Below are 1,109,003 nucleotides of genomic sequence, written 5' to 3' on the forward strand. Positions count from 1 at the left end.
TTTCCTGGCTCCTGAGGGAAGAGATGAGGTAGAGAACCAAGAAGATGATGTGAGGCTGGCAACTATAAAGAATGAAATAATTCATAAAGATTCCCTGAATGTGAGGATAGAAGAGACATAGAGAGAGGATTTCCAAGGTGCAAGTGCAAATTTCCAATAAAGTCTTCTAAACACGTAAATGGTCTTGTCTGTGGTTTTTGTAGTGGGGAGGTGTGGATGCTTATTTCTTTGTTTGGGTTTGTTTCAATGGAATCAAGTAGAGTAAACGAAAATAAAAGGTGAATATGAAAACATAAGCCTCTCCCTTACTTCCTCTGGAAAAAAGAAAAAAAATTCCTTCTCAGAAAAATTATCAGGTCTTTGGACCTGTATCTAGATGACATAGCATAGAATAAAAACAAGGAGCAAAAAAAAAAAAAAAAAACTTAATTATATTTAAGCCTGTGAGAGAAACAGAAAGACAAATTTCAATATGTTGAGATTACTGCTGAAAAGTAGAATGACGTATAAAGAAGCCAACATCGTGTACTCACTGCTGTAAAAGCCAGTTGTTTGGTAAAGTTAAGTATATCTGTCATTGTAAATTTTGCCCTTAATGTATCATCCCACAAACATTATGTTTAATTCATATAGGGCAGTGCGATAAATTGTGATTTGTTAAGGATATATCCTATATATTTATATAAGTAGAATAAAATCTTGAAAGATCAAGACCTAGGTGTTAATCTATGTACTTTTCTGTATTTTTTAATTGTTTCCAATAAATTTGTTATAATTAAAATCCTGTTAAAATCCCTTTAAAAGGTATATAATTAATAAACCCTCACTTCTCCATTGCTACCTTAGTTATTATATAGTATATAAATAAAAAAGAAATGGCTTATATTATCTATTTTATATTGAAAATCTCTCTATTTGGACTTTTGAATGAAAAGTTAGAATATTCATTGTGATAAAATAATTTAAATTATTTTCATGACAAAGTGAGAACAAGGAATTAATGTAAAAAGACAATGAAATTTTAGTGTAACACCTCTAACATCTAATAGTTTTTTGGTCAACTGTTTATTTTTCTTTGAAGGATATGTAAAATCTTATCCTTAAAATATTGAAGGACTAGTAAATAATATAATAACAAGTGGTCCCAACTTTTGAAAGACAGGAATTTTCACTTTTCTTTTTTTTTTTGAGACAGAGTCTTGCTCAGCTGTGCAGGCTGTAGTGCAGTGGCGTGATCTCGGCTCACTGCAACCACCATCTCCTGGGTTCAAGTGATTCTCCGGTCTCAGCTTCTCGAGTAGCTGGGATTACAGGCACCTGCCATCATGCCCAGCTAATTTTTATATTTTTCATAGAGATGGGGTTTCACCGTCTTGGCCAGGCTGATCTTGAACTGCTGACCTCAGATGATCCGCCCACCTCGGCCTCCCAAAGTGCTGGGATTACAGGCATGAGCGACTGCACCTGGCCGAATTTTCACTTTTGAGGACTTTAGAGTAAGTAAAGAAGATAAGTGATATACATATGGCACTCGCTGAGTGGTGTAATTTAGAACAAAGTTCTCAACCAGGAAGATTTTGCCCCCAGGGAACACTCGGTAATGTCTGGAGGACATTTATGGTTGTGACCTTCCCCTGAGGGAAGGAGGGTGCTACTGGCATCTGGTGGGTAGAGACCAGAGATGCTGCTGTACATCCTACAATGCACTGGACAGCCCTCCAGTGCAAAGAATTATCCACTCTAAAATATTAATAGGACACAGGTGGAGAAACCTTGCTTTAGATGCTTATTGCTTTTATGGAGAAATGAAATAGTACCAGCAACTTCAAAACTTTAAAAAAAACAAAAAAGAAAACAACCCTTATTTATATGCTTTCTTTTAAGCAATGGAAAATGGAAATTTTATTTCCCTCTCCTGAAAGTAGAACTATTTCTAGCATATGCTTTGTAAATAAGATAATATTTAAAAATTAAAAGTGGTTCACAGTGTTTGAGAAAACAAAAATGGAACAGTAAGACTCGGAAAATAAATGTGCTTCTTCAAGTTAGCTAAGACTGGCTTTTTTTTTAAGGAAAAAATTCCTCAAAAGAATATTTTAGCTAGTTATTTGAAACTGTTGGGAATGTGAATCCAATGATCTGTCAAGAACATATATTAATAGTGACTGCTATTCTCCCAAGAAATAAATGAAAACACAAAATGTACTTATTACAATGTTTTATGTGCCCTTCAGAATCTCGAGCTATTAGAAAGGCAGTTCTGGGAAACGATGCAAATACACAGGGTGATGTCCTTCTCCCCATCATCCCAGTGTGAAACTTGTGGTCTCTTAGGAAGATTCCGGGGTAGGAAAACAACAGAAAGGTAGGCAGCAGTTTGTATTGTGTTAACCCCATAACCCTGAAGCATTTTTTCAGGGCATTTTAAAATATGCTTTGTGTTGGTTAGTGCATGAATTTCAATGAAGGTCATTGCATCTTTTTCTTTTTTCCTCCCTAGAAAGGGCATTAACATGATTGCTTGTAAATAAGAATGAAGACTACTAACTAATGTACACCCATTTGTCTCATATTACTCCTTTATTACTCTTTCCCTCAAAAAACAGAGTAAGTTTTCATGAAGGATGAAAAGGCATTACATGATTGTATTTCGTTTTAGTTTTTAATTAAACGTGCTTAAAGAGCCACAGAATTGTCTTTGGCAGGTTAGATGAAGACATGCTGGGGACTAAGTTATTTTTTGCTGTCAGAGGCTTTCTTTTTAGTATATGGTAGATTTGATTCTATGAGGTTAATCAGAAAGGCATAAATCTCCTTCTGTAAATACTCATATGTTTTAGTTGGTACAGGGAACAGGAGGGAAAGAGGATTACAGGTTACTTTGTAAATGTTCTATACTTCTTTATATTTGTATAGTTATTTTGCTAATAATAATTTCCTTCTAGTCATAAAAGTGATATCTGTTCACTACTTAAAATATGGAAAATTCAGGAAAATATTTTTAAAAATCTGCAGACAGCACCACTGACAACACAGGTCAACTTCCTTCTAATCCTTCTATAAAACAGGGCTCACTATATGCTTGATTCTACCTTCTGGCTCTACCATATTGTGATCATTTACACATTCCATTAAACTTCTTCCAAATCAAGGTTTTAATTTTTGTTTGTTTGTTTTTTGAGACGGAGTCTTGCTCTGTCGCCCAGGCTGGAATGCAGTGGTGCGATCTCGGCTCACTGCAACCTGCACCTCCCAAGTTGAAGTGATTCTCCCGCCTCAGCCTCCTGAGTAGCTGGGATTACAGGTGCCCACCACCGCACCCAGCTTTTTTTTTTTTCTTTAATAATGGCTGCAGTATGTGTTTTAAATGGCTGCACCAAACTCAGTTCTATAAGTGATTCTGTTTTTTTTCTCCTCTACAACACCTAGAGATATATGATGTTCACAAGCCAATGAGTTCTGATGCACACATTGATAATAAAGGCTATGGTTTATGCAAATTTTCCTCCTTGGGGATTTGCCATTGCTCTGTCCCTTTCCTTCATACTCATAAAATGCATTATAATATGAGTAAGAGTAACATTACAGAGATAACCTTGACTCTACCCTAATTTATTAAATAATGTTCAAAGTTTGGTACCTTTACTATGAGTAGTAACAAATTTCTTGTGACACACCTCACAATTGACTTTGGTATTATGTGACATCTCAGATGACTAACACTAAATTCAACTAAATGCAGTTGTCATGAAGCAATAAATGTCCCTGCTATCAAATATTCTGTAATTGTTTCCTTTTGATAACTGTCTAAAAGTAGAGCTACTGAATTGAAAGACATTAATTCTTGATATAGATTGCTAAACTTGCTTTCTAGAAAAGTCGTTCTGATTTCTAACCTCACATTCAACAATACTGGGTGTTGGAATTAAGTTTCGCTGATTTGGTAAGTAAAAAATATAGTCTTTAAAACAAGAGTATTTGAAATTGAGTAATTTAATCTTTCTCCTCTTGTTTAGTTTTCTTTTCTTCCTTACCTTTCCCTCTTTCCTCCCTTCCTATGTTTCTCCCTCCTTCTCTCCTTCCATCCCTCCCTTCCTCTTTTTTTTCTTCTATGACATATCTATTCATATTCTTTGCCAACTTTTCTATTTAGGTTTTAAGATTTACATGAGCTCTTTATATATTAGCTATATTAAACTTTTTGTCATAAATCTGTGTCAATTATTTTCCTCAGTGGTGTGCTTTTAAAACAATATTTACTTTCTCCTCATGACAGAGATTTCATTTCAGTTTTCCATACTCTTTCTTGTTGTAGGGAAAATTCAAGTTGTATTCTCCATAGTAAAATGTATGCTATTTCGGGGGACATTTATTTTAATGCCTTTATAATTAGAAAGCACTTTCCCATCCTGAGACCTGATAAGTATCCACCTTTTTTTTCCAGGAGTGTGTGTGTGTGTGTGTGTGTGTGTGTGCTTTCAGGTTTTTTTCTTTTTTTCTTGTGTGTGTGTGCTTGCTTCATACATGGTCTTACTCTGCAGCCCAGGCTGGAGTGCAGTGGCATGATCATGGCTCACTGCAGCCTTGATCTCTCCTGGGTTCAAGGGATCCTCCCACCTCAGCCTCTGTAGTAGCTAGGACTACAGGCACATGCCACCAAACCTGGCTAATGTTCTGTATTTTTTGTAGAGATAGGTTCCCACTATGTAGCCCAGGATGGTCTGGAACTCCGGGCTCAAGCCATCCTCCCACCTTGGCCTCTCAACGTGCTGGGATTATAGACATGAGACACTGCGCCCGGCCTCAGTTTGTAACATTAAAATATTTCATCATTCTACAGTTTGTTTTGTTTTTATAGCATAAAGGGAGGAATTATTTATTTCAATTTGTTAAATAATTATCTCACACCACCAATGATTGTCTTTTATGGCTTTACTCATTTGTGATGCCAACTTTATCTCACATAGAATCTTTTATTGTCATTCTTTTTTTTTTAAATTAGAAAAAATTTTTTAAGAACTTTTTTTTTAGTGACAGGTTCTCACTCTGTCACCCAAGCTGAAGTGAAGCAGCACAATCACAGTTCACTGCAGCCTCCATCTCCCTGGGCTCAGGGATCCTACTGTGTCAGCCCTCTGAGTAGCTGGGACTATGGGAGTGTGCCACCCTTCCTGGCATTGTTTTGTTTTTTAATCTACTAGAATTGGCTTGTGGTCTATCCATTCTTTACCATCGTTATATCTATTTTCCCATTCCACTGGGACAGGCTTCCCCTATTTAGCTTTCAATCTTTTTTTTCTCTCTCTCTCATTTATTCCTCTGATAAACTTTAGAATTGCTTTGAAAATATACTCTCTATCACAGTCACATTCTAAGAATTTATATTGGGATTTTCATGGATTACATTAATCTTATTTTCTTCCCATTTAGCCACAGATATTTTTTTTCGTGAAAGTATTTTTATTCCTTTACAAGCTCTTACAGTTTTCATTGTATTGGTCACACACAATTCCTTTAAAGATTATTCTTGTAATTGTGTATCGTGATATTGTGCTTATTGTTGTGAGTGGGATATCTTCATCATATTTTGATTGTCTATTATTATTAGCAATAGGATTGATTTTTGTATTTTTTTTTCACCTTGGATCACTTAACTGAACTATGCTATTAAATCCAAAACTTTCTTCAATGATTTCCTTATATCTATTTCCCTAGGTTTTGCTTTTGTTTTTGTTTTAACTAGAAAATTATTTACTATCCAATTACCATGTTTGAGGGATACTTGGTATAGCTATGGACCCTGTCCAGCAGGGAGATTTGACTGAGAAAATCCTATTCCATTCTACTAAGAATTGTCTATAGATGTTATTATGAAGGGAAAAGGTTTGTACTTAGGCCTATTCCCTCAATAAGTACACTAGACCACACATGTGTTTCCATTTTTTTGTTTGTTTTGGCTACCACTTCTAGAATGATGGAAATGATGGTAGTAATAGTAGATATTCTTGACTTGTTTATGATACTTTTAGAGTAGCATTGTTAAGCCATATGATGTTAACTGTATGTTAATGATAAACACATATTCTTTATGATGTACATGAAATATCATTTTATTCTGAGCTTATTCAGCAAGTTTTAAAATCCAAGAGAGTTTATTAAATTTTATCAGATTATTTTGCAGATCAATTGAGATGTTTATATATTTACTTTGCAACCTACTGGTGTGATATATTCATTAGGGTTTATATGCATGAATTCTTTAGAGCAATCCTTAAATATTTGGGCTAAATTGTTATTTTAATATACCTGAGTTAAATATGTAAATCTTTTATTCATACTTTTGCATCTGTACTAATTATTTTTAGGTTTTACTGTGAGGGTGATCCTAGCTTTGTGAAGTGAGTTGGAATGTTTCCTATTGTTTTTCTATGTACAAGAAGAGTGTACCTCGTAGTGATGGATTTGTTTCTTGAAAACTGAAAAGCGCTTATTGATTTAAAAAAAAACTCTGCTCTGCAGCTGTCTTGAATTTAGTTATTGAAAACTTTTTCAGTTTCAATTCTTCAGTATATAGTTGTCTATTTAGGTTTGGTAGACAACTTTCTACCCCATTATCTTTGAATCTTTATTACTAAGATTTTCAAATTTGTTAAACTGATGAATTTGTGCTAATACTTTTTAAGTAACATTTTAAAATAATCTTTAAATCTGTTATTAAATCCTTTTAAGACTGTAAATTCTTTCTTATTTCTAATTTTGTTTGTTTACTTTTTTCTCTTGATTAAATCTGCTAGGACTTTTGTACTAAGGTTTGTTCGTGTCCTTTTTGTTGTTGTTTTTGTTTTTGGGACAGAGTCTCACTCTGTGCCCAGGCTGGAGTGCTAATATTTTGTATTTTTAGTAGAGACAAGGTTTCATCATGTTGGTCTCAAACTCCCGGCCTCAAGTGATCTGCCCACCTCAGCCTCCCAAAGTGTCAGGATTGCGGTGTGAACCACAGCACCTGGCCTGCTCTTGTTCTTTAGGAATTTAGTACTGTAGTATATTCGTCAACTTTATTATTTTTCTATTTTCTCATGCATTGATTTATATATTTATTTTTAATATTTTCTTCCTCTTGTTTAGATTCTTTCATTATTCTGTCTTAACTTCTTTAATTGCAGTTGAGTTGAATTTTTTTTAAATTCTCTTTTAGTTAGAACAAAAACCATTTTAGGCCACATACAGTATTTGCCTTTGAACACATTCCATAAGGTTTGATAAATAATGGTCCTATTTTCATTATTTTAAAACAAGTTTGTAATTTTACCTTGTATTTTTCTCTCCCATATAGCTATTTAGGAAGGCATTTGGTAACTTCCAACGTGTTGGGATTTTTGATTGCTTAAACTTTAAAAAATATATAGTTTGATTGCATTATGGTCTGAGAATACAGCTCCCTATAATTTCTGATTTGGAAACTTTTGAACATTTTCTTTGTGGCAGTAGTTGTTAAGTTTTTATAAAAAGTTATTATATTCATCTTGAAAATAAGATACATGTATTTTTTAGTTCTTGGAATAGATGTCAGTATATCTGTAAATTCATCTTTACAAATTATAAATTTTAACCAAATATCTGTTTATCCAGCACCAAGAGAGATGTGTCACAGTCACCCATAAGAAGGTACTTTCCTTTCACATTTCTAACATTTCTAACATCCTTGATTTATGTATGTTGATATTATACTAATCAGCTTATAAAGTTGAATAACTATTATATTTTCCTTGTGAAGCATATTTGTATTAATATATAATGACCCTCTTGGTTATCATTAGTATCTTTTGCCTTTGTGTCTTTTCTGAAATTAGTATTTCCTGTTTTATTTTGTGAATGTCTGATGTATATTTGCTCATTCTTTTATTTTTAACTTGTGCATATCATTTTGTCTTAGAGTGGCTTTCTAACTATCATGTAGTTCAATGTTTTTAAACTGGATTTGAAGTATTTTTAATTATTCACAATTGTTACTATAATATATTTACTCATATTTCTTTTCTCTGGGCTTGTGATTTTTCTCATGCTTTCTTAGTTATATTGCATATGGCTTATAAGCTTTTATACTTTCTAGTATTTAGTTGTATTAAAGATTACCTTTGGGTTTTTCAAAATTGTGCTTTAATTTATATTTTCTAATGATTAGGATTATAAAAGAAAACAGATTTTGTCTCCTTTCAGACAAAATGAGGAAGTTAGCTGTTTCCTTCTCTGCTTTGTCTTTCTTCACTTATGTGTTTCTCTTAATCTACAATTTTAGACCCAGATAAATTTCATTAAATTATTTTTTACTTTCTATGTCTCCCTTCTGTTTCATAACCATATTAGCAATAGTTATTGAGATTTACCTTTCTGTTTACTGGTTTTGATGACTTCCTCTGCTTGAAGTCTTCATTAGGATTCATTGCTTGGTTCACAGAAGTACAACTTTAATATTGTCAAAAACCATACTTGGCTAGTTTGTTTTCCAAGCTCTTGCAAACCCAGGGATATAACTCTCTTTCCTTCATACCTGAGGGTCAAATTCTCTGAGAACACAATTCTTCAGACTTTTACCCTCACAATTTTTTCCGTAAGACATGTTGCTGTGTTGTTTTCTATAATTTTGTTTGTGGAGAATAAAGTCTTATAAATAGCATGTGTTTCAATTTTATCAGAAATTATTAATTTTTTCTTTCTTGGATGCTTAAAATAAGTTTTTTAAATAATTAACTTCAAGAGAAGAAGGAGGATCATGGCAGACGGGAGGCAGGACTAGATTGCAGCTCCCACTCGGACGGACAGAGCAGCATGTGGAGTCTCTCATCGTGAACTCTTGCTGCAGAACAACTATAGGAATAAATCAAGAAAGCCGAAGAGAACCCACAGACCCTCAGAAGGAAGCAGATTGCTCCTGAAGAACCCAGAAGACACCCCAAATACTGTCCTGGTATCCATTGCTGAGAGACTCACAAGCGGTTCACATCACAGGACTCTGTGCAGAAAACCCCTGGTACCAGCCCAGAGCCAGGTAAACTTGCTGGGTGGCTAGATCCAGAAGAGAGGTAACAATCACTACAGCTCAGCTCTCAGGAAACTACATCCATAGGAAAAGGGGGAGAGTACTACATCAAGGGAACACCCCGTGGGACAAAAGAGTCTGAATAACAGCCTTGAGCCCTAGACCTTCCCTCTGACACAGCCTACCCAAATGAGAAGGAACCAGAAACCAACTCTGGTAGCATAACACAACAAGGTTCCTGAACACCCCTGCAAAATCACACTAGCTCACCAGCAATGGATCCATGCCAAGAAGAAATCCCTCATTTACCTGTAAAAGAATTCGGGAAGTCGGTTATTAAGCTAATCAAGGAGACACCAGAGAACGGTAAAGCCCAATTTAAGGAAATTTTTAAAATGACACAGGAAATAAGGAGAGAAATTTTCAATGAAATAGATAGCATAAATCAAAAATAATCAAAACTTTGGGAAACAATGGACGCACTTAGAGAAATGCAAAATGCTCTGGAAAGTCTCTGCAGTAGAATCGAACAAGCAGAAGAAAGAACTTCAGAGCTCGAAGACAAGGTTTTCAAAATAACCCAATCCAACAAAGACAAAGAAAAAAAGAATAAGAAAATATGAACAAAACCTCCAAGAAGTCTGGGATTATGTCAAATGACCAAACCTAAGAATAATCAGCATTCCTGAGGAAGAAGAGAAATTTAAAACTTTGGAAAATATTTTTGGGGGAATAATCAAGGAAAACTTCCCTGGGCTTGCTAGAGACCTAGACATCCAAATACAAGAAGCTCAAACAACACCTGGGAAATTCATCTCAAAAAGATAATCACCTAGGCACATTGTCATCATGTTCTCTCAAGTTAAGATGAAGGAAAGAATCTTAAGAGCTGTGAGGCAAAAGCACCAAGTAACCTATAAAGGAAAGCCTATCAGATTAACAGCAGATTTCTCAGCAGAAACCTTACAAGCTAGAAGGGATTGGGGCCCTATCTTTAGCCTCCTTAAACAAAACAACTATTAGCCAAGAATTTTGTATCCAGTGAAACTAAGCTTCATAAATGAAGGAAAGATATAGTCTTTTTCAGGCAAACAAATGCTGAGAGAATTCACCACTACCAAGCCAGGACTATAAGAACTGCTAAAAGGAGCCCTAAATCTTGAAACAAATCCTGGAAACACATCAAAACAGAACCTCTTTAAAGCATAACTCTTGCAGGACCTATGAAAAAATACAATCAAAAATAGAAACAAAAAACCAAGGCATACAGGCAAGAAATAACACAATGAATGGAATGGTACCTGACATCTCAATACTAACGTTGAATGTAAATGGCCTATAGGCTCCAATTAAAAAATAGGGAATTGCAAAATGGATAATAATTCACCAACCATCTATCTGCTGTCTTCAAGAGACTCACCTAACACATAAGGACTCACATAAACTTAAGGTAAAGGGGTGAAAAAAGACATTCCATGCAAATGGACACAAAAGCAAGCAGGAGTAGCTATTCTTATATCAGATGAAACAAACTTTAAAGCAACAGCAGTTAAAAAGACAAAGAGGGACATTATATAATGATAAAGGGCCTTGTCTAACAGGAAAATATCAAAATCCTAAATATACTATGCACCTAATACAGGAACTCCCAAACTTATAAAACAATTACTAAGAAATGAGATAGACAGCAACACAATAATACTGGGGGACTTCAATACTTCACTAACAGCATTCGACAGGTCACCAAGACAGAAAATCAACAAAGAAATAATGGATTTAAATTATACCCTGGAACAAATGGACTTAATGGATATTTACAGAACATTCTGTCCAACAACCACAGAATATACATTCTATTCATCAGCACATAGAACTTTCTCCAAGAGAGATCATATGATAGGCCACAAATAAGCCGCAAAAATTTTAAGAAAATTGAAATTATATCAAGTACATTCTCAGACCACAGTGGAATAAAACTGGAAATCAACTCCAAAAGGAATCTTCAAAACTATGCAAATATATGGAAATTAAATAACCTGCTTCTGAATGATCATTGGGTCAACAATGAAATCAAGTTGAAAATTAAAAAATTCTTCAAACTGAATGACCATAGTGACACAACCTATCAAAACCTCTGGGATACAGCAAAGACAGTGCTAAGAGGAAAGTTCATAGCCCTAAACGCCTACACAGGAAAGTCTGGAAGAGCACAGACAGACAATCTAAGGTCATACCTCAAGGAACTGGGGAAACAAGAACAAACCAAATCCAAATCTAGCAGAAGAAAGGAAATAACCAAGATCAGAGCAGAACTAAATGAAATTGAAATGAAAAAATAATATAAAAGATAAGTGAAACAAAAAGCTGGTTCTTGGAAAAGATAAATAAAATTGATAGACCATTAGCAAGGTTAACCAAGAAAAGAAGACAGAAAATCCAAATAAGCCCAACTAGAAACAAAACAGGAGATACTACAACTGACACTGCAGAAATACAAAAGATCATTCAAGGTTACTATAAACACCTTTATGTGCATAAACTAGAAAACCAAGAGGAGATGGATAAATTCCTGGAATGCTACAACCCTCCTAGCTTAAATCAGGAAGAATTAGATATCCTGAACAGACCAATAACAAGTAGTGAGGTTGAAATGGTAATTAAAAAAATTACCCACAAAAAAAAGTCCAGGACCAGATGAATTCACAGAAGAATTCTACCAGACATTCAAAGAAGCATTGGTACCAATCCTATTGACACTATTCCACAAGATAGAGAAAGAGGGAATCCTCCTTAATTCATTCTATGAAGCCAGTATCACCCTAATGCAAAAACCAGGAAGGGACATAATCAAAAAAGAAAACTACAGACCAATATCCCTGATGGACCTAGGTGCAAAAATCCTTAACAAAAAATACTAGCTAACTGAATCCAACAACATATCAAAAAGATAATCCATCATGATCAAGTAGGTTTCACACCAGGGATGCAGGGATGGTTTAACATACACATGTCAATAAATGTGGTACACCACATAAACAGAATTAAAAACAAAAATCATATGATCATCTCAATAGACTCAGAAAAAGCATTTGACAAAATCCAGCATTGCTTTATGATTAAAACTCTCAGCAAAATCAGCATACAAGGGACATACATCAATGTAATAAAAGCCATCTGTGACAAACCCACAGCCAACATTATACTGAGTGGGGAAAAGTTGAAAGCATTCCCTCTGAGAACTGAAATGAGACAAGGACGCCCACCCTTACCACTTCTTTTCAACATAGTACTGGAAGTTCTAGCCAAAGCAATTAGACAAGAGAAAGAAATAAAGGTCATCCAAATTGGTAAAGAGGAAGTCAGACTGTCACTGTTTGCTGATGATATGATTGTTTACCTTGAAAACCCTAAAGACTCCTTCAGAAAGCTCCTAGAACTGATAAAAGAATTCAGCAAAGTTTCTGGATACAAGATTAAGGTACACAAATGAATAGCTCTCCTATACACCAACAGCAACCAAGCAGAGAATCAAATCAAGAACTCAACCCCTTTTACAATAGCTGCAAAAAAATATATAATACTTACGAATATACCTAACCAAGGAGGTGAAAGGCCTCTACAAGGAAAACTATAAAACACTGCTGAAAGAAAACATAAATGACACAAATGGAAATGCATCCCATGCTCATGGATGGATAGAATCAACATTGTGAAAATGACCATACTGCTGTGTCCGGAGTTGGTTCCTTCCAGTGGATTTGTGGTCTCGCTGATGTCAAGAATGAAGCTGCAGACCTTCGCAGTGAGTGTTACAGCTCTTAAAGCTGGCACAGACCCAAAGAGTGAGCAGCAGCAAGATTTATTGCAGAGAGTGAAAGAACAAAGCTTTCACAGGTGGAAGAGAACCTGAACAGGGTGCTGCTGTTGGCTGGGTTGGCCAGCTTTGATTCCCTTATTTGTTCCTGCCCATGTCCTGCTGATTGGTCCATTTTACAGAGTGTTGATTGGTCCATTTTACAGAGTGCTGATTGGTCCATTTTACGGAGTGCTGATTGGTCCGTTTTACAAACCTCTAGCTAGCTACAGAGTGCTGATTGGTGCATTTTACAATCCTCTTGTAAGACAGAAAAGTTCTCCAAGTCCCCACTCAGCCCAGGGAGTCCAGCTGGCTTCACCTCTCACTGCCAAAAGGAATCTACACATTTCATGGAATTCCCATCAAAATATCACCATCATTCTTCACAGAACTAGAAAAAACAATTTTAAAATTCATATGGAACCAAAAAAGAGCCTGCATAGCTGAAGAAAGACTAAACAAAAAGAACAAATCTGGAGGCATCACATTACCTGATTTCAAACTACACTATAAGGCCATAGTCACCCAAACTGCATGGTACTGGTATAAAAATAGGCACATAGACCATTGAAACAGAACAGAGAATCCAGAAATAAACTCAAATACTTACAGCCAACTGATCTTTGACAAAGCAAACAAAAACATGAAGTGGGGAAAGGACACCCTATTCAACAAATGGTGCTGGGATAATTGGTAAGCCACATGTAGGAGAATGAAACTGGATCCTCATCTCTCACCTTATATAAAAATCAATTCAAGATGGATTAAGGATTTAAATCTAGGACCTCAAAGTCTGCAGTTTCTAGAAGATAACATCGGAAAAACCCTTCTAGACATTGGCTTAGGCAAGCATTTCATGACCAACAATCCAAAAGCAAATGCAACAAAAACAAAAATAAATAGCTGGGACTGAATTAAACTAAAGAGCTTTTGCACAGCAAAAGGAACAGTCAGCAGAGTAAACAGACAACCCACAGAGTGGGAGAAAATCTTCACAATCTATATATCTGATAAAGGATTAATATCCAGAATCTACAACAAACTCAAACAAATCACCAAGAAAAAAACAATATCATCAAAAAGTGGGCTAAGGACATGAATAGACAATTCTCAAAAGAAGATATTCAAATGGCCAAGAACATATGAAAAAATGCTCAACATCACTAATGATCAGGGAAATGCAAATCAAAACCACAATGCAATAGCACCTTACTCCTGCAAGAATGGCCATAATCAAAAAATAAAAAAATAATAGATGTTGGTGTGGATGCGGTGAACAGGGAGTACTTCTACACTGCTGATAGGAATGTAAACTAGTACAACCATTATGTAAAACGGTGAGGAAATTCCTTAAAGAACTAAAAGTAGAACTACCCCATTTAATCCAGCAATCCCATTACTGTGTATATACCCAGAGGAAAAGAAGTGATTATACAAAGAAGATACTTGCACATTCATGTTTATAGCAGCACAATTCACGATTGCAAAACTGTGGAACCAACCCAAATGCCCATCAATCCGTGAGTGAATAAACTGTGGTATATAAATATATGATGGAATACTAACTCATCCATAAAAAGGAATGAATTAATGGCATTCACAGCAACCTGATTGAGATTGGAGAGTATATTATATATATATATATTTATTATTTTTTATTTTTATTTTTTTTGAGATGGAGTCTCGCTCTGTCACCCAGGCTGGAGTGAAGTGGTGCAATCTCAGCTCACTACAACCTCCACCTCCCTGGTTCAAGCAATTCTCCTGCCTCAGCCTCCCGAGCAGCTGGGATTACAGCTGTATGCCACCAGGCCTGCCTAATTTTTTTTGTATTTTTAGCAGAGATGGGGTTTCACCATGTTGGCCAGGCTGGTCTCAAACTCCTGACCTCAGGCAATCCACTTGCCTTGGCCTCCCAAAGTGCTGGGATTATAGGCGTGCACCACCGTGCCTGGTCTGGTGAGTGTTATTCCAAGTGAAGTAACTCAGGAATGGAAAACCAAACACTATATGTTCTCACTCATAAGTGGGAGCTAAGCTATAAGGATGCAAAAGTATAAGAAGGACACAATGGAGTTTGGAGACTCAGGGGGAAAGGGTGGGAAGGGAGTGAGGGATAAAAGACTACACATTGGGTACAGTGTATACTGCTAGTGTGATGGGCGCACCACAATTTCACAAGTCACCACTCAAGAACTTATGTAATGAAACACCAACTATTCCCCCAATAACCTATGGAAATAAAAAATTTTTAAAAATTAACTTTATTTTTTAACAGAACATAACTCAAGGTAGTTGTATTTTATTTCTTTCCCATTGATTTCTGCCCTTAATATAATGAACATTTTTTATCTTACTTCTCAGGTCCTTTAATGGTGTTATTTATGTACAGTTTCTTTTTCCATCTGGGACATTTTTCATCATCGCATCTATTCAAATTGCTTATGTTTCTTTTTCTTGAGATTATCTGTAACTCTTAGGTTGAGCTTTGGTTCTTCATCTTCCGTGACTACCATCTTCTTTCTGAGGATATTTCCATCTTTTTCATTTTACTCTGCTTTCTGGGGAAACTACTCAGGCATGTCCTTAAAATTCCTGATTTGATTTTCCACAGTGCAAATTCTGGGACATATTGCTTTTCTTATGAATTTAATTCAACTATTGAATATTTTAACTGTTCAAAAATGCGCTCATTTATCTACTACTTTATTGATGAACACTGGGGTTGTTATGAGACTTTTGCTATTACAAATTGCTATAAACACACATGTATAACTCCTGGTGCACTTAAACAAGAGTATCTCTAGGGGTTCTTGTCTGAGTGGAATTTCTGAGTTTTACAAGTACATTTTTAATGTACTAGTACGTCTTTTTTTAAAATCACTCACGTCTCTTTTACTCTTACCTCACTTTCATTTCTTTTATTCTCTTTATAAATTTCTGCCCCTATTTCATAGAGAAAATACTTTCTTGCATGCTATAAACGATGATGAACATCATCTGAAGTAGTTAAAGCAACTTTAACAGGTGTTTTTAATATAGGAGTTGAGAATTGTGTTCCTTTTCCCTTTTCTTTCAGTTGTACTATTTTCAGTTCATTGTGGGTTTTGATTCTTCTGTTTCTATTCACATTCATATAACCATATTTTTAATGCAAATGTTATACGTCAGTACATCTCAGCACCATGATTTTTTCCACTGGGAGTACTGATAGGCTAATATGCCAGCTCTTAGCCCAATTAATGCCGTATGTTCTAATTGACAGTTCTACTGCTTATGATGAAGTTTTCTTCCTAATCCTCAAATCCTGACTTTCTGTCCAGCTGGGAAGTTGTAGTACATGAAAAAGTAAAATTCCTAGCATTTTCCTCTTTCTGCCCAATTGTTCGATATTCCTGGAGGTTTCTCTCAAATCCTGGCACAGGTTTGGCTGACAGTCTTAGTTTCCTTTCCTTGTATTTTCATCTTTTTCTTTAACTTTAAACAAATTTACGTGAGAAGTTGGGAAAAGCTTCACAGACACTGCTATTTGGGTTTTTCCTTAAAACCAGACCCTTCGTATATTTTAAAAGGATCCTTTCAAGCCAGAGAGACTTGCTTGTTGCCCTGATATCGTGAATTCTGGAGGGCACTTTGGAATTTTGTATCCATATTACTCAATTATACAATCAATGAGGAAAATGAATAATTCAAAGATTTGATCATCACTCACATACTGGTGTTTTTTTTTTTCTTTTTTTCCAGCTTGGTGCTTCCTGCTGACCTACTTCCTTACAAAATAACACAACAATCAGCTGGTCATGCAGATCTTATTGAAACTAAGAAAGAGTGCCATCTGTCGTTGTGTATGATATGTTCTTCAGTATCAATCTTAGATTGCGTTGTGGTACTCAAAGCATTTCGCAGTTTCATTTTATTTTAATATTTTTTAATATCTTAGCTTCACTGTAAAGAAAACTTAAACCATTTCGATCTTAAAGATGATCAACATGAGACAAAAAGCAATGACATTGTGTTATAATCAAACAGAAAGCCACTCCAAAAATCAACACTGTAATCCAAGTCACATGATTTCTAGGCTGATGCTTTTCCCTTTTTCTTAGCACCTGAGCACTATTCCCTTTTAAAACCAGTATTTATAACCATTTGTGAAGTGCATCTCTGACCAGTGCAGCTCCCTCTGAGATGTCTGCTCTCTCTGCAAAGCATACCTTTGCAACTGTTCCTTGAGGAGTAGTCAGGGGAAAGAGTTACATGTTCAGCCAAGGGTGATACTCTCATATTTATTGTTTTAAGAATAATCAATATTATTGATTACATATTTTTATTTGATAAGTGAGCAAGTATTTTAATGATCTTTTAGATATCTTTTTTATGCTTAGAGAAGTATTACTTGTTTTCATGCAGTGTAGGCTAGCTTGTCCAGAAAAATAGAAAGAGAGTTTAATGGAGACCTGTCATCTTCGAGAAAAAATATGCAAAAATATTTGACTATTACATTTCTAAAAGTTTTAGTTTTTTTTTGAGTAATTTATACTTGGGAGAGATACGTGTATCTTTAGTAGTTTGTGGCACGTAGATAGACTTTATTAACAAAAGGATATTTATTCCTTCCTATTGAGAAATAGAGATCTAGACAAATATGGGGATAACTTCAGCAAACTTATCCTTGGTAGAAGAAACAGTTCTCAGTTCATATGAGATAAATTAGCAGACACTTTCTCAAAAGAATGAATACAATAATACTAAGAGAAACAACAAACAACTAACTTTTCTTTTTTTTTTGAGACGGAGTCTTGCTCTGTCGCCCAGGCTGGAGTGCAGTGGTGTGATCTGGGCTGACTGCTACCTCCGCCTCCTGGGTTCATGCAATTCTCCTGCCTCAGCCTCCTGAGTAGTTGGGATTACAGGCATGCGCCACCATGCCCAGCTAATTTTTGTATTTTTAGTAAAGATGGGGGTTTCACCATGTTGGCCAGGATGGTCTCGATCTCTTTACCTCGTGATCCGCCCGCCTTAGCCTCCCAAAGTGCTGGGATTACAGGCGTGAGCCACTGCGCCTGGCCACAACTCACATTTTTTGTGTGCTTACTCCATGTCAGGTTCTTTTCTACATAAATTGTAACTTATTTAATCCTCAGTACCCCAAATGAGGTAGCGAAAATTATCTTCATTTTACAGATGAGAAAAATGATGATAAGAAACCTTCCCAAGATCTCACAGCAAGTGTCTTGTGGAGCCAGAAATCACACACAGGCAGTCTAACATCAGGGCCTACACAATACCCATCATGCCATCCTCCCTGCAAACAGTGAGCCAAGAGATTTTTCAATCCTGTTTTGTAAACAAGCTGTTAACTTTAGCCAACTTATCCTTGGTAGATGAAACAGTGCTCATTTCATATGAGAGAAATTAACAGACACTTTCTCAAAAGAAAAAAATACAATGAAAAGGAATAGTGCTAAAGAGGACATGCTAATGAAGATTAGCCCAAAGGATGTGTCTCTTTGACACATCTTTCCACATTCTTCCATTTGTTTGACTCCACTGGGATTTGCCCAGTCCCCAGTGTAACTTTTGCTTCTTTGGCTTACTCAGCAGCCTTCAAAATGGGAAACATTATGAAAAGAAGCACAAGTGTCCGGGCAGCCAGCTGGCAGAGGGAAATTCCAGTCATATTGTGCATCCCCTTGTGAGCTTTTTGTTTCAGTTGTTCTTTGGCACACACAAGTTAAAATCTCAGCTGGCTATCTGCTTCTTGGGGGATGACAACTACACAACATTTGAAATGTCTAAACACAGCTAACCAGATCTGGTCTTTATCTGATCAAGCTCTAGTGTTTGAAAAAATTATATGCCAACGTGTGGGTCATAGGTTGTTGAGAAATAGTTACAAGAGAATAGGAAAGAACAATCTCTTTATTCTGTGGCTTTGGGTTGCCAGTAGATTAAAGGCTGAGAAACAAGCCCCAAACATAGCTCTATTGTATCATAACCATACTCAGAACTGCTCTGTGGCTCTGCAGGGCCTAGAGCATAAAGCCGAGCATGTCACTTGGCATTTGAGTGTTCGTGGTCTGCTGATAGGCTCCATCTAGTATCATCCCTTGCACATGCTGGGCTGGTATTCAGAGGCTACTAACTGCTGCAGCTCTGCTGTTGGCTGCACACACATGCAGTCTCATTCAATGCTTATGCTTTGATAGATGTTAAAAGTTTTTAATCTCACTCCTTCTTCGCATATGCTTCATATACCATACTTTTTAAGTGAAATCTTACTCATTTCTTCACTTAGACATTATGCCTTTTAAGATCATTTGTTCTTGTTCATTCCATTTTACATCTATCACAATGCTTAGTGCTTTCTGGGCCATAGTAAGTACTAAACAAATTTGCGATATGAATGAAAGCATCATAAATGCTTCTTTCTTTCTTTCTCTGTCTCCCTCCCTCCCTCTTTCTTTCTTTCTTTCTTTCTTTCTTTCTTTCTTTCTTTCTTTCTTTCTCTTTCTTTTTTTGTTCAGACAGAATCTTGCTATGTTGTCCAGGCTGGTCGACTCCTAGGCTCAAGCTTCCCCCTCAGCTTCCTGTGTAGCTGAGACTACAGGTACACAACACCACACTGGCTCTGCTTCTTATCTTTCCCTAAGAAGGGAAAACAACTGTGGGTATCTGTCTGGGGAGAAGGGGCAGGGAGGGCAAGGATGGGAATGTTAGCTTGAGAAGGAAGCATGTGTATGTCCCCCAGTCCTACTGGCACAGAAATTTTCCAAACCTGTGGAAGTGCAAGGGAAACCATGAAATTGTTCTGTTCCTTCGTGGGTAGGAAGAAGAGAGATCCTCCTCCAAAACTCAGATAGTTTTTGTGGAAGGGGAAAAAATAAGGCCAGCGTACAGGATCCAAGGAAAGAAAAATATGGGGATCTCACCACTGAGAAACATGCAGGAGTTTCACAGTCCAGGAGGATAACATGGGCACTAGAGCTCTAACTCCCATGACAAGCAAACACCTTGTCTGCCCAAGGGTGGTGAAATGAAGATAGCTGGTATTTATTAAATATTTACTAGTACCATCTGAAAATAATATTAAAAGTCAACCTCAGGCTTTAATGCCAGGCTGCTTGGATTCAAATTCTGGTTCTGCTACTCACTGGGTGTGCTATCAACCTCATGAGGTAGTCAAGAGGATTATAAAATAAATACAAATTTATAGAATGCTGAGAAGACAGGCTAGTATGTAGCAAATAACATATAGGCATGTATTAAATTGAAAATGTGAAGACATTATTTCCCAAGAAACCCTGTTTTATGTAGTAGTTTTGTGTAGTTCATCATAATTTTATAGCAGCTTCAAAACTGATGGTAATAAAAGCTGACCATCTGTATACCCTATGACTCAGCAACTCCTCTTTTAGGTATATACCCAACAGAAATGTGTATGTACAAACACCAAATGCAGGTACTAGAATATTCATAGCAGTACTCACATAATAGCCCCAAACTGGGAACTACTCAAATGCCCCTAACAATAAAATGAGAGAACAAATTGTTGTATATTCACACCACAGCATACCCTACAGCAATGAAAACAAAAGATCTACCTCTACTTGTGACAATATGGATGAATCTCACAAACATGTGGAGTGTAAAAAAAAAGCTGGACACACAAAATAATATATACTGTATGATTCCATTTACATAAAGTACAAAAATAAGCAAAACTAATCTCTGCTGTTAGGAATCAGGATAATTATTATCCTTGTGTACAGGGAGGCTATTGGGGTGCTGGTAACCTTTTGCTTTTTGATCTGAGTGTTGGTTACACAGGAGCACTCATTTTATGAAAATTCATTGAGCTATGATATGTTTATGTGTACTTTGGGTATGAATGTTCCACTTCAATTAAAATTTTTACAAAGTGATGTGACAATGAAAGCAAAATAGAACCTATTATAATCAAGATTTAGTAAATAATCATAGATCAATATATCAATGAGGAAGGTGATCAGAAAGATAATCAATAAATCTTTGGGGCGTGAAGATGGAGACCTGTTAAAGCTGAGAACCAACCAAAGAAGGATTTGCACTGAACAGCTTAGCAATGAACATTCTTCCAGAGAGGCTATTTGAGAGGTGCTCCCACATTGAGCTGCCTCACAAGAGCAAGACATCAACTGAGAAGGCATCCCTAGGGACCAAAAAGTTATCCCTGATCAACAGAGAGGACATTCCCTTGAGACCTGCTAGATGTGACAGAACATCAGTTTGAATAGATCATTAAAACTGTCCAACAGGCCGGGCACAGTGGCTCACACCTGTAATCCCAACACGTTGGGAGGCCAAGGCGGGTGGATCACCTGAGGTCAGGAGTTTGAGACCAGCCTGGCCAACATGGTGAAACCCTGTCTCTACTAAAAAATACAAAAATTAGCTGAGCATGGTGGTGCACGCCTGGAGTCCCAGATACTCGGGAGGCTGAGGCAGGAGAATTGCTTGAACCTAGTAGGCACAGGTTGCAGTGAGCTGAGATCACGCCACTGCACTCCAGCCTGGGCAACAAGAACAAAACTTGGTCTCAAAAAAATAAAAATAATAAAAAATAAATAAAACTGTCCAACAAAGAAAGTGTATTAGGCCATTGTTACATTGATATAAAGAAATACCTGAGACTGGGTAATTTATAAGAAAAGAGGTTTAATTGGCTCACAGTTCTGCCGGCTATACAGGAAGCATGACACCAGCATCTGCTTTTGGGGAGGGCTCAGGAAACTTACAATTATAGTGGAAGACAAAGCAGGAGCTTACACAACACATGGTGAAAGCAGGAGGTTGGGTGGGGAGGTGCCAGACACTTTTAAATGACCAGATCACATGTGAACTCCGAGTGAGAGCTCAGTTATCACCAAGGGGATGGCCCGAGCACTCATGACAGGTCCGCCCCCAAGATCCAAATATCTCCCACAGGGTTCACTTCCAACACTGGGGATTACATTTCAACATGAGATTTGGGTGGGGACAAATATCCAAACTATATCAGAAAGCATCAAAGCAATACAGACAATCTACTCACAAGGAAAATTGTGTTGTACCACTGGGTTTTGTATCAGAAAACAAAAATGGGAAGTCCCTAGAACTACTTTATGGAATTATGACGAAAAGTGCTCCTGCTCCATAAAAGCTGGTGAACGCGATCCTATTCACCAACTTAGACTGTGAACTATATGTGCATATATACGTGTGTGGTGTGCATAGCATATGAATGAATACACATAAATAGATAAAACATTGCCCTGAAACATCTTAAGAGATATCGTTATAAAAGACGGTATTTGAGGTAGGCTTTATATAGCATCAGTATAGGTCGATTCTATAGTCAGGGACATGATAGGTTAACAAGGTTCAGTAGGTTGGTCTGGGAGCCTAAAGCACCTCCATATCTTTCCATCATTCAAACATATACACATTTATCAAACTGAAATATGAACTTACTATTCTACACCATTGTATCAGTGGAACTAATGAACTATAAATTCTAAGTTAGAAATGATGAAATACCAACACATATTTTGGAACTGCTTTTACTACCAATAAAGACATTGGCAAGATGCTAGTTTAGCCATTTGGAGAGAGTTGGTGTCATGTTATTTCTATGTTAGTATTCCAAATATTCATCAGAATGTTTTAGCCCCATTGTTTTAATCTTTAATCTTTATAACTTTAAAGAATAAAAGGAATTTATGTGATAAGAAAGCCTACCAACTAAGACTTCAATACTTCAATCCCTGTCTGTATAGTGGCAACCACTGGTTAATAGGGAATTGATAGAAGCAAGGCTTTTGGCTGCTAAATTGTATTAAAACTTATAGATGAGTTTTATTTCATTCTTTTGTGGCCACCTAAAATTTATATCACTTTTACTACTTTTGAATATTTTAATTTTACTTAAGTTCAGGGGGTTTGATGGTGGCATTGGAGAAGGTGTTATACTAATACAACTTTCCTCCACTTAATTCCATTATCCCTATTTAACCTCTTCACACCCATCTCCCAGTGCTCATAGTTAAATCTCTTCTTTCTGCAACTGCCTTCTCTGACTGTTCTTGCAGCCTTAAGGGCCTTTTAGCATAGCAATCCCTATGTCCAGTCAATAGCCATTCTATCTTCTCACACTTAGTATTATCTTTCACAGATAAATACACCCAAGGAGTTATTATTTATTGTCACAAAAGCAACTAAACAAGTTTCATGTGAGAGCATTATTTGTCTTAAAATAAGTAAGTTAATAGTTTCTTTCTTTTCTAAAAATGCCATTGCTATTGATACAAATAACACAGATGTTCAGAAAATATTGAGTAGGTTGTGAGTTATGTCTGCAATTGTAAAACTTATTAATATGTTGTTTCCCCTGAAGAGTGACTTTAAGAATTCCAAAGTGTTATGTGATTAGATAAAAGGGTGAAAAGGACAGTTTGCTGGTTTTGTATAGAAGAAGCATACCATTCCTCGTGGAGGAATTGGTAATTCAGAAGAGAATTCAGTGGAGGAAGGCAGGTGGGTGATGCAAGCCTATGGAGATGGAAGAGCCCTGGCTTTTAAGCTAGTTGTCAAGTGATCAAATATAGTAGTTAGTAATTAAAATCTGGTTGGCTTTTTTTTTTTTTTTGAAACAGAGTCTTGCTCTGTCACCCAGGCTGGAGTGCAGTGGTGTGGTCTCCACTCACTGCAACCTCTGCCTCCTCAGCTCAAGTCATTCTCATGCCTCAGCCGCCTAAGTAGCTAGGACTGCAGGCATCTGCCACCACATCCAGCTAATTTTTTTTTTTTTTTTTTTTTTTTTTTTTTTTGTAGAGACAGTGTTTCACTGTTGCCCAGGCTGGTCTTGAACTCCAGAGCTCAGGTGATCCCCCCTTGGCCTCCCCAAAATGCTGGGATTACAGGCAGGAGCCACTGTGCCAGGCCAAAATCTGGTTGGCTCTTGATAATTATTTCTTGATTGACTGGATGGAAAAATAATTGAATAAATAAAAGAAGTGGATTTATCTCAAACAAAGGCTTTGATCTGTTGATGAAGAACTTATTTTCTTATCTATTATGTGTGGATCTTAGATTAAATCTTCAGAAAGTTAAGCTCAGAACCTATTATTTGCTGTATTCTAGATTTCCTTTTTTGTTTTGTTTTGTTTTTGTTTTTTGAGACAGAGTTTCACTCTTGTCACCCAGGCTGAAGTGCAATGGCACAATCTTGGCTCACTGCAACCTCCGCCTCCCAGGTTCAAGTGATTCTCCTGCCTCAGCATCCTGAGTAGCTGGGATTATAGGAGCCTGCCACCGCACCCAGATAGTTTTTGTATTTTTAGTAGAGACTGGGTTTCACCATGTTGGCCAGACTGGTCTCGAACTCCTGACCTCAGGTGATCTGCTCGCCTCGGCCTCCCAAAGTTCTGGGATTACAAGCTTAAGCCACCGCACCCAGCCTAGATTTTCAATCAAGAATATGCTCAATATTTCAAGAGACTCAGAAGATCTTTGCGAAGTACATATATATTTTGTTGATATATACAAATATGTCCAAGTAAAAATTCATATGAACAACATTTAAACCAATTTTATTGCTTTGATAAAGTATAATTTTGATGAGCATAAACTTTAAGTATAATGTGAACAAAATAGTTAATTATTTTAAGGGAATTTTATTTAAAGAGGTTAGATATCCAATTGTAGACACATTTCAGTTCTTTCAGATACTAGCATTTCCAAAAAGACTTAAATGACCTGTAAGACTATTGAAAAACTGACAGCTTATTATTAGCTTACCCTACCCAGTAGAGAAGATGATTATTTACTATGTACCATATACTTGACACATTTAAGTAATCCTTACTTTTTATAATTACTCTCTGTTAAGTATTATAATTTCTATTTTACAGATAAGAAATCAAATTCACTAAGTAACTTGTCAAGGATACAATACCTAAGTGGAAGAAACAGGATTTGACCTACGTCTACCTGCTTCCAAAACCTATTTAGTTTCTATTGCACAATGCTGTCTCTACAGTCAGATGAATGTTAGATGAATTAAGGCACACACATATACACATACACACACACATAAATAGCAAATTTCCTTACTTCTATCCTAATCCAAAACTTGTACTGGCAGCAAAAGCATACAGGTGCTGTAATTATGTAGGCAAGAAAATAAAACCTAGAGAAAGCATATTCTGAATAGGAGAGAACATGGTTTATTCTTGTAATCACTTAACTGAATGCAGGCATTCCACTGTGACTCAGATTCTAATTGAAGCACAGTAGAAGTTTAGAAACTGTGTTAATGGTTTTTTTTTCACTTACCTTTTCCTTTGTCAATGTCATAGAGTGCTAGGAATCACTCCACTCTGAAGGATTCCCTTGTCTTCATGGCCCAGTTTCTCTGACACCGTGTTTATTCTTATGATGACCATGGTGGTAGGGGGGACTTGACAAGATCCCTTTTGCACTTTTATTGTCAACGGAATTTAATAGAACAACTTCTTTGAGGCTCTTCAAACATGAACTCTCCATTTCAAACTGCTTCCAAGTATGTCACTACTAAACAGAAATTTCTAGTGAAAGAAATAAACCATATGCTGCCTTTCCCTTCAGCTTATTTTAACCATATGGTACTAGAAATGGGAATGTTACAGTGCTATTAATTTAAACTCCCCGTGTTTCCAGCACTACTGTTCCCCAGTTAATTTAAAGAAATCTTTACTACTGGCCTGGAAAAACTGTCTTTGCCAAATAATTAAGAAGCAACATGAGGAGAGAACATGTAACTGAAAGGTGCACTCAAGTGGGCCTGAGCCTAAGAACACCACTCTAAACCCAGAGTTCACAGAACACATACTGAACTATTGCAAGAGTTCTGTGTTTGCACTTAATTCTGGCTTGGAACAGAGCTCACAGGTTGTCACTGATATCCTACTCACTGTTTTTAACAAAAGGGCTGAGTCTGGAGCATTATCCTTCATTTGAATTACACATGTTGAGTACTTCAAAAGCTACAGAAGTTATTTGAGGTAACTATAAAAATGTTTTTATTTATAGTTTTATTAAAAAGCATAAACATGTTTTCAACCCTGGAAGAATGATAACATATCTTCAACATAAATTCAGTAGGATACTAAGTTTTTTTTAAAAATTATAAAATAAAAGTTTGTTCATCTTAGAAATTAGAAAAAACTGAAGAAATTAGTCACACAGAGATGCAATGTCCACTCTTCAAATATAACTGTTGATTTAAATTTTAAAAAGATAAAAGATAATATAAATTAATTTCATGTAAACTAAAAAGTATAACTCAGAGCCTTTGCAAATTTCATATTCGTGTCTGTTCTTTGCTTTTCATTTTGTTCAGGGTGTATTGGGACACTGAGATTGTTTGGCTCTATGTCCCCATCCAAATCTCATGTGGAATTGTAATCCCCATGTGTTCAATGTGAGGCCTGGTGGGAGGTGATTGGATCATGGGGGTGGTTTCTAATGGTTTAGCAACACCCCCCTAGTGCTGTCACATGATAGAGTTCTTACAAGAGATCTGGCTGTTTAAATGTGTGTAGCACTTCCCCCTTCTCTCTCTCTTTCTCTCCTGCCATTTGGTGAGAAGGTGCTTGTTCCCCTTTGCTTTCTGCCATGATTACAAATTTTCTAAGGCCTCCAGTCATGCTTCCTGTTAAGCCTGAGGAACTGTGAGTCAGTTAAACTTCTTTTCTTCATGGATGACCTAGTCTCAGGTACTTCTTTATAGCAGTCTGAGAACAGACTAATACAGACACAAATAAGGTTTTCATTTTTTATTTTAATGTCATGTTTATCAATATTTTTCTTTAAGAGTTTTGGCTTATTAAGCCCCATTTAAGAAATTCTCCCCTACTTTAAACTCATAAACATGTTTAAAAATTTTTTTTTCTTCTAAAAGTTTTAGTTTTCACTTGTAGGTATTTAATAAGCCTGAAATTTATTTTCCTGTACAGTAGGGATTTATATCTGATTCCCCCTCACTGCCATGAGAAAAACCAATTGTTGCTGCATCATTTATTGGATAATTCATAATTCCCAACTAATTTGTAATGACAATTCTGTTACACAACATTATTTGAGATATGTCTGAGTCTATTTCTGATCTCTGTATTCTGTACTCTTTGTCAATTTGTCTGTCCTTGGCTTAATACATTACTTTTTTAATCATTATAAATATAGAAATTGCTATCTTATAGGACAAATCCCCATTTAATGCTCATCTTCAGAGTTGTCTTGGCTATTCCTGGCCCTTTAGTTTTCCAAATGAATTTTATGATAACAATGTCAAATTTCTTAAAAATAATCATATTGCATTTATAGATAAATTTTGAGGAAATTCTTTTTTAACTTCATATTATTGAGTCTCTCCATCCATATTTTGTTAGAACCCTAGCATCTACAGCATCTATCTTAGTGGTTATTGCTGGTGTATTGAGTTGCTATTTATTTTGTATGCTGATTAGATAAGCAGAAAACTTTCCTGATTTCTCAATATTTAAAATATTTTTTATATTTCTATGGCTTTTCCATGCAATCATATCATCTGCAAATAAAGAGAGTCATATCCTTCTTTCTAATACTTGTATCTTTTATTTCTTTTGCTTATCTTATTGCAATGTATAGGACTTCCAATAAAACGTTGAATAAAATGGTGATAGTAGTCTCTTTTATCTTGTTTCTGATTTAAAATAATGCCCCTAAGTTTTACAATTAAGGACAATGTTTGTTTTAGGTTTTTAATAGATTTTTTAAGTTAGGATAAGGAAATAGCCTTCTCTTCTGAATTTATTAAATTTTTTTATTATAAGTGCAATTATAAAAAATTTATATATGTTTCCAGCATTTACCTAGATGCTTCTGTAGTTTCTGTCCTTTACTTATTACTCTTGGCACCTAGGGGTGCCAAGATGGTTCGGCATCATAAAATCTCATGATATATTCATGATATATTTATTTTTAATAGATAGCTTAGTGACATTTGCTTGCATTTTATTTAATATTTTGGAATCTATATTTATAAGTGAAACACTTATGTACAATTTATAAGTGAAATGCTTTCTTGTATATTCCTTGCCAGGTATTGATTATTGTTTTGTTGCTATTGTTCCTGTGGTTTTCTACAACAGTTTATATAAAACAATAATAATTTTTTCCTTGGAGTCAAGATTACTACTAATGCAATTTGGACCTCAGCCCTTTTGTGGGAATATAATAATAATCTAACTATTAACAATATAATTCCATTCAGGTTTGTTGCTTTATTGTGGTTCTCCTTTTCGTCTTGAGTTTCTGTTAGTGATTTATATTTTCCTAAATAGTATTCATTCCATCAAAGTTGTAGAACTTATTTGCCAAAAATTTTTCCTAGTATATCATATGACTGTTTAAAATCTTTCTAATATCTGCAATTAGTCCTCTTTTAATTTTTAAGATAGTTTATCATATCACCTCTCTGTTTCTTAAATAGTATTTCCAGAGGTTCTAGGTAGTTTTCCTGATTCATTCTGTTGTTTCTTAGCTTTTGTTTAGTCCATTTTCACACTGCTATAAATATACTACCTGCTATAAAGACAGGGTAATTTATACACAAAAGAGGTTTAATTGACTCACAGTTCTGCAGGGCTGGGGAGGCCTCAGAAAACTTACAGTCATGGTGGAAGACAAAGGGAAAGGAAGGCATCTTCTTCACAAGGCAGCAGGAGAGAGAGTGAGCCAGGGGAAACTGCACCTTTTAAACCATCAGACCTCATGAGAACTAATTCACTATTATAAGCCCAGCATGGGGGAAACCGCCCCCATAATCCAATCATCTCCCGCCAGATCCTTCCCTCAACACGTGGGGATTACAATTCTTGATGAGATTTAAGTGGGTACGCAGAGCAAAACCATGTCAGTTATATATGTATATATGTATATATTATATATATTATGTATTTTATATATATACACATATGTACATATATATAACTGATATGGCTTTGCTCTGTGTATATGTATATATGTATATGTATATTTATATGTATACATATACATATATAATATGTATACATTATATATATTATGTATTTATATATATATATATATATATATGTATATACATTTTTTTTTTTTTTTCCCGAGATGGAGTCTCACTCTGTCACCCAGGCTGGAGTGCAGTGGTGTGATCTTGGCTCACTGCAACCTCTGCCTCCCAGGTTCAAGCAATTCTCCTGCCTCAGCCTCCTGAGTAGTTGGGATTACAGGCGTGTGCCACCACATCCAGCTAATTTTTGTATTTTTGGTAGAGACGGGGTTTACCATGTTGGCCAGGCTGGTCTCAAACTCCTGACCTTGTGATCCAAATGCCTCGGCCTCCCAAAGTGCTGGGATTACAGGCATGGGCCACCACGCCCAGCTAAGTTTTATATATACATTTTTTGCTTTCATTTTTATTATTATTTTTTTACTTTCTTTATGTTTACTTTGCTGTTCTTTTTTAGTTTTTTTGAATTGAATACACTGGATATTTTGAAATTCTTTTTCATATTGTTTTGTTTTAATACATGCACTTACGTCTGTGAATGTACATTGGCTTTATCACACACATTTTTTATACAGTACATAAAAATTTCATTCTAAAAATTTTGTAATTTCCATTTCTATTTCCTCTTTGATTCAAGGATTATTTAGGAGTTTCAGTTTCTAATATATATTTTACTATATTTTTATTCATAATTTATAATTGTTATCAAAGAACGTGTTTTGTATAATATAATTTCTTTACAGTTTATTGAACCCTACTTTGTGAACAATATTGTTCCTGTATACTGAAATTTTCTTTTTCTATTTTCTGGGTTATATGTAGATAATATACATATATCATCAATGTTGTTTATATTGTATGTTTTATATATTTGCTCTTTTTATTTTTTAGATATTTACTAATTTGTTATGTACTTAATCCCTCCGTTTCTAGTAAAAGTATGTTAAACCTCTATACTATGATTGCGATTTGCAGAGTTTCTCCTTGTTATTCTTCGTGGTCTAATTGTCTTTGATAATTCTTCCTATCAGTTAGGGTGTGATCAGAAAATCAGGAAGACTTTGAGTAATGTTGAGGAAGGGATTTATTATAAGGGTTGGACCATAAACAACTGTGGGCTCTGGCTAAACTGTCTGTGCTGCTGCTTGTCTGGGGCTGCACCTAAAGGCAGCAGGATCAACAGGAAGGAAAGTGGACATGAAATGGGGAGAGCAGGAATAAGCCAGAAGCTGTGAGAAGACAATGAAAACTCAGAGGACACATTGGAAACTGTGTCTGTCTCACTGCCTTCAGGCCTCCACATTTGATGATATTAATCACCTGTAGGGGAAGCTGAAGCCCTTTGCCACAGAGCTGCACATGTTGGTGCAGAAGTCACAGAAGCTGTGGGAAGAGGTCCAGCAAGAGTCAGAGGAGCTCTGGGACCAGCTGCTGCCCCAGGTGCTGCAACAGCTGAGCTGCAGAGCACAAATATGGTTGTTACTTAACTCCTGCCTTCCAAATTTCATGCAAATTTCTATTGAGGCCCGCCCTAATCTGGAAGCATACAGGGATGGGGATTCTGGAAAGTCTAGTTTCAGATTAGCTAAAATGACTGCACAAAGCCAACACAGTTTCCCTCACTATTTAGTTTCTTTATTCTTTTAAATGCTTTTAGCCTTTAACTATTCTGTTCGATATTAATGTTCTTACACTACTTTCTTTTGTTTAGGTTTTGCTTCATAGAAGTTTCTCATCCCTTTATTTAACTTTCTATTTGTATTAGACATGAAAATCCATGGCTCATATCTCCTGCTCAGGGAGCATAATCAACCAGGTGTCCCAGCTGCTGTTCTTCTGGGTCCACCACTGTGTTCATGTTAAGGCCACATTTCCCACAGGCTACTCAAGCAGCAACTGAGCATAACAGGAGAACTAATGCAGGTCCATTTCTGGAACACATGGAACTCCACAACCAGGTGACTTTGTCCTAAGGACTCCCAATTAGAGTGTCAAAAATGCCTTGGAACTGGATCGTGGTTTAAGAGTCTTCCTATTCAATCCTACATTCCCTCTCCCTTTCACAGGGGTCAGACCTGCATGACAGGCTGAAGAGTTCCTTCTCCTCTTCTCCCTTTTACTTTACAAACATTTCTCCAATAAATTTCTTACACATCTAATTTTGTCTCTTCTTGGTGTCTGCTTCTTGGAGAACCTGAACTAATGCACTGTGTATGTGTCACTTGTAAAGCATGTTTTAAGAGGTCTATGTTTAATTTTATTTTAATCTGACAAATTTTTCTTTTAATGGATGAGTTTAATCTCATGTTATCTGCTTGTGGTTTATGATATGTTTAGTTTCACTATTATATTGTTTTCTCTTTGCCAGCCTACTTCTTTACCTTTAGTTTTCCCCTTTCATGTTTTCAATTTGACTGCTTAAATCCTAACAGGAAAAGCATGGGCTACTACAATAACAAAGCTTAAACTATCAGTGGCTTCAATTCAAAGTTATTTCTCACCCATTTTGTATGATCATTATACATTGGCTTATTTAGTCTCTCAGAAACCCAAACCGATGAAGGCTCCACCTCAACACACACTTCCCTAAGAAAGGCAAATAAAAGAGAATATGCCAAACACTCACTGGCTCTTCAAGCTTCCATCTAGAAGTGACACAGGGCACTTCCACCCCCATTGACTACAAGTAGTTACTTGGCCACTAAATTCAAGTATTATAGTTACCTGAATACCTAAATTCAAATGGGCAAGGAAATGCAATGCTATCATGTGCCCAGGTAGAAAAGGATATTTGTGTATAGTCCTATTGAATACCTTTATTCCCCTCTGTTGGGTTGAAAACCATACAATATATTCTTATGCTTTTAATGGTTGTTCTTAAATATGCTTTAAACCTATCTACTTAACTACACAGTTGGCCTCCATATCTGTGGGTTCTGCATCTGTGGATTCAACCAAGCATGAATTGAAAATATTTGAAAAAAAGACATCTGTACTGAACATGTGCAGAGTTTTTCTTGTCGTTATTCTCCAAAACAATAGAGTAAAACAAGTATTTACATAGCACTTATATTGTATGAGACATTTCAAGTTATCTAGAGATGATTTAAAGCATACAGGAGGATGTTCATAGGTTATATGTAAATATTACACTGTTTTATGTCAGAGACCTGAACATCAATGGGTTTTGGTATCCACAGGAAATCCTGGCACTAATCCCTCACAAATACTGCAGGATTATTGTATTTCACTTTTTTAAACAAAGTCTAAATGTATGTAATATTTTAATCTTGTACCCAAATTCAAGAAAACATTAATGGGCTTTAACTATCTCTCTTTTTTTCTTTGCTTAAAATAAATAATTTATCAGTTTCCTTCTTGATTGTGTTTTTATATTCATGGGCACATTTTAAATTTCAAGACTCTAATCTTTTTTCATATCTCCAGTTCCTATTACATTTCTGCCTAATTTTGTTTCATAATTTAATGATTCTTTACATTAGGGGTCTACAAACCGTGGCCCATGGTCTATATCTGGGTCACTGCTAGTTTCTATAAGTAAGGGTTTATTGAAACACACACATGCTTATTCATTTATGTACAGAGTGTCCCCAACTTACTATGGTTCAATTTACAGTTTTTTGACTTTCCAGTAGTGCTTCCAGCTATGTATAATATATTAATGGTAGTACCCATATAACTCTTCTGTTTTTCACTTTCAGTACAGTATTCAATAAACCACATGAGATATTTAACACTTTATTATAAAATAGGCTTTGTGTTAGATAATTTCCAAATGTAGGCTAATGTTTAAGTGTTCTGAGTATGTTTATGATAGAATAAGCTAAGCTATCATGTTTGGTGGGCTAGGTGTATTAAATCCATTTTTGACTGAAGCTATTTTCAGCCTATGACGGGTTTATCAAGACATAACCACATCATAGATTGAGGAGCATCTTTATGTCTATGGCTGCTTTTTTGCTATAATAGTACAGTTGAGTAGTAAAAAAAAGACTGTGTGGCCAGCAAAGACAAAAAGTATTTACCACCTAGCACCTTACAAAAAAAAAAAAAATTTGCACACCCCTGCTTTAAATGAGTTATGGACTTTCATTTTAAAGTTTTGATCACTTTAAACATACTTTAAAACAACTCTTTTTCAGACTGTTGTACAGCATTAATTTCATCTGGAGGGCTGTCTTCCCTAGAATTGCATTTCCTCGTGGGTTTTAGAACTTTGAAATAAGGGCTCATTTTGAGAAGTGTTTTGTTTGTTAAATGTTATTCTTCCCTTTTTCTCTCTTCCAGTGTCTTTCCTCTCTCCTGTCTAGCTGTTTTGTAGTTATCACCACTGGGTCTCAGCACTGCAGTATAGAAACTGGTCTTACAATGGCAGTTTCGATTGATGAGGTTTTCCTTCTTGATGACTATAGGATTCTTGTGAATCCAGTCATCAAACCAGGAGAGTTGTTTGTGTAGTCACAAGATTCTTTCCTCCTTCAGCATCTCTATATTCACAGCTTGCTGTAATGCTTAGCCATTGTTAATAATCAGTAGTATGTTCTGAGCCGCTTTTGATCAGAGAAGAGGGCAGACTCACCATAGCCACTAACTTCAATTGATACCTGGTTCAAATCTCTGCTTTGAACCAGGAGAGCAAGCACCTGCTCAGTGTTGCCTGCTTCTAAACTAGGACCCTACCAGATCTGTAACTTATTCTGGTTCATCTATTTTTATTTCTGCTGTTTCTGAGCCACAGAATTGTTTATCATATTTTTTAATCTTGGACTTAGTGTTTGGCTTTCTTTTAAAAAAATTTCAACATGTTATTGGCACACATTTGGAGCAGAGGGATGCATCAAAGCATGAACTGATGGCACTACCTTGACTGAAAATCTCCATTACATAGTCGATGTGATGATATAATGGTATCTGTTTATAGTATCTATTTACTGGGTAATTAAAATCATAAGCATTGAGTTTAAATGAAGTTACTTGAGTGACTGATGATGAAGTAAATTCAGAGTTACTTTTCACAGGGGATACATCACGTTTTGCAAACTGCAGGATTTAAGTAGAAGTATTAAAGTAAATCAAATCTTTAATTCAGCAGAATAGAACTATCTTTATAGAAAGTAATATAAAATTGATTTCAAAAGAAAATCATAGTTCTGCATCTGAGAAGACAAAAGAAAAACAAAATCAGCTAGTAGAGTTTTACGTTTTATCAAGGCAAAGAGGCAAAAACAATTATATGGACAGAGAGTAAGGTATGATCTAAGTAAGCTACCAGCAATATTCATGAATTGTTTTTCATTTCATCTGAAATCTTTCATTTTAGAGCTCTAGTGGTTAATGTTCAGCTGTTAGTTTATTACTTAATGGTTTAAAAGGACAAAAGGAGTAATAACTCATTTTTTTGAGACTGAATTTTATTTTCTTATACAATCTCCTTTGTTTCTGTTTTTGATTTCTGGATTAACCTGGAGAGTCATGGTTGAACCACTGGTGGAAGGAGACTGAGTCCCTCCATCAGTGCCTGACTAGAAACATCCAGATTGGACTGTTAGATAAGTGAGAAATAAACTGATGTTTTGCCTAAGATCTGGTGGTGTATTGTTACTGTAACTAGTGTTGCCTTAATTAATGCAATGCTAGATGAGACATTTCCGTCCTGCACCTGTTCTCCTAGCAGATTTTTAAAAGACTTGGAACCAACCCAAATGTCCAACAATGATAGACTGGATTAAGAAAATGTGGCACATATGCACCATGGAATACTATGCAGCCATAAAAATGATGAGTTCATGTCCTTTGTAGGGACATGGATGAAACTGGAAACCATCATTCTCAGCAAACTATGGCAAGGACAAAAAACCAAACACCGCACGTTCTCATAGGTGGGAAGTGAACAATGAGAACACATGGACACAGGAAGGGGAACATCACACACCGGGGCCTGTTGTGGGGTGGGGGGAGGGGGGAGGGATAGCATTAGGAGATATACCTAATGCTAAATGCGGAGTTAATGGGTGCAGCACACCAACATGGCACATGTATACATATGTAACAAACCTGCATGTTGTGCACATGTACCCTAAAACTTAAAGTATAATAATAATAAAAAAAATTTTTTTAATGTTTTCAGCTTAAATACATGGTTTTCAATAGCTCTAATTTTTGTATGTCAGAGGAAATCAGAAAATTTATCTTATATTTATAAAAGTTATTTCCACATAATCAACCAATAAGTTTTTTAAACTGAAAATGAGCTTTATTTTGGTCATGAAAGGCTAATTTTAATTTGCTTTCCATTAAAGCAAAACAAAGATGCATTTTTAGATGGCTCTTTGGTCATCTGTTTCTATTCAATGGTTGCTTATTACTTAATCTTAGTTTCAAAACTGAAATGGTATTTGAATAAAGTCTATCCAAATTTGAAAGTTGTCATTGGGATGAATATGCTGTGTAGTCGACCAAGAACAGGCTTTGCCTAGTGAAGCTTGAGAAAGATTATTTTAGAACTAATAAAATAAAGGAGTTTCAACAAATCTGAACAATGTGTACCACACACACTCTCTTGAAACTGCTTATCTGTTTCTTCAAACAGATATTTATTGAGCAATTTCCATGTATAAACTACCATGCTGGGCCCTGTAGACAAAGAAAAAGAAATATGATTCACTCTCTCACAGCCTCCAGGATCTTAAATTGTGGAGACAAGAGATACTCAAATATGTTACATGAGATAGTGTATGATAAATGTCAAGAGTGCTAGAGCAATAAGTAATGCAGAAAAATAATCCAGAAAAGGGATACGGAAACTCCAGCTGAGGTAATTAGAGGTTTAGCTTGAAAAAGGGGATGATTTGGTATATTTGTAACAGGTTGAACAGCATACCCAAACTCTATGTAACAGGGTGAGATGGTTTGTGGCAAGGGTGTCTTTAGACCCCTTGATTCCAATCATGAGGTTGAGGCATTCTTACCAAATTTTGCAGAGACATGATTCTGTCATTGGATGACAAATCTATTGTTCATAAAAAGTAGACATGTAGGTTTCCTACTACATATTGAGCCTGAAATAAAATTATTTTGTACATTATAATGAAGATAATAATAAATCTAGATTTAGAATTGGAAAACTTACGGTCGGGTTTTTACTTCATAGGATAAGCTGAGATAGTCACTTAATGTCTCTGAACCTCAGTTTTTTTATGTAAACTGGGGATAAATATTTCTACCCTTTTTATGTGAATAGTAGTTATGAAGACCAAATGAGAAATGTGTAGGAAAGTGTTTTTTAGACTGTCAAAGGCTATGAAAATGTAAAGGGCGTAATGGATGTGTGGTGGATTAAAGAGAAACACAGATTTCTGTGACACTTATCTCATTAAAAGGTAGAGTCTTTACCCTGTCCCTTGACTTGAGAAAGAGGGGCTGGTGACTGTTTGGAGTAATGGAACACAGTGGAAGTGATGCTGTGGCAGCTTCCTGGGTCATGCTTTAAGAGATTAGCAGGTTCTATGTGCTGTATTACAGGAATTTTTGCTCTTAAAACTGAGCAACCATGCTGTCAGGAAGCCCAAGAAGCCCATGTGAGAGAAACTGAGGAGTCCCAAACCAACCATCTCAGCTAAGTCCCAGCCAACAGCTATCACCAACTTGCCACTTATGTGACTGAACAGTGAATTATTTAGCCCTACTCAAGCTACTTTGTCTGACATTCTGTGGAAAACAAATGCACTTCCCCTGTCATGCCCTGTGTAAATTGCAGATTTGTCAGTAAAACAAATGACTGTTGCTGTTTTAAACCATTAAGTTTTGGGGTAGTTTGACAGTCAGCAATGAATTACTAGAATATGATATTTAGTAAATGAATTACTATGTTATTTCAGAGAGTACTATAACTCATCATACATATTTTATTTGCTTCAACTATAATTTTTATGATATAGTTTGAGGTGTCTTCACAACAAATATGCTCCAGAGGGAGGAAAAGAGGCTTCAGCTAGTTCAGGCTTCCTATGAGCACCTCCCTCATTTAACTCTTACAAATGGATTGAATAATTCTTAAAATTTTTTATGGAGGAGCAGGATGAGACATGAAGCTTGTGGTAAGGTCTAATAGAAAAAAAAATCACAACAGAAAGGCTGGAGAAAAGTAATGACCTCTTCATCAGTATACTATTCTTCTTTTGAAAATAGTTCATGGTTTGCTAGAGATACTTTGTAGAAATTGAGCATCTGAATATGAAACACCAGACAACCATATGACCTGAGATGTGTAACGTATGTTTCACTAGATTTTGTCTGATATACCCAAAAAACTTCTTTCAACATTTCCTTAAGTGAATGTCTTCTAAAGCCAAATTCTCTCAAGTTGTATCTATCTTAAAATATCTCTATTTCACCTTAATTTTGGAAGAATGTTTTTATGGGGTACAGAATTCTAAATTGATAGTGTAATTCTTTCTTTCAGCTTTTTAAAGGTGTCATGCCATTGTCAGTTAACTTCCATTGTTTCCGTTGAGAAGTCTGTCATATTCTTCTTTTTCTTTTTCTTCTAAATGTAGTGTGTGTGTGTGTGTGTGTGTGTGTGTGTGTGTGTGTGTGTGTGTTATGTGTGCATATGCATGTGTGTGGTGGCTGCTTTTAAGATTTTCTTTTTATCTTCGTTTTCTTGAGGCTTGACTTTGTATTTATATGGTTTGAGGTTCACTACATATTTGGTTTTGGATCTGTGGGTTGATAACTTCCACCAGTTTTTGATGTTTCTTAGCCAATGTCTCTTCAAATTATTTCTTTGGCACCATTTTATTTCTGTTCTACTTTTAGGAATACAATACACATATGTTGACCATTTGATACAGTGCCACAGACTGGGGATTGGTTGCTTTTCTCAGTTCCTAATTTTTTTTTCTTTTTTCATTTTAGTTTAGGTAATTCCAATTCACTTATCCTTTCTTTTGCTTTTTCTAGGCTGCTGTAAAACAAATCAAATAAATTCTTCATTTATGCTATTGGGTTTCCAAATCCTAGGATTTTTCTTTGTTTTTATGTTCCCAGTACTCTACTAAAATGAAATCTGGCATCTGTTCCCACATGTGAACCATGTTTTCCATTAGTTTTTCTTAAAAAAATTTAACATTTTTATATCAGATTTTTTATTTGCTAATTCTAATATTGTGGTCACATTTGGGTCTACTTCTATTGATTATTTATTGAATTGATTATGGGTCATATTACTCTGCTTGTTTTTATACCACACAATTTTTTATGCCAGAAATTGTGTGTAAAAGTACATATCTATTATTTACTCAGGGAAAAGAAATGTCTGTTCTTGTGACTGGCTGCAAGTGATGAAGCTAAAGCAATCTGATGTATAATTGAGCTGGGTCTGAGGTTTGTTGTAGCTTTTGTTAGATCTGTTAATTCACCACATGTTTCAAATGTTTTACAGGCAGCATTGGAACTAGTTTATCTGGGCACTGTATAATTCTGGAAATGTCTTTATGTTTTACATCCCAGTGACTATACTACCCACATTTGGGGATTCCTGTGGTGGTCTTTTGTCTCTTTAGCTCTGCTTCTGACTTTCTAAGCCTCACAAAATCTCTTCATACTTTGCTGCTTTGCCCTTAGGTTTTGGCATGCTACTATCTTGCACTCAAGTAAGGCTCTGAATGACTTGTGGCTGATATTTCTCAGTTCAACTATTGTGCCTCCAGCTTTTGGTTTCTGTGTAATTGATCCACTTTAGAGGAAACATCTTTCTACCTTCTTTCCTTGTTCCCAGGCATTGGAGAAGCACTGTTGTGCACTCATTAAGGGCCTGAGGTGCAGGAAGCTCTCTCTGCCCTCTTCCTGTGCTCCTATTCTTCTGCAAGCTACTGCATGTGTTCAGTGAAGGCATTGTGAAATAAGACTGGCAGCTGGGTGTGTAAGTGCACTCTCACAGACCTCCTTGGAATCTCATACATCAGGCTAGCAACACATAGCTATTAAATCTTTATTAAAATTTTGGCTAGCTTCTCCTTACCTCTGTCTATAGTGGGTTTGCTCTTTCTCCTTACATATCCACAGATTTTGGGTTCTTCTCTCATAGAAAGGGCTTTTCTCTTTCTGGAATTTAATTTATTTAGATTTTGTTTTTGTCTTTAGTAATCTAATGCAAAAAAAAAATCATACCTTTATAACTTCTCTGGCTTGTTTCCTTTGTTACTTGGTTAGGATGAGAGCAGTGGTCTCTTGACTTTGTGCATCCTAACCAGAAGCTCTCATATCTTTATAATACATTACTTTCCTCCTTCAATTTTTCAGGGTTATTTTTGATGTTTGTAAACAATGCCAAATATTGATGTTATTCATCATGTGTTAATAAAGATGTGGAACTTAATCACAATCACATAAATTGAATTATAAAAATTTTTGGCCAGGCACGGTGGCTCATGCCTGTAATCCCAGCACTTTGGGAGTCTGAGGCAGGCGGATCACGAGGTCAGGAGATTGAGACCATCCCGGCTAACATGGTGAAACCCTGTCTCTACTAAAAATACAAAAACAAAATTAGCCGGGTGTGGTGGCGGGTGCCTGTAGTCCCAGCTACTTGGGAGGCTGAAGCAGGAGAATGGCGTGAACCTGGGCGGTGGAGCGTGCAGTGAGCCGAGATTGTGTCACTGCACTCCAGCCTGGGCGATGGAGTGAGACTCCGTTTAAAAAAAAAAAAAATTTCAGGAAACATTCAAATAATTGTTTTAGGCGTTACCATAACTAAGCAATATGAATATGACTGAGGCCTCTTCCAGATCTTAAATCTTTTAATTCAAGTAAAATCCATTACTTTTGATTTGTTCTGAAGCAAATTTTTAAAAAATTACAACTGAAACACCCTTCTTCATAAATACATGCAAATAATCTTTTTATATAGCTTCATACTTAGTAACCTTTTAATTTATTATATATTGGTATGTATTATATATAATATTTTATATACACACAAATATTTATGCCTTCAGTCCTTTTTCTGTCTCTCTTCTAGAACTTCTACCATTTCCTAAATCTCTATGACTATAGAAAGACCAAAATAAGGCATGATGTTTAAGAGAGAGAGTGCATGCAAGAGAGAGCAGGCACAATATATTTAGTAATTTTATTTTCTTTTGTAAAATTGCTACTATTTCTTCCAAAGATCAATGAATATTCCACAGAAGAGGTGCCATTACTTTAAGCTACCATGTATTGCTCTTGTGTATAGATACTTAATCCTCTATTGTGTCGATGGTTCTTGTTTATAAGGTTTGCTGCTCTTACATTAAAGGAAAACATGTAAATGTTATCAAAATACTTTTAATCTGTAGAGTAATTTCACTGATTGAAAGTGGCTAATTTGTGGCTATAACAGAAAAATCAACTGTGAACAAATAATATTTGTTCTGGTGCCTTTCTTTATGCAAGAAATACCAATTATTCTGGATTAAGAGTTAGTCATAAAATAGTATTACACAGTGGGTAGAAGAGTCCCATATATATATACACACATGTGCATGAACAAGAAACACATGTTCTGTTGGATAGTACAAATAAGGCTGGGCATCTTAGTTGTAATAATGTGACTCCAAATTTTTCTAATCAAAAGTGGAATGGATTGGTTAGTGCTGGTCATGCTGAGCTCAATAGATCTATCTCATTTTCTTCATATATAAAATCTTATTCAATCATAGGTAAAATGGCAATACAAAATAACACAAGAGCTCTAATAAAGTCTATGCCATTCATTGCTTTTTGATATGAGCTGCTTTATATTCTGATTATGTTGCTGCTATAAAATGAACAAAGAGTAACATGGAATTTGATAAAGACAAGAAAACTTTTATTAAACTTTTACAACAGTGAGATAAATTATTCATGCAATTGCATGAATAATGGTATCCATGCTGATTAAATCAGCTAAGAGGAAGCAAAATATTCACGTGCATGGCATGAGTTCCATTTTCAAATAGTTCTGAAATGAAAATGCAATATAAAACAACACAGTAGTTGGTCCCCCAAAAATGGAAAGAAAAAAATGTGGAGTACAGTATTAATTCAAAAGGGGAAAGAAAAGTTTAAAGCACTTGCACTTCTGAAATCCACTAGCCAGAAGGAATGTTCAAAGACAGAAAAAATAATCCACAACTTCAAAGGAATTTAATGAAAGAGAAATAGCAAAGATGACGAGGGTGCAAGAGGGACAGACCTAGGGCTTAGAGGAGGGAGAGAATAAGTATTTATCCAATGAACCATTCATAGCCTATTCTATCTGAGGCTTGAATAAAATAGGATTCTCTCCAAATTAAGCTGTTGGGCACATGCCAGCATTTTGGGATGATCTGAGAAAGAAGCTGCTGCTGGTAACAAATGAGGTGTCTTCTACATCTCCCCTGCCACATGTTTTGAAATTTGTGACTATCACTTGTCCTTTCATCAAAATGTTCGCAAAAGGAAAGTGTCAGAGTTCATACTTCTCTTTCCACATCACTGAGCACATGAAATGGAGGAGAAAACCCTCGCCACCCACAGAATTCCAAAGAGCTGAGTGCATGCTGCAGAACACACTGGAAAAGTAGGAAGAGAGAAAAAATAGCTCATAAATGAGCCCAGTAGAGAAGGGGGGAGGAAAAAGAGGCACGGGGGGAAAGAGACTGACCAAAATGGTAAAATTCCTTACCAGTGATGATGCACAAATCCACCCTCAGAAGGCAGGGTGCTTTTCACTAGTGAGTGGTCCATCTGATTAGAGTGATTGACATATACATGTAGGGAGGACTGGAGACCCCTCGTGTCTGTGGGACTCCCTGTGAACCTTCAGCCTTACTGGCTGCTCGTGGCCCTGTCCATTATGATTGACTGGTTTGGCTGTCCTGATTGGTCAGTGCCTGTGCCCTGTCCATTCTGATTGGCTGGTTCAGCTATCCTGATTGGACAGAGCCTGTGCCCTGCTACCTGTTCCTTAGAATAATTATCACCTCTGTTCTTAGTCCAAGCCGCTAAGAGAGCCCTGAAGCATTCTCTCACCACTCAGGGTACCTCTCCAGTTTCTCCCTGTGTTCCTCCTTCTCATTTGCCTTCTCTTCTGACTAGATGTTCATCTTTCTGGAGGCATCTGCCAGTCTCTGGGGACTCTTAGTCCTCAGGAGTAAAGACAGAAAGGTAACCCAAGAACATGCACTTGAACTTTGTTGCTCCTTAGGAGAGACATAGTGTAATGTATACTTATTTTAGTCTTACCTTAACTTTCTTTTGAAAAAAGCCATCTGTTGTCACCCAAGTGCTTCTCATTTCTCTGGTTTCCAAGGCTCCCCTTTCTTTTGATAGTAACAACCAGCTGAGTTCCCAACCTGCCTGACTGTAGGAATTCTAGGGCTGTTCCCCAACATTTCTGGGAATCCCTAGTGAGTGTCTAAATGCTGCATAAAGCTTCTCTGGCTTCCACTTGTCACTTGCTACCAGGGACCACCACTCTAAGGCCACACCCCACCAATTATCTCATTACGCTTTTCTAAGCTGCAGCCACTATTCCTTTAGTTCCCAAACACAAAGATATCGTGTTTGACAAAGTAAATGAAGACTTGCAAGATATGATAGGGGATTTATAATACAGAAGGGAACACCACTTTTAAAAGTTTGTATAAATTTAAGGGGTGCAAGTGCGATTTTGTTACCTTACTATATTGTGTAGTGGTGAACTCAGTGCTTTTAGTGTATCCACCACCAGAATAGTGTGCCTTGTATCCATTAAATAATTTCTCATCACCCACCCCCCTTTCACCCTCCCCACCCTTCCTAGTCTCCCATGCCTATCATTCCACACTCTATGTCCATGTGTACACAGTATTTAACTCCCACTTTGAAGTTAGAACATGCAGTATTTGGCTTTCTGTTTCTGAGTTGGGAAAAAGAGTTTAACCTATCACTGTCAGAGTCTATATTATTTTTCAAAGGACCCCTTTGGTCTCTCCTTCTTGTCCCTGACAGTTGCCATAGTGTGGCGCCCAACCATGGTCCATAGTTTCTTTCTTAGGTCCTCTCCTCCTAAAATATAGAGCCCCAACTCCCTATATCTGGGCCTATAAGAGGAAACATTATTGGATATTATAATGGTCCTAGAAGTGTCATTCTGTCCTCCAAGAAGCCAACCATTGCTTGAAAAACAAAACAAAACAAAACCAGAACACAGAATGTATAAATTCCATTCAAAAGTATGGCATTTGAATGTTTCACCAGTCAGAACTTTCTCAAGGACTAAGTAAATTCATTACACGTGCATGACTTAAAAAGGCCCTACAGAATGGTCTCTCTCACACAAAGCAAGACTTCACGAAAGACAAATTTCAGCTCAACCCTTAGAGTCTCAGAAAGTTGGGAAATCTTTAGATCCACTTTCAAAGACACCACCTCTTATACATAATGGATTTTTAAGTGATGCTACTGCTGAAGAGAAGATGAAAATACCTTCATTAAATAAAAAACTTGTATCATAATGCTGAGACAGAATTATTTAAAGGCTAGTGATCCCTTTCTTCTTCTTCATTTTTATTTTTTGAGATGGAGTCTCACTCTGTCTCCTAGGCTGGAGTGCAGTGGCGCGATCTCAGTTCAGTTCTCTGCACCCTCTGCCTCTCAGGTTCAAATGATTCTCCTGCCTCAGTCCCCTGAATAGCCGCGATTACAGGCTTGTACCACCACGCCTGGTTAAGTTTTGTATTTTTAGTTGTGACAGGTTTTTGCCATGTAGGCCAGGCTGGTCTTGAGAACTCCTGACCTCAAGTGATCTGACCGCCTCAGCCTCCCAAAGTGCTGGGATTACAGGCATGAACCACTGTGCCCAGCCCATTTCTTCTTACACACCAAACTCTACTGCCACTAGTGGTGACTCTGTTATGTAATGGTGCTACCTCTAAGAAAGAAGAATGACCTTTCTCAAATTATGGAGCTGAAGTAGAATTTCCTTCTCTCATGTTATCATGTTGGATCTAGTGAGTGTGATAACATTAAATAATTAACAATATTTCTTCAGTCCTACGTGTGCCAGGCATTGTGCTGGGAGTTCAGGATAAAAAGATAATAAAAGTGAGGTCACTGTCTTTAAATTGCTTCCAGTCCAATAGGAGAAACAGACTTAGAGGTACATATTATCAGTAATGAAATTGTTTATAGGGTACAATGAATGCATTGTCAGTTCTGGGAGGGAGGAACAGAGGAAGAAAGATCTTTATTGAGTAGTTCATGTTTGAGTCCTGTTAATAAACGGTGCTTTCCAGGAAGACAATGTTAGGGGTGTTGGGGGTGCATTTTCAGATGTGTCTGCAGTGAAGTGTGTGACAAAGCATGCATGTGAACCCTTGCCTAATTTTATCGGACAACCTTCAACTTTCTCCACTTACTGGGACTCTTCCATTGTAACTTAATGTTTCTAACATAATATAACATGATAGGATTTGGAGATGATACCTTGTTAAAACCAAATAGAATCAGCTTTAGGGTTCAGAATGACACATTCCTGCAGCAGGTGAAGGGATTCCTCCTATTTTTCCGTCCCATATCCAACTCTTTATTGTATTATACATGCTACTCTCTCTAAATGCTAATGATAAAAAATCAAATCTATGACCAAGGTGGGAGAAAATGAAGATTGGCTAATTATGTCAGTGATAGATCTATATTTACTCAGGAAAGCCATGACTGAACTAAATTATGAGTCCTGTCTGTCAAACTGCACAATATAGAGTCAAGTTGCTGATTTCAGAATTTATAACATATACTGTTTTTCCATGTGAACTTATTCATAGAAGGGAAAATTTTTAAGATGCTATCCCAGTATAAATTTATAAATGCTCCACAGCTTGAAACATATTTCCACTATGTAAATAAAATTTATGAAGGATGTGATAATTATTATGCATTGCAAGACTGTATCAAAACATCTCATGTACCCCATAAATGTATACGCCTACTATGAACTTATAAAAATTAAAATTAAAAATTAAAAAAATTATGAAGAATAAAAGCTAGGTGAAATGTGTCTGATATATTAAATTTCAAATGTCCCTTGTCCTATGGTAGAGGTCTGTAGAAAATTCTAGAATTTGCATGGGCTGTATCCTTCACTGTATGTAAGTGTGCTAGTTTCTATTACACCTGTGATATTTTAATGAGCGATCCAGGCCTCATCAGTAAAGAGATGGGTTTTGGCTCACACCTTGACTCTGTATAAACTGAACTTTGTTAGTGTCCATATCTCTGCAGTAAGTATATTTTTAGGTAGAAATAAACCTGCATCTAATTGTGATTAAGGTAAAAAGTTGTGGAAAGCAGTGAAGAAAGGGGTTGCTCCCTTTACAATTAACCAGTCACAATATATTCAGCAGCCTTTATGTGCTCAGTACTTTGCTAGGCTCTTCGAGAGATGAAAAGAAAAGTTGGTCAAATAGCAGGCCATTCTTTTACCCACATCCCTTTTCTGGGTTCCCATCTTTCAGTAAAAATCAAATGCTAGGGGGCACTGCACAATTTGTGCTCTAACCCCTGTATCTCAATGTGACCCCATTTCTTTCTGCTTTTCCTCTAGCTTAGGGCATTTTGGCCATACTGAACCCCTTACTTTCCTCGAACCTGAGAACATTCTTCTGCTGTGGAGGGCTATGATGCTGGTCTTTCCATCTCCAAGCTCGTTTCCCTGATATCCTCATGGCTTACCTCTTTGGGTCCTACCTCAAATGTCATCTTAGTAAAGGCTCCCCCACACGGTATTTAAAATTTCAACATAGCACCCCACCCCCATTATTCTGCACTTCTTTCTTCATCCTCTGCTTCAAATTTCTTCATTGCCCTTATCACTATCTATCATACTAAGTATTTTTTCTCTTTCGTTTATTGACTCTCCCTAGAATGTAGGACAAAGATCTTTTAACATTTGTTCCCACTGCTGCATGCCCAGAGCCTGGAAGAGTATCTGGCACATCATAGGAGCTCAACGAATTATTAATTCATTGGATAAGTTTAGTTGCTGCTCTCAAGAACTGTGGTGCAAGGCTTAAAATTGAGGCTCAATATTATGTGCTGCCTTGACCTCTGGTAAAATTGGTAGGATCTCAAAGGGTCTAAGCATTGTTCTCACTCTTGTTCCTGTGGATATTGTCCCCCTAGTCAAACAACCCTCCTTATCAAACAGTCTGGATGCATTTCCTGCTTATTTCTGACTAGTGGCTTCCAGTTGTGGAATTGTTCAAACAAATCACTCATATACTCTCATGGGAGTCAGGGGGCACCTCATCCTCTTGACAGTACAAAGCCTGCCTCCCACAATCCTTGTCATCCGCTCTGTTCCTGAGCACAGGCTCCATGTGACCCTGTTGGCATGGCGTCCCTCTCCCGTGGTCTGTGAGTACATACGACTAATACACTGCTGTTGATCTCACTTGTCCAGTGTGAAGTATTATGTATTTGGCCATTCCCATAACACTACAGAGAAATCCTTTCCTCACCAATGGAGTGAATAGGAGGCAATTTTAAAATGAGGAATTGCAACATAGTGTGTGAGGCAAGATATATGCAGTAATCAAGAATAGAATTAGGAGTGTCCAAGCAAGTGGCAAATTATGTGATGCTAACTGAAAGTACCACGGAAATTCAGAAATGTTTGCATACATAAATAATTTTAGTTTAGTAAACAAAATATTTAACGAAAAAAGTTTAAAGACTTTGAAATAGGAATAAAAAAGATTAGCAAGTGTTCTATTTAGTGCATTCTTCTGGGTTATCTCTGCCTTCCACTGTCTTTGGACTACTTTACAACTCAGAAAGTTGTAGAAAACTGGTAAAAATGCATATGACTCTTGTCCATAGAAATAAAAATTAATTATATCTGCTAAAATGCAGTAGTCTATTGCCCTATGAACAGACCCACTTTGCATCTGTTTGTTATTTCACTTCAAAGTTCCTTACTGTATATATATTTGTATGAATGGATATATATATATATATATATATATATATATATCTCCTTGGGATTCTTCTTTGAACCAGTTGTAACATTTTCCTTATTAATTGATGAGTGAAATAAAGTTTGTGACACATGTTCATTTTATACTTTATAAGAGTCATTATTTTATCCTTTAAACAATCATCCTTTAACCATGCCATTTCTACTAAAACATGAAAAATAGTGTTTTTTTTATCCTTATCCTTGTCATTAGCCAGAGAACACTTAACATTTTGAACAATATGGTAAATTATAATGAAATTAAGAATGGGACATTATGATTATGTCTACCTGAAAGCAAACATCTGGAGGAAACATGAACATTTCAGGCAGCCAAAATTCAGATGGCTGGATCTCAGTAGATGAAACATCTGGATTTTGTGAATTGATTAATTTCCATCCGGCTTTTCTATTTTGGCTTCATTTAGACATAGCTTTTGTCCTGACCCCAAACTTTTTCCTGGCACTATGCAAACAGCATTCTCTGTTGTGTAGACAGAATTTATATTTATTTTGTTTTCTACCTTTTTTCATGCCTCCACATGGCATATAAGATAATAGCCTCTATTTTTACTTAATTATTACTTAAAACTATTGTTTGAAGCCATCAATGAGGACAAAGGAAAATAAAGACTAGCTTGTATTTAGTGTACCTGAGAAGTAATTTTATTCTGGTCTTTGGCCATGCAATTATCGGGAGACCGTTTCGTTTATTTTTGTATAATTGTGTGGGTTCCCCTTACATGAGAACTATTTCTGCTACATATTCCTCTATACATATACAAACAAAAATTGTATTTTGTATTTAGCGTCATGTTCCTGCAAAGAGAAAAATAAGGAAAAAATCTGCAAAACATGGAAGACTCATGACCCACTTTAAAAACATACCTGGATACATCAGATGAACTCAAGACCATGACTATGGAGGAAGGTAATGACCCAAGAGTATAACTGGACCTGAAAGTACAATGGAGCATTCCTTTTAGTTCCTTGAATACTGATTCTACGTAGCCAAAGCCAAACTATAAAATTGATGACTTTCATTTTTATTTTCTATTAGAGATTTAACACTTGGCAACTCTTACAACAACAACAACAGCAACAGGGAAAAACAACAACAACAACAACAACAACCAAAGAGTGCAAAAAGAACTAATGCAGTGAGTTGTCCCAGTTTATATTCAGTTCCAGTTTATATTCAGTTTTGTCAGTTTGACCTTCACAGGTCTGTAATTACGGTAATCACAGAGTACTGAACGTGCTAACAATCAAAGCATCCCAATTTGAACAGTTCAACAATAGCCTTTTTAATGGGGGTAAAACCGTGCCAGAAAAACTGCAAGGCTGCTTCAGCCTTTTCTGAAGATGCTGGATAATGGGGAGCAGGTATCAAACAACTCACCTCTTAAAAATATGCTGCACAGAGAGATTGACTCCAGCTGTTACTGATAGAACCACTACATGGCTACAAAGAGGGTTGTCTTCATCCCTTTGTGGCTCTGATTCTTCCTAATGTTGCCCAATGATGTGGACAAAGTATTATTTCCTTTAAGACCTTCACTTTGAACACCCAACAGTGCCTATGACATTTTTAAAGGTCAAAAAAAATTAGCAAAATAGGTAAGAATGAGTTCGGCCAATATGCATTGCTGGTATTAGGAACTTTTTCTGCCTAAGTTAGAGGGAGAACCTCACTGATTACAAGCTTCTTAACCTCATGTTTGCTCTCTGTCTCTTTTTTAAAATTTCTTCTCCTAGTTGCCACAGATTTACTCTGAATTATCTATTATATCTTTCTCAATACTCTTTGGACAAAAATAGACATTTATAAGACTCTGGCTAAGATTAGGAGAATAATCTTTGGTTATGAAACAGTGCCGGTGATTCATGTTATTGTTGTTTTATATTTGTTAACTGGTTCTTATATGAATTACAATCTATATACCTGTTCTTGTAACAATTTTAGAATGTCCAGGTTCAAAAGAAATTAGAAACCATCTAGCGTATACTTTTAATTATTTTTTCCTTTTCGCTCATGGATATTTTTAAACAAATTAAATCAGTGTATAAAAACAGGTAAAATCAAAGCTTCTCCGAGCCCAGATGTCCAGATTCTCATCTGCTAAGAGTATCTTTTATCAATGGTCCCTATCCTGTGACAGGTATAACAGAACTCCAAAGCTCCATGGAACCTAGCTCTAAAGCCTATGATTTAATCCAAGCTTTCAATGGCTGGAGAGATAAAGTGACTTAGCCAAGGTCACTCCTAACTTCTGGATTCACATTTCTTTGACCTGCTGAGTCAACCTGAAGTGAGCACCAAAAATATTTTAGCAAGCACTTACTTGTCATTCTGTAACATTTTTCCACTGGCTTACCCTGGCTGTTCTACTCCTAAAGATAATCAAGTACTTTCTCAGTGACTTTGGCTACAGTGGCAGCAGGACTAGCCAAATCAACACTGTGGGGTAGTGCCCACCTTCCAGAACCAGCTTTGGTTAGAAAAGGGAGGGGATGATCATAGGATTCATGGCACTAAAAATGAGAACCACTTTTCACTGAGGGTAAGCAGTGCACACACACTGTGGGATGCTTGTCTAGGTTCAGAAATAACCTCCTGAAAGCCTGACCTCTCTCACTGCCAGAGTGCAGTGTGTGGGGGCCAAATAAGAACATTGCAAACTTTGTATCTCCACTGTATTTGTCTGAAGGTGTGGAAAATTACCCTGCTTGCCTGGGCCACTCAGACTGTCTTTGTTAAACAATCTCACAAGCCCTGTAGAGAGTGGTTAGATAGTGAATTCACTGGAGATCCTTATACTTTTATTAAGACTCACCTCTTATTTACTATCAAGGAAGATAACGATTGGGGCCACTTGAATATGAAGGCTGTATGTTGCACTACTTCTGAGTCCAGAAGAGCCATTAAACTAGGAGCAGTTTAGGTTAAATTGACTGTCACAACAAAGTCAATGTCACAACAAAGAGACAGATAGGGGAAAGGAGAACTAATGTTTATTGAGCAGCTACTTTGCAACACTCACTCTTCTAATATATTTCCCCTACTAGTTCTGCAATTCCCCAAGTACTTGTGGTCCTCAGTTAAGGCATTAAAAATCACAGTTAAATGCAAATGTTATCAAAGCACCTTATTGCATCCAGCCCAGCTTAGTTAAATGGCACCAATATCCACCCAGTTGCTGAAGCCAAAATCTTAGAGTTATCCTTGATTCTCTCCATCCATTCATATAATTTATTATTAAGATGCATCAAATCCACCTTAAAACATCCCAAATCTGCCTTCTTGCCTCCATCATGATGACCTCCCACCTGGGTTGCTACGGTGCCTTTCTACTTAGTCCATTTGCTTTACACACTTTATGAATACTTATAATAACCCAGGATGAGAGCCACTATTACAGCCCTGTGAAACACAAATATCAGGAGCACAGAGGATCAGGATCACAGACCTACAGCTACCTGGGTATTAGGTCTGTCTGGCAACACTCACTGCAGAGTCACTTAATAGAATTTTGAAAGAAGTTAAGTAATGTTAGTCATTTTGAAATTCACAATTCACAGACTATAAAGAGAAATAAGAGTTCATAAGACTGCCTTGTCTATGTTCCTCAAAACACTACAATTTAATCAAAGGCAAAAAAAATACCACTTGAAGGTCCCAGCTTGCTAATGTATTGTTAAATAAATTACCACCTTTGAGGACTAAGCCAAATGTGCAATTTGTAAGCCAAATGTAGCACTTTTTTTTTTCCAGGATGAGTGGGTCAAAATACATCGGTAATTAGAACAAAAGAAAACTTCAGTGTTTCTAAAATACAACTGAGTGAATTCCCCCAAATTAAGTTATATTATTTATTTTGAGGAAATAACAAACTTTAGCTAGCTATCGAGCAAACTTTTTCTATATGCATCTAGTAGCTAATGTTTCCAAAGGAAGGAAATAGTTATGAATATTGTATGAAATGTTTTGCTCTGACACTCTGATATTCTGAAGTCCTTATACTAATCACTACTTGGTACTGCTCTATTTATGTCTGTTGTCTCAAAGTGGTGGAAAAGTGGCCTGTAGGAATGAGGAAAACTGATGTACAAAGTGAGGAAGGAAATTTTAAATACAGAGCAATTTCACTAATAAAATGCTCAAGCAGTCTAGAGTAATTTGGGTACTTGGTGAATCATTGCTTAGCAATTCATGAATACTGTGGGTGCTTGGAATTCAATTCCATTGTCCTCTATCTGAATTGCTATGAAAAAGGTCACATGAGAAGGAAAGGAAGTTTTGACTTTCACATGCCTGTTATTGCTAAGGAAACCACTTCCTCAGTATTCACATATTCAGCATGTCTCTAGTTTTGGCTTCCATACAAATTACATCTTGGTATTGCATTAAGAAACAAACAAGGGTGGAGAATATTTTAAAAACTCAACTCAACTATGATATGTTCACAGAACAAAAAGAGGAGCCCTTTCAAACGCCCTTTCTTTTCTGAAGTTCTCTAGGTATGCCTGGATGGAGCCTCTAAGACCTAACAGGATGTCTGAGATTCCAGGGAAGTGGCCTGTGATCTGTCAGTAAACAAATAAGAAGCTAATACAGCTTTGTTGTGTTTTCTGATTGGCATGGTTCTGAACTATCTCCTACTTGTAGTTGCAGACAAAGAAACAGGAGATGAATTACCATGTTCTAGGACTTTGTGTTCCTTTCCAATTCAAACTGCAATAAGAAATAAAAATGGTTAGGCTTCCAGTGTGTAGATTATATAACGTGTCTCCTCTCTTTTGTGGTTTTGTCTTGTTTTGTTTTTTGTCTTTTAAAGAGAAAAATGAATAAAATGAAGGGATATTTTAGAATGACTGGCTCCCTCAATGGGCCTTATTGCAAGTACAGCTGAACCCTGGCTCTTCTGATTCAAGAATATCTTTACTATTTGACGGTTTCATTGTTTTTATTTATATTTCTATTTTTGACCCAAACAGAAAGATCTTGTATAAGCTACCTGTTTATCCATTGTAGAAATGCAACTATTTTCAATTCTCCCTGCTGCTGAGAATAATAATGAGGACCCAGAAGATCACAATTCTGAGATATCTGAGGTTTATCTGCCTGAATAGCCTGGTTCTCTCTCCCAGCATTAGGATTTATAGTTCATCTTCTGCCTTTTTGTTTTCAAACTTTTTCATGAATCATAGGTTCAGAACAAAACTGTACTGTTATTAAGAGCAATCTGCAAACAACTACTCTATAGTGAACTTATAACAGAAGGGTGCTCATTTGATATTACATAGTGGCAACTATGAAAGAGGCAACTGTTAGTTATAACAAAGCTGGAAGGGATAGGATTAGGTGAATATTTGGGAAATTTTATACTAACAGAGTTAATATCAAGTGGACACCTAAAACGTTTAAAATGCATGGCCTCAGAAATCATGAATTTAATTTTTATTTTTAGTATACAAGAAAGGAATATATTTATAGATTCATAGAGGAAATACAGAAAGAAACTTAGTTATTAATTTATTTATGATCGTCTATGCATATGCCCCAGATATTGCACCAAAGCACTCTATTTCTGGGTTGAGTCTATGAAAAATTTGTAACCACGATTGTACATCTTGATTTCAATATGAACTGGGATGATGATAATCATGATGATGATAATGATGATGATGATATTTCTGTAATAATAATAATAATAGCTAATGTATATTGAGAATTTACTAAGAACTAGTCATTGGGGTAAGCATTTTACATATACCATCTCATTTAATCCTCACAACAACCCTGTGAGATTGGTACTATTATCCCTGATCTTCATAAGAAGAACTGAGGCTCAGAGAGGTTAAATAAATGCTTAAGTTCACTCATCTAGTAAGCAATAGGGATAAGATTTGAAAACTGGTGGTCTCTCCCCAGAGTCTGACTTCTTAATCATTAGGTGTCTGTAAAGAGAAGGCCTTTCACATAGACTAATTTGAGATGCCAAAAGGCTAAAGGAAGGAAAGGATCCCACCCCTTCCTGCCCCAGCAAGTGCATGTGTATTGCTTGTATGTGATTGTTTTGAACTTAAAGAGGCAGATACCACAGTCCTCTGGATAGGGAAGGGGTTATCCCCAGCATCATTCATTCAAGAAAGGGGAGGCCTTGAGTAAGAGAAAGAGGGAGAATTTGAACACCAGGCTAGATGAAAGGAGAGGTCTTGGACTGAGTGTTTGGACGGTGGATGTGCTAAGATAACAGGGACTCCCAACACCCCACTATCTCCACCTCCTGAGGAAGGATAAGGAATTTAAAAGAGATCTATAGTGGACAGAAAGTTGGGGAAAAGTTATGTCTCGGTAAACTAAAAAATTGAGTTTCATGGTATGTCTTACATCTGTTTCATATTTAAATGTTCATGCTGTGTCAAAGACATGCTCAAAGATACCAAAGGAAGAGTCATATTTGGATCAAGCATTAAAGGAAAATCAGGATTTCCCCTTCCTTCTTGCTCTTTGGGCCAAAGAGAAGATTTTGCCAAGTGGAGGGGTGAATCTAGCAGGAAAAGGTCATATCACCTCATGCCATTGAGGAGGTCCAGCTTTCATTGCCAAATTCAGAAAATCAGTTTTGCTTTCTTTCTTTTTTTTTTTTTTAAGGAAGGAAATATTCTCCTCTCAGCATTTCAAAAGTATTTCCCCTACTATTTCTGCAATCTCCTAAATATTCATGTTCCTGCTAAAGACATTAAAGGCCACAATTAAATACAAATGTTATCAAAACACCTTAGTTGACATTTAGCCCAGCTTAGTAAAATGGCACCAATTTCCACCCAGTAGCTGAAGCCAACGTCTGAGAGTTATTCTTGATTCCCTCATCTTTTCATGCAATGTGTCATTAAGATGTGTCAAACCCACCTTAAAACATCCCAAACCTGTCCTCTTCTCGCCATCATTCCAACCTCTTACCTGGGCTGCTGCAGTGCATTTCTCCTGGGTCCATTTCCTTCTACACTTGCCCCCTCTTAATTCATTCTCCACACTTCAGTTAGGGTGAACTTTTTACAACTTAATAAAATCACATCCCTCTGGTGCTCAAAATCCTCTAGTGTTTTCCCATTTAGAATAAATCCCAAACTCCTTACCCTAGCTTATAAAGCCTTCTATGATCTGGACCTGCCTATTCTTCAAAAGGCTTCTATTACTTGCCGCTTCAACCACCATACTCTACTGTGGACTATGAGCTGTTCTTCAAATGTGCCAAGCTCATTCCTGTGGTAGGGCACTCTGTACAAGTTGTTTTCCCTCCCTAGATTTTCTTTCTCCCTGTTTTCACATGGCTGGTCCCCTGTTGTTCAGATTTTACTTTTACTGTTAGCTCTTCAGAGAAGACTCCTTCAGCCTCCCCACTAATGTGGCTGAGTCACTCACATCATTGTCTGTTCCTCCTGCTAGAAGGGGCTTTATGAGAGTGGGGGCTACATCTGTCTCGTTGACTGTAGTATACTTGAGGCTGAGAAATGTGCTGCCACATTGGAAGATTTCTCTGAGTCCTGGTGAAAGGAGAAACACACACTTATTATTAGCCATTATGATTCAGATCAATTCACATTATACCCAAGAAGGAATAGGACAGGGAAGTTTTTTACTGGGCATGAGGAGGGTGGAGATGATAATCAAATTGCATTTGTTTCACAATTAACATAGCTAGCCCTAAAGAATGGCAATAAAGATATTGATATTCAGGATTCTAAAGTTACTGTTTCCACCCCAGCAGTGACTACTACATAGTCTAAAATACAGGTGCTAATTAATTCACTGTCTACATGTACCACTTAGGATTGGCTAGGATAGCATGGTGGCAACATGTAACCCCCAAACCTCTCAGTGACTTAAACAGTTGAAGTTTATTTCTTGCTAATGATGTATATTCATTACCTCCACATATTGTGGGCCCTCAGTGACCCAATCAGATGGAGGAGCTACCATCCTGAACTTGTGTGTGGCTGTGCCAAAAGGAAAGGGAAAGAGAGTGTGCAGTGAATTACACCCATCTCACCTCTGCTCACATTTTATTTGCCAGAGCAAGTCATGTTACCAGGAAAATTTGGCTGGGTGGGGAAATGCAGAATAGCACTAATGACTACCACTGGACATCTGTCTAGCTAACAAACATAAAGTTTTCTTTTCTTCCTTCATGATATGTACATTTACTGCCTCCCAGAGGCAGAACACGCTAAAGTGCCGTTCAGTCACAGCACCATGCAGGTCCAGTGTGGTTCCTTATGACCCAGAGATCTATGAACTATAAGACAAGTTACCTGTCCCCTATATGCAATGGCAAAAGCAAGAGCACGATAACTTCATAAATACTCCCATTCAGAAAGGGAAGGAAAGGGAGATACACAGGAATCACTGATCCATAGAAACCAAATGAATGTGCTGGGCAGAAGGGATGGTCCCCAGGTGATGGGAAATATTGCTTGATTAGGCTCCAAGTCTTCAACTCAAGAGAGATGAGCAGCTTTCCTACATTTGGCCTACAGAAGACTGGGGGCTCCAGGACAATTTAAAGTCTCACACAGTCACTTTGTCAGTCCAGGCTTGTTTCTTTTTCACCAGTATGTCTTTTTAAAATATTGAATAAGTTTCTGTGTTGGTTATTCTCTGCCCTTTAAATATATTCCCTTCTCTGCCTTATTCTGTGTCCCAGGAGCTGACCTCTGTGGACTGCATTATCCAGAATTCCTTATACTCTGGATTTTTGTTGGTTGGGCAAGTGGGAGACACAGGTAGGAAATTGGAGGGCAGGATTTGAGAGGGAGAGAGGTTGCAGTGTTTATCCCTATCCTGACATTCCCTTCCTCAACCTTTTCACAATCCTGGCAGTGGCTGCCTTACTCAGCTGGTCTTAGCTCCTGTCTAAAGGTTTTTCTTCCCTGGCTCCAGACCTCACCAGGATCCTTCCGCACAGTGCTGTCCCTTTGTCCTTGAGGCCTAGGGGTGGCAAAGGTTTCCTGTGGTTGCTAATTCCTGAGTACCTCATCATTCCTAATCGGTACCTTACCTCTGATATGTTTCTGTAGACTACTTCTTTATTACATTTCCTTCAGTTACATAATTTGTGTATGCCATCTACTTCCTGCCAAACTGACAAAGCTTCATTTCTATTTGATTCAAACAACTAGATGTGTCAATGGCCACCCAAAGGTCTTCTCTTGACATATTTCTTAGATGTACCATATTTATATTCTTCTTTGCTCCCATGCCTCTCTCTTCCTCTTGACTTAATTTTGAAATCTTTGATGTCTGTGATACCTGGTCCAACTGAACTGAACCCATTTACTGGTTTTTGTGGAAACATCTTATTTCATTCAGTGATGTGATGGACATTTCCTTTTTTATTTTTTGAGACAGGGTCTTGCTCTGTCACCCAGGCTGGAATGCAGTGGTGGTATCTCCACTCATGAAATCTCTGCCTGCCGGGTGCAAGAGATTCTCCTGCTTCAGCCTCCTGAGTAGCTGGGATTACAGGCGTGTGTCACCAGGCCCGGCTAATTTTTGCATTTTTAGTAGAGATGGGGTTTCACCATGTTGGCCAGGCTGGTCTTGAACTCCTAGCCTCAAGTGAGCCACCCGCCTCGGCCTCCCAAAGTGCTGGGATTACAGGTGTGAGCCACCGCACCTGGTGGCCATTTCCTTTTATTAGTTGGTTAGGGCTGCTATCACAACATTTTAGACTGAGTGGTGTAAACCACAGAAATGTATATTCTCACAGTTCTGGAAGCTGAAAGTCTAAGATCAAGGTGTTGGCAGTTTGCTTTCTCCTGTGGCCTCTCTCCTGGGCTTGCAGATGCTTGCCTTCTTGTTGTAGCCTTACATGGTCTTTTCTCTGTGTATATATTTCTAGTGTATTAGGGTTCTCCAGAGAAACTGAACCCATAGGGAATCTGTCTGTCTATCTATCTATCTATCTATCTATCTATCTATCTATCTATCCATATCTATCTATCTATCTATCATCTATCTATCTATCTATCATACAGAACTGGCTCACATGATTATGGAGACTGAGAAGTCCACAGTCTGCCATCTACAAGCTGAAGACTCAGGAAAGTGGGTGATACAATTCAATCTGAGTTCAAAGGCCTGAGAACCTGGAGAGCCAATGATGCAAATCCCAGTCCTAGGGCAGAAGATAAGATGAGATGTCTCAACTTAAGCAGAGAGTCAGGAAAAATGGGTTGAATTCCCCCTTCCTTTGCCTTTTGTTCTATTCAGGCCCACAACACATAGAATGACATCCAGCTACATTGGGAGGGCAATCAACTTTGCTGAGTCCACTGATTCCAGTGCTAGTCTCATTGAGAGACACTCTCCCAGACACACTCAGAAAAATGTTTAATATGGGTCACCCAGTGGGCCACTCAAATTGGTACATAGAACAACTCTCACACCCAGCATTTCTCTCTCCTTATAAGAACTAGATTGGATTAGGGCCCCACCCAAACAGCTTCTTTTAACTTAATCACCCTTTTAAAGGCCATATTTCCAAATAGGGTTACATTCTGAGATGCTAGAGGTTGGAACTTCAACATGTGAATCTTGAAGGGTATAAAATTCATCCCATAACATCCTTGATATGATCCTTGACCCAAGGCAGAATTCCAGGTGACCTTTGCTTCAAAGCCTCTAGTTTCATCTTTTAACTGTTGAAGAGAGAAAATCACCTTCTGCAATCCTGCAGGTTCCCAAATTCCTAGACACCTCCTTTTTTTTTTTTGAGACAGTCTTGCTCTGTCGCCCAGGTTGTAGTGCAGTGACGCGACCTTGGTTCACTCCAACCTCCGCCTCCCGGGTTCAAGCAATTCTAGTGCCTCAGCCTCCCGAGTATCTGGGACTACAGGTGCGCATCACCATGCCCGGCTAATTTCTGTATTTTAGTAGAGATGGGAGGGTGGTTTCACTATGTTGCCCAGGGTGGCCTCAAACTCCTGAGCTCAAGTGATCCGCCTGCCTCGGCCTCCCAAAGTGCTAGGATTACAGGCGTGAGCCACTGCGCCCAGCCCCTATTTTCTTTTATTGATGTTTGCAACCTCCCTGATTGTTTCTGAAGTCATCTCTTTTTGTGGTGCCCTGTCAAACACAGTCATGCATCGTTCAATGACAGGGATATGTTCTGAGAAATGCATTGTTTGATGATTTTGTTGTTGTGTGAACATTACAGGATGTACTTACACAAACCTAGATGGTAGAGCCTACTACACACCTAGGCTATATGGTATAGGCTATTGCTCCTAGGCTATAAACCTGGACAGCATGTTACTGTACTGAATGCTGTAGGCAATTATAATGCAGTGGTAGGTATTTGTATATTTAAACATATCTAAATATAGAAAAGACACGGTAAAAATACATTATAATCATATAGGACCGCTATTATATATGTGGTCTATTGTTGACTGAAACATCATTATGCAGTGCATGACTGTACAGCCAATTATAATCAATACATATCACTAACACTGTTTTCCTATCTTATTCTCTAGAGCTACATTTTCTATCTTCCATGTTATCCCAGGCAACAGTTTTACTAACTGTTTTGCTACTGCATTACAACGATCACTATCATTCTCGTCTCCAGTGGCAGTCTGCTTGCTGTCTACTGCCCGGTTGTTAGCCTCTACCATATATTTTAGGCTTATTTGCTATGGTAGCACTCATGTCTAGGTACCTATTTCTGTATCATTCAAGATAGACATTTTGCTGCCATAAAAATACACATTCCTTTCTTGCTTTGTTACTTGTCTGTCAGGTCTAAAATGGGTCTCTGGTAGTCACCCAGGGACCTAGACTGATGGAGAACCACATTCCTGAACATGCCCATGTGCCATGCCAGAGGGATAAGAGAGCCACTGCATCTTAAAACCTCTCCTCAGATATAGCACACGTCACTTTTTAAAAATAGTTTTTTGGCCAAAGTGAGTCATTTGGGTGCTTTTCATTTAAAAGGGGCAGGAAACTACAGCCTTACCATCTGCTTGAGGAGAAAACCCCAAATTTTGGGTGAACAGCACTAATGATTTCTGCACAGCACCGATGCTCAGTACTTGGTATTTACTTCTGGAAATTTAGAAAAAGTAAACATTTAAGATCATCTGTGGCATAAATCATAGGTCCATGACAGTATTTTTGTTTTATAGATTCTGGGCCACTATTTCTCCCCTCACACACGCAAAAACAATATCTAGTTCCCTAAGGCCACAGAATTACATATTCAGCTCTATGGGTGTCAGCTGCCTATTGTGTGTCATTTAGTAATTTCCATACCTTTTCTTTTTTACAACTAAAGAAGTCCAAAAAGAGGTGTGAAAAGTCAAGTGAAACTCTCTTATGCTTTATTGTTCTTATGATACATATGATATGTGTCTTATTCCTTTCCAAATGCATTTTAAAGTGAAGTCATATTTCAATTTGTCATTTTCATAAAGCAAGAAAGATAGCATCTATTGTCATGCATGGCCAAGCAGACTGGCAGATGCCACTAACAAATGGTAAAAAATTCTTCTATGGCTCATTATTTCTATAAAGACTCTATTTTTTGGTTATTATTTCTGAAAAAGAACATAAACCCAACTATAAATGACAAAAAAATACAGTGGCCATCAAACCCAATTACAGTGTGTCTTTAGGGAGCTAGTGAATAAGTGAAGTTAATCACAATACCTCATATTCTGAAAAGACCTCATCACCCAGGGTACCAATTAAAGTAGTTTCCAGTCTAAAATAGATGTGTCTGTAAAAGGAATCACTAACAATGGGTTAAAAATAGAACCAGGTACAAAACCTACAGTGGAAGAGTATGCATAAAATTAGATTGTTTTGATTAGGTACATCCTTTTCTCAGAAGCTTCTCCAGGAATAAATTACTTTGCTAAAAGTCTTTTCCCTATTATTCCATCCCTGTCTCTGACTCCAAGTGATTTTTCTAAAATACAAATCTGATCTTGTCATTTCTCTACCTAAAATTAATCCATAAAGAAATAGGTTGCTATCAGGAAAGAGTCCTGACTCCTTAACTCCTCAAGGTTTAATGCCTTAACCTCTGTAGACCAACCTATTAATGTCTGCTCTGGATTGAATGTTTGTTTCCCCCCTCAAATTTATATCCTAACTCCCAAGATGATGATAGTAGGAGGTTAGGCTTTTGGGAGGTGATAAGGTCATGAGGGCAGGGCCTCATTAATGGGCTTAGTGCTCTTATAAAAGAGGGCTCAGAGAGCTTGTTTGCTCCTCTACCATTTGAGGACACAGTGAGAAGGTGCCATCTATGAACCAGAAAGAGGGCCTTCACCAGACACTAACTCTGTCAGCTTCTTGGTCTTGGGCTTCCCAGCCTCCAGAACTGTGAGAAATATATTTCTGTTCCTTTGTTTTGGTACTTTGTAACAAAGCAGTCTCAACAGACTAAGACAATATTCCTCTTCGTACACTGGTGTCCCAGCCATTGAGCTAATTGCTATGTTTCATTACTGTTAAATGAAGTTTAGCCTTAAGCTGCCTCCTTACGTATTTTAAGTTGGGTCTAAAGCTTTCTCTGAACATCATGAACTATAACCTACAAGGAGTTGTATACAGACTGTAGTCTATGCCTGTGCCAATCACCAAGTTCCTCAAAGGTGGCCAGCTGTTCAAATTGTGTTCAGATAAGGCAAACGTCGAGCTGTAACCAATCCAGCTTTCTCTGTATCTTACTTTCCTTTTCTGTATGTCATTTTCCTTTTTCTGTCCATAACTCTTCTTCCACCATGTTGGCTGTGCTGGAGTCTCTGAGCCAACTCTGGCTCGACAGGCTGCCTGACTTGCGAATCGTTCTTTGCTCAGTTAAACTCTTTTAAATTTAATTCGGCTATAGTTTTTCTTTTAACAGCTGCATCCTTAACATTTGCTAGTCTCTTGAAGCTCTACTTAAGTGTTCCCTCTGCTCAAAAGTCCCCTTTGTTTTTAATTCCTCTAGGCCCTATCATCACCTCTAAGCATTTATTATTCATTATTGAGGTGGGTAATTTACATGTTTCTTCAGTTTTCTAGATTTGGGGCAACTTGGGTACAGCAATTTTGTCTTATAAAATAAATACATGTGTGTTTATAGCCCATCCCATTTTTACAAAGGCTTTAAGAAGAACAGTCTTACTTATGTCTCTTGTTTTTTTATATCCTAAGAGAAATACTCATTTTTTTTTTCTCATGTAACTTAGGCTATGGTGTTAAGTCAGATTACAGTGAAACAAATTTCTCACAGGGAGAATTTTTTTTTATATATATATAGTTTATAAAGGTTCACAAAGATATTCTACTAAGGTGGCATGTTGTTGAGGTGAAGCCCTTGGAGAAAGAAATGTTTGTGTCTCAGCATGTAGGTTGGCAGTATCTTATTTTCCAAATGAATTTTGGTGTTAACCATCCCATGAAAATACTCTTTCTAAAAACATAACTTGTAGAGTTATATTATATTCTGTCAAAATGTGTCTTAAGTATTATATGGAATGCCCACGAGGTCCCTTGGTTGGGGCCATTGTATGATTCTCTGTTGTATGCACAACGTGGGGGAGATGAAGTTGGGGAGGTGTACCATGAAACTATATGTATTTTAAGTTGGGCCTAAAGGTTTCTTTTTACATCATGAACTATAACCTAAATGGAGTTGTATACAGACTGTAGTTGACAATATCCCCATGTTGTCTGTATATCTGGATATTGTATATCTAGATATCCGTATATCTGGATATACTCACTGTATTTACTTTAAGTTAATTCACAGTTCTTAGTGGAGCATGACTTTGATTGTCAGTGCCATTCCAAATCCCTTTCCTGATTCGCTCCGCCTACTGCCTACATCCTCCCCTGATTTACAGGTTCCTGACTGCTTTTCTGATGTCTTTTTATAGTTCTCAATCAATTAAATGAAAGAAATTTATCTGACAAAAATTTTGAAAATCAGCCTTGCCTGACCTTCCCTTGCCTTGTTCTTCTGCATTGGCAACATGGTCATTCTCTGAGTGCTTTTTTTTTCTTTCACATATTTGCCCTGAGCTCTGGCTTTTTTTTTTCTTTCACATGTTTGCCCTGAGCTCTGGCTTTTTTTTTTTTCTTTCACATATTTGCCCTAAGCTCTGATCAGGGGAAGCTCTGACTGCCCTCGCCTTCCTGACTGCTGAGTCACAGGTTTACTCCATCCATAGAACTCTTTGGATTTAAGTGGCCCCCTGCCTTACTGGTACTTCTGGTTTCAGTATGTTTTTGGTCCTACCACCACCAGACACTCCTAATCCCTTCCACATCTTTTCAGAGATCCTTGTCCTGATATACTGATTTATCGTGCAATCCTGGGTAATTTATTTAACCTTTCTGTTTCTTAGTTTTCCTGTTTTACAAAGATGAGCCTTGATAAGCCCCAAACTGCCTTCACACACCTTGTGAGGATCAAGTAAGATAAAGTTTGTGAAAACACTTTGTTGAGTGAAAAGTGCCAAACTAACGTAAGATATTATTTTTATTGCAACACTGTTTTCATTGAAACATCATTCCTAGATGTCATTGTCTTTATACAGAGCTATATGGTTTTAAAAATATTGATTTCTAGTTGGATAGACTAGGATATATATAAGAAGGAAAATAATGGTAACTATTGTTATTGACCATATACCATTTGTCAAGTACTGTGCTAGGTGTTTTTGGTCTTATCTATTTTAATCTTTACATCTATTCTGCAACGTAGGTTTTACAGAGACTCAGAGACATAAAGTATCTTGTCCAAAAATATATAGTTTGTAAGTCACAGAACAAAGGAGTGTGTTCACTTCTGTTTTATTGCAGAGCTGTGATGTTCAACATACGCCTTCCTTGAGATGCTGATATATTCCAAATAGTTTTTGCATTTTTTTCTGGTAATATCACGAATAGGTTTCCATCCTATGTACTCCCTGCTCATGACAATCATGATGTATTGGGCAGCCTTTTAGGATGCTAACCAACAATCCCCACCTCCTGGTAATAAGATTCTGTAGTCTACTCCCCTTGAGTGTGGGTTGGACTTAGTAACTTGCTTTTAGTGAATAGAATACAACAAAGGTGATGGGATATCACTTCTGAAATTAGTTTACAAGAGACCGTGACTTCTGTCTTGCTGGCATTTGCTTGCTTCCTCAGTTTAAGGAAACTAACTACAGTATTCTGAATTACCCTATGGAAAAGCTCATACGACAGAGAACTGGTGGCAGCCTCTGACAACAGCTGCCAAGGACCTGAATCCTGCTGACAACTGGTGAATGATCTTGGAATCAGATCTTATCCCAGCTGAATCTTGAGATGACTGGAGATACAGATGACACCTCAATTTTATCCTGTAAGAGACCATGAGCTAGATAGAGGACCCAGCTAAGCCATGCCTGGATTCCTGAACAACAAAATTGTGAGACAGTAAATGTTGTTTTATCCAGCTACTGCATTTCAGGGTAATTTGATACACAGCAATAGATATCCAATACACATGGTATGTACCAAGAAGTATTATTTATGAGACTCTGCTGTGCAAATTACTGATGAATGAAGAAATTATCTCTGACATGTCCAATTTTCTCACCTAATAAGCAATACCTAATAATAGCTGAAATTGGTACTCATGTCACTCTGAGTCTATGGCATTACTTACTATGCCATGCTGCTGTGCAAGGGCCTTTAGTGGAGGATGAGGGTTGGCAAGGCTGCTGTTTTAATGCTCAACGTACAAGTGAAAACAAGTATGACTGTTATATCTGAAGATAGATTGGTAGCAAATACTTTATAGGCCGTGTGTCTTAGGGGGCTTCTCAAATAATAACAGTTAAGTTAGCTGTTGCTCTGCTTGGATATATAGGTACTATGACCAAAAGCAGAGATTAATTTTTTTTTTCTGAAAGGAGTCAGATAGTACATATTTTAGGCATGGCAAGCTACATATGGCCTGTGTTGCACATTATTCAATTTTTAAAATAAGCCTTTAAATTTTTAAAAGCTTTCTCAGCTCAGAGGTCTTATAAAAACAGTCTATAGGTCATATTTGGCACAGGCTGTAGTTTGCCACCCCGACTAAAGTTAAGGTAACCCTCAAAGACCATGGATTAATTTAAGTATAGTTCTTTATAGGATTCCAAGAGTGAATTAAGCCCCATTGTCCTAAGTCATCTATTGTATGTAATAAATTAACTTATCACCTGTGGATCTTGAATGGTGTTTGCTATATAAATACTTGAAAAGATTGAGTAAATAATCACTCAGAATATTTTTGTGCTTTGTGGTTCAGATGATAAGCTCTGGTTAGGAAAAGCTAGTGGCACACATACTCATACGATTATTTATTCAACAATCATTAAATAAGCAGTAACTATACGCTAAGTGTTACATTATGTGCTGTGAAATTATCTCAAAAACATCACCATCATACAGAGTGAACTGCAAGAAATTTTGAAAATAACTTAATTTCTGAAGTCATGCTCTAGCAGAAACAATGTGATGAGCCTAATAACTGTTTCTCTTTCACTTATGTAATATCCTTGCTACAGGATAAGAGCATTTTTTTTTCTCCATGAGGCTGTGATCTGTGCAGACCTATTGATAGTTGTCTGAGAAATAATAAGACCCCCTAGCAATATATGTCTTTAGTAGACCCAGATTAGACCTAATCTTTACTCTGTCACTAACTATGTGACTTCTAGCAATTACTTAACCTCTCCAAGATACCATCTCACCATCAAATGGAGAAAATAATAATACTTATTCCAGTGGATTGTTGTATGAATTTAAATGAGATAAAACATGTAAAGCACTTGGGCATAATGCTTCACAAGTAGAAAAAGCTCTGCAGAAGTACAGGCATACTTTGTTTTCTTGTGCTTTCCTTTCTTGGGCTTCACAGATACTGTGTTTTTTACAAATTGAAGATTTGTGGTAACTTTTCATTGTTCAAGTCTATTGGTGCTATTTTTCCAACAGCATGTGCTCACTGCATGTCTTTCTGTCACATATTAGTAACTACTGCACTATTTTAATAATATTGAAAAATTTGAAATTATTTATATGAAATAATTTTGAATAAATTAACAAAAATCTTCAAATAATTTTGATTAAATTATTATATAAATAAAAATTATTTCATAATAATGAAAAATATTTTTTCATTATTATTGTGGTGATCTGTGATCAGTGATCTTTGATATTACTATTGTAATAGTTTTGGGGCACCGTGAACTGCCATAATTGAATAACATAATTGATCAATGGTGTGTGTGTTCTGACTGCTCCACTAAATGGCCATTTCCCCATCATTCTGCCTCTCCTCAGGCCTCCCTGAGACACAACAATATTGATATTGGCCAGTTAATAACCACACAACGGCTTCTAAGTGTTTAAGGGAAAGGAAGAGTTGCATGTCTCTTACTTTAAATAGAAAGCTAGAAATGATTAAGCTCAACAAGGAAGACATATCGAAAGCTAAGATAGGCCAAAAGCTAGGTCCCTTGCACCAGTTAGTCAGGTTGTGAACATAAAGAAAAACTTTTTGAAGGAAATTAAACGTGTTACTCCAGTGAACACATGAATGCCAAGAAAGAAAAACAGCCTTATTGCTGATATGGAGAAAGTTTGATGGTCTGGATAGAAGACTGAACCAGCCACAACATTCTGTTAAGCCAAAGCTTAATCCAGATCAAGGTCCCAACTCTTCAGTTCTATGAAGGCTGAGAGAGATGAGGAAGCTGCAGAAGAAAAGTTTGAAGCTAACAGAGGTTGGTTCATGAGGTCTAAGAAAAGAAACCATCTTTATAACATAAAAGGGTAGAGCCGAGCAACAAGTGCTGATGTAGAAACTATAGCAAGTTATTCAGAAGATCTAGCTAAGATAATTTATGAACGTGGCTACACTAAACAACAGATTTCCAAAGAAGACAAAAAAAACCCTCTCTTGGAAGAAGATGCCATCTAGGACTCTTATAGGTAGAGAAAATAAGTCAATGCCTGGTTTCAAAGCTCCACAGGATAGGCTGACTGTCTTGTGAGGGGCTAATGCAACTTGATGACTTTAAGTTGATGCCAGTGCTCATTTGCCATTCCAAAAATCTGAAGGCCCTTAAGAATTATGCTAAATCTATTCTGCCTGTGCTTTATAAGTGGAACAACAAAGCCTAGGTAAAGGAAATCCGTTAACAGCATAGTTTACTGAATATCTTCATCTCACTGTTGAGACACATTGCTTGGAAAAAAAGATTCCTTTCAAAACATTACTGCTCATTGACAATGCACCTGGTCACCTAAGACCTCTGATGGAGATGTATAAGGAGATTAATGTTATTTTCATGCTGCTAACACAGTGTCCTTTCTGCAGCCCATGGGTCAAGTAGTAATTTTGGCTTTCAAGTCTTATTTTTTAAGAAATGCATTTCATAAGACTATAGCTGCCATAGATAGTGATTTCTTGATGAATCTGGGTAAATTGAAAACCTTCTGGAAAGGATTTGCCATTCTAGATGTCAGAAAGACCATTCATAATTTATGGGAGGAGGTCAAAATATCAACATTAACAGGAGTTTGGAAGAAGTTGATTTCAATCTCCGTGGATGCTTTTGAGGGTTCAAGACTTCAGTGTAGGAAGGAACTGTAGATGTGGTGGAAATAGCAAGAGAACTGATATTATAAGTTCAGCTTGAAGATTGGACTGGATTCCTCCAATCTCATGTTAAAACTTGAATGGATAAGAAGTTGCTTCTTATGGCTGAGCAAAGAAAGTGGTTTCTTGAGATAGAATCTACTCTTGGTGAAGATACTGTGAACAGTGTTGAAATGACAACAAGGAATCTGGAATATTACATAAACTTAGTTGATAAAGCAGTGGCAGGTTTTAAGAGGAGTGACTCCAATTTTGAAAGAAGTTCTCTTGTGGGTAAAATGTTATCAAACAGCATCATACACTACAGAGAAATCTTTTGTGAAAGGGAAATTCAATCAATGTGACAAACTTCATTGTTGCCTTATTTTTAAAAAGTGCTGTAGCCATCCCAACTTTTAGCAACCACCATCCTGATCAGCAGTGGTCGTCGAGGCATGACCCTCTACCAGCAAAAGATTAGGACCCATTCAAAGCTCAGATGATCATTAGAATTTTTTAGAAATAAAGTATTCTAAAATTAAGGTAAGTACATTTTTTAGACATAATGCTATTGCACACTTAATAGATTGCAGTATAGTATAAACATAACTTTTAAATGCACTGGGAAACAAAAAAAATAGTATGGCTCCTTTTATCGTGTTGTCTACTTTATTGCAGTGGTCTAGAACTGAACCCACAATAACTTCAAGTTATGCCTTGTAACTATTATTGTTTTCAGGCTCACTTCCATGATGTCAGGGGCATCAGATACATGCTCTTATTTTTTTCTAAAGTCAGATCCAATACTACAGCCAATAATTCTGTATGAGATGTATTAATAGAAAGGAAAAATCTATAGTTTTCTCTAATTGCATTGGTCTTCTCAGAGAAGTGGGCACAGCTATGGGGGGTAAAAAATGCCTAACAGACAATCTCACATCTTGAAAATATTTTATTTTAGAAGGATAGTTTGATTTTTTTCCTCAATGTAATAAGTTGGCTGCAAAGAATGGGGAAGGAAGGTGGGGGAAGCATAAATTTCTGATTTTAATTTTTTTTTGTTGTTTATTTTTAGAGCTTCTCTCTTACAGAAAAAAAGTGTTTGCTTTTTTGGATTCTGAAGTAAAAATAACAGAACGAAGCCTTAGTGAATTCTTACACTGTGCCAGGCTCTGAACGCTTTATGCTCAAACAGCCCTCTGAAATAGGAAAGCTTTTATCCTTCATAGTTTTATAAATATGAAATTTGATGCACAGATTGCCTGTGGAACTTACCCAAGGTCATCTGGCCTGTGTGTCAGTAGCCCAACTATGAATCCAGGTAGGTTTACTTCAGAGCCCAGCTCTTAATTCCAATACTGTACCACTGTTATATAACAGAAAGATTTTCTGAGTTACAGATGCAATTTTAAATATTCTTGTAGTCACACTTAAAAAAGGAAAAAAGAAATGGGTGCAATTAATTTTAATAATATATTTTTATAGAACCAACTATGTCTAAAGTATGACCGTTTCAATATGTAATCAATATAAACATTTTAATGAGATATTTTGTATTTTTTCATACTTCACTTTTAAATCCAACGTGTACTAAATGCTTCTGCAGATCTCAATCTGGACTTGCCACATTTAAATGCTTCATAGCCACACAGGGCTGGTGGCTGCCCCACAGAAAGCACAGCTTCACCACCTGTGCAGCTAAAGTCACTTGACATTCTATTTATATCTTCTATGTTTACATAATCTTTATTCTTTTTGTTTTGGTATCTTCAAGAATGTAGAGACCAGAGCACTAAAACTGAAAGTAACTTTGGGGGCCGGCGGGGAAGGAAGAAAACCCGTAGTAATATTGTTATTGTCTAGGGGTTTCTAATAATGCCTACAGAAACTGATGCTCTTAAGTGCATTTTCTCAGATTTCTGAAATCTTTTGAGTTCCATCGCATGCCCATTTAAGAACATGAGGCTCATTTACCATATTTCCCCCTTGGCCAAGCAGAAATCTAAAAATAAACTCTTAGTTCTTAGGTTTGACCTAACTCTTTATATAAATATCCGTTTGCAGTTGTTATTTTAGAAAAAAATTCAATCCCCTAAGTCTTTTGGTTGTAAAAACTTTAGGAAACTGATTTCTCTCCTGAACACTTCCTTCCTCTAAACCACATAGAGTTTGGGATGTGGGGGAAGGAAGCAACAGTCACATTTTGTTTTGTTTTTTGTTTTTCCCACAAGAGAACAAAAGAGATAACCCCCACTCCACAAAATTTTTCTGCCATTTCCCTTTTCACCACCAAATTTTAAATGATGATTCGTGTGTGAAAAATTGGTCCCTTGATATAAAGTTGAACTGTAAACTTTGTAGAGCTTTGGTCTGAAAAAGAACATCTTATCAAGTTTGGAAGTGCCCTATGGAAAACTGCCATGTCACATTTTCCCCTATCTGTATCTCTGCCAATGTTTCCCCAACACCCGACGCACAGCAGACAGCAATAGAGAGTGCTTGTTGAAGTAAATTTATTTTAATTAATTGGGGGAAATTCGATACAAATTTTGGATTCACTATTTTAAAAGAAAAGTGGTTTGTTATTTCCAAGTATATTGATGGAAACAGGAGAAATATTTGCATGAGAAAGGAATGATTTGTGAGGAAGAAATGACCTAAAGATGAGTTGGAAACTACTGGAACTTACAAGGCTCATCAGCTTCTAGGGGGTTCCTCCTTGACCCTATCTTTAAATGAAATTTTAATATAAACAAAATGTAAAAATTAAAAATAAAACAAAATATTTAAAAATACGTGTACAATTTTGGTCAAGAGAGATGTTAAGGTAGGTAGGAAACTTAGCAAGAAAACATGGTTATATTTAACTGGATTAGAATGAAGGAATATATATATATGTGTGTGTGTACATATATACATATATAGTCATGCATTACTGAACAATGGGGATACATTTTGAGAAATAAATCATGAGGTGATTCCACCACTGTGCAAACATCATAGAGTGCTTACACAAACTTAGATGGTATAGCCTACTACATGCCTATATGGCATAGCCTATTGCTTCTAGGCTATAAACCTTTGCAACTTGTGTCTTTACTGAATACTGTATGCAATTGTAACACAGTGGTAAGTTTTTAATATGTAAACATATCTGAATATAGAAAAGGTAGTGCAAAAATACAGTATTATAATCTTATAGGACCAATAATCTTACAGGAACACCATCGTAAAAGAGGTCCAACATTAACTGAAATGTCATTATGCGGTGCATGACTGTGTGTGTGTGTATTTGTGTGTATTTGAAGACATATCTTATACAAAACAATGGATTGGGAAAAATATATGCAGTCAGAATGCCATCAGAAGACATGTAAGTGATATTCCTAATGTACAAATGACTACTAAAAGAAGTTGTAAATAAAGAAAAGAAAATGGACCACAAACATTGTATTTTCACTAGTGAATCAAGGAAATGAAAAATATAAGAAAATTAGATGGAATATTTCACACACCAGATAAGCAAAAATTTAAAGAAGAAAAGGTAACACTGTCCAACATTAGTGAAGTAGGCCCTCTACTTAGCTGCTGGGAGTGTGACTTGCTCAAACCTTTTTAGAAATTAAACTGGAAATGGCTATTACAATTTAAAACATCATACACTTTTATTTAGCAATCCCAATTGAGGAATTACCAGTACATAAACACATGTCTATTAAAGGGTTTATTACTTATAAAGTAAAAGCTCTGTAATAAACAGGTGATTTTTCAGGTGGCAAAAACCTGAAAACAAGTTGAATGTTCATTACAGAGGGAATAGTTGAATAAATTATGATATGCTAATAATATGGGACATTATAGATCTATTAAAAATAATGATGGCCGGGCACGGTGGTTCATGCCTGTAATCTCAGCACTTTGGGAGGCCAAGGCAGGCGGATCACAAGGTCAGGAGTTCGAGATCAGACTGGTCAACATGGTGAAATCCCATTTCTACTAAAAATACAAAAATTAGCTGGGTGTGGTGGCACGTGCCTGTAATCCCAGCTATTCAGGAGGCTGGGGCAGGAGAATCGCTTGAACCCAGGAGGTGGAGGTTGCAGTGAGCCAAGATTGTACCACTGCACTCCAGCCTGGGCAACAGAGCAAGACTCCATCTCAAATAAATAAATAAAATAAATAAAAATAAATATAATGAGATTTTGATGCATTATATAGGATGGTTAGTTTTTAGTGGCAGGACTCTTGAGATTCTCCTGGCTTTCCCCAAATCACAATCTGGAGGAGAAAAGAGGGGCTTCCTCTTCCTGTCTCAAAAGCTATGCCTACCAAGCCTCACCCTTCCCATCCATACACAGAAATTTTTCTCTCAGTATCCAGTGGCCATGATTGGGACATTTAGTCTCTGTTTCAGGCCCAGTGTGGTGACTCACACTTGTAATCCCAGCAGGTGGAATGTGGAAAGGTGAGGCAGGAGGATCACTTGAGCCCAGGAGTTGGAGGCTGCAGTGAGCTATGATCACACCACTCACTCCAGCCTGTGCAACAGAGCCAGACCCTGTCTCTAAAACAAAACAACCAACAAGCCTGAGCTTCAGCAGCATTAGTGGTGGGAAATCAGGCCTTCCTATGGCATCTTCCCAGTGGGAGGTAACTTTCGCTGTGTGGTTTGAGGGACAAATCAACAGGGCACCCAGGAAGGTCTGTCCCATCCTGGTTTGAGAAGCCCCACTGTGCCTTCATCCAAAAGGAAGATCCAAGTACACACTTGGCTTGGGTTCTCCCCACTCCAGTTATCTTCTGGTTTCAGTCAGGCTGAGTGCCTGGCATTAATTAGGTACCCCAAATCTATTGCTTTTTCCTTTCATCTCATGCTTTTTAAAACTATTATAAAACTATATATATTTTTTAAAAAACTGTTAATGTTAATTGAATATAAAATCCTAATGAGTTTAATTTGGTTATATAGTTATTTTAAGGTAGTGGAAATACAAAATGACACCATAATTTTAAAAACTGGTAGAAGGGTCAATAAGTCATCTGGCCTTATTTGGTTAGAATGCTCAAACAGAGAATTTGTACCTGAAAACATAAAGTGTAATTAAAAAAAAAAGCCAAAAAACAATTTTAAGTAAATATAGTAGACTTTATAGATATTTCCATGGACTGATAGCTACCAACAACATTAACACTAGCTATTTTTGCTCAAAACATTTTATCAAAGTATCTTTCATACCTGTGTGTAGGTTGTATAAAATCATAATTACTATTAAGGTCATATCTTCTCATATATATCTTAGAATTTAAAGTGATATTAATAAGCTGGATAATTTCCTTTAGGTAATAAATTTAACTTCAAAGAACATTTGGTGGCTTCAAATAAGAGTCTTCCTTTTAGGACATTGATTTGTCACTGTTCCAAAGTATGTGATGTTGACTTTGAAGGCAATTCCAAAAGAGGAGTTTCCAAAAATATTTGGACAATGATAACATCAATCAAATTAACCCACAGCCTCCCAAGATGACTACTTAGACTGAAACAACATTCATTTAAATGCAAAACTCTGGCATGTTTGTTAAAAATTAGTAACAATATATAATCAGACTCGAGAGAGAGTGAAAGAAAATAATTGAAAGTGGCTGGGCATTGTGGCTCATACCGGTAATACTAGCATTTTGGGAGGCTGAGGTGGGAGGACCACTTGGGCCTAGGAGTTCAAGGTTGCAGGGAGCTATGATGGCACTCTGCACTCCTGCCAGGGTGAGAGAATGACACACTGTCTCTAAAACAAACAAACAACAAACAAAAGAAAGAAAGCAGGCAGTTGAAACAATTCAGGAGTGGGGAAGCTTCCACCTTCTTGTGGTGAGGCATCAAAAATTTTAATGGTTTCTGCTGTTAAAATCTCCATTTTCTTGGCCTTGTTCTAAAATGCTAGGGACTGTGTTTCTATTTTTACTTATTTCTATGCTTACATTTTCAGGCCAGCAGTTAAATTCCTTTATTCGTTCATTTTTACGTCATTTTAAATAGAGTGTTTTAGGCAAAACTCGTCTCTAATTTTATTCCATAAAGTTGCTCTCTTCTTGAGAGTCCATAATTATAGTTTCAGGGCAGATAATGTTTTTCAATAAAGATTAAAATGAGTATTTTTTTCAGGTTTCCACCCTGGGCTGCTGTGTGTCCTACAACTCCAGGGGTAGGCTTGCCTTGCTCTTTTCAGATGACCCTGCACACACCACTTACTCCCAGTACACACAAATGGTACTCCCTGGGCCTGGGGATGCAGTAGCTTTGCCATACCTAATGTTATTTGTTGTGCTATATGTTTAAATCTTTAAAGCCTGAGATCCAAAGAGGAGCTTGCATAGCCATAATTATAATTTTTATATGGTTCTAAATACTTTGTCCACGATACTTCAAAAGTGATGTTCATGCCTAATGAGATTATTGTAAATAAATTATATTTTATTTTTACAGAAGAGTATGTTATTTATAAAATATGAAGCTAGAAAAAGATGCCACTTATTTTCAAAAAGATATATCAAGGAGAGCAAACGTGGAGCACAGATGTCAATCATGGAGTCAGGCAACTTCTTCATTGATTGCTTCATGAAAACACATAGTGTTTAGAGGATTTCTGTCCAAGTAAAGCCATTTAATAAATAACTCCTATCCCAGAAATAGTGTTCAGAAATCTCCATTCTGATTTTCAATAGTCCCCAGCTTCTCTTGCAGTTCAGTTGGCCTAGATGAATGCTCCACCAATGACCACAAGCAGAGGAACAAAGCGAGCTTCAGACCAAGGCTGCTAACGGTCTCAATAGGTTCCCTCCATGTCTCTTCCCTGCTGTAGTAGCCCAGGAGACTCTATGCTCCAGACTTTGTTGCTCCAAGATGAGGAAAGGCTTCCTGACAGAATCAGACCGTGATGTGAGCTGATCTAGTATAAAACCTTTGTTGGATTACTCTACTGAGATTTGAGGGTCAATTTGAGACCATTAAGGCCCAGCCCATCCTAAGATAACAAAAGATATGGTATTTGTAGATAGGGTATTTGATCAAATTATTACAAAACAATATGATCTGGGAAAACATGATCCATGTCCCCTTTAATTCTCTGCCTTTAGAGATTGTTGTGTAGTGTGTTTCACTTCAGGGATTTATTAAATAATCTGTGGAATGGGTACGTAACTACAAAATATACTATATATTGCACCACTTTCAAAGAATCATGGTATAATAAAATATCCAGCATTTTAAATTATATGGAAGAGAATTCACTTTACCATATATCTTAGGTTCTAAGTCACACCTGATTCCACATCTTAACCCTCTAACATTCAGATACATCTTACACACAATAGCATCTTAGATTTGATGAAAGATTTTATTTTTTAGCACTTGGAAGCACATTTAGATCCTCTATAACCTTCAGTTTATTATTATATAACTAGATTATCATTAACCTGTAATAATACTTGTTAATAGAGTGTCACACCATGATCTTTTTAAGTTGCAACAGCTACCGTAAAGCTGTTTCTTATACCTGTTCTGAATGTTCCATCCTGACTAACTCCATTTTTTGGAGTTCCGATCCTATCACGTGTTTCTTCCATTTTTACCCTTGCTTTTCACATGAGACTTTGCCCTCTGCATTGCTTTTCCAGCTACAACTTTTGTATCTTAACCACATTCTTCTTAAAATGTGGTCTCACAGAAGATTCAGTTTCCTCCTCTTCTTGCTCACCCTGGGCCTTGGACCCAGGGGCCATGCTCCTTTGCGCTCAGTGAGGCCTCTTATTGCTGAGTCTTCTGCTGTGTTTATTCAAGCCCCGTGGTTCTTCTACATAAAAACCTCAGTGCAGTTGGGGAGAAGGTAGTAACAGCAATAGATTGCAAAAAACATCATTGCCTTCTTTGCCAAAGTTAGGTTTAATAATCAAACTTCATAACACTCTGGAAATTCCAGGAATACTTGAGTTATCAAGCAATTCTCACAATTATTGGCCTCTTCAGAGGACTCAGAATCTCCAGGTAAATACAGTCTGAAAAATCTTGTTCATAAGTTTATCATTTAACAAATAGGCACCTTTAAACTTACCACACATAGTTTTATAGACTCAGCCTTGAAGTCACTAGCTGATACTCTGAGATCCTGTAGGAAATTACTACTTCATAAAGGTACTTTTTCCCCTAGAGAACCAGGATTAATATTTCAATAAGTTTTTTGAAAATACCATAGTAGTAATTTTTTTCCTTAGCGAAAATAAACTGAAGTGGGACCCAAAAAAATCCTAAATGTTTATTAACAAAAGAATAATTACCTATGTTATTTTCAAACTTTGTGATCGAATGAAACTATTAAAATAAAAACTAGAAAGCCAATGTTGATACATGAAAGATTACCATGAAATAATGTAAAAGAAAGCAGAGCGAGAGTTTTCTCTACTTTAAGGTTAAAATCACAGCCACAGTTCCAGAGTAAGGACTTTAGCTGTGGGGGTTGCTTTGAATTCAACTTAACCTAAACATTCTCTATTTTTTTAGATGGACTAACTGGGGAATGAGTGCTGTTGGGGATTCTATTTCTGTGACAACTTAAATAGCACTTCCAGAGAGGCAATAGTTGAACATATTGGGGTTTGTGACTGGTACTGTCACTGAGACTCAAAAGAAATATGGGCTAGGGAGGATGGAGAGGGTACAAGGGCTGTACATGTTGCTATTGGGAAGTTCGCCAAATAAGCCAGAGAGAGCACCATGATTCACAAGCTTGGTGCAGCGACACTGGTAGAGGTTTGGGTGAGAGGTGAAGACAGAAGGCAAGGGTAGAGGCCATTTTGATTGCAATATTTAGCGAATATCACTTGGATTTTCTTCAAACTCAACCTCTCTCCATAGCCTTTTTCCCCCATTCTCAAGCACTTGTGCCAAGTTTGAAGAGAAGCTAAAAATGGAAAAGAAGTCACATAAATGAGCTGAACAATGTGTGTGTGTGTGTTTGTGTGTCTGTGTGTGTTTGTGTGTCTGTGTGTGGATGTGTGCATGCTACAAAGAAGGTAAGAACTTTCTGTCTTGTATTCTAAAAAGAAGTTTTGATAATGTTAAGAGTAGAACCATTTTTCTATTCAGAGTAGTAAAGGCTGGTATAGAAGTGAGGCCAGACTCATTTCTATTACAGAGACTCAAGCTGTGGTCAGAACAGATGCAATTAGACACAAGAGAGGAATGGCAGGGCCATTTGGAAACACATGGTTCCTGAATTAAATGGGAGAATACCTATTTTGCCACTGCATTTTTAATGTGTATATTTACTACATATGGTCTAGGGAAACATGAGTTATATAACTACATAAAGATACACATAGCAGAAGACGCTGACTAGGACTATTCTTAAAGTCCTGGAACATGTGAGAGTACTTTGAAGTTGTAGACTGTATACATTAGTTGTTAAAAACTTGGGCTTTAGAACAAGACTACCTGGGTTTGAGTCCTGGTTGTACCACTTCCTGATGTAACCTTCAGCAGATTCTGTAAACTTCTTTGTGCTTCAGTTTCTTCATCTTTAAAATGTGGTTGTGTGAGAATTAAATAAGCTAATTCATATAACACGATAAGAATGGTTTCTGGCACGCAAAGTTTAGCTGTGAGGTGGTAATAATGATTGTGATCATGACAATGACTAGGGCTCAAAGCTGATGAAATAAAGGCCAGTTAATGACCTGTATTTCAAAGAAAATATCCAACAATTGGATCTAGGCATCTCTATAACTCATTTAGAAGTCTGGCCTTGTGAGCTTCAGTGACTACGTAAAAACTCTTTGCCTTCTCTCACAGACGTATTACATACACACACACACACACACACACACACATATATATATATATATATTTGAGACAGAGTCTTGCTCTGTTGCCCAGGCTGAAGTGCAGTGGCATGATCTTGGCTCACTGCAACGTCTGCCTCCTGAGGTTCAAGCAATTCTCCTGCCTCAGCCTTCCAAGTAGTTGTGATTACAGGTGTCTGCCACCATGCCTGGCTAATTTTTGTATTTTTAGTAGAGACAGGGTTTCACCATGCTGGCCAGGCTGGTCTTGAACTCCTGACCTTGTGATCTGCCCACCTTGGACTCCCAAAATGCTGGGATTACAGGCATGAGCCACTGTGCCTGGCCTACGTATATTATTTGGGGGTACTTCTGGGTACTGTTAAAAGAATGCAGAACAGTCGTAACACAATAGTGATTTACATTTTGCTCACATAAAATCCATGTGTGTATTATTGGTCAGCAATGGCTTTTCTCTATGGAGTCAATTAGGAATCAAAGCTTCTTGCATTCTGTATCTTGACCATCCCTCAGGGCATTAAAGTCCTCTTCATCCAACTGCAGAAGAGAGCAGAGAGAAGTTACCGCTTCTTAAAGGCTTGGGCCTGGTGCAGATACATCACCTTCATTTGTATTTCATTGGTAAGACCAAGTCGCATGGTCCTACCTACATGACAGGGGGACTGGGAAACACAGTCTCTGAATGGGTCATGGTCTCTTAGAGACATATATACATCACAAAAGGGGAGCATGCATTTTCATAGGCAGCTGGCTCTCCCTTCAACAAAAGCAAAGAGGGAGAGAGATTTGAAGAGAAATCGTGAATTGCAAGAAGGGGACAACAGGCACCTCATTCTTGACTAAATGTTTATTGAGCTGCAGAACTGATAGAGCCACCTGACACATCCCCTGGACAGAAGGTGAGGGAGATCTCAGGAGATCTTGATGTTTTTTCCCTGGAGTTAGGGGTCCAAATGTGAACATGAAGACTGGTGCTTATTTCTCACCCGGTCATTTCATAAGGCAGAAGCCTCACTGGAGTAGCTGCATCAGTGGAGTCACCAGGGTTGTAGGTTACATGGGAGGAACATGAAGGGAACGTGGCCACCTGATGGACTAACTCCTAGTCCATCAGGGTTCCCACACAAGGACCTCAGGAGCTGCCATGGCTCAAGATCCTGTCTCAAAGAAACAACAACAACAACAACAAAAGAAGGTGCATAACACTTGAGAAAGAGGCAGCAGAAAATATAGATGATATGGAGCTGTTCAGATGATGCCCTCCCCTATGGAGGGGTTTGGAGGCATAGGTCCCTGTTGTAGCCAAAAGAGAGATGTGGTTGATCCTCTCCGAAGGGTTATTAAGTAAAGGAGAGATCACAGCAAAGCTGAAGATTGCCCCTAAAAAATTGTGCATAACAATTATGTAGAGAGTCTCACATTGGTGGAGACTTCGAGAAATAGATTCTAGGGTCACCTTCCCTCAGCATCGGGCAGCCAGCTATGTATGACCCCTGCCATTTCTTCTATTTCTTCTTCCCATGTGACAGCTCGCTGGAAGAGGGATGGGATGAGTAAAAGAGCAGACCATGTCTCTTAAGAACTACAGACCCTCCCAGGTTAAAGACTAAGCCTTAGCTATGGGGAAGAAGAAATACAACAGTAGAATTTGAAATGTGAAGAGTTGAATGAGGCTGTTCTAATATCTAAAAGGGACCAGAAAGCTACAACATCTTCCAGAGATACAATTAGGGGATTAAAAAAAATCTTCAGATTATGGTTAAGTACAGTGATGGGAACAAAACAAAAATCAGAGCCCCCACCAACATACCAAGTATGTTCATATCAAGATAAAACTGCTGGGTAAACAGGTTTCCTAAATGCATAGGTATAAAAGCCGGCATGCGGACTGGAAGACACCATTTTCTCTCTACTGTCTGAACTGATCGACTCATATGGAGTCCATTGACTCTCATTTGCCAGCTTGGGTTTACCATAGAGAGGAAGGGACTGTGTGCCTGTTAAGCTTTGTAACATATCAGAGACCAAGTGGTATTATTGTGGGGCATTTGTAACTGAGTACATCAAAGTGCAGACAGAGGGAGGAAGAAACTATTTTTCTTTTTCCATATGGCATTGAGAGCCTTGGTGCTGGTAGGATTGACAGAGACCTGTTCTTTGGAGGGGCAGAGACCAGGGAGAATCTTGGGAATTTAAATATTTAAGAGGGATATTTTAGGATCCAGGAATTCCTTCACAAGCAAGTGAGGCCTTAAAGCTAATGAAATTCAGTTTGATGATTTAAATGTTTTCATTTATATCTATAAACTGGTGAGGCATTAGGACATATGGAGTTCAAGGATGAATAATTAAGAGGAATATTTATTCATCATTCATTTTTATCAAAATATTGAATACCTACTATGTGTCACACACAACGTTAGATGTTGGGCATACAATCAAGGGTAAAAATTTCATGTTCAACTGGGCTAAATTTGTGAAAACAAGTATAGAGAGCTTTAAATAGGTTACCTGATCTGGCCTGAGGGTGAAGAAGATGGCTCAAGGAAGTGACACAAATGATCAGTGTGTTAGGGTAATGGGAAACAGTGTTTTTATGTTTAGAAATTCCTTTAATGTTTTAATGCTCTTTCATAATAAATAATAATCATAAAATAAAAGAAACAAAAATCTTGACATAGTGAACGAAATGAAAACTGCTTTAAAAGAACCTCACATTTCTCCTTATAGTCTAAGTAAATCAAAAATTATTTAACTCTCTGATGAAAGGTCTTCATCACCTAATTTCTACTTTTACTTCTTAATCCAAAGCATCTTTCATTTGTTCATTTCCCCTTTCTTTTATTCCATTTCATGTTGGGTCCTGCCATATCCTGTTCACTTCCCCCTTGAAACAAATCACCTTAAATATTTCTTCTTGGCCTATTCTGTAATTTCAAAATCCTAAGTAGTTTCAGAGGAAGAATATTAAACAAAGTTGTGGATCTGTCACCTTTTCTTGTTATATCCTGAAAAATTAAGAAAAAGATGGCTGCTGTGGCTTTTAAGGAATAAACCAAGTTAGCTGAGGAACTCAACAGGCAGGAGTGCTTTGAAAGCAAATGATGAGTCTCTCGTGATTCTCAAGTAAAGCCTGAGAAAGTAGATTTAAATGCCCAGGTGTACTATAGAAGAGGCTGAAAAAACACTGACACAGGCATTCAAACACTGACACAGGCATTCAAATCAGAGCATCCTCAATTCACACCTGTTTTTTAAACCCATGCGGGTGCGCGCACACACACACACACGTTACATGGAACATTTCCTACTAGCCTGTAGACTGAATATAGGCTAAAAAGGTAGAACTATTAATAAATTTAGACCTTAATATTAACTGAAACATTTAGGTGGTGAGTGATATAAAATTTTCCTCCTGAAAATTAGTTTTCTCTTCATTTCAATATAATAGCAATGAGCAGTCCACCTCATTGCTGTATATGTGATTCTCCTAGCTTCATTATATAGATGTCAATATAATTGCAGGAATATTACAAATATTAAAGACAAATAATAATATTCTCATGGACTCACTTAGGTGCTTGAATTGAGGCAGCCCTCAAAATTTTTCATAATCCCGTCCAACTTCTATTTGACTCAGATCAGAGTTCCTGACAGTGGCTGTCAAGAAAGAAATGGGACCTTTGGCTGGCGTGGTGGCTCATGCTTGTAATCCCAGAACTTTGGGAGGCTGAGGTGGGTGGATCACTTGAGGCCAGGAGTTTGAGACCAGCCTGGGCGGCATGTATAAAACCTGTGTCTACTAAAAATACAAAAATTAGACAAGTGTGGTTGTGGGTGACTGTAATCCCAGCTACTTGGGAGACTGAGGCATGAGAATTGCTTGAACCCAGGATGTGAAGGTTGCAGTGATCCGATATCATGCCACTGCACTCCAGTCTTGGCAACAGAATGAGGCTGTCTCAAAAATAACAATAAAAATAAAGAAATGGGACTTTGAATATGATTTCAAAGCATAGAAAAAAGTATGGAGTAAAGAAGAAAAAACGCAGATAAGGAAGAAACACTAGAAAGTTCATTTCCTCTATATTGACTGGATAAAATAAATAACAGTATTTGTAGATACTGCATTTGCTGATTATAAAACAACTATTTTGCTTTCTACACAAAATAGCTTTTTTTCTTCGGAGTTGTATGCTAAGCAAGAGGTCTCTGCTTAGGAAACTTATTCGAAAATATAATAAGATGTATTTCAGTAGGGAGAGAACCAACTAAAACATGAAAAAAATATTTTATAAAACTCAATAAAATACTCATGATTTTGCAAAAAAAAAAGTGGACTTTCATGAATGCTTAATGCAGTGTTCACAATATGGACAAAATTTTTACCTCTCTTTTCACTTAACATGGTATCAAGAGCATTTTCTTAAGTCTCAACCTTAACTATATACCTTCTTAACATGTGTATTTCTTCAAACTCAGTATATAGCTGCAAGTGTGGGCTAGATTTGGGGGATATAAAAAATGTGGAGAAACTTTTCTGTTAATTGGTTTGTTGGACACCATTGGATACTGTAAGATACTGTTACACAGTATAAGATAAAGATTGACAGATGGAATCCCAAAATATTGGGAAAGTTGAAGTCTGTTCTTTGTGAGAAAGAACTATTCCGCTAACTGACCCTCAGAGACTTATCCACTCTATTTATAATGCTGGAGCCTAGTGAGCCTCCCCAGCTAGCGGGGTAGTGGGGGGGGGGTGGCGTTAGCTTGCCAGATAGGATTTAAGAATGAAGGAGCAGAGGGTCTCTTTCTTCCAAAAATGATGGCGGGTGAAACTGAGCTCAGCATGCCAAATTTACCCTTAAATTCCCAGTACGATAGATTACTCTGCTCCCCAGGAGAAAGGGAGTAAAGAAACAGAAATAGGGCAGAAGTGTTTAGGGAAAATCCCTCCTCATAGAAACCAGAACAGCTGAGAAAACGTGTTTCTCTCTAGTGGAAATGACTCCTTAATCCCCTTGGATTTTTTCATTCAACACTCTTGGTGGCTTCAGCACATGGTTCAAGGTGGCTTTGAGGGATTAAGCATCAAAAATCTAAGAAGTGTAATGCAGTGTAATTGGTAGCACTGTTTTGTATTGCTTTGAATCCTAATGTTTTCTTTTGGGTCCTATGCCCAGAGCTGTGTTAATATGCTTGAATGTTTTAAGCTTATTTTAACTAGCCACCACTGGTAAGAATGCTGACAAGTAAGCCACTAAGATCCACATACTTGACTTCAAATGGTCTAGTTCCACAAACAAATCAATGACACTTTGTCTTGCTTTACAGATGTTTGTTCAAATATATCAGTTACATCATTGTTCAGAATTTTACACCCCAGAGTTTATTCTAAATACAGATGAAACATATGTTTCTGAGTTCTTAGAAGTATGGGAAATATTATTCATACAAGATATAAACAATAACATTTCTGTAGACATTTACTTTTCTGTTACTATGTATAATGTGTGTATATATATATAAAATACAGGCTGCTAAGTGTATTGTCCACTATGAGGACCAAGTGGGTTATGATTGCCAAAGTTGAAGCTGTTTTAGTAAGAAAAACAATTAGTGAGAGATCTCAAAGTTAAACTGTCTCTATGCCAAATAAAAAAAATGTGTTTTGCAAAACCTACAAATCTTAGTTTTCAAATGATATTGAAAAAACAAACATGCCTGAAGTACAAATGTGATAGGTGTTATTGCCTCAATTCTTACTGACTTCTGATAAACAAGTTTTAAAACAAAAGCAGAGAGAATATTAAATGACATCTTATGATGAAGGAGTTTTACCAAGAGTCTTTTGCATTTAGTGATTTGGTGGCCTTTGAAGATTTCTTACAATTTAGGGAGGGGAATTGTTCTTGGCTGAGGTCCATGAGTACATGTGGGGACTGAGAGAGGCTGACCAGAATTCTAAAATAAGTCTGTGTTTATAGTACTCACAAATCACAGCTGACTTGTGGTTGAGGCTGTTACCCTTCATTTCTAGAAAGGTGCAAGGGTGCCCTCTGGGGCCCTGGTGAGAAAGTTTTTCCTCACACTTTCTTGAATTATCTGGGCCATCAAATCAGAAACCTCAGAGGCCATTGGCAAGGTTTTAGCCAGCTGAAGTGGAGCCTGCGAAGTGGTAGCAACAGCACGATCAACAGAAGTCGGGATTGCCAGTAATTGCCAATTCCACCCCTAATTGTCCTCTAGGCCCTTCTAACAATGTGTGGCATTGCCGTGCTGGCCTGCCCATCCCTCAGTCAGAATGCCAAACTGCTACTTTAATGACAGGTTGACTTGTGTTGTGACTCTTTTGGCAATAATAATAATGTTCTTTGCAAAACCACACAATACTGTTTCTTAAAGTGCCCTCAAATTACATCATTTGTTGCATTAGCCATAGAGACTATAGAATCTGAAGAACATTACAGATGATCTAATTTAACCTATTTGTTCTGTTAAAAAGGAAATGGAGGGTGAGGACTAATGTGACACAACTTTACTACCACGAGATTTGAATCCAGAATTTGTTATTCTGAATCCAAATTGAGCGAAGTTTCCATTACACAATGTTTATAGCAAATGTGGGACTGAGACAGGATACATATTATTCCCATTTTATAGATGAAGCTATTGAAGATCATGAAGGTTAAGTGACTTATACATGGGCACATGACCAAGTCAGGACAAAGCTAAGAAGGAACTCACTTCCGTTGATTCCCAGTTAGTGTTTTTTACAAACACACATATGCATGAACACAAACTCAGAAACTGAGATACAAATCTTCCATTAACCAGCTGGTCAACTATTAATCATTTACTGAGCATCAGATATTTTCCTGGTCAGTAGGGATATTTTTAAACAGGACAGAGTCAGGATTTCCAGGGTGTGTCAGCCAGCATCCAAAGTGCCCCCCAAATGATTTTTCCCTCTTTATATATATATCATATGAATATATATTCATATATATTCAATATATATATTCATGTGATATATATATTTTATATATATATATTCATGCCCTAGTCTAGTCCTTTCTCACATTGAATAGGGATGACCTGTATAAACTATAGGACAGTGCTGGAACAACCATGTGTTACTTCCAAGTCTAGATAAAAAAGCACATTGTGATTTCTGCCTTGCTTTCTCTTGGATCACTTGCTCTTGGGGAATCCAGCTGCCATATTGTGAGGACACTCCAGCAGCCCTGTGGAGAAATCCATGTGGCAAGGAATTGAGACCTCTGTCTGGTCACCAGCATAAATCTGCCTACCATGTGTGTCAGCCATCTTAAAATCAGATTTTCTAGCCCCAGTCAAGTCTTCAGATGACTGCAGCCCTGGCTGACATCTAACTGCAACCTCGTATGAGACTCTGAGGCAGAACAACCCAACTAAGCCACTCCCAAATTCTTAACTCACAAAAAAGTATGTGAGATAATAAATGATTGTTGTTGTTTCAAGCTGCGAAGTTTTACATAATTATGCAGTGATTGATAACTAATATTGAGGAAGTGATAAACACATAATAAAATAATTTCAGATGTCAATAGTGTTATGAAGAAGATAAAGGAGAACAATATGATAGAGGAATGGGGGAAAAGCTGCTTTGCTAAGACTGGGAACCTCTCTGAGGAAGTAACACTTGAGACAAGACTGAGCATAAAGAAGCAATCATGGCTGGGTGCGGTGGCCTATGCCTGTAATCCTAGCACTTTGGGAGACCGAGGTGGGAGAATTGCTTGAGGCCAGGAGTTCAAGACCTCAAGAACAACTTGGCCAACATAGCGAGACCCTGTCTCTTAAAAAAAATCAATCATGAAAAGATCTGAAGGAAAAGAAACCCAAAAAGAAGCAGGAGTAGGGACAAAGACCCTGAGTCAGGAAGATTGGCATGTTTGAAGCACAGAAAGCTACCCAATTTGGCTGGAGGATGGTGAATTGGGGAGAAAGTTGAGCAAGGTAAAATCAGAGATATAGGAAGGGGCTAATCACAAAAAGCCCTGAAGGTAATGGGAAGTCATTGGAGGATTTGTGGCTAGAGGAGGCACATGATCTGATTTAAACGTTGGAAAGATCTTTCTGGCTGTGTGTAGGCACTGGATAGTCGGAGGGTGGGAATGCATACAAAAAGAGAAATTAGAGGCTGTTGCAGCTGTTCTGAAAAGTGATAGTTGCCAATTGAACTAGGGTGGCAGCAGTGAAGTGGTAAGAACTGGTTGGACTTGGGATATATTTTGAAGATAAGGCTGACAGGACTTGCTAATGGAATTGGTGTGGGGTATGTGGGAAAGGGAAATTAAGGACAACTCAGCTGTGAGCCATGTGGTTGAGAAACCACTGTTGACTTCAGGTTTTTCATGTGAAAAAAAAAGGTAATAACTGGACCTATCTTTGTGATATGACATACTTTATTGGACATTTCTTTAAAAAGCATTCATCATTCAGCAGCTTCAAGAGATTCTTACTGCTCATGACCTCACTCAAGTTTATTAGAGTTGTTTTGCTTGGGAAGGCAGCAAATACTGGCAGATACCTGGCTGTGTGAAATGAACTCTTTTCTCTTAAATTATTGTGTCTTATGGAGACTTTTATTTAAGGCTTTCTGAGTTCCAGTTATAATTACTTCTTCATGAAGATAACACTAAAAAGCAGCTTATTTCTCTATTGCTACGTTCTTTCTGCATAGAAAATATGGTCCTGATAAATATGAAAATCAAAAGGCAGTTTTCACTGGAATACAATCAAGCCTTGTGAAAAATCTTAGGCATTCAGTACCTATTTTTAATGTCAGCATATATTTTTAACAATAACACCTCATGATTTGAAAATGATAAGGCACACAACTATGGGTACTGTTTATGGTTGAAAACTAATAGCAAGTTCTCTTATACTTTATCCTACAAGGGAAAGACCAGCATGGGTCACTGTGGCCATATTATGTTACAGCCCCGTAAATCAGCTGTTCTCTCACTCATTCACACACAGAGATCCTAGCTACTTAATATACAGTTAAGCACATTCTCTAAAACAAAATTAAAATTCATTCAAATGCCGAACAGATGTGAATAAAAAGAAGAGGGTAGTTTAGAAATATTTCTGTTGCTATCAGCAATTATTTTGTTCCATGAATGGCATTGGCTATTGGTGTGGAATGTGAATAAAGCTAGTTTGGTTACTGTGGGAGTTGGAACAACAGCAAGTTTCCCATTTTCAGCCCATGAGATTGTTTATTGAAAGTTCATTATGCTTTTCAAGCTATATTTTAAATAAAGCATCAAATTAAAATAAAAAATATTTTATATAGATAAGAAAAGGATTTTGTTCTACACATTCACATAGATATGGTCATATACAAAATACTACAAAAGCTGATTTTTAGAATACATTTTTTGAAATATTCCTAAACCTAAAAATAACTACAGCAATAAAAATTATTGCTATCTTTGTTAGTACAGAAATATCCCCTTGAACCACATTCAAACAGACAAATTAAATAATTAGAAATTGGTCTGTAATTGTAAGGTACATTTTATTTAAATACTACTATTAGTTTACTGGAAAATTAGAAAACATAAATGTACTCCAGCTAATCAATTATGTATACCAGTGATTTTAAAAATGCAGGGTAATATGAAGAAATCTGGTGGGTGGAAATGAACTTTCTAAGTACAAAATTTTTATTAATAGGGGCCTCATTTTATAAGGAGTCCATCCAAATGAAATGTCAACCAACTCATGGGAAAGACCAACATGATGATCAAAGGAGACAAAGGAAGTGAATATTACGCTTGAAATTAAAACATGATTCTAATAGAAAAACTGGAATCAGAAAGGCTGACATCTCATATTAACCATGAATGACACTGGGCTACATATATATCTAACTTACAAGGAAATAAAACATTGTGTAATATAACTATATTAGTCAGAGTTCCCCAGGGAAACGGAACCAATAGGATGTGTATATATATATATTTATATATATATATAGAGAGAGAGAGAGAGAGAGTGATTTATTTTAAGGAATTGGCTCAGTGTGATTGTGTAGCCTGACGAATCCAAAATCTACAGGATAAGCCAGCTGTCTAGACACCCAGGAAAAAGTTGATATTGCAGTTTGAGGCTGAAGGCAGCCTTTTTGTAGAATTTCCTCTTCCTTAGGAGAGGTCAGTTTTTTTTTTTCTTAAGACTTTTAATGATTGAATGAGGCTCACTCACATTATGGAGGGTAATCTGCTTTACTCAAAGCTTACTAACTGATTTAAATGTTAATCTCATGTAGAAAATGCCTTCATAGCAAAATCCAGATGTGTTTGACCAGACATCTGGGAACTGTGGCCTAGCCAAGTTGACACATAAGATTAACCATTACAATAATATGGTAAATCAGTTCTCTCACACATTGATGGTGAAGGTACTAACTCTTCAATAATTCAAACAATTTGAATGTTTTCTCAAGTTTCAACATATTTATAGTTTTTTTTAAACCAAATAGTTATGTTTCTAGTCTGTGGAAGTAAATCTAAGTGCATACACAAAGAGCATAAATCATAAAGGAAAAGATTAATAAGTGCAATATATTAAAATTAAAAATTTGTATGACATTAGACATCATACACAGGTTGAAAGTAAGTAATAAGGCCAGGTGTGGTGGCTCACACCTGTAATCCCAGCACTTCAGGAGGCTGAGGCTGGAGGATCACGTCAGTTCAGGAGTTCGAGGTCAGCCTGACCAATATGGTGGAACCCTGTCTCTACTAAAAATACAAAAATTAGCCAGGCGTGGTGGCATGTGCCTGTAGTCCCAGTTGCTCAGAAGGCTGAGACAGGAGAATTGCTTGAACCTGGGAGGCAGAGGTTCTAGTGAACCAAAATTGTGCCACTGCACTCCAGCCTGGGCAACAGACAGAGACGCCATCTCAAAAAAAAAAAAAAAAAGGAAAGTAAGTAATCAAACAGGAAAGGTATGTGGGACACATACAGCAGACAAAAGATTAGTAACCAGAGTACATAGAGAGCTCTTACACTCCTACAGTCAATGAGAAAAAGATTTAAAATCCAATGGAAAACGAGCAAAGGTTAAACGGCAATTCTTGAAAGAGGACACCTGAATGACTAGCAATCATTTGAAAGAATATGCAGCCTAAATTGTAATTAGAGAAATGCAAATTAAGACAACAGTCAATTTTCAAACTATCAGAAAGACCAAAATTAAAAGTTTAACAATGCCAGCTGTTGGTAAGAATATAAATTGTCATAACCACATTGGAGAATAGTTTACCAATACCTAGGAAAACTGAAGATATGTATACCTTAAAACCTTAAAATTCTCCTCCTAGGTCTATGTAATGTAGGGAAACGTTGGCACATGAACATAGATATGCAGAAAGAATATGTATTATTTGTAGTATTATTTATAAATTTAGAAAAGAGCACATAATTTATGTATCCATCAGCAGAAAAATACATATAGCTTGATATAGTTAGCAAATAAAATATTGTATGGCAATTTAAATAAACTAGATTCATATATATCAGCATGGGTTTATCATGAAAACATGTCATGTGAAAAAAGCAAGTTACAAAATTATATATATCGTATGCTTTCCCTTATCACAACTTTAAACACATTTAGTTGAGAAAGTCGAGTAAAAGTTTAAGAAATTATACCACTATATTATAGCATACTATGTTATACTATACTATACATGCATATGTAGTAAGATTATTTTTTAAAGGAGAGCAAAACATCCACCAACATTAAAATATTGTTTATCTTTACAAAGATGGTGAGGGCAATGGGTGGCTGTGTGTGCATGTGGGCACTCATACTGTGTAAAAAGAAGGGAGTGAGGAGGTACAAAAGGGCTTTAACTGAATATGTAATGTTTTATTTTTTTAAACAAAAACAAGTTAAGCAAATATGGCAAAGTAATATGTTAAGAATGTACAACACCAAGAGTGAACCCTAAGGTAAGCTTCGGGCTCTAAGTGATAACGATGCATCATTCTAAGTTCATGGATGTTTAAATATGTACCACTTTGGTGCCAAATGTTAATAGTAAGGGAGGCATATGCAGGGGCAGAAGGTATACGTGAACTCTCTACTTTCTGTTCAATTTTGCTGTGAACCTAAAACTGCTCTAAAAGTAGTTTACCAATTGAAAATAATGTTAGGTGATGTTTACCCTTTAAAAATTATTATTTGGACATAGACAAATATTTGAAAAATTTAATAACAATATTAGTTTTAGGTCACTTCAAAATTTTATTTCAGGTGCATGCATTACTGCTATGTTAAATATAAATATACATAAACTTGAAAATTTACGTCTCAAAAAGCTAAGATTGATATTTCTTGAGGGGAGGTCATTTTAAATGATATACATGTACTTATTAGATATATGTAAATATATATGTGTATATGTATGTGTATGTATATACAGTCGTATGTCACTTAATGACAGGGGCAGTTCTGAGAAATGCATCATTAGAAGATTTTGTCTTTGTGCAAACATCACAGAACGGTATTTACACAAACTTAGATGGTATAGCCTACTACACACTGAGGCTCTATAGAATAGCCTAAGCTCCAAACCTGGATAACATGTTACTGTACTGAATATCGTAGGCAATTGTAACACAATGGTAAGTATTCATGCATCTAAACATATTTAAAAATAGAAAAGATACAGTAAAATTACAGAGTAAAGATAAATAAGGGTACATCTATTTAGGGCACTTAATAGGAATGAAGCTCTCAGGACTGGAAATTGCTCTGGGTGAGCTGGTGAGTGAGTGGAGAGTGAATGTGAAGGCCTACGATGTTACTGTAGATGATATAAACACTATACATTTAGACCACACTATATTTATAAAAACAGTTTTCCTTCTTCAATAATAAATTAACTTTAGCTTACTGTAGCTTTTTTACTTTGTAAACTTAATTTTTTTAACTATTAAACTGTCTTATAAATATTTAGCTTAAAACACAAACACATTGTACTTCTATACAAAAATGTTTCCTTTCTTTATATCCATTTTCTGTAAGTTTTTGGTTTTCAAATTTTATTATTACTTTTTAAAAACTACTTAAACTTTTTTGTTAAAAACTAAGGCACAAACACACATTAGTGTAGTCCTACACAGAGTCAGGATCATGAATATTACTGTCTTTCACCTCCACGTCTTGTCCTACTGGAAGGTCTTGAGGGATAATAGCACACATGGAGCTGTCATCTTCTATGATGACAATTACTTCTGGGATCCTCCCTGAAGGACTTGCCTGAGGTTGCTTTACAGTTAACCTTTTAAAAAAAGTAAATAGAAGGAGTATTCTCTAAAATAATGACTAAAAGCATAGCATAGTAAATACATAAACCAGTCACATAATCTTTATTATCAAGTATTATGTACTGCACATAATTGTATGTGCTATAATTTTATATAACTGGTGGTGCAGTAGGTTTGTTTACCCCTTTATCACCAAACACATATTGGTAATGGGTTATGCTATGATGTTATGACATACCTAGGTAGGAATTTTTCAGCTTCATTATAATCTCATGGGACTGCCATTGTAGATGTGGCCCCTTGATGACCAAACATTGTCATGAGGTACGTGACTATACATACACACACACACACACACACACACACACACACACACGTAAATACATACACATACAAACATAATTTGCATTTCAGTAACATACTTTTTGGTTTTGCAACTTAAAATATTAATGTTTAAGCTTTTTGGTCAAATATGAGTGGTGTATGTATCAAGTATTTGCTTTATCATCTTTGTAAGGAAAAACATGTGATTTCCTCAATGCTTTTAGTTGACTTTCTCACTCTACAGCTCTCATAGGATTCTATAGTTTATTCCCAAACTTCAGTCACTGTTTCTTGTTGCCAGTTAAATAGGAACCTCAAGATAATGACAAAATTACATATGATTGCTAGAAACAAATAAATCTCTTTATTATTGATAACAGAGAAGTTACTTAGCTCTTGAACAGAAAGGTTTCAGGATATTCCAGCGCAATAGTTCTATAGCTGCAGTTTTTAAAAATTCTGGCTGGGTGCAGTGGCTCACGCCTGTAATCCCAGCACTTTGGGAGGCCGAGGCAGGTGGATCATGAGGTCAGGTGTTCGAGACCAGCCTGGCCAACATAATGAAACCCCATCTCTACTAAAAATACAAAACTTAGCTGGGCATGGTGGTGGGCACCTGTAATCCCAGCTACTCGGGAGGCTGTAGCAGGAGAATCGTTTGAACCCGGGAGGCGGAGGTTGCAGTGAGCCGAGATTGTGCCATTGCACTCCAGCCTAGGTGACAGGGTGAGACTCCATCCCCCTCCCCCCCACCCAAAAAAATCCTAATGCCTAGGGACATCTCATACCAGCACATCAATCTCAGAGTAGGATCTGGCATCTGTATTTTTTAAACTTCCTAGCTATGTGACCAAAAGTCTTTTGATAATGTGTAATTCAGAACCGTAACTTTTCTTCTTCTCTCTTGAAGAAAGATATGTCATATGAGATTTTACAATTAGATTCCTATAGCAGCCATGATAATGCCTAAAATTGGTATGGTCTTCACAGCTTTGAACCTTATGAACTCTATAACTCTTTGAATTCATAATGGGTCAGGAGCATGACCCCTTATCTTGTTAGATTTATCTTATGAATACTGCTTTACTTATGTATGTTTTTTGTTGCTAATGGCAACAGCATCTAATATTTCAAGTTTTGGCCAAAAATAATATCACAAAAATAGGTTATTTTGAAAAAAGTTACAAATACTTACCTAGAGGGACTTTTAAGAATGATTAGTTCTTAGTTAAAACTGAAAATCTGCAGTTAAGAAACCTCATTTATTTAAATATCTGGATGATATTTATAACATTTTTTATAAACATAGTGATTAAAATTTTCACTTTTCATCATTTCCTGGCAGTTGGGCTTATGTTTACCATTGATTTGTGTTTTTGTTTCATGTATAAAATAATAAAACCAGAAATGGGTGATGGTTAAGATACTTCAAAAGGCAAACTATTCCTGGTTCATAATGTATTTCATGGAAGCTTAGTTACTACTGTTGAACATTGTAATTCAGTTTCAAGAACTGCTGAGAGACAGAATCTTATTCTGGATTTCTGACATATGGTTATAAAGTTGTATGTCCCTCAGTATGTACACAGGTGTCATGATATGCACTGAAGTATAAAATCTCATTTATGGTATAATGATGTACTTTATATACAGCTTCTCTTATCATTTGAGAAACTGATCTTGTAACTAAATCACCACCAACTTAAAGGTCTTGAAAGGTGGGTCAGACATAATGCTGGGGTGGAATATGCAATTACTGATGGAGCATAATTTCAGTGATAATAGAAAGCTATTGTTTCTTCATTCATGTATTCATTTGTTTACTAAAATTAAATTGAGCACCTATTTCATACCCTATTTTGTATTGCAAATTATTTATTTTGCAACATTAATGCCCCTTAGGAAAAAGGGATTGAATCTCCTTCATTTCAATGAAATGGAAATTTGACATTGACTAGCAGAAAATCTTTGTAATAATTATTTGACTGTTGGCATAAATTTGCTTCACAGATTAATTAGCTACTACAGAGGAAAACAAAGTTCAAGGATCTGTGAGGGGAAAGTGAAGCATTCCTCCACAACTCTATTTCACATAGTTAAAGATTTTTCTCTTTTGTGAAAACAAAAGATTTTAATATATCCCATAGTCATGTTATAATTTTTTGCTTCTATTTGCTGTCAACCTTATGAAAGAAGGGTTCTATTATGCTGTTTTCATATCCTCATTAACAATTCACTTTCAAAAATTACTTATTGATTTTGTAAAGATGACAAATGGTTATTATAGAAGGAAATATAAGCAATATTGAAAACTTAGAAAAATAATCTTACCTCTAATTTTCTACCTCCTCAAAATCACAATCATAAACATTTAAGAAGTGTTACTTAGGAAATCTCTCTATGCATAAATCAATAGGGAGATAAATTTTAAAATATTAGAAAAATAGGATTATATTATTTATGTTCTTTTCAAATTCAAGATATTCAATATTTATTTTTCTTATCAACTCAATAAGTGAAATATTTCATATACAATAAACTCCATCCACGTAGGTGCACAGCTCGATAAGTTTTGACAGTTATACACACCCATGAAACTACCCTCACAATAAAGACACAGCAAACTTGCATCAATCCCAGAAGATTCCTCACTCCCCATTCCATGTCTCTCTGCTCTCTGTCCTAGGCAACAACTGATGTGATTTTTTTGTCACTATAGATTCATTTACATTTTATGTAAATGGAATTATAGAGACTGTACTGTTCTTTGTCTTTCATGGAGAAGTTTTCTGAATATAATGTTGCATAAATGTCAATTAGATCCGTGTGGTAATGCTTTCTAGTTCTTCTATGTTTCCAATGAATTTTTAGTCTCAATTTTCTATCAATTGTTTAGACAAGAGTGTAACATTCTCCTCTCAAAATTGTGGAAATATTTATTCCACTAATTCTATTAATTTTTGCTTCATGTGTTTTGAGGCTCTGTCATTTGGCACATATCCATGTATTATTTTTATGTCCTACTGATGAACTGAATCTTTTTTATTACAAAATGTTTCTCTTTATATTTAGTAGTACTCTTGGCATGAAGTCTATTTTTGAATTTTTTTCTGGTATCATTTCTCTTTAGCTTGATGAATTCCCTTCAATACAGATCTGGAGGCAATAAGTTCTCTTACAGTTTTTATTTGTTTTACAATCTGAAAATATCTTTATTTCACCTTCATTCTTGCTGGATTTAGAATTTTGGATCAACAGTTTATTTTCTTTCAGTACATTAAGAACATTGTTTTATTGGTTTCTGGTCTTTATCGTTTCTGAGAGGCAAGTGACCATTTAAATCATTATTTTCCCATATGTAAGGTGACGTTTTTCTGTAGCCATTTTTAAGATATACTTGTTATCTTTGGTTTCCAAAAGTTGGACCATCATGTTCTTAGCCATGGTTTTCTTCTAACTAATCCTGTTTGGAGTTTACTGAACTTCTTGAATATGTAAATTTATGGGTTTTGCCATTTTTTTTAATGCTTTCAGGCATTATATCTATAAATATTTTGTATTTTGCATTTGAGAATGTCCATCTCCAATCTCTATCTCCTTTTTGGGACTCTAGCTACCATATAAAGACCTTCAGAAATTGTGCCGCAGATTCCTGAAGCTCTGTTCTTGCTTGGTAGAATTTCTCTCTCTCTCTTCTTCCTCCTCCTTTTCCTCCTCTTGCTTCCTGTTTTTCTCACTGAATAATTTTTATTGATCTGTCTTTAAGTTCACTTACTCTTTCTACTGTAATTTCCATTCTGCTATTAAGATTTTCAAGTAAATTCTTCTCACTTATGAACATATTTTTCTTTACTTAACTGAAGAGAATTATAATAGCTGTTTTGTAGTCCTTACCTGATAATTCCAACATCTGGGTCATCTCAGAGTTGGCATTTGTTGATTGTCTTTTTCCTTAGCAATGGGTCATATTTTCTGGACTTTTGTTGAATAATTTTGGATTGTACCCTGGACGTTATAAATATTATGTTGTATAGACTCTAGAATCCATCATATTGCTTTAAAGAGTGTTGAAGTTTTTGTTTTAGTCCATAGTTGACTTGGTTGGACTCAAATTGTATACTTTCATGTCTGCAGTTGTTGACAGCTCAAATATAAGTTACTTCTTAGCTGCAAGTTACTTTCTGTTTGTTTCATAAGTGTTTAGTTCAGAGATTATCCAGAGACTTGAGCTAAATTTAAGTGTCAAGTTCGGTTTTTGCTTTTCTGGCTCTCCCCTTTCTCAGGTTTCCTTTTCACTCTCCAGCAGGTTTGGTCGTTTTGGGGTCTTTTCTCTGGGAATAAAAAAGATGAGGAATGTTTCTATAAGAGTTTTAGCCATTTTTTCTAATCATTCAAGTTTGATTGTCTAGTCATTGTTGACTCCGTCTCTTTTAAAATCTATTATCACTTGTTTCACAAGTACAAACTGTTGTTTCTTTTCTCCTTCAGCTGACTCTCAATGATAGTGATCCATTTTACTCTGTGAATTGTAATTTCTGTCATAGATTGTATGAGAAACCTTAGAGAGTAATTAGTGTTTGCTTCTGCAGGGAACTAATGGATTTTCACTTGTCCCAGATTGTTTTTAAGTTAATTTCTCAGAAAGGGGTTTCTGTACCATATGGGTTGCTTTAATACTAACTACACATACATGTGGCACAGGCCTGATTTTCCTATTTCTCATAGTTAAATATTTTTTACCCATGGACCTGGTATTTTGACAAGCTTTCCAATTGCTTTCCAGAGTCTGGTAGGTGCTGGTTTTCTCATATCTGTTTTGCCTATAGGGTGAACCTTCTTGATTCTAGGATTTCAGCTCCAGCTCTCAGTGAGCTTCCTAGGGCAAGTGTTACTATCCATCCTGATTCTCGTGTTAAGCCTTCAGATTTAACTCCCTATTACCACTCTGACTTTTAGTTCAGCTCAGCTATGGATTTACTTTTGTGGTTGTGGTATATTTCTCAATGATAAAAATGGAAGAGGAGTATTTCACTTGGCATCTTACTCTATTATATTGACTAGAAGCCTCTTTTCTATTATTCTTCTCTCACTTGTAGTCAATTAATGAAGCCTGACTTTTATTCCTCTCATAACCTTTCCCACATTTTATGTTTCCTTTTATTTTCACTCTGGTTCTCTAGCCCCAGTCCAGGTTCTTGTCATATCACACTGGACTAGTGCATTCATTTTCTAATTCCTTTTCCTATTGCCATTGTATCTCTACTGAAATTTATTTCAGATACTGCTATCATAACACTTGTCATAAAAATTGACTGATCATGTCACTTCTCTCTACACAAGTCTTTAATGGCCCTTCAGTGCCAAGTCCAAACTCTGTTTTCAGCGTAACATGACTGAAACCTCTCTTTCTAACCATATCTTTCATTACCCTCAGCACAAACTCTGGGTTTCAGGTGAAGTTTCTCTATTCATTTAGTCCCTTTAGTCTGTTTGGTCATGCAACTTCGTCACTACTACTTTACTTCTGTTCTTATTATATCCCAAATGTGGAAAAATGTAAAGTTCCTTCCCCCAATTAGCGTACATTTCCAAATAATATTGACAAAGTTGAAGTCTCTCTCCTTCTAAGGGTTCTTTTCTGAGAGTCTCCCACAGGTCCATGTAAATTCTACTAGTTGCCTCACAAGTCTTTTTCAATGTTTTTTTCTCTCTGTCTCTTTGGAAGCTCCTTGACAGCTGGAAGGGAGGTAAGAAACTTTACTGTATGAGGAAAATTTGACTTGTAACATTTATTTTTCATAGTTACAAAGTGTCTTCCACGTAAGTATTTTTTGATCTAGAAAGTGAGAAGGTGAACTTTGATATTAGAATAAATGGTGTAAAAAGGAACAAGAAGTACAATAATAATTGTCACTGAAATCTGGAAAAGACTTGAGACAATGTCTTAAGAATACAAGCGGCTGAAAATCGTAGGCACTTGATTTTCACCTACTTGATTAGCCATTGTGCTTGGGGCAAGCCTCAGAAGCTGCATGAAGGCATAGTTACTTCGAAAAAACCAAAAACCAACCAAACAAAAAAACCACAAAGACGCAAGCACCAAACACACGGCTCAATTCTAGTGGGATTTATTTTTTAAGAAAAACATAAAATTGTAAGTTGTTTTAAATAGTCATTGCGTTTTCTATTCTCATTTTTAACTTTTTTTTTAAACAAAAGAGAAGCAAACAAACAAGATAACCTACTAGAAAGTGCATCATACAGATACATTTTATCCATCTGTATCTAATCCTTGATAAAAACAATGTCTTTTTTGCTTTGTGGCAGAATGTGTAAAAAATAGCTCAGGTTTTGGCTGACCACAGCTCAGTATCAGCACATAAAATAGTGTGGCGAAAGAAAAAATAACTGGACAGCATTGAACAATTCATACTTAGATCTGGGCACATGATCTTACTATACACTATACTCCATGTAGAATTTCTAGAAGCATAAAAACTTTAACATTACTTAGAAACATAAGCATGCAGTTGAATTTGTTTCTTGAAATACAACATCCAGGTAGGTGGGGATACGTGCCCCAGGGCAGTGGTTTGATAAACGTGTTGGTAATTTTCTCATGTTAGAGATGGCGAAAGGTATTTAAAGAGAATTAATTTTCTCTTTTGCAGAAGAGGGAATAAGGTGGCAATGTGTTGCTCTAAGGTGCCATACAAGGACCACTGTGAGTTGTTCTAAAGAGGCAGTTTTCAGCTAGGTATGACAAGACTATAGACATCATGATGCTCACTAAATAGTTGCTCCCCTATATTTCCAAGTCCTCCTGAATTTACACAGTGTGTGTGTGTCTTGTTCTGGATAATGAAATGTGAGCAAAAGAGATGAGTGTGATCTCTAGCTTAAACAGTAAATGCCATGAGTGATTTTCCAGTTGCTCTCCCATCAAGAAAGTGTTCCGTAATGACAGCAGCCACAAAATCCTGTAGCCTTGTCAGCTAGAATCTAAGAGTAGCTGTTTGAGCAGACTCCGCCCAAACTGCTACCATCACATCCCTTACACCTCACAAAACACTAACAGCAACATAGGCGTGGTTCTTTTAAGCCACTGAAATTTACTACCTGCAGATTAATAGAAGACAGTGAATCTCAACTACCTTTTATTAAGAAGACTTTAAAGACTTTTTTTCCTAATTGCTGCTCACCCTTACTTCACAATGAAGTTTTTATAATAATAATAATAATAATAATAATAATTATTATTATTATTATTATATGGTATGGTATTATATGGTATGGTAACTCCAGCCTGTTACCCAGCTGGAGTGCAGCGGCGTGATCATAGCTCACTGTAACCTCAAACCCCTGGGCTCAAGCAATCCTCCTGCCTCAGCTTCTGGAGTAGCTAGAACTACAAGCATACACCACCACCTCTGGCTAATTTTTGTTTTTGTTTTTCTTTTTTTTTTAGAGACGGAGTTTTGATTTGTTGCCCAGGCTCGTCTTGAACTCCTGGCTTCAATAGATCTTCCCATTTATGACCTTCTAAAGCGTTGGGATTACAGATGTAAGCCAGTGTTCCTGGCTTGCAGTTAAGTTTTAATAGTACAGATATACTGCATATGTATATGTTTATGCACATATATTTACACAAAAAGTAAAATTATTTTGGATTAACCCTAAGAACCAATTCTCCCCCTGTTGAGGGCAATATAATCACAAGAATGCAAGATTACCTATAACAACTAAACTGGTTCAGTAGTGGAGTGCACTATCCTTGAGAAGAGCTTCCCATAACAGGGATTGCTCATCCGGAAGGACATCTGTCAAAGATACTAAGGGCATGCTTCCCATTGAAGCTTCTTGAGTTCTTTAAAATTCTTATAGTATCTGACTTCTTCCTTGTTCCTGGCATATTGTCCTCTGATTTCTGCCATGATAAACCACATAGCTCTTGATGTTTCTATCTTTTATGTCTTCTTTTTCTTTCTGTGCATCTCAATTGCGAGTCTTTTATGAGGCTCAGTCCCTCACAGCTGTTTTTCTCTCTGTATATGCATAACTAATTCAGTCTCAAGGTTCACATTCAGCTCTATGTTTATAAATTCCCTGACCTCTCATTTGAACTTCAAGTTCGTATCTCCAATTATTTAAGATGTCTCTACTTAGGTGTCCAGTTTTCATTGCACAAGTCCCCCTGTTTCCAGAAACCCAGCTCTTTCTTCATACTTATTGAAATTCGCTGAAGCCACAATCCATGTGGACTGGCCTGAGCTTGGGGTCACAGCACTGGAACACATCCAGCGGCAAAAGTATTTTCAAAGGAGTTAAAATTATTTTTTATGGTTGTTAAACATCATGACATAATATGTGTCCACATAAATGCTTCTTAAAATCCTATTTTCCTTTCCTATCTACTTTGCCTGCATACCATGCAGCTATTCCCAAGTATTTCTTTTCCATAAAATTCCTTCAGCCATTCTAGGTCATTTCTCTTTCTCTCCTCTCTTAATTCTGCATCATGAAAGTCTAAATTGCTGTTTGGCACAAAGTTGGGAACATGTGTATGCCGAGTTTGCCATTAACATTACCTATTTCTATCACCAATTGTTGACAGACACCAGCCATCAAAAAGTCTTTTAAAGCTATGTTTGATCAAACCCCTAATCAACACCTGTTGGAGTGTTGGCCCAGCATGCAAGCACTCCCTTATCTGCCTCCCTCCATCATACTGAGGGGCTCTTCGTAGTCACTTTCTACAACATTATCATTTGGGCCTGGTTACAGATAATTAGACCCAGACTCAAAGTGGACCTATCAGAATATGCTTCCAGGGAGTTTTCAAAATAGGACCAAGGGATAATTTATCTTGCAAGCTGGATATGTAACTTGTAAGCTCAAGAACTGGCAGAAGTCAAGAGGAAACACTCATGATTTTCAGAGTGGGGCTACCCCTCTTCTGGCCTCCATACATCTGTTAGAAATGTTGAAATGACAGCCCTCCCACACGAGGGGCGAGTCTGCCCCTCGAAGGCTTTTTGCCCCATTTGCAGAACTTAGCGGTAAACCCAGGTACTTAGTGCAAACCTATCCCTGTATAGAGTCCATTATTTCATCAGCAGGGGTCAAGGGGGAGACCTAATTATCTGGGCTCTCCTTCAAGATCCTTCTCTTTCTTTCCTAATACTCGTAGCTTCGATGGGACCAACAGGAAAACTCTTACCATTCCTGTTTATGTCAACTACCACTGGAAGCTGCCATGGTGCTACACTTTCCTTTTCTAACTCCACCTTCAACCTCCCCTCAATACCTAAAATCCCCTCACTGTGCCCTCTGGAACTTTTGCTTAGTCATCAGCATAAATCTTTGTCCCCAACTTCTTTGCTGATAATATTCCCTTGATGTTGTTCTAGCCGATATCTGGTTCTTCCCTGAGGTCACGTTTTCTTTCATACCTTGGTCTTGGGAGGGGGCATAGATATCTTTCTTGCTCTTCATTGCTGCTTCTAGACCTTTGACTCTTTCTCTGTCCTAAAAATCTCTGGGACTGAATTTCCTATTAGATTCTAGTATCTACTCTTTGCAGCAGTCATTGACCAGCCTCTGCATCACTCTCCTTCTTTCTTAAAGACTCCCAGATTACTGCTGGTCTCCAGAACACATTCCCATCACATTCCTCAATGATTTCAAAACCCCAACTTTCTGGCCTTTCAGGAAACTGACCTCTTCTCCACTCATAAACTTCCTTTTAAATTCTCAGTTTCCTCTTTTCAGTAAAATAGATATAATAATGACTTCCTCTTAGAATGATAAGAAGTATTAAGAAATGTTGAAAAAACTAGCTACAAAAGGTTGCCTGAAGTTGAATCTGAATGACTTACCATTTTTAGCTTGGAAACTGTGCCTTAGATAAAATTTCATGCAGAGGGCTAAAGTATATAAAAGCAGAGCTGCTTTTGTTGAAATGAGGGAGGGTGATGAGAATGAAGAGTTCTGTGGAGAATGGCCAGCTAAGTATGGAGGCCCTAGAACAGAATTTCTAGAGCTTGGCCCAGAACAGGTCGGAAACCACTGAACTACAAGCTGTTTAATTCTTGATCTTTTCTGTGTATGACCTACATATCGATTAGAGTCATTTACCTAAAAATATACTTTATTGCTTCATAAACACTTTTTCACAAAAGAAAGATTGAACTACTAATCTTGGCTATTATGGGTAGTTAATAAATGAAAGCCGGTCCTATGATAAACTTTTTGGTATTTTTGAAAAAGTTTTATATATGAAAAATAATAGAGTTAACTTTTTCTTCTTTAAACTTTGAAACAATCAAATTTTGGGGATTGGAGCTTGAACATGTTTATCTCTTATGTTAAATTACTACACTTCCTTATGTTGGTTGATCATTATATAATGTATTACAGCTTATTTTTTGCCTTGCCTGGAAAAATTTATATAAGCTGTTCTTAGCTTATCTTTTTTTCAGGTACAATTATCTTAATACCTTTTTAATTGGCTAATGTTGCTTTATCCTGATGATTTTGGTGACATATATTTTATTATGAAAATTTCAAATGTTTTAGCAATAGAAAATATGTAGATTAAAATTAACATGATCTAAATAATAATGTGTAACTAACTGTAGAACAACCATACCTCAATTTTGTTAGTAATTCATATTTTTAACTATTTACAATACATTTAAAGTTTCAGCAGTTGAAAACACTGCAAACATTTTCCTTCTACAATTTTTTTGGGAGAAAACCCTCATTTATTCAATAGTATGTCCTTAGGAATTCCAGAAATATTAATGTCCTTACTGAAAGTGGCTATACCTAGTCAGTCATTAAAGCTATCTTTTGATCACAGAAAAAAAAAAAGAAACATTCTATTTTGTTCAGCTCTGAGTGATAAGAAGTTGCTTTATTTTAGAATACTTGTAAAACAGGTTTTAGTTTTGTAATGTTTAATGTTCGTGTCAAGAAAAAGAGTGTCAGCTTTTTGGACAAAGTGTCAATTAACAACATGAAAAATATGTTGTTTTATTATTACATCATTAAAAAACTATAGTTCTTATAACTGACAACTCACTGTGAACATATAGTACATTGTAACACAGATTAGTAGTATCCTACAATAGTTTTATAAGAATCTATCTCTTGATAGATGTATTTAAAATGGTACATTTAAAAGTTGACATTATGTAACAAATAACATTAATCCAAGATTGCCATGTAAACACTACTGTAAGCACATATCCCTGTTGAAAAGCATTCATAGAGATAAAAGAATTATAGAGTTTTAAAAAAGACTGGCACTGAACTTTGAATTTTAAGTACAAAAGAATACTAGTTATAATAAATAGAAATAAGCATAGAGAAGATAATTTCAACACCTAAAAACAGATTAGATCATAAAAACTAACATTAGTTAATGGATTATAACTAAGCAATATTTTGCTTTAAAGGGAAGGCGGGGAGAAAAATTGACCTTTTGTGTTTGTTTGAGTAAATGTATATTTGGCACATTTCCAAAAAGATTTTGGATGGAAGAAAATAGCTACAAAGAAGCCTATGTTTAAATATCACAGTTGTGACATAAACTGACAAACACCAGGCCCTTCAGCCTGTCACTCTCCTAGCTGAAGAAAACAAAGCAGGGACCTGAGTGAAGAGTGGCATGTCCGTCGGGACGCACAATTTTCTGGCTTTTGTCATTATGTCACACATTGTATTTCTTTTAAAATATGCCTTTTTATTTTATACAAACCTTTCACAGATTTGGGGCATGTGACAAGCAGCCTAGAAAATAAAAAAATAAAAATAAAGGCAGTGGTGAAATTTAAAAATATATCCCTTAATCAATCATGTTAGGTGACACAATACATGTCATCGTGGGCAGCATGCTAATGCTGCTGTTAGGGAGACAAGGAGAGGAGCGGAAGACTTTAATGACTACACTTTTACGTTTTTGATCGTCTGAAATCAAGCTATATTTTCGTAGTTTATTTCTATCTCAATATCTCTACCAACATCAGTTGGTGAAAGTAATAAGAAACAATAGGTCACAGATTGCAAAAAAAAAAAATTGCAGCATAAAACACTATGTTTGGCCATTTCGCCCAGTGTTTATTCCTAATATTTTAGGAATGATTGCCTGACCCAGAATAATGCAGCTTTGTTACTGAACACCAAAGTGTAGAAGCATCCACTCTGGTAATGACATCAATCATCCCTGAAACATTTCTTAGATTTGGCAATTCGAATGCCCATTCTCTAGCATAGAGTACTGTATACAAAGTAAGCATGTGACACATACCTGACCAAAATTCACTCTTGGACTTTAACCTAGGAAACAATGAATTACTTAGGTCTTTGATCTAAAGGCCTCAGTTATTCAAATCACCGTAATTGCAGCTGTCAGGACTCTATTCACAACTGACAGAATAAAACTCAAACTGACTTAGGGCATTTATTGTCTTATGTTTCTGAAAACTTTAGATATCTGCAGCCAGAGGCCAGATCCAAGTCACCAAATGATGTCATCTAGAATCCGTTTTTAAATCTTTTGATTCTGTTTTCCTGTGTTTCCCTCTTTATCACACTGGTTCCTCCCATGCACTGGCAAAAATAGTGACTAGCAGATTCAGGCTCACTTCCTAGCAACTCGGCAACCCCAACCAAAAGAGACCTTTTTTTTCCCAAAAATTCCAGCAAAATATATCAGATCACATTCATTAGACAGATTTGTTTTATTTGTCCATCTTAAACTAATCATCATGGTCAGAGGATGAAGAGCTGATTAGCTGGGCCTGTGTCACATTCCCACCATCTCAATATCTTGGAGGAGCTGGAGGGCCTGAGGAGGGATGAATGTTTGGACTAGGTCAAACCCACACAAACAACAGGTTGAGAGTGGGAGAGCCTGGTTTGCCAATGGAAAATGACTACCACAATAATCTAACCTTATTATCCCTAGTGTGACTCATCCTTTTTATTTTCAAGATGTCTTTGGACATCTTTCCTTAAAAGAACCATATTTGATTAGTTAAATAACTCTCAAAATGTTCCAGAGCTTCATTGTACAAATAACTGATTTACAAATTTCTGTATTTTACACATGCACAAATCAGTACTGTTTGCATGAATCCCATCAATTAAGGATTAGTTCCTACTCTTCATATATTTTACATCCTTGAGAAGAAAACTTAGCAAGCCACACAGCTGTGTGTAACCAGATCAAGTATTCTATTGAATGAATGCGATCTAGTTATTGTTCCTTTCATATACGTAATAGATTCCTTTACTCATCTTAGCTGAGTGAAAAATAAGAGGCTGTGTTAGTCTGGACCCAATCAGGAGAGAGTAACCATGCAGTAAGTTGAACACGGAAAGTTTCATATAAAGAATTATTAACTAGAATGGGGATTAGAATACAAGGGGTTGGGCAATAAGAACTGGAAAGAATCGGAAAGAATATATGAATAACAGTGTAAGGAGAGACACTGCTCTCGGTCTGAGAGAGCTCAGGTTGGAGCGAGCCCTCAGGCTGAGAGAGCTCAGGTGCTAGATCCAAACTTTGTTGGGAAGGATCACTTCCCTGGCTCACTGGCTGACAGAGGAGTTGCTGTGGTGTCCTGTGGGCAGAACTTGTTGGCAATCCTCCCTCGAGAGAGCCGGGAAAGCTGTTCACGGGGAGCTAGTTCACAGGAGGAGCTTCATAACAAACCATATAAAGGGACAGTGGGCGAGGAAGCTGAGTGCGCTGACTACCATACCCTGCAGGAACTGAACGCAGGAGATGCCGCACATGCCACAGGAGTTGGAAGCGCTCTGCTACAAATTCACTGCGTGGGAGGGGAGGGTTGCTGGAAAGAGCTACTGGCTGCTGAGTGCTACTGACTACTGTAGACTGCAGAAACTGGACATTGGTGATGCTGTGAGTACCATAAGCACCCAGTGCTGGAACCTGCTGAGTGAGTACCCTGGAACCAGAAAGCAAAATTCTTTTTCTCCTGCAGTGTCTCTCTAGCACCTTCTACTCACAAAGCTTCAGGGCCAGCTGATATATATATTTAAAGGGCCCAGATCCGTTTTTATAGCCGAAAAACCAGGTGAATTTGGACCTGAGAGGCAATAAATAAATAATCAGCACAGAGGTATTGAAAAGCCATATTTTGACACTGGTGCTGTAATACTATCTAAACTGTGCATATCTTTTATTTTCCTTATTTTCTTAAGTTTCCTTTCTTATGAAGATAGTGAGAATAAACATATAATTCCATTCCTCAGGCAGTGAGTGCATCGATGATTCTAAACATCACTTGGCCAGCTGTGGAGGAAGAATTCGTGAGAAGCCGTCTGAGTAGCTTTCAGAAGCAAGCATGAAGTTCCAGACAATTTTAATTTTATATAGTAGTTTTCTTAACAACCCATTTGACGTTATTTATAGTTTAAATTTAGAGAAACTGATTTTCAGAAGGTTTTAATAACCTTTACCATATATTCAACTCAGCTTATGGTAGGGCTAATTATTAGTATATATTAAATTTGGGGACATAAAAACAATGGTTCTTAAACTTCCAAAAATGTTATTTTCATTTTCAAGTATAATATACAAGCATATTTTAAGTGCACAACTTGATGAATTTTCAAAAACTGAACCCACTTGTGTGACTAGTACACAGTTTCATAAATGATTAAGGTGCTAGAAGCTCTTTTCAGAATCCAAAGAAAGTTGAAGCCTCTTGTTCTAAAATAGACACTAACACAAAACAATTAGCTTGAAATTTCAAAATTTCCACAGAATAGCAGGAAAGAATGCCTGTGTTTATTTAATAATAAAAACAAAGTAGATTTTCCCTACGAGAATACAACAGCCTAACTCATTTGGTTTTAGTTTCTTAGTTCAAAGAACAGGAACAAATGCTAATACGGTACTAACCTCATTGATTTTTGAAATCACTAAATAATTTATGTTGAGTTTTACATTTTAATTAGTAATACGTATTAAATAATAAATTGGTACTAATTATATTGCCTTGATTAAAAAGTAATGGATTTTGTTGCCGTTCTTCATAAAAAATATATTAATATATTTTTAGATGAATACAAATTTTTCTCAGAAGATAGTTGAGAAGTTATCTTCATTTTTCTAAACTAGATTTTTGGCTCTTTTTCAATTTCAACTTACAGTTTATTAGTCATATATACTTTGGAAGAAATTAATCACAGGTAGCAACTGTAACCGTCTATAGATTAAATATATAAGAATTTAGGATTATATTCTAAATTCTTCAATATTTGGACCCAATCGGACATTTTCAATTCAAGAAAGCATAGTGTATTAATCATAAACACATTATTGACTGGGAATTATTACTTTGGCCACCAGATGGAGCCAGTATTGTTTCAGAAATGCAATGAATCCTGATACTTTTCACATTTTCCCACTCTAACCCAAACTAAAAGTTTTAAATTTGCTTCTAAATTTCGTCAGGAATTACAGAGCTACTATTATTAATAAAATATATTATTATTATTAAAAGCTATTATCATTATTATCTATAAACAAACACCTAAATTTCCTAAGTGTAAAATGAAGGAACTGTTTTCGGGACCTATTAGATCTCTTCCTAATTTAGAATTCTCTAATACATGCTGAGAATATTTTTGTAGTACCATTTAAATTCCATTATGCTACCTTGATGGCATTCTTTGATATTTTATTATTCACAATCATGGAAGTCATTACCGATATTATAAATGAGAACTTAAAGCATGCATTAGGTAATAAGATGGGGAGAAACAGAGGTGGAATAGAAAAGATTCTTACTGGTATTTATTATGAAAGCCCACTGAATATCTAAACAAAGTTCAAAATGTAGAGCCACCTGGTCCAAGAGAATGTAAATTTGTGTGTCTATTTTCCCAGTCTGAGGCCTCTGCAAGTTCTGAATAACCCAATGTCAATTCTCATCAGAAAGATCTAGGGAGGTAACACTGAAATGTTAAAGTTATTTGCAAAAGTTGGAATGTCTAAACATTATATTCTGTTCAAATTGGATTTTTAAAAATTTAATACTCATGAGAACTTATGATATATTGAAGAAAACCCATGTTCATATATGCATAAATGCATGTATGTATCTCTCTCTCTAATGTTGGTTTCTGCTGTTCCTTTGTTTTCTTTTCCCACGTTTGGTGCATAATAAATACCTATCTTCCAAGAAGTTGATTCATATATGTATATTCTTAATATTTCAACCTCACTCTTTTTGTAGCATACTCTAATGAAATCATCGCTGATACCATATTTGAACATGAAGTTGCTGGTGAAAGGGAAAATTTGAGCTGAGAGAAGAAATAACCTCACAGTAACAGAAAAGAGTTAATACAAAATGAGGCCATGGCAGCATTTTAGGAAGATTGTGTACACGTTGGTGGCCAGGTCGTGACAGAGCTCAGCAACCTTTCAAAGCCAGTAACTCAGGGGAGTGGAATTCACACAATTAGTCTAAGCATGTAGTGTGAGAAATGATTTGACAATATGTGAAAGGCAAGAACAGGATGCTGTAATTGATTTCACCTATAAGAGGGCAGAAGGGAAGTTGTAGGTGAACAATAAGAGAAGTTGAGCTTTTGATGTTATATAAACTTAATGGGCATAGTTCAGAAATGGCATGTGGTCTCTAGGTTACTGTCAGTTACAATCTAAAAATAAGGAATAGTTGCTGTTGCTAGGACTGTACCTAAATAGAACTGTGCTATGATTAGGCTAATGAAATATAAAATCTGTTCTGGGGACTCATTCTCTAAACGTGAAATTAGGGGGTGTGAGAAAGGATGAAAAGGAACAAGGAAGTCAAGCTAATGGCTAAGAATATAGACTCAGAGGTGATATTGTGAGTTCTAATTCCTGTGCTGCCACTTTCAAGGTGGGTGAATTCAGCTTTCTACATCTATGTTTTCTTATCTGGAAAAATGGAATAAAAGTGATATTATTGCAAGCAGTTGTTAAGATTAATTGAGATTATATGTAACAATAGTCCTCAATTTGTGATATATGCTTGGTAATGTAATGATAGTGGTAGTGAATAGTATTAATATCTCCAGACTATTTTTTTTCCAGGAGATACTTGGATGGCACTGAGCAGCAAAGAACACCTCAGAGGAGGCAGTTTATCCTATTTACTTACTGGAGGAAATAGCAAATGGCTAAGATTTGCCAAAGGACTAAGTGCCTCTTACTATGGCAGGAAAAAGTATTCCATTCAGGTAATGAAGTCCCCTGGGGAAATACTAAGAGGAGAAGAGCTGCTACCATCCAGGATATACTTTTTCTAAGTGGCTTGCCTGTGGGCCCACTTTCCTGTTTAGTAGCGGGGGTCCTTCAGAAATGTTGCTCAAGGACTAGGAAGATTGGACAAATGTCCCACCTACTGCATCTCTCTAAATCTTTATAGCTTGGGAAAGTGTCTAATTCTTAACAGAGCATTTCACTGATAAGGAAATTTTACTTACAAAGGAAAAAGAAAGATGCAAATGTAATTATCTACCAGAAATATAGTTCTGCTAAAAGTAGAATTTCTGAAAATTCTTGATTTGTTATGAGGACCTTTGATTGCTCAGAAGGTAGAAGGAGCAATGAAAAGATTAGAAACTTCAGAGTTTGAACAGGTAATGTGCTATGGATAGCAAACAAGTCGATGGCAAAGAATGGGTCAGGGAGGAGTTCTGGCACTTGTGGGACCCCAATTATTCCAGTCATGAAGGAGAAAATGTGAGCCTGATTCATACAGAAGCCCCATAACTACAGTGGGATACAAGCTAATGGCAAATGACTTATTAGGGGTTTATAAATATGGGGTATGTCCATTGGTTTGGAGTCTTGGTCTTTAAAAAAAACCTAAGGAGCAACAATTTATCATGTCATATTGGAAAAACCAAAGTAAACTTATGAACTTTAAAAGGAATATTCTCTCCAGGTCTATATGAAAAGTGGCCAAGAGGAGCAGTGGTGTATTTGCCCACCACTGACATGGGAATCCACATAGCTATGTGCACAGATTTGGTCTCTTATATTATCTTCACAGAGAAATGCCAGCGTTCCTAGGGAAGTAGCCGATTCCATACCTTAGGCAATGGAAAATTCAAAATAAGCAAAGACCATCTTACTATTGCTGGAAAGCAAGAAATCTTTTCAAGGATGTTGGGGGTAGTGCTAAAAAAACAAAAGCGCAGCTTAATGAAGCTCCTTTTGATGAAGTTGTGACAATCCGATTTGAGTTAATGGAAATAAGTATTTTTTAATTCTTGAAAATTTAAGAGATGTCTATTATAAGGGGCACAATAATTCGAAGAGCAAAGAAAATCTGTTTTAATGTTTATTTTTGTTTGAAGTTCTGGGGTACATGTGCAAGATGTGCAGGTTTGTTACATAGGTAAACATGTGCCATGGTGGTTCGCTGCACCTATCAAGCCATCACCCAGGTATTAAGCCCAGCATGGATCAGCTATTTTTACTAATGCTCTCCTATCCCCCATGCCACCGCCTGACAGGTCCCAGTGTGTGTTGCTCCCCTCCCTGTGTCCATGTGATCTCATTGTTCAGCTCCCACCTATAAGTGAGAAGAAATAAAAATTTAATGGTATTTGTTGTACTGTCTTTAATTAGTAGAGAATATTTATATATGAATATCTTGATTTATTATTAAATTTATATTTATAAAGTATAGATATGCATTTCTTTTATTCTGTGTAATTTGGAAGTGAGTGAGTCAAATAGATATGAGAAATGTAGTAACTGGACCAAGAATTTTTGGTACTACTGAGTACATTGAACAACCAGATACAACAGGGTCCCACATTCAGAAGTGTTGGTTCACACAATAATCAAGTAGGAAGAAATCAACACTAGGGGTACTAAGATTGCGAATTAACTAACAAGAGATATAGGAATAAACAACTGAGCAAGCCCTGTGACTTATTTTCTATGAGATGAAACCTCAGTGGTGCCTCTAATAATATGCCATAACAAAACATATGTGAGTTTCTGATAATGTTAGCAGTTCAGGTCTACACAAAATGATGAGATGAGTTATAAAACACTGGGCATGCAAGATTGAAAAGGAAATGCGAAAGAGAACGTGAGATGCTAGGTTGCAAAAATCCTAGGTGAAAAAAATGAAGTTAAAGAGCCTTAGTGAGCTAAAATATAAGATTTAACTATAAAAAGCAAAACAAACAATTCAGAGAGATGACTAGAGCTCACATGTGACTCATTTTGGCAGAAGTAGGCAGATTCTTTGCCCAGCCAAAAAGCAATTGGTTGGTTACCCAAATCCTAGAACCTCAACAAATCTGAGATGTTAATTGGACGAGGAGGAAGCAGGTTCAGTTTCAAAAACATGCTATAATACAAGAAGGCATAAAAACAAAAATGAGAAAAATATAAAATAATGAAGAAATACTGAGAAAAAATAAACTCAGAGTCCAGCTTTTTACAAAATAGGTGTAAGTGTAGCAATACATTTTATACTCACTGGATTTGTACACATTTTATCTCTTGTTTTTAGAATTTAAAAATATTCAAAAGAATTAGTCATAGTAGAATTATAATTATTGTTTAAATAATGGAAGTGACTTTAATTAAGTAAAGCTTTAATCAATGTTTAACTGTTTAAGGAAATTTAATTTTCATAGTTTTGGAAATGCAGTATAAGTTTAATAAATTGGACATTAAATAAAATAAAAGTGATGGTAAGTGCTCTTTTCAAATAACAAAAAGCTCTTCCAGATATTAACTAAGCTAGTCATTAAGTTAAATTAATAAAATCTTTAATTTAAACCAATAATTTGATTCCAACACTGCAGAAATAGGACTACCAGAAACCAAGTAGTGGGCACTGTCATTAGTAACTGGCCTGGTGTTCACAGTGGGGTGGTAGAGTGAGTCAGATTGGGGGTGGAACAAGGAGTGGGACCACAGGTAGAGAAGCTTCGCCCAGTGTTATACTTTCTGCCATTATTGGTAGGAATTGGTGAGAAGTGGTTTGGGAGGGTGGCTTCCTTTTCATAAAAAGAAAAAATTATTTCAAGAATGATTTAGGGAGGATTTCTTCTTTCTCTATCTTTTGGAATAGTTTCAGTAGGATTTCGAAAAATAAAGATATACAAACAGCCAACAAACAAGAAAAACATGCTCAAAGTCACTAATCATCAGGGAAATTCAAATTAAAACCACAATGAGATATTAGGTTGTTGCAAAAGTAATTGTGGTTTTTGCCATTACTTTTAAGGCAAAACCGCAATTACTTTTGCACCAATCTAATACCACCTTACTTCCGCAAGAATGTCCACAATTAAAAAGTCAAAAAACAATAGATGTTGGCATGGATGTGGTGAAAAGTGAACACTTTTACACTGCTAGTAGGAATGTAAATTAGTACAACCACTATGAAAAACAGTATGGACATTTCTTAAAGAAATAAAAGTAGACAAGCCTGATTAACATGAAGAAACCCTGTCTTGACTAAAAATACCAAATTAGCCAGGTGTGGTGGCCGCGCCTGTAATCCCAGCTACTCGGAAGGCTGAGGCAGGAGAATCACTTGAACCCTGGAGGCAGAGGTTGCAATGAGCTGTGATGGCGCCATTGCACTCTAGCCTGGGCAACAAGAGTGAAACTCCATCTCAAAAAAAAATAGTAATAACTAAAAGTAGAACTACCATTTGATCCAGCTACCCCATTACTGGGTATCTATCAAAAAGAAAGGAAGTCATTGTATTAATATAAAAAACATACATGCACACACGTTTATAACAGCACAATTCACAATTACAAATATATGGAAGCAACCTAAGTGCCAATCGACCAATGAATGGATAAAGAAAATATGGTATATATACCCCATGAAATGCTACTCAGCCATAACAAGGAACAAAATGTTTTCTGCAGCAACTTGCATGCAGTCGGAGGCCATTATTCTAAGTGAAGTAACTCAGGAATGGAAAATCAAATATCGTATGTTCTCACTTAAAAGTGGGAGCTAAGCTTGAGGACGCCAAAGTATAAGAATGATATGATCGACTTTGGGGACTCAGTGGGGAAGGTTGAAAGGGGATGGGGGATAAAATACTACATATTGGGTACAGTGTACACTGCTTGAGTGACAAGAGTGCACTAAAATCTCGGAAATCACCACTAAAGACCCATCTATTTAACCAAAACATACCTGTTCCCCAAAAACTATTGAAATGAAAAAATCATTTCAAGCTCCTCCTGAAGATGGGTAATAATAAGGTGGGGCTTGTTCCCTTTTCATGTGTTGGTTCTCATTTATCTGAATGTGAAATATGGTTCTTGTGGGGCTAGAATATATGTAGGTCAGACAGGGGTGAGAGGTGAAGAGGCAAATGCCACGTCCAGCCACTCCTAGGCATTATACAAGGACAAATCTGAGTGACAGGATTTTAAGGCATATTTTTGAAGCTGCCCTGTATTCTGCATGAGCAGCTTTTTGATTCAGATTCTAAATTTAATGCTTGATCTGTCATCCCGACAAACAGCATCATTACTCACTTTTCCGCCTTGGATTGCAAAGATTTTCAGCAGTTTGAATTGAGTAACAAGAAGATTCTTACTATTTGCTGCTCAGAACTAGTCTCAGGAATGTCAATAATTATTTTTCAATATAAGAGGGCTGTGTGGTCAAAAAATTTTGGAAACTACTAGATGAAACACGATTAAAACTATTTTCTTTATTGTAAGACTTTCTTTGGGTGAGGACTCATTTTTAAGGTAGCCACTTGTAAGCCCGGGGCTCCGCAGAACGTATTTTGGAAATTGCAGCTACTTCCGGTTTCCTCCCCATTCCCAGTGCTCTGAAGTCTGGTTGGGGGCAAAGAGTGGATCAGTAAACAAAGAGTAACAAACAAGCAAAAAAGAGCCAAAGATAAACATGATCTATTATTTGCATGATAGTGAATAACAGACAAAGCAAAACAAAACAAAACAACCTCCTCTCCTCTCCGCTAGACAAGCAAACAAATGGAAACAACAAAAACATGATCTAAGGTAACAGAGACATATGGCTTCACAAGGGTCTTTGTTGCTTATGAAACATATGCAGACACTGGGTTCTAGACCCTGCCTGCCCAGCTAAACTAATATTGCCTTAAAGGATTATGTTGAGGGCTAAATGAGATTATACAATGTGAAATGTTGAGTATAGTGCCTGTTACATGGTAGATGATGTTCAAGAGATGGTAGCTGTTCTTGTAATTTTAATATAATCACATTACATTAAAATGTTCTTTTTTGATATAATAAATGCCTTTGAAAAAATAAAATTTCTTCAAATATTTACACTATGAGTACAACCAGTGTCTCTAAATCTAGTTTACTGAAATTAAAGTAATACTGTTGATAAATTTCCCAAAATGTCTAGGTAAGTCTCAGTTTTAGATGTGTGCCTTAATTTGATTAAAGAAAAACTCCTAGCAGAGCCAGGATATGTTTAAGAGAGACTGTTCACTAAAAGGGTTCAAATTTCAGGGAAAACTCTGCAGCACAGGCATAGGCTCCACTGGCTCAGACTCTTCCAACTACTGGGGATTGATTGATCTCTCAGGGTTGTACTGAGAATATGGGAGCTCAGAAAGACTCAAGTACAAAACTGGACTAACAGTGCATTTACAATAAAAACAATAACTGCTGAGTGGACTAGGTTCCTAGATTCTTGTGTTTTCTGGCTGGTGTAGCCTTTCTCTGAAGTCAACATGAGAGAAGGCTAAATCGTATTCTGAAGTTGGCTTGATAAGTGAGTCACAGAAGGGAAGTGGCTTATAATGACAACTTGTTTGGTGTCTACTATGTGCCAGATGCTCTGCAAACAGTATCTCATTTAATAGCTTCACAAACATTCTGTGTGTTTGGTACCATTTGAGCCCCATTTTACCATGGAGAAAACTGAGAGATAAAGTAAACTACCATTGAAGACATGGCTAGTAAGGCCTGAAACTTTTCAGGCCAAAAGCCTTGGTGATGTTCTTGACAGCTGTCTCTCTAACATTCCACATCCAATCTTTCAAGAAATCATATTTTTCTCTCCTTTCGAAATATATCCAGAATGACTTCCTACCACTTTCATTACCACCACCCCAGACCCTGCCACTGTCATCTCACACTTGAATTACTGCAGGCATCCTTACAATGGCATACAGTAACCTCTTCTTTTGATTGTATCTCTTGCTACTTTTCCATGTCTTCACTCAACTCCTGTCACCTGGCCTTCTTGAAATTCCTCAAAAGTACCAGCAATGTTCCTATCTTTGAGGCAGTTGCTATAGCTATTCCCTGCATAGAGTGTTATCCCTCAGATAGCCACTTGCAGACTTCCTTGCCACCTTCAGATCATTTCTCAAATATCGCTTTTCAACAAAATCTCCTTGATCATTGAAATTAATTATATCCTGTTTCTTGTTTTCATTTTTGTAGTACTTATTTGGTTTCTGAAATACTATATGATTTACCTGTTATGCTTAATGCTTATTGTCATCTGTTACATAGAGTAGGGGGCTCTCTTTTTTGCTCACTGACATACCTTGAGTGTCTAGAAAAGGTATTTGGCACGTAGTAGGTGCTAAGGAAATATTCGTATGGTGGATGAAAGACTTACCTGATTGCAAAGCCCATGATCCTTCTGCTGTATGGCCATCATCTCAATGAAAGAGAACCAACCAGTCAGATATTCTGTTCAAAGATCCTCTTATCCAGAGACTTCTTAGATGAATAATACCAAAGTTTTTATTTCTAATTTTGCTTCCATAGCAGATCAGTACCTTTCTGACAAAATTTTCATTTATATAAAGAAAAATCTTTTAATATATAACAGCCAATCCTGGCATACCTGAAGCTAGTATCTTTAAGGTGATTTTGTGTATCTATGTTTCCTGTTGAGAATCATCTCAGGTCCTAGTTTTTGAGCAGGGGCATGTTGCACAACACACTGAAACTGCCAATTAAATTGCTGATATCCTAGTACCCATAAGCCATTGAAATGTACCAAATTTACAACGTTGTATTCAAAGTAAAGTTTACCAGCACCTAGGAAGAGCATTAATTTTTTTTTGATCAAAACTTTTGTCCAGGTTTTTGGGTTGCTATGTTTGGTTATAATGCACAGTGGTGACAGTTTTCTTTGCATATTTTGAACAGATGAGAAAATTAAGGTACCATTAAGAAAAGTAAAACTAAGAGGGCAGTGAGAAAGAAAATGATATTTGAATTCCCAGCTGTGGCTGTGGCAAACAAAACAACAACAACAACAACAAATTAGCCTCTTTTCGTGGACTTTCCAATTAATTACATGAGCCAAATAAATCCCTCCCCAGCAAACTCCCCCACCATCCCACTGTTTAACAAAACTGGTTTAATTTGGGATTTCTTTCTCTTGCAACTGAAAAGTCCTGACTAATAAAACAAGGTTCCACAGTAGAATCACCTCAGTGTCCTGCATCTCATTCAATTACACATAGAATTCGTGTATAAAATAATGACGTGATGCCCTGAAATAATAATCAAAAATCAATATTAATCAATTATGTTTTAGTTTCTTCTTTTGCCCCTTATCTTCTTCCCTCTTCTCTTTGCTTCCCATTTTTCCTACTCTGTTAGCCCCTGTCTTTATTCCAAAAGGTTTTAAACTGGCTGCATCCCCTACATAAAAAGAAAGAAAAGTGGATATTACAAGCAGATATTTGTGTCAATGGTTATAACAACACATTTTCTGATTATTCTTCAGCTATCAAGAAATTAAATAAACCAGTATTCTCATTCCCCAAATGCCCTGTTACCTGGCTAACAAATTTTCCTAGCAAGTAAAGAGTCATTCCATCATTCCATAAGGTTTTTTTTTTTTTTTTTTTTTTGCACTTTGCCACTTACTAGTTGTGTTACCTGTTTAAATTATTTAACCTTCTGAAACTTGGTTTTCTTATCCCTAAATGAGAATTATGAAATCTGCCTGGAATGCTCCCAAAGTGTAATAATGTAATAAGACAGTAGATACTGGTCTGAAGTAGATGCTTAATAAATGGCAGTTATTTTTACATTATCTCTATGACATTACTTTTGCCCACTATTTTTAGAATCAGGAAGGAGAATGACATAAAGGTGTTCTTACTCAGTCTTTAAGAATAGCTAAGGAAATAGGACATTGCTAAGTAAGCAAGAAAACTCCTGTTCCTATTTCGTGCTTACACTTGCAACAATGTAAAAAAGCTAAAAATTAAGTTTATTTTATGGTAACCTCCCAATTTTCTATCCCTGTACCAATGATTTCCTATGTTTCTCTTATTTTAAAGATTTGATCTGAAAGATAAAACCAGTGAGGTGTATCGGCAGAAGTGACAAAGTCCTAAGGGAAAGAATGTTCTTTACTCCCATGCAGATTCAGCATCCCATTTCTATAACAGAGCAAACCGAGCTTTACTGGGTTAGCTCCACATTTGACTGCAGACACTGTCCCTTAAGCTAGATTTTTACCAACCACAATAATGGCATCTATTTCTCTTGCATCATTTCCATTCAACAAATATACATATTTTCAATGGCCTAAAACTCCAAGTACGCAAAGCATGCAGCCAGGAAGGGTGAAAGAATGCTGAAAGAAGATTGTGAAGCAAACATGGCATGACTTTGTTTTATCAGTTTTTCTTAGGCAGTTTCTTTTGGATTTTTTTTTTCTTCTTCCAGTGACTGATTAAATGTTCATGTCTATAGCAATGAGGACCCTTAAAATTAACTGAATATCTTAAAGTACAGAGTTTTTCATAACCATGCAATATGTCTTGAATTAATCTTTTATTTTTCTCATAATAGGTATCAGTACAAAAATAATGTCTTACATTTGCACAGTGCTCAGAGATTTACAAAATGCCTTCATACACTTTATCTCATTTTATCCTTCTAATAAAATAATAATGGAGGCAGAGTTTGCCTGCATCTGTCTCTCCGTTTTAAAGTTGTAAAATTTGAGGTTTAATGTGTGTAAATATTTGGCCAAAGGTCACAAAGTGTGTAAGTGACATATTTGGTATCGATTTCTGGGCCTAAGTGCAGCACCATTTTTTGCTATAGCATATTTCAAGGGTTTTTTGTTTGTTTGTTTGTTTTTCTCGTTTACTTATTTTATCTATTTTAACACACTAAACTGAATATCTTCTTTGTGCTAGTAAAGTCTTGTTTTTCAGATGAATTCAGAACTCCTTTGTTTTCATTTGAAGGAAGAAGTCCATTTACTTTCCTACCAAATCAAGCTCCTGTAAGATACTGATTTGCCTCATCATCTTTTAGTAAGCTGAAAGTGGTTATTTTGGAAGTATCAATAGCTAGCTTACAGCATACTTACTCCACTTCCTTACCTACTAAAATCTTCATTTAGTTGTACGTAGTGGGGGCACAAGACTGTGAAGCAAATTCTGCACATTCTTGGGACATGTGTTTTAGAGTAGCTGTGAATAAATGGGAAAATCTCATAAAAGTTTTCTTGTCCTAAATTATTGAAGATTGATAAAGTGAGAGAGAGAGAGAGAGAGAGAACTTCCATGTATGCATTACCTCTTTATCCATGTTTTCTTTTTTTCTTCCTTAATTGGGTAGTGATAAAAACTGGATGATGATATACTATGCTGAAATAGAATGTCTGGAAAGATTTGTCTGGACTAAGGATGCTGAACTGAAAATAAGAGAAGTGCTAATATTTCTTATAATCCAGGTTTTGCGCAATACTTCCCTCTATGCACCTGGTTCCCCTCCTTATTCCCCCACCCTTTTTTTCAATAATGGACCTTCTTTTCTTTGTTTGATATCTAAATGGTCTCTCTCTCTCTCTCTTTCTCTCTCTAGCAACAGCATATCATTAGTTTTACTCAAGAGTAAATTCAGCCTTCTATTCTTTCAGACCTAATGGTCCAAGGAGTCAACAAACTCATCTGGAACAAGTGCTGGATATTCCAGTACATCTCAGCTCAGCTGAGTGTTCTTGCTCTGGCTCTGTTATTGTTAACAGGGTTAATGTGGAAGTCATAAGTATCAAAAAACAAATGAAAATGCAAGAGCAGCATGAGACTCAGTGAGATGATTAAACTTTTGTATAATTGAAATTTCAGAAATGGGGAAGAGAGAGGATGAGGCAGAAGGAATATCTATGGACATAACTATGTTAAATTCTCCAAAGTAAAGATTCAGGAAGTGCAAGTGCTACCAAATTTAAGCAAATTCATGTTGTATTAAAATGGCTAAAAATCAAAGACAATGCTAAGGAAAATAAGGCATTAAGGAACCACTGGTAAGAAACAGAACTGACCTCTATCACAGAAAATTCCCCATTCCCAGAGTTGTGGGCCTTGACAACAAGTGCCTGGCAGGATTGCGTAATTGTTATAAATCGGTGACTGCTATGATGCCTCTGTTGCTCTCTCTTTGGAATGTGAGAGTCTGATTGAAGTTATCATCTCCCCGTCTCACCAATGTATTTTGGATGTGTGGCATGAAAATAACTACTTAGTTCACAGATCCATGGCTTAAGAAGAGCTTCTCTCAAAATGCTGCCCTTGAGAAATTTCACCTAAGAAGCCTCATTTGCATCAGGACCTCATGCAGATGACTATAGCCTGGACTTCAAGCCCGATGCAGTGAGTGGATGAAATTTTGGGGGTCTTCAGAGGTGGTGAGTAAATCTGGTGTGTGGAAGAGATGTGAATCCATGGGGCCAACAGAAAGACTAGGGTAGATTTTTACAATAATGCCCCCAGTGAATCAAGCCTCCCAGTATCCAGGTGGCATAAAAAGTAGGTATCTTAGTTAGCTAGGGCTACCATAAAAATATATTTTAATGTAGATGCCTTAAACAACATACATTTATTTTCTTACAGTTCTGGAGGCTGGAAATCTGAGACCAGGATGATATAGCATGGTTCTGGTGAAGGCTTGCTTCCCGGCTTGCAGATACGTACTTACTCTCTCTGTCCTCACATGGTAGAGAGATAAAAAGAGAGAGCAAGCTCTCTGGCATCTCTTCTTGTTAGGATACCGATCCCATCATGAGGGCACTGCTCTCATGGCCTCATCTGACCCCAACTATCTCCCAAAGGCTCTGTCTCTAAATACCATCCATTAGGGACTTCAACACATGAATTTGAGGGAAACAGCACTCAGTCCACAGCAGTGGGGGAAGAACAAAAAACAAGGAATCAATGCAACACATAGAAAATAGTTATAAAGACAATAGATATTAATCCTTTATATCAATAATCACTTTAAATGTGAGAAGTCTAAATATATCAACTAAAAGACAAAGATTGTCAGAATGGATTAAAAAAAAAGACCCAAGTAAATGTTGGCTGCAAGGAATGAATCTTATGTTAAATATAAAACTCAGATAAGTTAAAAGTAAAGGAATGGAGGAATAAATACGATCCTGACACTCATCAAAAGAAAGCTGGAAGAGCCACATTAATATCACACAAAGTGAATTTCAGAACAAGAAAGATTATTAGGGATATAGAGGAGCATTACATAATGATACAGGAGTCCATTCTCTAAGAAGATATAACAACGCTAAACTTTCATGAACCTGAGAACAGACTGACAAAATACATGAGGCAAAAACTAATAAAACTGAAATGAGAAAGAAAATATTCCACCATGATAGTTGGTAATAGATCTCTAGAAGTACACATAAACTAACAAAGTGATTTTCACTTGAGAGAGGAACTGTTAATCTGGGGATAAAGACAGGAGAGTGACTTACTTTTTATTTTATGTCATTTTTTAACCTTTTCACTTCTGTATCCTTTACATCTACTTGTATTAAAAATGAATACATAAAAAAGAAGGAAAAAGTCTTTGGAATGAGACTTGAATTCAAATAACAATTCTGCCACATAATTAGTGCCTCAGTTTTCTTATCTGTGGAATATGAACTAGAGTATCACTCTTCCAAAATTGTTGTGATGATTGAGGTAGATATGTATGTCCAATGTGGATGACAGTGCCAGACCCTTGATAAGCTCTTGATAACTACTACTTTTATCTTAGGTATGATTCACATAAAATTTAACTGTGGTTGAGCAGCAAAGTTCTCTCCTAATTATTTTTTAGTGCCCTAGGTTCTCTCAATTGTATTGTGTATGTTAATTCTGTAACCTTCTGCCACTCAAGTTGGATGATTCATATGCACAGAACTCAGGAATTTGTTCTCATGTCACCAACTGACACCAGTGCATTAGACACCAGAGCACGAATTATTTGTGTCATCTTAATTGTGTCATTTTAATTGACACATACTAATTACACATATTTATGGGGCACAATGTGATGTTTCAATACATGTATACATTGGTAAATGATCAAATTAGGGTAATTAACATATCCATCATCTCAAACATTTACCATTTGTTTGTGGTGAGAACATTGAAAATCCTCTCTATTCTGTTTCATTGGTTTATGTTTCTGTTTTTATGCCAGTATTATGCATCTTTGGTTACAACAGCTTTGTAGTATATTTTGAAGTCAGGTAGTACGACGCCTCCAGTTTTGTTATTTTACTCAAGATGCCTTTGGCTATTTGGGGTCTTTTGTGATTCCATATGAATTTTAGAATTTTTTTCCTATTTCTGTGAAGAATGTCATTGATATTTTGATAGGCATTGCACAGAACCTATAGATTGCTTTAAGTAGTATGACATTTTAAAAACATTAATTTTTCCAATCCATGAACATGGGATATTTTTCTATTTATGTGTCCTCCTAAATTTCTTTCATCAGTGTTTTCTGGTTTTCATTATAAAGATCTTTTACCTTCTTGGTTAAATATATTCCTGGGTTTTTTTTGTAGTTATTGTAAATGAGATTGTTTCTTGATTTCATTTTCAGATACTTTGCTATTGGTGTATACAAATGCTACTGATTTTTATAGGTTGATTTTGTATTATGCAGTTTTACTGAATTCATGTATGGGTTCTAATAGCTTTTGGTGGAGTTGTTAGAGTTTTCTATATATAAAATCGTGTAATCTGCAAACAGAGACAATTTGACTTCTTCTTTTCCCATTTATTTATCTATCCTGCCTAGTTGCTCTGGCTAAGACTTCCAGTACTATGTTGAATAGAAGTGGTGAAAGTGGTTGTCCTTGTTTTATTCCAGATCTCAGAGGAAAAGCTCTTAGCTTTTTCTCATTCAGTATGATGTTATCTGTGAGTCTGTCATATATGGCCTTTATTGCATTGGGATACATACTTTCTATACCTCATTTGTTGAGAGTTTTTTTTTTAATCATGAACAGATGTTGAATTTTGTCAATTTTTTTCACCATCTATGGAAATGATCATAGGGTTTTTGTCCTTCTTTCTGTTAATGTGATGTATAACATTATTGATTTGCATATGTTGAACAAGTCTTGCATCCCTTGGATGAATCCCACTTGATCATAGTGAATGATCTTTTTGATATTCTATTGAATTCAATTTGCTAGTATTTTGTTGAGGATTTTTGCTTGTATGTTCATCAGGAAACTCTATAGTTTTTTTTTTATTGTATCCTTGTCTGGTTTTGGTATGAGGGTAATACTGACCTCACAGAATAAGTCTGAAAGTATTCTCTCCAATTTTCTAGCATAGTTTGAGAATAATTTGTATTAGGTTTTCTTTAAATATTAGGTAGAATTCAGCAGTGAAGCTGTCAGGTCCCAGGCTTTTTGTTGATGAGAGATTTTTTTTACTGCTTCTATTTCCTCATCATTATTGGTCTGTTTAGATTTCTTTCTCTTCATAATCCAATCTAGGTAAATTGTATGTGTCTAGGAATTTATATATTTCGTCTGGTTATTCAGTTTGTTGACATATAATTATTCAAGTCTGATTTTATTTGTGTCTTTCCTCTTTTTTTTTTTTTTTTTTGGTTTAGCTAATTAATTGTTCTTTTTTGTTTTTTTTTGTCATTTTAGATAGAGTCTCACTCTGTCACCCAGGCTGGAGTACAGTGGCATGATGTCTGCTCACTGCAACCTCTGCTTGCCGGGTTCAAGTGATGCTTGTGTCTCAGACACCTGAGTAGCTGGGACTGCAGGCGTGCACCACCACGCCTCACTAATTTTTGTATTTTTAGTAAAGACGGGGTTTCACCATGTTGGCCAGGCTGGTCTCGAACTCCTGACCTCAATTGATCCGGCTGCCTCAGCCTCCCAAAGTGCTGGGATTATAGGCGTGAGCCACCGTAACTGGTCAAGAATTGTTCATTTTGTTTATCTTTTCTAAAAAACGGAGTCTTTGTTAATATTTTGTATTGTTTTTCTAGTGTCTATTTCATTTATTTCTGCTCTGGTCTTTATTATTTTCTTTCTTCTCCTATTTTTTTTGGTTTAGTTTGTTCTTATTTTTGTCCAGTTTCTTGAGTTACAACATTAAGTCGTTTATTAGAGATTTTTTTTAATGAAGCTGTTTATTGGTGTAAACTCCCTTTTATAACAGTTTCTGCTATATCCCATAGGTTTTAGTATGTTATTTTTTCCGTTTTCTTTTTTCTCAAGAAAATATTAAATTCACCTTCTAATTTCTTCTTTGATCCATTGTTTATTTAGGAGCTTGTTTTTAAATTTCCATGTATTTGCAAAGTTTGTGAAGTTTCTCCTGTTATTGTTTCTATTTTTATATCATTTTGGTCAGAAAATATACTTGATATGATCTCTATTTCCTTAAATTTGTTAGACTTGTTTTGTAGCCTAACATATTTATCCTGGAGAATATTCCATTTGCAGTTGAGAAGAATGTGTATTCCACAGTTATTTCATGGAATGTTCTGTAAATGTCTGTTAGATTCATTTGGTCTGAAGAGCAGTCAAAATCCAATGTTTCTATGTTGATTTTCTGCCTGGATGATCTGTCCATTATTGAAAATGGGGTGTTGACATCCGCTATTTTTTTCCCCACTTTCCCCCGAACACATATTGCAAGTATCACAGAAAATTGTAACAACACATGCGACACAGGCTGGTTTTCAACACATAGTGAGCCCAAGCATGAAGGGTGAGTACTGAAGATCTACAGAGGTCAGACTGGGAGCCCTGACACAGGAAGTTTGAATATCCCAAAACAGCTTTTTCCTCCCACAGTCCAGACTCATCACTTCTTGCTAATCTAAGGTGGCTTATCCACACACAGAAATATAGGCTGCTCCATATATGTTAATAATTGCTCAGCTGTGTTTCACGAGGGATCTCCACAAGCCAAGCCCCAGCTCAAATTCCGTACAGGAAGTTCCTGTTTCTGTCAAAGAACTCTCGCCTCCTCACTACTTTGCTGCTGAAGCGACCCGGCTCCCCTGCCTTCAACTTCTCCAGCTTCTGAACACTTGGCAGCCTACCATCGTCAGTTCTTCTGGTGCTCTCAGAAGCACTGGAGTACTTCTGCAGCTCTCTCTGATGACCTAGGGCTGCAGCAAGAGGCACATATAGCTCTCCTTCTCCAGATTCTGGCTTCCGTTATTCCTTCCCTTCCATCTCCTTCGTACATTTGTCCTGTGAGTGTTTGACTCTATCACTTTCAAAGCTATGGTGTGATTCGGGTCTTTGGATGAGGCTTCATGCCCTGGCATAAGCAAAGAGCCTGAGACAGAGTGGCCTGCAGGGAGTAGCTTTGAGGTATTTCCAGAGCCCTGGAGCTGCTGGAGCAAGTGGGCAACCCCAGTTTTCTTAAGGACTTTTTGATCCTGCTTCAGTTTCAGCTCCAATGTGGGTACAAACTTGCTTTTTAAAACTCTTGAGATCACATCAGTGCTGACATCAAAGCCTTCAGTCAACCTGGGAACTGACCAGGACTCTGCAAATTCCTTGTGTAAATACTGGATCTACTCCATGGGTTCCCATGTCAGGGTTCTGGGCAGAGCACCAGGTGTCTCCATTTGCCTCCAAATTTTCTGGAATCGGATTGCTTTTTTCTGTCATTGCAGGGTGCTAGGGGAGAGAGCCAATGGCAGAAGCCATGTATGGAAGCAGGATGGATGTTTGAAGAGCCTCAGGCTAAATCATGGGGCACCTAGCCCTCTTCTCTTGATAGCAAGGGCAATCGGTCCGTATCTGCCAGCTTGGAGCTGCTCTGTAAACCCAGAAACCTAACACTTAGAATAATAACTGCCTGTAAGCATGCCGAACTCTCTAAACTGGTGATGAAGTATGTCACTAGTGAAGGGACTAGTGGTCCCAGGGGAGCTGGACACCTGACACTGTGCTCTGGACATTGGGTAAGAAGAAACAAGGGCCCCTGTGCAGGTAGCAGCAGGACACCTGGAACCAAGGGGGTGTGGCCTGGGGTGCCAGGGCATGAGGCCCTGCTTCAAGCTGAGGGCCCAGGGAGGAGCTGGTATCTCTCCACCTCCTTTAGCTTCCATTCCTCTGGCTCCTAGTCAGAATTGCATTCCAGCTCCCAGATGATAGGGCCTGGGCCTGCCACCCGCTAGATCATGAACCCACAGTGAGGAATGGCAACACAGACATTCAAGTCCACCTAGAGACTCAGAGTAACCACCATGTCAATGCATACTAGCCTTCAGCATCCTACAACATGGCAGCAGCCTGACATCTCCTCTTATTATTGTATTGTAGTCTCTTTAGATCTACTAATATTTCCTTTATATATTTGGGTGCACTGATGTTGGGTGCATAAATATTTATGATTGTTATATCCTCTTGCTGAACCAATTCCTTTATCATTATATAATGGTAAATATTTTGTTTCTACAGTTTTGGATTTAAAGTTAATTTTATTTGATATAAGTGTAGCTTATATTCATCCCTTCACTTTCAGTCTATGTGTGGTCTTACAGGTGAAGTGAGTTCTTGTAAGCAGCATATAGTTAAGTCTTGATTTTTTGAAGAAATATTTAACCACTATATATCTTTTAATTGAATAATTTAATTCATTTATATTCAAGGTTATTATTGATTGATAAGGACTTACTCTAGCCATTTTGTTAAGTGTTTTTCTGGTTGTTTCGTTCTTTCTTTCTCTTTCTTTCATTCGTTCATTCATTCATTCATTTGTTCATTCATTTAACTTTCTGGCTTGCTGGTTTTCTGCAGTGCTAAGCTTTGATTTTTTTTCTCTTTCTCACATTTATGGACTTCAGTATGTAAAACATCCTTTTATCACTGGTATAAAACCCACTTGATCATGGTGTATTATCTTTTTGATATGCTGTTGGATGCAGTTAGCTAGCATTTAGTATTTTGCTGAGGATTTTTGCATCTATATTCATCAGGGATATTGGTCTGTAGTTTTCCTTTTTTATTGTCCTTTTCGGATTTTTGTATTAGGGCAGGACTGGCTTCATAGAATGATTTAGGGAGGGCTCTCTATTTCACTATCTTTTGGAATAGTTTCAGAAAGATTGGTACCAATGATTTGAATATCTGGTAGAATTCAGTTGTGAACCCATCTGGTCCTGGACTTTTTGTTATTGTTGGCAGTTTTTTTTTATTACTGATTTAATCTCACCATTTGTTATTGGTCTGGTCAGAGTTTCTATTTCTTTCTGATTTAATTAGAAGGGTTGTATATATTTCCAGGATTTATCCATCTTCTCTAGATTTTCTACTTTGTGCATGTAAAGGTGTTCGTAGTAGCATTGAATAATTTTTTATATTTCTGTGGTATCAGTTGTAATATATCTCATTTTGTTTCTAATTGAACTTATTTGGATCTTCTGTCTTCTTTTCTTGTTTAGTCTTGCTAGTGGTCTATCAATTTTGTTTATCTTTTCAGAGAACCAGCTTTTTCTTTCTTTTTTTATTTTTTTTATTTCAATTTCACTTAGTTCTGCTGTGGTATTTGTTATATCTTTTCTCCTGCTGGGCTTCAGTTTGGCTTGTTCTTATTTCTCTAGTTCCTTGAGGTGTGATCTTAAATGGTCTATTTGTGCTCTTTCAGACTTTGATATAGGCAGTTAATGCTGTGAACTTTCCTCTTAGCACCACTTTTGCTGTATCCCAGAAGTTTCGATAAGTTGTGTCACTCACTATTACTGTTCAGCTCAAAGAGTTTTTAAATTTCTGCCTTGATTTTATTGTTGACTCAAAGATCATTCAAGAGCAGATTATTTAATTTCCAAATATTTGTATAGTTTTGAAGATTCCTTTTGGAGTTAATTTCCACTTTTATTCCACTGTGGTGTGAGAGGACATAATGTAATTTTGATTTTCTTTTTCTTTTTTTTTTCGAGACAGAGTTTCTCTCTGTCATCCAGGCTGGAGTGCAGTGGTGTGATCTCGGCTCACTGCAACCTCTGTCTCCCGGGTTCAAGTGATTCTCCTATCTCAGCCTCCCTGAGTAGCTGTGACTACAGGCGTGTGCCACCACCCCAGCCTAATTTTTTTTTTTTTTTTTTTTGTATTTTTAGTAGAGATGAGGTTTTGCCATGTTGGCCAGTCTGGTCTCGAACTCCTGACCTCAGGGGATCCACCCACCTTGGCCTCCCAAAGTGCTGGGATTACAGGTGTGAGCCACCATGCCCAACCAATTTTGATTTTCTTGAATTTATTGAGACTTGTTTTGTCACCCATCACATGGTGTATCTTGAAGGATGTTTCATATGCTGATGAAAAGAATGTATATTATGCAGTTGTAGGCTAGAATGTTCTGTAAATATCTGTTAAGTCCATTTGTTCTAGGGTAGTTAAAATTCATTGTTTCTTTGTTTACTTTTTGTCTTGATGACCTGTCTAGTGCTGTCAGTGGAGTATTGAAGTTCCCCACTATTATTGTGTTGCTGTCTATCTCATTTCTTAGGTATAGTAGTAATTGTTTTATGAATTTGGGAGCTCAAGTGTTTTATATATATATATAAAATATCACAATCCTAAATATATATATATTTATTTAGGATAAATATAAATATATATTTATCCTGTTGGACTAATCTTTTATCATTATATAATGTCTCTCTGTTTTTTTTTTATTCTTTTTGCTTCAAGTTTGTTTTGTCTGATATAAGAATAGCTACTCCTGCTTGCTTTAGGTTTCCTTTGGTGGAGTATCTTTTTCCACCCCTTTACCTTAAGTTTATGTGAGCTCGTATGTGTTAGATAGTTTCTTAGAGACAGAAGATACTTGCTGGGTGGATTTTTATCCTTTCTGCCATTTGTATCTTTAAGTGGAGTATTTAGGCCATTTACATCACTCGACATTAGTATTGAGATGTAGGGTACTGTTATACTCATCATGTTAGTTGTTGTCTTAGTATCTTTTGTTTTGTGTGTGAGTTATTGTTCTATAGGCCTTGTAAAATTTATGCTTTAAGGAGATAATATGGTTTGGTTCTGTGTACCCACCCAAATCTCATCTTGAATTGTATTAATCCTTATGTTTCAAGGGTGGGAGCAGGTAGAGATAATTGAATCATGGGCACAGTTTCTCCCATGCTGGTCTTACGATAGTGAGTGAGTTTTCATGAGATTTGATGGTTTTATAAAGGGCTTCCCCCTTCACTTGGCAGTCATTCTCTCTCCTGCCACCCCATAAAGAGGTGCTTCCAACATTATTGTAAGTTTCCTGAGACCTCCCAAGCCATGCCTAACTGTGAGTCAATTAAACCTCTTTTCCTTATAAATAACCCAGTCTTGGGTATTTCTTCATAGCAGCTTGAGAATGCATTAATGCATTAAATTGATACTGCAGAGAGTAGGGTGCTGCTATAAGAATACCCAAAAATGTGGAAGTGACTTTGGAACTGGAAAACAGGCAGAGGTTGAAACAGTTTGGAAGGCTTGAAAGAAGACAGGAAAATGTGGGAAAGCTTAGAACTTCCTAGACACTTGGAGGGCTCAGAAGATAGAAAGATGTAGGAAAGTTTTGAACTTCCTAGAGACTTGCTAAGTGGCTTTGACCAAAACGCTGATAGTGATGTGGACAATGAAGTCCAGGCTGAGGTAGTCTCAGATGGAGATGAGGAACTTGCTGGGAACTGGAATAATGGTGATTCTTGCTACTCTTTAGCAAAGAGACTGATGGCATTTTGCCCCTGCCCTGGAGTTCTTTGGAACTTTGACCTTGAGAGAGATGATTTAGTGTATCTGGCAGAAGAAATTTCCAAGCAGCAAAGCATTCAAGAAGAAGCAGAGCATAAAAGTTTGGAAAATTTGCACCTTGATGGTGCAATAGAAGAGAAAAACCCTTTTTCTTGGGCAAAATTCAAGTATGCTGTAGAAATTTGCATAAGTAATGAGGAGCCAAATGTTAATCACCAAGACAATGGGGAAAATGTTTCCACGGCATATCAGGGACTTTCACAGCAGCCCCTCCCATCACAGGCCAGGAGGCCTAGGAGATAAAAATGGTTTCATGGGATGGTCCCATGGTCCCCTGCTGTGTGCAGCCTAGGGACTTCGTGCCCTGTGTCCTAGGTGCTCCAGCCATGGCAAAAAGGGGCCAAGATACAGTTCTGGCCATGGTTTCAGAGAGTGCAAGCCCCAAACCTTGGCAGCTTCCATGTGGTGTTGAGCCTGTGGGCACACAGAAGTCAAGAATTGAGGTTTGGGAATCTCCACCTAGATGTCAGAGGATGTATGGAAATTCCAGGATGTCCAGACAGAAGTTTGCTGCAGGGAAGGAGCCCTCATGGAGAACCTTTGCTAGGGCAGTGCAGAGGAAATGTAGGGTTGAAGCTCCCACACTGCAGCACTGCCTAGTGGACCTCCAGACCCCAGAATGGTAGATCCACCGACAGCTTGCACTGTGTGCTGGAAAAGTCACACTCAGTGCCAGCCCATGAAAGCAGCTGGGAGAGGGGCTGTTCCCTGCAAAGCCACAGGGGAGGAGCTTCCCAAGGCCATGGGAGCCAACCTCTTGCATCAGCATTACCTGGATGTGAGACATGGAGTCAAAGGAGATCATTTTGGAACTTTAAGTTTAGAAGACTGCCCTACTGGATTTCAGACTTGTATGGGCCTGTAGCCCCTTTGTTTTGGCTTATTTCTCCTTTTTAGAATGGGTATATTCACCCAATGTCTGTACCCCCATTTTATCAAAGAAGTAACTAACTTGCTTTTGATTTTACAGGCTAATAGACAGAAGGCACTTTCCTTGTCTCAGATGAGACTTTGGAATTGGACTTTTGAATTAAATCTGGAACGAGTTAAGACTTTGGGGCGATTTGGGGAAAAACATGATTAGTTTTGAAAACTTGCCTTGTCTCAGGTGAGACTTTGGATTGTGCACTTTTGAGTTAATGAGTTAAAATTTGGGGGACTTTTGAAAGGGCATGATTGTGTTTTGAAATGTGAAGACATGAGATTTGGGAGGGGACGGGGTGGAATAATATGGTTTGGCTCTGTGTCCTCACCCAAATTTCACCTTGAATTCTAATAATCCCCATGCGTCAAGGGTGGGACCAGGTGGAGATAATTGAATCATGGACAGTTTTCCCCATGATGTTCTTGTGATAGCAAGTGAGTTCTCACGAGATCTGATGGTTTTATAAGGGGCTTCCCCCTTCTCTTGGCCCTCATTCTCCTGCTCCTCTGTGAAGAGGTGCCTTCCACCATGATTGTAAGTTTCCTGAGGCCTCCCCAGCCATGAAGAAGTGTGAGTCAATTAAATCTGTGTTCTTTATAAATTATCCATTCCCAGGTATTACTTCAGAGAAGCATGAGAATGGACTAATACAGGAAGTTCTATTTTGGTATATTTCAAGGTTTTTTTCCCAAGATTTAGAACTCATTTTAGCATTTTTTTTGTAATTCTGGGTTAGTAGTGGTGAATTCTCTCAGCCTTTGTCTGAAAAAGACTTTATCGCTCCTTCATTTATGAAGTTTTGTTCATTTATTAAAATCTTTTTTCTTTGTCTTTGTCTGATTGGGTTAATTCTAAAGCCTGCCTTCAAGCTCTGAAGTTTATTCTTCTACTTGTTCTAGTTTAGTGTTGAAACTTTCCAGTGCAGTTTGTATTTCTCTAAGTTTGTCTTTCATTTCCAGAAGTCGTGATTGTTTTTTCTTATAAGATCTATTTTTCTGGAGAATTTTTCATCCATATCTTGTATTGTTTTTTAAATTTCTTTAAGTTGTTTTTCACCCTTCTCTGGTATCCCCTTGAGTAGCTTAATAAACAACCTTCTGAATTATTTATCTGGCAATTCAGAGATTTCTTCTTGGTTTGGATCCATTGCTGGGGAGCTGGTATTATTTTTTGTGGGTGTTACAGAGCCCTGTTTGTTCATCTTACTGGAATTACTTTTCTGGTTCCTTCTCATTTGGGTGAACTATTTTATTAGGAAGTCTGGAACTCAAGGCCTGCTGTTCAGATTATCTTGTCCACAGGGTGATTCCTTGATATGGTGCTCTCCCCCTTCCCCTGGGGATGGGGCTTCCTAAGAGCCAGACTGCAATGATTGTTATTGCTCTTCTGGCTCTAGCCACCCAGTGGGGATACTGGGCTCTGGGCTGGTGCTGGGGAATGTCTGCAAAGAGTACTGTGATGTAATCTGTCTTCAGATCTCCCAGCCATGGATACCAGCACCCGCTCTAGTGGAGGTGACGTAGACTCTGTGAGAGTCCTTGGTTGTAGATATGTTTAGTGTTCTGGCTTTCTCTAATGCTGGTTATGCTAGCAGTGAATTTGTTGTGTGGACACACTCAACACTTCTGGTTGGCCAGGCATGGTGGCTTACGCCTGTAATCCCAGCACTTTGGGAGGCCGAGGCGGGTGGATCACCTGAGGTCAGGAGTTTGAGAACCCTGGTCAACGTGGCAAAACCTCGTCTCTACTAAAAATACAAAAAATAGCCAGGTGTGGTGGTGTGTGCCTGTAGTCCTACCTACTGGGGAAGCTGAGGCAGGAGAATCACTTGAACCCAGTAGGTGGTGGTTGCAGTGAGTGGAGATCATGCCACTGCACTCCATCCTGGGCAACAGACCAAGAATCTGTCTCAGAAGGAAAAAAAAAAAAAACCTCTCGTTATCCAGGATGTTGCAGGCAGTGGAATTAGCTGTTGTCTTCTTCTTCCTAGGATCAGGGTTATTCTGTCATGAGTTGCTATAATAACCTAAGTTGGTTAGTCTCCAGTCAGGATTTGGCACTTTCAAGAGAGCACCAGCTGCAGCCAGGACTTCTTTGTTATTATAATGTTTCTGTAAGTAGATCCAAGATAAGGGGGCACACCAAGCCATGCAGGACCACATGCAGAAGCACCAGGTTGGTCAGGAAGCTGAGGGCACATGATGATTTTTATGTGGCCACATCACCCAATTTTATTTGTCCATTTATAGGCTTCTCAGGATCCTGGCATCTTAGCTATGGATATCCCAATACCTGCCAGTCACAGCACCACAGATGTTGGGTGTCTAGGAGCAGAGAACTCAGAGCAGTGATGACAAGATAAACTATTTCTTTTTTCTTTCAGCACTTTGATTATATTGTCCTATTGTCTGCTGGCCTACAAGGTTCTGCTAAGAAATGTGCTCATAGTCTAATGGGGATTCCCTTATATCTGACTTGACACTTTTCTCTTGCTAATGTTAGAATTCTGTCTTTGTCTTTGACTTTTCAAGTTTGATCATAATGTCCCTTGGGGATGACCTGTTTGCATTGAATTTGACCATTAAGCTTCCTAGGTCTGATGTCTATATCTTTCAGAAGATTTGGGAAATTTTAAGCTATTATTTTGTTAAATAAGCTTCCTGTGCCTTTCCCTATCTCCTCCTTCTGAAAATTGCATAGTGAATATTTACTTAATGGTGTCTCATAAGATCTGTAGGCATTCTTTATTCTTTTTAATTTTTGTTTTCTCTGAATGGGTTATCTCAAAATATCTGTCTTTAAATTCAAAAATTCCTTTTTTTTTTTTGCTTGATCCAGTCTGCTGTTGTAGGTGGTAGTTGTATTGAGTTGTATTGTTCCTTTCATTTATTGAATTCTTCAGCTCTAAGAATTCTGTTTAGTTCCTTATAATAATATCTGTCTCTTTGTTGACTGTCTCATTCAGATTATGAATTATTTTCCTCATTTCATTTCCCGTATTCTCTTGTGTCTCATTGAATTTCCTTAAAATTATTATTTTAAACTCCCTTTCAGGCATTTCCTAAATTTTCTTTTGCTTTTTGAGGTCAGTTATCAGAGAATTATTGTGCTTCTTTGAGGGTGTTATGTTTTCTTGCTTTCTTGTTTCTTGTGTCCCTATCTTGATATCTGGTGGGATATCAACATCTGGTGGGAGAGTTGTTTCTTGCATTTTTATGGGGTAGCTTTTTTAGAGAAAGTTATTTTTTTTTCCTTGCAGATGTGTCCTAGGATGTCAGCTGAGTAGTGTGCATTGGCTTTGGTTCTAGGTAGGTGCAGAGTATGCTTATGGGGTTTCTTCAGCTGTAATCAATGCCAGTGATGCCTGTGAGTTTCTCAGTGGCCTCGGCTATAGAAGTTTGTGGTGGCAGTGGTATGGCTTTGCTGGGGCCAGGACAGTGGGCTGCTTCTCAAACGAAGGGGGTTCATTGGTTTTGCCTCAGCATCCCTGTTGTGCAGAACCACCTGTACACTGGAGAATAGGACACTACATTGGCTTGGGTGTTGGGCTTACAGCTGTTATACTGCCTAGCTTCCAATTATTGATATTGTGGCACTGTAGCCAGGAGTGTGAGCATGGTGGAATGGCAGTGCAGCCTCAGAAATGGAGGAGCACAGTGGCTGCTGTCCCCCTGAGCAGAATGTACTCTAGCAGTGACTTCAGTTTCAATTTGGCAGTGTGCCAGAGCAGCTTGCATCACAGTGGGGTTGATGGGTCCTGGGGGTTTGGGGTGGGTTCCTCCTCTGGAATAATGCAGCCATGTGAACTCCAGGCAGTTCCCTAAACTTGGCTCAGGGCCTTGTATTACTGCGGAATTGTCCAGTAGTAGAGACTTCAGGTATCTACAGTGGTAATGGAGTGGCAAACGGAGGGGGCCTCCTGTTTATCCTGTTTACCTTTTCCCTGCATGGAAGAGTCTTTCTTAGTTTGGAGCTGATCTCAACTAGGGAGATGAGATGGAAGAGGTGTGTCATTTTCTTCCCTTCTCTATGCTACCAATCTGAGTTTCTGTTCTCCATATCATTTTCTTTACCACCTCCACCCCCGCCCATACTCCAGTGCTCTCCTTTAGACTCTAGCTGAAATGTAGTTGCTTATTTATTGTTTTGGTCCTTTTTATGAGGTGACAAGCATTAGGCACCTTTAGTCAGCCATCTTGCTGACATTACTCATCATCTTCATTTTTGACTGGGTTTAGTGCCCGGTTCACTAAGACCTTATCACCTCTGCCATCTGTTGGGCACAGCTCTTAGTAATGAATACCTACCTGCAGATCCTTACATGCGTTTTGGTTGTTTGTTTGTTTGTTTGTTTGTTTTTGCTTGCTCAAGCTTCGTAGGGCAAAGTATAGAGCAAAACGGAGCAGAAGCTAAGAGTGCAGGAAGGAAATAAGAGGTAAAATAATTGGACAGATTTTCTGGTTGGCTCAAATTTTTTTTTTCGAGATCAATTCCAAAATTATTTGCTTAATGGTTTAGGTATTGCAGGACAATATTTGTTTAGACGTAACATTGTAGTAAATTGAATCAATACAAAATCACTCTTAAGTCACTTCCATTTACAATGTACACGAAATATAAGAAAGGTAGCATACGTTGGGCCGGGCATGGTGGCTCACGCCTGTAATCCCAGCACTTTGGGAGGCCAAGGCAGGTGGATCACGAGGTCAGGAGATGGAGACCATCCTGGCTAACATGGTGAAACCCCATCTCTACTAAAAATACAAAAAATTAGCTGGGCGTGGTGGCTGGCACCCGTAGTCCCAGCTACTCAGGAGGCTGAGGCAGAAGAATGGCATGAATCCGGGAAGTGGAGCTTGCAGTGAGTCAAGATCATGCCACTGCACTCCAGCCTGGGGACAGAGCAAGACTCTGTCTCAAAAAAAAAAAAAAGTGTAAGTTAAAACAGGTGTCATAATCATAGTCACTATTCAAAAGCACAATGCAGAATTTGACCATGAAAAGTAATTACATCACTTTGAGTAAACTTTTGAAGCTTTTTGACATTTTGAAGCTAAGAATTTATAAAAGGTTAAAGGATCAAACATTAATTCTAAATAAAGGTTGGTTCATGCATTTTAAGGCAGGTCAGCCTTATATAAATGTACTGTGACCAGACGATGCTGCTACTGTTGTCGTATGAAATGTTTAAAAAGGAAAAATCTTTGTGCTTTGTTGATTCAGAACTATTTATGATGTGCTATCTTTTCCTGTTATCCCCTATTACTTGTGTCTTTGTATTGTCCTTGAATTCTCAAAGGTGACACCTTATTGAGGTTTATCTTTGTATTTGGCAATTTTCTTCTTACTTCTACATGTCTAAAGTAACCATATTTCTAATTTTAAAAAATCATGAGGAAGTTATGCTTTCAATCGAGATGTAATAACAGGAACTGGATTTACAGTCTGGCCAAACAAAAAAAAAGTACAAATATGAAACAATGGTTTTCTTTTTTTTTATTTTATTATTATTATACTTTAAGTTTTAGGGTACATGTGCACAATGTGCAGGTTAGTTACATATGTATACATGTGCCATGCTGGTGTGCTGCACCTGTTAACTCGTCATTTAGCATTAGGTATATCTCCTAATGCTATCCTTTCCCCCTCCCCCCACTCCACAACAACCCCCAGAGTGTGATGTTCCCCTTCCTGTGTCCATGAGTTCTCATTGTTCAATTCCCACCTATGAGTGAGAACATGCAGTGTTTGGTTTTTTGTCCTTGCGATAGTTTACTGAGAATGATGATTTCCAATTTCATCCATGTCCCTACAAAGGACATGAACTCATCATTTTTTATGGCTGAATAGTATTCCATGGTGTATATGTGCCACATTTTCTTAATCCAGTCTATCGTTGTTGGACATTTGAGTTGGTTCCAAGTCTTTGCTATTGTGAATAGTGCCGCAATAAACATACGTGTGCATGAGTCTTTGTAGCAGCGTGATTTATAGTCCTTTGGGTATATACCCAGTAATGGGATGGCTGGGTCAAATGATATTTCTAGTTCTAGATCCCTGAGGAATCGCCACACTGACTTCCACAATGGTTGAACTAGTTTACAGTCCCACCAACAGTGTAAAAGTGTTCCTATTTCTCCACATCCTCTCCAGCACCTGTTGTTTCCTGATTTTTAATGATTGCCATTCGAACTGGTGTGAGATGGTATCTCATTGTGGTTTTGATTTGCATTTCTCTGATGTCCAGTGATGATGAGCATTTTTTCATGTGTCTTTTGGCTGCATAAATGTCTTCTTTTGAGAAGTGTCTGTTCATATCCTTCGCCCACTTTTGGATGGGGTTGTTTGTTTTTTTCTTGTAAATTTGTTTGAGTTCATTGTAGATTGTGGATATTAGCCCTTTGTCAGATGAGTAGGTTGTGAAAATTTTCTCCCATTCCGTAGGTTGCCTATTCACTCTGATCGTAGTTTCTTTTGCTGTGCAGAAACAATGGTTTTCAATGTAGTGGACATCAGGCAATGCATCACAGTGATTCCTGGGAGAGAGGAAATGAACAAGGTGTACAACATTAGAACCTTGAGTGTGTTTCCAGGTTGTGGTGTAGGGAGGGGAACCCAGTGATCTCCCTGGGTTGAGGAGACAGAGCTAACAGTCCAAGAGAATATAGTTACTAGAATTTGCTGGACTAGGATGCAGGATAAGACAGATCTGTACAGAGAAATAACTCTGAAGATCTGAATAAGGTATTCTTTGGTATCTTTGGATATTAGCATTGCAGAAGTAAATATAATGAACTTGAAGTTAAAGTTAAAGAGTCCTGGCCGGGCGCGGTGGCTCACGCCTGTAATCCCAGAAGTTTGGGAGGCTGAGGCGGGTGGATCACAAGGTCAGGAGATTGAGACCATCCTGGCGAACACAGTGAAACCCCATCTCTACTAAAAATACAAAAAATTAGCCAAGCGTGGTGGCGGGCGCCTGTAGTCCCAGCTACTCAGGAGGCTGAGGTAGGAGAATGGGGTGAACCCAGGAGGCGGAGCTTGCAGTGAGCAGAGATCACGCCACTGCACTCCAGCCTGGGTGACAGAGCGAGACTCCGTCTCAAAAAAAAAAAAAAAAAAAAAGAGTCCTGATCAGTGTATTCAAGTGAGCAAACTACTCAAGGTCCAGAAAATAACTCCTTGAAAGGATTAGAGGGAATAGTATCCAGCAATTACACAGGGCTAAGAATAGTGCCAGTTTCTACCTGCTGGAATAAAAAATCTTTACTTAATAGGGCATTGAGTAAAGTACACAGGACCTTTCTTCAGTTGTAGGAAATAGCCATAGACTGAGCACGGCTCCAGTCCTGCATAACAAATCTTAAAAGCAGGATCTGACTTACTCAAACTGTTTGCAGATAATTGTATCCTAGAACAAAAGCTGAGAATATTTATAGCAATACAAAAAATTCAGTCCTCAACAAGGTAACACAATGTCTGGCATCCAATAAAAATTATTATGCATGCAAGAAGCAGAAAATCAAGATCCATAATGAAAAGAATAAGCAATTGAAACTGACCAAGAATTGACATCGAAAATAGAATAGCAGAAGAGGACATTAAACAATTATTATGGTTGTATATAATATGTTCCAAAAGTTAAGTGAATACATGTAAGATATAAAAAATGCCCAAATCAAATTTCTAGAGATGAAAACTGAAATGTGTGAGTTGAAAAGTATGATGGATAGGACTGATGACAAATTAGCATTGTGGAAGAAAATATAGTGAACTTGAAGTTAAAGCAATAGAAATAATTCAAAGTAAAACACACAGAGGAAAAAGAATCAAATAACAAAGTACAGGACATTGATAAGCTGTAGAGAAATATTAAGTGATCTATGTATGCAATTAGAATCCCTGAAGAGAGAGAAAATAAAAAAAATTCGAAGAAATAATGGTCAAGATTTTTCTAAATTGATAAAAGCCATAAACGCACATATTCAAGAAATTCAATAAATCCCAAGCACAAAAATTATGAAGAAAATTGCAAGAAAGCACATTTTTATCAGATTGCTGAAACTACTGGGAAGAGAAAATCTTAAGATCAGCCAGAACAAAAAGACACATAAGAGAAACAAAGAATGACAGAATTTTATTTTCATCAACAATGCAAGTGAGAAGACAGTGAAGCAACATTTTTATGTTATATAAGAAAAAACATTAACCCCAAATTCCATAGTAAAAATATATTTGAAAACTTAAATGAAATAAAAATTTCATAGAATATTTTAAAAAGCTGAAAAAAATTCATCATTAGCAGGTCTGCAATACAGGAAGCATCAAAAAAAGTCCTTTAGTGAGAGGGAGAAATATATCAAATGGAAATACAGATTTACACAAAGAAACAGCAAGCACTGAAAATTATAACTGCATGAATAAGTGTATGAGATTTTTTTTCCTATTGTAAAAAATCTGTTCAAAAAATAATTGGCTGTTAAAACAAAAACAATTGCAAAGTAGTGTGGAGTTTATAGCATTTGAAAATGTAAAACATCTTGTAATAATAACACAAAAGCAAGGATGAGAGTTTGAGTAACGTAACACTGTAACATTCTTATGCTATAACAAAGTAGTATAATATAACTTAAAAATATACTGTGATAAGTTAAAGATGTATACTATAAATCCTACAGCCACTACTAAAATAAAAAATAAAGAGCTAGATTTAATAAGCCAATTGAAGTTGTAATTGAATCACTTAAAACGTTAAATTAATTCAGAAAGGGAAGAAAAAAAACAGATGGAATAAATATAAAACAAATATCAAAATTATAGGTTTAAATCTGACCATATCAATAATAATATTTAATGTAGATTATCTAAACACTTCAATTAAATCAGCAGTTATCAGACTGGATAACAAACCAAGAGTCAGCTCTATGCTGCCTAAAAAAAACACCCTTTAAAAATAAAGATACAAATAGGTAAAAAATAAATAAATGAAAGCTTAGAAAACATATACCATATGAACATTAACTAAGAAAACCTGGAATGGATATATTAGTATCAGAAAAACTCTTGCTCTGAAATCTATGTATAAATATATTCATGGATAAAGAAAGTTATTTCATAATGATAAAGGATCAATTCTTTAGGAAGACTTAGAAATACAAAATGTTTTCATGCATCTAATAACAGCTTCAAAATACATGAAGCAAAACTCATAGATGGAATCTATTAAAAAAATACCAGGACTAATAAATGCTAATGGCAAGGTTACAGGATACAGGATAACTTTTAAAAAAATCAATTGTGTATACTAGCAATAAAAAAATCTGATATTACAATTTAAAATATCATTTAAAATAGCATCAAAATATTTAATACCTGGAAATAAATCTGACAAAAGATGCCCAGGATCCACATACTGAAAATTGCAAAACATAACTGAGAGAAATTCAAGAAGCCCTAAGTAAATAGGGAAACATAATATGTCTATGAGTTCAGAGGCTCAATACTGTTAAGACGTTAAATCTCCCAAATTGGTTTATAGAATCAATTCAATAAAAATGCCGGAGGGGTTTTTGTTTTTGTTTTGCAGAAGTTCAGAAACTGGCATTAAAATTCATGTGAAAATGCAGAGGGTTGAGAATAGACCAAACAACCTTGAAAAAGAAGGAAGTTGTAGAATCAAAATTACCCGACTTCAAGAATCTTATAAAGCTACAGTAATTAAGACAGTGTGGTATTTGCATTAAGAGAGGGAAATAGAATAATGGAAAAGGATAAAGAACTCAAAAATAGATTCACACATGTATGAACAAAGGCTATTCAACAAAGGTGAAGTGTAAATTCAGTTGAGAGAGAATATTGTTTGCACTGAATGATACTGAAAAAAGACCGTATCCATATGCCCAAAAAATAACTTCTGTTTATGTCTCATAACATATATAAAAGTTTACTCAAAACGGATTATAACACTAAATGTAAAACTCAAACCAGGCAACTTATAGAAGTAAGCATATGAGAAAATATTTGTTACTTTGGGTTAGGCAGAATTTGCTGAGATAATATACCAAAGCTATAATTAATTTGACTTCATGTAAATTTAAAACTGCTTTTTCAAAGATACTGTTAAGAGAATGAAAAAAAAAGCCACAGATTTTGAGAAAGTATTTTCAAATCTAATAAAAATCTCGTATCCAGATTACACAAAGAACTCTCAAACTCAAAGTTAAGAAAATGCTATAGGGTGAATATTTGTGCACCCACTCCCAACTCATATCTTGAAATCTTAACCCCTATTGTGACGGTTTATCAATAGGTGATAAATACTCTCATAAAACACACTTAGGAGGGCTCCCTCACCCTTTCTGCCATGTGAGGATATAGGGAGAAGATGATTGTCTGTGAAATAGGCAGCAGGCCCTCACCAGCCACTAAATCTGCTGGTGCCTTGGACTTCCCAGCCTCCAGAACTATGAGAAATAAATTTTTGTTGTTTTTTGCCACCCAGTCTATAATATTTTGTTATAGTATTCCAAATGTGTTAAGACAGAAAACAACCTAAGGTAAAAATTGGAAAAATGCTTGGAGAGACATTTCAGTAATCAAGATATAAGGATGGCAAGTAAGCACACACAAAAAAGATGTTGACCATCAGTGGTCATGAGAGAAATGCAAATAAAAATGACACTATACCATTATAAACATTTTACAATCATTAAAATAAAAAAGACAAACTAAATTTACCAAGTGTTGGCATGTATGTGAAAGAACTAGAACTCATGCATTGCTGGTGGGAATGTAAAAAGTTGCAAACACTTTGGAAAACAATTTGGTACTTTGTTTAAAAGTTAAATAGATACAGTACTTCTCTCTTATCTTCAGTTTTGTTTCCCACAGTTCCAGGTGTCTGCAGTTAACTGTGGTCCAAAAATATTAAATGGAAAACTTTAGAAATAAACAATTCATAAGTTTTAAATCAAGAATTGCACACCATTCTGAGTAGCATGAGGAAATCTTTACCACTCTGCCCTGTTCTGCCTAAGACATGAATCACCCCTTTGTCCAGTATTTGTGTGCTGTATATACTACATGCCCATCAGTCACTTAGTAGCCATCTTGGTTATGAGACCTACTGTCTTAGTATTATTTTATCATATTATTAATTATTATGGTTAATCTCTTACTGTGCCTAATTTATAAATTAAACTTTATCATAAACATGCATGTATAGAATAAAACATAGTACTGTATATATAGAGTCTGATATTATACATGGTTTCAGGCATCCACTGGGGGTCTTGAAACACATCTTCCATGAATAAGGGGATCTATTATAATATATTCCCTACTATACAATCCAGTCATTCTATTCCTAGGTGTTTACCCCAAAGAAATGTAAACATACATTCACACAAAGAGTTTTGTACAAATGTTCATAGCAGCTTTATTTGTAATATTCCCAAGCTGGGAACAACAGAAATGTCCATCCAGATGTGATTAAATAAATATGCTCATGTCCCGATTGTCCAGTTGGATACTACTAATTCATAATAATGAGTAACCTATAGATACATAGTATAACTTTCAGCTGTGTCCAACCCTTGGAATGTGAAAACTTTTTTGCTTATCTGTGGTGGCACATATCACGAAAATTATCCACAAACCTTTTTTTTTTTTTTTTTTAAACTCATCAGCTATAGTCAGTGTTGGTGTATTTTATGTGTGGCCCAAGACAATTCTCCTTCCAGTGTGGCCCAGGGAAGGCAAAAGTTTGGACGCCCATGAATGAATCTCAAAATAATTATGCTGAGTGAAAGAAGCCAGAGAAATGGAGTATAAACCTTGTGATTTTATTTATTAATATATAACTTTCTAGACAATGCGAATGAATCTACAGTGACCAAATTCAGATCATTGTTGCCTGATAATGGGAGATGGGTGAGTGGTATGAGGAAGAATGGGAAGGAGGGACATGAGGAACGTTTTGCCGGTGATAGATACGATCTTTATTTTGATTGTGGTGTGATTTCATAATACACCCATATATATATAATTGGGCACTTTATTTATGTCAATTTTACCTTAAGAAAGCTGTTTAAAAAAAAATACAGGAGAAAGCCAGGAAACAAATGGAGACATACGACGTTAAAATATTTTTTCCTGATTGTTGAATTTATAAGGTTAAATACCTTAGAACATACATTTAATAATTCATTCAACAATCATTTTAAAAACTATCTGAAACTATATAATTCAAGGATATCAAAAATGTATAGTCACGATGTGCATATCCCCAGCTAACTTCTACAGACATTGATAGTTATCTGACAATTCAAACTTTCTAAAACCAAATAATCTTTTTTAGGAGATAAATTTTGTTATTAGATAACATTAGTAGGGTATTACAGAAAGTATCTGTCGTGGAATCTTGGCTCAGATTCCCGCTGTCTCTGTGAACTTTAGCAAGTTACTTTACTTTCCAATATGCAAAGTGGTGCTCCACCTAGATCTTCTGGTGTCCCTTTTACTATCTTGGTGGGCCCTTACCCTGACTTCTGTTGGCCTGCTAGTTCATTTTCACACCCAGCCCCCATCCTTACACCTCCGTGGTCCTTAGCTGATGACTGACAGTTGTGGGAGTTAGAAAGTCTTGCCTGCCATTGCAGAGGTCTCTTGCCATACGAGGTTTCATGAAGCAGGACTTTGACTGAAATCCTGCGAATATCTGGCTTCTTTCTGTCCTTTTCCTTGATTCCCTCACCCTCTTCCCTATTTTGTTGGGAGTTCTTCTTTCAAAAATCGCTCGCACAAGAATCTTCATTTCAGAATCTGATTTTGGGCAGCCAGATTCAGGATAGTCCTCATAAGTAAATGGGGATGGCAAAATGTACCTTGCAAATTTGTTGCTAGAACCATGATATAAGGTCTAAAGCTACTGAAACACAGGGCCTTCATTAAATAGCAAACATCCTCCACTTGCTACCTAGTGCAAGTTAGCTTAGCCTAAATACAGCGTAATAGTAAAGAGAAATATTGTCAAATAGGAAAAAATCATGAGCTTTCTAATCAGAGCCTACTTGGGCTCAAATCTCAGCCATGTCATTTGCTAGCTATGTTGCTTCATAGGTTACATCATTACTTTGTACCTCTTTTTATTCTGTAAAATGGGGATAATAACACCCAAGGTTGATAGAAGTATGTTCTGTATTATAACTGAGACTTAGGTCTGGCATGAGTTAAGCAATATTCCCTCTTCCCTAAGTATCTATTTAAATATCCTGCTTTATCTTTGAAATGAGAAAACTTCTAGGAAATACAAATATGAAATACAAAAACAAACAAACAAAAACAATAAACTAAACAAACAAAACCAAAAATCCCTGAACTTTGTTCACAACCAAGATTCAGAAACAAATAATTTTTAGCTGGCTTGGGCAAAGTATGACAAACAAGACAATTTTGGTGATGTGATTTTGGAAGCCCTGAGAATTCGTAAGGGGGAGAAGAAGTGTAATACAATGAATCCACTTTATTCGCAATGGGAAGTGCTATGAGGGGACCAGTCATTCTGGACAGAGCTCAGGAAATGATTACAAAAAGTTCTGACTCAAGAGTTTCCTGAGAGTTGAAGGTGCTCTCGCAATTTGTAATACTTTAGGTTCCAACTAATTATGCTGTTCCATTCCCCAGAGCATTCCTCAGTGGAGCTGTGGTGGTTTCCATCTCAGTCCTTTCATGCTACCAGATGTCAAGAGCCATCTCAGGAGCAGAGGTGAATTGAGAGGATTCTTTTCTTTTTAACTGTGGTAAGAATACTTAGCATAAGACCTGCCCTCTTAACAAATGTTTAAGTGTGCAATACATTGTAATTTATCAGAGGTATATGTTGTACAGGGAATCTTTAGAGCTTATTCATCTTGTTTAATGGAAACTTTAACCCTATTGATTAATAACTTCCTATTTCATCCTCCCTTCGGCCCCTGGTAACCAACATTCCACGTTGTGATTCTATGAGTCTGACCACTCTAGATACCCTATATAAATGGAATCTTACGGTATTTATCTTTCTGTGACTGGCTTATTTCACTTAGCATAACGTCCGCAAGGCTCATCCATGTTGTCCATTTTGTGGATTTTTTTTTTTTTTTTGAGACGGAGTTTCACTCTCATTGTCCAGGCTGGAGTGCAATGGTGCAATCTTGGCTCACCACAACCTCCGCTCCTGGGTTCAAGCTATCCTCCTGCCTCAGCCTCCCAAGTAACTGAGATTACAGGCATGCACCACCACGCCTGGTTAATTTTGTATTTTCAGTAGAGACGGGGTTTCTCCATGTTGGTCAGGCTGGTCTCGAACTCCCGACCTCAGGTGATCCACCCACCTTGGCCTCTCAAAGCGCTGGGATTACAGGCATGAGCCACCGCACCCAGCCAGAATTTCATTTTTTTAAAGGTTGAATAGTATCCCATTATATGTATATGCCACATTTTCTTTATTGATTCATATTTCAATAAACACTTAGGTTGTTTCTACATCTTGGTTATTATAAATAGTGCTGCAGTGAATATGGGAGTGCAGGTATCTCATTCGGATCCTGATTTCAGTTCTTTCAGATATATACCCAGTCATGGGATTGCTGGATTGGATGGTAGTTCTATTTTTAATATTTTGAGGAACCTCCATACTGTTTTCCATAGTGGCTGCACCATTTTACATTCCTCCCAACAGGGTGCAAGGGTTCCAATTTCTCCACATTCTTACCAATACTTGTTGTCTTTTGTTTTTATGATAATAGCCATCCTTACAGAGGTGTGAGGATATATCATTGTGGTTTTGATTTGCATCTCCCTGATGAATAGTGACATTGAGCATCTTTTTATATATCTGTCGTCCAGTTATATATCTTTGGAGAAATGTCTATTTAAGTTTTTAGCCCAATTTTAAATCAAATTATTAGTTCCTTATGTATATTTTGGAGATTAATGCCTATTAGATATATAGTCTGCAAATATTTCCTCCTACTCCATAGGTTGCTTTTTTTTTTTTTTGAGACAGAGTCTTGTATCATTCAGGCTGGGGTGCAGTGGTACACTCTTGGCTCACTGTAACCTCTGCTTCCTGGGTTCAAGCAATTGTCATGCCTCAGCCTTCCAAGAAGCTGTGTTTACAGGTGTGCACCACCACACTTGGCTAATTTTTGTATTTTTAGTAGAGATAGGGTTTTGCTATGTTGCCCAGGTTAGTCTGGAACTCCTGGCCTCAAGCAATCCACCTGCCTTGGCCTCCCAAAGTGCTGAGATTACAGACATGGGCCACTGCGCCTTGCCTAGTTTGCATTTTCATTCTGGGAAGATTCTGCTTTTCGTGGATGCAGAGGTTGGGGAGGCAGAGGCATCCAGGGCAGTGCAGAGGGCAGGCAACACTGGTGAAAGATGAAGGGAAGAAGCCAATGATAGGTGATCACTCAGTGAGTTCATGAACACATATTGTACATACTATATATTCAGCAATACATGAATGGAGGTTTTCAAGAGATTAGGAATTCTGTAGTGAGCAGGTGGGACACAGAGAAAAAAGACTGGATATTAACATTAATACAGCCTCATTCTTATCCATGGGCATTTGAGACCTAGGTACATTCACGTTACGTAAGAATCAAGTGAGAAAATAACTATAAAAGGCTTAGTACTAGCCTAACTATACTAGGCACTTATTTTCTTTATTGCTTGCTCTCTTATATCTTACATATATAAGAGCAAGCTATATATATATGTGTGTGGGTATATACATATATACATACATACATATGTACATATATACATATATAGTATGTATACACATACATATATATGTATGTATATGTATATATGTACATATATGTATATGTATACACGTACATATATATGTATATGTATACACGTACATATATATGTATATGTATACACGTACATATATATGTATATGTATACACGTACATATATGTATATGTATACACTTACATATATATGTATGTATATACACATACATACATACATATATACATATATACATACATATATATACACATATATATACCCACACACATATACATATATATATACACTCATTCTAATTGACATTTTTAGAAGAAATAAAATGGCATGAAAGGTATTAAAGAGGCTAGAAAATAACAGGAAAAAGTGTACTCACTTCTAAATTAGATGAACATATTTTATCACATAAGCTTCATGAAGAAAAAGCCTTGTAATAAGGTTTAATACTTGAACCTAAATTTCTTCAATAATTCATAATAGAAAAGCCTTGAAAAATATGGTATCATGCCCAGATTTATTACTTTAAAATGTGAATAAGAATATTCACTTTTTTAACCTCTCCTCCCAAATGAGCCATTTAGAAACAGCGCAGCAGTCTAGAACCCAACAGTTTGCAGCCTGTATTTCACAGAGCCTTAGGGTTTCCCAAAAAAGGTATGAAAGGTGTGAAATTGTTAAAAGAAAGTATTGGTGAAAGGAGAATGATCCCTTTACACGTTTTCTGTTTTAAGTACTGTGACTCAAGGCAAGATTTCATTTGAAAAAATAATTCTGCTGTTGAAAAATAAAGAGAACAAAAAGAAGAGGAATAAAAGCCATCATTATAACAGAAAGATCATTGACTAGGAATCAAGACGTGGGATATAATCTAGCCATGTGATTTTAGGCACATAATTTACATTTTGAATTTTGACCTGCAAAGATTGAGAGCAACATAGCTTCTTTAACACTATTAAAGGACAGTAGAATGGATTAACAAGTGATGCTAGTTTCAGCTTAAAAAAATAATTTGAATTTCAATTTCTTAGATATGTTCAAGTGACTATAATTAGAACATCTATACCAAGTATTTGTTTTTAAAATTATGCTAATATTAATATCTTGCCTATCAATAAAAGTTACTATTTATTGAAGTATTATTTCATTTAACTGAATTCTTCCCAGAACCCTATGAGTTTCCATTATCTCCATTTTATTAATAAAGGACAATGAAGCTCTGAGATATTCAAAGACTTGCCAAAATTAATTGTTCTCCAGGCCTTTATGAGCGATGAGTCTCTCCTTTCTACCCCACAGGCAGTCTTCTTTTAGGATCATTTTGGACCAGCGGTGGAATTTATTTGTGGAATAAATACCTGAGTGTCAAGGATACTTTGGGTTTCTGTAATTTAATGAATCAGTGTATATTGGAATCAGTTTTAGGAAGAACATATACATGATGACCATATGGTCAAGATTTTCTTGAACAGACTCCATTCCAAGTGTTTTCCACCTGCTTTATTAAAGTATAATTGAGAAATAAAAAATGTATGTATTTACAATGTAAAATCTGATGCTTTGATATCTGTATACATTTTGAAATTATTAAATCAACCTTATTAGCAACTTTTATCTCACATACCTATTTTTTGTGATGAGAACTATTAAAATCTAATTTCTTAGCAATTTCAAGTATACAATACATTATTACGAATTATAGTGACTATACTGTACAATAGATCTTCAGAATGTATTCATCTTAACTGAGACTTTGTACTCTTTAACCAGCATCTCCCCTCTTTCCACGCCCACAACCCTTGGCAACCACCATTCTAGTCTCTGCTTCTGTAAGTTTGACATTTTTAGATTCCATATATAAGTGAGATAATGAATTGCAACTGTTTCTCCCCATTTGTTCACTAAAGGCAGAATTTCATTAAATATAACTTGCTTGGCTAGATAAGTGGGAGAGCAGAGCTGAGATTCAAACCTTCATCAGGTTCAAATAGCTATGCTATTAATATTTGGCTTCCCAATACTTTCTTATCCAGTGAGTTTTAACACAACTTACTATCAACACTTTAATTCCAAAATAGTAATCCAGTTACAAAAATCAAACTAAAAGGATCTTAAGACATTGAGCTTCTTCCTCTCCCTTTCAGACTTGACTTGTTTAAGTGCTGCATCATTAATCCTAACAGAGATCTTATGTCTGAGCAACTTCTAAACTATTCAGTAACTATATTAACTCATTCTCTAAATTGTGGTGTCTGGATTAATGAGGTATATTTCTATGTACATAGAGTTATGTAAAATGCTGTGCATCAATAAAATACATTTATACAATTTATTAGGCTTTCTTATTCTTGGGTTGTTTGTTACTGGATAAATTACATTAAATGATGAATTTACTCTCACTATTTGAGACAATGGGAAGATGAACATCTTTGAAACATAGCTCAAAGTTATAACATTCAGTCAATCACATAGTTTATTGTTACTTTAATTTCGCTTCTGAGATGGTAAGTTATTTTTCCTGATTGTTAATCCAATATTATAGCTGGGTCTAAACTCTCACAGATCCCCTAAGCCTAAATATTTAATATATTAGGCTGATTACAATGCAAAATGGCTGAGCTACAGACTTCCAGCCTAAGGCTGCAGTTTAGATTTTCTTCTTTCTTTTTTTTTTCCCTGTATATTAAACATCACAGCAGGGTCCTGTTAACAATTAGTTTTTATTGGTTATGGGGTATCTGTTTTACAGTGAGAGAAAAACTCCGCACACCACTAGGTCCACAGCAAAAAGACTGCTATAATGAAACATTTTACAATTGGGTTGTATTTTATAATACCCAAAACTGACATAGGAAGAATTAGAGTTCAGACATTTACTCTCAAAATTCGGAATTGGATTAGTTACTAGTGCTACTAACATTCCCTTACCTTATTCATTTCCAAAATGATTATAAATACATATTATTATGGCAGCTGTCCTCCAAAGAGCCTAAGGCCCTTTGCACAGAATAATTCTCTCCCTGCCTCTGGGAAAAGGGGAGGAAGGTTAACAGAAACTGCTCTCACCCTAGTTCTATTCCATAGTCTCAATGACCTAAGTAATATAATGGAAGATCTGGATTTCAAACCCCATAGGCCAACGGTTATGCGTTAAATCAAACATATTACAGTACTATATAATTACATGAACCTGATAGACTGAAAAGTAAGATATATTTATTAATATTATTAAATGTTTCAGGAAAGGTAGTTTTGCATGAGTGTTTAAAAGCTTGGGTTCTCTTTTCAGACTATCTGAATTTGAATTCAGGGACCAGAACAAATAGTTTTGGTAGATTAATTACAGTGAATATAGATGAGATCATGTGTCTCTCTCTCTCTCCCCTCATTTTCCCTTCATTATTCCCACTTCTCCCTGTTTCTTTATAAGGAACACTATGAAGAAACACTCTACCGTGCATCACAGTGGAGTTGGTGTGGCATTCCAGTAAACATAAGGCCACCCAACTTCTAATTACAGCTCTGCATCCCAATCCATTGCATAATTCTGCTTCAGTACAATAAGGGGGTTGGGCTAGGCCACTAAATATTTGTTTTCTTTCAGACTACATGGGCATAAATTTAACATGGTTTTTCTTTGTTCATTCGGAACCTGTGCTACCCACTCAGCTACCTACTTAAGCAGGCTCTGGAAATATTACTCACCTGCATCCCCACAGAATCCTCACATTTTTGTCTGGGAATGAATGGCAAAGAAAACACATTATTTTTGTAATTTGTGGGCGAACCTGGCTCTTCCAGTTGTAGAAAATTTTGTAATTTAAATCAAATTAAATTTAATATGCGTTAGTTTTTAAATTTGAGGAGTATGCTCCTTCCGGTGGTTAAAAAAAATTGTAACTTAATTAAATGCATTCACATTCCCATCCTAGGTCTGAACAAAATTTCTAATTCTGGAACTATCTTTATATATGTATGTATATATTATTAATATCAATAGTGATACCTTTACTCTTGTTTTTTTTTCCAGCTTATGATTGTTTTGCCAAAATCTCTAGCTGTCATACCTACTTCTATTGTTTAGCTGTATCTCTTTCAGTTTTCTTTCCCCTATCTTTTATAAATAAAACATGATCCTTAAGAATGAAATATTATTAATGCTGTGTTATTAGACTGAAGGCAGCTCAATATTTCATACACGTCTTATAATGAATGAAATACAGCCACACAGAGTTGTCCACAAAGCAAGCACATAACATAGAAACATGTATTCATACTGAGAATAGAATGCTGAACAGGAATTCTAGTAGCTATATTTTGTGATTTTGTTTTCCCTTTTGCAACTAACCTGGGATAAATGATTTAATGTTGTGTCTTGATCTTCCATTTGTAGAGGAAAACCAATAGCAAACCTGTTTAAACTGCAAGATGAGAGTTGGTGCTGCACAACTTTGGCATTGGTAAATCATATTGTTAGTAAACCTGAAAACAGTCTGAATCTTGAAGCAGTTAAACTTGGGGATAATCATTTACCTTATCCAAAAGATATATCATTTATTTGTAGAACTCCACGCTATGAATGTCAGTAGACACATGTATGAAGAAATATATTGTGGACAAGTACAGGGGACAAAAGTATAGTAGATATGCTATACAACAAAGCAGAAGATGATCTGTGCTTCAACACTAGCATCAAGTTCTACAGAAATTGAAAGGTAGACGCCTCAAGGAACAATTTTACTATTTCGCTGGCAATGTAACCAGAATAACCTGAACTGGCAAATTAAAGGAGTAAATTACCAAATATCAAATACTGCAAAAAAATTAGGTAATATTGTACTTTCCTGAAGATCCTTCTTGAGATTATATGGGTCACATGTTGGATGGCCATGTACTTTATCTTTCAAAACAGGGACACTTTTGAGATTGAAAGAAGACATATTAATTACTCTGGATAACAGGAACAAACTAGGACTGTCTTGGGCAATCTGGAATGTAGTGTTAAGTTTGAAACTGAACACAGTTAGAGACATTAACATACTTGCAAGCTAACAAATTAGCCTGCCACCATATGTCTGCATATGTGCATACATGTATGTGTGTATGTACATATTTATGTGTGTGTGCATGCTTTTACACTCTAACAGAAATACAAGACCTCTAGTCAGATCTGAAAACAGATCTCTTATCTCTCTTAATAGAGCATCTTTGGTCAGTTCCCACACTCCAATTCCCCATGTGGCAATTTTGTGAGAGTCAGATATACCTGCACAGGTGGCACAAGAGAGAACACCACATTGTGAAACTCAGAACTTACATAGGGCAGCTGGCATGCCTGCACATCCTCTTTGCTGGGGAGAGAAAGAAAGAGTTAGAGAGATAGAGTTAGAGATAACTTTGCTCTGGAATGTGAACCAATCCTATCCGGGGACAGAAGGGGAAGGTGTCTACTTCATCACCTTCACCACTCTGGAATGTAAGTGAGTGACTCCCAGGAGCTAAATATCTATGGGTCTCTGGAGGTATCTGTCTTTAAGATTGCTATTCAGTTATCTGTTTTTTGTTGTTGTTGTTGGTTTTGTTTTTTTGTTGAGATGGAGTTTTGCTTGTCACCCAGGCTGGAGTGCAGTGGTGCAATCTTGGCTCACTGCAGCCTCCACCTCCCGGGTTCCAGCGATTCTCCTGCCTCAGCCTCCTGGGTTGCTGGGATTACAGGCACGTGCCACCATGCCTGGCTAATTTTTGTATTTTTAGTAAAGATGGGGTTTTGCCATGTTGACCAGGCTGGTCTCGAACTCCTGACCTCAAGTGATCCGGCTGCCTCGGCCTCGAAAAGTGCTAGGATTATAGGCGTGAGCCACTGTGCCTGGCCTCAATTATCTGTTAACCCAGGTGCCAGTGCTCTTTGCTCAGAAACATTACAGTATTTACGAAACATTGTTTGCCAATTGTCACCCTAGTTGAATATCACTGGGTGCATGACTATCTTCTCAAAACCAAAGACAGTTACAGTTAATTTCATAATTTTCAGTGAAACCTAATGCTTTGCTAGGTTTCTCAGATAGCCTATTTGGAGCTAATTTATGTATTTATATCTGAATTGCACATCCAGAGTGAATCCAGTTGAATTCCCCACAGATTTCTGAGATGAGAAACATAGGCATTAGGTCTATTTTTGGTAGTAAACTACAGAAATCTGATTTGAGCTAGCTTAAGCCCCCGAAATAGAATTTGTTATAAGGCCATTGGGTGTCAGAAAACCTAAGGGAAAGACGAGCTGAAAGGAAGGATTCTGCTGCTCTGCATTTTTTTCCTGATGCTTCTGCCTCATTCTTCTGTCTCATTGCAGATCAGCTCCCTTTGTGTCTCTGTCTATATGGCTTAATATGTAAAATAAAGAATACTTTTGTTTCAAAGAGTCCTAACATAGCTTTTAATGCATATTTTACATATCTCTCTGTCTTAGGCTTTGTGGCAAGAAAAAAAAGATTCAATCAAATTACTTTGGGCCATTCGTGTAATAACAAGGGAGGCCCTGTGGAGCTTAAAGAAGCAAGACTCATGGGTTTCCAGATAGGCAGAATTTAACACTGAGTCAGAAACTGGAACTGGGTTAACTTTTAGCCCCTAGGAACTTAGATATTGTTCATCTTTTGTGTTTAACATAATTCAGAAACACACTCTGTACTGGTGCTACCAGCCACATTACCACAGGGCCATCTTTCTGAATGTTGCCACCTGAGCACCCTGGCCTCCCTTTGTATGTTTCCAGCTTCTGGTAAGAACTGCTCAAGTCTCCTTTTAGTGGCATCTTTAGGATTTCTGTATGGCTGAGACTCAAGGGCAGGCATGAGGTTTGAAAAGGGCCTTAAAATGATGTTTTCATTATTAATAAAATTGCCTACGTTAAGGAATTGAGGTGGGGAGTGATAAATATTATGGAGCAGGAGTGAGTCTCTTTCCCAGGCCAATGTCAGGCCTAAAAATGTACACATTTCTGAAAGAGAAAATCTGATTGGAATAGAAAGTGGCTGTCATCTCTGGGTAGAGCTTTTGCACTGCCCTCAAGTTGTGTGCTCGCTCCCTGGCCTAATCAGGAGTGTCCAGAAAGGCATGGTCACATGGCATAGCTCAGGATTATTTCCATAAGAGCTACCTGGACCGTATTACTCCAGTTTCCTGTATCATCGCCACTGGTGTTCCTCTGATTAAAGCGGAGGGAAGCTTATTTGTAAGAGCGCCAAGTCATAGACTTGAACCCCAGCTCTATGGTTTGAAGGGCTGGTGACTTTAGACAAGTTATTTCCTGTCGGTGAGGCTCCATTTTCTTGTGTTTAAGATGGAGATACTGACCCCAGTTGAGAACAGTAGTGAAGACAAAATGAGACAGTGGATATAAAAGAATTGTGTGGTTGGTAAAGCCTTGTGAAAGTAAAGGGTTAACATTTGCAATGCTGTAAAACTTTCAGAAGACTTGGTTAATATTAATAATTAAATAGCCAACACTTCCTGAATGCTTCTGCTCCAAAAATTTTGTGCATATTATTTTAATTAGTCATCATAATTACTGTATGGGGTACATACTATTATTGTTTCTATTTTCAGATGACAAATCTAATGTACACAGAGGTTAAGTAACTTGCCCAAGGTCACATGGCCAGTAAGTAAAGTTAGGATTTAAACCCAGATAGTCTGGCTCCAAAACCAGCACTCTGTTCTACCTAGATCTCTAAGACTCTAATGAAGTTTCATGGTAACAAACAGTATAAAAATATAAATTAATCCATAAGGTAGAAAAATCAACTTCTGTACTGTCCTAAGGAGCTAGAGATAACCTTAAGAAACTAAGATTCTTATATGAGAAGAGAGTCTAATTTATACACAGCGAATCAGGCCAAAGTTGTGTCACTTGCTGGTTTAAAAAGATTACTTCCATTTTTTTTTTTTGTTTTCACATTTAGATTAGGAGGCTTTCCTTATTCTGTCAGAAATACTCATAGGTGTTAGTGAACACTGTTGGGTGTGTTTCTGGATTAAAGAAGTGCTAGGCCAGCAAATTAAATCTTTTGATCTTTTGTAGAGAAAATAGCTCTATAATTGTAAACTCTTTCTGTTAAGAAACTCAGTGCCCTTCAACCATAAGCAATCATAGGCCCGTATAAACATTGATTTTTTTGAATTCCACAGTTTCTAATTTCCCTAGTTAATATCTTGATGTATACATATAGATTTTCTGAAAATAACACAGAAAAATTCTACTGCTCAAAACTGGTTCCATAACAATTATGCAGCTTTTTATAATTGAAAGGTTAGATAGACAGTTTCGTTCTCTTAATTTTCATTTGGTTTTGTTTTAAAAAATTAACGTATATTTCATATTAATGCATAGTTATTTTTAAGTTAAGGGGTCTAAATACTTTGCATGATTCTCACTGTCCATGAACATATAGTACAAAAGTAGTAAGAAAACACTAGTGAATAGTAATTCACTAGTAGTGTTATTGTTTTAATAGTTAACAATCATCACAGGTTTACTATGTTTTAGGCACTGTTTTAAGTGTTTTCGTATGTAATTATTTTAATCTGCACAGCTTTAAATCACTGGGGTGACAGAGATTACTAGTTTTCCCCCCAAGTATCTGTTCTCCCCTCTTGCTATAGTGATAAAGTTTTAGCAAGGCATGTGGCATCCCTTGAAACTAGATGTGGCCATTGACTAGGTTCTGGCCAATGGGATTGTGAGTGGGAGTGATGTGGGAACTTCTGGATCATACTCCTAAAGGAAATGAGGACATATTCCCTTTTTTCTTATCCTCTTCTGCTAGCTAGAATGCAGATATCCGGGTGGCAGCTGGAATAGCCATCATGGTCCATGAGATGGAAGCCACCTTTTGAGAGAGCAGAATAAAAAGACACAAGGAGTCAAACTCCACAGAATCATGGTGCCACCTTATCAGCCCTTGACTCCTGTATTGAAGAGAAGCAAACTTCTATTTCATGTAAGTGGCTATTACTTTTGTTCTTATTATTATACAGCCAAACCACTACTGTAACTAATGAAGTCGATACCATCATCATTCTCATTTTAAAGTTGGATAAACTGAGACACACAGAACTTAAGTGATGGAGTGGCAGAGCCAGGGTTTGAACCAGAAAATCTGGCTTCAGAGTCTTCCCTCTTAACCACAGCCCTCTACTTTTTTACTTTTTCTGATCAGATACTATGTATATTTGTGTTTAATTAATTTTAACATGTGATTTTCTGCCATTTGTGACTTAGGGATGGGAGGATGAGAAGTGTTTTCTTTTTGGTGTTTTTGTTGTTGTTGTTGTTGTTGTTGGTTTTTTCTTTCTTTTTTTCTTTTTTTTTTTTTTTGCCTTTCTGCATTTTCTATCAGTGAGGAGATCATGTTGAAATCAATCTGGATGTGTCAGATTCATGCAGGGAAGGATGGTGAGGCTGACAATGGAACCAGAAACAGGGAAGCACAAGCGATGATGTGCAGAAGATAGGGATGGGGAGGTAATGAAATTGAGACAGGAATGTGATTAAAGACAGCCAATTTCTGCGCAGCTGATATAGAAAGCAAATAACAAGTGTGTGATAAAGAGGAAGGAGATAAAGTAAGTATTTTCATATCACTGACAGATCTGGCCCCATGTCAGGTGCAATCAAGGTTGCCTGCATCTTGCAGTTGGTCCTACTAGCTGCAGGTACCCTGGGACAACAATGATCCTGCAGCCTAAAGAAACGCATAATGTTCTCGAAACTTGAGTTTCAGTGTGACCTTCTCTACAGGAATCTTTTCAGCTTTAGGCCTTCTGGGGAGGCCTCAGAACAGCATTTCCTGAAGCTTCATTTAAAGATACTGTTTCGCTCCCCTGTCTGTCCTGGCTTCTTCTCCTTCTGTCAGCTTTGTGGCAGCAAAGGCAAGATAACGCTTGGTATTAGAAAGGTACGATGCCTAAAATTAGAAGACTCCGAAATCATTTCAAATTGACCCCTCACTTTTCATATAGGTTGACCTAAATTTCATTTCAGAACAGAGATTCTTCCTCTCACCACATAATTTTTGAGCATGTTTCTTCACTTTTCTCTATTTCATTTTCCTTAGGTGTGAACAAAAGACTTGAACTAAGTGAGTGCTGAGGGCATTTACAGGAATAGCCTTCCATGGTTTGCCCTTCTCCATAGCTTTGAATTTCCAAACCACTGAAAAAGAAGTCATAAACCATGCATTTTCTTCAATACTTCCTTACTCTTCACTGCCTCAGTTACTTAGATAATGGGAAGTTTTGTGTGTTCATGCCTTTGTCTAAGAAATCATGAAAGAGGAAGTGTATCATTAGAAAAGGTGACTTCTATTTACTTACATTGCGACTAAGGCAAAAAGACAATTCCATCTTTAGGAAAGTGGATCTGTTCCAGGGAGAACAATGAGAAGATGTATCTGGACTCCACATTTCTGCCATCTGGGCCTGCTCTCTCATTGAAAAGAGAATTTCCTAACTTCTAACTTCATAAACGTTGCTCTAGGAGAGAAGTAGTAATGACCCTCACTGACAAAGAATGCAATACAATTCAGAATATGCTTGATGCAAATCATCATCAAGTTGATAGTGCTTTACACTTGGCAAAGTGCTCTCACAGTACAAGTCCCCCTGCCCAATGTGGGCAAAACACAATGAATAAAATATGATCCCCGCTCAGAAGGGGCCTATAATCCAGGGTAGAAAATAGACACACATACATAAATAATTCTAACTCAAGACATACCCCATTTCTGCATTATTAGAGGTAAAAAGAAAATGCTAGCAGAACAGCAGAGGGGAGGTTACTCCCCATAGGGCTGTAAATGAAGGTTTCTTGAAAAAGTGAGAACGTGTCAAGGCTATTGCTAATAGCAAACATAACAAGTTACTTTACCTATTTCTTTAATTTCTTTTGATTTTTACAATAACCCAAGTGAGGACGTAGAAGATGAAGAAAAAATTGGAAAATGCAGGGAATTTGTTGTCTTATGGTTACAGATAGAAGGGGTTGATGCTGCTATTCACCCCAGAGAAAACCACAGAGTTGCCTGTGTGAGAAGCATCTAGATTTTAGAGCACTTCCTATAATTGGAGAGTGTGTCCGATGACTTTTGACTTGTAGGCACATAAAGTGAATTTTATGCATGCTTCAATCTATATTTTAAGTCTGACCATACCTAACTTGCTTATCAACAGTAGTCATTTTAGTATAATGAGAATATGTGATTTTTCCTTTTATTTATTTTCCAAATACAATTTAAGGGTAAGCCTTTAATAGAGATATAAAATAAATAAAAAGAAATAAAAAATTAAAAAGGAATAGTGACAGAGTAAAAGCAAGAGAGTGAGACATGAAAATGTTTTTCATATATAGGTTTCTTACATTTCATTATTTTGTGAATGAATATATTGCAGTGCTTATCTTGATCCTTGAGAGTGCATATTGTTATTAGCAGACTGTCAACTGGTGGAGAGGGTACAGATCCGGAGACTTAGAAAGCTTAGATTTTAATCCCGGTTCTCTTGCAAAAAGGAAAAAGAAAAGAAACAAAAAAATCTTTTGGTAATATGCAGTTATGTGCGTCCATCTTTCTTCTTCACTATAGTTCTGTGCTTTTTTGTTGTTGTTTTTTTGTTTTTGTTTTTGTTTTAGACGGAGTCTCGCTTTGTCGCCAGGCTAGAGTGCAGTGGCAACTGATGTTGGTTCACTGCAACCTCTGCCTCCCGGGTTCAAGCCATTCTCCTGCCTCAGCCTCCTGATTAGCTGGGTAGCTGGGACTACAGGCGTGCGCCACCACGCCTAGCTAATTTTTGTGGTTTTAGTAGAGATGGGGTTTCACCATGTTGGCCAGGATGCTGTCGATCTCCTGACCTCGTGATCCGCTCGCCTCGGCCTCCCAAAGTGCTGGTATTATAGGCGTGAGACACCGCTGCCGGCCAGTTCTGTGATCTTAATAAGCCATTTAACCTCCGCCTTAGGTAGCTTATCTGTTGAGCGGTCATTTCCCTCGTCAAGTGCTTGTACAACAGTGATAAACATATAATCTGATATTTATGTAAAGTAGCTATTTTTTAAAAAAATGTATGGCTCCTCCCTCGAATCGCAGCCTCTGGGACCAGGGTCGCTCCGTCCGTGCTCCGCCTCGCCATGACTTCCTACAGCTATCGCCAGTCGTAGGCCAAGTAGTCCCTCCGGAGCCTGGGTGGTGGCTCCGTGAGTTTTGCGGCGGAGGTTGCCTTTCGCGCGCTCAGCATGCACTAGGGCTCCGGAGGCTGCGGCGTGTCCGTGTCCTCCGCCCGCTTCGTGTCTGTCCTCGTCCTCCTTGGGGGGCTACGGCGGCGTCTTGGCCGCGTCCCACGGGCTGCTGGCAGGCAACGAGAAGCTCAATATGCAGAACCTCAGCGACCCTCTGGCCTCCTACCTGGACAAGGTGCGCGCCCTGGAGGCAGCCAACAGCGAACTGGCGGTGAAGATCCGCGACTGGTACCAGAAGCAGGGGCCCGGGCCCTCCCGTGACTACAGCCACTACTACAAGACTATCCAGGACCTGCGGGACAAGATTCTTGGTGCCACCATTGAGAACTCCAGGATTGTCCTGGAGATCGACAACGCCCGTCTGGCTGCAGATGACTTCCAAACCAAGATTGAGACGGAGCAGGCTCTGCGCATGAGCGCGGAGGCCGACATCAACGGCCTGCGCAGGGTGCTGGACGAGCTGACCCTGGCCATTACCGACCTGGAGATGCAGATCGAAGGCCTGAAGGAATAGCTGGCCTGCCTGAAGAAGAACCATGAGAAGGAAATCAGTGGGCTGAGGGGCCAAGTGGGAGGCCAGGTCAGTGGGGAGGTGGATTCAGCTCAGGGCACCGATCCCGCCAAGATCCTGAGTGACATGCGAAGCCAATACGAGGTCATGGCGGAGCAGAACTGGAAGGATACTGAAGCCTGGTTCACCAGCCGGACTGAAGAATTGAACCGGGAGGTCGCTGGCCACACAGATCAGCTCCAGATGAGCCGGTCCAAGGTCGCTGATCTGCGGCGCACCCTCCAGGGTCTTGAGCTGCAGTCACGGCTGAGCATGAAAGCCGCCTTGGAAGGCACACTGGCAGAAACGGAGGTGCGCTTTGGAGTCCAGCTGGCGCAGATCCAGCCGCTGATCAACTGTATTGAAGCCCAGCTGGGCGATGTGCGAGCTGATAGTGAGCAGCAGAATCAGGATTACCAGCAGTTCACGGACATCAAGTCGCGGCTGGAGCAGGAGATCTCCACCTACCGCAGCCTGCTCGAGGGCCAGAAAGATCACTACAACAACCTGTCCGCCTCCAAGGTCCTCTGAGGCAGCAGGCTAAGGGGCTTCTGCTGTCCTTCGGAGGGTGTCTCCTGGGTAGGGAGATGGGAAGGAAGGGACCCTTACCCCCTGCTCTTCCCCTGATCTGCCGATAAAATTTTATGGTCCAAGGGGGGAAAAAAAAATATGTATATATATGTGTGTGTGTGTGTGTGTGTGTGTTTATATATATATACGTGTGTGTATATATATATATGAAAAACAATACATGCTCGTTGTAAAAATGTGGAAAACATGGCGAACTAATCAGAAATTCATAAATATCACCCGTGACTTTACCACCCAGGGAGATCCACGTTGCTTGCACTTTGTTGAATCTGCTTCCCATTTGTACTTCTGTTTCTGCATTTCTCCAGGCTAAGAAAGGTGAAAGCAGGGAATCCATCTGCCTTTATCCGACTCAATGATCCTGGTCAGGCAAGGAGGCACTTAACGTTCTGTTGAGTGGATAGGAAATAAGCATGGTTTCCTTATTCTCTCTTTCTCTTTTTTTTTTTTTTTTTTTTTTGAGATGGAGTCTTGCTCCAGGCAGTGCAGTGGCATGATCTTGGCTCACTGCAACCTCCGCCTCCTGGGTTCAGGCAATTCTCCCGCCTCAGTCTCCCGAGTAGCTGGGATTACAGGCACATCACCACGCCTGGCTAGTTTTTGTATTTTTAGTAGAGACGAGGTTTCACCATGCTGGCTAGGCTGGTCTTGAACTCCTGACCTCAGGTGATCCGCCCACTTCAGCCTCCCCAAGTGCTGAGATTACAGGCGTGAACGGTTGCACCTGGCCATTTCCTTATTATCTTTTTCAAAACTCTTATTTGTGACTCAGCCTGAATTTATTCCATGCCTTAAATATAGGCCTTTATCAAAACTTGGTACCTCTTGATTTTTTTCAGGGCCTGGCTCCTGTTTACCATTTAGTCTCCCAGTTATCTTGTGAGGCTTCTAGGACAGACTTCCCCTGCCCTGGTGCATACTGTGTAGAATGATAGAGTGGTGGATGTAGACAGGCCCAGGGAATCTTCTGCTCTCTTCTTTAGTTTCCAAGAGGGAAATCCAAGGCATCCAGAGGGAACTAGATCAAAGTTATAGAGAAGGTTCTCTGCGGAGCCTGGACTCACCTTGAAACTCCTATAGCCCCCAACCCCAGAACAGAACATCTAGAACCTGATGATAAAGTCGATCTTGAGATATTCCTGTCCTTGTGTAGAGAAGTCAACTAGAGTTTAATTTATATCTCTACTCCAACTTATGAAGCATTTCTTTGCTGATACAAGGTCTGATTTAGATTTTTTAGGATTTTCTCCCCACTAACACTACAAAAAAGAGTCCTTAGGGGTCATCCTTATAGCTGTCACATTGGCCTCTGTTGACCTTAAGTTTTCCTCTCAGAATACCCTGAGCTGCTTCATTTGCATTATTTCAGTCTTCTTTTTCTGTTTTTGGTATTACATGTTCTGTCATCTGTACACATTTTTGTGAGCATAGTCTTTAACACAGGAATAACCAGGAAAGATCTGAAGAATCCCAGTCAGCAGCCATGGTATGTAGTAATTCATGTTAGCGCCTGAAATAATTGTGTTCATTTTAATGGAATTGATATAGTTTAGGCATAAATCTGTGTTGTTTTGGTGCTCAGCTCTACAAAAAACGTCTCTCTTACAATTAATTATAAGAAATTTTCACGTTATAAGAAATAATCCTCTGAAGTATATTTTTGGTGTGGAAAGGCAGGGAGAGTCCATCTTCCATTCATCCTGAGTCTTCTGTCAATTGCTTCCTATGAAGATGCCAGTCGCTCAGTGATCTTGATTACAGGCTTGATTCTCAAGGCCCAAGAGCGGCTGAGCACATTAAAACACACACTTTGGATGCTAAACAAACCACACAGTAATTCCGGGAGAGTTTTAGAAACATTTCTGCTTTGCAAAGGGCTTCAATCACATAATCTTCCATTTTTGTTTCTTTGTTATACATTTTTTTGTTTCTATTTTAATTTACAAATTAAAACTGTATACATTTATGGTACACAACATAAAGTTTTGAAATATGTATATATTGTGAAATGGCTAAATCAAGCTAATTAGTATATGCATTACCACACATACTTATTAATTTGTGGTGAGAATACTTAAAATCCACTCTCAGCAATTTTCAAGTACACAATACATTGTTATTAAGTATAGTCCCCATGTTGTACAATAGCAGCCTCTTCAATAAATGATGTTGGAAAACTGAATAGTACTAGGCCCTTATCTCACACTATATACAAAAATCAACTCAAAAATAAAGACTTAAATGTAAGATCCGAAACTGTAAAGCTACTAGGAAAAAAAAATATGTTTTTAAGAATTTTTGTGCAATTTGTGTGTTATTATTTTTCAATATGGTGCACTTCCATATAATACGTGCAGATCGTTAGTACTATATTCAAGTGTCAGGAAATTTTAATAAAGTAAGGAGATATATATTAAAGGCCACATATCTTCAAACACATTATGCCCTTTAAATTATTTCCTCTCAATCCTAGCAATGACCGAAATTAATCTTTGGTCATTGGGAAGAATGTGGCGGTGTCTCTTTTAGCAGCAGGCACCAGTTGCAACACGACATTGACCATGCAACATCAACAGAAGCAGCCGCCAACTCGCCAGCCAGGCGCACTAGTGGGTCTCCGGCTTCCCCATTGCACTCTGCGCGCAGCGGCGGCGTTTCAGGAACCCAGGCCGGCCGGGCGCTCCTTCCCTCCCAATTCATCCAGGACCTTGCGCTCGCGGAGCCAGTCTCCGCGCTGGCGCCGCCCCACTGTAGCTTTCCAGCTGAGCTTTTTAGCCTCTGGTCCCCGCGCAGCGAAATGCGCTTGGGGAAGGGAGCAAGTGGTGGCGGCGGCGGCAACCCTAAGAGGCAGAAGGGAAGAAAGGTGCAAGGCCTGCGAGAGTTCCCCATTGAAGGAATTCCATTTTGTGCCTGTAGACCGTGGGAAGCTGGGGTCTCCCAGGGTGGAACTGCGGGGCGCTGTCCTCCCCAAAACGCAGAGGACAGGCAGCACCAGTTGCAGAAGGTACCGCGGGCCCATTTCCCATTCGCCACCAGAGTTCAGTTCGGCAGAATTCTAACCCCACTTCCAAGAACCCACCATTGGCCCCTCTGGTTGATTATGATGATTCACTAATTTTCTGTTTAAACCCTGCAGCATTTTCCCAATGTCGGCACTTCTAAATAATTTATCCCCCCCTGGACCGTTATGGAACCTCCATGACCGACCTACCTCTCAGCCCCTTATTTATAGCGTCCTAAAATACAAGGTGTTTTAAAATCCTCAAAAACATGACTGGCTCTTTGAATGCATTTGGGGCAGCCGCTTTCTGGTATTAGTGTGTTAGACTTCTGTCAAAAATACAATTACAATGCAGTTTTAAAATATTGGTTTTTAGCCTTTTTCCCCCCTAGTAATGTACAGCATGAATCACACTAGGAGCATAGTCTGGAATTTTAACCTTGTTAATTAACATAATTTCCTCATCACTTCTGTGAGTCACGATCATATGAAAACTGCTGAGAGTTAGAAATAAGGTACAATGCAACACACCTTTTCTAAATGGAGATCCCGAGGTCCTCCTCCCCACCCATTACAATTTATCTGGGGATTAATGGGTAAGAGTTTAAAACCTTGTAACTATTAGCGATGGGAGCAACTCGTGAAAAAAGTTGCTAATTTGATTTGGTTCGGCGCTTTATCAATTCAACTAATTTGAAAAATAATGTTAAACATAAATGCTGAAATGTAAGTAATGCCTTTTGCTGCCAGGGAGCAAAATCCAAGTGGGGTGTGGTTAGAGATGAAAATACAGACAATAGAAAATTGTGCGTCAGGGTAAGATATTGAAAGAAAGGACCTGGAGTTTCCAGTTCCCCTCCCTCTCCCGGAAGAGAAGTTCAGCTGAAGGTGTCCAGTTGTCTGCCCATCTTAGCAGGTGACATTTGGGGAAGCCCCCTTCCAGGGCCTGTGAGATTCCAAGGCACCTCCTGCCAGGGTTGCTTCCACCTAACAGTCTTTTCACTGTTCAATGCCCCTTGTTACTTCTCTTGCTGACCATAGGGCTTGGCCCATCTTCTTAGGCTTCCCGGAGCAGAAAAGGCAAGAATGTTCCAGCTTCTCCTGTCCTGTCTCCAAACAACTGTCCCCATCTTTTAAATATTTTGAAGATTTCCAACTCCATCATATAAATATAGAAATTGGAACAATTCTACATCCAACTACATCCTTGGGTTTGAATTCTGGCCCTGTCACTTACAGCTGTGAAAGTTTGGACAAGTTATGAAATCATTTCAAACCTATTTTCTACATTTGTAAAATGGCAATAGTAATAGTGCCTATTTCGTAAGGTTGTGGTGAGAACTAAATGAGATATTACATGTAAAGCCCATGCTCATCACATGATGAGCTATCAATAAATATTATTTCTTTTATTTTGTTGTTGGCTTCACTTCCTAAAAGCTGTGTTATTTTGGGCACAGTTCATTCATCAAATGGAAGAGGGGCAGGTAATAGTAAAATCTATTGTTGGTGTTGTTGTGAAGATTACATTAATGAGTGAAAAGCATTTAGAACAAGACTGGGCTTATACTAAATGCTAAAGAATGTTAACTAACTTTATTCCATTCATTGATGTTTAGATCTAGACCCTTAATTAATGGTGGACACAGAAGGAACACAGAGTCAGTTCTCTTTTCTGTTCTGTAGGTGTTCAGTGGTGAAGAATGGAGCACATAGTCTTCCTTCAAGAAGTCCGAGACTGCTGTTCTCCTCAGTGTCCACTATCTACTTCCAACCTGCTTTCCAGGCTGCACCACTAGGTCTTGCTCTGACCTGAGGGAGGGACTAAATGGAGGTAGAGTTAGTGTTTGTTTTGGCCCTTACTTGAGGACTGGAAGACATGCAGGGGATACCTATTCCGAAGACACAGAACCATCCTAAATGTATGGGATATAGAGTGATTTGGTGTTCCTAAGGGACACTTATGCTTCCCGCTTCAGGCTGACTGGTCGTGGATATCTATTTTCTAGTCTTGATTACTTCAGTTTGAGGCTCTAGCACTTGCTAAATCACACAAGCCCTTGGGAGGATGTATGCTGTTAAGTTGTCTTCAGTCAACATTCCTCAATTCCTGCAGCCAGGATTGACTGAGCATCTGGTACGGAAGGTTGGGTATTAGAGGCCAGATATACGTTGAAGAGAGCCTATCTGGTAAGCCCCCTTTACACACATCAAAGGCATCTTTATAGCCCTTTATTGGCATTTGCTTTGCAGATTATGTCGTGGTGCAGGTACAGTGAACCTAAAGGTGCTGGGTTTTCATGAAGGAGAGAAGGCAGGTCAACCAGATAAGAGGAGTGAAAGAATGGTACCCAAAATGTCCTTCTTGACATTTTTTTCTAACTGAGTTTTCACAGCTGGCTGCTTAAACACCAGGTAGGGCATGAGAGACAGGTGTCTATTCTGCCACTTATCTAAAGTTTCCTAATTGCACCAAAGCACACATCATATACACTTTCGAGAGGCAAAACTCAGCATTTTAGTCCAACGGCCTAAGGAAACAGATACCCCTTGATCTAGAAAACGCTGTTTCTTGCTCTTAGGGCTCAATATCGCTCTCTATAGTTGTTTTGAAAATAGCATCACAATTGCTCACTTGGCATCAGGAATGGGGTGGTGATAGGGTTGATGAGAAAGAATGTGTTTCTACTATAAGTTAAAATATTTTAAAAATATTTGGATGTCAGATCTCCTTGGCTGCCAAATTCTTAGTTCAACTTTCTCTTTATTTTCACTAAAACTGAAGGCTTTTCTAAAGACAGAAGGCAGAGTACTTCCTGACATCTAGTACTAGATTTTTGCCTTATTGGCTAATGCTTTAGGGTTAAAACAGAATATATTTTGGCCATGTGGTTATCTGAGAAAAACTTTTGGTCATGTTTAGTTTGTGGAAAGAAAATTTTTTATCCCTTTTTAAGGATGATGAAGGATGGAAATGAGAACCAACTCCCTGGAAAAATCTGCAAGACGGCCTGTGAGATACAGATACTTGCCTCCTAAATGTAGGCAGACTGCTGAGTGTTTTAGATCCAGTGATTACACAATCTGTTACAACATAAATAGATATCAATTTTAAACTAAAAATGGATTTTGCTAGTGGGTCATGTGTAACAGCTCTCTCCAAATTAAAAAAAAAATCTGATTGTAGTTAACTATGAGAATTTTAGCAGACTAGAACTATGAAAAAGATTAAAGAATCTGTTTTCCATACAGTATATCTTTCTAAACCAAAACCAAACAGCTATATGTGCATTAATTTTCTGAATAATCCTGGGAAAGGTCTCAGTTATGCTGGTGATTATATCTGTATAGAAATGATTGAGAACCAAGACACTTTTTTCTTAAAACTATGCATTTACTTTCATGGAAACTAACCCAGTGCACACTTAATTGGGTTGTTTGGTAGGCAAGATTTTAATCAGCACTATTGTAGGAGAGAGTCAAATTCTTGGCAGGGCCTGGAAAAGAGGGTCTGAGATCCATGGATACATCCATAAATATACTTATCAGATTTAATGTATAACACACAATATATGTGGAAATTGCACAGTCTATTTGGAAACACCAGCATTGCTAATATCCAAAGAAATGAGAGAAAGGCTTTGGCCTAAGTTCCTGGAACATTTGTGATTGCTGTTTTGAGTTACAGGAATAATTTTGCAAAAGGTAAAGGGCTTCAGAAAGACCACCTATCCCTACCCTACAGTGTTTAGTTAAATCATTCATAACTTTCAGCCACATTTAATTAATTTTCCACCTCATTACTCTTAAAAATGCTATCTCATATTGAATAATGACTTTGTGTTTATTTGCTGAGTAGACAAATTAAGTCAGAATAAAGTCAGAATAAGGGCTTTAAATTTGCAAATGTAGAAAACTGTTATTTAAACAATCTAAAAAGAAAGTAAGAGACATAATTTATTATATAGCATTTAATTATGCTATTTAAGAATGTTCACACAAATTTAAAACAGAATTTCTTAACCTGGGTCTGTGAACTATAGACCAATTGTTAGGCCACACAAGGTCTGTGAATTACTGATATTATAAGCAGAATTTCAAATGTGTGTTCATATGTGCTCTTTATTGGATATAGATTTTCTCACTTACATGAGATTGCCAATGGTGTTCAAGAATTTTAAGAAACCCATTTAAAAACCACCAATTTAAATGAGCCATGCATGCCAAACTTTAAGTAAAAAAAAAATGTAGATAATTTGTAAAAGTTGCCATAGAATTAATCTTCTTTTAAATGATAATTGAAGGATATCTGAGAGCATCTCTTCAAATAAATATTTTTCTTAAGTGATTATTACAAGCAAAGAATGCCTTATGCTTTCTTGGCGTAAGGTACTGGTTGCAACATTTAAGGCATGGACTTTGTCACACTGAGTAGTGACATTCATTTGTAAAATTGATAGCATGAAAAAATAGAACAAACTTGCTATCTCAGGGAACTGAATATTTGGATTATTGAAGAATTATATAATGTGATAAACATGGATAATTTTTTTTAGCAATTTAGTACATATCTCTCACTTTTGATAAGTACTTTAGAGTTTCCCAATCACTTTCATATCCACTATCTTGTTTGAGCTTCACAACTACCTCATCATGCATAGATTGTGGGAATCCTCTTGTTTTTTGATAAGCAAAGAGAGGTTGTTGCATGAGTTCACCACAGCTAATATGAGCCAGATTTCAATGTAGGTCTCCTGACTTCTAAAATTGTGGATTTTTAAAATGGCAACTTATTCTTTCTCTATGTGTAACAATAGAAGCTATTATTCTTTAATAACTTAGAGTAGAGGGCACTCTCAGGATCACATGTTGATTGTTACTATGACTGTTGCTATCACTATATAGTTCAAAATAAAACTTCTCATGATTTAAGGCTTCTGATAATTTGGAGTCTAAGCATGGTGATAAACACTATCTCAGGATTGTTTTCTAATAAAAGTAATTGTTAACAAAGCTCACTTTGAAAGTGGCAAGTTTCGGACCCATTCATAGTCATATCAGTAAAATCATTACTTTTATCATATAGTTCCTGCCTTACCCACTCTAACACATATCCACATTTTGTTTATATGTAACATATAACAAGAAAAGATATTCATCTCTGCAAAAAGCAGCATAAAATAAATATGTTTATGGAATAGGGACATTAGAAAAATTTTCAGGTGATTTACATAGGCATGTTTTGTATTATAAAATTCTAAGTTTGGTTCAAAATTATTGACTGAGTGCTTAAATTATCAGGCACTGTGACAGGCTCTAGGTATACAATGGTGAATATGATGAACCTTGATACAAGTTCTCAAGGAACTTGTATTTGATGGAGAATTGGGACTCTAAGATCCGGATTGTGTCCACTGATATTTTTTATATACAATATTTGTATAGTGAACATGTGTGAATTTGTAGAAGTCAGGATATCAGGATATTGGTAGAGACCTCTTTCTACCAATTAGTTTCATGTTGTAGATGGAAGCTACAGAGTTCATGTTTGGTCTTTCTAGATGCCTGTCCTTTGTAAAGAAGAAAACTTTTCCTATTGAGGATAACAAGTTCTCTGGTATGAAGGATCTTTCAGCAGGGATTTGACAAGCTCTTGGAGAGTTGTGGAGGAAAATTCAAACATAAGTGAGCAGTCATTATAAGGAAAATTACAATTTTCCTACAATTAGAGATCTCACGACTTCTGACAAACCCTTTGAACTTAATGCAGCCTTAGGTTTCTTCAACTTATGAAATGAATTAAATCTATTTTGTCTATCCACATTATAGGATTGTGATCGCTCTCTGAATAATTTAACAAATATATATTAATGTATAATTGCTGAAGATTAGCAATTTGCCTTGCCCATTTTTTGCTTATAGTTTTGTTTTCTAGAAAAAATCAATAATTTATATTCCTCCCCAAACTAAAAAAAGAGCCCAGATTTTTAATTTCTTGATAAAATCTCATTATTTTGGAAAAAATTATTAAATATAGACTCATTGAATTTACCTTTGTTGTTGGTTTATTGACAATAATTGGAGGGAAAATAAGTCTTATTAAGTTATAATTTACATGCAATCAAATTCATGCTTTGTAAGTGACAAATGATTTTTAGTACATTTATAGAATTGTGCACCCATCTAGTTTTAGAACCTCCTACCATCCCCAAAATATCCTTCAAACACATTTGTAACCATTCCTTGTTCCTCAGCCCCAGGAAACCACTGATTTGCTTACCACTTTTATAGACTTGCTGTTACTGGAAATTTCAGATAAGTGAAATTATGCAATCTGTAGTCTTTATAGTATGACTCCCTCTACTTAGCATAACGTTTTTGAGAATCATCCATGTTATAGCATTTATAAGTGTTTCTTTCATTTTAATTCATGAACGTATTGTGTGGTATCAATACATACATTTTGTTGATACATTCACTACTTTATGGGCATTGAATTGTTTTCAGTTTTTAGCTACTATGAATAGTGATGTTGTGAACATTCACATACAACCATGTGGACGTAAGTTTTCATTTCTCTTGGGTAGATTGACACTTTGGAGTAGAATTACTGGAATTTACAGTAAGTTCATGTTTAATATTTTAAGAAATTGCCATATTATTTGTTCAAGTAGCTGTATCATTTTACATTTCCACCAGCAACTCATGAGGTTGCCAGTTTTTTTCGCATCTTTGCCAACACTCAGCATTGTCAGTCTTTTTGATTATAACCATTCTAGTAGATACATAGTGTTACCTTATGTGGTTTTAATTTTCATTTTTCTAATGACTAATGATTTTGAACATCTTTTTACATGCTAATTATCCATTTGTATATATTATTTGGCAAAATGTTGATTCAAATTTTTTGCCTTTATTTTAATTTGGTTGCTTATCTTATTATTATTGAGTTGTAGAACTTCTTTATGTATTCTGAATACAAGCTCTTTATCAGATATATAATTTGAAAATATTTTTTCCTGATCTGTGACTTGTCTTTTAATTTTCTTAACAGAGCTTTTGGAAGAGGATACTTTAATTATGATGAAGTCCAATTTATTAATTTTGGTTTTAGAGATTTGGCTTTTGGAGTTCAATGTAGTCACTCTTTGCCTAATCCCAGGTATCAAAGATTTTGCATGTTTTCTCTTTGAAGTTTTATATTTGTAGGTTTTACATTTACGTCTATGATTCATTTTGAATTAATATTTGAAAATAATGTAAGGTATTTAGAAAATTGGTCAGGAAGACACTTTAGGAGATTGGAAAATAGTGCCTTTAGCAAGTAAATGTGTAAGAAACAAACTGCCTAAATGAGCTCTTATCTTTTCTATTATAAAATGAGGACATTCTTATTACAAAAGAAGATTGGAAGGAACTTCTGATTTGCAACATTGGAGTAGTAAGGACCAGATTTACACTCTAACCTGAAACAACAACAACAAAAGGTAAAAATATACAAAACAATGTTTTTTAAGATACTGGACTTCAGGCAACAAAATATAGTGACCATTGAGAGACAGGAAAATGAGGTGAACCCTATGACTTCCCCAGTTTACTACCTTGACAGAAATTCCAGATCTTGGGCAAGGAGGGAGAAACCAAGTGGAGCCCAGCAGATTTTCTCAACTAGGAAGAGCAAAGCAGTTAGAATCTTAGAAGACACTCCTGGAAAACAGAAAGATACATAGGGAGAGAACTCTAGGTATTTGCAAACAGTCTCCTACAGTTTTCAGCTGAGTACTGTTTAGTGCATGAATGTGAGAAAACTATGCTAGGCCAGAAAAAGAACTATCCAAAAGGTTTAGCTATAACAGTTCATGTGGCTCATATCAGACCCTAAATTGTGTTTGTTCACACTAGACAGACTAGACAGTCTCATAATCCACATAGCATTAGAGAATAATTAGCTCTAAACTAAATATGACCTGGTCCCACCTAACAAATATAAAAAGCAAGGCCCAAGGGGATCAAACTGTTTCCAAGTAACTTAACTGCATCACAGGAAAAAAAAAAAAACCTTAAGTACTATTTATAGGAAGACAAAAATATCCAGCAACAAACAAGGTAAAATTCATAATTCTTGAGACCTAATAAATAATTACTGATCATGCCAAGAAGGAAGAAAATAGGACCTATGAAGAGAAAAGAATTAATCTATCAAAATTGACCCAGAACTGATGTTAAAATTTTCATATGAGAACATTAAAACAGCTATTATAACTTTATTTCGTACATTTATAAGTTAAGCAAAAACATAGACAATATAAAGAAAAAGACCCAAATCAAATGTCTAGAGAAGAAAACTACAAAATGGGAGATAAAAAATATACAGTGGGATAGCATTATGGCAGATTAAACATTGTAGAAGAAAAGATTGATGATCTGAAAGATATAGCAATATTAACCAAAATAAAACACAGACAAAAATAATAATTAAAAAAAATAATCTGAGCATCAGTGAGTTGTGGGATAACTTCAAACAAAATCCTTGAATGTGAGGAAAACAGAGAGATCAAAAGTATTTGAAGAAAAATGGCCAGAATTTTTCGAAATTTGTTGAAAACCATGAACTGACATATCCAAGAAGTTCAATCAACTTGAAACACAAGAAACAAAGACTACATCAAGGCACATCACAATCAAGTTGTTCAAAGCCAGAGATAAGGAGAGAAATCTTAAAAGCAACCAGAGAATAAAGACACACACACACACACACACGATATAGAGTAACAAATATAAGTTTGACATCAATATGTCATCAGAAGCAATGGAAGCAAGAAGACAGTAACACAACATTTTAAAAATACTGGAAGACAGAAAACAAAACAACATCAACAACAATAAAACTCTGGAATTCTATACCCAGAATTCACAATGGAGACAAAATAAAGTCCTCTTCAGACCTATGAAAGCTAAAATAATTCATCACCTGCAGACCCTCACTACAAGAAATGTTACATAAACTCCTTCAGGAATAAGGAAGATGGTACCAGGTAGAAATATGAGTGGGTGATCTAAAGAGAGGAGGAGCACCAGACACAGTAACTGTATTTATGTACATGAACTGTTACCACGAATCCTTTTGGATAGTTATTTTTCTGGTTAAGTGTAGTTTCCCTGCATTCATGCAATGAACAATAGGAGACAGCTAAATACTGGAGGGGACTCTTTGCAAATATGCAGAATTTTTTTCTCTGTGTATCTTTCTGCTCTCCAGTACTCTCTTCCAAGAATTCTAACTGCCTTCTTCTCCCCAATTTAGAGAGAACTCCACTTGGTTTCTCCCTCTCTGCTCCATGATCTGGAATTTCTATCAAGGCAATACACTAGGGCAGTCACAAGCCTCACCCCATTCATTTCCTGTCTCTCAGTGGTCACTGTATTTTGTTGCCGAAAAGTCTAGTATCTTGAAAAGCATTGTTTTATACATTTTGCCTTTTTGTTGTTGTTGTTGCTCCAGGTTAGAGGGTAAATCTTGTCCCTACTACTCCAACGTTGCAAATCATAGGTCCCTCCCAATCTTCTTTGGTAACAGGAATTTTCTCATTTTCCAATAGACAAGATAAGGGCTTATTTGAGCACATAATGTGTTCCTTACACATTTGCTTGCTAGAGATACAGTTTTCCAAGTTAGTCTCCTGAGGAGTTTTCCTGATCAATTTTCTAAACAGTGGCAAGATATCTTTTCTTTGACCCCTATTGATCCTTTTAAGGAACACAACAATTTAATTGATAACATTCCTTTTATTATACAGTTTTCAATTAGTCTTGGCAGCTTTCTTTTTATTGCTTTTCTCCTTTATGACTGGATTGCAGTCCCAGCAGAGAAGCCCCACTCCTTTTGTCAAATATGCTTCTGAAAAAAAGCTTTTTGGGGCTAACTAGCCTATAGATGGTTTCTTCCAGCTGCAATTGAAAGTGTTGATCTGAAAGGAGAGCCTAATTTATTTGATTTCTGATTTCTATGATAGTATAAGTCTCCCTAAGCACTGTAAAGAGTTAAGGTCAGCTGCAGCTAATCATCGCAGGATTTGAATTTCAAAAAAATGGAAATGGAAGGTTTTTATTGAAAGCCCTTAGATCTTTTGCTTCCTTTCCAAGACTTACAGGAACATTTTTTTTTTTCATTCTCAGGGCAGAATGAAATCATTATTCAGTCTTGTCCTAAAGGAGTAAGACTTTAGCTAATACCCATTTAAAAATATTTCCTTTTCTTAGCATTATAGTCCTCATTGGATTTAGCGAGGATTACTGAGCTCTTGTTTTTATTTTTGTTTTTTATTTTTCCTTTTGTAAAATAGGTCAGGCTCCTCAGAGGCAAGTAATTCAATAAAATAGTTGTCTAACATGTGAAGTTTAAAAGACATCTGTTTAAGAGGACTAGACAAGGGGAAAAGGGAGGAAATGACCTATATATATATTAAGGCTTCTGCATACAAATATGCCCACTCATTTTGTGGATGGAGACTTACTGGCAAATCCATTAGAGCTGCAGGGGCAGCCAGGGCTCTGAGCCAGGTTGCCTGGATTCAAGTCCTGGTTCTTGCCCTTATTAGCTGAGCAATCTTGGCCAAGTTACATATTAAATAATTTCTGTGTATTTCCATTTCCCCAGTAGTAGGTGGGGGTAGTAAAATCACCTCTTTCATAGATTTGATATGAGGATAATTCAAGTTAATATTTATAAAGCCCTTAGAATAATTCTTTGTACACAAAACATACTGTATAAGTGTCATATAAAATATGCATTTTAAAATATATTTACTGGGAAATATAACCATTTGTTGACCCAAGAATCACCCCATATTTGGAACTGTCATTTATGCAAATGTTATGAAAGTTGAGCTCTAGTAGGAAATTTAATTCAAATATCTGTAAAAGTATTTACATAGAAAAGACTATTGTTTCCTACATATAGGAGCTTATAACAGAACATTTTTAAACTCAAAAGTGTCTCTCCAGGTATTAAGCACAATGCTAGGCACTAAGAATTTAAAGATGCATAAGGCCCAACCTTCATTTAAAGAACACTGCAGTTAAACAGACAAATAATTGGATCACTTAAAAATAATATACAGGTGCAGTACCAACAATGTTTCCAAAGAGTACCAGGTAAGAGCAGCCAATCGCAGGAGTATGGGGGTGGGGGGATTGGGAAAATAGGCCAAAGAAAGCTAACTGGGGTTGTTGAGTGTAAATCAGGCCATGAGGCAGGAAAGGGTATTCCGGGCAGAGGGAGAGAATCGTCATTGTGATCCAAATAACAAAGTCAGTCATATTTTCAGCACTGCTGCAGCTCCTGATGGGTCACTAGGTTTTGGGACTAGACTCAAGCTCTGAACTTTAAGATACAATTTTATTATTTCTCCCACATGTGAGCTCAGTCTCAGTGATGACCCATAATCACTAGATTCATAAGAAGCTGATTTTCAGCCATATATCACATATGACTATACACAGAATTTGAAATCTTGCACAATAGCCAACTGACCATATGTTCACAGAGCCAATTTTTAGCCTGTTTGTTGAACTCATTTAGGAAATCAAATTAGAGATCAGAATGTTGATCACTCAGCATCAAAATGGAACAAAGGTCATAGACATTCTTGGGACACATTTCCAACAACCCAGGTTAGTGGATGCTCTTCACTTTTTCTATTTGCAAATATCTCAACCTCAATGACACCTATTGCTCCTTGAGGGTTAGAAGAAGCATCCTTTTCTGGAGACAACTGAATAAAATCTGTTAACTTACTGCTTTATGGCTCTCTAGTTTTAGAATTTGTGCAGGATTATGGATTTAAGATACCATATTTCAGGCTATTATATTACAATATGATTGACTTGGCAACAGCTTTCTCTAATACCAAATCAATAATTATGTATGTTGTTTTAAAGAAATGCTATGTATTCTCGATTGGATATGGTGGGTTCATTTCTAGACAAAAAAATAAAAAAATAAAAACCTTTCCCATTGTAAGTTAATTCTGCCATGTTGATATTCATCAACTGTTGATTTTTGTTAGATTTCAAAATTCAGAAAATTTTTCTTTATCTTATCTCTCAATTCAGAGGCTTTTTAAATTTTTAAATTACTTTTACTTTTGTAGCTAACTGCTTACTGACTAATGCATTTTTACTTCTAGGGCCAGGCAATGAAAGAACTGCTTAAATACGCATCTCTGGTATGCAGAGAGTATTAGAATTAAAGCTGAGAAATGAAAACCAAAACACTATGAGAGAGAAAGTTATTATACTTCATTTTCAAACTTCAGACATAGAAGAGAAACCTCAAATGTACTATATTTTCATTTCTTGCATCTTTCTTCTTTGGTATGTCACCCAGGCCAAATTCATGCCCTGTCCTCTTCGACACCTTTAAGTCAATTTCTTACCATATAAACTCATTAAAAGTTGTTCATGTTTTTTGAAATTTTGTCTTGCATTTAATAAATCAATAAGTAATGATTTCCCAAGTTGAACATTGTAATATCTACCAAAAGGGAAAGAATCATCTGTGAAAAACATAGTCATAGTTCTTTGTCATTATGGATCTCAGATTATTACTGGGGAGACAAAATACATATATGAAAAGATATCAAATATTTTTTAAATTAAAAATCAGTATGTAAAAATTGCTTTACTAGAGAATATAATCACTCGCATTTCGAAATTTAAAAAAAGAGTTATAACGGGGGTTTAGAGTGGTTCGGAAGCTTTAATAATTCAGGTGGGACTGGTGGTGACTCTTAAAGTATGGATAGGTTAACCAACAAGTGGCACAGATTTTAGAAAAAGACGAGCATGAGAACAAGCAGAGATAGAAATGAGTGTGTGTTTGTGTGTGTGTGTGTCTGTGTTGACGAGCAGTCTATAATAAATATCCCTATTGGGAGAAAGAATGTTCCTGTTCTGAAAGAAAGGTAAATATATTTGAACATGTAAAAATAGCTATCATTTATAAAGTGCTTACAATGCTAAATGTCCTACAGAAATTATCTCTCTTCATCTTTAACCAAAAATCGGTGAAGTAGATAGCACCATTTTCATCTCCATTTTACTGATGAGGAAGCTGGGGCTTAGTGCCTAAGGTCACACAGCCAAAGAATAGTAGAGCCAAGATTGGTACTTAGAAAGCTTGACTGCTGAGTCTAGGATACTTTTAAAGGAGAATCAGGCCACATATTTAATGACCTTAATTATAAGAAACATGAATTCCGACCTGACATTTTAAAGTAACAGAAGACCATTATAGTTCTGAGTGACATAAAGAAACTGACATCTAAAGATGAGTTGTCTATCAGAGGTACATAGAGTGATTTGGGATGAGCTGATGAAATCAACAGGGAGAAAGGGGTAAAAGTGAGGACAACTCAATAATAAGAATTATCACCACTTCCTTATGTCTCTGCATTGTTTGTAGTACTGACAGATGTTGGGGTATAGTAAAAAGTTGGGCAGCATAGCCTGCACTCCTCCCAGCACTACTCATTCCCCCACTGAGCTCTTTCTGAGGTAGCTGAAGGAGCTAGACTGGGCCCCATGTGTGAGGTACTTTAAGGTTTGAGTAATTTGGCCAGCTGTGGAGATATTATTTTGTGAGCCAGGAAATAAAATGAATAATACTCTAGATATCTGGATTGGGTGTAATTCATTGCTTAAGCATGCATGATACTCACCTCAAGGCTCATTAGACCTGGCTGTAATTCAGGATATGCCCTCATTTTTATTGACAGACACCATGGCCATGAATGTGTTTCCGGTATGCTAAGCATTGCAGTATGATATGTTTTCTGACTTTCTTTTTTCTTCTTCTGCTTACTCCTTGGCTTTTAACTAAATTCTACTATACAATAGTCATTTTGACTGATTCGTGCTTTTAATGTTTTCAAAAATTCCAATGTGCTTTGACACTGGTAGTTCTGTAAAACATTGATGTAAGTAGAGAATTAAGTCCAAGCAGCAACAAATTTTTTCTTTTGAATTCAGCAGACAGAAATATTTTAACTTCCTAGCCTATGCAATATAGAAAAATGTTCGTGTTTAAAAAAGGAAAAAATAACTGAAGTATATAGGCACTACAGTCCCTGAAATTTTCTGTAACAAAAACAACAAAATAAGAATGCTTTCATGTTGTAGATAGCCATATTTTAAAACTCAATGAGCAGTATTATTGCCAAGAGTAATTAAGTTATTCAGATTTTGACCATATGGCATATAGCTACAATAACTGTTTTAATATCCCTTTTTACTAATTCTATCATCTATGCTACTTTGTACTTTGGAGGCTGTTTCTATTGATTATTTTTTCCTTCATTATATGGGTTGTATTTCTCACTTCTTTGTATATCTGTAATTTTTGACTGGATGACAGGTGTGAATTTCATGTTGTTCAGTGCTGATATTATTTTTGTGTTCTTTTAAATATTCTTAAGCTTTCTTCTGGGTTGCAGTTAAGTTACTTGGAAACAGTTTGATCCCTAAAGTTGCTCCTTTTAAGCTTTGTTAGGTGAGACCAGAGTGTTAAATTTAGGACAAAATACTCCTCACACTGGGGCAATACTCTTCCAAATACTCTACCTAATGCCTATTTTATTATGATTTTTCCCCCTATTTTGGCTGGTGGGAATATGAACTATTTCCCACCTTGTGTGAGCTCTGGAGGTTCTCCTGCTTGCTCCTTGCTACTAGTTCTCTCCCTGCTCAGGTGGCTTCCTCACACACAGGTGCTCATCCGTACCCAGCTGAAGCCCTCTATCAATCTCTGGATCTCTCTCTCTCTCTCTCTCTCTGTTTTTCTCTTTCTCTCCCTTTCTCTTTCTCTCTCACCCTCTCTGTGCAACTCTCTTGGTCATTCTCCTCTCTCTGTGCAACTCTTTCCTATCCAGTATTTTGCTCTGCAAATTCCATCCACCTTTGCCTCTGAATTCTCAACTCCGTCTCCTCAGCGCAGGAAGACCTTCAGACTCCCAGCACGGTGGCCAGGAAACACTCTGCAAGCAGTAAGTGGGGACATCCTGGGGCTCACTTAGTTTGTTTCCCATCTCTCAGAGATCTTTCTCACACTGTCTGTTTTTTGATGTCTAAAATATATTTAGACTAGTTTCTTAGTTGTCTAATGATAGTGAGTATATCTGGTCCTGGTTACCTGTCTTGATTGGGAGTGAAAGTACAGTTATTCAAATTTTTAAATATGTCAAAAAATAAAGTAAAAATTTGAAAACTTTTGGTGCTTACAGTAAATTGTTAGAGACTTACTTGTGCTCAAAATTCAATCTGGACTCACTTAGAAGATATCCTGCAAGCCCTGTAAGCAGAGGATCTCTTCCAGATTCTCGTTATGTCTCTTCATAGCGAAAATTGATGTTAAAATTATATCGTCCTACATATCAAATTTTTGTGAGGAGAAATGAGCCAAAAAAAGAAAAAAAAAAAGAATTTCCAGAACAGCGATTGTGGAAGTCTGTTAACCACATTTGGGATCGAAACAGTGGTGATATGTATAATTATATATATACGAAAACCTACATACTTTGTTTGGAGTGGTGTTATAACTGATTACTGACAATAAAATGTTTGAGTGCAATGGGTGTTATGATTAATTGAGTTTTTGGTTAAACTAATATTAGTTTGATGCCTCTTGTTTTATTCCTTGCATTGAAAAATTTTCTAATATTGATTATATTCCTGGTAACTAGAGAAAATTTGATGTAATTAAGCTTTTGTGAACTTAATTAAGTTTATATTTTTCATATATCTATGATTCAAGTAGTGTATCTAGGTCAAAGTGTTGAACATCAGTAATCACTTTGTAGCACTGTAGATGTGGCTAATGTGGTTTCACTGGGGCTCAATGGTCAGTATATTGATTAGATAAAAGATATTCAGCATCTAGAAAACCAGACACAGATATATTCCCACATCGGGGCTGGCATATAGTCCAGAGGAGGTTCCAGGAGAGCAAGCAGGAAAGGTCTTGGCTAGTGGGGAGGTGACAACTAAGAATCCAACAGGAAGTAATAGATGGCTTACAGGTGGGAAGGAAGGTCTGGCAGTAAATAGAACACTCCAGATCCAGGAAGACTGTAACTTTTGGAAGACCTGGATGTAGGTAACCTGGGAAAACACATGGAAATTAGAACATTAGTCTCAGAAGATGGAGTAGGGAGGGACAGGCAAGGCAGTATTCTCCAAGGAACTGGGAGAATGAGAAGAGGGGACTTAGATAAACACAAGAGTAGAAGTACCGAATGGTATTATAAAGTGACTTGATTAAAGTCGTATTTGCTACAGGGATGAGAATGTGGTTTCCCCGGCACCTTGCCTATGGCTATGGATCTGATCTGTTAAAGTGGGGTCACACCTAAACATGTAAATGACTGTAGACACCCATGTGAGAGACCTTAAAAAGAATGAGCCAGCCAGTTTGTTATAATGTTGGAGAATGTGCTGTGTGTACCATTCCTAACCCTTTAAATCAACTCCACAAAACTCCATAAACATGTGCTGAGAGTTAAAAGCTGTCAGGGCTTATCACACGGGGAATCAGTCCAAACCTCCTCTCTTTCACCTGCTTGCAATATTCCCTCATAGCAGCTCTCCTTGTGTTTCAGGACTTCAAATCCTCCAACTACATACTCTCAATTTTTCTTTTGACACTTGGTACCTTGCCCTTGATTAAGGTTTTTGCTTGGCCTGGTCTTTCTGAGCATGTTGGGCCTCCCTCCAGGACATTGCTGTGGAAATTCACTCTCTGATCCTTTGCTGTAGACCCTGTATGCCATCAAAGACCCTGTGGCACTGATTGGTGTGTGTCCTTTAACCCCTTGATCAGTGGACAGTCTCGACCCTGAGTTCTATCCTAGCAATGACTTATTTGAATAAATACCTGAGGTAAATTTGTTCTCTTTGGTTTGGTTCAACACCCTTATATTAAATATCTATTGTGAGTCAGGGCAGTGACCTAAGTCCTGGAACTGCAAAGATCAGCCTCCACAGCTGAGGAGGTTGCAATTTAGGGTGAAGAACACACAGGTAGCAGATAATTACATTAGGGTGTGATGAGTGCTTTGAAGAAATCCACAGATGCATTTGCTAAGAAGAGGGAGCCATTTATTCAGGAGGAGAGAGACATTTAACCCAGTATGGAGAGGAAGAGGTGGTTAGAAAATAGGAATGGTTTTCCCATTTGCCTCTTTGTGTCAACAAAAAGAGCATGGGAAAATTCTAATCAAATAGTTTTACCAGATGATCATAAGAAGTCTAATAATGGATTCAAAATACAGAACCATCTACAAAATACTTTGAGTGGACAGTTTTCATCATAGTGCTCTTGGGGTGTGGTTAGAGCCTAGTTTTAGAAATTACCAATCATTTGGGGTGCTGAACATAATTTCCAGCTCTATCATTCTCGGCTGCATTCATGTCTCCAAGCCTTGGTGTGTCCTGCGCAAGTATAGATAATAGTTACTTTGCAAGTGTGTCAGTTATTAATTTATTGCCTCTCATTTCCACATGCACTCTTCAGCATATGTTCTGTGATAACAGGAGTTTTTAAAGCATTTCTAACTTAAATTGAGCACAATGCTAGGTTTTCTTAATAGAGGATGCTGGAAGGACAATGGGAAGGAAGAGGTTTCCTGCAATTTCTGGTGTGGGATGGGGAGATGAGGAGTGTGGGTGTGAGGCCATCTGGTAGAGACTGTCCCAGCCACAGGCTCAGGATGCAGTCTCTCTGTGATCTTGCAGCCTAGGCCTGACAATGCCCATTCTGCAGCTCACTTTACATGGAACCTGGAGCACTGTGCAGCTTGTATGCAGCTGCCAGGGCCCAGAGACTCACAAAACAGGTAGTCATTCCTTCTGCATTCTCTGCCACATTCCCTTCACTCTGAAGGCCTAGCCGGTGCCCAGATTCCCACTGCATATTCATGCCAACAATTCCTGCTCACATGCCCACTACTTACACTCTGGAAGGTGGCCTGTCATTTGTCCAGCAACTCTAGACCAATTCTAGCCTGGCTAAATTATCAAACGTCTCCACTGTCTAGTGGTTGAACCACCCCTTCTCCAACAAAGTCTTACCCTCTTCCAAATTTCCTTTATTGGTTACTATCAGTCCTGGAGTACTATATAAAATTTCTTCTTATCTTTTAGTTTCTACTTTATTATAGTTTAATTATTCTTTATATTCAACTTTCCCTGTTTAACCATTATATGGTTTCTATCTCCTGACTGGACCTGGACTGCAGCAGGATTTATCATGAGGAGTACATGAAGTAACATTTGTCATAATAAATGATAACAATTATAGCTAATCTTGTTATGTCTTCCTTCTCTCCAACAAAAACCTAAAATTCGCTTGTAAAAATATGTGTGTGTGTGTTTAAGGACTTGTCTGTGGGTGTGACTAAGTTCATTCAATGCTAGTTGTGCTTGTCCTTCAGTGTGCTACACTGTCACTTATTACCAGAAATGTAGATTTGAGGGCTTTAAAATGTAGATTTTAAAGGAAGCTTTAAGATCATCTAGTTCAACTCCATAGAAAGAAATTGATTAACAGTAAAGCCAAGATTCTTGCTCAACGTCACAGTGAATTCTGGGTGTACCTGTAAAAGAAGCCATCTATCTTGACAACCAGTCCAGGGTTTTCTCTATAGCTGGAATTTATTCTCTTTATGAGTTTTAAAGACAGAATAATCTAGATGGCTGTATTAGTTTCCTAGGGCTGCCGTAACAAATCACTACAAACTGGGTGCTTTAAAAAAATGGAAATTTATTGTCTCACAGTTTTGGAGGCCAGAAGTTCAACAACTGGCAGGGCTGTACTCCCTCAGGGGCTCTTTGCCTCTCCTGGCTTCTGGTGGCTGCCCTTATTCCTGGGCTTATGGCTATATCACTGCCTCCATCTTCACATTACCTTCTCCTTTATATACCTGTATTCTCTGCTTTGTTTCATTTATAAGGATGCTTGTCATTGGATTTAGGTTTTATCTGAATAACCCAAAGTGATCTCCTTATCTCAAGATCCTTAACTTAATTACATCTGCAAAGACCCTTTCTCCAAATAAGGCAGCACGCACAAGTTCTGGGGACTAAGATGCACACATACCTTTATTAGGGCCACCATTCAGCCCTGTACAATGTTCTGTGTGTTTTTTTTATTTTTCTTTCTTTTTCTTTTCTTTTCTTTTTCTTTTTTTTTTTTAATTAAGACGGTGTCTCACTCTGTTGCCCAGGCTGGAGTGCAGTGGCATGATCTCAGCTTACTGCAACTTCCGCCTCCTGGGTTCAAGAGATTCTCCTGCCTCAGCCTCCTGAGTAGCCACCATGCCTGGCTAATTTTTTTGTATTTTTAGCAGAGACGGGGTTGCACCATGTTGGTCAGGCTGGTCTTGAACTCCTGACCTTGTGATCCACCCGCCTCGGCCTCCCAAAGTGCTGGGATTACAGGCGTGAGCCACCATGCCCATCCTGTTTTGTGTTTTTAAAATAGATTTAGATCTCTAAGGTCCAGGATACAGTGCTTCATTAACTCAGTTAATAAAATACAGAAATGTTTTTCCAATAGTTATTTATTCCCCGGGCATATTATTTACCAAAGTGATTTGCTTAGGTTTTGTAATAGTAGTCATGCTATGTGAACTTAGAGTGGGAAATACTTTGTCATTTTTCTATTATGTATCATAACTAGGTGTTTCACATAGCTGACAGGCTGATCCTAATGCAAACTTATGTATGAGGAGAAGCTGGCTGTGACACACCCTTGTGTAATATCTTCCCCACACCATCAGGCAGGGGCTTTTACTAATATCTGAGGTTAAACTTTAGAGGACATACCTAAATCTCTAAGAACTTACATAAAGCATTAGAAAATCCAAGGAAAATTTTGTCCCAGTGATCACATGGACCAGTCTGTTGGCTACATTTTATAGAGGTTTAACTACAAAAGTTTCCTTCAGGGGTTCAAATATAACCCATTATTTCTATGTTAAGCTGACATGCTGTGGAAGAGTTCCTCTTATATCCTACAACTTTGCCCCTTTTTCTTTCTCTTACATCACTTTACGTTTACTCCCATTTAGGTGGAAGTGTTTTTTTTTAATATTCATTAAATTAAATGAGGTTAATTTTGAGCATAATAATAGACTGCTTGAGCGGAAGGAATAGGTGCTGTGGTTGTGGAAGAGGGAAGAAGACATGTTCTCACATAGGAATGTTGGTTAAAAAATATGTATTAGATTCAGGATAATTGCTAGTAATTAATTCTAGAATGTAGACAGCAGGGAATGCAGGCTCACTCACCCTCCTATTACCCAAACTGGATAAGTCTTCATAAAATTATGCTTTGTGATAGGTCATTTCCATTTCGTACTGGTACTGGTGGTAAAAAAAAAAAAAAAAAAAAAAAAAGAGATATGATTTCTAAAAAATGTATTGGTGACTATCTTTTCTCTCACATATGTTTGTCTGTATTATTTTGGGATATGCTAGGAGTGATAACTTTTTCTAAACCAAGTTTAGGATCTTAAGATACAAATTAAGTTAGATTGGCTGAAAGCTAAATTCAGATGATTATATTTGCCAAACTTAATGTCAAAACACAAGTTGTTTCTTCTTTTCTGGCAGCAGCTAAAAACAAAAACAAAAGCTAAACTCTGCCTTCTAAAAAATGGAATTCCCTACAGAGAAGATTCCCTACATGTTTTTCTTTCTGACATTTAGATGACATTGAGTATCACTGATTCTTCTTACACATGTTTTCTATCAAGAAAAACTCAGAATTTCCTTCATAAAGGACAAAGCCATGAGTATTCTTGATACACAAATGCTTTAGAATCTGCTTGCTTTCTCTTTAAAGTGCTCTCTATTTCAAAGTTCTTATAATTCTTCTGACTTCAGGTAGAAAATCTCAATCAGGATGTTCTCTTTAACATTTGCAAATATCCTTTTCTGCAGGAAGACAATAGCAGTGGCATGGTCAGAGATTGCGGGGTGAACCTCGCAGCATATCAGAGAGTAGCCACTTGTGTTTGGGAACCGGAAAGCTTTGTCCTGTTACTTTTCACAGTGCAATTGATGAATGGATTAGCGGAATGATAAATTGATGAAATGACAATGGAAGAAAAGAAAGAAATGGGTCTGAAAATAGAGATTCTCTGGTTTGACTGAAAAATACTGTTTATGCTTTCTAATACTCTACTGTCTGCTCTTTGCCTTCTCCTTTCCCTTGCCCACTCTCCTCTCCTCTTCCATCCTGGTCGCAATCTTTCACAGCTCCTCTTCCACTGCATGCTGGGAAAGTCTACATATTCATTCAGTCAGCAAATATTTGTTGGGTTTAATCATGTGTTCTGCACTATGTTAGATGGTGGCTATAGAGTAACGAATAAACAAGATGGTGGCTCACATGGAGCTTTTAGTCTAGCAGGGAAGTTAGATCCTGAACTAGCAGTTCTGTGTGGCACAAAGTGGAAGAGTTCTTCACCAGAGTTCCAGAGAGCTGTTCCCTGTGAGGGAAGAGCTTCAGCAAGGTAGACCAGATTCTATATGCAGGGCTGAGAATAGGACAGAGGTTCCCAAGCCCAGTGGCCAAGTGGAGGGCAGAATGGAAGATGGGTAATAAAGGCTCTGGAAGAAAGTGAAGAGACTTTTTGTAGCCACCTAGATTGAGAAGTTTTAAGAAGACAGACAAACATCTAAACTGTTTTTTTTTTGGAAAGCTCTCTGCATGAAGCACTATGTAAAATCCCTGGGCTTTTAAGGTAATACAAATAAAGATTTTTTAAAAATATATTCTGGCTGGGTGTGGTGGCTCATGCCTGTAATCCCAGCACTTTGGGAGGCAGAGGTGGGCGAATCACAAGGTCAGGAGTTTGAGACCAGCCTGGCCAATATGGTGAAACCCCATCTCTACTAAAAATACAAAAATTAGACGAGTATGGTGGCACATGCCTGTAACTCCCAACCTCGGGAGGCTGAGGGAGGAAAATTGCTTGAACCCAGGAGGTGGAGGTTGTAGTGAGCCGAGATTGTGCCACTGCACTCCAGCCTGAGTGACAGAGAGAGACTCCATCTCAAAAAAAAAAAAAAAAAGTTATATATATATGTTCTGCAGGGTTTCCAGAATGGGATTTGCATTTGTTTGTTTCTAGGTAACAACCAGCACTACAGTGCTGAGAGGAGGAAAGGGGGTCGGGCTGGCCTATAGACCGTCATCTCATCAGCACTCTCGCTCATTGACTCTCACTCTGACTGTCTCTCTCTCTCTCTCTCTCTCTCTCTCTCTCGCTCTCTCTCGCTCTCTCTCGCTCTTTCTCCCTCTCTCCCTCTATCTCCCTCTCTCCCTCTCTACCTCCCTCCCTCCCTCTCCCGCTCTCTCTTCCTCTCTCCCTCTCCTTCTCTCACTGTTCTTTTTCTCTTTCCCCTACCTAGTGTTCTTAGCTGGTGCTTATTTAATTGTCAGCTCAGTTTCATCCTAAAGAAATAAACCTTTTTTCCAATAATTCCTGCAAAATTTCTACTAAAACTTTCGATTAGCCCAGCTGTGCTACATGTCCATCCCAGAAGCAATCTGGGCAGGGTATGTAAAACTTTTACATAGGCAGGGTATATAAAACTTTGAAGGGCCTCCCTAGAGTTGGGAGTTGCAATTTATTGAATTATGAAACATCAAAATAATTACTTAGTATGCACGAAATGTTTGAAAAATATTTAGGAAAGATGAATGTTAACATAAATGATGAACAATATTTACAGCAGTACACACAATTATATAGGCTGTGTGTCATTCCCAATCTTCTATTTATAAATATTATTGCTATTCAAAACAGTAAAAGAAAAGTAAAAGGAAATAAAACGTTAATCTCTAGAGTAGATGAAATTAAGAGTGTTTTCTTTACATTTTGTTAAATTTTTACATTTAAAAATGATGCAGATTATTTTAATAACAAGAAAAAAGAAATAATAAAAGTTGCGATGACTGTTCAGATTTATAATAGCAACACTGAAGAAAATCTTGTTTTGCCCTAATATAGCATATCCCATGCTAATAAACTATAGGGATTTTTTTTTTTTGCTGTTGTTAATAGCTAATTGTCATTCTTCCATTGTTTTTTATTTCTTGTAACATCTTTCTACTGTTTATTGATTTAGTGGCCTTGTTCTTGGCATTTCTTTGATAATACATAAAGTATCAATTTTTTTCTCTTCTTACCTACATGTCTTGACCTCTGTTGCCTTTAAGCCTTTAACTTTCAAACCTGTTATTTACTTTAGAACCTGTTTCTTTCTTCTTTTTAATTTTTTTTCTATTTGGGGAAAAGAACTCTGCCCTCACATAGTAACTCAGAAATCTAGAAATACAGAATAGAAACCTCAGTTACTTACTGTGTAGTTTTTTATGTTCTCAAGTAATTCCTTTAAGGTTTATGGCTGGAAGATCCTCTGGAGAGATCATAGTTCAACCCATTTATTCTTTCTTTGTATCTTGCATTAAAAAGTGAATAAACTAAGGTTTCGAGGGGTTCAGCAGTGGCTGAAAGTCAGAGAGTTAGTTAACTGCTGAGCTGTCTAGGACTCCAGATAGCTAACCCGGTATTCTTTCTTTATATGCTGCTCCTGACTTCTTTCTTCTGCAATTTCCTAACTTGTAAAATGGCGTTAAGTTTTGGCTCCCTAATAGAAAGCAGGTTATTGTACCATGAAGTTTTGGCTCCCTAATAGAAAGCAGGTTATTGTACCATGAACGCCTCTCTGCAGATGAGAGTGTTGTCATTCAATATTGTCATTCCATGTAGATACAAAAGGCAAAATCTGAAGAGACATATGTAATATCAGAACCAAATACTAGAATGTAGGTTATATTTAATGCTGTCAACAAATTTATTACTTCAAATTATTTTAATGCCAAGTGCATTGTGTAAGTGTTCCTACTCTGATTGTGCAAATTTGAATATGACAGAAGCTGAACTCATGAGCTTCCTCTACAATCCCCAAAGCTGTACCATCTAGCCTGTTGAATGAGATGAAACCCAGGTGATTTTACTTTCCTCTCTTCCTCTCTGATGCTTTTTATTCAATCCACTATACTTAATCTGTATTAGTTTTAACTTCAAATTGTCTCTTGCAACCATTCACTTTGTTGCCTCCCTCACCCCTGCCCCTTTCTCACCAATCTCAGACCTGTTATCTCTTGGAGAGGCTCCTGCAGAACCCCCCGATGTCCACCTTTCACTCACGGTGGTCTTTGAGAAATGCAAATCTGCTCACTAGATTCTCCTGCTGACAAGTTCAATGTCTTCCTTTGCTCTAATGATAAAGGGAAATACTCAGCATGACCCTCAAGACCTGCTCTGTTATCTTCAGAATCTAACTCTGCTCTTCCTCTTGCTGGCTTTCAGGCCCTGGTACTTACTGTGCTCTCCCCTCCTTCCCACCCCAAGGTTTGTGCATATGTTGTTTTCTCTACCTAGGCTACGATTCTCTCACTCTTTTCCTCTAAAGAACTCCTACTCAGTCTTCAGATATTTGCTCAATCTCTTCTTCCTCCCTCTGGGAAGGCTTCTTAGTCCATCCTGCAATGGGAAAAAAATCACTGTTAGATGCTGTTATGGCTCCTTTGTCTTTTCCTTTCCTTTTCTTTTCCACTACTGTGATTTTCCATTTATTTGTGAGCTAATTTGATTAATGTCTTATTTCCATTAGACCACTGTTTCTAGTTTTTACTCATAGCATTTAGAGGACACTCAGTAACCAATGATTAAATCAGTGAATGTGTATTTAATATTCTGCAAGTGTTACATTTATAACAGAGAGGCAGCCTATACATTTTCCTGCTGCATCTTGTTTAGGAAGGGGGCTGGTTTCCATAAAAATCGGAATTTATCTTTTAGCTTTCAAGGAAACGCTGGAGAAAATCATGCAACTATGTGGGCTGTTGACCCCCAAGATATGTACTGTCCAAGCTTAACATGGATGCTCCATGACACTTAGCAATCCTTGGCACATACTTGTTCAGCACACTCTTCCATTCATTCCAACTGTTCTTCCAAATCCAAATTGTTCTCTTTAAGTTGCCTACTCTGCCTCCACAGTCTTCATCATTCTTAACTGGAGAGATCTCACCTGAGACTAGTGAATCTATCAAGACTCAAATCGCTTCCTATACACACATCTGCAACTGTGCCTGTCTTTATCCCCTTCCCTCCCATCCAAGACTAATCCATGCTCGCATGTTCTAAATCCCACGTTTTCTTGTTCCCTTTAGAGACTCACTAGACCAATTCACCAGTCTTTCTTCTGTATTTCCAACTTCCTTTCTACTGGCTCTAACCCTCCAACATTTGTCCTTATAATAAAAAATGTTACAAACAAAACATAATCTATAAATATATCATAAATAAAACCAGAAACCTCTCTGTAAAATGTAAGAAAATTAGATGCACCTTATCCTAAAAAACTGAATGTTTGAATTTGACTAACTATCTATACCAGTGATGGATAATACTTTCTCTTTCGTTCTGTTCTGGCAACACTGGCATCTTTGCTATTCCTTGAACACCAGAGTACATTCTCAATAGAGGGCCATTCTCCCTTTGCCTGTAACACCTTCCTCCAGATAACTTCATGGCCTCTACCTTTATTCTGGTGTCTTTTCCAGTGTCACTTCATCAGTGAGGCTTTCTATGACGAACATATATTAACCAGCCCTTCCCCAAGCCCCCATCCTCCATTTCTACTCCAGGTTCCTGATCTTCCTTATACTGCTTTATTTTGTGGCCACAATATAGTATTTGTCCTAAGCTCTTCTCCTCTAAGAAGACTTGCTTTTCTAAAATAAAAAGATTCACTTTTATTTGCTAATTGATTAATATCTTCTTATCCTTTAAAACTACTTTATGTCAATCCTGGGATTTGGAAACACCCCTTTCTGCCCACACTCTGCCATCTGTCGACTAAACATTGTTTTTAGTAGTTCCTCTTGGTGTCGTCTCCTATCCCCACACTGCATCTTCCCTCCTGACTGGACATCGCTGCTTGGCTGGCTTCCTTATTTAACACTGCTCTCACATGCACCCCATCCACTCCATTGGTTTCCACAGTTCCATGCTGGTACACGTTGCTGTAGAAAGGCCCAGGAACTGTGTCTGCCAGCTTTTCCACTGCACATCAGTGCTTACCCTAAGGTGGGTGTTAAGACACTGCTCAGGGCTAGTTGATTCATCTCCATAAGTCACTTTTCTTGCAGTGACTCTCCCAACCTTTGCAATCCCCTTGAAGATTCACTTCTGCTCTGTCTCTGAAAAGGCCAATTTTGCTTTTACCTCACCACTGATAAAGACTACCAATTCCCTGATTTATACCTTCTACACAAAAGATAACACGCACATGCACACAAATTTTTAAAAACGATCCTCTGTATTTGTTCTTCTCTTTGTTGACTCTTACCTTGGTGGAAGTAGTTCCCTGCCTTGTGATTTGGTACAATATCCTTTGATCATCTCCTGTTTGTTTTATTCCAGCCTCACTCACTCTCTTATTACAATGATTCCCTTTTGCAACCTCTGAAGGGACATTGTAAAAAATAAATAACCCCCAAGCCTCAAACCAAAATCAGAACAAAATTCCATTAATTCTCTCCGTTATGGGCAGGGGGATTTTCCCAGACACAATCTGACCACGTGTCTACCTCCTTTCCTGCCCCTCACCTCAGCACATTTGAAGGCTTAGGATACATTTGAAATTCCCTCACATAATCTGTATAGTTACTTTTTCCTCAACTGTTTTAAGCTGTTCACACTTTGCTATAACTAAATACCTGAAACTGGGTAATTTATAAAGAAAAGAGGTTTAATTGGATCACAGTTCTGCAAGCTCTACAGGAAGCATGGTGCTGGCATCACTTTGGCTCCTGGGGACATCTCAGCAAATTTACAATCATGGCAAAAGACAAAGGGGGAGCAGGCATGACACATGGTGAAGCAGGAGCAAGAAAGAGAGTGGGGAGGTGCTACACTTTTAAACAACAAGCTCTCACAAGAACTCACTCACTATTGTGAGAACAGTACCATGTGGAATGGTGCTAAACCATTCATGAGAAATCCACCTCCATGATCCAACCACCTCCCACCAGGCCCCACCTCCAATATTGGGGATTACGATTCAACATGAGATTAGGGCAGGGACACACATCCAAACTATATCACCAGCTCTCTTCCTTTGACCAGTCTACACACTTTTCTCTTATTTGTGATAATCTAACTTCCCAAAAGAATAAGCTACATATTCAAAATCACTTGCCAATTCCCCCTTAATGCTTTTTTTCAGCATTCTACTGAGACTGCTCTTGAAAAGGTCACTAGTGATCCAAATAACAAGTCACAGCAAAACTAGTAGCCTGCTCTCTATCCTCATTATCCATTCAAATGTTCGAAGGTGCTGTCCAACATTTCTTCTTAAATGCCTTATTTTCTACCGACTTTCAAAGAATAAATTATTTTTTCATTATTTTCCTTCTGTCTCTGAGTTCACTTTTCTTAATGTGTTCTTTCTGGGTCATCTTTCTTTCTCCACCGCCTACAAATAGTTACTCTTCCAAAGTTATCTTTTCTATGTATTTCCCTCTCTACACACCTGACTGGATGATGACTTTATTGCCTTCCTTGTGTTCCCAGATACCTTCGCATTTGAAAGATTTTACTTAGTCAAATCAAATCTGCCTGGTGCTAGTTCTACATATAGATAGTTCTAGAAATGCATAATATATCCCCCTGATATGGTTTAGCTCCGTGTCCCCACCCAAATCTCATCTTGTAGCTTCCATAATTCCCACGTGTTCTTGGGGCGACCTGGTGGGAGATAACTGGATCATGGGGGCAGGTCTTTCCCATGCTGTTCTCATGATAGTGAATAAATCTCACAAGATCTAATGGTTTTAAAAATGGGAGTTTTTCTGCACAAGCTCTCTATCTTTGCCTGCTGCCATCCATGTAAGATGTGATTTACTCCTCCTTGCCTTCCGTCATGATTGTGAGGCCTCCCCAGCCATGTGGAACTGTAAGTCCATTAAAACTCTTTCTTTTGTAAATTGCCCAGTCTTGGGTATGTTTTTATCCACAGCGTGAAAATGGACTAATACACTCCTTTAGTTCATTCCAGGACTCTTTATAGAAGGAACTGAGCTTTAATAACATTTATAGCTTCTTATATGCCCATCAATGTGCGTGTATATTCTACATGCTTAGTATTGTTTGAATGAAATTAATGGAGTTTGGGCAAGCCAAGGTCATGCACTAGATAGCATCATCCTATTCCAAGACCATAGCTTAAGTCAGGGGCTTCCTAGGTTTGCATTTTCTGCATCAAAGCGTGTAATAATTAACAAATATGGACTAATAAAATTTAATCACAGATCTTGGCAAAATAAATCAAAATTATGTATAGTCTGTAGTCAGCAGTCAAGTTTCATTAGGAATTGAGTTGAAAAAATGCTTATTATTTTTCTAATACACAAAATAGTATCCATCTATTGTTTGATCAATCAACCAGTCAAGGAAATCACAGAGTTTTTATTTTTTTGCTTTGTTTTGTTTTTCTTTAGTATTATGTTTGCCTCTTGACTGTGTTTTAGTTCTGCCCATCAATCAAGGAGCTGGGAGATATAAAATAACACTATTTTCCCTAGCTACAATAAATATGTGCCAGGTGTGAGCGGAATAACTCCATCTAATCCTCACAATGCAGCATGTAAAATGTTATAATCTCCATTTTACAAACGAATAAAATGAGGCTTATGAAGGTAAAATAACTTGCTCAAGGTAAAACAGCTAAGAGGCAAAGCTAGAAAAGAATGAGGTGGTATGTGACTACAATGCCCATGATGTTAAAGAGTATGATTTCTAAGTAAGGATAAGAAACCATGGGCTAGTCCTTCCCTGCAGAGGGGTTCTGTTTGGCTATTGGAGTGTTTACATATATTTCCATTTAATTTGAATGTTTTATGTTGGGTGTGCCCCAGGCCTAGAATTCCTTCATGAAGATCACCTGGCTGATTTCTACATCCGCCTAACACCTTTAGTAGTGCGAACTCTCCACCTCCATGATGAGGCATTCTCTCTGCCTTTACTGAGTTTGTAATAGAACTGAGGGGAGAAGGATAGAAATGAATAAACGATATCAATATAACAGATCTAGTAGATGTTATGAAATATTTTAAGGTTCCCCATACGTGAAGGGAATACATATGGAACTGAAGCTCACATTTATCCAGCCGTGTACTAGAAACAGTGCTATTTTATAATCATCATTTATACTTCCCTTCCCAATAATTCTCTGAGGTGAGGCTTTTAAAATCACCTTTTATCAATGAGGTGCCTGGATTCTGGAGAGTTTAGGTCATTTCCCAAGACCACACAGCTGGTAATAGAGGCAAGACTCAAACACAAGCTACCAGACTCCAAATCCAGGATGATAAACAGTCTTTCATGCTGCTTCTGATTTGATCCATTATGGTAAAAAATGGGCATATAAGGGCACTTCTGGTGGGATTTTGAAAAGTAACATTTTATCAAAGCATAATATATCTACAGAAAGGTACACCTATCAGAATGTATTCTGCATTAACTTTTTACAAACTGACTATACTCAGACAATGAGGACAAGATGAGGAAATAGAACATTACCCCCAATTATTCCCACTTGAGCTGAAGCCCCCAGTTGTTCCCACTCTCAAGGCTAAACACTGTCCTGATATTTAATAGCAGAAACAGTTCTACCTATTTCTCTGATAAACAGACTCACACAGTACGTCCTCTTTTGGCTTTTGTTTTTCTCATGTATTGTTTGTGAAGTTTATCCATATTGTTGCATGTATTTGTAGATCAGTTCTTTTAATGTGGTGAAGTTGATTGGGTTTTTATTATTATGTTTTACTTTTGTATTATATAAAGATACCACTGATTGTTTTCTCTCTTGATGCAGAAGAAAATTGATGTTTAACCAGAGATTCTCAAAATACTATTATTTAAGCAGATGCAAAAAGTATGAAAAGGTGAGAGCAGCTTATGCCAGGATATTATCTGCATGTTTTTGTAAATTTATAGTAGTTTTGATGGAGACTGTCACAGTCTATTTTGGAAAATTATATATTATCACTTAGTTTTTATAACCTCCTATGCATACTTATTTTGTTTAATGGGAATTTTTATTCACTTTTTTTGAAAGAGTCTTCATATTTGAAATGAGTCATATAAAATAAGATGGAAAATACCATAAGCAAAATTAATCATAAATATTTACATAGTAAAGTAAATCTCACATCTATGTTTTTAAATAGATTCCATAAAAAATAGGGATGATAAACATAAAAGGGAATAATATGTTTTCACTTACATTCTTTGAATTGTATAATCATTTAAATTATTTTGCCTTTAATCAGTCTATTTTTAATTCAAAAGTTTCTTCAAACAGTCCTTCAACTACTCATACATACACCTGGAGGAAACTAAAGATTTATATTTCATCATCAATAAAATTTTCCTTTCATTAAGATGCTCTCTCCTTTGGGCTTTTCATCCTATCTCTATAGCCCTCTACTCCTCCACCCAGAAGTATATGTTAAACAAAAATAACAAAAACAACAAAAACAGATGGATCTTCCAGTTATAGACTTGTTTTTTCAGCAAGACCTAGCAAAGGCACAGAAAATACATGGCATACAGTAATTATTATTTTACAATAATGTCTCCACTGATTGCCTTTTTTTAATCTCTGGTGCAATCTCCTACTTTGAATCACTCTCCTGGTTCTTATCCAAAGTGTGGTTTGGTTGCCGGTTTCCAGAAAGGCCCCAGGCCAGACTTGCTTCTACTCTGCTTCTAGTCTTGCTTTAATTCTTCTGGGTTAGATCTCCTGCCATTTCCACAGCCTTCTCTGCTGGATCCTGGTGCTTTCAACATAACGTTGAACCTCCTGGCTATGTCAGTCCTCTTCCGGTCCACGGCCTGAAAGCAGCTGATTGGTTATCAGCCTGGGAGTTTGGTTTTCTTCAGAGATGGCCTGAGAAAATTATTCTGCTTGCCTGTCACACTAGAGCAGTGGTCATAACTCTGGCTAGCGATTATAATTAAGTAGGGTGCTTTAAGAAAGTTCTGAAACCCAGATCCCAACCCCAGAGATTCTGAATTGTTATGGGGTGTGACCTGGATATTGAGATTTTAAAAATGTATGCAGCCAAGTTTGAGAAGCTGCATACATTTTTGTGTTCCTCTTTTCTCTGAAGTATAGGGTACTTTAAATATGAGACAGATTTCTGTTTTGACAAGACTTTGGGGGCAGTATTTAGCTGTTTTCTTTTTGCTGGCACCTTCCTCCTGCTATCTAATTTTTTGGCCCAACTCTGATTAAGAATACACTTGTATTCTCATCTGAGTTCTTAATCCTCTTACCTATTTGGACTTTCCTCCAACTGCCTGATTTCTAATTTAGAATCCCACATTTCTAAAATAGAAATGTAAAATGAAGTGGGATTCCAGGAGCACCCATTCCCTGCTCTCCCTGTAGACCAAGCCCTGATCTTCTCCATGTGGTTCCTCTGTGAAGCCTTGGACCCAGCGGCCTTCCTGGATCTCCCCTATACCTTGTATTGTTAAACTCTGTTTGGTTCATTTCACTTCTTGTTGTTTGCCTCTGACACTAAACCTTCTTTATGTTGTGGCATAACTTTGAGGTGCAAAGCTGGGGAGTGCGTACAGTGCATTGCAGGATGGCGAGTGCAGAACTTCTCACTGGGGTTTCTCCAGGCCTATTAGTGATCATGTTCTCATCATCTGTTTTTTGTGACATAGCCCCTAACATGGATTAAGTTCTTTTTTTGTTTGTTTGTTTTGTTTTGTTTTGTTTTGTTTCGTTTTGAGACAGAGTCTCACACTGTCACCCAGGCTGGAGTGCAGTGGCATGATCTCGGCTCACTGCAACCTCTGCCTCCCGGATTCAAGCAATTCTCCGCCTCAGCCTCCCAAGTAGCTGGGATTACAGGCGCTCGCCACCACGCCTGGCTAAATTTTTTTTGTATTTTCAGTAGAGACAGGGTTTCATCATCTTGGCCAGGCTGGTCTTGAACTCCAGACCTCGTGATCCACCTGCCTCAGCCTCCCAGCATGCTGGGATTATAAGCATGAGCCACTGAGCCTGGCCTGCAGTTCTTAACAACATGCATTTATTAACTTATTCACAAACATTCATTGAGTATCTTGTGAGTCTGTTTTTAGTTTTATAAAGTAATCAAGGGCTGACACATACAGTCTGTTAGTTATTATTGTATTTTCATCTAGCAGTAAAGATGTCCATAGCGGATAAACATTATCTTAGAGAGTCAATTTGCTGATGACTACCAATTTAAAGATACAACAGAAGTAGTCATCAATATCTCTGATACTATCAAAACATATTCTAAAATCTAGATTGCTTGAGCAGGGTAATGGGTACTAGTACTACAAAATGAAAGTGACCCTTTTAAATTTAGTCTTTTGATTCATGCAACAAACATTAATTGAGCATTTATTATATGACAGATATTGCTTCTGCCCTTAAAATATACAGAATGTGATGTACAGACATCTAAAAAAATAGTAACAGAGTATGTGCCACATACACACACCTGTATGAGAGAGGAGGATAATAGATAATGTGGTAGAAGCACAAAGCCCCCAAGAAAGTAACTCTACTTGGGAAGAGGGGCAGTTGGAAAAGTCTTAACAAGGAGGCACCATTTAAACTGTGTCTTGTAAAATTTTAGCAGGTGTGAAGAAGAGCATAGTCATTCCAGACACAGGACATCAAGTGTAAGGGAACAGGGCAGTGGGAAGGCTGCTAGGAGCATGAGTGGCTCAAGAGAAGTATGTACCCAGTACATAGCTCTGAGTAGATACCCTCAGAAGGGTATCAAATGAATGACTGTTAGGAAAGATTCCTGAAGGAATTCACTAGGTGGCACTCTTTCTTCTTTCGCAGTGTCTTCATAATAAGCGGCAGAATATTTGGAATTATTGATGAATTTTTGAGTTTCCTCCAGGTGTGTGGTGTAAATAGATACAACCTGAGACAGTATAGCCTTTCTGTCTCTGTAGATGCTTCAGGGAATGCCAAGAATGAGGATTCTCAAGTGACATGAAAAACACAAACAGAATCATTGATTAAGATGCTTGCATGTGTGATAATCTGGAATTCGTTTTGCCTTGGTAGGTTTTTGTCTGTATTTGCAATTCTTCCATTTCAGTCTTCATTTAAAGTTTTCTACTCCTGGAGAATGTTTGTAAAAATATTTTTTTCATATATCATCTACTGACTCTATTAGAATCGAAACTTATTTCACTTTTCATTTTGCAAACAAGAATATTAAAACCTAATAAATCTAATCTAAGTTTCAATAATCTCAGTCATAAATAGAAGATTTCATGGAAAAGGATTTTATTAATATATAGCTAATAATTTTTAATTACAATGAACTCAATGTCTTCTGGAAATAGTTGAAATATAAAAAATTCATAAATAAAATTCATACTGGGTCACATGTTAATTTTGAAATATACAGCTTCACAAATCAATTAATTAGATATTATTTTTGCCATTGATTTTGACATCTTTGGAGAGAGACTGGCAGGTATTTGAATAACATGTGCAGTGAAGTGACAATTAAATCTAAAATTCTCTGGAATAATTACACTTCTAATTATCCTTAATAGTGCTGCCGATCACATTTTGTTGTTGTTGCTTCTTAATGAAACAAAAAATATTGTCCTGATGTGCCCTTTTCAGGTTCATCTGCTTAAAATTTTTTTAACTTTTTAGAAAAACTATTAAAAGTAGTTGCAATAGAAATTCACATTATAGCAAGGTAATTTTTTAATGGAATTCTGGTAAGAAAGTGGCAACAATGTTTTCTAAGATTCCCAGTTAAACTTGCCAACATTCTCATTGAGGATTAAATAATAAAGCTAGGAGAGGATAAATAAAGAAAACAAATTTAAAAAATCAAACCTTAAAGAGAAAGTCTTTGTGTAGTATTTCTATGTATTAGATACATGATTATGGAGAGTTCATTTTACATGTAGTAGAATATAATAAACATTGTGAAAGGAGAAGAAACAAAAGAAAACATACAAAGTTTGTTGTTTTTCCATTTTCTTATTGTTTGCACCTAAAGCAGATTTTAGAGATTGATTGCAAATTTGTCTGGAAATTTCCTTGGGGTGAAATACTGATAACTATTTTGAAAGGTAGCTTTCTTTCACATGTAGGATTACATGGCAGACTCCTTCACTTCCGATTGCACTTCTCCCTGTATCTCCCTTACGATCCATGATCTATGTATAGCTACATAGATGTAGCTATGCCCTTGAACATATGTATGAACGAGCTATGCCCTTGACAGTCTGTTCTTGAGTCCCAGAATGCCATCCCTGATTTCCTAGTGAACTGTTCTTCAAGGCTCAAGTTGAACATCACTTTCTTTTAAAATGTCCTAGAATTCTCCTCTCTGTTCTTCCAGTCTGCTTCCATCCTGCCAAAGATAGTTTCTTGTTGTGCAGGTGAATGCTAATGCTTTTTAACTTTTGGGCTTCTCTTCTTCTTCTTAGGTGCCCATTAAATGATTTCCTAGTTCTTGCAGTTGAGGGGTACCACTTTGATTGTAGCCAATTGAATATGGATGGAAGGGATAAATGCTGCTCTAATATTTCATAAAAGGCTCTCACATGCAAGACTTCACTCTCTTGCCCTTCTGACCTTGAAGACTATTTATTGAAAATGATTGCACCGCAAAATGGGAAGAACCTGTGTCCCTGTGTTACTGCTTGGATTTAGTCCACTATGAAGAGAGAATGAAAGTTCAATGTATCAAGCCACACAATATTCTGGGGATGATCTATTATACAAGCTAGTATGACTGAGGCTCTTTGTCCTTACTCCATTCCTTGTTCCCGGTTCTCCCCTCCTCTCAAACCACTTTCACTAAGATCTTCAATGGCCTATTTATTGCTAAATCCAATGATCACTTTCAGTTGTTGGACTTTTCATTTTTGGATTACTCCTAAAGCAACATCTAACCCTTACTCCTGAGCTTCACATGGTGCATTAAGTACTTGATATGGTTTGGCTTTGTGTCTCCACCCAAATCTCATCTTGAATTGTAATCCCATAATTCCCACATGTTGTGGGAAGAACCTGGTGGGAGGTAATTGAATCATGGGGGCAGTTTCCCCCATGCTGTTCTCATGATAGTGAGTGAGTTCTCATGAGATCTGATGGTTTTTTAAGGGGCTTTTCCCTCTTTGCTCGACTCTCCTTCTTCCTGCTGCCATGTGAAGAAGGATGTGTTTGTTTCCCCTTCCACCATGATTGTAAGTTTTCTGAGGCCTCCCCAGCCATACTGAACTTTGAGTCAATTAAACCTCTTTCCTCTATAAATTACCCACTCTCAGGTATGTCTTCATTAGCAGCATGAGAAAGGACTAACACAGTAAACTGGTATCACAGAGAGTGGGGTACTGCTACAAGGATACCCAAAATTGTGGAAGTGACTTTGGAACTGGGTAACAGGCAGAGTTTGGAACAGTTTAGAGGGTTCAGAAGAAGACATAAAAATGTGGGAATATTTGGAACTTCCCAGAGGCTTGGAAGGCTGAGAAGACAGCAAGGTGTGGGAAAGTTTGGAACTTCCTAGAGATTGTTGAATGGTTTTGACCAAAATGCTGATAGTGATACAGACAATGAATTCCAGGCTGAGATGGTCTCAGATGGAGAGGGACTTCTGGGGAACTGGAGCAAAGGTGATTCTGTTATGCTTTTGCAAAGAGACTAGTGGCAGTTTGCCCCATCCTAGAGATCTGTAGAACTTTGAACTTGAGAGAGATGATTTAGGGTAACTGGCAGAAGAAATTCCTAAACAGCAAAGCATTCAAGAGGAAGCAGAGCATAAAAGTTTGGAAAATTTGCAGCCTGATGATGTAATAGAAAATAAAAACCTGTCTTTGGGGAGAAATTCAAGCTGGCTGCAGAAATTTGCATAAGTAATGAGGAGATGCATGTTAATCACCAAGACAATGGGGATAATGTCTCCAGAGTATGTCAGAGATCTTCCCAGCAGCCCCTCCCATCACAGGCCTGGAGGCCTATGAGGGAAAAGTGGTTTCCTGGGCCAGGCCCAGGGCCTCTCTGCTTTGTGCAGCCTCAGGTCATGGTGGCCTGTGTCCCAGCTGCTTCAGCTCCAGCTGTGACTGAAAAGAGTCAAGGTACAACTCAGGCCATTGCTTCAGAGGGTGCAACCCCCAAACCTTGGCAGCTTACATGTGGTGTTGAGCCTATGGGTGCACAGAGGTAAAGAATTGAGGTTTGGGAACTTCTGCCTAGATTTCAGAGGAGGTATGGAAACTCCTGGATGTCCAGGCATAAGTTTGCTGCAGGGGTGGAGCCCTCATGCAGAACCTCTGCTATGGCAGTGCAGAAGCTAAATGTGGGGTCAAATCCCCCACACAGCAGTCCCCTCTGTGGTACTCCCTAGTGTAGCTGTGAGAAGACGGCCACCATCCTACAGACCCCAGAGTGATATGTCCACTAACAGCTTGCACTGTGTACCTGGAAATGCCACAGGCACTCAATGTCAGCCTGTGAAAGCAGCTGGGAGGGGTGCTGTACCCTGCAAAGCCACAGGAGCAGAGCTTCCCAAGGACATGGGAGCCCACTTCTTGCATCAGAGTGATATGTGGATGTGAGACACGGAGTCAAAGGAAATCATTTTGAAGCTTTAAGGTTTAATACTGCCCTATTGGATTGTGAGTTGCATGGCGCCTGTAGCCTCTTTGTTTTGGCCAATTTCTCCCACTTGAAATGGGTGTATTTACCCAATGCCTGTACCCCCATTGCATCTAAGAAATAACTAGCTTGATTTGGTTTTACAGGCTCATATGTCGAAGGGACTTGCCCTTGTCTCAGATGACATTTTAGACTTGGACTTTTGGGTTAATGCTGGAATGAGTTAAGACTTGGGGGAACTGTTGGGAAGGCATGGTTGTGTTTTGAAATGTGAAGACATGAGATTTGGAAGGGACCAGGGACAGAATGATGTAGTTTGTCTTTGTGTCCCCACCAAAATTTCATTTTGAATTGTAATCCCATAATTCCCATGTGTTGTAGTATGGACCTGGTGGTAGGTAATTGAATCATGGGGTGGTTCCCCCATACTTCTCTCGTGATAGTGAGTGAATTACTACGAGATCTGATGGTTTTATAACGGCCTTTTTCCTCTTTGCTTGGCACTTTTTCCTGCTGCCATGTGAAGAAGGATATGTTTGCTTCCCCTTCTGCCATGATTGTATGTTTCCTGAGGCTCCTCCTCCCTGCAAACTGTGAGTCAATTAAACCTCTTTCCTTTATAAATTACCCAGTCTTGGGTATGTCTTTATTAGCAGTGTGAGAACAGGCTAACATAGTACTTATTTGAAATCTTTTCCTAAATGTCTCTAAAATAGCTTGAATTGAATTCACCATCTTCCTTTCCAAATTTGCTTCTCCTCCAGTGTCCTTATCTCAATCACTGTTTCCCTCTAATCAATCCAGAAACCCCACTTTCTCTCTATATTGTCTATCCAATGAATTTCAAATACTTTAATTCCATCTTCTAAGCATCTCTACATACATCAGTTTTCTCCCATTTGATGACCATCACCCTAATCTACAATGCCAGCTTATCTATTTATACCAGTGAAGTCCCCTAAGCATTGGTCCCCCAGAGTTTAAAGTAGTCTGTAGTCTGCCCTGAATCAGGATGATGAAATTCCAAAAATTCAAATCTGTCTATTTAAAACTCGTCAGTAATTTCCCCTTGACTTTATGGTAAAGCCCTTGTTTTTTCCAGCCCTTCCATGTCCTGTGCCTGCATACCTTTCCAGTATATTCCTTTCCACTCTCTGTATATGTTTCTAAGATAATAAACTTTTTTCAGCTGTTACTACGTTCAATTCTATCTGGCCTCTAGACCTCCAGACATGCCAATTGTTTTGCCTCAGGTTTGGTAAAATCCTAGTCATTCTTCAGGTAAAAGCTTGAAGATACTTTCTTCAGGGACACCTGCTGGGTCTCCTAGACTACAACTCTTCCCAGAATGTTCCTTGTATTACATATATATCTTTAGCACTTGCGCTTTTCACCACTCTATCATAGTATCTTTGTGCAGTGACTAGCCCAAAGGAGAAAAATTAAGGTTAACTAATTTATTTTACTTATGAGATGGTAACATAAATGGTATTTTCATGTATATTTCTTCCACTGTATTTTTGAAATCTCTGAAGTCAGAGGCCAGAATTTTCATTGTTAGTGTAGTATCTGGCACAGAGATGATATTTAAAAGCATTGAATGAACGAATGATTGAATTAGAAAAAAGGATGCTTGTGTTTGTCCCCTGTACTAAGAGGTTGGCTGTGGCAGTTAAGTGTGATCAGGGTTATGACTGTGGAGGTATAGAGTGCCGAGAGACTATAATCTGTCAGGGGCAGGCTCAGGAGGAAATGTACATGCTCTTTAGAGCTCTACCCATCATGTATATAAAACTGGAATATGAACTACAAATGTATGAGTATTTGTGGGCAGGTTTTTTTCTGACCCCTTAATAGAAGATATTGATGGAGCAAATGAGGAGTGAGGGAAAAGCCTTCACTGGTTGGGTAAAAGCTTTTAGTGCAGAGTTGAAAATGAGGTGTGAAGAATGAAGCTTCAGGCCAGGTATGAGAGAAAAGACAAGTGAAGTGCAAGAAGAATGGGGCTGTACAAGGGAATTTTAAGAGCTTGTGGTTTACAAATTTATGTTCAATGAGGAACATAAATAATGATTTTAATGAATATTTAAGTGCTTCAGATATTGGGCTGTTTGAATTAATATAACTCCATACTGAGTGGGGAATCATATAAAACCAAGGGGTTTAGAAAAGAAAAAAAGAAGCACTTTTTTTTTTTTTTTGAGATGGAGTCTCACTCTGTCACCAGGCTAGAGTGCAGTGGCATGATCTCAGCTCACTGCAACCTCCTCCTCCCGGGTTCAAGTGATTCTCCTGCTTCAGCCTCCTGAGTAGCTGGGACTACAGACATGTGCCACCATGTCCAGCTTATTTTTGTGTTTTTAGTAAAGATGGGGTTTCCCTATGTTGGCCAGGGTGGTCTTAATCTCTTGACCTCGTGATCCACCCGCTTTGGCCTCCCAAAGTGCCAGGATTACAGGCGTGAGCCACTGCGCCCAGTCAAAAAGCACGTCTTAATTGAAATTTTATTTTTTTAATTGAAAAATAACAATTGTACATATTATGGGGTGCAGTGTGATGTTTTTACATGTCTACAATATATAATGATCAAATTAGGGTAATTAGCATATTTATCAGGTCAAACATTTGTCATTTCTTTGTGGTGAGAACATTCAAAATCTTCTCTCCAAGCTATTTTGAAATGTACAATATATTATTTTTAATTACGGCCACTCTATGTGCAATGGAACACTAGAACTTATTTCTTCTTTCTAACTATAACATTGTACCCATTGACCAACCTCCCCCCATTAGCCCTCCTCCTTATCCTTGCCAGACCCTGGAAACCACCATTCTAATCTCTGCTTCTACTAGATCCACTTTTTTAGATTCTACATAGGAATAAGATCATGCAGTATTTGTCTTTCTGTGTCTGGCTTATCCTACCTAACATAACGTCCCCCAGGCTCATCCATGTTGCTCTAAACTACAGAATTCCATTCTTTTTTAATGGCTGAATAGTATTCCATTGTGCAAATATATTAGTATCCATTCATCTGTTGATGGACACTTAGGTTGATTACAAATCTTGGCTATTGTGAATAATGCTGCAATAAACATAATAGTTCAGATATCTCCTCAACATACTGATTTCATTTCCTTTGAATATATGCTAAGTGGGATTGCTGGATGATACGGTATTTAATGTTTTGAGGAACCTTGATACTGTTTTCCATAATGGCTGTACTAGTTTACATTCCCACCCACAGTGTCTGAGTTCCCTTTGCTCCACATCCTCACCAGCATTTGTTCTTTTTTGTCTTTTTTTCCCACACTGTGAATATATTTAGTTTATTTGGCCTTTTATTTCCAGAACAAAGAGAGTAGAGACAAAAATGTATAAGTGAAGAAGGTATTCAGTATTCAGCTCAATTCTTAGTTTTTCTTTTTCCTTTAAAAAATCATTTAGAGGAGAACAGAATAACCTGAGAAATAGGACAGAAAAGCAAAAACAAAGAGATTCTCCCCCCACACACTATTTAATAAAGATTGGATCAAAATAACCAACCAAGCACACACACCTACACCCTACCAACCACCAAAAATCTTACAAAATGATAAAGGAGATACTTTTAAAAAGTCAAAAATATCCTTGGAAAACAAGAAAAATTGCCATCAACAAACCAGAAATGTTAAGAAAAGATAGAATGGAGAAAAATTACATCACAGAAAAATAAAATGAAAAGAAAATTCAACTTAATTCACATGGAGGAGGCATCTAAGGCAAACATTGGAGCAGTTGGGGAGAGGGTGTACAAGCTGACAGTTAAAAGATAAAGAAGTGGGGCGAAGAAACTGAGGAATTGGTCAGGGAAAGTAATTGACGAAAGAGATTTGGAGTAGCTAGGCTAGTCAACTCCTTCCTCCTCCCTACCTGGTTCTAAATTGGTGCACAGGAAGCTACAGACTGCCAGGAAGAACAGGCATCTCCCACTTTTTGAAAATGAGCTATTAATACACTCGTGCTTTGATTTTGGAGTTTTTAAAATTAACACATAATTCTACATATTTATGGGATACAGAGTGATACTGTCATACTTTATATAATGTGTAATGTATAAGGTGTAAATGTTCACCTCAAACATTTATTATTTATTTGTGTTAGGAACATTCAAAATCCTCTTTTTGCTATTTGAAAGTATATAAGAAATTATCCTCAGCTATAGTCACCCTAGAGTATTATAAAACACTAGAACTTATTCCCCTTCTCTAGCTGCAATTTTGTATTATTAACCAAACTCTCCCTACCCTGCCCCCATCCCAGCCTCTAATAAGCACAGTTGTACTCTCCACTTTTATGAGCTCAACTTTTTTAGCTCCCACATATGACTGAGAAAGTATGGTATTTATCTTTCTGTGCCTGACTTATTTCATTTAACATGATGTCCTCCAGGCTCATCCATGTTGCCATGAATGACAGAATTTTATTCTTTTTTATGGCCAAATAGTATTCCATTGTGTATATACATACACATTCTCTTTACCCATTCATCTGTTGATGGAAACTTAGGTTGCTTCCAAATCTTTGCTATTGTGAATAGTGATGCAATAAACAGGGGTTGTATATATCTCTTTCTTCATAGCTTGAGGTCTTGGATTTAAGTTTTTAATACACTTTGATTTGATTTTTGTATATGATGAGAGATAGGGGTATAGTCTCATTCTTCTTCACATGGATATTCAGTTTTCCCAGGACAATTTATTGAGGTGTCTGTCCCTTCCTCAGTGTATGCTTTTGGCACTTTTGTCAAAGAATGAGTTTACTGTAGATGTATGGGTTTATTTCTGGGTTCTCTATTCTGTTGCATTGGTCTATGTGTCTTTTTTTTTTTTTAACCCAGTCCCATGCTGTTTTAGTTACTATAGCCCTGTAGTATAACTGAAAGTCAGGTATTATGCTTCCTCCAGTTGTGTTCTTTTTGCTCAGGATGGCTTTGGCTATTCTTAGTCTTTTATGGTTCTATATAAATATTAGAATTATTTTTTCTATTTCTGTGGAGAATGTCATTGGTATTTTGACAGAAATTGCATTGAATATGTAGATTGCTTTGGGTAGTATGGATATTTTAACAATATTGATTCTTTAAGTCCATGAACATGGAATAGCTTTTTTGATTTCAGTTTCAGATAGTTTGATGTTGGCATATAGAAATGCTACTGATTTTTGTATGCTTATTTTGTATCCTGCAACTTTACTGAATTTATCAGCTCTAATGGTTTTTTGGTAAAGTCTTCAGGTTTTCCCAAATATAAGATCATATCATCTTCAAACAAGGATGATTTGACTTCTTCCTTTTCAATTTAGATGCCTTTTATGTCTTTCTCTTGTATAACTGCAAAAGCTTTCCATTAGTTCCCATTTGGTATGACACTAGCTGTGTGTCTGTCATATATGGCTTTTATTGTGTTGAGCTATGTTCCTTCTATGCCTAGTTTTTTGAGGCTTTTTTTTATCATGAAGAATGTTGAATTTTATCAAATGCTTTTTCAGCATCAATTGAAATGATTATATGGTTCTTGTCTTTCATTCTGTTGATATGATGTATCACATTGATTGATTTGTATATGTTGAACCATCCTTGCATCCCTGTGATAAACCTCACCTGGTAATGATGAATAATCTTTTAAATGTGTTGTTAAATTTAGTTTGCTGGTGTTTTATTGAGGTTTTTGCACCAATATTTATCAGAGATATTGGCCTGTAATTTTCTTTTTTTGATGTGTTTTAGTCTGGTTTTGGTATCAGGGTGATACTGGTCTCATAGAATGAGTTTGGAAGCATTCCCTCTGCCTCTATTTTTTAGAACAGTTTGAGTAGAATTGGTATTAGTTTTTCTTTAAATGTTTGGTAAAATTCAGCAGTGAAACCATCATGTCCCAGACTTTTCTCTGCTGGGAGACTTTTTATTATGGCTTTGATCTCAGTAATTGTTAATGGCCTATTCAGGTGTTAGGTTTCTCCATGGTTCAGTCTTGGTAGGTTGTATTTGTCTAGGAATTTATCCATTTCTTCTCGGTTTTTCAATTTATTGGCAGATTGTTATTCATAGTAGCCCCTAATGGTCCTTTGAATTTCTGCAGTATCCACTGTAAAGTCTCCTTCTTCATCTCTGAATTTATTTATTTGGGTATTCTCTCTCTTTTTCTGAATCTTGCTAAAGTTTTGTGGTTTTGCTTATGTTTTAAAAAATCAACTTTTCACTTTGTTGATCTTTTATATCTTTTGTTTCAATTTCATTTATTTCTGCTCTGATTTCTATTATTTCTTTTCTTCTACTAGTTTTGGGTTTGGCTTTCTCTTGCTTTTCTGATTCTTTAAGATGTATTGTTAGATTGTTTATTTTAAGTTTTTCTACTGTTTTGATGTAGGAATTTATAGCTATAAACTTTTCTCTTAATACTGCTTTCACTGTATCCCACAGGTGTTGGTATATTGTATTTCCATTATCATTTGTTTCAAGGAATTTTTCAATTTCCTTCTCAATGTCTTCATTGACCCACTGGTCATTTGGGAGAATATTGTTTCATTTTCATGTATTGGTATAGTTTCCAAAGTTCCTCTTATTATTGATTACTGGTGTATTTCCATTGTGATCAGAAAAAATACTTGATATGATTTCAATTTTTTGAATTTTTAAGACTTTTTTGTGGCTTAACATATGGTCTACCCTTGAGAATGATCCATGTGCTGAGGAGAAGAATGTGTATTCTGCAGGCATTGGATAAAATGTTCTGTAAATATCTCTTATGTACATTTGATGTATAGTGCTCATTAAGTCTGGTATTTCTTTGCTAATTTTTTGTCTGTATGACCTGTCAATTTCTGAAAATGTGGTATTGAAGTCTCCAGCTATTATCATATTGGGGTCAATATCTTTCAAGCTATAACAATATTTGGTTTATATATCTGGATGCTCCACTGTTGGGTTCATATATATTTATAATTTTTATACCCCCTTGCCAAATTGACCTTTTTATTGTTACATAATGACCTTCTTTTTCTCTTTTTATAGTTTTTGTCTTAAAATCTATTTTTTTCTGATTAAAGTATAGCTGCTCTTGCTCTTTTTTGATTTCTATTGGCATGGAATATCTTTTTCCATGCCTTTAGTTTCAGTCTGTGTGTGTGTTTATAGGTGAAGTGTGTATCTTACAGGCAACAGATCAACAGGGCTTATTTTTTAGTCCATTCAGCCATTGTATGTCATTTAATTGGAGAGGTTAGTCTATTTGCATTCAATGTTATTATTGATAAGGTCTTACTATTGCCATTTTGTTATTTGTTTCCTGGTTGTTTTGTAGTCTTCTCTTCTTTCCATCTTTCCTTCCTGTCTTTCTTTTTGTGAAGGCGATTTTCTCTGGTAGTGTGTTTTAATTTCCTGCTTTTTATTTTTTTGTGTTTTATGTTTTTGGAGTTGAGGTTACCATACGGCTTGCAAATAACGTCTTATAACCCATTATTTTAAACTGATAACAACTTAATGGTGATTTCAAAAATAAACTAACAAGCAAGCAAAGAGCAAACCAATTAAAATTCTACCCTTTAACTTCAGCACCCCTGCTTTCTTACTTTTTGTTGTTTCTATTTATACTTTATTATACTTTCTATGGCTTGAAAATTTGTGGTTATTAATTTGATAGATTCTTCTTTAATCTTTCTACTCAAGATATTAGTAATTTACACACCACAATTAAGGTGTTATAATATTCTGTGTTTGTCTGCTTACTTCTAATAACCAATGAGTTTTGTACCTTCAGATGCTTTTTTTTGCTAATTAGCATCCTTTTCTTTCAGATTGAAGAAATCCCTTTAGCATTTCTTATCAGACAGATGCGGTGTTAATGGAGTTCCTCAGCTTTTGTTTGTCTGAGAAAGTCTTTATTTCTCCTTCATGTTTGCAGAATACTTTCACTAGATATACCATCCCAGGATAAAAGTGAGTGTGTGTGTGTTGTTGTTTTTTTTCCTTTAGCACTTCAAATATGTTATGCCACTCTCCCCTGTCCTGTTAGGTTTCCACTGAAGTTTGCTTCCAGACATGTTGGAACTCCTATGTATATTATTTGTTTCTTTTCCCTTACTGCTTTTAGGATCCTTTCTTTATCCTTGATCTTTGGGAGTGTGATTATTAAATGTCTTCAGGCAGCCTTCCTTGGGTTAAATCTGCTAGGTATTCTATAACTTTCTTGTGTTTGAACATTGATATATATCTCTAGGTTTCAGAAGTTCTCTGTCACTAACCCTTTGAATAAACTTTCTACCCCTATCTAGCTCTCTACCCTCCCTTTAGGGCCAATAACTCTTAGATTTGCCCTCTTGAGGCTACTTTCTGAGTTTCGTAGGCATGCTTTATTCTTTTTTATTCTTTTTTTCTTTTGTCTCCTCTGACTGTATTTTCAAATAGCCTGTATTCAAGCTCACTAATTCTTTCTTCTGTTAGATTAGTTCTGCTGTTCAGAGACTCCAATACATTCTCTAATATGTTAATTGAATTTTTCAGCTCCAGAATTCCTGCTTGATTCTTTTAAATTATTTTAATCTTTGTTAAATTTATTTGATAGGATTCTGAATTCCTTCTCTGTGTTGTCTTGAATTTCATTGAGCTTCCTTAACACAACTATTGAATTCTCTGTATGAAAGATCACATATCTCTTTCACTTTGTGATTGGTTGCTGGTGCCTTATTTAGTTGGTTTGGTGAGATCATGTTTTTTCTGTGTGGTCTTCATGCTTGTGGATGTTGGTTGGTGTCTGGGCTTCAGTGGCTTGGGTATTTATTATCATTTTTGTGGTCTGGGCCTCTGTATGCTCATCCTTTTTGGGAAGGCTTTCCAGGTATTTGAAGGGACTTGGGTGCTGTGATCTATATCTTTTGTCACTGCAGCTATATCTGCCTTAGGGGGCACCTCAAGCCCATAATTCTGTGGCTCTTGCTGACTCATAGAGCTACCACCTTGGAGGTCTTGAGTAGAATCAAGAGCTTCCCCTGGATTACTAGGTAGAGACTCTTGTTCTCATCCCTGACTTTCTCCCCAAAAAATGAAGTTTTGCTCTCCATGCTAAGCTGCCTGCAGCCTGGTGGGGGAGGAGTGACACACGATCCCTGTTGCCGCCACCACTGGGGCTGCACTGGGTCAGGCCTGAAGCCTACATATCACTGGGTGTCACCCAAGGCCTGCCAGGATCACTTCCTGGTTACCACCAATGTTACTTCAAGGCTCTAGGACTCTACAATCAGCAAGTGATGAATCCAGCCAGGCTTGTGGCCCTCCCTTCAGGGCAGCAAGCTCCCCCTTTGTCTAAGGAAGGTCCAGAAATGTTGTCCTGGAGCCATGGCCTGGAATCAGTAACCTTAGGAATCTACTTGGTGCTCTATTCTACTACAACTGAGCTGGCACCCCAACCACATGACAAAGTACTTCTTACTCTTCCCTCTCCTTTCCATAAGCAGAAGGAGCCTCTTTCTGTGGCCACCACTGCCCCAGGGCCATAGCAAGTACTACCTGGCTACTGCCAGTTTTCACTCAAGGACGAAGGGCCATTCAGCCAGCTTGTGGTGAATGCTGCTAGGCATGAGTTTCTTACTTCAGGGCAGTGGACTACCCTCTGGCCCAGAGTCAATCAGGAGTCAAGGCCTGGAATTGAGTACTCCAGGAGCCTGCTTGGTGCTCTTCTTCACTGTGGCTGAACTGATAACCAAGCTGCAAGGCTGCAAGGCTAAGTTCCCTTTATTCTTGTCTCTCCTTTTCTCAAGCCAAATGAGTCTCTTCTCATGGCCACCACATCTGTGAATGTGCTGGGTAACACAAAATCAGCATAGTGCAGGGTCTCATTCAAGGCCTGCAGTGAGTACTGCCTGGGTAACACTGATGGTTATTCAAGGCCTAAGGCTTTTTAGTCAGCAGGTTATGAATCCTGCCAGGACTCAGTCCTTCCCTTTAAGACAGTGGGTATCCTTCTAGCCTAGGGTGTGTCTAGAAATGTCCAGGAGCTAGGGCTTAGAATGGGGGCCTCAGGAATCTACCAGGTGCCCTGTTCTACGATGGCTGAGCTGGTATCCAACTTGCAAGACAAAATCCTTTTTACTATTCCCCTCCACTCCTCAAGCAGAAGGAAGGAGTCTCTCCTGGAGCTGTGAGCTGTGCTGCCTGAGGCTGGGAGAGGGGCAACACAAGCACTCGCTTGGTTACGCTCGCCAATGGCTCACTAGCTTGCATGCATCCCAAATTCACTGGCTTTGAGCCTAGCACAGCACCAGGACATGTCTAGGAATTTCAGCTCTTTTCTACACCGCCTTTCAAGTTTATTTAGGATCTCAGAGCACTTTAGCCCATAGTGTCAGGGCTTTTGGGAACTCACATTCCAACCACTGGGATAGAAGATTTCCCTCTGGCTAGGGCTGGTCTAAATGGTCACCAGCCCTGTGGCCTCTGCAGTCACTGGCGATTTCTGCCCTGTGTTGCTTTCCACTCTGACAGGCAGCACTGAGTTCCAATGCAAAGTCCCACAATCACTGTGCTCTCCCTCACTCAAGTGCACAGATTCTCTGTCTGCACCACACAGCTGCTGCTGCTCCAGGGGGTTGCAGGAAGAGTGGTGTTGGCAATTCAAGTCTGTCTTTTCTTACCTTTTCAGTGCTTCTTTTATTGATGTAATGTTAAAACCAGGTACTGTGGTCATTCACCTGATTTTTGGTTCTTATAAAAGTGCTTTCTTTTGTAGATGGTTGTTCAATTTGGTGTTCCTGCATGGAGAGGGGCAGCATTTGCTGGAGGCTTCTATTCAGTCATCTTGCTCTGCTTCCCAGCCTTTTTTGTTGTTTTGGTAATAGTCCTCTCGATTGGGTTGAGATGAATCTATTTGTGCTTTTAATTTGCATTTCCCTGATGATTAATGACAGTGAACTTTTTTTTTCATATAGTTGTTGACCATTTGTATGTCATCTTTTGAGAAATGTCTGTTCAGATCCTTTGCCCATTTTTAATTGGTTTATTTGTGGGGTTTTCCTCTTTTGCTGTTGAGTTGTTTGATTTCCTTGTATATTCTTAAAAGTAATCCTTGTCAGATACGTAGTTTACACACATTTTCTCCCATTCTGTAGCTTGTCTCTTCATTCTGTTGATTATTTCCTTTTCTGTGCAGAAGCTTTGTAATTTGATGTAATCTCATTTGTCTATTTTTGCTTTTGTTTCTTGTGCTTTGGAAGTCTAGTCTAATCTTAAAAATCCTTGCTCAGACCAATATCATAAAGCATTTCTTCTGGGTTTTCTTCTAGTAGTTTCATAGTGTTAGATCTTACATTTAAATCTTATTCCATATTGAGTTTATTTTTGTAAGTGATGAGAAATAGAGGCCTAGTTTCATTCTTCTGCATATGAATATTCAATTTTTCACAAATTGTTAACAAAATATTAACAAACTGAATCCAACAGTACCTCAAAAATATTTTTCACCGTGATCAAGTGGGATTATTCCAGAGATTGAAGGATGATTCAACATATGCAAATCAATAAGCATCATACATCATATTAACAGAATAAAGGACAAAAGCCATATGATTATCTCAATAGATGCAGATAAAGCATTTGATATAATTCAACATTCCTTTATGATAAAAACTCTGCACAAATTAAAAATAGAAGGAACATGCCTCAACACAGTAAAGGTCATACATGACAAACCCACAGCTAACATATTGAATGGGAAAAGTTGAAAGCTTTTCCTCTAAAATCTGAAATAAGACAAGAATGCCCATTCTCATCACTCTTATTCAATATAGTACTGGAAGACTTAGCAAGAGCAATTAGGCAAGATTAAGAAATAAAGGGCATCTAAATTGGAAAGGAAGAAGTCAAATTGTCCTCTTTGCAGATTATATGACCTTATATATAGAAAATCTGATGGACTCCACAAAAAACTCTTAGAAATAATAAGAAAGATCAGTAAATTTGTGGGACACAAAATGAACATCCCCCAAATTAGTACCTTTTCTAAATGCCAATAGCAAACTATTTGAAAAGGAAATCAAGAAAACAATCCCACTGATAATAGCTATAAAAAATACAATACCTAGGAATAAATTTAATCAAGGGGGTGGAAGATCTCTACATTAAAAACTATAAAATATTAATAAAATAAATTAAAGAGGACACAAATAAATGAAAAGATATCTTACATTCATGGATTGGAAGAATTAATATTTTTTAAATGTCCATATTACCCAAAGTAATCTGCAGCTTCAATGTAATCCCTATGAAAACAACAATGATTTTCTTCACAGATATAGAAAAACAATCCTAAAATTTATATGGAACCACAAAAGACTCAGAATAGCTAAAGCAATCTTGAACAAAAAGAACAAAGCTGGAGGCATCACACTACCTGACTTCAAAATATGCTGCAAAGGAATAGTAACCAAAACAGCATGGTACTTCCATGAAAACAGACATAGAGACCAAAGGAACAGCATAGTGAACCTAGAAATCAATCTATGCATTTGTAGTCAACTGTTCTGACAAAGGCCCCAAGGGCACACACTGGGGAAAGGACAGTATCATCAAAAAAAAAAAAAACAAAACACTTCTTACTGATATTCTCACATAGCTGTCTTATTTGATCTGCACTGAAATCTAATGAGTAGTGTGGATTAGCATTATTATACCATTGTACACACATAAATTAAGGCATTGAGGAGTTGGGTGGCCTAATCAAATTCACAGATAGTACATGAAAAATGGGAAGTCAGCCAGGTCTTCCCACGCTAATCCCACACACCACATGTTCTCTAGTACCCTCTATGCTACCACTGAAAAAAAGAAGACATAATATTGTATTATTTTATGATTAAGCTTTTAAAAATGAAAATGGTCAGAATGAAAAAAATATTACTTAGGAAAAGAATATTTAAAAAGGTACATAGAACTTTATGAAACAAATCTTGCCTTTAAATACTTGGAATACCAAACTCATGGCCTATTTGCTAACAGAGGAACCTATTTCTATTTAAGCATGTTTCTTTCTCTAGGCTACCACATTAACTGAGCTTATGTATTTATACATTAATTATTTCATCTATTCAACCAACATTTATGAGCACCCATTGATACCAACCAGAAGAATAAAAGATAAATAAGATGGAGTACCTGTCTCAAGAAGTTCACTAATAGCAGGCAAGAAGATGTATTAATAGACAATGAAACACAGTAACATCAAATGCAGTGATAGAAAATAGACACAGTGCTATAGGAGCACCAAGATGAGTCATATAATTCATTCTGGAACTGGGATCATGAAAGATTTTCTTAGAGGTTGACCTGAGCTCATTTATAGGTTGAAGAAGTAAGACAGTAAGACCAACATAAGTGTAGAGTATAGATAGAGAGGAAAGACACGTGTGTTTGTGAGTATGTGTGTGTGTATTTCAACTATAATCAAGTGTATGTCTTGCAGAAGCATAATTACAAATAAGGGGTGCAGAAAACATGACCAAAATATGAAAGGTCTTGTCTGTCATCCTGCCAAGGAGTTCCAACTTTATGGTAGAGATTCACAATGGAGGAATCATTAAAGAACATGTCATTAATATATTTGCATTCAGATAGGTGTCCCTGGCTATTGGGAGAAAAAAAAATGGACTTAAATAGCTGGACTGGAAGTATTTTAATTATCTTTAGGACAGGTTATCCTCTGAAGCAAATACTAATCTAATTCGTATATTCATGTGAATGAAACAATGGCAAAACAAATGAATAACAACAAACCTTACAAGAGTAGAACATAAGTCAATTTTCTCATATTTTATAGTTTTGTTTACATAAACAGTGTCTGAGGATTTTGAGACTTTAGATTCTGTGAATTTCAAGTTCATTGGGTAAGAGTAAATAAGTGATTAAGTGATGAAAAACAGGTATTCAACAATAATATCATTAAAAAGAGACATTAACTGCTCAATACACAAAAGGTAACTTTTAGTAAGAAGGTGTTTCTGAAAATAATCTGTAAAGAAGAATTTAAAAGAAGGATGCTGGGAGCCTGTGATATGAGATGGTGAGTGATTAAGGTTGACAGATGAGGGCATACCAAGTTGGTGTAGCACCTGGACATTTGGATCACATGATTGAAGGTTTTTATCTAAATGGATTTCTGCTCGTGAAAGAGCTCTAGTATCTTGAGACAATAGAGGATTAAGAATCCAACCAATGCTTCAATATGAGAGGACTAGAAGGAGTTAATATAATGGACAAAGTTTTATTTCTCTTATATTTTTCACACATAAAATGACGAATACAGATATACCTTCGATTTAAAATCCCACAAGGAAATTGTATACTATATTTGGGGTGACAAATTGTTTTCTATTGATCAGTGTTTCTAGGACCAGAGAAGTAGGCAAGAAGGAAGATGAATCTCAAGCTTTAAAAGCTCAGATTGAGTTTCTGCAGATGGTATTAAGTGTCTTTCTGAATGATAGTAGTTGCTCTAGTATAAAAAATGATATTGTTGAAAATACTTAAAAGACAAAAAAATGATGAATATTTTATCCAAATTTTGCCCCAAAGATAATGGTAGCTCTGTATTGCTTGACATGCTGTTACAAGCAGAAATAAAATTTTAGGACATAAGAGAGTTTTGAGGGAGTTCCCCTTGGCTCTTTCTATGGATCAAGTGAGGAGTCTCAAGGAGTAACTTGCATTTAAATTTACTGCTAAAAGGAAAAAGCAGGTAGAAGATTCCTTTTAAGGAAAAATACCATATTTATCCAAAATTGATCTTTTAAAAATTCTATATCTAATTGTCCTTACCACTTTAATTGTTCTTAAACTTTGTTGGACATCAGAATCACTTGAACTTGTTGAATAAGTATCTCTGAGCTCCACCCAAAAACTACTGAGTTGGATTTCAGGGAATGTCTCAGAGATAATATATGCTTTGTGAAATATAAAAAGAGCATTTTTTTACATTGGTGAGTTATGGCATGTGCAATAAAGTAAGTTTTAAAAACTGATCGCTACTGTCCCTTGCCTTTGGTCCAGTAACACATATATACTTTTTCAATTTTGTTGAAAAGGGAATTTAAAGGAAAGGTGAGTACTAGTTAGTGTAGTCAAAGATTGTTAATCGTGGCAGTTAAAGTTAGTTAAATTTTAGGATTCAGTTGTCCAAAGAGAAAATAATAGTTATGATAACATTTGAATTTTTGCAATGGTTGTTATCTGAGACTTGCTCTTTGTAGAAATATAGGTCTGAAGCGGGAGAAGTAGTCTTAAGTCTGCAGCTTTGGATAGGAACCACAACTAAGAAGAGGATAAATTTAAACAATACATACAATTTGAAATCATTGACACAGACATTTGAGAGCTAGGAGAGGGAAATGTCAAAGATTACTAAGGCTTTTGGTTATCACTGCCCTCTGGAGAAGGGAACCTACCTGTATCTCCTGAATACAGCAAACTTCAGGGGCCTAGAAATTATCACAGTTGCCTAATACAGTCAAATTTCTGTATTTGATGGAAATTTATTTGTCTTGGAGATTGTTATAAAGTTGATTTAGTTCTTTGTATTTTGTATTCTACAATTGTTACCTACAAATTGACTTGTATGTAACAAATTGTTACATACAAATTGACTTGTATGTAACAAATTGTTACATACAAATTGACTTGTATGTAACAAATTGTTACATACAAATTGACTTGTATGTAACAAATTGTTACATACAAATTGACTTGTATGTAACAAATTGTTACATACAAATTGACTTGTATGTAACAAATTGTTACATACAAATTGACTTGTATGTAACAAATTGTTACATACAAATTGAGTACTAGTTTCCTGTTTTTAAAAAATTATTTATTTCTACTTAGCACTGAAAGGAAGTTAAGTTAAAGATTGTTGATTACGTATTCTTTGTTAGGATTAATTGTCTTTGGGTATTTGAGCACCTCCCTCAAATAATGACTAAATAGAACTTACAAATAAAAACTTCAAAAATTCACAAAATTAGGTGTTCTGGACTGCCTTTACTTGCTTTTAGGAGGTGCACACATTGGAACATGGAAATGAATTTTATACAAATATCTGTTCTTTCTCTGTGTATGTTCTTTGGCCAATATATTTGTGTGATATTTATAAGATAGAGGAAATTGATTAACTATCAAAAAAAGATTAAAAAAGGAAATGACACACTTTCTAGAACACTCTGTGATGGCCTGTGAGTTGCAGAACACCAAGCTTGTTTTCACAATGGAAACTTTCATTTCCTGTATTAAAAAATAGACCATAGTACAATGATTCCAGAGAAAAGCTTAAAAAAAGAAGTGCCTTCCTAAGTGATTTTTAGTGATCTTGTAAGAAAATATATTATAAAATAAGAAATAAAACTTTTCATAATCACACATGCATTTTTATTTCCATATTTTTTACCAATAAATTACTCCAATCTGCAGGAGTTTAACAGTAATAGTTTTGTGTTTCTCCATGTAGGCTACACAGAGGATAAATAAAGAAATAGGTTGATTATAGAAGTAGGTAACACCAACCTACACAAAATAGTGTGGTATGACTCACAGTCTCACTGAGTGATTTCGCTTTCTTCATTCCTTAAGTAAGGAACCTATTTAACCTTTGTGCATTCTAAAATACACTGGTTTGCCCAACTGCCTCCCCTTTGTTTGTCACCCACTTGACTGGCCTAATTGTGTGATCAGTGATGGTTATGCCCGTGTCTCTTGGTATGTATTCTGAGGGGCACAACATTTGTAGTAGTTCAAGCCTTCTGAAAACACAAACACCAGGATAACAGCGTTAACAGCATGGCAAGATATTATGGAAGATGTGGAGAGAGAGGGAAGAAGTATCTAGAATGAAAGAGTAGGTGAGTTCAGAAGATTTTATCAAAGGGACAGCAAATGAAGGGTAAAAACCCACATGGAATGACAAATGCTGAAAAAGGTGAAAGCTTGGAGTCTTCCCTGCCTTTTATCCCCAGGAGTCCCAGACAATATATGATATATAGTGTTAACCTGTGCTCAGCAGCATCCTCACTTTTGGTACTTGGTATTCTTTATTGTGTCCAGAAATTATTTGCAGGCACATCTCTTTTCTAGAGGAAGTATTCAGGTAAAGGATTCCTCAACTTAACTATTGGCATCAGACTTTCAGCAAACGCCATCATTTTTTGCCTTATGCATTTTGCAACCAGCTTTCATTTTCAAGGGAAATAGAAGGTTAGGTTCTGCAAATTGAGGTAACATACCTTCTGAGCTTTTGAGGTTTCGAGGGAAATATAGTACAGCATCAACTTAACTCTGAGGTGGGGTGGGGGGCGGTCAAACATTGATTAAATTACTAATGTACTTGTTTATAGAATAAATATGTAAGTTTATACTAAATACTAACATACTGATATGGGATAAAATGTATGTACACATTTTAAGATGAAATAGAAAACTTTAAATAAAGTTTAAACTGAGAGTTTAAAAGATAAAAATTAAAGAAATAGTTGGAAGCAGAATCAGAATAACACCTTATAAAGCACAACAAAGTAGAAGAAAATGAGAAAACAATAGAGGATAAAAGAATATAAAAATATATTAAAAGCAAGTAAATGGCATTAGTTCTTAGCAGAATTAAACTGTTTTTCTATCTTATTTTTCATTGTTTCACTGATATATTAATTCTATTGAAGGTACAATTCTGTACTTTCATTTTTTTCTTTGTATACAGCTTTTGTTGTCAGATCACATTTACCAATTTTACTCAATATCTAATTGTAAGATTTTAGTTTTGTCTCTTTTTTCTCTTTTATGAATTAACTTTGTATGTTCACATTATCTTGTTTGTTTAATTTTATTGTCTAAATTTTGCCATACATAGAGACACAAATGATTTTGTATCCAGCCATGTTGCTAAATGCACTTATTAATTATAATGGTTTGTAGATTCTTTTGACTCTTTCTATATATACAAAATTAGGAATAATAAAGAACTTTTTCCAAATTTTTAGGATTTAAACATTTTTGTTCTAACCTTATTACACTGATTAGGACCTCAAGTATAATGTTGAATAAAAATGGCAATAGAAGGCATAGTCTATATGATGTCAATTCTTCGATATTTTTGGAAACTTGTTCTATGGTTCAAACAATCAGTTTTGGTAAATATACCAAACATGCTTGAGAAAAATGCCAATATCAAGGGCAGTATTCTAAATATCTCAATTAAGGCAAGTTTATCAAATTTAGGGATGTTCAAGTCATTTGTATCTTTATTGCTTTTGTATTTACCTCTTCTATCAGTTACCAAGAGTGATGTGTTAAATCTTCCAACTGTAATTTTGGATTTGCCTATTTTTTCTTTTTTTATTTCTGATTTTTAAATTCATGTTTTTAAATTTTTATTCTATTTTTAATTGACAAATAATTGTATATATTTATGGGATAAATTATATATATACACATAAATATGTATATATATTCATGCATCATATGCAATGTGATGTTTTGACATATTCACATTGTAGAATGATTACATAAGCTAATTAAAATATTTATTACCTCACTTATGTTTTTTGGTATGGTGAGAACATTTATAATCTACTCTTTTAAGCAGTTTTGAAACATGCAATACATTATTATCAACTATAGTTATCATTCTGTACAAAGGATCACTAAAATTTATTCCTCCTGTCTAACTGAAACTTTGTAATCTTTGACCAACATCTCTCTTCTCTCCATCAAACTTTCTCCCCAGCACCTGGTAACCACTATTCTATTTTCTACTGGTTTTTTTTTTTTTTTTTTTTTTTTTTTTTATGAAATGGAGTCTTGCTCAGTCGCCCAGGCTGGAGTGCAGTGGTGCGATCTTGGCTCACTGCAAGCTCCGCCTCCTGAGTTCACGCCATTCTCCTGCCTCAGCCTCCCGAGTAGCTGGGACTACAGGCGCCCACCACCACACCGGCTAATTTTTTTTTTGTATTTTTAGTAGAGACGGGGTTTCACCATGTTAGCCAGGATGGTCTCTATCTCATGACCTCGTGATCCACCTGCCTCGGCCTCCCAAAGTGCTGGGATTACAGGCGTGAGCCACAGTGCTCGGCCTCTATTCTCTACTTCTATGAATTCAGCTTGTTTAGGTTCCAAGTATAAGTGAGATCATATGGTATTTGTCTTTCTGTGCCTGGTTCATTTCACATAACATAATATTTTCTAGTTTCATCCATGTTGTCACAAATGGCAGTATTTCCTTCTTTTCTAAGGCTAATTAATAATCCTTATTAATTATGTATATATGCCACATTTTTTGTATGTTATGTATATATGCCACATTTTTTCTTTATTCATTAATCTGTTGATGGACACATGGGTTGTATCTCTATTTTTGCTATTGTGAATAATGCTGCAATGAGCATGGGTGTGCTGATATCTGTTTAATATACTGATTTCAATTCCTTTAGGTACTGTCTTAGTCTTTTTAGTGCTGCTATAACAGAATACCACAGACTGAGTAATTTATAATGAATAGAAATTTATTTCTTACAGTTCTGGAGGCTGGAAAGTCTAAGACCAAAGTGCCAGCATCTGATGAGGGCCTTCTTGCTGCATTATCCCATGTGGAAAAGCAAAAAAAAAGGAGAGAGGGAGTGAGAAAGGGAGAGGAGGAAAGAGGGAGTGGGAAAGGGTGATGGGGAGAGAGGGAGTGAGAAACGGAGAAGGGGAGAGAAGGAGCGAGAAAGGGATGGGGAGAGAGGGAGTGAGAAAGGGAGTGGGGAGAGAGGGAGCAGGAAAGGGAGAGCGGGAGAGAGGGAGCAAGAAAGGGAGAGAGGGAGCAAGAAAGGGAGAGAGGGAGCAAGAAAGGGAGAGGGAGTGAGAAAGGGAGAGGGGGAGAGAGGGAGCGGGAAAGGGAGAGGGGGAGAGAGGTAGTAGGAAAGAGAGGGAGAGAGAGAGAGAGAGAAGAGAACTGAACTTATTATTCTCACTCCCAAGGTGATAAACCCATTCCTGAAAAAAAAAAAAAAAAGCAGCATTAGGCTATTCATCAAGGTTCTATCTTCCAACATCGTCACATTAAGGATCAAATTTTCAACAGAAAAACTTTGGGGGAACACATTCGCATCATATCATCTGCCTCTGGTCCCTCAAATTCATGTCCTTCTCATGTGCAAACTACGTTCATTCTATTCCAATAGCCCCCAAAGTCTTAACTCATTCTAGCAGGAACTCTAAAATCCAAAGTCTCCTTTAAAATCAGATATAAATGAGACTCAAAACATGATTCATTCTGAGACAAGTTCTCCTCCATCTGTGAGACTGAAATAAAAATGTATCCACTTCTAAAATACAATGGTGGGACAGGCTAGACATTTCCATTTCAAAAGGGATAAATAAGTGAAAAGAAAGGGGAAACTGGTTCCAAGTAAGTCCTAAAGCCAACAAGACAAACAGCATGAAATCTTAAGACTCCAGAATAATCTTTAACTCTTTGTATGACCTCTGGGCACACTGGAGCAAAGGTTTGGCCCCCAAAGACTTGGATAGCCCTGCCCCCCATGGCTTTGCTGGGCTCAGCCCATGAAGCAGCTCTTATAGGGAGGCTCATCCCTGCAGCTCTCCCAGACTGGAATTTCAAGCTGGTAGCTTTACAGCTCTGTGGTTTCAGGGGTGGTCCCATCCCCACCACTTTACTAAGCCTAGTAGGGACTCCGAAGTGGCTTCAACTTTACAGCTCTGCTGGGAATTGCCCTAGTGGGAACTCTGTGGTGGCACCCCTCCTGCAGCAGGATTTTGCCTAAGCCCCCAGGCTGCCTGATGCATCCTTTAAAATCCAGGTGGCTGCCATGGCCCAATAGCCCACACACTCTGCAGGCCTGTAGAATTAGCACTATGTGGATGCTGCCAAGGTTTATTGCTTGCACTCTCCAGAGTAGCAGTCCAAGCTGCACCTAATCCCACTTAAGCCATGGCTGGGGTGACTGAGGGGTGCTCTGCCAGAATGTGGGCAGCAGAGATGAGACATGAGGTGGCACAGGGCAACAAACGCTGAGGTCTCAAGGGTGCCTCTCTGAAAACCTTGCCCCAAGGCCTTGCTCTGGGCCTGTGATCAGAGGTGCAGCCTCAAAGATCTCTGAAATGCTTCCTGGCTTATTCTCCCATTGTCTTGATGAATAACAACAGCCTCTCTTTTCTATACCAATTTTTTTCTTAGTCCATTTTGTGTTACTATAACAGAATATCACAGGTTAGGTAATTTATAATAAATAGAAATTTATTTCTCATAGTTCTGGAGGCTGGGAAGTCCAAGATCCAAGTGCCAGTATCTTGAGAGAGACACACATACGGAGAAATAGCAAACTATGCACCCAACGGGGACTAATATCCAGAATTTACAAAGGATTCAAATAACTAAAAAAATCCATTAAAAATAGGGAAAGGACATGAATAAACATTTTTCAAAAGAAGACATACAAATGACCAATGAGCATATGAAGAATGCTCAACATCACTAATAACCAGAGAAATACAAATTAAAACCACAACAAGATACTATTTTACATCAGTCAGACTGGCTATTACTAAAAAGTGAAAAAATAACAGATGCTGGAGAGGATGTGGAGAAAAGAAAGGCTAATACACTGTGGATGGGAATGTGAATTAGTACAACCTCTATGGAAAATAGTATGGCGATTTCTCAAAGAACTAAACATAGAACTACCATTTGATCCAGCAATCCCACTATTGGGTATCTATCCCTAAGGGAAATAAATCATTATATCACAAGGACACCTGCACTCATATGTTTATAATGGCGCTATTCACCATAGCAAAGATATGGAATCAACCTAAGTGTCCATCAGTGGATGACTAGATAAGAAAAACGTGGCATATATATGCAATGGGATACAATGCAACCATAAAAAATGAAATCATTTCTTTTGCAGCAATGTAGATGGAACTGGATGTCATTATCTTAAATGAAACAACTCAGACACAGAAAGACAAACACTGCATATTTTCATTTATAAGTGGGAGCTAAACAATGTGTACGCATGGATGCAAGAGTGTGGAATGTTAGACAATGGATACTTCCAAGGTTGCAAGCTGTGGGAGGAGATTGTATGATGAGAAACTACTTCGTGGGTACAATGTACATTATTCAAGCGATGGATACCCTAAAAGCTTTGAATTCACCACTAACTACACAATCTATCCATGTAACAAAATGACACTTGTGGCCCATAAAATTATACAAACTGAAAAAAAAACCCTTTTTAATGATATAGAATTTCAAAGTTATTTTCTTTAATCTCTTTAATAATATAATTTTCTTCTGTTTTATATAATTTCTTCTGAGAAGTTGATTTTTAGCAGTGTCATTGTTCATTTGAAGGTAATATGCTATTTTCCTTTGACTGCTTTAAATGCTGTTGTTTTGTTTTGTTTTTGACTTTCAGAAGTTCAACTATGAGGCACCTCTGTGTGATTTTCTTTTAGTTTAAATTTATTCTTCTACAGATTTGTAGATTTCTGAATCTGTAGCATAATGTCTTTCATCATTTTGGGAAAAGTTTGGTCATTTTATGTATTACTTCTGTCATAATTCTCTATCGCCTGTGCTGGGACTACAATTGCACATATACTAGGACTTTTCACTATGTCTCACATTTTTCTCAAGTTGGTTTTTAAAATTTTTTAACTATTTTTTAGTTTGGTTTAATCTGGACATTTTCTATTGACTAGTGTTGTAGTTTGCTATCCTTTTCTTCTGCTGCAATAAATCTATAATTTTGTTTCTAAAAATTAGTTGTTGCCCTTTGCATTTGATTACATTTTAATAATTTTTTGTAGATTTGATTTGACTTTTTAGTAGAGTCCAATGTTGTGGTGACATTTTCTATCTTTTCATTTATTTTCCTGAGCATTGAATTAGTTATTTTAAAGTCTCCTCTGACAACTTCAGTATCTTAATCACCTAATATTGATGAAAAATAGATCACCACATATTTTTACTGACTTTTTTTCTCTTGGGTTTGCTAATCCTGTCTTATTTCTTGACATTCTTATGTGTTATAGAAGATTGAATAATAAAAAATATTAGAGATATTTGGAGGCATTGGCTGCTGTTTTACTCTTCTAGAGAGAATTTATTTTGCTTTCTCACAGGCAGTTAAAGTACAGGAAGCTGGACTGGAATTAATTCAGTTTTGTGAGATCCACTCTGTTTCCAACTTATTTTCACTCCTATGATACTGTTCTTTCTGATATTTGCCAGAAATCTTAGATGTTGATCAGGGCCCCTTCTCCGTAGAGAGCTCTGGACTCCATTTTTTTTTTCCTATCTTTATTATTTTTCCAAGATCTCTGCTCATCTTTCCAGAGAACTGGACACTGCTTTGTGCTTGGCATCTCTTCCTCAAGCTTCTGTGCTGCTCAACAGATAGCACATTCCTTCAAGGGAAACATGAATCAAGGTATTGGACTCCCCAGCTGTGTTTTGTTTCTCTCTGGATTAATTTTTCTTCAAGTCCAACCTGCATGGATATCCCTGAACTCCAAGTTCTGCCTTCCGAGCCTCCCCAAAATCTCATCTCAGGTTTCTGTTAGCAAACTCTTTCTGCTTTTCTTTTCTTTTTTTTCCTCCTGCTTAAAAAATAGCAAATGTCTCCAGTGAAAAAGTGCTGCACAGTATAATGTTCACCTAAATGAGTTTATTTTCGCTCTGAAATTCTGTGTCTCATGTCCTGTCTCCTCTGGTCTGTCATTCATTCCTTCAAATAGATGTTTTTGTGCTTTAGTCTAAATTTTCTAATGGTTCATTATGGGAGTATTGGTCAATATTAGCTATTCCACCAATACTGAAAGCAGGAATTTTTGTTGTTGTTGTTCTTGTATTTTCCGTTCTTAAATTTCCATTTGGTTCTTTTTTATATGTTTTTTTTTTCTGAGAATGTTTGTGTTTTTTTTTTCATTTCAAGAGGGTTCATAGTTGCTTTTTGAGGTATTTTTAAAAAAATTATAGATGCTTTAAAATCTGGTCAGATCATTCCAATATCTGTGCTGTGTTGATGTTGTGTCTGTTGATTGGATTTCTCATTAAACTTGACATTGTTCTGGTTCTTGGCAAGATAAGTTACTTTTTATTGTATTTAGATCATGTTACTCATTAATACCAGGCTGGCACGGCAGTCAGGCCCCTCTCACACACAAAGCCTCCACAGACACCTATCATCCAGGAGGGAGCACCATGTAGTTGCTACTGGGTTGTGGTGGTAACGTCTGCTGGCGTAGTCCTGGTTTCAGCTGCTGTAAATGACAGGGTGGGGGAGGGCACTTTTTTTTCTCTGGAGTGTTTCTGGTGTCACCCAAAAGGTTATGCCCTGCATAGGCACTCCCTTCCAGGTCCTTTGGCTAAAGAAAATAGGCTTATTTTGTTTTGTTTTGTTGGTTGGTTTTTGTTTGTTTTGTTTTGCTTTTTGGGGTTGTGCACTTACCATTCTTTCTAGCTTGTGAAATTTTCCAGTGTCCAGGCTAGGATACTTAGGAGGCAGAAAACATCCTGCCAGTTTATTTCTTGAGTATAACATCTCTAAGAAGGATGCCTTCTTTTCTTCACATTTCAGAATCTTCTTATGTTTGTTTTACATATTTTGTCCCGGGTTTTTAGGTGTTATTAGGTGAGAGGTATAGGGTGAAATGTGTCTCCTACCTTTAGATATAGGATGACATGGAAATCTTCATTATAATTTTTTAACATTTATTTTCCATTTAAACATTGTTTTATAAACTTTTAGCCCTCTAGCAACATGTAGAATGAAATTTTTACAATGATCTTGCTCCTGGGTGGAAAGGAGCAGTCAGGACAGAGCATTATACAAATCACTTAGATTCTGGCCCCTCAGCTCATATGCAGAGGATAGAATCCTGGAGACCTGCATTCTTTTTTTTTTCTTTGTAAAATGAGGCTGACTGTCCTTATTTTTCTCAATATAAAATCTTTTTTTTACTAGAGTAAATTTTTAAAATTCCTATAATTCTAATAAAAGTTTTAAAATTGTTCCAGATTCCCAAATCCAGGCATAAAAAATATATTTTATCTTGGTATATTTCATTACATTATTTTCAAATTACTTAATATTTTTTAAATTTTAATTTCTAATCTCTTGAAACTTCTTCATTAGCAATTAAACCTGTATACATCTTTTATGAAAATTAAACAATAACAGCGTATTTCCAGACTTTGTTTTTTTCTTTGGCTACCATCTAGCTCCTATTTCACTTGCTAGCCAGTTTCTCAAAATATTTAAGTTTCCACTTCATCTTGTGTCACTTCACAAGCTGTTGCTGTCTGGATGCTCTGCAAACCCCTGAATCTTAGCTCCACAGGGTCACCGATTACCTCCCTTCTCCTAAATGTGGTGGACACTTTCTAGCCTGTACCTTGCTTGAACTCTGCATTTGATTACTGTTTGACATTTCCTACTCCTTTCAGTTTTTTACTTTAAGTAAAACAAACAATCAACTTTATTTTTTCCAAGATGACTTTTTAATTTTTTTAATCAGAAATACAAATTCATGTAAAACATTCACACGATACTTAAGAGAAACTCAAATCTGCTTTCCCAGTGTACCACTCCAGAGAAGGGCACAATTAGATTTCTGCTTATAATTTCATTAGATAAAAACTTTATATTTGACATGGTACTATTTTGGTACACTTAAAAATGTTCTTCTAACTCATGGTAATTTTTTTTATTGCCCTTTGGCCATCCCCCTTCAGATGATGTGAGCCCATGTCTTCAGAGAATAAAAGAATTTAAAAAATCATTCCTCAGTTTTCTGAGTTTCAAAATAGCTATTGAAACACATGTTAAAATAATAGTTTTAAGAAAAAAGGATTCAAGTTATGAATTTAGTCTATTTGAGTTATGTTCTCAGTGTTTTTTAATCTCACAAAATGATGCTCTCATCTGTACAGCTGTGTAATCCAGAAATCTGGAAGTCATTGAAGCTCCTCACTCACTCTCATCCTCACATCCCATTAATTATAGAGTGCTACCAGTTGTATTTCCTAAATATCACTAAATTATTCTAGTTTTCTTTCATCTTTACTGCCATCACCCTAAACTATTAGAATCTATTGTCGGGATTTCATTCTATAGTAGATATTATTCTTGTAAATCTCCATCCAAAGCTTATGTATCTGGCTCACCTCAAAACTATTTCCATATTTGCAGCTAGAATGATGCTTTCGGAGTGCAAATGTTATTGTATTTTAACACTTTTTAAACTCTTCAGAAATTTTCTATTGCTTTAAGAATGGAATTTTAAAAATCCCAATCATGGCTTACAAAGCCCTGCATGTTATGCCCCGATTTTTACTCTCCAGCCTCATTATTCATTCTCTATTACCTTACTCTCAGCTATAGTCATACTGGTTTCTCACTTCTTCCTGATATGGTCTGGACCTATTCACACACTGAATTGACTTCCTGCACTTTCCTCAAAGTGCATTCTTAGATCATTTATCTTTTCTGATTTTTATTACATATTCTAATTTTTCTGGTATATTTTTAAAATTTCCAAATCATTTTATTATCTTGATACTTTCTAGAACTGATTTTCTTCTTTTTTAAAAAATCGGTCTCCTTAGAGACTGTCAAAAATTACCAATGTCAACTATATTGCAAGTCATCATGACAGGGGTTTTGGGAAAAGTTTTCAATGAGCAATAATTGCATCTCAGACCTCAGTGGCTGTGATACTGCCACTGTGCAAAGCTAGAACTGATTTTCTATAATTTTCAAATATAAAATTGTATTATTCTTAAGTAACATTACCTACTTTACAATATTTATTCTGTCTGATTTCTTCCTTCTTAATTATATTGTTTAATACTTTCAGAACAATATTCAGTAATAATGGAAAGAGCAGGCATCTCTCCTAATTTTCTAATGTGTATGCAACCATCATTCTCTCTCTCTCACACACAAACACACATACACAAAGACACATACATACACACACACACAGAGAGAGAGAAGAGTTAACATGGCAAACGTGAGACTGCCCTCTGTAGAAAGACTTGCTTGCAAGGTTGGCCCTTGGGTGGCATCTGGATCATGGTAGGATTCCTACCATTTCCTGTTAAGAATACCTTATATGCCTAAACTGTGCAAACAATATGGTTTATGCTGAACATCTTTCCTTCTGAGGTTTTAGAAAATGCTAGGCAGACAGTGTCTGTGTGACCAGCTCCCAATAAAAAACTGGGGCCCTGAGCTTCTAATGAACATCCCTGGTAGACATTTCACTTGTGTTGTTATAACTCATTGCTGGAGGAATTAAGCTCATCCTGTCTGACTCCACTGGGAGAGGACCCTGGATTTCACCCCGTGCCCTTTTTTCCTTTGCTAGTTTCATTTTATATCCTTTCACCGTAATAAATCATAGCTGTGAGAATATACAACTATATGCCGAGTCCTGAATATACAACTATATGCCGAGTTCTCCTAGTAAACTATCAAAACTAGAGTGGTCTTGGAGACTCCCAAAACACACAACACCGCATATATACACATATATAAATACACATGCATATATACATATGTATGATTATGTTAAAGGAGCACTTGCCATTAAAATATTCATTAGATTCTACCAGTGACTTTTTCTCAACTGTTGATATATCATTTTTCTCCTTTGACTTAATATATATTTTATAAATTGATTTCTTATCACCAAGTCATTCTTGTTTCCTGATGTTCTCTCTTCTTGAATTCGGTGACAATGCTGTACACTGGATTATTTCCCTCCCTCTTTGAAGGCTATTTCCATCTCCTTCCTGCATGAGTTTCTCTTTCTTTCTTTTTGTGTGCTTCAGGTATGTTTGTGCCTTGCGCTCGGCTCCTTTTTTTTCTTATTTTTTAATTATAAAGATTATAATTAAAAATTATAATTTAATTCTCAGACTCTTATGCATATTCATTATTTGAAGTATGGCCCATATGCATATGACATATCAAACTCTGTTTCCAGCAGCTCTGACCCCTTTCTGCATTTCAGATGCATAGATCGAATATCCTCCTGGGCATCACCCCTAGATGTCTCATTCTCACTACAAACTCAATGTATTTAACATTGAACTCATTATCTTTCCCTCACTTACTTCTTTGTTTTCAATCTCAGTTAATTACACTAAGCTATAAAACTGGGCTTTATCCTTGACTCCTTTCCCTCACTCATCCCACACAAATTATCATTCTCCAAGTTCAGTTGATGCTATACATCTTTCAAGTTCATGTAGTTTGCTCCCCCTCCACTTGTACTAGCTCTAGTATGGGCTCCTTCAACTTTGCTGCTATTGTTAATAAAGTCTCCCACTGGGCCCTCTGACTCCAGGCTGCCCATCAGCCAGTACATTATCTACAGTGAATTTATGGATTTTTGTAACTTGCAAATTTGATCACCTCTCTCCCCTGCTGAAACTTATCATAGTTCCATTGCCACTCAGAAGACTAACAGTTTTTATTCTGGCTTACAAAATTCTTCATACCCTCTAACACATTAAGTTATAACCCCTTAAAAACACACAACTTCAAATAGCTACACTAAACTACTTTCTGGAGAAAAATTAACTGGACATGCTTTTCTGATGTTTCTCCAAGTTTGAGTTGGGATCTCTTTCAGGATGCTCTCCTATCATGCACACATGTGTACTGTAGCACCACGAACATGGATTTGAATTGCCTTTATTCTCTAAGCTAGAAGAGCTGTGAGAGCAAGGACTATGCATGCCAACGTTGCCACCTTATGGTGAGTGTTCAATGCATACGTGTTGAGTGAGTCAGTGAATGGTGATACCATAAATGTAGTTTTGATTCCTGCTTTATTTAACATCACCATCAATGTTCCTAGCTCTCCACAGGCCTTTCAGAGGGAAACTACTCTTTACTTAACCCAAGCTGAAAGGCAATGATAAACTGCCATATCTGGAAACACGTGGGCATGTGTGTTAGCCTTCCTATTGGCAGAAAGAGAATTAATGGGATGGCTTTGGAAGAAAAAGAGATGCAGAGTGGACAGATTAGCAGCTTCTCTCCCAATTCCTGATGGCTTTTAAAATCCTTGCTAGTTTCACTTCATGTGTATCCTTATGAAAAAATTCCCCTTACTTGAGATAACTTGAGTGGAACTCTTCCCTGTATTGAGAAAAAGAGAAAACAATAAGTGTTTTTCTCATGTCATTTAAAGTTCTATAAAACCCCTTTAAGAACTGAATATATTCAAATTAATGACTATTTTACACTTTATGGATGTTTATTCAATTATTTCTTTTTTATTATAAATATCTGTCATATACATTTTTGTACTTAAAAATCCTTGTGTGCATTTAAAACTATTTCTTTAGTGTATAGTCTTAAAAATGGCATTCTGGATGAAATACGAATTTTTGAAAAGGCTATTGGTAAATATGGTCAGATTATCTAAACTGCTTTCTGGAAATTTTCTACTAATTAATCTTCCACTAAAATGGGTTTACTTTTAAAGTTTTTATTGCAATTAAAAGAGGTAAACCCTTTGCAAATAGATAGTCGGGGGCTGCAATGTCAAGCTGGCTATTCAAACTCAGTGACAAGTTTTTTTTTTCCTTTCAACCCACTTTCTGCTGCTCTCCCATTTCACATACACAATGTGAGATGAAGGTCAGGTGAGATAAGGGTATTAGGCATGACTTACGAAAGCTATAGGCACAGGATAGCTAGCTGACTTCTGGTATGGTAATAATATTGGTGTTACTATTTCTATTCCTACTTGCTTTTGGCACAAATGACAGCCAGTTCTGCAAATGCTAAAGCTGTTTCCACTGCCAACATGTTCTACTAATGATCACTGCAAAAATGCCAGCTGCAGCTATGGAGGGAAGTATTTTTCTGATTTTCCTGACTTTAGGAATAGAAAGAAGAAACAGTACCAAATGAACGTGAATTGGAACCCAGTTAGGTAGAAGTCTTTCCTTCTCTGGTTCCATACCTTCTACCCAAAGCTGTCACACGGCACTGCTAGGGATAGAATTCCCCATTTGCCCTCTACCTAGGTTTTTCTGCTTAGACTGAGGATTGCAACCTCATTACATTCAGAAATGGGTGGGTCTGATCATTATATTCCTATGAAAATAGGAGAAAAGTGCCAACTCTCCTCCTACACTACCCTGCTCACTAACATCTTTTGAAATTTCTGAAAGGTTTGGAAGGGGAATTGATGCTTCAGACAGTCTTCATTTAGTTTCCTCTGATCTCTGGAAGTGGTACTGATCAGGACCACACTGAGGAAGCACAAATGCTGCTTGGAATTAATAGCCAGAACCAAACTCAACGAGTGACAAGGAAATTACCTCTCTGAGAAGAGTTCTGGGAATGGGAGTGGGCAGGTTAATTGCACTCCACAATCCCCAAGGCCACCTGGCCATAGCATTCATATTTATTTCAGCCATGGCCCTGTCATGTTGATTACATAGTTAAAACCAAGATTGTTTTGCATAGGTTTTCTGGAGCAGCTCAGCTGCTTAGCTACTCACAAGCACTAATGACCTGGAAGCAGAGTGACAGGAGAGTCTCAGGCCCCATTCCTCTACTGTGAGCTCCTGCCAATGTCTTTTTTTCTTCAAAAGAGCAACTAGAAAATAGGAAATTTGTCTTAATGTTGTCTTTTATGTACATTTTGTCTTTAATAATAAAATGTGTATACTGCTCGAGGGTTTACTCTGTGCTAGAAGCCCTGTGTACATGATCTTCAATTCTTACAACCCTGCTAGATATTTTGGTTTCCATTTTGAAGGTGAGAAAACCAAGGCTCCGAGAGTTTAAGGAATTTCCCAAGGCCACAAAGCTAAAGCTGCTAAAGCCAAGATTTGATTCCAGTCTGCCTGATGACATGAGTTGGGCTTGTCCTCCCTGAAAACACTTCCCACAGTCTCCATTCGCAGCTTCCATGAGAGCAGTGGGTGTATCTTGTCCAGTGTTAGTGACCAGCATGATAGAAGGAAGCACAGAGAGTACTGGTTCAGGCTAAGAATGGCAGCTAAATACATTAGTGTTGGGAAAGAGATATGGTATTTACATTTAGCTAGAGATTTTAACATAAAGGAAGTTCATTATACTTAAAGCTGACTGTTAAAACTTCACAGTAAAAATTTAAACTGATTCACTTTCCCATTGGCCCAGTGGCTCTAACTTCTCTCTTGTTCTCCCAGTCCACACTAGCAAGGATCAAGGGTGCTCCTCAGGTTGTGTAAATCGGATCATGTCACTCCTTCACTTACAAGCCTTCAGTGATTTCCCATTGCCTTAAAGATTACTTCCAAACTCCATAAAATAGCAAATTAAGTTCTTAACTTTTACTATTCCCCCATTTTCTTCTCCAACTCCTCTTATTCTACCCATACTGAATTACCTGAAGTTCCTTGAGCAAACTCTTTGTCTGTGTCTCTGAGTCATTGTATGTGCTGTTGTTTCTGGCAGTAGTGTCTGCACTCACTCAATTCACCCCTCATCTCACTTCTCTCCTCCAAAACTCAGTCATGTCAGAGTCTACTACTCTCAGAAGCACTCCCTGACTACTTATCCTCAGTTCCTCTCATGAGGCCTGGCTATGCACTCCTTTTCTGTTGCTCTAGCTTTCCATACTGACCGTCATCAGTGCACCTTATAGGATGGCATTGGGCAACTTGACTTCTCTCTGACTAGACTGTGGACTCGGAAATATGTTTTGCTCAGTAGCACATATTAAGTGGTAATAATAAATACTAAATTTAAGAATACGGCTATGTTAGGCTCTCTCTGGCAGTTCCTAAATTCTTACCTTCCTTGGTTCAGAGAGGTAAAAGATTTCTGATTTACCACTTTTCCTGAAAGATATAACTAATGTAGAATCAGTTCAATTTCAAATATTTACTGAATTTCTACAGCAAGCTTCTCTTGGAGTCCTATTTCTCCATGGTAAATAGAAATACTGTTTATCTAAAATATAGGGCTTATAGAATAGGTTACAAGCAACAGTTTTTGAAACAAAAATTTGTTCCAAATAATGTAAACCATATATTGTATGCCAAATTGATTACATGCAGCAGTATATAACATAAAGACCTGAGTCAGTCTGTACACTGATATTTGCTTTGATATCAAGTGCAATGAGTGGATGATAAGATCCTCTGGAGGAGTCAAATAATGGATGTCAAATATCTGCTTAAAATATATCTTCATGTAAGGCAAACATTTGAAAACAATATGAGTTGATTTGGCTTCAGATATATTCTTTCTTTATATTTTTGGTCTATGTGAGTGAGAGAAGGAGTAAAGAATAAGATTAGTTTAATAAAAAGGTTTGGTTAAGCTTGAAATTAACATGTAAATAATTCAAATGCCTTATTCATGGGCAATACTTGTGTATTCTGTTTAGCCTAAGTAATTTAAAATGCGGAGCTGTATTGTATTATTTTATACATAAATATCAATTACAAGTGATTGAACCACGGGATTGGACTTAGAGAGAAAGTCCAGGTTTTCAGTTCACACCCTATCACAGGCAATGTGGTCTGCAAATGGATTTTAGTGTAGACCCCCAGAGAAAGGATAATGGTAGAGCATAAGAGTTTCTTCCACATTTATGGGGATTCTATTCATTCACATCATCCACAATGTACTTTTCTTAGAAGAGTGCTTTAAGGATCCCTCTTCTAGAATAAAACAGCATAATTCCTTATTGCAGAAAGGAGTGAAGAGTATCATATATGAGTTTTGTTTTCAAAATAATTTTCAATTGTTAACACATTAAACTAAATGTATGTATGGATTATTTGTACAAGCATTTCACATTCGAGAGTCAAAAACAAACAAAAAGAGTAGAGTTGGTCAGTGTGGTCAAAAAGTAAGCAATCTTTACTAGGGTTAAATAACTTGTTTCTAGGTGGCTTACCCTGCATTTCTCAACCTTTTTAAATGATTGTCCCACTGGACTAAAATGATTGTATAGAGTTTAACTTTTTCTGCTTGCACTATGAGCTTCATATTATTTGTTTCCCACCTGTAACAACATATAACTAGTACAGCACTATGAGCTTCATATTATTTGTTTCTCACTCTTAACAACATATTACTGGTCCTGTTTTTGCAAACTGTATAGTACCATCACCCTACTACCTTGAAAATCACACGTCAACTTTTATATGCACAGAAGCTAACCCACCACTCAACCAACCACTAGACATCAAAAGATAAGATTTAGATGAGAAAGTATTTCATGGCATCAGTTTCCTATCCAAAGTTAGTATGTAGTTCTAAGGATATTTCCTTTCTGGTCCAAAAGATTTAGTAAGGGAGGGGTATTCAATCCTGTAGGAGGTGAACCCTGTCCTGTAGGAGGGGTTCCATGAAGAGACTGACACCTCAAAAAGGTATTCATGGTGTTCACTTCCTTAAAGAGAACAGGGTGCAGACGTAGAAAGATTAGGAAAGCGCCCAGTTATACAATTATATTGTCAGCTTTTCCCTTAAACTTCAAGAACTAATGCTTTGTTTCTATAAATGCTTACTTCAAATCTTGTGGCCATACAAACTTTCCCTTTTAAATATCATAAAAATATCTATTGCTATGTTTTTAAAAATAAAATACAAAAAATCTTCATGTCCTAAAAGTTGAATTTAGGTACATGATGAAACTTCATTAAGTCCACCCTAGCTAACAATCCTGATTAAAGACTTGAAATTTAAAAGATGAATATTTTAGACATTTTCCCCCTTGAGAACTTTCAGTGTGGTAATCTGTTAACTGTTTCATTAGGTGAGCAATATAATCAGAGACCCATAGTAGCTATAGAAATTACTAAGTTTAATGATTCAGGAATCCCCTTGAAGTAGAAATAATAACTGAATAATCTACATTGATTAGTTTTGCTTGTATCATAACATCTCTTGGGATCATAATATAAAACTTATCACTCCAGTATTTTTCATTAATTCATTTCTTGTATATTCCAGTACCCAAAAGCAATTCTGCAAATGCAGTTTACCATTTTATTCTTTTTTTTTTTTTTTTTAAAATTGCTTTTGTCTTTGTTCCTCAGGGACTTTTAGATCTTATAATGAAAACTCATTATGTAAATCTCATAGCAAAATCAAAAGTTGTTTAAAATATGTGGGCCATCTCTCTGATTCTTGAATTATATCATGAAGCACTGTACACATCGTGTGGACTTCTGTCAGTGAATCCACAATAGCCACTTCCTTAGAAATAAAACTATTATGCGTTGTGAAGAATATGAACATATTAGGCAAAAATTCTGACCTCACGGAGCTTACAATCTTTGATTTTTAGAAGACAACATATAAAACAATAATTTTTGAATAATATGTGGCTGATTGGTGTGATTAAAATACAAAACATAATTTGTGTACTCAAAAAGATATTGTCATTCAAAGGGTCACTTTGGCAAACTAAGTCCGTTGGAACTGCCACAGCATAACAAATTTGGAATGCTGTCATGTGGATTTGCTTTCAGAGTAAGTTACAAAACCACATGAGACTACCTGTCTCTTACTGACATACTTTTTTAAAACCTGAAGATACTATTGCCCAGCTTTATTGACTTGACTTTTACTGGTTTTCCAACTGATTCAAAAATCACATTTTTAATATCCTCATCCTGAGGATTAAGTTAACCTTTATGGTCTTAAAGCTTGAACCTTATATTTGTTTTATCTGAGTTCCTTCCTCAGGAAATGACCTTCAGGCCTCTCAGAAAAGTATCAAAAAACTGAAACTCACCAGTTTGCCACATACAGACAATGAGATGCTCAACCCCTTATTCATCATGATTGCTTCCTTGCCCTTCCCTAGTGCCTGTTTTCTTACACATTGTTACATTTCTTCCCTGCTATATAAACCCCTAGTTTTAGTTGGTTGGGGAGATGGATTTGAGACTGGGCTCCTTTCTCCTTGACTGCAGCACCAGATTAAAGCCTTCTTCCTTGACAGTACCCATCTTCTCAGTCACTGGCTTTCTGTGCTGTGAGCAGCAGGACCTAGACTGCCTGGTGTTTCAGCAACACAATAAGGATAAGTGTGCGAGTTATCTTTGAAAATGTATGATATCTTAAGGTGGCAAATTTGTATTTCTAATATTTGCATAAAATGTATGTATATATTTATATAACACATACATATTTGTATGATAGAGAACAATCTTATAGGATTTTAGACGGATGAGATTTGGATAGCAGACAGAAGGGAGGAGAAAGCATTCCTGATAGAGAAAAAAATTAAAGGAATAGTGGAAGGAATTAAGTAATGTTTCTAACCACAGGGAGGAGACCAGTGAACATTTCAAAAGTTGATTGAAAAGTGATTTTGACATATTTCATAAAGAGGGTAAAAAAGAAGGGCAAAAAAGATCAAACAAAGATTTCTAGCTTTGGTTATTAGTGCCCATTAGAGAAAGAGAGGTGTTGACTCTAAAGTAAAGGTGGTGATTTTGCATTTAAAACCATGGAATAACCATTACACTTTATAATTTAAAGAGATGAACTTTATTATATGTGAATTATGTCACAATAAAGGTTTCATTAAAATAATAACAATGAGCTTAATCATGTAGTGCTTTTAAAAACTTTAACATTAAAATATTTACCTGAAATTATATATTAATATGAAGGCTAGCTCTACCTGAATATACCTAATGTGAACTCCCTGGAGTGTAGTCCCTTTTCCACATCTAATCTCTACACATTAGAGAAAAGGCATGGGCTATTGAAAACCTTAAATTATACAAAAAAATTTAAATAATGCAAAAATCTGTTTATATTTATGAAACAATTGCTACTGATTTTAATTTCTAATATTTTATAGTAAAGTGAAAGCATTATGAATTTGAAATACTTCTGGTTTATATAAGATCTTCAAATTTTCAAATTAACAGTAAACTAGTTATAAAAATCCTGAACAATATAAATATTTTATCTGTTTTTAAAACCAGTAGGAATCTGGTAGGTCAATATGCACTTTCATTATTTCAAATTTTTACTTAAGAACTTTAACTGTCCCTCTTTGTCAAGGACAGAGTATTGTAAGTTTACCAATATATGAACAATGAACAGATGTTATAGAAAATAGTAGATCATTCCCAAATTAGTAAGTAAACAATTCTTGCCTCATGAAAAAGTCTTATTCTGAAGTGATTCTATTTCTCATGATCATAATGACATTGATAGTTTATAATAACCAAAACAAGCCTATTGTGTTGTTCTTTTTATGTTTATTACAGAAGACCTACAGGTTTTTATTTTTTGCTATTGTTAATTTGTTTCATTATCTATGATATAAAAATAAGGAGGAGCTATGAGACTGCAATAATTGCGTTTAGTCTATAGTTTGCTTTGTTGCCAGACTTTATATTTGGGATGTCAGGAGACACCATTCTTTGTTGCCTAGTCTTTACTGCCTCCATCTTTATTGGCCTAGTCAGTAACTAGTCTGGTATTTTGTTTATTCATCTTAGTGTTGAAGTCCTCCTTGGACATAAAGACCTGCTCTAAATTGAAGCCAATTTTATAGGGAATTCTCATACTTTGTTTAACTCTTACAAAATTGTTCTGAGAGGGTGGATGTTTTTGAGACATGGTTTTTTGTTCCACCACTTGCAATGGTAGATTCTACCTTCTAATGGGTTAGTCTACCTGTTAAGATACTGACTTCTGATACAACATGGAACCTCATAAACATATCCTATGTTGTATTAACTAGGGTTCTCCAGAAAAACGACAAAAAATAGAATATATACGAACAGATAATTGAGAGAGGATTTATTAGGTGAAGTGGCTCACATGATTTTGGAGGCAGAGAAGTCCCATGATGTGCCATTTGCAAGCTGAAGAACCAAAGAAGATGGTAGGGTGGCTGAGTCCACTTTTCAAGTCAACCAGGGGAGCTGATGGTGTGATTCTCAGTTTGAGACCAAAAGCTGGTGGGGAAGGGTAGTGGCTAGTGCGAGTCCCAGAGTCAAAAGGCCAGAGAACCTGAAGTTCTAATGTCCATGTGATATAGTTTGGCCATGTCCCCACCCAAATCTCATCTTGAGTTGTAACTCCCATAATTCCCACGTGTCATGGGAGGAACCCAGTGGGAGGTAATTGAATCATGAAGGCAGGTGTTTCCCGTGCTGTTGTCGTGATAGTGAATAAGTCTCATGAGATCTGATGGTTTTAAAAATGGGAGTTTCCCTGTATAGGCTCTCTGTCTCTTTGCCTGCCTCCATCCATGTAAGATGTGACTTGCTCCTCCTTGCCTTCTGCCATGATTGTGAGCCCTACCAAGCCATGTGGAACTGTAAGTCCATTATACCTTTTTCTTTTGTAAATTTTGTGTTTTAAAACCATCAGTCTTGGGTATGTCTTTATCAGTAGTGTGAAAACGAACTAACACACTATGATCAGGAGAAGATGCATGACTCAACCCTCAGCCTATTCAGTGAGGGTGAATCATTTTACTCAATCCATTTATTTATTCTTCTGGAAACACTCTCACAGACATACACAGAAATGATGTTTACCAGCCATTTGGGTATCCCTTAATTCACTCAAGATGACACCTAAAGCTAACCATCACATAAGTGAAAGAATCTTGTCACACAGACCACATAGTATATGATTTTGACACTTAATAGTCACATCTATAGAAACGGAAAGTAGATTGGTGCTTGCTTAGGGCTGTGACAATGGGGACAGAGGAAAGGATGATGGCTAAAAGATAAGGGATTTCTTGGTGAAGTGACAAAAATGATTTAAAGTCGTGATGATAGTTGCATATATCTGTGAATGTATTAAAAACATAAAATTGCATATTTTAAATGGGTGAATTGTGTGGTATGTGAGTTATATCTCAATAAAGACATTTACAATTAAAATAAATGAGAACAAGGAAACATGAAAAAAAGATTGATCTCTGTAGGAACGAAGTCTGAATTTGCCACATTACTGCATGGGATTCCTAGTTACCCCCTGAACCACTGTTTTCCCTTCTCCATACCCTTACACACAAACACACACCCCTTGAGCTAGCTGCCTGCATTGGTTTCTCTGCTTTTCCTTATTTTGCTTGGTTCCAGTTTCCTTCCTTTCGTTCACGTTCACTGCTCCTAGGACCGCAGTACCTCCAGTGGTTGCGTCCTCTGTGTATTTCTTTGCAATGTCTGCACTCTTCTCACTGCCCCTGTGAATTATTTAAGATGTAGCACAACGTCTAGTCAAGTTTAAGGCTGTAGTAACTATTTTACTTAATGATAGAAGTCACGTTTTAGTTGGGCCTTGATGGGGTTACTTTGCCCATAGATATGGAGAAGGGTCTATACTCCAGGCAGCAAAAGTCACGATAAGGAAAGGCGTGCTGTATTAAAAAAAATAAAAAAAAGAAACAAACAAAAAAACCCAAGAACCTTGTTAAAGCAAAGTGTAGATGAGATGGATACTAGAAAAAGAGGCACAGCCGCAAGTGTGAGAGGTCTGGTATCTCATGCTGAGAGGAGTAGGGAGGTGGTTAACCTTAGACAGTGGAGAATTCCTGAATATCTGATAACTGAGTCAAATACAGGAGAAATGTTTGCCTGTGTATTATCACAGTGCCTCTTCATGGCATCAAATTCTATTCTGTGTTTGCACCATATGGTCACACAAAACTAATCTTCCCTTGAAATGATCATTTTATGTTTTAAAACCATCATTAATTTAATTTTTATTCAACTCTAATGGTTATCATGAGTCACATTCATTATCATCATTATTATTATATAAGTTTTTGTGTTAAATGTATTAACTAGGCTTTAAAATTTCTAGCTAAATATTTTATCCCAGAACCTTAGGTTTCATGCTAGTTATTTTGTAGCCATGACTGAGCAACCTAAAAGCTTCAAAAGTTTTGGCACACAGGTTGCATAAATTAGAGATAAATAGCTTCTTTAAAACTTAAAAAATAATGACAAACTATAAAGTAAAATTGCTAAGCAAAACTAATATAAAACTCTTAGGAATCATATTGATGAGATTGTCAGATTGGTTAATTTGCATATCATAGCCACATCAACAAGGTGTCTTTTAGTTATGGGCTCCCTGTAATGTTTTATCTGACACCATTTTAATAAGATTCTGTCAGGATCCAAAGAATCAGTTTTGTTCACTGCCACTCTATTTTCTTTCAACCTATTTAGGTAATTATTAATGTAGCTATGCTAATGATCATTTTTCTATTTACAAGCAGTCTCTAGAACATTCTCAAGTGGAAATGATCACTATCTCCCCTTAAGTCCCAGATGTTTCTGTTGTCACACATTATACCTTTCACATCCTACTTTGTATCTAGTTATTGTGCACCTTATCTCTTCCACTACTGACATGCTGCTTGAGGTCCAGAACCATATTGTTTTTCCATTCTCCATTGTGCCTATCAGAGCACCAGGAAAAAGTAGGCACTGAAGTTCTTTAAACATGAATGACAAAACAGTATCACTACATTTTCCTCATGATCCTGTTTTAAGCTCCCATCAGCCAAGCATTGAGAGTCCTTTAGAAGTTGTTACTATCCCCCATATTTTAATGTGAATTATCAAATGCTATTTTGGAAAAAAACAATATCTTAACAGGATGAGGAGTAGACATATATATATCCTCTGTATAAACATACCATATATATATTTATATATAGTATGTATTTATATATAATATATATTTGAATTTATATATATCCTTAAGAATATATATGTACTTAAATATTATTAGGGAGTAGTACAGATATGTTTTATACAATTTAGTTACTAATTCTCAAAAGTGAACTAAAAGAAAATTTTCAGAGAAAGACTGGAAATTCATATATTTCAAGCAAACAATTTGGGTTTGTCTGTTGTGACAAGAAGAATGTGTCTGTTTGTGCTGCTTTAAATTTATATTGATAACAGATGAGTTCCTTTAAGTTAAGGTCATGGGTCAAATTTATTAATGTGCTCTTTCCCTAATCAAAATTTTGTGTACATTTTGGTTGACAATTTGTGAACTATTTATTTTGACTTATTCAATGATTTGTTAATTCAACTGCTTTAAGCTTTTAAAACCCTCGGTTTCTATGTAAAACTATGGCTCATGATCTTGGGATATATCCATGTGTTGTAATTGTTTTTAGTGCCTCGTTGTCAAGTGACACAAAGAAGAATTTGATGGCAGGCTTTGGAATTCTTTTCTTGTAAGTTGATATGCAACGCATTCCAAAATAGAATATCTGATATGTCCATAATTGGTAATGAATTTAGGTTACAAAATATTATTGCTACATTTATATGTTAGCCAACAGAAGGAAGCAAATTCTATATCTCTCCAAGCTTCATCAAGATTTGATGGGTAATTTGGTTGGCCCTAAGGGTTTCTTGGCTGGTGAACAACCTTGGCTAATGGGAAAAGATTCCTTTGAAATACTGTGGATTTTTTTCATAAATTAAATTAGTCAAAGACAATGAAGAATTGAGGATAGAGGATAAATCAGTGAAGAGATGGACCATTGCAAAGGAAGGAGAATCTTGCAGCATAACGACTTTGAGAAATAGGAAACTATAAACCTATGTATTTGAGGATTTGAGGGCTGAAATGAAAATTGAAAGGAAAGGATAGACCTCTATGAATGATTAATCAAAAAATGTAAAACTTAGCCAGAAGTAGTAAAGTTCAAAGTCATTATTGAAAGTAAGAATGTATAATTTTTTAAGTTAAAATCTATAGCAAAATATCATAGAACTTGGAAAATAATGTATCATTTTGGTGCTGCTAAGAGGAGAACATTGAACTAGAGAAAAAAAATTTCAGAATTTAATTTTGATGAGTATGTTTCTGTCATTGTAATTTTGCCGATTATTGTGGTTTGATATTTTTATGCAAAAAATAGGAAAATCAGAGAAATTAGAACATTAATCCCAATAAAATGTTTAAAAAATAATTTCTAAAATGGCTTCCCAATTTGAATGAAAGTAAAATTCAAAGTATTAACTGTGAATGAAAATCCCACCATGATCTGGCTTTGCTTCTTTACCAAGCTTTTTGCCCCGATCTCCTACACCCATCCCTTACTTCAGCTGCACTGGCCATCTCTGCTATTCCTAGGACACGTCAAGCACATTCCCATCTCAGGGCCTGGCTATGCTTTCCCACTGGAACACTTTTCTCCATAATTTTGGCATGGCCAGCTCCTTTATTGCCTTCAGATCTCTGCTCCAATGCCACTTTATTGATGCATCTTTCCTGACATCACTAAATAAAATAACACTCTCCTTTCCATTTCTACCCCCTTTACCTTGTTTCATTTTTTCATGGCATTCAATGCCCCTGACACATTATTTGCTCATGTATATATTTATCTCCCACATGTAATGTAAGCTCCATGAGGGCATGAACTTTGATCCATCACTGTCTCCAGTACATGAAACAGCGCTTGGCATATAGTAGATCCTCAATAAATATTTGTCAAATAAATGAATAATAAGTAGTAATATATACAACCTATTGTTTTAGAACTCCTTTAAAATAACATTCGTAAAGGAAGAAATGCTCCTGGTTAGTTGTGAGAACTCGTTGAAGGCAGGAGTAGAGCCATATTTGTCTGCTGATCTCTAGCATCCCGCACTTCTGGAAAAGAAACAGAATGAACCAGCAATGGCAGACAGTTTAAAATGAACGATCAGTGAATAGTTGGAAGAAGCAGTGACACAGATAACCTGATAGAACGAGCAGTCCTAGAATCTTCAGAGTTGTTGTACAAAGATAATCATATGCACACACATACACAATTGGTGCAAATCTTCCTCTCTGAAAAAAGAATTATTCATAGAGAGAGAGCACCTTCTTTCTCTGCTCATTGTTGCACATCCAGTCTGAACATTTTAATAGGGACTTACAGAGTGGGTAGTGAGATGCAATACTTCTTAATTTACTAAGAATTATCTGTAGAGTAAAATATGCATGTTCATTGATTTACAGCCATGACCTAAGTCTAATTTTTTTATAACTTTTAATCTCGGGTGATTTTCACAGAGTGTTTTACAGACACTAATCACTATGAGATAACCACAAAAAAATGAATTTTTCTTCAAATAATGTTAGAAAAGGCTGGGTTAAGCAAAGTTAAGCAGGTTTCCATGACAAGAATTCTCAGGATCCTTAAAATATACCTTGTGAATCAGAAAGAAACAGGCATCTAGATTGGCTCTATGCAGCTGTTTCTGACTGAATACCATGTGTTATCTTTCAGTCTCTTTTTCCAGTGTTTATAACATTTGTAATTTAAAAAGTAGAATGTTCTCATTCTATAACCAGCACACAAAGTAGTTGAGCCAGCTCCAGGCAACCTCATCCTTTATTTCATTTGTTATTTATCTGTCTTAGGTAGAACTGGTTTAAAACTTCTAAAAATTTGTTGGAGAAGATTAGTACTGTAATGTAAACTTTTTTTAATTCAAGAAAATATTGTGCATCTTTATTGGTTCTGAGGAGACAAAACTCTGGGAGGAGAGTTTTAAAGTTCAGGGGACTTTGGATTGATTCTTCCAGGCCTGTCAACCAAGTGTTAGTGGTCTTCCTGCTTTCTCCCTAGTTGCGTGACAATAGACAATGTAGAGAAAAGACCTGATGCCAGGGAGTGCTCCTTTTGTACATACTATGTGGGCAACCTTCACCAGACTGACTTGCCTAGTCTCCAACCTTACCCTTTATACACTCTTCCCCATTAAGAAGGTATGTGGTGTCTCTTTGGAGACTCACAAAGGGCTGATAATCTATCGAAATGCCACAATTTGGGGACTGCATTTCTCTTCTTCCAGACTAGCATGAGGTAAAGATCTAGGCAATTGTATCTGCTCTGGAGACCCATATGTTTCCTCCAGTGACCCATTCCAACATCTTTATAGAAAGTACCAAATTCCTAGTGATAAATGGTAGATATGTTATTCTTCCCAATTTAAAAAAACAAATAAACTATTTTTTGAACAGGTTTAGAGGTACAGAAAAATTCCAATAGTTCAGATAGTTACCACGTACCCCACATCCAGTTTCCCTATTACTAACTTCTTATCATCAGTATGGTACATTTATTCCAATTAATGAACCAATATTGATATATTATTTTTAAGTAATGCCCATACTGGATTCAGATTTCCTTACTTTTTACCTAAGATCCTTTTTCTGTTCCAGGATCCTATCCAGGATATCACATCACCTTAAGTCATCGTGTCTCCTTAGGCTCCTCTTGGCTGTGACAATTTCTCAGGTGATCCTTGTTCTTGATGATCTTGAGAGCTCTGAGGAGTACCAGTTAGATAAATTGTAAGATGCCCTCCTATTGGGATGAGCTGAGGTTTTTCTCATGACTAGACTGGGGCAATGTGTTTTGGACAGAAAAACTATAAGAATACCATTCTTATCACATCATATTCAAAGTACTTACTGTCAAAATGACTTTTCACTGTTGATGCTGATCTTGACCACCTGGCTGAAGTAATGTTTGTCAAGTTTTTCCACTGAAATGTTACTCTTTTCCCCCCTTTTTATAAGGTATCACAGACAGCCTCATTGATTGTGCTTCACTTCATTGCAGTCTGTAGATGTTGCATTTATTATAAAGTAATGGCTTGTGTAAACCCTGCACCAAGCAAGTCTATCAGCTCCACTTTCCTGACAGTATTTGCTCACTTCATGTCTCTGGGTTACATTTTGGTCCTTCTCACAATATTTCAAATTTTCATTATTATTTTATCTGTTGTGGTGATCTGTGATCAGTGATTGTTAATTCACCCATCTTTGATATTATTATCATAATTGTTTTAGGGTACCATGACCCATGCACATATAAGATGATGAACTTAATTGCTAAATGTTGGGAGTGTTCTGACTGCTTCAGTGACTGGCCATTTCCCCATCTCTCTCTGTCTCTTCAGGCCTCCCTATTCCCTGAGACGCAATAATATTGAAATTAGTCCTATTAACAAAATTCCAGTGGCCTCTGAGTGAAAGGAAGAGTCACACGTCTTTCACTTTATTAAAAGCTGGAAATGATTAAGGTTAGTGAGAAGGCCATGTAGAAAGCCAAGACAGGCTGAAAGCTAGACCTCATGGGCCAAAAGTTAGCCAAGTGGTGAATGCAAAGAAAAAGTTTTTTGAAGGAAATTAAAAGTGCTACTCTAGTAAACACACAAATGATAAGAAAGCAAAACAGCCTTATTGCTGATATGGAGAAAGTTCAGGTGGTCTGGATAGAAGATCAAATCAGCCACAATACTCCCTTAAGCCAAAGCCTAAACCAGCATAAGACATTTCAAGTCTACGAAGGTTGAGAAAGTTAAGGAAACTGCAGAAGAAAAGTTTGAAGCTAGCAGAGGTTGGTTCATGAGATTTAAGGAAAGAAGCAGTTTCCATAAAGGTGTAAGGTGAAAGAGCAAGTGCTGATGGAGAAACTTCAATAAGTTATCCAGAATATCTAGCTTAGATAATTGATAAAAGTGGCTACAGTAAACAGCATATTTTTAATCTAAATGAAACAGCTTTCTATTGGATAAAGATATCATCTAGTACTTTCATGGCTAGGAGAAGTCAATGCCTGGTTTCAAATCTTCACAGGGCGGTCTGACTCCCTTGTTTGGAGCTAATGCAGCTGGTGACTTTTAAGTTGAAGTCAGTGCTCCTTTATCATTATGAAAATCCTAGGGCCATTAAGAATTACAGTACTTTACCTGTGCTCTATAAAGGGAAAAAAAGAAGCTTGGATGACAGCACATCTGTTTATGCCATGGTTTCCTAAATATTTTAAACCACATTAATTGTTTGGAAGAATTTGATGACTGGGGGAGAGGGGCTCAAAACTTCAATGGAGGAAGTCACTACAGATGTGGGAGAAATAGCAAGGGAATTAGAATTAGAAGCTGGGCCTGAAGATATGACTGAATTGCTGCAATCTCACCATCAAACTTGAATGGATAAAGAGTTGCTTCTTATGGAGGAGCAAAGAAAATGGTTTCTTGAGATGGAACCTACCCATACTGAAGATTCTGTGAACATTGTTGAAATGACAACAAAGGATTTACAATATTACAGAAACTTAGCTGGTAAAGCAGTGGCAGGATTTGAGAGGTTTGACTAAAATGTTGACAGTTCTTTCAGGAGTAAAATGCTATCAAACAGCATTGTATGCTATAGAGAAAGGAAGAGTCACTTGCTGTGGTAAACTGTATTGTTGTTTTATTTCAAGAAATTGCCACAGCCACTCAACCTTCATCATCTACTACTGTGATCAGTCAGCAGTGATCAATGTCAAGGCAAGACCCTCAAACAGCAAAAACATTGTGACTCACTGAAGAGTCAGATGATCATTAGCAATTTTGGGGAATAAAGTATTTTTAAATTAATGTATATACATTTTTTTAGACATAATGTTGTTGCACATTTAAGAGACCATAGTATAATATAAACATAACTTTTATATGCAGTGCAAACCAAAAAATTCCTATGACTCTCTTTATTGTGACATTCTTCCATTGCAGTGATCTGGAACTGAACCCGCAATATCTCCAAGGTAGGCCTCTGTTTCTAGGGAAGTCATTATGTACAATCTACATTTAGGGAGTGGCACGACCTCCTTGAGGACTGAGTATATTCTGTTCAATTTTACCATCAGGCTTTATATATGTTTGTTTTTATGCAACATTTTACAAGGGTTGTGCTGTTATTGATGACATTTATGCACTTACAAGACAACTGGCTTACTATTGTGACTTGGGTAAAGGTGTAGAACTGGGTAAAGAAAGAAAATGTTCTTTTCATTTACTGGACACTTTGTGGGCAGTAGACCCTGGCCACAAACATAATGCTGTGGATATCAAAGATCTGCTCTCAAGAAGGTTATAGTTAAGTACAATAAACTAGCACAGTTTTTTAGATAGAAAATCTGTACGAAGGTATAGACAAGAACTTTAAGATATAAATAATTTTTTTTTTTTTTTTTGCTGCCTGGAGTCAAATTCCCATAGGGTAGGTATTTCAATGTCTCTCAGTCTACTAGGAATTTAGTGTAAATAGATATGCGAAGGTGGGTCTTCCAATTAGCCAGATGTGACCCCGTTGATGTCCTAGAGGAGAGGCATGGTATATAACCCTTAGCTTTTGCTGGTGGGTTCTCAAAGGGCCTGAGGGCAGCATGATCCCTTGAGGCCCCTGTAATATACGCCACAGAATGACTGGGCCAGTGAAAAAGTATTCTTCCATTTTACCCAAATGACTTTTTCACAAGCTGCGTAAGTTTATTTCTATCTTCCATTTGGCCTAAAATAGTAATTTTGCTTCATTTCTTTAGGCTTTAGAGCCTCAATTATATATCCTTGACAAGAAGTTCCCAAAGAGTATTTCAGATCACCAGGTCACAGGATGTCAATATACAGTATACAAAAAAAAATGATTTCTGTAAGTATATAATCTTGAAGTTTCATTAGGCTTAGTGAACTTAAGGTTTATTTTCACTGTTTTCTTTTTCTTAATTAGACCTAAAATAAACACAGCTAGAACCAAAAGTATACTAATTGAATTCCAAATTATTCCTTTTTTTCTTTTGCCACACTGAAAGAAGCTTAGTTCTGTATGGTGTCCAGGTTGGCCCATAATGGCTGCTGAGTAAATTTTGACTATTAGAAACCGACTACAGTGATCCAGCCCCACCAGCCCAGAGTTTGTTTAGGGTAGATTCTGCCACATTTCTGACTGAGACTTAGAGGGAGAAGGCTGAGAAGGCTTTGGGAAAGCCTTAAATTAGATGAATAAGGAAGAGATTTTGGATATCATCCTTTATGAATTGGTGCCTGGTCTGCTGTGGCTATTTATGAGCACAAAGGGCACTCACTTGGGGGCAGTCAGACATGCTGAAGATGGCAGAACAGAAAGATGAAAAGAACTTTGCTGCTTATAATGTCACCAAATGACCAAACTGACAAATCCTGGAGCCATTTGTGAGATGGCACGTTTTCCTTCTTGTTGTTTTAGCCAGTTGTGTCAATAGCCAGTTATTTTCCATTTGTAGCAAAAGCATGCTATAAGATTCTAGGGTTGTATTAATGTAAACCACAGACGAAGGGATTTAGAGCTATTTAAGATAGTTCAAAGGTAATGTTGTCTCTACTTAGTTTTGCAATATGTGCAGACTTTAGAACCTCATCTCTGCTAAGAGGAAATGCCACAGAATAGGTTTATTGAAGAGAGTTCTTCTTGGTAGTATCTATCTTGTTGTCTTAGACTTATTTTGGGTTAATGTCCTAACATATGTTTCCTTTGGGAAATTTTTCTCCCGATTATAGTGGTGGGCCTCATTGTATCTCAGTAACCTTAACCTCTAGTTATAGTTTTCTTTGAGATAGAAAGGAAAAAAGTGTTTTTCCTACTCTCAAATTCACCACTTAACACTTTTGACACGGGATATACGGGTGTTTTTCACCACACACCAAACAATTCTCCAGTGTATACTGACTGGATGTTTTACAATTTAACTTAATTCTGACACTATTCACTTGGAGTTAGAATAAGATCGTACAAGTTAAGGGTTCATTCCCACAAGACTGCCCCCACTTGACATGCCAATTGCAAGTAGTAGTAAGTCGTCCCTCATACTTTTTACTGACCAGCTATAAACTGGAGTAACCATTACTCCCTTCTTAACTTCAATTAATTTGCTAGGACAACTCACAGAACTCAGGGAAACATTTACTTATGTTTATCAGTTTAATATAAGGAATATTACACAAGATACAGAATAACAGATAAAGAGCTGCATAGGACTAGTTATGTGGGAAGGGGCGTGGAAGCCCTCTGCATAAGACACCCTTCAGGCACCTTCATGCGTTTAGCTATAGGGAACCTCTCTTTTTACATTTTTATGGAGGCTTCATTATAAAAGCATGATTGATTATATCACTGACAATTGATGATCAACTCAACCTTTAGTACCTCTCCCCTTCCCAGAGGTCTGAGAGTAGGGCTGAGAGTTCCAGCCCTTAATCACATAGTTCATTCTTCTGGCAACCACCTCCTCCCATCCTATCCGGGAGCCCACCAAGTGTTACCTCATTAGAATAAAAGACATTCATATAATTGAGGAAATTCCAAGGGACTTAAGAGCTCTATGCCAGATACTCCTATCACTCAGAAAATTGCCGAGGAGTTAGGAGCTCTGTGTCAGGAACTAGGTCAGAGACCAAATATTAGAACAAAAGATTCTCGTAACACCCCTATCTGCAACAAAGGGCAAAGACCAAATATATATTTCTTATTATATCACAATATTGCAAGTTTGGACTAAGATGCATGCCTGGCCCAAGCTAGGCCACTTAGGCCCAAATACTTCCAAGCATTCTCTTCAGGGCATTTGGATTTGGGTCTTCGAGGCATGGGTCAGTTTTTATTAGCTCTTGAACTGAGAAGTGATGCAAATTAAGGTCTGGGTCAATCATGCTTGGCCTTGTGCATGTCAAAGTAGAGAAAGCAATTTTTTTAGAAAAAGAGAAAACTAAAGGGAGAAAAGCAGAAATAAGAGACCATGACACTTCAAAAAGACAAAGAGTAATTTTGGGTTCTTTATTATCCAGTTTCTGGATCGATTTGCTTCTGAAGGCTAGCCTTGGGTTCCATGAGGTAAATTTATGCTTGCTAATGTTTCACTCTTTTTGTTGAAAAATCAGAGGCTTATGTTACTTGCAGCCTTTTAATACTTGACCAAAATACTTGTGAGCTGAAAGAGACATAACAGGATTTAATTTTTCCTGTTTTGATAATGCCTCAGCAATTCACATTCATTTATGGCACTAATTTCAAACTACCTGGTATTAGAGCTACAAGGTGATGTTTGTAAACTATTTTGATAGTGTGTGAGTTTAAGAGCAAAGATTTGCCTTATTCATGTTTTTACTCATTAAATCTGGAGGTATTATTCTTTGCTTATAATAAGAATTTAAAATATTTGTTGAAAGGTAACGATAGCCTAAAGAAAGAGAAAATATTTTCACTGATCCAAATTTAGTGTTTATTTCAGGTATCTTATGAATAGCTCAACTGCTGAATAAAGACACATCTTAATAGAAATTATTTGCTTATCCAAAGTTATGTAATACAATTAAATCCTTTTTTCAGGATTAATCAACACTGTTACCCAAGGAATATTTCAAAATCATAACAGAAGCCATTGTAAGGTTTTTGCATATTGTTGGAGATTAAATAGTTCTTTTTAAAGCAAACATGTTCCTTTTTAATTAACTTGAAAACAATAAATTCCAAATGAGATTTTATTGACAATGATCTTAGAACATTTTACTAAGAGGAGGCATTGCTGTAGGGGTAGTATTGCTCTAATTACCCTTCTTTTAAGCCGTGCATGAATTATTCTCTTTGAATAGTGAGAGTCAACCCTGCAAATACCATGAGCAAGATGGGCTTAGAGTTCCCCTTACCTTGATTAAACATTGGATAATCTTCTTCCCAACTCTAGGCCTCTGATCTTCGTTTGCTTAGAGTGTTTACTGTAGAAAACTTGTCATTGCAAATTCTTTCTCTGCCCCTCTGAAAGGTTTATAAATGTCCCAGCCTCTTGCCAGTTTTGCAAGTCAGGAATGTCTTTCTGAAGAACCCGTAAGCTATCCCTTTAAAGTGTAATTAAGGAAGATGGTGTAAGTGGCTATGGCTGGGATATCAGGTATTGCCCAGTATTGATGTGAGGGTAGGAGCCTAGCTTCCTTGGGAATTTTATCTTGAAGATAAGAGAAAGTTTACATCTCTTTTAGGTAAGGCCAGTTAGCAAACACAGATATCCTACAATGCCTTTCCTCTCCCCATAGCTCTTAAAAACTCTCCAGTGCCCCTTTTTATTTGGCAGAGTTGAATTCAGAATGGATTCTGGTAGTCTTCCTTGTCTGTTTAACTTAGTCCAGTGAAATTTTTGCTTGGACAGTTTGGAGAAAAGAAAACGGTAATTTCCCTCAGCAGTGTTTATAAAATGCTTTTGGGAAATTATCATTATTGAACATTTTCAATTTTGAGATATTTAATTGCCCTGTATAATTTATTTGTGAGGTAGTAATAGATTCCCCTTAAATAAGGATATGCTAATAGGCTGTACATCTCTTGCTGTCAGAGAACACCCTTCCCAGATTTTACTTCTGCCCAGTTGGGTGGGGGGAATGGCTCAGATTCCCTGGTAGTGCTGAGGTGTCTGGAGTTTCTGGAGTCATTTGCTTCCAAGACTCAGGGTGCACTCAAAGAGATCACTTTGTTAATAAGCAAGGATTGTCCTATTGAAATCTGCCATTGCATACTTTCTGATTTTTACTGATTGTAATGCTTACCTTCTAAATGCTGCAGGCTTTAATAAGTTTTGATAATGGACATTCCCATCTGTGTCAAGTATTTTCCCCTGCTTTGATAAGAGCACCTTTTCAGGTGAGCACAGATTTGTTAGGGAACCTGCTGTAAGCAAATAACTAAGCTGCTGGCAGGACTCTCACCTTCCAACTTTGTTTACCTACTCAAGTACCTGGCTTTTATGGGTGGCCCCCTTTTCCTGGGATTTCCCATCAGAAAGACTGTCTGAGGGCTGGATTGGAGAACTGCTCACAGATGAGAGGCAGTAGAAGGAGGAAGAGGATTTGCAAAGGAGTGTCAAGGAAAGAAGGGTTGGAGGCTAAATGAGAAGAAAGTTACCACATGACATGGAAGAAAACTAGGGGAGCTAGAAGGGATCTTTGACTACAGAATGCTTGAGAAAACAAGAAATTTTTAAAATAAAATTTTACAGTAAGGAAAAACACAAAAGATAATAAGACACACATTCTCACCACTCAATATTATTATCTATGAACATAGGATCTCATTTGTTTGCACCTATCACTGCATTCAAGAACACAGTTGAATCTATTGAGTTAACTGATAAACATTTCACCTCTATTCCTCTGATACTACCTATTCTAAAGTGTATTAAAAAAGAATTAAAGAATCATAAAAATTTGGACCATAATAATAGGAGTATTAGAATTAGAAAAATGTTTCTATATAATAGGTATTCATCACTTTTTGAATCTTTGGAATTTTTCAAAGGTTTATTCTAAATTTTAAGAAGTATTTTTAATTTAGAATATCCAAATACCTGGATTGAAATATTTTCTATTCGCCTTCAAGTTTATTTTGACTAATTGCTACTTAATGAGAGGTTTTAAACATAACGAGATGATAGTATTTTTAATTGCTTAAAAGGTGGCCTGTCTGCTGAATCTGGTCCAAGAGAAACTTATGATGGAAGATGCATGGCAAAGCCTGTAGAAGATGAGGGTGAAGCCATTGAGCGTGGAAGGTTAGAGAGAATGATAGGAATCCTGGATAGTAGTGTGGCAGAAGAGGGATTTGGAGAAGAACACATATGGAATGTAATATTAACTAAGCTGATTTCTGTGGGGTGTGCATTTAAACCATCCCCCTTAAAATCTTCAGGAGAATCTACTGAAAAAATATATAGGAAATAAAATCTATATTTCTTGCTGCTGCTTTTGATGAGAAAGGATTTTTTTATGGTGAATAAAGATAAGCTAAAGCTGTCTACAACAGAAGTTACACCTGAGCCAGCTGCATGACAGTTACCTCTAAAAGATTTTGTGCAGAACTCCTTCACCATGTACAAATGGAAGAGCAAATCAATTGGTCATCTTTAATGAGTACCTACACTGCATGAAATTTTTAATTGAATTTTGTATCTGATAAGAACTAACATATGCTGTTGACACTATTTATCTTACACACTGAATAAGATGGTTTGTTCCATCATTTGTATACACTCTGGCTAGACATAAATATGTAAGCATGGCTTTCTTATTCTTTTATTATGGAATTACCCATTTGCTCAGCTAACATTTATTAAGCATATACTATGCTAGATGTAATAGTGCCAGAGATGGTTTCCTCAAGTTGCTCATGATTGAGGAGCTGGGATAGACATCTAAACAGGTGATTATGGTACAACACAACCTGTGAAATCATAGATGAATTTTTTAAAGTGTTACATAAGCATGGGAAAAGAGAGTAGTAGTTGGATGTAGAGCAGGTTAAGAAAAATACTAAATATTGTATCTGCATATTCTATTACATTCTAAACCAGAACTTCCCTTCAACTTTCATAAAGGCTTTCCAATTAATATTTAGGGACAAGAACTGTTCTAATAACACAGATATCGTTTGTTAGAATGTGACTGTTTTTTGTTTTCTGGTCAGTTAACAAACATTGGCATTCACATACTAGTTATAGAGCTTGGCACCCAAATTTTGGAATGGAGAGGAGATCAAAGCAATCTGCTCCAAAATGAAGCCAACAAGATATTTCTGCCAAGAGATGATGGCAGTGCTCTAAATGGAATCTTCTTGTGATGGTAGAACTATTTCTCACTTTCCTTTCCTTTATAGCATATCCTGTTTACATTTGGTTAATAAATGCAAATGTAATTACCACCACAGAGCGGGCTGCTTTAAACAAGTCTATTTCCAGAGAATTTCATTTAGGCTCCGTTGACCCACATTTACCTATGGAATGCCATCACTGTGTTATTCACATTTCGTGCATCTAGATGTCACCTAGTAACAGGACTACTGAAAACATATTTGGTTTTCATGTGAGATGTATGTTCATTTAGGCAGGTATTATAATTTCTGTGTTAGCTGTTGAATTCTGTAAATTAATCAAGGCATTGTGTACAAGTTCAAAAACCTGAAAACCAATAACTGATTATCTCTGCTCTCCAAGTTGAGGCAAAAGAAATATTTTTAGATAAGGATAATATGCAGGTATGTAAAGATTTAAAATTAAATAGTAGCAATAAAAATTTTAATTAAAAAAACTAAGGAAAAATTGTGGTATAAGGAGGTAAGAGGATACAAAGCACAGGATAATACATTGGAATCTTGGATACAAGATCATAGGAGAGAGAAGGAAATGTCCTCTCAGTAGAATACCATCTACAGATGTGGTTGGTTGGTTGTTGCTGCTGTTGGTGGTAATGGTAGTGTTTTCTTTCTGTCAGTATTTTGATTCCTACTTTAGATAATTTAAAGTTTAACTTCCTGATTAGGATCGTTTGTCATCCTGATTTAGTCATACTCTAATATCCCTGAACAAGTATAATTTCCTCAGTACCAGTGGGACCCACACTTTAGTAGGCTCTAGAAATATTTGTGGGTGCTTAACTGAAAATGCAGATTTCCAAATTTCTTCTTTGAAATTCTGCATCAACATATCAAGAGTGGGGCCTCTGAAGCTGCATCCCTATGAATATCCCTAGGAGATTTTACTTTTATTTACTGTTAACATATTTGGTATACATTTATATATGGCATCTGTATTGCTTCTTTTTTTTTTTTTTTTTTTTTGAGATGGAGTTTTGCTCTTGTTGCCCAGGCTGGAGTGCAGTGGCACGATCTCGGCTCACTACAACTTCCGCCTCCAGGTTCATGCAATTCTCCTGCTTGAGCCTTCTGAGTAGCTTGGATTATAGGCACCCACCATCATGCCTGGCTAATTTTTTGTATTTTTAGTAGAGATGGGGTTTCACCATGTTGGTCAGGCTGGTCTCGAACTCCTGACCTCAGGTGATCCAACCACCTAGGCCTCCCAAAAAGTGTTGAGATTACAGGCATGAGCCACTGCACCCGGCCTGCTTCTTTTTGTAGATTACTATTTTGTGTCCTTTGCCAAGTTTTTACTTTCTTTTTACTAATTTATAAAAAATCTTACAAAACATGTATCATCTTGATATATATCTATATCTTGATATTGATCTATGGCATATTCCATTATTTAGAGAGAACTAGAGCAATTGGTTTCAGTGGGATTATGTTTTTGAAATATTAGCAAAATTTTAGCTAAGTTTCCCCTGGCATTCTCTGTTCCCCTTTTTTCCTCTATTGTCAATTCAAGGTGAGAGGTTATTCTGGATTCATGGCTTTAGATTGCTAAAGAATGTGTTGGCAAAAAGCAGCAGAGGAGGAGCTATTTCTGGCTTTTAAATTTCAAGGGTTCAGGCCCTGCCAGTAATAGAAAGGACTAAGGGTAGCAAACAATAAATTTGAGACAAAAACATGATGCAGTCTTTCTGCATTCGAATTTTAGGGGAAAAAAAACTAAGGGGAGAGAAGGAACTCTTAGTTTCCTTCTGACTTGGAAAGGAAACTAAGGGTTCTTGGGGACCAGGAGGCAGCCTGTGAGGAATGGGCCTTGTTCCTTCCCTCCCCAGGAGTGAGTGCAGGAACAGAACCCCTGACAGGCCTGAGAGAAGAGAGAACTTGTGTCCCCTTTTCTTGGTTGATTTGTTAGTTGATCCCTGGGGATGAGACAAGTCCCAAGAAACAATTTCGGTGATGTCCCTAGGAACACAAGACCCCAGCTAACCTCATAAAGTTTCTAGTTCTCCATATATGGTGGGAGGACAGAATAAGTTCTTTATTCTTGAGAGCTGAGAAAAAGTAGCAAGGGTTGAAACTGGATCTGTGAAGAACTTGTAGATAGGAATAAAAGAAGACCTGAGAGCTAATTATGTGAAACAACAGTTGAGGATCTCGACCTCTTGCGCTCCCTTCATCCCATACCTTATCAATGTGCAAACTTGATCATCTGGTTGGATGCAGAGCCAACTTCAGGAAGAATGCAGAGAGAGGATCAAAATATAAATTAAATCAATTTCTGAAAACTAGACAAAGGTGTAATCTGTGCACACCCATTCTGTGTACAGTGCTTAGCCTGGTAAGATGTCATCTTAAAATTGTAATGGAAGGCCAGGCGCGGTGGCTCACGCCTGTAATCCCAGCACTTTGAGAAGCCAAGGAGGGTGGATCACTTGAGGCCAGAAGTTCCAGACCAGCCTGGCCAACATGGCAAAACCCCACCTCTACTAAAAATACAAAATAAAATAAAAATTAGCCAGACATGGTGGCACAAGCCTGTAATCCCAGCTACTCAGGAGGCTGAGGCACAAGAATTGCTTGAACCCAGGGGGCAGAGGTTGCAGTGAGCCGAGATCATGCCACTGTACTCCAGCCTGGGCAACAGAGAGAGACTCTGCCTCAAAAGGAAAAAAAAAAAAAAAAAAGAACTGTAATGGAAGCCAGGTGCAGATGCAGAGTTGCAGATGCAGACAGGAGGCATGTTAAGAAGCACTCCAGAACCTGGAACACTCGATTCTTTTCCAGATCACCCCTGTCTTCAAACAGCTTTGTGTTAGTTGCATTATGAAAGTCCCATCTTTATCGTGGTTACCACTGTGGGAGACGGCAGAGTGAGGTTTTCAAAACAGGTTATTATCACATTTGCAGCAAAGCTTTGTCTGCTCTGTTAGCCCCAGGTTTGACCTTGTGAAATCAGTTGGGTATTTACAGAGTGAGCCACTGAATCTCCTACATCATCTTCTTTCATCTTGTTCTCTTTCTTGATTCTCTTTTATTGGGTCTATAATTCTCTGGTGCAGGTTCAGTTTATAATTCTCTGGTGCAGGTTAGTTGCCTGGGCTTATTCACCAGGAGGCCAGCTTCTGTCTCCTAATCTATGGCTGTATTTCCTGATTTAAGATCAGAGATTGGCAAACATGTTCTTCAAAGGCCCAGATAGTAAATATTTTAGGCTTTACAGGTTACACGGTCTCTTTTGCCACTCTTCATCTCTGCTATTGCAGCACAGAAACAGTCATGAACAGTATGTAAATGATAGGCATGGTTTTGTCCCAATAAAACTCTATTTACAAAGCAAGCAGCTGGCCAGATTTGGCCAGTGAGCTTAGTTTGCCAACTCCTGTCTTAGTAACTCCCTCGATTTTTTTATCCAAGAAGCTGCTTGTTGGAAATCAGGACTTGAACTATGGTAGGGGGAATATTCAAACGTAATCTGTTCACCTTTCCAAACGAGGTACTGGAATGAGCTTGCACAGCACCACACTGACTAGACTATTGGTGTTATTTAAGGTTGACTAACACAAACTTTGAGAAGTGAGTTGAGCTCTGATCCTAACTATAGGAGTCAGACAGTCCACATTAATGGGGATAAGAGCCTGGGGTGGTAGCGCACATCTGTAGTCACAGCTCCTTGGGAGGCTAAGGTGGGAGGATCGTTTGAGACCAACAGTTTGAGACTGCAGTGAGCTATGATGGTGCTACTGCACTCTAGCCCAGGTGACAGAGTGAGACCCCATCTCCCCAATCAGCCTAAGGCATGGACAGCATCTTCTCTCTTGAGGTATGAGCATGTGGGCAGTGGGCTTGGGTTACACCTCATTTCTGATATATGGAGAGTCCTTTTGGGAAGGGTTGAGGGCCCCTCACTGTGTGTGATCTTCTTGGGTCCTGGTAGGTCCTTAAGGTGGGGTTTGGGATCCTTTCTGGGCTGCCCTTCCCTTATCCCTGAGTTCTCAGAGAGACATAATAAATGTCATAGTTGTTCTCGGTTGTGCTGAGGCAACAGAGGAGAAAGTGCCTCCTCCATAGGCCAGAGGGGCACTTCAGTCATGGTCACTAGTTGTTCTGATGGACAACCATCTGTAGCCAAGTGAGCGAGTGGCCGTGGGAGCCAGGGGAGATGGAAAGCAGCTGAAGGGCTCTCCTGGAGCATGTATGGGCTCCTGGAAACTTCCAGAACAGCTGCTAGAAACTCGGAGCAGAGCAAAGTTTTGACAAACACACCAGTGGGGACTTGAGTTACAGTTGGAATATAAAAAGAACTATAAGCTCATTTCATATTCAGCAGCTGATGAGGGCACTGAAATAGGTTAAAACTGCTTTCTAAAGCCCATGGGTATATTTATCAATATACATATATTGTATTATGAGTTTGGTTTGTTGTGTACACCTGTGGTCTGTTTTATATGGGAATTTTCTCCAAATATTTAGGATTCAAACTTTTCACTGTTATAAACTTTATAACTATCATTGTGAATACAGTGTAGTCTGTTTTTAAAATGAAGTCCTTGAGATACATTCCTAGAAAGAGATCTGCTGAGTTAAATTACATGAACCTTTTTAAGATTCCTGGTATGCAATACCATCTTGTTTCTGACAGAGTGTGAAAGTGCCTGTCTCATTTAGCCTTCACCAACACTGGATATTTGGAGAGGTTATTGCTAACTCGATAGATATTTTAATTTTATTTATTTGTTTACTAATTAAGTTGAATACTTTATGTGTTTTTGACTATGTGTATGTTATTTACTTTTTGAATTGGCAAGCATCATTAGCTTTGTTCTCCAGGTGAGGAAGCTAAGGCTGAGAAAGCGTAAGTGACTTGCCTGGGGTCAAACACAGAAAGTTGTAGTCCTGGGATGCCAGCCTAAATTCTGGTTCTTATTCAGTGCTCATTTCATTGTTCAATAATATCCTGAAAGAAGAAGAAATAGGGCTTTCTCAATTTTCTGTTTCTGATACTCACAAAGCATTCTTTTTTATTATTATTAATTCCTGGAAATTGCAACTGACACCAAAAATCTCAGGAGAAATTTATTATAAGAGCGTACAAAGCCTCATTCAAAGATGAAGGTCAACAGAGACAAAGTAGATACAATTTCAATCTGTTTTAATGAATCAAGACTGATGGAATGAATTTCCTTTTGTGAAAGAAAAAAAGACTGTTACTGTGATTTCCTTTCAAAAGAAGATTTTATTCAGTCTTTGATTAGACTAAAGAGAACATAATATTTCAAGGACAAAATTCACCTTTCTCCAGATGTAGAATCATTTTTTTTCATTTGGAATCCATACTTATTTTCCATTAAAAATTAAATTTGTGGGAAAGTAGAATTGGGGTTATGTCAAAAAACATAGAAGAAAAGACTAAGAAAGTCCTTCAGCAAAAGCCGAAAGAAGTCTTCACTCAAATTGATCCTTTCTGTTGAGTCCTCTCCCTTCTCAACTGTAAAGAGCTGTTTGAAGTTCTTGACCCGAGACTCTTGTTTCTCCTTCTGCCTCATCCTCTGATGTCCCTCCAGTCTGTAACTCCTGCTTCCAACTTTTAATTTCCCTTGTTTTTTAAAATTAAAGTTTTTCTGTGTGTGTATATTTAAGGTATACAATATGCTGTTTGTGGATACATATAGCTAGTAAAAATAGTTACCATAGTGAAGCAAATTAACATATCCATGATCTCACATAGTAATCCATTTTTTCACATTTTCTCCCCTGGGGAATTCTTCTCAAAAGATTTCTGGACTGGGGCAGCTGCTATGGGTGCTTTCCCAGCCTGCGCACTTGGGATCCCAGACAAACATTCGCTTCTAGCAGATGCTGCTGCTGAAAATTCCTACTGCCCCGAGCCTCTGAATTTCCTGGGCACCTTTCCCTCTTCTACTGTGGTGCACATTTCCTTTCCATCATCATCATCTGCTGTGAATCTTTTCATGAGACCTCTCCTTTCAGTTCAGGTATGAAGGCTCAGGGGTGCATGAGTGGAACTTCTCTGTAGAAATGACTTGGGTGTGCAGGACTTTTGGTTCTGGCAAGGGGAAAAAGTAGCATCCAGGAGGAAGGTCAAGGACTTTTCCCAGGTCCATGTCTAGTTTGAGCCTGTATGAAACAGCCAGAGATCTCAGAGATTCATATGAGGGCTAAGCCTTTTTCAAAAGTTTGAAACCAGATGGAAAGTTGGGGTCAGTCTTAAGTTGGTGAAAAGCAATGACTTGAGAACCTAATGGATGGTGCTCTGGCTGTAACAGGAAGCTGTTGAAGATCCAGAGACTTGGAAAGGTATCTTTCAAGTATCTTTTAAAGGTAAAAAACATTTGCCATAAGCAACTACGTTACTTTGTTGGCCCACTGGTGTTAGGAACATTTTGAAGTGGGTTTAAGGGTATGGCATGGGTACATATGTTAAGACCAATTCATATTTTGTGGGACAATTATTTTCTATTTACTATTGAAGATTATCCTTAAGTACCAAAGCAATGGAGGTTCTTCAAAAGCAATTGTGAATAAAAATTAATTTAAACAAATTATTAACTGGTACCTGTGGTCAACATTTTCATTATTTAATGCTTTCTTGATTTTCAGGAAACTCAAAAGTTCTTGTTTGAATTGCCTGACTCTTTTATGCTTTAAAATATTAGACTCCAAATTCTGGTATGCTTCAATTTGGATTTTTTTTATTTGTCTCTTAACTATTTTTCTTGTCTCACATAGGAAAATTGGTAAATTTACCATGCACATAGGTAAATTTTATTTTAAAGCAAAAATTTTAGATGATCTATCTAGAAAGATCAAATTATTTCCTAATTATATTTCTCTTTCCTTAATAGCAGAATTTTAATAGTGCATAAATCAAAGTGTATGAAAATAAAGATTACATTAGAATATGAAATAACTGGAGAATTAAGACTTCAGAATTAAAGTTAAGTGTTGGTCTTCTGAACCTCATTTTAGTTATTTAGAAACAACTAATGAGATATTAATTCTGGTTACTATTATTCTTGTGTCAGTTCCAGCAGGAAAAGTACCAATCCCAAAAACTTTTTAAAAGTTTTCTTTTAATTTAAACATCATACTGAAAAAATGTTTTATATAGCATATGATTTGACATCCTAAGATTAAAATGGTTAACCTAATATTAATATATTTAACTAAAAATAATAAATATGTAAATTTTAAACATTTGTGGAGATAAATCTAGAACTTTCAATTGCATGTATTACAAACATCTATAGTTGAAAAGTTATTCCAATGTAAATGTTCTAAAGGAGAGTATGTTGGGAGTATAGGTTTGTCATTGTAGTTAATGAAACTATATGATTTTGCTTTAATTGAAATTTTATTAACCAAGTTCTCCTGAAATGATGAGCTTTCTTAATTTGGCAACATCCAATATCAATTTAAGAACTTCCAATGGCTTCCCACTTATTGGTTCCTTGCCTAGTTATTTAATTTAATCAACAAATATTGATTTCATAATAAAGGAAAAAAGTCCTGAACATTTCAATGGTTAATGAGAAAACAGAAAATAATTTCATGTCTGTTTAAGAGAATAAAATAATGAGGTATTGACAGGTGTCAGCGTGCTGGCAGCCCTCACAGCCCTCGCTCGCTCTCCGCGCCTCCTCTGCCTGGGCTCCCACTTTGGCGGCACTTGAGCCCTTCAGCCCACCGCTGTGGGAGCCCCTTTCTGGGCTGGCCAAGGCTGGAGCCGGCTCCCTGAGCTTGCAGGGAGGTGTGGAGGGAGAGGTGCAGGCAGGAACCAGGGCTGCACGTGGTGCTTGCAGGCCAGCGGGAGTTCCGGGTGGGCGTGGGCTTGGCGGATCCCCCACTCGGAGCTGAACTGGCGGCTGGCCCAGGCAGTGAGGGGCTTAGCACCTGGGCCAGCAGCTGCTGTGCTCAATTTCTCACGGGGCCTTAGCTGCCTTCCCCCAGGGCAGGGCTCGGGACCTGCAGCCCGCCATGCCTGAGGCCCCCCTTCTCCATGGGCTCCTGTGCCACCAGAGCCTTCCCGACTAGCGCTGCCCCCTGCTCCGCAGCGCCCAGTCCCATCGAGCACCCAAGGACTGAGGAGTGCGGGCGCACAGCACGGGACTGGCAGGCAGCTCCACCTGCAGCCGTGGTGCACGATCCACTGGGTGAAGCCAGCTGGGCTCCTGAGTCTGGTGGGGACTTGGAGAACCTTTATGTCTAGCTAAGGGATTATAAATACACCAATCGGCACTCTGTATCTAGCTCAAGGTTTGTAAACACACCAATCAGCGCCCTGTGTCTAGCTCAGGGTTCGTGAATGCACCAATCGGCACTCTGTATCTAGCTACTCTGGTGGGGACTTGGAGAACCTTTGTGTGGACACTCTGTATCTAGCTAATCTGGTGGGGACTGTGGAGAACCTTTGTGTCTAGCTCAGGGATTGTAAAGGCACAAATCAGCACCCTGTCAAAACACACCACTGGGCTCTACCAATCAGCAGGATGTGGGTGGGGCCAGATAAGAGAATAAAAGCAGGCTGCCCAAGCCAGCAATGGCAACCCGCTGGGGTCCCCTTCCACACTGTGGAAGCTTTGTTCTTTCACTCTTTGCAGTAAATCTTGCTGCTGCTCACTCTTTGGGTCCACGCTGCCTTTATGAGCTGTAACACTTACCGCGAAGGTCTACAGCTTCACTCCTGAAGCCAGCAAGACCATGAACCCACCGGGAGGAACGAACAACTCCAGACGCTCCAGACGCGCCGCCTTAAGAGCTGTAACACTCACTGCGAGGGTCCGTGGCTTCATTCCTGAGCTAGCGAGACCGCGAACCCCACCAGAAGGAAGAAACTCTGAACACATCCGAACATGAGAAGGAAAAAACTCCGGACATGCAGCCTTTAAGAACTGTAACACTCACTGCGACGGTCCGTGGCTTCATTCTTGAAGTCAGTGAGACCAAGAACCCATCAATTCCAGACACGGTATCCTTGCTGCAAGGGACTTTAGAAATAACAGAGAGTTGGAGCAGTGAGGGACATCACAACTTGAGACTTATGAGCATAAACTTTTGGATAGAACAGACAAAGGGCCATATCCTAATCTGCCACTCATCAGCTGTGTCACCTTAGGTGAGACTCAGTTTCACCACCTGTAAAACAGAGATACTAACAGTCTCCTTCTCGAGGGATTTTTGCAAATATCAAATGTGATAATAAATGTAATTGTGCTTGGCCTAAAGTAAGTACTCAATTCATTATAGGTTTTATTATTATCATGAATGAGACTTCCTTCATTTTATTAGATGAGGAAGTTGAGGTCCAGGAAGATAAATAAAAGCTCAAGGTATTTCAGCTTATCTTTTTCATTCTATGTTAGATTTACAGAATCTAACCTGGTTAGCTAATTGAAATAAGAATTACAATCTGAACACTGGGGTCTCCAAACATTCCCTAATATATCTCTCTCTGTCTCTCCACAAATATAAATATAAGGCTATTAAACACTTGAGGAGGGCAAACTCAAATCACACTTCCACAAAGCAAAGTAGAGCTATACAAATACATACTCACACACACATATTGAGAAAAAAATGCATTATGTACATTTGCTATGTCATTATAGAACAATTACTCCCTGATGATGGACAGAATGTTTTGTATATATTTTTATGAATGTTCTATTCTAGAGACATCTGTGAGATAGCCCAATCTAGCAATTGTCCAAGTCTCGGGACACCTGTATTCTAGCTTTGGCACCCTTTCTAAGCTATGTGACATAAATGAGAAAATTAACCTTCCTTAGTCCTTATGTTCTCATCTATATGGGGGGAATTATTATATTTACCTCCCAGTGCTATTATAAAGTTCAGTGCTTTTAAGGTTATAAATATGGATTTCAAACTCTAAACACTATACAACTGAAAAGGATTAGTGAACAAGCTTTAAACCCCAGTGAGTAGCAGGTAATTACGAAAGTTTATATAAAAACATGTTTCAGTTAACAAGATGAAAGGAAAGCATAGATTTTTGAGCTAAGGGGAAAAAGTATCAATAGATTTGAAACTTTTATTTTAGCCTGATCTGCCTTGATAGTGTTGTAATTTAAGACTGATTTTTTCCTTATAATTCTATGTTGTTTTATTTGCAGTACAGCCTTCCAAATAATTTTATGTTTTGATTTCAACCCAGTGTATAATTTATAGCTAAAAACCAAGCCATTTGAAATAAACTTACTTACAAGCAGTTGTTCATAACTCTTATGTGTAAGCTGATAATTTTAGGAAAATTAAAACTTTTATTTTGATTCAGAGGGTACATGTGCAGATTTGTTACATGAATATATTGCATGATGCTGAGGCTTGGGGTAAAAATGATCCTGTTACCCAGGCAGTGAGCATAGCACCCACTAGTAAGTTTTTCAATTCTTCCCCCCTTCTCATCCTCCTCCATCTAGTAGTCCCCAGTGTCTCTGGTTGTCATCTTTGTGTCCATATGTACCCAGTGTGTAGCTCCCACTTATAAGCAAGAATAGCCAGTATTTGGTTTTCTGCAAAGGACATGGTTTAGTTCTTTTTGTGTGTGTGTGGCTGTATTCCACGGTATCTGTATTCCACAATTTCTTTATCGAATCCACCATTGATGGGCACCTAGGTTGATTCCATGCCTTTGCTATTGTTAATAGTGCTGCAATAATAAGTGAATATGTCTTTCTGGTGGAAATATTTATTTTCTTTTGGATATATAGCCAGTAATGGGATTGCTGGGTCAAGTGGTAGTGGTAAGTTCTTTGAGAAATCTCAAAACTGCTTGCCACAATGGTTGAACTAAAATATATTCCCACAAGCAGTGTTCCCTTTTCACATAGCCTCACAAAAGTCTGTTGTTTTGGGGATTTTTTTTTTTTTGTATTTAATGTTACTGAAGGCTTTATTAATGCCTTAAAAACACAAAAGTTCTTGAACATACATTTATTATCTGGAGGAATAAATGCACTCCAAATGCTTATCATCAGAACTCTGGAAAAAGACGTATAAGTTCTGGGCATTTTGGTAATAGCTGTTCTGATGGGTGTGAGATGCTATCTCATTGTGGTTTTGATTTGCATTTTTTTAATGATTAGTGATGCTGAGCATTTTTTAAATATGTGTGCATGTCTTCTTTTGAGATGTGTCCATTCATTTTTTTTGCTCACTTTTTAATGGGATTTTCTTTTTAATTGTTGAATTGTTTAAGTTCCTTATGGATTCTGGATATCAGACCTTTTTGGATGCACAGTTTGTGAATATTTTCTCCCATTTTCTAGGTTGCCTGTTTACTCTGTTGGTAGTTTCTTTTGCTGTGCTTAAGCTCTTTAGTTTAATTAGATCCCACTTGTCAATTTTTGTTTTTGTTTAATTGCTTTTCCTCAAAAAGCATTTAGGATTTGGTAATAAATTCCTTGCCAAAGCTGATGTCCAAGTTGGCCTTTCATAGGTTTTCTTCTAGGATTCTTATACTTTGAGATCTTACGTCTACATCTTTAATCCATCTTGAGTTAAATTCTGCATATAATGAAAGGTAGGAATCCAGCTTCATTCTTCTGCATATGGCTAGCCGCTATCCCAGCACTATTTATTAAATAAAGAGTCCTTCCTCCATTGTTTATTTTTGTCAACATTGTTGAAGATGTGATGACTGTGTAGCTGTGTGGCTTTATTTCTTAGGTTCTCTATCTGTTCCACTGATCTGTGTGTCTTTGTATCAGTACTATGCTATTTTGGTGACTACAGCCTTTTATAATACCTTTTGTAATTGCATAGTTTGAAGTCAGGTAATGTGAGGTTTCCACTTTTTTTTGTTTGTTTGTTTGTTTGTTGTATAAGCAGATAATTTTGAAGACAAAGAGGAAAAAAGAGAATCAAACTTGCAAGTTTGAGAAGTACAGAAGAAGAGAATAAGTAGTGCAGATCAGAAAAAGGAGAGTGGAAAAGATTTAAGAGGACAAATGGTGTCCTTAATCTTTTCAGTGATGTTGAATTTGACTTTGTCATTAGTCATTGTGATGAAATCAGTTAGATATTGGGACCTAAAATGCTGTGATTATGTAGATGGCAATTTAACAGTTATGAGATGAAATCACCTTAGAACAAAGTAAGGAAAATAACAAAGGCCAGAGACTGAGAAAGGAAACATCATTATTATATTATTTCTAAGCAGTAATGAAAGATGTGAAAAGACAACCAGCAGAGGATATAATCGCTAAATCCAGGGCAATAGCAAGAATGTGGAAGCTTAAAGGAATGAAAGAAGGGGAATGAGGCCAGGTGCAGTAGCTCACACCTGTAATCGCAGCACTTTGGGAGGCCGAGGCAGGAGGATCACGAAGTCAGGAGATCAAGACCATCCTGGCTAACACGGTGAAACCCCGTCTCTACTAAAAATACAAAAAATTAGCTGAGTGCAGTGGTGGGCACCTGTAGTCCCAGCTACTCGGGAGGCTGAGGCAGGAGAATGGCGTGAGGAGGAGGAGGTTGCAGTGAGCTGAGATCGCACCACTGCACTCCAGCCTGGGGGACATAGCGAGACTCCGTCTCAAAAAAAATAAAAATAAAAAGTAGTTACTCAGCAAATAGCCATTCTTTGATTAACTCACTCTCAATACTCTCAATACATATGAAATAAACACCTACTAGTAGCCAGACACCACTCTGCATCCTGAGTACGGCAGTGAATAACACAGACACAAGGTCCTGATCTTGTGTTGCAAGCATTTTGGTGGGAACACACAAACAATAAGCAAACAAATATGTATGTCGGTTAGTTATAAGGGCTGTGGAGAAAAGTTAAGCAGAATAAAGAGGGATGGGATCTTACATCTACATCTTTAATCCATCTTGAGTTAAATTCAATGTTTAGACAGGTGGTTAGGGAAGACCACTCTAATGGAAGGTATTTGAAGAGAAACATGTAGGAGAAGAGAAATAGCCACGTGGTTATCTAGGAGAAGAACATGCTAGCTAGAAGGAACAAGAGCATGCTTGGAATATTTAGAATTGTGAAGGTGGAGAAAGAGGAGATAGGAGAGTATGTAGAGGGCTTTAGAGGTTACTGTAGGACTTACTTGGAAGAAGATCGAAAGCTATTGGAGAGTTTTGAACAGAGGCGTGAAATGAGCTGATTTATATTTTTAAAAGATTGTTTTAGCTCTTGTGTGGAGAACAGATTGTAGGAGGAAAGGCAGAATTAGGAAGACCAGTTATAGTGATAAACAAATGCTAGACAAGAGTGATTTGGAGCCCAATGATAGGATAAATGTGATAAGTGGTCATAATCAAGATAGGTTTTGAGCATAGAGCCTACAGAATTTGTCAGTTGACTGACTAAGGAGCAAAATCCAGGAAAATAGCAAGAATGTGGATGCTGTTGGATTAAAGGAATAAAAGAAGAGGAATGAAGCAGAGTAAGAGGGAGAGAGAGAAAGATGCACAATATATGGAGGATATGTTCCATAAATAGAAACATAGGCATTTTGTAGAGCTATTTGAATTCATCCAGTTATGATCAAGGAGAAGGTTCAGAAGGAAATCAGATTATTTCACTCCTCTGTTCGAAATTCTCCAATAGCTTCTGATCTTTTTCCAAGTAAATACTACAGCAAGGAGGAAGAGAAGAATGAGTCAAGGATGATTTCAAAGTTCAGGGCCTGAGCAACTGGGTGAAGTGTAGAATCAAATACTAATCTAGGGAACACCCCATGTAAGGGTCAAGTTTTGATGGTGGGTTTGGGAATGATGAGAAGAATAGGTTTGGGTGTGCTAAGTTGGAGATGCCTATTTGACATACAGGACTCCAGAGCTCAAGTGGAAAGTATTGAGTGGAAATTTAATTTTAGACATGTTTGGCATTACAGATGATATTTAAAGCAATTGGACTGGATGCACCATCTAGAGCGTGTGTGTGGCTGAAGAAGAGAAGAAGCTCAAAGGTCTGATTCTTTCAGGATCCTAAGGAGGCTCTCCAGCATCTGAAAGTTGAGAAAGTAAGGAGGATTCAGTAAAGGAGGACTAGCAGAAAACACCAGTGTGTTAGGAGTTGAAGAAACTGTTTGAAGGTGGGCGTGATGACCTGTGTCAGATATTGAGTGACCATTCCATTTAGCAGCATGGATGTGAATGATGATCTTGACAAGAGGAGATTGGTGGAACAATGGTCATGAGTCTTACTGGAGAGTATTCAAGAGAGAACAGCATTAATGGAAGTACAGACAGAGGAGTCACCACTTTGCAGAGTTTTGCTTTATGAGGAGGCAGAGAAAGGAGAATAGTTTTTTAGAGAAGGATTAGGATAAGTTGAGTTTAAGTATCATTTCAAAACATTTTTTATAACTCAGATAATACATATGATCAGGAGTGATAATATAAGAAACCTAGTTATGTTATTTTCAGGTATTCCAGGTGCTTCATTTGCATTTCTGAAACTAAATTTATGTTTTTATGCACACATTATGCTTAAAATTCACTGTGAAAAGTTGCCCAAAGCACTGACAATGCTTCTGTCTTTTTTCATCCAATCACTTGTGATCTTTGTATCTAAATATTACATATACTTTAACTTGCTACAGGTAATTTCATTTGTCTTTGAAAGTACAACCCAGAACATTTTTAAACCATGAAGATTGTGTTAGACATTGTTAGCTGCCTGCCAGCAGCCATATCTCCTTCTTTTTTAATAGAATTCCAGTTTTGTATAGAATGGCAAGCTGTTTAGATCCAAGTAATGAAAATTCCATTCCCCTTTGCCAGATATCATATGTTTGCATTAATAGCTGCAATAGCCATCTTGTTATCATGAGGGGAAAAGCCAATCAGCTGAGGATGGCAGAGGAGAAGGATAGTAAGAGACTTGGTTTTGTGTGATACTGTTGCAGTTCTGTACCAAATCAGTAAACCCTCACCACTAGTCTTACGTATATAAGATAATTAAATGTCTTTATTGATTAAATCATACTTCCTAGGGAAGTAAAAGCTGTCACTTGTAGCTGAGAACATATGTAACTGATACAATTTTGACTTTAATTGGTGGCTAAAAATCAAAGGTGGAAGTAGCTTAGATTTCTTACTGAAAAACATCCTTTATTTCCATTGTGGTGCTTTCATCTAAAGGAGTCTATAAATGCTTTATTAATAATAATAATAATATCAACAGTAATGGTAGCTACAGCTTATATAGTACCTACTTATATGTTCCAAGCACTGTGCTAAGTACCTTAGTTATATCATTTCATTTAACCCAATAAGGCAAATCATATGTTTTCCATTTTACAGATGAGAAGAGAGAGGCACAGAAAAATTAACAACTAACCTTCCCAAGGTTATACAACTAGTTATTAGCAAAGTTGAGATTAGAACCTGTGATGTCTGCCCCTGAAGTGTGTACTCACATGGCCAAGACTCCCAAGGGTTATGAAGAGGATCTCTGCTTGCCCCTGTCTTCAACTTTTTCCCCTTGCTTTCCCATTGTGTTCAACAAGTTCTAATTGCCAGTTACCCTACCTAAATTTTTTCTTTTTCTTATTAAGTATCTTAATCATCTTATTCTTATTGTAGAGTGGAACAAATTCTTTATTTTCCAGGAAGAAGGAGCTCGAATGCAAGTATCCTCTCTTCTTGATACTTTGGGCTAGTCCACAATCTTGCAACACATTCTTGGACCTTCTTTCCACTTAGCAATTTTGTGTGATTATCAGTGCTGATTATTCTTCCATTTTCTTGGTGAAAGTAGTATGTTTCCTGTTATTATATCAATTTTCTCTGTCAAGCAGCACTGCTAACATAGATTGTAAGGAATTCATAGAATATATATGGGCAGCGAAAAACTAGAATGTCTGCATATATCCGTAGCAACTAATATACATCATGTACAACCACTAAATAGGATATTTCAATGGACATGTGTATATTCTATAAATTATGTGTTTTAAGGTATAATAATATAAATTAGCTACCTATACACACTATATATACTGGGTATATTGTTAGCTAATTTTTACAAATCCCTATGACATATTTTTAGCCCTCATTATATAGAGGCTCAGAGAGGTTAAGTAACTTGTCCAAGATCACACTGTTACTAAATAGCTATATCATCTCACCATAAACTTTTATGACATCTGGTACATCTTCCTAATGGTTATCCTCAATTGTAATGTGTACTTATTTTTATGATTGTTTGATTATTGTTTTACTGATCTATAAGGCAGAGCTTATGTCTTTTTTTGCTTAGCATTTTATTACCATAACCAAAAACAATGACTGATGCATAGTAGCTGCTCATGAGATATTGAAAAAAATTAAATTGTAAAATTATATTATTGTATTAAAGTAAAATATTTTTATACTTTTTTAAAGGTAAAATATAACATAAATAAAAGTTACAGAGCCTATATTCAGACAAAATCTAACTCCAAACCCAGTCTTCTCTGGCTAGTTTACCGCTCTTCCTTTCAAAGTATCTTTCTTTTCTTTTATTTATTTATTTATTTATTTATTTATTTTTTGAGACGGAGTTTTGCTCCTGTTGCCCAGGCTGGAGTGCAATGGCGCGATCTTGGCTCACCGCAACCTCCGCCTCTTGGGTTCAAGCAGTTCTCCTGCCTCAGCCTCCTGAGTAGTTGATATTACAGGCATGCACCACCATGCCCAGCTAATTTTTTTGTTTTTGTATTTTTAGTAGAGACGGCGTTTCTCCATGTTGGTCAGGTTGGTCTTGAACTCCCAACCTCAGGTGATCAGCCTGCCTCGGCCTCCCAAAGTGCTGGGATTACAAGCGTGAGCCACCGGGCCCGGTCCTTCCTTTCAACGTATCTAAGAAATCATCTTAGTTACTACAACAGGGGTGCCATCTAAGTTCAAGGCGTCAAGTCAAGCATATACCCTGCCACTCTCTCCTTTTGTTCCCATGACATACACTGCTGAACAGTCATTGCCCCATTTCCCACTGAGCCTAGATTTGTATTCAGAATTCTTCTCCACTCAGGACTTTAGACAATCACTACCTCTCAATTGTTGTTGACTAAGATATAAATCTAGAGGATAACTGAAATAAAAGTTTGTCCAATTAAATTTATAGTAGCTATTTCTTCCACAAGCTATTCCAATACTGTGGGGGGTGGGGGCGCAGTCAGAACACTAATATTAGGAACAATTAATTGTATTATATCATCACATTTATTAACATTCTGAAAGTGAAAAATATCTATTTATCTATTTACCTATCTATACATATGTGGAGGGTGAGAGAAAGAAAACACGTTACCCTTCTGACAGAATCCCGCAGAAATCCCTTCTCTCAACACATAGGCCCGAAATGATATGGGCCAGAATAATAGGTGCTCCTTTATCTCAAGTGAGTTATGTTTTTTCACAAAGATGTCTGTACAGGGAAACTGTTGTCTCGATTGGTCTTTGCTTCACATAACGATTTGTCCTTTCAGGAAGACTGCCCATCGATTTTGTCACACACCCATAGTAGGCAAAACCAGCCTCAAAATGGTTGCCACGCTCACAGTTCCCTTCTGAGGAAACTTGCACATTTCCCGATGAGGGAAGTATCCCTAGGTAGTCCCTTAATAAGCTACCTGACTGGTACTGCATGACCTCAGCCTTGATCACAAGTGATGGAATTGGATGTGGATATTGATGTAAGGAAAGTACAGTAATAGGCTGGGAAAATGGCTTTGAGGTCAAGTAACCTGGGGATTATCTCAGAAACTTTAAATGAGAGATACTGAGAAAGTTGAGGGTGTTACCAGTAGAAGCAGATGCTGAAAAGACACAGACACAACAGTAGGCAGAAGTCATGAGGCAATGGGCTTAGCAAGAATATATTTTTTAAATTTGTATGTCTGTACAAAAAAATAAAAAAGTCAAGGCATATGAGTCTAATTGGTCTAATGTCCTGAGAAGTAATATTCTCTGTTAATGTGCTAAGACATGTTTTACATAAACCGGGACTTTTTTTTTTTTTTTACAGTATCTTTAACCACAAATTACTTTCAATAATATTCCTCCAGCAATTTCCAAAATATAAAATTAAAATTTATATTTTTTACAATTTCCAGATTTGGCTGTCTTTACCTTTCTAACAGTTAGTTCCTATTTGATTTGTATTCCTGAGAAAACACTTCATCTGTTTATAAATTCTCAGAACTTTATGTGTGCAGTTCCCAGGGTGTTCTGCAGGTTATAATGCCAAATGTTTAAATTGGTCAATAATGACAAAGGATGTTGAGTACTTTAGGAAATGGAATTCTAACTTAAGAGACGCAGTACCTCACAGAGGAAGAGAGAAGGAGATGGTCATTGATTAGGTGTTGGATGAGCGTATGGTAATGATTTGGGTAAATGGAATTTGCTAATTTTCTGTCTGAGTAAATACACTAATAAGACTCACTTAGGTGGCTGTTAATCAGCACTTCTGTTAGCAATACGACTGAGAAATATTGATTTGGCTGTGATTGTAGACGTCCAATAAATGTTGTGTGGTCCCATGACTGGTTTGTTGCCACAGGGTATATTTGGCATAAATCAGGGGAATCAGGAAGCAATAGAGACACGCTAGACAATTCAACATGATCTGATGTCTTTTGCAATCAGCAATGTCATCATTACTTATATTTTCTTTACTAATTAATGTGTCAAGATATTTTGAATTTAATATATTTTTATTTGAGGCTAATGATGACAATTTTCTAGTATTAATTAATTTAATCGATTCAATTTAATTCTCTTTTTCTAATATATATCTCAATTTTATTTGGTTTTCTTGCTCATTTTTGTTTTGTTCTATATGGGGTAGTAGTTATAGCTTTTGTTAATATTTTATAGATAATTTTCATTATCTTTGATTTTCATTATCTTTGGTTAAATATTTTTTTCTTGATTAAAATGCAACAGATTTTTATTGAAGAAAAGTTAGAAAATGCAGAGAAGTAGGAAATGAAAATAAAAATTCTTGAAGTTACAAATATGGCCAGTCTTTGTTCTGGAAAGTAATAAATTATTGTAATAGTTGGAAGAAAATAAGATGAATTTGGGTGTTAGAGAGCTAATATTTATTTCACTTTCATATTTAATAGACATAAGTTACAAGGGTAATCATATGTTTTTAAACTATAAGATGCAAAAAAATTTGTACCAACCTCTTCTATTCTGAATATTAATTAGCTATTTTTACTGGTAAAAATATGAGCAACAAGATTAACTTCAAGTTTTGAAGAAGGAAAGTTAATAAAAATAAGCAGAATTAGAAAATTTATATATAATAGTAAAGATCAATTACAAGCAGTAATTACAAGGATTAATAATTTTTCCTTAATATCTATTCTATGTTTATTCTTATTAATACAGCATCCAATATTTAGATAGGCATAAGGTGGCCTAGAATAATAAATGCAATTGCAACTAGGTGTAATTATGGGAATACACTTTGATAATAAATGCAATTGCAACTAGGTATAGTTATGGGAATATATTCTGGCCAATCATGAGTAAGTGGACATGTTCTGTAGAAGCTTTGGAGAATCTTCCTTCAAAGAGAGCTACTGAATGTCTTTGCTCCTTTCTTACTTTGCTTTTCCTCTCTTTTGGACCATGAGAACAAAGGTAAAATGATGTACTGGAATAAACCTAATACTTAAGGTCTCCATGAATAAAGGCACTAGTCTGACTTAAAGATCCCTGTCTGAACTTTCTGGGAGACAGGGATAAAATTCTACATTTATCAAGCAACTGTTAATTGGAATTTCCTTGTCTCTGTCATCTAAGCTAATTCTGCCTCATAAAATCAACAAAGCTAAAGAATGGCTCTTGGAAAAGTAATATATTTGCAAATCTCTAGGTACATTCACCCCCGTTTCCAAAAAAAAGGAAAACAAAAAATGAGAGAAAGAAAGAAGGCTCAAATTTGCAATATGAGGGAATACAAACTGGTACCTAAGTTCTACTGTCATCAGGAAGATAAAAAGAAGATATAGAAAAAGTTGTATCAGTAAGCTTGAAAATATAGATGAAATTCTAAGAATTTTATTATCAAATTGACTTAAGAAAAGATAGAAATCTTGAATAGTCTTATAACCATTAAGGAAATTTAATCAGTATTTTAAAACTTCCCCATAAATAAACCACCGAAACTATTTTATATGTAAGTTCTACAAAATATTTAAGGCATAGAATATTAGTCAATTTTTGCCAGGTTATACTACATACAAGAAATCATAAAGTAGCAGTGTCTTATGCAGCATGTCATATTTCTTGCTCACATGATAATATTATTTTGCTGCAGCTTTGCTGTAGCTCTTCTCTAGCTGTGCTTTAGAATCATGCCCTCTACATGTGTCTTCTAATTCTGGGACTCAAACTGAGGAAACTTTCTCTATCCTGGATGTGCCTTTCTCACCATAGGGGACACAGGAAGAAGAAAGACTGCATATGTATCCAGTTGTATTATGGCTCCTTCTTGGATGTGGCACATATTACATCCACTCACATTTCATTAGACTGAGCAAGTCACGTGACCAAGTCCACAGCAGCGGGGTCAGAAAGCATACTGTTTTCAGAAAGTACAGGGCTAGGGAAGAGAGATATTTCTGAAAATAGAACAATGGACTATAATATAGTAAAACATAATATTCAGATGAATTCAGTGTACAAACAAAAGTAAAAACCCTCCAACTTGCTTTGAGAAGATATTATGAAATTGAAACAAAACAAGCAGGAGCAGTACAAGAGAGAAATATGACAGCCAATCTTACTCATTAATACAGATACAAAAATTCCAAACAAGACCAAAACCAATACAGCAATATTTGAAAAGATAATATTTGATGACAAAGTTGTTTTATGCCAAGAGTGCGAGTTTTGATTAGCGCTAGAAAAGTAAAATAATGTAGTTTACCATACTAACCGATGAAAGAAAAAAATACTACCATCATGATAGATGCAGGGAAATCATTTGATACAATTCTCTTTTTTTAAAAAAAAATTATTTTTTAACTTTTGCATTTAGGGGTACATGTGCAGGTTTCTTACATAGGTAAACTTGTGTCATGGGGTTTTGTTGTACAGATTATTTCATCACCCAAGTGTTAAGTGTAGTACCCATTAGTTATTTTTCCTGATTCTCTCCCTTCTCCCATCCTCCACCCTCTTATAGAGAGGCCTAGAGAGTGTCGTTCCACTCTATGTGTCCAAGTGTTCTCATCATTTAGCTCCCACTTATAAGTGAGAATAGGCGGTATTTGGTTTTCTGTTCCTGCATTAGTTTGATAATGGCCTCCAGCCCCATCCATGTTCCTGCAAAGGACATGATCTTGTTCTTGTGAATAAAATTCAAAATTGAATATTTCAATTGAAAATATTAGCAAATGAAGAATACATGAGAACTTTTAAATTTTTAATTAAGAAATTGTTCCTTATGAAACAAGTTTAACTTACCAAAAACTTGCAAAAGGATTTCTGTATACACTTTCTCAGCTTATCCAAATGTTAAGATCTTACATAACCAAAGTGCAACTATCAAAACACAGAAGTTAACATCAATACAATACTTATTGAGTAATCTACAGTCCTTATTAAAATGTCATCAATTATCCCACTAATTTACTTTCTCTGAGACAGAATTTAATCCAGAACCAGACACTGATTTATTTTTCATATCTCCTTTGTCACTATTCGTTTCTCAGTTTTTTCTTTGCTTTTATAAACTTGATACTTTTGAAGAATAATGGCCAGTTATAGGCACACCTTGTTTTACTGCATGTTGCTTTATTGCGCTTCACAGATAACTGTGTTTTTTACAAATTGAAGTTTTGTGACAACCCTGCATTGAGAAAGTCTGTTGGTATAATGTTTATAATAGTATATGCTCACTTCATGTTTCTGTGTCACATTTTAGTAATTTTTGCAATATTTTATATTTTTTCATTTCATATGCTACAGTGATCTGTGATCAATGATCTTTGATGTCACTGTTAATTATTTAGAGGTTCTGTGATCAATGCCCATATAAAACTGCAAACTTACTAAATATTGTATCTGTTCTGACTACTCCACTGACTGGTTTTCTCTGTCTTTCTTCCTTTTCTTGGACTTTCTATTCCCTGAGACACAACAGTATGGAAATTAGGCCAGTTATCAACCCTACAATGTCCTGTAAGTGTTCAAGTGAAAGGAAGAGTTTCAGGTCTCTCACTTTAAATCAAAAGCTAAAAATAATTAACTTAGTGAGGAGGGCATGTAGAAAGTTGAAATGGGCTGAAAGCTAGACCTCTTGCACCAGGTAGCCAAGTTGTGAATGTAAAGGAAAAGTTCATGAAAAAAATTCAAAGTGCTACTTCAGTGAACATGAATGATAAGCAAGTAAGTAGCCTTATTGCTGATATGGAGAAAGTTTAAGTGGTTTGGATAGAAGACCAAACCAGCCGTAACATTCCCTTAAGCCAAAGCCTAACCCAGAGAAAGACCTTAAATCTCTTCAATTCTGTGAAGGCTGAGAAAGATGAGGAAGCTGCAGAAGAAAAGTTTGAAGCTAGCAAGGTTGGTGCAGGAGGTTTAAAGACAGAAGGTCTCTACAGAACATAAAAGTGCAAGGTGAAACAGCAAGTGCTGGTAGAGAAGCTGCAGCAAGTTATCTGAAGATCTAGCTAAGACAATTGATAAAGGTGGTTACACTAAACAGATTTTTAATTTAGATAAAATTATCTTTTATTGGAAGGAACTGCCATCCAGGACTTTCATAGCTAGAAAGGAGAATTCAATGCCTAGCTTCAAATGACAGGTTAACTTTCTTGGTAGGGGCTAACGCAGCTGGCGACTTTAAGTTGAAACCAATTCTCATTTACCATTCTGAGAATCCTAGGGCTTCTTTCAGAATTACTCTAAATCTACTCTGCCTGTGTTCTATAAATGAAACAACTTGACCCCAGCATATGTTTACAGCATAGTTACCAAATATTTTAAGCCCACTGTTGAGACCTGCTACTAGGGAGAAAAGATTCCTTTCAAAATATTAATGCTCATTGACAATGCACCTGGTCATCCAAAAGCTGCGATGGAGATGTAGAAGGAATGCACCTGGTCATCCAAAAGCTGTGATGTAGAAGGAAATTAATGTTGCTTTAATGCAACATCCATTCTCTAGCCCATGGACCGAAGAGTAATTTTGACTGTCAAGTCTTATTATTTAAGAAATATTTTTGTAAGGCTATAGCTGCCATAGATAATGATTCCTCTGATGGATCTGGGCAAAGTAAATTGAAAACCTCTAAAAATGTCTCACCCTTCTAGACACCAGTAAGAACGTTCATGGTTCATGGGAGGAGGTCAAGTATCAACCTTAAAAGGAACTTGGAAGAAGTTGCTTCCAACTCTCATGGATGACTTTGAGGACTTCAAGACTTTGGTGGAGGAAGTCACTGCAAATGTAAATGATTGTTACCAGAGACTTAGAAGGGTGACAGGGAGGTGGGGATAAATTGGAGATAGTTAATGGGTAGAAAAATGCAGTTAGAGAGAATAAATAAGATCTAGTATTTGATAGCACAATAGGGTGACTATAGTTATAATAATATCATATATTTTAAAATAATTAAGTGTAGAATCAAAATATTTCTAACACAAAGAAATGATAAATGCTTGAAGTGATGAATACTTCAATTATCCTGATTTCTTCATAACACATTGTATACCTGTATCAAAACATCACATATAGCCCATAAATATATACAACTATTATGTACTGATAATAATTAAACATAATAAAAAAGAAATAATAGAATTAAAACTGAAGCCTGAACATATGACTGAATTGCTGCAATCTCATGACTCAGTGTAACAGATGAGGAGTTGCTTCTTATGGATGAGCAAAGAAAGTGGTTTCTTGAGATAAAATCAACTCCCAGTGAAGATTCTGTGAGCATTGTTGAAATGACAACAAAGGTTTAAAATATTACATAAATGTAGTTGATAAAGCAGTGGCAAGGTTTGAGAGGATTAACTCCAATTTTGAAAGAAGTTCTACTCTGAGTAAAATTGTATCAAACAGTATGGGATGCTGCACAGAAATCTTTTGTAAAAGGAGATTCAATCTATGCAGTAAACTTCTTCATTGTTGTTTTATTTTAAGAAATTGCCACAATCACTCAGCCTTCAACAGCTACCACTGATAAGTCAGCAGCCAGCATCGTGGAAGCAGGACCCTCTACCAGCAAAAAGATTATGACTCGCTGCAGGCTCGGATGATTGTTACTGTCTTTTATTTTTTTTTTAGCAATGAAGTAAGTTTTAATTAAAGCATGTATATTGTTCTTGTAGACATAATGCTATCGTATACTTAATAGACTACAATATAGTGTAAACATAACTTTTGTATGCACTGGGAAGCCAAAATATTCTTGTGACTCCCTTTATCATTATATTTACTTTATTGCAATGATGTGGAACCAAACCCACAATATCCTGAGGTGTGTCTGTATTTTGTAGCGTGTTCCTTAATTTAGGTTTGTGTTATGACTCCCAATTGTTAAACTCAGGTTTCACATTTTTAGCAAGAACATCACAGAGGTGAGGTACCATCTGTGTACATCCTACTAGGAAACTTATAATATTGATATGTCTCCTTAATGAGAATGTTATCTTTATTCAACTCGTTAAGATAGGGTTTGCTGGGGTTTTATTCATTGTAAAGATACTATTTTCCTCTTTCTAAATAGGTGTCTTGTGGAAATACTTTTTGATTGTGTAAATATTCTGTTTCCCACCACACTTTTGCCTGCAATTTTCAATATCCATTGATGATGCTTGACTGCAAAAAATTATTACTGTGGGATTTGCTAAAATGGTCATCTTTGATTTTCAAGATTATATCTTTGTCTAATAATTGAAATTCAACTGTGAGGAAGAGCTTCTATTCCTCCCCTTTTATTTATTAATTCATGTATTTATGTTCAATACAGACTTGTGAATATTTGTATACTCTCTGGGTTATAATTCATTACTCCCATTATATCTTTTATTCTTCAAATTGTCCTAGTTTTGATAATTGGGTGCCACTTCAAGTTCCGTCCTATGACCTTTTAAAATATCCCCATCATTTTTTGGAGCACTTTCTTCTTTTCTAGGCTGAAAAGATGTTCCAGGCTCATCATGTACTTTATGTGTCCAGCCTGAGAATCAGCCATTTCTTCAAGAAACTCTAGTTCTTTTTATTGGAGAATGATAATTAGAAATGAAGATCTGGGTGCAAGATGTACTTTGTGTTACTGGTATTACTGTTTTTAGGCCTCCATCAGCAAAACTGAGCTAGAAAGTATAACTATGAATATATATTAATATTTACACACATGTCTGCTTATAAATATATATTTAAATATATATTAAAATCATGAGTTCATGCTGATTATTCCAATCCCATCTCTGAATGTATTCTAGCCTCTGCCCTGTCTCCTGAGGATCTGGGTGAGAATTAAATCCTAGTTTCTTCCCATTTCAGGTGGCTGCCCAGCATTGCTAGAGTTCCTTGGCTGTAGCCACATCACTCCAGTCTCTTTTTATGCCTTCCCATCACCTTGTTCTCTGTGTGTCTGAGTGAAACTCCAGGCTGCCTCTTCCTTAGAAGGACCTTTGTGATTACATTTAAGGCCTAATCAGATAATCCAGAATAATCTTCCCACCTAAACATTCTAAATAATATTTATAAACCATTTTCCCAACTAAGGTAATAATCACAGGTTCTGGGGATTAAGGCATGAACAAATCTGTGGGAGCCATTATTAGCTTGTCACAGTAACCAGTCTCACTAATTTCTGGTTTATCTTTTCTAATCTTTTTTTACTTTTTCCAGACATGAAAAGATATATAAATTTTCTTATTCCTCTTTCTTTTAATAGTAAAGGTAGCATACACTAGATAACCTTTTACATTTTACTTTTTTCATTCAACAATATATCTGAGAAATAAGTTTGTATCTATTCATAGAGATATTTCATTTTTTACAACTTCATATAACTCCACTTTGTGGATCTACTATGGTTTTTAATCCATTCTCCTATATAAGGATATTTAGGTTGTTACTAATAATTTACAATTTCAAATAGTGTTGCATATGTATTTTGGTGTTGCTGGAGATGTATCTTCAGGGTGAATTCCTACAAGTAGAATAGCTGGGTCAAAAGATAAGGGTATATATAATATTGCTGGTATTTCCAAATTCCCCTCGAGAAGCATCACACAGGTTTGCATTCTTACCACCAATATATGTCAGTTCCTGTTTCCCCAGTAGCTTCCCCACAGATTATATTGTCATACTTTTTAATAGTCACAATCCTGATAAGAAATGTTTTAATTTTCATCTCTTTAGTCATGAGTGAGTTTGAACGTCTTTCCATGTATTTAAGGGCAATTTTAATATCTTTTTATTTTTAACTGTCTTTTCATGCATAAGGGAACTTCTGAATTCACCTAGAGGCCAGGTGAATTGTGCCTCTAAATAAATCTGGAGGCACATCAGATTAATAAAGAATTGATTAAAGTATTTCATTTTAGATTAGAAACAATAAAAGAATGATATTATCACTTTTATTCAACATTGAATTAATTGTCCTGGCTAGCGAAGTAAAGCATGAAAAAAAATAAAAGGATTAGGAAGGAAGAAAATAAAACCATCATTATTCATAGGTAACACAGTTGTCTGTATAGACAAACAGAAAACATTCACCAGTAATATATTAGAACTATTGAGATGACTTAACAATGTTTCTAGTTATAGAATCTAAGACAATTGCATTTATAAATATAAAAAAAGTAATTTATAAAAACATACAATTAAAACTGAACAAAATGTTAAATGCCTGGACATAATTCAACTTAAACTTTCAAGGCATTTATTGAGAAAATTATAAATTTCATATTTTATTGGAAGTCATTAAGGAAGATCTGATGAATGGAGACATGTTTATGGATAAAAGACACATCGTATAAAATATAACTATTCTTCTCAGGTTGAGAAGTACTAGATTCTGTTCAAAATCCCAAGCCATTGCAGTGCAACTTGTCTAGCTGAGCCTTACATTTACATGGAAAAGCAAAGACATTCCTGAAGAATTAAGAACCAGATGGAGCACTGGTCCTATGAGACACCACGACTTCACAGAAGAGGAAACCCAAGTGGTTAATAAGCATAGGAAAAGATGCCCAATTTCACCCATATTCAGGAAAGTGTATATCAAAAATTTTAAGATATCATACCACATTTATCTAGTTAGCACAAATGATAAAGATGAACAAGCATAAATAGAAAGCAAGTGGATACTTTATACTTTGCTGGTGACAATGTAAAATTTAAAAAGATAGTCTAAAGCATTTGATTGTATCGAAAGAAGGTAAAAATGGGCATGTATTTTCATTGGAGAAATTCCATTTTGAGACACATACCTAAAATAAATTATTTGATATATATACTCAGAGATAAGTACAGTAATGCACCTAATAGCAACATTTTTAAGAATAAAACATTGGTTAACAACCCAAATTTTCTTCTGCCAAGGAATAAACTATTGTATCGTCAGACAATAGCAAATTTCTATAGTGGTGAAGATAAATGACCTTCATCTGTAAGTGTCAATGTGGATAAATCTCAAGAACAATACTGAGCAAAAATCAAGCTGCAGAAGAATGTATATTCTGTAGAGTTCATAAATAGATAAAGATAATGTATTGTTTAAGTATACATTGCTAGGGATATGTGGTAAAACTATTTTTAAAAAGTAAGGATATGATAAACACAAACTTCTTGATAGTGACTACATTCAGATGTTGGAGGAGAGAGTAGGGTGATATCAGGAAAGGTCACACAAAATTGTAAGGTTCTAGAGTGTTTTATTGCTTAAAACAGACATACTCATCACACCTTACATATATGCCAACATACTTTTGTGAATATATAAAACCTGGAAAAAATAAGCATTGAATATATAAAACCTGGAAAAATATAGATATTAATTGGAAGCATCAACATGACTCATTATTCTTTGAGAAAATGGTTATTATTATTTTTTTTTATGAGAGGGCTGACAGCTTCTCTGTTCCTCCTCCACTTATTATTGGCACATACACTTATTCACCACTGGCTGATTATGTTGACCTAGAATATTGTTCTCCACTGAAAAAAAAAATCCAGACTCAGAATCCAATTTTATGTCTTGGGACAAGCAAAGCCCAGATGAGCTGTGACATCTCAACAGAAAGCAAGAAACTTTCAGAGAGACAGAGGAAGAGCCTTCAGCAGTGTCAGAAAAGACAAAACAGGAAGTGAATGCTGCTGGTTTCCTAATACTGATAATTTGAATGTCTAAAGGAAAACAATACCATTATTTTGAACCAATCGAGTTTGGAAAAGGTCATGAGTCCATAATAATGCTTGAAAAGAGTAAAATGCTATAAGCTGCTGGAGAAGATCATATAGGTCAATAGGAGCCAATTTAGTAGGAGCCCAGTTTCTCATAGGTGAAAAAATGGGTTAAGTCAAATGATTAAAGGGAAAGTGGACTAAAAGTGGACTGCTTTTATTTGTTTAATTAGAACAATACTATCCTCTCATTGACTAGTTCAAGTAGTTATTGAAGTATTAGTAAGGAGCATTTGCTCTACTCTGGCTGAGGTATAAGATGTGTCTTACAATGACAAAGAAAGATGAGCCTGCTGAGTTAATACTGTGAGATATTGATCTGAGACCGGAGGCTGGATTGCAAGTGCAGCCTTTAGGCATGGCAGAAGAGATATACACCTGAGTGCTGAACTTTCGGGAATAAGCTGCAATGTACTTCACCTGGTGAGCAGGCAGGTGTGGAGCCGGTATGCAGAACAGTTGAGGCGCTCTCAGGAGCTTCATGGAATGCTCAGTCCCATCAGGTGGAATTCTTGCCCTTTTGTATAGCTGTGAAGGTAGCATTGTTGTGTCCCTGTTCTGCAGATATATCTATTATATACTTTACTTGCATTAAAGTGTATGCATTCTTGGCTTGGGTCTGCCTTTTCATCAATCACTGACATGATTGTGTCAGCTCTGCATGTTCCAAAAACACTAGTTCTAAGGCACTTTGAAAGTGTTATTAAAAATGAAAAGTATTGTGAGATCAAATAAAATTGGAAAATTCTGTGCCAGTCAGCATTAAACAGGAGTCATTGAGACTTCCTAGAACCTTTAATAGTTATTGTGAATCTCCATGAAAGGAATTGCATGTACTCAAAATTTTCTACCCTGATTTTACCATTAATTCCATGTATCAAGCAGACTTTCTTCTGATTCATGTTCAGAGAAATATATTATGAAAACTGTAAGACTATTCACTATATGGATCATTCCTTTCCCTTCACTGTAAATACCATATTTCCCTTCCTGAAGACACACAACATCCTGTCCAGTTGCATAAACCAAGTGGAAAATTTGTGTTTCTGGGAACTTCTCCCTGCATTATACTGGATTCCTAATCATCTCCTTCCTGGGCCACAAGAAAACAATTTTCCATTCCATTAAAGATTAGAATTTTGGATTTGTTGATAAAATTACTGGTAACATTGTTTGGGCACATATGAAAGGATAGAAACCATTAATAATAGATAACTTATTGGGGACATTGGAGCAGACCCTTGTTATCTTCAGAGAAGACACTTTTCTAATAGAGAATGGAATCCTTGGACTTAGAAATGATAAGCTAAAGTACAAAGCACCAATACATTCATTTATTTGGAGGGCATGATTTTGGGCTATTACATTAGGCTAGGCATTGAGTCTTACCTAGAGATACAAAGATGTACCCAAGGAGCTCACTCACAGACCAGTAGGGCCTGAGGAACCAGCACAATCATCAGGACAGGGAGATGCATCCATGACAGGTATGTCAAGGAAGCTACTGGCATACAAGAAGGAAGGCACACAGATTAGAGGGGAACTGATTGTCATTCTGACCGACTTAGAGATCTTCTTTGACCCCCTGTCATGTTGTCATTAGGTCTAATAGCTCATAAATATGTCCAAAAGGGAACTCTGGTCCCTATTTTCCAACCACCTTCTAATGCTGTTCCTTTTCTATTCTTTATCTAATGAAGTAAATGCCACTGCCCTCCACCCATAAATTTGAGCCAAAACCCAATGAAATGTCCTTGAAGGTTCTCTTTCTAGGATAAATTTTACTTCACTGTCCCAATATAATGCAAATCTTACTGTTCTGTGATGAATATGTATCTTTAATATGTCAGCCACTCCTAACAGATTAAACACAGGTCATGCTATGTTTAACCTCTGTAATCTTTTCTCAGGAATACAGAAATAACTTCCTAGTCTCTCTGACTCCACTCTTGTCAACCCATCTCTTCCTTCTACATTCAAATCTATTCCCTCTATCATTTGGTAAAATTGCATATGAAGGCATGTTATCCTTAAATATCATAGTTTGATGTTTCGTCATTACTTTTAGAGTAAAATCCTCAGTGTTTACTCAAGGCCCTAACACCTTGAATAATCTGGCCCCTGCCCCATTCTTCAGCATCATTTCCTACCACTTTCACCATTGCCTACAAGACTCCTGTTTCTCCAACACATGATCCTCTGTCCTGTCTCGGTTTGTTTACATTTGCTGTTCACTTTCCTGGCTCAGATCTGTCTTTTGGGTGGCAGCTGAAATGTCATATCCTAAGCTGCATTCTCCCTGACCATCCCATATCTCCTCTCCACCCTACCCAACTAGTCATGGTCACATTACCCTCTTTCTCTCCTTCACTGCACTTGTCACAATCTGAAATAATATTGTTTGTATGTTCCTGTTTTTTCATTTGTATTGTTTTGTTTTTGTCTATTTCCCCTTGATTAGAATGCAAGCTCCACTATGTAAGGCAATTTATCAATGTGGCTGTCTTCTACATCCCCAGCATCTTGCACAAATGGATGCTCAATGAATTCTTGGTGATTGAATGTGGAAGAATTGAGAGACCTGACTGCATCAGTCCACTGGGAAGGCTGGTCAATATAGTAAAGCAGGAGCAACAAAAATATCTACAATACTCGGTATTTATTGAATGTACTTTTATGCAATTTATGATTGTAGCCACTTTAAACACGTTATCTGACTTAACCTTTATAACAACACTGTGAATTAGATATTATTATAGATAATGCAATTGAGGCTCAGAGAGGTTAAGAAATTTGTCTGAAATATAACTTGTAAGTAGAAGAGAAGGGATTGAAACATAAGTCTGACTTTAACATTTGTACTCCTGATCGCTCTTGCATCCAAGTTTCCACAGAGCAACTGGTGGGAGAGATTTGAGGAATCCATCAGTTATGTGATGACCATTCTGTTGGAATTCCTGCCATCCAGGTTCCTCCTGGAGGTACTCTATTTGTATAATTAAGGCACAATAAACAAGCTTGTTAAACTATTAGCTAAATTAATTCGTTTGTCTGATTTATCACTTTCTCCTTTCATCTGATACAGAATATTGCCCCAAGTGAAATGAACATGGTAAGATTGAAGTTGATAAGGAAGATTGCTGGTAGGGGGAAATTTAGAAGCTTAATCAAGTAGAAGAAGGAGAGACTGGGAAACTTAACAGGAAAATAGATAAATGAATAAATGTTACCATTTATTCATTTTTGTTAAATTATTCTTCTACTTGATTAAGCTTCTGTATTCTCCCAAATATAGACTTGAGTTTCCATATTAAAATAATGTAATTACAGATTTTGTAGCAAGAAGGAACCCACAAGAATTCATGCTGTCCACTTTTGTACCTTCAGCCAGCTAAGGTATTATTAACTATAGTTTGCCTGGCAAAGCCCAGAAAAGTTAAATATTTGCCCACATTTGGCCTGAAGTAAGGGGTATGTCCATAGAGAGGTCTCTGAGTTCTAGGTGAAGCGCTTCTTCTAGAGATCAGGTTCTTTATAAAATATAGATGGCAGAATGTCCTCTTCTTACCCCTTGGATGTCCAAGTCCTAATCCCTAGAACACGTCAGTATGTTACTCTACGTGACAAAAAGAACTTTGCAGATGTGATTAAAATTAAAGACTTTGAAATGGGAAGTCTTAAAGACTTATTCTGAAGTATGCAGGTGGACTCATTTTAACCCATGAATTTTTTTTTTTTTTTTTTTTTGAGGCGGAGTCTCGCTCTGTCGCCCAGGCTGGAGTGCAGTGGCGCGATCTCGGCTCACTGCAAGTTCTGCCTCCTGGGTTCACATCATTCTCCTGCCTCAGCCTCTCGAGTAGCTGGGACTATAGGCGCCCACCACCACATCCAGCTAGTTGTTTTGTATTTTTAGTAGAGACGGGGTTTCACTGTGTTAGCCACGATGGTCTCGATCTCCTGACCTCGTGATCCACCCACCTCGGCCTCCCAAAGTGCTGGGATTACGGGCATGAGCCACTGCGCCCGGCCTAACCCATCAATTCTTAAAAGCAGGGGACCTCTTCCCTGTGTAGTCAGAGGGAGCCATGACTACATAAGAAGAGCTGGAGAGATACAAACTTGTTGGCTCTGAAGATGGAGAGAGGACCATGGTCTGAGGAATATGAGTAGCTTCTAGAAACTAGAAAAGGCAAAGACTTCTCCACTAGAGCCTCCGAAAAGGAATGAGGCCTGCTGATACCTACAATTTAGCCCTTGAATTTGGACTTTTTTTTTTAGACGGAGTCTTGCTCTGTCGCCCAGGCTGGAGTTCAGTGGCGGGATCTCGACTCACTGCAAGCTCTGCCTCCTGGGTTCACGCCATTCTCCTGCCTCAGCCTCCCGAGTAGCTGGGACTACAGGCGCCCGCCACCACGCCTGGCTAAATTTTTTTGTATTTTTAGTAGAGGTGGAGTTTCACCATGTTAGCCAGGATGGTCTCGATCTCCTGACTTCATGATCCGCCTGCCTCGGCCTCCCAAAGTACTGGGATTACAGGCATGAGCCACCACGCCCGGCCAGAATTTAGACTTTTAACCTATAGAACCACACGATAATTTTTTTTTTTTTTTTTTTTTTTTTGAGACAGAGTCTCGATCTCTAGACAGGCTGGAGTGCACTGGCACGATCTCGGCTCACTGCAACCTCTGCCTCCTGGGTTCAAGCGATTCTCACCTCACCCTCCTGAGTTGCTGGGATTACAGGCATGTGCCACCACACCCAGCTATTTTTTCATTTTTTATTTTTAGTAGAGACAGGCTTTCACCATGTTGGCCTGGATGGTCTCGATCTCCTGACCTCGTGATCCACCTGCCTCGGCCTCCCAAAGTGCTGGGATTACAGGTGTGAGCCACCACACCTGGCCATAAATGTGTGTTTTTAAGCTATGAAGATTGTGGTAATTGTTATGGGAGCAATAGAAAACTAATATATAGAAAATCAGAATTGTAAACTGTTACTAACATTTTACATAGAAGGACTCAAAAGACAGCACATTTCAGTAACTCAGGTTGAAGGCCTGCATGACTTTATTACCCTCAGGATGCTCTCGAGTAAAAACATTCATTCAGTGAACATGGGTTACCTTCTTGCTTGTTGAAGGGGCTCATTCAGCTAGAGTTCAAAGCCTAAATAATACAAATTCCTCTTTCACAAAAGAACACAAACATATTTCTTCCTTTGTCAGATGATGAGAGACAAAATTTCATGAGGGAAGCTATGGCTCTGATTCTAGCCAACAGACTTTGCTTATTGTTTGTTTTGTTTTGCTTGTAATATGGTTACTTAATATCTCATCCTTATCATGAATTTGAGTCAGTTAATGAGAATTTAGAATTTTTATACTATTAAAAGATCAAGTGAGAGTTTAAATTCAATCTGTGTTTTTATGAACCTACCTGCTTTTGGTTAATTTCCTGTTTATTTTTAAGGCTATGTGAGGGTTATTATTGCTTCACCTCATTGTAGAAAGTACAATCTCCTGATTTTTAATTCATCTTCTTTTCCTCCTTCCCCCAGAAGAAAACAGAAAACAGCTGTACTGAGAATTAGAACTGTTATCAGGCTCAAAACATTTAATTAAACAATGCATTTTATTATTTCTAATCACGTTGAATTAATCTTCTTAGTTCTGCCTTTATATTAGTCAGGGAAGGCTGGGCTATGTTATAGTAATAAATAAATTATCAGTGGCTAAATACAACAAAAGTTATTTATCATTCAAAGTCTATAGTATTTCTAAATCAGGTTCCTGCATGTAGTAAGTTAAAAAAATCCAGATTTTGTTTTCCAAACTGTGGCTTAACGTCTCATTTCAAGACCTCCATGTCTGTCTAGGCAAGAGAAAAGAGAGTGAGATTATTCTAGTGCACCAGCTTTTAAATGCATTGCTCTTGAAGTGGCATGTGTCATGTCTGCCTTGTATATTAATAGCAACCCTAACTTCATAGTAGCTGGGAAATTAAGAGGAGTATATGGGATTCAATGAGAAATATACACCTGCCACAGTCTTTCAAGTCCTAATATTCAGTTTCACAAAAATGTCCCTATTACATGTAAAATTACTATTGGGAATTTAAGAACAAGAAATGTTGTAAGTTGCATGTTGTCATAAGGCACCAGTTTGTCTGTCTTTATCGTAAAAACTCAAGCACAAGGAAGGAAAGTGGAAAAAAATCTAATAAATACAAAAGTTAGATCTGAGGCCCCTCAGTTATAAATGAAAGCAGAGCATATGCAATATGTATTAATAGAAAGAGCATTGGTGAGGAGTTGGCTTCTGTTTCTAGCTCTGCACATAATGGTGCTTGGTAAATACTTGAATGAATTAATAAACTGCCATTGTAATCAGGAGAAAGCGTCTTGATTCTTGTATTTTTATCTATAAAATGAGGATTCTGGTTGGCCAATATAAACTTTTCCCATGTCTAAAACTCTATTAATTGCAGAATTAGAACAACCCAAACTTCAAAGTGAATAATCCTAATGATTTATTTAAAGCAATAATTTTCAAAGTCTGTGGACCCCTGCGGGTTTCTGAGACATTTTCAGGATTCTATGGAATTAAAATCACACATGAGTAAGAGATCCATTCAAAGTGAAAGGTAGACTGCTCAATTTTAATGTAATAGAATGTGAAAGTTGATCGTAATGATTTTAGATTCCACATTGCAAGTAATCTTTAAGAAATTACTACCTATTAAGTGTTGATGTAGTATTAATGAAGGATATCCATGATTATTTGAAAAGGCTCTTAAATTCTTTTCCTTTTTTTGACTACGTATCTCTGTGAAGTCAGATTTTCTTCATGTACTTTAACCAAAACAACATACCATATTCGATTTAATTTAGGATCAGTTATGAGAATCCAGCTGTCTTCTATTAAGCCAGGCATGAAAGAGATTAGCAAAAATGTAAAACAACACCACTCTTCTCACTTGCTTTGTTTGAAAATATAGTTAATTTTCATAAAAATACGAAATTTATGTTAATATGTAATGGGTTTATTATTTTTAAATGAATTAAGAAATCTGTATGTGAAACCACTAACTTTTAATCTCTACTATGGTACATATTCATGTTTAATCTAATAATCTAATCTCTAAAATGGTACATATATCAAGAAATATAATGTATTTAAACAAAAACTCTTTGGGTGCTTTAACAGTGTTAAAGTATAAGAGGGTCCTGAAGAGAAAAAGTTGGAGAATGACTTGTTTAGAGGGTAAGTATAGCATTTGACATTGAAAACAACATGTCCTCAAATGTGAATTTTTTTCCATTATAATTAGAGGGTTTTCATTTGTTTGTTTTTGAGACAGAGCATTGCTCTGTCACCCAGGCTGAAGTGCAGAGGTACGATCATGGCTCATGGCAGTCTCTGGACCCACTGAGTGAACTCTCACTCAGCCACTTCTGGGCTCAAGCGATTTTCTCACCTTAGCCTCTTGAGTATGTGGCTATAGGCATGTACCACTATGCCTAGCCTACAGATATGTTTTTAAAGGCACGTAAAGAAATAATAATACTGTATTCCAATTGAGAAATGTGAAATAATTTACAGATTGCTTTTATATACTTTTCCCCTCTGATATGCATTCTCTCTTTCTTTACTAAGAAAGCTAAAACCTGGAATGGGAGGCGGGTTCAATCTTATCAGCTATAATGAACTACCCAGACTCCCTTGAAGATAAGTCAGTAAGTACCAACCAATAAAACAGAATTGATGTAATTGAAAGTTACTGAGTGGGACTTTGGAAGTTTTTAAAGGACAGGGATTTTACTTGTTTTCTTTTTTTACTCTTGTTCCTTTTGCTATTTGCCCTTCTCCTTTTGCAAGGGACTATGATGTATTTGCCGGAACTCAGCATCCATATTACCAGTATGAGGAGAAGGTTCATAACGTAAGGATGAAAGAATAAAAAAGCAGAAGCAGGTTTAGCCCCTGATAATATCAAACCACCACACAAATCTGGACCTGCCTACTCAGTGTATTTTTGTTCTCAAAGAAAGAAACAAATTCTTATATTGCTTAAGTCATTGATATTTGTGATTTCTCAACTGAGTTCTTAACTAATGCACAGGTATTATCTCACTTAGTTTCAATAATTCCTGAGGAGATCAATAAGAAAGTTGTTCTAGGGCTGCCATATTAAAGTATTGCAAATTGGTTGGTTTAAACAACAGAAAAACTTATTGTCTCACAGTTCTGGAGTCTAGAAGTCTGAAATTAAGGTCTGTGCAGGGCTGGTTCTTTCTGTGAGCTGTGAGACAGAATCTGTTCTATGCCTATTCCCCAGCTTCTGGCAGTTTGCTAGCAATCTTTGGCATTCTTTGGCTTGTAGATGCTTCAACCCAGTCTCAGCTGTAATATTCACGTGTTCTACCTGTGTGCATGTCTCTGTGTCCAAATTTTCATTTTTTTTTTTTAAAGAACACTGGTTATACTGGAGGAACACCCAAACTAATGACATTATTTTAACTTGATTACCTCTATAAAGACCCAGCCTCCAAATAAGGTCACGTTCTGAGTTACTGGGGTTTAGGACGTATTTGGGAGGGGGTCACAATTCAAGTGATAATAGTATCCAAAGTCACACAGCTATTAATTGGCAGGATACTATAATCTTCTAACTTTAAGTCCAATGCATTTTCTTCTAAAATGATGTTTTTTAAAGTATGAATCACCTTTGCTGGAACTACTTGAACATGCATCTGTGTTTATGGTGTTAAAAGTCAGATTCCTAAGCTCTGCTTCAGGCCTACTAAGTCAAATACTTTGAGTGTGAGAGCCTTGGACTTTATTTGTTAATATGCAGTAACATTGATTTTGGGGGGTATGAAGTTCTAAGAGGCTTAATACATGTACAGATTCATGGAACCACCATCATAATCAGGATGCAAAACTGTTTCCTCATTCCCCAAAAGGTCCCTATGTTATCCCTTTGTGATTACATCCCTATAACTAACCCCTACAGTACTGCTCTGTTCTCCATTACTATGGTTTTTGTCAAGAATATAAATAAATGGAAACATATAACATCTTACATTTCGGAACTGGCTCCATCTCCTCGTGATGCCTTTGAGATTTATCCAACCTGTTGCAGGTATCCGTGGTGCCTTCCCCTTGGTTGCTGAGGAGCACTCCACTGTGGCGATGGAGCAGGGTTGGTTGATCCATTCATCCATTACAGCACATTTGCTTTGTTCCTAGGTTTGGACAATTACAAATAAAGCTGCTATATACATTTATGTACGGGTTTTTTTGAGAATATAAATTTTCATTTCTCCAGGGTAAATACCCATGAGTGGGTTTGCTGGGTCATACAAAAAGTTTATGTCTAACTTTATGAGAAGCTGCCAAATTGTTTTCCAAGGTGGCTATACCATTTTGCTCTTGAATCAGATTTTTTAAACTAGCATTTTAGGTGATTCCTAGGAATAGGGCAGTTTAAAAATTCCTCACAAATGCCTCTAGTGGCTCATCCAGAGAGGAAATCTATTAGTTAATACGATTATGGTAAAATAGGATTTGTTTTTTCCTAAAGGTCTGTTAACTTTCTGTATCAAGAAAATTATAATCTATGTACAGAATTCTGTACTTTTCACTAATTTTCACTAATCTCCACTTCACTAATTTTCACTAATCTCCAAAGACAAGAATACAAATATTCACAGACAATATGCCTTTGCATCTAATAATAACTTGTTCTTTATTACGAAAATGCTTATTAGAGCAGTTTCAAAATGAACTATCTTAAAATACACAGAGTGGAGGTTACGTATAAATATTGTGCTGAATAATTAACCCAGAATTTTCTCTAGAAGTATATATTATTTATAAAAACTGTCTCAGGTATGTTTTTAATTTTTAGGATTTCCTTAAATAAATTGAATAAAAACTGATTTGAGACCTACAACAATAAAGATGTAAACTCTTACTAATTCTTGGTTTTTAAAATCTCCTACAGACTGAAATTTGTCTCTTTATTCTGTGGGATACTGTCAATCACTACTGCATGCACACAATAGAATTTGCCAGGTATAAACATAATAAACATCTTTGGACCTTATACCTAGTAGTAGAGTAACATTGATCTAAATCAGTATCACTACAAAATGCAGCTGGGCCAGCAAAAATCATTAAGGGCTAGCTAAGATTGTTTAAAGAAAATAACCTAGACTCCTGGGTACACTCTTTGGGTAACATTGATTTCTACCTCTATTATTGTAATCAATTTGGTATCATACATATTCTGTAGAATAATTAATTTTTTGAGGGCATGAAGTTGACTGAAATTTTCATGTATTTGGTTGTAACTGAGAAATGTAACATGCAAAATAACTTTTGGTAGAAATATATTTGGCAATGTGCCATATGGGAGACTCTAACATGAAAGAAAAATTGATAATAATAAGAGACTCTTCTCCTTTCAGGTGTGTATTTTGTGGCTCTCATTAGTCCTTGCATTAGCCAAATTACCTTCATCTATGCTTTTTCCCCTATATTTGGAACCAACTAACATTATTGAAAATTGCCCAAACCATCTCTCTTGTTGGGTTTTTGGGGGAATTATTAATGAATATAAAGTGCTTTGTAAATTTAATATACTATTTAAGTACTAAAAATGTCTTTTGTTGCTCAATGAAAAGATCTAATCATTACAGAAAATTAAATTTTGTTTTCATTTATCCGATTATATTTTTGCAAAAGCATCATATAATTAAATGTCGGTGGTGTCTTTTTTCATAAAGATTTCAATTTTTATACACTTTTGTCATGAATGCTTGAAGCACAGCCCTTCAGTAGCTACTAGATTTCATCAGAAGAGTTTCTAAATGTGTTTGATGACAAGCATTAACACTATGGAAAAAAATGTACCCTCTTTGACATTATAAAAGCATCAGAACTACTGTATGATTTATTTGCTTATATGCTAAGTTACCTTAATGTTTTTGGTGAATAAATAGCATATCAACATATGGCCTATGGCCTGGTTTATGAATTTTTTTTTTTTGAGACAGAGTCTCACTCTGTCCCCCAGGCTGGAGTGCAGTGGCACAATCTTGGCTCACTGCAACCTCCACCTCCTGGGTTCAAGGGATTCTCCTCCCTCAGCCTCCTGAGTATCTGGGACTACATGCACATGCCATCACACCTGGCTAATTTTTTTAGTTTAGTAGAGACAGGGTTTCACTATGTTGGCCAGGCTAGTCTTGAACTCCTAACCTCAGGTGATCCGCCCACCTCAGCCTCCCAAAATGAGGGTTTTATTAGTGTATCAGTGCTGGACATATTGATTACTCGTTTGTCACTAAGTCATACTTAATATCTCTGAGCCTCAATTTCCTATATATGATGTGAGGATTGATATTTTACTTCATGGAGTTACTGACAAGGCTAACTGTTATTGCAGAATTCAGTTTACTCGATCTTGGAAAACTTTCTGCTTAGAAGCTATTTAAGAAAGACTAAAATTAGCTATTCAAAAATTTACTCATTTGATATTTTCTACAATTTTCAGAGAGAATATATTTAAAATATTTTGTGCTTGTTATGAAGTGTCATTAAATAAATGTTCCTCAGACAATCTCTAAGTACTAGTGAAGTTTACTTTTGCTGCTTAAAGGGCAAACACAGAAACCTAGGAGCATAGAACTGGACATATAAATGGTGCTGAATAACTGTATTAATAAGTGAAAAAAGGTATTTAAAATAATTGAGTTCAGCTATCAAGCCAGGTATAATGATACATCTTCATGTTTGTAAGTGATATGAAATAAAATCCTACAATAAGCAAATTGAAACCCCTCTATCCACACTAAAATTATTACTAAAATGGAAGAGACTAGAATTATAAAATATGTCCTACTTATTATTGTTCCAATCATATACAGTTTGCCTGTCAATGGATGGCCTTAAATGGATGCCAGTAGGAAGATAAGAGCACCTAAATCTCAGAATTAGCCAACAGGGTTAGGCAATGACCATTGCTGATATTCTCATGCCTGAACATAAATTCTTTGTTTCAGTAGATCAATGTACATCTGTTCAAATGATCAAGAGAAAAAGCAACATGTCTACAGTAAATCAAAAAGATCAAACAAAAACAATCTCTGAAGAAAATTTTCTCTATAAAATGTCAGAGCTTGACAGGGCAAGGGTGCTAAGAATTGAATACACTATCCTAGAAAAGTATTTCTTATTATTTAGCAATTTCTGAGTTTCGTTGAATCTAAGATGCCATTTATTGAAAGGAACACTATTATTTTAGATGTGACTAAGGAACAAAAAAGTCACCACCAATTGTAATTATCAGATGTTATTAGTTATATAAATTTCAGACATAAAAATTGTGTATCATAGAATGAACAAAATACAGTATGCAAAGCACTAATTGGAGATAAAGAAATACTGATCAGGAAAAAAAGAAATAACAACAATGGTCAAAGCCAGAACAATTCAAGCAACAAAAAAATGTATTATGTTGGTGCAAAAGCTATTGCGGTTTTTGCCATTACTTTCAATGGCAAAAAGAGTAACATTTGCACCAAACTAATAATACTGTATCATGGCCCAAAGTATAAAATAAATATCTGTAAGTCCACACTTATATAAATAATTGAATAAATAAATTGGGGAGAATAGAGAAATCTGCCTTGCAGGAAAATTCCAAGTAATTTATGTAGGTACTCTGCCATCAAGGAGGTAGCACATAACTCTCTACTGTTTTTGGTTTGTTTGTTTCTTTTAGACCAAGTCTCACTTTGTCATCCAGGCTGCTTGAGTGCAGTGGCACAATCTCAGCTCACTGCAGCCTCTGCCTCCTGGGTTCAAATGATTCTCCTAGCTACTTGGGAGGCCGAGGCAGGAGAATCATTTGAACCCAGGAGGCAGAGGCTGCAGTGAGCTGAGATCATGCCACTGCACTCAAGGAGCCTGGATGACAAAGTGAGACTCCCAAGTAGCTGGAATTACAGGTGTGCAGCAGCACGCCCGTCCAATTTGTGTATTTTTAGTAGAGACAGGGTTTCACTGCTTTGGCCAGGCTGGTCTTGAACTTCTGGCCACAAGTGACCCACCCGCTTCAGCCTCTCTCTACTTCTTAAGTGTGGACTGTGCATAGGGACTTCCTTCAAAGAAGTACTGCATAGAAAGGAGTAAAAAACTTTGTAGTAGAGAAACTTGACAAACACTACCTCAGCCAGGTAATCGAAGTCAGCATCAACAGTGATATGTCATGTTGATAGTACATACCCTTAATATGATGTGATGAAAATGACACTTTACCTCTGTGGTCTTCCTTCCCCAAAGCCATAACTTCAGTTTCATTAAGTTTCATTAACTTTCAGTTTCATTAAGAAAACAGCAGCAAACCCCAATAGAAGGGCATCTTATGATATACCTGACCCGTACTCCTCAAAACTCTCAAAGACAAGGAAAACCTGAGAAATTAACAGTCAAGAAGAGCCTAAGGATACAGGATCACTAAATGTAATATGGTATGCTGTATGGGATTCTGGAGGAGAAAAATCACATTAGGTAAATGGTGAGGAAATCTGAATAAAGTATGAATTTTAGTTAATAATGTATCATTGTTAATAATTAATTGTAACAAATGTACCACACTAATGTAAGCTGTTAATAATAGGTAAAATGGGGTTTGGGGGAGATGGGAACTCTGCACTATCTTTGCAATTTTTCTGCAAATCTAAAACTGTTCTAAAATAAAAAGGGTGCTTTAAAATATGCATTGCAGAATCAAGAAAATACAGTGTATAAAGCACTCATTGGGGATAACAAATACTGCCCTCCCATCTTCCATCAGAAGAAAAACACTGGGAATGTGATATTGATTTGTGTATTTGCACCTAACGGATCCTTAATGAATTTGCCAAGGATAATTAATAAATATGCCAGTTCATGTTGTGAGCTTAAGTGAAAAATATAGTTCTTATATTCCTTGAGCAAATTCATTTTTCAAAGCATCATGCTAGGCACTTAATTATTGAATGATCACATCAAGCCCATGGGGATTACGCCTTTAAAAAAATAAAAAAACCTAGGATCTAAGCTGTTAAGAAATGTTTGCTAGGGCTGCCATAAAAAAGTACCGCAGACTGGGTGGGTTATTTTCTCACAGTTCTAAAGTTCAGAAGTCTGAGATCAAGGTGTTGGCAGGGTTTATTTCTTCTGGGGCCTTCCTCGGGTTTTCAGTTGGCTGTCCTAATTTCCTCTTCTTGAAAGGACACTAGTCAGATTAGGGCCCACATGAATAATTTCATTTTAACTTAATTACCTTTTTAAAGACTGTATCTCCACAGTCACATTCTGAAGTACTATGAGTTAGGATGTCAAATTATGCATTTTGTTGGGGGACACAATTTAGCCCATAACAATGTCCACATTGATCTCTTTGACTACTACCCTCACCCCAGTGATGGAGGTATGATTCTAATCGAGATCTTTAGTACTCCAAAGCTGGTGCTCATTTCTTTATAGTATCATAGTGGTCACCAGCCATGGTTTATTTATATCTCCTAGAATACTTCAGCCACAGGAGAAGCTAAATTTGTCCAGCTTTGTTTTATCTTTTTTTTTCTTTTACATGATATTCCATAGTAAACATTTTACTTAAAAGTGGGAACTAGTGCTATAGTGATATAGTAGATTCCAAGACAGACCTATATTTAGACACTGTTCTGCTACTCTATACTGTGCTCTGTTTCTCCCAAGATTTTTAGTGAGCATTAAATGAGATACAGATAAACACTTGGCTTGAAACAAAAGATGATCAGCATTTCCCTTATTAAGAGAAAATAGTATTATAGAAAATCTACCTCTCAAGTCAGTACAGTAAATACATGAGGAGTTCAGTGAAATGTTCTTTAAGAATTTGGAAGTGAAAGAAATATGATTGCCTTTTGAGAGTTAAACTTTAAAATCATCACATAATGGATAAAAACAGTCTCTTCTAGCAGCAGGAGTTGACGTAATATGACTGGAGCTATTAATACAGCTAACGGAAGGATGTGTCACTCCAAGGTAGGGGGTTGGACAGCCCATGGGAGCTTAGGAAAAGAAGTCACAGAGACAAATATTAGCAGAACCCATCTGGGTACTTTTGGGAAACAGGAAATTTGAGCCAGTAGATTTTTTTTAATATTAAGTTCCCATTGCCAAGTTTCCAACTGTGTGATTAATACTTTAGCCTGTTTTAGTCTTAAACCATAAAACATTCACACATTCCAATGAGCTTCTTGTACTTGAAAACCAATTTTACCTGATCTCAGTATGATATAGATGTGCTTACAGAGATTGTGTGGGCCTATCATGCTAACCTGGGTATTTAGCAACCTGTTTTTTTTAACTGTAATTAAATAGAACTTTATGTATTTGGTTAATGTAACTGAGCAATAGATCCATTATTTGTGTTCTTAGAAAGTCTGGTTTCTGTCTCTGAATGACTATGAACCCAATTCTTCCATATTTTGACTTTAACCTATAAGGGCTAAGATTTAGGGTTATTAGATTTAGCAAATAAGGATATAGAAAAACCAGTTAAATTTGAGTTTCAGATAAACAATGGATTTTTTTTTCAGTATAAGTATGTTTCAGACAAAATTTGGGATATGCTTATGTAAAAAGTGTTGAATGTTCATTTGAAATTCAAATCTAACTGGCCATTCTGTACTTTACCTGACAACTCTAGAGAGACCTCTTTTAATACAGCTGCTAGTATTAATATACTTAAAGCCCTTAGCACAGACTCATACATAAACACTATAAATGGTAACACATTTCCTGTCTTATGTAAACAAAGTTATAGTATATGAAAAGTAATCACCTTTGTTGACACCTATTAACTAAATAGAAGGCCCATAATCCTGTGCCCTTTTACTCTTCACAACAGAGACCTCAAAGGTCGGTTATTGACTCTTCTGTTTAAGCAAGATCATGTTGCTTGTATTTTGACCATGAAGTTTCCAAATAATAAAATATTTATGAAATGGCCAAAAACTTTTGCTTCCCCTCTAAACCTGAGTGATTATAAAATAGTCTAAACTCTTCCCTTCAACATTCCTTCCTGCTGGCTGGGACGGACTTATGGTGCACCTTAACCCAAGTGTCCCAGGGTTTAAAAAGTGCTTCTTTTCAACCGAGCCATACTACTTCTAATCACTTTCTATTAGCACAGGGGGCGTGGCATGAACATGTAACTGACATGAACTGCTCTAAAACTTGTGTAGGCAATTTTCCTTCAAGGTAAATGAATGTCAGTGTAGGAGAGGATAAACATCTTTCCTTCATCTATCCTAGGTTCATAGCTGAGGCCCCTATAACAAAAGACAGATTGGCAAAAGAATAGCATACCGATTTATTTAATTTGTATATAATATACAAATTTGTATGTGATACAGGAGCCTTCATAAGGAAATAAAGACTCAAAGCAACAGTTAAACATGACTGTATTTTATTGAAGGTTTGAAGAGTGGACCACCGTGGAGAAATACGATGGAATAAAGGGGATATAATCTAATGGAAACTAGGGGAAATTTAGAAAAGCCTGTTTGTTCCTCTCTGTGTCCTTTCATCTTCAAAGATAAGGATGGTCCTTTCCTCTGGATATAGGGAGAGCATTTCTCACAAGAGGGTCTTATGACTTGCTTTAGGGGAAGGTCAGAAAAACCTTCCTAGGTGTTATGACCTGTTTTACAAGAAGAGGGTAGAGGAAGATGAGAATGAACTTTCTACCTTGTGGTTTTCTCAAATTCCTCAGCTTCAGCTATTTTAGGGTAGCATGCCCTGGACCTCATCATTGGAAGAGTGAGTAAGGCTTGGCACAAAGAAGCAGCTATAATCTAGGCTATCCAAAGCCCTAAGAGACTTCTAAAATAAAATAAGAAAATCTTGATGAGTAATTCAATATTCCTTTTTTCCACATTTGTCTGCTACACCAGAAATTTTCGTAAGATTAAAAGCTGTTAACTGATCTTTTCAATTACTTTGTTTATTCAGCTATCCAGGCAGCAACTTTCTCTAGATAATTTGTGTCAAGCTAATCAATACATTCTTCCATTTGTTTTTCCTTCTTTTGCATTGTTCTTTAAGGAAACCTCTAATGTCATGAAATACACCAATGGGTCCACTCTCTGCTAGATGGAATCTACTTAAAATGCGCCACATGGAGCAAAAATCTGCCGTTCTAAAGCAACGCTTTATGTAGTTCCTGGCTTGGACACATATGACCATGTGGAAATGACCAGCAAAAATATACGGTTAAGTTAGAGTTGGGGAAGCACTGTTTTTTTTTCCTAACTATAGTTTTTAATATCTTTTTTCCTCTTTTATGAAAAGACAATGACGTTATCAAAAAGTAAATGCAAAAAACATGGGAGAGGAGCAGAAAAGATATCTATTGGGTACAGAGCTTAATACCTGGGTGATGAAATAATATGTACAACAAACCCCCATGACACACGTTTACCTCCGTAACAAACCTTCATGTGTACCCCCAAACCTAAAATAAAAATTTAAGAAAGAATGTGTGCTTTGTATTGTCACTCAGCACTCTACATCCATGTGTGCATCTATTTTAACCTAACAACAATAATTTGAAAGGAAAAATAATGTATCATAAAGCAAATTTTCATTGATGGGAATTATATGTAGAAACTCTGGCCTTTCTTTTCTAGCCTGCTTTAAAGGCTAGCTTTCCTCCTGTTACTTAATTCAACAAATAAGATAAAATGGTGGTTTAAATTATGTGTCTTGTGGAGTGATTTCATTGGCAAAGTCAGAGTGTGTGCATTCCTTAGGAAGTAATTACCCTGACAACAACAAGCACTTACTCGGCTTCTTTTACAGAGACTCACAAGATGCTTTACAATTAAAACACAGCAAACTGACCTACTTTCTTAAGGGTGTTCAGGAATAGGGATGAACAGATATGTCTTTAGTTTTAAGTCCAGACAGAAGAGTACTATGAATAGAATCTGCAAAGAAATTCTAGGACTCCAAGAGCCTGGAGCTCATGAGTGGGATAAAGCAAATAGCCTGCTGACTCTGACCTTAATGATCAACCAGGCACATATGGTCATCACAGAAGATCTAACAAATTTCCTGGGACTCATTCATTAGCCAAGTCATCAGTGACTAATATACCATTTAAGTTGGTATTGGGTTTTATGGGGATTTAATTCTGGAATGTATAACTGGAGGGCTCAGCCACCTGAGCCAGGCAGCCAAAACCACTGACTGAGGACTACTCCATCTTAAGCTCCAGGTCACAATAGATTCTTTTATCACTGATGACGGAAGCCAACTTGTACTCTGAAGTAGAGTGTGTAGGGGGTAGAAGAGAGATGTCTACAAGATAGCAGCCCAAGCTGAGGTCAGAGCACTTACGGAGTAGAGCACCCTGGAGCCAGCAGTATATTAAATACAACCCTGGAGAGGCTTTTGTCACCAACAGTTCCAAAGGCTTTATCTATATGACTTTTTAAGCCAAAGCAGCTTTAGCCAAGTTGATCAGGCATCCACTTTGAATGTTGGGGGCATTTATCATCTCTGGCTGGCCTTCCTTACCATTAGGATTCTCCTACTGAGAGAAGGAAGAGCCTGAACATTTCTTAGGGATTTGGGCTCAGCCTTCTGGTATTCCTCCCAGAGGCTCCAGGCCCCTAAAGGCGTAGTCATCTTCAGATACTTGCAGACAGTCAGCCTGTACTATTTTAGTATGGAAATTACAGTTGATAAAAATCAAGTGTTACACCTAAATTTATGTTTTAATAACAAACATAAAAAATATTTCAACATCAGGGTAGATCAGTAGTCTTCAACCAAGGGAAATTTTGTCTTTTCAATTACTTGGTTTTTGATTTACAGGGGATATTCAGCAATGTCTGGAGACATTTTTCATTGTCACTACTCAGAGTGCTACTGGCTTCCAGTCGGTATAGGCCAAGAATGCTCCTAAATATCCTACAATGCACAGGACAGACGCCCACAACAAAGAATTAACTGACCTGAAATGCTGATAGTGTTCCAGTAGAGAGAACCTAGATTAGATTATGCTGCATTCAAATTATTTTGATCTAGTTGGGGATACATATAAATTGAGAAAATTTCAAAATAGTGAAATTATGACATAAATTAGAATATGGGGCATCTGCTGCAGGATTTGATAGAAGAGTCCAACCAGGATTTTATAGAATGTGTAGAGAAGCTTTCAGGGAGGAGGGAAGATTTCAGCTGGACTTAAACAATTGTAATACATAAGCAGCAAGGAGCCAAGAAGAAACAGCATATCACCCCCCAGAGAGAAGTGGTCAAAAGTGCAGCATAATGATACCATTTTTCCAGTTCCATGTGAATACACAGAGTATTAGGTAGCCTCCAGGAATTTTCCTGTGATTGAGTGCCTCACTTCCCTTTTCTGTCCCTTCCATATCCCAGGAAGTACACCTAATGGAGAGATAACGCAGAGAGCAGGTACTGGGTGGGGATTGTGGAATAACTTGCCAATAGCATGATGGTGCCAAGAGTGCTGCCAGTAAGGTGACCATGCCAACAGCCATGCAGGCTTTTTGATCTTCAAGAAGACTTAAGTGCCAGTACATTTGTGCTTTAGTCAGTATGGGCTACTATAACAGAACATCATAAACTGTGTGGCTTGTAAACAATGAACATTTATTTTGCACGGTTCTGGAGGCTGGGAAGTTCAAGATGAAAGCAATGGCAGATTTGGTGTCTGGTGAAGGCCTGCTTCTAGGTTCATAAATAGCATCTTCTTCCTGTATCTTCACATGGTAGTAGAGGTAAGGGAGATCTCTGGGTACTTTTTTTTTTATCAGGGGCACTAATCCCATTCATGAAGTCTCCACCCTCATGATCTAATCATCTCTTAAAGGCCCCACATCCAAACACTGTCACATTGGGGATTAGGTGTCAATGTGTGAATTTGGGTAGGACATAAATATTCAGTCTACAGCAATTTGGTAGTTTACTAATTAATGTGCATCTCAATTTTTTCAGGCCTTTTCCATTTCCTATAGTTGAGGATATGGGCTCTGCCTCACTCACATGGGTTTATTAACAGCATCTGTCATGTATTTCTTTGTCCTGTTTAGTAGCAAAAGTCACAGGGGTCTCAACCATTCTGATATTTCAATTGGTCTGAAGAAAGAAGACTTTCTTTCATCCTTCATAATCAATACATGTAGACACAGCAAAGTGGGGACAAGGTCAGGAAAGACTTTGAAACTGGAGATAATAATGAATGAAGTTATCCTTTTGCAGATGGAATTTATCCTACTCCAGTGTAGGTGGTAACATATTTCAAGTCTCTATTTAATAGATCAGAATATATGTCCAGGTAGAAGGGTTTCACTTCAACAAATACATCAAAACTGTTTTCTACAAGATACTGTGTTGGGCTACATGACTAGAATTAAGTATGTGATAAGTAGTACTAGTAGTAACTGGTAGTAAGTGGATCTTAGGTAATAAAAATCAGAGGATCTGACTGGCAATTTGCTACCAGGAGGTTAGTGATCTATATGAAGTGCCCAGAAAAGAAAGCCAAAGGACAAGTATTTGGTAGTTCATATTCACTAGTGTTCAGAAACAGAATACTTTAATTCTAGAAACTCATTACCTATTCTTGAGTTAATTAGAAACACTCCTCCTAAGTAAGATGGTTATTTCAAGCACTTTGTGACCATCTTTCCCCAATTTGTTTTGATGCTATTTTATTTAGTGATCCTCTGACCTTGAATTTGTTTCTTTCAACAGCCTTGCCTAGTAGAAGGAAATGCCCTGAATAGTAATAGGCTTCAGCTCTCAAGTTAAAAACCTCTACCAAGACTTTCCACTTACAAAATATCTGAACTTTTGCATAAGCTTATTGTACATGGTTGCAAATCCAGTGAGGCTGAGTGAACAGTGATTTTTATCAATGCATTCTATGGAAAAGGAAATCAAGAAGGCAGATTGGTTTCTTGAAGTTAGTCAGTTAATCTGTGCCAGAGTTGAAACTGAAAAGCAAGCCTACCTACTCTTTCCATGATACTAATAACCTAAGAGAATTGATAACAGAAAGATCAAGAGGTGAAAGAATGAGCCCCAGAGAGAAAAAATGTGACGGCTTCCCTCTGACACTTCTCTCAACCTATACTCCTTCCACTTTTGCTGCCCTGTCTCCTTGTGGTTTCTAGGACTTTGGTTTCTATTCAGGAGCCTGTTGGGTGATTGACATTTTTCTCTTGCACCCTGGAGTCATTGGGGATGGCATCAGAGATGAGGGGAAGAGAAACTGTGGCATCTCTAGAGACATGCTTAGAAGAGGGAAGATTCTTCCACGTGGCCTGTAAGAGGAAGTGACACTCACAGAGGTGAATGCCAGAGTGGCCTGGGGAGGCAGATATTTTGAATCTTAAGCTTATTATGTCTTTCTGGATTTTTAGGTTTGGACAAATTGCTGCATCTGTCTGCCTTGGTATTGTTGTTTGTAATTCTAGAATGAGAATGCAAAAGTGCTAAAAGGAATGTTAGATGCTTTACTTTTAAAAATCCTGAGCTAGCAAGTAAATGTACTGGAAGGAATTGGATTTCTCCGATCATTTTGAGATTTGGCCAATCATTCATTTCATATACTCACCATATTTAATTAACCAGATATAGTAATCATTGTAAGCCCTAGAAAAACATTTTCTGCCTTCTTTGTTTCTTAATAGTTAATTGATCCAATTCCTTTGGGAGGGTGACATACATGAGAATCTTTTTGGGACTTAGCTTTCTTTCCAAATTTTAAATATCACATATTATTGTCAAATATGCTATATTAGGAAATTCTGAAAAATAAATCTTTAAAGAAAATTCTATAATAGAAGGATTGTGGATAAATTCATCATATTTAAGACAATACTTAATTATCAAAACAATTCAGTAACATGTTTTAGGGAATTTTACATTAACTTTTGTAGTGATATATAAAAAGTAGAGTAGGAGTTTGAGAAGTGGAATTATTATTTTTATTATTACTTTTGAGTCAGAATTTCACTCTTGTGGCCCAGGCTGGAGTGCAATAACATGATCTCAGCTCACCACACCTCTGCCTCCTCTCCTGGGTTCAAGCTATTCTCTTGCCTCAGCTTCCCTAGTAGCTGGGACTACAGACACATGCCACCATACCCAGCTAATTTTTGTATTTTTAGAAGAGACTGGGTTTCACCATGTTGGCCAGCCTGGTCTCAAACTCCTAAGCTCAGGTGATTCACCTGCCTCGCCTCCCAAAGTGCTGAGATTACAGGCGTGAGCCACCACTACTGGCCAATAAATACCTGCTCCTTACTCTTATTAGTTGTAATATTTGGCCTGAGAAGTGGAATTATTAAAGTGCCACAAAGTCTTAGGCAAAGAGATAAAAAACCTCAGGAAAGTGAATCCCTGCCAGTAACAAGTCAATTATTCTTTTTTGCTTTAAACTGCCAGTTATTAGATTCCAAATTTATGTAATAGCTTTAGGGAAAACCACATTTGTTTATACTTATGTATCTTCAGATGCAAAGGTTTGTCACCTGGTTTCAGCTTGAAGCGATTCCTTTGAGCTTTGAGCTTTTCTCTTCAGAGCAGCAACAATGTGGAATGTCGAAACTTAATTTTTTGTGTGAAGTGCCACGTGCCTCTGGAGCTGCCTAGGTTCCATGACTATGTACTTTGTGTTCTGCCAATTTTGATTCATTTTTATTCCTTATGAAATCTCTGTACCAGAAGATTTAGGAATAAAAAGACTTGCAACAATAACTTGTTACTGCACAAGAAGCAGAAACTGCTGCTGCCTTACTGTTTTTTTCTTCCCTAATTCAAGAAAGAAAAATGTTCTGAAATTGTATACCATAAAGCCTCCAAAGAACTTTTGCCTATATCAAAACCCAAATTCAAAAGCCACAAACTGGAAAATTAAAACTTTAAAATACCCTTGACTAGTGTTTGTCGTCTAAACTTAACTGCAGTACATGGACAGGTTTTTAATTAGGAAAGTGTGAAAACAAATAGAATCTTAAGCAAATTTCTTATTTTGGAATATTGTTGTGATGTTGAGGATGAAAGTTCACAAGAACGTGCCTTAGTTTTGTAAAACTTTTTCTAAGAGAAAAGAATTGGGGAGTGATATATTTCTATTCATTTCAATATTGTATGTGTGTTTTTAATACCACATGGTAGGCTCATCAACTGCTTGCTGGAAAGCAGATTCTTCTTGCTGTGAATCTGATTCCCGAGACTCTCTTGATTCATTTAATGGTTTATGCTAGGTAAATATTTCTTGAAATTCTCCTTCTCTTTGAGTGTGGTCAGCAGCAGGCAAACAACAACATAGTATTATAGTCTAAAAATTTCAGACAGGTAGATGTGATCATATTCAGGAACCATATACTTTTGGAAAATAATTTATTTGGATGTTTTAGAATAAGGGATGTTCCATTAATATGATACAATAAAGAGGAAAGATAAGAAACTATTGTTCATATTTCAGTGGCTAGAACCTCAAAATCTTGGAAACGGTAAGAGATGTTCCTACTAATCTGCTATCCAATTCTGAGAAATGTCTTTCTTGGCACAGTCACACTTGGGAGCACTCAAATGAATTCAACAGAATTGAATTTAAAGCACTTTAGTAAGTATAGTGGAGGACACAAAAGTTAAGACAATGTACTTACTGTATTCTCCCATAGTGTGCTTTGAATGACACTGACTTAAGAATTCAATAAAAGCACTTATATTTATAATTTTTGGACTGCTTTTTCCTTCCTAATAAACTGCAAGCGCTTTGCACAGGAAAGCAGGATCTTGCATATCTGTGTCACCAACAGGTAGTACAGTGGTAGACTCATAATAGACACTCGAGTGTTTGTAGAGTAAATGCTAAATTTTATTTTGTAATAGGAAAATAACTGTTATCTTATGTTAATATATTTAAGTGTAGTTTCTTCTATTAACCAACCTTGCTAGGCCTGCTAGATTGAAATAATAATAAAGAAAAAGAATTCCAGCTCTCCCTTCATTAAACCAAGATATGCTATGTTTACTAGGGGGTAATATCTAAAAGCAATTATTAATATTTCTCTTTTACTGTGCTCTCATGACTATGAATGTCACCCTAATTGCCCAGAGCCATCTTTTGGAAGAAAAACTTAGGGTACGGAAATTAAGGCTGTAACAAGATAAATGTAAACAAAAAAATACAGGTAGGATGCAGCTTTGGATGCTCAAAGTTAGAAACATATCCTTTCAAGTCATGTTATTTTTCTGGAAAAGGATTTTCCGATTCCTTTAGCTCTCATGTAGCATACCAAGGGTTTAAATTGGCTTTATAGTCAGATAGAAGGATTTGATGTAGGGAAAGTAAAAGGAAACTCAGGCTCTTTCCAATGCCTGTGGATAATGGAACAAGTAACAGGCACAAGGAGAAAGAGCTATCAGAGCTAATCAGATATATATGTCCAGATTTTACTTTCTATGTGCTTAGCTCACTAAGGGCTGATAAGGAAGGGTCTCATGCTAGCATACAGTGCCCTGGGTGCCAAGCAAGGGCATCTGCTGATAGGCATGGACTTGGGGTACTCTTGCCTGCACTCCTAATTTTTAACTTGGGAAAGAGACACTTTCTTTAGCTTCCCCTAAACAACTAGGGCGTGGCAACATCAACTGGAAGGCTCAGGGAGAAATTAAAGGCCTGAGGCATTTTCGTTCTCCCATATTACCCAGAGTTACCATGGGGCATGAATGCTAAATTGAGGTGTAGAGGGCCAGCCATCAGGTCCTTTATGGCAACGGAGGCTGAGGGTAAATGACCAGGCCAAGGCACTGAATGGAGAAAGTGTGCAGATTTAGAGGTCTTTAGGGCACAGAAGTTGAGAAGGGACCCAATCAGCCAGGGAGCTTCACCTAGTTCTGACCAAGCCAAGATCACACTGCACATTTCACCAGTCACGAATTCCACCAGCCATGAATGAGGGCAAGCAGAAAGCAGATGAATAATCCCCAGAGACTACATGGCTGTACTTGACAACTTGTAAGTGAGAACTTCTAAAGACTATGTAATCATATATGGATGAAAACTTTACCTTGTTTCTGCACATCCAAATTGTAATTAAATTCTGCAAACCTAATTATGAGATAGTAGTTGTTTGTCAAAGTCTGGGAATAGAATGGTCTGGTTTCAACCTGTCAATGATCAGGCAGTATTAGCACAGGGCAAGGTCTCTCTTAATAGCTATTTGGAGCAATGCACTTGCAATTCTTTAATCAAAAACTGTTACTGATAGGAGAGCCTCATCCTGCTAAAGTCCTCTGAAATTTGTCATTCCAGATCAATTATAAACAAACTTGAGGATATTTATATTGATGGTTATATTGATGGATATAATGACTGCTTTCAATTCATTTTTGATATCCATAATAATAATGACTTTTAATCAAAGATGTAAATTCCTAATTAGAAATTCTTGTTCCATTATTTCCTATGCAGCAACAGAAATAACAATTTACTGTATATTAAATTTAATTTACACATATAATCTTTTACAATCTCCCAATCACTCTGAGGATAGAAATTATTATCCCAATGTTTGTAACAAACTGACTTTCCAAGATTTCAGGTAAATTGCCAATTATTACAACTAGTAAAAGTAAGGAGCAAGTATTTATTGGCCAGGAGTGGTGGCTCACGCCTGTAATCCCAGCACTTTGGGAGGCTGAGGTGGGCGGATCACTTGAGATCAGGAGTTCAAGACCAGCCTGGCCAACATGACAAAACCTCGTCTCTACTAAAAATACAAAAAGTATCCAGGTGTGGTGGCGGGTGCCTGTAATCCCAGCTACTAGGGAAGATGAGGCAGGAGAATCACTTGAACCTGGGAGGCGGAGGTTGCAGTGAGCCAAGATTGCACCACTGCACTCCAGCCTGGGCGACAAGAGCAAGACTCCGTCTCCAAAAAAAAAAAAAAAGTAAGGGGTGGGTATTGATTAAATAAATCCTAATCATAAGTCAAGAACTTTCCATAAGTGATTTGAATTAATCTTCAAGACAACCCTATCAAGTGAATATTCATATGTCTATTTTATAGAGAAGAAAAATTAAGTAATTTGCTTTAAGAATGCATAGCAAGATTAGAACCCAGGTCTGATTTGATTTAAAGGTGCTGTTCTTTCCACTTTCTATTTTGCCTTATAATTGTGTCTGTGGAAGATCAATTTTACCACTGTTTAATGTATAATGTATTAGAAAGCCTCATATATTATTGGAAGGATGAAACAGCAAATTAAAACAACAAATTGCAACACAGTCTAAACTTACTGAGTTCTTATTATTCTATGTTTAATTCTCCTATCTTGTAGGAATGAAATGAGCTAATATATTAAAAGTGAAAAAATAGGTCTGACACATAGTACATGTTTAAATCATTTCACTTTTCTCTTCCTCTATAAACTTAGAATATAGAGAGATAAATGGACAGACAGGTATGCACACATAAACCCATGCTCCTCTATATATCTCTATATCATATATACCTTTATATAGTGTATAATACATATAATTTAAAAACCATGAAATAGTATTATAAAACTATAAAGGCTAAAAATAAAATATTTGAACTACTTGCATTTTCATTTTTTAATGTAATGCAAAATACTTTGTATATAAGTGAAAAATAATTTAAAATGAAATTCTTACAAAGAATACTTAATGACCACTTAAAAAGAAATATCACAGTTTGATCAAGCCTAAAATCATTCAATTAAATTATTAAAATTACAAAGCTTTATTTTAGTGTTAGTTGACTATATATTATTATTGTTGATGTCAAATAAATGGTATTGGCTATAGTCAGGAAAAAGAGCTTAATGTTATTTGAAAATCAAAATGTTTGTTCTCACTCATAAGTGGGAGTTGAACAATGAGAACACATGGACACAGGCAGGGGAACATCACTCACTGGGGCCTGTGAGGGGGTCCCCTGCCAAGGGGAGGGAGAGCCTTAGGACAAACACCTAATGCTTGCGGGGCTTAAAACCTAGATAACGGGTTGATGGGTGCAGCAAACCACCAAGGCACATGTAACAAACCTTCATGTTCTGCACATGTATCCCATAACTTAAAGTAAGATTTAAAAAAATCAAAATGTTTTAAAACATACCAAATTATGAGTTTGAAAAAACCTATAATTGGAGAAAATATACACTGATAAATGCACACAGCAAAAACACTCTGAAATGCTGGACAATGGGATGTCTGGATGGCTCTCTTGCTCCCTGGGACTTCAGCCAGTCCATATGGTCATCTAATAGGAAGCCTGAAGACTGTGGGTGATCTTGCAGACCATATGTGCTGCAATACCTAGGAACAACTGGGGCTTGGCTAATGACGTGGCAAAAACCTAAATTTAGATTTAACTTGTTTTTATTGAGCAGAACCCAAACCTCATTGGTATTTTTGCACATTGCTTGCTTTGTTTATCAATAACTTTGAAATGAGGCTGCAAAAATATAGCCCTTTCCACTGTAGACATGTTTCAAATGACCTATTTTGGAATGAAATGCCTTTCATTCTACAGAAATATTTTAAAAGCCAAAAGAAATAATGTTGTTGCAATTCTCCTTGTGCTGAGAACTAAGACTGGAGACCACCAGTGGGTTGACATTATAATTGCATCTGTAAATGATCCAGGGTACCTGTCTAAACCAAGACTATCCTGTAATCTTAGAGCTGACATTAAAGAAAAGAAAACAAAAACCATGAATGTGTAGTTGCTAGGATTCTAGAAGTCCCTGGGGAGTGCTTAAACTCAGGAATGGGCAAGAAGAATGTCAAAATAGATGGAAAATAAAGATCTGATGAGATGATCATCAAAATCATGAGATATAGCATTCTCCCTAAATCTTCACTCTGTTGTCTATCCTTAGATGAGCATCCTGTTTTGTGAGAGTCAATTTCATTTGAATACTTCACCTTCTTTATGTCATTTTAGCACCACTTACAAATGCAGCAAAATTTATCACCAGGAAATAGAGTAAGGGAGACAGGGACAAGTAAGATAGAATTTAGGGGGTGTGATATTCTGAGCTGTGTTCTCTGTTTAAACTCACCAATTAATTTTTTGCTTAACCTCCAATTTTATATTGATTAATACACATCAACGAAGTACCAATAATATTAAGAAGCTTACTTTCAACTCAAGATTAATGAAGATACATTATAAAATGGAGGAAAATTCCTTTACACAAAAGATAAGCAAGGAAATACTTTAAGACAACGGATGCACTTATTTTGAAGAAATTCTACACCTCCAACAAGAGAGATGGGTGTTTTCCATCAACGGAACTACTTTTCTAGCTCAGTATCCTTGTGAACAATTTGCACTCGATTAAGAGGTGTTAATTCTGATCCTCCTTCTTAGGTTTCACATGTCAAAGACTACATCTGATGTTTAGAAGCAAATTGACATTCCAATTTAGCTTATGTAAATGTCAACATCTATTTAATTTATTTTTACAGGTTAGAAATCAAACGGGTGTGGGGCTCTCTTTTAGTTGGTATTGTGTTGCTTTAAATTTCTGTTTGTTCCAGATTATGATTTTAAAACTGGTAAATATGCCAAGGAGATGCCACATTTAATTCAGCACTGTGTTGTCAGATTGTTAGGAAGCAATTTTTATTTTCTTGAACAGAAGTGAGATCACTTGAGTAATATTAACTTTAATGTTCAAAATTGGCTTGGGTTACCCTCAACATCACACTTGATGCAAGATTACAAAATGGGAGAACTAATGCTTAGGTGTTTAGAGGGTTCTGAACATGTCAAGCACTAAATTCTCTGTTAATTTATCAGCAGGCTATTTGATTATCACCAAGTAACAAATTTGTTTCTATATTTGTGGAAACTAATATAGAGAATGATATTGAGACCACAAATTGCTTCTCCATGTAGCAATGGTGTCATAAAGATGAGAAATATATTTCTGTTACTGGTTTTAAACCTTGAAGGCTGAATTTCACACAGAACAGAAACTCCTATATAGTTTAGATAAGCCACTATAGTTAAGAGGACAAAATAATACTTTCATTCAATATAGAGACAATAAAAAAGAACAATGAGCAAGTAGAACCATGAAATCATGGTCATTGAGCTACATATAAAAATGAAATTAATATTCCAGATGATAGGAATTTCTATAACAAAAGTCCTGTGGGTATTCTCCCTGAAAATGTTGTGGAAGAATCCCAATAGGAATAGATTTACTGATCCATTAGCAAATATTTATTTTATTTATCGACCAAGGACAATTCAAGAGACAAAAACCACATCAGTTATGTAAACAGAGAGAATTTTATATAAAGAATGATTAATTAGGTATCCAGTTATTAACTAGATACCTAGTTAATGTCACAATTATTGTAATGAGCATCAAGGACAAAGTGGCACTCGAGAGACCCTGACTTTCAGAAAGCTATGATGATGTTTAATAAAACAGAATGATAATCCCAGAGGCAAGATAGATGGGAACCAAATGAGGGTTTTGTTTAATCTGTACAACCCAAAGAAATCAAGGTGGATATTTAAGGGGCTGAGGCAGTACCCAATAAACTACTACAGTTCCCTTGATCAGTTTATATACTTGGGCTAGTTTTCAGACCCAGAAGCCACAACTGAAGGAGAGGCTGAGTTTCTAGGAGGAAGAACTCTGCAACACCACGACAATTGCATGTAGAGTAGTTATCCCTGCTTTCCTCTCCCAAAAGGACCTTCCACCATTTACTCAGGTTATCATACATTGATTAAAAGACAGTGTTAACAGCTTTGAGAGCTATTCAACACTATATTTGTGTTGACACTTATTTCTGGAAACCCACCAAAATTTTGTCATCTTGTTCCTTCTCTTAGAGTAGAAGGTGCATGGGCAACAGGTAATGAATGGAGTTTTGGCTCAGGTCCATACAGTTCACAGTGGGCTGTCTATATCCACCCACCCACGCAGGGATCATTTTCCTGGTTTGTCAATGTATTTTACAGTGGACATATTTTGTAGTTACAGAAACTCACACTGGTTCTTTGACCTGTGGAGTAAGAACTATCACAGGAGCCAGGTAGAAACATTTTTTTTTTTTTTTTGAGACAGAGTTCCACTCTTGTCACTCAGGCTGGAGTGCAATGGCACGATCTCAGCTCACTGCAACTTCCGCTTCCTGGGTTCAAACAATTCTCCTGTCTTAGCCTCCCGAGTAGCTGTGATTACAGGCACCCACAACCATGCCAAGCTAATTTTTGTATTTTAAGTAGAGACAGGGTTTCACCATGTTGGCCAGACTAGTCTCGAACTCGTGTCCTCAGGTGATCTTCCCGCCTCAGCCTCCCAAAGTGCTGCCCCATCCCCACTCCCCAAATCAAGATAGTAAATCAAAAACAACATTGCATCCTGAGGAGACATCAGGGATTAGTGCCTCCCATAAGGACCTTAATATACAAGGAAGGGATTTGCCATCATATCTTCACTAATTCACCACCTTTCCCTGTATAAATGACATGGATACTAGAGGGTAGCAGTGGAATACTACAAACTTAGCCAAACAAATAGTATCATTTATACCTGCTGTGCTAGATATGATAGCTTTGCTAGAACAGATGAAACAAATTAGATATACCAAATACAAATTTGCTAGAACAGATTAATACAAATATAGGATCATACTACATCTCTCACTTCTCACAGCTAAGAAGGTAGCATAATGCCCTAGAAGCTTCCTTGGATTCTCAAGTTCTGGAGGGGGCATATTACTCACATAGGAGTAGTGCTTAGACCCATTTACTGAGTGACATAGAGGAAGGCTCATAAGAGAAAAGGGATCTAGGAGTTAATGGTTGTAGTCCAGATGTTCCTGTCACATAGACCTTGTGACCTAGCAGATCTCATCCATTAGAGGAAACCATGATGGGAAAAGATGCCACAATGGAGTTCATGGCAAGCTCAGATATTAGAATCACAAGATAGAACTCAAGAGTTTTGGAGCAAAACCATGTCATCTGCAGCAGAAAATTTAAAACTATTCAAAAATCAGCTCCCAGCATGCTATTGCATCCTGATAGAAACAGAGTCCCTGGCCATGGAATAAGTAACCATATGTCCTTAACTGTTCATTATGAGCTAGATTCTACAGGGTTGCATGGGTCTTGTAGCAATCTTTTATAGCACAGAAGTATTATATCTACTATTGGGCACAAACAAGGCAAGAGGCACAGAGTGTGAAGATTTTTGCATTATATATTAACAAACGCCAGAGACACATTATCTCCAAAAGTGTGTAATGAGTCAGCTAGTTGTCATACAATCTCTGTTACAGCTACCCTAGTGTTAGCCCCATGGGAGCATAAAGAGAGTATTGTGGTGCAGGGATAAAGGCTATCCAATTGTACTACTCTGTTATTGTATAAATGATAGTGTGTCCTCCAAAATTCATGTTGAAACTTAATTCTCAATGCAAAAGTATTAAGAGGTATGGCCTTTGGAAGGTGCTTAAGTCACCTCCATCCTGAATGGAACCTATTATCATTAATGGGATTAGCATCCTTATAAAAGGGCTCAATGTTAAAGGGAGTATTTTCTTGCCCTTCTGCTGTCTGCCATGTGAGGACACAGCAACAAGGTGCCATCTTGCAATCAGTGAGCAGCCCTAACCAGGCACTGAATTTGCTGGTATTTTGACCTTGGACTTCTCAGCCTCCAGAACTGTAAGAAATAAATTTTGGTTTTTTATAAATTATACAGTCTAAGGTATTTTGTTATAGCAGAAAAAATAGACTAAGACAAACTCGCATACACTTAAGCTGACAACAATTGCTGCTGCTGTCAAGTGTTCAGTTTGCCAAGCAACACTGACCATCCCAAGCTCCTGATATGGCACCATCCTTTGAGAACACCAGCCAGCCACTTAGTAGAAAGTTGATGTTATTGAACCCCTTCTACTCTCCTACAGACAGCAATTCGTCTTGACTAAAATTAATGAATATATCAGCAATCTGTTTGGCTTTCCTGCCTTTAGGACTTAAACACCACTACTATTCAAGCTGACAGAGTGTTCAATTCAAAAATATAGGAAACTGCCTAACATTGCATAAAACCACAGGACCTATAGGGCCACTGCAGGACCATGGGATCCACTGTTTCTATCACATACCGCACCATGTAGAAGCTGCTGGCCTGATAGAGTGATGGCCTCTAGAGATGCTGGTAGGTGATTGGTAAAGAAGCCAACAACAAAAACTCCAAAACCTGTATGGTTCACTAATTTGGGAAAACTCAACATTCTCTTTCTCTTTTATTTATAGAATACAGAGGTTCCCAGATTTGGCTGCACATTAAAGTCATGTAGAAAAGCTTAAAAAATCTGGATGTTCATGCTATACATCATACCAATTAAGTCGGAACTTCTGGGGGTCAGACCAAGGCATCAGAATTTTTAAAAATTAAAAAAAAATCCCCAGGTGATTTTAATGTGTAGCAAACACTGATAACTGCTGCATGAGAGATTCTTGAGGCACATTTGTGATTAAAGAGCCTGAGGCGTAGTGCAGTAAAATATTTGTTTTCTTTGTTGAACCCAGTTTGCAAAATAAAGTTGTTCATTCTTTGTGTATCATTTATAATATCTCAAGTAATCCTCGTATCGCATTGATATATTCTGAGAATACTTCTTCAAATAATTTAAATATAACCTGCACCTTCCAAGTATGTATATCTGAAGGGTTAAACATCGCATCTCATTGTTTTATTCCATTTGCATTTCCTTGTTTATTAGTGAGGTGAACATCTGTTCAAATGCTTCTTTAAAGGTCAGAAAGCTTTCAGTGTTGCTGCTTGTGGTTATGGATAATTCAAACAAGGGATTAGGGGAAGAAGGTTCAGAACATAGAGGAGAGGGAAGCCGGTGATCTGGGGAAATCAGTCATTTGGACTCAAAGCCCTGGGTTTTTCACTGGTATCAGTGTGGCAGCGTGCTTTGTCCATGAAAATTTAGAAAGGCGGTGACGTTAAAGAACTTGGTCTCACATTCATCTGTGTAGCCAGAAATATTAGCACAGTGCATGTCAGGTTCTCCAAAAACATTGGTGAATGAACTTGTGAATGCAGTCTACTGCCATGGCATTCCTGGACCTCAGTAGGGGTTCGTGGAACTGCATTAGTTTTCCAGGGCTGCCATAACACAGTACCACTGCCTGGGTGGCTTAAACAACAGAAATTCATTTTCTCACCATTTTGGAGTCCAGAAGCTCAAGATCAAGCTGTTGCTAGATTGTTTTTTTCTGAGACTTTTCCTTTTGGCTTATAGATGGCCATCTTCTTCCTGTGTCTTCCCATGTTCTTTTCTCTGAGTGTATCTGTGTCCTCATTTCCTCTACTTAAAAGAATAACAGTCATATTGAATGGGCCCACCCCACTGACCTCCTTTTAGTTTAATGACCTCTTTAAATACTCTTTAAAGATCCCAGATACAGTCACCTGCAGAGATGCTGGGGGTTAGGGCTTCCACATTCTACTTAGGAATTTTGTATGAAACACAATTCAGGCTGTGACAGACACTCTGCAGGCAATCATATTTCCAAGTGGTCTAAAGAGGTGGCTTTGGCGTTGTATACAACTTACCGTGAGTCATGTATCTAGCCTGAACTTTTGTGGATCTAGAAAATTTTTTCTTCCTCCCTATCAGTCATATGTGTGTGTGTGTGTGTGTGTGTGTCCCACAGAAAGAGAAACTGTTAGAAAGGGATCCTCTAAATAAGTTAGATTATTGGAATATGCTAACAGGACCCTGGTCTGCACAGGCATTAATAAGGGTGAGAGACTGGTCATATTTCTCCTCTCCTGTCTAATTCCCACGGAGAATTACATCTTTGCCTGACAGTTTAGAACCTCTGAAAAGATTCTGGGAGATGCCTGGCAAATGTAGCATTGATGATTGTCTAGCCTCAAGACTGACTACAGATATAATTCGTTCTTAATATTGCTTCCTTTATGCCATTGTAAAGAGGTAGAATTTAAGTCAAGAAGGGCTTTAAAATACTGTGATAAATTACTTACAAAGTAGAGACTATCTTTAAGAGTCCACTTATATCTAGAGCTATTCTTTGCTCACTGAAGAATTCCAGCAGTGTTTTCTCCCATCTTGGGGTTTCTAATCATTTCCATTTCCCTTGTATTACTGGGTTATTTTTACCTCTGTTTAAATGATGTAATTAAAAACAAAATACAAGAGAAGTCTGATAGAATAATATGTGGAACCACTCTTTTTCTTATTGAGTTTTCTGTCCATTGGGAAGACATTGAATTGCTAATGTTTTCTTCTTATTTGGATTAAGAGATTTAGGACCTGTCGATATTTTCAGGTATTTTGTATCTTTCTTTGCAATTCTCAGTCACTTGAAGAAAATACTTATATTTTCATTTTCATTAAAGATGAACAGAAAAGGCAGCAAATCAATCCAGAGCCCTCAACCCCATCATGCGGGGCTAAATTTCATACTACAATAAAGAGATAACAATTGCAATACTTCATTAAATTTGATATAGCATAATTACTGAATTTATTTACAAGAAACTTAAAACTGTCATACTTATGAAAATTTAGTTGCCTATATATTTCATGAATTTTTATATGACAAAAGAAACAAAAATATATATAAGCTAAAGATTGCATAAAACATCATACTTAGGGAAATTGGAGAAGAAATCTATGTGTGATCTTGCTTTTCTCGCTAAATCTAATGCTTATAATTGCAATTAACATGTCTCTATAGTAAGGATAATTTCAATTCTGTAGTAATATTTTTCTAATAATGAATGTAGGTACTATGAAGACATACAATGTCCCAGTTATATCATTTATCTATACATCTATCTATTTACACTAGTTTAGTGAATTCTACTCTACCTCAGCTAACTTAGCTGTTTTAATGTGTGATTAGAAGCTACAGTGCATATTTTGGGGGGGTTAGGGTGGGCTCTTTAGAAAAGTTTTACTTCTGGATCAACTTCTTAAGGTGAGTGTGCTTAATGAAATAATTCAAGCTATAAAATGGGTGTAATAATTGCATATTGAAATTGTGGTAACAAGCAATTGTATTAATATATTAATAAAATACATAGGCACAACAAACTAAGGGCTTGGCAATTGACGTAACCAAGGTTGTAGATTGCAACCAAGATTGTTTCAAGGACTCTTGCATGATAGCTGGAACAAGGAAGTAGAACATAACTGGTATAATGAGGAGCTTTGACTTATTGAGGTATGAAAAAAACAGTTTGATCATCCCAGTAACTATACTATCTGTGTGCTGCAGAATTCCTGTTTTACTCTGGAGGATGGCTCTCTTAACAATAACCCCAATCAATCCTATGATTTTCAGTCACTTTAGATTTTGTTAATACTGAAGACTCAGTTATGTTTATTCAGACTAGTGGTTAGTCATAATCTTTGTGCTGGCTCATTGTTGATAGCCCTACAGTAGTACATTTGACACCCGGGGAAGATAGTTTTATTTGTTTGTTTGCTTTATCAGTTCTCTCTCCCATAGAGCAAAACTATGTTCAGTAATAATCATAAAATAAAATAAATAATATTAATGGCCAGAAAATAAGATTTTCTATTTAACTTCATATATATAATCATGCCAGTAAAAATTTTAACTACAAAAACTATAAAAGTACAAAAAGGAAAAAACTAATGGTTTGATACTGTTCAATTACACTAATAAGTCTTTTGAAAAAGGAGAAAAAACTTGTACCTAAATGTTGGGTTGTCACAGCAAAGAATAATAAAATTACAGTTTCTGTTTCAAGACAGTTTTATAAATTTGTCAATGATTTTGTCATAATTGCTGTCTTTTTTGTGCACATACGTGTTCAATAGACAGTATATATAGATTCAATCCATCTTTACTTATACTTCATTAATTAACACTTATTAATTTTAATTTTTAAAAAGTTTCATTTTCATTAAGCAACAGCTATTCCAATTATTAAGAAAAGTTTTAAACATAAGGATACATCTGACAGAGATTTGTAAAAATTTCATTCATAAAAAATTCTTGAAATTTCAACATGTATTTCCCCCCAGGATTAACTGTATTAGCTTTCAAATGTCTTTGCAATGGAAAAACAATTAGACACAGTTAAAATCCTCCAAACAGTCACACAGCATGGCAGAATTGAATTAACTCAAGTTGTATCTCTTTGTCTTTATGATCCTTGTGCTTTTAAATGTTTTAACTCTGAAATGCGTTGTCCTTCATGGGTTGGACTTACAAACTACACCCAAAGTGAGCTTGAATTATGCTGAATTATTTGCATCCTTTTGAAAACTTACTCTATAAAGGAACATATGTGACAGTCTTGTGTGTTGGAACACTTACTGTATAACTGAAAGTTTCCCCAAATTAACTCTGATGTACATGTTATTTTTATTTAAGGATAAATAATCAAATATTCTAATTTGAATATTACTCATATATTATTCAACTCACCTGTAATTGAAACAAATGTAAAATTAGAGCAAAAAAATTTGTTTTGTTGTATTTTGTTTTCAGGGAAGAGCATTGATCACTGATATTATTGAAGATGCTGAATATCTATCTTGCTTGCACCCAGGGCAGCCCTCTTCCATGTGTTCTATTCTTAGCCCTACTGTTAGCAAACAATATTTTATGGGTCTTTCATATTTCTGATTGCTTGTAAGTGGCTGCACTAACTGCCTTTGTCCTAGACTGTCTTTCCACAAATGTTTGTACTGAGAACAGTCTTGAAAGATAGAGATAGTGTCTTCCTCCAGATTAAAGGGCACATGTGCTTACTGTCCAGTGTATTAAATATAGTCTCTTCCTCCACAGCAAAGGACAAGCATAATGTCAACTGAAAAAAAAATTGAAGTTCCCTAACTTTGGGGTTCTCTTCTGTAACATAACCCTCTGCATGGACAAGCATCACCCAGTCTTCTTCACATGACCCTGTGGAAATTGGGCTCAGGAAACTGACATAGATGTTGACAATTTGTGCTACTGTTATTGCTAAGAGTAATAAAGTTCTTTATTTCTGACCCAGGAGTCTCATGTCTTTTACCGGCATCCATGAAACTGTACCAGGCTAACTTGCTACCTTGCAAATAGGGTAAAATCTCACTTCGCGTATAACATGATTCTATTATAAATATTTTGAAGACAAATTAACCTGTTAAAAGTGCAAAGGAATGTAGATGACCTTTAAAAAATGAATAAGAGGCTTTCTTGATTTCTTAGATGGATTATATATAAAATGCTTTGGTCTTTAAATGTTACCTGCATGATGATTGGGTCATCCGTGTGTTGACACAGGACAAAAACCAGAGACATTCCAGAGTCATGCAAGAAACAAAGAGTGAGCAAGTGTTAGATATATTCCACAGAAGGTAGTGGTTTACTGGAAGGGATGCAGCTATGGTTTAATGTGAATGGTTAAACAGGAAATGCCATAAGGGAGTTGAGTGAGAGGTAAAGGACAAAAGTCAAAAACAAATGATGCCAAAAGAAGGTAAAGTAGCTGAAGGCTGGCTTAGAGGAGGCAGTGCTAGTGCAACCTCATGACCTTTGTCAGGTCCCCAGTCTTTTAACCCTGCTAAAGATACACATGGGCAACTCCACATCTTAACCTGCCATCTCAGATCTGAAATCTGTAGGCATAGTATATATCTGACTTGCTTTCTGTTTCCTTTCTTTATGTATTTTTTTTTCATGTTGGATTACTCCCTTTCAAATTTGAACATTTAAAGAGGAAAATCAATTAAAATCAGTTCATTGCACTTTCCCACCTTTGGAGGTTGTTGTGGAAGGGTTTCATTTGTTTGCTTTCCTTTATTTTAATTTACTGTTCATGATCTCCATTACAACTCATTTAGAGACTCCTTTTCCCTGGTTACTAATCCCTTTAGAACTGATGGCTATTTCACAAGTACTAATATCATCATTATTATGCACTGGCATGTTCTTAGGAAGACAGAGTAGGAAACAGAAAATATCTACATCTTTTCCCTGGAGGAAACTCTAAATGGACCATGATAGGGGCTAAAGAGAACATATTAATGTCACAGACTGTAGGGAATATATTATCTGCAGACTTTTACAGTCATATAGATAGTATATTACATTAAAGTTTAAAAATTGTATTTTAGACTAGAATTCTACTCTAACTATTAAAGATGTAAAAATTTACATGAGACCAGTTGAAAGTGATCCCTTATTCCCTGGTTTTTAGAGTTAACTTAAAGCTGTAAGGGAAAGCTCTAGATTGAGAGACTAAGACTATCTGGGCATTCAATTCCATGTTTATTGAGCACCTACTAGGTTCCAGGTTGGGAGTCAGTGCTATGGATCAGAGACCTATTAAGCAGCAGGACCTGCTCTTTAAAAACTATAATATTAATTTAAGAAACTGAGCATGAGTATGAATTTCTTGAAGAATATTTCCAACATTTTAGGAAGGAAAAAAACTTTAAATATTAACTCTAAATAAAAAATGTGAGTAATACTATCTCATTTTAAAATATGGATATATTTTTGTTCATTATTGGCGACAGAAATGTTGGTTTCAACCAGGCAAGCCTCTTGAATAAAACAATTCGCTTTAGTTATTTTGTGCAATAAGCAACATTTTAGAGGCAACTTACAGAAATGACCAATGTTTATCAGTACACGCTCTGAAAAAAGCTCAGGATGAGGAATCTCATTAAAGAGGTAACTCGATGTCTTGAGACTGCACCTAATCGCATCCTATCAGTCACGGTTTCAGATATGAAACTAGAGCATGTGAGTGGGAGTGAAATGAAACTTCCCTCCTTTGTGAGCAAGCGTCAGCACAAGTGAGCGAGGCCAAATGCTTCTCAGGAGGCTCAGGCTGGGCCCATGCAGTGAGAGGCTCTGTATCCTCCTGCTTTTATCTCCACCCCACCCCCACCTCCAAACTTTCTTCCAACCACCTTACACTATTTTCAGATATTTGCTTGCATTTTCTCCACCACAGTTTATCAAGTTTATCAAAAAGGGGAAGATCAGCACTTTGTTATTATGGGAAAAGGAAAAATGATTGGATATGATGAAAATCTAAAAATTAATTCAATTTTTAAAATCATCAGATAAAAAATTATTGAAAAAATTATGGAGGCTAAAAATAAAACAAATTTTAAAGAGAATATGTGAAGAATATTTACCACCCCTAACTTCTCTCTTTATTCGAAGTATTCAACTTTTACCAGTTGATATTTATGATGGATAGATTTGTAATTATCAAATGTGGAGCTATTTGAGCCATTTCCAAAGGAGTTAACATTGCTGTAGATACCTTGATCATGTTCATTTGCTGGTTATGTACTAACGAAGGACAGAGGCTATGTTCTACTTCTAGTGACCATCAAAGAGGGAATGCAACAGAGTCTCCTGTAGACGCTCAAAAGTGTTTGCTGAATGACCTCATTTGCGTGTAAAGAAATGGGAAGGGAAGTTTATGAAGAATTCTACAAAAAGGTTTCTAAATGCATCTTTTTTTTAGGTGATCTTATACATGTTATATAATAATAATGTACTTATATTTTTTCTTTAACTACTGGACCTGGAAATCTTTTCAGGACAGCAACTATACTTTTTTTCATTTTTGGTAATCCCTCAAGCCAGCACAGTGCTAGAAACATGACAGATGCTCAACAAGTGTTTATTGTTTTATCTAATTACTTGTGGCTATTAATTCTTGCTGTGAGCAAAAAGAGACCCTGCTCTCATGCAAAGTTAAAGAAAAAACATGAAGTCTTTACCAAACGACATTTAAAAAGAAAAAAAAAAACTAAAAACTTGAATAAATGAAAGACATTATGTTCCTGAATTGAAGAGATTGAATATCTTAATATTCAAACCAATTTTAATGTTGAATGCAATTCAATAAGAATGTCAATGAGAAAATAGGTGGATAGATAGATACATGATAGAGATATCAATACGTTTTGGAAACTCACAGGTGATTTCAAGTTTATTCTGATAAAAATAGCCATTTTGGGGAAAAAATTGTCACGAGTGGGAAATGTACTACCAGATATAAAAATAAAAAACCTCATTAATTAGAAACATGTGGTTCTGAGAGAAGATGTACAAGCTCAAAGAGATCAGACTAGATAGCTCAGAAATAGATAAGGCATATATAGAAAATTAGTGTGTGATAAACATGGTATCATAAAATATTTGGGAGAAGAATTAATAAACTATGCTAAATATGTATATAGTTAAATGTTCTTTCATCAGTGATGCTGCTTTATCAAAATGGATTACAGAGATATTAAAAAGTTAAATGGAAGACATAATAAATCTATTAGGAAAAAGAAAGACAATATGAAAGGTTCTTTTACTGATCTTGAGATGGAAAATTAAATTCTACATATAAAAGGAATGCAAGAACACTCAAAGGAAATAATTTATATTTTTATTACAAGAAGTAAAGAATTCTGTGTTATTATTCCAATTCAAGGAAAAAGCAGGGTAAATCAGAAAACATATTTGTAACATATACAGCAATTTTTTGTCATTTATATATAAAGATTTCATGGAGAAAACTCACTAAATCTACCCATTAAGGTGAACAAAGGGCATCATGGCAGAGAGTGCCAGTTGGCCAACGAAATTTCCCTCTTTTCAGTAGTGACAGAAATGTAGTCTGGCACATGGCTAGACTCATTCCCAGCCTACCTCATGGCCACATGTCTAAGTCATCTCCAGTAGAAGAGAAACAGAAATGATGTGCCACTTCAAGGCCAGGGCTTTTCAGAGGGTCTGCATACTGCACCTTCCCCTTTCTCCATCTTTCCTATTCTGCCTGTGTGGTATGACCCAATCTCAATAATAAAGATTTAGGGGGTGGCAGAGCCTGGGTCTCAAACAGCTTGTGTCCACCTGCCAACTTAACACCTACTGGACAGGGTGATAAATAAACCTCTGTTTATTTCAGACTTTACTTGATATTAGCTCACCTTAATACACAATGCTTAAAAAGATGCAAATGACTAAAATACATTTATTTTCATTAAAAACCAAGAAAAATTAAAATACACACTTTTTGTCTACCAAATAATTATTGCAAATACGGAAACAACAAATGCAAAAAAAGTTTATTTTTAGTAAAGATTCAGGGAAACTACAATTCTCATATAATTATTGAGAATGCATGCTGGTCCCAATTCTTCCAAAATTTTATATATATATGTATATAAAGTGTCTTGAACAAATCACATATTTTAAATTAACAACTTGTCTTTGATAAATTTATTCTAAGTAAACAGTACTCATGAAGATATATGTGCAAAGATGTTCACTGCAATGTTCCTTATAATGACACATTTGGAAGCAATTTAATACAAATAATAAGATGAATAACAGTAATTTAATTTAGTGTATTGATATGGATTATTTAGATCCATTCAAATTGTGTTTAGGAAATTTTATTTTATTTTTTTTGTGTGTGTGAGCAACAAGGCTGTTTATTTCACTTGGGTGCAAGTGGGCTGAGTCTGAGGAGAGAGTCAGCGAAGGGAGATGGGGGTGGGGCCGTTTTATAAGATTTGGGTAAGTAAAGGAAAAAGGGGGATTGTTGTCTGGCGGGCAGGAGTGGGGGGTCACAAGGTGCTCAGTGGGGGAGCTTTTTGAGCCAGGATGAGCCAGGAGAAGGAATTTCACAAGGTAATGTCATCAGTTAAGGCAAGGACCAGCCACTTTCACTTCTTTTGTGGTGGAATGTCATCAGTTAAGGCAGGAACAGGCCATTTAAATATCACTTCTTTTGTGATTCTTCAGTTACTTCAGGCCATCTGGATGTATACGTGCAGGTTACAGGGGATATGATGGCTTAGCTTGGGCTCAGAGGCCTGACATTCCTGTCTTCTTACATTAATAAGAAAAATAAAACATAATAGTGTTGAAGTGTTGGGGCAGCGAAAATTTTTGGGGGTGGTATGGAGAGATAATGGGCGATGTTTCTCAGGGCTGCTTCCCGTGGGATTAGGGGCGGTGTGGGAACCTAGAGTGGGAGAGATTAAGCTGAAGGAAGACTTTGTGGTAAGGGGTGATATTGTGGGGTTATTAGAAGAAACATTTGTTGTATAGAATTATTGGTGATGGCCTGGATACGGTTTTGTATGAATTGAAAAAAGAATGGAATAAGACAAGGAGAAAAACAGGTATTAAAGGACTAAGAATTGGAAGGACCCAGGACATCTAACTAGAGAGTGCCTAAGGAGGTTCAGCATAGCCCTGCCAGCAAAGATTATTTATTTACTTTAAGAGGGAGTTAAGAGTGGCAGTTTGGGGATAGCACCAGGAGATATCAGCTGTGATGGCTTGTAGAAACAGTGTAAACCAGCAGTGTAAACAAGAGCAGGGCATTTATGAGTAGCTGAGAACGGTGAATAGGAGTATGACAGACAGAAGATAGAAGGGATGACAAGTTTTGTTTTTTTGTTTTTTTTGGTAGGGGGGCGCAGTCCAAGTTGGTCTGGTGTCTGGAATGAGACTGGGGCCTAATAAAAAGGAGCGTCTATACAGGAGCTCAAATGGGCTGTACCCTGTAGCATTCCGAGGATAGGCCCGAATTCTGAGAAGGGCAAGTCGTAAAAGTATTGTCCAGTCCTTTTTAACTTGGTGGCTGAGCTTGGTGAGGTGTGCTTTTAAAAGACCATTAGTTCACTGAATACTAAGAGCCTGAGAAACTGCTTGGGTGATTTGACTAATAAAGGCCAGTCCGTTATAGGACTGTATAGAGGTGGGAAGCCCAAACCGAGGAATTATGTCTGACAGAAGGGAAGAAATGACCGTGGTGGCCTTCTTAGACCCTGTGGGAAAGGCCTCTACCTATCCAGTGAAAGTGTTTACCCAGACCAAGAGGTATTTTAGTTTCCTGACTTGAGGCATGTGAGTAAAGCCAATTTGCCAGTCCTGGGCGGGGGCAAATCCCCAGGTTGATGTGTAGGGAAGGGAGGAGGCCTGAATAATCCCTGAGGAGTAGTAGAATAGCAGATGGAACACTGAGAAGTTATTTCCTTGAGGATAGATTTCCACAATGGAAAGGAAATGAGAGGTTCTAAGAGGCGGGCTAGTGGCTTGTATTGTAGCATAGCCTGCCTTTGCTGGTGTGTGGCGATTAGGCCTGGTGGAACTGCCATCAATATACCAAGTGTGATCAGGGTGAGAAACAGGAAAGAAGGAAATATGGGGAAATGGGGTGAATGTCAGGTGGATCAGAGAGATACAGTCATAGGGGTCAGGTGTGGCATCAGGAATAATGTGGGAGGCAGGACTGAAGTCCAGGCCAGGAACAATGGTAACTGTGGGAGGCTCAACAAAGAGTGAGTACAGCTGAAGGAGCTGGGGAGCAGAAAGTATGTGTCAGGTGTGAGGAAGAAAACAGATTTTGGAAGTTATGAGAACTGTAGACAGTGAGTTGAGCATAGTTTGTGATTTTAAGGGCCTCTAAAAGTATCAGGGTGGCAGCGGCTGCTGCATGCAGACTTCAGGGCTAGGCAAAACAGTAAGGTCAAGTTGTTTGGATAAAAAGGCTACAGGGCGCGGTCCTGGTTCTTGTGTAAGAATTCTGACTGCACAGCCCTGCACTTCAGCTGTGGGTAATGAAAAGGGCTGGGATGAGTCAGAGAGAGCTAGGGTGGGGGCAGTCTCTAAAGCTGTCTTCAAGGAAAGGAAAGAGGAGTGGGAAAAGGATTTAGAATCTATGGGATCAGCTAGGTTTCCTTTTGTGGGTTTATATAATGGTTTTTTAGGATGGCAAAACCAGGTATCTAAAATCGAAAGTATCCAACCATGCCTAGGAAGGAAAGGAATTGTTTTGTAGAAGGTGTTGGGGTTTGAGAGATCAGTCGGACACTATTGGCAGGGAAAGCATGTGTGTTTTTATGACAATTACGCCGAGATAGGTAAAAGATGAGGAAGAAATTTGGGCTTAACTGAAGTAATGGGGGCTGTCTGTGAAGGCTTGCGGCAGTACAGCCCAGGTAATTTGCTGAGCCTGATGGGTGTCAGGGTCAGTCCAAGTGAAAGTGAAGAGAGGCTGGGATGAAGGGTGCAAAGGAATAGTAAAGAAAGCATGTTTGAAATCCATAACAGAATATTGGGTTGTGGAGGGAGGTATTGAGGATAGGAGAGTATATGGGTTTGGCACCATGGGGTGGATAGGCAAAACAATTTGGTTGATAAGGCACAGATCCTGAACTAACCTGTAAGCCTTGTCTGGTTTTAGGACAGGTAAAATGGGGGAATTGTAAGGAGAGTTTATAGGCTTTAAAAGGCCATGCTGTAACAGGTGAGTGATAACAGGCTTTAATCCTCTTAAATCGTGCTGTGGGATGGGATATTGGCATTGAGTGGGGTAAGGGTGATTAGGTTTTAATGGGATGGTAAGAAGTGCGTGATCAGTCGCCAAGGAGGGAGTAGAGGTGTCCTATACTTGTGGGTTAAAGTGGGGGGATAGGAGAGGAGGATGCGAAGGAGGCTTTGAACTGGGGAAAGGGGTGGCAATGAGGTGTGGCTGTAGTCCAGGAACAGTCAGGGGAGCAGAAAATTTAGTTAAAATGTTTTGGCCTAATAAGGGAACTGGGCAGGTGGGGATAAATAAAAAAGAGTGCATAAAAAAATGTTGTCTAAGTTGGCACCAGAGTTGGGGAGTTTTAAGAGGTTTAGAAGCCTGGCCGTCAATACCCACAACAGTTATGGAGATAAGGGAAACAGGCCCTTGAAAAGAAGGTAATGTGGAGTGGGTAGGCTCTGTATTGATTCAGAAGGGGACGGACTTACCTTCCACTGTGAGAGTTACCCAGAGCATCTGTGATGGTCCTGTAGGCTTCCGAGGCGATCGGGCAGTGTCAGTCTTCAGCTGCTAAGCTGAGAAGATCTGGGAAGGAGTCAGTCAGAGAGCCTTGGGCCAGAGTTCCAGGGGCTCTGGAAGTGGCTGCCAGGTAAGTTGAACAGTCTGACTTCCAGTGGGGTCCCGCACAGCTGGGACACGGCTTAGGAGGAATCCCGGTCTGTGGGCATTCCTTGGCCCAGTGGTCAGATTTCTGGCACTTGTAGCAAGTTCCTGGGGGAGGAGGTTCTGGAGGAACCCCTGGCAGCAGCGGTTCAGCTGTTTTGAAGTTGTTGTGTGCTAGAGATGTGGCTGGGGTTTCTCTCACAGTGGAGACAAGGAATTGCAACTCAGAAATACATTGCTACTTGGCTGCATTTACTCTATTATTGTACACCTTGAAGGCGAGGTTAATTAAGTCCTGTTGTGGGGTTTGAGGGCCGGAATTTAATTTTTGGAGTTTTATTTAATGTCAGGAGCAGATTGGGTAATAAAATGTATATTGAGAATAAGACTGCCTTTTGACCTTTTAGGGTCTAGGACTGTCTCAGGGTTGCTGCTGAACGAGCCATGAACTGGGCTGGGTTCTTCATATTTGATGAAAAAGAGCCTAAATGCTAACTGATTTTGGGAGAGGTCGGATAAAGAAAAAGGAGCATTAACCTTGACTATGCCTTTAGCTCCAGCCATCTTTTTAAGAGGAAATTGCTGGGCAGGTGCGGGAGGGCTAGTCGCAGAACAAAACTGTAAGCTGGACAGGGTGTGAGGAGGGGAGGTAATAAAAGGATTATAGGGTGGGGGAGCAGAGGCTGAGGAAGAGTTGGGACCTGGCTCGGTCTGGCGAGGAGCAGCCTGGGGAGGAGGGGAGAAGTCAGATGGGTCTGTAGAAAAGGAAGATTAGAAAGACTCAGCGACACTTGGGGTTGGGACTCCGAGGACAGGTGAGAGGGAAAGAAGGAGGATTTGGGATGAGTCACATTGGGAACAGAGACTAGGGAGGGAACAATGTGTAAAAGAATGCCTGGACATCAGGCACCTCAGACCATTTGCCTATTTTACGATAAGAATTATCTAGATCTTGTAGGATGGAAAAATCAAAAGTGCTGTTTTCTGGCTATTTGGAACCACTGTTGTGTTTGTATTGGGGTCAAGCGGCATTGTAGAAGAAAATAAGGCATTTAGGTTTAGGTCAGGTGTGAGTTGAAGAGGTTTTAAGTTACTGAGAACACAGGCTAAGGGAGAAGAAGGAGGAATGGAGGGTGGAAGGCTGCCCATAGTGAAGGAGGCAAGCCCAGAGAAAAAAGAGAGTAGAGACATGGAGAGAAGGTGTGGGGGGTGCTTGCCCCCGCAGGAAAGTGGAGAAGGGATAGGGACACGGAGAGAAGGGGTCTGGGGGTTCTTGCCACCCAGAAAAGCTGTACTTGCCACTAAGGGTGAAGGACCAAGGCAGGCGTCCCCGCATGATCAGATATCTCTGAAATGTGGGTGAATAATCAGGCAGGTGTCCCCGTGTGATTAAACACCAAGGGAAGACTGTCTTCCCGAGTCTGTGACCCATGCTGGAGTTTTGGGTCCACGGATAAAATGCATCTCCTATCTCTACAAGAAAAGGAAAGGAACTGAAATTAAGAGAAGGGAGAGATTGAAGTGTGGTGCCAAGATTGAAAGGAGAAAGAAGTTGAGGGATAGTGACGGAGGTTGAAGAAGAGAGTAAAAAGAGGCCGCTTACCTGATTTAAAATTGGTGTGATGTTCCTTGGGCTGGTGGGTCTGAGGACCTGAGGTCATAGGTGGATCTTTCTCACGGAGCAAAGAGCAGGAGGACAGGGGATTGATCTCCCATGGGAGGCCCCCAATTCGAGTCACAGCACCAAAATTTCACTCGCGTCCTTGTGAAGAGACCACCAAACAGGCTTTATGTGAGCAACAAGGCTGTTTATTTCACCTGGGTGCAGGTGGGCTGAGTCCGAAAAGAGAGTCAGTCAGGAAAATTTTTAAATTACATTTAAATACTCATATTGTAATGGTTAGTATAAAAAAGCAGCACATAAAATGAAATGTAGAATATGTTACCTAATATATAGAGGGAACACCAAAACTGTATATATTTATAAACATAGACAATTTAATTACACATACTCATATATTTGACATGTTATATGACAAAATATTGTGTTTAAAACAAGTGATTTCTATAATCTTCCCTTTACCTTTCCATAATTCTTTCTTGAATTCTCCACAAAAAGTGTGTATTAGTTTATAGTTAGAAAAGAAGCAATTTTGAAAAGAGAAAATGGGCTGTCAAAAAACTAAAGTAGATTTGTGAAATTGTATTTGTCAATATAGCAATCATTATAGCAATTGATTTAAAACTGCTGCTTTTTAGAGGACTATGTTAGCTTTATTTAGTTTTGTTCTCTGTTTATAAAACATTTTATAGTTTTAGAGTTTCCAAGATGTAGAATTTTCTACGGAGTAGTATAAAGCTGACACTTCAGATATCAAATACTTAAAAAAGCTTTTTATTAACATATACATACAGAAAAATGCACATATTTAAAATGTATAATTTTATGAGTTTTCACAATTGAGAGGACTCATGTAACCCATACCTAGAAACATCATCAGCACCCAGAATACTTAACGTTCCCTTCTAATCACTTACACCCAAGGTAACTGCCTAGACTAATTTTGTATATATTTTGAAGGGAATGAAATCACATAGTGTTTTCTATTGTGTTTTGCTTCCATCACTCAACCTTACAGGTATGCAATTTATCCATTTTGTAGCATATATATATATTTTGTTTTGTTTTGCTTTTTGTGATGGAGTGTCTTTCTGTCGCCAGGCTGGGGTGCAGTGGTGCAATCTCAGGTCACTGCAACCTTTGCCTCCCTGGTTCAAGGGATCCTCCTGCCCAGCCTCCTGAGTAGGTGGGACTACAGGCATGTGCCACCCCGCCCAGCTAATTTTTTGTATTTTTAGTAGAGACAGGGTTTCACCATGTTGGCCAGGATGGTCTCCATCTCTTGACCTTGTGATCTGCCCACCTCAGCCTCCCAAAGTGCTGGGATTACAAGCGTGAGCCACTGCGCCTGGCTAACATATATTTTTAGATTATCCATTCTCGTTGCTGTGTGGGATTCCATTGTGGAAGTACATTCCAATTTATTTGTATATTCTACTCTTGATAGGCATGTGAATACTTCTGATTTTTAGCTGTTATGAATAGAGCCTATAACATTACTATACATGTCTCCTAGTGAACATATGTATGCAATTTAATTAAACATGTATCTAGATATTATTGCTAGATAATAGGGCATGTATATGATCAGCTTTAGTAGATATTGCCAAACATTTTTCCAAAGTCGTTTAATCGTTTATATTCTCATCAGCAGTGCATGAGTTTTAATTGTTCTACATGCTCACTAACACTTAGAAGTATCCTTTTTTTTCTTTTTTTTTAGTCCTTCTGGTGGTGATGATTGACATCTTAACAATATTAAGTCTTCCATTCAATTAATATGGAATATTTCTCAATTTATTCATATCTTCTTTAAATTATTCTCAATAATATGGATTAGAGTGAGTACATATTCGTTTACAGAAGTACACTAAATTTTTCTTTAGATGTATTCCTAATCATTTGATGTTATTTGACACCACTGTAGATGGCATGTATTATTTTGTCTGTTTAAAGTGCTCTGTGGTGCTCTATCCTAAGAATTCTAGCTGCCTTGCTATCCCCAGACTTTCATCTCTGTCTTCCCAACCCAGGGAGTTCTCCCTGCTTATCCTGCTTCTTCCTTCTTGGGTTATGGCCTAGACACTCTCTCAAAAACTACGCTGGGACAAGTTTATGTCTTGTCTCATTCAATTCCTGTTCCTCACAGATCATAGCCCTTCATTTCCTGACATCCAGTTTCTTGAAAACCATTTTTTTTTTCATATATTTTATCATGTGTGTTGGGAGGGCAGAGTGTACAGATTGTTTCAGGCAGGAGTACAAATCTTGTTCTTTTTCCTCCATCCTGGCCAAAAAAACCCCAGAAGAAATAAAGTCCGTAAGCGTTTATTTTATTATCATTTTAAAATAATATGGATATATTTTAGTACTTTTTATATGCATGTCAAGTTTTACATACATACAATTTTTAATGAAATTCTTAGGAGCTATGGAGTCCCTATTTTGAAAAGTTAACACAGTTTGAAAATAGGTTAGCATATTATAAGATGTTTTTCAATGCTTTCTTTTGAAACATTAGCAGAAGAAGCAATAGGGGAGCCATATAGAGACTGTGGAATAACAACTGGGGTTTCTGTCACTGGTAAATAGAGGTAGTAAATGGACCGCTATTTGTTGCTTCAATGATGATTAGGTTATACAGGAAGCCTGTAGAAGCAGAAAGGTGACAGAGTTGTAGAGTTAGAAATGTAAGGCCTAAAAGAGCCCTGGTCAATTTAAAAATATACAACAGAACAAGACCATTCTTTCCAAGTTTAAGGGAAAAAGCCTCACTAATTTAATGAAGCAAAACTTGATGACTATTTGGATATTTCAATGGCACTAATTCCCACTTAGGTTTTTGTACTCTTTTAGGATCCTTCCCTAAATTATGTGTTTTTCAAAACACATCTACTTTGCTATCTTCTTGGGCTTACATCAGTCACAGAAGACTCCAGCTTCAATCTGTTCTGCAGGGAAGTTAATTTGGAAGCCACAATTATAAATTCTCCAGTCCACCCTATCCCCACCACTTACTGTTACTTGACATTGGGTCATTTTCATTCTCTTACTCAGTCTCTTGAAGTATCTGAATTTGTGGCTCCTCTTACTTGTACCCTGCTGTATGTAAAGTGCTTTCACATGTGATGTTTAAGACAACAATCCTAAAAGGCAGGAAACTGAAGTTTAAAATTATACATTATACAGTCAAATGAAGATTTGAACATCAATCTCTCCTTATTCTAGCATCTAATCCCTTTTCACACCATCATTTGATTCTCTCCTGTCCTGATGGTGATGGTGAGGACAGGACACAAAAGGAGAGTCAACCATCCGAACCCACCTATATGAGGTGACAATTGCCTTTCACCTGAAGTTGAACACCTGCAATCTGGAAGAGGAGAGAGGCAAAGCAATTCTAACTGGTCTTGCAGACTCAAACCTAAAAGTGAAAGCAAAGTCATTATAATAAATTTAGGTATCAACCCTAAGTCAAAACATTGAAGAAAGGAGTATGTGTTTTATTCAGGCAATCCTGAGTTCTAGTCAGTCATATCTCTTGCACTTACTAGTGGTTCAACCTTGGGCAGGTAAGTACAATTTCTGAGCCCCAGTCTCCTACTCTGTAAGATGCAGGTAATAATACTCATACCAGTGGTGTGCTGGTAAATAATTAACAATTGACTCTTTCTGGAAAGTGTTTCCATATTTATACCTATTTAACTTTATTATAAATTTTTGATATAGACAGTACAACTAATAAGATACGCAATATTATTTTTTGCAAAGTGCACCTAACCATAGTAATTTCCATGTGATTTGCCATTTCTTTATAAATCCACTCTCATTTTTATAATCCAACAACAGCATCACAATATCAGACTATGAATAAATGCTTGATTACTATCCAATTCAGCAAAGAAACTCTTCATGTCATTGACAAGTGAATGTAGTTCTGATGTGAATATTGGTTGATAATTTTATTTATGTTAATGAGTAAGACAAAAATGAAACAGTGAAGACATGCTAGAATTTCACTCATTCATCAATGATGTGAATGAATTCTTTGTTGAATCTAATAATAGTTATCAAATACTGAAAGAATGTTTTCTAAATTTTTTGTCCTATTCATGTAATAGCTACTGACACATAGAAGCAAGAAATGGTCAGCTGTTTCCTGTTTTAATGAAAAGTAGGCTAAGGTATATCAAGCTCTTTTTAGTGTGGTTGATTTCTATGATATAAAGACTCTTGCCATGGCCAATTTGAAGCTCCCTATGTGATGTCACTAAACATGGAGTTGGGAAGAGAAGTGCAGTAGCACACCATTGTATGTTTCCACTACATGTATACAAAAAGTACAAGGAGACTCAAGAGCATAATTTATATAAAATGTCCTAAAATAATTAGGAAGTATTTTTTAAAAATTTAATACCTGTGTTCTTAATGCAAATTATTTTTAATGTGAGTTTATATAATTTAATTTTTAATAAGGATAATGCTTACTAACTATCTCAAAAAGTTCTGAAAATATAACAATCAACTCTCACTAGCTGGTGTGAGCTGGCTCCATCACACTCTTTCTTCACAACAGGACAATTGAGATGCTCAGAAATTGCATAGCTAACGTTCCTGATATATAGAACCTGCTAAATATGTAGCTATAAGCTACACAATCCCCCCACCCCCTACTAAGGAAGATAGGCTCACTAGAAATATTTTTACTTTGTTGTTTTTAAAAAGGCATCATATTGTGGAAAGATCTCTAGGGTCAGGATTCAGTATTTACTATTACTAAGGTTTACTATTCTAAGCCTGCTTCTTCATCAGTAAGTAAGGATAAGTATTATGTATGCATCATAAGGCTGTTGTACATATTAAATAAAATAATGTCACAAAGTCCCTATAACAGCACCTCCTAAGTATAAAGTGCTAAGTTAAAAAGTTATGGGGCAGCAAGTTTATATCTAATCTTGAAAGAGTTCGCATGATTTGACAAAGGTCTTATTGATCCTTTCTGGCTCTATCTGTACTCACTCTGTTGTCACTCATCTTCACAGCACTAAAAACATCTTCCAGACCCCTTCCTGCAACATTTGAATGTGCTCATCACACATTGTGAGCTTTTTTGTTAAAGTGGAAGAAACAACAATATGAACAAGTCAGTATCCACCCTTGGGTCATCACGCCCCCCAAACTGTATGAATAGTGTATTACCTTCATTATAATGCTGTAAAGCATAGTTTTGTTATTTAAAGTGGTTTAAAGTTTGATTTGGCTTAGAGAATTTTTGAGAATTACATGATACTCCTTGAGATAATTGAAAATACTCCAGGTGTCACAAAATAGGAAAGGGAATTACTAACAGGAGCTTAGGCAAAGTGCTAATAAGCAGGGAAGAGAAAGTGGGCTGAGTGCTTAGCGGCAGCTGCCTGATGGAGCGAGCCTGGCAATGAACCTAAGCCCCTAAAGAAGTTTGTACTGAAGAAAACAGATCGCAAAGGGAACCTGCAGTGACTCTCTTCCCTACATGGGGCTAAACGTGGGGTGGATTGGGAAAGGAGGACACTGCAGAAAGAGGAAGGGAAGAGAAAGGAACGCAGTGTTCTTTTCCCTCCCCAAAGGCCATTTTGCATGGGATCTGGAGCTTTCAGAATAATTAAGGAGGTGAGAATAGAGCTAGAAGATTGTAGAGTTGTATATTTTCCAAATCTGATTGTAAGAGCTCTGTAAGTTCTTCATTCAAATGAAAAAAAAAAAAGAGGTTTTGTTGGTGGAGCAGAGATCAAGAAACTTGAAGCAGGAAGATCTTGCATGTCTGCAAGCATTATGAATAAAGTCAAAGATGTATAATGGTCTTAAGGGATCAGACAAGTCTTATCAGTCTCCCACATCATTCTTTGATAGACTAGTTTAGTTTATGGATGGGATTATACTGTAACCAGTTTTGTTGATGGGCTGAGCTCAGCAGTGCACACTTCATTTTTCTCTTTCATTGCTTTGAAATAAGTTCCATAAGATCTGTCAGCACTTGGCTAATGTCATAATTTTAGATTACTTTTAGGTGTAAAAAACATATTCATTATCAGTAAAATCTTAGGCTACTTTAAATACATTCTAAGATTATTCCCTTTTTAGAGCCCAGGTTTGATCCAGAGAATGGAGAACAGCAGAAAAAATAAGGATGGGTTGTAATTTTGACTTTCATCTTTCTCTTCTTTCTCTCCCATGTACTATGCTATTCCTCTGGCTTCTCCAAGTTTGAGAGAGGAGAGGCAGAAAAGAAGAGAAAGAAGAAGGAAAAGAGTAATGTCTTTTTATTTAGCCAATGTGGCTTGTGATTCCTTCTTGGGGACTGGCATGTCATGGTAGGTACACAAATACCTGGTCTTCCATAGAGCATCTCTCTAGAGATCCCCTTCTGAGAACCTGCATACTGCACTCTTCCCCAATATGGTGTTATTCTGTCTGGCTGATTTCCTGATCTCTTGCTTCCTGTAACACATCTTTACCTTTTCTCCTGGAGTCCCCTCTGCCCCACAAAATGCTTTCTAGGTGGAGTCATTCCAAATGACTTGAGTCAAGCTAAGTGCTGTGGCATCCACTTGACTCCCCAGGTGAAAAGCAGCTGAAAGTTTTGAAATGCACATGTAGTCTTAATATTCCTGGGTGCATATCTCAAGTTCTCTCAATATCCCTTGTGCTCTATTCTGAATAGTTGAGGAGAATATCAAAATTCCTACAGCTCAGTAGCCATTTAGCTAGGGCAGTGGCAATAGGGGATGTCTCCGTGGGTGCAGATAATAAGGAGAAGCATTTGGTGTAAAAATTTTAAAACAGTAATAAAACTCACCAAAAGTCAGTTTTTAAAATTATTACTAGGCACTTGACAACTCTAAACAGTATCAGTGATAACGTATTCCTTGTGAAAAAATATTTTGTTAGTCTAAGTTCTTTTTGAGTATTAATAATACATAATAGGCTTCAAATTAGCATATTGTTACTACTTATCCTTCAGCAAAGGACTCCATAAGGACATTAATTTGGAGAATCCTTACTTATACAGTTGCCCCCTGATAGACAAAGTCTTGGCTTCAGGGATTCATATTTGAGAGTAACTTCCTAATAGTATGTAATGGTTGACGCTCACTTCAAGTGTGGTTTGTGTCTCCACCCCCTGTGGTACTACATATTCCTGCATTTAAATGGTAGATTACAAATAAACAGTGACCACACAGTGATCATATCGGCAAAGGAACAGAACACAAGTTACTTCATTCCTGTCATTCATTGTGACCTCTTGGAGTTTGTATTTGTGTTTAAAATTTAAAACAGTGAAATAGGTGCAAACTGCAAGGGGCAATATTTTTGTTTGGTAAATATAAATATTGGTTTACTCATAAAACACTTCATTAACTTTAAGGCCGGACACAGTGGCTCTCGCCTGTAATCCCAGCACTTTGGGAGGCCACGGTGGGCAGATCACTTGAGGTCAGGAGCTCGAGACCAACCTGGCCAACATGCTGAAACCCCATCTCTACTAAAAACACAAAAATTAGCCGGGTGTGGTGGCGCATGCCCGCAGTCCCAGCTACTCAGGAGGCTGAGGCACAAGAATCGTTTCAACCCAGGAGGCAGAGGTTGCAGTGAGTTGAGATCGCACCACTGCACTCCGGCCTGAGCAACAGAGAGTGACTCTGTCTCAAAAACAAAACAAAACAAGACAAAAAACACTTTATTAACTTTGAATAATATTTTTAAAATGGAAACATTCCTTTAAAAAATGGCTTGTGCTCTTACTTTTTATTTAATTGTGCTAAATTGTAATGTTATTCATTACTGTGACAAATCAATATATAGATAGAATTTTACGGTGTATATATTAATGTAATTAAAATGTTCATTTGTTGTATATTTCTTTTTTGTACTATAATATTAATTTTGGCCGTGCGTGGTGGCTCATGCCTGTAATCCCAGCACTTTGGGAGGCCCAGATGGGCAGATCACCTGAGGTCAGGAGTTTGAGACCAACCTGGCCAACATGGGGAAACCCCATCTCTACTCAAAATGCAAAAATTTAGCCAGGTGTAGTGATGTGCACCTGTAGTCCCAGCTACTCAGGAGGCTGAGGTGGGATAATTGGCTGAGGTGGGATAATTGCTTGAACCTGGGAAGCAGAAGTTGCAGTGAGCTGAGATCGCGCCACTGCACTCTAGCCTGAACAACAGACTGAGACTCCATCTCGAAATGCAATAATAAATAAAAATTTTATTGTTACTTTACTTTTTACTGACATGTTTATGTATATATGAAGCTCAATGAAGATTTTTCACAGTCTGCGTTTATTTTCTGGCTAATATTATTATTTGTTTCATTTTAGGGCTATTACTGATGAGATGTTTAAAAACTACCCATAATCAACTGTAGAGGTTACCATTGAACTGGGGCTAAGATACCAATCTCCCCACTTAGTAAACACCTTTCCCGGTCTCTCTAAAAAGTTCTCTTCAGGCTTTTCCCTTGGCTCACCATTATTCCAAATTGTTTAGAATTTGAGATTTAAGAGAAAGTTCACAGTAACTAGAACTTTTACCTCATATTTATTTGTATTAAATTCCTTTCTAAAATTCCTCTACTCCTTCAGTAATATATTTGTATGTGCTTGTGCAGGCTGGAGTATTAATCTAATGGAGATCAAAGGAATATGGTGGCAAGAAGGGGGTTCTTTCTGACCCATTCCTTTCTGAGCTTGTGTTCATAGAGGGGAAGTTGGGGTAGTGGATTAGCAAGGGCACTATGGCTTTACATAAGGGTTCATAGGTCATGCTAGAGAGCACCTGCAGAGGAGTCAGCACAGCAGGAAGACCTACCTGGTACAAAGATGTACCAGAAAGTTTCTAGGCTGAAGACTGAGACCAAACTTCTGATTTCCTTGTCAGTTAGGAAAGCCTGCATATTTGAAAAGGGAGCAAGCAATCCCAAGGGAGCTCCTGGGTTACAATTCTATTCTACAAGTGTTTGCAATTTATGGTGTGCCAGAAAAGGACAGGACTGGGTTCAATGTAATAGATACTCCCTGGTGTACTATATACCCCACAAAGCAGGCCATTCATTCTCATTGATTTGTGTCCGCAAGAGTCAGCACAGAGGTGACATTCAATTCTGACGTATTTCTTACTACAGCCCCCAAAGCCCTCTGCCCAGTTCCAATTAGCCCCTCACTGAATGCATGATGCCTGATGTATTTCAACATCTTCACACTTTGTTGTTAAATGATTTTCATTCTCTAAGTCTGAACTCGAATGCCACTTCCTTGCTTAAATACACCATAAAACCCTAAATTAACTATGTTTTCATCTGTGTACTCATGATATTCTGATTTCACTTCTTTTATCATTTTTTATTTAATTTTCAATTGTACTTGATTTGTTTTCACAGCTGTTACCCTTGACAGAATTTAAATGCTTTGAAGTTAGAGTTCATATTCTGTGTACTTTCAAACCTGTATCTACCTTTGTCTTCAGGGTTTAATGAAACACATGAAACTAACACATTTAGTTAAATGCTAAAATAATGACCATGTTGATCAGAGTGGTTGCTGCGTAGGAATCAAAAACCAGTTTCTAAAACATCTAACCAGTTTCCAGTTTTTATTGAATACCTGTTATACTCTATATCATATTAGTAACACAATAAATATTTCAACTAATGAAGAAAATGTGAAAAGGTTTGCCCAAATACTTTGAGGATTCAAAATATAATTGTCAGATGAATTGGAACAATTAGGGAAAGAGAGTGTCTTAGTTCATTTTGGGCTGCTGTAACAGGATACCTGAGACTAGGTAACTTACAAAGAACAGAAATTATTTTTCTCATAGTTCTAGAGGCTCAGTAGTCCAAAATCAAGGTGCAGGCATCTGGTGAGGACCTTCTTGTTGTATTATATCATGGCAAATGTATCACATGGGAGAAAGGGAACACCTACTTCCAAGAATATGAACCCACGGCAGCAGTAATGGCATGAATCCATTCAGGCGTATGGTTCCCCCTTGACTCAAGCACATTCCACTTGACCCCACCTCCCAACAACATTGCATTGGGGATCAAGTTTCCAACAAATACATTGTTGGGGACACACATCATAGCAGAGAGGTACCTTTCTTTGCTATGAGATTTCTGTTATCAATCTCACTGGGATTGATTTAATGAGTCTAGGCACAAGCCAAGGTCAAGACTCCTGAAATCAGATTGTCATACAAAGGATGCAACTAGGAGTTAGAATAAAGTTACCTGCCCAAGTTTAGAGACATCAAGAGAGGGAGATCTGAGAGTGAATAAACAAACAAAAACCATAAACTAGCTTAAGCCTGACATCAGAGTGAGGTGGTAGGTGGAGGTAATTTTGTTCAGCCCTTACTGAAACGAAATGGGCCAGAGAGTCAGATCATCATCAGGAAAGAAACTTTTAGGGGCTTTAAAGTTAGTAGAATCTATAAATGTCTTCTTTTTACTTTTTGCTCCCTTTTATTTCTCTTTTTCAGGCTGTATTCCATGTGCCTGGACTAGCTTCCATTAAGGATCCTGATTAATTTATGATTTTAATACAAAATAAGCATGTAAATAGATAAATCCTCAACTAATTACATGGAAGCCACTTACAAGTTGGTGTATAGTTTTGACACAGAAAAAAAATCTGCTTCAGTGTCTTATTCCTCATCTAAATGTTCTCTTTATATTCAAAGTCTCAAATAATACAGATGTGACCCCACTTTCTTAAGAGGAATCAGCATGCAAGTATTCATATTGTTATGATAGAATACCCTTATTTCATTTATCAAAGATGTGTTTAAAATATTGATATTGCAAATAACATATTTTTTGATTCCACTAAAGGTAGGTTTTTGTCCAGTTTTTTTGTTTGTTTGTTTTTATACAATTGTGGTTTACAGAGCTTGACCTGGGGAAAGGGACAAAAAATTTAACCTAACAGGTTGGAAATACAAGCAATTAAACATTCTTCAAATGCCAACTGAAATTTTACTTCCTGAGTGAAGCCTTCCCAAGTTTCCTAGTCAGAATCCCTCATGTGAAAAATCAGGAAGGAAACTGAATCTTTAGAAGAATATTCCCTAATATAACAGAAAATCAATTATATAGAACTTCAGAAACTAAAATGTTGCATAAAATTGTATGTATGACATAGAAAACCTACAAATGCCGGTACTTTTGATCCCCCAATTTAAATCTTACGTTTATATCCACCATTGCAGAAACAAGCAAGACTAAAGAATGCTCTTCATTGTATTAGATAGTTTTCTGTAGGTGTTCTATTCACCTCTTATTAGAAAAAATAATTAATTATCGTTTAGTGAGAAAGCATTGGCTTGAAAAAAGATCTGGTTTTGAAAATGGACTTCTCCATTTTTGGGGTGGGCGCATTTGAGGAAGTCTCTCTACCATTCTGAGATTTAGTTTACTTGTCTATAAAAAAAATAATGAAACTACTTCACACAACTGTTGTGAAAATTTATTGTGATCATGTCTGCAAATCATATTTTATACAATAGATAATCATATTTGTAATTTATGATTTCAATAAGTTGCATATGTCATTACCACTATGTAGAAGGTCAGTACACCTTGCTTATTTGGTTTTCACTTTTAACAACATACTGACACATTGTCTGCTCTTTTGTTTATCTGTTACTTTCAAAAGAAAAAGATGGGAGACACTAAAGGATGATATGGGATAATGTAAACTGGAGAGAGGTGTGTGTTGTAGTATAGCTTCGTGGAATTTTTCATAACTGGAAAGAGCCATACGTGTAGATACTGAAGGCACCTTGGAAAATCAAGGGGAGGTTCCACAGCTCCAGGAATAAGTATGGCCAGTGGATATATTATTTGTTCACTGGATGGTGGGGACTGGTTGAAGAGCAGCCAGCACATAGGTATATTGTTGATATTGGTGTTGCTTTAATTTGAATTAAGTTTCCTAGATTGAGCACTTCTCCTAATTTTCATATATGCCCCTTATAGTACATACACAATGTGGAAGTTGCTGTACCTTAACCCTTACAGCACATAAATTTAGTCTCCTCCATCCCTTGGTTTACAGTTAGGTATCTAAGAAAGGTAACTGACTGATCCAGGGCAACAGAGTTCTTCATGGACAGAACCACCCAATTGAGTGGGAGGGTGCTAGCTCCATCTTCCCCACTTCAATCTCTCAGAATTTTGTTTCCTTTTTTGTAAAATGTGGGATTTGGCTAGCACCAGATGGTCTCTAAGATCTTCCCTAATTCTAAGCCTCTGAATTCAAGTCTTAGGAAGCTGAATCAAATGCTTTTTTCTCTACAATCACAATTTCTCCATTCTCTCCTTTGAGGGAATAGGACTTATATACTTAGGAGCCAATATAAATCTGACTTCAAAAAAGTCCCTATGTATGTATTTCATAGATTCAATTTTGCATATCAGAAATAATATACTGCCAACCTATGAACTGCTAAAATTGTTGATATGTAAAAGGAGAGCAAAAGGCCAAATAATTTGATTTTTTTCTGATGCAACAAAGAATAAAAGTAATTTTGCCTTTACTATTATGGTTATTGCTCACAATTTGTTATATCAGAAAAAAAATGGGTCAGGTTTAAATACTCTGCTGCTTATAAAAATATCCGAAACTATAAAACAGTCTTTGTATGTCTTTTCTTTGAAAGGGTGGATATTTTAAATGACCTGGCTGGCTTTGTGGATCAAGTCTTTGTTTCCATGACACTGCAACTAGCAGAGGGCAAAAAGCTGGTTGATTCACTGGCTTTTTCTAAGAGGCAGAGCTGACTGCAGCAAGTTTCCTAATACCTACAGGTACTAAGAGCTTGTCGTATTAACTTGAGAAAGGATAATAGGAATTATAGTTTCTTTTAGTTAATTTTTACCCAATTCTTAACTTCAGTTCAAGAGACGATTAGAGAAATTCCCCAAGACAAGGTTATACATTACACATTACACTCTATACTGATCTCTGGTCTTCATTTTATGATTCTTGTCATCAAATCCCATATCACACATAATAAAGAAGATTTTGTCTCAGTGCCACTCAGTAGGATGATCAAATCACTTATTTTTATTGCATTTTCATCCATGTACAATGACAAGATCTATTTTGTTTTTATCTCATGCTGAAAAGTAGAATTTCTGGAGTCTGTCATGTGTTCTTTTGTTTTGGGGCAATTGCCATAATCTATTTGCAAGATTATAAATCCATTTAAATAGCATAAAGCTATCAACCTGACACTTAACTAAAAATGTACTTAATTTTGTTGTTTTTTAAATTCATCTCTCTCATTTTGATTTCCACCCCTAAGAAGGTCATAGGGCCACTTAGTTAAGGGGTGGAAGGGGATGAGGAATGACTTACTGCTGCCTATAAATTGAATGAGTGAGGCAGAGAGTGACGAGAGAAGATCTGAAGTTACATAGACCTTGAAGAGGCCACTTGGGGTTGCTTTTGCTGCCAAATCATCAGTATTTATGACATCTTCTTTCAGGTTGTAAAACGCTGGCCCTGGGTATTATATGGCAGTTATATTACAAGGGTCACCTATCCTGCTTCTGAATTTTTGCTCAAAATATTCCCTATGTCTAGACTTGTCCCTCCCTGCTCCCTATTAAGTGTGACTCTTGTACCTAAACTTAAATCTAAACTCTAAACTTGATTCTTCAACAAACCTTGTCTGAGTTGATACAAAAAAGGCATACCATCCTACCCCTCTAAGCATTCTTTTTAACTTTCTAAGATAATTATTTCTATGAAGTTCAAATTTTAAAAGTATTCTAAATACCTACTATAAGACAAGCACCATAATAGTTAATTTTGTAACCACCTTTGTGTGCATTGTCAGAATTTGCAAATATAAAATCTCAGATGTGATGAGAACTGGGTAGGACCTTCTGACCCAAGACAACCTCCCTCCCGTAAATCAGGGCAGGAAATCCAATATGCCTTGGCCTTCTCTCTGGTTCTAAATTAAACAGTCAAGCCATGAGTGAAGTGACAACAAAATTTGTCATTAACACTTAGATGTGATAGGTTTACCCCTCAATATTAAGGGTCTAGAGAACTCTTATAAGGAAGAGAACGTGCTATAACTGTAGGGCAGTGGTGGCCATCTGAATCAAGCCCACAGCTTCCACATGCATCTTCAGCCATGCAAATCAGCTTTCCAGTGACCTTCTAAGAATTACTAGGAGCTGTCTCTGTTAGTCTTCTCTCTAAGGCCTTCTCTTCAGACAGCCAACTTTAAAAAAGAGAGACATATATTGCATGTTCAAAAGTATTCTCTTTTTCATAGAAAATCAAAGAGCTCAAAATAGTTCATTCCCATCTCTAAAGGAATACTGTTACAACATGAGTTTTCCTGAAGCAGAAGCTCCTGACTGTGCCCTTGCTCTCATGACCTGTTTTGCTGTTACTTCTTGTAGTGATAAAAAGGTCTTTCTGGTATTCCTCTATCTCCATTAAGGTTGCTTATAAAGCAAAATCGTTTGTAGCAAACTCAATCTCTCCATTTACACACATTTAGAAGTAGGACATGGGTTTCAGTGAGGTGCCAATGAATCCCAGTCTCTGGAAGCCCTTGCCCCGACCTTATTGCTCAGGTTGCTTGTAAGATTCCATTATGTGCAGCAGAAAAACACTACGCACAGCTCTGTTCTTATTTACTTAGGCAAAAATCTCCAGAACTTGTTTGGAATGTCTTTGTGGAGGGTATAACTTAGTGGGCTCTTTGCCTTATCAATTGTAATACATTAAAAATCTGTATCAAATATCACTGCATACCTATGAAGGAAACTCTCAGTATCCCTGAAGGCCCTGTAGTAAATGTTTGAAATGAAAAAAGAAGTAATTAAGTACAGTTAAAAGAGGTGGCTTATCTGAGAATAGAAATCTGACCTAGATAAATTGGCTCTTCCTTCCTTTCCTTTCTTTCCCCTTCCTCTCTCATACACACAACTCCCACTCAAAGGGCTGATCTCACATAGTGTGATCTTTTTCCAGCAGGTGACAATGAAGCGTGATGGCTGGGAGGTCTAACCTATTCAATGAAAACTTTTTAATTCAATTTCTCATTTCTTTGAGCTACCAGCCTTCCTGTGTCCCTGATTTGTTCTCAGAGGTCCCTAATTCCCTTTTTCCTTTTAGAATCTGGACTGCCCTTGCCACATGTGCCTCTGAACTTGGTGAGGTGTTCAACATGTCACAGAGCTCAGCAACGACTCCATTCAAAACAAAACATTAAGATCGTCAAAGCAAATAAAAAATCCCAGCAGAAATTCCCCCTTACAAAGGGTTTGAGTAATTCAGTTGTGGATATAAGTGCTGCTGTAACAAAGAATTCATTATTATTTCTACTGTTACTTCTGAGTACCACATTTCCCCCTTTATTTTTTTAAAATAACTTGCAAAATATTTTTAAATGATTCAAAAGTTGTTTGCCAAGCTAATACTTGCACACAGCTTAAAAAGTCAGTGTGTTCTAAATGGCAGGCTTTTACTGTGCCCTTGCCCTGTCCCCTAGTTTTGATCCTTATAAACAATCACATTTAACGCTTTTACCTGTTTCTCTGGCATCTGCTTTCATATTTCTAGCTAGTATTCTTATTCTGCTTTTATTTATTAGTGAGGTTTGGCCATTACCTTTTTATTTGAAGACAGACAATTTAACTTGAAATCCAGTCTCTTCCTTGCACTGCTTCTTTCCCATAAAGGGTAAATCAAATATTCTATGTTTAAATTACTATGATTATGTGAATGTTGTTCTTACTCTGCCAAATACTGCACAATAATTTCTTTTCTTGTACAAATTTTTGATAATCCTGAAGTTAATAATTAGCTTGTTTTGTCATTTGATGAGTTTTATTTGTAAAGATTACTAATTCTTTCCACAACTTTCTTACAACTTCTTAGTGCAATTTGCCCTATAGTCTTATGTTTCATTTTTAAATTTTTTCTAGAGACTTTCCTCCCAGAGCTCTGATTCCTCCAGTTCAGTCCAGATTGGTGGTTCTCAAGGCCTGCTTGCAGATGCCATCTTGGAACTTCCCTGCACCAGCATCCAGAGACTTCCTTTTGCCTCTTTTCTGTGTGGAGTCTCCTGATAGCAGGACCCCCATGCCTTCCCCTTTCTTGGTTAACTTCTTGGTTTTGTAGCTCATACCCTTGTTTTACTTTCTAAGAAAGGATGCCTAGGAGGTAAAATTTTGAGATCTTTTAAATCTGCATATTTTTAATTCTACTTCCTCATTATTTAACCAACAGTCTAAAAATCTAGCGTAAAAATTATTTCACTCAGAATTTTGCAATTTTGCTTCTCAAAGTGATGTTGAAAAACTGATGTCATTCTAATTTGTATTCCATTTTTATGTAATCTATGTTGTTCCACTCTGGAAAATTTTAAAGATTGTCTCTTTATTCTAGGTATTGTGAAATTCATAATGCTGTGTCTTAGTGTGTCTTTTTCTTTTTTCATGTATTCTGCTTAACTTCAGTAGACCATTTTAATTCATTGATGTATGGCTTTTGGTTTTAGTAAATGTTTTGTATTATTGCTATTATTTTTGAACATATCTGTTTCTGTTACTTGGGTATTTTAGTTGGACACTGAAACCTTTAGAATTATCCTGATATTTTCTTATATTTTCTCGTCTACTCTTCATCCCTTTGCCCTTTTGTTCTACTTTCTGGGAGTTGTCTCAATTAGATATCTTGGGTAGATATTACTGGTGCTCATCAACATATATGGCTCTCCTCTCTTTCCTGAACATGTGAAATGATTACAATTCCTTGTGTCCTTATACTTCAAAGAAGCTATGTGACTTGGTTTAGTGAATGAAATACAGGGACTTAGGGTAAAACCATTTAAGAGCTGCTATGTGATTGTCCATGTTCTCTTTCCCTTCCATGGTGAACCCAGAAGCATCATATTTAAATAGAAACTTCACAAGTTTGGAGCAGCCTAGTGGAGAAGCTAAGACTCCATAGAGAGAATAACGATGTTGGAGAATCACCCAGGTTAACAACAGATGGTACAAACAAGAAATAAATTTTCATTGTGTTAAATTCTTGAGTTTTTTTGTTGTTACCACAGCAAAATTCTGTAGATCCTAAACGATTACATTTCCAAGATACTTTCTTGTGATTTTATTGGTCTTTTTTTGTGGCAACTCTTACTTGTTTCATGGATGTAATAGTGTTTCATAACCTAAAAGTGATAAGAATAACATGTTACCTTCCTTTGCTTCTGTATAATCTGGGTACATTGTGATTTCCTAGTCTGCATTTCTTGACTTCTGGCTTTCCTCAACTTTCAGGGGATTCTTAGCTCTCAGCTCCTTTTAGAGTGAGGCACTAAGAAGCTGATTGGAAGCACTATTTGCATGACATGGCTTGTTGGTTGTTGGACTTCACTGTAGCATAGTCAGCATAGTGAAATGGAAGCCTGAGAAGTGTTCCTCTCTCCTGCCACTATTTTGCACTTCATGATATAAGCCTAGTTGCAAGTGTTGGGGGAGATAAGTAGATGAAGGGAAGTAGGAGAAGATTTTACCTCCCAGTATGACTATTTTAAATTAACTTTTCTATTTCTTAACCCATACCCACTTATGTGCTCTTCTACTGTCCCTGAGTCCCCTTCTCTGGTTCCAATTTTCCAGACAAAAAAATAATAAATCTCCATGCTCATGTAGGGCTGGGGCAGAAATTGGACTGTTTACGGGCAGTGCTGAGGACCTGAAGACCTAATTGTTCCTTGTGCAGGACTATAACCAATTCTTTTTTTTCTGGCTTCAATGTCATCCTTGTCTTTCACCGTAATCACACCTATGGAAATTCTGAGACAAGCTGCAGTTCTATGAGCAGTTCTGCTTTCTTCTTATTGTATCCCTTCTTTCTGCATTTAAGTTCAAGTTTCTCTGCTCTTCCATGTCACTCATCTCTCCTCTGCCTGCTGTTTATATTCTAACAATGGGTTGAAGTCTCTCATCTGCTGATGCTCTCATTTTCTGTTCCTTTCAGTTTTATACCTCATTTATTCCTCTACTGACATTTTGGAAGAGATTTATTTTTGAACAAAGATAAAGAGATATATAAAATATGCCTGGTTTATCTAGAATTGTCTTTGAAAAAAAACTCATATTATGAGTTAAGATGGTCAACATTATTAAGACACTGATTCATTCTATGAAATGTAATGTGTGCCTTTATGCCCTATGATGTGCCAAGTCCTACATGAGAGGCCATAAAGAATAAGTTGGAAACAAGGTAAAGTGAGAATGAGGTGTGCAAAGACACAAGATGAAAGAGTCAGTAATTGAAAGAAGGTCAGCTAGTTGGAACACAGCACGGAGAAAGATAATGTTGGAGAGAATTGTAGGAGGAGTCCTGAATAGCCATGTTAAGAATTTGGAATTTTAATTGAAGGGCAACAAAGAGCCACCATTGCCTTTTTAGGAAGAAAAAAATTGACAGATCAAATTTGCATTATGGAAAAATAATTCTGGCTGGAGTATGGAAAGACTAGAGGCAAGAAGACCAATTAAAAAGTTATCAGAAATGGTAATAAAATGATGGATGTTAACAAAGAAGTGGGTATGGAGAACATGATGTGATATTTAGGGATACTGAGTTTGTCAATGATAATCCAATATGATCAGTAGACAGTGGGAATCTGAAACTCAGAAAGTCAGTATGACTTTTAAATGTATATTTGGGAGCATAAATTGTAGTAGAGTACCTGGGGGTTAGTGAATAGCCACAGTATGTGTAAAAATGAGATGAACAGCTGGCTTAGGAATCAACATTTGAGAAATGGATAGGAAAATTATTATCAAAAAGAGTCTGAGGAGTGATCAGGTGGAAAAACACTAAAACCACTAAAGTACTAGGCTATAGAGACCAAGGAAAAATTGCCTTTGAAGAGAATGATCCATAGCATCCACAGCTGAAAAGATACCAATCAGTTTGAAAACGGAACAGGATGCGATTGAAGGATATTTAGGAGGTATAACTGACAGGAATTCTAGATTGGTTGACTGCAGTGTGAGGAAAAAAGTCTCCCATGTTTCAGGGTTGGGTCCCCAGATGAACAATGGTATTATATCCTGAGATTAAAACTCCAGGAGAATGGTAAAGTTTCAGGCTTGGACAAGCAAAGTTCTGAGAGTTTGAAGTACCTCCCAAACATCCGAGTCAAAATGTTCTGTGTGGGTGTATTTTTTGTTGTTGTTGTTTGTTGTTTGTTTTGTTTTCTTTTGAGATGGAGTCTTGCTTTGTTGCCCAGGCTGAAGTGCAGTGGCGCAATCTCTGTGCACTGCAACCTCCACTTCCCGGATTCAAGTGATTCTCCTGCCTCAGCCTCCTGAGTAGCTGGGATTACAGGCGTGTGCCACCACGTCTGGCTAATTTTTGTATTTTTAGTAGAGATGGGGTTTTGCCATGTTGGCCAGGCTGGTCTCGAACTCCTGATCTCAGGTGATCGCCCGCCTCGGCCTCCCAAAGTGCTGGGATTACAGGTGTGAGCCACCATGCCTGGCCCAAGACAAAATATACTTAATGAAATTTTATATGTGGGTCTCAGGCTTGGGATAGGGATCTGGTTTTCCTGATGTCAGGGAAGGTAAGGACTAAGAAGACAAGAGTTTATTCAATAATGAGGGCATTGTTTACCTTGGTGAAGCAGATGCTTGGTGCAACAGAGAAGTCATATTACAGTGACTCTGGGAGAAAATGAGAGGGGATGAAGTAGACTCAGCCAGTGTATGGGTCCACCACCAACTGCATGAAACTTTTCCCTACAACTTAGTTCAATAGTCATATCCACTCTCTATCTCACTGCCTTTCCCCTTCTGCTTCTCCAAACTTTCCATAACTTTCTGGTGTCATCCCCATATTTGTAAAAAATTGGCAATTCTACTATACTTACCCTGCCAATCCTTAAGACTAAATTAATACAATCTCTGGCTTTTTTGCTGTATACCCAAGCTGTTAAATAATTTGATTAAATGCACACAACTGTATGGTTTGTTTCAAAAAAAAAAAAGTATGGTCACAAACCCTATTGCAGCATGGAAATCTTAAATAACTATTTGCTTTCTCATAATTCTTCAGAATTATTTAAAACCTCCAAAATATTTATTGAAACTGAATGCTAACAACTTGCTCCCACTGGAAAAGTTCTGAACCCAGTGAGCAGGAGGAAGTCCTTCACATTTGTACCTGTAAGAATATGCATCTCAAACCTAAATATTCTTTCCTTCTTCTTGTAAAGGATGGTTTAGCATAATTATCACCTACTTCCCACCATAGAGGAGACCACAGGCAATCTATAAAGTACCCATATAGATAGGCCTAGAAGACATAGTTCCACTTGTCCAAACAACCCAGCTCAAGCCTGGATCCATCTTTTTAAAATGCAAATGTAACTATGTCACTGCCCACCTTGACTTGCTTCAAAACTTCCTATTGCCTTCAGATTGAATCCAAATTATTTGGCATCCCTAAAGTGCTGTATGCAAATGCATAGAATTATGAACAAGCCTGGTTCTTTAGGAGAACTGAAGTAGTTTGGAGGTTGATAAAATATGGCTTGGTGTAAGACTGAAGAGGTAGGTAAGGAACAGAACATGAAAGACACTGTATCACAATAATAAGTTGTTCTGTTAGTGCTCAGAAAGAATGAAAATAACAAAACCACAGCTGAGATGTCAAGGTGCAAATGTTGGTCTCTGTTGTGACCAGATAGAGGCCATATGGAAAGACAACTTAATATTTTATGTGATGATCTTTTGGTCTTAGGGTGAGTTCCTTCCTATTTCATTATCACTTTGAAGAATGTGGCCATTGCTAAACTAGGCTTGTGGGCAGGGTGGAAAGGCTGTGTTCACAGCCTCCAGTAACAGTATTCATTTTCAATTCATATAATTATTTTCCTCCTATTGGAGTTCCTGGTCAGGTCTGCCTTGCTTGCCTCTTTCTGCCTGTACCTTGTGTACAACAAATTGTAAATCTGAAATCTGAGTTAACCTTATATATTGGCAATGAGAAAGTACATGTATAGTCATTATTAATGTGCTCCACCTGTCCCCAGACAACTACTGATTTGCTTTGCGTCAGGTTAGTTTATATTTCTTAGAGTTTTATATAAAGGAAATTATGTAATATGTACTTTTTGGCCTGGCTTCTTGCCCTAACCATAATTATAATGAGATTTATTCGTGTTATTGCATGTATCAGTAGTTTATTGTTTTCCCTTGATGAATAGTAGTTCATTGTACAGAAACCAAAATTTTATTTATCCATTCACCTGTTGATGGATAATTAAGTTGTTTTCAATTGCTGGCTATTACAAATAAATCTGCTATAAACATTGGCATACAACTCCAAGTTCTTAAATAAACATATGCTTCTATTTCTCTTGAATAAATACCTAGAATTGGAATGGCCTGATAAACATGTATGGGTATATTTAATTTTTAAGAAACTGCCAAACTATTTTCTAAAGTAGTTTGCCATTTTTATAATTCCACCTGTGGTGTAGCCAGTTGCCCCACATGGTCATCAACTCATAGTATGTTCCATTATTTTTTAAAATTTTAGACATTCTAATAGGTATGTAGTGGTATCTCATTGTGCATTTAGTTTGTATTTTCCTAATCATTATGATGTTGAATATTTTTTTCATGTGCTCATTTACCATATGTATATCTTCTCTGGGACAGTGTTCAAGTTTTTTGCCCATGTATATGGGTTTCTTATTAGTGAGTTTTGAAAGTTCATTATAGATTTTGGATAAAAGTTCAGTATTATACATATTCTTTGCAATTATTTTCTCTCAGCCTGTGGTTTGTCTTTTTATATTCTTTTAAAAATGTTTTCAAAGGGCAATATTTTAAAATTTTGATGAAGTTTAACTTATCAATATTTTCTTTAATAGATCAAAAGTTTAGTGCTTTATCCAAGGTAATTTTGCCAAACTTAAAGTCATAGTGATTTCTTTTATGTTTTCTCACAGAAATGTTAAAAGTTTTAGAATTTACTTTTGTTCTATGGCCAAGTTGAGTAGTTTTGGTATTTGGAATGAGTATGGACTAAGTTAAGATTTTTTGGCATAGGGATATCTGGTTGTTTCAGTTCCATTCATTGAAAAGCCTATCATTGATCTACTGAGTCAATTTTGCTTCTTTGGAGAAAATCAAATATATATGTCTACCTCTGAGCTCTCTATTCTGTTCCATTAATATTTTTGTCTAAGTTTAATACCACCCTGTCGTTGTTACTATAGCTTTGTAATAGTTTTTTAAATCAAATAATGTTTTTCTTTCTACTTTATTTTTTCAAAATTGTTTAGGCTATTCTAGGTCTTTGCAGATCCATATGAATTTTAGATCTCCATCTCATTTTCTGAAAACAAACACAACCCTGAGATTTTTGTTGAGATCATGGTTAGTCTATAGATCTTTTTGGTGAAAACTGTCGTCTTCACAATCTTGAGCCTTCCAACCTAGGAGAAAGCATATCTTTCCATTTATTTAGATCTTCTTTAATTTCTCTCTGCAATGTTACAGAGATTTCACTGTACAAGTCTAATCTATGTTTTGTCATATACAGATGTGTTCCTATTTTTGATGCTGTTGCAAACTATATTGTTTTTGAATCTCAATTTCTAAGTGTTTGTTGCTAGTATATAGAACTATGATTGCTTTTTTGTATTTATCTTGTATCCTGAAACATTATAAAACTCATTAGTTCTGGTAGCTTATTTGTAGATTCTATTGATTTTTCTACATGAACAAACATATTAACTGTACAGAAAGACAGTTTTACTTCTTCGTTTATCAGGCTGTATGGCATTATTTTCTTTCTTATTTTATTCTACTCTCTAGAACCACTAGTGCAATGTTAAATAGAGTTAAAAATAGACATTCTTCTTTTGATTCTGAACTTACGGGTAAAGCATCTGGTCTTCCATGAATAAATATGATGTTAACCATAATTTTCTCAACAATAATGTTTGTCAGGTTAAGAAAGTTTTCTTTCATTCAAAGTTCTCTGAGAGTTTTCATCTGGAGTGGATGTTTGGCTTTGTCAAATGTTTTTCTTTATTAATATGATCAGCTGTTTGCTTTTTAAACATGTTTTAATATGATGAATTATACTGATTTATTTTGAATGTTAAACCAAGCCTGCATTGGTTTTGAATTGATATCATTTTGTTAAAAAATTGCACATCTCTGTTCGTGATGTGTATTGGTTTGTAGTTTTATTTTCTTGTAATGTCTTTGTGTATTTTCATGATCAGGGAAATGCTGGCCTCAGGGAATGAGAGATAACTTGTTTACATTTTTCTGAATAAATTGGGGTATAATTCATATGACTTCATTTTTAAATGCTTGGTAGAATTTTCTAATGAAATCATCTGAGCTTAGAGTTTTCTTTGTGAAAAGTTTTAAATTATAAATTCAATTTATGTTGACCATTTCTTTTTGAATGGGCTTTGGTACTTTGTGTTATTTGCTGCATAAACGTTTAGGATTGTTATGTCCTTTTGACACATTGATGCTTTTATCATTATGAAATTATATTTTGTAGCCCTGGCAATATCCTTTGCTCAGAAACCTGCCTTGTCTGATACTAATACAGACACTGAAGCTTTATTTTTGTATTATTACCATGGTATATATTTTTCAGTCTTGTATTTTTGACTTATATTTGTCTTTGTATTTAAAATACATTTATTCTATGCAATATATTGTTGGGTCTTGTGTTTTTTTAAAAAATCAATACAACAATCTTTATCTTTTACTTAGGGTGTTTAGGCCATTTGTATTTAAAGTGATTATTGATTTGATTAATTGTTCATCTATTATCCTGCTATTTGTTTTCTACTTTTCCCCTTGGTTATTTATTTTTCTTCTTTTTCTGTCTTCCTTTGTATTTTAAAAAAATTATTTTATTGTATTTCTTTTATTGGCATATTAGTTAATAACTAGTTTTGTCATTTCAGTTGTTGCTTTAGGGTTCATAATATACATCTTTAACTTATCACAGCCTACCTTCAAACAATATTTTACCACTTAATATGTAGTATAAGACAATACTTTCATGTCTTCCCTTCCATAAATAGCCTTTATGATATTGTTGTCATATATTTCAAGTATACATATGTTATAAACACTACAATACATTGTTGTTATTTTTGCTAAAGTGTCAGATATTTTAAGAGAGGTTTAAATAATAAGAAAAATATTGTATCTATTGACTCACATAGTTATCATTTCTAGTAGTGCTTGTTCCTTGTATAGATCCAGATTTTCATGCAGCATCATTTTCCTTCTGCCTGAAGTACTTCCTGTAACAGTTCTTTTAGTGATAGTTTTCTGGTGATGAATTCTTTCAGTTTTTATATATCCTCGCCTTTGATTTTAAATATATTTCTGATGTCTAATGAATTTTATACTGAGTTTTCTTTCAGTGTTTTTTGTGTTTTTCCACTAACTTACCAGCTTGAATTTTTTACAATAAGAAATCTGCTGTCATCCTCATCTTTATTTCTTTTTACATGGTGTGTCTTTTTTATCTCACTACCTTTAAGATTTTTCTTGTTATCAATGATTTTGAACAATTTGATTAGATGTGTATTAGTATAATCTTTATCTTTCTTGTGCTTAGGATTTGTTCAGCCTCTTGTATTTGTGTATCTATAATTTCATAAACTTTGGAAACATATTTGGTCATTATTTTTTCAAATTTTTTTTTCTGTTCTTTCTCCTTTCTATCCTTTGGAGACACCATTTACACATATATGAATACATTTGATATTGTCCTAGCTCAATGATGCTTCTTTTATTTTGATTCTTTTTTCTCTTTCAAGGTTTTTTTCAAGTAGTTTCTATTGTTATATCTTTAAGTTTACTAATTATTTGTTCTTCAATGGCTGGCATTAATCTGACATTGATTCAATTCTGTGTATTTTTCATCTCAGACATTACAATTTTCATCACTAGGAGCTTGATTTGTATTTTTACATTATTCATGTCTCTACTTAACTTCTCAAATATATGGAAGTTGTTTTAATTTTTTTAATGATCTTGTCTGCTAATTCTAATATCAATATCACATCTGAGTCAGTTTCAATTAGGTGAGATTCCCCATTATGGGTTATATTTTCCTGTTTCTGTGTATGCCCTTTGATTGGGTATCAGATATTGTGAATTCTGCCTTGTTGAGTGCTGGAAATTTTTGTATACATATAAATACTCCTAAATTGTGTTCTGAGATACAGCTAAGTTATTGGAAGCAGCTGGATTCTTTCATGTAGTGTGTATAATATTTTTAGATGTGATCATTTCAGTGGTTAGTCTAGGGCTAATTGTTCTTCATTACTATTCAAGACCAGTCTGAGTACTTTACTCAATGGCCTGAGAATTATGAGTTTTTTTTTTCAGTCTGCTGGGGAGTATGGGTACTATTTTAAGCCCTGTATGACCACCAGGTACTGTTCCAATTCTTTTTCAAACATTAGATAGTGTTCTTACACACATGTGTTAGTCAGTACTCAGCTAAGTATTTGAAAGGACCCTCTGCAGATCTTCAGAGTTGTCCCCATGTGCAGTTCTCTCCTTTCCATTACTTGTACACACTCTAGCTGTGTCTCTCTGGATGCTCAGTTCCATCTAATCAACTCTGAAATTCTGCTAGGGTCCACTTGGGTTAAATCCTCCCTTCACTGCATCCTAGATATTCACTCAAGGAAATTACCTGAGAGAATTATAGGGATCCCCTCACTTGCATGCCATTTCTCAGAGATTATTGGTTTTTATTACCTGATGGGTGGTATCCTGAAAACTGTTCTGCAGATATCTTGTCTGGTCTTGTGACAATTTCAGATGGCAGAGCAAATCCAGTCCTTTTTAGTCTACCTTGACTGGAAGTGAAAATCCCAACTCATTTATTTTTAAAGTTTGCTTTTAAATGATAGGAAGATTGGTCTCTAGTATATCATTTTAGCTCACAGTATATTTTTATGGTACATAATAGTAGCTTCAATTTATGCCTCGTAAATCATTGATGTAATTTTTCTGTCTGGTTATTTTCCTTATCCTTGTATTTAGGGATTCCCGTCAGATAGCTTTTGATTCACAGAAAAATGTTTGTTTAGATCATAATTTTTGCATTAAAATCTCCTTAAAAGTCTCTATTTTTACTAATTCTTTTACATATTTTCTCAATTTTATAGCATCCTATTATTAATTTTCACCTTTCTTAACACCTATATAACTACAATTAAAAAGATGCTGAGCACTAGTCAAAAACAGTGGTGGCCATTATTTCCACATGTGATGTAAGTTTTTTAGGTTACAATTTTTTAATAAGTTGTAACAAAGTCAATTTTCTCACGAATACACTCATTTTAGAGCAGGTGCACAGATTTTTAAAATGTAACTTAGTATTTATATACTCCAATCCAAGGTACATTTTGCCCTATATTATATATTTATGAAAATCATTATTTAAATGAAGTGTTTTGCTTTCCTGGGGCAAGTATGACTCAGGAAAGATCTTCCCTGAAGCAATCTGACTATTAATATACTTCTTGGCAAGAGTCAAGGTCATATTTATAAGGGGGCATGTGATAGGTCAGTTCAATTTTTATCACATGTATATCTTCTCTTTTCATTGAAGTTTAATGTTGAGAAGCCTTAGTAATACTTTTTAACCTTTATTCTACTTTTTTTTTTTTTTTTTGCCACAGACCCATTGTTTAAGACCCAAACTCTTACTTGAACACTCAGTATGAAAAACATGAAAGCAGGCTGTGCACTGTTGGATTACTGACATCATGGAAGCACTGAACCAGGAGGTATTTATCCCTTTTGTACTATTTCACTGGTGTCTTTTGATGTTACCAAAGTGTAGGCAGAGCACCCCATATTTTCTTAGACAGCCAGTAGTCAACATCTGATCCCAAACCAGAGTTGGTGTGGGTGAGCAGTTAGAATTATAAAGATTAAAAAGTTGTTTCCTGTCTCTTCCAAATTGTGTGATAGAATATGGAAGCTCTGGCCCAGGTTGCTCATACCTGTAATTCTAGCACTTTGGGAGGCCAAGGAAGGAGGATTGCTGGAGCTCAGGAATTCAAGACCAGCCTGGGCAACAAGGTGAAACCCAATCTCTACCAAAAATACAAAAAATTAGCTGGGCATAATGGCATGCACCTGTGGTACCAGCTAATTGGGAGGCTGATGTGGGAAGATGGTTTGAGCCTGGGAGGTGGAAATTGCAGTGAGCCAAGATTGCGCCACTGCACTCCAGCCAGGGCAACAGAGCCAGACCCTGTCTCAAAAATAATAATAATAAATGAAATTTAAAATATGAAAGTTCTGATGGATGGGGGTAGCTTAAACAACCATATTTATGGCTTTTACATTGCTATGTGTGTTCATTCAATCAACTATTTTTGAGTATTATAAGTTGAATATTATAGAGAATATTATGGGAAGGGAGGCAGGCAAGTGGTTCACACCTGTAATTCTAACACTTTGGGAGGCTGAGGCAAATGGATTGCTTGAGCTAGGAGTTTGAGACCAGCCTAGGCAACATGGCAAAACCCCATTTCTACAAAAATACAAAAATTAGCCAGGCAGGGTAGCACGTGCCTGTGGTTCCAGCTACTCAGGAGGCTGAAGTAGGAGGATCACTTGAGCCCAGGAGGTCAAGGCTGCAGTGAGCCAAGATCATGTCACTGTACTCTAGCCTTGGTGACAAAGTAAGATGCTGTCTTAAAACAAACAAACAAAATAATATTATGGGGGACTAAGATAAATCGAATTTATGGCTCCTGGCTATAACTTTGAGTTCATCTTAAGCTCTAATGTCCTCATTCTTTATGAAATGAGAGTATGAAACTGCATGTCAGCATTCAGTATGACAGGAGCATTGGAGCAGATTTGAAAAGGTGAGTTTCAATGTTTATAACTGCTTAGGGCATAAAACTGCCCAAATAGGTAGATCATCTAGTGATGCTTATATGGTATAATTTGTGAGCCAAAGATACCATAATTCCTCTGGTATAAAATGTGTTTTCTCCCTGCTGATCATACGGAGATTTTAAATCACTATTGCATAAAATTAATTCCAACTTTTCTAAATTGGATCCACTGTCAATAAAAAACTGGACTACTATTTTCAGGGCAAATCTTTTATTTATTTATTCATTCATTTGTTTGTTTATTTATAATTTGGGTAAAATATACATATATAATTAATCATCTTTACCATTTTTAAGTGTACAGTTCAGTGGTAATAAGTATATATTTTTTTCCCCTCTTTATCCCTCTCTCCTTCCTACCCTTTCTGACCTCGGCTAACCGCCATCCTAATGTCTGTCTTCATGAGATTCACTTTTTAACCTCCCACATGTGAGTGAGAACATGTGATATTTGTTTCTCTGGGTTTGGGTTATTTTACTTATTATAATGGCCTCCAGTTCCACGTATGTTGCTGCAAATGATATGATTTCCTTCTTCTTATGACTAATATTCCCTTGTGTATATGTATCACATTTTCTTCATCCATTCACATGTTGATGGGCACTTACATTGATTTCGTATTTTGGTTGGTGTAAATATTGCTACAATAAACATGGGAGGGCAGATAATACTTTGAGCCTGGAATTTCATTTCCTTTGGATATATACCCAGTAGTATAATTGCTGGATCATATGGTAGTTATAGTTTTAGTTTTCTTGAGAAACTTCTAGACCATTATCCATAGTGGCTGTACTAATTTACATTCCCACCAACAATATACTAGGGTTTCCCCTTCTCCATTTCCTCACAGTGTCTATTATTGCCTGTCTTTTTGATACAAGCCATTTTAACTGAGGTAAAATAATATCTCATCCTGACACTGATTTGCATTTCTCTGATGGTTAGAGCTGTTGGGCAGTTTTTCACATACCTGTTGGCCATTCATATGTCTTCTTTTGAGAATTATTTTTTCAGATCTTTTGCCCATTTTTATTGGATTATTTCTTTTTCTTAATAATTTCAACTTTTATGTTAGATTCACAGAGTACATGTGCAGTTTAGTTACATGGGTATGTTGTGTGACACTGAGGTTTGGGGTAAGAATGATCCCAACACCCAGGTAGTGAGCACTATGTCCAATAGGTAGTTCATCCCTTACCCCCCTTTCCAATCCTCTCTAGTAGTCCCTATTATCTATTGTTTATTTTCTGTATTTGTCTGTTCTCACACTGCTGTAAAGGAATACCTGAGACTGGAAAATTTACAAAGAAAAGAGGCTTAATTGTCTCATGTTTCTGCAGGTCCTGTAGGCTTCTGCTTCTGGGGAGGCCTCAGGAAACTTAGATTCATGGCAGAAGGTGAAGGGGAAGCAGGCATGTCTTACAAGGCAAGAGAAGGAGGAAGAGCGAGAAGAGGGAGGTGCTGTACACTTTTAAACAACCACATCTCATGATAATTTGCTCATTATCACAAGAATAGCATGAGGAAATTCTACCCCCATGGTTCAATTACCTCCTTTCAGGCACCTCTTCCAACACTGGAGATTATAATCTGACATGTGATTTCAGTGGGGACATGAATCCAAACCACGTTTTTCCACCCTGACCCCTCCCAAACCTCATGTTCTTCTCACATTGCAAAATACAATCATCCTTTCTTAACAGTCGCCCAAGTTCTTAACTCAAAAGTCCACAGTCCAAAGTCTCATCTGAGACAAGACAACTCCCTTCTGCCTATGAGCCTGTTAAATAAAAAACAAGTTAGTTACTTTCAAGGTACAATGGGGATACAGGCATTGGGTAAATACTCAAATTCCGAAAGGCAGAAATCAGCCAAAAGAAAGGGGCTACAGGCCTCAGGCAAGTCCAAAACCTAGGAGGAAAGTCATTAAATCTTAAAACTCCAAAACAATCTCCTTTGACTACATGCTTTACATCCAGGGCACACTGTGCAAGGGGTGGGCTTCCAAGACCTTGGGCAGCTCTGCCCCTGAGACTTTGCAGGAAAAGCACCCTTGGCGGCTTTCACAGGCTTCTGTTGAGTGTCTGTGGCTTTTCTAGGTGTATGGTGCAAACTGTCAGGAGGCTGCACACTGTAGCACGTCCCTGGGCCTGGCCTATGAAATTATTCTTCCCTCCTAGACCTCCAGGCCTGTGACTGGAGGGGCTGCTGCAGAGGTCTCTGAAGTATCTTCAGGGCCTTTTTCCCATTGTCTTGGCTATTGCTCCTTGCCTTCCTTTTAGTTATGCCAATTTCTGCAGCCTGCTTCAATTCTTTCCCTGAAAATGGGGTTTTCTTTTCTAACGTATGTCCTAGCTATGAATTTTCCAAACTTTTACACTCTGCTTCCCTTTTAAATATAAGTTTCAGTTTCAGGTCATTTCTTTGTTTCCATATGTGTGAATAGGCTTTTAGAAGCAACCAGGCCACATCTTGAACACTATACTGCTTAGAAATTTCTTCCACTAGATACCCTAAATCTTCACTCTCAAGTTCAAAGTTCCACAGATCCCTACAGCAGGGGCACAATGCCACTGGGTTATTTGCTAGTGCATAACAAAAGTGACCTTAGCTTCAGTTCCCAATAATTTGCTCATCTCCATCTGAAACCTCATCAACCTGGCCATCTCTGTACAGATCACTATCAGCATTTTGGTCATTCAAGAAGACACTAGGAAGTTCCAAACTTTTCTTCATTTTCCTGTGTTCTTCTGAGCCATCCAAATGGTTCCAGCCTCTGTGCATTACTCAATTCCAAAGCTATTTCCACATTTTCAAGTATCTTTATAGCAATGCCCCACTCCTGGTACCAATTTTCTGTATTAGTTTGTTCTTGCACTGCTATAAAGAACTACCTGAGACTGTGTAATTTATAAAGAAGAAAGGTTTAGTTGGCTCAAATTTCCGTAGGCTGTACAAGAAACATGGCTTGGAAGGCCTTGGGAAACTTTTAATCATGGCAAGCCTCACAAATTGCTATTTCCAAAATGGCAGCATAGAAGCAAACTGGCTTTGCTCCCTCACATCCCCTCAACACAGAAAACCAAAAACAAACATATAACACTGAGATTTTTTTTTTTTTTTTTTTGAGATGGAGTCTCACTCTCTTACCCAGGCTGGAGTGCAGTGGTGCAATCTCAGCTCCCAGGTTCAAACAATTCTCCTGCCTCAGCCTCTCGAGTAGCTGGGATTACAGTCACATGCCACCATGCCTAGCAAATGTTTTGTATTTTTAGTAGAGACGGGGTTTCACTGTGTTGGCCAGGATGGTCTCAATCTCCTGACCTCATGATCTGCCTGCCTTAACCTCCCAAAGTGCTGGGATTATGGGCGTGAGTCACCACACCCAGCCAACACTGAGATTTTTACCAGCAATGTACCATAACTCAAGTATAAGGATGAAATAGTTCCCACAGCCACAGAGAAGTGAAAAAATTTCAAGCAGAGGGTAAGAGAATCAGACTTCTACATCCACAATGCCCAATCTCCCATTCTGCTTGGTACCAAACACTTGGAAAGTCTCCTCCAACCCATAGTTTCTAAACTGGAAAATGTCAGATTGAGGCTGTTAGCCATTTCACCCCATCTTGGGTGCCTTTTCAGCAGACTCATCTTTGCTTTAAGCCAAGAGTTCTGGGAGCATTATAAGTATGTGAAGAGAGAAAAATCCCTGAGGACAGCCAGAGACAAAGGATAGAACTACTGAGAGGTGAAGTCGGCTGGGCTTCCGGGTGGGGTGGGGACTTGGAGAACTTTTCTGTCTAGCTAGAGGATTGTAAACACACCAATCAGCGCTCTGTGTCTAGCTAAAGGTTTGTAAACACACCAATCAGCACTCTGTAAAAATAGACCAATAAGCACTCTGTAAAATGGACCAATCAGCACTCTGTAAAATGGACCAGTCAGCACTCTGTAAAATGGACCAATCAGCAGGATATGAGTGGGGCCAAATAAGGGAATAAAAGCTGGCCACCCAAGCCAGCAGTGGCAACCCGCTGGGGTCCCCTTCCATGCTGTGGAAGCTTTGTTCTTTCGCTTTTCACAATAAATCTTGCTGCTGCTCACTCTTTGTGTCAGCACTACCTTTAAGAGCTGTAACACTCACCGCGAAGGTCTGCATCTTCAATCCTGAAGTCAGCGAGACCATGAACTGACTGGGAGGAATGAAGAACTCTGAATGTGCCACCTTTAAGAGCTGTAACACTCACTGCGAAGGCCTGCAGCTTCACTCCTGAAGTCAGCGAGACCATGAACCCACCAGGAGGAATGAACAACTCCGGACACACCACCTTTAAGAGTTGTAGCACTCACGGCGAAGGTCTGCAGCTTCAGTTCTGAAGTCAGCGAGACCACGAACCCACCGGAAGGAAGAAACTCCAGGCACATCTGAACATTTGAAGGAACAAACTCAGGACATGCCATCTTTAAGAACTGTAACACTTACTGCAAGGTCCAGGGCTTCATTCTTGAAGTCAGTGAGATCAAGGACTCACCAATTCTGGACACATTTTGGTGACCACGAAGGGACAATCACCAAGTAGTGAGTACCATCGGACCCCTTTCACTTGCTATTCTGTCCTATCTTTCCTTAGAATTTGGGGGCTAAATACCGGGCACCTGCCAGCCAGTTAAAAGTGACTAGTGCAGTGACCAGACTAAAGACACAGGGATCAGCCTTTCTGGGAAAGGGCTCTCTAACAACCCCCGACTCTTTGGAGTTGTGAGTGTTTGTTTGCCTAGAACCAGCTTCCACTTTTCCTGTACTTCTGGGCTGAGCTGAGGGTTGACAGAGAGGAAAGCCATTCAGCTCCAGGGTCCTGACAATAAGTTGGTTGACACTGTGGCCATGAGCAGAACTCTCAAAGTCACGTCACCCAAGTGAGACTCTCCCCTCTATCCTATCTATCCTAATCTTTGCCTCCTGGGTCCTAATGCTTGTCAGACAAACTTTCTCTCACCTCTCTTCTCTGAGGATAGTCCTGCTTCTAGAAACCACTCCCTGTCTCTGGTGCTTTTCTAGTTTATCTTATAAGAATGATTTCTAGTATAAACTTCAGGACTCTGTTGCCTTCTTTAGGCACCCGGGCTCACCAATCAGAAAGACATAATTTTTGCCCAAAGCTTCATTGTAGGGGGACTATCTGGAATTTTAGGATCCCTCCTCAGACAAGCAGGCCTAACAAAAGCTATTCCTGAAGCTAGGATATGGGGAGCCTCAGAAATTCTATCTTTCCTATTCATATAAGCGAGGACAAAAGGCTCACCCTTCCAACACTGGAAATCCCTTCCCTCCCTCAGGGTATAGCCCTCCACTTCATTTTTGGGGCATAACATCTTTATAGGGCATGAGTAAAATCCCAATACTAAAAGGAGAATGCTTAGGACTCTAACTCTAACAGGTTTTTGAGAATGCATCAGTAAGGGCCACTAAATCCAACCTTCCCCAGTCCTCCTTGTGGTCTAGGAGGAAAACTAGTGTTTCTGCTGCTGTGTCAGTGAATGCAACTATTCTGTTCAGCAGGGTCCAGGGACCATTGCAGATTCTTGGGCAAGAGGTGTTTCTGCTGCTGCATTAGTGAGCACAACTATTCCGATCAGCAGGGTCCGGGGACTGTTGCAGGTTCTTGGGCAGGGGAGAAACAAACAAAAAAACAAACCAAAACTGCAGGCAGTTTTGTCCTTCAGATGGGAAACACTCAGGCATCAACAGGCTCACCCTTGAAATGCATCCTAGGCCATTGGGACCAATTTGACCCACAAACCCTGAAAAAGAGGCAGCTCATTTTTTTCTGCACTACAGCTTGGCCCCAATATTCTCTCTCTGATAGGGAAAAATGGCCACCTGAGGGAAGTATAAATTACAATACTATACTGCAGCTTGACCTTTTCTGTAAGAGGGAAGGCAAATTGAGTGAAATACCTTATGTCCAAGCTTTCTTTTCACTGAAAGAGAATACATGCAAAGCTTGCAATTTATATCCCACAGGAGGACCTCTCAGCTTACCTCCGTATCCTAGCCTCCTTATAGCTCCCCTTCCTGTTAATGATAAGCCTCCTGTAATCTCCCCTTCCCAGAAGGAAATAAGCAAAGAAATCTCCAAAGGACCACAAAACCCCCTGGGCTATCGGTTATGTCCCCTTCAAGCTGTAGGGGGAGGGGAATTTGGCCCAACCCGGGTACATGTCTCCTTCTCCCTCTTTGATTTAAAGCAGATCAAGGCAGACCTGGGGAAGTTTTCAGATGATCCTGATAGGTATATAGATGTCCTACAGGGGCTAGGGCAAACCTTCTATCTCACTTGGAGAAATGTCATGCTATTGTTAGATCAAACCCTGGCCTTCAATGAAAAGAATGCGGCTTTAGCTGCAGCCCGAGCATTTGGAGATACCTGGTATCTTAGTCAAGTAAATGATAGAATGACAGCTGAAGAAAGGGACAAATTCCCTACTGGTCAGCAAGCTGTCCCCAATATGGATCCCCACTGGGATCTAGACTCAGATCATGGGGACTGGAGTCGTAAACATCTGCTGACCTGTGTTCTAGAAGGACTAAGGAGAATTATGAAAAAGCCCATGAATTATTCAATGATGTCCACCATAACTCAGGGAAAGGAAGAAAATCCTTCTGCCTTCCTCGAGTGGCTATGGGAGGCCTTAAGAAAATATACTCCCCCATCACCCAACTCACTGGAGGGCCAATTGATCCTAAAAGGTAAGTTTATTACCCAGTCAGCCACAGATATCAGGAGAAAGCTCCAAAAGTGAGCCCTGGGCCCTGGACAAAATCTAGAGGCATTATTAAACCTGGCAACCTTGGTGTTCTATAATAGGGACCAAGAGGAACAGGCCCAAAAGTAAAAGCGAGATCAGAGAAAGGCCACAGCCTTAGTCATGGCCCTCAGACAAACAAACCTTGGTGGTTCAAAGAGTACAGAAAATGGAGAAGGCCAATCACCTGGTAGGGCTTGTTGTCAGTGTGGTTTACAAGGACACTTTTAAAAAGATTGTCCAATGAGAAACAAGCCACCCCCAGTCCATGTCCGCTATGCTGAGGCAATCACTGGAAGGTGCACTGCCCTAGAGGACAAAGGTTCTCTGGGTAAGAAGCCCCCAACCAGATGATCCAACAACAGGACTGAGGGTGCCCAGGGCAAGCGCCAGCTCATGTCATCACCCTCACTGAGTCCCGGGTATGTTTAAGCATTGAAGGCCAGGAAATTGACTTCCTCCTGGACACTGGTGCGGCCTTCTCAGTGTTAATCTCATGTCCGGGACAACTGTCCTCAAGGTCCGTTACCATTCAAGGAATCCTGGGACAGCCTGTAACCAGGTATTTCTCCCACCTCCTCAGTTGTAATTGGCAGACTTTGCTCTTTTCACATGCCTTTCTTGTTATGCTTGAAAGTCCCACACCCTTATTAAGGGGGGATATATTAGCCAAACCTGGAGCTATTATCTACATGAATATGGGGAACTAGTTACCCATTTGTTGTCCCCTGCTTGAGGAGGGAATCAACCCTGAAGTCTGGGCATTGGAAGGAACAAACTCAATCCCCAGCCTTAAGCCTTCCCACAGGAGAAAACTTCTCTTTATATGTCACAGGGAGAGCAGGAATAACTCTTGGAGTCCTTACTCAGACTCGTGGGACAACCCCACATCAGTGGCACACCTAAGTAAGGAAATTGATGTAGTAGCAAAAGGCTGGCCTCGCTGTTTAAGGGTAGTTGCAGCAGTGGCTGTCTTAGTGTCAGAGGCTATCAAAATCACACAAGGAAAGGATCTCACTGTCTGGACTACTCATGATGTAAATGGCATACTAGGTGCCAAAGGAAGTTTATGGCTATCAGACAACCGCCTACTTAGATACCAGGCACTACTCCTTGAGGGACCGGTGCTTCAAATATGCACATGTGTGGCCCTCAACCCTGCCACTTTTCTCCCAGAGGATGGGGAACCAATCGAGCATGACTGCCAACAACTTATAGTCTAGACTTATGCTGCCCAAGATGATCTCTTAGAAGTCCCCTTAGCTAATCCTGACCTTAACCTATATACCGATGAAAGTTCATTTGTGGAGAATGGGATACGAAGGGCAGCTTATGCCATGGTTAGTGATGTAACCATACTTGAAAGTAAGCCTCTTCTCCCAGGGACCAGCACCCAGTTAGGAGAACTAGTGGCACTTACCCAAGCCTTAGAACTGGGAAAGGGAAGAAGAATAAATGTGTATACAGATAGTATGCTTATCTAAGCCTACATGCCCATGCTGCAATATGGAAAGAAAGGGAGTTCCTAACCTCTGGGGGAACCCCAATTAACTGCCACAAGGAAATCATGGAGTTATTGCACTCGTGCAAAAACCCAAGGAGGTGGCAGTCTTACACTGCTGAAGCCAACAGAAAGGGGAAGGAGAGGGGAGAACAGCATCATAAGCAGCTGGCAGAGGCAAGGAAAGACAAGCAGAGAGAAAGAGAGAGACAAAGTCAAAAACAGAAGGAAAGAGAGAAAGAGACAGAAACAGCCAGAGAGAAAGAGAGAGAAAGAGACAGAAAGAACCAGAGAGAAAGAGAGAGAAAGAGACAGAAACAGCCAGAGAGAAAGAGAGAGAAAGAGACAGAAAGAACCAGAGAGAAAGAGAGAGGAAGAGACAGAAAGAGACAGAGAGAAAGAGAGAGGAAGAGACAGAGAGACAAAGAGGGAGAGAGAGAAAGAGAGAGGAAGAGACAGAGAGACAAAGAGGGAGAGAGAGAAAGAGAGAGGAAGAGACAGAGAGACAAAGAGGGAGAGAGAGAAAGAGAAAGGAGGTCAAAGAGAAGGAGACAGAGAGGAAGAGACAGAGAGACAGAACATCAAAGAGAGAGACAGAGAGGAAGAGACAGAAGAAGTCAAAGGGAAAGAGAGATATAAGTAGTCAAGAAGAAACAGTGTTCCCTATTCCTTTAAAAGCCAGGGTAAATTTAAAACCTATAATCGATAATGGAGGTCTTCTCTGTAACCCTATAACACTCCACCTTGTTGTCAGTATAAACAAGGGCATAGCCTGAAAGCACTGAGGCCACTGACAACCTGTAGCCTTCCTATCAAAAATCCTTAACCCAGCAGGTTTCCTAACAGGGGATCTAAATTTTAATTAATTGCCATACAAAGGTCCGACCAGATCTAGGAGGAACTCCCTTCAGGACAGGATGATACATGGTTCCTCCCTGGCGATTAAGGAAAAAAGACACAATGGATATTCAGTAAATGATGAGGAAACTCTTGTAGAAGCAGAGTTAGGAAAATTGCCTAATAATTGGTCTGCTCAAATGTGCAAGCTGTTTGCACTCAGCCAAACCTTAAAGTACTTACCGAATCAGGAAGGAGCCATCTATACCAATTTTAAGTTAACATGGACCCAACGAGGTCTTATTAACAGCAAAGAATAATTGGAATCCCAAACTTACAAGGTTTTCAACAAAAGTAAAGTTTGCTAAAAGTTAACAGTGTAAACATACATTATCCTAATTTCTAATCTTGTGGAAATGAGACCCTATCAGTACTGCTCAAAGCTCAAGTCTGTCAGCACAGAGCCATACAACTAATACCCCTACTTATAGGGTTAGAAGTGGCTACTGCTACAGGAACTGGAATAGCCAGTTTATCTACTTCGTTATCCTACTACCACACACACTCAAAGGATTTCTCAGACAGTTTGCAAGAAATAACAAAATCTATCCTTACTCTACAGTCCCAAACAGACTCTTTGGCAGCGGTGATTCTCCAAAACCACTGAGGCCTAGACTTCCTCACTGCTGAGACAGGAGGACTCTACACTTGCTTAGGGAAAGAGTGTTGTTTTTACACTAACCAGTCAGGGATAGTAAGAGATGCTGCCCGGCGTTTACAGGAAAAGGCTTCTGAAATCAGACAATGCCTTTCAAACTCTTATACCAACCTCTGGAGTTGGGCAACATGGCTTCTCCCCTTTCTAGGTCCCACGGCAGTTATCTTGCTATTACTTGCCTTTGGGCCCTATATTTTTAACCTCCTTGTCAAAGTTGTTTCCTGTAGAATCGAGGCCATCAAGCTACAGATGGTCTTACGAATGGAACCCTAAATGAGCTCAACTAACAACTTCTACCGAGGACCCCTGGACCAACCCACTGTCCCTTTCACTGGCCTAAAGAATTCCCCTCTGGAGGACACTACAACTGCAGGGCCCCTTCTTCGCCCCTATCCAGCAGGAAGTAGCTAGAGCAGTCATTGGCCAATTCCCAACAGCATTTGGGGTGTCCTGTTTAGAGGGGGTATTGAGAGGTGAAGCTGGCTGGGCTTCTGGGTTGGATGGGGACTTAGAGAACTTTTCTGTCTAGCTAAAGGATTGTAAACGCACCAATCAGCGCTCTGTGTCTAGCTAAAGGTTTGTAAACGCACCAATAAGCACTCTGTAAAAATAGACCAATAAGCACTCTGTAAAATGGACCCATCAGCAGGATGTGGGTGGGGCCAAATAAGGGAATAAAAGCTGGTCACCTGAGCCAGCAGCAGCAACCCGGTGGGGTCCCCTTCCACGCTGTGGAAGCTTTGTTCTTTTGCTCTTTGCAATAAATCTTGCTGCTGCTCACTCTTTGGGTCTGCACTACCTTTATGAGCTGTAACACTCACTGCAAAGGTCTGCAGCTTCTCTCCTGAAGCCAGCGAGACCACAAACCCACTGGGAGAAATGAACAACTCTGGACGTGCCACCTTTAAGAGCTGTAACACTCACTGTGAAGGTCTGCAGCTTCACTCCTGAAGTCAGTGAGACCACGAACCCACCAGAAGGAAGAAACTCTGGACACCTGTGAACATCTTAAGGAAAAAACGCCGGGCACACTATCTTTAAGAACTGTAAGACTCACCGTGAGGGTCCATGGCTTCATTCTTGAAGTCAGCGAGACCAAGAACCCACCAAATCTGGACACACTACCATCCCCAGCCCTGGAAACTCTGCTCTGCTACTCAGCTAAGGGAGATGCTAAATCAGAGTGGCTCTTCAGCATCATCATGGGGTAGGAGATTCCCTGGTTCAATATGCATAAATTCCCTGGTTCATAAATCCCTAGATCCCTGGGCATAAACCCCTAGAAAGCCTTGACACATTCTTGGGATAAATCCTTTGGAACCTCCCCATTTCAGGACAGGCTGCACTCCAATCATTTACCTGAACTAAAGCAACCTTGGGCTTAAGGTGCCAACTAGAGCAGGAAAGGAGGCAGCGATCTAGTGGTAAAGATTAAGCAAATATATTCAATAAAAACCAAACAGGCCATACATAGAAAACTGGAGTAAATAACTAATCCTTCAATGAAAGACAGAAATATATACTCCCCAAAAGGATGAATCTAACATCCATTGACTGACCCTAATGAGATGGCAATGTGTGAGCTCTCTGACCAAGAATTGAGTGCAAATCCTGAACAAAATTTCATAAATGATAAGATGTTCTTGGTGAGTTTCAGAATCCTAATTTTGAACTTTTTCCCCCTTAAACTGTATTCTCCAATATAGTGATTTCTATGTTTTCATGTTGACCTGTGTCAGCATTAAAAAAATTCCAAGACTGTTGCTTGGGAGATATGCATGCTAACCTTGTTTCTTCCACTAAGTAGCAGTTTCCTCATCTGCAAAATGTGGAACTTTACAGGCATAATCTCTAAAGTTATTTAAAGTTACAAAATTCTGAAATATTTAAGCTTTCCATCAAGAGGGAAAGGACTTAATATTTCCATGTAAAATGCTGGTAACATTTGTCACAAATAAAATGCATCTAAAAGAGAGATACACTTAAAATGGATGTGCCAAGTGTTGACAACTTTGGAATTAGAGCTTCATTATTTCTGCTAACACCATCATTCTGAGCAACTCAAACACACTTTCTCTTTCTGTTTGGATATGCTTTTTATTCGCGTATGTACTTCATGAATACTAACCTAATAAATATTTACTGAGTGTATTTATGTAGTTCTAGGTGCTTTTGCAAATACTTCTAATTTCAGAATTTTTTTCTACATGCTAATATAAAATGTAGAAAATTGTAGCATCTGAAGCAAGTACTCTATAAAATTATGACACTGAAATGTATGTAAGAGGATGATCTGTACACCAGCTGCCTCTCTCCCTGTTCCTATGCCCACCTGCGGCAACGGTCCTCTCACGGGGGCAGCAGCTGCGAGGGGTCTATCCCTTGCAGACCCCTGACCTGAGGACGGATGAATGAAGTACACTGACACACAGATATTCCGCTTTGCCAGTCCAGCTGAGGGTGTCCAAGCATCTTACAGACTCCCTGCTGAGTTCTGTAAACAGCTGTGAATATGGCTCTGATCAGCTAGTGAGATTCGCATTTATTCAGTAAGATTAATTAACAAAGGCTTGAGTCAACACCGTTAGAGGGTAATTGACATTGTGGACTTCCCAAGTAATAAGCACTTAAGCACCTGCCATACCTCAAAGGTTAGTCTTAAGATCATATGAGTAAACAAGCTAGCTAGGTAAACTACTCTGTCTTCCTTTATTACTACTTTAACTTGTTTAACTAATGGTAAAGGGACCAGGCTGACTTCAGCCAGATCTGTTATTGAAGTTATGCAAACTTCTCAGCTTTCCAAGGAGATTTGTGTCTATCTCTGTAAATATCTCTAATATTTTTCCTACCAGCCTGATTGAACCCCAACACCCATCTACATCCTGGCCAGTCCTTTAAAGTTTCTTCCCAAATATTTTGGATGAAAGGGAGGAGATAATTTTGATGTATGAGGCAGAAATTATAGAAGGCATTATTTGTGTAAAATACTGAGATGGGCACTCCATTTAATCAAAGGATGGAGGAAAACATAGCCAGATGAGATGGAGGAGTCTAAGAGTAAAAATGCATATATATATGTATTTTTTTTTTACCAGCAATGTACCATAGGCTTGTCTTCATGCATCACAGAAATAGATTTTTTTTTGTAAAGGTGCAGCCTGAATATGTGTGCATGTGTGTGTGTGTGTGTGCATGCACACACATTTGTGTTTCCCCCCACATAGAATATATGTTTTAAAGGGCGAAAGGTTTTTCCTTTGTGTTTTTTACCTGCAGACATTCAAATATCCCATTTATTTTATCATACTTATGATAAGTCTGCACTTTAAAGGAAGTCCAGATATGCAAAACTATAATTTAAGAAGACACTTGCATTAGAAATAAATGCCTTAAAGTAACGCATGCTTCTGTGAGCTCACAACTGAATCCTTCATGTCTAAACTATAGCATTCATTTTTTAAGGTTTCTCCAACTCTCAGACTGTACATTTGTCATCATCATTTCATTGTTTACATGTTTATTTTGGGAATGCAACATTTAGAAAACTGGAAGCTACTTCAAGAAATGTGAAGTGAGAATTTCATCACAAAGTAAATACTGAAATCAAGTGGCATTTATTTTCACACATCTTTTATTGAATTTCATATTTTTGGATATCACCTTTTAGCAAGCTTGCAATGAAGAGGATATAGGACACACACCAACTGTCAACTGAAATTCATATGTTAAATTGTGTTAAAAGTTGGAAAATTGGAATTGATTATAAGGCAGTCTTTTTTCCTTTTGACTTCAGAAAGCTGAAAACCTAATCGTTAAGAAACTGAACAATTTTTTAAATTCAAACTGCAAGCTAAATATCCGAAAATATCAGTACTGAAAGGCTTCAGAATGTTTTCTGAAGCCGTGATTTATTTAACAGATGCATATTGAAAACCTGAGATGTGTAAAACATGGTGATAGTCATCAAACAGGAAAAGAAACAATTACAGAAAAGTATAAGGCAGGAGACTAACCCAAAAAAGTTTACAATAGAAAAAAACAAGAATTACCTCTGCAACTCTAGTAATTGACTTGTTGATAAAATATATGTCAGACACTTATAACATTTTTATATCTTTGGACAAACTAGAAATCATTTGCCTCATGGATTCTAATATTATAATACTAAGCAAAACTGATCTAAAGCGAAGCTCTTAAAATTCAATAAGAAAAGTTCATCACAAAAGGGAATCTCCATCTTAGAAAGAAATCACTATTCTTGTCATTCATTCAACACCAGCTCAAACAGATCACAAAATAATAAGGTTCACTCAGTATCCTGAGGAAATCACGATGGCTCCTCCATACCACCAGCATGACATACCTGGCATTTCATGTTTTCTAGAAGTAAATTAGTATGTTGCAGGCTGCCTGTGGGGTGACCATCAACATCATCACCTTCAGTTCCACTGACCATCTATGTTCACAATTTATAATGTAGGGGTTTTCCAGAAGCAAAACAAGAAAATGTGTAGGAATTGAAAGAATGGCAATCCATTCTGTAGATGAGCTCTCTGTGGTCAGCTGCCACAAAGGATGGTAACTGCGCCAGGTTGCCAAGTGAACTTATTCCACAAATTTAAACATGGATCCAACTCAACTTGTCTTAAAGATTATCTTATCTGTGTCTGCATTACCCAACTTAAAGTCCTGATACTAATTTATCACTACCCTAGACATTAAGACTAGACTTATTTAGAACCCCTAAATCAAAACAATGTAGATTTGGATTGCAATGATTCCCAGTTTTAGGGTATCTGAATGTAGTCTCTGGAATAAATATGCTAAATGGATAACTGAAAATATTAAAAGGAACACTTAAAGATAAAGTGAGGACTGAGAACCAGATATATAGAAAATTAGTTTCTAACATTTGAAAATACACATTTCAAAACAGTAGTGGTAGTCTTGGCAAATGAAAGAATTTACAGAAAGTTAATAAATCTAAGTGGTAAATACAGAGAAATTGTCAAAAGAGGCAGAATCCTCAAACTTTGAAAAGTAGATTTGGGATGTTAGAAGCTATAGGAGTGTAAGTCCAGGAATAAAGTGGGGTCACTGGTTATCAGGGAAGATAGGAAGTTTTTTGACCTCTACTCACATCACTCTATAGGGAGAGTTACATAAGTTTGGTGATTTTATTGTTTGTTTCCTTGCAAAATACTTATTTTATAGCCCTAAGATCTAATTGATTCCAACTAAATCAGCTCCATAATTTTGTGAACCAAGAAATAAAATTAGATGTAGTCTAAAATACATCATAATTTTTTAAGTTTTATTTTAGTTTTAATTGACAATAATAATAATTACACATATTTAGGGCAATACGTGTATACCTTGTGTAATGATCAAGTCAGGATAATTAGCATATCCATCTCAAAAATGTATCTTTTTTGTGGTGAGAACAATTAATATCTTCTCTTCTAGCCATTTTGTAATATACAATACATTATTGTTAACTACGTTCACCCTCCTGCACAAACAGAACACCAGAATTTATCCTATCTTTGTGTACTACTTTTAAGTCCAGTTACATGAGATGCTAATGCATTCAGTTATTAAAATATGACATATGTCTGTGCAGGAAAGAGGAGAGCCAGAGAACTTTTCATGTGATAGTAAGATGTAGCACAGAGTGGGAATCTGGCCCCGTGTTACATATGTGTGTGATCCAATGGAGAAATCTTCACCTCATGGACTAGGCATGACTGAAAAAACACTAGATGGCACAGCCATATTTTCAAATCCACCAATGTTCTTATCTCTGCTAATTGCTTGCTAGAATCTTAGCTCCAGGAGAGCAGGGGCTTGGCCTATTTGATTCATTACTATATCCCTGTAGGACAGAACTCAGTAGTCATTAAATAAATATTTGTTTAAAGAATTTACAAATGGATAAATTTGTCTACTAGATATACTTTTCTATTATTTTTAACTAAGTTTCAATCAAATTGTTTAAAAGTTTCCATGTAAATAAATTTTTAAATAAACAATATCTTAAATGCAATGGGGAAAACTTTTTATTGAGTTCTCTGATATTTTGAGATGTGAAATACCTTCAGTATTAAAAATTTTAGCTTTGTGCATTGGTATATACATACGTTTTCAACATATTCCACTACATTTTATAAATTGGGTGTCTATTAGAAAGATATTTATATATAATAATATTTATAAATTATGATACATAATATTTAATGATGTGTGTGACACTATTTTATTTTATTATTTTATTTTATTTTATTTTTCCATAGGTTATTGGGGTACAGGTGTTGTTTGGTTGTATGAGTAAGTTCTTTTGTGGTGATTTATGAGATTTTGGTGCACTCATCATCCGAGCAATATACACTGCTCCCCATTTGTAGTCTTTTATGCCTCACCCCTCTCTCACCCTTCTCCCCAAATCCTCGAAGTCCATTGTATCATTCTTATGCCTTTGTGTCCTCATAGCTTAATTTCAGTTCGAACATATGATATTTGGTTTTCCATTCCTGAGTTACTTCACTTAGAATAATAGTCTCTAATCTCATCCAGGTCACTGTGAATGCCATTAATTCATTCCTTTTATAGCTGAGTAGCAGTCCTTCAAACCCAGCTGAGTGGGTTTCTTTACCCGCTTATTGATTGATGGGCATTTGGGTTGGTTCCACGATTTTGCAACTGTGAATTGCACTGCTATAAATATGCCTGTGCAAATATCTTTTTCGTATAATGACTTCTTTTCATCTCAGTAGATACCCAGTAGTGGGATTGCTGGATCAAATGGTACTTCTACTTTTAGTTCTTTAAGGAATCTCCACATGGTTTTCCATAGTGGTTGTACTAGTTTACATTCTCACCAGCACTGTAGAAGTGTTCCCTGATCACCGCATCCATGCCAACATCTACTGTTTTTTGATTTTTTGATTATGGCTGTTCTTGCAGGACTAAGGTGGTATTGCATTGTGGTTTTGATTTGCATTTCCCTGATCATTAGTGATGTTGAGAATTTTTTCACGATCTTGGCCATTTGTATGTCTTCTTCTAAGAAATGTCTATTCATGTCCTTAGCCCACTTTTTGATGGAATTGTTTGTATTTTTTCTTGCTGATTTGTTTGAGTTCGTTGTAGATTCTGGATATTAGTCCTTTGTGAGATGTATAGATTGTGAAGATTTTCTCCACTGTAGATTGTCTGTTTACTCTGTTGACTGATCCTTTTGGCATGCAAAATCTCTTTAGTTTAATTAAGTCCCAACAATTTATCATTATTTTCATTGCATTTGCTTGTGGGTTCTTGGTCATGAAATCCTTGCCTAAGCCAAGGTCTAGAAGGGGTTTTCCAATGTTATCTTCTAGAATTTTAAGAGTTTCAGCTCTTAGATTTAAGACCTTAATCCATCTTGAGTTGATTTTTGCATAAGGTGAGAGATGAGGATCCAGTTTTATTCTTCCACATGTTGGCTAGCACCATTTGTTGAAAAGGGTGTCCTTTCCCCATTTTATGTTTTTGTTTGCTTTGTTGAAGATCAGTTGGCTGTAAGTATTTGGTTTATTTCTGGGTTCTCTATTCTGTTTCATTTGTCTATGTGCCTATTTTTGTACCAGTACCATGCTGTTTTGGAGACTATGGCCTTATAGTATAGTTTGAAATCAGGTGATGCCTCCAGATTTGTTCTTTTTGCTCAGTCTTGCTTTCACTATGTGGGCTCTTTTTGGGTTCCTATGAATATTTCAGAGTTGTTTTTTCTAATTCTGTGATGAATGATGGTGGTATTTTGATGGGGATTGTATTCAATTTGTAGATTGCTTTTACAGTATGGTCATTTTCACAATATTGATTCTACCCATCCATGAGCATGGGATGTGTTTCCACTTGTTTGTGTCATCTATGATTTCTTTCAACAGTGTTTTGTAGTTTTCCTCATAGAGGTCTTTCACTCCCTTGGTTAGGTGTATTCCTAAGAGTGTGTGTGTGTGTGTGTGTGTGTATATATATATGTATATATATATATATACACACACACATATACACACACATATATATACACAAACATATATATATACACACACATATATATACACACACATATATATATAGTTATACATATATATATATATACACACATATATTTGGTCCTATTGTAAAACGGGTTGAGTTCTTGATTTGATTCTCCACTTGATGGCTGTTGGTGTATTGAAGAGCTACTCATTTGTGTACATTAATCTTGTATCCAGAAACTTTGCTGAATTCTTTTATCAGTTCTAGGAGCTTTCTGGAGGAGTTGTTAGGGTTTTTGAGGTAAATGATCATATCATCAGCAAACAGTGACAGTTTGATTTCCTCTTTACCAATTTTGAAGTCCTTTATTTCTTTCTCTTGTCTGATTGCTCTGCCTAGGAGTTCCAGTACTACGTTGAAGAGGAATGGTGAGAGTAGGCATCCTTGTCTTGTTACAGTTCTCAGGGGGAATGCTTTCAACTTTCTCGTTTCACTATGATGGCTGTGGGTTTGTCATAGATGGATTTTATTACAATGAAGTATGTCACTTGTATGCCAAGTTTGCTGAGAATTTTAATCACAAAGCAATGCTGGATTTTGTCAAATGATTTTTCTGAATCTATTGAGATGATCATGCGATTTTTGTTTAATTATGTTTATGTGGTGTATCACATTTATTGACTTGCAGATGTTAAAACATCCCTGCATCCCTTGTATGAAGCCCACTTGATCATGGTGGATTATCCTTTTCTTATGTTGCTGGATTCGGTTAGCTAGTATTTTGTTAAGGATTTTAGCATCTATGTTCATCAGGGATATCCGTCTGTGGTTTTCTTTTTTGGTTATGTCCTTTCATGGTTTTGGTACTAGGGTGATGCTAGCTTCACAGAATGAATTAGGGAGGCTTCCCTCTTTCTCTATCTTGTGGAATAGTGTCAATAGGATTGGTACCAATTCTTCTTTGAATGTTTGGCAGAATTCTGCTGTGAATCGATCTAGTCCTGGACTTTTTTTGTGTTGGTAATTTTCAAATTATCATTTCAATCTCACTGCTTGTTATTGGTCTGTTCAGGGTATCTAATTCTCCCTGATTTAAGCTAAGGGGGTTGTATTTTTTCAGGAGTTTATCCATCGCTTCTAGGTTTTCTAGTTTATGTTCATAAAGATGTTTATAGTAGCCTTGAATGACCTTTTATGTCTCAGTGGTGTCAGTTGTAATATCTCCCATTTCATTTCTTACTGAGATTATTTGGATTTTCTCTCTTCTTGTCTTGGTTAATCTTGTTAATGATCTATAAATTTTATTTATCTTTTCAAAAACCAGCTTTTTGTTTCATTTATATTTGTATTTTTTTGTTTCAATTTCATTTAGTTCTGCTCTGATCTTGGTTATTTCCTTTCTTCTGCTGGGTTTGGGTTTGGTTTCTCTAGTTCCTTGAGTTGTGAACTAAGCGTGTCAGTTTGTGCTTTTTCAATTTTTTTGATGTAGGAATTTAGGGCTATGAACTTTACTCTTGGCACTACCTTTGCTGTGTTCCAGAGATTTTGATTGGTTGTGTCATGATTATCATTCAGTTTGAAGAATTTTTTAATTTCCAACTTGATTTCATTCTTGACCCAATGATTATTCAGGAGCAGGTTATTTAATTTCCATGTATTTGCATGGTTTTGAAGGTTCCTTTTGGAGTTGATTTCCAGTTTTATTCCACTGTGATCTGAGAGAGTGCTTGATATAATTTCAATTTTCTTAAAATTATTGAGAATTTTATAGACATCATATGGTCTATCTTGGAGAAAATTCCATGTGCTATTGAATAGAATGTGAGTTCTGTGGTTATTGGATAGAATGTTCTGTATATATCTGTTAAGTGCATTTGTTCCAAGGTATAATTTAAATCCATTGTATCTTTCTTGACTTTCTGTCTTGATGACCTCTCTAGTGCTGTCACTGGAGTATTGAAGGCTCCCACTATTATGGTGTTGCTGTCTATTTCATTTCTTAGGTCTATTAGTAATTGTTTCATAAATTTGGGAGCACCAGTGTTAGGTGCATATATTTTTAGGATTATGATATTTTCCTGATGGACAAGGCCTTTTACCATTATATAATGTTCCTCTTTGTTATTTTTCACTGCTGTTGCTTTAAAGTTTGTCTGATGTAAGAATAGCTACCTCCACATGCTTTTGTGTCCATTTGCATGAAATTCCTTTTCCCACCCCTTTACTTTAAGATTATGTGAGTCTGTATGTGTTAGGTGAGTCTCTTGAAGGCAGCAGATTGTTGGTTGGAGAATTCTTATTTATTCAGTAGTTATCTTTTAAGTGGCATTTTAAGTAGTTATCTTTTACTGTATCTTTTTTGGAGCATTTAGGCCATTTACATTCCATGTTAGTATTGAGATGTGAGGTACCACTACACTTGTTGTGCTATTTGTTGCCTGTGTACCTTGGTTTTTTGGTTTTTGTTTTTGCTTTTTAAATTGGATTTTTGTTTTATAAGTCCTGTGAAATTTATGCTTTAAAGAGGTTCTGTTTTGATGTGTTTCCAGGATTTGTTTAAGATTTAGAGCTCCTTTTAGAAGTTCTCATAGTGGTGGCCTGGTAGTGGCAAATTCTCTCAGCATTTGTCTGTCTGAAGAAGACTGACTCTTTCCCTTATATATGATGCTTAGTTTCACTGCACACAAAATTCTTGGCTGATAATTGTTTTGTTTAGGAGCCTAAAGATAGGGCCTTAATGCCTTCTAGCTTGTAAGGTTTCTGTTGTTAATCTGATAGATTTTCCTTTATAGGTTACCTGGTGTTTTCGTCTCACAGCTCTTAAGATTTTTTCCTTCATCTTAACTTTAGGTAACCTGATGATAATACGCCTAGGCGATGATATTTTTGCAATGAATTTCCCAGGTGTTCTTTGTGCTTCTTGTATTTGGATGTCTAGGTCTCTAGCAAGACTGGGGAAGTTTTCCTCAATTATTCCTTCAAATATGCTTTCCAAACTTTTAGGTTCCTCTTTTTCCTCTGGCACACCAATTATTCTTAGGTTTGGTCATTTTACATAATCCCGGACTTCACTGAAGCTTTGTTCATATATTCTTATTCTTTTTTCTTTGTCTTTGTTGGATTGGGTCAATTCAAAGACCTTGTCTTCAAGCTCCGAATTTCTTTCTTCTACTTGTTCAATTCTATTGCTAAGACTTTCCAGAGCATTTTGCATATCTATAAATGTGTCCAATGTTTCCTGAAGTTTTGATTGTTGTTTCTTTTTGCTATCTATTTCCTTGAATATTTCTCCTTTCACTTCTTGTATCATTTTTTGGATTTCCTTGCATTGGGCTTCGCGTTTCTCTCTTGCCTCCCTGATTAGCTTGATAATGAACCTCCTGAATTCTTTTCCAGGTAAATCAGGGATTTCTTCTTGGTTTGGATCCATTGCTGGTGAGCTAGTGTGATATTTTGGGGGTGTTAAAGAGCCTTGTTTTGTCATATTACCAGGGTTGGTTTTCTGGTTCCTTCTCATTTGGGTGGGCTGTGTCAGAAGGAAGGTCTAGGGCTGAAGGCTGTTGTTCAGATTCTTTTATCCCTTGTGGTGTTTCCTTGATGTAGTACTCTCCCCCTTTTCCTATGGATGTGGCTTCCTGAGAGCCAAACTATAGAGATTGTTATCTCTCTTCTGGATCTAGCCACCCAGCAAGTCTACCAAGGTCCGGGCTGGTACTGGGGGTTGTCTGCATAGAGTTCCATGATGTGAACCGTCTGTGGTTCTCTCAGCTGTGGATACCATCACCTGTTCTGGTGGAGGTGGTAGGAGGGTGAAATGGACTCTGTGAGGGTTCTTACTTGTGGTGGTTTAATGCTCTATTTTTGTGCTGGTTGGCTTCCTGCCAGGAGGTGGGGCTTTCCAGAGAGCATTAGCTGTGGTAGTATGGAGAGAATCAATGGTGGGTGGGGCCCTAGAACTCCCAATAATATATGTCCTTTGTCTTCAGCTACAAGGGTGGTTAGGGAAGGACCATCAGGTGGCGGCAGGGCTATACATGTGTGAGCTCAGACTCTCCTTGGGTGGGTCTTGCTGCATCTACTGTGGGGGATGGGGATAATGTTCCCAGGTCAATGGAATTCTGTACCTAGGAGGATTATGGCTGCCTCTGCTTAGTAATGCAGGTTGTCAGGGAAGTGGGGGAAAGCTGGCAGTCATAGGCCTCACCTAGCTCCCACACAATCTGAAGGGCTGGTCTCACTCCCACCATGCCCCCCGACTAACAGCACCAAGTCTGATTCCAGGCAGTGGGAAAGTAGGGCTGACAACTTGACCCAGGCTACCTAGCTCCCAGCTGCAAAAGAAAAGGGCTTTATTTCTTCCACTGCCTATGGAGTCTGCATACCAGATTCACACCCTCCCCAAAATTCTGGCCAGGAAGCTTCTCAACTGATGCAAATTGTTACAAAGTTTAGGTGGAGACTTCCTTCTCCCTGTGACATTTTGCCCACACCTCTGGCCACCCACCCAAACGATCTGTGTGATGCCAGGCAGGAATGGCCTCCTCAGAGACCCAGCAAGCTCCCAGGCCCTTTTTGCCTCCTTCATCTAGCCCTATATTTCACTCAGCTCTCTAAATTGACTCAGTTCCAGGTAAGGTCAGAGTCTTCTCCCACAAACTAGACCTTCATTTTCCCCCATGCGGATCTGTGTTTGGGGCTGGAGGATCTCCCTTTGCCACTTCCGCAGTTTGGGGACTCACAGTATTTGGGGTGTCTCCTGAGTCCTGGGGGAGCAGTCCTCTTCCTTTAGAGGGTCTGTGGGTCCTCTCAGGATTCCTGATTCATTCCTGCAGTTGTTCTGGAGGAAAAATTCACAATGCAAGCCTCTGCACCCTGCTCTGTCCATCTGAGTTGGAACTTTAATCTAGCCCTGCCTCCCATCTGCCATGATGATCCACAATCTCTATTTAAAAGAGAATTTCTTTTAACTAAGAACAGTCAAATTAAAAGAAAAAAATCACTAAAACCTAAAAGCTTATTCACAATTTATAAAATTAATTTTAGCTTATTCATTTAACAAACTATTTTATAGACAAGACACTTTATCATACAGATGTAATCATGATCTTAAGTAATGAACTTTACTGATAGTGTTTCTTCATTGGGCATACATAGCTGAGGCATGTGTGCAAAATCCTCTGTACATTGAAGAAGTATCTTATCTGAGTGCTTGGGCAAAGCCAATGAGATCATTAGGAAGGAGGCCTTGCTCCTTTTCTCTCTTATACTTTATAGATTTATCTCTTCTTTGGATCCTCAATCTCAGTATATAAATGTTTGTCTCCCCATATTCCTTTCATAAACCTAAGGATCCTCTAGGTACCACTATTTTTTTCCTTTCATTCTCTAAAAAGCCACTAAAAAGGTAACTAAGAAAGAAAAACAATAGGATAACATCTGCCTTTTCCATTGCCATCTACTTCACCCCATCCTTCTCTAACTCATTGATATGGTTTGGCTGTGTCCTCACCCAAATCTCATTTTGAATTGTAGCTCCTATAATTCCCACATGTCATGACAGGGACCTGGTGAGAGGTAATTGAATCATGGGGCTGGGTCTTTCCCATGCTGTTGTCATGATAGTGAATAAATCTCATGAGTTCTCATTATTTTATAAAAGGCCATTCCCCTGCCCACACTCTCTTCCATGCCACCATGTAAGACGTGTCTTTGCTCCTCCTTCACCTTTCACCATGATTGTGAGGTCTCTCCAGCCGTGTGTCCATTAAACCTCTTTTTCTTTATAAATTACCCAGTCTTGTGTATGTCTTTATTAGCAGCATGAAAACAGACTAATACACTCATGATTAGGCAGCACATAGCATAGTAGTTTGGAATGTGGGCTCTGAAGCCATACAACACAGTTTCTACTCTTTATCTTACACCTCCTGACTTTGTGACATTGGTTAAATATTTTTAATTTTATATGCTACAATAACTTCATTTGTAAAATGAACGTTATGATTGTACCTACATCTTAGGATTGCTGTGAAAATTAAACGAGATACTTTTAACTACTTAAAAATGATAATACACAGTACTTAGTTTGTGCTGGAAATTGTCATTGTTATTAGCCCATACTTCTAAACCCATCATCTAAATCTTTTACTGGCACAGATCATGAATGTCTCAAGTGACTATATTTCAAGAATTCCAGGGACAGTCCCAGTGTACACCTGTTGTCTCAGCATAATGATTGGTAGCATTCTGTTTTAATCTCAAAACTCTCTCAGTTTGGAAATAAATTACATGCTCATCCTAACACTGACTTGTAATTGAAAAAGCCAGTAGGCCCATTTTTGTACCTTCTCAGCATTACTTTAAACTATAGTGAATACTCTTATTTCTAAAATTCTTATTCTCAGGCTTCTGTAATTGGAAGAATCATGCCCATATCCACTGTACCTTCCCATGAGGGTCGCAAGCACTAGCAGGTGGCAAGCTCTCACACAGCTTCTCACTGTAGTCCAGGACTTCCAAGGGAATGCTTGCTCATGGATTTGACCAGGTTCACAAAGATTCTACCACTTCTGCAATAGTCCTGTGATCATTATGTTCATATGTATTTATATTGAATATCACCTATACAACATTTAGAAAATAACTATGTCCCATTCCTATATTTCGCTAAATCTTTTCAGTAGCTGGATTTCCATTTCTTCTCCATGTTTTTAATTTAATGGCTTTAAAGATTAAGGATTCTTGCTTTAAGTTCAACCCATGACCTCTTTAATGAGTTAAAAGCATCAAGATATAAAATAGCAGATTTCATCATTGAAAAAAAATCACCCATCTAATTCAGAAAGTCTGTTTCTCTTAAAAAAAAAAAAAAAAATTTCGCTGTGCCAAAACATGTGAAACCCTTGTTGAATCTCAATCCTGTGCATTCACTTTATGCCCCCAGGATGCATTTGGAATAATGGAGCATCAGGTTAACTATAGCTGAACCAATGACCAGAAAATATCTTCTACCAGCATCACACTTTTTAAATCTTGACCTTATTTAAGAGAAGGGATGAGAGATGCCCAAGTAACAGCTGAAACTAAGCCACTCCCCTTCATTTGAGAACAGATAATCTAACACCATTGATTCTTCTTAATCCCAACCAAGTCATCCTTTTAATCAATTAAAAGCAGGGACTAATGCACCAAGGTGAAACTCTTACCTGTGTGTAGTAACAGTATTGCAACATTCCCTGATTATTGTCAGGCTGTAGGACTCAGATTCTGCTCTGATTCCTTAATTGACCATCTTTCCAATTAATACAAAATCTTTATGGGCTTGGATCAACTTTAAACTTGCAGTTCATTTAGCAGAGGCCCACATGTTTTTCCTTATACTTTTCAGTATCATTCTAGAAGCTATTTTACCCTATCCATACTTCCTTGCCTGGATCTTAGCTATACGGAAAGAGAGCTCAGAATCATTGTTGCTGTAGATCCAACTCTTAAATATTACCTATTAACCACATTCATTGCTTCCCACGTAACTGGATGTTCTAATAATAATCACTTGTAGAATTTGTTAGGAGGCAGTAGAGTATTCTTATTGGTTAGTTCTCCAGTTCCTCCCTTTGCCCCAGGCCTGGAGTATGCCTCTATTATAATATTCTCCCATGCTTTTGGGCTTCCAGAGTGCTCAAGTCTGAATATATCCAAGCAAAAATAGTATTCTTTTGCTGCCACTTATTAGCTGTGAGACCTTGATATATTTACATATTACTCCTGTGACTCACTTTTCCAATTTGTACAAAAGAGGATAATAATACTTTATTTGCCTATTCAACAGGTTTTCTATGGATGAAACAAGACTGTGATGTTATACATGAAATGCTTTTTAATTATAAAGTAATATACAAGTTAAAGTATATTATGATGCTACTGATTCACAGATGGATATGTATATAACTCTACATATAATGTACTTTATTAGAAATAGAATCTTTGGTGTGTCAACTTAAATGTTAAATTTTAGTGTTTCTTAATGTCTCAGGCAAAACAAGGACTAGCTAATGCATTATTTACAATGGGGAAAACAGCAGAGAAAAATATCATGTGACTATTATTTCTATTTTTTTGTGTACCTTGTAGCATTTTATATAAGCCTGATTCACTTGTCATTTTCAACATGTAGGTGACTGTGGTGACAGGATAGTCAGCTTTGTAAAAAATGCATTCAAACCTATTACTCTGGACAAAGGCTTCAACATACATTTAAATCATAAAAAGTGGATAGGGTGCTGGACAGTCTAGTCCAAAGACTTGTCACCTTAGGTGAGCATAATACTGGAAGGGCCCTAAAGCTGCAAGATGTTATCTTTTGAGACATACTTTTTTTGGATGATTAATTTTCTTATTATTTTACCATTCTATTTCTGTCTTGCTTTTACTCACTGACCTTGGTCACTTTTACTAATAACATTGTTTTTGTATCTAATTTATTTTGCTTATACCTTTCAACAGTAGATATTTTTAAAATATGTGTAAATTTATTTGTAATAGCATAGCAGCAAAATTTTATACAAAGTAACTAGGTAGGATTATTTGACAAAAACATATATTTGAAAAAAAATTTCTGAATACTACTGAAGTAATATAAAATGACAGTGGTTGATGGATTTCCAATGCTAGGTTTACAGTACTGAATATATTCCTGAAAACATGAATTTGTATTGCTAAACCTTCTATACCAAGACTTTTCAGATATACTAACAATAGAATCTGTATTTATTGAGCTTACTCATTTTAATTAAAACAAGTATTGAATACTGACAGATTAAATACACAGTTACAAAGAATCATTCACTTCCTGAACCCTTACTTTAAAAAGGAAAATTTTAGAAAAAAACAGTGAAACTTAAAACATGTTGTAAGAGAGAAAAGAAAGGAAGCTTGTATTTATCAAGAGGCATTGTATTAGTCCATTTTCACACTGCTGATAAAGACATACCTGAGACTGGGCAATTTACAAAAGAAAGAGAGAGGTTTATTGGACTTACAGTTCCACATGGCTGGGGAGGCCTCAAAATCATGGCAGATGGTGAAAGGCACATCTCACATGGTGGCAGACAAGAGAATAGAACTTGTGCAGAGAAAGTCTCCTTTTTAAAAATCATCAGATCTCACATGACTCATTCACTATCATAAGAACAGCATGGGAAAGACCCACCCCCATAATTCAGTCACCTCCCTCGACATGTGGGAATTGTGGGAGTTACAATTCAAGATGAGATTTGGGTGGCGACATGGCCAAACCATATCAGGCATATTCATAAATGGGGAAATAAAAGAGATTAAACTTAAGATTTGATTGTTATGGCCAATGGGGCACAGGGTCAGGAGACAAAACTCAGAGGTAGAACAATGGGGAAAATATCATTGGAAACATCTTCATAAAAGTCTGGGACTCCAAAGGGCTCCTGTGTAAGAATACAGTAAAAATAACACCTGTTATAAACTACAAGAAGAAAAAATTACATGTCTCAAATCTTGGCATTGAATTGAGTGAAAAACTCTCCCTTGGTTTATAACCATGAACTGTTCTTTATTTAAGTTTGAGGAAACACATTTCTTTCATAGGTTAAAAATAAAGTGAAGTGGGAAGCCATGTTCAAGTTGACATAGTGGTTGCAGCCGCTCAGCACACTGATCATCCTGGCACCCCACCCCCAGGGAAGCCACACTTGAGTCAGCAAATCAGCTGTGCCCCCTCAGTGCCTGAACTGACATGGCACAATCTACCTTGCACCACAAATGCCACAAAGCCCTGCAGCCTAGGCTGCTGAGGCACCTGCAGCCACTGTTGACACAGATTACAGCTGAAGAAGCTGCACACATGGAACACTACTACACTCACCCAGAACCAGAGCCAACCTACCCTACTCAAATGATATCCTAAGACACATCTGCAGATGATAGTGTTTCCTTACAAAACACACTTTATGAAATTGGAAGAGGGGTCTTTTACCCCATCTGCATGGATATCAATGCTAGGACACAAGAAACATGAAAAAGCAAGAAAACTTGTCACCACAAAGGAACATAATGTTTTTCCAGTAACTGACCCCAAAGAAATGGAAATTTATAAATTGTCTGAAAATGAATCCAAAATAATGGTCTTAAGAAACTACAATAAGATACAGGAAAATACAGATAGACAATTCAAGGAAATTAGAAAAGCAATTCATGGTCTAAATGAGAAATTCAACACAAAAATAAATGTAATGAAAAAGAAAGAAGCAGAAATTTTGGAACTGAAGAATTCAATGAATGAAATAAAAAATGCAGCTAAGAACTTCAACATCAGACTAGATCAAGCAGAAGAAAGACTCTCTGAATTTGAATACATGTCTTTATTTTATTTTACTATTATTATACTTTAAGTTTTAGGGTACATGTGCACAACGTGCAGGTTTGTTACATATGTATACATGTGCCATGTTGGTGTGCCGCACCCATTAACTCGTCATTTAGCATTAGGTATATCTTCTAATGCTATCCCTCCCCCATCCCCCCTCCCCCCACCCCATAACAGTCCCCGGTGTGTGATGTTCCCCTTCCTTTGTCCATGTGTTCTCATTGTTCAATTCCCACCTGTGAGTGAGAACATGCGGTGTTTGGTTTTTTGTCCTTGTGATAGTTTGCTGAGAATGATGGTTTCCAGATTCATCCATGTGCCTACAAAGGACATGAACTCATCATTTTTTATGGCTGCATAGTATTCCATGGTGTATATGTGCCACATTTTCTTAATCCAGTCTATTGTTGTTGGACGTTTGGGTTGGTTCCAAGTCTTTGCTATTGTGAATAGTGCCACTATAAACATACATGTGCATCTGTCTTTATAGTAGCATGATTTGTAATCCTTTGGGTATATACCCAGTAATGGGATGGCTGGGTCAAATGGTATTTCTAGTTCTAGATCCCTGAGGAATCACCACACCGACTTCCACAATGGTTGAACTAGTTTACAGTCCCACCAACAGTGTAAAAGTGGTCCTATTTCTCCAAATCCTCTCCAGCACCTGTTGTTTCCTGAGTTTTTAATGATTGCCATTCTAAAGCAATGGCAACAAAAGCCAAAATTGACAAATGGGATCTAATTAAACTAAAGAGCTTCTGCACAGCAAAAGAAACTACCATCAGAGTGAACAGGCAATCTACAGAATGGGAGAAAATTTTTGCAACCTACTCATCTGACAAAGGGCTAATATCCAGAATCTACAATGAAAACAACCCCATCAAAAAGTGGGCAGAGGATATGAACAGACACTTCTCAAAAGAAGACATTTATGCAGCCAAAAAACACATGAAAAAATGCTCATCATCACTGGCTATCAGAAAAATGCAAATCAAAACCACAATGAGATACCATCTCACACCAGTTAGAATGAATACATGTATTTTAAAATAAACCAGGAGAATAAAAAAGAAAAAGAATGAAAAAGAGCAAAGTAAGTCTATTGGACTTATGGGACAAAATTAAGTGAATAAATTTTGGCATCATGGGAGTCACAGAGGAAAAAGAAATGAATAATGGCACAAAAGTCTTATTTAAGGAAAGAATTGCTGAAAACTTCCCCAAGTCTTGGGAGAGATATAGACATCCAGATCCGCTGAAGCTCAAAAGTACTCAAATAGATACACCCCAAAAGGGTTCTCTCCTAGGAACATTATTTCAAACTGTCAAAACTCAAAGACAAGGAAAGAATTCTAAAAGCAGCAATAGAAAAGCATCAAATCTCATACAGGGGAACTGCATTAGACTCTCAGTGAGTTTCTCAGCAGAAAATTAGCAGGCTAGCAGAGAATGAGATGATGTATTTATACTGCTGAAAGAAAAAGAAATCTTCTAGACAAGAATACTATACCCAGAAATGCTACCTTTCAGTTATGAAAGAGATATAAAGTCTTTCTTAAACAAGCAAAATCTGAGGGAATTTATAACTACTAGACTGACATTAAGAAATTCTTAAAAGAATGCTTCTACTGGAAGAGAAGGAACAATAATTACAAACACAAAAACATATAAAAGCATAAAACTCACTCATTGAGGTAAATTCATAATCAAATTCATGACACTCCATTATTGTGATGGTGATGTATAAATATTTCAAATATCTAGTATACAGGTAAAAAAACAAATGGCCCAAAATAACTATAATAGCTACAATAAGTAATAAAGGAATACACAGGCCAGGCATGGTGGCTCACACCTGTAATCCCAGAACTTTAAGAGGCCAAGGTGGATGGATCACAAGGTCAGGAGATCGAGACCATCCTGGCTAACAGAGTGAAACCCTGACTCTACTAAAAAATACAAAAACTTAGCTGGGCATGGTGGCACACATCTGTAGTCCCAGCTACTTGGGAGGCTGAGACAGGAGAATCGCTTGAACCCAGGAGGCGGAGGTTGCAGTGAGCTGAGATAATGCCACTGCACTCCAGCGTGGGCCACAGAGTGAGACTCCATCTCAAATAAATAAATAAGTAAACAATATAAAAAAATGTAAATTTTTGCAAGAAAAATATAAATTGTGTGTGTCTAGGGGGTAAAAGTCTAGATACATGTATGTTACCTAAATTAAATTGCTATCCGCATAAGATAATCTATTTTAATGACGAGACATTCAATGTAAGTCTCAGAAAACACAAAGTAAGAAATGACATTGCATACACAAACGAGAAAGAGAGAGGAATCAAAACAGCACTATAGAAAAATTACCAAATTGCAAATATATGCATGAAGAGGGGAAAAAAGGAACACAGGATCTACAAAACAACCAGAAAACAATTAACAAATTGGTAAGATTAAGTTTTTACCTATCAAAAATAACCTTGAATGTAAGTAAATTAAATTTTCGAACCAAAAGACACAGTGACTAAATGAATTTAAAACAATGAGATATAACTATATGCTGCCTAGAAGAGTCATTTTTAGCTTTAAGGACACACATAGGCTGAAAATAAAGGGATTAAAGAAAATATTTCATGCAAGCAGTTACAAATATAAAGCAGGGGTGGTTGTACTTATATGAGATAAAAAAGACTCCAAGTCAAAAACTATTATAAGAGTCAAAGATAGTCATTATTTAATGATAATGACTCAATTTATCAAGGGAACATAGCAAATATAAATATATATGCTCCCAACATTGGGACATCTAAATATATAAAGCAAATATTAATGGACATAAAGGAAGAAACAGATAGCAATACAATAATAGTATGAGACTTAAATATCCCTCTTTCAACAATGAACAAATCAATCAGACAACATTAACAAGGAAATGCTGGGCTTGAACTGTACTTTAGACCAAATGGGCCTGACAGACATACGTAGAACTTTTTATCCAACAGCAACAGACTGTACACCCTTATCTAGTGTACATGGAACGGTCTCCAAAATAGAACATATGTTAGGCCACAAAACAAGTTTTAACAAATTCAAGAAGATTCAAATTATATCTATATTGTTTTTGACAACTGTATGTAACTAGAAATCAATAACCAAAAGATTCTTAGAAATTTTCCAAATATGTGGGAATTAAGCAACATGTTCCAATGAGCCAAAAAATACCAAAAGGAAATTTTAAAATACCTTGAGATATAAATGCCTACGTTAAAAAAGAAGATACATTTCAAATAAATAGCCTTGAATTATAATGCAAGAAGCAAGAGAAATAATAAAATACCAAGCCCAAAGTTAGCAGAGAGGAAGAAATAAAAAAGAATAGAACAGAAATAAATCAAATAGAGAGCAGAAAAATGGTATAAAAATTAGTATAACCAATAGTTGATTCTTAGATAAAATAAACAAAATTGTCAAACTTCTAGCTATACTAAGAAAGAAAAAGAAAGAAGGCTCAAATAAACAAAATCAGAAAAAGAAGTAGAGATCTTACAACAGATGCCTCAGAAATAAGAATTATAAGAGACTATTATGAATAGTTATGTCCCAACAAATTGAATAACCTAGAGAAAAAGGATAAATTTGTTGAAAAATGTGACCTACCAAGATTGAATCTGGAAGAAATAGAAAATTTGAGAAGACCAATAACAAAAAAGAGATTGAATAAGTAATTAAAAACCTTCCAATAAAGAAAAACCCAGGACCAGATGGCTTCATGGCTGAACTCTACCAAACATTCAAAGAATAATTATGACTAAGACTTCTTCAATTCTTCCAAAAAAATGGAGCAGAGGAAATGCTTCCAAGGACAGTTCATGAGGCCAGCATCATATTGATACCTAAGCAAGGCAAATACACTCCACAAGCCAATATTTTTTCTAAAAAAAAAAAACCCACAAGCCAATATCTCTTCTAAATATCAATACAAAAATACTCAATAAATATTAGCAAACCAAATTCAACAACACATCAAAAAGATTGTACATCCTAAACAAGTAAGATTCATTTTGGGCATGCAAGGCTGGTTTAATATTCACAGATCAAACAATATGATACATCAAATTAACAAAATAAAAGATAAAAACCACATGATCATTTAAAGCATTCAACAAACTTCATCATTCTTTCATGATAAAAGCTTTTAACACTTAGAGTAGAGAAGGAAAGTTCCTCAACACAATAAAAGCTGTTTATGAAAACCCCACAGCTAATTTCATAATCAACAGAGAAAAACTGAAAGCTTTTCCACTAAGATTCAGAACAAGGCAAGGATGCCCACTCCTTTCACTTCTATTCAACATAGTAATGGAAGTACTAGCAAGAACAATCAGAAAAGAAAAATGAAATAGAAGGCATTTAAATCAGAAATGAAGAAGTGCAATTTTCACTATTTACCAATGGTATAGTTTTATATATAGAAATCCCCCAAAACTTCACACACAAACACACACACACACACACTGTTAGAACTAGAAAATAAAGTTGAAGAACACAGAAATCTACATACAAAAATTAGTAGCAATTCCAAACAAATAACAACCTAGCTGAAAAAAAATCAAGGAAACAATCCCACTTACAATAGCATTTTTTAAAAGTACCTAGGAATAAATTTAACCAAGGAGGTGAAATATTTATACACTGAAGACAGTAAAATATTAATGAAAGAATTTGAAGCAGATACAAATAAATGAAAAGGTATCCTATGTTCATGGATGGAAAAAAATGTGCTTAAAATGTCCATACTATCCAAAACAATATATAGATTTAATGCAATCTCTATAAGAACTCCAATGGTATTCTTCACAGAAATAGAAAAAACAATCCTAAAATTTGTATGGAACCACAAAAATACCCTGAATAGCTAGAGCAATCTTGAGAAAGTAAAACAAAGTTGGAGGCATTACATTTTATAATTTAAAATTATATTGCAAAGCTATGGTAATCAATACAATGTGGTGCTGGCATGAAAACAGACACATAGGCTAATGAAATGGAAGACAGTTCCCAGAAATAAATCCAAACACGTATGGCCAAATAATTTTTGACAAGGGCACCAGGAGGAAACAATGGGGAATGGATAACCTATTCAATAAATTTTTCTGGGAAAACTAGTTTTCCACCTGCAAAAACATGAAACTGAAAACTTATCTTACACCATACACAAAAATCAATTCAAAATAAGTAAAAAACCTAAAACCACAAAACTCTAAGAAAATAACATAGATTAAATATTAATTAAAATTTTAAAAATTAGATTAAATGATAATAAAACCATACAATAGTCAAATTTGTGGTATCTGGCTAAATAGTATTTAAAGAGACATTTAGAGTGCATACATTAGAAATATAGAAATTGTGTAGATGAATTTCCTAAACATCTAACATAGAAAGTTAATAAAGAACAACATAATATACCCAAAGGAAATGGAAGGAAGAAGATAATACAGATCAGAGAAGAAGCTAATGTAATAGGAAATAAATATAAAATAGAATCTATAAAGTAAAAAGTGAAAAAAGTTACCTGAAAATATTAAGTATTGAAGTGAATATAGTGCTATGATTAGAGTACTCGTGTACTGCAGGTGCAAGTGTAACTTGGTACAACCACTTTGGAATACAATTAGGCATATATACTATAGTTGAAGATGAACATACTGTACAACCCAAGAGTTCTAGTACTAGTTTTTTGTATAATACAGAAACTATGGAGACTGTGCATCTGGAAATAGATGCAGAAATCTTCATAGATGCACTCTCTGAAATAAAAATGTATTATTTTTTTAAAAAGGTATGCATAACACAAATGACATTAAAAGTAAAATGGCCAAATTATGGTATATTCATACAATGAAGTCCTAAAAAGTAATAAAAATTAAATTATAGCTATATGCAGTAATACTGACAAATCTTTGGAAAATAATATTGAAATAAAAGAGAAAATAATCAGTGCTATATTTTTTAAAATTTAAAAAACATGCAGAAATAAAAAATATACTATTATAGATAAATAGGTATATGGTAAAAGTATAAAGCAAAGCAAATAAATAAAATACAACATCAGGATGGTGTTTTTTTTCAGAGAGAAAGAGAAAAAATAATTTTTTTTTCTGATGGAATCAGAAAGGGGCATGCATGCATCAACGAAAATAATTTTCTCTTCTGATATTGGGTTGTGAGTGTAGGAATGTCCACAGCATTAGTACATTTGTATCTTAGAGATTATTTATTTATTTATTATTATACTTTAAGTTCAGGGTACATGTGCACGATGTGCAGGTTTGTTACATATGTATACATGCGCCATGTTGGTGTGCTGCACCCATTAACTCGTCATTTACGTCAGTTATATCTCCTAATGCTCTCCCTCCCTCCGCCCCCCACCCCATGACAGGCCCAGATGTATGATGTTCCCCTTCCTGTATCCAAGCATTCTCATTGTTCAATTCCCACCTATGAGTGAGAACATGTGGTGTTTGTTTTTTTTTTCCTTGCGATAGTTTCCTGAGAATGATGGTTTCCAGCTTCATTCATGTCCCTACAAAGGACAGGAACTCATCCTTTTTTATGGCTGCATAGTATTCCATGGTGTATATGTGCCACATTTTCTTAATCCAGTCTATCATTGATGGACATTTGAGTTGGCTCCACGTCTTTGCTATTGTGAATAGTGCCACAATAAACATACGTGTGCATATGTCTTTATAGCAACATGATTTAAAATCCTTTGGGTATATACCCAGTAATGGGATGGCTGGGTCAAATGGTATTTCTAGTTCTAGATCCCTGAGGAATTGCTACATTGTCTGCCACAATGGTTGAACTAGTTTACAGTCCAACCAACAGTGTAAAAGTGTTCCTATTTCTCCACATCCTCTCCAGCACCTGTTGTTTCCTGACTTTTTAATGATCGCCATTCTAACTGGTGTGAGATGGTATCCCATTGTGGTTTTGATTTGCATTTCTCTGATGGCCAGTGATGATGAGCATTTTTTCATGTGTCTGTTGGCTACATAAATGTCTTCTTTTGAGAAGTGTCTGTTCATATCCTTTGCCCACTTTTTGATGGGGTTGTTTGTTTTTTTCTTGTAAATTTGTTTGAGTTCATTATAGATTCTGGATACTAGCCCTTTTTCAGATGAGTAGATTGCAAAATTTTTCTCCCATTCTGTATGTTGCCTGTTCACTCTGATGGTAGTTTCTTTTGCTGTGCAGAAGCTCTTTAATTAGATCCCATTTGTCAATTTTGGCTTTTGTTGCCATTGCTTTTGGTGTTTTAGACATGAAGTCCTTGCCCACACCTATGTCCTGAATGGTATTGCCTAGGTTTTCTTCTAGGGTTTTTATGGTTTTAGGTCTAACATTTAAGTCTTTAATCCATCTTGAATTGATTTTTGTATAAGATGTAAGGAAGGGATCCAGTTTCAGCTTTCTACATATGGCTAGCCAGTTTTCCCAGCACGATTTATTAAATAGGGAATCCTTTCCCCATTGCTTCTTTTTCTCAGGTTTGTCAAAGATCAGATGGTTGTAGATGTGTGGCATTATTTCTGAGGGCTCTGTTCTGTTCCACTGATCTATATCTCTATTTTGGTACCAGTACCATGCTGTTTTGGTTACTATAGTCTGATAGTATAGTTTGAAGTCAGGTAGTGTGATGCCTCCAGCTTTGTTCTTTTGGCTTAGGATTGTCTTGGCAATCTGGGCTCTTTTTTGGTTCCATATGAACTTTAAAGTAGTTTTTTCCAATTCTGTGAAGAAAGTCATTGGTAGCTTGATGGGGATGGCGTTGAATCTATAAATTACCTTGGGCAGTATGGCCATTTTCATGATATTGATTCTTCCTGTCCATGAGCATGGAAGGTTCTTCCATTTGTTTGTGTCCTCTTTTATTTCATTGAGCAGTGGTTTGTAGTTCTCCTTGAAGACCTCCTTCACATCCCTTGTAAGCTGGATTCCTAAGTATTTTATTCTCTTTGAGGCAATTGTGAATGGGAGTTCACTCATGATTTGGCTCTCTGTTTGTCTGTTATGGGTGTATAAGAATCCCTGTGATTTTTGCACATTGATTTTGTATCCTGAGACTTTGCTGAAGTTGCTTATCAGCTTAAAGAGATTTTAGGCTGAGACGATAGGTTTTTCTAAATATACCATCATGTCATCTGCAAACAGGGCCAATTTGACTTCCTCTTTTCCTAATTGAATTCCCTTTATTTCTTTCTTCTGCCTCATTGCCCTGGCCAGAACTTCCAACACTATGTTGAATAGGAGTGGTGAGAGAGGGCATCCCTGTCTTGTGCCAGTTTTCAAAGGGAATGCTTCCAGTTTTTGCCCATTCAGTATGACATTGGCTGTGGGTTTGTCATAAATAGCTCTTATGATTTTGAGATACGTCCCATCAATACCTAATTTATTGAGAGTTTTTAGCATGAAGGGCTGTTGAATTTTGTCAAAGGCCTTTTCTGCATCTATTGACATAATCATGTAGTTTCCAGATAATTTATAAATATTGGTTTGTTTCTACTTAATACTTAATAAAAAATATTTTTTAAAATGAGCCCTACAGTTATAAGATGAGACCTAAGGAGGAAGATCCCCTCACTAGGGTAACTTGGACTTGGTACGTGGGCAAGCTGTGGGCAGGCTAGACAACCTGACCTACAAAACCTGTTCACAAATAAGAAATTCAGAAAATTTTTAAAATGTGCTTTTTGAAATAAAAATGTCCTCTGTAAGAATCAAGCTCATAAAACCTTTACATGCCTCTGAGCATTGCTTCAACCAGCCATTCCTTTCATCTACTCAGTTCTCTCCATGTCTGCACTGCAATTAGTCCAAGTTGCCATTCTTTCTTCTTTGGACCATTGCAGTCATCTCTGAACGAGCTGCCCCACATTTGCCCAAGCTTCCTAAGATCCATTTGTACTGTGTAGTCAGAGAATTTTTTCCTCCAAAAAAAAAAAAAAAAATCCTATTACCCTCAACTCTTCCCTAAACTCCTACTCAAATTGTGCTTTCAATGACTTGTCATTGCTTTCATAACAAACACAAATGCCTTAGCTGCATCTGCAAGGCTTGGCATGGTCTGGCCCGAGCTTCTGCCTCTTTCTTTTGCACTTCCCTCTGCTTGCTCTCTAAAATGTATCTATACTATCTTCTTGGTTCCTGACAAGTATCTGTGCTTATTCTCACTTTAGGGCCGGTGCAAATACAGTTTCCTCTAAGAAATATTCTTTATACTCCCCGATTTCTGCTGCTTTACATTTCTCAATGATTTCTGTTTTCATCTTTACTACCCAATCAAAAGTGGAGATGTAAAAGGAGAGAATAAACAAGCATGTGAAAGAAGGCTCAACATCACTAATCATTAGAGAAATTAAAAAGAAAATTTATGATGAAATCTTCAAAATCAACTGCACCAAGAGGAAAAATTGGTAAGTAAGACTGAGTTAAACTAAAGTACTTCTGTCCAGCAAAAGGAACTATCAACAGAGTAAAAAGACAATCTACAGAAGGGGGGGAAATATTCACAAATTTTGCATTCAACAAACATCTAGTATCCAGAATTTATAAGGAATTCAAGTTTAACAAGCAAAAAACAAATAACCCCATTAAAAAGTGGGCAAAATACATGAACAGACACTTCTTAAAAGAAAACATACAAGCAGCCACAAACATGAAAAAGTGTTCAACATCACTAATCATCAGAGAAATGCAAATTGAAACCACAATGAGATACCTTCTCACATCAGTCAGAATAGCTATTATTAAAAAGTTATAAAACAACACATGCAGGTGAAGCTCCAGAGAAAAGGGAATGCTTATACTCTGCTGGTGGGAATGTAAATTAGTTCAGCTACTGTGGAAAGCAGTTAGGATATTTCTCAAAGAACTTAAAACAGAATTACCATTCAACCCAGCAATCTTTGATGGGTGTATACCCAAATGAAAATAAATTATTCTACCAAAGACACATGTACTATATTCATTGCAGCACCATTCACAAGAGCAAAGACATGGAAACAACATAGATGCCCATCAACAATGGATTGGCTAAAGAAACTGTGGTACATATACATTATGGAATACTATGCAGCCAAAAGAAAGAATGAACTCATGTCCTTTGCAGCAACATGGATGAAGCTGGACGTCATTATCCTAAGTGAACTAATGGAAGAACAGAAATCAGAATACCACATGTTCTAACTTATGAGTGGGAGCTAAATATTGAGTACAGCAGGACAACAATGGACACTGAGGCCTACTGAAGGGAGAAGGCTGGGAGGAGAGTGAACGTTGGAAAAAAAGACAAAAAAAAAACAAACAAGGTGAGAATAGGAAGAATTAATTTAAACTAGAGGGTTAAAAAGGAAAGACTAACTACTATAAATCTTATACCATCAGGGGACATGATGTGAAGTGGTATGACAAAGAAAAAGAGAATAATTCTTGAGTTAACAGTGGAAAACAAAAATAGAGTTAAATCTTGTGTTATGATGAACTTCGAGAGTCAAGTATTAATAGAAGAGGACCAGTAAAGAAATTAACAGGAATCTAAGGCCTGTCATATTCTGTGCCCATCCTGGCATCTCTGTTTTCTGAAATTAACCCTTCTCTACATCCAGATTATTTAGTGTGCACCAATTGGGATTTGCTGGTTTCTCTCTTTTGCCTTTGTTCCTGCTGCAACTTTCTCCCAGAATGCTATGCTATTCTCTCCTTCATTCATATCATGTATTTTATTCAAGACAGAGCTGAAGTTTCACCTCTCATAAGAAGCCCTCACTAATCATTTCCTACTCTAAAGTACTGTATATGTTCTAGTACTTAAGATTCCATTTAGCACTTAATTACTTGAGGTGATGTACCCAATTACCTGGGAGTCAGACATCTTCAGTTTCAACCATCCAGAGTAAAACAAGGAATTGGAAGCAATTAAAAAAAAAAAAAAACCAGATGACTTATAGAAAAAAAATAGCACTCTTTTAATCCATGTACACATGAGTCAGTGTCACTTAAGAGTCTAAATGTACCGAGGAGCCTTCTGGTTTCCCCAGAGCACACATATGGTTCACGAACTCTACCCTACTCTCTCAATTCCCTTTACAAGGACAATCAAAATTCTGTTTTGTTTTCACTGTCTGACAGCCTAACTACCTAGCCCACTGTATTGGTCTGTTTTCACACTGCTATAAAGGACTGCCTGAGACTGGGTAATTTATAAAGAAAAGAAGTTTAATTGACTCACAGTTCCACATGGCAGGGGAGGCCTCAGGAAATGTGCAATCATGGTGGAAGTGAAAGCAGGCATGTCTTACATAGCAGCAGGTAAGAGAGAGAAGAGCACAGGGGGGAACTGCCAAACACTTTTTAAAACCATCAGATCTCCTGAGAACTCATTCATTATCAGGAGAACAGCCTAGGGGGAGACTGCCCCCATGATCCAATCACCTCCCACCAGGTTCCTCCCTCAACATGTGGGGATTATAGGGATTACAATTAGAGATGAGATCTGGTTGGGGACATAGAGCCAAACTATCAACCACTGAAAATCAACTTTGAATCAACTCCTATGAAAAGGCTGTAATATCAGGAAGCAATTAGTAATAAGATCTACAACACCAATGTTATTTTTGAGAGGGAGACTTAGATGAGAGGCTGTGTTAACTATATTTAGGATAATTTTTACTTGGGTAATTTTGAATGGAATTCCACTCATATTCGAGGCATTATTTAAATCTGCCTAGAAAATAAGTGGAGTTGGCAGAACACTGAATCTTAAAGGAAATGGAGTATCTATGCAATATTACAGAATTAACATTAGCAGAACTTCATGACACTAATGTTCAAACTTTACAGCTTATACCCTGCTGTTAGATAAAGTTTTATTTTTCTAACTTAGTTGCCCAAACCTTCATAGTTCAAGAGGACTAGGGACTTATTTAGTGAGTTTTGGAAAAATTGTCCCAGGCCCTAGTGGAATAGGAAACATCTGATAAGTCAAAAGGCAAGCCCCATCTGCTGTTTACTTCTGAGCTTTTTGTTGAGTAGTTGCCTCAAGGCTGTATTTCTCAATCCATTTATTATTATTAATTATTATTATTACTGCCCCTTTAAGGAGCCTTTAAAAATATTTTTCCTGATCACTCACCCATCAAATTTTAATATCACAGGTGTAGTCTATATCTGTTTATATACTCTATGTATATAATAGATATGTATATCTGTGTTTTATTTGCAAAAAGAATAATTATTTTAATTCAGTATAAGACTAAGTACAAATTTTAAACTAAAAGCTAAATTAAAAATCGCAAAGCTATTAACATTTAACTTTTTAACTGTATTTGTTGACTAACTTATTTACTTACATAAATTTTCAAATTACACATTTAAGATATCAATTTATATAAATTTTTTTTTCTCTCTCTCTCTGTGACTGGAGGCAAGTTTACTAGCTGAGTTGCAAGGCCCTGAACTAAGTCACTGACTGGTGTCCACCTGGGAAGTTGCCAGCAGTAGCAAGGCAGGCTGCTGACTGGGGAGGAAAGCAATGGGCACCAGGAGAAAACAGGGCAGAGGGGAAACTCTGCCTCTTGTTCTCTGCAGTTCACAGTGGTACCCCTGTCTGTTGTGCTGTAGGTCTAGATTTGGCCTGTAGGTCACACTTTGCAATCCAGTAACCAAATTATTAACTTGTAAGGCAGTAAATAGATTTAGCAGGCTAATGTGTTATGTGAAATTGTTCCATTGCACAAAATGTTACATCAATGAGTAATATTATTATGCTGTCCTATATTTCTTTTTGTTTCCAATTAGCAGGGATATTTTTATTGTATCTGTTGATGGAAGTGTTTCTTTAGAAACAAAGTCCTCTAAACCAACAGAGACCAGTAATACAAAAATAGGAGGCAACCTTAGCAGGTATATTATAATTAGGAGTGATGATATATCTACTCATGATTCCCAGATGTGTTTATTTTGACTATACCCTGTTCTATGGCAGAACACACCAATTCTGCAAGGTGTAATTTTGCAGATGGCAGTATAACTGAATCTTCCATGAGCCATTTTATCATTCTGCTGAGCCAGCAATTTCTGAGAAATGGAGTCAGTTGTAAGATTACTGCAATTCAGAAACATTGTCACAGTTGTTATGTTTCTTTTGTGGTGAAATGAGTCACTTAAGTGGAAACAATGTTATGTGGACTGAAAACAGTCACTATGGCAATTTGAAAGTTCATAGATGATGGTGCTAGCAAAAGCGTGCGACAGCCATGGAAGTCAAATCTATATCTGGAACATGTGGCTTTTGCTCTGAGGATATATCTTCACCTCTACTATGATGAAGCAGATCTGATGTAATTTATGGGTTAAAGTAGGGGGACCAAGGAACAGCTGGTCCCCCCAGGGCATGATGATTATTGACAATTAAACATTGGCTCCTAATGTTGGTAGGTTGGGCATTTAGCAGTGGTGGTAGTTGTCTCACACTTGATGGGGTAGATGCCCTGCTCTTAAGTCCCTGCATAAGCCTCTATCACCGCCTTCATGGTCACTTTGTACATGGGTCCATTTGGCAAGTAGCAGGTGGCTGAGTAAAGAGAATGACTGACATTCGCAAGATGGTTCATTTAATCCACCTAATTATTGATAGCCTCTCAAAATTATAAAATACATGTTAATATTTATGTACCAAACATCATGGTGGTTTAATAAACAAAATAAATTCTTCTAGAAAATCATGAAATTTTTAGAAGAGCTAAAAATTTGTGCACAAAATTATGGTGTTAGATTTTAATACATTTTTTCAGAACTTAAACATCAGTAGATAAAAGAAATCAAAACGGTATTTGAAGATTGACTAAATGAGCTCAGTTTTTATTCATATAAATATACATATAGGTATATATGCATTTGTATCTATACTCAAGACATTTTTCTATTATGTCCATAAAACACCAAACTAATCATGTGTTAGACTGAATCACACAGAATAGCCATTTTTATAGATCAAAGCAGTAAAATATTGGTAATTTCATACAGTTTGATCTAATTATAAAAAAAATTTTTTTTAATGTAATAAACTTTATATATAGTAATCAATGAGACAAGCAAACAATAAAACCTCTCCTGCAAAAAACAAAGATTTTAAGAAACAAATAATCAAAACTAAAATTACAAGTTCATTAAAAAATTCAAGAAAGGAGGGGACAACATAAAAATATATGGCATCTACATAAACTAAACTCAGAATAAATTGTATTCTTAAAATGTACAACAGCAAGTTTTAAAATCAATATATGAAATGTTAAAATTAAGAAACTGGAAAAGTAGTAAATAACTTTAAAAAATAGAAGAAATGAATTATTCATGATAAAATTTTAAATTTGATCTTAAAACCTTAAGATTAAAAAAACAAAAATAGGGTAGTAGGGAAAGACAGAAGCAAACACCATATATATATATATAGGTTTCTATATGTGTGTGTGTGTATATATATATATATAGAGAGAGAGAGAGAGAAGCAAACACCATATATATATATATATATATATATATATATATATATATATATATACACACACACATATTTACATATAGAAATAATATTGATTGGGCCCGGTGTGTTGGCTCACACCTGTAATCCCAGCACTTTGGGAGGCCAAGGCAGGTGGATCACAAGGTCAGGAGATTGAGACCATCCTGGTTAACATGGTGAAACCCCGTCTCTACTAAAAATACAAAAAAAATAGCTGGGCATGGTGGCGGGCACCTGTAGTCCGAGCTACTCGGGAGGCTGAGGCAGGAGAATGGTGTGAACCCGGGAGGCGGAGCTTGCAGTGAGCCAAGATTGCACCATTGCACCTCCAGCCTGGGGGACAGAGCAAGACTCAGCCTCAAAAAAAAAAAAAAATTGATTCTGGCATTGTGACCTTGAAATCTGTAACCTTGGTGAAGTTATTTAGTTATGATAACTTTTTACAGGTTCTTTAGTATCTTATATACATTTCTTCTTTTCCCATCTGTATTCCTTTCCTTTATTTTTCGTGTTACACTAACTAGGACCTCTAGTGAAATGTTGAATTTAAAAAGTGAAAGTACTTAGTAACCTATCCCCCGTAGGCTGTAGGTTGTAGGTTTCCTAGTCTAATTCTTTAATTACGTTTAGCAAATTATCTTCATTACTAATTTGCTAATAGTTTTCATCATGAATTAATATTGAACTTTGCCAAATGCTTTCTCTGGACTGTTGAGATATGTTTTGTTTTATTCTTTTTGGTCTGTTAATGTGGTGAATTATTTTGATTGATTTTAGATGTTGAACTTATCTTGTGTTTCTGGGATAAATATACGTTAGCAATTAGATATTATTTTTTAAATATATTATTGGAATCACTTTGTTAATATTTTGTTAAAGATGCTTACATCTACATTCATGAGAATGACCCTTTGTCACTGTTTTGTGTACAAGGCATCTCTCTTGTTTTTGTATCAGAGTAATACGGGCATCAAAAAATGTGTTGGGATACATTCCATCTCTTCTACTTTCTGGAAGAGTTTGTGTGGGGCTGGTATTATTTCCTCTCTATGTGTTTGTAGAGTTCTCTGGTGAAGCCATCTGGACCTGGATTTTCCTTGGAGGAAGGTTGTTAACCATGAATTCCATTTCCTTAATAAACACAGAGCTTTCAAGTAATCGATTTCTTCCTGTGTGAGCTTTGGGAATATATGTACTGTAAAGAATTAGTTTGTTTCATTTAATTTATTGAATTTATTGGAATACAGTTGCATAATATTCTCTTACCATCTTTCTATTGTCTGCTGGATGTGCTCTGATGTTCTTTTTGATTTATGATCTTGTTTGTTAATTGATGCTTTCTTTGTTTCTTGATAATTCTAGCTTGAGGCTTATCATTTTGTTGATATTAAAAACTACTTGTTGTTACACTGATTTTGTTCATTATTTTCTATTTTCTGTTTCATTGATCTCTGCTGTTGTCTTCACCATTTCCTTCCTTATGTTTACTTCCAGTTTAGTATCCTCATTTTTTCTCTTTCTAATTTAAGATGGAAGATCATAGTATTTATCTGAGACATATTTCCTTTTCTAATATATGCATTTAATGCTTTAAATTTCTCATTAGCATTTAGCTACACTACATAAATTTTGATATGTTGTGTGTTCATGTTCATTCATTACAGAATATTTTTATTCTCTGACTAATTTGAATTTTGGGTCCATTTTCTATTTATAAGTATGTATCTGTGTATTTTCTAGACATATTTCTAGTTTAATTCCAGTGTGCTCAGAGAATATGTGTTGCATAATTTTATTTCTTAATTAGTTATTGAGATTTCTTTGATGGCCCAGAAAATAGTCTATCTCAGTGACTATTATCATGAATACTTCAAAAGAATGTGCGTTCCACTGTTGTTGGATAGACAGTCTTATAAATGAGCCAGGCACGGTGGCTAACGCCTGTAATCCCAGCACTTTGGGAGGCCAAGGCAGGTAGATCACGAGGTCAGGAGATCGAGACCATCCTGGCTAACACGGTGAAACCCTGTCTCTACTAAAAATACAAAAAAAATTAACCAGACGTGGTGGTGGGCACCTGTAGTTCCAGCTACTCAGGAGGCTGAGGCAAGAGAAGGGTGTGAACCTGGGAGGCAGAGCTTGCAGTAAGCGGAGATCGCACCATGCACTCCAGACTGGGTGACAGAGGGAGACTCTGTCTCAAAAAAAAAAAAAAAAGTCTTTTATTTTTATTTTATTTATTTATTTATTTTTTAAATATAGATACATCAAAAATTTAGATTTTTATTATAATTTTATAACACAATTTTAGTACATAAATTTAAATCATACTAAACTTTTAAGAGCAAGTTATTTACATAGATTGATCTAGTTGATTTTCCAGAATTTGAACCTTTTTTTATTTAAATTATTATTATAATTTTTTTTTCCATAACTTCTTTTTTTTTATTATTATTATACTTTAAGTTTTAGGGTACATGTGCACAATGTGCAGGTTAGTTACATATGTATACATGTGCCATGCTGGTGCACTGCACCCACTAACTCCTCATCTAGCATTAGGTATATCTCCCAATGCTATCCCTCCCCACTCCCCCCACCCCACCACAGTCCCCAGAGTGTGATGTTCCCCTTCCTGTGTCCATGTGATCTCATTGTTCAATTCCCACCTATGAGTGAGAATATGCGGTGTTTGGTTTTTTGTTCTTGCGATATTTTACTGACAATGATTTCCAATTTCATCCATGTCTCTACAAAGGACATGAACTCATCATTTTTTATGGCTGCATAGTATTCCATGGTGTATATGTGCCACATTTTCTTAATCCAGTCTATCATTGTTGGACATTTGGGTTGGTTCCAAGTCTTTGCTATTGTGAATAATGCCGCAATAAACATATGTGTGCATGTGTCTTTATAGCAGCATGATTTAAAATCCTTTGGGTATATACCCAGTAATGGGATGGCTGGGTCAAATGGTATTTCTAGTTCTAGATCCCTGAGGAATCGCCACACTGACTTCCACAATGGTTGAACTAGTTTACAGTCCCACCAACAGTGTAAAAGTGTTCCTATTTCTCCACATCCTCGCCAGCACCTGTTGTTTCCTGACTTCTTAATGATTGCCATTCTAACTGGTGTGAGATGCTATCTCATTGTGGTTTTGATTTGCATTTCTCTGATGGCCAGTGATGATGAGCATTTTTTCATATGTTGTTTAGCTGCATAAATGTCTTCTTTTGAGAAGTGTCTGTTCATGTCCTTCGCCCACTTTTTGATGGGGTTGTTTGTTTTTTTCTTGTAAATTTGTTTGAGTTCATTGTAGATTCTGGATATTAGCCCTTTGTCAGATGAGTAGGTTGCGAAAATTTTCTCCCATTTTGTAGGTTGCTTGTTCATTCTGATGGTAGTTTCTTTTGCTGTGCAAAAGCTCTTTAGTTGAATTCGATCCCATTTGTCGATTTTGGCTTTTGTTGCCATTGCTTTTGGTGTTTTAGACATGAAGTCCTTGCCCATGCCTGTGTCCTGAATGGTAATGCCTAGGTTTTCTTCTAGGGTTTTTATGGTTTTCGGTCTAACGTTTAAGTCTTTAATCCATCTTGAATTGATTTTTATATAAGGTGTAAGGAAGGGATCCAGTTTCAGCTTTCTACATATGGCTAGCCAGTTTTCCCAGCATGATTTATTAAATAGGGAATCCTTTCCCCATTGCTTATTTTTCTCAGGTTTGTCAAAGATCAGATAGTTGTAGATATGCGGCGTTATTTCTGAGGGCTCTGCTCTGTTCCATTGATCTATATCTCTATTTTGGTACCAGTACCATGCTGTTTTGGTTACTGTAGCCTTGTAGTATAGTTTGAAGTCAGGTAGTGTGATGCCTCCAGCTTTGTTCTTTTGGCTTAGGATTGACTTGGCAATGCGGGCTCTTTTTTGGTTCCAAATGAACTTTAAAGTAGTTTTTTCCAATTCTGTGAAGAAAGACATTGGTAGCTTGATGGGGATGGCGTTGAATCTGTAAATTACCTTGGGCAGTATGGCCATTTTCACGATATTGATTCTTCCTACCCATGAGCATGAAGGGTTCTTCCATTTGTTTGTATCCTCTTTTATTTCATTGAGCAGTGGTTTGTAGTTCTCCTTGAAGAGGTCCTTCACATCCCTTGTAAGTTGGATTCCTAGGTATTTTATTCTCTTTGAGGCAATTGTGAATGGGAGTTCACTCATGATTTGGCTCTCTGTTTGTCTTTTGTTGGTGTATAAGAATGCTGGTGATTTCTGTACATTGTTTTTGTATCCTGAGACTTTGCTGAAGTTGCTTATCAGCTTAAGGAGATTTTGGGCTGAGACAATGGGGTTTTCTAGATATACAATCATGTCATCTGCAAACAGGGACAATTTGACTTCCTCTTTTCCCAATTGAATACCCTTTATTTCCTTCTCCTGCCTAATGGCCCTGGCCAGAACTTCCAACACTATGTTGAATCGGAGTGGTGAGAGAGGGCATCCCTGTCTTGCGCCAGTTTTCAAAGGGAATGCTTCCAGTTTTTGCCCATTCAGTATGATATTGGCTGTGGGTTTGTCATAGATCGCTCTTATTATTTTGAAATACGTCCCATCAATACCTAATTTATTGAGAGTTTTTAGCATGAAGGGCAGTTGAATTTTGTCAAAGGCCTTTTCTGCATCTGTTGAGATAATCATGTGGTTTGTGTCTTTGGTTCTGTTTATATGCTGGATTACATTTATTGATTTGCGTATATTGAACCAGCCTTGCATCCCCGGGATGAAGCTCACTTGATCATGGTGGATAAGCTTTTTGATGTGCTGCTGGATTCGGTTTGCCAGTATTTTATTGAGGATTTTTGCATCAATGTTCATCAAGGATATTGGTCTAAAATTCTCTTTTTTGGTTGTGTCTCTGCCCGGCTTTGGTATCAGAATGATGCTGGCCTCATAAAATGAGTTCGGGAGGATTCCCTCGTTTTTTATTGATTGGAATAGTTTCAGAAGGACTGGTGCCAGTTCCTCCTTGTAACTCTGGTAGAATTCGGCTGTGAATCCATCTGGTCCTGGACTCTTTTTGATTGGTAAGCTATTGATTATTGCCACAATTTCAGCTCCTGCTATTGGTCTATTCAGAGATTCAACTTCTTCCTGGTTTAGTCTTGGGAGAGGGTATGTGTCGAGGAATTTATCCATTTCTTCTAGATTTTCTAGTTTATTTGCGTAGAGGTGTTTGTAGTATTCTCTGATGGTAGTTTGTATTTCTGTGGGATCGGTGGTGGTATCCCCTTTATCATTTTTTATTGCATCTATTTGATTCTTCTCTCTTTTTTTCTTTATTAGTCTTGCTAGCGGTCTATTTTGTTGATCCTTTCAAAAAACCAGCTCCTGGATTCATTAATTTTTTGAAGGGTTTTTTGTGTCTCTATTTCCTTCAGTTCTGCTCCGATTTTAGTTATTTCTTGCCTTCTGCTAGCTTTTGAATGTGTTTGCTCTTGCTTTTCTAGTTCTTTTAATTGTGATGTTAGGGTGTCAATTTTGGATCATTCTTGCTTTCTCTTGTGGGCATTTTGTGCTATAAATTTCCCTCTACACACTGCTTTGAATGTGTCCCAGAGATTCTGGTATGTTGTGTCTTTGTTCTCGTTGGTTTCAAAGAACATCTTTATTTCTGCCTTCATTTCGTTATGTACCCAGTAGTCATTCAGGAGCAGGTTGTTCAGTTTCCATGTAGTTGAGCGGTTTTGAGTGAGATTCTTAATCCTGAGTTCTAGTTTGATTGCACTGTGGTCTGAGAGATAGTTTGTTATAATTTCTGTTCTTTTACATTTGCTGAGGAGAGCTTTACTTCCAACTATGTGGTCAATTTTGGAATAGGTGTGGTGTGGTGCTGAAAAAAATGTATATTCTGTTGATATGGGGTGGAGAGTTCTGTAGATGTCTATTAGGTCTGCTTGGTGCAGAGCTGAGTTCAATTCCTGGGTATCCTTGTTGACTTTCTGTCTCATTGATCTGTTTAATGTTGACAATGGGGTGTTAAATTCTCCCATTATTAATGTGTGGGAGTCTAAGTCTCTTGTAGGTCACTCAGGACTTCTTTATGAATCTGGGTGCTCCTGTATTGGGTGCATATATATTTAGGATAGTTAGCTCTTCTTGTCGAATTGATCCCTTTACCATTATGTAATGGACTTCTTTGTCTCTTTTGATCTTTGTTGGTTTAAAGTCTGTTTTATCAGAGACTAGGATTGCAACCCCTGCCTTTTTTTGTTTTCCATTTGCTTGGTAGATCTTCCTTCATCCTTTTATTTTGAGCCTATATGTGTCTCTGCACGTGAGATGGGTTTCCTGAATACAGCACACTGATGGGTCTTGACTCTTTATCCAATTTGCCAGTCTATGTCTTTTAATTGGAGCATTTAGTCCATTTACATTTAAAGTTAATACTGTTATGTGTGAATTTGATCCTGTCATTATGATGTTAGCTGGTTATTTTGCTCGTTAGTTGATGCAGTTTCTTCCTAGTCTCGATGGTCTTTACATTTTGGCATGATTTTGCAGCAGCTGGTACCAGTTGTTTCTTTCCATGTTTAGTGCTTCCTTCAGGAGCTCTTTTAGGGCAGGCCTGGTGGTGACAAAATCTCTCAGCATTTGCTTGTCTGTAAAGTATTTTATTTCTCCTTCACTTCTGAAGCTTAGTTTGGCTGGATATGAAATTCTGGGTTGAAAATTCTTTTCTTTAAGAATGTTGAATGTTGGTCCCCACTCTCTTCTGGCTTGTAGGGTTTCTGCTGAGAGATCCGCTGTTAGTCTGATGGGCTTCCCTTTGTGGGTAATCCGACCTTTCTCTCTGGCTGCCCTCAACATTTTTTCCTTCATTTCAACTTTGGTGAATCGGACAATTATGTGTCTTGGAGTTGCTCTTCTCGAGGAGTATCTTTGTGGCGTTCTCTGTATTTCCTGAATCTGAATGTTGGCCTGCCTTGCTAGATTGGGGAAGTTCTCCTGGATAATATCCTGCAGAGTGTTTTCCAACTTGGTTCCATTCTCCCCATCACTTTCAGGTACACCAATCAGACGTAGATTTGGTCTTTTCACATAGTCCCATATTTCTTGGAGGCTTTGCTCATTTCTTTTTTTTCTTTTTTCTCTGAACTTCCCTTCTCACTTCATTTCATTCATTTCATCTTTCATAGCTGATAGCCTTTCTTCCAGTTGATCGCATGGGCTCCTGAAGCTTCTGCATTCTTCACATAGTTCTTGAGCCTTGTTTTTCAGCTCCATCAGCTCCTTTAAGCACTTCTCTGTATTGGTTATTCTAGTTACACATTCTTCTAAATTTTTTTCAAAGTTCTCAACTTCTTTGCCTTTGGTTTGAATGTCCTCCTGTAGCTCAGAGTAATTTGATCGTCTGAAGCCTTCTTCTCTCAGCTTGTCAAAGTTATTCTCCATCCAGCTTTGTTCCGTTGCTGGTGAGGAACTGCGTTCCTTTGGAGGTGGAGAGGCGCTCTGCTTTTTAGAGTTTCCAGTTTTTCTGTTCTGTTTTTTCCCCATCTTTGTGGTTTTATCTACTTTTGGTCTTTGATGATGGTGATGTACAGATGGGTTTTTGGTGTGTGTGTCCTTTCTGTTTGTTAGTTTTCCTTCTAACAGACAGGACCCTCAGCTGCAGGTCTGTTGGAGTACCCTGCCATGTGAGGTGTCAGTGTGTCCCTGCTGGGGGGTGCCTCCCAGTTAGGCTGCTCGGGGGTCAGGGGTCAGGGACCCACTTGAGGAGGCAGTCTGCCCGTTCTCAGATCTCCAGCTGCGTACTGGGAGAACCACTGCTCTCTTCAAAGCTGTCAGACAGGGACATTTAAGTCTGCAGAGGTTACTGCTGTCTTTTTGTTTGTCTGTGCCCTGCCCCCAGAGGTGGAGCCTACAGAGACAGGCAGGCCTCCTTGAGCTGTGGTGAGCTCCACCCAGTTCGAGCTTCCCAACTGCTTTGTTTACCTAAACAAGCCTGGGCAATGGCGGGCGCCCCTCCCCGAGCCTTGCTGCTGCCTTGCAGTTTGATCTCAGACTGCTGTGCTAGCAATCAGCGAGACTCCGTGGGCGTAAGACCCTCCAATCCAGGTGCGGGATATAATCTCGTGGTGTGCCATTTTTTAAGCCCATCGGAAAAGCGCAGTATTCCAGTGGGAGTGACCCGATTTTCCAGGTGCCGTCCGTCACTCCTTTCTTTGACTAGGAAAGGGAACTCCCTGACCCTTTGTGCTTCCTGAGCGAGGCAATGTCTCGCACTGCTTTGGCTGGCGCACGGTGCACGCACCCACTGACCTGCGCCCACTGTCTGGCACTCCCTAGTGAGATGGACCCAGTACCTCAGATGGAAATGCAGAAATCACCCGCTCTGCGTCGCTCACGCTGCAAGCTGTAGACCAGAGCTGTTCCTATTCGGCCATCTTGGCTCCTCCTCTCCAAAAAAAGTCTTATAAATGTAAATTAAATGTAAATTCATTCATGTTGGTTAATAGTATTATTCAAATTTTCTATATTCTTTTTTTTTTACTTATATCAATTACCAAATGAGTTATGTTTAAATCCCCAGGTATAATTGTGGATGTGTTTATATCTCCTTTCATTTCTAGAAGTTCTTGTTTTATCTATTTTGATGTATTGTTATTAAATGTGTGCATATTTAGAATTTTTTTTCATTCTTGGCTTGACCCTCTTTTCATCATGTAACATCCCTGTTTAACCCTGCTTCTACTCTTTGTTCTAAAGTCTTCTTCATCTGATATTAATAAAGCCACTCCGGATTTCTTCTGATCAGGCTTGGATGGTATATCTTTTTTGAATTCTTTTACTTTCACCCTATGTATAAGTTTATATTAGGGTAGGTTTATCGTAGACCATTAGTAAGTGGGACTTACATATTTATCAAGTCTGGCAATCTCTGCCTTTTAATAGACATGATGAGATCATTTACATTTAATGTAAATTTTATAGAATTGGTTTTAAACCTATTGTTAGGCTATCATTTGTGATTTTGATCTAATTTTCTTTGTCCTTTTCTCTTTTTCTGCTTCCTTTTTGGATTATGTTTATGATTCCCTTTTATTTCATTTATAGACTAGTTATACTTCTGTGTTTTATATTTTTAATAGTTGCTTCAGAATTAAAATATACTTTTATTTTCTTTTACATATTATGGTCTACTTGCAATTAATACTGTGTCAGTTTACATATAGCATAAAGACCTTTTAGTTACATTAAGTTTCCTCTCTTTCTTTGTACAATCTTTATCATATATTTTACTTGTAAAAATTTTGTAAATCCATAATACATTGTTAATATTTTTGTTTTAATATGTCAACTATCTTTCAAAGGGATTAAAAAGATCCAAAATGCATTGTAAAATTTATTATCAATTTTATAATTTTCAGTTTTTTTATTCCTTTGTGTAGATTCAGATTTCTATATATAATCATTTTTTTTAGTTTTGAAGCATTTCTCTTAAAAACAGTCCTTTTCTGTTGGAAATAAATTCTTTTTTTGCTTTTCTAAATAATTCTTTATTTCACTTAAGCTTTTGAAATTTATTTTTGTTGGATCTAGAATTTTAGGTTGACAAATTTTATTTTCTTCTGTCAGTAATTTACAATGTTGCACCATTGTGTGTTGGGCCTTATATAAGTTTCTGAATACAAGTCTTCTGTCATTCTCTGTTCTACCATACAAAATATCTATTTTTTTCTGGATGCCTTCAATATTTTATTTTTATCTTTGGATTTCAGCAGTTTGGCTACGATATGTCTGCATGAGTTTCTATTTATATTTACTTCATTTAGAATTTTCTGAGATTTTTCAATTTGTGGTTTGTTGTATTTTATTACTTTTGCAAAATTCTCATCTATTATTCATTAGATATTTCTTCCATCATTTTTTCTCATTCTCTCTCCTTTTGGGACTCCATTTAAAAGTATGCTAGTTTGATATTGACCCATAACTCCAACATGCTTTGTTCTTTTTGTCCCATTCTAATTTTAAATTTTTTTCTGTTTGAGTAAATTTTATTGACTTATAATCAAGCTCACGAATTGTTTTCTCTATTGTAATCAGGTTGTAAATAAGCCCCTCAAAAAACTCCTCTGTTATCATGGTTTTCCTTTCTAGAGGTTTCATTTGATTCTTAAAACTCCTTTTCTGTTCATATATGTATTTTACCTTTTCCACTAGATTCTTTAGCATATTCATCATAATTACTTTGAAGTCCATTTTAGATAGTTCCAATGTCTGGCCTATCTCTGGGTCTGATTCTGTTGACTCTTTCATGTATTGAAAAATGGGCCCTTCCTTCTTATTTTTATATCTATCTTATGGTATTTGATTGAGTGACAGATATTATGTGTAACAAAACAGTCAAAATGAGAAAACTGTATATATGTCCCAAACGGGTATGCCTCTTCAACTTTTAGGCCTTTAATGTGGGGGTTAAGTAGATCCGGTCAGTAGTTTTAAACCAGGGTTGAGTTTTCTTGTTGCCATAATTACTTTCAGTGTTTCATAGGCTTCAAATTCCCCCAATGGTAAATTGCTGATATCTTATGACTTGACTGAGATCAGGATGACCAGAGAATGGTTTTCATTGTTCCTCCTCCATCTTCTGTGCCACTGAAGCAGGTCTCTCCCAAGCTATCTCCATCCCTCTGCAATAGATTGCTATTTCTTGTTATTCAGGACAATACTTTGTCTGTTAGCAGAGAGTAGAGTTCTTGATTCTTCTGCTCCAGTGTCAGCATTTGGCAGAAACTGTGCATCTAAATTTCATGGGCAGAGCAGTCTCAGTGTGCCAGGCTGTCCTTTTTTTTGACTGGGACTCTCTCTGTCTTCTGTCACCCAGGCTGGTGTGACCACAGCTCACTGCAGCTTCGACTTCCCAGACTCAAGAGATCTTCCCACCTCAACCTGATGAGTAGTTGGGTCTACAGACATGTGCCACCATGGGCAGCTAATTTCTTTTTCTTTGCTCTTCTTTCTTTTTTTCTTTTTTGTAGAGATGAGGTCTTGCCATGTTGCCCAGGCTGGTCTTGAACTCCTGGGCTCAAATGATCTGCCAAAGTGCTGGGACTACAGGTGTGAGCCACAGCACCTTGCCCCCCTTTCTTAATGCAGGGTTTAGGTGCATTTGGTTTCCTGCTTTCACATTTCCCATGGCAACCAAATTCTGCCTTATATCATTTGGAGTCTTTAGTGTGAACAAACATTTGAGAAGCTGATCTGACATGGTATATTTACAATACCTAGTGTGAATGTATAGAGTGACATATTTATAATACCTATAGTAAATGAAAAAAAAAGAAAGAAAATGTGAGATCCCATCTCAAAGAGTATAGATTTAAAACCTCATATCTTGGTCTTAATACTATAAATCCTTGAGACTATGCCGATTAAGGTTAGTCTAAATGTTTGAAGTTTTCATGTTTCTATATTGGACACTTGCTTGAACCACAATCTGTCAGGAGACAGATCAGGAACTTCAGATGCTCATGGTAGCTCAGAAGCACAGAGACTGATGTTTAGGGAGGTAATGCACATCAACATTTTGAGCTTAAAACTTATCAGGAGTTTTCGCATTGTGAGATTCTAAGAGATTACCACAGAGTCTCTAGAGATGAAGCAGAGATTCTTCTACCCTATGTTCCCCATGACAAAGTCCAGTTTTTAATAAAATTAGATTCCAATTCTACTAAAATGAATTTTTCTCTATGGGTTCTATAACATACTTGATATGGCATGTGGAAGGAAATATGTTAAACTTTAAAAACTTCAAAGACTCTAACCTTTTAAATTTTGAGATTACTCTGATAAATGGAGGAGGCAGTTTTCCAGAGATTGGAAAAGGAAAAGGCAAGCCGATGAGAGACCCAGACAAAACGTTGAGAATTACAGGCAGATTTGGAAGAATTTGGGGCTGTATCAGCTGCTTTTTATTGAAAGCAAAAACATACCTAGCTGCTTTAAATGAGTTCAAGTTTCCAGGCACTGATGAATTTCATTTCGAAGTACAGAAAATGCTTGCAGATATGATTATATAATCAATGCTAGTCATTATATGGAGTTGTGGATCAAAAAAGAGGATTAAGAATATGAGAGATGAATGAGCTTTTAATTTTCAAAGTTCAAGAAAGCAGTAAATTCTGACTGGAAATAACATGGGTTTAACATAAATTCTCAGTAAAATTTTACAACTATTTATTAGGCATATGGCTAGTGACAACTGATAAAAGGAGTTCACTAAAAACATTATGAATTTTCTAAGAACATGTCTTATCAGCCAATTTAATTTTATTTCCTTTTAAACATAATGAAAATACAGTGTATTCTGAGGCATTAGACAAAGTCTCTCATGAATATATTGTAGACATGTGGAAATAAATGGTGAAGTTGATTTATGGTCTTGATTACAGGGTTCAGGTAGCTCTGTCTTCAGCTCTGCCCTGTTTAATATTTCATCAACAACTTAATTGAAGATAAACATGTCATGCTTAGCACATCTGGAGGCAGCAGAATTAGGAGAATGGTTAACATGTTAAGTGGCAAAATCAGAAATCTAGAAGAACACAATAGCTAGAAATAACAAATTGAGATGGTATCTAAACAAAGTAACATAAAATCCTTCATTAAAATTTTAAAAAGTAAATCATATAGCCATAGACAATTAACTTTGAGCCTAAAAACTATTTATTTACTTCTTTTTGTTTAGCATAAGCTTATATTGACACATAGGCTGGGAGCATTGCTTTTTTTTCTTTTCATTTTGCTTATTCCTCTAGTAAGTCTGCCTATATTAAGGCATTGCTCTTTGGAAGGGAACAATGCTTGTGACAACGCACATTGGTGCTGGCTTGGCAGGAATCAGCGAGCCTGGTTTAGGTCAATTCAGTGCCCCAGACTGTGGTTGGTCTTTTGGTAAAGGATTTACAAAATAAGGACATTTTTTCAAGTCCTGAGGTTCAATATTTTGAGCAACGGTAGGCATAATCAGGGCCTCAGACCAAATCCAGTCCACCTATTTTTATATGACTGGTAAGCCAAGAATGGCTTTTATGTGTTTAAATGACTGAAAAAGAAGATCAAAAGAATAATAATATTTTATGACACTTGAAAATATTTGAAATTAAAATTTAAGTGACTATAAATAAAGTTTTATTGGAATACAACCACCATATTTTGCCATTAATACATTAGGTCTTCTACTTCATTCTTAATGACCCTAGAGCATCCTTTTTTGGTGCCAAAAATATATGACGAATCTCTTAGAGTACCTTTACGCTTTTTGAAAATATTTTTGGAAATGCTTTTATAACCAGTGTCACTTGCAACAAACTTCGCATGTTTATCAGAGTAACCAAGTACAGACAGAAACTTCCTGAGCTGTATTTCTTACAAACTTTAAAGCTTTATTGGGTATAATTAGACTAACTTCCATGTTTATACTTGGCTAACTCCTTCACCTTCTTCTTAAGAGGTCTTCCTTTGCCAACCTATTAAAATTACAATCTACCCAAACATCCATTCTTGAATTCTATAGCACTTACTACATTCTAATGTACTCTATTTTTTGTTATTTATTACACTTATTGTTTATTATGTTTCCCCTTCCACTTTGGCGAGATATTTGTCTGTTTTATTTATCAGGTATCATAAAACCTGAAACAATGGTTGTTACACAGCAGTATTGAATAATTATCTGCTGAGTGAATAAAGAGAGCAAAATAGTTTATTGCTAGAAATCCTCCGTTTTCCTGAAGTAAAATGTAATTGTGACATCATGATTATGAAATCTATTTCCACCTTAAAACCAGGCAGAAAATTTCTGATTATTCCTGCCACATGCTCCATATTTCCTTAGAAAAGATTATTGTGTGCATTCCCAGGTTTTAATTTATCGGAGTTGCCACCAAAGAAATTATGCAGCTTTGTAATTAAGTAGGGCATGTATATGCTTGCTTTTGTGGCAAGCATAAATCACAGTCTACCAACTTAGCTGTGCAAGTCTCTTTTCATTTTTTATAACTCAAATTAGTATCTAACCTCAAGCTACTATTTTACTGATCTAGTAGAAAACTGAACGTCTGTCCATTTAGAGACAGAACCAAGACATTGGTAGAGAGTGAGCTGAGGGACATTAGTTCTCCATCATAGATCTAGCAGATGCTATAGAGACCAACATCACCCATATCCACCTTTCCTTTTCAGGTTCAGTGGTTGTGCACTGGGACCTACGGCTCTATTGCAAGAATGTCTGTGACCAAAAGTATTGCTTAGGAAGGAAGATATAGCTTCTCTTTTATCTTCAGAACCATAGTCCTCTCTCTTGGTTCTACCTAACCAGCTGCGAAAATCTCTTTTTAATCTTGGGTCTTTGGTTTTTCTAGACATTCTGTCTATGTCTTCAAATTCGTTTCTCCCTTTTAAATCATCTTTAAATGTTCTAAGTTCTCCTAAGAGCCTAGGCTTTCAGAAAGCAAAAATCAGAGAGACTTCCATGTTATTTTGATTTTGACTCTGTCATACAGTTTCTCATGGGCATGAACAGCTAGTGGTTTCTTTACAGAAAAAGGGAGAAAAATGGGGGAAAATAAAAACAATGATATCTCAAATTATACAAAACTTATTTTTAAAACTACCTTTACTCTGGTGAAAATCAATGCCTCAGTGAGGTTATTAAACTCTTCTCTTCCAGGCTTTGCTAAGTGATTTTTGTGTCGAACAGGTAAACTCTCAGATAAATTGGGTAGGCATTAAAAGATAATTTTGAACATTTCACTATTTTTTCAATCAAATAATTTTTAAAAATAGCTTCTTGCATGGTATTGATTATAGAGCCTTATTGATATAAACAATCCGAGCCATATTAAGAAGAAACAAAGCTTTATATAATTCAAGAGTAGTTTTAGTCTTAGGTGTTTTATGAAGACGGGAAGGCAATTTAAAGTGAAAACTACTTAGGCTTTAGGAAATTTTTCTGTGCTGGAAATTATTCCTTTGCCTAATTGTTATTGAAAACATCTTTTAAGCATATATATATGTGTGTGTGTGTGTGTGTGTATATGTATATATACACATATGTGTGTGTGTATATATATGCATGCTTAAAATACATATATATGCTTAAAATACATACACATGTATATATGTATTTCTCAGAAAACTCTCCTTTGAGCCATTTCTTGCTAAGGATTCACTTCCTTCAAATAAAGTTACATAACCTTTTCAGGAAAGGGAAAAAAGCAACTTCCCCCCTTCTCTAATGCTCATATCTAGCAATTCCTTTTTTAAAACATTTTTATTGTGGTAAAAATATATATATTACATAAAATTTGTGATTTTAACCATTTTAACTATACAATTCAGTGGTTCTAAGTACATTCACAATGTTGTACAACCATCATCATTATCTGTTTCCAAAACTTCTTCTATCATCCCAAACAGAAACACTGTGACTATTAAAAAACAACTTCCTGCCAGCCCCTGGTAACTTCTTATTTGTTTTCTGTCTCTATGAATTTGCCTATTTTAGATATTTCATGTAAATTGAATCATACAATATTTTGTCCTATTGGGACTCACCCATTTCACTTAGCATAGTGTTTCCAAAGTTCATCTACGTTGGAGCATGTATCAGAACTTCTATCCTTTTCATAGCTGAATAATATTCCACTATACATATATAACACATTTTGTTTATTTACTCATGTGTTAATGGACCCTTGTGTTATTTACGTCTTTTGGCTAATTCGAATAGTGCTGCAATGAACACTGACGTACAAATATCTGTTTGAGTCCCTGCTTTCAATTGTTTGAGGTATATACCTAGAAGTGGAATTGTCTGATCATATGTAATTCTGTTTAACTTTTTGGAAAATTGCCAAACTGTTTTCCACAGTGGCTGCTCTATTTTACATTTTCACCAGTAGTGTATGAGAGTACCAATTTCTTCATGTTCCTGCCAAAACTTATTTTCTTTTTTATTATTTTTATTACAGCCATCCTAATAGGTGTAAAGTGAGACCTCATTGTGGTTTTGATTTGCATTTCCCCAGTGACTAATGATGTTAAGTATCTTTCCATGTGCTTATTGGCTATTTGCATATCTTCTTTGGAGAATTGTCTATTCAAGTACATTGCCCATTTTTCAAAAAAAAAAAAAGACTTGATTATTTAGAGCAGTTTTAGGTTCACAGCAAAATTGAAGGATGGTACAGAGATTTCACACATACCCCTTCCCCCACATAAACATAGCATCTCCCAGTATCAAAATTCTGTACCAGAATGGAGCATTTCTTATAATTTATGAACCTATGTTGACACAAAATTATCACCCAAATTCCATAGTTTACATTAGGATTTTCTCTTGGTATCATACATTCTATGGACTTTAACAAATGTGTAATGACATATACTCACCAATATAGTATCATGCAGAATAACTTAAGCACTAAAAATAGATCTGTCCCTCCACCCAACAACCACTGATACTTTTACTCTCTCCATTGATTTGCCTTTTCCAAAATGTCATGTAGTTAAAATCATGCAATATGTAGCCTTTTTAGATTGGCCTTTTTGACTTAGTAATATCCATCTAAGTTTCCTGCATTTTGTTTCATTACTTGATAAATCACTTCTTTTTTAATGCTGAATATTCCATTGTCTTAATGTCACAAAGTTTATTTATTCATTCACCTGCTATGGAACATCCTGGTTGCTTCCAAGGTTTGGCAATTATAAATAAGCCTCCTATAAACATTCATGTGATAGTTTTTATGCAGACATAAGTTTTCAATTAATCTGGATAAATACCAAGCAAGGCAATTTATGGATCATATGGAAAGAGTGTGTTTAGTTTCTTTAAAACTAAATTGCCAAACTGTCTTCCAACATGGCTGTACTATTTTGCATTCCCACTAGCAATGAAATAGAGTCCCTGTGGCTCCACATTCTTGCCAGTATTTGGGGGTGTTATTGTTTTGGATTTTGGCCATTCTGATAGATGTGTAGTGGTATTTCATAGTTTGCAATTCCCTAGGAACATATGTTGCTAAGTATCTTTTCTTATGCTTATTTGCCATCAATATAACTTCTTTGATGAAGTGCTTGTTCAGGTCTTTTGCCCCCTTTTAAGATGTGTTGTTTGTTTTCTTATTGTTGAGTTTAAAGAATTATTTGTATATTTTGGATACGGTTTCACATATGCAGTTTGCAAATGTTTTCTTCCAGTCTGCAGCTTGTATTCTCATCCTCTTGACAGTGTCTTTCACAGAACAGAAGTTTGTTAATTTTAATAAAGTCCAGCTAATCGATTATTTATTTGATGGTTTGTGCCTTTGGTGTTATTGCCACACCCAAGGTCATTGAGGTTTTCTCCTATGTCATCTTCTAGGAGTTTTACAGTTTTGCATTTTACATTTAGGTCTGTGATCCATGTTGAGTTAATTTTTGGGAAAGGTGTAAGGTGTCTAGATTAATTGTTCTTGCATGTGGATATTCAGTTGTTCTAGGTTCGTGTTTTGAAAAGACTATCTTTGCTCCATTATATTGCCTTTGCTCCTTTACTGAACATCAGACATTTATGTAGGTCTATTTCTTGGCTCTCCATTCTGTTCTATTGATGTATTTGTTCTTCCACCAGTACTGCACTATTGTGATTACTGCGGCTTTATAGTAAGTATTGAAGTCATATAGTGTTAGTCCTTCAACTTCTCCTTCAAATGGTGGCTGCTCTAGGTCTTTTGCCTCTCCGTATACTTTCAAAACAGGTTATCAATAAACACAAAATAACTTGCTGGAATTTTGACTGGCATTCCATTGTACCTATAGATCAAGTCGAGAAGAACTGACATTTTGATGTACTCAGTCTTCTTATCTATAAACATGGGCTATCTCTTCATTTATTTATTACTTCTTTGATCTGTTTTAATAGAGTTTTGTAGTTTTCCTCATATAGATCTTTTGCATATTAGATTTATACCTAAGTATTTCACTTTGTAGGGTACTAATGTAAATAGTATTTTGTTTTCAATTTCAAATTCCACTTTTTCGTTGCTGGTATATAGGAAAGTGATTAACTTTTACATATTCACTTTGTATCTTGCAACCTCAGTGTAATTGCTTATAAGTTCCAAACATTGTTTGTGTGTCTGTGTGTCAATTCTTTTCAACTTTGTACACAATCACGTTTTCTGTGAACAAAGACAGTTTTGTTTCTTCCTTTCCAATCAGTATATCTTTTATTTCCCTTCTTGTTTAATTGCATCAATTCAGATTTTCAGTGTGATGTTGTAAGAAGGTTGTGAGAGAAGACATTCTTTATCTTGTTCCTGGTCTTAGAGGGAAAGCCTCTAGTTTCTCAGCATTAAGTATAACATTAGCTGTAGGTTTTTTGCAATGTTCTTTATGAAGTTTAGGAAATTCCCCTCTATTCCCAGCTTGCTGGGAATTTTTTTTTAATTGTGAATAGATGGTAGATTTTGTCAAATGCTTTTTCTACATCCATTGATATGATAATGTGATTTTCTTCTTTAGCTTGCTGATGTGATGAATTACATTTTTGAATTTAGAACCAGCCTTGCATACCTAAGATAGATCCCACTTGGTCATGGTGTTTAGTTCTTTTCATACATTATTAGATTTGATTTACTGAGACTTTGTTGAAGATTTTGACCCTGGTATTTATGAGAGATATTAGTCTGTAGTGGGTTTTGTTGTTTGTTTGTTTGGTTGGTTGGTTTCGTTTTTGTCTTTTAATGCCGTTGTCTGATTTTGGTCTGATTTAAATGCCTTAGTCTGATCAGTCTCACAGAATGAATTGGAAAGAATTTCCTCTGCATTTTGAAGAGAAAAGATTACAGAGAATTTATATAATTTTTTCCTTAACAATTTGGTAGAATTTGCCAGTAAGCCCATTGGGGCTTGGTTCTTTCTGCTTTGGAGGGTTATTAACTATAGATTCAATTTTAAAAATAGATATGGAGCTATTCAAATTGTCTATTTATTCTTGTGTGAGTTTTGTCCAATCATGTTTTTCAAGGAATTGGTACATTTCATCTAGGTTATCAAATTTGTGGACATAGAGTTGTTCATAATATTTATTATCCACTTAATGTTCATAAGATCTGTAGTGATATCCTCTTTCACTTCTGATATTAATAATTTGTATGTTCTTTCTTTTTTTCTTAGTTACCCCGGCTAGAGGTTTATACATTTTATTGATCTTTCCACAAAACTAGTTTTCAATTTTGTTGATCTTCTCTATTGATTTCCTATTTTCAATTTCATTGATTTCTGCTGTAACCTTTATTATTTATTTTCTTCTGCTTAATTTGGATTTCATTTTCTCCTCTTTTTCTGGTTTCCTAAAGTAGAACTTAAATAATTACTTTTAGATATTTATTCTATTCTAATATATGTGTTGGATGCTATAAATTTCCCTCTAAGCACTGCTTTCACTGCAACCCACACATTTTGATAAGTTTGATTTTCATTTTCATTTAATTCAAAATACTTTTACATTTTTTTTGATATTTCTTCTTTGTCTCAAGTGTTATTTGAAAGTGTGCTATTTGATCTCCAAGCATTTGGGAATTTCTCAAATATCTTTCTATTGTTGACTTGTAGTTTAATTCCATTGTTCTTTGAGAGCAGACATTGTATTATCTCTATTCTTTTTAATTTGTTAAGGTGTGTTTATGCATCAGAATGTACTCTCTCTTGGTAAATACTCTGAGTGAGTTTTAGAAGAATGTGTAATCAGCTGTTGTTGAATAGTCAGTTTATTGGTGTTGCTATTTACTTCAACTATGTCATTATGGATTTTTTGCCTGCTGGATCTGTCCATTTCTAATAGAAGAGTGTTGAAGTCTTCAACAATAATTGTGGATTCATCTACCCCTCCTTGAAACCCTATTAGTTTTTGCCTCCAATATTTTAATGCTCTGTAGTTAGGTGCATACACATTAAGAATTTTTATGTCTTCTTAAAGAATTGATCCCTTTATCATTATGTAATGCCCTTCTTTATCTCTGATAAATGCTCTTGCTCTGAGCCTTTGCCTATAGACTATAAACTTCACAAGTGCTTCTCAGTTTTTCCCTCCTTAAGGTGGGCTGGGATGAGTAGAATTGGCTGGAGTTGGATATTTCCATTCTTCTACATGAGAGGCTAGAGAGGGCTCTAGTCGGGTATTTTTCTTGCCCCAGGTTGGTTAGGTACTGAGAAAAACCTGATAGTTTATGCTTTGGTAAATAGTTTCTTTTGAGGGCAGACCTTAAAAATAACATAAGGCTCTCGTGTATTTCAAAATGGTTAATTTCCCCTCCCTAGGCCACTAGTATGAGGGAATTTTTCTTCAATCTTTCCTTTGAGAACCTGGTTGATCTCCTAGAGGTAAAAGTCACAAATGTGTGTGCCCCTCCCCCCATAATTGGGTCTTCCTGGAGTTTTTAACTCTCTGACTTGTCCACGTTTACCTCGAAGCAATTCGTTAATTGTAGTTTAGGTTTTCCTACTACTGTGGTAGTGGGCCCCTCAGAGGTTTCTTCTTGTGCTCTGGTAACTTGGTGATTCTTTGTATTCACCTGTCAATTCATCCCATTTGTGGGGCAGCAGTTTGCCCTGTGACTTCACTTCTCTGACAGATCTATGAAGAGTTGTTGATATTTCATTTTGTTTAGCTTTACTTTTTGTTACGATGAAAGGAAGACTTCCAAGCTTCTTTCATGCTGAATGAGAAACCAAAGTCTCTCCTTTGTTTATCTTTAAATTCGGATTTCTACAAGATTTTCTGTTTCACCTAGGGTCAGTTTAGGTAATTTGTTTGTTTCTAGGAGTAACAATACCTTTTTAAAAGGATTTGTGTTTCTTGCGTAAGGCAGAGAGCTGAAGTTTACATCACTTTATTTCAGCTCATAAACTTTCACCCTGTACCTGAAAATCATCCTATAGCTCTTCTTAAAACTGAAATGTTTAACTTTCTCATTAGTTATCTGAAATTATTCATCTAAATCTTTAAAATAAATTCAATAAGCCTCTTACACAATCATCTATATACTATGACTAATTTTGCCTCATCAGTAGTGTTACAGAGGGCTGTGATGTGTGGTTAGGTGTTTAAGAACCAAATTTCTACCATCCTACCCCATCTGTCTCCTTTTTCCTCACTGTTCAATGGAAGCATATCGAGGTTTCTCTTGCAATAAGTCTATTCTAACTGTATAGGTGCTTATAATTGACTCACCACTCAACTACCTGAGAATGGTCACACTAATACATTTTTTAACAGTATTCCACTTCTTAAAGGTGATAAGCTTCCAATATGCTAAAACAATTATCCTTTACAAATATCACTCTATGTATACAGCAATGTTTTACCAATATTAGCAGTGATACAGTAATAGGAAAATAAGCAGAATGTAGATGTCAGATCAATAGGCCGAGCTCAGAATTTCAAGAGGTGCTTTATAATACTTGGTCATGTTCCTGTACGATGATCTCGTGATATAAGTGTTTTTTCCCAACCAGAATGACTATATTGTGTATATCACTATATACAATAGATAAATGGCTAACATACAAAAGAGAGGAAACATAGCTGTCATGTAAAAAATGGTTTTAGTTTCTCTTTATCTCTTTTCTCTTTTTAAATAATGACAATGGTTTCACAGATGTAATTTGTGAGGAAAAAATTATAATTGAGATTAAAAGTTTAGTAAGTGAAAGAAATATGAGAATTATGTTAACACATTAAATTCTATGATAACACAATTTATGGTAAATAATTAGGCATCAGGGCAATTATGAGCAGATGTCTTAGAACAACTAACCTCTCAGCTAGCCTTTGGTCATGTGTTTAGACATTTGACTGTTGGTACTGGTTCTTCTGAGAATATTGTCTCTGGAAGTCTTCCCCAAGGAATTTCTTTCCACCTTCATCTTTTCCTAAGCTGGTGATGGCTATAGTCCCAGTGGGCTTCTGTTTTGCTTCCAGGGCTCTGTGACTATCACTGCCTCTAGTAGGAGACTCCCCAAGTTGCTCACAGCTACCTCCAACACCAGGCTCTCCAGAACTGAAGCTGTGCCATCTTCATTAAAGAATAAGCTCCTGTCTTGCCTTGAAATTCGGTTACTTATGCTGTAACTATAAAATATCATAGAATAAATCAAGATAAATCATGCTAATAAACACAAATTTTTTTTTAAAAAACTGCAACTATTACTGAACTGCTGTCTAAGTTATTCCCACACCAAATACAAAAGCTACTACAGTTAACTCTAAGGCATAATAATTTCTACTTTCTTCTGAAAAGGAGCATATCCATGCTGTCATCACAGGCTAAGGACCATTTCCCTAAAAATTGGAGGAATGTTGTGCTGTCTGTCGGTAATTATGCTGCTTTCACAAAACATTTATCCGAAGATCCAAGAAGTAGTATTCCATCTGGAAAACTAGCAATTTCAAATTCAGTCTTTTTGCTAATTATTATGGTATAGGGCTTCCAGGTATAATTTTAGGGATTCCAAAAAGCATTTTGCTAATGATAAATTAACTATGAACATTTTGGTTCAATATATGTACAGAATCATGCCATCTTTATCTTTCACTCTTACAATTACTTAGAGAAAAATACATTACTTAAAATATAGTTCTTAATTTAAGTAAGCAACATAAAAGTAAATATTTATGCAACAATAGATTAGATCATGACTACTTATTTTACCGAAAAGAAACACAACCTTAGTTTATATCCAGGGCTGGTAAACTATCATCTGCAGACCACTTGTTTCTGCAAATAAAACTATATTGGAACACAGTCATGTCCACTCATTTACATTTTTCCTATGGCTACTTTTCTGATACAAAGGCAGAGTTGAGTAGTTACAACAAAGATCATATGGCATGCAAAGCCTAATATATTTACTATGTGGAACTTACCAAAAAAAGTTTGCCAATACCTGGCTTAGATTTTCAAACAAGAGTGTTTTCAATGGTGGGCATCTCTGATGAATTTGGGGGTTTTCTTAATAAAACTTTAGCTTACTCATGACTTTTTGTGAGTGCATCTGCTATTTGTAGGAGATCCACCCATACTTATAATGACTTTGAAAAACCCCATAATTTCCTTTTAATGCAGAAAGTCATGGGTTAATGTTCTATTAAAGGAAGAGAGGTGATGCATAATTCTATCCTTTTTGTATTAAGGACAGAATTGGTTGTCTATTAGCAGCAACCTATGTTTATATTAAGTGGCCAACCATGTTCATATTTTGTACCAATGGGTGGGATATGGTAGGGAATGGGAACAAAGACTAAATTGGCCTTATGGTTTTTAACAATATCTGCAACTTTTTTGCTGCTTAGCTACAGAAAAAAATACACTACACTCACGTAGTGCAATCCTCTATCTTTTCTGCAGTTGTACCCAGGTTGCTTAGTACTGTTGGAGAAAATGTGCACACAACTGCACATTGGAGACACCAGATGCCCATGATCTAACCTCAGTCAAGCTTTCCTAAAATTCTTGTTTATATGGTCATCTCCATTTTCCGTTCCCATATATTTGTTATATAACTTCATCATGATTCTTTCCTCATGAATTACTCTCAAAAGATTATCTTTACCTCTTCTTTGATCAAACAGCAACTTCCTCTATGTCCATCTCTTTCGCTCCAACATGCATTAAATCTCTATATTCAGACTTATTATCTGCTTTTCTTTCATTTCAAGATAACACAGAGGATCGCACTATAAAATCAAACTCATGTGAATCAGGGCTCTTATCCCTAGAAAGCTTGCTAATAATTTCAAAGATACAAGCAATCAAGAGGAAGTGATGAAGCAGAGAGAAGTTCAAGACCTCCAGTGCAGCCTCCACACCCAGTATTTCATTCCTGAAACACCCATCCTAACCCTTGTTCCTGATCCCACCCCAACTTTTCTTACTAACCACTCTCCGCCAGTGCAGATGATGCCTCTTCATTTGTTGCAACTCAATTTAGATGCTGCTGCTTTCAGTAATCCTTCTCTGAATCCCTGTCTGGGCAGAGATGCTCAACCCATATGATTGCAAACACCCCATGCTTGACTGCATCATGTTACTCTCCTCGGTATATTGTATTTGTTTTTCTATCTCCTCCCTGGATGGTAAACAACTTGTAAGTAGAATTATGTTTTTCTGTATCTCTAGCTATTAGCCTGGTGCCTGCACCAAATTAGGTGTTTAATAAATGCTTGTTAAAGAATAAAAAATATTAAGGATCTCTGCCCTCTGGTACATTATAGGTTAGAATGGGAAAAGTCACATGGGGAGAAGTGATATAAATACAGTGTAACAAGGGCTTTAATAGATGAAAAAACTATAAGAAGATCGGGGGGACCAGTAACTCTGTCCCAGGTAGTCAAGGGGAATTTCATAAAGGCAGAGAAAAAATAAAGCTGCATTTTGAAGAGAGAATAGATTTTTTTCCAGGCAGAGACAAGAAGGAAGGATGTGTGGGGTAGAGAGAATGCTGCACCTGAAGTCATGATTATCATTCTGTAAAACTCAAATATAACGATGAAAATTAGGTACCTCATGTGATAAATTATTCAAGTGTTATGCTTTTGTTTTGTTATAGAAGGCATCTGGTATTTCAGTATTTACAAAGGAAGTGAATTTAGCCTAACATTTGTATTATTGGATGATGGAAATATTTTTAAAATTAGTGCATAACTTGAAGACAAACTTTTCGGTGGCTCATTATGCAATGATTATTAAAGATATACTGTGAATTATTGATTTAGAAAGCAATTGAGTTTTAAAACTGCTAAAACTAAACTAATAAGCATTTCTTTTTTATGATTCATGCATCTGAGTACACAAGCCAATTATTTATATTTGTTAATTAAACAATTATTGTTATTAATTGAATGTTCAAATAACAAGTGGAAGTTCTCCATCATTTGCCCTAACATTCAAGATGAACTTTAAGGTAATATTGAAACCTTAAGGTACTATTTTCATTGTGAAAATGGATAGGAAATATAGTTTTGTAAAATAAACCAATGACACATAAGCTAGTTTTAAAGGTTAGTGCAATGTACAACAGCTGATAAACATATCAAAATCTTTAAAAATTACATGTAGTGAATTGTAATTTGCAAGAAGAACTTCATTTATCACTGGTTGTTAGTATTCTCATTGTGATTTAATACTCATTACAGACCAAGTTTGGAGAATGAATGGGCTGGGAGAAGGTATAGCAGATACATACAGATTATGAAAGTTTCCTGTGCTTTGAGTATTTACCCAGACAATTGTTTGTGGGTTCCTAGATCTCCAGAGGAAAAAAGGATGTGGTCCACAAGGACATTTACATACTAGGGAAACCAGGCCCTGTCCACAGAGGATTACACATTCTACATCCCTGGAGAAACTAAAGATAAATGATATAAAATGGAAATAGTGCAGAAGGGACAGAGAAGGAAGCTCTAGAAGAGTGATTCTTAACCTGTGCTGATTGTGTCCTTCTCCTACCCCCAGGAGGGGATATTTGGCAATGTGTGGAGACATTTTAATTGTCACAAGCAGAGGTTGCTACTGGCATTTAGTGGGCAGTGGCCAGGGATACTACTAAACATCTTATAATGCACAGGATCATCTTCACAACAAAGAATTATCTAGCCCAAAATGTCTAAGTAGTGCCAAAGTTAAGATACTGCACCATTACTGTCTGCAGTTGTTTTTATGTGAAGAAACAAAAGAAATATGAATAAGAAATTAATAGCATTAACTTTTAGGTTATAAATGAAAAATATAGTTTTATATGGTATGCAAAATGAAAAATTTATTTGGCATATACAAAACAATATAAAGAAAAAATAAAAAATGTCTTGTCATCTCATCATCCAGAGGAAACCATTATTACATTTTTTAAACTAATTTCTAGAAATTATTGTGCAAATAGGTTAGAAGGACACTATTAATCAGATGGTAAAACTGCTGCATTGGACAAGGGTATGCTATCAAGGTAAATTGGTAGAAATAACATGAGAGAAATTAGTAAAATTAAAGAAGAAATGTACAGGTTAATGAGAACTTGTGAAGAGACAAACAAGGAGAGAGAATCCCAGGAATCTATTTTGAATGAATTGAGTAGAGTTAAGTGTTTGCAGTGACACACACACCCTAATTCCTATGATTCTAGCGATGGGGCTAGTATCTTCTAATAATGTTGAATTAGAAAATAAAAACAAAACACTTGCAAATGAAATAAATAGTAGAAGTAGACACCTTGATTGGCAGGGACGAGTATGCGTACTACAGTCAGAATATGACATCTTTTGGGAAAATTTTGCATTATGTATAAATTGGTTTAACTAGACTTGCATGAAAGATAACTTTTGTATGGGATGTGCATTTGTTTCTTCCAGTGGTTTGTCTCAACCAGTGCCAATCACCATAGCAATTAAAAATGCATACATCTTCATCTGTTCTCTATTTACTGACATTGTTGCACAGAAAACTTTGTATTAGGCAATGACAAAACATTTTTTCTTGATGGCCTATGTCAATGGGTTTAGAATTAGAACAATTGTTAGTCACTCCAACAGATCCCTCCTGTTGACTAAATCAATGAGAGGAACAACAGGAATAGTACAAGGGGTTAACAACATGCACTATGTGAACACACGTGTGTTATGTTATGTAAAAACTTGGGGTCGTAAAGCATAGAGATTTAGTAGTCTGTTTTTTCATTTGGCATATGACATGAGCATCTTCTCATTTTATTAGTCTTCTATACATAATTTTATCTTCTACACACAGAGAATTCATCACATGGCTCTACCATAATTTACTAAACTAATCCTATTGTTGAACATATAAACTGCTTATAACTCTTCTCTGTTATAAAATACCTCACATCAAGCATCATTATACAATAGTTTTTAAAATGAAATATATTTAGAAATAAATGTTGGGTGTATAATCAATTCACTGGACTTTTTGCTATTAACAGCTTTATTGAAGTATAATTTACATATCATACAGTTTACCCATTTTATACATATAATTCAAAGATTACGGAATCATTGAATTGTGCAACCACCACTAATTCAATGACTACAGAATCATTGAATTGCACAACCACTACTACAATCTAATTTTAGAATATTTGCATCACTCCAAAAAAAAAGTCTTCTGCCCATTTACGATCACTCCCTTTCCCTAAGCAAACACTGATTTACTTTCTGTCTCTATAGATTTGCCTTTTTTGGACTTTTCATATAGATGGAATTGTGGAGTATATGTTCTTTAGTGTCTGGCTTCTTTCACCAAGCATAATGCATCTGAGGTTTATCCATGTTGTGACGTGCATCAGTACTTCATTCCACATTGGGCTTTTAAAGCTATCAATCACCTATCATGAGCATGCATGCTTTAGGTAATTTGACTTGGAAATTTCTTTTTTTTCTTCCAACTTTTAGGTTCAGTGGGGACGTGTGCAGGTTTGTTACATGGGTAAATTGTGTGTCGCAGGAGTTTGATGCGCAGATAATTTTGTCACCCAGGTAATTGGCATAATACCATTTGCCAATGGTACCATTAGGTAGCTTTTCAATCTTCACCCTCTTCCCACCTTCAGACTCAAGTAGGCCCTGGTGTCTATTGCTCCCTTTGTTGTGTCCTTGTGTTCTCAATGTTTAGTTTCCATGTATAACTTCTGATGTGTCTCACTATCTGGTGAGTAGGGTTGATGGCAGATCTTGGCTGAGTATCCACATGCCTCTTACACACCCAGATGTGAAGTTAATGACCTTTATTTTAATATTTGGATGCAGTTTAGGGCCTAAGAATTTCCCTGTTCTTCTCAGTTGGAAAACACATGATTTCTTCTTGCATTCCTTTTTTTCTAGATGAGTATTTCAGTCATAAGATTATCCCATTAGCTCTGATAATGATTGATCAAAAGACAAAATATATATGTTTGACTTGAAATTTTAACCTAACTAAAGATACTTTGCTGGTGATTAGCCATGGATTTGATTTATCATGGTAAGATATCGAGAGACACAAATATTTTTTTAAAAAGGAAGTCATGTTTTAAAAATCCGTCAATCCAGAGTACTTAAACTTAGTAGAGGACAGTTTACTAAAACCTCATAAACAAGAGTAGGGAAGCAGTAGAATGGCCCAGGATACATTCTAAAATATCTGAGGGGAAGGGATGTTTTTGGAAATATTATTAAATGTCAAATTGTTCCAAAAATAAAAGCTAAGAATATAGATAGCTAAGGTAGAGTGTGGTAAGCAGCATGATGACCCCCAAATGTGTGCACATACTGATCCAAAATGAACTTGGCAGATGTGATTAAGGATCTCGAGATGGAGAGATTATCCTGGGCTGTCTAGGTAAACTCATATAATCACAAATGTCCTTACAAGGGAAAGAACAAGATATGAGAGTAAGAAAAGGAGATGTGACAATGGAGGCAGACATCAGAGTCATTCAGAACCATGGGCCAAAGAGTGCAGGAGGACACTTGGACTCCTGTAGCTGGAAAAGGTAATGAATGGATTATTCCCTGGAGCCTCTAGAAGAAACACAGGCTTGATTACTCCCTAATTCTGGCCAAGTTCAACCGCTTTGGATTTCTGACCTTCAGAACTATAAAAGCATATATTTATTGTATTTTAAGCCACTAAATTTTCGGTAATTTGTTATAACAGCAATAGGAAACTAATATATAGAGGCCTATGATAAGGAGAGAGGGAGAGGACTCTGACCAGCATTCAGGGGGAAATGTGAGGGAGAGGAATGCCAGGAAATCCTGAGCAAACCCAGCTTCTGGAAGACATGCTGGGAGCAGGCCTCCAGCAGCGGCATCCGGGCTGGGGCCTGGGTTGTCCTCAAAAAGCTCTGAAATTCAAGCATCACATATCTTTCTGCTCTCCCCTCCCGCAGCACACAAATGACTCCAAAATGACTAATTCCAGTTTACCTTCAAGATGGGGCTTAACTAAAATATAACTTAAGTGCCCCTTTGTCTTATGTTTTTACTTTGCTTTGTATGAGATTGAAATTGATATTATTAGACAGATCTAGTTTTGCACTTTGCTTTTCCTACCTTCTAGCCATGCCGTGGTAAGCAAGTGACATAACATATTTACAATTTAATGCCCTCATCTGAAAAATGAGGAAATATTCATATCTACCTCGTGGAGTTGCTAAGGAGATCAAATGAAGCAAAATGTTGGTGTTTAGACAGACATTGAAAACAGTAGCCATTATTTTTATCACCATCACCCCCATTATTATCGTTTAAAATCCCTTAGTACCTGACACATAGTAAATGCTGTATGTGTTGCCAATATAAATAAAAACAAATTAGGGGTCAGGTACGGCCTGGAAATTGATGACCCTGAAAACAAACTCTGTGGATGTCACAGAACTGCTGATGGTTGGCTCCACTTATTTGCAGATTTGCTGTGAAAATAAAGCTACACACAGAGGTATTTCATCCTGCTCAGCAGGGCAGCCTCTTACTTTACCAGCGTTAAATAAAGTGGGATTACTTCAAATATACTTCTAGAGCTTACTTAATGGAATTAACAATAATTTGCTATTTTTCCTTTTCTGTATGATCATATAGTTGTGATTACAGGAAAATTTTAAGAAAAACCCTTGATTTGTTCCATTAACAAAAATTATATCTGTGAATAGCCTTGTTTTCCCACTAAAATATTCCTGCATTTTCCCATGTTACTTATTATGTTTTATTTTTTACTACATGTAGTCTTATAACATATCATGTGTTAAGACTTTATTTAACTCATTTGCCAGAATGGGATGTATCTTCAGTGTCAAGTGTGCAATTAAAAATATTTTTTTCACAATGACTATGTACAAAAAACATGGACAGTGTCAGTACATTTTCCAGAGTAAATATATTGCTCTAATCATTTGACTTGATGAAAAGAGCCAGTGTCTGCTTCCTCAGGAAAGTTCATAATGCATCCCTCATGTTTGATTATCTGTGTGGCTCCCTCTCATTCCTTCTTCAGATTGCTTTCAAATATTATCTTCTCAGGAGGCCTTATTATCCAACAACCACTTTATTTAACTATTGACTGTTCCTTTTTCAGCATTCGTTCTCTTTACTCTTCATCGTATTGTATCTTTCTCAGAAACACAATCTCCGACACAATATATATTTTATTTATTTTCTGTCTCATCTCTATATATTTCATGAGGGCATGATTTTTGCATATTTTGTTTACTTCTGTGTCACCAGCTCTTACAACAGTGCTAGGCAAATTGCAGGCATTCAACAAATATTTATCGAGTTAATTAATTAGCTGTGCTTTGTGTCTTGCTTCTCCAGTTCTGTAGTCCCAACAGGTTGAAGTAAAACTGCAAAATAGTCAAAATCTCATTTAATGTATTTACTGCAATTTGTGGGAGGGTATAAGAGATAGCTTGGTGGCTGTTGTCAGGACATACCCCTTGTCCTCACAGAAATGTTGACAGATTGCTAGGCTTCAATTAGGGAATTAAGGGATGATGATTATTTCCGGGCTCGGAAACTCAGGTGTAAGAGAATTTGAAATGAATTAGATCTGTATAAACCATCATGTATCCCCTTAGACCATTAGGCCTCATAGATTATTAATTAGACCATTATCCCCATAGACCATTCTGTCAGATCTATGTGGCAGGCAGAGGAGGAGCCCAGGTGATAAAGCAGCCAGGCATGGAGACCAGTGCCTTCCTCATGGGTACACGGAGGATTTAGCTACCTAATGAGGAGTTGCTTTCTTTCTTACCACCACTGCATGGAAAAGGACTAGTGACAATTTACTTAATTTTGAAGTGGCTTGAGCAATGGTGGCTACTATCGTAGGGAGAGTGATAGACCTGACCTGTCAGAATGCAAAGCACATTTAGGCGCTTATACAACCTGAATGAGAACATGTCTAATGACTCACGGTGCCCTGGCTCCAATTCCAAGCGGCAATGCCCCTATTTTAGGAAGATTTCCCTTGCTGGAGTAGAGCCCTCTTCTGGTTCTTATCCGATTACCCTGGATTGGGAATTAACAAGGCATTATTTCCTAATTTGTTAGGGCTTAAACTCTTAGAGTGACCTTTTACTCTTTTTCAATTAGGATTGTAGAAGAAATCCAACCACACTGGTTTAACTAAATATTTTATTTTCCTGTCATGTAAAATGAAGTTCAGAGATAGCTGTACAATGTTATGAAGATTCTGTCTGTTTCTACCTTTCCCTGTATGTGGCATTCATCCCCTTGTTTACAAGATGATTGCTACAACTCTAGACATCATGTCTATGTCCGTTTCCGATGTTAAAGGAAGTGGGTGGGGGGAAAAGACAAAAGGGAGATGCTAGCAGAGACTGTCGTCTTTTAATCAGGAAAATAACCATTTCCCATTAGATTTCTGCTTACATCTCATTGGATAAACTGGACCACATGGCACTCCTACAGGCAAGGGAATATGAAAAGTATTTTTGACTGAAATCACTGTGACCCTCAACAGAATCGGAATGTTCAGTTAGCATGGAAAAAGAAAGAGAATCAATATTAGTTAAGCATTTAATATTAGTTAAGCAATATTCGTTAAGTTAATGTTAGTTAAGCAGATCGTGCCATAAACTATTACCGCTTTCTTGCCTCCACACCTGCTTGCTTTTTCTTCCTCTCAGCCACCTTCCTCCAGTTTCCATCCCACTGCGCCATCCCTATTCACATCCTTGCCATGTCCTGCATATATAGAACAGAAGGCACTCGCCACATAGTGATCCCTGCTCTGCTTTCACATTGCCATCCCCAGATTCCTCTTCCTAAAGGAACACTCTGCATCCTTCCCTCACTCAGAAGCTTTCATTTATGAAACTTAGCTCCGGCCGGGTGCGGTGGCTCATGCCTGTAATCCCAACACTTTGGGAAGCCAAGGCGGGCGGATCACAAGGTCAGTAGATGGAGACCATCCTGGCTAACAGGGTGAAACTCCCTCTCTACTAAAAATACAAAAAATTAGCCGGGCGTGGTGGTGGGCGCCTGTAGTCCCAGCTACTTGGGAGGCTGAGGCAGGAGAATGGCGTGAACCCGGGAGGCGGAGGTTGCGGTGAGCCGAGATCGCACCATTGCACTTCAGCTTGGGCAACAAGAGCGAAACTCAGTCTCAAAAACAAACAAACAAACAAACAAAAACAACTCACTGGGTTTTCCACACTTACAGAGTGGGAAATTATGCTCCCTTCTTTTTTTTTTTTTTTTTTTTTTTTTTGAGATGGAGTCTCGCTGTCTAGCCCGGGCTGGAGTGCAGTGGCGCAATCTCGGCTCACTGTAAGCTCCGCCTCCCGGGCTCACGCCATTCCCCTGCCTCAGCCTCTGGAGTAGCTGGGACTACAGGCCCCCGTCACCACACCCTGCTAATTTTTTTTTTTTTTTTTTTTTTTTTTTTTTTTTTTTTTAGTAGAGACGGGGTTTCACCGTGTTAGCCAGAATGGTCTCTATCTCTTGACCTCGTGATCCATCTGCCTCGGCCTCCCAAAGTGCTGGGATTACAGGCATGAGCCACTGCGCCGGGCCTATGCTCCCTTCTTGAGGGTGAAGTACCCAAATAAATTATTTGGAATTCTTCTGCATAGGATGTTTGTTTTACTCCCCCATTTATTTATTTATTCAATCATTTATTTTATCAATATGAAATCATGGCTATTTTATTTTATACTTTGGGTTTTAATTCTGTAATGCACTGAATGTTTTTGTCTCCCCAGAATTCTTTTGTTGAAGTCCTAACCCCAATGTGGTGGTGTTTGGAGGTGGGGCCTTTGGGAGTAATTGGGTTTGGATGAGGTTATGAGGTGGGGTTCCAGGATGGGGTTAGCGTCCTTATAAGAAGAGGAAGAGACAGCAGAGCTCCCTCTGTCTCCACCAACTGAGGACACAGTGAGAAGCCAGGGCAATCTGGTAAAACGGCTCTTCCCACAGGGATTATTCAAGCCTCCTTTCCTTGTTTATCTATAAGTCTTGCTCTGGCAGGGAGAAATATGGTTCCCATGTGCTGCCATCTCATGACATAATTATTCAATTCCATTATCAGAACTGTTAACCTGTACTCCCACAGGTAGTAACTTTATCAAGTGAGAATAATGTTTCTTCTTACATTTTGAAAGTTACTTACACCAGTACCTTTTACACTACTGTCTTCAGTGAAGTTGTTTCACACATGGGTAATATGCTTAGATTTTCTTATCACAATCTTTATTCTTTCCTGTGACCTTCTGTCAACTTTCTAAATATATTTTTAATTAGCATGTATTAAGATTCACTCTGTATTGTACAGCTCTATGGGTTATGGCAAATGTATTATGCCATGTCTTCACCATTACAGAACATTCAGAATAGTTTCACTACATTAAAAATATTCCTATGTTTCATCTATTCAATCCCCCTTCCCACTGGCAATCACTGGTCTTGTACTCTCTCTATAGCTTTGCCTTTTACAGAATGTCATAATTATAATCATATAATATGTAGCCTTTTTAGACCTGCTTTTTTCCTTAGTAATATGTGTTTAAAGTTCATCCATGTGTTTGTGGCTTGATAGCTCACTCCATTTTATTGCTGAATAGTATTTCATTGCATGAATGTACTGATGTTTGATTATCCATTCACCTATTAAAGGATATTTTGATGGTTTCTAGTTTTTGGTGATTATGTGTAAAGCTGTGTATTTGCATGCAGATTTTTATGTGGTTATGTTTTCAACTGAATTGGTTAAATACCTAGAAAAGCAATTGCTGGATTGTATGTTTGGCTTTGTAGGAAACTGTCAAAACTGTCTTCTAAAGTGGTTGCACCATTTTGTATTTCCACTAGCAATGAAGGAGAATTCCTGTTGCTCAGCATTCTTGACTGCATTTTCAGTTTGTTTGTTTGTTTTTTTCTCATTTTAGCCTTCCTAATAGCTGTGTAGTGTATCCCATTGTTTTAATACACAATTCTGTAATAGTAAGTTGTTTGTCATACTTTTTTTTTTGTCATCAGTAGATCTTTTTTAGTGAGATGTCTGTTCAAATCAAATATTTTGCCCATTTTCATTTGGGTTGATTTTGTTCTTGTTATTTGAGTTTTAAGAAGTTTTTTTGCATGCTTTGGATACAAGTCCAATATGATTAGATATGTATTTTGCAAATATGTGTATATAAATCTAATATTTGATATGTGTATTTGTAAATATTTTCTTCCAGACTGTGGCTTGTCTTTTCATTCTCTTAGCAGTATTTTTTCACAAAGAAGTTTTTTATTCAAAAATGCGTAACATCATTCTTTCTTTAATCATCATGCTTTTGATGTTATCCAAAAACTCATCATTAAGCCCAAAGTCACTAAGATTTTTCGAATGTGTTATTCTATAAGTTGCATAGTTTTGCACTGTACATGTAGATCTATGATTTACCTTTAGTTAATATCTGTAAAAAGTGTAAAATTGATGTCTAGATTCATCATTTTTGCATATGAATGCCCAATTGTTCTGCACTATCTGTTTAAAGAACTACTTTGTCTCCATTGAATTGTCTTTGCTCCTTTGTCAAAGATTAGTTGACTGTAATTGTGTGGATCTGTTTCTGGGCTCTGTATTCTGTTCCTTCGAACTATGTTTCTATAATTTCGCTAATAACACACTGTCTTGATTGCTGGAACTTTGTTGTAAGTCTTGAAGTCTGGCTGTGGGGTCCTACAGCTGTGTTCTTCTTGGTTTTTACTATTATTATTCTTATTTTTAATTATACTTTAAGTTCTAGGGTACATGTGCACAACGTGCATGTTCAGAGTGAACAGGCAACATACAGAATGGGAGAAAATTTTTGCAATCTATCCATCTGACAAAGGGCTAATATCCAGAATCTACAAAGAACTTAAACAAATTTACAAGAAAAAAAAACCCCATCAAAAAGTGGGCAAAGGATATGAACAGACTCTTCTCAAAAGAAGACATTTATGCAGCCAACAGACATATGAAAAAATGCTCATCATCACTGGTCATCAGAGAAATGCAAATCAAAACCACAGTGAGATACTATCTCACGCCAGTTAGAATGGTGATCATTAAAAAGTCAGGAAACAACAGATGCTGGAGAAGATGTGGAGAAATAGGAATGCTTTTACACTGTTGGTGGGAGTGTAAATTAGTTCAACCATTGTGGAAGACAGTGTGGCAATTTCTCAAGGATCCAGAACTAGAAATACCATTTGACCCAGCAATCCCATTACTGGGTATATACCTAAAGGATTATAAATCATGTTACTATAAAGACACATGAACATGTATGTTTATTGTGACACTATTCACAATAGCAAAGACTTTGTACCAACCCAAATGTCCATCAATAATAGACTGCATAAAGAAAATATGGCACATATACACCATGGAATACAACAAAGCCATAAAAAGGATGAGTTCATGTCCTTTTCAGGGACAAGAATGAAGCTGGAAACCATCATTCTTGACTTTTTTTTTTTTTAAGTATTTTTGGCTTTTGCCTTTCCATATGAACTTTAGAATCAGTTTGTAGGTATTTACGTAATAGCTTGTGGAATATTGATTAAAACTGAGGTAAACCTACTGGTAAATTTAGGAAGAATCAACATCTTAACAGTCCTGAACCTTCCTACCAAGGAATATGAACTATGTCTCTGTTTATTAATATTTAGATCAAATTTGCTTTATCTCATTGGTGTTTTGTAGTTTTCTGTATACAGATCCTATACATATTTTATTACATTTATACCTAAACACTTCTCTTTTTGGGGGTGCTATTTTAATTTTTAAAATCTCAAATTTCAATCTTTTTTGCTAATGTAGAAGAAAGTAATTCAATTCTGCAAACTTACTATAATCTCTAGTTAATTCTAGGAGTTTTTTTGTCTTCTTCTTTGAGGTTCTTTACTCATATAATCATCTGTAAACAAGGAAAGTTTTATTTCTTACTCTCATCTGTATTTACATTTTATAACCCATTTCACTGGCTAGGACTTCCAGTATGATCTGGAATAGAAATAGTAAGAGGGGATATCCGTGCCTTATTCCTGATCATAGGGAGAATGAAAATGCCCTGCTTCCCACAATTAAGTATCATGTTAGCTGTAGATTTTTTATAGATGTTTTTTAATCAAGTTGATGAAGTTTTCCTATGTTCCTAGTTTCCTGAGAGTTTTTAATCATGACAATTTTAAAAGCCTGACTTACCAATGCTATTTTCATGAACCATGCTTTGATATTATCAAACATGTAAAATATTTTTTCTACATCTATTGATATGTTTATGTTATTTTTCTTCTTTACTCTGTTGATATGGCAGATTCTATTATCTGATTTTTGAATATCAATTCAGCTTACATACCACTTGGTATAATTATTTTGTATATTATTGGATTTGATTTACTACGATTTTCCTGAGGATATTTGCATCTGTGTACAAAAGAGAGAGTGGTGTGTAGTTTCTTTTCTTTTCTTTTTTTTTTTTTAATAATGTCTTTACCTGGTTTTGGTATTAGGGTAATGATAGCTTAGTTAAGTAAGTTTAGAACTATTCCCTTGGCTTCTATTTTCTAGATACATGATGAAGAATTGATATCATATCTTCTTTAAGTGAAGTAGAATTCAACAGTGAAACTATTTAGGTCTAGTGCTTTCTTTTTTAGACTATTAATTACATATTAAATTTATATAATAGATATAGGCCCATTTATATGATCTACTTTTCCTTATGTAAGTTTTGGCAGTTTATGACTGCCAAATAATTGGTCCATTTCCTTTAAATCATCAAATGTGTGAGCATAGGGTTGTTTATGTTTATTCATTGTCCTTTTAATGTTCATGGGTTCAGTAGTGATGACTGCTTTTTCATTTCTGATATTAGCAATTTCTCTCTCTCACTAATTTTTGAATAGCCTGGATAGCAGTTTATCCATTTTATCAATCTTTTCAAAAACACCAGTTTTTGAGCTCATTGATTTTCTCTACTGTTTTCCATATCACTGATTTTTGCTTTATTTTTTATTTCTTTTGTTCTGCTTGCTTTAAGCTTAAATTATGCTTCCTTCTCTGGTTTAATAAAATGGAAGCTTAGATTATTATTTTAGCTCTTTATTTTTTACTAATATATGCACTTAATGATAAAAATTTTCCTCTAAACAAGTCTTTGCTGTATTGCTCAATTTCTAATATGCTGTATTTTCATTTGGTTTAAAATATTTCTTAATTTATCTTGAGAGTTCTTAGACTCATGTGTTATTTAGAAATGTGTTATTCAATCTCCAAGTATCTGAGTATTTTCCAGCTGTCTGTTATTGATTTCTTATTTACTTCTGTCATCTTCTGAGAACATTTTTCATATTATTTCTATTCACTTAAAAATTTTAAGGTGTGTTTTATGCTCCAGAATATGATTCATCTTAGTCTGTCTTCTACATGAGCTTGAGGAGAATTTGTATTCTGCTGTTGTTGGAAGGAGTCATCTATAAATGCCAATTTGATCAAGTAGATTGATAAGTACTCTTAAGGTCAACTATATCCTTACTGGCATTCTGACTCCTTGATCTATCAATTACTGAAGGAAGGGCATTGAAGCCTGCAACTATAGTAGTGCATAGGTCTATTTCTCCTTGAAATTCTATCAGTTTTTTTCTCATGTATTTTGATATTCTGATGTTAGGTTCATACAGGCTAAAAAATGTTATGTCTTCTTGGACATTTGATCTCTTTATCATTATGTTATGCTATCTTTTTCCCTGATAATTTTTCTTGTTCTGAAATATACTTTGAAATTGATATAGCTACTCCCACTTTCTTTCGATTAGTAATAGCATGGTATATCTTTCTCAGTAAAGAATATCATTGGTAGTTTTTTATTTGATAGATAAAATTGCATGTATGTATTGCATACAACATGAGATTTTGAAGTATATTTATATTGTGAAATAGTTAAATCTAGCTAATTAACAAATGCATTACCTTACACAGTTATCTTTTTTTTTTTTTTGGTGAGAGCACATAATATCTACTCTCTTTGCATTTTTCAATAATACAATATATCATCATTTCCTAAAGTCACCATGCTATATAATAGAACTCTTGAACTTATTCCTCATACCCAAATATAATTATATACTCTTTGAAGAACATCTTCCCATCTTCCCCTCCTTTCTAACTATCCCAGCCTCTAATATCCCCACCCCAATCTCATCTTGAATGAGATCTCGAATTGTAATCTTCATGCGTGGAGGGAGATAAACAGTGGGAGCTGATTGGATCATGGGAGTGGTTTCCCAATGCTGTTCTTGTGATAAGGAGGGAGTTCTTGTGAGATGTGATAGTTTAAAAAGTGGCAGTTTCCCTTGCTCTCTCTCTCCTGCCACCATATAAGAAGTACCTTGCGTCCCCTTCACCTTCCACCATGATTGTTAATTTCCTGAGGCCTCTCCAGCCATGTGGAACTGTGAGTCAATTAAACTTCATTTCTTTATAAATTATTCAGTATCAGATAGTATCTTTATAGCCATGTGAAAATGGACGAATTCACCACCATCCTACTCTTTACTTTTTTGAGATGAACTATTTTAGACTCCACATGAGTGAGACCATGCATTATTTGTCTTTTTGTGCCTGGCCTATTTCACTTAACGTAATATCCTCTGGGTTTATCCATGTTATCACAAATGACAAGATTTTGTTCTGTTTTATGGCTGAATTATATTCCATTGTGCAAATATACCACGCAATTTTTATCCATCTGTTCATTCAATGATGGACACTTGAGTTTATCTCCTGTCTTTTGTGAATAGCATTGGAATAATCATGAGAGTGCCATATATTTTTGACAAACTGATTTCATATCCTATGGATATTTACTCAGTAATGGAATTGCTGGATCATGTGGAGTATTATTTTTAATATTTTGAGAAAATTCCATACTTTTTTCTATAATGGTAATAATCATATGCATTCCTGCCAACAGTGTGCAATGCTTCCCATTTCTCCATATCCTTGCCAACACTCATTATCTTTTGTATTTTTGATAATAGCCATTATAACAGAAGTGGTGATATTTCATTGTAATTTTGATTTGCATTTCCCGGATGATTACTGATAAACAGGTTTTCATATACCTGTTGGCCATTTGTATATCTTCTTTTGAAAAATGTTTATTCAGGTTTTTACTCATTTTTACATTGGATTATTTATTTTCTTGCTATTGAGTTGAGTTCCTTATACAGCAATACATAGCTAAAATATGATTATATGTTTTGAGGAGTACGTTATGTGATTTTGTTATGTGAACATCATAGAGTATACTTACACAAATATAGATGGTATAGCCTATTGCTCCTAGGTCACAAACCTGTACAGCATGTTATTGTACTGAATACTATGGGCAATTGTAGTACAATGGTAAGTATTTGTGTATCTAAACTAAAAAAGAACAGTAAAAATATGGTATTATAACCTTATCGGACAATGGTTTGTTGCTGACAGAAACATTGTTATGTAGTACATGACTGATATTTTGTATATTAATTCCTCATCAGATGTATAGTTTGCAAATATTTTCTTCTATTCCATAGGTTGTCTCTTCACTCTGTTGATTGTTTCCTTTGTTGTGCAGAAGCTTTTTAGTTTGATGTAGTCCCATTTGTCTATTTTTACTTTTGTTGTCTCTGCTTGTGAGGTCATATCTAAAAACCACTGTCCAGACTAATGTCATATAACTTCTCACCTATAATTTCTTCCAGTAGTTTCATAGTTTTGGGTTTTACATTTAAATTTTTAATCCACTTGAGTCAATTTTTATATGTGGTAAGATATAAGGATCTGATTTTGTTTTTTTTTTTTGTTTTTTGTTTTTTTTTGCAAAAGTATACCCAGTTTTCTCAAAACCACTTATTGAAGAGATTTTCCTTTGATTGTTATGTATTTTTAGCATCTTTGTCAAAAATCAGTTGGTTGTTAATGCCTGGATTTATTTCTGGGCCTCTTTATTCTGTTCCATTGGGTGATATGTCTGTTTTAATGCTAGTACAATGATATTTTGTTTAATATAGTTTTGTAGTATATTTTGAAATCAGGTAGTGTCATGCTTCCAACTGTGCTTTTTTTGTGCAAGATTACTTTGGCTATTCATAGTCTGTTGTGGAGCCATACAAATGTTAGAATTATTTTTTCCATTTCTGTGAAGAATGTCATTGGTATTTTGATAGGAATTGCACTGAATCTGTATGTTGTTTTGGATAATATGAGCATTTTTACAATATTTATTCTTTCAATCCATAAATATGGGAAAGCTTTTCATTTGTGTTTACTTCTTTTTTTGATAAATGTTTTATAGTTTTCAGGGCAGAGATTTTTCACCTCCTTGGTTAAATGTATTCCGTATATTCCTATTTTTTGTTATCTTATTGCAAATGGGTCAATTTATTTTTTTTTTACTCCGCATGACTGTGTATTTAAAGTGAGATTTTATAGACAGCATATAGTTGGGTGTTTTTGAAAAAATCTACTCTGACAATCTCTGTCCTTTAATTGGTGTTTTTAGACCATTCATACTTAAAATGATTACTGATACAGTTAGATTCATATCTACCATGCTTGTAACTGTTCACTATTTCTTTCTCTTGTTTTTGTTGCTTCCTCTACTCTCTGTCTGACTTCTCTGGTTGCGTAATAATGAAGCATTTTATATGCTTTCATTTTGGTTCTTTCTTAGAATATTAATTAGAGTTTTTTTTCCTTTTTCTCAGTTTTAAGTTGTTGCCTCAGAGCTCACAGTATACATTCACCATTAATCCAAGCATGTTTAAATAACATTCTACCACTTCGTGTGCATTGCAGGTACCTCTTAATAGAGTATTCCCAATTTCTTTTTCCCATTTTTATCATTTATTGCACTTATCTATAAGCTATAATATCTATAAGCTATAATATTTATAATATCTATAAGCTATAATATCTATAAGCTATAATAACACAAACCATGGCTATTATTTTTTTAAAATTGTTATCATTTAGGTCAACTAAAATAATAAAAATAAAATATTTTATTTTACCTTTGTTTATTCCTTGTCTTATCTTCTTTTTAAATGCAGATCCACGTTTCTGACTTAGATGAATTTCCTTCTTCTTGAAGAATATTTTTTTAACATATCTCACAGAACATGCCTATGGAAATGAATTCCCTCAATGTTTGTTTGAGAGAGTCTTAATTTCTCCTTCACTTTTGAAGGATAGTTTTGCTAGATATAGAATCCTATGTTGGTAGCATTTTTTCTTTTAACATTTTAAGAATTTCATTACACTCTCTTCTTGCTTACATGTTTTCTGAGGAGAAGTTCACTGTAATTCTCATCCTTATGTGTTTTTGGTTGTCTATAGTTTGAATATGATAAACCAAAGAATAGTTTTTTTAATCATTATTTACTCTTCTTGGCATTCTCTGAGCCTCCTGGATCTGTGGTTTGATGTTTGTCATCAATTTTTGTAAAGTTCTCAGCCATTTTTCCTTAAATATGTCTTCTGCTCTGCTCTTTCTTCTGCTTCTAATATTTATGCACATATTACAGGTTTTGAAATTGTTCCACAGTGCTTAGATATTCTGATTATCATTACTGTTAGTGTCTTTGATATCTATCATTTTTTATTTTTTATTAGAGGTTTCATCTCTGTGCTTATGCCACCCACTTGTTCTTGCATGTTGTCTACTTTTTCCATTAGACCCCTTAACATATAAATCATAGGTATTTTCAGTTTCCTACTGATAATTCCAAAGTCTGTGTTTATATCTAGGTCTGGTTCTACTGCTGGCTTTGTCGCTTCTGAATATGCTCTTTCTTGCCTTTTGGCACACTTTGTAACTTCTTATTAAAAGAATAGCTTCTTATTCTCTTCAATACGAATTGAAGAGAAAGGCCTGTAGTGTGAGGTTTTGGTTGATATGGCTAGGAGTTGGCTGTGTTTACTGTTTGCTGTGGCTGTAGTTGCCAGAGGCTTTAAGTTCCTCTAGGATTTTCATTTTTATTTTCCTGTGGGTTTCCCTCGAACACCTCCTTAAATAGTTTTCGTGCTTTGCAGCATTTGCAGCTATAATCCAGTCTTATTTGTTGGAACTCTGTTGCTTTGGTGATCAATTATGGGGGAAGGAGAGTACTTCATGATCTTTTGATTAAATCTCAGTTTTTCATTAGACCTTTATCCCTAGAATGTGACCTTCACAGTGTTTCCTAACTTTTCTCCTCCCTGTAGGAAAGAGATTGCAAGACTAAAGTTTTCTAAAATTGAATAAATACCCTTCTCCTTAGGTGTAATAAGGCTATGGTAAAGTCTTTTCCCTAGAGAGTAGCTCTTTTCAATGAAGAAAACTCTGGGTGTATTGCAAAAAAATTAATTTCCATCTCATTAGAGCCACAAGAGTGTTTTTGTTTTGTTTTGTTTTTTGGCTCTGAGAACCTGGTGGGGTTCCTCAAGGTAAAATAGATGAAATGTGGGGCTCCTCCTAAGACAGCAGCCTCCAGGAGTTCCCCATTCTCACACTAGTCCACACTCAGCCCCCAGCAATTAGTCAAAATTACCATTAAAGTTTTCCTACCAGTTACTGGCCCCAGTGGTTCTGCTCCCAATAGGCTCATCTCAGCTGTGATTTTCTGTGTTCACTTGTGTTTTGAGATTTCAGGGTAGTAGTTTGCCCGGCAAACTCAGTTCTCTAATGGATCTAAGAAAAGTCATTAATTTTCTGTTTGTTCTCTTTGGTTCTTATTGTGAGGATGGCAGTGACAGCTTCCAAGCTCTTTTCATGTCAAACTGAATCTAGAAACCCCCATATAGTTTTTCATCTTTCCATTGATTGCCACCATGCATTATCTGCCCAGTGACATCATAGGCTCTGAATATATATTGATCAAATCTAGCCAGGCAGTATTGATTACTGTAGCATGTAAAGTGTAAGCAGCACCATGATGTAATACCTCAGTTTCTCCTCCTGAACAAGTGGGGTCAGGACAGGAGGGCATTGTTTTTATTTTCATTGGAGCAGGTCAACTTGGCCTTTGTCAAAATTATCACACTTATTAACATTTGATATTCAACATATGATTCTGCTTGATTGAGTTCTATGTGAGAATGATCAAGGAGAAAAGGGAAAAATGATCTCTACTTGGTATTAAAATATGAATTTCCTTAAAGTTCCTAGAAAATGTTTGGATCACAACAGGGAAGATTTACTTCCTTGTCTGGGAAAACCAAGACTATTCTATTATTACAAATATAAGAAAGAAAAAAAGAACTGTAAGGCAGTTCCTTTCTGGGAAGCATTGATATTTGAGTAAATTATACTATACTTTTCACTTGCTGAGTCCAAAAACATTATCAGAAAAATGATATTTAGGCTTTTGTAGTTTGGGCACATAGTTAGAGAATTTTCTTGATACAAGTAAATATTCCACAAAATATATTTTTATAAATTAAGTATGATACAGGTTGAGGGGATACATTTATCCTAAAAATATCAATGATAGATTCTAATATTCCAGTAGTTAAGTCTTAGAAAATAGTAGTATTACTTGTAATTAAAGTTAATAAGTAGAATAATACTCAAATTTGAGGCATAGAGCGAGAATTAAAGGAAGAGGGAGGAAGGGAATAAAACAGGGAGAGAGAGATCACATATGGAAGTAAAAAGAAGAGAAGCTCTAATAGTTTGGATGGGTTTTGGAAAATTGTGGATCATAAAGTAAAGGTTCAAAAATATAAGTTTTCAAAAATAGGAGCTTTAGTCTGGAACATATGAGTATGCTAAGGTCACCTGGACCTGGACACAGGATTCACTTGGAGACTGGAGGCCAGTACTAGATTATTTCTCATGACTCAGGGAGTAAGTAGAAGTCAAAGCCTTAGAAGGGGCTCTAAGCTAAGCCTGACAAATGGGACTGCTGAGGCAAGTATAGGAGGCCAGGGCTGGGGATGGTGGCTCATGCCTGTAATCCCAGCACTTTGGGGAGCCAAAGCAGAAGGATCACTTGAGGCCAGGAATTCAAGACCAACCTGAGCAATATAGTGAGACCTCATATCTATAAAAACATAAAGAATTAGCCCCCCACACATGCCTATAGTTCCAGCTACTCAGAAGGCTGAGGCAGGAGGATGCCTTGAGCCCAGGAGTTCAAGGCTGCAGTGAGACACACCCATGCCACTGCACTCCAGACTGGGCAATACAGCAAGACCCCATCCCAAGAAGCGGCAGGGGGAAGTACAGGAAGCCCTGGAACAGAAGAAGCCATAACTAAACTCAAGTTTGCCTTTGAAATATTATTTTCCTTCATTTTCCTGAGTGTGGCCAGCCAGCTTGGGAAGGCTAGCCAACCTCATCTGCCATTGCAAAAACTCAAGAGATTGGTGCCAGGCCTCACAAACAAAAAAAAGGGAAATGAATGGCTATAAAAATAAAGTAAGGGTCATAGTAAAATCTGATGAGTCTCAATCATAGGAATTGTGAATCAAAGAGAAGTATAGTAATCTCTGACTTCAGAAATTGTCAATTCAGCCAACGAGGGCAGCAACTATGAATGAAAAACTGTAGTTTTCATTCAATATAGTCCATTCTTTGATAAATGTATGAGCCCACGTTGCTGCTTGTTGTCTCAATCTACTTCACTAAACATATGACACGATTTATAAATATATATATTGGTCCACACACTTCTGCTGCTCAAACTACTGGTTGTCAGGGATAGAGCAATCTGTTCAATGCAATCGGAAAATCTCAGCCCTGCCTTTAACTCTTCTGTGACTTCCCTCCCCCTTCTTATTAGGGCCAGAATTCGTTGTTACCTACAAGCTTTTACATGACCTGGCATTAACTACCCTATAGTCTGATCACACACTCATGATTCTTTATGGAAGCAATATTCCATAGAACTCTCTGCAATGATGGTAATGTTCAATACCTTTAATATCCAATACAGTAACCAATTGTCACATGTGACTATGTTAGTTAAAATTTAAAATTTAGTTTCTCAGTTGCAATAACCAGATTTCAAGCACTCAATAACCATATGTACTAGTGGCTATTGTGTTAGACATTGCATAGAGCTTGCATCAATGCAGAATGTTCTATTTGATAGTGATCCTTTAGATAGATTAACCTTGCTTCAGTTACTCAAATACCCTAAAATTCTTCTCACATAAAAGCTTTTCCAGATGCCCTCTCTCTCCCTACCTCTTTGCCTAGCTATTTCCTATTCATTTGGGCAGAGGTTTTAGAACCCAAATGTTTTATATTCCTGTGGATTACTTCCCCTTCACAGTACTTTTAATAATTTTAATTAATTATTGACTGATTCTTTCTCACTGCATTGTAATCTTTATTATGGCAGAGACTATGTCTGTACACCCATTTATAGCACATCTGACAATTAGTGAATGGTCATTAAGGGTTTATTTAGTAAAAGAATAAATAAATGGGTAGAAAATAGATGACCATATGGGATTGAGGATATTTTTCTTAAGAAAATGTTTAAATAAGAGGGTCGAGAAAAAATTAGTTTTGGTAAGAAGCTTAATATTAGTTTATTATTAGACATTTTATCTTTGAGGCGATGGTGGGCCTGCCTATTTAGCCATTGGAAATGTGGAACTGAATGCTGGGAGAGAAAATTGGGCTGGAAATGTAAAAGTCACTTGCCTAAATACAAGAGTTGAAGGCCTGGGACTGAGTGAGATCTATGCAATAGTATAGTCAGAGACCAGGTGACAAAATATGTGCCACCCACCAGATGGGGAGAGAGAAGAGAGAAATCATTAAATAAACCAAGGAGGGGTCACTCAGGGAGACTAAAGTGCTCCCAAACTATCTAACATCATGGCAGTCAAGGAAGGAGAATGTCACCAACAGGGTCATCTGATAGGCCCAGTCCAATCAGAAAAATTTGTCATTTAATATCCTGCTAGAGAAAAAAAGGGTTAACCAGGGTTGGACATAGGTGCAGTCAACATTGTAGAAGAAAAAAAAAAAAAAAAGAGTGCTATGGTTTGAATGTGGTTTCTTCTCCAAAATTCATGTTGAAACCTAATCACAAAGGTGATGGTATTAGAAGATGGTTGAGTCATGAGGGAACCTCCCTCATGAATTGATTAAGGCCTTATAAAAAGAGCTTGCAGGAATGGGTTCACTCTCTTCCATTCTTCTGCTATGTGAGAACAGAGTTCACCCCATATTTCTCTTCCACCTTCTCCCATGTGAGGATGCAGCAAGAAGGCCCTTACCAGACACCTTGACCTTTCACTTCCCAGCCTCCAGAACTGTGAGAAATAAATTTATAATGTTTATAAATTACCCAGTCTGTGGTATTTTGTTATAGCAGCTCAAACAGACTAAGACAGGGAGCAAAGTAGCCTATGAATGAAGGCTTAATCTAAGCGGGAGATCCTGGAGCCCAGGTTGGTTAGCTGTCATTCTATTCACACAGGCAGGAGTAGATGGGCTTCCTGGGATGGAGGATTTAGTGATCACAGATGGTGATTTGAATAAATGTGCATAAGGCATTGAGAAGTGCGATGTATGTTTTACAGGTCAGGTTCTCCAAGAAACAGACTGTAAGACTCTGATATTTGTGCATAGGAAGTATTTATTATAAAGTTTTCTTGGGATCAACACCGGGGAGGAAACAAGGGACGTAGGACTGACCAAAGCAAAAGGCTGGACTGTGATGAAGGGAAGTATAACAGTGACTTCAGCCAATCCTATAAGGAGCTCTGAAACTGAGATGGCCCTAGAAATGTCACTATCCTTTCTTTAAATTATATAGATGGGGCAAATCCTTATTTTGTAGATTTGTAAAGATAAAGCAATTAGCCATTTCCACAACTGCCACCCCTTCAACCTTCTTGCTTATTATAACTGTATCCGTCTGACCTCTATAATTTTGGCATCCTGTCATCCTCACTTCTGTCAGGGAGCCTAGTCTATAACAGCATCTCTTAATATCACTTCTGGCATAGAGAGGGCAGTCACAATTGAGGTTTTAAAGGTGCTGGTGCCTGTTCCACAAGCTTATTTCTTATTGTTTTGGTAAATGGAGTATACTCCAGGCTCTTGTTCAGAAGATATTTGGCTGTTGGTTTTTTTGGCCTTCTATTGTAAATCCACTCTAGCATGCTCCTTTCTCTGATTTTTTTGATCCCGTCTCCCGCTGTCTGCCCCAGAAGTTCTGGCATTTCTAATTCACTTATTGTGGTCCGACACTTTTCTCCACGTTTCCAAGAGTAATCCCAGGAATGTGTCAGCACTGTCTCCCAGAATCCTTGTGAGGATGTGCATCCTGTATCATGAGGAAGTGCTTCTATATCCACATTGATAAACATTCCACTATGTAACTTTATTTCCAGTCTCTCTTGATCTGGTACATTCAGGATCCAGGACTGTAAGTACTTCTCAACTCCTACTGATACCTGTTGGCAAGGTCCTAGCATTCCTTCAGAGTATAGTCCCTGTTCTCTGTAAACAGGCTCAGCATTACTCTGGCTGGGTTATATTATGACTTAACCATAGTTACCATTGGTCAGGTGGTCAGAAAGAAAGGTGAGGTAATATCTTATGAGAATACTGAATCTGTCTTCAGATGAGGACCCCTAGCCTTTAACACAAAGGAATGAGCTATTTTGGCTCAGAGAGTTCAAGGTAATCTGGGTATTTAACCTTTTTGAATGCATAGACTTACATATTCTTATCCCATGTCTCAAGGTTCTGAGCCTTCAACTCAAGCTCTGATCTTGGTGGAGCAGGGTTACTGAAGTTGAGAATTAAATCAACTAAAATGTTTTATTACTATTAGAATTCAGACCTGGGTCTGAATTTCATCTTTTTTTCTGTTTTCCAGCTGCAGGAGATGAGGCTGTTTTTTACATGCTGCTATCTTCATCTGTTTTGTGCTGCTATAACAAAATAACTGAGACTGGATAACTTATAAAGAACAGAAACATATTTTCTCATAGTTCTGGAGGGTTGGAAGTCCAAGATCAAGGTGCTTATAGGTTTGGTTTTCTGGTGAGTGCTGGTTTCTGCTTTTAAGATGGTGCATTATTGCTGCATCCTACAGAGGAGAGGAATGTTGTGTCTTTACAGGGCAAAAGGTGGAAGGGGAAGGACAAGCTAACTGAATGTTAGGTGTAGCTTCTTTTCTATGAACTTTGATCCCATTAACGAAGACAAAATCCTCATGGCTAATCACCTCGTAAAGGCCCACCTCTTAATACTATCACACTGGCAACACCTGAATTTTGGAAAGAACACATTCAAACTATATCAGCCACCAAGGAGACCCTTTGACTTTTACACCTAGACATTATTGGTGATTAATCACCCTAAGGCACTCAATGTCTTTCTCCAATGCATCAGTGAAACCTAACAGAAACCATCCGATTCCATAGTCTTCATAGTTATACTTCTCCCGTGCCTCTCAAATGCCTGGGATATTGCACTCATAAGTGAAGTCCTGTCTGTTGGTGTCCCATCCCAGCTCACTACCAATACAAATTGTAACAATTGCATTATTGCTAAATGGCAGGGGCTATACATATTCTGCCTACAATTAGTGATAGGTTCTTCATTGTCAGCTGGCCAGCAGGTGATTCAGCTCCACAATTACATTTCTGAGTCTACTTTATTGAACCATTTATGGTAGAAACTGTTGAAGTTCAGGTTCCCAGGGAAACATATTCTGAAACTATGATTAGCATGCAGGAGGTTTACTGTGGTATACTTTAGAGAACACCTGTGATGGAGAAAGAAAATATGAATTGGGCAGGAAGAAAATTTAGCTGCCACACAGCTGCAACTGTAAACTCCACCAATTGCGCAGGGACCTCTAAGGTTAAGATGCCCTCCTCCTTATACCAAATGAAAAGGCTGATTATTTGTAATTTTGCGATATTAGCCAGTCATTGAACAAGAACACTTCTTCTCAGAAGGGTATATAAGGCAAGAGTGCTTTCTTAGTCTCAGGACACAGCTGTGATTTGTGATCAGCCAAACTAGTGGCCTCAGCGGTGATATGTACTTCAGTTCTGAAGGGGGATCTCAGTGAAATATGACAACATCCACTACAGTATAGATTCCATTGGAAAAATCAGAAGGTACTACATGTAAGATTTCTGAAGTACAGTTGACTGAAAAATATAAGGTTAAGTTTATGGATTGAGGAAAACATGCAGAAAGTTAAGTCTAGAAGGAAATGGAGATAATATGTTGCCATGGATATCAGAATTCCCAAAGACTTCATGAGACTAGTGATTTCATGACTATGATTTTGTTAATTCTATTATGCTCATCTATATCTTGCAGTAGGATCATTATTGTTATACTATACTCACTGCATAGTTTGTACTATAACAGAGAAGGGATAAAATATATAACTTAAACATTACATGGATGAAATGTATTTTGGTGTAGAATGAAATGATGTGTTATTTTCAACATCAACTGCATAGAATGTGCCTACCTATCAACAGCCACAGGCCAACTTTTCAATCAGTACCTGTGGCCAAGGTAATACTATACACTATGGTGAGAAAAAGACAGTTCACAGCATGGCTTAGGCAACTAAGTCCCAATTCTGAAACTGGGGTCAACCCCCAAAGCCACACATTTATAGGGGTAAAATAGATGTAGTTGCGAGCACTATTCGATGTAAATATGAACTAAGATAAATGGCAACTTTTTAAGCTTTTATTTCGAAATATTTATAGACCCACAGAAGACTGCAAAAATAGTAGAATCCAATGTACCATCACTCAGTTTCCCTCAATGGTGACATTTTATATAACTGTAGTAGAATATTAAAACCTGGAGGGAATTAACTTTGGTACAATTCTGTTAACCAGACCCATTCCATTTTATTTATTTATTTATTTATTTATTTATTTATTTATTTATTTATTTAGAGATAGAGTCTCACTCTGTCTCCCAGGCTGGAGTGCAGTGGTATGATCTTGGCTCACTGCAACCTCCGCCTCCCAGGTTCAAGCAATTCTCCTACCTCAGACTCCTGAGTAGCTGGGAATACAGGTGCCTGCCACCACACTCAGCTATTTTTTGTATTGTAGTAGAGACAGGGTTTTGCCATGTTGTCCCGGCTGGTCTCGAACTCCTGACCTCAGGTGATCCACCCGCCTCGGCCTCTCAAAGTGCTGGGATTACAGGTGTGAGCCATGGTGCTCAGCCCCATTTGCATTATTTTTTAAACATTGATTCGTATATGTATGAGGGTGAGGTGAAAGGGTGTAGTTCTAGCAATTATATCTCATGTATAGATTCAGGTAATCACTACCTGCTGTTTTATCAGCATAAAGAAACCACCTCATGTTCATGCTATACATTTATATTCACATCCATTATATTATCTCATCCCTATCCCCTAGCAACCACTAATCTATTCTCCACCTGTATAATTGTATCAATTAGAGAATGTTATATAAGTGAAAATATACAGCATGTGACTGTTTGCTCTCATCTTTTTTCACTCCATATAATTCTCTTAAGATCCATCTGAGTTGTTGCACGTATTAACAGTTCATTACTTTTTTATTGCTTAGTAACATTCCACAGGTATGCCAATTCCAGGATTTCTTTAACCATTTACCCACAGAAGAACATTTGGTTTGTTAAAATTTATTTGCTATTACTAAAACATCTGCTACAACAGGTATATTTATAGCTTTTTGTGTGAACATATGTTTTCATTTCTCTGGGAGTAGTGCTCACTAATGTGACTGCTGGGTCATATAGTAAGTGCAAGTTTAATTCTATAAGAAACAACTAGACAATTTTCCAAAGTGGCTATAACATTTTACGTTTCCACCAGCAATATATGTGAGACTTATTTTCTCTGCATCCTTGCCAGTATTTGCCACTGTCACTATTTAAATTTTAGTTCTAATAGGTATGTAGTGATATCTCATTGTGGATTTAATTTTCATTTCTCTAATGACTAACGATTTTGAAAAATAATTAGGTTTTTTTCTTCTTTTTCTTTTTTTCTTTTCTCAAGCTTATGGTCAACCAGGAGATAAATGATCAGCTTTGATTCCAATAAATTTGCTAGGTTAATATTTCTGGTTTTCCTTAACATACCTTTTCATTATATGATACTCTTACTTCATAAAAGAATTCTTAAACTCTGTTAAATACTGCCTGCCATATATTGTTCACTACCTTTTTGTACTTTAGAATGTTGGAGATTTCTAGATCCTTAAACACCACTGGTGAAATATGTAATTTTACAAAGTAGGAAACTGAGGCCTAGGAATATTAAGTAATTTGTTCAAGATCACATCATCAGTGTGGAACCAGAATCCAGACAACCAGTCTCTTGGTTCAGTACCCTTTTTCATACCACTGTGTCTTGTGAAACTGTATGCGTGTAACCACACATGTATGTGTGGTTGATGAATGCTTTTAGGTTTAATACTTCTTTAGCACCTTAGCCTTCCAGTACCATTAATTGAAAGAATAATAAAACATCACATATCATTATTTAAACTTACACAGCATTGCAAGTTCTATCTAGCTGGATCCCTGGGGACATATACAGCTAAGGGAGTGGGGATAGGGTGACCAGGGATAAATAAGGGTAGATGTAAAATTCAGTCAGTAGAAAGGTGAGTGGAGCCTTTGAACTGCTCAGTTTTGAAGATGGAGAGAAATAGAGAGAAGTAAATCTAGGGAAAAGAGAATACCTTTAGAAATTGATACTCCCATGAGGTAATAAACTGGGAAAAACTTAACTGCTTGATAGCTTTTCCTTGAACTAAAATAAGGTCACATATAGCATTCAATTTAAATTCCTTCCCTTATATTTTGCAGTTTGCTTTGGTTCCTACTATATTTTTGATAAAGTCTGATATATTCACTGCTATGGTCCAGATGTTTGTGTGCCCCCAAAATGTATATGTTGAAACCCAGTCCCCGATGTGATCATGTGAAGAGGTGAAGTCTTCAGGAGGTATATCATGGAGAGAGCCCTCATGAATAGGCTTGGTGCCCTTAAAAAGAAGGATGAGGGAGCTTGTTTGCTTCTTCTGTCTTGTGGGAATGCAACAAGATGAGACCTTCAATGAACCAGAAGATGATTCTCACCAGACAACAATTCCCCTGTCACCTTGATCTTGGACTTCTCAGTCTTCGGAACTCTCAGAAATGAATTTATGTTGTTTATAAGCTACCCAGTCTATAATATTTTGTTGTTGCAGCCCAAATGAACTAAGACACTCACCTTGATAAAGTCTGAGATACCCTCCTAACTCTCTGTGGAGATGGTAGATGGAAATAAGAGTCAAGACAAGGTGAAAATGGCCTTATCTTTCTTACCCCTTCACTATAATGGTTCTGAAGCACCATAAACCAGGATGCTGAGGGTCTGTAATCTCCAAGTTCCAGTTGATCTTGAGGAAATTGTGCAGTTGGCCATGGCAGAGAGAAGATAAAGATGGCCAGAGAAGTAGCAGGAAGCAGGCAGTCCAACTAAGAGAATACATGAGACAGCACACTCTGCTTGCTTCCCTCTTCAAAAATACTAGAGGGAGATAACCACATGAGGAGAAATCGGATTTTATATCACTAAAGAAGGAATTATGTAATATCAGCTGAATATGAAGGTAAGTAAAACTCAAATCAGACTAAAACATAAAAAATAAGGTATCAGTGGATTTTAGGTATCCAATTTATCAAAGAACTGTAGAGAGTAATGGTAATTGTAGTCAATAAAGGGAGATTTGAATTGGGGACTTTTGGAAATGATACAGTTTATACCAGAGTCTAGGGAATGGCCATGAAAATGGATGCTGAATGGAGCAGATTTGAGAAAATTGAGATATGCAGTGATCAAGGTATTAGATGGATCATCTATGGGGATGTTGAATATATTTCCCATGAGAGCAGATCTTGGGGTGAAAAGGAAGACTGTGAACTAAAGTCTTTGGTAAATGAGATCAGGGCGTGGTAGAACAATTCTGAAAAGGAGAAAGGGGTGTACGCAACAGAGTAGAACACATTGTACAAATTGGAAGGAGAATAATAATCTGAAAGCTGCACTACTTGAGGGACCAAGGAAAATACTTGGTCCATCTCCTGGTGCTGTGAAACAGAAGATGAAGGACAATGATCTACATCAGTCATGCTAATATAATAGAACCCCAAAGGATATTAATAATGCATACCCATTGTTAGAAGAAAAAATATGATAATGCATCTAGAACATTTAACAAAGGCCAGGAACATTTAATAGGCTCAGTACATGTTATTACTTTTATGCAAAAGCTGGGTATATTTAAAGGAAATATAACTTTCCATCTTACAGCTAAGAAAATTCAAACTCAGGGAGATTAAGTGACTTGCTCAAGTCTGTAGGCCTGATTAGTGCCTGAATAAGGAGCCAAATCCCTGTATTCCTCTATCAGATTTCCTCTTTGCCTGCAAGGGCTGTGCCACTATGGATAGAAAGGAGTTTTGTCTAGGGCTTCTTTGTGTGGGGTTGGATTGCCCATCTCAAAGTAGACAGTGGAAAAGAGGAAAATAGTCAAAAAATCTTCCCAGGAAACAGTCTCAGGGTTTCAAATTAGAGCATTCTAGGATGGAGTGTTTATTTAAATCTGATTTTTAAGTATCTCTGTTTAAATCAAACATTATTTTAATAAAAATATAATTAATAAAGATTAAATCTAGTAATTATGTTTTCCAACTTACTAAAAAACTAGTGCTTATGAAATAATCTAGCCTTAGATATTATTACCCAAATCCATTTCCACTTAGGAAAGTGAATGTTTTTAGCTTTTTAGATGGTAAAGGTAACATTTTCTTTTAAAGTCAATTTAATATGTCATATTCTCAAGCAGAGATCCATCACAACTGGAGAAGAGTCTTACTCAAAAGCTGGACTGGGGAGAATGAGCTCAAGACTTTGGCACTTCAGCTGGGCTCAGTGGCTCACCCCGTAATCTCGGTACTTTGAAAGGCCAAGGTGGAAGGATCCCCTGAGGCCAGGAGTTCGAGACTAGCCTCTGCAACACAGCAAGACCCCATCTCAATACATACATACATACATACATACATACATGCATAAAAAGTCTTTGGCACTTCAGTTCATCCAGCATTAACTTGCAGAAGACACTCTCAGAAGACTAAAGCCAATAAATTGTTAACATATTTAAAATGAAGACTCTTCATAGCAGATAAAATCAAAATTAAATAACTCACAAGAAATTAATGAATGCAAAAAAAAGGAAATTGGAAGAGAATAGAATGTGGAGAAATTGTTCTAAAACATTGCCAATTAAACATGGTAAGTTTGACTAATATGGAAGGTGATCAGCCTGAAATGAATGCACAGAGGCTGTGAACTCTGATTTTGAATCAGGAGACAAGTATTGAAGAAAAATACCTCAAACTAAAAATAGCTAAGAATGTTAATCCTTGGAGGAAGTATATCCATGGCTGGTATGACCAACCAGAAAAGAACAGAATTATGTCCCTTATTCTAGGTCCAAGGACAAAAACATTCCCACCGATTGAATTCCTCATGAAATAAATGACAATAGTGGAAACTTACCAAAAATCAGATTAAAATAGGTATTTGGCTGAATTTGAGCCAAAATATGATATCTAGTTTCAGCCAAATACATTCAGTGAAATCTCTTCCGAGCCAAATGTTCTTTGAAGCCAAAAGCCTGTATTTTTGCAAATTACTATAACTGTGTATAAATAGGGTGGCAATATAATCTATCATACAAACTAGGACACTTTTAAGTGAAAGGAGGTGCTGCTGATAATTAATGCCAGTACAACAGGGTCTAACTCAGATGGTCCTGGAAAAATCAAGACATATGATTACCTTATATGTTAAGCATTTTATTGTTTAATATATTATGGTGGTGCTCACAAAAGAGTGCTGAAAAATCATAGGTGGACGTGATGATAACTTAAGTCAAAACTCTAGGATTTGAGTTCATTGGTTAGCCAAGATTCCATCTCATTAGGTATTGCAGACATTCCGAAATAATTTATTTCAAAACTTTCTAGAAATTAAAAACAATTATAGCTTGTGTGTACAAAATCTTGAAACCACAAATCTGTTACTGGCTTATTTTTTGGAGTAGAAATTAATTAGTACCTTGTTCTTAGTTCTTATGTGAATGTGCATGTGTGCACAAATTTCTACTGATTAGACATTAATGGAATCTTCACTTTTCCCATCATCAAGAGAGCTGCAAAGCCCCTTTCAGTCTTCAAGCCAATCTTTGATAGAATTTTCAAAAGAAAAAGAAACATTGCTTTTTTAAATTTTAGGGAAAAAAATTGGCCAGAGAAATCAATTAACAAATTAAATTCAAACATATTTCTCCTTTTGAAAGTTTTGCTGCTGATGATGATAGTAGTGATGATGATGACAAAATGATGATGAAAGGCTCTTGATATCCGTAACTCACCACCTGTTCCTTCTCAGCACACACCCAAATTCCCCATCTCACCATATGGAACCACGACCAACTGACTTACCGCTCGAACCAAACAAGGAATCGTAATTGATCTTCTCTTCATACACTCCATGCCTCATCACTCAACAGATCTCCAGGCTCTATTTGCAAAGCACATCTTGCATGTGTCCACTTTTCTCCATTCATATCACACTACACCAGCCCAAGCCACTTTAATTTCTCCTAACCAGAGTTCCTGTTTCTGCACTCCTTTGCTGCCACAGTTTTCTTGCCACCCACAGAAGGAATAATCTTTTCCAAAATGCAAAGCGTATCGTTTAACTTCTTACTTAAGCTCTTCAGTGGCTTCCCATTGTACAAGAATAAAATTTCACTCCTTGACCTGGCTGACCTGGCCCTCTGCAAGCTCATCTCCTGCCATTTTCTCCTCCCTTCGCAATGGTCCTGCCTCATTGGCCTACTTTCTGTTCCTCCAGAACACTACTGTTTCCTGACTCAGGGCTTTGTCTTCAGCTTTCCTCTGCTTGTAACACTCCGTGTTGAGCTCTTCTTAGGCTAGTTCCTTTTTATCCTTCAAAACTCTGCCCTACAGGACCCCTTCTTAAGATTTCCATGGCTACCTATTTTCCCAACAGTTAGGCTTTATTATATCTGGCAAGTTTTTTCTGGAGTAATTATTACACACTAATTGTTCTTGTGTGTTTATTTATTTATGCCTATTTTCTCCAATTTCATTGTCAGCATCTAGAGCAAGGGTCAACAAACTTTTTTCTATAAAGAGGCAGATTGTAAATATTTTAGGCTTTATGAGACATATGGCTTCTGTTGCATCTGCTCAACTCTACCCATATAGCATGAAAACAGCTGTCGACAATACATAAAACAATTGGTGTGGCTGTGCTCCAATGAAACATTATTTACAAAACAACAACAACAAAAAAAACCAGTCATTTGGCTAAATTTGGCTCGTGGGCCATAGTTTTGTCAATCCTCTGTAGGGCCCTTACATGCTTTTTTCCCTACCATATCACCCTCAGCACCTCACACAAAGCAGGTGTTTGGGAAATACCGAAAGAATGAATGAATGGAGTTCCTTCTATTTTCCAAGCACTATATACATATTCACAACCTTTCATCCCTACTAAATCCCTGGAAGCTAATCATTTTTATTTCCATGTCACAGAAGAGTAAAATAAGGCTCAGAAAAGTTTATGAATTCATCAAAACTTACATAGCTATTGCATTAGTTTCCTAGGGCTGCCATAACAAAGTACCCCACACTGCGTGGCTTAAAACAACAGAAATGTATCCTCTCACAGTTGTTGAGGATAGGAGTCCAAAATCAAGATGTCAGCAGGATCATGCTCTCTCTAAAGTCTCCCAGGGAGAATGATTCCTTGCCCCTTCTAGTTTCTGGTGGCTCCCGCCATTCCTAGGCTTGTGACAACATAACTCCATTTTCTGCCTGTGTCTCCACATGGCCTTCTTTCCTCAGTGTCTCTCTGTGTCTTCATATGTGGCCTTCCCTGTGTGTCTGTGTGTTCTTTCCATTTACAAAATGCCAGTCATTGGGTTCAGCACCCATTCTAATCCAATATGAGTGCATTTTAACTATTTTCAATCTGTATGGTCACTTTCTGTGTTTCTGGATGAACATGGTTTTGTAGGAGGGATAGTATTCACTCTGCTACAGCTATAAAGTGGTAGTGTGAGGGTTTGAACCTAACACCATGTCAATAATTTTTTATTCTGAAGTTATTACCTCAGCTATTAAGTTAAATTAACAATTAACAGTAGTGTCAAACTTTAGAGTTATTTTGAGAAAAGATGATGTGAGAGCATCAGTGGAAAGGAGAGCGAAATACCTACCTTTCAGGAGCTTTCTGTATGTCATAGTTTCTGACTAATATCCTAAAAATAATGTTACTGTTGAATTTAAGGGCATTTGATATATATTTTATGACTAGAGATTTAAGATGTGTTTCTACAGATATCATTGGTTGAACAAGGATAATCACATCCAAAGTTTCCTGTTTCTTTGATTAATATCTTTGCATACCAGGCCTGTAACTCAAGGTTTTTCCCAAAGCTTGTCTAAAGCGTGTTTCCTCCATCAGGGAAGAACATAATTCTATGGTCTAATCCATTTGGGAAATGCCAAACCAAACCAGGTAAGATAGATTTCTTTATTGCAGTGAATACTTGCTTGTTAGCATTGTTTTTATTTATTAAGGTGTAAGAGAGAGGTATTATGAACATTTTTCCACACTGATTGAGCATTTTCAGAAACTAATCTGTGCTACACACTTTGGCACACCTACTTTGGGTATTTGCTCACTTATCTAAGTGCAGATAAGTTCTCTTTTTCTGGAGGTAAATCTGTGAAGACACTTCTCTTGGGTTTTAGAAATTGGTTCTGAACCCCTCTGTAATGGATGAGATTCCTGATAGAAGAGGAGACACTGATGGGCTGAATCAAGGCTCTACTAATTTACTCATTTACTCATTCATTTATGCACTCATTTATTTCACAAAGACACATGGAGCCCAGGGAAATAACTATAAAGATGATTGAGAAATAGATTTCTCTTCATTAAGTTATCCAGATAATACACATCAATCATCATTTCTTACAGTAATTTTAATGAATGGAAACCACATATTACGGACTGAATTGTATCCCTCTCAAATTCATATGTCTGAGTCCTATCCTCCAGTACCTTAGCATGTGACTGCATTTGGAGATAGGGTCCACATTAAAGAGATAATTAAGGTTAAATAAAGGAGGGTCCCTAATCCAATAAAACTAGTGCCCTTATAAGTAGAGGGAGAGACACCAGGGATGCATGTGCACAGATAAAAGGCCATGTGAGGACACAGCAAGAAGGTGGCCAAAACAAGCCTAAGTAAGAGAGAGGCCTTGGGAGAAATCAAACCTGTTGATACCTAGATCTTGGATTTCTAGCCTCCAGAACTGGGAGAGAATAATAATTTCTGTTATTTAAGCTACCCGGTCTGTGGTATTTTGTAATGACAATTGGAGCAAATTAAAGCACTGCTGTTACTTGTTCATTAGGTCCTTGACTTCAAGAGCTTTCCTCAGCTAGTTCTAATGTCTACTGAAGCTTTATAATTCCTTTACTTGTATTTTAGAAGAATTTTATTAGAACCAACTAGATTGTAAACCTCTTGAGAACAAGGAATTTGTCCATTGTATCGCTTCATTTCCTGACTGACTGACAGAGAGAAAAGCATCTGGTAGAACAAATATGTCATCTACATTTCTACTTCCTTCTGTATATTAATAATTGAGGGATGACCTAATACATCTCTTGGAAAGAGAAAGAAATAAGAAAAAGAGAACTACAAAGTGTTAAGCCCATAGTTAGATGCTTCACACGTCTTCTTATTTAATACTTTTCTTCTATTGTGAGATAAATATCTTTATCCCCATTTTGCAGATGAAGAAACGGAGTTCAGAGAGGTTAAGTGATTTGCCCAAGATCATAAAATCATAAAATGTCAACGATTGCTTAATTATAGGAAAGGGGAAATCTGGCTGTACAGCAGAGCTTATGAAAAATAACTGAAACTTTTAGTGGACTACATGTTTATTTCAGTGACATTCTTATAAGTGATATGGCCATCAAAAAGTTAGAGCAATATTAAGTTACACAAATAAAAATAATGACTATACTGTGTTATTGGGCATTCACTAAGTGTCAGGCACTGTTCTTGGTTACACATATTCTTGATACATATTGTGGAAGGCTAGTGAAAAAAATTTAAATGTCTTCAAAGGCAGATGACCAAATGATCAGTCTTTAAAATGAGGCTATACTGGTTGGATAAACTGTGAAGATTTACTCTGGAGAAGATTGAAGAGGACATGATAACTGTGTCAAATATTTGAAAGGTTTTCAGTAAGAAGAGGGAGTTAGATGTAGCAATGGAATTCAGAGGAAGTGAACCTTCCACTACTGAAAGTATTCAAATAGATGTGTCCATGTAGAAGCAACTCCTGCATTTTATGGGAAATCAACTAAAGTCTTAAGTTCCTTAAACTTGAAGATTTTAAGATTAATAAATATCATCATCCTAGTCATTTTCTTCTCCATTAACAAAGTTAGGCTTGGAGGAAAAAAATGAGTGCTGACTTCCTTCTGGAGCTATTCTAAACAGCAAAATAAACTATCATCAAGGTGAACAGACAACCTACAGAATGAGAGAAAATTTTTGCAATCCATCCTCCTGACAAAGGTCTAATATCCAGAATCTACAAGGAACTTAAATAAATTTACAAGAAAAATAACAAACAACCCCACTAAAAAGTGGGCAAAGGACATGAATAGACACTTCTCAAAAGAAGACATTTATGCAGGCAACAAACATATGAAAAAAAGTTCAAAATCACATCCTTAAGGAAATGCAAATCAAAATCACAATGAGATACCATCTCATGCCAGTCAGAATGGCTATCATTAAAAGTCAAGATACAACAAATGCTGGTGAGGCTGTGGAGAAATAGGAACACTTTTACACTGTTGGTGGGAATGTAAATTAGTTCAGTCATTGTGGAAGACAGTGTGGCGAGTCCTCAAAGACCTAGAACCAGAAATACCATTTAACCCAGCAATCCCATCACTGGGTATATGCCAAAAGGAATATAAATCATTATAAAGATACATGCACATGTATGTTCATTGCAGCACTATTCAAAATAGCAAAGACATGGAATCAACCCAAATGCCTGTCAACGACAGACTGGATAAAGAAAATGTAGTACATAAACACACCATGGAACACTATTCAGCCATAAAAAGGAATGAGATCATGTCCTTTGCAGGGACGTGGTTTGAGCTGGAAGCCATTATTCTTAGCAAACTAACACAGGAACAGAAAATCAAACACCATGTTCCCACTTATAAATGGGAGTTCAACAATGAGAACACCCGGACACAGGGAGAGGAACACCACACACTGGGGCCTGTGGTGGGGCACAGGGAGAGAATCAGGACAAATAGCTAATGTATATGGGGCTTAATACCTAGGTGATGGGTTGATAGGTGCAGCAAACCACCATGACACATGTTTACCTATGTAACATGTATTCCAGAACTCTGGAGCACATGTACTCCAGAACTTTAAGTTAAATTAAGTTAAAAAAATAGCCTAGGAGAGAAACATATCAATTCTCTCATCATCATTGCTAAGGAGTCTTGACTAGGAAATTGTTGTTCAATTTAAACCCTTTTGTATATTGATTCTTTTATAATTATATCAAGAAAATTCAGTCTCCAGGTTTCAAAGCTGATAACATTACCTATTTTGAAAAGATTGCCTATTTATTTCTGCCTTTATCAGCAAGAGAAGCTCATCCTTAATGCCGATCATTGGGCTAGGCATTAGCAGAAGCTTCTTAAATACAATAGGATATGGTTGAGTGTTTTTCTTATCTGGGATCAGTGTTTCTTGGGAAGTACCTACAGAGATACTCTGAACTACATGTGAGTGAGTATGATGATAGCGAACATCATTAGAGGAATTAGAGTAGATAACTCATGTGTAAGCACCAGAGAGCAGTTATGTGATGTGATGGGGCTACCTAGAGCCAAAAAACACAAATTAAAGATTTACCGTGTTGTGGGGCATCTTGATACACTGCAGAACAGCCCTAGCGAGGACGGGTCAAGAAAGACACTGCATTGATGAGTACAATATACCCAGAAAATCCAGGCTGTTGGAGGATGTGTGTGTGTGTGTGTGTGTGTGTGTGTGTGTGTGTGTGTATCAAAAGCATCCAAAAAATCACATTGTTGTGGCTGTGAACACTTAACTAGTAAATAAGAAAGACACGGTGGCAGGGAGGAAAAAGAAAATGTATCCACAGGGTGTTCCATTCTGCTGTTCAGAACATTGTGGTTGCTCAAATAATATTAATGCTCTATGATGAAGATGGTAGCGAGGATGATGATGATTAATGCGACCCATGCAAAATAGGGCTGGGGAGGATGACATAGGCGAGGGACCAGAAGAGGGAGGATGACTCATGGGTGAGGGGTACCTGGGGATAGAGCGAGGTGCTGTGCACGTTGGCGAGTGTGGGGGGAGCGGCCGGGGCACGCGTGGCTCGGCCCCGGGGAGTGGGCGGGTGGGTGCCCGTGGGCGGAGCGGCGCCGGGACTGAGTGGCTGGCAGCTATGTCTGCGAGAGCAGCGGCATCACCCTGGATGGAAGCCTCTGAGACTCCGCCTAACTGACATCCAAACTCTCCCTCTCCCTCCCGCAGCCCCAAATTGGAGGCAGCAGAGCCTGGGAGCAGCCTCCACGGCGGCAGCGGCCGCCCCAGCCCCAGCCCCAGCCCCAGCCCCGCCCCCGCCCCGCGCCCCGCCGGAGACGCCCGGATCGGCGGAGCCTGGCGCGAGCCCTCGCCCCCTCGCCTCTCCCGCCGCGCCTCCGCCTGCCCGCCCCCGCCGGCCGAGGCTGGGCTGCGGGAGGCGGCCGGGCGGCCCCGAGCTTCGCTAGGGCGACCAAAACAAAGGCAGCATCCGGGGCTGGGTGGATGCAAACAACCATGAAAGACTGGGTTCTCGCTCTCCCCGGCTCTGCTGCTGCTGCTGCTGCCGCCGCCGCCGCTGCTCCTCCTCCTGCCGCCGCCGCTAGGGCTCCGCTGTGAGGGGGAAGCAGGGGCGCAGCTGCTGGGCGTGCATCCGAAAGGTGAGAGCCAGAGAGCGAGCAGAGGGGGCGGGCAGGCCACGAAAATGTCCTCGGCCGTGGGGCCCCGCGGTCCTCGCCCACCCACGGTGCCTCCCCCCATGCAAGAGCTGCCCGACCTGAGCCACCTGACCGAAGAGGAGAGGAACATTATCATGGCAGTGATGGACCGGCAGAAGGAAGAGGAGGAAAAAGAAGAAGCCATGCTCAAGTAAGCCAGCCCCAGCCGCGCCATCCATGCCTCCGTGCCTCCATCCGTCCATTCACCACTCACTCCCCTAGTCCTCGCGGCTGAGTGTGGGGAAGGGGCGGCCAGGGTGCTGGGTGCGGACGGAGGCGCCCGCCTTGGGCCAGGGGCGCGGGGCTTGAGCAGGGAAGAGGTCAGGGGACCGGAGGAGGGAGGGGATATGCCACAGATCCAGGAACCCAAAGGCCGGGGGAGGATGTCTTGAGACTGGGGTGCAGAGGAGGGATGGGTGGACGGGGGCCACGCTCGTGGTGGGAAGTGCAGAAGCTGAGAGGTGCTGATCCCACCCAAGTGGAAGGTCCCTGGGCTGGGAGCAGGTTAGGGGGCAGGGGATGAGTAGAAACAAGGGGAGGCAGGATGAAGAGGTGCTGAGGACAGCTCCTCTTCTCTTCTTGGAGTTGTTTAGCTGGTCGGGGTTACCCCAGTGAAGGGTGCCTATATTTATATAATAAAAATGCTTATTTTTAGTGTTCATTTTAGTAATCATTCATCTCACAGATCAAGGTTGGGTCTTTTTTTGGGCAGTTGCCATCTTTGGTAACCTGCCTCCCCAGCTTCTCTTTAACCTTTTATTCAGAGTCTTCTACACAGCATACCTGTGTGAAGACAGATTCTCTTCTCCATATGTAATGCCACTGGCAATACAAAGTTTTTAATCATGGGAGAAGCTGACAGGGACTCTGGCCTGAATAACATAGAGGTTCCTCTTTAGTGGTTTCCAAGAGACCTCTGGGGCCTGTTCAGTTCCTGGAGGAAACAGTCCAATAAGGGATTGGGAATTTGCACTCCTCCTCACTTCTTTAGAGCGCATCAACCCTTCAAGGGATTTCTGTCTGATGCCCCATTTTCCCGGGGATGGGGAGAAGATGGGACTACTTGCTGGTGGTGCAGGAGTGTGTGACACTGTGCTGCTGCTTGCCTCAGACAAAACTGCTTACAAGGGACTGGCAGAGAGACGGGGCTTTCCTTGCTTAGCATCACCCATAGAGTAGAGCTGAAGGAGGCTTCAACCCTGCCTTTTCTTGGGAAGTCTTCATGTATTCAGGAAAGTTTTCACTCTGAAGCAGGGGAATTTAGGGGCCCTGACTGTGACTGACTCCTTGGTGTCCCCTGCTTAGGCTGGAAGGTGTATCTGGGGCCAGGGGATTGGCATGAAGAGCCAAAAGGAACCTGTTGCATCTGGAGTTAGCTGATAGCAAAAGAGGGGTGGGGAGGGAGCAGGGGTGAAACCCAGACACAGAGCACATTCTGCATGGCCTCTCCCCCACCCCCTAGAAGTGCCTCCTCGAGAGAAGATGCTGCCGAAGAAGATTTCTTCTGCTTCCCCTCAGTGCAGCAGTGCCTCATAGGAGAGGAATGGAGGGAGGCTGCATTCACAGACCGATGGTTCCCCAACCAGGGCAACTGACACTCAGATAGGGGAGGGGGATACTGAGGGAGAGATGTGGCTGTTAGGTCACAGCAAAATAGTAGAAATCCAGTCATTCCTGTTCTTTCATTGTAGATTCAGAAAAGGGCCATTAACTCCGAAGGCCAGAGCTGGCCTGGTTCTATAAAGAGCAGCAGGTTTCTGAATTCCCTGCTCCTTCTCATCCAAAAATCAAATACTTTAAGCCTGCCGGCTTGAGGGAGGCAGAACCCTCGTTAATCTGCTGCCTGTCCCTAGTGGAAGAATGACGTCCCTGGTGCTGCAGGCTTCCCCTCTTCTGAGACTGGAAGTAATGGATGGTGTCTGATAGTGCTGCTGTCTGTCTGTCTGGTTGTCAGTCCGTCTGTACTCACTGGTTGCAGCCCCTGCCACCTGTCCTGAACACCTTTTCTGCTTGTCAGGATTTACAGGTTTGCTGCTGTTCCTTTTGCTGTTTGCTGCAGACAGCAGGTGGATGGAGGCCTCCAGTAGCTAGTGGAAAATATAGGCTGCTGCTTGCCAGAGTCCGGATAGGAAGGGGAAGGCACAGTGCAAGTAGTGGCCATCACGCCTCTTCATTGGCTGTCTCAAGCATGGTGGAGAGTGAGGGATTTTAAGTGGGAGTGGGTGAGTTTTAGGACAGAATTCCAAACCTGCTAACTGCCAAAGGACAGCAATTATAAGATTGTATGGGCTTATATGGGCAAATAAAAATTAGGAGCACTGTCCAACTGCTCATGTCTAACACATCTTTTCCGCTGCTTTTCCTGTGACTGCTTTCTACTGGCTTGCATATATTGTTCCTTTGTTGCATGGATTCACAAAATATCACTGTATATGATGCTGTTATACAACAGCTCTCTATAATCCTGGACCTCTGTATTAACTTTATCCATCAGCCTCCTCTGCTAATGTCTTGGCCTTTTGTTCAGTGACAGATTGGTGAGTGTTTTGGAATCCCAGTTTGCTGCCATGTAAGCATGTCATATTGTCTGCAATTAGTGGAAAAGTGCTGTAATTTTTTTTTACAGGGGACACTTTATGTCTTAAAAACTGGGGATAATGGGAACTATTTAGATGACACATATATATGAGGACATAATGACACATAGTCATAGATGGTGGCCTTTTTAAAACTTTGTGTTAAAATAGATTGGAAAACAGGATTCTTTTAACAGGGCTTTAAAATATTGTTACATCAGAGAAAAGTTTTTGTGGTAATTATGGGTGATCATAATCACACATCTGAGAAATTACTTTCACAAAACGCCCTACAAAGCTTAAGTTCTGGCAATACGGCAATTAGACTTAAAATTCACTTGTGTTATTGGTGCAGAACTATCTCCTTAAGCTACCTACTGTGCATGCTGTCTCTTTTCACAATGTATAAAAATAGGCGCAGAGAGAAAATAGAAAATGATGGATGAATATGTGAAACCAACATTATAAAATATCAATTAAAATGTATTTGTAAGTTTCATCGGCCTTGATTGTAAATTACTAGTTGAATTTGGTTTTGAGAATGTCTTTAAATATGTATAAATGGAAAAAAATCAAGCTACTTTAAAATCAAGATTTTAGAAGAATTTTATTTGAAATTGAAAGTACTTTATCATAAAAAGAATTCGTTTTGTTGGCAAAGTACACTAATTTTACGTTTAATGGCCATATAACTGGAAATAGTTGGCTCCCACAAATTATGTTTAATGATTGACTTAATTATCTGCAAATTAGAGGTCTTTTCTTAATCTTAATAGTGTTTTGGATGTGAGTGTGTGTGTGTGCGTGCATGCATGCACGCACACACACGTGTGTTCTGAAGGCTTTCTGAAACCTAACTTTCTCGATGAATACTCCTTCAAGTAACTGTTACTAGACATCATGAGCCAATATATTACATAGGCTGAAAACTGCATTATCTGGGACCTAAATCAGAGAAGATCTCATTAGATCTAGGATCTTACTCCTTTTTGTAAAAAAAACAAACAACAAAAAAACAAAACAAAACAAAACAAAACAAAAACACTTCATAGAGAAAGCAGCTACCGAATAGTAAGAGAAGAGAAAAAATGTAGAGAGTTAAGGCGATGGTTTGAGGATGAGAATCGAGTACCATATTGGAATATAATGTAAATAGCTAACATTTATTGAACATTAACCTCACACTAGCTCTTATTTTAAGTTATTTAATCTAATGCCAAATAGTTAAACTGTGCTCAAGTTTATTATAAGTATAAATATTTGGATTCTCACAATAGCCTATGCAGAAGGTAAACCAAATAATATAATTCTCACATCCTCACACTACACTCAGAGAATTTCAGTAATATCCTAAACTGACTCACATAACATGGTCCAATCATGATTCAAAATCAGACCTTTTAGTCTAAATCCAAGTATTTTCCCGTACACTACACTGTCTTCCTACCAAGAAGCAGCTTATATTTCATTTATATTTTCTTTAAATGAATTTATAGTCTTTTTCTCAGTTGCAGAGAAGTGGCTTGGCAAAAAATTAGGCTGATTCAGATCAGCTGGTGATCACAGCAGAGCCTGGGGCTTCACCTATACTCTTTCATAGAGTGTTAGAAGGTAATAAAAAGCATCACAGTGTAGTGGAAAGACCATTAAGTTTGTATCCGAGTGTTTTTAGGTTCTAGTTCTAGTTCTGCCACTTACTGTGCAAACATGGGCAAGAAAATTAAATTGAGATTGTATGAAGTTTCATTTTTTTCCTACAAATCCTTCAGTCCATGGTATGAATTGATTTATAAAGAGTATTGACTTTGGGCTTCTCCTTCTCTTCTTAACAGGTCACCTAGCATTTGCTTTCTAATCATCCATAATTACTACTTTTTTCCTGGAAAGGAGACAGAAAGTAGAATGAGAAGAATTCCTGTAACTTCAGCTTTCCTCCTCCTTTTACTTACTTTACACAAATATAATACTGTGGCCTGAAATATATCCATAAGGTTCATTATGAGAGATCCCAGTTACCAACTGGGAAAAGAAGAAAAGTGGAAGGAAAATCTGGGGAACCTTGAGGGGGATGAGGATAGAGTTCCTATGTATGCAGGTATCATATTTTCATTAGGGTTTGAAAAGATTTTAATATCTTACACCCAAAAATATGAAAAAGGCATTATTTAAGTAAATACATTACTAAATTAGAAGGAGAATATGGAAACCAGTGTGGGCTGGATGTGCTACTGCTGACTTGACTAATAGAAGCATAATGTCTTGGGAATGTTATTTGCTCAACTTTTTAAACAAGGAGAACAATTTTTGTAAACTTGTGCAGTGAGCTTCCTGGAAAGATATCAAATATGAATTCCTAAAATCATATTATTATCCGCCCATACCTGTAATAAGCAGATGGATGAGGTTGCAGTACCATGGCTTATAAAGTCAATTGTATTGCATTTAATTTGTCCTCATGGGCTGTTTTCTACTTTTATACATTTGGTCCTGTGAGTTGGGTATTTTAGAGTTGGTCCTGAGAGTCAAAGTAAATTTGCCTGAGGCACGTGGCAGCTAGCATAATGAATCCAGAATCCATGTACACTGACCTCAAACCATTATTGTTCTTTTAAGTCTTTAAAAAAGTGCATTGAGTGCTGGCTATTATGATTTGTTTCCCTCATCTGTTGGAAAGGAAACTAACATTTATCGTGTACCTTCTATGTATTATGCATTTGACTGGATGCTTTACAAATTTTACTCACCCAGGCTCACCTCTTGAAGAGAATTCTAGCCTGTGAGTATTTATTAGTTTTCCAATGTTAGTGAAATTCCCAGAACTAGCTTGGCACCTTCCTGACCCTTTGCTCATGACATTTGATTCTGGAGTCCAGAGAACAAAACTTAAAGGAGTGAGAGAGGAGCTTCATGTGGCTAGTAACATGTTCCACCCTTTTCTGAGGGTGGACTCTCCAGAACTGTCTGGCTTCCGCAGTTCTGGCCCCAGGTGACTCTCTAACCCCATTTGTACCTGGAGTTTTCCTTATCTGCTTGCTGTTTTGCCCACAGGGTTCCCTAATACCATAGCATTTTCCCACCATTCCACCTAACCATGAGTTATCTTTGTTTGCCACTATTGTTCTGAATTTTATTTATTAAATAGGCTATTTCTAACAACGTGTCATATGATATTTAATTCAACAAGACCATTGTTTCAGGTATTAGAATCAGGTCAGGCATTAGGCTGCTGGGGTAGAATAAAGGCGAATCCTCTGCTTACAGCCCAATGTTGGCTGAGTTCCTATCGTTTTAAAACTGCCGTAGTCAGAAAAAGAGGTGAGTGTTGGATAGTTGGATAGAACACTGGACTAGATTCTGGTCTTAACATTATGACTTTTTATAGGTGTGAACATTGTCAAGATAATCCATCCAAGCGTCAGATTTTATATGTAAAGTGGAATTTATAATGGCAGTCCTTCTAATCTGTGAAGCTTTAAAATGATAGTGGAGGCATCGTATCCTCCAAATTGCTGTTTCCAAGAAAGGTGCCATTATTATGCTTATTTGTTAAAACTGTAGAACACCAAGATTATATTTTCCAGTAGTCTTTGAAGGTACTAGGGGGCTTGGGAAGATGAGCTCTTGGAGAAGAGCCCACCTATCCTTTCATGCTAGCAATGCAGTGTTGCCAGGGTTGCAGCTCCCAGTGTGAGAATTTGACAAGGAGTTAAAAGGTAAAATGAGTTCAGGGCTTGGTCTGAGACTATATTTACCTTCTTTCTTTTCTTTTTTTTCCCCCCTCTCATTAAATAGCTCGTATATGTTTTTAGCACAAAAAGCAATGTGGGCAAAGTGATAAAGTTTGAAAGATCTAAAAGGCAATCCTAATTCAAAAATGAGAAGAGAAATTAGCTTGGGGTAATTTCCTCATCTTTTACAGAAAAAAATTTGGAGAAATACAGTAATAATTTTAGTGTCACTGGGTTTAATAAGTTCTTCATTTTCAGAATTAGCTGAATAAGGGGTCATGTATATTTGTCAGGTAGTTTTCTTTCATGTCAGTTTACCATTGAGTGATGTAATAAATTGCACGTGTTTAAGAACTTTTTAAGATTCTTTATTGGATGCCTTAGGTTTTCTGTATTTATATTCTCACATTCTTACATCGAGTTTATATACACTTATTTCGACTAGATTACTTTTCTGTGGACAGCAAGAGGGGGTTATTCTGCAGAATTGATTTTAGGTGTTTCTGCTTCTGTTGCAATATTGTGAAAACTTCCTGTTCATACGAATGCTTACTTAAAGGCAAAATAGAGCTGTTTAAAAGGAAGGTGACTGTACGTGTTGATTTTCCTTTATCTGTTTATACCAATTTCCTGCTATTATTATGTATGGTAACCCCTTCTCTCAATTTTGAGTTTCAACCCGGATGACAAATTATATTGTCTTCCTCTTTTTAAATCTTGCTTTCTCTTCCCCAAATTCTTCATTTATAACTTCAGAAAATCAAGCAATTAACAGTGTTAAAATATATCTCAACAATAAGTAATTCAAGCAAGTGGTAGATATAAAATCTTGATCATTGTTTGGTAAATGGAGAACACTTTTTCTGAGAATGAGGTATTATCAGCCAGGCGTGGTGGCTCACTCCCGTAATCCCAACACTTTGGGAGGCCAAAGCGGGTGGATCACTTGAGCTCAGGAGTTTGAGACCAGCCTGGCCAACATGGTAAAACCCCGTCTCTACTAAAAATACAAAAAATTAACCTGGTATGGTGGAGTGCACCTGTAATCCCAGGTACTCAGGAGGCTGAAGCAGAAGAATCGCTTGAAACCAGGAGGCAGAGGCTGCAATGAGCTGAGATCCTGCCACTGCAGTCCAGCCTGGGCAACAGAGTGAGACTCTGTCTGAAAAAAAAAAGGAAATAAGGTATTCTGTTTTATGGAATCTCAACAGAATGATGCTTTTTATGGCAAAGCTGAATTTAAAATTTCAAAACATTTTTCAAATAATAGTAGTTATGAATTGCGACTTCATACAGGACTGTCTTTATGAGAATTCTCCTTTGAGCCTTGCAAAGAGCAGCCTGCAGTTTACCAAAGACATCTTTAATGTGTGAGAATTTATTTAAATAGATTTTGGGATGTAATATTTTGATATTCCTCTGAGTTTAGATGGCAAAATGAGGTAATGTTACAGAAAGTAATTGCATGTTATTTGTAATATTTTGATAATTCCTCTGATTTTAGATAGTAAAATAAGGTAATGTTATAGAAAGTAATTTCATGCAATATGTAAGTAATCAATGCACTTAATTATAATATTAGCTATTTTAAAGCATAACGAATGAAAGATATTTTGTGTAATATAGAAAATAATACCATGCTAATGATTTATACATTATTTAGTATTTGTTTGTATTACCCATCATTATGCCAGGTAATTTAATTATCATCTGGAAGATGATAGTATATTTACATAGAGAAGGTATGTAAATTGAAAACCAATTAAGATATCTGTACTGTCATATAAAAGTCTCACACTACTTAGCTTCTTTTAATGGACTCTCATGCATAATATACACACTCACAAGTGGAAACTAATGTAGTAATCTTGATGGAGTTTTCTTGCTGTATTTGCTGGACTTTACATCGTCTATTTGATTAGTTCACAACTTACGTACCTACATATGGCTTTCTGTACTTAAAGCAGTATTGCTTAATATTTGAAGACTATTCTTAATCTCAAGAATATATTTTAAAGTTGTAAGTTATTGGTGCACAAGCATTGTGTGCCATATTATTGTTTTTGTTGTTTAAACACAGCTTTTAACCAATGTAACAAGAAACTCTTTGAGGCCGGGTGCGGTGGCTCACGCCTGCAATCCCAGCACTTTGGGAGGCTGAGAAGGGCGTATCACCTGAGGTCAGGAGTTTGAGACCAGACTGGCCAATATGGCGAAACCCCATCTCTACTAAAAATAAAAAAATTAGCCGGCGTGGTGATGCATGCCTGTAATCCCAGCTACTTGGGAGGCTGAGGCAGGAGAATTTCTTGAACCCGGGAGGCGGAGGTTGCAGTAAGCTGAGATTGTGCCTCTGCACTCCAGCCTGGGTGATAGAGCAAGACTCCCTCTCAAAAAAAAAAAAAAAGAAAGAAAGAAAGAAAGAAAGAAACTCTTTGATAGGATGTCTAGCTGTTTTGTTTTCAATTTATGTGGTTTTTATTCTGGAAAAAATAGGCAGATTGTATATGAAGTACCTAGGGTATGTAAAAATCAATGTATTGGGTTTCTTTAACTATATGGTAGTATATATCCACATTTAGAGGTTCTATCCAGGTCAGAAAGATTACTTAGCGTATTGGTAGAAAGAGATGAAAACAAAAGTAAAGTAACCAAATGGCTTTTCCTTTTATATTTCACACAGCTTAGCAGATTTATCTTCCTTGGCTATCTCTGTATTGCAATATATTGGAGCTTAAGCCTTCTTTCCTAACTCCTTTGTTTCTGGGAAAAAATGAAGACATTTTACATCCTAGTATCTGAAATAAAGGGATATTGAAATGAACAGTCTCATTTATTTTAGATATTGAAATTTTAGTAAGATCCAAAATCCTAAAGAGATTCTAATTTTATATTATTCATGATTGTGACAGTTTTCATAAAAGTGTAATTTTGAAAAATAAAATACAGTAAAGTCTTCTTATATTGAGAATGGATATTTCAATTTACAGCTGTCTGCATACCCTAGGTCAAATCTAGCCACCTAATATATAGCAACCTGAAGTAAAAACTTGATGCTAGTCTGAAAAAGATATTATGGTCTAAGTATCATGCCAGACACAAGCATTAGAAAGGGATTTTATGGTATTTAGAGCTCCAAAAGCCTAAGCTTTAACAGTCACTATTGGGTACAACTATGATGGATAATCAGTCCAGGGGCTATCTAGTCCCTGACTTCCATAAATGCAGCATAGTTAAAGGCTATAGGAGGTCCACATGCAATAGAAGAGAAGTAAACATGGTACCAGGCCACAAGAAGCAGATACTTTTGCTAGTAAGGTTGTGCAAATTTAAAAAAATATGACATACGCACTTTGGGAAAAGACTAAATACTCAAGAACACAAAATAGTGCAAATTGAGTGGTGGTTATGATAAGAGGTGAAGAATCTTTTGAAGCTCCCTCTTGCCCTTGCTTCTATAATTCCATATCCTTTTGATTTGCGTTCAATGTTTCTAAATGCTTCTATTTTATCTTCTCTTGAATCTCAAATGTTGGCGTTCTCATGGGGTCCTATTCTCCATATTCTCCCATTTTATATGCAGTTCCTTGTGTATCTCCGTCAATGGCTCCAACCATGTATATGTCAATAATCCCTAGATCTATATTACTGCATTAGAATTTACTACTAAATTCTGGATTCATGTCCTTAACCACCTGTTAAATTTCTCTACCTGAGTGTCCTATAGGCACTTTAACTTTATTGTGTCCTGTTATAAATTTCTTGACTTTCTGCCTAAACGCAGTGTCTCTGTATTTCTTGTCTGTGTGGGTAGCATCACCACTGCAACTCCTCACTTCACCCATCATCAAATCCTACAGATTTAATCTTTTGGAATCTTTTAAATGTCTGTCTTATTTTCCAATCCCATTGTCATTACCTTAATGTAGGCTCTCTTCAGTACTTATCTGGATGCCTGAAGGAACCTCTTGATTCATTTTTCTGCCACTAATCAAAATTCCTCCCATCTGATCTGATCTCCACATTGCTGCCAGAGGAATCTTTCTAAAATTCGTCTGATCATGTCTCTCCCATAAAACCCGCTTGCTTTCAGAGTAAAGTTTAAACTTTGTAATCTGGATCCTACTTGCTATTTCTGTTCTTTGGTCCGTGAATACATTCCTGCCATAAACTTGCTGAACTAGTTTTCAAGGGTAATTGCTATTTCACAACATGGTAACCCAACTCATACTTTTCTCTCCATCAGAAATATCCTTTTAAATCTGACTAAGTTTTACCTAGCCTTTTGAATTAGCTCAAGTGACACCTTATCTGGTATATCTTCCCAGACTTCTCAAATAGATTTTGGTATTCGTCTTAACCTCTTTTGATTGTTTTATTTGATTTTTCTATAACCTCTTTCTCTTAACAGTGTCCTCTCAGTACAGCATAAATTCTGGAAAGGAGGACCATTCTTATTTGAATCCCTCATATAAGCATATTGCCTGGCATAGAATAGGTGCCCAATTTTTAAAATTGTATATGGATGGATGAATGAATGAATGAATGAATGAATTAGATTCAAGAAATGTGGACTGGAGGAGTCACCCAGGGCTGCTAACGGTATAAGTAGGAGGATAGAGTGGGACGATTATTCTAACCACGGGAATTCAGTCAGCAAATTTTGAAAACAAGCAGTGAGTTGAGTGCTTTTAGTTACCGAGAGAACCAGGTTGACCAGAACTTATGAGGAAAATATATTGGATACTAGACATTATAAGGTAAAATTAACATGTAATTTTTGATGGCCTGTTGTATCTTGATTTATCATTCTTAGGTTTTTGAAAGACAGCATTCTTAAAGTATTTGAATATAAGTGAGGATGTAAATGATATATTTTAAAAAGTAATCCTCTGGACAGACATGCTTAATGGAAACATTTTCTTTGAAATAAAACATCACTAACTTCCATGACAGTTTATAACATAGTACTGTTAGTTTTCTGATTTGATATTTAGAATTAGATCAGTAGTGTATTGCCAGAAAGCATTCTACTGATTATATTTTTTAATAAAAAAGGATACCTCAGTTAAGCCATCTTCTAGACTTAAAATCCTTGAAGGAAGGTATCTTATATTAATCATCTTTTCATTTTCATTGCCCAACTCTGTAACCCATACATAATAGGCCTCCAGCAAGTGCTGTTGAACTAAATTGTATAGCCTGTGTGCCCAGGACACAACAGCACTGACTTTTGCATTTCAGAATTAGGCTGAGTTGAGGTGTGAGTGGGAACTCAGTGACTATGTCATCCATCACTGGTAAATTCTCAGCTCACCTGCAAATACGTGTACCTAAAGCAGCATCACTAATACATGTCAGATGCCTCAGAACCTTTCTGAACATAGTGCTCCAGGCCATCAACTGATAAGAGTTGGCAGGAAAGATGGCAATAAACATTCTAGCCACTGAGGATTTATTTTTACTCTAAGAAGAGAAAACTGAGGCCAGAGACTCAGGATTTCATTTTTCATTACTGAGAGAGCTAGGGATAAGACTCCAGGTCTTCTGTGTCCTAGTACAGTGGTTTTTTTCCACCGTCACCCTTTTTACACTTGGTTCCATTTTAACTACCAACGCATTCAAACATTTAATTTTTTTCATTTCTGTTTTTATTTGCTTTCTCTTTGAGATACTATTTGTTATAGAAAACTCCATGAGAACTTATAATTACTTTGTTCATTTTGAATTTGGTTTTATTAAGTAAATAATATATAAGTAAATTATTGCCAGATTATATAAGTACATTATTGCCAGGGACTAAGAAATATTTTATTTAAAGATTCCCTTTGGAATCATATTTGTTGAAATTTTATTTAAGCTGTATCAACATTTCTTAATTGTGATAATTTTATTTTTAATTTTAAATTTTTCCCTGAAAGGTACATTTTTACTAGCAGTAATTTATTTATGATTCCAAATAACTTTTCCTATTATGCTTTTGAATTATGTATATATTAAAATAATGTTTTGGTTTTTTTTACTCTTAAAAGCCAGTTGATTTTTGCTTACAAAGAAGAGCTTTCTTTGGTTCCTCTTCACTTGGAGGTTTGACTTCAATTACTGTGGGTCAGTAATTCAAGGAAAGTTAGTGGGATGTGGTGTGAATGGCTACTCACATATATATCTAAGAACTTGTATTTGTATACACACACACACACACACACACACACACACATATATATATATACTCTCATCTCACCTGTGCCTCCATACATATAATCTCACATACCCACATCCCTGAAGACTTGAAAGATTCTTCTATAAAGTCTTAAGGAAGTTAATTCTATCTAATTTACCAGAATTTGTATATTTGTATGATCTAGACATGACTTGCATTACCTTTTGCACCCACAGCCCTTTCTGTGGATTTTATGCCAGTGGCTATTCTGGAAGAAGCAGCCCTACATCCATATGATCCCAACATGGCTGTAGCTAACTGGACTAATGGTGGACAGTTGGCCCAAGGCCAGGTGATTTATCGACTGGCCAAATACTAATGAGAGTGTCTTTCAAATTTTTAAATAGAAAATCATCAGAGGGCCAAAGAAAATGAATTATCCACATTCATTTGTTCTTGAAGCAAAAATAGATTGAGCGCTACTCATGATATGCTAGGTGTGGTACTAGAATTAATAGCCTTTTGTAGAAGGAAGTAAATTTTCTTGAATAATCACCCACGTAAAATTAAAATCTATGATAAAGGCAGCACAGAACATTGTATAATATTTTGATAAAATAATACTTTATCAGGAATTTTGACTAAGATCAGGTTATCCAGGTGTGCTTCCCATGGAAATGACAGTAAGGACTGAGCTAAGATCTGAGAATGAACAGAAGTTAAGCAGGCAAATAGGGGTGAAGTACCCTCTAGAAGTAAAGAATGAGAGCCAGTGATGGAAGGGGGAGTGGTGAGCCTGAAGCACTGGAAAGAAGCCAGTCTTGTGGAAGATGAAAAAGTCTGCAAAAGGCAGGAGTGTGGTTTGAGAAGAATTTGGAGAGGTAGGCAGAAACTAGACATGGTAGGGCCCACCAGGTCATGTTTTAGAGTTTTTTCTTTATTTTAAGAGCCAAAGGGTTTTGAAGAGAGATATGATATAATCTTATTAGCATTTTTAAAAGATCATTCTGGCTGAAGTATCAAGAGCAGATTAGATGAAGTCCGGGGGCATGTATGTGTAGAGACCAGCTGGGAGGCTACTGTAGAAATCCAGGTGGCAGATGTTAGAAGCAGAAACTTTGGTGGTGATGGCAAAATGTTAAAATTTGAGAGAGATTTGGGAAGCAAAAACCACAACTGTTATTGTTGTTTTAATTGATTGAATATGGGTTGATGTCAGACTTGTGCCACCAAGTTTTGGGAGTATCTGGAGTGATGGAAGAGAGATCCCAAATTTAGTCCTGGTTATTTGGCTTTGTGGTAACTTTGAGAAATCCGAGAGAGATATTAAGCAGGTTAAAGGTCAGGAACTCAGAAGAGAGTATGGGTTAGAAATGTAAATTTATGAGTCATGTGTACACAGATGGCCATGAAGCTATGGGTGAGGCTGAGTGATTAAATTCAGACAATAAGAAAGCCTAGGAGTAAGCTTTAATGAAGTTTCACTTTTAAAAATTGATAGAGGACAATAGCCCTGCAAAAGCATTAAAGAAGAAATGGCCAGAGATATAGGATAAAAACCAGGAGAGCCTTGTCTCACTAAATCAAAGGGAAGAGAGTATTTTGAGGAGGCTAAGGCACACTGACTATGATAGCTAAAATTAGATGAACAAACAAGGAAGACTGGAATCACCTAATGTTGATAAACATAATGAGAAACTAAAAGTCTTATATATTGATTGTGGGCATGATAGAGCCACTTGAGAAAACTCTGGCAGTTTCTTAAAGAATTTAGCGTGCATCTACACTATGACATAGGAATTCCATTCCTAGATATTTATATAAGAAAAATGAGAACATACACTGACAAAAAGACTTATTTAAGAATCTTCATAGCAACCTTATTGTTAATGACCCTAAAATTGAAATAGCTCAGACGTCCATCAGTAGAATGAATTTAAAAGCTGTGAAATACTCACACAATGAAAAATTTACTATTCCACAATAAACAGGAATAAAACATTGATACATAAACCACATGGATGAATCTCAAAAACATTATGGTAGATAGGAAAAGCCAGACACAAATCAGGCAGACTGCATGATTGATTCCATTCATATGAAGCTCCAAAATAGGGAAAGCTAATCTATGGTGGTGGATATGAGATTGGTAGGCTCCTCTATGGTGGCAAGGGTGAAGGACTGGCTGGAAAGGGGCAGGAGGTGACTTTCTGGAGGGATGTAAATATCTTAAATATTGATAGAGGTATGTATTATACATATGTATGCATTTGTCAAAACTGACCAAACTGTTTACTTACTACGTGTGCATTTCACTGTATTTAAATTTTACTGAATCAATTTTTTTAAAATGAATTCTGCAGAGACCTCAAATAGGATGAGAACTACGAAAGAGCTATTGTATTCGGTAACAAGGAGATCACTGGTAACTTCAGGAAAGGCTTTTTCTACAAATTTATGGGGTCAGCGCTAGATTGGAATGGGTAGAATGGGAGAAAGATGAATAAAAACATAGTTGTTGCATGTAAATCTTTCAAGGAGCTTGGCTAAGAAGGGGAAAGAAGCATGAGAAGATAGCTAGAGGAGAATGAGGAGTTCAATTTGGGTTTCTTTAAGATAGAATTTAAATGGATAAAGTTAAGAATGTTTAGAAATCAAAGAAGGAGAGAATACAGTGGAGGAGGTGGTTTGAATAAAAGAGAGAGTGTATTTTGTGACGGGAAAGAAAAGATGAGGGACCTTCTGTCTGTTTCTATTTTTTCTGTAAGTAGGAGTTGGCTCATCTTTTGAGAGTGAGGGGAGTTTGAGATTTGAGGATAAAGAAAAAAGTCTGAAATAGTTGAGTTGGGGAGCAAGAGTGTGGGTTTATCAGCAAGACAATTGATTACTGATCTACAGATGAAGCCATGCTGGGTCATGTATAAGATGAGTCAACAGAAAGGGAGAGACTGACAAAAGCATGCAGATAAGAGAGGCTTTTTGGCCCATGAGACACAAAGAGAAGAGTCTTTGATTTGACCTCTCAAGCTGAATCATTGTGAAACCTGGGTCAACAATTTCCTATGTATGTGATCTTTCTTTTTTTCTTCAACTGTTATTTTAAGTTCTGGAGTACATGTGCAGGATGTGCAGATTTGTTGTAGGTAGTTGCTGGTTTGCTGCACTCAGATCAACCCACCTCCTAGATATTAAGCTCAGCATACTTTAGCTATTCTTCCTGATGCTCTCCCTCCCCTGCCCCCGACAGGCCCCAGTGTGTATTGTTTCTCTCCATGTGTCCATGTGTTCTCATTGTTCAGCTCCCACTTATAAGTGAAAACATGTGATATTCGGTTTTCTGTTCCTGTGTTAGTTTGCTGAGGATAATGGCTTCCAGCTCCATTCATGTACCTGCAAAGGACAGGATTTCATTCCTTTTTATGACTGCATAGTATTCTGTGGCGTATATGTTTCACACTTTCTTTATCCAGTCTATCACTGGTGGCCATTTGGGTTAATTCCATGTCTTTGCTATTGTGAATAATGAAGCAGTGAACATACATGTGCATGTGTCTTTATAATATGATGATTTATATTCCTTTGGGCATATACCCAGTGATGGGATTGCTGGGTCAAATGCTATTTCTGAGTCTATATCTTTGAGGAATTGCCACACTGTCTTCCACAATGGTTGAACTAATTTACATTCCCACCAACAGTGTAGAAGCATTCCTTTTTCTCTGCAACCCCACCAGCATCTGTTGTTTCTTGACTTTTCAATAATCGCCATTCTGACTGGCGTGAGGTGGTATCTCATTGTGGTTTTGATTTGTGTTTCTCTAATGATTGGCGATGTTGAGCTTTTTTATCATATGTTGATTGGCCGCATGAATGTCTTCTTTAAAAGTGTCTGTTCATGTCCTTTGCCCACTTTTTAATGGAGTTGTGTAAAACTCAAAACTATAAAAACCCTAGAAGAAAATCTAGGCAATACCATTCAGGATACAGGCATAGGCAAAGATTTCATGACCAAAACGTCAAAAGCAATTGCAACAAAAGCAAAAATTGACAAGTGGGATCTAATTGAACTAAAGAGCTTCTGCATAGCAAGAGAAACTATGATCAGAGTGAACAGACAGCCTACAGAATGGGAGGAATTTTTTGCAATCTATCAATCTGACAAAGGTCTAATATCCAGAGTCTACAAGGAATGTAAACAAATTTACGGGGAAAAAACAATCACTATGTAATCTTAAACTGACTTCATTTGAGTAGGTTTCTGTTTCTCCCAACCAAAAGAGCCCTGATAAGGATTAGTAGTGTGTGTGTGTGTGTGTGTTTTTTTCCCTACACGGAATTTGACTAAGTCTGCATGCATATTAAGTCTGCACTAGAAATAGACTAAGTTTTGAGTTTCCATGTTGAGACAAAAAAAAGATATTTCCATTTCAAAAATTAATACATCTGTTTTCATACATGTATGTATATATGCATGTACATGTACACAAATTCATATGCAGTCTCCATAAATTGGCATTCTTCCAACAAGATAAATGATCCTTCCTCTTTTTCACATGTATCTTTCATCTAGTCAGTTTATGTTTTTGTCCTTTCACCTGGGATGACCTTGTTTATTATTATTTGAAAGGTTTGGAGGATACAGAATAAAGAATGGCATTATTTCCTTCAGATCTTTTACCATGAGGGACAGTCTGATACCCACAGTGTGATAGGGAAAGCTCTGACCACACTAGTTTGACTTGTTTCCCATTTCATGGTTGCAGAGTAATTTGGATTTGTTTTAGGCCAGGCCCCTCAGAAGCAGACTCTGATTTGGAGATTATTGTGCAAGATGCTTATTAGGGAGTACTTTCAGGATCAACACCTGTGTGGGAAGGGAAGTCAACAGATTGGAAAGTAGGAGAAAGTGGGCTATAATACAAATACAGTAAGGCCTCAATGAGTCCCTTGGGAGTTCTGAGACTAGCTGGAATATCTTGCTTTGACCAGTCACTGGATTTAGGCTGCCTGGGGAAGAGGATCTAGCCTTAGGAGAGGTGGCTGGGTTTAGCAGAGGGCAATTTCAAAGGGAAGTCTGATAGCTAATAGCATCCTGACATCTGGAGGAGTAAGACCCCAGCCTCACAATGGACATCTGGGCTTAGTGCAGCATCCACTCACTGATTTTAGCTGAAAATTAAAATAACAAGTTTGGGAAAGCTAATATTTCTTAACTACCTAAACATTAAAGGAATTCACAGGTTAAATATCAAGTCAACTATAGGATGATGAGAAACCTAAGATTTATTGACAAAATGGAATATATAAGTCAACTGGTAAGACTGTCCAGATTGTGGACCTCTTTTGGGGATTTACAACATCATCCAAATCTTAAATTACAAGTCTATCTATAGAACACTTGCAAATGCCTGTGAGGCAATGAATAAGAGTTGTGGAGGGTAGTGACTTCACTGAGGACATTTAATTTGAAAGGTTTGGTTTCATGAAATCTTTAGCTCTATAAGATTTCATTTCACTAATTTTTTGTAAATAAGACAATATAGCAGGAATCTTATACAGTATTGAAGATATGCAATAATGGGATTTTACTTCAGTGACCTAAGTTATAGGGCAACTATGGCATATGGTCGTTGGAAAATTCCCTCCTCCCATTTAAGCCATTGTTCCAAAAACAGTCCTTACCTCTTCCTTTGGTGTGGGTGCCTTCTGTTAGCACTAAACTCTGAGGACTTTTTTTTTTATATGGGAAAATAGAGTGGTACATTTTAGAAGATCTATTCCATAATTTAGTCCAAATATCTCCACTAAATTAGCAGTGTGTTTTTGTTAGAAAAATTAAGACAAACAACTTTCACTTCTCAGTAACCTAGCATGATACAACTTTCTCACTAGCATAGTTCAGTGTGAATCAGGTGGCCCTCTTCTATCTTGAAGCAGTGATCCCTGAAACACATGGCCACAGCTGGGGAAGAGAGGGAAAGAGCAGGTAGAATTAACATACATTATTGTTGCCATTGGCCAGGACCAGGCAACTGCAGGAGATGATAGGAAATGTAGGAGAGCACATGGGATATTTGCTGAGCACTAATTTCAGAAATTTAAGTTAGAATAATTTAATAAATTAATATTTTATCAATTAAGCTACCTGTTTCCAAAAATGTACCTAGTTTACTTTCCTTGATTAAAAAAAAAAATTAACTTGTTGAAGACAGAAAAAAACTGGGATGCCTGGGATTTGAGTGAGAAGAGCGTGAGCAGCCAGATCAGTGGTTTCCACACTGTGTCTGGTGCAGTTATCCCAGAGTGTTGGGGAATAATGTTGACTGGACAAGAAGGCAACAGGGCAGGCTCCAGGTGTCTTGGCTCTACACCCTACTGCTTGATTCCCAGCTCTCTATCTTTATCTGTTTTGTATTTTGTGGGGAAAATGAGTTCTGCTGCAAAAAGAAATATCTGGTAACTACTCATCTACTCTATCACCCTCCTTTTAAAGCTATGGAGTTTTACACAACCATCTAACCAATATTTTGGGGCTATAGGGACAAAGTCCCTGTCCTCCTTATGCCTGTACTCCAGTGTGTCCCAGAAAGCTCCAGTGATTTCCTAACATCAGAATAAGATCTAGAACCCATTTTTCTAACTTTCAGTCTGGCCTGAAGTGACAGTGAGATTGTCAACTGAGAATATTCTGAAAATTTTGGCATGGAAATGACTGTCTAGGGAGTGTCTTAAACAATGGCTTCTATCTTGGAGAAGGGACACAAACCTCCTAACAGTTATTTTAAGTCTAATATGTGGGCCTTGTTTGGACTTCACTTCTTTCTCACTTATAACCTTTAGTGTTGAGCAAATTCTCCTCTCAGAGTACAGTATGTTTGTTTTATAGCACAGTGTCATAATCAACAAATAACATTACACCAACAGCAAAAAGTGCTCATATGTGCACTCCTTGTTATTCTTACTCTGACTCCGTGCAGTTGGTGTGACAGTTATGGATGCTATCCCTACTTTACAGAAAAGAAAACAGAAAAAATAATTTAAATAAAGGTTACACAGCACAAGTAGTAAATGTTCCACAGAACTGGGAAACAAAGTTAACTATTATTACAACTGGATACTAAAATGCAGGTAATAACTGAGAATTTCTCTAATGTAAACTCTTACCACTAGTAGTAGTAATAATTATTATGGGATGCATGGAGCGGAGTGCCTGAGTGTGTGGATTTCTAAATCAATGAGGCCTGGGTTCGAATCCTGAGATCCACCACTTTTACTATATGATCCTGATAGGTCATTTAAACCCCTCCCAATTGTCTTATTTGTGAAATGGGGATGGGTGGGAGAAGCAAATAGGATAACAATGGTAATATATTAAGAATACACTTAGCACAGCTTCTCACATATGGGCAACATTAACAACTTTTGGCTATAATAATGATTATTTTATAACAATGTGAATTCAAATAGTACTACACACTCAGTATTCACATCTCTTTGAGTATAAAGACAGGTGCATCTACACTGTGTGAGCACTGTTTAAAGGAATTTTGAATCACAATTGGAGCTTTGGTTCTTACATTGTGCTAAGCCAGAAGACTCTTATTCATTGTAGTGATTTTAGCACAATGCAGTTACCTGAGCTTTGGGAATACACAGAAGTTGGGTGCTTTCTTTTGAACTAGGGTAGTAAACCTTCTTTTAGCAGCACTTTGGAATAGATTTACCCTGCATTATGCTTACAGATTTAATTCCTCACATTTGTTGTTTTACTAAGGAAGCATTTTGGCTTACCCCTTCAGTTTATAATCTCATATGAATGCATGGGAATTTATATACATTATTCATATGGTCTGTCTTCAATGGAAAAAAATACCCTATCTTGAGTTTTTAGCATGGAGGAATACCTCCAACTAGGAAAACTCACTGTATAAGAATACCTTACTTAAACAATTAACAGATTTTTCACCCTTAATCAATGGCATTCCTGAGTAAATATTTAAAATAAATGCTGTAAAAATATTAAAAATGCTCTCTAAAATGTTGCTTGAATGTAGGTATAATGTGGACTTACAGCACAGAACAGCTGACATAATGCTGACATTTTCACACAAAATTAGAAGTGATAGAAAGTTAAAAATTTTTCTAATATTTTAAAAATACAGACATCACAGCTCTACACCTTTGCTGAGATCAAAGGTGTAATAAAAATACTCAAAAAATAATCCAATGTGTAATAAAAATTTCTAACTATCAATACCAAGTTTTAGCTCACAGCATATATACATACTTCCATAATACCACTTATATGTCAAATTATCTACATTTAACTCATGAGAAAATCAAGTGCATGGAACAAAGACCTGTGTTTTGTTGGTGAAACTCTAGTAAGTTGGATATATTTTCCATAGCATTTATGAAAATTTTCTAAAAGATAAAATCCTTCCAGAATTTTATTTATACTTAAGCTGGAAATGACTTAAAAAGGATTTGTGTAACCCTGAGAATTAGTCCTTAATTGTTTTTCCTTCAAATTTGAAAGTAAGAGACTTTTGCCTTTATTATAGCAGGCATTGCTAAACCTTTCACACCACATGGCATGAAAAGTAGGCAATGTGTTTCTATTTACCTTTTTGGACTCTTGGTTCAAGACCAAGGCTGGTCCTGGGCCCCTGCCTCTACCCTGACCCCAAAGAGGCAACTCCTTGGCTTTTAGTTTCTGTTTTTATTCCTTTAGGGAAGAATTGATGGCTAACTTGGGAGAAATTTAGTCACTTTATCTTCTTTTTTCCTTTCTTTGCTCTCTCCTTCTTCTCATTACAGGAGACAGAAATATGAGAGCCCCAGTGGGGAATTTTCCCAGAAGAGAGAAATGAGGCATCGTTGGTCTATAATGCCAGTCATTTCCAGAGAGGAGTGATTTTTCTTGTCTGGCCCTTAGGGCTCTCTCCTGCTGGATGAACCCAGCCCTTTGTGCCATCTGCCTCAGGGATACTGGGAGGGAGACCTGGAGAGGAGTGGTACAGATAGGAGGTGGACACTGCTTCATATGAGCCTCCTCTACATGACTGCTCCTTCTTAGAGAGCCTTCCTGTCAGGGTGCAGTCAACTTCTCTAACTTTAAATGGGTGGCTGCATATAAGTATCTAATTTACTCATAGGCTGTGAGGTGTTACAGACAAAACGGTAACCCTGGGTGAGGCAGAAAGCACATTTAGAAAGGAAGAGGATGCTGCGTTGGCAGCACAGTCATTGGTAAATTTTGAACACCCCCTGTTATTTTCCCTTCAGCATGATGTTACGATATGTTTTGTTCAAGCCTAAATGAACCTTTTCATCTTGTAATTAACATTTTTACAGTGTTTCTCCTACCACCATATATTTTTGTTTAGAAAATTAAGACCCAGAGCCAAAGTCAATGAGTAAAAGTGTTTGTTTTGCAAAGAGTATGTATTTAAACCTGTAAGAGATGATTAGAGAAAATCAACAATAATTTAATCTAAACTTTCTTGATTTCCTCATATATCAATATTTAGATTCTACTGTATTTCTTTTTATTTTATTTTATTTTGAGGCAGAGTCTCGCTTTGTTGCTCAGGCTGGAGTGCAGTGGCACAATCTTGACTCACTGCAAACTCTGCCTTCCGGGTTGAAGGGATCCTTCTGCCTCAGCCTCTGGAGCAGATGGGACTACAGGCACCCACCACCATGCCCAGTTAATTTTCTTTTCTTGTATTTTTAGTAGAGACAGGGTTTCACCAGGTTGGCCAGGCTGGTCTCAAACTCTTGACCTCAAGTAATCCACCTGCCTCGGCCTTCCAAAGTGCCGGGAAGTGCTCAGCCCTTCCAAAGTGCCCAGCCTGCTGTTTATTTCATACTTAAAGTTTTCAATATATTGATGAAATAGTCTTTTTCTAACATTAAGTGATAGATACCACGGAGTGTGTTTAGTGGCATACCTTTCATGACATGCATTTTGACATATATGAAGAGTTGACTCTCTGAATTCTGTGGGGCAAATTGACATCCAAATCACAAGTTAGCTGAGGAATTCCTTGATTCTAATCTTGATTCTGCTGTCTCTAATCTAACCCTCTAGGGTCTCTGAGTTTTCAAGAATGTTTTATTCATTTTAATTAATTAATTACTTAATTAAAATAATGTTTTGGCGCTGGCTTGCATTAGAAAATACAGAGGCGTACTAAAATTAACAATAATTATGTGATTCTGTAACTTACTGCCAAGCCTATTAAACTCTCAGGAAGCTCTATTTTTTATGTATATGTCAGAGCTAGTTTTTAATTTATCTGAAGTGGTTTGTAATTATTGATAATGCTGATAATAAAATTTATATTGTTTGGATCAGAAAAGAAATTTAAAGTAGACTCTGCCTTTTATTAAATACAGTTTGGATTCTAAAATGTGCTTGCTGGCACAACAATCTGCGTATTGTTGGTGTGATCCTGTCTGCCCTCCTCTCATAGAACACAAAAAAGCAGCCCGGATGAGGAGTCAACTCACCTCTTTCTAAACACTAATTATTTGCTGTAAGTTAAATGGTCAGAGGATGTCAGTGTGACTGTCTAGGTCTTTGTTCAAAGATCTAAAAGGTAGCAGGGAAAAGTTAACTCAGGTGTGGCAAATAACTTTTCAGTAGTAAGAACCTCTGGAAGGCTGTGAAAATCAGAAAGAGAGAGAGAGGTACTTATCTGCACACACTTTTCTCCTGGTCAGGAGAAAATTAAAAATGACTACCCATTTAACGTAATGTCTATTAGATAAGCTGACAACCTTAGGTTTAAGTAGAAATACAAAAACTCTGCATTTTAAAAATATATTATTTTAGGAGGAAAGAACACAAAGTAAAACAAAGGTTTCAGTGTATTTGTCTGACTCTGGAAGCTTTGGAACACAGCAAAATATTGTGCATTCTTGGACTGGACATATTTTAGTCAATATGCCGACTATGGGATCCCTGGGCTGAAAACAGGATCTGGCCCAGGCAGTGGTAGCCAGTTGGTATACAATGTCCAGTCCATGCGTACACACTAGGCCACATTATGAATACTGTCCAAATTTTATGACTTGAACATACTCCTTCCTACTCACTTTCTAGGTCTTATCAAAGCACCTACTCCCTTCACTCTGTTCTGTATCCCTCATTATCCAGGATTGATTTTAGAGATACTTCATATATGTTTTTTGGTGATGTGTAGCACACATAATGTTGTTTGTGGAGAACCTTTGCATACGTACTGTGTGCCTCTGGCAGAGTGCACACACAGGGAACAAAGGAAGCTGGTTGGGGTAATTTCTAAGTGAGTTTGAATATTCCAAGGAAAGCATGTAAAAGGTGCCCTCTGATAATTTGAGCATTTACCCTGAGCCAAAGTTTAATTAATTTTTCACTATCTTTTGGCCTAGTAAACAGTGGAGAAGAACTTGGGGAGAGTTGGCAGCTCTGGAGGATGAGATGATCAATCTGGCTCCAATAGGAAGATTAGATTGAAGGAAGATAAAGGGATATCAGGGTGATTAAAGCTGTGCCAGGATGAAGGTTATAGAGGAGTCAAATCTAATTTAGGCATTAGGTTCTAAAGGTAGAACAGTATAGAAGGTGCCACTTGAGTATTGTTGAAAACCTCTTTGGAAGAAGCCATATTGAAGACAAACATCATAGTACGTCCCACACAGGCAGTTTGCCCTTTGACGTTGAATTACGCAGTTCTGTTGAGCTCCAGATTCCATTGTTGGCTTATGTTTTAAGGGCCATGTTGCATTAAAAAATGTGTCCATGTGTCATTGAACTCATTGAATACCATAGTCTTACTCAACTTGGAGAGTTCATCTGTGGATGAGAGCCACACGGGAACTGAGTTTGCCCCTTGGGTAGAAGATCTTTAGGCTGATTTAGGGTAAATACTTATGGAGAGAATTAGAATGGTAAATGGACTTCTGCCCACTATTTAAAACAATTTTCTTATCTATCTCTCTGTCTCATGCATATGGTTAAATTCTTATAAGTTAGATGCTTGTATGATGCAGATGGATTGTCCTTGTGGTCACTTGGCAATAGTAAAGGAAAGAAGCTTCCCTTAGGTCCTCATACTCTGGCCCTTGGTGGATTTAGCACTGGAAATATAAACATTCATTTAAATGAAGTATTTCTCTTTTCTCCATGGATCAACTCTATGGAAATAGGCTACTGTTGTTCTCACAAAATCTCATTCACCAAAGCTTTGAACATGCAAAAGTTTTGAGATCTTTGCTTAACACATATCAGTCTAAAGGTGAAGTACTGAAGGATGTTTATTTGTTAAACGTCTGTTGGTGCTTTCAAATTATAAGACATTGGTCCTGATAAGTCAGTATATAAGCAAGAAACACATATTTCAGGTCTTGAAGGGATTTCCATTTTTGGCCTTGCTATTTTTTACATTTGATATTTCTTAAATTTGACCTCCCTTTACCTTGGTTTAAGACCCCTGGGAGTGAACTCCTATCAATGGTACTTCTGCTGAAAGGAGAAAATGCTTTCCCCTCACCAATGTCAAAACTTTTGTATTCAGTATCAAAAACAATGTTCTGAAATTTTTACTGCTTTTCTGTGGATATAAGATTTTTATTAAGTCTTCAGGTTCATATCTTGAACCTAGTCAGTTGAGTCAAGAGAAGAATTTGGAATTAGGTATAGAAGAAAACTGAAGACGAAGAAGTTAGCTTAAAATATGGAACTTAACCCTGCCTCTTCTGTGGTCTATAAACCTACATCAGAAGGAAATACACGTTTCAAAGAGGCAAAGACAATTTTCTTGTTTAAGATAACACATTTTTCAGTTAGTCATAATTTGTTTTGTTACTGAAACATTTGAATACAAATCTCTGATACCCAAATTAATTATTTCTCACCATTCCTCCCTTCCCTGGGCTATTTATTTCTTGCTTTGTTGTGTCTCCAATAAAGCAAACATAAAATACAGATGTAAAATGCTACAGTAGAATTTAGGTAATCTACCTTGTTATTGCTGTTATTATAACTGCTATTAAATTGTAATAGTTTATAAAGCCTGAGTGTCTTTAATGACTTTTTTCATATGATTACATATTTATTTAAAATGTCATAGCGTTATTCTTAAGGATAGTTCCATAAGCTTCTCAGAGCAGTGACTCGTTGCAATGACCAAGAACATCTTAAATGGTAAAGAAGGTGTTCAAGAGGTCTCGATGAAACATTTGGCAAATATTAGACCTTAGAAATGAACACAAGGTTAAACATTTAATTTAATTGAACAAATATTTATTAGGTATTATGTGTCAGGTACTGAATCATATTGCCCAATAGAAAAATCTATTAGCAAAATAAATAGAATTTAAAGGAGAAAAGTATTTGCTGTCTACTGTGAAGCCAGTGGCATGGGAAAGAAGGATTTGATGTTTCAGTATTATTTTGCAAACAAAAGACCAATACCTTTATTTCAAAATTCTAAGTAAAAACAAATGTGAAAAATGAGCTTCATGGAAGCTTCTTAAATTTCACGCACCATCCTTTGTTCTGAAAACAATTGAATCTAATCAGGTGTGGTTTGAACTTTTTAAGGCAAATGGACTCAGATTCTCTTTTTCTTTATTCAACCAAAAGCTCCTTTGATTGAATTACTAAATCTATGTATGTGCTAATGCCTTCATATAGCCCAAAGTTTCTATATTGTCTGTTTTTATTAAAAGATGTCTATTTACTTGAAATATGTGAAATATTTTATCATTAAAAATTAGTAATATAATTGTATGTTGTAAAATATTTAAATGTGGGTCTTATTAAAAAAAGTTCCAGGGAGATAATTAGGCTTGGCACCTCAATCCATAGACAAATAGATGAATTGACATGATGCAAAAAGGAGGGGCTTGAAGGGACGGTTACTTGGTAGAGCACCAAATGTATTTTGACAGACACTAAATGCTTTTTATAGACAATAATGTTGTTTTGGGAAAATCAATTTATCTTTTTATAAGTTTTGCAATCTACTTGAATGTGCTTAAAGAATATATTTTATATTTCTCCTGCCCCCGCCCCATCTCTTTGTCTATACTGGGAATTCCATAATGTAACACCCTTAAATAGAAAACAGTTACAGCTAATCCTATTTAAAATGGTTGCTAAGGGACTATTCATAGGAGCTTAGAAATGACTCAAGATCTCCCTTTAAGGAGTAAAGCAGGAAAAGTAAAGAAAAGAACACTTCTAGGAAGAATTTTAACATATGGGTTTGTGTCATGTGGTTTCTGGTATGTAGGATGTAGGAATCATTTCCCAATCTGTGAGTTCCAGGCCTTCCATTGAGCCCTGAACCTAATGCCAGCACACTTCTCTCTCCTCAACTCCTGAGGACACCCCTGGGCAAATGGGGCTACACAGCTGGGGTTAGGGTAAGAGGGACACTTCCTTTCTCTACAACTCAGGTATGGTAGAAAGTGACCTTATGATAGCTAAAAGCATATCTATAGCACTACTAACCAACTCCTTCAGAAGAAGAGCCAAAGTAGTCATTGGGGTGTGGTGGGGAATAAGGATAGCTGACCAGCTGTACTCCACTCTTTACTGCCCATTTTAGGAAAGGCAGAGTCCTATTTCATTGTGCTCTGAATGTATGACTTCTGCTTTTCCTGTTTCAGGATGAATGTGCAATATATAGTTTTCCCTTCATCTATGAGAGTGACTTGTATATTTCTTTGTGAATAGGAAAATATGATCCCAGGGTTTGCCATGTACCAGGCAGATTATGCTTCTACTATAAACAATGTTTTCTCTCTTTTTTTTGGCCAGTTGCAAATATTCATAAGCTTATAAGAGAAAACTTAGAATGCCAAACCAGATATTCCTTCTGACAAACAGGAAGTTAGAGATTTCTTTTTTCCACAAAAAATTTAAGAGTGGATACAAGGACTTCTTTAAAAATTAAAACTTGGTCATAGAGTTTAGAACAAATAACACAGTCAGAAATTTCTAATTCTAACTAACAAAAAGGTTAGGTTGAATTAGTCCTCAAAACTAAAAGTAGAATTAGGGTGTGATTAAATATCTAATTTTAATGATAAATGCCTCAAGTTATTCTTAGATGTTTATGTTAAGAGTAATTTAGATATTTTAGAATTTATATTTAGAGTAATTCAGATATGTTTATAAACCTATGTTAGCTAATACTTACTGATTACAAAACACAGACTTCTTATTCTATAAAACCACTGAATCGAGAAATCATTGTAGTCTCCATCGCACTTTGCCAAAAGGCTTTGAGATCTATCTGAGGCACCATAATTTTATTTGTTCTTTACAGGGCAAAGTTAACTCTTTAGGGATAAATGGCCTCTGATTACAAGCTTCTCAAATCCAAACAAATCAAATGTTAAGAAACAAAACATGCTACAAATTTAGGGCCTCTTTTGCTGGCTTTAGGTTGCATGAGGGTCATAGTCATCCTAAGTTAACAAGCTTTGTGCTGCCTACATCACTATCAGAGTACCTTAAATACAGTGGACACTCAGCAAATATTTGAATGAGTTTAAGTATAAAAGGAAATGTACTATTTTGATTTAATTCTATTTGAGGAGCTTGTTTTTTTATAATGATGACATCAATTTCCACATGGCGAAAGTATCCCTAAATTTTGCATACAGACCCAAGGCCTTCTATTCTTATTTGTGGGTATTATTCAATGTTTTCCTATCTGTCTAAATCATGTACCCTTATATATTGACAACTTTTCATTTACAGTTATACTGACTAATGATATGTATGTATATGTTTTCTTTCTTTTCCATATATTACTTTTTATCCTTCCCCAATTCTGTCACATATACTTTTCACTTTTATCTCCACTTTCCAACTATGGTCAGGCTGATCCAGAAGAAATCAGTCTAGTGACATATGAGATAACCTGCCTTTCTTTAAATAATAGTTCTGAATGTAAAAGGCCAGCATCATGGAATGTGTTTGCTCTGTGTAGGTGGTCCAAGCTATTTTCCGATTGTTCACATGCCTTCTTTCCACACACCTGTGAATCTTTTTCACTTGAGAACACCTAGTATCCCTTGCTCCACAAACTCTGTTTCTTCTCCCTCACATATAACAAATATGGCTACTAAGAATGTCAGGGAGATAGCAGAGCTTAGGCAAGTCACTTAGCTTCTCTCTGACTCAGTTTCCTCTTCTCACAGGATTGTTTGGAGGATTACATGAGTTAGTATTTATAAAGCATTTAAAACAGTGACAGACACATAGTGAGTACTTGTATTAGTCTGTTCTCACACCGCCAATAAAGACATACCTGAGACTGGGTAATTTATAAAGGAAAGAGGTTTGATGGACTCACAATTCCACATGGCTGGGAAGGCCTCACAATCATGGCAGAAGGCAAAGGAGGGGCAAAGTCATGTCTTATATGGCAGCAGTCAAGAGAGTGTGTGCAGGGGAACTCTCCTTTATAAAACCATCAGATCTCATGAGACTTATTCATTATCATGAGACCAGCCAGGGAAAGACCCTCCCCCCCATGATTCAATTACCTCCCACCGGGTCCATCCCACAACACATAGGAATTGTGGGAGCTACAATTCAAGATGAGATTTGGGTGGGGACACAGCCAAACCATATCAGCACTCTCAAATTCTTTGATAAATAAAATGGGTATGGAGGAAAATTAGTGGTGAGAAAAATGGCAATATTTAGAAAGCAGAATAGGAATTTCTCACTTCCAATGTGAAGAGTTTAAGAGTTTTGTGGGTTAATGCTTGAAAAAGCTGGAATGAGCTCCCAGGATAGGTTTTCACTCAATAGTCAAGTTGTTTCTAGCAAAAGCCAACTAGAGTAACTAGCATTCAAAAAGATAATTTCATTGATTAGAGTGTTTGTAGGCTGTTTCCAATGTTACAGAGTATTTTCTCACAGACTGCATAGCTGAAACCATTGTCCTACGAAGCGGTAATAAAATTTTACTTTTCTCTATCTCTTCTAAAAATGTACTGCCTGCTCTCCTTCCAGTGGTTAATGAGTCACCTGAACCAACTGGTATTTGTATTCTAAGAATTCACTCTATCTTTGAGTAATTCTAAGCTGATTTTAAAATTACCCTTATAAAATTATTATTGCTCTGGATTTCTGAGTATATAATTAATTTTGTAATGTGGAGATCATTCCTTTCTAGAATTATAGTGAACCGGAATACTTTTTTGAAAGATGCCTTGAGAATTCAAAAGGGATATTGCTCAGTTAGTAAATTTTATCTTAAAGACTTGATTCATAGGCAGACTTGCAGGCTCACACTGAGCTCGTTTATTCTAACTTGTCTAGGTTGTGATGTAATTAAGTAAGTCAGTTAATTAGTTAGTTATTGCCAGTTAGGATGGGAAGTGGGACAACCAGAGGCTTTATTTCTTCATTTAATATTTATTAATTGAGTGCCTGTGGTTCAGAAGATATTACAGTAATGACAGCCAATGTTCCTACCCTCACAGAGCTTGCATTCTAGGAAGTAAATGTAGTATGATGGAATTGGAGGTGTTTATATTCCAGTGTTTGGAAAAAGACTTACATTACCATTCTGCTGCCTACTGTGTGACCATGACAGATTTTTAACCTCTCTGTGCTTGTTTCTCTATATGTAAATTGGTAATAATAAAATTACTTACTTCGTAGGGTTGTTTTAAGATTAAATGAGTTAAATACACATAAGGAGCTTAAAACAGTGCCTGTCACATAAGGGCTATGTAAACACTGGCTATTACCATAAATTAGTTATGTATCATTATATGAGGTAAGTGTATAAAGGGAGGCAGAATAAAGGGATAGAGAAAAATAGGAGCTGCTGTTTCAGGTAGGATTGTCAGGAAAGCCTTCCCTGAGAACAGGATAATTTGAGCCAAAACCTGAATGAAACAGAGAAATGAACAGTGCTAACATCTAGTGGAGAAGAATTCCAGGCATAGGGAACAAGTAGTGAAAATGGCATGAGGTAGCAGAGTGCTTACATGTTGAGAGTAGCTGGTAAGTCTGTGTGATGGAAGTTCCATGAGCCAGGGAGAAAGGATTAAGCTAAGAGACTAAAGAAGAGGGAAGAAGGTCACCTAGGGCTTGGTTGGACAAAATTTTCAGCAAGGAATTATAAATTCTAAATAACGAAAAGCCAGCAGAGGCTGAATCAGGGGAGTGACAGGATTCTGTCTGAAGAATATACTGTGAGGAGACAAGTGTGGACCTTAAGAGACCATTCAGTAGTTTATTGCAGATATTCAGGTGAGAGACGGTTATAGCTTGAACCAACCAAAGCAGTAATGAGGATGGGCTGGTGTTTGAGCGATTGACTACAAAACATATTTCAAAAGTGAAGCGAAAAGATTTTCTTATAGGTTTGATTTAGTGTTAGTAGAACAAAGGAGTCTATGATGTTTCCACTTTGGGGCCTGGGCATCTGGATGACTAAGGTACCATTTGCTGTGATGGTGTTCACTTGGAGAGGAGGTCCAATTGATGGGTAGCATTTTGGGACATGAAAACTTTGAGATGATGATTAGCTATGCAGTTGGAGATGCTAAGTACGTAGTCGAATATTCAAGTTGGGGAGTTTAGGGAAGTATTTGGGGCTGGGGATATAAATTTGGAGTGGTCAGATTGTAGATGTTTTAGGAAGCCACGGAACTTGAATTAGATCACCAAGACTAAAGGAGATGAAGAAGAGAGGAGAGGTGAAGATTAGCTGTGGGAGTGCTAATTATTAAATGGAGAGAAGAGGATGCAGAGCCAGCAGAGGAGATAGAGAGAGGTGATCAATGAGACAGAAGATGACCAGGAAAGTGTAGAGTTCTGGTAGCCAAATGGAGAATCATTTTTAAGAAGGGTAGAATTAACTAATCCTGCCAGATGCTTCTGAGGAAGGGAGTAAAAATGAAGGTTGACAGTTGCCTGCTGAATTAGACACTGTGGAGGTCACTAGTACCCTTGTCAAGAGCAAGACCCTTGCAATGGTGAAGACAAAAACATAATTGGAGTGGATTCAAGAAAGAATGTGAAATTGCAAAGATGGACAATTCTTTTAAAGAGTTTTGATGTAGAGGGGACAGAAGTATGGGGATAATTTGACAGGGTCATGAGGTTTAAGTTTTTCTTTTAAAGGAGAAATATCACAGTGCATGTGCTGTTGAGAACAGACCAATTAAGAGTTTAAAAGAAAAATCTTGATGGTGTACAGAAGAAAGGGCATAATAATGGGATCAAAGTCTTTGCATAAGCCACTGTGGATGAGCTTGAGCAGAAAAGAGGAAGAAAAGACTATAGAGCCAGGACAGTTCATGCATTGAAACTGATAAGAGGTAAATTAAATGGGTACAGACCAGGAGGGTAGTAGATGTTAGAGTGAAAGGCGTTTGCTTGGCATTAGCATCCTTCTATCTGACTAGGGCCAGAGAGAAGGCTGGGTAAGAAAGAGAGAAGGCTGTAGTCAGATAGAAGGATACTAATGCCAAGCAAACGCCTTTCGCTCTTAGGCAGCAAAGATTAAAGCAAGTCTTAAAGGCATACCTTAAGTTTTTAAACAAAAGAACAACGTAGTTAGATGTGGGTTTCAGGAATATAAATTATGCATCCCAGTGTCCATTATTGGAGGAGGAAGAGTTTGGGGAAAAGAGTCAAGTTAGGAGGTATTAAAATAGCACAGGCAAAGGGCAATTTATATTTGTTTTATAACTTATAAGTGCCCACTATGGTTGGTGCTACTAGTGATAGTGTCAGTGGGGAGAGATAGGTGGGAAAAATAAATGAAACTAATAGAGATTCAGTCAATAAATGTGGACAACTGATTAGATGTGGTATTGAGGAAAAGATAAATGGGGGTCAGGAAAATGGCAAAATTTTGACCGTGGCTAACCTGGGAGAGCATGGTATAATAAATATAAACAGAGGACACAGGAAGGAAAAAAAAACAATTATGGGTGGGAAGATTATCAGTTCGGTTTTGGCATATTGAAATGCCAGCTGGCAATTTGAAATGCCAGCTAGCATCTAGGTAAAGTTGTCTAGTAGGCAATTTAAAATTTAAGACTGGCACTTGGGAGTCATCAGGATACTGCTTATGGTGAAAGTCATGAGAATGGATAAGCAAGCCATGGAAAGGGTGAGTAGAAGAGAGAAGTAAATAATGTCAGTGATGCAACTTCATAGCCTATTTACATTATGGAAGGAGAATGACGTGGAGTAGCCAGAGATTGAGGTAGATACGGGGCGGTGAGAGCCAGCTAAAGAGTAAGCCCCGAAGACTGTAATGTTACTGAATCCAAGAGAAAAATGAGAATGTTTTAAAGAATGAAAGGGCTGTTCAATGGTGTCAGAAAATCCAAAGAGGTTAAGAACAAGAACTCAAAATATGTTGCTGGATTTTGATCCTTTGCAATTGATGGATGATAGACAAACAACATAAGTAACAACAAGCACCACAACTCTGACTTCAACTCCAAGCTTCAACTCTGACTATGATGACCAACAAAACAACAATATTTTGCCACCAGGGGAAGAAACAGACAATAAAAACACCATAAACATGAGAATATACTCAAATGTACAGCTGTCTGGGGCCAGTTAATATAAGATCCAAAGAGTGCAACTCATTTCAACAAACCCTAAAGGAATCAGTAAATTATGGTTTAGTATAATTGATGCTTATAATGTTGAAACATGAGTCTTTCAGAGAAGATTAATTCACATTAGAAATTCTTGGTTTAAAAATCAGTTGCACTAAAATGCAATGTAGTATCCTGAATTGGATTCTGGAACTGTGAAAGGACATTAGTAGTAAAACTGGTGAAATCCAAATAAAGTCTGTAGTTTAGTTAATAGTCATATAGCACGGTTGATTTCATAGTACAATATGTCTGGTAATATATAACATTAAGGGACACAGAATGAAGAGTTATGTGAACTCTCTTTACTATCTTTATAACTTTTTCATAAACCTAAAATTATTACAAAATAAAAAGTTTAATTTTTAAAAATGACCAAAAAAAATCCAGTGACAAATGTAATTTAGAAAGATTTTCTACCCAAATAATTAAATGAACAAACTCTTGGTGCTTATGTAGGTAAAATTTAATTAGTGGGTACTCTGTTTATGAGAATTAACTCATTCCATCAATGTTTTTATACAAATGAGGTATTATGCCCTGAGACTAAATAACACTATCAATAAATTTTCCTATAAGTCACCTGCTTTCTCCAGTTGACTTTTAGATCTATAGCTTAACTAGCCAGCATTAAATGAGCCTAGTTACACAACAAAATGAACTGCAGTTCTGCTTTTGTATTTTGTCTTTCCTTACAAAAAATAGTCAATCATATTCCTTGCTAAGAACAAGAAAGAGAAAGGTACCCACTGTTAATTAAACAAACCAACAAATAAGGTGTTGTAATATTTTTAAAAAGTACTTATTACTTATTTGCCCTTCCTGAGACATATATCAGATACTTCTAATGGGTGATTATTTGCACATGTAATTCATATTAACAATAACCAAAGCCATTCTTCTAGAAGTCCTGGATAGGAGGACATCTGTGCAGCGGAGGCAGACATGCCTCTCCCTGGTCTCATTGAAGTCAGTGAGGTTGTTAACTAAAACTCTGGTCTTCAATACAAGCCATTATTTTATTTTATTTTATTTTTTGAGACAGAGTCTTGCTCTGTCACCCAGGCTGGAGTGCAGTCTCAGCTCACTGCAACCTCTGCCTCCCAGGTTCAAGCAATTCTCCTGCCTCAGCCTCCTGAGTAGCTGGGATTAGAGGCGCCCGCCACCATGCCCAGCTAATTTTTGTATTTTTAGTAGAGACGGCGTTTCACCATGTTGGTCAGGCTGGTCTCGAACCCCTGACCTCGTGATCCACCCACCTTGGCCTCCCAAAGTGCTGGGATTACAGGCATGAGCCACCGCACCCACAAGCCATTATTTAGCTACTTTCTTGTCAAAGGGAAGCTAAAGTTCCAAACTCCCATTTTCCAATGCAAGTATTAAACTTTACGGACAATTGTTCTGAGCATAGTGATTCACAAACAGAGACTTGATTTGGCCTCTTGCACAATCATACTTACTGAATTGCATTTTGGCCTTACAGGAAGTTTGCCTACTGAATTAGCAAGCATTAAAACAAATTTGCTTATGAAAAAGAGATGACAAGTTTTTGAAGGCTTTTTTCATAAGTAGTGAATCATTCAAAATCTAAACTTTGTATATATAGCATACTTCCTCTAGTGGGAACCATAAGTGTAAAAAAAAGTAGTCATTTAATACAGATAGCAACCATAAAGAAACCTATTTTTGTCTTTATTACGCAAATGCAGTTGAGGAAACTGGCCACCACATCTTGAGGTATTTCCTTTATGGGAATTTCTGATGACATTTCTCTCTGGTTTCTTTACCAGCACTTATCTCAAGTGATTGTTCTGGTTGTCATTTTGTGGATATTGTAAATTTTTGTTTTGGTTGCCAAGAAAACCAGAACTAAATTTGCATCTTACCTTTAATCACTATATAGAATCCAGTGGCATACATATGTATACTCACCCAACTTCGGTCTATTTTCCTGTTCTTATTTCCACATAGTTCCACTTCTCACATATACATAATGCTGTTTTTACATTTCTTAGTTCTTCCTCAAGTCATTTTTCATTGTGCTAATATATATATAACATAATACTTATCATTTTAAGCATTTGTAAAGTGTACAATTCAATGGCATTAATACACTCACAGTGTTATGTGATCATCATCAGTATCTATACTCAACTATATCTTGGTCCTCAAGAAAAACCCAGTACCCAATAAACAATAACTTGCTCTTCCCCTCTCCTCTCATCTCCTGGTAACTCTATTATACTTTCTGTCTCTATGAATTTGCCTATTTTAGGTACGTCATATAAATGCACTCATGCAATATTTGTCTTTCTGTGTGTGGCTTATTTTTGAGGCAGGTGGATCGATTGAGCCTTGGAGGTTTAGGCTGCAGTGAGACATGACCCCATCACTGCACTCAGCCTGGATGATAGAGCGAGATCCTGTCTCAAAGACAAAACAAAACAAAAACCAGAATGTTTTCAAGCTCCATCTATTTTCTAGCATATGTCAAAGTTTCATTCCTTTTTATGGCTGAATAATATTCTCCCAAAATCCTTTTTGAATGAAGTAAGGTATAAAACAGGAGGAGGAAGAAGAGGAAGAGAAGAAAAAGGAGGAGAAGGAAAGCTCATATAGTTTATTCCTATGAGAGGAGTATTTAGGTTATGTGTTAGCAGAAATGGAGTAGGATGTTAGTAGATGTTAGCAGAAATGGATATTGCTGCCTGCTAATTATGACCTTGGAAAAGTCATCTTATTTTCTCAGCAGTAATTTATTGTGCTCAATAGGAGCAGTGACCAGACTCCATGGAGGAATAAATAAAATAAAATATGAGAATATGCCTAAGGTGTACATGCTCCATAAAAACGACAGCTTAAAAAAAATTAGTGTTTAATTGGCTGGCACCCAAGATCTGCCTGTGGGCTAACTTGTGAGATAAGTGAAATTGATATTTAGGACTTTTCTCCTGTCCACTGTCAGGGCCTCTCTCTCCTCCCTCAACTTCCATCCTACTCTTCCAGATCTCAAGACACTCATGTTCCATCTGTAATGTTCTACAGTTTCCGCAGATAGGTTTCTATATTTAAAACAGTTTCTAAACAGTTCACAACTTCTTTAGAGTTCAACTCCTAATTCACCTTAATAGGCTAGCAAGTGATAGATTCATGAGGGGCATTAATATTTAATAACAAGCAAAAAATCATGCAGTGCTCTTTGTTTGATTGAAAGGCGTTAGAATTCTCGTTTAGAATTCTGATCCTACAACTGTCTTATGTGGTGAGGATTTTCTTCAGGATACAAGGTGGTTAGATGGGGGCACTGTCTTTCTCAGTCTCCTTAAGCCATATTAAATGGAAAGGGGCATGCGTCACTGTCATCTCCACCCTGTGGTAAAGACATGCCTGTTGATAATGGTTACAGGGCAAGTTCCACACCTCAGCATGCTGCCTAATACTATACCTCTTTTTGTGACTTTTCTTTTTTTTTTTTTTGAGACAGAGTTTCGCTCTTGTTGCCCAGCTGGAGTGCAGTGGCGTGATCTTGGCTCACCGCAATCACAGCCTCCCAGGTTCAAGCGATTCTCCTGCCTCAGCCTCCCAAGTAGCTGGGATTACTCATGTGCCACCATGCCTGGCTAATTTTGTATTTTTAGTAGAGACGGGGTGTCTTCATGTTGATCAGGCTGGTCTTGAACTGCTGACCTCAGGCGATCCACCCACCTCAGCCTCCCAAAGTGCTGGGATTACAGATGTGAGCCACTGCGCCTGGCCTTTGTGACTTCTTAAAATGGCATTTGAGGAATCACACTACCTAGATATATTTTGATGCTTTTTCTGCTTAGAAAAGAGGGACTGATTCTACTCTTGTTTTGGTAATTAGCTAATCATGTTATACATTTTCCCTGAAAGATCTTACTAAACTATCTTTCCTTGCCATTGTATTCTTTTTGCCCTCACTTTCTGCTAAATTGTTTGTTTGACTGTAGTTTTGTCTTATTAGGCACTTGCATGTTTCACACTTGAAGTAGTTTTATTTTGCTATTGGATAAATTCTACCATCAAAATATCTGGTAATTGGGACCTAGGTTAGAGTTTATAATATGAGGAAGAATACAAAACACATATAATGTCCTCAGCTCTCTACAAAACGTTTGGTAGACAGGCTGAAAGAAGATTCACTATTTAAAAAAGAACAAGTTTCTATTTTTGCCTCTAAGGGAAATGAGCTTTGCCCACCCGGTAACCAGCTTGGTAATATCATCTGCAGGGACTTATCCTCAGGTTAGTTCCAGTAAAGGAATTTAGGGACGTAAAGAGGACGTAAAGATTGTGAACTAATAATTTATCACAAGTCAATAAAGATTTGTTCCTGTCTCTGCATTTTTATCTTTCTTTATTTGTTTTAAACATAAGAAAATAGACTGGGCGTGGTGGCTCATGCTTGTAATCCCAGCATTTTGGGAGGCAAAGACTGGCTGATTGCTTAAGTCCAGGAATTTGAGACCGGACTGGCCAACACAGCAAAACCCCATCTCTGCAAAAAAAAAAAAAAAAAAAAAAATGCAGAAAATTAGCTGAGTATGGTGATGTGTGCCTATAGGCCCAGCTACTCAGGAGGCTCAGGTTGGAGGATGGTTTTAGCCCAGGAGGTGGTTGCAGTGAGCCGAGATCGTGCCACCACACTGCAGCCTGAGCAACAGAGCAAGACCCTGTCTCCAAAAAAAAAAAAAAAAAAAATTTAAGTGTAAGAAAATATTGCTAAAAAATCTCTTTGAGGGTGTTGCCTTCACCAATAGCATGCTACTTCGAATATTAAGATGTTACATTTCTTCCTTTACAAGAATGTTCTGTAACAGAGTCTGGGTTCCTCAGTGGTAGGGACTGTGCAGTGCTGTCTTGGCATGTGAATTGCCTAGTACCTAGTAGGTGGTGAATGAGAACTCAAGTGCATACATCAATGTTTAAATAACTGCTTATTGGAAATTGGTATATATAATATTTTTCTTTCAATGATAATGGGTTAATGAGGAATAATTTGGAAAGAATACTAATTTCACTTTTGAGGTTTTCTGCCCTCTTTTATTTTGGTACTATTACACATTTCGAACAATTGGATTTGTCAGTTTGGATGATTAAATGTGACTCTGTCTGACCTTATCCATCCGTTGCCTGCCCTCCCTCCCTAGCTGCAATATAGTGAAATCAGTGTGATAAAGGCGATGACAGAGCTCCATTTATTATTTGTAAAATGATGGAGTTGATGAGACTTCATAGAGATCTCATGAGAAAAGAAATCAGGAAATGGTCAGGCATACGTTAAGTTAAATGTTATTTTCCTTTTTTGTTTGAAACAGGAATTATGGAGGTAAGGCTGATGGGAAAAATGATTGCTAAAGAGCAGGTAATTAGGTATAAATGCAATTGAGAACAATGATTTAATAGACAATTGGTGTTCTACTAAGCTGGAATATCTATTTGATGTGGTATATAAAATTTGACTAGTTAGATGAAATTTCTAACCACCATGTTGGTTGATATTACAAATTATAATGTCATAGAGCAGAATTTGTGGGAAAGGCAAAGGTGCAAAATGGTCCAGCTGTTTAAGTTAGTGACTGGATTACTGCAGAATCTAATTTGAATAAAGAAAGAAAAATTTCGACATTAAAATAGGACTTTGTAAAAACTTTCAAAACTAAGGATTGGCTTTAGTCCAAGTGATTATGTCTTTGGACAACCATGTTGTTGTCTTACCAGTTACATTATTTTACAGGTATTATCCCTGTGGATTTTTTTTACAAGAAATGTTTTTACTGAAATATACATGAAGAAAAGTTAACATATCATAAATAGACAACTTGATACATTTTCATAAAGTGAATACATCCTTGTAACCACCCAGCATATCAAAAAACAGAACATTTCTGCTCTCTCCCCATTTCAACCGTTACTCTCAAAAGTCAATACACTCTTTTTATTGTTGTTGTTGTTGAGACCGAGTCTCACTCTGTCACCAGGCTGGAGTACAGGGGTTTCACCATGTCGGCCAGGATGGTCTCCATCTCTTGACCTTGTGATCCACCTGCCTTGGCCTCCCAAAGTGCTGGGATTACAGGTTTGAGCCACTGCGCCCAGCCCTTCTGGTGCTTTTTAAAATATCACCAAAGATTCTATTATATGTTTAATCTATTAGATAGAGAATTGGTGAAGTGCCCAATTAATTAAGGAACTTTAGATATGAACTTTGAATTGCTAAACTAAAAATATTTTTCTCCTCTAGAAAACTTTCCCATGTTTAGCTGTACAAAAGTCTTCCATCTCAGGTCACATTAATAATGACACAGATTTAAAGACCCAATATTTTCAAGTATGAAAGAATATAACACACATTAAAATACTGCTATAAAGTCATCTATATAAAGCTGATTTAATTTTTAAATGTCCACATAGATCTCTGCTCAGCATTGTACAAACAAACCCAAACTTGTCTCTCATTTCTTCACTATAATGAAAGACCAAATATTCCTATTACTTACTTTGGGGATATGGTTGATACCCGTCAATTAAGTTAATGAATAAACCTATTATAGAATTCAAGATATAACAGCAGCCCAAACACTTCTAAGTGTTTAACTTCTAAGTTAACACCAGCCTAGTAACTTTTGTATTAGTCATGATGTGAATTTTAACTACATAGGTACGTTTCATGATATCATTTTACAAAATCAGGATATAATATTTGTTAAATACCACCTAGACCAGCAGAGATAATAGGCATTGTGCTGGGTGTAGAATAGAAGGATGAATAGTGTTATTAAATTCCTTTCAAATATTAGAAAACAGAGTGAAGCTTATACACCCAATAAATGGCAAACCAAGCTATATCCTGAGTCTGGATCCGAAGTCAGTGTTCTTTTCACTTTGCCATATTGCCATTCCAAAGTACTGCCATTCCAAAGTGAACTTTATCTGAACTGATTAGAGGTACAGAAAGAAGGCAGAAAAAAATTTAGAAGAAATGAATGGCAATTAATAATTTATCCACATATGTATTCACTCTAAGACAGGAAAATGGAGAGAATAGAAGAATCTTTCTCAATACCTGTGTACCACTCTACTCTCTTCAGCAACCTTCTATTTTAGATTAACAGAACATGGCTACTTAAATATAAACTTAACAGAGTTACTCTGAAGGATAAAGACATTCGGACTGATTCACAATTTTCTTGCTTGTTACTGCACAATTTTGTGCAATGGTTTGTAAAATTATTACAGTTAACTGCATAAAATAATAAACTCAAACAATGTTGAATATGTATAAGTGTATCCTGTGATGAATAAAAAAAGTCACAGTGAGTTAGAATTAAAAGGCTAGTCTTGGGTGAATAAAGGCAGATGTTATTAATTGACTGATTAGACAAAATTCATTGAAATTCTCAAGGGCATACAGTATGAAATACATGACTGCGAACTTGACTGTGTGAAAATGTGTTAGGATTATTTTTGATTACACAGTAGGGAAATATATTATTGAATGATACTGAAGATTATTGTTTAATTTCTAGGGAAATCTATACTCCTTAATATTCTGGCCACATACCAACTAATGGTTAGCTCTTCTTTTTTGAACTTTATCATTACTTTGAAAAAAGAGGAATGTATTAGCATCAGTATCCTAAAACCACATATGTTAAAATAAAAAATTAAAGACAAATTTATAATATTTGAAAAATAGAATTCAATTGCCAGGTAGGCAGAAAGCATTTATAAATTGCCACTTGCCAATTTTATTTTTGAAACTACACAATCTTTTACAGAATTCTACAGTTATTTTATGGTTGAAATCATGGAAGAGTCTTCATATTTTTCATAAGCTAGAAAGTTAGTATGGTCTGCAGAAATTGCAGAAATCGGAATCTTACATTTTTCAAATAATAGAATGCATGCGCATTTTTGTAACAGCTGAGCAATATGTTAGTGTACGAATGAAAAGACAAACTCTTTGCCCTGCCCCAATCACATTCTGCAGAAAAGTATGTGATGATTCCAGACATTCATTCTTTGCATATATAAACAAATTTATAAGTATTTATACGTACATCTTTGTATACACATATAGGTACAACAGATAAATAATTTCATTAAACTCTTGAAATCTGATTTTTAAAAGATTTAACAGTATACCCCGATCATCCTTTTATTCAGAATGTGTAGAATGACATTACTATTTTAAATGTTACTGTATTCATGTAACAATGTTTATTTAACCAATTCTTTATTGATAGTTTTTCCTTGTCATTATTTGAAATAATGCTCAAAGTCCATCTTTCTACATATATCCTCTAAACTGATTAAATTTGAATTTATTTTTTCCATCTTTTATCTGATTATCCTATGGAGGGTATATTAAAATCAACATTAATTACTGAGTTATAGAAAATTTTAGTTTATACCTATTCTTATAGAAAAGAACATGTACAAACTGAAATTTCACTCAAATAACATTTATATCTATATATTCTTTACTAATCTATCATTTTGACTAAAAATTAGCTAATACTTTTTTTCTTCATCAAGTCCTTGAATTTCTAGAGAGCACTGCATACAGCTGTGTTTCTCAATCTTGACTGCACATTAGATTTTAAAAGTCTAGATTCCCAGGCTACATCAGTTGAATTTGAATCTACAGGGGTGGAACCTGGGCTTAGTAAAGTCATCCAGATGATTTTAACATGCAGCCAGTGTTGAAAATCATTGACACAGAATAGCTTATTCTGAATGAGATGTTTCCTGGGGAAAAATAGAGAGGAAGCAAGAAAAAGTTTAATAAATCTCAAAAGAAAAATTTTGCCAAGTTAATGTGTCATCAAGAATTTACTACATGTCAAAAACATGCTCACATCGTGCTATTTTTTGGTAAGAGACTGAAAGGGTTCATTTTCAGGCTGAATTTGGTTAGTGAAAGTAAAGAGAGAAATTGCAGCATCTTGCACCTCTCCTTAGCACTTGTCTGGGTTGCACTGTCTATCTTCTGTTTTTTTACATCATTATTTAATTCATGTTTCTCTTCCCTGGTAGAGGGTACTCTCCATGAGAGCAGAGCTTCAGGCTATTTGAATTCATGCTGTGTTCCTAGGGTCAGGTGTAGAGCTGACACAGTTGGTGGTCAGTATTGGCTCCATGAGTTAATGACTAACACTTTGGTAATTCAAAAGAAGGTAGAAGGTAATCAGAGCATAGAGGTGACAGCATGGGAGCAGATAGCTTTTATTTTGTATTTTTAAAAACTCTTATATGCCACATTTAGAACAAAGTACATTTTATTTGGAGAAGTCAAATGGGGGAAAGTGTGAGAAAATGATAATAAAGAAAATTATTGGAGAGAAAAAAGACTATTTAACAAGTTGGTGAGCACATATTTTAGTAAGGGAGAAAACCAGTATATACTATTCTGAAAAGCCTGTCTTGTATTTAGGCAGGAAATTATTCAAAGAGGACTTGGTTCCCATAAAGTCCATTTTAATCAGAAGGGAGAAGATTTGGAATGGAATGAAGATACAGTATAAAAGATCTGGGTCAGTTCAGCACTAGAGGGAGGTTTTGAAAACCCTAAATTATAAAAAAAAAAAATTTCTAAAAGTTCAGTTGAGGCCGCGAAAGATATGAAAGTTATCATGTTTAACATCTAATATTAAAATTAATTGGACTGGCATCACGTGAGAAAGAATAAGAATGATTCTAATTTGCTCCAGGACTCTGTAAAACTTGGTGTGAAATGTCTATTCCAATTGCCGAGAAAAAAAAAACCCAGAATATTTCAGTCTAGTTTTGAGAACTTTTATTTGTATATTTGAGGAAATAATGAGTAATATTTTAATGGTCAATGACATTATGCAGATGATGACAAGTATTGTCAGATTAAGATAGACTTGGTTTTATTGTGTAAATCCTGAAAGTCCCAAGTGAATGGGAATAAGGGTGTGAATACATGAAAATCTGTATGTGTAAAAAAGAAAATAAACTAGGTGGCCTATTGAAATGTTTATAGTTCATTATGTTGTTGTATTCTCATTTCTACCAATACTATTTCTCACTCTTTGCCTACTGAGAAAAGGACAGAAGAGTATTGTAATAACGCTAAATGGTGGCATTGAGAAAAGCTCTAATTAACATTTAGAGACATATTTCAAGACTATTTAAATATGATATCTTCCATCTTAATTTATTTTAGAATATTTTTAAAATTGACATAACAGACATGATAAACAATAAGGTTATTATAATAAAACCTGAAATTCAATAAAACTTGGTATCATTTTTGTTATGCTAGTCTTTCAGATTTTAGAAGGTCTGAACATTTCGTAGAATCAGAATTCTATTGCTGATGGAAAGACCCTAGAGATTAGTCAGTCTATTACCTTGTTTTATAGATGAAAACTGAAGCCCAGCAGGTAGTTACTTTGAAGGCTATGAGCCATGATCAGAATCCAGGCTCCTTTAATTTCTTTTCTGCTGATCTTCTGTATAATATTTTACTGGTTTTTGAGTGAATCAGGTCCAAGTATGTGTCCCCTATGATTTCCCTTGTCTTTGACAAACTCAAAATTCCTTTTCATAACGAAAATCAAAACTATCTTTTCTCTATGCTCTGAAGCTTGCCTGAAGATTTACAAATGGAAATAATGTTAGCACAATCCAAATCTGAAGATATCTGGTATAAGTGTTTAGATTCTTTAAGGTAAAGGTCAGGACTGGAAAAGTCAGAATGGATTAAAAGCAGAACCAGTGTAAGCACAAAGACCAGCATCTACTCAATATGCAAAGCAGAGATTGGCCTCATATTGACCCTTTTATATTATGAAGCCACTAAAAATAGAAATAAATCCTGATATAACTAAATGCATATTATTGACACTAGTGTTTTTGACACTTGGAATAGATTTTTGTGTTCATAGTTTCATGTATTCCTGTATAACTGCTATTTAAAACACCAAATTCAAATACATTGACCCTTAAGGAACTTAATGCTTTCCAGTTCAAAAATAGCCCTAAATAATTTCATCAAATTATTTTGCATTTAAAGCGGTCATGTAAGACCTCAGGAGAAATACTTGCTTAATGTCATATATTTAAATACAGGGCATTTACATCCAAACTCTAATTTACATATGCTTATGAAATATAAAAGAGAACAGCAAGAAAATCTGACAGTAATATAAGATTTGACCCAAAGAAACACAATCTTATTTTCAGTGAGTAAGCTCTACAATGTATAGAGGAATTTAAAAATAGCCATTTGCAGATATATTGAATTATCTGTCATCTAATAATAATAATAACAACAAATTCATCATTAGTGATGACTAGTGAGTGTCATTCAAGGAAACATATCTTGACATTCAAATGTTCTACAACATGCCACGGATTTTTTCTTTTAAGAGACAAGGTCTTTTGAAAAGTGTCTGTTCGTGTCCTTTGCCCACTTTTTAATAGGGTTCCTTTTTTTTTCTTGTAAATTTGTTTAAGTTCCTTATATACCCTGGATATTAGACCCTTGTTGGATGCATAGTTTGCAGAAATTTTCTCCCATTCTATAGTTTGTCTGTTTACTCTATTGATAGTTTCTTTCGCTGTGAAGAAGCTCTTTAGTTTTATTAGATCCCATTTGTCAATTTTTACTTTTGTTGTAAATGCTTTTGGCATCTTTGTCATGAAATATTTGCCTGTGCCTATGTCCCGGAATGGTATACATGCAGCCAGCAATTGTATAAAAAAAAGCTTTAACATCACTGATCATTAGAGAAACGCAAAAATCAAAACCACAATGAGATACCATCTTACACCAGTCAGAATGGCTATTATTAAGAAGTCCAAAAAATAGCAGATGCAGGCAAGGTTGTGGATAAAAAGGAATGCTTATACACTGTTGGTGGAAGTGTAAATTAGTTCAACCATTGTGGAAGACAGAGTGGCAATTCCTCAAAGACCTAAAGACAGAATTACCATTTGACTCAGCAACCCCATTACTGTGTATATACCCAAAGGAATATAAATCATACTATTATAAAGACACATGCACACGTATGTTCATTGCAGCACTATTCACAATAGCAAAGATGTATAATCAACTTAAATGCCCATCAATGATAGACTGGCTAAAGAAAATGTGATGCATATAACCACGGAATACCATGCAGCCATAAAAAAGAATGAGATTGTGTTATTTGCAGGGAGATGGTTGGAGCTGGAGGCCATTATTCTTAGCATACTAAGGCATGAACAGAAAACTAAATACTGCATGTTCTCACTTATAAGTAGGAGCTAAATGATGAGACTACATGAACACATAGAGGGGAACAACACACAATGGGGCTTTTCAGAGGGTTGAGGGTGGGAGGAGGGAGAAGATCAGGAAAAATAACTAATGGATGCTAGACTTAAAATCCGGGCGATGAAATAATCTGTAAAACAAACCCCTGTGACACAAGTTTACCTGTGTAACAAACCTACACTTGTACCCCTGAACTTCAAATAAAAAATAATAATAATAAAAAGAGATGGGGTTTTACTGTGCACTATGTTGCTCACTCAGGCTAGTCTCTAACTCCTGGGCTTAAGCAATCCTTCTCCTTTAGCCTCCGGAGCAGCTGGAACTATAGGCATGTATTATCATGATCCCATGGTAAAATTTTGTGGAGTGAGATTAGGAAGTAAGTTAATTTGAGAAAAGAAACTTCATAAAAGTGACATGTTTGGAAAAAAATTATAAAAAAAGATAGAGGAGCAAAAGGAACATAAATTTAAAATTCTTCATTGGGCTCCTAATACTCCTTTTTGAAATACATTTTACTGAGCACATACTTTTATGTGCAAGGTGCTGTTCTAGGCATTAAAGGATATAATAGCGACCCAAACTGACAATAATCCATCCCATCAAGGAATTTGCATTCTAGTGATTTGTACTTCTTATTATCAAAGGCATATCATCAGTGCTTCAGATATGTGTAAAGAATGGGAGAGTGGGGAGTAAGGTGGAAGATAAAGAGAAAGAGGATAGAACAGGAAGCAGTGAAGGGTGGAAAAATTGTGAAACAGAAGTAGATTAATTTCTGGGGCTATGTCTGTTGTGAAACCTCCTCTGACTCCACTTCTACCTGAGGTATCCTATCATGTACCCTAGTAGGTTTGTCTGTTTTCACCTCGGCATTCATCATCTCACTCTTTTCCCCGTGTGTTTTATTGTCTTTCTCCCCAGTTGACTCTGATCTACTGAGTCGTTGATCTTTGTATCACAGAGTCAATCATGGTGCCTGGCACACAGTAGATGCTCTAATCTATATTATTTGTTCAACAAATAGTAATTGCAATTATCTGACAAAGTATTCAGTTATTATGGAGAAATATGCATCTATGTATTTGACCATCTGCATTACACTGGAAACGGAAATGGACTTTTTTATTGATACATAATTTCCCTTTGAATTTTTGAAGACCAAAATACCAGTGGCAGAGAGAAGAGATGGTGTGAGGGAGAGGATTTTAGCTGCCCTACTTCCCTCATATAAATGTCTATCAGCTCTTCCTCAATCACACACACACACACACACACACACACACACACACACAAATTGTATTAAAATACAATATGAAATTAGCTTCAAAAGAGTTTCATAGGACTTTCTTCCAATCAGATTTCCATTCTAACACAGTCATTCCAGAGCTGATACCATCCAATTACTATCCATTTGAAATAATTTCAAATCTTAGGAACACCTTAATATATCTTTTAATTATTTAATAATTTTATAAAAACACAATATGCAAAACAAAAGTCCAACCTGAACCTCTTACTTTGTGGGCCTTACTAGACTAAGGGAAATCCATAACTTTGATGATTGCAGGTAAAGGTATACTTGAATTAATGTCTGGAGAACTCTCCCACCTCCTCAAGTTTCCATGGCAGTACAGTTTTAAGTTCTCTCTCAACCCTGTGCAGAAGATCCGGGATGTGGGAGTAAAAGGGTGAGCATCAGTGTGTGCTTAGTTCAGTTAAAATTAAATTCCAAGAGTTCCCTAGAGCACTTTTATATCAGCTTGACCCAACATTACCTCTGGTATTTGCTTCAGCAAATCATTTAAAACACATAACTGTTGTCTTTGTTTTCAAGTTTATAGTCAGAGTGGTTTGAAAACTCTTGGCGCCTAACATAAAAGCCAGAAATAAATATGGAACATATTAACACTGAATATAGGTTGCGATGAATCACAGTTTGTCAGCTTTCAAGTATTACAATTATCTACCTAAAAATACCCTACTGTACTCAGTCACCCTCCCTAGCTGTTTACCCTGCTCGTCACTGTAACTTCTAATGCTGTTACACGTTTGTTTTTAGGTTGTAATGTTAGCAGCCCTCAATATTTTATACTTAACAGTTATCTTTTAATTACCATATGTTTATCTTTTGAGATAAATACAGTAGTTCACTAATCACACTAATTGTAGGTGGGCATTGCTAGCATTACTGAGATTTATAGATTAGTCATTGTGGGAAGGAAGGGGAATCAATATTAGCGGGATTATATTAGTGCTGGCTAATTGAAGAGGAAAAAAGGTTAATGCAGACTTTGATCTTGGACTCAGTCTCCTAAGAATAACTCTCAAATGACACCAAATTCCTGCTGTTTAATATTAAATATCTGAAGCACACCTGTGCATTTTATTAGCACACCTGTGCGGTTATTGGAGTGCTCTGCCATTATTATGTTTATTTATAAATGCCCCTGAATTGTATTTGTAGAAAAACCACCTTTTCTTCTAGAATTAGTGTGTATTTGTGTTCATGTGTGCATGTATGTTCGCCTGTAACAATAGAGGTGAGATAAAATTCAGAATTAAAACCCTAAAATTGAACTATTTTTTTTTTCCTAGTTTTCTTTCTTTTTTTTTTTTTATTATACTTTAAGTTTTAGGGTACATGTCCACATTGTGCAGGTTAGTTACATATGTATACATGTGCCATGCTGGTGCGCTGCACCCACTAACTCGTCATCTAGCATTAGGTATATCTCCCAATGCTATCCCTCCCCCCTCCCCCCTCCCCACCACAGTCCCCAGAGTATGATATTCCCCTTCCTGTGTCCATGTGATCTCATTGTTCAATTCCCACCTATGAGTGAGAATATGCGGTGTTTGGTTTTTTGTTCTTGCGATAGTTTACTGAGAATGATGGTTTCCAATTTCATCCATGTCCCTACAAAGGATATGAACTCATCATTTTTTATGGCTGCATAGTATTCCATGGTGTATATGTGCCACATTTTCTTAATCCAGTCTATCATTGTTGGACATTTGGGTTGGTTCCAAGTCTTTGCTATTGTGAATAATGCCGCAATAAACATATGTGTGCATGTGTCTTTATAGCAGCATGATTTATTGAACTATTTTTAACATTGAGACCAGTGATAAAGTAAGCAAGTTGAATAAAAAGACAAATTAAGTAAGTGCAGTTTGAGTGGGGAAAAAATATACAGAGAGAAAGCATCATCCTAAGGTAGCCAGATGGATTGGTTTCCTTGGAGCTTTCCTTGCAGTTCTGAGTGAGACAAAAATTAACCTAAAGAATTAACCCTTTCCTCTCACTTCTCAGATACTAAGTTAGGTGTTATATTGAAAACTCTTGAATTCAAACAGAGATGAAGAGTCAATATTTTATCAAGTCATATGGATTGATGAGGCAAAAGGATTTCCTTTCCACCCCATATCTTATTCTGTAAGCAAGACAAGATAATTTATGTATCAATTAATAGTATGTCAGACACAATCTTACCTGATTTAAGTGTTATGAAGAATTTTTCTGATGCCATATATTTTCACATATGTGTTGTTTTCATTTTGATAAGAAAAAAATAAAAAATTTATAATCACATAATTAAAATCTGTTAAAAAATGTTTTAAAAAGCATAGGGTTTTCTTAAGCAAATATGGTTTGGTGTAGATGTGGTAGCTGGGCAAATTAAAGGAACAAAATAGCTTGTTCTTGCATTTATAAATATTTTCCCTCTCGCCCGTTTGCTGTTGGCCTCTCTTCCTATTTATTGCTCTGTCTGTCCTGTCTGGACTCAGACCCATCCTGATATGCTCTTAAAAATATGTACAAATACGAGTTGTAACTGAGGGCTGCAGGAACTGGCTGGACTTTCTCCTGTTCTGTCAAAGCCATGACTAAAAGTTTAAAGTAGATTCTGTGAACACAATTTCAAAATCTCCCTCTCATGATTTCTGCTGTTCTCTCTAAAATATTATGGACATAGAAATTTTCCTGAAGTAATCTTTCACCGGGAGCACCAAAGAATCACAACTGAAAGTATGAACTATTGAAAAATTAATCATGGCTGTTTATGCTGGAAGCTGACCAGGTAACTTCTCCAGTTCATATCTCAGAAAGAAAATACTGAGAAATCCCAGTGACTGTCCTTTGGGCGCTGATAGAACACAGTTTTAAGCTTGAAGAAAAGGAAGTTGTGAGGGATGGTTATAAGGGACTGATGACTGTAAAGTACGAGGAAAAGGGTTCTGCACCTGTGGATTAGTTAACCAGCTGCCTCCCTACACCACCTAAAGCAAAACTAATCAACAAAAAGCCAATAAAATGCCCACACAAAGCAGAATGTTTAGTTCAGTTCTTCCCTTTGGAAATAGTAATTTAGAACAATGAACAGTATTATCTTGAGAAAGAAAATAGAGCTTCCTCTATGGAACATGCCCTAGATTTTCGTGTTTTTATGTTGGAATTAAGCACACAAATAGCTGAGTTTAGAGAATGATCTGGTAGATGAGAGAAGTCTTAGAAGATTGTTTTTGGCTTTGGGGAATAAAATGCCTTCTGGTGACTACTCTTTATCCAGTGCCGCATCCATTTTGTAAAACTGATTCTGAATAAGGAATCTCTGTAAAGCCCACTTTTGCTAAAGAGGGTTGTGTGTACAGTAGAATTAGAAGTCACTCCCCAAGTCCTTTTACAGTTCTCTTAACCATCAGCTGAACAGTGGTGTAGTCAAATGGCTCACAGTCAGGGAAGACTAAAGTATTAGCTTTCTATCACTGTCCAGTTCTGCTGTAAAACTCTGGGAATCTGGAGGAGCTTGAGAAGAGGCATCACTCTCTGGCTTACCTCTTTGGTCTCACCAGCTGATGGTCGGTGCTTTCCTGTTAGCCAGTGTAACTATTGGCTTTTCTGCCTCAACTTACCTGTGTAGGCTTAACAGAGGCAAGCACTTTTCAGAGTCAAACTAATGGGGACCAGTGTCTTAGTCCATTTTCTGCTGTTATGCCAGATTGCCACAGAATAGGTAATTTATAAAGAATAGAAATGTATTTGGCTTATAGTTCTGTAGATGGAATTTTTTTTAATTTAATTAATTGATTTTTTGAGGTAGAGTCTTACTGTGTCACCCAGGCTAGAGTGCACTGGTGCAATCACAACTCACTGTGGCCTCAACCTCCCAGGCTCAAGCGATTCTCCCACCTTAGAATCCTGAGTAACTGAAACCACAGGTGCACGCCCAGCTAATTTTTGTATTTTTTATAGAGACAGGGTTTTGCAACGTTTCCCAGGCTGGTTTCAAACTCCTGGGCTCAAGCAGTCTGCCTTCCTGGGCCTCCCAAAGTGCTGGGATTACAGTGATGAACCACCACACCTGGCCAGAGGTGGGAATTTTAAGATTAAGGGCCACAGCTGGTGAGGGCCTTTTTGCTGCATCATAACATGACAGAAGGCATCACATGGTGAGAGAGGGTGAGAGTACATGAGACAGAGAGGGAAAATGGGGGCTGAACTCCTGTGATAATGGCATCAGTCCATTCACGAGGACAGAGCCTAATGACCTAATCACCTCTTAAAGGTCCCACCTCTTAATATTGTTTCAATGTCAGTTATATTTCAACATAAATTATGAAGAGGACATTTAAATCATAGAATTCTACCCTGGGTCCCCTAAACTCATGTACTTCTCACATACAAAATATATTCATTCCATTCCATTAGCCTCTAGAATCTTAACTCATTCCAGCTTCAACTCTAAAGTCCAAAATCCGGAGTCTCATCTGAATAAAATAGGGGTGAGACTCAAGGCATGATTCGTCCTGAGGCAAATTCCCTCTAGCTGTGAAATCAGACATGTTGTCTACTTCCAAAATACAATGGTGAGACAGCCACAGGATAAACATTCTCATTCCAAAAGGGAGATACAGGCAAGAATAAAGGAGTAACTGGTCCCAAGTAAGTCGAAAACCCAAGAGTGTAAACAAAATTTAGTCTTAAAGCTGGAGAATAATCTCCTTTGACTCCATGTCCCACATCCAGGTCACACTGAGGGGGTAGGTTGGAGTTGTGCCTGCAGCCTTCCCATGCTAGAGTTGCATGCTAGTGGTGGATGTACTGTTCTAGGGTCTCTGAGGTGGCCTTGCTTTCATGCCTCCACTAAACATTGCCCTTGTGGGGACTCTGTGGCAGCTCTGACTTCACATGTGCACTTGGCATTGCCCTAGTAGGGGCTCTCTGTCATGGCCTCACCCCACAATAGTTTCTGTCCATGATATTCTTTGACGTCTATGTAGACAACACTATGCCTACACAACTGTTGCATTCTGCATGCCTGAAAAATTAGCACCACATGGATTCCGTTCATGTTTATGGCTTGTATCTTCCAGAGTGGCAGGTCAAGCCACACCTGGACATGCATGAGCTGTGGCTGGAGTGGCCACAGAGCACTGTGCCAGAATTCAGGGAGCAGAAACCTGAGGTGGCTCTGGGAGTGAACATGGTGGGTACGCTGGGCCCACCCCCTGAAACATTCCTGCCTTCCTACAGCTCTGGACCTGTGATGGGAGGGGCAACCTTGAATGTCTCTGAAATGCTTTTAGGGTCTTTCTCCTATTGTCTTTTGAAGGCATAGTACCTGGCTTCCTTTTATCTATACTTATCTCTATATCAAACAGTCCTTTGATCACACCCTCGGTTTGCTCTCCTAAAAAACATCTTTTCACTCTTTACATGGTCAGGCTGTGAATTTTCCAAATCTTTTCATTGTACTTCCTTTTAAGTTATAAATTCTGTCTTTAAGTCATTTCTTTCCTCTCACATCTCACTGTATGCAGTTAAAAGAAACCACCCAGCAGCCTGAATGCTGAATGTTTTGCTGTTTAGGTATTTCTTCTACCAGATATCCTAATTTATCTCTCTTAAATTATGCACTCCATAAATTCCTAGGATGTGGACACAGTTATGCCAAATTCTTTGCAACTATATAACAAAGATGGCCTTTACTCCAGTTTCCAATATCTTGTTCCTTAGTACCATCTGCGATGTCATAAGAATGGCCTTTGCTTTCCATATTTCTATCGACATTCTGATCACTCAAGTAATCTTTAAGAAGTTCTAGACTTTTCCTACAGCTCTCCTCTCCTGAGCTCTAACCAGGATCAATCTTTATGCTCTACTCCTGGCAATACAGGCTTTTGGTAGCCCACTTCTCCAGTTTCTTCCAATCTGTACACATGACCCTGTTCCAAAGCTGCTTCCACATTTTCAGATATTTGTTATAGCAACAAGCCCACTTCCAGTACCAATTTTCTCTTTTACTCTGTTTTCTGCAGCTATTACAGAATATCACAGACTAGATAATTTATTAAAAATAGAGGTATATTTGCCTCACAATTCTGGAGGCTGGGAATTTCAAGATGGAGGGGCTGCATCTGGTTAAGGGCCTTCCTGCTGCATCATAACACTGTGGAAGGCAACAAATGGTAGAGAAAGTGAGAGTGCAAGAGACAAAGAGGGATAAAGGGGACCAAACTCCATTATAATTGATCTAATTTATTCATGAGGGCAGAGCTTTCATGACCTAATAACCGCTTAAAGTTTCCACCTCTTAATACTGTTACAATGGCAGTTAAGTTACCATATGAGTTTTGGAGGAGACATTCAAACAGTGGTTAATATTACTAACTCTAATTTGGCCTCCTGAGATAAATAACTCAATTTGAAATAACCAAATAGTGGTAAATGGAGCTACTGGGCCTGGAGTTAAATACCTGCTCTGTTACTAAGTATCTGTGTGAACTTAGACAAATTAATAAAGTTCTCTGATTTTTAATTTCCTTATCTGAATGATGGTAATCACCATATTCACCTCACTGTGTTGCTATGAACATTAAATGAGACCATTGTCATGAAGGATGGTGTCTGTTCCTTAATAACTACTCAAGTTATAATGATCATTCTTACTAGGAATTACAGTGGTGTTTGGGGCTATGGGATGGCATTATAACTGAGATTCTGGAATTCTTTCTTCCAATCACATCCATATTTCTGTTCTTGCTCCTTTCACAAGCATTACTATAGTAGCATATATCCAAAGATGAAATAAAATGTTACTGTACTATCAGCTGGCAGAATTTTTCAAAATCACACTGGAAATTCTGCTAAACACAGGGTTCACACATGGAGTCCAGCAAAAATCTAAACTCTCTGCAAAAATTTAAACCTTAGGATATTACTATATCAATATGGTTGCATGGATGGAAGAGTGAAGAAGAATGCTGAACTACCAATCTCATGGAATGGGTCAAAGAGAGTGCTTTTAAAAGCACAGTAAACTTGCCCACAAGTAAAGTGTGGTCTGTCAAAGAAAAATGTACTGTGCAGAGTTAAATGGGCAAGGAAGACTTTATTCAAGACTATTGCAATAAGGGTTAAAACTATTGCAATAGGGGAGAGAGATTGAACTGAATTCTGCTAAAACAAAATGCAGAAGGATTTTCAAGTGCTAGGGTGAGCTCATGGAAAAGTAATGGAAGATTTGGCGAGGTAAGTTGGCCAATGGAATTAGGCCATCTGTGTTTGATAATTGGCACTTAATGGAAGTTAGGTTTCCCCATTCCACAGAGAAGGGAGTTAGGGGCACTATCTTCTGTTAAGATTACATTTCAAAGGGATGGCTCCCAGGTCCTTGAAAAAAGACATGTTAGGGTTGTGAAACTGGCAAGAGGCTCAGAAGATTTATGTCTCAAAAGGGCTGAGAAAAAGTTTATAATTGCAAGGTTTTTTTTTAAGTAAATGCTTTGAGAAATGGGAAGTCAGGGTCTCATAGTCAGGAAGAAACTTGTCGAAAATTTAGTCAAGTTGAGGAGAACCTTAAGGCTGGCTTGTTCAGGTCTATGATTTTGACAAATATAATTCCTTTTTCCTTATATCATGATGTATCAATGTAGTTTTTTTTCACCAGGGCATATTTAGTTCAGTACTCACCGAATAAACCTATGTAATTGTCCATTTATCCTTTTTATGAATAAATATGTTTTTCTAATTATAAAAATAATTTTTATTGTATAAAAGTATTGTACCTAAACTAAGAGAAAGAAAATAAAATTTACCCACTACTTAAAGATAATTACTGTTTGCATTCTGTTGGATTTATCTATCCCATCTTTTGCTAGTTATACACATTTGTTTTACAAAAGTGGCAATCATAATTGTAATATCAATTATCACCTGCTTTTTTACATAGAAGTGTGTTATAAATATTGTTCTGTTATTGTTTCACATTCCATGTTTTATTTACATTTCTTTACTTGTCCCTCATTTTTGATGATTGATGTAGCAATTTGATTTTATTTTTTGCTGTGGTCTAATATGCAGGGTTTTCTTCCCCTTCTTATGCCATCTTCTGAGTTCCCTCATCCTTTCTTCTGTTTCTTGCTGCACAGAAGTCAGCCCTTTCCTCCACAATATCTCCAGCTGGTGGAGCTAGCCTTTTGCTCCATATTATGTCTGCTTTGAATCTACTTGTCACATTCCTACTTACTGCTTCTCTGCCCAGATTCTTCTGAGTAAAACTTGGCTTGAATTGTCTGCTTGGTTTTCGAGGGACATTATCTTTCAGAACTCATACATTACAGCTTTTGACCAGGTGCTACACCAATCCAGGGCAAGCCTAGGCTTCGTGATCTGGAATAGGGGGTCCAGGACCATACAGGAAATTAGCAGTCACTTCCCATCAGTACTCTTCTAATTTGATGCCAGTTTTACAAGACTGTCTTTCCTGCCAGTTGACAGCTTGCCTTTGAAAGAACAAATTCTTGGTAGATGTAGGTGTAGGCACTGATTGGTCAAATTATCTTCTTTCCCTTTCTTTCTGGGTTTTCTAGTACTATGCTTTAGAATGTTGAGGAGTGACAGTATGCACCACCATGGTGCCAGAGTGGAGACTGAGAGCACTTTCTTTTATTCTGCAGATCTTCATGGAATTCCTTGTCACGGCCTTAAACATAGCATATGGCAATCATTGACTCTGTGTGTAAGGCCAGTATAGGTAACTCCATAACTGCTAAAACTGAGTCAGGCAACTAATTCTATGTTCATTGCTGTGCCATTAATATAAGAATTAAAAATGAACTGCTTAAATCCTCCCTTGACTAGACTCCATAGAGAGGAATCATTTAGGTTGTAAATGACACCTAAAATTGATCACTCTAAATTTAGTTAAATATTTTTAGTAGAGGTCATTTTCCTTGGTTTATATAGATATTATACATATATTCTGGCAATTGGAATTTTTTATTTGGATGTCAAAATATTCAAACATGTATAGTAAAATACTTTGTTATTTTTCCACAGCATATTTTATGTATGTTATATATGATGGTTATAGTTTTATGCTATGTTTAATTGTAACATTTGTTAAGCAACACAGAGATACAGGTAGCTCTTTTAGATTCCTGGAGGGTTTTTTGTTTGCTTTTTAAAAATGTATAACCTGTTACTATATTATCAGAAGTTACCTGGTATTTTGTAAAGAGATATCAAAAGTGACAAAAAAATTAGCTTTGAATCAAGAATAAAAAAAGAATATCACATATAAAAATTAGATGCTTATAAATTATAATTTTTTCTGAATCTCTGAATATTTATGTTTATCCATGGACAATTTATCTAAACATGCACTAATTTTGAGCACTACTTTTAAGTGAAAAATGTGTACAAATATTAAATGTAAATTTATATAAATATTAAAACTAACCATAAGTATTTAACGACTTGTGCTTTAAAAAGGGAAAATGAGTACTAAAAGGGAAAGACATGTATTAAGATAAGATGTTAGTCAAAACATATTATAACTTGTATTTTAAAGAGTCAAGATACCGTCCAGTTTATTTGAATATGTTCTCACATACCATGGTTACTACTAAAATAGTACTGGCATGTCTTTATGAAAAGAAAGAAAAAATATTTTTACCTACCACTGAGTTGTAAATAATTAATTTTCATTTGTAGCTTGAACTATTTTTAGGCGACATTGTACCCTCAAATTTTAACTATAATTTTCTAATTTGGTTACCATAATTTCTGACTATGCTTAGCTATTTGAAACCCATTATACTGGTGATCAATCAGAACAAGATTCCTTTGGGAACAATTTGTTGATTTCTGTTAATTTTAAGGTTGTCTAGGAGGGATGACTTTATATATAATTTCCCACTGGGTTATCCCAAACACTTTTTGCCCAAAGACTCATCATTCTGAGAGGGGTTAGAATTTGCGATTTCTGTGAAAAAATGTTCAACATGGATGAGGAACCAGTCACTCTTTGAGAAGGACAAACTTTCCTCTTTAATTTGTTGAATTTTTACCTGTGCTTAAATTTAGCACTGCTTTAATAATCAGTAATTCTAATGATGCAGTGATTCTGTACACATCAAAGGACCGGCTGTTAGTGTGAATGCAGCATAATGCAAGCTGGTTACTAAAGGGCAGTTAATATATAATAATATAGGCAATAAGCATTTTTTCCTTTCAAAAGCAGCAGTTAATTATTATAAATGTCAAAATTGTAGCTGTCATAGTTATTTTGCTTCCAAATCATTTCAGCGTATCAGCTTTCCGATGGCGTATTTGAACACTAAAGTTATGATCCATTCTTTCAGTGAAAGCCCTCACATGTAAAATTGCCAATCCAAAGTCTTTAATGGCTTCAGTCTATTAAGTGATAGGAACTTACAAACTGATAAACTTAAGTTATTCTAATATTATTCAACAGATACAAATTGTTTAGTTAGAAATTTTAACGTGTAATATAGGAAATCAAATTCCTTTAAAACTTTTTAATTAATCATTTTTACTTAATTTTCTTGAAACATATCATGCCTACATAAAATATAATGCCTAAAATAGATGATGCCTGTCAAACTCTTTAAACATTACATCTATTACTTGGTAAAATACTATTATGGTTAATGTAAAATCTAAGATGAATTAGGTATTATTTTCATCTTCATAATGCGTCTTATTACAAAAATTAACTAATGAGATGTTTAGTATTTAAAAATAGACTACATACATGTATGTGATTCTGTATTGCTTAAGACTTGTAAGTGAATGCTGTGTGCATAGTTTTGAGAAGATTGTTAGAAAATAAATGTATAAGCATAGAATTGTGTAGAGAAGAAGAGGCACCCCTTTCTCTTGAGGTTGTAGCCTCCTACCTGGGGCACAGTGTTGGGAGTGGAGGACAAGCCGGCACTTGTCAGGGCATAACGTGCAACCATTCTGGGAAGCTTTGCTTAACTCTGATGTGAGAGAGGGATTGAAGGCTATGTTGAGGAAGATGGAGTAATATTAGAAAATGTACAGTTGGTGTGAAGTGGGTGTTAGAGAGAAGAGAAAGGGAAGTTACCATCCTGGTGTGAGGCAGAAAAGTAGTGAGACCATTGAGAAGTGAGAGAAAATAATGGGAAATAAGGCTGGAGAATTTTTATGAAAAACAGGCTAAAGATTTTGTAACATTATCAATAAAATCCGTTTGTAACATTGGTGTGTGGACTTTATCTCGTGATCTACATAGAAATCATGTGAGATGTCGGCCTAAGAGTACTCAACTAAAATATTACAATGTATGCACTGGCATTCAGATCATACATTGATCTTTATCTAGATTATAGAAAAAGCTCTTTTTTGACAATGTACCACTGACTTTCAATGAATTATTTAGACATTGCGTTGTTATCTTAAAGGTAGTAACAGGGGTCTAGATAGTAACAGAGGTGGTAAAGGGAAGGGTCCTGCAGATTTGGCCCCATACAGAAAAGTATAACATCTATGTTTTCCTGAGTTACTATGTGCAAACTTTCAAGACCTCTATCTAAATTATCTCCTGTACTAGTAGGGTTCTAGTAGGAAAGAGATGGCATGGAAAAAGTGGTAATTTGGACAGAGTTTAATAAAAAGACTAGCTACAAAAATGTGGGCAGCACTTACGACAAGCAGCAAAAGATGGTGAAGTAATTCAGAGCCAGTAACAGCAGAGGACTGTGCCTCCCCAGTCCTGAAAGAATAAGGAGAAAGAATACTGAAAGACAGAAAGACAGCTATGGGGAAAAAAAGAGATATTGAGGGTTGCAGCTCTCAGTAAAGGGACACAGCACTGGAGGGACATACACATGGATATGATCTAAAAGGCAGGGTGCTGTGGGGATAAATACCTCATCCAGCTCACTCTTCACCTTCTAGTTTGCCTGTGTGTCCCTTTCATTAGCAAGACCAATCCAGAGCTAGAGGGAAGGAATTCTATTGACAGTACAAATAAATAAGCCTCCCAGGCCTCAGAGTATTGAATACATGAACACAATAAAGATCATATATGACAAGCCCATAGCTAACATCATACTCACCAGTGAAAAGTTGAAACCTTTTCTCCTAAGATCAGAAACAAGACAAGGATGCCCACTCACATCACTTCTATTCAACATAATACTGGATGCCCTAGCCAGAGCAATTAAGCAAAAGAAAGAAAGAAAAGGTATCCAAATTGGAAAGGAAGAAGTTAAATTGTCTTTGTTTGCAGATGATGTAATCTTTTTTTTTTTTTTTTTTTTTTTTTGGAGATGGAGTTTCACTCTTGTCGCCCAGGCTGGAGTGCAGTGGCATGATCTCAACTCACTGCAACCTCCGCTTCTGGGTTCAAGCAATTCTCCTGCCTCAGCCTCCCAAGTAGCTGAGATTACAGGTACCTGCCACTACGCTCAGCTAATTTTTGTATTTTTTAGTGGAGATGGGGTTTCAGAAAACCTTAAATATTCCACCAAAAAAACTGTTTGAACTGATGAATGAATTGAGTAAAGTTACCTGATACAAAAGCAAAATCCAAAAGAGAAATCAAGAAAATAATCCGATCTACACTTGCTTCAAAAAATAAAATAAAATACTGTGGAATAAATTTAACCAAGAAGGTGAAAGATCTATACACTTAAAATTATAAAGCATTAATCTATGAAATTGAAGAAGACACAAATAAATGGAAAGATACCTGTGTTCATGGGTTGGAATGATTTACAGATTCAATGCAATCCCTATCAAAATTCCAATGACATTTTTTAAGTAAACAGAAAAATACAATTCTAAAATCCATATGAAACCACAAAAGACCCTGACTAGCCAAAGCAATCTTGAACAAGAAGAACAAAGCTAGGGCCATCACACTATCTAATTTGAAAATCTACCACAAAACTGTAGTAATCAAAACAGCATAGTGCTGGCATAAAAACAAACATGTAGATCAATGGAACAGAATAAAGAGCATGGAAATAAATTCATGCATTTATGGTCAATTTGTCTTTGACAAAGATGCTAAGAACACACAATGGGGAAAAGGCAGTTTCTTCAATAAATGGTGCTGGGAAACCTAGATATCCACTTGAAGAAGAAAGAAATTAAGCCCTCTTTTCACACCATATACAAAAATCAACTCAAAATGAATTAAACACTTAAATGTAAGACCTGAAACTCTAAAACTATTACAAGAAAAATTTAGAGGAAAAGCTCTGTGACATTGGCCTGGGAAAATAATTTTTGGGTATGACCCCAAAAGTATAGGCAACGAAAGCAAAAACAAATAGACAAGTGGGATGATATCAAGCTAAAAAGCTTCTGCACAGCCAAGAGAACAATAAACAGAATGAGGAGACAACCTAGGGTTTTAGAGAATATATTTGCAAAATGTACATCTGATAAGAGGTTAGTATCCAAAATACAAAAGGAACTCAAACAACTCAGTAGCAAAAAGATAAATAACCTGATTAAAAAATGGACAAAAGACCTAAACAAACATTTCTCAAAAGAAGACATACCACTGGCCATCGGATATGTGAAAAAGTGCTCAACATCACTAATTCTCAGAAAAATGCAAATTAAAACCACAGTGAGATATCACTTTACACCGTTAAAATGGCTAATACAAAAAAGATGAATGGTAACAAGTGTTGGCAAGGATATAGAGAAAAGGGAACCCTTTTCTCTCCAGCAATGCCACTATTGGATATATATATCCAAAAAATATAAAATCAGTTTGGTGAATATATATCTGTACTCCCATGTTCATTGAAACATTATTCACAATAGCCAAGATATAGAATCAACCTCTGTACATGAACAGATCAATGGATAAAGAAAAGGTGGTATATATACATAATGGAATACTGTTCAACCTTATAAAAGAAAATCCTGTCATTTTTGACAACATAGTTCAACCTAAAGAACATTATGCTAATTGAAATAAGCCAGGTACAAAAAGACAAATACCGCATGATTTCACTTATATGTGGAGTGTAAAAGTCAAACTCAGAAACAAAGAATAAAATGGTGGTTATCAGAAGTTGGGGTGAGTGAGAGGATTGGGGAGATGTTGGTCAAATGACATAACATTTCATTTAGATAGGAGCAATAAGTTTAAGAGATTTATATTACATCATGATGGCTGCCGTTAATAACAATATATTGTATAATTTAATATTGCTAAAAGTAGATTTTAAATGTTCTTGCCACAAGAAAACAATAAGTATTTTAGGAAAGGCATATAGTTTAGCCACTGCATAGTGTATACACATATGAAATATGTTACAAACCATAAACATGTACAATTTATACTTGTCAATTAAAAATAAAATTAACAAAATACAAACATATACATACACATATATATTATATATGAGTGTACTATATATCATAGTAGATATGTTTGTACAGGCACTCTAAATTTCTTAGCAGACAGGCATTATATTTCATAACTAGTTTTAGCTTAACAAGTACCTAGCACACTAATCTCTCATTAAATTCTTACTAAATAATTATAGGTGAATATATTCAAGGTGGATAAGTGAATGTGTTCAAGATACTGAAGTAATGGGATTAATTTCATGAGACATCAATTGAAATCAATATTATTAGCAAAGAGTCACAGGTTGTGTATCTTATACACCATACAGTGAAAATATTCATTTAGTTCGTTTCTCCAGCATCCATCAAACAGGCCTCATACATATTACTAAATGCTGAGGGTATTAGATGAGTTGTTCTGATCATTAGTGTTGTTCATCAGATATTTTTGGTTTTCTTTCTTCTGTGCACTTGCTAGGATTATGCTTCTCCAATCTCTTAAATTAGGCATGGTCATGCAACTTACTTTGACCAACAAAATATAAAAATAAGTAACATTGAATATTTCTTAATAGAAGCACTTAGGAGGCAGTGTTCAGTTTGCCACCTTTCTCTCCCTTTTGCCCTGGCAATTTATGATGACACTAATCGTAAAGCCTTCTTGAATGTGAACAGTATAGAACAGAGCCCCTGCCTACCTGACATGGCACATGCTACATGGCTTTCTGATGATACACAATTTCTCCTCTGTAAATTAGAGACAATAAGACCAACCTCATAACGATGTTGTGAAGATTTAATGCTCTTAACAAAGTGATTGGCACATAATGAGTGTGAAAAACATGATTTTTATAATTATTACTAGTAATACTACATAGGCCATAATAATTTCATTGATGGAGAGGATAATAGGTTGGGCAGTGGGGATGGGAACAGCTAACCTAGAGGAGAAGACAGGAAAGAACACTACAGGCTGAAGTGACCTGCGAACTCCTCTGGGCTGTCAGAACAGGGATGCCCTGGGGAAGTGTAAAGATTCTGTAATGCTGACCTTTCCAATTCATATCCCCTTATGTTTTCAGTCTTTGAAGATTAAGGAGAATCTAAGTTTACTCATCAAACCTATAAATAGAGTGAGGGCATAAGCTAATTCAGGCCTGCAAAGCAGAGGCAAGGGACAATTAGCAGGGCTTCAAGTACAACCATCATATGTAAAGGCTGCCTTGTCCCTGGTGATTAAAGTACATTTCAAACTCTGCTGAATACCTTTTTGTAGTATGAGAATTTGTCCATCTAAGTGCTTATGGGTGTATTTTTATGCCTTTCAATGCAATATGCTAGTGCAGATTCAGGATATATTGAAATAGGAATGAAAGAATGAACATGACTTGCAACTCTGATCTCAGTACCCTATATTAGGATGTATAATTTTTGGGGACATCACCTCCTAAATTCCTGGTTCTGGGCATAGCAAGTTAACAAGAAAGGTCCTCTAAATTATATGATTATCTTTTTCTCTTCTTTCTCCAACGATGGGGAGAAAAAAGAGTGAGAGAGAACAACTGCTCTATTCGCCATGCATCATTAAATACATTTTTTGCAAGCAACCACCAATTTTCTTTTACACACTGAAGTAGGCTATGACTGAGGCTATAGACCACCTCAGATAATGTTTCAAATTTGTCACTTGTTTTGTGGGCAAAGTCGCCCCTCTAAACTTCAGTTTTCTCATCTGAAAACGAAGAATAATAAGTATACCCTCTTCACAGACATATAGGAAAAATGAAATGAGCTAGCCATGCTGATAATCTCCGTAAATGTTAAACTTACTTAACTCAAATGGCTATGAGTTGTCAAGTCATCATGTGGTATTACATACAGTGTTTAATTATAAGATTTCCATTTAACAGTCAAGGACAGAGTAACTGGAATTCTTTTACACTGCTGGCAAAAATCTAAAATGGTATAGCCATTTTGGAGAACAGTTTGACAGTTTCTTATAAATTAACATACACTTGCCATATGATCCAACAGTTCCACTCCTAGGTATTTACTAGGGAGAAATGAAAATATATGCCTTCACAAAGACATGGCTTCAATATTCATAACAGGTTTATTCATAATAGACAAAAGCTAGACACAATAAAATGGCCATCACCTGGTAAATGAATAAACAAGTCATGGTAAATCCATAAGGTAGAGCACTACTCACAAAGAAAAAGGAACCAACTACTGATACATGCAAACGCAAATAAATCTCAAAAAATTATGCTAAGTGAAAGAAGTCAGACAAAAAACTACATATTAGATTATTTCATTTACTTGACACTCTAGAAAGGGCAACATTATAGAGATGAAACAGACATCATTGATTATCATGGGGTCTAATGAGGAAAGGGGAAGGAGGTTGACTACAAGAGATAGTAGAGAAGTCTTTTGGGTGATACAAGTGTTCTTATTTTTACTATGGTGATGGCTACAGGACTGTGTATATTTGTTAAAGCATCTCTAACCGTACACTTAAAACAGGTGAATTTTATTGTATAGATTATACCTTAATCTGAAAAAAAAGCAGTTATAATGGAAACCTCTAGGTAGTAAGAACACCAGAAACTAGTCAAGAATTGCAACCCAGAAAATAATTCCAGAAAGGAGAAAACCAGAACTTGGATATTGAGTGTTTAGCCTCCCTGTTCACAGTAGTAGACACTGGACATTTGAGCCTATCATTAGGATTTGGTGATAGCAAACTAAGTCAAGATGTGAATTAAAAGAACAACCTTTAGGAAACCTTCAGTTGCAAAGTTATTAGAATAATTTTGGAAGTTTCTTCTCTAATTTCTGTATGTGTGTCTGAGAACTAAGATTTGTCCAAACATTTCAAGATTTATTTTTAAAATAGCTTGTTTCCCTCCAGAAACATTTTTTTCCTACTGAGGCAGCTTCTACCTTTACAGCTAGTTTTTAAGTATTATGGTCTGATGCATTTTTTTCCAAAGTGAAGAAATAACATGACTTTCTTTTTAAATTAAAAAAAAGGAAAACTCAAAAGGAAGAATGCCTGAAGCATGGCTTTTGTGCATGCTGGTTTTTCTTATTTACATATTTTATTGGGCTGCCTTGACAAAGAAAGCCAGCATTTTAAGATGTTATAACATTTTAAATGAGAAGACATATACTGTTAAATAGCTGTAAATCTTGGCATTTAAATTCTTTCTTAAAATCAGCATGCAAACATCAAATACACTAATGGTCAGTCCACAGTTGTAAGATTGGAAGATGTGATAAATCAAAATAAGCACATATGAAGGTTAAGATGCTGTTTTTATACTTTTTCCCCTTTTCTTATCTATGATGGACTGTTCAGATTATGTTTCCTTTAGTGGATGGATAACATGGTAAATGAAGACTTGTTTTCTTTAATTATTTTTCTACCTAAAGCTTGTATCAACTTCAACTTGGTTAGCTCTTTATTGCGGGAGGTTTTGTTTTGTTTTTTCTTGTTTTCAGAATCACCTGATGCTGACAACATTGCCATCACTGTATTAATAATGACATTCACTCAACTACGTTCTTACATTCAACCAAAAATTTTGGAGTGCCTTTCTAATGTAACATTTCAAGTAGAGTAAAAGACCCTTTTTTCCACTTTTCTTTTTCTTTCTTTCTTTTTTTTTTTTGTGTGTGTGACAGAGTCTCCACTCTGTCACCCAGGCAGGAGTGCAGTGATGCAGTCATGGCTCACTGCAGCCTTGACCTTCTGGGCTCAAAGGATCCTCCTGCCTCAGCCTCCTAAGTAGCTAGGACCACAGTTGTGCACCACCACGCTTAGCTAATTGTTTTTTTTTTTTTTTTTTTTTAATAGTGACAGGGTCTTTCTGTGTTGCCCAAGCTGGTCTCGAACTGTTGGGCTCAAGCCATCCCCTGCCTCAAATCCCAGCACTCTCCCAAAGTGCTGGGATTATAGGCGTGAGCCACCATGCTTGGCCTGTTTACCTAAAATTTTCTACTCAGTCATGTGATAAACCAAGCCTTGAACTCAAGTCTTTTGACTCCTTGCCCTGTTGCCCTACCACACTTGCCTTTCTTTATAAGACAATATCCCTGCTCCCTAGTAAGGTGAAAATTGGACAATTGAATGTGGATGTGAGGTTGTCATGCTTTCTCCACCCAGGTCTCATGGAATGAAGTCAGATGAAGTGTTAAAAGACAGTCCAGATTGGTGGCCCTATGACAGTTCCATCATGGGCAGGCCTGACCCTGACTTACAATGTCTAATGTACAGTGTTATGTACTCTTAGGTGGAGTTGTTGGGAAACCTATGTGGGATTATTTATGGAACCCTAGGAAAAGCCTTGTGAATCTCCAGCTTACCTCCCACTGCTCCCACTTCCCACCATCACTCTATGCCAAAATTCTCTAGTAACTCTGTCATTTGGGTGAATGTATCAAAGTGACCTGCTAAATATAGTCATTATCTATATTGAAAAAAAAGTTCCAGTATGTTTATTCAGTTGTTCAGCAAATATATATTGAGCACCTATTATGTGCCAGACAATTTTCTAGGAACTAGAGATATAGTAATGAATAAAACAATGTCCTGTCTATCACAGAGACTCTAATCATTCTCATTGATACTACTACAAATTCACTTCTGAAATCGGGAAATTCGTGAGGCCCTTGGGAATCTATATTGAATGAGGTAAGTAGCTGATGGAGGAAGGTGGTGTCCCCTCAGAGAGCAGCCCTAGGGCAGGTTCCTACTGCGAAACACCAGGAAAACTGGAACTTGGGCATCATGAGAATATGCTAGGAAGTTTGGATCTGCTGCAATGGGAGGAAACGTCTTTTTTGAAATCACATAGCTGGATATCCCCACAGGGCTAAGTAATGATTCTGGAGCAGAGAGGAGAAATATGAATCTCAGGGCACAGCGTTTATTTCTCAGGTGGTCTGTGGGACAGCTGGAGGGTCCCTGCTGATCTCAGCTGGGGTTACTCATGCTTCCTCAGGTTGGCTGGGTGGAAGTCACCTATGCTAGGCTTGGCAAGTCCTGGCCTTCAAGCTGCAGATTGGGCTCAGATTTGTCCCATGTGTTTCAGGTTTGTCTCACAGTAATGGCAGTCAAGAAGGCAAGCTCCAATGCAGAAGCGCATCTTTTTTTTTTTTTTCATTTTATTTTTTGAGACAGAGTCTCACTTTGTCGCCCAGGCTGGACTGCATTGGTGCGATCTCGGCTCACTTCAACCTCTGCCTCCTGGGTTCAAGCGATTATCCTTCCTCAGCCTCCCAAGGAGCTGGAATTAACAGGTGCACACCACCACACCCAGCTAATGTTTTGTATTTTTAGTAGAGACTGGTTTTCCCTATGTTAGCCAGGCTGGTCTTGAACTCCTGACCTCAAGCCATCCACCCGCGTTAACTTCCCAAAGTTCTGGAATTACAGGTGTGAGGCACCTCGCCCGGTCAAGGAGCACATCTTAAGCCCTTTCTTGTGTTATTTGCTAACATCCCATTGTCCAAGGCAAGTCACGTGGCAAGGCCCAGTTCACATGGTGGGAAATAAATACACCTTGGCTACTGTGAGTTTAAAGCAAATGGCATAGCTAAACTTGGTAACAAAGAAGTGGGACGGTGGGGTGGAGGTAAAAATGAGTCAATATTTTTGAACAATACTTTAAGCAGGGGGGAAAAAGCATTAAGTGTAGAGAAGTAGATCCATTGATGTAAATTGTTTTTGAAAGCATGTTAACATTCTGACTTATTTCTCATTATTTTTCCATTATTTCATATCCTCCCATTACCACTGTACTTTCCCTTTCAGAATTAGTTTCTTTCCTAAATATAAAAACATACTTACCTATTAGAATAACAGTACATTGAAATAGCTTAATTTAGTGACTTCCAGCTGACTCTCCAGGATTCTCAAACCACTTAGGGCTGAGTTTTCAATGAGGAAGAAAGCCAAAGCAAATGCACCTGCTCTTCTGTTGAGACCACTGAGTTGCAGCAGCTCTAATAAGGATGTGAGAATTACAGCTCTGAGACTATTTTCATGCTTCTCCCCAGCCAAACAGACTGAATTAAAGGACTGTTGCTTTTTACCTTTAGGGTCTTAAACTATCTATGCCTTTCGAAGGGTTAAACAGGGTTAGAACATAGTGATGGACAACTTCCACTTATTTATCTAATTTTTAAAGTAATAGGAGTAGATGAGACTTTCATGATTTTTTTTGCCTTTTTAGGTATGTTTCTAATTAAAATAATTTTTAAAGCCTTTGGTATGAGATGTTGCTGTTAGAAACTGCAGCTAATGCCCATGATTTGTTAGAAAATAAATGTCCTTTTCCTTATCATAAGATATATGATATAAGACATATTTTGGTTCTACAGAGAATGTAGATAAAGCCTTTCAAAATATCAATTTTAGGATTTTCCCAGCAATAAATCTTAGTATAATCTTAAGTAATATTTTCTGAGAAATACTGAATGCAAATTTACCTTTCAAATAATCTACATAACAGGTAATGCTTTTTTAACATACAGTAGCATGGTTTGGACTTTTCCTGAACTCTGCTTTAAAGCTCCTTTAAGATTTTCATGTATATGAAACAATTCATCTTGATGCAAAATTTTCCTACATAAACCTGTTTCTTAGCTTTAACTGTATTTACATTTATCCTTCTGATTCCAACATGGTAAAAAGAAGTAAATTATTTTCTTTGAAAAAGTGTATTAATTATTTGACTTCCATAGTTGTTTATTGGAGTGATTGCTTTCCAAAGCACATTAAATTATATTCTACTGGCATGAAGGATGACATATCCTTAAATTAGTAGAATTTTGACTTTTTTTAGTCGATTAGTAATTTTTCTTTTTTTTTTTTACTTCTTTATTGAGATATAACTTACATAAAGTAAAATCCACAGATCTGAAGTTCTTAGTCTGATGAGTGTTCACAGTTGCATCAGCTGTGTTACCACAACTCAAACCAACCTATAAAACATCACAATACCACTCCTCAGCACACACACACACTCCACACACACACACACACACACACACTCCACACACACACACACACACACACACACACCTAGAGGTGACTACTTTCTGATTCTTGTCATCATTGATTACTTTTTACCTATTCTTAGGCTTTATAAAAATTGAATTATATAGTAAGAACTCTTGTGTCTGGCTTCTTTGCTCTAAAAATATTTGAAATACATCCATATCATTGCATGTGTTAAAAATATATTTTATTCTATGAATATGCCATGATTTTTTTTAGTTAGTTATTCTATTGATGGACACCTAGATTATCACTAATTTTAAGCTATTATGAATAAGACTACTATGAATATTCTATGGACATTTTTATTTTTTTGTGAGACAGAGTCTCGCTCTGTCATCCAGGCTGGAGTGCAGTGGCGTGATCTCAGCTCACTGCAACCTCTGCCTCCCAGGTTCAAGCGATTCTCCTGCCTCAGCCTCCTGGGTAGCTGGGATTACAGGTGCCAGCCATCAAGCCTGGCTAACTTTTGTATTTTTAGTAGAAACGGGGTTTCACCATGTTGGCCAGGGTGGTCTCGAACTCCTGACCTCAGGTGATCCTCCCATCTCAGCCTCCCAAAGTGCTGGGATTACAGGCATGAGCCACTGTGCCCGACTTATGAACATTCTGGTACAAATCAATTTGTAGACCTATATTTTTATTTCTCTTGGGTAAATATTGAGAAATCAATTCCTACGTCATAGGATAGGTTGCTTTGTTATTGATTTATAGTTATTCTTTATGTATTCTGGATTCAAGTCCTATCTGTGTACATATATGTAATGTATATGTATATGTACATATGCACCTAATTATATGTAATGTATGTTTAAGATATGTAATGCAAATATTTCCTCTGAGTCTAGGAGTGCATATTTTTAATTTTAATAGTGTCTTTGGGGAAAATTGTTAAGATTTTGATAAAGTTTAGTATTTAAATTTTTATTGTTAGGGAAAGATCAGTAATTCTTAACTACTTAGTGTCAAAACTAAAAGATTACTTCTAAAGTAAGGGGGTTATTTTGAGTTACATAGCAACAAACTATGGGTGATTTGAATTGATAAAGACAGTGTCACGTTTACTGGTTCTTGCCAATGTTTTAATTGGCTAATTTACTACTTAATGTTATATATAAGAGGAAAAGGTAGAAAAGTTTTTCAATGAGGTAATTATGTAGTTTTAGAGACAATGTCTCACAAAATTTCTCTATAGGTAAAAGAAGATATAGTTATTTGCCTAAAAAATATATATATATGAAATGTATGTATGAACAGTAGAAATGTTTAATCTGTAATATTTCCACTCTACTGTTAGCATGACATATGTAGTCTTCTTACTGCAAGGATTAAATTTTCCCACATATCTAATTTAGGAAATGCAAAAGTACTTTAGGATTTTAAGATTGTTGTATTGTTAGGTTTTAATCTTTCTCTTTCTTTCTTTCTTTCCACAATTCTATTTTGCATCTCTTGACAGGATTTCACATAAAGCCTTAACATAATATAAGTTGAAACTTACAACCAAGAAAAAATTTATATTATTAACATGTTTACTATGTAAACAGAGTTATTATAGTAAACTTTTAAGTTTTGCTCTGAGCTTCCTTTGATCCCTGACCAAAACAAATCATGATAAACATTTGTAATATAAGAGGAATATCACTTTTCTTGGTGTTAGATTTTGAAAAAATTAATGTGGAGTTTATTAGAATGGAATCAAACTGATGCAGTAGTCAGTGACTTCACCACTATTTTACAGTAAAGACAGAAACCGACTTCATACAGCTATTTCTTGTATCGACCTCTCATAAAAGCTGAGGGTATAACATTAAAATGGAGTTCAGGGAAAGCTCTTTTATGACCGACTATGATAACGTGGTCCAAGTTATGGAGTCCTCTTGTGGTTTAGCTTCCTCTAAGGAAAAGACTCATTTCATCTAGTTGCGCGAATGAATGGCTCATTCTTCAACAGCAGTTCCCAAACACCTGCTTGAACACATTAGAGTCACCCAGGAGAGCTAATAATGTGAAAATTTCTGAGCCCAAATCCCAGCTCTGTAGGTCTGAGCTGGGACCCAAAGAAGTCTTTGCTTTAAAAGCTTCTTTAGATATTTCTGATATATAGCCAGGTTTGGAAGCCATTCATAGATAATTTGCCTTGAATTTCATTTCTGTCAGTTGGCCTTTGTATATGGCCTGGTTATTAGAGAAGTTTGTAAAATCTGCATTTGTATTGGACCTAGAGTAAAAATATTGCACAACAAAGGGAGTCAACTTTTAAGAAAGTTATTAACCTAAAACTTCTCTAGAGTAGTTAGGTCTCTGGAATATATGCCTAGTGAGAGATAGTTGATGGACTGGTGAAAAACAGAAGTGAAGAGAGGATAAAGGGGAAACAGGACCACTGAATTTAAATTTATGCAGAGATGGTCTTTTAGAAAAGCAGCAAACTTACTCTATGCAGCTTTTCAAGAGCAAAGTTATAGGAGTGATGTATGAAAGTTACATAAAGGCAGATTTCAGTAAACATTTTTAAAATAATATTCCAATAGTAAGGAATTTTTAACAATAGAGTTGCTATCCCAAGGCTGATGAATTCTCTGTAGTTTTAGGTTTGCCTGCAGTAGAAGCATGAATGCTAATGAACAAGTTAATGACTTTGACAAAAGTGGTGACAAATTTCAGTCTTAGAGTTTGAAACCCTCTGATGTTTTTCTATATACATGAATCTATAAATAAGTACATGCAAAGTAAATACCAGGGTTAATTAGAACTCTGGAAGTGACACACTGAAGAGCAAGGTGAATATTGGTTATACGTGATAATATAATTAAAATTATTTTACAACCCTCAAGAACACTAAATGACATGACAGTGTATAGACATATTAAAAGTATAATAAACTAAATTTTTAGCCGATAAAATAAATATATTTTAAATGACATTTTAGGGGAAAAAGAGTCAGCCTTTATTATAGTATTAATTCAAGATTCCTATGCTTGATCTTGTTGTTTTTATCTGTATTTGGATATAATTAAATTTTAATTAAAAATTAATTTAAGCAACTTCAAGGAAATAAAATGGTTTAGTAATAAAATAAGAGTTGAGCTTGTGAATCTAATGCTATGGCAACTTATACAGGGCAGAGCTGTATAAAGGCTTTATCAAGATGTTGTTATTTAACCTTCTTACCACATAGAGTTGCTTTGAGGATCAAATGAGTTAATGCATGTAAAGAGCTTAAACGAGTCTCTATCATAAGTGCTTAATAAATCTAAGTTATTATTATTGCTACTATTATTGATGAATAGGGTGACTTGTTTTTGGTTGGTGATCATAACATTTGTCATGGTACGTGGCACAGAGCAGGTTTCCTGTATTTGTTCATTGATTACATCCAATCACTATGTAAAGATTCGATGTCATAATCATCAGGGTTTCCCAGTGAAGCTGTGAAACACACTACCATTTCATATATTTCCAATGTAGACATTTCTTGAACTTTTTCCCAGTAGTTGGATTGTTGCTATTAAACAAATTCTCTTATGCCTACATAAGAACGTGTGCTTCCTGAAGAAGTTGGTGGTGGATAAATGAGAGTACTCAGTCTGAAATTATTTCTGGAGTTCATTACATTTGAGTTTTGAAAGGACTAAAAATTAAAGGAATGGGAGAAGTGGTCAGGTAATTTGAGGTAAGAAAAGTAGGATATGGAATGGAGATCAAAGTGACAAAATGATGTTCTAAAACTGTGACGTAGATTTACCTGACTTAGGAAATAAGATATAATAGGAATTGTGAATTTTTGGTAGATACAGATTTAATACATGACAGGTAATGGGAGGTGAAGTCTGGAAATGACAGTTCAGGAATAATTAGCTCAGGTGAGGCCACAAAAATGACAGCCCTATCAGGTCAAGGGGGAAGCAGATGTCTTAGAGCATGTTCACCTTTGTCAGTGAGGAGTAAGAAATCCTGTTTGCTAGATTATCTTTTCAAATGCCATACTATTCATCCATATTTCCCTAAATGTTTGTTCATATTTCCATCAATTTGGATGAAGGGGATGAAAAAGTTATTTACAAGATTTATTTGCTTTTCTCATTCTACATGCAAAAGATAGACAAAGAAGCAATCATATTCCAGTATTAAAGTTGCCATGTAAGTGTCAAATTGATTTGATTTCCTTTTTTTGGTCATATTTTAGGAAAAAGAGGCCTGTGACCTCTTGACAAAATAAAGAAATATTCATTCACAATAGAAAATGAAAGGTGTATATTTCTCATGTGGCACTTTAATATTTTTACAAAAGTAAAAGCCCGGGTAATAACACATTTTCATATCTCATTGGCTCCAGTTTTTCTCTAACTTTCTAGGCAGGTGAATCAGTTGAAAAAATAGTTACAATTAATTGAAAGTAGTTCCTGAAATAGTTCATTAATGCTTTTCCAAGTTCCATTTTCCCATTTTATTTTAGCTATTTAAAATCCACTTAAATCCCACCAAGGAACCATTGTGGGACCTCTCAGTAGATATTTATTCAGCTATTGGGCTCCCAGATGAGGGAGGAAAATGAATGCTTTGTGGGGAAAAGACATACTTACATACATAGAGTACCTAAAAACATTATTCAAAGAGCTGTGGTTTTGTGATACAAATAGAAAACAGAAAACTCGTAGTTGTAAAATAGCTCTGGCAATTATCCTTACAAATGGCATCAATTTCCCCCTCTGCTACCAAATTTCATTTTTTTATCCTGAACATTTAAAGTGTGGACAACCATTATCTGACAACTATCTCTTACTCTTTTACAACGTTGCAATGTGGGAAGGGGATGTGAATTAAAGACTAATGCTTACAACTCGAAATATTCTATTGTAATTTTGTGGCTCCTGCTACATCTTGAATGATAATGAAATAATTTATTTGCTCAACACAAAATACTTCACAGATATCAGGTAATTTTGAAATGATGAACTGTGCTTCTAAGAAGAAACTATGGTATTTCACAAATAAATTTTGTAATTTGGGTGACATTATCCTTTTTAAACTCACAAAGCACCAGTCATAATATATGATATGTGACTATGTGACATGACCAAAAGCATGTGGGATTCGGAGCATGGTTCCAGGCCCACTGTAGGTGCCAGAAATCTTAGCTGGTATTATTAACTGTTGTTTTCCTGTTTTGTTGTTTATTGCTTTTCATATCTAAATAGGTTTACATTTCTTGACATTCATCTTGTTTTGCTGAATTGATTTTTTAAGTTAATCAAGACCATTTTTAGTTATTTGCTTCTCTTTGAGAGAGTTAATATACCTGTTTAAGTTGATGTTATTGCCTACTAAACAATCTCTCACCTCTCTCTCAATGAAGTCGGTGATTGTTTCTTATGATGGAGAGACTACACACAGCCTGGCTTGGGACAAAGCCAGCAGGTGAGACTAGTGGTTTTCAATGGGGCTGTAAGGCATATAAGCTAGCTGTGAGGGGTGCTGGAATTCTTTACTAGTAGAAATGGAAATACTAAAAGCTATAAACAATTTTATCTTTAAGATAACCTATGTTAGTTCCAAGATTATTCCTGTAATACTGTCATTTTCACTTTTTGATCAATATGCTTTCTTTAGTGGAAAATAAAATGACTGGGACTTTTGTTTATACAACTAAAGCCCATGATGATGTTTCACACGGAAGCACCTTCTGTCATGGGTCGTGGAACAAAACAGGCTAAATCTGTGGATCCAGACTATATTTCCTACCTTGCTGGAAATATTAGATGTCCTTGTAGTTTTTCTCATGTCCTCTCTAATTACTGTAGATTGTCATTCCCAAATTAGTTTTCTTTTTTTTAAAAAAACTCACTCTAAATCTAAAAGACTAACCCTTCTAAGCAGGCTTCAGATGTGTTTACCTAAATATTCAAGTAGACATGGGTTAGTGAGAAAGAAAGAGAGTTAGCTAGAGTTAGAAGCCTGGCAGAGTCTGCCCTACCCAGGCCTGCCCAAGAGCGCTTCCTGTAGAGAAGCTGGGTACTCAAGAAGAAGTGAAAAAAAAATTTTTTTTTTGCACCCAACAAGCCAAAGAGGAAACTGCCAATTTCTTCCTGCAGAAGACATAGTGACCCCACTAAATAGTGAAAACATAACTATTAGTGAATGATAGGTGGAAAGAGAGCGCCCTCTCAGATGTCTCCCTTCTTCCCCACCTCTGGCACAGGTACAGGTGGGAAAGAAGTATCGAGGCAAAGTTTCTGCCTCTAGGAACTGAGTTAGAAATACGTGAAGAGGTAGAGAAATAATTTTCATTCTCTAAACCTTTCCAAAATGAATCTAATGCAGCATTGTCCTGCATGGATCTTTCTGGAAGAAAATGGAGATGGCCATTATGGTCAAATGAAAGGTGACATTTTGAGAAATAATCCCTTATGTGTTTATTTCATGTAATCCGTCTTTACCTCCTCAGCAACTTTGTTTCGTCACTAAACTCTTCTCCTCTTCTCTCCCTCTTCCCCTTCCTCACCCTACCGCTTGCTTCCACTTCCCCTTCTCTCCTCTCTTTCTGTATCTTTAACTTCTCCCTTTCCCATGGGTAATTACTCACCTAGATTTGTACCCATAAGTAAAAAAGACCATCTTCCCTTCATTATACCCTCTTTTCTCAGTACAGCTTTCATCTATGTTTGTAGCAATTATCTTCATTTTCTCTTTATTTTCACATCACCCTATTTCTCTTCAGCCTACTGCAGTTCCACTTGAGCTTCACCTCTTTCTCCTTCTGGAGAGTTCAAAGCATGATTTCAGACCTCATCTTATTTGATACCTCCCTCTGATACACTGACTGTTGCTTCCTCTTCTGGAAATTCCTTACTTCTCAGTGGATAGGTTCTGTTTTGTTTTGTTTTGTTTTGTTTTGTTTTGTTATCATATGGAATGAACAGGTTTTCCTTTGCAGGTTTAGTGGCAGAAAATTTCTGGCATTCTAAGTTTTTCAAAAGTTGTGTTGGATTTGCAGGCAGCACATGGTTTTTGGAGAATGAATGCAGGTTAGTAAGTAGAAAATAAAAGCAAATGGGAGAATGAATATGTAGGGAATGATGGCAGATATAAATCCATAAGTAAGTAAAGTAAGTATTACATTTTAAGAATTGCTGAATGGAGAAATAAACTGATTATGTTAACAGAAAACAATAGCTTGAGTAAAAAGAGGTTAATTGGACATGTTGCCAAAATCTTGGAGACAATATGAGAAACTTATAGAATCAAGCCTGTTTTTATTCTGGAGATCTAAAGGATGATAAATGGGGTAGATTTCAATGATTAAGAAGACCAGAGACTTGACTTTTTACCTATTATTTTCTTTTCTTATCAGTCTTTAAAAAAATGGATTTCCAAAACTTAAAATCTCTTATTAATCTTTGTAGTGAATCTTTAGTTTATTATCACTTTTATTTTAGAATCCTAGACTTTTCATATTGTTTTGTGAATAATTTCCTGGCCTCTTCAGGGGAAGGTCAACATTTCTCATCACTCACTGTTAAAAATGGCCAGCTGGTTTCCCTTGCCTTATAACTAGGAACCTACTGCAGCTATCTTCCATGCCTTTTGAAAGTAAAAATTACTCTGATAAACTCCTGAAGCTTCCCTGAATGCACACTGGTGGTGTAACAGGACCTGATGGTTTGTGATTAGTACATCTGGCTTTTTGAAATGTCAACATTCACTTTTCCCTTATGGTGTAGAATTTTCACTGTTCCATCTTCATCTTATGGGTAACAGTCATCACGTTCATTTGTTCACTGATAATTGACATGAATATACAAATTTTTATATAAAATGAGTTTTAAAATAATATTCTTCAGCTTTTCCTCATTTAGAATTTGTGAATGGAAATGAGGTTGCTTTTAAAGACCTCCTTTAAAATATATATTTGAAGATATTTTTATCAATTGCATTCTACTTGTCTTGCAAATGAATCTTTTGTCTTTTCACCTTTATTTTTTTGTATTATAGAAACCCTTTCTCTACGTACCAGATAATTTGTCTTGCATTTCACATTTCGTAGTATTGCAGTATTGCCATTGGTCTTAAGGTCACTTTACACTTCTAGTTTAACCAGGTCAATATTCTGATGTCACCATTGTTCTGCTTTTATGTAATATTTCGTGAATATGGTCTGGTAATACTAGAATAATGTTTAAAGAACATTGAATTATGTAGGATGATTTGAATACTTTCATCAATATACCTATATCAGGAAATCAATGATATTGAAACACGTCTGAGGTTGCTGGACTCTGTAACTTCACAGTTGATGTTTATCAGTTTCCATTCATCTTTTAAGTATTAAAGACAGAGGGCTGCCTGGAATGGTGGAAAGGACATTAGTTTTAATACCAAACCAACCTTGATTAAAATCCTGACTTCTTAAGGTATGAACATTTGCCATTTATCATTGGAAAAATAATTTAACCTCTTAGATCCATAGTTTCTTCTTCGGCCAAGTAGGAGAATCATATGCTCCAGCAGGGTGGTAAGAAGAATACGTGAGATATGCTGTGAGAATTTTGGTACATGATAGGTATTAAATATGTAGAAGTTCTTCTTATTTTCCTACTCTCTTTAGAAAAAATCAGAAAAAGAGGATTAATTTTCTCTTTACTATTAAGAAATTTCCCCATATGTAATTACTTTAATGTCTTATTTGATAAAATATTGATACATCAGATGTTAAATAGTATTTCACTGGTTCAAAGCAGTAATTGGATATTAAAGAGTCCTTTCCACTAAATAGGTCATATTCTGTGAAATACTCTTTTTCTTGTTCAGAAAGAGAGCGAACCTTACTCAAACCATATGAACACAAATTTAGTGAAGTTAATCAAATCATAAAACTTTTTGGTTATTTTTATTTTATAAATATTTTATAGAAACTTGCTATAATATGACAAAAACTATTACCTAGAATCTGTTTTAAATCACTGTGTTTTACCATGTTAAATTAGTTACTGAAGCTTCAAATCTATAGATTTTCATTCTTTTTATCTTCTTTATTCATTTAACAAATATGTGGTGAGTTGCTATTACATGTAAGACACGGTTCTAGGCTCTTAGCATATGTCAGTGATCCAAACAGACAAAGGTCTCTGATCTTGAGTAGTTCGTATTTCAGCAGTAGGAGACAGTACATCTCAGAAAACAGTAGAGCAACGTGAAGGGTGCATGGAAATATCTGAATGTGGTGAGGGGAGCAGATTGTAGTAGTAAGTAGGATAATTAGGGTAGGAACCATCAAAAACTCGACAATTGAGCAAAGACTTTAAAGAAGTAAGGGGTTTAGTCATACCAGTATTGGGAAGAGCATTCCAGACAGCAGGAAAGGTTGGTGCAGAGATTTCAAGGCAGGAAGGTAGATGGAGGGATTAGTGATGGGAGTCCTGATGCTATCCTAAGGACTCTGGCACTTCCTTGTGAGTAAAGTAGGGAACTATTGGGTAGAGGTGGCAGGACCTGATTTATCTTTCAAAAGAGTCACTCTGGCTGTTGTGTTGAGAATAGACTCCAGGAGGAGAACAATAGTAAATGCTGGGTGACCAGTTAAAAATCTATGGTGAGAATTCAAATGAAAGACAATATTGGCTCAGGACAGGGTGGCAATAGTGGAGGGGTTGATAAATGGTGAAATTCTACATAAATTTAGAAAATACGTCCAGTCTGGTATTAGGACACAGGATGTGAGAGAAAACAAGGAGTCAAGTCTAAAGATTTTCACTTGAACTGCTGGAGAAATGTAGTTATGATCAGCCAAGGTGGAGATGGTTGCTGGAGGATCAGGTTTAGGGGAAAAAAAAAAAATGAAAAGTTCTATTTTGGAAATGCTGATTTTGAGAGGTCTGTTAAATACCCAAGTAAAAATGTTGAGGAGGCAGTTAGATGTCTGACTGGAGTTAAGAAGAAAGAATCATGCAGGAAATAGGAATGTTGCATGTATTTGGGGTACTTTATGGTTAATGTCATGTTGAAGAATGGCATGAAGCACTGAATGGGGGGTGTAGAAGGAAAGGTGGCCAGCTACAGAGCCCCTGAAGTCTCTTCTTGTCTGTTTCTGGTTACTTTTAATCAGTGATTAGCAAATCAGAAAATTGTATATTTGAAAAACATTTCATTTTGTCAACCTTATATTATCTTAACTGCTCCTAAGGTCTCTTAGGACCAATGTGGACCCTACAATAACACTTGGGAAGTAGACACAAACACATGTATTTCCCCAACACTGTTTGGAGATAATTGTCTCCATTTATGATAGGAAAATTCAAAAACCGTAACATTAAGAACAGAAATGTAAATGTCCTATAGTCTACTATTTGGCCGCTTCCTGCACAGTAACTAGTTTCCTGACATTAGTCATGAAAGATAAAACCATTTAAAGTTCAAATTCAGATAAAGTTTCACATAAAATAGTGGTGGTTTTTTTTTGGGAGGGAGGGTAGAGGGTAGTGATTGCAGGCACCAAAATGGAAAGTCAAAAGAGAGAAAGTAATTATGTAAATTGTGTTTCTTGAAGGCATTTAGAATTTTTAATTCACATACTCTAAGTATCTGAAAGCACATTTAGTTCCTGTTTGGAGAGATGAAAGCCTTGCCATAGCTTCATCTGCAGGCTTGTGGCAATGTTAGTTTCTCCCGTGTGTACGTGCACTGAAGAGTGGAAGTGGCTGAGTGGGCAGTTGGCAACCATTCATCGCATTGATTGCAGTCATTCATAAAACCCAGCAGCGCTGAGGGCGGAGTCAGGAGGAGCATTCCCCTGAGGCGGTTGCAGAATGTCTTATTTGCATAAATCTTCAGTGATGCTTCAGTGATGAGGGAATGCTCACATGCAGTTAGAAGACTGTCGAAGAGCCCCAATCTGATAAATCTGAGTAATTAAAGACTTTGCAAAAAATAAGAGGTCAAACTCTTTGAATTCCTAGTCCTTCAATCCGTGGTAATTCTGGGAAGTCAGCATTGTGGCAGCTTTTGTGGTCTCCTTATGTCGGGCTGAAGGAGTGAATTACACACAGAGACAGACCCCTTAAAAGCTGCAACATACTGAAATATCATTGTTGTGTCTCTTAAAGTATGAGGCGTTTATATTATTATACCAAGTCTAATGCATAGGAGATAGTGGAAATTGCTGAGGTTACACAGTTTCCATATGTTAAAACGGTCAAAACTATTAAGGTTTTATCCTTCCAAACTATGATCCAATTCAATTATAATTTTAAAGAAATGGTAATCCACACAAGCAAACAAAAATCTTGTGATTAGAAGCCCCCGAAATTGGGTAAATGATTAGCAACCTGAAACAATTAGTTTCCTCCCTTCAAAACGCAGATTCAATAGCTAGCTACATTGCTCTATTCTTGAATATTTGTCCTGTGGCCAGGATATATCTTATTATGGAAAATGTGTTGTTTTCCTGTTATATTCAGATTAATTCTAAATATATTGCTTTTGAATATTAATGTGTTTATTTTTATTATTCAATAAAACTTTAAAATTCAAAAAATTGAATGAAGTTTTTATCAGAAAGATTCTATAACATACATAGACAGAAACAGTATATTAACTTGTAATTTTAAACCAAAACCACTGGGACTTGAGATTAGACAAGAATTTTCTTACAAAGATAGGGCCCTTTTTAAATTGTTATTTTGTTTTATTTTTTTATTTGAGTTGGAGTCTCGCTCTGTCGCCCAGTCTGGAGTGCAGTGGCACGATCTCAGCTCATTGCAACCTCTGCCTCCCGGTTTAAGCAGTTCTCCTGCCTCAGCCTTCTGAATAGCTGGGACTACAGGCATACGCCACACACCCGGCTAAATTTCGTAATTTTTTAGTAGAGATGGGGTTTCACCATGTTGGCCAGTCTGGTCTCAAACTCTTGACCTCAACTGATCCACTGGCCTCAGCCTTCCAAAGTGCTGGATTACAGGCGTGAGCCACCATGCCCAGCAGATAGGGCCTTTTAGTCAGAAGAAAAAAATGTTTGCTTACAAACCTATCTTTAGTGTTGCTTAATACCTTATATTTGTTAGAAAATAGTTACTTCAGCACATATTTTTAAAAACTCTTAAGTAGTAGATTTGTTTTATTTGGAAGCTTTGTATGAATACCTAAGACTTGAGGGGAAAAAAAGAGATGAATTAAGATTTCTCATAGATTTAATTCTTTAGAATTTTTCCAAGTTGGTGATATTTCAGATATTTTCACAAATCAGTGCATGTAGATTAAAAATGCTGCGGCCAGGCGCAGTGGCTCACGCCTGTAGTCCCAGCACTTTGGGAGGCCAAAGCGGGTGGATCACGAGGTCAGGAGATCGAGACCATCCTGGCTAACACGGTGAAACCCCGTCTCTACTAAAAATACAAAAAATTAACCAGGCGTGGTGGTGGGTGCCTGTAGTCCCAGCTACTCAGGAGGCTGAGGCAGGAGAATGACGTGAACCTGGGAGATGGAGCTTGCAGTGAGTGGAGATTGCACCACTGCACTCCATCCTAGGCAACAGAGCGAGACTCCATCTCAAAAAAAGAAAAAAAAAAAATGCTGCATATGCTATTTTTAGTTAAGTGAGAATTGCTAAAGATTTTTGAATGCTTTGAAGTTTAACTTGCTGGACATTTTAGCTTGTGTAAGTTATATTAAAATTTCAGAGCTCAGAAATCCTAGGACATTACACTTCCCTAGCAACTGCATTCCTGAATGTTTTGAAGGCTGATGCATGATTGGCCTTCTCCCACCACACCGGGGAAAGAACACAAGGCTTTGTGGTTTCTGTGGATGTTGTTGACTCACATCTCTTGACCAATTCATTGAAAGTTTAGCATCAACTCTTGATGAACACCAGTTTTTAAAACTTTTATGCCAAAGGGAAGGTGTGTTGAGGTTTTGAAATAGCACCGTTTTCTTTTCTTGTCATGTAACATATTGATTTCGGAGTCTTACTGACCTTGTTTGGAATGAGCAGTGTGTGTGTGCACGTTTCTGTGCGTTGTGTCCATGTTTTCCTGTATTATTTCTTTCAGAAGTGGAGAAATTTGCCATGCAGCCTTAAGCTCTGGGAAAACAGTTTATCTACCACTGCCTCACCGGTGATCCACTTCTGGAATAATATGACTGGCCTTAAATATGAGCAGGGTAGTCAAATCTCCAAGAAGCCTCCATGAAAGCTCTTAAGAACCAGATTCATATTTGAAGCCTTCTGGATCCTAAGGGGCATTCTGTTTAGCAAAGACTAAGATGTGAGGTCTAAGTTTTATAACCAAGCCTTCTCTATTCAAAGCCATGTTTATTTTAAAGATTTTGAGAAGAAGGAATATCTGGGTCATCCATGTTCATCCTCAGATGGAGGTGTTTTCTGATTTCTGCCAATAAATGTCACCAGTGCTCTGTAAGCCCTGTTTTCATGAAAGTAGGAATATCTCCTCCTGCTGCCCTTTGGAGCTTTGTTATATTGTCTACCATCTGCATTTATTTTGTGATGCATGACTTAAGGCACAAAGACATTTAATTACTTTTTTTCACATTTTGGAGGTATCTTTTCTTCTTTTACACACACACACACACACACACACTCTTTATATATGAACATTTCTTTGATCTTTTCCTCCCCTCCTAGCATGAGGAAATTTTGAACAAGGGGGATGCCTTGAGGCCTCTCAGATCTTTTTGCATAAACAGAAAGACCGGTGTGGTGATTGATGGTGTGAAAGAAAAGTCTATATTTTTTAGTAAAATAGCAAAAGTCACAGAATATCCTGCTCAAAATTTAACATATCAACGCAACAGCTGTTCCTATTTTTAAGCTTTCAGACATCTTCATATGGTCATGCCAAAGCTTTCAGTAGCTTTTCTGCTATGGGAAAAGCTGCTGACAATCATGTTATTGATGCTAAAAGGAAAGTCAAATACAGAGGCTAGCACAGATTTTATTCGGGTATAATTGAGCTTTTGGAAGCCTGAGTCAAAGGTTTCCAACTCCAAGGGCTTTGCTGGGGCCCCAAGGTTAATGTTGAAGGGGCTTTCAAAGACTTTCCCTTAGATTGTTTTTCAGTACCGTGTTTAATTTCTAGATGTGTTCTACCCTTTTTATAATTAATAGTGCGTTGTGCTGTCTATCATGCGCCCCAGGTGTGTTGTCAGGGACATGGCGAAGCCTGCTGCCTGCAAAACACCAAGAAATGCTGAAAACCAGCCCCACCAACCTTCACCGTGAGTATGGCATTGGTTTTATTGACTGAAAATGTCGTCTCTTACACAGATCATGGTTACAGATTTATTCACATTGCATGTGAGAGTAGATACTCTGGCTGCTGTTGTATATGTAACAAAAAGGCTACTGTTGAATTAAATAAAATTAGCTGAGCTCTGGATTTAATATTTTTGTTAAGTGATGTTTCTAATACCATATTGAAAGGATTAAACTAGTTGAAGAAAAGGGACAGTTTTCTTAGGGCTCTAAAATGACAGCAATTCTTTTTTTGTTTGTTTGATTGTTTTAGATTTGGAATGTGTATGAGCTGGAATATAACACCTCAGAGAAGTACGGAGGCAAGATACAGACAGGGTGCTGAGTGGGGGCCAGTGTGTTTAAGGGAAATGCATAGGTAGTCCATTATCTAACCCTCAACATATATTATTTAAAGGTAACTGACAATTTTTAAAAGTTAATTGTCGGCTGGGCACGGTGGCTCATGCCCGTAATCCCAGCACTTTTGAAGGCTGAGGCGGGTAGATCACCTGAGGTATGGAGTTTGGGACCAGCCTGGCCAATATGGTGAAACCCCGTCTCTACTAAAAATACAAAAATTAGCTGGGCGTGGTAGTGGGCATCTGTAATCCCAGCTACTTGGGAGGCTGAGGCAGGAAAATCACCTGAACCTGTGAGGTGGAGGCTGCAGTAAGCCAAGATCGTGCCACTGTACTCCAGCCTGGGTGACAGAGTGAGACCCTGTCTCAAAACAAAACCAAAAACAAAAGTGGATTGTCCATCTAATTTCATTTTTATTATTGAATTCTTAAGTGTAGATCCTAATGATTAATTAAATGACCAACAGAAAGAGTTTCATTCACATTTGAAACTCAGAGTTGACTGATTTGATTTCTTCTCTACTCCCTGCTTTACCCTTTATTTGGTCATTGAAATGCTTATATTTTGTATATTACATACAGTAACATATCATTTAAAATTATTTATGTTTTAGGATATGAAATGTGGTAAATTTCAGGAGGCTTAATAGGTGTTATAGGTTTTACCCCAATAAGTATACTTGAATATCATCTTCCACATTTAATCAGTATTTTCCAAGAAATAAAAATAGTTTTGAATTAGCAATAGTAAAAATGATTGATAATTACATTTTAAAAAGTACAAACTTGGAAGAAGTACTTTAAATGATGTTGTCATTTTTCTTTTGCCTATAGATATTCTGACTGTATGTAAAGCCATTTTTGTATGATGGAACTTTTTGGATAATTCATAGAAAACTTACATCCCCAGTTTTCATCTTCTATTCTAGGAATTAGAAAACATTTTACTTATTTTAGAATTCAAATTCTTTGAGGAATTAACATTGATTTTAAAATCTCTTTATATTCCACGTATCGAGGTTTCATTTTAATTGGTCTCACCTATTCCAAAGTTCATTTTAAATTACACATTATTAGATATGAACTAGCATTTGCCATCCTCCAAAACAAGACATTAGATAATTTTTCTCTTACTTTGTTTTCACTTTCACAGTTGTAGAAATCTGTCGTCACTTTAATTGCACCTAGTGGAAACTTCCCTGTGGCTCCTTGAGTTTAGTGGCCGAGAAGAAGCAACTATAGATTCTTTGGATCCTGCTTTTTGACAGTCTCTTTGCTCACTCAATTCTTTTCTGTTTAAAATAATGAACTTCTCTGCCAGTGACTTGAAGAATTTAAAGTTTGCTTTCATTCCTTATGATAGCTGATTCTCTGTAGAGAGTAATGTTTGTGAATGGAACTCTCCATAGCCACATAAATCCCTTTTTAGGTTAACATGGAAAGGACAAAAATAAATTGGGAGGGGGTAATTGAGGACAGGCTTTAGCTTATAGATCAGTATTTTTAAATTTGTAATTTATGATTTTCAGTGGGTCTGAAAATCAATAGAGGCTAGTGACCAGACCTCTTTTAATATTTTTTTAAAAAATAAAAGAAAATAGAAAATATGAGTGCCTCCCAGGTTAGTATTTTAGGACAGAACTTAGATTTCTCTATATGGTAACTGTGTCAAAATATAAAATTTAATAAACATTGCAGTTATGAGGATTGCATTAATGGGTTTTAATTAGAGGAATGGCATAATCAGATTTGCTTTATCAGTGGATGTGTGTGTATAGATAATATGTATTATTTGCTTTGAGAGAAGTAGGGAAAATGGACTATGAATGTGAAGTGGGCAAAACTAGAGACAAGTAAATCAATTAACAAACTATTGCAATAGGTCAGGGAAAGATAATAAGGTCTTAACTTAGAGGAAGGAGTAATAGAGGTTATGAGAAGGAGACATTTCAAGAGCTAAGTGAGAAGTAAAATGGGCAATGCTTGATTGCCAATTGAATATGGGTTTTAAGGAAAGAGTTTAGGGGGATTACCATATTAATGGCTTGGGTGACTAAGAGCCACTACCAAGAAGTTGAATTAAAGCTGTAAACCAGATCTAGGCATAGATGGTGTATTAGCCTGTTTTCATGCTACTGATAAAGACATACCTGAGACTGGGCATTTTACAAAATAAAGAGGTTTATTGGACTTACAGTTCCACATGGCTGGGGAGGTCTCACAATCATGCTGGAAGGTGAAAGGCACATCTCACATGGCAGCAGACAAGAGAAGAGCTTGTGCAGGGAAACTCCCCCTCATGTTATCATCAGATCTCATGAAACTTATTCACTATCATGAGAACAGCATGGGAAAGACCTGCCCTCATGATTCAATTACCTCCCACTGGGTCCCTCCGCCAATACATGGGAATTCAAGATGAGATTTGGGTTGGGAACACACCCAAACCATATCAGATGGACAGTGGTGGATTCAGATTTTCATATAGTGATTTTGTAATACCTGTAAGTTATCCAAGCATATATATCTAACAAGAGGTTGGCTCTGTTAACCTTTAGCACTCAGTTAACTGGGGAAATAGATGACATCACCACAGGATACATAGAAAAAAAAATAAGAGCGAGCCCTAGGTAAAAGCAATGTTTAAGGAATGGGTAAAGTATGACGGTCCCCCAACTCAGCCAAGAAGTAGTAGTTAAAGAACCAGAAGCCAAGGTAGTAGAGGGATTCAAGGGGAATGCCCAACAGTGTTAAATGCAGCAGAAAATCAAGAAATAAGGGATGAAAAGTGTGCTTTGGTTTTGGTCATATAGAGGCCATTGGTGGCATTTACCATAGCATTTTCAATATATAAGTGGGTGGAAATGCTGTACTTCTGTAGGCTTGAGGAGGAAATGAGAAGTCAGGAAAAGGAGAGGGTAAATGTACATGACTTTCTCTAAAAGCTCAACTGAGTAGGGGAAAAAGAAAAAGAGTAGTTGGTAGAGAGACAGGAAGCAGGGTGATAGTACTCATATCACTTGGTGTATTCTATTATGCAAGTCTAGACTGATGGATACACATGTCACTATACTTTATATTTTTGATAACTATGTACATAAACTATCCAAGTGTTCCTTTTAAGTTATTGTTAAAATGTCACTCAGTCATATTTTAAGCATGCTGCCTGAGTTGTCATCACTTAATCAAAGTAATAAATATATCAAGATATTACTGGAGTTCAATGAATTGAGTCATATGCCTGCTATTCCTTGGGTATAAGATAGAAAAATGAGATATATAAATGAGATAGAATCTTTTTCTCAAGAGTTTCTTCTCAAGTTGGGGGAGGAGAAGATAGTTAGATAATCAAATAAATTATAATACTGAATAATAAATACAATACTAAAATGCGTTTAAAAAGAGAAAATGATTTATTCTGTTTGGGCTTGATGTGGTCAGGGAAGGATTTACAGAGCTGCAACAGTAATACGGATTTTTTGTTTGTTTGTTTTTTGAGACGGAGTCTCGCTCTGCCACCCAGGCTGGAGTGCAGTGGCATAATCTCAGCTCACTGCAATCTCTGCCTCCCGGGTTCAAGTGATTCTTCTGCCTCCCAAGTAGCTGGGATTACAGGCATGCGCCACCACACCCAGCTACTTTTTGTATTTTTAGTAGAGACAGAGTTTCACCATGTTGGTCAGGCTGGTCTTGAACTCCTGACTTCGTGATCCGCCCACCTTGGCCTCCCAAAGTGCTGGGATTACAGGTGTGAGCCACTGCGCCCGGCCAGTAATATGGATTTTAAAGACTGAATAGTTTAGTAGGTATGTAAATTTAGGTACCATCTTCCAGAAGCAGAAAACAATTACCCTGAGACCCAGAACATCAGGTTGTGCTGGGGTAATTTAAACCATATACTGACTACTGGAATCTGTATGCATTGTATTTTTCTTATTTGGTCTTAAGGTCTCTCTCAACAGTGGCTATAAACTCTAGCCCTGTGTCGATGGGGCTCCAGGTGGGTGGTCATGGATGTTTACAGTGTGCCTTTCATGGAATAGTTCTTCATCTTTGTGAACGGCCTAATGCTAAAGTGACTGACCTGTGACCAAATGCCCCTCTCAAAGGAAACTTGTTCATAATGGCAGATACCCCTGTGGCTCTTAACTGACCTGTGTCCACTTTATTCCTACCAAGATGTCAGGAGAGTTGTCCAGGAGAGCCCTGGCTAGGAGGAGAGTTAGGTTCAGGTGTGTCAGTCAAGTGAGACACAGAGGAGGCAACACAATAAAACACATGAAATAACAGAAGCAGTGTGTCACTGATAGATCCTAGCGAGAAGGGGCCGGCATACCTCCAAGGGCCAATAGGAAGCTGGGAGCTGTCTTAGAAATACACGTGCAACTAGCTAGTGGAGAGCAAGAGAGAGAGAGTGAGGGACTCATAGGCCAGAGCCTTTACTGGTGTCCACCTCTTACCCACGCAGGTTTTCCTCATGGAGTTCTAATTGGTCAGTGTAGATAGAGCAAGGGGGCACTAGCTCAGTGGAGTCATGCTGTACTGAGAGGTGGTCCCTGTGGCATATCTGGGGAGGTGTTGGGGGTCAGTGGGCAAATCACATATCTTGTAACTAGCTGTCCCATGGGAAGTTGTTTCACCAGGAGGCAGTTGTATGAGGTAGATCTGGATTGATCACCTTAAGGAACAGGGAGGAGGCAGAGAACTGGCAGCTGTGCCAATGGTGGCTAAACTCTGCTTCTGGTATGAGAACGTTCAATTTATATTTAAAATGGATGCCAAGGTAACATAAAATTATAGGAATTCACTGCAGTGTGTGTGTATGTGTGTATGTGGTTTCGTGGGTGGGTGGGAATTTGTGTGTGGGGGTGCGTATAGGTGTAAGTGTGTTAAAGAGGGAGAAAGATCAGAGGCAGGAAGTGCTGCATCAGAAGAATAGGACAGTTATCTAATTTGGAGAAAATAAGCAACTCGTACCTTGGCTTTGGTTTTACTTTTAATACTGCGTTTTATTTTGAAATTTGATTTAAAATAATATTTTTTGTGTGTTTTTCAGAGTTATCATGGATTTAAAAAGTCCGAGAAAGACTTGGCTACTCTTCAGTCTCAGGCACATATGTTAGGGGGACCAGGTAGGAGAGGCAGGAGGTAGAGAAGATTTGAGAAAATTTCATGTGTGGTATGATTAGAGTATAGTGATTCATTAGATGTGATAAGAAAACAAAGGAGGCAAGATAAGTCATTTTAGCTCAAGAGATTAAATGGATATGATAAAATCAAGAAGAGAGCTAATTTAGGCACTAAGGCAGGTTTACACACAGCATTAGATTCGAGTATTAGTAGCCAAGGAAATCTCCAATTGCAACACTCAGAAAACAGTTGGCTATTCTATTTCAAATTCAGGAGAGACTTAGAAAAGATACATTAATTTGTAAGCAATTACCTTATAACATAAACCATTAAAACAAGTGAAATAGCATTGGGAGGAGGTGTAGAGATAAAAGGAAGGAATATAAACGGGTGATGGGTGCACCAGGTTCTCACAAATCTCCACCTAAAGAACTTACTCATGTAACCCAAATACCACCTGTACCCCAATAACTTATGGAAAAATAAAATTTTTTAAAAAGCCAGACACCAGTGATATCGAGACATAAGTGTTATGTCATTGTTTTGCATAGACTAGGTGATAACATCATATGTTATTAAAAATTATGTCAATATATAAACATTTCATATATACAAAAAATAAACAGTCTATAGTGGGTATAACCAGTACTTAACCGAGGATTGGAGGACTTAAGAAAATTATGCAATGTCATGCAAAAACAAACTTGTCCCGGTTTTTCTGGAACTTTCCATATTTTAGCACTAAAACTCCCATGTCCTGAGAACTTCTGTTAGACCTGGGCAGACTGAATGGTTGGTCACCCTAGAACTAATAAAGTTAGAATTTGAAGGTGAAAAGCCAGAAAGAGAATATGATAGCCAAGGAAAAACTATGCTTAGCCAAATTATGTTTGCTTTTCTGTGGAAGGTGACATTATCAGGAGTAAATTGAATCATGGTACCTGAATCAGTAAATTCTGATGTTTTGTTTTGTTTGTAGTTTTTGCTGGTGATTACCTGTTTTTAAAAAATTGAGATACAATGCACATACCATACAATTCACCTTTTTAAAGAGTACAATTTAGTGGTTTTCAAAAAGCTGTGCAGCCATCATCATTATGTAATTCAGGAATGTTTTCATCACCCTGAAAAAGAAATTTCATACCTTTTAGCTTTCATTACCCCATTCTCTTCAAAATACAGCATCTGAAACCATTACTTTCTATATTTATGAGTGTGCCTATTCTGAACATTTCCTATAAATGGAATCATATTATATGTGTCTGTTTATATCTGGCTTTTTTCATTTAGCATAATGTTTTCTAGACTCAGAGCTTGTATCTGTACTTTATCCCTTTTATTGCCCAGTGATTGTATCGACATATCAGGTTTTGTTTATTCATCCATCAGTTAATGGACATTTGGATTGTTTCTACTTTTTGACTATATTATTAATAATATTGCTATTAGCATTTAGGTACAAGTTTTTGGGGATATGGATGTTCTCAATTCTCTTGAGTATATACCTAGGAATAAAATTGCTGGGTCATATGGTAACTGTATGTTTAACTTTTTGAGGACCTGCTAAGCTGTATTTCAAAGTAGCTGCATTATTTTACGTTCCTATCAATAAGAGAATTCCAATTTCCCTAAATTCTTGTTAACACTTATTATTGTCTGTCTTTTATATTATGGACATCCCAGTGGGTATAAAGTAGTGTCTTACTGTGGTTTTCATTTGTGTTTCCCTAGTGAATAATGATATTGATGAACTTTTCATGGGCTTATTGGCTATTTCTATATCTTCTTTGGAGAAATATCTATCAAAATATTTTCTTCCGTTTTAAGAATAAAATTGGGTTTTCTCTAAGGATGATCTGTCTTTCAAAATATGAGTTATTTGTCTTTCTTATTTTTGAGTTATAAGTGTTCTTCACATGTAATGGATAGAAGATCTTTGTCACATAAATGATTTGCAATATTGTCTCCCATTTAGTGAATAGTCTTTTCATTTTCTTGATAGTACTTTTGAAGCACAAGTTTTTAATTTTGATGAAGTCTAATTGATCTATTTTTTCTTTGGTTATTTGTGGTTTTGGTCTTGCATCCAGGAAATCATTCTCATATCAAATGCCATTAAGATTTCCCCCTGTGTTTTCTTCTGAGAGTTTTATACTTTTAGATCTTACATTTAGGTCTTTGATTCATTTTGAGATAGTTTTTATATATGATGTATGTGTTTTTATACATGTGTTTGTGTGTATACTTTTCCCATAGCAGATTAGGAAATATATATTTTTATGCTTGAAAATATGATTTCTTATTTATAATCACATCTCAGATTTATGTCTTACATCAATTAAAAGATTAAACAAAAATGTGAATGGGTCTTTGATATTGTGAATAGTTGGATAAAAGCTCTTGTCATTATTTCTCTATGACTTTAAGCTCTGCATACTAGACGTGATCTTCAGACTGCGTGGTCTAATGTTCACAACTCTGTGTCCTACAATAGCGGATGGCAGAAATGTCAGGGACAACACAAAAGAATGGATAATCCACTTGTAGACTGTTACCACCTCAGACACATCCCCATCATGAATATAATTTCTCTCAATGTCTGGGAAAGACCCTATAAACATTGGAAACTGGCCCACCTTTCTCTGTTTTGGGAGCTCTTGCACCCTTGCTGCTGCTGAGCCATGTGGTCTTTCCTTCACTGTTAAAACAGCTTTGGCTGAGAAGATAGCGTTAAAAGGAAGAGAAATGAATTTCTTCAACTGGTGGAAGAGTATGCAGTAGAGGAAACAATTCACTGCTTTTATGCAATGAATTGGCCTATTTCTTCTCTCTTCAACAAATATTTAGTTTGTACTGTGTGCATAACATATTGCCAGGCCCTGGATATTATCATGAACAAAGCAGAGTCTTTGTCCTTGTAAAGCTTGGGGTATGGGAGGAGACAATCTAAACAACAAACAAAAATAGATGATAAAACCCTTCTCTTTTAACAAAGGCCTAACCTGAATGCAATGAAAGAGAGCTACACTGGGAAAACTATTTAGAAAGACTGCTCAAGGAAGGCTCTAAGAGGAGGTGACATTTAAAAGGAGACTTGAAAGATAGAAATCAGCCCTGTAAAGAGCCAGAAAAAGGGAGTTCCAGGCAGAAAGGATGATGGTATGTGAAATGGTCCTTATGTGGAAAACAGAGTATCATGTTTAGGGAAGTAAAGAAGGCCAGAGAAAGCAAGTGAGGAGAAAGAGGGCAATGGCTGAGACAAGCAAGGGTTCCATCCTAGAGCTCTTGCGGGTCTTTGGATTTTATCTAAGACTTATATTGAGAAACCCTTAAAGCACTTTAAAGAAGGGGGAATCATGATCCAGTGTTGCATAGCAAATGGGTTGTAAGGAAAGAGAACTTTTAGGAGACAGTTGTGGCAGTTAAGGCAAAATATAATGGTGGTCTGGACTCTACTGGTGGCAGCTGAGATGAAGCATGTGGAATTTGGCCACATGCCAAAAGTCATGAAGTTTTGAAAGCAGTGAGGGAGAATAGAGAAGAGGAACTTCTGTGCACTAAGGGGAGGAGGCTCTAATCGTATGTCTAATCTCTAATATGCTTAAGAGGGTCACTGTTCTTTGAATGCGGAATGCATATGTACATATTTTCTCATGAAATCCTAAGCATCCTACTATGGATGCAATTGTATCTTAAATGGTATCTATTGTTGAATACTTTAGAAATCTCACTTGTATTACTGTAGGTATACTTATATAGCACTTCAAATATTGAAGACAAAAATTATGAAAGTAAAATTGAATAAAAATTGAAAGTGCTAGATTTTTCCACTTATTTAAACTTATTTAAAATTTTTTATTGTGATTTTTTTTACTCTGATAGTCTGTTGGGACAGAAGATTCAATAATTTTCTAGGTGTTTGGATACCCGTGAAGAAACTGATTTTTAAAATATATGCTAGATACAAATATTGCACCTTTTAAAAATATATCTCATTTACTGAGTAAAATCCAGTCAAGAAGAAAAAGAATATGTCATATGCAAAGGATCTTTTAGTCATATATTTTATCATGAATGAAGTTATTTTTCTGAGACAGGCCTTCTCTATACTATTTTTAGCCATGTTTATAACAAAATTGCATTGAGTTTTAATTTCTTGCTTCGTTAAAAGTTGTTTTCACATAAAATAAGAGATGTTTAATGTCACAGGCTATAGTTGTATTACCATCTGCAGTAGGGATCAATATCAATTTTCTATTGATATTAGAAAAAATGTCCAACTAGGAAAAAAAATGTTTTCGCATTTTAGAATAAAGTCAGTAGAGCCAGTAATTTGAAAATAGAGAATTCTAGGAACACTGACATTTCCAATTCATAGTTATAATTAGGAAGTGACAGAATTTTAAAAAATTGTGTGGCTTTTATAGTCTTCATTCTTTTTATATGATTTGCTGGCTTATGCAAATCGTTCTATGCCAATTCACAAAGTCTTACAAAGCCCCTTGTTCTGCCATAGCTATTTTAATGATAATATTGTGTTTTTCTCTTTCTGAATGCCCAGAGAAGATGGTGCCCTCTTCAATTCCTTGACTATTAAAAGCATTTAGTTCTGGAAGAGTAGAACTTAAGTAGTTCTACTATGTATGTGTGTGTGTGTATGTGTATGTAACTAAGGTCATGCAAGCCCAAGCAGACTTTTGATTGAGTGTATTTAATGGCAGCTTTACATTAAGCCACATGATGTGGCAACAACTGAGATTTGATGATGCTTGTACTTGGCTGGCATATGGAAGACAAAACATGACCTATGTTAGTGGCTTGCCCCAGGGTCACCCAGCAGGACAGGGGAAGATAACTGAACTCTAGACCTGAAAATCCGTGAAATTTTAGACATATACATGACAGCATTGTGTATTCCATAAAGTACTATATAAATATTGTTCATATATTCTACTCAAATAGCAGTGAAAAATCTCTACATTATTCATTTATTTTGTTAATTTAACAAATATTTACCATGATCTTACAGTGTACTTGACACAATTTGAGAACAATTTTTTTGGTCAATCCTCTCAAAACATAGACTGTATCTTTATCTCTGTATGTTTCTTATTCAGGGGAATGATGTAAAAATGCATAGAATCACTTTTTAGAAGTTTATATTCCATGACATACTACCCCATTATGTATCAAATGCTCCTTACTATGCATGAGTAGGGTAGCCAGGAAACGTGTATTTGGAAAATTTTCCTAAGTGATTTTGGCATATTCTCTTGATTTAGAATCACTGATATGTACCACTAATATGCTCAGTAAAAATGAAGATTAGATGGGCTGGGTGATAATTTTATAAGTCAAAATTAATGTGAATATCACTGAATTGGACCTCTCTTTCAAAACTCATGTACAGATATTGCAAGGATAAATAAATATTGGCAATATTATTATTAGAAAGTTGCTGTGCCTCAGGGCTCAGCCTGGTTACTCTGTGAATCACTGCTATTTCCTCTGCTCTTCTACAGAGTCATTTGTCCAGGATGAGAACAGTCTGCCCGTGCCAAGAAAATAGTTGGTTGTTGTGAAAAAACAGGAAGCTTATAGCCAAAGGAGGCAAAATATAATGGTGGTGTGGACTCTACTGGTGGCAACTGAGATCGGTACCCACTGGCTACTGCACTAGTGTGAGAAGGAAGATATTAAATAAAAGAAAAAGATAATGCCTAGGACCTTGGGCAAAGCATGCAGTGAATTAATGTGCATTTAGTGGAAAATGATAATGGTGAATAAATGAATGCACTCATGTATTATATGTATAACAAATCTTAAACATTATTAATGTGGGTAAAAGTTCAGGAGTCAGAATGAAGCCGTCAGGCAAGGGGGACATTGAATATATAGTCTGATTTGAAAAGCATATTTGGCCAATGAGTTGGAGGAATACAAACCTGTGAAAGGCGGTTGAGGCCAGTTTATGAATGTCCTTGAAGTCCAGCTTTGATAAATGGATTTTACTCTGAAGGGAGACACCAAAGTATCTGAACATGGAGCTATCTAGTTGAAAGGAAAGTTTCAGGATAATGAATTTTTCAGGAATATGCATGATGGATGAGCGTACGGCATTCCTGGAGAAAAAGGGACCAATTAGTAGATGATTAAAATAGATGAGACATGGCTAATAATAGTAAGAATAATGGCAATGACTCCAGAAAAAATGGATGAGAGAGACATTTGAAAGAAGAAACTGGTACGCCTTAATGACAAGTGGATGTAGTTATGAAAGGGACAAGTAAGAGATAAGACAAAAATTTTCTGAGATTTTGGGACCGGGAATTACCAAAGGAGAGTTAATAAAAAATAAGGATAGAAAAGACAAGTACTTCTAGGGAATTACATTCCTAAAGTATGCATTTCTTTTCTGATTCCTGAGAGAAATCCACAGAAAAGAAGATTCTGTGGCACAATGGAGAGAATCATTCCATATGGGAACATCAAAAAGAAGAAGAGCACACATCTAAATTTTCAAAACTTCTCACCAGTCTAAGTTCTGCATGAGATTAAAGCAGAAGAGTGTCTAATTTTAGCTTTTTGCTGATTTTCTATCAACTCTGGTAACAATAACTGCAATTATATGTGTTGTGTTTTAGGCACTTTATGTGCATTTAACCCTCATGAAACTTTATAAAGTATTGTTACTGTCTCCATTTTACATATGAGGAAACTGAGGCACATAAAAGAAAATCATTTGCTCATGTTCATTTACCCACTAATAATCACATTCATTTACCCACTAACTTCTGGTTATTCATTTTAACTATTCAGGTCAGGATTCATTGGCAGCATTCTTCTTGCTCAATCTTGGGCTAGGATCTAGTGGGGTTAGAATACAAGAATACCATAGGATTCTTAATTCAAATAATTCATTCTAATATGGTAGACATAATATATAATCAGTGAGTAGGTCACACTCTTTGTGGTATTCACCCCACATTAGAAAAAATTCATAGAAAAGATGAAAGTTGACAGAGAATGTACAAAATTGCCATTGGTAATGTTTTCATCTAAGTTTCCTTATTTATGAACCATGAAGGCTCTTCTTTATTTTGCTTGCAGAAAGGGGGTTTAATCTCTAATCCGGCAATACTTTTAAAGAGCACTAGTCATTTGGCAGTAAGTCGTGTTTTATCTTGGGATATGTTTTCTCTGGTTGCCTTAGTTTATTTTTTTTTAAATCATTCACTTTTTCATTTCTTTTGCCTTGTCTCTCCACCTGCAGTGCTCACCTCTTGAAGAAAGAGACTGTATTGCGGGGAAGTCATTGGTGTACTATAATGCATACTACTAAGCTATGCCATTGGAACTTGATATAAATTGCTTTTTTTTTTGGTTTGAACTATGATTTGATTTGATTTGAATACTGAATGCCAATTGACAAATGATTTCAAGATGGATTATATTATCTCCCTTATTGATAATGGCAAACCAAGCCGCTAAACATTATGGAGTAGAGGATATGGAGGATCAGGGAGGAGAATAAAGGCATCTTTCATTTTATCACTTTGATTTTTCTAACTCTGCATTTCCATGCAATTCCAGGGAGCCATTTCCACCTTCTATTATCCTTTGAAGCATTAAAAGTGTTAAAATACTTGGACTGGTTCTTTGCAGTCTTATTTTACTATGAGACCTTGTTAGTATGATATCTCAGCTGATAATCTTGGGCCACATTTATGAGAAATGTTCAGGCTTGGAAAACATGTGACTTTGAGTTCTATTTCAGGGTGTGTGTGACTGTAGGTATTAACACAAAATTTAAAGTTCTTGCCTTCTACAGTGCATGCTACTTTACACATAAGGGTGCTCAAATATTATGTTGTTTGTTCCAAGTTAAAATGGAACTGAGCTCAGTATTTCCTTCCACATCACACCCCAACAAACCCAAGCACAATCACACTCATGCATCCTTCTTCACCTTCTCTCATCTATTTATGACATTTCCATTCTCACAGTCACGCAGATGGGAAACCCCTGAGTCATCTTCAGCTCCCCACTTCCTTGTGTGCTCCCTAAGTGTAATCAGTCACTATGTCCTGTCAGGTCTAATTCTGAATCTCTGAATCGTCTCACATCTGTTCCTTCTGTCAGTTCTCACTCCCATCCTCATATTTCAGGCTCTCCTTTTTGCATGGGGTTGGATACCCCTTGGCCTTTTGTCTTCTATTCCTTTGCTAGTCTAATTCATCCCACCCAGCTTTGCTCAGAGCACCTGCCCTCTCTGAAGGCCTTTAGGTCCAATAGTCCATGTATAAATTAAGTCCTGCCTGCACAGTGCCTGATTGTCTTCTCTTCAACACTAACTTCTCTGGTCTAAATGTTTTACAAAACCACAATATTCCCTACTCATTGAAGATGTCCTTCCCTTCTATTTCCACCCTGAGCTTTTGCCACTGCTTGTTTTAATATCTCACCCACTCCTCTTTTTCCACCAATGATAATCCTGCCTGTGACTCAAGTCTCTGCTCCAAAACAATTTCCTCCAAAACGTACTTGACCACCCCCTTCACCAAAATTTTTTCTTCCCTGAGCTTTGGTTATACCTGCCTTCCTAGAGCACACATTATGTTCTACCTCTTATTTGTGTGTTTCTTGGATCTGCTGTAAGTTTATGAGCTCTATTTTAGTTCTCTATTATTTTCCTAATTGTTGTAAAAAAGGGTCAATAGGTTCTTAAGTGGGATTGGATACCAGAATGAAACCACCAAGAGCGTGCTTATGCTCTCACTCTCACACTTGGTCTGTCTTTCTATTTCTCATTTAAATATTAAGTTTAGAGATTAAGTTATACAGGGAAAGGCCCAGTCAGTATTGTATAATCAGAAAAAAAGGGTTTTTTATTATTGACATAAACTTGATTTTTTTTTCTTTTCTTTCAACATTGGCATAGGGACTATGACATTTTTCTTTTAAGAAAATTTGAGATTGTACAGCCAGCCTAAGTAAATTCTCAGTTAAAAGTAAATAAGTCATCAGATGTGGTTACCAGAAGAGGGATGTTGCAGAATACACAACAAGAGAAATGACTACTTGCCATCTTCTTTGTGTTTTCTTTCCAGACTGTCCTGAATGCTCAGATGTGGAGCACAGGGACTGATTTATGTTTTTTCTGCACAGATTTTATGTCTACTAACTACACAAAACTTGGGGGAAATAAATCGTGGATAAATTTTAAGTACAAATATGAAGAAGCTACTTACATAGCAAACCATCTTGTATATTTAAAAGATGTTCTTTCTTAAATTCCATTTTTATCATATTACTGTCTGATTAAAAAATGTATTTTGGTTTGCTGTTGCCTATTATGTGAAGCCTAAATTCCAATGTCTGGATTTCATGGCATTTATCTTATCTTTGCTAATTGCTATTATGTGTTTATCATAGGTTTCCACATGCTTTCAGTAACATTCTGTAACTTATGAAATATGTTAATTTTTACTTATTGATTGATTTATGTATAATCAATTGTAAGTATAGTTGGTTATTTCAATAGCTATAACCAGAATGTATTAGAGACAAGGAAACTGTATTTTTAATTGAACATTGGATTTCTCTAATATGTTTCTATCAGCCTGAGAAGAATGCAAAAAGGCTTAAAAAAATCTCTCTATTCTGAAATGCTAAATAATTCTTAGATGAAATAGAAGGAGGCACAGAAAGGGAAATGGGAAGTAAAGGTTGTGGACATGCCTAGAGGGACTCAAAGCTAATGTTAAGAGGATGATCTTTGAAGGAAAAGAAAAAAAAAACTGTACTGCTGGAGCTACACTGTGACAAATAGGGCTGTGTCTCTACCTTTTGCAGAAGCAGCAAATGCACAATCTTATGAAAAAAATGTACAAACCACAGTGATACTAAAATTTTTTATCTGGCAATTTATAATTTACAAGCCCTCAACACATTAAACCTTAGTTATTTTTTTTTCCCAGAGAAGAAGGCATTATTATATTATACTTTGTGCTTTGAGAAAATTAATGCTCAAACTGGTTACCAGTACTTGATGGAGCTATTACTCAGACGTCTGTTTCCAGGTGCTCTTTTTATTTCATTGCATAGAAACAAGCAGAACATTGTAAGTTGAGTCCTGTAAGTTGAGATTGTAAACCTTCATATCTATGTATCCATCTGTGTATGTATGTATGTATGTATGTACATATCTATCTATCTATTATGTTTGTATCTATCATCATTATTGCCTATCCATCTATCTATAAGCTGATGAGGGTGGTATAAAAGGAAGGTCCAACATCCTCCCCTTCCCTATTCCTTAGCACTCCTACACTCTTCCTCCTTCACACAAGCACTTTGTACTCCACCAATACAGATTGTAGTTCACCAGCACACAGCAATGTACATGAGACAGCCCATACTAGCTTGGGAGAGTCAACTGTTAGATATTCAAAAAGTTTGCAATCTAGTTTAAATAGGGCTATTATTAAAACTGAATTATGACTGGGCGTGATGGCTCATGCTTGTAATCCCAACTCTTTGGGAGGCCATGGCAAGAGAATTGCTTGAGCCCAGAAATTTGAGACTAGCCTGGGCAACATAGTGAGACTTCTGTCTCCAAAAAAATTAAAAAATAAAACATTAGCCAGGCATGGTGGCGTATGCCTGTAGTCCCAGCTACTCGGGAGGCTGCGGTGGGAGGGTCACTTGAGCCCAGGAGTTCAAGGTTATGGTGGGCTATGATACACCACTGCACTGCAGCCTGGGTAACAGAGTGACACCCTGTCTAAAATAAAATAAAATAAAATAAAATAGATAAATTATATTAAAATAAAGGTAAATTCTCAACTCACCAACTTCCTAATTATTTTGATACATGTCACGGTCTATGCTCTTGAGTTATGTACGTCCATTATATATTATATCTTCATGATGGAAATACTGCACTACACATCTTTTACCAATTCCATGTTAAAGTAACATCCTATTTAAAGTTTGAAATATGTCTTGGGTGGGAGTATTTACACCATGGAAATTGACAAACCCTATAATTCAGTAATTGGTACTTTCTTTTTTCTTTTCTGTTTTTATTTATTTAGTTTTTGAGAAACAGCCATTAAACATTTATCAGCACACCACTGCAAACACACTCTGTTGAGTCTCTCCTTCTTGCCTTTGTAAATGTTCTTTGCTCTGCCTGGAGTGCCCCTCGCTATGTCTGAGACATACATGTATGTGTATGGACACACACACACACCAGTAAACTTCTTTTAATCACTTTAACTAGTGTCATTTCTTTCCAAAAGCTGCTTATGCCTCCTAGGCAGGGTTAGTCTCTCTACTTTGTAGTAGTTCTATACTTTGAATATCTTTACTTTAACATATGTCATCCTTTATTACACTTAGAATTGCTAGATTTAGCAAGTAAAAATACCAACCCTCATGAAATTTAAGTTTCAGATACAGTTAATATTTTTTTCATAAAAGTATGTCTTATTCAATACTTGGGCATACGTATACTGAAAAATTATTTGTTGTACATCAGAAATTCAAACTTAACTTGATGTCAAGAAGCCATCACAACTTTGGGTTTTGTTTTTTTTGTTTTTTTTTAATGTTTCACCCTCTCAGTAGAGAGATACTAGGTCTTTTCTCATGGTGTCCATAATGTCTAGCACAAAGAATGGCTCATAATAGGAAGCTTGTTTGTTTGTTTTAATAATATGCATACCATGATTTTTCTTATTCCTCGTCTGACTGAATCATTTCTAAATATTTCTGGTGGACAAAATCAGGAAAATGGAGATGGTGGAATTAGGACAACCAGATAGAAGGCTAAGGCAATAGGCCAGATGAGTGATGGCAATGTGTGATCAAGAAACTGATGATGCCTTGTCGTGGGGAGAAGAGCATGGATTATAAATAAGAATCTAGTGCAGAAACAACTAGACATCATGACTGGATATAGATGTTGAATGAGGAGAAAATAGAAATGACTCTGAAGTTTCTTATTTGGGCAATGGAGTTGATGGCACCATTAACTGAGAGAGAAACAAAAGATGTGTAGTTGATAAGAAGCAGTAGAAATAATTGAGGGATTCCATTTGGGATATTCTAAATTGGATGTGTTGTGACCAGGCATGATATGAAAAATATTTTTCCACCAGTCCAGTGTGGGCATTGCATTAGAATGAATATCAATCAGTTGGAATGGGCAATAGCCCAAGGGTGCTGCTGTGTGAGAGTGCTTTTGACTCAGTAAAAATGTCCAATAGGGAATCATAACTAAGGGTCTGAAACTCTGGGCAGAATTTGTGTCTAAAAATTTTGGGGCTCCTGACTTAAGGTGACACTGATGCTCAGGGTGTAGATGATAGCGTTTACAGAGTATTTGGAGAAGAGGATAAATGATGGAGCCATAGAGAATATTTATATTTACATGACATACAGAAGAAGTAAAAATAGTCAAGGAGAAATACGCAGAGTGGTTAGATTTTGTATATGGTAGAGGTGATGGATTATCTTGCTTTCATGTCAAGCTCCTCCACATTTTTTTGGTAGAGCAATTGTTATGTTATAAATGATACTGTATAAACCTAGGGGCTTCTGTAAAATGTCATCTTAGTTCCAGGCTGCTATTTAAAAAATGCTTTTGACTAGGTAGCTTTAAAAGCAGACATTTATTTCTCATAGTTCTGGAGGCTGAAAGTCTGAGATCAGCGTGCCAGAATTGATCAAGTTCTGTTGAGGACCCTCTTCTTGGTTTACAGACAGCTATCTTCATATGGTGTCCTCACAGGCGGAGAGCAGAGATAGAAGAAGCAAACTCTCTTGTGTCTCCTCTTATACAGGGCACTAATCCCATTTATGAGGGCTCTGCCACATGACTTAACTCTCAAAGGTTCCACTTCCCAATACCATCCCATTGGGTATTAGACTACAACATATGAATTTTGGGACGGTACAAACATTCAGTTCACAACAAATACCAAACACCACAGATACCTAGGGGCTTGACCTTTTGTGCTATAATAAGACTACACTTGGCTGGATCTAGTGGTTGATGAGAGATACACAATATCATTATCAATCCAGAAGGGTCGGCTAGAATAGAAAACAAAGATATGTAGACTGGGAGGAAGGTGGACTTATTAGTCAAGGGTTTGAGGTTGATTGGCTGAGTAGCCTTTCTGGCTTCATTTTGTGAAGAGAAGAAAGGGCTGGGAATAGAGAGTTGCCTGTGGTGTGTCATTGATTGTGTCCTTAGAGGGCTTTTGCTGTTGTCATATTTCTCAAACTTGATAATAGGAGCAATTTTGAGTTGATGAGAAGGCATTTGCATTTGAACAGTGAGTGTTGTTCTAGTTCTGTTACTCAAGGAGTTTCTAAGGAAAGTAAGACTGCCAAAGTCCATATGGTCTGGAAAAGAACACCATGCTCAAATATGTGTGGGTCAGCAGACTGCTGGAGTTTTTTTTTTCTTCCAATTCTGAAAGGATGCTTAATCATTTGTCCCATTATTGCAAATGTCACAATAATAATTATAAATGGTTCTTTGCTTCCTATAGCAGCAAATCTAAATTCTTTCAGTTGACATCAAGATTCATGCTAGCCTGCTTTCAGTAACCAATTTTTCATATCTAATTGCCCCAAAATTATACCACCAGCTTTACTGAGTCTGAATCCTGATTGCCACATGGGTTCATCTTGTTGTTTCCTATTGCCATTTCCTTGTCTATCTTATTCTTTTCATTCAAAATTCCATCCAGTTTCTGCTTTGCCTGTCCAAGTTCTTTGGGGTCCATGAGAACTAAATTCAAAATCCGAAATTCTTTACTTAGGAATTAAAAAAAAAACAAACCTGTGTATACTCATTGAGCTAGTAATCCCATTTCTGGGAATATTTCAGGCAGAAATCAGATGTCAGTATGTAATAATATATATACAAAAAGTGTTTACTGTGATAAATTGGAAAAACATGAATGTCTACCCATAGGAAAAGGCTGAATAAATTATGGTATTGCCCTGCTGTGAAATTCTTGTTATTCTTAGGAGCTCCTGAAAAGAATTGAGCATCTTCAACTAAACAATGGGTGAACCTAGAGAGTTGTTGGAATAATTAATTAAACTATACAATTGTGACTGGCCCATAGCAAACTGTAATACAGAGTAACCGTTATTACAACTATTGGTAACATTTTTTTTATTTTTTTATTAGAAAACATAGGAACGGGATATTTTTATGTGAATAAAGTAATTTGTATGTTACTATTTACATGTGGGGGCCATTTGTTAATACAACAGCATCATATAGACATGCCTAAGTGGGACTGATTCCGATTATTAAACAATTTTTAAACAACTTGTAAGGAAAAGGCACAGCTTAATGAAAGGTACGCTAGCTCTGAGCAGCTGGATTGCCAACACCAGTTTGTAGCTAGCTCTTTAAAAATCCAACACCAAAGACTAATGTATAAACAATGGAAGAAGTATGGAAGTATATGCATACCATTGTCAATAGTGGTGCATTATACACATGGGAAGGGAGAGGAGGAGATCATTCTACTAGAACACTGCTCTTGCCTGAATTGCTACAATAAGCATATATTACTTTCTAATTAAACTGACTCAAATTAAAAATAATGCTTCTTTAGTACAGTGACTAGCACATAACAGGTGCTCAATATTTGCTAACTGTTATTTTCATTATAGGCAGTCATTATTACTGCCTCAAGTTCCATAAACTCCAGAAATCTTCACTAACAACATCTCCCTATCCTTTGGAATGAAACACTGATATGTGCAGCTTATTTACAAAGCACTTAATTTCATGGGTGAAGCTTCACTCACCAGGGGGTAGCCTGCATTGAAGTTTTGTTTTGCTCTAAGGGCATAACTTTATTTAAGATGAATTCACATTTTATACTTAATTTGTCTCATCTCAAAGCATGAGAAAAATTGCAATTACAATTAGTTACAAACAAAATATTGGCAAACAGTTGCAATCAATTTATTCCAAATGGATAAGAATGTAGGTGCTACAGTTTCTTGATTACATTTGGTGGTAATCATTGATTGATTCATTAATTCAGTAGATATATGTTGAGCATCTGCTACATACCAGGTACCATGCTAGCAACCAGGAATAGAACAGTAAGTTAGAAAGATAAGGCCCTCCCTATCATGGAATAGGAGCTATTCCACTGTCAAACTCGAAATAAGATGCACAGTCTTTGCTGTGTCCTGCATGACCTGGCCTAAGCCTGCTCCTCCAACCCCACCTCAGGCCACACTAACCCTCACTCAAAGTGTTCCAGGGACATATGGCTTCTGATCTCAGAGCATGCTGTCCATCGTGTCAGGGACACCCACGTCCCAGCTTCTCCCAGACTGTGTCTCCTCACTTTTCAGCCCCAAGGTCTCTCATGGAATCCATCTCTGATTTCTGTATTAAAGTAGGCCCCTCTGCTGTTCTCTACCATTGCCCCTATTCATTTAATTCCTACCTCCTATCACAGCCTCTATTTATTTTATGTATTTATATATTTACAAATATAGATTTACACAGTTTTATTTGAATGTCACCCAGAATGACATAAACTCCACAAACTCCAGAAATGTTCCATAAGCTCCAGAAATCTTCACTAACAACATCTTCCCTATCCTTTGGAATGAAACACTGATACGTGCAGCTTATTTACAATGCACTTAATTGCACGGTGAGGCTTCACTCACTACAGGGTTACAGGCATTGAAGTTTTGTTTTGCTCCAAGGGCATAATTTTATTTAAGATAAAGTCACATTTTATACTTAATTTGTTTCATTAAACAAATTGAATTAAAGATAATTAAATAAATACATTTAATGAAGCCTTGTAAGACTGTGGTCAGCTATTATTAACAGGTGATATTATTTGAGAATGCCACTATCAAGCTTGAAATAAAACCTGCAGTCTCTGTGTGCCCTGCATGACCTGGCCTAAGCCTGCTCCTCCAGCCTGCAGAGGCCCAGAGGGGCCTAATTTAATAAAGAAATCAGAGATGGCTTCCATGAGAGACCTGGGGGCTGAAAAGTGAGGAGAAGCAGTCTGGGAAAAGCTGGGATGCGGGTGTCCCTGACAGGATGGGCAGTAAGCTCCGAGATCAGAAGGAACGTGTCCCTGGAACACTCTGAGCCACAGTTAGTGTGGCCTGGGGTGAGGCTGGAGGAGCAGGCTTAGGCCAGGTCATGCAGGACATGGTTAAGACTGTGGGTTTCATTTCGAGTTTGATAGTGGTATTCTCAAATAATATCATCTATTGATAATAGCAGACCAGTCTTATAAGGCTTCATAAAATATATTTTAAAACAATTAAGATAACAGAATGCTGTCACATCTAAGAAAGCATATCTAACAATGCTCTAAAATATGTTTATGTACATTAGATTTTGGTCTCAAACTATATTTGAGGAAACAAAATGAATACAGAAAGATCAATGGTTTTTTTATAAGGTCAAAATTACCAGCCTCAGCTATATTCTATTTATTTTATCTAGGACTTGCTTCACTAAGCCATACTGAAAGGAATATAGTAACCACTTTATTTTTATAAATGCCTTCCTTTAAATTGCAGACTTTATTTTTGAAATTGCCTCTGGACTATATGAATCACTTGTCTTTTTAATTAAAAAAAAAACTTTAGTTTTTTAACAGCATTTTATGTCGATTTCCCCAGAACATCTGAACATGTCTTTTAAAAATGCCTAATTCTATACTGTTTACTTTATCATTTACTTGGCCATATTCTTTTTTAGTAGCACATCCTGAAACCCAGATTGTTTCCGTATTTTTAGGTCATACAAATGACTGTGATCAACAAATATTCCCCAAATTGAGCGTAGTTTATTTAGTATTCATTTAGTCATTGAACACAAGCACATGCTGTATACAAATCACTAGGTTAAATATTATGAAAGATATCAGACCGATTCCTGCTTTAAGGATATTCTATTTCATAACAGAGTTTCAGTCTAGTGCTCAAATGAAATGCAGAATCCTTTATATGTTACATTAACAAGGGAGAAATAAAGTACTGTAGTTTAGAGACTTCATATATCTAGTGGGAAGTACAAATGTATTGTTATGAGAACTTACTTATTTAAAAAATTACTTGTATGTTAACCCTTAAAATTGTATAAAATAGGCCGGGCCCAGTGGCTCATGCCTGCAATCCCAACACTTTGGGAGGCCAAGGCGGGTGGATCACCTGAGATCAGGAGTTTGAGACCAGCCTGGCTAACATGGTGAAAGCCTGTCTCTAATAAAAATACAAAAAGTTAGCCAGGCGTGGTGGCAGGTGCCTGTAATCCCAGCTACTTGGGAGGCTGAGGCAGGAGAATCGCTTTAACGGGGAGGCAAAGGTTGCAGTGAGCTGAGATCACGCCACTGCACTCCAGCCTCAGCAACAAGAGTGAAACTCTGTCTCAAAAAAGAAAAAGAAAAAAAAAAGAAATTATATGAAATAGAGAAGTCAGGATTTTAGAGCTAAAAGAGGTTGAAAGGATCATCTAATTCAGCTCCCTTGCATGACCTGTAATGCCATTGAGGTTCGGAGACGTCAGATTAGAATATCCTGCCCAGTGGTACACAGGGAGTTTGGGTGGGGTTTTCCTGACTGTCAGAGGTACTTGCCTCCACTGCAGTGGAATCATTGGTGCCAATTTGCACCAGGAATGTTATGCATGACAGCCAAGGCCTATCTGGAGAATATAGTTTAATCTTTTTTCCTTTTTCTTTCTTTGCTTGCTTTTCTTTCTTTCTTTCTTTCTCTTTCTTTCTCCTTTCTTCCTTCCTTTCTTTTTCTTCTTCTCCTCCTCCTCTTCCTCCTCCCCTCCTCCTCCGCTTCTTCTTCTTCTTCCTCTTCTTCTTCTTCTTTCTTCTTTTCTTCTTCTTCTTTCTTCTTCTTCTTCTTCTTCTTCTTCTTCTTCTTCTTCTTCTTCTTCTTCTTCTTCTTCTTCTTCTTCTTCTTCTTCTTCTTCTTCTTCTTCTTCTTCTTCTTCCTCTTCTCCTTCTCCTCCTCCTTCTCCTTCTTCTTCTTCTTCCTCTTCCTCTTCTTTTTTCCTTTGATTTTTTTTGAGGCTCAGTTTTACTCTGTTGCCCAGTAGGGAGTGCAGTAGCATGATCACAGCTCATGGCTCACTGCAGCCTCAACCTCCTGGGCTCAGGTGATCCTCCCATCTCAGTGTCCCGGGTAGCTGGGACTACAGGTGCCCACCACCACACCTGGCTAAGTTTTTGTATCTTTTGTAGAGATCGGGTTTCACCATGTTTCCTAGATTTATCTGGAACTCCTAGGCTCCAGCGGTCCACCGGTCTTGGCCTTCCAAAGCGCAGGGATTACAGGTGTGAGCCACATTTCACTTTCAGAGGACTGCTAATTGGAATTTAAATGAGCAAGTGCACTTCAATCAGGTTCTTTTAATCTAAACACACACAAGATTGTTAAGGAGAAATTGGATTTAATAAAATCAGTTGAGATGTTGATTAGTTATAGGTAAAGCTGCTTCTTGGTGTTCAGGTAGTTATAACACCAGAATGATCTGTTAAGAGAGGTTTTTAAGACTCAGTCCCCATCATTTTAAAAGAGAGAAAAGAAGACTGTTTTGCCTACAGGTCCCAGACAGTAACTGGCCACAAAGTCTCTCAAGGCCCCTCTGTTCTGTGACTTTATTTAAATTTTCTTTTGTTTTGTTTTCAACACTATGTAGAGAGGGAAAGCTTCAGGTGGAATCTATGCTCATTTCTGTTTGTTCTCATGCCCAAAGTTCATGACATGCAAAGCAGAAATATAAACAGGAACATTGCTATTTTGGTGTGATTGGCATTTTGACTTGGCATATTTTTGGTGTGATTGGCATCTTAAGTTGGCCTATTTTTTAAATGGGAAGACTTCCTTGGTAGAAATTAACCATGGAGTGAAAGGTCTCTGTTTCTTCTTTCTGTCTTTGGTACATAAGGACAAAACAACCAGAAACCTGAGGACAAAGCAACAACAATCCAGGTGAACATGTCCACTCACAGCATACAGACAGTGACAGCTCTGTGTGAGTTTCAAGTTGAACCTACATCAACCGTTTTTATTCTTTTCTAGGTTTACAATTATTTTCAAATTGCAAAGTTTATAGAGTTTGGTATATAGGGGATTCTATCTAGATTTCATATAGTGGTAGGGGGCTATTTCCTTACGATTTTAAAAACTGGACTTCTTTCAGAAATTATGGCTCAGATATGCACACAATATATTTTTATTTCTATTAAATGGTCACAAATTGAAGATTTTTTAATACTATTGTTGGTTAAATGAACAATGTTTAAGCAATTTTGATAGTCAATATTCTCACTGTGATTTTTTGAAATGCTTTATTTTCTAAAAATGTATCTTTGTGTGACTACAATTCAAGAGCATTGTACTCTTAAGTCAGTGAGAGTGGAGAATGATCACTGATGGTTATAGTTTGTTTTATCAAGACAGCTCATGGGAGATGGTAATGGGAATTCCCCTAGCTACTTTTGTTTATTTTTATCTCCCTTGTCATTTTCAATATGGAGGATTTATGTGGGGAATTTAGTGTTACTACTTTAAAATTGATTTCAGAAAGATAAAGCAAAAATCATTTGGGGTTTGGCAAAACATTTTATTAGAAAAGAAGAGAAAATATTTCCAGCAAATACATGTAGTAGAAACCCTCTTGGCTTCTTTACCTTACCATATGTTGATAGGCTAGCTGTTGTTCAAATAATGGCATTAAACTACTAGATAATTGTCATTGGAAGGATAAATGTGCCAATAGAAAGTAGCTGCCCTCAAGAAGAATAAAACATAAGACACAGCATGGTATTGGTATAAGGCATTTTAAGAGCACTCTTTAGACAAGTCATTTTGATAATATAATGGGGACATTTTGTCATGTCTTAAATATAGTTTTTTAAATGCCCAAGGAGTCTCAATCTATTCCTGAGCCTTATCCAAATGGTATTTTTCTACTTAGCTGCCTCAGAATGCTTCACCTTGTCATCATAGCTACCCAAAAGAATGTGTCAATCTCACCAGCTATTCTTTTGAATAAAGGAAAATAAACTGAAGTGGCAGTCCAGTTTTGCTAGTGGAATGAAGATTGTACTTTATACATATTAAAAAGATGAGTTATAATTTCTCCCTTAAATTATGTTTGTTGCCTTGCATGCTTCTTTCTCTAAAGCTGAACCATGATACTAAGTGCCTGGGGAAGGGAAGGGCGGGTATACTGCCCAGAACACAAAGGCCTTGTTTTGCTTTTGCATCTCAAAGCCAACTCTTTTGTTCTAGTCTTCAGCAAAGAAATTATTTTGAAATATTGCCTTTGTTAGAAAGAAATAGATGTTCTGAATTATGTGAGATCTATTAACATATCAAGAAGTAAGCTAGCATCACAGAATTCTTCATAGTGTAGATCTAACACTCTATCATGAAGGGTGAGCCATGTTTCTCTGGGAAGAAAAGACATGTGATGTAGGGGAGGTCCATTGAGCCACTCCTCAGGAATTATTTATAAAAAACAGAGAGAAGTTGAAGCAGAACTTTAAAAGCTGAGCTTATGTCTGAAATGCACTGTTCAAAACTAAAAGGAAATTAATTTAGAAATGACTGTTTCCAAATTGAATTTCCAAATGTTAAGCTAGTTCCTCAATCATTTCTGCCTCAGACTATATTTTCTTTGTACTCTTGAGGATAAGTAAATTGTAAATCACTATCCCCTTTTACAGTGATGCAGTATGAACTGAGGCAAGCTGTTCTGTCTCTGGTTTCTGATTATTTTAATCTGTAATATGACGTGTGTGTGTGTGTGTGTGTGTATGTTTGTGTCTGGGTCTGTCTGCTTGTTTGTGTTTGTTTGTGTGTGTGTGTTTACTGGATGTGTTCTAGATTATCTTTTTTGTATTAGTTTTCTTGGGCTGCCATAACAAAAGCTCATAGACTCAGTGGCTTAGACAACATAAATATACTTTCTCACAGTTCTGGAGGCTGGAAGTCCAACATCAGTTTCTTCTGGGTTTTCTGGTAAGAGCTGTTACTGGCTTATAAATGGCTGCCATCTTATGTCCTCACATGGCCTTCCCTTGGTGCCTTACTGCACGCAAAAGAAGAGAGCTTGAGCTCTCTGGTATCTATCTATTCACATATTTTTTTTTAGACAGAGTCTTGCTTTGTCGCTCAGGCTGGAGTGCAGTGGCGTGATCTTGGCACACTGCACCCTCTGCCTTCCCAGTTCAAGCGATTCTCCTTCCTCAGCCTCCAGAGTACAGGTGAGTGCCACCATGCCTGGCTAATTTTTGTTATTTTAATAGAGACGGAATTTCATCATGTTAGCCAGGCTGGTCTCAAACTCCTGATCTCAGTGATCCACCCACCTCCCAAAGTGTTGAGATTACAGGCGTGAGCCACCACTCCCAGACATCTGTTCTTTTAAGGACACCAATCCTATCAGACCAAGGCATCATTTAACCATAATTTAACCATCTTTTCCTTAGAGGCGCCATCTCCCAAGTATAGCCACACAAGAGGTTCGGACTTCAACATACAAAATTTGGAGAGCCTCAAACATTTTGTCTATAACACCTTCAAACCTAAAATTTTGTATTCAACATATACCATGACGTTAAGTCAATCCCATTTTTATATAATCAAATTGGCTATAAATAGCATCTATGTCTAAGTTCAAAACCTTATTAAAACCTTGCCTGCCTACAAATGCTAAGTGCTTGTGTTTTATACCTTTACACTCTATACTTTCACTATTATGTTTTTCAAATTTATAACTAGCAGAATCAAACTTACAATTGCTAAAGGAAAGAGAATTTAATGGAGAGATTCAGGGGTATATCAAGACCTAAAGCTCTCTTTCCTAATTTGTACTTTATTCCTTTCTCTTTGAACGGATATTTTCTCTGCACTACTTATAAAGATGGCAGAAAATGACAAGCTCATCCATGAGCCTACATTATCTCCCAGTCATAGTGCCTGTGATCACTTCACTGATGTCTATTGTCTTTGTGCAGAGGGACTGTGAAGGTACACACCAGGGGTTCTTCCTGGCACAACCTCTGCGTAGATAGAGGTGACAAAAACAAGGCAACACAACCTTGGAGATCCATCATGCTGCTGGAGGAGCATTTCTTGGGGAAAAAAAGGAGTCTTACTGCAAAGATACTTTATACTCTGCCCATTAAAATTGCGCTGGATTTGATTAATGATACGTTTCAAATTAATAATGAAATTAATTTGTAGATTTTATAATTGATAGGTAATAACTAATCAGATGTAGTAACTGCTCTATAATCATAAAGTGTGCATATGGAATGACAGATCAATTTTCATCAGTGTGGTCTTACTGAAATTTTAAATTTATTTTGATAAATCTCTTTTTCCTTAAAGCAATAAAAACATTTTGTCTGAAACATTTCTTAATGACTACTCTGCACAGAATGTATAATATGAAGTAAATTAATTACTTTTGAAGAAAGGCAAAGTTCACTTTCATGTAATTTTACAATAGGGATAAAATAAACTTTTTCATATTAATGAAGAACTCCATTACCTGCCCCTAAAATGATTAAACCTTGACATAAGTTTTCAAATTTAGCTTCATTTTAGAATAATAAGAAGTAGAAATAAATATATTTATAAACTAGATGATACCTATATGCAGCAAGGTTTCTTTGAATACAGTATCAAAATTCCTGGTTATAGAAAGCAAGCCAGCTAAAATTCAAAAGGAATGCAAAAGCCATAAAATAAAATAGCCATTTAAAATATTTAATGAAGTGTGAACAAAGCTCATGTGCTTTAAATTGTTGTCCCTTTCATTAATTTCTTCTCTAAAGCCTAAACAATTAGGCTGAAATGTTAGAAATCGTCACAAAATTTAAATAGCACTTTGGGGAATGAGGTGTTTTGAAGGAGGTGTTATTGCATAAGAACTGCAAACATGAAAATAATTTTATCTCATCACAGCAAGTTAGATGCGTGTTCTATATAGAATGGTAAAAAGAGAAAAAGGAAATGTTAATGCAATTACAGGCAACAGGAACCATTACAAATATGCATGTTCTTATAAGAGAAGCTGGCTAATACAGGCTCCTATTTTAGAATCTCAGAGTTTTTAAAATGCTAAGTGAAGTTGATAGGAAAACAAAATAGGTACAACATATCCAGGTGACTTTTTTAAACCTATCTCTGTGGTTACTACTGTGCCACTCTATTCTAGAGAAAAACAAGTAAATTAGCTTGCTCTTCTTAAAAACTTTTAATGGTGGAATAATATTAAAATGTATAAAAATTGAAGGAAGTTGTCCAGCATGAACAAATGCTGGACATTTGTTCATGTCCAGCATTGCCAGTAAAAAATATTGGCATCTAAAATGTTTAATGATTACTGGCAAAGATTAGAGAAGCTTCTCTCAGGATGGGATCTGTGGGTCTCCTGCCACTGCCTTCTCCCTTTCAATATGGTATTATGCTTAGAATGTTTCTCAGCACTTTATTATTTAGGAACATTTACCTACTTTATGTGGATTTTCAATATTTTTGTTTCTAAAATTTAGAATATTATTGTAATCGGCCTCAGTGGTCGACTCACTTATTTACTGCTCTCCTGGACATGTGCATGGGTGGCTGTCCCTCCACTCTTCAGTTTCCTGTTTCCTTTGTTCAGAAGGAGCTTTCCTGGTGCCTTCATCTAGAGCAGCGCTAGAGCAGCACTGGTTCTCGCGCCTCTTCCCTGTGCTATGCTATTATTCCTTATGTTGCTCATCACTACTTTAGCTGAGTTGTGAATCTGTTTGTTTATGGCATGTCTCCTCCATTAGAATGTAAACTCTAAGAGAGCAGAGAACTTTAATCTCTTTCCCACTCCCTGTTCAATATTTAGAATAATGCCTAATAAGTTGTTGTTGCTCAATAAATCTTTGCTGAATAAAAGGCTAAAAAAGTAAATCCATATCATCGATTTGAAATTGCACATTTGTCATATGTCTATCTGCATGTTGATAGTTTTAGAGTCTCTTTTTCTTTCAGATCTATTTTTGAATACTATATTGTGTTCATCGGTATTACTTTAAAATACACTTTCATACTTAAAAAAGCAAAGAGCAAGGAGCTCCTCATTTCCTTGCCATTTCAAATACATTCTGACTATTCTATATTTATTTTCCAGGATGAGCTTTAGAATAAATCTGTCAGATTCCAATGAACCTCTCATTCATTAAACTAAATTTATAAATGAATTTGCCTCTTTCAATATTGTCTTCTAATTCCAGATCAAGATTAGCATTACCCTTTTTCTCATTTATTTTTATGTCTATTGGATTAGTTCTGTAGTTTTCTATGTAGGTCTTTTGCAATTCAAGTTAGGATATTGTTATGATGTTTTTTCTACTTTTTAATATGATCCCTTTTACAATATTTTTCTCTGACTATAGAAATATCTTTATTTTAAGATAGATTATAACTGATCACCTAATCAAAATCTAATTTAAATACATAATTTTATTTGTTTGTTATTCTTTCAAGATAGACTATCATACCAAATGTTGGTAATCTTGCTTTCTCTTTTCTAATTTTTAGATTTTTAATTTTATGTCCATATTGAAATACATTGGAAAGGACTCCCAGAACAATACTAAATACTAATGATGATGACGATGATCCTTGTTTTGTTCCTGACTTGAATGAGAATGCTACTAGTGTTATCAATACACATAGCATACATAGTCCTGGCTATTAGTTGGTGGAATGAACAAAAAAATACACAAAGATTCAGTCAAAGATAAGGATATAAAATTATTATCTTTTGTTCTACAAATTATGTATTTGTGCTATCTTTGTTAAGTTTTCCTTTCAGAATTCTGTTGATTCTGCAAAATAAATTGGCAAGAATCCTAACCTTGGATGGTTTTAATAGTATATAAACATTGACAGCTTGAAATTTGGTCTCAATCTGGCCTTTTGAGGTAAGAAGGTGTAATTCTTTGGTAATTAAAATCGTCCACCTTTAATAATATTTAATGCACACCTCTTTTAAATTAAACGATGTTTACTAGTGTGGCATTAAGCAGGCAGGACAATTACCTGAATTTTCTAATTACTTTTTGTTGGTTGTGGGGTAAGATGTCTTTAGTGAAGTATTTTCATCTTTTGTAGTCAGCACATATTTCTAGCCTATCGTTCTCATAATTGGATGTTGATTTTTTCATAATTTCTTCCAGTTCCTGTGTCATTGTACTGTTCTGAAGAAGGATAGTTGAATGTCAGATTCCACCATCTTATTACACTTTAGATTGAAATACTCTCTACCAGATAGTTCTCAAAATTTAAGACATTAATCTGTTGTTCATTATTTTTAGCATTGATGAACTTTTCTTCTCTAATTTGTTCTTTTTAGTCATTTTAATCAGTTTCTGAGAATGGATCAAATGAGGGAAAAAAACAGTGTAAACTTTCAATTTACCCTATCCTTCTTGGATATCAGTATATGATATGATATATTAATAACATAAATCTTATATGATATTAATACATCTTATAAATCAAGTGGAAAAACATATCCTGATTCACAAGTGATGCAAAAAGTTCTTGGGATATAGTATAAAATAACAACCCAAATTTTCTCCTGTAGGTAATTTATTTTTCATCAACTGAGTTCAAGATATGACAAAATTTCAAGTTACATAAATATATTCCTCAAGCATATCTAGCAGATTTATAACACTGTTTTTGGAAAATAAATGACTAATAAGTTTATCACCTCTGAGACTTAGTGTAATGATTGCTACTACATTCTTTCATTTTCTGTTTCCCTTCTCTACAATCTTTTCTACAACCCATAATCACACTTAAATACTCTTACCATTTGCAAATAAACAAGTGGATGAGCCTTTCCCTAATGCATCTACCCTACTTCTACTGATGTTCTATCTTCCTTCTCTTTTCTACCACACCTCATCAAAGGGAGGGCTGCTTCTAAAGTCTTAAAGTTTGACTGCTGCTCTTGCCATTGCATTCAAGGCTGCCCCCTCTAGCCACAAATACATTTCCAGTTACCAACTCTGTTTTATGTTTATTGTCATCAGACTTCCTCAGCTTTAGACATTTGCCATTGTTTATAGTCCTATCTTTTATGAAATTCTCTCTTCTCATTACTTTTACAGCTATTAACCTTCCCACATCCTCCTCAATAATCCTTCCCTCAAAGTCTTTTTCTGTCAAACCTCTTCTGCCCACTTCTCAAATTTTTTTTTAACTACTATTATGTTGCACATACAGAGATACATTATGTTGTACATTCTGTCAACTAAATATTGCTGTCTTTGTAGTCTGTGGTCATCCTAAATTTAAAACACCTGTAAAAAAAATTCATAAATTCATATTCTCTGCTTCTAGTCACTGTTTCTCAGTTCAATTAAGGTCATCAATTTCACTCATTATCTGAAGCTGAAAATATCAGAATTACCTAAAGGAGGAAACTTGATCTCCTTAGCATACTATATATGACCCTCTAGAGCCTGACCACACACTACATTTCCAGGCTTTCTGTCACCCCAGCCTCACTGCACATTCTTATCATGCTCTTCCAGTCTTCATCCTCATGCATTCTTACACATCGATATATTTTACTTTGTTCTTCTCTTGTCCTGAAACGAATTTTCCATTCTTCTACATATGAAAAAACGTTACTCAGACATTAGATTGCAGTTCACATATAATCTCATCCTCATAATTGGCATTTTGTTCTCTATGATCCACCATTCTTGGACATGTTACCATTTTAGAACTAATTATATTAGTATTTATTGTTACTGATGCCTTTTTCTCTCTTCTCCCTACTCACCCCCTGCCCCATATACACCTGAATGTGCTCTTTGTTAGGGAAGGAATAATATCTAATGTGATCGTATTATATAAACAACAAAATTTTGCTAAGTAATAAGCATAAAGAAGGATGGGGGAAAGGCAAGCATTTATTCCTATAGGTTACTATAGACTAAAACTTTGACTAATCTAATACTGATTTTGATTGTATATTGTATCAAACATGACATATTATGGTTGTCTGCAGCAGTATAAATAGTTTTCTAGGGCTAAGTTTTAATGAATTTGTATTCTTTGAGGTTTCATGACTGTCAGTAACCAGGGACATCCCTGTGATATTTTGGATAGTAGAAGGATCTTATTCTGCTTAAAATGTGGTACAGAACATTCCACAAAATAAATAAGTAAATGAATGAATTATGAGGATGAGGATATGGAAATCCTCAAAAGAGCTTAAAATGTTCATTTTATCTCCATATCTCTATAATGTAAGCTGTTCAAATGACTTTAAAAAGTCATTAAGTTAAAACTAAGGACATGGTAGGGGAGAAGTTTGTTAAAGTTTGCCATTGTGTTGGTAAGAAAGCCAAAGATGAGATCTCACACTCCATTTTCTGGCTCTCATCAGTCCGTCTTGCTGCTAAATGCATGCTGAGTTATTACTTATAAAAAAGTTACAAATGGCAGTAGGTTAAGGAACATAAAGGAAAAAAATGTCAAAAAATAGGAAGTATCAGAACGTTTTTAAAAGTTGCTTGAACTCTGTCCTGGGAGCAGCTGTTACTAAGGCTCCAACAGGAGGAAAAGATGTTATTAGCAAAAAAAAAAAAAAAAAATTACAAAGTTCTAAAATGTATAGAATATGAAAGGTGATGTAGCAGCCGTGGCACCATTATTGTCAGACTTGGCAACAATACCCCAGAAGTCTGGAAAAGGGAAAAAAAAAGGTTCAAAATAGCATCCTAAAGATAAAATGTTTAAAAATACCTCAGTGGGACTGGAGAGAACAAAAGACCAAAGTTGCATGGGGTAGGAGTGCGCAGACGCTGCCACAGTGCTCCTATAAGCACATCATCCCAGTCAGGGAAGCATGCGTGGCAGCCTGAGGAGATGGCAGTGACAAAGTTGGATTTCACTGAGCAAAGGCAAAAAGCTTGTGCATTCAGAAACAAGATCACCAGTGATGCCTGTGGAACCCGCAGAGCTGTGTGAACGGGGAACTCAGGGCAGGATCAGGCAGGATGTAACAAAAATAGGATTGGGTAGGATGAGTGATGAGTAGATGAAGTTGAAAGTCAGAAGTACAGGAAAAAAATAGAACTCACCTGGAGTGTTGTTTACCCTTTCATCCAATGAAAGAAAATGGCTACATCCCATGTCAGAAATCCCATAAAGGAATAAAGACTCAGTGGAGTAATTGTCCTTTTACATAGCAGAATCTGTGGGTCTGAAGCTGCTAGTCTCCTTACTTCTGTCTCTATCTCCTGCACCAGTGGGGTCACAGGTATGCTTTCTAGCCACTAACGAAATATCCATTTTTATCTTTTCTCCAGAGCAGTCAGCTTACAGGGTGGCCAGATTATAAGAGAATTACGAGAACTCCGTGGCTGAAGTAGGGGAAGAGATGAGGGAGGACTCAAAATAACACTTAGGGTGATTATGGGGGTGACTGTGATAGGTTGGGTATAGAGGGAATGATCTCATCGACACCCTGATGTGCTTAGAGATCTCTTCATTGTCAGATCTTATGGCTCTTTTCTTGCCTTAGTTCTCCTTAATATTTCTGTAGCACTGGACACCCTTACCTAAACTTTTCCTTCCTGAAATGCTCTCCTTTTCTATATTTCTTGGTATCCGATTTTAAGTTCCATAGGGCAGTGATCATGACTGTCTTACTCGCCACAGTACTTCACAGAATGCCTTCCTGCTTGCCTGAGTGGATGAATACATGAATGAATGAATGAATGAATGACAGTTGAGCCATCTTCCTCACTATTCCTTTCTATTTTCTCTGACACCTAATTTTCAGCTTACTAAAGTTAACAGATTTAGCTAGCAATGGGTTTCTGGGAAAGAAAAAATAATAAAGTTATCGATATACAATTTTGCTTGCAGGTATGTGTCTGTGTGTGTGTGTGTGTGTATCTGTGTGTGTGATAAGAATTTACGTAGACTCTCTACCTAAAGTATCCCTGCTATATGACTGTCCAAAATGTATGTCTCCAACAAAAGTGGTCAAGTCACCTACTGAATATAGCTATGTACTTTTAATTAACTGTTCACAGTGGTCGTTCTTTTTCTTCAATTCAATTTTAAGCAATTTGAGGAATGAGGCTAAAGATCATTTTTCTTTTTTTTTTCGATTTTCCTTTCTTTTTTTTAATTATTATTATACTTTAAGTTTTAGGGTACATGTGCACAATCTGCAGGTTAGTTACATATGTATACATGTGCCATGCTGGTGTGCTGCACCCATTAACTCGTCATTTAGCATTAGGTGTATCTCCTAATGCTATCCCTCCCCCCTCCCCCCACCCCACAACAGTCCCCAGAGTGTGACGTTACCCTTCCTGTGTCCATGTGTCCTCATTGTTCAATTCCCACCTCTGAGTGAGAACATGAGGTGTTTGGTTTTTTGTCCTTGTGATAGTTTACTGAGAATGATGATTTCCCATTTCATCCATGTCCCTACAAAGGACATGAACTCATCATTTTTTATGGCTGCATAGTATTCCATGGTGTATATGTGCCACATTTTCTTAATCCAGTCTATCATTGTTGGACATTTGGGTTGGCTCCAAGTCTTTGCTATTGTGAATAATGCCGCAATAAACATATATGTGCATGTGTCTTTATAGCAGCATGATTTATAGTCCTTTGGGTATATACCCAGTAATAGGATGGCTGGATCAAATGGTATTTCTAGTTCTAGATCCCTGAGGAATCACCACACTGACTTCCACAATGGTTGAACTAGTTTACAGTCCCACCAACAGTGTGAAAGTGTTCCGATTTCTCCACATCCTCTCCAGCACCTGTTGTTTCCAGACTTTTTAATGATTGCCATTCTAACTGGTGTGAGATGGTATCTCATTGTGGTTTTGATTTGCATTTCTCTGATGGTCAGTGATGGTGAGCATTTTTTCATGTGTCTTTTGGCTGCATAAATGTCTTCTTTTGAGAAGTGTCTGTTCATATCCTTAGCCCACTTTTTGATGGGGTTGTTTGTTTTTTCTTGTAAATTTGTTTGAGTTCTTTTTAGATTCTGGATATTAGCCCTTTGTCAGATGAGTAGGTCGTGAAAATTTTCTCCCATTCTGTAGGTTGCCTGTTCACTCTGATGGTAGTTTCTTTTGCTGTGCAGAAGCTCTTTAGTTTAATTAGATCCCATTTGTCAATTTTGGCTTTTGTTGTCATTGCTTTTGGTGTTTTAGACATGAAGTCCTTGCCCATGCCTATGTCCTGAATGGTAATGCCTAGGTTTTCTTCTAGGGTTTTTATGGTTTTAGGTCTAACGTTTAAGTCTTTAATCCATCTTGAATTAATTTTTGTATAAGGTGTAAGGAAGGGATCCAGTTTCAGCTTTCTACATATGGCTAGCCAGTTTTCCCAGCACCATTTATTAAATAGGGAATCCTTTCCCCATTGCTTGTTTTTGTCAGGTTTGTCAAAGATCAGATAGTTTTAGATATGCGGCGTTATTTCTGAGGGCTCTGTTCTGTTCCATTGGTCTATATCTCTGTTTTGGTACCAGTAGCATGCTGTTTTGGTTACTGTAGCCTTGTAGTATAGTTTGAAGTCAGGTAGCGTGATGCCTCCAGCTTTGTTCTTTTGGCTTAGGATTGACTTGGCGATGCGGGCTCTTTTTTGGTTCCATATGAACATTAAAGTAGTTTTTTCCAATTCTGTGAAGAAAGTCATTGGTAGCTTGAAAGTGATTTTTCTTTTCTTTACCTCTTAGGAACTAATACAGAGCTGATCAGTAAGTATTTGCTGATTAATCAATTGCTGGGAAACAGGTTACTTATTTTAGCTGAAATATTATTTACTGTTTGAGAAAATTGTATTTGCTTTCCCTTAAATTCAGGCAAGTAAATAGACTAAAACCATAATCAGGTACCAGGAAAGACACTGACTTGCCTCTATTACAGTACTTCTGGAATTCAAAGGCCTGTTGTGCTGGTAAAGAAGGCTGTTTTTAACAGTATTTGCTTATTCAACTAAAAAACATGCTGGATGGCTCTTCTGAGCTTCATACTAGAGATAAAGTAAGGAATTCGATAGTTTGATCTCTCCTGACATGGGACTTGTAGATTAGTGGGAGGCAAAATATGGTTCAGAAACCAAGTAAATGAGATATTTACGAAATTGGAGTTCTATCAATGTAACACAACATATAGTAAATGGAAAGACTGAAGTCTTAGTCAATTCAAGTTGCCATGGCAAATTACGATAGAATGGTTGGCTACTAAACTACAGAAATTTATTTTTCACAGTTTTGGAGGTTGGAAGTCCAAGATAATGTTGACAGCATGGTTGGGTTCTGGAAGTGAGGGCTTGCTTCCTGGTTTACCGATGGCCTTCTTGCTTTACTCTCAAGTGGTGAAGAGCAGAGAGCGGAAGCAAACTCTCATGTCCATTCTTATCACAGCACCAATTCCATTCATAAGGGCTCTGCCCTCATGATCTAATTACCTCCCAGGGGATCCACCTCATAATACCATCCTATTGGGGATTAATATTTCAACATATGAATGTTGCAGGGGACCCAAACATTCATTCTGTTGCAACTTAGTTAGGGTTTTCAAGAAGCACCTATTTAGGAAGATAACATTAAAGTTGAGACTTGGAGGGTGGTTCCAAGATGGCCAAATAGGAACAGCTCCAGTCTACAGCTCCCAGCGTGAGCAATGCAGAAGATGAAGGATTTCTGCATTTCCAGCTGAGGTACTGGGTTCATCTACTGGGGAGTGTTGGAAAGTGGGTGCAGGACAGTGGGTGCAGTGCACCGAGTGTGATCCGAGGCAGGGCGAGGCATTGCCTCACCCAGGGCAAGGGGTAAGGGAATTCCCTTTCCTAGCCAAGGAAAGGGGTGACAGATGGCACCTGGAAAATCGGGTCACTCCCACCCTAATACTGCGCTTTTCCAATGGTCTTAGCAAACGGCACACCAGGATATTATATCCCGTGCCTGGCTCAGAGGGTCCTATGCCCATGGAGCCTTGCTCATTGCTAGCACAGCAGTCTGAGGTCAAGCTGCAAGGCAGCAGTGAGGCTGGGGGAGGGGCGCCTGCCATTGCTGAGGTTTGAGTAGGTAAACAAAGCGGCCGGGAAGCTTGAACTTGGTGGAGCCCATCACAGATGAAGGAGGTCTGCCTGCCTTTGTAGACTCCACCTCTGGGGGCAGGGCATAACCAAACAAAAGACAGAAGAAACCTCTGCAGACTTAAATGTCCCTGTCTGACAGCTTGGAAGAAAGTAGTCGTTCTCCCAGCACGCAGCTGGAGATCTGAGAACGGACAGACTGCCTTTTCAAGTGGGTCCCTGACACCCAAGTAGCCTAACTGGGAGGACCCCCAAGTAGGGGCAGACTGACACCTCACATGGCTGGGTACTCCTTTGAGACAAAACTTCCAGAGGAACGATCACGCAGCAACATTTGCTGTTCACTGATATTCGCTGTTCTGCAGCCTCCGCTGCTGATAGCCAGGCAAACAGGGTCTGGAGTGGACCTCCAGCAAACTCCAACAGACCTGCACCTGAGGGTTCTGACTGTTAGAAGGAAAACTAAAAAACAGAAAGGACATCCACACCAAAATCCCATCTGTACATCACCATCATCAAAGACCAAAGGTAGATAAAACCACAAAGATGGGGAAAAAACAGAGCAGAAAAACTGAAAATTCTAAAACTCAGAGTGTCTCTCCTCCTCCAAAGGAATGCAGCTCCTCACCAGCAATGGAACAAAGCTGGATGGATAATGACTTTGACGAGCTGAGAGAAGAAGGCTTCAGACAATCAAACTTCTCTGAGCTAAAGGAGGGAGTTTGAACCCATGGCAAAGAAGTTAAAAACCTTGAAAACAGATTAGACAAATGGATAACTAGAATAACCAATGCAAAGAAGTCCTTAAAGGACCTGATGGAGCTGAAAACCATGGCACGAGAACTACGTGACGAATGCACAAGCTTCAGTAGCTGATTTGATCAACTGGAAGAAAGGGTATCAGTGATGGAAAATCAAATGAACGAAATGAAGTGAGAAGAGAAGTTTAGAGAAAAAGAATAAAAAGAAACAAACAAAGCCTCCAAGAAATACGGGACTATGTGAAAAGACCAAATCTATATCTGATTGGTGTACCTGAAAGTGATGGGGAGAGTGGAACCAAGTTGGAAAACACTGCAGGATGTTATCCAGGAGAGCTTCCCCAATCTAGCAAGGCAGGCCAACATTCAAATTCAGGAAATACAGAGAACTCCACAAAGATACTGTTCGAGAAGAGCAACTCCAAGACACATAATTGTCAGATTCACCAAAGTTGAAATGAAGGAAAATATGTTAAGGGTTGCCAGAGAGAAAGGTCGGGTTACCCACAAAGGGAAGCCCATCAGACTAGCAGCTGATCTCTCGGCAGAAACTCTACAAGCCAGAACAGAGTGGGGACTAATATTCAACATTCTTAAAGAAAAGAATTTTTAACCCAGAATTTCATATCCAGCCAAACTAAGCTTCATAAGTGAAGGAGAAATAAAATACTTTACAGACAAGCAAATGCTGAGAGATTTTGTCACCACCAGGCCTGCCCTAAAAGAGCTCCTGAAGGAAGCACTAAACACGGAAAGAAACAACTGGTACCAGCCACTGCAAAAACATGTCAAATTGTAAAGACCTTCGAGGCTAGGAAGAAACTGCATCAACTAACGAGCAAAATAACCAGCTAACATCATAATGACAGGATCAAATTCACACATAACAATATTAACCTTCAATGTAAATGGGCTAAATGCTCCAATTAGAAGACACAAACTGGCAAATTGGATAAAGAGTCAAGACCCATCAGTGTGCTCTATTCAGGAGACCCATCTCACATACAGAGACACATATAGGCTCAAAATAAAAGGATGGAGGAAGATCTACCAAGCAAATGGAAAACAAAAAAAGGCAGGGGTTGCAATCCTAGCCTCTGATAAAACAGACTGTAAACCAACAAACATCGAAAGAGACAAAGAAGGCCATTACATAATAGTAAAGGGATCAATTCAACAAGAAGAGCTAACTATCCTAAATATATATGCATGCAATACAGGAGCACCCAGATTCATAAAGCAAGTCCTTAGAGACCTACAAAGAGACTTAGACTCCCACACAATAATAATGGGAGACTTTAACACCCCACTGTCAACATTAGACAGATCAACGAGACAGAAAGTTAACAAGGATACCTAGGAATTGAACTCAGCTCTGCACCAAGCGGACTTAAGAGACACCTACAGAACTCTCCACCCCAAACCAACAGAATATACATTCTTCTCAGCACCACACCACATTCATTCCAAAATTGACCACATAGTTGGAAGTAAAGCTCTCCTCAGCAAATGTAAAAGAACAGAAATTATAACAAACTCTCTCTCAGACCACAGTGCAATCAAACTAGAACTCAGGATTAAGAAACTCACTCAAAACAACTCAACTACATGGAAACTGAACAACCTGCTCCTGAATGACTACTGGATACATAACGAAATGAAGGCAGAAATAAAGATGTTCTTTGAAACCAACAAGAACAAAGACACAACATACCAGAATCTCTGGGACACATTTAAAGCAGTGTGTAGAGGGAAATTTATAGCAGTAAATGCCCACAAGAGAAAGCAGGAAAGATCTAAAATAGACACCCTAACATCACAATTAAAAGAGCTAGACAAGCAAAAGCAAACACATTCAAAAGCTAGCAGAAGGCAAGAAATAACTAAGATCAGAGCAGAACTGAAGGAGATAGAGACACAAAAAACCTTTCAAAAAATCAATTAATCCAGGAGCTGGTTTTTTGAAAAGATCAACAAAATTGATAGACCGCTAGCAAGACTAATAAAGCAGAAAAGAGAGAAGAATCAAATAGACTCAATAAAAAATGATAAAGGGGATATCACCACTGATCCCACAGAAATACAAACTACTATCAGAGAATGCTATAAACACCACTATGCAAATAAAATAGAAAATCTAGAAGAAATGGATAAATTCCTCGACACATACACCCTCCCAAGACTAAACCAGGAAGAAGTTGAATCTCTGAATAGACGAATAACAGGCTCTGAAATTGAGGCAATAATTAATAGCTTCCCAACCAAAAAAATCCAGGACCAGACAGATTCACAGCCGAATTCTACCAGAGGTACAAGGAAGAGCTGGTACCATTTCTTCTGAAACTATTCCAATCAATAGAAAAAGAGGGAATCCTCCCTAACTCATTTTATGAGGGCAGCATCATCCTCATACCAAAGCCTGGCAGAGACACAACAACAACAAAAAAGAGAATTTTAGACCAATATCCCTGATGAACATCGATGCAAAAATCCTCAATAAAATACTGGCAAACTGAATCCAGCAACACATCAAAAAGCTTATCCACCATGATCAAGTGGGCTTCATCCTGGGATGCAAGGCTGGTTCAACATATGCAAATCAATAAACGTAATCCAGCATATAAACAGAAGCAAAGAAAAAAACCACATGATTATCTCAATAGATGCAGAAAAGTCCATTGACAAAATTCAACAGCCCTTCATGCTAAAAACTCTTAATAAATTAGGTATCGATGGGACATATCTCAAAATAATAAGAGCTATCTATGACAAACCCACAGCCAATATCATACTGAATGGGCAAAAACTGGAAGCATTCCCTTTGAAAACTGGCACAAGACAGGGATGCCCTCTCTCACCGCTCCTATTCAACATAGTGTTGGAAGTTCTGGCCAGGGCAATCAGGCAGGAGAAGGAAATAAAGGGTATTCAATTAGGAAAAGAGGAAGTCAAATTGTCCCTGTTTGCAGATGTTATGATTGTATATCTAGAAAACCCCATTGTCTCAGCCGAGAATCTCTTTAAGCTGATAAGCAACTTCAGCAAAGTCTCAGGATACAAAATCAATGTGCAAAAATCAAGCATTCTTATACACCAATAACAGACAAACAGAGAGCCAAATCATGGGTGAACTCCCATTTACAATTGCTTCAAAGAGAATAAAATACCTAGGAATCCAACTTACAAGGGATGTGAAGGACCTCTTCAAGGAGAACTACAAACCACTGCTCAACGAAATAAAAGAGGTTACAAACAAATGGAAGAACATTCCATATTCATGGGTAGGAAGAATCAATATCCTGAAAATGGCCATACTGCCCAAGGTAATTTATAGATTCAATGCCATCCCCATCAAGCTACCAATGACTTCCTTCACAGAATTGGAAAAAACTACTTTAAAGTTCATATGGAACCAAAAAAGAGCCTGCATTGCCAAGTCAATCGTTAGCCAAAAGAACAAAGCTGGAGTCTTCACACTTCGTGATTTCAGACTATACTTCAAGGCTGCAGTAACCAAAACAGCATGCTACTGGTACCAAAACAGAGATATAGACCAATGGAATAGAACAGAGCCCTCAGGAATAATGCCACACATCTACAACTATCTGATCTTTGACAAACCTGACAAAAACAAGAAATGGAGAAAGGATTCCCTATTTAATAAATGGTGCTGGGAAAACTGGCTAGCCATATGTAGAAAGCTGAAACTGGATCCCTTCCTTACACCTTATACAAAAATTAATTCAAGATAGATTAAAGACTTAAATGTTGGACCTAAAACCATAAAAACCCTAGAAGAAAACCTAGGCAATACCATTCAGGACATAGGCATGGGCAAGGACTTCATGTCTAAAACACCAAAAGCAATGACAACAAAAGTTAAAATTGACAAATGGGATCTAATCAAACTAAAGAGCTTCTGCACAGCAAAAGAAACTACCATCAGAGTGAACAGGCAACCTACAAAATGGGAGAAAATTTTCACAATCTACTCATCTGACAAAGGGCTAATATCCAGAATCTAAAAAGAACTCAAACAAATTTACAAGAAAAAAACAAACAACCCCATCAAACAGTGGGCAAAGGATATGAACAGACACTTCTCAAAAGAAGACATTTATGCAGCCAAAAGACACATGAAAAAATGCTCACCATCACTGACCATCAGAGAAATGCAAATCAAAACCACAACGAGATACCATCTCTTACCAGTTAGAATGGCAATCATTAAAAAGTCAGGAAACAACAGGTGCTGGAGAAGATGTGGAGAAATCGGAACACTTTTACACTGTTGGTGGGACTGTAAACTAGCTCAACCATTGTGGAAGTCAGTGTGATGATTCCTCAGGGATCTAGAACTAGAAATATCATTTGACCCAGCCATCCCATTACTGGGTATATACCCAAAGGACTATAAATCATGCTGCTATAAAGACACATGCACACATATGTTTATTGCGGCACTATTCACAATAGCAAAGACTTGGATCCAACCCAAATGTCCAACAATGATAGACTGCATAAAGAAAATGTGGCACATATACACCATGGAATACTATGCAGCCATAAAAACTGATGAGTTCGTGTCCTTTGTACGGACATGGAGGAAGCTGGAAACCATCATTCTCAGCAAACTATCACAAGGACAAAAAACCAAACACCTCATGTTGTCACTCATAGGTGGGAATTGAACAATGAGAACACGTGGACACAGGAAGGGGAACATGACACACTGGGCCCTGTTGTAGGGTGGGGGGAAGGGGGTGGGATAGCATTAGGAGATATACCTAATGTAAATGACGAGTTAATGGGTGCAGCTCACTAACATGCCACATGTATACATATGTAACAAACCTGCACGTTGTGCACATGTACTCTAAAACTTAAAGTATAATAAAAAAAACTGAAAAAATTATGAAGTTGAAACTTGAAGGATTAATAACTAGTCATTAAAAACAAATAACAGAAGTGGAGCTTGTGGGAAGAAAAAGCAACCTGGGTATATGTTTTGAGGCATAGAAGAGAACTTGATGTATGCTGGGACCTGAGAGGACCTGAGAATGCTCAAGGGAATGATGCCACAAGGTAAGGGTGGAGAGATGTACACAGCAAGGTTGTAATAAAGCTGCTTGGCATTGGTAAAGAATCTAGATTGGATTTGGAATGTGATGTGAAGCCTTTGAGACCTTTAAGCTAGAGAATCACATGACTTAAATTATGTCTTAGAAAAGACCACTCTGTTATATTTCTGGTATTATGGGCTCAGGCAATAAATTAGAGGTGTTTGGGTTAAATTGTATGTTGAGACCATTCATTTTGTGAAAGCATGCATTCTAGGGTTATTTGGTCTTAGAGCATGTTTTGCAAAGGCATCACTGCATTTGGAATCAAGACACCTGTGTTTAAATTATGCCTCTCTCTATGTCTATGTAGGTGACGCTGTGCAAACCACTACTTTAGTTTTTGGTTTCTTAAACACTGCTAGGGTGGATTTTATCCCAATGACTCTTAAAGTCCCTTCAAGCACTATAACTATATAAACCTATTCACATATTTGTGTGTCAATCACACATATATTGTGCCAATTAGACCTATTTAGAGAATGCCCAGAAAATAACACCAATATTGCCTATGCCTGTCTGGAGACAGCTAACAAATCTCTGAACGTTGGTCTTTGCCCATGAAAAAAACAGCAATATAATTTATAAATATTATGCCATAATAAGTACAGGATTTATAATTGAGAATGTTTTACTCTAATTCTGATTATTCTGACCTTTTATTCACCAACCATCTTTTGAATGTCCAGTGTATATATTAACTGTGCTAAATGCCATGGCTATGTAGATAGTATAAGACAAAATATGTGATCCTTACAAGTAACTAGAGAAATGAAAAAGACTGAAAAAGACTGACCTGGGAACATATGATGACAATATACTGTGATTGTTGTGTGAAAATGTGGACTAAGTGTCCTGAAAATCCAGGAGAGAGGCAAGCAGTTTGCCTAAGGAGACAGCAGTGACGTTTATAAGGCTAGGTCTGTCATTTTGCTTCTTGGCTCAGTTTCTCCTTCATTTCAAATGCTAGATTTAGGAAAGCTTAAACTGAGTAGTCTTCTTTTAAAATAACATCTTTACTGATATATAATCTACATACTATAAAATTCGCTGTATTAAAGTGTGCAGTTCACTGGTTTTTAGTTTATTCACAAAGTTGTGCAACCTTCAGCACTATGTAATTGCAGTACATTTTCATCACTCCAAAAAGAAAACCCATACTTATTAGCAATTGTTCCCCATGTATTTTACACCTAATCCTTGGTAACCACTAATCTACTTTCTGTCTCTGTGGATTTGCTGAACCTAGACATGTCACATAAATGGAATCACACAATATATGGTCTTTTATGACTGACTTGTTTTCACTTAGTGTATTAGTCCATTCTCACACTGCTAATAAAGACATACTCGAGACTGGGTAATTATAAAGCAAAGAGGTTTGATTGACTTACAGTTCAGCATGGCTGGGGAGGCCTCAGGAAACTTATAATCATGGTGGAAAGGGAAGCAAACATGTCCTTCACATGACAGGAAGAGAAGTGGGTGGCAAGTGAAGGGGGAAGCCCCTTATAAAACCATTAGATCTTGTGAGAACTCACTCACTATTAGGAGAACAGCATGGCAGAAACCACCCCCATGGTTCAGTTATCTCTATCTGGTCCCTCCTATGACACGTGGGGATTATGGAAACTACAATTCAAGATGAGATTTGGGTGGGACACCGCCAAACCATATCATTTAGCATAATCTTTCAAGGTTCATCCTTGATGTTGCATGGAGCATATATAAATATTTCATTCTTTTTTATTGCTGGATAATATTCCATTGTATGGATATACCACTTTTATTTATCCGGTCATCAGTTGTTGGACATTTGGGTTATTTCCACTTCTTGGCTATCATAAATAATGTTGCTATGAACATTCATGTATAGGTTTTTGTGTAGGCATTTGTTTTCAATTTTTTTTGATGTATAAATAGTCATGTGGTAACTCTATGTTTAACATTTTGTGGAACTGAAAAGCCGTTTTCCAAAGTGGCTGCATCATTTTATAATCCCACAGGCTATGAATGAGTTTTCTAATTTTTCCACATCCTTGCCTTGTCATTATCAGTGATCTTGATTTTAGCTGTCTTAGTGGGTATGAAGTGATATCTCATTGTGGTTTTTATTTGCAAATCCCTAATGAATAATAAGGTCAAGCATCCTTTCATGATATATCCTCTTTGGAGAAATATCTAATCAAATTCCCTGCCTATTTCTTTTCCGGCTCAGATTTTTTATTAGGTTATTTCTCTTTTTATTATTGTATTATATTGTTAACTGCTAGAGTATAGAAATAAAAGTTGAATATCCCTTAGCCAAAATGCTTGGGACCAGAAAGGTTTTGCATTTTGCATTTTTTTTTTATTTTGGAATATTTGCATATAAACAAGGAGATACCTTGGGGATGGGATGAAAGTCTAAACATGAAATTCTTTATATTTCATATACACATTATGCATATAGCCTGAAGGTAATTTTATACAATATTTGAAATAATTTTTTGCATGAAACAAAGTTTTGCCTGCGTTTTGACTGCAACACATCACATGAGGTCAGGTGTGCAATTTTCCAATGTGGTATTATGTTGGTGCTCAAAAAGTTTTTGATTTTTGAGCATTTTGAATCTTGAATTTTTGGATCAGGGATGTCCAAACTGTATAACTGATTTTTTGTATATTGATCTTGTATTCATCACCCTTGCTGAGCTTGTTTATTAATCCTAACAAGATATTTGTGGCCTGCTTAGAATTTTCTATATAGAAGATCATGTTATCTGCAAATAGGAATAGTATTCTTTGTTGCTTTCCATCTTTTCTGGATATCTTTTATTTATTTTTCTTGCCTAACTTCCCAGCCTACATTCTTTAGCACAATTTTTTAACAGAAGTGGTAAGAGCAGACAATCTGGTCTTGTTAATGTCACAGGTGAAATAACTTAATATGTCTCTGCTGGCCAGGCGCGGTGGCTCATGCCTGTAATCCCAGCACTTTGGGAGGCTGAGGCAGGCAGATCACGAGGTCAGGAGATCGAGACCATCCTGGCTAACATGGTGAAACCCTGTCTCTACAAAAAATACAAAAAATTAGCCGGGCATGATGGCGGGTGCCTGTAGTCCCAGCTACTTGGGAGGCTGAGGCAGGAGAATGGCATGAACCCGGGAGGCAGAGGTTGCAGTGAGCCAAGATCGCGCCATTGTACTCCAGGCTGGGTGACAGAGCGAGACTCTGTCTCAAAAAAGAAAAAAGTATATTAGGTGCTTCTCATAGAGGACATTTATCAAATTGAGAAAGTTCTATTTTAGTTTACTGATTATTTTATTATGGAAGATTTGGGGTTGTTTCAAATGCTTTATCTGCATCTTTTGGATGACCGTGTGGTTTTTATCTTTTATTCTATGAATGTGATATATTAATTAACTTTCAGATGTTAAACCAACCTTGCATTCCTTTGATAAGTTATATTTGGTCATGGTGTACATAATCTTTTTTACGTGTGGCTGGATTTAGTTTGCTGGTAATTTGTTGATGACTTTTTTATAAGGGGTATTGGTCTGCAGTTTCCTTTTTGGATCATATGTTTGTCTTTTGATGTCAGGGTAGTATTGTTTTTTACTCTCCATTTCATTTATTTCTGCTCATGTCTTTATTATTGTCTTCCTTCCATTTGCTTTTGGTTTAGTTTGCTCTTCTTTTTTGAATTCCTTCTACAAGCTACCTTCTGGGCTTTTAGTATTTACAGATACTTTGTTTCTTGGGGCAGCTGGTTTTGAAGGCTGTTGTAGATAGGAAGAAAGGAATGGAATAAGTGAAAGTGAAAATAGCATAAAACATACTGTTCTTTCCATCTTATTCAATATCTTTTCTTGAATAATTGCTCCTTGGATTGTTGAAAGCTTGTGGTTAATTTCAAAAGTTCTCAAAAAATTGATTTTGACAAATTTTGCCAGTGTTCTTATTGCTTTTATGGAGGATATAATTTTTGAAGGCCCTTATTTTTTATTCTAGAAGTGCTTTTTTTCTGTAGTCTTCTTTTAACTGTATTTGACAGAAAGAGAATGATCTGCAATATTTTGAGGAGACAGTTGTACATTTATGTGAACACAAAGTAGATGATGATATGATGTAGATGAGAATTAAAATTCCCTTCAATGCTTACAATAGGGAGAATAAAACATTCTGGGTAGTCAGTTTGTGAGTATGTACCATTGACACGGGACCCTGGCAATTCTTATACAGTGGGAATCCTGATTATCTTTGCTCTGGTGAGGAAATGGTAATGTGCTAATAGACATAACTAAAATATTTGATATTATTAGCTGAGTTCAGTCCATTAAATCTTTAAAAGATTGCCTCTTGAGAAAAGCGCATATGCCAACACACCCTGTAGGGTCTACTCATGATGGCCCCTGGTATAGACATAGGCAGAGACAACATGTGTTCACTACAACTGATGTAAGAGAACATGCTTCCATCTCTTTCTCTTAGTGTTTATTCCCTATTTTTGTCCCTGCTCTATCTTAATATTTACATATTTTGATTCAGTTATTAATACTTAAATTTCATTTTAATGGGAGCACATTAAGGCTGAAATATATTGCCAGTGAAAACAGTGGTAATAATAATTTGCTTTTTTGTAAATAACACAAATGCCATTATGGTAGTTTGATAAAAACTATACTTTGCTTCTTGAGATGGTATACAGTGCCTCTGTAGATGTGACTCTTTCCATTTTACCAATTGGATGTGAAAGAGACAAATTTCTTTATTTTAAATAAGAAATAATGCACACAATGGAGAACTGATATTAAAAATAAAGTAAGGTAAAAACATTAGCATGGTGGATGTACACAGTGCATCACAATGGTGGCATTTGTTTATTTATTTAAAAATATTTCAGAGCATTTATTATGTATTGGAAACTGTTCTGGATTCTAGAGATACAGTAGTAAATAAGAAAGATAAATACTGTTAAGGAAGAGTCATGATAAATAGATGCAGTTTAATTTTCAAAAATACTTAAGGAGAAAATTTTCAAAATAAAGAGAATAGGGGCAGGGAGTATTGCTGCAACATATTGCAATAATATGTAGGTACCCAAGAAAGGGCTTCACTAAGAAAGTGACATTTCAGTAACAACCTGAAAGAATTGTGTGTGAGCCATTCTGGGCAGAAGGACATGCAAGTGCAATATCCACAAAATGGAACTGTGCCTGGATCACTGGGGAGGCATGTGTGCTTGCAGCAGAATCAAGGCCAAAGAGGTTTCAAAGTGGCAGATCTTTATTAGCCAATGGAGGCACTTTGGATTCTGCTTTGTGTGAAGTAGGGAGACACTTGAAGAGTTTGGCCTGAGAAGTGATATGATCTGAGGTACATTTGAACCATATCACTGTAGCTGCTGGGCTAAACAACCCATAAGAGTGCAGGCTAGAAACAAGGATATTACTTGAGGGCTATTGAAGTAATATAGATGAGAGGCAATGACTTTGCTAAGGGTAGTAGCAGCCTAGGTTTTAAGTATTAGTTGAATTTTAGATATATTTTGGAAGTAGAATTGAAACGATTTCCTGACAGATAAAATATGGAGTGTAAGGAAAAAGAGTCAAGAATAATTAAGTTTTTTTGGTCTCAACAAACATAAAAATGGAGTTTCCATTTACTGAGATGGGGACGACTTTTAAAGAAATGGATTTATGTGTTTGTGTGTGTGTGTTGGTAGGGGTGGAGGTTGAAATATCAATAGCTTGATTTTAGACAAGATAAATCTGAGGTGCCTATTAGACATCATAGATGGAGTTATAGAATAGGCATTTATATACACAAATCTAGAGTTTAGGAAGATGTCTGAGCTGGATAAATATACTGAGAGTTATCAGGATACAGATGTCATTTAAAGCCATGGGCTGGGAAGATTACCAAGGATGAGAGTATTGGGAGAAAATAGCAATGATCCCAGGTGTGAGCCATGGGACATTTCTCCATTTAGAGGCTGGAGAGAAAAACAGGAAACCCAGAGAGTGTAGTAACCTGGAAGCCAGTGAAGAGTGTCTCAAGGAAGACAGTGAGCAGATTAGGATTGAGATTTGGCCATTTGGTTCAGCAATATAGAAATAATTGTTTGATTGAGCAGATATTCTCCCCAAGAATGTAAAATTTATAATTTCAAGGAATTATGTGCCATATCTTAGACTATAGTGCTCAGCATTTTAATAGATGTTAGAAAAGATGCTGAGTTGGAATGCACAATCATAGCCATTAGGGAAGAAGGCCTCCACTGGCTTTTTAGATGACCTGCTTGATTAGGTAAGAAATTGACTAAGAGGCGGCAGTGTGATTCCTGCCCTGTGTTGATGTATCATGGAGTTGTTGTAAGAGAAGTGCAAACCTTATGGCTCTTACTATATTTTCATACTAAAAATTCCTTATGTGGTATTACTTCATGCTTGAGGTATGATAACTCCAAACCCATAGGATGAAAATACTTATATGAATTTTGAATGAAATCAGATTTGTAGGTGTTTGTACATGTATACACGTGCTGTCAGTATAGTGTAATTGGCTTTCAATTTAGAAGTTTATTTAGGCATTAAACTGTTGTTATATCTGAGATCCCTTTATAGATTGCAGTCAACACAAACCTTGGTCAGCAAATGAGGTCACTAATATTTACTGTGTTCACTTGCCAGTGCTCAAGTGAGGATCAGATAAGAAAATTAAAAGGAGAAAATCATGTGACATTGTCATGTTATGAATAACATGTGACAATCTTTTCTTATATATAAAAACCTTTGCAGGTGTTACAGCGATCACTATAGTAAAACCCTTTTACATTTTCTATTTGAGGGAATTTGTGATAGAGATAATGCAAAACATAGACTAATCAAATGTGGTTTTATATTTTGGATTTTTGTAATGTGATTTGAATGGCTGTAGACTTAACATTCTGGAAAATTATTTCACCTTGATAATCTGACTAAAGGAACTAGGAAATTATTTAAATATATTTTCCCTTTCCTGTTCTTCTTGGTTTCTGTGCTGAATCTTGGCTCCGTGGGAATGTGGGTCCTATGTCTTTGGAGGGGGATGAGAGTGATGGCATTTTACCAGTTTAGTTTTTGAAGTCTGGTTAATTGTAGTTTTTTTCCCCACATAGGCATGTGAATTTACATATATTGTCCAGATAGTTGGTCCTAATGTAGTATTCACCATTGTCTTGTAAGATCCTTGAGGATTGAGGGCATGTCTTGTTTTGCCAAACTATACCAGATATTCTATAACTCTGAGAACTGATGTAACACCATCCCAAAGAGCTTAGGCTTCAGAGGCAGAAAACTGGGGTTCAAATCCTGCTCTGTCGCTTCCACAACAAGTCACTCAGCTTCTCAGAGTGTTTTCTTATTTGACAATAACAGTAATTACACTTATTTGGAATAACATATCAAAGTTAGTTCTACATATAGTCAGTTCTTACTCTTTTTAATATAGCAGTCAATTAGTATTAATAATTGCTACTAATACTATAATGATAACATTCTATGATGCAAGTTTGTCCTACCTTCTTTAGAGGTACTGGAGATAATAAGGTGTCTGCATTGCAAAATCCTTTTCAAATAGTCGGCACAATAGCCAAAGTAAACCCTTAAAATCACATAGTTTTTCCTGCTTAAAACCTATTGGTGTTATCTTTGTAAAAACATCTTCAATTGTTTGGAAAGCCATGTTCTAAACCCAAGCCCTTGGCCCACTCAGCCTCTTTGCACCATGTACCAGCAGCCCTTGCCTTCTGCTGCTTTCTTATGCCAAAGTCCTTTATGCCTCAGGGTCACTGCCTCCTAGGGGTCTTCTCACTCTCCTTCCTTCACTACATCTGTTGGTCAATTCCTGCTCTCCTTTTATTTCTCCATTTGCAGTGCACTTGATATTTCAATGGTATTTGATGGTTTGTGGCTGGAGAAGTCAGAAATGTTGGACTATTCTTCCCATGAAATTCTCAAAGAACAATAATATATGGCAAAGAACTACTGTCTCTTTAGTGGGATAGTGCTGGGAACTCGCAAAGAGTACTTTGGTGAAGCAAGTTGGAGAACGTGGCTTAGACTAGATAAAAGAGTGCAAGTAAGATGCCCAGACTCCAACAAGGAATCTGACTGAATTTACCCACATTTTAAATGTGAGCATTCTTTTCTGAAACTAAAACCTGTTAGAATACTAGCCACTCTTTTAATATGTTATCACTGAGTACCTGGTATATGTGATACTGTACTGATTACTGTATCTGTTTTATTTTAATTCCAAGATATTCCAGATTCATTTTCTAACTAAAGTTGTAGTGAATGTGATAGAATAGATGATTCAGTCACTCTCTAATTTGGCTACATTCATAAGAACATGCCCATATATAGATAAAAGTTAATGATCTTGCCCCATATTTCATCATAAAGAGTTGGCTCACTTTAGATTGAAATTGTCTCTTACTTCTCCCTCTAAGAAGGCATTCTATGTGAGACCATAATTTTTTTAAACAATAATCTTAATAAATGTGTTTCCTTCTGTTGAAATTAAAGAATTCACATGTTTGTACTGAAATAAATTGTTGTTTAGTGCAAATGTACTAGAAGCTTTCAAAATGTGATTATAGGGGCTTTGGGTATTGAAGCTGACAGACGTTGATGAACAGTATTTGCCAGTGATATACTCAATTTGGTATACAACAACTCTTTAAACATTTATCAGATCTATACTATTTTCCATATGCTTGGAGTATACAAGGGTAAATATGATGCAATCCCTGTCCTTGAGGTCCTTATCTAGATGAACAGATAATAGCAGCAGCATGTAGTAAGTTATGCGTAAAACTTAAGCCCAGTATACCTGGTGCACGAAGAAAGAACACAGTGTCAGTTGGGGTTATATTTGTCTGGCAGTAGTAATAACAACAGAATACCCCAAATAACAAGATCAAAATTTATTTTTCTCTCAGGTCTAACAAGGTATAGTAGGAATTGTGTGGTGCCTCACCAGGTCCAGAGCTCAGGCTTCTCTCCTGTCCTGTTACTCTCCTGTTTGTGGCTTTCATTCCCAAGCTCTCTCATGGTCCCAAGTGGCTGCTGGTATACAGTTAGGTCTGCATGGAACCATCAGAAAGCAGGAAGGGGAGAATGCAGAACTCACCCTCACCTTTGAGGAGTAAGTCCCAGAAGTTGTACATAGTACATTGGCACGTATCCCATTGACTAAAAAGTGGCCCATGGCCATCCATACCTGCATATACTGAGAGTTTGAAAATACAATTTTTCTTCCAAGCAGTTTTATCCTCGAGTAGAATGATAGGTTATCTTGTTATGAAAGAGAGAAAGAATGGATATTAGGGGACAACTAAGTATAATAAAATCCCACCCAGCTAGGAGTGAAAGTGAAAAGAACTATGAAGTGTTAATAATAAAATGATAATATTAGTGTGTGATGTTTTAACTTTAAGCTATATTGTTTTCCAAAAAATATTTACAGAAAATTTATAGTTTAATTGAAAACTCACTGTAACTTGCAGCCATTGACAGCAAAACGTTTAAGTTGTTTACACATAAAGGTGGAGCATGCTGCAGGGGTATCTTAGCAGTTCTCCCAACAAGATGGAGTCCCCTGTTCCCCTTGTTCAAACTTGGGCATAATCATTATTATCTTTCCCAAATTATTACATGTAAATGTTTATGTGAATGTGAAAAACTTATAAGGAGAGTAGGTGATCCACCTTTCTAACATATTCTAATACATTAGGTACATTTATATTACATATTTGTTGTAGTATAGAAGAAAAATATTCAATACCTTAGTGTATTGTTGTTAACTTCAGACAAAATATGTAAGCTCATTAAGCATTAAATAATTAGGCAATTAGTGTCTTCAATGCTTTACATTATGCAGAAAACCTTGGTGAATTGTTAAGTATGTTTAAGAAGATTTTAGTCGTGTTCGATGAAATTGGTTTGAGATTTTTGGATAGGCTTTAAACTCTTTATCATTTTTTTCCCATTTAAAATATTGAAACAAAGACTCTCTCTATCTGAAAACTTACTATCAAACCCATTTTCTGGAACATATTAGGTGCAAATAAAGAGGAATGCCTCTAATGAATGAATCCTAAAGCAGGAGGACACAGTGGGGAGGAGACTGACTAGAAAGGCAGAGGCTTTATTCATAATGTATTCTTAATGTAATATGAATATTGAAAGATGATTTTTATAAGTGACATTAAACACACACATCCAGATACACATAAATGTACAGATTTTAGTCCTTTCATTCCCTTACCTTTGACTGCTTACTCGTGCATGAGTTCTCCATCTGTGGAAACAGTTGAGAATTGCAGGCTGTTTCTGTTTGGAGTGATTTTTGAATTATTTTGCTTTCTACAGAGAAATTCAACAAAGGAAAAAAATAGTCATTTAATCTTAACTGGGAAGCTTTTCAATGTGATTTAAATTACCCAAATCATGCAAAAGACTCATTTACACTCTGAAAGAGTAAGAAAAATATTGTTAAACGTTTGATTTGATAGCTAACATATACATTTTAGGTCTGATTTATGATATAGAACAGTGTCATACTTACGTGTTTTAAATAAATAGCACAGTAGCTTTCTAATGTAATTGAAGTTTTTAACACACTTGATAGTTTTAAATAATTCATATGTAATTCCAATAACTTAAATTCTTACAATATTTTGTAGTTGTAGGGTTTTTTTGTTATTAAAGTATCTAAAATTCACTCTCAAGAAATCTAGATTTACATATATTTCCTGTAGGAAAATATGTCCTTATTTGATAAAACTTTTTTTCTAGTCAATGTTTAAAAAATAGAGAAAGAGAAAAACTTTCAGTAAGTATGATGTTATTTGAGATATGGGAGACATAGCTTTGTGATCTTTTTTAATTTGTAAGTTTTTTTTCATTCCTATGCTATTTGTAGCTAAGTCAAGAATTTCATTGATTTGGATTAGACAGAATTGTTACATAGTATCGTTGTACTATGCAGGTATCTTGTTTGTGTAAAATATTGAAACCAAATTTATTTCATGCTGAATTTATAGAGATATTTACTTCATAGAGATATTTACTTCATAGAGATATTTACTTCATAGAGATATTAACTCATAGAGATATTTAAATAAATACACTTTACATGTACTAAATATTATTTAATAAGAATCAAGTGTTAAGCACATAATATGTTTCAGACACTATACTGAACATTTTTTGTAAGCTAACATGTGAAAGGTTGACTCCTTCAAAGACATGTCCATCTAGGAGGAGAAGACTGTGTCTTAATGAGGTGAAACTACAAAGCTTTAGTGTCTCAATAACTTATCACAAAAATCAGCCTATAAAACATGATTTTAATGTACTAATTAGCTTTAAAGGAAATCTGCAGGTGAACTTACGAAGCAAAGTTCCTTTACTTGCCTCTCAAGCATTTCTCTTACTACATCTCTCTTTCTGCCTACTGGTTTTTTATTTTATTTTCTTAGCTCTTTCTTCCTTCTTGGCTTCTTTGTTCCTCATTGTAATGTATGCCCATCTTCTTCTGTTCCTAGGATTTCTCTACAAATTCTCATTTTTTACTCTTATTGTAGTTTTCTCTAGCAAGATGCACTCCTGCTTCTGAATCTAATAGGCTTTGACTTTATCAAAATTTACACATCATCTCTTAGTCTTAGTCTCTTCATTTGTGAAATGGAGATGCCAATCCTGACCTCATAAAGTTATTATGAAGATTAAATGAAATAATGAATGTAAAGTGTTTGACATATACAAGGCACTCAAATAATATTTGTTACTTGTATTAAAATTTAGCTCCCAGGATTTCACCTAATATCATTGTCAATATATTTAGTCAGCAATGGCTTCTTTACATTTTCTCAGTTTTCAGGGGTCTGCAGATGATCACTAGGCTACAAATAATATCTCCACCAGCTTTCAACTTAATAAAATCAAAATAAAGTAAAATGTAATACTTACAAAGCCTACTCTATAACAAGCAAATATTGGGCACTGTCCCATATATTATCAATTTAAGTCTCATAGTACTTTCCTATTTTTTTTCTGAATAGAATAGTAATAAATTGAAATTTAGAACAACTGACTTGTCCAATGTCACATAAATAATATATTAAATAATATATAGTAGAGCAGAGATTTGAACTCAGGATTCTTAAAATCTGTGGGTTTTCTTTTTCTTTTTTTTTTTTTTGAGGCAGAGTCTCTCTGTTGCCCAGCCTGGAGTGCAATGGCACTATCTCGGCTCACAGCAACCTCCGCCTCCTGGGTTCAAGCAATTCTCCAGCCTCAGCCCCCAGAGTAGCTGGGACTACAGGCTTCTGCCACCATACCTGGCTAATTTTTGTATTTTTAGTAGAGACAGGGTTTCACCATGTTGGCCAGGCTGGTCTCGAACTCCTGACCTCAAGTGATCTGCCCGTCTTGCTCTCCCAAGTGCTGGGATTACAGACACGAGCCACCGCACCTGGCCAAAGTCTGCGTTCCTTTTTTGCCACGTGCTCCTTATATTTGTTTTAGACTTTTACAGACATTTGCTTCTTTGAGTTTGGTTTTTCCCCAAGGATCCTTCTTTGTGATGGTAAGTAGGGCAGCTTCACACTCACACATAGCGTGAAGAAGTGAAGGGATTTACTCACATAGGTGGAAGAGCTGAAATTTAAAAACAGGTTAATCTACTTCAATGTCCTGCCTCTGCTGCTTCTCTAAAATGAAGCTAGTAGTTTGCAAAATATTTATATATTGCTAGATAATACTCTTAACTATAATGTGATATAAGTAATATACCACACACCATTATTCTACCTATAATGGAATGTGTGTCCATACTGCACACATAGTGCACACAGTTGCACTAATTTTCCAAAATAATATTTTGTCTAGTAGAACTCCCAGTTGAGTTGATGGCTAGGACCTTTTTGTACTAGTTATCTATTGCTTCACTCGCATAAATTACCCCTAAATGTAGTGTCTCCCAACAACTATAATCGTCTCTTGTATCTCATGGCTTCTATAGGTCAGGAATTTGAGAAAAATTTCTATGAGTGGTTCAGGCTTGGATTCTTTCATGAGGTTACAGTCAGATGTTAGCTGATGCTATATTCAACTAAAGACTTGACTAGTGCTGGAAGATTCACTTCCAAAGTGATTCACTGATATGACTGGCAACTTGGTGCTAGAAAAGGTCATCCTTCTACAGATGGATCTCTCCATGGAGCCACTTGTGTATCCTCCCAAGATGGCAGCTAACCTCCTCTAGAGCAAGAAACCCAAGAAATCAAGGCAGAAGCTGCAATGTCTTTATGACCCAGACTTAGAAATTGCATACTGTCACTTACTTCATATTTTATTAGCCTTACAGACCAGCCCTGCGTCAATGCAGAGAAGGCCTACATAGAGCCCGAATTTTACAGGTGTGGATTTTCAGTGGCTATTTTGGAGGTTGGCTACCACATTTCAAGAAAAACAGCAACATTTTATTATTTGTTCAGCATAGAGAGGCAGTGTATTGGGCCTGAAAGAGCACAGATGTTGAATCTGATGGCTCTACTTTCCACCTCAGATTTATCACATACCAGCTGGTGGCCTATAGTATATTATATCTAAATTCCCTTTTACAAAACTTTGGTGATTCTTTATTGTCAATTGAACAATGTATAAACACCATAGCCTGGCATTGTAGACTCAAAAATTCTGTGCCTAATGTATTCTTCTTCCCCCGCACTGCCCCCCCAACTTTTTTTTTTTCAAACTATTCTTTTTGACTAGGGAAGAATCTACCAATGTGGAGTCCATTTGGGTTTTTGGAACTCTTCAAACCTCACAAATTATGTAAAATAACATGTATAGGAATATGTCCTTTGTTTCTAGAGAAATTTGCCCAGATGTTCTACCATTCCTTTCTTCTAGGAACAACTTAAATGAAAACTTATACATGAAAACCTTATCTAATCAACAGATAGAAAGATCATTTCCACCATCACCTCACACAACCCCTCAAAAAATTAAATAGTATTTTGTTTTCACTATGTAGTGGCACTTTTTGTATACTGCCTTGTATCACCATTTTATAAGTTCATTTCATATCTCTTCAAAAAGCTTTTAAAGCCTTTGAGGGCAAAAGTCATTTCTAAATTACTTCTGATTCTCCCAAGACTTTTGATCTTCTAATTCAAATAAAAAGTGTTCATATTAGAAAATTTGGAATGTACAGAAAATCAGATGGGAAAATCATTTTCATCCATCATCTGCAGTTTAAGCTCTAAATTCAGTGAGAAAAATGAAGAACAATACATTAATGAATTTTAATCATGTGTGCATATAAATATGAATGATTTAAAATGTACTAATATATTAATATTGGCAAAATTATTTGGACAGGCAAGACTTTTTTAATTGTGTAATGTGACCCCTTAATTTTCTATGCATTCTAAGACCAAATTGGCATTCTTCTGGTTTATTGGCTGCTACGCAAACTCAATCTTACATCGGAAATAGATGAACCCGGAACCTGAGCCCAGGAGGCCTTGTGGTTCATTAGCCTGGAAGACTTGAATTGCCAAATAGGTCATGTGGCCCTGTGGCTGGGGCAAACAATTTTTGCCTCTCTGAAGGGACAACCACTAGAATGAGCTATACAAAATGATCAATTTGACCACATCTCTACCACCAAAACTCTTAAAAATTAATATGACACATATAACAGGTACTTCTTGGGAATGCCCTCAGAGAATGTAAATAATATATGTATATCAAAGCAGGTTTATTATTTGCTGATAACAATCTAATATAAATATTCCCTTTTTACATGACCTGTAGTTCTATCTCCCTATCAAGTTCTTGGAAATGAACTAAAGGAATACTCTACACTTAGAAATGTACACTTGACTCTCTCTTCATTTAAAAAAACAGCCCTAAGAAATTTCCTTGGTCTCAGCCTCTTTCATAGATAGCTTCTTACTGTTATAAAGTTATCACCTGAGACTATATCCCATGCTTTAATCCAATAACAACAGTTTCAATTTTTATGGGTTTTTTAAATGGGAGTATAGGAGAAATTAGAAACTCAAGGATTATCAGATATACCTTGCATGATTTAGATTTTGGATACTTATCTAATAGATTTTCATGGTAGCATCAATAATAATAGTCTTGATTGTTGTCTTTTGCTATTCTGTTGAGGCATTAAGTATATTGGAGACATCCGTTTTCATTTCCATGTATATTTGTTTTTGCTCAGTAAGAACAGTGTGCAAAATTACTTATCTTTAGAATTCAGATTAAAGAAAAGCCTAATCAAACTGATATGTACCAGGTTGTATAGGCTATCAAATTGTTATTAAATGGAGGGAAACATATTCTGAATTCTGACTGGATGTGTTAAGTACAATGATTATTTGATTTAGCCAAGCAGTCAACAATAATTGGTCCTATCTAGTAATGCAATATTAATTTAGTAAAAAGAATCATGTAGCCCAGTGCAATTCTTAACACTTTTGTCATAATATTTCTAATGTAACATTTCTAAAAGAATATCTCATAAGAAATAAATATTTAGTTATGTTTGTTAAACTAGTAAATATATAGACCTAAGAAGTCTATGTAATTATTTGGTTACTATAACTTAACTATGTAGATATTTCTTGTAAATATTTAATTTTTAATATCTGTAACAACCTAAGAATTTGAAAATATATTTTGCAGTGTGAAATTTCATATATAATTTGGAAATCTAGAATCTGCCAGATAGGCCAACAATGGAAGCTGAGTAATGTTTGACAGTCTTGTCCTAAATCAATACCATTTTCAACATGATGGAAAATGAAATGCTTCCTTTTTCAGCTTCTGCATTATCACATTGGTGATGAGTCAACACACCTTTCTACCAAACTCCCTGCTAAAAAGACAAACGAAAGCATGGATGTCTTTCAGTTATTTTAGTTGAATTTCCTTAGATTAAAATAGGATATTTCTTAAAATATTTTAGAGACTAAAAGTACTCAGAAGTATTCAGAATACATATTTATTTTACCAAACATACAGACTCTTAAAATCATCTGGATGCTGAAAGAAAAGTCTGTGTAAAGATGGAGATTCAATAAACATACATGTATTGCGCACCTTCTGTGTGCTCATCTTTCCTTTATATTCTGCAGAACCAGTTGGACACTAGCTTTACTTATAGTCAGAAATGTGCCATAGTGGTACTGAAGAAAATGGATAATCAAGTTGTTAGACTTTTGTCTTCTCATATCTGACATTAAAGTTTTTATTGAAGTTTAAAGAGTTTGCTTGGTAACCACAGTTCATGTAAAAAGGGAATATGGAAAAGAGTTTTGCTTGGAAACTCTTTAAGCTTCAGTAAACAAAATCCAAGAGGAATTTTTGCTTTATTATTTTCTATGATGTGGCTTGATCCTATCACCTCTCTTTCTGCATTTTACGTACCAAAGTCTCAATAAAACTATTGAGGTTTTTGGTCAAATGCAGCAAATATTTGGATCAAATGCAGAAAAAATACTTTGTGATTTTTATAAGTTAGATAAGTAGCTCTCCATATAATTTTCATGTTAAGTTATAAATAATAGTTTCTACATATTATAGTCTGAATGTGTCTCCTCACAAATTTATATGTTGAAACTTCATTGCCAATGTAAGAGGTTGGGCCTTTAGGATGTGATTAAGTCATGAGGAATTAGGGCCATTACAAACGAGGCTGAATGGAGGGAGGTGCCTTGCCCCTCTGACATGTAAGGACACAGCAAGAAGGTGACATCCAGAAGGAACAGGGCCCTCACCAGACACTGAATTTGTTGGCATCATGATATTGGACTTCCCAGCCTCTAGAACTGTGAGAAATAAATTTCTGTTATTTATAAATTATCCATTATAGAATATTTTGTTATGGAAGTCTGAACAGGCTAGGACTTTCTGCAAGTTAGCACCAAAATCTTTGAAGTAGTGAGATGAAGGTGGGAGATGGAGGAATACCAAAACATCTGTCCCATATGCTCGAACACTCTAGCTCCTGGCATTTTATTATCTCCAAAATTAAGATATTAAGCAATTCCAAAGATGTAGCTAATGTAAGTTACTGCTGTTATATTTGTTGAGTGATGTCATACTTAGGCAAAGCAGGTAGATACCTCAATTAACATTGTCACATAAAAAGAGAACATGTGAGCGAATGGGAACTAGAAATGGCATATTTCAAAGAAGGGACAAGATGCATGTAGAGAACAATCTAGATACGATTTGGCCTCGAGAAGTCACATGCAAGTAAGGACCCGAGATGCCAAAGGAAGACTAAAGGAAATCAATGTCAAAAGTTTATTCAGGGCCAGACCATGTCATAGATATGAATGTTCTTTAATTTCAAAATATGGACCAGTGCTTTTCAATCTTTAATGAACATGCAAATCACCTTAGGGTTTTAGCTAAAATGCAGAGTTTGATTCATTAGGATGTGGTGGTGCCCAAGATTCTGCATGTCTAACAAGCTTCAGGTAATGTGATGCTGTGGGTCTTTGGACTACATTTTGATGTGGCTATTGGTTGCTAAAATTATTTTACTTGATTCAGAGAGACTTTTCCCTCTATTAATTAATAAAGAGACTTTATCTATAATTTTAGCAGAATATACTTTTGACCTTTTATTTTTACTTAAGCTGTTGTAGTGTTAGGACTATCATAATGGATGTTTGAAAGTAATGTATTAAAACATAATGGAATCTAGATGTGTTATGTTAAAATTTATAATTGCAGTGACATTTTTCCGTAGTTTTTTGCATTAATTTGCCATGTCATAGGCCATCATTTATTTCTATGATTATAAAATAACATGAATTTTAAAAGATACACTACACAATTACATTTTAATTATTATAATAAACTTGAGATTTAGTTTTTAAGTGGAATTTTTAATGTTATATTCACTTTTCTAAAATTTTAAATGATGTAAAGAAATCTTTGAATTCAAAATCCATGTGATCTTTTTAAACAAAACAATTATGCCATATAAATAGAAAGGCAAAATTTAAGAAACATTACTTTCAATTGCTAACTTTTATTTCCATTCTATTTTCACCAAAATAGATCACAGATCAAAGAAAGATTTAGTTCAAACTCTCTTTGTCTTACTCTTCTATTGTTAGGAAAGACGGCACACAAAGTAAAGAGCACAGAAGCAATTGAAACATACTTTCTATGGATTTTTAACTTTGGTTCTATTATTTGTCTACCATCCCTTTCTAACAAATCTCATGTGAAGGCTTTGAGGTCTTCTTGTTAGAATAAAAACAAGTAAGTAAAATAAATACAACACATGGCATGACAGTTTTTAACATTATATCTTGTAATTATGAAACTTTCTTTTGCAAACCTTTAGTTTACCTGTGATCACTCCCATGTGACCAAAGATTACACAGATGGTCATAAATAGCAATAAGAACAAACTATAAGATGACAGCTTGAAGCTACATTAAAAGAAGTGCTAAAAGAAGAGATATCACCTCTGATTTTCTGTCTGAGGGAAGTGTGGGGATTTTAGTTCCACCACTTCCTGTATATATTTAGCAGTATATAAATGATTAAACAATACTTCTGTCAGAGCCCCTACCCCATTATTTATATCTCAACTCATCCACCCAAGAAAGCATTTTCATTTATAGCTTAGAATAGCAGTTTATGCTTGAGTATAATTTGCTAGTGATTCCAAATAAGGAAGTGTTATTCTTGCAACTGGGATTAAAAATATAGAAAATGTTTCTCAATATAGGAAAGTAATTATAGAACTCAGATTCTCTTGAATTGATGTAAACTAAAATCCGGGGGAAATAGTTGGATAGGAAAAAATTTCATATGAGTAAACACTCAGAAAACAATAAAAACAAACCTACGGCATTATGGTCCAGCTTCTGAAGTATGTGGTGGTTAATGCCAGGCAGAGGTAAAAGCTCCTCTGAATGTCAGTAAGATTCATTTGTGGTGAAATCCTGAAATCCTTACATTTCAACACCTATTTATTTCTATTTAGTTCTTTATTTATTTATTACTCAAATATCTATTACTTGGACATTTATTAGATGCACAGCAATATACTCTGTGTTATTAAGGGTGAGAAAAAGCAGATTAGAAGAGAAAGGTTTTGCCTTTGAAGCTGTAATAATAGAGATGGAAATAATAAGCATACATAAAATAATTAGAATGCATAAGCAAAGTTTTATAATATAATGTAAAATATTGGCTTTAAGAGAAAACAATGAGGAATATATTCAAGGAAGTCTTCTTGTAGAGGGTCATACTGGAGACTAATGATGCATTTACATCAGGGGAAAGGAAGGAATGCAGGGTCTAAAGAACATAAGCAAAGTTGTATAGGAGAGAGTGAGAGATGTGTGTGTGTAGGGGTGTGTGTTTGTGGGGAGGTATGTGTGCATGGAAATGTGTGCATGTGTGTGGGTATTTCCGTGTGGCCTTAGAAACAATGAATCACCCATAATTAAACAGAAAGAATGGAATGTATGAGAGGACTAAAAATACAGCAAGAACTGATTCGTTGTCAGTTAAAAGTACTGTCTTCCTCAGTTGTTTCATGTGTGAATTTCCAGACTCCTCAAATAGACTTTAGCTTCCTGGAGCTCTCTCTGCAGTACTCACATTATACTGATATATATGGGTTTAAGTTTGGCTTGTCCTAGAGTACTGGGCTCTTTCATTTTAGCTGGAAATGAATGGTATCTGGGAGAGAAGACAGGATACCCCTGGCACATCATGGATTTATATTTATTCATGAGGGTTTGTTTAAGAGGAGTTCTGTCTGTATAAATCCTCTGTAAATAAAAATGCTCTATTGCATTTCAATCACATTTCACCCCCACTCCTTAAGAAGAAATGTAGAATTTAAAAAAATAAAATAAATTCACAATGGGAAGCAGACCACGAAAGAGTGGTATCTGAATAAAAGATCTTGTATGTAAAATTCTATGATCTATATGTCTGATTATTTCTGTCCCCTATCTCATATGACCACTTATGCATTTATTCAGAAGGATCTACGTGCCCTTATGAGTGGCACAACTCCTATTCTCAAATAGCATTTGCCTTGTAGGGGAAAACAGACATGTGGACACCTAACTCAATCTAATAAGACACTGGCTATGTGGGAGCACTGAAGGGTATATAAAAAGTACCAGGGAGTTCTAAAGAAGAAATAACTAGCCAGGCCTGCAGGGATTTATGCAGATGGGATGGCAAAAGACTGAGAAAGATTTGCAGAGGAGGGACACTGGAATTGGGTCCTAAAAGATATGTAGACATTTTTCAGGAAGTGAAAAAGAAAATGAACATTCCAGGCTTGCCTGACCCTCCCGTTTCTTTGTAACTGGATGTTGCATTTTCCAGAATTCATCTTTGTATTTCTTTGTTCACCTTAGATCTACAGTTCAAAAAACAAAATCACGGCTGCCTAGTTACCTTCTGTTCACTAACCATCCAAATTAAAGCCCTCTTGACAAGTTGCATGTTACAGTATGCTAACCTCAGTGGCAGTGTGGGGTTATGCGTGGGCATCTTGCCCTTATTCCACCAAATAAGCTCCTGCCTATTGCTTGCCCTACCCTGGGCATGTAATTGTTTCATGTTAATTACCTAATAAACAATCATTTACATCTATACTTATCACATTGTGTGCCTCTTTTCAAAAACAAATTTCAGTGGTCATCTCTTCCAAAATTGCCAATTTTTTTTTCCTTTTAGACTGAGTTTTGCGCTTGTTGCCCAGGCTGGAGTAGTGCAAAGGTCTGATCTCAGCTCACTGCTACCTCTGCCTCCCAGGTTCAAGCGATTCTCCTGCCTCAGCCTCCCGAGTAGCTGGAATTACAGGCAGGCGCCACTATGCCCGGCTAATTTTTGTATTTTTAGTAGAGACGGGGTTTCACCACGTTGGCCAGACTGGTTTCGAACTCCTGACCTCAGGTGATCCACTCCCAAAGTGCTGGGATTACAGATGTGAGCTACCGTGCCCGGCCATGTTCTTTATTTTGTTGTTTGTCATGAACATTCCTTTCTACTAGTGTAACAGTGACTAAAGAAAAACCATTAGGAAATTAAAGAACAACTCTGAGAGGGTTGGTTTATAGAAATTTTTTAAAAAAATATTTTACTGCCCATAGCCTGTTTGAATAGTAACTAGTATTATAATTTAGTCTTTTTCTGTATAAATGATAATTTGGTGTTGGGTAGGCACAGATGTCTACAAAATGAGGAAAATTAAATGATACCTTAGACTAGCATTTCTCACATGCATGCTCAGTGGTTCATAAGTTCTAATTATTTTGGTTTTGTTTTTGTGTTTTCACCTCAAATGAGTGATTCATTTACTGGTAAAATTGCCAGAAAAAAATTACAAGTACCCAGTAAAATTTAAATTTCTGATAAACAATGAATGATTTTTATTATGTCCCTAAAACTTTTAGTATGGGACATACTTATCCCTTATATAGGGATGTCCCTCAGTAGGACATACTAAAAAGTTATTCTTTGTTTATCCAAAATTCAAATTTAACTGCTGTCTTCTATACTTATTTGCTAAATCTGTCAATCCCGCTTATTAATAATAAAAAGCAAATTTCTATTTTGTAAGGATGATTCACAAATACAAGATATTTCCATGGTACAAGACCTGAGTTTTTTTAATCAGTATTTCTCAGACTGGGAAACTATGGAAATGTGTTTTGCAGCTCTCAGGAATTATGTTTTCCTGGAACAGGTGTGGTGCTCCATACGCTGGCTTTTAAAACTCTGTTTTTAAAGTGGTAAACTGTAAAATTATGGAATTGCTTCCTCATTATCTGAGCTATTATCAAGCAGATAGAACAAATATCAAGAGACAATAGAATTGTAGGAATCTGGAGTTGCAAGAGATATTAAATGTCACTTTGTCTAAGTAATTTTTATTATCACTAAGAAATGAGCCACAGCTTCTGATGTTAAGTGACTTATCAACGAGTTAGGTTAATAAACTGAGATGGATCCCAAGTCTTCCAGCTCTCAGTCTGATGTTATACAGGTATGTAAATATGAAATATACAGGTATGTAAATTAATTGCATAATTAAGATGCATAATTGTTTGGTTATTTAAATGAGCAAATTAATTGAATACAAGAACTTTGAAATGCTTCTGTTTGGACATTATAAACCATAATAACAATCTCCAATAGTACTAATTGTTTACTATATTCAACTAGTTATCCATTGCCAGTTGCTGACAGCCGAGAGCCATACTGCTTGGTTTAAATCCTTGCTGCACCACCAACTTGCTATGTTACTCTGGGCAAGTAACTTTTTTGTTCCTCAATGTCTTTATCTGTAAAAAGGGATTATGGTAATGATAGCTACATCAAAGGCTGTAGTAAGAATTTATGAGGATCTCTGTAAAGAATTTCTAACAATGCCTCAAATTGGTAAGGGTCTAATAAGAATTGCCTATTATTACCTTGTTATTCTTCATGGTGTTGTTAATATATCAGATACCTACAAATGGTGAGGGCTGATTATTTCCCAACCTTTATCAGAGTATATGTGATTAAGAATGTGATAAAAAGCTATAATTTAGATATAGATTTTTAGTAATTTTATTGAAGACTCAAAGGCAAAACATTCAATGCTTTGTAAGGTTGGTGCTTTAATGTTTTTAAAGGGTATTAGACCCCCCTCCTTTAATTTAGCAACAAAGACAAATATCCAAGTTTCTGTCTTACTTCCTTCAGTGATACCATGTCTGAGATTCAGCCCCCATTTCTTCTCTCATCTTTTTAAGATTAATTAGAAAAATGTGCCCACAGTAGAAAATTATTATTTGAATTCGTGTGTTTATGCAATCCTTTCAGTGACTCAAGAAAATCAGTCCTGTTAAGCCTCAGGTTGCCTTAGTGACTTCCCAAGAGGGTTAATTATTCACTCATGGGAAGAAGAGAAAGAGTAGCTTTCCACTTCAGTTCTGGTAATTCCAGGTAGGGGTTTATACCAGCAAAGTTTGGGATATGTTTCCAAATTTAGTGGCTGTAGTGTGTTAAATTCTGGAAAAGCCACAGGGGAAACTGATGTATTTATCTCAGTAATACTTTTGGACAGAAAAGACCAAGTAATACTTTTGAATAGAAAGGTCCTTTAAAAAAATAATAATAATAAAGTAGTACTTTACCTGCTTTAAATTTAACTAAAGAAGTAGGTAGCTGTTGTATTGTTATTTGGTGGATTCAAATCCATTATAATACTCTAAGTCACAGAAAAGCTGCATATTTTTCCCTGAAATACTCAAATTCATAAAATTCTGCCAACAATTTATGGCAACATGATCCAGATCAATTTCCTTTATGTTAGTCTCTTAGCATGACTGTGGCAAAGAGTGAATCATTGTGTGTTCCTAGTCTTCTGTGAGACCTAGGGAGACCTATTACTTGTTCTTTTAAGAGCTGGAATTTAGTTAAGGAGTTTCTTAATTTTCCAAAAGCTGTAGATAACGAGAAGTGAAATGTAATACAGAAAGGCAAGACTCTCCTGGTTTGCAGTAATGTCGGGAATATCTACTCTGGAAAATCGTACCCATTCATTTCTTCACAGAACTGTTTGTATGTTTATTCATGCATCCCTGCACTTATCTATTCATTCATTCATGCCCAAGGACTATGCAAGGCATAGGAGATACAAAGACAAGTAAGTATAGTTCCTGTACCCAAAGCTGCTGTTTGAAACTTATACCAAAGCCTACAAAGTAAACAGATCTACTTCCATCCTCAGCTCTGTAAGTCTGAGTCTAAAATAAATCTAATAAAATATTGGAAAATATTTTCACTTAATAACTGAGCTTCGAAGCAAATTATAATCTCCATATTAGGAGCAACCACATATTTAACACTATATCCTCACTGTGCATGACATATAGTAGGTAAATAGTTGTTTAAAGAATGGAGTAATAACTAGATATATTCTTCAAAAAGCTTTGTGCTTTTTAGGTTCAAACAAGCTGAAGCCATCTAAAGTGCAGAGCTGTTAAAGTTGTCACGCATGTAGAGTTGTTCTCAAGCTAGAAATGAAAGGGGGCAACATGGGAATTTTTAATGCTATAGTGGGAGGTATAACCTCCACTTTGCTTTTAGATCAATCAGTAAATCTTAGCCTGAACTTTCTCGTAGCAACCAGAATCTCTGAGTAAGTATCACATTCATACCAGAAACAACAGCTGTGATTTGTACATATTAAAATGATGAAGTTCTTTCCAGCTATCAGGCCCAGAACCCTTTGCCATCACCCTTTGCCATTATAAAATCCTTAGTGAACTGAGTTATGTATATTTACTTCCTTATAGCAAAGGCGGTTTGGAGGTTGGGGGTGGGGGTGGCAGGCAGCATTCTATTTTGGCATGTGGCTGAGGTGACGGGAGGATTTTAGCAGCTCGTGGGTGGGTGTTCAGGGAGCAGGTGGCACTGGGAGAAGGAAGTGACTGTCAGGATTTAGTGGCATTTGGGGGCGTGTATAGGCAGGCATTAAAAAAAAGAGTTGGATATTCTAAAAACACTTTGGTATTCTCATAATGAGAAATGTAATCCAGGGCTTTTGCTGTTCTAAGGCACAGCATTTTAGTTTGTCACCCTGTGCAGTTTTAGGAAAAGAGCCCAAAGGGTTAAAGTTAAATAAGAGCAGTAACCAATACAAAGAGTATATTAACAAAATACAGATGATCCCTTGAGGTTTTAGTTTTTTTTTTAACAGCTTTATTGAGGTGTAATAGAGATATAAAAAAAAACTACATATATTTAATATATACAATTTGATGAGTTTGGACATATGTGTAGACCATGAAACCAATATTACAATCAAGATAGTAAACATATCCATCACCTTCAAAAGTTTTCTTGTGCCCCTTTGGGTTTTTTGTGCTTTCTTTTGGTGTTTGTTTGTTTGTTTTAAGGCAGTGCTTTTGCTGGTCAATAGTAGGCTTTTTTATGTTCTTACTTTATCAGAGAACAAACAGTTTTCACCTCACTGTTCCTATTTTTGGTTGATTTGAGAGACATCAATTGCCTCAAATGAAATGAAGCTGTTTCTGTGTATCAATTAGAACCACATCAACAACTGATGACCTTTAACATTTGGTATTACATGGCATATATGTCCTGAACTGCACCTCGAGTTGCTCATCTCTTAAGATATCTGGGCACTCTGACGTGTACAATGAAAGCGTTTCTTCAGTTATTGATCTAACCTATGATCCCAGCCTCTTTGGAGGTATGGGGAGAATCAGTTTTGATTCAGTTCTCTGTTGAACAAACAAGCAAAAAAAAAAAAAAAAAATATATATATATATATATATATAAAATCTATGTATAACTTCCCCACCCCCAATTTTCCAAGGACACTATGGAAGTCTTCAGTAAAAAAGGTTAAACAACAGAGATATGAAAAACCCAGATATATTAACCACAGTGACGTTACAAAGATATTTCTAGAAATGAATAGCAAGTCTCTTTTTTAAGTAGGCTTTTGATAATCTGTGGTAATTTGTAAACACTGTCATATCAGAGCCATACAAAAGATAGTATTCAAAATCTTTGGGAAAACAGTTTTTCATAATTCAGTGCAATGTTTAAAGATAAGAATACCCTTCAAATGTTCATGTCACTTTAAAGACGTGTTAGGGCTTAAACACCTTAAATGTAGAAATTCAAATAGAAACTGATGTATTAGGCCTTAACCACTGAACATTTATAAGCTCATATTGAAATGGGAAATAGGGAGTTTTAAAACAAATGTTTACTTAACCATTTATTAGGGGTTATGAAGGGGAAAGAATCAAGGTCAGTTATGCGGCAAATCAATGGTTGTGTGGTGAAAGTAGCGTCAGTAACAGATAGCCCCAACTGCATATTTTGTTCCTCAAAGGAAGAGTGTTCAGGCTGCAAGTACATCAGAAATAACAAGGATATGTCTCGCTGTTCTGCACTTTGCAAGAACCTGCTGGGAATGAAGTATCCAAGGCTCTTATGTGGTTTGTGTCGGGATTTCTTCAAGTTACCATAATGAGGTGTTTTCCTATTGCCCTGAACTGGCTGGGCTATAAGAGTCTTCTTGTACAATGATTGTTTTAAAGTATCTCCCTCTTAGGTGTCTCCTGATATATTTACGGTTTATAACTTGAAAAAATATTTCTTTTAATTAGCAGTGATAATCTGAAAAAAATTAAAATAGGATTTCACTGACAATTCAATATTGAAAATGACCTTATTTGACTTTTCCTAACAGTTTTCAAGTGGTTTTTGAATGCTCTTTTGTTTGTATTCATTTCTTCTCCAGAAACTACCGTTCATTAAGGGCTTTCCAAAAGAAGAAGTACCAGTATTTTTCATAAGTGCAGGTGTGAATTAGCAACATACCTGTTTCAAATAATGTTGATTGAAACATTATAGCATATTGTCATCATTGGTGTCAAATATAGAAACCAATTTAATGATTCTTATATATTTTTGGCAATGAAAAGCAAGAAATATGAGGCATATTTCTCTTAATCTTACAAACACAGAGAGAAAATGTTAATTTTTTTCTGAAGCAGATCTTCCTTTGTACCTGACATTCATTTTGACAGTATGAAGAACCTGTAAATGGATTGATCAAAGTGTGTTGACATTTTAGTGGGTTTTAAATGATTCTTGGTATTCAGGCAAGGCTGATGGCTTCATCTGCAGGTGAGCCATATTGTTAAAATATTGAAACACTTCCTTACTGCTCAGAAAAAGGTGCCCTTCATGAAATGCTTCCAAAGTACCTCTGCCTCCCAAGCACCAAGACTCTCTGTGATCCAACATCCGGGGGAGTTTGGGGACAAAATATTTTCTGTATCGGATATTCTGTCTGGTTCTGTGATTTGGGTGGAGTTACTGGTTTGCATTTTAAAATGTATATTCAGAAATATTAATGGGTTATTATTATTTTTAATACCCCAAAGGAAGTTTTAGGCCAGTGCGTATTGTAGGAGAGACACTTACCTAATACAGGTACAATGATTCAAAGCATTCACTGTACTTAAAAAAAAATGGTATAATTAATATGGCATTCTTTGGTGGGCAGGCTTAATAAGGCAGGAGAAAGAAATACTGGATCATACAAATTATTACAATATTTGTCTTAACATTGTTTTCACTTTTTTTGCATAACTAAAGGCTGTAAGCCAGAACTGGTAACTTAAACTCACAGACACTGCAAATTAGCACTGTTTACAGCACATAGGTTTAGCTACTAACACAAAAAATTTTTTAAATAATTATTTTGCTACCGTTAGGCTCTATGATACTGGATAGAAGGTACTTAGTACCTAGGGACCTTAATTTTCTCATCTGCAAAATGAAGAGTAGAACTACGTTCTTTCTCCACTTCTATACTTTGTATTCTTACGTCCCATTTTCCCTTATGCATGATAATTCCCCTGGAAGACTAGTGAAGATAGACCCTGGTGTCCAGTTACAGTTTTCAGCCATCTGTTGTTTGGAGCTAAAGTGAAAGCAATAACAGGACTTAATGAATAGTAGTCACAGGCTTTCCTAGGCAGCATGATGATAATGTGATGTTTGGAAATGCCTGTCTAGATTTTGAATTCTAGCATTTAGGACAATACTTTTATTTTACAGATGAGAAACACTATGCCCTGAGAGTTAAGCCTGAAGTCAAGTTACACAATTTCTTGAACTGAAATTTACGATTTGGGCTAGTATATTTGGGGGACATAGGTAACAACCTGAAAATTAGACCCGTACTGTTTCATATATTTTCATTACTATTACATAAAATATGTAAGTAGTTTTAGGATGAGATGTCTCAGCAAGCTACAGAATCTACAATTAAAAGAATGTTAGTACCATACACTAGCACCTAATGACTAAACAAACTTGAAAAGCTAAAATAAATCTAAAAAATAGTAGATTGTTAGGTAAAAGACCATTTTATTGTTTCACTTTACTTTTGTTTACTCTTAATTTTTCTAGTATTCATTTAAATTTGAACTTTAATTTTATAAATTCCTTTCAGATGTTCAAAGATGTAATTTATTTTATTAATAATAATATGGATTAAAAAATATTTGGTGTGTCCCTACAACCCCCCAAAAGCCTATTTGTTATCTGGCGATCGTTTCAGATGTTTTCTTTTTAAATTGTCCTGCTTACCTTATAGATGATACAAATTGACCTTTAATATTTGTTTTTAGAGTATAATGACTGACTTCATGCTTACAGATGCTTGTGTGCTTATATGTGTATGTGTGTATGCACATAGGAATACACATTAAGTAGCTCCAGATGGGCTTTATGCACATAATTATTCAATTTTGAAAAAATAAACAAACTGAAGTTCTTTCTGTCTATCTGTCTATCTGTCCATCTGATTGGAATCACACTTATTGAGAAGACAGAGCATTGCATTCTGGCCATGAAGAAAAACCTGAATACCTGGCTATACCTGCTAAAGTCAGCCAATGCCAACAAATTTTGTAGATTTTTATTCATTTTTAGATAATAAAGAGAGGTTTTGAAAAGGCTTTATAAGAAAGTTGTACATTGTGAAATCCTAAAAAGCTGTCTGGATATGGTATCAAAAGTTATAGTTTTTATCTTGATGACTTAAGATGAAGGGAGGATGCTTATCTATTAAAAAGCGGAAAAATGAGATCAAACTCTTTTCTTAGGTTGTATCTCAACTTTAGGGCTTTATGAAACTTTATATGTGTATGAAATTTGTTTTACTAATACATTTTAAATTATACTGCTGCTATTACTCTCTCTTGTCTAATAAGACGTGGCCTCACTCCCTCTTCCATGCAAGTGAGGTCTCCTTCCACACAACTAAGCCTTCACTGAACAAAAAATAACTATAGCATATGCATGAGTTATCAGGGAGTATGGACCCCTAGCATTGATGTATATTTATTACTGAGCACATGCTCAATGCTGTGCAGACACAAAACACATATCTTCCTTGTATTTCTTCGTTGAATCTTCACAATAACCCTATAGGATAGATACTCTTCTTATTTTATTTAACAGTTAAGGAAACGGAGACTTAATAAGGTAATTTGCATATGTAAACATAACTGATAAATGGCAGAGCAAGGATTCACACCAAGACTGACCTAACGCCAGACTTCAACTCTAAACCATTATGTTAGCCTACTTCTCCCCATGATAGGAAAATTTTACTTACAACATTTGTATCTGAGAAGCCCAAGTCTTGCTTTATATTTTTGTCTTCTTATAGTTAAATATTTCTTGGTATCATGAAAACATTTTTTCTAAATGAGCATATTTTAAGATAACACACAATATTGCTATTAGTTTCGTCACAAATTGACTAAACTTTCAACCCAGATCAGACACTATAGAAAGCTAAAGTGTCTTGTATTAATAGTAGAAAGAGGTCTCTGCTGCACACTTGCTACAGTTGAGAGAAGAAACCCTGCTGATCAGGAGCTGCCCTCTTATGGAGAAAGGCTATGGCAACATACTTTTACGGAAGTATTATTCCAACAGCTGTGCCTTAAGATCTCACAAGTTTCTACTGTTACTTACAAAGATTTTTTAAGACACTGGATAAATAAAAAACAGTTATAAAAATTAGTCCCAATTTTATTTCCATGTTTAGTCAGGTCTTAAATTATATATAACATTTTATATCAATGAGTGTTCTTGAACCACATTATATTTAATATTTGGAGAATATTTCCTTGTATACATGTGCAGTAATTTATTTTTAAAATACTTTACCCACATACCACATAGGGTGTCTCCAATTTTTCCAAATTACTAACAGTGCTGTATAACACTTGTACTTTCTCTGCATGCTGCATTTCTTTTCTAAGTTTTTCCTCTGTTGAGGTTAACATATTGTGCTTAGGATTTACAAATAAATAACAATCTGTTCTATCTTTAGGAGTATTTCTAATGGAGTTGCCTTTCCCTTTCACATTATAAATGCTCTTAACATGCAGACCATGATAAAAACTTAAAAATGGGTCCCCAGATTTTCCCCAAATGATGTTTGAATAAGATGTAGAATGACCACCCACAATACTTGGCCAAATAAGTATTCCGTGAAATTAGTCAGTGGAAAAAGCAATATCCTTTTACTACTCAAAATGCTCAAAAGAAATATAATTTTAACAATCAGAAATCACCCAAGAGCTAGCTTCAGACACTTGAATTGGATATGAAAATGAATTCCAACTTCTACTTTGCTTTTTTAGCTCTTACACTACACCCACTTGGTACTAATTATAATTTTTGCCATGTTTCAGTTTATCTTAGACTCTGTGCTGTATAATGCTATAGTCATAGAACTTGCACGCACACACACACACACACACGCCTGCAAGATCACTTACATCACTGACACTGTGAATGCAAATAAGAAATTCCTGAAAAGGCAAGTTTCTCCCTGCCAAAACTATCATTCTTATGAAATAGGAAAGAGAAAAGGTATGATAAAGAAAGAGAAATGTTTATCGTTGTCATTTTTATCTTTCTACTTTAAAATCTAGGAAGAAAATCTTTTAAAAGAAAATCAAACAATTATTCTTTATGTTTTGTATGGACTGTATGATACTAGTGGAAAGTTCCTGATGACCTGTGAGTGTGAGGAAGGAGGTCAAAACTAGAACAACATTAAAATTGGATGTTATGGCACAATGAAATTTTATGGCTAAATCATTCATTGACTTTTTATCTTCTTAAGGATATGTTCTGTTGAGAACATTTGGTTTAACTTTAAAATTCTGAGTGTGTTCCTTTGAGAATATTAATTTCACAGTAAAATTGTCAAATATAATCTGATGTTGCTTTTAGTAAATGCTAACGTACTATTAACTAGACTTTTTTTCCCCTTTTCTGCCTGACTGAGTACAACCTTACTTTATTTACTGATGTAATTATTAATTCTACTCATAGCTTAAATAAAAAGGTAACTCTGAAGAAGCATTGAATCAAAAATTTAATGAATAAAATTTCAAAGTGTTTATTATAATTTATATATACATTAATGAAGAAAAATTTAATGAAATACATAAAAGAAAAGTAAAATTACCCATGATTAACCCAACAACCCCTGTGTGTATATTTTGGCACATGTAGTCCAGATATGTATACACTGTTTTGCTTTGCCAGCTTTTTCTTTTTAATGATTTAATTAACATTTTAATATATTATTAAAAATTTATTAAAGGATTTATTAAAAACTGGTGTGTATTTTTCTGAGAAATCAGTAAATGTTTAAAAATAAATAGGTTTTTAAATTAAGTGTGGAGAACTTTTCAAATATGCTAAAGTAATTCAATAGACATTGCTGAAACAACTAGATATCCATCTACAAAAGAAAACAACAAAAAAATTAGACCTTTACCTCACACCGTATATAAAAATTAACTCAAAATGGATTATAAACCTAAGTATCAGAGCTAAAACTAGAAAACTATTAAAATAAAACATCAGAGAAAATAGTTTTGTCTTTTAATTGGGTGAACATTTCTTGGAATGGCCACAAAAGCATAAAACATAAAAGGAAAAAATTGATAAATTGTATTTCATCAAAATTAAAATTTCCATTCCTTGAAAGACACTGTTCAGAAAATGACTGAAAACCAGACTTAAAGAAAAAGTTTATAAAGCACATTTTTAATAAAAGACATATACCAAAAATAACTAAATAATAAGACAGCAAACGACCCCCCTGATAATGGGCAAAATATTTGAACAAACCCTTCAAAGATGATCATGGCAAATTAGCATATGAAAAGATGTGCAACATCTTTAGTCACCAGAGAAATACAAATCAAAACCACAGCAGCCTACCCTTCATACCCACTAGAGTGGCTAAAATTAAAAACACAAACATTAACAAGTGTGGACAAAATCTTGGTGTAGTTGAGATTATCATAGGTTGATGTTGGGAACATAAAATGGAAAGCTACTTTGGAAAGCAGTTTGGCAATTCCTTAAGTTAAATATATGTTTAATATATTTCCCAGCAATCAAACTCTTAGATATTTAGCCAAGAGGAAGAAAAACTCACATGTGCACACAGATATATATGCCAATGTTCATAACAGTTTTATTCATAATAGCCACAATCTGTAAACAACTCAAATGTCTTGGCTGGTGAATGAATAAACAAATTATGGTATATCTATACTACTACTAGTAAGCAATAAAAAGGAACAAACCATTGATACATACAACAACACTGATGAATATCAAAAACATCATGCTAAGTAAAAGAAGTCAGACCCAAAAGGCTACATTCTATAGGATTCTATTCATATAAAATGCTAAGAAAAGCAAAAATGATAAGGTCAGAAAACAGTGACTCGGGGAGAGAGTGGGAATTGACTGCAAAGGGATATAAGGGTACTTGTAAAGATGATAATGTTTTATATCTTTATTGTCAAAATGCATCAAACTGTACACTAAAATATGATGTCGTATTATATTGCATTAAATTTTATTTAATTAACCTGACATAAAAAATAAAAGACAGAGGAACACTAGATCCCTCTTAGAGATTCACCAAACATATTCATTATCTTAAAAACTCTAAGACCTGAAGAAAACAATTTTTATTTCACTTTAGTAGACTGGGAAATCCATAGTATTTAATCTCACGGATAAAATATATTCTAAGTTATTTAAAATGCTTTCAGCATTTGTAATTATTAAAAAAGCTACAATGCTATTTTATTAAAATGAATTAGAATAAATTAAACAAGTTTAATGCTTTCGTTATATTGACAAATGTCTTCCTTAAAGGCTGTGCCGATTTTCATGACAGTGACTATTTCCACAGATGCATAGGACATCGTATGTTTTAAAATCTTTTCCAGCTTTATAGGTAATAAGTGGTTCTTTTTTATTATTTTCATTTGTATTTTTTTACTACTAATAGTAAATGTAAATATTTTCCAGATGTTTATTGGCCATTTATAATGTTTCCATTTTGAATTTTTTATATATATTCTTTATTCTTTCCCCTCCCTCAATTTGGGTCTTTGTATTATTTATTGGTGTTAAGTTTTTTTTTTTTAAATTGGAACCCTTTAATTTAAGATGTTATGCTAAATTTCAGTATTGTTATTTTTGAAATACATTTGTTTTTAATGTTTTGATAACAGAAATTTTCCCTTACAGTGTGTGTGTCTTTGGAATAATGTCAGAGACATAATTTTCTTTTAAAAAATTATCACTGCTAATGTAAAAGCAAAGTATAATATTTTGCTTCACAGAGAAGTGGTTTAATAATTGGACTGATAGTGACTGATTCAGCACTTATGTGTCTCTTTTGAGCTCTCAGGAAGTTGTTGAACTCCTGGGACCAGCCTATGATGATATTAACCTTAGTATCAGGTTTTCTATTTACGTAACCCTCTGGTTGGTTCAGAAAGTGCTGCCTGGTGCTGTTCTCATATCCATCATTGTGTGTGTGTGAAAAGGGGTTCGGAGGGGAGTGAGATAGGGTAGAGATTTTATTGTTGGGGGAAGGTGTTGACATGGAAGAACTTTGACCATGTTTAGATGCTGGAGTCAATAATTCCTGAAAAGTTTGAAAACAGTATTGCTGAGAATATTGCAGGGATCCACATCCACACACATTAAGAGGGATTAGCCTTGATTAGAAGAAAACTATTGCCTACTAGGCCACACAGAAGGATGGGAACAGGGAAAGGTATATTTGCAAACAAGATGTGGGAGGACTTGAGGTGAATCTTACCCAATTACCCATGTCATTTCTATGGAACAGGGCAAGGTTGTTTACTATAAATTGGGGGTTCAGGGCAGGTGCCAGTTATTCATTTGAAAATTCGTACTGAGAATTGGAATTTTAAAATTCATTTTTGAAAACAAGGAATTCCAGAAGAATATTTCTTACTTTTGTAAGAAATATTTGCCTTAAATATTTGTTTCAGGCCAATAGATCATATAAAATAGATGTCTGCGACTATTTTAACAACTTCTGCTCCCATATTTATACTTCTCTGTTCTTTAACTATAAGCTATAGTGTTATATAAAAAACTACAATAATACAAATAAATTACCCCAAATAATGCTTTTTGTTTTGTATTAAGGAAATAAAGTTTGAAGTCATATGACTCAGGAAAGTAAATAATATTTATTAAATAAATTACTCAAATACCTTTTTCACTGTAGGAAGATTATGATATATGTTTGACCAAAAAAAGTCTGTTTTACTGTTATATAGCCTAAAATGAAATGTTTTTAATTTACAGTGTCCTGTGTAAAGAAACAATAGATATTTTTTAAAGCAACTTCAGGTTTCTAGTTTTAGCTCCTCATTGCTTTTTTGTGACCCTCCAACTTGCAGATTGATTTTCTATTTGTGCTTCTGTTGCAGTTTTGAGATTCTTTGAATAAGCTCATCAGACATAACTACTTAGTAGAGCTTTATTTCTGAGAAGCACCATTGTGACACTTAACAATTCCAAATTAATTCCCAATGCAAATCATGGAATTTTCAGCTTCTCCATTTCTTTGAAGGCCTGATAAATGCTGCAGAGGAGGGATTCTGGGCTGGAGTAATTCTAGAAATGATGATCACATTAGACATTGCTGAGCTACCTTATTTTAATTTGCACCAGCCTTAAGCAGTTTGTTAATCTGCCTGAACTAAACACCTTGTAATCTCAAAGCTAAAGATTTAAGCATAATATATGAAAGAAAGAAGTTTAATGGAACAGAGAAACAGCTTTTAAAGCATGTAGCTACTAGATCTATAAACCGTGCGGGCTAGTTTGCAGCTATTTTGGCCTCATTGGCAATCTGGAATGGAATAAATTAGAGGGCATACAAATAATCTAAATTCCCTGCTTTGATAAAATTTACACTAGGCCACTAAAACAAACAAGAAGTTAGTATCAATTACATGATTGAATTAGGTTACTTTTAACATCGTCTTCCCAATCAGAAAGTCTTTGTTAATTCTATTCTCTTTGTGTGGTTTGTGACTGAATAAGTCAGTTGGATACTGCTTGGGACTATTCACCAAAATCTTTGGGTTTATTGGGCAGTTTGTCTTTATTTGCTTTCTACTTCTATTATTCCAGTTAGTAAGCAAGTAGTAATGGATTCAAACCCATCACTACTACTAGCAAAACAACTTATACATTCAAAAATTATTTGCGGAGTGCTTGGCACTTTTCTATGTATTTGGAACACAAACTGAACAAAGCAAACAAAAATCCCACTCTCATGAAGCTACATTTTATTGGAGAGAGACAGAAGATAAACAAAATGCAATGTTTTTAAGTACGAATGGTGGACAATGGAGCACAAAGTAAGTATTTAAAAAATCTTCATGTGGCAAATATAACAAGAGCTATTTTGACTCATAGTCCAAAAATCTAGCCCTGAACCAGAGCTCTTGCATCCAAAGCAGAAGGATTTCCCACTAAAACATTTAAAAATTATCAGCTTCATGGGTGAGTGCTTGCTTTCTTCCAACGAAGTTCCTTTGCTGGGGCTTAGCCAAGATGGCCTGTGTCCTTTTTGGCTAACACTGTGGCCTTCTCCTGAGTCCTGAGCCAAAAGCACAGTATTCTTTAAAGCTGACAATAATATGTTTCCATTCATCAGTGACTTTCAGAAAAAATGTGGACTAAAAGTTGCCTTCTCAAGAGTTGTGTGATAACATCTATAGGATGTAGAAAACAAAATAAAATAGAAAAAAAAGTTTGAGAAAAGACAAACCTGAATCTGCAGCAGTAGGTGATACTACCATAATGAAGGATCTGGACCTGGTGGATGAGGTGTTCCATCAAGAGCCTGCTAGGAAATAGGTTAAATGTAAAAATGTTAATGAAAAACGGTATCCTCCTATCAAAGTTATTTTCTTACCTTTAAAAATTTAATCATGAAAATAGGTTGAGACCAGAGAGTAAATTCATTTCTTATGTCTGAGATTAAACTCGAATTCCCACTGGAGTTAAAATATTTGAGGAAGGGGTGGACTGCAGTCTGTATAAGCCCTATCATGTGTTGGCTTTTTGCCCCTGACTTGCTGTCCCTATCCTGCCCTCATGGTGGGCATGATCCAGGGCTTTGGCAGGTGAGACAGGGAAGAAAAGGGATGCAGGCAAAGATTGCACAAAGCTGGGAGGCTGGACATAGGGGAGAAGGTGGAGTGCTGCTGATGCAGAGGACTCAGAGTGAGGCTAAAAAGCAGGACCACCAGGTGCTGAGCTCAGAGCAGACCAAGCTTACACTGATTCAGGAGGGCACAGGGCCAGAGACCAAGATCAGAATTCAAGTTCAGGGGATCCAGAATCAAAATAAGAGGTTGAAGAAACAAAAGTGTCTGAATCCTGGCAGCGTGGGCCCCATAAAGGACATAAGAACCGGGAAAATACTGCCTTGCCCTGTTGTGGGGAAACAAGTTTTTTTTTTTCCTTATGTGTTCACTGACTGGGTTGGAATGAACTTCCAGAGTTCAGAGCCCGTATTTGGGAACTCAACCCCTCTTATGGTTTAGCATGAGGGCAGAGATGACTGAGAACTTCTTATTACAGAAGCATCCATCACAAATTGCAACATCTGATTATACTTTATTTCAGATATGGTCAAATTCAACAGCAGTAAGATAGTGAACATTCTAATAACAGCAAGTGTAGTATCAGGAATTGACAAAGTGGGAGGATTAAGTGTCATTGCTTAACTTAAGCAAAAGAGAAAGAACAGTTTCCCAAATTGCTTAGGTTTGCATAATACTGAGGTATGAGGTAAGGTCAGCAAACAACATAAAATAAGTTCTTACTTCACTCCCAACCCTTAAAAAGACTTTGGGTATAATTTTTGCTTTGTAGACATACGGCTTTCATTTGGGGAAAAATATTAAGGATAATGTTGAAGAAAATATTAAAGGATAATTAAGAAAGGAGAAGTACAGTAATATTTCTTAGTGGTTCCATTATTGATCCTTGCTATCTATTTTTAGCATTTTCTAATATTTTCAGTTTTTTTCAGAAAAAGCACTTATTTTATGTCATAAGCTCCACATTGAGTGAGTAAGTATATATTACTCTTGTGAAAATTCTCTTTTTAAGTGTAAAATTGAAGAAGCCATGATGAAGGCATGGTCAGAAAAATTAAAGAGAATAGGATGACTCTGCTTCCCAGAACTTAGAGAATTACTTAGGGAAAAGGAAAAATGATTTTTAAGAGGCTAAAATGTTAATTAGTGATAAAGAGTTTGCACCTGACCCCCACCCCTTCACACATACACACACCCCACCACCATCGGTTCTGCTGAGGGATGGATCTGGGCTGAGCGGAGGATGATCCTGAGCACAGATCTGCGTAGTGTTCTTGACCGTGGCAGAGATTGTAATATCTATTTTTTTAAGAAAATGTTTTGATTGACAACTCTCAACTCACAAGGACTAGACATCAAATTATTTGTTTTTTTCCAGTGAAAACTGCCTCCTGAGGATTCTCCTGCTGTTATTCTCCTACTATGAATTCATCTCTCTTAAAGCCTTCTCCATCCAATTCTGTCACTTCTCAGTCACTTTCATTTAGTAAAAATAAGCTGGTATCAAGAGTGAGTTATCCATCCTCTTCAATATTTCAGACTCACATTTAATCCCAAGTTTCTTCCTTCCACACCTTGCTCTCTCCCCTGTCTCCTCAGTATATGTCACTGTGGCCCAGACCTGTGGTGGAGGGTGTAGGCTTTGGGGTGTGAGTGTGTCTTCTCTCCTCAGATACTTGACTCCCTCCTCCCTGCCTTGTCCTCCTAGTACTGGGGCTTGGAGCTGGGAGGGGAGAAGACAGTCCTCCTGTGGCATCCAGGGTGTGTCTGGCCTCCTTTGGGGAGTCATCACTGCTTCTCTGACTCCCACTGATGAGCCCTCTGTGGGGTGTATATCCAAATGTCTGTCTTTTCGTAAGGTTTATGTGGTAGACTTTTAGAAGGCTCTATGGGAACCTGCACAGTGCTCCAGTGTGGGACATCCAGGAATGACTCTATTTTATCATCTTTCTATCTTTCCTTGCCAAATGGTGGGAATGCAGTCTGCTAGCACTCTTCATATTGCCCCTTTCTCCAGTTCCAATGACATCAGATATACCTTTGAGACAAGAAGCAATCACCAGTTCCCAAGTCAGTGGACAGAATTATCAGTGTGAATCCAGTGTGAATTATCAAATTTCACACTTGAAAAAAGGAAGTGTGAAATTGAAGGGAGAGTGAAGAGAGAGTCGCCACTATGTCAATTCAGTACCTCTTCCAAAAGATCGTTTCTTTTTTCCTCCTACCCTTTTCGTTATCTCACTCTGACAAAGGCCAGAGACTGCTTTGTCTTCTTTTGCCTTTGAGGGTATGAAGAATAGGACCCACTTTGAACTTGGCCCTGGAAATTTTAGGGTTTTCTTCCTCAACTTTTCTTTTATCAAGGCACCATCTTTGCAATAATCTCATTCTGTTTTGTGAAGGGTAGGGAGAGAAGGAAGGACTTTACATTATCCTTCTAGTAATAGTGATCGTTTACTATGTGTTTAGAGGTATTACCTAACTCATTTGAAACTGAGGCCCAGACGAGTTTGTCTTGTCTGTCCAAGGTCACACGCTAGTAAGTGGTAGAGCCAGAATTTAAATCTGGGTAATCTAGCGAGAGAGGCTGAGTTCTAACTACTTCCTCTTGACGCTTGTTAGATGTAATGCCTAGTCATGGCTTGTGAAAGCCTAATCCTAAAACAGTAGGGTGTGGCTCTTAGAGGACACACCTGAGAATATTCCTCTTACCAGTGAGAATTCCAAGTCATAATGCTGTGAAGCCTCATTAAAGCTTGGTATCAACTACAAGACAGTAAATCACTGACCCCAGAGATGGTAAGATCCTAGTAAATTTACTTTCTGTCTAAATAAAAAGCCTATTAAAACAAATGATAATTATTTTAGTGTGCTCTCCTTCTGTTGTCTAATTAACTACAAAAGTGGTTAATCTTGCAAAGTATTATATAATTTAGTGCCCATTTAGCTGTTTTTTTTTTTCAATTTAGTACACCCAAGCATAATCAGTAGTAGATTTATTAGATGACCAAAGAAGTTTTAAAAAATGATGCTCACAGATTAGTGGTGGATTCAAACAAGGTGGAAACAAATGAATAATTTTATGCACTCTTCATGATATATTATGCTTTGCGAAAATTTCGCAATCAATGGCAAATCGCAGAATTCTAAAGCTATTTATTGTAAAGATAGTGGTGTACATAGTTTCAAGTGGTTAAAACTGTATTGAGTCCTCTGGAATACAGTTGCACTTTCTCAAATGAAATGTTGATTCTGTCTTCCAACAAGATGAGAGTGTAGTCCTCACAATATTAGAGGGATTTGAAGCTCCTCCAGCTTGCTTGGTTACCAGTTAAAGACCTGCTACCTCTGTAGCACATGTATATAGTAGGATATTTTCCATCGTAAGTCAGGGAACTCCATCTAGGTTGCTTAAGGGATACTGTAGTATCTTGCGGAATTCCAGGAGGAATGATGTAGAAGGAACAGAGTAATAGTGAGAAATAGGGACAAGAGTATTTAGAGGAACTCTGGAAACTTTCACTTCCACTTTTTTATCTCCGCAGGTGTACTTCCTTGGTTGACCACTCATTGGCCTGCTTTCACTCTTTTTCATCTATTAAAATTAGAAAATATTCATCATCTACATTTCTTTGGAGTGTAAGCATGGTGGACTGTAAATATCATGGACTTTGAAATTGGACCAACCTAGATTTTGTATTTCAGTTTTGTCACTTGCATACATTGGGCAAATCATTTAATCTCAATTTCCTTATGTGTAAAAATAATATGAGATTTACTGAGGTTTAATGAGAGCTAAATGAGATGCTATAGGTAAAGCATCTATTTTTTGCGTATGTGTTATTCTCTTCCTTGTTGATTTAGTTGTTGCTTGACTAGTAATATAGCACAAACATAATTATACCATATAAGATGCTTTATTTGATCTGTTGTTTGTCAGTTTACACTTTTAGTATGAAAAGGGAAAGCACAAAGGTTGTATTCACAAGCTGGTGGGGAATTTGCTTCTGAGTGAGAGGATCCCTGCAGTTACACTAGTTCTACTATGTTGGACCACAGGGTTAATGTTATTTAACCCATTTACTAGCTGGAGAGACAGGAAGAGCTGAACGATAGCCTCATACTTCCTGAAGTGAACCTTCCAAGTTTAATTACGTCCCAGAACCCAGGCTGTTTCTATAAGCATTTCTCTCAGGATCTATCCCAAAGTCTAACCAACCTTGGCATAGGTCTGACTCCTCTCTCTAAAGTGTCCCCAGTCCCTATGTTCCTCACCATGACCAGACTCTTTGAACTGTGTTTCTTTCCTCCCCATGGCTCATACATACATTCTGGTAACTGTAGCTCATGTAGAAATGTTTGCACCATAGTCTCCTTCAATCTGATTTTTTAGATGGCATATTTACGTTGCCTATTTAATTTCTTTCTGTGTTTCTCAAATTTCTGGGAAAGAAAACAGAGAATCAGTAGACCCTTGGCTTTGGTGGAGAAATACCTTACTCTTTACGAGTGACCCAATCAGCCCCGTTCCTGTACTGGTTTGTTACTTTGTAGACACAGATTTGGATTGTTTTGACCATGAGATAAGATAGACAGGAGTAAAGATTACACAGAATGCTTGCCATCTACATAGAGTGTTTTTGGCATCTGCTTGAAAATTCATGGACTATACACATAAAGATATATGCAGTTATTCTCCCCAAGTGAGGTGCATTTCATTCCTTTGTGAAGAATGGTCCTGGAAATGAAGCCTATTTTAATGGCTGGTATTGGAATAGAAAAGAACACAAAGAAGTCTAAGGAAATAATGCTTTTGAATCAGGAAATAAATTCAGGTTTACAAAACTTAAGAGTAGAATATCGGATTTGGCAGTAATTAATATATATGACATGAATAAGTTTACAATACTCTGTAAATACAATCAAGCAGTAATAATTCATGAAACTGTTTCACAGAGTATTGAAACCCATCCCCAAATTTCATTGTATTATTTTTATTTTTATTTTTTTATTTTACTTTAAGTTCCAGGATACAAATGCAGAATGTGTAGTTTGTTACATTATACGTGTGCCATGGTGGTTTGCTGGACCTATCAACCTTTCATCGAGGTTTTAAGCCCTGCATGCATTAGCTATTTGTCCTAATTGCTCTCCCTCCCCTTGCCCACCACCCCCCAAACTGGCCCTGGTATGTGTTGTTCCCCTCCCTTTGTCCATTCGTTCTCATTGTTCATCTCCTACTTATGAGTGAGAAAACGTGGTGTTTGGTTTTCTGTTCCTGTGTTAGTTTGCTGAGGTTGATGGCTTCCTGTTGCATCCATGTCCCTGCAAATGACATGATCTCATTCATTTTCATGGCTGCATAATATTCCATGGTATATATGTGCCACATTTTCTTTATGCAGTCTATCATTGGTGGGCATTTGGGTTGGTTCCATGTCTTTGTATTGTAAACAGTGCTGCAATAAACATATGTGTGCATGTGTCTTTATAGTAGAATGATTTATATTCCTTTGGGTATATACTCAGTAATGGGATTGCTGGCTTAAATGGTATTTCTGGTTCTTGATCCTTGAGGAATCACAACACTGTCTTCCACAATGGTTGAACTAATTTACATTCCCACCAACAGTGTAAAAGCGTTCCTATTTCTCCACAGCCTCGCCAACATCTATTGTTTCTTGACTTTTTAATAATTGCCATTCTGACTGGCATGAGATGGTATCTCATCGTAGTTTTGATTTGCATTTCTCTAGAGATCAGTGATAATGAACTTTTTTTCATGTTTGTTGGCTGCATAAATGTCTTCTTTTGAGAAGTGTCTGTTCATATCCTTTGCCCACTCTTTGATGGGTTATTTGATTTTTTTCTTGTAAATTTGTTTAAGTTCCTTATAGATTCTGGATATTAGACCTTTTTCAGATGAGTAGATTGCAAAAATGTTCTCCCGTTCTGTAGGTTGCCTATTCACTCTGATGGTAGTTCTTTTGCTGTGCAGAAGCTCTTTAGTTTAACTAGATCCCATTTGCCAACTTTGGCTTTTGTTGCAATTGCTTTTGGCATTTCATCATGAAGTCTTTGCCCATGCCTATGTCCTGAATGGTATTGCCTAGGTTTTCTTCTAAGATTTTTATGGTTTTGAGTTTTACATTTAAGTCTTTAATCCATCTTGAGTTAATTTTTGTATAAGGTGTAATGTCCCTCTATTATTTTCATCATGAAATAATAGAGGGACATTTGAGAATTGGGGAGTTCACAGAGGCCTTGGGATGTAAACTTTGTGACTGTCAAGAAATTGCTTTTTATTTCTTTTTAAAATAGAATAATAGTGGCATTTCATGAGCACCTGCTACATTCAGAGCACACTCCTGGGTGTTCCTTATATATTATTATATTTATTTCTCACAAGTACATGAGGGAGATCTTAATCTTCCTTTAAAGATGAAGAAACTGATTCAAAGTGTGAATTTTCTTGCCAAAAGTCACACAGTTTGTATTTACATGAGTAACCCAAAGACATTTTCAAAAATACTGTAAACAGATATAGTTTGACTTCTTCTCTTCCTATTTAGATGCTTTTATATTTTTCTCTTGCCTTATTGCTCTGGCTAGGATTTCCAGCACTGTGCTGAATAGGAGTGGTGAGAGTTGGCATCCTTGTCTTGTTCTGGTGTTCAATGGGATTGCCTCCAGTTTTTGTCCATTCAGTATGATGTTGGCCATGGGTTTTTCATAGATGGATCTTATTATTTTTACATCACTAATTATTAGAGAAATCAAAATCAAAATCATAATGAGATATCATCTCACTTCAGTCGAATGGCTATTATTAAACGTGAAAAAATAACAGATGCTGGTAAGGTTGTGGACAAAAGGGAATGCTTATGAACTACTGGTGGAAATGTAAATTAGTTTATCCATCATGAAAAGCAGTTTGGTTATTTCCCAAAGAACTTAAAACAGAATTAACATTTGACCCAGGAATCCCATTATTGAGTATACGCCCAAAGGAATAAAAGTTGTTCTACCATAAAGACACATGCATGCATATGTTCATCGCAGCAGTATTCACGATAGCAAATATATGAAATCAACCTAAATGCCCATCAATAGTAGACTGGATAAAGAAAATGTGGTACATATGCACCATGGAATACTATGCAGCCATAAAAAAGAAGAGATCATGCCCTTTGCAGCAACATGGATGGAGCTGGAGGCCATTATCCTAAGCAAACTGACACATGAACAGAAAAATAAATACCATATTTTTTCCCTTACAAGTGGGAGTTAAACACTGAGTGCATATGTACACGAAGAAGAGAATGACAGACACCAGGGCCTACTTGAGGGTGGAGGGTGGGAGGCAGTGAGGATCAAAAAAAGCTACTTATCAGGTACTATGCTTATTACCTGGGTGACAAAATCATCTGTATACCAAACACCCATGACATGCAGTTTACATGTCTAACAAACCTGTACATGTACCCCTGAACCTAAAATAAAAGTTAAAACATAAATTTAAAAATGTAAATTATGGAAGTTTAAAACATACTATAAAAGAATGCCTTATGCATTATTATGCATAACTGAAGTTGTTGCTCTGATTTTTCTCCTCCAAACTGGAAAGACGGTAGACTTTTTACTTTCATATTTTCATATTTTGACTTCAGTATATGAATGACTCTCTTGCCTAAAAGCTTAATTCTACCATGCCAGCCCTATGAGTGCTGCATTTGGCCTCTAATGACAAATATGACCATTATCTTTTAAATGGGTAGTTGTCTTAGAATATTTGTCTCAATCCTTAATTTCAGTATTCATTTAGCACTTTTACAAAGGAAGTTGAAGTTGTTTATAAGTTAAACATAATAGAAAATAAGAAAATTAAGGTTAAATAATAAATAGATTACCTAAACTATATACAGTAGATATTAAAGGATATCCAAGAAAAGCTAATTTGCACACCTAGATTCTAAAATAATTCTGTTTCATGACAGCTAAAACAAGGAAAATATATATTATAATCTACATTACTTTTCTAACACAAAGTAATCTGCAGATATTTTTCTGAAGCTATGCTTAAGAAGAGCCTATCAGAGGGTGGAGGGTGGGAGGAGGGAAAGGAAAAATAACTAATGGGTACTTGGCTTAATAACTGGGTGATTAAATAATCTGTACAACAAACCCCCATGACACAAGTTTGCCTATGTAACAAACCTGCATTTGTACCCCAAACTTAAAGTAAAAGTTAAAAAAAATTCAAACTCACATATTCAGTTGTGGCTCTCCAAACTGGTGGATTTCGTTTGGTGCTGAGATAACATTGTCTGAATTCACTGCTTTCTGGACCTCCAACCATATAACCAATACATACGACAAATACAGGAGAATGGATACTACCACACCAACAAAACTGTGGCATATATTATCTAACTAAAAGAGAATCATTAGCAGTGTTTGGATGCAGCAAATTCAGGCTCAGATTCTTTGACATGGCTGTATGGGGATAACCTTCTCTACTAGTTAAAGGTTCTGTTGTTATGTAATTATTGTCCAAACCAGTACACCTTATTTTTCTTTTTTTTTTTTTTTCTTTTTTTGAGACAGAGTTTCGCTCTGTTGCCCAGGCTGGAGTGCAGTGGTGCCATCTCGGCTCACTGCAAGCTCCGCCTCCCAGGTTTACGCCATTCTCCTGCTTCAGCCTCCTGAGTAGCTGGGACTACAGGCGCCCGCCACCACGCCTAGCTAATTTTTTGTATTTTTAGTAGAGACAGGGTTTCACCGTGTTAACCAGGATGGTCTCGATCTCCTGACTTCGTGATCTGCCCGTCTCAGCCTCCCAAAGTGCTGGGATTACAGGCGTGAGACACCACGCCCAGCCCCAAACCAGTACACTTTTGACAAAAATATCCCAACAGAAACTGTCCCAGGCAAACTGGGATGAAGGTAACCCTAGTAAAAGTGATCATTTGTTTAGACACCAGCCAGAATAACAATTGTTAAGGCTGTTGGAGAACATATTTACATATCCACCCATGTAGAGGCTTCCCTACTTAATACAGGTGCAGTTGCATAGTTGCTTAGAAAATCAGTATTGCTTTACAAAATATTTCCAACAATCTCATGAATTTATAAAGTACTTACTTGATTCCCCTGAAGGTGGATATAAAGTTGTTAGGGAAACCAACTGGTCCTCTTAAAGCAAAATAATCAAACCCTGATCTTGTAAAATGTATATAGAGAAAAGACTTCACAGCATGACTTTCTGATCTTGACCTTTATTCCCAGAACTTACCTTACTTTTTGGATTTCTCACTCATCACCATTGAAACTCTCAGACTAGCCTCAGAGAGGTTCTGTAAAGACAAATGTTCTGTGTGATTCTTCTTTTCAGAGATGACACCCATCTTTATCATTTAAACAAAATTTTACAAAAGGCTCCAAGATTATAGATAGAAATACCCAGAAACTGATAAACATCTTGATTACGTGGTTTGATTACAAAATGGTCTACCCATCTTCATTTTGGAAGCCCCTCTGGGGTTGCACTGCCTGCCAGGTTCTCATTGTATCTCCACCTGACTGAGTCTGTCTTTTTTCTCCCATCCCTTGTAGGAATCCTTTCATATGTGTTTGTGCTCCTAGAGGTTCATGTAGAGGAGATGGTAGCCCAGAAATTGGTGTTTTCTCTCTTCCTGCTTTGAGTTCTCTCCTAGGTTCTGGTTCCTCCCCAAAGACCTTTTTCTTGAATTATTGACAGCAGGTCTGTGGACCCATTCAGAGGAGTCCTCCTTCCTCTTATTTCTTGCCGAGGACATCCCAAATTCTATGAGCACACCTTATAAAAAAGCTTAACATGAACATGAGAAACACAAAGTTTTGGGAAAAATGTTTTGCTTCACATAATTCACAGAAGCAGTGCACTTGGTCTGAAAATATTTATTAAAGTAGTACCAGATGACCTCTTTATCTGTATAATAAACATTGAAAATATTTGCATTATTAAAACTAGCTGTGGAAGAAAACAGCCTCCTGACTGGGTGTTTAAAGTACTACAACAGAGCTATTAATTTACTCATTTAAACATATTAATAGTGATAGTAAAAGGAACCTCCATTCAGAACTATGTATCTACTACCTGTACTGTCTTCTTATTTCTAACTTTAAATTCATGATTATCACTGGGAACAACTATATGGTATATACAGAGAATATAACAATGACATGGTTCTATTAGATTTTTCATACAAAAGTTATATGTTTCATGAATTCATATAACTATGACAGGTTTCTGCTAGGCATTTTGTTTTATTTTTAATTTTTTTGAGACAGGCTCTCGCTCTGTTGCCCATGCTGCAGTATAGAGCTACAATCACAGCTCACTGCAGCCTTGACCTCTTGGGCTCAAGCAATCCTCCCTCCTCTGCCTCCTGAGTAGCTTGAAACCACAGGTTTCTGCTACCACACCCTGCTAATTTTTTAAACTTTTTGTTGAGACGGGGTTTTGCCATGTTGCCTAGGCTGGTCTTGAACTCCTGGGCTCAAGCCATCCACCCCCCTCGGCCTCCCAAAGTGCTGGAATTACAGGTGTGAGCAACCATATCTGGCCCTCTACCAGGTATTTTAAATACCTTCTAAATCATATTGGTTTAGACTTGTTAACTACTATGTATTAAAATTCAATTTATTGATTGATTAAGCTGTAAGAAGGAATAGTTAAACATAATGCCACTATACAATTTGATGCCTTATTAATTTATGCTAAAATCATTCTAATGTACTTATTAGTGGTGGTCCTGTTAAAAACTGACAGCCCGTGAACTGAATTCGTCTTTCAGTCATCAGTCAATGAATCAATCAATTAAATGTGAATTATTTTAAATTTATGAATTAGAAAATTTCACATCAAAATCTGGATTTGCAGTTTTTCTGGAATAACTGAAATATTTGGCAGAATTGGATATGCCAAATTTCATATGAGCTAGAACTGAGTAGGTCCTCAATGAAGCGGCTTTTTATTTTTATTTTTATTTTTTGAGATGGAGTTTTGCTCTTCTTGCCCAGGCTGGAGTGCAATGGCATGATCTCAGCTCACCACAACCTCCGCCTCCTGGGTTCAAGCAATTCTCCTGCCTCAGCCTCCCGAGTAGCTAGGATTACAGGGATGCGCCACCACAGCCAGCTAATTTTGATTATTATTATTATTATTATTATTTTTTAAGTAGAGACGGGGTTTCTCCATGTTGGTCAGGCTGCTCTCAAACTCCCGACCTCGGGTGATCCACCCGTCTCAGACTCCCAAAGTGCTGGGATTACAGGCATGAACCACTGCGCCCAGCCTGAAGCTGCTTTTTACAGAATCTTCCTGACCTTGATAAGAACTTGAATTTGCAGCCCCGATCTAAACACTATTTCAGTGCATCCTACACTCTGCCTCCAGATTAAACTTCCATCTGCATTACAGTAAGTGTGCCACTCTCCCACTTCTAATAAGCTTCCTCAGCTCCTCATTGACTCTGTGATCTGACCTCCAAGGCCTTCCTGTTCTGGCCTCTACCTGTTTTGTTCTGCCTTATTTTCTGCTCTCCACCACTGGGTACTATTGTTCTAATTAAGTAGGGCTACTTGTTACCAGATCACAGCTTGTGCATTTATACCTCTTCTCTTTCTTATGCATTTTCTTCTCCCTCAAATTCCTTCCCATCTGTAGTTGGGTACAAATACCAAAGCCATTTTTTTAGGTCCTCTAAGCCTGGTTCAGCATCTCAGTTATATCTTCCCTGAACAGCGAAGATGGTAGTAGTTCTTCCCTCTTTTAGACTCATAACACTGATTTTTCTGACTTTCAAATTACTGAATGTATAATCTTTTATACTGAAATTATGTGTGACCAAGGCTTTTTTCAACTACTGGACAGGGTCTAAATCTTGTTCACTTTGAATTCCACATGTACTTAACACGTTTCCGTATATTTATTTGCCACTCAATAATTATTTGTTGAATGAGAAAATTTTCTTCTTTTTTTCCAGTATACTTTATGTAAGTAACATCTTCTGAGACGCAGATATTGATATTGATATTTGCATTTCAATTAGGTAAATGATAGATGTGTGTATTTAAAATATTGATTTGTGTGAGGTATGTGATTATTTGGAACTCTAGAGCCTTGTATATAATCAAATATTTGACCTTCTTATTTAATCTTTTTTTTCCATAATTACCATGATATAGCTTGGTTCTTAATAACTCAGACCTACTAAAATAATTCAGAAGGAATTATGAAATACCTGCACTATATCTTTGTTGACATTATAATACTATCATATACAAACTATAAAAAAACTGTTAATTCAAAATTATAATGTGGTATTAAAGATTAGATTAACAGGATTAAATGCGAAGCTTAACTGGAAATATTGAGGCATGACACCAAAAAATTTAATATCCTTTTAGTTACACAGTTAGGCTGGTCATTGCTCAATGTTGCTAACTCAAAAGCATGTGCTTACATTTGGATTATGTTTAATAGAAAGTATGGGTTGACAGTCTGTTTGTTTCCACGGATGGACTGGTCCGCTTTGCACTCACTCAGCGGCTGTGCATTACCCGCTTTCTGACTTCTGATCCTCTTCTGGCTTTTCTTCTGTTTCTTGTCAAAGTGTGGGTATAGATAAGGCAGTGGTGGTAGATGGAGAGGCCTGGAGTTCACCCTTTGTTCCTGGACCCTCCTGTAGTTTTCCGCTAAGCCTGTTTCAGCATCTCTGAGAAAATAGCTGACTGTAAAATCAAAAGAGCCGCCAAAGGTGGTCAATGTATTACATGCATAAAGTTCAAGTAAAAGTATTTTTTTTTAATATTTGAAATATGTTACCAGTAATTCTAGAAAAGATTGATAACACAATAACATTTTTATTTTTCCCCTAGGGGGAATCTTTAATTCTTTTTAAAGACAGAAACAATTGCATTCTCATAAATATATTCATGGCAGTGTTCATAAATATAATTATTCAGCACAGCTATGTCAGCAAGAACTACGGGGATAACTTGTGCTTGACCTTTACTCACGGTAGAAAAGAAACCATTTTATGTTGGCACTTTAAATCTCTCAGGGGACTATTGGGACAGAGGAATATAGCCTGCAATGAATAGCATTTAAACTTACGTAGTATCTATCTAACAGGGAACTTTGAAAATGTTTTCAAATTCATTATTAGATTTAGGGTTTTTTTCCATTTATTTCTTAATATTTTATATTTTATTTAAAAGGAGTCATGAGGCAACTGAGTATGACAATTCTGTCCTTGTGACACAACAATAAACTGGCCATTTCCAAATAGTAGTTCAACTTATTTGGTCTGTATTATTTTTTTCAATTATCTATGTTTATGTGCACAAACTACTTGGATCCTATGGCTTTTTTTATACCACTTTCTCCCTTCTTGCCTCCTTCTTTCCATCCCTGTCTCACTTCCTTTCCAAACCTTTGTTAAGTACTGACTATATGGAGAATAGTTTGCTAGTTATCAGATGGGTTAAAAACAGCAGAAACCCCGTTTATTCTAAAGAATCTCAAAACCTAATTGGAAAAATACATTTTAGTTAAGCAGACTCTGAGATAATAGTTCGAGTTCAAGTAGTTTATTTGGGAGGTAAAGGAGCTACCTGTAGGAGAATGGTAAAGTGAGAAGACAGGTATAATGATTTCCTAGGGCTGCCTTAACAAAGTGCCAAAAACTGGGGGGCTTATAGCAACAGAAATGTATTGCCGCACAGTGCTGGAAGCCAGACATCAGAATTTGGGGATTAGCAGGGCCATGCTCCCTGTGGAGGCACTAGGGACAGAATGGTTCCATATCACTTCTGTAGCTCCTGGTAGTGTCAGGTGTCCCTTGGTTTGTAGAGGCATCACTACAACCGCCATCTTCACAAGGCACATCATCTTTCCTCTGTACTTCTCTGTCTCTGTGGCCAAATTTCCCCTTTTCGTAAGCCCTAATGGATTAGGGCTCTGTCTAATAATCTCGTTTTAACTTAATTACTTTATAAGGACTCTGTTTTCCAAATAGTCACATTCAGAGGTACTTGGGATTAGGACTCTAAGACTCCAACATATCTTTTTTTGGGAGGTCATAATTCAACCCGTAACAACAGATATGACAAGGAAGATGAAGAATGAACTTAATTCCAGGAAAACAACACTTAGGAACATGTTGAAAATACAAGCTTCAGAGTTATCACACTAAAAGGGACAAAGGAGCAGGAGTATATATTTACAAACCCCTATCAGTCATGGGAGAGGAAGTATTAATTCCCCCTTACCTTATTTCTGCTCTGCACTTTAGGCAAAGCAGGCTCCAGTGGTCAGAGAAAGCCCTCAGGCACAGAAATGCAAGTGATGGGAGCTGGGGGAATGTGACTCCCCAGTGAAGTAGAGGAAGGGAACGTGGGAGGGACACCAACAGCGTCTGCGACAATACCTGAAACAATAAGTGTAAAAGCACACAACCCAAACTGTACTAGGGAAATACAAAGCAAGTTAAAATCTGGAGTAGCAGATGTTAACCAGAGCAGGACTTTGGGCATACCTTCAAACCCTGAAGGAACTGGTGAATGTTGTCCACTAGTGGGAGACCGACCAAGGAAGTCACAACACTCAAGGACTGGATAAAGTAGGAAGCAATCCGTGTGGAATAGATCAGAGGAGGGACCCTCCACCTATAGTGGTGTCTCATTCTAGGCAGGTGATTCACATTTACTTCTAGGTGAAATTTCACATTTTTAAATGTGGTTCTTAATGATGTGGCCACTGCATGTTTCTTAAATCTCATCTCTGTTTTAGTTTGTATTCGTTTTATCTGTAAAAACTAAAGTTGCCATCAGTTTGCTAGGGCTGCTGTAACAAAGTACCACAGACTGGATGGCTTCTGGAAGCAAGAAGTCTGGGATTGAAGTGTGGCTGTGTGGTTCCTTCTGAGGCCTCATTGGCTTGTAGATCACTATCTTTTCCCTGTGTTCTCACATCATCTTCCCTCTTTACCTCTTTACTTGTCTGTCCTAATCTCCTTTTATAAGGAGTCCAGTCATATTAAATTAGTCTAATGAAATTACTTGGCTGGATGTGGTGGCTCACACCTGTAATACCAGTACTTTGGGAGGTTGAGGTGGGTGGATCACCTGAGGTCAGGAGTTCGAGACCAGCCTGGCCAACATGGCGAAACTCCGTCTCTACTAAAAACACAAAAATTAGCCAGGCATAGTGGCAGGTGCCTGTAATCCCAGCAACTTGGGAGGCTGAGGCGGGAGAGTTGCTTGAACCCAGGAGGCGGAGGTTGCAGTGAGCTGAGATCGTGCCATTGCACTCCAGCCTGGGCAACAAGAGCAAAACTCCATAGAAAGGAAGAAAGAGAGAGAGAGAGAGGGAAGGAAGGAAGGAAGGGAGGAACGAAGGAAGGAACGAAGGAAGGAAGGAATTACATTTTGAGGTACTGGGAGTTAGGACTTCAGCATATGAATTGTTGAGGGGATATGACTTATCCTGTAACACTCTGTCCTCTGGGAGGGAGGGAGGTAGGGAAGGAAGGAAGAAATGCATAAAGGGAAGAAGATCAGCCCACTTGACAGGAAGCTGTGAATGCAATGCTGTGACAATGTGGTTCCAGCACAGCTGGGTGCGTCATCTTGATCAAGCGATTTAACCTCACTGGACTTCATCTGGCAAATAAAAGAGCTAGACTTTGTTTTTCAGATGATGAAGTTTAAAAAAAATGTTTTTCAGCAGCTGAGAGTGGATTTAAGATGTGCTCAGGGCAGGCTGGGCTCTGAAGGACCACCTTAGGAGTCTCTTGTATAAATACAGGTGCGGGGTTCTGTTTGAAAGAAAGTTAAAATGATGAATTTTGTTTGGGGTTACGGTTTGGACATTCAACGCCTGCATTTTGTTCCTGTTTTTTCTAGTGTATGCCTTTTGCAGGCATGCGTTTGCTGTAACAGGCGTGGTGTATACTACAGTCACCTCTTTAAAATATTGTTATTCATTTTCAGTATATAATAGAGAGCAATAGTATGAAGGTTATTTATTTGAAGTCCTGTTTAAAATATCTGTTTATGTTGTTCATCTAAATTATGGTGATATGATTAGTTATTAATTATCTGTGATTAGAGAACATGTCCTGGTGAAAGGTGCAGGGAAGTCTTCCATGGATTAACATGGAGCAAAAAGAGAGCCATTTGGAGCTAAACAGGTCTTAGGCCAAACCCAAGCCTGAGAGTGATTTTGTGGTGCCTAATGGATACCAAATTCTTGTCAAGGCTCCTGTCTCATCTGCACTTGTATTACGAGTAACTTGACAGAAGAAGGAATTATTTTTATGAGTAGTTGAATCACAACATCCCATCGATATCTGCTGAAGACATGTATGAAAGAATAATAACACTGCCTAATTTTACTAATAGAAATTGCAAAAGGTTTGTCAAAAACCTTTTGTCCTTTTAAATGTTAACTTTTTAAAATTATTAATGTTGTTAATTTTACTTTTTATAATTTTTATCTTTTTGTTAGTTGTTTATTCCTCTCCTAGGAAAAAAGAGACCAAGAACACTTGGAATTCTAAGTACATGTAAAAATAATAGAAATAATAGAATAACAACAATAATAATGTTAAACTTTTATTGATCTCTTACTCCATGCCATGTACTTTATCAAAGGTTTTGCCTTTATTTATCTCAATTGATACTCATATGAGGAAGATTTAATTATCATGTCCATTTTACAGGTGAAAGTTTCTGTAAGGCACAGAAAGGTTCTATGACTTGCCTTTGACCATATAATGGTAAATGATGGAGCTGAGATTCACATTCAGGCTAGCTGAGTCAAGAAGTCATGCTTTTAACCAGATATGCTATATTTATGAAAGTTGAGAAATAATCGCTTGCAGAATAGAAATCAGAAATAATGTTGAGAGAGAAACAATAGAATGAGAAGCCGAAAAAAAAAAAAAGGAACTTTGGATGTGGATATTCCAACTGAATTTATATTGTTTTGGGAATACTCCAAGATTAAGTACAGGAACACATGCCTTTTCCATTCCATTGAACTTTTTCTCAGGGGTAGTTGTATATATGCAGGTGAAGACCATGGAGGAACTCAGATTAAACTAAGTATGTGGACAACCTCCTTTCTTGAGATATTTAAGTGCATTTGAGATACACACAAGTTGGTAAGTGATTCATTATCTTCTTACATATCTACAGATTTCAATATTCCCTTTAAATATGTAGTTAGCCGAGAAAAAAATATTTAGAGTTTTCAGTTTTCTTCGTTGCTTTCCAGGTACATCCTTGGCAGATTGGACCTATTATGTACCTGTGACTTGATAAAATATTTCCTTGCATTTCACTGACTGTAAAACTGGAATCTTCTTTATGAGGTCATTCAGTATTATAATAAATGCTATGATTGAATCTCAGTCAATATCCAAGTTTGTTTTGTCATCATACATTTTCAGATTTTTGCTACTGACTGCAGATGGATTTATCTCCTCGGCCAACCCAAATATTAGTCCACCTATTTATAAAGAAACTGGATCCTTTTCTTCTTTTGTTTTCTTTATAACTCTTCCCTGTGCTCAAAAGCAAATTATTTCATTTCTTCAAGCCTGTTTTCTATTCTGTAAAACTGAGATAATAATAGTTTTTATATCTTAGAACAATATGAGCATTAAGCAAGACTTACATGTGTATCTCTACCCCAAACCACTTTCCCGAGGGCCCAATACTTGTAAATAACTGCTTATTCAACATCTTCATTCACATATCTAGTAGGCCTCTCAAACCTAACTTAATCTAGATGCTACTCTTGAATTTTCTCCCTCAAATAAACTCCTCCCCTGGCTTTCTAATTTTCACAATTTACCTAATTGCTGGAGTCAAAAACTTAGGAGGCAACCTTAAAACTTCTCTTTCATTCATACCTTCTAGCTGATACGTTACTAAATTCTGTGAGCTCTACCTTCAAAATAAGACCTGAATCTGGCCATTTTCAATACCTCCCTTGCTATCACCCTAGACCATCCTCCACTTCATACTACAGATATGAATTGCTTAGGTGAACCCCATCTTCTTCACCAGAGCAATTCATATCTGCTCTTTCTACCCCCTACTGTTGACTATGGATTCCTCCTGACCCCAGAAAAAGCCAGAGTGATCATGTACATCTTTCAATGAGATCATGTCTCTCCCCTGATTAAAATACTACAGTCAGGTCTCATCCCACTAAGCATAAAATGTATGCAATTTGTCATTGATAATATGACCCTACAGCATCTGCCACCGGCCATGTATTCAGTTTCTCCTGAATACCTTGCTCATGCTGAGGCTGCTCCACTCACCTTCCTGCTGTTACTTAGTTACTTCAAGCTTGTTCCTCCCTCAGTGCCTTTTTACTTGCTATTCCCTCTACCTAGAATATTCTCCCTTAGATATTTGCATGACCTGTTGCCTCACCTTATTTTCATCTCTATTCAAATTCACTTGCTCATAGAGGGGCTGGTTAGGACTTTTTAGGATAATTTATCTAAAACTGCCCTCCCACATGCCTAGTTACTCTCCAACCTCTTACTCAGTGATCATAGCATCTATTATTTGTTGTGTGATGTCTTTATTTGTTTATGTGCTCTCTCTCCATCTAGAACATATACCCCTTGAGTTCATGGTCTTTGTCTTACTCAACATGATATCCCCAGTGCCTACAATAGTACCTGGCACATGGCAGATTTGCAATATAGATTTTTCAAAATAAGAATAAATGAATGAAATCACTTAACATATATTGCCTGGAGCATACTGAGTACTATACTCTTTTCCAATGATACACATTAGAAAATCAGAGCCTGTTATATTCTTCATTAATGTGAGTCAAGTACTTTTAAAAATCTATTTATATATTCCTCATAAATTATGTGAGGGCAATGTTTCCATTTTACAAATGGAATAACTGAGAGATTAGAAAGATGGATAACTTGCCCAGAATCACATTATCATTAGAAGTTCGTGCTTGACCCAAACTTTTCAGGAATCATACAACAGAAGGTGATTTAAATGAAAGGATGTCACTCTTTTGATCACAAGATTTGGCTGATGTCACTGGTGGGCCAGTGACTCTTCTTTTTCATGCCTGGAAGAAGATAAAAACATCCCACAGGGCAAGGGACCAATTTTTTTGGTCCATGGTAACAAGTATACTAGAAAATGTTCTAATATCCAGTAATATTCTACCATGTTCCATCTGCCTCACAAACCTCTGCCATGAAACCAGCCTCAATTCTTTTTTCTGTTAACCTTTGTAGCTTTTTTTTAATTGATTTTCAGTTTACATGGTATGGGTAATTATTATGCAAAACAATTTGAAACCACTTTTTGGTCCACAAAAAATCATCGTGCTTAAGCACTGATAGATAAAATATTTTCTTTACTCTTACACACTAATTGCAGGTCTGCTCAGTTGTCCTCAAAGGCAGAAAAGAGGTGAGGAAGAGAAAGCAGATAGCAATAAAGCTGGGAGAAGTGGAGGAGTAGGGGGAGTAAATGAGAGAGAAACAGTTCAAAGCTATGAGAAGATTGAAAGGAGATGGCCAGAATTGCAACAGTATCATCAATGATGAACAAGAAGTGGCAATGCCCAATAGGAATTTATGAGGTGCTGGCGGGGCGTGGTGGCTCATGCCTGTAAGCCGAGCACTTTGGGAGACTGAAGCGGGCGGATCACGAGGTCAGGAGATCGAGACCACGGTGAAACCCCGTCTCTCCTAAAAATACAAAAAATTAGCTGGGCGTGGTGGCGGGCGCCTGTAGTCCCAGCTACTCAGGAGGTTGAGGCAGGAGAATGACGTGAACTCGGGAGGCGGAGCTTGCAGTGAGCCGAGATCATGCCACTGTACTCCAGCCTGGGCGACAGAGCAAGACTCTGTCTCAAAAAAAAAAAAAAAAAAAAAATTTATGAGGTGCAATGAGCTGATGAGACTGCTGAAAGGAATTGAACTGAAGCAAGCAGAGAAAGAGGAAACCTCCAGAAATAACAAACTGAGGGAGTAATCTATAATAGATGGTGAGGTGTTTGGGAGTAATACAATTAAAGTACACTGGATGTACAGTGGAGGCTAACAATGGTTGTAACAGCTAAGGAAGTGAATGTAATATTGTCATACGGTGGAAGCATGACTTTAATGCTCTACTGAGTTGGGGGAAAAATGGGAAGCTGGACCTAATTTTCCCTGCTTCTGATTTTACTGCTGTAGGAGATGCCAGTGGCACTTAGGTGCTTTGCTGCTGTTAACGCTGCTATAGTATTAGAATAGCAGCAGCTTCTGTTGTGGCAGTGCAAAGGGGAAAGGTAGCTGAAGGCCCTGAACAGTCAGGGAGCTAACAAACTGTAGCTCACTGTCCAGCTTCTCTAATAGAAGTCTCTGGTGGTTTGTTGAGCCTGTAAGGGCAAATTCAACCATGTTTGTGATAAATATCAGATTGAAATTATTTGAGGAAGCTTTAGTTCTGAAAGTTAGTGTTGTGGCAAAGGTAAATGAAAAATATATGTCTCAGGATTTTAAAAACTGATGCATTTGTTTCTGTTTCTTTTGAATATGAAGTCAATGCTTTGTTTCCTGCATTAATGCAGGTGAGCACTTGCTTTACTCACCCTATGATCTATATGTTGCTGCTCAAAACCTTCTTTATTCTTGATGCTCCTGAGAGATGAAGCTCTCTCTTTTGTTCTTACAGTATCTTTGAGCATAGGCCAATTATATGATTTTCGTTTTTTACTAGTGAATTGAGGCTTCAGATTGAAAAGTTCATCTTAGATCATCACTACAGCAGTCAAGACCACTCCTATCCACGCAAGCATTCTTGGTTTTGTTTTCTGGTCCATGCTTAACTTAATTTGATTTGTTTGTATGTGTTGGGATGAGATGGAGGTGCAGATACAGTGCTCAGAATAACTATATGAATTGTTGCTCCCAGGAAAACATGTATGACACTTAAATTATGTTATCAATAGTTTCAGCATACATTTTAATTTGACATACTTGTTTTGCTTATCATACCTTCCCAATTTTTCCTTTAATACCTTGCATATTATTCTCTTATATTAATGTATTTAATTAACATACTTGAATAACAAATATTCTATATGCTAGGCAAGATTCTAGGGACTAATAATACAATGATCAGCAAGATTGTGTGTAAAAATTAGCACATAGACAATTCTTGGATCATTTAATAAAAGAGGTCGTTTGAAATCTGTCGTTTAAAAATATGTAAAATGGAAAATCATATGAATTATTTTTATTCATATTTCATATTTCCTTTTATTCATATAATCATATGAAATAGTATTACATTGATGAACTCGTATTGATTTCTGATTATGAATAATACAATGGTATTAGCCCTAAGGAGCTTATGGTCAACTGGAGGAAAGGCATTATAATAAATGATTTCAACAAAATATCATTATATGATGAAGTCTATTAGGGCAAGTACTGTTGCCTGTGTTGCTCACCATTATATTCTCAGTACTTAGTCATAAAAACAATAAAGACATTCTTCAAAAGAAATTCAAAATTTTGAATTTCTTATTCTTAACAACAACTTTAAAATCAAGTTTTAAAACCTGTGCTGTACGTAAGAGACGTCCAGGGAGTGTTTTCAAAATACACATTCCCAAGCAACTCTCCTGAACCACTGAACAAGATTTTTGGGGGGTAGAGCCGCAACTTTACATTTTAAAATTTCTTTGGTCAATTTTATTGCTAAGCCCTCGTTATGAAGGAATAACCTGGAGGGAGGTTTTTGTGCATGTCAAGGAGCTTTGACAAAGGCCCTCACATTCACATCACTTTTAGATTAGGAGTCAGCAAACCCACCTGTTTTTGTATAGCCTGTGAGGTATGAATGACTTCTACATTTTTAAATGGTTGAAGGAAATCCAAAGAATAATACATTGTAACATGAAAATTACATGAAATTTAAATTTCAATGGGTACAAATAAGTTTTATTAGAACACAGATGTCCTCAGGAAAAAGTTTGCCTATGGTGATGAGAACAGAATATACATTACATTTCACAAGATATAAATCTAGGAGAAATAGGCTCAGCACAGTGGCTCATGCCTGTAATCACAGCACTTTGGGAGGTGAGGCAGAAGAGTCACGTGAGGCCAGAAGTTCGAGATCAGCCTGGGCAACATGGTGAGACTCCCCAGTCTCTACAAAAAAATTTAACAAATTAACCAGGTGTGGTCATTCATGCCTGTAGTCCCAGCTGCTTGGGAGGCTGAGGTGGGAGGATAACTTGAGCCCGGGAATTAAGGCAGCAGTGAGCCCTGATTACAGGCACCACTACACTCCAGCCTGGGTGACAGAGTGAGACCTTATCTTTAAAAAACAAAGAAAGAAAGAAAACTTGGAGAAACAGTAAGTTAGATAAGATAGTCACAATCTAAAAGTATTTTGTCCTTATGGAGTTATGGGTTAGATCTAGCAAGAGAAAATTCAACAGGTGAGACAGTAAGGTCCTATATGTTTGCATAAATAAAACAACCACACAATTAGAGCAATTTAGCTTTTGGAAGTGTAAAAATGATGTTGGAGTTTTAGTTGACATTAAGTTCAAATATGTGTCAGTTGTATGATTATGACCAAGAAAAATCTAATGTGATATGGACCTATAAATAGAAGTATAGAATATAAAATAAGGAATAGAAAGACTACACCTAAATAATTGATTCCAGTTTGAGATGTCCTACTTTCATAATGGGATAGATATCTGAAGCATTTTCATGGGGGAACTATTAGGGTGGTGAAGGGCTAAAAAATCGTTCCAAATAGTAAATGACTTAGCCTGAGGAAAAGAAGACTCAGGGAAGGACATAACAGATAGCAGTCTTCAAATATCTGGATTAATGTCATGTGGAAAAAGGGTTAGGTTTATTCTGAATAAGCCAAAAGGGTAATGCCAGTTATGGAGATAGTGCAGACATGTTAAGCTCAATATAAAAAAACACTAATTATTGTAAAGATGGAATTATATGCCTCACAAGGTGATTCCCTTATCTCCCTTGAAGGTGTGGGCAGAGTCTGGAAGAACTCTGGGTCAGGATGATGTTGAAGGGATTTAAGGATCAGAAGGAAATTTAGATTAAATTACACCTAAAATCTCTCTCTACATGAAGTGTCTCAGAGAATAATTTTCTTGTATTATGCACATATTTTAATATTCATTGAGCATTCACTATTTGCAGAGTATTTTTTAAATAATTGTGAAGGATACAAAGGGAATCCAAGATATGGCTTCCAGGAGACAAAGGAATTTTGCAAACAAGACAGAGCCACAAAAAACATCAGGAGGAATGGTACCTAAGCTGAAACTCTATAGTCATTCAAAGAAAGTGGGATCAGTGAAGACCTCCAGAAGGAAGTGAGCTCTGAAAGCAGCTTTGAAGATTGGTTTGAATTTGGATAAGTGGTGGTAAGGCACAGAGGTTCTAGGTAATGAAACAAGCAGGAACAAGTATCAGTTAGGAAAGTAGATATGTATGGCAGGGAAGAAAAATGCTTGCTAGAACAACATTCATTTGTTATTCATTCAACACTTAAGGAGCACCTTGGGAAACCACAATGCAAAGCAAGGTGTGAAGGGGGTTACAAAGATGAGCAAAAAAAGATTCCTGCCCTCAAGCAGCTCCCAGCCCAATAAAATGAAAACTAGTGTCAACACCACCCTTCTATAGTAACTTAACTCCTGGGTGATTCAGCCATGAGATAAGTTACTGGAAATTTCTTGGACTGTATTCCTCCAGCTTAAAAAACTCATCAACATTTCATTCAACAAATATTTATTGAACTTCTGAATTGTTCTGTCTCCTTGGGATATTATCAGTGAGCAAAATAGACAGAGCCCTCATGCAGAGCAGAATGTAAGCCAAACATATTTTTTTCTTATTCCCTGGTTCTCCAAGAAAAATAAAACAATATTTATTGTTTTACAAATTTTGAGAGAGCAAAATCCATAGAGAAATACCTCTTGGGGCTTTCAGAAGGGTATTTCGAGCCCTGACTGTGGAGCAAATGGCTTGAGATACTCAGCAGTATCTCTTTAAACCTGTGCTCCTTTCTTGAGCAGCATTTGTATTTTTGTCATCCATGCCATTTTTAGGGGGTTTTGTTTTTGTGTTTTAGCACCTGCAAAATTTAAACTGGAAATTTCATCCTTTGTGTCTTAGCTCTTGTCACTCTAAACATCTCTTGTTGTATGAATCCGTATTGGCTCTTCATACAAATAAAATGCAAATCTTATCCTTGCCAGAGCTAAACACTTATCTCAACGAAATCAGAACAAATACTTGAAGGTTAAAACTGAGACTCATTGCTAGCAGAATAAAGAGAAAAATACTGAATGCAACATGAATTTTCCACTGAGATGAATTCAAAATGCGAGCCAAAAATTCAGTAAAGATAAAAATACTTCTCATGCCAAATGATGGGTTTCGCTCTTGATAGATATCAGACTTCTATCTCCACCATTTTTCTTTCACATGAAACTTAACACTGAGCGTCTGATTGCTTCTCGCTATTGAAAAATGCCATATTAAATTTCACAAAGGGAAGCATGTTAACTTTGGTGTCCAGGTCAAATGACTATTCAAAAAGAGTGGCTTTTCTGGTCAATCAAACACAACTAAGTATTCTACTCACTGCTGAGTGAGTGGCCTGGATTTTGTTCAGTTCTGCCTTTATCTATGTAATTACTTCTCTGGTCCATGGTTCCCTCATTTGTTAACTCTGTGGTGTTAGGCAATGAATATCACTATAGCTAGGTCATTGCTTTGCCCCCTTAAGTACACATCAGTTTATTATATTCCATTTTTTAAAGTATTCTCCTTAATGTGTCCAAGAACTTAAAATGACTGTATGTATGCCTACATTAAAATTTTGTTTATTTAATATTTTGATAGCATTTTAGACATAATTGGTTGCCTTTATTATTCTATGTATTTTATGATATATGCTTAAAAATATTAATCTGAGAAGGGATCCATAAACTGCCGAAGGAGTCCATGACACAAAAATGGTCTGGAACCTTTAAGTCTCTTATATTTCTGGTAAGGGAGTAGGGCACATTCTCTGACCCACTCTCCATTTGCCTGTTACTACCTTAAGAGAGGTAGTATTCTAACTAGATATGCTAAAGGGATTCATGAAATAAGATACCCACAAAGCAACATTCATAATGGATTGTGTTACATAGCTGGTATTCATAGTTATTTTTTGTGTTCTTGGTATATTTTTCTTTTGTTTGAAATCTAGGCAGAAGCAGAAATACTAAAATGTAGATTTGACTTATTGAAAATCATATTAGAGGCTGAGTACAGTGGCTCATGCCTGTAATCCCAGCACTTAGGAAGTCCGAGGTGGGTGGATCACTTGAGTACAGGAGTTCGAGACCAGCCTGGGCAATATGGCAAAACCCCATCTCTACAAAATATATGAAAAATTAGCCGGACATGGTGGCCCACACCTGTAGTCCCACCTACTCAGGAGGCTGAGGTGGTAGAATTACCTGAGCCTGGGAAGTCGAAGCTGCAGTGAGCCGTGATTGTGCCACTGCATTCCAGCCTGGGCATGAGAGTGAGATCCTGCCTCCAAAGGGGAAAAAAATATATCATATTAGAGTGAAACATTGTGTCCGTTAGCAGGGAAGTATCTTGAAGATGATTGAGCTAAGGTAATTAAAGTATGTGTATTGTTTCTGCAGTTTAGATAGCTGCTGCTGTAAACAGTAAGTACTTTCCAAGGGTGTAAACTGATTTCTGGGTGTAATTAACATAAGCAAATATCCATCAGTGAATTCGTAGACATGAAGTCTATGGATTAATTAATGGAAGCTGTGCAATTGCAGTTATCCTTTTAAGTATTTTCTTTTTTATTTCTTTTTAATTAAAAAAATTAAGACATCAAATCTCACAGTATTACCAAGGCTGATCTCAAATTCTTGAGTTCAAGGCATAGTCCTGCTCATCCCCGAAGTAGCTGGGAAGACAGATAGGAGCCACTGTGCCTGGCTTCAGTCTTTTATTTTGAGACAGGGTCTTGCTCTGTCACCCAGGATAGAGTGCAGTGGTGCAATCACAGCTCACTGCAGCCTCGACCTTCTGGGCTCAAGCACTCTTCCCACCTCAGACTCCCAAGTAGCTAGGACCGCAGGTATATACCACCACACCTAGCTAATTAAAAAAACAAAACAAAACAAAACAAAACAAAACAAAACAAAACAAAAAACGTGTAGAGAGAGTGTCTTACTAGTTTTTCCAGGCTGGTTTTGAACTCCTGGGCTCAAACGATCCTCCTGCCTCAACCTCCTAAATTGCTGAGATCACAAGCATGAGCCACTGTACTCAGCCTCTTTAAGTATTTTCAGACAGGAAAAGGGGGAGATATCCTTCTAATGATAAAGTCCATTATTCAGAAATCATTTTAAGAAACATGTAATAATCATTTGGAAGAGATGTTACTTTATGTCATATTCTGGTTGTGGTAAACTTCATTTTTCACTTCTACATGGACTATCATGTAAAGAGCTTTAATCCTGGCATCCATGCTTAATGAAGTTAAAAAAAATTATTTAACTAAGATTAGAAAGATGAAAACAAAATGCTCACCAGCCCATCTATAATTCTCATCAGTTCATTAGAAATCCCTTCTGTGGGTCTCTAAATAACACAAAAGTTCAAAAATTCTGGGGGAACACAGATATTCAGTCCATAACACTGAGGGTTAAAGGAGGTAGAGTAATTTGCTTAGTGTTACAGAGCTATCTGTCTTATAGTTCTGAATAAGTTTTTAAAAATTAAATAGTAAGAATTGTTTTTATAGAATTCTTCCATGAAGGCTGTTCTTTTAGACTAGACCTTTAACATATTCATCCAGCTAGAGGAAAAAAGAAATAAAAAAATTCTCTATGAGTAAATATGCGAGTATGTGACCTGTTTGTTCATGTGTAATTATATGTGAACTTCATTTATTGTAAATATTCACTGGCAAGCTTTAAGACTTTTAAAATTACTATTCCTAGGAATTTACCCTTATTAATCATTATGACTTGAGAGGATTTTAAATTACATTAATTGTGGCTGCTATTTATCCAGACACTGTGCTAAGTCCTTTACTTACCTTATTTCATTGAGATCTCACAACAATAGTATGGAAAAAACAATACTATTATCCCCATTTTACCGATGAGGAAACTCAGTATATTAGCTTAGGCTTCCATTACAAAATACCATTGGCTGGGTGGCTTAAAGTCCATGATAAAGGTGCCCATCAATTTTGTTCCCTGCCAAGGGCCATCTTCCTGGCTTGCAGATGGCCCCCTTCTCACTGTGCTCTCACATGGTGGAGAGAGGGAGAGGGTTCTGGTTTCTCTTCCAAGTATTATATGGACACTCATCCCACCTTGAGAGCCCCACCCATATGGCCTCATCTCCACCTAATTACCTTTCAAATGCCCCACTTCCAAATATGACTCCTCCACTGAGGGGTAGGGTTTTAATATTTGAATTCTGGGTTCAATTTAACATTTGAATATTCAGTCGATAACACTGAGGGTTAAAGGAGGTAGAGTAATTTATTTAGTGTTACAGAGCTAGTAAGTGGTTAAAAATAAAGTGCGCTCCAGAGACTTCCAGGGATGATGCTATCCTGGGAAATAATTTTCTGCACTGAAATAATATTTTACATTGGTGTGAGGGCTTAAAAAAATCCTCAGCTTGACTTTTCCTTACTACCTCCAGCATAAGCACTCTTTCAAAGAACCATGTGGCTTGCCTCTCTCCCGGACTGCCTTGCTTATGGTCTGGTTTCCCTGGGAAAAACAAAGGGATTCTTTCAATTCTCTGTCCCATCACATAAATTTGTCAATAAAAGTCCTTCAGTGACCTCCCATTCCGCTTAGAAGAAAATAAAAAATTCCCTCCATGGTTCTCAAGGCCTTCTTGACTTCATGTAACTGACCTCATCTCCAATCCCCACTCCACTCTGCCTCGTCTGCCCTGACCCAAGCTCTTTCCTGTCCAGCCTTTGCACGGGCTGCTCCATCTGCCTGGAATCCTCTTCCCCACATGAGTGGAAGGCGTGTTTCTCCTCGTCCTTCAGGATCCCACTCCTCACTCAAGCTTCCCTGACAATCCTGTCTATGTAGCCATGTCCTACCCCTAGCCAGGGGCGTGTCTGTATGTTTCTCTCTTTTATTTGTCTTCCTAGCTATTAAAGCTACCTGCTATTTCTCCATGTTCTTTTGTTAATCTGATTTATCACCTGCCTCTCTTAGTTACCTACAAGTTTTCTGTGAACAAGGACTTAGTTTTGTTCATGTTTATATCACCAGTGCCTCAAAAGCACCTGGTATGCAGTAGATGCTCAATTATTATGTGTTGAATTTATGAATGTATCACTCTTAAGAGACAGAAAGAATCCCAGTTCAGAAGTGCTAAGGGGCTATGTCCAAAGTTGTCCGGGATGTAAGAGACAAAACCACAACTCACACTTAGGTCTTCTTACTTTGTTGGTCTTTCCATTCCTCTCTCCTACCCTTTTCTGTAGAAACAGAATAAGGAGCAAAACACACTCCTCTGAAAGTTGAAAGTGGTGAAAGAGAACTGAGATCTACTAAGCATTAAAGCTGTGTCAGATATTACACCAACATTCTCTAAAGTCCTAAGAGGTACAGTTACTACCCTCAATTTACAGATGAGGGAAATAAAGCTTAGATGGACTAATTCACTTATTCATGATCACTCAGCAAATCACTGGCAGAGCCTTTGTTCCAGCCCTGGCTTGTATCTGGTAATAATGCCCTTACTTAGGGGATGCTGACCATGGACATTCAACGAAACCCTTTTCTGGGCTTTCATTAACCTAGGAGTAAAAGAAAGGGGATAGCTTCACTTTAGATGGTAGTGAAATTTTCTAAAATTTATAACACAATCCCCCCTTGCCTCATGCCTCTACGCTTTTGTTTACTATGATGGTATTTAAAGCTAAAACAAAACCCAGAAATCTTTGGGTTTTGAAAGCAATCTGTTAAAAACTATAATAATCCATGTATCCTTAGACTTGAGAGCATTTCTAAATGAAGCTTGCAATCTGATCATTTGGTGATGTTTGGATTATGTGGTTATAGTAGGATTTAAAATGCCTTTTCACACAGATACTATAGAAAGGTGAGCAGCAGGTTGCACACAGTGACAAATTAGCGGTGCTCTTAGCCAGGCTGTTTAAATTATTTTTAGGCAGGAGACATACTGTACACACCAGGTTTTAGATGCAAGTAATTACTATGAAATGTTACCTCACTCTTTGCCTGTAGTTAATCTGAGCTCTCCCTATTTCTCTCTCTTTCCTTCCAGTTCTATTCCCTAATACTTCATGTATTATCTTCCTTGCAAGTTCCCTTTTTTCTGTGAAATATTTTCTTGTTATATTGGCAAGGATACTTATCCTTACAAAACTGGTAGTGGCTGCAGCAGCCATGCCCAGAGCTTACTATGCAGAGACTAGTGCCTATATCGGAAGTTGAGACAGGTTGCTATACCAAACCTATCTTTAGTTCACTACCTGTTTGCTTCATTAGGTAGAAGCTTTCTCCTAGACTTAGGAGAAGCAAAAACAAACACAAAAAAACAAGCAAACAAAAACAATGCTCCTTTATTTAAAGGAGCATTTTCTCAGCATCTGAACCAATTATACATGCCTACTTTCCATATCTAAATTTATAGCATTGCACAATGAGAACTCATATTAAATGGAAGACCTTGAGGCTCTGCAGTATCCTGGATCATCTAACAAAGTTTTTTTTATATATTTATATGTGTATGTATATCTATACACACATACACACAGATACACCCAAACACTATACATACTAAGCATTTAACATATTTGAGGAAGTTAACTTTATCACATCACAGTTCACGTTTGTATAACTTCCTAAGAAAAGGTGGAATCTATTACAAAACAAACAGAAAAAGATGATTTAAAAAGCCCTTAAGAGTTGGAGCTGTTTTTATTCCTTCATAGAGCCTGCATTCTAATAACCATTTAATATAACCTCTACCTTGATTTGTACATGGACTAAAAAGGTATGACCACTGGGGCTTAGCACTGAAGCAAGAAGAAACAAAAAGAGGTTGAAGGAACACTACTTACATAAGATTTCCAGATGTGGGATTACTGTGTATTCAGATTCCTTACACAATATTAATAGCACATATAAAATAATTAAAATTTCTGGGAACTTTTAAGCTGTTTGATGTATCAAGCAGGGTCTACCTTCATGTTATAGTGATTGCCAGGTTTCAGATGCTGGGTAGGTGTCAGGTGGATACTTCATTCATGAAGCCAATAGAGTGTCAAATAAATATGGATTTTTTAACTATGAGATAATATATTATCATACTTCTGCACCCTCTTCCAATTATGAGACACAGTTTTCTTTGATGTCACTCAGGCTCAGAAAGTTGAACACCCTTCACTTGGTGTGATTTGGCAATAATTGTCTTTAATGCTGAGAAAACATGCACAGTATGAAGTAGAAAAATACAGCTGGGTGAGGTGGCTCATGCCTGTAATCCCAGCATTTTAGGAGGCCAAGGCAGGAGGATCAGTTGAACCCAGGAGTTGGAGACCAGCCTGGATAACATAGTGAGACCCTGTCTCTACAAAAAAATTTAAAAATTAGCCAGGCATGGTGGGGCGTGCTTGTAGTCCCAGCTACTTGGGAGGCTGACATGGGAGGATTGCCTGAGCCAGGCGATTGAGGCTACAGTGAGCTGTGATTGTGTCACTGCACTCCAGCCTGGGTGACAGACAGAGACTCTGTCTCAAAATTCAATCAATCAATAATAAAATAGAAAAATGCAACCTGACAATCATTTTTTTAAAAAACAAAACGGGCTGGGCACGGTGGCTCATTCCTGTAATGCCAACACTTTGGGAGGCTGAGGCAGGTGGATCACTTGAGGTCAGGAGTTCAAGAGCAACCTGGCCAACATGGTGAAACCGTGTCTCTACTAAAAAAAAAAAAAAAATACAGAAATTAGCCAGGCATGGTGGCAGATGCCTGTAATCCCAGCTACTTGGGAGGCTGAGGCAGGAGAATCGCTGGAACCCAGGAGGCAGAGGTTGCAGTGAGCCGAGATCATGCCACTGCACTCCAGCCTGGGCAACACAGCGCAACTCCATCTCAAAAATAAAATAAAATACAAAGCAAAGTACATAACAGTCATGAACATAAAATATGCCTACCTGCACAGACTCTGGGAGAGTTAAAGCAAGGTAGAAGGAAGATGTAACTGAACACTCCCCACCTCCACTATCAGAGCTATGGTCCAGACTTCCATTGTCTGTAAGCTGGATTATTGCCAGGCCTCCTGACTGGAGTCAGCTTTCCTCCTTGCTGTCTTCTATTACAAACATAGGAGCCAGAGGGAGCGTATGAAAATGTAAGTCCAGTTATCTGATTCCTCTGCTCAGACTCTTCCAGTGGCTTCCCATTCACCCAGAGTAAAAGCCAAATCCCGATGATGATGAAGAAGGCTCACATAACCTGTGTACCCTCTTCCTCCTCTGCCCTTGCTCAGTCCTTTCCTACCACAGGGGCCCACCCGCTTTGCCTCAGCCTCACCAGGTGGGCTCCCACCTCAGGCCTTTCACATTTGCTGCGTCCTCTGCCAAGCCCCTCTCTCTGTAATGTGCTCCCTCACCTCCTTCAGGTCTTTGCTCAAATTTCACCTTTTGGTGAAGCCTTCTCTAACTACCTTACTTACACTTTAAAAAAACAGGGAAATCAGTAGTAACAAAACATTACTTAGCATTCAAAGTCCTCAGATGATAATATAATATGAATTTCACTCTGAGTAGCTACAATGTTTTCAATATGCTAAGTTTAACCCTAAGAAGGGCAAAGGGCAATAAAACTTAAAGAGTCAGAGGACAAGTAGATTTCTCCTTAGCATCACACACAGGGTGCGTTTCCTGGGCTACTCCACTGAATAGCTTTCAGTTCAATTGAACTCTAAATATTTACCAATTGCCTGTTCTAAGGGACTTGATGCAGGGGTTACTGAATTGGGTAAGAAAGGATGAGACCCAGATTTTAAGGTTAAGATGATTTATCAGAGGGGATTACTCAAATACTCAAAGGAAATGACCAAAAATAGATAAAATAGGGTGTTGCTCATAAGTGAAGTATAGCAAAGTGTTTTCATTTTGACCAATTGCTACAAAATCAATAGAACTGTTGAGTTGGAATTAGATCATGGTTAATTTGATTGGATCATGACAGTGACAAAAACTGCAAGATTTTCTGTCCAGGGTTCTGACACAGTCTATTGAATTAAATGCGGTTCAAATTCAAAGTACCTTGATATTATTCAAAGTTTCGCATAGATGGTGCAATATTATGAAAGGTAAAATGACTGCTCCTAGCTTTGTGTGCACTGTGATTAGTGAAAGCATTATGACACTTTTTTTTAGTATCTAAATATACCATACCATAAAATGGTAAGTTTTAAAAATAGACTTGATTATTACCAAGCAGTGGCTGGTGAGGGTAGAAGAGGTTGTCTGGAGTTGATTAAACAGTGGTAGGGGTTCTGGGTTACATGGGACAGATATAGAATACATCTGCATTTGTATAAATTAAAAATCCTTCTGATAGTCTCTGGAATTTTATATTCTACATTAGCAGTAATATTTGAATTATTGGTTTTATGATCTCTCTTTCGTGGATATAAAAGAACTTAAGTTATTTACAACACCTGTTATATTATTTAGATGATAGTTAGGTTTTATATGCATATTAACAATGTATTTTAATTAAATGATGAAAACAGATGTCATCATTAGCAAATGTAATGGGAAGAAAATTACATCTTGTCACTTGCCTTGAAATGCACTCCAGAATGCATTAGAAAATACTGTACCTAATGATGGCTGACTAATTCAGTATACTGTGCAAGTAAAATTCAGGAAGCTTGTATTCTTCTGCTTTTAAAACTGAAAAAGAGGAAGGCTTTTTGGAATAAATTTTTTATTACTCAGCTATTCAACTTAAGCTTTACAAATAGAATATTTGATGGCACTGCTTTTAAGAATCTGGATTCAATCTATGTATTTTATTTCATAGTTCTAGATCCTATTTATGTATTTCAATCCATTGAATAATGTTACACTTCACAGGACCATAATAGACGTTTTATCTGATTTTTGTTCACTGTTTCCTCTATACATTATAAAATAGCTAATATTTTACTGAGTACTTACTATTGTCTCACACCTCCCTAAGTGCTTTGCACATACATATTAGCCATTTTAATCCTCACAACAACCCCACAGTAGGTAGGCATTATTATCCTCCTTTTACAGAGGAAGAGGTGGAGTCTTTGCATGTTAAATAACTTGCCAGATCAGAAGCTAATAAGAGGAAGAGCCCAAGAAAGTTTTGAACCCAGGAAATTTGGCGCTAGAACCACTGGGCTCTGCTCTTTTCTCAAGTATTGGCGCACATGGAGATTAAATCTAAAACTAAGAAATATGCTTGTGCACTCACTTCTTGGGGTCAAGAAGCAAGTAATATACTTTCCTTCTACACTCAGAGTAGGAGCGGCATATCTTCATTATACCCTCACTAGGGATAAGTGGGTGTTCAGAACCTCTGAACAGACAAGACAGGAATGTCACAAGTGGCCACATAGAGACCCTGGTAACCAGAATGGGTGAGCACAAACTTTACCAACAGAAGAGTTTGTCCAGGGAGATGAAGCCATTAGATGTTCTGGAAATTAGGGGACATTGCACTTCTCATTTATTCCCTTGTGGCTCTGTGATTTCTGAGAAACAAAGCAGGTTGAAGAGCTTTATAGGACCATTGATATTTTAAAGGAATTATTCTGATCAAATATTAAAAATGTAAGGTAATGATACTTTGTCAAAGTAATGTTGAAAGCCCCCCTCCCTTAGGTAACACATGCCTGAACATAGTTTTTCACCTAAAAGAAGAAAAGGCAACAAAATTTGGTTAACTCACTAATAAGAAGGATGCATTTGATGTATGTAAATTTATCAGATATTAAACATGAAAAGGAAAACAAGTCTTTCACGTTAAAATTTTTCTGTATATCATTCATTCACCAAGAATTTCAGAGCATTGGAAATATTTGTGATTCAGCCAATTTACATTTATCAGTGCAGTGATAATACTAATGATAATACTCTTTTTATAAATATCAGATTTTTAGAATCTCCTTTCTTTTTTTTTGTTTGTTGTGAATCAGCAATGACCGTAAAAATGCCGAAAAAATTTTCAGACAAAATTACACGTGTTCCACCAGTGGTTGTATCTTCTGGAGTTTCCACAAAACAAATTTTGCTTGTGGGCTCATTTTTCACTCTGACTTCCATCTCACAAGATGACCTATTTGCCCCTCGCTAGTGGTCTATTGATAGATCATCCAAGCCACTCATACTGATCCCCATCTGCCAGGAAATCCTGCCAGTCATCACTGCCTCCCAAAGTTATCAGCTAAGTGTACTCAGAAACTTAAAAGCGAAGTACTCTGTTTCCCTCATGTATTATCTATGTCTACATATAATAATAATAGCTAATATTTATTGAGCTTTTGCCATAGGCTAGACACGGTGCTAAGCACTTTACATTGATTATCTCAATTAACCCTCCCAATAATCTTACAAAGTTGCTATTATTATCACCAGTTCATAAATGAGGAGACTGAGGAACAGAGTTTAAATAACTTCCTCATGGTCATGAAGCTGAGAAATAGAACTAGATTTGATCCTGACCAGGCCAGACTCACACTTATGCCTGAACTATTATATTTAATTCCTTCCAAAAAGTGTCCAGTTGTATAATGTAGTTGGGTTGGTTTTTTTCCCTCCTTATAGTAACATAACAAAGCAATTTGGTGAAGATAGTCAACAATAGAGCAAAGGCAATGTTTACAGTGTGTTGTGCATTCCAGAAGATGCAAGCATGAATTGGTTACTTAACACTTTGGCTTGCTCATATGTGTAGACACCACTGTCTTCTAAATTGCCAACACATGGAGTTTGCTCTTTATGCATTAGTTAGGTTGGCATGATCACGTGACACATTCTGGAAAAGTTTGCATGGAGTATGATTAGACCTATTTAATATCAGTTGATTACATATCTGTTATATAGATGATCCCAATATTACCTATTAAGATTATTTTCTTAAAACTTACTTCATTCCTTTTAAAAATTATATTCCTAATTCATATCCTACTTTATGATTTCTCATAATTTTACTTGATTTTCTTCTCTTGAATTGTACTGTGAATGAGATAACTTGTTTGTCAAAATATTAAAATGACCCTTTCTTGAAGAGGTTTTCAGTTTCAGACCTCTGATATATCTCCAATATTAGAAAGCAGTGATATTGTTCCATAATCTAGAAACAGTATTTCTAGGACCCAGCACATGAGCCTTCTACACATGTAGCACCTCACAGCATTCAGGAACACAGTGAAGGTATTTATTGGGAGATGGAGTGCAGCAGAAAACAAATCTATGCTAGTGGGCCTCCATGTCCTCAGATGTCTTCATTTAATGCTTACTCAGGAGTGGCCTCCTATGGTAAATTGAAAATGGAATTAAAAATAAATGCTTGACTGAAGCAATAGACTATAAAACACTAATAGCTAATCATCGGTTATGCTCTTATTTTTTGTAAGTGTCATCTCTCAGTGCTTTCAGAACACTGTGGGATGCTGATTGGATGAACTTCATTTTTAACAATGCTAAATGGGGGACCATAAAAACTACCAACAATAGAAAAATATACAAAAACCCTTAATATATAATTTTTTAAAAGGGTATGTAGAATGATAGTCATCTGCAAAAGAGCAGAAATTGCAACATTTTATAAATTTTTCTCTTGTTCTTTTTCAGCCAACTCTGAAAACACATTTTCCTAATAAGTCAAATCTCCTGCTGATTGTACTAAATTTTTTTTAACACATAAGATGTTGTAAAGAAAAGTAATTTAAATAACTGTGACAGAATTGAATGCAAAAATAAAATGCTTTAGTGCCATCTGCTGGACATTTGCAATAAGAAAAAAGTATACTCATTTTAAACTAAAGACCAAATACGTTTTTAGATACAAACTGATAATTTGTAGAACTGTAGTAATTTTCAAAAATTACTCAATAACATCTGGGGTAAATTTCTGAATTACTGAGATATTTAGAATATTGCCTCTGAAGCAACCTATGTTTAAGCCTGTGTACAAAACACTGTGATGCTTTTTAAAACTCACGTATACAAATGTGCACATTTCTGTGATTCATAAAATTGTAAGTTTTAAACAGTGATGGATATCAGGTTAAATATGTGTATATAACATAATATTAAATTATTCAGCATATTTTCAGAGGGGTAGTGCCCCAGATTTTGCATTTATGCTTAAAGTTTCATTGGGATGATTATTTTTATGAAATGAGATGACAGATCTGTGAAAAAATTGCCTTCATTTTCAAGTTTATTCTTAATGTTTGCAGTCTCTGCCACATGGTGGTCTCTGGATAATTTGCACCAGAACTACTAAAAAAGCTCCTTCCTGGAATTTATCCCAAACCTACTGAATCAGAAGCTCTGTAGGTTTGTCCAAAAATTTGCATTTTAACAAGCCCCTTAGATAATTCTGATGCATATTAAGTTTGAGGATACCAAGGAAACACCTCTTACAAAGCAATAACTTTCTGTTCCTTTAGCCATAATTAAAATTAGCATTCTGAAAATAGAATGGTGTAGTGGAAAGTTTGAAATAGAGGACCTAATTATCACCAACCATTTTACCAGCCTTATGTAAGGCACATAAAGCGTGTCCCTAAATTTTCCCATTTATAAAATGAGGAAATTGTACCCACTAATCTTCGGAGTTTCTCCTGTGTCTATATTTTCCCAAATGTTTTCATTTTACACTGGGTTTTGGAATCCTTCCTTCATCTTGTCTCACTCTAAGAAAAGTGCTTAAGCGAATGCCATAGTGATGAACCCCAAGTCCTGGCAAAGAAGAAAACCTTGGTTTTAAGCTTGTACAACTAGATTTCTTAAATTTCAGAAGTGATTCACAAAAAGCGTTGAAGGAGACGACAAAGGCAAATGGTAGAATAATTCATACTTCTTCCAAAGGAGAGCCTGTATGCTCATATCTAGAATAGCATATTATATTCCTACAGCTGGTGTTAGGTGAAAAATTCACCTAAGTAAATTTAGATTAGTAAAGTATTGATAATTTTTAATGACACTTGGTAAGAGTTCAAGCTATGAAAGGAAGTTCAAGGCTGAAGGAAAAATACACTGCTGTAAAAGCGATTTCATCTGAGTTACATACGTTTGCAATTGCAATTGCTTCTTTTTGCAGGATACTATGCATATGCCTGACACCTGTAAACAACTTGTATTTATAATATCAGGTAATAAAATAATAGAAACTCAAGACCTTCTTATGCTACTTTCTTTGTACTCCCAGAGGCTTAAGGAGTGTGGGTTGTGCAACAGACCTCAGTAGATGTTTGTTGAATTGATGTTTGGAAGATTCTACTGTGTTTGACAAATAGCTGGAAAGTTTAATTTGATTGTAGTGTAAGATGTATGAGAAAACGTATGTGAGAGATGCTAATAGATAAGTAAGTGGGGACCTTGTACCACAGGATGAGAAATTGAACTACCTCAGAGATGATATTTAATCAGTAGATTGACATGATTGGTTCAGTTTATTAGGAAGATCATTCAGGCGGTATGAAAGATGCACTAGAATGATGGAAACCATCGGCAGGAAGCCTAGTTAGAAAGCTAATGAAATAATACAAGCTAAGAATAATGAGGGCCTTCATTCACAGGTGATAGATTTGTGCTGTGCATTAAATCACTACAGAAAGAAGGAGGTTGTTTGTTTGTTTGATTGCATATGTACCTTGTATCTCAGTCCAAGTTTTACGTTGATTTGCTGTCCCTGCAGCTTCTTAACCAGATAAAATGAGCGAGACAGACACAAGTACATATATCCACAAAGCTTGCAGAAAAAAAGATATTAAAAATAAAAAATTACAAACTTTATTTCTCAACATAAGATCCATGAAGTTCAGGATGCTTTTATAACCCATGATACCAGCCATTTAGTTTATCCCTAAAGAACTGAGAGTCCTGGGGATTTTACCATGCCAATGCAGTATTTTTTATAACTTTAACTGAAGAAAAATTAGTGCCCTTCACAGACATTTTAAGATTAGGAAACAAAAGGAAGTTAGAAGAATTCAATTTAGGACTGTAAGGTAGATGCCTAATGATTGCCTATCAAAACTCTGGCAGAATTGCCCTTGTTTGATGAGAGGAATGAGCAAGAACATTGTCATGGTGGAGAAGGACTCTCAGATGGCATTTCCCTGGGACTTTTTCTACTAAAGGTTGACTAACTTTATCAAAACGCTCTCATAATAAGCAGATGTCATCATTCCTTGGCCCCCCAGAAAGTGAGCAAGCAAAATGGCTTGAGCATCCCAAGAAACTGTTGCCATGACATTTGCTTTTGACTGGTCTGCTTTTACTTTGACTGGACCACTTCCACCTCTTGAAGGCCATTCTTTTGATTGTGCTTTGTTTTCAGGATCATACTCATAAAGCCATATTTCATCTACTATTAACAAATCTTCAAATAAATACTTTAGCATATTTATCCCACTTTAAAATTTCCATTGAAAACTCTGCTCTTCTCTGCAGCTGATCTGGGTGCAATGGTTTTGGCACCCATCAAATGGAAACTTTGGTCAACTTTAATTTTCCAGTCAGAATTGTGTAAGCTGAACCAATTGAGATGTCTATCGTGCTGGCTACTATTTCTGCTGTTAATTATCAGTACCCTTCAATTAGGATATGAACAAAATGATTTTTTTCCTCACAAATTGATGTATGTGGTCTGCTACTACAGGCTTCATCTTCAACATCATCTCATTCCTTCTAAAAATGAGTCATCCACTTGTAAACTGCTGATTTATTTGGAATATTGTTCCATAAATTTTTCATAAAGTGTCAGTGATTTCACCATTCTTCTGCCCAAACTTCACTTGCATTAATTTTTATTTTATTTATTTACTTACTTTATTTATTTATTTATTTACTTACTTTATTTATTTATTTATTTATTTATTTATTTATTTATTTTGAGACCGAGTCTCACTCTTCTCACCCAGGCTGAAGTGCAATGGCCTGATCTCGGCTCACTGCAACCTTTGCCTCCCAGGTTCAAACGATTCTCCTGCCTCAGCTTTCTGAGTAGCTAGGATTACAGGTGCCTGCCACCACACCCAGCTAATTTTTTGTAATTTTTAGTAGAGATGGGGTTTCACCATGTTGGCCCGGCTCCAGGCTGGTCTCGAACTCCTGACCTTAGGTGATCTACCTGCCTCAGCCTCCCAAAGTGCTGGGATTGCAGACGTGAGCCACTGTGCCCGGTCACTTGAAATTTCATGTTTGTTCTTGCTTCAGTTTTAGAGGAATTCATGTTGCTCTCATAGAAGCTCTTTTCAAACTTATGTTTTATCCTTCTTAGTGCCTCAAACTATTAGTAGGTACTTTTCAGACATGTTATAACAGTTATTACAAGTTCATTTTGGTGCAAGAAAGTTTTGAAAATGCATACTTTTTTAGTAATACTAATTTTCTATGAACTTTTTGAAGACCCCTCATATAAGTAATTTGCTTGGGGAACTGAATCTATTTTTTAAATTTCCTGGTGGTGGCAAAATGCTTTCCATAGTAATGTATGCTTAGTGTATGATGAAGAAAAAGAAAGGGAGGGAGAGGAGAGAAGAGAAGAGAGGGAAGGAGAGGTGAGGAGGGGAAGGAAAGGAGGGGAAGAGAGGGAGGGGAGAGAGATAAAATGGAAAATGAATGGGAAAGGGAGATCTTAGACTTAGACTCAGATATTGTTCACCCCTGGTACAGTGGAAGGAATTAAGCAATTTGACATAGATTAGAGGATTGTAGCTGAAGTGGAAGACTGACCCTCACAATATACATTTCAAAATCATTTTAGGAAGCCTTACGAAAAAGCTAGAAATCTGAAAACTGAATTTCATAGACTCTCCTGCAGCTAGAATTCCTGATGTAATTTAGGTTCCATCAGTCAAATGGGCTTGCATGAGATTTGAATTGAAACTGAATTAGATGCAGAGCCACGACAACACACTGGGCATCATTTTCCCGGGATCTCCTGCTGTGGCTCTTGTGGTGGCTTCTAGATCAGAATACCTTAGCTGAGGTGGTAGGACACTAACACTAGCCATTTGGACAGTAGGTTTCTGATTTCTACGGCTTCCTGATTGAGGAATTTGGTATTTTTGTTTTGTTTTGTTTTTTGTATTAGACAGGGTCTCACCCTGTCAACCAGGCTGGAGTGCAGTGGCATGATCATGGCTCACTGTAGCCTTGACCTCCGAGGCTCAAACAATCCTACCATGTCAGCCTCCTGAGTAGCTGGGTCTACAGACATGCACCACCATGCCTGGCTAATATATTTTTATCTAGAACTAGAGATACCATTTGACCCAGCCATCCCATTACTGGGTATATACCCAAATGACTATAAATCATGCTGCTATAAAGACACATGCACACGTATGTTTATTGCGGCATTATTCACAATAGCAAAGACTTGGAACCAGCCCAAATGTCCAACAATGATAGACTGGATTAAGAAAATGTGGCACATATACACCATGGAATACTATGCAGCCATAAAAAATGATGAGTTCATGTCTTTTGTAGGGACATGGATGAAATTGGAAATCATCATTCTCAGTAAACTATCACAAGAACAAAAAACCAAACACCGCATATTCTCACTCATAGGTGGGAATTGAACAATGAGATCACATGAACACAGGAAGGAGAATATCACACTCTGGGGACTGTGGTGGGGTGGGGGGAGGGGGGAGGGATAGCATTGGGAGATATACCTAATACTAGATGACGAGTTAGTGGGTGCAGCGCACCAGCATGGCACACGTATACATATGTAACTAACCTGCACAATGTGCACATGTACCCTAAAACTTAAAGTATAATTAAAAAAAAAATTTTTTTATAGAGATTGGGTCTAGCTTTGTTGCCCAGGCATTTCTCAAATTCCTAGGCTCAAGTGATTCGCCCACCTTGGCCTCTCAAACTGCTGAAATTACAGGCATGCGCCACTGTGCCTGGCCTGATGGTGGAACTTTGAGTAGTTAGCTTGTGATTTTGTTTTGAGGGGCATTCCAAGAGATCAATCCAAGACCCCACAACCATCCCTCTTCCAACTATTTTGTAGCAGAAAACTCCATTATTTAACCTTTTTGTCTAAAAGACTGTGCTGTTTGTTATTTTCTACTCAACTCTGACACAAGAAGCCACGATGTACAAACATCATTAAAAAAAAAAATAGTGACCCTTGAAATTTTGCAAAATTTTATAACTCCTCTATTATAGAGTGGAATCAAAAAGGCAATTTCACTAAAAGGGGGACAATTGTGTTGTGGGGACAACAAAGAGTTTTTTAACTGTAAAACTATATGACTTACTGTCCTTCTTTGACACTGGTACATGCTGTCATGAACTGCTAATTTATATTTATGTATAACTTACTTTCTAAATTGATTATACATTCATTGAAGTCAAGAACTGTGAATTTATGTTCAACAGTATAGTGTGATGTCAAAATGTGTATAAACAAGCCTCCAACCTACTAGACTAGCAAAACATTGAATTTCAGTCATTATTAGGGCTCCCTCTTGGACAACCCCCATGTTTTTTGGAGGCTCTTAATCAGTCCATCATTCTCAGAACAACTCTCCTGGCTTTAATATCCATGCCACTAACTTCATAAGGACTTGGTGGTGCCCATGTGCTAAGGTTGACGAAGGGAACGCATGATGGTACTGATCTGTTTTCTGTGCCAAAGGTGACAAGGGAAACAGAGGCCATGCTTATTGTTTTCAGCACCTATGCCCTTCCACCATTGTATACACATCCTAAAGCAATCCTCCTTTTGGAAGTCCTGCATGCAAACTATCCTGGCCTCTGCCCTGCTTTTATCTCAGAGAAAGCCCTCACCTGCTCTCAGAACCTACCACTTGGAGCTTTAAAACTTTAAAACAATAGCTTCCATCCTTTCCTCCTCTGGAAAAATCCAGTTCTATTTGCCTAGACTTCATAAAGGAAATCCAGGAAGAAAGGTAGAATTTTCTCCTAGATTCTCATTACTTTGGGAATGGGAGAAGAAAAAATACCAAATAGAAAAATTTGAATTTCTGCACTAATTAGAAGGATTTCTCTACATTCCACTATTATGATTTACTTGTTCAACAAATACATATTAATTTGTACAAATGTCATCAATAATTGCTTGTTTAAATTATTATTTTGCATTCATAGCATGATATTTAGATTTTCAGACATTTATAGAATAATATTTAGTTTTTTAGGCATTCATCTTTGTTTCTTTCGAAATATATACTATTAATCACCCAAACAACTTTTTTACAAATTGAATTTTAGAGTTTCTTGAATTGAATGTACAATTATTAAAATAATGCAACAATTATTATATAGTGAAACAATGAAAAAAAAACAGAACCTCATATCCTGGGAGAAAGTTTCAATATCAATGCTTTTCTTTTGATAGCATTGTGTATTTTACAATACTCTCCATTTTCCATGTGGATAATTTAAATCTGTGATTTGTGATCATATATTTTGTTAACCTCACTAGTCAATAAGAATATATTGTTAATTCTAAAATCGAAGTGTACAAATAAATTTCACAAAAAGGTTTTACATTTGCAGTCCCACATTTACTGTAAGACCATTTAATAAAATATGTATTTCCATTTATTATTCATAATAGAACACTGTCACAAATCTGATATAGATTAAAGCATTAAAACATCAGATACAAAAAATAAATGTGCTGTTTATGGTTTCACTACCAGTATCTTGCTTCCAAAGGCACATTTTATTATGAGGACAGCATCTTGACAACATGAGATATCAGAGTAATGTAAGGGGAATATGAATTGAGAAAAGGGCATTAAGGTTGTATTTTAAGAGAACAATTTAATAGAACAGTGCAGGTTATGGAATAGGTAGATTTTAAGGACGTAGGAGTGAGGAATGCCCTCTCTCCCTTTCCTCCTTCCTTCCCTCCCTCCCTCCCTCCCTCCCTTCCTTCCTTCCTTCCTTCCATAATATTGGCTGGTAAAATAAGGAGCATTGCAGGAAATAAGTTGGAGAAGTTGACAGGGACCTGAGTTGGACTTTTTCTTCCAGAGCAGAATAAGCGAATCTTATCTGTAAGTAAAGGAAGAAACCCAGAAAGAAAAAATATTTGAAGATTAAGAGAGTTATAGACTGAGAAAAAGCAAGCTCTTTCTTCTCTCATTATACTCCCTACTGGGACGTCTATACCAGTAGTTTAAACAAGACCTGCTGCTGAAACAAAAAAGGAATTTCTAAAGCACATGAGAGGAGGGCATAGATGGGTACAGGTCACCAAGGGCCAGCATTGAGAAGGATGTGATTCCCTGTAGAGTTTGGAGTGATGGCTGTGTGAATGGCCTCATGAGCTTTGGGATGAAGCACTTGGTGAAAAGCTGCCCCAGGCCACTTAGGTATGTCCCTCTGGGAGAAGAACATGGTGCCCTGGTGGCTGTCTTCCTTAGGACCTACTCCAAGATCCCCCATGGAGAAAGTGAGAAGCTAGAGATCTCACCGTCATACCTCAGTGGAGAAGTCTCATCCAACCAACTCACTTGCCATGACCAACTAGAAAAGGAATAATTGCTGCCTGCCCACCTGTCACAGCCAGGAGACCTTCAATTTTATGTAGCCCTGATTTGCTATTCAATGCTATTTGATGAGACAGAACTGAATCTGAATCTTTTTCTTTCTAATATTAAATCATTCATACATACAAAACAGTATTATAAAACATACATGTAAGGTGTAAAGAAAAAATAAACTACATCATGTAACCCCTCCGCCACTAGCTTAAGAAATAAAACGATTTTAGGAATTTCGGGTCCTAGAGAGTTTGGGAAAAGTTTAGATATGTATTAAGCACATGTATGTGAGTATATATATATGTATATATATATACAAGCATGTGTGTATATATGTATATACATATATGTATACACACACATACACAGAGAGAACTCAACAAGATTAACTAGTAAGTTTAATCTACTGGATAGATATACATATGTTATATGCAATTAAGTTTATCATTGTCATGTGCAAAATAAAATGAATACTTTTTACTAGTAGTTTACACTCTGTAGTAATGCTTTTAAATTTAAGTTCTATACCAGTTTTTGTTTTTTTGCTTGTCTGTTTGTTTTTCTTAATAATTCCCTGAGATCTCTTTTTTCTATCCTTTTATTTCAAACATTCTGTGCCTTTATATTTTGGGTATATCTCTTCAAAACTTCATTTAGCTGGATTTTTAAAATCTAATGTGATGATCTTTGTCTTTTGATGATGCTTCTTGTAATGTATAACATTTGTGATTCCTCATGTGTTAGATTTTTTTTTACCATGTCATACTGTAATATTTAAATGTTCTGCTTTGTCTATGTTTATGTATTTATTTATTTTGACTCTTATCTTCTTTTAGATTGACTTTTTTCTCATTCCGTATTTTTTCCGCTACTGGTTTGGATATCATACACTCTATTTCAATTATTTTTGGTGAATACCTAACTAAAATTTTATTTTCAATCACTTGTACAGGAGTTAAAACTGAAGTTCTTGGTCACAGAACCTCAGTACATGTTTCTTGGCATCTGCTTCAGAGATATGTTACTTTTCTGAATTACTGCTTCTCTTTCATTTTTGTCCTTTGAGAATTTGCATACTTTCCAGCTCAAACGTACATTAAAAGTTATCTTTTTAAATATTACACCCAGAATTTTCAGTGTTTTGTGAGGTAGGGTGTATTAGGATATGTTGTCCTCAATATGAACTTGTTTGTAAGTTGTATGGACTTTTTTCTCAAAACAGACTAAGAAAAATAATACCTATATGTATAAATTTTCCATTCAGCAAATATATGTGTGTATTGGCTGCTACGAAGGAAGTGTATGCCTGAACTATTTGCTAAACTGCATTTCCAATATTGTTTACTGTTTGGTAGAAGAGAGGTGTTATGTACAGTAATAAAACATAGTAAAAATATTAAATGGTCTATGAGTGACCCAAAGGAAATGCTATGAGATTGCAATAGAGTAAGGTTTTATCTCAGTGGTCAGTGCCCTGCCTGTATATATTGTACAAAGATTTCCTGAAACAGGTTCCCTTTTGATTGCACCATATAAAATTCCTGTATGTTTGAATTTAAAAACACACAGAGGCTTTGGTTTTCAAGCCATTATATCTTAGCATAAAGCACATACTAATCAGGAATTGACAAACTGCTGTATGGGCAAAATCTGGACTACTATCTATTTTTGTAAATAAAGTTTCATTGGAGCATATTTACATTCATTCATTTACATACTATCTGTGGCTACTTTCCTACTACAGCAGAAATGAGCAGTTGCAAAAGAAACTACATGACCCTCAAAGTCTAAAATATTTACAATCTGGCTTTATTCCAAAAAGTTTGCCAACACTCATACTACATCATGTTCTATATTTTAGAATAAGTGTATAGGGAAACTTTTTCCTTAGCCTAGTTTTCTCCTTCTCATTTATATTTACTTAAATAGATTTGATTTGGTGGTTCTCACAATAAATATTTATTTATGTACTCTATGCTTAGAGTTTCCTTGGTTAGATATATTTCCTTGCTCTTATTACTTAATTATTATTATTATTATTATTTTACTTATTTATTTATTTTGACAGAGCCTCGCTCTGTCACCCAGGCTGGAGTGCAGTGGTGCGATCTCAGCTCACTGCAAGCTCTGCCTCCCAGGTTCATGCCATTCTCCTGCCTCAGCCTCCCAAGTAGCTGGGACTACAGCCCCTGCCACCACGCCCGACTATTTTTTTTTTTTTTTTTTTGTATTTTTAGTAGAGGCGGGGTTTCACCGTGTTAGCCAGGATTGTCTTGATCTCCTGACCTCATGATCCGCCCACCTCGGCCTCCCAAAGTGCTGGGATTACAGGCGTGAGCCACTGCGCCCAGCCCTTCCTTAAAATAATTTTCTTTAGTGGAAGAAGTAAGATTGCCAGTGCCATTTTGCATGATAACTTTTGAAATAACAAGTGCCCACAGTTGTTTTCTACTAGCTTGACCCTAGATTAATTATACTTAAAGTATAAAAAGTTCAGTGTATCAAATAACTCTTCGATAAATTGACCAGATATTCTTGCATTCATTAAATGAAATATCACATATATTCTTTTATGAGGTGATATTAGCTGGCCTTTAAATTGGGAAATATTTCAGATCCTAAACTACACTGTTATGTGCTGGTGCCTGGATGTTTGCTTTAATTATTGGAATTAAATAGAAAAGGTGTCAACTGGCAAAGCAGCAAAGGGATTTGAGAATTTTTAAAGTAATCACAGAAGTTCTGCTTAAGAGCTATTAAGGTTAAAAAGAAAATATAATGAAGTCTCAATACCTCAAACACTGCAGTACCTGGACCTAACTTATTTGATTCTATTTCCAGGGAGTATCAGTTCCTCACAGTTATCTTAGATTGAGAACATCAAACTAACTGCCTGAATTAACAAAAGCATCTGTGTACTCTGTGTCCTAGGGAATACTCAAATCCAGAAAACAAGCTCAGATACCCAGATGAATTTGAGCAGGAGTCCCTCTTTTGGCGAAATAGCCAATGACTATTGGCTAGGCTCAGGACAACTCTCAGTTCTCATTTTCAAAACCAAGACATCCTTCCACTGGGGCATTCACTGGATGTTCTTGTGTTCTATTCAGAACAGCAAACAGTTCTATTTATAGAGATTTAAGATTGGGATTTGAACTGATGTCGATGGGAGGAGACTTTAATCACATTAAATGTGAACATTCTAATGGGAGGTTTCCCTAGACAACTTTAGTTGTCCCCACAGTCAGTAGTTAATCAGGAGTGGTTGCTAGCATGCTTCATACATATTACCTGGTTAAAATAATGAAAAATTGAACTATGTAAAAATCTGCATATCTACAAGGTAAGATTTAGAACTTTTGATGTGAACTGCAAGAACTAGGAGTTCAAATATAATGTAAAAGCTAACATTCTGTGTACTGTATTAAATTAGATACTTGATCCCAAATAGATAAGTAGCCTCCAGGAATGGGGGATAGAAGACAGATTGCCCAGCAACATAGTCTAAAACAGTATTTTTCAAAGTATGCATCATGCTCAAATACTGGGTCATGGAATCAATTTATTGTGACAAATTTATTTTTGAATTATATTCACTATTAAAGTTAGAATAGGATAGAAAATAGTAGAGTACATCATATGTATTTAGGCTAAATATTTTGTGTAATTTTTGTTTCAGTTATATGCACACATGACTGTAGTTGTAAAGTGTTGAGCTCTCAGTTGAAATATTTTGAAACATCTAAAAGAAACAGAGGCATGGAATAGATACTCAAATTTCATTGCTGGTGACAAACAGGGCTTATGTAGCTTCTACATACACATAGTTCAGTGCTAATAAGCAAAACAGGGATTATGGAATCATGCTAATACATATCCTACCTTTGAAGGTAAGGTTAGTGGGGAAAATAGTTTTGTATGTTTTGCTTTAGTTCAAATAGCTATGCTTCCTTTTTGTTGGGAAATATTCCTTGTTTTGTTTGTTCTTGGTTTTGTCTTCCACTATTTACTTAGTTTGCTACCATTTTCTCTTTTGCCTAGGAGATTGCATCAACAATTTGAAAGCTATAAGGAACAAGTGAGAAAAATAGGGGAAGAAGCGCGGCGTTACCAGGGCGAGCACAAAGACGATGCTCCGACTTGTGGAATCTGTCATAAAACAAAGTTTGCTGATGGGTGCGGTCATCTCTGCTCCTATTGTCGCACTAAGTTCTGTGCGCGCTGCGGAGGCCGCGTGTCTCTACGGTCAAACAACGTGAGTATTCCATGAACATAAGGGGCGTTGTGAATGTGGATAAAAACTATTACGCCTTCCAAACATGAGAACACGTGCATCTTAGAAAGCAGACATGTGCATAAACATACACATTAAAATGAACCTCCCTCATTTTGTTTATGTCCTTAATAAGGTAGTGGAATACTGATGAAAGTAATTCCTAAAAAGAACTTACTTTATCTTTGTTTCTTAATACATGATTCCAATTCAAAACCAACAGATTACCTGTGAGAATTCATTTGGTTTTTGAAAAATGCAGTTAATGTAGATTTAATATTATCATAAATTATAAAACTCTTGAAAGTTATGACCAATTCTTTTAAAAAAGTTAACTACTTTTGATTTCTGTAACATTAGTATTCAGATTGAATGCACGTAAAATGCAAAATAACTGAATGTCATATATTAAGCAATGATTAGCCTCTATGAGAGTAAATTCAGATTTACTGACATGTTAAAGAAATACAGTGGCAAGCTTATCTCATGGAAATTATTTAGATATTTAAAGTCTATTGAGATTTGCACTTCTCATTTTCTTCTCTATAAGATATATTCTTACCTGATGATGTTTCCTTATTTGGCTTAAATAAGAGCTACTCCTGTTATGCCAGTACTTTAAATAAATGCAATTTTTGAAGCATTAAGATGCTAATATGATAGGAACCAATATTATTATTTATGAAATACTAGAGTAATTCTAATAAATATTTAGTTTAGAATACATTTTAATGTTATACTTTATCATATTCTCTAAAATAGTGCAGTATAATTATTTATAGGGAAATCTGAGTTTTCCTTGATAGAGATCTGCAGCTTAATGTAGAACAGTTACAAGCATGTAGCTAAAGAATTCCCAGTGTTCCTGTAAAGAATTTGTCATATTATCTAATCATTAATAGGTTATAATACGAAGTCATGTTTAAAAATAACACGAAATCTTTAAGCCCTCTTGATATTTCTCTAATTTGCATATTACAGTTAAATTTAAAACAAACCTCCCAATCAACATTATATTCTTTAGTAGTCTAGTTGAGTTACAAGTCAGATATTCTAAAATTTATTCCAGTGGACTTAAGACACTGAGTATGATCAATATATCTTTTTTTTTTTTTTTTTTTCTTGAGACAGAGTCTTGCTCTGTCACCCAGGCTGGATTGCAGTGGCATTTGGCTCACCGCCATCTCCACCTCCTGGATTCAAGTGCTTCTCCCACCTCAGCCTCCCGAGTAGCTGAGATTACAGGTGGCTGCCACCATGCCTAGCTAATTTTTGTATTTTTAGTAGAGACGGGGTTTCACCATGTTGACCAGGCTGATCTCGAACTCCTGACCTCAAGTGATCCGCCCGTCTCGGCTTCCCAAAGGGCTGGGATTACAGGTGTGAGCCACTGCACCTGGCCGATCAATATATCTTATACTTTAAGGTGAGACTGTTACTGCCTCTGTGGCTTTAGGAAGATAACTTCTCTGAACAGTTTCTTTACCTATGAAGACTGGAGAGTAATATTTACCTTGTATGGGTGTTATGAAAATTAAATAAAAATAACTAAAATCTAGGTCTTTATGATATGTATATTTAATCTTTCTTTAGGGTCCCATTCTTATGACTCCATAAGTTTTATTTTCCTCTCCTAATAGTGGTTTGTTATAGGCAATCATCATATGCCACCTTATAGGCTTTCTAAAATAAACTTGGATATTAAGGTTGTATCTGGCACATAGAAAGTACATAAGATCTATTTGTTAACTTCCCCTTCTATAGTGCTCTTTAATACACTATTTTGGAATACATTCTTACAGGTAAAACTTGGAGGCAACATCAAAATACTTAACAACCCATGTGGTAAGGACATTGTTCAGTCTGAAAAGATGTTGGCAGTGAACAATGAGGCGCAGATCAGCTGAGTGCTAGTGCTTGCTAAGCACCCACAACTGTTAAATGCTTTTAACTTCCCATTATAGGTTTGAGACATGCCAATAGCAATACAGTTAATGATTGATATATTAAAGTCATCAGGTCTTAAAAAGGAGAGGGTGTTTAAAGAAAATTGAGCTAGGAGGTACTTACACTTTGGAGAGGACACTCACGCCTAGTGTAGTTCATCTTTACTAAACCCATCCAATCTTGGAAAAAATATTTAAAGGAACAAAATAAAAGAAAGCACACATCTTAAGATATTTCATTTGGAGCACAAGACAAAAACATTGTATAAAGTTGTTTTTTTCTATAACAAACGTTGAAATGTGTATCACAAATAAATATTGCCTGTGGAATAATTTATTGCCAAAATAGTTAACATATTTCTCTTCCCATTTTTATTTATTATAAACATTTCTCATTCTTTACATTTTCCCAAATTGTGACTATCAATATTTTAACAATAATTTGACAAAATTATTGATACAATTTTATGCATTTTAATAAAATATTTTTCAATAATAGGTAGACTACATGTGGTAGTGAATTAACCTTCTTTATGAAGAATATTTTAAATCTAGATTTACTAATCCAAGTTCTAAAATATTAGGAAATTATTGTGCCTAACTCTTGTATCTAACATATAGCAGGACCCATAATGTTTGCATTTTCAATGAAGGATTGAACAATTACTATTTTTTAGGAAAAGTAAACATTTACTTTTCAAAATAGTTGTGCTTTAATACTTTGAAGAAACACATAATTGTTTTCTTAAAACCAATTTATTAATACATGGCTCAATTTTGTTTTTCTTTTCTTTGTCTTCTTTCTCTACTCTGCTTCCTTGGATGCTTTCCCAAAGGAGGACAAAGTGGTTAGAATCCATACTTTCTTTTCTATCATTTGTTATTGTATTGTTGTGAACTTTATTAAGTGAATGTTGCACCTAGTATTGTTAATAACTATATTTCACAAGAAATTATATACTAGGAAGAGCTCATTTCCAGCTCTCATGAAAAAAATGAACATTTAGGAGCATTACAGAGTTTGATATTAATAGATAAAGTCTGGATAGTTTGAGTTCATGATGACAGTGAAATTTTAATATAATTTATATCATTGCAAGCTCATTTATCTGCTTGACTCTGAGTTTTGATGATTATTCCAACTACTTTCAGAAACAATAAATTCTAATGGGCTCTACCTTTTTCAGCATGCAAAGGCAGGTGATTTGAAACTTTATTGCAGAAGGAATGGAAAACACTTAGTAAAGGGAATGGATCAAATTCAAGTAAAGAGGCCAAAGTATAATTATTTTTCTATAGAACACAAGTAGCAGAGTTGTCATACTGAACCACATTTTGCCTTTTTCTTCTCTCCTATGAAGATGAATAACTTGTTAGGAGAGTGAAAGGTCACTTCTAACTCTTATCAGCTGTAGAAACCACAGAGGCTCTTTGTGCCTGGGAAGATAGGCTCCAAGTAGAATGTTTAGTCAGCCCTTCCTTTGTATACACACTATACACCTTCATTTGGTGTAAATTACTATACACCTTCATTTGGTGTAAATTTTATACATACTATACACCTTCATTTGGTATGAATTACACCTTCATTTGGTGTAAACTTCCTCGCAGCTCATTAATCTACCAATATGAGAATGAGACAATGAGTATTTCAGGTTTAATATATCAACTGAGCTGCCTTTCTTCAAAAATTTTAAAGCTTATATGATACACTGCAGTGCATAATTAGCAACTGTGACATTAAATTGAACATTAATCTGTGTTTCTAAATTTATGCTAGGATATGCTTATTGATTTTTTCTATGAAAAAGAAATAGAGTTGAAAAATTATATAGGATAATCTATTTTTGGTATTTATTTTTGTCTGTACCATTGATTGTATGTGGGATAATTTTAGGGGATATTATTATAATGCCAATTTCATCAATATTATTACTTTGGATGAGTTCACAGTCGAAACGTGGGTAAAGTTCCTTTAAAGAGTAAAAGTGTAAGTAAATAATGCTGGTGTTTAGGCAGATTTGGTGATAAAATTTAAACTGCTCTCCTGTAGGGCTGGCCAAACTCACTATCCCTTTGACAGCGTTACCCATAATGGTAGGTTATTTGTGCTTGTTATGATTATAGTGTAATGAGAATACAGGTGGGTTTTGTGGACTCAGACTAAAAATAGAGTGGAAAGACCTGTAAAATATAATCACTTTCAATTATTTTCTTCACTTTGGTTAGAATGTATATATCTATCACTTTATTTTTAAGTACTCTGTCATAATTTCTTTAAACACCATTTTAGCTTATTGAAGGAGTTCAATGAATGGCCTTTCTAGCCAAGGGAAACTGAAGCCACATTTTGTCTTAGCCATGTTAAAGAGAATAACTGACTATTAAATGAAATACTTTATTGCCAGTTCTTTCCCTATTCCTCTAATCTCTTTTATTTTTAGTAGAGAAATTATAATTTACATGTGTGTGGTGTTGGTATGGGTGGAAAGGGAAGAGAGATAAGGGTGAATACAACTTTTCTAAAAGTAATCTTCATCTTGATCAATATAATAATAATACATTCTACTTGATCTGTTAAATTGGTGAAGAACTGTGATTAAAATAAAGGAGTATGTGATATGAAGTCCTAAGAATAGCTAATTTATAAATGTTTCCTTTGTTAAGCCCAGCAAAATTATTGTCATATTTTCCATATCAGCAATATTTTATTTTAAAACTTCATCCTCAGCCTAAATCATATCTAATAATAACTTGGAAGATTTTGTATTTACTTATAAAGAAAATTGCTGTCATAAAGAATGACTTTGTAATGGGCATATGTAATGGTTGATAAGAGAAAATTATGTTGTCAAGTGCACACTCTCATTGGCAAAATTATGATTATATTTTTTACTTCATTAAAAGCCCTCCTTGAAGCCTAAATATATAGCAATACTCTAAAATTTCCCATAGCCAGTTTAAATTACTTTTATCTTTGTTTTACTATTTGGTGGCAGAGGATTGAATTTAGATAGCTCTCTTGATAATATTTAACACTTTGCTGCTGCTAAGCCAACTGAATTGAATCCTGCAAACTTAATTCCTTTGGGATTTCCCATAAATTTTCATCACTATTTTTTTAGTAGGGATGATTGGTTGATGAATATAGCAACTAAAATGAACTTGCTACGTTTCTTGTTCATCTGTATTTTCACAAAGAAAGTGTCAGGTTTTATAAGTTAAGATTATTCTACAATAAATGTTAGCATTACTCTGAAAAACAGAACCTTACTATTTTCTTATTTTTTCAACATATGAAAGCTGCACATACCTACCTTTTAAGTATCACATATAAAAAATAATTTTTATATCAAAGTAATAACAAGACACTAAATTGACGAAGTTACAATTTTTCAACTAGTTTTTCGTAACTGTCCATTGAAGTTTGTTTTAAGACATCATAATAAATGATATGTTAGTAAATAAATATGCTTTTATAGAAAGGCTTATAAAAGGTGGGAATTGGCTTGGATGGGACAGGATGTTGGCTTGAATGGTATAGTGCCAACTGAATTTGAACCTGGCTGTATTATAAGGTGTTGTCTGTGGGATGGTTGATTCTTAACAGCTTAAAAAAACATTACTCTCAAAGACTCAACTCTTAAATACCAAAGTGATGATTTGTTTCTTTCTCTGGCTAGCATTAAAGGCAACCAATAAAAATAACCATTTTAAAAATGATTTGCATGATTGCATTAAATATTTATTCTTGTTATGAAAAGTCTTCTCAGAGTTATCCATATTTAGCTCATGGCATGATAAAGCATATGATCCTAATTTACAACCTTCAATCTTTTGAAAAAGTGATTATAAGAGTTTGCCTGGACCCACTTTTATGTTTTCTTCTTTTTATCTGGATGTTTTGATAGATTTCTCTGACAAAAGTTCTTTTGAAATTCTTTCCAGAAAAATAACATAGGTCTATATAGAAAGTTTATAAATATAGATAAATACATCAATAAGAAAAGTTTAGAATTATCAAGAGAACTTTCATTTGGCAATTTGGCTGATTAGATTTCACAAGTTGTCTGGTTTTGCTGAGCTTATCCTAGAGAGGAATAAAACATCAAATTGCAGAAACTTTTATGGAAGATAATTCAGAAAGCTGTGAATTTTTTATGACAAATCTATTTTTGAAATTTGCTAGCCTGTTTTTGAGATTTGCTAGCCTGTTTTAACCTCTTGCATTCAGCATTACTATTCTTTAAACTTCATATGATTATTGCATATTGCATATTATTGCATATTATCAAAGTTCTGGTTAGTCTTGGTTTTGTACCTTCCCGCATCATCTTTTAGTACGGTTATAAAATCTGTTTCAACAAATTATAATTTTTCAAATCAGTATTAAATAAGGATTCATAGTAGGACTATGGGAGCTGCTCAAGGGTTAGAAAATTAGCCTTTTCTAGTATAAGGAAAGGGCTATGGTAGAAAGAGCTTCCAAAAAGTTAAAGACTATGGACAAAATTCTTGATATTTTTGTGAACATACGTTGTCAAATCTTAGGTTTATGTATCTAGGAGTGGAATTACTGGGTCACATGAAAACTCTATGTTTGTCCTTTTGAGGAACTGCCAAACTTTCCCCAAGCAGCTGCATAGCAATAAATGGAGGTTTCAATTTCTCCACATTTTTATCAATGTTTGTTATTGTCTTTTTGATTAGGAGCCATCATATTGCAAGGGAATGAAGTATCTCATTGTGGTTGTCATAAAACTTTTTTTAGCCAAAATTATCAAACTTGTTTGATATCTCCAGTGATTCAGTCTGTGTGAACTTTTATTCATACATAAAAATGCTTCTAGGTTAGTAATTTCTTGAGAATGAATTTTTTTAAGACATATTCAAAGTTTTAGAAGTTCAATTTTTTTCTTCTCTGGGGATTCTTTATTTCTCTAAATTAGAATTATATAGGTACTTATTAATCCGTATAAGTCAATCCAAACAGGAACTCTGAAATTTAAGATTACTTGGAATTTAATATCTGTCTGTCTGGACTAACTATCCCTAGGATGCAAAGTAAGAGATTTTTATGACCAGATGAAAAGACTGCTTTTTAAGCTCACAAAGAGAACTAGCAGTTTCAGTTTTACCTCTCAGCCATAGGTCCAAGATTAGCAGAGAAACTTAAGTGCCTACTTTAAAAGGCTATTCTTTCATGGTGCATAATATATTTTCTCTAGTGAACTTTCAGTAGCATTCAAACAGATGCGCATAAATATTGACAACGAAATTTTCTGTCATCTGCCACCCAACTTTCAATATATGCCACATACCTGCCATCCAACAGATTTCATGGACAGGGAGCTCCTGACCACTCAACAGCAGTTACTTATAATGGAGCTTCTGCACCATGGAGCTGGAAATGGGGATAAGAAATGTTGGTAGCCGTTCCCTCTGGGACTGATACTGTAGTCTTTCAGAACTGGGGAGAGAGAGAGCCCATTCACTTGGCTGTACCTACCAAGAATAGAATTTGCATCTTGCTGAGCATGGAGCAGAGAAGAAAGGAAGTTGGTTGTGGCTCAAGTCTCTTGCTGTTCTTATAAAAATTTAGTAGAGTTTCTCTAACAGATGTTTCTACATTTGCTGTATACACTTCAGACAATTTTCAGATACTTTAAATGGCTGTTTTTTTAAAAAAATAATTTTTATTAGTTGTAGTTGTTTTGCTGGGGAGAAGGATCTGCAGAGGTCCTCACATTACCAATCTGGAGCTACTCAAATAGACTCTTCATAGTTTTGTGTTAATTCATCCATTCACTTATTTATTTATTGAGTTATTTATTTTTGAGACAGAGTCTCTATCACACAGACTGGAGTGCAGTGGTGCAATCACAGCTCATGGCAACCTAAACCTCCCAGGCTCAAACCATCTTTCCACCTCAGTCTCCTGAGCAGCTAGGACCACAGGTGTGCCTGGCTAATTAAAAAATTTTTTTTTTTTTAATTTTTGTAGTTATAGGGCCTTCCTCTGTTGCCAATGCTGGTCTCGAACTCCTGGGCTCAAGCGATCCTCCTGCTTTGGCCTCCCAAAGTAGTGGAATTACAAGTGTAAGCCACCACAGCAGCCTTTTTATTCATTTTTTATTCATTTATTTATTCATTTGTTGGCTTACTGTCATCAGTAGTCTCATATATAATTATTTTTATTTCAAAATTACTATCTCATTCTTTTCAATAAATGCATTTTACATGGTAATTCATGCCAAGATGCTCTCTTTCTGTTCATCTTAATATAAAAGTTATTTGTATTCAAGAAAATTCAATTGCATTTCATCACTAAGCTTACTTTTGTTTAACCAAGCAGCCACTAAAATTAATTATTATAATTAAGAGTAAATTCTATTCCTTGGGTTACATGAACTCATTCATTTATTCATTTATTCAGGGATTTTTAATTTAATTTTATTATGACTACATTAGGTTAAATAGTTAACATGCAATGCAGATAATAAACACTTTCTTTTGCAAGTTTATTATTTAATAAATTCAGCTTAAAATGTGTATCTATATGCATATGTATACGTATAGTATAACTATAATGCTATGTTGATGCATAATAATTTTATGAATGTTATATTAAAGAATAAATAGAATTCCCTCAGATTTCCCCTTAGTGTACAGGATGACAACTGTCTAGTAATTCAGCCAGCACCCCACCAAACCTTTTAGTGCCAAAAGCATCTTGTGCCGATTTTCTTATAAGCCTCAAGTCTACTAGGCCATGACTATTCCTCATATTCTATTTATTAAAGCAGTTTTGAAGATATTTTTTAAATTTTGGAAAATATGTTCTAAATTTATTAGTTTTGCAGTTACTTTAAAAACTTTAAAAATATGTTCTAAAGCTTGTAACCATAACTTGAAATTAGATATATAGATCTTAAAAAGTCCTTGTTTTTATATATGGCCTTACTAAGGCATTTAACAAATACATTTATTCATTGGCCAATTTATTTTGTTTTTGTATGTATATATGCGATAGTTTTTTCATATGTAAACTTCAACAGCAAATATTTTTTTTTCAGAAAGTAATCCTTTTGAATCACTTTATAATGGTGGCAAAATAATTTTGTGCATTTAATTTATGAACATCTTTGTTATAAAAGACTTATAAAAGATTGTTATAAAAGATTGATTTTTATAAAAATCAATCAAGTTGTTTTTATTGACCAATAAAGTGCTGTTACAGCAAATTACATGGGAAAGAGTAGAAAACTAAATCTTTCAGGGAGAAAATAATATGCCTTGTGACTCTTCAACTACTTCTACGGAATTTGAAAATGTCTGTGTCTTTTAAACTACATAGAAACACAGAAGACCAACAATGTCAGTCACTGAGCCAATGTGCAATTATAATGTTTTTCAGTACAAGCTAAACCAGGAATGACAATCACAAGGAGAAGATGCACTTGACGGACAGTATCACAGAAGTTTCTAGGTAGGGCAGTAAGTCAAGCCTCAGATCGGTAGTTGGGATTTTTCTTGTTTTGTTTGTTGCTGTTTTTATTATTTGTTTGTTTGTTTTATTTTACTTTTAGACATGGTTAAAACTTGTATTACTTTTTACAATTACTTTGTTAAATTACGTGTCAGACTAGTTTATGATTGTTCCCCATAAAAAATATATCTTCTGAAATCTATGTATTTTAGTTCTCTTTAAAATTTACTATTGCTAGAGATGCTTAAATTGTTATTAGATGTCAAAGGACCATTTGGGAGGACTCTTGTATATGAGATTTATGCATCATATGCAGATTAACTTCACTTACCAGCTATCAATAACTACTAACTTCTCTTAGTATATCTTTCTCTTATATACTTTCATACCTATTTTCAGTTTTTCTCTTTGTTGAAGTACTTTTTGTCAAACTTTTTCCAATTGATGAAGAGCTGTCTATCAAAGGGTCAGAGCAACTCAAATGCCATCCTCCATGCAGAGTGCTCCCTGAGTGTCCCAGCCAGAATTAGCTCTTTCTGCATCATTTACACTTCATCATTATCACAGATTCCATTTTGATGTGTGAGTTTCTGGCAGGTAAGGAAAGAATATATACACCCTTGAATACTCTGATAAGCACCTGGCTTGAAGAACAAATAAAAGAACATAAAATCCTGGTGGATAATAGAAATGAAACCCCGCCAGGCACGGTAGCTCACGCCCGTAATCCCAGCACTTTGGGAGGCCGCGGGGAGTGGATCACCTGAGGTCAGGAGTTCAAGACCAGCCTGGCCAACATGGCAAAACCCTGTTTCTACTAAAAATACAAAAATTAACCAGGCATGGTGGCAGGTGCCTGTACTACCAGCTACTTGGGAGGCTGAGGTGGGAGGATTGCTTGAACCTGAGAGGTGGAGGTTGCAGTGAGCCAAGATCGCATCACTGTACTCCAGCCTGGGCAACAGAGTAAGACTCCATCTCAAAAGAAAAAAGAAAGAAAGAAAGAAATGAAATACTAAGTTAGGTGACAGTACTGTTTTGCTTCTTAAAATAGTTCAGTGGTGATGATGTGGTCAAAGGACAATTAAAAACAATGGAACTGGGTAGGGGCCAGTTAAGGGGTTATGAGAAGACATTTACACAAAATATACCAAATAAATTTCATATTTGTTGGGAAAATGCTAATTAAATGAGAGAAGAAATACGTTCGTTTCAATTCTGACATATTATATGTGTATTAAATATTAATAGTGGTAGCTGCAGTAAATCATTCTTAGAAACTAATGTTTATTAGGCATGTCTTTCTCAAACACTAGATTGATCACAAGGCCTAATTCCTGTGATGTTTATATCAGAGATTCCACAACAGCCTTAGCATTTGCTGGTATCAGCCCAATTCCATTCTGTTTTTTGTTTGTTTGTTTTGTTTTGTTTTGTTTTATTGTGTTTTGTTTTTGAGACAGGGTCTCACTCTGTTGCCAAGGCTCTAGTGCAGTGCCATGATCAGGGCTTACTGCAGCCTTGACTTCCCTGGGCTCAGGCCATCATCCTACCTCACCCTTCTGTAACTGGGACTGAAGTGAAATCTCCTGTAGCTGGGACTGAGGTGGCTGAGGCCATCTTCGCTTCCTGCAGCTGGGACTACAGGTGCCTGCCACCATGCTTGGATAATTTTGTGTGCGTGTGTGTGGAGACTGGGGTTTTACCATGTTGCCCAGGCTGGTTTGGAACTTGTGGACTCAAGTGATCCTCCTGCCTCTGCCTCCCAAAGTGCTAGGATTACAGTTGTGAGCCACTGGGCCTTACCCAGTTCTATTGTTTTTAATTGTTACTCTTTGACTACATCATCACCACTAAACTATTTTAAGAAACAAAACAATACTATCACCTAACTTACTATTTCATTTCTATTATCTACCAAGATCATATGTTCCCTTATTTTTTATTTAAAGTTCCCTCTTTTCATGGAGATTGAGGAAACAAAAGACTATCCTCCTGCCCTCACTGTGGGTTAACTACAAGTACATGTATCTCATTTTTCCCAATCTATATTTGATTCTATTTTTCCTCTAACTTTGAAACTTTAAAACTAAAGTTTCAGTTTATTTTATTTTATTTTATTATTATTATACTTTAAGTTTTAGAGTACATGTGCACAATGTGCAGGTTAGTTACATGTGTATGCATGTGCCATGCTGGTGTGCTGCACCCATTAACTCGTCATTTAGCGTTAGGTATATGTCCTAAAGCTATCCCTCCCCCCTCCCCCCACCCCACCACAGTCCCTAGAGTGTGATATTCCCCTTCCTGTGTCCATGTGTTCTCATTGTTTAGTTCCCACCTATGAGTGAGAATATGCGGTGTTTGGTTTTTTGTTCTTGCGATAGTTTACTGAGAATGAAGATTTCCCATTTCATCCATGTCCCTACAAAGGACATGAACTCATCATTTTTTATGGCTGCATAGTATTCCGTGGTGTATATGCGCCACATTTTCTTAATCCAGTCTATCATTGTTGGACATTTGGGTTGGTTCCAAGTCTTTGCTATTGTGAATAGTGCCACAATAAACATACGTGTGCATGTGTCTTCATAGCAGCATGATTTATAGTCCTTTGGGTATATACCCAGTAATGGGATGGCTGGGTCAAATGGTATTTCTAGTTCTAGATCCCTGAGGAATCGCCACACTGACTTCCACAATGGTTGAACTAGTTTACAGTCCCACGAACAGTGTAAAAGTGTTCCTATTTCTCCACATCCTCTCCAGCACCTGTTGTTTCCTGACTTTTTAATGATTGCCATTCTAACTGGTGTGAGATGGTATCTCATTGTGGTTTTGATTTGCATTTCTCTAATGGCCAGTGATGGTGGGCATTTTTTCATGTGTTTTTTGGTTGCATAAATGTCTTCTTTTGAGAAGTGTCTGTTCATGTCCTTCACCCACTTTTTGATGGGGTTGTTTGTTTTTTTCTTGTAGATTTGTTTGAGTTCATTGTAGATTCTGGATATTAGCCCTTTGTCAGATGAGTAGGTTGCGAAAATTTTCTCCCATTTTGTAGGTTGCCTGTTCACTCTGATGGTAGTTTCTTTTGCTGTGCAGAAGCTCTTTAGTTTAATTAGATCCTATTTGTCAATTTTGGCTTTTGTTGCCATTGCCTTTGGTGTTTTAGACATGAAGTCCTTGCCCATGCCTATGTCCTGAATGGTATTGCCTAGGTTTTCTTCTAGGGTTTTTATGGTTTTAGGTCTAATGTTTAAGTCTTTAATCCATCTTGAATTAATTTTTGTATAAGGTGTAAGGAAGGGATCCAGTTTCAGCTTTCTACATATGGCTAGCCAGTTTTCCCAACACCATTTATTAAATAGGGAATCCTTTCCCCATTGCTTGTTTTTGTCAGGTTTGTCAAAGATCAGATAGTTATAGATATGTGGCGTTATTTCTGAGGGCTCTGTTCTGTTCCATTTATCTATATCTCTGTTTTGGTACCAGTAGCATGCTGTTTTGTTACTGTAGCCTTGTAGTATAGTTTGAAGTTAGGTAGCGTGACGCCTCCAGCTTTGTTCTTTTGGCTTAGGATTGACTTGGCAATGCCGGCCCTTTTTTGGTTCCATATGAACTTTAAAGTAGTTTTTTCCAATTCTGTGAAGAAAGTCATTGGTAGCTTGATGGGGATGGCTTTGAATCTATAAATTACCTTGGGCAGTATGGCCATTTTCATGATATTGATTCTTCCTACCCATGAGCATGGAATGTTCTTCCATTTGTTTGTATCCTCTTTTATTTCTTTGAGCAGTGGTTTGTAGTTCTCCTTGAAGAGGTCCTTCACATCCCTTGTAAGTTGGATTCCTAGGTATTTTATTCTCTTTGAAGCAATTGTGAATGGGAGTTCACTCATGATTTGGCTCTCTGTTTGTCTGTTATTGGTGTATAAGAATGCTTGTGATTTTTGTACATTGATTTTTTATCCTGAGACTTCGCTGAAGTTGCTTATCAGCTTAAGGAGATTTTGGGCTGAGACAATGGGGTTTTCTAGATATACAATCATGTCATCTGCAAACAGAGACAATTTGACTTCCTCTTTTCCTAATTGAATACCCTTTATTTCCTCCTCCTGCCTGATTGCCCTGGCCAGAACTTCCAACACTATGTTGAATAGGAGTGGTGAGAGAGGGCATCCCTGTCTTGTGCCAGTTTTCAAAGGGAATGCTTCCAGTTTTTGCCCATTCAGTATGATATTGGCTGTGGGTTTGTCATAGATAGCTCTTATTATTTTGAGATACGTCCCATCAATACCTAGGTTTCAGTTTTTAGTGAAGAGTAAAAGTTGTGATCCTAAGATGAATTAGTGGTTATGGTGTATAAAAGATAATAGGGAGTGTCTAAAATAAATTAAGAAATTGTATATTAGCACTTCTTGTGTTTCCACCTCAAAACTATTCTTTAAAAAGCAAAGTAATTTTGATGAGTCTGTTTTGGATGTCTTTAATGTTTCCTTGTATTCAAGATAAAAGAAAAAATTGTATAAAGACATGGATAATTGGCAGTGTCTTATTAAAGTTGCTTAGTTCTTTGTGTGTTGTTTTGATCTGTAGGCATGTCTTTCTTTATCCTTGATCATTGTTTCTCACCTACCTACTTTGACCTCTCCTTTCTATTACCCAATGTATGTTGAATTTTCTGTACCTACCTTCTCATACTTTTTATCATCATCTTCACCACCTTCCATTAGTAATATTTTTCGAAATCTCAAAGCTACTCTTATATGATTATTCATCCAGGTAAATTTGAATAATCTGAAAACAAAATTTTGTGATAGCAGGTTGTCCTGTTTTCATGGAAGAAATGTCTTCTCATAACCCCTTAAGAATATGAATTGCAGTTTTCTTTTTAATGTGATTTCCCCAAATTCTTGTAATACTGTATAATATGGCTGTCTCTTAGAGAAACATTTGCTCTGATTCCTCAGTAAAGTTCCACTTTTTCAAGTTTTCATCCATTGGTTTGTTTTTGGACTTTTATATTGATCGTCTTCTAAATTTTAGTTTTAGATAAAGAGGGGAGTTTTACTTTTCTATGAGTCCCATCTGTCCATTTCTTGAAAAGTCTATGAAAGATGCAATGAGTAGGATGCCAGGCAGCAGGGAGTTCAGGGCAGGGTTTCTGGGAGAGGTCTCTCTCTGGGCCACTCCCACTCTAGCATTCCTAGTCTGCATTCCTTTGGTAGCATCCTCAGTACTGTTCAGGGGATTCAGATTTCTTTCCCCACAGTTGTCCCATGTATCATACTTGTCTCCAGCCTCTGGAGGTGCCTCTGAACTTCCAAGTATCTATAACAGAGTTCTAATTGTCCTAGTAAACAGTGAGGAGACCACCAAAGAGGCTTCAGCCTGGTAGTCAAATATATTAGCAGATGTTTAATAAGCATCTCAAATTTAACGTGTAAAACCCAATCCCTGCTTTAGCTCTCCAAACCAGCTTATTCCAGCCTTCTTCACTGTAGCAAATGACTAACACATTATTAAAGTTAACAAAACTAAAAACCTTGGAATCCTCCTGGCCTTTCCTCCCCCTGCATCCAATTCATCAGGAATTTGGCTCTGTCTTCAAAATATATCCACAATGCAACCTCTTCTTACCACCTCCACTTTCACCAAACTGGTCCAAGACACCATCTAGTCTGGTTTATTGCATTGAACCCCTAATTGGCCTTTCCTTCTCAACCCCTCATCCCCCACCCCACTCCCAAAGACAAATCTGAGCAAGAATAATTGTTTGAATGTGTAAACCAGACCATGCCATGTACATCTCTGCTCAGAACCCTCCAATGGCTTCCCATCTCATCCAAAGTGAAAGCAAAGACCCCTACAATTGTACCCAACACCCTGCATCATCTGTACTCCACACATACACACATCCTCTCCTGTCACTGTCCTATCTGCCTGCTACCTTCTGCTCACTGTATTCTTCCTGGCCCCAGTGCATACTAAACAAAGCCCTGCCTCAGGCTGCTAGCATAACTCTCTTTTCCTGGAACATTATTTCCACTCCTCACTCCCAAACTCTCTTCAGGTCTCTGCTCAAACATTACCTTATCAAAGAGGCCCACTGTAATTACTCCATGTAAAATTGTAGCCACAGCCCAACCATAGAACATCCTTTCTTTTTACCATGTTTGATTTTTCTCCACAGTACTTCACCCTGTGAAATATATATCTACCTCTTTCTTTGTTCATTGCCAGCTCTGTAGAAAAGGGGGACTTTAACTTTGCAGTATTCTCAGTGCCAACAAACTTGCCTGGCACAGGTAGCCACTCTAAATATGTGATGAATATTGAGAAGTAAGTGTTTGACTTCTGAGTTTGTGGAGTCAGCTTCATGTTACCAGGGCAAAGTATCACTTCTAAATTGGCACAATCCCTGTACCTTGAGAATCCCAACAGGCAAAGCCCTGCTGTACCTGGTATGCTATATTTGCCATGGAAAGGTAATGAAATAAATGAAATTTGCAGCCACAGGGCAGTGTGCAGAGTCATGGTATAGTTATTAAAGGCTTTTTCTGCCCTCACCCACTTCACCTCCAATCTATCCTTGCTCTAGGATCATGTGTCATTTAGTTTAGGGTTCTCTGGGGAAAATCTGTTTATTTCAAAGGCTTCCGTTCATCCGTCTTGGATCATGGATTGACCATTGTTTTACTAGGCTTGATTCTCGTCTGTATGACTTCCAAAATTTTCTCAAGGTTTCTACTTGATTAATGATTTCCATCCTTGTGGCATGGAATATGTCTATATTTTATTCTTATTTTTATGCTTTTATAGCATTTGAAATATTAGGAAATTGTGTTTTTGAACTGAAACTTTGTTGAGTAATTTTGATAAAGTTGAACTTTTGGAAAAATAATGAAAGGCCTTGAATAGAATAGTAGCCCTCTGCCAATTGAATAACTTTTAGCTTTTATGTTGACATTTTACACGATTAATTTTTAAACTTTCTTTTGAATTCTAGAATAAGCAGCAAAAAAGAATTAAAAATTACTTTTTTGGTAAATATATTCAAATACTACTTTAGTACTTTTATTTTCTTTCTTATAAACCCCAAGTGTTTTTTCTTCTTTAATTCTTAATATTTGCAACTGTAACTGGGCTGATCACCCGTTAGTGAAATTCAGTGAGTTTGTATCCTAGTGACTGCAATGGGAAAATACACAGCAAAAATGCAAATGATATTGAAATATCAAAGAAAAATATAGGATTCTCAATTAGTGGTTAGTCCTATGCAATAAATGCTGTATGCAAGACAATTTTTAATCATTTCACTCCTTGCCCTAAAATACATAAAAAGACACCAATAATGTAACCTGTAGTATATTCATTTTTTAATAATGAGACTGTTTTATGAACTATAATTATGTCAAATGAACATTAAGTAATTATTCTTTAATGCATCTCAAAATTATTTTAAAGAGAAAAAAGTTTCAAATGTAGAAACTCATTGTTGAACTGTAGCTACTTTGTCATTGGTGAAGTAAGATATTGTGATGATTAGAGAAAATGAGGAAATTAGAATTTGACTTGACACAATGTAGTAAATGTAAGTAAGTCAAAAATATACTTTTATAATTTGTTTTTAAATTTGTATATTATTTTAAATGTGTACAGAGTAGTTTCTAATATGCATTATTTCATGGAATTGTATTCGCACTGGAGTCGTATTAGTATTACAGGCAAAATTCTTTATAGGTATATAAGAAAAGTGAGGCCAGAGAAGTTTAGTGATTTTCTATACATCATAAAGTTGATAGCATGTGGTTGAAAATCCAGGGCACGTACCTCAGAGCTCCTGACTTTTAAAATAAGATCATTTGATTAATTTATGTCAAGATAAATTATTGTTATAAAAATTTTATGCTGCTTATAACAGATTTTAAAGGAAATATCAAATTTTTTTTGTTAATTCCTTCACTTTGCTGTTTGCTTGGGTGACATGAGCCATGCTTAGTTTTCATGGTGCTTGTGCTCAGCCTTTATAGTGCTGAAAGTATAGTAAGCACTCAGTGAACTTTGAATGAATGAGTGAATGAATGAATGGCACTTCTCTGTACCTTTTTTTTCCTTAATTAAGTTGTTTTGAAACTCCAGTGTTTAAAACTATAAAACATAATTTTGTATTTTAGGATATGTTTCCTAAAATAAAATCATTAGAACTGTACTTAGCTGTTGTTGTGGAGCTGTCTTATCAAACCTATGATCTCTGGCTTTGCATTCTCTACTCTATTCAGATTTTATGGTATGAGAGGGATGTTTGGTCTTCTTCCTCACACAAAGTTCTAGAACACACTTGAGTTGAGCAGAATAAAAAGAGGCTCCCACCAGCTTTTTTGTTTATCCATGTCCAAATATAAATTACCTACTGAACGCTGCATATATGATAAGTGGAAACAGATAAATTTTATTGTTTTGGACCATTCACTCAAATCTTTCAAGTAACCCAGTTTCTGTTTCATGAATGTTTCTTAATCTTACACTTCTTGGTCAGTGATTTATTATTAATTGGAATGTATTGCTTAAATTCATACCTTTGATTGGCATATGAGTTTGATTACAGACATTCAATTTTCTTAGACATACCTAAAATAGCACATTTTAAACAAAGAATAGTATTATTAGAAACTGATTTCATCCATTATTTTAATTCACTTTTTTATTAGAAAGAGCATCTATTGAGAATTCTGTGACCTAAATACATAATGTATATAGTATTTTTGCTATCCTTCATATGTCAATCAAATGTACAGTGTCAAGTTGATGAATTTACAAAGCGATTAAATTTGTTACCTATATTTGAGATTGCCTTTATCTACGTTTGTCAATGCGCTGTAAGAATTTCTTCCCGCTTAGACTTTTGGTTAATGCATTAGAAGGTATTTGAGTAAATATAATTTTCTAAAATAATATTATTCCATAATAAGTTACCCTATGTTTTTGTGATTTTTAAAGGCTTTTGCTGGTGTTATTTTTGCTTTTTAATTTCAGGAAGCTAAAACTTTGTAACAAATTGTACTATGTGAATTGGATACAGCAAATAACTAATTTCCTACATCTCACTCAACTGTGGGGTTAATATTATTTAATGTACGGTATATATGCAAAAATCACAGCTCGAGGTTCATTAATATCCTTTATTTCTTTTTTCATATCTTTTATTTCTTATATTAAGATGATTTCATTTGAACCCACCTTTTTTTTGCTTGCATTCACAGAAACCTTCAAAAATATCTTTAAAATATTTCATTCTAAATTGTGTTGCAGATATAATTGTACATGTTTAAACATATTTTAGAACTAGAGACTATGGCTAGCAGAAATAATTCTTACTGACAATATAAATATGTAATTACTATATATTTTTGTTTAGGAATAGTATACATCTTTTCTATTCCTACTTAATGTATTTCTTGTGACATTGCTGAGATGACTACTGAGGCAGTCTGGACTAGAGTGAGAAGCACTGCAGTGAATGCTAGAGAATCTGAGTTTAGTCACAATCTAAACTGTCTTCTAAGGATTGGCAACTCACTTGAAGTATCTCTGCCTCAACTTTTATACAGAAAAATAGGCAGTACCCAACACCAGTTCTCTTACTGTTTGGCTTAGACCATGGTGATCTTTATTAGGTTGGTAACAAGAGTCATAAAGATGTGTAAGTACAGATGTTGGGGGAAGGGATGTTGTCACATCAGAAACTAATTCTGAGTGGGGGTCAAGGTGTACAAAAACGAGATGAAAGAGAACTAGCCCAAAGACCACTGTCAGAATCCAAGAAAACTGGAAGTAGTCTGAAGACAGTTGTACTGTTTCGTATAAATGTAACACAGGATGCAGTTCCACAAATTTATACTCACATGATTTACTCTTTCAAATCCCCACTTACTCACATTTAGGCAACTATTTAATCTTCTTAATTTCCCTACTTTATAGAGGTCTGCAGACTTTTTCTGTAAAGGATGAGAGAGTAAATATCTTAGGCTTTGTGAGCTTTACAGTCTCAGTTACAACTACTCACATTTGTCTTTATGCCTCTATATAGCCATAGATAATACAAATAGATGTGGCCATGATCCAATAAATTTACATATGGAAACTGAAATTTTATGTGTCATGAAATATCAATTTTTAAATTTCTTCTCTCACCATTAAAATATAATAGCTATTAATTTGCAAAACCTTACCATTGAAAATATCACCAATTGTGGAGGCAGACATTTTTGGACTAATATTTATTGAGCACATAATATTGTTACAGTGCTGTCAGTTGTGTGTGTGTATATCATAAATTTGTGTGTTTTTATTTAATCTTCATGACAACCTTATTAATATCTCCATGTGACAGATGAGAAAATTGAGTCACAACCCAATTGCTCCAGGTCATGTTTGATTTGCTCTATGCCTGTCTTGGAGAATTCCGTTCCTCATATCTGGTCACTTTAAACTCTAAGCAAGTGTATACAGATCTTCTGAGGGGCTTGTTTAAAGGTAGATTTGTTGGTGTCACTCCCAGAAATTTTAATTCAGTAGGTTTGGAATGGGGCTAAAAAATCTGCATTTCTAATAATCTTTCTCTTAGTTCCTGGGCCATAGAAAATGGATGGCAGGCAGGATTTGGCCTGTAGGTCATAAGTTTCTGACCCCTCTTTAGTACAATAGCTCTCTCTTCTGATCATTACTGCCAATCAGTCCTAAGTGGAACAAAAGAAGCAGTAAGAATGTTCTGTAAGTATCTGTTAAGTCTGTTTGTTCTCTGGTATAGTTTAAGTCTATTGTTTCTTTGTTGACTTTCTCTCTTGATGATCTGTCTAGTCCTGTCAGTGGAATATTAAAGCTTCTCACTATTATGGTTCTCATCAGCACATGTAACATTCTCCAAGATAGACCAAAACAAGTCTAAATAAATTTAAGAAAATTGAAATCATATCAAGTATCTTCTCAGACCACAGTGGAATAAAACTGGAAAGCAACTCTAAAAGGAACCCTCAAAACTATAGAAATACATGGAAATTAAATAATATACTCCTGAAAATTATATTTAGGTTAACAATGAAATGAAGACGGAATTAAAAAATTCTTTGAAATGAATGGTAGTAGTAACACAACTTATCAAAACCTCTGGGATACGGCAAAAGCAATGTTAAGAGGAAAGTTCATAGCGTTAAATGCCTACATCAAAAAGTCTGAAATACCACAAATAGACAACCTAATGTCACATCTCAAGGAACTAGAGAAACAAGAATAAACTCAACCCAAACCTAACAGAAGAAAAGAAATAACAAAGATCAGAGCAAAACTAAATGAAATTGAAGTAAAATAATACAAAGAGATATGAAACTAAAAATCAATTATTTAAAAAGATATACAAAATCAATAGACCATTGGTAAGATTAACCCACAAAAGAAGAAATAAGATCCAAATATGCCCAATTACAAACAAAACTGGAGATATTATGACTGATACCACAGAAATACAAAAGATCATTCAAAGCTACTATAAAAACCATTATGCACACAAACTGGAAAATCTAGAAGAGACGGATACATTCCTGGAAATATACAATACTTCTAGATTAAATCAGGAAGACATAGAAACCCAGAACAGATCAATAACAAGCAGTGGTATCTGCCATTATAGGAGGTTTTTTCCACTGATTCCCCCTATGTTATTTTTTTTTTATTTTTCAGTAATTAAAAAAAATTGCCAGTAAGTAAAAGTCCAGGGCCAGATGGAATCACAGCTGAATTCTATCAGGCACTCAAAGAATTGGTACCAATATTACTGAAACTATTCCAAAAGATATAGAAAGATGGAATCCTCCCTAAACATTCTATGAAGCCAGTATTACCCTAATACCAAAACCAGGAAATTACATAACAAAGAAAGAAAACTATGGACTGATATTCCTGATGAACATAGATGCAAAAATCTTCCAACAAAATACTAGCTAACTAAATCCAACAGCATATCAAAAAGATAATACATCATGATCAAGTGGGTTTCATACCAGGTATGCAGGGATGTTTTAACATAAGCAAGTCAATAAATGTGATACATCACATATACAGAAGTAAAACAAAAATCATATGATTATCTCAATAGATGTAGAAACAGCATTTCACAAAATCCAGCATTCCTTTACGATAACAACCCTCAACAACATAGTCATAAAAGGTACCTACTTCAAAGTAATAAAAGCCCTATATGATAGATCCACAATGAACATTATACTGAGTGGGGAAAAGTTGAAAGCATTTCCACTGAGAACTGAAACAAGACAAGGATACCCACTTTCACCACTTCCATTCAGCATCATACTGGAAGTCCTGGCCAGACCAATCAGACAAGAGAAAGAAATAAAGGACATCCAAATTGGAAAAGAGGAAGTCAAACAGTTGCTGTTCACCAATGATATGATTGTATACCTAAAAAACCTTAAAGACTCATCCAAAAAGCTCCTAGAGCTTATAAACGAATTCAGTGAAGTCTCAGGATACAAAATCAATGTACACAAATCAGTGACACTGCTACACACCAACAATGACTGAGCTGAGAATCAAATAAAGACCTCAATCCCTTTCACAACAGCTGCAAAAAATTTATAAAATACTTAACGAAGCAGGTAAAAGACCTGTATGAGGAAAGTGCAAAATGCTGCTAAAAAAATAATAGATGACACACAAAAAATGAAAACACATCCCATGCTCATGGATGAGTAGAATCAATATTGTGAAAATGACAATAATACCCAAAGCAATCTACAGATTTAGGGCAATTCCCATCATCATTCTTCACAGAATTAAAAAATACAATTCTAAAATTTACATGGAACCAAAAAAGAGCCTGAATAGCCAAAGCAACACTTAGAAAAGAGAACAAATCTGGAAGCATCACATTACCCAACTTCAAATTATACTACAAGGCTATAGTTACCAAAACAGCATGGTACTGGTATAAAAATAGACCAGTGGAACACAATAGAGAATCAAGACATAAAGCCAAATACTTACAGCCAACTGATTTTTTTTTAATACTTTAAGTTCTAGGGTACATGTGCACAATGTGCAGGTTTGTTACATATGTATACATGTACCATGTTGGTGTGCTGCACCCATTAACTCGTCATTTACATCAGGTATTTCTTTAATGCTATCCTTCCCCCCTCCCCCAACCCCACAACTGGCCCCTATGTGTGATGTTCCCCCTCCTGTGTCCAAGTATTCTCATTGTTCAATTCCCACATATGAATGAGAACATGCGGTGTTTGGCTTTCTGTCCTTGTGATAGTTTCCTCAGAATGATGGTTTCCAGCTTCATCCATGTCCCTACAAAGGACATGAACTCATCAATTTTTATGGCTGCATAGTATTCCATGATGTATATGTGCCACATTTTCTTAATCCAGTCTATCATTGATGGACATTTGGGTTGGTTCCAAGTCTTTACTATTGTGAATAGTGTCACAATAAACATATGTGTGCATGTGTCTTTATAGTAGCATGATTTATAATCCTTTGGGTATATACACAGTAATGGAATGGCTGGGTCAAATGGTATTTCTAGTTCTAGATCCCTGAAGAATCGCCACACTGTCTTCCACAATGGTTGAACTAGTTTACAGTCCCACCAACAGTGTAAAAGTGTTCCTATTTCTCCATATCCTCTCCAGCACCTGTTGTTTCCTGACTTTTTAATGATTGCCATTCTAACTGGTGTGAGATGGTATCTCATTGTGGTTTTGATTTGCATTTCTCTGATGGCCAGTGATGATGAGCATTTTTTCACGTGTCTGTTGGCTGCATAAACATCTTCTTTTGAGAAGTGTCTGTTCATATCCTTCGCCCACTTGTTGATGGGGTTGTTTGATTTTTATTGTAAATTTGTTTAAGTTCTTTGCAGATTCTGGATATAGCCCTTTGGCAGATGGGTAGATTGCAAAAATTTTCTCCCATTTTGTAGGTTGCCTGTTCACTCTGATGGTAGTTTCTTTTGCTGTGCAGAAGCTCTTTAGTTTAATTAGATCCCACTTGTCTATTTTGGCTTTTGTTGCCATTGCTTTTGGTGTTTTAGTCATGAAGTCCTTGCCCATGCCTATGTCCTGAATGGTATTGCCTAGGTTTTCTTCTAGGGTTTTTATGGTTTTAGGGCTAACATTTAAGTCTTTAATCCATCTTGAATTAATTTTTGTATAAGGTTTAAGGAAGGGATGCAGTTAACAGCTTTCTACATATAGCTAGCCAGTTTTCCCAACACCATTTATTAAATAGGGAATCGTTTCCCCATTTCTTGTTTTTGTTAAGTTTGTCAAAGACTAGATGGTTGTAGATATGTGGTGTTATTTCTGAGGCCTCTGTTCTGTTCCATTGGTCTATATCTCTGTTTTTGTACCAGTAGCATGCTGTTTTGGTTACTGTAGCCTTGTAGTATAGTTTGAAGTCAAGTAGTGTGATGCCACCAGCTTTGTTCTTTTTACTTAGGATTGTCTTGGCAACATGGTTTCTTTTTCAGTTCCATAAGAACTTCAAAGTAGTTTTTTCCAATTCTGTGAAGAAAATCATTGGTAGCTTGATGGGGATGGCATTGAATCTATAATTAGTTTGGGCAGTATGGCCTTTTTCATGATATTGATTCTTCCTACCCATGAGCATGGAATGTTGTTCCATTTGTTTGTGTCCTCTTTTATTTCGTTGAGCAGTGGTTTGCAGTTCTCCTTGAAGACCTCCTTCACATCGTTTGTAAGTTGGATTCCTAGGTATTTTATTCTCTTTGAAACAATTGTGAATGGGAGTTCACTCATGATTTGGCTCTCTGTTTGTCTGTTGTTGGTGCATAGGAATGCTTGTGATTTTTGTACATTGATTTTGCATCCTGAGACTTTTCTGAAGTTGCTTACCAGCTTAAGGATATTTGGGGCTGTGACAATGGGGTTTTCTGAGTACACAATCATGTCATCTGCAAACAGGGACAATTTGACTTCCTCTTTTCCTAATTGAATACCCTTTATTTCTTTCTGTTGTCTGACTGCCCTGGTCAGAACTTCCAACACTATGTTGAATAGGATTGGTGAGAGAGGGCATCCCTGTCTTGTGCTAGTTTTCAAAGGGAATGCTTCCAGTTTTTGCCCATTCAGTATGATATTGGCTGTGGGTTTGTCATAAATAGTTCTTATTATTTTGAGATACGTCCTATCAATACCTAGTTTATTGGGAGCTTTTAGGATAAAGGGCTGTTGAATTTTGTCGAAGGACTTTTCTGCACCTGTTGAGATAATCATGTGGTTTTTGTCTTTGGTTCTGTTTATGTGATGGATTATGTTTATTCATTTGGATATGTAGAACCAGCCTTGCATCCCAGGGATGAAGCCAACTTGATCATGGTGGATAAGCTTTTTGATGTGCTGCTGGATTTGGTTTGCCAGTATTTTATTGAGGAATTTTCGTATAGATGTTCATCAGGGATATTTGTCTAAAATTATCTTTTTTGTGTGTGTCTCTGCCAGGCTGTGGTATCAGGATGATGCTGGCCTCATAAAATGAGTTAGGGAGGATTCCCTCTTTTTCTTTTTTCTTTTTTTTTTTTTTTTGAGATGGAGTCTCACTCTTTCTCCCAGGCTGCACTGCAGTGGCGCTATCTTGGCTCACTGCAAGCTCCACCTCCCAGGTTCATGCCATTCTCCTGCCTCAGCCTCTTAAGTAGCTGGGACTACAGGTGCCTGCCACTGCACCCGGCTAATTTTTTTTGTATTTTTAGTAGAGACGGGGTTTCACCGTGTTAGCCAGGATGGTCTTGATCTCCTGACCTCATGATCCGCCCGCCTCGGCCTCCCAAAGTGCTGGGATTACAGGCGTGAGCCACCACACCCAGCCAGATTCCCTCTTTTTCTATTTATTGGAATAGTTTCAGAAGGAATGGTACCAGCTCCTCTTTGTGCCTCTGGTGGAATTTGGGTGTGAATTTGTCTGGTCATGGACTTTTTTTGGTTTTTAGGGTATTAATTATTGCCTCAATTTCAGAGCCTGTTATTGGTGTATTCAGGGATTCAACTTCTTCCTGGTTTAGTCTTGGGAGGTTGTATGTGTCCAGGAATTTACTCATTTCTTCTAGATTTTCTAGTTTATTTGTGCAGAGGTGTTTATAGTATTCTCTGATGGTAGTTTGTATATCTGTGGGATCAGTGGTGATATCCCCTTTATCATTTTTTATTGCATCTATTTGATTCTTCTCTCTTTTCTTCTTTATTAGTCTTGCTAGCGGTCTATTTTGTTGATCTTTTCAAAAAACCAGCTCCTGGATTCATTGATTTTTTGAAGGTTTTTTTGTGTCTCTATCTCCTTTAATTCTGCTCAGATCTTAGTTGTTTCTTGTCTTCTGCTAGCTTTTGAATTTGGTTGCTCTTGCTTCTCTAGCTCTTTTAATGTGATGTTAGGGTGTCAATTGTAGATCTTTCCTGCTTTCTCTTGTGGGCATTTAGTGCTATAGATTTCCCTCTACACACTGCTTTAAATGTATCCCAGAGATTATGATATGTTGTGTCTTTGTTCTCGTTGGTTTCAAAGAACATCTTTATTTCTGCCTTCATTTCGTTATTTACCCAGTAATCATTGAGGAGCAGGTTGTTCAGTTTCTGTGTAGTTGAGCGGTTTTGAGTGAGTTTCTTAATCCTGAGTTCTAGTTTGATTGCACTGTGGTCTGAGAGACAGTTTGTTGTGATTTCTGTTCTTTTACATTTGCTGAGGAGTGCTTTACTTCCCACCATGTGGTCAGTTTTGGAATAAGTGTGATGTGGTGCTGAAAAGAATGTATATTCTCTTGATTTGGGGTGGAGAGTTCTGTAGATGTCTATTAGGTCCACTTGGTGCAGAGCTGAGTTCAATTCCTGGATATCCTTGTTAACTTTCTGTCTCATTGATCTGTCTAATATTGACAGTGGGGTGTTAAAGTCTCCCATTATTATTGTGAGGGAGTCTAAGTCTCTTTGTAGGTCTCTAAGGACTTGCCTTATGAATCTGGGTGCTCCTGTATTGGGTGCATATATATTTAGGATAGTTAGCTCTTCTTGTTGAATTGATCCCTTTACCATTATATAATGGCCTTCTTTGTCTCTTTTGATCTTTGTCGGTTTAAAGTCTGTTTTATCAGAGACTAGGATTGCAACCCCTGCTTTTTTTTGTTTTCCATTTGCTTGGTAGATCTTCCTCCATCCTTTTATTTTGAGGCTATGTGTGTCTCTGCATGTGAGATGGATCTCCTGAATACAGCACACTGATGGGTCTTGACTCTTTATCCAATTTGCCAGTCTGTGTCTTTTAATTGGAGCATTTAGCCCACTTACATTTAAGGTTAATATTGTTATGTGTGAATTTGATCCTGTCATCATGATGTTAGCTGGTTATTTTGCTTGTTAGTTGATGCAGTTTCTTCCTAACATCAATGGTGTTTACAATTTGGCATGTTTTTGCAGTGGCTGGTACCAGTTGTTCCTTTCCATGTTTAGTGCTTCCTTCAGGAGCTCTTGTAAGGCAGGCCTGGTGGTGACAAAATCTCTCAGCATTTGCTTGTCTGTAAAGGATTTTATTTCTCCTTCATTTATGAAGCTTAGTTTGGCTGGATATGAAAATCTGGGTTGAAAATTCTTTTCTTTAAGACTGTTGAATATTGGCCCCCACTCTCTTCTGGCTTGTAGAGTTTCTGCTGAGAGATCCACTGTTAGTCTGATGGGCTTCCCTTTGTGGGTAACCCGACCTTTCTGTCAGGCTGCCCTCAAGGATTTTTCCTTCATTTCAACCTTGGTGAATCTGACAATTATGTGTCTTGGGGTTGCTCTTCTCAAAGAGTATCTTTGTGGTGTTCTCTGTATTTCCTGAAGTTGAATGTTGGCCAGCCTTGCTAGGTTGGGGAAGTTCTCCTGGATAATATCCTGCAGAGTGTTTTCCAACTTGGTTCCATTCTCCCCATCACTTTCAGGTACACCAATCAAATGAAGATTTCATCTTTTCCCATAATCCCATATTTCTTGGAGGCTTTGTTTGTTTCTTTTTACTCTTTTTTCTCCAAACTTCTTTTCTCACTTCATTTCATTCATTTGATCTCCAATCTCTGATACCCTTTCTTCCACTTGATCCAATCAGCTACTGAAGCTTGTGCATATATCGCATAGTTCTCGTGCCATGGTTTTCAGCTCCATCAGGTCATTTAAGGTCTTCTCTATGCTGTTTTTTCTAGTTAGCCATTCATCTAATCTTTTTTCAAGGTTTTTAGCTTCCTTGCGATTGGTTCAAACATCCTCCTTTAGCTCGAAGAAGTTTGTTATTGTCGACCTTCTGAAGCCTACTTCTGTCAGCTCGTCAAAGTCATTCTCTGTCCAGCTTTGTTCCATTGCTGGTGAGGAGCTGCAGTCCTTTGGAGGAGAAGAGGCACTCTGGATTTTAGAATTTTTAGCTTTTCTGCTCTGGTTTCTCCACATCTTTCTGGTTTTATCTAACTTTGATCTTTGATGATGGTGACATATAGATGGGGTTTTGGTGTAGATGACCTTTTTGTTGCTATTTATGCTATTCCTTTCTTTTTGTTAATTTTCCTTCTAACAGTTAGGACCCTCAGCTACAGGTCTCCTGGAGTTTGCTGGCAGTCCATTCCAGACCCTGTTTGCCTGGGTATCACCAGCAGAGGCTGCAGAACAGCAAATATTGCTGCCTGATCCTTCCTGTGAAGCTTCGTCTCAGAGGGGCACCCGGCTGTATGATGTGTCAGTCGACCCCTGCTGGCAGGTGTCTCCCAGTTAGGCTACACAGGGGTCAGGGACCCACTTGAGGAGGCAGTCTGTCCATTCTCAGATCTCAAACTCCATGCTAGGAGATCCACTGCTCTTTTCAGAGCTGTCAGACAGGGACGTTTAAGTCTGCAGAAGTTTCTACTACCTTTTGTTCAGCTATACCCTGCCCCCAGAGGTGGAGTCTACAGATGCAGACAGGCCTCATTGAGCTGCAGTGGGGTCCACCCAGTTCGAGCTTCCTGGACGCTTTGTTTAACTACTCAAGCCTCAGCAATGGTGGATGCCCCTCCCCCAGCCCAGGCTGCCACCTCACAGTTGGATCTCAGACTGCTGTGCTAGCAGTGAGCAAGGCTCTGTGGACGTGGGACCCACCAAGCCAGGTGTGGGATATAATCTTCTGGTGTGCTGTTTGCTAAGACCGTTGGAAAAGTGCAGTATTAGGGAGGGAGAGTCCCGATTTTCCAGGTACCATCTGTCACGGCTTCCCTTGGCTGGGAAAGGGAAATCCCCTGACCCCATGCGCTTCCTGGGTGAGGCGACCCCCCGCCCTGCTTTGGCTCACCCTCCGTGGGCTGCACCCACTGTCCAACCATTCCCAGTGAGATGAACCAGGTATCTCAGTTGGAAATGTGAAATCACCCATCTTCTGTGTCGATCTCACTGGGAGCTGCAGACCAGAGTTGTTCCTATTCGGCCATCTTGGAACTCCTTCAGCCAACTGATCTTTAATAAAGCATACAATAACAGAAATTGGAGAAAGGGCACCCTGTTCAATAAATGGTACTGGGAAAACTGACAAGCCACATGTAGAAGAATAAAACTGGATCCTCACTTCTTACCTTAAACAAAAATCAGCTCAAGATGAATCAAAGACTTAAATCTAAGACCTGAAACCATAAGTATTCTGGAAGATAACATTGGAAAAACTCTTCTAGACATTAGTTTGGCAAAAAGTTCATGACTAAGACCCCAAAAGCAAATGCAACAAAAACAGTAATGAATAAATGGGACATAATTAAACTGAAAAGCTTCTGCACAACAAAAGAAATAATCAGCAGAGTAAGCCGACAACCCACAAAATGGGGGAAGAACTTCACAAACTATGCATTCAACAAAGGACTAATATCCTAAATCTACAAGGAACTCAAACAAATCAACAAGAAAAACAAAACAAAATAATTCCATCAAAACATGGGCAAAGAATATGAATAGACAGTTCTCAAAAGAAGATATACAAGTGGCAAACAAATATATGAAAAAATGCTCAGCATCACTGATTATCAGGAAAATGTAAATTAAAACCACAATGAGATACCACCTGCAAGAATGGCTGTAATTAAAAAGTTAAAAAAAAAAAAAAAAAAAAGATGGTGACCTGGATGTGGTGAATAGGGAACACTGCTACACTGCTGATAGGAAGGTAAACTAGTACAACTATGGAAAACAGTTTGGAGATTCCTTAAACAACTAAAAGTTGAAGTGCCATATGATTCAGCAATCCCACTACTGGGTATCTACCAAAGGAAAGAAGTCATTATGTGAAAAAGACACATGCACATGCATAATTTTGAGAATGAAGATCCAAAGTTCCTTCTCAAAGCTTCTCTATATTCATGTTTTATAAATTTGCTTATATCAGAGACGAAACACCCACCCCAATGCATATTTCCCCATTACCAGAGTATTTTCCATATATTTTGGTGCGTAGTGATGGTATTATTGATGTTAATATTTTATATTTGTCTCTTTTCAGCAAAAGGAAAATATCAGTAGTTTTTAATTTGTGAGCTTCAATTTACTTCACCAACTATATCTGCATTCTTCTTTTTCATAGGCTAATACCAGTACATGCTGTGATGTTTTTTTTTTCCTCCTTGTGTGTTTTGTGTCACTTGTGTATATTCCGCTGAAATGTATTCTGTTTTTCAACTTTTAGGGATAAAAATTGTGCAGTGTACATAAAGTTATTTAAATTATCTTAATTGATTTTCATTAACTTAATTATGTCTTGAGAATTTATTTTGTGAGGCCAGCAAGGAATTCAGTCTCAGTAATCATTGAAATTTAGTCCTCCAGTTCTCCCAGGACCTCAGAGACGTGCCTTATATAGACACTATCAAAGCATTATAAAGGCCCCTCCAGTCATCACGTCTACACTGGCTAGTACAGACACTCTCCAGAGGTTCTGTGCCTTACTTGAAGCATGGCTATGTTTGATGAAGCTGAGGCCCTGTTCCTCTGGTCCAGCTTTTGAGGGAAATATAATTAAAAATAAAATCTTCTTCCAACCCAGAAATCTTCTCCGTGAAGGTAGTAGAGAAAGAAAACACTTTTTTGTTGAATAAGCATTAAGCCAATATGTGATGCCTATCACAGGCAATCTGCTGAGATTGCAGAGACAGAAATAAATCTTATGCTTACATACAACCAAGTAGATACAACCCACTCCATACATGTTCTCAAGATTAAAAATAACTAATCCTCTAGTAAGAAGACTTGGCAGCAGCAGTTAGCGCACATAGTTTGCCCTAAATTGGTAATTTGGGTAAATTGATAACTAATGTATGTCAGGGAATTGGCTTTGTCCAAAGGGAAAATAAGCTTCTCCTATCCTTATGACAAGAGGTTATTTGGCAATGTGGAGCAAGGTGCCTGCTGAAGTTAGACTACTCTTCCTCACAAACCTAGAGAGGGGCGCTATCTTCCTGGATGATTGCATTTCAAACAAATGGCTCCAGGTCCTTAAAAAAGACAATACTGGGTGTTAAAGCTGGCAAAAGTCTTATTTAACCTTAAAAAAGATGTACATACATTTCAAAGGACAGAGAAATTTTGAATTAAATGCTCCAAGAAGACCAGAGAAGGAGAGAGTCCTTTCACTTACTTTTAAGAAGGAAAACTGTCTCTTCCTGTCCTCTCCACTTCCTTCCCCTCCCCTCCCCGCTTCTTGTCCTTTTTTTAAAAAAAAATTGGATTTGCCCCCTTTTAAAAAAATGTGTTTGCCCTTACAGAGCTTCCCTATACCCAGAACACAGCCATCCTCTTAAAAGTGTTACCACATTTCCCAGGAGATGACTAGCTAACCATGAGTGAGTCTCTGCTGGTCCCCAGGCTGCCAGCCTCCAGTTTCTTCAAGAATGGGGAATCTTCCAGGATTCCTCTCTTAAAATTCACAATGTGTTTTCTATTGTACAGAAAAAATACGAAGTCCCTGAGACAAATAAATCAAGAATATTTAATATTTTGTCTGATTTGAATATGACTGTAAAAATCCAGGAACAACAAACACAGATTAATATCTTAAATTACTTTCCACCACACCACTATCATTACTTTTACTCCTTAAATATGTTTGAAATAAACCAAACTGACCAGACACAGCAATTTTTTTGTGGAAATATTTCTTCCTTCTGTAGCTTTACTACCATATACATCATTGAGGTGTTAATTTCCTTTGTGAGAATAATATTCATCTTTAATATTCCCACATTGCATACAGTAATTCCAGATCATTTTATGACATTAAATCAACTCAGAATCTGTAACATAGCATAATTATTGTTCCCATTTCATTACTGCCTTTAACAAATTTTACGGATGTTTCCTCCACATTTTAAATTGTTTCCTTCAAAATTGTTTTTAATATTCTCTGTTAGCTCTTCTGGACTCCAGGAAGGCTGTGTCTTTTTATCTGTCTTGCCCTAAAATTATCTTTGAAAAGTTAAACTGGTGGCAAGTTTACATATGGTTAAAGAACCATTTATATTGATCTATCCTTATTAAATATTATCTGTGAAGCATCGTAATATTCCATAATTACCTCAGCAGCATGTGAATCTGTGTGTCAAATGGCATATACATTTCACTATATAGAGAATTAATAATTTTCACTGGGTATAAGAGGTAGCCATGTTTAGGATGATGAGATTAGTGACACACTAGGAGTTGGATCATTTTGGTCTGAGTTGCAGTCCTGTCACCTGAAAAAAAGAAAAATCACAGCTTCCCTAGATTTTTTTGCTTACTTGTAAAAATAAGAACAACATTATTACCCAATACATACTTCTCAGAGCTATTGAGCCCATAAAAATAGTAAGAAATTTCTAATATCAGATTATATTTTATAAGTATAAGAGTTTTCTAGTTTATGTTTTCTTGCATATGATTTGGATTCTAAGTAGAACAGAAAGATCTAGATAAGCCTTAATCAGTACTGCTCATTTAATGCAGATGGGACCCTATGTGATTTACTTCTCTTAAAATGTATTAAACCAGAGAAAACTGCTAAAAAAATGGACAGTTCAGCTTTGTTGGCTTGTAATCTTTGTGGTAAAATGGTAACTGCATTCAACCATTACTTTAGGGCTGCCTGACCAAATGGTCTCGAGAAACGTACATGAATTTTAATAAACAAAACATGGCCTGGTAGGTCACAGTGCAAAACTAGATCATTTGTTACTTATGATTTCTGTTCAATTATTGTGATGTATGACTTTTCTATGATTCCTTCTTTACAAGTTTTCTTTTCTACCTACATTATTTCAGGATAATATCATTTTCAGTCTTGTAAAATAAGTAGAATTAAAACCAGTTTAATAAGTTGATTTTAGTTAGAAATCTCAACTGATTTTGTTTCACTTACTCTGGAAAAATATATTTATTTATTTATTTACTTATCTTGCTGGCTATTTTGAAGTTGAAATTATTGTTTTCTCTGAATGCACCAATTATTTGTGTGAGCCCAAACTCTCTGACTAGATGATTATTCCAGAAACCTTATTTTTTAATATGTTGAATGACATTTACTTTTATGTGGGGTAAGCCATTCCCAGCTACTTTTTTTCTGAATGTATTATTTTGTATACTCACCTTACTTTTCAGAGAAAATCATTTTTTACCTTATTCATATATTCATTTCTTTTCTGTGAGGTTTGAATATTTTTAGGTCAAAATTTAACAGTGCTACTGCTGTGCCATTAAGCCTAAATTGTGTATATTCTGCTTCTGTTTTTAAAGTATAATATCAAGATAGGAACCGATTATGAAAGTAGGTCATAATGATGGATAATCTCCTTAGAGACATGTGTTTTGGGGATATTGTGCTGCTTGATCCACTAAATTCTATTATGGTAGCAGCAAGATGATAGTGTTATTGTAAATTTTTAGTTTAGTCCTTTTATTGTTTTAGTTATTATCTTTTCTTCCACCAACACCACATTGCTTTTAAATATATTTTGGAATACATATATGATAGACATTTGTGTTGCAGGAAAATATTATGTCCCACAACTATTTGGGGAGTTCATAAAAGGTAAAAATATTGACATTTTGATATGCCTTGAGGAAAATACACTAAGGCACTGAAAAATAATATTTATAAGCCCATAGTAAGGGATACAAAGGCCAGGCATTTCTTTACAAAAATAAAGAAATTGGCAAAATATTTATCAAAAAGCCTTGAGAGACTCCCCGAAACAGGAAATATTCTATCTTGTTATTTCAAAGAAATTCAACAGTTCAGAAAGTGCAAAGTTAAAAATGAGAGGGAAAGAAGGAAATAGAAATTGATCAATTTGGTTTCCCAGGCATTGATTAATTTCCTATGGTGTTCTTAATATATCTTTTTGACTTGGTTCCTTCCTTTCTAATGGAGAAAGTACCATCTCCTACATCTGTTGATATTTCAAACTGTGATTGGAAAGGAGAGATTCATTAATCTTCATTCTTCAACATTAAGAGAGTTAGAATTCTCCTATACTGAGCATAGTGGAAAGCGGACCTGTTTCTCTCTAAAGATAAAGTAGGAGTATGATGACCTAACAACTGTGACTAAATTAACATTATTGACAATTAGTGTCAATAATATCATAAAGTTAATATCAGGGAAACCTGCCCTGATAGTCACGTAGGTTCTTTTCTGTTTTCCCTAAGTGTCGGCAGGTTTGAGAAATAAAGGGACAGAGTACAAAAGAGAGAAATTTTAAAGCTGGGCGTCCGGGGGAGACATCACATGTCGGTATGTTCCGTGATGTCCCACAAGCCACAAAACCAGCATGTTTTTATTAGGGACTTTCAAAAGGGGAGGGAGTGTACCAATAGGGTGTGGGTCACAAAGATCACGTACTTCACAAGGTAATAGAATATCACAAGGCAAATGGAGGCAGGGCGAGATCACAGGACCACAGGACTGGGGCAAAATTAAAATTGCTAATGAAGTTTTGGGCACCATTGTCATTGATAACATCTTATCAGGAGACAGGGCTTTGAGAGCAACTGGTCTGACCAAAATTTATTAGGCAGGAATTTCCTCTTCCTAATAAGCCTGGGAGCACTATGGGAGACTGGGGTTTATTTCATCCCTACAGTCTTGACCATAGAAGACGACCACACCCAAGGGGGCCGTGTATAGACCCACCCCTAGGCGTATATTCTCTTTCCCAGGGATGTTCCTTGCTGAGAAAAACAATTCAGTGATATTTCTCCCATTTGCTTTTGAAAGAAGAGAAATATGGCTCTGTTCTGCCTGGCTCACCGGCGGTCAGAGTTTAAGGTTATCTCTCTTGTTCCCTAAACATTGTTGTTATCCTGTTCTTTTTTCAAGGTGCCAAGATTTCATATTGTTTAAATACACGTGCTCTACAATTTGTGCAGTTAACGCAATTATCACAAGGTCCTGAGGTGACATACATCCTCCTCTGCTTAGGAGATGACAGGATTAAGAGATTAAAGTAAAGACAGGCATAGGAAATCACAAGGTATTGATTGGGGAAGTGATAAGTGTCCGTGAAATCTTCACAGTTTAAGTTTAGAGATTGCAGTAAAGACAGGCATAAGAAATTATAAAAGTATTAATTTGGGGAACTAATAAATGTCATGATATCTTCACAATCCATGTTCTTCTGCCAAGGCTTCAGTCGGTCCCTCTGTTTGGGGTCCCTGACTTCCCACAACAAGTTAATTCATAAAACATGTATTACTTGAAAATATCACCAGTTGTTGAGGCAGACATTTTTGGACTAATATTTACTGAGTACATAATATTATTGTAGTGTTCTTAGTTGCATATGTGTATGTCATATATCCATATATTTTTATTTAGTTGTTAAGGTAACCTTATTACTATCTCCATGTGACACATGAGAAAATTGAGTCATAGCACAATTGCTCCAGGTCATGCTTGACTTGCTACATGCTTCAGTTGGAGAATGGTATTACTCAAATATGGTCACTTTAAACTCTAGGCCAGTGCAGACAAATCTCTTAAGAGACTCATTTAAATGTAAATTTCTTGGGCCCACCCCAAACATCTTATACTATCATATTATGTTCTAAACATAGAATGTGGTTTAGTAATGAAGTAATATCTCATTTATCCAAAACTCAGCTCTCTATCAACTTCACCTTTCTTGTCTGAAAAACAGATGTTTTTGGACTAATATTTATTGAGCACATAATATTAATACAGTGTTATTTGTTGTATATGTGTGTAAAATATCCATATGTTTTTTATTGTCAAGACAACCCTATTACTATCTCCTCATGACAAATGAGAAAATTGAGTCACAGCACAATTGCTCCAGGCCATGCTTGACCTGCTTCATGCATCACTTTGAGAATGCTGTCTGAAAAACAGACAGGCAACAGGAAATAAGCAAAAAGATAATGTGGAATTTCACAAATAATTTGATCATGTCAAATCCATGCCATTAATTCATAAGAGAACTTAGTGTACTCATAGTTTATTCATAGCTCTCTCTTTTTTTCCTTTTCTCTCTCTTTTTTTTTTTTCCTGATACAGAGTCTCACTCTGTTCCCCAGGCTAGAATGCAGTGGCTCAGTCATTCATAGCTCTTAAAATCTAGGTTTTGTTGCTAGCCTTCAAGTTTGTAGAATGCGTTAGAAAAAAAGAAAGGCTGCTCCAATTTAGCAGATATGCTGGGTGACAAGAATCTTACAACTTCAGAGGATATTCAAAACTAGAAAAACAGACACAAGAATTCAAAAACTTGCAGTCTGGATCTGACATGCACAGTGCAGCTGGCTTGCACATATCAGTTGGACTTGACTATTTACAGTTCTCCCTTGCTGCAGCATGAGCAAATAAATCCACTTCTTCCAGTGATGGCTATAGAGAGAGAAAAGAGTATGTAATTTAGAGTCAAATATACTCCATTTGGAGTAGTTTCAAATCTCAGCTCATCTACTCACTGACTGTGGATGACACCAAGTTTTCTGCAACTAGGTTTTTTGTTTGTTTGTTCTTGGTCTATGAGGCAGTCATAGCAACAACCTCCCTAGATAGAGTAAATAATGCAGGTGGGAAAATTCCCTATCAGGATACCTAGCACATAATGGAAATCCAAAATCTTTCCTTTGTCATTTTCCAAAAGCATGAAAGATAGTTACAGAGGGTGGGATATGGTGTTAGGCAGCTGAGGACTCAGATCCTGGCTGCATACTTATTAGTTGGATAACTTTAGGTAAATGATTTCAACTCTCAATGCCTCAGTTTTTTCATTTGCAAAGTGGAGTTAGTAATGCCTATTTTTCTAGGTTAATATAAGAGTGATCAATAATATACATACAGCACCTTTAATATATTAGGCCTTCAATAAATGATGATAGTAATGATTATATTTCTAATTTTCAATGTCTTCTTTTAAAGACAATACTGCAGATATGTTATACATTTTGGAAAGATTTGTATCCTAAATCATAAACCATTAGTATTTCAATATAATTTATTCATCAGGTTCCTGGTTGTTTATAGGGTAATGTTTAAGCCTTACCTTCATACAGAAAAAATACATACTTTATTATTGTGAATTTTTATTGTGATATATATTTATATTTATAAAAATATGTATATATGTGGATTTTCATTTTTCCTTCATTCTCAGCATTACACACAGCTTTATATCTTTATTCTTACAACATTAGCTTGTGTAGATTTATTTTGAGATGAGAATTTCAGATTTTAATACACTTTAATATTGATATTATTACTGTTCAGGAAAATAACAGAAAAACATAGTTAGGATTCTGAACTTAGAAGTGTAAAAGAATTAAAACCTGGCTTCTCTACTCATGAGTTTGGTAACTTAGGATGGTCTATGTAACTACACTGAGTCTCAGTTTCTTATTCATAGAGGCAATAATATTCTCTACTTAGTATTTGGGGATGATTACTAGCATTTATAATGTGCTTAACATGATACACATTATAAATTCCTAAGATGAGGTAGGCTAGTCTATTTTTCATTTGACTGTCACATTTGATAGTGATAGTAATAAAATTTGATCACTTAGTTTTCAATAATTAAGTTCTAAAAAAGAAATAAAAATACATTCTCCCTAATCTCAAGGACAACACACTTAATGGATAGACAAACATAAACAAATACCAGTAAGGGTCACAGATGTTTTAGATGTTTTGAGTAAGTTAAATGGGAGAAAGAAAGGGAGTGATTATTCAACCTGGAGAGATAAAGGCTTTCCAGAATGTGACATTCAGTTTCAGTACATTTAGTTCAAGCACAAAATTTTCATTAAATGATAATAATAAATATATAATGCAGAAGACTGGATCAAAATGCTGCATAGAACACATATATAAACACCTCACCACCCACCCAAAATTCCTTTAAATAACAAGGAGAATTCAGAACAAAGTTAAGTGTAAGAAAAGGTGTTATTAGCAGACCATAACTTTTTAGATACTCCTCAAAGACAGAAAGCCCAAAAGAGTTCATTAATAAAAGCAAACCACATGTCAGCTCAAAACACAAGCAATAGAAAATTATTACAAAGATAAAAGCTGGAGAGTTTATTATGTTTAATGATACTCAATATAAATATTAAAAGAAGGGGAAACTGTCAGTGCAATTATCATGCATAATGTCACCTCACTGTCAAAAATATCATGCATACTGTCAAGAACATTTGAATTCACCTCACCTCCCAACACTACTCCTTACATGTCCACTTAAAGAAAAAATGCAGCAGCTAACTCTCTAACACTTGAGAACTTGTAGACAGTACTCTAAGGAAATTTAGCTACTTATTTGAGGAAGATGCTTAGAATGGGCATCGGTGTCTGAGAATGAATGTTTAGTGTGGGTGTCAGGGTATGAGGGAATAGGAGAGCCTGAGGTAACTTGATATCCAAAACTGACGTGGAAAGGAGAAGAAAAGAAGTTAAAGCAGCTACATCACAGGGAAATTCACTAGGATATTCTACAATCAGAGAACAGCCAACTTTGTTTCAATAAGTGAAAAATTGAGAAATGTTTTTGTGGGTTTGGATAGCAGTGGGTGGTCACTGCCATTCTGCACATGTGTAAGATGCCTAAGTGATAAAACAAAGCCAGTCAGTCAAGGTACCTACCCATTTACACCAAACTCACGGTGACCCCATCTGTTTAGAAGATGGGGACCTTTAGAAAATAACCCTATTACCTGCACAATGGCAGAAGAATTCATTCCAGAATGAACAAAGATGATTCCATGACATTTGAAATAACAAAGATTTGCATACACCAAATAAAAACATTCTGCTGAGGAAAGGGGCAATGAGAGGATAAGAATGAGTTAGGAATTAAAATAGATTTGCAAAAATTATCTTTAAAAGTCAATAGAACTGGTAAATAACAGAGAGAACTGAGGACAGAATCAGTAATCTATAAGATAAATATATGATATTTTCACTGGTTTAAGAAAAACAAATAGAATGTTAGAAGAGTTAGTCATAGATGCTTAATCAAGGAAGTCTAACTTCAAGTAATAGGAGTTCCAGAAGATGAAAAAAGAAAATAATCGAGAACATAAATACAAAAATGGAGGAAAATATTCCCAAATTGTTAAGCATGATTGTTGAAAAAATACTTACACAAATATGCGTCTTGGTGGAATTTTATTACTCTTAGTATAAACAGAAGAATCCTAAAATATTTCAAGAAAAAAAAAATGAAAAGGTTTACTTACAAAGAAAGGAGAAACATTGCATTCTGATTTATCTTTAACAAAATGTTAGAAGTTAATTAAGCAATATATTCACTGTTCTGAAACAAACATAAATTTTTGAAATAGAGAATTCTGTATCTAACTGGTTGTGAGGGCAAAGTTAACAAATTTTTGGACGTGAAAACATTCAGAAAGTTTACCTTTTACATTCTGTTTCTAAAATAATCACTCCAAAATTTAGTGCAAAAAATGATCAAATAATATTTACTTCAGGAAGATAAGGATGACTTAACACCAAAAAAATCTAACAACATAACTCAGTGTATCAAACAAGTAAAGTATAAAATTATATGATTAAATCAATACATGCTTGAAAAATGTTTGGTAAAATTGACAGCCATTTCTAATGAAACACTAGCTTTAAATATAATACAGCCTCCTAAATATAAATAGGAACATTTACCAAAAATTAACAACACTTATTATTTTTACAGGTGAAACACTAAAACTATATTAATAAAAATCAAGACATGGGACACTAACCGATTATCATTTAACATAGTCTTGGATGTTTTAGTTAATATAATAAGGCAATAAAATAAAATAACTAGAATAAAAGTGGAGAGAAAGAAGTAAAGATGTATCTTTTTGTTGACTATAAAGTTGTATACCATAATGAAAATTATTGAGAAATTTAGTGAGGTGGCTAAATATAAATTCGAAAAATCCCATATGTATATCCCATAATTTATTCATCATTCTTGTTGTTTCAAGGGTTTTTAAGAACAATACCACAGTTTTCCTTGTGCATATATTCTTAGTAGCATTTTATAAGAATAAATTCCAGAAAAAAGTTATTTTCAAACTGCTTTCCAAAAATGTTTTAGCAATTCAGCAGTGTTTGAAAGTATACATTTCTCACATAGCACCAATAATAAATGTTAATACTTTTCTTGGAATCTTGTGAACATGATACATATAAATTAACATTTTATTATTAATTTAATTATTTGTATTTCTTTGATTTGTTAAGCTTATGCATTATTTCATGTGTTTTGAGACGTTTAATTTTTATTTTTCTGAGAATTATTTGCTCATAACCTTTGCTTATTTTTCTATTGAGTTGTATTTTTCTTGTCCATTTGTAAGCATTCTTTGTATATTAAGTACATTAGCATTTTATATATTAAATGCGTTTTAAATATATATATATTCCAATCTGATATTGTGTGTTTACTTTATAGCTTTCTTGTTTTGTTCTTCTGTCCTAAAATTAAGATGCAAAGTTGTCTGCAAAAATTAAGTCTATACAATCTTTTTTTTTTTTTTTTTTTTTTTTGAGACGGAGTCTTCCTCTGTCACCCAGGCTGGAGTGCAGTGGCGCGATCTCGGCTCACTGCAAGCTCCGCCTCCCGGGTTTACACCATTCTCCTGCCTCACCCTCCCGAGTAACTGGGACTACAGGTGCCCACCACCACGCCCGGCTAATTTTTTGTATTTTTAGTAGAGACGGGGTTTCACCATGTTAGCCAGGATGGTCTCGATCTCCTGACCTCGTGATCCACCCGCCTTGGCCTCCCCAAGTGCTGGGATTACAGGCGTGAGCCACCGCGCCCGGCAAAGTCTATACAATCTTAATGCAAAGATCGTATGTGAGTCTGTGTGTGTGTGTGTGTATGTATATGTGTATAGACGGTTCAAAAAGGTAGGTAGACTTTCCTCCTTTTAACTTGTAGGGATATCTATGATACATTTTTATCTAAAAAAGCAAGTTGCTAGAAATGTGTATACATCATTTTCTTTAAAGAAGTTAATTGATATATACAAATGAAACTTATTATTTTCAAATGTACAATTTAATGTTTCTTAGTAACTTTCAGTGTTTCTTGGTAACGTTACAGAGTAATGCAATCATCAGTACAAATCAGTTTTAGAACATTTTAATCTCCCCAATAAAATCCCTTAAGCCCATTTACAATTAATCCTCATTCCTCTCCCCAGCTTCAGGCAAAAACTAATCTACTTTTTATCTCTATAAATCTGCTTTTTCTGGATTTTTCAAATAAATGAAAATCAAATAATTTTATATATGTGTAAAAATGTTTGTATATGTTTGTATGAACAGGAGAAAGCTGAGAAGGCATACACATCTGGCTGTTGACATTGGTTAAAGTCAGAGAAGTGGGATGAGAACAAGGGAGGCAAAACAAAAACAACTAAATAGACACTCTTAAATAAAAAATAATTCAACAAAAAAATATAAAAAGTAAATTTGCATAAGGCACATTACAAAAAATGAAGAAATATCTTTAAAAAAATCAACTATAATGAGCAATGAAAAATCATTTTCACTATCAGATTGACAAAAATTCAGAAGACTAATAACACCCAGTGTTGTTGGGGGTTTTGAGAAGTGGTCACTATCATATGTTGCTGGTGGAAGTGTAGGTTACTACTGCTTGTTGTGAAGGGCAATTTGTTAGCCTCCATGAACATTTAAAAGGAGTTTACCATAAACAATTCTACTTTTATATTTTTAAATTCTAGGGAAATTACAGATGAGCAGTGCTGTATTTTATAATAACTAAATTAAAATTCCTATAAACACAAACATAAATGCACATAAATGTTTATATGTATATATATGTAGATACACACATGTAGGTATACATAAAGATACATGCCTGTTTCTGTGTGTCTGTGTGTGTGTGTATGTGTGCATATAGTGTTGGAAGGATACATATGAAAAGACTCTGGCCTTTTCTAGGACCTAAAAAGTCCTATTAGAGCTGTAGGGCTCCTCATCTTCACCACACCTCTCCCAACTTGATCTCATCCTCTCATATAATCCCCTTCACACACTGGTTACTTTGCTGTTCATGAGCACACCAAGTAAGGTCTTGACATTTTCAGTTTCCTATACCTACAATGACTTCCTTTATAAGTCTGGCCCAAGGTTTGTGCCTCTGCTCATTTGGCATCTCATCAAAGAGGCCCTTTCTAAAAACTTCTTAAAAAGCACTGCCCACCCACTGCTCCTACTCTGCACTGGCCCTTTGTGCTAATTTACATTTCATATAGCACTACCTAACATAGTATATATTGTCAGTGTATCTGCTTCTTCCCACTAGATTATAAGCTTTGTGATCATGGAGACTTGTTTCCCTAGGGTCTGGTTAGTACCTGGCACATAATAGACACTAAATAATATATATTAAATGTTATGTGGATGGACTAAATTATAATAGATTTGGTATGAAGGGAAAGTTTCAGATTTCAGTTCTTAATATATATAGTTCTTTATTTTTAATATTTTTTCAAAAGAATACATTTCCCTAATGTGTACATTGTTGTTTTATTAAGTTATTTAAAAATCACAGACCAAATGCAAATCAATCTCTCATCTTTCCAAATTAATTCAGGAAGCATGTTTTTAGTTACATTCTTCCAAATCACCTAAACAAATTCTAGCTTAAAATTAATTAAAGGCCTTAATTTTACATAAGAGGCTTGAAGATTGATTTAAGATATTACATGAACAGTCATGAAGGAAACAGCAAGTTAATTTCTTTGTATTTAACTTTGTGGGATAAATGTAGCATTGGTCCAGACAGGGAACAGCTTACCTTATTTCTACTACTATGAAAGAAAAATGTTCCTCATTCTTGTGGACGTCTGAGCTCTGACTAAGTGGAGCTATCTTGGTTTAGAAAACTGTTCTGATCAGTAATCTATAAAAGACTGATTTATTCTATTGTGACCTTTTTTATTTAAAAAAAATCACTTGAACTGCCAACCTTTCTAAAGAATATTGTCTTCACTTTAATGCTTTTAAATGTATAATTATCAGCAAGGAACACTATTATTTTAGTTTCTGTATAATCCTATCTGCCAAGTAGTAACAGAATTAAAAATCACAAATTATATTGGTAACATAGTTAAACAGAGGCTACAGTCTGTAAGGAGGTTATCTAGATATCAAATAATTCCAAGGTATTTCAGTACATTTAGAATTTTAAAAATTCTTTAATATTTTCCCTGGTAGAATTTACAAAGCATCAGGAAGAGAACATGTCCCTGTCATACAGTATGACAGATAATGGTTAAATATTTCCACTTGGCATGATTACTATATTTAAAACTTAACACCTTGCACCCTTTATGATAGTTATTTGTATTTTGTCTGAGTGTGTGAGAAAAAGCACTTTGATTTCTCCAACAAGAAAGCAGAGCCCTGTTATGTGTGTTAGTGCTGTAAGACCTCTAACTTCCCAGAGTTTTTGAGATCAGAAAAGAAGACATTTGGATTGCATTTCCCATCTTCAGATTATCAAGGATTACAGACCATTTTAGTTCAATTTCGTATTTCTGTCCTTAAGAGACATCAACATTTATATGATATATACTCAAATATAACTGTTTTCCTGTTGTCATATAGATGTAAAGATACTTTTTAGCAAAAGTACATAGTTTTCCTAAGGGTTTGGGGTTGAGAAAAGTAAGTTGGGAACAAGTCTTCAAGGAGGGAGGAATTTATTTCTTAAGACGGTGATGTTCTCTATCCTTCCACAGGATGGCAGGAAAAACTTGGTAATTTACCCAGTTGATGAGTAGTAGGTTATACATATCTGTATTTTAAGGTGGGTATGACTTCCAATATTTCCAACAATATTTTGATAGACATTTCTGCATATCTTCTAGGAGTAGATGTTTTCACTAATAGTTTAACAAACTATTTGAAACAAATCTATAAAGTTAGCCATCTAATAACACAGTTGTGGAGTTTAGATAAAGATTCATTGAGAAACTGTATGGTCTATGAATATATGGGAGGGATAATAAAAGCATCAGTGACATAGTGCCAGACAGTTGAGCATGAAGGCCATCAGCATGCTGTTACTAGAAAATAACTCCAGTGGAACTTTTAATGCTATTAAATTTCCAAATTCCCTCCTCCCCCTCAAAAAAAGTTTAAATGTACTTCCAGGTTTTGGGTATTTAAGTCAAATGACTAGTAAATCTGATAATCCATTATTGTGACACTTGGTAAATTAGAGGCTGCAATTTGAGGCAAAGTTCTCATTAATAAGTTACATTTTCTCTAAGAATAATAGTGTTGAATGGTGTCCAGCATGCTTAGTACTCAGAAGAATAAAACTTGCCTTCAAATGAAAGAAAATAAGGAGAGTCCTAATTAATTTTCCTTACATTTTGACATTTTATAAATTTATTTAAATTTTACCACACAATTTAAATAACCCGTGATAGAGTAAGTACTAAAGTTTTAAAGTTTTAAATAAGTGTTTAAGCATAGTGAAAAAAACTTTGGTGTTATATTTTTAAAATGTGTTTTTCAGAATTTCATGATAAGTCACTAGACTTGGATTAAAGTGGTTGGTTCTCACCTCAGCTGAGCTATTAGTAAAATGTATCACTGTGGACAAGTTATCTAAATGTAGTTTCCTTTCCTAGAAAGTAACAGGTATTGAATTAGGTGGCCTATTAGCTTCCTTTAAGTTCTAACATTTTTGTAATAAAAATATTTTTACTTTGTGTTGTTTGATAAAATATTTTATATTATGCTTTTAAAACATCTATTAAAAGTGACATACTGCATTTGTCTTAGTTGCTAGTGGGTCTTTTAAATTTTGTATGATGTCCTATAAGAGATCACTGTTTTTAAATTTGTACACTAAGTATGTGACTGGAAATTAATTTAATCTGGCCCCTCTAAATATCAAGCCATTTAATATTTTATCTCTTCTGGCAGAAAAAAAAATCATTGGGTTAAACATTATTGTCCTCCCTTTATAGGAGAAAAGTAAATTGACCTGCTATATTTACAAAGCAGGTATGCCTAACTCCAAAGATGGTGATTCCCCCCCTACAGTGCCATTTTAAATGAAAACACATTATTTTTTCCTTGGAACAAAATATGTGGTATTTTGTTGCTATTTTAAAGTGATATTCTGACAGAAAGTAGTAGAACATCGTTTTATGTATTTTAACAGGTTAGATGGTAAATTCCTTGTCTATGATATTACCTCTTTCTACTTCCTGAAAAAAGGAGACAATTATTCATATATTGTTTTCAAAATCTATCAGAGCTACCCCAGATCATCAATAAAAGATAGCTCTTTTATGAGTGGTCACAGACTGATCTTAGTGTGAAATCACTGTCAAATAACATTTTCCATTATGTATATAGAAATGAGGTTATCGCCAGCTTAAAATTAAGCAGGAATCATCTTGCAATGACAGTTGTTTCTGCTTTATTATAATATCATTTCCATGGTAACTAAACAGAGCACCATAAAGGAAGGATTATGCTAGCAGGTGTGAAATAAATAGCAGGAGGACGCTTACAAAAACTTTATAAAAACTTGTAGATGACATTTTTAATAAACATTGCAACCAACAATAATACATATGGACTTAGGAAGGGAATAACAATTTAACCTAGTATATGAAGTACATGGTTAAAACTCTTCTAATACTAATTTATTAGAAGTAGAGAAATTTATGCAAACAGCTTTCTCCATAGGACAGTTTTATTAAGCAGGCTATTTTTGCAAATTCTTTGATCACCATGATAATCGTGATCAAAGAATTGTGATGTTGTGATGTACTGGTATGTAGTGGATAAAATTATGTCCGGAGTGTAGTGTTCATGGTGGTTGATGTGCCTGTTTTCCTTTATTGAAAGCTGTTTCCATTTGTTTCTAACATATAGGCTAGTGATAAAATTCTCTTAAATGTGATATTTATCTCAAGACTATGAGCAGAAAGATATATTATTTCTTTTTAAATATATACGTAGTTGTGGTTTCTGAGAGAAAGAAATACATTTTAGATGACTGGGATATGGATTTAGCCTTGTTTCTATTTCAATTTAAGCCATATCCAAATAGGATATTGTTTAAGTGCCATAGTTTTGGAGAAAAGATAGTCAGCTTAAATTACTTAATGAGAGCTGGGCATCATAAAGAGAGTCCAAAGCAAAATACTGGGTTCACAATATCTCAACCTATGGCCTTGGTATTTGGGAAAAAATGGTCAATTCCAGAAGGTAGATCTTGGTGGAAGTCAGGATGAAGTCAAGAGGCTGTCAGCAATGGAATGTGGAAATGTGTGCAGTATTTCACAGCTTCTGTGATTATGGGCTATGGCACTGAAGGCAGAGAAAGGAATGTTCTATGTTGAAACCTTGGTGATGAACCAGCCTTCTATCACGCTGTGTTGGTGTTTAGTTGATGTTTAGCACTGCCTGTGAAGATCAAACTCCAGTTTGAGCAGAGGTTGGCTCCAGACAATGCCAAAGAGGATACAATCAATTTCTAAACATACTTAATACTTTCTACATTATCGTATTTTTACATCTTTTCTGCTAGAAGCATGCACTTCAACAAATGACACATTACTGCATAAAGCCCCATTTCTTGAATGAAAACTCTGAGCCATCTATAGTTTTTAGAAATTAAAGGATAGCATATGTATCCTGGAATTGGTGAGTAAAAGGACAGGGAAAAGTAAAGAAAGGTGAGGATGGCAATAATAGCAAGTAAACATGTCCTGGACCACAGTATTTTGGGTGGATAAAATTATTGCATGAAATTCATGGCTTCCAGTTCTTCCACTATAGCAGCGAATGCAGGCCAGTATTACTAAAGCAGCATATCATTATTTAACCAATTTAAGATACAGTCACAACAAAAATGACAACTATTCATTATGCATCTATTAAGTGTTATTCAAGCAGTTGGCCATTAACAAAGTAGTGTACTTTAAGGCCATATTCATTTTTACTCAAGATTACTTCTTGCCAATACCTCAATGGTTCTGAATTTCAGAAAAGCAGCTAATATGCACTCTGTTAGAGAATAAATAAGGAGTAACATCTACTTAACTTCTTGAGTAGAGCAGGAGTTTGAGATGGAAGCTCTAAAGAATGTGTCTCCTGTCTTCATGAAATATCAGTGATGCAGTATTTTTCTTGGTCACTTTGCCCTCTGGGGTCCTCCGTGAAGAGACATGTATCAAGACGTAGACATTTATCAAAATGAAAGTAGAGGATAAAGACAGCTCAAAAGTCCTAAGGCTGCTGACATGACCAGATAATTGGTGGCTACAGTTGTGCCTGCTAAGATTTGGGTGCATGGGGCTTCGCTTTGGTTAGCTCCCATGGTCTTCTTTTCCAAAAAAAAGAGAAGCCTCCAGGTTAAAGACACCCCATTTACCCCCAGCACCTGGCAGGATTTGCAGGATAATTGCCCAGAATTAGAATATTGATCTAGTTTTTTACATTACCCATCCCTTTTATTTCTTTTGAGCTACAGCTGGAGATCACTGGTTGGTTCACAGGAATGAGGGTTAGTCTAAAATGCAGACAAAAACTTAAAAACAACTAATGAGACTAGAATGTAATGACAAGTGTATGATAAGGTTTTTTTTCTTTCTTTTTTATTTTTTTTTTTTCGAGATGGAGTTTCGCTCTTGTCACACAAGCTGGAGTACAGTGATCTTGGCTCACCACAACCTCTGCCTCCTGTGTTCAAGTGATTCTCCTGCCTCAGCCTCCTGAGTAGCATAATTTTTCTCTCTCCAGTTCTTTTGTTAAAAACAAATCATAATAGAACTGGGTTGTTTGTAAAATAAACTTTAGTCTTATACTTGGCCTGATTATTTGCATAAAGTGCAGCAAAAATAATTATGTTTCCCATAGGCTTTTTAAAATTGGCTTTGATGGAATTCTGCTTCATAAGGAATCTCAGATAAGACCTTTTAAAGCCAAGCCCAGCCATGGGTTTGCACCTTCAAATACCTATGAATTGGGTAAATTCCTCTCTTCTTGATGTCCCCAAGATAACTTGGGCTCCTGGGCCTATTAGAAAGTGACATTTTTGGCCAGGTGTGTCAGCTCACGCCTATAATCTCAGCACTTTGGGAGGCTGAGGCAGGCGGTCCACAAGGCCAACAGATCAAGTCCACCTGGTCAACATGGTGAAAGCCTGTCTTTACTAAAAATACAAAAATTAGCTGGGCCTGGTGGCACGCTCCTGTAGTCCCAGCTACTCGGGAGGCTGAGGCAGGAGAATCACTTGAACCTGGGAGGCAGAGGTTGCAGTGAGCCCAGATCACGCCACTGCACCCCAGCCTGGTGACAGAGTGAGACTCCATCTCAAAAAAAAATCAAAAAAGAAAGTTACATTCTTTACTGACCACAGGTTAGGAACCCCGTATAAAGACTGTGTAGACAAGTTATGAGGCCAGTGTTCCCAAGGGGCTTTTATTGGCTCTGCAAGTCAAGCTTGATTCCTTAAAGGGAAGCACACCCTTCCAGTCAAAGCTTTGGCAAAAACAAACAAACAACAACAAACAAAAAACAGTTTCTCCAATTGCATCCTGTTGCAAGAGAAAACGGATTCTTATTGCACTTATGCAAATAGCTATATTGTCATAAGTTAAGAATACTCACAAATCGTTTCCAAATTGTGGAGAAACCAGGCAGAGAGAAACAAATACGCTGGAAATTTTGTTCAGAGAAGTATACCTTACTCAATTGTTAAAAGCTGTAAATAGTTCAAAATAAAAATTTTCTTGACTCTGAGAAACAAAGGATCAGCAATATTTTAAGCAAAAAGTAAAAAATGATTACTTCAGTCCTTTATTAGTTTAGTTCATTCAGTTAATTCTTGTTCTGCATGACATTCATGAGTCCTGAACATTTTTCCTCTATTTTAATGTCACAATCTCTACAGCTATCGGAAACCGGCATTGTCTCAAATATTTTTAAAAAGGCAAAATCTTTACTCATCAGGAGGGAAGACTTAGCTTTCCAAAAAATCTGTCACGTGTCTTTCCCTTCTTTCTTCAGTAGTTTATTTGCAAGGCAAAAAAAAATCTTTCATTATCCTTTTATGTTACACGAAAATCTTGTTCAAGAGGTAGAAAGCTTAATTTCATCCTTGCATTACTCTACCATTAAGGTCAAGCCCATTTTTTAAATAAAACCTTAAGGATAAATCTTAACCAGTTTGACCATGAGGTGAAATTCTTATAAATCTTTTATAAACCTTTACAAATTTTTGTTAAAGAGAAGGTTAGTGCCTTAAGAAAACCCTGTTGTGCTTTTATTTCAGTGTTCAATTTACCAAATTGAAAAACCAAATAATAACCTTTTGAATTTAGTCAATATGTTCATACACAGAATTTCTTTTACAAGATTAATTTTTACAAACCTTCCACACCTTGTTCAAACCTTTAGATTTATTTAATTTAAAACAATCCTTTAACCCTCTAACCTAGACAAAAATTTATATTCCCATGCCTTCTTATAATCTTTTACTAAAAACACATTTTACTTTCCTTACATACCTATCATGTAAATCTATTTTAAGTAGTCTCAATTACATGTTATAATGGTAATTCTTAGCAATTTTAAATTTTGATGTAAAACCTAGTAAGTTATTTTAATTATGTACTAGGTGTAGATATGGTCTGACTCTTTCCAGCATAATCAGGGGCGTGGTTAACTCCGTATGTCCCCAGACCTTACCAACTGTAAAGCAGGCAAGTCAAACGATTTTCAAAAGCCGAAGAAGCAGTTTATGACCTTAAAGCATTTAGCAAACCTAATATCTGACCTGTATAATTTAGACCGCATGTCTACATTTTGAAGACATTTTTACTTTACCAATAATCTTTAAAGCTGTTTTTATTTCTCAAAGATTAAAGTCATATGAATTAAAAGGCATTACAGCTTTAATTTTTCCTTCAAAAATATTTGATCTATGCATTTATTTTTCTTTAGTCAATTAATTAGAGCTCTTCTAAATAAACATCACATACATAACACATATATAACTACACAGAGAGACAGAAAATTGAGTAGTCGTAAGATTTTTCACTGGGCAGTTTCTTAATTGGATTACTGGCCTCAGGGTGGAGCCCTTGAAGAAACAGGGCTAGGAAAGCATGTGGTTTCTAGGACCTAATAAGCAGGCATATCTGAAAGACAGAAACAAATTTTGAGAGGGCTCTATCCTGGGGGTTCCATGAGGAAAACAGAAATTTTTTCCAACACAGGGTCAGTGGCACCTCCTCTGTTTCCCAAGGAGTCCCAGGCTATCAAAAGCTATTCTAGGGCCTCTCATGTGTGTGTGCATTAACAGTGAAGAAAAATAATTCCATTGACTGAGAAGAAAAGAATCTTTTTCTGGCAAAACAAGATCCACAAAGAGAAAAGACATAAAGGCCTTTTAAATATACCTATAGCTTGAATATCCACTTTTAATTAAGCTGACTTTTAACTATAGTGCTCTGTTTTTAAAAAAGTCCTTTTGAATCTTTTATTACCTGACCTTAGCCATGGTATATGGCCAATACTTCTGGGTTTTGAACTCATAGAGGGACAGAAAATACAGAGATTTTTACCATTCCTGCAACTATTTTGCACAGAGAGTGGCCAGAAGTCCAACTGGCAAGAAATTTTATGTTTTTGCCAGCATCTCAGGCTTCTGGGTTCCATTCCCCTACACTGTGGAGCCCTATTGACCCTGGAGTCCTGTGATGGGGAAACAGACAAAGAGGTTACCTTCATGTTGTAAAAGTTAGCCCCTCCTCAAGAGATTGCTCAGCTAAATTTGTAATTTCTTACCAGCTCATTTTTAAGCCAAACAGTTTAAGGCTTCAGGAAATTAAGCTTTTTCCAGTTTGGGGGATGCATCTGAGGGGTGTGTCCTGTGGTACAGGGACACAATTAACCATCTGGGAAGAGAGGATAAAGGAGAAAAAGGAAAAAGAAAGCATTTATTTTCCAAAGAGTCCCAATGATTCAAGATGCACTCAAGAGAAGTACAGACTGAAGATGTTTGGTTAACCATCTGGAAAAAGGAGGAAAAGGCATCCCTTTGTTCCTTTCTCTTTCTAGAAAAACCTGGGGTACAAGAGGGGGAGAAAAAAAAAGATGTCCCCATTTTCTCTTCTATCCTTATATCCTCGAGTCCTGGTGACCTTGGCAGTGCCATCCATGGGTGCCAGTGTGACCTTCACCACGTAGCAGGAAGGCCTAGAGGGTAGGATTATTTGCACTCACCTAATGCACTGGCCTATACTCCCTGCTGTCAGTAACCTTGAGTTCCCTATACCTCATCTATGCCATGGATACGAGCATGACCTCCTTCCATGAAGTGGGGAGCCAAGTCAGCAGGAATTAGTTATGCTTAACTATGTTGTGCCCCTAGACTTGTGCTGTCACTAACCTTTGGGTTTGTGGAGACTTGGGTTTTTTTTTTTTTCTAGGGCTTCAATCCAAAGCTCAGGATTGAGTTTGGGACAAAAAGGTGCCTCAGTAGGGTACACAGACTCATTAAATTAAGTCCAAGGTGACCCTCATGTTTGCAGTCAGTGACTGGTGGGGGTAGTTGGGGCCACTTCTCTGTTGCTTCCCTATCATAAGCAGAGTGCTAAGGTGAAGTTGTGGAACCAGGGCCTCCTCAAACAAGGGAGAGAAAAGGAGTCCCAGGAATTGGGAACCTGCCCTAGTAAGATGCCTCCCCAAAGGAAAAAAAAAATCTGCCACGTAGAAAAGCTCCCTTTATTCACAGGACTTTGTGAACTCCTGACATGGTGGAGGAAAGAAAAAAAACAGCTTAAGTGCCTGTGGGAAAAAGCCTCTTGTTCTATGCAAATGGATTCCTTCAACAGGGGAAAAAAAAACTTTAATTGCTGCATCCTCCCTGTTTCTAAGAATAGACAGAAACTGCATTTCTTATGACTGGGCCAAGTGCCCATTCTACCCAGTAATATCTGTGTAGTTTGCAACAGCACCTTTAACATTATAAAAGAAGAGCTAGCAGCCATCACAATCCATGAAAGAAAGAAAAAAAGTACCATTGAAAAGTCTGGGCATCTTGGCTAACACCCTAACACCCCCTCCAGCTGCAGACTGGAGCCGGTCTAGGGGCCTTAGGATGACAATGAGGTGTTGCCTTGGCCAGATGCCTTCAGTTTCCTCAGGACCTTATTCTGATCCCATGTGACAGCTAGACGTCTGTGAAGGGAAACAAAGTGAAGATTCCTTACACCTGAGAGTGATGGGGGTGAGGGGTGGTGGCAGAGCCCTCCCCACATCCTGTCCTCTGTAGCCATGCCATTCACTCTTAACTGGCTAATTGGAGGTACAGTGCTTATCTGCCTTCAGAAAAAAGTCTGAGGACAAAAAGTCTTGGGAAAAAAGTGAAGAATTATATGCCCACATTCACTCACCCTCTGACAATCCTGGATGAGCCCCTAGAAATGATGCAGGATTTTTCTTGTTAAGTTTGCTAGCTGGGGGCTTCCACAGCCAGCAACATCCTTGCTTGAGCCTTTCTTGGCCCTAGGCCTGCTGCAGGATGTGTCTCATTCACTCGGCCCACTGGGCCACACCTGGCTTGCAGACCAGCCTGTATTCTGTGCTCACCAGGGGATCCATGCTCAGCCTGTGGTTGGGCATGACCTAGCCTGCCTGTTTTACAGCTCATACTCATGTTCAGTGGCTCCCAAGTTCTTTTTCTGCATCCAAGAAGAATGAGGTTACACTGACAATCGAAAGGTGAGGGGGGTGGAGAGGAATTTTATTTCATGACAGAACAGCTCTCAGCAGAGAGGGGATGTGAGGGTGGTCCCCCATCTGAAGTCAAGTGGTTTCTCTCAGTGTGGCTGGGCCTGGGGCTTTTATGGGCTCAGAATAGGGAGGGCATGCTGATTGGTTTGTGACTATGCAAAAAAAAAAAGGCTAAAAAAAGGCCAGTCAAAGGTGGGCATGACAGTGTAAAAAAAAACAATTATGGAAAGTAGGTATATGTAAAATATGTGAAGGGTGAGGATCAATTAGAAGAAAGCACCAAATGGGAAGAGAGGTTCTCAATTTGGTCTGTGGATTTGACTTGTATTTTGGCTTTCAGACTTTAAACTGTCTTTTGGCTTGAAGGTGGGGTTTCACCAGGGACCCACCCCTATCTGTTTAGGATTTGTCTGCCTCCTGCCACTATTATCAGGACATAAGATATTGAAGACATTGAAATATGGGTTGTGAAGACTTTTTCTCGTATTTGTGAGGAAAAATATTCAAGAATATTTGACTCCATTGTCCTCATTAATCATAGATACAGGTTATTGTGCAGAAATCTCTCAAGCTAGTATAGCCAGAAGTGTGTCACCTTACATGTGATCTAATGTCATGAACTAGTTTCGTAGGAATTGAAGTAAATGAATATGCAATAGTAATTGCCTGTTCATTTTGTTTGTTCATTACTATTCCCATGTCTCATTCCCCTAAGTCTGACTTTTTATTTTCCTTTCCATTCTACTTTTCAGGCTTCCCCTCATGCTCTTTTCCTCAAATTGAGGACATCTGCTCTAAGGTGAAGGGCCACAGGTTCCAGATTATATTGTGCCATTTGATGTCTTTTTCTGCTTTTTAACCTTGAGGAATGTAATAATTGCAGACAGAATTATTGTTATATTTGGTTTAGATGGACCATGGTGACAGTCATAAATGCATTTGAAATCATTTTTGTTTAGGGTTTCTGAAAGCAATTAACATAAAGTTGGAAAGACATATATTCTATTTTTTTTTCTTTTTTTTGAGACGGAGTCTCGCTCTGTCACCCAGGCTGGAGTGCAGTGGCGCAATCTCAGCTCACTGCAAGCTCCGCCTCCCAGGTTCACACCATTCTCCTGCCTCAGCCTCCCAAGTAGCTGGGACTACAGGCTCCCGCCACCATGCCCGGCTAATTTTTTGTATTTTTAGTAGAGACGGGGTTTCACCGTGTTAGCCAGGATGGTCTCTATCTCCTGACCTCGTGATCCGCCCGCCTCTGCCTCCCAAAGTGCTGGGATTACAGGCGTGAGCCACTGCACCCGGCCCATATATTCTATTTTAATGGAAAATGTAACCAGCGGAATCAGGATGAAAGTCTAAAGATGTGATATCTGAGTCTTAAAATTATAAAGAAGAAATCTTGAGAGGGTTTCTGATTTTTCTATAGCTTCCTCATTACAACCTACTCATATTAGTGAACTAACAATAATCTGATAGGGAAGAAAAACTTGCAGTCCTTATTTTCTGAGCTGTATTTGGCATCTTGTGTTGTCAATAAGTTCTTCCTTATATCAGATGCAAATCCTTGCCAATACAATATGGGCTCTTGTCACTAATTCTTTGTTTTTCTGTAACCAAGAAAAGGAGTATCATATATCTCTCTCTATCTGTCTGTCTAACTGTCTCTCTCTTTTCCTGAAATATGTCATTGCATATAGGGCAGGACATTTTACTTTAAGAAAGGATAGCATGATGTATTAGTTTTTGTGTTGCTATAATGAAATACTTGAGGCTAGGTCATTTGTAAGGAAAAGAAGTTTAACTGGCTCACAGTTCTGCAGGATGTACAGAAGTGTGGTGTCAGTATCCACTTCTGGTGAGGGCCTCAGGAAGTTCCAAACATGGTGGGAGGCAAAGGAGGAACCAGTGTAGCACATGGCCAGATTGAGAACAAAGAGAGATGGGGGAGGTGCCACACTCTTTTAAGAGAGCTCTCCCATGAACTCATAAGGAGGACTCGCTGATTACCATGAGAATGGCACCAAGCATTACTGAGAGATTCTCCCCCACGATCCAAACCCTATCAGGCCCCACCTCAAATATGAGGGATTACATTTCACCATGAGATTTGGAGGGAACAAACATCCAAACTATATCACATGGGTTGGATGCGAAATGCTCATTTTTAAATGCCATATTTCATTTTCTTAACCAACATTTTTATAGCACTTACTATGTGTTAGGCATTATTCCAAGCACTTCACAAATGCTAATTTAACTCTTACAACATACCTATGGGAGAGGTACTATCACTATGCCTATTGTACAGACAAGAAAACTGAAGCAGAGAACAGTTGGGTAGCTTGTCTAAGATCACAATTGGTTAAGTGACAGAGGTGACTCTTAGCCACTATGCTATGCAGCTCTTTGTGAAATCATCTGCGTGCTTTTCTGACATCTTTAAGGCATTTTTTATGGTTCTGTTCTCCAACTGTATCACCAACTTTGGATTTATACTACAGATTTTCCCAGTGTTCTTGTGCAGTGTATATCTACAATGTACGTGCATGTGCTTGTAAATATGTGCTTGCATGTGTTTGATATTATCACAGCACTCATGGAGATTCTGGCACAAGTGGAAGCTTACATTAGGAGGAAAGACATATATATTCCATAGAGATACATATGGAATATATGTATATATATGTGAGTGTATATATATGGAATATAGGTATATATATGTATATATATGGAATATATGTATATATATGTATATATGGAATATATGTTTATATATGTATATATATGTGTGTGTGTATATATATGTATATATTCCCTATGTATATATATGGAATATATGTATATATTCCCCTTATGTCCTCCAATAAACCTCATAACGAATTGCATGTGAGACCATGGACAATTTATGACACTTCTGAATCAATTTACTTATATTCAAAATAAGAGAGTTGGACTGGTTGATTTTTTTTCATCTTCAAATTCTAGAACTGAATCAGGAACTTCTAAAGCAACCAGTAAGGAGATTTTTTTTCAGTATAAAGCAAACCCTTGACATTTGAAAGAACTACATCCTATTTTGATCAAATATTTTAAACCTTAAACAATCCTAAGACTTTTAAAAATCTCTAAGTTTGTAAGAACCACAATAACATATCATTTTCTAGTATAAAATAAATTAAATGTTTACATGGCCATGTTCTAATCTCTATTAGCTCTAAAAATACTGAAGTAAATAATCTATAGATTTTTTACAATAAATTATGCAATGAAATCAAAGTGGACATTACTGCATTATATAATAATCAGATAAAACTACCCCCAATATACTTGCAGTCAAACAAAGCTTGTGCACTTACTGCGCCAAGGGATAATATTCCAGAGGAACTTTAGAAAACATTCAGAGGAGGGACTATGGAAGAAGACCTAATTTGATTGGGTCTGCCCATTTATACTGGTATCTTCTTAAATATTTTGAGAAATCTGATGAGTATAACAAACAGCTGCATTCATTTGTTTGTACAGGTGGTTGTAATCCTATATAAACTTTTTTATAGTTTAAAATTTTAAAAATGTACAAAATATTGAAATGTATAAGGCATGAAAAAATAGAACTTCTTTGCATGCTAGCTAGGTATAAAAATGCAGGAGGAGATGCTGTTGAGAACATAACTCTTACCTAATGAAGGAACATAATTATTTTCTTGAATATGCAAGTAATTATACTACTTCATAATATCTCTGCTTAGAAGAGTGCTTGATTCCTGGAAAGAAAAAAAAATACACACACGCACGCACTCACACAGACAAGATATAAGGAATAGCTGTATATGAAATAGCTACAAATTTGCATGCTAGGAGAATAATTACATGTGGAAAAAGTTATGTGTTTTACAGACAGCAAAATCTTTCTATTTTATCTTTTGCTTGAGGTTTTTGGCTCCTTCTATGAAGGACTATGTTGCTATGCTTGCAGACAACTGACGGATAAATGGATGTATTGATTTTATAATTATAAAATACATGGCATTAGTTATGCCTAGGACATATGATGTTTGATAAAAGAAAAGGAAAAAGATTCACCTGTCAAGGAATTGCAGTTTATTAGAGATGAAAACAATGACCAAAATAGTAAAAAAATCTAAAGACTAATGTAAAGGCAAAAATATGTCAAAACATAATATGAGAAGTTAACAGATGAGAACAACCTGGTGAGTTGAATGAGTAACATCAGCAAGATGAGAGACTAGACTCTTTCTATTATCATGCCCTTGCGCAAGTATCAACTTTGACAACTACCCACAGATAAGAGTACATTTGTGAGAATCTAGGAGTTCACTGAAGTTCCAGCACATCATCAAAGCAAGAAATTTAAGAATAGAAACATCAAAGAGGATAAAAAGAACAGTTTCACTTCTTGTATCCCACTTTCCTCAAGGTGGTACAGCTCAGTGCTAAGAGAGACTTTTGGCCCACTATTTATCCCATGGGGAAAAATGAGAACATAGTGTTTGAACTCCTGGCTCCTTCTGGTGTGCCAGATGCTGCCCTAGAGGCCCACTTCTTTCTTGCTTCACCCAGATTACTGAGATAATCATCATAGCCGAATGGTTGAGAGAGGCTGGGAGCAGGAAGAGAGGCTGTGGGCTCTACTTACCACTCCATGGATTCTATCAGGAAGCCTGACAATGAACTCCTCTCATGTTGACACCCCTTAACCCTCTCATGGGCACCCCAAATGTGTCCCCAAGAATCTTGCTGCTGACACTAAAAATAAGCATCTTGCATAGATTGCTGGCTGGCCAGGAAACCATTTTCTCCTAGGCCTCCAGGCCTGTGATGAGAGGAGCTGCCGTGAAGTCCTCTAACATGCCCTGGAGACATTTTTCTCATTGTCTTGGGAATTAATCCTTTTTCTATCACATTGTCAGGCTGCAAATTTTTCACACTTTTATGCTCTGCTTCCCTTATAAAATTGAACGTCTTTAACAGCACCCAAGTTACCTCTTGAATGCTTTGCTGCTTAGAAATTTCTTCCTCCAGATACCCTAAATCATCTCTCTGAGCCCTCCAAACTGTTCCAACCTCTGCCTGTTACCCAGTTCCAAAGTTGCTTCCACATTTTCAGGTATCTTTTCAGCAACACCCCATTCTTGGTACCAATATACTGTATTAGTCCATTTTCACGTTTCTGATAAAAACATACCCAAGACTGGGCAATTTACAAAAGAAGGAGGTTTAATTGGACTTACAGTTCCACATGGCTGGGGAAGCCCCACAATCATGGTGGAAGGCAAGGAGCAGCAAATCATTTCTTATTTGGATGGCAGCAGGCAAAGAGAGCACTTGTGCAGGCAAATTCCTATTTTTTAAAACCGTCAGATCTAGTGAGACTCATTCACTATCACAAGAACAGTTCAGGAAAGACCTGACCCCATAATTCAATCACCTCCCACCAGGTTCCTCCCATGACACGTGGGAATTATGGGAGTTACAACTCAAGATGAGATTTGGGTGGGGACACAGAGCCAAACCATATCACTGGCCCGTAGGTATATCAGTAGGGGCTCAACATCACTAATCATCAGAGAAATGGAAACCACAACCACCATGAGATATCACCTCACACCTATTATCAAAATGTTAGAAGATAACAAGTGTTGGTGAGGATATGGAGAAAAAAATAACACTTATACCCTGTTGGTAGGAATGTAAATTGACATAGCCACTATGGAAAACAGTATGGCGTTCCCTCAGAAAATTATAAATAGAAGTACTATATGATCCAGCAATCTCACTTCTGGATATACATCAAGAGCAAATGAAATCAATATTTTGAAGAGATATTTGCACTTCCATGTTCATTGTGGTGTTATTCACAATAACCAAGAAGTGGCAACAACCTAAATGTCCACTCACAGATGAATGAAGAAAATGTGATAAAAACATACAATGTAATATTATTCGGCCTTAAAAAAGAAGGCATTCCTATTATTTGTGACAACCTGGATGAACCTGGAGGATATCATGTTAAGTGAAATAAGCTAGAAAAATACCACTTATTTAGAAAGAAATATACCACTTATCACTTGTATATGGAATCTGAAAAAGTTGAACTCACAGAGACCAGAAGAATGATTACTAGGCAGGGCCTGGGGGATGAAGGAAATGGGGAGAAGTAGGTAAAAGGGTACTATCTTTGAGTTATGATCAATAGGTCTGGATGCCTAAAATACAGCATGTTGACGGTACTGAATAATAGTGTATTGTATACTTGAAATCTGGTGAGAGAATAGATCTTAAGTGTTCTACCTCCCCACACAGGCGGAGAAAAGGTAACTACTACTACTTAAGGTAATGGATATGTTGATACCTTGATTGTGGTAATCATTTTACAATGTTTATGTATTAAAAACATCACTTGGTATATCTCAAATATATATAATTTTATTTGTCAGTTACAATTAAAGCTGAGAAAAAATGCAAATGGATTAATGTGAAAATGCTTACAAGTGTGAAAGCATTTATCCACATGTAATTAAACATTTTATTAATTGACATTTATGGAAATAATTAAATTACATGAATGCAAGACTACCAGATAATCCAAGATGTAATCATGTGTAGGTATCTTATACTAATTTCTTTTAGAGCAGATAATAATCATCTGCCTAAATAATATAGAAATAACTGTGCAATTGGTCTAGTAGCACTGATGCTTAAAAAAGCAATCTGTCTGTACTTAGGAATGCTGGAATAAAAAACAGTATAAGTCTCTGAAATTTTTCTCTTTCAAGATTGTTTTGGTTCTTCTTTGTCTTCAGAATGTCCATGATAATTTTAGACTCTCTTTATACAATTCTGGAAAACCTTTTCGGGATTTATGTGTCAGGCATGTGGGGAACAGACTGCATCAAATATATAGAGCATTTGTAGAACAACATATTTATATTTGTTATTCTGTAGTTAACAAGCACAGCTCTTTTTATATGTGTCAGTGAGATCAAATTTTGTCCAACTCTTCTATATCCTTGCTGTTTTTATTCTGTATGTTCTGTCAGTTACAGATGTGTTTCTGTCTCCCACTGTATTTGTGATTTGCCTATTTTTTTATTTAAGTTTATATAGGTTGAGACTATGTTGTTACTGCATATGAAATCAGAGTTGTGTGTCTTTTGGGTGAATTAATTTTTCATCATAATTAAATGGTCCTTTTCATCTCTAGTAAGGTTTACTGCATCAAGTCTACTTTGTGTGATGGCTGTACTATCGTTATTATAACCATACTAGTTTTCTTCTGTTTAGTGTTTGTATAATATTTCTTTTACTCTATCTTTCTGTATCCTTATGTTCTAGTAGTCTTTCTTCTAATTAGCAAATCATTGGCTTAGGTTGTTTACACAGTCCATTGTGATGATTGTTTAAATGGGAAGATTTAATTGTCTTGCATACTGTAGGTGGCACTATATTTGTATTGAAATTTGTCATCTTTATATTTTCTATTTCCCATTTTATTACCTTCTTTTGAATTAGTTATATTAGCATTCTATCTTTTCATTTTCTTGCCAGTAATACACTCTATTGCTATTATTTTGTTATTCATAAAATCTTATGTTATTAATGCTTAGTATATACTAACATATTTACCACAATATAAGAACCTCATTCACCATTAACATAGCTTATCCCCACAAATATTTTATGTTATTATTGTGTGATTTATTATAATGACAAATATGTTAAATTATGCTTGTTTGTCATCAATATTCATTTATATTTACCAACTGTTGCTGTTTATTCTTTCCTGTATTTTTATTTCCATTTAGCTTCATTTTCCTTCAGCTAAAAACACTCTTTAGTATTTCTTTTCCTGTGATTCTTCTGGTAACACATTCACTTTTTGTTTGAATCAAAATGACTTTATTTTTAAAAACATGTTTTCCTGTTACAGAATTCCATTTGACATTTATTTTCCTTCATCACCAAAGTATAATTGCATTGTCTTTTCTTCTGTTATGTTGAGAAGTTAGTTAACAATATTATGGTTACTCCTTTGAAAATAATGTGTCTTTTATCTCTGGTTGTTTTAAAATGATTGTATTTTTTTTATTATACTTTAAGTTTTAGGGTACATGTGCACAACGTGCAGGTTTGTTACATATGTATACATGTGCCATGTTGGTGTGCTGCACCCATTAACTCGTCATTTAACATTAGGTATATCTCCTAATGCTATCCCTCCCCCCTCCCCCCACCCCACAACAGGCCCTGGTGTGTGATGTTCCCCTTCCTGTGTCCATGTGTTCTCATTGCTCAATTCCCACCTATGAGTGAGAACATGCGGTGTTTGGTTTCTTGTCCTTGCAATAGTTTGCTGAGAATGATGGTTTCCAGCTTCATCCATGTCCCTACAAAGGATATGAACTCATCATTTTTATGGCTGCATAGTATTCCATGGTGTATATGTGCCACATTTTCTTAATCCAGTCTATCATTGTTGGGCATTGGGTTGGTTCCAGGTCTTTGCTATTGTGAATGGTGCCACAATAAACATACGTGTGCATGTGTCTTTATAGCAGCTGATTTATAATCCTTTGGGTATATACCCAGTAATGGAATGGCTGGGTCAAATGGTATTTCTAGTTCTAGATCCCTGAGGAATCGCCACACTGACTTCCACAATGGTTGAAGTAGTTTACGGTCCCACCAACAGTGTAAAAGTGTTCCTATTTCTCCACATCCTCTCCAGCACCTGTTGTTTCCTGACTTTCTAATGATCGCCATTCTAACTGGTGTGAGATGGTATCTGACTGTGGTTTTGATTTGCATTTCTCTGATGGCCAGTGATGATGAGCATTTTTTCATGTGCCTTTTCGCTGCATAAATGTCTTCTTTTGAGAAGTGTCTGTTCATATCTTTCACGCACTTGTTGATGGGGTTGTTTGTTTTTTTCTTGTAAATTTGAGTTCACTGTAGATTCTGGATATTAGCCCTTTGTCAGATAAGTAGATTGCAAAAATTTTCTCCCATTCTGTAGGTTGCCTGTTCACTCTGATGGTAGTTTCTTTTGCTGTGCAGAAGCTCTTTAGTTAGATCCCATTTGTCAATTTTGGCTTTTGTTGCCATTGCTTTTGGTGTTTTAGACATGAAGTCCTTGCCCATGCCTATGTCCTGAATGGTATTGCCTAGGTTTTCTTCTAGGGCTTTTATGGTTTTAGGTCTAACATTTAAGTCTTTAATCCATCTTGAATTAATTTTTGTATAAGGTGTAAGGAAAGGATCCAGTTTCAGCTTTCTACATATGGCTAGCCAGTTTTCCCAGCACCATTTATTAAATAGGGAATCCTTTCCCCATTTCTTGTTTTTATCAGGTTTGTCAAAGATCAGATAGTTGTAGATAGGCAGCATTATTTCTGAGGGCTCTGTTCTGTTCCATTGGTCTATATCTCTGTTTTGGTACCAGTACCATGCTGTTTTGGTTATTGTAGCCTTGAAGTATAGTCTGAAGTCAGATAGTGTGATGCCTCCAGCTTTGTTCTTTTGGCTTAGGATTGACTTGGCAATGCAGGCTCTTTTTTGGTTCCATGTGAACTTTAAAGTAGTTTTTTCCAATTCTGTCAAGAAAGTCGTTGGTAGCTTGATGGGGATGGCATTGAATCTATAAATTACCTTGGGCAGTATGGCCATTTTCACGATATTGATTCTTCCTATCCATGAGCATGGAATGTTCTTCCATTTGTTTGTGTCCTCTTTTATTTCATTGAGCAGTGGTTTGTAGTTCTCCTTGAAGAGGTCCTTCACATCCCTTGTAAGTTGGATTCCTAGGTATTTTATTCTCTTTGAAGCAATTGTGAATGAGAGTTCACTCATGATTTGGCTCTCTGTTTGTCTTTTGTTGGTGTATAAGAATGCTTGTGATTTTTGCAAATTGATTTTGTATCCTGAGACTTTGCTGAATTTGCCTATCAGCTTAAGGAGATTTTGGGCTGAGACAATGGGGTTTTCTAGATATACAATCATGTCATCTGCCAACAGGGACAATTTGACTTCGTTGTTTCCTAATTGAATACCCTTTATTTCCTTCTCTTGCCTGATTGCCCTGGCCAGAACTTCCAACACTATGTTGAATAGGAGTGGTGAGAGAGGGCATCCCTGTCTTGTGCCAGTTTTCAAAGGGAATGCTTCCAGTTTTTGCCCATTCAGTATGATATTGGCTGTGGGTTTGTCATAGATAGCTCTTATTATTTTGAGATGCATCCCATCAATACCTAATTTATTGAGAGTTTTTAGCATGAAGGGCTGTTGAATTTTGTCAAATGCCTTTTCTGCATCTGTTGAGATAATCTTGTGGTTTTTGTCTTTGGTTCTGTTTATATGCTGGCTTACGTTTATTGATTTTCATGTGTTGAACCAGCCTTGCATCCCAGGGATGAAGCCCACTTGATCATGGTGGGTAAGTTTTTTGATGTGCTGCTGGATTTGGTTTGCCAGTATTTTATTGAGGATTTTTGTTTCGATGTTCATCAGGGATATTGGTCTGAAATTCTCTTTTTTTGTTGTGTCTCTGCCAGGCTTTGGTGTCAGGATGATGCTGGCCTCATAAAATGAGTTAGGGAGGATTCCCTCTTTTTCTATTGATTGGAATAGTTTCAGAAGGAACGGTACCAGCTCCTTCTTGTATCTCTGGTAGAATTTGGCTGTGAATCCATCTGGTTCTGGACTTTTTTTGGTTGGTAGGCTATTAATTATTGCCTCAATTTCAGGGGCGGTTATTGGTCTATTAAGAGATTCCACTTCTTCCTGGTTTAGTTTTGGGAGGGTGTATGTGTCAAGGAATTTATCCATTTCTTCTAGATTTTCTAGTTCATTTGCATAGAGGTATGTATAGTATTCTCTGATGGTAGTTTCTATTTCTGTGGGATTGGTGGTGATATCCCCTTTATCAGTTTTTATTGCGTCTGTTTGATTCTTCTCACTTTTCTTCTTTATTAGTCTTGCTAGCAGTCTATCAATTTTGTTGATCTTTTCAAAAAACGAGCTCCTGGATTCATTGATTTTTTTGAAGGGTTTTTTATGTCTCTGTGTCCTTCAGTTCTGCTCTGATCTTAGTTATTTCTTGCCTTCTGTTAGCTTTTGAATGTGTTTGCTCTTGCTTCTCTAGTTCTTTTAATTGTGATGTTAGGGTGTCAATTTTAGATCTTTCCTGCTTTCTCTTGTGGGCATTTAGGGCTATAAATTTCCCTCTAAACACTGCTTTGAATGTGTCCCAGAGATTCTGGTATGTTGTGTCTTTGTTCTCACTGGTTTCAAATAACATCTTTATTTCTGCCTTCATTTCATTATGTACCCAGTAGTCATTCAGGAGGAGGTTGTTCAGTTTCCATGAAGTTGAGCAGTTTTGAGTGAGTTTCTTAAGCCTGATTTCTAGTTTGATTGCACTGTGGTCTGAGAGACAGTTTGTTGTGATTTCTGTCCTTTCACATTTGCTGAGGAGAGCTTTACTTCCAACTATGTGGTCAATTTTGGAATAAGTGTGATGTGGTGCTGAAAAGAATGTATATTCTGTTGATTTGGGGTGGAGAGTTCTGTAGATGTCTATTAGGTCCGCTTGGTGCAGAGCTGAGTTCAGTTCCTGGATATCCTTGTTAACTTTCTGTCTCGTTGACCTGTCAATTGTTGATAGTGGGGTGTTAAATCTCCCATTATTATTGTGTGGGAGTCTAAGTCTCTTTGTAGGTGTCTAAGGACTTGCCTTATGAATCTGGGTGCTCCTGTATTGGGTGCATATATATTTTGGATAGTTAGCTCTTCTTCTTGAATTGATCCCTTTACCATTATGTAATGGCCTTCTTTGTCTCTTTTGATCTTTGTTGGTGGAAAGTCTGTTTTATCAGAGACCAGGATTGCAACCCCTGCCTTTTTTTGTTTTCCATTTGCTTGGTATTTCTTCCTTCATCCCTTTATTTTGAGGCTATGTGTGTCTCTGCATGTGAGATGGGTTCCTGAATAGAGCACACTGATGGGTCTTGACTCTTTATCCAATTTGCCAGTCTGTGTCTTTTAATTGGAGCATTTAGCCCATTCACATTTAAGGTTAATATTGTTATGTATGAATTTGATCCTGTCATTATGATTTTAGCTGGTTATTTTGCTCGTTAGTTGATGCAGTTTTTTCCTAGCCTTGATGGTCTTTACAATTTGGTATGTTTTCGCAGTGGCTGGTACCGATTGTTCCTTTCCATGTTTAGTGCTTCCTTCAGGAGCTCTTGTAAGGCAGGCCTGGTGGTGACAAAATCTCTCAGCATTTGCTTGTCTGTAAAGTATTTTATTTCTCCTTCACTTCTGAAGCTTAGTTTGGCTGGATATGAAATTCTGGGTTGAAAATTCTTTTCTTTAAGAATGTTGAATATTGGCCCCCACTCTCTTCTGGCTTGTAGAGTTTCTGCTGAGAGATCCGCTGTTAGTCTGATGGGCTTCCCTTTGTGGGTAACCCGACCTTTCTCTCTGGCTGCCCTTAACATTTTTTCCTTCATTTCATCTTTGGTGAATCTGACAATTATGTGTCTTGTAGTTGCTCTTCTCGAGGAGTATCTTTGTGTCATTCTCTGTGTTTCCTGAATTTGAACGTTGGCTTGCCTTGCCAGATTGGGGAAGTTCTCCTGGATAATATCCTGCAGAGTGTTTTCCAACTTGGTTCCATGCTCCCTGTGACTTTCAGGTATACCTATCAGACGTAGATTTGGTCTTTTCACATAGTCCCATATTTCTTGGAGGCTTTGTTCATTTCTTTTTATTATTTTTTTCTCTAATCTTCTCTTCTCACTTCATTTCATTTCATCTTCCATCACTGATACCGTTTCTTCCAGTTGATCGAATCGTCTACTGAGGCTTCTGCATTCGTCACATAGTTCTCGTGCCATGGTTTTCAGCTCCATCAGGTCCTTTAAGGACTTCTCTGCATTGGTTATTCTAGTTAGCCATTTGTCTAATTTTTTTTCAAGGTTTTTAACTTCTTTGCCATGGGTTCAAACTTCCTCCTTTAGTTCAGAGTAGTTTGATCATCTGAAGCCTTCTTCTCTCAACTCATCAAAGTCATTCTCCGTCCAGCTTTGTTTCATTGCTGGTGAGGAGCTCTGTTCCTTTGGAGGAGGAGAGGCACTCTAATTTTTAGTTTCCAGTTTTTCTGCTCTGGTTTTTCCCCACCTTTGTGGTTTTATCTACCTTTGGTCTTTGATGATGGTGATGTATAGATGGGTTTTTGGTGTGGATGTCCTTTCTGTTTGTTAGTTTTCCTTTTAGCAGGCAGGACCCTCAGCTGCAGGTCTGTTGGAGTTTGCTGGAGGTCTACTCCAGACCCTGTTTGCCTGGGTATCATCAGTGGAGGCTGCAGAACAGCAGATATTGGTGAACAGCAAATGTTGCTGCCTGATTGTTCCTCTGGAAGTTTTGTCTCAGAGGAGTACCCGGCCATGTGAGGTGTCAATCTGCCCCTACTTGGGGGGGCCTCACAGTTAGGCTACTCGGTGGTCAGGGACCCACTTGAGGATGCAGTCTGTCCATTCTCAGATCTCCAGCTGCGTGCTGGGAGAACCAATACTGTCTTCCAAGCTGTCAGACAGGGACATTTAAGTCTGCAGAGGTTTCTGCTGCCTTTTGTTTGGCTATGCCCTGCCCCCAGAGGTGGAGTTTATAGAGGCCGGCAGGTCTCCTTGAGCTGTGGTGGGCTCCACCCAGTTCGAGCTTCCCGGCCACTTTGTTTACCTACTCAAGCCTTGGCAATAGTGGGCGCCCCTCCCCCAGCCTCGCTGCTGCCTTGCAGTTTGATCTCAGACTGCTGTGCTAGCAATCAGCGAGACTCCGTGGGCGTAGGACCCTCCGAGCCAAGTGCAGGATATAGTCTCCTGTTGTGCCATTTGCTAAGACTGTTGGCAAAGTGCAGTATTAGGGTGGGAGTGACCCGATTTTCCAGGTGCCATCTGTCACCCCTTTCTTTGACTAGGAAAAGGAATTCCCTGACCCCTTGTGCTTCCTGGGTGAGGCAATGCCTCACCCTGCTTTGGCTCACACTCGGTGCACTGCACCCACTGTCCTGCACCCACTGTCTGACACTCCCCAGTGAGATGAACCCGGTACCTCAGTTGGAAATGCAGAAATCACCCATCTTCTGCATCGCTCACGCCTGGAGCTGTAGACTGGAGCTGTTCCTATTTAGCCATCTTGGCTCCACAAAAGTTTGTATTTTTCTGTAGTTTTATTATGATGTTCCTATATGTTGTTTTCTTTGTATTTATTCTACTGATGGTTTGCAGCAGTTCTTAAATCTGTTGGCATAATGTCTCTCATTGGTTTATTAGACAGTTCCAGCTGCTATAACAATATACCATAGATTATGTGGCTTGAAAAACAAACATGTCTCTCTCACAGGTCTAGAGACTAGAAGTTCAACATCAATATAACAGCAGATTTGTTGTCTCAAATCCTGGTTTGCAAACAGCAACCTTCTTACTATATCTACAAATGGCAGGGAGAGAACAGTGTGGTCTCTTTCTTCTTATAAAGGAATTGATCCCATCATGGAGGTTTCACACTCATAACCTCAAGTAAACCTAATTACCCTCCAAAGACCCCAACTCCAAATATATTTCAGATAAGGGCTTCAATAAATGAACTTGGGGTGACAATAACTTTAAATTCATAGCAACTGATTTTGGGAAACCATGGCCAGAAGTATTGCTTCTGCTCCATACTCTATATTATTTCCTTCTGAGAGTCCAATTATACATATATTAAATATTTTTTCCATATTTTGTGTGTTTATTGTAATCATCTTTGTTTTGTATTTTACATTTTATTCTCCCTACTTAAGGCTATGTATTTTATTCTAATTTGAGTTCACTAATCTTACTGATCTTATATTCTGTTTTGTCTAATTTGAAAATACACAAGTCTACTTAGTTCTTAATTACATAAGTTCATTTAATGTTTAGTTTGAGTTCTAGAATTTTCATTTCTTTTATGTAATTCCTGGTTCTCTGTTTAAATTCTCCATGTTTTTATGTAACTTACTGAACTTGTCAAACAACATATTGAAATATGTGCCTTACACATCCACTCCATTATCTCTGTATCTCCTGTGGGTCGGTTGGTCTATTTTCATTATGTATGTTTCCCTCTCTCTCTCTCTGTCTTCCTCTCTTTCTGCCTTTATATCTATCTGTGTATGTCTCTGTCTTTTCATGTGGTATTGCCTACGTAGGGATGCCTTATATTTTTCTTGAAAAATTATAGATATAATTTGAGGTTTATGTCCTGTTACCCACGGAGACAATGTACTTTTGCTCCTTGCATGCAGTAAGAGAAGAGGCAGATTATTTTAATTCAATCAGAGATTGAACAGATTTGAAGCTGGAACCCATGAATATACCTAGATCTAATGAGTAAGGAGAAAAAATGCTGCTAGTAGGGTCATAAGAGAATAATGAATGAGGAGCCCACCCAAAAGGAACCATGATGGGATGAAGTAATGGTCAAAACTACCAGTAATACAGAGGGAAAAATATCTAAACTTTTCTCTCCTGACCTCTGGTATCCTACTGGTACCTATTATTTGGGGGAACTGGCATCTTAACAATACTGAGTTTTTCAGTCATTAAGTATGGCATATGTCTGCATTTATTTTGCTCTTTGTATTAATATGTTTGGGTTTCCATAACAAAATACCATAAGCTGGGTAGCTTAAATAATGTAAAATTATTTTCTCACAGTTCTGGAGACTGAGAAGTCCAATAACAAGGTGCCGACAGGGTTAGTTTCTGTTGAAAGCTCTCTTACTGAATTGTAGTTGGCTACCTTCTCACCCTGTCCTCAGAGGACCTTCCTCTGGGCTTATGTGAAAAGAGAGCTAGAGAGAGAAATACACAAATACACACACACATGCACACATACACAGTGAGAGAGAGAGAGAGAGACAGAGACAGAGACAGAGACAGAGAGAAAGAGAGACAGATGAACTCCTTGGTGTCTTTTTTTTTTTTGAGAACACTAATCCTATTGAGCTAGGCCTACACCTGTATGACCTGATTTTATTTAAACTTGATTACCTCTTTGTAGTCCCTCACAATACAGCCACATTCAGAATTAGAGCTTCAACATACAAATTTTGTAGGGATACTTTTCTCAGCAATATTTTCCCAGCAATATTTTGTAAATGTTAGTGTAAATCTCTTGGACATATTTTGTTAAATTTATCCTTATGAATTTTGTTTTTTTGGGTATTTACAAATAAACTGTATTTTTAAAAATTATCTTGCTAGGTAGAGCATAGTGGCTCACACCTGTAATCCCAGAGATTTGGGAGTCCAAGGCGGGAGGATCACTTGAGCTGAGGAGTTTGAGACCAGCTTAGGCAGCGTAATGAGATCCCGTCTCTATTTAAAAAAAAAAAAAAAGTAACTCTCTTAATTGTTTGCTTCTGGTGTATGGAAATAAAATTGCTTATGTTTATTGACTTAGTATCTTGCTAATTGCTAAACTAATTTATTAGTCTCAATAGTGTTTTGTAGATTTTTTTTGGATTTCCTACATATACTATCATAACTTCTGCAAAGATGGATTTACTTTTTCCCTTTTAATCTTTGTTTATTTTTATTGCTTGATTATATTTGTTATGATCTCTATTACACTGGCGTATAGAGGTTTAAAAAGTATATATATTTGCCTTGTTCCTGATCTTAAGTAGAGAACATTTGCCTTCTATCCTTAAATGTACTGTTAGTGGTAGGTTTTTTGATGATTACTTGATCATATTCAGGAATTATTCTGAAATCTTTTTTATGTCTAGTTTGTTGAGCATTTTTTCTCATTAAAAGTGTTGGATTTTGTCAATACTTTTTCTTAAATATATATTTATACACACATACACATATATTTTATATATAAAATATGTTTATTTTGCATATATATGTGTATATAAATTTGCATTGCTAGGATAAATCTCACTTTGTAATAATGTTTTTATCTGGTTATATAGTACTGTATTAAGTTTGGTAGTTTTTTTCTTAAATGTTTTTGCTTCCCTGTTTGAGAGACATTCGTTTTTAATTTTATTTTTAATCATTTTCAAAAATTTGTTGTGTCAGGACTTTAGTATTAGGGCTAAGCTGATCTGATAAAGTGAGTTCAGAAGCGAATGTGGTTCTCCTCCCTCTTTTTAAATAGTAAACTTCAAGTAAGATTGATATCATTCGCTCTTTAAATATGTTTTAAGGAATTTGCCAATGAAGATATTTGGTTCTGGCATTTTCATTAAAAATTGGCTTTCAATTATTAATTCAACTTTTTTAATAGCTAAAGGACTATTCGGGTTTTCAGTTTCTTTTTTGCATCAGTTTTGGTAGTTTGAGTTTTTGAGAAATTTCTCTATTCATGTTACTGAATTTATTGACATACAGTTGTTCACAGTATTCTCTTATTTGTATTTTTAATAATTCTAGGCTCTGTAGTGCTCTCCTTTCTTTGAGTAATTATATTTTCTGTTATTTTTCTTGACCAGTGCTGTGGGATTTTATCAATTTTATTAATCCTTTCAATAAGCAAATTTTTGGGTCCATTGATTTTTTTCTAGGTTTTATTTTTTTTTAGTTTATATTTCATTTATTTTCACTCTAATATTTATTATTTTCTTCTTTATGTGATTTTTGGCAATCTAAAATTTTGAAAGATCTGGAAATGGTATGGATAATTTATTGCAGGAGCAATAAAAGAGGCAAGAACATCAATTAGGATATTGCTATTAGAGATGGTGGCCCAAATAAGGCAGTACAATGGGGATAGACATGAGGGAATAAATTTGAGTCACTGTGTTCCAGAATCAGAATTAAGAAGATTTGATGAAAGATTGGGGAAAGGGTGTTAGCAGTGGCAAATCCTTATGGGTGTGCAGCAACCTCAATTCTTGCCTTCTTAGATGAAAGAATTTGACTGAGGGGTATAAGGCAGATGAAGAGACTAAGGCAAGTTTTATAGCAAGAGTGAAAGTTTATTTAAAAGCTTTGGAGCAGAAATGAAAGGAAATAAAGTATACTTGGAAGAGGACTAAGCAAGTGACTGGTGAGATCAAATGCATGGTTTGAAGTTTGGACTGGGGTTTTATATGTTGGCATACTTCTAAGGTCTTGTGTCCCTTCTTTCCTGATTATTCGTTTGGGGTGGGCTGTCCGCATGTGCAGTGGCATGCTAGCACTTGGGAGGGGAACATGCACAGTGTATTTACTGGAATTATACGCAATGCTCACTTGAGTTGTTCTTCCTTTACCAGTCTAGTATTCCTAGACCAAGGTCATATACCAGTCAAACTCTGTCATTTTGTCTCATAGTGCACATGCTTGAGCCCACTCACCCAACTCCTGAGATCTTATTGGGAAGCTGCTGATCACTAGTTTCAGGGTTTTTTGTTTTTGTTTTTGTTTTTCTAGTGGGAGACTGCCTTTTCCTGGCGCTGGCTGAGATTAATTATTATTTTAGAGAGACAGTTAACAACTTTGCCTGACCATCACCTGATAGTCGCCTGACATTCCTGGTGGTGGCGGGGAGCCCTCTCCTGCCCTGCTCATGTCTGTCTACTGTAACAAGGGTAGGCTAAGATCAATTTTTGATCAATATATTGGGTTACTCTGCAGATGGTGGTACTGTTAACTAAAACAAGAAGTACTGGACAAGAAAGTTTTTGAGAAGCATGATCATTTCTGTTTTGTATATTTTAAGTTTGAGGCTCCTGTTTAACATTTAAGTGGCCATATATAGTAAATAAGAATATAAATGGATTTGGATAATTGTAAAGATGTCTGAGCTAGAAATTATGATTTTAGAGTCAGCAGTTTATAGTGCAAGGTATTCTTTTTGGGTACAAAATAAAATTGAAATTCTATTTATATTTTTATCTTATTTTAATTTCTACTTCTGCATGTTTTACAATGCAAATACTGTGTTATTCTAATAGGCATGCATAATGCATTACACAAATATTTATTATATAAGCCTTCTCAAAAATATTTTTTCAGAGGGCTTGAGATCAAAATGTTTGGAAAACTTTACATCTTTCATGAAGCCTATTTAAGTAACAAATGTAGAAGAGCAAGAATTGAGTCCTGTGTAACATCAACATTTAATAAAAGAGTAAAGAAGGAAGATTTTAGCCAGGAATATGAGAAGAGGTGATACAAATAGGAAAAAGACCAGAAAAGAAAATTGTCACTGAATTTTAGAAACCAAAAATGAGGGATGGTTAGGAATTCCAAATACTCAAAAGAACTTATTAAGATGAGAGTTAAAAAGTTGCACTAAGTAGAACTGGCACTATGGAAGGAATCACTAATGTCCTTGGAAGGAAAGTGTAATTGTAGGGATGAGTCAGATTTCAAAATGGTGGGAGGAAATGAGGTGTGAGAAAGTTGAGAGGCTATGAGTTTAGGTTACTTTAACAAGTGGCTTGGTTTTAAGGAGGATAATGAAAAAAGTGACGAGAAAGAGGAGGTTCAAATTGTTATTACTGGAAGAAAAGTCTTGATTATTTTGTATACTTTTGTGGTTATATGCCAAGAGGAAGGGAGTAGTAGAGAAGATGAGATTGAAGGCTCAGGAAAATAAAGGAGTCAATGATAAGTGAGGTACTCAATGGGCAGAAAGTATGAAATTCAGTGCATGAGTCTATGCATTTACTTTTGATCAATGGAGGACCTCAGATAAGACAGAGAAATAAGGATTGCTGCATATTCAGGTGCTATCATAACACAAAAATTATCAGTTGGATCCAAAATACATTTCAGTCTTGTGCTGTCTATCAGAGGTAACACCTCCAACAAAGTAACACAAAAAGGTAAACTAAAGGAATGAGAGAACACATTTTGTGAAGATGAGCTAAAAGAGAGCAAAAATTGCAGTAATAGAATTCAAGTCACAAATATTTCATAATTGATTCCCTATATTTTATTCTCAATCAACAACCAAAGAGATCCTATTAAAACCCAAGTTATATCTGGGCACGGTGGCACATGCCTGTAATTGCAGCACTTTCGGAGGCCAAGGCGGGCAGATTGCTTGAGCTCAGGAGTTCAAGATCAGCCTGGGCAACATGGTGAAAGCCTGTCTCTACCAAAAAAACACAAAAAAAACAAAAATTAGCTGAGCGTGGTGCCTGCCTGTGGTCCCAGCTACTTGGGAGGAAGAGGCGGATGGATCACCTAAGCCAAGGAGGTTGAGGCTGCAGTGAGCTGTGATGGTGCCACTGCACTCCAGCCTAGGTGACAGAGTGAGTCCCTGTCTCAAAAACAAAAGATATATGAGATGACTTCTCTCCTCAGAATCTTCCAATGGCTCGTCATTACTCATGATAAAAGTCAAAGTCATTGCTATAGTCCACAAAGACCTACTGGGTCTGACTCATTACTTTACTGAACATATCTTATACGACCTGAACCATCACTTACTCGGCTCCACCTGTGCCTTGAAACCACCAGGTATAAGCTCCACAAAGTCCTTTTTATTTGCTGTTTTTACAGCCTGAGATGCTTTCCTCCAGATACCTGCATAGCTTACTCTTAGTCAAATATCACTTTCTCAATGAAGTTTTCTTTGACTAGCCAATTTTATATTGTACTCTACCACCACTCGGAGTGCCCAATGCCTTTTCTTTTGCATTTATTCCTCAGTACTTATCACCATCTATAATACCACATATGTTTACCATTATGGGTTTTTTTTCTTTTTTTTTCTTTTTTTTGAGTCAGAGTCTTGCACTGTTGCCCAGGCTGGCGTGCAAGGGTGTGATCTCTGCTCACTGCAACCTCCGCCTCCCAGGTTCAAGCGATGCTCCTGCCTCAGCCTGCTGAGTAGCTGGGATTACAGGTGCCCACCACCACGCCTGGCTAATTTTTTGTATTTTTAGTAGAGATAGGGTTTCACTATGTTGGCCAGGCTGGTCTCAAACTCTTGACCTTGTGATCCACCCGCCTCAGCCTCCCAAAGTGCTAGGATGAGCCACTGCACCCAGCCTACCATTATGTTTTGTTTCTGTCTTTTTTCACTGGAACATAAACTCCGGGGGGAGAATTTTTGTCTATTTTTTTCAGTGCTGCATCCCTAGAACCTAAAACAATGCCTAACACATAACAGGCACCTAAAATATTTGTGGAAATCAATAATATGTACTGAGTGTATCACTTTATATTGCAAAATAAAATAATATTTATTTACCTTTAGTTTGAAGACACATCAGCAATAAATGTTGTATGATGCTAATAAAAATATTATTGAATGTTTACTATGTGTCAAACACAGTTTTGTATAACTCAATCCTAACATAGAGTCTATGAAATCATTATTATTATTTTCCCTATTTTATAAATGAGGATACTGAAGCACAGAGAGAAGATATAAGCTGTCCTAGGTGAGATAATGAGAACGTCAGCAAATAAGGATTCAGGCCTATATATTCTACCTCCAAGGGCTGCTCCTTAACCATGATTCAGTATTCATTGCTGCCTCTTACCTGCCATTACCTGCACAGAATCAGGGTAATAAAAATTTTAGTCATTTACAGAAACAAGAAAAGTGAGTGACAGACCATTAGATAGTGTGTAAACTCAACTTTAAAATGTAGAAACTTTAAATAATGTAATATAATTCATATTGAATTTATATATAATACATATATTTATACCTAATACATATACATACATATATAATGTATAAATATATATTACATATGTGTGTGTGTATATATATATGTGTATACATATATATATATATATATATATACACACACATACACACACACACACCTCCATGGGAAAAAATAATTTTCTTACTGATATTGTATGAATCTGATAGCCCCCCCGAACCTTTCTGATAATGATAAAATAACCATTATAATGCTGATAATGCTTTCTTACTATATTTCGGGCACTATGCTAAGCAATTTAGATGTATTATTTCATTTAATTCTCAAAACAACTCAGTGAGATAGGAACTATTATTACCCCCTGTCTATAGATGATGACAATGAGTCTTTGGGAGGCTTTGCAAGTTGGCCTGAGTGAATTGCAAGTAAGTGGATTGACAGATGGACGTGAGATGAGAACCTAGGCAATTTAACTCTAGAGATCACTCTTCTTTGCAGGTTGATAGTGAAATGAAGTATCCTTCAGTAAACATGTTGAGACGGTTATCTATGAAAAGAAATGAGTGTAGTTCCCTAACTCTTGTTATACTTCAAAATAGATTCTGAGAGATCAAGAAAGACAATGTAAAATGTTCAACCATATAAATAGTCAATGAAAATAAAAGTGAATATTTATAAAAGCACTTTCTGAGCTAAAGTACAACAGAAGGATTGCAAAGGAAGAGAATAATAGAATAGATGATATAAAATGAAAACCATCTTTATGATAACAGAAAAAAACCAATATGGCAAGCAACAAAATTAATAAAAAACTATATCAAGGAGTTAATAAATCAATTAAATTGGTAAGAAATACTATGAATTTAATTGATAAATACACAAAAAACCTGATTAGTTTACATGCTAACAAACACGGAAAACATTCGAAACAAAGTGTTTACCTTAATGGTACAACTTAAATGAATAAAAAAATGATAAAATCATCAATAAATGGTAAATGATCAAAAAATATTTTTAATCATGTTATGAATATGTTAAAGGATAAATGTATAGCTATATGTAATACCACATATAACTATGTAACTGTGTATATGTGGATAAAAGATGAAATAGAAGGCTAATATTAAAGAGCAAAAGTCTTTTGACTATTCTTCCCCAACTTTGTCTATTCATGAGAGACAAGGCACTATTAAGCATTTATATTTGGGCTAATAAACTCTTCACAGCTCATATAGTATTGCAATGACATATAAAAATAAAGGAAGATACTAAAGCACAGAGATGTCATTTGGACACTCCTCTGTCCTTCCACCCAAAATCTCTATTTTGTTTCTTCTATGGTTCACTTCTGCAGCTTAACACAGTCATTAACCAGAGCCAAGCAATGAATTTAGATTATGCTTCATATTCTATGGATCGGATACCATGACCACTGTCCTACTTGATGGGAAATGTTCTTAGCTTCAAATATAAATGGGTCCTCCCTTTAGCTAAATTCCTTTATCCTATGAAGTTTTTGTTTCATTTGTTTTGTGTTCAAAATCGCACTATGCATTTGATCAATTTGCCTTTTGTGTTGTTGCTGTTGTCTTCTGGTTTATTTAATTTTTGCTCCCAGAATCCTCATTCTAGAGTCTCCATCCTCCTGCTCGAAATTTCTCTCTAGGGTTTCAAAGAGGGCTCTTCATCATGAGACTTCCCTTAACATCTGCTCTTCTGTGAAAACCATTTGCTTCCTGGATTCCCTCTTTCTTGGTAGATTTTGTTTTGCTAACAAGGATATGTGAGTGGTAAATTTTCCAAGTTCTTCCAAATTCTGAAGATTTCTTAAACTGCCTTATATTTGATTGATGGTTTACCTATATATAAAATTTCAGGACCCATATCATTTTCCTGAAGACTATTGATAGTATTTCACCCTTGTCTTCAAACATCCAGTATTGCTGATGGGAATTCTGATACCATTCTATTTCCTATACCTTTCTCTAGGACCCAACATTTTCTTTCTGGAAACTTTTAGGATCTTTTTTTTAGCTTTGTTATATTGAAATTTCATAATGATTTTTATCTTGGTGGTTTCTTTTTCCATTCATTGTATTAATATGCAATGACTTCTCCATTCTGGGAATTTGTCTTCTATTATTTTTGCAACTTTATTCCCCTCCATATTTTGTTCTTTTTTTCTAGAACTTTTATCTCATGTTTTTTATTTCATGTGTTTTATCTCTCTAACATTTTATCTCATGTGTTTTCTTATCTCTTGTTTTTTCATACATCCTTTCTTTTAAATTCTTCTTTTATTGAGACAGTTTTACCATTAATTTTAAAAGCTCTTTTAAGGTTGACATCTGAACACTAATTAAAGGTTATTTTAAGGTTTCTTTAAGATATTTCCTGGAATTATCTCTTACTCTTCCAACATTAATTCTTCTCTATGTTGATTTTAGCCTTTCTCTTTAATGTTATAGTTTTTATTTTAATAGTTTAGTGTTCCTTGATTAGCCATATATAGGGGAATAAACAAAAGCGAGGCATGAGAATGGATGATTGGGGTGTGTGTTTGTGTGTGCATATGTGGGAGGTGTTTTTAAGTGAACAACTGGAGAACCAGCCATTAGGATGGAGAAAACCTACCTGCCAGAATGAGAGAGGCTCTTTGCAGGTCAACAACACCTGTCTGTTTCAGATTTGTGGGAAAGTGGTCATTCTGCATATGGAAAATAAACTTAAAAAAAAAAAAGACAAATAGTCATCTGTTTTAATTCTATTTCTCACTTCTCTCCTGCCATAGTATCTGCTATCTAACCTAGATCTTCTCGTGGGTTCTTCAGAGAAAATCAGCTCCGTTCTTGGTTACGGCCCTCCTCCATCTGTGATTTGAGCTACAGCTTCCTCCATTTTGTTTCACTTACTACCCTTTTACATACACTTAGCAGAAATTCATTGTTATCTCCCTTCCTTGAGGGTCCTCTTTTGCTGTGGGGTTTATGGTTCTATTATCTAAATGAATCTCACTGTATTATTTCAAATTTGAAACATTTGTAAGAGTATAGGGTTTGGGGGCATTATTAAGTCATTAGATTTTAAAGTGCAGAATTGATATTGTCACTTTTGGGTTACAATTTAGCACCCCTTTTGGGAAGCTATTTTGCAAATTATACAGAGAGCCCCAACTGTTACCACACAGTGATTATATGAGAGGAGCTTTAAATATGTTCTAAAATTTTACCAAATAATTTGATTTTTTCTAATGTATCCTAAAAAAAGACCATAAATATGAAAAAAAGTTTGATCAACACACTTTTCACTGCAGAGTTCTGTGTTAATGTGAAAGGTTATAAGCAGTTTAAGGACTAGGTAAGTGATATTCCAGCTCTATAGAATATTTTGTAGATATTAAAATGCTTTAGAAACGTTTACAATCACATAGAAATACTTGTGCTATAATATTAAATATATAAATAGGATATAGAGTTACAGTGGAATCTCAGTTATTTTAAATTTGCATAGAAAATTGTATTAAAATGCTAATAGTAAGAGTGGAATTGGAAGTGATTTACCCATTAAAAAGAAACAGTCTATATCATATTTTTGTCTTTCATAAAACCACATATTTTATAAACTTCCAAAGGGAAATAAATTTATGAAATAGCAATAACAACAATAAAAGACTAAGAGAAACATACCCACATACACCCACCCATTCCCACCCACATACACATTCACACTACGAGAACCAAAGAGAACTCATTCTCATTTATTCTGACATCTACTCTTTTCTACCCTCTCATCTACTTTTGTCAACAAAGTTGAAATATTACCTTGATAATTTTGTCCCCAGTTTCTGCTAGAGTGCTTACTGAATAGAGAAAGGAAAATGAGCAACTGTAATTGACTATCTCGTCTTCTTTTTCATGTTTTTCAAAATGGTACCATAATAATTTTAAAAAACATCCTATATTCATTGAAAATTGATCTTAAAATTTATCTGTAAAAGTATCAAATGAAAATTGAATCACAATCTCTTTTTCTAAACCTTCATGCTTATATTTATTCTTTATGTTATAATACTAAATACCTCAGATGGATTCTTATAAGGAAGACATTTGTGTTAATATAAGAATTCTGAGTTGGGTGCAGTGGCTCACGCCTGTTATCCCAGCACTTTGGGAGGCTGAGGAGGGTGGATCACCTGAGGTCAGGAGTTTGAGACCAGCCTGCCCAACATGGTGAAACACCGTCTCTACTAAAAATACAAAAATTAGCTGGGCGTGGTGGCAGGTGCCTGTAATCTCAGCTACTCGGGAGGCTGGGGCAGGAGAATCGCTTGAACCCAAGAGGCGGAGGTGGCAGTGAGCCGAGATCGCGACACTGCACTCCAGCCTGGGCAACAGGAGCGAAACTCCATCACCCCTCCAAAAAAAAAAAAGAAATTATTCTAGACCTTGTCGTGAATCACCTTAGTAATATCATCAAGAATAAATCAAGGGCACATTTCTTTTGTTCTGTGTGTCCGGCTCTGTAAATATTTTAATATTTCTTCCACTCGAATACCTTTTTAGTTTTTCTGCCAAACTTGTGGTTTTATCTATGGAATTTTCTGTATATGTATAGTAGAAAGTGTTGCAATTTTTATTTCTCTGGGTAAAAAATTCCTATGGGTTTTATAAAATAGTTTATTGTACTTCTTAAGAATTAAGAGGAAAAGACAATTAAAAATGCAGTTACAGCAAAAGGTCAGAATACAATTTTCAATCTTGCATATTTTCTGATATGTGGCATGGTGTTTCAAAAGTCATGTAACTTCACGATAGTATTTGAATTGAGTTTGTGTGTGATTGCTTAATATCTGTAAATTGTTAAGATAAGTTATTGCACAGGCCTACTTTAGTTTAGATTAGTTTGGAACACATCCCAGGGTATTTAATCAGGGTATAATCCTGCATAGTGCAATTTCTAAAAGGTGTGTTTGTGTGCTTTAAATAAATAGCATTTTTTTGTAGGCAAAGTTACGTCTTATCCTCTTTTCTAAAAAAAAAATCTGTTCAAAATGACTCCCTACAGCACTCTTGTATTATCTATAGCTTCAGGCAAATATAATACTTAATACTGACTTCAAAAAATGTACTGTAGAGGTCTGCAATGTTTGGTATTAACTGTGTTGAAATGTATGACAATATTCTATTGTAATCTTATACATTTTTCTTTATAACTCATATGAGCAATTTATTTTTATTTGTAAAATTTGTGGTATGATTAATTTGTAGAACTGAAAATAGAGACTGGGAGGTGATATTTTGATAAAAATAAATATTTTAACATTGTCATGGTTAATTTTACTTTCAGTTTGGAGGATGGATTGACTACACTTATAGTTAATTTAAAAATACAAATTTAAAAATGTTGTGGTGTACAAGGAAATAAGACATAGAAAAAGTTTGGAATTATACAGTATTTTACTAAATGTTAAAAACAGAAAAAAATTAACAAAGCATCACAGACTTAAATGAATACAAAGTATTTTAAGAATAGAATTTAAAATGCCTATGCTGTTTTGACATAGTCACTAATTGTAACCTTTTGAATAAATTGGAAATTAAATTAAATTGTAAAATTCAACTTATTTAATAATAATAAATTGTGTTTCTTTTAATTGATCTGGTAGCAGTTCTGCACATACTCAAAATTTGGAACATGCCCAAATCTGGCAGTTAGTTCTCATTGACCCATTTTTTGTAACGTTTAAAAATGTGAAGCAATCAAAATAAGATTGTGATAATGATTTCTAGAGAATATTCAAATGTAAAATGAAGAGTATCCTTTACCCTTCTATCAGTATTATTGTGCTCCTTTCTGCTTCTTTATTTAGCTTTATTCAATTTTAGAAACTTTATAATTGTAAATTTGTGTTTTCTGGTTTTTTAAAAACTGCATATTTATCGTAAGTATACCTTGATATTTCTGTAGAAAAGAACCTACTTGATTTTATTTTATTTCTTATTATTTATTTTGAGATGGAGTCTCACTCTATCGTCCAGGCTGGAGAACAGTGGCGGGATCTCAGCTCACTGAAACCTCTGCCTTCCGGGTTCAAGTGATTCTTCTGCCTCAACCTCCCAAGTAGCTGGGATTATAGGCGTGCACCACCATGCCCGGCTAATTTTTGTATTTTTAGTAGAGACGGGATTTCACCATGTTGGCCTGGCTGGTCTCGAACTCCTGACCTCAGGTGATCTGCTCCCCTCAGCCTCCCAAAGTGCTGGGATTACAGGCATCAGCCACCACACCTGGCTGAAAAGAACCTACTTTAAATGATGAGTAATAAGTTGCTTATTATTAGTCTGAGAAATACAAATTTAACGTCTTCTTATTTGATGTAAAATAGTCAAAATTTCATACCAATCTTGTTGAATTACATGATTTCAAACTTTCTTATTATGGTCTGTCAGCTAAAGAGACAAAAAACAAACAAACAAACCAAAACCTTCCCACCACACACGTCCTGTCCCCACTCAGGGTTCTGGGCAGAAGAGACTCAGTGTCACTGACTATTCATGAAGGTCCTGGCCCTGGAGTATTGCACCTTTTAATGTTACCCTTAATATGCCCATGTTCAAACAATCAGGACTTCTGAGGGACCTACTCAGTAATAGATTTTGTAAAATATACCCTTATTTAGCTAGCACTTAAATTGAAGTTACTTTCCATAAAATCCTTATTTTGATATAGGTTTATGCAATGAATTGTTCATCTTGTTTGACATCTTAGTAGATGAGAATTCCGTAATATTGGTTATAATACTTTGTGTAGACATTATACCTAACTGCTTTTTTGAACCTAGTACACTTCATTTTATGACTGGGAAAGTCTAAATAAATCAACTAACCTTCATGAATTTTAAATTTTTTATAGCAAGTATTTCTCTTCGGTCTTAATTTTTCCTATATTATAATTCATTTGAGTTTTCTTTCCTGGAAAGCAGTTCTTAATTCATCTGCAGTATTTTCCTTTTAAAAAAGTGTATTACTTTTTTCCTGTCTTTTTCTTATTCTTATTTTAGCTTAATCTTATTCTATGGCTACAGTTACAGTTTTTCCCCATTTATCTGAATATTTTCAGTAGTTCATTTTCTTCATTTGACCTACTAAACAATGCTTCTTTTACTATTTTCTATTACTTATCAGTTAATGTTTCTACGATTTATTCATCCTGATACAATATTTTTGAGTACGTGTTGATTGAGTCAGTATTTGTGAAAAGGAAGCCTAGAGTTTGGTAATTAGCTTTTCCTGTGGAGGTAGTTTCTGAAGTAGAAACAAACACAAAACACCTGAAGTGCCTTTGGAGGCATGTAACTGAGGCAGCGATGTAAAGTCACAGCACAAAGAAACAGAGGTACTGAGGATATTTGAAAAGACAGCTCATGGAGCTGTTAGCACCTATCTTTGCCCTGTGACAGCTAGTCATTGCTGCTATCATTATTTTTTATTATGATAATCGTCCTCATTATTACATTCATTTTAAAGGTCATCAAATGGAGAACAGATATATAGGTTATTTTAAGTGGTGCTACATCTTATAATTTATCAGTGGATATGTTGCTAAATGATGGTTCCCCAATAGCTCTCCTTGGGGAACATTACATTGGAGTGGTCACATATGAATAAACTCAGAGTCAGATTTATTGCTTTAGTAAATATGTGCATGGAAAATTATATTTTATAGCATAAATAAGCTTAAGGTTAGTTTATTACTAAGAAACTAGAGAAAATATACACATTGACCTTTTTTGTGTGCTTACTTTGTATGTTTCTTCTATGTTAATATTTTTAATATTGCCTTTAATTGTGGATAATTTTTGAAAAGACAGACTTTTTAAAAATACTTGCAAGTACTGAGGTTTATGTATTTACATATTGATTCTGTAGTTCCTGGTAACATTTTTCTTTTTTTTTCCTGGTAACATTTTTCTAATCAGTTAACTACCTTGCTTAGAACATTTTTGCTAACACTCCAGAGTCAATTATAAAAAATATGACAGATATATGGTAAAAGGAAATTCAGAATAATCAAATCAGAAATGCTGAGAAAAAAACTCTACTCTGGCTGCTGAGAAGCTCTCTAGTCTCAGACAAGTCCCTGTCTAGGCATTCATATATTTGACTGTGACTTGTGGGAGGACCATTTCCACAAGAAATTTGCAAGGATAAATATGAAAATGAATACTGTTCTTTTTTTCTTAAATATATTTTAAGATACTGAAAAATTATTTCCAAGAGGGCATAAAAATTTATATTGTTCTTTCTTCTTCAAATAGGTTATGTGGGTATGCAATTTATGTCGAAAGCAACAAGAAATCTTAACCAAATCTGGGGCATGGTTCTTTGGAAGTGGCCCTCAGCAGACAAGTCAGGATGGAACCCTGAGTGATACAGCTACAGGTGCTGGCTCTGAGGTACCAAGAGAAAAGAAAGCACGACTCCAAGAGCGATCGCGGTCTCAGACACCCCTGAGCACAGCAGCTGCCTCCTCCCAGGATGCTGCTCCTCCCAGCGCACCACCAGACAGGAGCAAAGGGGCTGAGCCCTCGCAGCAAGCCTTGGGGCCTGAACAGAAGCAGGCTTCATCCAGGTCTAGAAGTGAACCTCCTAGAGAGAGGTAATAGTTCTTTCACCCTGTAAGCAAAAGGCAAGATTTTGCTAGGAGAGCAAAGCCGTTTTCAAGAATTTAACTTCTATTACGAGGAATATGTGGAAGTAGTACTTCTCAGGCCCCACATGGAAAAACAAAAGGCCTGAGGGGCGTTGTCTATCTCCAGAATGTATTCCTTAGGAGACCTTTGTTGAAAGCATTTCTTTCATATCATGCACAGATGTAAACATGAACTAAGTCACCCAGCTGAGCTACCAACTTCCAATGATGAACTCAGAAAAGCTCTTAGATCATGTTTCACTTATAAACCTAGCCCTTTAATTAAAAGTGTGCTCTGAGAGGATGTGATGGGGGAATCTGACCTATCAGAAAGTATGTGGACACATTAGAGAAGCCTTCTTTAAGGGTATTTCTTTTATGCTGAGCTCTAAAGAGTGACTTTGGAATTAACCAGGAGAAGGGAAGGATGGGTGCTCCAGGTATCTGCATAGGCACATGGCCTGAAGGAACAAACCCAACGTGAGGGCCTCCTAAAGGATAGCTGGTGGCTACAGTGCAAGTAGCAGAGGGAATGTGGGGGAGAAAAGGCTGGTGAGGTAGTGAAGGGACAGGTTACATTTTATAGCTTTTATTGTAGGTGAAAGGGAAGCCACTGAATATTTAAACAGGGACGAATATGATCAGATTATTTACTTTGATTGATTCATTCAAAAATGTATTCATGGGCAAACATGAATCTATGCACTGGGAAAAAGTGTTGACAAAGAAGACAGAGCCCTTATCTTCATGAGGCTCATGATTTTGGGGCCAGGACTTTTGTTAGCACCTAGACTGGGCTTATTGTTTTTGTATGTGTAACCATTACTTGGAGAAAGGAGGCTCCAAGGAAAGCTTTTGAACCCCTTTTCAAGCAAAGCCCATACAGTAAAAGATCAAGGACTTCAAAGTTAAATAGGTCTGGATTCTAGTCCTGGCTCTGCCACAATAGGCAGTAAAAACTCACTTGCAGGGTTGTGGCAGGTATTAAAAGAGAACATGTGTTCCCAAGCTGGCACATGGTAGGCTTTCAGTGAATGTAACTATTATTCAAGCCAGTAGTCATTGTGTATTTACTACAGATAAACACTGTGCCAGGAACCAGAGGGCATAAAGATTAGAACATACCTGGTCCCTTTTCTGACAAATCCTAGGGAAGAGACCACACACTAATCTAGGGAAGACAGACACCTAGGCAATTAACAAGGATGCTAATTTGATCAAAGCTAGGCAATATGTATAGTATTTTGAGAGCCCTAGGAAAGAGGAAGTGACTTCTGAATTAAGCTTTGTAAGATACTCAGGAGTTGTAGAGGAGCTACACAGCGTATAAGAGGGCAGTACAAGAGAATAAGTGTAACTAAGCTATTTGGAGAAAGGATAGAAAGGACACCAGAGATATCTCAGGGAAGGTAGAATTAATAGCATTTGGTGACAAATTGTTGTGGGAGAAGAAGAGACAAAAATACTGAAGCTGCAGTTTGGAACTGGTTGGAAGATGATATCTTTAAATAAGATAGAGAATTTGGAGCTGTAAAGTTTCTAAAGAGAAAAGAGTTCTGTTTTTGACATATAGTGAAAAACTACAAAAATTTCAAGAATAAGGGCTGAATAGATACTTTTTGTTCTGACTTTTTAGTTAAAATTTGAAGAAGATTGATAGGGACAAATACCTTTACTAATGATATAAATTCACAGAAAAGCAATGAGGAATTGGGAAGTACAGGAGCAGGAAGAGAGGTGGCCGGTGTAAAGAGCTGGGCAACTTCAGGGAGAAGCAAGATTGAAAGAGACACTGTTTATTTGTTTTAAATTACTGAAGAATTCTTGACCATATTTTGTACTGTCAAGGAGTTAGAAACAGAAAATTAAAGGTAGAGATGAGAAAAAGTATAATTAGTAGAGCAAAGAATCAGAGACACTGGAGAACTCCTTCCATTTGCATGACACTCTACCCTTTCATAAAACATCTTCACAGATGGTGTCTCTAATCCTCACATGAACCTTGCAAGGTAAGTATTTTTCAGCATTTCAAGAAAAGTAAATTGATTCAATGTAAACTTCTAACAAGAGCAACTATGCTTCAATGAGCTGCTAAATGTAGTACAAGCATCACACTCTTATGAAAACTATATTTGGTAATAATTAATATGTGTTCCCATTAGATCCCTTACCTTGTAAAATTCCAACACCCTTACAGTTCCACCTTCAGATCCAAATCCCTATAACTAATTATTGTAACTGAAATGATTTAAGACTGGAATAAGAAGAAAACATGTTTTTTATGTCTAGTCTTTATAAATTGCTCTCCTTGACGTTCCTTTGTATATCATAGAAAGAAGACCCCAGGGCTTTCCGAGCAGAATGGCAAAGGAGCCCTGAAGAGCGAGCGGAAACGCGTGCCAAAGACCTCAGCGCAGCCCGTGGAGGGGGCCGTCGAAGAACGGGAGCGCAAAGAAAGGCGGGAAAGCCGAAGGCTTGAGAAAGGGCGATCACAGGATTACCCAGACACGCCAGAAAAACGGGATGAGGGCAAAGCGGCGGATGAGGAAAAGCAAAGAAAAGAGGAGGACTATCAGACCAGGTACCGCAGCGACCCGAACCTGGCTCGGTACCCGGTGAAACCGCCGCCTGAGGAGCAGCAGATGCGCATGCACGCCCGGGTGTCCCGCGCCAGGCACGAGCGGCGCCACAGCGACGTGGCGCTCCCGCGCACCGAGGCGGGCGCGGCGCTGCCGGAGGGCAAGGCCGGCAAACGCGCGCCGGCGGCAGCCAGGGCCTCGCCGCCGGACTCGCCGCGGGCTTACTCGGCTGAGAGAACTGCGGAGACCAGGGCGCCGGGCGCCAAGCAGCTAACGAACCACAGCCCGCCGGCGCCCAGACATGGGCCGGTTCCCGCAGAAGCCCCGGAGCTCAAAGCCCAGGAGCCCCTCAGGAAGCAGAGCCGCCTGGACCCCAGCTCGGCGGTCCTCATGCGGAAGGCCAAGCGCGAGAAGGTGGAGACCATGCTGCGGAACGACTCTTTGAGCTCAGACCAGTCCGAGTCGGTGCGGCCGTCCCCGCCCAAGCCGCACCGGTCCAAGAGAGGCGGCAAGAAGCGGCAGATGTCGGTGAGCAGCTCTGAGGAGGAGGGCGTGTCGACGCCCGAGTACACCAGCTGCGAGGACGTGGAGCTGGAGAGCGAGAGCGTCAGCGAGAAAGGTAAGGGGGCGGCGCCGGCCGTGCGGGGACTTCAGCCAAGTGAAGAGGCGTGGGCAGAGGTGCAGGTGCTAGGCTAGTTGCTGGGTTCAGCATTGAGGCTGGGAATGCTCACAGATAAGATAGCGTTACCGCCAGTGGAAGGTCTTATTTTTATTAATTTAATTTTATTGATTGATTTGTGGGATTTTAAAACACAACAAGCTCCAAATTTAGGCTACAAAAGTTCTTGGTGATTTTACATTCTGTCATTCTGGTAAATTTGGTATGCAGTCTAATATTTTTAAGATATTATTTTAGAGTGGATTTATTATTCTGTGAAAAACAATTTGTTTGCTAGAAAATGAAAATTATGCCTTATAAAGGAAGTAGACATTAAAAAAAAAAAACCACATCAGTTACGTAATATTACAGTTGCAAAGGTAGATTTTTTTTTTTTCAAACTTCAAATTAACCTTTCTCACGATTTGTGAACAGATTACAGTTTATTCTTGGACAATACGGATTTGAACTGCATGGGTCCACTTATATATGGATGTTTTTTCAATAAATATACTGGATTTTTTTTTTGAGAATTGCAGCAATTTTAAAAACTTGTGGATGAACCGGGTAGCCTGGCAATATTTTAATAAAATAAGAAAAAGTTAGGTATGTCATGAATGCATACAATATATATAGATACTAGTCTGTTTTATCATTTGCTACCATAAAATGTACATGAATCTATTATAAAAAGTTAAAAATGATAAAACCTTAAACACACACTTATAGACTACATGGCGCCATTTGCAGTGGAAGAAATGTAAATATGTAAACATGCGGTATTAAGTCATAGCTGCATGAAATTAACTGTAGTGCATACTGTATTACTGTAATAATTTCCTTAGCCTCTTCCAGTGATTTTAGTGTTGCGAGCACCACTTTAAAATGCCCTGTGTTGCTTATCATCTCCCTTTGAGCAGTTTCTTTCTCCAGTAAATTGCGTGGTATCTTGTGGTTCTCACGTATTTTTTGTGATGTTTAGTGCGATACCATTAACTTTGAATAATACCATGAGACCCATACAGAGTGTCATTAGTGACACTAGAAGTGCTCCCAAGAAGCAACGTCATGACATTACAAGAAAAAGTTGAATTGCTTGATGTGTACCGCAGATTGAGGTCTGCAGCTGCAGTTGCCCACCATTTCAAGATAAATTCAACCAGTGTAAGGACTATTGTTGAAAAAGAAATTTGTGACGCTGTTGCTGCAGCTACGTCAGCAGGAGCAAAACCCGTGCACTTTTTGTGAAAAACTTTTATCTTGCCTTAAAAATGCAGCTTTTATGTGGCTGCAGGATTGCTATAAAAATGTGTATCTATAGACTCTAATATTAGGAAAAAGCAAAGTCGTCATATAACAAAGCAGAAGGATAGTCAAGGACCTAAAGCTAGAGAATTTAATGCCGGAAAAGGATGGCTTGATCATTTAAGGAAGAGGTTTGGCTTTTAAAAAATGTCAAAAGTAGAAGCAGCTTCTGTGGACCAGCAGAGATGAGTTCTAGATGCCATTAAGAAAATTATTGAGGAGAAAGGATATGTGCCTGAACAGGTTTTTAATGCAAGGTGCTTTATTCTGAAAAAAAAAAAAAAAGTGCCAAAAAGGACATTTAGTAGTAAGGAAGAGAAGCAAGCACTAGTATTTAAGGCAGGAAGGGTTAGGCTAGCTCTACTGTTTTGTGCAAATGCAGTAAGGGCTGCCTCTGTGTATAAAACTATTAACCCCCTGAGTGTTGAAGGGAAAAAATAAACAATAACTGCCAGCCTTTTGGTTGTACAAGAAGGCCTAGACAAGAGTTATTTTCCTGGACTAGATACATGGATGTTTTGTCCCTGAAGTCAGGAAGAACATTGCTAGTAAGGGACTGTCTTTTAAAGTTCTTTTTATATTGAACAATGCCCCTAGCTACCCAGAACCCCATGAGTTCAACACGAAAGGTGTTGAAGTGGTCTACTTGCCTTCAAACACAAAGATTCCAGTTTGGCTTCTGGACCTTAAAGGCTCATTTCACATAGTACTGTATGGACAAGATTGTAACACTGTGGAAGAGAACCCCGATGAATAGAATATCATGAAAATCTGGAAGGATTACACCATTGAAGATGCCATCGTTGTTATAGAAAAAACCATGAAAGCCATCAGACCCAAAACAATTCATTCCTTCTAGAGAAAACTGTATCAGATGTTGTGCATGACTTCACTGGCAAATCAAGGAAATCATGAAAGAGATTGTGGATATGATGAAAAAAAAAGGTGTGGGGTGAAAGGTTTCTAAATATAGATTCCAGAGTTAATAGACACCACACCAGAGGGATTAACAGAAGATAACTTGATGGATGAGTGCTTCTTAAGCAATGACAGACACTGAGGAAGAAGAGGTAAAAGAAGCAGTGCCAGAAAACAGATTGACATTAGACAGTCTGGTAGAGGGTTCCTGTTGTTCAGGACTCCTTTTGACTTCTTTTACCACATGGATCCTTCTATGATAGAGACAATGACACTAAAGCAAATGGTGGAAAAAGGATTGGTACCATACAAAAACCAATTTTTAGAGAAACAAAAAAGCAAAAATGTCAGACAGAAATTACTGTGCATTGCCATAAAGTTACACCAGGTGTGCCTGCCTCTTCTGCTTCCCCTCCCATCTCCTCCACCTCTTTTGCCTCTGACATCCAGAGACAGCAAGGCTCTTTTTCCTTCTCCTCAATGTGAAGACGACGAGGATGAAGACCTTTAGGATGAAGACATTTTTGGTGATCCACTTTTACTTAATGACTAGTAAATATATGTTATCTTCTTTATGGTTTCCTTAATAACTTTTCTTTTCTATTGCTTACTTTATTGTGAGAATAGAGTATATGATACATATAACATACAACATTTGTGTTAATTGACTGTTTATGCTATCAGTAAACAGTAGGTTCCTGTCAACAGTAGGCTATTAGTAGTTAAGGTTTTCTGGAGTCAAAAGTTATACTCAGATTTCTGACTACTTGGGGGTCAACCCCTAACCCCTGTGTTATTCAAGCATCAACTGTACTTCACAAGTTTTGTATCAAGCAAGGTGTTATGTATGGTGTTTTGGGTAGTAACTTTGAGGTAAAAAGTTCATACTCCAAAAGTTGTGGGAATATTGTGTGATGGTCTGAATTTTCACTATATAATGCTGTAGCCCCATGTAGCTATTTAAATTAAATAAATGAACTTAAAACTCCCCTTCTTCTGAAGAACTAGCCAAAAAGCCTGGTGCTCGAGAATGATTATCACAAAAAGTTCCATTAGATAGTGCTTATATAGAAAAGGTTTCAATGTAATATTAAAATTATGTGCTTAGTTTGAAGATTCTCCTCATTTTGCTTCTGTTCACTCAGATTTAAAGTGGCCACAGTCCTAAATTTAATGGTGCTGGTCATCATCCTTGTAGAAGTGTTAGAGCCCTTCAGTGTTTCTTAATGTTTTTGTATTTAGGGGGACTGTTTGCAGTTTTTGGCTTTGTTTGTAATTGCCAAATTGCATAATAAATTATATACAAAATATTATAATTTAAGAATTACTTCACTTCCTCATTCTATGTCTGAACTGCATGTATATATATACCCCCCCATATATATGTGTCCGAACAATCTCATACTATATATAGGAACAATTAAGAAAGCTCATTCTGGCCGGGCGCAGTGGCTCTCACCTGTAATTCCAGCACTTTGGGAGGCCGAGGTGGGGGGATTTTCCGAGCTCAGGAGTTCGAGACCAGCCTGGGCAACATGGTGAAACCCCATCTCTACTAAAATACAAAAAATTAGCCAGGTATGGTGGCATGTGCCTGTAGGCTACTTGAGAGGCTGACACAGGAGAATTGCTTGAACCTGTGAGGTGGAGGTTGCGGTGAGCCGAGATTGTGCCACTGCACTCCAGCCTGGGTGATAGAGCGAGACTCCGTCAAGAAGGAAAGAGAGAAGGAGAGGAAGAGAGGAAGGAAGGAAGGAGGGAAGAGAGGAATGAAGGAAGGAAGGAAGGAAGAGAGGAATGAAGGAAGGAAGGAAGGAAGGGAGGGCTCATTCTGTTGTTATTGCTGCAACCCAACTTAAAATAGTATCTTTGGAATGTAATATATGTATATGGGATCAGTCAGCTCACCTTCCAATGACTTCTCTTTATAAGTTGCGTATTATTTATGGGCTTGTAAAAAGTCAAATGGCGGGTAGACTCTCTTGACTGCCTTTTGTGCCTTAATATTGTTGTATGAACACATATTTTTCCCTGAGGTAATAAAGTAGGTATTAAATAGAAATGTAGATATACTTAATTTGTGTCCAGATATCCTTTTTTTTTTTTTTTTTTTTTTTTTTTTTTGAGACAGAGTCTCGGTCTGTCACCAGGCAGAGTACAGTGATGTGATCTTGGCTCACTGCAACCTCTGCCTCCCTGCAACCTCTGCTTCCTGAGTTCAAGTGATTCTACTGCCTCTGCCTCCCGAGTAGCTGGGACTGTAGGTGCGCACCACCATACCCAGCTAATTTATGTATTTTTAGTAGAGACAGGATTTCACCATGTTGGTCAGGATGATCTTGATCTCCTGACCTCGTGATCCGCCCACCTCGGCCTCCCAAAGTGCTGGGATTACAGGTGGGAGCCATCGCGCCCAGCCCAGAAATCTCTTGATGGAGATTGATATGTGTATTAGGGTTCTCTAGAGGGACAGAGCTACAGGATAGATGTATATATAAAGGGGAGTTTATTAAGGAGTATTGACTCACAGGGTCACAAGGTGAGGTCCCACCATAGGCTGTCTGCAAGCTGAAGAGCAAGGAAGCCAGTCTGAGTCCCAAAGGTGAAGAACTTGCAGTCAGATGTTGGAGGGCAGGAAACATCCCACACAGGTGGAAGGCTGAAAGACTAAGCCAGTCTAGCCTTTTCATGTTCTTCTGCCTGCTTTTATTCTGGCTGTGCTGGGAACTGATGAGATTGTTCCTGTGCAGATTGAGTGTGGGTCGGCCTTTCCCAGTCCACTAACTCAAATGTTAATCTCCTTTGGCAACACCCTCACAGACAACCCAGGAACAATACTTTGCATCCTTCAATCCTGTCAAGTTGACACTCGATATTAACCATCACAAGTCCACCCTTGTCAACTTGAACCCATACACATCTGAAATCATACGTAATCTTCAAATAAAGACAATAATAAGGTAATAATTATGCCGAACATAATACAACTATCCTTCATACAACCAGAAAGTACCAATCCCCAACCCAAATGCTGTTACATAGAGTTAACAACACTGAAATGCTGATATGAAGTCAATAGATCTTATGTCACATGATAAAGGAAAGAGGAAATAAGATGAAGATATTTTCTTAGTACAAGTGTATACATGCACAAATATGTTCTTAACAAAATAAGAAATACTCATGACAATTACAGTTCTCATTTCTGCACTTGGTCACATGGCCATAGCTGGAATTGATGACTACCTTCTACTACCCATTCTTTATTTCCTTTGCCTTCTGCAAGCACCTCAGCAGTTTGTGGTTTTTTACCTGGTAGAGTCACCCAAACCATCATTCCTGAGGGTCTGGGCCATTTGTAATCCTGCCTGGATTGGGCTGTTGTAGTTTTCCATTTACCTCAATCACAGGGCATGGTAATACTAAGAGACGCCCTAAGGGATCTCCTGTATTCCATGCATACTCTTCCTTACCTCCATTATGGAGTAGTAGACTGATTTCATCTTGATAGTCCAGGTCATTCACCCAAGCCAACACTGCAATTCCCTTCTTGGCCTGTTGACTTAAAGGTAGGAGTGGCCAAGTGGCAATATTAACTTACAGTTTAATGGAATCGTTGTGTCTCCTGGTGACAGGTTCCTTCCTCTGGAACTAAGACCTTTAGACCAGCAGAACATAATGTTATGGGAACAGGAAGCAAAAATTTTGCTAGTGGGTCTCTAGGGATGATGGTGAGTGTTGCCACTTCCACTTCTACCTTTTGATTCCTGGACCTGTGAATCCTGGCTAAGGGAGAAACAGTACCATGTATTGGACACTGATTCAGAGCATACACAGCCCTCTGGAGAACTTTGCCCGAGCCCTGCAAAGTATTATCACCTAGTTGGTGTTGTCATTGCGACTTCAAAAGGCCATTCCACTGTTCTATCAATCCAGCTGCTTCAGGATGATGGGGAACATGGTAAGACCAGTGAATTTCATGAGCATGAGCCCACTGCTGCACTTGTTTAGCCGTAAAGTGAGTACCTTCATCAGAGGCAATGTTGTGTGGAATACCATGACAGTAGATAAGGCATTCCATGAGTCCATGGATGGTAGTCTTGGCAGCAGCATTGCATGCAGGATAGGCAAACCCATATCTGGAGTAAGTATCTGTTCCAGTGAGGACAAACCACTGCCCTTTCCATGATGGAAGAGGTCGAGTGTAATCAACCTGCCACCAAGTAGCTGGCTGATCACCCCAAGGAATGGTGCCATATTAAGGGCTCAGTGTTGGTCTCTGCTGCTGGCAAATTGGGCACTCAGCAGTGGCCATAGCCAGGTCAGCCTTGGTGAGTGGAAGTCCATGTTGCTGAGCCCATGCGTAACCTCCATTCCTGCCACCATGGCCACTGTGTTCATGGGCCCATTGGGCGATGACAGAGGTGGCTGGGGAAAGAGGCTGAGTGTTGTCCACAGAACGAGTGATCCTATCCACTTGATTATTAAAATCCTTCTCTGTGGAGGCCACCTGTTGGTGAACACTCATATGGGATACAAATATCTTCAGTTTTTGACCACTCAGAGAGTTCCATCCACGTACCTCTTCCCCAAATTTCCTTGTCACCAATTTTCCAGTCATGCTTCTTCCAAGTCCCTGACCATCCAGCCAAACCATTGGCTATAGCCTGTGAATCAGTATGTAATCACACATCTGGCCATTTCTCCTTCATGCAAAGTGTACAACCAGGTACACTGGTCGAAGTTCTGCCCACTGGGAAGATTTCCCTTCACTGCTGTCCTTCAGGGATGTCCTAAAAAGGGGGTGTAGTAGGCTGGGGAAGCTGGCTCATGCCTGTAATCCCAGCACTTTGGGAGGCCGAGGCGGGTGGATCACCTGAGGTCAAGAATTCGAGACCAGCCTGACCAACATGGAGAAACCCCATCTCTACTAAAAATACAAAATTAGCCGGGCATATTGGTGCATGCCTGTAATCCCAGCTACTCGGGAGGCTGAGGCAGGAGAATCATTTGAACCCGGGAGGCAGAGGTTGCCGTGAGCTGAGATCGCACCATTGCACTCCAGCCTTGGCAACAAGAGTAAAACTCTGTCTCAAAAAAAAAAAAAGAAAGAAAGGGGCTGTAGGGGCTATAGTGCTGGAGCTGTCCGCCTTCATTTGGTGCCTGCATATGGTGCAGAACCATCTGTGAACCAGGCTCTAGTCTCCTCTTCCTCTGTCAACTGATTGTAGGAAACTCCTGATGAGACCATAGGTGCACGCTGTGGGGGAGAAGGCAGGGTGGCAGGAGTGGAGATGATGGGCATTTGAGCCACTTCCTCATGTAACTTACTTGTGCCTCAGGACCTGCTTGAGCCTGATCACATATATACCACTTCCGTTTGATGATGGAATGCTGCTGGGCCCCAGTTTATGGCTAGATGGGTCAGAAAGTACCCATTTCACGATAGGCAGTTCAGGTTGCGTGGTGACTTGACCCATGGTCAAACATGCAGTTTCCAGTAAAGCCCAGGAACAGGCCAAGAGGCTGTCTCTCAGAAGGAGCGTAGTTATCTGCAGAAGACAGCAGGGCCTTGCTCCAAAACCCTAGAAGCTTCTGCTGTGATTCACCTATGGGTGCCTGCCAAAGGCTCCAAACAGCATCTCTATCTGCCACTGACACCTCAGACACCATTGGATCTGCTGGATCATATGAACCAAGTGACAGAGCAGCTTGCACAGCAGCCTGGACCTGTTGTAGAGTCTTCTTCTATTCTGGACCCCACTCAAAACTAGCAGCCTTTTGGGTGACCTGATAGATGGGCAGAGTAACACACCCAAATGAGGAATGTGTTGCCTCCAAAATCCAAATAGGCCCACTAGGTGTTATGCTTCTTTCTTGGTTGTAGAAGGTTGCCAAATGCAGCTACTTATCCTTTACCTTCTTTAGAGGGAATATCTTGACAAGCCCCACACCACAGGACCCCTAGAAATTTTACTGAGGTAGAAGGTCCCTGAATTTTAGTCGAATTTATTTCCCATCCTCTGGCATACAAATGTTTCATCAGTAAGTCCAGTGTGTTTGCTACTTCATGCTCACAGGATCCAATCAGCATAATGTCATCAATGTAATGGACCAGTGTGATACCTTGTAGAAGGGAAAAGCAATCAAGCTCTCTCAGAACAAGATTATGACACAAAGCCAGAGAGTTGATATACCCCTGAGGTAGAACAGTAAAGGTATATTGCTGGCCTTGCCAACTGAAGGCAAATTGCTTTTGATGGGCCTTATGGACAAGAATAGAGAAAAAGGCATTTGCCAAATCAGTGGCCGCATACCGAGTACCAGGAGATGTGTTAATTTGCTCAAGTAATGAAACCACATCTGGTATAGCAGCTGCAATTGGAGTCACCACAACTTGGTTAAGCTTATGATAATTCACTGTCGTTCTCCAAGATCCATCTGTCTTCTGCACAGGCCAAATAGGAGAGTTGAACGGGGATGTGGTGGGCATCACCACCCCTGGGTCTTTCAAGTACTCGATGATGGCACTAATCTCTTCAGTCACTCCAGGGATGTGATATTGTTTTTGATTTACTATTTTTCTAGGTAGAGGCAGCTCTACAGGCTTCCATTTGGCCTTTCCTACCATAATAGTCCTCACCCTACCAGTCAGGGAGCCAACGTGGGGGTTCTGCCAGCTGCTAAGTATGTCTGTGCCAATTATGCATTCTGTTACTGGGGAAATGGCCACAGGATGTGTCCGGGGACCCACTGGACCCACTGTAAGTTGGATCTGAGTTAAAACTCCATTAATTACCTGACCTCCATAAGCCCTTACTTAAACTGGAGGACCACAGTGACGTGCTGTGTTCCCTGGAATCAATGTCAGCTCAGAGCCAGTGTCTAGTAGTTCCTGAACTGTCTGATCATTTTTTCCTTCCTCCAATGCACAGTTACCCTGGTAAAAGGCTGGAGGTCTCCTTGGGGAAGGATAGGAGAAAGAGTAACAGCATAAATTGTCGATAGTGTAGTGGGGTCCTTTCTCAAGAGCACCCAGCTTTCCCTTCATTCAATGGGTGCTGGGTCTGTAAACTGTCTCAGGTCTGGAAATTGATTGAAGGGCTGTGATTCTCTGTTTTAATAATTCAAATTAGTCTTTTGTCCACTCAACCTGGAAGTTTTCTGCTTATATAAATTAAGAATGCAGTAGGCGTCCTATCAATTTCACTTCTAGGAACACTGTGATTAATTAGCCAATGCCAGAGCTCTACGTGAGTCAAGCTATTCTGATTGCTGCTTTGCCTCTGCTGTCCATTATGGTAGCTATGCCCACCTTGCCTTTGATGGTTGAGTGCTGCCCTTGGCTCCTGCCACCTTAGTATCTAATTATTCCAGTTGCACAGATGGAGGGCTGAAAGGCTAAGCCAGTCTAGTCTTTTCATGTTCTTCTACCTGCTTTTATTCTGGCTGTGCTGGCAGCTTATGAGATTGTGCCCACTCAGATTGAGGGTGGTCTGCCTTTCCCAGTCCACTGATTCAAATGTTAATCTCCTTTGGCAGTACCCACACAGGCACACCCAGAATAATGCTTTGCATCCTTCAATCCAATAAAGTTAACACTCAGTATTAACCATCACAATATGTATATTCTCCCATTCCTTAAAGGGCTCTTCACCAGTTTTTATTGAATATGTGTTATAAATCACAGTGAGCATGGAATCAGACATAGTTAAATTCTAAAATTATTTACAATAACAGCAGATGATGAAAGAAACCTGACTGGTGGCATGGGTAGTTGGAGGGTTGGAGCTTGTCTGATGTGAAGAACTTATTGCCTCACCATGCTGTTTCCCCTCCTTGGGAATTTATCATTCTGGAGACTTTGGTTACCATTTGGGTTGTACACATCTCTGAAGTTAGTGTTAAACCTGTGCATCAGGGAACACAAGGATACCAGACGCTCATTTATCTGATAAAGACAACCTGGTTCCTCTTAACATAAATGATCTCATTCTCAAATAAATTGTGTGACTATACCTTAAAGTGGTCATCCTACTCTAATATTTTAACCAATCTCAGCCTTTACAAAATGAAACACAAAGAGCAACACCTTTTATCACTGTAGCATGGACATTTGCTTATTTCAAACTTAATTAGAAATGCCATCTGTAATAGCTATTAATAACTTTATTAGCAAACCCCACCATTGCCTACTAAGGGTGATTTTGGGAACCAGCCATGATAATCTCCAGCACCTTGTGACACTGCACAAGTTACTTAACTTCCATAAATCTCCATTTTCTTATTAGCACAATTGAAATAAAAGTATCTACCTCATAAGGTTGTTGAGTGGTTTGGATGAGATAATGCATCTATAATAGGATGCTAAATTAAAATTCTTCATATCTTTATTTTGCCTGTGGTACTAATACCATATATGTTTATTATCATAATTATGAGATAATTATCAATATCTGTAATATACAAAGAAAAGGGAAAAGAAACAGTTTTGTATGTTATGAGCCCCAATAGAGTGAGAAGGCAAAGGATGATCTGGGAAGAAATTTTTTTTAGAGTAATTCAAGTTTTCTTGATATTTAGTTTAAATGACAATTGAAAATCTAACACTTTGTGGAAGATGTGTTCTATAGGAATACATTTAACCAAGGAGGTGAAAGATCTCTGCAAGGAGAACTACAAAACACCGATGAAATAAATAGATGACACAAACAAATGGAGAAACATTTCATGCTCGTGTAGCAGAAGAATCAGTATGGTTAAAATGACCATAACCATCCAAAGCAATATACAAATTCAATGCAATTCCTATGAAATTACCAATGTCATTCTTCACAGAATTAGATTTGTTAAAAAGAATAGTATGTCATTTTTGAATTTCAGGTGGGGGAAGATTATCCTCATGGAATAAAATTTAAAAGGACAGTTTATCAGTTACACATATAAGTTAAACATTTAACACAGTACCTGGCATATGGTAACTACTTAATATATGTGTACTATTATTGTCATAGATATATACTATTATTTGTATTTTATGCTGAGTTTGTTCTTATGTTTGTTAAAAAAAGGTATTTCACATTTTCTATGTATTTACTGAGGTTAAAAAAAAAGATAAATATGCTCCCTACTCTAATGGAGTTTATATTCTGTTGAGAAAAATAAACAATAAGGAATAATTACACAATAAAATACAACTTGATAAATGCCTCAAAGGGACATTTCTCCTTGATGTATTGATATAATATTCCTATGTGTTTTGCTGTCTCACAAAACCAAAAGATAACCTGGTCAAAATGGCATCTGAAAGATAACACAGCCTTTATAGTCAATATAATCTTTCAAATATAGTTTAATTCCTTTGAATACACATGCAAAGCACACACACACACTGATTAACAATGGGCTCTAACTGGTGGGATTATCTAAAAATTGAGATTAACAACCACGTTTTACAAGTGATTGCCATTCATACTGCTATTGCCAGGTGAGAAAAATTGGGCATCTCTTGTCTTTTAGCTTATAAATACTAACTAATATAAATCTCTCTAAATGGAAGAAAAAGTGAACTAAATCCTGCTTATAAAATAACAGTTAAAGTTAAATGAAATATGTAATATAATTCATTGAAAGAAGGTCTACTGAAGATTCATACTGAAGATTCGTGCCTGTGAGGAATTGAGTAAAGAGGCCTAAGAGTAAACAGTGAAATTAAGGTGCTGTCTTGATCCAAGGGAAAGCCACTTATACTTAAGGAACTTAATATATAAATCCTAAGGCAGGGAGTTGGAAGAAGAGCCTGGCATAGGATAACAGGATTTCCTTCCTTCTTTATCTTCTCCATGCTGACTTTCAGTAAACTGAGAAAGTACAACACAAATTAATTATGCCTTTGAATTTCTACAGTGCTTTGTGAATGGCTTCAGATGTCAACCTGTATAACAAGGGGCGGTTGGTTGGTTTATAGCTGTTACTGCTAGGCAGTGTTTAGCAGTCTTTTGAGGAGCATAAGGTTTCTGGATTAGTCTAAGAAATGATACATGCAAGAATATCAAACAATGAGTAGCTGAATAAGACTGAGGACCCTTAATAACAGATGTGACTTTTACCCCTAAATATAGAGATGGTGTTAGGGTACCAAGTGTAGATTGTGGCAATATGAATAATTGCCTGTTAAGTTTGGGTACCTGACAATCACTGGGGAATCGGGAACTCTTATAAGATGATACATCCTTTAAATGTAACTTATGCAATGCTTTATATGGTCACTTAGTTCTTAAACTAAACGTACTGGGAGTATCCTCTTTGGGCTTCAGCGGTATAATGCATACTGCTCACATAGTGCTTATAATTTTGACTAGAAGTGTATTAGTCCATTCTCTTACTGCTATAAAGAACTGCCTAAGACTGGGTAGTTTATAAAGAGGTTTAATTGACTCATAGTTCTGCATGGCTGGGGAGGCCTCAAGAAACTTAGAATCATGATGGAAGGGGAAGAGGCACGTCTTACATGACGGCAGGTGAGAGAGAGCGAGAGTATGAAGGAGGAACTGTCAGATACTTATAAAACCATCAGATCTTGTGAGAACTCACTATCATGAGAACAGCATGGGGGACACTGCCCCCATGATCCATCACCTCCCACCGGGTCTCTCTATTGATACATGTGGATCATGGGGATTACAATTCAAGATGAGATTTAGGTGGGGACACAAAGCCTAACCATATCAAGAAGTTATTGGTTTATGTATATTTCCTGGGAGCAAAGAATTCATTTTGTCTTCTTCTCATAGTCCTGGTATTTTTTCTTGTAACATTAAGAGGGTTTGCAATTCAAAAATTTGGCTGTTATTTATTCATGTATTAGTTTATTTAATAAATATCTAAAAAGAACCTACTGCATTATGAGTGCACTCTTCTAGCTAGTCAATTGAAAATGCCATGAATGCAAGGACCATGGCTATTTCCTCTGTCTGTCTGTCTGTCTGTCTGTCTGTCTATCTATCTATCTATCTATCTATCTATCTATCTATCTATCTATCTATCTATCTAACTGGGGACTTTATAGAGAGACAGGATACTTCAAAACAAAATCAGGCTCTGTGGTAAGAATTTAGCTACATATATTTTAAAAATTGTAACCTTAAAACAATTACAACTTAACCCATTTCCCGTTTGCCCTAAAAGTACTGTGCTGGCAGCCAGCTGCACTTTTTTTTTTTTTTAACCTATACAGGCAATGGGTTAAAAGGAGCTTTCTCTTCAAATGGCTGTCAAATCTCAGCATTTGTTTTTCTTACTCCATGAGACTCCCATAAAATACTCATAAAAGTGATGAGAAAAGGTGAACTATGAGTAGATGAGATGTTTATAGCAGATGGAAAGGCGAATATAGCCTGCTTTTCCACATAAGAGCTTGTCAGGTAGGCATGAGGGTGTGGTGGTGGAGTAGAGAGCTATTTGCCATAAAGCATCTTGTGAAGACTTCAGGCTCAGAGACATCAGATTCAATGGAGCTGAAGTGAAAGGGGGCACTTCAGGTTGGCATGTTCATTCAGTATTTGTTGACACACACTTTTACATCACTCTTCTTACCATTCCCCCTTCCTCTTTATTGCCTTGCACACACTAACGGCCCAAGATTTAAATCCTAGGTAAATATCAAGAAGCAATTCAGCACACTGCTTGAGCAAAAATCAGATACTAGGAGTAGGTGCCTCCCCACTGTGGAACCCCCATCCATACCATCCTAAAGTTGAGCTTCACACCTCATTCATCCTAAAGTGAAAGCTATCCATTCACATACTCTATTCACAAATGTCAGAGATACACTTAGTATCTACCAGAGCAGCCTATCTAAAATGATCTACGTGGAAACACTCACCAGCCACACAGGAAAATCCACTGATTGGTCGCTCATTTTAAATGTGAATGAACAAGAAAACCCTAAAGATAGGAAGAACCACGATAAACCAAGACACATTGACCCTGGAAATAAGAGATCATTCAAGAGCAGAAGAATGCTTAAAAAACAAACAGAACAAAATGCCACACATGTTGCTCAAGTTTAGTATAATACTTCCTGAAATGTCTAACCCACAGGGAAATTTGTTCACCCAAACACACAAATATTCTGTGTAAAATACTTTTTTAAGTATTAAAGTTATTAACAGAACTCAAGATAAAGAGAAAGCTCTGGGTACCAAAATTTATAGCATTGAAGTGCTTGGACAAAGGTGACTGGACCAAATACAAGATTATATGACCAAACTCAGTATCACACACTTGCCTACAGGTATGGTATCTGGACAATTCTCCAAGCCAGGAAATAAAATAACCTGATCTTAGGCATTAAAACAAAAGCTGAAGTAAAAATGATGAATTTTGAAACTACAAAGAGGCAACCATTAAACTTACCTATGAGGAAGCCCATACAGCCATGGGGATGCCCAAAGATGAGTACAAAGATTATAATTGTGAAACATAAGAGGAACTCCAACACCATTAAAGATGCCAAGGAAAAGGGGAAAAATGTATAAGCTTTTGGAGGTTAAAAAATAAACCAGGTCATATACAAAAAAGAGTTAACTGCCTTTATAGTTCTCATCAGCAATGATGAACTACAGACTGAACATAAACTACAGTTGATGAATGCCTTCAAAATTTTGAGATTTCTCTAAAAACAAAATAGAACAACCATATAATCCAGTAGTCCCACTACTGGTATTTATCCAAAGGAAAGGAAATCAGAATATCAAAGGGATACCTGCGCTCACATGTTTATTGAAGCACTATTCACAATAGCAAAGATACTGAATCAAACTAAGTGTCCATCGGTGCATGAATGGGTAAAGAAAATGTGCATATACGCAATTAAATACGATTCGCCCATATGAAAGAATGAAATCCTCTTATTTGCAGTAACATGGATGGAACTGGAGGTTATTATGAAATAACAATGATCATCATCTGCAGTAACATGGATGGAACTGGAGGTTAAGTGAAATAAGTCAGGCAAAGAAAGCAAACATCATATACTCTCACTCATATGTGGGAGCTAATAGAATTGATTTCATGGAGGTAGAGAGTAGAGTGATAATTACCAGACATGGGGAAGGGTGTGTTGAGGGGAGAGGGATGGAAAAGAGAGGCTGCTCAATGGGTACAAACTTACAGTTAGATAGAAGGAATAAGATCTAATGTTTGATAGTAGAGTAAGTATACTATAGTTAACAACAATATATTTCATATTTCAAAATAGCTAGAAGAGAGGACTTAAAATGTTCCCAACATATAGAAACAAAAAATACGTGAGATAATGGATATCTTAAATACCCTGACTTGGTCATTACATATGCTATGCGTGTAACAAAATAGTACATGTACCTCATAATTATGTATAAATATTATGTGTTAATAAAAATATACAGAATCAATTATGAGCAAAGTAATTTTGAAACCGCAATTCTGTATTCATCTAAACTATCAACTTCAAAGTTCTCAGAAAACCTGCATTTTATTCTCGTTCTGAGAATGTTATTTAAGGATATATGCACCCAAGAAAACTGAATAATAATCATGTAGTCAAGACAAATAATAAACAAGAAATAGTAGAACTAACCCAGAAATTCAATGCAAGGAAGTCCCTGAATGACATGTGCAAAAAGAAGTTTGTTCAGATTAAAACTGGAGGTCATTTCCAGGAGGCTCCAATAAGAAAGTCTGTATTAAGAAGAAGGTCATGGATTCCAAGAAATATCCAATGACTAATGAATGAGTTACATGACATCATAGACTTGTTAAAGAAAGGCTGTGTCTTCTTTCAACAATAAAAAGGGGCAATTAAAATTGATAAAAAAATAAACTTAAAAAAATCCTTGTCCAAATGTGAAGCAAGAAAAAATATGATGTAATTTAAGTAACTGATACAGCCAATTGGGCCATAAACTTAACTACATTTTTCTCTGAGTGCCTGACAGTGCATCTATAGAAAAGGAAATTTAGCCCTTGCACATTATTGCCATTTTCTTGGTTCTAGGATATTTAGATGTAATGATATTGTAAAAGTTGCTTATTGGTTTTCAATTTTTAGAATAAACCCTTTTTTTTCATTTAATACTTAAAAATGTCAACACAATTGAATATGAATACTGTGTCGGCATCGAAATAAAGGTAAAACTGACAGATATGGGAGTTGAAGTGCTCTGGAGAGGGCAGAGGTGGAGGGATAGGCAGGAATATGAATAGTCTTATGTAAAATATTGAAGAGTTAAAAGATTGTGTTCAGATTTTAGGACAAGAAATAGAGGATTAAGTATGTTTAAATATAGAATTGTAGAAAGATAAAACTATTGGCTTCTGAAACCAAAATGATGTAAATAAAGTGAGCATCTTGTCTTTAATCAGTTTTAACAATAGGTAATATTTTAAAATTAGAAACCAGTAGATAATATTACAAATAAAGCAGTCAACATATAGAGACAAATTATTTTAAAATTAGGATGTTTTCCATTAGAACGACTAAGAAAATATCTAAAAATAAGGTTGGGAAGTAGAATTGATACTGTGGGAAGAAGGGATATGAGGAGAAATCAATTACTATAGTTATGCATGGGAAGCTCTTATTTATTTTAATTTTTATCATATGCATGCATTAATTTGATATCCTTTAAAATAAGAAAATAAAAAATTCTATCTAATATTTCTTTTATTAAATTGCAAGTAACCAATTTTGGTGTCTTCTAGGGCCTTCCATAATTGGTATTTTAGCAATCAGAACATCAAAAAGCAGTGGGTTCACATGGAACTGTAAAAGCCTTGACTTCTCTTTTTATACTAGTTTCTCTTTCCTTTCTCTTCATATATTAATTTTTCATTGAGCTTCCACTATATGACAGGCACTTACCAGGTTTGGGGAGTATATTGTTTAGAGCATAGTCCCTGACCTCAGTGGCCCTCTCAAAAGAGTCCACCTGATTTCTTTTGTGCTTTTCCCTTTTATCTACATCTGCCCTGGGCCCTTTCCCACACAAGGTGAGGAACACACTTTCAGAGACCTCTACCTCCACTTCTTAACCTTCAATGAAAGGCTTTCTGTAGTTTCTTCTTTAATTACTCCAAAAGAGGAAAGAAATTGCCATAGGGAAACATTTGGACAGTTGGACAGGTTGACATTTAGCACTAATGCTCAACAGTTTTACCTGGCCTGACTTTTTCTGGTCTTATGAAGGATAGAGATGAGAATAGGCATAAAACAGAAGAGAGACTACTGTCTGCCATTGATGAGGGAAGGATAAACAGTTCTCCCTCTTAACTACTGAAAAGGAGACATATGACTTGGGGCATTAGATGCTTCAGTTTAATGCCTTAGAGAAAGTCTGAGAACTAATTTCTTCTTACTGTGGATATGGAGTGGACATTAGCCGTTTTAATCATCTGTGCAATTTAAATCTTGAGAAGAGATTGAAAGGACACAATTGTGTGTGTGTGTGTGTGTGTGTGTGTGGTCTGAGCTAACATGCCAATTTCTAATTTCTAAGAATATGCATTAAGAAAAATTTGGAAATCATGGTGAGAGGCTGGATTTTCAGTTTCAATTTCTGCCTAATATATAAACGACCAAAAAAAGTCTCCTTGATTCTAAAACAGGAGTTATGACGAAACATAAGTTCTATAAAAAGGAAAGAAATTAAGTTGGTAAATCTAACATGATTATACCCAATAATATTTCTTCCAAATTAGTCCATGGCTAGAAATATTAGTCATTTAGTTGCATTTGAAAGAAATTTCTATTCTTGAATCAGGAGAAACTAAATTAACATCAGGGCTACATTTTCAAAAATAATCATACAAATTTTACGTGTAATATATGCTTACAACTTTAATATAGAACTTTTAAAAAGATGTGTAACTAAAGGTCATTTTAAGGGGAAACAGTTACGCTTCAAAGTTCATTTAGAAAAAGATTTGATATTGAAGATTTCAGTATCACCTGTTTTACCTCAGTAAGTTGTTCTTTGGTATCCTTTTAAAATGCAGAATCATATTGCAGTGTTTTTGACCCATTTTATCCAGTGAATGAAAAGATTGTCCTTACTTTTGGTTCAATTTAACAGAATAACAGAAATCTCAGACCTGGAAGAGGGTTCAGAAGCAAACAAAAATCTCTCCTTTCACACACTATTGATCAGAGAAGGAAACATGGGTATTGAGATCTGCCGAATTTCTTGCCTTTGAAACCCTTTATTATATGCAGATGGAAGAGCTTGAAACTCATCTTGTACCCTCTGAGGACAAGCATTTACTCAGTCCTTCTACTTATTCTGTCTGCAGTCTGGGCTCAACCCTAACAATCTAACTTTTAACATATTCCTGAGACCACGTTCCAGAGTTGTGCCTTATTTTGGTTATTAGATCCATTTCCCTAGATCTTGTGACCGAATCTGATTCTGTTGCCCAAGTCTTCAGAACTGAAGCTTTTGCTTGCCGTCACCAATCCCTGTCCAGGAGTTAGATAGAAGCTGGATCCCTAGATACTGACTGATGTCAACTACTGTATTGGAAATCCAGATACTACCTTCCATATCATACTTATTCATACCTCGTGGGGCATTTCTGATTCTTACTGCTATTCTAGGTTTATTGTATTTAGCCATCTTCTTTGTATGTCTTGTTTTAACTACTGAGCTAAACTTGTGCAATTGTGTCTTTTTTAAAAGCACATGTTTCATCCCAAAGGGCAGATCTAATTTTAATTCCAGTAAACCCTTCTGAGGCTGCTGTGTACCACATGAGATAATAATTGTATTAGTTTCCAAGGGTTACCATAACAGGATACTGCAGACTGGGTGTCCTAAACAACAGGGATTTATTTTCTCATAGTTTTGGAGGCTGGAAGTCTGAGATCAGGGTGTTGGCAGGGTTGGTTCCTTTGGAGGAACCTGGGGAAGGATCTGTTCCAGGCCTTTCTCCCTGGTTTATAGATGACTGACTTTTCCCTGTATCTTCTCATGATCTTCTCTCTCTGCATGTTGTGTCCAAATTTCCTCTTCTTGTAAGGATACCAGTCATATTGGATTAGGAACCTCCCTAATGGCCTCATTTTGGTTTAATTGCATCTTTAAAGACTCTGTCTCCAAATATAGTTACAGTCGGAGGTAATAGGGGTTAGGACATCAACAGATGAGTTTGGAGGGGGACATAATTCAACTCAATGATAATATTCATAGGAGGAAAGAGACCAAGTCCTGTAGATGTTTGTGTACGTACATGATAAATACTGATTTTGGCGTTTGTCTCCATGGTTGTCTATGAAAAACATGATCATGAAGAACCTTATTGAGCGGTTGCTTTATGAAGAGGGTTTAATATCCCAGATCATGAGGACATAAATAAGTTTTAGGCATAGCCAGAGACTGATAACCCAGGACATGTTACTTAACCCCTCTCTAAGTCTCAAGTTCAATCGTTTTAGAACCTGGAAATAATAATTGCACATACCGCATGGAGTAGTTGTAAAGATTAAATGAGATTATTCATGGCTCTGTGTGCCTTGTACCTGATACATAGCAAGTACTCCATAAATATTCTTTCTTTCTTTTTTTATTTTTTATTTTTTGAGACGGAGTCTCCCTCTGTCGCCAGGCCGGAGTGTGGTGGTGCGATCCCGACTCACTGCATGCTCCGTCTCCTAGGTTCACGCCATTCTCCTGCTTCAGCCTTCCGAGTAGCTGGGATTACAGGTGCCTGCCACCACATTTGGCTAATTTTTTGTATTTTTAATAGAGGCGGGGTTTCACTGTGTTAGCCAGGATGGTCTCGATCTCCTGACCCTGTGATCCGCCCACCTCAGCCTCCCAAAGTGCTGGGATTACAGGCGTGAGCCACCGCGCCTGGCCCCATAAATATTATTTCTAAGGCACCAAATAGGATGCATAGATAATATATTTTACAGTAGTGAGGAAGGAAGCTTGAATGCCGACGTTTAATATTAGAGCTGGGGTAGATTTGGGGCAGAAAGAACCAATGTGTCATTCTAGTGAGGGAGACTGGCATGAAGAAAGAAAGACAAGCATACACACTGTTCTAGGAAGAATAAGCTTATAGACCTGTAGAGAGAAAAGAGCCCAGAGGTTACAGGTTGAGGGAACAGGTTATCCTAGTTCTGTCAAGAACTGGGTTACCTTGGGCAACAGAAGGAGAGGGTTGGATTAGATCAGTGATCCTAAAATTTTTATGTACTTTTAAAATTATCTGAGGAGCATTTAAAAATATGTGCTGGAGTAGCACCAAAAACTAATCTAGTTTAGTCAATGTGGAGCAGTGCCCCAAATTTATTTTAATGTGTAGTTGAATAAGTTCAGTGCATGTTGCAATCACTTGAGGGAGGAGATTTTTGAAAAACCTGCTAGTATTCAGGTCCCAAGCCCAGAGATTTTGATTTTAGTGTTATGGGTTGGGGCCTGACTATTGTTATTGGCAAATCTCAAACCTGACCCTTCATAAATTATGAAGTGCTAGTCCTCCCATGAGAATTTTTTTTTGGTATCATAAGATGAGCTTCCAATAAAAAGTTGAATATTAATTTGAAGACACATTTGACTGGGAAAGTATCCAAAATGATTTAACTTATGTTTGGGAAATAAAATACAGAGTTATATGAATCCAGGTATATTTTGGAACTTCTTAACCTTCACTTTCTGACTGACTAGCAGGCGTGAATTCTGCCTGGGATAGCTCTGTAGTGCTTGGGAGCACATAAATGAGGGAGGGATTAAGGAACAGAAGAGTGACTTTGCATATATTTGGAACAGAAACTGAAAGTCCTGTCTACTTTGAGATAATAAATGGGAAAGTATTGCTCAGAGTCTTGAGGATCATACAAAGGTAGTAATTGTAACTGTCCTAACACTTTGTCATTCCAGTCGGTGCGGTGGTGAAACTCCTGTAGATTAGGTTATCATTATATACAGAATGAAATCCAAAAAACTTCAGCCATGCCCTTCAATCTTCACAGTGTCTTGTGTCTTGACACAATCACCTCTAGAACTCTGTTCTTCCTGACTGATTAGCATTTATTTCCTGTATTTCACACTTACCATACACTTTTCCATCTCCATTATTTGGCAGTGTTCTGCCTTTTTAAAATGTCCTCTATCTCTAGCTGTGATTTAAAACTAAAATCAAATTTCGCCTTCTCGTCAATCGTTCTCTTTGAATACCCAATTTTATTCTTAATGTTTGCATGTGCTTTCCTAAGGGAAATTAATTATAAGCATAAATGGAGAAATCATCTTTCTACATTTATATATTGTTTTATGGTTACTAAAGTGATAGTTTATAGTTACATACATGGAATTATAGTTGTTGGATTAAGTTGTACATTGTTGAATGTTTCTTTTTTAATTTATAGAAGTAATTAGAAAGTAAGAAACTAATAAATTTTATAATTTCATAGGGAGAAAAGATGTATATAAAAGTACTGCTGAGGATGATTGGGTTTGAAAAAGGGTAACTTTTCTTGTCTTCTAATTCTTGGCATATCTGTTAAGTTTATTGATTTAATGGCCATGCATTTGGGAAAAATTACTTAGATCAATAAGTACCTTTTCATTGGATGACAAGACATTATTTACTTTGTTTCTTGTGTAATTACGGAAACTTCTCCTAATTACAGAGAAGTAATTACTTCTGTGTTCTCAGGATTCTGTTTCTTTAATTATTTTAGTAATTTGGACATTAATTTTTGAACTACAAAGAGGTAACTGTAATATTCCTACCATTAGACATTAATTTAGTGTGTATTCTAATGACAGAGAAAAAAAATTATGCATGGAAAAAACTACCTGAGTTATTAAGAGAGAATTGCCATTAGATTTAAGAAAGAAATAAAGCAACATCAATGACATCAATAATAATAGTGAAACACAAAACAGGTTAGGAAGCGCAGACTGACAGCTAAGTGATCAGAAGGGAAATTTTAATTGGCATAATCCCCAGAAAGAATAAGAGCTCTAAATTAGGTGTAGGGGCTGCCAAGACAGCTCTTTCTTTGGGAAACCATGAGTTAGGTTAGAAATTAGGGACTTTTGGGAAACTGAGTTGAATTGAGCATGAGATTGTGTATTTCACAATTAATGGGGGAACTAGAATAGTGATTGGAGTGGTTCAAACTCAACCAAGCCTGGTGTTTGGAACTGAAATCATGTAAGAACTTTTCTGTAACCCAAATAATGAGTCAACTTGTCAAATTTATTTAATAGCTGCAATCATTACCTCTAACTGACTTATTTATAAATTTAGTTTATAAAATGTGATTGCATCACAAAGAGTATCTTGGCATAATAAATACTTTATGATAGATATGGACAAGTATTTTTTATGATAACAAACTCTATAATATAAACACTGGAAGTCAGCTTAGTTTCCAACAATAAGATACTGGTTAAAAAGCACTGATTATAGGAATATTGTGTAGCCATGAAAATCTTGTTATATATTGTTATATTTAATGACATAAAAATATATTTGTGATACTTGAGGGAAAGGGATTGCTAATTATATCTATACTATATGGTATGTTTTTGAAAAAATGATTACATATGTGCACAGAGAACTAACAGGATATATACCAAAATGAGTATACTTATATTTTTTTCTGTTGTCTCTTTTTGTGTGTGTTTTTAAACCCCTACCATAGTTATATTCTCTTGTATTTGTATTTGCTCAGGTTTTCTATTTACCATTCATTCCTTGGCTTTGCTTTTTTACCTTTCATGCATTCTTAAAGACCGATCAAGTTGTTTTCCATGTCTCTTCATTTCTTTTAGAGCTTAAGGCATTATGCATTTCATTTCTATCATTTAATGCAAACCTTCACTTTTCAATGAAGTACTTAATTTTAGAACTTTTTAGTAAAATCTAAAATTAAATCATATGTCTATGAAAGAAGACTTTAGCATGCTTTCACTTTTCTCAAAAATTTACTGTCTTCTGTCTTCTATGATATGATTTGGAATTTAAGTTCAACTTGTGTTTCAATATTCACATAAATAGATATCAGTGTTATTATTATAGTTAATACTTAATTGCCAACATGTTTAAATGATTTCATTGTTCTTGGTTACTTCTCATTTTCCCTTTCTGCTTTATTTTTCTTCTTGTCAGGGCATGTCCTTTGTTAATTTTTTCAGTGAGCGTCTGGGGGTAGTAAGAAGCCATTAGTTTGTTATCATTTCTTGAATGATATTCTAGTTGCGTATATAGCATAGACTTTTTTCTTCCATAGTTTCCAGTACCTTGATCCCAAGTCACAGGGTATATAGCACATTGCAAGTGGCAACCCTGGGAGAGATTGACTGGGGTTACTTTTAGCCTAATTAATGGGAGGAGCTTTAGGCCTGGACTGACTTCTCTACTGGCAGGACAGGACATTGCAGCGACAGTAGCCTCTACCCACCTGCACTACCTTTCAGTGGGCTGGGTGGCTTCAGCCACTTTCACCACTTTGCATTTTAAAGATTCCAGCTCTGCATTTATCTTATTTATGTTTTGTAGTATGACTATTTATTTTTTGAAATAAATATTGTTTTAGAGGTAGAAGACTATGTGTATTTATATCTTGACACAAAGTTCATAAATATTTTTAAGAAAAATTTTTGAAAATTATTTGAGAGAGGAATAAACAAGCAAGAAGTAGTCTGGTCCTATAGGCAAGGTATAACACAGAGAAAGTACTGGCCTTTATGTTATTTGGTTAGAAATTCAGCTGAGATAGAATTTAGGGAGCCTTCTATTCTGGAAAACCACTTGTTTTGATTTGTTTTGTTTAATTCCTAATAGATTTTCAAAATACTTCTCACATAGAGAGGACAACAGGTGGATACATATAAATAGAAAAGTAGAATGATGTGTAGAAATAATAGAGTGTGACATACGCTCCTGTGTAGCATTTAATTACTTAGCTTGTACATCATGTAAATGATCTTGACTCTACTTGACTATGTGCTTTCTTTAATAACTTGGTATTTTAAGTCTTACCATATTTTGCCTAACATTTCTACTTAGCTTCTTTAATTTGTTGATTTTTTTTTGTGGAGAAATAGCTGATGTCCATGACTATACCTAGGAAGCAACTAGGTGTGTGGGCAATAGGATGATAAAGAAGGCACTATTACTTCAGATAGCATTACTTGAATTGTAGTTCTGTGAGGACAAATAAATATATCTATTTAATGGCATTTGAACTGACAAATCAGATTTAAAACTGTCAACATATCAAAGGGAAAAAACTAACTAGGACACCACTTGAAATTACTTCCAGTTTACACCAACATTGCTGCCAAGGCTGAGGAAATTAAACGTAGGCAAAACAAACAAACAAACAAAAAAATTCTCCCCAAACCCCCCAAATTCCACTGAGAAAAACCTATAAATGATTCATAAAGATAACATTTTTTAAGGCATAGTGGAGTTTGTGTGAAAGAGGAATCTCTAATCTCCAAGTGCCAGAAATGAAATGAGAAAATTAGATCTGTAAGTATGTGAGGTGATACTTCAGCAATATGCCTGGATAAATCAAGACTTATAATGGTTGGGGGCTTGCATTTTTAAACCACACAGGGCCATGAGAATGTTTCCCTCCTAAGAAGCGGAAATGGCAATTTTTTAACCTCTTTTTTAACCTTGCATCTTTATACAAGACCAGGACACTCAGAGTGCTTTCTCCGTAATGAAAGAAGGATGAATATAAAACTTGACACAGCTTAGGTAAATGAGTAATCTTATTTCTATCTGAACCGTGGGTGAAAACAAAAACAAGCAACAAGTCTGTTGTAATAAATTGAAGTCTCATTCTGCTCACCTGTTCATTAAGTGGATTTTATAGACTGAATTTATATTGCCTACATTGTAATGTAGTCCCGCATCAAGAAAATAACATTAAATTTGGTCCTTGGTCAGTGATACCTCATTCTATAATACCTTTCCCATCCAGTTTTAAGCTCAAAACTTTTTCCATTCCCGTAAGATCAATTATTAAAGTTACAAAGAACAGGCAAATGCTAAGAAATGGAGCTCAGAGAGCTAAAATGTTGGCTTTGTAAATTGGAATCCTTTTTCTTCTGACATGTTTTTTGTCTTTTACAGAGAAATACAGTAATGACTAAAACATTTGTGCCAAGCTTGAGGCTGAAATTGTCAACTTCTGATTATCCTTTAAATATCTAATCACCATGAAAAGCACTCAAAAGGTCTCCTGTAGGTAATGTGTAAGATCAGTCAGAAGGTAAAAATTGGAGGAGAGACATTCCATGGTAGTAGGTGAAAAAGGTTTATTAATTAGGCACACTACAAACTTACCTTTTATATCTTTCTTGATGTTCCTTTCCTACCCAAACGTCTTCTCTCCAAATATCTTAAAAATATTATCTCTGAAAAATTCCCTACTCAACCCTGGATCACATCCTGGCACTGTCTGACATTTTGACATGTTTGCTATTCTGATCCCCTTTATTCCATATCCAGTAATTGCCTCAATTACTCCATATGGTTGGGTCAGGGTCTGGAAGCTTTAGGGCTCTGTAGCTTAGAAGACATCACAAATCAAAGCAAATGATACAGACCAGTTCTCATTGAAGATCTCTCTTAAACATGCTTTTCCTTTAACACACTGTAAAACAAAGAATAGAATTCATTGGATACTCATATTCATTTATATTATATATGGCATCATTACTACACTTTGAAAACAATAATTTACATACCTGTAACTTAATTTGAATTTGAATTTCAGAGCAATTTGGGATCCAGAGCCCCCTTGATAGATAGCGTCAAATACTTTGAATCTTTTTTAACCTTTTAAATTTTTCCAGTTAGGCATTTTATAACCGGAGTTGCTTCTAATGTCCAAATCACCCTTGTGGGAAGCCTGTAAATAGTGATATAAGAGGCATTGAAGCCTTATAACTCAGGAAATTGTAATTATGAAAGAGGTTCTCAATCCTGGAAGAAATTGAACTAAATATATTAATTTCCCACATCCTAACATTTTGAGAATTCTTATGTCTTCGAAACTAATTTTGCCTTCTATCTTGTTATTGTTACTCCACAAATTGTGTCTTGAATATTGATTTATTCTGTTTTTAGCTGTATGCAATCGGAATTTACTGGGCTATGTCAGTTGGACTTTGTCTTGAAATATTTTAAGTTTCAGCAAAAGAAATAAACACAGGCCGGGCACGGTGGCTCATGCCTGTAATCCCAGCACTTTGGAAGGCCAAGGCGGATGGATCACGAGGTTAGGAGATTGAGACCATCCTGGCTAACACGATGAAACACTGTCTCTACTAAAAATACAAAAAAATAGCTGGATGTGGTGGCAGGCGCCTGTAGTCCCGGCTACTCGGGAGGCTGAGGCAGGAGAATGGCATGAACCCGGGAGGCGGAGCTTGCGGTGAGCTGAGATCACACCACTGCACTCCAGTCTGGGCGACAGAGTGAGACTCTGTCTCAAAAAAAAAAAAAAAAAAGAGAAACATGAAACAAAAAACATTTGCCTCCATTTGATTATGTAGAGTTGAATAAATGGAACTTTGGTACAGAAGCTGTCCATCTGGGTCAGGAAAAGGAGAGCTGAGCTGATAATTTGTGGTAGCTGAATCACAGATATCCCAGTGACAGAACAAGACATGAGTCCCTTTTATTACAGAAACTACCCAAAGGAACAACATGGTCCTAAACATCAACTCTTAATCTATGAAATGGGATCCAATACTTCTCTTTCTTGTTCCTTAGGATAGCTTAACAAAAATCAGAATACACAGTATTGATAATGCAAGCATTTTTCCAACTATTTCTGCAAAATAGCAGGCTTAGTAAATATTTCCAAAAATATTGTTTATGCTCAAGTAAGTTTAGCCAGTGCTAACTTTAGTTAAAAATGTCCTCAATGCAGGACTTCTGACCACCTTTTCTGGTAACGTGCCTTGTTATTTTTCTAGAAAAGAATAGAATATGCAGTGTGTCCTGAATACATGTGATTGGGGCCCTTTTATTTTAAACCATCTGCTAACATCTCTGTAAACTGGTGTTGTGAGATCAAGACCCGGCATAGCTATACTATATTCTCATGGAGGATCTTAGCCAACAGCATAATGTATGTTCTACTTAGTGCAGATTTATTTGCCTCAATCACAAACTGCCAAGAACACAGCCTTGAACCAGATATTAAGTGAGAGTCCCCAAATTTAAGGAAGTGGTAATCTAAAGTGATGTTAGCTTTGATTATTATTGCTTTTGTTGAATTCAAATTCTGGTGTTGCCACTGACTTTATATGTCATTTATCATACCTAAGCCTCGGTTTCCTCATCTGTAACATGGGAATAATAATAGCAATAAACCTTTGAGGCACAGACCTGTTCTATGTATTTTTTCTTTTACTCCAGTGCTTAGTATAGTTGATACTCAGAATTTTTGTTTGATGAAAGAAGTTCTGAATGCATGCATGCAGGGATCAGTGAAAATTGGAAGAAATAACAGAATGAAATATTATGCAAGGCTGACTGTCCCTTGAAGACCTAAAGGGAAGTGCTAAACAATAAAAAGATTAATGTGCATTGGGTTTAGTCAATGAAAACCTCTCAGAGGAGGTATCGTGAACCTGAACATGTTTTTATGCCATAACCTTTCATAAATATTATATTCTATTACTGGTTGTAAAGATTAAGAATCTTGGTATTACTAAAAGGATCTGGAGTTTCCACATGTACAGATTAAAAGACAATATATTTGCCCTCTTCTGTCCAGAGTTTGTCCTGCTATTGTTTCTTAAGTGCCAATACATTAATACAATATAGCAGGGCTCACACAGCAGATTTAGCCAGTAAACTCAGTAGTAATGTGTTAGTTCTACCTGGGCAGTCTTCATTCTGTAGTCCCATAAAGAATGAGATGCTAGATTTACATCCTATCAAAGTAAATTATGTAGACATTCTCATTATTTAAAATGATTAGCATATTTGTCTATATGGAAGTATACATTTTTTACAAGATATAATTGTGAGCAACAGGATATTACATAAGTGAGTCAGCTGTAGATTAGTAGAGATGTTTTTCAGCTTTTGAAAGTACTTTGGAAGAGTTTGGAAATAATATATACATTTTTCATATAGTACTTCAATACTGTCCTTAATACGCTGGTGGTGTATGGAACTTAGAAAATCAATACATTATTGATTATTACTTCAAAGGATACTTGTAGGAGATTTGTGATTTGAAAATCAGATTAATTTTGCATATGGAATTAATAGGACTATGGAGGAATAAAAAGGAATTTCTAAGATATTATATGTGATCAATATTTCAACATTAAAAATATTGGCATTTGATTGTAATAGGTTTTTATCTGTACTTTCTGGCTGTCATATTAGTACCAAAGTTTAATTTGAAAATGAATGTTTGGTGAAGTAGAAGCCTTAGGTTAGTGACTTAGGAATTTCATTTCCAGGATAAACCAGTCTTGGTAATACTCCATGTCTGTTTCTCTACATGGTTGATTCTCTTGTTAATGCTATCCATCTTTGTTACCTCTCAGATTCATTTTGAAGCATATGAATATTATTTAGGAAGTATGAAATATAGGCAAATGCAAGGTGATTGTGTTATTTTTGCTATTTACAACATTTTCTGTATTGAAATCCAAAAAAATAATAATTACCTGCAGGAAAAATGCTTAAATTAAAATTACATGTGAAATTTTTAGTTTGTTTTAGTGAAAAGACTACAGTTAAGGTAGATAAAAATATATAATTTTTTTCATAAATTAGGAATATGCATCTCATTTATCAGAAGGTACAGCTCTTCATATTTCAGAAATGTGTATTAGTTTTGTAGCATGTCACATATAATAGGAATCTATATATAATATATTCACATATATATGTATTTGCATCTGATAGAAAAATAATAGGAAGAGGGAAGCTACCTTAAAAAGTTTATGTAATAAGAGGTAAGTACTATTTAAAGAATATGTAACAGTTAAAAATACAGCCTAAGTTCAAATATTTCAAGAAGAAACAAAAGTGTTTTTCTTCATAAATCAAAGATATAATAATAAGTTCTCCCATTTAATTAATTTTAATGGTACTGAACAAAAGCAGAAGAGTTAGGTTAAGAAATCATTCTATGGGCCAATGGCCATTTCATTGTCATAAAAATCCTTTATTTAGCCTTCTCCACAAATAAGCTCACAGCACGACAAAGGACACTAGTTAGAGTAATTTGGGCGATAAGTAAACAGAAGGAATGGCTAGGAGCATAGTGTCATCTGGCAGAGAGCTTATTTCCTGAATCCTGTGGATCTGGTTAAAACCCAACAGAGATGCCAATATGCTTCTCCTCAGTAAATGCTACCAGTCCCCACACCACCAGGCCCACCGAAGCTTGTCTACAGTATTTTATCCAAGCAGTCCTTTGGGTAACTGCACAGTGCCTGCAGTGACCTGAGTCAGTCATGCAAGGAGACTTTCTTGTTCTCACACCAATGTTTTATTTCAGTTTCCATTTTCTGCTGGTCCTGTTGTTCAATGATATAAGCAGAGTGATGAAGGAGGCGCTTCACACTCTTCTTAGATAAGATCTTGAGCAGCAGAGAGTGGTTTAAACAGCAAGGCTTAAATCTCTCAAGCTGGATTTATTTGCAAGTTTGCTGTCATGTGTGCACCTGGGATTCATGTCTCTTCAGAAGGGTGGGAAGAAGTGTGGTCTGTTGATTCCGAAGAGGGAACAATTGAAGCTCGACGAGCAGTTGCTGGTAAGCAATAGATAATGGTAATCCCACTTCATTTTGTCCCAGTTGTACCTAAATCTATATTTAACACTCCCTCTGTATCTATTTTCCAGTCAAAATATTTCTATTCTCTGTGTGTCAGGTGCACAGTGTTCTTAATTGAATAAAGTTTCCAGTTACCAACTTTATCTTTAATCTGTTACTCTGAAATGAGATTGTAGGGTTTATAATATAGCCCTAAAGATTTTAAGATGATTAATTATGTTTATGATTGATTCCTGTGTAATAGCCACATCAAGGGAGATTTGAAGATTAGAAAATCAATGTTCTGTGAAAATAATTTTAAAAAAATAGCAGGCTACTTAATTGTGCATGGGTTTTCTTTTCTGTAAATGTGTTCCATGCTTTACTATCTCATACAAAGAATGAGAAATACATGACAAATTGCAGTAATCATTAGTGGAATGTCAATGCAAAAATAGGAAGTTTGTGTCACTTTTTTAAAATAATGGTTCCTGGGTTCTTGCGAAAGTACCAAAACCTTTTCACAAATGCAGGCCTTGACCTAAACTACAATAGCACAAGGTCAAATGGAATATATGAAGCAAGCTCAAAATTGCATTTGATGTTAGGTTTTATGTATTCTCTCCCAAGGGAAATCAGTTTTCTGGTCTTCGATATAGCTGTGGAATCACAACTAAGTATGAGGCTGTGAAATATATAACCCAGAAGAAAGATATATATAGCTCAAGATGGAAGCGTTGTAGAAATATTTTAAATGAGTAAATATTGTTAACATAAATTTTGGAATTTAAAAAATGAAAATAGAAGGATTTTTTCTACTTTTACCTAGACAGTGGCTCCAGTGAATAACACTTGCTACTATGCATGAAAGCTCATAGTATGTGGTACCCAGAAATGAGTAAGGATATTTTAGAATAAGGTCAACATTAATCTCTTCTAATATTGATTCTCTGCTTTGATTCTGTAATTTTGAAATCTATGAATACCATTTTGATTAATAAACCCTGTTTGGTTTATTAAATTGCATTTCTAACAGAAAATACTTAATAAACCAAACAAGGTTTGGTAACAAATTGCATTTCTAACAGAAAATACTTAATAAATCCAAACAGGGTTTGGTAAAAAATTGCTTTTCTAACAGAAAATACTTGGTAAACCCTGTATTTTCTGTTAGAAATGCAATTTGTTACTATTTGATAAATTTTCTTAAGGCACTTTGGGGAACTCACGGTAATTATACTAAATTAATATAAATTCATGAGATGGAATGAGGGACAAATATTAGATTAATGACATTCAAAATGACTTTATAATTTGAAGTAAGCCCATACTGGATAATAAACAAGAGAAAAGAAATAGGAATAGAGACATAAATATTTTTTTAAATCTCAAAACTCAAGCACAACAATAGACACATGCAGTGTATTAAAATGTTTTATTTCAGTTGACTTGAGCCTACATAGGCTTATATGATTCATGCATTCTTTTTTTTTGGGAGATGGAATCTTGCTCTGTCACCCAGGCTGGCGTGCAATGGTGCGATCTTGGCTCGTTGCAACCTCTGTCTCCTGGGTTCAAGCGATTCTCCTGCCTCAGCCTCCCAAGTAGCTGGGATTACAGGCACCCACCACCACACGCAGCTAATTTTTTGTATTTTTAGTAGAGATGGGGTTTCACCATGTTGGCCAGGCTGTTTCAAACTCCTGACCTCCGGTGATCCACCCGCCTCGGCCTCCCAAAGTGTTGGTATTATAGGCGTGAGCCACTGCTCCCAGCCTGATTCATGCATTCTTAAATTCTAGTCAAAGAACATTATATGGTAGCGATTTCAACCAGACAAAATGAGTATATTGGTTGTTGAAAGTTTTGACTCCCTTTCTATTGGTTCTCTTCTGTATACTTGCTGGACCAGCAGGTCTATCTCTAGACCATGCCATCTGTATGTCTTCTTAATGACCATATCATAATGGAAGCAACTTAAGTTCAGCAAGTATAAGACTTCAGCCCCAATAGCTGCTCCGGAAAATCTTCACCACCTCAAAACATGGGAAATAGAAGTATATCATTATAGGCCCCCCGCTGCACCTCCAACAAGTCACGAGTACTTTCACAAAAACTGACATAACTTTGAAGTAATTCAACAAAATAATTGCAGTAACTCCTAACTACTGTGGTGTAGTGAAAAGCTCATACATGGCTTTCAAAACAGACAAAACCAAGTTCAAATCCCAACTCTGCTACTTATAAATCATGGACTTCGGGCAATTTAATTAGCTTTTCTAAACTCCATCTCTAATATGGGATAAGTGTTGTTGATTTTTCCATATGCCTATGAGAAATAAATTAAATAAAATTAATAGACAGTATAATATTTGGCACTTAATAAGCATTCAATTAATGTTTGTTTCCCTTTTGCTTTTCCCAACAATAACTTGGTCAGGTTTTGACTACAGCCAGCTTTAAGCATAGGCGGAAGTTTGGGAAAAGAAAAAAAAGCAAACAGATTCTGAGTGAGACCGTAAATATGTTCTTTTAAGAGAGAAAAATTGTTCAAATTAGTCATTTCATTTAAGGCTGATATTTTGCAGTTGTTTTGGTAATGAGATGATCCATGGCTCAGTTTTAATTTTTTTTCTCATGAGATAATTATTTTTGACAAGTACATGTAATTTAAGTAAACACAGCACCATTTGTTTTAAATAAATGAAAGATGTTCCTAATTTTCTCTCTATCCTCATTTGGCCATTTCATTTTCTAAAACAAAGTAGAAGCAGTCCACCTTGATTTTTCAGCAAATAATCCCTAGATGATTAGAGAAGTGTATCATTATTCATTGCTGTTTCTGGGATCTGAATGTTGTACTACAATAAAAATGTAATTGAGATAGTAACATAATTTCAAATCAACTAATTTTGTTGTTACTGTTGCTGTTGTTCTGTAACACAAAATATGGGTGGATGAAGTAAAATGTAGGTGACCCAATGAGAGGATAATTATTCTGTGTCTCAGTGAGAAAAAAAAAAATCTATTGTATTATGAATTATGCATCTACAGTCCTCAAAAATATGCATCTTTAAAAATATCAGAAATACGAGCCACCTTCTCCTGTCCCCAACTCTCTGGCAAAACCTGTTTGAGGTTGTCCTTTTGCCCTCTGGAGATGAGCCACCATTAGCACTAGGCTGGCCGTACCAGAAAAGCCTGAAGAAGCACTTTTGCCTGTGTTCCCAACAATCAATTGTGTATACTCTTGGTTTATGCTTTCTGGTGCCAGTTGTCATTGAGCTGAGTAAGATTCCTCAGTTAGGGAAACTGCAGAGGAAATGATCTGTTACACAGGGCTTGGCAGGACCATTGCCAGTGATTGATAATGGGACCAAATCATTTCAGGTGAGTTTTCTGTGGTCTGACAGGCATCTGCTCAACCTTGTCATCTTAACCCATGGGTATCCCAGTGAGTGTCAGTGGGTACAAGATGAGCTCCTGAACATTTGCCTGAGTCTTTTCTTCTGTGTTAGCTTTAAGGACCACAACGTTTCATCTCTCTGGCTTCAGGAAGGTAGCAGCTTCTGTGCATTGTTTTAGGAAATGGTTAATTGAGGAGCTAAAAGAGCTTTAGTGTATGCTACACTGGGAGCCACTTTAGTACAGCACAGAGCACTATAGATTAATGCTGTAATCAATGAGAATCTGTTCACTGCAGAGATCTGTTTTGATGACAGCAGCACTTATGGCCTTGTTTAGTGTCACTGTTGTATAATGTTGGACACTGCAGGCTTTTTTGGCTTTGATTTAGAATGCAAGGACCACAGGGAATTTTATTTAAAATGTTGTATTTTGGTGGATTTTTTAATTGTGTTGTGCATTTGCTGCCATTGCTAGCTGAAATTTAATGATTTGATGCCAGTGGCATTTAGTTAACCACTCCGATGCTGCTGTTATGTTTGCTGGGTTTCTGCAGTTTCTACTACTTCATACATTGCACTCAGGAACAGGTAAACTAAATTATATTAATCTATGGATAAATGTAAAGTTAATGTAATTTATTGTTTAATTATCCAAAAGAGTAAGATACTAAAATGTTTCATTTAGATTCTATCAGTAGAGAATAAGGATGTTTTGCTTTATATAAATATGTAATTTTAGGATGCAATAATGATTACTTGTATTACATAAAGTTATTTTTATGATTTAAATGTTTATCTGAAGTACACATTAAATTATATACATTTTAGTATTACATTTAAGTCTTAACTTGAGATATATAGATAATATACAATTAATTCAGAAAGATACATTTTTCTTCTCTGATGGATCAAAGAGTTTGCTTTCCCTATTTAGTGACTTTCACTAAAATTAGAAAATGTCAGAGCTTAATCTTCTTGAAAATACAAAGATTTAAGTAAATATAGATTGTTCTTTTCAAGTGTTTAGAAAAAATGCTGACCAGGTTTGGTTTCTCCTAATTGACAGTCCTGATTATAGAACACATTCGTGGAAATGCCTGTGTTTTCGGTGATGTTAAGCTGTGGACTAAAGGGAAAACTGTTCAGATGAGGGGAACAGAGAGCCCAAGACACAAAGAAGGAAAGAGAAGTGTAATCTTTTGCATCAGAGATTTAGGTGTGTGACCTTGGGTTAAAAGAGTAACTAGTGACTAACCCCTTCTGGCCCTTGTTTCCCTTCTGCCAGTTTGGAAAAAGACTCTCCTGTTATTCTCTGTAGGAATGGCAAAACATTTTTTCAGATGCTCAAGATCATCTATTGATGATTTTCATGTAGAAAAAAGACACAATTATTAAATGTTCAAAGGTATGCAGTTTTCCTAATACAAGAGGTAAATACAGCGGTTTTTTTGCTTTTTTTTTTTTTTAATTGGCTTCATTGTAACTATTTTGCCAAATAGGCATTGAGTAAGTTTGAGGTGTCCCGAGGGCACCTACTATTAAGACTGCACTCCTTGGGAGAGGAAAGAGGCATCACAGTTGTGCTGCAGCCTGATGAGGACCTGGACGCAGAGAGGCACTGGGGCTCTCTGAAAGTCGGCCAGGGACAAGGGCTGTCCTCACTGCTCCCTTGCTCCCCCTCAGGTTCAGTGTGTATTGCTGAGGGCAGCTGAAGAGAGCTCCTGCCTTCTTTTCTCAGCAAATGTTTTTCAAGAGGTCTACTTTGTGCTGAAGGCAAGCTCAAAATCCAAAGGGTCAGAGGCAACTGGAAAAGTAGCCACCTTCCACTGGCAAAAATATGAATCAGATTGCTGCCTACCAAATACTAGTTAATGTTTGTGAGTCTAGCCTAATTAAATATATTCTTTAGTGAGGATGGAAGGATTTTATTGTAAATTGAACAATGTGCTTACAGAGTGGCTAATAATTGCCAGTTTATAATGATCATGAATCTTCTGTTGATGTTTATACTTGCTGTTTCTTCTTAATAATAGACACCCACCATTATGAGAGGAAGGCTGAGGCAATGATGGTTCATGTTCCCACATATATGTACATGAGAGACGAAAGAAAAAGAGAAACAATGTGATTGATTTCTCTGTCTAGTTCTGAGGAACCAGTCTGAATTATAGTCTCTACACATATATTTATGAGGGCAATAACTTTATTAGTAAAGTGATTATGAATTCCATAGAAGTTTGTCTGCTCAAGTCTCTTCCAACTTCCTGATTTTATGGGGTGCTGCTGTTTATTAGTGCATAGTTAGGAAGATCTTCAAGGAGAATAGATATTTTCATTTTGAAGTATTACCTGTGAATGTTCCTGGCAAGGAGGGTTCTGTTAGAGAAATGAAGAAGTCATTTGGAAAACAAAAACAAAAATTAATCTCAATGAACAGCAAATATATATTCTCCCCTATCCTTCCCCAGGTCATCTGTAAACACTTTTAATAAGTAAAACAAATGCTTGCCATTCTCAATTTTCTAAGGCTAGGGAGATTGGGAAGAAGCATGTCAATTTATCAAAGAAGATAAATTAATGAAAGAATTTGTAATTATTTGATACTATGATAATTGTCAAGAAAACTTTTAAATACTTATCATCATGCCTGTAAGTTGTAGGCTAATGAAATGGTTTTAGATATTATATAACCTGCTTCACGTAGGCCAATCTTTTGTCTTTAAGAAGGGAATCATCATAATTATGAGTGGGTCAATTACTTGCAGAAGTGTAACCAAAAATCTTGATTGCGTAGTTAATTTAAGTTTTAGAGAAGGTTTTACGTGACTTCTATGAGTCTTGAATATCTGGGAAATAAATTCATATGATGAACTGTAAACATTGAACAAATTTCAAAACTGACTTCAGAAAAGGGGGTATATTGATATAATGACTGGTGAGTTTTAACAAATGTATTTCAATACTATAATATCTGTCTTATATTTTAGGCTTATAAATAGCTTTGAGGGGTTTTTTTTTTGTTTGTTTTTGTTACAAGAGGCTGTTAGCCCTGCAATGTTTGTGGTTTTTCTCTCTAGAGAATGCTTAGCCCTTGAAACTTGTTCTTCTGAGTAGGTTCAAATTGCAACAACTTTTTTATCCACTTAATTTTTTTTTTTACTTTTATTTCAGGATTATGTTCTGTAATCACTTATTTAGATTATATAAAGTTTGTTATTATATTTTCTATATTTTCCTATTTAGCATATATCTGAAATTGTCTAAGGTATTCATCAGAGAAGAGATGTTAGTACATTTGTGTGTGATCTTTCTCTTGCCTATTCTATATTAAAGGCTTTTGAAAAATATAATTCATTGGAGTGTTGCTAGGTCATGAAAGTGCTTTTTGAGGTGAGTTCCCTTGCTCTCTATATGTACTCACAAAGCTCATTTTCTCTGAGTATGGTTTTTTGATTTCCTAAGTGCCTGGCTTAAATAGTGATCTTCATGAAAGCATACTGCTGAGGCTGAGGACCTGCAAGAGAGGATAATTCTGGGAGCTAAAGGTAAAGCAACAAGTCCATATCATAATACCCTACTCAGGGTCACTCATTCCTTTAGTCCCTTTAACCATTTGTTCTTAATTTGGAGAGAGATCAGAGGCCTTTGAGAAATAAAAGAAGCAATGGACTCTTGAGGGAAAAAATACTTTTGCACACAAAATTTTACTTGCAATTTAAAAGAGTGTGTGGATCCCCTAAATGTAATTATGGACCATGTAAAAGGACTTGCATAACTCAGGTTTATAATCCTTTCCTTAAAAGTCACAACAAAGAAGTACTTGACATTCAGTGGTAGAAAAAGTCCTGCCTACACAAAGGTACACCACTTCTCATCTATGGTTAGTGAATAAACTCAAGACCAGCTTCAAATTGCTCTTGCTAAAAAAACAAAACAACAACAAAAAAACCTTAGTTACTAGTTGGTGTTTTCATTGGCTCTGCCATTTTATATCATAAACAAATACACCCAAAGCTTAAATCTCCAAAAGATAAATATATGATGATTAGACAGATCATTGGCATAAGCAAAGACATTAGGAATGACTGCAAATTCATTGAGCTTGTTTCTGTTTAGAATGGCTTGACAGAGACTAGGTTTCTCTTGACAATAGGCTTCTTTGACAAATACGTTGTGATTTCTTGATTTCAGAGGCTAGTTTTGTTTTAGGCAGACATTTAGTTATAGAGATCTCTATGTAAGGTTTGTTATTATGAGATTTTACTGTAATCAGAGCTAGTCAATTAAGACATAAAAGTGATGGAAAAATTAAGCACAGAATAAGGGGCTCTAAAACATCTATTTAATCTGAAAGACCCTTTGAGTATTGGTAAGAAACATGTGGTTTGTAACAAGAATAGTCTTTCTGAAGTTTTTGCTTGAAGCTGTCCCCTTTGAGTTTGCTATATAGAGTCTTTAAACGTAATATCTTTATTCTCCACAGATTTCCTGGATGGTTTAACAAAGCTAAATTGCAATGGATACAGTTTGCATACTTATGAACTAAGTACACATCCATATTTGTGATCTAAAATGTGATACAGTGATAATTATGTCAGAGATTATGGTAGGCCCAAAGATCTGGGGTGAGTGTGTGTGTGTGTGTGTGTGTGTGTGTGTGATTTTTTTTTTCTCATTAAAACTGTTAGTACATCACTTTGAGAAACAAATAGAACCATAGAACTTCTTGGTAATAATGGAAATTATAAAGGCCAATAAGATGTTTTTCAGTGTTTTTAGTCCCTTTCAACTGTAAATAATGCAAAATGGCTAGCCTAGGGTAGTAATGAGTTTCTCATTTGAAAACTAAGCCATTAGAATACAGTTGCAACAATTATCACAAATTCTTTACAAATATATTTCAAACGTGAATAATAAACATTTTATTTATAAGCTAAATGCTACTTATGGTCTTGCCAGTTAAAAAGAAACTGAGGTTGAGTTTAGGAGGTGCTATTGACTGGCTCTTTTATTTTGAAATGGAGATCAGCCTTTAGTTTTATTTATAGTATACCTGTATATAACATAATGCCTTGTTTTATAAAAGATAAAATTAAGCTATGATATTTTTTCTTAATACTGAGATTATTATAATTACTATAATTTGGTATTTCTCATGGATTCTATATTTCTCCAGCTCAGTCCTGCTGTGATCAATAAGATATTTTAGCTAGCATTTGGGTTGGTTTGTACAGAAGTTAGGTGAAATAGAATGATTTTATATTGTTAAGATTGGTGATATTATTAGGTCAATCTTCAATGTGGACATTTTTATTGACAGAACTGAGTTAAACATATTTACTGTCTTTGTGAGTGATGTCACCTTATGTCTCAATTGGGAACGTTTTGTTATGGATTTATAAAAAATTATAAAATATGAAAAATTGACTTCTTAACATTACTGAAATAATATTCAATTTAATTTTTTATAAATGTAATCTTTCAAATGGTAATTTTAATTTTCAGATTTAGTGTTATTGAATAGTTTATCAGTGCTAATGGTTTGCAATTTTATTTTTTGACCTAATGTCTCTTAATTTCACAATTTAATTCAGTTACATAATTCTCTAAAAAGATAGTTTTGCTCACTTCGTTTGCTCTTTCTTAAAAGACATTGATTTAAGAATCTTTAAAAGACAATTCAGCTACTCTGTGTGGGGAGTATTATGCAAAGAGCACTTGATCTTTTCCATTTTTTTGTACTGCATTCAAAAAATATCAGGAAATAGAACATGCAAAGGGATAAGAGTTATTTACAGTGCATTTAATCTTTAAGTTAAATTCATGATTAATCTGAAGCAATATTTAATAAACAGTTGCTGTATGTTTCTGCTTTTTGTTGCGTTGATAAATAATGACTTAATTGTAAAAACTTAGCTTCTGATCTCTTCTTATTTACAGCTGAGTTTTTCGATGTGCCAGATATTTGCCAACCAGCTTATTGTTATGATATTGCTATTTGTTTACATTGTTTTAATTAAAGTTTATCTCATCAGAATTATAATTTACCAACCTTTGTTTTTAATTAGGAGGGCTATAAAGGGATTTCATCCTTGTTTTTATAAAAATTTACATGCTGTAATATTTTTAGTTGTTGCTTAATGGATATTGTTTTAACATCAATGTTTTGCCCTTTAATCCAGTTGTTTTCATATATAACTGTTCATGCACTCTTTAACACAATTATGTTCATAGAGCTACACACAGTATCACAGTGTTGAGGGCACATAGACTCTTAGCTGATTTGTTTGTTTTTGTGTATTTGTTTGTTTAGGTTTCCCTGCCCGCTTTCTTGTTAATAATTATTGCTGTCAATGTGCTTGTTTGAACAAACCATTTTCCCATTTACAGTGTGCATCTTTAATGGTTTTGTGGGGTTGAATACCAAAGAAACTCTTGTATTATTGTGGCTATAAAGTTATGAGCGAGGTGCTAGTGTGTTTTTCTAGGAATAAAGTCTAGGAGCTCAGATTTTGTTCTATTGCTTTTTGCCAGATGAGAAGACCTTTTCACTTACTTCCCATCCTTTGGCAAGACTCTCAAATAAATTAAGATAACTTGCTATTTACTGTAAAGTAATACCTGCACATCAGTTCCATTTTGTTGTTTTCTGTTGAATCAAAGTTATTTTGAGTTTGAAGGAGGGAAAACTGCATTTTAATGAAAATAGAGTTACAATAAATATACTAAATTATATTGTGTACATATCATTTAGTCAGATTTTAATTGCTATGTTAATATCATTTTAAAGCCTATTTTAATATCAAAAGTGATTTACAGTAGCTGCGAAAATGTAAAAATGTAGCCAAGTGAAATAAATTTAAAATACATAGAAAAGATCAGTAAGGGGAAATAAGGGTAGAAAATTAGGCTGCATATTTAATCACAAATATCCCAACACAAAAAAGTGTCATTCATTACAAATGCACAACATCTTTAATACAAAATAAGCCAGTTGCAGGCCAGGCGTGGTGGCTCACACCTGTAATCCCAGCACTTTGGGAGGCTGAGGTGGGTGGATCACGAGGTCAGGAAATCGAGACCATCCTGGCTAACACGGTGAAACTCTGTCTATACTAAAAATACAAAAAAAATTAGCCAGGCGTGGTGGTGGGCACCTGTAGTCCCAGTTACTCGGGAGGCTGAGGCAGGTGAATGGCGTAAACCTGGGAGGTGGAGTTTGCAGTGAGCCGAGATCGCGCCACTGCACTCCAGCCTGGGCGACAGAGCGAGACTCCGTCTCAAAAAAAAAAAAAAAGCCAGTTGCATAAGTGCACACTAATTATTCCTGATACCAACACCAAAAGAAAGTTTCTTTTCTGTTATTTCATAGAGGAGATTATCAGCAGGAGCAGAAGCAGCATGATCCATATGAGAATCATCGTCACCATGATCCATATAGTAAACAACCTGATATAGTAATGATAAAGGACAGTACAATAAAAGGAACTGTAGGTGCAGTGAGGGGAGAGGGACTGTCTAGAAATATAGTGTGTTCCAGGTGCATGGTTGTTTGATGGTGTGAATTAATTTGTAGTTTTGTTTTAGAAAATATAAATTGATTTACCACATAGCCCTCACAAAGACTTCTGTATATATTGTTGCTTTGTGTTAAACATTTCAAAAATTTGTAGGGCAGTATCTTCAAGGATAAACTCTCTAAAGTGTACTTGCAGGTAGTTCCATGCAGCTAGTTATTGTGAAGTCATATATTTAAACAGCCAGTAAATCTGGGAATTGGATTCTCTTGCATCTGTGACAAAGCCAAGAAACCAGTGTTGAACAATTTTAGTCTAGGTCAGTGAGGCTTACTTATTTTTTAAAGTAACAGTTCCAACAGGAAGATATTTTTAAATAATTATATTGGAAATATAGATTTAAAACTGTTTATTCAGTCAAATATTTAGGACCCCTGGGAGATAATTCCTTTCTTAAGTCAATAAGTTAGTCTTTGACCGACATTAACATAGTTTGCTTTTTAATGAAACATGTATATACAATCTATATGGATTTGTTGATATTGCTTCTTTATCCTCATTTTTTGTGGTTTATCTTATTTAAATTATTTACTTCTGTCACATGGAGTTGGAGTACAGTTGAAAGAACGTGACTTTATAAAGCTTGACCACTTTTTCATTCAGTCAGAGATTTAGACCAGTGACTGCAATGTTTTGCAACCTGATTTCCTATAGCTGTAGTTTTGGAGTTTTATTAATATGGCTATCTAGAAGTTTTCTCAAAAACAATGCCAAGGCATAAAATAAAATGTTCTCCAAACTTCTGTGTCTGGTGATTTTCCACTGCCAGTCAAAGAATTTCCAACTTAAAAATAAAGTCCTTTAATGTATCTATAAATTATTTGTTTGCATAGCCAAAATAAAAACAAAGACAAACAAACCAAAAAATAAGTAGAATAAAACAGAAAAGAAAGGCAAAAACAAACTATTCATAGTCACTTGAGGGATCTCTGGTGTCAAAACTTGTTTATATTATCCACTATTTGCTACAGTATAAACTTTTCTACTTTTTTGTAGATTAATAGTATATTTTAAAATAAGAAGTATCAGTCCCACATAATTACTTCTGTTTTGTTCTACATATCCTTAAAATTCATCTTTATTATCATTTTACTATTTTCATTTATATCACTAAAAGCATGTATCCGTCTTTACATTTTTAATTTCCTTGTCTTTGGGATATAGAGGCAGGTAAAAATTGATTTGACATTCAGAATATTATTTCAACTTAATGCTGTTTTGCTAGTGTTGCCTGGGTCTGGATAAGGACTAACATTTTCCTTTATCAAAGATATTTATATGTAGAGTTTGTTCTTGTAATGTCTTTGCTGTGAACTTGCCCAGCACAACAATTTCTTAAACCTATGGTTAACATCCAGTCCCCAAACAATGAAAACAAATAAACCCCAATTTTTTCCACAGGGTTTCCTGGCTGGTTATTCCGAGACTTTGCACTTGACAACCTGTTCTCCCACGTGAATGGAATACTCAGTGTCAATGTGGAAGCCTGGTCAGTTGGAAAGTTGCAGTAAAATATTTCTTTCTGCTGTACAGCACTTCCCAAATTCTTATTTATGAAGAGTCATTGTGTTGAAACAAAACAAGTATCCCTAAGATTGTCAATTTTGTGATTTGTTATCCAGGTTACCTTACTATTCTATATTTAGATTCTGGGAGAGAAATTTCTCAGTTATTAGGCCTCAGGTCATATTTACACATGAAATTTATTCTTCTCCAAACTGTTTTGTGTGGAAAGCATTTTGGCCATTATCAATGACCTTGAAGACTTATCTTCAGATACATTTTCATTGTCATTTAATACAGATAATACAGTATGGTCTAGATTTCTTGAAGACCATGACCACATTCTTATTTTATAATCCTAAGGCACAAAGTTGTGTGCGCATGCATGTGTGTGTATGTGTTTGTGTGTTTGTTGTTCAAGTTTTCCGGAATTTTAATTTATAAAATTTATCTAAGGCATTATAGCACCAGGCCAATATAGAGGTAAGAAAGATGGCATTGAACATCATGGTGTTTTGGGAATGTTTCTGGACCCCAAAGCTTCATGTGATCTCAAAATCTAAATTTATATAAATGTACATAACTTTTAAAACTAGGAAGAATTAATCTGATGACTGATGTTTACTGTCTCCAATTTCTTTTAATTTCTCAATATCGATTACCCTTTTCAAAGCAAACCCACAATGTTTTCTGTTTTCTCAAAGCCCCATTATCTACGGTGACCCTATTTCATGTTTAAAATTACAATAGTTATTTTCTTACTACCATCAATCCTGGTATTGTTTAGATAATTTTTAAAGGAATACAAACTAAAAAAATGAATTACCGGAAGTTAGGAAGCTTACATTCTATTAGAAAATAAATATTAAAATATATTTTACATCTAATGACTACTAAATAATTTTTAAGGTATAATACAAGCTGGCTTCAAGGAAACATTGTTAGGGATATCTTGAACAATCTGGCCAATTAATAATTTTTACAAACAATAGGACTTCGGCATTTTTCTAAGCCCATTTCAAAGCATGTTTTGCAAAGATTACAGATATTACATATATTTTGGTTACAATCACTAATTAACTGTAAGTCTGATCTCTAACACCATGATTTCATATTCTTCATCTCAAGTGTGTAATGAGACATTAAGCTCTATTTCTAAACTCCTTTACAATTCACAACACTGACATATCTCAGTTAATCCTCATGAAGTGTTTGTGAGGAAAGGCACTATTCTTATTTTGTAAAAGAGGACAAGGTTAATAGAGATGAGGAGATATTATCAAGAGAATGCACCTAATATGGCAGATTTAGGATTAGTCACAAGTCTCCAACTCGGAGTACAAAGTTCTTTTTACTGCATAATCGCTGATTTTATAAGTGTTATATGAATATGATTATAAATATTAGCATATAATGTTGATGGAGAAATTAAAACATAATGAAGTTTTGTTGATTACTCCAGATTTCAAATAAGTAAACTGCTGGGTAGAAAAATATATTTTTCTTAGTTTGTACGTGCTATTAGAATTGACAGAAATGCTTATAATTATATAAAAATGCAAAATGTTTTAGTATACATTTTTATACTCTGACAATGTGGATTTCTGTGGTGCTCTATAGTTATAATGCAGTTTCGTGCACATTATCTCATTCTACCCTCAGAAGAAAGAGGGGTTCTATGAGAGTTATCTTCTGAGTCGAATGACTGAGCTCATGATTCAGCCAGAAATTTTGATTCTGAGTTCCATATAACTGCTTTGTAGAGTTGTGTCATGGTGGTGTTTGCATCCCAAAAATTTGCTCTCAAATTCAACAAACTATACATACAACCAGAAAAAGTACTGCCTCTACCAAATATGTTAATAAAGTTTCCCTTTCCTGGACCAGCTACTGAGTTTCCTTGCCTGTGTCCTAAAATTATAAAACATAAGGATGGCACCACAGGGCTTCAAACAAATATTTAATCACTCTCTGGGGTAGTTCAACTCCGGAGGTTTCATTGAGTACGAATATTTTCTGAATACAAATATCTTTGTCACACCAATAACTTAATAAATAATAATTGATGCATTTACATGAATCAACTTAATAATACTTCAGTTTACCTGAATTATCAAAGTTACATATCAGAGAGAAAGACACAGGGGATGTTTTTGGTTTTAGGATGGAAGCAGAGTGCAATTATGAACAAAGGGGAACTTTTAAAAGGGAAATATTTTTCTTTTTTTAAAAACCACTTCATTGAGGTATATTTGACATAGAAAAAACTGTGCATATTTATTGTATACAACTTAATGAGTTTGGAGAGAAATATCCACTCATAAAACTAGCACCACATTCTGTGCCATAAACATATCCGTCACCTCCAAAACTTCCACCCTGTTTATTATTATCTTTTTTGTAATAAGAACACTTAAAGTTAAGATTTACCTTCTTAGCAAATTTTTAAGTATGACACACAGTATTGTTAACTCTAGACACAATTCTATACAGTAAATCTCTAGGGTTTATTCATCTTGTATTACTGAAACTTTGTACCTTTTGACTTATACCTCCCCGTTTCCCCTGTTCCCCATCTGCTAGCAACCACCACTCTATTCTCTGTTTCCATGAATTTGACTATTTTAGATTCCTCATATAATACTACTTATACTCCTCATTATATTCCTCATATAATATTTTCCTTCTTATCTGGCTTATTTCACTTAGCACAATGTTCTGAAGTTTCATCCATGTTGTCAAAAATGGCAGGATTTCCTTCTTTTTCAAGGCTTAGTAATACTATGTTGTATGTTTATACCACGTTTTCTTTATTCATTTGTCAGTGAACATTGTTTCAACCTCTTGGCTATAGTGAATAGTGCTGCAGTGAACATGGGAATGCAGACATATCTTTGAGATTCTGATCTCAATTCCTTTGGATAAGAAGTAGTATTGCTAGACCATATGGTAGTTCTATTTTTAATTCTTTGAGGAAAGTTTATACTGTTTTCCATAGTGACTGTACTGATTACATTCCCACCAGCCATGTAGAAAGGTTCCAAAATTTCTCCACATTCTCATCAACACTGACTTCTTTTTAAATTTTTATAATAGGCCATCCTAACAGGTATGAGGTGCTATCTCATTGTGGTTTTGATTTGTATTTCTTTGATTGTTATTTATGTTGAGTATCTTTGGTGGTAAACATAGCTGCCATCCAAACTGAAATTTCTAACATGCATTTAGAAAACAATAGCGCTAACAAACTCCTAATGGCTAGAGATAATATGCAACTCTCCCAAGGATTTATACCTTTTTTTTTTGGTCCTGGAACCAAAACCAGAAATTTGATTTTAAGTTACTTAAAATTGTTAAAGAAGTTCTTGCTGAAGCCCAGTGGTCTGAAGAGGCCTCTAGCCCTGCTTTGGGCCTTGAGCTCAAGGGACAAAAATCTGTATTACCTAATTTTATGCAGTGTTTGCCTTCAGATATGTTTAGGGAGTGAATATTGGCCTGAATTTAGAATAAAATTAACAGAAAGTATTTGAGGACCAGTATTTTCACTATACTAGGAACTTTGACAATAATTCAATCATGAATGACAGTAATTCAGTTGTGAAAGATAATTTATGTAAATTTTGCAACAGTACACATAGATTTATTTATAAAATACACTTTAATATTTTATAGATTGTATGATTAATGATTAAATTTAACAAGTGTATCTTCGCATTTTATTGTAATGCCTAGATAATAAGCCCTATTAAATAATATTTATTTCTTATCCCTGACCTGTAGTTAGGTGAAATTAGACTTTCTAGGACTTTGCTGTATAGCAAATTATTGCTTATTTATCCCAAAGTTAGCTCCTCTATTATGTATAATTTAGGGTAAGTTTCCATTGCAGGCATGGAAACATCTTAAATAGACTTCTAAAATATGAAGAAACATTTCAAAATGTATTTTCAGTATATTAATCCAGAGTTAAGAGTTTATCTTAGTTCTTAGACTTCAGATTTTAACTCTTGTCTATGAGACTGTTTCCCAAATGAATATCCCTGTAAAATATTAAAATGTTTATATTTTTAATATCACAGTGTAACTAAAACAGTATTTAACTCACGTATGCTGACCATGGTATGTGTCCACGTGTCAATATCTTACCTTGTCTCAACTTAAAAACCTATTCTTAGAACTCAGTTGGCTTTTTGTGTATGCAGTGCATAAAAACATTCAATAAACATATTTTGTTCAATGCTTCATTTAGTTCCAACTCACATCCTGCTATAGAGGACTCAAAAAAGTAAAAGAGGAAAATATTTTAAGAGGTTCAGGAAATACCTGGGAAGGATAATTCTGATTTTTGGTCTGTGAAATTTACATTTTTTTGAATGAAAATCTATTCTATTAATATCTAGAAAGAACAATCTCTTTTTGAAGGTGACCACATGTATGTATTTGAAATTGCTATTCATTGCTGTGAGTTGCTGTGAGCCAATCTTAGAATTGGTTTGAATTCCATCTTTTATTATTATTCATTATAATGATGTTAAAAATATGCTGCATATTACTTCTAGAGATAGTCAAGAAGTTCAAATTTTCTAATACTTCAAGGCTTTGGGACAGATAAGCTTTCCTTTACTACCTGCACATTAGGTACACATTCCACTTGGTCAAGTAGAGCTGTCATGTAAATTGCTAAATAGATATTTAATATTTGAAATTAGAGGAATGGTTTTTTTATATTTTTAACATACACATGCTCAATCGTGCCTGTATATTATTTTGAAGGGATTTTTGTTTAATTGGCATTGATTGATCTTATTGAAATCCACTGCGCTTTAACACTAGACATCATGATACACAATTCTAAATTATAGAGATAGAGATACATGTTTATGCCTTGTTACATACTCTAATCATAATGACCTGGGTTTAGGAAACACTGGTTCTCTTTAGAGAAAATTTATGTGTAATTTAGCTGACTTTTATTTCTGCACTGATAGTTGGGTGTTTATTAAGTTTAATAACCTACTTTTTCACAAGGGATAGTATAAAAATTTTAAAATCGCTCACAAAAAATAATGCTCAAAATTATAACACTTCATTGAACTTGGCTAGTTATGAACTTGAGACATTTCCATAGACACAAGCAGCTGACATATTTCCTGATTCTAAATTAATGGTAATAGTGAATTAGTTCCTAGGACGTTTTATTGACTGTGAGGACCAAGGTGCTTTTGTATTGACTCCCTAAGCAAATACCATGAATTTATCATTTTGCAGCTATGCCACCTGGCAGCCAATATCTTTAATCAACTATTACAAAAGTAATCAAGGAAAATGTTTTGTGTTAATGAAATATTAGACTCTGAATATTTTAGGAGCATGTTTTGTTGAGTGTTGCTTATTCCGTTAATAATAGTGAAATCTTAGTTATAAAGACAAATTAAGAGTGCTTAAAAGTTCAGTAATATTTTTCAAACAGTAATTAGAGGGATAGAACAAACAAAGGTAGTTTACAACTAAGTATTTAGATTTTAGATTTTATTTTTTGTAAGTCTTTAAGCAAAAGTGTTATATTTTAATGGGTAATGATGAAATTAGTGATAAGAAAACTATTAGCCATTCAGAATATGAAGGAAGTATAATTGTATACTAAAATATATACAAATATTGTATGCTAAAATAATGAATGTGTTTTTTACATTTACATTTGTTAGCAATATTTAGTAGATGGCTACAAAACTGTGTATGGCCAAAGTTGGAAAAAATAAAATTTGTTTAAGCTGCAATATCTGTAGCATCCATTTTATTACGGGATACTGTATGAGTCCTGGCTCCTCACTGGAATCATCTGACAGACTATGTGTAATACTTATCCAGTACCAAAGCAATTAAATTAGATTCTTCATTCAGCATCATTATTCTACGAAGCTTATATATTATAGAATAGCACTGCTTGATAGCACTGTTTTCATAATAAAGTGTGTTGAGTATCACCATTGAATCTTACCCAGAAACATCAGCTTTTGGTCCTTTGCCTATAAGAACAGTTTTTTGCAGATCGAATATTCACGAATATATGTATCTCATATGGTGGTTCAACTCCATGTTTTACTCATATTTGATTTATAATATTAATAGATTTACTTAGGATAATATGAGTGAAACAAGGGGTTGAACCGCCATATGAGAAATTGGGGCATGAACCAGAGAAGAATCCTGACGAGTAGTTTTCAAGACCTAAGTCAGGTTATTGAGGGATACAATAAACTTTTGTTTTCTTGAAGTGTTTAAAGTAGAAAGAATTTTTGTCATTTTTTTAAACTTCAAAGACTTTTTAAGGTAGCTCTTGAATTAATGATCAATTTTTCTTTTTGGGGGAAATATAATTTTCTTTCTCTTCAAATATCTCAGTGTTTCTATTAATTTTCACAGAATTTCAAAATGAATCAGCATTCAGGAAGTCATTAGGCATTTTTACTAAGTATATGAAATTATAGGATAGAGTTTTACAAATTGCAATAATTACCTTTTGAATTATAACATTTGTGTTAGTAGTAATTTCAATTTTATTAATATAGTTTTTCTTTCAGAACAAGCTGTCATAATACTAAAGAGAGAGCTACTTTAAGAATAGTCGTGAACTTTTACAAACAGTAAATATGAAAGAGAAGAAAAGTTCTTTTCTGACTTCCTAATATTCCATTAACTGAGGTGGCCCAGTAGGAGTATAGAGATTTATCTTTTTTGGCATCAAACCATGTATACATTTTTAAAGTATGTGATTTGGAGAGAGATATGGAATCTATGTGAAGTAAATTTTAACAGAATATAGTTTTTTCTAATGAAATTTCTAATATTAACCCCTGCATAGAATATACTACTGTAATCTACATGAATATTTGAAAAATGTTTATTGTAGTACCTGTATAAATAACATTTAAGGAAAAGGGAAGCAGTTCCTAAAAAATTGAAGTGTATGGATTGAAGTGTATGGAATTGAAGTGCCTGAATATTTTAAATATTATTGAAAATTATTTCATGTAGCATTTTGTTTATAGTGCCTGTATCTGCAATGCCTGTCATGTACATACAATTCCTTACTTATGATCTTTACAGGCATCAACCAAGCATATTTTCCCAACAGTTGATAGCTCATTATTAACTAGCATGCTTTACTCACTTTATGTTTTTCTCTTTCAAGATCTATGCAGAGAAAAATTTTATTGAGTTAATCTGATGTTGAAAATTTAAAAGGGAATTATTCCCCTGCTTTCCCTAATATCTCTTCTCATGTAGGTTACCCAATTTTTCTCCGGCCTTTCATCCTATACAAATACTGAAAGCACTGATACTTTCCATTGAAGTTTTTTCAGTTTTTCTCAGATGCCTTCTTTAGCATTATATTGTTAAGCCAAAAGATCAAAAATAAAGGTTCATAAACACATATTTACAAAGTTAGAACTTTTGAGTACTCTGTCATTTGTAGCCAGTCTTTTGGAAAAAGTTATTTTTCATATTTATTTACTCATCACTGTGTCCCAAAAAATGTATGTTATGTTTTTTAGTTGATGAGAGAAGATAAAGATCAGATAATAATTTTGAAAGATATTATTTAGTTCAGAAAGTATAAAGAGAGACACTATATTTTAGTACTTACCTCATGTCAATGAATAAAATTTTAGCCAGCATCACTAGATAGCAGGTTGTGGCTGGGTATGGACTGTCCTTTAAGGCTAGGAGGGGCAGATTAACCCTGTTTTTTTTTTTTTCTGTACATTTATATGTTTCCAGACTGATTTATGAGAGAAAAAGGTAGTCATTCATTGTATGAAGTGCATTTGTAGCATACATTCATTCCAGTGATTCAAGTCACAACCTTTGCAACACAGGTGTGCATCATTCTGCGATGTACACGCTCAAGCTTATGATATTAAAACTCTTTACTCTATAGATTGAAGAAGTAAAGCTTAAAGTGATACACTCTTCTCTTTAATACCATTACACTTTTCATTCTTTTTGTATTGCACAGGTGATTTGGATTATTACTGGTTGGATCCTGCCACGTGGCACAGCCGGGAGACATCACCTATTAGTTCGGTAAGTTTTCTGGAAAGTGTGTTTGGAGTTTAGGGAATATGTGTGCTCGTTAATTGTCCTTTGTCTGATATGTGATATCTGCTCTATTATTCATTTGGTAAGGGCAAATATTGATTTCATTTAAGATAGTACAATTTTGAAGAAAAAAGTTATTACTGGATAATTATAACAAATTTTAAATTAAGTAAAAAACAATTATTAAATAATTACTATAAGTAAGATTGAGATGTTTGGTTATGGATATTGACATTAACAAGTCAACATACAGAATCAGTTGTTTTATGTAAGCAGATATATTTTTAAATTTCAATTAATTCCATTTTAGAACTATTTAAAAATGTATACTTATTTGCCAACCACTTTAAGAAACTTTTAGTATAAATTTCTGCTACAAATAAAATATAGTTCTAAATGAAAATTGTTATAAGCCAAGGATGGAGTCCACTGAAATAATTTCCTCTAGAGTGTCTTTTAACTGAAGAAATTGCATCATGCTGCAACCAATAACTTGTGTCTATAGGAAAGAAAGCAAGTTGTTTATTTTTAAAAAATTTAATAGGCCTTTTTCGAGCAGTTTTAAGTTTACAGAAAAATTGAGGAGAAAGTACAGAATTCCCATACACTTCCTTACTCCACCCCTTTCCACCTGTTTACCTTGTTATTAACATCTTGCATTAGTGTGGTCCATTTGTTACAACTGATGAGCCAATATTGATGTATTATTATTATTGACTAAAGTCCATAGTGTACATTAGGGTACCTTCTTCATGTTATACATTCTGTGGGTTTTAACACATTTATAATGTCATGCGTCCACCGTTACAGTATCACACAGAATAGTTTCACTGATCTAAAAATCCCTGGCACCACTTATTCATCCCTCTCTCCTTTCTTCCCCACTGAGTCCCTGACAGCCACTGATCATTTAGTTTCTATAGTTTTTCCTTTTCCAGAATGTCACATGGTTAGAATCATACAGTTTATAGCTTGTTCAGATTTGCTTCTTTCACTTAGCAATATGCATTTAAGGTTCTTCCCTGTCTTTTTGTGGTTTGATAATGCTTTTATGTTTGTTTTTATCACTGAATAATATTTTTGTCTGGATATGCCCAGTTTGTTTATCAATTCCTTAGGATTTTAAAATATTTTTAGGTTGATATTATAAATGAAAATATTTTTCAGTAATGATTTCTAAGTTACTCTGCCAGTTGTTCCTATTCTCTTTTATTTTATTTTTTAATTGACACAATAATTGTACATATTTATGCAGTGCATAGTGATGTGTCAGCACCTATAATGTATAGTGATCACATCAGGGTAATTAGCATATCCATCATCTCAAACATTTATCATTTCTTTGTATTGGGAACATTCAATGTCCTCCTTCTAGCTTTTGGAAACTATATATTATTAACTATAGTCATCCTATAGTGCTATAGAACACCAGAACTTCCTGTATAGCTGTAATTGTATATTCTTTAACAAATCTCTCCCTACCCTTTCCTTCTCCCTACCTTCCCAGCCTCTATTATCCTCTATTTTACTTTGTACTACTACGACATCAACATTTTTTTAGCTTCCACATGTGAGTGAGAACATGCAGTGTTTAACTTTCATGTGGGAACTAACATATTCCTGGCTTATTTCACTTAACATAATGTTCTGCAGTTCTATCCATGTTACCTCTAATGACAAGACTTCATTCTTTTTATAGCTGAATGCATTACATTCTGTATATATTACTTTTTAAACTCATTCATGTTTTAACAGCATCCTGTAACGTGGCAACCATCTAAAGAGGGGGACCGATTAATTGGACGTGTTATTCTTAACAAGAGAACAACCATGCCCAAAGACTCAGGTGCATTGCTGGGTCTGAAAGTAAGTATGCTGGTTTAAAATGTTTCTTAAAGGGTGAATTACAGTATGGTCTGCATTCATCGGAGTTTCTGGCAATGATTTTTAAATGTCATTTAAATATTTTATATAATTTTATTGATATAGCATACAGATGTGTTAGGAAAATTGAATAAAATTTAGGGAAACTAATGTATTTTCTTCTGACTATAAAGTTCAGGATGATTTTTTGCATTAAAAAGATTTAAATGGAAAGTAGCATAGATAATGTGGACTTTTGTTGTAACTTAAGCAGCAACATAAACATCATTAAAGGGATCACTTTCTAATTACAATAGTTTTGTAAGAATTTTTAAAAAATTAATGTACTTAATAGTGCTGTCTTATTGATTATTACCGTTAATTACTCCTGCTATGAAATAATTCTGATTACCTCCACTAATGGGTATGCCACTAAGAATTGTGGATGAATCTCAACTTTTGGTGATATTCTCTTCATTTTAAATTATATATATTTGAGCCCCTGCATTGGAAGAACTTAAACATAGATTTTAAAATATTCTATAATAAAACTCAGACTTTGATAGTCTTATGGGCATAGATACATGTTTCAGATGAGATGGTCAGCTGCAGAGATGCATTTAGGCTATTAAGCTTTGCACAATGGTAAATTGCTTCCCAGAGGTGTCATTTTCTTGCTTTGAATCTACAGTCTTTATAGTCATAGACCTACATTTTACTACACATATACAAAAGAGATTAAGATCTGATCAAGAACTGATCTTGACAATGGGATATTATCTTCATGTAGAAATAATAATTCAACTGGTACACATGAATTTGGATGATAAAGAAAAATGAATTTTAATGTAAACAGTGTCAAACACTTGCTGTTTGATACTAAGTAGGGAAGACCTGGCACTTGTCTTCTATGTATATGCATTATTTATGGTGCCCTTTTATTGTTAGGTCACTTTAAGACAGGGCTATTTAATCTTTTAGCTTCCCTGAGCAACATTGGAGGAAGAAAAATTGTCTTGGGTCACACATAAAGTATATCAACACTAACAATAGCTGATGAGCTAAAAAAAAAAAAAAAAAAAAAAAAAAGCAATGTTTTAAGGAAGTTTACAAATTTCTATTGGGCTGCATTCAAAGTCATCCTGGGCCACTTGTGGCCCACTGACAGCGGGTTGGACAAGCTTGCTTTTAAGAAATCACTACAGCCTGGGTGCAGTGGCTCATGCCTTTAATCTCAACACTTTGGAAGGCAAAGGTGAGAGGGTCACTTGAGCCCAGGAGTTAGGAACCAGCCTGGTCAACATAGCGAGACCCCTTCTCTACAAAATTAAAATTAAAAAATTATCTGACTGTAGTGTCTGCACATGCCTGTAGTCCCAGCTATTTGGGAGCCTGAGGTGGGAGCAACACTTGAGCCTGGGAGTTCACGGCTGCAGCCATCTATGATCACATCAACGCACTCCTCTGTGGGTGACAGAGTGAGGCCTTGTCTCAAAAAAAAGAGAGAGAGAAAAAAAAAAAGGAAGGAAGGAAGGGAGGGAGGGAGGAAGGGAAAGAAAGAAAAGAGAAAGAAAGAAATCAGTACACAAACTTCCTTAGACACATAGTCATCTCAAATATGAGATGTTTTGTTTTCAAAACTGTGCTCCCAGCTACTTTAATCAAAAATGTAGGTGAAGCCCTGGTGGCTCACACCTGTAATCTCAACACTTTGGGAGGCCGAGGCAGGAGGACTGCTTGAGCCCGGGAGTTCAAGATCAGTCTGGGCAACATAGCAAGACCTTGTCTCTACAAATAATTTTAAAAATTAGCTGGGCGTGGTGGTGTATGCCTGTGGTCTAGGCTACTTGGTAGGCCAAAGTTAAAGGATCACTTGAGCCTGGGAGGTCGAGGCTGCAGTGAGCTGTGATCATGCCACTGCATTCCATACTGGGTGACAGAGCAAGATCCCATCTCAAAAAAAAAAAAAAGTGCTTCACTTCATTAATGTTTCTACATGCAATTTCAAGTATATCATAAAAGAATGTAGGATTAATTCCTCAAACTAATAAGCTTATGTTTTAGTATGAGTCTTGGAAACTTATAAATTTGTAATTATCCAGGTTGTTGGAGGAAAAATGACTGACTTAGGACGACTTGGTGCTTTCATCACCAAAGTAAAGAAGGGTAGCCTAGCAGATGTAGTTGGACACCTAAGAGCAGGTAAAGTTTCTTTTTTTAATATTTAAACAGTGTGTTCTCCATGCATGAACATGAATTGGTGGTTTTCAATTTGGGGTTAGTTTTATATATACATACATACATACATGTATGTATGTATATATCAATTAAGTCACTAAATTTTAATGCATGAATAAAGACTTATTTCCTGATATAAATATTTACCAATTTCAATAATAAGTAACTCTACATCAGCAGCAATCTGGAGAGTAAGGGTAGGAATCTTCTTTTTATAAAAATAAATAGATGTAAAATATAGAAGAATTACTCATCTTTGTAGATGACGTCATAATATTGCTACAAAACTTGAAATCTAAAACAATTTATCTTTGAGAAAAAAATCTTATATCACTATTTAGTTATTTAGTTTATATTTTAAGCTACAGTAATTACCAAATTTTTTTCAGAGTGGTCCTAAAACACTTATTCAGGGGCAGTGTTTTTTATAAAGCATAATCATAATCACATTTCTTATACAGATTGTATAATAAAATATTAGTAAATTTAAAAGTGACTCATGTAGATGTGCTAATTCTTGGTATTTAGAAATTTATTTTTGTTGCCCTATAACTGAACATGACACAATGAAATTATTTAATATATGTAAATGTATCATATATTAAATAGTAACACATTTTAAAATCCATTTTTGGTAAATTGTTTGCTTTTCATTTTTGTTAAAATCACATTAAAATATTTCTTCCAGTTGACTTGACTGCAGAGCTTAGTAGGAATCTTTTGGTTAGATGGCTGTTTATGTATTTGCCAGACAACTATAAAGGAAACAGAGTTGGCTGAGCTGTAGAATTAAAGATTAATAACCCATAACACAAAGAGTACATTTCCAGGTGATATTCTTAACTTTTAAACCTTAAGTTTGTGATTCTTGAAAACTTTGGCAAAATATTCTAGAACTCTTAAAGACTTTTCAGTATATTTGTTTACCAGGATATCCGTTCAAAATCATTTTCATTTTTTTTTAATTTGACAAGGACTTGCTGTGCAGGTGTATAGGAAGAAAACTCTAATCGGATTTTTCTCCATTTGCTATACAACTTTGAATATGTATAGAGATATGTTACACTGTTATTTCTTATGAAGGACCAGTTATGATTCAGTAGGAAAATAACTCAATCAGGGTTGACTCTGTCAGTAAACTGAGTGTGTGTTTGTCTAATGACTCAAAAATAAGCCTCAGAAAGTCTGAGAATCCCTTGTTGGCTAATGTAAAATAACTTTAACTACAGAAACCTGAGTTTGCAGACCACATTATAAACATTATATACACATTATAAACACATTATTATGTTTTAATAGGAAGTTACTTAGGAAGTAAAAGAAGAGGGGTGTTCTATATAAAATATCTGTTAGTGATTCATTTCATTTAACACCCTTATGAGCCAAGAGCCTGAGAAACGTAAATCTGAAATGTTAAAAGCTCAACTTAAAGAAATATAAAACAGACAAGTGTACTTTTCATTCTAAGCAATTTATGTATTCGAAGAAAGTGAAGTGATTTTGCAGACTCAATCATATATCCTATTTGATTTACATTATAATTTAGGAACTGACTGACTAAATATTTGCATTTATGCAAATAGAATTATTTGCATATAAACATCCTTAGCCTATAAAACTACGGTGCAATCAATGTGACTTTTATTTAACATTTGCAATCTTGCTTTAATCTTGCAATATCTTTATCCAGTCCTGCCCCCCTTTAAGTCTGTGCACTCTACTGCTACTTCATTTAACCTTCTAAAACACAAAAATGACACTGACACTCTGTTTATTATGAAGATCCTTCGGTGTTTCCTAGTTATCATTTGTTCAAGTCAAAGCTCTGTAGCCTTGTCCTCTACTAACACTTTCAGCTGTCCAGGATGTTGGTCCACCTGTAGGTTCCTGTCAGGCTGTTTCCCACCTAGAAGATGTGGTCAATGCCTCTTGTCTACCTAGTTTTCTACTACTCCTGTTGAAGGCCTTTCCATCCTTCACAATTCATCTGAAGTTGCCTTAATTCTGAAGTGGTTCCTAATATCTCACCTGGAACAATAACTAACTACTATGTCCCTGGCACCACTTGACTCTATTTCTGGTCCTCAAATGAACTTCTATTGTTGCATATAAAATATTTTATTAGAGTTGTTTCTTTATCATTTCTTCACGACCAAATTTAAAGACAGATAAAATGTCATTTTCATCTTTGTACCCTCATTGTCTACATCCCTGCTTGATTATCCATACATAAATAATGTAAAAAAAAGCATTATGGTTTAGGAATTATTAATCTGTAAATAAACGTATGTATTAACTTAATTTGATATTAAAAGTTATGCGTCCAGGTTGCCGCTTATAAAAAGGAGAGTTTTAAAATGCAGTGCTTTTGCAAACTGCTGGTTGCAACTCATTATTGGGTAGTAAAATCAATTTAATCGTTTGCATCTACCACTTTAAAAAATTGAAGTAGAACATAATAGAATAGAAAAATCAGGGTAAGTATTGTTTCATAAATGTTTTTTAGTGTATATATATATGTATGTACTCATATAATATGAATATATATACACACGTACATATATACATGTTCATATTATATGTGTACAGGATCATGATGTCAACTTTGTTTCTTGGTCAAAAAATTTTGAAAGCATTCTTAATATATTATAAATTTGTAATTATTATTTTTCTTTTTTCTTTTTTTTTTTTTTTTACAGTGAAGTATATTCATTGCCTATTTGAAAAGCTTTTCTAGGTAACAGCTTAGGGCAGTCTATTAGAATTGGTGGCCGGGTACGGTGACTCACACCTGTAATCCCAGCACTTTGGGAGGCTGAGGCGGGTGCATCACCTGAGTTTAGGAGTTCAGGAGACCTGGCCAGCCTGGCCAACATGGTGAAACCCCGTCTCTACTAAAAATACAAAAATTAGCTGGGCGTGGTGGTGCATGCTTGTAATCCTAGCTACTCAGGAGGCTGAGACAGGAGGATCGCTTGAACCTGGGAGGCGGAGGTTGCAGTGAGCCGAGATTGCGCCACTGCACTCCAGCCTGGGCAACAGGAGTGAAACTCCATCTCAAAAAAAAGAATTGGTGATTACCATAGTATTTTACCAAACTAAAGCAGCATCATGTACTTTTTGCATATTTACTTTTTACTCTTCAGTGAGCAAACAATTGGAAAAAATAATTACTTTAAAGTAATACTAGCAAAGCAATTTTCCTACTTTTACTTAAAAAATTCTAGGTACACATTGAAAAGATTTTATGCTTATACTTGGCTATAAAATGTATACTGATGATATTGATCCAGTATTTCAACACAAATTTACTTTGCTCATAAAATGTTCTAGACACTGAGAACAACAAAATAAGCATGAGCATCAACAAATTAAGACACCTCAGTGCATCGAGGTTGAAATATTTCAGCTGAGACTACCATTTTGAAGTGAAGAGTCTAAGGCAGAGAACCATTTGGTACCTACAACTTCTTAAATATTTATGAAAATAAATACTTTTTTTCACGTGACCTATGGTGTGAAAACCCTAGTTAAAATAACAACTGTAAGTTGTTAGCCTGTATTTTTTTAATGCAACATCTTTTAACTCCCCTTGATTAATCTTAGAATATTTAACAACTATGTACTGTATTAATGTTTTGTTATTTTAAAGTGTGTTCTAATTGTACTTTAATGTTCACAATATAGATTATGTATAGTACATATGTGTTTTGAACATCTGGAAGTGGGTTAACTGTCATGCAACAGTTTTACATCTGCTTGCTTTGTAATTTTGCCATAGCTACCTGCGTTAACTGATGGGCGTGAATTCAAATCCTTTCATGCATTTTTATTCTGTTGTGCATCTGGTGAAGACACTGAAGCATGACTTGTAATTGGGAAACTCATGCTAACAAATATTAATTGCTCTTTCTTCCAAAAATAAAACAGGATTTATGCACAGTTTAATAAGAATCTTTCAAAAATAGAGCCGCCTACATTTATTATATGGAGGGCATGCTGCTAATTATTATTTTTTAATGTTTCCAAATAGGCTGTGCTAATTCCATCCCATAGCATGAGATTATTTTTATATGATTTCTGGTATATCTCAAAAGATAAAGGTAGTTTTGTATTGTACTGTTTCCAGTCACCAGTAATATTCTGGGGGAAAAAAAGAAAAACAAAAGAAAAGAAAAAGTGTTTAGAAGAACCATTTAGCTGACATTATATGGCAATCAATTTGCTTTTGAAAGCAGAGCCTAGACAATTAGACTATTTGTATATGTTTTGCATTTCTTTGTTAAAAAAGAGAAAAGATACGAAAAATAAACAGAATATATAAGGTAAAAAAATACCCTTTTTTTTAAATTCAAGGGGATGAAGTTCTAGAATGGAATGGTAAACCCCTGCCGGGAGCTACAAATGAAGAAGTTTACAACATTATTTTAGAATCAAAATCAGAACCTCAAGTTGAAATTATTGTTTCAAGGCCTATTGGGTAAGGCTAAAAAAACTTACTTCTTAAGTTTAGTAAATTACATGTATTAGTAGGGTTTTTAAAAGAATTTTATACATTCATACAGTACATGTTAACATGGATAGTTTTTGCATCAATTATGGGCATACATTTTTAGATTATTAAAAATTTCTTAATTTTTTAACTGGAATTCTGAGTTTACCTCACTACATTTTAGAAGCTCCACACTTTAACAATTGTAATATCAAAAAATATCAATATGTACTTTTTGCAAGTGAAATATAAAGTAAAATATTTTCTTTTAATGGCAGATATATTTAAGTAATTCTAATTTAATAAGTAGTATTTCCTTTAAGAGAGGCACTAACAAACTCCTCTTCTTGTGATATTTAAAATATTAATGATTTCATATGTCTACATGAACTTTTTATTATTCTACGAAAGAATAAAATATTTTTTCTGTCTCTTTAACCATGAGTAATTTCAACTTTTATTTAAAATCAAGCAAGAAGTGTTAAATATTTTAACATTTTAATTGGTCATAATGATATTTTTAAAACTTCAATTTTCAGTACAATTTAATTATCTATAGCCAGTGGGATATTTTCTATGTATGTATATAGATTTCCCCGTATCGTTGCCTTTTTCTGGCAAACCCACATGGTCCAAAATAAATATTCATTTTGCCAGTCTATAATTTTTAAAGGCGTTTTGAACTGTTTTATTATACTTGGCTTAATGTTTGAATGTGTTCTTGGAAATGATTCTTTTTTTCCCTATTCTCCAAAATTTAATACAGCCATTATTTCAAGGCTTTTTATGTTGAAAAAATGCTAACCTTTAATTTGTATTGGCCTCATGAATATATGTCAATGCAAAACATACAAGAAGATATAATTATCATAATTCTCAAAGAATGAAAATGTATGATCATATATCAAATAATATTAATATATAAAACTCTAAAATAAAGGCAAGCTTTTAACCAATTTTAACTGGTTATTATTAAGAGTGAACACTGAAGACATTTGCAAAAGTGTTGTACATTTCCATGTAGATTTTTAAAATAACAATACTACAATTTATGCTAGTTTTACATGACATATGTTCTAGTGCTGAGGTAAATATAAGGCTGGAAAAGAGGTAAGTAAATTGGAAAATGAATCAAAAGTATGAAAGCTAAAGTTTAGAATCAAGCATTGTGCACTTGCCAAATACTTTCAAATATATAGTGGTTTAAAAGTAAACAGCAAAAACAATTGATTCATGGTGACTTAAAAAAGTAACAGACAATTAAAGTAGACTGGAATAACATTATTTTTACTTTTTATGAAAATTAATTAAGAAGTAATCATCTGCACAGCCAAATTCTAAACTATTATAGATTATAGAATTGAAAGGAACATGGAATACAAAAATTATAATTTAAAGATTATAGAATTCAAAGGACATGGAATACAAAGATTATAATTGAATCAGAATCAAAGGTGGTATCAACTTTCTTTCTAGTGAATACATTATTGGAATCCTAGAAAAATAATTTTAGCTACTTTTTTTTTTTTTTTAAAGACGTGGTCTTGTTCTGTTACCCAGGCTGGAAAGCTATGTTTTAATAATAATATTTAATGTAGTCCTGTTTAACAACTATAATTAAAGGAAAAAGAAAATATTTATTCGTAATGTAGTGGCATAGTGATTTCAGGAATCATTCTAAATATAACTTACAAGCACATTGATCAGTACACACTAAGAGGCATCAGCCATCTTGAGGTATTGACTTTTTTTGTGAACCCACCAAATACAATATCCTTGACCTTTATGCTTTTAATTGTTATTAAAACTACTCTACTACCTAACTGGTAAATAGAACTAATAAAGAATCCCACTGGATATGTAAACATCCAGTGGAAATTTATGCCTGAAAATATTGCTGAAGCAATTAACATAAATAAATTTTAACTAAAAGTCACTTTAACATATTTTCAACAACTTTGCCACCATTCTTTTTTCACAGGCATGTAAATTCCAAAGTTTGTACCTGGCTTTAGAACTTCAAATTCTGATTTCATAATGGACTATGAGGCTGATTTTTTAAGAAGTCATACTATCTAAAAATTGTTCCTGGATTTTTTTACAATTTACTTTTATTTGCTTGCATTAATTTGGAAGAAAGTAGCAGAATATATAGTTTTTTCTGTGTTTTGGGTATTGTAAATTAGTCTTTTAATTCATTCAAATGATTTTATATAAATGTATAGTCATACAAAAATATATAATAAAATTTATAAAATACACAGCATAGGCCAGATTGTCATTTTTAGGAAGTATAAATTATAGTTGGTTATGAGAATTACTTTGCACAAAATAGTCAAAATGACAACTGCAGAGAACAAACAGGGAAAACTCTTTTTGTTTTCATTCCCCCCAAAAGTGAAAAGAAAAAGTGAAGTCAGCTCATAAGGTAGGTGGTTAGAAATTCTTAAAAAATATGCTTATAATTTTGTTGGGACTAGCTAACTCCAGTCTGCTTTAATATGTCATGTTAATATTTGCATATTGTTAATCTTAAATTGATATTAAAACATCTTTGGAAAATGAGAAGTAAAATAGTCCTATTCAGTATAATACCTAAACCAAGGTGATCTAGGGTTCTTAAGGTCATAGTGGGTAATGGATTAAGTTGAGATTATAGTACATATATTTCTTCAGAGTAATTTGTCAGTGTGGCAGGAATGGGTGGTCTCACAAGTCACTTTCTAACCATATAGTAAATAGTCATATATTTAGCTAACTTCAGTATAGAGATATGAATCTCTATAAAGGGTATATATGTGTATATATATTATATATTCACATATATAAAATAATTTGGCTTTTTTGTTGCAAGCTTGAACCATTTTTACTTTCCAAAGCAACTCATCCTTTTCATTTAACTTTGCCCATGATATTCACCACATCATTTTATTATTGAGATGTTCCCATCCCTTTCACTCGGTAAACTCTTTCAGATGTGTTTGTAAAGCATATTACTGATTTGTAAAATTTGTGTCATTTTGATTTCCTATAATTGGAGGAAAGTATTACCTTTAACATTTTTATTTCCAAAACCTGCTGTTTTGGTAGTAAAAATATTGTGGTGATTTTAACCACAATATTAGTCTGATTGTTGTCATGTTAAAGTGTTTTGCTCTTAAATATGTAAAAACTTTTTTATTGCAGTTTTTTTTGTGTGGTGTTTGACATTCATGCACATTAGTAGTTGCCTTAATAGTAACTCCTATTCATTTCCACACCTGTAAAGACCCAGCAGGATTTTTCACATCACGTATAATGGGCTATGATTGCCTCAGGCAGGGTCATTTAACTAATGGGATTTTCACCATATCCTGTTTCTTTTAGTGACATTCCCCGGATTCCTGAGAGCTCCCACCCTCCACTGGAGTCCAGTGAGTATAAGGTTTCTTTGTTATTATAAAAGTATTGAACTAATTGAAAGTAAAGATTTCTAATTTTCTTTAGTTATTTGATATAATGAATTGGGGTTACTATACTAAAGATGTCTCCATTGGTACTAGATGTTGGCAATGATGGCAATAATTGGAAATCCAAAGAAGTCCTACTTCAGGATTTTTCTTCCTCTACTTTTTTATGTGATTAAAAAAAAAATCTTTACTGGGAATACTCTTCAGCATCATAACAGTCAGGACCCTTACAGAGCTTAATATATCAGGAATAGTTCTAGTTACATTAACATTTATTGTGATACTGGATTATTCAGTTTGATTGCTAAGCAGCTCAGTCTCAAGAGCAGCCTAGTGAAGAAACTAGGTAGACACTTGAACAAATAATTGTATTACTGAATAACAAAGTGTGTGGATTGATTTTGGAAGTGAATGGGTGGAGTAAACTTCATTAAACATAATAGGTCAAGAGATTGTGAAACCAGAGGGTTGAAAGAATTATCTATATGGGAATTTAAGTCGTTTCTGTATGACAGAAGATGATATTGTGTGCAATAAAATATAGACAATTAAGTTTTCAATGATAATGCAGAAGTGACCCAAATATTTACTTTGCAATGGATGGGAATTAAGTTAATACTTGGGCTTGATTCCCCAGGTGTTCTTACAGAACCCAAGTTAAAGAAATAGAAAATAAAAGGTGATTTAGGGGAAAACCAGTGATAGTGATTAGAAGGGAGAAGAAAATATGAAAGTAGGATAAACAAGGAAACAGACACTAGGTTATCATATAAAATGCATACCATCATGTTCTGCTAGAGGTGGACCCAGTTTTGGCTTTGAGCTTTCTGGTGACCTATACAAAGAGGGAAGTGGGACTAATTGCATAATTTATATTATTGATATGATTAAAAAATACACTGATTGCCATAATATTACAAACAAGCATTATTAGAAATAACAGTGTTCCTGTTCTGAGACTTAAGGAAAATGTATTTTAAATATACCTGGGAAAAGACACATAGTAACAATTTTATATAGCTGTTTTTTATCACTAAATGTTTTCGGAGGGCACAAAAGGATGACATGAGAATTAATTTGTACTTATAGAAAAAAATGTGCGGATTGCACATACTCAGGCAATGCTTCATAAACAGTATTTCTCAATGAAGCATTGGCTAAGTTTGAATGGTGGTGAGTTCAAGGTTGTACTTGCTGGATCAATAGCCTTCTATAAACACTCTATATTGCTCTCTGTGTCAGGATATACTTGGAACAGTGAAGAACTCCACCAAGTGGCTGAGAGGAGACCCAGCCTCCTCCATGTGAAGTTGAAACAAATCACTAGTGGTGAATTACTTGAAGCAGCATTTTCAGAGGTTCAGGATACTCATTTATAAGATCAAAACTAAGATAGATGGGGAGGCCGAGGCGGGCGGATCACCTGAGGTCAGGAGTTCGAGACCAGCCTCAACATGGAGAAACCCCGTCTCTACTAAAAATACAAAATTAGCCGGACGTGGTGGTGCATGCCTGTAATCCCAGCTACTCAGGAGGCTGAGGCAGAAGAATTGCTTGAACCTGCGAGGTGGAGGTTGCGGTGAGCCAAGATCGTGCCATTGCACTCCAGCCTGGGCAACAGGAGCGAAACTCTGTCTCAAAAAAAAAAAAAAAAAAAAAAAAACCTAAGATAGATGGTATATCTGATTTTAAAACAGTGGCAAAGTCTTGGCTTAGATGTGGCTTATAAATTATATTATGTATGCATTCATTTTAATTTCTCAGTAAGGACAGTTTATAATAGATGATCCATTAGCCAAGATAATTAGTGTTAACAGGCACTATCTTCTTTATCTCTGAAGCAGACCTTTACCCATATGTGAAGTCATGCAAGAGCCTGTGCAATACCATGCACTCCAGAAATGTAGATCAATTCTTTCCAGTTGAAATAAGCATAATACTTCATTATATCATTCTTAATATTTTTTAAATAGACAACTAAAGACAATCTATCCCATTAAAAGTAGGTTCTGTTATCAGTGATAGTAATTATGGTTTTATACAAATAAAGGATGCATTTAACATTTTATTAAAAATATTTCCTACACTTACAAATATTACTTACTTTTTTTTCTCATTTTAGGTTCAAGTTCCTTTGAATCTCAGAAGATGGAAAGGCCTTCCATTTCTGTTATTTCTCCAACAAGTCCTGGAGCTCTAAAAGATGCCCCACAAGTCTTACCAGGGCAACTTTCTGTATGTATTTTTTGTACATGTTGGAGGCTGTTAGTATTTGCATACACTGTCTGAGTCTGCCTTTAAATATGTTCGCCTTTCCTTGAAGCCTGCAATAAATACATAGTCATTTAACACCATAATATACTTCATTAGTTTTTCATGCATTTTTTATTATTCCTTTATTCACATATTTATTCAGAAATACTTACTGAGTGCTTGCAGTGTGCCAGATACTCTGAACATTAATTGATGAATGGTAACATAAGTAAATAAAGAGTTCATATTTTTTGTGTGCTATGTAAAAGTTTCTAAGGTAAATAATTGTTTACACATAATATTAGGAGTTCATACCCCATTTATGTAATAACCTTATGAGCCTAGAGCCTGAAGAGCCTAAATTTGGAATATTATTTTTAACTTCCTAAGGCATTTGGCAAAACTCTTCGTTGCCACTGAAAGCTCTCTGAAAAAGCTACCATTTTCTCACTATTGCCTTATTATGTGATCTGGGGAAACCTGGAGTGAAGAAACTAGGGTTAAGTATAATGAAGAACCATATATTTGTAGATTATGATGGAAAATGTGATGTTGATATTATAATTTAAGGACTTCAAACTATTTGTTTCAAATTGTTACACAAATAATGACCTTTTGCTCCTCTGATAATGTGTGGATTTCTGTGGTTTGCCTTTGTGGTTTTCTCTTGATTTTAATGAGACAGAGAAGATATATGTAAGCTTATTGCTCAAGGGCTTTTATGGTTTTAACTTTTATTTTTAGTATATTGAATATCTTTGTAATACCCTTTGGGTTTATCTGCCGGCCATCTTTTTCTTCAATGTATGTGTAAATCTCTCATATTCTCCACATATTTTAAAAGAGGATGGAAACCCATTCTGGTTCTGTGAAACCCCATCTTAGGTATCAATTGGGAATCAGAGAAATGGATTTACACAGATCCAGGTTTGAATTCTTAATCTGTTCCTTACCATGAAAAGCTAATCCTATGTTAAATTAGTTTATTTTGTTTTAATGACTCTCAAATATGTTCTAACATATACCTATTAACAGCATATGCTTACTTAAACATAAAATGAAAAGTAACTTCTAAATTAAAGGAAAAAAATTAAAGTTAACATTGTTAAAGTGTCATCACCACTGCCAGGGCAGATACTGTAATAATGACTGATAAAATTCCAATTCTTGTGAGTTTGACAATAGGATTTTAGTACGTTACTTCCCCATTATTCTTTGGTCTACTGTCATGAAATCTTGGTTAATAGAAATATCATTTGGCCTTCTTGTAGTTTGAAGATGTCATTTGTGTATTGTATCCTTAGTTTTTTCCTCCTTCTCTCATGAAAGATAACCTGTAATAGTTTAATTCTAAAAATTAAATGACAGCTTGGTGCAGTGGCTCACACCTTTAATCCCAGCACTTTGAGAGACTGAAGAGTTCAAGACCAGCCTGGCAACATAGCAAGACCCCCGATTCCACAAAAAATTTTAAAAAATGGCCAGACATGATGATGTACACCTGTGGTTCCATCTACTTGTGAGGCTGAACTGGGAGAATTGTTGGTTCCAGCAGTTTGAGGCTGCAGTGAGCTATGATCATGCCACTGCATTCCAGCCTGTGACAGAGTGAGACCATGTCTCTAAAAAATAAAAAAATAAGTGAGAAAAAATACCAGGAAATACTTAACGGTGCCTGTATAAAATAGGCCCACAGTAAATATGTTTTATGATCTCTTCTAATTCTTTGTATTTCTTATTCCTAATATCCAAACTCTTGGTTTTTTTTTTAATTTTAACTACCTGTGACACCAGAGAAAGCATTTAGTCACGCTGTAATAATTTAGACACATATAATCTTCAAACTCTTATTTTTAACATTTAAGAACAGTAATAATGATTTTATGTCTCCCTCTTCCCTTAGTTTTTTGGAAAAATTATTATTAGTTTTATTTTATAAAATGATATGTGAGAATATACAGTAACACTGAAGGCCTGCCAGTTGTAGGTTATGTTTAAAGTACTCAAAGAGAAAAGTAAAGTTCTGTGTGTTTATGCTTTCAAATTTGTGTGTTTTTAGAAATATCTGTAATTGCATTATATTGTAATTCAAAATTTCCTCATTTAAATATAACTTTAATTTTGTTTTATGTAAAATTGTAATGCCTCATGATTTTTACAAATAATTCCTTTCCTCATTGCTCCTAGGTGAAGTTGTGGTATGATAAAGTGGGACACCAGCTGATTGTAAATGTTCTGCAAGCAACAGATCTACCTGCTAGAGTAGATGGACGTCCTCGAAATCCCTATGTAAAAATGTATTTTCTTCCAGATAGAAGGTAGTGAATAATTTTAGAAAAAAAAAATCTTAAAATCTGTACTAATAGAAAAGGTAGAATTTTCTCTTTGGGGATGTTTTTAAAAAATATAATAGCTAATTCTGAGGAGATAAAAGTACATTATCTCTGAAAAAAGAAGTCCCTCAAGTGTTGGAAATTGTGTTGGAAATAGTTGAAAATAATCTGTCAATTAAAAAAATCTATTACCTTGTTTATAGGTATATTAGTCTTTGATAGCGACACATCATTTAGAATGTACCTTTGTATGTGTCCCTATAATTACAACTACTGCTTATATTGTAATTGAAGTTAGAATATTATTAAACTCTATTATCTTTTTATAGACTTTCAATGAGTTATTAGTTAAAATAATATAAATATCAATGGCAGTGTTACATGTAACTACAGTAGATGGCAGCATGTACTTGCTTTTTCATTTACAAAACATACTTATTTTTCAGTGATAAAAGTAAAAGGAGGACCAAAACAGTAAAGAAAATACTAGAACCAAAATGGAATCAAACTTTTGTCTATTCACATGTACATCGTAGAGATTTTAGAGAACGAATGTTAGAAATAACTGTGTGGGACCAACCAAGAGTGCAAGAAGAAGAAAGTGAATTTCTTGGAGAGGTGATGTATATTTTAAAAACTCAAGTCAAATAGTTAATAAAGTTTTGTGATATTTATTATGATTACTATTACATTATGTTTTGATAAAGGTACTTGATTTAATTTGAGAATTACCCTCTCAGATCCTCATAGAATTGGAGACAGCGCTTTTAGATGATGAACCGCATTGGTATAAACTTCAGACACATGATGAGTCTTCACTACCTCTGCCTCAGCCATCACCTTTCATGCCAAGGCGACATATTCATGGAGAAAGCTCTAGCAAAAAGCTGCAAAGTAGGTTAAGGTCCTTTTAGTTGCCACAAAGTAATTATGCTGTAATGATCTAATTAGTGATTAATAATTCAAGATTTTTTAAATGTTTTATTAGAGATCAAAATACTGGAAAATTGTTCATCTTTATGAAGAAACTTGGCAAAACTATTTCTACATTTTCACAATGAAAATAATGTAGATAGCATAGCAGAGTAATTGCAGAGCTGCAAGCCAAAAACCTCTGAATTAAAATTCTTGCACAGGGCCAGTTGAGCTGTTGGTTATTGACTGATGGAATAATTTCTGTCATCACTGGTGAGTTGCCACCTGTGAAGTCTTAATAACTTTATAGTTCAAAGATTTTTTCTCCCCCCTCGAGAGAGAGTCTCACTCTGTTGCCCAGGCTGGAGTGCGTTGGCGTGATCTCGGCTCACTGCAACCTGCACCTCCCGGGTTTAAGCAATTCTCCTGCCTCAGCCACTGGAGTAGCTAGGATTACAGAAGTGCGCCACCACGCCTGGCTAATTTATTTTTGTATATTTAGTAGAGATGGGGTTTCACCATTTTGGCCAGCCTGATCTTGAACTCCTGACCTTGTGATCCATCCGGCTCGGCCTCCCAAAGTGCTGGGATTACAGGCGTGAGCCACCATGCCCAGCCAGTTCAAAGATATTTTAATAGTTATTCATAAGAAATGTTGTTTAAAATATTAGAAGGTATGTTTATTGCTATTCATCTAGTGATTGGGAAAAGCTATTTTTTTCTGTACTTATTAATTTTTGTGTCATAACTACATTTCTAAGTTAACAGCTGAAAGAAGCCTCATTTTGGTAACCTGGAACTAAATTATTTTTCTCACATAATTAAATATTTCATGTTGATGCTTCCCTGATCAGTAATTTCCTCAAAGTTAATGTTTAATGAAGTATAATGACTAATTTGGGGAGCTAAACATAAATATTTTATAAAGGGCCCTGATGTTTTTTCATTAATATAGGCTGAATAGAGCTCCAGCCAAGAAATGTCTCTGAACCTTTCCACTCAGCCCTATTATCTCTGAACTGCAGAGGAAAGCACTTAATTGTGTAGAAAACAATGTACTGTATATACTGTGCTGAAGGCTTTTAGTATAATATTTTGATTAAAGAATTAATCTGAAAATCTTATTCTGTGAAGTCCCCTTGTTTCTTTATGTCTTTGGTGTAATGAGGAAAAAAATACTGATAAAATGTTATCCTTAGGGAACAAACATTTCTTTTAAAATTAGCTCAGTGTTTACTGTATTAGTCTTCATAAGTTTTCAGTAATAATGCAATTCACTTTTTAAAAAAAGTTTGACAGTGCTCTTTACGTTTCATAAACCAACCAGACACAGAAGTATCTCTTTGCCTTACTGTTGTGCAGGATCTCAGCGAATCAGTGATAGTGACATCTCAGATTATGAGGTTGATGATGGTATTGGCGTAGTTCCTCCAGGTGCGTGGGTGAGGAGCATGACCCTGCTTCACTGTGCTGCTTTGCTTGTTTTCTCTGTCAGCTTCCAGACCTCTTTAGGATACTAAACTGAAGATTTATAGCACAGAGAAATCAGTATTATATTATTCCATGGTGACTTACATTTCAAATTATTAAGAAAGTTTTAAATGGACTAGTCTCTACTAATTAGCATTCCCATAGTGAGGTTCTTCTGTAGAAACATGTCTAACTAGTGAAACAAATCATTATTTCACAATGCTCTGAGCGTAAGTGAAAATACGAATTTTATTTTGAAAAGATGGGGTTATTAAATAAAAATTCCATTTTTCTGTGTTTTATATTTGCATTTCTATGATTTTCCTTCCACCATTTCTGAAAATAATGTAGCCCTCCATGGAATATACTGAGAAAGGTGCATGGCGGGGTTTAAAATTGCATGTGGCATGGCTGTAACTTTTAAAGCTTTTGTGATGTGTTCCCACTGATTATACCTAGAATGTGTGTATATGTTTTAATACAATAATATGTTTAAGAAAGATTAAGTATTAATTTGAAGTGAACATCTCTTTGTCATTGTGTAAGTTAGTAAAACTTTTGTGATGTTGTAGGGTTTAAATGTTTCTCATCTGACTTCTGTCAGAAAAGTGTAAAATCAAGTGGTAAAGACTTACTTTCTTGGCACTAATTCTATACTTTTTAAAAATTTACTAATGAGAGGAGAAGTAAATATGCAAATAAGAAGAAATGAAAGAGACAGTCTTAAAATGTATAAATATGAATTTTAAAGGCAGTTTTTAAAGACAGTATATATATATATATGCCCTTGATATGTATGCCCTTTATTTACATAATTTCTCAGATGGCAGTGTACTTAATTTGAGGGCAATGGTTTTGCTCAAATTGGTAGATTCTACGATACTAACTTCACAGTTTGGAGAGATGCATACAACTATTAAAACTGGGAGAAAATTATGGAGAGTTCTCTAAAATCAGGTTTCATTTGTTCCCTATAATTCAGAGAATATATGGTAGTTATTTATTTATTAATTTGAGACGGAGTCTCACTCTGTCGCTAGGCTGGAGTACAGTGGCACAATCTCAGCTCACTGCACCCTCCACCTCCCAGGTTCAAGTGATTCTCCTGCCTCAGCCTCCCGAGTAGCTGGGACTACAGGTGTGCACCACCATATACAGCTAATTTTTATGTTTTTAGTAGAGACTGGATTTCACCGTGTTGGCCAGGATGGTCTTGTTCTCTTGACCTCATGATCCGCCCACCTCGGCCTCCCAAAGTGCTGGGATTACAGGTGTGAGCCACCATGCCTGGCCAAAAATGTAGTATTTAATCACTGTGTGAAAGTAGAAAATATTGTTAAATTTATTATTATAAATCTAGTGCTGTGAAAATCTATATACTTATATATTAACCTTTGATGTCAGTGTATCAGTGAGAGATTTAGATCATACTGGAGAGAAATTCATTTTTGCTCTCTGTTTTTATTTCTTAGAAGGCCATAGTAATTACACACATTCTCAACAGAAAGGTTCACACAAAATGTAACATCATATTAGTTTGTCATGAAATTCAAAGAGTAAAGTGATTATAAATTTAAATTCATTTGGGATATTCAAATAGGAATTAGATTATACCTGGTAGAAAAATCATCACCTCTAACAGAATCTTAACTATTAGTCAGCCTTAATGTTGTCATTACCAATTTATCTAAATAGAGTTTGCTTCGGTGAGTGGTTCCCAAATTTTATTCACCTGAAATTTCATATTTTTAGTTATGAGACAGGGAAGTAAATGATGAATAAATAAATGGCCAATTAAATAAATGCTTGCACAAATGATGAGTTTCTTCCTCTTTCTCTGAGAGAGCAACATGGATAACACCTTGTGAGAAGTCAAAGTGAGTTATGGAATCCACTAGAGATGGGATTAGTGCTTGAGTACCACCAAGGAGCACTGAATTCTAAATATACTTATATTCCATACTGAAATATACCATGTCCCTCAAAGTGTTTGCAAACATGCATAATCTCTGTTATCATACAAAGCAGTATTTTTCAAATAATATTGTTCATTTTTATTTAGCATTTAAAAATGTAATGAGTCAAACTTTAATAGAATATGACTAGTAACTTATAAAACTGATAAGTAATATTTTATGTTTCAAAGATCTCCTCATAAATTAAAGGAGAGCATGTAATTCATTAATATTTTCAGATATACTCTTCATTGATCCATTGTAATTATGTGGTAGTATTTGTATGGCAAATATAACTAGTCACATAGTAACATGCAATACATTTTAAATGAAGAGGAAAGATGAGTCAGTAAAATAAGGGCAAGAGGCTAAAATAAAGTGAGGTGATAAGTTAGCACAGTGCATTCTTATGTACTTTTAGATGTTGGTTACAAATTTGCGTCTACGTTTCCTAGCATCCAATATGAAGAAAAAATTTGTTTAGATATGGAAGTCGTCTTCTGTATATGTTTAATGTACTCAAGGAAGTTCCTGGTTGTTTATTATCTAGAGAAGCTCAAAAGCTCTGTACAAAATGTTCTACTACAGCCAAAACTTAAACTTCCTAATGCCTTGGCTTTTCTAGAACACGAAATTCTCTGTTTTTATTTGATGTGTTTACTATCTTTTTCCAGTTAGGGAAATATAGCGGGTTTTCAGCAGTTGAGACTGCCAGAGCCACATTTTATTAACTTTGTAGTTATAGCCTTATTGTTATTTAAAGTAAATAATTTTAGCTAGTTAAGAAGAATAAAAATAACCATATACAGAATGCCCTCATCTGAGGTGAGGAATCTAGCAACTTCAACCAGAAAATGAGAAAAAAATTCTCTAATCTCTAACCCTGAGTCAACTAAAACACTGGGATTACCATAAAATAGTTTCATCCCAGCCGGGCACGGTGGCTCACACCTGTAATCCCAGCACTTTGGGAGGCCAAGGTGGGCAGATCACAAGGTCAGGAGTTCGAGACCAGCCTGCCCAATGTGGTGAAATTTCATCTCTACTAAAAGTACAAAAATTAGCTGGGCCTGGTGGCGCACGCCTGTAATCCTATCTATTCAGGAGGCTGAGGCAGGAGAATCACTTGAACACGAGAGGCAGAGGTTGCAGTGAGCCAAGGTCATCCAGCCCGGGTGACAGAGCGAGACTCCATCTGAAAAAAAAAAAAAAAAAAAAAAAAAAAAAAAAATTTAATCCCAGTCATGGTTCTGAAGATAGAGTGCATGTTGTCAACAATAACGTAAACATAATGTGAAGAAAATCAAATTTTTTGTAAAAAGCAACTATAAATGTAAAAAGCAAAGAACTTTTTCTTTGTAAAATGCAAAGAACTATAAACGTATATTTATTTAAGGTCATTCACTATAGAGTCAAATGTTAAAACTTTGAATATTATAGCATATGTTATATTCAAAATGACTTTGAATCACCAAAATAGCACACATTACCGTCAGTATACTTTTTGAATTCAGAACTTTCTAAGTTACATTAAAAGTTGTTAATATGTTAAAAGTTTCAAGATTTCACTTGTTTCCTTAAAGTCCCTTGTTAAAAGGATAAAAGAGGCATTAATTTCTATATAACCACAAAGAATCCAGGAAACAATTATATACCTTTTACAGCAAGATGCCAAAATTCTCTAAAATTTATTCTGTAATAATTAATTATACAAAATCTATTTATATACCTTGAATACTCACTTAAATCTCGAAATAGGGCTCATAAGTCAATATTGGCCTTCCATAATTATTGTGTAATTGATACCAGATAGCAATTAAAAATGTTTAAGTAATTCGGACTATGGATTAATTGTCTTTATAAATAGTCACCCTTTTTTTTTTTACAATGAGCTATGTATTAATAGTGTATTCACTACATGTTAACTTAGTTGGTCTCTTTCTAGCCTTAATATTATAATTTCTAGTCTTAAAATTACAATATAATATTACATCTGAATAACAGACTTTTTATACAAAACTCAATAGCTTAGTTGATATTTTGATAAGAAAAAATTAAAGTATTTGAAATTATAAATTATACCATTTATGAATATTAAACATGTTTTTATAGAGTGACAAAATGTTTGTATTTCTTTAGTCTGAATATTGTCAAAGTACACTTAATGAAATGTTTGAAGTCCCTTAAAATTCGGCATAAGATCATGGATTCACAATATATAAACTGCTAGGGACTATTAGCCTGCCTTTAATCATGATGTTTCATAACATATTTTTGAGATAATGTGAGAGTTGTCAAGTAAAAAATGAACAACAGTTTTAGCTTCCCAGTTAAATTTAACATATTTATGGTTTATGTATGTTTTATGTAGTTGTAAATATAGTTTTTTTTTTACTTTGGCCACATAATTTTTTTATTTTCCTTATGATAATAAAAAACAGTTACCCTTGTGAAAAAATTTTAAACTCTAAACTCTTCTTTTGGTTTTGAGATTACTGTTTTATCTTAACTAAATCAGAGACAATATAAACCTTTTTACTTCAGGGAAAAAGTGACTGTTATAATTTATTTTAAATTGCAATATGTTAACTATATTATCTTAGTTATGCTAATTAAAATAATTATGGAGTAGTTTCAGATGTGTAAGGCAGATTTGGCGATTGGTTCTTTAGAAGGGTGCATTTTCTCTACATTATTGTGATAGTCATCTTCAGTCATATACTACATTTGAAAATTGCAGTATTATTTGTGGTTTGCAAAATTCACAATGAGTATAATGGTGAAGATCTGCTACTCTTCTTTGTTAATTAAAACTGGAACAATATATTTGTTTTCTTATTAAAGAGGCCATCTGCAATCCAACTAAAATAATTTATTCTCTAGAATAAAAATTGAAATGAAGAATTTATTTAAATTTAAAGAGACACCAAACTTCTAAGCATTGACTTGTATATTAAGTATAGTTTCATGTCAAGCACTTCATTTGTGTTGCTAAGTCACGAACTCATTCATTATTTAAATTGAAACAGTATCCCAACTCATCGTAATGTCTGAGGCATCAACTGTCATATTCATATTATTATCTCCATGGTTCCTTTGAGCAAAACTGTAACCTGTTTCAATGCATGTATATGTTACACTCTGTGTAGGTATACTTAATATTTTTGAAGATAAGGCTATTAATACTGATTGCATGACATTTATTCTTCATAGATCAATGGCTGCTTTAGAATAATTTTATATTCCTGTGTTAATGTTTGCATTATAGAAGAATACTGACTAAATTTTTTCTGTGTGTACTTTTGCCAGTAGGCTATAGGTCTAGTGCTAGAGAAAGTAAATCTACAACATTAACTGTGCCAGAACAGCAAAGAACAACTCATCACCGCTCACGTTCAGTATCTCCTCATCGCGGCAATGATCAGGGAAAGCCGCGTTCACGTTTACCAAATGTGCCATTACAGAGGTAGGCTTTGAAATGGGCTCAGTGTCCCTGACAGTACATTTTTATTATAATGCAGTGTAAATTGCTGCAAAACTAACTGAAATGAAAAAATAGTTTGGTCAAATTATTTTTTTCAGAATTAATTGTAGGCAAAATTTTTTTTATTCTTTATCCAACCTATGTGGCAGTCTGTTGTTTAATCTGAAGAAATTTCCCAGGGAGCAGAAGTTGTTTATGTCCCAGGAATAGTTTTTGAATAATTGTCTGGTATTCTCTTTGCTAGTTTTCTTTCTTGTTAGAAAAAAATTGTAACAAATCAGAATTGTGGAGAGAAGTGGCGAAGAGGATAAGGTTAAGAGACAGAATGGACTTTGAAGAGATTTAGGATTGTCTCTTTGAAGCACTTTAAATGCTTGGAAACATAAATAAAACATACAGTGCTCTACTTCATTTTACTCTGATATACACTCCTGAAATTGTAATTAATTATGCCGATGAAAATTGATTTTGATAGAAGTATGAAAGAAGGTTGGAGAAATGCAGCCACAGGCAAAAACTCATAGAAAACAAATACCCTTAACTCATTGAAAGTAGGTTTTGATTATGATGCAAATACTTTTCAGTGTTTACTTGCATATTACTCTCAGTTCCTTCACTTTAGTCTGTCTGCCTGTTTTGGGAAGATGATACAATTTGACACATAAGAATTTTGTAATCATTTTAGGAGTTTAGATGAAATTCATCCAACAAGAAGGTCACGTTCTCCAACCAGACACCATGATGCCTCCCGAAGTCCAGTTGATCATAGAACCAGAGATGTGGATAGTCAGTATTTATCAGAACAAGACAGGTATTTGTCAAAATTATGATCTCAACGTTATGAATTTTTTGTTCTGTTTTAATATGTACAGATATTGTGGCATAGCACATTAGAGAGTAAAAGTATTTATCACTCAAAAATGAGCTGCTCTCAAGCAACAACTGTTAACATATTGTAATAGAAATGCAACTCTAGGAAATATTTGGCTAATATTATATTGTTATAATTATCCAATTTCTTTTACAAAATCAGAATTTATGCTTAGACAGCTTTAAAGGTACAGCTTGTTGACTTAGATATTGACCTAAATTATAGAAGGGAGTCTGCGTAAGGAGTTTTCAAATATTTTATTTATTGTGGGTCACAATATTTGAGGTATGAAGTAATCATAAAAATTATGTTATTTATATAATTTAAAACATTGTGGATACATGCCATTTGAAAGTTAATTGCAGAGTTTCTATGAGAACTTCAATAATAATGTTTCCATTATATACCTCTTTTCATAAAATCTCTTTCTAGAAAATGTCTATAGAATACAAATTATTGAGATGGGTTCTTATGGGGATATGTGCTTAGATTTAATTCTGCATTTGTGAACTAATATTTCACGGAAATAATTACTATAAGTCTACATTATGAATCTGTTGCTCTGCATGCCCACAGACTTTCTTCTTGAAGTAACCATATACAATTAGCCTGATTATAAGCTTAGGATCTGATTTAAGGTTTTATAATACCCACCTTGTTGAATATTCTCTTCTGGCTTTTTAAAATGGAGAAACTTTCAGTGAGGAGAAGGGTCATGATAGTGGTGCTAAATAATTTTTCGCCATGGAGTCAAGGACACAAAGTAGAACTTCTTAATCTACCTAATTGCCATCCTACTGTGGAAAGTAGCATTGTGACCTTCAAGAATGGAGTCACAATAGGTACTAGGATGAAGAGCTGCTCTGAGGAATAGGATTCCAGACATCTCAGCTTGAGTTGAATGAAGGCTATTTTATCAACATTCATTTGGGCCACCATGAATTTAGGTGAGGAGGGAAAACACAGGGCTACTTGACCAGGGCAGTCAATATAGTGAAATTAATTTGGATATAGATAAAGTATTAATTGTAAAATAAAAATTCTAATCAATTATATTGTTAGTTGGTTAATAAGAAACATAATATGGTATTGCATTTTCAGTGGCTATAAAAGCCAAGAAAACTATCACGCTTTAATTTGTTATAAAGTTATAAAAATGTTCAGAATTCCCATTAGTATCAGGCCAAATTTATAGTATTAAAAAAATACTCAGTTGTCTATAATTGGAAACAGAGTCGTATATCTTATTTGAGGAATATTTAATTTTGTTTTGTTTTAATATTCTATAAAATCATTTTGAAATACAATGGCAAATCAGCAACAGCTAGGACTTCAACCATAATATTTGTACTTTATTGTTTAAATTTTTTAAATGCTTTTATGTTTATTTTTGTTTAACCTCTCAAGCAAATATGCTAGTGCAGACAATCTGGTTTCTTCCCTTTTCATGTTTTCATTGGCATACCATTGGCATAACCCATGTCTCATAATTTATCTGTTTCACTCACCACCCATCCTGTCTGTGCAGTGAGCTTCTTATGCTGCCCAGAGCAAAACGAGGACGAAGTGCAGAGTGCCTACATACTACCAGGTAAATACAGGGATTTGGTAATGGTGACTGTGTGTGATGACTCTCTTTCCATTCTATTATTCTTCCGTCTCTCCCTTAGTGGTATTATTACAAGCAAGTCAAATAAATTTCCCAAGTATTTGAAATTTGTTTTGTTTTATATTGAGGTTATGGAAAAGGTTCCAAATATATTTCAGTTCCGATTCAGGCTGACTACTTTGCCATCTGTAGATTCAAAAATCCAGAGACTAGTGGGCCTCTCTGGGACTGTTTGCGTTCCTAAAACTGAGGAACCAGTTTCTGCAATTAAAATTCTAAATGCTCACTGTGAGTGCCCCCAACTTTCCCACACATATTCCTGTCTAGTCACAAGAGGTCTAATCTGTGTATGGCAGTGTCATTGTTTCATAATTGTAAGTTTGCTCTGTTTTAGCCTTTTTTATTTCCTTTTAGAATTTATTGTTGTTTATATTCTGTTTGCTTTTGATAAAATCTTTAACAGTTCACTTTTAATGGCTGAGCTTCAGCTTCTTTCTTGATGAAAAGTGAAGATATTCAACCTGATCTTAACTATCCTAGCCCACCAGTTGTCAGAAATGCTGCAGTACAAACTTTCCCACAAAGGCATATAACAGTATGAATGCCTCTTTAGAAGCGACAAAAGATATAATTTTTGCTTCTAAATTGGAGCTTAGAGCCTGATGCTTTATGTTAATCTTATTACATCTTTAATTTCATATCCAAGTAAAACTTCTTACAGATTACTCATGGAACATATTCTATAAATACTTAATGTATATTTGAAATGAATATAGAAGTTAAGGAAGTAGTAAGTCAGTGAAACAAACTAACACATAATAATCGAACTCAAATATTTTAGCCAATAAAAAGCAAGAGGAAAGAGAAAGAAAGAGGTATTACCGCAGTACTTGGGATGCAAAGACAAATGCATGATTTATTATGTCTGTGTGTAATATGTAGTTCTGCCCAATAATGCAAACAAAATTGGGCTAATAAAAATTGTTTGAACTTTTTACAGTCTGAAGTTATACTACTCATAACTACTGCCATGTTTGCTTGGAGTGCCACAGGAAAAAATCGAGGAAATATTAGTTCTGCTTGCTGAGAAAAAAATGTAAAATCATGCATATTGTAAAAACCTACTGAAAGTCAAAGCATGAACTATCCAGGTTTATTATTACTTGTTCTTGACAAACAGTTTCTTAAAATAATGGTTTATTTACTAATTCTGAAAGTTTTCTCACACTCCTCTTGATGTGACTAAAGCTTCAAAAGAAATAAAAAACATGCACACAAAACAAACACAAAAAATATCCTTATATTTTAAGCTACTTAGTGTGTGCCTGGCACTCAGTGTGTGAATATTTCTAGGATACTCACACCAGTGGTCTAAATATAATAACTAAAAATATTTTTCTTTCCCTTATTTTGTACTTGTAAAATATTATATACTTATATAATATTATATAATAGTTGCATCATTTTATATAATCTTATCCTTAAGATTGGTGCTTTGCTAATAATTCTGAGCTCCACAAGTCCTATTTAATAGTCTCTGTATGTTGACTTTGCATTTCCTGATTTAAGCAAATAATCACATTTGTATGTATACAATTTAAAAATAAATGAGTATTCAGCGAGGCAGATAACATCCTGTGGACAGGTACTACGACAATAAGATAGGGAGTGGAAGGAAGCTGAGCTAGCCAAATGTGTCAGTGCGAAACATATATCACCAGTGTCTTTTCTCCTTCCTGTCTTTCATTCTCTAATGTGTAATGCTAAAAGTATGGAGATAGAGACAACATGAGTTCAAAAATATGTGCATGTATGTATATATAATCTCTTCTGTGTTTATATTCATGTATTTATAAAAACATTAATTTATATCTGTATAAAAATGAATGTCAAAATGTGTACATATAAATAACAACTTTATATGGATATATCAATAATATAGTTTGGTTTCATATAAACTATGGACACTTATTATTTATATAACTATCCATGGCTAAAATCTAAAGCTTTCAAAATACATCATACCATGTTCACTTAGGACTTATAAAAATAAAATCTGAGGATTTACTAGTCTCTAGTAAACATAAGGAAAATAACATTTATTTAATAACAAGCACGGTGTTAAATATTTAATGTACTTTGTCAATTTCCTGACAGTAATTATATGTTATGAATATTATTATCCTGATTTTAGAGATGAGGAAAAAAGCTAAGAAAGTTTGTTTTACAACTAATAGAGTAAGGATTCAAAATCAGATCTATTTGATATCTTCTGTTTAACTAGTTTTTCCAAAAATATGAAAACTTGTCCTATGAGATGTTTCACCAATAAGAGTTTTTGTGAGTCAAATACATTTTGGAAACTTTGCAACTGAAAGTGTCTACCTTGAAATTTAATACACACAGCATAGTAAAGTCATGTTCTAAAGAAATCTGTATGTTTAGTTTCTTTTCTCCCAAATTGTTTAATTTCCCAACCTTTTTTTAGTAAAACGTGTCTCGAGGAAGTGGTAGTATAGAGAAAATGCTATAGTTGCCTTACTGTATCCTACTGTGTCCTAAATATTGTGTACATGTTACCACACACCCCTGTTAAGTGGAAGTTATTTCCCACATTTTGTGGATGTAGAAACAGGCTTGGAGACTTAATCGAATTACCCAGGTCACAGCCAATAAGTGGCAAAGCCAAGGCAGGAACTTGAACATTCAGACTATAAATTTTGTGCTATTTTCTAGCTGTTTCCCATTCTATGTTGATCCCATTCTTGAAAAAAAAATCACTTTTGAAGCAATGCTTAGAAAAGTTTTATAGCAACCTATTACTAAAGATATTTGCCTGAGGTTAGGAGTTGAAAAGAAGACTCGACTGTCTAGAAAGGAGGCTAAATCCTTAGTTTCAGTAAAATTTATCCTCAACTTGTACTTAATAAGGAGGAAGCTGAAGCGGGCAGATCACTTGAGGTCAGGAGTTTGAGACCAGTGTGGCCAACATGGTGAAACCCCGTCTCTACTAAAACACACACACACACACACACACAAATTAGGTGGGCATGGTGGCAGGTGCTTGTAATCCCAGCTACTTGGGAGGCTGAGAGAGGAGATTTGCTTGAACCCAGGAGGCAGAGGTTGCAGTGAGCCAAGATCACACCATTGCACTCCAGCCTAGATAACAAGAGTGAGACTCTGTCTCAAAAAAGAAAAGAAAAGAAAATGGCATTTTAGTTCATTTTTTAACTGAAGTTTTAAGGGATTTCCTTTGATTTGATCATTAATATAAACATGATTAAACCAGTGAGGTGTTTGATGTTTAGGAAGCCTTTGATAAATGTTTATTCCCTTCCCTCTTGATTATGCTTTACTGCTAGCTGAGATAGATGATGGATTTTCATAATTAGTAATTAAATTTATAGAACATTATTAAATTATCAAAAAAATATATGGCTGGACCTAGTTTGTCCTTCATGGCATAGACAGTCCAGAAACCCTCACAGATTTTAAAGGAATCAGATGCCGTTGGGCCAATTTTCTGCCAATTCAAAATCCATATTCTGGTTTGCATCTAATGCCTATCTTACCCTACTTCCAAAGGAAAATTTCCTGTGGTTGGGTCTGGATCCAGACAGAAGCTGATAAGTAGAAAGAGCTTGCTCCTCTGCAATCACTTCTTGGCCTTTTTCTGTTTCCTTTTTTTGCTGCAGTCTGATACTATGACCAGCTTTGTCCCTGGAATGCTAGTCAACACTTTGTTTTGTTTTAGAACATTAATTCTTTTAGTCATATTGTAACTCTAAAATTATATAAATTAGTTGATTTTTACTTTTAGCTATGAGTTGTTTACTTTCATAGAAGTAGGCATAATATTAAATCAGAGATTAAGTAGCACATTTACATATTGATCAATGATAATTCATAGAGTTTGGTTAGCAGGTATTTTTCTAATTCAGATAATTAAATAATAATTTTGAGTATTTTATGAAGTCAAGTGTCTATGATTTCATATTTTAATAATTGTAGTCTTCCCTTCAAATAGTTATTGTGGTTCTTTTGAGAAAAAAATGACAAAAGATTTATCTATATAGCTTTATAGGCCTCCTACTTTCTGAATATCTTAATAAAATTGGTTTCATATATATTTTTCTGTTTCCTGCGTGTTTGTTTTGCTACGTTCCAGACATCTTGTTAGGCACTATAAAACATTACCTCCCAAGATGCCTTTATTACAGAGCAGTTCTCACTGGAATATTTACAGGTAAGAGCCCTAACAGTGAGTCCCACCCAGTTATAAAGTAATTCCTAATCCCTTGCCTACTAAAAATAGAAAATTCACATTCTAATAAAATATTAAATAGGAAATTTACATTCTAATAAAATATTCTTTTGAAATAATTATACAGTGAGAGACATTAAATTAATGATATCTAAAATCGTTTTAACTATAAAACTTAGTACTAGAATAATTCTCTGAATGACATCTACTAACTCAAATGTCAGAATTCTAGTTGCTTTGTCATTTGTATATTATTGTACTTGTTGATTTTAATTATAATTTATTTTATTTTATTTTTGTGTAATTTTAATTTGTGAAGCTCAATTCTGCCTGCACATACTAAGACCAAATCAGTGACTAGACAGGACATTTCCCTTCATCATGAATGCTTTAACTCAACAGTATTGAGATTTACTGATGAAATACTGGTTAGGTAAGAACATTTGGAAGTGATATCTTCCGTTTCCCTTGTTTATTGTTGTGAACCAAAAAAGTTGAGTTGTAAAATTATTTCTCCTCTGATGTCCTTCATTTTGTTTTGGTGTGGCATCTGTTCCTGGTAATGAAATTTTAGGCATTTTGTTTTAGTGCTTTCTGTATCCAGTTTTTTTCATAAGTAGGTGTGATTTAGTCTCATTTTTCAGTCTGAGACACTTTTAAAAATTATGCAAAGCAATTTAAGCATAATCTTTGTTTAGCTTCATTTTCTAAACAAAATTTTACACTTGTCATTCTGTCAACTCTCTCACACCCTTATGAATGGAATCCCAGTGATTCTACATTTTGTGTAAAGGGGACATTATTTTATGCTTTACTCTCTAACATGGTCTTCCTTTCTTTGTTTTCTCTGTCTTTCTCTTCTACCACTGGATGCAATGCACTGGCACTAGTGAACTGCAGCCCTTTCTTGACAGGGCTAGGAGTGCTAGTACCAACTGCTTGAGACCAGATACTAGTTTGCATTCACCAGAACGAGAAAGGTATAAAATAAAGACTTTCTTAATTTCTTATCATTTGTACTAGTGATTTTTTTCAGTCACTTTGTTTTGTTTCATGACAGCCTTACAGGTTTATTCATTCATGTACACTTTGCTAACTGTCTACATTTCCCCTTCCCTTATTATACATGTCTATTTAGAGATATGCGTATGTGGATAAACCCAAGGGTACACATACACATATTTCTATGAATGTTGTTGCAAATGGTGTGGTGTAATTTGTAACTGCTTCTGGCTGCTGCTTTTCCCCTTTTGTTGCTGTTCAGTCATTTTATTGACTATTCAGGAAACCTTCAGTATGCTGATAATGTTATAAGGTCCAGTGAATTATCCGAAGGGGAGGATCACTTTCCTCTTAGTACCACTGATAAATAGTATTTATAGGTTTAACAACAATCTTCTATAAACTCATAACAGGAAGTATTTTTAAATAGAATACTTCCTTTGTATATCTACATTCATTTTTAATCAATCTACTCTTTGATATAATGTTTTACCTTAAATTATACTTTGACAACAAAAAATGATGTTATTCATAAATTTCCTGATGCCTAACAAAAAGAAATACATATATATGTACACAGACAATTTTGCTTAAAACTTTAATTAATAAATTCTGATTTCAATTCAAATATATTCATTGATGTTGTGTTACACTGTCTCCTAGCTGTAAGCATCTAATTTTTCCACTGTGATGGAACTCTTTTAATAGACTTAGTTATAATTTTAATAGACTTAGTTATAATTGATAGTCTTGTTTATAATGGCTATCTCTTTTTAATTAGAAGTCATTCAGAAGACATTTGCATACTACCTCTTTACAAATCCTGAAGAAAAATATTTAGTTGTACTAATGTAACCCGCTCCTCCTTCTTAGTAGGCTACTTAAAGCTTTTCTTTAGGTAACTTTCTAATCTGAGTCTATTCATTTATTTATGAGATATTTATTTCTGGAATTGAACAATAGGTACACGTGTGTATATACCTTGTTTTAGCGCCTTAAGAATTTACTTTTAAATTGTGTATTCTTTTACATTTGTAAAATATGTAATAGAAAAAAGTGAAATTTAATTTCTGTCTTGTATCCCTTTACTTTTGTAATATAAATTTTAGTTGAAAGGACTATAGAGTCTCTAAAATCGTAATTGGAATTGTTTTATCATTCTCTTTAGTCAAATATAACCCCTTCCCCAAATAATTTCAAGAGTAGCAAGAATATTTTAAAATATGTTTAGTTATTATTTTCTTATATGTTTCTGGTTAGTAGTAAAACAAGGATAGAAATTCTCAAGTCAGTGGAATCTTCTGACCATAGCAGCCTGACATTTTTAATATTACCCATATCAGTGCCATCTGATAGAAACATAATGCAAGCTGATACTTTAATATTTCGTAGTAGCCATACTAAAAGGATTAAGTTAATTTTAATTTTTAACCCTGTATATTCAAAATATAATTTTCACATGTCATTATTATACAAACTATTAGATATTTCGCACTCCCTTTTTTACAGCATAATAAGCCATAGATACTAAAGATAGTTTGTACTTGCACCACTCCCACTTTGGACTAACCACATTATGGTGCTCATTGGCTTCATGTGGTTTGTGGCTCCTGTACTGGACAGTGCAGGTCTATTCTTATGGTGAGCCTATCTAGCATATGTTCCCTTGTGACACTGAAGCCACAGAGTTTATAAATCTCCATGTTGGCAAATTTAATCTGTCAGATAATACCCTTAAAGCAGGTCAACCAGCAGGCAAATAATCTAGGGACAGTTATTGTACAGATTGTTGTAAAGTCCAAGTGAGTGTATTTACCTTGAATAAAAGAAGAAAAAATATTGAAAACATATATTCACTCTACATATTGAATAAAAAGGAATTTTTCATTTAAAAACTCAATGAAACAAGTCTTAGTATTATCAATGATCCTAAGTTTATTGGGATCACTTTATTGCCAAGAAGAACAGCAATTATTTTATGTAATGTAAAATAAACAACAATTATTTTATGTAATGTAAAATAAAACTTAGATAAGGTTTCATCAAGTAATTACAGAAGCTGTAGATGCTTATTGGTTTGGAGGATAGAGACTACAAGTACCCTTTGTGAACATGCCTATGAAGCAGCTTTGAAGCAGAAGATAACAATATCAAGAGTGGTGACTTTGTTATCTTTGGAGAGTGCATCTAAAGCCCCCAGACAGTATGCGGAGAGTAGGAGAAGGGAGGCTTAGAGGGTTTTCGAGGCTACTTAATTTTTCTAATTTACCGCAGGGATTATTGTATTAATGCCTAATATATACATAGTAGATAAAATGTTAGAGCAAATGTTTTAAAAACTTAATTTTATATTCTTAAGAGATGAACATTATTTCTACAAATTTGTCAACTATGTATGGTCAAACGATTTTGATTAACATTTACATGCCTTTATACCAACTTAACTCCTAACCTTTAACACAAGTTTTCTGTTAAGATAAAGGGTGAAATTGCCAAACACACTCAGTACTCAATATAATACTTTTCTAATGATTCAGAAGATAAAAGAGCAGCATTCTTTTCCTGAAGGAGTTGAAAACCATCAGATACACCTATCGTTTCTCCCTTGTTACATGGTTTGGCCTACTTTAACAGACGAGTTTTGAATAATGCATGTAAAACGCAGTTTGGAAAGGAAACCGTTTTAGTTTAGGAGCACCTCCATTTCATGTTCTGTTGATTACACAGATGGAAAACATGCTTATGGGTTACCATAATTCAGTGAATTATTCCAATTCAGTTATGCTTCTTAAATCAATATATTTGAGGTTTATTTGTATTAAGAAATAATTTATCATTTATATCTTCCCATTTCCCTTGCTTCCCTGATTGGCAAGGAGTGAGTTACAGGCCTGCTATTAACCTTTGCTTTTCTAGGTTTTCAAACAAATTGTTACTTACATGTTCAGAAGCAATGATTTTTAGAGCCACTAGAGAAAACTTACTTTTCTTGGATGGTTTACCTTCTTCCTTGGCCTTTCAGAGCAATCGTATCCTTGATGAAGGCTTATGAAAGGGTAGTTTATACTTACCGCCTGCATTTTTTACCTTCCAGTAATTCCTGTAATCTGTAGCTGTACTGAAATTCTTCTGTGGTTTACATTGGCTCCCTAGTTGTTCAGCAACATCTTGCAACATTTTACATTACCCACCCTGTCACTTGAATCTCTCTTCCATTAAGTACCTCTACAGATTTTCTTAAACCTCTGTTATGATGTCTCCTTTGAAGGCTTGTCTTACTCCACTGTCCTATAAAGATAGGTATTTCCCTAGCTCCACCTCCAGTTTTCTTCTTTTGCCCCACCCATACTGTACTGTTCCTTAAATTTTATTTCTATAAAAGGTGCCCACTCCAATACATATGAAGACAACCCTCCACTATGATTGACCAGACCCTGTCAGGCCTAAATTTCTAAATGATGATGTCTAAATCAACTTCATTATCTCCCCTTCAGTCCCTTTACAGCAAAATCCTTCCTCTTTCTAAATTTTTCTCTCATTTTATGGTTTTGACGTATAACCAGCCACACAATCTGGAACTACTTCTCTTCCTGCTCCGTCACAAATTCAGTCACAATAAATTCAATCAATTCCTTCGGAACAGGTCCCTCACCTTGAATATATTAATAGATAGCCCTTCTCCAGTTCCAGTGACACTCCTGCTCCCATTAATTTTCTTAAGTTCTAATAGTCTTTATTAACTTATATCTCATTTTCTTCCTATTAAAATTAAAATATTCTTCTTCCTTTGTTGTCTGATTAAAAATTCTGCTCACTGTTCAAAAATATAGGTTAAATACCATATCTTTGTAAAACCCTTCTTAACCTCCTCCCCTGTCCTCAGTCCCGCCACCAACACACGCACATACTTCCTTTTCTTTTGCCAGTCAGAATTATTTACTATCTTTTCTGGGCCCACCTAATTTTATATACTTCTATTAAAATACGTTGTATTTTATTTAGTACTGTAGTATGTTTGTGTCTTCCACTATATTGTGATATTCTTCCACGATATCACCATATAGTGGAAGAAACACACACACTAGCCTTAAGGGAAAGGAAGTTCTTGGCTAAAAATCAACAGCTATAAATTGAATTGAAGTAGATATCATAGGTCTTGTTTCAGAGTATAACTATGTGTATTAATTAAAATAAGTTAAATTTAGTTTAAAACAATATTGGAAAAATATTTAAGGACTAAAATGAATAATTAGAACAGACAATAAAAATACATATGTGTGTAATCAGTTATCTCATTTTGTTTGGTTTTTAATGTTATAATTTCTAATTGAGGGCAGGGATAATATCCTATTTCTCTTTTCCATCTATAGTGACAACATGATGTATTTTTTACTTGGTAAATCGTTCATTTGGGGAGTTTAGGGGCTTAAAAAACACCTTCTACTTTTCACTTCAAAGTTGGATTGAGCTGTGAGTTAGACCCAAGTACTAGAAAGATGGGAGATTTAATTTTCAATATAAGTACTTTGAACAGAATTGAAAGCTGTGGCTTTGAGTCTGCAAGATGGCTAATAACTAATCCCAGAATCAGCCAGATTCACTGAGCCACACAAACTTCTGCTACAGGGTCAGGCCTCAGATCTCATCACTGCTTTACAAGTTTGTTTGTTGTGCTGTTTGCAGGCATCATAATTTGGAAAAAGGAATCCAGAAAGGGCTAAGTTTCCTGTGCCCAATTCTTTACCATGGTCACCTATCATATAAGCCACTCTTTCTTCCTTGGGGTGCAATGAGGAAAGGCTTACTTGAATGAATTTCCCTCAAAATGGAAACATGAGACTTAAGGGAAAGGAGGTTCCTACCTAAAAATCAATAGTTATATATCGAATTGAAATATGTATCATAGATCTTGTTTCAAAGTAGAAGTACTGCCGTGGTGGCTCATGCCTGTAATCCCAGCACTTTGGGAGGCTGAGGCGGGCGGATCACTAGGTCAGGAATTTGAGACCAGCCTGACCAACATGGTGAAGCCCCGTCTCCATGAAAAATACAAAAAGTAGCCGGGCGTGGCGGTGTGCGCCTGTGGTCCCAGCTACTAGAGAGGCTGAGGCAGGAGAATCGCTTGAACCCGGGGAGCAGAGGTTGCACTGAGCCAAGATGGTGCCACTGCACTCTAGCCTGGGTGACAGAGCAAGACTCCATCTCAAGAAAAAAAAAAAAAAAAAAAAAAATATATATATATATGTTAATAAGTGAAATTTAGTTTAATAGGGAAAAAATTTTAAGGACTAAAGTTATTAATTGAAAACACAATAAAAATATATATGTGTATAATCAGTTATCTCATTTGTTTTGGTTTCTAATGTTGCAATACCTCATATTTTTAATTTGTGCTATTTATGGAATTAATGATTTACATTTTTATTTAATGCCTTTTTTAGATAGTTAAGCTTCTTAGCCATGTTCTGCCAAGAGATATGCACCATTGAAAGACGTGTGTATATGCAAGTACAGGTATTAATAATACACATATACATTTGTTTTAAAGTTTATCAATGCCTGGGGGAGAGGGAAGAGCTGCAACATAAGTATCATTTAATTGCTTTCTGAGGCCTATCAATTCTCAATCCCCTTATGTCAATAGCACTGTTTATTTCTTGGTTAAGGTTCTCATTATTCTTTATCCCCAAAGCCAATAGCCTTATGTCATTATTTACTTAAACATTCACAAATATTTGTTTATTCTGTGCTATGCATAATGGATGCAATTATCAAAAAAAAAAAAAAGCCTCACTGTATTTCCTTCTGCAGGGAGTTCACAGCCTGTTTATTCAATCCTGTAGCCTCCAGAGTGATCTTTCTTCTTTTCTTCTGATCACAGTGAAAGGAGTGGGCTCCCAAGAAATAGATGTTCCTCAATTAATGAATTTAGAATACGTGATACTAAAGTATGAATAATTTACTAAGTAACTAAGCAATGAACTTTTAGGTAGGCTGGTTTGGAAATACAAATCAAGAAAGGACCGGTTTAGTTCAACTTTATGATTAAAATCTCCAACGTAGCCTGCCATATTAGCTGGTAAAATGAAAATAGAAATGAAAGTTGAAGCTATGTATATTTCTCAATAACCAGAGTTGGGAAGAGAGATAAAGATTCTAATTTTGGTCATTCCTTGTAATAGGAAAAAAAACCAGAAGTAGCACCTATTATAGAAAGCATATAAAATATGCTAGTATATTTAAAACTTACAAAGATGTGTTATTAAAACTTAAGTGACATCTTTTCTTAGGACAAAAGCTTGGATATAAATTGATCCTGCTCTTGTTGTATCCACTGTATGTGGGAAAAAGCAAACAGATTTATTATATTGGTACTACATATCAGCATATTCAGAAGGACTCTAAGTGTACAAATATACGTGTATTAAACCAAATATTCGTTTAAAATTACCTTTTAATCGCTTGCATTCACAATTGCTTGTTTCTAAATGTACATCTTTCTCCTCCACAGCTTTCACTGCATGTTTCATAATTATGCCGTTTTTACTTGCTTTTTCTTTACTTTTATGTTTAAATAAGCACAAGGACTGGAATTTTGCCCTAGGAAGCAAGGTTATTCATAATTCTGTCCAGTTAATATTGTTACTTCACAGAAAAATACGAAGTCTATATTTGTGTTTCCAAATAACACCAAAAGTTTTAACATAACTGAGTATATACCTTAATGTAGAAAATGCCGTCGTTGTAATTCTTTTCCAATTATTTTACAACTATTTCTTCATTTTATCTATAAACAAAAGCCAGTACAGTGAAAAGAAACTTTTCAAAACATTCAGATTGGATTGACCAATCCTTTAAATAATTTTTAAAAATTAAATAAAATTAATGCAAAATGTTATTTCATCAACATTTATCACCTTTAAGAGTATGTTCCACACATTTTTATCTTCTCCTCAAAATCTGCTATTCAGTATTTTCACTTGCTTCATGGCTTCTTCAAAGCCTGACTTGAATCATGCCAAGTTTGTCTATTTAAGATAGATTAAACAAAGGCTTCCAGAGAATTTCAGAATTGAGTATCTGATGACCTCGCATATCCTGAGTGACAGAAGCCCTTTGCTATGTTTGGCCAGATGGTCTAAAATATTCAGTAAACCAAGTTATATCTGGCAAGTTTTCAAAAAGAAAACTTTCTTTTTGAAATGGTAGGACTAGACTCCTTTGGATAATTATAAAATCTTATACCTAAATGAGTCCTTTAAGACTATCCAGTTATTCCTTCTTTCATACAAGAAAGCCAATATCTAGAGAAAAATATCCTGTTAGAATTTTCATATATAATAAATAAAAAATTTTAATTCTGACCCATTCAGTGTCTTATTTCCTCAGTTTTAACTAGATGTTTGAAATTTGTGTCTGTGCACAGACAGAATCTAAAGGTAGCTTAACAAAGGAATGAAACAGTTTTCTAACTTGTGTTTACTGTTAATCGCAAGAAAAGTATTATTGTAAATGCTGAGCTAAAAAGCATCCATTTAATTGACATACTTTTGCAAATAAAAACCAGTGAAACTAAAAAAAATTAATGCTAATTTATCATTTCATGTATCTATGTTCTTTGCTTTTATTTATCAGTATCGTTTACTTACAGCTTTTAAAGTTCAGTAATTAGCCCTGTGGTTTTTGACAAGAAAACTTAAGAATTCACTGGTAGTTTTCCCATGAATTATTTCTTCATGTCACTGTTTCAACACTGAAGAACACTTTTATTTCTTCTACTTAACTGTGCTCCTTACTTTGTATTAAATTCACACATCCCCACCTTTGCAACTCTACCCAGTAATTTCAAGGCCTGGTATCACAAAATCATTGGTAGCTTATTAAACCTATTTATTCAAACATAAGCCATATTCCTAAAGATGCATCTTTAAGAACTTAAAGTTACATTAATATTTGTATATTTATAGATTAAATATGCACATAGAAGCACATTTTGGAAGAAAAAAACTACACTTAATAGGCGGATTCCAAACATCTTCCTAAATAAATTGTTTCTTTATTCACTTATAAGATTATAGGTTTTATGTTCTTAAAGTATTGTAACTTATCTTTCCAAGGCTTATAACAGTGAAGATTTTAAATTATGGAGCAAAGAATCTACACTTTGCCTTTATGGGGTGCTTTTCCAGTCCTCTTGTTCCATGTATTCTTTTATTTTAGGAGTTACTAAATGTCCTGTTTTTTCCTGTCTTGTTCACTGGGCAAACAGGGGTAGATGGTCCCCCTCCCTAGATAGGAGACGACCTCCTAGTCCCAGGATTCAAATCCAGCATGCATCTCCGGAGAATGACAGGTACTAGTCAACTCCTCCTCACAGACAAGTGGCTTCTAGAAGCTTATAGGCCACCAACTGAAGGATAACCAAGAGAAATGTTGAATATGATGTACTTTATTCCAGGAGCCAGAGCCAGATATGTTAGATGTAGCCAACTCTAGTAAAGCACCTCAGAATATTTACTGAAATGAGGATAGCATACAAATGGCAGAGTTTAAACACAGTGAAGTCAGGATCCATTGAAAGGATGTTCTGTTTTGAAGAGCATTTGATTGTGTTTTGAATTTCTGGAAACAAATTTAAATACTGTTTTTGTTGATAAGTAAATAAAAATTCTCAGGTGCTTTAGAGTATATTAAAATCTGTCACAGAGCCTATATGTTATATTGGTTGATGGTTTTATCTCAGTTGTCTTGTTTTGCTGCTGTGTACACTTGTTAACAATGAAGTTTAGGCTTTGATTATATTAAATAATGTCTGTCTTATTAAGTAAAATACCTGGTTTTTATATATTTTATAAATATTGTATTGTTAAACACAATATTGTCCAGGGCTAAGGGGTCAGTCCCCAAGGTAGGTTTTTAAAAATAGCATCAGTGCTTTGAATCCACTTTATGCTGATATGTCAGAAGTGCCACAACATATATTTTCCATTACTTTGTTATTCTTCTCAGTGTGAAGTTGACCCAGTTTTCCTATTTTATGGTATATATATATATATATATATATATATGTGTGTATATATAGGCTTTATCTTTAAATGTTTTTTCCTGACTGGTCACAAAGGTTTTTGGGTGTTTGAGATGCTTCTCTTCTGGTTCAAGCAGAAATTCAGCCAACGCATTGGTAATATTTATTCAGCAGATAAGTAGATGTGGTATCTCAGAAGCAGCATAATTAGTCATGTAAATGTACAGATTTTTTTTAGTGTGTGTGCGTACGGCAGAGTAATTTAAGCCCTAGTTAACCGTGACACAATTTATTTTATGTATTTGTAAACAATCAAGATATCCTCAGGATTTTAGCTTGAAAGAAAAAGGAAACATTGTCACCAAGAAAAAAATTAAGGTTGTTTTACAAATACTGGAAAAGACTACAAACTGATATTTTATGAAGGTTTCAGGAACATTTTAGCATCTTTTAATCTCTAAGATACTTGCCTCAATATGGTTTATATTTACATATTTGGAAATTAAATATAATTCTTTCTGCTACTGTCTGATTTCTAGGATAGAAATTCTTGGACTAGAAAAACTAGTAACCAATCTAAAAAGTATTACAAATGTAGAGTCTTCTCAAAAAAGAATATAAAATAATTGTGTAAATTCAATAAAAATTTATATCTATATTGCTACTCATTTATTCAATAAAAACTTATTGTACCCCTACTATGCACCCTATCCAAATGGCTAGGTCACAACAGTGATTAAGACAGGCAAAGTCCTGGCCATCAGGGAACTTAGAATTTTCTTTTAGAAAAGATACTTCTGTGCCAGGCATGGTAGCTCACACTTGCAATCCCAGCACTTTGAGATGCCAGGGCCAAGTGGGGAGGATTACTTGAGCCCAGGAGTTTGAGATCAGCCTGGGCACCACAGTGAGACTGCATCTCTGCAAACAGTTTCAAAATTAGCTGGGTGTGGTGGCACATGCCTGTAGTCCCAGCTACTCAGAAGGGTGAGGTGCACACACAGTCTGTGAGCCCAGGAGGTCAAGGTTGTAGTGAGCCATGGTCATACCACTGCATTCCAGCCTGGGCAACAGAGTGAGAACCTGCCCCCTCCGATCCCCAAGAAAAGAAAAAAAGAAAAGATAATTCTAGAAAACCTTTGTATGTGTTCCAAAACAAATAAAATAGTAGATTTCATCTTCTGTATTGATTGAGTATAGGAAAATTAAACATGATGATCTTTGTAATGAATATAAATGTAAGTTTATCTGGGCATTGATTAAGCAAAATGGAAATTCAAATAATACTTTCAGTTCTTACATACACGAGATGTTATTAGCTTAATTTAGTGGTATATGAATTATTCCATTTGATTGTCTCGATAGTATATATAACTATAAGAGTAGATTTTGGGACCAGAAATGATCCTTTTAGATAAGATTATTAAGATAAATTATTATTAAATACATAATTTTGAATACATGTTTTGCTTTTTTATGGTAACATATTTATAGATAAGTCCTATGTTTGACCAAAATAAATACACTTTACATCTCTTGATACTATTATTTATTACTATAGAGAATAGAGAATTATTTACAATACAATTTTATTAAAATATAAGACAAATATGTACGTATAAAATGAGAGATAAATTATGTCCACTAATGCTACATTCATAGGTTACTATGTCAACCACTTGGCAAATCGTAATGAACGTTGGCATTTCATTTCTCATCAGCTTTATTTACTCATTCAGAAGTTTCTACCAATTTCTAAATGAAGTAAATATGGCATCAGATTTGGATATAGTGAATGTTCATAAGAATTTCAGCGTTAGGTGACTTTTATTGTTGGACACTGGTAGCCAGGAAAATATTCTAAAGTTAATGACAATTTATACAATTCAACTTTGGATATCTTCTATCAGGGCCATAGTTGATTATTTTGAAAATAACATTGTAATGCAGAACGTAAATTATTCCTTAAGAGAGTTATCCAGTACATTCAAATAAATTGAAAAGCATTTAGTTGCCCTCTTGTTTCCCACAGCATATATGTGTACACAGATACATAATTTTTAGAGAACCATTTCTCCATAATTTAACAGTAAGCATTCTCAGTTTTTCTCAAGTGATACCATAGATTTATTTGGAATTAACATGAAGGTACTTTTATCTAAGAATATTTTCTAGAAATTGAGGAAATTTAAAACATTGATGAAGAAAAAATACATAAATTTGGAATCCCAGGGGATGTTTTCGATTTTAAAATTGTAGTGAAAATTTCCTTGTAGTTGTATTTCTAAAAATGTTGACCCTTAAAAAATCATCATTCCAATAACAAAGCATCTCTTTAGAAATAACATTATTTTAATACATGAAAATGCTAATGAACCTATATATACGTAATTATATGAGTGTAAATTAAATGTAGATTGAGTTGTAGCTTGAAATTAACCAAAATTTGTAAGTAGCCATTTAGAAAAAATATATTTTAATATGGCCCTGAAGCATCAGAGTTCTGAGTTTAGTGCTTACAGTATAATCAATCGTCTTTAAGAATGAAAGGCTAGTGTAAGTTATTATTAAATAAAACTTTATTTTGGTAAATGTTTTATTCAAGAAAATGCAATATTTTCATTGGGTACATTTTGAGGTATATTTTAACATGTCACTGGCTTTACAAATCACTGCAGTGACTATCTTCAATATTTTGATTGAGAATGGTTTTTAATCTATCTATCTATATATGATTTTTAAGGGTACAATTTAGTAGTGCATGACTCAAATACCAAAAATATTTGGTTAAATAATCTTATTTCCAGAACTTTAAATTTTTCAATTAAGTAAAGCATCCCACTATGTTTAATTCCTGAGTTGTTCTGCTAAAGTGGCTCTAGTTTCTTTTGCAGATAACCAAATTTGTGTAGTTTCCTATACCTATTAGTTGGTAGCAGCTACTTGTCTATAAGAATCCTCAACCAAGAGTATCAAGTGGTTTCTTTTGATATAAAATGAATTAATCTTATTTCTCCTTTGAAAATATTCTGGGACAAACAAATCACAAACTTTTTGCTTCCAGGATTCATGGCAGTTGCCACATATTTTCAAAGTTAGTGTAGAACCACTTATAAATAAATATAGTATATTACTTATTATTTCTTTTTGTTCTATAATATCCTTTATTATCTGTGCTTTTCAAAAATACTCTTTCTTTGAATGAACAAAGTGTATCCATGAACTAAAATATGGTGAGTCTATTTAATAGCTACAGTCGTATACATAAATATCAATAATATACAGGAAGGTAAATGTATCTTAATTGCATGCATCCATCTTCACTGCATAGGAACATCTCTTATTTAGGTTGATTCTATTCACATTTAATTTTTCCTTCCCAAACTTAATGAGTAAATAGGGTGATAGAGATTTGCTTTGCACATTAAGACAGTATAAGCCATGTAAGTAGTAAGCCAAAATATAGACAGATATATTCTTATGATATCAGTGTTAGCTCTAATTAAGTGAAAACATTATGTAGTAGACTTTTGTTACAGTATTTCCAAGGCAGAACAGACTATGTTTTCATTGTTATAAAATAGTCTTAAATAATTATGATTTTATTAATTTTGTCCTTTAATAAAATTTTAATGCCTTCAGAAAAGCTTTATTTACCAACGTCTTTAGAGAGTTACCCTAACTGAAATTAGTTATTGAAAAGGAAAAGAAAACACATAGATTTTAACAATTACCTCTGTTTTTCATCAGTTCATTTTACAAATCTTCACACTAAATTAATAGAAAGGAAATAATCACAGAAAATGGAACTTCAAAAGAATTGGGGTTTAAGTAGAAACATCCCATTTTCTGATTTTTACTCTAGCTTTGATTTAATAATAAAATAATTGCTTTTATACCTTACAGTTGAATGTACTTTTATAGCTTTAAAAGAATTTCTTTAGTACATTGTGAACTAGAAAGCATAAGGCAAAAAATCACACAACTATTAAGTTGTGAATAAAGGGAGAAAAACTCAAGATTTCTGATTCTTGCATGTTTAAAACCAAGTAAATATTCTTTATGAATAATGTTGTAAAGATAAAAAATTTATGCCAGAACAAAAAAGCATGTTTAAACTAAAAATAAGACATAATGAAAACACTGAAACAGTGTTGTCTTGTTCACTCGTGCCCAGGGATCTCTCAAATAAACATCTAATCATTCAAAATGAACATGTGGCAGAGTCAGCAGAGAACTTAAGCACATAAGGGTGTGATGGTGTTATCCTCATCAACTTATTAAGGTCTGTCATAGCTTGGATAAGACACTTAAACTTTTGTGGACTAAGTTTCCTCATCTCTAAACTTAACTGGTTATACATGGGATAGCTGAATTTTAATGTCCTATAGACTCTAAAATTGAGTCTATACTGCCTTGTTGCATCATGTTAAAACATACATTAGGCCCTCGATAATGACTGACAGTTCATTATGTATTATTCAGTAAACCAAAGGTCATGTTGTATTTAAGTATTTTATATTTTGCTGAAGGCCAGAAAATTATGCAGTTTTATTTTTTAATTTATTTCATTTGAGGCAAACTAGATTTTATAGCCCTAGTTAGTTCTTTTTTATTGTAATTTTTGGGCTTTCAAATTTAATGATAATACTCAAAATATTACCTTTTAAACTATCCATTCAACAAATAATTATTGAGCAACTACCATATGCTAGGTGTTGATATTACACTGATAATCCAAACAGACACAATTCCTGACCACAGGGAACTTAAAGTGGTATAAGGTAGAAAGTAATTCATTTTAGTATGATCTATTTTGTGATTACACAATTAATAGTTTCAGTAGTATGGTACATGAATATAGGTGGATTGTTCTAACCTTTCCTATTTTACATATCTCAATCCAATTTATTCTAAGACATGGCTGTGTTAAAATATACAATATTTTGGCTATAATTTGGATTCAAAATAGAAAATAACATTAGAATTTTCTATTTTATTCTCTGCTCCTTTACAGAAAATTATTGCAATTAAGCACATATCATTTTAACTTAATTTACATATTCTCTTAAGGGGTTAGAAGAATTATAAAGACATATCCTTTGTAGTTATCTTTAGAAGAATCTTTAATGGAGGTAAATTTCATTGATATTTGAAGAGAAAAAAGGGGCATCCTCAATAAGAGGGTTAAAAATGAAAACAAAAATTAAAAGGTTAGATTATGAGCCTTTGCATGAATATTTGTTATCCAGTTATAGAGCACTGGCTCTAAGTTTTATATTTTTATAGATGAGTAAGAAAACCCTTTGCCTTCAAGAAACAAATATTTAAAGCAATATTTTAATAGCACCACTTGCTAATTCCAAGTAATGCAAAAAACATAGTCAATTCTAGTTCTGTGTAATACTACAAATACTACAATACTGAGTACTACTGAAATATTTAAAATTAGCAAAACCTGTGTGTGTGTGCAGTGGTAGTGGTATTATTGCCACTTTTTAGGTAAAAGAAAACTGAAGCACAGAGACATTAAGTAATTTCACCAAAATCGCCTGGCTAGCCAGAACAGAGCTGAGATTACACCCAGTTCATTATTTTAGCCATTTATGCCAGAGATACAACATGATTACTGTTGTTCAGATTATGGACTCTCAGTTCACCTCCTGGCTAGATGTTGAATGACCATGTAAGCGAGAAAGTATTCTCTAACTCTCAATTTTCTTATTCTTAAAAAGGATAAAAGAGTAGTACCTACCTCTGGATTGGAAAGAAGATTATATGAGATAATGCAGATAAAGTGAACATGCTATCACAGAGAAAGCTCTCAGTAAATGTTATATATTATTAATATCATAATCACTGTTACAACAATCATTGATTGCTGTGATAATCTAATATATGAATCCATTACATTTTAGGAGATGAAAAGAGGAGGAAGAGTTTGAAAGTTTCACAGAGGAAATGAAATATCACTTGGGTCTAGAAATTAATAGAAGTTGCCAGGGATCAGAAGAAAAGCAGGCTATTTCAAAAAGATGCCTATAGCCCTTTGATTGTGCAGAAGTTTTATTCAAGGGTCCACCAGATTGTACACAATTTCTCTGCCTTCTCCTGCAAAATTTTTCATCTGAATCACCTCTCTTGACCCCTGCCTTCTTATTATTTCTTATTATTTCTTCCCTTTTCCTGAGATACTTTTTCTCTAACAATATACATGGGTATCTCCTTCACTTTACATCTTTGCTAAAATGTCACCATTTCAATAAGTCCTTTCCAACCACCCTACTTAAAATTGCAATATGCCCCTGCCCCTAAACTCCCAGCTTCTTACCCTGGTTTACTTTTGTTGTTGACATGTATCACCTTTTCCCATACTATATAATGTACTTGTTTGAGCTACTTTTTGTTGTTTATTTTTTGTCTTGTATCAACAAAGTGTACATTTCTTGAAGGTAGAGAGAATTGTGTATTTTTTTCCACAGACATATTCCAACCACCTAGAACAGTGCCTAGTATATATACATGCACAAGTGTTTGTTGGATGAATGAATGAATGAGTGGAAATTTTAATGACAGTGAGTTTTGTGGGTCTTCCTGAATCTCTCCACTCTCATCTGCTCTACTTGTGCTGAAGATGAGAAAAGGAGCATTTGATCTTCCAGTCAGTTGCCTTGAGCACTGTGGGGACCAAGCATAAATTTCCCATAACTATTTTTATTTTGAGCTCCAATACCTCCTGAGCCTGCAGATCTAATTACTAATCCTTTCTTCTCCCCTTACTTCTCATCCTCCCACTATGCTTATGCCTTCTTCCCTGTGCTTCAGGAACAAGATTCCATTCCCAACAACCATGTCTCATTGATTTCAGCCATGAAATCAATCATGAAATCTCTGCCCCCCTACCACCCATGATCCCCTCTCCTGACCACAGAAGCAATAAAGTAAATAAGAACCTTAATGTCAGAGAGAGAGAGTCATCTGTTAGTGATATCCCAGCACCTGATTTCATGGTTTCATTTCTTCCTTCCAGAACAGATACACACATAAGGCATGTGCCAGAATCTCTCTCTTCCACTCTCTTTGCTGTATAGTATAGAACAGAAACAGCTTAGGAGCCAGAAAAACTTAGATTTTAATCCTAGCTTTGCTACTTTCTAACTGAGTAGCTTTTCCCTGAGCCTGTTTCTTCACCTATAAAATGGAAATGACACATTCTTAAAGGATTTTCATGGAGTTTAAGTAAGTTCATATCCCCCTCAGTGCCTGACATAGTTATCCCTCAATATATTGAGTACGCTCTTTTCCAACTGGTAAGGGAATATGATGTCTCACTCCTCTATTTCTTCCTTTTTTATCTTAAAAGTGGTATGTCAGATTAACATGAGTCTGAAAACACACAGCTGAAACCCTGAATTGAAGGGGCAAGAGAGTGTGAACACAATTTCTGGCGAAAGCGGAAGAGTTTGGGAGAGATGAGCAGTCCCAGAACTCTGTAACAGCCTGTGAAGGCTTGTACCTTGATATGTGTTCCTAGTGCCTAGCAGAACTTGGTATATACTAGATACTTAATTAGGATGTCACACATTAATAAGTAAAGACAGATATTTTTCTCAACATTGTTGGGAGAAAGGGATATCAGTAAAGAAAAATAAGCTTAATTTGTAGATAATTAATAATTAATATTAAATACACATTCCTAGGGTTTCTCTCTCTTTTTTTGTAATAAGTGTGAGCTTCTTGACCACAATATTTTACATTACTTATTTCAAATATATGGTACTGAAGACATTTTAGGCTAATTAGACATACGTAAGCTGCTGTGGGGAAGCAAACTTTTTATAGAAAAATTATTTCTGTGGGAAAAATGCATTTCAAGTGTTCAGTGCACATATGTACTTTTAAAAAGTAGAATAAACTGGGGAATATGATTTGTAATGTGATTAAAATGCTATGTGCTTTTAAAAATGCTATGTAATTTATAAAAGCATCTTTATGAAAAATTTTAAAATGATTTTAATTATATAAATACTTTCATTTATATAAAACATCTTTAACTGTAGCATTTTTCTTCTCTTTTCTTCACAATTTGTGGGGGACAAAACAAAAAAAATCTTTGTAGCACCAAGTTTCAACTTGTAAAAGTAGGGGGCATTTCACCCCTTTGAAGCCTTTCAGCACCTAAACTATTACCATCATCACATTTATCATTATTACATTTCACCATTGCATTTGTTTGCTCATCAGCAGAGGCCGAGTTGCTCAGTAGGGGTTCATATTAGATCATTGTTGTAGACATACTTGTCTAGACTAATGAAATGTCAGCTTCTCGTGTCTTCTATTGGGCAACTTGTGTCTTCCACTTGGCACCAATTCTGGTTTTCATTTTATTCATTCATTCATTCATTTATTTGTTTATTTAGTTTTGAAAAGTACTGACTGACAAAATCATTTAGGTAATATAGTTGCCATTTTTCATGTCTATTGTGTTTATCATTGTATGATGTTAATGTAGCTTTATTCATCATATATTTTGTGTTTAACATTTCATTCCACAGGCACTCCAGAAAGTCTGAAAGATCTAGCATCCAAAAACAGACTAGGAAAGGCACTGCCTCTGATGCAGAAAGGTAGGCTTGGTGTTGTGGTGTGCTGACATCTTCCATTTTATGAATATATTTAGGGGTGCTGTCACTCTCATTTTACATGATCAGTTCTTAAACACAAATTGTGATGTTTAAAGGCATTCATGTAACTAAACCTACCCCTAAATGGAAATGATCTCATTGAAGAAGTAAGAGAAGGATAATTTCAAGGCGGTTCTTAAATCTTAGGGTTTAAAAAATAATTATGTATTTCTCTTAGTGATCATTCTGATTACTAATAAGGATTAAATCCATACTCATTCCTATATACATATTAGGACATTAATATTTTGTTTCTGATATCTTTTAAATGTTACCAATGAATGTAGTGCCTGGAATATGCTAATTATTGACTGTCTTATTTATCTAAATAATGCCATCTTTTAAAAAAATCACTTTTCTACAAATGTATATTCTAATATTCTACTGGTATATTATAACCAAGGATATACATTGAGTTAATGTAAAATTATAAGGGATTACTAACCTTTTGTTTGCAATTTGTCCAATTCCACAAAGGTTTTAAGTATTTTTAGGTACAACATATTGACACTTTTTTTTTAACATAGTGTTAAAAGACCCAAGAATTGCAACTAACATATATTCATTCACCCATTCATTTATCCAACAATGACTGAGAGCATGTAAAGGGACACAGATGTAAATGAATGAGTATATTCAAGTATCATAGCTTTCATTATAGAGGCATGCACAGGTACAGTATGAACACAAGGAAAGTTGTGCAGTAAGGATGAAATTAGGAAATGCTTCATAAACAGATGTCCCTTGAGCTAAATCCAGATACATAAAAGTATGTGTGAAGAGTGGAGTATTCTGAGAGGGGACAACGTGAGAAAACACTGAGATTGGAAATACTATCTTGAGTTTGGGGAAATGGTACCAGTTTTGGGATGGAGAACAGGATTCAGTGGATAGAAAAGAGGCCTGAAAATAAAATTGGAGAAATTCTGAGAGGTTAAATGAATGACGTCACTATGCCATGTTAATACCATGCTAAAGAATTTCAACTTCTTTATTGATCTGTGAGCCACAGATGTGCTTTAAACATGGGAGGCAGAGGATCAGTTTTGAGTTCCAAAATTATAGATCACTTTGACTGATTTTTGGAAGGTAGATCAAAGGATCTAGGGGTAGATGCAAGGCATCAGCCAGGCTATCTCAATAGGCCTAGTAGAGATAGAATTTGTACGATTCAGTGATTCATTCAGTTAACAGATATATACCAACTATGTGCTAAGTTCAAGTAGTAAAATAGCAAGTAGCAAAAAAGAAAAGCTTTCCAGAGGATGTTAACACTGAGTTGAGATCTGAAAAATGAGTAGGTGTGAGACATATCAAGGGATGTGGTAGGTAAAAGGGAGATGAAATTTATTTCTGGACAGTGGTCCATGGAGAAATTGACTATTTAGGGAACTTGATTCACAATGGAATAAGGATACAGGGGACCCATGAAAAGTGTTGAGTAGTACAAGGAGTTGGACTTTGAGGAAGGAAATTGATCAATCGATAGATAGATAGCCTTTGATGAAACAATGTATTTTCACATTCTTTAATCCCAGCTCAGTTAACTGCAATTTCTTTACCATCATTGTAAATAACTATAATTTCTTAGATAAATTTTCAATCTTCAACCATCATTTTCAGCCCCCTCTACACAATTTCAATTATTTTGACATGATTAAACCTTTTCCTTGAAGTTGTATTCTTTTAATTCTATTCAGTATTCTTTCATTCATTTTTTAAAAATACTAGTTGAGTCTGGTCATGGTGGCTCACACCTGTAATACCAGCACTTTGGGAGGCCAAGGCAGGCAGATCACCTGAGGTCGGGAGTTTGAGACTAACCTGACCAACATGGAGAAACCCCATCTCTACTAAAAATACAAAAGTAGCTGGGCCTGGTGGCACATGCCTGTAATCCCAGCTACTCGGGAGGCTGAGGCAGGAGAATTGCTTGAACCTAGGAGGCGGAGGTTGCGGTGAGCCGAGATTGCGCCATTACACTCCAGCCTGGGCAACAAGAGCAAAACTCCATCTCAAAAAAAAAAAAAAAAAAATGCTAGTTGAGTGACTACTGTGTGTAGTTATATATTAAGGATACATCAGTGAACAAGTTTTTTTGGCAATAAGATACTATTTTAGAAAATGATAGATGATGCCAGTGTCAGCTGGAGGTGCTTAACTCCAGATTAATGATATTGAGGCATCTGCCTTTGCAACTCTGAAATGTAATCTGTGGATAAACACAAATCCTCCAATCAGAATAGCAAGGATTTGATTGACTTTCATTTTCAAATGTATGACACTTATGAATCATATTCATAGTACTCTTGCCTTTCCTTTGCTTATAGTTTAAAGTAGAAAGCTGTAACCTTTTAGATGTGTTTGATTATAATTAAAGCTTTTCATTGATTTTTATTAGAGTGTAAACTACATGCCTAGTTTCTTTGTGAATTGTTGAATAGCAGGTTACAAAAGAAGAACTGGCCTGGGTTTTCTAATTTATGTTAGCTCTGAATAAGAGCTATCAAGAAGATACCTTGAATTTACATCAAGCTACACGTGAACCGAAGACACAGTATAAATGCTTTGGACACTGACTCCTGGCCTTTGAGAGTTGATAACTTCCCAAAAGGAGTCATACTACACAGTTTTGCACTGGTTTCTGGCGAAATTTGCTGTTTAATGATCATAATTTTAAAGGCCTTTTATTGCCCTCAACAAATGTAACCTCATGACAGATAGCCTTTTAAGAATATATTTTGAAAGAGATGATGACCAATTGTCGTTAGGAGACAAGTAGAACTGATTTATATTTTTTGTGTCAAGCCACTTAAAGAAATGCATCATATTTTCTTGGGAAGCTTCTTGATAAGATAAAAGTCTAGCTTTTCATCTTCATGTGAATTCACCCGTGAGAACTGCTGCCCATCATTTCTGCATTCCATTCTAGTGACTTTTCTTCCTGTAGAAACTACACTCTACATTCTAACTTGGGGATGCTTTATTTCTTTATTTGGACTACTATTTAGAATTGCTTACATATGCATTTTATGGTGTGTTATTGCAAAAGAGCCTGTGCAGGCCTGTAACGGACCAGCACAGTAGGAACCACTTTGAAAATTTGACCTTAAATACCACATACATGTTCATTCTTTAACAAGTTGTTTAAAAACAAAAACAAATAACAGAACTACATTGTTTTTAGGCTTTGGTAGAAGCAATTTACTGCAAGTCCATTTGCAGCAACAAAAATGTCTGACTAAAGACGCAAATTTTTATTGAGAAGTATGTTTTACTGAAGTGTAAATCAAAACTCTAGTCTTAGATGAAGGAGAGTAGGCATGGATTGAACTTAGTGGTAAATGTTTAGATACATACTTGAAGATGGTAAACTTAGGGTCAGGCATACGTAGGTTTGAATTAAACTTTTGCTCTGCAAACTTTTTTTTTTTTTTTTGGAGATGGAGTCTTGCTCTGTCACCCAGTCTGGAGTGTGATCACACGATGTTGGCTCACTGCAGCCTCTGCCTCCTGGGTTCAAGTGATTCTCCTGCCTCAGCCTCCTGAGTAGCTGGATTACAGGTGCGCGCTACACGCCCAGCTAATTTTTGTATTTTTAGTAGAGACGGGGTTTCACCATGTTGGTCAGGCTGCTCTTGAACTCCTGACCTTGTGATCCACCCGCCTCAGCCTCCCATAGTGGCATGAGCCACCACGCGCGGCCGCAAACCTCATTTTTTAAAAATGAGGAGATGTAAATATACATAATAGAGTAGGTATTTGTTAAATACCATTGTCCATATATTTTGATTCCACAAACTCTCAAACACAGTTCTGTTAAGTCCTGCCAAATAATTTGATACTTGGACATATGGTTTGTGTTAAAAGACTCATGGTACATCCTGAGATGTGAAATTACCACTTTTTTCTCATGATACACAAACAATCCTATCTCACTAGACAGAAAAGAGAGCAAGCATTGGAGCTGGACAGACCTGTGTGGATCCTGCCTCTACCACATTTTAGCTGTTTATCTTTCTCCAGGTCACTCTATGACCCTCAGTCATAATAAAATAAAATAAAATAAATAAAATAGTAATAACGCTTCTTAGTGTGTGAGAATACAAAAAGGTACATATGTATATACTTGTGTGTATAAACCTATAGATACATATATGCATGAATACATGCATGCCTGCATATGCGCACAAACACTTTCAGTTCCTGGCATGAATAGATGACCCTATATTGATGCTCAGTAAGGAATAGCTGTTACTGTTATGTTATTTATCCATCCTACACTCCCTGTTTCATTCTCTAACAGGTTGTTCTAAATCTCTATCATTCTTCTTACATCCTTACATTCTTAGCACATCCCATTTCATTGAAAAGATCAGGGCACAACAGCCTGGATTCTTTCAACTTTACACTCTGTACCTCAGAATTTCTTGATTAATTGTCCTTTCCTCTTGCCTAAAAACAAACTATACTTGGTTCTATTATCTCTCCTCTGCAAAACCTTGCTCTTCTCTCTCTAAGCTCTGCATTTTTCCTCTACCCAGCTTCCCCTTCATAATTCAGCATTGCTACCACATTCCTTTCTTCCTCTGGCAAAGTGGCTTTCTACGCTTCTCCTTTGGTCTGTGATCTCATGCTTGTTACAGAGTGGCTGGGGGCAGGAACTCTTTTATTATTGAGGGACTTTTCATGTCAAAGAAAAAAACATATCTTGTGCTAAACGATTAACCTCAAACATTACAGGCTGTTTTCAGACACTGCAAGCCTCGTGGCTCAGGAGATGGAACACTATATGTGGTTGAGCTGTGAATATTCACCCAGGAAGCCATTTATTTGCTCCTGAAATTGCTTTTTATACTTTTGCCATTTAGTTTGATGCCACAGAAAGTTCACCGAAATTTTTTACATTTCAAGTCACATTTGAGTTTTTCTTTTAGTGCTTGTGAATTGCTTTAAGGAGTGGAGCAAGATTTAAGTGAAATTGTAATATCCGTGAAATTTCTCAGTACTAAGGTGAAAACTGTATAATTCCATTTGCGAGCCACATTTAGAAAGAGTATCTTGAACAAAGATTGAAGTTTATTGTCATGATAATGACTTTTAAAGAGTAATAGATAAAACTCTCATCACTGGAAAGGACTTGATCATGTACTCTATCCCATAGAAATTCATTCTATGTAGTTGAGTTAATGGGAAAAGCCAATTTGGAATAAACAGTTTTAATATATAGAACACTATGAGTTACTTTTTATTTTAATTTGGAAATTGAGGTAACAGCCCAGGTTTCAGCATTTGAATTACGACGTGATAAAGCACTAATTTATAGCTCAAGAAAGTAAAATACGCCTTTATTAAAGACCTAAGCTGAACATCTTTTTGTTATCTTCAACCTGACATTTTCCTGTTTTGTTGTTCTTGAATGAATAAGGTACTCAGAATCAAAATCATTATAGCTATAAAAATCATTTTACTTAAAAGAAAAATTGCCAATCTGAATAGAAGTTGAATGACACTCCTTTATGTGCTTTTGGTGATAAATATGTATTCTTTATTCTCACACATTTTTAGTCACTAAGTGAATTTTACAGTATTGCTTTAAAAAGGGATGAGGTATCATTTTATTCTTTCTGTCAAAATAATACCTGCTAGGTGTTTTAATCATGCATTTTATTTAAAATAAATACCAAAATCAATGAAAAAGGCAAAAGCATGCATTAAAAAATAAGTACATCTATATAAACATCAGTTGTTTATTTTTAATTCATTAATTGGCTTTATAATAATTTTAAACGCCATAGTAATATAGTTGTCAAAATATGGACACATACATTTTCAGGTATTGTTATATCTGAGAGAACATGTTTTTATCCATATTTCAGCCATTTATATTTAATCAGATGTATAATTAGTGGAGCATTCTCCACCTTATATTGTTTTAATTTTTGTCTACTTAGACTAACCTCAAAAGGCAGGCTTCTTTTGTTGTTTTTGGCATAGTCTTGCTTATTACAGAGTAAAATTATGAACATTGTAAAAATATAGAGGCCTACAGTATTTCTTCTTGAAGGCAAGCACTTGAAGCTTTCCTGTATTCATCATCCTAATTACAGTCACTCATTCAAGCAACATACCTTTATTGAGCTCTTGCTATCTGTGCAGCTGTGTTGTAGTCACTTGAGATACAGCTCTATAAAACAAAACAAAACAAAACAAAAAAAAACAGAGACAGGAGTCTCTGCTGTTGGTGGAACATACAAGAGGTTTATTACATTAGAGCAACACCAATTAGTCTTTAAAAACCACATGGCGTTCACATTTGCAATAATAACTTGTCAGTTTGATTTGAATTCCATTTCAATAATTGCGTGATGGGTTCTCTTCTTTGAAATTACTGTCATGTACGAGTAACCAGGTTTTCCTTGGACAAATGTGTTGGTATCAAAGTTAATGTGAACCTGCTGACTGAAGATCTTTTTTGGCCCTAATGTTTTAGGGTTCTCCCAACATGTCTTTCTAGAAGGGGACACGCAGCCCCAAGAGCAACTGATCAGCCAGTCATTAGGGGAAAACATCCTGCTCGCTCAAGGTCGAGTGAGCACTCTAGTATCAGAACACTGTGTTCTATGCACCACCTTGTCCCTGGAGGGTCGGCGCCACCTTCTCCGCTTCTGACAAGGTCGCTATTCAGTGTCCCCCTCAGCATTCATGTCCTGCCTCCGGGTGTTGGTGTGGTGTTGTACCTTCCTGAGCACTTGAAGCTTTCACTCATTTTGACACCATAACTTTTAATCCTTTCTTTGTGACACTTAAATCTCTCTCACATCCTCTATTACTTGCATCTATCTTCACTGTGCTGGTGGTATACTATAGTTTCTGCCAATTAGCTCTCATTGAAAATTAAATTTGGCTGTGTTATGTCCTTTCATCTGTTTGTGGCATATTCATATATAATTTTTTTAATTATGTGAAATTTTTATGATAAATTACTTGGAGTTAAATGTGTGCTTACTTTAAAAAGCATAAGAGGAAATTTTAAAAATCTTTTATATGTGTTCGGTAAAGTGTTAAGAGTGTTTTAAAGTTCTTCAGTTTGAAAAGTGTTTAAATGCCAACAGATGGAAGTCCGCTTAATCCTGGGCAGTAGTAATATATCGGCACACTTCTCAAACTTTTATTTGTAATTTTAATGCTAGCACCAGTGTATTTCATAACATATGTCCAGGATTATTTTAAATATCTTTCAAATTTGTTCCTATTTAGAAATAAAGTACAAGTGAGTGGTAATTTATAAAAGTCTGCAGCTAGAATTCTTAGCAGTTATAAATAATTCTATAGTCAATATCAATTTAAGAGTAGCAGTTTAGGCAACAGCCTTTCTTGCCTCATTTATCCATATTGTTAAGATCCAGAGGCTGTAATTAGATGTATTTGGTTCAGTACTGCCAAAACTGAATAACTTGCCCAGGTAGAACAACTTAATAGAAAGTTAATGAAAAGAAGTGAATTGGATTCTGCTCAGTTTAAGAATTCATTATGTAGAACTGTGTGTGGTGCACATTGCCCTATCTCATTTAACCCCTTTTTGTAATATTCCATTTACACATATCATAAAAAGTGTTTGATTCTGCTCCCATTGGCCCAGTGAGGGGGTTTATGTCTATTTTAATCGTAACAGAAAGGAGGAAAAGATTTTTGTCAGACCACATTGGAATTTCATTGTTTCATGCCCGCTTTGCTTTTTGCCTGCAGAATGCACCGACAGAGAAGTCCAACACAATCTCCTCCAGCAGACACATCGTTCAGCAGTCGCAGGGGAAGACAGCTCCCACAAGTGCCAGTGAGAAGCGGCAGTATAGAACAAGGTATCCGATAAAGAGAGATCATTGTCCAAAAATCTTGGATTTGAGAACCTCCTCTATTTATACCCCTTTTATTAAATGAATAGTATTTTGATTATATGTAGTTTGCTGCATCCTAAAAATTTGATTTTCTTACAGTTTTATCCCCAACACCTAGTGACAGTGGTTCATGGCATGCACTCAGTTTTTGCTGAGTGAGTTTTGCTGGATGATTGAATTTTAGATGGTCATTTAACAGAAGGGATTTAGGCCTAGAAACATCTTATTCCAAAGTGACAAAGGAAAAAAATAAAATTTAAAAATCTCATTGCAATATGGCATTTTATGTGTTAAAAGAATATTTTACCTTTTAAAAGATTTTTTAAAAATTAAACAATCATACTGAATCCTTTACAAATTTTTTAATTTAACTTGATTAGCAGTAGCCTATATTTTAAGTTTGATGATGAAAAAAATGACAGAACACATGTTTTAGTGTCTTCAGCAGTTCATATTGCTTAAAGATTTCCTTATTTTATGCATATATTATTTCATTTTCTGAGCAACAAAGAAAGAGAAAGAGAGAGAGAATGTATACGGTCTGATTTTAGTAGAAACTAAATTCTCTAAACTACCTGAGCTAGATGATTTAGACACTACGTTAAAATAGTATTCTTCATGTGACCCAAAGTGCTATCACGTATCTTAGTAGATGACATGACTTGTTATCATTATTTTTTATCACATATTTTTAATCAGGGATTTGGTAAGCAATTTACTAAAATAATTTCTACTTTGGGATTGTAATATAAATGTAGTAGAATTACTTTTAAGATATTTATTAAAAACCTTTATCCCTATGAAACAACTGAAAGGTTAACACTTTGAATATTTTTTTCAGCAGTGTTATTGTTGCTGATGGAAAACTTGCATTTCATTTTATATTGAGGGTACGGGGGTACATGTTTTTCTCACTTAATTCAAGTGATTTACTGAATGTATCACAGATATGTCAAAGATCTCAGAAGGTAAATGCATTGTTTCAAAGACTGATGTGGCATAGATTGCCATGCAGAATACTTGATTATGGAAAACTTAGTGTAGATTTTTAAAGGTATCAACTTATTAATAGAGTAACACTGGTGTGATAAACTCTGAGTTTATATTTTTTAAAATACATTCTATTGATACTCCATGCTTTAGTTTTCAGGGTTGCTAAAAAGGTATTCATTTAGTGAATCATGAAAATATGATGCATTGTGAAACTCTGACTTTCTTTTTTAAAATCACAGTTAATTCATTGGAATTATTCATTGACATGTTTAACATTTTTCCTCTCCTCTCTGGGAACATTTTAAAATTATTCATAATTAATCTGACAATAACCCAGATGAAATTGTTTTAAAATTTATTTTTTAAAACAAAAGTTGGTGTTTATTTAAATTATCTATTCATGAGCTCCTGTTGCACAACTGAAAGAACTACAAATGTGGGTGTTTAGTTACAAACTCGGTCTTACCGATCATATTTTGCTAAAGATTGATATTCTAAAAGTCATGTGCTCCTAAAATTCTTTGCATTTCCTCCAGTTGCAAATAAAACATTTTATGGGTTCAAAAGCATATAAGGGTACTGCATATAACTCTCCTATAGTGAGATTCTGATTACATTATTTCTGTAGAAATAAGAATTCCTTCCACAAAATAAGTTGTATTGTATGTTGGATTTTGGTTTTTTAAAAAAGCTCATGTTCTATTGTTAATATAAATGTTACTGTTTATGATATTCATATTCACAGTTGTCTTTCAGAGAAATCATCAATTTGTAAGGATTGAATTGAGGTGGGAAGAAGGGAATGACTACATTGGTGGAGTTACTTTGATATTTAATATGACAAATACACTAATAAACATTTTGGTTATTTGAGTTTCCTGAAATATATGATCTTTAGAGTTATATACATACAGCTTTTAAAAAATGTGACAACAAGCATGTATTTTATATATCTATATATCTAAATGTTCTATAAATAAAAGAGACCTGGTTGGTGTTTTTTATGATATAAATATGTGCTTTGGGACTTTTGGTAAATGATTATACTGTCTGCCATCATCTTTTTATGGTTCTATTTCAAAATGAACAGTCCACATGACAGCTTTGTTTGTCCTAAAATATGTTTTAAAAAGTAAATTTTAATTTGATTTATGAGTTAGATAGGATTTAGCATGTTCTATTTAAGATTGATTTCATTGTTGTTCTTAAGGCTGTAGAATTATGCCATTTTATTATTTTGAAATTACTTGTTAAATTTTAGTTCCATCTCCCATGAAGATTAATGCTGACCACAGTCTGTTACAATTGGTTAAGCCCCTACTGCACTTGACTTCCTTCCCATTTTTTAAAAATTTTTAACAAAGGGTGATTTTCTGTTTAGAAATAATTTGATAAGCAGCTGATTGGTAAGAACAAATATTTCAAATGGTTTAGATTACTAGATACTGATACACCTTCTTGAGGCACTTATAAAATAATTTTATTCATATACCGTTTCTGGGTACAGTTATCTACATTACTGATTTTGGAATGTATGCCAGGACAATTTGACTGTTTCACTGGAAGTATTTTTTTTCTTATAAATCAAATATACCACTCTCTATTTATACCATAAAGGCAGTATCTCTTAAAGGCTAACATATCATTTGGAAACACATGTTTAATCAATTTTTGAAAAGGTGTTTTAAAGTTCATTTTAAAAATTGAGAATGCTAGCCTATTTGCTACATAGAGCCAGATTATGTTGAAGTAGATTTAGGGGAAAAACAAAGAGGTGATCACAATACAGATTTTTGCGGTAGAGTACTTGAAAAAGTAGCCTTATAATTTAAGTAACTCTAATGGTATGTGATAATTGAAAGCAAAGACTTCCACAAAATTTTTCTGGTTATATTTCAACACAATATCCCAGCATATCCCTTATGTAGAGTAAGGCTGAAGATAACTTAATTGGTTGTATAAAAATGGATTTCTGAAGCCAACCAGTAACTTTTTTGTGCTCAACTGGATCTTTTAAAGAAGGATTTAGAGATGATTCACAAACTAACAGTAAATGATGTGTTAATTATGTTTTATATCTTCCATTATTATATCACCTATCTAAAACTCCAATGATATTCCTCTTCAGAAATACAGAAACAGGCCATTAGTCCTCTGTAAATAATACAAAACAAAGAGGTGGATATAAAGCCTTATAAAATGTCTAAGAAGTATAGTTTCTACAAAACAACTAATTTTACTTTGGGGTATTTTAATCTAATTAATTTCAGAAGAAAAAAGGATTACTTAAATTAGAATTTTCTTTCATGTGGAAAATGTTACAGAATAGTTTCCATGGTGCAAACAAAGTGTAAAAATGGAATTTATTTTTTGCTTATCAGATAAAAAAATAAATTTCATTTTATCATATGAGCCTTTATCATATGAACTTTCATTTTTGAAATGATAAAAATTTTTGTTATGAAAATTAAGTATGCTTTTAAATGCTTTTCCAAAAAAATCACAATGGATTCAAGTTAAGATGTTTTAATAAAATTGGTACTGAAGTTTTATACAACTCTTAAAAGGAAAGAAAAAATAATACAGAATATATTTTTCAAATGCCAAACATACTAATTTCCCAATGTTTTTGTTTCATTTTAAATCTTTAAATTGCTGTATTCATTCTTTCTTTGATTAATTTTAGTACCATATTTGGGAACTCATGGTTTTTCATTGCAATTTATCATGTCACATTATATGTTATGCATTTTAATTATTCATGCCATTGTGTTAATTCACATTTCCATGTCTAACTATAAATTTGCTGATTTCTTTCTTTTGTTTCCATCATTATGTGCATTTAATTCATTGAAGAACAAGAAAAATATAACTCTTCCACAAAAGGTAAATATTAACATAACTTTTTAACCATTTAATATTGTTACTTGTAAAAATATAATATACAAGAGTTATATAACTGTATTTATTGAAATAATGAGCAAAATTAACAGGTAGCTATTTTCCTCAAATGATTTTGTAGTGTATTTGATATTAATTATTTCACATTCTATGTTCACATCAAAGAAGAGAAGATTACTTTAAAATTAATGTTTTTTAAAAATTTTATTTAAAATTAATGTTTTTTTAAAAATTTATTTATCTGTACTGACAACTAGAAAACAATTCTCCTAGGAAAATGACATTTTCTTTGTTTCTGTTTGTTTGCATTTCCCTGCTCTCATAGATAAAAGATTTAATTCTATTCAGGGTAATACCTGGTAAAAGTAGAAAATCTCTGGATTTTACTTTCCAGATAGTGGTAACCTTAGTGAATGTTCTGGCCCTGGCTGCAGTCATACATCTGAGAAGCTGCTGCCTAAATGTTACTTCTGTTTGCCTCAATACTGTTGAAATACCCATTAATTTTATCTTTCTGAGAGTCATGGGAGAAGAAAACCATTCAGCATTTTTGGTCTTTGCACTTGAATTTCAAATAGGTTGCAGGCTTCCCCCTACAGTCATATGCTGCCCACACCATTTTCTGTTCAGAGTTGCTGTTGGCCTGATAATTAACTATTTGAACATGAGTTTTCAGCTTAATGTGATAAGGTTAATTATATTTAATAATTATATAATTCTGTATAATTTAATAAAAGTACATTCTCTCAATATTTGAAAGTGGACTGATTGAATTAATTTGTTGCCCATAGTAACAACAAATTAACTCAAAGCTAGTTCTGAAAGTAACATCATTCCTATTTTAGGAATAAGGACACAAGTTCAGAGAGATTATGACATTTGCCCAAACTGCTTGTCAGTAGTAGACTACAAACCCAGATCTTTTTACTTTCGACCTTTTCCTCTACATGTTGGTGTATCCTATTTTAGTAAGTACAAATACCAAATATATTATTTCTCGCCCTTAGCATATTTAGTTATGCATTATGTATCTCGGTATTACAAAGAGAACAGTTTCAATTACATATTTAATCTGTATTTATAAAAATGTATTTAACAATATTTATATTCAGGCACTATACATATATATATTATTCTGGCGTAGTGTCTGATATATTAGGCAATACATATATTAATTAAAAAATTAAAAAATTCAGTGAGATCAAGATGTTTTGGCCATAGATTTTGCATAGATTTCTAGCTATCCTGCTGCATTTTTATGTCAGATATTGAAAACACAACATTAGATTCAGTAGTACAAGAATGACCAATGTACTTTACTTAGGTCAGAAGAATGTAGTTGGGTTTGCAAGATAAATTTTAGTGGGCTAAAAGTATTAGATTCATATTAGAAATGGGCCATGATCTAATTCCATCCAAAAGAAAGAAAAATGTAATAATTCTTCATTTAGAGCCCTTTCCATATATATTACTAGGCAAAAGCTGTACCTAGCTAAATAAAACAAAACAAAATCCATAAGTATAACCTAAAGTCTGCATGAAATATGCACATTTAGGGCCTCTGTGCAGAACATGTCAGTTTATGTTTTTATACAGTCAGTGTGTCCTGGCTGAGAGATGTCTTCACCCCTCCAAGCGTTTCTTGGAAACAGGATGTAGAAATGCCTCACAGAATAGACCACGTTTTTAGAAATAACCAAAGAAGCACATCCCAAAATGCGTCCAGGAAGGTATAGGTCAGAAAAAGAATGCTGCGCCTCTCCTTAGGGATTTAAGATAACACAGTTTAGCCACTGAACGTGGCTCTCAAAACTTTGAAAGAATAGAAGCAAGGTCAAGAAATTTCATTAAAATCGTATTTTAAGCTCACGTAACCCAAAAGAAAGGAAAAGTTCACAGCATAGAAATCCTACTTCTGTGAGCTGAAGTTTGTCTTTGCTGGGATCTATCTTATTAGAGAATTCAGGTTATTGTGAGTACATCCCGGATAAATGAAGACCAGTACACAAGCCAAGGGGCTCATTAGGGTTTATTTTTGATTAACTGTAGATGAACTTGTAGGACAACCAGTGGTTCCAGTTTGTCAGGGACTGAGAGTTTTCCCAAGATGCAAGACTTTCAGTGCTGAAACTGGGACAGTTCTAAGCAAACGAGGATGGTTGGTTACCCTATAGGGCACCAGTCTATTAATTTTACAGCATATGTTTTTAAAGTCACATAAAGAGAAGTGTAAAATACTCAAAGCATTACTAATGGTAGATAGGCTATATTGAGCACTTACTATATGTCAGTGACTCTACTAAAAGTGTTACATATTTATCTCATTTTATTTTCACAACAACTTGAGACCTAACTATTAGTATCTTTATTTTCCCGCCGAAAAGCTAAAAGTTAGGTTAAAAACTTGGCCCCTTATCAGTCAGTATTTCATTTTGTAAATGATAGAATAGGAAACGAGACACAGATCCCTCTCCAGGGAACTTGTTCTCATCCACTTTGCTCTGTAGGCTCTTCAACATTCAGACAGCATTTACTGAGTAACTGCTTTGCATGCATCACCACGTAATTATAGTAACACATTTACAACTGCAAGGAAGGTTTTTTTCACCCCTGTTTTATTGAAATAGAGTGAAAGAGGTTAAGTTGAATGCCAAAGGTAAAAAAGCTGCTGTGAGGCAGAACCAGATTTTGAATCCACAGCCCATGTTCTGTGCTCCACACCACGTTCCTGTAACAATCACCACTCAGCACTGGGATTTTGGAGAAGCCCACTTAGTTTCTCCTCCCTTTCCCTATTGACCCAATTTTGCAGCATTCAGTTAAACCTTCTACATCTGGCCTGCTCCTCCAATTGCCATACAGATAACAAATCCTTTGGCTTGAAAGTTAACAAAGCTAACAAAGATAACACATCCTTTGGCTTGAAAAGTTAACCAAGGGACTATAAATGTTCGTAGTACTTTGTTTACATTTTAACTCCCTCTTTTATGTTGAAAGCTGAAAGACCATATCATTTTAGTCTTCACAAACTGCTTTATAGGCCTATTTTAAATTATTCATTCTAAAAGTAAGCCAATTTTTCCCTCTCTGCTACATTTCTTGGACAGTTTTAAAGAGCCCATGAATGTAGTTTGGGGGCATCGAAATAATGATATAAGAAGATCAAAACTGAACCAGAAATTAAATGACTTCAAGGTGAGAAAAATGTTATTGTCGTAATAAATTTATGATTTATATGCCTTTAGATACTATTTTTTAAGTGCATTAAGTTTTTGGCTCTTGGAAGCAATTTTGAATCATAACAAAACACATCATATTATCTCTTCTACAAATATGAATTTCCTTAATCATAATAGTGTGTAATTTATACACATGGAGAATGAAAGGCAATTAAAGTAAGTAAATTATTATTTATAGGAACAAAGTAAATAGCATTTTGGTGCTTTTTGCTTTTCTGTTTCACTAATAAAATATGTGATAATTATTGTAACTAGATCATAGAGATTGTAACTAGATCATTAGGATTGTCTCTAGTCAACTATATTTTTTTTAAGTACCAGGTTTCTTTAATAAGTTCTCAAGTAAGTTAACTGTGTTTTCCTTCTTTAAATGTCAGCAAGAACAGTTTGAATGCTAAGTTATGCAAACTATATTTTCCATGAAACTTATGAGCATTAACTTTACTTTAGTGGAATTCAAGTAAAGAAGCGAAAAACATTAATTTTAGCATTTTTTGTACAGTTGTATAAATAAAAATTAAGCACATTTCAATAGCGTACTGTGGTTGTGAAACACTATAAGAACAAATTATGTACTCTTTTTAAAATAAGTAAACCAATTTTTGTGTTTTTCAGAATCAGCATTCTTTTAACTGTCATTAAGTAGCAAAGGTCTCAGTTTTATTTACATTTTTATTAGTAGTAGTAGATGCATATTAGTCCAGGTGAATCATTTTCTGTTATTGTGTGTTAAGATTTCAAAAATACAAGTTTCTTAATATTCCTCGGCATTGCTTCTCCTGAACACTTATTATGAATCTTAATGAATATTTACTCATAAATATTTAGAGCTCCATTAGGAAAAGTAATTTATCCATCTCTTTTTTTGGCACAATCTTATAAATATATTGTCATTGTAGCCTTCTCTTTAAACTTCAGGATCCCAGAGGGTTAAGCAGATTGATTAGAAAAATTCAGAAGTAATGCTTTTGACCCTGTTTTCCCATTTGGTGATTCAGATGTGTTTATTTATAGTATCATAGGCTTTTAAAGCTTCAAAGGATTTAACACATGTTAACCAAGACACAACTTGCAAGAGAGACCTAATTGAGGAAAACAAATGTCTAACCATGGACAGGCTCTTTGATGTATTTTCTCTAAAGTTGTATATGTTCCCCAAATATTGTAAAACACAGGAAAAGACTTTCAAAAATCAAATTTAAATTTAGCAGAATTGTGCCAATCAAGTATTTCAGGATAGATTCTGTATCCATTAGTATTATTGGAGTAATGAGAAATTATGGCTAAACATTTTAGAGATCACTTGGTATAAATAACATGGCTTCCTCAGTGATTGGTTTTGTTATCCCCCAAAGAAGGCTTAATTACACAGGTTGCTTTTTGTAAAAATTGTATTTGAAGTGCATCTTATGGGAGATAGTGTTCCCTCTCAAAACCTAAACATGCTTTTAAAAACTGTTTAACTTTGTATAACCCTAAAGGACAAGCTATATAACAAATTCTTTTATAAGAGCCTGACTTTCTTACTTGCCAATGACTGGTATTTTCAGTGACACTCTGAGAATTGGCAGTTTTACATTGAGAAATTATGTCTGGAGTTGGACATCCTGAGCTTCGTTTTAGATAGTTCAATGGGAATAGGTGTGCTAAAACAGGAGATGGCCTTGTGGTTTTGGCTGCAGTGAGACTTAAGTGATTATATATACAAATTGCCTCTTTCACCTATGCCAATGTTAAATTTCACTTATCTAAACATAGGTACTTTGCTTTAAAAGTCCGTAAGGCAATGTGGTATTTTCACTTATGTGTTACTCACTTATTGCATTTTCTGTTTCTCATGCTGGTAGATGTATGCTTTATTGGTAGATGATGGGTAAATGTTTATTTTATTGGTAGATGCTGGATAGATGTTATTTTATTGTTTATATTACTGTAGCATAATCCTTAACATCCAAGAGAATTATATAAGGGAAAATGGGAAACTACTTGGAACATTTTTACACTTACAAGTTGAAAGGGGTCATTTTATTCCAAGAAAATGTGCCAGAACTAGGGCATTTCTATGTAGTCAAAATATTTTAAAATTTAATCTTTATGTATAGTATATATATGTGTGAAGATGTAGAAGTTGGGTATGCACTACATCAAAGTCTCTCACTATGTTTGCATGACTCCAAAAATAAGGATCAGCATGAAAATAAAACATTGCAGTTGGCCCACAGTATCCATGGGTTCCACAATGGTGGCTTTAACCAACCATGGATCAAAAATGTTTGGGGGGAAAATGATTGGTAGCATCTGTACTGAATATGTACAGACTTTTTTTTCTTGTCATTATTCTATAAACAATACAGTATAACAGATTCATGAGATTTTTTTAAGTTGTAAGCCATTTAATAATACGAAAGGGATAGATTTAGAAAAATGCATATAGGCACTATTTACATGACATTTTCCTTGTATTAGCTCTTATAAGTAACCTAGAGATGAAAGTATATGAGATGAGGTGCTTAGGTTATATACAAATACTATGCCATTTTATATAAGAAACTTGAGCATCCGTGAATTTTGGTACATGTGGTGGGTGGGTTCCTGGAATCAATCCTGAACAGATGTTTTTTAAATTGGGAAAATAACATGATAGAAAATAGTGGTGTAAAATACAACTGGTGAATTTTTTTCCTCGTGATACCTATAGTCAATTGGAAAATTTTAAAATCTGGAAATTAGGTAATAAAGCAAGAGACAAAGTCATTGAGATTCCTATTTTTGCAAATATAAGAAAAGTATTTTAACAATACCCTATTGAAATACTATAGAGTCATAGACTACAACTGCTGGAAGGTTCTCTGAGCAGTCTCTTCTTTTTACAGATAAAAACTCTGTAATGGAGGGATATATCAGGAATTGATCAAAGGAACATTGAGGAACTGATGAATGGTGATGGATCTAGGACTGTAATCTATGCCTAGTAATTCCCATTCCTAGGTTCTTACTATTTTGCCACATTGATTCCAGGTATATGCAGAATGCTTATCCATATAAACAATTCCTATTTCTCTAAAGTCTAAAAAACTGTGGGCAGAGACTAGTATTGTATTTTTGAATTTTCAAATAAACCATCTTTCTTGATATATTTTAAGATATAGTTTATACATTAAATATTTCTGATATTTAATGTATCAGATCTGATCTTCCTATTCAGTCTTGGTATAGTCTATACTGATTCAATTAGCTAAACCTTTTTCATCTTTTCTTGTTAATCTCAGCTTTTTTTTTCCACTGCAGTCAATAACTGAAGCATAGGAGGTGTGTCATTTATATTCTTCTGTCTACCTGACAACTTCCAAATAAGCGGTCATTTGTCACTGCTCTTCCTGAGAGATGTACTGGAACAAGAATGGGACTGCACTATCATGGAGCTCTCATTGTGTTGCTATACAGAAAGGAAGCAGAGATGCTAGTTTTTTCATTCACAAAATATGATAGCACATCATAGTTAACTAGACAGGCTTAAATATCCTGTCCAGGTGTTATCATGTGTCAACTTTGATACATATATGAGCTGAACTTGTTAAAAAATAATTTTTACATTAATATATTTAATAATATAAAAGTTCTACTTATTTCTGTCCTTTTACAGTCATATTTCATCTAATGCTTGAAAATATTAGGTTTAACAATATATTAATATAAATTATTTTTTGCCTATAAACACAAACGTCTGAAATTTCAAATTCATTTTAATTTCAAGGTGCATAGAGAGAAATGTGAAAGATTTAAGGAATTTTGAGATCCAAACAAATTTATTTTTATATAAATTAAATTTATGAATATTTTAAATATATTAATGCAAGTTTAAATTATAAGCATTCTAAACTATGTATAACTATAATGTTTACAATATTTTAAAGCAAATTACAAATATGTGATAAGTCAAAGAGGTTTCCTAGAAAATTACTTTATCTCTTTGAAGGAGGTTATATTATAGAAAATTTTAAATGATGGATTAGGGAAGATTTATTAAGGATTTTTGAGGGTTTTTTAAAGTCATAGGCCTTTTAATAATATGAAAGGGATAGATCTAGAAAAATGCATATAGGACAAACAAGATTATAAAATGATTTTAGTTTCTTCATAGATTTGTTAAAGATCATTGATAACACTAAATTAGGAATCCTTAGCAAAGAATGTGAAAAGAGTAGTTATTTTAATATCTTTATTTTTAATACTAATACTTTACTTTTGAAAATTGTAATAATTACAGTACTTTGTAAATTATATTTATTTTTCTTATCTTGCATACTCCAGTCAGATTCCTTCTTGTTGAGCTTTAGAAGACAAGAAATTATTTCACAGATATGGTTTTCATTTAACTCTTAAAAATAAGTTCCAGTTTTATACTTTCTTAATTTTAACATTGAATTGATTTGTGACATACATAGATTAATATTTAAAAAGCCATAGTTTGGAAAGAACAATGTATATAAAGTTGGAATAAATAAAATGGATCTTGTTCAATAAATACATTTTTGTAAACTAATAAGTGCTTTTTGAAAGTACCATTTTTTTAAAACATAAGACACATAATTCAGGTGGTACCTTATAGTGAAATATTTCAACCCTTCAACCCCATTTTTATAAAATTGTAATATTACATCTGAGGAACTAGGATACATACATTTTTGATCTATAATCACAAAATCTATAATTAATGCTGAAATATAGTCTATAGTAAATATCTTTATCTTTCGACTTTATTATACATAAGCTAAATTTTCATTAAAAGACTAAATGAAATTGCATGATAATTACATTTCTTGTAAAAAATGGAAGTTATTATTTAGCTCTTGATTATGTGGCATTTATGAAATTTTTAAAAATAAAAACCACAGGGCCTCCCAGTTTTAAATTTTCTATAAAGAAATAGCAACTGGCATTTTAATGATTTAGTTAGTTTACAATACTATTAACATTCAGAATGTTCCTAAAATGTGAATGTAATGCTAGGATTTGTGGGGTAATTGGAAAATACTTTATTTACTATTTTAGTTTTGCTCTTGGGTTTAAAATTGTTAAAATAATATAAAAATTTTAAATGACAGTAATCTTTTTTTAAAGGAAGATATTTGAGCTGTCTGAGTTACAGTTAATTTTACTTATACTAAGATACTAGAGAGACAGTCACATTTCAAGAATTCAATTAACTTTTAATCATTACTACTGTTCTCCATATAAATCATATAACTTATTGGAATCGTGCCTTCTGGTTCAAATTTGTGGTAATTATCTTATTTTATAAATTTGTCTTAATATTTGGCTTGACACATCTGCAATACAGAAATAATGTCATTTTATTCTAGATATATAGTTGAAAAATAAACATGGTAAAATCTTTAGCAAAGTTAAAGAATTTCCACATTTACACTGAAGGTTTTTCAGTGATTATGAAAAAACTTGTACTGAAGCACAATAACTTGTATAAACAGTTATTTCAGAATATGCACTAAGGCACATGTCATTGGGAAATAATGAAAAGTACTAAAAAAGTGTGTGATACTATGTAATTATTTGGCTTTTTGCTACGAGTAAATAATGATAAGCTATTAGCATTTTGGTTTTGTTGTTGGAATCCGAGAGCAAGCAGTGAGGATAGCATAGCAACTACATCTTTGATTGAGAGTCAAGGGAGTCTACTCATGATTTTGAATCATAATGTTAATTTGGAGATTTTTTTTTCCTTTCACAGATTAAATAAGATCAGTTTTAACTTCATTGGGAGTAAATATAGTATAGTAATGATTTGAGGGAGGTAAAATGAAATCATTTAGAACCATTTTTAGGTTCATGTTAGTTGTATTACCAGTCTTTTTATGATTTAGTTTTACATTTTGCAAACAAAGATTTAAATGCAGCTATAGCATAAGCTAAGTAATCCTATTAATGTTTAGAGAAATGAAGTGTTGTCCTAGCAAGGTTCAGTCCCTAGATCTGTGTCAGACTGCTTCTGGCCAGTAGCTATTGGGATATAATTATCCGTGTCTAAGTAACCATCTACCCTGAAAATTACGTGGCACTAAAAGTGAAGCTTGCAAAGCTGTGGGCTAATCAATGTCAACATATTTTTAAATAAAGTTAATACCATTTTATGAGAATAGTTAAGCTAACACCATTTAAGTCTGTTTTTATTACAAATTGAGATTGTTTTGAGTTGCTTTAAGCTTTAATTATAGAGCAGAACTAAATTTGCAGTCCATTTGACTTACTCAAAACTCAAAGCAAATGATTGAGCATGTACCCAGAAGTACTCACACCATAGGCAAAAGACAGAGAACAGATATTTTCACATTTTCTATATTGCATATGTCTTTTGTAAATATAACTCACATTTTTCAATAACTGTCTCAGTTTCTAATTACTGTTACATAGCATTTTACTGTATAATACTCCTTTTAACTCCTTATATGTTGCCAAGTAATGAATTTCTGAAGCACATTGCTCAAGCTCTCCATTGAACTATCCTGTAATGGTAATAATAGTCACCATTTATTATCTCTGAAGTCAACATTATTAAAGCAGGGGTGTATCATTGCTTAGTTTGCATAACTAAGGGTTGTTAGGGATTTGAGATTGGTTATCTAATTTGCTGAATTTAAACAAAGTGAAACATTTTATAATTTACTGATAAAAGTATGATTAAAACACTTAGCCACAAATTCCAAATTTTATTATCTCTTGGGCTATTGGTCTGCACTTGAACACAATAAAAGTTACAGAATGATTTCTTTTTTTAAAGTGTGTGTTGGCGTTTTATAATCAAGGATGATAGGCCACATTTAGTCATTGCAATGGAAAAAAAATTGTCAGCAAATATCTTTATGAACTCCTTGTAAGAGATAAAATCAGCAGCCAAGTCAATCAAACATATCAACATTTCCATTAACTTGTAAACCATTAGTCTCTTGGCAGAAGTTCCCACTACATCAGTGACCAATAAGCAATTTTCCATACACACACACGCGCATGCTCACACACACACACACACACAGCCCTACAACTTAAAAATCTGAATACTTGTTGCAGAAGTTGAGTTGTCTGGGAAGTTGGCAAATGTTGTATAAAGTAAACATAAGTCTCATACAACATAGGTATAAGCTTTTGAGTCGTTTACCCTACACATGACTGTACCTTAGCTGTTTCTTTCTCCTTCATTTGTAAAAATGCAAAATTTAAAGGCAAGGTTTTGAAGTGATGTTGCTGATGGTGGATTCTAACTTAGAATAATTCATACTTTATCAAAGGCTGCAATTCTTGCCCTCCTCTGCTACTTAGGAGATTAATAAAAGCTTAAAAGTATTCTTTACATATTATAAATTAAAGGGCTAAAAGTCATGTATTCATTTTCAAACTTATGAATTTCATTTATGTGGTCCGGATATAGCCATAAGGAATAGTGAGCTAATCTTTTAGTAAGTCAGTTTTAAGGACTGGGAAATAGTCATGAGAAGCCACGGACAGAAATTAAAGATTTATAAGAATGCCTCAATAAAGTAGATACTTATTAATTAAAACAATTTTTAGGTGACTACTGTTAGCTGAGGGTGTTAAGTGGGTGTGTGCATGCATGTAAGCATGTGCATATAGTGCGATGTGCTAAGTATGCATACTTGTTTTCTCTATATATGTACATGCAACAAACAGTTGTTTAAATTGAAAACATTTTTACAATTAAATTTGGTTTCGCATAATCATTTATGAAGGAAATTGAAAATATTTCATATAAAATCAAGAAATAGAGTATATTTTGTTACTAACATTTACGTTCCCCATTCTGTGTAATTTGAATCATGTTCATCTTTAGATTAACAGTTGCTAGTACTGTATATTCTGCATTTTTGTTTAATTTATTAATCATGTGTTATTTCTAAATTTTATTTAATTGAAGTCATTTCAAAAGCATTGAAATCTTAAACCATTCAGTTCCTGAAAGGTTCTTCACATGTTTTAATAGGCTTCCATTATGTGTTTTTGCAGCAAGCTTAGTAGTGGAGGAGCGAACAAGACAGATGAAAATGAAAGTGCATCGATTTAAGCAGACAACAGGGTCTGGTTCTAGTCAAGAACTTGATCGCGAGCAATATTCCAAGGTAAAATTAGTAGTATCCAACAAATAGTTTCCCTTTTAAAAATGTGTAGTGTGTGTACCAGGCAGGATTAGAAAGCACCGAATTATATAAGAGAAGTTATCATTTGGGCCGGGCACGGTAGCTCACACCTGTAATCCCAGCAGTTTGGGAGGCCAAGGCAGGCACATCACCTAAGGTCAGAAGTTCAAGACCAGCCAACATGGTTAAACCCCATCTCTACTAAAAAATACAAAAATTAGCCGGGCGTGGTGGTGTGTGCCTGTAATCCCAGCTACTTGGGAGGCTGAGGTAGGAGAATCCCTTGAACCTGGGAGGCGGAAGTTGCAGTGAGCCGAGATCGCACCACTGCACACCAGCCTGGATGACAGAGCAAGACTCCATCTAAAAAAACAGAAAAAGAAAAGGTATCATTAAATGATAGTCCTGCATCATAATTTCTACCAAAGCCGAAAAAACAAAAAACTCTTTCCTCTTGATATTTTCGTGTGATATAACTTCATTGAAATATTAACTTGGATTTGATTTTTTTCTAAAAATATGTAAATATTTGATATTAAAATCACTTAATGATTGATTAGCATTAGTCAAATTCACATAAATAAGCAAGATATATGAAGCCATTTTGTTGCTTGAACATTATTTAAATATTCTATTTAAGATATTAAGGTATATATTTATAGTCTTAAATACAACTTTGGATTGATATTTGACTATTGATATTTGTGAATGATAAAAATTATGTGATTTGAGATTTCTTACAGCTCTGTCTTTAGTAAGAAAAGTAACTGATTTCAAACTTCTAGAAGCTGAAATTTACACAATTTCAAGTGCTAATAAGCATTTAATTTTTATTTCAATAATATTTTCTAAGGAAACACCAAGGAGTTTATAAACTGCTAATATCTGATAATTTTAAATAAAATAGCATAGATTTTTGTTCTTCATGAAGTAATTTTAAATATATTATCTGGTTTATTTAAAAGCTTTTTTTCTTTATAGAATACTACAAAAGTAGCAGCAGCCATTAAAGGTTGACCTTTGTTGTAATTTAATATCAACAAACTCTTTGGGAGGTAATAAGCTATTAGAAATCAAAAGTAAATAAAACTACACTAAATTAATATTATTAGCTTGAACTATGGACCTAGAAAAATCTAATTATTTTTAAGCAGTGTAAGTGGTTCATTATCTTTCCAGATATTCTGTGACTAATAAAAAATAAAAATAAAAAGAGGTGGCTACAAAATACGATTTATCACCAAGACTACCATAGAGTCATGTGTGTTTGATACAGTCTGTCACTTTACATGTTAGGTTAGATGCAGAAGGGCTTCCAAATGAGACAGTGTGGAGGGTCACTGTGATTCAGTGATGCCCAACTCCCTAAGAGTCTTACCAAAAAAATGGTAAGCAAAATAACCTGATGTCCCGTAGTATTGCCTATTTCAGCTCCGTACAGGTTTATCTTGTCTGCAACTTGTTATTTATGGTATTATCACCTAATCAGCCTACTTATCTGTCTTCATAGATATCATCATCGTTTTTGTTTTCTTACTACAAATGCAGTGAGAATTAGAAGGCAGGGTAATTTGGGGTTTTGTTTTCCCTCTACAGTTGGATGCAGTTATTTGAAAGTTTCTTTAAACTGGAAATGCTCCTTTTAAGCTGGAAATTTTTATCAGTTTCTTAGCTTTATTTCAAAAGATGAGGTCAAATAGAACAGCAAGGAGAGGTAGAGCCAGTATAGGAAACAAGAAGGAGGCAAGTAAAGAATCAGAGTAAAATACTGAAAGCCTTTCTGGATCTTCCTGAGCTGGGATTCTGATCATTAATTAGTCGATCCAAAAAATCGACAAAATGAAGTACTCAGAAGTCGAAACCACCACTAGTAGTCATAGTAAACCAAAGGTAGGTGTGCAAACTCCAAATTCTCTGACTCATAACATTAAAAACTTGAAAATAACTCAAAATCTTCTACTCCAGCTCACTTATTTACCAAATTTATGACAACTGGGGCTCAGAATGAAAGAGGTAATTAATTAAAATTTGTATTAAAATTAGTAGGGCCTCTCTGTATAGTATAGCCTATAACAATGGATTTGGGACTTAGGGTATGACTTTGTTCTACTTACATCATTGAAATGAACACATTACTCTAGATTGATTCAAAGGTCTCCATGTGGCTTTCAATTTACCTAAAAATTAGATTAGCATATTCTATCTTTCCTCCCTCCTTTGCATAGGCACCCTTTTTCTTTTCCTCTCTCTCTTTGCATTTGACTATTTTAAAACCTATTACTTTCAGATACTATGGATCTTACTGAATAGATACTACTATGTTAAATGAAATTGTAATAACTAAATATGAGATCAAAGATATGGTAGCTTTAAAAACTTGTAAGAATATAGGATAGGAAATTATATAAAATAAAACAAATGATTAGCCTTTTCTTATATGTCAAGTAGAAGATAAAATACTCTCCACATCTCTAATATTTATATTATATACTAACACATACAATAGAATTTTTTTGTTTTCAGTAGCCATTTTTGTTAATTCAAGCCTTTTGCATATACTTGAGAAATTATCTTTTTCATTTTTATTCTTCTACATCAAGTATTTTATAACTATTTTATAAAGATCTATTTTTATGGCTATAATTAAGAGCCAGTATTGGCACAAATTTTATATTCATTAAATTTTGAACTTTATTCTGTTATTGACTCTTTTTTAGTATCTTAATCCATTTGACATTTTGGACGAAGCAACGAACATTAGTTGAAATTTATGCCAAGCCAAAGTTAGTTAACTATTCTCAAATACTTTTAACCAACCACTAGTAGAACTGGACTTTTTTTCAGGGCAAAACATTGTCAGACAACTGTAATTCCTGAGATGCTTCTTGAAACCTAGTATGTCTTTTAGAAGACTAAATGACCCTAACATCCATCCTGAGTAAGGAATTAGGACTAACTTTGCTTTTGAAAAAGCACAACAATGCTGTTTAGGTATCCTTGAAATGTGTCACCATTCTATTTTTTTTTTATTGGTGGTATACAGAGTGGCATACCTTAATGATGAAGTGAAATTCATAATTAGAGGTGAATTCACATTTAGGTACTCACAATTTAAAGAATGTTTATGTTTGTGTTTATGTAACCCAGGAACAGCAACCAAGAGTGATGTGATGGGTTTTGTAGGTAGCTGAAGAGTGTTTATTATTACTTACTTCTAAAAATAGTAGTATTTAATTATTTCCCTCACATCAATGACTTATTTCCCCTCTGTAGGATCGGTAGAAATTCCTTCTGAGGAATTATGTTCCTCAAAATATATTTTATGTATTTCCATTAAAATATTAAATTGTTACATTCAAAATTTAACAGATCATGCCTGATGAAATTCAAAGTGATTAAAATGTTAACATATTAGTTAAAAGTGAATATAAAAGTATTTCACTTTCTTCAAATAATCAATGTGAATAAAACTGTGATATCATATTAGAATGATAGATTATTCTTTATCTCAATATAAAAAAATGTATTATGACATAATTTTTGAAATCCCTTTTTGTCCACTTTCTGGAATAACAAAGATCTGTATACAAAAAGGTTGAAGAAAAGATGGCTTAAGTAAAGCCATCTTTTGGCTTATTTCCAACTAAAAATATTTTTGTTGGAAAAATATTTTCATATACATTCACATACCTTTATGCTTTAGTGTACACTGCTTAATATTGTCAAATATCAAATAAGGGGAGCATTTGCTCTGGGTATCAGCACAATGCTAACACCCAAAACAGGGATTATTTCATATTCTGTCATGGGCAAGGTATCATCCCAATACATTTGGAGACAATAATTACATAGCATCTCTCTTTTAGCACAGTGTTTCAAAAAACCAATAATACAGGAGTTGTGTTTGTAATGCAGCAACAGTGTTAAATTCAGGTTCTACTCTTTGAACATAATTGAGTTTTTAGCACATATACTCTGTAAATTGAAAACAGATCTGATTAAAATGAATTGTGTTAGTCAGAATCATGTTATTAAATATAACTGAATTTGCTGGTAAACCATATTGTCACATTGCTTTCAATACATTGTCTTAAATCACATTAATTTTAGATCAAACATGAAATCATATAAATATTAATAGCTCAGTTTAGATATAATAACATATGAATTTCCTTTGAATTCTAATTTGGCATATGACTTTGAGAGATAAATCACACAATTATGAAAAATCCTTGGGAAAACTAATTGTATATATATCCTATATGTTGGGAATTATTTTCATGCCTGATATGAAATTCTTTTATCAACACATACACATGAGAGGTAAAGAAATAAAACTCACATTTAGGGAGGCCGAGGTGGGTGGATTGTCTGAGGTCAGGAGTTTAAGACCAGCCTGGGTAACACGGTGAAACCCTGTCTCTACAAAAATACAAAAAACTAGCCAGGCATGGCACCGTGCGCCTGTAGTCCCAGCTAGTTGGGAGGCTGAGGCAGGAGAATTGCTTAAATCTGGGAGGTGAAGGTTGGAGTGAGCCAGGATTGCGCCACTGCACTCCAGCCTGGGCAACAGAGGGAGAATCTGTCTCCAAAAACAAGAACAAAACTCACATTTAATGTTTCAGTCCTAAACTACTCTCATGTAAGAAATTATTAAATAAACATGAGACCTTTCTCTAGGGTAATTTTTAAGTGTTATTGTCTAATCTTCTTTTTAGTACATATAAATCCAGGTTGTAGCATCAGTTAATTTAGTATGTTTTAGCAAGACAGTTCAAATTCATTAAAATTCCTCTGACATGGAACATCACAAAGGATAGATGACTTTTTCTACAGGTTTAATAAACATTTGATATTTCATACTTTATTTCTCATAAATCTAAAATTAAATTGCTTGTTAAGAAACAAACACCCATATGTTATTTTGTTTTACAGAAGAAGTTATATATCTTACCTTCCAGTATCTAAGAAAACTACTCACATTTTAGGTATCTTTCAGTTATTTATAGTTATCTAACCTATTTATTACAATTATAACATATATAAAAATAATATGTAATATATAAGCTATTCACTGTGTGGTTCATCACAATAAGACAGTGAAGTAGAAATAAGAGTAGATTAACTGCTTTGACAGCTTTGCATATTTTAATCTTTTATTTGATGATTCCTAAAATTTTAGGAAATGAATATCAGAGACAAATTTAAAGGCATCTTTGAATAAAAGATATAATGTACAATGAAATTTTAATAAGGATCCAGTATTCTACTTTTGATTCTAAGTTAGTAGGTTAAATCTGAAACTGTCTAATGAAGCCATAGTAGAAAGCTAAAGACCAGTCACTGCCTCTTTGCTCAGTTTATATCAGCCCTTGTTTTTGAAAAGTTATATATTTTTAAGAAATGTTAGAGACACTATAATGTCTTAGAAAGTATTTAACTAAATTGACTAGTTTTAGAAAGTATCAAAAACTATATACAGGTGGAAGCAGTCTATACAGGTCAAGTATCCCTTACCCAAAATGCTTGGGACCAGAGGTGTTTCATATTTTGGATTTTTTCATATTTTGGTATATTTTTTCTATATACATTATATATTTTCCAGTTGAGCATCCTAATCTGAAAATCCAAAATGTTCCACTGAGCATTTCTTTTGCGCATCATGTCAGTGCTCAAAAAGTTTTGGATTTTGGAGCACTTCAGATTTTGAATTTTTTGATTAGGAATGCTCAGCCTATACTTTGACTAGAGTAGAAGGTGAATAAAATGGACAAGAATGAAAATGAAAACAAAAAAGAGAAGCGTATGTACTAGAAAAAAAATGAATAATACACTTTTGAGGTTCTAAATATGTACAAATAATTTAATGACTTTTCCAATCAGGCATTTAATGATTGTGTTTAATTTATATTTCAGTCTTCATAAGCCATCTCCTACCACTCAAAGGATAATGCTTTTATATTGGAAATCATATTTGGATTATTTTAGATATTATTTTAGATATTATTTTAGATATTTAGATTTGGATTATTTTAGATATTACAGCTACTTTTATGAAGGTACACCTTTATTTGGTGTGGGCTAAGTAGTCATTCATCTCACCATCTATGTTTTTTCCATTGTCTAATGATGGAGCTCACACTTTCTTGTTTTTAATCTTTAGTATAACATACATAAAGATCAGTACAGAAGCTGTGATAACGTCTCTGCCAAATCATCAGATAGTGATGTCAGTGATGTTTCCGCCATTTCCCGAACCAGCAGTGCCTCACGCCTCAGCAGCACAAGCTTTATGTCAGAGCAATCTGAGCGCCCCAGGGGTAGAATCAGGTGAGTTGGCAATACTGTTTATATAAACTGGATCTTTATCTGTGATATAAAAATACAACTAGCTTCCTGAATATTTTTTCTATAATACAGTTTAGGTCACAGTGGGTTAAGTATTTATCGACTACTATGTAGTATTGCCAACAGAATGTTTAGTATTGACTACTATCAGATACAGCTTATAACCCTAGTCACAATTTTAGAGATCACTCTGAGTCACATTTGTAGTAGTTTCCTCTAATATGATTAAATTCCCTTCCTTTAGTCCAACATCAGAAAGTGTATTCTTTAAAGGGACAGACAGTAAATATTTCAGGCTTTGCAGAACAGTCTTTGTGGCAACTACTCAACAATGTCATTATAGTGTGACAGCTACACAAATAAATCAACATGGGTGTGTGTGTGTATGTGGGTGTAGTGGATGTGTTAACAAAATAGACATCCCTAGTTACGTTATGAGTTGAAAGGCATTTGCGTCAATTTTGTTTAAGTCACCAGTAGTGCTTTTGTATTCTTAAAAGACAAATACCCTGCTGAAAGGGAAAAGACCCCAGACATCCAAGTGCTATCTAAACTAAAGCAGATTGATTATGGACAAAACATATTTTGTATTAGTTCTTTACTAGTTTTCAGAAGTCAAAGTTTCATATAGTTATAGTCATGTAACCTAAAAATGTATTACAATTTAAGGAATTTTGGTGTTGATGAGAGGTCCAATAAATATAAGTGTTAAAAATATGAACAAACACTTTTCCAATACTCTGAAAGTCTGATGTTAGTGCACATTTTGATGATGTACAATGAATTGAATTTTGAAAATTCTCTCTTGTTTGTTGAAGCAAATTAAAAGTAATCATCCTGCTGTTATTTAACAATTTCATACTCTGATAATCTAACATGAGCAATTTCAACTGATAAAGATATTAGTAGAAAATCTTTTATCTTTACTTTTGGTGTTCTCAGCATCTGACTCTAAAAGAATATAAAGTTCTTTAAAATTTAAGGAAGAATTATAAGAGCTCAAGAATGTAGCCATATTAAGCTAAGATCAAGGGGTAAGAAGTATTCTTATAGATTCCTTTTTATTGAATTCTTAATAAGATAGAATGTTTTTAAAACTGTTGAATTACCAAAGAATGTAATAAATAGGATGTAACCAAGGACTTTTTTTTTTACCTTATTCACTGAAAACAATTTGAAGTAATTTTTGTTTGTATTCACTGTAGAGCCAAGTACCTTGAGCCCTATGCTTTAAAGTATTACTAGTGAATAGAATTTGTATTACTAACCAATTGTATAGAATAACTTGTGAGTTCATTTTCATTCTCCTAAAATTTCAGAAGTAGGATTCTTCAAAAATTTATCTTCCTATAAAATTTGGCTATGTGATTTCTTTTAGAAAGAATAGGAAAACAATGACAAGAGACTATGATTTTATACAAGGAGAATGGGGAAAACTACATGTTAGTAGTGTATTGGAACCAGTGTTACTTTGTGGAGAACATGGCAACTCAACAAATCAGCATGGACTATAACCATATCATGACAAGAAGCAAAAGATAGAGGATTTTTTTGCTTCATTGCTTCATATGAATTTTCATATTTAGTGAAGATGGTGGGAAGAGGGGTGGACCTAAAAAGAGTATAAATAAACTTCTTAGTGATAAATCTACTTTCTCTAAGCACTTTTTTGTTTTCAGCTTCCTTTCCCTTCTTTGTAGTTTAAAACCCATATAAACTGAGAGTTTATTTTATGTAAGTGGATTATGTAAATTTAAGCACTACAGCTAATAGTTAAACAAGTTTCCCCTTAAGCTAACATAAAGAGCTACTTTTCTTGTAATCTCATACTATATGTCAGTGATTTGTCATATGCGGTACATATTTGCTCTTAGAATAATTAGGAAGAATAGAGAGAAAAAATAAGATGTGACACGTCTTCTCTTCTGACATTTGTAGACTAGTTATCCCTTCATATGCATTCTTCTGTCTACATATTCTCATAGACACACATGCAGCAGTACACACACACACAGAGAGAGAGACACACAAACACATGGAGTTATTTTGCTTCCATCGTCAATCCTGTGGTAAAAACCTGAGAGATGATAGTTTGGAATGATAAAGAATAAAATGACATCAGCATAAAAGCATCAAAGTCCTGTGAACAAGCATTGCAGGCTCTTCAGATGTAAATATTCCCTGCCCTTATAGGTAACACTATGAGGAATAATTTTTCTTAATATATTACTGTTTCTTCTTTATTTTTTAGCAACTAACATCTGCATATTTTTTATAGTTCTGTTTACTCAGCTAATTAATTATAATGATAGAATATATTTACATATAAGTTGTAATAATAAGCAGCAAAGTTTTTAGTTCCTATCATGTGTAAGGACTTTATTATCTTCTTTTTAAAACAAACAAAACAAAAAAAACATTGTAAATTCCTGTTATCTTCCCCACCACCATGACCATGTAGGGTCCAGTCTACTCCCTAACCTTTTTCCCAAAAAAGGTGCTACCTCCTTCCCAGACAGATGAGAGAGGGCAGGACTTCAGGCTGGATCTACCATTAGGCTCTCCCTCCCCCAGCTTGGAGCACAGGAGGGGAGGTGATACCTGGTGACAGATGGATGGGTGGTGGACAGAGAAGAGGAGACAAGGAAGGGCTATTCCAGGCTCAGCCCTGCTCCTCCAGCCTTGCCTCTGGGTGTAGGGGAAACAGAGGCATGACCAGGATCAGGGTCATGCCCAGCTGGCCACAACCACGTGTGGGGTAGTCCAATAAATACCGTGGATGCTCAGCAAGGCTGCTGCCTGGTGTTTTGAGGCTGCTGTGGTTGCAGACACCCTCCTGGCCTTGGCTCCCTATCAAGAAGCTGGGGATGGGAGGTGGAGGGAGGAGGAGCCCCTGCCTTAGGAGCCTCACAGGCTGCACCAAGAGAGCAACCAGCCTGGAGCAGGAGCCACCAGGTCCCAAGCGTGGCTGACCCAAATGTCATAGATGCTTTTATTGGGTGGCACCTCCGGGAAGAGGGTGTCTAGATCCCAGAGCAGTCCTGGGGGCCCTCTGGTTTCAGAGGCCACTCCCTAGTAGGCAGGGCCGGTTGACGGTAGACACTGGGGACAGTAGGTGGGTGGTGGTGCCAAGGGCATTACCACATTGGGAGTGTAGATAGGCAAGTAGGAGGTGGGCAGCTGCCCCCAGGGGGAGGCCCTGTGTCCCCCACTGGACAGCCACCCAAGAACTGAGGTGTCCTGCAGTAGAGTGGAGAGACCAGGCCCTAGGCTCTGTGGAGAGGGTCGAGGGCCCAGTGGCTCCCTGCTGAGAAGCCTCCCCCTCCATTCTTATGGGGCTGGGAAGAGGGCAGAGAGGCCACAGAGGCCTCTCAGAGGAGGGCAGGGGTGGGGTGGGCACCACCTCCTCCCCACTGCTCCCCATGCCTGAAGGAGCTGGGCTGCTCTGTGGCACCAGTCCCGACCAGGGTGCCCCCTCCCCAGAGTCCCCTAGCAGGGACTTGATGCTGAAGCCCTCACGGGGTGGCAGCAGGGGACTGGGAGCATCTCGCAGCAAGTAGGGCCCCAGGTCCTTGGTGAAGGCTCCACATGCACCCCAGTTCTGCCAGCACCTGCACAGGGCTGTGTTCTGCCACCATAGTGACTCTGCTGGGATCAGGCTTATGTCGACCGCCCAGAAGTTGCCCTTGGCCTGGAGCTTTGCAGGGTCCACAACTATACATTTAGTAAAATTTGGCATTTGATGTCAGTAGGCATAATAATCAGTAAGCATATACTGAAAGGAATGTTCTTCTATTTATTTGAGGATTTTAAAACAATATAGGTTAAATTATTTTATATTTTAAGTTGTGATAACAAATATAGAAGTTAATATATTCTGGAATGTCAATCTTGATATTACAGTTATGTTTGAAAAGTGTTATAGAAAATAATTTCAAATGCCCCTTATTTCACAATAGTTCTTCAATTCAGTAAGGCAATACAGGATAAAATTCAAAAGTAATCCTTGGATTTTTGTGATGCATATGAAAATCTTGAGTTAGAGTTATCTATATATCCAATACATGAAGCTTATTATCTACACTGAATGGCTTTACTACTCTTTTGCCTATTCGATTTGGTATTTACTGAAAATGCTCAGTTAAGATCTATGAAGAGGATTTGTCAACTTCTTTATTATTCTGTCCATTTTTTCATATATGAGATTACTTAATTAGGTTCAAGTTCAGAATTATTTTGTCTTTCTGGCGATTTAACCTTTTATCATTATGTAATAAATCTCTTTATTCCTTATAGTATTATTTTGTTTTAAAGTCAATTTTTCTTACATGATAACACAAGCTATTTTCAGTTAGTGTTCAATCTAACTATTCACTGTTCACATCTTTTTGTGTCAACTTTTCTATGACCAATGTGTTATACTCACGTAAACAGCAAATAGCTAGGTTTAATTTTTTTCTGACCACACAATCTCTATCATTTAATTGGCTAGCTTATCAATTTGCATTTATTTTGATTCTTATAGACTTGGAATTACTTCTATATTGGTGTATGCTTTTAATTTTTCTTATTCTATTTTTTCTCTTTCCTGATCGGTTTTTAATTGAGTTATTTTTCTTTCATTTCCCCCCTCCATTACACTGGAAATTATGCAGTTTCTGTGATTTTTACTGACTAGTTTCTCAAGCATATAAATTTTGTTAAGTAGTCAATTTAAAATTAATAATTACCTCTACTTTCTCCTAGGAAAAAAAATGACTGTCATATGCTTCGCTGTGCTACTATCCCTCCCCCAATTGCATATTCTTGTACAATGTTTTAATTATAGATTGGTTCATTTTCCCCTTATTGCATGTTATTTTTTTAAATGCCTTATATTAAACCATATGTATTCTAGTTTCTTTGCTAACCATTTTTCGTGCATCTTAGACCTTCATTCTGGATCATTCTCCTCTCTGAGAAAAGTGCATTAGAAAGCCACCAGTGAGGGTCTGTGAGAGCTTAGACTGAGACACACGTTTTTCCTTGTTGTTCTTTAAGGGTCTTGACTCATGAGGATTTCAGTTCTAACTCCTCACTAGACCTGAAAGGTTTCCAAAGATTCATCATTCACTTACCGACCTGTTTTAGTTCTCGTTTGGTTTTTGGCTAAGGACATATGCCTTTCTTTCTTGTGACCTCAAGTTGGTATTTTAACAGGCATTTGTTGTAATTTTCCTATCATAATTACTAGGCATTTGGAAGTGAAAGGATTTTTTAGAATCAGAATATATCATCTACCATACTGCCAGAAATAGTTCATATTTGATGTGTTACCATTTTTAAAAAATTTTTTTTAAATTTGCTTACTTGAAAAGGATAATATTTAAAAATAATTAATAAATAAGAAAAAACATGTAGGTGTGAAAAGTAAGAAGGATCATGGCCCTAGAGACTTTATCCCAAGTTAGAGGGCAAATGCCAAGGCAGAGCAAGCAGAGTTGGATGTTGAACTGGAAGTAATATCTAAGGGGCTTAAGAAAAATAACAATCAGGAACATAGAAGGAGATGGTGAAGGGAGCCAAGAACTGGAAAACTTTCAGGAAAGAAGAGAGCGCCAGCAGAGACAGGACCATTTCAGTCATGAGGTGTAATGGAAGCAGGAGAATGAAGAACTAATGTGGGAGGTAAAGGTTGATACAGCTCAAACTGAGAAAGAGATTCTGAAGTCTCAGAGGATATTGAATATAAGGGAGAAGAATGAAGTGAGCCTGAAGTTAAGGGAGTGGTTAGTGATTGCTGAATAAACAGCATCTTGTGATCAGAGTTCCTATGCCAGTGAAGACTACCAGCCTGCCCTTAAAGACTGCTTTTGACTCAGATGTGAATCTTTGGTTCTGTCAGCTATGGCTCAGTACTTCTACTAACCAATATTGAGAGCTTCATTCAACAAGTGTACAACTTCTTTAGACCTTGATTTTTTTTTCACTTAGTCATAGATTTATTCATTTACTTATTCACCAGTCATTTATTGGATACATCTTATACGCAGGTGCCGTACACTATCTAGTATAAAACAAAGCACATGATTCCTAGATCTATGTTTTTAGTGGATTTTCATACAAGTGTAATAATAATATTAAATGTATATTCGTCTGAAAAATGCGAATCATACCTGCCACTCCTACCTTACCAGACTGAGAATAAAATGAAATAGTGTATATCAGAATACTTTGAAAATATAGCATTGTGCTTTATAACTCAGTTACTGCATACATGGTATGAAGTATTAGGTAAGTTACTTTATACTTTTAAGTCATCCTTGAATGTCTTCTGAGAGACGGCTAACACATAATATAGTGCAACAGCATTTAAAATTCGAATTTTGATTACTAATATTTAACTTATCCACTTCACAGTGCTTCATGGTGAGTTGGATGAATTTAACAGTTGGATTTGACACTTGACGAGTTCAGTTTTATTAGAGTGGTTTTCAAAGTTATGCCCATGGACTGTTGGTGTTCTAATGAACCTTATTGTCTCCAAGAATTGCCTGATAGACAGGAGAAAGTTGTCCAAGGAGCAGGAGAAAAACTAAACGGGGAGGAGAATTCCTAGACTGTAGGACTTCAGCAACTTCAACTAAAGCAGTTCTACTAGTATTTGTTTAGTACAACAGAAGTCTGTGAAGTAGTTTATTTTTAAAAAGGAAGCCAGGCACTGCTGCTTTAAAAACATATTGTAAACCAAAATATATGGCACAGTAAATTCTAGTGCTATTACTTCCAAGGAGAAAATTAAAATATGAGATGTGGTCTACTTCTCTAGTTATTACCTGTTTTTAAAATTCAGATAGTACCATAATTTGGCTGAAGGATTATGCAATGTATAGTGAAACTTCAGTATAATACACTAAGAAAAAACAAATTCCAAAGAAAAAGAAAACTACCAGAATGTTCTATATTGGTTTTAGTTGGTCTGTTTTTCTACTATATATTATGTTTATTATACACTTGGTATATGAGATAAATACTTATTATTGTTTTTTAGCATTTTAGCTTTAAATAGCATTATATAGATTGTCCAGGGAAATATATATTATTTCCAAGCTCATTACTTCAGCTTGTACAGTTAATAGACTTTATACTATGCTTTTTTATACTACTCTTGATATATGTTCAATTTAAAGCAATATAGTAAAATTTTTAAAGTATATTTTTACTTTTTTTTTTATTCATTTAGAAAGTCATCATTTAAAGCTTTGTTTCTTTACTCATTTTAACATATGATTACCTTGATTTCAGCTAGACTCTCTTAAAGCATAGACATGATAACCAAGTGTGGATTGATTGATATTTGCTAACTGTATACGTACTACTTATGCAGCATAATGAATAAAGAAAGCATAGACCTTGATGTATCCTCAAGATGGCATATATGCTATTTTCTTATAATTAGTGGAAATATTTTCAAAGCTTTCTGAATCACTAATACAACAAATTAGTTGTAGTATTTGTTACTTTGTAAACTACAACAGATATATCAAGGCAGCATTTGTGTGTATTCATCTTTAATTTTATGACTTTATTATTTGTGACTCATTTATATAGTTTTATGGTCCATACATGATGTAAGTCATTGTTTTCTCATGTTTTGGTATTCACTGAGTATGTATATCAGCTTTTGTTTAAGTATGCATTTGTTTTTTGTATGTGTTGCATTTACAATAGATTAGAAATACATGAGCAGATGTATTTTTAACTGGTTACTTGTAAAACAACATTTCTTAGAACAAGTATGAAAACATTATCGGCTTGTTTAGTATTTTAACAGAATAATTATATGCTTTTTACACCATTATCCACCCAGTTCCCAAATCGAAGAACTGGAAGCCACCCAGATTTTTACCTCTCCCCAGTCCTCTTCCTAATTCAATATTTCTCAATCCTTTTTTATTATCACTCCCCTAAGGGATCTTTTAGGTGTTCCTTTCCTAATTGCCCTCCTTACATGAAATTTTAATACTAGAGACATACTATTTATATACTGCAGGCCTTTGGAGGACCACTAACCCCATTGTATTATCTAAGATTTTTTTGTTCCCTCTACCTTCATCAAGAATCAGTTATCCCCTTCTGGGGACAGTATCACTCCCAATGGGAATGCATGTTCAAATGAGTCATCAAGGCCTACTCATTTTACTTCTCAAAGAGAACTCATGATCACAGATTTAAAGTTACAGAGAACAGATGTGTTTACTCACCTCAATTTTATAAGAAGACTAAAAAGACTAAAAACTCCATCTAACATGAAACTAGGATTTAACCACATCTGTAAATAATAAGCTATAGAAAGCAATTTTCAAATTCAGTGAAATCTGAACCAAAATGAGAGGAAATGCCAAAAATAGATGCTTACTTGTTCAGCTATTGAACAGAATGTGAAGCTCTCTAAAATAAATGTCACAGCCTTAAAAAGCCCAATGAAAAATTCCCTTCTAGAATATGTAAGAGCTAGGGGAAGTTTTAGCCCTGGAGCACCTTGAAACAGTATTTTATACCTCATAGTAGCAGACTACATGGACTCAGAAGAGGACCATCTCAGGTCTGCCATTCTGTGGCAGAAGCAGGGTATTGGGGGACTGTATATAGGAATCAATGTGGCAAAAGCTATTCAGTATAATTTACAAATAAACTGGTATAGCATGATTTTAACGTATGTCTTCATTATGAAATCCTATGAACATTTTGATAGCAACATAACTGGTCTAATTCTACCCTTATTCAAAAATAAGCAATAATATTACATGGTCCCAGTTCCCCAGGCATGACAGTATAGTTTATATCAGACTAACTTCTCCACATATAAAACTATAAAAGCTGAACAAGAAAAAATAATGAAAAACAACAGCAAAAACTATTGGAAGGCCTTTGAGAGCAACAAAGCAGGCAGAAATTTGAGTAGTTTCAATTTTTGAAAGGAGGGGAAAACACAAGGTAAGTGGTAAGTTCATCCTAGTTTCCTCTGAAGTTACTTTCCAATTTGGTGACATAGGATAATAGAGCCTTAAGCAGAGAGCAGTGTTCTTACTTACTAGGCTGAGAAAATAAATTTCACAATTCAGGAACTGACAGAGAAATGGGAAATTGTGAGGGTGGAAGGCTTCAAATTTTGCTATAGATTTCCTTCATACGTTGACCAGTGAGCTGTCTATGCACAGGGACGTTTCCAGGAAAGCAAACAAAAAGCAGCAGCTGGAAGGCCAAAGAGCCAAGCACAAATTCCAGCAGCTGCCAGTGCTGGGGAGATGGATTGGACTTCAAGTTCCCATAGTTAGAGGGGTATGACAAACACTTTTGGTTTTTTTTAAATATCTCAGAAGGGCCAAACTCTAGAAATAAGCATTACACTCTGTGAATAATAGCAAATCTTTAAACCCAAACTCTGTACAAGAACAAGATGAAATCTTTCTGTCAATCAAATGAGAATTTTACCTATTTTGGAGGAAAATAATATCATCCAGAGCCTCCACAGGGTTTCATCCACACAGTTTTACATCGATTAAAATTTATGAGTCATGTTTAACAATGAAAAAAAGGACTACCTGGCTAAACACTTGTAACAAGAGTTATCAAATAGAGAGAGACTTTAAAATATCTGTGATTAATATGTTAAAGAAATCAAAGGAGGATGGATTATTTAACAGAGACCTGGAATCCATTTTAAAAAATTAAATTATAATTTAAAAATTAAAAAAAAGTAATAGTGGGTTTAATGACATATGAAAAACAGTAAAACCAAGAATTAATGAACTAGTCAGTAGAAAGTATAGGAGTTGATGTACAGAGAGAAGAGACAGAAATTGGAGGAGAATATAAACAAGTTGAACATGATGAAAAATTCTAATGTATATAGAGTCCCAGAAGGAGAGGAAATGACAGAAGCAACACTTGAATACTGAATTACAGACCGACAATTTTCCAGGACTGATAAAAGACATCAAATTACAAATCTGAAATCTTTACATACCCAATAATATATGTAAGAGAGAAAAAAATCAGCATTATTGTAATCAAAGTACAGAAAACTAAAGAAAAACATTTCTTAAAAGAATCTCAGGGGAAAAAAGAGATAATATCTTTGGAGAAGCAAAGATATGACTAGCTGAAATTTCAGCACATATTATGAGACCCCAAATTTGGTGGAATGGCCAAAAGAAAGAATTCTGAAAGGAAAAAACAAAAATGTCCAACTTACAATTTTATGCTTAGTAAATATTACCCAGAAATGTCTTTCAGGAAATAAATAAATGAGTGCATGCATGCATAGATAGATAGATAGATAGATAGATAGATAGATAGATAGATAGATAGATAGATAACAAAGAGAATTCATCACGAGGTGACCAGCACTACAAAAAATACTAATGGGAGTTCATGTTGAAGAAAAGTATCTCCAGTTGGAAGCACTAGCCTTGAGGAAGAATGAAGAACATTGGAAAGAGTTCATAATGATAAAAACAACATCTTGTGGTAGTTAAAACATATGTAGACGTGAAAAATATATAAAATACCTGAGTGAAAGGTGGGAGGGGAGTAAATGGAAGTAAGTTATTGTACAGATCTTGCATTATTTTGAAATTGGTTAAAATGTCTAACTTGAGGATTTAAGTAAGTCAAAGTGCATATTTTAATCTTTAGGGTAGTCACTAATAGCATAATAGAAGAATGCACAACTCAGATGCTAATAGTTGAAAAAGTGTGGAATAATAAAAATACCTAATTAGGCAAAAGGAGAAGTAAAACAACAAACAGATGGGATGACTACAAATAAACAGAAAGTGGTGGATGGAACTACATCTGTATCAATAATTGCATCAAAAGTAAATGTACTCAGTAAAAATTACCAATATCATAGAATGAAAAGGGACAATAATACATATTATAGATATATAAATGATATTGTAAACAACTTACGATGGTAAGTTTTTCAATTCCGATCACAGTGAGCAAACTATGGCCAGCAGGCTAAATCTGGCCCACTGCCTATTATTGTGAATAAAAGTTTACTGGAACACATCTATGCCCATTTCCTAATATATTGTCTATGGCTGTTTTCCCGCCACAACAATTGAGTGGTTGCAACAGAGTCGAGTGGTTGCAACAGAGTCAGTATGAAATATTTGCTATCTGGCCCTTTACAAAATAAATTTTCCTAACCCTGACTTACATGAAATATACAAATTTTCTGAAAAGTACAACTTACTAAAAATGACATAAGAATAAACTAAAAAGCTGAAGAGTTCTATATTTAGTTTCTTAAATGATTCTGTAATTGTTTTCAACCTTTTCACCAAGAAATATCCTGACCCCGGTAGATCCTGATAATTACAAATATTTAAAGAATAAATACTCTTATCTTCCACAATTTTTTCCTAAGGAACATTTTGAAACTCGGTGATGGCAGCCTTTCCTTGATGCATTTGGTAAGGACATTACAAGATAGAAAAAATAGGACAAAATCTCTCATTAAAATAGAGAGACCCCAAACAAAATTTTAGCAAATTGAATCCAGATAGAGAGAGGGATGATAAATGATGGATGAATTCATAGATCATTATTTACAGTTTATGTGATTATGCATATAGGAAATATATAAAATATTTCTCTTCATGACAAACTTAGCTTAAAAACAATTACAGTCCATTTACATATATTCAATCCACTAAAAGAACATAGAAGTCTATATAAATATATATATAACTATTAGAATTAATGAATTTTGCAAAGTCACTGGGTATAAGGTTAACATATGAAAAGGAATTTTATTTTTATGTACTAGCAACAAACAAACCTAGGAAATGAAATTTACAAAATGCCATCAATGTAATATAGTCAGAAATATAAAATACCTAGAAATAAATCTAAGACCTAGGAATAAACTAACAAAATGTGCATAAGCCCTCAACACTGAAGACTACTTATAGCTTCACATAAAACTCAACACATGTATGTGTGTGGGAATGAGATTTAATAAAAATTACAGAGATCATTACTTCTTAAGGTCCAGCTTACTTGAAGAGATTGAATATAAATAGTGATCTAACTTGAGTTCATTTTTTAGTTCTGATTCTTATTATCAAAATAGGTCCACCAGACACCTTTAGGAGGTATTTAATGCCACCTTGATTATTAATCACCAGTCCCTGTGTTATGACCACTGAAAATTATAGGATGGATGCCTGGAGATGGCTTCTTAATATTGATCAACAATATTGATCTACTGTTTGTGGTTAGTAACTTGTGTATTGATCCAGATGTAAGTGTAGGGCTCAAATAATTTTTGTTATTTAACTTTTAAAATTTTTGTAAACATCATTGTGAACTTATATGCATTATTATTCTTTATACTACTTGTTCCTTCTTAAGGCTTACAATAGAATTATGGTAGACTTCTAGGTTCTTTTAGTGGATTGAATGTATGTAAATTGATTGTAATTGTTTTTAAGCTAAGTTTGTCATGAAGAGTGGGAACTATCCTGACATAGCCCCTCGTGTCTTCTGAAAACATTCTTGCTTTCTGAAAGAAGGTGTTTTAGGACTTCTGTTTTTTATCCTCTTCCAAAACGTTGTGTCAGCCTCCTTACATTGTAATAATGGACCAAAGTCTGGCAAATGAAGGTACAGATTTGATTGTCTTACATTACCCATCACTTCTGTATCTATAAGTAACAGTCTATGTTTGGGAAAGTAAGCTTCTGATGCTTTAATGTTATTTTATTATTTTTAAAAATTCTTGTTTAAATTGGTTTCTTGTTTGTCTGTTACCATAATTTAATTGATTTTATCCACATTACTTGTTTGTATTTTACCATCTATACAATCAGTACATATTCTACAATTGATGGCATGTCATCGTTTAATTAGCATTTTTCTTTCTTAGGAGAGAGACTCCATACCCCCATTCCAGAATTACTTGGTCTGATAGGCAGAACAATGTGCCCCCGACAAAGGGTTCCTATATCATAATCCTCAGAAAAATGGGGAATTGGGGTGTCAGATGGAATTAAGGTTGCTATCGTCTGAATTTAAAGTAGGGAGCTTGTACAAGGTTATCCAGTGGGCCCAGTGTAGTAACAGGAGTGCTTATAAGTGAAAAAAGGAGGGAGCAGAGTCAGTCAAAGACAGAGATATGACAATAGAAGCAGAGGTCACAGTGATTCCACATGTATGCAACCAGCCATTGTTCCCTTTGATGACAGAGGAAGGGGCCATCAGTTAAGGAATTTGGGCAGCCTACATAAACTAGAAAAGGCAAAGAAACATATTCTCCCCTAAAGCCTCCAGATGAAACATAGCCCAGCTGACACCTTGATTTTAGGGCTTCTGACCTCCAGAACTGAAAGATAATAAATTTGTGTTGTTTTAAGCCACCAAAAAAATACATAAAATAATGATGTGTCTTAATACTGATGGCATCTTTGATTTGGCTGAATGTGTATAGACACTTTATCACCTTTTCCATTTAATGCTTAATTATTTCATACCAAATCATATGTGTAATTTATAATGTGGACCAAAGTGTTATTACCACCAGATCTCATTTTCCATACCTATCAGTATGAGGTCCCCAAAATTCATTTCTTTTTATGGTTGATAATATTTCATTGTATGGATTTAACACATTTTGTTTCTCTATTCATCAGTTGATGGGCATTTGTTTTGTTTCCATCCACTTTTTGACTTTTGCGAATAATTTTGATATGAATAGTTCATATATGTTTGTGTAGATATATATTTTCGATTCTCTTAAGTATATACTTAGGAATGGAATTGCTGGATCATATGGTAGCTCCAGTTTACCTGTATTTAAAGTGCCATCATATTTTCTAAAGCAGCTGCATCACTTTACATCCCCATCAGCAATGTTGACGGCTCCAGTTTCTCCTAATTCTAGTCAACCTTTGTTATTGTCTATTTTTTATTATAGCCATCCTAGTACATTTAAAGTAGAATATCATTGTGGTTTTCATAAACCTGCTGTTAAGCCAAAATTATCAAACTACTTTGCTATCTTCAAGAATTCACTTTGATTCTACTGAGTTAGCAATTTTTTGAAAAGGGAATTTTCTTAAAATGGTAGCATTTTTAAAGTATTAGAAGTTGAGTTTCTTTCTTCTCTGGGATTCTTTAATTCTCTATGCTAGAATTAGGTAAGTACTTACCTGTACAGATCAATCAGAACAGAAGTTCTATTAAATGTAAAATACCATTCTACTATAAAGACACATGCACAAGTATGTTTATTACAGCAATATTCACAATAGCAAAGACTTGGAACCAACCCAAATGCCAATCAGTGATAGACTGGATAAAGAACATGTGGCACATATGCACCATGGAATACTATGCAGCCATAAAAGGGTGAATTCATGTCCTTTGCAGGGACATGGATGAAGCTGGAAATCATCATTCTCAGCAAACTAACACAGGAACAGAAAATCAAACACCACATGTTCTCACTCATAAGTGGGAGTTGAACAATGACAACACAGGGAGGGGAACATCACACACCAAGGCCTGTCAGGGGGTAGGGGGCTATGGGAGGGATAGCATTAGGAGAAATACCTAATGTAGATGATGGGTTTGATGGGTGCAGCAAACCACCATGGCACGTATATACCTATGTAACAAACCTTCATGTTCTGCACATGTATCTCAGAACCTAAAGTGTAATAAAAGAACTCCCCCCAAAAAATCTTATGTACCCCATAAATATATATAGCTACTATGTACCCATGAAATCGAAAATTAAAACTTATTTTTAAAACAAAAGTATAAAAACAAAATACCTTGGGATCTAATATTTGCTACTTGGACAACTATCCCTATGGTATACACAAAGTAAGAATGTTTTTGTCACCAATTAAAAATATTTTTTTTTAGCAAACAGAACTAGCAGGTTCAGTGTTACCACTCAGCTATAGGGTTAAAATTAACATAGGAATCTAAGCCTATATTTTAAAGGGTTTTTCTTCTTTCAGTGTGCACAATATATTTCTTGAGTGATGTGAGTTTTTAGTAGCATTCAAAAAAAAAATACTTGCAAAAATTCTACCAAACTAGATTTTCTGTCATCTGCCACCCAGCTTTCAATGTATTTCTAACACTGAAATCTGTTGGCCAGCCGTCTGACAGATTTCACCCATAGGTAGATTCCCTATTGTTACTGCCACTAGTTGGGAAAGTATTATTAGTCATAAGCAATGCAGAATCAGAGCCAGTCTTGCCAAGAACTGGAACCAGAAAGAAACAAAACAAAAGAAAACAAAACAAAACAAAACAAAGACATGCATAGAAAACCAGAGTCAGAAAAAAAGAAAACAGAAAGAAGACTGTGCTGTTGCCTCTTGAGGTTAAATCTAGAAGCCAGGAAAAGGCATCCTTGGGCTTATAGAGCCCATGAAATGTCCTGCTTGGACAACACAGCTAATTGGCTTAAGTAGGGAGTTCATTTAAGTGTCTTTGGTGGGACTTCCAGTACTATCAGAACATAATTCTCCAAATTAAAACACTAATCACCAGAAAAATAGCAAATGTTGGAGCTTTAATTAATTAGTGAGAAAACCGACAGTATAACAAGCTGTTTCCAAAGATGATCCAAGAAACCCTTGTAATTTTGTACATGTACATATAGTTATTGGGGAAAAATGGAATACTAAAATTAGATTACTAAGTTAGATTCAAAACTGGATAATGTATTCTAAGTCAATGAAACTATGACTTACCAGTTATCCACTCTAGAGCCAGATAGTAATCATATGCCCTTTATTAGTTTTTTTTTTTCAAATTAACATCTAACTTTACAAAGAATATAAAATGTTTGGACTACAATTATAAGAGTAAATACTAAGTCAAAATTTTACAGTTCTGTAGAGAGTCAAATGACCCTTAGGTGCTCTTGTTAGCCAATGCACAAGCATGTTAGGGAATGCTCAAGAAAAGTGGCCAGAAAACCAATTTGGTTGGTTGGTTGGGTTTGTCTTACTTCCAAGATTGGATATTTTGTTCTTACTCTGAGCAGTTGGGTAGATGGGTGTCTATAATGTGATATGGAAGATTGGAGAGGGAGCAGGTTTTTTGAGGGTTGAACACTTTATGTTTGAGAGCCTTATTAGATATATCCAAGCAGATACGTCAGTTGACAGCTAGATATATAAATCTGGAGTCCAGGGCTAAGTACAAGGTGCAGGAAAACAATTGGGATCTGCAGCATATAGATACTACATAATGCTTGGAACCAGGTGAGACATCTATGGAGTTCAGTTCATGTAGAAGAATATAGGCCAAAGGGCTGGGCATTGAGGAGCTCCTACATTTAGTGATAAAAGAGGATCAAGGTCCTGCCAGTGAGGCACGAGTTTGGAAAATCCATTAGAATAAAGTATTTCAAGACAAGGGAATCAAATTCTTTGACAAATGCATGACATATTGACAGGTCAAGAGGATAAAGACTGGTAAGTGACAGGATTTGCTGTGTGGAGTTATTAGCGACTGATAAGAGACAGTTTTAGTGAAACGTTAGGGACAAAGCCTGATTCAAATTACTTCAGAAAAAAATAGGAGGAGAGGATATATAAATAACTACTTGAGATTTTTCAGCAAAAAGTCTACAAGAAGGGGGGGATCAAAAGGAAAGGGATTTTGTTTGACTTTTAAAGATGGGTTATAGCACAGTATATTTCTATACTGATCACTTTTTTTCACTTCCTACTCATAAATCTATTCATTCAGCAATGGGAAGGGGGCTGTAGCAGTTTTAGTGGTGCATAAAGTGCATGCTGTTATGAAATATCAGAATCCCAATATAACCAGTACAAAATGTAAAACAAAGGACCAGGAGACAACAGTCATGAAGCTAGAGAGACTGAGTAGCTTTATAAAGCAGAAAACCTTAAGATGTGTCTTAAAAGATTCAGATATGTATGAGCAATAGGAATAATTTTTCAAGAAACAGAAGCAGAACAAATGAAAGGTAAGAAATGGGGCAGTAGAAAGCATATTTGTGCTGTAATCTTCAGATTGATTAGATTAATCTGACTGATTAGATTCTATGAACTGCCTCCTCAGTTAGAAGAAATGAAAATACCTTAAATGTTTTTCATTGAATATTATAATATTATAGACTGTTTAGGAAGCTACACAGGTCTTCATAAAAGAATGCTTTTAAGCATCTAGACATATATTTTTTGAGAAAAAAACTCATATTTTATTCAGCCAATCATTTTTCATATAACTTAACCCCCTCCCAATGATAACACTTGTTATACATATTTTTCTATTTTTTCCAGAACTTTTATTTGTCAAAATTGTAGAATATTTCACTGCTAAAATTGGATATCCGTGAAATAAACTTTTGAATCTTCCCAGTTCATCTTAAATTTTAATAATAAAATATGATAGTAGACATTTCCCTATACTCTTAAACTTCTTTATAAACTAAAGAACATTGCCCAGAATTTCACAATGGTGTTTTTTTGTGACTGATATTAGAGATGGAAATTTCAAGCTGTAATAGAATTCCATCTTTATGGAAATAATGGGAAGAAAAAAGGGTACATGTTAATTAATTCATACTTTCCTTTAAAGGTTAGAAAATCATCAGAAGAGAAGTTTTCAATAACCATTGTGGAGAGTGGGCTAAAATAATTGATGAGAGATGAGAAACCACTGCTTTCTCTGTTGTAGGCATTCGATTGAGCATGGACATTGTAACTATGAAATTGACCAAATCCTGACATTTCTGTAGATTCTCCAGCAGAATTCTGCAAGTAAAATAGTAAAGAAAAGCAGATAGAGTAGCCTTAAGGATGGGTGGCATATTAGATAATGCATTCAAATATGTTGGTGAAGACACAGAAGAAATTGACCATAATACTTATCAGGAAAGAAAGTCTCCTGGAGTTGGGAATATAAATCCCACAGGAAACAGTTTGGGACTGATCATACATAATAATACTCTCATTTGTGTCTCGAAAAATGTACATAAAATGCATAGCAAAATTACCAGATTTGCAAATGACTTAAAATTTTGAGTTAATGAAAAACTGACTGGAATAAGTTGAAAGAATACGAATCATTTATTATTATCAGAATTTTGATGTGGACAAGTTCAAGTAATGCAGCTAAGTATTAAAAATTACAAATTGTCCTCATCAAGTAGAGGTCTCAATTTTCAATTCACAATCCATGAAGGATCCTAAGGACCAGTCTTACCTCTTTTCCATAGCTTATAAACTCTCCTTGCTGATTTTGCTCTCCCACCTTTATGAACTCACCTCATACCAATTTCTCTCTCATTATATATATGACAACAAACTTGTTACATAATCCCAAGACTTTCTGTTTTATAATTTATAATCATATTAGGATTTATTCTGACTCACATATTAAATGTCCTCACTGTTAAAGATGCTATATCAGCTAGTGTGTATTTTGTAGTTCAAAACAAGAAGTAGAAAATGAAGAAGATCAAAATGGTAATAAGGGTCATATAATTAGTTTTTGCAAATATTTTGAGGAAACATAAAATTAAGAGGGTCATTTTAGGTGTATCAAACCAGGTTTTTATTAGAGAGAAATGTACTGGTCTAGATGGATAATAAAGCTGCATATGCATTGTAATTTAAAAGGTTGTAAGAATCCTAACATCATTCTCAGTAAACTATCGCAAGGACAAAAAACCAAACACCGCACGTTCTCACTCATAGATGGGAATTGAACAATGAGAACACATGGACACAGGAAGGGGAATATCACACTCTGGGGACTGTTGTGGGGTGGGGGGAGGGGGGAGGGATAGCATTAGGAGATATACCTAATGCTAAATGACGAGTTAATGGGTGCAGCACACCAGCATGGCACATGTATACATATGTAACTAACCGGCACATTGTGCACATGTACCCTAAAACTTGAAGTATAAAAAAAAAAAGAATCCTAACATCCATGCTCCCTGCTTGCTTGCCCTACCTCTCCTCAACTCTCAGACGTAGTTTACTTTGGCTAGTAGAAAGGAGTTTTTCCCAGCTAACTTTCTATGCTGCATAAAATAATTAACAATAATATATTCTTTGGGGAGAGAAGGAATCTATTCAGGTAAACTGGTACAAGCTGGTAACATAGACAAGTTTTGATAGGAAAGAAAAAAGTAAAAAGAAATCAGCCTACATCATGCAAGTGTGAGGCACTGAAAGAAGGAAATGAGATGAAGAAGTTTGTGTGGAGGAAGTGGAGCATGAGGGGACAAGGAAGGAGGAGGGAAAACTTAATCCAAAAGCATTTTGTTGTTGTTGTTTTAGTTTTAGTTTTTGCTTTCTTTGCAGTCTTAGACTCATTAAGCAAGATGTGTTAGTTAGAATCCCAAAGGGAAATTAGAACAAATACTGTTTTCATTTCTTAAGCCTTGTTATGTGGCACATTTAAAGAGTGTAAGTTTTTAAAAATATTTTTCTCTGTGGAATATATATGAACTTTTCTTAATAATTGAAATATTTTAGTTTTTCTCTGGTAACATAGTAACTATACTGTTTACAAAATTGGTCAGTAACATTCATCTCCCCATGCATGGCATTTGTTGTACTTATTTTTACAATCTTTAAAAAGATTATAAATTATTCCATGTTGAAATGGCATTGTTTTAAGCCATGTCTAGTAATAAATACTTTGCAGGTGGTGGTGTGATACTAAAGTATTTGTAGGTATAGATCCACTACTCAACTGCGTTTTCTCCCTAAAAATGTGTCTGGATTATTTCAAAATAAATTAGATTTAGAATTTCAGTGATGCTGACCTGTAATTTATGGATGCATATATGTTTTTACTTTGTAAATATAGTTCATTTACCCCCAAAATGCAAGGCAGACGGATGGGGACTTCAGGAAGATCCATCATGAAGAGCACCAGTGTCAGTGGAGAGATGTACACACTGGAGCATAATGACGGCAGCCAGTCAGACACAGCTGTGGGTACAGTTGGAGCAGGTGGAAAGAAACGGAGATCCAGCCTTAGTGCCAAAGTGGTTGCCATAGTGTCTCGAAGGAGTAGAAGCACATCCCAGCTTAGTCAAACAGGTGAGTGATGTGAATTCAACCTAAACAACTCAATTCTTTTATGGAGAGAAAAACTTGATCTTCATGCTATGGCTTGTGATGGAATTGTGGCATATTTGGTTCTTCTTTGAAAAGAAAATTTATTTTTCTGTCTCTGAAAATCTGCTAAATTTATTCGTTTATTTTTTCTGTACAGCTCTCTTCACAAGGTATCACTTTTAAATCTGTAAAGTGGACAGATTTTTTAATTAAAAAAATTAAGGTCATATTTGCAAATATGCAAGGAAATGCAAAGAAGTATTAAACATCCAAATTTATTTACATGCAACAAAAGCAACAGGGTTCTCTTTTTCAAAATGTTCCATAATTCAATTACTTATTTTTGGCTATGTCTATACTTTTTATAGAAAAGAAGGTCAGTTGTGCAACGTGACATATACTCTTCAAGGTACTGTATAAATATAATAATTGAACTGTACTTGCTATAGTTTCAATGTAAGTAAAAACCCAGCAGTGATTTTTACTTTAGAAAAATGGGTCAGTGGTTTTATGCAAGGAGTAATGTTTTAATACAAATATGTGTTTCAGATATTTTCTGCTGCTTATAAATTTAAAAGCTTAATGTCCTAAAGGTATATATTTAAAAAGCAAATACAAAAGGGAGAGTGGCTATTTTTGTATTGTAAAATATAACAAAACACTGCTTAAAATTATATAAAATTGGCCAGACAGATTAGATTATTCATTACTATGCTCAATACTATGTAAAATCAAAGGTAAGTGAAACATTGAAGCAATTTAAATAGCCAGCAACTGTTTTTTCTCTTAAAACCAACATTGGTTCCATTTTCTGTTCCTTAATAGCAAGAGCCTTATCACAAAATTTACTTATACCAAAAAGCTTTCACAAAATCCTTTTTATATCTCACTCAGCATTCTGGAAAGTACCTATTTTAAATTATTCATTCTACTGGATATATTGGCAAATAAATTAGAAGTAGGAAATTTGAGTCATGTCTTAAAATTACAGGATTAGAATGAACTTAGAATAGCTAGCATCCCTGTGATAGATCTGCATCTTTGCCCTTCCAATCAGATGAGCTGTTCTATTTGTTATGAAGGAGAATTATTTGTCTTCTTTAGAGTCAAGTTCCTTTACAGTAAGTATAAGAGGCATTTTTCATTTGTGTTGTTTCTTTTGTTTAAATTTTTTATGGTGGTGCTTCCTGGTTTTTGGTGTTTTGTTTGTTTGTTTTTTAAATTACACTTTAAGCTCTGGGATACATGCGCAGAAAGTGCAGGTTTGTTACATAGGTATACACGTGCCGTGATGGTTTGCTGCACCCATCAACCCACATCTACATTAGATATTTCTCCTAGGCCTCCTAGGAGATATTTCTGCTATCCCTCCCCTAGGCCCCCACCTGCTGACAGGCCCCGGTGTGTGATGTTCCTTTCCCTGTGTCCATGTGTTCTCATTGTTTAACTCCCACTTATAAGTGAGAACATTTAGTGTTTGGTTTTCTGTTCTTGTGTTAGTTTGCTGAGAATGGTGGTTTCCAGCTTCATCCATGTCCCTGCAAAGGACATGAACTCATCCTTTTTTATGGCTGCATAGTATTCCATTGTGTATGTGTGCCACATTTTCTTTACCTAGTCTCATTGATGGGCATTTGGGTTGGTTCCAAGTCTTTGCTATTGTGAATGGTGTTGGAATAAACATACATGTGCATGTGTCTTTATAGTAGAATGATTTATAATCCTTTGGATATATACCCAGTAATGGGATTCTGGTTCTAGATGCTTGAGGAATCGCCACACTGTCTTCCACAATGGTTGAACTAATTTACATTCCCACCAACAGTGTAAAAGTGTTCCCATTTCTCCACATCCTCTCAAGCATCTGTTGTTTCCTGACTTTATAATGATTGCCATTCTAACTTGCTTGAGATGGTATCTCATTGTGGTTTTGATTTGCATTTCTCTAATGACCAGTGATGATGAGCTTTTTTTTCATACGTTTGTTGGCCACATTAAATGTCTTCTCTTGAGAAGTGTTTGTTCATATTCTTTGCCCATTTTATGATGGGGTTGTTCTTCTCTTGTAAATTTGTTTAAGTTCTTTCTAGATTCTGGTTATTAGCCCTTTGTCAGATGGATAGATTTTATTGGTATTGAAGTAATTCTTTACAGCATGAGGTGGTGGAGAAGGTTTTGACCACCAGACTTCAAAATACTTAAATGAAATGGAAACGTTATTTGATGTCCTTGAAGGAAACCAGTGTTTCCTATGTGAGAGATTGTAAGTTTACGAGTTGGTTTTACTTCTTCCCTCAACTTTCCAGTCTGTCTTTTTCTCTCTCTTCTCCCTCTTTACCCTCTTTTCCCCTCTAGCTAGTTAGTACCCTATCATTCATTACTTGAGCATAGTTTTCTTATAAAACACAGCAGCAATTTTGCATAAAAACTATACTTGTGGCTCATCTTTGTATTAATAAGTAATGGGTTCAAATTATGGTCATCAAAACACTTAGCCTCCTTGCTTTTTTCATTTATGTTTTATCTCAGTTATGGTCAGATGTTGACTTCAAATAATATCTTCCTTCCCAGAAGATGTATTGTTAACAACTTCATGGAATATCCTCTTTTCAGAGACTGGATTCCAGTGTACAGGTGCAAAAAGGAAATGGGATTATGAAGCCAAGATACCAAAATATGTAGTTCTGTTCCAAAGTGACTCAATGAATGAACTTTGACTTCTCTCTACAACTCAGTTTTCTTATATAATGATGGGTTGAATGGGATGTCCTCCTGTGAACTTTCTATGTGTAAAATTTTATGCTTCTCTTTCTACATAATAATTTTACCTTTCATTTGATAGCCTATCCTTAGATTTCAATCTTCTTGATCTTTCTAAAGCAAGTGACAAATGTTGATAACCCTCAATTATCACTCCTCTTTGTTTTAGTGCATAGCCTGATATTTCTCTTTCTTAGGACTTCCCCTAGTGATTTTTTCCCATTAATTTAATTATCTTTCATCTCTCCTACAGAGATTTAACAAAATTCAGAATTATTCTAAGAAATGTTAGTTTTTATTGCTTCAGATTCTGCATTGACCATGAGATCTGTATTTCTGGATTCCTCTTCCCCCATGAAATATTACTTAATTTTAATCTCCCATAAGAAAGCCCCTCTTAGATGTCTCTCTTAAAATAACTTCGGATTCTCTTAATTTTCAGCCCTTACTTTCAATATAGATAGAAAGGGTATGACGTAGTAAAGAATGGTAAATTTTAAGAAAATGTCCCCAAGCCAGAAATATTTTGGAATTGAATGAACCTCTAGGTAAACTGCAGGTTGGGTTTTAAAATGTAAAGTTTTTAATCTCTGTTGATTTTAGTGGCCCAGCCTGTGTAATGTAAGGAATTGTCTCCCCTCACTCAATACTAACTGTATAATATTCCATATAATATCCTATATCTTCTCCTCACTTGAAAATGAAGGCATTATTGGGAAGGTTCTACAAATCTGTGCAAAGTCATTTCTAAATACACTTTTGAAATTATACTAATCAGTATCATAAGAATGATAAGTATTCATGTTTCTAAGTGGATAAAAGTAATATGTCTACATTTCTAGAGCTTTTTCCATGCTCTCTTAAGTTATGTTTGTGTGAGTGTATACAATTTCGCTCCTTCATTGGTCACAAGAAACTTGTGAAATGTTATTATTCCCATTTTTTTCTTTTTTTATTTCATTTTATTTATTTTTTAAATTATACTTTAAGTTTTAGGGTACATGTGCACAATGTGCAGGTTTCTTACATATGTATACATGTGCCATGTTGGTGTGCTGCACCCATTAACTCGTCATTTAGCATTAAGTATATCTCCTAATGCTATCCCTCCCCCCTCCCCCCACCCCACAACAGGCCCTGGTGTGTGATGTTCCCCTTCCTTTGTCCATGTGTTCTCATTGTTCAATTCCCACCTATGAGTGAGAACATGCGGTGTTTGGTTTTTTGTCCTTGTGATAGTTTGCTGAGAATGATGGTTTCCAGCTTCATCCATGTCCATACAAAGGATAAGAACTCATCGTTTTTTATAGCTGCATAGTATTCCATGGTGTATATGTGCCACATTTCCTTAATCCAATCTATCATTGTTGGACATTTAGGTTGGTTCCAAGTCTTTGCTATTGTGAATAGTGCCGCAATAAACATACGTGTGCATGTGTCTTTATAGCAGCATGATTTATAGTCCTTTGGGTATATACCCAGTAATGGGATGGCTGGGTCAAATGGTATTTCTAGTTCTAGATCCCTGAGGAAACGCCACACTGACTTCCACAATGGTTGAAGTAGTTTACAGTCCCACCAGCAGTGTAAAAGTGTTCCTGTTTCTCCACATCCTCTCCAGCACCTGTTGTTTCCTGACTTTTTAATGATCACCATTTTAACTGGTGTAAGATGGTATCTGATTGTGGTTTTGATTTGCATTTCTCTGATGGCCAGTGATGGTGAGCATTTTTTCATGTGTCTTAAGAAAACCTAGGCAATGCCATTCAGGACATAGGCATGGGCAAGGACTTCATGTCTAAAACACCAAAAGCAATGGCAACAAAAGCCAAAATTGACAAATGGGATCTAATTAAACTAAAGAGCTTCTGCACAGCAAAAGAAACCACCATCAGAGTGAACAGGCCACCTACAGAATGGGAGAAAATTTTTGCCACCTACTCATCTGACAAAGGGCTAATATCCAGCATCTACAATGAACTCAAACAAATTTACAAGAAAAAAACAACCCCATCAAAAAGTGGGCGAAGGATATGAACAGACACTTCTCAAAAGAAGACATTTATGCAGCCAAAACACACAAGACATATTATTCCCGTTTTAAAGTTGAAGACACTGAGACTTAGAGGGATTGGGTAATTTGCCCAAGGTCTCATAACTGATTGGGCCTGAATTTAAACCCAGGCTACCTGGTGCCAAACCCATGCTTTTAACCAATTTGTGAAGAGAGAGAGAGAGAGAGAGAGAGAGAGAGAGAAAGTGAGTGCAAGCACATTTGAGATTTTGAAATAAGTTCAAGCATTTATTGAACATCTATGTGGTTAGTACATGCTAGGCATCATGCCAGGCACTGGGATAAGAGCTAGGGATAAAGGGATGAATGGCATACTGTTCCTGCTCTCAAGGATATCACAGTATCATAGAGCAAATCACATATAAATATTTCAGCTCAGAAAAGACAATTATATTAAATACAAGTGTCAGAGTGGTAGAACGGAAGCACAGGAAAGGACGAGACTCATTCCAAGAGGCTTTCTTGAAGAGGTAAAGCCTGAGCATAAAAACACAAATAAATCAGGATAAGTACACAAGGAAGGACTTTGCACAACTGAGGGAAGAGTACGTTTTTTTTCATTTTCTGAATTATTTATATCTTTTTTTAAAATTATACTTTAAGTTTTAGGGCACATGTGCACAACGTGCAGGTTTGTTACATATGTATACATGTGCCATGTTGGTGTGCTGCACCCATTAACTCATCATTTAGCATTAGGTATATCTCCTAATGCTATCCCTCCTCCATCCCCCCACCCCACAACAGTCCCCAGTGTGTGATGTTCCCCTTCCTTTGTCCATGTGTTCTCATTGTTCAATTCCCAGCTATGAGTGAGAACATGCAGTGTTTGGTTTTTTTGTCCTTGCAATAGTTTGCTGAGAATGATGGTTTCCAGCTTCATCCATGTCCCTACAAAGGACGTGAACTCATCATTTTTTTATGGCTGCATAGTATTCCATGGTGTATATGTGCCACATTTTCTTCATCCAGTCTATCGTTGGACATTTGGGTTGGTTCCAAGTCTTTGGTATTGTGAATAGTGCCGCAATAAACATACGTGTGCATGTGTCTTTATAGCAGCATGATTTATAGTCCTTTGAGTATATACCCAGTAATGGGATGGCTGGGTCAAATGGTATTTCTAGTTCTAGATCCCTGAGGAATTGCCACACTGTCTTCCACAATGGTTGAACTAGTTTACAGTCCCACCAACAGTGTAAAAGTGTTCCTATTTCTCCACATCCTCTCCAGCACCTGTTGTTTCCTGACTTTTTAATGATCACCATTCTAACTGGTTTGAGATGGTATCTGACTGTGGTTTTGATTTGCATTTCTCTGATGGCCAGTGATGATGAGCATTTTTTCATGTGGTTTTTGGCTGAATAAATGTCTTCTTTTGAGAAGTGTCTGTTCATATCCTTCACCCACTTGTTGATGGGGTTCTTTGTTTTTTTCTTGTCAATTTGTTTGAGTTCATTGTAGATTCTGGATATTAGCCCTTTGTCAGATGAGTAGGTTGCAAAAATTTTCTCCCATTCTGTAGGTTGCCTGTTCACTCTGATGGTGGTTTCTTTTGCTGTGCAGAAGCTCTTTAGTTTAATTAGATCCCATTTGTCAATTTTGGCTTTTGTTGCCATTGCTTTTGGTGTTTTAGACATGAAGTCCTTGCCCATGCCTATGTCCTGAATGGTATTGCCTAGGTTTTCTTCTAGGGTTTTTATGGTTTTAGGTCTAACATTTAAGTCTTTAATCCATCTTGAATTAATTTTTATATAAGGTATAAGGAAGGGATCCAGTTTCAGCTTTCTACATATGGCTAGCCAGTTTTCCCAGCACCATTTATTAAATAGGGAATCCTTTCCCCATTTCTTGTTTTTGTCAGGTTTGTCAAAGATCAGATAGTTGTAGATATGTGGCATTATTTATGAGGGCTCCGTTCTGTTCCATTGGTCTATATCTCTATTTTGGTACCAGTACCATGCTATTTTCGTTTCTGTAGCCTTGTAGTATAGTTTGAAGTCAGGTAGCGTGATGCCTCCAGCTTTGTTCTTTTGGCTTAAGGTTGACTTGGCAATGCGGGCTCTTTTTTGGTTCCATATGAACTTTAAAGTAGTTTTTTCCAATTCTGTGAAGAAAGTCATTGGTAGCTTGATGGGGATGGCATTGAATGTATAAATTACCTTGGGCAGTATGGCCATTTTCACAATATTGATTCTTCCTATCCATGAGCATGGAATGTTCTTCCATTTGTTTGTATCCTCTTTTATTTCGTTGAACAGTGGTTTATAGTTCTCCTTGAAGAGGTCCTTCACATCCCTTGTAAGTTGGATTCCTAGGTATTTTATTCTCTTTGAAGCAATTGTGAATGGGAGTTCACTCATGATTTGGCTCTCCATTTGTCTGTTATTGGTGTATAAGAATTCTTGTGGTTTTTGCACATTGATTTTGTATCCTGAGACTTTGCTGAAGTTGTTTACAGCTTAAGGAGATTTTGGGCTGAGACGATGGGGTTTTCTAGGTATACAATCATGTCATCTTCAAACAGGGACAATTTGACTTCCTCTTTTCCTAATTGAATGCCCTTTATTCCCTTCTCCTGCCTGATTGCCCTGGCCATTGATTAAATGTTGAAAATAGTGCTTAGTTTCCTGGGATATGAGAAAGAAATCTGTGTGGAATCTAAAACTATATGAAATATTTCTCTAATTCCAGTGGTTACCTCATCTCAGGACAGATCTCAAATCAAATAAGCTCCGTACAACTGAGACTATGATTTCTAATAGAACTTTTAAATTTTATGAAGAAGACATCTATAAATGTAAAATATCAGCTTTATAAACTAGAAATTACTCAATTTACTTTAACTTGTACTATTGGGTAACTGTATCTGCAGTACTAGCCCAGGCACAGTGGGTGTTTCAAATATAGAAGTATCATTTACACTGGAAGGAAATCATTCCCACCTGAAATACACATGAACCAAGCAACAAAGTGAAAAAACATAAAGTAAAATGCCCGAAATAATAAAATCTAGTTCTATTTATGTATGTTATCAAAGGTAGTGGGGAGACAAATTGGTCAAGGATCTAAGTCCCTAGGATGAGGGCACATACAGAATTGGTAGATGATTTGTTCTAACCATTTAGTAAAATTATTTATTATATCATTAACAGCTGAGAATAGTTTGTTAGCATAATATCTTTTCTCCAAATACTGACAAGATGTTGATGTTTATATTCTAATTATGGAAAATATTGCAGGACTCTTTCACAATTTTCAAACAGTTGTCAATTATGATGTGCTATGAATGTGTTAAAAATCACTTGTATGCTTCTTTAGTAATAGGTATTCTGTACCTTTCCAATATTTTTCCACTATCAAAGTTTATTTCTCCCCTGTGCAGATCCTTTCCTTCAAGACCCTGTTTAAGACCCTCTAACTCTATATGTTGTCCCCAATTATTTGAACAGTTTGTTTTTCTGAATTCCTAAATAGAGCTCTCTGACTTCACTGTCAACTTGCTGCCCACTCCACTCTCCATTTTGTCATTCATTTCAGCTCCTTCTCTCTAACCATCTCATTCATCTCTTTCCTCTCCACAATTAGATTTAGCACGCAGTTCTTGTCATGGGTGGGAAAGGCTAGAACAGGATATACTCTGGGTGGGAGCCCAAGGGGATAGGGCTAGAAGGTCTACAATGGGTTAGAGTGAGGCTGCCTTCACCATCCCTAAAATCTGTTCACATGCATGGTGCTGGGGCTGGCAAGATGGATAAATGGAGGTAACTCTTATGAACTTTTCTTCAGGGAGCTTAGCATTAGGAAGGAAAGAGATCAAATGTAGCAGTCCTTTTTTCTTTGATTCTACCAACATTTATTAGCACTTTTCTTGTACCAGACTCTGTAATTGAGGGAGTAGTAAGAGTAAGAGGGGTGTGTGTGTGTGTGTGTGTGTGGGCACGCATGTTTCAGAACAAAGGAATCTGATCATTTTTCCAGGTGAAGAGTGGATATAACACCTCTAGATGGAGAGACTGAAAGATGATACAAATAATTTTAATTGTGCAGAGTTCCAGAGAACAGAGGCGATAATTCAAGAACACAAGTTTATTCTTGGAGACAGAGAAGGTTGATTTTTTTCCTTGAGTATGACAGAAAAGAGGAAATGGCTGAAATACAAAGGAATATTGCAATGGGGATATTGAAAGCTGAAGGAGCTTGAGTCAGAGGCTGCTTGATCTTCTCAGTGCAAATGAGGTATTAACAAATGGAGAGAGTGAGGATATAGGGTGAGCAATGTTGTAAGAAATTAATTGGTATCAATAAAATCCTGCTGAGCAGCACTTATCCAGCTAAGTTTGGATAATGCAAGTCATGTGGAAAGTAACTTTAAAAAAACATTTATCAGGGATCAAGGCTTCCCTTGCAGGTATCTGGTTCACATTAGCTGTTCTTTTGTCTTTCAAGATTGTCATCCCCTGCCTTTGTGCATCTCCAGTGTCCTTGCCAAGGTGTCTGAAATGACCATAAGATTCTTTGAGAATATATTGCCACATTCTTTAAGACTTAGAGAAAATATCTGGTTAAGTCTAGATTCTTAAGCCCATTTAATGATTCACCTGTCTTGGGCTGCTATTTACTGTTTAGTTTGACTCTTTTTAGCATGCATATTATTATTATTATTATTGGAGAAAATTGAAGCTCTGCTCTTTCATTCTTATCTATTAATATTGTGTCTTCTCAAGGAAATAAGAAAATCTTACTCCTTTCTTTTCTTTCTTCTTCTTCTTCTTCTTTTTTTTTTTTTTTTTTGTGGTCTTGAACTCCTGGCCTCAAATGATCTTTCTGCCTCAGCCTCCCAAAGTCCTGGGATTACTGGCATGAGTCACCACACCTGGCTCATTCTTTTTCTTAATATGGCTCTAAATGGCTTTTTATTTTTTTTGCTTTGGCAATTTATTTCTAGGAAATTAAATAATTCTTTCATTATAATCAAGGGAATGAAAGACTTCAGGAGGTCCATGGTGGAGTTCAAAACCATATGGAGTTCACTATTCTACAAGATTATACAGGCAATAATATAAGTATTCTAAGGTGTTTTAGGTAGATTTATAGATGTTAGATTTCAAAATGGGTTAATAAGTGTTTATGAATTTCCAAGGTGTATCACTAACTTCTCAAGATGAAATCATATATAGAAACTATCAAAATTTTCCTTGTTCTACTGTCAAGAAATGAATAATATACACTGATATAACTGTAACTCACATCTAAAGGGATAGTGCTTGAATAAGCTAATTTACAATGAGTTCAAGGTATTATTTTAAAATTCTTATTGTCCTTAGACAATAATTATGCCAACAAATTTGAAAAATATTAAATCTCCTTCTGTTAATTTTTTCCAGTTTTATTACCCAAAAGTCACACAGGTAATGCAAGTCATGAAATAAATCAAATGAGCACCTTCCTGGAGAGCCTACTTTATTTACCTTGGGAAAATGGATGACATTTGCCCTAGGACTTATTTTTCTCCTTCTAACCAATACAGTTTACCAAAATGTTCTCTGGTAATTTTAAGTCTGGTATGGCTTTGTGAAGACTCTCTGCCTTTTCTCTTAGAAAAATAATGTTATAGCTGCAGGGAAGGAAGGCTAATGTGGTGTCTTTGAACATTCTAAGAAATGTTTTCTTGGCTCTGTTGATTATTAACAATATAAGCCAAAAATTCTTACAAAGTATGTAGGCCCTTCCGAAGTTTCAGAAACTGAAAGCTACAGTGGATCAAAATATTGCTGAAATCTAAATTCCTTATTTGTGCCTTATTGCCTCATTTACTTGATTCATTTAATGGCACAAGAAAAACATTCTGAAGAATGTAATGTTTCATGTTCTTTGTTTCCTGAACACAAAATCATGGTACCAGAAATGATTCTCAAGTCGGCGAAACCATCAAATGAATGTAAGCATGGGTTCTTTTATTTACTGTTGCTGTCTGCCTTAGGAATTCACTACTGTTAATAGAGATTCAATTCAGCTAAAGTAACTCATCTTCTAAAGAGATGCCCTAATAAGGATTAGTATTTTCAAACATACTCCAGCTGGTCTATGTTTGTTCTTTTCCTTGCTCTGAAATATAAATTTTACGTTTGGCTAAGATATAGATATAGTTTTAGGTTGGCTTGGCAGAAAAAATTATTGATTTCAGTGGAATTAATTTTTATAATTAATTTGTATTTCAGGGTTTGGAGGAGGAAAGGAAACTAAATTTATCAAGTGCCTTCAAAGCACAACACTTAGCACTAAAATAATTACACATGGTGATATTTTTAACTATACTAAGATGATTGTTAAGCGTGAGATCAGTTTCAAAATAGGTGTCACAAAACATTTCAGGCAGCTAAAGAAGTAACAAGAAATGTGTCTGATTATTTTTAAGATGACCAATTTTAATACATCCTTATTTAATTCAGAGTGTTTTTTCATAGAGATTTTTGTTGATTGATTTTCACATTTTAAATACAGAAAGGCAAAAAGAAGATATATAAAACTCCTGTGGTATCACCACTAATTGCAAAGTCAGTGTGAAAATGATAGTTTATTATTGGATAATCTTTCTATGCATTTGTATTATTAATATTGATAAAACCATTAGCAATAATAGTTGTGATTTAGTGAGCAATTATTACATGCCAACCAGTGTTTTAATTTTTTACATGTGTTAATTCCTTCAATTCACAAAAAACAGCCATGAAATACTCTTATTATTTGCATTTTACAGGTTCCATGACTTGTCTGAGGTATCACAACTCTTAAAAGTTGAAGTAGAGCTTATGTTCTTAACCACTTTACTATAATTCCGTTCCAACTGTATGTTCACACAGAGAGATACCTTTTTGATATAGATTTTTTAAACAAGCATAGATTTATAATATTTAATTTTGTTTTATAATCTTGCCTTTTTTCACTTTAAAAAATGTGTATTTAAGACCACTTAGTACACCATCACGGGATGCTTGTACTAGGGTGGAACTGGAAGGAGCTTAGAATTATATCTTAGAATAAACAGTCTTTTGCATCTGAGCATTTGGGCAATAGGGAGAAGAGGAATATTAGAGATAAGGTTACGTGATGTTGCCATTTACTAAGAGGGTGGTTGTTGGGAAAGGACCACATTTGCCAATTCTGGCAGTGTTGAGCTTGGGACCATCATAGGAAATGTGTTTTAGGCAATTTGAGGATCAACAACATAGAACTGGCAATTGAAATCAATGAAGTTACTTAGGAAAGAAGTATAAAATACAAGTAAAGAGGATCTAGAAGAGACTCCTGCAGAAAACAAAAAGTTAAAGGTCCTTTTTGAGCCTCCATTTTCGCAACTATAATATGGAACCATAAATGGTACCTACCTCAGAAGACTGTTGTGGAGATTAAATAAATGTTTTAAACAGTTTAGCAAAGTACCTGACAAGGGATCAGTAATAATAATTAGCAGTTTTAATAATTCTGGGGAACCAAATACAAGGGTAAGTAGATAAAGAAAAGGTATCAGTGACATCGTTCATGAATGGCAGTCAGAGGCAGATTAATCCAGCTAATATTTTTATCTGTTCATTACATGTAGTTAATAGAATACAAGAATAGAATCTTAGGATCTAACGCTTGAGTTCTTCTAAGTCAGTATTTCTCAAAGTTCCTCAAGTCAAGTCCACCTTTGAGGATCTGGTGAAATCTGTTAGTCCTAGCCTCAGTAAATTGCACTTGTTCACATATGCCACTGTGTAAACAAACATGAAAGATGTTTATGAACTCCCAGAAGTATGTTCATCCCAAATTAGGCATAATCTGCCAGACAGAAATCCAAGTTTTCTTTTTGCCAGTTCCCTCCCTTCTGCTCTGTTACTCAGCCTTCACTCTATTAGGTTAGAGGTCACCAAAGTCTGGCTTAGAGTCTGGTTTTTAGGGCCCATCAGAGAATAAATATTTTTATGTTTTTTAAATGGTTTAAAAAAATAAAAATGAGAATAATATTTTGTGATATGTGAAAATTCTGAGAAATCAAATTTTTATGTTAATAAACATAGTTTTATTGAAATACAGCCATCTTCATTCATTTACATGTTGTCTATGGCTACTTGCGTGCTACAAAGTCAGAGACCGCTTAATCCACAAAGTTATAAATATTTACTGTCTAGTCCTTTAAGGAGAACATTCCTTAAGGTCTGCTGTAGGCCAACAACTTAGTGCCTGCAATGCAGAAGAAGGTATTAGTAAACAATAATCATTTCTATCATTGTTCTCTGCTTCTCAGAGTCAGGAGTTAATTTACCCTACTTCCATGACTTTATTTTTTTCCATATACCTGTCATGTTTACATTTATACCATACGTCTATTGATATCTCTTGTTAGACACAGTGATTCTCAGAACGAAGACTTATGCCCCCATAGATAAGACTCTTTATATCTTCAACTTTGCCCTAAAATTGATACCTGGCTTAGCTGTTTACATAAAGTAGTAAAAGCACATCACTCAACCCTAATTTTCCCAGTTGGGGGCTCAAGGACCAAGTCTGTGATTTCAGTGATTGTATCCCAGTATGTAGCACAAAGCCTGTACCACATACAGAAAAGTTTTCTGGAATGAAAGAAACTTTTGGAAGAGTTTTGTGTATTCCCTTTTTTTCTGAGGCCACTCAGTCCCCCTCACTGCAGTCTGAATTCTGTCTATTCGATTTCCCCAAACTGTTCTTAGTAGATCACAGAAAGTTTATAGATATGAACTTATTTTAATAATTTAACTTATGGTGTAGGCCACAGATATTGTGCACATGTGAAACCAATGTGATGTATGTAACAGAAAAATAGTAGTAAAAAATGTCCACTTTTATTTGACATGAGCAAATGATTCTTATTTATGTTCCATCTCTCAAATGTGTAACTTCATTTCTTTCTATGCGTCAGACCTATCTTCCTGGGGTTCACAGAACACAACTTAAAGCTTCTTTCTTTGTACCTCTCTACAGGTGCTCTACCCAGAAAATTCTTAATCTGTCAGTTTGTCTGTCAAAATCTTTCTCTTCATTCAAGCCCTACCCAAATATCAACTTCCTACCAGGACCAAAAGTAATTTTTTTAAGTCCTATAAGACTTTTAGGGAGTTCTCATGTGGTGCTGTTTACATCTGCAGAATTCATGTCACAAAATGAACTCCGAAGTAAATCAAGGGTAATGACCACGCAACAGGTTTTTTCTGGTCTTTCACAACAGTGCATTTAATGCAGAAGAATCTTGATAAACATCTGTTAGATAGGTGAATGTGATGTTTGCTTAGTCAAAACATAATGCTCAAATGGTAATTAATTGATCAAATCATGGTATAATATTTCATTTAACATTGTGACAAGCAAGCTCTTCTTAGTGGGTAAATTTTTCTTCTATGTTTGGTTTGTTATTCTTAGGAAATAAAAACATGTTTTTTAAGTTGTAACAAGTACAGTTGACTCTTAAACAATGCAGTTTGAGCTTCGCAGGCCCGCTTATACACAAATTTTTTTGTCAAACAAATGCAAATCCAAAATAAAGTATTCATGGGAAATATTATAGAAACCTGCATATGCAGAGGGATAGCTTTGATTTTGGTATACATGGTGGTCATCCTGGAGTCAATCCCCAACGTTTACTGTCGGACGACTGTAGAAGTGATTTGTCTATTACTTTGCAACCTCCCTTTTCCTTTCTTTCTCTTCTTTGCTTATATATCACTTCAAAAGCACCTGAACATTGCTCTCGATAGATTTAACCAGTTAATTCTACCTTATTGCTTTTAAATATTAACTCTTTTATAAGCAAGAATAAATAATTATCATTTTAAGATTTTGATTTTTTAATAGATTCAGAGGGTACATTTGCAGGTTTGTTACATGGATAAATTGCATAATGGTGAGGTTTGGGCTTCTAGTGTACCCATCACCCAAATAGTAAACACTGTACCCGATAGGTACTTTTTTTCAGCACTCACTCCCTTTACTGCCCTCTCCCCCTTGTGGAACCTCCAGAATTGGTGCTGATTTAACTACTTTACCATTACAGTAAATGTCAAATAAAGTAATATTTTATTAGAAAATTATTGAAAGATAAAAATGTACATTTATGAGAAATAATAATGATTGATAAAGATATTAATTTACAACATCCTTTTATATCATTTATAAAAGGTTTATTAACCTTATGAAAATACTTAAGTGTTTAAGCAAAAATGCCCAGATTTTTTGGGAATCTTTCTTTTGTTGGGCATAGGGCCAGAGGAGGCTTGTGAACAAAGGATCTACTGTAACTGCTTTTCAAGTAAGCTAGTGAATTCTTACTTGGGAAACAAACCTCTGATATTGAAGCAGTACATTGTGATACTCATTACAAAATCATTTATACTGTAAAGATTATTTTCTTACAACCGAAAAATGTGGTACACCCAATGATTAGTCATAGTTTTAGTGAAGCTTAACAGACTTTATGTTCTAGGTCTACAAGGAGGTAAAAAACATTCTGTATTCCAGATTCAAAGTCAGTGCCATAGGATGTTTTTGTAAATGGAAATACCATACTTATTTTTCTCTTAATTTGAAACTATGAAGATTCTGACAAGTAATCAAATAGTAAATAATTATACTACATTTAGGAAAGTTTCAACTGAAAGAGATTAAAACTTATTTGTAATAACTAAAGTTACATTTATAAATAGGCATATAGTTGCATTGAAACACTGCTATATCTAGTGATGTAAGATGTAAAAGTATATTAGTTGGGAAATATAAAAATGAACATATATATTAATATTTTTATCACTCTGAATTTGAAATTGTAAGAATGAATATTTGACCTGTCTACCTGCATTATGGAAACTGAAAATGGATGTAAATACTCTAATGAGGAAGGATTCTTTAAAGGAAAGGATATTGATTAGAAACTTACCGGAAAGGGTTGATTAGAAACCCACAGGAAAAATAAAGCCAAAACAAAGTTAATCATCTTTAGGTAACTTAACCTGCTGCTGAAAATGCTAGTTCCTGTTTATAGTTTCTACCTTGGGAAATACACTCAACCTATTATTCAATTGTTTTTAAAAAGGAAAAAAAAAACAGAAGAATCATTTTAAGAAAATATTACATAAAATTTATGGAGATTTATAACTAGTGTAGGATTCTGTGATCTTCAGCTAATCAAAGAAGAAAACATACTAATTGTCATAGGTTTTGGAGACTTATTGAGAAGATTGTTGTGAATAGCAAGGAAAATAGTAGGAAAAATTTACCTTTGAAGTAAAAATTTACTCTCACTTCAGTTTTTTGGCTTTCTATAATGCTTAATAATTCTGTCTTCTCATGGATCATTCTTTATTCTCTTTCAAATCACAGTTTGAAAAGTATATTTTTGTGGGAAAAATATTTAATAAATCACAGAATTTTAAAAATCTAATTTTTGTACTCAGAAAAAAGGAAGGAAAAAAGACTAAATTCAGATATTTTGATGTTGCAGTAAATGTGTTGACCATGATAATAAAGCATATTTTTTCCAGAGCTGCTTGAATTTGCTCTCAGTGCAATTGCAAGTATTGACTTTAATTTCTAAGAGGTTTGTAGCTTCAATGATGAGTCCCTTGGTGCCTAAATCAAAGTGGCTCTGTAATAAGTGAGCTCTGTTGGCTCCTTTCTGCTGATGGCACTGGAGGCAACAGCATGTCTTCTAGAGCCTCTGCCTGTGCTTTTCTTTTCATATTCAGCATGTCCTAGATTCACTGGCCCAGATAGCACAATACAGCAGGCAGCTTTTTACTCTGTAAATGGCTTAGTGACATTATTTAAAGTAATGCCAGTTGTCTGTTCTTTTGTTCTGCTTTTATATTTTCATAGTTGTTACCCATTGCATACCCTTTGGCTGAAGCATTTGAAAATATCCTATGCCCTTTAGAATTTGGCACTGAGCACTCTTTATGGTACATAAGAAGTAAAAGCATTTATCTTGCCCTGGAGTTATTTACAAGCTCATTTACTAAGTAGTATATCAACAGGCAAAGAGAGATTCTTTCTTTATAGAACTTTAGCTTTTACAAAGCCCTTTCATGCTCACCAGCTCAGAGTGCAAAATTATTGAAAGCTTTTAAAATAAAAGGCTGATCAGATTGGGAAAGATTAGGAATGCATTAACTAAGGAAAGCGTCTGGAAGAAAGTGACTTTTAAAGTAGAATATAAATATCTGCTTTTTACTCCTCAAAGTTTCCATAAATTTTAATATATTCTTAATAATTCACTTTCTTCTCATCTAAAAAATAATTGTGAGAATTAAATACAATTTTAAAGGAGCATAAATATTTCATATTTATATACATGGTATATGAAATGTAATTTTTTAGAGAATTTGTTTTTAGTAACATATCATATTGCATTTATCTTATTTATTCTTAGTTGTATCCTACTCACCTCCCCAAGATGTAAAAAAAAAAAAATTCCATTAGCTCTGTTTTAAGCTTTACCTTTGTTCCCACCATTAAATTTTTAGGTCAGCACTGCCTGAAACCAGCAATCATTTTCCACTGAACTTAAATGGCTACTGTTTTTATTTTCACTCATCACTGACAGTCATGTTTAGGTGATGTCAAACATTTATTTCATTCATTCCACAGATATTGATCAAGTGCCTAATAATTACTAATAAGAATGGCTAAGAGTTGTTCAGCCCATATTATGTAAGCTTGTCCTTTGTAAGGCTTATAATGTGTATTGTCACATTTAACCCTGTCAGCAACCCTATGACATTGATACAAGAGACTGTGACACAGGACCTTGACAATTGGCTGGATTCTTCAAGGAAAACACAGAAGCTGAGAGAAGTTAAGTCACTTAACCATTGTCACACAGCTAGTAAGTGGCAAAGAAATAATTAGAATTTTAGTCTGTGCCTATAGCCTCAGTCCTTAACCACTATACCACATGCCTTCAGTATGTTTAAAATGCTATTATATACTAGTTAAATGTATAATTGCCTGTAAATATCCAGAATCTTCAGTGTCGATGGTGAGCATTTTGTCATTTATAACCAGAAAAATATTTAATTTGGACTTCATTTTTTTACAAGGAGAAAATTATAACATGTATATCTGTATAATTTTATACCCTAAGACTAAGCTGAAGCACACCACTATTTTTCACCTTCAGTGATATGCCTCACTTTATTAGTCCCATTTACTTATGAGGAAATTGAAACACAGAGAGGTATGTAACATGCCTGAGTTCACATAGTAAGGGCAGAGCTGGAATTTGAATCCAGCAGTTGGGCTACAGAGTCTGTGCTCTAAATGGGGCATGTCATTGAAGTTGGCCGAGGAGGTGGCACTGTCAGTGAACCTTCTGACTCTGCAACCATTTTACTGTACAACCATGCCAGCTTCTTGGTAGACTATCTTAAACTGTTCAGAATGCTTCTGTATACTTACAAGAAAACTGGATTCATTTGTTCTGCTTATTTAGCTAATTCACTCATCCACAGGGATAAGCCTAATTGTAGATATTAATGAAGACTGGGTTTATCAGGTACATACAATGAGTCATACTGGCACAATTCTAGCACTCTAAAACAGGTACCATTATTATCATCATTTTATTTAGATAAGGAAACTAAAACTCAGAAAGATTAATTTGCCCAGGATCACATAGCTAATAACTGATAGACACAGTATTTGTGTGGTAGAATTTATTCTTAGCCATCATACTATTATATCATCCTCAAGTAATTTGATATATTAGCTAACATAATTCTAGTTTTCATAAAAATTTACCCTAAAAGTATAAAAGCTCACATTTAGTAAAATTCTATTTATTGTTAATTTAATAATTTGAGGCAGATGCTCATGGCAGGCAGTCAACTCTCCTCTGTGCAGTGGTTCAGGTGCCCAGGTTCTTTACATGTTATGCATTTTTGTCATTCGAATCCATATCGCAAAAGTATAAAAGGGAAATGGAGAACATATATCTGACTACTAAAAGCCTTGTTCTAGAAGCATCACACATCATTCCTATTAATGCTCTATTAATGACAGTTAATCACATGACCAAGCCTAGATGCTAGGGATGGGAGCCGAGAAATACAATCTCTGACTTAGCAGCCACTTACTATGAATTCTGTAACTGGAAAGGGGAGAAACCACTAACTGACTGTCACACACACAACTTGAAAAGGCTTTCATTATAAATAATTAAGTCATTTGAGAGTTTACATTCTTTTTTTTTTGAGATGGAGTGTCAATCTTGTTGCCCAGGCTGGAGTGCAAAGTGCAATGGCGAGATCTCGGCTCACTGCAACTTCCGCCTCCCGGGTTCAAGTGATTCTCCTGCCTCCTGAGTAGCTGGGATTATAGGCACCCACCACCACGCTCAGCTAGTTTTTTTATTTTTAGTAGAGACGGGGTTTCACCATGTTGGTCAGGCTGGTCTCGAACTCCTGACCTCGGGTGATCCACCAGCCTCAGCCTCCCAAAGTGCTGGGATTACAGGCATGAGCCACCACATCCGGCTGAGTTTTAATTCTGTTCTAAAGTAGAGTCTGAAAATACTGGTGCTTTCTTATGTTACTGTAAAATTTGTGCACTGACAATGTAATTTGAGAGCCCCTTTATCCGAGTTTCAAAGCCTGTCAGAATCCAAAACTGACCCCACAATTTCTATTCATTCGTCAGTTTTAAAATTTCCTGGCCTCTTTTGACTCTTAGAGTCCAGGTTCCCCTGTTCAATACAACATAGACTGCATAAAGCTTAGCCATTTCCTTGCTTTATAAAACAAAACAGAACAAAAAACGTTTGTTCATGTCCAGGCTTTATGAGTTTAACAGACTTTGATGAAGAAACTGTTAGTCATGGGGGGATTGGAGGGAAGGTGATTGGGAAGTGGTCACGTCACAAAGCACACATTATTTTGCTCTTTTTCTCTCTCTTCTCTCTCACCTCTGATACTCAGTTACTACTTCTGGCTTGTTTATGTCTACAAATAACAGGCATGTACATTTATATATCATTTACTCTTCCAGGTTGTTTTATCAACACTATTTAATCTTTAAAACAAGCCAATGGAATAGGTTCTGCTAACATTTTTCCTGTATACAGTAAGGAAATTAAGGTATAAAGATTAAGTAACTGGGGGTTGGCAGAGCTAGTATTAAAACTCAGGCTTTGGCCGGGCACGGTGGCTCACACCTGTAATCCCAGCAATTTGGGAGGCCAAGGAAGGTGAATCACCTGAGGTCAGGAGTTAGAGACCATCCTGGCCAACATGGTAAAACCCCGTCTCTACTGCAAATACAAAAATTAGCCGGGCGTGGTGGCACGGGCCTGCAATCCCAGCTACTAGGGAGACTGAGGCAGGAGGATCACTTGAACCTGGGAGGCAGAGGTTGCAGTGTGCTGACATCATGCCACTCCACTCCAGCCTGGGCAACAGAGTGAGACTCCGTCTCAATAAATAAATAAACAAACAAACAAATAAATAAAACCCAGGCTTTGCGCCTACATATTCTGTCTTCTTAGCTACTCCATGGGGACAGTTTTCTCACTATGGAAAATTCTAGCTCTTAAGCTAGAACTCTATTTTATTAAATTTACTTCTAACACTAAGCCCAATTTTTTTTAATTTTTGTATGTACATAAAAGGTATATATATTTATGGGATATATGAGATACCAATTTTTAACCTACTCATGTATTTGCTGTAGTTAAAATAATTGTAATGATTACAGAGCACATCTTTAACAAAAAGAAGTAAAATGTGTAATATCTAAAATTTGGAATTGCATACATTTTGTTTCTTAGATGCTCTGTATGCTATGCCCAGTGTTACTTTTTAAGTGAGAGAGTTGCTGTTGATTAACTATAGGAGACTTGATTTATTTCTAATTTTTCCTAGTACTCTTTTGCTATGTAGAATATAAAGATTCTGATGGGTATATTCAGTTTTATTCACCTTGTATTTGTAAACCCATAGAACATCTACCCACATCTAAGTGTAGTTGGCAGACCTCTTTAGTGCTTTAGACCTTTTGGGGTTTTGTTAACATAAGTCTAGGCCAAGAAGTAAGTCTAAACATCACCTGAGGTCTGCCCTGTTGCTACTTTATACATAAAACCCAACTGCCAATGTTAGATTTTACTTTTTTAATTCTTTTTTTTGTGCTCAGTGGCATGTTTAAATATTAAACGCGAGGAATGTTCATAGACCTATATAGCCAAATTGGTGTGGGGAGAACTGTTACGTGTTGTAATAGTGCACCAAAAATGCTATCAACCAATAAGGTAGACAATATCTTAGAAAGGAGAGTGAATACTTTCATTTTGTATACTTAACTAAAGTTTTATTTTCTGTTTTTAAACAACAGTTGTGTCACTTAATAATTTTTGACAAAATGAAAATACGGGTTAAAGGGACATACAACTATCTTCTAGTCAATCCATAGTTGATTTTATATTGTCTCTAAACTTTTATATTGTCTCTAAACTTCATCTTTCAGTACTTACATAAAAATCCCTGTAAGTATTACAATTTATCATACCCTTAAAAAATAGTTTATTTAGAGGATTTACTTGTATTACAACTAAATCTTAACTTCTCAAAACAAGAAAATATATGTATTTACATACTGTTGTTAGAGCAAAAATAACCTGGAAAATAATAGCATTACAATATATTTGGGGTTGTAAAGATTTTTAAATTATTAAAATTATTGTTCCTTGATTGTTCCTTTTTTCCTTATATCCAAAAGGCGAATTGTGTTATTATTCCTCTTTTGTATGCATAAAGATGGGTGAAAACACCTTTAGAACAAGCAGCTGATTTTTTACACTGAAAAATTGTGCAGCAGTTATGTTATCAGGTTAGAGACTGCCAGTTCGAGATGTTGGATATTTCCACCTCCTATTCTGCATGATATTTTAATAAACATACATGTCTCCCATCTAGTTTCCCAGTGGTTTATTGCTTGGTTAAATGAATCGTTGAGCTCTCTATGAAGTCTTCTGACATGTCTAATTCGATACCTGTCATTTATAACCATCTTTCCTTCCTCCCCCAACAATAACAAAAATATCATAATGAGCATAATAATCAGATTTGCTGATAAAATACACTTTTGACGTTTCTGTGATTACACATAACGACTCCCACTGTTGATTCTCAGAAGATTCTGTTGTTGCGTTCTAGATACTTATTTGGCTTAGACATCTCAAAAAGTACAAAGAATATTGTATATCATCATTGACGTAATTCTTCCACATAATCTGGAAGGTGATTCCAGTCTACTATATTAAGCTTTCCTGTGATACACCAAACACAGGTTAACATTATATATCCAGTCAGTTGGCACAACAATCTCTAAATTATGTCCACTTTATGCTGACAACTGACCTTAACGGTATCTTTAGAACATAATTATTTCCTATCTTTGGAATGTATGAACTAAAAACTACTTTAACTCCAAATCACTAAGCTTCAAGAAGACTTGAAATTCTATGGCTTGCTTTTTGGAATTTGGAAACGTACTGCCAAGGTAAGTTTAAAAAAAAAAAAAATGATGTTCTGTGTTTCTTAAACTCTTCCACTGAAAGGCCTCTAATGGCAAAGGGAAGTAGTGCATATCTCCAGAAAGACAGGGCATAGCCTCAAACAGCAGCTAAAAGAGGAATATTCTTTTAAGTCTTCAATTTTATCTAAAAAATAATGAGATGTGTCCAGGCACGGTGGCTTACACCTGTAATACCTGCACTTTGGGAGTCCGAGGCAGGTGGATCACCTGAGGTCAGGAGTTCAAGACCAGTCTGGCTAAAATGATGAAACCCCATCTCTACTAAAAATACAAAAAATTAGCTGGGTGTGGTGGCAGGTACCTGTAATCCCAGCTACTCAGGAGGCTGAGGCAGGAGAATCGCTTGAACCCCAGAGGCAGAGGTTGCAGTGAGCCAAGATTACGCCACTATACTCCAGCCTGGGTGACAAGAGCAAAACTCCGTCTCAAAAAATAATAATAATAAAAAATAAAATAAAATAAAATGAGACTTTAGCCTTCTGCTTATCATATACTAATGTTTACTATCAAAAATTTTCCAAAATATTTTAGTATAAAAGAGCATTCTTCTCTAAATTCTACCTTTATCTTTGAGCTTCAAATATCCTCTGAAACACTGCTTAATTCCTCCTATGAATATAATTCAAAATTTTAAAGCCAGACATACATATCTGTGGGTGAACAGCAAAGATTTTTTATTGCAGCTATAGGATCTGTGACTACAGGATAAAGCACAGCTAAATACCACAGATATCAAACTTCTTTTTACCTGGCACCAAAATTTGTCTAAGCTATTCAGTAATTTGTATTGAGTTCAGTTTAGCCTGTGGGCCAGAGAATAAAGATTCTTTTCCATGGAGCCTCTAGAGAAAATATTTCCCATTAACCTTGCAGGTTTGGGGTTGCTTTGATGTTTAATCCTCAACTAGGTTCAGTTGGAGGGTGAGTGGGACCAGCACTTTGGGCTGAAATGTTCTCATAGCAGCCCAAGGGCATCCTGCAATCCACCATCTCTTTACTCAGATGAAGGATCAGTTCTGCTGCTGAGTGGTGCACATACATGAACTGCACCAGCCTCTCGTCCTGGGATAGGAATATTTTATGGGTAGAATATTCTAAGGTGTAACAAATAGACTTAGGGGATTGTTCTGTATTTATGTTTACTTGTATTAGAATATGTACCGTACTGAGAGTCAACAGACCTGGATTTCAGGTGCCTCTCTGCCAGAGGCTAGCTATATGACTTTGGCAATTTTCTTTTCACCTTTTCAGCCAGTTTTCTTTGCAGCAGGATCATGGGATTGGATTCTACAGGGTCTCTAATACTTCCAAGCTCTTCAGTCTATGGTTCTGTAACTTGTTTTTCACAACAGTGACTTTAATCAAATCCTTCTTTACTTGATTTTTACATATATGTGATATTCAACATTTAGCACTTCTGTAAGCTTGGAACCAAACTTGCTCATAACCGTATCTCAGTCATAATTCCACTCTGAAATTTTCTGAAATTTGCATTATTGGTAATTGACAATGCTAAAAGTATCACCTAACTTTTTAATTTTCTCTAAAGATAAACATATATTAGGTCTGGTTCTTCATAGAGATTGAGACATCAAAAAATAGCAGTTTCTGAGTGATGCTCAACGTCTTTACATTTCACTTTTATGCAACTATAACTTTCACACATTATACATTGATTTCAAACACAGCTGGTGCCTGTTAGGAAACAATTCATTTTAAACAGTATCACCACCTTGTCTGTACAGCACAGTAGAGTCCCAAAACAATTACTGGATTTATATATGAAATTATTTTTCCCTTTTGCTGCTCATAGAAGTGAGTAAAGAACAGAAAGAAAAAAAAAGGTGCTGATAGATTAGAAGCATAGGTACTGTAAAATATAATCCAACAAAATATAATTAAAGACTATGGCCAGGAGTCAAGGTAGATAATGAAAGTGATAGAGAAATCTTTACAATTCTGTTTTTAAGATCATTATTTCTGAAACATTTCAATGAGTATTTTTCTCTTTTTTTAAGTGAGTACTTTTCTCTTTTTTTTAGTGAGTATTTTTCTAATACAAAGTAAAGTTCTCATTTGTATGAGAACTGGAACAAATATTTTGAAGTGGCTGCTGAGATTCCAGAATTACTGGTTAGCAAAGACTGCTTTGATAAATTCAACAGAATTTGTGTTTGCAAAATATTACACTTTCCAGAGATTACGTGGGGACAGAGAAAGAAGACATTTGTTTAAAAATTGTTCTCTGAGATATGAACAAAGAAGGGGAGGCAGTTAAGTTTGTCAAGGAAGAGCATGGGTTTTAAAATACTTATATTCTATTGAAAGGAAGATTTTAAGATAAAAAGATGAGAGAATTAATCAATAGAGCCTTGTCTATTGATTGAAGGCAGGAGGGATCACATCCAGCAAGAGGAAAGACACCTTTTGCATTGTTACAGGAGAGAAAGAGGGAAAGAATAGATGTGGGAAGTTTAGTGGTACAGTGATCTGACACATCAGGCTCCAGCTAACTACCTAGGTGCTACCTAAGTCCATAGGTAGGTCTTCAGATAATACACTGACTGCCCTCAGAGGGCATAACAGAGCCTTAGCCATAAATATCAGATCAGATGAGACATCTTAAACCTCAAAGAGGCCACCTAAGGGTCATTCTTTAATCTCCTATTTATTGTGTTCTCTAGGCTTCATCTTTACTTTTAACTTACATCATTAGAAAGCAATGTTCTGTGTTGAGCAAGTAAATGCAAACCTACCACCAAAGGCCAACAGAGCTGAGAGGCCAAAGAAAGAGGCTAACAAATACAGTTTATCAGAAAGAATTATTAACTAGGGACTTACAAACAGAAGTGATGTCTCAGGTGGCTGCAAGATGGTGGATCCTTGCACCAATCTCCAGGAAGAATTCTTTATATAGCAAGTTTTCAATGTGCTGGTCACATCTTCAGACTTTCTTACCAAATGACCACTGGGGAGATTAGATAAACATCTTCATGATTATCTGTGCTGCAGGCATTGTTTAAATATGTTACTGAGAACACCTTTACATGTGGGAGTCAAACATCGGTTATTAGGGTGGCTTCACCTCAAGATAGAATCACTCTTGCCATGCAACAGGCTGTTTCCCTAAAAGCAATTTGCTTTTTTTTTTTTCTTTAATCCAGAGACTGACCTTTCCAAATATCACAAAGCCAGTTAGGCACGTCTTCAATGACCTGCCTTAATATTGACCATTTCACACTATAATATAAATAGCAAAGCTCATTAAATTAACATATAGCACCCATAGAGTCATCAAAACGTCCCTAGTACAAGAAAATTAACTGACTACTATATTTTGATGTGCATTTCTTTTAACTAAATGTGTAAAATAGCAAGGGTTCCTTTCCAGTTGAAAATCTTCCTTCAAGGGTCATGTGAGAGAAATAACAACAACACATAAATCACAAAGTGCATCCCAAGTTTGAGTTTCAAAATACGTTATTATGTTTTAAAGTGATTTCTTCCCATGAGCAGATATCTAAAGAATTATTGTCCAAAATCATGACAACAACCCACCATATAAAATACTTGTTTTACCCAACTCTCTGACAGCATCGTGTACTCTTTTAACTACAGAGACCTTAACATGGAGACTTAATATGCAATAGTTTTCATAGATTTCTAACACAAGTTGTATAAAATTTATCAGATAAGTCTATTTGCCTTAATTGGAGTGATTGGGCTAAAACAGAAAAATTTACAAGTCAGAGTTTTGTTCACCCTCCAAATTCAAATTGTATAGCCATCTCAAACTGCCAAGCGGAGACTAGTTTCTGCTTACTCACTGAGTGACTCCTACATTTCATCCCTTCCTCACCATACCTTGAAAAGCAAGAAGTAGCATCTAGCTTTTGTAGTATTTTGATTTGTATCAAATAATAGACTATAAACACCCTCTGAATAATCATAGTTAATGCTAATTACAAGTTTCTATTTTCATAAGATTAATCTGTTCTATTTATCACATACCTTCTGACCAGAGCACTGTGTCTTTCTGTACAATAGTCTTTCTGTTAGCATCTGCTTTCAAACATATATGGAAATGTTATTACTTGGAATCTGTATTTGTGAGAAAATGCCAGAGGGTCTACAGTACACTGTTATTCAGTGGATAAATCTATCATTTCCATTCCTCCCAGGAAACTGAGCAATTTCCACTTTACTTAAAAAGAAACTTAAATAACTTACCAAAAGTCATATCAGTGCTAGCATTTGGATTTAAATCTAGATTTGCAAAGAGTCTTAATAAAAGGGAAATACATATCTACATGTATATGTGTGTATATGCATACTATATTTATATATTTAATATATTCTATACTATATATGTATACTATATTTTTTTTACTATATATATAAAACCGTGGCTACAGTCCAGCTATCTAAACAAGATAGGAAAAAAGATGGCGTTTTATTTTTTGTGCATAGTTCTTTAATACTTAATAAATATTTGACTAAATGCATTCTAATTACAACTCTATTTTCCATAGGTGAGAACATAATAATGGGTATAGTGGATATGTTTCCTAGCCTTAGAAATCCTCTGTTTAAGTGGTAGGTTTTTTTTTTTTTTTTAAGTTATTTGGAAACCTTCATATTATTCTCAGGATTTGGATCATGAGATCATGAGATCTTCTTATAAATAAAAGAGAAATTTAGGGAGGTTCCTTTTGTAAAGTGATAACTTTTTGAGTAATCTTCTGTAGGAACGGGTCTTTCTTTCTTTTTTTTTTTTTTTTTTTTTTTTTTGAGACAGATTCTCACTCTGTTGCCCAGGCTGGAGTACAGTGGCACGACTCAGCTCACTGCAACCACCGTCTCCGGTTCAAGCAATACTCCTGCCTCAGCCTCCCAAGTAGCTGGGATTACAGGCACATGCCGCCACGCCCTGCTATTTTTTGTATTTTTAGTAGAGACGGGGTTTCACCATGTTGGCCAGGCTGGTCTCGAACTCCTGACTTCAAGTGATCCACCCGCCTCGGCCTCCCAAAGTGCTGGGATTACAGGTGTGAGCCACTGCACCCGGCTGCTATTACTTTCTTATTGCTGCTTAATAAATTAACAAAAATCACAAATTTTATATCTTATTCCAGGGGTCAGAAGTCTAAAATGGGTCAAAGTATTTTCAAGTATTTCAAGTATTTTCAAAGTATTTCAACAACACAGCCAAGGCTGTGTTATGAGCTTGGCGCAAAAGTAAGTGTGTTTTTTGCAATTATCACCCTTAATTAATTAAGAGTAATGATAAATACCGCAATTGCTTTTGCACCAAATTATTACTTCTGGAGGCTCTAAGAGAGAACTTATTTTCTTGCCTTCCTAGCCTCTAGTGGCTGCCCACATTCCTTGGCTTCTTTTATCATCAAAGCCAGCAATGCTAATGAAGTCTTTCTCACATCACTTCTGCCTCCCTCTTCCTCTTATAAAGACTCTTGTGATTATACTGCCTTCACTCAGATAATCCAGGATAACTTTAACTGTTTGGCAAGCTTAATTCCATCAACCAGCACAATTCCCCATTGCCATGTAACATAGCTTAACATGTTCATAGGTTGTAAACATTAGGACATGAACATCTTTGGAGGACCATTACTGTATTGTATTGTATTGTATTGTAATTTTTTGGCCCAAATTAATGGTTTTATTTACATCTTTAATGCTAGCAGAGGATTCCAAAGCAGACTGATATCCATGGATATAGTTTAAATGTAACAAAGAGTTGTACTATATACACTGAGAAAGGGAAAGGGATTTTTTTTTTCATACCAATCTTTCCCTAGGTCACAGTTTCTGAATAGTAGAAACTAAACATTGTTTTCTTACCAATTTAATTTAGGATGAAGTAGTACAAGTCTGCTAATCAACCACTTAAGTTTTCTTTAAGGATAAAGCATAAAGAAATTTTAAAATGAGTATTACCATATTTATTACTGGACTGGCTCCATGGTTCCCTTGCTCCAAGTCGGGACATCATGGTATGGAGGAGATTATTTTACTTACCAGAGACAGATTTAGGTTTTACAGGGTCGGAATTTTGTGGAAAGCCCTCTTTAAGAAAATGAAGAAATAAAATTATGAATACAAAATTAGACACTAAAATGTATACTTATGTGTAATGAGGGGGGAAGACAACAAAATACAAATTTAAAAAAAAGCGAACTGCGTCTCACTTAATCCCAACTAATTTTATCCCCAGTTGTTTAATATACCCATATAGTAGATAAAACAACTGCATGATAAAATGCTTCATTCAGCACTTCTATATCTTTTGACTAAATTAAAAATAAATAGGTAGAACTCTTGTCAAAATTTTGTCTTCAAAGTTTGATTTCTAACCATCTCTTCATCTTTATTCATTTATTTATGTCATTTTCCCTATAGTTCAGTTGTTCAATTCCATGTGTTCTGGGAGTTGTAGCACAAAGAATATGGAATTTGGGACCAGAAGACCTTGGATCAAGTCCCTCCTCATTTGTTCATTCAAAATATATTTATTAAAAATCTGGTACATGCCAGGCACTATGCTGGGCTTAGAGAATACAGTAATAAGCAGGACAGACATGGTCCTTACCCTCATGGATCTTGTAATGTAACAAGAAGACAGAAACAGGATGGTCATCTCAAATGCATTAAATGTTATGAAGAGGTATAGGGCCCTGTGAGTGTCCTACACGGGGACTTAACCTAGACTGGTGGCAATGAAGCTGCTACTTCAGGACCTGAGGGATTAGAAAGGGTGTGCAAGGCAGAAGGGAGTAGTGCAAGGGAAAGAAGAGGACCTCATACAAAAGGAATATTATAGATAATGACCTATGATGGAAAAGGTGAAACTAATTTTAAGGAAGTAAAAAAAGGTCAAAACAGTAGAGTATAGGGAGAAAGGGAAAAAGTGGCGCAAAAACATTCTTAAGAGCAAGTTAGGGCCAGCTCCAGTAAGGCTTTGTGACCATGTTTGCAATTTTGGTTTCATCTAAAGTGCAGTAGAATGCCATTGAAGGGTTTTGAGCAAAGATAGTGCATAATTTGATTCGCAGATTTAAAGATTTTCCTGTTTGGAGAATGGGGCTGGGGCAAGAGGAAATGGCAAGAGTGGATTTAAGAAAATGAGTTAGGATGAAGAGAAATATTTGGAGTTGAAATATATAAAGACGAGTTAATTAGCTTCTAAAAAGAATTCTGATATGCATGCCTTTTCATTGACAATGACTCTTTTTTAAAAAATATTATTTATTAAGCACTACTGGAAACATACAAAAAAGATTGAAAGCATACCTCATTGACTGCTTTTGTGCTGAGATTCATTTGGCTTGTTTCTTTAACCAGGGGTTTGCATTTTATTTCAAATTGTATAATGAAAACAGTTTCCCTAAATACAGTCATTTCAGGCATCAACCAACTGGTTAAAGGGATAATTCGGGTATTAAAAAGCTCCTTCTCAAATCACACCAAGATTTCTTTAACTGATTTTAAAGATTATTTGATTTAGTACTTGGTGGTAGTGTGGGGGAGGAAAGACAACCTCATCCCACACAGCTTCCCGTTCCTGTGGGCTTAAACACTCCAAGACTGCTGATCCCAGAGGCACCATGCCTTCCTCACCAGATTCCATGGAACATGAGGTGTCTTGAGATGAGTCACCTGGCATCAACTCCTCCACTCTGGGCCTTTCCTTTTGCCTTTTCAAGCCTGGCAATAGGCCAAGCCCTCTCTTTTACTTCTATTAAAATAACTCTATTCTGGCTTTCCTGTTTTTCTGCCCTAATATTGCCAGTGACATCACTTGTTTTCTCTGTGGTTTTTGCATATCTTTATCCAGCTTTTTACACTGTTTTGTAAAAGCTTACTGCCCCTTCTGATACATTATAACGAGGAAATGTATCACTGGGATACATTTCTCTGTTGATCAAGATCTAATTACACCTTTAAAAATAGTCAAGATGGATAGCCATATAAAAATTATTCCACAGAGCATGAGTATCTGAAGGAGGCTGTACTCTATGTGCAGTCCCCGCATGCTACCTGTGAAATGTGTATCATTTATAGTCTGTGGCAAATAAAAGTTATGTCATTCTAATCTTTATAAAATACTAATCAATTGACTAATTCATGAAAAATTCTCTTATCTTTCTCAAATATTGGCTAAACCACATAGTCCTCCAGCCTTAAAAAGTAGAGTAAGCTTCTCTTTGGCAACTGTGTTGGTCAGGCTCCCCTAAAAACAGACCCTGAAACAAAGATTTGAGTGCAAGTAGTTTATTTGAGAAGTGATCCCCGGGAAGCACGAGTATTGATTGTGGGGAAATGAGACAGGGAAAGGAAGTCAAAATATGGTGTTTAATTATCAGATTTCTGCTGTAGGCAATTGGGGTTCTATGGGAGACTATGAGAAATGTTTCCTCTGAGCGTGAGGAAATTGTAGGATTTATCCAACATCTCTCATTTGTCCTTGGCTATGGGACTGCTTGCAGAGTCACTGACTTCTTCAGGCCTGCTTTCCTTATGCTCACAGCTGACTACACAATTGGAAGGAACCCTCAGCAGAGGGTTGGAGGTGCTTCCAGTAAGACAGCATCCTTGCATACAGGAACAGTGAATGTCAACGGGGCATAGCCAGGATACCAATAGCATCTGCTCCCGTAGCTTTCTACCCAGAGTCTCCACCTAATTGTGTGGTTTGGTCTTTGCACAGAGGTGCCCAGCCAGTGAGGGGCTCTAAGGCACAAAAGTGCTCTTTGCCCAACCACAAGTTCTATCAGGTTATTTCATTTCTGATTTGTTCAAATTTGCAGTATGTGCTTGAGGAAGCCATTCTTTTACGTTCTTTCTCTGTGCCTTCTCTTCCCTGCTGGGGTCCTCTGGCAGGATTTTAACACTGTTTATATTCCACCTTTATTCAGGGCACCCAACCATGGCATTCCACATGGATATGGCAGCCTTCTATAAACCCAGATAAATACTCCAAGTTCTGAGAGGCAGATACATTGTTTACCAAGGTACCAGTAGGCTAAACTTTTGAATTACATAGACTTCATCCCTTGCCATTTCAATTTTAATAACAGTCCTGTCAAAATTCCAAAATATCACTTGCAGTTTTGAGGCAGGTTTAGTTTAACTTGTATTTCTCTACCACTTATATGTCTATTGACTATATAATTTAGCATCCAACTGGAATATCTTTGTAAGTAAAAGAGGGCCACCATTAGTAATATGCTAGAACAGGCATAAACCAGGATTATCCTGGTTAACCATGAAAAATGATCACTCTTGCTGACTTTTACTCCTTCATGCTGTTGACACAGCCCTGGAGGGAAAAAGAGGAAAAACAGAACACTCTAGACTCTAATGTTTTTAATTTCTTAGTGCCATTATGGAGGTGAGGAGGAGCCACACAGAAATATGCTCTTACGGTAAAATGATCCTGTTGTTTCCATGTTCCTTCCATGAAAATGATGTTATAAAAAGAGCTTAAAGAGCTTACACATGTTTGAAGAAGACGGGCCTTAGAATTTGGTTGTGTTTTGGAGGGTTTTGTTTTCACTTGTGGTGGTAGCTGTGACACTTACTACTTCTTAACTCTCTGAACCTCTCATGCATGTAAAACATAGCAATACCAATACCAGAGAATTATGATGAGGGTTAATGGAAATGTGTGTAAAGCTCTAAGCATAAGGCATGCCCTATGTAAAAAGTGCTCAACAGAAGTTAGAACCTTTTTTTTCTAAGTTTTTCCATTTCCAGTGTTCTAGTGTTTTTCTCGTGGCAGTAGGGTGGGACGTGAAACGACACAGGGAAAGCAGCTGAAACCTATCAGTGTTTAATAAGTATATATTGAAAGTGATAATTTTGACAGCTTAAGTGTATTAAATGTGTATTACAAGTGCCAAGTGAGTACAACACAAGAGATCGATATGGAACCTTCCCCTTAATTGTGTAAAAACCTTTTAAACAAACTTATCCTGGAAATCACGTATTAGCCCTGAGCTTTACTTCTCTGAGATTTCTTACCCAATTGGAGAAGCTATATTATATTTAATAAAGTAAGCAACATATTTTTGTTTCATTTGATTTAAATGTCTTTGTTACATAGTTTGTTTAAAATGTTGTGACTGTGGCAGTTTTCAAATTGTGGCCCTTTAGCAGTTTTCAAATTTATGACACATGGCAAATTTGCTTAGTGATGTTGCACTTCATGGTCTTACAATAAGCTATAGGAAAGAAGCACTCTTGACAGAAGCAATTTAATTATATTCTGTATATGCATGAGAAGGAGAGAGAGTCGGAGGGTGAGGGAGGAGGAGAGAGAATGGGAGAGAGACAGAGAAGACAGTTCACAGACAGCTCAGACAGATATTCCAGCCAGCCACCGCACAAGTTATTTAAACCAGGTCAAAGCTTCTTTGGCATTCAGTTTTCCCCAGAGAACAATTTAATGCTGATACTTAATTTTTTCAAGATAGACAAGGTAAGTCTATGTTCCTTATATGTATTTACTAAGTTATAAGGGGAGTTTGTTTATTTATAACTTTTCATAAAACCTAGCCAAAAGCCAAATTTCTATATTTGTCTGAAGCTTTCAGTGTTGTTTAACGGTTTTCAAAGGTAGTGTTATACTTCAGATTGCAAATAATTAAATGAAAATGAAAAAACATAAAAATTATGCAGTGGACGAAATAATTAAAAAATGATGTTGCAACAGTAGATTTATTTATAGCATTTAATATCCAAATATGATTAAATTTAAAGCTAGACTTACAGGATTTTAAAGCTGGATTTGAAGTTGAGCAGTCCTTAAACTCATTACTACCAAAACATAAATCTTAATGGTATCCTAAAGTTATATTTTTCTTTAAAGCAACTTTATTCTTATTTAAAATTTGTCAGCTATACTGTATACAATATAGCCCTTCTAGGTACAATTCAGTGCAAATATATGAGCATTTCTTTTGGAAATTCAGAAGTATATTTACTTTGCATTTTGAAATTATCAGTCACATTTTCTATTTAGGCTTCCAAAATTTTGCCTTTTATTTTGTTATTTTCAGGCAAGGACCAGGGAAATGTCAGCTTTTAGATCCAAAGGAAACATATGTGTTAATAATTTGATGAAATTTCAAAAATAGATTTATTTTGTGCTTTCAGAAAAAGTGTGGGTAGAAGTATAACCTCATAATTTATTTCTAGAATCATTTTCTTATTCACTGATACTCTGATGTCACAAACACCCTGGCTGAAATTGAAAGTGTACAGTTGTCACCACTAGAGTTTGAAAAGGACAGTCTTACATACATATATATATTCAAAAACAGTGCTGTTCTCCAAAGACTAAACATATAATCTGTGCAGTACTATCCATATTTATCAGTAACTTCCTTTCTTCTTTCTAAAAGAACTGTCAATCAAAATATGATGGAGAATACTTTTGCAAATGAAGGGTTTCATAGATTATCCAAGAAGAGTCATCTACATGTTGCTTGTGTTTTATTTATTTTTTTTTATATTCTGAGTAATACTTGTATGAAATTAATTCCTAATTTCAATTTTATTTAATAATTACCTTCAGAAGCAGGGCTTATCCGTGGAATAAAGGTATAAATGTACTTAGGATGGCTTTAATACATTTGTAATTTATATTTTTGCCTCCCATAATTCCAATTTAGTTTCATTCATTTGTCTTAAAAGGAATCTTAACATCTATTTGGTTTTATGCCATCATTGTGCTTAACCAACTGCATAAAATGTCCTCTTATTTCTTATCTGTGCTTGTTTAATATTTATAGGCAGCAAGAAATTGTTTTTCTACCTACGTAAAAAAGTTTCTTTTTTCCCCCTTGTGTTATAAACTTGGTGTAAGACCAACAGTACAGAATCAGTGTTGTCTGATTTTTTTTTTTTTTTTTTTGAGACAGAGTCTCGCTCTGTCACCCAGGCTGGAGTGCAGTGGCGCAATCTCGGCTCACTGTAAGCTCCGCCTCACAGGTTCATGCCATTCTCCTGCCTCAGCCTCCCGAGTAGCTGGGACTACCACGCCCAGATAATTTTTTTTTTTTTTTTTTTTTTTTGTATTTTTAGTAGAGAAGGGATTTCACCGTGTTAGCCAGGATGGTCTCGATTTCCTGACCTCGTGATCCACCCGCCTTGGCCTCCACTTTGGGCTTCTTTGAAGATACATACACAGTTAATGTTATAAGTTTTAGTTACTAAAATTCAGTCACCAGCTCACTCAATGAAGATGTAGTAAGCACGAGTCTTCACAAAGCACTCTGGCAGGAGTGTGTTGAGGGGAGAGATTTAGAAGCATATACATTCAGATGACAAGTTAGATAAAAGGGAAAGATTTAAAGTTCATTGCATTAATCTGTTTTCATAGAGTAGTTCATGGTCAATTACTTATTTATTTACAGGGAAAATAATATAGGAGTTCAGAGAGCAGTATCACTACAGCTTAGGGTGGTCACACTTGGTTGTTGGGAAGATGTTTTGAGGCAATCTTAAAGGATTGGTAGGGGAAACACAGGAAAGGACATCCCAAGTAAATGGGATAAGGAAAAGCTTGGAGGCAGAACATGCCAGCTCATACAGAGGAAACAGGATGTAACCAGCTTGGTTGGAGCAGAGGGTTGCTGTCAGGGAGTAGGAAGAGGTAAATATGGCAAAGGTGGTGTGAATCTAGTATGGGAGCACAGTAAATGTTATGGTAGACTAGGGGAGAACCAGTAAAATTTGAGCAAGAGATCAATATGCCATCTCTATGAAAATTAAGCTGTTATGGTTGTACCAAGCCAATTGAAATGATAAGAATCTCAATATGGGAAGACCAGTTGAAATAAGAAGGGAGGAACAGGTAGAGGAGATAAGGCAGTTAAGATTAACAGTCATGTTTTGATAGTGAGAGGATAGTGAGTGATAGAGAGCAGTGCCTTTACCAGAAATGGGAAGTTCATAGGAGGCCGATTTGGGTCTGTATATCTCAGTCAGATTCTACCCAGTGAAGCAGAATCTGTAGGACATGTATATTCGAAGATGTGTTACAAGAAACTGCCTTATATGACTGTGAGGAGTGGCTAGGCAAGTCTCTAGGGCAGGTCATGAGAGAAGGGTACACTAGAGCTCTCAGGCACCGGCTGAAGCTGCAGTCCACAGGTAGATTTTCTTCTGTCAGGGAAGCCTCGACTCTGCTCTTAAGGGCTTTCCACTGATTGAATTAGGCACACTCAAATTATCTGAAATAATCTCCCTTACTAAAGTCAAGTGATTGTAGACTGTATTCACAGCTACAAAATACCTTCACAGCAACACCCAAATTTGCGTTTGATTGAAACCCCAGATTAACTGGCAACAGTAGCCTGGCCAAGTTGACACATCAGAAAACCCCAAAGTATTGTAAACACTAAGATGCTGGTAGGATTTCTAGGTGAAAGCAGCCAGAAGTCTATTGGAAATTAAGATTTGCAACTCATGAAAGTTATGGAGATTAGAGATACCACCCTGGGAGTTATCCACATGAAGAGTTAAGAAGATCTTCAGAGAGTTAAGGAGATCCTCAGAGAAGGCTGTAGAACTTCTGCATCAAAGATTAATTCTTGGAAGAAACCATTTTTAAGGGGCAGAAGAAAGAAGAGTTAAAGATAAAGGGAAAAAGATTAAAGAGCTAAGAAAAGAACTAAAATAGCACATAGTCATAGTTGTTCCTCTGTTTGCTACACTTTCTCCCTGGTTTTCCAAGATTTCCAGTGGGGCAGGGAACACAGCATTGGTTCCCCTGTTTTCCACCTGTATTTGGGGTCCTTGCTACCAAAGTTTCAGACAGAATTTGCCCTGAGAAGAGGCTAGTGGTTTTATTGTGAACTTTGAAAGTACAATTTAAGTAAGATTGTTAAAAGGGTTTCCAAATCTCAGGTATTTCAAGACACAGTAGATAATAATGAATTAGAGGTACAACTGTTATGATTACTTAGTGAAAAGACCATTCGGGACCTTTGCCCCCACAATCATGAATGCCCTTTGCCTTTCTCATCTGTCTAGCAAGTTATATTTAACTTTCAAATTATAGTTCAAGTATCTCCTCCTCAGCAGGAAGTTCTTTAACTTACCCCAGGAGAGATGCTAACTTGATCCCCTGTCTCATCTCTCACTTAGGAATATTTTTTACTTCTGATTCTACTGAAATAGAATTGCTTATGTGGTTTCCTTCCTCCCCCACCAGGTTGTAAGTGTCTTTTAATTTTTAATCTACAGTGCTTATAACAATACCATTTAAGTGCTGCATATATATTTGGGGAGTGAAGGTATGAATATTTGTACATGTATGGATAGCATTTAGAAAGTAGACATAAATATTTATAAGCAGCTTGTGAAAAAAGAAATTTGGGGAGTACTGGGGCTTAAAGAGTACAAATAAAGAGAAGAAAGTAGAGAAGAAAAGGGAGGAAAGGAACTATATGATAGGAATGCTGCAGAGGAAGAGGAGGGATACCTTCTCCCAGTACAGAAAAGGAGGAGAGGTTTGATGTAGAGAAGAATGTAGTTGGGAGGAAGTATGGGAGAAATTTGTCTTCCCATGAAAGTTAAAGACAAACGGATATGAGAAAATCTGCCTTCTCCTAAAAATATGAGATTTTTTATATGAAAAACTTGAAATTTTAAAATTATATTTGTCAACTCTGATCAAAAGCATTTAAAGTATTTATAACAATGAAAGCTATTCCTTTTCTCTCATATCTCTGTGTGTCTGTGTCTGTATGTGTATGTATGTGTGTGTGTGCTGTGTGTGCACATGTGTGGTCTGGAGGGTCTATTATGGGTGGTTCTTATGCAAATTTATTTAATTGATATTTCACCTATGTGTGACATCCCCCCAGCCATATGCTATCATAGGATTAATTACAAGCGCTAGTAAGTCAAAATATGTGTCTTTGAAAAAAATTCGTGGATTATTACTCTGGTAAAATAACAGTACTCTTCTGGAGAAACATGATTTCTGCAGATGCTAAGATGTGTAAGCAAACTGTCATCCTGTTTTTCTTTCTAGTAGAGCACTACTTTAAAGTGCTCTACTTAAAAGAGACAACTTTAATTAAGACTTGAAACTTTGTCCATATTTGAATTGTACAGTTTTATGTTTATTTGCATATGTAGTTGAAGTGTGAAGTATACCCTGAAAAGTTGACTAACTTCTCTCCCAAGGACACCAGAAAGGTAGAAGGAATCAGGAATCAGTTGGAAGACAGAAATGTAGTTTGTTAGGTCACGTCCTGAAGTGCTGGCCAGCATTCAAGAGGAAGTTAAGAGGCAATGGGCAGGACCCAACCAGTCCCTGTGTAGATAGACGAGCCCCTTAGCCATAGTTCACCTGGTGCCTTTTAAGTGGCAAAGCTTTTGTAACTTGGAGCTAGAACCCCTGAATGTGAGTTCTAATTCTGCCATTTACTGGCGATGATCTCAGCAAAATAATTTAACCTCTCTCATCCTTGGTTTCCTCATCCAAAAAACTGAAAATATTTATCAAATAGTGGAATTCTTTATGAATATAATTATTCTACTCTGGGTTGCAGTCTAACCAGGAGACAGTCTAGATCATCTTGGGCTCACAGCAAGTCAGAATGTGGAGTATTAGAATAAAGGCAGCAACCTTAACGGCTGTTTCAAAATAAGAATCTAAAATACCTGGGCCAAGGATTCTGGGCCTGTGGTTCTAGAAGCCTGTTTGAAATTTCTGGGTCAGAATCAGACCTCATAATCTGTGTTGGACAGGCCATAAACGTGTGTTGGTAAGAATCATGAATTTTCATGTCAATATTATATTGTGTGTGGTTTCTTGAGAGGGAAATAAAAGGTAAAAGTATCTCATTCAACAATTGAGATTGATGATATATATTTCCATGGTATTTAACCTTTACAAAATTACCCATCATTTCTCATCAAAATTGTTAATGTACTCCTGAGATAATTATTTTTGCCATGCTTTCTAGGGTTCCGTCTTTTTAATGTTTTAAAGATTTTTTTATGTGTTTAACTTAGCAAATGGTAGGTGAAACATTAAAATCTACAAAAATGTTCTTTTTTCCTGAGATTGATTTAGAACTTGACTGCTTATTTTCTTTCCAAAAAATGTGAACTTATTGTACAGAGAAATACAGCCAAAATCAATTTACCAAGAATTTAGAGTAAACAGGGACATACAGTACTTTTCTCCCTTTTGTACCTTTGTAGGGGCAATTTGAAGGAGCATACTTAAGAATTAGGTTTGCAAACAAAATCTCCCTGTTTCTAAGAACATCGGAAAGAACTAAAAGTGGTTTCTCTGGACTGTGTCTAATCTTCAGCGATTGGTTTGCTATTCATTGTTGGGAAACTATATATGGCTGCCGCCAGGTTGCATGACCTGTTACATAACAATTTATTGAAGCAGGGAGATGCTAAAGTCACTGGAGGTTGGACTTGGCCTGTTAAGAGTGTGAACAAATGGAGTGTAACAATGTGTGTTATTTCTGAAACAAACAATCCTGGGAATAAAGGACACAGTCCACTGCTTACATAATAAGACAATTCTTTTTTAAACAAAATTAAAATTAAAGTTTTATCTACAGTAAAGGTCAAAGACTTAGAAGTGGAAAGATTAAGGCTCTAATTTTCATTGTGTTGGTAAGGAGCTAAGTAACCACCGGCTAAGGGTTTAACCTTACTGCACCTTGGATTCTTTGATCAGACTTTGGATTCTGTCATTTATTTTTAAGGTTTCAATGCTAAGTTTCTGATCTGTTCTATTCTAAAATGGATCAATTTAACCCACCTATAATTTGAATTTCAGGGTTTTCAGCTCAGTGCTTATTTTTAGTACTGCTTTAGTATTGCATAAGCCAGTATTTAATATTCTTATAAATATACTCCTGCTCTAATGAAAAAGTATCAGGTTTGTTTTTACCTTGTGAATTACAGTGTTTTCCTTCTCAGGAAGAGTTATCAATTCCACATTCATGGCCATGTTCGTTCATTCCCACTTATTGAAGTGTGGCTGAACCAGAATCAAACATTTTTGTGTGTGATTAACACTGAACACACCTCCTACTCCTCAAATCATCAGGATTGTCATTGTTTATAGTCAATTGAGGACAATGCCTTGAAAGTAATAAGCAAACTGGAAGGAAGAGAGGCAGAAAGTAATTGATTCTGCTAAGGATGTCAAATTAAATTAGAGTCAGTAATATGTTATCATTCTTATGTCACATTTTGTTAACATTTTCATTCATTAAAGCTTAGACATCTGCTTAGGCACATTTTTTTTTCTCCCACAGAATCATTAAATACTGTACTTGAAGTAATTTAGTCAATTCCTTAAGATACAGTAATGCAGTTCTGAAGATTGGTAAACCTTAATCCACCAGATTTTTTCTTCATCAGTATACTTTTTATTGTATTGCATATTTCAAGTTCATGTTCATCTAATTTTTAAAAGATGAGTAGTGAGATGAAAACTAAAGACCTAATTTTGTTATTTATTATTTTTTTTTTTTTGAGTTGAAGTCTCACTCTGTCGCCAGGCTGGAGTGCAGTGGCGGGATCTCAGCTCACTGCAACCTCTGCCTCCCAGTTTCAAGCGATTCTTCTGTCTCAGCCTCCCAAGTAGCTGTGACTACAAGTATGCACCACCACACCCAGCTAATTTTTGTATTTTTAGTAGACATGGGGTTTCAGCGTGTTGGCCAGGATGGTCTCGATCTCTTGACCTCGTGATCCGCCCGCCCCGGCCTCCCATTGTGCTGGGATTACAGGCGTGAGCCACTGCGCCCGGCCCTAAAGACCTAAAGTTTTTAATACTTCATTGTACCAATTCTCACCACCAAACCATTTCTTTTTATGTCCTAAGAGTTTTCTTTTGGTCTTCAGATATGCAACTATGTTTTGTTATTTAGTACCTATTCTGACCACAGTCAGTGGAAAAGCAACCAGTCAGCAGTTTCCCAAAACCCTTAGGGCACACAGGCTCTAATTAAGTTTTTATGCATAAGTTATATTCTTCCCAGTCATGGAATGATTCTTCATTGGTGTCACACAACCTGCCCTCGAATTACTACCAAGGCCTGTGTGGCCAGGCCTCAAATTAGCACAATTTACATTATTTGCCTATTTTCTCTCTTGTCATATCCATACTTTGAGCTAGAGTAGATCTCAGTGCCAGTCTGAAATGAAGTGGTCAGAGTATTTTGCGTTAAAACAGCAGTCAGCAACCTTTTTGGCACAAAACCAGGGACCAGTTTTGTGGAAGACAATTTTTCCATGGACCAGGGGGTAAAGGGGGAGGATGATTTCAGGATGATTAAAGTGCATTACTTTTATTATGCCCTTTATTTCTATTATTATTACATTGCAATATATAATGAAATAATTATACAACTCACCATAATGTAGAATCAGTGGGAGCCCTGAGCTTGTTTTCCTACAACTAAACAGTCCCATCTGGGGGTGATGGGAGAGAGTGACAGATCAGGTATTAGATTCTCAAAAAGAATGCACAGCCTAGATGCCTCAGATGCACAGTTCACAATAGGGTTCATTCTCTTATGAGAATCTAATGCTGCCTCTGAGCTGTCAGGAGGCGGAGCTCAGGCAGTAATGCAAACAATGGGGAGCAGCTGTAAATACAGATGAAGCTTCGCCCACTACTCACCTCCTCTGTGCAGCCTGGTTCCCAACAGGCCACAGACTGGTACCAGTCCATGACCCAGAGGTTGGGGACCCCTGCTTTAAAAGGACTAGCCAGTCAGAATCACATTGTGCTGATGGCCACCCTCACTCTCATGAGCTCTTTGCCTCATCAAGTTTAGCGTTTCTGATTTTCTCTTGGCCTCTCTCTCTAATTAATTGATTTTTATCTCTCTTCTTACATTTTACAGAATTTCTCCTGTATTTACTAATAACTCGTTCTATACCTACTAAATAATCTTGATACTTTTTTCTCCTCTAAAAGCATAAATGACCTTTCTGATCACTCAGTAAATATATAACTTTTTTTTAAAGTTTTCATTACATTTCCTCTAGAATAGGTATGTCAGCTGGATGTTAGAAATTACACTGATGAACTAACTTGTACCAGCCACATGTGGTTAGTTATCATAAATCCAAATAAGCCTCCAATTATGATATAACTAAACAGAGTGAAACATTTCTAGATGATAATATTTTGGGAGAGTGCAGCTACCTTGAGTAGTTATTGCTTTTCACAGTTGAATTTGCTTTTTCTATGATGACAGAATCTCCTAGAGTTGTATGCAGGTACTTCTGGAGGGACTGGGGCAAGGTTTGGGTACACAAGGGACCCAAACCTGGATTGGATTTGGATTGCTTTGTAACTAAGATATGGCCTGTAGGGGATCTCTGCAGTTTTTGCTGGCTTGCTCCTTGGGAGCTTACTGGTGAAAATGTTTGTAATCTTTGCCTACTGAATTATCTGCCAATAAAATTCCAAATTTCCCTTTTAATAAAATGGAAATGGAATATTTTTAAGTTAGCAGTGGTAAATATCTCTGACCACATTCTTGCCTCTTGGTTTTATAAATGCAAGAGAAAAGAGATGGTTTCTGGTACATCTGAATTTACTTTTTCATGAAAATTCTGAAGTTAGAAAAAAGACTATATGATTTCCAATAAGTTTTGGAGGGACTGACCCTAGCACCCCAATTTTCTTTTAATCTCTTCTTAAATCAAATCTTTGTAAATAATGCTTTCACATTCTATTAAAAATGTATAGAGAAATATTCACCCAATTATGTGAGGATCGTAAACCAGTCATTACAATATGTGCTAGCATACCCTTGTTTTAGTCTGTGAAGTGTAAGTTTTGCTACCCTAAACCTCTGACTACCCTGCTGTCATCCTGCCTCACTTCCATGAGGAATATTTTGTCTGGGTCTATAGATTTTCCCAGTCCCCGGTGTGTTAATGTGAGAATTGAGTCTCCAGTAAGACCTGTTACTCTTCCACATCTGCTCCTTTCCTTGTAGGCCCCCAAGTCTTCTGAACTAAGGAGAGAAAAAAACTCTATAAAAAAGAAGAAGGGCTGGGCTCCGTGGCTCATTCCTGTAATCCCAGCACTGGGGGAGGCCGAGGCAGGCAGATATCGGGAGCTCAAGACCAGCCTGGGCAACATGATGAAACCCTGTCTCTACAAAATCATACAAAAATTAGCTGGGCGTAGTGGTGCATGCCTGTAGTCCCAGCTACTTGGGAGACTAAGGTGGAAGGATGACTAGAGCCCAGGAGGCAGAGGTTGCAGTGAGCCAAAATCGCATCATTGCACTCCAGCCTGGGTGACAGAGAGAGACTCTGTCTCAAAAAAAAAAAAAAAAAAGAGAATCAGATTTTGCTACTCATATAAGATTTCCCTGGGTTTTTAATCACAGAAATTTATCACAGGTTTTTCAGAGTCTGACCAAAACTCCAAACAAAATTATGCAACAGACTTGTTCTAATGATAGTTCCTTCAAATGGATCAAAATAAAGGATTCATTGTTTATGAAGCATGGGACAGTTTTACGCTTGAGAGATTCTAGGCTTACTGGAGGCCCTGAGCAATAAATGGAAGTACACATTCATATATGCCATTTAAAAGTTATAAACCAAACTAACAAAATGCTAAATAAAAGGTCTTTTAGTCTCCTTCCTTGACAAAAATATCTTTTTAATGACCAAGGAGGTCACATTTCAATTTAGAATTCTCAGGCTCTCCAGAGTTCTGTGCTTGGGCTTGGCTTACCCCACCTCCTGCTGAAACCTGTCACCCACCTTCTTCTGTTCCCAAACCTTGGCTCCGTCCTGTACCTTGAGTGTCCTTGCGCACGTGTTCAAGCTGTGTCCACTGCCACTTGGAATTTAGGGTGTGCACACTGCTGATACTATCCATCCTCAGGAGAGTAAACCCTAGAAAGACATCTGGGCTAGCTCTGGGATTGGATGCAGGGCCATTGAGGCAGGAAATTCTAGGATCCCATGGATCTGAAGGTTAGTTCAGAAGGGAACATGGGCTCTGAATGGGCATGGACTCTGGGTGGGCACATCCTCTTGGCCCCCTCTTGGTCTATGGGACAGGGAAGGCTATATGCTATGTGAAGAGGTAAGATAAGAAGAGGGCAGAGCAAGACCCTTGAAAGCAAGAACAGAGTAGGGCCCCAAGCAGAGGTTTGAAGGCCAAACTGATACTATCTTTTCATAGTGTCTTGAACATAATATATTCTTATAAACTGCCTGTATTGATTAACTAACTCACTGATTTCATCTTTGTGAATTTTTATTTTATATATACAGACATATATTCATCTTGTTTCTTAGGAAATCATGGCCAATCCTGATATGATCAATGTATACAACTAAAAGATGTAAAGGAATCAAAATTCCTCTTTACACAAACTTTGCCTTTAGGAGATCATCAAACATATTTTATTCTTTCCTTGTAACATTTAACTACTTCATATGAACAATATTAATGTTGACTTCTCAGTAATGGTTGTGTAAGTTGTTCTAAGTGTTTACCTCACCCATCCTTACAAAAGTATACTTACACATGCTGTCTGCCTCTCCATTGTGAATTGGGAAAATCATAAGCACTCAAGAATAAATAAATACCTGCTCTGCTGTTGTTTCAAGGTACATTGAGTCCCCCAACAGGAAACTGCCCAATTATCCCTTATCACCCTACCATTTAGAGTACCTGATGCTGTGATTTTAATTTTCAGTGTGGGGGCTTCTTTAGTGATAACTAATTACATATGCCACATCTCTCCTAGATCAATTGTACTTCTGTTTCAGGTTTTCTCAAGAATTGCTGCCTATCTCTTTAAGTTGCCCTGCTGGGTCTCCCAACAGGAATTTCACAATACTGCATAGCTTCTATTCTAAATCAAACCACCCCACTTTTGATGAAAATCCATCTAATTTATTTTGTGGAATGTGGTAAGAAGTACAGAGAATCTATTCCATTTTACAGAATATAGAAAACACTTTTTCTTAATTTTCTTTGTGACCTAAAACCCTCTCTTCTATCTATAACTTGTGCAGTACAGTCATTTCCACACAATAATTAAGAACTTCATACATGTGTGTTTGTTTCAGAATATTAAACTATTAGAAAAGGACACCTCAGGGCAGGTGTAGTGGCTTATGCCTGTAATCCCAGCACTTTGGGAGGCCAAGGCGGGTGGATCACCTGAGGTCAGGAGTTCACGACCAGCCTGGCCAACATGGAAAAATTCTGTCTCTACTAAAATAATAATAATAATAGTAATTAGCCAGGCGTGGTGGCAGGTGCCTATAATCCCAGCTATTCAGGAGGCTGAGGCAGGAGAATCGCTTAAACCTGGGGGATGGAGTTTGCAGTGAGCCGAGATCATGCCACTTCACTCCAGCCTGGGCGACAGAGTGAGATGCTGTCTCAAAAGACAAGAAAAGAAAAGGAAAAGGACACCTCTGTTTATTGTACCCTGTGGGGTGCCATGAGGGTATTTAATAAACGGTGTTTATTGCTAGAATCGTCCCCTCTAACCCAACATTCTCTGAGACTTTGTGGGGAAGAAATTTCCATTAACTCTCTTATTAGAGGAGCCTTATTCTTCCAAACATGAAACTGTAGAGGACTAAAATGTTCTATCTGAAGCTACAGAACTGAGATTATTCTTTATTATTCCTAAAACTAATTTTATTATTTCAAAAATCCACACTGGGTTTGATTTAGAATATTATCTTCTGTGGTACACGATAGGGTGCTGTAACAAGGCACACACAGATAGTGTTTAATCAAGACTCTTACATAATAGTTCCAGTGGTCTTCCCAGTCTGGGCTGTTATGGCGACTCCTTTATGTCAGAGGACTAGGCTTCGCCAGCTTCATCAAATTCTCCTATCCTAGACCCAAAGTAGCTGCTCTAGCTCCCACCATCATGTCCCCATGCCTTCAAGAGCAGAGGAGGGAAGGGAAATGTGGTCAGTCCTTAACTTAGAGGATAGGAAGTTTACCAGTAAAACAAATGGTGAGAATGAATAGATATTGGGGGCACGTGTAATTATCTGTGACATGTTGCAGCTTAATTTTACGGCATTCTAAATAGCATTTGGAATTAAATGTGAGGCCCGGAAAGAACATGTGCTTTGAATGGAGCAAGGAGAATTGGCATTATTCTACTTGAAGACGTAATCTGTGCAGAATACTTTGAGATCTTATTCTGTAACAATAGATGACTTTAAATAGGTTCCAGGCACTTTCCTGAGTGCTTTACATGAATTATCTCGTTTAATACTCAACCCTATGAGCTAGGTATTTTGATTCCCCCATTTCATAGATGAGGAAACTAAGGTGTAAAAGGCTCAGTAGGCTGCCTGCAGGCACAGAACTAGTAAGTGGTAGAGGTGGTACTTGAATCCAGGCATTCTGAGTCCAGAGTTGCCCCTCAAACCACTTCTGGTCCAGGCTCCACTTGGAATATTAGTCTGCCTGTTGAGATTGGATAGGAGGAAAGATTCCCCAAAACCTTGAGTTTAAATAAAAGTTTTTAAAAATATATATTCACAATAGCAAAGACTTGGAACCAACCCAAATGCCCATCAATGATAGACTGGATTAAGAAAATATGGCACATATACACCATGGAATACTTGCAGCCATAAAAAAGGATGAGTTCATGTCCTTTGTAGGGACATGGATGAAGCTGGAAACCATCATTCTAAGCAAACTATCGCAAGGATAGAAAACCAAACACCGCATGTTCTCACTCATAGGTGGGAATTGAACAATGGGAACACTTGGACACAGGGTGGGGAACGTCACACACCGGGGTTTGTCGTGGGGTGGGAGGATGGGGGAGGGATAGCATTAGGAGGAATACCTAATGTAAATGATGAGTTAATGGGTGCAGCACACCAACATGCACATGTATACATATGTAACAAACCTGCATGTTGTGTACATGTACCCTAGAACTTAAAGTATAATATATATATATATGAAACAATGCAATAAAGCATTTGCTTCTTTCTAGGCTTCAACCTGAAGTATTACTTTATTATTATAGTCAGGGTGGTAGATAGTAAGGAGATATTCTAGGTTTATGCTTAGTAAATGAAATCCAGCTTCATCTGAGGTATTAACTTAGACCAAAGAAGAGTAAAGAAAACGAATGTGAAGTACATGTGCTATTTTTACTACTACTGAGCAAATAAAATCTGAGCCTTTATCTTCCCGTTGTCAAGAGTTGTTAATAAATGATTTCAGTATACTCGTGTAATACTTCAGATTACTTTTTTTTTTTAATTGAGATAGGGTCTTGCTGTGTTGCCCAGACTGGTCTTGAACTCCTAGACTCAAGCAATCCTCCCACGTCGGCCTTCCAAAGTGCTGGGATTACAGGCATAAGCCACCATGCCTGGCCTTCCGACCACTTCTTATTTAAGGCAACCTGAAAAACAAGTCCATTCCAGTATTTGGGGCTTAATCTCATCCTCAGACAATTTAGGTGATTATTTATCCCCACATGCTTAAAGTATCTAAATTATCACAATTATTAAATAACATGATAAAATAATAAAATCCACTCCCTAAATGTGTTTATTTACTAGGGTTGCTGTAACAAAATGCCATAGACTGGATGGCTTAAAGAGCAGATATTTATTTTCTTAACATTCGAGAGGTCAAAAGTTCATGATCGATGTGTCAGCAGGTTTGGTTTCTTCTGAGGCTCTCTCCTTGGCTTGCTGTTGGCCACCATTTTGTTGCGTCTTCCTAGGGTGGTCCCTCTTGTGCCGGTGGCCCCTGGTGTCTCTGTGAGGCCTGATCTCCAGCTTTTATAAGAACACCAGTCAAATTGGATTAGGGTCAACTTTAATGATCTCGTTCTAACTTAATCACTGCTTTAAAAGGCCTTTTCTACAACTACAGTCACATTCTGAGGTACAGTGGTTAGGGCTTCAACATGTGTTTTAGAGGGACATAATTTAGCTCCTAACACTAGAAATACTTTGGAAACATTGAAGCTGTGAAATCAAACAATTTACACGAGTGAGAAGTTCAGCATTTGGATGTTTCCCGCTCTCTTATCTGGCTTTAGCCAAAATAAGAGGTAGTACAGATGGTATGTTTCAGTGTATACAAATCTCGTTACTTAAATATTTTTGGGCAGCCTTATTAAGTTTAATATGAAGATTATTTAAAACATACGAAAAGCCATGTTGAACTTGCTATTGTTTATACTTTCAATAGCTCAGCGAATGGAAAAATCAAAGTTATGTTAGCTAACATTTTGCTGAAAATGTAAGTGTAACTGAGTGATTTAAGTAGATCTGACAGGCAAGGCTTTATAGTCAATCATAGCAATACCAGGTTTTTAATGAAAGAATAGCTATTAGCCACGGAAGAGCTGAAAATAAAAATAAAGGTCAATGTTCGAACAGATGAATCCTTTTCTGAAGTAGTATCTGTAAATAACTTAAAGTACATTGTAACAAAATAAAACATTTTATATCTTTTGGGTTAGGGAAATGCAATAAAAGTGGATAAGTACATCACTAGGAAAGATTTGAAATATTCTCTTGAAGGAAAATATCATCAAAAGAATGATTCCATCTATCTCACAAAAATACTCAGAATGATACTGTTTTTAGTTTCTTGACCACTGTATTCTTTCATTAGAAATATCTTTGGAAAATGGGAAAATGGAAGGAAAATAGTGGAGTTTATGACTGATAGGATTAACCTGGAGAATAAGTGAGAGAAAATGAGGAAAACAATGAAAGCCAAAGAACTCTTGTGCCATTTTCTAAAAATAATCCTCCAACCTATGAAATTTTTACAAGTTGTACTTATCTGGCTTAGGATAAAATATATTCAAAAACCTTGGCACAACACAAAAGGAACATTTGTGTTTATTTGCTTAAATACTAAAGAAAATGATGGCACTATTAGGGAAGACTAATAAAAAATTCCAACTATATGGTTACCACGCATTGGAAGCATCTGACATCAACATAGGAGAGCTGCTGCATATTTTCTTTTAAATAATAATTGTTGGAGATAGATGACAATATTACTATATTATATTGCATGTAATACAAACTACACACAATTGTATATGGGTAAAATTGTATAAGGAAGACCAGGACCTTGAGATTATTAAGGATAGCATTAATAACAATACAACATCAGTTCAAATGATATGTCACTGTGCACCCTGAGGGCCTTAGATAAAAGACCCTCCAGTGTTTACTTCTCTGGCTTCACACCTCACTATCTTCACTCACCATTAAATTAACTCTGGTGATTCAGGAAATGTAGTTATCTCGAGGGACCATACTCTTTCTCTTCAGGACCTTTACCTATGCTGCTCTCCTGGCTTGAAATACAACTATACAATTCCCTTCCACCCTGCCTCCATCCGTCCTCTACCTCTACACAGAGTTAAAATTTCCTGTGAAAATCTCTTGAATAGCAATCTACAGTCTCTCAATAAGTCCAATACTGTCTGCTTTTACACAGTTTGACTACATTGGTGCTGTTTTGTTTGAATCCAGATAAAGCCATTGGCTTGCTTTTAGGCAGCCTTTTTTTAGAAATCTTCATAAACACAAGAATTATCTTGAGGAACTGAAACAAAGAAGATTTGCATTTCTCAGCTCATGATCTCTCCAGTTTACATGCTCATTAAGTGGCATTGCAAGCTGCGACTCACACTCACTGCTTGAATTATTCTCTCCTCTTCTTCTCTTCATATCATTGAATTTACATAACATAAATACATAAAGTTAAATACATATAAAATAAACCCACTGCACAGCACTTATACCACATCACAATGAGACTTTTACTTGTCTATGTCTCCTTCTAGACTATGAAATGGTTGATGGGTTTCTTTCCTTTTCACACTTACATATACAGTACTGGGGCACAAAGCACTAAGGAAATAGTTTGTTGAATGACTAAAGGACAAAATGAACAAGTATAATATACTAACCACAACAATTTTTTTTAAACTGAATTTTCAAGTTCTCACTGCGGTTCCACAAAAAGAAAGAAAAAAACAACTGAATTTTGGCCAGGCACAGTGGCTCATGCCTGTAATCCCAGCACTTTGGGAAGCTGAGATGGGAGGATCACTTGAGGCCAGGGGTTGAAGACCAGCCTGGGCAACATAGCAAGACCCCATCTCTAAAAAAAAAAAAAAAAACTAAAACAATTAGTCAGGTGTGGTGGCATGTGCCTGTAGTCCTGGCTGTTCAGAAGGCTGAGAGGAGAGGATCGCTTGAGCCCAGGAGTTTAAGGTAACAGTAAGCTGTGATCACACCACTGCACTCCAGCCTAGTGATGGCATAATCATAGCTTACTGTGATCTTGTTACTGAGACCTAGCAAGACCCTGTCTCTTAAAAAAATAATTAATTTTTACAAAATAACTGAATTTGTCACCTCAAAAATAAAAAAAAAATATTATTTCAGAATAACCAAAAAGGTTATGCTTACTTGATACTTTGTTTTTGTGAGTTAACAAACCATTATTGCATTTATTTTGGACCTAAATTGCTTAATCAGGTGATACTCTTTTATTGATTTTTCCAATTAATTGATGGAGTTGGATAGTGTATCCAGTTCCATCAGAGACTGCTTTGGCCTCAGAGACTGCTTTGATTGGAAGATGATTTATCTGATGTTTTCTATCTTTATGCATCTCTCCAACCGATAACGTTAAGTCTAACAATGTGTTTTTCCCTGTTCATCTAATTATTCCAATCTACATAGAAACAAGCTCTACTACCACACATCTTAAAGAAAAGGACAACCTCCCCTAATACTGTGTGACTTTCCAAACACTACCTCTCAATCACGACAAACCTTTACAAAATAGTCATAGGAGCTGTCTCTATTTACTCACCTCTCATTCCCTCTTCTGACTGGCCACTCCTTTCAGGCACCTAACCTTACTGCTTCACTGAATCTACTCCTCTCAGTCAGTTATCTCCATGAAGCCAAGCACTGTGGTCATGTCTATATTTTTTTCTTACTAAACCTCTTAAGTAGTAATCAACATTATTTTTTTAGTTCTTGACACACTTACTTCTTCTGATTTCTGTACCATTGCACTTACTGCTTTTCCCCCACCTTAAAAGGTCCTCCTATTCAGCCTCCTTGACAGTCCTGATTTTCTTCTGTACCTCTAACTGTGGGAATATTCCAAGCTCCGTTCTCTTTACTCTTTATGTGTATTTCCTCCCCAGGTTCTTATATTTAGCAGCATAGATTTTAATTGTATCTGCATGTCAATATATTCTATCTCTCTATCTTTCTAGCCTTGACCTGTTTCTCATGGTCCTAACTTAAAAATACATGTTTATTGTATTCCCTATTCTATCTTATTACTGTTGTATCTGAAGCACCTAGAACAATGCCTATATCATAGGTTCTTGGTGTTTAATGAGTATTTATAGAATGAATTAATAAGTCAGTGGATGTTTCTAAATATAACACATATCTCTAAATAAGCAAAGAGAGAAAGAGTTCACCTGTAAATATGACACCTCTTGGAATACTCTTTGAGAGAAAGTTTGCCCTTCCGGAACACGGGTGAAATATTGCCCCCAGACATTTTGGATTTTAGTAATTTTTCATGTGACTAGAGAATATTAAAATGCACTACTTTTCTAATCTTTTTTATTCTTAATAGAATACTTCAGATGGTGTTCACAAATCAAAGGTTTCATGTCATAATTTGTAGTAGACTTTATGTCTTTATAAGGTTAATGATTCTTCAATGGATACAAATAATTAATAATGATGGCATTCCTAAAAGCATAAAAGCATTTTCTAATATTGTACATATTTTAATGGACTATATTGACATTAAACATATTACATAGATGTAACACGTTTGTTATAATTACAGTATATGTACATAGATGCAGATAATTATACATTTGTGCTTGTATAGAATATATGTGCTTTTTAACAAACTTTTACAAACTAACTTGTAAAGCCATATGTGAATGTATACATAAAAATACCTGTGTAGATAACCATTGTTCTATTTGCAAAATAAAAAAGACCAGACTTTACATTTTCCTAAAATGTTGTATAATGGAATGATTGCAAGACTAAGATTTAGAAAGACAGGTTTCTAATTCAGCTTTTGCTGCTAACTAATGTGATGTTAAGCAAGTCATTATATCCACTAGAATGTAACCTCCATTGGGGCAGGGATTTTGTCTGTTGTGCTCATTGCTGTATTACCAGCATCTGGAAAAGACTGGACCCAGAGTAAGGGCTGAACGAATTTGTTGCATGAATTCTGTTTCTCCAGATTTACAGTTTCCACATCTATAAAACAATGTTTCTTCTAATCCTCACATTCCAAATTAATATTGGGGCCCTTATGAATTTAAATAAGGCAAATTTAAAACTAGAACTGTTTATTGAGTTTCTGCCTGGACCTTTATATTGCTTAATCAATTGAAGCTCTTTTCATGAATATTTATTAATATGAATAAGACAACAGTTAGATGTCAGTTCATCTGCCATCTTCATTCAGCAGGACTAAAACAAAAACTTTAATATTAAAAATATTCAAATTCACAAAATCAAGTAAATATAAAAGAAAATTCAATAACTAGCCCCTCAAATGATGTTTTTCAAGCATTTGTGTCCTTTACACCGTGGAAGCTATTAAAGTTTAAAACTGCTGTAAGAATTTTGAGACACCCTGTAGATATACCCTTCTTTAAGAAAACTTGATATCCCAACTAAAATATACAAATGAATAAAGATTATTCACTTTTAAAGTTTTTCTTTTCAGTTTTCATTTTCATTTGTCACCAAATATGTAATAAACAACAATCATGTGAAACCTGTGTTAGATAATGCAAGAGAAATCAGTTATTGACAGTCTGCACTTCACCATCATCTGGACTGCCAGCAACACACAGAGCCCGAGATCACTGGTGACAGAGCCTCTGGGTTGGAGTCAACATCGACATTACAAAGACTGGAGAGGAAGCCTGGGGACCTGTGCACTACTTGCAAGACTGCAGCCTTCCCCTTCCCCTCTGCCACAGCCACCATTACTCACAGCCTCCCGTCACCAGGACTGATCCCCGCAGTGTACTGCTTCCCTCTTTCCTCATGGCTTGTGTCGTCACTTCCCCCTGCCCTGCTTAATCAGACCCTGGCTCCTTTTCAAACAAAACAATTCCCGCTCTACCTCATCACTCTCTACCCCTCTCATCCTGCCTAATTTTTTCCCTATCAGCGATATTGTATCTTCTTTGTTTCACTGTCTTTCTTTTTTTTTTTTTTTTTGAGACGGAGTCTTGATCAGTCGCCCAGGCTGGAGTGCAGTGGCGCAATCTCCGCTCACTGCAAGCTCCGCCTTCCAGGTTCACGCCATTCTTCTGCCTCAGCCTCCTGAGTAGCTGGGACTACAGGCGCCCGCCACCACACCCGGCTAATTTTTTTGTATTTTTAGTAGAGACAGGGTTTCACCATGTTAGCCAGGATGGTCTCGATCTCCTGACCTCGTGATCCACCCGCCTCGGCCTCCCAAAGTGCTGGGATTACAGGCGTGAGCCACCGCGCTCGTCCTATTCGCTGTCTTTCTTGTATACACACGCAAACTAGAATCTACGCTCCTTTAAAGCAGGAAATTTCTCATCCATCCATATATCTCCAGCACCTCGAGCAGTGTATGACACATAATAGATGCTCCATAAATATTTATAGGATAGATGAATGAACAAAAAACAGAATGAACTAACACTCTAACCTGAACCCGCCATATTGTTGATCCTCTTAACTGTTTCTCCTCCAGTTTTCAGCAGCACCTCACCGTTTAGATTTAAAGTTCCTGCAATTTCTCTAGCCATGATCCTCGTGATTTTCAATAACTGGTGTTCTACCCAGATTTTATTATCTCATGCTGTCTTGGATAAACACTTGTAATTCATCTTGGCTCAATACTTTGGTAATATACCCCTGGGGCTTACCCCTGTCCTTCAAGTGAGATCTGGCCAGTATGTGGCCATGAGTGGCCACTGCTCTACCATACTGACTTCACAAATGAATTACCTCTAGAAAGGAATCAACATATAAATGAATAAATGCCAAAACTAAACTAAACAGCATTTACAATGGCCATAGATGAAGTCCCTGCCTTCGGTAAGTGTGCACGTTCCACAATGACAAGTCAAGTGGGCAAGACAAGAGTCCAAAAAGGGGATAGGTAGAGAATTCTTGAGCCATAGGTAGGTAAGTGGGAACATCCATGTGACTCTTGGTAGGAGTATAAATCACTACAATGTTTCTAAAGGGGAATTTAGAAATAGCTATTTAAATTAAACAGATTCCTACCCTTTCAGTAGCATTTCAACTTCTAGTAATTCATTCTGTAGAAGCTCTCCTATAACAACTGGAAATATCCAATAGCCCATCAATAAAGAGATGGTTTAATGATGAACCACATAGTCATAAAATGGAATAGTGCAATCTTTAAAAAGAATAAATATATACCTGTTTGTGTTACATTATATTAAATGGAATGTGAAAATTGCACATTAGTATATGTGGTGTGATTTCACTATCAACAGTTTATACCCCTGTTCTAGATACGAGGAATAACAGTGAACAATACTCACAATGACCCTGCTCGCATAGAAATTAAATTCTAATTGGAAAACAGACCACAAACAGATAAAGGTTTAATGGCAGATAAAGCAGTGCTTTGAAGAAAAAGCACAGCAAAGGGATACTATACAAAGCCTCCCTGAGGAGACAGCCTGTCTTGAAGCAGAAATCTGAATAAGGAGCAAGGCAAGAAAGTCAGAAGAGACAAACAGAAGTAAAAAAGGCCCAGAAGCAGCATGCTTGCAGGCTTGAGGAAATGCAGGGAAGACAGTGTGACTGGAGAGCATTGATCATATGGAATGAGGGGCAGAAGATGAGATGTGAGATGTCCAAGGACCAGATGATATGGCATTTCCTGGGCCACGATAACAATTTTGGATTTTCATTTTACTTTGGTGATTAATCATTATAAGATCTTGAGCAGGGGAATGATATATTCAGATTTACATTTTTAAAGACTCACCATGGCTGTTATGTCAAGAATATTCTGAGGAGGAAAGGAATAGAAGCAGTGACACTAGCTGTATGGGTATGGCACTGCTCTTTTGAGAGATGATAGTGTCTGGACATAGGGTTGGAGCTGTGGAGAGGAAGAAGAATGACCAGATTTGTGATGCATTTTGAAGGCAAAGCCAAGAGGATTCGCTGATGGATTGGGTGTGGGGTGTGTTAGAGGAATCAAAGATGATTACAAGGATTTAGGCCTTATCACCCAAGTGAATTGTAGTACCATTTACTGTGGGAGGAGGATTTAGTAGTAGGAGGTGGTAGTGTGGTGGAGGTGGGGAAGAGTTCTGTCTTGGATATGTTAATGTTGAAGTGCCTATCAGATCTGTAAATGGAGCTACTAGGCAATTGGATTAATGACTTCAGCATTTATGGGAAAGGCTAAGACCTTGATGTATATTTGGGAGGCACAAGGGCATAGGTGGCTTTGTTAGCTATGTTAAAGCTATGTTAGAGATCACCTAGGAAGTAAGTGTAGAAGAAAGCAAAAGGTCTGAGGCCTGAGGTCTAGGGATTGTCTATTTCTAAAAATCTCAAAGAGGAAAAATCCAGCAGAAGAGACTGAGAAGTAACAACCAATGTCAAAGAAGGAAAAATGGAGAATGTGGATCACAGTAGCCAAGTGAAGAAGCTTGTATAGGTATAAAGAAAAAATAGTTCCCAAATTACTAACCATTGTCTTCCTTGAGTGGTGAAATTATAGGGGGCATTCAATGTTGGCAATTTCTGTAACATTTAAATATTTTGTAACATACATATATTGTCTTTGTAAGCAAAAATAGCAATAAAAAGGTTAAGAACAATAAGAAATAAAAATTTTAATGAACATACTAAATGTGTAGGAAGGATCAGCATTAAGTTCATATAGCATAACCTGTTATATCTTTGATTAGACAATTTACAAAAGGAATCCAGTGACCAAAAATGAGAGGGAAAAAATGCAGTGTTTCAAATGGCTTATCTAAGAGTGTATTTAGGTACCTGCTTTGTAAAGGTTTTATGTGGATTGAAAAGTTAATGTGTTTATATAGTAGTTATGTATGTAATTATGTATATAGAGCATTGTTCATATATTATTAATGGGTATTATATGATACTATACAGAAACTAAAGCAAAAACCAGAAATTTATATAGGACGTATAGATGTAATAAAGTCTAACAGTTTTCCTAACCTACTGATACTGCTTATACATGTAAGCAAGTAAATATTTTAGAATTTATTTCCGTGCTATGAATAGAATGCTGGTTAGTGCATTTCAAAGTGGCTCAGGAAAATTCCTCTGAGCTTATCAAGAACTGAAATGCAAATGTATGTAATTCCCAGTACAAATGGAGGTGTACACCCCAAACTGCCAGTCAGAACTCATGCAGCTGAGTCAAAAGGCCATGAGATAGCTGTGTAGTCTTTGAATTAAGATAAAACCTGTTACACCTAACTCCATAATCTATATGGAGTATAAATAAGTATAAATATTATATAGTGTATGTTAAAGTGCTGCAAAAATCATCAATTAAAATACTAGTTTCTCTTTATGAGGATTGCTGATACGTGACAGTAAAACTGTGGTATTTTTCATACTGGGTTCCAAATGCACCTTCTCCTTAAAAGAACACGACCTGTCCTTTAGGACTATTCATACACATTTAGTGAATTCCGTATTAGGAGAAACCTATTAGATTGTTCACCATTATCTTTCCACATAACAGTTGGGTGCCAAATTCAGATTTTCATTGAAGTTGTCACCATCAATAATACAATGATTTCATTTTGGCTGATTGAGATTTAGGCAGTCACTGAAACTGTGGCCATGGCATAGCATCCAGTGGTACTCCCCTTAGCCAAGCATACTTTGGCAAGGAGCCTGAATCAAGCAAAGTACTCCCTTAGGTTACTATTTTTCTGATTAAATTTGTAATTATGTGTAAAATTAACTATTGTATTTGCAGGATCAATTGATATTCAGGAGTAAACTGTCTAAATAAAACTTAGAGTTTCTTTTACTCTCTCCTGTCAGAGTCTGGCCACAAAAAGTTAAAAAGTACCATCCAGAGAAGCACAGAAACAGGCATGGCAGCTGAAATGAGAAAGATGGTAAGGCAGCCGAGCCGAGAGTCTACTGACGGCAGCATCAACAGTTACAGCTCTGAGGGCAAGTAAGTGCTGTCAGCACGTCTGCATGGCTGTGGAACCAGGAATTGTGTACTAATCAGTAAGATAACAAAGCCACTGTTACTGTGCAGCTTCTCTATTTAATCAGAAGTTCAACCATCCATTTTAAACCACCCTGATGGCTTATAAGTAAGTACACATGGACACACCTCTACACCTGGTCATTCATACCTTTCAAAGGGTGAAGAAATTCTGAGTCCACATGAACAAATTGATTTCCTCCATCTAGGAAAGCCCAGACTAGTTCCTTACCGGATGTTTAGTGCACAAATGCCACAGGTAATGGACTCTTTCATATGGGAAACTCATAGTCTGTCCCTGTCACCAAAGTCCAAATTAAAATTTATAAGTAAGGAACTGATTTCCCATTTTCTTAATTTTCTCCAAGCTATTTTGGACCCTAAGCTTTTCTAAGTCTAACACTGTCATATATGTAAGTTACATTTTCTTGTTTTTAAAACATTGCTGACTCATTTTTACCTTAGGAAATAATCCAGGGTCTATCAGCTTCATTATTTTTCTGACTAAAATGTTTTAGTTAATTCTGAAAAAATAGAATACGATTTTTAAAAATTTACTCTGTTCGATTCTTTTTCTTTCTTTTTTTTTTTTTACCATTTCATATGGATCCTGCACAAAACCTGCTTCTTCCTGTGCTTGAGAATATTTCTGGTAAAATTGACTTTTTACTGAGGTAGTGGATCTTACAAATAAGTAATTAATGTGTTGTTTTGGATTACATGGAGATTCACCACATATAAATTTTCCATAATTATTTGTTCATTACCATTCACATTACTCATATACCAATTTGATATTTCTAATTTCTTGTCTTTACTGGAATTTTTCTATATTGTTTAGAAAATTTAACAGAATTATGCCAAGTTACTGTTTGTGATATTCTTTCCCATTCCTGAAACTAGTTGGTCTCTGTTTCGTTGGTCAAATGATTGGCTTGTTATGCATGTTTCCAGTAAGGAATATAAGAACAAAAATCAGCAGGTATGAAAGTTACAGAGATAAACTTACTGACAAAATACCCATATTTGATGAAGTAGCATAAAGTAATATACAAATGAGACTTGAACACATCATTTTCTGATATAAAAAAGTAACAAATAAAATTTGCCTCCATCATAAACCACTTAATCTCTTGGATTTATTTTCATGGTCTCTGGATGGGATTATAATCTGTGTCCCATTTAATTCCCTTGGTTAAAAGAAATAATAGATGTGAAAGCACAATGGAAAGAGTAAGTCTCTATAGAAATATGCTCATTCAAAAAATGCTTATTGAATGCCTATCACATACTGAGCATAGTTGTCATTACCCAGTGATAACTACATCAGTCAACAAGAAGAGAACAGGCACTGCCCTTGTGCAGCTTACATCCTGGGGCTATCAGGAAGTTGTATTATAGGAAGAAATACAGATTTTTTAACCAATTAATTTCCATTGGAACCAAATAAAAGTCTCAAATAATTCATCTTTGAATCAATTAAATGTTTATAAATAAGAACTTGAACTATGTTATAACATTTATTCAAGAAATTATTGGCCACTTTAAAAATTTAGCATGAATGTTACCTAATGTTCATGAGCAAGTATCTGTGTGAAGTTTATGATATAAAAATTCGCATCTTATGTTTTTTTGTCAGCAACACATTTATATAAGGATTTGGAACTTGGTATATTAAAAACTATAACTGAGCCCTCTTGAATAGGGCATTAGGTGTTAAATTGGGAGTTTACACCTTTCCTCAGTCAATGTTAAGCCTCATATGCTTGGCTCAAAGGCAATGCAAAGAATCAATTAAAAAAACAGATTGTCTAAGTAATATTTATGTTTCATGATCATAATTAGTCAAGTGGAAACTAGTGAAAAGAATTCTAGAAGATTTCATGGGTTTTTTCCTTTGGTTTTTATCCTTTTGCTGATAGTTTAATATTTCCTGGAGTGCGACTGGGAGCTGACAGTCAATTCAGTGATTTTCTTGATGGATTGGGACCAGCCCAGCTTGTTGGCCGCCAAACCCTTGCCACCCCTGCAATGGGTAAGAATCATTTTTTTTTTCTACAGGAAAATTGATGTTTTGTGTTTGACAAAGTCATTTAAAATATTTAAAATTGTGTAATAGCAATACAAGTGAGAAGCAACATTTTAGCTACAGTTACTGTTTGCAAACAACTATTCTAATTTCAAGTGCATTTTTCTAATTTGAGATATTATGAAAAAGGAAGTAAAATTAGCCATAAATATTTGAATTACCAGAAACCCTGATATAATAGATGTAAATGTAGGACAAGGGTGGCATTTCACAGCATGGAAGAAAAAAAAAAAAAGACTGTTCAGTAAAGTATAGTAACATAACTATTTACCTGTGTGAAAAAATTAATGGAATTCCCTCATGCCTACACAACTTACCAAAAAAGTTAATATTTTAGACTCAACTATAAAAAAGAAAAGGGAAGGTGGAGAAAAACACTAAAAAGTACTGGAGAACACTTAAGTTAATCTGTCTGTAATCTTGCAGTGGGAAAGAACTTCAGCAAAATGCATGAAAATAGATCAGCTTGAAGACACAACATAGTGGAATTTCACAATACTGAGGCTTGATAGAAAATCATGCAAGCCTCCTAAGAGGAAAAATAATTTTACAAAAAAACTATCAAAAATCAGATTCTCGCGGGGCGCTGTGGCTCACGCCTGTAATCCCAGCACTTTGGGAGGCCGAGACAGGTGGATCACGAGGTCAGGAGATCGAGACCATCCTGGCTAACACGGTGAAACCCCCGTCTCTACTAAAAATACAAAAAAAATTAGCCGGGCATAGTGGTGGGCGCCTGTAGTCCCAGCTACTTGGGAGGCTGAGGCAGGAGAATGGTGTGAACCCAGGAGGTGGAGCTTGCAGTGAGCCCAGATCAGGGCACTGCACTCCAGCCTGGGCGACAGAGCGAGACTCCGTCTCCAAGAAAAAAAAAAAAAAAAATCAGATTCTCATTGAGCTCTTCGTATTTTCATTGGATTCTTCAATATACTGGAAGCCAGAAGACTGTTAGCATTACCTTCAGAATTCGGAGTAACAAGAGATTTCCAACCTAGAATACAAAAGCCAGCCAAACTATCACGTAATTTTGAGGCTAGAGTAGGTACATACTCGGCCCCAAGCAAGGCCTCAAATCATTTTCCTCATTTCTAACATTTCTCAGAAAGCTACTTGAAGATTTACTTTGACCGAATGAACTAAACGACTTTTCAAAATTATGAACTAAAAAAAAAAAAAAGATGGAACCAAAAAATAAATGCTTCCTCACAAGGTAAATATGATTGGGATACCCAGGATGATAGCAAAGGAAGAACTAAAGATAGCTGCAGCTAGGTTTCAAAGCAGCATTCAAATTGCATCATGTCAGACTTCATGAGATAAAATCTATAGAATACCTAATGGGTTTGATTTTTGTGGAAGAGATAAACAACCAGGAGAAACTAAGATTTGAACTAGTGAGGTCTTCATAAAAATGTAAGCAAATGCTTTTTTAAAAGATACTAATTAAGTGTAGGGAAAAAGAAGGTCTGTCTAAGAAATAAGAAGTAGTTATAATATTCTAGTTCACAAAGTTATGCATAAGGTTACATAGTCAAAATAATATAAATATTAATATTGGGAGAATGGGATGACAGAAATTGTCAAGTATGTAGTAGGGGTAGGAAGGCAGTGAAAGAGATCAAAATTGAAGTCAATAATAATATCTAAAACTGCAAAAAGGAAAATATAAGTATAGTGCTTACAAATAAGGAGGCAAATTCCAGAAAGTAAATCAGATAAAAATATTGAAAATTTTGGAAGCAATAATTTTTGGAAGACAAGAAGTTGAGAGACAGGTAGAAGTTAGTTATGCATAAACATAACAGGTTTTATAGAACAGTTGGGGATATGTGTGTGATTTAAAAAGAAATCTTTAAGAAATATTAAAAGGACAAAAAGAGAACAAAAGACTTCTAGGAACTGAGGTCTAAAACAGAATTATAAAACTAATGAATGTCTAGAACAACAAAGTTGATCAACTGACCAGACAAATAAAGAGAATCCATGCCTGAGAAAATGGAAATGATTCAACTAAGTAAAAATAACTTAGAAATTTTCAGAGATAAAGTATCATATAATCCACAGAGAAAAACACCAAGAGATTATTAAACAAAAAAGAAGTATATATTTTTAAGAAAGAAAGTTAGAGAATGGGAAATATAGTGACTTAAAATTTAAAACTCTGAATGAGCTAAATAGTATACTGAATAAAGCTTAAGATATAATTAGCTACAAGAACTATAGAATACCACCAATAACATGGCTTATTTAAATTAAAAAAAAAATCTTTTGTAAGAGAGGAGAATTCAGGATGTAGGAAGAATAAACCAAAAAGCTCAAACTTACTCTAATAGGAGCCTAAAAAGAGAATAGAGAGACAGTTTTTGGAGAAAAATAATGATGCCTGAACTGTTTTAAGAAAAACATAAAACCTGAGAGATTGAAAGAGCACACTGAGTGGTGAACTGAACAGTCTGTACAAAACAAACAAACAAGGAAAAGCTTCTTCATGCAATTTCAGGACATCATCTCAAGTCATGAAGAAGAAAAAGAAGATTACCTAAAATAAAAAACATGATGGAGAATTTCATCAGAAAACTCAAATCTTTAAGAGCCCAATAGAAATTATAGAATTGAAAAATAAACTAAACTTAAGAATTCAATGGATGAATTACCAGCAGTTTAGACAGAGTTGAGGAGAGAATTGGTTAATGGTTAATTGGAGGACAGAGCCATAAGAAAGTATCCAGAATTAATTGGACACATAAAATAATGGAAAATATGAATAAGAAGTTATAAGACCGAGCAGAAAAGTGAGGTCTAATATATGTCTAATTAGTCCCAGAATAGAGAAAGAAGGAGTATAGGCCAGAAGCCATTGAAAATATAATGGTTGAGTGAGAATTATTCACGTTTCTAGCATAAAAGAAAAAACAAATATTTAAGGTAATGATATCCCAATTACACTGATTTGATCATAACAAAGTATATGAATGTATTAAATTATCACACATACCTCAAAAATATGTACATGTATTATGTACATATTATGTATCAATAAATAAAAAGTAAAATGGAAAATAAAGACAATAAAATGTAACAATAAAAATTATATATATAATTGAAAAATTTTCAGAACTGAAAATAAATATAGTCATACTTTCCAGAGACCCTCATGAACCCCAAGAAAAGCAAATTCAGCAATGCTAAAAATAATATTGTCACAACCAAATGGGATTTTTTTATGAACACATGGTTGGTTTAATATTTGAAAACTAATATAATTGATCACATTGCTGTAATAAAAAAGAAAAAATGACCATCTTAAGTATGCAAAAAAATGTTTGATAAAATTCAGTTTTAATTTATGATAGAAAATTATCAGACTGAAAATAGAGTGGAGTTTACTTATCTGTTAACGTTTCTACAAAACACACGTGTGTGTGTGTGTATTTGTGTATTTGCACATCAGATTGTCCAAATTCTTTAAATCTTTCAATATAAGTAGCAAAGACATTCAGAAATATGCATTCTGATACACTACTATTAGAAGCATAATTTGGTGCAGTCACCAATTGGAATAATATGGCAGCATCTAGTAAAAATAAAAATGTAGATGTGCTGTGACCCAGCAATACAACTTCTAATTTACATATCCTCAAGAAACTCTTTGCAGCATTTTTTTGTAGCAGCACCAAATAGGAAAACCAAGACCCCTAATTGGAGAGTAGATAAATAAATATGACATTCATGTAATGCAATATTATAGAGAAATTAAAGGGAATGTCCTAGATCTCAACACATCAACTTGGATGGATATCTAAGAAAATATTACTAAGTGAAGAAGGAAAATTGCTGAATGATACCACTTATACAAATGCTTAGGCTGGACACGGTGGCTCACACCTGTAATCCCAGCACTTTGGGAGGCCAAGGCAGGCAGATCACCGGAGGTCAGGAGTTTGAGACCAGCCTGACCCACATGGCAAAACCCTGTCTCCACTAAAAATACAAAATAAAGCCAGGCATGGTGGCACATGCCAGTAGTCCCAGCTACTCAGGAGACTGAGGCAGGAGAATCGCTTGAGCCCAGGAGATGGAGGTTACAGTGAGCCAAGATCACACCACTGCACTCCAACCTGGACGACAGAGCAAGCCTCTGTCTCAAAAAATAAATAAATAAATAAATAAATAAAGCTTAAAATTTGGAAATTTATTTAAGATGGACAGTTGTTAAAAAATATAACCTACCACAAAGAATTTAAGAGTAAATAGAAAGCTGAAAAAACCTGAGTAGAACTATAACTACCAGTATTTAACATTCTACTTACCAAAAAATGGGGAGAATACACCCAGATATTTTCACAGATGAGTTCTAATAAATATGAACTCAAGAGACATGAAAATTATGAAACAAATATTTTCATGAAATAAAAAGGAAGGGACTCATTCTAGTTGCTAATCTAATTTTGTATCAAACTATACATGGGCTACATAGTGCTCCTTAATAATCAAAGAAATGCAAATTAAAATATCGTTTTAACCAGATTGGCAAAAATTAAGCATATTTTTGATACTGATATTAGACATATTGCTAATACCAATGTTAGAGTGTGGGAAGCAGGAAGAGCTATATTTCTGGTGATAGTGCAAACTGGTACAACCTTTCTGGAGGAGTTGGCAGTATGCATGGAATTTTTGGATGTCCATACTATTAGATATGAAAATTTAAAATCTTGGAATTTTATGTTCAAAAAATAACTGATACAAGAATGCGTACAAGAATTCTTATAAAACTGTTCATTATAACCCTATTTACATACACTGCACTATAAAATAGTTTATGTAAATAACCTTTATTTCCATCAATAGGAGTCTGATTTAATAGGTAATGACATGTCCATGCAGTAGTCCATACAGTCAATAAAATGATGGTGTATGATCATGATTGCTGATAGATGGATAAATAGATAGATGGATAGACAGGCAGAGAGATTGATAGAAGTATAAGAATGCTAGGATATTCACCAAATATTAATGGTGGCTTTCTCTGGATAATGAAAATACATATGGTTACAATTTTTTATTATATACCGGATGAAATAAGAGTAAGAAATCTTATTAAGTATAAGAATTATAGAAATACTTTAGTGTTGTTATAGTCATTTATTAACTAATTTGCAAATCTCATAAGAGGTATTAATACCAGAAAAAATAAGAGAATGGTTTCCAAATTTGATTTGGAAACTGAGAAAGAAAAGTGGATTGTGGAGTGAGGGGTCTAAATATTAGTTTCTTATCAAAATCATGAAGATAAAAATCTGTAGTCTGTTACGGGCTCTCCTTTTTGTTTTAACTGCACATAACTGCAAAGAAGCTGAAACACATCTTGCTCCTTTCCATTTGCAGGTGATATACAAATTGGAATGGAGGACAAAAAGGGCCAATTAGAAGTGGAAGTCATTAGAGCACGAAGCCTCACACAAAAGCCTGGTTCCAAATCTACACCTGGTAAGGAGAAGTATTCCTGAATTTGGTGAAGGGACTATTTAATAGGCAAACAAATAAAAACATTTGCTGCATTTGAATTTCATATGCTCTGTTTTGCATCATCTGATTGATTAAAAAAGCAGTGTGTCTGTGTTCTTTGATGTTATTAAAACGGATTTGGGTTTTCCTTGCACAGTTATTCTTTCAGAAGATGTTAGGAAGTATGTTATAATATTTTTTTAAAGTTTAGTTATGGTCGTTTCTTAGCTTGTGTCAATTATTTTCTTTTTGCACGCTTAGAAAGCCAAAAGAAAAAAGAATATAGTTCTAATCATAAAAAGGGAAAAATGAGCTTTAAGATATAAACCTGCATTGTAACCCAAGTAAGTCAAAGTCTTCAAATAACTTTGTATACATTGAGTCAAAATGAGGAAAATGGCAGTAATGGTAACATATAGATTTAAGGAACAGAATTTATGGAGCAATGGAAATTTTAAGTAATTTAAACAGTCAATGGGAAACTTTCAGTAAGCATCTCTAATTCTCTAATAGGGAATTCTCTAATTAAAAAAATAGTTGAATTTAAGGAATAATTTCTTATATGTTAATATACCTTTGTTTAGCTCCATATGTCAAAGTATATCTTTTGGAAAATGGGGCCTGTATAGCCAAGAAGAAGACAAGAATTGCACGAAAAACCCTTGATCCTTTGTATCAGCAGTCTCTGGTTTTTGATGAAAGTCCACAGGGTAAAGTTCTTCAGGTCAGTAATAGTTTGGCTTTTTACATTGAAATGTCTGTTTTATCCATACATCGAAGAGATGGTCAAACACAAAGAGAATAAAATTTGGTAAAGATAAATGTAGGATAATATTCTTGAGTAGACAAAATTCAAATGGTTAGTTTATAATATAAATAATATATAATATTAAAAATATTTGGTGGGTCTAATAGAGAACAATTTTATTTTATCTCTCTCTCTTCTTGTCTTTTCTCTCTCTATCCTCTCCTTCTAGCTTTGCCCTGTTCCCAGCCCTCCTCACTCCTCACTAGATAGATAGATGATAAATAGATAGATAGAGATATGTCCTCACTAGATAGATAGATGATAGATAGATACAGATATAGCAAACAAAACAATGTTAATAATAGTTGGTTGAGCATTGCTATATACCAAACATGGGGTACAAAGAGGAAGAGGGAGAGGAAAAGAGAAGTGTGCAGACACCAGCAAATATTGAGCCCTGGTGGAGTGCCAGATGCATTTCTAGGTGCTTATATACATTATTTAAATTTTGTAACTAACATGTGCAATAAGTATCATTATCCCCATTTTAAAGATTATGTCTGAGATTCAAGAGGTAAAGTAATTTCACAAAGTTACTCAGTAAATTTCAAAGACGTGATTCACCACCAACTCTGCTTGTGTAAAACAGGTGAATGAGTTCAGTTGAGAACCTTTACAGACGACTGAAGTATTAGAAAATAGAACCTGGGAGTATGTGAAATGGAAGGCTTGTCTGACACTAGTAGCCAATAGAAGTTGACCTAGATTGTGGTAATTTTTAATGATCTAATTGAAATATTAATCATCTAAATCAAAATTGGCAGGCAAGTCCTCAAAAGGTACCAGCTCACAATTATTTTTTGACCTACCCCTTCACTAAAAAGACCATAATACGAAAGAAATCAAATGAATACTCTCATTCTTTGTACATACTTTCTGGTACATACATTCCGTGGTATACTGAGTTGGATTGCTCATCTTGCCCTCCTAAATTGCACAAATTTTAATTTTTAGATTTTTATGGTCCTGTACATCGCTAATTAGATAGTAGTTACACAAGAAAGGTGTTGCATTCATATAAAAATACTCTTATGTATTTATTTCTTTAACATGGCTTATGTAGATAATACTCCTCATTGACTAGGAACACACAATCCTTCATTCCATCAGACTAAAATTATTGTGAAGTGTCTATGAGCACCTTAAGGTTAGTGTATCTTCTTATCTGTGCCTTCTCCTTGGTGATAGTTGTATTCATTATTCTTTTCCTCTGCTTCACTGACTGGCCCACTTTTACAGCATAGTTGCTTTGAGCCCTTCGAATGTGAAGCAGAGAGAAGTCCAGGTAATGTTGCATTTCTCTATCTCTGCAGGTGATTGTCTGGGGAGACTATGGCAGAATGGACCACAAATGCTTTATGGGTGTGGCTCAGATCTTGTTGGAAGAACTCGACCTGTCCAGCATGGTGATCGGATGGTACAAATTGTTCCCACCGTCCTCACTGGTGGATCCCACACTCACTCCCCTCACCCGGCGGGCTTCCCAGTCATCTCTGGAAAGTTCAACTGGGCCTCCCTGTATTCGATCATAGTGAACTCATACCAGAGTCATTCCAATAAAACTCTACTTTTCAGGATAATAATCTGAACCACATATTTCATGATCGAAAGCATTGTTGGAGACAGACAATCAACTTGTGTTTTGCCTGTAGTCGTTTTTCAATAATATGTCCCAATTGTTATTTAAAACATGGCTTCATATGACAGAACAAGGCAATCTATCAAATTTACAGGAAGAATCAACATGCTGGTGAGAGTCACTGATGCTTCTAACAAATAGAAAAAGAGGAAACTTTAAATCCACGCATACACGTACACACACACATGCACACACACACACACCATATTGAACAAACTGGAAACTCTCACTCTGTGAAAAGTTGTATTCTACACGTTTCTGCACAGACCACAAGCAGTGTTATTTCCCTGATGTTTGAGTTGTTTTGTTCTTTTGTGTGTTTTGTTTATTTGTGTGTTGTTTGTTGGTTTTCGTTTCTTTTTTGTTTTGTTTTCACCACATCTGTTATTTCCACTAGTTTTTTTTGGCTGTGTCATGACAGGCCTCATGATGCTAACAGAGATTCTTCCCTTCTTTTTTCCAAAAGTACCAAAAAAAAGGGCTGAAGTAGTCTCTGTAGCATCTCCCCAAAGTGTTAAACAGCTACATAAGGTGAAGCCAAGGAAGGGTTTCACTAGCTTTCATTTTATAATTATTTAAAGTCTTATGTGTGGATACCCAAGAGACAAAAAGTTATCTTCCAAAATAAATAATCACAGAAGTACTTTTTTAATGAAGAGCCTATCTGTTTGCATTCTAGAAAATTAATTTATGGTTTCCATTGTTTTGCATGGAAGACTTTTAAAGAAGTCAATCTGCAACTAATGCTGGGGACTAAAACTAACTGCATAATTGTACTTTGAAAACACTCCTTGTAATGCCTTTTTCTTCCTGATATTAAAAAAATGCTCATGTGTATAAACCATACTTTGACTTCCCAAAAATGGTGACTAGGAATGGATTTGAGCCTAAGACACTTTGAGCTACGCCCAGGCTTCTCAGCCATGCCTCAGTGTAGACACACCCATCTGCCCTGGAAAGAGCATGGTATGAGCTGTTCAATATTCCACTGGAAATTCCAGTTGAAATATTCTGCACTAAACTATTGTTTTTATTGAATTTTAGTTTACATTTCTTTGAGATTGATGCAAGCACAAAGCTTGATTTTTTAATGCAAAGTATCTTACTTTTTGGGGGGAAAATAAACAAAATGAACTTTCAATTTGCATTTTCATTTAGTTTCTCTTGGCCTTGAATTTCCCTTGTGACATTCTGTACATGTGCTACAAACTGCAGTCTCTGCAGGTGCATTGATATGTTCTCCCTCCTTTTATGAGTCCCTCCACTTTTGTGATTACACAAATAGAGCAGCATGACTTGGAACTGTTCAGAGCTGCATGCACATTTTGTAAAAAAAAAAAATTTTAAAAAGAAAAGAAACAAAAGGTTATTTAATAATGTATGTTAGTTCCACATAGGCCAGCTTGTATGTTGCATGTACTTGTACAGTTTGCTTGTTAATTACTATACCGAAATAACCAAGAAATCTAAGCCATCCATTTTTGTTATAGACATTTTGCAGGTTTTAGCCAGACTCAGTCTCTGGGTCTGTGGTGAAATGTCTATAGATGGACTTTATTTTTTACCCTCCGGAAAACGTGATGTAGTACGGACCAAATTCCTTCTAATACATATTTTGGTGTAGATTCCTACTATGGGGCTGTAACACATGTAGACACTGTGTACACACTAGGTTTTAATTCATAGACATACTGCCTGCACCAAGTGAATTATTTATTATTATTTACACATGCCAGAATTATCTGCCCATCATTCCACAGGGCACAGATTGACCACTGCTCACCATGCTGAGCAGGAGGAACTGAAGCATTGGTGCACTTCTATTAGATTCCGTTCTGTCTTAGTGGCCAAGAATCAACTGATTATAATTGGGTAGTATCTTTCTATTTTGACCACTTGTCTTAACACTCCCCTGTGCTTTTAAATGAAATTCCAATTCATGTATGTAAACATGTTTAATAAAATTTACTTTTCATGTCAGTCAGTAGCCATATGTGTTCTATGTCTTGCCAAATTTCCATTGTGGGTTCTATGGTGCAAAATGGGAGCCAGGCCATGGGAAGGGGAGGCTGGGGTTTGTTGTCTGCTGTGGGCATTTGACTTGACTTGTCACTGCACTATATTATGTCTTAATCGATGGCCCAAAGGGTACTTTGCATCACATACAAGTTTTCACTTCGTCAGCCTGTCTAAGTGAGCACATGACTATACTTCTGAAAAGTGGCATTATTAAAAATAATAAATCTCAGTAAGAATCAAATGGAAGGTTGTTTTCTGCTGCTGTTTGAATGTGCTAATAAAAGAGACAACTCTATTGTCCAATTGCCAAATTATTTCAAGTACGTGACATATCAAAAAATTGATTCCTGCGTCTCTCATCATAGTATATTTCCTCTTTCCATCTTTTTCTTCTGAACCCATGACTAATTTATATAACTTTGGTTTGGAGGATACCAATTTAACAAAAAATAAGCAATACATTTACACTGAATTATCTTTAATAGAATCTTAGATAATAAAAGTATCTTCAAATATAGATAGATATCCAAAATAATATATTCAAAGAGACATTATTAACTTTTTAGGTTATTTTATTATTTTTTCTTACCTGAAAGTGTGCTCATGTATTTAATAATCATCACCTCTCATGAAACACTTGGTAAGCAAGCACTACTTTCATCTTGCATTGTAGTAAAATAACTTTTGTGATCTAGTCTTGTCTTTCTAAGAGCTCTTAACTTTTTATAGACCATGCTGGCTTTAACTTGTAAAGCAAAGTAAACACAGTTACATCAACATAAAATTTGAGGCAATAAAGAGATTGGAGACATGAATGCATCAGTTATTTATAGTTTTTAAACAGTTGACTGAATTTTACCCTATTAAATCATTCATTTGTTTGGTCTACAAGACACAAGATTATCTGTTAGGCTGGGTCAGTAAGAGGCAAAAACAACTGGTCAGTTCAATTTAAAACAGTCAGATTTAAAGCTGTTTGATGCGCGTGCATTAAGAAAGCTCAGAGCTGGGTGAGGCCAGGAGAAAAGTCTGCCACTGAAACAGGTGATGAGAGTGGGCTTCAGAATTATTGTCTAGACAGAAGGAGAAGAGCAGTAATCTTGCTTCAAACCATATAAAGCTACCCGGTGTTGGGATTTCAGAGCCTACGGTCATGGGAGGAAGGAACCTGAGGAAAGGCAATTTTGCTAAGTCTTCATGGTTTCTTGCTGACTCTGACAACTTATTTCTTGAAATCCCAGCCCCATATGTATCCCAGATAATATATTATCTGATTATACTTAACCAACATTATTAAGAATTTTGTTAAGTACTAGGTATTAAGTACTTAGAATATAAAGTAGCCCTGTATTAAAGTAGCTCCCTGTGTATTGAAAGAGATCATTATATATATAAAGAAATAATTATGATAGCATACAGTAAATCCTCAATGTCATTAAGTTCTGAGAAACTGTGACTTTAAGTAAAATGACATATTAAAAAAACTTTTTTTTTCCTCTGTCAATGTTATCGAGGACCTGCTGTACATTGTTTCACTTAAAATCACAGTTTCCAAGATCAGGTGGTTAAGTTAGTCCAAGTTAGGACTTACTGTATTTGATTTGTATACAAAGGCTATGGGATTATATTTACTCCCTCACAGCAGTCCTATGAGGTAAGTATAGGACCCCTATTTCTCATAGGAGGCTCTGCAGCTTAGACAAGTGAAGCAACAAGCTAAGGTCACATATGCTGAGAGATGAACCAAAGTCTGACCAACTCGGGATCCTGCCATGCTAAGTGCTCTTTGTCCTCTACTAACTGCTGACAGTTAAGCTAGATATTAAAGAATGAAGAGTTCACAAGGTGAGAAAAAATCCTAAGCTATTTCTCTGTGACGAGGCAGCTCCTGGCCAGCTTGGTCTCCCACAAGTTGCCTGAACGACTCTGCCTTACGATGGGGGTGGGGGATAGGAAAAGGAGGCAGGTGGGCTCTTCTCCATTCCCTGAAACCTCTTTGTAAGCCTCTCTCTCTCTCTCTCTCTCTCTCTGTCTCTCTCTCTCTCTTCCTCCCTCTCCCTCTCCCTGCTCTCTCCCCCCTCCCCTGACCACTCACCATTTGCACTATCAAACTTCATGAATACATAATATGCAGACTTCAGGAACAGTTTGAGTAAAGGAGATAGAACAAAGAATTATTCTTTAAATTTTCAAAAGTAGTTTTGTCTACCCTGCCTCCTCCGATTACCCCACCTGCTGCTCATTAATAACCCCAGTCTAGGTTGTCAGACCCAATAAAACAGGGGTCTCCAATCCCTGGGCCACGGACTGGTACTGGTCTGTGGCCTGTTAGGAACTGGGCCACACAGCCAGAGGTGAGCCAGGCAAGTGAGCTCTGCCTCCTGTCAGTTGGCAGCAGCAATAGATTCTCATAGGTGTGTGAACCCTATTATGAACTGTACATGGGAGGGGTCTAGGTAGCATGCTCCTTATGAGATTCTAATGCCTGATGATCTGTCACTGTCTCCCATCACCCCTAGATGGGACCATCTAGTTGCAGGAAAACAAGCTCAGGGCTTCACTGATTCTACATTATGGTGAGTTATATAATTATTTCATTACATATTATAATGTCATAATAGAAATAAAGTGCACAATAAATGTAACGCACTTGAATCATCCTGAAGCCATTCTCCCCCCGGGTCTGGAAAAAACTGTCTTCCACAAAACCAGCCGCTGGTGCCAAAAAGGTTGGTGACTGCTGCTCTATAGCTCTTACCACAGAACTCCTTTAATTAAAGTATATACCTATCTTATCACATACTTGGTGGTCAATTGGTTTTTGTAAATGTAAATGTATTAGTTGGATTTTAAAAACCCACAATTGTCCCATCATTCCAGCAGAATCTCCTTTGGATTATCTTGATCCATGCCTAATGCCGAACAAATATCTCTGACCAGAAAAATGAAATACCTTGATAGACAGGCTTGTGTCAAGAGTCCAGCCCTGGATCTAGGAAATCCAGGAAGTTGCACCCAAACCACATAGAAAAGTTAGGGTAGTTCTCCCAAGGCAATATGGATGCTACTAGAAAAAAGAGAATGCTTCTGCCTTAGAGAAGGACATGTTGGGAAAGTTGTGTCTGCTCTAGATCCATTTTTTCTCTTCTCTCAAGACCTAGGAAAGGTGGGACAAAAATTCTCAAGATTGGCCACACCCAACCACACTCACTCTGATGACACTCATCTTCTCCTCTCTTCCAAATTATGGAGCCACTCATCTGGTGCCTTAAATATTTCTAAGACTCCATACTGACATTTTGAGGAATATGGCATTATAATTATATCTATAGCATGCAGGAAGACATACGGCTAACATAAAATACACTAAAACATATCTGTTAAATGGAATAATAATAACACCTACCTCATACAATTATTTTGAGGATTAAAGTAAATAGTAAATATTACATTTTTAGGACAAAACCTGAATTCATAGTAAGTGGCTTAATAAATGTTAGCACCTATAACCATTATGCATAAACCTAACTTTGTGAAGTCTAAGTTAACCTTGTGAAGACTTCATATGAACACAAAACTCTTGGACAAATCTGGCCTTCATTTCCTGATCATTTATCTGATCCACCACCACTGATACAATGTCCCTTTCCAGTACTGGCAGATAAAAACAGAGGAGGATTTGTCGTCTGTTCAGGTGATAGGAGTGCTAATTTCAATAGCCCATATCACATAATGCTGTCTTCAGGCCATTCTGTGCATCTTCAGTAGGGCTGGTTGTTCCTTCCTTTTCTAGACAAACCTTTGCATTTAGTGAGCACCACCTCTTAGAAGCAGACAGAGAACACCCTCTCTGACCCAGCCCAACAGAACAAGTCTAGCTTTAGAAAATGTGCTTTCTAACCACCATTTTCAGTGCCATTTCCTGGATGATTTCGTTAGCAAGCCTCACAATCTTTCTGTTCCAGAAATTCTCAGCCTCTCAAGGTTCTCTAACTGCCTTCTGCAATGCAAGGTTCCCAACCTATTCTCTACCTGCAAATCTGCTCCCATATCACTGAATTCTCCCCAATTTCTCCAGGAGCAGAGGAACTGAGTCGTTTCACTGAAATTACCACCTTTTTCTCTCTCCTTTTCTGTATAGTCAGTCTAGGTTCTCTCTTCAGATGCTGAATCATCTCTTTCATCCTCCTTTGCATGTACTTTCATTCTATCACTCCTTTCCCTATTTATGTCCCGCAACATGCAACTGCGGCTTTTCTGATTATGTGTGTTATCTTATCTATTCATTCCTCTGCATTTTCCAAGTTCTATCAATACATAAAATCATCAGAAACCACACGCCTACATCACTCTAGCTTGTTCCTGCCATCATGTTCACTCCACCCTAAATTCATGTTTTTTCCTAATGTTTTGCCTTTGGTTTTCATTGTTTATTAAAGATGCTTCTTGCATTGGCTATGCATTTCTGTCAACTATTTTTTCCAGTATGTCACTGAATACTTTTTGCAAATATTTTTGTATGTTTGTTTTACATTTTATTATTTAGTGTCTGAAAAAAGAATTTTTTTCTACTGAGTGGTTGTGTTTTCTTCTACTATAGAGTTCTTTTTTAAGACAAAATATACTATTCTTTATTTTTATCATAGAACAGGCATTTTCAGTCTGTTAAAAAGTATGGAATGGGATCAAGTGTAATTCTAGAGGCTTCTCATGTTTCTTTTTTTATTCCAACTTTTATTATAAGTTAAAGGGTACATGTGCAGGTTTATTACATGGATAAACTGCATGACACTGAAGCTTGAGGTGTCAGCAATCTCATTACCCAGGCTGTAAACATAGCACCCAACAAATGGCTTTTCAGCCCATGGCCCCTCCCTCCCCTCACTAGTTATCTCAGTGTCTATTGTTCCCATCTTTATGTTCATGGGTATTCAGTGTTTAGTTCCCACTTATAAGCGAGAACATGCAGTATTTGGTTTTCTGTTCTTGCCTTAGGTCACTTAGGATAATGGCTTCCAGCTCCATCCATATTGCTGCAAAGAGCATGATTTCATTCTGTTTTATGGCTGCATAGTATTCCATGGTGTATATGTACCACATTTTCTTTATCCAATCCACTGCTGTTGGGCACTTAGGTTGATTCCATTGTCCTTGCTATTTTGAATAGTGCTGCAATGAACATATGGGTGAATGAACTCTTTTCCCTTGGGTATATACCGAGGAGTGGGATTGCTTCTACCATAGGGCACTTAACTTTTCATATGCTTTGGTTCCCTTTGGTGCCTGGTGATACCTATAGACTCCTTCTCAGAATAATGAGGTTAAACTCCTTTAAAAAGTACATAGGAGGAAAATGAAGCCAATTATATTGAAAGAGTTAAAAACATTTTAATAACAAATTTGTGGTCTGGCGTGGTGGCTCACACCTGTAATCCCAACACTTAGGGAGGCTGAAGCACGCGGATACTTGAGCCCAGGAGTTTTGAGACCAGCCTGGGCAATATGGCAAAAACCCATCTCTACAAAAAAAATAAATAAATAAAAAATTTTTAAAAAGCCAGGCACGATGGCACACACCTGTAGTCCTAGCTACTTGAGAGGCTGAGGCTTGCAGATTGATTGAGCCTGGGAGGGAGAGGCTGCAGTGAGCCTTTGTCACACCACTGCACTCCAGTCTGAGTGACAGTGAGACCCTGTCTCAAAAAACAAAACAAAAATTTGTCATCTAGCAATACATATGACTTCTTTACTGAGGTATTAAAAGAAATCTAGTGACAGGTCCAATAACTACAGTGTTTTTGAAGCTGTGATGAGCATAAATACTAGTTGATATTATGAATATGTGTGATTCTGTACTGACAGCAAGGTCACAGGTACTACTATGCTATTGTGATTTCTTACCTACAGTGATAAATGAAAGAAATTTTAAATTACAATTAGAGATTAGAAAAAAGAAAAGATGCATTTTTTTCTCTTTTAGTTCACAGACTTCCTGAACTCCTGCCTGGGACTATTGCAGGAATAGTATAATAACCCATTATACGAGCTTAATTTACCCTGTCTCTCCAGGACTTTGTAAAACAATTATACTCTCACATCAATCATAAAAGAATTCACAGCTAGTATGTATTTTTTCTTTTTATGATTTATTCCAATAATGTTATTATGAAACAGCTTCTTGAAACTCTTTGTAAATCCCTTTGAAATAATTCAAGTTAAAAATAATGACATAAACAAGTAGCTCAGTGTATGGCACAGGGACTGTACACAAACACAAGATGGTAGAATGAATGCACAACACAGAAACTGAGGACTCCACATTGTTCTGGATCACTGCTGTTCAGTCCACAAAAACTCAATCTCCTTTTCATAAATCCCAAAGTTTCACCTCCAACTCCCAAAACAGCTACAGTTATAATGCTAAAGGGATCCATAGCTATTTCTTCAGTTGAGAATCAAAATAAAGTCTATGATTTTGTTGCCCCTAGCCAGGATTTTCTTTCATGCTAGCTTGTATTCTAAAAACAACACTTTTGTTTTGTGTGACTTCTGCTTTTCTTTGGTCTAATTTCACCATCTGACATAGTTTGGATGTCCCCTCCAAATCTCATGTTGAGATGTAATCCCCAGTGTAGGAGGTGGGGCCTGCAGGGAGCTGCTTGGGTCATGGGGATGGATCCCTCCTGGCTTAGTGACGTCCCCACCACAAAGAGTGAGTTCTCAGGAGATCTGGTCCTTTAAAGGTGTGGGGCACCTCCCCCTGCCCTTGCTCCTGTTTTCCCCATACGAAGTACCAGCTCCCACTTTGCCTCCCACCATGAGTAAAAGCTCCCTGAGGCCTCCCAAGAAGCAAGCAGATGCCTGCACCATGCTGCCTGTACAGTCTGCCGAACCGTGAGCCAATTAAATGTCTTTTCTTTATAAATTACCCAGTCTCAGGTATTTCTTTATAAGAATGCAAGAATGACCTAACACGGTATTATATCAAATATATTGTTTGATTTCTCAACCATGTACACTAAGGTGGAGACTTCTACACTGGAAGTATAATAATTGGGCTCAATAAAATTGCAAGTAACCAATATGAAGTGCTCTATGACACACAAATTTTAAAAAAACACTCCTATTTGAAGGTTTTTTTTCTAAATCATAGCAACAGTAAATTTTAAAATTACAAATTAATTTTGACTTTATAAATCCACCACCTGTATTTCTGGCAGTTAAACTATCGAAGTCCCCTTTTCCTTGGGGTTTTCTTATCCTTCTGAAAGCAGCTACAGGCTGAAGTAAAAGTATTTTCCAAGATGTTCTTTTGTAAATGTGTAACCCCCCAATGACATAAAGCAAAGTGTGCATGTTGAGTTTGGAAGGGTTGGAGATTTGAGAGCTAGAAGGGTAACAGAGGGGAAAATGTCTAGAAACAGTGGAGGGATAAAGGGCAACTTGGATCAATGGGGAATCCTGTCTCATTCCATAGTAGAGCAATAGCTCAACAATGGTCAGGCTATATCCTAAAGCCAGAGAAACAGTGGTCAGTCATGGTTCAATTTCACTTTTGTGCTCCAATGTTAGAACTAAGTTTTTCAAAAATTTATGACAGGTCACCAAGTTATAAAGGAAATGGTTTATGAGAGCTGGTTCCTGTACTGTAAAACAATTTCCACTTACTCTCCTCTCTCTCCCTGAATTTCATCATCTCCCAAGTGCCCCCCACCCCCAGGCTCTCTGCTTTTTGATTCTTCCATTCTGAAGAGGAGAAGGCAGATCTTCCCCTGCATTCTCTGCCAAGGACTCACCCCCTGCTCACTCATCTGCGTTCTGCCACCACAACTTCATAGGCAGCTAAGATCAGTGCTCAAATTTTAAAGTTGCAACCATTTACCTTGGGATCCTGTTAAAATACACATTCAATTTTAGAAGTCCAAGATGAGGCCTCAGATAATGCATCTCTAACACACTCCCAGGCAGGACCTATTATGTCATTTACGAGGTCTAGTACAAAATAAAAATGTGAGCCCCCATGTTAAAAAATTCTTAAGATTTTCAAGATAGCAACAGCAGAGCATGAAGCCAAGAGCAGGCCTCCTGAGTGCGAGGCCTGGTGTGACTGCCCAGGACCCAGGCCTATGAAGCCGGTCCCACCTCCAAGTGATGCAGGGGTTGGAGGAGCTCAGTTTGCACAGAAAGATTGAATGCCCAGGCCTGGAAAGCAGAGGCTTGTGATGGGCCACACTTTCCACTGGCCTTTCTATCTACTAAGTAAAACCAGCAAAACCACTCATGATTTTTCAGTCTAGATCTCTGATTCATCGATTAAAATTGATAAGTTGGTGACCCTAGAGTAATGCTCCAGAAATGCACTTCTTTTTCTTTAAAACACTCTTGATAAAAGCTTTCCAATTATAAAGAATTAAGAAACATTCTTTGAGCCTTTCTTTAGACAATGATGGAAGAGGAAGGAGGCAGGACAAATGGGAAGGCCCCAGAACCTTCACTCTTGCTCTGAGCTTTGCTCTGTTTGGCGATTTTATTGGGGGTAGGTGAAGGGGGATGTTGATGTGGGTCAGTCAGGCAAATTTCACTTTTGTGAAAAGATAGATGGAGACTAAGACAGATAGATTCTCTCCCTCTCTCTCTCTTTTTTTTTTTTTTTTTTTTTTGAGACAATATCTCGCTCCGTCACCCAAGCTAGAATGCAGTGGTGCAATCATGGCTTACTGAAGCCCCAAACTTCTAGGCTCAGCCTCAGCCTCCTCGGTAGCCGGAACAAAAGGCATGCACCACCACACATGGCTAGTTTTTAAGTTTTTTTTAGAGATGGGGGTCGGACTATGTGGGCCAGCCTGGTCTCAAACTCCTGGCCTCAAGCAGTCTTCCTGCCTTGCCCTCCCAAAGGGCTGCGATTACAGGTGTGAGGCACCACACCAGGCCTGATTCTTTTACTCTAATAGCAACCACAAACCAAATATAACTCTGAGCTACATAAATCCTCTTTCCTAGGAAATTAGGCTATCAGAACCCTAGTTGTTGGAGAGTTAAACAAAGTTCTACCACTTTAGGGTTGGATTGCCTCTCAGTTCCAAAGGTAACAGGAAGCCCAGTGTCAGGGTATCACCTGGCCTCCTGCAATCCCAACCCTCCTCACCTTCCCACGCGGGACTCCTCCCTGTTATCTGCCATTAGGGCATCAGATGGATAGTAAGTAGGAAAATAGGAAATTCAAAATAGTGTATATCTAGTGGCATGTTCTCACCTCCTAGGAGGCTGTGAAATATTTGTGAGTTTCCCCTGCTTTATTAACAGGCAAATAGCAGTTGTATTACCTGGTTCTTCCCAAAATTTAGTTTAAAAAGAAATCTCACTCTGCCACACTAGCATTTGGCTCAAAATTATGAACAAGGGTTTGTCTGTAGGCAGGGGCCTCAACCCTGCCCTCTGTTGGTGAGAGCTAGAACCTCATAAAATAAGCGGGTGTGGTGGCGCATCTCAGCCACAAGATGGCAGCAGTGCTTCGTGCAGGTCCGAGAAGACGCTGAATGCAGAGGGATCTTTCGAGAGTCAATGCCGATGCGCTAGCCTTCAGTAGGGAACATTTAACTAGGACTGACTAAACCTTAAGGTTAAGGACAAATCTTGTGGGGCAACTGCCTTTTATATGGTGTAAAAATATCTGCTTGAGAATACAGTATAAGTATTTTATAATTATATGCATACTCAAATCTTTTTCATCTTTATCTCCACCAAGAATCAATCAAGAGGTTTTGTTTTGGTGAATGAATTCTGAGTTTTGACTCACCTCCCTTGAGATTATAGGTTCATTTCCAGTCCCCAGGTGTGTGTGGCCAGAGAATCTCTGTCGTTTCCACTTATGGAATAAAGTTGCCCTGTCCCTGGGACCAATGCCACCATGCTCAAGCACAGCCATGTGTGGACGGGCCACGCCAAGGCCAAGTACCTGGGACAGGGGGGCAGAGAGGAGGCATGAGCAGCAGGGAGAACTTCTCAAGGCTGGACCATGAGCCACCACTGGAAGGTGCGTAAGGGGCTGCGCACTCTTTCCGGGGGCTGCCACAACAAAGTACCCAAAGCTTGTGGCTTAAAACGACAAGAACTTCTTTTTAAAACAAGAACTTATTTTACCGTTCTGGAGGCCAGAAATCTGAAATCAAGGTGCCAGCAGACCCACACTCCCTCCAAAGGCCTCAGGGAAGAATGCTTCCTGCCCACTCCCAGCTCCTGGAGCCTACTGGCACTCCTTGACTTGTGGCAGTAGAACTGCAGTCTCTACCTCCATCCTCACATGGCCTCCAGGTGCCCCCTCTCTTCTTTTTTGATCTCTTATAAGGACGTTTGTCATTGGACTTGGGGCCCACCCTAAGTCAAGGCCTTCTCATCTCAATATCCTTACCTTAATTATATCTGCAGCGACCTTTCTTCCAAATAAGATCACATTCAGATGTTCTGAGTGGACTTTTATTTTGGGATGGGGTCATCATTCAACCCACTACAGGTGGGAGGTAGGAGATTCCTTGACACCACTCTAATTATTCTCACCATGATTATGGAATTTCAATCAATGTGGAGAAAAGCCAGTAAACATCAGGACGAAGCAGCAAAGTTCACCTGACTATGAATGTGGGAGTTTCTAGAGATGCATCATTGGCAAAGGCACCCTCTCTCCCCAGAGATGTCTCTTTGAACCCCTCTGTGGAATCTGTGAAATAACTCCCTAGTAACTTGAACCCACTAGGATTTACAGCATTTCAAAATGTGTGTGATTAATAACAATCTAATAACGACACTCTAATTTGTGTACAAATACCATAATATTAACAAAAATACTATAATACAAACATATTCTAATTCAATTAGTCTTTTGTGGTGAACAGGTATGAGCAATTGGATCTATAACCTCATAGTTAATGAGATTATATAACTATATACCATTGGGCAGAAAAAACTGTGATAATGCTACCTACCCTGCTTGCCTAAGAGAAATGTCTATCAAAGTGTTTTTAAATATATAAAACCCTCTAAGAATGAAAGGTGTGCTTTTCTTTCTCGTCCACTTCTGCAGCACATACAGGCGTGTGTGAGTATGTGTAAACAACAAACACTGAACCTGATCCCGTGCGACTCAAAGTCCAGTCCTCTGACCAGTAGCACCAGCAACAGCTGGGAGCTTGTCGGAAATACAGACCCTCAGGTCCCGCCCCGAACTGACTGAATCAGACTCTGCTGTTTAACAAAATCCCCGAGTGATTCATAGAGATACTAAAGTTTGAGAAGCCCTGCTCTAAATAATCTCGTTTGGTAAGTTTTATTCACTAAAATGGGAGTCCTAAATATTTTTCTCATAATTAGCTCCATAGGAAGCATCAGGTGTGAGCAGTGGCTGGCACAGGGAGAGAAAGAAGGCACTTTTACCCAGTATGTGGTCCTCCTTTGCTGACAATCCACCCTCCTTCCCCAGCAAACCAGATTATGAACCTCAGGAGCAGTGCCTGACTTAGGCATCAGTTGGGTTCACCTTTTATGACTATGAAAGATCAATGGGGCTGCCCTGATTGAGGAAGAGTAAGTACTGTGATCTTGACTCTGGCCTTTTAATGTGGCATTTTCCAAGACAACTGAAAAAGTAACTGCAAGGGCATGCCAGAAACATTGGTTTAAAAAAAAAAAAAAAGGAAAGGAAAATATTAAAAGATAAGAAAGACAAAAGAGCCCATTGGAGAATCCTTTGATTTTTCTCACCCCTGATTCCTTATAGGAACAATGTGAATAATGATAACATTCATCTCAATCAGGTAAGTCCCCTGTTGTGAAAGCATTCCGCTTTGAGGTGCCCAGATGGAAGGTGCTTTACAAATAGAGAATGATGGCAGCTGGGTTGGCATTTGTGTGGTTGCTTACTATTTAAAAGCAGAGAGTGCCTGACAGTGCCGCAGGGTTTCACTTGGTCCCACTGTGGGTTGGCGAGCTCCCTGGCTGGGTCCTGGTTGCCAAGGAAACTGCTGCAGAAGAGATTGAGACTGTCTGGGTTCTTGGTTGATTGGTGGAGCTGAGAGCAGCATTTTATATAAGAAATACGTATTTTCAGTGCCCAGAGCAAAAGTAAATAATGGCTACTAGAAGGAACCACATCCATCTTCTCCAACAGAGTTCATTTGGATAGAAACTCTTAGCAATGAAGAAGTAGCCTTCTCAGGAGCAATAAATAGGACTTAGAAATCTCCAGCTCAAACTTATGTGCTCTATGGGGAGCCATTGCCTTAGCTGGGCACAGGAGTTTTATCATCCTCTTTTAGGCAAACCTGGGAATGTAATGACTAGGTCAGCCTCAGATCACATCCTTGCCGTATGTTGGCACACCACTGATTAAGGACAGCAGAGAAATGCTGTCTTGCCATCTTTTCTTAGAGGGGGGACAGGATTTGTATGTGGCATTTGTTGATCTTGCTCACTGCACATCTGTGAACTTTTTTTGACTGCCTCCCAGGTAACATCGGCTATTCCTCTGTGTTCCCATAGTACAATATTCAAGTCTTTATTATCACATTCTACTACAATTTGTCGGGGGGTGGAGAGGGATCTACTCCTTTTACCAGTCAAGTAATTTGCTTAAAGTCAAAGATTATGTTTATTGCTCTATTACAAGTGCCTGGCACAGTATCTAACATAGCAGGTCCTCAATAATTATTTGGGTGAATTGCCTGCCCTTAGTGTAGGCTGAGTGAAGGTTGAGCAGACACAACAATGACTTTTTCAGAAAACCTCAATGAAGCAGAAACAACACAATCATTGTATGAAAGACTTACTAATTGCCAGTAGTTTACATAGTTATTGCATCTAATTTTCGTATTCCTGCTAACGCTATAAGGTACATAGCATTGCCCACACTTACAGGAAAAGACAGTGTACCCCAGAAAGGTTAAGTAAGTGACTTTGCAGGTATCACAACTAGTCAGTTACTGAGCCAGTATTTGCATCCAGGTCTATCTGATTGCAAAGCAGTGTTCTTAGCCATCATGCCAGGCTATCTCAGAGCCTTCTAATGAATCATGTAGAGCCCTGCATATGGTGTTCCCCAGAGTTGAAGGACACAAGCCCCTTGCAATGATAGAACTGTCCTTGGTGAAAAGGCATAAGGTAAGATAACAGGTTGGATGGGATTCAGCTGGGACCTAAGATGTGTGCATAATGATAACAGCACAATAACAGAGAAAAGGTATGCTGGGGGTCAAATCCAAGCTCCAGAAATTACTAGCTTTGTAGCCTTTTGCAAGGAATGAAAATACTTTGTTCTTCAGATCCCTCATCTCCAAGTTGAGGCAAGTTAATATTATTTTCTTAGAAGGAAAAATTGTAAGAATTTTAAAACAATATTTGCAAATGTGCATAGTACAGCTCCCAACACATAATGCCTAATGAATTATCACCATCATCTTTACTATCAACACTATCATGCTCATTATAGGTGTTATTTTCATTATATGAAGTGTTTCACTTAAAAGCCTAAGGAGCTGCCCAAATTTAAGCATAATTTGAATATCATTGCAAAACCACCTCCTTTAAACGGTTAAAGAAGCTGGGAAGATGTTACCCAAGAGAAGAAAGGATTCTGTCTGGCCAGTTGACATTCTCATCACAACCTGCCAACAATCCATTGTGAGGTTTGCATAAGTCATTTGACGTCATTGCCACAACTGTTAAAGACGGTAGTAAAAGTGAAGGATAGTTTGAAAACTACAAAGAACCATACAGAGGTTCTTACTCTCTGCTTGTCAACTAAAATTCACAAAAACATTTCAGGTTTTCTTCCCTTTTTAAGACAGGTTGGGATGCCTTTGGGTCTCCTTACCTAGCCACACTCTCCCCACCCCTCCGCTGCCCATGGCCACTAGCTCGTCAGGGATAAAGAGAGGAGAGAAACGTGTATTCTTTCCATTAAACTCATGATTAAATAACAACATTTTAAGGATGAGGTCTGCACTTTCTATTTCTTGGTGGCTTTTCTAATTCTGTAAATATGCTGACATGTCTTTATAGGTAGAAGACTCTCTATGGCCTGGAGAAGCTATCCTCAAGTCATTTGACAGCCCAGGAGGCATATGTTGTAGTTACTTCACAACCACCAGTTGCTGGAGACCACAGTTAGAGCCAATCAGCAGGTGCTCTGAGGGGCGGGAGCCTCCTGATTGCCAATTTGTAGTATTTGCTGCCAAGGCTCTCTGTCCTCTTCAGATCAGCTTTCCCGGACCTTATTGTTTAACAGGCATATGTGGCAGTAACAGTTCTCCAGTTACTGTGTTTTTCGGCTGTCGTAAGACCGTGGTCTTGTGGATGCTGCGTCAGTGTTCATTTTAATTGGACATCTTGATAACATCCACAGAACACAATTTATCCAGTCTAGGGATGACCTACTTCCTCCTAATAGCTTCTTGAAAGCCACAGTTCCATGAAAGCTGTGAGATACTAAATTTGTGTTGTTTTCAGCCTCTAAATTTTTGGTAGTTTTATGCAGCAATAGAAAATAATATAATAACTGATGCACACTCTCCAAAACTTTCAAGGTCATGAAAGACAAGGAAAGATTGAAGGCCTGTCACAGATTAAAAGAGAACAAAGAGAAGTGACAACTAAAGGCAATGTGAGATCCTGAGTTGCACCTGGGGACAGAAAAATACATTAGTTGTATAACTGGTAAAATGTAAATACAGTGTGTAGTTTAATTAAAAAAAAAGAAAAAAAGAAAGCCACAGTTCCAGAGCCTGTTAACTTTTCTCCTATGGTGTTTATCCAGCTGAATTTCCTTTCCTCCCAAATGTTCTGTAGCTGATGGGATCTGTGTAAATAGAGATACTTCAGCTCAAATATTCATTCATTTTACTCAGTTAATGAAACCTCTACCTTTGCAGTTATCCAGTTATTAAGACGACAGCCCTGCTTGAGATTCTTGCTGCTTTCCATAGACAATTCCAGAAAGGCTGCAATTATAAGCAGTACAGTCTGAACGTGCTCAGCACACTCGGGCTGTCTAGCTTTGAACCAAACAGGCTTATCTTGGCTTAGAAAAAGAAGCCATAAACAGAGACAGAAATGCAGTTAAAGCATTATATTTAGCATTGCATATGCTTAGGTCAAAATCAACCTTCCAAAATAGTAGTGCCAGAAATTCATTTTAACTCCTGAAATGTGAGTGAATCCTAAAATGTTAAAGCTGGAAGGAACTACTCATTTTATAGAGGAAGTAACTAGGTCTAGACAGGTAAAATAACCTTTTAAGCTCCTCACTGGTGACAGAGCCAGCACTAGAACCCATTTATCATGAAGCCCAGTACCACCCCCACTAGTGTCTTAGAGACTCGTTTTTGTTTGCCCATTAGAGTTAATAAATGGTTCAAACTGTTCACAGACATTATCTCATTTGATTGGCACACATGTTGTATTGATTTCTATATAAGGACCTAGTAAGTGAAATAGAAGAATCCTGAACTGTTTTACAATTCCCTCTTCTCCACCTCTGGAGTTCACTCCTCAACTGGAAAGATCTCAATTTGAATCCATTTGTGTAATGTCAAAACGCCAAAGCCACATATCCATGTGCACAGAGGTAGCTTTGCTCTCTTGTTTTTCCTTGATACAGACACAGGGATTCAGTGTAATCTGAGCAGGCTCAGGAGAATTATTCAGTGACAGATCCACAAAGGAAGCAAGGCAAAAAAGAGAGCACATGGGAGAGATTAGTTTGGAAGTGACTCTGTTGCTTATTCCTGGCTTTTGCTGACATTCAGAGGGATTAAGACAGCATGAAGGAAGAATGACTAACACAGCCGCCTGCTCGCCTCAGAGGGTGCAGCTCTTGTGGGTCTCTGCATTGCAAGAGGAATGGAAGGCGGGTGTTCAGGGCAGCAGGATCCCTGGGGAGGAGCCGAGTCCGCAGAACTGCCCATGGTCTGAGGGTGGTCAGGAGGCCTGGATCCCTATCTGGACCCTGCCACAAGCTTGGCCGAGTCATTTACCCACCCAGAACAGCTCTCCTCACCTAGGACGTGGGAGAGTTGAACCATATTGGGGTATTAAACATCATGATTACTAATATTACTACTATCATTATTATTATTATTATTTGCAAATAAGAAGATGAACATGAAAAAGAGATTTTTATAAATACATGGACTGACTTCGGCGATTGAGTGGGTGAAAACACTCCCACTGCAGGTGCTCCCCTGCCTGGGTCCCTGGAGCAGCCCCTGCACGCTCTGTTGAGCAGAGTCTGAAAGCGAAGAGCTGGTCTTTAAGGGTCTCTCATTTCTCACCTTATATTTTCGCTTCCATGTAACTCCATCCTTTGTGCCAAGTACCTTCTAACACATCACCAGGAGGGTGAAGGGAATGCACACGCTCCACCTCATCCTGTGATCTCCAGAGTCAACTGAACATCCCCATCCAGATGGCACTGAAAAGAACCTCTGCCAACCCTACAGCCAAGTGGTTTTAGACTCATGGCTGAAAGGTAGAACTTAAGAAGGAATATATATATACACACACACACACACACACACACACACACACACACACATACACATACACACCTATAAAATGAAATTTCTAAACAACCATTTTATAAAATGCTATTTGTCTTAATCAATACAAGATAGGAGCTATATGTAAACTGATGTAAAAGCCTTTTAAAATAAGAATGACATCAAGTGGGTCCATTTCTCAGTTTCATCTCTTGTCACTAAGCAACCCCAGGCCTTTCCCTGGTTCTGCATTTTCTGTTTGGACATTGTTAAGTGCTATGCACTGGCATCTTCCCCTCTAATCATTTTATCTCTGGCCTCAATTTCTGTATTTGGTATGAAAAACAGTGTGCTCTGTATCACGATTCAACAAAACACAGATTTTTCTAGGTAATTTAGGTGGAGTAGTAACAGGTCACCTTTTCCCCAACTCCCATTCATTTCTTTGGCCCTTGGTCTTTAAAATCATGAGTCTAGTAATTTTTAGATGCAAATTATGAGCCTATGTCAATCATTGCTGGGTACCTATCATGTTTGTTGTTTATCACCCAAAATATATTTTTATTGCCTCCTAAAAGGTTTTACATAACAACCAACAACACTTTGTAATATATTTGCATTTTTTCCTGAAATGTCACGAGTAACATTGCCTTAAAATGATTCCAAATGCAAGAAGAGCTAAGTGTGAATTCCCTGTTGTTTTAGAATTTTGGCAGAGGCTCCAAAGCTGATAAGGAAGGGTGTTAATTATCTGCACAGTCTAAAAGGAGATGCCAGAGCAGCTAGGAAAACCTTGCTGAGGGGTAAGCCAAAACACAGTTTGGTCACCTTTAAACCAACACTCTTCATCTAGGGTATTTACAAACAGAGGAAATTGGCTGCGGGAAGATTGAGAGTTGAAATTTTTCTCTGGTGAGATTTCCAGAGTATAGAGTATCACCCTTTGAGGTAACAAAAGAGGGCTGCCCCACATTGCCCCCTGCAACAAGCTTAGTAAGAAAAGCACCTCAGGGGCCCCTTCTGAAGTGAACAGGCACTTGCCAAGACTGGGGAGACTGACTACCCGTTCCCTAGGGATTTTTGCAAGCTGCAGCAACCTGAAGGGCCCACGGCCTCCCAGTTCTTACTGATCACGTCACTGCTGGGTGTGGCCACAGAAGGTCTAGAATCTGACTCTCCCCTGGTTAAGCGGGAAGGATGGAGGTAGACCACAGATTACCTCAAGGCAGAGAAAATAAAGAGTGCTCACAGTATGAGGAAGCATCACTCCCATTGTGGGTATCCCTTGAGCTGATGGATGCATTCAAAATCACTGGTCTTGAATTACATTGATATAGCTCTGCTCTAGAGGGCTTCCTTCCATGAGTGAGGCATCTTTGGTGGAAAGATAATAGAGGTATCCAGTTAGAGGAAATGAAGGTGGGCAGGGGGTAGTTATACATGGCCGATCAGAGATTGAATTACTTCACATAAGAATTAGGGCTGCAGCAAGTCTCGAGTGGAAGGATTCAGAAAGTCAGTATGAAACCATAAAAGTAAATGCCCCCAAACTCAGTATTTCGGTACCTCTCACAACCATGAGGGCAACCACTGCTAGATAACAACTTTCTCATTTCCTTCCTTCTCTTCCCAGCTTTCAACACAACCCTGGAGCATTCAGACACAACACAGAGATAAGAGGAATTGAGAAATTTGTGAAAATGGAAAAGAAACTGATCATCTGATCATGTGTCCAATCTCTACTACAGGTTTTGAGCTTGAATTAGGCTCATATTGTCAAAAAGAGAGAAGCTTCACTTGCATGAGAAATTGAAGTTTTTATGTTAGATTTATCTTCGTCCTTTTTATGTTGCTATAACAGAATACCTGAGACTTGGGAGTTTACAAGAAAAGAGATTTCTTTAGCTCGTGATTCTGACAACTGGAAAATTCAAGATCAGGCAGCTGCATCTGGTGAGGGCCCCATGCTGCTTAAACTCATGGCAGAAAGTGGAAGGGGAGCTGGCATGTGCAAAGAGATGACATGGTGGGAGGAAGGAAAAGATTGGAACTGAGGAAGCCAGACTCTTTTTAACAACCTGCTGTCAGGAAATAATCCATTCCTGCAAGAGGAAGAACTCACTTGCCCCCACAGGAGACCATTAATCTACTCATAAGAGATCTGCCCAATAACCCAAATACCTCCCACTAGGCCCCACCTCCCAACACTTCCACATTGGAGATCAAATTTCAGCATGATCTTTGGCAGAGACAAACCAAATCATAGCAAGACTGGACTCGGGTTTTTAAAAACTTATAGAAATTTTCGAACATACGAAAATAGAATAGTATAATGAACTTCCATGTCCTTATCACCCAGCACACTACCCTGATATTCTACATATTAAAAATTTGGAGCACAAGTATACTTGACTATTTTAATACCTAAATGTGATGACTTCATTTTGATGTTTAATCACTGGCAGCTTTCAGGCCCCACGCTTCTTCCTTCCCCTTTTACCTCACCCGGAAGCCAATAAGAAAGCCTAGGATTCTCCCTCATGTGATTGTACAAATTCCATAGGTTTTCTGGTCTCTTTTAGATGACATAAACAGTCTTATTTTTAGTGTTCTGTGGGTGCCCTGTTAGGGAAGGATCAATTCCCCACTCAATATCATTTTGGGTATCAGGACCGATGGTGTTATACATGCACCCAGAGGGTATGAATATTACTCATATCATGAAACTCTAGGGAGAATATGGCAGGTATTCAAGCTCTTCTGGAATGGCTTGAGTCAAGAGAAGAGCAAGTACTTTGGATTTTTATTATAGTTAGGGGATGGAGCCTGGGTGAGTTTCACATAGCTCAGGGATTACCTCCTCTACCCACAGGCATCACCTCAGGGTATCCATGCTTCTTGTGCCTACACCTTCTCCTGGCTGGCTGAGTGTTCTGGAAGTCTAAGCGCAGAGAGATAAAAGTTTCTGCAGAGAGCAGTTTCTTCCAGCAGAACAGTGCTGTGCCAGAACACTGAGGCCAGCAGTGGCATGGCACTTTTCCCAGGATCAGCTCTCACTGGGAACACTGAATATACATTATAAATTCTTCCTTTTCATAGATGAATTTCTAGGAAAATTTTATTCCCTATTTTCATGAGTTGTTCCTCCCTAACGATAGATGTTAAAGGCTCTAATTGTCCCACTGGAGAATTAATTCAGCAAATTATCCAGCACCAATGTCAGAGGTGTAGCTCTCCCTTCTGGATATTCAGTTGGATAAACTCATTGCTTTCAACTTGAAAACTTTGGAATCAGCTCACAACCTGAGAAACTATTCAGGCCCTCCTAGGTTTTTAATGGAAAACCATAAAATCTACGAGGGAGAATTGCTTCATTTCTCTAGATTTTTTTTAGGAATGAGCTCAATGAACAAAAAATAGCATAGATTCCAAATCTCTCAACCCTCAAAACAGTTTTCTTCTGGAATTTATCACTTTTTCAACTACTAAGTGAATGCTCCATTGTGGCAGGTTATAAACAGTGTGACATGCTGAAGCCAGTTTATAAGAGCTGTTGGTGTACGTCTCTTCCTGTGAGGCTTACATAGAACATTTATAGTTATATCAGGTTATTTTTATGGTTATAACAGATTATTTTAAGCTAATAACAATTATGATCACATACAAAACCTTTACATTTTTGCTCCCCCTGCATATTTTATGTTTTTATGTCGTAATTCACATCTTTTTATATTGTTCCCCTAACAAATTATTGTGGTTATGATTACTTTTAATAGTTTTGTCTTTTGACCTTTATGTTAGAAATATGTGACTTACACACTACCGTTACAGTATTAGAGCATTCTGATTTTGACCATATATTTACCTTTACCATTGGGTTTTTAAATTTCATATGTCTTCATGTTGTTAATTAGCATGCTTTCATTCCAACATGAAGAACAACCTTTATCATTTCTTGTAAGGTATGTCCAGTGGTAATGACCTCCCCAACATTTGTCTGCCTGGGCATGTTTTTAGCTCTTCATTTCTGAGTACAGCTTTGCCAGGCATAGTCTTGTTGGTTGGCATTATTTTTTTTCTGCCCTTTGAACATATCATCCCTACTCTCTCCTGGATAGCAAGGTTTCTGTTGAAAAATTTCTGATAGGCTTATAAGGGTTTCCTTACATGTGACAAGTCTCTTGTCTATTGCTGTTTTCAAGAGTCTCTCTTTGTCTTTGACTTGTGACTAATTGATTATAATGTGCCTTGGAGTATTCCTTCTTTGTATTGATCTTGCTTGGGCTTCCTTAATCTTTCATTAATCTTGTGTTGATCTTTTAGGCTTCGTTAATCTGAATATCCATATCCCTCCCAACTCACATTAATAGCATGAAATCACCCATGGTGTGATTACTTACACCACAGAAACTGGCAAATGTTATAGATCAGGGATTTTTATTCCAAAAAATAGTTGTTAAAAACTTACCAGCACATCATGAGTTAAGGTAGAATGAGGAAAAAAATAAGTAAACAAAACAAATGAAACTCTGAAAATTTTATCTAAATACGGCGAAAAGGTATAATTTGTAAAGAGGAATGACTTGATTCTCATTTCTCTTTGCATAGCTCTCACTTATCTCCTTGCTCTTCCCATATATAAGAACAAACTTATGCACTGCAATTTATCATCATAATTCCAGGTTTGATGCATTATATGAGGCAATATAGCATCTGATTTAAGAGCTTGGGCTCTGGATACAGAATTCTGGCTCTGCCACTTTCTAATTATTTTACCATGAGTAATTTCATCAAGCTTGAAAATCTCAGTTTTCTTATCAGAAAATGTGCATAAGAATAGCTTTTATTTTGTGGAGTTATCATGAGAAAGAAATAAAATAATTCCTGGCATATGGTGGGCACCCATCAAATATTTGTTATGTAAATGTATGAATGCCTGTAAAAGCATTTTGTCAATGTCTGGCATAAACCAAGTGCTTAATACATGTTAAATAACATAAAATTAATTTTGATAGCCTAGAATTACCATCAGTATTAGTTTATTTACTTCTTTAAACCTTTCCACATATATACCAGTCTCTCAAAGTGGTATAAGTCAGGATCTGTTTTTTGAAAATGTAACTAGTTACTCTCAGATGAAATAATACACATTTGTTTCTTCTCAAACAAAAGTCCATTCACTGCTCAAACAAGCTGCAGGAGAAGAAACTAGCTCGAGGATGGCAGACAAAAGTCGGTGTATCCACATGTGACAGCTTGCAGATTGTGGGCATGCTATGACATATTCCCAAATAATATTCATCAGCCATTTCTTCCAGGTCTACTGCTTTATATATATTGACCATATCATTTCTGAATATGCTCATTATAACATCCATTTATATGTTTGAATTTTTAAATTTATCTGAATAATATAACTACTTTAGCCCTTACGATGTTCGGTTATCTTAGGGATTTAAAAAATAAATATAAAAAAAAGATTAACTAAAGAATATAGCTCAGCTTAACATTGCATTATTTTTTGTTTAAGTATCTGTATATTTCTTTGAGTGCCTTTCTTATCTGGTATTAGGGGTAGATTTATGCCTCTCTGTTAAACTCATTGGAGAGATTAATGGTAGCAATAACAGTTACAGGAAATAGAGAAAATAACAGCTATTTGCTTCGGCTAAAAAAAAGGAAAAATAGAAACATATTGCAAATTTAATGCACTGATAGTCAGCTGTCAGAAGAAGCTATGCTTTCATATACCAGTGAGTACCTAGCAGCTTATAAATCATATTTAGGGACAGGCAGAACTTTCATAAGGAAAAGTAACCAGAATTAATGGAAGTCCACACAGAATTCTTTTCTGCTGATTCTCCACCACTACCTCCACTTACCATTTCTCCTTAATTCCCTGAAAATTCGTATGAATTCAAGTGTTGACAAATGAATTGCATGAGCAATGAACAGCCCATTCTGCAGGGAGATTTCAATTAGTAAGTCCAGGTCATCTCCTCAGTATGTTCTTCCCTCCTCTTTAGCAAGCCTGTGGGAAACTGTGACTTAAGTAATAAGAATGTGCTGAACATATGCTCAGAATTTTCTTGGAGTGGACACTACAAAAGTATGAAACATGATGCCTGCTCCCCAAAGTTCACAACCTACATAGAGAATAAAGATGTAGACACATGCCACAGTACTAAGCAATGTTGCGTTGTATATCCTTAAGAGCTAGTTACACACAATTCACCAATTAGTGAAGTAATCCAGATGGAAGCGAAATTGAGAGGCTAGTCCATCACAATTGAGACAGGACTGAATTGGACTGTGAGGAAAAGCTAGTATTTCGATATTCCAGGGAAATGGAGGACTTAGGAATTGGGATGCAGGCAAAAGTGCCTGCCGATGGGAAGGCCAGCAGGGCTTCTGGAAGGCACTAAGGACAAGTTATTGGATCTAAATCTAGTCCTGATGAGGGTGAGCATATTCTGCAGAATAGTCCGTGTCTTCGTGGAGTTCATGTTTCATTTCCTCAGTAGGTACCTGATCTCTGTTGCTATTGAAATCACAAAGTATTGGCTTTTCTTATGACTTCCATGCACTTCCTACAATCTGGTTATAATGCATTTAAATCATTTTAACTTCTACTAGGTACAGGTTTCCAACAGACAAAGAATGAGCTAGAAATCTGATATAGTAAACTTGCTATATTAAAATGCACCAATATTTTTCTTTTTTTTATTATTACACTTTAAGTTCTAGGGTACATGTGCACAACATGAAGGCTTATTACATATGTATACATGTGCCATGTTGGTGTACTGCACCCATTAACTAGTCATTTACATTAGGTATATCTCCTAATGCTAACCCTCCCCTCTCCCCTCACCCCACAACAGGCCCCTGTGTGTGATGTTCCCCTTCCTGTGTCCAAGCGTTCTCATTGTTCAGTTCCCACCTATGAGTGAAAACATGCGGTGTTTGGTTTTCTGTCCTTACGATAGTTTGCTGAGAATGATAGTTTCTGGCTTCATCCATGTCCCTACAAAGGACATGAACTCATCATTTTTTATGGCTGCATAATATTCCATGGTGTATATGTGCCACATTTTCTTAATCCAGTCTATCATTGATGGACATTTGGGTTGGTTCCAAGTCTTTGCTATTGTGAATAGTGCCGCAATGAACATACATGTGCGTGTGTCTTTATAGCAGCATGATTTATAATCCTTTGGGTATATACTTAGTAATGGGATGGCTGGGTCAAATGGTATTTCTAGTTCTAGATCCTTGAGGAATCACCACACTGTCTTGCACAACGGTTGAACTAGTTTATAGTCCCACCAACAGTGTAAAACTGTTCCTATTTCTCCATATCCTCTCCAGCACCTGTTGTTTCCTTACTTTTTTTGTTTTGTTTTATTATACTTTAAGTTTTAGGGTACATGTGCACAACATGCAGGTTTGCTACATATGTATACATGTGCCATGTTGGTGTGCTACACCCATTAACTCGTCATTTAACATTAGGTATATCTCCTAATGTTATCCCTCCCCGCTCCCCGCTACCCCACAACAGGCCCCAGTGTGTGATGTTCCCCTTCCTGTGTCCATGTGTTCTCATTGTTCAATTCCAACCTACGAGTGAGAACATGTGGTGTTTGGATTTTTGTCCTTGCAATAGTTTACTGAGAATGATGGTTTCCAGCTTCATCCATGTCCAGACAAAGGACATGAACTCATCATTTTTTATGGCTGCATAGCATTCCATGGTGTATATGTGCCACATTTTCTTAATCCAGTCTATCATTGTTGGACATTTGGGTTGGTTCCAAGTCTTTGCTATTGTGAATAGTGCCACAATAAACATACGTGTGCATGTGTCTTTATAGCAGCATGATTTAATGATCGCCATTCTAACTGGTGTGAGATGGTATCTCATTGTGGTTTTGATTTGCATTTCTCTGAAGGCCAGTGATGATAAGAACTTTTTTCATGTGTCTGTTGGCTGCATAAATGTCTTCTTTTGAGAAGTGTCTGTTCATATCCTTTGCCCACTTTTTGATGGGGTTGTTTGTATTTTTCTTGTAAATTTGTTTGAGTTCTTTGTAGATTCTGGATATTAGCCCTTTGTCAGATGAGTAGATTGCAAACATTTTCTCCCATTCTGTAGGTTGCCTGTTCACTCTGATGGTAATTTCTTTTGCTGTGCAGAAGTTCTTTAGTTTAATTAGATCCCATTTGTCAATTTTGGCTTTTGTTGCCATTGCTTTTGGTGTTTTAGACATGAAGTCCTTGCCCATGCCTATGTCCTGAATGGTATTGCCTAGGTTTTCTTCTAAGGTTTTTATGATTTTAGGTCTAACATTTAAGTCTTTAATCCATCTTCAATTAATTTTTGTATAAGGTGTAGGGAAGGGACCCTGTTTCAGCTTTCTACATATGGCTAGCCAGTTTTCCCAGCCCCATTTATTAAATAGGGAATCCTTTCACCATTTCTTGTTTTTGTCAGGTTTGTCAAAGATCAGATGGTTGTAGATGTGTGGTATTATTTCTGAGGGCTCAGTTCTGTTCCATTGTTCTATATCTCTGTTTTGGTACCAGTACCATGCTGTTATGGTTACTGTAGCCTTGTAGTATAGTTTGAAGTCAGGTAGTGTGATGCCTCCAGCTTTGTTCTTTTGGCTTAGGATTGACTTGGCAATGTGGGCTCTTTTTTTGGTTCCATATGAACTTTAAAGTAGTTTTTTCCAGTTCTGTGAAGAAAGTCTTTAGTAGCTTGATGGGAATGGCATTGAATCTATAAATTACCTTGGGCAGTATGGCCATTTTCATGATATTGATTCTTCCTATCCATGAGCATGGAATGAATGTTCTTCCATTTGTTTGAGTCTTCTTTTATTTCATTGAGCAATGGTTTGTAGTTCTCCTTGAAGAGGTCCTTCACATCCCTTGTAAGTTGGATTCCTGGGTATTTTATTCTCTTTGAAGCAATTGTGAATGGGAGTTCACTCATGATTTGGCTCTCTATTTGTCTGTTATTGGTGTATAAGAATGCTTTTGATTTTTGTACATTGATTTTGTATCCTGAAACTTTGCTGAAGTTGCTTATCACCTTAAGGAGATTTGGGGCTGAGACAAAGGGGTTTTCTAAATGTACAATCACGTCATCTGTAAACAGGGACAATTTGACTTCCTCCTTTCCTAATTGAATACCCTTTATTTCTTTCTCCTGCCTGATTGCCTTGGCCAGAATTTCGAACACTATGTTGAATAGGAGTGGTGAGAGAGGCCATCCCTGTCTTGTGCCCATTTTCAAAGGGAATGCTTCCAGTTTCTGCCCATTCAGTATGATATTTGCTGTGGGTTTGTCATAAATAGCTCTTATTATTTTGAGATGCGTCCATCAATACCGAATTTATTGAGAGTTTTTAACATGAAGGGCTGTTGAATTTTGTCAAAGGCCTTTTCTGCATCTATTGAGATAATCATGTGGTTTTTGTCTTTGGTTCTGTTTATATGCTGGATTACGTTTATTGATTTGCATATGTTGAACCACCTTGCATCCCAGGGATGAGGCCCACTTGATCATGGTGGATAAGCTTTTTGATGTGCTGCTGGATTCGGTTTGCCAGTATTTTATTGAGGATTTTTGCATCAATGTTCATCAGGGATATTGGTCTAAAATTCTTTTTTTTTGTTGTGTCTCTGCCAGGCTTTGGTATCAGGATGATGCTGGCCTCATAAAATGAGTTAGGGAAGATTCCCTCTTTTTCTACTGATTGGAATAGTTTCAGAAGGAATGGTACCTGCTCCTCCTTGTACCTCTGGTAGAATTTGGCTGTGAATCCATCTGGTCCTGGACTTTTTTGTTGGTAGGCTATTAATTATTGCCTCAATTTCAGAGCCTGTTATTGGTCTATTCAGAGATTCAACTTCTTCCTGGTTTATTCTTGGGAGGGTGTATGTGTTGAGGAATTTATCCATTTCTTCTAGATTTTCTAGTTTATTTGTGTAGAGGTGCTTATAGTATTCTCTGATGGTAGTTTGTATTTCTGTGGGATTGGTGGTGATATCCCCTTTATCATTTTTTATTGTGTCTATTTGATTCTTCTCTCTTTTTTTCTTTATTAGTCTTCCTAGCAGTCTATCAATTTTGTTGATGTTTGCTGAAAACCAGCTCCTGGATTCATTGATTTTTTGAAGGGTTTTTTTTGTCTCTATCTCCTTCAGTTCTGCCCTGATCTTAGTTATTTCTTGCCTTCTGCTAGCTTTTGAATGTGTTTGCTCTTGCTTCTCTAGTTCTTTTAATTGTGATGTTAGGGTGTCAATTTTAGATCTTTCCTGCTTTCTCTTGTGGGCATTTAGTGCTATAAATTTCCCTCTACACACTGCTTTGAATGTGTCCCAGAGATTCTGGTATGTTGTGTCTTTGTTCTCATTGGTTTCAAAGAACATCTTTATTTCTGCCTTCATTTTGTTATGTACCCAGTAGTCATTCAGGAGCAGGTTGTTCAGTTTCCATGTAGTTGAGTGGTTTTGAGTGAGTTTCTTAATCCTGAGTTCTAGTTTTTGACTGCACTGTGGTCTGAGAGACAGTTTGTTATAATTTCTGTTCTTTTACATTTGCTGAGGAGGGCTTTACTTCCAACTATATGGTCAATTTTGGAATAAGTGCGAAGTGGAAAATGCACCAATATTTTTCTATTTACTACCCAGATTGTGGGAAAATAAATGATCAGAAATCTAATTTTACCTTTTATGTAATAGAGTAATGGTAAACATTATGATTGTTTAATTTTAATGTATTCATTTTTGATAAATGTAATCATGGAGAAAATAACACCAATCACGTAACCACCAGCCCCTACTGAAGTGTTCCTAAAGGTGACAGTGTGTTCTGCCAAAACCATATTCACAGTTAGTAAGTATTATGATGCTAAATAACTGGAGTGCATCTATACTGGACTCATAAAAGGACTTTCCTTTTCATCAATAAATCTAGCACGTGATTTTCACAAGATAAAAGTGACTTGGGGTTTTCATTTGCAACATCACAGGAACATTAAAATGGTGGTTATAATAACTATATTAAAGCAGAAAACACTGGCCTAAGCCAAAAAAGCAAAGATAGTTGGCCAGGACAGAAAAATACCCAGGAAATTAAAAAATAAATAAAAACAAAGTAAAATTTCATAGTTGAGTGAGTTTTTAAAACAGATTTAATACCTAAAGCTTTGGCAAAACTTTATTTTACTTCATCATCACTGTTTACTTAACGGATAGTAATTTTTAAAAAAAAGTAGAGGCTGGGTGGGTATGGTGGCTCACACCTGTATTCCCAACACTTTGGGAGGCCAAGACTTGTGCCCAAGAGTTTGAGACCAGCCTGGGCAATATAGTGAGACCCCATCTCTAGAAAAAGTAAAAATGAAACAAAAATTAGTTGGGCAGGGTGGCACACACTGTAGTCCTAGTTACTCAAGTAGCTGAGGTGGGAGGATCAGTTGAGCCCAGGAGGTCGAGGCTGTAGTGAGCTATGATTGCACCACTGCACTCCAGCCTGGGAGACAGTGAGACCCTGTCCAAAAAAAAAAAAAAAGAAAGAAAGAAGAAAGAAAGAAAGAAAGAAAGAAAGAAAGAAAGAAAGAAAGAAGTAGAAATGTAGAAACCTAAGGGCATATTAAAGTGACAACATTTTAAAAGTTTTAAGGCTGTCCAAAATTTTGACAATTGCCAGGTTTACATTTTCATTCACCTCTGTTGAGCGTATTCTGTTCCTTGACTCTTTAGTCACATGCTCACACTCACATGTACTCAGACCACCTCACCCAACTCATCTGTTCAATATTCTTGACCAACCTCTTGCAACATTTACACAACAGAAGTCAAGTCCAAACAACTATTATCATTGTTTTCAAATCATCTGTGGGATATTTGGATCTTATCCTTAGCCAATTCAGCAATGGTTATGGTTATGAACAAAGCCCAGTAACAGTGAAGATCTTTTGGTGTCTAGTCGCTAAATCAGTGGGACTTGGCCATTGTTATTCAGACATTGCTGTTAGGTCTCCCATGTGTCCCTAAGCTGCCATCCCAGTCCTTCTCACATCCCCCATCCTAATGCCACAGGCTCTTGCATTTTTGCTGTCCCCAAGCTGACATGGACAGAGGTTTTCTTCTATCTGTTTTGTCAATCTTGTATCTCTAAATGAGAAAGGTCCCACTTTCGTTTCAATTCAAACATCTCTGTCCTTTTATTTTATTTCCATTAATGAGGTCATAATATACTCTTCTCTCAGGGTGTACCTCATTATGGAAGCTGTCTGAGAGGCTGAAAAAAACACTATGCTTCCTCAATTTTCTAATGGTCCCCTACATTCTATCATTCTCCCTCCCATGATGGTGCTTCCAGAAGCACCTGGTCTCCTTGGCCAGACATGCCCCAAGAGTCTTCATCATCAAGGATCTTCCAGTTTAATAGGATAACAGGCTTATAAGCCAGTATTTACACTGCAGCATTGTAAACACTTGCAGAAGTAAATAGGAGGTACCGTAGGAGCAGAGTAGAAGAGGATGCCAACTGTGCCTAAGGGTGTCAGAAGAGCTGAGTGAGGGGATGCGTCACAAAGGAAAGGAGGCACACGAAACTAAGCCAAGAGGGAGGCACGGGCGAGGCTCAACTGCCTGAAGCACACCAAAGATCCCATAATTACAAGCAATGGGACCGGAATTCCTACTACACACAGAGAAGTATTGGAAGATAACACTAGGAAGGAAGAACCCAGATTGTGAAGGTCCTTTTATGCTTGGCTATGGAAATTGGGTTTATACACTAGGCAATTGAGTCCCTCTTAAATAATTTAAGAAAGGAAATAAAATCCACCTTTTATTTCAGAAAGATAACTCCAATGGCAATGTTAGAAAACTTCGGGTATAGTTCAGGATGTTTTGGTTTCAAGCAGCAGGAACAAATGGATGAAATTTAACAAAGAAAAGGAATTTGTTGCAAAGTGTTGGGTTATCTCATTTAGCTGAATAAATTATTAAATAACTAAGACTACAGACAGAACCATGGGAGCTACAGAAGTCATGGACAGTCTACCTAGAAAGATGTCATTAATGTGTCTCAGTTCTACCAACTCTTGTCCCTGTATTCCAAAAATTAATAACTCCCATCTCCAGGAAAAAGAATCTGCTTTTCCCAGCTTGGATCAATCATTCATGTTTAGGTGATAGGCTGCTAACCAAGACATGGCCATTAAGAGTTCTGTCTATTGGAGTTGTTAATGACTTCTGTGAATCGAGCAGCCACTTACCAAAGAGAGTTGGAAAGCAATTGTTCTGTGCCAATATAGAACAGTCAAGATTTAGGGGAAATGGTATAGAAAATATGCTACATATATTTGTTACTCAGAAGCAACATAATGTGGTCAATAATTGGACATGGGAAGCAAATGACGTAAACCAGAATGACTCTTGTAGCTTGGAGAATAAGGTAATGCCAATACGAGTCATCAAGGTAGAAAACAAAGAAGGAAGAGAAGGTTGGAGGGGGCAGAGATTAGTTCTCTTCTGGACCTTTTGTATTTGAGATACCTGATGCCTGCGCAATACACCCAGGAGGAGATATTCAATGGAGACTTGAGATCTGATATGGGAGTTCAAGAGAGACACCATCCCAGGATGTCATTAGTGTGACTGCATCCCTGAAAGCCATGGATGTGGATGCTATCACCCAGGGAGACCATGTAGAGTAAGAGAAGAAGCAAACCCTGGAACTGTAAGCAGTGACTCATGACATGAGGAGGACAAGTAAGAAAAAGGAGAAGGAGGTGTTATTATATCTGTTATTTAGAAAATTATTGGTGACTATGTGAGCAATGGGCTGGCATCATGTGACAGAGAGCTAGTAGGATGGGACTGAACAAATCAGAGGTGAGAAAATAGAAATAGTGAGTACAGAATAGCATTATTCTTTCAAGAAGTTTGTCCAGAGAGAGAGAGTACATTATATTACATTGTTTTGTTTTGTATCTGGTAACAAAAGCAATACATAGTAAGTCTGGAAAAAATAGAAAATCAGAGAAAGCATAAATTATAGACTTTAATAACAGCATAGAAGAAATTGACATGATTATATTTACTAGTGGGGGAAGACACATTTATTTAAGAAGTGAAAAGATAAAATAATTGATGACAAATCTTTAGAGAAACCAGGAGTGTTTTAAAAGGATTAGTTTTAGAAAGAAAACACCTGTTCTTGTGAAGGGGTAAATAAGGAAGAAGGAAGATGAGGGAGCTTGTTAGTTTCTCTTCACTGGGAGGTAGGAGACAAGGCCATCTGCCAAGAAGGATGGGGTAAGGGACTTGAGTTGAAGTAGGTGTTGAGTTGAAAAGAGTGGTGGGATGTGGGAAAGTAATCTTTCCAAGAACAAGGAATTGAAAGGCTCAGCTGACGTTGGAAAGCATACATTTGTACAAATTCCAATCTGAAAAGTTTTGAGACTTCTATTTAATCTTTAGCAGGCTTCCCAACTCTTCATGCAGGAAGAGAAAAGGTAGATGATTAATGCAGAAGTGTGGCTTCACATATCAGACAGGACAGAAACACAAGTAGACAAGACTTTGAGTCATTATGAAAGACTAGTAGAAATGGTTTGACCATAGTATTTAAGCCGCTAAGGGAAGAAGAAAAGCCAGTAGAGAATTTATCAATTGGAATTAAAGAGAGCAACCAAAGACCTAGAGATCTCAGCTAATTAAAGAGAAAATTTAATGGAAGTAATTGACCGAGTAGAGGAAGAGAAGGGTGTGGTTGTAGAGGAGAATAACAAAGTTATCATTTCTAACTTAACAGAGAAATATTGATTGAAAACAAGATAAAGATAATTTGGTTTAAAATGATCATGAAACTGAGCTTCATCTACAGATGGGATGGTTTATTTCCTTTGGAAATTAAATTTCTCCAAGGTTGTGGCAGGAGTTGGAAGAGAGATGATAACAGAGCCAGTTATTAAAATTGTCAAAGAGTGTGCATCAGTGACAGGAAGAACTGTGCATAATTACACTGTTTATGACCAGCAGGTGGTAGAGCTGTATGATATAATTCCAGAAATAATTCTTTGATTTTTAAAGAAATGTGGGAAACCAACAATCCTAAATGGCAATTGAGAATAATATGAATGTAATTCAGAATGCTTTTAATTTTTTAGGAGTGGGGTAAGAAGAATACTGTTTAATTGAAGTGCCCTATTAATAAATATTATACACTAATTTTTATAACTCATATGTTTGATTGTTAAAGTTATGTTCAATATGTGGACAATAGCACAATAAGTAAATAAGATAAATTTTTAAATTTAAATATAAGTCTAATGGAAGGCCTACTATTTTGTGAGGAACAGACCTATTCGGTGTTAGAACAGTGAGTCATCTTATTTGTCAACAGAAAAAGTATCTGCTAATTTAGTGCTAATAGTTTATGTTCGTGATAAAAACAAATTCTTAAAACCCCCAAAAAGTTGCCACCTAAGAATATTGTACTTTTTCAAATGACCTGGGGTAAGAGGTGAAGGAGAAAGAATGAATGAAAGAAAAAGAAGCAAGCAAGGAAGAAAGGAAAGGAAGGCAGGAAGGAAGGCGGGAAGGAAGGCGGGAAGGAGGGCAGGAAGGAAGGCAGGAAGGAAGGCGGGAAGGAATGCGGGAAGGAGGGCGGGAAGGAAGGCGGGAAGGAAGGCGGGAAGGAAGGCGGGAAGGAAGGCGGGAAGGAAGGCGGGAAGGAGGGCAGGAAGGAAGGCAGGAAGGAAGGCAGGAAGGAAGGCGGGAAGGAGGGCAGGAAGGAAGGAAGGGAGGCAGGGGAGGGAGGGAAGGGATAACCTCTAGAAACTATTCGTAAGAGCAGGTGGATTTTACATACCCCAAGTCACTATTTCAGTTATGTGTCCCTTTTAAGTGTTAAAACGGACACTAGCCTATTAAGTGTCACAACGCTTAAGCACCCACAGCAAAACAAACAAACAAACAAACGAACAAAACACTTTGCTGGCATGTTTGCAGTCAGAAAGGGTTAACTACTGTTTATATTTACAGATGATTATACTTTATAACAAAATGTTCAAAATATTAAAGAATCTACTGATAAATTATCAAAATATTAGAGTCACTTTTCAGGAAAAAAATTAGTGGAAAATAACACACCAAAATATTAAAAGAATATCTCTCTGTGATGGGATTACAGTTGTTCTTTTCAATAGCTTCCAAATTCTCTTTAATGAACATCTATAAATCGTTTCTGGAGGCCATTCCTTTACTTCTTTTGATTATTAACAACCTGTGATGCTAATGTTCAATATTCCCTTTATAATTGGAATACAGAAATAAATACTACTAAAATAAATATAAAAATAAAAGATGAATTATAATTGTAAAAAAATTGTTCCTGGGTCAGTTTAATTGATAGGTTGATTCTGAAATAGCAGCCAGGGTCTACCTTAATCTTCAAGTGTCCGTAATACATTTATGGGAAAGAAAAACACATAGTTCAGCAAGAAAATCTATGAAATGATATGACTTTATTGTAAATATATGGGACTGTAAGTTTTATTTAAGCTTTAATTTTTCAATCCTTATTAAAATCTCTATGAACACTAATAAACATAAAATTTGCATGACCTGATAATTGTAAATTATCTTGATAAATCTAGTAAATAGATCTATTATCTATTAAACAGAGCTAGAAATTGCAGTCTTGATTTATTTCAATACAATTTATCAGTTAGCTGCCAAAATAGGCATTAAGAGGAAAAAGCTTTCATTCATTGGGCTGTTAGTGCTAGGATTTTAGATGAATAGAATCTTCCTCCTCCTCTTCCTGCTCTTATCTTCCTCCTTGCCTAATGTGTACTGAGGATGATCTTTAGGTCAGACACTTCTCCAAGTATTTTAGATGTATTAATTTATTTATCACCCACAATAACCCCAGGAGGGAAGTACTGTTAGTACCCACAGTTGATAGAAAAACTGAGCCAAAAAGAAGACTGGCAACTTGCCTGAGGTGTAACAGCCTGAATAGTGGACCAGGATTTGAATACAGGCAACCTGGCTACAGAGCCTAGCTTCAGCTCTCAATCACTATGTTGTTTTAAGTATAATTTAGATTTTATTCTCCCATTGTAAGATAAATTATATACCAGTTATAGAAGATTCATAAAAATGCAGAAAAGATAAACTGTTTTTTTTTTTTTTTGAGACAGAGTCTAGCTCTGTCGCCCAGGCTGGAGTGCAGTGGCATGATCTCGGCTTACTACAACCCCTGTCTGCCAGGTTCAAGCGATTCTCCTGCCTCAGCCTCCTGAGTAGCTGGGATTACAGGCGTCTGCCACCATTCCCAACTAATTTTTGAATTTTTAGTAGAGACGGGATTTCACTGTGTTGGCCAGGCTGGTCTCGAAGTCCTCCTAACCTCGTGATCTGCCCACCTAGGCCTCCCAAAGTGCTGGGATTACAAGTGTGAGCCACTGCGCCTGGCCCATTTTTAATATTTGCATACTTTTATTCAAATTTTAAAAATTGAAAGTATGTAAAAAAGAGATTATGATTAGGTCTTTAGTTCTTCTCCCTGTCTCATTCAAGGCCTGATTTGTCTCCAGAACTAACACAACTTGCTTTTATCTCCCAGATACCTGAACTCCTACAGTACTAAATGTATCATTTAATTTAGCACTTTAAAATTTTGTGATTTTAATAATAAGGGTAAGCAGGCCAGGCACAGTGGCTCACACCTGTAATCCCAACACTTTGGGAGGCTGAAGCAGGCGAATCACCTGAGGTCAGGAGTTTGAGACCAGCCTGGCCAACATGGTGAAACCCCGTCTCTACTAAAAATACAAAAAATAGCCGGGTGTGGTGACGCACGCCTATAATTCTAGCTACTGGGGAGACTGAGGCAGGAGAATCACTCAAGCCCGGGAAACAGAGATTAGAGTGAGCCTAGATCGCGCATTTGCACTCTAGCCTGGGCAACAGAAGCAAAACTCCATCCAAAAAAAATGGCAAGCAAAGCTGTACTTTACAAAATACACACACACACACACACACACACACACACACACACACGACACAGGCACACAAACATACACACACACAAATAGTAGCAAGGCACTCTGTTCTTCTCACCAGTTGGTGAGACAGAATGCCTCCCATCATAGGCTTTCAGCCCTTGGTTCTGCCATTATCTCTAAAATCCTAGCCAGTCTAGGACTTCCTCTGAGTTGAAAAGGGCATAGGTCCTCCAGAGGCTCAACTGAACACCTGCTCCTGAATTGCTAATCACCCACAGGATTAATTCTTGAAAGAATTAACAAGACGATCCTTTTTGAGAGAAGCCTGGACATGCCTTCCTTTCTGTCTAGAAATTAGTTACATTAAGACATCAAGAAAGAAAGAAACTCTACAGCTTTGACAGTCAGTACCAATAAGAACTTCAAGAACCTATTCATAGAATGGAATCACTCTTTCTAGGCGATTTTCTAAAATGCATTTTTCTGCTCTGGGCCACCAAAATATTAATCCTGTGTAGACATACTTTTAACAATTTGACATGAGAATTAATTGTCATTTTCTCCTCAAAAAGAACAGAGTGCAGGGTGCCTTGTCACTGTGAGCACGTACATGTGATTTTGCGGGGAAAGCATGGATTTGCTAAGCTTTTATCTTTAAAATAACTTTCAAAAGTAGCAAATTCTCATTGCCTGGCACGTGACAGTTTTGTTGTTCATGTAATGGATAGAAAGGAAAACTGAAAAATGCTTTGAAAGCTAGACCAATCTAGATTAGAACGGAAGAACAGCATTTGGTGGACAGCTTAAAAGATCCAGAAAGATGGTAGGAGGTACTCAACCTAACATGGACTGGGTTTATAGAGTTTTGGAGGATAGAGAAGAGAAATTTCCCAACAGCTTGTATGCCTGAATAAAGAATCAGAGAGATAGGGGAAAAGAGGTTTTAAAGTTATTTTCTCAGTGATATGAATGTAAACCCTTTTTGACACTGGTGTGAGCCATTGTAGAAGAGATTTTAAATGGCTTCTTAATTTTCCTGGATTTCAGATTTGTGTCTCTTTGCCTGCAGCAGCATGTTGAAATTGGCTAAAAGGCTGCCTGGCTTTGGGTAGGTGATAGCAAACTATCAACTGGGAAAGCTCTTCCACTAATCCAAAACACTAAACAGTAGAGAAGGTGCCATCCTACAGATAATGGCTATGATTGCATTTCTACTGAGAAGCAACTTACCAAACAGGAGTTTCACCAATTGTAAGCAGATACAATGGTGGAAAGGTCTTAAGCAGACAACAAATGTAACAGACCACACAGAGGTGTTATCCTGCCAGAAGAAAACAGAGTGCTTCAGCCCAGCTTCATCTGCAAATGAGTGTTACACTGAACCTGAAAAATTACATTTAAAGAAGACCAATGGATGGAAAACTAAAAGTCTGGGCAGGCTTTCTGGGAAGTGAGCAGGTTCTGTTTTGGTACAGTAAGTTCCACTCCTTAATTGTATTTAATTAATCGTGAGTCTCTCCTGCTGTCCTGTTGGCATTTTCAGTACTAATAGATAGTTTAAAAGTTTACAGAAAACAAATATATATTCTGAAAAAATGCATGGATTTTAAATTTTTTGCACCAAAATATACTTGTACTAACTTTTTATAACATGCCTCAACAGCATCTAATTTGAGCCACTAAGAAGGATAAGATATGAGTTTCAAAAGAGCCCCAATCAGAGCAACATGAACTCTGCTAAAATTAAAGCAAGAATGAACATCAATTTATGGTAAAACTTGCGTGGAAGAATGATGAAATAAATAATGCTTTATGAAAGTTTATGGGGAAAATGTCCCAAATAAATCAGCAGTTTACAAGTGAATAACTCATTTCAAGAGGGAATGAGATAATGTTGAAGATGAAGCTCACAGTGCCATACCATCCACACATACTTGCAAGGAAACACTCATCTTGTTTGTGTCCCAATTGAAAAGGACCAGCAATTAACAGCAGAAACAGTAGCCCAACACCATAGGCATCTTAACTTATTCAGCTTACACAGCTGTGAACTAAAAATTAAAGCAGAGCAAACTTTCCACTTGGTAAGTGCCAAAAATGTTGTGCCCACTTGAGCTACAGACAAGATCAGAGTTTTCAATTGAAATTTTAAACAAGTAGGATCAAGATCCTGAAGCATTTCTTTGAAGAATTGTAACAGGAGATAGACAAGGCTTTACTAGTATGATCCCAAAGACAAGCCCAATCAAAGCAATGGCTACCAGGAGGTGGAAGAGGTCCAGTCAAAGCAAAAGTGGATTAATCAAGAACAAAGATCACGGCAGTTTTGGGGATGCTCAAGGCATTTTGTGTGTTGACTTTCCAGGAGCAGGGGGTGGGACGCAAAAACAATAACATCTGCTTATTATGAGTGTGTTTGAAGGAAGTTAGCCAAAGTTTTAGAAGAAAAACACCTGGGAAAGCTTCACCAGAGAGTCTGCCTCCTCCATGACAATGCTCTTGCTCATTCCTTTCATCAAACAAGGGCAATTTTGTGAAAGTTTTGATGGAAAATCATGAGGCTTTCACCTTACAGTCTTGATTTAAATTCTGCTAACTTCTTTTGTTTCCTAATATTTAACTAATCTTTAAAGGGCACCATTTTTCCTCAGTTACTAATGTAAAAAAAGATGGCATTGACATGGCTACATTCCCAACTCTCATTTCTTTAAGGATGGACTAAATGACTGGTATCATAGCTTTCAGAAGTGTCCCAAACTTGATGGGGCTTATGTTGAAAAATAAAGTTGGCAATTTTCGTCTTTTAATTCCATTTTTCCATGTATTTTTTGAAGTCCCCCCGTATTTGGGTTGGTCCTTGTAAGAAGTAGTGAGCCATTTTCTCTCATCTTCCTCACTGCTGAACATCTCAGGTCACACGTGATTTTGTCAAGTGCCTTTGTTCCATGGCCCTGAGGTGTGCAGTGAGTAACTCCCCAGTAAGTGACGTTTGTATTCTCCCATCCTTAACCCCTAACTCACCTCTGTGCTTGCCCATTTTCCCCATCACACAACCCCTGCCTAAAAGAAATCTGTGAATTTTCCCCATGAGGAAACTAATGAAGTCCTAACCCCAAATGAAGAGTGGGTTCCTTCCTTCCTCCAAACAAGTTATATAAAATGCTTTTCTAAGCTTCACCAGTAGGCTATACTTCTGGTTTTTTTGTCTGTTTGTTTTTTGCTTTTTTTTCAGAAGATATATTATTCTGCTAAGAATCCTAGTGGAATCATCAAAGGTCACTACTACTAAGAAGAGCATTTTGACAAAAGACCCTTCCTCAAGGACCTCTGCACTTTCTGACAGAGTGAAAATTAAAAAAAAAAAATCTCTGAAAAGGAGAAAATCAAATGAAAGTCATTCCAAAAGAGCACCATATGGCCCACAAGATGTGTGGGTATGGAAGACTCATGCAATGAGGGAAACACACAGATTCTGGAAATCAAAAATGAGCCCCCCCACCCCCCACAAAGTAGGTCATCCCTCATAGCCAAATTCTGAGACCAAATTTCTCATCGCATACTTCTAATTTAGTTTACCTCTGTTGGCATAAGTATGTTCATTTAAAAGTGAATTTCATTCTCACCTCAGCATGGCTCATATTTGTGGTATAGCTAAATGGCTTCATCTTGAGGGTGATGTTGTGCAGCATATGTTACTAAAGTATAGCATCATCTTCTGATTTGAAAAAAAAGAAATGTACATTTGAACTCACTTTGGAAGCATATGTATACAAAATTGTTCTCCTTTACAATAGCTAGCATTGTCATAAAAATTGAAAGTAGGTTCAGAATTAGTAAAGAACTCTCATGGCTTCCTTCAGGACAGGGTTTCTCAACCTTGGTACTATTGACATTTGGGGCTAGATAATTTTTAATAGATTTCACTTTTTAGAGAAGTATAAAATTCGAGCAGAAGGTACAGAGGAGTCTCTTCTACCACTGTACCCAATAATTCCAATAATTTTTTTGTAGGGAGTTGTCTTGTGCATTTTAAGATGTTCAGCAGCATCCCTGGCCTCTTCCACTAGATGCCAATAGCATCTTGCTGTTGTGAGGACCAAAAGTATCACCAGACATTGTCAAATGTCTCCTGGTTAAAATCACCAGGCAAAATCACCACTAGTTAAACATTATTCTTTCAGAGCTGGGCCTTACCCCTACAGGAAAGATAGAAGGTAGATTCTGTCTTTGAATTTATTAAGGAGCATCATTTTTTAACCCGACTCTATAAAATAGTACAACATGGGTAGATGTTTTATGAGTATTGATTTCTTCAGATAAAGCCACTACAAATTCATTATAAGCATTTGAGGAAGATGAGACAGTTGGAAGTGGGTTAGAAAAGATGTCAGCAGGAGGCCAGGAATGCTCCATAAGAAAGACACACACAGTGGTAATCCAAGGTCCATCTCCAACCCTGCATGTTCACAAGCTCAATATAGCTCAAGAATTATTAGCTAATTGATCAGACTCGGAGTTTCAATTCACAGGAAAAAAGCTAATGAGACATTATTAAATGGAACAACCATTGATAATTTGTAAATTTGCAACGAAAACATCATAAAAAGGATCGTAAAAAGGATCAAAATCCATATGAGCTTTACCTGCACAATTTCCTCCAGTAGGTTGAGCTGCATGGAAACTAAATTGTCAGAGAGTATGCTGTAAATATGAAATCAAAACATGGAAAGTAGAACTTGTGATCTGATAGTTTAAAGGGCATCAGGGTTTACTCAGTCTGAATGCTCATCTCCACAGTGAGGCCCTTCCCCCTGCAGCTCTGGGGAAAGTCACATCTGAATTAATATTTCCACAAGTTAATGGGCTGAAAAAAGATCCAAGAAGCTTGCTAAAATTCAAATTTGTGGACTCTATTCCCAGAGATTCTGATTTACTAGGATGGAGGTGGGGCCAGTCATCAACATTTCAAACAAACATCCCAGGTGCTTGTGAAACACAGACCTGCGATCTCCTTTGTATCTGCCTTTTTCCCTTTGCTTCTGTAAGGTTCTGCTTCCTCTGGTCCACATAGTCTTTCTCTTAACATGTTAACACCTTCAGAGGTTGCAGTAAAGCCTGCCAGCCTGGAAAACTCTCTGTCTCCGTAGGTAATGCTGGAAATATAGGTATTGATTTCCACTCTATCAAAATGTCAGCATATCTCCTTTATTTCCTTACTGGGAATGAAGGAAGGCAAAAGGTAGAGACACCACAATGTTAGTCCCATGTGACACCTACAGGTAGTAAAAAGATGATTTTCTTAAATTATTGTTGAAGTAGCAAACTTGAGGAAAGGTTGTTCCTCTCTTTGAAGCAGGCTAAGACTTTTTGTTGTTGAGTTTAGGTTATTGATTTTAGTGAAATTACCAAACCGGAGAGCAGAATATTACATACTGAGTAATAGGCACCCCGACTTGTCTCCAACGCCCCCAATTAACTAAACTGAATGTCCTCTTCTTCATATTATAAGCCCATCTGTCCATTCATTCTATAAACATTTGCTGAGTATTATTGGGATAATTGTTATTTTTCAGGTTTTGAGATGTAAATTCTCCACTCTAGGGTGCATAGTTGTAGGATGGGGACTAGAGAGGGAGTAGAGAAATAAATAAAGGAAGCTCTAGGTGGAAGAAAAGAGAAATAACTTAACTCTAATAGGGTAAGTGTGGTCTGGGAGTGGAAGGGAGGCAGCAAGGCTTCTCGGAGTAGGTTACACGTGGACCTTATAGAGGGGGTGAGGAGGAGCCCATCACACACAGGAAGGAAGAGATGACATTCAAAAACGATGAAATGTGAAGTGCAAAGACAGAGTACGGTGAGAGAGACTAGTGCTTCCTGAGATCTCTCAGTGACTTGTTTGGCTGAAATAGGAGGTGCATATGGAGATGTATCATGTCAGGAGGTAAGTAGGAGACACTCCATGAAGGGCCTTGTACAAAATGCTGGGGACTTTTGACTTGGTGAATTAGTGTAGAAATGAGTTCTTAGTTATTTTAAGCCAAAGAAAGGATACGAGTGGGTTTATGCTTAAGAGAGATCACCCTGTAACAAAGTGGTGGTTTCCTAGAGTCAGAGATTCAAGAAGAGGCTAAAAGTTTTTGGCTTGAGAAAAGATCATGAATAAGGATAAGGCACAGCGTCGTCTTGTCGAACATAAAATATAAAAGTTTTAAAACCTTCATCCTCTGAACAATCCATTTGCTTTAAGAACATTTTCTGGTAGTGCTCAGAGTCTGTTGTATAGCAAAGAAAGATGATGATTGAATCCACTCGCTGTTGTCATGTATAATTTTTAGACCATGGAAGTGACAATTTGTAGGTTTGAACAAGAAGTGTGGTAGAAGAAAATAATGAAGAAGGAGGAAGGAGAAGTGTCAAATAATATATGAAGAGCATATATTACATTTGAAGAGCATATTTGTAGTGGTAGTTAGGAAGTGAAAAAAGCTAGGGAGATGGCCTGTGATAGGATGAAATACTGAAGATTACCATATAAGCGCCAGTGAGGGGTTGGGGGAAGGTGGGGATGGTTAATGGGCACAAAAATAGAAATATTGAATAAGACTATTTGATAGCACAATAGAGTGATCATAGTAAATAATAATGTAATTACATACTTTAAAATAATCTAAAGAATGTAATTGGATTGTTTGTAACTCAAAGGATAAATGCTTGAGGGAATAGATACCCCATTCTTCATGATGTGCTTATTTCACATTGCATGCCTGTATCAAAACATCTCATATACCCCATAAATACATACACTTACTATGTACCCACAAAAAATTTAAATAATTTAAAAAATTAAAAAATATATATAAGAGGCAGAACAATTCTAGGTGATGAGTCAATATTATGTACAACTATTGCAAGAAATCCCTGCAATAGATGGCCTTTCAAGTATATTTGTAATCCACCACTCATGCTCTTTCTCTTTCTCCTGAAGCCACAGTGGGCAGGGTGACAGACTCTATGTCCATGTTCATGATACTGTGTGTTACCATAGACCAACTGGACCAATCAGTTTCTCACTTCAGGAATGTGACATAAAAATATCAACCATTCTGTTTTGCTTGAACTCTGGTGCTGTGGAGCATCATCATCTCTGGCATGTCCCTGTTCAGCAGAAGAAAAAAATGTTAGAGAGAGAGAGAGAGAGAGACAGAGAGAGAAAGCATGCAAATATGCAGAGAGAAACAGAAATGAGAACCTTTATGTCCCAATGGCTTTTCAGTTCTCTGTTCACTTCCTTGGGTGTTCTGCCTGTAATTTGTTTACCTGAGCTGGACTTCTGTGATATAATTATTTAGGGAAGAAAGCTCACCCACACTCATAAATTAAACACTGCAAATTTAAGTAACTTTATTCACTTATCAGCTTGGCTAAGTGTTACCATTAAATAATAGCTTCCATGTGGAGGTAGAAAAAAAGTATTCTTATATTCATTTGGAAAGGAATATATAGGCACCACCGTTTTGAAGGGAAATTTGGCAACATCTGTAAACATTTCATATGTACATTCCTTTTGACATAGAGATTCCATGTTACATACTCTCAAAAGTAAACAATTTTCTCTATGTATAATTCTATTCATTGCAATATTGTTTGTAATATTAAAAAACTAGAAACATGGTATACATCCACAAAGAGAGACTGGCTAGTTACTTACATTATGATACACATACACAATGCAATACCTATACTATACAGTCCTCAAAGAGAATGAAATATGTCTATATTTGCTAATGTATAAATATTTCTAAGACATATTATTGAATGAAAAAGCAAGGCACCAAAGAGTGTGCATACTGTAATTCTGTTTGTGTACATTTTATAAGTGTAAACTTATATATGCAGTTATACCCATAATACTTTCTGGATACACAACAAATTGGTTACAGTGATTAATTTGGGGAGAAGAACTTGAGTGGCCTGTGAGATAGAGGAGAAAGGAAGCTTTTTTCTTTCTTCTCAACTTTTCTTTTAGATTCAGTGGGTACACAGGCAAGGCTGTATTGCGTATGCTGAGGTTTGGGGTATAACTGAACCCATCATCCAGGTAGTGAGCACAGTACCCAATGGTAGTTTCTCAAAGCTTGCCTTCCCGTTCCTCTCACCACTCTCTTATGGCCCCCAGTGTCTATTGTTCCCATCTTTACGTCTGTGTGTACCCAGTGTTTAATTCCCCCTTATAAGTGAGAACATGCAGTATTTGGTGTTCTGTTCCTAAGTTCACTTAGGATAATGTCCTCCAGCTGCATTCATGTCGCTGCAAATGACATAATTTCATTCTTTTTATGGCTATGTAGCATTCCATGATATATATATGTACCACATTTTCTTTTTCTAGTCCACCATCAATGGGCACCTAGGTTGATTCCATGTGTTTGCTATTGTGAATAGTGCTACAGTGAACATACAGGTGCATGTGTCTTTTTAGTAGAATGATTTATTTTCCTTGGATATATACCCAGTAATGAAATTGCTGGGTCAAATGGTAGTTCTATTCTTAGTTCTTTGAGAAATCTCCAAACTACTTTCCACAGTGGCAGAACTAATTTACATTCCCACCAACAGTGTATGAGTGTTCTGAGAAAAGAAACTTTTTTCTTTTCAGTCTATGCGTTCTTTATATGCTATTCATTTTTTTGGTATGTCCATATGTTATGTTGGTTTAAAGAATAAAATAAACTTGCTTTCAATAGCAGTTCTAATATGGGTCATTTATAGCAAGGCTACTCAAAGTACTAGTCCATGACAGACTCAGGTGTGTATGTCAGAATGTAAATCAACACTCTGTTTCCTTCAGTAAATAGTCTCCCTATTAAAAAAAAAAAATGACAGCTGAACTAAACAGTGTGCTTAGTGATATAGTTGATTTACATTCCAGGGCAACCTCCTTATCCCTCACTGGCCAGCATCAAACAGTCCTCATGTGATTTTCAGACCAAACTTTAAATAACAGTGATTTTATACTTTAATACAATTTTAGAACAAATTCCCACTTTCCCAAGTTTACTTGTATGTTAAGACTTATTCTTAGCTTTAGAAGATAATAAATTTTGAAAATATGGTAAAGTTATTTTCTTGAGGAAAATTCTTTTCTTAATGCCCCTGGTCCATGTAGGCACTCAGAGGACCAGGCTGACAGTGGCTCTGTCATCTTTAACAAGTGGCTTTAAGAGTAGCACTGTGTTTCAGCAGTGGCAAGAACTAGGATACAGTCTCACCTAGATGCAAGGCTCCTGGGATAGTCAGTCCCTTGCTGGACAGCTCCTTCCTAGAAACAATTTCACATTGTGGAAGGGAAATCATCCTTTGGCTAGCTCTGTCACAGCAGTCGATTATCTGTTCCAGTACTGAAATGCAAAACCATAGAAATCAGATGCACTATTCCCAGATAAGCATTTATATATAATAGGTGTTATAATTCTGAGCATTAACTTTAAATATACCTTTTTTATATACATGGGTGAAATACTTTCCTTAACAAACTATGAATGACAATCAATATAACATTTTCTAAAGTATAGTTAACTTGAAAAAACAAGGCATCATGGTAGCTAGCTGATGACAATGTGATGCAGTAACCTAGTCTACTCTGGGGTCCACATATTTTGATGGCCTCCCCAGCCTACTGCGAATAGCTCACCCACCCTAGCCAAACAACCCTGAAAATTTTGTTTAAATTCCATAACCCGAACTTTTGCCCATTGCCCCCTAAATATATGGGCCAATTAGGGAGGCAAAAACCAGTTAGGGGTGGCAAGGGTGCACGTGGAGAATAAAGGTCAATCAGTAAAGACAAGATAATAAAGGTGACCCACAAAGAGAAGTGGAAATGAGTAACCACGTGGCCCAGAAGCAAGATTTACTGATAAAGGGATCTGCCTCCTGAAGGCTTTTCTGTTCTTGGTTCCAGTTCGCCAAGGTCTCCTGGTGTTCCTTATATCCTGATGACTAATTACCTCTTCAGTTTTTGTTTAATAACTTCATATGAGTATGTTTCTGTTATTCGCAAATAGCCATAGGACAACTGTTTATCATTCATTCCTTCCAAATTTCTTGCTCATACAAATCAGGTGGTGAAGGAAAATCTTCATTAGGCCCATAGAATTCAGATGTCTAAAATTTCTTTAAATTAGGGCCTCTAAATCTATTTTTTGAGCAATTAATGCAGACAGAGTCTGCTCCCATCTTTTGCTCATGCAGATTTATCTCTTGCAAGAATAGGTAAGAGGCATAGAATAGTCGGCAATTTTGCTTTTAAAAATATATTTTCTGCTTTCTTATGTTTTCACCTCACATAGCACTCATAGTCTCAGTTTGCACTTGCACCCCAACTTTGTACAAGACAAACTGGACTCTAAAATGTGTGAACTTACCTAACCTGCACTAAATTTTTCATCCTCTGGTTATTCCCTGATTGTAGATTCACAATAAAAAGTCCTCCAAGTTTTTGTTTGAATGACAACCAAACTCAAATTGCTGATTTTGACCCTGCAGTTGTAACACTAAACATGTTTCTTTCTTAGGCCCACATTTATAAGGAAATAAAATTGTTTGAAGAGCAATAACTTCAACTAGTCATTGTCAATGATCAATTGTTTTATACTAAAGTGCTGAGAATATTTTTCTTTAACCTACTTGCCTCACCAGATGAATATTTTTCTTCTAAGTGTACTTATCAGAATACATATATACTCATTCCAAAGATGTATCAAGTGATCATAAAGAATGTCGGTCTCATGACTTTATAATATACACAAACTCCCTGATATGGTCTGACTCTGTGTCCCCACCCAAATCTCATCTTGAATTGTAGTAATCCCCACGAGTCATGGGAGGGACCCAGTGGGAGGTAATTGAATCGTGTGCGTGGGTCTTTCCCATGCTGTTCTCGTGATAGTGAATAAGTCTCATGAGATCTGATGGTTTGATAAATGGGAGTTCCTCTGCACATGCTTTCTTGTCTGCCACCACATAAGATGTGCCTTTGCTCTTCCTTCGCCTTCTGCCATGATTGTGTAGCCTCCCCAACCATGTGGAACTGTGAGTTCATTAAATTTCTTTCCTTTATAAATTACCCAGTCTCAGGTATGTCTTTATTAGCAGCACAAGAACAGACTAATACACACCCTCTGTAAACAACATTTTCCCCTGATTTCACTCAGCAAAGCTCTTTGCTCCTTTCATACTCTGAATTTCCAGTGACCCCTCCTTCTGGTATGAGGGACCATAAGAAGGGAATTGTGAGCTGTGGGGCCAGGCCGAGCTCAGATTCTCAGGTAAGGTACCATTCCTTAGGTACATTTTCTCAGGTAAGTCTGAGGAAAGGGCAACATCAGGACATTTGGTCAACCTTTCTGCTTGTTGCCACCCTGAGATTAAGGCATTAATGTGTGAGTTTGGGAATGAGACTCATCAGAAAAGGAGTTTTAAATCAGCACTGTAAAAAGATTTACTCAGCTTGTATTAATCTGAGATTCTTCCATTTCTCCCCATTCATAAAAATTATGGTGTTTAAATGTTTTTTCAAGGAGAATTAGAGTGTTTGTTAAAAACTGAAGAAAATCAAAGGCTTCTGGGTAAGACAAGATCCAGGAGAAATCAATCTTATTTCAGCCAATAGCTCTCTCATTTTCATGAGGCAGTAAGGTCTTGGTTGCTCAGTGTTCTTATTTAGGTGACTTTTTTTTTTTTGGTTTTGTTTTGTTTTTTAATTGCATGAAATACTCACCAGCCAAAGAGGATAGCATCCTTATTTTCTCAATGGACCTTTATTTAAATCAATAAAATCTAACCCATTTCTGTAGTCTCCATCTTGCTCCCATCTCTTGTTTTCCCTCTAATTCTGGCTCTTGACTATCCCTTGCTTGCATTACTTGAAAACAATTAGTGCAATTATCCTTATTCAGTCCCTTCTGACACTCCCTCTCTCTTATACCTGCAGATTTGCAGCCACGTGGTGATAGTTACGTGAATATCAAATTCGATTATTCTAATGAAGGCTTTAATTGGAGACTGTCATTTGCTCTCAATCTCATTCTAAGTGATACTTATTCTCTATTTGTAGCTTTCTCCTCCCACAAAGGTGGTCTCCTCAGATCTCTAGTCCTTATATGTTATTGCTCTGTGTAATGGCCTGTTTTAAGAATTTCACATTTTGATAGCAAATATCTTATTGACCACTTAAATGTGGTGGTAATGTGCTTAATAATTAATTGCTTTCTATTTTATATACATATATTTAAAAAAAAACATACTATTTTTTTCAGATATATTCTCACTCTGTCACCCAAGATAAAGTACAGTGGCATGATCATAGCTTACTGCAGCCTCTAACATCTGGACTCAAGCAATCTTCTTGCCTCAGCCTCCCAAGAAGCAGGGACTACAGGTGCTTTGCAACCATGCCTGAGTAAATTTTTTTTTTTTTTTTTTTTGTAGAGATTGTGTCTCATTTTGTTGCCCAGGCTGGTATAAAACTCCTGGCTTCAAGCAATCCTCCCACCTCAGCCTCCCAAAGTGCTGGGATTACAGGCATGAGCCAACATGCCCAGCACTAACCATTTTGATTGGGTACATTTAGAGGATTTTAGGGGTATGTCAAGAGAGATTTGTGTTTGGAGTTCAGTCTCCCAGAATTGTGCTAAATGGAAAAGCCCTTTTCACAATTCTATTACTCTTCTTACCTCTTCTATTAACTTCTGGTCTTTTCTTGTTTCAACTTCTATGGGTCTCAGTTTCTTCATCTGGGGAATCAAGGATATTTGACTATCTAGTCCATAAAGTCACTCCAAAATTCTTGTTACCTTATTAGCAAATCGGTGTTTTCTCCTTGTTACAAACATCTTTAGAAATCCCCCACAGAGAAGTAACCAAGAATAGGTGCAAATATTTTGATTCATTATTAATTAATTTATCTAAGCACCAGTTTTCACATGGATAGAATGAGATTTTTTTAGACCCAGTTAGGATCTATGATGCCACTATACATGATAGATTCTTGCTACCATTTCAATTTAGGAATTATTTTTTGCTACAAATAAATTTGTATGTTTTCTGTTGTCAGGAACCAAAAACTCCAGAACCCCACTGTCACTCCCAGCTATAAGAAAGCTTAGAGCCGGCCGGGCGCAGTAGCTCATGCCTGTAACTCCAGCACTTTGGGAGGCCGAGGCGGATGGATCACGAAGTAAAGGGGTCAAGACCATCCTGGCCAACATGGTGAAACCCGGTCTCTACTAAAAATACAAAAAATTAGCCAGGCGTGGTGGCGGGCGCATGTAGTCCCAGCCACTTGGGAGGCTGAGGCATGAACCCGGGAAGTGGAGGTTGCAGTGAGCCGAGATTGCGCCACTGCACTCCAGCCTGGCGAGAGAGTGAGACTCCGTCTCAAACAAACAAACAAAAAGCAAAACAACAAAAAAACAAAAACAACAACAACAAAAATCTTAAGAGCCAAATCCGTTGTCCAAATATTGTAATATGTCTAATGCTATGGCTGAGGAAAACATCTCTTTCCTTTCAGTTGGATTTTGTTCTCTATTATCCTCAAATGCCTTAATTGAAGAGTTTTAATTTGTAGGTATGAGCAAAATGCAAGACTTCAATTAACAGTACAATCTTGAATTCCATGCTGATACATTTCCAGGTTCTTGGTTACATATTAATTGAAGAACTTGCAATTGTTCATCTCCCAGTATGTTGACAGAAGCCATGAGTAAAGATTTATTCTCTCCATAGACATCTCTTTCCAAAGACTAAGGAGCTGTTCTGAGGTATTGGAGTATGAGAAGATGGTCCCATAGAACCCATCCATAGGGAGCCAAAGTGGAAAAGCCATCCAGAGACTGTAGCAGTTTATGCAAAAACCATCTGCTCATGTGTGCTCAAATGGAACTGCTTTGCATAAGCAGATCTTTTCAGTTCCCCAGGCCTGCATAGTCTCCATTATTCTTATATCCCAGAGAACATCCTCAATGCTGAGAAATATGTTCTTATACTGAGAGCTGTAGTTATTTGGTTCCTTTCTTTCTCAATGTCCTTCTTTTTTTCTTTCTTGGCCCAATGATTATAGTATTTTCTCATCAAGTCAAAGCAGCTATGTACAAGGTTAATAGTGCCCAACAGATGTACAGTGTACAGTCTGACAACTCTCAGCTTCCCAATAGAACGCTTCCCATAATCTAGTTCAGAAGAGCCTTTTTGGTTTCCATTTGTAGCTTTGATCAGTTCCAGCACTACTCAGTCTCGAATGTTTAGGAAATTTAATTTAACTAAAGAAACTCCCGATGTCTTTCAAAATCACACAACACATAATATTCACTAAGAATAGTAACCATTTCTCTTTTGCACTATCGCTCTCCTATATCCAGTATGAATTCAGCAGCTAAGGAGGACAAAACAAAACGTGATGGCAATTTTTGAGAGGCAACTTAAAAAATAGAGATTAGTCAGTTTAATAAATTCAAGAATGTATTCAATTACTGAAATTATTTCTTTGTGGTTGTATAAGATAAGTCTTCATTAAGTACTAAAGAAGTAGAAATGTGATTTAATTTCATCTAAAGGAATTTAGTTTAGCTTAGACTTCCAGTTAAGCTATAGAAGTATCCAACAAAGATATCAAGATATTAATCTGAATATTTCTTAAAAAGGAAATGAAATCTAAAAAATTTTTAAACATGTATGTGCATTACCTCTAGGCCCCACACGTTAGCCTCAACTTTGGAACTACAAATAATCTTTACTCAATCAGATTTTGAAAATACTTATATTCATTTTCTTGTCTAGTTTTATTTGCTGTATTCCAGTTTTAGGAGAAAGAGGCACATTTAAAAAAGATCATCTTGACACATTTCAGAGGAAATTCTGAACCTGGTACATATTCAGCTTACTGCACTATCACATCAAAAGATAAAGATTATTGAATGCTATTTAAAACAATGGTGTGGTTCCAGCTCAAGATGGCTGACTAGAAGCAGACAGTATGCGCTTCTCTCACGTGGAGGAAATAAAGTAGCAAGTAAGCCCTAACATTAATTGGATTGTTTAAGAGATCATACTGGGATTCATCAGGGAAGCAATGGGACCCATGGAGAGCAGAAAGGAGAGAAACTGGGTACCTTCTTGAGTCATTGATGTACAGTGCACAATCTGTACAACTCTCAGCTTCCCAATAGAATGCTTCCCATAATCTAGTTCAGAAGAGCCTTTTTGGTTTCCATTTGTAGCTTTGATCAGTCCCAGTCCCACTCAGTCTCAAATGTTTAGAAAATTTTGTTTAACTGAAGAAACTCCTGATGTCTTTCAAAGTCACACAACAGATAATATTCACTACGAATTATAACTACTTTCTTTTGCATTATCACTCTCCTGTATCCAGATGAACTCAGTAGGACAAAACAAAATGTGATGGCAATTTTTGAGAGGCAACTAAGGAACTAGGTCAATTCTACTTTCATTCTATGGATCTAGTATCACCTTCATACCAAAATCAGGCAAGAACACAACAAAAAAAGAAAACTACAGGACAATATCCCTGGTTAATATAGATGAAAAAATTCTCAAAAAAAAAATACTAGCAAACTGACTCCAATAGTGCATCAAAAAGGTAATTCACCATAAGCCATAAGCAAGTGGGCTTTATTCCAGGGATGCAAGGATTGTTCAACATACGCAAATCAGTAAATCTGATTCACCACATAAACAGAATTAAGAACAAAAACTATATGATCATCTCAATTGATGTAGAAAAATGACTGTATGAAATTCAACATCCCTTTATTAAAAAATCCTCAACAATCTAGGTATCAAAGGAACATACCTGAAAATTAGAAAAGTCATCTATGACAAACACACATCCAACATTATACTGAATGGGAAAAAGTTGAAAGCATTTCTGCTAAGAACTGGAACAAGAAAGGGATGTCCGCTCTCACCGTTCCAATTCAGCATAGTACTGGAAGTCCTATCCAGAGCAGCCACACAAGAGAAAGAAATAAAAAGCATCAAAATTGCAAAAGAAGAAGTCAAACTATCTCTGTTCACTGACAACATGACCATATACCTAGAAAATCCTAAAGACTCTTCTAGAAGACTCCCAGAATTGATAAGCAACTTTAGTAAAGTCTCAGGATACAAAAACAATGTACAAAAATCAGTAGCATTTCTATACGTGAATAATGTTCAAGCTGAGAACAAAGTTAATAACTCAATAACATTTACAATAGCTACAGTAAGATACCTAGGGATACATTTAACCAAGGAGGAGAAAGATCTCTACAAGGAGAACTATACACTGTTGGTGGGGATGTAAACTATTTCAGCAATTGTAGAAAGCAGTTTGGAAATTTCTCAAACAACTTAAAACACAGCTACCATTTGACCCAGCAATTGCATTACTGGATATCTCCCCAAAGGAAAATAAATAGTTTTATCAAAAAGACACAGGAACTCACATGCTTATTGGAGCACTATTCACAATAGCGAAGTCATGGAACCAACCTAAGTGTCCACCAGCAGTTGACTGAATAAAGAAAATGTGATACACACACACACACACACACACACGCGCACGCGCGCGCTACGGAATATTATGCAACCATAAAAAAGAATGAGATTATGTTCTTTGCAGCAACATGGGAGGAGCTGGAAGACATTAGCCTAGGTGAGCTAACTCAGAAGCAGAAAATCTAATATTATATGTTCTTACTTACAAGTGGGAGCTAAACAACATGTACACTTGGACATAAAAATGGAGAGAATATTTGATCAACATGAGGATTAGGGGGAAAATGGAGATAGTAGACTATGGGGGCTCCAAAAGGGAGGAGCTCTGCTGAGATAAGGATGAGAGTTGAAAAATTATCTATCGGGTACAATGTTCAATATTCAGGTGATGGGTACTCTAGAACCCCAACCCCCTCTCTTTCACATGTAATATCCATGTAACAAACAAGCACATGTATTCCCAAATTCTAAAATTAAAAAAATAAAATGAAAAATCATGTTACATCATATGAGGATCTCAAACCCCTACAAAACATTTAATTATCTCAGTTTATTGTTCTTTTTCAGTCAGGAATAAGAAAAATACATTATTTGGAAATAATCTCAACAGTAAGAGTTAGGACAAAACAGTTTTTAGTTCACTTCTGAGTTATATACTACTTCTAAGCTACTTTCCTTAGCAAATAAAAAGCTCATGACTTTATGTGAATATATAAATGAGACCCACAACCTCTGATTTGAAATTAGTTTATGGAAAGTCTACATTGAAAATGGGAACGTGAATTACTTCATTATATCTTCAGGTTTATTTGAGACTCTAATAGAAATGTTCCGCATAAGCAGATTTTGTACTGCCCCAAACCTGAATAGCGCCCAATCTTCCATACTCCAAAGGACTTCCTCAGCATTGGGAAATTCATTTGCTTTCTCAGGAATTTCCTCCACCCACCCAGCAAACCAACAAACTGACTGCACGAAGACCAGCATTCAGCAGTCCAACTTACCTGAATTTGCATCCTCACTCTGAGTTTGCCCCTCCATACTGCTTTGTCCTCATAGTACTTATCATTGCCTGACATGATTTTAGTTATTTGTTGATTACCTATTTTCCAAACAAGAATGCAAACTCCAGGAGTGACTGGGTTTTTGACTGTTTTATCCATAGCTCTAACCGCAGCACTTAGAACAGTACAGAATACATAGAATTCACTCAATAAATAATTTTCGAATATATAAATTGATAAACAAATAAACATTGACAAATTCCACTAGTGAGTTGTTCTTCATTCTGCTTTATTACATATCTAGGAAGAATAAGAATGCTAGCTGAGTGATAGAATAGCTAGAAGCATGGTGGCTCACTCACGCCTGTGGTCCCAGCTCTTTGGGAGGCAGAAGCTGGTGGATCACGAGGTCAGGAGTTCAAGGCCAGCCTGGCCAAGACGGTGAAACCCTGTCTCTACGAAAAATACAAAAATTAGCCGGGCGTGATGGTGGGTGCCTGTAATCCCAGCTACTCGGGAGGCTGAGGCAGAGAATTGCTTGAACCTGGGAGGTGGAGGATGCAGTGAGCCAAGATTGCGCCACTGCACTCCAGCCTGAGGACAGAGTGAGACTCCATCTCAAAAAAAAAAAAAAAAAAAAAAAAAAGAATGCTAGCTGAAGTGATTCACTTTTTATGGCACTATGAGTTATTAAGTGAATGCCAATGAACCTGTTTTCTTTAGTATTTGATAGTGCATCTCTTTTTGTTGTTGTTGTTTTTCCTAATCATTTGTCTAGGCACTGACTGAAAAATCTAAGTTCTTAACATCAAAATTTAAGTTCATCTGAATAAAATATTTTATTTCACTTATCTGACCAAACCACAGACATTCAGCAAAGCTATACTGTGAGTGCTAAATGAATTTTTTTCCCCCATAGGACACTAAATAGGATTTTTATAAATTGCAAAGTTCTATTAAAAATTGGCAAAGTAAGGCCAGGTGTGGTGGCTCACCCCTGTAATCCCAGCACTTTGGAAGGCCGAGGCGGGCAGATCACAAGGTCAGGAGTTCGAGACCAGCCCAGCCAACGTGGGGAAGCTCCATCTCTACTAAAAATACAAAAATTAGCTGGGCGTGATGGCAGGCACCTGTAAGCCTGGCTACTTGGGAGGCTGAGGCAGGAGAATCACTTTAACCCAGGATGCGGAGTTTTCAGTGAGCCAAGATCACGCCATTGCACTCCAGGCTGGGAGACAGAGCGAGATTCCATCTCAAAAAAAAAAAAAATAGAATCACTGGTTCTTATTTTAGCTTCAAACTTTTAAAGTTTATTTTTAATTTACACCTAATAATTGTACGTACAGAGTACAGTATGATGTTTCAATACATGTATACATAGTAAATAACCAGATCAGGATAATTTACTTGTCCATCACTTCAAGCATTTATCATTTCTTTGTTTTGGGAACAATGAAAATTCTCTCTTCTAGTTATTTTGAAATATGCAATACAATATTGTTGACTATAATCACCTTACTGTGCAATTGAAAACCAGAACTTATTCCTTCTATCTGTAATTTTGTCTCTGTTGGCCATTTTTCTCCCCAGCCTTTGGTAAACAATATTCTAGTCCATGCTTCTATAAGATCAGCTTTTCTAAATTTTGCAAATGAGTGAGATCATGCTGTGTTTGTCTTCCTGTGCCTGGCTTATTTCACTTAACATAATATCCTCTGGGTTCATTCATGCTGCCACAAATGACAAGATTTAATTCTTTTTTTATGGCTAATTATTATGTTATCTATTCATCTGTTGATTGACACTTAGGTTGATTCCATATCTTGGCTATTAATGAAGAGTGCTGCAATAAACATGGGAGTCAAATTATCTCTTTGACATACTGATTTCATTTCCTTTGGATATATGCTCAGTGGTAGGATTGCTGGATCATACAGTAATTCTATTTTTAATATTTTGAGGAACCCCCATAGTGTTTTTAATAATGGCTGTACTAATTTACATTCCCAACAATGTATGTGTTCCCAGTTTTCCACATCAATGCCAGCATTTAATTTTGTTTTTGTAATAATAGCCATTCTGTTAGGTGTGAGATGATAGCTCAATGTGGTTTTAAATTGCATTTCCCTGATTAGTGATGTTGAACATTTTTTCATATATCTATTCTATATTTAAGTATTTTGCCCATTCTCAATGGGCTTATTTGTTTTTTTGCTAGTAAGTTGCGTTCCTTTTACATTCTGGATGTTAACCATTTGTTAGATGCATAGTTTGCAAATATTTTCTCCCATGCTATATATTGTTTCTTCATTCTGTTAATCATTTCCTTTGCTGTGCAAAAGTTTTTAGTTTGTGATTCTCATTTTAACAGGTATAACGAACATTCTTTCCTTAATTTATATTAATTTGAGATAAAGTTTAATTTTATTCCATTTCATTCATCATGAATAAAACAATTTTATAGTGTAATGAATAAATATGCCTAAATAATATCTAAAACACAAATAAATTATCAGCTTATTTAATGACAAAGCCAAAAAAAAAAAAACTCTGTAAACTCCTCTCAGATCAAAAAATATATCACCAGTATCTCAGAAATTCCTGTTTCTTCCCTGTCCTTCCCACCCTCAGTGGGATCCACCATTCTGAATTTTATTATAATCACTTTATTGATTTTTCTCTGAAGTATTACTATCACATTATAATCCTAACCAATGTTGTTTGATGTTGTCTATTTTTAAATTTTTGTAAATGGAATCATGCATTCTGTTATCTCCTTTCCTCAATATTATACCACTAAAATTCATTAATGCTGTTGTGTGAATATGCAATTCATTCTGTTATTTATACAATGAAAAATATGCTGTTTTTCTACTGTTCTACTGTTGATGGTTATTGAGATTATTTCCAGGGTTGGTTTATTACCAAGAGTGCTGCTATGAATATTCTTGAATAGGTATGTCACACATAAGCATGCATTTCTCTAGAATTTATGTCTGAGACTAAAATTGCTGATCATGAATTTCTAGCAATATAATTAGCTCTTAAACATTTGTTCAAAATTGTTTTACCAATTCACACTTCCACCAACAATGGACATATACTCCCATTACATTGCACCAACCCCTAGGATTATGAGACTTCTTAAAGTTTGCCAATATACTAGGTGCATAGTGGTACCTCATTATGGAATTTTTTTACACTTATCTGATGGCTAATAAGATTGGGACATTTATTGGTCATCTGAATTTCCTCTTTTGTGACTTCTGTCCAGTTTTTTTCTTTGTTTTTAATTGATTTTGAGTCAATGTATTCTAGGTATACTGATAGTCGATTATATGTGTTGTATATATATTTTATCTCTCTAGGTTGCCTTTCAATTGTGTCTTGATGATCAGATATTCTTAAATTTAATGATGTTAAATTTATTAATCTTTTATTTAAGGTTAGTGGGGTTTGTGTCCTATTTAAAAAATTATTCCCTACTCTTAGGTCATGAAGATCTCATCCTATATTATTTTGTAAAGTCTTTATAGTTTCAATTTTTACACATAGATTTATGACATATTTACAATTTATTTTTAGGAATGATACAACATAGTAAGTCCAATGTTTTTACCACAAAATATGCTAAATGTGTGAGATAATGCATATTTTAATTAGCTTGATTTGGTCATTCCATAACATTTACATATTTCAAAACATCATGTTATACATGATAAGAATATATAACAACAAAATGTTTTAATACCCTCTAGATGATTTAGCAGCATAAGTTATGAAATGTATTATTTTCATTATCATTCAATTTGAAATATTGTGTAATCCATTATGATTTTCTCTTTGAGCCATATGCTATAATAGATGATTATTTCTTAATTTTCAAATATATTGCTATTTCCTGGTTTTTTGGTTGTTTTTCATTCCTAATATAATTGCTTTGTGGTCAGAAAACAGAGCTTGTAATACTTTAATTCTTTAAATATATTAAGCCATGCTTTATGGCCAATGTATGGGCAATTTTTATGAGTATCAGTGTGTACATGAAAAGACTGAATTCTGCAGTTAGTTATATAAGTAAAAAAGACTTAAATAACAAATATATCCTGATGCCATATAATACTATCAAAGCAAAAAAACTGAGTTACCTAAATAATTGGAACTCTCCCTCATTCTTCCTATGCTATATGTACTTCTAGAGTCTTTAAAGCAGTTGTTGGCGATGTGGAAAAGAAGGAGTCAATTGTGTCTGCACATAATTTTTTCAAGTTGGTCAACTGAGCCTCTCACTTGAGAGGGTCACAGCTATATGGTTATGTCCATTTTTTTTCCCCCATGAACCAAAAGACAGCATATTTTTAGAATTTCAAATGTCAATAAATAAAAAGCATCAAAGGGTAATATATAAGATCACCTTTTTTTTAACTTTGGAATTCATTTATAGTTTAACACTATTGCAAATAGAGCCAGTTTCACTTTTCACCTTACAGCCTAAGAATCTTTCACAGGAAAGATTAATTCATTTTGTATTAATAACATACCTATTATACAGTGGCGTCAAAACAATGGGAGTGCTGCGTTAACGAAAAGAAAATGGGACTTCTGCTCTCAAGACTGAATTTTCAGTGAATTTACTATATAACTAAAAATGCATAAGACCAATTCACACAACACTCATCGATACCCAGGCAGCACAAAAGGTAGTGATATAACAAGTCTTTTGAATCTCGTTTTATGTTGCCCAAGTTTAGGTTGGACTCCCTGAAATCTGTGGTTCGGTTTTTTATTAAATTTTGTATTAGTTTAAATGAAAGGGCTTGAACAATATCCAGTGAAGCTGGTGATAATAATTGAGATAATAATATTCTTATTCCTTCCCTTTACAGCTGTGTGACTTTGAATGAGGGACTTAACCCCTGTAGCTCTGTTTCTTCTTCTGTGAGGTTGGAAAAATCATACCAACATTTCAAGGTTGCTGTTGAGAGTTACATGTCAGTATTCTTGTATGTGACGGTACAATATGCTTGGCACATTGTGTGCATACAATGCTTGAAGACTTTATAGTTCCATGATTATCAGATTAGTATTAGCTTCTGGAGGAAGCCAAACCTGTAACACAAGGGAGGGACCCACTGATAATAGGAGACAAATGGATTGAGGCTTTTAAACATAGCCAAGTCTCTCCTTATGGCTGCTTCCCAAAAGCAACAACTTCCATTTAAATCTTTGAAAATACAACAAGATGAAGTGCTTTTCAGATGACAGGGTCCACTCCAAGACACAAGTGGCGTTTACATGGAAAATAACTGGATAATCAAAACAATATCTAAAGCCTCCTGTCAGACATTATCCTTTTCTGCTATGATTCATTTTACTTCAGGTACAAATATCTCGGTGTCATTGTATGGTCTGGTTCCTTTTAGATGTCCTTTCAGATGGAAAGCAAAATGTATTTTTCAGGCTTTCTCAGACAGGAAAAGCAAAATGTAACTAATATATTTATGATTCTGTTTTGTTCAACTCAGTAAGTGTATTTGTTAAGCATTGTTCCAGAAAAGTAAAAATATGGCTGTCTTTACCAGAAGAGTTTGAGAAGGGAGAACTTTCTGAATGCCATCAAATAATTCACTGTGTTACTTAGTATCAGCCATTTATGTTTTCTACCATAGAAAATTGACAGTAATAGTTTCTTCCTTAGGCAAAAAGACATAGAAAATACAAAGTTAATATAATAATAATAGCCGATATTTATTTATCACCACCTAGAAGTTATATGCTAATCTAGGCACTTCATATGTAATTAATAACGTTTAATCCTCCTAATAACCCTATATGGAAGCTTCTAGAATTATCTCATTTTCAGATAAGGAAATGGAGAAACAGACAGGTTAAATAGCTTGCCTAAAGTCATGGGACTAGTAAGTGGTAGATTCAAACCCAAGCAGTCTATCTCAAATCCTTACAAATATACATTGCTGCATTTCCAGTGAAATGACATATATAGATTCTTATCCCCCATAATAGACATTTAATGAATCAACCAAGATGCCAAAAATTTAATGTAGGAATTATCCTACCAAAGGTTTTTCTTGTTTATTTTTTTAAGTAAGGTGTGTTCCTCATGTCTAAGGTAAATATAGGTATATGGTTGCCTTTCTCTTCTGACAAGAAAGCCTGGTTCTTGGTACTCATCATGATGTAAAGAGGGTATACTCCTTATAATTGTGCTGCAGTAGCTCCAGTGTAGTTCATCCTTTGAGTTCTAAGGCTATATTTCATATGCCTTATCATGAGATTTTTCTAGAAGTCTTGGTTCAAAATGAATTGCCTACACGTCAGCATTCCCCAGCCACATTGAGTAACCACAAAGCCAGTTCCAGCTGTGCATCCTAACATTCTTGCAGCAGTCTCACTCTCCCCTCCACAACACACATCTTGCTTTGAGGTTATTTTCCTCAGCTAAGCACAAAGTGCAAACATTTGCAACAAGCCTGCCAAGGCAGGAAAGAACTGAAATTGATGCTACCTCACTTAGTTTCTTTTCTGATCCATATCACATTCTGCTGTCAGAGTAATCTCTCTTGAGTATCAGGCAGTTTTATTGATTTCCATTTTTCTACCATAGAAAATGAACGCATCACCTTCCTTCCAGGCCTCCCTTATCTGGTTTTTCCTTGACATTAAACCTTGCCTTCACTTCTCTAGCCAGGCTGGACTACTCCCTAACACAGTTTTAAGTCCCCTTTTCGGATGTTTTGCCTTACTTGCTTAATTTTTCAATAAATATTTCTAAAGCACCTACTACGTACCAGGTATAAAGCATGGCACTTGTCAAGAATGACTTCCTCTCTCAGTCTGTCATTTCTCACCCAAATTTCAAATTTCCTATCCAGTGCATTCTGTCCATTAACATGGTGTAGACTTTTCCAGCACTCATTATTCTTTATTAACTTAATTCTGTCTCCTTAATGAGGTAGAAGTTGCTTATAGGCTTTAGACCTCTGTATACTTTGCCGCACTGAATAGATGCTAAGCTAGCCAAAAATAGTTACTAGTAGAGGAACATCAATGAAATCCTAAATCTTATTAGAACTGCAGTCCAACTAAGGTCTCCAACCTTTACTTAGAAAGTGAGGAGAAATTGTTAGGAAACCGATGAATAATTGTTGCCATCTGTGCAGATGTAAGTGAGGAACATGGAGTCACTTTTGCTCTTTAAAAACGTATGGTGTTGATATGTGTCTGAGGACAGCGGGGGTGGGATGCATGCAGAGGAAAGGAATGTACTTTTATCTTACACAACCTGGTCCAAATCCCTTGGTTTTCTACCTTAGTATCCTCCTATTAGTACAAAACTTTTTTGACATATTGTGTTCCCATTTTTTCTGCATTTTCTAGGCATAATTTTGAGTGTTCTTTCTGTTAAAGCGTAGAATTAACCCAGCTCTCTGACCCTTGCCTTATGCTTTGAGATGGTGCTTTCCTAGCACTATACTCATAGTGTTTTCTTCATTTATTCTGCAATATCTCTAGCTGTTTCCAACATATTATCATACTGTAAATACTTTGGTGCACTCATTTAATCAAAAGCCCACTTTATTCATTTTACTTTGTAATTCAATTCCCAGTGCGTCTTTTTCAGCACAATTGTTATGAATTTTCAATTTATTTTTATGTCTATTTTTATAGCTGCCACTTCTACAGTGTGGCAAGCTTTTTTTCCTTAACTTTAAAAACATCATTTCTGAAAGAAAGCTGTTCTGAAATCTGGCTTTTTCAGCAAACTGAACACCCACGCGATGAAGATAGAATGGTGGAAGTTAGAGGTGGAAAAGATGCGTAAGGTCATCTTGCCTATTTTTTTAAGCAAATAGAAATATGTATGTACAATAATGTTGAGTTTACATAATTTCCCATTTCAAGCTTAGAAAATCTTGTTGACCCCCCGCCCCCACTCCATTATATGTTCTCTTATCTATGGGTTTTGCTAGAGCCTTATGAGCTTTGACAATAGTTCACATTTTCTTTGAAATCAATTTGCTTTGTACTGTAGAATGTGAGTCTGATTGATTCCAAATTAATTTTTGTCTTTTAAAGAATAATAATAACTTGCTTTTACCTACCTTTCTTCTTTCCTGTTTATAGGAGTAGTATTCTCCTTATCTATTGCTTTCTAACAAACCAACTCAAAACCTTAATAATTAAAATAACCTCAGTCATGTGTTATTATTTCTCATTGTTTGGCAGGGAAATGGGGCTTGTCTAGGCAATTCTTGTCCAGGGTCACAGGAGCAGCTGCACTCTGATGATAGTGGCTGCTAGAGTTATTTTACATGGTTTTTCACACACACAGCTGTTTGATGGCACCTCAGCTGGAGTTTCCAGCTAGAACTCCTGCCAGTGGCATCTCTAGGTGTCCTGGGCTTCCCTTGCAGCATAGTGACTGGATCCCAAAGGCAAGCATCCCAAAATAGAGGTGAAATCAGTATCGCCCTGTGTGACCCTAGCCTCCAAAGTTATACATCATTTTTACCCAGGAGTCACAAAGGACCACCCAAGTGTAGGCAGGGCAGGGACAGCGGTCGAGGGTGAGGAGTAGAGGAGGTAGGAAAATAGACTCTACCACTGGATGAGGGGAGTGGTAAGGTCACATTGTAAACCATGGGATGAGAGATATTTCTACTCCCAACTTTGGAAAATACAATCTTCCACAGTGGTTACATAATCAACTACTTATTATTTGCAATGGATAGAGAAAGATTTCAATTTAGATACCAGTTTCAACCTCTTTTCACACCAAACCGTACGTAAGTGCCACAAATAGACTAAGCAACATGCACAGCTTTTCACTTTACTCATTTTGTCTTAATGCTTCCTGATCATTCCCTTTACGTCAGATACAATTAATGAAAATGAAGAGGAGAAAAAGACTTGCTAATTCATAATCTGTGTACAATGGGCTCTAAACACATCCTTCAACAAGTCTGGGCTGTTTCTCTGCTAGCTATGTGAACCTAAGTGTCAGTTGACTTCCCTGGACTTCAGTGTGGTTAAATTATCCCAAAGTTCTCTTTAAGCTCTTATGTTCTAGAATTCTGACTTATATTTGCAGGTCTAAAATTCTATTTCCATCTGCTAAATAAAGATCATTAACAGTACCACCAGATAATTATTCTAATGAATGTGCATATGTTTATTTTTCTATTTTGAACCCCATGGAAAACCATGAAATCAATTCCCATCACATGCTCCTCATCACAAATAAGATAAAATAATTATGCTTCTGCTTGGAGTTAAGTGTATCCAAATTACACTTATTATTTTTCCTCTCCCTTTTATCCTAGAATAGTCCATCAAGCCTCAGAAGTTTTACCATGAAAACAATAATACTGTTCAGACAATGTGTTCTCAATAGGCTTATTGGTAACTTCTTTATTGATCAAACCTGAATCTCTGGTAACATGAAGAATGGAAAACATCTGGATTCTGTTAGAAACATGGAACTCACTTGGGAAACTGGCTGCTAGTGTATTGGACATTCACAGCACAGCACTACCTCTGTGGTTTTATAAATAAACATGAAACTCAAATGTCCAAAACAACCACTAAGGCCTCTAAACCAAACCACCTCTGCCTGGGCAGAGGTGGCAAAGCAGCGGTTAACATACGTCCCTAATGTCATTCATTAGTAATATTTAATTATTTGTTTCAGTCACTCTGAATAAAATAGTTTGTTAATTATAAATAAAATCTCCTCTTTCTCTATCAATTTTTATTTTGAGAGTTTAATTCATACTTTCCAGCATCTCCTAAGAGCTTTTCTCTATCGTCCCAATCAAGTGATCTCTCCTATCTTGCTGTAATCAACAAGATGATTTTTCTCCACTTCCACAATTTTCTGTCTCTCATTTATGACTTTGAAATCAGTATGTCTTTCCCCGATCTTTGCTACAATAAACAAGCCTCTCTAACAAGTTTGGTCTTACTCCTATTTCTAAATCCAAATTACAATCTTAGGTCAAATCCTCTGGGAATGCCTCTGCTTTATAGGAATGGCTCTACTTAAAAGTACATGGTACTGACACATACTAGACATTGAGGGAAAACTGCTTATTTTCTCCATCTTAATTCATTCTCTTATAGTAGCACTAGCATTAGTCTTCACTATGCCTTCAAACTGACTTATGGGAGCCAAGCTAGGAAGCACTGAGATGTTATTTAGCCCCAGGTCTCCAGAAGCTGCTGGTCAAGGCCAAGGGCACTGCTGGAGTGCTACAGGAGCACCACGAGAATGCAGGCTCTCCTCCCTTGAACCACCATGACCCATGCACCTGAGGGAGCAAGCCAAAGGATTTGCTGGCATATTTCTCCATCACCCATGTGTCAGCACTCCTCATAAGCGCAACATTTCTAACGGCAGCTTGAGTCCTAGGGGACAAAAGTGACCCACACTGAAAATGCCACTGTGTTCGTCAAAACTTGTCATCCAAATTAGCATTTGGAAAGTGGTTGGACCTAAAACTCTATCAGTGAATCTGCTTACTTAATGACCTCATCAAGAAATATCTGGCCAAGGAGAGGAGGAGAAGGAATGTGGCTGCTCTAACTCCAGCAATAAGCCACCTACTATAGACGAAGGCCACCCACCAGAGCAGCTAAACGCTGCACAGCCTCCTTGCTGCTGAAGGCAATTTAGACATGCTTACACACCAGTAAAGCCCTAAAGCTGCTTTTTCCTTTGCTAGAAAACAAAATTCTTATTAACCAACCCATCTGGGAAAACACAGACTTTCTTCTCTTCTTACCTATCCCTTAAAGCAAAACTGGTATTTTCAACAAACAGAAAACAAGAGATCAAAAAATCATAAAAATCAGCATTGTTCTTATGCTTCTCTTCTCCCATCCCCCAGAACCACCCTTTTAAAAAATAACCAATGAGACTACAACAGAGGTAACTGGATAAAAAATTTGTTCTCAAAATGATCCTGCCCCTGCACTCCAGCCTAGGTAACAGAGCAAGAGACTGTCTATTTAAAAAAAAAAAATGTGAAGAGAATATTCATAGTGTAAATATCCTGTCAAAAAGAAACATATATGGTTTCCCTAAGATGAATGGTTGAAATAAAAACAAGGAAAGAAGATTAGAGGGAAGACACACACACAGCCTAAACTGATTCTAATTAAAATTAAAATTAAAGGCATAGTGGGATAGATGAATAGGTCTGGCTGACATATTTCTTTATCTTATTATTAGGTGCCTAGAGGCAGAAAAAAATGGAAATAAAAATGCATCTAGGAGCCTTGAAAATTAGTGATATTTTAGGTAATTGTCTCTTCTAAAACAAAACACTGCATGACCAGTAAGTTTGTCTTGGTTTGTGTGCATGTGTGTATACGTGTAGGGAGAGTGAGTAGAGGGTTAGAATTTTTAAATAATTAAAATTGAATTGAAATTCGAATGCATCTGGTGGGACCAAAATTTCAAAAAACAAATATGGTGTTGCAGATGGGGAACTAGGCTCGTGGCGTCATCTCCTTGGCAGCTTCTGTGGTGGAAGGATATACTGTGCAGCCCACACTATCTCACCTATGTTGGGAATTAAACAGATGCTTGTTCCTCAAAAGTACAGGTCTAAACTTGAGGTAGAAGATGAGGGCTGGCTGTACTGATGACCAAACACACACTAGCTCACTCACAGACTCACTTACAAATCTTTATGTTTGCAGGTGGTATGAAGGTAGAGTACAAATACACATATCAATAAATACACATATCACAAGTAGTCATTATGACACTTCCCTTCCTAGTACTAAGAACACTTTGTGCAAACTTTAAGATTAAGTAGAGTGTAATGTTTACTTCCTAAATGTCAAAATTGCCAAAGTTTGTATTCTTGGATGGTTGGTGTATTTGTTTTTAAGCTTAAAACTAATATATGGGTCAATAGTCTGTTTGACTGTGGTAGATGGAAAGTTTCTTATATAAGGCAATTACACTGAAATAAGAATTCTGGTCCTTCAAAATTCAAATTAGATTTGGCAAAATTTTATTAACTAAAACTTATTAAATAACTGTATATTGTGGCATACATCTACAAAATAATTTCACATCAGTTCTTAAGACCCAAATGTCATTTTTCCTGATGGCACAATGTCAGCCTCTTCAGAGCATCTAATAGCTAAGGGTTAGAGCCTCCAAAAGGAAGCTGGGCATAAAACCAAAACTAGTCTGGCAGCTTGCCATCCATATTCAGTGCCTTCCATCTTGCTTTTCAGCTCCAGCTCCTTTGTCCATTCTCTTTGGCTATAAATCTGCTTGCAGATCCACAGACATTGTTGATTGACCATTGTGAGAACACCACTGTAAACACCAAAATAGTGTGTCTTGGGGTTTCCAAAGCTGCCAGTCTTTGTATTGTCAGAGTAATCTGGGTTATCTGAAGAGGTGTGAAGAATGGTGTGCTCTCCCACACTGTTTATCTTTCCCATCAGCTCAGATTTAACTCCCTTGAAAATAGTTTCTCCCTAATGTGATTCACTTTTCTCCGATGAAAATGTTTTTCTCCTCAGAGCCAGAAAGTCACTGCAATCTCCATTTCAGCAGAGGGCTTGCCCTCACCTATGCCTAACCAAAATAAAGTGACTCAACCTCCCCAACCCCCTGCACGCATAAAGGATTGCAATATTTTACCAAAAATAAAAAAAATCTGAAGCAAAGAGATGTTCAGTCTTTAGCTCTTGTACATAGAAAATAGCTGGAAGTTTTATAATTACAGGAGTTTTCTGCCAAGTTTCTACCCCACTGCCTCATAAAGTTTCTTGATTTAATTAAAACCATTTCAAGGTACCATGTACTTCTCTTCAGCAGTCTCTGATAACAAATGATCTTGAATGAGGGCCTGACTTCTTCAAGGATGACAGTGGATTCTGAAATGATGGTTCCTTCCACACTCTAGAAATCATGACCCCTTGTTCTCATACAATTTTCCATTGTCTTAGAGCCTAGAATAAAATGGAGACATATATAAATGATGCCTTCAATTCCAAGGCAATCTGTAAATAACCATGGTTATCTGAGGGAAGAAAAGCATAAAGAAAACTTTGAGTTTTTAGGAAGAATTATTGGAAGAGTTGAGCTTTGACTTGGGTCTTGAAAGATGAATAGCATGTGGACAGACAGCTATGAAAGGCAAGGGTATTGCAAGTAGCCCTAATGTAACCAAGTGGATCAAAGACATGGAGGCAATGGGATGGAGGGTTATTTTGTGGAAGAGTGACTTAATAATTGTGAAAGAATGGTAAGTAAAAACTACTGCAAAAATTAAAGGTGGTTAATTGGAAAAGTCAAATTATTGAGACATTTGAACAAGTGGCTAAGATGTTTGAACTTTATTTAAGTGATTGGTTGTTGAATTTTTTGAGCAAATGAATAATATGATCAGACTTGAGTTTTAAGGAAAATATAAAAGCTATGAGCTTAAGAAATAATTAATAGCCTTAAAGTAGAGAAACGAGAGTGAAGAAATTGATAATCATTTATTCCAATGTTGAAAGCAAGTGCAGATAGACACACAGATTGTCTGCAATTGCCTCATGACACCCAATGATAATGACCACTAATGGGCCATGAATATTCAGGAAATGTATATGCCCGCTTAGCTCCAATTTCTTTGCTTATTGGGAATAGAGCAAAGATGAATATTGTGTTGTATAAATTACATAAGGTTAAATAAACCCTGTCTAGAAACAAACTGTCTTGGTTTAAGGAGTCTGTTTTCTCCAGATGGTTTTATTGTTTATATAACCATCATGAATTGTTCTTCTTTGATTCAGTATGGCCTTATTTTTTAGGTATTATTATCTTGAACTATATTGTGGCAGTTTTCAAAATTGTTATCCCTTGTAATCTAGAAATATGCCTGTTGGCCATGAACTGTGATCCCAGCTGAAAAATTGCAAATCAAATGCATACTATTAGTCACAGGAACAATTAGGCTAATCATGCTGTAATCAAGCTATCAATCTTATATTGAGCTGCTGTGTCTCCCTTATGGATTCATGATATAGCTAAGTCAGAGGAGAGATGCCATCATTAAAATAAAGAATCTCTTCCCTTAAAACCAAAGTTTTGGAAGTGGGGATGCAGGAAGGTAGAAGTAGTTGATTTATTGACAAAGTTTTGGAATTGGGGATGCAGGAAGGTAGAAGTAGTTGATTTATTGACAAAGTTTTCCCTTCTTAATGAATTATCAGGGTTTTACATATATTCAGAAGTTTAATTCCAAAACCTCTGCACCACAATAAAGTTACTGGTTATAATCCATAAAAGTTCACTGATTACTAATTCAAGCAATTGCATAGAACATTTGTATAGTGCAAGAGGTTGAAAGTATTAAAAGTAGTTTCTTGATATTCTGCTGTTAATCCTCAGATATTTATTGGTGATCTTCCAGCTTTTTCATAGCAAATGAATATTTTTTCCATGTAGCTACAGTGTTGCACCACTAGTGTCATTGTGTATCATAGCTTTTGTCTAGTTAAAAAAACTTAAAGGGAGGAGCCAAGATGGCCGAATAGGAACAGCTCCGGTCTACAGCTCCCAGCATGAGCGACCCAGAAGACGGGTGATTTCTGCATTTCCATCTGAGGTACTGGGTTCATCTCACTAGGGAGTGCCAGACAGTGGGTGCAGGACAGTGGGTGCAGCGCACCATGAGCCAGCCGAAGCAGGGCGAGGCATTGCCTCACTCGGGAAGCGCAAGGGGTCAGGGAGTTCCCTTTCCTGGTCAAGGAAAGGGGTGACAGACGGCACCTGGAAAATCGGGCCACTCCCACCCAAATACTGCACTTTTCAGACGGGCTTAGGAAATGGCACACCAGGAGATTATATCCCGCACCTGACTCGGAGGGTCCGACGCCCACGGAGTCTCGCTGATTGCTAGCACAGCAGTCTGAGATCAAACTGCAAGGCGGCAGCGAAGCTGGGAGAGGGGCGACCACCATTGCGTAGGCTTGCTTAGGTAAACAAAGCAGCTGGGAAGCTCCAACTGGGTGGAGCCCACCACAGCTCAAGGAGGCCTGCCTGCCTCTGTAGGCTCCACCTCTGGGGGCAGGGCACAGACAAACAAAAAGACAGCAGTAACCTCTGCAGACTTAAATGTCCCTGTCTGACAGCTTTGAGGGGAGCAGTGGTTCTCCCAGCATGCAGCTGGAGGTCTGAGAACGGGCAGACTGCCTCCTCAAGTGGGTCCCTGACCCCCGACCCCCGAGCAGCCTAACTGGGAGGCAACCCCCAGTAGGGGCAGACTGACACCTCACACGGCCGGGTACTCCTCTGAGACAAAACTTCCAGAGGAATGATCAGACAGCAGCATTTGCGGATCATGAAAATCCACGGTTCTGCAGACACCGCTGCTGATACCCAGGCAAACAGGGTCTGGAATGGACCTCTAGCAAACTCCAACAGACCTGCAGCTGAGGGTCCTATCTGTTAGAAGGAAAACTAACAAACAGAAAGGACATCCACACCAAAAACCCATCTGTACATCACCATCATCAAAGACCAAAAGTAGATAAAACCACAAAGATGGGGAAAAAACAGAGCAGAAAAACTGGAAACTCTAAAAAGCAGAGTGCCTCTCCTCCTCCAAAGGAACGCAGTTCCTCACCAGCAATGGAACAAAGCTGGACGGAGAATGACTTTGACGAGTTGAGAGAAGAAGGCTTCAGATGATCAAACTACTCCGAGCTACAGGAGGAAATTCAAACCAAAGGCAAAGAAGTTGAAAACTTTGAAAAAAATTTAGACGAATGTATAACTAGAATAACCAATACAGAGAAGTGCTTAAAGGAGCTGATGGAGCTGAAAGCCAAGGCTCAAGAACTATGTGAAGAATGCAGAAGCCTCAGGAGCCAATGCGATCAACTGGAAGAAAGGGTATCAGTGATGGAAGATGAAATGAATGAAATGAAGTGAGAAGGGAAGTTTAGAGAAAAAAGAATAAAAAGAAATGAACAAAGCCTCCAAGAAATATGGGACTATGTGAAAAGACCAAATCTGCGTCTGATTGGTGTACCTGAAAGTGACGGGGAGAATGGAACCAAGTTGGAAAACACTCTGTAGGATATTATCCAGGAGAACTTCACCAATCTAGCAAGACAGGCCAACATTCAGATTCAGGAAATACAGAGAACATCACAAAGATACTCCTTGAGAAGAGCAACTCCAAGACACATAATTGTCAGATTCACCAAAGTTGAAATGAAGGAAAAAATGTTAAGGGCAGCCAGACAGAAAGGTCGGGTTACCCACAAAGGGAAGCCCATCAGACTAGCAGCAGATCTCTCGGCAGAAACTCAACAAGCAGAAGAGACTGGGGGCCAATATTCAACATTCTTAAAGAAAAGAATTTTCAACCCAGAATTTCATATCCAGCCAAACTAAGCTTCATAAGTGAAGGAGAAATAAAATACTTTACAGACAAGCAAATGCTGAGAGATTTTGTCATCACCAGGCCTGCCCTAAAAGAGCCCCTGAAGGAAGCACTAAACATGGAAAGGATCAACCAGTACTAGCCACTGCAAAATCATGCCAAAATGTAAAGATCATTGAGATTAGGAGGAAACTGCATCAACTAATGAGAAAATAACCAGCTAACATCATAATGACAGGATCAAATTCACACATAACAATACTAACTTTAAATGTAAATGGACTAAATGCTCCAATTAAAACACAGACTGGCAAATTGGATAAAGAGTCAAGACCCATCAGTGTGCTGTATTCAGGAAACCCATCTCATGTGCAGAGACACACATAGGCTCAAAATAAAAGGATGGAGGAAGATCTACCAAGCAAATGGAAAACACAAAAAGGCAGGGGTTGCAATCCTAGTCTCTGATAAAACAGACTTTAAACCAACAAAGATCAAAAGAGACAAAGAAGTCCATTACATAATGGTAAAGGGATCAATTCAACAAGAAGAGCTAACTATCCTAAATATATATGCACCCAATACAGGAGCACCCAGATTCATAAAGCAAGTCCTGAGTGACCTACAAAGAGACTTAGACTCCCACACAATAATAATGGGAGGCTTTAACACCCCACTGTCAACATTAGACAGATCAATGAGACAGAAAGTTGACAAGGATACCCAGGAATTGAACTCAGCTCTGCACCAAGCAGACCTAATAGACATCTACAGAACTCTCCACCCCAAATCAACAGAATATACATTTTTTTCAGCACAACACCAAACCTATTCCAAAATTGACCACACAGTTGGAAGTAAAGCTCTCCTCAGCAAATGTAAAAGAACAGAAATTATAACAAACTGTCTCTCAGACCACAGTGCAATCAAACTAGAACTCAGGCTTAAGAAACTCACTCAAAACCGCTCAACTACATGGAAACTGAACAACCTGCTCCTGAATGACTACTGGGTACATAACGAAAGGAAGGCAGAAATAAAGATGTTCTTTGAAACCAACGAGAACAAAGACACAGCATACCAGAATCTCTGGGACACATTCAAAGCAGTGTTTAGAGGGAAATTTATAGCACTAAATGTCCACAAGAGAAAGCAGGAAAGATCCAAAAGTGACACCCTAACATCACAATTAAAAGAAATAGAAAAGCAAGAGCAAACACATTCAAAAGCTAGCAGAAGGCAAGAAATAACTAAAATCAGAGCAGAACTGAAGGAAATAGAGACCAAAAAAACCCTTCAAAAAATTAATGAATCCAGGAGCTGGTTTTCTGAAAGGATCAACAAAATTGATAGACCGCTAGCAAGACTAGTAAAGAAAAAAAGAGAGAAGAATCAAATAGACGCAATAAAAAATGATAAAGGGGATATCACCACCAATCCCACAGAAATACAAAGTACCATCAGAGACTACTACAAACACCTCTATGCAAATAAACTAGAAAATCTAGAAGAAATGGATAAATTCCTCGACACATACACTCTCCCAAGACTAAACCAGGAAGAAGTTGAATCTCTGAATAGACCCAATAACAGGATCTGAAATTGTGGCAATAATCAATAGCTTACCAACCAAAAAGAGTCCAGGACCAGATGGATTCACAGCCGAATTCTACCAGAGGTACAAGGAGGAACTGGTACCATTCCTTCTGAAACTATTCCAAACAATAGAAAAAGAGGGAATCCTCCCTAACTCATTTTATGAGGCCAGCATCATCCTGATACCAAAGCCTGGCAGAGACACAACCAAAAAAGAGAATTTTAGACCAATATCCTTGATGAACATTGATGCAAAAATCCTCAATAAAATACTGGCAAACTGAATCCAGCAGCACATCAAAAAGCTTATCCACAATGATCAAGTGGGCTTCATCCCTGGGATGCAAGGCTGGTTCAATATACGCAAATCAATAAATGTAATCCAGCATATAAACAGAACCAAAGACAAAAACCACATGATTATCTCAATAGATGCAGAAAAGGCCTTCGACAAAATTCAACAACCTTCATGCTAAAAACTCTCAATAAATTAGGTATTGATGGGACGTATCTCAAAGTAATAAGAGCTATCTATGACAAACCCACAGCCAATATCATACTGAATGGGCAAAAACTGGAAGCATTCCCTTTGAAAACTGGCACAAGACAGGGATGCCCTCTCTCACCACTCCTATTCAACATAGTGTTGGAAGTCCTGGCCAAGGCAATTAGGCAGGAGAAGGAAATAAAGGGTATTCAATTAGGAAAAGAGGAAGTCAAATTGTCCCTGTTTGCAGATGACATGATTGTACATCTAGAAAACCCCATTGTCTCAGCCCAAAATCTCCTTAAGCTGATAAGCAACTTCAGCAAAGTCTCAGGATACAAAATCAATGTACAAAAATCACAAGCATTCTTATACACCAATAACAGACAAACAGAGAGCCAAATCATGAGTGAACTCCCATTCACAATTGCTTCAAAGAGAATAAAATTCTTAGGAATCCAACTTACAAGGGACGTGAAGGACCTCTTCAAGGAGAACTACAAACCACTGCTCAATGAAATAAAAGAGGATACAAACAAATGGAAGAACATTCCATGCTCATGGGTAGGAAGAATCAATATCGTGAAAATGGCCATACTGCCCAAGGTAATTTATAGATTCAATGCCATCCCCATCAAGCTACCAATGACTTTCTTCACAGAATTGGAAAAAACTACTTTAAAGTTCATATGGAACCAAAAAAGAGCCCACATCGCCAAGTCAATCCTAAGCCAAAAGAACAAAGCTGGAGGCATCACACTACCTGACTTCAAACTATACTACAAGGCTACAGTAACCAAAACAGCATGGTACTGGTACCAAAACAGAGATATAGAACAATGGAACAGAACAGAGGCCTCAGAAATAATATCACACATCTACAACCATCTGATCTTTGACACACCTGAGAAAAACAAGCAATGGGGAAAAGATTCCCTATTTAATAAATGGTGCTGGGAAAACTGGCTAGCCATATGTAGAAAGCTGAAACTGGATCCCTTCCTTACACCTCATACAAAAATTAATTCAAGATGGATTAAAGACTTAAATGTTAGACCTAAAACCATAAAAACCCTAGAAGAAAACCTAGGCAATACCATTCAGGACATAAGCATGGGCAAGGACTTCATGTCTAAAACACTAAAAGCAATGGCAACAAAAGCCAAAATTGACAAATGGGATCTAATTAAACTAAAGAGCTTCTGCACAGCAAAAGAAACTACCAACAGAGTGAACAGGCAACCTACAAAATGGGAGAAAATTTTCGCAACCTACTCATCTGACAAAGGGCTAATATCCAGAATCTACAATGAACTCCAACAAATTTACAAGAAAAAACAAACAACACCATCAAAAAGTGGGCGAAGCATATGAACAGACACTTCTCAAAAGAAGATATTTATGCAGCCAAAAGACACGTGAAAAAATGCTCATCATCACTGGTCATCAGAGAAATGCAAATCAAAACCACAATGAGATACCATCTCACACCATTTAGAATGGCAATCATTAAAAAGTTAGGAAACAACAGGTGCTGGAGAGGATGTGGAGAAATAGGAACACTTTTACACTGTTGGTGGGACTGTAAACTAGTTCAACCATTGTGGAAGTCAGTGTGGCGATTCCTCAGGGATCTAGAACTAGAAATACCATTTGACCCAGCCATCCCATTACTGGGTATATACCCAAAGGACTATAAATCATGCTGCTATAAAGACACATGAACACGTATGTTTATTGCGGCACTATTCACAATAGCAAAGACTTGGAACCAACCCAAATGCCCAACAATGATAGACTGGATTAAGAAAATGTGGCACATATACACCATGGAATACTATGCAGCCATAAAAAGTGATGAGTTCATGTCCTTTGTAGGGACATGGATGAAATTGGAAATCATCATTCTCAGTAAACTATCGCAAGGACAAAAAACCAAACACTGCATGTTCTCTCTCATAGATGGGAATTGAACAGTGAGAACACATGGACACAGGAAGGGGAACATCACATTCTGGGGACTGTTGTGGGGTGGGGGGAGGGGGGAGGGATAGCATTAGGAGATATACCTAATGCTAAATGACGAGTTAATGGGTGCAGCACACCAGCATGGCACATGTATACATATGTAACTAACCTGCACATTGTGCACATGTACCCTAAAACTTAAAGTATAATAAAAAAAAAAAAACTTAAATGTATAACAAGGGTCAACAACGATAGCCCATGGACCAAATTTGTTCTGTTGCCTATTTGTGTGAGGCCTACTAGCTATGAATAATTTTTACATCTTTAAATGGTTGGGAAAATAGCAAAAGAATAATAATATGTTGTCATAAGTGAAAACAATATGAAATTCAAATTTCAGTTTCCATAACTAAAGTATTATTGGAACATAGTCATGCTCATTCATTTATGTAGCTGCCTTTGAGTACAACACCAGAGTTGAGTAACTGGAACAGAGACCATATGATCCACAAAGGTGAAAATATTCACTATCTGGCCCTTTACAGAAAAAGTTTGGTGAACCCTGATTTACAGCATTCCTGGAACATGAAATCAAGAGTCACTTTTTAAAAGCCAAACAGTTTTTTAAAATTATATTTATCTAACAGAGAGCAAAAGTTTCCATTAAGAAGGTTTTGGTTTGTGACAGTAATGCCAGAATTCTCACACGGATACCTGAAAGTATGTGATTTTGAATTATGCAGAAAAATATGGGTGAGTAAGTGAAATAATACATGAAAGAACACAGTGTGGGTCTGAAATCCCTGCAAGGCTTGAGAAAATATACTGAGTTACAGAATGTGTGCCTGTTTGCGTTTCATTCTGGCAGGCTTGTAAAACCGAACTATTTATAGTGATTCAGGCAATGGATAAATGCATGTTAGCTAAAGAACTACCTTAGAAAATAATGGGAACTGTTCTTTGCAGGAGAAAGGGGCAGAGAAAAGGCTACCTTAAATGAACCAGAATAGGAAAAATTTCAGAGAAAAAGAATACAATGCATATTTGAAACATGGGAGAGTATGGCTAATACCTCAACCTGAAAATGCCTTGCTTTAACCATGACTGATGACCTTAATGTCCCTCCCAGAGAATAAGGGTCACAGCCACAGTATGTTTACTGTGTTAGTCCTCCAATCTGGTACCTCACATCCATTCCAACACACATGACTAGTGTTTCCAGTGCCCCTTTCAAGGCATTCCTCTGACAAATCCATGATATTTCCATTCAGACAGCAACTAACTAACAATCATAGCTCAATATACAGCCCCCCGTGGTAATAAACAGAAGAGGAGGAAGAAGTATCTGATTTTATTTGCAATTCCCTACAGACCAAGAAAACAGAACCAATCTAAATGGTTTTAGGCTTCCATGGCAGCTTGAGATATTTACTGGCATCACAGTACAAATCAAATGAGCAAATAAAACTGCCACTGCTGTGGAAGGAGACGGAGAGCTCTGAGGGAGTCATCTGCTGTCCTCCGACAGAGTCATCTGCAGTCCTCCGACATGTCACAGAGCCTCACTTCGGCTCCCAGAGCCCGGCAGACCTACCAATTTGAGTATATTTTAATATACATCACTAGGATTCATATTTTCCCTTTTAAGTCAAAGGACTGGTTCTTTACATCAGGACTCAGCCCCCCAGATGTCTGTAAAATGTCTCTGTGCAATACAGCTGGCATTACAGAATCAGAACACACAGCTTTCAGGGACAACTGTGACTTTGGGGCCAGCGTCATATTATTGCTTGGCTTCCTTGGCATAGCCCTTGGCTGTTTCACTACCTCAGCCTTGTGGCTCTATCAGTTTTGATTTGATCGCTTAATTTATTCCTTCAGTTCATTGAATTGGAGCAGCTGCACCAAGACTCACTCAGACTTTTCTAGCTATCTTGCATCTTTGCATACAGCTTATTTCCTGAGTATTGAAAAAAAGGTATTTTCCTTTTGATAAAACAAGTATATTGTTTTTAATGAACTGGATAGGTTTAATCTGATCAACATGATTTTCACATTTACACTTCCCCAGTGTTGATTCTAACATTATTGTGAGGGCTTACTCTAGTTTTCACAGTAGCTTCCAGTAATTGAACAACCAACATACTATAATTTAGTAATTCACTTTTAGTTGTTGGTTAACTTTTCTTCAAGTGTAACACCTCAACGTCTTAATTTTCCACTCACATGCTCAGTTAGATCTTTCACTTAAAGCTGTTGCTTCATTGTGTGAACGACTAACCGTTTTAGCAATGTTAGAAAATTGACAATCACCACCTAAAATGTAATGAAGATGAGAAAGAAAGCAATAATAGGAGATGAAGTAAGTGCTAGAAGTTGGCAATCGATGAAAAGTACTGAGCTCATCATTTGTGTCTAACACAAAAGTAAAGTATTAACAGTAAGTTCAGTGACTAGTGAAGAAGATTCTGTACCTAATGGGAGCATTATAAGAAATGTAAGAGTACAGAGTATTAGAAGGTATATCAATTTAATTTTAGAAACTTAAAGTAGAGATTTTTAAAAGTTAACCCTCATTCCATTGCATTATAAACTCTAAATACAACTTAGCTAGAATCTACCATGTTAGCAAAATGTTCAATACTGTGTTGACGGCCAAGAATTAAAGTATCTCTCTGGAAACAGGATATAAAAATATTGAAAGAGAGTCATAACAAAATCTCTTCAACTAATCAATTGAAAAGTAGCAGATGGTGCAAATGGGTAACTGTTTTGACAACTGTTATGCAATGTATAATGCATGCTAAGCAGGTATTTAAAAACTATCAGCTAACTTGGAAGCAACATCACACAGGATTTGGAATAAAGGGGCCCATGCGGTTTTGGACAAGTTACTTAAATGCTTCAAATCTTGGTTTTCTTAGTTTTAAAAGCAGGGATTGAAATACTGGTCCCCACAGAGTTTAAGGAAATGAGATAATTATATGTAAGATACCTACATGCGATCAGTTTGTAAATTGGGAAGCAACTTATGAAATCTTACAAATTACACATGCAAGTGATTTTGGCTAGACAGGCTCTTTGTGCCTGATGCCAATGCTACTGATGTTAGTGATAGTTCTTTTTTCTTGAGCACCTGCTATATTCCAGACCCTCTGCTAAGGGCTTGTAGTACATTTTCTCTAATCTTTATGACGACCCTTAAAAGTTAGATATTGTTATCACTACTCTGTCTACAGAACACTCAGCTTCTATTTGTTAAACATGCACAGCTTCTTTACCCACTGGGTTGTAGATGAAGGCCTAAGTCCTAGAGTATCTTCCATTCATTCTTCAAAAACTGGCTTGAATGTCACTTGTAATCCCTAGACTGGGCTTTCCCACAACCCCAGGCTAGGCCTAGGACTCATTCTCTTGGCTTCTTTAGTGACATTTCTTATATTCTGTGAGAGTTCAGATAATAGCACAAATAAACAAGGTAAGATACATAAGGGCTTGGAGAGGGAAGAAGAAAGAAAAATCTGATTTTACAGATATGACAGAAAACAACTGCTTTAAGAGAAGGGAATTAAATATGAAATTTAAACCGCGGCCCTTGAGCTGAAAGGTGTTAATGATGCTTGCTTATTAAGAGGAAAGCATTGTCCTTTTAGAAATTTATCTCTTCCCTTTTGTATTTGGTACCTGATTTAGAATAAAGTGCTTCACTTGATGCTTAGCAGACTTAATTTTATCATTTTCTCGGGGAAAGAGACATGTTGATCAATGACAGCGGAGGGATATAGTGCCTCAAACAAACTAGTAGTAAGATTTCCCTCCTGCTGTGGTGCAGAAGCAGGAATGAAGCGCGAAAGCAGGAATGAGGCACGGAAGCAGGAATGAGGCGCGGAAGCAGGAATGAGGCGCGGAAGCAGGGCTGAGGCGCGGAAGCAGGGCTGAGGCGCGGAAGCAGGGCTGAGGCGCGGAAGCAGGGCTGAGGCCACAGCTCCAGGCCTTGCTTTGCTCGCATGTGCTGATTTTGTACCAGAATGAAGCAGAAGCATGTTGTGCTTGAGATTAGAACCCTCAATTTTTATGAAGAATAATAAATTGTCAGTCTTCAAAGAGACACAGTGAGATGTATGGAAAAAATACTAAATTTGTGAATGGGAAAATGCTTTTATTCTCACGAAGATAAACTACAGGGAAATTTCTCAGGCACAGTTCTGTGAAGGCTAAATATTGCCACAACTATTGTCAAGCCACCATTTCAGTAAGCAAGGCCTACGATAACATTCATAGACCTTAGCTTCTTTTGCCTTTGTGTGCCCTTTTTTCCCACTTAAAAAAATAAAAATTATATTTTATAACTGTGTTGGACAGATGTCTATGTTGATATTATATATTGCCTTGAGTCCAGGAGTTTGAGGTTACAGTGAACTGTGATGGCTCCACTGCACTCCAACTTGGGCAACTGAGTGAGACTCAGTCTCTTAAAATATATATATATGTATATAAATATATATACACATATATACGTATAAAATATATACATATAAACATATACATATAACTATATACATATAAAAAATATATAAAATATATATGTATATGTGTGTATATATATTCTCTTCTTAAAAATATATATTTAAACTCTCAGTCTCTTAAATATATATATTAAATCTCTTCTTAAATACATACATTAAAAAATCTCTTAGTCTCTTAAAAAATATATATATACACACACAAACATATATATGTGTGCGTGTGTGTATACATACACACACTACAACGTTGTAGCAACCAAAAAAGCATATACAAGCATAAAAACAGATACACAGACCAGTTGTACAGAATAGAGAACCCAGAAATAAATCCGTGCATTTACAGCAAACTCATTTTCTCCTAAGGTGCTAAGAATAAAATTGGAGAAGGGACAGTCTCTTCAATAAACAGCTGGGAAAATTAGATATGCAGAAGAATAAAACTAGACCCCTACCTTCCACCATATACAAAAATCAACTAAAAATAGGCTGGGTGGGGTGGCTCGCACCTGTAAGGCCAGCACTTTGGGAGGCTGAGGCAGACAGATCACTTGAGGTCAGGAGTTCAAGATCAGCCACGCCAACATGGCAAACCCTCATCTCTACTTAAAAATATAAAAATTAGCTGGGCATGGTGGCACACGCCTATAATCCTAGCTCCTTTGCAGGCCGAAGCACGAGAATCACTTGAAACTGGGAGGAGGCCGAGATCATGCCACTGCACTCCAGCCTGGGTGACAGAGTGAGACTCTGTCTAAAGTAAAAAAGAAAAAGAAAAAGAAAAAAAATTGACTAAAAATAGACTAAAGACTTGAGTGAATACCCAAAACTATAAACTACTAGAAGAAAACGTGGGAAACGCTTCACGACAATGGTCTGGGCAAAGATTTATTGAAGAAGACCTCAAAGCATAGGCAACACTAACAAAAATTGAAATGGGATTACATCAAGCTAAAAAGTTTGTGCACAGCAAAGGAAACAATCAACAAAGTCAAGAGACAACCTGCACAATGGGAGAAAATATTTGCAAAGTATTTATCCAAAAAGGAATTAATAACCAGAATACCTAAGGAACTCAAAAAACTCACTAGCAAAAAAAACCAAATAATTCAATTTTTAAAATGAGCAAAATATTTAAAGGGACATACCTCAAAAGAAGACATACAAATGGCCAACAAGTATATTAAAAAATGCATATCACTAATAATCAGGGAAATGAAAATAAAAACCACAGTGAGATATTATGTTACCCTAGCTAAAATAGTTATTTTAAAAAAGACAAACTGGCAGAGATGCAGGGATGTGAGAAAAGAGAATGCTTGTACACTGTTGGTGGGAATGCAAATTAGTACAACCACTATGGAGAACAGTATGGAGATTTCTTTAAAAAGTGAAAATGGAACTACCACATAATCCAGCAATCCCATTGCTAGCTATATATTCAAAAGAAATTAAATCCTTATATAGAAGGAATGTCTGCACTCTCATCTTTATTGCAGTACTATTCACAATAGCCAAGATATGAAATCAACCTAAGTGTCCATCAATGGATGAATGGGTAAAGAAAATGCAGTATATATACCAAATAGAATATTATTCAGCCATCAAAAAGAATAAAATCCTGTTATTTGCAGCAACAGTAATTAAACTGGGAGACATTTGTTAAGTGAAATAAATCAGGCACAGAAAGATAAATATTACATGTTCTTACTCTCATGTGGGAGCTAAAAATGTTGATTTCAGGGAGATAGCGAGTAGATTGATGGCTAGTTACCAGAGGCTGGGGAGAGTAGTTGGGAGGGAGGTATGAAGAGAAACTGGTTACTGGCTACAAAAATATAGTTAGATAGAAGAAATAATTTCTAGTGTTTGATAGCACTATAGGGCAACTAGAGTCAACAATAATTTATTTTACACTTTAAAATATCTAGAAGATGTTTGAAAGTGTTCTCAACATAAAGAAAGGATCAATGTTTAAGGTGATGGATATACCAATTATCAAAATTTCATCATTACACGTTGTGCTATTGGATCAAAATATCACATGCACCACATAAATATATATAACTATTTTGTATTCATAAAAACTAAAAAAAACAAAAGTAGTGAACAATAAAGTATTAACTGTGCTTGTAGTATAATCACAAAATTATGCAACCATCACTACCATATAAATAATTTATTAAATAAATAAAAATAAACCATTTATCCATTAGCAGTCACTCCCTATTCCCCCTTCACTCCAAGGCCCTGGCAACCACTAAGTCCACTTTCTGTCTCTAAGGATTGCCCATTAAATAGTCATCCCTAAGGCAATATAAATTTATCATTGTCTCCTGCCTTCACCTGGAATATGTTACCTCTTCTCTTGTACCTTCTCTTTGGGACAAAATCATACTTATCCTTAAAGATTCATATCAGATTGTATCAATATTTTCCCTCTCCTGGGAAAAATTAGTGGCTGCTCTATCCTTGCATGCCTGACACATTTTAGGCATATCCCCTGTGACATCTGTAACATTATGTTGTCACCATCTGTTGGCCTGTATTCAATGGTGAGTTCTTTGATACAGATTTAAAATGTGGGGATAATTTGTTAAATTTTGTGTTTTTATATTCTCAGTATCCACTCCCACATTTAAGAATGTGATCTTTCAACTCCTTCGGAAAACTGTCTCTACCACTCAAATTATTTGCCTCTCACAGACCTGGTCATCTAGGTATTTTCTGCTCACTCATGTTAGAGATGCAAAAATCATAATATCCTATTATTCTGACTTCTGCTATTAATATCCTACTCTCCTGACTTCTCTTATTTGTTTAAACTTTGGCCATGTGATCCAATCAGAGCCAATCATAACAAATTGCTGGGACTTTTATATATGATTCTGGTAAAAAAAAAAAAAAAGAATTTATTTCTTAACTTTTAGGTCAGATATTATAAGGATGTGACTTAATGGTCTCTGTTTACAGAAAAGTCTGAGATAATGAGGCAAGGTTGCAAAGAGAAGCTAAAATTATAGACGGAGAGAAAAAAGAAAGAATTCTGAAAGTATTACATGAGTCCCAGAGAGAGAAATGTCTAAAGCCAGCTGCCCCTCTTTTTTTACATCATAGGAGCCTTTAAGTTCCTTGAGTTGAATGCACTACCATGCTAGTTAAATACTCTATTTTCTTATTCATCTTTCCATTACAAGTACTTATAATGCCTGGCTTACACATAACAGATACTCAATAGGTGTATGGGTAAAATAATAGCTGTAATTACTTTAATTTTAATTTTTGTGGGTACGTCAACATATGAATGGGTAAAGAAAATGTGGTATTTATACACAGTGGAGTGCTATTCAGCCACAAAAGATTGAGATCCTCTCATTTGCAACAACATGGATGAAACTGGAGGTCATTATGTGAAGTGAAATTAGCCAGGCACAGAAAGACAAACATCGCATGTTCTCACTTATTTGTGGGATCTAAAAATCAAAACGATTGAACAAATGGAGATAGAGAATAAAGGATGGTTATCACCTGCTGGGAAGGGTAGAGGGGATTGGGGAGAATGTTAGGGTGGTTAATAGGTTCAATAGGTGTATGTTAATACAGCAGTTGTTGTTAATCTTATATCTTCTACTTTGTAGTTACATATGTCTTTCCAGTCTCAAACCTCCAGCACCCAACAATTGATCCATTTCATTCATTTTCTTCATATCCCCAAACCACAAGTATTTGGAGTCACCCCTGAAAGTGTAACTAAAGATGGTGGTTCTCCTAATAAGTTCACTATTATAAAAATTTTATAGGGATAAAAGTAGGGGAAAATTATGTGACCAGAGCCACTTTAATAGTTGCAACCTATCTCATGTCTGATATCAATTCTTATTCTTCTTTTTTATCCATTCCTTGCACAATCCCCAACTTGAAAAGAAATGTTCAGATATAAAGAGCAATCTTTGGAAAGACTTTCCATGGCATAATTCCCACCATGGGCCTTGGATGCTGTTGGAAGCCATATAGACAGAATATTAGGTCCCAAGTATAATCCTGACTCTTCTACCAACTTACTGTGTAACTTGCATAGTTCATTTTGCTTTTGGGAGTTTTCAGCTTACTCACTTGAAAAATTAAGGTTTTGGTCAGATGATTTCTAAGATTTCTTCCATCTCTGGCATGTTATGATTTTGTGGGTCTTTGCAATCGAAGGTGTTTCATCAAATTGAATTTCATTGTATGACAATTATAGGACCACAGTATTCCTTATAGTTTCAAATATGACTCAATATTGATGTTTAATTTTAAAATATTTAGTACATGCTCTGTTAACATAAACCTCTAAAGGAGGATTACAGTTAGTATATCTTAACTAAAATACATTTACTGATATAAATATGTGTATCTATGTGTAGGTCAAACACTTACGTTGTGATCTACCTTTCATTTTTGTGATTGAATTTAAAACATTGCTCAAATGGCTAAGGGTATTTATTTTGTACATTGTAGTAAATGAATGTTGACTAGAAATCTCCTTTTTCCTCAGAGGAAAATATCACTCAATAAATTGACAAGAACTTTTTTCTTGCAAATAAGGGGTTAAAATGATACAGGCACACATGAGACTAGAAATCATAATATTAATATTTTTATTGTGCTCTGTAGATTTCAAGTTCCTGTCTCCACTAATAGGACAATTGTGCCCTGAGAATTTTTCTCATTTCTGGAACCAGGACAATTTTCCCCTTCTTTTGATTGTAACTGAAGAGTGATTTATAAAGATAGATATAAAAATAAGAAAATACTTGTGCATGTGTAAAGTCTCAAGCATTCTCTTATCAATCATTTATTTAATTTTCACGCAATTCCTCTATACCGAAGCTCAGGAAAGTTAACAGGCTAATAAATGTAGAGCAAGATAAGAACTCCAGGTTTGTCTGATTTAACTGCAGGTAACATAAAATAACATTCTAGAAGGAAACGTTAAAAGTTTATTTCCTTATAATTAGGAAAGGTGAACAGTTTTTTTTACACACTTTACAGAACATTTAAGAACAAATACCAGTTTCAGAATTGATTACAAATTGATTTTTGTTTTCATAATTTTTTTGCTCATAGTAATAGCAGATACCATTTATCCAGTACTTACTGAGAGCCAAGCATTGTATAAATTATCATATTATATATGATCTAATTGAATTCTTATATAATCCTTATGTAATAAGAATTATTATTATCTTCATTTTAAGACTTGGAGGTTAAGTAACTTAATTTGCCCAAGGTGCATAATTAGTAAGCAGAAAAGCTAGAATCTGAACTCAGGTCTCTCTGACTCAACCACTCAAGCTTAACCACTCAAGCTTAACCACTCCACTACAATGCCAGGCACTAGATTAAAAGGAGAGCTGAGTTTGATGCTGGACTTCCACTACTCGCTGAAGTTACTTTTATAGCTGATTTAATTTCTCTTAGCCTCAATTTTCTCTTCTGTAAAATTAGGAGGTGGAACTAGAGCACTTTACAAATTTCTTTCTTTTTAAAATGTACTATGAGTTTTCATGGCCTGAGGTAATTCTCAAACGTGCAAGAATCAAACTCTCAGACTTCTTCCACCCTGACTTTATTTTTCATTAAAAAAAGAAAGACATGGCTAGAAATCTCTGAACTTGAGCCTCATGTTGAGTTTTGATTTGGGAAGTATCATTGGTTTCACACAGCTTGTGAGATAAAGGTTGATGGGTTCCAGCCTCACTCCGTACAAGTTGACCCCCTGTGCACATTTAGGAATTAGTATGAGACAGTATAATGGTTTCTGGGAAAGGGAACTTTTAAAATGTCTAAAAAGCAAACTCAAAACAGCAGAACCTATGTTAAACCCACAAAATCCTTCCCCATATATAAAAATTTGGATAGGAAGTAGAAGAGTCCCTATCTATTTTCAAAGTTATTGGTTGGTGGAGGTATCACAAACTGTACTATTGTGTGGCCTCTTACAATTTCTTTTTGAAAATTATGAATTATATGCACAGGAATATTGTACGTATATGAACAATGTGTACACATCATTCATCTTAAGGTGTAGAATATTAGCAGCATCTTTGAATTCCCTGGTGTGCCTTTCTCAGATCACATCCCCCTACCATCCTCCTGGGTTGACCTCTAATATGACTTTTGTATTAATTATTCTGTCACTTTTCTGTATAGTTTTGCCATTCATATATATACCAACAATGTAGTGTTTAGTTTTGCCTGTCTTCAAGCTGTATATAAATGGAATAATCATACTATATGAATTCTTCTATGATTTCCTGGTTTTTTGTTTTGTTTTGTTTTGTTTTGTTTTGTTTTGTTTTTTTTAGACGGCGTCTTGCTGTGTCACCCAGGCTGAAGTGCAGGGTTGCGATCTCGGCTCACTCACTGCAAGCTCCGACTCTCGGGTTCACGCCATTCTCCTGCCTCAGCCTCCTGAGTAGCCGGGACTACAGGTGCCCGCCATCACGCCTGGCTAATTTTTTGTATTTTTAGTAGAGATGGGGTTTCACCGTATTAGCCAGGATGGTCTCGAACTCCTGACCTCGTGATCCACCCGCCTAGGCCTCCCAAAGTGCTGGGATTACAGGCGTGAGCCAGATTTCCTGTTTTTATTCTCTGCTATTCCTTTAAGATTTATCCATGTAGAGTGTGTAACTGTTTGTATTGTGTCACTGATGAATAGTATGCCATGGTATCAATATACCATAATTTATTTATCCATTCTAATGTTAATGCACTTGCAGATTATTTCTGGGTTTTTGTGTGTGTGTGTGTTACAAATTATGAACTTTCATTTGCCTCTTCGTGGTTACATACATGCAATAATTTCTCTAGCATTTATACGTAGGAGAGGGATTGCTGGATCTTAGTTCACATAGGCACTTGTCAATTCTAGTAAGCCAGATTGGTTTATCAATAGATTTTCAAAATTGTAACTTATCTATTAAAAATAGAGCATGAAAGAAGGCATAATCCTATTGCATTGTGAAACCTGGATTCCTGACTATAAATTAAGCATAATAAAGAATGCTGTGCTCACTTTGTACCAAATGACTTGGTATCAAGATATCAGTAAAGCCCACTGGAAGAACAGAGCATTAGGCTGTGTTGTACGACTGAATTAAGGATAAATGGTTAGTTCATAAGAACTATAGGAAAATCAGCATAGGGATGGATACATAAAGAAAGCAGAAGGTAGAAACAGGAGGTCACTCTGTTCCTAGAAAAATAATTAGATGAGAAGTTCTTATTTTTTCTGTTAATAACTAGATATTTATGTTATTTCAGCCCCTAGAAGATGACCAGCACCCTGTGAACTCTGTATCAATGAATACAAGCTTACAAATCAGGAACACCAAAGAATCTGTATTGACTTTGCCTCACCTATCCTTCTCCCCATGCCTCAATCTTACTTCTCCCCATTTCACCCCAGCATTTCTATCTGTTCCAATTCAGCCATTATGAACTCCAAGAATAACTCCCTACTCATGCTTTTGATGAAATGGCATGGGAGTCACGGTGCAGAAGGAAAAACATCTCAATTTTTTACAGTAATTGACATTCTGAGGAATATATTCTTAGAAATATAAAAGACAATACAGAGTTCTCATTTGTTTTAAGAATTTATACTTTTTTATGTTATAAAATCTCTTGGGAGTCATTACAAATGGCCCTCAAAAAAATTGCTTGACTATCCCTGCTCAATAGTGGTTTCCAAACTGTAGGCCATGGACCTCAGTGGGCATTGACAACTATCTCAATTAGACAGTGACTCCATGTGTACAAATAACATTTTCAGTGAGCTAAGTAAATGGCACAGTGCATTTCACACACCTAACAGACAATAGCTATTTATATGTATTTAGATTATGTTGTGAAAAGTAAAGGATAAAGGTATTTGACACACAGGTCAATACTATGTGGCTTTTCTCACTTCTTTATGAATATATAGATTTCAGCTATCAAGGAGGTAGGGGAGAGGAAATATTTATATTAACAGGGTTGGAACTTAAAAGTTTGGAAGCAACTACTGAATAACATACATCTGTACCTCAAACTATATATATATATAAAATGTTATATATGTATAGATATATATTTATATGTAGATATGTGTATATGCATGTGTGTATACACACACACACACACACACACACACACACACACACTTTAGAAATATCCATACCACCAGAAGGATGTGAAGCATTAGGAAAAATAATTTTCTGCAGAGATGCACCTTCCAGCTATATCTGAAAGAGCATTTTAAATTATTAAACAGAATACTTAACATTTGTACTTGAACATCTTATTTGTAAACAAATAAATTAGAACACACCATTATTCCACAGGATTTCTCAGATTACAAAAAGAACATAGCGTCCCTTTCAGTTACATCTTTGTAAACATTGTAAATCACTAAATTCTTAATAGGGAGAAGATCAGAAAGCTTAGTTGAGTATATATGAATCAGAAAATAAAATAAAGCAAAAATTTAATACTAACAAGTATCTCTTCTTATTTATCATCCAGGTTTTGAAAAATTACATTTAAAAAACTTTCCAATTTAGTTTTGTTATTCATACACACAATTTCTTCCAGACTAGAAAGTAATTATTAGCAGCCCTGAATATACATGTGAGTGCATTTATTTTCTCTTCACTTGAGTAAAATTTCCTTGAGTGGAAGAGACTGATCTTTTATAAATAGCATCAAGATGACACCTTCTTCACAATTCAATTTTATAATTAAATACTTCAAATGAAAATAAAAATAACCAGAATGATTCCTCATATGGCTAAAACTCAGTGTAAGAATTTCTTTTGCTAACCCACCTCAAATAACTGTTATGGAAAATAACTGGCTTCTGACAAAGTTGTCATATATAAAACAAAATATAAATGACAGTGTTTTCATTATTGTTACTAATGAAAATATCGGTGTCTAAATATTTATGCTCTGGAAAAACATGAAATGAGAGCTTGAGTGAATTTTTTAAAGTAGGGGACAAAAAATAAAACATGCTAATCACTGAAATCTATTTCTTTAGTTACGAAACAACTAACACCTAATGTTCTATGTAGGGTTTCATCTCCTCCCCTAGTGATGCTTAAGGGACAAAGTTAAATTAGGGGAAAAAATGAAGTAAATACACCAAGGAGAATAATATATTTAATAAAATTTCTTAATTACGTGATCCGTGATTTCCCTACTTGCCCCCTCCACCCCTGTTTTGTGTCAGTAGTGTCTTGGCACCAGGAAAAGGTAAGATTAGAAATAACTCCCGGAATACGTCCTGGCTGCTTCACTGAACTGAACAGTTCTTTGGTGTGAGTTGATGCTCAAGAAATTCTCTGCAGGACAGTTTATCCTTTGTATCTGTTTATTGGTGTGAAAATACAAGTTCTGTAGTATACAGACAGATGAGCAACTGTTTGAGAACATTTACCTTTGTTACTCTTGTAACACAACCTTCCTGTTTTTGCCCTTGAATGGAAACTTTTCTCTTCCCTTATGGAAATTAAATGCTGCAATGCAAGATAGGCTAATGAGAGTTAGTATTTGCCTCTTGCTGTTTGGAGAATGAAGGTGTCCTCAATGGAAGGGTTTTAAGTCCCTGCAAACCCTATCTACTAATAAACAGGGAACGTTTACCAGGTCAGACTCCTTGTAGAAAGCTGGACCTTAATCTTAGTAGTAATTACCCTAGAGGAGTTCATCTGTTCAGGAAGATAATTTCCTTCAGAGCAGACAGTTCCCAGTTAGTAATCATTTCTCATTTTAAAAAGGCAATTGAAATCCATCTTTCCCTCCTAACACTTCCACATTGCTTCCACATTGCAACCAGATCCCCTTAGCTCCAGATATCTAGTTAGATTAAATCGAATTGTACTCTTTCATCTTCTAGATTAAATTCATTTTCCCCCACCCAAAGCAAGGGGGTGTATCTTCTTACATGTTTAAATTTTGCTTATATTTTAAAAATATATCTTCAACTTACTCACTGTAAATTTGATTAGGCATAATGTATACCAAGACTGGCAATGCTTTACGTCTATATTCTGAACGTGCATAAACAAGCATACATCAAACTATTTCTAATTCTCCTTGGTATTTGAGGTATTTAGGTTGCAGTTCTGATGCCTTAAAGCAACCATGTAGATTCACAGTAATTCATAATTTGTTTAAATACAATAATGAACTGTGGATTCTTCAAGGCTAATAATATGTGAGAATAAATTATTTGGTCCAGTTGAATGCATTGAAGTGGACAATTCTCTAAGTAAAATTGACTCATATTGTACACACCTATAACTCTAGTGAGGTGAAAAAAAACCCATTGTTTCTTGGGAAAATGATTTCCAAAGAAGTCATTCTTAAAATTAATCTTCCAAACTGAGAATGAAGAAGGTGTAAGGAGAACCTTACAAATATTAAAGGTCTACTGAATTGATGAATATTTTCATGTCTGCATGGTATAAATTTAGTTCCATCTAGAAACTCTCAAATGCACCTACATTAGCACTGTGAATTGTATGTAATCAAGAATCAATTCAAATAGAATAACTCAAAAAACAAAATAATTAAAAGAAATATGGTTCATATGACTGAGAAAGTTGAGGGTGTGGATATAACTACAGATGTGGATTGGTGCAGAGGGCAGTAGACATTGTTAAGATTTTTCCTCTGAGTTGGTGCCTTATGTGAGTTTTCTTTCAGGAAGCAATATGTCTGTAGCACCTGCAGCCTCATATCCCTCCAATCTCAAGTCTAATACAAAGAGGTCCTACCTCTGCCTCAATGTTGCCATCTGAAACTTTCATTATGTCTGATTGGCTCTGATTGTGTCATTGTCAGCCCTCAATCAATTACTGTGGCCAGGTGACTACAAGACTACAATGCACTCTTAGACTTGGACCTTAGTTGCGTATTTCACCCTTAATGCTTGGGATGCAGGCCCACCCAGACTAAAGGGAAAAAGAATGGGGAAGAATGGAACCATAAACTAAAACTGAACCCTTTGGCCAATTTTTGAGGACAGAAACCACAACGTTCACTACTTTACCCTCCTGGAACCCATTACAACCAACTCATCAGACACATCTTCATGCAGTATTATGCTTTACATGTCAAAGATGTTAAAAAAGTTATAGCTATAGGTACACCTTCATAGATCTAATAAGCAATACTAATATAATAAATTATTAATAAAATGATTGACTGTATTGAATTCAGCATTAACCACTCCTTAAGTGGGTTCTTCATATTGCAATGCACAATCATTTGCAAATTTAATTCAGGATTCAAAATTTATTTTATTCAGCTTGAGTCAAAAATATTAGTATAATTTATAAGTGCATTTATGCAAGCAAAGTCATTAAACTCTTTCCTCCCTACCATGAAGGCATTATATGGTACTGCATTTAATTTCTTCTATTAAATACACAAAAACATAGTTTTTTTCCAGTTCTGTGAAGGAAGTCATTGGTAGCTTGTTGGGGATGGCATTGAATCTATAAATTACCTTGGGCAGTATGGCCATTTTCACGATATTGATTCTTCCTACCCATGAGCATGGAATGTTCTTCCATTTGTTTGTATCCTCTTTTATTTCATTGAGCAGTGGTTTGTAGTTCTCCTTGAAGAGGTCCTTCACGTCCCTTGTAAGTTGAATTCCTAGGTATTTTATTCTCTTTGAAGCAATTGTGAATGGGAGTTCACTCATGATTTGGCTCTCTGTTTGTCTGTTATTGGTGTATAAGAATGCTTGTGATTTTTGCACATTGATTTTGTATCCTGAGACATTGCTGAAGTTGCCTATTAGCTTAAGGAGATTTGGGGCTGAGATGATGGGTTTTTCTAGATATACAATCATGTCATCTGCAAACAGAGACAATTTGACTTCCTCTTTTCCTAATTGAATACCCTTTATTTCCTTCTCCTGCCTGATTGCCCTGGCCAGAACTTCCAACACTATGTTGAATAGCAGTGGTGAGAGAGGGCATCCCTGTCTTGTGCCAGTTTTCAAAGGGAATTCTTCCAGTTTTTGCCCATTCAGTATGATATTGGCTGTGGGTTTGTCATAGATAGCTCTTATTACTTTGAGATACGTCCCATCAATACCTAATTTATTGAGAGTTTTCAGCATGAAGGTTGTTGAATTTTGTCAAAGGCCTTTTCTGCATCTATTGAGATAATCATGTGGTTTTTGTCTTTGGTTCTGTTTATGTGCTGGATTACGTTTATTGATTTGCGTATGTTGAACCAGCTTTGCATCCCAGGGATGAAGCCCACTTGATCATGGTGGATAAGCTTTTTGATGTGCTGCTGGATTCAGTTTGCCAGTATTTTATTGAGGATTTTTGCATCAATGTTCATCAGGGATATTGGTCTAAAATTCTTTTTTTTTGTTGTGTCTCTGCCAGGCTTTAGTATCAGGATGATGCTGGCCTCATAAAATGAGTTAGGGAGGATTCCCTCTTTTCCTATTGATTGTAATAGTTTCAGAAGGAATGGTACCAGCTCCTCCTTGTACCTCTGGTAGAATTTGGCTGTGAATCCATCTGGTCCTGGACGTTTTTTGGTTGGTAAGCTACTAATTATTACCTCAATTTCAGAGCCTGTTATTGGTCTATTCAGAGATTCAACTTCTTCCTTGTTTAGTCTTGGGAGGTTGTATGTGTTGAGGAATTTATCCATTTCTTCTAGATTTTCTAGTTTATTTGCGTAGAGGTGTTTATAGTATTCTCTGATGGTAGTTTGTATTTCTGTGGGATCAGTGAAGTTCATATGGAACCAAAAAAGAGCCTGCATTGCCAAGTCAATCCTAAGCCAAAAGAAAAAAGCTGGAGGCATTACGCTACCTGATTTCAAACTATACTACAAGGTTACAGTAACCAAAACAGCATGGTACTGGTACCAAAACAGAGATATAGAACAATGGAACAGAACAGAGCCCTCAGAAATAATACCACACATCTACAACCATCTGATCTTTGACACAACTGAGAAAAACAAGCAATGGGGAAAAGATTCCCTATTTAATAAATGGTGCTGGGAAAACTGGCTAGCCATATGTAGAAAGCTGAAACTGGATCCCTTCCTTACATCTCATACAAAAATTAATTCAAGATGGATTAAAGACTTAAATGTTAGACCTAAAACCATAAAAACCCTAGAAGAAAACCTAGGCAATACCATTCAGGACATAGGCATGGGTGAGGGCTTCATGTCTAAAACACCAAAAGCAAAGGCAACAAAAGCCAGAATTGACAAATGGGATCTAATTAAACTAAAGAGCTTCTGCACAGCAAAAGAAACTACCATCAGAGTGAACAGGCAACCTACAGAATGGGAGAAAATTTTTTCAACCTACTCATCCGACAAAGGGCTAATATCCAGAATCTACAATGAATTCCAACAAATTTACAAGAAAAAGCAAACAACACCATCAAAAAGTGGGCAAAGGATATGAACAGACACTTCTCAAAAGAAGATATTTATGCAGCCAAAAGACACATGAAAACATGCTCATCATCACTGGCCATCAGAGAAATGCAAATCAAAACCACAATGAGATACCATCTCACACCAGTTAGGATGGCAATCGTTAAAAAGTCAGGAAACAACAGGTGCTGGAGAGGATGTGGAGAAACAGGAACACTTTTACACCGTTGGTGGGACTGTAATCTAGTTCAACCATTGTGGAAGTCAGTGTGGCAATTCCTCAGGGATCTAGAACTAGAAATACCATTTGACCCAGCCATTCCATTACTGGGTATATACCCAAAGGATTATAAATCATGCTGCTATAAAGACGCATGAACACGTATGTTTATTGCAGCACTATTCACAATAGCAAAGACTTGGAACCAACCCAAATGTCCAACAATGATAGACTGGATTAAGAAAATGTGGCACATATACACCATGGAATACTATGCAGCCATAAAAAATGATGAGTTCATGTCCTTTGTAGGGACATGGATGAAACTGGAAACCATCATTCTCAGCAAACTATTGCAAGGACAAAAAACCAAACACTGCATGTTCTCACTCATAGGTGGGAATTGAACAATGAGAACACATGGACACAGGAAGGGGAACATCACACACCGGGGACTGTTGTGGGGTTGGGGGAGGGGGGAAGGATAGCATTAGGAGATATACCTAATGCTAAATGACGAGTTAATGGGTGCAGCACACCAACATGGCACATGTATACATACGTAGCAAACCTGCACATTGTGCACATGTACCCTAAAACTTAAAGTATAATAATAACAATAAAAAGAAATTAACTATTATAAATTGCTTCTATAACAAGGCACTGTGCTAAATTATCCTATTTTTAAATTATATATGTTTTCTATATGATTAAACCTATTATTTATAACATAAAAAAATAGCCCCATTAAAAAATGGGCAAAGGACATGAACAGACACTTCCCAAAAGAAGTCATATAAGGTGTGGAGAAAAGGGAACTCTTATACACTTTTGGTTGGAATGTAAAGTAGTTCAGCCACTGTGGAAAGCAGTTTGGAGATTTCTCAAAGAACATAAAACAGAGCTACCATTCAACCCAGCAATCCTACTACTAGGTATATACCCAAAGGAAAATAAATCATTATACCAAAAAGACATATGCATTTGTATGTTCATTATCACTCTATTCACAATAGCAAAGACATGGAATCAACCCAGATGCCCATCATGGTGGACTGGATATAGAAAATGTGATACGTATACACCATGCAATAATATACAGCCATCAAGAAGAAATAAAATTATGTTATTTGCAGCAACATGGTTGCAGCTTGACGCCATAATCCTAAGTGAATTAACACAGGAATAGAAAACCAAATACCATATGTTCTGAATTATAAGTGGAAGCTAAACCCTGAGCACACATGGACGTATACATGGAAATAATAGAGATTTGGGACTACTAGAAGGGGGGAAGGAGAAAGAGGGAAATGGATTGAAAAATTACATGTTGAGTACTATGCTCAATACTTGGGTGATAGGATCCATACCCAAAAACCTCAGCATCATACCCATGTAACAAACCTGCATATGTATCTCCTGTATCTAAAATAAAAGTTGAAAAAAAATGCCCTACAAAGAATAGAGGATACAGGGGGGAAAGCATATTACTAGATAGAAACACTTCAAGTAGTGTATAACAATACGTTCATATTTAATATTATATTAAGTACTAATTTTATGGCTGAAAAGGACTATAGAGATTATATAATCCTAAAACTGTCTAATAAAGATATTTTCTTGGTATGCTGTTCATCACCATTTCCTCCATAAAACAGGACAGCCAGAAAGACATATTCACATTACTGTATCTCTGTGAAATAGATTAATTTAGGCCTCATTCTGTAAAGAATTCTCTGCTTTTTCAAGCAGACACAGCTGCATCTCAACTTCACTGATTCCTTCACAAGCCCTTCATTCATTCCAAGTGTCATTGACCACTCACCCGCTTATTCCTAGCATTGTGCTAGCTGTTGGGATACAGGGATGACCACATGCTTTTTCCAGTCCAGTGAAGCCAACATACATTAATCATGTTGTTACACAAATACATTCATCAGTACCAAATACTCTTTGTTTTATAAAGGAAGCTTTCAGTGTCCCTGTTCCATTGTCTCAGAGCCTGTCTGGCTCAACTGGAGGCTTAGGGAAACTGCCTTTGAGCTGAGAATAACAGAAGGATGAAAGTCTGGGCTACACCCATACACTGAAGGCTTTGATAGTCTCCCACATGGAACCATGGAACAGAGAGCAAAATGAGGTAATTATGAGGGGGCCAGGTCATGCAGGCTTGTAGACTGTAGGAATTTCAGTCTTCATCCTAAAGTCTATCTTAAAATCTAAATTAAAATATCCTTTAGCAAAAGGTGACATAATCAGGTTTGCATTTTAAAAAATCACTCTGGCCAATCTAGTGGAGATCTAGTGTAAAAATGAAGTGAACAGTTAGGAAGCTAATAGTTGGTCGAGGTGAGAGAGGATGATATGATGATGGCTTGCTCTAGAGTGGCACTATCGGAGAGGAAATATTTAACAGATTGGACAGATAAAAATTTAAAGGACATTAGTTCTCACCAAGTTTTGAGAGTCATAAATGCCAGCAAGTTGGTTCTTTTTCCAGTGTACTTTCTGAGAGGTCCCATAATCTGCTTCAGTCTTCCTAATGAGACTCAATAAATATCGCCATTCTTTGACAACCACATTCCTTTATTTATAATGATAAATAAATACCTAAGGAACAATAGTGCTCATACCCTATAGCTTTCTGGTTATTGGAAATGTCTTTTGGCTGTTAACCTAAATTTTCAGTCCTGTAAATTCAAGTCTCTTTGTTCTTGACTGAACTCATAGATACTTTCAAAATGTAAAAAGATGCAACAATTTAGGGTCCCTCTGTGTTTGGAATTTTTCTGAATCATATCATAGTTTACAGATATCCACTTACAAAATCCTCACATTGACATGATTTGGAGTAGTTTACAAGTCAGTAAAGTTAGCTGATCTGACATAACATGATATGTGGATATTTTTTCTTAAGAAAATGCTATGTCCTGAATTAAAAATTTAAATGTAGACTAAAATAATGTTGGACTGATTACGTGCTTTGAAAATTTTTATTTCTGCCTCTACTTTTATTCCCTACTTCCTTCAGTACTGGTGTTCCCTACTCCCATTGTAGGTGATTTTCTCTTATTCCAAATCAGTGAAGCCCAAATCACTGATGCCACTTCTGAGCCTTTGACAGTCCCATCCAACTGTTCGTATATTCATTAACAAATATTTTTGACAGTCTAATTCTATCTGAGCCCCTGTGAAATACCTCCATGGAGGGTCCTCCAATGACACAAATCTACATATCTGAAAATAAGTTAGCAATCTGACTTTCCCAAATCTATTTCTTACTTCTATTCACTATTTTGGTCAAGGTTAACCTTGAAAATGTACTTATTTAGCTGAACAATTCATTGTTTTACTCTATGCCTACATTGATGTCTTCCTGCCCTTACAACCCCATCACAAATCCTACTCTTCTTCCTTTTATGACTCTTGCAAATTTATCCTTCTTCTGCCTCCACTTTTAGGGTTTTTTTTTTCCCTCATCTTCACTGTTAGGGTTTTAATTCACACCCTTGTTATCTCTAAGTTCACACTGGGTTTTCCTTCCTCTAATTGGGAGCCACTTGCCAATCCATCCTTCCAATCCAAGCCATCTTATTAGGAAGACTGATCAAATCATGATGCTGCTGTACCTGAAAATCTCAAGGAGGATGATTCCTCATTGCTTTCAGGATAAAAGCATAGCACAGCAGTATAGCAAACAGGACTCGTAGGAATACTTTTTAACCATTCAGCTATACCATACCACCCCCAACCCTCCATCCTCCGACTCCAGTTGCCAGTCACCTCTTGTCTGCAGTTACATAAAGTGTTCACTCCTATGCATTTGCTCTTCTTTCTGCCTCCCTCTACTGTGACTCTCCTCCTTCAAGATTCAGCTCTAATGTTATTTCTCTGCATAGGATTTTAAGCATCAAGCCCACGTGTACTCCTGCCATTACTCTTTGTTGATCTATGCCTAGGGACACTCAGATCATCTTCCTGCAATCACTTGTTAATTTCTCATTATCCCACTCAAGTAAACTTTCTGGAGCACAGATTATCTTTTTATCCCTGGAATCTAACACAGAACATGATATATAATAAGTATTCCACAAACATAATTATGATACTTAAAAATGATTAATATTTAGTATGTGCTGTTTTATCAAGTGTAGGAGAAATACGCAACCACATACACATTCACACACTAAGAAGACCAAATTAAAGCTTGAGTTTAGAATATTAATAGGTCAGTGAAAAAAAAACTCTTTATAGGACTCCTCAAACAGAATAATTTTCAAGTATTTTTTTACACAACCAAAATAGTAAAAATACATTTTGTGTCATAATTCTCCAACATCCAATCATGTATAATAATGGAAATACATAAAGATTTTACAAAAAACAATCCTCACCCTTCCTGCATATGATGCCTTCTGATATTTTTCTACAACTATTTTATTTTTTAGATGTTGGTTGAAACCACAAAAAATATTTTATGGCTCATTTTGGGAAATACTGCTTTAGTATCTCTACCATATTTGTTTTTCATTCACACAATTTCTGTAAATAATTAAGCCTGTATGTGAAAATTAAATAAGCAATTTTGCTAATTTTTAGAGCTACTCAAAACTCATCAATTTCCTAAATATGGTATTATCACTGCTAACTCCACCGTTATTTTCTTAATAATAATAAATTTCTTGTGACAATTTTTGACATATTTCACACACATTGAAATCACTGGAAGCAGGCTGAATGACTCTGAAGCAAGATTTGCAATCGCTGAATTGACCAATTCCCATTTGCAGTCTTTTACGTCGAGTCTAGACATTGAATCCATATTTCCTATTGTAAAAGAGTTAAAACTCTCCAATAGCGACCTATTTCTATTCGGTGTGTTTCTTTATTTCTTTTTAAATAAAATAGCATAAAATATGATTACAGGATTTTTTTTGGAAATAAAGCTAGTGATAGGAATAAATTCAATACATATACAAAGAATCATGCCAGAATATTATTTCTTTTTTTTCTATTTCTGGACAACTCTATCACTGAATAAATCACACATAATTCTCCTATAACCATGGTGTTTGGCAAGGAAACTTGCCATGATTCTTCCTTAATTTCAAGGAACACATATCTGCCAACTTTTATGTTGCCTCATGGAAAGTAACAAATATTACATGTCATATGTCAGCATTTCAGTGCCCAATAACGAAGAAACTCTTCATTGTTTCTCTAAATGAAAGAGCAAAAAATTCAGAAAGATAAAAAGATTTTGCCAGTGTTTTGCTATAAAAACATTTATCTCAAAAAAATTGGTTACAGGAACTATACCAAAAATAAGGATATTTATCATGATATATGCCTTCACAACTAAAGTTGTGAATACTTTAAATTGAGATTGTGAAAAGCACACTTATATAAATAAGTGTTTTGTTTTTAAATAATTCATTTTTCAAAACAAGACTTAAGCTGTGATGAGAAATTTGTCAAAATTAAATTTCTATCCCTGCCCTCCTTCTAAGTATAGTAGCACAGCTGTCATGAATCCTAAATTTGAATACACAACTTGTATAAGTGGGACATAGAATGCCATTTCTCAAGTAGAATATGGGGTCCTCTTGACGTGTTTCAAGGCCATGAGTTTCCTTCCTACATTTAGTGGTGACACTAAAACTGAAAGCTTGGGAATAGTACATAGAAGAGGGAGGCTGTCAAATATACTTATTTATATAGGTACTTTTCTAAATGTATTTGATGAATTAGAGAATTGTTTAGACAAGGAAACGTCCAAAGTATTTGCTGTAAATTTTCCATACTGTTTGATGGAGTAAAAAACAAACAAACAAACAAAGAGATGAGGAGGTTTTGCATAGAAGGACAGCCCCGCACAGAATGGGGAGAACAAGCCAGGTAAGCAGTGTCCACACGGTCAGGGCTGCGAGGTCTATGGAGAATTGCAGTGGCAGCTGTCCAGTGCAGGATGTTGGTGCCTAAAGTAAGGGTGATGCAGAAGGTGGTAGCTACAGTGGGGGACATAGGGGACTGCTCAGGGGACAGTGGTGATGATGGCCTGGCAAGTGGCGTCAGACCCCAGCGGAGCAAGAAGGATGTCAGTGCAGTGAGACAAAGGGTGGCAGCAGAGATCAATGCTCAATTACATACAGGGGGTCTGATCAAGTAAGAAAATAGATAACAAGAAAATAGGGGAGGGGCGCAGTGTCTCATGCCTGTAATCCTGACGTCAGGAGTTCGAGACCAGCCTGGCCAACATGGTGAAACCCCGTCTCTACTAAAAAATACAAAAATTAGCTGGGTGTGGTGGCAGGTGCCTGTATTCTCAGCTGCACAGGAGGCTGAGGCTGGAGAATTGCTTGAACCTGGGAGGCGAAGTTTGCTGTGAGCCGAGATTGCATCACTGCAATCCAGTCTAAGCGACAGAGCGAGACTCTGTCTAAAAGAAAGAAAGAAAGGAAGAAAGAAAGAAAGAAAGAAAGAGAAAGAAAGAAAGAAAGAAAGAAAGAAAGAAAGAAAGAAAGAAAGAAAGAAAGAAAGAAAGAAAGAAAGAAAGAAAATAGGAGTCAGGTTTTTCATGGTCAGAGAAGGGAAGTACAAACAGGGAATAGAAAAAAAAACTAGGATGAATCTGTGGTACTGCATTGAAATTGGAAATGTAAGTGTGAACTAATGTTTTTCAACATATTTAGATAGATATAGAAATAACTCTAGAGTATAATATGTGTGTGTGTATAGTAGTCAGGGTTCTCCAGAGAAACATAAGCAATAAGATTTATCAGTAAGAATCCGTTCATGTGATTATGGAGGATAACAAGTCCCACGATCTGCAATCAGAAAGACAGAGATTCAGGAAAACCAATGGTGCCACCCCAGTCCAAAGGCCAGCGGGCTTGAAATCCAAGAAGAGTTGATGTTTCACTTAGAGATTGAAGGCAGGAAAAAACCCCAGCTTTTTAGCCATCAGGCAGGAAAATGTTCCCTTTACTTGTGGGAGGGTCAGCCTTTTGATTCTATTCAGGCCTTCAACTGATTAGATGAGGCCCACTCACAGTGGGGGCAGGGGACAATCTGCGTTACTCAGTCTGTAGATACAAATGTTACTGTCATCCAGAAACAGCCTCATGGACATGCCCAGAATAATGTCTGACCAAATATCTGGGTACCTCCTGTCCTAGTCAAGTTGACACCAAAAACGAACTATCACAGTGTGTGCTTGTGTGTCTATGTTTAAAATACCTAGCACCCAGATCTTGGTTACTAAATGCTATTCTCTCTTGAAAAAAATTAGGGCTTCTTGTTGAAATAGCTGAAACCAAGGCTGGGCAGGGGAAGTACAAGATGAGTCTGGAACATTTTGTTATGCCATAAAGAGTGCTGAAAGAATAATGAGGACGTGTCTAACAGCATAGGAAGCAGCTTAAAGAAGCTCCCACTGGCCAAATCCAAGACAACTTGAACATCAAAATAAATTATAACAACAACATCAATAAATTACAACATCAAATAAAATAAGAATCCATCAGCCCATACTCATGGGCTAAGTATAAGTTTGTTAATTAATATGTTAATTAATTATAAGTTAATATGTTAGCTGCTAATTAATATAAGTTAGTATATTATATGTTAATATAAGCTAATTAATTGAAAGTTCGATGAGAGATGAGACATTTACATAATCTCAGAATACATCCCCATTATTCTTTCATTCCAAAGGGAAAAGTAGTAGCTTTCCAGTGGAGAATCCTGGCAGGCACTACTTTAAACAAGTAATCAACATTAATATTACCAGTAATAGGACAATTCAAATCAGGTACTGGGTGATAAATGCAATGAGGAAAATGCAATATAACTTTTACGGTACTCCTGTAAGAAATAAAATGCATATATGGAATTTAATTATGAGGAAACCCACAAAAAAACTAAAATTGAGGGACATTCTACAAAATAGCTGACCTTTTTATCTTCAAAAGTGTCGAGATCATGAAGTCAAGGAAAGATTTAGGATCTGTTCCAAATTGAAGGAGAATAAAGAGACATGACAACTAAATGCAACATTTGATTCTGAACTGGATCCTTTTGCTATAAAGAATGTTATTTGAATAATTGATCAAATGTAAATGGAGTCTGAAGTTACATGACAGTCATATATTTATATGAATTTACTGATATTGATGGTTTACAGTAATGTAAGATAAAGTCTTCAGTTATAAGAAATACTCATTAGGCCAGGCGTGGTGGCTCACGCCTGTAATCCCAGCACTTTGGGAGGTTGAGGGCGGCAGATCACTTGAGGTCAGGAATTTGAGACCAGCCTGGCTAACATGGTGAAACCCTATCTCAACTAAACATACAAATTAGCCAGGCATGCTGCATGCCTGTAGTCTCAATTAATCCGGAGGCCTGAGACATGAGAACCGCTTGAACCCAGGAGGCAGAGGGTGCAGTGAGCCAAGATAGTGTGTGCTGCTGCACTCCAGCCTGGGCGACAGAGTAAGACTCCATCTCAAAAAAAAAAACAAAAGAAAAAAAAAAAAAAGAAAGAAAGAAAAGAAAAGAATACTCATTAAAGTATTCTGGGTTGATGCAGCATCACATAATCCTCTTACTCAAACTCAGAGGAAAAAGTTCTTCATTCCCTTTTTGCAACTTTTCTCCACACTTTAAATTGTTTCATAAATGTATTTATATAAATATTTTATTACATTAGCAATCAGGAATATCCCTGTTTCATTTAGAATACAGCTCTTTCACAATATTTCCTTAACTTTTATGTCTGTTTACTTTAGGGTGAAGTCACAGTAATAATTATAAACTTCATATTATAAATTTCTATTATATTTTTTAATTAAGAAAAAAATCTCAGGTTTGAATTTTTATTATGTAAAAACCTTATCAAGTAGCAGTACTTGAATATACCTAGTCATAGGGAGAACATTCCTGTATTTCCTTCTTGGATAACTCTCTTTTCAGAAACTTTCCCTATATGATAAACACTCCCTTACACTTAGATAAAACTGCTTTAACCATTACTATCACTCATCTCTTTTTTTGGTATTTCACTGTGAGGACACTTATTAGTTCTTTCTTGCTGTTTCCTTAGATATTCTTAGCCTTTGTCTCCTGGAAACTCTTATTTCACTTGACTCTGTGACAAGTTTTTGTTATCTTCCTTTTACCTCTTTAGGAATCGCTTCTTAGTAGTATTCATAAATGCTTTTCCCTCTGATCGTCCCTAAAATATTGATGTTCCTCTGGGTTCTGCTCTCATGTCCCATCTCATCCTCCATTACACAATCTTCCTGAATCACCTTTTCAAAGTCTTGATCATCACCCATGTCCTGATGGTCTCAAATCTCTGTTGGATCCAGATATCACTCCCAAGCACAGACCTGAATGGCCCACTGCCTAAAAAACACATAAATACTTGTATCCCTTGGGTATATCAAAATGAGCAAGTACAAAACCAAACTCATCACCAAATCCCATCTTCTCTCAAGTTCCTTCCACCAGGCTTGGTGCTCTCGCTTATTCCTCCCTCAGTGAAGTGCATCACCATCAATCTAGAGGCAAAGCAGCAAACAAGATCTTTTTAAACTTCCTTATTATTTATCAAATCCATATATATATTAAATATAAATATATATTTCTCTCCCTTTCCCACTGCCTTAGTGGGACCACAGTTCAGACCACAGTTATTTCTTCCCTGAATTATAGCCTCATAGGTGGGGCCCTGGACAGAAGTTTTGCTCCTCTTCAATTTTTCTTCATGATGATTGTATTAGTCAGGGTTCTCTAGAGGGACAGAACTAATAGGATAGAAATACATATCTATGGGAGTTTATTAAGGAGTGTTAACTCACACAATCACAACATCCCACAATAGACTCTCTGCAAGCTGAGGAGCAAGGAAGCCAATCCAAGTCCCTAAGTTGAAGAAACTGGAGTCCAATGTTCGAGGGCAGGAAGCATCCAGCATGAGAGAAAGATGTAGGCTGGGAGGCTAAGCCAGTCCAGTCTTTTCACGTTCTTCTGCTTGCTTTTTATTCTTGCTCCAAATCCCCGACTCATGCTCCATTTTTGATATCTCTATGTAGCCTTACTTACTGTGGCTATTCTACCAAACACAAACCTGTTGTATGCAACTGACTTACAATGAAAATTTAGAGACTTGAGGGAAATTATATTTCAGAACAGAAAACAATCTACTATTAAATAGCAGTTCTGAAAACTCACAAACTTTCCCCAGCAAGAAAGGGGAATCTCATAGCCTTTCCTCTCGTTACTCTCAAACCTACCACTGTGGTGCTAGACCCCTACCTCCACCTACAGAGATATTTCTTCCAGAAAATTCCTACTTTTTCTCATTCTGAAATTTCCCTTGCATAACATTCTCCCTCCTAAATAAGTCCACATATCTCATTTGCAAGGAAACCACTAATACATTTTTCTAAACAAAAGAAATATTCACTCCCCTTGATAGAGGGGTAACTCTATTTGAATAGAGCAGAGTTATCATCTTCCTCATTTTAGATGAGTGACTTCCGTCAATAATGCCTAAAATTACATTTAGTTTTAGGTTAAACACACTGCATGATTGACTTATTGAAACAGTTCAAGCTGAAACCTTCAAGTCTTTCACAAGAGTTACCTTTCAACTGCATCTCTCTCATTCTGTGTTTATTTAGTTGGAACTTTGACCAAAGTACAGACATTTATCCCTGTTAAGTTTCATCTTACTATATTTGGCCCATCATTGCAGCCTGTCGAGATCTTTTAAAATCTTGATTCTGGCATGAAATCTATTCGCTATCCCTGCCAACTTCATGTCAAATGCAACTTGCTTAAGTATGTTCTCTATCCTCGCATAAGCCACCAAAAATGGCTAATAGGCATGTGCAGTTTCATTACAGGATTCCAAGAGCTTAAAAGAAGATAAAATCACCAAACTAGATATCTAAGGACAAATCTTTTTAGATTGAGAGTGAAGGTCTCATGTTCAGGCAGGTGTCCCTCATTTCTCTTGGTAACTCTTTTACTACTTATTTTGAGGGATGGGTTGAGGTGGTGAGGGAATGAGGCTTGAAATGGGTAGATTGTCTAAAAAAGATTTTAATGTGGTAGGGCCAGAGCTAGGTTAAGGCTAGTGAGAGGCCAAATACAGAAAATTTAAGGAGTCACTCACTCTCAGGGTCTTGCAAGAGAGTAGGATGGCATTTGCAGACTCTGAGAGTGAGTGCCACCTTAAATTCTGTACTAAATGCTTCTCGCTGTTCTCATGCTAGCCCATATCCCATAATGTGGAGGAATGTTTAACTTGTAGAAGCTGTCCTTGTCAGAGTTTATTCCTTCAACCTTAGCTTGAGCTATCATATTACCACCTTTCTCATTGCTAGTGAAAATCTGTAGTTAATATTTCTAGCAATCTTTGAGCCAAGCTTGAATTTATCCTCACTTCTTTTCTCTAGCTATCCAAGATCAAAATTACTAAGAAAAGTTCCAGGCATCAGAAATAATAAGAAATAGGTGAAACCCCCTTTTAAATTAAGAACATAGTCCAAAGATGCCATTTCTGTTATTCAACACAATTTGCAACCCTCTATGCTAGCCATTGTATTATTTTCTTTGCTCTGCCTTCTCCAGTTCCTTGCAGCTTGGTCCACCAATACCATCACCTCCAGGAAAGACAAGTTTAAAATAAATTCTGGCTTAGTTAAGAAGTGTTATTTGGATCCTTGTGGCAACCCTATGTTGGTCCATGCAATTAACTTGCTCTTGTCCAGACATGCTGAGCCACATTTTCTGGTAGTCTATATGTCTACCCTGCTTCTGAACCTCTGTTCCCCAGGACTGATGCCTCAGTTAGCATGTAGCCCAAACCACAATACTTCTCAATTTCTCTTTCCTCATGCCCATTGCTGTTATACCAGCTGCTAGGTGCCTGAGGAGGTTGCATTCTTTGTTACAAAATTATGTGTTGCTTTGCCTTCACTGTTTTTATATAGCTGTTTACCTGGTTGAATACACTCAAATCCTACCTCATTTGGTTTTTAAATGGTAGGCATTTCATAGTTATTTGATGAATGGATGAGTGAACTAATGAGAATGAGCAGTAGGAACTAGCTATCCAACACTCCAGAAGCCGTGATTTAATTAACTGAACTGCTAATCTATCTTACCTTGTGTAAACACTTGGGATCCAGGCAGATGGTAACTGTGATATCTGTGTGATATACAGTTACTCCTCATCAACCATAAGCATTGCCTTACTTAAGCACTTCAGTTGGCAAAAATTGTAATTAACAAGTCCAAAGACTAATGAATACAGGAGACTCAGAAAAAATTAATAAAAGTGATATCATGCATGCATGCATGTGTATATGTGTGTGTGCACCCACATACACACAGTAAATATACATTTTAAAGGGCAGACCATCATAGAACAAGCCATATTATTTACCCTTTCTTGCTCCAGTATCACTGTTTTCATTGTTCAAAAACAGGTAGCTAAGGTAGATTATCAATAAACAAAAATAAATTATGTTAATTTTATGTAAGATTGTATCTCTTCTTAATATTTTAAAATTTAATCCAGCTAGATTAAAATTTAAAGGCTTTATTTTTGTTTTTGTTTTATTCCCCTGTGATGTTCTCACAAGTCCTAATTGCTCTTTCAGCAACCACACTGCTAGACTTTACTAGACATTACAATAGGCATTAGGGATACAGCAGTGAAAACATTCACATCCCTACCCTTATGGAGTTCATAAACTAGAGGCACAGAGTTAACCTGCACTTAAGGAAACATTTGATTAAAAATACATTATACTACATCGTCAATCAAAGATCCCCATTAACATTTTATGAACCCAACTCTATTAGTCCATTCTCACACTGCTATAAAGAAATACCTGAGACTAGGTAATTTATAAAGGAAAGAGGTTAACGTATTTATTTACAGATGGCATCTCGCTCTGTCACCCAGGCTGTAGTACAGTGGGACAATCTCGGCTCACTGCAACCTCCGCCTCCTGGGTTTAAGCAATTCTCCTGCTTCAGCCTCCTGAGTAGCTGGGACTACAGGTGTATGCCCCCATATCCAGATAATTTTTTTTCTTTTGGTATTTTTAGTAGAGACAGGGTTTCATCATATTTCCAGGCTGGTCTTGAACTCCTGGCCTCAGATGATCTGCCTGCCTCAGCCTCCCAAAGTGCTGGGATTACAGGTGTGAGCCACCGTGCCCAGCCAGAAAGAGGTTTGTTGACTCAAAGTTCCACATTGTTGGGGAAGCCTCAGGAAACTTACAATCATGGCAGAAGGTGAAGGGGAAGCAAACACATCCTTCTTCACATGGTGGCAGGAGAGAGAAGTGCAAGCTGGGAAAATGCCAGATGCTTATAAAACCATCAGATCTTGTGAGAACTCACTCACTATCATGAGAACAGCATGGAGGAAACTGCCCCCATGATCCTATCACCCTCCACCAGGTCCTGCCCTTAATACATGGGGATTATGGGGATTACAATTCGAGATTACACTTGGATAGGGACATAGAGCCAAACCCACTGTTTAGAAAAATAAAAGGAGATGGGTCATCAACAGATTAGAGATTTTAGCAAATTTATGAAACATATAAAAGAGGTTGAAAGTGATAAATTGTGAATAAGGTCAGAGGAAACCTCCAGCCTAGTGTATAGAAAGGCTTATAGTTTAAATTCACCTGTAATGACAACTGTAGGCAATACTTGAGATTGAAATATGCTAGATTCAATTGAGGGCAAAGTTAGACATGGGAATAAAAACAGGAGGGATAATAGAATGTCTGTATTTGGAACAGTTCACTACCCCCGAGACATAGATCTTTCCAACCTCCAAGAAAAGCACACTGGAAATCAGGCTTCTGTCCACCAAGAAGGGACTTTTCTAAAGAAGTTTAAGAGAAACTTGAATGTAGAGTTCCCTTGGTCTCTTCCCACTCATTAATCTAAAGAAACGCTTGCCTATCAATTAGCACAGTCTACATATTTAGAAATACCAACATTTTTTTTGCCAACTTTTTTTGTAAAAAAATAATCAAGATGTACTAAAAACCTTCAGAAATCCTTCAATATAACAAAGTGATCAAAGTAAACTAACATAAAAACTATTTAAAAAAAAAAAAAAAGAAAATGGCTGGGTGTGGTGGCTCATGCCTGTAATCCCAGCACTTTGGGAGGCCCAGGCGAGTGTATCATTTGAGGTCAGGAGTTCAAGACCAGCCTGGCCAACAAGGTGAAACCCAGTCTCTACTAAAAATACAAAAAAAAAAAAAAAATCGCTGGGTGTGGTGGTGCATGCCTGTAATCCCAGCTACTCAGGAAGCTGAGGCATGAGAATTGCTTGGACCTGGGAGGAGGAGGTTGCCGTGAGCCGAGATCATGCCACTGCACTCTAGCCTAGGCGAGAGAGGGAGACTCTATCTCAAAAAAAGAAAACAACAAAATATCTAACTGTCATCTTCAGAGACCCATGAAGAAAATGTATCCACAAAACAAAAATAGGAAGCTACCAAAGGAAAAACCAGAGAATTCAAAGGAGCTCTTGCACATGAAATGTATCGCTACCAAAAAATACAGAAAAAGAAACCCACAAAGGATCTGAAGATGTAATAGAAAATATTAGAAGAATAGAGAAACAATTCAAGAGGTTCAAATGTCTAACTAACAGAATAGAATTTCTAAAGATCAAGTATGTAAAAATAGATGAGAGAAATTATCAAATAACTAATTGAAGGTAAATCTCCAGGGTTAAAAGATTTGACTCTTTAAATTGAAAGAGGCTACTGAATATCAAGAACAATTAATTAAAATAGGTCACATCTGGATTCCTCAATTCTGAAATTTTGGAGCACAAATACATAGATAAGGGTTTTAAATCTTTTGAAAAGTAAAAGTCATGATATGTACAAAAGAGAGAATTCTAGGCATGAGCTTCTCCTATTTGTTTGTTTGTTTGTTTTATCTGCAACAGTGGATACTGGAAGATAATGAATGTCATAGGAGTTGTGAGAGAGCATTATTTTTGGCTTACAGCTCTGTATGCAAAAGTTCTACCAGATGAGTCAATAGGATTAAAAGAAAATCAGACAAATAAAGAATCAGGAAAACAATCTTCCCAAACTGGTAGGTGAAGGAAAATCTCCAGATAGCAGCTGTGCCTCAGGTTTTAAGAAGAACAAGGCAGATAAGAGCAGAAGGACAAAGGATGAGCATGTAGTTCTGTATGAGGTAATTAATATGTCCAATCATATGTAATGGTTAAATAAATCAAGGCCCATCCACAGAGCCTGAAAAATGGCTTACAAGACTATTTGTTGACACGTCCATAATATCTTAAGTAATAAAAGCAGTTTACAAGATAATAATTTGCCAGTAAGTATACTGAGTGTGTGTGTATGTCTGTGTGTGCATGTATACTATATATCTCTCTCTATATATATATCTTTTAATGCATAGAAAAATTCTAGAGGAGTGTATACTACAACTTAATATTATTCATATTTTTTCTCTGGAATTACAAGTGCTTTTTTAACACCTGAATTCCCCCTCCCCATGACCGTATATTATTTTTATGATAAAGATACAAAGACACATCTGGTGATGGTGTTTCGGTTTGCTTTTAAGTAGCCTGCACATGCTGACTCCACTTGCTCACTTTTTAAAATTTACTCCTAAACCCTCTGCAATCTATTTCTATCCCCAAGTCTTCATAAAAATTACTCTCCACTGAGGTCACAAATGGTTTCCTAGTAGCAAAAGCCATTGGATATCCTTCTGTCTTTATTATTCAACCTTCCCATGCTATTTGATCTTCTTAATTATTCTCCTCTTCTTAAATTCTCTCTTCTTTTGGCTTCCTTCACAGCAAACACTCTAGCTTCCTTCCCATCACTCTGTGTCCCTCCTCTTTTCTGGGATTCCCTCCTTTGTCCCACCTTTCAGTTGTTGGTATTGCCAGCACTCTTCCCTTGGCCTTTGGCTATTCACTCCACTCTTCTCCTGAGTAACCCCATGCATTCCTATGAGCTGAACTACCATGTGTATTATGTTGACTCTGTCATCTGTACTTCCGGTTCAGATGTGTGGTCTCAAAGCCCAATGTCAAATCCCAACCATATATGTTCACTTGATTGTGTGAAACTGGATTTATTACATTCCTCCTTGCCTCCACCCTGACCTGACTCTTCTATATTTTCTGTCTCAGTTTTTTATACCATTACTCAAACAAAAACTCTCTATCTGAATTTCTCCCACTGATTCATTCTACATGAGGCCAGTATAATAATGTCACCCTTATTTCCCTTGCATTGGCTGCTTCTAACCATTTCTAATGCTATTGCTTTTCTGTACTCTTGCCTACAGTGATGCACTAACTTCTGAGTGCAGAAGTTATTCTGTACTCCCCTGGCTCCAGTCCTAACTCCTGTATACCTCCCCCAACACCCCAACACACATAAGGCTGCTAGAGTGACCTTAAAATGCAAATATTCCCTAATGTTTCTCAATTGCCATAAAAAAAACTCATCACATAAAAGGCTTTGTGGTTTGATCCTTCTCTTCAGTCAAGACTCATAATTTTTGTCATCTAGAGTCTGAATTTCTCTGTGAACACTTTGCTTCTAATAGAAAAGATCTTCTTTCCTATATGCCTTCTCCACTTGGTTCCTCTTACATCTCTCCAGAATCAGCATGAGCACTTCCTCAGGACATCTTTCAGAATCTCTCCAAGTTATCATTTTGTTTATTTGTAAGTTTCTTCTATCAGATTGTGAAGTTTTCATGGAACAACCTACATTTTTATTTCTGTCAGATTGAATAGTATAACATTATTCTTTTTAGGCTTAGAAATGGTCAGATCATATAATAACAATTTCATGTAATACAACTTGATGTGTTCCAACACTTAACATAATACCTGGCACTTAATAAATGTTGGATAACGTGTTGTTGAAAGAACAAATAGAATTTACCAAAGAAGGCAGGATCAGGAGAGGAATTACTCTTGACACCTGGGTTTGAGATTTATCCACCCAATTTTGGAATAAAAAAATAAAGGCTTCATTATTATAAGATTTAAAAATTAGTATTTTAAGATCAGAAATGAAATTGTTAGTATTTAAGTCAGTGAAGTATATTAAATTAATGATTCCAGCTATATAATTGCTTTTGAAGCTCAATCACAAAATCACTCTAATCCAAGAAAGGAATCATTAGTTGGAAAATTGGACTCATTATAAATCAAACAAAAAATGTGCTTAAGCTCTTAATATCTAAATTACAGAGAGCTTTCTTTTTTTACGTGATCCATATGAAGATACCTATTTTATATGGAAAAGAGAAATAATTTGCTATTGAATATTCTGTCTTCTGCCTCTCTGTGGTTAATTTTCAGCTAACAGTATGTGGTAAAATCAAATGCTTTTTTAGTCATTCTTGGTTTATATGGATGTTTAAAAGAAGGCTGCCCGCTGAATTGGGCATTAAAAAACATTGATTGAACATGGTGAAATCGATTGGAACTTTTAGTGCTTTACATGTGTTTGTTTCCTGCTAACTTTCGAATGTCTGGACTGATTTTGATCAAATTTCCTACACTATAATTTTACATATCAAGATTAAGACCAATGTTGAGAGAAATTTTAAGTATGCAAGATTTGTCTTCAGAAAAGTCCTACCCTTCAGGTGAGACTAGAACATTTATTGTCTAGGTCACAAAGTGGATCTAATATGTCCTAGATAGCCTTATACCCTTATCTTCTCCATTTTCCTTCTGTAGGGTGTCCCTTTTCCTTCCTTCATGGAATCAGATGCATTTCTAATAAGAAATTGAAAGATCTTACTTCTGATATAGGAAACATCAGCATCAATGATAAGAGAAAGATATATTTATAGAAGCAGGCAGGCGTTCCCACTATCCCAGAAAGCACTTCAATTTCCATCTTACCCTGTAAAATACAGCACGGTATTACTTGTGAAAATATAGGAAGCTAATTTAACCTCTTTTGGGCTTCTATTTTATCATCTGAGAATGTATTAAAATCCTATCTACCTTGAAAATGTTGGTATTATGTAAGAAACTACATGTATGTCTCATAACACAGTGCCTGACTTATAGTTAGTGCTTGATAACTGTTTGCTATTGATATTATATATCCCCCAAACAGATGATGTCTAGCAAGCAGAGCTTCCACATTCTATCTACCAAAGTCTTTTTTATAAAATTATTTTCAAATAATGGATACACAGGATGTCACAAAAAATTATGTAGGTTTATCCTGTGTACTCTTCATGCAAATTGCCCCAGTGGTTACATCTTGCAAAACTCTAGTGTAATATCAAATCTAGAAAACTGACATTGGTGCAATCTATAAAGTATATTTAGTTTTTGCCAGGTTTGCATGCCTGTGTGTATGTGTATGTGCATGTGTGTATAGTTCTATAGAATTTTATCACATGTGTAGATTTGTGTAATCATCATGACAATCAAGACACAGACTGTTCCACTACGAAGCTCCCTCATGCGGCCTCTCTCTAGCCATATCCACCTTCTTCACCCCTCCGTGACTACCCCCTCAACACACACAAGCATGAATTTATACTCCATCTCTATTCAATGATGTTACATAAATAAAATCACTCAGGCCTGGCGCGGTGGCTCATGCCTGTAATCCCAGCACTTTGGGAGGCCGAGGTGGGCGGATTACGAGATCAGGAGATGGAGATCATCCTGGCTAACACGGTGAAACCCCGTCTCCACTAAAAATAGAAAAACTGGCTGGGCGTGGTGGCACGCGCCTGTAGTCCCAGCTACTCAGGAGGCTGAGGCAGGAGAATTGCTCGAACCCGGGAGGCGGAAGTTGCACTGAGCTGAGATTGCGCCACTGCCCTCCAGCCTGGCGACAGAGCAAGACGCCGTCTCAACAAACAAACAAAAAACAAACAAACAAACAAAAAAAACAAAAAGAAAAAAGAAAAGAAAGAAAGAAAATCAGTCAGATTGGGTTTTTATACACAGCACTATTCCCTTGAGATATATCCAACTTGTGTATAACAACACATGCGTTTGTAACAGGAAGGTGACACCACTATTTTAACCATTTGTTAAGACAGTTGAGTTGTTTCAAGTTTTCAGCTATTACAAACAAATGAAACTGCTATGAACATTAGTTTACAGGTTTTGTGTCAACATAATTTTGTTATTGTTGTTGTTGAGACGGAGTCTTGCTCTGTCGCCCAGGCTGGAGTGCAGTGGCGTGATCTCGGCCCACTGAAAGCTCCGCCTCCCAGGTTCACTCCATTCTCCTGCCTCAGCCTCCAGAGTAGCTGGGACTACAGGCGCCCGCCACCACGCCCGGCTAATTTTCTTGTATTTTTAGTAGAGAAGGAGTTTCACCGTGTTAGCCAAGATGGTCTCTATCTCCTGACCTCATGATACACACGCCTCGGCCTCCCAAAGTGCTGAGATTACAGGCGTGAGCCACCACGCCTGGCCATACTTTTTGTTTCTCTGATATAAATGTTCAAGAGTGCAATGATTACATTATAACACATATGCCTGTTTAGTTTTGTAAGGAACTGCCAAACTATTTTCCAAAGTAGCTGTGCCATTTTCCTTTCCTACCAGCGATATACGAGCAATCAGTTTCTCTGCATCCTTGGCAAGATTTGGTATTATCTCTATATTTCATTTTAGTCTTTCTGATAGGTGTGCAGTGAGATCTCATTGTGGTTTTGTACACTTCAGTGTCTTCAGGGTCTGAAGTGATATTCCCTGTTTTACTCATGATATTGGTAACTTGTGTCTTGATTCTATTTTTATTTGTCTGTGTCGCTAGAGGCTTGTTAATTGTATTATTCTTTTCAAAGAATTGACTTTCTGTTTTGTTGATTTATTCAATTGTTTTCTGCTTTTAATTTCTTGGAATTTTGCTCTAGTTTTATTATTTCCTCCTTATGCTTGCTCTTAGTTTATTTTGTCCTTTTTCTAGTTTCTAAATATGAGATGATTGATTTGAGACTTTTCTTTTTTTCTAATATAAGCATTTAGTAGTAGAAATTTTCTTCTCAGTGTTGCTTTAGTTACATCCCACAAATTTTGATATATTGTTTTTTCATTTTCATTCAATTTAATGTATTTTGTTTTCTTTGGGACTTCCATTTTTTTGAGATGGAGTTTCACTTTGTCACCCAGGCTGGAGTGCAGTGGCCCCATCTTGGCTCACTGCAACCTCCACCTCCCGGGTTCAAGGGACTCTCCTGCCCCAGCCTCCTTAGTAGCTGGGATTACAGGTGCACGCCAACTAACCCGGCTAATTTTTGCATTTTTAGTAGAGACAGGGTTTTGCCATGTTGGCCAGGCTGGTCTCGAACTCCTGACCTCAGGTGATCCACCTACCTCGGCATCCCAAAGTGATGGATAACAGGCATGAGCCACCTCACCCGGCCGAGACTTCCTTTTTGACCCACTAATTATTTAGAAATGCATTGCTTAGTTTCCAAGAGTCTAGAATTTTTTCTGTTATATTTATGTTATGCATTGCTGTTTTGATGCTATTATGACCAGAGAACACATTCTGTATGATTTCAATTCTTTTAAATTAGGCAAAATTTGTTTTACAGATGCCAGATACATGATGTTTTGTGATGAATGTTCTATGAATTCTGGAAGGGATGTGAACTCTGCTGTTGTTGAAAGGAGCGTCCTATAAATGCCAATTATATTCTGTTGTTTGGTGGTGGTGTTGACTTTATATGATTACTAATTTTCTCTGTATTTGGTCTATCAACTGTTGAAAAAAGGGCTGAAGTCTCTAATCATAATTGTGAATTTGCCTATTTTTCCTTTCAGTTCTATCATTTTTTGCTTCACATATTTTACAGCTCTGTTTTATGGTGCATCCATATTTAAAATTGCTATATCTTTTTGGTAGACTGATTCCTTTATCACTAATGATTGTCTCTGTCCCTGGTAAACATTTTGTTATGAAGTATACTTTATATGATTTTAATATAGCCATTTCTGCTTTATTTTAATTGATGTTTGCATGATATATTTTTCTGTCCTTTTACTTTCAGTTTATCTATATTGTTATATTTGAAGTTATTTTCTTGTAGACAACACATAGTTATGGTTTTTAATCCATTCTGCCAATCTCCATCTTTTAATTGCTCTACTTATATCATTTACATTTAATGTGATGATTAAATTTTCAGTGCTTCAGCCTGACATTTTGGTTTTTGTGTTCTTGTTGTTATTTTTCTGTTTCTCTTTTTTCTTGACTTCTTGAGGGTTACTTTGAATATTTTTTAGAATTCCATTTTGATTTATCTTGAGGTTGAGTTTTTTTTAGTGTATTTATTTGTATAGTTTTTTTAGTGGTTCTTGTAGGTAGTAGATTATGCGTATATAATGTGTCACTCTATTGGTATTATCATTTTACCAGTTCAAGTAAAGAACAGAAACTTCATCTTCCTTTATTGTACTCCATTTATAATATATTTGTCTTAAATATTTTCTCTATGTACTTTATAAACGTACAACATTATAGTTTTTCTTCAACCATCAAATACAATTTCCAAAAATTAAGAGGGAAAGGAAAGTACATTTGATTTTGCACTTTCTATTTTTCTTTGCTCTAAAACCTTTTTTTTTCAATCATCTCTTCCTGTTTAGGAAAATAAATAATTTATCTTCCTGTTTAGGAAAATAAATCATTAAATCATCCTTTAAAATTAGGTCTGCTGGCAATAAATTCTCTTAGTTTTTTTTATCATAAAATATCCTGATTCCTCCTTCACTCTCAAAGGTTTTTTTCACTGACTATAGAAATCTGGGCTAATAATTTTTTCTTTTGGCAATGGAAAAATATTGTTCCACTTTTTTCCAGCCTCGTGGTTTCTGATGAGAATTTCACTGTCATCTCAATTGTTTTCCCCTTGTTGATAAGATTTTTTTCTTTCTCCTGGTGTTTTCTAAGATTTTTCTCTTTGTCTTTAGTTTCTAGAAGTATCATTATGATGTGTCTTGCCATACAGTCCTTTGATTTTTTCCTGTTTGATATTTTCTCAGCTTCTCAAGCCTATAGGTTTATGTCCTTTGCCAAATTTGGGGAAATTTTACCCATTATTTGAATACTTTTTCAACCACACCTCTCTTTCTTCTCTCCTTCTGGGACTCTGTTAGCATAAATCTTGAATTAGAGTTTCCACAGATCACTAAGACTTTGTTTATTGTTTTCAGTCTATTTTCTCTGTTTTTCAAGTTGAGTAATCTCCATTGTTTTATTACCATTGTCCTATGTTTAAGTTCAAGTTCTTTCCTCTGTCATCTTCTTTATACTGATAAGCCTATCCATTGACTTTCTAAATTTCAGTTCTTATATTTTTCAGGTCTAAAATTTCTAGTTCATTCCTTTATATATATTTTTTTCTTTTCATTAATTCTTTCTTTTTGCAGAGTCTTTCTATTGATTTGCTGGTACTTTCCATTTTCTTCAAATGCTTCAAACTTATTGAAACATTTTTATAATGGCTGCTTTAAAATCTTTGTCATGTAATTCCCACATCTATTTAATTTTGGCATTATTATCTGTGATTGTCTTTTCTCATTCAACGCAAAATTTTTCTGTCTTTGTATGATAAGTAATTTAATATTATATCTGGACATTTTGGCTATTATGTTATGAGACTCTGGATCTTATTTAAATCATTTGCCTTAGCAGGCCTCCTCTGACATTGCGCCAGTAGGAAAAGAGGACACTACCTTATTACTGCCATGTGGCAGTGAAAGTACAGGTTGTGCACTTAGCTGCAGTTGATGCCCCAGGAGAGGATCTTTTCCTAAGCGAATGTGGGAGTTCGGGCTCCACTCTCTTCCTCTACTGACACCATTCTGACTTGGAGTGGGGATAATGTCTCAATTTTGCTTTGGACATAACCTCCACTGACACTGTCAGGATGAGGTTGGGTCTTAGGGAGGGAATAAAAGTTCTCACGTCCCACTCCATTTTCATAGATTCAACCACAGTGATGAAGGGGGCAATATGTTGCAGCTTCACAGGCATGGAAGTTTTGTCTCCCCAGTCTTTCTTTGCTATTAGGAGTGTGGAGACAGTCACAATTTTGTCCAGTGTTTTGCTAGTATAGGGAGAAATGTTATTGTCTAAAATATTTTTTTCTCTTACTAAGCTGACCCTTTTCTTGTTATTTGACTTGAGATATAAGGCCTTTCTTAGGGCTTTTTACTTATTTATTTGGTCCAGACCCATTGGAGTTTCCAGGTTCCTGATTCTCTACCACACATTAAGGGATATGAAGCAAAAAGAAAATCCAGGGAAGTCACCACCGTGTCATTCTTCAGGTCCCAAGGTGCCTACTAGTTTGCCTTCTTTCCTCCACTTTTCAAATTCTTCCAATGTTTGTTCAATATATGATGTCTGAGGTATTAAGTTTCCTTAGCAGAGGCAATAGAGAGAAGTGCATCTACTCCATCTAATTCCCAGGATAGAGTGAATTTCTCTTGTTATGGTTTTAAATTGCATTTTCCTAATTGCTAGTGATGTAACACATCTTTTTATGTACTTATTTGCCATCTGTATATCCTCTTTGGTGAAACACTTCATCAGGTTGTTTGCCAGTTTTCCCTTTTTTTTTTTTTTTTTTTTTTTTTGAGTTAGGATCTCGTTCTGTCATACAGGCTGGAGTGCAGTAGCGTGATCATAGCTGACTGCAGCTTTGAACTCCTCGGCTCAAGCAATTCTCTCCCCTCATCCTCCCAAGTAACTGGGACTAGAGGCACATGCCACCATGCCTGGCTAATTTTTTTATTTTTTGTACACAGGGTATTGCAATATTGTGCAGGCTGATCTTGAACTCATAGCCTCAGGTGATCTTCCTACCTCGGCCTCCCAAAGTGATGGGATTACAAGCATGAGCCATTCCATCCACCCTGATTTTCTAATCAGTTTATTTAGTTGTTTTCTTTTTCTTTTACTGTTGAGTTCAGACGGTCCTTTGTATTTTCTGGACACAAGTCTTTTGTCAGGTATATGGTTTGCAAATATTTTCTTTTAGTCTGTGGCTTGATTTTCATTCTCTTAATAGAGCCTCAAGAGAAAAAGTTTTAAATTTTGATGAAGGTAATTTCTTAACAGCTTTGAATACTCAGACTATTAAAAAGTTCTCCTACAAAAGTGCCTTAATTGAACACATGGCAGAAAGAATTGTTAGAGATGTTTATAATGCCCTGAGAAGGCTCTGGATCATAAAATAGTCATTAAGTGACCATTCCCCTAAAAGAGAGCATGGGCTCTGAGATAGGTTTTCTGAGATATCTATTACTTACTAGCTGTGTGACCTTAACAAATTACTTAACTTATTTGGATCTCAATTTTTTCATCTTTGAAAAAGGAATGATAATTGTAACAACTATATCATTATTATAAGTTAGAATTTTAAAACATGTATTAATTTTTCCAGAGAACATTAAAATTGTTTTTCAGAGTTGAAAACACAGCTGATTGAAATTTGAATATAAATGTTTTTAAAATTTAAATTAATTCTGTAATTTTTCACTTTAAAGATATTCTAATCTCCCCTCAGAATTGGTTATGCCACTCCATTGATTCAAGTTTTCTTTTATATTTTTTAGTAAATCATTATACTTTTTGTAATACATGTTCCACGTATTTTCATTAAATTTGATTTTAGGGATTTTATATTCTTTAGATTTTCTCATAAATGAGACCTGTCTCAAAAAGCTGATCATTTGTTCCAGTGAAAATGTAACACTGCCCTATGAAATAAGCCTCCATAAGACAGAATTCCCTAAGAGGAAGATGATTACCGGTTGTCTCCATTCGGTGTACTAGGATCTTGACTACAATAATGAGAAAAGATGTACCATTTCAGGTAGCTCCATGCAATATACCCAGAAGTACTGTTTAACTCAAAAATACATGAAGCCAATTAATGCCTTCAGACTATTTGAACTCTCTACTGTAAGGATTACTATATGCAATGTGTTCTATATATGTACATGTAATAATCTTTTTTTGAATATATATTGGTTTGAGCTATCTGTCTCTAAATCTTCCTCACTGAGAAACTAGTGATGACACTTAGTGTGGCTAAGCGGATAATCTCTTTGCTTGTCCTGACTATATTCTCTATTTTGTGTGTGGTAGGCTGTTCATTTCTAGGTGCACATTACAGTTTTAATCTCTGCATGTGCATTTGGCTCTATGCAAAGGATTGACTACTTTATACAGCAATTATGACTACCTTGACAATCTGCCTTCTGCTTTTCTGCTTCTAATCTGCCTGGATTCTTTTGGTGTGGCTTCCCTGTTTTTCTTCTTGCAGTTGCTGCTCCAGGATGCTATAACATTTTGGAGGACTGTTAGCACCAGCTTGAGGTTCAACCAGGTACCTCCATTTTTGTGATGCCATAAATCTTTCTCTGTGTTCCATTGAACATCCTCCCTTGAAATAGCTGTTCATATAAACATTTAATTATTTTACGTTCAAGATAGTGAGAGTGGGACTACACTGGCCTTATTTACTGAAAAATCTATTAGAGAGTAATTACTAAATAATTATTAAACTATTTAATAATCAATCATTGAATGAGCTTTCTTTTCTCTACTGAAATAATAAGTAAATAATAAATACTATCTACTAACATATAATAGGATTTCATTTGGGGGTTGATACGTATCATTGTGAATTTTCTAGTAATCCATTTAAAAAGTAAAAAGAAACAGGAAAAAATAATTTTTGACATATGTTTTACTTACCCATTTTAGGTTCCCAAGAAAGATAATAAAATTGGTCTCATTTGACCCCATTTGAGTAGAATGTTTCATGCCAGTCCATTTAGCAAACAACTGCTTGTATACAAAAAATTTATCTCTGGGTCAGCTACTACCATTCCAGTCCAGTATATACTATTTCTTCAGGTTCTATCAGTCACTGGGGAGGAAATTTTATTTCATATTGCAGGATGCATGAATCAGTACTTGTTCTTTTTTATATCTAATGATATTTTGCATTAAAATGTAGTTAAGCTCAGATGAAAGGGAAATAAATCCATGTGAATAACTGTGATTGGTCCATTACCTGGATTTCAGGGTTCCATTTTCCATCCTGAGATAAATAAAGGAATTGTTGGGGATAACTGTGATATCCACCCTGGCAATTGCTTTACATTATTGCATCATAATGCTCCCAATGCATGGAGAAAGAAGGTACTGATAGATTTGAGAATATAATTGATTTGTATCTTTAGTTTCTACCAGAAACATATTTTTCACTATTTATTTCTTTTCATGATAACTCAAAGAAGGGATTTCTCAGCACCAACACTCATGCTGTCATTATCCTAGAACTCTTTTGCTGACTTGCTGGTGAATCCAACATCTCTCTATATTTCAAAGGTGAACAACAACAAAAACTGTATGCAGAATTCTCGAGAAGTAAATTTGCCTTACCAATCCAAGAGCAAAGTAGCACATGGGAGTCACTATAAAAAAATTTTTTTTTTTTTGAGACTGAGTCTTGCTCTGTTACCCAGGCTGGAGTGCAGTGGCGCGATCTCGGCTAACTGCAACCTCTGCCTCCTGGGTTCAAGCGATTCTTATGTCTCAGCCTCCTCAGTAGCTGGGATTACAGACGTGCGCCACCAGGCCAGGCTAATTTTTTTGTATTTTTATTAAAGATGGGGGTTTTACCATGTTGGTCAGGCTGGTCTCGAACTCCTGATCTCAAGTGATCCACCCGCCTCAGCCTCCCAAAGTCTTGAGATACAGGCGTGAGCCATGGCACCAGGCAGAAAACATCCTTAATTGTACTTCAAAAATTAAATTACGACAAAAACCTAATGTGTGCTATCAGATTAAACAGATTTATTTTGATGGAAGTGTTGTATATGTTATATATTTTAGTTTAGTTTAATTTATCCACAATAAAGAATTTGATCAAGAAATATCAAGCACAGCAACGCGCCTGAGAATTTGTACTGCCATTGCTTGCCGGGCTTCCTATTCATTTTGGGTTGTTTTCCATTACAAGGTCCACAGAAAAGGAGGGTCCAGGCAAGTAACTATCATGCTTAAATATCAGTCATTTAAAAATGATAATCAGATTAAGGTAATTGTAAAGGGATATGACTGCCAAATTATGAATTTTAAATTTCTTAAAAATACTTGGCTATTTAAAATTAATTTGCTTATTTTAAAATAACATTATATTTTAGAGGACAATAAAATAAATTAAAAGTATCCAACAATATGATCTTATAATTGGCAAGATAAGTAGAACCATCCGTCAGTATCTGTTGGGGATTCAGTTCAGGACGCCCATAGATACCAAAATCTGAGGATGCTCAAGTTCGTTAAATGAAATGTCATGCCCAGTCCCCTTCCCCTGCGTGCTTCTCAGATCCCCAGAGGATGTGTGCCAATATTATATCCCTCAGTCAGGAGAGAGAGCAATCCTCAGGAGAAGCTAAACTACCCTAGAGAAAAGACCAACAAATCCAAACATTTCAGAATCCCCATTATAATGTTTACTGGTCTATGATCCCATCCTTAAACAAAAACCTTGTAATTAGCTCTCTTATATACAATCAAACATCTCAGTATCACCAGACACTTCTTCAGTTGATAAACACACACACATGTGAACACACACACACAAACACACGTATATAGATATATGTCCAAACTGTTGGAGAGTAACTCAGCTAACACTGCCCCGCAGATATGATTCCCATTCTCTGATTCCCCTTCCTGACATCCTCAAGTTACCCATGATTTCACTACTTAGGTTTTGGATTTTTGGCTTTCTCTGGAATTTGTCAGTGTTTCTGAATATAAAACCACTACTCACCCCAGTGCTTGTGAAGACGCATGCCTTTAGACCACCCATAAAACTCAACCCAGAATCACCTGTCTTTATCAGTGGAGGTAACAGCAACAGAGGTAAGGGGTGCATTTAGTCATCCAGGGGCTCCTGAAGACAGGTTATTATTGCACAATAATACAGACAATGGTGTTGGGGCCAGAATTAAGTCATCAGGAACATTCTCTATTCTCTCTATAATCTATTATAAGTTATAAAACATTCTTTCTATAATCTATTTCAGATCATAATAGATTCTCTCTATAATCTATTCCCAAGGATATTTGGGCATAAAATACAGATAAAAAGAGAGCCTGGAACCTGGAAGAACTGAGACAGAACACCATCTACAACTCACCAAAAGGAATATGCATCAAAAAAAAATATGGAATTAGGCTCCATTTTTAATTAGAAACATCTTTAATCTGAATATGAACATTCTTCCAGTCAGTAGCTGAGGTTGCAAATGGCAAAAGTGATTTGGGCCTGCAGTCTGCACACTGCTGATGTTGTCCTCTCCCTACAGAAGACTGGGCCTGTTTGGGACATTACCTTTTTCTAACCCAGACGTTAAGGTTGTCTTTTTCATTGTAGTTTCTGGAAAAAGTTATCTCAAACCTTCCTGGGTTGAGACTATTTCTGTGGATGTTTGGGAAGAAATCTGAGAAAATTTTGATTTGAGGGTACTGATTAAAGCTTATCCATCTCACCGGTGGTCAGAGAAACTTGATTTATTTTCTTGTATTGAATGCACTTCATGTACAAGACAACTTTCTGGAAAGTGAAATTTGTTATATTTTGGCTTTTGACGGGTGAAATATAAATACATCTCATAATGAATTAAAAAAAAAAAACAAACATTACTACCAACAGCTAACAGGCCCAAGTGGAACTGACTGAGAAGATGAGAAAACAGTGTCGTGGGGGTGCACTCACCCTGAGCCACCAAGTCCCCTAGGTGATCACCACCATTTCTGCCAAAAGCCTGGCTGCCTGCCAGAAGTATGAGGATCTGCACTTAAGTGCTTCTTGGGACCATAGCTGCCAAGCCAGTCCTGCACATCTGGAAGCCCATCCTGGGTGAGGGAGGGCTGTCCTGAGGCCATGCTGCTGCGTAGGGAATGCAAATGCTACAATTTGGTTCTGACAAGCAAGGTGGCGACCTCCAGCTCTAGCGTCACCAACCAGCACAAATGAGGCAAGGGCTGCAGTGATCAGCCACCAGAGAGCCGGGTGCATGTTCTGCTTGCCCCAGAAGTTGAAACTGTATCAGAGGCAGGTGTCCCACCTGAATGCCCAGAAGGAGTGTTTCTCACACTTCTGGGCCTGATGCCAGCACTGCCAGGGGAGGCTGCACACACTAGAAGGTAATTGACGCCAGCCATGACTGCTGTATCTTTTCCATGAGCAAGAAGATGAGGACCTTCTGGAGCACGAGGGCAGCTTCTGAGATGCTCAGAGGCCTAGTGACTCCTGCCAGCATCCCAGCAAGGGCATGGGGAGGGGTGGGAGAAGAATTAATAAACTTCGGGCCTTTAAAAAAAAAATAGTTATTCCTTCTCTCCATATCCCATCTGGTGGAGGAGAGTAAAGAGGGCCGTTGTCATCAGTTAGCATTTTTAAATCGATCCTCCTTCTTCTCGCACAAGAAATGTATGCAGTATTAAGAAGCCAGTATCTTCACACCTCTTTGATAGCTCCAAAGCAAATGTACACCAACTCAATTGCCTCCTTACTGAATTCGGCAGGAAGCCCAGTATCTTTCCAATCTAAGCTAATGGCCTCTACTCCCTGAAATGTCCCAAAATCTAAGATCTTATGCAGACACAAAAAGAAATCTGTCCAATGACCATTTCTAATTCTCACCTGCATTTGGGTTCTCCAGAGGGACAGAACCAATAAAATATATGTATATGTATATGTATATGTATAGGTATATGAGAGTTTACTGGGGAGAACTGGTTTACACAGTCACGTGGCAAAGTCCCACAATAGACCATCTGCAAGCTGGGAAAGAGAGAAGCCTATAGCGCAGGTCAGTCCAAGTCCAAAAGCCTCAAAACTAGGAAAGCTGACAGTGCAGCCCTCAGTCTGAGACCAAGGCCCGAGAGCCTACAGGAGGCCTCTGGTGAAGTCCCAGAGTCCAAAGACCAAAGAACCTGGAGTCTGATGTCCAAGGGCAGGAAGAGAGGAAGCAAGAGTCCCGCTCATAAAGAGGGAAACAGAGCAAGAAGTCTCAGCAAGTTGCTTATCCTCTCTTCTTTTGCCTGCTCTGTTCTAGTGGCCCTGGCAGCTATCGGATGGCACCCACCCACACTGAGGGTGAATCTTCCTCTCCCAGTCTGCTGACTCAAATGTCAGTCTCCCCTGGCAACACCCTCACAGACACACCCAGAAACAGTACTTCACCAACCGTCTAGGCATCCCTCAATTCAGTCAAGTTGACACCTGATATTAATCATCACATCGCCTAAGAGGGTAAAGAGCCCAGGGAGCTTTTAGGTGGCTGCCACCCACCCGCTCCTGCTGGCACAGCAGATGTCAAACCCCTAAAGCCCAGAAGATGCATTCTCTTCATCATTGAGCTTTAGTGTCTCCGAGGAGATATAGTCACCTACCCGAGTTAACAAAGGAAGACCTTTGATACCTAAGTGATCGTTCTAAGAAAGCCACTAGTCTCAAGGGACTTACCAGTTCAAAGTCGAGCACAGTGATTCATGTTAAAGCAGTGAAAAAAACAAAACAAAACAAAACAAAACACCCATGTTCAATCTTCCCAGGTAATAAGTTACTTTTATCTTTAGCTGCACTGCCTACTAAACACATTTTTCCCAATGAACTCAATCAAAGACTTTATTTTGAGGCAAAACTGAATGTGAACAAGTTGTCCTGGCTTTTATCTTCCTAAGAGTTGGTCACCAAAGACATGTTGAGAGTGTCCATGTATGCTGAGAACTGAACTAGGTGCTGTGTGATTGGAAGGATGTGACTATATTAATAGCCACTAGAAACCATTTATAAAAGAGAATCTAGAGTTCCCATATACAGTATTTTTCTTTGCACTCTCTTTAGCCTCTTGAGAAAGTTATACTGACAATTATGAAGAGGAAGCTGTTAGCAACCAGGAAACCAGGATATTTGACAGAAGAACATTGTGAAATATGACTTCTTAGAGGAATTGATTACTAATAGCCTTTAAGTTAGAGTGACATTTAGTACATTTCAGATAAGACTCCTAAAACCAAAGCTTTTCTTCCACTTTACATAGAGATCTTATGATCACTTTGCTCAACTAAGCAATCATATTTCATAAGAACCAGACAATCTTTGGACTCAAAATATATCCCTCTGGAAGAGAGTGTTGAAAACTACGATGAGAAAGTACTACCTCCTGGCTTAAGTGTTTTTCAGGCTCTGGAATTATTTCCTCTTATTTCACTTTGTGTCTCACTGAGTGTTTCTCACTTATTCGGTTCTCTTAATTTCCAAGAAGCATTTTTTGTCTTCATCTTTTGGTTCTTATTCCCTTGTCAGAAAGAAATATCACTCCCACAGTTTTTTTCCTTGTTTTCTCCAAGGATAGAGAGTTCTAAAATTGTTTCATCATGCCAGATGGTGAGGCCTTTCAACCTCTAATGAAATTCTGTTCATAGAAATTAAGCCATTGTCACAAAATGTATACTATGCAGATTCTTTTTCTCATTTGTAAAGTAACTTTATTCTTATGATGCACCTTTCAAAACTTTGTTCCAGGTTGAGGATAGCTACAAAGAGTCAAATAACTTTTAGATGGTATGGGAAGAGCCCAATACTCTGGTACAGAAAACTGCAGGAGTTTTTCCAAATGCTAAAATGGCTCTTTATATTTAGAGAAGTATAATTGTGCATTGCAAACATCAAAGAAAATCATGTTTACACAAGGGATTATTGTTACTAAGTAGATCAAAATTGGGAGAAGAATGATCATACGAACACATTACATGAAAGGAATATTTATTCTTTCCATTTAAAAAGAATCTAGCAATTACCTGTTTTTCAGACTTTCCCCTTGATGAACTTCACAGAAATTCAGGGTGGGAGGGCTTAAACAACTCCTAGATATAACCACACTCCTGAAAACTGATCTTCCAGCCAATTCCTCAGCACCTCTAGCAATGGAAAACACTATTTCCAGACTGCCTTTTGCCTTGGATGTCTGGCTTTCCTGTAATAACTCACTGCCTTTAAATACAACCACAAGGAACTGTTGCCCTGACCAGGATGCTGCCCCCACATTATCTGCAATCATTCCTCAGAATAAGCCGATATCTTCCTCCTTAACGTTGGACCCATTGGTTCTAGCTTTGCTTTCCTAAGTCACACAGAAGAAATTGAATCCATCTTCTGTGTAAAACCCACATACTAAAAGACCACCCATCGTGTACCCCCCTTCAGATCTACATTCTATAAGTTAAACATCCCATTTCTCCAACCATGTGATATGGTTTCTAGACAGCTAGCTATTCCAAACATCTCCCTCTGGACATCCTTTAGGAATCTCAACTATCATTGAACAGATGCTTCCTGGTAATGTCTAATCAACACAAAATCCAGCAAGACCACTTAGACACTTTCTATAAACCCAGGCTAAACCACAGGAGCTTTCTTGGCAGACACATCTGCTTTTTATTCATTGAACTCACAATCAGCTAAGCCAAATATTCTGTACCCTGGAATTGTACAATTTAACTTCTGAACCAGAACATATAACTTTACATTTAGATCTCTTAAAAGTCTTTATGTAACAGTTATCCCAGCATCGAATGCTCTTTACTGTCATTCTCAATTTCTGTTTCTTTATCCGTAATATTAATTATTGTTCCTTAATTTTTAATCTCTGAACTTGACTGACATGTCTTTGACATATTTTTCTAAGCCCACTTATTTATACTATTGAATAGAACAGAATGAAAGACAGGTCTTTTGATATGTCTCTACAAAAATCCACTCAGATTGCCATAAATCCAGTGATATTTCCCATTCTCTTCTGGGCAGGGCCACTCTGGCCCATCTATTCCAGCCTGATTTTCATAAATAACTATCCCTCCCTGCTATTTTCTGTAACTTGGGAAGAAATAGAAAAATCTATCAGCAGTTTACCAACTTTTTACAGAAACACCATTTCCCCCATGTATTCAAGGACATACTGACCTACACAATGGTGGATACAATTAAGATAGTTACTATTTATGAGTTGTAGGATGGATACATTTAAGGATTCTTGTTTGTCCCAAGGCCCTTTGCATAGTATATCCTGCACATATATGATCTCAGCTACCCCGTACTCTGTAAAAGAAAAGAAATGCTAGGTGTGTTCAACCCCAAACCAAATTTTGTGTGGCCTGAAAGGGTAAAGTTAGAATTGATAGTCCAAGATTTAGAGAGAATGATGTTGATTCATTATGAGGACTGACTATAAATAACATGGAAGCAGCACCCTGAGTGGAGAAAGTGTTCATACAATGTGTTTATACTTAAAGGCACTGACTTATTCCAGGCAAAGGAGATAAAGTGTAGTCTCAAGACATTTCAACTCTGTATTGTATCTCTGCTAACATCTACCCCATGTGCAAGAATGTGAATGGGTATCCTCATCTCAACCATCATCTTTCTACCATGGTGTTCAACCCAAGTCCTTCAACACCAGGCACTATCTCATGCTCCAGACCTTTCTTTATCCCACACACATCCAAACCAAGAACATACAGCCCATGTTTAACATCCTTTTAAAAGGTAACTATTTTACTAAACCAACATTGTAATTAACATATCAACACACCAAATAACATTCACATTTTAGCGAAGGCTGTCAATGTCCTAAACCAATGAAGTAGATATTGAATCTTTTACATCATGTTAAGCAAATCGCCATATTTCTCCACTGACATGCAAAGCCAGCTGTGAAACCATAACCACCTCTGTGAAGCTGGAAAAGCTGACCTGTGTGTAGGTGACTTGCCCAAAGTAGAATTGATTACTATCTTTATTTTTATTTTATGTATGAGTGATCAGCCCTGTTTACCTTGCCTAGTTAGAATTAAATACATAATTTTATCTACTTAATAGATTATATATGTATGACCAGCTCTGTTCTCTGCCTGGTTAATGAAGAGCTTTTATCCCAAAGTTTAGTTTTCATATAGCTTAAACATCCTATTGAGAACAAAATGTCATAAAACATTCAAAAGCAATACTCAAAAAGTAATTATCCACAAAAACAATAGTGATAGCATCAATATAATGAAGACATTGTAACAACCAGCCCTGAATGTCAACTTTCATTATAGAAGATCTCAGGCACTGCAGCTGAAGCTGCATCCCAGGCTCACATTGAAATGTAATCAACTTTTTAAAACTGTCATAACAACATCTGTTTCCAAATAACAATTTGCTAAATTTTGAATGTTTTCACCCAATTTAATTGAAGTTAAAGTAGTTCATATATATGTAAACATATATGCACATTTTCTGATTGCTCACAAGAAATTTCAGGAAAAACTTCATTAGTCTCCGAAACTTTTATGGCAGTCCTAGCAAGTTTAACAATGAAAGGTCTTGTTTTCGAGGGTTAGCATCAAGTAGTTTGTTAAAGAAAAATTATTATTAAAAATGTATACTATCACAGTGTAATCAGGATTTAGAAGGGACTTTGAGGCCAGGCATGGTGGCTCACGCCTGTAATCCCAACACTTTGGGAGGCCAAGGCGGGCAAATCACTTGAGGTCAGGAGTTCCAAACCAACCTGGCCAACATGGTGAAACCCTATCCCTACTAAAAATACAAAAATTAGCTGGGCATCATGGCCCATGCCTATAATCCCTGACACTTGAGAGGCTGAGGTGGGGAGGATCACTTGAATCCGGGAGGTGGAGGTTGCAGTTAGCCAAGACTGCATGACTGCATTCCAGCCTGGGTCACAGAGTGAGATTCTGCCTCAAAAAAAAAAAAAAAAAAAAGAAGGGACTTTGAAAAGTCATCTTAAACTTTTAACTTTATAGGCTTAAGCCAAAGCTAAACTCTGACAGATGTGTAGCCATTCTTTTGTATGAGGATTTGCAGAAAAGATTTCATGACCGGGAGCTTCCATGGTATGCCATTATCCCTGTTTTTGTTTTTGTTTTAAGAAAAAACATGGTCACTGATCAGGAGTGTGACAACCCTTGTCTTCTAAAACTCTTCTTTATGGTTGTTCTAGTATTGGTAGAGAGAGAGCACAGCTTCGCCTCTATCCTAGTGTGTAATATACTTGGAAGTTCTTCTTAGGTTATCATGAGCTATCTTTTCTTCAAATTCAAATTTAGTAGGGATTCCAAAGAGAAGTAGGGAGAAGATTTTCACAACTTTTATTACCCTAAAATGTTGTTTGTGGAGGCTAAGTTAGGTTTGTTTTTGGAGGCTCAGTGAGTCTGAAATTAACCATTAGATGTGTTTGACAGTAACACTGCACATTTTCACATTCACAGCCACTCCAAGTTGATTATTCTCCTCATTTTGCTGGAAGGCAACAGTTAATAGCAAAGATTCTAGAATAAGATGATACAGCTTCAAATTACTAACTATTTATAATTCTAGTTAATTTGGTAAGTCATGTAAATATTTTAAATTTCAGTTTTCTCATTCATAAAATGGGGTTGTTACTATTTTGATGTGAAGAATTAACAAGATGTATGAGACTTAGATAGTCCTGAATGTGTGTAAGCACTTCAGAAAGGTTAGTTTATTCTTCATCATCCTCATTCTCATTATCTTCGTCACTTAGTTAAAGCTAGACCCTCTGACTCTAAACCCCAGGGCTTTCCTCATACCTCCTCATACTGTACTGCCTCCATTACATATAATCTTGAACTACATAAGGAAAGAACAGAAGAGAAAATAAGTCAAGCATCACCGAGGAAACCTTAAGCCAGTAAGTAAAAGCACCACTGGACAAGAACCAGCATGGTCTAGTTAAGTGATTCTAGGGCAATGCTGCCAATTCATCATTCAATCAACCACATGGGAAGACAAACTAACATCTCCAATAATGTGATTTTCTGTCTGACTGTCACGAAAACTTGTTCATCAGACAGGGCTGGTAACAATAGCCCCCAACATAAGTTCAGGGAAGTTAAATGTTTGCCCACATCACTGAACTGATAAATATGAGACTTGACCTAGGGTCTCTAGTTGAAGTCTCCAAACTTAGATCTCCAGCTTCAAAGCTTAGAACTTTTACAACCAACAACTATTGTCATTTCTCACCATAAATCATTTTCCTCAAGACGGATGTTACATTTATTGCATCCACAATGTTCTGCATATAGTGGTTTGATACTGTTCAGTGAAATGAGTTCATTAAGTTTCTCAGAGGAAGTCAGCATCTATCTGGAAGATTATTGGTTGAAAATCATTTCCCTATTTCAAATGAAGGAAAAGCTTTCGGTTTTTATGTTACCCATCAGTTTTTAGCAGGTCTAAATGGACTATAATAAAATTGGCCTTACTCTTGATCACAATGGATTTGGCTGATAATTTGCCAGATATGCAGGCCCGGCATTATCTTAGTCAGCATTCCACAGAACTGCAGTCTTGGCCTGGATTATAAATTTCCTAAATAGCCATTATTTAGCTATATGCCTTTCAGTATAATTGGTTGAATCTAAACCATGCCAATCAATCATTTTGCTTTGCCACCTTTAGCAATCTGTGTTTCTAGTTCTATGCCACCCTCAGGAATTCTTGATTACAAAAGATTTGCCTATGTAAAGATTCTGTAAACCTAGTAAAGATAAATTTTTGTAAAAGGTCAGATTATCTTAGAGACATATCTAAGAACCTTCACAAGTGCATTTATTAATATTTGGTGCACTTAAAAACCAGAAGGAGAGGGAAAGCATCTGTGATGAGATGAACATATGTAGCAAGTTTGTTCATTGCTTGTTTGAGACTGTTGATCTGTCAATACACGTACTGGGTAATTACTCAACTTGTAAGTGTCAAATCTGAGGGATCTGCTAAGAGAAGAAGCACAGCAAGTCAGAGTTAAGTTAGTATGCAATAATAGAGACTATTCAAATATATGAAAAAAGATGTTCTCAAGGCAGTTTATAGTTATCCTTGTTCAATCATAGAAGAAATCATAGATACACTTTGTTTTAGTCAACACTTAAGAATTTTCAACAGGACCTGAAGGCTAGATGATGTTATCACTTGTTCTGACAAGTCTTCCTTATAAATTTTGATGCTAGTCTTCAAATATTCCATACATTGTGATCAGTTTTGCAAAGAAACAGAAAAATTCACCGGAGTGCATTCTGAGCAGAATGAACAAGATATGGAAGCAAATGTTGAATAACCATTGGTGCTTTTGTTAGGACAGGGAAAGTAAATGTGTGTTTATTTAATATCACTTTTATTTAACAAAATGCTGATATTGTAACTGGCATAAGGAATGTTCCTTCCTTGAAAGTCTGCATTCTGACTATAAGCTGCCCAAAAGTTTGGTTTTAAAAACCTAAACATGAACATACACCAATAACTCTATCTCCCAAAAGCATTATTATATAAAATTTGACCTTATGTCTAGGTATTTTTAAAGAAACTTTATTCTTTGGTAGTACTGTATGGGATGATTGTTTAGTTGATTTTAAGCTTTATATATTCACCCAAAATGTTACTTTTGTGCAAATGTATCATAATAATTTTTCTAATAGAACATGTGGCTACTTTTCAAGATGCTCTATTAAATCAATTACTCATTAAAACTTTTATTGGCTCTTTCCTCTTCACAAGTGGGAGGCATTTGGAGTCTATCACTACCAGATGGAATGGGGAATACATGCCCAGGCTGGGTAATGCTTCTCTGACATCAAGGGTAGAAGAGTTGCCAGAAGACTCTCTAAAAGTGGAGGACAGTGCTCACTCTCCAATTATTACTGCGTTTTTCTTTTTGATATGAATTTTATAGAGAGCAGAATATGTAACCAATGTTTCCCAGATTGCCATCCCTAAGCAAGGGATGGCAGTAATGCCACATCAATGGCATAAATCAGTGTCATGTCATCCCTCCCTCACTTGTAGAGTGACTCACACATGGTGGCTCACAATGGTACCCCATCTTGCTGTTGACCCTGCTAACCTCTTTTGCCAAAACCATAATTTAGGAAAGGTCCCCACCTTTGCTTCTAGCCTTGTGGCTTCTTTCCTCTCTATCAGTGCTGTTTCTGCCTCTCACAGTGGCCAAGATGGGCAATACAGAGAGACCCATTCTGAGTCCCTAAAACAGGACCCTGCCACTCCCTGTGGCTCCCTCATCTCTATAGGCTACACTGCTAACACATGGCCACATGAATGTGAGACTATCTTCCATGAGTTATGGTCAGCTTGTTCTTGTCTCACCGTCTGGGTCACTGATCTTGGCTAGGACTTGGACTTTGCCCTGAGGCTGCCTCATCAAAGGGCTGCTTCTTCTTGGCATTGCTCTGGGGTGAATTTGGACCCCTCAGAGATTCATCCATCATTCCTCCCCTCACATTTTAGGGGTTGTGCCTCCTCTCTATAGAAGGGAGCTAAGAATAACTCTTCTTCAGAATTGACCTAAAATTTTGAAATGGCTGGTTCTCCTCATGCTTCTATCTAGAGATTATTTTTTATTACTTTATGCAGCTCATCAACATCATAATCATAATTGTTTTTCATGTCTTTTAAATTCATTTCTTTCATTAGAAACCTAAATTAGGGGAATGAAAAATTGAAGTTGATTCAGCCACCCAGGGATATAATATTACCAGATAACTGGAAAGAGGTGAGAAATAGGGCTGGGCACAGTGGCTCTCACCTGTAATCGCAGCACTTTGGAAGGCTGAGGCGGGTGGATCATCTGAGGTCAGGAGTTCAAGACCAGTCTGGCCAACATGGTGACTCCTCATCTCTACTAAAATTACAAAAATTAGCCAGGAGTGGTGGCGGATGCCTGCAGTCCCAGCTACTCAGGGGGCTGAGGTAGGAGAATCACTTGAACCCTGGAGTGAACCGAGATCACGCCATTGCACTCCAGTGTGGGTGACAGAGCAAGACTCCATCTCAAAAGAAAGAAAGAAAGAGAGAAAGAGAGAGAAAGAGAAAGAGAAAGAAAGAGAAAGAAGGAAGGAAGGAAGGGAGGGAGGGAGGGAGGGAAGCAAGGAGAAGAAAGAAAGAAAGAAGAAAGAAAGAAAGAAAGAAAGAAAGAAAGAAAGAAAGAAAGAAGAAAGAAAGAGAAAGAAAGAAAGAAAGAAAGAAAGAAAGAAAGAAAGATAGAAAAAGTGGAAAGAGGCAGCAACACAGTGACACCTTCTTTACATTTAACAATGAAGTTCCACAGCCAGCATAGAAGTGCTGGCTTATGTTATGTCTCTATGGACCTCAGAAACCACATCTCCCGTCTACCCCAGTGTTCTACTGTGTGACTCAAATTTCCTCTAGAAGCTGTGTGGCAGAACCTTTCCTTCTGTATTTTAAGTGGGAAGTAACATCATCTCTTAATCTTTCAGAAGTCTCCAATTGGCATCCTTTGAGTTATTCCTGGTCTTCAAATATGTTTACTTTGCCCCCACAGTGTTGCTTAATAATATGAGCTTTAATACCTTTAGAGAGAGGAGGTATTGTCAGGTTTAATAAGTCTTCACCATTCCCTATTGTAGTACACTTTGCTGGCTTCACTTATTTGCATGATCCTTTTAGGTCCTTCTAGACTATGTGTGTCCAAAAAAAATCACAATTGTCCTTTTCACTGCCAAACCACTAATATGCTAGGATAGTGCCTGCACATAAGAGATATTTAATAAATATTGAATGGATAAAAATTTTTATTTAAATAAATATGGGAGGGGGTGAAGAGACAGATCCAGAAATGTAATATAAAATTAACTGCAATGATAAACTATGCTAAGATCTGACTAGTCAGTAATATACACAGCAGACATCTCAGATTATCATACTATCCCCAGCACCAATACATTCCTAAGCTGCACTTCATTCCTGAAAGTTAGTATTTTCCCGAATATTGTCACACTCCCCCATCCTGACTCAGTTAGATGTCTCTTATTGTGATCCCTCAGTACCTTGTTCTTAAGGTTTACAGTATGTGGTACACACTATAATAGCTTATTTACTTGAATCTTCACTAGCTATATACTTCTTGAGAACAGAGGCTATATCCTTTTCATAGCTGTATCTGTAGTACCCAGCAAAACACTCAATGACCTAACACCTAATAGACTCTCAGTTAATGTTTGCTGAGTGATAAAACAAATAATAGATGAACACAAAGCCTTTCAGGGTTTTTCCTCATTTTATTTTCTTGCCTTTTTTATTTTATATTGAGAGTGATCCATTATAATCAAATCCAAATAAAATATTTGAGAAAGAAGCTCTTTTTCTAATAGTTTGGAAATCTCTGTATTACCTCTAAAACCTTGAAAAGTGAGGCTAAGAAGCTGTTTTTGTGTATGGAAACAAAGGAGGAGTCAGGAAAGAGAAATTGTCTGAGCAGAGGAATTGAACTTGTGCTTCCTAGACTGTAGCATTTTCTCAGGCTTAACATCTCAGCTTCTGCTCCATGAGATGTGAGGTTCTGTCAAGTGAAAGATAAAAGAAAGAACCTCCTTCTTTAATGACAGCCTTCACTATTTCTCAAAAAGCATCACCAGGGACAAGACCTAGATAGGATGACTCCTATACTCTGGGTATTTCTTTGCAGCTTTTAGCTATGTATGTTCTGGCAGAAGCAACTTCTTACTGCTTAGTGAAATTATCAAAGCAATAGTTCAATAGGAATGGATTTTTTAACTCCAACTTTTTTTCTACAACCTAAAGACCATCCTTGGAAAAAGGCTGTCTTCCATGTTAAAAGCCCTAAATACTCTGCTGCTCAAAGTTCAGCCAAATCAGTCTAAAGTTTCTTCCAAGAGAGCTATCAGGGCAGACACAAAGGCATCTCAGGGGATCTGCTGAATTAGTGTTGTCATCTTATCTTTAGTTCTACTGAGATGCTTAGTAAGAAAATCTGAACATTAAATTGCAAAACCTCCAAAGACCAAAGATGAATTTCACAAAAAGATAGAGGAAGAATTTTTGTAATAATCTAACTGAAATAAAGATAGGGACATAAAGAAACCTAGAGGTTATGAAAATGGAGAGCCATTACTGAAAAGACATTTGGATATGAGACTAAATTGCTTTCACTGACTACTAACAAAATTCACATCTCCTATCTGATGCCTGTCTGCCAGCTTATAAACACCAGGATCCATATGGCTCAATCTCAAACAACGTTTTGATCAAAGAAAACTCAAAACAGTAAGCAAGATTTCTTTAATTTTTATTTTTATGCAAGGTTTTTACTCAAGTTTCTCTAAAACAGTGAAGAGAAGGCCAATATGTAGAGTTTAAGTAGTTTATTTAGATCCCACATATCTCCTGCTCCTTCCCTCACACCTTGCTGCACTACTCCAATCTCTCTCTCTAAATTCCTTGAATTCTTTTCCTGCACCTCTCTTTTCCCAGTCCTGGCCTGCCTCTTGATCTTAACGACCATCTACTTTTCTTCTTATCTCTCCAGCTCTATCTTCCTCTCTATTCTCTTTGTTTTGTTTTTAAAGCACGTGATTCCAGAAAGAGAGCTGGGCACCTTCAGATTCTTTCTCAGAGAGTGGAGGAAAAAAAATAAGTGCTGGGCAAAACCAAAACCCCCTTGTGTAAGTAAATTGAAAAAACAAAATTGAATTCAGAATTTTTTTCCAAACAAAAGCACCAATATCTCTGCCTTCAGCGTCCTCAAGATTAGGTGGTGTAGAGCGGGAAAAAATGGTAGAAGAGAGGCATAAAATGAGGCACTCTAGTGTAACTGAGCAGATAATGCTACTAAGCGATCAAAATATGGCCCATAATTCTCCAGTTTCCACTTGGGAGTGTAAGCAAGAAGGTCTCTGAATACTTGGTCTCAGCCCTTGACAAAGAACTACTGGGACCCACCGCAGTTCTCTATGAGTATGAGCTTGCATACTGTCTTTAGTAACAATTATGTTTGTCTCACTGTGGCTGTATAGACTATTTTCACATGGTTTTCAACATTGTTGTATAATATAACTATAGATACTCTGAATCCAGCATTGGATTTGCACTGCTTGGGTTGATGGTAAGAGTGCAGATGGGTGCCTGATCTTAGGCATCTTTCTGTTCTATTTCTGCCCTGACTTGAATCTGCATAGTGGTAGAATTATCTATACCTTTGATTGTACGTTTTGTGTATTGCTGTGGGCCTGATCTTTTTTACAAATCTTTTATGCCTGGAGGGTTTGTGATGATCACAGAGTACTTCTGAGTTTATCATTTCTCCTTTGAGACCAACACATTTGAACATCAGTCAGTAGGACCAAGCATTGTTCTCCAGTATGGCAGATGTGAAGTCTTTTGATACCTCTTCATCTCATCTAATGCCAAATATGCAGATGTCTATAGAGTACATTCTCTCTACTCCTGAAAATGTTATTAAGTTTTCCAAAAGCTGCAGAAAGTTTCTGTATAACCACCATAGCTTATCATGAAACTCTTGGTATGTTTGTTAATGGGACACTAATTGTTCCTATGATTTTTATATTTTTAAAACTGTGTCTCCTCTTCTACAAGGAAAACATTTTCTCTTTATGATGGTGTCTAAAATTTATGCTGTCTTCAACTTGCCAATTTCAGGCCTAGATGTCAGAGTTCATTTTGGGATAATTATCACTTCTGACTTTGCATCCTATCTTTTTCACACAAGTCTCTCAGTTAATCACAAATCTGTCTAGGCTTCCACTTGTGTCTTATTTGTAATAAACTTACCTTAAATCAAATTTTGGACATTCATTGATTTCACAAAAGCAAATGCTACTAAATTATATGTGTCTATAATTTTGGAGTAACATATTTAATTGCAGAAAACACAAAGCCAAAAAAACACATTAGAAAAAATTATCCTTAATAACACCAATTGTTTAAATGATTACTTATTATGTACTAGAGATGTTTCTGGCGCTGTACATTCAGTAACTTAACCTTCACAAAACCCCTAAGAAATAGATAGAGGTATGTTGCTATAATACAATATGTGTTCTGAAAAAAAACTCATGCTTTGCAGAATTGCACACTGAAAATCATAACGTTTGTTGGAAAAATAGAGATAGGACAGCAAAAACCTATGTATTACAGAATTATGTATCATAACACTAAGAGAAACAGTAATTGGTACCTTAACAGACAATTTTGACAGCCCAGAAAGGCAGTTCAGAGTGGTTGGAGGCCCTCTCAGGGTTGGGGAATGCTGGCTTGTAGGCACTGGCAATGCAAATGGGCATGAAGAGCTTAGATGGTAGGGTAGCATTTAAGGTAGGCAGAGGTAGAAATGTAACCTGCTAAGGCACAAAATCATCCAAGACTGGAGGTATGCCAATAAAGTCAGATGGACCTGGGGTTTTCTTTGTGAGAAGCTTGTTTATTACTAATTCAATATTTTTCACTTGTTACAGTTTATTCAGATTTCCTATTTCTTTTGATAGTTTGTGGAAATTTGCTCATTTCATTGAGTGTATCTAATTTGCTGGCATATAATTGTTCATAGTATAATATTCACTTATCCCTTTTATTTCTGGAAGATTGTTAGTAATATCCCTGATTTTATTTTTGATTTTATAATTTATTCTTCTCCCTTTTTTTGTTATCCTAGCTAAAGGTGTGTTACTTTTGTTGATCTTTTCAAATGAACAAGTTTTGGTTTCATTGATTTTTAAAAACATAAGGAACAGAAATTTATTTCTCATAGTTCTGGAGGCTAGGAAGTTCAAGATCAATGTATCAGCAAGTTTGATATCCGGCGAGAAACCCAGTCTCTCCTTCCAAGATTGTGCCTTCTTGCCGCATCCTCTGAAGAGGCCAAATGCTGTGTGCTCATATGGTGGAAGAAAC

The 1,109,003-nt window shown here is 36.4% G+C and overlaps 1 protein-coding gene, 1 long non-coding RNA gene, 1 other non-coding gene and 3 pseudogenes across 52 annotated transcripts; 3 read left to right on the forward strand and 3 right to left on the reverse strand.

Annotated features, from left to right (window-relative positions):
- Nucleotides 1-106,141: 106,141 nt before the first annotated feature.
- LOC100991682 (neugrin-like) lies at nucleotides 106,142-123,765 on the reverse strand (annotated as a pseudogene).
- Nucleotides 123,766-128,242: 4,477 nt separating this feature from the next.
- Nucleotides 128,243-167,134, forward strand: LOC134730601 (uncharacterized). The gene is made up of 3 exons (XR_010112442.1): nucleotides 128,243-142,040; nucleotides 152,868-153,041; nucleotides 162,160-167,134. It is a non-coding gene; the product is annotated as an uncharacterized LOC134730601 (long non-coding RNA).
- On the forward strand, nucleotides 155,345-157,412 carry LOC100991334 (keratin, type I cytoskeletal 19-like; annotated as a pseudogene).
- A 56,864-nt stretch (nucleotides 167,135-223,998) lies between the features above and the next one.
- Nucleotides 223,999-224,136, reverse strand: LOC112440153 (U4 spliceosomal RNA). Its single transcript, XR_003028343.1, has one exon. It is a non-coding gene; the product is annotated as a U4 spliceosomal RNA (small nuclear RNA).
- A 233,881-nt stretch (nucleotides 224,137-458,017) lies between these two features.
- On the forward strand, nucleotides 458,018-974,538 carry RIMS1 (regulating synaptic membrane exocytosis 1). 50 transcript variants are annotated; one of them, XM_034962340.3, is made up of 33 exons: nucleotides 458,018-458,485; nucleotides 540,651-540,731; nucleotides 668,513-668,726; nucleotides 671,527-671,538; nucleotides 751,558-751,898; nucleotides 754,264-755,129; nucleotides 805,708-805,775; nucleotides 807,546-807,656; nucleotides 809,756-809,855; nucleotides 814,248-814,371; nucleotides 817,750-817,796; nucleotides 819,955-820,067; nucleotides 822,273-822,403; nucleotides 822,865-823,036; nucleotides 823,159-823,312; nucleotides 824,696-824,767; nucleotides 830,068-830,224; nucleotides 830,928-831,053; nucleotides 832,642-832,704; nucleotides 837,880-837,969; nucleotides 846,261-846,344; nucleotides 855,572-855,643; nucleotides 862,194-862,376; nucleotides 863,450-863,562; nucleotides 867,448-867,477; nucleotides 878,766-878,878; nucleotides 885,060-885,226; nucleotides 905,147-905,355; nucleotides 962,006-962,144; nucleotides 964,103-964,215; nucleotides 969,658-969,759; nucleotides 970,362-970,501; nucleotides 971,899-974,538. In XM_034962340.3, exons 1-33 carry the CDS (start codon nucleotides 458,322-458,324, stop codon nucleotides 972,115-972,117), a joined length of 4,890 nt encoding a protein of 1,629 aa, XP_034818231.1. In that variant the 5' UTR covers nucleotides 458,018-458,321; the 3' UTR covers nucleotides 972,118-974,538. The 50 variants fall into 50 exon arrangements, with proteins under 50 accessions (XP_034818231.1, XP_034818228.1, XP_034818227.1 ...); XM_034962337.3 differs by having other exon boundaries at nucleotides 668,516-668,726; nucleotides 905,120-905,355; XM_034962336.3 differs by having other exon boundaries at nucleotides 458,019-458,485; nucleotides 905,120-905,355.
- Nucleotides 887,303-888,983, reverse strand: LOC103784638 (forkhead box protein H1-like; annotated as a pseudogene).
- Nucleotides 974,539-1,109,003: the final 134,465 nt, after the last annotated feature.

Source organism: Pan paniscus, chromosome 5 (genome assembly GCF_029289425.2).
Source record: "Pan paniscus chromosome 5, NHGRI_mPanPan1-v2.0_pri, whole genome shotgun sequence".
In the NCBI taxonomy this organism is placed as follows: domain Eukaryota; kingdom Metazoa; phylum Chordata; class Mammalia; order Primates; family Hominidae; genus Pan; species Pan paniscus.

Excerpts from the sequence above, each read along its gene's own strand:
- RIMS1 (XM_034962336.3), top strand. The coding sequence starts at position 458,322 with ATGTCCTCGGCCGTGGGGCCCCGCGGTCCTCGCCCACCCACGGTGCCT. Across the intron at positions 805,776-807,545 it reads AGACATCACCTATTAGTTCG|CATCCTGTAACGTGGCAACC; the intron begins GTAAGTTTTCTG and ends ATGTTTTAACAG. Across the intron at positions 969,760-970,361 it reads TGGTTCCAAATCTACACCTG|CTCCATATGTCAAAGTATAT; the intron begins GTAAGGAGAAGT and ends ACCTTTGTTTAG.